At 39.7% G+C, this 979,412-nt stretch overlaps 1 protein-coding gene across 1 annotated transcript; it reads left to right on the forward strand.

The window, feature by feature from the left end:
* Positions 1-399,444: 399,444 nt before the first annotated feature.
* Positions 399,445-974,968, forward strand: CADPS (calcium dependent secretion activator). Its single transcript, XM_036738381.1, has 32 exons — positions 399,445-399,587; positions 399,699-399,903; positions 504,642-504,755; positions 528,151-528,483; positions 633,398-633,478; positions 650,459-650,692; positions 655,783-655,904; positions 733,772-733,883; positions 752,906-753,045; positions 758,367-758,433; positions 779,810-779,918; positions 782,788-783,000; positions 796,088-796,099; positions 805,003-805,139; positions 808,172-808,359; positions 832,367-832,468; positions 835,436-835,499; positions 836,371-836,494; positions 840,058-840,075; positions 854,593-854,699; positions 855,676-855,684; positions 862,881-863,037; positions 863,970-864,111; positions 875,831-875,977; positions 879,250-879,405; positions 883,957-884,104; positions 895,666-895,740; positions 896,689-896,772; positions 924,927-924,959; positions 931,604-931,711; positions 970,274-970,378; positions 973,738-974,968. Exons 1-32 carry the CDS (start codon positions 399,445-399,447, stop codon positions 973,915-973,917), a joined length of 3,969 nt encoding a protein of 1,322 aa, XP_036594276.1. The 3' UTR covers positions 973,918-974,968.
* The last annotated feature ends 4,444 nt before the right edge of the window (positions 974,969-979,412 follow it).

Genomic DNA, 979,412 nt, shown 5'->3' on the forward strand with positions numbered 1-979,412 from the left:
TCAAAATATCTTGAATGTATCTAACTCTACTCAGTGGCCCTTCAGTGTGTACTAGTGAAAATAGTGGAAGCATGATGTAGCATAGAAGAAGGGAGCAAGGGGCTTGAGTGTAGAGGACAAAGAAGGGTATACTGGTCTACCAAAGGGTCAAGCTAGAGAAAGAAAGTGGGTGTAGCCAGTGCAGGGGTGATAGCTTCAGAAGGATGAGGGCCCTTGGAGGAGCTGAGAGATTAGAGGTCATAGTAAGGATAAAGCTCAGTATTAGGGGCCATAATGCAGAGGAAGCTATGATTATCATCCCCATTTTACAGATGAGGAAACTGAGATTCAGGGACCTTAACTGACTTGCCCGGGATCACACAGTTGAATGTATGAAACAAGATTTGAACTCTGGTCTTCCTAATGATTAAATCCCACCTATGCACTATATCACCTAGCTCCCTCATTCATCACCACACACACCTCAACACCCCCTCCCCCGCAGAATTGAACACTTCCTAAAATTCTATACAGTTAAACAAACAAAAAAAAACAATGCTTTGGCCTCAATCCATATCTATCACCCTATCAAGATTCTGCTTACTATTATCTCTCGACCTTCAGGATAATCTTCTTCCTTCAACAATGAGTTCAGTGCCTGGCTCAGGGTATTTTCTTCCCCCCAACTGCTACCCTGATACTTATTCATTCTTCCTTTTCAAAGAGGACTAATGACACCACAATGTTGGGTTCTCTTGGCAAAGATACTGGAGTGATTTGCCTTTTCCTTCTCTAGTTCATTCTACAGATGAGAAAACTGAGGCAAAGAGTGACTTGCCTGTAGTCACACAGCTAGAAAGTATCTGAGGCCAAATTTGAACACATGAAGATAAGTCTCTCTGATTCTAGGACCCAGCACTCTATCTACTGCATCACTTAGCTGCCCCATATAGTATATTTATATTTGCTAAATACCATATGTAACTGAGCCTCACAATAACAGTATGAAATAGTTGACAAAGCATTCAATTCAGGGTCATAAGGATTTGGGTCCAAGTCCTCCCTTAGACAGGCTATGTGACTCTGGACAAGTTACTTAACTTAATCTGCCTCAGTTTACATATCTGTAAAATGAGAGCATTAAACATGATGGTCTCTTAGGTCCTTCTACCTAATTTGTGATCCAATGAACTCTGTGAGATAGGCCCTGAGAGAATTATTATCCCCCCTTAGAGATGAAGAAACCAAGGCTCAGAGAAAGCAGCTTGTGAAGACCCTGATTATCATAGGGGGATTTGAACCTAGATGTTCCTGACTCCCAATGGAGCTCTCTATCTGCTATACCTAGGGAGCCTTTCAAAGATGCACATTATATTAGCTTTGCCTCATGACCTGTTTCCTGAAAAGAACCACAATTCTCCCCCAGGAGACCCCTTCAGGGGCACTAATCTGTTGCCCATTTGTGGCATCATTGTTAGCTTAAGTCAGAGGGAAAAAAAGACTTTGAAAAACGTATAACACAGTCTTGAAGCCTTGGTGAGTCCTTTTCACATCCGAAGCAATAAATATTGTGCTTGTCCATAATCCCTTTTGTTCCAAGGATCCTGGACTGATCTCTTTAATTTACTTCAGTAGGGAGGCTAATGGTTCCTGAGGACACTCAGAGATAGAATCATAGCCCTTATTTTGATGGATGGATTCTGAAGCCTGGGAGCTTCTTAAGCAAACCTCCTTTGGAAGTAAGGTCCCTGGGCGCACAACTGCCCTTCCTCTCCAGCATACACAAATAACAATGGCCTGACACTCAGGTCTGTGTCCAAGGGAACAATAGTCAAGTAGAAGATCACTGGAGATTTGGAGAAGACTAAGCAAAGACCTGAGAGCTGTCTTCAAGAATTAAAAGAGATGTTACAAGGAAGAGGGGTTAGATGTGCTTTGTTTGGCAGCAAAGAACAGAATGAAAGGTGAGATGTTCATGTTACAGGAGGAAAATTTGGATTAGATATAAGAAAACCTTCCTAGTCATTGAGTTATCCTAACATTGAATAGACTTCCTCTGTCAAGGGTGGGTCTCTCTTTATTTCAAGTAAAAGCTGGAAGGCTGCTTGTTAAGGATTCTTTACGGGAGATGATCATTAGGGGTCACTTTAAACTCTGAAAAAGATGGTGTGAGGTCTGAGACCACCCCATACAAATATCCCTTGAAATGTGGATGTTGAACCTGTGGAAGGCATAGGGGTGAACGTAATACCTGTCTGCTTAGAGTATTTGAAAAGATGTCCTGCAGAAATGTGTTTAAATTCCTTGAGTTTGGTCCAGTGTGGTTTGCCCTCATTAGGGGTCAAGCTACTATTGGGTAAGCTATAGGGGCAGTTCTTGGTCAAACTCAAGGAGGTGGCATCTCAGACTTCATCTGCTCTGATTCAACTCCACAAGCATTTATTAAGACCTTAATGATTAAAAGGACAAAGTTAAAAAAAAAAAGCCCTGCTCTCAAGGAGCTTACCTTCCAGAGGTCTCTTCCAACTCTGGGAATCTGTGTTTGTCTGATGTGTTATGGGAAGGGGAGGAAAAGGACTGGGATGGTTTCTGTCTACCAGCCGCCCATCTGTTACATGCGTTTTGCTGGTGGTGTCTGAGGTTGGCAGCTATGACAGATGAAGGATGGGATTCACCCACTCCCTCGATATGGTTATAAGTGAACCTGTCAATCTTCTTATTCCCTTTCTTCTCCAGATATACTCCCTCAAACCTCAAGGAGAAGTCTAATGACCTAGCTTCTTAAAAAGTTGTAGTCATCCTCCAAGGCTCAGTTGAAGTGTCCCCTTCTACATGAGGCCTTTTCTTATTCTTTCAGTTACTAGTTCTTGTTATTCAGTCATTTCACTTGTGTACAACTCTTCGTGACCTCATTTGGGTTTTTCTTGGCAAAGATACTGGAATGGTTCACCATTTCCTTCTCCAATTCATTTTACAGATGAGGAAACTGAGGCAAAAAGTGACTTGCCCAGGGTCACACAGCTAGTAAGTGTCTCAGGCTGGATTTGAACTTAGAAAGATATCTTCTTGATTCCAAGCCCAATGCTCAATCCACCGCACCGCCTAGCTGCCCATCAGTTTGTAGTGCCTTCTTCCCAAATAATCTTGTATTTTCTTTTGTAAATATGTGATATTTCCTAATCTGTGTGGATAGAATGTGAGCCCCTTGAGGGCAGGGATGGGTTTTGTGTCTGAGTTTGCATCCCAAGCACCTAGTACAGTCTCTGGTACATAATAGGTACTTAAGTGATATTTTCGAATGGATGGATGGCCATTTTGTCTCTTCCTCATCTCAGAAGACTCTGAAAGTTGCTAATAGCAGAGGAGCCCAGTACAAACAACATCATGCAGCTGCATCACAGAAGCAGGGGCTTTGACTTTCATCCAGAAAACTCAGGGTTGGTGGCATCTGGCAGATAGGGAGAGGCTGTCACAGTCTGGCTGAGGAGGCCTGGTACTGCCCTGACTTCTTAAGAAGGCAGAGACAGGGAATTGGGAGCTGACAGTTCTTTGCTCAGAGCCCGTAAAACTCCCCTCCTCAGATGCTGCCATCTGACAGGAGTTACAGAGTCAGCAAATCTAATTTCAGACTCCCTCGAAAATAAAAATAGGGCTCTGTAGTACAGCTAGAGGGAAGCTTTGGGGCTAATTCCAAAGACTTGGCAAGCGATGCTGTTTGTGATGAGCTGTGACTAGTCAGCCTTCTTGTACACAAATCAGCCCAGGCCTTCTTTAAGAGGAAAATGGTACCCCTTATTCTGACCTTCTTCTGACAGTGTTGGGACACATGACTCCTCTGGTTTAGGAAGTGTCAGCTATGGAAGGTTATGTGAGGAGGTGGGGTCTAATATAAGAAGGACATTGGGCTGGGAGACAGGAAACTCAGGCTCTCCCATCCCCCCAGCTCTACTGTGTGACCTTGGGCAGACCCAAGGACCTTCCTTTTCTGTACCCTACTTTTCACATCTGTCAAATGGGTGTGAATAGCACTTTAAGGATGACTGAGTCTTTTCCCACCAAACTCCCTCAGTGGTCTGCAGTGTCAGAAGCATTGTTATTCATTTGACAAATGAGAAGACTGAGGAACATAAAGGTGGGATGACACATCCAACATCACGTAGTGTGTCAGTTTTCAGAGCCTAGGTTCAAGTTTACTAGCTTCATGACTCTGGGCAAGTCAATTAATCTCTGTCTGCCTCAGCTCCCCTATCTGTAAAATGGGGCTAATAATAGAATCTACCTGTCTGGGTTATTGAGAGGAACAAATATTTGTAAAGCATTTAGCATAGTGCCTGTCACATAATAGGTGCTTAATAGATGCTTGTTTTCTTCCTCCACTTCCAAGTTGAGGTATACCGTGAGGTTCCTCTAGCTCAGACCCACACAACTTGGCAGTGCGGAGGGGCCAAAATTAAAATAGGCTGAACTTCTTTGGACCACAGGATTTTCAAAAACACTCAGACCCTAGACTGGCATCACCCAGGACACATCGGAGACACTTAAAATCACAGTTTTGGGACTGGAAGGGACCTTTGAGGTCATCTGCTCTTCTCCTTCTACAGAAGTGTCTGCAAGCTTACTTCCTCAAGATCATAGAGATAGTCTATGTCAGAGTGAGGATTTGAATCCCACACTTTTCCCACTGGGTCACACTCAAAGGATCTTAAAAATCATTTAGTCCAAACACTTCATTTTATAGAAAGGGATCTGAGCCCCATAGAGCAGGAAGGACTTTCCCAAGGTCAAAAGGCAGTATGTGACAGAGTCAGGATTCAGGTTCAGGTCTTTAGTCCACTTCATTTGTGAGAGAAGGAGCTAGAAAATATTTTCTGATTGCTCACTGTTGCGGGATTTTCCATATCATTTGTCTGTATCCATTATAAGTACCCCAATCACTTTAGGCCTACAGGCCTTCTCCAGGAACAGCAGCCCTTCCAACTTGAAGGCCAAGCAGACAACCCCTTCACCCCCTCCCCCCCATTATGACCATGGATTATGGGGAGAGAAAGTTGAAGGTTAAAAACCTGAGGGATATCTACGACATGGTAGCTGTGGCCCAGGAAACAATCAAAATCAACCCTAGCTGTTGGACGTTTAATGCAATTTGAGAAAAATGCCTGTGGAAATGAGGCCAGTTAGGGAAGGACACTAAAGTCTAGGCACAGGCGAAGACAAACTCAGGCTATTTACATCAAGTAGGGATTAGGACCATCCATTACAGTGAGAGGGAGCATTTGGGTGGGACTTTATGGTTTACAACATACTTTTTTTTTTCTCATTTGAGCTCACAATAATCTTATGAGAGCAGGTACTATTACTTATGGGGGCCGCTAGGTGGCACAATGGATAGAGTGTTGGATGTGGAGTCAGGAAGACTTGTTATGAGTTCAAATTTGACCACAGGCATTTACTAGCTGTGTGACCCTGGTCAAGTCACTTCACTCTGCTTCAGTTCCTTATCTGTAAAAGGAGCTGGAGAATAAAATGGAAAACGACTCCAGTATCTTTACCAAGAGAACCCCAAATGAGGTCAAGAAAAGTAAGACATGACCGAACAGCTATCACTCACACCCATTTTATGGGTGAGGAAACAGGCTTAAATGGGGCTCACCCAGGGTTGCACAGCTAGTAGATGCCAGAAGGGTTCAAAGCCAGTTCTATGCTACCCCAAGCCCAGTCTTTTATCTGCTATACCCCACTAACTCTATAAGTAAATATTTTAGGAATTCTTTTTTTAAGATTATAATGAACAGGGCAAATGGAAATTTGTTTCCAGGCAACTAGTTGGAGCAGTGGCTAGAGTGCTGGGCCTGGAGTCAAATCCAGCCTCAAAAACAAAGGAAATTATTTTTCTGTTGTATTAATAACCAATTATTGAATTAAGATTAAGGCTTTTTCTTTTTATTTCCTTATTCAGGAACCAGCCCCTGCAGGTGGGTCTCTGAAGGAAGAGGCCAATAAATGAGATTGCCCTAATCCTCCAGGATTGCTCCTCAGATCTTGGGCAGGACCCTGACCAAATGGAAAACCTTACTACTGTTTGGAGGGTAAACCAAATCTAACCTGACCCACAGCAATGCACTCATTAGAATTTAGGGTGACCCAGCTCATGAAGGAGAAAACCAACCAGAATGGTCTGGGTAGAGATGGATTCCTTTTGTCTCAATATTTGGAGGAAGCCTAGTTCTTAGGAGGAGTTGAAGACTTTGAGCCCACCCCCTCATTAATTGTTCACCAATCAGCATTGATATTCACCCGTCAGGCGCACCTCTTCTCTAAAGCTTTGATTTCATGATAAACGAGCAAAAACAGGGACCAGCCCACCAAACAGAATCATACTTTTTTACCAACTAAAGGCCATGGGTTGTAATTAAACAGTGGGCTCTCTGTACCGGTACAAAACATCAATATTCCACGTCTCAGTTTCCTAAATCGCCGTGTAGAACTGGCGCCAGCCTCTCCTTTCCGTGGCATCGATTATTCTGTGCCACGTTGTTCCTTCCAAAACTTGCTGCTTTTGCTCTGTGTTTCTCATATTCTTTTCTACTGCCACAGGCATGTTGTAATTTTCAATTCAGTGTCTCAGAGGGTCTGTTCTCTCCCATCTCAATTAAAGACAAACGCAGCTATGATCGGCTTCCATGACTAATCGGGCCACTCCTTTGGGTAAGGCTGTTTACACTCACTTTTTATTTGTGGTGTCAGCAAGGGCACCTCTCTGACTTAAGTACCTAAGTGAAATGTAACGTCCCTAAAGGCAGGAATTATTGCTATTATGATTAGTATATCCACCCCTAGCCCAGTGTCCAGCACCCAGCAGGCTAAAGACACGCTTGCTTGTTTATTTGATTGCTCAGGTGATCAGGAGAGGCAGTAGATGTAATGGATAGAATAATGTTATCCTCTTGACGACCTGGTTTCAAATCCTGCCTCTGAAACTCCCTAACTGTACAGCGCTGGGCAAAGCACTTAAAATTCTTGAAGTTCAGTGTGCTGAGATGGTGTCCACGGTTTCTTCCAGCTCTACATTAATGAGAGCTCCCATTAATTTAGCGCTTCAGGGTTTGCAAAATACTTTGTGTGTTATCTTATATAATGCCTTAAAAATAACTGTGTGAGGGAGGTGCTTTATTATCTTCATTTTACAGATAAAGAAATTAAGAGACTGAGTCCTCCAGTCACATAGATAAGCAAATGTCTGATGTAGGATTTGAACTTAGACTTTCTTGACTCCTTCCAGTGAGCCACCTAGCTAACTATAAATCTGAGAGCCTTTGGTCTAGGAAAAACATGGCACTTATCGGGACAATGTCATCATTTTGAGGTTTGCACAGGTCACTTAGCATTTCCCAGAGAAAACTCCTCTTCCACAGTTACATGCTGCAACTCTAAATTTTTTTATCAGGTAATAGACAAAAGTCATTTTAAAGCCTACAGTCTAGGCAGTCATTTATTTTATGTGAGGCTGAGAAGGGATGGAGACAGCATGTCCAGAATTGGGATGTTTGTGACAGAGTAGACCGATTGAAAACTTTCCTTCATATATATATATATATGTATATATGTATGTATGTATATATGTATATGTATGTATATATATGTATATGTATATGTGTATATGTATATGTATGTATATATGTATATGTATGTATATATATGTATATATGTGTATATATATACATATATATATATAAATATATATTTAAGTTTCTGTTTTTAATGTAATGCTCTGTGGTATTTGGGTGTGTGACAGAGTGTATTAGTAATACTTCTCAGGTGATGTTAATAATATTAATAGGCTTGCAAAGTGCTTTAGAAATGTTAACTCATTTGCTCCTCACAACAACCCTGGGAAGTAGGTGCTATTGTTATAACATTTTACTGATGGGGAAACTGAGGTGGAGAGAAGTTAAGCAACTTACCCAGGGAAACACAGCTATGGAGTATCTGAGGCAGGAGTCTAATTCAGATCTTTCTGACCCTCAGGGCTGTGCTCTCTTGCTTCTCTTAGAGACAAACACGACAACCACTTTCTTGCACCCCCAGGCACCCACCACCACTTTGTCTATTACTGCAAATATTCTCAGAAATTACTAGAATTGCAAAAAGAAAAATCTGATTGGCTCAGCTTCAGCAAACCAGGGCAATATTTTCTCTATCTGTCCCTAAATAGATATTTCTATCATCTGTATAGAAGATAGAATTATCTTCCAGCTTCTCTTTAACCTTGAACCACAAACTGATAGGTGTAGACAAAAATCTGTGTTAACAGACAGGAAATTTATTAGCAACATCAATGAGTAAGACAATAAGTCAGTAATAGAATGAGGGGTGAAGGGGAGAGATTGATGTGTTTATCCCTGACAAGTATTGCTAGCACCCTATTCACATAATCACGCCCACAGACAGTTAGCTAGAGAAGAACGGCCATCCACAAAAATACTGTACCATTCAAAAAATTCTGTTTTCTTGAATTTTTCTAAACCTGAAGAACTATACCAAATTCATTACAAGAATTACTTTTAAGTTCCCTGTGAAAGATATTGAGCCATTACTTCTGTTTAGCAGCAAGCTATAGCTTGCCCTAGAGGGTCTTACAGCAACCAGATTTCCCTGCAGGCTGTACCACATCGACAGTCACATAGCAGCTTCAGATCTTACAAAAGGACTGCTCAAAAGAATGACTCAGCACCCATCCATTCCTACTTCAAAAAAGCAATGCCTGCATTCTCCCAGTTAGAAAGGCCCTGAGAGGTCGCCTAGTCCAACTCGATGCTGTCTGAGGATCCCCTCTGCGACATTCTACTCCAACGGATGGCATTGCCCTTAAGAACTCAGGGCTGCCTCCAGGCCATAATGCAGTGTCAGAGCTGGACGTGGGAAGAGACATGGCTAGATATGTCTTAATATTGCAATCATAAGTAACCCTGGCACTATTTCTTGACTCTTACTCCTGACTAGAATGCTCTCTCTCTTCACCTCTGCCTAACTGGCTTCCTTCAGGTCTCAGGCGAAATCCTATCTATTGTAGGAGGCTGTTCACAGTCCCCCCTAACTGCTAGAACCTCCTTTTTTTTGATTGCCTTCCATCTACTAAGTGCATATCTTATATGTAATTAGTTTTTTACATGTTGTCTTTGACATTGGAATGTAAGCTCCTTGAAGGCAGGGACCTTTATATGTATATGTGTATATGTATGTGTATGTATATGTATATTTATGTGTATACACACAAACACACACACACACACATATATGTATACATATAAAACATGTACATATACATACAGTTCGTTCTCTCTCTCTCTCTTTCTCTCTCTTTTTCTCCCCCTCCTCAGTCCTTAGCACAGTGCCTGGCACATAGTAACCACTTAGTAAATACTTGAGTGACTGACTGATGCTTGTGACTTAAAGCCTCACATGTGTTGCTAAATAGGACCTCAAAAATGTTCTGAAGAATTTGGTTTAATAAAAACAAAAACAAAACCCTTTTGAGGAGAATGATTGACTGTGGCTGACATTTTAGCTCCTACCTATTATTCCAAGTCCTGACATTCAATCAGTTCACTGAGCTCCATTTTATCCTGGGCAAATGCCTTTTTGAAAATGAGAGATGGCAAATAGGGGGAAGGAATGTGAATCCATGGCAAGAGTTTGGATACCTAGGTTGTAGTTCTGACCCTAATGCTCATTAGTGCTCTTACTATCCCAATGTTTTAATTTGAGTAAACTGAGGCAGATAGAGATGAAGGGACTTGGTCTAGCTAGGGTCACACAGTTCTGAGTATCTGAGGCTGGATCTGAAGTCAGGTCTTCCTAACTCTAGGCCCAGCACTCTATCCACTGTGCCACCTAGCTGCCTCAATGGAGATGGTAATACATTTCTCATCTACTTCATTTGGCTCCTGTGAGGATCAAATGAAGCAGTGAGAGTGAACATTCTTTGTAAATTATAAAGAACCACAGGGGAAAAAGGCATCACTGATAGTAACGAAGTCTTTTTTTTTCTAGCAGGGTTCAACTGTATCTAGAATGCACCGTGTCAATATTACTGAAAGTGTCTCCACTTGTTGTTATACTTAATTTCATTCTATGGAATGATAAGATCCTGGATCTCTAGCTGGAAAGAGCTTCAAAGTCCTTCTAGTCTGACCATCCCATTCTACAGATGAGGAAAATGAGACATAGGAAGCTTAAGTGATTTGCCCAAAGTCACCCAGCTAGTGAGCATTAGAGGCAGAATCTGAAAACAGGTCCCCTGGCTATAGAATCATTACTCCTTCTTCTAAACCACATCAGTTCTCTAGCATTCTAGCATTCCAGGATTCTGAGGGGGGGAAAAGGGACAATTAGTAGGAAGCAGCAGTGGGGTGTTCAAGAACCATAATACTTATTTAGGGAGTTTGCTCTTGGTTCTCTATCTCAGAGTCAGGCAGCTCCATCTCCTCAGAATTCTAGAGGTACCTCTGGGGGGTTGGAGTATCTTCCCTCATCCCATTGACTTGAACCTCCATTCCAGTGATGATTTTTCTGCATTGTTTGTTCCCGATGACTCACACCCCGGTTCCACTTAAACACGGAACATTTATTCATTTACAGAGAGATATTTACTGCAAAGATATAGTAATAACATGAATACAAACATAATTTCCCAAAGTTATAGGGACACAGTATCCCCTCCAGCATCTCAATTTCTGGGCAGATTTTGGCTAGACTTAGTCTGGTTAGTTTTTGCATAGCATCGGTTCCACCAAGTTCATGTCCAAGGCAGCATCGCTGCTGTATGAGTCATTGTTTCAGCCACCCCTGGGCTGAGTCCCACACATCAATTCTGTCTCCTTGGGACATTGGTGCTAGATTGGCTGCAAAATGTCTCATGAACTTGACTTCCAGCTTGCTCTGAAGCTTAGTGTCCTGTCCTTTTGAAACTCACAAGGTCCTAGCCTTCAGAGTTGTCTCTTTCACTTAAAATAGAAGAATAGATACTGAGTTTAGCAAAAGGTCTAAACTATTTTTACAAAGTTACATATCAGCCTTAGAGGGAGAGAGCTCAAGGCTTTCCCCTTCAAAACTGTGTCTTTTAATGTGGAAAAGTAAAATAAGAGTAGTGATCTACTTTGAGGGGGATGTGAGACTAACTAAGGTCTTCTGGAAGGTTTCCTTGTTCATTTTTTTCCAGACAGCCAACTAAAAAACTATTATCTACCACATGCTTAACAGATCAGAGCCTGTTAAGTGGGGTGGGTATATGTATATGCTTGCTCCAAAATATTTCCAAGGCATTGTTATATTGCATGTCATCACAAATCTCCCAGAAGCATGTACCCCAGCCTCTTCTACATGGAGAATAACATCACGTGACATACATGCCAATTCCCCACTACACTAATAATTCACTTTTAATTGCCTTTTTATGCCTTACAGAGGACTTTTCCTTATGATGAGTGTGTGATATTGATGGTGCAAATATGTAGCCTCATTTATGAGCAGGTCTTGGTACGCCTATCATCTCCACTGTTCAGTCACCAAGAATCATGCCAACCATGTTCTTGGGCCTTTGGGGATTAAACATTCCCAATGCTTTGCTCTCTTCTGAGCAAATATGATCTTCTCAAGACTAATACACTCAGCAAGAAACCCTGTGGAGATGTGTTTCTCTGGGAAAGTAAAACTGACAGTAGGAAGAAGAGCTGGCCAATAAAAGCATCCTCAGCACTTATGCTAAAGCCCTGCCCAGACTTATTGCTCTGTAAATGGTTTGGGCTGCTTCCATCAGTTCTGCTACAGAGCAAGAACCAATACCAAGAGGCCACATAGAAGAATTCAGATCATCTTCATAATAAGAAGGACTTGGAGTATAAGGCAAACGATAGCGATGAGCACAATAATAACACTTAGGTTGTTTTATACAGCTACAATATATATAATTTTATTCTGCTCATTAAGTGTTACTTATTTCAATGACACAAAATTTTTATGGTGTTTTAGGGGCTGAGACAACCTTAATAACTTAAATTCTAAATGATTCAAATGAGTCTTAAGTCAATAAACCTTTATCAAGTAACTACTATGTGCCAGGCATTAACTGCATCACACTCTGGGGACCCTATGACAAAAATAAAATAACTCTCGCCATAGAGACACATATTGTTTGGTGTAGGTATGAGAAGGTAAGCAACAGGAAGATCTAATCTCTCTCTCTCTCTCTCTCTCTTCCCACCTCTCTCTCTCTCTCTTCCCATCTCTCTCTCTCTCTCTCTCTCTCTCTCTCTCTCTCTCTCTCTTCCCACCTCTCTCTCCCCACCTCTCTCTCTCTCCCTACCTCTCTCTCTCTCTCTCTCTCTCTCTCTCTCTCTCTCTCTCTCCCCGCACCTCTCTCTCTCCCCACCTCTCTCTCTCCCCACCTCTCTCTCTCTCTCTCTCTCTCTCTCTCTCTCTCTCTCTCTCTCAGTATATACATATCTAGGAAGAGAGATTGATAAATATAGATATATACATACATTCATTCACATATACCCATATATAATTATAGATATATACATGTGTATGCAAACACATGCGAAGTAAATACAAGCTTGGTCCTAAACTTGCTTTGTTGGGCTTGATTTTTGTGCTCATTAGTTTTGACCAATTCCTTCCCCTCCTTCCCTCTCTTCCTTCCTTCCTTCTTTCTTTCCTATAAAATATAGTTCTCTGAGAAGAAAATAGGGTGAGATATGTTGGGAAATAAAGGTGATGGAATAAAGTTATTAATAAAAATAAAAAAAGATGTGAATGCAAGATAATTTCAGAGAAAAGAGCACTAACAAGGGGGGCATAGAAATGTCTCGTACAGGTAGGAAATGCCTTCTGAGCTGAACCTCAAAGAAAACTGGGGATTCTAAGAAGCAAAGAACAGAGAGCATTCTATTTATGAGCAACAATCTTTGAAAAAAGCCAAGAGGCAGGAGATGAAGCATCATATGTGGAGAAGAGCAAGGCAACCAATTTGGCAGAAACAATAAGGGGGGGGTGGGGAAGGGGCAGAAGGAGAATTCCATTCAGTCAATATTATTGGAGGAAGTATTTGCGTAAAAGAGAACATGCATCCATTAGTTTTGCTAAGTAAATCATCAAAAATTATCAGTTAGGGATAAAGTTTACAATTAAGAAGGAAATTCAGGGCATAGAAGTGACCTTGGACTTTCAAAGGCCATGCAGGCTGAGTGAAAGTCTAGGAGTTCTTCCCCAAAATGGACAAGTTCTGAGTAAGGCTACAGCAAGAGACTGAGTGTGCTTGTTAAGGACCAGCCAACGCATGGAGGCTCCTCACAAATAATACCCCAGGTTTTCTGAAGGACCCCTTCTGCTATTATCATGATGGTGGCACAGAGGCAGAAGAAAGATTAGATTATGCTAAATATAACATAGTTCTTAGATTATCTGTAAATATTAATTGGCAGCTATGTGACACACTGAATAGAATTTTGACTTCCTATCAGGAAGATCTGAGTTCAAATCCAACCTCAGACACTTACTAGTTGTGTAAGCCTAACCAAGTGAATTCATCTCTCTCAGACTCAATTTTCTCATCTGTAAAATGGCAATCATAATGGGAACCCATATCTCACTTTAGGTTTTTGTGAGGATCAAATGAAATAACAAATGTAAAGCACTGTGTAAATGCTAGTTGTCATTATCATTACTATCATTAATTCAACTCTGGGAACTTTGAAGGTGAACTTTTTGTACAAAGACCAACCAATTGACTGTCTATTGGAATAAGGGAACCATATCAATACTGATAACTATAAGAAGTTACAGCTACTCTTCAGTGGCTCACATCTGCCAAATCTTACAGAAGGTGAAAGTGGAAGATTAGAAATAATACCTCACTGTAAAATAGCCAAGAACAATGGAGGGGAAAGTATACTGCTGAAATGTTGGCAGGAGACCCAATTAAGACATCTCATTCTGAAACAACACTGCAATTCAGTTCGATAAACACTTATTAAGCGCCAGCTACGTGCTGGGCACTGTGTTATGTGCTGGAGATAAAAATTACCAAAAAAGAGTCAGTTCCTGGCCTCAAGGAGCTAGAGGAAGATAAAACAAAAGGAAGCTGGATGGCATCAGGGGGAGTGGGAACCAGGGAGTGTCCATTCTAGGGCATCTTGTCCTTTGGGGTTGGAACCAAGCAGAGCTGCAGAATGGAAAATGGAATGAGTTGGAAGTCCTGTTCTTGCCTCTATGAATGAAAGCTTTGGGATGAGTTTGGTACTCTACCCTCCAGCATTTGACAATAAAACCAAAAGGTCAAAAATCAAAACAAATAAATAGACATTCTCTTTACCAACATAAAAACCCACAGTGGTAATCTATGCCAATACGGCTAAAGCTGCTGTCATTCAGCTCCAATGAGCTTGTGCCTAGGATGCCTAATTTTCTAGTTTGGAAGCAACTTTTAAACAAATATACTCATTCTAGGACACAGGCTTTGTAATATTAACTAAGGTGGGACTTTCTTACTATTTTAAAATGATTAATTGTCTTTGATTGAGCCTTACTAGGTGCTAAGCCCCAGGCCCAAACCCCTATCTATCAGGTGCTAAGCCTATGTGGGTGTGAAGCCCTCAGGGTCCTTAGGGGAGTTGCTAAGTCCAGAGCCAATAGTAAGAGCGTATGTTCTGGTTGCTTAGATGTTTGATGGTGGCTGAAGAGTGCATAAAAAGGGGGAACAGAGCTATTTGCTTAGGGCTCTCACTCTTGGCAGTGTGCTGATGTAGAGACTCTGGGTAGCTGTAGTTAAGAGCCCTCCAGCTTGTAAACCCAGATGTTCAGACTTTGTAAAACTCTGGTAACTATGCATTGAGATTTGAATCAGACAAGGTCTGTCTGTTGATGTTTGCAATTTGTTTGTATTTGCTCTGAAGCTCAGGCTGCTGGCTTTTCCCCCTGAGCTGAGTGAATATTTGTATGCTGGATTAAAGTAAGATTGTTAACCCCTTAATGCTGCTTTCCTTAGTAAAGCAGATCAAAAGAACCTGGGCTTGCAGCATTCTGTGTGCTGGTTATTGTTGGTTTTATACCCCCACAGCAGCTGCCAGCCAGATTGTCGTGACAGGCTTGGATAAAAGAACCAGTCCAAAGGTGTGCCCTCCCTGTTTCCCTCACTCCCTGCAGCTATCTAAAATGGAGGTATAAAATTCTCAATTATTCTTCGCTTGTTTTGACTGTTTTTATAACTATTGATGAGGCGAGGGATATGGTCAGGTTATGCTTTAGGAAGATGATTTTGACAGATGTATGGAGGGGTGACACAGAGGGAGGAGTTGAGGATAACCCAAGTTTCAAGCCCAGGAGGATAGTAGTGCCCTCAACAGTCATAAAGAAGTTCAGAAGAGATGATGGTTTTGTGGGAAGGATAATGAAGCCAGTTTGAGACATAGTAAATTTCATGTCTATGGTACACTGAGTCTGAGATGTACAATCACCAGTTGGAGATTTGAGACCTCCAAGGTCAAGAGAGAGATTAGAGTTTGATAAATGGATCTGCAAATCATTAGTGCAGAAAGAATAATTGAATAGAAGGGAGTTGATGGAATCATTAAGCAAGATAGTAAATAGAGAAAGAGAGAAGGACACAATATAGAGCCTTGCAGTGCCCTGGTAATTAATCCATATGACCTGATTGAAGACCTAGCAAGGGAGATTGATAAGTAGTCAGACTGTCAGAATAGAGTAGTACCAGGAAAGAATAGTATCAAAGGAAAGCATAGCCTCATTCCACTAAGTACATGGCCCCAGGGGAGAAGATGAAGGTCCCATTGTGGTCTCAAAGCAAGCGGAGGACAAAGGCAAAAATGAAATAATTGACAGCTCCTCAGCTATGGGAACTCAGGCTGGAAGCAATAGAATGCCAAAAGTGGAATGATGGAAGAATTATTTGACAAGTCACCAATCTTTGATTGAGCCCCTAGGCCAAGGAGCAGGAGAGAAATGATATGTTGGGATAAATGTGGTCTTGGCCTTTTATGATACTGTCAATTGTGTGGCTTCTGAGCAAGGGGGTGGTTAAGGCCTCTCTGAAGAACTTTGGAATTGATTGAATGACATGGGAGACACTGGCACAGGACCACCCATGGTAGTGTGCCCTCATCAGAGAAAGTGCTCTGCTCTATGGATAAAGCAGAATAAAAGTAGCTCAAAAGATTCAAGATTCACAAATTTCAAGAATCCACCCCAAATGTTCACATGAACTGTTTGTGCCTAACCTGTGGCAGAGCCTTCAGAGCTCATGTTGGTCTGATTAGCCCCAGTCAGAAACAGTGTAACTTGACTCTAACATAGTGATGTTGATGTGGTTTGAGGTGCTGAAAACCCAAAATGTAAGAGTACAGGGGGGTCTGCCTTGAAAGAATTCCACCTTTCAAGCCTTTTTCAGTCAAAGTAGGGAGGTTTATTTGTGACACCAACAGAAGCCAGCTAGATTGTAAGTGAATCTGCTATTGTATCCCAATAGGAATGGGCAGAGTTCCTAATGAGTCTGCAAATTTGATGAGGATGGGACTGATACTTATATTAAAAAAAACAGTAAGAAGATCTGGAGGGGATTAAGGAGTGGTAAATAGCTTGGGGTAGGCCAGGTGCAACAGTGAAAAGATCTAAATGGGATTAAGGAGTATCAAATAAGCTAATTAAATAATCAAGGTGGTCTGGAGTGGGCCAGATGCCTTGGGCAGAGGCACCAGTGATCTGGGCTACTGAAATGTATGGAAAAATTCAGGGTCCAAATCCTATTACCCCATCAATGTCATTTTGGTGAGAACAAAGGACAAAAACTAGCAAAATCATATGGCTTCTAAGCAAGGGGTTGGCACTTCAGGACCCTCCAGGGGCAGAGTCTGTCTTTAGCCCTTTTCTAAGTGGGGGGAATTTTTTGTTTTATTTTCCAGTCTAGGATTTCTTAGCTGCCTTTGAAAAAAATCTCCCTGGGGAGGGGGACAGTGGTTGAAGATAGGGGGAATTGATCTTTCAAGCAAGGTAAGGCAGGAAAGATAGCCAGGCTCTTGTTGTGCTCTGTAAGATCATGCCTTCTGGGGAATCCCTCTGCCTCCTTGATCTGTGGGGCTTTTCTTTCCTTGGCAACTTGGAACAAAGGTGGGGGAAACAGGTGATTTTGGGAAGACCAGAGTCAGCCTATCTCCCTGCTTTGTCCTGAGTAATGAGGCCAGGGGCTACTGCTCTGCAAGGACCAATTCTCCCCTGCCTCAAGGTAACCTAAATGTCAGTAGCCTGCTCAAGAGTACTGGGGTAAGAAGGAGGAGACCTGAGGTCTAGGCCCTGCTCTGCCACTAACTCTAAGTCTCATTTTCTTTCTCTGTGAAATGAAAGAATTGGATATGGTGGTCTTGATGGTCCCTTCTGGCTCTGTAAGTTTATGAGATCTGGGCTCCATTTATTTGACTCTGTCTAAGCTCAGACTCATCAGTGAGAGCTGAATAGACTTAGTTCTGTGATTCTGGGCAAATCATTTCATCTCTCTGTGACTCAGTTTCCTCTTCTGTAAAATGATAGTTAGTCTAGATGATTCCTGAGGTCCCTTTTAACTTTAAAAATGCATCACTGGGGGGGATTCAAACTCTCTTTCATTCTCTTCTGAAGCACCCCCTCTTTGTTATAAGAATTAGCAGTCCTTTCCCTAACCTCCTCCCCAGTTGTCATTTTCCTTAGATTTCAAATGTGAAGAAACAGCTGATCTCACTTCTAGTTATCAAGAATAACTAGTTAAAATAAAAAGCTATTGGAAGGCCTGTAAGGGAGGGTATAGGAAGGGGATGAGGTGGAGGAGTGCAGCCTCAACAGCAGAAGCCTCTTGATGACTTGGGATCCCTACTTCTCCCCATGGGGCAGTAGTTACCCTTTTTCCCTCAAATGGGTGTGCCCTTCTCGCTGTGTTCCCTCCCCTCCTACCCCAAGCTGGGTAGCAGCCCTTGCTTCAGATGTAAACATTTCAGGTTAGGGTTCCAGTCTAGGGAAGTGAAGATACATGTTGCCAATTTCAAGTGTGTCTATAAATTCTAAGTTCCCAAGAGAAATCTCAGAATAGACTTCCCCCTTCCTTATCCTTACTTGAATACAAGGCAAATAAATTGCCAGATCCTGTCAATGAGCTTCCTGTAGATCTCAAAGACTAAGCCTGGGTGATAGTTGATAGGATCACAGACTTACAGGTAAAAGGGACCACAGAGGCCTTTTAGTCAAGCTCCCTCATTCTAAAGATGAGGAAACTGAGGCTAAGAGAAGTTAAGAGACTAGTCCAGTGTCATATAAGTATCTGAGTTATGGAGTGTCATAAATATCTGAGCATGGGATTTGAACTTGGGTCTTCACACCTCTGAGCCACCTCTCCCCTACTCCACTTAGTGGCTTTAAATGAGAAGCAGCATGGTGAAATAGAAAAACAAAACAAAAAAAAAAGAAAAACTTTTTTGTTGTTGTTGCCAACAGAGAACTTCGGTTTTAAGACCCAGCTCTTTCATTTACTAATTTTGTGATCTTGGACAAGTCACTTAATGTCAATGAGTAACATGAAGATACTGAACTTAGGGACCTCAAAGGTCCCTTCCAGCTTCAAATCTGTAATCCTGTGAGACACCCGGGGCTAATCTGTCATGTCAGTCCAGCGTGTTAGTACTTCTTCTCCCTTAACATTCACTTATCTTTTTTAAGTGTCTTTTGGCAATGATTCCATCCCTCCTTTTGATATATTGACTCTCTTGTTTCAACTTCTCTGTCCTAGGTTAGAAAAATTCATCAGTTGAAGAACGGACAGTTTGTAAAGAGAATGCCAAGACAGACACCCCAAAAGGTAAGTAAGCTGCCATCATTTTCTCCTTAAGTTTATGGGGAATAAGCAAATACGTCCAATTAAAGCCCGTCCCCCCAACTGGAGAGAAGCAACCTGTCATTGGCCTTTCAGAGTGAGGAGCTCTTTCTGGGCTCGAGATGATTTATTATAAGCAAGGTATTACAATGGGTAATAAAGTCAGCTTCATTGACTACCTCGATGATGAAAGGTAATTAAAAAGCTGTGGGCACACTAGATTTTAATTAGTGTAATGGACATGTCTAAAATGTTGGAAGGTATATCAATTCATTATTCTGTTAGAGGTCTTTATTTTCTAAAACATCTGAGTATAACATTTGCTCCAGGAGAGAAATGTTCACGGATAATGAATTTTATCCAGTGTAGAAACATTCAGTGCTCGTCAATGAGCACTTCACATTTGCAAAGTGGCTTCTGGGTTATTTTTCATGAGAAGTTCATTTTCTTATTAATCCCTTTTTTAGTCATTAGCCTTCAAAAGAGAAAGAGAACTTACTCCTTTCTATTTGCAGTAAAGGGGAGACACAGTTCCACTATGAAATTCAACTAAACTGGTATTTTAAAACTTATTTTATTGCTATCTTTCAAATATACCGCTTTCTCTCTTCTCCTCAGGGAGCCATCTCTTGTAGAAAAGAACACAAAAAAAGAAAGAAGCCGCATTTAGGAAAAGTTAGCCAACACGTAACGGAGTCTGATGGTATATGCACCACACTCATAGATGCCCACCTGTGCAAAGAATGGAGGGAGATGTATTTTTTCAATTGTTCTTTGAGTCCGTAGGGCATTATATTTATACAGCATTCATTCTTAAAGTTGTTTTTCTTTTTAAATTGCACTTCAAGAAGTATTTATCAAGCACCAATTGTATGCCATGATCTCTTCTAGGGAAGGGAGACATGAAAATGAAAAAAAAATAGTCTTAAGGAACATATATTTTACTAGGGAGATATAAAATGTGCATAGGTGAACAGATATAAGACAGTTTGAGAAGGGAACTGAGAACCAAGTAATGGATCTTGTAGGAGACAACACATGAGGTGAGCCTCACAAATGGGCAAGACTTCTAAAAGATGGAGGTGAGGAGTGAGCAATACTACAAGTGTGCAAGACAGCCTGTGCAAAGGTGTGGATGTGTCAGGTGGAGCTCCAAACTCAAGGAGTAGTAAGTAAGCCAGTTTGGCTGGATTGTACACTGTGTGAGTCAAATAATTGTTGAGAAGGAGGCTGGAGCCAAAGTGACAAGGCCACTATAAGCAGCAAGGTGAAGGGTCTGTATTTTATCCAAGAAGTAATGGTGAGACAATCAAGATTCTTGAGCAGGAGAATGGCATGGTTAGAACTCATTTACATGTCCAACCTTAAAATTAATTCATGTCCTCTAGTTTGCTTTGGTTTTTGTTGTTTGTGTTGCTGGGTTTGTTTGTTTGTTTGTTCTAGTGGGGAGGGGGTTACAGTCATATAAACACAACTAAGTAGAGAGTAGAAACTCCTTCTGTTAAATTTGATCAGTGAAAATAACCAAAAGATATTTCTGACCAAGAGAGTCTCGCTTAGGTCAGACTTATCTGCTTCAGCAGGATGGTATAATGGAAAGATATTCGAGTCAGTAGAAAGCTAGGTTCAGTTCCTGACTCTAATGTGAATTATATAGGTGTTGGAAGAACATTAAACATCCCAGAACATCATTGTCCTGAGCAGTAGATTGGAGATAATAATACTGGTATTACCTATCTCATGAGCTGTGTGAACCAAATGAGGTTTTATAATCCTTAAAGTGCTTTATAAATGGCAGTTGTTTGTGTTGTTGTTGAGTTTTGTACTGCATGACCCAGATAACCATCTCATTGTTTGTCATGTAGATAGAGCCTAAAGCTGTGTCTAAATGGAGCACCAGTAGGGACCAAAGATAGCCTTCAGGATTGATGTTTCCGGCTATGAGGATAAACGTCAATCTTTAAATTGGACAGCTACAGACAACTCCCACTAAGTTCCCCCTATCACAGGCATGCGTATTTCTGTCAATAGTAACTCTACAGCAGGTGCCCTTCATGGAATCACAACGAATTGTTGCCATCTCACTAGTATACTTATCTTAGTGATCATCAAAAATCCGGAAAGAAGAAAATTATGGACAGAGTTATGGAAGAGTTAGGTTATCATCCACTCAAATAAAACTTCGACCTGTGTGATGTGAAAGAAAGAATTCCACATTTGGATTCAGAAGACTTGATACTAAAGTGATACTTATGTGGCCTTGGACAACCCACAGTCTGACACTTTGGTTTCTAGATCTCTAAAATAAGTGTTAGTTTGGACAACCTCTAATATTCTTTAAGGTTCTCTAAGTTTATGAAATTGGGACTCAGAGAAAGGTAAGGATAGATTGTTTTTAAAAAGAAGAAAGGTGGAGGTAGCTTCCCAATGTATGGCTGTGTGCCAGGACTGCCTTCATGCACCATCATAGGCTCTTTGGATGCCTCATTTATTAACTCCTGGACAATGGTTGCTTGAAAATCTAAGAGCAGGAGTCACACTATGGAATATAACTGTCCTCCCTTTCTTCTTTTTGCTGTCAAATCAATCAACTATTGAATTTATTCCCAGCATTTTGTTACATACGATAGTCAAAGTCCTTCCTCTCACATACACCACGGGGCCCTGTTGTATGCTAGGTTCTCCCCCATTAGCTTATGAATTCTTTGAGGTCCATTTTTGTTTGCTTTTTTGGCTTCTTAGTTTGGTTTTTGCTTTCACTTTGTACAGGGTTGTTTTGCAGCAACAAAGTATTGTCCTATGGAGAATATTTCATACATCGCTTACTTCATCATGTTCAGAACATTATGTCCATAGTACCGACCGAATTCTCTGCTCCACTTCTGCTTATTGGGGTACTGTGTAGCTACACGTATATTTGTCCGACCCTACTCTTGCAAAGTTCAGAGGGTGATTAATTAGCTGTCATACCTTTAGTGAATTTCAGACTGCTCAATAAGATGTCAGTTTTCTTAGTATTAATCCTTCATTTTTTAAGTCAATCATTACTTTAAAAAAATTCTGGACATATAAGATGAACTTAATTTTCTATGACTAATGGAAATGTTTTATTACTTGCTCCATTTAGAGCATTACAAAAGAAACACATTTTTAATAGAACCAATAACAACTCATGTTAGAGCTTCTGTTATAAATCCTGATGCCAAAATTAACCATCTAGGTCATTTCAATTGAAGCTTTATGAAAATAGCTGCTATTTATATAATGCTTAAAGGTTTGCAAAGCACTTTACATATGTTATATCTCATTTCATCCTTGTAACAGCCTCGTAGTCAAGTAGATGTCATTTTTATCCCTATTTTTATAGAGGACAAATCTTTGAGTGAAAAAGCAATGCCAGCTGCCTATGTTCAAATAACTTCAAGTTACAGAATTGGAGAATTTAAGAGTTGGAAGTGTCCACAGTGGCTGTCCAGTCCAACCCAAACAAAAATCCACTCTCTAACCTATGGAAGAAGCAATTGTCCATCCTCTGCTTGAAGACCTTTAGTAAGGCCAGCCCATAATCTCACAAGATAGCCCATCCTTCTTTGGGATGGGAATTGTTGGGAAGTGTTTCCTGACCTCAAGCCTAAGTTCGTATCAACATGGACTCAAGGTCCTTCACTCCCAATTGCCTTCCTCTAGACATTCTCTGGATTGTTTATGTCCTTCTTAAACTGTGGTTCACAAAACTAAACACAATTCTGCAGATCAGGGAAGAGGTTCTGGAGATCCTTCATTTCCTTTTTTCCTGATACCATGAATCATTTAATGAAGTCCAAAATTTACTTGCATTTTTTGGCCGCCTGATAATTTGTATTTAGTTTGTAGTCCACAAAATCCCCCAGATAGGTTACCCGCCCCCTGCCCAACTGCTTTCTAATCACATATTCCTCCATCACTTTCTTGTAAGGATGATTTTTTGTTTCGGGGCAGGGCAATTGGGGTTAAGTGACTTGCCCAAGGTCACACAGCTAGTACACGTGTCAAGTGTCTGAGGCTGGATTTGAACTCTGGTCCTCCTGACTCCAGGTCCAGTGTTCTACTCACTGCGCCACCTAGCTGCCCCATGAGAACGCTTTTTAACTTAATTGTAAGACTTTACTTTTGGCCCCCTTAAATTCCATCTTTATTATCTCATCTTCTCAATATTGGAAAGCACTCACTGTAGCCACAGGTGTCTCCATGTCTAAGTAAACATTCACAGCAACAGATGAGGAAGCAAATTAAGCATGAATTTTTGATGAGAAGTATGTTGAACCTTAGTTGGATGGGGCCTCATATCTAATTCAGCCATTTTCATTTGCCAAAAAATAATCTCTCTGATTTTTTAAAGATCTCCCAAGCTTCACTGTGCAATGAAAAGAGTACTGGAGAAGGAATTGGGGAACATGGGTTCAATATTCAGCTAGGCTACTGCTTATATGTTCATCATTGGTCAAGTCACTTCTTTTTGGGCCTCAGTTTCCTCATTTATTAAGTGAGAGGACTGGACTAGATGACCTTTAAAGGTTTCTTTTTCTCAGCTCCAGCTTTTCCTTTGGACAGTTCTGTCAGGAATTTCCTTCCTGACATCATCAGGAAATTAATTTATTTGCCCCTTTCACTCATCGCTGCTATTCTGCCCTCTGGGACCAGAGGCAGCTGGTGGTGCAGTGGATAGAACTCTGGACCTGGAATCAAGAAGATTTGAGTTCCTATCCAGCCTTAGACATTTATTAGCTATGTAACCTTGGGCAAGTCACTCAACCTCTGTCTGCCTAGATTTGTCATCTGTAAATGGGGCTAAAAATAGAACCCATTTCTCAGGGTTGTTGTTGGGATAAAGTGAGATGATATTTATGTAAAGTGTCACAAACCTTAAAGTGCTTTATAAATTTTCATTATTAATATTTATATCATCATCATTATCTTACAGAGTTGTTGTAAGGAGTGTACAACACAATGCATGTTCTAGTGCTACAGACAATAAAATCCCATATAAATGTAAGCTATTGTTTTTCTTGCTCCTTGGAATTCCTTCTATGAGTCTTTGTGGAGGCATGGAGGTGGCCCTGGGTTGTTGAAAGCTATGCTAATGACCTCTAGGAGTTCATAACTAGCTGCAAACAAGGTTTCACACCAACAGCTTGTCTGTCCATCCTCCAAGGACTTGAAGAGAGATTCAACTGAAGAAGTAAGCAATCAAGCAATAGAAAATTTGGGCCACAGCCTCCCATGAAGACTGACATGGAAGGGTTGAGTTTTGTATTGGTAGAAGGAATATCCACATTGACTAAATGAAGGATTTTTAAAATATTGATTATTTTAATATCATAGTTATTTATTTCCCCAGATACTTCCCTATTGAACTCTTCTTGACAGTACAGATAATAAATTAGGCAAAACTAATGAACATAGCAAGGATTTGAAAGTGTATGCATTATACTCTATCTACATTCCCCTAAGGACTATAGTTGGTTATTACAATTAATCAGAGTTCAGCTACCTTTTGGTGGTTTTTATTTATTTTAGTTTCCATAGTTGTAGTCTTTGTGTATATTATTTTCTTGCCTCTGTTCTCTTTACTGTGCATCAGTTCATATGTCTTCCCGCGCTTCTCTGAATTCCTCATATTCACAATTTCTTACAGCAGAATACTTTCCCATTACATTTACATACTATAAGCATTTTTCTAAATAAATTACATTATTTCCTATGTTACTAATACAAGAAGTGCCACTATGAATATTGTAGTACATATGGGACTTTTGTCCCCATCTCTGACTTCCTTGACATATATTGCCTATAGCTGGATCTCTTGTTCTGCAGGTGTGAGCAATTTAGTGACTTTCCTCACACAATTCCAAATTATTTTCCATAATGGGTGGAGCAATTCAGAGCTCTGCCAGCAGTGAATGGCTGCATTTCCTTCTGTACACCCTTCAACACTGAACATCAGAAATAGCATTCAAAGCCAAGTCCATCCTGCCTCAAGGTCATCATTCTTTCTCCTACACCTCAATGCCTCCCGATGAACAAACTTAAGTCACAGACCCAAGATATGACATTAATTCTTTATAAATGCGCAGCATTTGTTGCAATCCTGCAATCTAGTACTGAAAGCCCTGGATGTTTCTCAGTGAATACTCACTATGAATAAACAACAGGTCTGATATTCTTTAAGCCCAGAATTGAATAGGATTCAATGGGCCAGGAAACTAAACAACCATTTCAGAAAGACTGAGTCAGCTGGTCTCTGGGAGCTGTGTCAACAGCTGAGTCAATATTTCCATTGTCATGTTCATTTCTTTCAGTTTATCTCCTGACTCCAACATAATTTGTTTGCAATATTTCTTTGTGGTCAGCCCAAACTCCCAGAATGCTTTCTGAACTGGGCTGCTTTTGTCCCTTCTCTATGTTATTTAGCAAGTGAATGCATATTGACAATTCAGAGAGATGAAGGCTTTGCCATCACAGGGAACCACCTCCTCAGAGCCGCGGAGATTTCCCTCAGGGAGATTTCCCAGTTGATGCTCTAGTGGTGACTCTAGCTTACAATTCTAGGGAAAAGCTAACTGCATCACTTACTCAGGGGCATCCCCATAGAAAGTGGGATGGTTTTCTCCACCGCCATCAATAAGATATCCCCCTTTCACTGTGTTCTTCCTAATGTTAGCCACCAGTGATTAGTGCCCAAGTTTCATTTAATCAATTTACATCAATTAGCTTTTAAAAGGGATATTTACTGTGAAGATATAGTAAGAATAGGAATTTAGAAATATTGCCTTCTGACAGCTAGGGGCACACTCTTGTCTATACTGTCTCCATCCATCTCTGTGGGAAGAGACCTCAGACAATGCCATTTCTACATAGCATCCCCTTTATCACCTACCAAGTTCACTTCCAAATGAGGCATAGTCAATAGACAAATCCCCATCCCTGCTACTGCAGGACTGGACTGGGAAAGCCACTTGGGGCTTCATAACTCACAGACTGGCTTCTAGCAAATCCTGTCATAGATGCTAGCTCCCAGACTTCTGGTGGCTCCCTTTCCTGAACTTTCAAAACTCACAAGGTCTTAACTATCTCCACTATCTCCACAAAACCACAGACACAAAAGCGATGGAAGACTCCAAGTACTCTTGGGGTCACACTGGCTCTGGGTGAAGGATGTTAAGGTCCCTCCCTCCCTACCTTCCCCCCCCCTACTCCCCGGGAGCCAGAGCACTTTGGACTCCTTCAATGTCAGACAGGTCAGAAAGAGCCAGTACCAACTTGTTCACCAAGGAAGAGCTAACTGACTAATGTCAGTCTTTTTCTTTAATGAACCCCAGTTTTGGCTACCCAAACATCAATTCATATGGAGCATACTTATTACCTGAGTATGCACATTCCTAATTATAAGGACTCAGTAGCAATACCTTGCTGTGAATTTCTGTGACCCATTAGAGAAAGGTAAATTAAAACATGGAGTGTGGAATAGTGAATAGAGTGCCCATCTCAGCATCCAGAAGACCTGGGTTCAGGTGATGCCTATGACTCATATTGGGGAGCCTAATTACCTCCCTAAATTCTTTGTGCCATGGCAGCTTTCAAAGACTTTCACTAGCTGAGTAGGTGATAAACTGTATGAAGATAAGGCGTTTGTTTCCTGACTGGGAATTCCCTACATTCATCAATGAATTCCATCAAATTCTAGGTCTACTCCATAATATGACCCATAAAACCTTAAAATATCCTACCTTTCTTCACTGTGGTATCATGAATTTGGCTACATAGGCTTATAGGATCACATATTTAGAAATCAAAGGTAGCTTAGGGATCATGTACTCCAACCTCTCCATTTTACAAATTATACAACTGAGGCCGTGATTTGTCTTCGGTCACAGAGATCAAAAGAGGCAGAGCTAGGATTTGAAACCATTTGGGACAGTGTGAAAAGAGTCCTTGGTTTGGAATCATAGGAGCACACATTTAGAGCTGGAAGGAACCTTAGAGACACTTCAATCCAACACTCTCATTTTTCAGATATGGAAAATATAAAGTGAGTTTGCCCAAGGTCACATAGATAGAAAGGGGTAGAGCCAGTATTTGAACTCAGGTGCCCTGATTCTAGGTCCTAGTTTCAAATACTGTCTTTGCTGCCTATTACCTATAAAACCTTGGGCAAGCTACTTAGACTTTTAGGGCCTCAGTTTCCTTATCCAAGAAGAAAGGGGGTAGGCTAGATCAGTGATATAAACATGTGGGCAATGGGCCAAACTACTGAGTACTGCCCAAACCAGATAAAAATGAATTTGGGAAACATGGAACAAAAACTGAAAAAAAGAATAAAACACAGATAGTGTGGATATGTGGTTTCCTGAGTCAATAGGTATCCTAGAAGGATTCTTATGTAAAGTCTAGTGGCTCCTATTTCTCTTTGTCTTTGACACCACTGGGTTACATGACTTACAATTTTCCTTGTAGCTTGAAATCTCTGATGTTGTGAACTATGATTTTAAGAGCTGAGATTATCCATCACAATTAATCTAAGTCTTCTGACTCCCAGATCCAACAGCATTTTATCCACTGCATTGCCATATTGTTGAAAGCCAAGCTATCTTCCCCAAGCCACACAAAGGAAGCAAGCTTTCTCACCTCAATTCCTCCTTTGGTACTTCCATTCCTCCTGCTGTCTGGATTCGTCTCATTATAGACCTATTAGTAAATCATTACCCTCTTCCTAGAAATGTTCACAAGGAGATGGAATTAAAAACAGAGCTAAGAATGCAGGAGAGAAAAAAAATTCATGACTGTCTCTCCAAAGAAAGGTAACCAGAGAGCTCCCAAGCCAGCTGCTCTGTCAGTGGAAAGAGGCCAGTGCTAGGGCAGAATTTGCTGATTAACTGAAGCCTGTCTGGCTGTGGTTGCCTGGTTTACAAGGAGCAGATGCTCCCTGGGTTTTGCAGCTTTTCTCTTTTCAAACTGAGGCTTTGCCTTCTGTAACTCCCCTCCCAGATGGAAATCAAGCTCCCTGCATGAAGCAGAGGGGCTTCTCACCTTCGTGTTAAATCTGACATGAGGTTCTGTCCTCTTCAGGAATATAGCAGCCGGGCCAGATTCCCTCTGCTCTCTACCAGCCAAGGACATATGTGCTAGCTCCTGTGTCACTGCCTGCTGAGAGACAACAAATCAAAAAGCTCTTCTCCTTGAGGCTCTTCTGAGGGAAGGCCCTGCTTGTGCTACCCTGGCACAACCTTGCATGGTTCACACACACTCCTTTTGTTTTACCCCCTTCTCTTAAATCAACGCCAACATTTAATCTGTATTTAAAGACAGAATCTTGTTTCACTTGCCAAAGACATTGCCACCAGTATCACATAGCATCATAGGATCATTCTAAGATCATTGACCTAGTGCTGAAAGGAACTTCAGAGAACATCTGATTCAAGCTTTTCATTTTACAGTTGGGGAATCTATAAGATGAGACCCAAAGAGGTTGCCTTGCCCTAGATTAACGCAAGAATGAAATATCAGAGGTGATATTTGAACCCAGGGCTTCTGACTCCAAAGCCAGTGAATGAATGCATTCAGAAATAAATGAATGGATGAATGGAAAAAGCATTTACCAGGCTGTTTCTATATGGAAAAAACACTGTAGTCTGAGTTGTACCTTCTTTCTTGTTTTGGTTTTTGAAGTCCATTCCAGCAGGGCACAGGCTCAGAAATTCACCACGAACTTGGAAAGGCTTTGGTTATTGGCTTGGCAATTGACTGAATGCCTGTTGTCTGAGAATCATTCTAGCTAAGTTTGAAGAAGGTCATCATCCTATGTTGGCCAACTGGTGATTTTTTTTTTAGCCACAACTACTCATAAAACCACTCCCTCAAGTGTGATCTGCTTAGGAGAGAGGGCTCACATTTATGAAAGTTGGTGGTGGTGGTAGTCATTTGTTTTTGAAGAGGACCATTGACATCATGGGGTGATGACTTGGTTGTGAATTGGACTTAAGTGAGGCAGAGTTGTACAAAGTTATCAGCCTCATTCTCTCTTCCAGAGTCATTGAGATCCAGTGGCAAGACAAAAGTCAGGATGACTGTCAATGGCCTGGGATGCATTAGTAGCATCTTTGATGTATGACCAAGCTTTAAGCTCTAAGCAGTCCACAGAGCCTGTCTAGGCCACCTCCATAGTCTTTGGAACAAGTTGTTTCCATCTGATCACTCTGCCAGGAGAAGTCTTCACATGCTTGAGGTAGATGTCTTCCTAATTCACCATTGGATTTAAGGCCTTTTGGTTACCCTAACCTGGTTTAGTGCCTCTGCCAAGATAGTTTTACCCAGGTGTGGCTGCTGCTCATGTTACAGCTTCTTGGAGCCACAGCAGAGAGCTGAGTAAAAGGTAGGCACCAAAAGTGAATGAACAGCACTGAAAAGTGCTCAGCAAGCCCTCGCACGAGAGGTGCTGGTCCTCCCTGAGCACCCCATTACACTCCACTTATGAAAGTATGAATGGATGAATGAAAAGCACTTATTAATAATGCATATTTACCATGTGACAGACTTTGTGCTAACACTGGGATCACAAATACAAGAGTAAGGAGACAGTCTCTCTCCGTAGTGAACTTGTAATCACATGAGAAGAGAAAGCACCTATGTGGGGTGGTAACCAGGGAAGTCTGGGAACTCACAAGGTTGGTGAGTGGAGGCTCTTTCTAGAAGCAATGATAGTATGAATTTGATTACTGTTCCCTGACTTGGAGGTGGATATGGGGAAAAAGGGAGAATACCCACATGGGAGGGGAGAGGAGGAAGAGAGTATGCCCCACGGCAATAGAGTACAGTACAAGATGATCGTTAGGACCAGAGGGCTGGCCAGGATGTGAAGCGTGGCTACTCAGAGGGGCCTCTATGAGGATTCCTTCACTCGTTAATAAGGACAGCTGCTGACTGAGCTGACCTGCCCAAAGCTGGGGGCTAAAGTCAGAATACTATACTGTCCTGAGGGCAGGGAGCTGAGACAACTGCTCTCTTAAGGTCCTTTCCAACATTCAGCAAAGTTTTGTTTGATTAAGACAATTATCTTTTTAGGATTTGAATGAGTTTCCACAACACAAGTCTAAAGTTTGGTTTATGACCCCATTTTGATCCAATTCAAAGAGCATTAAAGTTCTTACTATGTGTCAGGCACTGTACTAAGTCTTAGAGATAGAAAGTTAAAGTGAAACAGCCCCTGCCCTCAAGAAGCTTACATTTCACAGGGGGAGGGGCAAGATACAACTTGAACTTTGATAAATATATATATAAAGTTATGTTGTTCTTTTTTTAAAAATGGATTTGGTTCTGAGCACCAGATCAATGGCTTGCTCATAACATAACTTATAGGCCCATATAGTTGCCTGGGACATTAAAGGGTTAATTGACTTCCCCAGAGTTACACAGTCATATGTATAAAAGGCAGGCCTTGAGCCCTGGTGCTTCTGATTCCAAGCCCAGCACTTTAAACAGGATGCCATGTTGCCTCATTAATATTAACAACAACAAAAGGGCCTTCCTTGCCCATGGGCAAGGTGATTCAGTGTATAGAATTCTAGATTGGGAAGGTATTTTAAGGGAGTCATCTGGCTGAACTCCCACTTTCAAGTGAGGCAGCTAAGTGTCACACTGGATGGGGCAGTAGGTCTGAAGTCAAGAAGATTCATTCTCCTGAGTTTAAATCTGGCCTCAGACACTTACTAGCTATGTGACCTTGGGCCAGTCACTTCACCTTCTTTTCCTCAGTTCATCATCTGTAAAATGAGCTGGAGAAGGAAGTGGCAAAGCACTCTAGTGTCTCTGCCAAGAAAAACCCAAATGGGACCATAAAGAGGCAGACACAATTGAAAAGACAGAACAACAAAAATATATCAACTCACAGATTAGACAAATAAAACCTAGAAGCAGCCCAGAGAAATGGATTCATTTGCTATGAGTCACAGAGCTACAAAAACATGGAAGGGGAACCAAGGTCTGGAGCTCCTGCCTCTAGATATGATGCTTTTCTATGATGGTATATTATCTTTCTATAGACTGAAGCCACTTTAAGAAGGAAGAGTATAGGGAACTATGATTGATCAATGCCCAGAAAATACAAAAATAGCCTGCCTCAAAGATCATAGATCTAAGGCTGTAAGAAACATCAGAGATCTTCTAGCAAAACCTCCTCATTTGGCAGTTGAGGAAACTGAGGACCAGAAAAATGATTGACTTTGCACAAATTCACACAGATGGTAAGAGAAAGAGGAGAGGTCCGCTGCAAAGCTAGAAGGGGAGAAATGAGGTTGGAGCAGTCTGAAAGCCAAATAAGGAAAATTCGGATGAGGCGAAACAGGGGTGGGGAATGTGCAGCCTCAAGGCCACGTGTGGCCCTCTAGGTCCTCAGCTACAGTCTTTTGACTGAATATTTGTTCTGTGAAGTTTGGATTCAGTCAAAGGACCACACTTGAGGACCTAGAGGGCCACAAATAGCCTTGAGGTCACAGGCTCCCCACCCCTGGTGATGGAAAGCGCACTTACCTAGATTCTCATCTCTATCAGGCAGCTCTATGGTGCAATAGAGAGTGCTGGATTTGAAGTCAGAAGATCTGAGTTCAAATTCTACATCAGACATTAAATATATGATTCTAGGCAAGTCACTTAACCTCTATATGTCTCAGTTTCCCTATCTGTAAAATGGAGATTAATAATAACTGCCTCCCAAGGTTGTTGTGAGGATAAAATGAGATTATACATATGTATATATGTAAAGCAATTTGCAGACCTTAAAGTATTATGCAATGGTAGCTATTATTCTTGTGCTACTCTCTTCAGGACCTCTGAATTTCTTCTTTCTTGGCCTTGGTTTCCCCATATATAATTAGAAAGGACTGGACTAGATCTCCAAGGTTCTTTTCAGTTCTGACATTCTATGATCCCCAATCCTGTTGCTGTAAAGATGCAACTCATGCATTTGAGCCAAGAAGGCCTTTGACTGAACCTTAGTGGACCATGTCCAGGAGCATTGGGTGACCCAACAGTTTTACTGGAATGGCTGAGGTGGGCGCCCAGGACTGAGAGTATGTAGTGGGTAACTGTTGTTTGCTCTGACAGGGCTCAGCTTATTTTAATTTGGTTATTGCAATTAGCATAGAGCTGTTGTCTTGGTGGTAGCCACTATAATAAATGGTAGCACAACTCCCTGTACACCATCTGTAAAATTTTGGTTAGTATTCTATGAATTTTTATTGAATTAAAGAACACTTGGAGGTTGAAGGGAAAGAAGACTGAGAGATGTTATTATGTAAAGGAATATCATGACTACAATAATGTAAGTGGAAAACTACCACAACCAATCTGAATTTGTGTAACTATAATTACCTGGATCAGTGTGGCGAAAGCCCAGAAGAGAAATCCTCCGAGGTTATCACTCCCTGCCCAGATCACTACTCATTAGCTGCACCACCCATTGGTGGCTTCCAAGGCTGGTTCTGGTGGATGCTGATCCAGGTATATAGAGTCTTGGGAATGGCAGAAAAATGATGGGAAATGTAATTTTCATGCAGGCATTAGAAAAATAATCTTAATGGGTTGACAGGATCCTAGAACTAGAAGGGAACTCAGACCATCTAGTTCAACCAGTCATACAGATGAGAAAACGGAGTTTTAAAGAGGCTAAGTGACTTGTCCGTGGTCATACAGTAGTAAGTGGTAGGGGAAGAATTTAAATCTAGGTATTCTTGATTCCAAAGCTGGTGTTTCATCTACTATATCACCTTGACTCTCTTACAGATGAGGAAACTGAGGCTTAGAGGGACTGAATGATTTCTCTATGGTCATCCAGCTACTAAATGTCAGAACTAGGATTCCTTTTAATGGCTGACATGGAGACCACAGGAAATAAAGCCTTTCAAGGAACCAAGGAGAGTGAATCAGTGCACTAACAGGGCCCAAGGATTATGCTTGTTCACTCTAGGGGCACAAGTAAGAATGAAAGGCCTGGACTTTCATTATTTATACCATCTTTGCAAATAAGATACTTACCAGCCAGCAGGCTATGGGGGCAGCCATGGGAAGCCTTTGAAAGTGAAACTGTAAGAAGGGTACATGACATGAATATCATCCCATGATTGCAAAAGCATATTGGATATGACTTTACATTGTGATGGGTGGACTGATCAATCTGGCTCTGGGGTCCGGGGAAACCAGCTGAGGGCCAGAGGGAATGGGGCCAAAAGACTGTGAGGAGAGGAACAAAGGAGGCTGGAAAGGTGGGAAGAAGCCAGATCAGGGAAGGCTTTAAAATGCCCTTTTTAAATATTTTATAATTGATTGTGAAGGAAGCCTTACTGTTCTTTTTATTCCTACAGACTGACAATTGTAAGGTTTACACTTAAAATTCCTGGCTGCTCCTATGCCTGCCCATAATGTTCTCTTTCTCCTCTGTCTCATAATAATGATGATCATAATAAAATAATATTAAGAATAGCCAACATTTACAGAGTGCTTTAAGGCCTGCCAGCAATTTCTCTACTTTCTCTTTGGATCCTCACATCAATTATGGGAGATAGGTGCTACCGTTCCCATTTTACAGCTGAAGAGACTGGGGCTCGCAAAAGTTGAATGGTCACACAGCTATTAAGTGTCTGAAGGAGGATTCAAACTAAACTCTTAACTGACAACAAGCCTGGCACTGTATCCATTATGTAGCCTTGCTGTCTCTGGGGATCCCTCTGCTCCACTGGGAAATAGCTTGGATAGTATCTCCTAAAAGGGACCTTTCTTGATTCTCCAAGTGCTCCTTACCCATAATGTCTGTCTGTCTGTCTGTCTGTCTCTCTCTCTCTCTCCATTGATCTCTGGATATAGTTACATCTAGATGGTATGTATATATGATCTGTGGGTAGATATTGATTTATGTATATGCACATAGAGACAAAGAGGTACAGATCTTTAAAATCTACAGACAGATTCACGTCTATGTCACCAGGATCTATATCTATGCCTACAGCTACAGCTACGTATTTCTTTTATATAAGAATAAGCTTCCTGAGGGCAAAGCCTGCTTCTTTTTTGTCTTTGTACTCCTGCAATGTGTAGCCTGGTGCCTGGCGTGTGTCATGTGCCTACTATTCTTGTTGAATTGAAAAGAACAGAAGTGCAGAGTTTAAAAAGGAATTCTTTTAAAGAAGTTTGGCAAGGTCATTATTAATGTGTGATATTCATTCAGTTGTATTAATTATTAAAGCCACCCTCAAATTGGAGCCGCCCTGAAAATGAAACGACAAAAATGTTAACATTTGCATGATTTTTGAAGCTTCAGGGTAGATTAAAATCCAAGGGCATCCTGAAGTATGGAATGGTTCCGTGTAGCTCTGACATACTGCTGGCCCAAGGTTAGGCTGGGTAGTGCCCTCCAGCATCTATAAGGCAGGGCTATGTGTAGTTCACCACAGCACATGTATGTCTACCTGGAAACAGATAGGTACGTTACGTATGCCAAGGCATGAATTTCAAAGCTGACTTCCATTTTAAATAGAGTAAACCTGTCTTTAGCTGTGTCCTGCCAGCTCTGACCATGAGTTCATCATCCTATTGGCAGTTTCTAATCTCCCTTCTCCTCCTCTAGTTCATCCTCCAAGCAGCTGTTAAAACTTCACTTTCTTTTCTCCCCTCTCCCATCTCAAAAGCTTTATTGGTTTGTCATTGACTATAGGATAAAAACAAAACAAAAACAAAACAAAATAAACAACAAAAAATTAACTTGACATTAAGAAGCCTTCCCAATCTTATTCCTGCCTACATCTCCAGATTTAGTCCTTCTGTTTGGGCACTCCTACCAAAATGACCCTGAATTTAGCATTCTGTTTCCTACCTCCACACCTTTGCTGAGGCCATCCCTCATACTGGAATGCTTGTCCTCCTTGCTTCTCCTTCCTAGGATTCCTGGTTCTGTCAATGCTCAACTCAACTCAATGGCCATCTCCTAAAGGGAACCTTTTTTGGTCTCTGACTGGCTTTGGAATGCACATAAATGCTTATATAATGAAATTAAAGTGGAGCCAAGGATGTGCATTGCATTCTCTCCATACTGATGCAAACACAGAAATGGATTACACTGCTCATTTTGTGAACATGGGATTTGCTTGTTACCCACCCGGTGTGTGCTAAACTCTATCATAAAAAAAATGCAATCAACAGGAGCAGAAGTTTAGAAGAAGGGTGGAGTTAAAGAAGGACACCTTAATCTTTGGGGTGTGGATGGATGCGTGCGCGCGCGTGCATGTGTGCGTGTGTGTGTGTGTGTGTGTGTGTGTGTGTGTGTGTGTGTGATGCCTTTGACATTCTAGTGACACCTACTGGAACTTTTCTAAGAATAATATTTTTAAAGGATTCAAATAAGTTTCATACGATTACAACTATATAGAAATTCAATTATCAAAATACTTTAAAAACATTTCCTCAGATCCCAAGTTAAGACACCTTGATTGTAAGAAATACAGTAGGCTTGTTTTGATACTGGAGGTCCCCAGAATCTACTTTTCAAGGCATAACACCATACCCTCACTCACTAAGCTGCTGTTATCTGTTAGTTGCCTCATAGAACATTCAGAGAAGCTGATGTCTGCCCCCTAGGGGCTTACAGTCTAAAATGAGGTTAAAAAGAAAAAAAAAAATAGAAAGTTGCACGCATTCCTCATTCAGCCTTTCTTTATCATGTCTGTAGCAAAGGCCACAATTTCAGCAGGAACAACATAAGAGAACAATATCAATGAAATCAGGCATTTCTTTTATCTTTTATACATCTCAAAATATTTTCATTCCTGTGTCCCTGAGACATCTTCCTCTCACATATGCCACCCCCCCACCCCCGCCCCCAGAAGACTTCCTCCCTTTGGTATGCTCTGTGAATCTATGCTCACTCAAAATCATGGCTCATGATTCTGGAAGAATGTGTTGCACTTCCTCTAGAGAGAGTCCATGATTAGAAAGAAGGAGATCCAAATGGGTAAAAACGTCAAGAACATAATTATAAGCCTGAATTTCCAAATAATTAGATATTGGGATGTTTTGCCTGAGATGTTAAAGGGTTCCCTACCACTGGAAGTCTTAAAGCAAGAGACTATGTGACCATTTGTAAACAATGTTATAAAAAGGATTGTTGCTCAGGTAGGGTTGGACTAGATGACCCTGCAGTCCTTTCAAATTGGGAAATTGTCAGTTTGTGACCCTCTCCCTACCTGAAAATGCGAGACTTAGGTTCTAGGCCTGTCCTTCACTCCAAGAGGTTGTGTGACCCCCTCATCCCCAAATCTCTTGTCCTTTTACCTCATCATTTACTTTGGACCAACATCTAGTCTACTTGAAATAACCTCTTGGCAACAAATGACTTCTAGGGATGAAGAGTTAGATTTTTTTTACATTAAAGTGAAGATGAAATGTTTCTATAATGTGAATATTTTAAAGAAGTATTTGGAGAAATCTAAGCCAGTAATTATAAAAATAAACATTTGGTAAACTTCATGTGCCCAATCTATTTAGGTAAGTGAATCTGCAAATAGAAGACAACAATTAAGTTAAGTAATAATTATTCTGTAAGACAAATGAGAGCTGAGGAAAAATCACAACATGGTCCCTTCCTATTATACTCCTCCGCTGAACTCTGACAGTGCCACAGAAAATCTAGAAATAATACTGAGAGGCCTCTGCTATTCATTTGTTAATTATCGATCTAGAATTGGAGGAGGAATCAGAGACTTTCTAGTCCAAATGCCTCATTTTGCAAGTGAGGAAACTGAGGCCCAAGGAGTTAGCTAACTTGCCCAAGGTCATCCAAATAATAAGCATCAAAGGTGACATTGGAACCTCAGTACTTTGACCCCAGAGCCAACGTTCTTCCCAATATGCCACACAAGCAAGTTTACATGTCCTTCCATTGGGTGGCACCGGTGGTTAAAAAGTGATGCTAACAAGGCCATTGTCTGAGATTCCATCCCCATCTGAGCCAATTACCTTACTTTTGTTGGGTAGTTACAAATTATATTCTTACTATTGGTCATTTTACTCAACAGTGTCATTAATCAAAAGCAGAATGTCTTCCTCTGTGCTGGTCCCACCTCTCCCCAGGCTCCAAGACACACATGAAAGGAACATATATATAAACATTGGTTGTTGTCCTTAACCCTCAAAGGGAACCAAAATGACATCGCTATGTTGGGGTCAATGTACGGTGTGTTCAACTGGCTAATTAGAGGAATAGGAGCTTGGAAGGCCCTGCCACAGGTCAGCACAAATAATCCATATGAACATTTGGATTGGAGAGGGCATAAATATTAGTGAACAGAAAAGGGCGGAAGGAATGTTCCAGTATGTTCTCTAAGTAGGATGAATACAAACTACCTAAGAGATAGAAATCACTGTCACCTTAAAGAACTCCTACCTGAAATTGGTCAGCCTTCCTTCCATAACCCATTGAATGATGAACTACTCAGATCCTTTGGGAAATGTATTTCTTATATGACTCCACTCCCTACAATTTTCTTTTCCTTTTTTCCTCCTATAATTTCACCAAATGTGAACCAGAATAATAATTTTAAGCTATTCCAAATTGAAAAGAAGGAAATAAAGATCAGGATGGATTTTATTTAGGAAACTATGAATGACTTTCAAAAATCCCAAGCTGTTCTCTGGCACAAACATCAATAATGTTTTCCTTTTTTCAAATACCAATGTTCTTCCGTTAGCCCTATGGCTATGCATTATGGAAAATCACAAGCTCCAAAATGGCTAGGTAGCCTAAGGGCAATGGAAAGATGTCCATTGAGAATATGTAGACTGTACCATATTACTCATCTTGACTTGTGCAATAAAAGGGGTGTTAAAGATATTATTAAAGAAATATACATTTAGAAAAGTGTGTGTATATGTGTATGGGGGTTTTGGTTATGCATCAATGGGGGTAACGAACTGACATCTCAAAGTTTACACTGGTGTCCAGAGTGTTCAAAGACCGAGAGGGAGGTGACTGACATTATGGGGGCTTTATGGACAAATGTGAATAAGAATCACACACAATGAGCAGGGATGAAAGGGTTATTCTACTACTATATATTCACATTGAATTTCTCTTCCACAAGGCCAAGTGAGTAAATTTGATTACCTGATTTTCTCCTTCAAATATCAGCATACTTCTCCTTTCTCACACTTTTCCAAGGAAGGAGATAATTCATATATCTTTAGACCAGAAGTATTTTCATTTTCTCTACACATTATTTCAGAGCAGCAATAAATATAGAAGACCATCCAACTTGCTTCATATCTACTTGGTACTATAAACAAGGGAACAAATAGCTGACTACATGACAGAATGAATAAAAACACCATTACTAGAATAATTTTGCAGAAGGCCATTGTTTTCTACCTACATGAATTATCTGTAACAATGAATATATTTTTAAACAATTAGTATCTTAAGTAATATATTAATATATCCTGGAAATAAAAGATGAGACCAGTGACTTTCTTATCACAAACATTAGTATTATAAGTGATCTTCTCATAGTCTTCTTGGAAGAGTCTGGCAAAAATTGCAGAATTACAGAGAGAGAAGGAACTTCTGAAGCCATACAGTCTAATTTATGCCTAACTAGGTATGTCTTCTACAATATATAGCAAATGGTCATCCACTTATAGCATAAAGAGCTCTTGGGAAAGGGAACTCATTACCTTCCACGCAAAGCCAACCATTTCAATACTGGTCAACTCTCATTGTTTTATAGTAAATAAAATGATACTACTTTTGAATATCTTTTTGTTAACACAGTGTTTCTAGGTTGAGATACTCTTGGACCTGTTTTAATCAATAAATTCCATTTATTTGTAAATATTGATTGGTTAATTTGTAAAAAGTAGAAAACAAAAAGTAGGGATATTAAAAAATCTATTCATATACATCAAGGTTAAAGACTAAAAGAAAAGCCTCATAAACACTAAAACATTTATAGCAGCACTTTTTGTCATAGCAAAGTCCTAATAATGAAGTTGTGAAGTAATAAACACTATCTTGGATCATAGACTTAGAGGTTAAGATAACAACACATGTAAAAGTCTTCAAATGACATCTCAAAAGGAAATCACATTTAAGGAAAACTTACTTTAAAGTGACTGCACATTCAGAGTAAAAAAAAAGGAGAAGGGGTGGAGTCAAGATGGCGGCTGGAAAGCAGGGACTTGCCTAAAACTTTCCCCCAGAACCCTCCAAACACCTATAAAAATGGCTCTGAACAAATTCTAGAGCTGAAGAACCCACAAAATAGCAGAGGGAAGCAGGGCTCCAGCCTGGCACAGCCTGGATGGTTGCTGGGTAAGGGCTATTGCAGGGAGCTGGGAGCAGAGCAGAGCAGAGACAGTGTGAGCTGCACATGGACCAACCAGACCCGGAGCTGGGAGGAACAGGCCCTAGCACCTTGAATCACTGAGCTGTGGCAGTCACCAGACTTCTTAACCCACAAACACCAAAGACGACAGAGAAGGTTAGTGGGAAAAACTGAGCGAAAGGAGTTCATAGTTTGGCCACCTCCCCAGGGGCAGCAGAGGTGGTGCAGCACTGAAGTCAGAAGTACAGTTGCAGTTGCTTGCAGGCCCAGGCCCACCTGGTGGGAGGAATTAAGTGGTGGATCAGAGTGGAGTGCAGAGCCTGCTTAAAATCTGAGTCTGTTTGTGTTGGCGGTTCTTGGAGGAGGAGTAGCACTGGTGTGGCAGAGCTTGCTGTGCAGACATAGCTCTGAAAACAGCAGTGCAGCCCCTCAAGCTTGGGACAAAGTACTTTCAATGCTACAAGCAGTCATACCTGGATGAAAAACTCAAGGGTCAAGTAGCTGGCTGGGAGAATAGCCAGGCAGCTAAAATGGACTCAGATTCAGACTCAGACTTTGGAATCTTTCTTTGGTGACAAAGAAGACCAAAACATATAGCCAGAAGAAGTCAACAGAGTCAAAGAGCCTACATCAAAAGCCTCCAAGAAAAAATAAACTGGTTTCAGGCCATGGAGGAGCTCAAAAAGAAATTGGAAAAGCAAGTTAGAGAAGTAGAGAAAAAATTGGGAGAGAAATGAGAAGGATGCAAGAAAACCATGAAAAACAAGTCAATGATTTGCTAAAGGAGATCCAAAAAAATACTGAAGAAAATAACAGCTTAAAAAAATAGACTAACTCAAATGGCAAAAGAGCTCCAAAGAGCCAACGAGGAGAAGAATGCCTTGAAAGGCAGAATTAGCCAAATGGAAAAGGAGGTCCAAGAAACAACTGAAGAAAATACTACCTTAAAAATGAGATTGGAGCAAGTGGAAGCTAGTGACTTTATGAGAAATCCAGATATTATAAAACGGAACCAAAGGAATGAAAAAATGGAAGACAATGTGAAATATCTCATTGGAAAAACCACTGACCTGGAGAATAGATCCAGGAGAGATAATTTAAAGCCATGATCAAAAAAAGAGCCTAGATATCATCTTTCAAGAACTTATCAAGGAGAACTTCCCTGATATTCTAGAGCCAGAGGGTAAAATAGAAATTGAAAGAATCCACCAACTGCCTCCTGAAAAAGATCCCCAAAAGAAAACTCCTAGGAATATTGTCACCAAATTCCAGAGCTCCCAGATCAAGGAGAAAATACTGCAAACACCTGGAAAGAAACAATTTGAGTATTGTGGAAACACAATCAGGATAACACAATATCTAGCAGTTTCTACATTAAGGGATCAAAGGGCTTGGAATATGATATTCTGGAGGTCAATGGAGCTAGCATTAAAACCAAAAATCACCTACCCAGCAAAACTGAGTATCATGCTCCAAGGCAAAATATGGATTTTCAATAAAATAGAGGACTGACAAGCTTTCTAAAGACCAGAGTTGAATAGAAAATTTGACTTTCAAACACAAGAATCAAGAGAAGCATGGAAAGGTAAACAAGAAAGAGAAATCATAAGGGACTTACTAAAGTTGAACTGTTTTGTTTACATTCCTACATGGAAAGATGATGTGTATAATTCATGAAACCTGTCTCATAAAGCCTCATATTCAGTGATTACTTTGACTCACTGTCTTCAAGTGAGCTTGGTGAAATCTTCCCTTTGGGGTTCTAAGGATGCCCTAAAATGGTGGGTCCCATCCCATTCACATCCCAATGCAACATGCCTGCTGAGTTAGTCCTTATCTTATTTACCAGTGGGTCGACTCCCATAGCTGCTACTCAGTTTTTAACACAGGACTGGCTGCAAAACCCAACATGGCTTCCTCTCCCAAACCTTGGGTAGCCCTTTCAATAAGATTGTGGTCTCTAATGACCTTCATCTAAAAACAAAAACCAAACACCAAAGCAAAGACCTGAGATCCATATTCCTGAGCCACATGTTACCTTGGATGGGGAGGGACTGAGATTTCTCCCCTTATAGGTTTGTCTCTGTTCTTTCACCAGAATGCAGGAAGATCAATTAGGATCTTTTGAATATACCTCCAGCTCTGTTTATTTGGTTGAAGCCAAAAAAAGCTCCTATTCGTTGGGATATTAGTAGATCAGAACCAGTTACAGAATGGCCACGTAAGCTCCAGAGTCCACATGGTACTGCCATCAGCCTGTACACAGTTTTAAAGACTGGGCTCATTAGCAACATGCTCTTTATTTTGTATTGGCTCAAAACAAGAGAGATCCAGTCCTCCTTTATAGAAAGAACACCAAAAACAAAGCTAACAAAATTCAGTTGTTGTTCAGTGGTTTTCAGTCATGTCTGACTGTCCATGACTTCATTTTCTTGGGTTTTCTTGGCAAAGATACTGGAGTGGTTTGCTATTTCCTTCTGCAGCTCATTTTACAGATGAGGAACCATGGCAAACAGGGTTAAGTGACTTGCCTAGGATCACAAAGCTAGTAAGTGTCTGAGGCCAGATTGGAACTTATGAAGATAAGTCTTCCTGGTTCCAAGCCAAGTGCTCTATACCCCAGGCCAACTAGATGCTCCATGAAACTGAGTGCTTTGACATCATAACAATCAAGCTTGATCTCAAAAAAGAATATGAGAAGGCACATCTGCTTCTTTGCAGAGGTGGAGGACTATGGGTATGGCACACTACATGTATTTTCAGACATTTTTGATATTTTGGTAAGTTTTGCTGAATTGATTTCTGCCTCCATTTTTATGTTCTCTTCTAAGGCGTTGCTCTCTGGGATGAGTTGGAAGAAGAGATAAATCAGGAAATGTAGGCAATGTAAAAAAAAAAGGAATAAATAAAAAACTTAAAAGAAATATGAAAGACAGACTGTAGAAAAATCTGGAAAGACTTATTTGAACTGATGGTGAGTGAGGGGGAGCAGAAACCAGGAAAACACTGTACACAGTTACAGACATACTGTGTGATGACCAGCTCTGACTTGGCTCTTCTCAGCAATGCAAGGTTCTAAGACAACTCCAAAAGACTCAGGGTGGAAAATGCTATCCACATCCAGAGAAAGAATCCAGAGTCTGAATGCAGACTGAAGCAAACTATTTGCTCTCCTTTTTGGTTTGTTTCTTCTTTCTCGTGGTTCATTCCATTGGTTATAATTTTTCTTTGCAACAGAAGTAATGTGAAAATATATTCAATGTCGATGTATATGAAGAGCCTATATCGTATTGCATGCTGTCTTGGGGGAAAGGGAGGAGGAGAAAGAGGGGGAGAAAATTTGGAACTCAAAACCTTGTACAACTGAATGTTGTAAACAAAAACTTAATTAATTTAAAAGGAAAAAAAAACTTAAAAAACCAGTTCTCTTAACTAAATAAAACATACTCTTCCCTCTATAAAATAGGGGAGAGAGAAGAATGCAATGGGAAAAGTGCTAGATTTTGAGTAAAAAACTTGGGTTCACATGTAGATACTTAATATCAGTATGATCCTGAACCAGTCATTTTCACTCCCTGGGGCTTCAGTGTCTTCATCTGAAACATGAGGAACAGGACTAAAGGGAGCCTGAGATCCCATTGGGGTGTGAATTTATGATATTGTGATTCTGTAATCTTTGTATAATGAATTTGTTAAACCTTTACTTCAGGGGTGTTATACAAACCCCAGGTTTGGCCTGAGTCTGTTGATCATATAGGAGACGTTAATATTCTCATCAAATGTATCACCTGGAGTTGGCTCCAGGTATGGCTTTAAAAGTGTTGGATTAGTAATCATAGGAATTGAGTTCAAATTCTGTCTCTCACTTACTACCTGTGTAACATTGAGATAGCCTCTTTCACTTCTCAGAGACTCAGTTTTCTCATCTTAAAAATAAGTGCATAGGATTGAATGGTCTCTAAAGTCCCTTCTTCCTGGGGTGGACTTGGGATTTATGCTGGAATTTATTTCCTTCTTCTATGTCATGAGGTAGAGGACTATGGGTATGGAATTTTCCATACTTAGGTTGGGATTACTATATCAGGAGGTTTTCCTTAACTAATTTTTGTCAAATTTATTTTGAGAAAGTTTAGGTGGCAGTTCTTGGGATTTAATTCTTGCATAAAAATAAATCTAATCCATCAATATAATATTTAATTTAAAAACATAGTAGTCTGAATGAAGCTTTGATGCCTTAGGGATTTATCAAAATACTTATGTATCCCATTATATGTTTCAGAATCTGGGTAGCTTAGAAATTTTAGAAGATTTCAAAAATGCACATAAGGGGTTAAAACTTCTAAGTTCCATTTTGATCCCAAGGCTCTAATGACAGTTTGGGTACAATAAAAGCTCTTATAAACAGCCTCTTTTGCCATTGTAAGGAAGAAAAAGGTAGCTTTTAATGAGAAAATGAATAACTAACCTGCTCATTTTTCATTCCAAGGTCCTTTCTTCTTTCCTCCAGGACATAAGGCTGGCTCTAGATTAAACTTGCTTCGGGGGTTCAAACACTGGAGGATACATTGTACAAGAAAATTAGGAACAACAAACATTAAAACATAAAGGGCATAAAACAATACCTAATAAGATGAAATTCGATGGGAATAAAATTAACATTCAATGTGTGCATATAGACTTTTAGCTTAATTTGTATTATTAACAATTGTTCCATCACTTTCTTAGGTCTCAACAATGAACACAACTGTAAATCAAGCTTTAATTCATAGCATTTGTAGATTTCCAAGGCGTAAATGCTGAAATTGAAAATTTAACAATTGGTTGGCATGAGTTGGTATAAGCTGTCTCCCACACAGCAGCTGAACATCTTATACTTGGATTAAAAAAATCATCTTCATAAATATAAGATGTGGGGGAGTTGTGGTTAGACATCAGCTTATCTGAAAAAGAGCTGGGATTTTTAGTGAACCACAACCTCAATATGATGATATATGTATACTATGGTAGCCAAAAAAGTCAATGTGACCCTAGGACACACCAAGAGTCATAGTGTTTAAGATTGGGGAAATTGTTTTTTTCCTAGTCAGACCACACCTGGGGTATGGTATTCAAGTTTTGTGCTTCGATTTGTGAAGGATCTAAATAAACTGGAGAATCTCAAGAAGAATAATCAGGTGAAAGGCCTTGAGATGATGCCATCTGCACATGCTTCGAAGGAACTAACAAGGTTTATCCTGGAGAATAGGAGACTTAGGTGTGACATGGTCACTCTCTTCAAGCTTTTGAAAGGCTAGCTAGCAGAACAATTAGATTAGATTATGCTCTAGAAGACATAACCAGGAGCAATGGATCCAAACTGTTAAGACGTAGATTCAGGCTTGAAGCTAGGGAAATTTTCCAGAAGTTAGAACTGTCCTGATTACGATGAGCTACCTTGGGAAAGAGAGGGATCTCTCTGAATTGGAAGTCTTCAAAATAGGATCGGATGAGCCCTTTTCATAGATGTTGCAAAGGGGATACCTGTTCTGGAATGGATTGAATTGAGTGGCCTTTGAAGTTCCTTCCAGATCTGAGTTTCTATGAATCTTTTATTCCGTTATTTAAAAGAATGTTCATGACAACTAAATTCCAAAAATCATTTTCCTCCTTCACAATTTTACAGATTTAGAACTAGAAGGAATCTCAGAGGTCATCTAGTCCAAACTCCTCCTTTTACAAATAAGGAAACTGAGTCCCAGACAGGTTAAGCAGTTTGTCTATATATCTAGGTATCTAGTGAATTACAAAGCTGAAACTTGAACCTATATTCTCTGACTCCAAATTTAACATTCTTTTCCATTTTGCCATATGGGAGAATCAATCAAAGCAGCTTGTCTCTAAAACATCCTCTAACTCACTTTAACAAAAGTCTTAGCTTGGCCATTATAATTTCACAGCATTAAGTTTCAAAAATTGTATTGTTGTTTTGGTTTCTATTTGCATTGTTGTAGGCACTGCAGATATCATTTCCCTGGTTCTGATTACTTCACTTTGCATCAGTTCATGTCTTCTCCTGTTTCTGTGTATTTTACATACTCACCAGTTGTCATGGCACACAAATAACTCACTGTATTTATGTGCCACAACTTGTTTAGCCATTCTCCCACCACTGTTTCCAGTGATTTGCTACTTCCCTCCCCCAACATTCTTGCCACAAATATTTTGTTGTAAACGGAGCATTTCTTTTTGTCCATAATCCTTTGAGTAAATGCCTAATAGTGTAATCCCTGGGTCAAAGTGTATGGATATTTTAGTTGCTTTCTTTGCATAATTACAAATTACTGTCCAAAATGGTTGGATCATTAGTGTCAGAGACAGTATATGAAATTATGACTTCTTGACTCTAAACTCAGCCTCCATCCCTTATGCCACATTTTGCCTCTAATCTAGAAGCTCTAAGCATAGAAAACGTAAATCTGTGTGATCGTCGTATGGTTGGGTGCACTAAAGAGGGAACAAAAGGACCCCGAAGTGATTCTTTTCTCCATTATTCCAAAGAATCTAAGCTTTGATTGTTCACCTTGTTTTAAAACTTTGAAGATCTTAAGATGAAAGGTACCAGCTACATGTAGAATGTCACCCTCTTAGGGATTTAAAAGGAAATGATGAAAAGGATGGTTTCTGCATACCTCAAATAAACTGTGAGTCACCACCATATTATCAACTTTTCATCCTCTCTTCTCATTGTTATGAATGTTAAAAGCAATAGGCCAAGGTTAGTTTAGAAAATAATAGGCTTTGTGGTTTTTCTCATCCCCTTGGCTGCTGGTACTTTCTCCTTACAGCCTCTCTTCTATCTACTTTGTATGTATCTTTTCCATACATAGTTAAATACATGTTGTCTGCATTATAATTCTAGAAGTTTGCATTTAGAGGTAGAAGGGACCCTGGAAGTCAAGTTCAACCCCCTTATTTTGCAGATGAGGGAACCTGAGGCATGAGACTTTAAGGAACTTGCCCAGGATCACATAGCTCTGAAATGGCTAAGGCAGGAGTCAAACCTAGGTTCTCCTGATTGTATATTCAGCCATCTCCACCATAACAGATCATGTTAGAGTGTAAGCTCCTCAAGGACAGGAGATGTTTTTGCATTTCTTTGTCTTCCTAGTACTTAATGTGATGCCTGGCACATAAAAAGTGCTTGAAAAATGCTGGTGAACTTACTGATTGATTGGTTTTTCAACCAAATCTAGACTTCAAACTTAAAGCCACTAATTAGTTCTATCTAGTAAACATTTATGAATTGGCATGGGAAATACAGTACACAGCACTAAATAGGTGGCAAACATAAATAAAATATAGTATCTTCCATTAACTAGTTCAGAATGTAGTAGAGGAGTCATGTAAAGGGTAGAGAAAAGTCATGTCCAGGTAACTATAATAAAATAGATTAGATGAACCCACACAGAAGGGCCAATGGCAACGTTAAGGAGGATCAGAGAAAGGAGAGATCATTCCTAATTCTGACTGGAACTGTCAGGGGAGGCTTTATAGAAGAGATGGCACTGGAGTGAGGCCTTGTAGGATAGGTTGGATAACATCAGACAGAGTAAGGCAACAGAGAGGACATGACTTTTCAGGTACAGGTTTTTAAATGATTAAAATAAAATACATATGATTACAAACAAAACCAATTATATCAAAATATGGCTATCAAATGTTGATAAAAAGAAGTTCACAGTCACCAGGTTAAGAATTTCTGTGGTCATCACGATCATTCCCACGTAAGGCAAGAAGGGTGAGGATCACTCCCTCAAAATGATTCTATATGAGCTGATGCTGGAAAGACCAAATTCGTTATGCAACCTTTCCTCCTCCTACTGTTCTCAACTGAGCACCCAGCCCACCAGCCCTCTTGGCTATTCAATTCAATCCAACCTTAAGAATCTACCACATGTCACCCTCAATTTCTCACCAGCACTCACCCTACATATCCAATCTGTTGTCAAATCTTGTTTCTACTTTCAGAATATTTCTTATATATATCTATTTCTATCCATTCACATTGCCCCCATCCTGTTATGGGCCCTATCACCTTTCACCCAGATTACTGCAATAACTTCCCTGATCCAAAACTCTGCCCAGTCCAATACGCACTCAGACTTCATCAGTTCTCTCTGTAGGTAAAGAGCATTCTTCATCACAAGCCCTTTAGAATTGGGTAATTGTATTACTTAGACTAGCTAAGTCTTTCACAGCTAATCTTCATTATAATATTGTCATCGCTGTCTACAACGTTGTCCTTGTTCTGTTCCCTTCATTTTGCATCAATTCATATAAGTCTTCCCAGGTTTTCCTCAAACTATTGCCTTCATCGTTTCTTATAGTACAATAATATTCCCTCACAATCATATACCAGTTTGTTGAGAGATTTTTCAACTGATGAGCATCTCTTCAGTTTCCAATTCTTTGTCACCACACACACACGCACGCACGCACGCACGCACATGCACGCCCACAACGCTGCCATAAATATATTTGTTCACATAGGTTCTTTTTTTTTTTCTTTCTTCTCTCTGGGATATAGACCTAAGAGTAGTATTACTGGGTCAAAGGGTATGCACAGTTTTGTAGCCCTTTGGGCATAGTTCCAAATTGTTCTCCACAATGGTTGGGTCAGTTCACAATTTCACCAACAGTGCATTAATCTAAACCTAAAGTGTCCCAATTTCCCACATTCCATTCAACATTTATCATTTTCCTTTTCTATCATGTTGACCAATCTGATAGGTGTGATGTGGTACCTCAGGGTTGATTTAATTTGCATTTCTCTAATCAATAGTGATTGACAGCATTTTTATATGACAATAGTTTTTATTTCTTCTTCTGAAAACTGCCCATTCAAATTCTTAGACCATTTATCAACTGAGGGATGTTTCTTATTTTTCATAAAATGTCTCAGCTCTTTACATATTTGAGAAATGAGGCCTTTGTCAGGAAACTTGCTATAATCCCTCCACCCTGCCCAGTTTTCTACTTCTTTTTTAATCCTGGCTTCTTTAATTTAATTTGATGTAATCAGAATTATCTATTTTACCTCCTATGATGTTCTCTATCTCTTGTTTGGTGGTAAACTCTTCCCTTATCCATAGCTCTGACAGATAAAATTTTCTACACTCCCTAATTTGCTCATGAGATCATCCTTTATGTCTAAACCTTGTACCCATTTTGACCTTATCTTGGTATATACAGTGTGTGATCTTGCTTTATAGGCAAGTTTGTGCCAAACTGCTTTCCAGTTTTCCCAGAGACTTTTGTCAAATAGTGAGTTTTCGCCCTAAAAGTTTGGATCTTTGAGTTTATAAAACACTAGATTGACATGGCCAATTAATACTATGTGTTATGTACCTAATCTGTTCCACTGATCAATCACTCTATTTCTTAGCCATTACCACATTAATCTTCATGGATCTTAAGAGAGCACCTGCATCCAACATGTTGCCTTACCTATAGTGGATACCTAATATATCATTCACACATTGAAATCATCATCTTTACTCCATCATCTTTCTGTCTGTTAAGATGAGGATTGCCCAAGATGTCAAGTTTTCTTTACTACAGTGTAAATGTTGCTGGAGACCAGACTACATAGAGTACCTGGATTCAGGAAACCTTCCCAGTTCCTAGGACCTATTAATTTCAGTTCTTTCTAAGTCAATCAGTAGGGCTATGCCTCAGTCAGTATTCTTATGCACCCCCCCCCATTCACAAAGATGTTAGGGGTTAAATATATAAATATAATCAGAAAAAGATTTTCTTAAGTTTGTAGATTGGAACATCCACAAAATGACTTTTAAACATCATCAGAACATGTTTTCTGACACATATTTTGAGGTCAAAGACAGGTGGGGGAACTTCCAGATTGCTTCCTCAAAAGGCCCTTGGAGCCACTAACAGGAAAAAATATATTCAGCTAGTTTGGCCAAGGTTCTGATGAGCTTATTTTGTTAGGTCAGCATCTTCCAAACAAACTGACTTGGGCCAGCTGTACTAATAATCACAGCAGGCAGAACATTTACATTTTCAACACAGCTGCCTCACAGAAGAAAGATGGATTTGAGCTTTCCTACAGTGAGCACAAGGGGAGCTGGCCCATGACTCCTACCAACAATAAGGATGGCAATTTACCTCCATGAGTCTAATAAAATCTCAGCAATGGATAAATCTGATTGTTAGACTGTCTTCTGATCATGATTTCTTGCCAGAAACACAAAAGGAGTTATCCTTCAGGTCACAGGTCATTTGGAGGCCAAACAATTGGGTTACAAAAAATGAATTCTATTGAATCTGGCTTACTGCTTACTTGGGATATAGGTGTAGTGCAAATGCATTCAGAACCTCATAATATTTTAAAAATCTCATAAAACCACACATATTCATTCATACACATTTTGTACCTAGTATATAGCTTGAAAGAAACTGCAAAGTCAGCAAAGTATGTCTTTAGACTTCAGACTATATAACTAGGGAAAGGTGAACAGGGATTCGCTTGGGGCATTGAAATTTAGAAAGTGCAAAAATGCATAAATATTTAATCTTAGAAATTGTGAAATTTTAATTGTTAATATTTTGACAGCATTTTTTACTCCTTATATAATGTAGAAATAATTGAGATTAACACCCAGTTAGCAACAATTATTAAATGAGAAGCTAGCAGATGGTGTACTTGTTCATTTTCCCTCTTCTATCCCCATTCTCCCCATTGTGAGTGGTCTACCCAGCAATGGACTTGTGTTGTCCTGAGATCTCTGTTTCCCCTAAGACAGGGCAATTTGGGGTCTGCCTTCCTACTCCAGTGTATTATGTATGGATGGAAAAATGATTTGAAGGTGGTATCATTATTTTTTCTGGGTACGAAGGTGTTGTTTTCATTATTTGTTCTGAGTGCCAGGGTTGCTATCTGTGATCATAGACTGTCTATTAAGTAGATTCAAGGAGAATGCCCCAGGAGGGACTGATGTTCTTGGAAGGCTACCATACTCTTGTCCCACAAACATTTTCATATTGTTTTAAATCCTAATTCCTATGTTAGATTGGGAAAAGCCAACACCCTTTGAACTGCATTGTATAGCAAAAAGTGAGATTTCAACCCATGTCAGTCAGACCTTCAATAACCATTTATTAAGCCCTACCATGTGCCAGATACTATGCTACCAATTGAGTATACCAAAAAAAGGCAAAAGATAATCCCTGCTCTCAAAGAGCTTGTCATTTAAGAGAGGAGACAACATGCAAACAATTATGCACAAATAGGTTATAAACAGGATAAGTTGGAGACAATCAACAGGGGGAAGATGTTAGAATTAAGGGGAGCTGGTGACTAGTTTTCATTTATAATGTGTCTTTTTGTTTTGTTTTGTTTTGATATTTGGTGGGGGCAGGTATTTGAAGGAAGCCAGGAGACAAAGACAAGTAGAAAGTGAATTTTGGGAATGGGAGACAGACAATGAAAATGCTAGGAATTGGGAGATGGTGTATTTTCTTCAAGGAATATCACTGAATTTCAGAGTATGTCATGGGCTTTAAGGTCTAGGGGTGGAAAGATAGAAAGGGGTCAAGTTATGAAGGGCTTTGAACACCAAATACAAGGTTTTATATATGATCTTGGAGGTGATATGGAGCCACTAGATCTTGTTGATTGACTGAAAAGGGGCTGACATGGTTTGTCCTGCCCTATGGTAAATTCACTTTGACAGCTGAATCAAGGATGTACTAGAAAGATTTTGGAAAAGAGACAAACCCATAGCCTATTGTGGTAGTTCAGATGTGAGGTGATGAGAACATGCAATAGGATAGAAGTAGCATCATAGTGGAAGAGATGGAATATATGAGAGATGTCACAAAGGTACCATCAACAGGTCTTGGAAATAGATTAGATATTGGGGGTGATAAAGGGAGTTGTAGATGACATATACGGTGTTAACTTGGGTGAATGGGAGGATGGTGGTACCTTTGACATTAATAAAGAAGTCAGGAAGAGAGGAAGGTTTGAAGGGGAGAGATAATGAGTTCAATTTTCTAGTTATTTAGTTTATGGTGCCTAGAAAACATTGAGTTTAAAATTTCTAATAGGCAGTTGAAGATGTAAGAATGGAGGAGAACAGAAAAGTTAGGCATGAATAAGTAGGTTTGCGAATCTTTAGCTTAGAGATGATGATTGCATCCAAGGAAGCTGATGAGATCACTAAGTGAAACAGCATAGTGGGAGATGAGAAGAGAGTCCAGTACAGAGCCACAGCTCATAGGGGAGATCTAGATGAAGATTCAGCAAAGGAGTTTGAGAAGGATCAGCCAGATAGGAGTAGAACCTGGAGAGATAAATGTCATGAACACCTAGAGAGAAAAGAGTTTCCTGAAGAGAATGATTTACATTGTCAAAGTCTGTGGAGAAGTGAAGAAGAGTGGGGATTGGGAAAGGTCATTGGATTTGGAAATTAAAAGATGGTAACTTTGGAGTGAGCAGTTTTGGTTGAGTGATGAGTTTGGAACTCCAGACTATAGATACTTAAGGGGAATCAGAGGAAAGGAGGCATCTATCATAGATCCATTTTTTCCATGATTCCAAATTTAGTGCTCAAGTAGAAATAACAATGGGTTTGGACTCAGAGGATCTGGGTTGAGATTGGGTTCTGAAATTGACCACCTTTGTAGCTTTGAGCAAGTCACTCATTCTCTCTGATCCCTAGTTTACTTATCAATAAAATTAAGACATTGGACTAGATTGTCTCCAAGGTCCCTCCCAGCTCTAAATATATAACCATAAAGTTGTGACTTACTAAGGATCTAACTCAGTGAGAAGTATTAAGACACAAAAAATAGCTACCAGACATTAAAGCCTTAGCAAGAATTAGATTTTTCAAACCTTTCTATTGTGGCAGATAGCTGAGACTATGCTTTCATGGTTGCAGAAGATAATACTTCAAACAGACAGACTTGGAGAGGGAACTCTTGGAAGCGTAAGGGTACTAGGAATTTGTTAGGCAAGATTACAGGAAAGGATGGTAGTAGCAAAGGAGAGGGATGCTGGGAGGACTCTAAAGCCACATTTCCATGCTTCCCTAGGTTGGCTTTGCTTACCATTAAGACCCTAGTGTCATAAATTTAGAGCTGAAAGGTTTTGAGTTTAGGGGCCATTTTATCCATCTCCCTCATTCTACATATGAGAAAATGAATTCTCAGAGAAGTAAGCAATCTCCCCAAAGTCACACAGATTGTGAAGGGCAAATTCAGTTCACAGTTTAAAACCAGAGTCAGTCATCTTTCAACAGTACTGGGCTCATCCCTAGTCTATTCAAAGCACAGTTATTATGGCTGCATTTAATCCTGAAAATGGGATTTTCCAAGTGTTTGCAAGGATTCACAGAAGACTAATATGTCTTTTTCTTCCTGTTGTCCTGACTCACTCCTTGGAAGTAGGTTAGCCTTTTAAGCAGAAAATCTCCCCACCTCTCCCTTCTCAACAAGAGAGAAACAGGTCATGGCACTGAGGGAAAGGTGAAGGTGGTACTGTTAAGGCAAACAGATGATCAGTAGGAAACTTACCTCAAATCCTAAGAGTCATTATTTCTACCTCAGTCTACAGAGTCTAATCTAAATCATTCTAAATCTTATCTATTTCTCTATCCATCATCTATCATTTTTCTATCATCCCTTTTCAATTACCATCTACTTTTCATCCCTCTACCTATCTTTATAAACCTATTCTTTCTCTATAGAGTGTCTTTATCTAGACTCTCCTGTTTCTTTAGCTATCAATCAATGTATTGATACATCCATGTAAATTCTCTTTCTGTACCTCTATATCTCTATGATCATGCTCCATAATATTTCAATGTATATGTCTACTTACAGATATGTTAAATATCATCTCTATTATCGATCTATCATTTTATCCACTCATCTTTATATCATCCTTCTATTTATCTAGCATCTATCTCAATTTATAAACCTCTCTCCATAGAGTATCTTTACCTATTCTCCCTCTTCTCTTTTGCTGTTGATTAATGCATTTCTCTTTATGTATCTCTACATCTAATCTTGCTCCATATCACTTATACACACATCTTTGCAGATACATATCATATCTATCTATCTGTCATCTATCCCACCTACATAAACTGATATCCACCCATCCATCTAAACTGAAGAACATTCCCCTCCCTTCCTAGGGCTTTGTTCACTGCCTTGTTTCTTCTGAACCAACATCTCATTACTCATTTGCCCTAGCATGAGTGCAGCCATGTGAGCAGACAATACAAAATGCTCCTCTCCTTTTCTGTGTCTCTTGTAGGACTGGAAGTCTGGGGATTTTATACAGAAGTTGAACAATCTCTGCTTCAAGCTCAAAGCATGCTGATCTCTAACAAGATGCATTGCTTCATTCTTTCATTTGTCCGTTTTTATTCAGGAGCTGCTTTGTGGACAGCATGGCACTTCTTGTAAAATTTGCTTTAACGGCCCTTTATTCCACACCCCTATTTCCCTTTCCTTGCTCTACTGTCCTTCCAGTAAGTTTTCACTAACACCTGGCTACACAAAACGCCATCCCCTACTATGCTGTCTACCCTCCTACAACTAGGCTGGAGTCTTCTGCATTGAGGTCTCTCCCATCCCACCACACCTCATGAACTTCTCCCTGTGTTATATTCTATATGCTCAGGGCACTGCAAAGTGATGGCTAGTCTGATGAATAAATCTTTTCTAATAGCATAGAAAGGGTGATACTGGATTCACATATGAGCCTCCCAGGGGCATTTGAATTTGAATGGAGGACTTTTAGAAACACTACGCCTCAACCAAAAGCACTAAATCTCTAATAGTGGGATTGCGGATCCTGTGACAAATTGATAACGAGATTTTTGGGGGGAGGGAAGAGTAGAAAAGTTTTAAAAGACTCTCAATAATTCCACAAATATAACCATCTCTGTTACAGTAGAAAGGCAGTTAAGTAATGCTGGATTCGGAGTCAGGAAGATGAATTCATATCTAGCCTCAGACTCTGGTTGTACGACCCTGGGCAGGTCATTTAACCTCTGTTTGCTTCAGTCTCCTTGTCTTTAAAATGGGGATAATAACATTACCTACTTTTCAGTGTTGTTGTGATGCTCAAATGAGATAATTGTAAAGCACTTAGCATGGTGACTGACATATAATAAGCACTACATAAATGTTAGCTATTATTATTATATGTTAGCTATCATTGTTATTGCTACCACCATCCTTATCATTAAAAAACAATACAAGGTTTTGCATCAGGAGACATGGCTTTTTGGTAACTCCATATCTGCCAATAATGGGCTTATGATGCTTGTTTGATTGATTGATTTCACGTAGGCAAAATAAATTCTTCAAAGGTCATGTCAGTTAAATGAAGGTCACTACCATCTGTGACCTTTGATGATTCTACTTTACCTATGTAAAATGGCATCTCTGGCCTCTAGGCATATTCTTTGGTCCAACTGAAAATGTACTGGCTTACAAATCAGAGCACTTGAGTTCAAATTGTGCCTCATTGCTTAGTTACCCTCTCAATGCTTACTTAACCTCAGACATTTGACCTCCCTGGGCCTTAGTGTTTTCATGTGTAAAATGAGAGCGGTAGACTAGCTTTTCTCTCATGTTCATTATAGGTTTATGATCCTATCATTCTGTTCACACTTGAGGAGTGTCATGTTCAAATTTTAATTCAGTACTTAAACACTGCTTGCTAACGGAGGGGGAGATGCAATTTTTACGTAGGAATCTAAGGCCCTCTAACACCTGGTCCTGAAATATTACCAAAAGATGTCTAGGGTAAGAAGGAGGCTGGGCCTCTGGAGCTCTTTACAACCCCAGGACTGGGAAGTCTATGAGATTCTCCAAGAATCAAGAAGTCCTGGTGACTGTTTAGATAAGAGTGAAGAAGGAGGAAATAGACACCAAAAAGCTCCATTAGTCACATTAGGTGACTGATGAATTCATTGGGAGAAATTCTGGATTTGGAATGAGTAATAGATTTGAGGTGGGCTGGGGAGAAAATAGCTTACATTGGGACTTATTTAATTTAAGGTGGGGATAGGGCCTTCAGAAGATATCCAAATAGACAAACGAAGATGCTTGTCTGGGACCCAAACAAGAAGTGAGAACTGGAGAAATAGATATGACAGTCACTTGTCTAACGACGATAGGTGAACCCATAGGCCTGGATGCAGTTGTCAAAAGAAAGGATGTGGAGAGAAGGACTGAGAGCCCAACTACTTTCCTAAGAAGGTGAGGTTAAATATTCTAAGGTCATACTTGAAAGTAACATAAAAACAATTTTCAAAGATAGAATTGGCTTTTCCCCAGAATCCCATGTGTTCCTCCCATTGGAGGTAAAGGCATGTTTTGTTCATTTAATTCCAACCAACATTTATTAAATATTTAAAGTTTCTCAGACCATTATGTTGGGCACTGTAGACATCTGGTTTAGATATGAAATAGTCCTTTTCTTCCTAGTGTTTACAGTTAAGGAGCAGAATAGGATATAGATGTAGATAGGAGTTGGATGCTAGACCTTTGGTGTCTGTCACTCATACAGGGACCTCTAAGATGTGTAAGCTTCTTCTCCCAAGGCTATTAGTACTTTCACTACTAGTGATGACATTAGAGAGTTGCTTAGAGCAGGAAGAAGCTAGGCAACTTACTCAGAGGCACACAGAAGCCTTAGAGATATATAAGGTCCTATCATCCTAAGGATTACTGGCAATCCAAGAGAAAAGGGCTTTCCTGACAGGAGTGACTAGGAAAAGCTCAATAAAGGAGGTAATTATCTATCAGGTTCTTATGTAATATAGCAGAATCAATCTTTCCCCAAATTTCCCAGAGGAGTTTGCATTTTTTTGCTAGATGCCATTTAAAGCCCATGAAATCTAGCCAACTTTTCCATACATATTATATTCTGCTCCCATTTGTGCGTTCTATTGCATGGTTCATCCAAATTGATGGACTTGCCATTCTCTCTACAGGACTCTCCATCTCCTCCCTCCCTGCTTTGCATGTCCTTGAAAAGCATATTGTCATTTCTTTCACTTATTAGAATCCCTGAATCTCTTTAAAGTTCAGCTTAAGTGCCACCTCCTACCTGAAGGCTTTTCTTGCCCTTTTTAATAGCTTTTGACCCACCCACCCACTCTGAGAGAAATTACTTTGTGTGTATTATAAAGCAAGTTACCAACCTGTGTATGGAGGAATGTCCATATTCTATAGCTCTTTATGTTAATAAAGTTAGGGATTCAGTCCCTATCCCTTTACCTATATTTTACATTTAGAGAGCATATGGCATAGCAGATAGAGAATCACGAGTGCTTTAGTATGAATATTGCCTCTCATGAACAATGTTTGTGAAACTCTGGACAAGTCATTTAACTTCTCATAGGCTCAGGTGACTTCTAAGACCAAGTTACAGAATAGTTCTGTAGCTATATTGGTAGAGGGAGTTACTTCCTTGGAAGCTCCCCAAATGGAATACTTAGATATGCACATGTTTTTCCCGAATGGATGCAAGCTCCTCAGGGACAGGGCCTCTTTCATTTTTGTCATTATATACATTGTATATTGTCACCATTAAGTTGTTAAGTGCAGGAGTCCTGGGGTGATCACTTCTCTTACACCCCTAATCATTAGTCTTCCTTCTGGTCTGGCCCTCATTGCACTTTTTGAGTAGAACACTCCTGTGAATGAGAGGCCAGCCACCCCCACTGGCTACCAACCTAATTCTACCCACAGGGCAGGCAAGCCAGCAGAGCTGAAACATCAAGGCACCTTGAAGAAGAGACGAGGCAGCAGGTGTCAGGGAAGTCAAACCACTACCTCTACCTTGGCCGCCATCTTCCTTCTTGCATTGATAGAGACAGCCCAGAACCCTGACCACAAGAACCTTTGGGATTGTGCTGCTTCTATCCCAGTGTCAAATGGTTTAGCAACAGAAATTGATATGATTGATGAATGGATGTGCATTGTATAGATGTTATCATCTGTTTTGCTATTGCACCCTTCCAAGGGGTGTTTCCTTCTGACTGGTAGCTGAAACCTCCTGTGTGTTTTGTCTCCCTCATTCACTCCCGAATGTGAACTCCTTCAGAGCTCCATGCCCAGTCCATGATGCACAGCAAGTGCTTATACACATTTCATGCATTAATTGTACGTCATTTAGCATATGCATAGTCTGTCACATAGCAGGTGATTAATAAAAGACTGTTGATTTATCATTTGATTGACCTACCTTCATCCAAAGAACTGTTGGTTACTGTGGCTTTAGATCTTGACACAAAAAGAAGACCACAAAAGACTTACCTGGCCTGTAGCGGTCACCACATTGCTCCTGTTTCCTGAAGTACTTTCTTTGTTTCCTGCCTTTTTCCTGGCTTTGCTGTCTTCCTTATTGTAGCAAAATGTACACTCCAGCCTGCTCTCTGCTTCCTCTGCCTGAGCTGACTGTTTCTGTTGCCACTGAGCTGGCTCCTTCCCTGCACATCAATACAGTGACTGAAAGAGTCTGGCTCAAACCAGGCCTGCTGTCTGTGCTCTGACCCTGACTTGCTTCTCTACACTGATTATTTTGTTCTTCTGTTCAGTGTCAGCAGTACACTGAGGTGCCTCTTCTGAGATGTAGGAGAAATTTTTAAAAATATCATAATTAGGACATGATAATATAGACCTTATCCTGTCAGAGAATTAGGCACAGGTATTCTGATTGCTCCAACAGTCCTGATGATGTTTAGGGAACCAGAAAAGAAGAGTCCTCCGGCACAGATGGGAAAGACATTTTTCTGGGTGAAATTCCTCAGTAAAGTTTGTGTAGGCTACAGAATTCTGTCCTGAACTCTGGACAAAAGCCAGGGTCCCGTGATGAGAGCTTAAGCTCTAGGTTAGAGACAGAAGCTAGAAATCAGGAACATGACACCTTGAAGGTATCTAGAGCTCTAGTCTTATGAGGGTACAAAAGTTCTAATGAGGACTTTCTCTCCCAATGCAGATTGGCTCATTATCTGCAACAGTCTTAGAGTCGCTGGAGATATTGTGGGGTAAGAACATGCCCAGAGTAATACAGTTAGTATATGTCAGAGTTTGGAGGCTGACTCTCTAGCCACTGCACCACAAGGCCTCTCACTGTGTGGTCTTCTACAATGAAATTCACACTTCTAAATAATTGCCACGTCATTCTGCCACCTGAGATCACTTCTGCCCTACATTGCTCCTCTCTTCCCCCCATTAGGAATCTGTTTGCAAATAAATTTTAATGGCAACTAACAGAAAGCACAAAAAGAATTGTAAAAGTGAAGAAAAATATATAACTGCTTAATACATTCTATAGCCAAGAAATATGTCTTTCAATTATCCATTCCTCTTCTCCTCCTTTCTACTGACATAAGTAATCCAGGTGAGTATTTACTAGGTTAAGAATCCACATTGGTCCATGAGTCAACTGCTTCTTGGGAATAAGATCAGCAAGTTAAAAAAAATGCTGGGCTGTTAAATTTTAAGAGTTAAACTTAATTTAACTGAGATTAAAAAAAAACATGTATAAAGTACGTACTATGTGCCAGGCATTAAGCTACGTCCTGGGAATACAAAGACAAAAATATTCAATGGTTCCTATAAAGATGAAAAACAACCTGGAATTTGCTCACAAGAATTGCACAGTTTAGTAGACATACTATATACAAATGCCTTTAATGTAAGTAAAGGATGAAATACAGAGGAAGAGAGGCTAATGAGAGTGTTTATATCTGAACTCCTGAGAATATTGACAGATCCAAGAGAAGTCTCAGTACAACCAACATACCAGAAATACAGCTGGGGCTTTATCATCACAGCACACCTGTACGAGAACACCAACCTTTGACTACTGGGGATGACAATGAAAGATTCCATAGCTCACAAGCTCTCTGGTGAAGGAAAAATGCAGATAAAATCCATTGTTCTCCTGTAAGTATCCCTGAGGGCTCCCACAAAGGGGGTAAGGGAGAAAGATATGTACCCATGTCAATGAATCTTTTTGGGGAAGTCCAAACAATGTAGCCCCAAACCCATAACTCCCCAACTGTAAACTACCACATCTGCTTAAAGGCAATAAGGCTGTAGCTAACTTAATGATATGCCAGCCAAATTCCCTACCCTTCTTTCTTAGAAAATATTTCTGTTATGCATGGCTCAAATTCCTATGTCAGTACCGGTAAAGCAATAATAATTTCCAGCACTTAGATATCACATTGTCTTACAAAGTACTTTACACATAATATTTTCATCTGAACCTCAAAACAAGCATGTAAGGTAATCATCATCTTCCTTTACAAATGAAAAAAATAAAGCTGAGAGAAATGTAACATGCCCAGAGTCACAAAGCTTGTAAGCAGCTGAGGCATGCTTACTATGCTCAGTCTATCCACTATGCCACCTAATGCTGGCTTTACTAGATTTTTCTAATCACTGTGTTAACAAATAGCCTGAAAGATTCAATGGAAAGAGGGCTCATTTTAGCTAGAATGATCAGGGAAGAGGCAAGGAAGGGATAGTAACTGAGATGGGCCTTAAGGGAGAGGGAAGGAAATCAATAGGTATGGCCTGAGAGGGGAAAAGCTGTTTCACACATAGGAGAAGGCATGGATAAGGAGAGCCAAGAGAAGGAAGCATGAATCTGGAATACAGTAGGATATTATGTAATATAGTACAGTAGTAAAGTATGGATGAATCTATCTATAAATCTATAATTTTTAAAAAAAATAATGAGGGAAAGATGAGTTGAAGCCAGATCACAGACAGCCTTGAGTGTAAGAATAAGGGATTTATTTTTCATTTAATAGACAACGTAGATTTTACTGATGGTCTTTAAGTGGGAGAGGGGGACTGATGTTATTAGTCTCATATATTAGGAATATTATTCTTACTTCAATGTAAAGATTGGATTGGACAGGGGAGAGACTGTAATCTAGGAGACTATTTAGGGGGCTATTATGCTAGCCTATGACCTAGAGAGGTGATAGGGGCTCACTGAGATGAGCAATGTGGTTTCGGATATATTGAGTTTGTTCATTTGATTAGGCATTGAGGTAGAGCGGTCCATAAAGCAGATGGAAATTGATCTGCCACTCAATCGACAATCATTTATTAAATATGATCTATTAGACCCTGCACTGAGGATAACAAGGTGAAAGTGAAACAGTTCCTGCCCTCAAGGAGCTTATATTCTAATAGGAGAGAGGCAGAAAGAGAAAGAGAGAGAGAAAGTGAGAGAGGAAGAGAGAGAGAGAGTCAGAGAGAGAATGTACTTATGTACAGCATCCTTAGTTTATTTACAAAATGAATACAAGGTAGTTTGGGGTAAGAGGTCACTAGCAAGTCAGGGGGATGGGAATCAGGAAAGACTTCATGTAAAAGGTGCAACTTTAAGAAAGTTTAAGAAAGAGTTACAAAAGACAGATGCATCGAGGGAATAAATTTTTGACTTTAGGGTCCTGCTTGTACAAAAGCATGGAAATGGGAAATGGAGTATTATGTGTATGAAATGTGTATGAAATAGCTAATACATCAAACTATGTGACTGAAGAGTATATGAAAGCAAACAATGTGGAAAGGAATCGGAAAGGTAGGAAAGAGTCCTGTGGTGAAGAGCTTTAAATGCCAAACAGGAACTCAGGAGAGAGGTTGGGCTGTAAGATTTCACTCTGGGAGTCATCTACACAGATTGATAACTGATGTTATGGCACTAATTGAAATTGACAAAGGAATGTCTAAAGAGGGGAGAGAAAACACACTGGATAGATCCCATGGTGGGGGGTGGAAGGGAAAGAAGAATCAGTGAAGGAGACCCATAAACATCCATCAGTTAAGAAGAGATTCTAGAGAGAGTGATGTCATAGGAGCCAGAGGAGGTGAGCGTAAGAAAGAGAAAATAGACAAGGGTCATAAAGGCTATAGAAAGAATTGAAATCAGAAACACTTCTAAGGATTGTTTAAAAGCTTTCCCACCAGGAACTATGTTCTTCAATGTTTCCTCAACCACCATCAATGCCTCGCCAAGCCAGCTACTACCACCAAAAATGCTACTAGGCTACTTTGTTTTTAAATCATAGAATTATAGAATAATCAAATTTGAGCAACCATATCTTCATGGATTTAGAGCTTAAAGGGGTCTTTGAGATCATCTAGTTTAATCCCTGCATTTTAAGGATGGCGATATCAAGGATTAGGGAGAGGACATAACTTACCTGAGGTCACACAAGGATTAAACTGTGGAAGTGAAATTAACATCCAGTTCTTCGGACTCCAAATCCAGGATGTAACTAGCTTCACTCTTCTTGTCTTTGCATAGGGGTAACTTTGAAGTTTCAATCCTTAGGCCTTTACAAGTGGGGAAACTGAGGCCAGGAAGAGTAAAGTGATTCTCCTAAGGTCATTTAGTTGTCTAGTTTTTATGCAATAATAATACTCAACTTCAAACATTACAAAAATTCTGATAAATGTTTTTTATTACCCATCCTTATCAGCAACTAAACTATATTATACATGCATATATGTGAAAATATGTAAATGTATATGTAATATAAATGCGTGTGTATTCTACATTTGACAATAATGATCTATCTTTCATGAATGCCATGGAAACTCAATAGATTTCTACCAATATGAGCTGAGGAAAGAATCAATCCTGCTGAAAACTCACGTGGCTCATGGTGTTACTCATTTGCCCTTGTGAATGATTTAATAGACTTTCCAGAGACTCCATTTTTCATGCTGTAAAAATCTGACACAGAAAGTACTAAGAGAAAAGTGCTAGGAAGCCTAGTCTCTTTGGAAGTAACAAAACTATCTTTATGCTTTTGAGTCTGGACAGCTTAATACCAATGGAAAAATCTTCAAAAAAAAGCCTTAAATTGTAGCAAATCGCCTTAAAACTAACTCCTGGGCAGACAAGCTATACAATGACTTGCTGGTTGGCTGAGATAGTAACACAGGCCTTTGGTCCCCAACCTCTCTGGGAGCCTGAAGTGTTTGTCCCTCTACCTTCTTTATTCATCAGAGCAGCCTTCTGATAGCAGATCTTCTCTAATTGGACTCAGTCATTAAGGTCACTAGCTATGCATCCTGTTTTCTTTGCAAACTTTCCATCAATTCTCAGTCCTGGTATGATTTTCTCCATCTCCAACAGCAAAAAGACTGATGGTGCCAATAAAATTCTGCCTTGATGTACCCTTTTTCCAAGGAGTAGCCTGTCATAGTGTACCAGCTGCCCCTATCCCATGGGGGTGTAGAGATGAACAACTCAGTGAGAACTTCTATACTACCTAAGCTAATGGACACTTTGTGGGCCTCTCCTTCAGAATTCGGCATACTGCAGGAGAGAGAGTCAGGAGGCCTCATTTCTCTATGAACTTATAGTATGATTTGGTACATCATGTCACTTCTCTGGGTCTCAACTCCGCAGCTCCCCAGTGGAATGAAAGTTCCTGAAGATCAGGGACTATATCTTCTCAGTGGCCAGCACAGTGCCTTACTTTCTATGTAGTAGGCACTTAATAAGTGTTTGTCGAATTAAACTGACATTGGACCAAATCATAGATTTAGAGTTGGAAGAAAACTTAGAGACCATCAAGCTCACTTCCTTCAACTTATAGATGAGAAACTAAAGGCCAGAGAGTTTAAGTGACTTGCCTGAAGTCACCCAGGTAATAAATATCTGAGCTAGGATTTGAACCCAAGTACTCCTGACTCCAAATCCAATGCTCTCTCCAAACATCCTGCTTCCTGCTTGTTCATATTTGAGTCTTCCTTCAAAACCCAACCCAAGATGCCACCTCCTCTTGGAACCTTAAAATTCTCCACATGGATCTTGAATCTTTTCTTATTCATATTGACAGTATTTCATGCTGGGTTCTAAACTCCTTGAGGATGGGGAGGAAGTCTTACTTACCTTTTAATGTCTTTTCACACAGGGCAGTGGGCATTATATGTACTTAATATATGGATATTGAACGAATGAATGAACAGGTGGATGAGCAAATGAATCTTCCTTCCTGTCCCCTTCTCACTTCTACCTCTTGGAATCCTCAGTTTTCTTCAAGACTCAAATTCCTGATTGATGACTGAGTGATGGAGGAGATGATGGAGTGATGGAGGAGCAAGAAAAAGTCATGTCTAAAGTAAGATTCTTGAGTCATCTTTACCATTCAGTGATCACTGCTCGGTGACTTATGGGAATTACATTTGGACCTGGGCACAATTTTTAAATGCTTTGGGATCTTCATGAAAGAGACAGACTGTCCCAATCAACATCAAGATATATTTAGTTAGCCTCCTCCTATCTGACTTCATTAGGTCCTTTGGGAATTGGTCAAGTGGACACAACTCTACCCTTTGGGCGCTTCCCAGACTCTATGGCAGATTGCCATTTTTAGAATGTCTCCAGGCCATAGGAAACTCTTATTCTGAGGACAGTGGGAAAAAGTGGAGGGAAGAGAAATAATAAGAAGGAAGACTCATGATCCCCTCAGTAGCTAACAATCCCCACCCAAAGAATTTCTTTTTTTTTCATTTTATATTTACTTATCATTTAGCTGTCCTTTATCTCTATCTGTCATTTATCTGTCATCTATCAGCTATTTCTATCATCTATCAATCTCTATCTATTTGTCTGCCTATCTATCTAATTCCCCCAAGTGAAATATAAGCAGGAAGTGTTTTGTTTTTGTTTGTACTCCTAATAACTAGCATCATACATGGCATGTGGTAGAGGTTTAATAAATGCTGCTTGAATTGAATTGAAGGGGAAATTCAAAGAAAGAGGAGTAAGTAGAAAGTAGAGTAGAAAGAAAAGTGATTATAGCATAGTGTAGAAGAAGTGAGAAATAAAATATAAATCACTGTGTGACCTTAGACAAGTCATTTACCTTCTCTGGTCCTCGGATTGTTATTATTATTAATAATAATAGTAACTAGCATTTCTATAGCACTTTAAGATTGGCAAAGTGCTTTATATATGCTAATTGATTTCCTCTTCACAACAGCCTTGGAAGATAGGTGGTATTATCATTCTAATTTTACATATAAATTAATTGAGGCACAAAGAATTTAAGTAGGAATCTGAGACAGGGATTTGAACCTAGATCTTTCTTACTCTAAGTCCTGTATTCTAATCACTGGGTCAACTGGCTCCCTAGGTTCCTAAATCATAAAATTAGGGCACTGTATTAGATGGTCTGGTAAAAACCCTAAACTGCCCTAAAGTTGTATGAAATTCATAAAAGCAATCACTTACCACACAACATTTTTTTAGGCATTATGAGGGATAAAAATGAAAGATGAAGTCCCTCGTCTCATTGAGTTTAAAGTCTAGTTAGAGGGACAAGATTAGCAGACATGAAAATTACTCTCTACACAAAGCAGTACATGCTAAGCACCAAAGGAAAACAGACAATTAAATTTCATGAACGTTTATTAAGCTTGATGAACCCAGGCACTGGCCTAGATGCTAAGAATATGAAAACAAAAACAGAATCACCCCATCCCTAAAAACCTTGGATTTTTTGTGGTATCAGGGAGGAAACATGTACATGCATAAGCATAAAGTATCATCGAAATCAAATTATTTTATATGGGAGAAGCATACAGCCAACAAGATCAGGAACAGCTTGGTATAGAAAGAGGTCCCTGAGCTGAGCCTTTTAGGGAGCTAGAGATTCTAAGAGATGGAAGTGAGGAAGGAAAATATTTTAGTCCAACAGGACAGCTTTTGCAAAGGTGTGGAGGGGAGAGATGGGATTTTGTGTGTGGAGAGCAGAAAGTAGGTCACTTTGGCTGGAATATCAAGTATTATTGGTTACATAATGTAAACTTATTCTAGATAAGTTAGTGCCAGATTGTGAAGAGTTTTAAATGTCAAACGGGTTAATTTGTATTTTATTTTTGAGGCAATGGGAAGCTATTTAAGTTTCTTGGATAGAGGAGAAGCATAGTCACACCTAAGTTTTAGAAATATCACTTTGGAGGATGAACTGGAGACAGCAAAAGCTGGAGACAGGATAAGTCATTAGGAGATGTTTGTGAAAGATCTTGGGAGAATTCATTGATAAAGTGACTTGGTAAGTGGAAAGGAGGGAATGGATTTAAAGATGAGGAGGTAGAGTCATCATACCTTGGTGAATGATTGGGAGCGAGAGTGAAGAGTTAAGGATGACAGATGATCTGGGTGACTAGAAGGATGGTGGTTTCCTTGACAGAAATATGGAAGATACACAGGGGGGTGTGTTTAGGGGGCAATGTGGTCACAGAGTGGGATGCCATTTTCCGTCTATTGACATAAGTAAAGTTACTATAAAATGAGCCTCTATTTTCATTTTAAGCAGATAGTTGCATCCAATCTCTCTGTCTTGCCTTGTTTTACCCCAGTTCTTAGGCTAGGACTATCAAAAAACAAAGAGAGGTCACATTCCTTGTCTCACATCCCAAGGCCAATGACAGGTAAGTACATTAGAAAGTCTCCTTGCTGCCTCTGAAGCACAACAAACTATCCCCAAGGCCAGTGATTGGCCAATTGAGAATCCAATGTGTTTTGGTTTTCTGCATTTTTTAAAGTACCTATTGGAAAGATACTGAGGCTTAGGAATGTTACATGACTTGCCCAGAGTCAATGTCAGTGGCCCATCTGCCATGCTCAATGGCCTGTTTTCAAACTGTGCTTCTCACTCCAGCATAAATTGAGCCATGAAATAATGATGTGTCAGAGGTGTCAAGACCCAAAGCATTCATTGCTAGTGTCACCCTTTGCCCTTAAAACAACTTTCACTTCCTGATGACTGGAAAAGAGTGAATAAGAAAGCATCTAGTCTAGACTTGGTTTTCAGGTCAGTCATAATCATTATAAATGGTGCATTTGCCCCCACAAGCTTGACAGCCTTGAGGGTTGTCCATACTCAGTGGAGAAGAGAATCAGACCTCACAGCTGGGGCATGTATCAGAAGTGAGCTGAGGGTCAATGTGTGCAGGCAGTGGACAAGCAAATTTAAGTCTTGTCTTCAATACACCTTAGAAAAGGAATGAACTTGGGGCCTGCACAAAGGATTCTGAGGGAAAGGCTGATAGTTTCTATGGGCCATAAACTTTTGGTAAGCCCTTTCAGCAATGCTTTAACCCCAAATGGACCTCAATCCCTTTTCTGAAAATGGGTAAGAAGTAACTAATCAATTTTCTCACAAACACACAAAATGTGTGTTTTTTAAATTTTCTCTCTAATTGGTGTTATTGGTAAAGGAAACTCCAGAAACTCCTTCTGCCAGTACAACTCAGCAAATATTGTACAACTTACCATCTGTGAGTGATGTGGGATAAACTGAGAAATAAAGTGATTTACCCAGGCTCACACAGTTGTTGTTAGTCCTTCATTCTTGAACGGGACCATGAGATCAGGAAGGTGATGCTGTGACTTGCAAGGGAATTAGATTTAAATGAGGGAGGGCCATGCAAAGTCACCAGCCTTACTTTCTCCTCTGGATCCATCTGGGTCCAGTGGCAACATATAAACCCGGATGACTGGAGATGGCCCACAGTCAGTGTCTATTAGAAGGAAGGGTTTTAATTCAGGTCTTCCTAGTTCCAGAGCCACTCAGGGCTTCCTTTCATGAGTCTATAATAATAGAATTATTGTTGTTATTTTAGAAGTACAGCAAAACACTTAAAGAACTGCATAATTAAGTCAGAAGACCTGTCCCAAGGCTTGCTTTTACCACATCTGAGTCATGTGATGTGTCTAAGTCACAAAAACTTCTCTGAGTCTCAATTTCCTCATCTGTAAAATGGTCTTTTTGGGAAAGGAGGACTACACAAATTATAAAGTGACATATAATATTGTCACTGCTTGGCTGTTTATTGTATATTGGAATGACTTCCTGGAGAGTGCTGGGTTTGGAGTTGGGAGGCCTGAGTTCAAATCCTACAACCCCTGTGTACAGAGGCAAATCACTTTGATTCATCCCTGCTTCCATTTACTTCTCTGGAAAATGGGGATGATAATGCTTTGTCCTTGCTACCTCACAGCTAAGTGGTTCAATGGATGGAGAGCAATGCCTGGAGTCAGGAAGACCTGAGTTCAAATCTGGCTTTAGATATTTACTAATTTATTACCCTGGGAAGTCGCTTCACCTTCATCTGACTCAGTCTTCTCATCTGTGAAATAGGGATGATAGTAGCACCTACCTCCCAGGGTTTGTCGTAAGGGGCAAATGAGCCGATATTTGTAAAGCACGTTGCAAAACTTAAAGTGCTGTATCGATGCTAGTTATTCTTGTTATTAATAAATTTGGAGCTTCCATGGTCTAAAGCCCTCAGCTTTAGAAAACGACCCCAGTGGCCATCTCGTCCCAGACCTGATCATAAATCCTTTGTGCGACATACCTGATGGCGGCCACTCAGCCTGCCCTTAAAGACTTTCACTGAAGGGGAGACGACTATGCCCCAGGGCAGCCCATTTCATGTTGGATGCTCCTAATTGATAGGACTTTTTTTTACATCAAGCATAAATGCAACTTTTTGCAACTTAAATTCAATGTCAAAAATGACTCGCATGTATAAGACATCGTTCTTTCATCTACGGTGGCTCTCCAGGGTCAAGCAGAACAAACCCAACACTTACTTCACATGACAAGTAAAAACAATACTTAAAAAGACTATCTCCTCCCCTCCCCCCAGTCTTCTCTTCTCCATGCTAAACATTCTTATTACCTTTGGCTGATGCTAATACAGCATGAACTCAAGAGGTTTCACCATACTGGTTGTCCTTTTCCAGAAAATTTGCTGCCTGTCAAAAACTGGGATTCCTGAAGCTGAATACACTATGCTGGATGTTATATGTTTATAGGGGTATTGCTTCCCTTATCCTGGAAGTCACATAATCTAATCTCCTGAGATTAGATTAGCTTTCCTGGATATCACTCAGACTGCTGACTCATACAGAGTTTACAATGCACTCAAGCCCCCGAATCATTTCCAGACAAATTACCTGTGCGTCTCCCCATCTTATACTTAGAAAATTGAATTTTTGAACCCCAGAATAAGACTTTACACTCATTCCTATTAAATTGATGAAATTTCACCTGTTTGGATTCACCCTGATTTTCTAAGCTAGGGCTGTCCAACCTTAGGTTTTTATTGAAACAATAGACAATGTATTTTGATTTACTATATTAGTGAGAGCTCTCAGCTTTGTTTACTAAAGCATTTATGTAAATTTTTGTGCTTGTAGGCAGGCCTCACAAATCTCACTGTGGGCTGCATGCAGCTGCATTTTGGACAGTCCTGTTCTAAGCCATTAAGTTCTTTTCCAATTGACTCTGGCATTCCAAGTAGAATCCCAGGCCCTTAATCCCACCCTCTCCTTTAATAGATTAAGAAACCAAAAGGCAGGGATGGGAAAGGATTAGCACAAGGTCATATGAGTCAGAAGCAGCAGAGCCTGGCTATGAAGCCACATTGTCCAACGAGGTTAGTGCCTTCCCTCTTTTGCTTATCTCCCATTTATCCTGTCCCCAGCTTGTTTGTGACTAGCTCTTTCTGTGTTGTCTCCTCCATCAGACTATGAACTCTTTGGGAACAGAGACTGTCGTTTGTCTTTTTCTGTACCCCTAATGCTTAGCATAGTGACTGACATACAGCAGATGCTTAAAACCAATATCAGTTAACTGACTGACCAACTGACTCCAGATGGGGGGGCTCTTTGCAGGCAAAGTCCTTTGCAAACCTCAAAGCACTGCATAGGTAGGACTTATTTTACTCTTCTCTTTACGTTGCAAATCTGATCCAGTTACATAAGAGTTAAAGCCTCCAGCAGCATTTCAGCAGCCTCGTCGAGTTCAGCTGACTTCTGTGAGTTGGAGGCGGAAGTGACATCTGTCACTGCAGATAGCACTCGTTGTCAGAAACAATTGTGTCCTTAGGAAGGGTCCAAAAAAATCATCCACAAGCTCTCCAAGCAAGTGAATTTACTGGCAGTAATTTCAATGAGAGCAGAGACCCTTCCAGAGACTTTCTTCTAGCACAATTCCAAGTACAAAGCCAAGCCATATAGAAGGCTGAATGGAAACATGCCTAACTAGCAACCCCAGCAGTCTTCATAAGTGATGGCTAAGATTACTCTTTTTTGGCTCATTCTAGGCTGACCTCCAGAGAGACCAGTTCTGGTGGCCTATTGCCCAGCAGTTCGTATGATTTGATTTTTCAAACAGTAGAGATGGCTTTGAGGAGTTTTATTTTTACACTGCAGGTATAGTCTGTGATCATAATAATCCTCCATTTCTTCATCTGTACAGTGGGCATAATATACTGCTTTAAAGCAAGAGCTGATTCATGTGTTTTTCCCTATTCATTGGCAAAGCATCATTAAGTTGAAATGATTCCAGGCACACACTTGTTATACTGCTGCCCCAGATCTATGTGCCATGGAAGAAAGTGGTCTCCATTCAAATGACAGTTCTGCTGGTTAAGAACATAATCTCTTCACTTTTTCAGGTCTCAGTTTCATGAAATTCTAAATCAGTTGGTCAGCCTATATGATGTCTAAGGTACTCTAATATTCTATGAACTATTGACTATAAAAAAGGATTGTCTAATCACCACCCTCAAAATCTATATTAAATGTAACCTGTGACCCAGAAGGACAACTCGTTAAAGTTGGTTAAAGCTTGGAGTCTCACATAATACCTTTTTTTTTGACTTCTGCCCCCATCTAGAGATTTCCCTTGGAGCATCTGAATTTGACTCATTTTATTTCTTTTGTTTAGTCATTTTTCAGTCATGTCTGACTCTTCATGATCCCATTTGGGGTTTCCTTAGCAAAGATAGTGAAGTGGTTTGCCATTTACTTCACAAGCTCATTGTACAGATGAGAAAACTGAGGCAAACAGGGTGAAGTGACTTGCCCAGGTCACTTAGCCAGTGTCTGAGGCCAGATTTGAACTGGGGAAGATGAGTCTTCCTGATTCCAAGCACAGTACTATAACACTAGCTGCCCAGGTGATTCATTTTACCCTCATTCATATTTTCCCCTGAAAACATTAAAATGTCACTGATCTCCACAAGAAAAGTAAAATGAATTGTCATCTTCCAAGATAACAGTCAGGTTATAAAACCATAGACTATAGAACAGGTTTACTGAACCCAATCCAAGAATCTCAAAGGTTCTATAATGACTCACAACATACTCCTTACACAAAGAATTTCTGAAAACCATTATTCAAAAAATTACATAAAGTCAAATATAGGCGTGTTTTGCTTTGCCTAAAACTGGACCTCTGAAGAGCTGAAGTTTTACACTGGCACATATTTTCTTTGAAGAATTCCTTAATTTTTTATTAATTTGTAGCTGACCTTCAGCTGACAGTGGCTTTGCATGCCATATCTCCATGTTTCTCAGTCTCCTTGGTGAGTAGCTAATGATTTGTAACCAAACTATAAAACCACTTGAGAATCTTAAAATCGCAAAATATTCCAATTGGAAAAGAACAAGTACTATAAATACTGGGGCCCAGAAATCAGGAGTTTTCCTGGGGGCATCAAAATAGAGGAGGGGTGCTAATAACTTTTTCATTCCTTCAGTAACATAAAACCAACTGATTTTTGCATGTATTTAGCAAGAATAATCAGTTAAAATAGGAAGCTAGCAGATGGCTCACTCTCCGCCCCCCCCCCCCATAAGCTGTACTTTAGGTGAAATGCTCCATTCTATCTTCCCAGAAGCAGAGTTCACATCGCTGCAATCCCCCCTTGAATGAAGTAGGGGTGCATTTCAGACCATTTGTCCCAATGGTCAAAAATACTGGGTATGACTTAGAAAGGACCTTAATTATCTCCTTTAGCACCTTTGTTTTAGAGATGAAGCAAATGAGGCCAAGAGAACAAATAGTTTGCCAAAGTTCATGGAGTTAACAGTGGCCAATGTAGACACTCAAAGGGATCCTCAATCACACTGATTTCTTTGTTCCCTCCTATGACCCATGTCATATCTCATCAATGTCTGCCCATCCTGCGTAGCTCATGTCCGCATCCTCTGATAAGTTCACCACTGGTTGTTCCCCTCCCCCACAATACATAGCAGGTAAGGCAGAGAGGGCTCTCTCACTTTGTCTTGACCTCATGAGGCCATCAGTGAGTCACATGGTTTGCCCGCTAGTTCATCATCCACTCCTGTCATGCAACTGACCATCTCAAGGCAGCTAGACTGCACAGTGGAAAAAAAAAGCTGCCCCTAGAATCAGGAAGACCTCAGACACTTCCTAGCTATGTGACCCTGGGCAAACGACTTCATGTCTGCCTCAGTTTCCTTAACTGTAAAAGTGGATATAATAATAACACTTACCTCACAAGGTTTTTGTGAGTATCTGATAAGATCACATATCTAAAGTGCTTTGCAAATTTCAAAGTAATATATAAATATTAATTAATAGTATTATTTATTTTCCAATTATGTATTTGTTTAGAGGCAGATAGGCGAAGCAGAGGATAAAGTGTTGGGTCTGGAGTCAGGAAAACTTGAGTTCAAATCTGGCCTCAGACACTTACTAGCTATCATCCTAGGCAAGTCACTTTGTCTGCCTCAGTTTCCCCAACTAAAAAGTGGAGATAATAACAGTACCTACTTCCCAGGGAAGAAATGTTGGGTCATTAAAGGAACTTTATAATGTCACAAAGATAATGCAGATCACACTTTTCCTGCAAGTTCCTTCTGGGCCCAGCTCAATGTTCATTTCTATATTCTGTCCCAGAAATAGTGGGATCCCAGAATGGTGGAATCTCTCATTCCCTCCATATTTCAGTCAATAGCTTGATATTAAATAATTGTCTACTGTGGGCTACCTCAGATGAACAACTAACTCCTTGTTCCATACTAATACCCTCAACGAGGATGTCCTTGATGCATAAGAAAATTATTCTCAAAATATTTGCATAAATAGGAAAGCAGGGATGGGGAATAGTAATAGTTGAAATCTCTAACTTGCCTTTTGGGGAGGGATATTATCAAGGCCTAAGATTATTTTCCATATCTTTGCCGTCTTCCCTTCTTTCCTTCAGATGCCCTCTGAATGAAACCCTCAGGGCCCTCACAATTGAGTCACCTCCCACATAGAGCTCCTTTAGGTATGTTTGGTTTAATCCAGCAGCTTTCCTCATCTTTGTAATACATTTATCTTCTATATATACATTTCTGGGACAGTGATGTTAGAATAGCAGTATTATGGCTCTAAGGACTTTAGTGGTAAAAAAAAAAAGTTTATCATAAAAATCTGTGCAGATCTTTCCCATTTTTCTTCTGCTTGTTGTCCTCTATCCATTTTCATCATTAAATAGTTTTGGGACAATTTTGTACACTTAGATATCTGACCAAACTTTCTTTAAACTGGTTTTTCCCCCCATGGCTGTCTCTTTTAAGAGGCAATACTATTAATAATATTCCATAATCCTTTCTGTATAAGATTTTACAAACAAAATTATGGTCTAAACCCATAATGCCCTTGGGTGCAACATCTTTCTATTCATTAAGTCAACTGATGGCTATGGTACTTTTTGACTCTTATAATCTTCTCATAGCAATTAGTTTATGTGAGGTAAACTTTGATATGAAATCATGATAGTATTTATTCTCATTTTTCTATCTATATTTCATTTTCATCATCAATAGCTCATTTAAATAGGTTAGAAAGGAGTTGTCTTAAATGTGCACCTTACCTTTCTTTTAATTTTTATTCTTTAAGTATGGCCAATTTTAATTTGATGTTGGTAAAATGAAGCAATAAATGTTAATAAAGTGACAACCCTATTCCTTCCACTTGGTTGATGATGGTATGAGGATTTGGAGGTATTTGGTATTACTCTAGTCCAAGCTTAATTCCACTGAGTCCAGTAATTTAAGCTCATAATCAGAATGCAATGTTACAGTCATGGATCAGAAAATCCAATTAAAATGATTTTTCTCTAATAGCAAGAGATGAAAAGGACAAGTCTTGAGGTTAAAAAAGGAAGTAATTCGGAACAAAAGAAAATCAAACCACTTACTCTCCTCCACCTTAGCATTCTCCAGGTCAACTGGCCACTTCAGGTCAGTAATGTAATCCCACAAGACAACAGGAATTCTCCTAACACCTCTGACAATGAGTCCACAGGCTGTTCTTTTTAAACCACTTGTATTATTGCTGACCCAAATCTCCAAGTATCCACTTCCCATCAACAAAACAATGCCTCCTTTCCGTAGGCTATTCAGCCTGCCTGGGGGACATACACCTGCCAGTTGGATAGCATGACACCCAACTTTGTGCAACATAGGAAAGGCAGATTTTACTAACTCCATTTAACAATAACAAATATATACTTATATGCACATACGTGTATGCATACATACTTCTATACATACGTTTACATATTTATGTCTGCCTCTATCTATTGCTACATGTATATCTATGCTTATACCAATACCTATATTTATATCATTTTAATTGTTTTTAACTACAGAGGCTATCTCTATCTATTTCTATATCAGAGAGGTAAAAGCAACATGGGTGCCTTCCTCTCTATCCTGTCCTCCTGAAGCTCCAGACTTCCTCATGACACAGAAATTTCTTCACCCTAGAAGTTCACTTAGCCCAGACTTCTCACATTAGAAATACTTCTGGCCCCTGTGGCCTCTTCCTTTGACTGGCTACTTCCTCCCAGAACTTTCATTTTAAAGAGGCTGCCAGGCCATCTGCATCTTCATTCTTCTCCAAGTTGTATACCTAACTTTCCCAGACTTTTTCTACCATGCCTCCATGTGGGCACCCCATCCACACTTCTGCCATGATATTAGATTTCATTTTACATATTTTCTCCCACCATTAGAATGTAAGTTCCATGAGGTCAAGGGCTGGTTTTCTTTCTTTTTGCTTGTATTTGTTTTCTCAGGGTTTGATACAGTGTCTGGCAAACTTAGAAAGCCCTAAATAAATGCTTATGGATTTTACTTGGTTTCTGGCAATATTATAACTGGATTCAGAATAACTGAAGTCTGTTATAAAGTACCTCGGTAGGTACACATTTTATAAAGTTTGACCAGTATTTTATGCCTTATTTTCCCATGTGATATACTGTACCCTCTAGTACCCTTCAGAATGTTAACTCTTCAGGGTAAAGTGAGTCCAGTAGTACAAGCAAACATGTACACAGACAACAAATATTGGGATGCATCAGCACAATCTAGAGGTGGTGTTAGGCCTAATTTACAGACTTGTACTATAGAAAGAAAAAAAGAAAGAAAAGAACATCTACCAAAGCTGGGGAGGTGGAGAGTGTGATAGGGTGCAAAGCATGTTAGATGTGGAGACAGAGAATTTGGACTCCAATTATGCGTCAGTTACCTATTAGCCTGTGTGATGTTAGACAAGTCACTTAACCACATTAGGCCTCACTTTCTTTCTCAGTCAAATAAGGAAAGAGGGTCCAGATGACTCGTCCAGTCCAGTCTGGTTCTGGATCAATAGTCTTCCAGTTCTGAGTCCTATATTCTTTCATACACTAGAATCAGAACTGTTAGTAGCATTGCTGATCCACAGTGCAAACTTTATTGGAGATCCCTAGGTCAAGCAACCAAAAATAAGACATCAATTCAAATTTCAAAGCTTAATTTGGTAGGAAAACACTCAAGGACACAAGACCCTAGGAAGGCAGGGACCTCATGACACTACCAGAAATTGGGAGAAGGCACTGAGACATAAGGATAGGCATGTGTAAGAGGAACTGAGATGATGCTGGGCTATCAAAGAAAACAAATGGCTGATTGGGGGCAAGCCATCTAGTTGGTAGATTCAGATTTAACTTAATATTCTGTATAACCATATGCTAAGCTCAGTTGTTTTTATGCTAATAAAGAAGAATAAATATTCTTAGACCCTTCTTGTGCTTAGTAGTCTTGGACAAAGCTCTTATTACCTTACCCTAGTTATTCAATTGAATCCTTTTTTAAAGTGAAAAATCCTTATGGAAGGTGCATAACCACTCCTCAGGTGTTGGTGTTGTAATTTTGGCTTTTCAAACATGATGTTTCTAAGAGCAGGGCTCACTTGAAAAAAGAGAGAGGGTCCTAAGCCAGTGAGAGTATTTAGTTCTCATAATTACTTAATTCAAGACAACAAATGTCTCCATGATGACAGCCAAAGATTTTATTAAATGCTTTGCGAAGCCACATGACTTGAAAATTTTACAAGCTGAGCTGCCTCTGCTGGACCACCTCATTCCCTTGGGCTTTAATTAGCATCCCCAGCAGCTATCTTCCAGATAGCTGCTCTCTACAATGCAAGTAAAATAGCAGGGAAGGAGGCAGTATTAACCACCTCTTTAACCATTATAATATAAAAGAAGAATTTCAGTGTGTATTTCAATCCAAGCCAAATCTCATGGGCTCTCAGGAAAACTGGAACCAGCTAAAAACGGCAAACTTTTTTTTCAAAAGTCATTGCACATGAGCTCCTATTCCATGAATAAGTACTGGGTATGAGATTGATCTGAAGTATGACTTCGTAAGGAACCAGCTACTACATAGTCCTTTACTCAAATCAAAGCCAACTGCAAGTCATGTCATCATTCCCCTAATGTCATGGTCTTCTTCAAGAATGAAGGACAAACCCAACCTGTGAGTAGTCCAAGCTGCCTGAATGGGGACCCAGCCAGTTGGGTAACTCAGCTCAGTGCCTCTGCCTCTGCCTGTCCTCTCCAAAGGAAAGTAAATTTGGATGGCCAAAAGCTGCCTAGTTGACTTGGGGTTTACTGGCTATGTCTTTTTCTCAAAGACCAGGCCATAAACCCATTTCACTCTGGAGCTCATAGATTGGATAACGATAGGTCCCTGCTCAAGTCCCACTTAATGGCCAATTTTGGCCCTTCTGGCTCAGAGTGAATGTAAATAGTAACTGTTTCTTTTGGCCAGCAATCTTGAGAGTCTTCCCCTCCCAGTTTGATTTTTTTTTATTAAAAGGGCCATCCCTTGACTCACTTCTTAAAGAGGCCTATTCACTGAATGGGCATTACCTCACTCAAAGTGAGAACCTGAAAAGACCTTAGCCAAAAAGGGCCAGGGTCATAGACTGTGTCTATGCATTTATTTATTTATAGCATCCTAGACCATCTCCAGTTGTCCTGATGAATATTTGGCCACTGGACCCAGATGGCTCTGGAGGAGAAAGTAAGGCTGATGACCTTATACAGCCCTCCCTTACCCAAATCAAAATCAACTGCAAGTCCTGTCATCATTTCTCTGATGTCACGGTTGTCTTGGAGAATGAAGAAAAAATACAACAAAAAATATGGCTAAAGATTCTTGGTGATTAACTGAATCCCTGTGTTTCCCTTTCAGTAATATATCATTGGCTATTTAAATTGTCAGCAACTTTGTTATTAAGGTCCGTTAGCTTTTCTCTTATATGAAGCAACAAAAAAGAGGGAAACTGCCAATTCTTACCATCTTTCTATGTGACTGCACTGTCCAGAGCTGTAACTAGGAATTTTTTGCATTATGGCAAGTGGCACAGAGGACACCCTCAGATGAATTGAGTTAATGGATGGATGGGCTATTGACATTTGAGGGGAGGGGGAGAGGAGAGGAGGGAAGAGGAGAGGAGAGGAGAGGAGAGAGAGAGAGAGAGAGAGAGAGAGAGAGAGAGAGAGAGAGAGAGAGAGAGAGAGAGAGAGAGAGAAAGAGAGAGAGAGGGAGAGAGGTTATAAGGACTAATAGAGAAGGCTGGAAGGGCCTTAGCTAATAGATGTTAGAGGTGGGATTTGAATCCAGATTGTCCCCACTTTTAATCCAGCCCTGGAGCTGCCACAGTTTAGTGCTTTATGAGTGGTTTATTTTGAGGATGAAATGAGACTGTGTCTATACAGTTATTTATAGCAGTATTGTGCAACATAAATATTATAAGATAATTAGACCTATGCATCTACTCTTTTAGTTCACACTATTCATTGGAAGGACAAATACTGACGCTAAAGCTTAAACACTTTGGCCACATAATAAGAAGATGGGAGTCTTTGGAAAAGGCCCTGATGTTGGGGAAGATTGAAGGAGAAGGGGACAGCAGAGGATGAGATGGATAGATAGTGTCGTGGAAGCGATGAACACGAGCTTGGACAGACTTTGGGACATAGTGGAGTATAGAAGGGCCTGGTGTCTGATGGTCCATGGAGTCACAAAGAATTGGACATGATTGAATTACTGAACCACAAACAAATATACTTTTTCCTTATTCTATATATGTATGTATGTACATATATATATACACATATATATGTATATTACATATAATGTATGTGTGTGCACCTCCCCAATAGAATGTATACTCCTTGTGGACAAGCACTATTTCATTTTTGGTTTGGTGTCTCTTGTGCCTAATCTAGATAGTGCCTGCTTCATCAAAGGAGTTTGATTAATGCCTCATGACTATTGCATTGTTATTTAGTTCTTGGGTGAGCCAGAAAGGAAGAAATTTAATTAGACATCTTCTGTGCATGAACTGTTCTTTTCAGTGCTAAGGAAATGTAGAAAAGAATTAAAAGCTCATAGGTTTGGAGCCTGAAGGAATGTCAGAGGCCACCAAGTTCAACTCCCTTGTTTTCTAGTTCAGGAAAGTGAGGCAAGAGAAATCAATGACTTGTTCAGAGTCACACAGCTAACAAACACCTGAGGCAGGTTTTGAACTCTGATCTTCATCCCTCAATATTGAACACTCCTTGCTCTTCTGTGTACTTGGGCCCTGACTTCAAGAAATTCAAAGTTTATTTATCTGACATTCAGAACAGATTTGGCCCCTGATTTCAGTCAGGCAAGTTGTGAGGGTTTTCTAGCACAAGAGAAATAGCCTGCAAAAGAAACAGAAAGAATGACCAGGATCACTATCCCACCATAAAGTAGGGAAGTGCCATCCTGGGCCCACAAAAGATATGGTTTTTCCAAGAAGCAGCTACTGAAAGAGATGGTGATTTTAACAGCAAATGGCTCCAGAAATGAGCTGGAAATAATGATTTCTGATGATATCCCTGTTGTCAAGTATCTGGTGACTTAATAAAGCCATCTGGGTGGCACAGTAGCTAGAGCACTGGACTTAGTGTCAGAAAGACATCAGTCCAAATATAGCCTCAGACATATAAAAACTCTGTGATCCTGGGTAAGTCACTTGACTATTGCCTGCCTTAGTTTCCACAACCATAAAATGGGGAAAATAATAGCATATACTTCCCAGGGTTGTTGTAAGATAACATTTGTAAAGTGCTTGCTACTCTGCCTGGCACAGTAGATATTTAATAGATGCTTATTTCACTTCTCCCTTAATATTTAGTAAATGTTAAATATGCATGCTTACAGGCTGCAGTACATGTAAAGCAAAATGCTAGGCATTGTAGGGGTATGAAGATAAGTAAATTATGATCTCTGCCCTCAAAGGGCTTACAATCTGCTTGGGGAGACAAGAAATATATGAGAGATGGGATTATATAGTGGAATGCTCCCTTGGTTCACAGTCAAAGGATTTTCAAATGAGAAGGGATCTTAGAAGCTGGCTGATCCTATGCCTTCATTTTACTAATAAGGAAACTGACACCTGAAGGAAGTCATGTGATCAGCCCAAGGTAACAATGGTGGTAAGTGGCAGAGTCAGGATTCAAAACCAAGCCCTCTGACTCCAAAGTCAACTTTCCTACTATACCGTACTGCCTCCCCATTGGAAAATGTTGGTTTGAATACCAGCTCTGCTACTGAAAACCTAATGAATTCTTTCTGTCAGATCCCTTCAACTTTTGGGGATTCACTCTTTTCACCTACAAAATGAGGTGGTTGAAGTGATCATCTCTCCGGTGCCTTCTGGACCAGAAGATACAGATTAGATCTATGATTTCATTACCAGAGGGAACTCTCACATGAGGAGCTTGTTCCCTCTATGAGTTCATTTCAGTACCTTCTTTGCAATTTATCGTCTTAGGGTGTTGTCTAGTGCCAGGAGAGAGGTTAAGTGGTTTACTCTGCGTCACACACACAGTATACGTCAGAGGCTAGAGTTGAACCCAGTTCTTCCTGGTGTCCCAGAAATCAGTATTTCCACAGTCTACTGCTTCTCAAAATCCTACAAAACACCTACAATACAACAAAGAACTCATGCCATGAAAGAAATTCTGTGCTTCAGGTGTTCAGAGGAGGAAACAATCATTTCCAGGAGGGTTGAGAAAGGATAAGTCAAATCAGATGGCATCTGCAATGATCCTTGAAAGATGAGAAGGGCATGAGAACAAGTGCTTTTAGGCAGAAGGAATATGTCAAGTGAAGAAATGGTAAATTACAGGGGATATTTGGGGGTGAGGATATATGGCACGGTATGGATGGAACACATTATACTTGAATGAGAAAAGAGGGTGATAGCAGAAGGTAGGTAAATTGGGTCCAGAACACAGAGGACTTTGAGTACCAGCTTACCATTATTTTCCATTTTTCCTTAGCAAGCTCCTGGTTATAAACACATCATCTATTTTTGCACATCTTCATAATGTACCATTTAAAACTAAGCCACTGCTCAGATGCATGAAAGGCTTCTTTGCAAAAATACGAAACAGTGATTCTTATCACATCGTGTAGTTTTCACTTGTCTTTGACAGATGTATACTTATGGCAACCCTGTGTCAAGGCAAGGCATTTATAATTCTTGCCATATTTCTGATGAGAAAACTGAGATTCAGAAATCTTGCATGATGCCATACAATTAGTAAGTGGGTGATATGCAAACCCAGGAATGGGACACCATTTCTTTTTAACTGCAGAAGACATGGCTGAAAGATGCAGAGTATTACCAAAGAGATGTTCTTCTGGAGTATGTATCAAGCATAACCATCAACTGAGATACTGCTTCGTTTCTTTGTTTTTCTTTTCCTGGCTTTTGAATTGTTGCTTTTACTAGAACTCCACTCCCATCTCATTCTTCTCTTCTGGCTATAACTTATTAATGTTCTGACCTCACTGCATTTCAACTGATAGGCAGTATTTTTCCTTTGCTTTCAATGTTAATAACTCCACCATGACTTCCTCAGTCTTGACCCTCATTCAGACCTTCCATACCACTAGATTTCTTTCCACTCCTGATTCAATCAGGACACATACCCCAGTATGCAGAACAAAGCACTACTATCTCCCATCTGCCACTTAGGTGTCCACTCTGACCTGGCTGTCTCCTTGCAATGACTTGTCCAGTTTTGATTCTTAACCTTTCTATATCTACCACTTGGCTTTTTGGTCTTCTGATTTTGCAACCCTGAACCCTGTCTCATGGCAACATGTAGCTATTTCTAATTTGTCAGAATCAGATTTTCTAGAGGCATCTGACTGACTGGACATTATAATCCATCCAGGTGCCATATCCCTATCCTCTGATTCATAGGTCAATGTTCTGTCTGTGACATATTGCAGATCCCAGCCTAAAATTTCTACTTGTCCAGAAAAAATGTCATTAATACATCTAAATATGAAGACCAGGGATGACTATTAGTTTCCTGGACTATGAGACAAGAAAATCAAAGCTAGCAGCCATTTGATTCCATTTCCCCATAGACAAATCCAAATGCTTATGAAACAACATCTTATCAGAATCATAGACTGGGCAGCAACCTCAGCACCCATCTAGTCCAAACTCAACCCCCCTGAAAATCCTCTATATATTGTCTCCCACAAGAGGCTATCTAGCCTTTGAGTTAAGTCCTCTAGGAAGGAGGAATTCATTACCTTCCAAGTCAGCCCAGTCTTTTGGAAACTGCCAATTATTACAAAGTTTCTTTTTTGGAGGGGGGAGGGCAGGGCAATTGGGGTTAAGTGACTTGCCCAAAGTCATACAGCTAAAAGTGCATCAAGTGTCTGACATCAGATTTGAACTCAGGTCCTCCTGACTCCAGGGCTGGTACTCTACTCATTGTGTCACCTAGCTGCTCCATGCAAAGTTGTTTTTAATGAAATTTTTGCTTATATCTAGCATAATCTAGGGACTCCCTCCCACCCCGCCATTGCAACCAGCTCTGCCATCTCAGACCAAGTATAAGGGGAAGGAAATAAGCACCTATTAAGCACCTACTATGCGCTGAGCATTGCACTAAGTGCTTTACAAACATTATCTCATTTGATCCTCACAAGAATCTTGTGAGTTAGGTGCTATTATTCCCATTTGACACTTGAAACCCTAGGGTCACACAGATTTGAACTTTGGTCTTCCTATCTCCAGATCCAGTGCTCTATCGCATACCACCTCACCGCTTACAACAGCAGAGGTAGAAAAGTCAAACATGCCTTCTAAATGACTGCTTTGAAAAGCAGCTTTAATGCCCCCCTCCTCACACTGTCATAAACAACAAATCCAAATAAAGAAATGAATTATCCAGTACCTGTGGGGTCTGCTGCCTAATCATGATTTCATGTTCTTTTATCCTGGTCACATGTAGCTCTGGATCCTTGGACATATGCTGTGTTGCTAGGATGACAAAGTAAATAATCTATTTACATTTTATATACCATTTAAAACATGTTATCATCTAGAATATGGTTCAGATTCTCCCATTAGCATTATATCTTTCAAAATATAGTAAGTTCTTTAAAATACAAAAATCAACTGTCTTCTAACAAGATGGGTTCCACTCTTGCTTTCTCACAGGTCACATTAGTGCTATGACTAAATGCCATTGGTAGATTGGCAGAGCTATAATTCAGACTTTTTCTACCTGAGCCAAGCAACACAATGGACATTTTTGTTTGAGTAGAAACACTTTGTGTGAGGCTGCTGTTAAAAAGGCATCTATGTGGGGGCTAGAGAGAGTAGAAAAGGGCAAGGAAAGCTCACACCAACCCACTATTTATTTGAACTGATTATCTAATTAATTTTTTCTAGCTAGGATGTTATATTCTGTTGTTTCTATTCTGAAAATAGACTGGAAAGGATGTCAACGTCTAGAAATTCAGTGCCTTTTAACTTTGATGCCTTGAGACAAATCCTAATTGTCCTAGCCTGGTTAGAGCTCTGTATGCCAATGAGTTTTAAATTTTATACTCAGGAATCAAAATCTCATTTTGGTCACACCATATTTCTAAGGAGGAAATTATCATTAAAGCAAGTCAAGAAATTTTAGTGGCTTGGTTTTTGGAATGGAAGATCTCTAGTAAATTTCATCACAATTGGCACTTCCCCTCCCCCCCCAATCAATACTATATTGTGCCTTTCTGCCAGGCTATGACCTAAGTAAACAGATTGAATGACTACTTGTTGGGCATGTTTTAGAGGGGATGGGTATTCACATATGAGTTGGACGAGGTGGTCTGTGAAGTTATTTACTTTGATATTTTTTGAGTCTGTAAATATGCACACTCCTTGATAGTCACAAACTACTGAAACTAATTAGCAAGAGACAAAATAAGAGAAGGAAGAAGTGGAATGTGTGAAGAGAAGGAGGAGGAAGAAAGTCTTTTTTTCTTAACAAAGCTCAGGATAAACAAACAACCTATCACCATTTTCCCTATTCCTTACTTAGAGAACTTTTTACTTAGACTCTTCCTTAGAGAACAAAGGTTCTCTACTTTTCCTCTTGCGACAAGATGACCATCGCAGTGACCTTTCATTCTTTCCTACATGATACTCCTTCATTTTTCAGGCAACATCAATGAACAAATGCACAGAATACAGTATGTGAAGTTACACATATATTAAAATCACATATAATGAGGCTCCTTAAAAGGCCAGGCAAAAGCCGGCAAATTAGTATGCTTGGTGAAGCTATTAATTAGTCCAGCCATACTGGGAACTAATTTGGAATTATGCTAAAAATGTTGTTTTATGTTCATGCCATTTGTCCTAAATATCTTACTGCCAGGCATATATCCCCAGGAGATCAAAAGTAGAAAGAAAGTTCTCATATATACCCAAATATTTATAGCAGCACTTTTTATAGGAGCAAAAAAAACTGGACAAAAATATAGATGTCCATCAACTGGGGAATGGCTAAACAGAATGCAATATGTAAATGTAATCCCATGTTAGTACACTGTAAGAAAACTAGATAGAGAAATAGCCTTGATCTAAGAAAACCATATGAACTATGTGACTGTGGACAAGTCACTTTACTTCTTGATGCTTCAGAAAATTCTCCAAGATTATAAATTACAAAGAAATTGTAGATGTGAATTGACAGAAGAAGTTGTCCACTAAGAACTGATGCTGTGTCCATGTAAAGAGTCTTCTCGGCTCCACAGAAGAGACAGCAGAATTTTCTTCCCACTCTTATTCGCAAAAGTGGGAACTACAGATATAGAACACTGCATCAACTGCCATACTTGGTCAAATAGCTAACTTGCATTTTCTCCCCTCTTATTTTTTCTGGTTTTTTCTTAAAAAAATATATGGGGAGAATTGTATTTGGAAATGAAAATAATGTGAAAACAAATTATAGCAATATGTTCTTTTAAAGAGCCTCCAGAGTTCCATTTTTTCATGGTATGCCAAACAATTTCCTATGTGCCTATCCATGATTTCCTCCTGAAGCTTTCCTTGCAATGGTAAACCAAAAATAGAATGAAACCACAGTTAAAAAATAAATTGTGGAAGGGAGTGGGGGTGGATGTAGGACCAACAACTGATGCCCAGCCTTATTCTTGAATTGTTCTGGAAACAAGTGTCTGAATTGTCCATGCACCAGCCAGGACATACTAGTGGAGAAGGACTAGCATTTAGGTGGAAAACATCAGTAAAAGCATCTTTTAGTAGAAGCTAATGCTGTGGGGAAAGTAGGGCTACAGTGGGGGTGGGTGAAAAAAATGGAGTTCTAATGTTCTGGAAATCATTTTTATCCTGCAATTTATAGAAGATGGAGAAGGTGAGGGAGCAATGGCAACATTTTGAATCTCCTTCAGTTTATTTCTCCATGTAGAATGTATGCTTCTCAAAAACAGAGCTGCATTTTATTTCTTTTGTTTATTTCTCATTATTCTCAGTATCTAGTTCAGTGCTTTGCACAACGTAGAGGCTCACCATTATACACACATACATGTGTGCATATTTACGTATGTACATATAAATGTATATGCATATGTGAGTGTATTTACTGTTCTCTAGTTTTTTTGCTCTTTAATAGGACCAGAAATCGGGGGTATGATCCAGATACAAAAAAAAAAAAAACATTTATTAAGCTTCCATTACATGCAAGGCAAATAGTCCTTGCCTTCAAGAATCTCACATTGTTCTGGTGAAGTGGTGCACACCACAGAAGTGGCTAAGAAGATATGCATTTATCTGAAAAGGAAGACAGTTCTGACAACTGGTGATTAAGAAAAGCTTCCTGGTAGGAGGTGGCATGTGAACTGAGCTTTGAAGGAATCTAAGGATGCTCAAAGGCAACAACAAATTACATGGGTGATTGCCTATGAAAAAGCATAGGAGAGAGGAAATGTCAGGTTCCAGCAAGAAGACCAATTTGGTTGGTGTGGTATGTTACGAGAGAATAATGTATAAGTCTGGAAAGGTAGGTTAGAATCTACCTTTAATCAAAGGACTTCAAATACCAAGATAAGGAGTCTCTAAGGGAAAAAGACAGTCATAGGAGGTTTTTTTTTTTTTAACACAATAGTCATATGGTCAGTCTTTCAGTGGGGGATGGAGGGTCTGTGGTGGAGAGAAAATGTGAAGTGAGAGTGATTCAAAGAGTTAGGGCCATAGATCTAAAGCTGGTAGGGCCTTCAGAGGCCACTTCATCAGCTCCTCAGGAACCTGAAGGGAAGAGAGGTTATGTGACTTGGCAAAGTACACAGAAAAAGTAAGTTTTAGAGGGAGGATTTGATCCTAGGTTCTTTACCTTCAGAGGCACTATTTGTCTTCGTGGTATCAAGTTGAAGATAATAATTCCTATGCCTTCTACCCCACTTCCCTTGTGATGCATATTCTAGTCACATATTCGTTCACTGACCGTTAATTTTTTATCTATTATATGCAAATTACATGCTGGTGTAGACATGCTTTGAGGAGCTCAGAGTCACCCATAAGAGAGAGAATACAGAATTATGGCAATACTTCAAGGATCAAGGATTTTATCCATGCTAGGACAGACCTATATTGTATGCAAGTGGATGTTTTCCACACCTCCACTCCGTCCATTTAAATATGACCCATCTACTAGGCCTTCTATGCTGAATCATTTCCTTATCTGCATTCCTATGGCAAGTATCATTTATACCTTTCATTTCTGGTGTTTAATTATATACTGACAAATTAGCATTTAATTTTTATAAATCATGGAATCCTAATGTTGGAAAACTGGCAGCTAGATGGTGTCATGGATGTAGTGCTGGGTCGGGAGTCAGGATGACTCAGCTTCCTGAATTCAAATCTCGACTCAGACACTTACTAATTGTGTGACTTGGGGAGGTCACTTAACCTCATTTGCCTCAGTTTCCTCATCTGTAAAAATGAGCTGGAGAAGGAGATAGCAAACTACTGTAGTATCTTTGCAAAGAAAACCCCAAATGGGGTCACAAAGAGTTAGACATGACTGAAACGACTGAACAACAATGTTGGAAGGGACCTTAACAATTGTCTTTTTCTCAATTTACTCATTTACAAATGAGGAAATGAATGCCTAGAGAAAGGGAGAGATTTATTCAAGATCAGTGATGCAGTCTTATTAGTTTTAATGGGCCCCTTTGCTCCTATCCATGGGAGTTGGGTTGGACATATACTCAGAGTCACCTAGAATTGACTAATGAGTCCATTAATTGTAGCGCCTAATACCAAAAGGATTCTAATAAAGTTTCTTCATCCTTATCTGGCTCGCTAGCATCTGTTGTTTCAAAAGGGTTTATTGTAGATTGGTATTTTTAGCTAGTTACTTGGTTAATTAGTTAATTTTTTTTTGAAAATGAGTGTCTCTCTCCTAGGCTGGAAGTTCAGCAGGCACTCACGGCCACTGGTAATCAGCAGGAAAACATTGACGTGTTCTATATTTTTTTTTTACCTTGGCTGGTTAGTCCCTCTTTAAGCAGCTTTGCAGACCCGGCTCCCCAGGGCTCACCATATCAGTGCCAAACTCAGTAAAGGTACCCCACTGCACCTAAAAACTTCTATATTCAAGTGATCCACTAAGCCTCAGTCTGCCCAGTCGTAGAATTTATAGGTGTGCACTGCCGCACCTTGCCAACTGATGCATTTGTGAAATATTCTTGCTTCTTTTGTTCTACATCACTAACTTTAACTGCCATGAGCTACATAGAATCAGGCTGCAAAGTTGCTGGCAAGGCGAGTCACCTAGGACTAATAACATTGTATCATGCATGCCACCTCAGCTACTTGAAGCAGTAGCATTAAGACCTGGTCGTGAAGATGGTGGATGTACTTATGTCTATTCCCAATCTTTATTGTTCACTATGTCGGTTTGTATACTAGCAACAAGCCCCAGAGTTAAGTCAATTAAGTATAAGGCTCTTTCTCTGTGCTTAGAAATCCTGGGCTGAACTGGCAGAGTCAAATAACTAATTAGTGACAGAAACATTACTAGAGCCCAGATCTCCTAATGTATTATGCGGTGCTATTTCTGCTTCACCACACTGCCTTTTAAACTTTGCATGTCTACCACATTTTCAAGCCTCCCTAACTAGACAGGAAGTTACCAGCTGCTGAAGGACAGAAGTCCTGCCTTCAAGCTCATTTATATTCTCCTAGTGTTTGCTGGACTCATGACAGATGATAAATACTTGTTGAATGATACAAATGATGATTACAGCAAAATCTGTGGGGAATCATTGATGGATGAGACCAAAAACAATAAGGAATTTGGTCCTTGAATAGTGTCCTAATACACTCAGTGGATGCTTATAGAATTAAGGGCTATCTCAGTAGGACATGGTATAACAGGTGGCATAGTTAGTCAGAAGGAAAGTTGAGTGACAGAAAAGAAACAATCCAAGCAAATTGAATGACTATTTCTACTTCCTGACAGAGAAGATAATTAGATTTGCATGGAATGTTGAGGGCCAGAATTGTAGTTAAGTGAAGTTGGCATGGAGGGGCTGAACTAAGAGGACAGTGCGGTCATTAAGAATTACTTATTTATATAGTTCTTTCAAGTTTAAAAAGTTTTTTCATCACAAAATTCTATGAACTATAACTAGTTCAGTTTTATTGTACCCATTTCACAGATGAGGCAATTGAGATTCAGTAAGCAAGTTCACATAGTTAATTGTCAGGGTTGGAATTTGAGCCTCCATCAACAACATATTGTTTTCCATTAAAATATATATCCCTCTGTATGAGGTATTTAATAAGTGGGCATTCATGCTAGAATATTCTTGGAGCAAGTGGCACAAAAAAGTGCCTTTGTTGAACTGAGGAGTCATGGAGGGAGAAATAGAAACCCTGGGATAGCTATAGGAAGACAACTCTTGGCTGAAATTAAGAGGGCAGAAAAGAATAGGAACTCTCCAGAGGATACTCAAAACCTGGAAATTCTTACTACCTGGGCCCTTTAAATTTGGTTTATGAAGACAAATTCCTGATAGTTTCAGCTTGTTATAGATTTAGCTATTAAATAAATGGATGGACATACTCATTCAATGAAATTTTTCACCAGAAAATGATTATGATAAAATTTGTGCACCTGCACTTGGAATGGAAGAGAGGGAACCCCAGGAGCAGTGGTCATGAATTCAAGTCCAGCCCCCAGTTTATCACACTGTCTTCTTTACGCAGGAAGGAGGTGTTGGATGTGCTACTGATTAATCAAATCCCAAAGTGTGAGGAAGGTACAACATTTGAGTTTGGAACTGAGAAAATATGAGCCACAAGTCTAGGCTTGGTTAATCCCAGGGTTTCTCTGGAGTACTGAAATCTATGGACAACAGAAAATCAGGGGAACTGTTAAAAGGGCCAAAAATTCAGACCTAAGTGCCCAGCCCTGGGTAGAGTAAAGCAGGATACAAGAGATTGGTTGTTTAAACTCAAACTACCTCTTTAAAATTTCCATTTTTGATGATGGCTGCTTGTATTCCCCACCCTTACCCTGAGTTGATTTGATAAACATTGTCCCCACTGAGTGTCCTCAAGCCCTCCCAATAGCTTCAGCAATAAGATAAAGAGCTTGAAAGTAGGTGATTGTCAATAAATAAGAATAACCCAGCTATCACTTCACTTATTTATTCCAAATACACTCAGTGAGCACCTACTGTCTGTAAATCAGTACTATCTTGTACTAATTTCCTTAGGCTTATCCAAGGGAAGGCAATCAGTCTTTCAGGAATATATCTTGCCATAGCAGTATGAAGGAGTACCTAGATTACAGGTTGTTGTAAGTTTCAAATAGAATTATGTAAAGGAAAATACTTGCAAAAGTAGAAAACACCATATAAATGTCAGTTATTATGACAGTATGACCCAGATGTATGCTATGAAATAAGCAGATCAGTGAAAACCTCTCATTCGATCTTTCTCTTGGTTCATTTATTAATCCTCTTTGGAAAAGATCCCCACTTTGGAAAAGAATCCCATAATGTAAAGAAATGTAGTATACCAATACCGCCCCCCCCCCCCGCATATTCATTATGCAAACTAGAACCTCAAGAGGAATTAACATTTAACAAAAGGAGCTCAATGAATGTGAATCTATGGTGCTCTCCAAGGTTCTGACTCATTGATCAGTGGGACATTTTTCTGGTGAGGCTATAGGAATGAGTATCTTTCCATTGCTTCTTTTCCCTCACCTCAGCAACCAATATTGAGCTAGTCATGCATTCATAGCATTCATAGACTATTAGTGTGAGAAGAGACCTTACAGATCAAGAAACTTGCTAAAGGTCATTGTAGGTCAGTGTGAACTCAGGTCTCCCATCTCTCCTGACCAGTGAACTTTTTTAAGATGATAGCTAAATTGTCTAGGACCTAACTGTGGAGCCCTGGACTTCATTCCTAGAACCAACTTTGGCTGTGAGATAAGTGACCTTTCTTTTTTAATTAACCGGAAACAGGCCTCTACCTTACTTAGGAAATAGCAGCTCCAAATCATGCTGCCACACCCAGTCCTCCAGCTCCCTTTTATGTGTTGCTCCCCCTCATTAGAGTGTAAGCTCCTTGAGGGAAGTGGGGGGAGTTTGAGGGAGTTTGCATTTGTATTCCCAATGCTTATCATAATGCTTGGCACATGTTGTTTAGTCATTTTTCAATCATGTCTGACTCTTCATGATCTCTTTTGAGATTTTGTTGGCAAAGATGCTGGAGTAGGTTTGCCATTTACCAGTTAGCCATTTGCTTCTCCAACTCATTTTCCAGATGAGGAAATGGAGGCAAAGAGGGTTAAGTGACTTGCTCAAGGTCACAGAGCTAGCAAGTGTATAAGACCAGATTTGAATTTATGAAGAGAAGTTTTTTCTGACTCCAGGCCCCACACGCTTTCCACTGTACCTCCTACCTGCCCCTCTGGCACATGGTAAGCATTTAATAAATGCTCTATCTATCTATCTTCCTAGGGAAAATCTAATAAGAAACCAACACTTAACAAATCACTGCCAGATTTGAACTCAGGTCCTCCTGACTCCAGGGCCAGTGCTCTATTCATCAAAGTCATTCTGAAAACAATATTATATATAATGTTCTCCTAGTTCTGCTCACTTCTCTCTTTACTCCTTCATATAAGTCTTTCCATGCCTTTCTAAGACCAATGAGCTCATTATTTCTTATAGCAGAGTAATATGCCATGACATCCACATACCACAACGTGTTCAGCCATTCCCCAACTGATGGGGATCCACGCACTTTCCAGTTCTTTGCCACCAAAAAGAGGGCTGCTATAAACATCCCATTCACATTCAAAATTATAACTGCTACTTATGAATTTTTCTCCATCTTATTTTTACTCACTATTTTCTTTCTCTTCCTCCCTTTTTACCATATCCCTGTGAAGTTTGGATTCAGTCGAAGTGCCACAGTTGAAAACAGAGAGGGCCACATGTGAGGCCACACATTCCCCACCCCTATTCTAAGACCTATGTACATTTTTTTAGAGGAGAAGCTGCTAGTCTCCTAAAATCATGACTGTATTTCCATAGTATTTAAATTGTTTTTTTCTTGTTGCTTACAATATTTTCTCCTTTAACTGGTAGTTTTGAAACTTGGCTATGACATTCCTGTAAGTTTTCCTCCTGGGATCTCTTTCAGGTAGTGAATTTTCTTTTTCTACTTTACCCTCTTGTTCTAGAACTTCAAGGCAAATTTCCTTAATAATTTCTTCTAATATTGAAGTTAGATTCTTTTTTTAATCATAGCTTTCAAGTAGTCTAATAGTTCTTATATAGTTTCTTCTTGATCTGTTCTCCCATTCTTTTATGAGACTTTTTCTGATTAGCTCAATGGTTTAAGACTTGTTCTAGTCAGTTTTTATTTTGCTCATATTCTGTTTTACTTAACCCACATGTTTATTTATTTTTCTCCACAAACTTTGTCAAGAAACTATACATGGTGTGCATATATTTAGAGAAAATTTGATTGACTTTCACTGCCTTTCTAGGAAATAGTCTGGGAGAAGGGGGAAAATGCATGTGTGGAGGAGGAAAGGGAGGGACAAGGACTATGTTAATTTCTCTAGCACCTATCAAATTGCTTTTAAAATTATTACGTTGTATGATTTAGTAATAATCCTCCATGGTGAATTCAATTCAGCAATAAAATACGCTATGGAGACAATAGCTAGCCAAGATGAATTTATCAAGCCACTATTATGTTCCAGGCACTATGCTAAAAGGTAGGGATGCAAAGAATGGCAAAAATCTGTCATTGTTCTCAAGGAGCTTGAATTCTAATGCAGGTGACAATACATAAATACTTAGGCATGTACATGATACATAAAAGTAAATGGAAGATGATCTCAGAGTGAAAACTCTAGTTGAGTGGGGGTCAGCTTGCAAAAGGCATGCTGCAGAAGGTGGGATTTGAACTGATTTTGGATGCATGCATAGGATATATGTGTCAAAAGATGTCTCTTTTCCACCTTGCCTTAGCGGATCACTGAACCCATCTTTGCAACTAGGTGCTATCATTGACCAACCCTCAGACTTTTGCCAGTCTAACCTTCCCCAGAAGCTAACAGCAAAGAAACTTATTAATATTCACATCCTCTATCATTTGCTTTGCATGAACTATCTTCTTCTCAGCAATGTCATGAGTGGCTATTTGCAAAGCAAACCTAACTACTTGTCAATATGAATGAAAAACTAAGTCTGGCTCTTGTTGCCAAAGGAACTCTTATCAGTTCACTCTCTCAGTCAGAAATTTTTTTTACTTCCTCTGTTATCCCTGTGGATTATTGGAAGAGTCCCAATGATTTAGAATCCTCTCTGTCATCTCCTCTGTCATAGATTTTGTCTATGTTGTGATCTCTCCACTCTACTCTCTAATCCACTGTATTGATTTTTCACTTTGCAAAATGTACTGTCAAAAAGAAAAGTCTGGGTAAAATGGAAGTACTTAGATAGGAAAAGTATTACAGCAGGAGAAACAGACTGGATTTAAATCCCAGTTCTGAAACTCACTAGCTCTGTCACCCTGAGTAAGTTGATTTACTCCTCTGGGCTTTAGCTTCCTCAAAAGTACGATGAGCATTTGGATTCAATAAAGATCCATTCTTGCTTTAATATGATTCTGTAATCAATTGTGTCCAATGAGATCTTAGTGTAACTGCTTAAAATATTTTTAGATTTTTCTCACTAGATGACCACATTGTCTTCTAAAAATGACTCCATTTCCCATTTAGGTGATGTGAAGGCAAATGGGCTAACCTGCTGCTTTTCTGTGTAAGGTGGAGCTTTTCCCACACCCTGACCAATCAAACCAATCAACCTGATGAATATGTGGTTTGCACTGTGCGAAGTCTTTAGAAGTTATATATTTTGATTGGTTAGAGAAAGAAATTGGCTGAGATCAGTTATGCTTAATAAGCATCTATATCTATATCTAGATACATGGCAGTATGTGTATATGGATCTATATATGTGTGTTTCTAATCTATTTGTAAAATGAATCAGTTAATCAGAGAACTTAGTCCTGAGGGGTCCAGTATAGTGATGAATGATTCCAATTCTGCAGTTGAGTTTTTGGAGTGAAGATTTTGAGAGAGAAGATGGAGGAGAAAGTGTATCCTTCTTTCTCTGTCCTCCTTCAATTGCCTATGAACTCAGAGAAAAGACCAATAAGAGACAATGTATCTAACCAAGAATAGAGAGAGATACAAAGGATAAACATGGACAACTGCCATGACATAGATGGATACAGACAGAAGTCAGTCAAGGGAGGAGTTTCAAGGTATATGACTCTTTAAACCAGGAAAGGATGCTGTCTGTATTAAAGAAGGGACTTCTGGTAACCAGGAGTTATGAGTTTATACTTGGACCACACATGCTACCTACACCCAAGTCTCAGTACCATCATGATCTAAGTTCAAGCATACTCTTCCTCTGGACTCTATGTACTTGTGGGAGAGTGTTCCCCAGATTCAGGAGGGGAAAGTTTTTGATGCCAACTATTCTTAATGTTGTGAGTGAAATTTCAAGAGACAAAGTTCTGAGTATGATGAAGCAATTTACTAGCAAGGTCATCAGATCACCAATAAACTAAGGTCAGTGGTGTTTCTTGGTGACCAGAGAAACCAAGCAACTGTCATAGTCCTCTTTAAATCCAAGTCTGTCTCCCTGACGGTACATCATTGGGGCCTCCTCTGACAAGCAAAAGGCAACTCTGATTGATGGACATTTAATGAGGAGGTGGGCTAAGAATTTTTAACTCCTTCACAACACTTCATTACTAGAGAGAAGAGAGGTAACTGGGAAACATGGTGGCCTGGTCATGGGAATCTGGTGACTGCCTCCAATAATCTGGGCTAGGAAAACCTCCCTAATCAGGCTGTCCTAGGCTTAGTTTCCTCTTCATAGACCAGGTCACCCTCAACTTCAATTAGGAAGCAAGGGTACATGAGTCATTCCTTGGTAGTGTAGACAAGTTCAGACTGACTTCAGTGCTCATAGGGTAAGCAGAGATGCCCAGCTCAGGCCATGGCAGAGGCTGGAGTATGACCACATCTTTTTAGCTAGAATGAAAGAAGTCTTTCTATCTGAACTAGGCTGAAGGGTGAAGATTTTATACAGAGAAGAGAATATTACAAATTAATATTAATAATCAAATAATACAGTATTAAGATTAATTTTCCTCACTATAGGACTTTAGTAAATTCTTCTTTCTAAATACTCATAATCCTGGCTTATAATCAATGAAGAGAGTATTTGTTGGTGGAGTAGAGTTTATAAGTGAAAGAACTGGAAACTCCAATCCCTCAGACTTGTGCCTAGAACCCTGCGGGGAGCAGTAGGCAGCTGCGTCTGGGGACCAAATCTACTGATTTGAGTGAGAGTTGGGAGAATTAAAGTGGGTGTGTGGGGGGGGAGGTGTAGGATCATATGAGAAGCCAAATGAAATACGGTATCAGCTGACACTCAAAATTGTTTTAATGATTCTGAGATCATTATAAATGACTTGAAAATTATCCCAAACGATTATTATATGTCTATTATGTGTCAGGAACTTTATTAAGTGCTGGGGGAGGGCCATCTCCAGTCATGCTGATCTATCTTGCCGCTGAACCCAGATGGTTCTGGAGGAGAAAGTGCGGCTGGTGACTTTGCCCAGCCCTTCCTCATTTAAATCCAATTCACTTGCAAGTCATGGCATCACCTTCCTGATGGCATGATCCTCTTCCAGAAAGAAGAACAAACAACAAGTACTGGGTATAAGAAGAAAGACAAAAGACAGTCCCTGCCTTAAGGAGCTCACAATTTAATGGAGAAGCTCAAATGACTTCATTCATTCATTCATTCATTCATTCATTCACTCCTCATCCATTAATTCTCTCATCATTCATCTAAGGAGCATTTATTAAATGTGTACTCTATGCCAGGCACTTTTAGACATGGGAAATATAGAAAAAAACTGAAGTACTACTTGGCCTTGAGAAACTTGCATTATTTTGGGAGAAAACAGCATATTAATAACACAAATACAAAGAAAAAACAACTTGTAAATAAATACACAATATATATGAGGAATTTATGGAGTGATTTAGGGATGGAAAGGACTAGCAATGACAGGACTCAGAAAATGGATTATATAGGAAGTGGCATTTGAGATAAAATTTGAAGGAAACTGAGGATTTCAAGGACGCCTGTGCAAAGCCATGGAAACAGAAGATTGAAATGGGTTTGAGCAACAGTTGGTCAGCTTGCCTGGAATATGGAATGAGTCAGTGGGAAAGATAAGTAATAAGCATGAAAAGTTATATTGCTGCCAGATTGTGGTGGGCTTATTTTATCCTAGAGGCAAGAGAATCATTGGAGCTTCTGAGCAGGGGAGTTATGTGGTTAGACCTAAAGTTTAGGAACATAAAATTAGCAGTTTCTTGGAACATAGTTTGAAGAGAAAAGAAAGGAGATAGAGAAATTAAATTCTTACAATGACTCAGGTGAGGCAAAGTGAGAACCTGAACTAGAAGTGTGGTTATGTGGGTGGAGAGATGGAAAATGTCTGAGAGATGTTAAGAAGGTAAAATCAGCAAGATTTAGCAACTGATTGACTATTTGTGAGGGTGAGGAACAGTAAAAAGTCAAATATTGTGAATCTGACTGACTGGAAAGATGGCAATGCCTTTGGCAGAGGTAAGGAAGCTAGAAAGAGCAGTTATATTGGAGGTTATATTGAGTTCTATTTTAGAAAAGCCTAGTTTGAGATGCCTATGGAACATTCAGTTGGAAATTTTCAATGGTAGTTAGTTATGAGGGGCTAGAGTTTAGGATAGAGACTAGGATGAACTGATTTTAGCAAGACATTTGACAAAGTCACATATAATGCCTTTGTGGACAAGACGGAGATGTAGGGGAAGGGGTGACAATATAAGTGAGTTAGAAATGGATTGAGTAACTGAATCCAAAGAGTGTCCATTAATAGATCAAAATCAACTGAAAGGATGTGTTAGGGTAAGACAGGGTTTTATCCTTGACATTTTCTGTTCTATATGTTTTCAATCAATGATTTAGGTAAATTGCACAAATTTGGAAGGCACAACTAAGAGAATAGTGATCCAAAAATGTTTCATCAGGGTGCAATGATCATGCAAAAGTTATAGATCAAATATAATAAGGATAAAAGTAAAGTCCTGCACTTAGGTTCAACAAATAAACTATATAATAAATGGTAGGGCTAATATGGCTCCACAGCATGTTCAGGTGGTGAATAGGTATGTGATATGTACCTATGATATATATATGCATATATGTATATGTGCATATATGTGTATGTACATATGTATATGTGTGTATATATGTGTGTGAGTATATATATATATATGTATACATATATATATGAATAAATAAGATTCCATAGAATGTGAGTTCAATACTCCATTGTTTGCCCTATACTTTTAAGCAAAGTAGGGTGCTGTCAAGGTTTATGGCTCACAGAGAACCATGCCAGTGATGGACACTGTTCAGATTCTGGAAGCTGAGAGGGGAGCAGAGACAGAAAGCTTCTTAGAATGCTAACAGCAGATTTATAATCAAAACAAGATTCATAACTGAAAATATAAGTTGTGAAACTCTAGGAACAAAGATGAAAAGCATTATCTCCTACAGAAACTGACTCAAAATCAAGATTACCACAGCAGCAGCCAGATAGGTTAGTGAGATGTAAGATCTAAAATGAGTTTGTGCTAGTTTCAAACAGAGGTAAACAATAAGGAATGAAATGTGATGAAGACTCTTGCTCATGTTCTAGTATAAACGTATCATAGAGGATCGATCCAGTGTGTTGGAGGCTTTTCTTGCATTTGTTTAACATCTCAGAGATACTAATGCATTATTCAAGCATGCCAACCATCATTAGCCCTTCTTAGTATGAGGAGCACACCTCTGTTTTTTTTAAAATTATGACTACAGTATATAACCCAGCAATGTTTTTTATACCATTTAAATTGTTTCTGGGGTAGGCAGGAAACTAAAGTTTACAAAATGTTTTCACAACTATTATCTCATTGGATTTCCACAATAAGTTTATGAATGAATTAAGATAGTATTATTAACACCAACTTACAGATGAGGAAACTGAAGCTCAGAACCATACCCGTGCAGATAGCAGGGTTTTCTCACTCTATAGCAAGTGCTTTGTATGCCATCACATGCTGCTGTTCAGTATGCCAATTTTTCTTTCCTACCTCTGAAGGCAATGGCTAAAATTGTCTTATGATTGAGATGGTTTCTAAATACCTTTCTCTTTCTGTTTTATTAGTGAGTCATTCATCACATAGAGAAAAGTAATTAAAATCTCATTTATAACCTAGTCAAGCAAAAAAAAAATAACAGTGTGTTCCCAGACTTATGTTGATTACTTTTATTTCCCAATAAAAAGTTTAATTTTCAATATTTGGGTCAGATGTCATTCCTGGGCCTCCCCATGAGATAGGTACACATATTAAGAATCATTTGTGGTAGAAGAACACAGGAATTAGGAAAGAATTTTTTGTCCAAACTATCTTCCTAAAAGTAAGGAGACTGAAAGAGAGCACATAACTGCCAATTTACAAATTTGCCAAAAATTTATTACCTGTGTCTATGTTCCCTCAGTACCACCAACATCAACGTTTACTATCTTTTCCCACCTTTGCTAATTTTCTGGGTGAGAAATAAAGTTTTATTGTTTTTCTAGTTGTTCTGGTTTGCATTTCCCCTGTTGGACAATTTACAAACACCCCCTGGAGAATATTAAAATAGGATCCCAAAATAAACTGCTCTGTACTTTGTGATGTCTGCTATGCCCAAATCTTGGGTGCATGCCAGAGAACACCCAGTTTTCAACAACCACCACAAATTTTAAGATGAAGTGGTTAGGTTCTTGACATCCCTCATTGTGACATGGAGTTGACCCTGGATTCTTAAAGACTAAGCCCTGGTGGAGAGCATGGAGAGAGTTTATCTGTCAGATCTATAGATAAGGGAAGAATTTTTGACCAAACAAGAGGTAGAGAGCATTACAAAATGTAAAATAGATAATTTTTATTACATAAAATTAAAAAGGTTTCTTGCACAAACAAAACCAATCCAACCAAAATTATAAGGAAAGCAGAAAACTGGGACTTTTTTGCAACAAGTATCTCTGATAAAGGCCTCATTTCCCACATATATAGAGAACTGAGTCTAATTTATAAAAAAAACACAAGCCATTCCCCAATTGATAAATGGTCAAAGGATGTGAACAGGTAATTTTCAGACAAAGAAATTAAAGCTCTCTATAGTTATATAAAAATACTCTAAATCACTATGGATTATAGAAATGCAAATTAAAATAACTCTGAGGTACCACCTCATACCTATCAGTTTGGCTAATATGACAACAAAAGAAAATTCTGGATATTGCAGGGAATGTGGGAAAATTGGGACATTAATGCACCGTCGGTGGAGTTGTGAACTGATCCAACTGTTCTATAAAGAAATTTGGAATTGTACTCAAAGGGATATAAAACTTTCCATAACCTTTGATCCAGCAATACCACTGCTAGGTCTATATCCCAAAGACATTAAAAAATGGGGTAGGGAGAGGAACAGACCTTTCAAAAAGCTCTTTTCATGGTGGCCAAGATTTGGAAATCGAATAGATACCCATCAATTGAGCAGTGGCTATATAAGCTGTGATATATGATTGTAATGGAATATTTTTTTGTGCTATAAGAAATGATAAGCAGGATGATTTCAGGAAAAAAAACCCTGGAAAGACTTAAATGAACTGAGGCAAAGTGGAGTGAACAGAACCAGGAGAATATTATATACAGTAATAGCAATATTGTTTTATGAAGAATCATAAATGACTTAGATATTCTCAGCAATACAATGATCCAAGAAAATCCCAAAGGACTAATGTAGCATACTATCTGCCTCCAAGAAAGAACTGGTATTGTTTGAATACAGATGGAAACATTCTATTTTCCTTTCCTTCCTTCCTTCCTTCCTTCCTTCCTTCCTTCCTTCCTTCCTTCCTTCCTTCCTTCCTTCCTTCTTTCCTTCCTTTCTCTCTCTCTGTCTTCTTTCTTTCTTTCCTTCTTTCTTTCTGTCTGTCTTTCTTTTTCTTACTTTCTTTCTTTCTTTCTTTCTTTCTTTCTTTCTTTCTTTCTTTCTTTCTTTATTTCTCTTTCTTTCTTTCTTCCTTCCTTCCTTCCTTCCTTCCTTCCTTCCTTTCTTTCTTTCTTTCCTTCCTTCTTTCTTTCTTTCTTTTTCTTTTTCTTTTATTCAAGTCTTCTTATAGAAAGTGATTAAGATGGAAATGTTTTATATGATTGCACATGTATAACCTTTATCTGATTGCTAACCATCACAAGGAGGGGGAAGGTCAGGGAGGGAGGGAGAAATAAAATTTGAAACTCAAAACATTAAAAATACAAATGTTAAAAAATGTTTTAACATGTAATTGGGGGAAAATAAAATATATTAAAAAGCAAAAAACTAAAAGACCAAAAAACAAAAATCCCCCCAAACCCCAAGAGCACAATTTCTGCCAGGTGTGAGTAGGTTAGAAAATCTTTGAGTATAGTTCCAGCATCAGAATATGTCTGTTGTGTGTGAAAGGCCTGTGAAAATTCTCATCAACATCAGACCAGCCATTAGATAATCCAGTCTTTGACAATGGTCCCATTTGGAGGACCCATTTTTTTTACATTGAACTTGGGGGATATAGATAAGAGACAGCATGCACATTACATGTGTGAAACCTGGTTTTGATCCCTGGAATATCTATCTAAATCTGCTCACTTTTGTTCAGAGGAGCCAGTGTGGGATGGTAGAAAGAACATTACTCCTGAAGTCGGGGGATCCGAGATCAAATTCTACCCCTAGTATTGACCATCTACATAGTCTTGGGCAAGTTGCTTGGCCTTCCTGGGCCTAAGTTATCTCACTTTAAAAATGAGAAGGTTGTACACAATGGCCTCTGTTTTTTTCCCCTAGCTTTAGAGCTACAAGATGGTAACTCCTTCAAAGCATGTTTTACTTGTTTTATCTTTTCTGAATTAGCCTTACATTGCCAATTGTCTTTTGGATATCTCAAATTGGACATCCTATATACCTCTCAAACTCAACATACCCAAAACGGAACTAATTTCCTGTTCTGCCCAACCCTCCATTCTTTCATTTTTTTCCCTTTTATTCTTGAGGATATCACATCCGCTCAATCACCTAGGTTCACAATCCCAGTGTCAACATTGATTTCTTACTTGCACTCATCCCACATATACAACCTCTCATCAAGTATTACTGTTTCTACCTTCACCTCCTTTGTAAATGCCTTCTTCTCTTTGCTCACACATCTGCCACCCTGGTGCCAGGTACTCATGAACTATTGCAATCATTTTCTATTCTTCCCCACTCCTCTAGCCTCAAACCTTTCTCCACTCCTATCCATGCTCTACTCAGCTTCCAAAGGGATTTCCCTAGAACCTGGGCCTGACCATATTATTTACCTCACTTAGCAAGCTCCTATACCATCCTATTGTCTTAAAGATCAAACATAAAATCCTCTGTTTGACATTTAACACTCTGCAAAATCCAAATCCTTCCTAACTTTCCAGTCTTCTTGCAATTCACTTCTCTACATGAACTCTATAATATACAGTTACTGGACTATTTGTTGTTCCTTGCACATAGTACTCTTATCTCTATCCCTGGAATACTGTCTTTCCTTACCGCAACCTCCTGGTTTTCTCATAAACTCAGCTCAAATCCCACCTTCTGCAGGATGCCTTTCCTAGTTCCTTCCTTGCCTCTCTTCCTCTGCTAGTGCCTTTCCTCTGAGATAATCTTCCATTTACATTATATTTATCTCATTTATACTTTGTTATTTTTGTTGTCACCACAGTGGAAAGTAAGCCTCTTGAGGACAGGGACCCTGTTTTTGCTATTCTTTGTATCCTCACCACTGAGCCCACTCTTGTCACATAGTTGTTAAGACAAATACTGTTGGTTGACCAAATCAATGCAGTTCTAGCCCCCATTTCAGATTCTAAGTAGATGCCCATGAGAGTCCTAATGATAAAGGACATGCTATTAAACACTATTATTATTAGAAAGTGTTTTTTCAAACAGTTTTCCCAGAGACATTGCAATCTTTGTTGCTTTCATATCTTTCATATCACACAACATCCTTGTTTATTTATACGAACCTCGGCATTTTTATGGGACTTTCTATCATCTGGATACTGACCAATGGACTTAGTAAAGCCCTCATTACTTTTTTATATTTACCAAGTCACTGCCTATGTATTGAGTTAATATCCTGACTTTTGGCCTGTGCAGTAGGAAGAGACAGTGACAAGAGAAGAAACCACAGGTTCAAGAAGTAATCTATTTAATATTTCCATCTAAAGGATTTGATGCCTCTCTCACCTTTCCATGCAAGTACTTAGTAAGGACATCTTCCCTAGAACTAGAACTAGAAAATTCTTGGTCAAAGACTGATTTGCAACTGAAATAGTTTTATATAAATTGTCTTTTTAATGTTGCTGTTGTTTGTTCTTCATTCTCGAAGAGGATCATGACATCAGGAAGGTGATGCCATGACTTGCAAGTGAATTGGATTTAAGTGAGGGGGGGCTATGCAAAGTCACCAGCCTCACTTTCTCCTCTGGAGTCATCTGGGTCTAGTGGCAAGATATAGATCAGGATGACTGGAGATGCCCCCCCCCCCCCACCGCTTCTTGATGAAATTCAGCTATAAGATACCCAACACTGGTGCCTCTTGGGCAGAGATAAATGGACCTGAGCCATCTGTTTTGTAGCTTAGTCAACTGGAGAATACTAAGTTGAACTCACTAGGAGCAGGGAGCCTTACCTTATGTGCACTTTCTCAGTAAATATTTTTTCTCTTTACCTTTCTCTCCCTCCAGCCCTCTCTCCCTCTCTTTTTCCTGTCCTCCCTTCCTATCTCCCTCCCTTCATTCCTCCCCTTCTTCCTTCCTTCCTCCCTCCATCCTTTTTCCCTTTCTTCGTCCTTGCCTTCTTCTGTCTATTCCTTCCTTATTTCCTTTCCTTCCTTATTTCCTTCCTTCCTTCCTCTCTTCCCTCTCTTTCTTTCTTCCTTCTCTCCCTTCCTTCCTCCTTGCCTTCCTCTTTCCCTTCCTTCCACTTCCCCTTCCTTCCCTTCTTCTCTCCCTCCTTTCCTTCCCCCCTTTCCTTCATTTCCTTCCTTCTCTCAGAAAGCCTTTTGCTATTTTGGAACCTCCCCTTCCACTCTGAGTAAAAAAATTCCAATGGCATCAACCTGACTGACCACTACATTTCCAAGAGATTTGAGAAATGAGGAGGGAAACAAAAGAGCTGGGCTATGAATGAAAATAACCAAGACCCAAATGTAATGAGTAATTGTGTTCATTGGCACCATTTAATTGTGACTCATTTCATTATCCAGTTGAAATCTTTCACTACACTCATGAGGTAACATTGGCAAAGTCACAATCTCTTCTCTCACAATGTCATCAAAATACAGAAGAAACTTTCATGTCTAAAATTTTCAGCTATGTTAGACTGAATTTAAAAAGGCAAGATCCTTAAAGAATTACTAGCATATATTTAAATTCCACAACTATCTAGATTAGTTAGCCATATAAGATGTTTTTTATTTTCACATTTTAAAAAAAAGTTAATTATACAATTAAAAATAATCCCATGACAGGTTGTCACCTTGTCATACTTAAGAGACCAAAGTAAGTAAATGTTTGCCCACTGCAGATATATTCCAAAAAATGAGTAGCATTTTATTCTCCCCAAATCTCTTCTCTACCTGAAAGAAGGGATCTGCTGGAAAAGTACGATTAGAAAAGGAAGTGTACCAGTCTCATGGCAAAAGAGGAAGCACACATTGAGGAGTTTGGGGTTCCATTGGGAGACATAAAATGGGAAAAGTCCCAGATGAAGTCCTTCATCACATTGGGTGAATACTCTATGGAGGGCTTATGGAAGAACTTGGATAAGAGTTAGACAGGATGAGAAGGAACCAATGGGTTACAATCTATATCAATGGAAGGAATAGGCACATCAGTGAAATCATGGACCCCCTGAAGTCCTAGACTATATCAAATACACCTTTGTAGCCCAATAGAAGAGTTGGGGGGTGCTTTGTGCTTGGGTGGTTTTAAAGTGAACATGATTGCTCCTTGAGCCTTTTCCTTGCTCTGTGGGCTTTTGAATCCATGCTTTGATTCTTACAACTCTTATATTTCTTGGGCCCTCAATTTCTTTATCTGTAAAGTGAAGGAAAAATAGATTGTCACGTAGGAAGGGACTTCAGAGACCATTCACCACAACACCCTCCTTTTATTGATGAGGAAACTGTGGCACACAGAGGTTAAGAAATTTGCCCAGGGGCAGCTAGGTGGTGCAGTGAGTAGAGCAGTGGCCCTAGAGTCAAGAGGACCAGAGTTCGAATCTGGCCTCGGACACTTGACACACTCACTAGTTGTGTGACCTTGGGCAAGTCACTTAACTCCAATTGCCCTGCCCTCCCCCCTCAAAAAAAAAGAGAAATTTACCCAGGCAACTCTGGTATCCCTGACTTTAAGAACAGTGTCCTGTTTTCTATAACCATGCTACTTCTCTAAGGGACTGGAGTAGACGCAATCTAAGGTCACTTTCAGCTCTAAATCCTATGATTTATGACTCTATTTTTGCCTTAGTCCAACTACAGACAGAAATACATGAACACTATTGTCTGGGGACTGAAAAAGAACTCAGCTTCAAGTCACACAAAAATAACCCAGGCTTTTACCATATACGGCTATTGTATTTGGTGGGGGAGGGGAATCAAATTTGACTTTGTCATATCTAAAACTATAAAAAAGATCAGTAATATAGTAGATATCTATTATTATATAACTATTCACAAATTTGCCACGGTGAAAACTGTATGTTGGCTAATGTCAACAGTAGGGAAAATAATTTAAAACATCAATTCAACAAGCATTACCAAGTGTCTCCTATCTACAGAGCTCTGACCTTGGTGGTGAGGGTTGCAAAGACAAAATACAGTCAAAAAAGCATCTGTTTAGGCTTCAATAGAGTTGCTTGCTTGTTCAGTATATAGGCTCTGCCTCAATCTAGTCCCAATAAAAGTCAATAAGTGATCAGTTGGGCCTTAGAGCTACAAAATAGGGAAAAACACATATGTGTGTATATATATATATATATATACATATATATATATATATATATATAATACACATTTAAAAAAATACAATGTAGGCAAATTCAAGGGAGGGAGGAACTAACAGAGGGGACTAAAATTTTGCAGGATCAGGAAAGCTGAAAATGAAATCACATTTGGATGTCTGCACACACAGCTTCTACTACCATGAAGCAAAGGTTAGCCAATGTTTGCCTATTTTATTACCCCAAAATAAGGCCTATGAGATAGCTTGAACTAATCAAAAGTTAGCCTGTTTGTTTAAAGTGCAAAAATAAGGATAAACTTCTGTATCTCCCAGGGTTGTTGTGAGGACCAAAGGAAATAATAATTGTTAAGCACTCAGCATAGTGGCTGATATATAGTGGATACTATATGAATGTTAGCTATCATCATCATCATCAATCATCAATCATCACCATTCTCCTCCTCGTTATCATCATCATCATCATCATCATCATCATCAATCATCACCATCATCATCCTCCTCTTCCTCCTCCTCCCCCTCCTCATTATCATCACCATCATCATCATCCTCCTCTTCCTCCTCCTCATTATCATCATCATCCTCCTCTTCCTCCTCCTCCCCCTCCTCATTATCATCATCAATCATCACCACCATCCTCCTCCTCCTCCTCCTCCTCCTCCTCTTCATCATTAAGTGGCTCAGCACTTGTCCTGTTGCAGATACCTGTCAATTCATGTGAGAAGCAACTAACAAGTATTGAGGTACATTCTAGGGAACACTGACCCCAGGCAACATTAGACAGGTTAGAGGAAGAGCTAGCAAGTTTGATTTGGTTTCAAAAGTTCTGAACTCAGATACCACTGCAGATATTTGCTAGCTTTGTAATCATGGATAATCCAACCTTTCAGGGCTTCAGGCAGCTGGAAGATAGAATGCTGGAATTGGAATCAGGAAAATCTGAGTTTAAATTCAGACGCAAACACTTGGTGTATGATTCTGGGTAATTCACTTAATCTTCTCTCTCTGACTTAGTTCCCCCATCTGTCAAATGGGAATTAAAATAACACCTACCTCCTAGGGTTGTTGTGCAGAACAAATGAGATAGTATTTAATATGCTTTGCAAACCTTAAAATGCCATATAAATGCTAGGTATTTATACTTAAAATTAGGATAATAATACTTCTCCTGCCTACCCGAAAAAGAAAGGAAAGTACTTTGTGAACCTTTAAGGGCTGTACAGGTATGATGGACTCTTTTGGTTGTCTGAGATAGTATTCATTTTGTCCTCAGTGATAATGCTATTGAATCACAGTTTGGGGGGGATAGTGTTTTAATGAGGCTTTTCTGACACATGTGAGAGGAAACTTCCTTTGAATACAATGCAAGATGGACCCAATGCATCTTGAATTCCTTGCTGCGATGGTCAAATCAGGCCCAAATTAAATCATGTCCATGATATAAAAATGAAATACATAAAGCTTAGAGCAGCAGCCTCAAAAAACTTAAAAACCAAAGCAAATCTCTTTTTCACATCAACACTTAAAAAAAATCAATGCACTTTGCATATCATTTACACATCAGTGCCGTTTGTTGTGAGGTGCTGGAGAAGTAGCATATTTTGCATTTCAGTCACCCTGCTATAATTTAGGTGTCAAAAGATTTGAAAAGAATGTGAACAAACAAAATATCCCTGATGACATGGAAATTGGTACATATGTGCTGCTCATCTTTGAAAGTAAAGCTAAACAGGCCTTCTGAGAGATTCCAGCTCATTTCTCTGAAGGCATTATTAATTCTCTGAGGAAATTCCCTCAGAAGAATGAAGGAATGTGCCGATAATTCTGCTCAGAAATTGACACTGGGGGTAGGGAGCAGAGCTTGAATGGAGAAAGTGAGCAGAGTAACTCACACGCTCCATCTCTTTCAGATATTGACCTGCTCTTGACAGGTGAATGACAGATAGGAATCTCCATTGCCAATTCTTTCCAGCTGTTCAGCTGGCCTTTGTCTGGGGCCTGTTGGAATCACTGAGTAAATATCTTCTTTAGGTTCTTTTGTGCTGAATCATGGTTTTGCAGTGTCTGATCTCACAGATTTTACCCAAAAAAAGTGTGATTGATTGAGCTATTTTTAGAGGCAGTATAAATGTGTCATAGCTGGAATGGATACAATGCAGCCCCAGGGAGAGACGAATTGGATTCACATGGAAATATTCAACACCTAAGTTTCCCACTGAAGGGACATGAGGAAAATTTTAAAAGGGTGAGTCAGAGCAAGACTATTGGTGGATGAAAAACTAAGCATCATCCAACTAGAAAGCAGATCCTATTGGATGGGGCCAAGTTTGGGACACTTCTTGCAGGGAGAAGTCCAAAGTGGTCATTATGTGCTGGGGTTTGTATTCAATGTGATGATTAATAAATCAACAAGCATTTACTAAGTATTCTCCACTATGTGTCAGAAACTGTGCTAGGTACTGGAGATAAAAAAAAAAAATGAAACAGTCCTAGCACTCAAGGAACTTAGATTCTAATGAATTTGATTGGAATAGTGGGAAGAGTGATAGATTTGGAGTCAATGGGACTCTGTTTATATCTTACTACTTGGGAGACTTTAGGCAAGCTCTCTTATCTTTAGTCTACTTGTCTGGTTTTTGTTCGGTTTTTTGTTAAATAGGAAGTTGGATAGGATGAACTCCTGGGTCACTTCTAGCTCCCAAATTCCTTGATCACTTAATCTTGTGGTACTGTTTTCTCCTAAAAGGAAAATAAATGCATTTAAGGACTTAAATCCTCACGTACCTCCAAGCTTACCTGGCATTTATTTTGTCTGTGTGCATATATGACCTTATATATTATATACTCTTATGGTACAGTGAAAAGAACATTCTAGATTCATAGGAAATGAGTTCAAATTCCAGCTTTGATGTTTTTTACTTCTGTGGGAAAGTCATGTAACATTATTTGGATGGTTTTCTTATCTTTAAAAAGGAGGGGATCAGAAGAGTTGCCTTCCCTGCTTCATTCCAGCTCTTGGTTCTGGAGCCAACGAGATTTCTGACTTTAGGAGCCCTTCTCCCCTGATAGAATGAAATGACTTAAGGGCAAATAATATTTCATTTTTGCCCTTGTGTCCTGAGTGCTTACACATGGTAGCCACTTAATAAATTCTCATTTATTATTTGATTGATGAAAATGGGATACAGTAATGACTTATATAAATTCTTTAAGGAATGAGTTACTTTTCGCAATACTAAGGCAGAGATAATTATAGTCATTTAGAAATATTTCTAAAATGCATTACATAAGTCCCTTCTTTTTTAAGGAAGACATAATAAGGATTTTTGTTTTTATGACACAGTAAAATATTAATAATGGCTCTCTTCCCATCAAACCTTCCCTTGAAGCAAAGGACAATTAAACAAATCCAATTTTCACAGTGATTGAAACTGACAGCATATGTAAAATTCTACCTGTGTCATCCACCATCTCTCAATGGAAAGGAGAAAGGTGTCTTTCATCATCTGTTCTATGGAGGCAAGATTGCTTATTGCAATGAATCAGTGTAGTACAACTCTTAATGTTATTTTCATTTCATTATTCTATTCATTCATTCATTCATTCATTCATTCATATCATATGTTGTTCTCCGTGTTCTTATTTCTTCCCTCTTGCATCAGTTCAACCAAGTCTTCCATTATTTTGTGCAATACCTTATCTTCAATAAGCAATATTAATTCCTAATAAGAAATATTAATTTGCTCTTATTCATGCACTATAATTTGTTTAGTCATTCTCTAATATATGGTGTCCACTATGATTCCAGTCATTTTATACAATAAAAACCAATGATTATGAACACATGTACTCACACACCCACACACAATCACACACTTAATCACACACAAATTCATACACATACATTCATATCCACATACCACTGCTCTTCATAAATGCAAATATAGCCTTTCTGTTTTTCATTTCCCTGGAAAACATTGTCAATAGTTGTATTGGGTTAGAGAGTATGAACATACTTATATAATTCCAAGTTGTTCTCTAGAGCTACTAAGAATAATTTACAGCTCCACGTATTAGGGGGCCCACCTCTCTTAATCTTAATAACATTAACTATTTCAATCCTTTATGATCTGTGCCATATTGAGGGGTATGAGGTAGAACCTCATTTGTTTTATTTTTCTTCTATTATGACACATTTGTAGCATTTTGATATAATTTATGATAGTTTGAAAGTCTTTCAAAAATTTCCTAATCTCTCTGTCACTCTGTCTCTCTGTCTCTCTGTCTCTCTCTTTTCCTCTTTCCTCTCTCCCTCACTCTCTCTCTCTCCCTTTCCCCTCTGTCTCTCCCCCTCTCCCTTTCTCTCTCTCTCTCTGTCTCTCTCTGTCTCCATCTGTCTATCTATCTATCTATCTATCTATCTATCTATCTATCTATGTCTCCATCTATGGATATATTCTTTAATACTCCAATGAAAAAAATCATTGCAATTTAACTCTAATATTCCTGTTTAGTTCTGTTTTCCTTTATTTTTTATTGATCTTTCTAGCTCTGAAAGAGTAACAATGTTTTTGCAATTGGCATGCTATGATCTACCTGACATTTCACTTAGTTCTTTGTTTATGAATTAGGATATTTTGCCATTTGATATATAGATTTTGCATTTTGTTATTGTTCTTATCTGATATATTTTATGTTATTTCATTGTTTACCTTCCTTGATGTGAATTTATATTATTTTTGTCTAAAAAGCATGGGTCAGGCAGCCAGTTCGCAGGCACAGAGGCAGAAGATAGAGTGTTATGTAAGAGAAACAGCAAGAGAGTATATTTGGGTAGACCATAGAAATTATGGAGGGAAATAATGTATAATAAGGTTGGGAAAAGTAGGATCGGCCCAGATTATGAGGAGTTCTGCATGTCAAACAGAAGAGTTTATACTTAATCCTGGAAGTAATAGAAAGTCTTTTTTTTAAATGAGTATTGTTTATTGAGTGGGGATCGTTACAGACCTGTTTGTTGAGTGGATGATAGATTTGGAATGAATGAATGGAGACTTATGGCAGGAAGCCCAATTAGGAGGATATTTCAGTAGTCTAGGAGAGATTTGATAAGACCCTGAGTTCAGGTGATGACTGAGTAAATGTGTGGAGAAAAAGAAATATCATGAACTTAGAAATGACAAAATTTTGGAGGCAATTAAGTCTGAGGGCTCAATGAAAGTAGGAAATGATAGAAGTTTCTAACTAGGATGACTGGATGGATGGTGGAACTTTCAACAGAAATAGTGAAGTTCACAACAGGGGTACATTTTAGGGAAAGATAAGGAGTTCTGCTTTGAATATGTTGAATTTGAGTTGCCTATAGGATACATTCTGTTTGAGATGTGGATAGGAGAAATTATCTACTATTAAAAGAGGGGTAATTAGAATGTCTGTTTATAACTTTTGAAATTTTTTCTGCTTGCCCTTCCCTCTCCCATACTAGCTAAAACTGTAGTTTAGAATCATCATTCAGCCTCTGAAACCCTTCCTCATCCATCCTTTTAACCTGAGTAAAATTAATTTGTGGCAATTTTCAGAGAATAGATCATTTCTTGTCTTATGAATTACTCCTTTTACCTTCAAGTTTATTATGAAATATATTCTCCCATTAATGGTCTGTAGACTAACATATTCCATATTTTTTCTTTCTATGTCCTTCATACAAGATCTGGCTTCTGAAAGACAAAAACTTGGCTACTTCTTCTATCAGGATGACATTTGTCTATCAGCACCATTACAGACCTTCCACATAAATCTCTTCTCCTTATATATTCCTTTAGGGCTGTGTGTGTGTGTGTGTGTGTGTGTGTGTGCTTGTGTGCACATGCTTGGGGCATTATTTTAAAAACAAAGAAATAAATTTAAACAAATTAACCAAAATCACACAATTAGTATGAGAGCTAGGACTAGAAGCCAAATCTAATGATACATAGACATTTCCTCATTTTGGTACCCCACACTGTCTCTAGCCAAATAAGATGGAATTGTCTAAAGAGCAGTCAAGTGGGAACCAATGGTGTCTCTAATGATGACTTAAAAACAACCACATCAGACCCCCATTATAGGCTCTGATTGCACCAATTATAGTCAAATAAATATAACAAAGATTTATTCAACATACTAATTGCTAAAGCACTTGTTCTAGGTCCTGGGGCTACAAAGGTAAGAAAAAAATGAAAGAGTATATGCCCTGAACTTACCTTCAAAAGTCAGAGAATTCGCAACCGTATTATAGGTAGAAAACTAGTGTATTAACTTTTCTTTTGCAAAGTCCTATTTCACAGTGACAAGATTATTCCTTACTTTGTATCCAATAAGGCAGAAGCTCATAGAATTAGACATTGAAGGGAATCTAGTTCTTATCTAGCATCCTTATTTTGCAGGTGATGAACCAGGAGAGGTTAAATAACTTCCTCACATAGAGAGACCTGAGTTCAAATTTTATTTGAGACCCTTCCTAACTGTTTGACCCTGAGCAATTCACTTAACCTCTGCCTGATTCGGTTTCCTTGTCTGTAAAATGGGGATGATAATAACACCTACCTCCCAGGATTGTAGTTGAGGATCAAATGAGATTGCACACAAGCATTTGCAAACTTTAAAGCACTGAATAAATGCTCCCACTGTTACTGTTGTCCTTGTATACTTCAGCTAGGATTCACCTCTGTATGATATGACTCCAAATCTGACTGCTGCCCAAAACCCAGATGAAGAACGGCAGGGCAATACTGCATTGCTAAGATCAGGGGCAAGTTTCTTATACAGCAAGAGCACACTTAAATAAACCCATGCTGAAATGGAATCTCACCTCCATGTGGCAGAGAAGTAAGGGAGTTGAGGTCAGGAGACCTGGCCTCTAAGCCCTGCTCTTTTTAATGTGACTGTGGATAAATCCCAAATTCATTGCCTCCATTTCTTTAAATGTTAAATGAGGATAATCCCATTTGCACTACTGGTCTGGTCATATGGTGATAATGAAAGCACTTTATAAATCTGAAATAATGAAAGTTCATATTATACAGGTTTAAAGTTTACAAAGCATTTTACTTACATTAGCAAATGAGATAATTGCAAAGCACTTGCCAGAGGGCCCAGCACATAGTATGCTCTAATATAAGTTCTTATTCCCTTCCCTCTACTTCTCTTACTCATTGGAGCTTCACAAGAACGCTGTAAGATAGGTTTTATTTTTGTAACAGAAGCCCAGAATTTAAGCTTTTGAGGGGCCCTCAGCAGCCAACTTTTCCAACTCAGACATGAAAGTAATCCCCATTATAACTTCCTTAAAAAATTGCCATCCAGTCTCTTCTCAAAGGCCTCTAAGTGGGAGGAAATAACATTTTACAGGTGAGAACACTGAGGTTCAGTAAAGGTCTTGCCCAGGCTCTCACAGATACTAAATGTCTGTAGCAGGATCTACAGACCCATATCTTCCTTCCTCCAAGTTCAACTATGCCTTGCTGTCTAGCACCTAAAGACATGTGACCTATGATTATGACAGTATTTATCTTTCGTGTGGAGTGTGTAGAAACTGGCTAACTTTGCCTCCCTCTCTTTCTGATGACCTTATTTCTCTAGTCTCTCAATACTCAACCTTTGTAATAAATATCCAGAAGCAAATGGCCTCTAGAAAGCCTAGTTGCAGCAGATTGCCAGAACCCATTGTTCTGGTCTTTTTAGTATTTGTCAGGACACCTACTTATCCTTCGTATGGATGGTCAAAACCAATGATTTTTAATCTTCCTTGGTATAAACTGTCTTCTAAGTGCATGACTATTAATTCTTTGACCACAGTTATGATGAGAACCCTACTAAGGGATTCTTTCTTTAATGAACAAAAACTGGGCTTACCTTGGACTGCAGCCTGCCTTTCATGGTTTTTCTGACCGCATTAACTCCCCCCCCAAAAAAAATAATTAGGGACTGGCCTTCAAGGAACAATCATTGAGAAGTTTTCTAGTTCATTACCTTTTCTGGACTGAGGAAGCAATATGGTACAGTGGAAAAAGGGACTGAACTCAGAAGATCTCAGAGAATCTGAGTTCAAATCTCAGCTCAGCCACTTAGTACATGGATGACCTCAGGAAGTTCATTCAGCTTCAATTTTCTCACCTGTAAATTGAGCAAGTTAGAGTAAATAATTTTCTGAGGTTACTTTTCCCCTAGATCTTGAATAACCTCTCATTTGAACGACAATTTCTTTGCTTTTAAAGGTCTAAAGAGTCATAGACTGTGAGATGTAGAAAGGAGCTCAGAATACATTTCATTCCACCTTCTTATCTAAAAGATGAGGAAATTGAATTTTGGGGATACAAAGACTTTGACACACACAAATGACTATGATGGGCAGGTTTAGAGACTGCGTCAGGCTGGAGGCTGGAGTTCAGGAAAACCTGGTTTCATATCCTGCCATAGAAAAACATGCCAAGACATATATTGGCTATGTGGCCCTGGCCAAGTCATTTATGGCCTTTTAGAGTACTACAGGCAAGTCTAATGTTGTAAATTACAAACATAATTGACTACTTGAAGTGGTGGGCAGAGTTTTCTTACCAGAAATATACTGCACCTGTAAAATCAATTATAGCCTGCTAAAATATATGTCTCCATTACAAAGGGATGGAGAAATAAAGGCAGAAAATGAAATATTCTTTGATATCAATTCCATGTTTTTGCATAGGATAATGCATTTAGAGGTGGAATCTCAGAGTTCATCTATCCCCCAAATCCCATTTTACAAATGAAGACATCGAGGTACAAAGAAGGTGAATGGCTTGGCTAAGGTCACAGGGGTTACAATCAACAGAACTGTGATTTCACTTAGGTCCTAGGACTCCAAATTCAGTCTTCTCTTAACTATTTCACATTCACATTACCTTGTCTCAAAGAGCTGATTTATGATTTAGAATTTTAAAAGCACCTTCCTTCTAACAATTCCTTAAACTAGATCTTTTGGACCTATTATTTCATATGTGCAAAGGACTCCCAATGAAGGGTTTCTCCCAATGCAGCCAGGCACATGCTCTATGCCTTACAGTCTTGGACAGTGGCTTGGAACAGGAGGTGGAGTGACTTGCCCACAGTCTTGGAGTTGGTGAATGTTATAGGACTTAAACCCCAAAATCTTCCTTACTTGAAGGCCACCTCCCTCACTTTAGCCCCATGAATGCTTCCTCTCATAAGATAGACCCACTGCAAGATTATTAGTTACAGGTTACAGATGAGCATCTTCAAAGTCCTGTTATGTAACATGTCCTTGGTCACATAGGTTGAAAGTCCCAAAGCCAGGATTATACTATTGAATATAAGTGTGCTTTCCAATGTCCCAATGAGCCAGGCTGGGGTGTACCCCAAGGCCAGTGGCACTGAATAATAGCTGAGTGGCTCAATGACTAGAGGACTGAATGTTTCAGAAAAACCTTATTTTGAATTCTGCCTTAGATACTTTGGTTAACTTCTTTCAGCCTCAGTTTCTTCTTTTGTAAAATGAGGACAATAAGAACACTTAGCTCAAAAGATTCTTTGAAGATTCAATAAGAAAGCCTAGGCAAAACAATTTGCAAACTTTGCAATGATATTTAATGATAATGATAATGGTAAATATTACTTCATGAAACCACTGGAGATGGTAATATTATATTTACATGATAATTTTTATTTATATCATCATCACTATTATCATCTCCACTGGCTTCATGCAACTCACTCCCTGACCTTTCTACCCTCCACTCCCCTAATCTGTGAGATTTATCAACCCACCTGATTTCTTTTGTTCCCTTGGTTTTCCCCCTCTTTGTAAGAAGCCTTTAAGGTTTATAGAGCACTTTACAAATGATGCTTCCATTTATCCTCACAATAACACTGAGAGGAAGGTGCCTATCTATTATCTCTGTTTTACAGATGAACAGACCGAGGCAGACAGAAGTTGAATGACTTGCCCAGGTTCACACAGCTAGTGTGTTTTTGAGGTTTAGGGGGAACATAGCTAATATGTTACAAGGAATTACTCACTAAGTATAAAGAGGTGGAGAAAGATATATTTATAAATGAAAGTGAAGTAAAAACAAAAGACATCAATAAAATACAATTTACAGAATGTACAGGAGATGGAGAAGAAGAAGGAGGAGCCATGATGGTAGAGAAAAGGTAGCAACTCACCTGCCCTATCCCCCAAATCCCTCAAACACCTTTAAATAATGCCATAAAATAATTCCTGAAATGGCAGGACCCAAAAAAAGTATGGGGTGAAACAATTTTTCAGCCAGATCAAGGAGAGAATATTGCAAACAACCAGAAAGAAATAATTCAAGTATTGTGGAGCCACAGTCAGAATAACACAAGATTTAACAGCTTCTACATTAAAGGACTGGAGGTCTTGGAATATGATATTCCAGATGGCAAAGGAGTTGGGATTAGAAGCAAGAATCACCCACCCAGCAAAACTGAGTATAATTCTTCAGGGGAAAAATGGATACCTAATGAAACACAGGACTTTCAACTATTCTTTCATTTTTTCTTTTTTTTTTTGAGGGGGGAAGGCAGGGCAATTGGGGTTAAGTGACTTGCCCAAGTCACACAGCTAGTAAGTGTGTCAAGTGTCTGAGGCAGGATTTGAACTCAGGTTCTCTTGACTCCAGTGCCAGTGCTGTACTCACTGTGCCACCTAGCTGCCCCACTTTCAAGTATTCTTGATGAAAAGATTAGAGCTGAATAGAAAATCTAACTTTCAAATAAAAGAATCAAGAGAAGCATAAGAAAGTGAACAGGAAAGGGAAATCATAAAGAACTTAATAAGGTTAAATTGTTTACATTCCTACATGAGAGGATGATACTTCTAACTTAAAAAAAAACTTTCTCATTCTCCCCTCGAAGTGTATATATATATATATATATATATATATATATATATATATATATATATATATATATATATATACAGAAGGCACAGATGTCAGTTGAATGTGAAGGGATGGTATCTAAAATATAATTGAGAGGTAATAAAGAGGAACATACTCAAGAAAGGGAGAGGGAGAGGAAGAGGTAGAATAAGGTAAACTATCTCATACAAAAGAGGCAAGAAAAAGCTCTTACAGTGGAAGGGAAGATGGGTGAGGGGTGGAGGGGGAGTGAGTGAACCTTACTCTCATCAGAATTGGTTCAAAGAGGGAATAACATACATATTCAATTGGGTATAGAAATCTATCTTACCCTACAAGAAGGTAGGAGGGGGTGGGCTAATAGAAAAGAGAGCAGATTGGGGGAGGTGGTAGTCAGAAGCCAAACACTTTTGAGAAGGGACAGGGTGAAAGGAGAGAGAGAATAGAATAAATGGCAGGGGGGATAGGATGGAGGGAAATGTATTTACTAATCTTAAGTGTTAAAAAAATAAAGCAAGTTTCTCTGATTAAGGTCTCACTTCTTAAATATATAAAGAACTGAGTCAAACTTATAAAAAAAATAGGATCCATTCCTCAACTGATAAATGATCAAAAGATATGAATAGTTTTCAGATGAAGTAAGCAAAGCTATCTATAGCCATATGAGAAGGTGCTCTAAATTGCTATTGATTGGAGGAATGCAAATTGAAAGAATTATGAGGTACTACCTCATAACTATTAGATTGGCTAATAGGACAGAAAAGGAGAATGACAAATGTTGGAGGGGATGTGGGAAAAATAAATCATTAAGACACTGTTAGTGGAGTTGTGAACTGATTCAACCATTCTTTAGAGCAATCTGGAACTATTATCATCTGTGAATGACTTAGCTATTCTCAGCAACACAATGATCCACGACAACCCTGAAGGACTTACAATGAAAAATACTGTCCATCCCCAGACAAAGAACTGATGGTGTTTGAATACAGATTAAAACATATTGTTTTTACTTTAAACAAAAAGTAGGTAAAAGATTTTAGGTGAATCCATGCCAATTATAGGATTCACAGAATCATAGAGGTAAAGCTGAAATGGACCTTAGCAGTCCAAATTTCTCTGTATTGTGATGCTTCCTTACAGAGCCCCTCTTGATGCAAGAGCAATGGTAGCAGCAGCAGCAGCAACTACCAAATAAATTGCCTGCCAAGGGCAGTACACTGGCAAGATTTTTCTATCTAAAAGAAAGTACTACTGTGGCAGAGCCTGAGGTCATCCATCTGTCTTTCCCACAGGCTGTGATTGTTTCTTCTGGCCCCTAATTTGATTTACCACTCCAAAAATTAGACCATTCTGAAGTTTGTCAGAGTGCTGATGCCTTTTCCTCTCCAATATTGAAATGACATTATGTCCCTGATGAATGTTATCAATAGGCTCATTCCCTGAGTCACTGAAGGAGAGGTGAGCAAAGCTCTAGTTTTCTGATGATAGAGCAGCAGGAATCTTTAAATAAGTCAAGGAATTGCATGTCAGAGATGGTCCAGTGGCAACCATCTATTGTCTCAAAGCTTCCTTATGAGTTCTGCCAGTCAGTATAGTTGATGATAAAATTGTCCCCTGAAATATTACTGAGAAGGACAATCTTCATGACTCCAAAGAGAAAGCTACCATTACTCATGCCTTTAATCCTCCATTTCAATATTCTCTCAACATGTCCTCACTTTATGGAAGGTCTATGAGAGTGGTGTTAACCTCAAACAGAAATAGGAGCCACCAAATCATACAGAAGAATTCCTGGGGGTGAATGTAGGTTTTAAAAACACCCAACCACATGTGAACATTATTTATTGTTTTCTTGTATTTTATTTATTCCCAATTGCATTTTGAGTTGGATAGCACTCATGCATTTGACACCTCTAGTCTAGATCAATGAACACATCTTATAAAATAACCATCCATTGCTATTTATTGCCCTTTAATTTGCAATCTCTACATTCATTGGAATACTTGGAATAAATATGAGTTGAAGCTATAGGAGATAATTGTTTCTAGGAGGAGCATGTTATCTTGACCTTAAATGTCTGTATCACAACTTCCCATCCCCTGCTTTTTTTTAGCAGAACTGTGATTTCATTGGATAGAAAACTCCCTTTACCAATGGCAATCAGCAATTACTGTGAAAACATAGTCATTGAGAATTGTTTGGGGCCAATGACCTGCTCAGGTTCATACAACTCATATGTGATGAAGGTGGGACTTATAACCAAGTCTTCTCAACTTAAGAATCAGGTCACTATTAATTACACTAGCTATACTGCTTCTTTCACCAACATGCTTATTGCCCAGAGCAAGAGAGGGTCTGAAAACAAGAAAAGGATCCAAATGGTCTTTGTCTTTGTTGTCTTTAAGAATCACATTCTTAGTGATTTCCCCTGAAGTGTTATTCAAGGCTAACCATTGACAATCTTATGAAATAGGCAGTTGTCTTTCATACTTCATTGTCTCCCTTTCAAAATCTCCCTCCTCCCCCTTTCTCAAAGTATCCCAGGGTTCTCATCCTTTCTGGTTGTTCCAAGTCCACCTCATAGTACTTTACCTAGACAAAGCTTCCCTATAGTTCCTTTTAGTTTCATTTAATACTTGTCTGTCTGGAAAAAAAACATGCCTTCAGTCTCCTGACTATAACTATCTATGATTAAAGAAACCGTTGTGATTGCTGAGTTAATGGGTCTAGGGATGGGAAAGTCCCTTACTGTAAATCCTAAAATCTGGCCCCGTTTCTATTTCAAATAAAATTTAGTGGCTCTAAAGAGCAAAAGACAGCCTGGTGTACTAGAGAAAAGCATGGCCTTGGAGTCACGAAGACACACATTCAAGGCCTTTCTCTCAAATGTGGTAGTTATATAACTCTCTGTGAGTTACTTAACCTCCTAATTTCTACAGAAAACTCTCTGAAACCTAAAGGTTTTGATCAATATTGACAGAGAATATTTACATATAGGGGATTCCCTACCCCCATGAAATCACAGGTATGGACCAAAAGTACATAAGTACACACACACACACACACACACACACACACACTGTTTAGCATTTCACTCCTATGGTGTCTCATCATTTTGACTACAACTTCAATCTAATTCAGCCAACATTATTTATAGATGATTCTTGACAAGTTTCCCAGTTCAACTGTTCATTGTTTTTGAAAGTGAGAAAAGACAGATGAGGACAAATCAAGATTTCCTTAAAGTCTATAGATAAACTTTAAAAACTTGAGAAATGGTCTGATGAAGTACCTTCTTTGAGTGCTGGTTATTGAAAGTGCTTCATTTTTGTCTTCGTAGTTCTAGTATTGGGCATCATCACTTGCAGAGGGTACCACTGAAAAATACACCTGGTAAACCAGTTAAATAGTAAATTCAAAAAGCATTGAACACCTATTGTATACATAGTACTATGCATTGTACTGTTTATAAAGAGGGGGAAAATGAAATTTTCCTACCTTCAAGGTAAGAAAATCTTCTGCTGTGTAATATAAAATTCTACTTTGTAATATGATGTAGGTAATTATATACACGATTATTTGGAGAGAGAGAGAGCACCAATAGCTGAGATGCTTCACCTTTCTTGTTTGTTGTGGCCCCTTTGGAAGTCAGTCTGGCAAAGCCTATGGACCCTTTCTTGGAATCATGCTTTAAGTAATTGAAGGAAATGCTCAATTTGAAGGTAGAGATTAGTGCAAATTCCAATGTGATTTTTCCATCCAATTATAAACACCCCCTCTAATCTATTCATGGACTTCTTGAGGGTCCAGGAACCCTGTCAATAATCCCTGGAGTAAGGAGATCAAGAAAAAGGAGATGGTAAATGAGCTGAAATTTGAAGGGAGCTAGTCTAAGAGGTAGAGGTAAGGAGGAAGGGAGGTCCAGTCATGAGGCTCAGCCTGTACAAAGTCATAGAAGTGGGAGATGGAGGGCCAAGTTTAGGAAACAAATCCACTGTGGCTGGAAGGTGGAAGGAATGAAGGAGAGAAATGTGTGATAAGCCTAGAAAGTCAGGCTGAAGTTAAATAATGAAGAGAAGCATTTTTTCCTAGAAACAATAGGGAGTGAGGGAAGGTTCTCAAGTAGTCAATTGCTAAGGACAAACTTGTACTTTAGGAAGTGGATTTTTGCTGCTGTGCTTACAGGGAGGGAGCCCTTGAGATGCAAGGCAGCACCTGGAGTAGAGATGGCTTTCATAACCTCTTAGCACAATGCCTTGAACTTGATAATGACATTGCCAAAGCTGCCACAGAAGGGGAAGTCCCTCCCCACCTCTAAGGTTGCAAAGGAGAAGGTGAAGGGAGGCTGGGGATGTATGGGGAGGAGACAGTATTCTATTCTTGTCCATAGCACTGTGTCAGAGACAGATGTGTACCATGACTCCCAAGTTTTAACTAAGTTGATTATTTGGAACTTGGAATACATTTTTTCCCTAGAAACAATGTTATAAATGGTGGTTAGGTCCCTGGGCCAGCCCACACAGGCCTATTTTTATCCATAATGAATGTGGCTAAAATACTGTACATTTGCAGCAATATTATTTTCAAATAGCATATTTTTTTCATTGCAAAAATAAAGCATTTCAGCTACATTGTGGGTAAAGTGGAATTTGTGGGTTGATCTAGGAGGCTAACCCTTACTTAACATTGTTTCTAGTTGAAAATTGCTTCAAGTTTCACACTGACTTACAGGGCATTTCTTTCAAAACAGCCTATTTATAGATTGGGAACTGCCCTATGGATAATGTCAACTTGCATGCCTTTCTCATTAATGGATTCTCTAAATGTACCACCTGTTCATCTTCTCATCCTAAACCTAACTTGTTTGAGTTTTGTGAGATCTGATACCTTATGGCGAAGTCCATGAATACTTTTAAATACGGTAACTAACATTTATTGAATGCCCACTATATTCAAAGCAATTTGCTAGGGGTTGAATGTGATAGACTCTTTCTCTATTCTTGATTTTATAAAAAGTCCATCCTATCTTCCCTCAAGACATCTTTCCAAGCTGGAGAGTTCAATCTGTCCTCATCACTTTCATTCTCTTGTCTATTTCAGTTGTCTTGCTTTTGTCTCTGGCATGCTGGGTGCCAATGTCCTCTGACAGAACTAAGCCTTTTCTAAGGTGGACCTTTCATGTTCATCCAAGAAATACAAAAGCAATCAAGGCATTATGCTAAAAATAAAGTGCTGATTTGTTCACATAAGGACCTACAATGGGATTAAATTACTCCAGTTCCTTCAAAGAATTGTTTCTCATCAATCTCACACATACACTTATACAGAAACCATTCACTACAATCATATTATTAAATGCAAGAGTGGAAAATTAGAATGGCCCTATTCTCATTGCTTTGTTTAGATCATACCCTAGACAAGAAGTCACTGCATTTTTATGTATCCAAACCTAAATGGAAACTATTATCTGTATTGTTATTTGCTGGGTAGCAGATAGGCTTGCTCAGGCAACATTATTATAAGAGATAGATGCTATACTTATCCTCATTTCTGAGATGTGGATACTGAGGTAGATAAGGTGAAGTGACTTGCCCAGGGCCCCACAACTAGTAAGTTTCTGAAGCTGGATTTGAGGTAAAATCTTCCAGATGTCTAAATCTTTTTCTTGTTCCTCTTTTTCCCAGATAAATTTATTGATTTCAATTTGGTTGATTTCAACTGAGAAACAATTGGAGGAACCACATCACTTAAAATGTCTTTGAAAGTTGTGATTTAAATCTTTGCAGAACTACATAGAAATTCCTCTACAGATACCAAGTACTTTATCCTGTTTGCACTTAGATTCAATTTCACTGTATTAATTTTAATGCTATGCAAGTGCATAAGGCTGTGGGCCCGGTGTTCAGTGATCATTACCATTGGCTCTTCCAAATGATCACCTCAGGGTATAGCAGTATAAGTTCTATTAACACCTGTACATTTATGAAGCACCCATTCATGCTAGTCCTCTACCAGTTCTCCCTTCTTCCTTACAGGACTCTTATGGCACAGAGGCAGAATAACCCAGAAAAGGGGCTCTAAGTATATGAAGATGTGAATAAGGATAACATTATATCTGATGTTCTCACTTTTGTCATGATGTTTACAGGGCAAAGTTTCAAAGAGAGACATCCTAGGCTGTCTCCAAAAGGCCGTAGGATCACATATTTTCCCAGGCCAAAAGTTGGCCTCCTGGAGGATGAGGATGTATCATCATATATAATCACAATACAAAAAATGCCCATAGGAAGGGCTAACACAAATATGAATGAAGTTCCTCTTGATTTCTACCCAAGGGCAGGTATCCTTGAAAAAATAAACACCTAAGGAAAGCTTTCCAGGAATTTCCTTGGAGCAGTCATATCATTTCCAAAACACAGGTCTCGAATATTCTCTGTGAGCAGGCAAATCTGTCACAAGCAATGGCATTAGCAGCCAGTTTATTAATATCTGTCTCCTCTTCTAATCTTCGACTACATTCCACCCCCATATGTTCACAACAGGGGCATAATGAGGTTCTATTTGGAATGACTCACCAATGCTGTCCCTTGCCACAGTACTGACTCAGCTCACTCACCTAGAACCTTCCCTGCTAATGATGGTCATAGTTCTGAAAAGAAAAAAAGCCAATTAATATCTGATTGCTGAGAAGATAATAATCCAGAAGGCCTTACCTATAAGGATGAAGAGGAGCTCATGGGGAAAGCCTTTCAGAATCAGGGCTTTGGAGTGATTGTGTGCATGTGGAGATATTAAGAAAAGATTCAACTTCCCTAGTCACAGCATCTTAAACATATAACTTTAGTGTATTGGTGGAAAATAAAGAAGGAAAGCCACCAAGAAAAAGAAATCAAGGCATTCAAATGCACCAAATAGGCTTTTAGCTGCTCTGAACAGCTGAAAGTAGGAAAAGGACCAGACCAGATTTGCAACCAGTACAGACAGATCTTTGCAGTTATAGCACTTAGTACCTGGCACATAGTAGGCACTTACAAATGTTTTTTAATTAAATATGATACAAGCAACTCTAGAAGCCATGCAGTATTCTAAAGGGCAGTCTCTGACCTCAAATTAATGAGCCAATTCTCCTGGGTATAAACAAAGAAATCCCAAACCCTCCCCACAATCTTTCAAGTAAGGGAAGATGAGGAGGATTATTTGGAGGTAGAAAGGCAGCAGCTTCACAAAAACTGTGAGGTTTGTACCAGCCTTTCTCTCCTGCTATTATGGTGTGCACCTTACACAAAAGAGGTGAAAGATGTAGGCCTTCTTCCTTGGTTTATGTAAATCTTTCCCATTATACTAGGGTATAATGTGGTAGCTTGTTTCAGAAGAAAGTAAAGATTGTGAGCCATTTGAGACCTCTTTGTTGCAGAGCAGACACATCGCAAAGATTCTGGTGTTCCTTGGTGGCTTACCCTATCTTTGCATTTCCCTATGTAGTGGGAATTCCTAGGAAAGTCATGTATCAAACTGCGCTGTGTACTACCTGGGGATTTGAGCATTTTAAAAAAACCTGAAACTTCATTTGTGATTAATCTGTTTCACAAGGTCAGTAGTGTGAATGCCTTGATTCTACCTTCTGAACTGCTTCTCATTTCTTCAGGTAAACACACGGAGAATGGCTGAAAATTCTATAAGCAGGAGATGGAAATTAAATAGTTTCAGTGAAGTAGGCCAAATAATACAAATAATAAGCAATTGGAGAAAATAGCAAGTTTTTTAGGGATCCAGGGAGTGAGCGTATCATTGAATAGATGGAATTTAAGGCTAGCAAGAAATTGGAAATGATAGGAGTCTGCTGGTTAATAATAGTGAAGAGGAGCTAGAAGATAGATAGATAGATCAATAGATGTCTGATAAGCTTTTATTAAGAGCTCACTATGTGACAAGCACTGTGTTAATTGTTGGGAATACAGATACAGGCAAACAAGACAGGTCTTCCAATCAAGGGGTTTACAATCTTTTGGGAAACCATAGGTCTATAGTGATGTTGGAAAGGAATAGGGAAGAGAAAAAGACAGGTGAGGAGAAACAAGTGGAGGCAGAAAAGAGTTGAGCTAAGAGTCAAGTGTAGCATGACTGGCGTCCTCCAAATGGAGGTCACAGGAAGGGAGTCTCCAATCAGGACTGGAGGGCTCAGTATCAGTGTAGTTGAGCAGAAGGTGGTAGCTAATGACCAAGGTAAAAATGTGGACAGGATCAGGGAAGCCTGGTTGTAGATAGCAGTGGACTTGTGAGATGGACCTTGACTCCAGTCCTGATGATGTGTTTCAAACAAGCATTCTGAGCAATCAAGGACTTGCTCATGGTCAAAAACAAAAGTAACACTAAAATATTTAATGTTAAACTCTCTAAGCTATAGATATCTGTCACTGTATGATCTTGGTGTCAGACTATTCATAAGGCCTAGGATAGGGCTAGCTGGAGTTCAAATGAAGGGATGCAGGAGCAGAATTTAGTCTCATCATCATTAATACCTTGATAGCTGTAGATTCTTCAGTTTACTAAAAATAAGAAGTCATTCAATGGTAACTTGGAGCCCAGGGGACTAATAAAATTTGCAGGTGGACAGTGCTATGATTACTGGGGGCAGAGCCAAGATGGTGGCTGGAAAACAGGGACTTGCCTAGGGCTCTCCCCCAGGACCCTCCAAACACCGATTAAAAAATGGCTCTGAACAAATTCTAGAACTGGAGAACCCACAAAATAGCAGAGGGAAGCAGAGCTCCAGCCCAGGACAGCCTGGATGGTTACTGGTTAAGGTCTATCATGCATGGAGTTGGGAGCGGAGTGGAACAGAGCCCAGCGTGGGCTGTGCCCAGACCAACCAGATCGGGAGCCGGGCAGAACAGGCCCTAGCACCCTGAATCAGTGAGCTGTGGCAGTTACCAGACTTCTCAACCCACAAACACCAAAGACAACAGAGAAGGTTGTTGGGAAAAGCTGCAGGGGACAGAGTGAAACGAGTTTGTGGTTTGGCCACCACCCTGGGGACAGCGGGAGTGCTGCAGCTACAGAACTACAGCTGCAGTTGCTTCCAGCCCCAGACCCACCTGGTGGGAGGAATTAAGTGGTGGATCAGAGCTGGCGTGCAGAGCCTGCTTAAGATCTGAGTCAGGTCCGGGTGGGCGGTTCTTGGGGGAGGAGGAGCACTGGTGCGGCAGAGCTTGCTGTATAGAAAAGCTCTGAAAACAACAGCACATCCCTTCAAGCTTGGAACAAAGTACTCTCTACTCTACAAGCAGCCATACCTGGATGAAAAACTCAAGGGTCACCTAGTTGGCTGGGACCATGGCCAGGCAGGGAAAATGCACTCAGATTCACATTCAGACTTTGGAATCTTTCCTTGGTGACAAAGAAGACCAAAACATACAGCCAGAAGAAGTCAACAAAGTCAAAGAGCCTACATCAAAAGCCTCCAAGAAAAACATAAACTTGTTTCAGGCCATGGACGAGCTCATAAAGGATTTGGAAAAGCAAGTTAGAGAAGTAGAGGAAAAACTGGGAAGAGAAATGAGAAGGATGGAAGAAAACCATGAAAAACAAGTCAATGACTTGCTAAAGGAGACCCAAAAATACTGAAGGAAACAACACCTTAAAATAGACTAACTCAAATGGCAAAAGAGCTCCAAAAAGCCAATAGGGAGAAGAATGCCTTGAAAGGCAGAATTAGCCAAATGGAAAAGGAGGTCCAAAAGACCACTGAAGAAAATACTACCTTAAAAATTAGATTGGAGCAAGTGGAAGCTAGTGACTTTATGAGAAATCAAGATATTATAAAACAGAACCAAAGGAATGAAAAAGTGGAAGACCATGTGAAATAACTCACTGGAAAAACCAGTGACCTGGAAAATAGATCCAGGAGAGATAATTTAAAAATTATTGGACTACCTGAAAGCCACGATCAAAAAAAGATCCTAGATACCATCTTTCAAGAAATTATCAAAGAGAACTTCTCTGATATTCTAGACCCAGAGGGTAAAATAGAAACTGAAAGAATCCACTGATCACCTGCTGAAAAATATCCCTCAAGGACCACTCCTAGGAATATTATAACCAAATTCCAGAGCTCCCAGATCAAGGAGAAAATACTGCAAGCAGCCAGAAAGAAACAATTTGAGTATTGTGGAAACACAATCAGAATAATACAAGATCTACTACGTTAAGAGACCGAAGGGTTTGGAATATGATATTCCAGAAGTCAATGGAGCTAGGATTAAAACCAAGAATCATCTACCCAGCAAAAGTGTGTATCATGCTCCAAGGCAAAATATGGATTTTCAATAAAATAGAGACTTTCAAGCTTTCTCGGTGAAAAGACGAGAGCTGAAGAGAAAATTCGGCTTTCAAACAAAAAGACTCCAGAGGAGCATGAAAAAGCAAACAAGAAAGAGAAATCACAAGGGACTTACTGAAGTTGAACTGTTTTGTTTACATTCCTACATGGAAAGATGATTGTGTATAATTCATGAAACCTCTGTATTAGAGTAGATGAAGTGAACATATGTATATATATGTATATATATATATATATATAACATATTATAGATAATATATATATATTATATACACACACACACACATACATACAGAAGGCACAGGGTGAATTGAATATAAAGGGATGATATCTAAAAAAATAAAATCAAATTAATGGATGAAAGAAGAATATATTGAGAGAGGGAGAAAGGGAGAGATAGAATGGGGTAAATTATCTCCTATAAAAGTGGTAAAAAAAATCAGTTCTGCTGGGAGGGAAGAGGGGGCAGGTGAGGGGGAATGATTGAATCTTGCTCTCATTGGATTTGACCTGAGGAGGGAATAACATACACACTCAATTGGATATCTTACCCCACAGGAAAGAGGGAGGAAAGAGATAAAAAGGGGGGACAATAGAAGGGAGGGCAGATGGGGGTAGGCAGTAATCAAAAGCAAACACTTTTGAAAAGGGACAGGATCAAGGGAGAAAACTGGATAAAGGGAGATAGGATAGGAAGGAGTAAAATATAGTTAGTCTTTCATAACATGAGTATTGTGGAAGGGTTTTGCATAATGATACACATCTGGCCTATGTTGAATTGCCTGCCTTCTTAGGGAGGGTAGGTGGGGAGGGAAGAGGGGAGAGAATTTGAAACTCAAAGTTTTAAAAGAAGATGTTCAAAAAAAGTTTTTGCACGCTACTAGGAATTAATATACACAGTCAATGGGGCATGAACCTCTATCTTGTCCTACAAGAAAGTAAGGGAAAAGGGGGTGGGGGGAGTGGGGTGACAGAAGGGAGGGCTGACTGGGGAATGGGACAATTCCAATATATGCCATCTTGGAATGTGGGGGAGGGTAGAAATTGGGAGAAAATTTGTAATTCAAACTCCCGTGAAAATTAATGCTGAAAACTAAAAATATTAAATAAGTAGTGATTTAGGGAAAAAAAAACCTATGGTTACCTACTACCGCTAAGATAAAATCAAGTCCTCAGCTTGGTTTTAAGACCCACTTCCATCTCTAACTGATTTTCCTTGTTTTATTACCATTTCCGCACTTTATGCACCCTATATTCCAGCCGCATTGGACTGCTATTAGGTGTCTCTTGAATTCAGCATTCTGTCTCTCTGTGTCCATTCATTTGCTACATATTCCCCATGTATTTCCCATATATTCCACTCTTCTCACAGTGCAGAACACTTTCCACAGCTCTCTTTATCAAACTCCTGATCTTTGTTCAAAGCTTAACTCAGTTGTCACCTCCTCTGGAAAGCATTTCCTGCCCCTGCCCCACCCCCATGTTGTGCTCTCTCCTTCTTCCAATGACTTTGTATTTAGTTACCTTCATCCACATTGCGTCCCCTCAGAAACAATGTAAGCTCCTCGATGACCCTAGTACAAAACATTGCACACAGTAAGCACTTTATAAATGTTTGTTGAATTAAATTAAAATTAATTAAGGAAAAAAAATAATTAAGGTAGGATTGATTCAAAGACCATTTGGAGCATGGTTCCTGCTAAGCAAGACAGCTTCTCTCCAAGAAAAGAACATTCAAATATAAAGTAATAAGTACAGGTATGCTTGAGTCATTTCAGTGGTTTGGACCTCAGGCACCAGGTTACTAACATGCAAAACTTCAGAACTCCTCCCAAATTAAATTCACCTTGAAAATGCTGAATCAACTTTGTGAAGGCAAAATAGATTTGTCTTTATTCCATGTTCAGCTATGTCCCCTCAGTTTTATTGAGAAAACTCACTCACAGACATCCAACCATCTTAAAAAGAACAGAATTACTGAAGCTCAGCTTACAAATATGGCATCCCTAGTGGGCCCAATGAACAGGAATAGCCAGTCATGCCTGCAACTGAGCCGTAGGAATTTGCCAAGCTTCCCTGGCAAAGAGATGTCATTAAAGAGGTCTCTCCAACTCACAGAATATCAGTATAAAGAAAGTGATATGAAGGCTACATTTCTCAGAGTACTCAACCACAAAGGAACTGTTTCTTCTGCTATCCTTTATACAATTTAAGAATGGGTCAGTGAATGGTGAAATGAGAGAAAAAAATTGGTCTCACCATTAGGAAAAGAAAACAGGAAGGTTTTACCCAAACAATTTTCTATAGCAGATCCCATGTCAAAAAACAGTTGACTGAAAGGTGTAGAGGATTTTACTTGATTCAGTTCACTTCTAGTCAAAAAACATGGGGCAGATATCAATAAAAGAAAGGGTACAAATTTTGGAATCTGGAAATGTGGGCTCATATCACAGATCTGACATTTACTTAACATGAATGAGTCTGGTAATTCAATCAAACTCAATAAATTGATGTTTGTTAACAGGGATCCAGGGGGCACAGTGAATAGGGTGCTCCATCTGGAATTTGGAAGACCTGAATTCAAATTCCAACTCAGATACCTATTAGCTTTTGAACTCTGGTAAGACAATTAACCTCTCTTTGCCTCATTTTCTTCATCTGTAAAGCAGAGATAATAATAGTAACTATCTTTCAGGGTTATGATTAGGATCAAATGAGATAACATGTGTAAATTGCCTTGCAAACCTTAAAGAATTATATAAACACTACCTATCATTTTATTATTAGTAATTTGTAAAAATATGGAGGTTATTATCAATACTACCTACCTTGCAGGACTATTAAGAGCAAAGTACTTTGTAAACCTCCCCTCCCTATAAAAATGTCAATTATTTTTATTATGTTGGAATCTCATAAATGGGACACCCTCCAACGGTAAAAATTGCAACCCATCAACATCTTCTCATTCTATGTACTTCACGTTCATGTCCTCCTCGAATTTTCCATAGAGTATCTACCCAACAAACATGCTGGTAGATATTTCTTTTAGACTTTTGAAAAAAATTTAAGTGCAACTCTCAGACTTTTAGTATTTTTGGAATTAGGGTACTTTAGTTTACATGAAGATGCTGCCCCTCAGTATCTGTATAACCTTTGGTGAGGTAACCTTTTTTGGCCTTGGTTCCCTAATTTGTACAGTGATAAGGTTGTACTGAATGACCACTCAAGTTTTTTCCAGCTTGAAATCTAATATCCTATCATCTTCCATCTTGTATCTCTTACTCTTATATTTATTCCGACCTCTCTGTCTTCCTTATTAAGTATTCTTAGATAATATAGTTTACAGAATTTTTTGGTACACATCATCTATCATAGCCTATTTACAGCCACTAGATGTTTTCTCATTGCCCTTGGAAATATTCATCCACATTTTTTGGTTCTTCAGATATTATATTATTCCAGATGCGCAGCTATAAGGAGAGATTACATGGTCTAATGGAAGGAATATCTATTTAACTTCCCAAGGTTCAAATGCTACCTCTGCAACTCTGTGTTCCTACATAAATGGAAACTTTTCTAGACCTCTAATTCCTCATCTATAAAATGAAGTGGTAGAATTAGATAATTTAATAAGTGTCTCCCATGTGCCAGGCACTGTGCTAATATCTGGGGATAAAAGGAAAGACAAAAATAGTCCTTACTCACAAGGAAATCACAGGCTAATGGTGAGACAATATATGCATAGCTATGTACAAACAGGAAAAATCCAGGGTGAGTTGAAAATGAACTCAAAGGAAAGGGATTATGATTAAGGAGGCCTGGGAATAGTCTCCTATAGAAAATTGGACTTTAGATGCAATTTGAAGGAATCTGGGCAAACCAAGAGCCAGAGATGAGAAATAAAGGGACTTCCAGGAAAGAGGGACAGACAGTGAAGATATCCAAAGTGGGGAGATAAAGTGTTGTGTGCAAGGAAGCCAGCATCCCTGAATTGTAGAATACATGGTGGAGTATAAGGTATAAGTTAAGGAAGGTTAAAGCACAAGGTTAAGTTAGAAGAGGATACATCACAAAAAAGCTTTAAAAGCTAAATGGAGGATCCTAGAGGTCACAGGCAGTCCCTGGAGCTGATTGAAAAGAGCAGTGAAATAGTTAGACCTATGCTTTAGGAAGATCAGTATGAGAGCAGAGTGGAATATGGAGTGTAGTGGGGAAAGACTTGAAGCAGAAAGACCAACCAACAGGATATTGCAACAGTTCAGGGGGGAAGTGATGAGGGTTTGTACCAGAGTAGCGGAAGTGTCAGATCATAGGAGAGTGTATATAGAAGAGATGCTAAAAAGGTAGAATTGACGGGATATAACAACAGATTGGATATAAAAGCTGATAGTAAGGCACAGAGGTTGACGTCAAGGTAGAAAGCCCAGGTGACTGTAAGGATAGCGCTGACCTCAACAATAATAGTGTCACTTTCAAATTTGGTCAAATACAAGAGCCTCTGGTCATATAACACAGCATTACTGGAAGAATATGGTGTCTAAAATAGGTTTTTGTGTGTTGCAGGGAACAGGTTGGGATCATTGAAAACATCACCCAATTCCTCAAATGAAATGCTACTCTCCCCCCTTCTTCAGACTAAATTTTGGGTCTTGTTCATTGTCCATATGCAGTGTCTACCAAAGACATATTGGCTAGCAGAATAATTTGATGGACTGCCCATCCACCTGCACAACAATCCTTCTTCGTGTTTAGATTCACGTAGTTTTTCTTGTACGCTGTTTAATTAGTTTGGAACAGCTGTTTATCCCATTGAGGAGGATCCTGACTATTTTAGGACTTGATGCTATCAACATGATGTCATCTGTAAACAAAAGCATCTGGAGAACCTCAGAATCTGAAGAGAACCCCTCTTCTATTTTAACTCCCTGCAGACTATCATCTAAGGCAGTGAGGAACAACCTCAAAAGGCATATGGTGCTCAGTTTGATGTCTTGGTTGTCATTGATAATCTTAGGAAAATTGAATAAAGTTATTTCTATAATCATATATATCTAGGAAACTCATGCAATCTTTTTTAAACTTTTCCCAGAAAATACATTGCAGATTTTGTAATAACATTACCAGAAGGGACAATGGTTGCCTTTTAATGTATGTGTGTGTATGTATGTATATATATATATATATATATATATATATATATATATATATATATACACACACATATATATACACATGTATATGTATATATATATGTATATATACATACATACATACACACATATCACAATCAATTTTGATGTAATTCATTTAAATCCTTAAAGTAAAAGATATTATAATATTCCACCACCCCCTCTAAAAATTCCCCATGAACATGTCAGGATTTAAATCACTGATATCTAATCTAATGACGTTCTTTCCCACAGAGATGCATAGGACACTTTTACTCCATTTAGAAAGATATTAACATTTAAATCACTCCTTCGCTAAAAAAATTAATGTTTGATAAATAGCAAAATCAAATATTTGAATACATTTGGTGCAAGGTGCCTAAGTATTGTGCTTATCAGATATGGTATTGAAGATTTTAAAATTGAATCCAATAGCTGGGAGATCAAGGACTAGACTACACTAATACAATCTAGTACACACAGCATGGACAAATAACAACCACTACTATGACATTTTTTAGTCAAATTGAGTCTAATTTAGTCTAAATTAAGCAAGAGGAAAGAAATAGGATTACCTCTTAAATAGTGAAATTGCAGGAACAGTAAGGGATTTTTGAAAAAAAGATTTCTAACTGAAAAAGAGGAGTACAAGACACAGTTAAAATTTTTAAAGCACTGTGGAACACAGTGGCAACTATTGGTGATAGCCATAAAAGACAAGATGTGGAACCTTATACAATCTTAACACATGCATAGAAGACACCTGATTTAAGTAGAGCTTCTATGACTACATTTTGTTTTACTTTGCTAAGGACAATTTTATAATTAAAAAAACAAACATTGGATTCTTGTATTTTCTATACATTTTGGTTAATTGTGTGTCTGTGGCATACAAAATAATGTATGCTATACAAAATTGTTTGCAGAAGACAAAAAAGTGTGTGCATCTGTGTGTAGGTGTGTGATGATATTTGCTTCTCTCCAGCACTCTTGCAATCCTTGAATAAATTACTCCTAATATATTGACATTATGCTTCTAAGTAGTATGTACATCTTGGACCTTTTATTTCTTAATTTTCCCACATATGCCTTTCCGTTGAATTCACAGACTATTAATGCGTATGCTCACCTGGTTTAAAGGATCTTGATGGGCTCTTAAAATGATTTGTCTGCCACTTCATCTTCTGCCAAAAAAATGACTAATCCAAAATTTTCCAGGTTCATCATGGTGACATTTTGCTTATGTTCATCATGAAAACCACAAGGTATAACCAAATGTCCAACAATTTTTGTTTCATTTTATTTTCCCCTATTTTTGCCAGAAAATCAATCAATAATTAACAAATGTTTATTAAGTAGCTAGTCTGTATTCATGTGATGTTTGCTGGTAAAGGCTGGAGAGACATCACAAGGTAAGAAAGCCCTTGTCTTCAAGTTTTACATCTGATGTGACTTGACATTTGAAAAGCCATCATTTCTAAGCACTTTATAAGCATCTATAAGGTTTGCAAAGCATTTTACATGTTATCTCACTTGAGCCACACAATAACCTTGTGAGGTAGGTACCATCGTTATCCCATTTTGCAGATTAGAAAACCTAAACAGAAAAAAAAAAAAAGTTGACTTGCCCTGGGTCACATGGTTACTACTTACCCAAGGCAGGAATCAAACTTAGGTATTCCTGACTCTAAATCACACTCTATCCACTCTGCCACCCTGCAGTATTGAACCCAATACAACTACTTCCCTTATTTACCCCCTCCATGTAGCACCCATGAGCTATGCTGTCATTGAATTGACTTTGTCTTCTGATTCAACTTATGCTGAAAATATCAATACTGACATGGTTTAGTTCCTCCAGTAATATATCAACTCAATGATGACTGGACAAGGTTTTCACATTAGAGTGCCAATGGTTAAATTCATGTTTATAAAGTGCCTAAAAACTGATTCATGGCTTCATATGTTCTTTTTTGCTACTCTGCCACCATCACCACTGAAGTGAAAGTGGACTACATAGAAGGGATGAGCATTTTATATTTAGTTGTTGTTGTGGTCATTGTATTTCCCATGGCCTGCCATGACCAAAGAAGCCATCCCATGATGACCACATATTGATGTGCTATGTGGACTGATTTTTAGATGGCTGGTCCTATGACAGAAAAAAAGTTGACTTGCTCTAGTCTATCTAATAGTCTACTGTCCATACTATAGAATAATATCAGGATGAGGCCTGGACCCTTTATTTCCATGGAATTTGGAAATCCCAGATAGGAAAGCTCACTCTGAGTAGTTTAGCTTCTCTTCACAAGTTAAAGACTTAGAGAATTGCCTAGAACTTAAAGAAGTTAATTGACTTATCCAAGGTCACACAGTCAATATGTTTCAGAGACAGAGCTTAAACCTTGGTCTCGCTTTGAAGTGGTTCTCTCTTCTTTACAATATGCTGACTTGTAGGATAATATACAGACTTGTAATAAAACATCTTTCATTGCTCCATATTTATATTATGTACGTATATCTATAGATAGATACACACATACGTATGTATGAAGGCGGTTTTATATATCTATATTTCAAGAAGTTATAAAGGGAAACTCCCTGATATCTTAGATCCAGAGGGTAAAATAGAAATTGAAAGAACTCACAGATCACCTTCTGAAAGAGATCACCAAATGAAAACTCTTAAGAGTATTATAGCCAAATTCCAGAGCTCCAAGGTCAAGAAGAAAATACTGCAAGCAGTCAAAGGGAAACAATTCAAATATCATGGAGGCACAGTAAGGATCAGACAAGATTTAGCAGCTTCCAGGTCAAAGAATCAGAGGGCGTAGACATGATACTCCAGAAGACAAAAGAGGTGGGATTACAATCGAGAAGAACTTATCCAGTGAAACTGAATATAATCCCTTGGGAGGAGGGAATGGAAATTTAATAAGAGAACTTCCCAGCATTCCTGATGAAAAAACCAGAGCTGAGTAGAAAATTTGACATTCAAACACAAGACTCAAGAGAAACATAGAAAGTTAAAGATAAAAGAGTAATTGTGAGATTCTATAAAGTTAAACTATATACATCGTTACGTGACAGGGATGATACATGTAACTCCTAAGAACTTTATCACTATTACAGCAGTTAGAAGGGGTCTACATAGAAAGAGGACATGAACATGAATTAATTATGTTGGGATGATATCCAAAAAGAAAAGAAGGGGAATGAGAAAAATAGGCACTGGGAGAAGAGGGAAAATTTTCTCACATAAACGAGGTGTGCAGGACAGAGCTTCTGTAACAGAGGGGGGAAAATGGGGATGTGCTGGGCAATGCTTGAACCTCATTCTCATCAGAATTGTTTCAAAGAAGGAAGAATATATATATAATATATACACACACAAACACATATATACACATATATGCATACATATATACACACATAATACATATGTAAATACATTATATATACATGTATAAAATACATTATATATACACACATATAAAATACATTTTATATATACATATAGGTGTGCCTGCAGACACACACACAGTTATAGAAATCTATGTTACTAAATAGGGAAATAGGAGGGGAAGAAGATGAGATATATGGGGACAGGGATGATGGGATGATGATAAAAGGGAGAGCAGATTAAGGGAGGCAGTGTTTAGAAACACAACAGACTTTTGAGGAGGGATTATACATATACATATATATATATATACATATACATATTTACATACACATATATATGTCTATATATGTATATATGTGTGTGTGTGTATATATATATATATATATATATATATATATATACAGAGAGAGAGAGAGAGAAAGACAGAGAGAGAGGGGGGGGGAAGAAAGAGAGACAGAGAGAGACAGAGAAGAAAATAGGATGGAGGAAAATACGTGGTAATCATAACTATGAATGAGAATGGCATGAACTCACCCATAAAATGGAAACAGATAGCAGAATGGATTAGAAACCAGAACCCAACAATATGTCGTTTACAAGGGACACACTTGAAATAGAAACACACACACAGAGCTAAAATTAAGTGTTGGAGCAAAATTTATTATGTTTCAACCTAAGGAAGAAGGCAGGTTAGCAATAATGATGTCAGATGAAGTAAAAGCAAAAAGAGACCTAGGTAAAAGGGATAATCAGGGAAACTGCATTTTACTAAAAAGGTGCCATAGATAATAAAGTAAGATGAAAAAAATTTGCAGTAAAATGTGTTTCTCTGACAAAAGCATAATTTCTCAAATATATACTGAGTATGAAACTGAGTCAAATTCATCAAAACAAGAGCCATTCTTCAGCTGATAAATATTCAAGGGATATGAACAGGCAGTTTTCAAAAGAGCAAATCAAAGGTAGCTATGAAAATCAAAAGCTATCTATGAAAAAATTGCTCCAAATCACTATTAATTAGGGAAAAACAAATTAAAACTACTCTAAGGTACCACATCACACCTACAAGAAAGGACAAATGCTAGAAGGGATGAGGGAAAATATGTACACTAAGAAACTGTTGGTGGAGTTGTGAACTGGTGTTACCATTCTGGAAAATCATTTGGAATTATGCCAAAAGGCTATTAAACTGTGCATACCCTTTGATCTAGCAATACCACTACTAGGTCTGTATTGCAAAGACATCAAAGAAAAAGGAGAAAAAGACCTGTATGTACAAAGATATTTAAAGCACTCTTTTTGTGGTGGCAAAGAACTGGACATTTAGGGGATGATCATCAATTGGTGAATGGCTGAACGAATTGTGGCATATGATTGTGATGGAACACTATAGTGTCATAAGAAATGATGGAGGAGGTGGTTTCAGGGGGAAAAACTATGGCAAACCCTTTATGAACAGAGTGAAGTGAAAAGAACCAGGAGATCATCATGCATAGTAATAGCCATGTTATAGTGAAGATTAACTATGAAAGACTTGGCTACTGTGATCACTACAGTGATCCGGGAGAATTCCCAAGAACTCATGATGAAAAAATGCTATCTAGTTCCAGAGAGAGAACTGATGAACTCTGAGTGCAAACTGAAGTATACTTTTCTCATTTTTTGCCTTTTTGCAATATAGCTAACAAGAAAATATGTCTTGCATGATTTCACATATGTAATTGATATCATTTTACTTGCTTCTCAGTGGGTAAGGGGAGGTTGGGAGGGAGGGAGAGAATTGGAAACTCAATTTAAAAATAAAAGAATGTTAAAAATTAATAAACAATAAATGTTTAAAAAGAAAAAAAGTCATAGTCTGGGGAAGACAGAGGGGACAATGTGTTGGAGGAGACAAGATGGAATGGGACTGCTTGACAAGGCAGAGGAGTTGGCCTTGGTACGTTAGGCAATCGCATCAAATGGCACAGGGGTGAAGGAAGAGGTAATTGCAGAAAACAAATGAGATAGGGAAGAGGAGATAAGAAGAAATTTGTGGCAAATAGTCTTGATTTTCAATGTAAAATATTAGGCAAGGTTATCAGCTGAGAAAGTAGGGGTTGGGGAGGGGCAGGGAAGTTTGAGGAAATATAAAAAGGTTTGAAAGAACTGCCATAGGGAGTTAGTGAGTTGGTAAAGTAGGTATAGAAGGTCCAGTGGAGGATGTGTTTGTTACATAAGTTTGTAGTGGATCCAGTCAGAATAGGCACATGATTTTTCTCCCCCTTCATTCAGCAGCACATGTATAGGAGCAAAGGCAGTAAATGGTGGCATTGATCCAAGGGTGAGACTTAGCAGGGACTAATAGTAAAGTGCTAAGGAGGCTAAAGATTCAAGAAAGGATAGTGTAGAGTTGAATCATTTTGCCAAGGGGTCAAGATGAGGAAAACAGTCAAAAAGAGCTAGTGCAGGGGGATGGGCTAGGAGAGAATCGAGGGCATTAAGGGGCTGGAGGTCATAGTATGGGCAAAGAATAGAGTTTTGTAGGAGAAACTAGAGGTAAAGGTTAAAAACCAAAATACAATCAGATTAGGGGGTTTGGGAATTCTGGAAAGTGAAGGTGGTATTTTTGTTTTGTGGATGGCTGAAGTGGGATGGAGGAGTGGCACATGGGAAGTGAGTAGGTTGAGGAATTGAGTAGTTAGGGTATTTGAGAGAGAGTCAGTAATGTACACTGAAGTCCCCTAATATGAGGGCAGAAGTTGGGGAGGAGAGAAAAATTGTGAGGCTTGTACCAGTCCCATTGAGGAAGGAAGGAGAGTGGCCTGGAGGACATATAGGCAGAGGTGAAATGAGATAATTAACCAAAATGAAGACCGGCTGACAAAGAAAAATGGGGCTAGGATGATTCATGTTTGCATAAAAGTAATCAGTCTTAGAAAATAAATTTCTTTCCAGCAGCATGGCTCAGAAATTCCTTTTGACTGAGAAAGAGAAGGAGGCAGTACAAGCCACATCTATGTGTGTCTTAAAAAGAATGACCCTCTGGGATTCTGCAGAAGGCTATATTTTTCATTCATGTCAGAACATTTCTTAACAGAAATATCCCAAAGTGGAAGAGATTGCTTCAGGAGATAATGGGTCTTGCTTTCCTTTATGTGCCCTCATATGTCCACAACTGATACTCCTCACACTTGAGGTCTTCCAACAGAGATTAGATGACATTTGATGGGGGATTATCAGTGAGAGACAGGATTGACTAACTGGATTCTGAACTCTCTTCTAATTATGAGCTTTTGAGGCTCTGAAGAGACATTGTGATATCATGGATAGAGCACTGGACTTGAAGACAGGAAGCCCTGGGTTCCAATCAGGCTTCAGATGCTTCCTAACTATGTAACCCTGGAAAAGTCACTACACCTGAGCCTCAGTTTCCTCATTTGAACAATGAGAGGTTTAGACTCAATGACCTCTAAGATCTCTCTCAGCTCTGAATCTATAATTTATGCTCTTTTATTTTGGGATGGGGTCTAGGCAGGAAAAATGTTGAAGAAAATCAACAGTGACTATCAGGCTATTTATACAGTGTCATGAAGGTTTCCCAAAAGTCATCAATGGTTATTATTCACTTCACAGAGGCCAAGAACTTGAGTTGCCATACATAATTAACCATCACTATTCTAGGTCTTAGTTTTCCCATCTGTAAAACAAGGAGTTTGAACTTGGTGGTCTACAAAGTCCCCTCATTGTATGATTCTATAATCTCTTTGAAGTAGCCTTTTTTGTTTGCATAAAGCAGACCCAGTTGCCCTCAGGTAGTATTTCAGAGATGCTCATATCTTTTTACCATTAGCACTAGGAGTAGGAGTTGGTGTTGGGGGAGGGGAAGCAACACATTTTTTCTAAATCATTCTAAATAGTTATTGCAAATAGCGTATGCAGGAGGAACAGACTGATATTAAAATGTTATTGTACTAAAATAGTCATGAAAAGTGCTAACAGTGTGTTTATTATGCAGACTGCATTTTAGTCTGATTAGATGTTTGGAAGAATGGAAACAAGGAGGGAGCAGAAAAAAAAAAAACCAACTCAAAGATACCCAAAGACTTGCTCTGAAGAAGAATGGATAAAAAATAATACTTTTAAGTATTTAAATGTTAGTAAATTACCAGTCACTTCCATATTACTTATCTTTGTGGCTAAAATAACCTTTAGAGTTGGAACCCCAAGACAGAGATTTCATTCCCATTCTGGCACTTTGAGTCAACTCTGACTCTTCTCTCTGCCTCCCCTCACCCAACCAAGTGGTCAGTTGCTTGCCAACTCTTGCCACTTCTTCCTCTAAGACATATTTTATATTTATATTCTTATTTTCACTTAAACAGACCTTCGCCTAATTCAAGCCCTCACAACCTTTTCCTTTATTCTTGCAACAGCAGCTTTACTGGTTTCCTTGCTTCTGGTTTCTCCTTTATCCAACTCATCCTGCGCCATAGCAGCCAAACCGAAATTCCTACAACATAGAAGTGACAAAATTTCACCTACCTCCCTCCCACACCCACACATTCAAAAATCTTCGGTGCCTCCTGATAGCCTCTAGGATTTATACAAAATTCTCACCCTGGCATTTGAAGTTTTCCACAGACTGGCTGCCACACACTTTTCAATCTTATTTCCTCTTACTCCCACTCATACACTCTGTTCCAGTCAAAGTGGCCTACTTTTTCTTCCTCATTCATACCATCCATCTCCTGCCCCCATGTCTTTCCTCAGGCATTTCACAACATCTGAAATGCATGTCTTCCCTACTTCTACCTAACAGAGTTCCTACCTTCCTTTGGAGCACAGCACACATGCCACTTCCTAACAAGATCACTGCTGATTTCCCCCACCCTGATTATTGGTTTTCTATTCCTATTGGAATTACTTTGTATCTCTTTATTATTATTCCTTATTTCTTTATCCATGGCTTTTTTATATTGCTCTTTCTGCCTCAAGTAGAATACAATCTTCTCAAGGTCAAGGACTCTTGTTTTGTTTTTATCCCCAATACCTAGTATAGCACTATTTTGGGCAAGCCAATTATATAACCAGGTTCCTTAGAAAAATGGTTCTGCTCAGATAGTAAGACATCTATTGAGGCCTCTAGTTCCCTCTTCTATTTCCTTAGTTCAATTCATCTCCTATGTGCATGATGCTGTCCTAGGTACTGGGATGAAAGAAAATTTGTTATAGTGTTCTCCTCTTTTGTATAGTTCTATTCTCTATACTGCATTGTACTTGTTTGGTTTGTACACATGTCTTATCTCCCCCAAAAGGCTGTATGTTCTATGATGGCAAGAGCCACATTTTATGCATCTTTGTATCCAAAGTAGTGAACACCTAGATTGGAAGGTCAGATTAACAAACACCCGCAACTCCTTGAATAAGGTAGTGGTGAAGACAAGGGAATAGAAATGTAAAGGATGACTCAAAAGTGACCCCTCAATGCCCATGTGATTAGAAAACGGAATATGTTTTTAAAGAAATAGGGAAGTTCAGAAGAAGAGAGGGAAAAATACTGAGTTCTCCTTTGAACATGCTGATTTTAAGATTTTGACAGTATATCCAGGTGGAAGTGTCAAGCAATGCAAGGACCAGAGTTAGTTGAACTTGTCAATTAAAAAAAAATATTGTTTTAAAGATTTGATTTTTAAAAGAGGTGTAGAACAATAGTATGAGAGTTTAATAGAATGAAATGAAGATTTGTTTTGAAAGGTGGGAATGCTTGGGCTTGTTTTGTAGCAGCAGAGAAAGAACCAATAGATAGGGCAAAATTGAAGATGGCAGAGATATTAATGAAAGAGGATAGGATCAGTGGCTTATGTAAAGGAGTTGTCTCTGCCAAGTAGAATAGCCATCTCTTCCTTTAAGACTAGAGTATAGAAGGAAAGGATGAATAAAAGTGCAGAGGGTTTTTCAAGCATGAAGTAGAGGAGATAAGGGTGTTCATTGTGAATGGCTCTAATTTTCTCAAAAAAAGGAGGAAAGGGAATCTAGCTTGTGAATGATGTTGTTTCTTTGAAAATAGAGGAGATACTTTAAAATGGTTTTTGAAAAATATTTGACAGGATCATTTACAGAGAGTCAATCTGGGAAGAATAAAAAGATTGCTATGCAGCAGTGAGAGTCAGTTACAAGTAGATAATATAATTTTTTAAGGATTAGAAGCATTTGTTTTCATTGTATGATTTCCTCCAATGATATTTGATAGTATAAGAATAAAAGAAAAGAAGGTAGATATTGGGAGAGGAGAATATTTTTAGAACAATGGAGCAAAAGCTTTCAGGGTAGAGGACAATATAGAAGCATACCAGTCAAGCATAGGTTTAAGATTGTGAAGGGAAGAAGTAGAACTGTGATTCTATTTTTTAGGACTTCAACACAATACCTTAGGTACAGCTTTTCTCAAGGACTTAACTCAGCACCTGAGGCCTCCTCACCCTAGATCATTTATCTTTCCCTATAGGTTTCTCACTCTGGAATAACCCCCTGCTATTCTGGGACCCTTCTGCCATAGGTTAGTTTTTCCCAATGTGCCCATTTGGGGAAGCAGCCTAGGCTGGCTTTCCTTTCCCTCTAGGCTGTACTTCTGACTTTCTAAACTTCCACACCATGTCCCTGGGAAAGTACACATCTTCCTCCCCTTTTCAGTTCCCTTTGGTATGTTGCCTTTCCTTATTAAAATGTAAGCTCCTTGAGGCAAAGGCTATCTATTATTTTGGCTTATAATTGTATCACTAGCACTTGGAACTGTGCAAATAAAGTGCAATTCTCAATCTAGGGGTGAAAAAGAGATCACTAATGTCTGAGGAATGGGTCTGAGAAGGTTTTCTAAAGGAGATGGAATTTGAGTTTAAATACTGATTAGGCAATATTAAAACTATCAGCCATTTTCATACCAAATAAGAATGAATGAACCTTAAGAATGCTGACCCAGTAAGAAAAGATATCTCATCAGAATGAAGACCTACACAAATAGATTAAATATTATTTAAATACCATCAATGCACATTTCAAAAACCCATCAGTCCATATGGAGGATTTGAAAATGAACAGCAAATGATTGGAAAGGAGGCTGTCAAAATGAAATAACTTTAATAAATGCCTCCAAGGTCACCCATCAGTATGGGTCCCTTGACTTTTGACATCAACATTGTGTTTTTCGCTAAGGATTATGGCTGGCTAGCCCCTCTGGCTCTAACCCTCTGATTCCTATTCCTACCTCTGCTCAAAATACAGAAACCAAGGACTGGAACTGACAGGGTTTAGAAGAGAATTCAAGTTGAAGTGTCATTTCAAAGTTATAGGAACAACTGCTATGAATATTTTCTTATTGCGTTGTGATTCAGAGAGAAGATCATAATATTTAACCATTGAAATAGCTGCTTCTAGGGCTGTACCTAGTGATTTTTGTACCGGAAGTATGCATGTAGCTTAATGTGTATGTGTGTATGTGTGTGCATGTGTGCACATGTGTGTGCACGTGTGTGTGTGTGTGTGTGTGTGTGTGTGTGTGTGTGTGTGTGTAAGGCTCACATAGGGTTTGACCAGTGGGAGCAGAAAGTAGCCTTCCAAAGTACTGAAGAAGTAAACTCACTACTATGGAAAAGTGGAGGTGGGAGTGAGGAGGTAGATGTAGAATTTCCCTGGTATACTATGGAATCTATAAGCTGCTGAAATCAAAGGATGAGGCCTCTTCCTCTGTGGGGATGGGACCAAGAAAAGAAGGAAATATATCCCAGATTGGTGCTTTCACTGCCACTGCTAGGAGAAAGGTGAACTATGACGTGATGTGATGCTGTTGGTTGGTCTTCTTCATTTCCCACATTAGGCCAAAGCTCTAGTCATGCCACTTTAATTATGGCTCTCACTCTTGCCATCTTCTCAAGTGCACATCCATCATAGTTAGCATTTATATAGTAGTTAAATTTTGCAAAGTGTTTTACTTATACTGTATCATTTGATCCTCATCCTGGCTTTCTGAGTTAGACACTATTTTTATCCTCATTTTATACCTAAGAAACTGAGGCATTAAGTGTCACCTAGCATCTTTCAGCTTGTAAGTGTTTGAGGTACATTTTGAACTTGGATCTTCCTGATTCCAAGTATTTTTGGGGATGTGCTACTCAAAGCCTCAGGCCGTTTGTGTTGTCTTCATCTTGACCTTCATTTGATAGCTACAAGAGCCATCACTGGGGGCAAAGTCTGAGTGCCAATGACTTAAGATCTCTGACAGTTTAAAAACAAAATAGGGTTGCTATTGTCCATTATTAGATTAAATCATGGATGCAAGGCTGAAGCTCACATCATATGTTTCAGCTGGGTCTTCTACTGAAGGAAATAATTGAAACGTGTGTTTGTTTTTATGATCTGAAATGAACACATTATCAAGCAGTAATAGTTAACCCTTTCCTCCATTTTAAATGATTCATATCTGGAGGATGGAATGAGTTTAACAAAGATGGGTCTGTGGCTTGACTGTGTTCACAAATAAAAAAAACAAAAACAAAAAATGCTTGGGTTTTTTTGTGGTTGCTGTTGGGTTGCTTTTTTAAAAACTTGGAATGACTTTGCAATAGTACCTAGAGATTTGTAAGAATAAAGTGTGCTACTTTTGTCTGGGGGTGCAATGAAATATACTACTGTCTGGTGTTGAGAAAAAGAATTATTCAGACTCAGAATTTCACTGCAGCCCTTCAGTTCTCCAGTTCCGCTCTTGAGATTCAAACAGAGGGCAGAAAAAACAAATCATACTTTCCTCTCTCTTTAAAATTTCAGCACAGATCCAAGATTCTTCTCTGACTTTAAACGGTGGTGTAGAGAGTCATAAGACTCAGCTTATAGCTTTGGTTGTGCTAGTGTGTGAAGATGGCAAAAGTCACTTCTCTGAGGATCTAGGTTTCCTAATCTGAAAAATGAAGGGGTTGGATTACTTGACTTCTAAGTCCCTACCAGTTCTAACCCTTGTGATCCCCAAGAGTAATATTTTGCTAAGGTGGCCAAACTCCTGGAAGCAGTCAGGTTTTAAGTTTATTTCTCTCTAAGTCCATGTCCTGAATCTACAGTTTCTTTCATGGGCACAATGTGGGTGCTGATCACCCTGGGCAATTAATATACTTTGATGGCTAGGTGGCACAGTAGATAGAGCATTGGGCCTGGAGTCAGGAAGACCTGAGTTCAAAGCTAGCCTCAAACAATAGCTGTGTGACCCTGGGCAAGTCACTTAAACATATTTACCTCAGTTTCCTCATCTATAAGGGAGCTGGAGGAGGAAATGGCAAACCACTCCAGTGTCTTGGCCAAGAAAACCCCAAATAAGGTCACAAAGAGTTGGACAAAATTGAAACAACTGAACAACAATCTTTGATTGATTAAGCATGACCAGAGGTCCCAACAGGAGTGAGATACAGTGTCACTTACCATTATCATCATCAATATTGTTTCCAGCTAACCCTATCTAGAGAAAGGATTATAACCCATTCAACATTGACTTTTCTCATCTTTTGTTATCTTTGCAAATTTGCAGAGTGTGAGGTGAAATTTCAAGGTTGTTTGATTTACATTTCTCTAATTGGAGAGCATTCGTATGGGGCATATGGTTGTTAATAGTTTACACTTCTTCTTTTGAGAGCTATTCATATTATTTGACCACTTATCTGTTGGGGAATTCCTTTGGGTCATACATAATTCATATGTTTTGAATACCAAACCCTTTTTAGAGAAATTTAATCCAAAGAGATTTTTCTCATTTTACTGCTTCCCTTCTTATCATAGATGAATTAATTGTTTGTGCAGGCTATTTCCAGTTTCATGTTATCAAAGGCTATCTATTTTGCCTTTTGTAATTTCTATTGTCCTTTGTTTGTATGGTTAAGAATACATCTCTTAACCATAAATGTGAGATGTATATGATCTGTGTCTCATAATTTTTTGTAGTGTGGTTATTAATATTATGGTCTCTTATTCACTTAGAATCTTTCATGGAGTTCAATGTAAGGTGTTGGTCTAGCCAACAATTCATTGGCCAGTAGTTTATTTGTTTGTTTTTAAATCAAACAGGGAGCTCTTTCCTGAGTAATTTATGTTTTCCAGTTTATTGAATACTGTTTATTGAGTTCCACTGTTTCTAATTCTCCATCAACTGTTTCCTTGATCTTCCTCTATATTTTCTTTAGCCAATACCAGATGGTTTTGATGATTGCTTATTTGTATGATAAGCTGTAATGTGAAGGTACTATTTCCCCTTCACCCCCACTTCTTGTCATTTTCTCCTTTGTTTTTCCATATCTTTTATGCTTTCCCAATGGAATAAGTATCCCTTTAATATGTTGATAAATATAAAACTAGAACTGTAGATTAACTTTGGCCATATTATTAATTTTATTATATTTGCATGTTCCCACTATAAGTACTGAATATTCCCCCAACTAGTTAGGTTCTCTTTTATTTCCTTAAGAAGCACTTTGGAATTAAATATGTAGAAGTCTTTATGTGCTTTGATAGGTTTATCCCTAAATATATTATGCATTTGATTTTTTTGAAACAAGATTTCTTCTTAGATTGTTACCTCTTGAATACCATTTTATTACATAAAAATCCTATTGATTTATGAGATTTTTATCTTCTATTCTATGACTTTGCTAAAGCTATTAATTATCTCTATTGGTAATTTTGCTGGTTGCTCAGGGTTTTCTAAGTAAACCATCATATGAAGAGGAAGTAGGAATAGTTTTGTTTCTTCTTTGCCTATCTATGAATTTAATTTCTTTCCTTTTTCTCATTGTTATAGCTAGCATTTCCAAAACTAGATCAAATAACAGTGAGGATAGTAGACATCCTGTCTTTATCTCTCTATTTACTGAGAAAGGTTCTAAGGTATCCTCCTTGCATATGATGCATGCATTTCATTTTAGATAAGTATTTTATGATATTGAAAGAGATCCCTCTATGTCCCTCTATTCTTTGTAGAATGTTTAACATAGGAAAATGTTTTATTTTGTCAGACTTTTCCTAAACTATTAAACTAATCATGTGATATTAGATGATTTTAAAAAATCTTATTGTGTGTCTTAGGAATAAAGACCATTATAGGAGAATAGTTGAGAAAGGAAAATGAGGAATTAAAACAGGGATCAAGAAAGGGAGATATCCCAAAGAAATCAAAGAAAAAGGGAAAAGATTTATTTGTACAAGCACATTTATAGCAGTTCTTTTGTGTTGTGGCAAAGAATTGGAAAATGAAGGGATTCCCATTAATTGGGGAATGAATGAGCAAGTTGTGGTATATGATTTTGATGGAATACTATTGTGCTAAAAGAAATGATGAGCAGGATGGCTTCAGAAAAGCCTAGTAAATCCTACAAGAACTGATGCAAAGTGAAGTGAGCAAAACCAGGAGGACATTGTACAAAGCAACAGCGACATTGTAACAATGATCAACTTTGAAAGATTCAGCTACTCTGATCAAAATAATAGTCCAAGAAAATTTTAAAGGACTCATAAAGAAAAATGGTATCCACCTTCACAATGAACTGATGAACTCTGAGTGCAGATTGAAGGAGACTTTTTCACTTTATTTTTCTCTTGTGGGTGTTCTTTTACAACATGACTGATATGGAAATTTGCTTTGCATGACTTCACATGTCTTGCTGCCAGAGGCTGTGGCACCAAATTGGCCGGAGACAGCCGAAAGCCAAGGAGAGTGAAAAGATTATATGGGCCAGCCAGGAGAGTATAGGACAGTTCCATTTAACTGAAGAAAAGGGCTTATATATCTTTCTAGGCAAGCAGATCAACAAATTCACATGCGAGACATTTGTTATATAGCATGACTTCCTTGTGCTTTATTCCCCTTTTGCCATAAACAATATTGTGTTAATAGCCCACAGGTGGTGTTTAGCAAATGTGTGCCATGGAGATTTTGGAGAGAGCATGTGTGTGCAAAGGAAGCTCTGGAGAGAGCATGTGTGTACCAAGGAGGGGTTTGGAGAGCCCACGTGTTGAGTTTTCAGCCCAAGGGCAAGAACAGGCTTCAGGGAAAACCTGGCCTGTATCTTATCCCAGAATGGACTTTCTCAGAGCTGGCCCTCTACAAAGTATAAGTGATATTATATTGCTTGCTTTCTCAAGGAGAGAGGGAGAGAATATACAACTCAATTTTGTGATGAATGTTAATTTTAAAAAAATTAGGAAATACTTTACAATATTAATAAAATATATTAAAGACAAAAGAGAGGGAGATATCTTATTTCAGCAGTGATAAGAAGTTCTTCTTATAAATAGGCCCATGGGAAAAGAGAGGTATTTTACAAAGGGAGGTGGGACTCTTGCTATGGATGTATTCTTCTGGGATTTGTTGATTAAAGAGAATATTCTTACTGCCTGAGGCATTTTGTCTGATAGCATGATTATAACTCCAGCTTTTTTAGATTCATTAGATGAAGAGTAAGTTGTCTGATAAAATCCTCCTTCCTAAAGGTTATTTGTATGCTTCTTTTTTTTAGTGGAACATGGATATTTTTCATTAATGTCAATGCTTACATTTGCAGGTTGGGTTGGGTTGTATCTTGAGATCCTTTGTTCTTCCAAACACATTATTCCATTCCTTCTTGCAGTTTCTGGAGGGTGCAGAATAGTCTTGTGTTATCTGAATTTTCTTTGCCTCTTATTTGAAGGTCTGTTGACTTACAGAATTTGTTGTTTGTCATGAGAAATATCAAATTTAACCACTATGCATCTTCTAATTTGCATCATAGCTTTTAGAAAAAAATTCCCTGCAGATTATTGGCATATTCTTTTGATTAATATGTTGTTTTAGGTGTTCAGAAGTCAGAGGTCCCAGGCATTTTTCTTTTTTCCTGGTATTATGGTGTTTGGGTTTGAGGAAAACAGAGAAAAAGTGACTTGCCCAAAGTCACAAAGCTGTTAAGTGTTTGAGGCAAAATTTGAATTTAGCTCTTGCTGACTCCAAGTCCAACAACTACCTATTGCATAATCTAGCTGCCTACTTCAATAGCTAGATATGGTGGGCTGTGGGGTGTAATTGAGGGTGGCATGAGCAAAAAGATTCAGGAAAATACAGAATGAGAGTGAAAATAGAGACTATTCTAGAAGACAACACATGAAAGAGAGACATATAATAAATCTGAAAAGCTAGGTTGGAGTCACATTACAGAAGGCTCCGAAAACCAGGATCAAAATGTATTTGATTTAGTGGACAGTGGGGGAATAGACACTAAATGTTTTGTGGCATGGAGTAACTTGGTCAAATTTGCGCATTAGAAATATTACATAAGCATGTGATATAGATGGGAGAAAGAATATATCAGAGATGGAATGCTCAGTTCAAGAACTACTCTGAAAATTTAAGCAAGGTAAAATAAGGACCTAAATTAAGATAGCTCTAATGGAAAGTAACAGATTACACATGAGAAGCAAGGGACAGGAGAGAAATGAAAAATATTCCTCTGTTCAGAGACTGTGTCACTTGTACAGGGTGGTACGCAGAAATAGAAAAGGAGTGAGGGAACCATAAAGATGCTGGCCTCCTGATACACAGTACAAACACTCGTCCATGTGCCTATGCTTGTTATCAAAAGTAGTTACATATTGGGCCTGGTTCCTCAATTTTATCCACATTCCCATAGGAGGTGGCTTCTTTACAGCAAACATGGTCAGCAGGGTGTCCTCAGGGATGCAATTTCATCGACATGCTAGCATCTCAGAGGAAAATTATCTCCCTTAAGGCTTATATTTTGTTCCTGATCATCTCAAGTTACTTAGTCACTGACAAAAAGGAATAACCATCCTAAAGGCATTCTCTCACTTGTCTGCACTTAATTTCAGTGCCTTCTTCTCTTTCTTGGTCCTTGTCTCTTGTTTTCGCTTTTTCCCCTCTCTTTCAAGCAGAATTTCCTATGGAATTGTATGTTTTTGTCCATTGGGATTCTATATGGGCCTGAGCACAATGGAGGGAATGTAGTAGGCACTCAATAAGTACTTTGCTGACCAATTAGGTTGATTCTCTCTATCCTTAATATCCAATTGATGAGTGATCTTAAGTTTGAAAATTAGATTTGATCCCACACAAGATGTGAGATGTAGTAGAAAGAGTACGGGGCCAGGAGCTGAGAATTCTGGATTCCACTTCCAGCTTTGCCATTAGTTAGTTGTTTGATCTGGGAAAACAGGTTGTACAATTTTTTAAAGCAGATTTTGAATCAGAAGACATACATTTGAATCCAGTTTTGTTACTTACTATCTGTGGTATCTTGGACAGAGTTCACCTGGTTCTTGCTTTTTTTTCCTATTTAATCTGGATATTAGCAGAAGTTTATATTTCTGTATCTCCCAATGATCACACCTCTGTACCTTGGGTTGGCACTGCCCATGAAGCAGAAGACCTCAGGCAATCTGAAGGGATCAATGGGGATGTGAAGTGCCTCTCATTCATCAGAAACTTAGATATTCAGGTCAGAGACTAGAGGGCAAGCTCTCAGTGGCAAGCTCTCCTTGTCAAGGCTTGATTTTGAGTCTATCTTCCCAGCTACATGATCAAGGAATTAGCCATGGTTGAATGATAGTTACCAGATTTTGTTGTCTTTCATTTGTTCAGTCATGCCTGACTCTTTGTGACCCCATGGACCACAGCATGCCAGGCCCTTCTATCCTCCACTGTCTCTCAAAGTCCATCCAAGTTCATGTTCTTTGCTATCTATCTATCTCATCCTCTTCCATCCCTTTTTCCTGTTACCTTCAATCTTTCCCGACATCAAGTGCTTTTGCAATGAGATCTCTCTCCTCATTATGTGGCCAAAGTAGTTAAACTTTAGCTTCAGTGTTTGTTCTTCCAATGAGTAGTCTGAATTATTATTTTTTAATTTTTTAAAAAAATTATGATATAAAACAAGCATTTACATAAAATTGTTCCATAAAAAGATGATTGTACATGGAACTGTGACTCTACTATGCATGACTTGCTATTTCTTTCAAATATACAACAAAATTATCAAATAAATTTTTTTCTTCCCTACCCCCACCATAGAGATAGCTATCATTAAGCACAAATAGGTATATACATGTAAAATTATTCTATGCATACTTCTATTTATCAGTTCTTTCTCTTGTGTACATAGTGTCTTTCTTCATATACCCTTTATAGTCAATTAGGGTATTTATAATGGACAAAATAACTATGGGCTGGAAGTCATTCTTAAAACAGTATTCCTGTTATTGTACACAGTGTTCTCTTGGTCAGCTCATTTTGCTCTTCACTACGTCATGCAAGTCTTTCCAAAATCATTGAGCTCATTGTTTCTTATAGCACAGTAGTATTCCATATCAATCATATGTGACAACATATTTAGCCATTCCCCAGTTGATGGGCATCCCTGCAGTTTCCAATTCTTTGTGATGACAAAGAAAGCTGCTATAAACATTTTAGAACACATGCGTTCTTTTTCTTTTCTCCTAATCATCTTTGGAAATAGACCAAGGAGTGGTATAACTTGGTCAAATTGTATAGATAGTTTTAGAATTCTTTGGGCATAATTCTAGATTGCCCTCCAAAATGGTCGGACCATTTTTACAATTTCACCAACAATGAATTAGTGTCCCAATTTTTCCATGTCCCCTCAAACATTTGTTACTTTCCCCTTCTATCATTTTAGCCAATCTTGTAGGTATAAAATGATATCTCAAGTTTGTTTTAATCTGCATTTCTCTAATAATCTTTTAGAACATTTTACATGACTATAAATTGTTTTGATTTCTTCATCAGAAAGCTGCCTGTTCATATCCTTTGACCATCAGTTGGGGAATGACTCCTATGCTTATAGATGTGACAAAGCTCTTTATATATTTTAGATATGATGCCTTCCTCTGATAAACTGTCAATATTTTTTCTCCCCGATTTTCTGCTTTCCTTCTGATCTTAGCTATATTTGTTTTATTTCTTTAAGTATTGACTGATCTGATTTCCTTGCTGTCCAAGGTACTCTTCAGAAGTCTTCTTTAGAATCACAATTCAAAGGCATCAATTCTGTGGTGCTCAGCTTTCCTTATAGTCTAACTCTCACAGATGTCCATTACTACTGGAAAAACCATGATTTTGATTCTATGGTCCTTTGTCAGCAAGGTCATGTCTCTGCTTTTTAGTGTGCTATCCAGAATTGCCATAGCTGTCCTTGCAAGTAGTAAGCATCCTTTAATTTCAGGGTTGCACTTGCCACCTGCAGTGATCTTTGAATATAAAATATAAAATGAAATATAATATAAAATGAAATGAAATATAAGAATATAAAATCTGACACTGCTATTTCTATTTATTTTGTAATTTATTATTATAATTTTTAACAGGCAGGAAAAGGCCTATTATTGATATGGAATTGTACTTCAGTCAGCCACCTGGGTACAATAAGACTATCAGCATATCAGAACTAATAGAGGAAAAGGAAAAAACTTAAGAGTATAATAATGAGAAAAAGACATGGCGTGCAATTGAAACAACTTAACCCTTAACAATTAAAATAAGCAATTAAAATCAAAAATGGAAATGGACAATAGAAGTGATATTAACAACAACTCCAATAATTTTATCCAGAAGTTTGACCAATATAAGTTATTTGCCAAAATTCCCAGAGGACAGCTCAGTCAGCAAATATCTGATATTTGTCAAACAGAGAGAGATGATTGCCAAAGGCAACATTAGGTTAGAATATGAACTCATTTGTAAAATCTTACAAAGAAGAATAATGGACAATTATAGGAAGTGTAATCTCACAAAACAAGAGAAGCAGTGGAGGGTAAAAGCAGTTGAAAGCTGGTAAGATGTGCAACTAAGAAATTTCATCTCAAGGACATTCAAAGATGAATAGAATAAAATGGAAATGATTTGGAAAAATCATCATAACAAGTTGTGTTTTCCACTGAGGACAGTAGAACCCTAATACCTGGGCCCTACTATCACAGTATCAGATGTACTTAATAGGAAAAGTAGAAATGAAACTAAAGAAAGAAAAAACAGGAAAAGCAACTGGATTGGATTGAGATTATATTCAAGATTTCAATGTCGAAGGTGACAGAACTGTGAGAACACTGATGGATTTCTATAACAATTATCTAAAAGAAATTACAATACCAAAGATGTGGAAATAAATATAAATATTTATAATTGAATATTATAAATAGTATCATTATTATCTCCACCCTCAAGGTTTTAGGAGAGCCTTCAAAGATTTCTTTGGAAGAAGCTAAGAATGCCTTTAAAGTCTTCCTTTAAATGCTATTGACTAAAGCTTCCATTTTAATGTGTTCCTCCAATGTTAGCTACCTGTTATTAACACTCAAATTCTACTTAACCAATTAATATCAATTAGTTTTTCCAGAGGCATATTTACTGAATAACAAAGGACAAAAGTATAATGTTCCCCATCACCTAATACTCGGGGATTTACTCTCTTCTATGCCACCTTAGTCCCTGGGCAGAGTGTGTTCAGACTCAATAGTACTTCTGCAGAACATTTCCCATATCAAATTTAACTCCAAATGTGGCATGGCCAATGACTGGATGAGTTGACATTTCTACTTATGCTGCACTGAACCAGGCAGGTTGCTTTGGACTTTGACTTTCACCATCTGACTTCTAGAAAATCCCTGTATGGACTCCAGCTCTCAGATTTCTTCTCTAGGCTCCCTCTCCTGACCTTTCAAAGCTCACAGGGTCATAGCCATCCACGATATCCTTAAACTAAAACAGGAAAATAAAAATAAAGAGACAAAAGTAAGAGATCAATATTCATAGGGCAAGTGTTGGCCTTGGAAAGGTGGGATGTTATGGTGAGTAGGGGCATAGAATGACTTTTGATTGAGCTAATCACAGAACTTAGATGAATAGGAGAAGCACAACCACCCAGGGAAGGATCAAAATGCACAAGAAAAGGTTGCCTACCATCTTAAAAACCAGAGACTACTTGGATTTTTCCCAACCCTCACCCTCAATGATAATTCTCAGGTCCAGGTCTTTTTTGGTGAATAGAAATGAGGTTGGTTGCTAGAAGTTTATCAATCAGTCTGTTATTTAACAAGCTAGTGTTAAGCTTACTATGCAGCAGGTAATATGCCAAACCCTAGTAAGAAAAGGGAAATTCAGTCCCTGTCTACAATGAATTCACTTTCTGATGTGGAGGCACCACGCAAATAACTGTGTATACACATGTATATACACATCTGTATTGCAATATATAATGTTTGTATGCATGTGAATTATATATGTACACAAACATACTACAAAAATGTATACACACATGTACATATATGTGTATGTATACATATATGTATATGTGTATGTATATATGTATGTGTGTGTATATATATACACAAAGCATTTAGATGCCGCAGTGGATAGAATGCCAGGCTTGGAGTCAAGAAGAAACATCATGGGGAGGGAGGCAGAGCCAAGATGGTGGAGTAAAAGCAGGGACTTGTTTGAGCTCTCCCCCCAAACCCTCCAAATATCTGTAAAAATGACTCTAAACAAATTTTAGAGCAGCAGCACCTGCAAAATGACCAAGTAAAACACATTTCCAGACAATACAACCTGGAAGGTTGACAGGAAATGTCTGTTGCACTGAGCTGGGAGCGGAGCACAGACCAATGCTGGCCATGTTAGCACAGACTTCCCCCCCCTCCCCAGAAAACCTGGAGCAGCCCTCAGGGGACTGAATCACTGGCAGCTGTGGTGGGTTCCAGACTTCTCAGCCCACAAATGCCAAAGACAACTTAGAAGGTCAGTAGGAAAGGTCTATTGGGACCTGAGTGAGAAAGGAGCACAGTCTGGCCCCAGCCCCAGGGCAGCAGAGGTAGAGGTGGCAGCAGCAGCAGTAGTAGCTGCTTTTGGAGCTCTCAGCCCACAGATGGCAGGGGGATTGAATGGCTAATCAGAGGGGGATTGCAGGAATCTCTTTGCTGTTTCAGAGGCAGGATTCTCTTGTTTTTCCCTGCTTGGATTGGGTTGCAGTCCTGAGCGACAGTCCTGGGGTGAGGAGGAGCACTGGTATGGTAGAGTTTATGACTGTGGTGGAGAGGGAAACCTCCTCACAGTCCCAAGGCAGAAAAGAGTGCTTGTAGTCACTCTCAGACCAGAGGACAGTCCAAGAAAGGAGTAAACACCTCTCTTTTGATCATACCACCTTGGAAGAACCAAAAATTTACAGGTCCCTAAAAGTATCTCTGAAAACAGTGGCACAAAACCCCTGAAACTTGGGACCATACACCCCACACACTGGAAGAAGAGTCACACTTTAACAAAGAGTTAAAAAAAATCAAGTAACTGCCTGGGGAAATGAGCAAAAAGCATAAAAATACTCAGACTATAGATCTGACATCCATGATAAAAAAAGAGGGTAGGCATCACCTTTCAAGAAATTATCAGGGAAAACTGCCTTGAAATTCTAGAACTAGAGGGTAAAATAGAAATTGAAAGAATCCACTGATCACCCCCTGAAAGAGATCCCAAAAGGAAAACAACTAGATTTATCAGCTTCAACGTTAATATGGAATATTAATGAAATATGATATTCAGGAGGTCAAAGGAACCAGGATTAAAACCAAGAATCACCTACCCAGCAAAACTGAGTATAATCCTTCAGGGGGAAAATGGAAATTAAATGAAATAGAGGACTTTCAAACATTCTTTATGACAAGACTAGAGCTGAATAAAAAATTTGACTTAAAATACAAGACTCAGGAGAAGTATGAAAAGATAAGAAAGAAAAATCATAAGGGGCTTATTAAAGTTGAACTGTTTACATTTCTACATGGACAGATGATATTTGTAACTCATGAGACCTTTCTTAGTATTAGGGTAGTTGGAGGGAATAGCTAGCTAGATAGTAGCTAGATTGCTGGTTAGATAGGGAGACAGAGAGAGGGTGAGTTGAATATGAAGGAATGATATCAAAAAATAAGATTAAGATTAAGGGTAAGACAGGAATGTACTGGTTGAAGGAGAAAGGGAATGGTAGAATGGGGTAAATTATCTACATAAAAGAGTCAAGAATAAAGCTTTTACATTGAGGGGGAAAAGGGGTGAGGTGAGAGGAAATGAGTGAACCTTACTCTCCTCAGATTTGGTTTAAGGAGAGAAGAACATACACACTCAGCTGGGTATGAAAATCTGTCTTACCTTATAGGAAAGTAGGGGGGAAGGGGATAAGAGAAGGGGCATGCTAAAAGAGAAGGCAAATTGGGGGGGTAGTCTAAAGCAAACATTTTTGAGGAGGGACAGGGTCACAGGAGAGAATAGAATAAATGAGATAGGATGGAGGAGAATATAGTTAGTCGTTCACAACATGACTATTATGGAAGCATGTTGCATAACTGCAGGTGTATAGCCTATATCAAATTGCTTGCTTTCTCAATGAGGATGGGTGGGGAAAGGAGAAGGGAGAGAACTTGGGCCTCAAAGTTTTAAAAACAAATGTTAAAAATTGTTTTTACAAGCAACTGGGAAATCAGATGTACATGCCATGTGGTATAGAAATCTATCTTGCCCTACAGGAAAATAGAAGAGAAGGGGCTAGAAGAAGTGGGGCAGATGGAAGGGAGGGCAGACAGAAGGGAGGGCAGACTGGGGGAAGGGGTAATCAGAATGCATGCTGTCCTTAGATGAGGGGAGGGGAGAGATGGGGAGAAAATTTGGAAATCAAAATCTTATGGAAGTGAATGTTGAAAACTAAAAATAAATTAATTTTAAAAAATAAATAAATTTAATATACCTAAAAAAGGAAGACTCATAATCCTGAGTTCAAATCTGGCCTCAGGCACTTAGTAGTTTGTGACCCTGGGTAAGTCATTTTACCTTGTTTGTCTCAGCTAAGTCATCAATAAAAGGAGCAGGAGAAGGAAATGACAAACCACCCTCATATCTCTGCGAAGAAAATTCCAAATGAGGTAACAAAGCATCAGACATGACTGATACAGGTGAACAAGAAAGCAATTGTATGCACACACAAACACACATATATCACAAACAGAACCCAGAAGGATTTAACCTTTCGGTTAAATGTAAAAAGAGAGAGCTAGACTATATGTCCTCTAAGATTCCTTCCAACTTGAACCTATGACAGTATATAATGCAAGCATCTCTTTGGTGCTGTGAGTTCAATACAGTTTCTTCTTCTATGAAGTGAGAGGGCCTGAATGGACTATCTCAAAGATTGTCTCCAGCTTCGATATTGTTTGGTTCTCAGTCCAATTCAACACTGGTAGGAAGTAGAACTATAACATTGACCTTTTATTTTTTTAAACTAATCTGAAGGATCTTCCCAAGTTGGAATTATTTGATGTATGGAGAATGTCATCTAAATTGTATGAAATTCCAGCTATGGTTAAAAATTAATGATAAAGCAAATGAATAATAATAAAATAATAACTATTATAAAAATAATGACAAAGCAGCAAAATAATAATAGAGTTGCAGAATCTCAGAATTGGAAAGGAGCTCAGAGGTCATGTCATCTACCTGATTGTTCACAAAGAATGCCCTGTACATCATATCCAAGAAATGCCCACCCTATCATCCTTTGCTGGAGATCTCCAATGAAAGAACACCCACTGCCTCCAAAGGCAGCCCAATCAATTTGTATATAGACTTTGTTATTAGTAAATTCTTCCTTACTCTCTAATTTGGCTTCTTTGTATCTTTTATTCATTTCTCCAATTTCTGCCATCTGGGATCATACAGGAAAGGTTTAATAGCTTTTCCACATGATGGCCCTTTAAATTCTTGAAGACAGCTAACTCTTCTGGAGGCTGGAAATCCACAGTTGACTTAGGTGATGTTCATATGGCATGAACCTGAGATCCCTCACCATCTGGGTTGCCTTTTTGATCATATGTTCCAATTTGTCAATGTCCTGCCTAAAATATAGTGCCAAGAATTGGATAAGATTCTCCAGATGTGTTCTGATCAGGGCAGTGGACAGTAAGATCATCACTTACCACTAAAAGCTATCTCTCTCCATGCAGCCCAAATTCACATGAACTTTCACTTTTCTTAACTACCATAATACATTTGGACTTACTTTGAACTTATGCTAAACTAAAACCCATTTTTTCTCCAAACTGCTATCTAACCATACTTGTCCATGAAAACTTCTAAATCTATAATATAAGTGACCTCTTAACTAAGGAGATTATTTGGAAGGATTAGGTAAACCCTGGGCAGGTAGGTGACACAATGGATTGAATGCTGGGATTAAACTTGGGAAGACTCATTGACCTGAGGCCAAATCTAGCTTTAGATACTTATTACCAGCTGTGTGACCCTGGGCAAGTCACTTCACCCTGTTTGCCTTAGTTTCCTTACATGTAAAATGAGCCGGAGAAGGAAATGGCAAAGCACTCCAGCATCCTTGCCAAGAAAACCCCAAAGGGCATCACAAAGAATAAGACATGATTGAAATGACTGAACGACAGCAAAAACAAAAAAGCAGAAACTCTTAAAAAGACTCAGGGAGTATGTCCATCTCAGTGAGAAGAGTGTATCGGAGATGGAACTTACTATTGACCACAACAGGGTGTTCATGGCAAATTGCTATTGACAGATACAATGATAATAGGTCACACTATAGCATTTAAATGTTTATCTAGAGCTTTATATATGTTATCTCATTTAATCTTCACGACACTTTGAAGCAATTGATATTATTACCACTTTCACAATGGAGAAACTGAGGCTTAAAACATTAAATAATTTGCCAAGGGTCCCACAGGTAAGTGACTCTAGTGGAAATCAAGACCAAAGTCTTTATAACTTCAAGTCTAAGACTCTATTTGCTAAGAATCTTTTCCTTCTTATACTTGTTGACACCAGAAATAATTAAACCTCGAACACTAACCACCTAGTTCCATCCTCTACATAAGAGGGCATCAGCCCATGCTGAGAAAATCAAGGAATTGTGCCACTAATCTCCTCAGATTAGGATTCATTCCAAGAATTCTGGGAGTCAGGAATGTGCCAGACATGGAGAAGCATTAACTGATACTAACTGGCAGGGAATTTTTCCTGTCTTAGCCTTCTGTTTCAAATTCATTTTCTCCATTTGAAATTGGAAAACTTTACCTCATGGATTCTTGGCCTGTTCAAGAAAGCCTGCATTAATTAGCCCCTTGAGAAGTTTAATCAATCACCGCCTGAAGCCCTAGATCTAAAGGTTCTAATTAATCTAAACATTTTTTCTCCTTGAAGGAAACCAAAGAACCCAAGTATCACTGCACAAAAATGATATAGAAGAAATACATCATAGAAGGAGAGAATGTAAAGAGACAAAGTTAGCTTCAGGATGACAATGATGAAGTCTGATACAGATTCTTTGGCTCTGACAAACACCCTGATTACAGCTTTCCCATCAAGACTAGTGGAGTAGTCTAAGCATTCCTATATAGGCCAAGAAAACTCAACTGATTCCCCACTTAATTCAAAAATTCAATTCATTTCAATAGATATTTGTCAAATGCATGCTACATGCAAAGCAAAATAAATATGCAATGACGGAAATCCACACAAACAATACCTGCCCTCAAGGAGCTTACATTGTATTTTGATTAATCACATAAACAAATAAATAAAGAGAAAGTCATTTGAGGAAGGGAGGATGCTACAGCAAGGGAACCTAGACTAAGCAAAACCTTCAGTGGGAGGTGATGCCAGAAATGAGCTTTGGAGGAAAGCAAAGATTTTAAGAACTGAGGTAAAAAGGGAATAGAGCTGAGACCTCCCTCCTTGTTGCTAAACTGCCAGGCCCCATTCTAGTGACACCTTCAAATCCTCCCCCTGGCCCCCACCTCCTGAGAGAACCAAGACATGCAAAGTATATGCAATGACTCACTGATACATTATACAAATGAACTGATCTCTGCAAGGCTGTCAGCCAGCTCTGTGAAATTCAGTGCAGACAGTCAACCAAATGGAACTCAATTCGTCTGAATTAGGACAAAGGCAGTGAGTCAGCTCTCTTGAGCTTTGTACCCTTTATTCCAATTAGTTCTAATAATGTAAAGCAAATGCTTTTAAACCACTAGAAGTCAACAACCTACCCATGCCTTCCCATAAATGAGCCATCTCTTTTGCCTCCTATTCCCAGACACATCTGTGGGGACCACAAGAGAAAGGAGGTTGATTGGGGGTGTCAGCCTGTAGGTTGATCTGTTCTCTGCCCACGTGTGATCCAGGCCTATCTTTGCTCTGAATCTCATTGCACTAATTTCATTTCCCACAAATCCATCTCTAGAGCTAAACTTGTGCTTGTTTGCCAAATCCCGCAATGATAGGATTTGAGAATGTAGCAAAGGACAGTGCTGGATGTGAGGAAGCTATAGTTTTAGGAAAAAGAAAATTCACTCATTCATTTAACAAGAATTCATTAAATATCTCATACAAGCAATGGACTATGCTAGACACTGTAGGTGTTCCTGATTCCCAAAAGTTTAAAATCTATTGGGGGTGGGCAGACAAGATCATACCAGTGTACAAAAAATACAGCACAAAACAAAGTAATTTTTAAAAATTTTTGTATGAGGACACCAACAATTGAGGCAGCAATTTAGTGGCACTTTGAAGGAAGCTAGGATTCTAAGAGGTGGAGAAAATGAGACATTGCATTCAAAGCATAGAGGGTAACCTAGACAAAGGCACAGAGAGAGGAAATGGAATGTCAAGGAACAACAAGCATCTACTTTGACCAAAATATATGTGATACAAGAGTTTGGAAACAGTGAAAGGCTTCAAAATCTAGCAGGGAAGACTCTGTTGTACCCAGGAGCAGGAGTTCTTAAACTGGGGTTTATGAACTAATTTTAATACAATATATTTTGAAAACTATGTCAATATGATTGATTTCCTTTGTTATCCTGTGCATTTAAAAACATTCTGAGAAGGGATCCATGGGAATCTGCAAATTTCCAAAGAAGTTTAGGGGACAACACAGATGTTAAAAGATCCTTGCCATAGAAGCAATAGGGAGCTCTTGGATGGGAAACCTGACAGGTGACCTGGCCACACCCATGTTTAAGAATAGGAAATTGGCAGCTGCCTGGAAGGGGGATTCAAGTGGTGAGATATTGGAGGCAGGAAGATCAATTAGGGTCCAGAATAATAATGTAGATGACAGATAGGTAATTTAGTGATTATATAAGAGGGAGAAGAGAATGAGAGAAAGAGAGGGAGGGAGGAAAGGGGGGAGGGAGAGAGAGAGGATTAATAAAACTCAAAAGTTAATTGCTGTAGTAAGTGAGGGTGAATGAAGAGTCAAGGATGGCCCCAAACATGAATACCTGGGGCCAGTAGAGATCAGAAAGGTTAGAACAAGAGGGAGTTTGGGGGAAAAGATAAGGAATTATCTTTTGGATATATTAAATTCAAAGTGAGTTTTGGACATCTGGTTGGAAATGTCCAATAAGTAATTGGTGATGAAGGACTAGAGCTCTGAAGAGAGAATGGGGTTAGATATATAATTCTAGGAGTCATCTGCATAGAGATTACTTGAATGCATTTGGTGCTAACGATACCCTCAAAATGATTGTCTAAAAAGGTGGAGAGGAGAGGAGAAAAGAGGAGAGGAAAGGAAAGGAGAGGAGGGAAATGAAAGAGAGGAGAAGGGGAAAAGATAAAAGTTTGGGATAAAGCTTTGCTGATTCCATGACTCAAAAATAAATTCTTCACTATCTACTCTTCATTCAACAAACATTTGTTGAGTACCAGCTTTGTGCACAGCATAGGGCTAAGTTCTGGGGAATATTCCAAGTTTAGATAAGACAAGGCTCTTGTACATAGGGAGATTGCATTTGAGAAAATTGATAAAACAGAAACATGGATAAATATACCAAAACGCTTCAATGGATCCATGATCTCCTTCCACTGGTATAGATTGCAATCCAGTTATACCCATTCCTCCTTTGTGGTTCTTGCCCATTATTTCTCTCAATTCTTCACTGAAGATTCCCCAAACTGATATAAGTTCTTTGTGAGTAGGTATTGTTTTATTCTTTGTATTTTTGTCCTTATCTCCTAGCATTGTGCCTGCTGCAAAGTAGATGCTTGTAAATCTTGTTTATCGATTATGAATGACAATGCAAGTGTACCAATTCAATGGATTGCCCACCTACTACAGAAAACATTCTAGACGATATTTGTTCTTCCTCTTTTCAGATAGCAATAATATATGTGGCAGGTGAATTAGAGAGGTGCCCAACAGTAACGTTAAACATGAGAAGGATATCTTTTCTCACTGAGGAATGAGGGAAGGATTCATGGAGAAGATGAGATCGCCTATGAAATCAAAGCATTGGAGTTGGTATTTTATGGGGGGTGGGGGTTATGACATTCTAAGCATGGATAACAACATGAGGAGGAAAGTATGGCTTTTGGAAAAAAGGAACAACTTTGTTTTTTGGAACATAATGTCTGTGTAAAGGAAAAATATGAGATAAACTTGGAAAGCCAGATGATGGCAACCTTTGAATGTCAGGATAAGGAGTTTGAAACTGACTCAGAGAACAGCAGTTAGCCAATGAAGATATTTGAGACGAGTAGACTGACCAATTCTGTGTATTAGAAAGATGTCTGAGATTTCTATCATGGATAGATGGGTGGAAGAAGAGAGTGGAGGCTTGTTAGAAAGCTATTGCAATAGCCCCATTTAGGTGGTGGTGAGCTTTAATAATATACATTTCTATAGTGCTTTACTAGTTAAAATAGCATTTCCCTCCCAAAATACCATGTAAAATATAACCTTTTCCATGGCTCACTGCCACAGACATAGTAAATTGCAGAACTAGGTGGGAGAAAGTCAGCTACAGTGAAAAGAGTACCAACTTCAGAGTCAGAGGATTTAGCTTCAAGTCCTACAGTGATGTTTACCACCTATACGAGATCAACAAGTCACCTTCCCTCTTAGCTTCCTCATCTGTAAAATGAAAGAGACAGACTAGAGGGTTCCAAGGTCCTTCCAAGCTCTCGATCTGTGACCCAAATCTGAAGTTGACATTCTTCTCTCTCCAGGACAGTAGAGTTGGTATTCTTCCCACTTCCTCTAGTAGTATCATGGCAACAGGGAGGATGCAAAGGAAGAGATGGATGGCACAGACATTGAACAAGTACAAGCAACAAGAGAGGTCAATAGATTGTGTGGGAATGGTGAAGATGGGGGAAAAGTCAAGAGTAAGCCTAAGGCCTTCAACATGGGAGGCTACCACAGAAAGAAATAGTCAAGTCCTAAGAAATCACAGAAGCTTAAAGTCTGAAGCCATATCAGCAAACTTCTAGTCTAATCTATACTGAAAAAACACTATGGAACTTACTGAAATGTGGTCACCAGACTTTGGCTAGAAGCCTTCCAAGGAGGGGAATGCATAACCCTGCAAGGCATACTTTCCAATTGGAGACAGTTTTGTTAGTTCATCTTTCCTGATATCAAGTCTAAATTTGCTTCTTTGTAACCCCCCACCCCACCTTATTCCTAGTTCTACCCTCTAGATCCAAGCAGAATGAGACCAATCTCCCTTCCATAGGACATTCTTTCAATTGTTTGATAATAACTATTATATCATGCATGAATCTTATTCTTCAAGCTAAACACTCCCAGTTTTTTCAAATGATTTTTACATTAAATGAACTTGGTCTACCCGATTGACCAGCTATGCATAATCTCCAATTTATTAAAGTGCTTGCTCAAATATGGTACCTGTAACTGAACATAGTACCACAAATATGGTCAGATGACAGACAAGCATAGTAAGATTCCCACCTCTTGAGGATCCTGGCTATAATACTTCTCAGTGCAACTTAAGGCCTCAAAGGTTTTTTTCAGTTGTTATTGTCATATCTGTCTTTTAATCCATAAAAATATTCCATAACTGATTTTAAGCAAAATACTATCAGGACACACAGACACATTTCATCTATCTTGTATTAATATTGATTTTTTTAAACCAAGGCGTAAGACTTCATTTATTCCTATAGCATTTTATGCCAACATTCTAGGCAGTTGAGATCTTTTTCGATTCTGACTCAGTCATCTGGCTTGGTAGCTGTCCCTCCAAACAAATAAGATAAATTGGCTTAAGATGAAAAGTAATGCTTACCTTGGGCATGTTGAGGTTGAGGTTCTGGTGGAACATACCAATAGAGATATCCTATTGGCAGTTGGAGGGTGGCTTATGTGTATAATGCATGTAAGTGAGGAATATCTTTAAGACAGAAGACAGGGTTCTCTGCACTTTTGAGGTCATATGGTCTAAAAGCACAAAAGGAACTCATCAGAAAAGAGGTCAGAAGCCTTCCAAGGAGGGGAATGCATAACCCTGCAAGGCATACTTTCCAATTGGAGACAGTTTTGTTAGTTCATCTTCCTTTAAAAGTAAAAAAAGCTGCCATTGTGATTTAGAGAAATAGATGGTTAAAAGATTCACATGGAGGTGTTAAAGAGAAGAGAAAACCCTTTGAGGATGACATCAGAAGAGCCATCTTCTTCCACAAAGCATTCTTGCCTACCACTGGCTGAGAAAGAGTTCTGATCTTGACGAAGAATTATTCTGCATTAGTATAAAATTTCTTAGAACAGTATCAAATACTTAACTGTGCCTTTTGGTGTTTTCATCATGATTCCAAATCTATCATAATGCCTTTCCTGACAAATCCCCTGTTAAGTAGGTAGAATAACTATTATCATCTCCATCTGACAAGAAACCAAGAGCAAAAGGGATTAAGTGATGGCCAAGATGGTGAGTTGGAAAGTGAGGACTAGGGAGTGTCCTGACTCTTCATCTAATGCTTTGCCCACTAGATCATATTTTTAACTCTCCTTTCTGAAGTTTTAGGATCCTTGAAAGTAGACAGTATAACTTATTTATCCTTGGATCCTCGACCAAGGAAGGTTTTTGCAAACTGTTACACTTAATAATATTTAATATTTCCTAAGTGAATGAATGGACTTTGATAGAACCAACATTTATTAAGCACTTACTATGTTCAAAAATTGTATTATGTTTTTGAGGGCTATTTCTGAAGGTTTGCAAGTTTTTGATGCTTCCAAGGTGTGTGATCCTGGGCGAGGTATGATCACTGCTCTCCTGAACTGGTCTTTACCCAGGAAGGGCTCATAGTCATCTGCAGCCACAAATGCTAGCACTCTCCTTGCCTTTGAACTGTGATCAGGACCCCTGTTCCCTTGTGACTGATCCCTAGCCCTCTTCTCTGCCCTAGAACTGTGACCAAGAACTGTGGATGGCAATAGAGGTGTCAATCCTTGCCCACTGTACACTTTGCCAGCAAATGGAACCTCGTAATCTCTTTCTGGGGAGTTATCTGACCCTCTTAGCATCTCTGGGCTGAGAGTCCCCAAAGCTGCTGTTGTTACTGTCACATGTGTGAGCTCCAAATAGGCCTCCACCCTAAGGTCACAAACTTCTGCCTGTCTCCTAAGCTTTCTTAGGCCAGAAAAAATGTCTCATCCTTACCTTTTGTTGGATCTGCCACTCCAAAAGTTGATGTGAAAATTACTTTAAAGTTGTTTAGAGGGGGATGTTAAAAGAGTTCAGCTGGGTTGCCTCTAATCTGCCATTCTCTTGAGCACGCACCTTCATATGTGACCTTTAAAAACACAATTTCCACATTACTGTACTAATTCTGTTTCCATGTCTACCTGGATAGCACTTCGATTTCTGGTAAATTGCTTGAAAAGGCTAAATTGTTCTATACTTTCAAATGAAATAGGAACTTTTTATTGCATTTGACAGCACTCATTCCAACCAATTTTAGCTCTTTGTAATAGTATTCAATCTCATTTTGGGTGTCTGGACTGTGATGTATTATGGAATCTTATAAGGCTGCCTCCTCCCCAAAGGGTGAAAATACTTAAGATTTGGAAGCATGTTGTTTGACAAGCAGATACTAATTTCAATCAATTAAATTCAACTCAGTACTCCCATGTGTAAGGATCTTCACTCAGATATAAATGCAAAAATGAAATTTTCTCTGCCCTCAAGGATCATATATTCTAGCTGAAGAATCAAACACGCTTCCAACCCTTGGCTCTGCAACAAGTCACATGAACTCTCTGGACCTCAGTTTGCCAATCTAGAATATGAAGGGGTCATGCTAGATGGCATCTGAGGTCCCTTCCAACTCTAAATCCACGATCTTATAGATACGTACATAGATGAGGAAAGTTACCCATTTGCAAAGCATTCATTAGGGAGCTGCTACTTGGAAGGCATCAGGCTAGGCGCTAGAATACAAAGACAAAAAGAAGATACAGTTATCCTCAAGGAGTTTGCATTCTGCTGTTGGAGGGGACAAAGAAGGGGGGCGGACAGAGACAGAGACAGACAGAGACAAAGACAGACAGAGACAGAGAGAGAGAGACAGTGACAGAGACAGACAGACAAAGACAGAGAGAGACAGAGGCAGAGAAAGACAGACTGACAGAAAGAGACTAGGAGACAGGCAGCGACAGAGGCAGAGATAGGCAGAGACAAGGCAGAGATAGAGATAGAGACACAGAAAGAGAATGAGAGAGGGACAGAGGCAGAGAGAGAGAGAGAGAGAGAGAGAACCAACAGAGAGTTTTTTCAGGAAATGACTCACAGAGAAAGTAGCACTTGAGATAAGCTTTGAGGAAAACCAAATATTCTCAGCAGTAAAGTTGAGTAGAGAGGCCATTTTAGGCACGTAAGAAAGGTTTGCTAAAGTAAGGAGGTGGAAGATGGAATGCCAAGTTTGGGGAACAATTAGCCCTGGTTAGCTAGAACATAGAGGTCATAGTGGAATAAATGAAGTAAGTCAGGAAAAGTATGCTGGCATGATCCTGTGAAGGATTTTGTGCAGACCAAAAGACATTCTTGAGCAGAGAAGTGATGTACTCCTACCTTCTCCTTAGGAAAATTATTTGGCTGCTTTTTTGTAGTATGCAAAAGGTTAGACTTCAAACAGGAACATGATTCTATTAATTAATACATGAAGGCTGCAATTAAGAGTCTGGAAGAGAGTTACTCCAAAATGATAGTGTGGCTTTGTCCAATCATTTTCAGTAATGTCTGACTCTTTGTTATTCATTTTGGGGGTTTTCTTGGCAAATACTGAAGTGGTTTGCCATTTCCTTCTCCAGCTCATTTCATAGAAGACTAAACTTAGGCAAAGAGGGTTAAGTGACTTCCCCAGGGTCACACAGCTAGTAAGTGTCCGAGACTGGATTTGGACTCAGTTGTTCCTGACTCCAGACCTGGCACTCTCGCCACTGAGTCACCTAGATGCTCCAATCTGACCTTGTAAATATTCAATTCTCCTGATCATCTGAAGGGAACCAGTCCTTTTGGGCAAGTCGGTATCAGGACAGAATGATACTTCATTCCTTCTGTCTTAGCTGTCTCTTTCCACCTCCCACCCCACCTATCTACCACATATTGTTCCAATGCCTAGAGAGAGAGGTAGTGAATTGGGGATGGAGGTTGTTACTATTTTTTAGATGTATTTTGAAGCTTTTGAAGTCTAGCTGGGAACCCAGATTATAATTTTACTTGATGGCAGCTTGGAATTTACAAGCAGATCACTTGACTTTTCCCTAGCGCCAAGGTTTATTTTCTCCTCCTGCAAAAAAATAAAAACTGGTACACTCCATACTGCCCTGCAAAAATATTCTAAAGGGATCCCAATATCCCAGTGCTTGAAGGAAAATCATGTTATATGCCTTCTGCAGCAGCACACACTGAAGCTGGAGTAAAAAGAGGGGTATGCATTACCCGGATTTGCTTCCTCAAATCCACCATTTAAAGCCAAAATATTTGCCTTAGGCTCTACTCAAAGAAATCTTTCTCAGCCAATGATCAAGACTTTATTCTGTGTTTACTATGTGCCAAACACCATGCTAAGGAATGGGGAAATAAAGAAGGCAAGAATTCTTGAGCTCAAGGGCCTAACATTCTAATGGAGGAGACTTGTAAATAACTAAGGTCATACAGGATGTCTATGGAGTAGATGGGAGGTCATGCTAGAGAAAAGGCCCTAGCAATGGAAAGCCAGTCTAGGGATTCTAGGAAAGGATTCCTGAAAAAAGGATGGGGTCTGAATTTTAAAGGAAGCCAGAGAAACTGAAAGGTAGAGGTGAGGGGGCAAAGTATTCCAGTCATGGAAGACAGCCATTGCAATTCCAGAGATAGCAGATGGACTGTAATGGATGGAGAACAAGCAAGGAAGCCCATGTAACTGGCTCATATGTATGGAGGGAAGGAAAGGAACATGTTAGCAGACTGGAAAGGTAGGAAGGTGCCAGGGTTGTAAAGAACCCTTCAAATGCAAGACAAAGGACTTTGCATTTTATCCTGGAGATAAAAGGGAGCCATTGGTGGTGGTGACGGTGGTGTGTGTGTGTGTGTGTGTGTGTGTGTGTCTGTGTCTGTGTCTGTGTCTGTGTCTGTGTTTGTGTGAATGTGGGTCTGGGTCTGTGTTTTTGGGCATAACACAATCAGACCTATGCTTTAGGAATATCACTTTAGCTACCAAGTAAAGGATGAATTAGGTGAATCAAGCTAGGGAGACTAGTTGGAAGTGTATTACAATAGTGTAAGGGTTTATAAGTGGGTGAACAAAAATGGTGGCTATGTGAGTAGAAAGGTGGTATCTACAAGAAATATTATGAAGGCAGAAATAAGATTTGATGGCAGATTGAATAGGTGGGGTGAGTGAATGAGGAGTCAAGTATGGCACTGAGGTTGTTTGGAAAATAGCTAAAGAAAATCTGTTCACCATTTTGAGTCACACACGTGCAAGAAAGCAGACATTTTCCATTCCCTAAAAAAGCACTCAGGTGTGTCTCATACTCATATCACGCTGTAAAGACCAAGTCTTGAATGACTTCTAACTTGAGACAATACCCCTTGGGAAAGCTAAGTCAAGATGCCTGAATTCATTTGAGACTTTCTCATAAGGGAGATCTTTGTGGATAATATCCATGTTGTCTTCTCTATGTCTTAAGACTTCCCAGTGACCTAAGAAACAATGACTTTGAAAAACACATAGAATCATGTTGGGACTAATGAACTAATAATGAAAACTGAAGGATGCAGCCAGAAAAAGAAATGAATGCAATGATTACAGCAATGTGAATGGAGATGGAGAAAAAGGAAGTGATGCTAGGAAATTCTTACTGTCAAGCTTGTCTCAGAAGAAGAAAGGAGAAAAAAAACCTATCTTTCTCTTTTGTTTGCAAAGGTAGGAGACTCTGGGTGAGGAACACTGCATATGTTTTCAGATTTGTTTGGTGTTTTGTGTTGTTTAGTTTTGCTGAACTTTCTCCTCCGTTCTCCCTCTTCCTCTCTGTCTCTGTCTCTCTGTCTCTCCCTCTGCCTTTCTCTCTCTCTCTCTGTCTCTCTCCCTCTCTCTCTCTCTCTCTCTCTCTGTCTCTCTCTCTCCCTCCTTCTCTCTCTCTCTCTCTCTCTCTCTCTCTCTCTCTCTCTCTCTCTCTCTCTCTGTCTCTCTCTCTCTCTCTCTCTCTTTGTCTCTGTCTCTGTCTCTCTCTCTTTCTCTCTCTCTCATTCTCTCTCTCTCTCATTCTCTCTCTCTCTCTCTCTCTGTCTCTCTCTCTCACTCAATCTCTCTCTCTCTGTCTCTCTCTCTCTCTCTCTCTCTCAATCTCTCTCTCTCTCTCTCATAGAAGGGATGGATCTATGATACAAAAGATGAATCTGGGGTAATTACTTGGAAATCAAAGTGATATAAAGACAAAAGGCATTAATATTTTTAAATAGAAGTCACTTGCAATTGCTATAAAAATAGAAATCCTTATTAAGAATGCATATTTACCGAGGGACAATGTGGAATATAGCAAAGAGTCTTTGCAGTCAGGAAAACCCGGTGGCTCTATATGGCTCCAGGCTACTCATGTAATTTTTCTTGGCCTCAGTTTTCTCATCTGTGCAATAAGAGTTACAGTAGCACCAACTTGACAGGATTGCTGTGAAGTTCGAATTTGATAATCTAGCTAAAGCACTTTGCAAGAGGTAAAGGGTTCTAGGAATTTTTATTATTATCATAGCCATCAAATGTGTTAGCCAACCAGCCTGAGACTCTCAGGCTGATGCTTCCATTCATAGAAATAAATGACCTCATTTTCATCATCAGTTAAACCTGGAAGAGCCTTAGACCCAGATGTTGCAGCATCACTCCTCACAGAATAAAAGGTCCATGAGGGCAGGGACTACTGGATTTTTGTCTGTTTCCAGAGCCTAGAACAGTTTTGTTGTTCAATCTTCTCCGACTCTTCACGATGCCATTTGGGGTTTTCTTGACAAAGATAATGAAGTAGTTTGCCATTTCCTTCTCCTTCTCATTTTCAGATGAGGAAACTGAGGCAAACAGAGTTAAGCAACTTGTCCAAGGTCACACAGCTAGTAAGTATCTGAGGCCAGATTTGAGCTCAGGAAATTGAGTCTTCCTGATTTCAGGCCCAGCACTCTGTCCTCTGTGCCACCTAACTGCCCCCATACATTGCCTAGTAAAATGCCTGGCACATAATAGATGCTTAAGTTATTCTCACTTAACGATTAAGTTTTAAAAATATAAAATATTCTAGACAATTTCAAAATATGACTGTGTGATTCTCAGAAGAAAAAAATCTTTCCAATAAAAGAAGAGGAGGGCATAGTTAGATGACAGATTAGTGTGAAAATGATCTCAGGGGATTATAAAGGATCGTGAACTCAACGTAAGTCAATAGCAAGATATGACAGAGTGGCCAGGAATAGTGAGGCAAGAGTGCCATTATCCTTTTCCTAGATGATCCCACATCTGGAGAATTATGTTCAGTTTGGGGCACCTCATTGTAGACAGGACATTGATGATCTGGAGAGAGTCCAGGGGAAGACAACCAGGCTGGTGAAAAAGCTGCAATTCAAGTTCTTTAAGGGTCAGCTGAAGGAACTGTTGATGTTAATTCTGGAGAAAAGAAAGCTTGGGACTGGGGTCAGCTGTGATCACCATTTGCAAAGATTCAGAGCCCTGCCATGTAAAAGGACTTTGGCCTGTTCTGCTAGGTTCCACAAACCTGAAGTAAAAATATATGTAGAAATTTAAGAGAGACAAATTGAAGTTTGATTTCAGCAGGAAAAACTTCCTAAAAATAAAACTATATAAAAATTGAATAGTCTGTGTCATGAAAAATTGTGTTCTCCCTCCCTCCTTCCCTACCTTTGTGAGCAAAGACTGGATGATAACTTATCACGTGTTATAACAGAGATACTTTTCCTGGACAGACTAGATGGTCTTAGAGGCCCTTCCAGCTCTGAGGATTCTATTATGTAGAGGAACTATAACATTGCCAAAAGAAGAAATCAGAAGCACAGATAATACAAAATAATTTATACCTGCCCTTGGAATCCATAATATGATTTATGATGGAACAACTCTGTCCTAATTATGGTTTTTTTTGGGCTAACATTAATGTTTCTATGTTTCTTAAGCACAGATATCTAGTAAAGCCCAGAAGGAGATGTGAAGCATAGAGCACTCATTCTGAAAAGTTTAGCACAGATAACCTCTAAATTAAGAATAAATTGACTGTAAATACATATTATCTTTTACCAACACATTTTTTCCAAGCCCAACCTTCCTATTTTTATTCTCCCCAAATTAATTTCATTGTGTATTTATTACATGGCCAAATCAAAGAACAACACTTTGCACATTCCAGCTAATTTTACAAATGATGAAACTGAGTCAAAATGGGTTAAGTGATTTGCCTAGGGTCACACAGCTAGTAAGTATCTGAAAATGGATTTGAACTCAGGTCCTCCTGACTCCAGGGCCTAGGCTCTATCCACTGCACTATCTAGCTACATTTAATGTGTGCTCAATGAATGTTTATTGAAGTTGGGCCAGGAGCTACTTTCTAATTAAATATCTCCACTTGAATGCCAGATATTTCATATCAAGTGGGACAATCCTATCCCACTGTCCAAATGTAGAAGAAAACTTTGGGAAGAGGCATTAATTCTTTTTCATCACTAATGTACTGCTTGTGAGAAAAGTTTTGGAAACTAGGAGAATAGCTCCAATCAAGCAGTAGGGAATATTCCTTCACCCTCCTCTTCCTTTACTTCCTTAATTATAGTAAAGCTTAAATCTTGCTTGGAACAACAAATCCTCTATTGACCAGAGCAATTGAAGCTATAATCCAAACAAATGTATTTGAACTAAAATGTGCAACAGTTAAGTGGGAATCAATTCACTTTACACAATTGATTCCTGACTCTTGAATTTAGTATATGTTTGTCGAAGCTATTGAGTGAAATATAGAACCATGTTTTGCTTCTGTTGACTATGGAATAGCTGATGTTGGGAAATCACAGAATCCTGAGGGGAAGGAACACTGAAAACTTCCAGGGAGGATTGTAATGTGAAATGTCAAAGAGGAAGCCAACTCACCCACAAACACCATAGCACAGGTTGAAAAGGGAACCAGACGGAACAATGATCAAGAACAGAGGGAAACATCAAGAAGCTCTTCCGTCCAGTCCAGGACAGTGGTTACAGAGCTACAGAACTGAAGAGTTGTGAGGGACAGGATGGGCCATCTATTCCAACCAATGCACAAATGAAATCCCCAGGAGCCCCACTATGATATAGCAGACATGTGGTTATCAATCTCTGAAGACCTCCAATAGGGAGAATCTACAGCATCTTGAAGCGTCTCATTCAACTTTTGAATGACTCTCATTCTTGGGAGAGGGCAACTAGATGGTATAGTGGATAGAGTGCCTTGATACAGGAAGACCTAAGTTCAAATCCTGTCTCAGACACTTACTGGCTGTGTGACCCTGAGCAAGTCATTTAACTGTTTCCCCAGTTTCCTCATCTGTAAAACGGCCCAGAGAAGGAAATGGCAAACCAGTCTGGTACCTTTGTCAAGAAAATCTCAAAAGGGGTCATGAAGAGTCAGACTTGACTGAAATGACTAAACAGAAACAACAATCACAGAGGGAGACAACAAGTATATAAAAAGATAAGGCAGTTAGGTGGCACAGTGAATAAAGTGCCAACACCTGGAGTCAGGAAGATCCGAGTTCAAATGTGGCCTCAGACACTGATTATCTGTGTGACCTTGGGCAAGTCACTTAACCCTTTTGGCCCCAGTTTTCTCATCTGTAAAATGACCCAGAGAAGGAAATGGCAAACCACTCCAGTGTCTTTGCCAAGAAAATCCCAAAAGAGGTCACAAAAAGTCAGACGTAACTGAAAAATGACCAAACAACAAAAACATTCTTATGAACTTTCCCCACACACATTCTCACTATCAAAACTAACTTTATCTCTTTGCAGTTTCTATCAATAGATAGTTCTACCCCCATGGGACAAACAGAAGTCTAATACTTGAAAACAGTTATCATATTCCCCCTGAGTCTTCCCTTCCCTAGGTTAAATAATTCCAATTTTTCAAACAATTTCATATTACATAATCTCCAGGCCCTTCACTGGTCTGGTTGCCTTCTTCTGGGTGGTTGCTAGCATATCAATCTTCTTTTTAGCTATGATATTCAGACCTGAGCACAATACTCCAGATGTTTATTATGGGTTGAGGATAGTGGGATTATCATCTCTCTAATTACTAGAAGCTATGTCTCTCTTAATGCACCTCATGGTTGCATTAGATTTTTTTAATTGCCACATCGCACTATTGAGTCATGCTGAATTTACAGTTCACTAAAGCCACCAGCTTTTTTTTCAGAACAACTACAGTTTAATCATGATTCCCCCATTTTATATTTGTAAAATTCACTTGTGTACCCAAGTATTCAACTTTCTGCTGCACCTCAGAGACTTTTGTCCTAATTTCAGTCCAGTTCTCTAACTTGGCAGGATCCTTTTGGACCCTGACTGTCATACAAGTTAGGAACACCTTCCAGCTTTGTGTCATTTTCTAATTTGATGAAAATATCACATTTGCCTTTATCCTAGTCACGATAAAAATGTTAAATATCACTGAGGCAAGTACAGATCCGTAGGATATTCCACTGAAGATCTCCTTGAATGTTGACATTAAAACTACTCTTAGCCATCCAACCAAGTCTGAATCCAACTGATTGTATTATTGTCATTGGTCTAGAGGTTTGCAGTTTCTGTCTTGTTCCTTTTAAAAATATTTAAAAATTTCCTTTTTGGAATCCCCTATAGATCACTATTCAGGGACACAGAGTGGGCAGTGTGCGTACCCTAAGACTTTCCCACAGGCTTAAAGCCAGCACTCCAATTGGAGTCCAAGAAGGACATAGGTAGTGCGGATGATGGCCACCATGGATATAATTTATTTACATTTTAAAAACTCATTCGTTGTGTAGCACAGATAATTAATGTGCTTCAGGAGCCTCCCTACTTCCCATAACCATCCCATCTCTTTGTTTGAAGGGGCTTCAACTGTGGTGCTCCTGTTTTAAGAAATACCAAGCTATTTTATTCCCCCTTCTTTCTTATTGGATATTTTGTCTGACCACCCTTAATTCTATAAGCTCATAGTTTTTCATTTTTTTTTGTTCTGGCAATGATACTGAAATAAGGTTTGACTTCTAAGGAATAATAATCTTGTATCTTACTTGTAGGTGATAAACAATGAGTCATCACTAGGGTTTTTATGCTACATGAACCTGCAAGGTTTCTTTTGTCCCCTGAGGTTGCATTTCAAAGAGTGTTGTCAATGGGAATAATTAGAAGTAAGTGATTTTGTCAAAAGAGCATGTTTTGTGTAATAATAATATAATCAGCTTGGCAGAATAAGTTATCCTTGGATATGAGCTCTTCTTCTTTGCTTTTCATGTCATATTTGAGTCTTCTCATTTCTTCATCATAGATGAGAAGACCTGGTTGATGAGAAATGACATTGCTTGCTATAGAAATTGCCACTTGCTAGTTGTTTGTAATACATTCTCAACCCTAAACTCTGAAGCTTGGCAACTACACTTCTGGATGAGTTAAGTTTGGGCTTTCACTCTGTCAGAATCTTAAGGACACCATAAATCTATATTTAGTACCGATATGCTAATCTTTCTGGGAAGTTTTATTGTATGACTTTAAAAATATCTGTGTGTGTGTATACACATGCATATGTACATATATGTGTATGTATATACATATATATATATATATATTTACATACACAAAACTCTTTTGTTTATCAAGATTTTCTTTCTGCTGGGAAAACAGTGATTTTCAGACTGTCTTGCTTGGATTATAATTTTAGTATTTATTTTTGCATCTCTGCATTTTTTGCTGTTTCTATTTTTTTCATTTCCAGTACTCTACTAAAGTTTTTCATCGTCTATATACCATTTATTTTCTTATCTTTTATAATTCTTCCTGAAGACGTCTAATTTTTATCCTATTTCTATGCTATAATCTATCTATTTTTCTATTGCCTCTTCCTTTAATTATTATATTTAACCTCTAAACCAATGTGTAGATCCCTATGGTAGTTCTATTATAATTTCTGGGGCACCAGTTGTTACTGAAATAAATTTCCCTTACTCTAGAGATTTTTCTCTTTTATTTTATAGGCTCTCAGAGGGGGAAGGTATATCAGAAGCAATCTATTTTAATCCACAGTGGAAAAAATCTACAGCATACCAAAAAACCTTATTCTTTCTTTGCTTAAAGCCTTCCAGTAAAGGAGAACCCAGTGTTGCCTGAAATATACTATTCTACTTTTGAATGGCTCTCTTGGAAAGTTTTTTCCCCTTTCTTTGAATCTAAATTTACCTCTTTGTAATAACTATCCATTGTTCATAGTAGTATCTTCTGTGACTAAGAAGAGCAAGTTAAAAAATCTTCCTCTTCATTCCATAGTATTTGAAGTTTTGGTTTTTTTCTTGCTCATTTCTCTAGTGCTTTAAGGTTTTTATTTTTGAGGATTTATTTGTTTCTCCTTTCTCTTTGCTGTGTTTTTACTTTATTCTGAAGCATTTCTAACTTAAAGTGATTAAGATGAATTGGTTTGGATGTGACATCCATGTCCTGTCAGAATTCTTCTGAACCAATACAGCAATTATTTATATCTTTCATTTTTATATCACCTTCCTTTATGGATGTAGCTTTCCATAAAATACCAGTTCTTAAATGGTATATGGGTTATGATCTGCCCTAGTCAAAATAACCATATAGATGAAAGCTTTTTTAAAAAAATCCATATGTTGATAAAACTAATTCTTCCCAACAATATGGAAACACTATTTCTATTTGTCTCTACCACTGCATGAACCTATATGTGGGAAATATTCACACTGTATTACAAAGAGCTGCTATTCTTTCCATATTACTCACAGGCCAAGAAACATCTATTAAATAAATGAGTATCTAAGAGATTCCACTGCAATTCTGAAAATGGAAAAATGTCATTTCTCTATCACATTCTAGCTTTATTTTAAACTGTGTTAGGGCAATTCCAGCCCATGTAAAATTTTACACTGAGGTAGGCATAATGAGTTCTAGAAACTTGCAAGGTTGAATCCCGTATTTAGATATTTTCCTGTAAGAAATATTGAAAAGGCCCACCGATTGGGTGAAGGGTAGTTTCCAATGTCACTCACTTCTATATGCAATGCTCCATAAGCAATACCTACATGCAGTGCTTGCAATATTCAAGCCTCTTCTGGGAAGGCTTCCTAGACTGATTTGAAAAGTTATAACTGTCTTTTCTCTGCCTCCTTCCTCAACAAGAAATTTTTAAAGCTCTGTTTGTAATTTACTAACCCAATGATTCTCTTGGATCTAAATCCCTCAAGTTCACTCAACCCTGAAATATATATCATATGAACATTTCATTGGCCTTATTTTCTTTAATATGTTTATACCACTCCCAGTAGGTGTAGTGGAGGGAGAGCTACCCTTGTGGCCTGGAAGATCTAGGTTCAAGTACTACCACTGCCCCTTCCACAAACTGGCTTTTGATACCAAACAAATCTGTTGACCCTTTGGTGTTCTAGTCAACTTTCTAAGACTATAAATGGCATATAAGGAAGCAAGCTACACTTGTAGAAGGGGTTCACTCACTGCAGAGTTAGCTATACCATTGATTTCAATGGTACAGTATCTATCCTTAACACTACTCCCTAAACACGTGCTTGTATCTATGTATGTTACTTAGGCCCTATTTTCTTAGGACCACAGAGTTTCAGAACTGGAAGAGACTTTACATTAAACGTAAAATTATTGTTGAAATATATTTCAATGATTACACTAAAATAACTTGAAAACCAGTCTTCAGAAGTAACTTTAGTCACTTATGCTTTCTTAGTCATTGGTCAATTCTATGCCACAGTGGATATAGCCCTGGGCCTGGAGTTAGGAAAATCTGCATTCAAATCTAACCACAATCATTTACTAGTTGTGTGACCTTGGACAAATCACCTTACATCTGCTTGCCTCAGTTTCCTCAACTGTAAAAGAGAGATGATGATAATAGCACCTACCTCTCAGGGTTGTTGTGAGTATAAAAATAAGATGCCATTGGTAAAGCCTTTATAAACCTTAAAGAATTATATAAATGCTAGCTATTAGTGTTGGTGCTGCTATTTCCAATAATATTAATATCATGATTATTGTTTAAGTCAAAGAGCTGGAAAAGATTGGCAGTTACAGAGATTCCAAGACTGTTAAACAAGCATGGGTTTTAACAGTATAGCATTCTGCATTACCTCCCAATATAAGGATTAGATGATCCTCACTCATTCTAAATCTAATTTGAGGGTTTTCTTTTTCCTTTTTAGAAATGTAACTTATGGAAGGCATCATTTTCCAGAATAAGACTCTTCATCCACATTAAAAATATTGTTCAGCGTATCGACCTTCTTTGATTATTTTCTCTAAAACATCAGAATTTTAGGAAGACATCCTTTGTTCATATGCCCTGGATGCTTTCTGGCAATTTTAGTATTATGCAATTAAATTCAATCTTAAAAGCAATCAAGGAAACTAATGCTGTCAGGAAAAATATTCCTCTCTATCCATTCCATTTTCATTTTCCTTCACTGCCTTGGATATACAAGAAGCTTTTGTCTGATTGGCTGCTCTACTAAGAGGAATGCATTTTTATTGCAATCATCAATGTGTGCCACTAAAAGATGCTCCATTTCTGTCACTAAAATGTTTCTTATTCTTGCAGTGGTTTGCAATCCACACAAAGCTGCTGCCACTTTGCTTTTTTCCTCTATTTTGCCTCCATATCTGATCATTTTCATTTCCATAGATTCAGGCATTCTGATGTCTTCTGTTTAAGAGTTACTATGGCTGTGTTCATGCTGGACAATAATAATAATATATATGTATATATTTAATTTAGTAATATTTCTTCTTTTCTTGTTCTAACAGTGTTTCCATCTACAGTATTCTTGCTTTTGTCCACTTTGCTAAGTGCTCTTAAAGACCCACTCAGTTGTGGGTAATTTAAATAGGGCAAGACACAATTGAGGACTGACAAGCTACAGTGGTGCTTTGAAACCCTCAGCTAGCTGTTTTGCTTTACATTAATAGAATTTTGGTTCACATTAATTGTAAAATTACATATTTTATGATTAGCCTTAAATCAAATTTTGCATTATCTGAACTCAAATTCATCATGACTTGGTTGTACTGAAAAAAGAAAAAAATCTGGAAAGTATTTTGGCAGAAAATATTCATTTATCCTGCATTCTATAACATGATGAATTCCAAAAACACACAAAAAATTCCCATTGCTATAAAGAAAATTAGAAAAGAATGAGAACTATCACTCACACCAATGGCTAGAGAGGGAATTCATAACCAAAACAAGTGATAGAGAAAGAAACATAATTTTAAAAAGATGATTTTATTATGTATTTAAGAAAAATCTTTTTTTCACAAACAAAATTAATGCAGCCAAAATAATAAGGGTTTTCAAATGGAAAAAAATCTTTAAATCAGATATTCATTCCAACAGACTTTAATGAAGAATCTACTAATGTGTTAGCTATTATGTTTGCTACTAAGGATACAAAGACAAATTAAAACAGTTTTTCACCATCAAGCAATATATATTCTACTACAAGAAAATCACATGTAAAGGATAATTAAGTTCAAAATTTACAAAAATATAAAGTTGTTTTAGGTAGTGTCACTAACAACAGTGGTGATAAAGAATTGCCTCTAACAGGAAACAGCACTTCTTGAAACAAAGCTATGGATTTGATGGATATATGACAAAACTCTTGTGTCCAAAATATATAAAGATTTATACAATGACCAAGAGTCTTCATTAATTGATAAATGGTTAAAAGATACAGAAAGCTTTCAAAATTTGAAATACAATTAATGCATATGTGAAGCATATCAAATAATTAACAATAAAAAGCAGATCAAAATAATCCTAAGGTATTCTGTCATTCATTAAATTTGGGAAGACTATGAGTTGCAAATATTCAGTGTCAGAGGAGCTTTGGAAGACAGGAACACTAATTAGCTGTTGGTGAAAAAGAATGAATACAACCATTTTAGAAAGTTTGGGAGCAAGCCAGAAATTTTACCAAATTGTTAATTCTCTTTGTAACAACATTCCTAATAATTAGAAATATAACACAAGGAGGTTGTTCTAGTTTCACCAAAACAGTCATCATGAGAGTATTTTTTCTAATTGCAGAGTCAAACACACATGCATACATGCACATGTACACACATGCGCACACTCACACACACAAAGTACAAAGTAGCTACTCATTGACTGAGCAATAACTGAATAAATTGTGATAAATGAATGAAATGGAAATGTTGGACAGTAAGCAGTGACAAATATAAGGGACTCACAGAAACAATGGAAGGCTTGTACAAACTGATGTGAAGCAAAGAATGAAGAAACCATATACTGTAGCCCAGTCCGAACTCATGACTGTATGGTAGTTCAGGTCTGAGGTTGGAAGGACATTACTTATAAGACAGCTAATAGTTAACAAAAGTAGGGATATTAGCAACATCATGGGAAAGATACTCAGGAAGCCTATAACAGTTTCAGGTTGATACACACCCTCTCCATATCTCTAAATAGAAACACATCTTGATGGCATGTTGTGCTAAGTATGGAGAATCTCATGGAAGTGGTGATATACACCCACAAAATCTGTATGACTGAGTCCCCAAGGGCCAACTTTTTATGCCCTTGGAAACAAGCAAACCACCTGAATGCCTCAACTCTTACCTTTATGATCTAATCAAGTCTCAGAGATAACTTTCCTATCTTCTAGAAGAAAAAAGGTAGCCTAACCCATGTGACAGATATTACTCTACCCCATCTAATGTAAATGAATAAAACACTAAAAGGTACTAGACCGCCTATAAGTTTTGATCAACTGAGATCGAATTCAGAAATCAACATTGATTCCAGATGAATAATGTTGGGAAAATTCTCCTTCTTCTTAATAGATAAGTGGTGAATTATTTGTGTGGAATGTCACATGTTCCTGGGCAGTCACTATAACTGTCAGTGCTTGGCACATAGGAGATGCTTAATGAATGTTTATTAATTGGTTGAGTTTTCCTTAATAGTTTTGTTTTTCAATTAGGTGGGTACCATGGGTTTGGAAATTTAATATGGTGTAAAGAAAAAAGGCATTAATTAAACACTTGAAGGAAAAAGACATACTGCTTTAGAAGCTCCAACACAGAGCTTATTTGGAGCTGACATGTTGCTATACTTTCATGCCATCAGTATGGTCTTACAGCAGGGGACAGGGGAAGTGTCACATTCTCTGCCCACTCCAATGGACCCATTCCCCTCATAACGGGACAATATTTCTGCATCCATGAAACTAAGTAGCTTGTAGGCATCTGCTTGTATTTATGGTGACACTGTACACCAATTCCATAGTGGCTGCAAGCTAGCATATGCTATTTTGCTGAAACTGTATTGTATTTCATTACCATCAAGGGGAATCATATGGTAGTTGTCTCATCCTTAAGGAATAGGGAAAGTACTTTTTTAGATTCAGTTCAAATGAGTATTAGTCAGTTCATCTTTGTCAGACAAGAGGTGGTGTGGTGGAGTGGAGAAAGGGACTTAGAGTCAAGAAGACCTGGGTAGCCATGAACATCAAGCAACTCCCCCCGAGTCCCAATTAAATCAGTTGTCAATTGGCAGGTGTTTTCACACCATGAATTCTCCACACTTAGGAAATCACAGGTCCAGCCCAAAGAACAAAACGGGTAACAAAGGTACAACTCATTACATCATGTGCTAGGGATACAGAGACAAAAATGAAAGCAGTCCCTTTCTCTTGAAGGAAATGGGAATACATGTAAATGAGAGAGAGAGAGAGAGACAGAGAGAGACAGAGACAGAGAGAGAGAGAGAGATGGAGACAGAGACAGAGACAGATAGAGAGAGGGACAGAGAAAGACAGACACAGACAGACACAGAGGGACAGAAAGACAGAGAAAGACAGATGCAGACAGAGACATAGAGACAGAAACTGAGAGACAGAGAGAAAGAGACAGAGAAACAGAGAGATGCAGAGAGAAAAACAGAGACAGGGAAACACAGAGATAGAGACAGAGAGATGAGAGGGAGGGGAAAAGAAAGAAATGGAGACAGAGAGACAAAGAAAGACACAACAAGTAGACAGAGAAAGGAAAAGGAGAAGAGAAAAAGGAAAGGAGAGGGAGAGAAAAATTGGAGAAACTACAACTGGGGAAACAAAAATCCTTATGTAAGGGGTGTCACCTAAGTTGTTCCTTGAAAGAATCTAAGGATTCCATAAGGCAGGTGTTAAGGAGAAGGTGTATTCCAACTATGGAATACCACCTGTGCAAAGACATGGAAGTGAGATATAGAGAGGGGAAAACAACCTCAAGATAAATATATGTTATAGTGGCCTAAAAAAACCATTTCTTCAGGGAAGCTTAATATCCGTGTCCTGAGGAATTGAATTTCACATTTTCACTAATACTTATAGCCCATAATATGCTATACCTTCTGTGCCAGTGGGTAAATCTCAATTATAATGAGACTAAAGGGTTCTCCTTTTATTACACTGTAATTACATCACATTCCATATTGTTTAAAAATGAGTTGCCCATAGACAGAGGCTTAGAAATCTTTTTGTTAAACAGAGATATTCTGAACAGAGTATTATTATAATACTCGTTATAATGGAATTTAATTTTAAAAGTCTATGAAGAGCAGCTGTGGTTATCATTTATGGAACCAGGGCACTGTAGTAGTAAGAACATGATATTTGGTGTCAGATGCCCTGGGTCCAAATTCTGACTCTATCACTTACTACATTGTGCAAGGCACATCTCTCTGGGCTACTGTTCATCTGTAAAGTCATTATGTTGGACTAGAAAAATGTTTTTAAGCCTCTTCCAATCCTATAAACTATAATTCTGACTTAAATTAAGTTTCCCCTTTTTATGAGTGATGTAAAAAAATTAACAAAATTGAAAGTCTATCACAATAAACTCCTAACTTTCCAGTCCTATTTCCTATTACACCCTATTAAAACAAACTCTCTCTTCTAGTCAAATGGACTGGTCGCTGCCATTGACAGTTCATCTTCTGATTCTATGCACTCTTAGAAGTCATTCTCCATGTCTGGAATTCACTTTCACATCCTTCAGTTTTGGAGGTACCTCCCATGATCCCTTCAGATTCTGCCATCTCCCTCAAAGCACCTGCTACTGTACTCTACATATTTGTGTACACATTGTATTTGAACTAACAAAATATTGTGCAAGTTACTTAACCTTCCTGGTCCTCAATTTTCTCTTCTTAAAATGAGCACCTCAAGCTAGATCCCTTTCAGCTCTGGATCTATGGTCTTGTGAATATATGCTCTTTGAGGGCAGGGACCATTTGAGTTTTAGTGCCATTATGCTCCAAGTACTCATATCAGGACCTAGCACCCAATAGACTGTAATTAATGTTTTTGAAATTATAAAATGTGTGTTGACTGATTGAACTGGGTTGAATTGAAAATGCCAGAAAGTTGTGTCTTCTCACAATTTGTATCTAAACATTCACCTGAACTATGGACAAGGCCACCCAGAACCAGGAAAATAATGTACGCAATGATTACAGAAATACAAATTAGAAAAAAAAGAAAAATGAAACTAAATGTTATGCAATGTTAATAACCAGTTGTGATCAAGAAAAAAGGATACATAGCATAATTCACCTCTTGACTTCCTTGTAAATGTGGGGAACTATGGCTATGTAATATTTTATATACTGTCACACTTGGTTAATATGTTGGTTAATTTGATGAACTATTCTCAAAGAGCTCTAAGGGAAGTCCTAGGAACTGAGATCAAGAAAGATGTCACATAGAAGATAAAATTTGAACTAAAGTTTGAAGGAAAGTAGATTCTAAAAGGTGGAGGTGAGGAATGAGTGCATTTCAGATTTGAGGGACAGCTTGTATAAAAGTCACAGGGCTAACTGGCAAAATATCCTGTGTGCGTGACAGTAGGAAGGCTTGTTTGGTTAGCCCAGAGATGGGGAACCTGTGGCCTCAAGGCCACATGTGGCCCTCTAAGTCCTCAAGTGCAGCCCTTTGACTGAATCCAAACTTCTCAGGACTCTGGGCTAGACCAAAAGGTCTACAAAGAGGAGCAATGCATACTTACCCTAGAAAGACAGGCTGGAACCAGGTTACAAAGAGGCTTTAATTCGAGAAAATTTTGTATTTTATTTTAGAGGCAATAGGGAGTCACTGCAGTTTATTGAGTAAGAGACTGAAATAGTTGGACCAATTAGCCCAACACTCTAAGAAAATGACTTGCTGTCTGTGAGGAAAATGGATTAGAAAAAGAAGATACCTGAGGCAGGGATTCCTATTAAAAGTCTGTTGCCAAAGTCCAATTGAGAGATGACAAGTGTCTGGACAAAGTTGGTAGCCATGTGAGTGAAGGTAAAATATTTTGGGAAAAGTATCAACAAGACTTGGCAACAGGTTAGACTTATGAGTGAGGAGCATGGTAAATCTTGCAAAAACTCAAAAGATACAAAATATGTGGTCCTTAAAGGAGCCTATAATGCAGTTGGAGAGACAAAACACGCATATTCTAATGCTAAGTAACAGGGGAAGGCAGTGTGAGGTTGACTAATTGTGTCCTGCAGAACTTGGGAAGATAAATTGAGGGATAAAGAACAAGTTTGATTTAAGGATAAGCTACTTATGGTCCTAGGTGAATGTTGGAAGAATTTTTCAACTGGGGGGACCTTATGATTTGAAGTTAGGAGTTAATTGTGCTAGACTTTCAATTTTGTTAATTTTTTTTACATCACTCAAATTACAACAAATTCTTTGATAGCTTATAAGGTCCAATATGGGCAGGGAGGTCAATAAGCTTGTTTGCTGTTGTTGCTGTTGCTTTTGCTGCTGCTCCTACTGCTGTTATCTGTGCTTCATTCTCAAAGAGGACTGATGACATCAGGAAGGCGATGTCTTGACTTTCAAGTCAATTGGATTTAAGTGAGGCAAGACTGTGCAAAGTCACCAAGCTCACTGTCTCCTCCACAGCCATCTGAGTCCAGTGACAAGATACAGATGAGGACCAGTGGAGATGGCCCCAGATGCAGTGGAGGACCTTGGCCTTTTTAAGCTAAGGTCTCTCCCACAGACTCACTTAAATTCAATTCTATAAAGCACACAAAGGTCAAGTGATTTACTTGGGGTCACAGAGTTTGTAAAAGTTAGAGGTAGGATCTAAACCAATGGTTCCTAATCTTCCTGACTCCAAGCTCATCAAGAACTTGATGTGCTAGGTTATAATCAAATTAATAAACAAATGAATTCACAAATACATGAATGAATGAATGAACAAATAAACAAATGAGTGAATAGATGAATAAAGAAATAGATAAATGAATAGATAAATGAATGAATGGAGTGAATGAATAAATGAGTAAACATTTATATGATCTTGGATCCAGGGTGAGAAGGGGCCTCAAAGGCCTTGAGAGGGCCTACAAAGGTAACAACCATTGATTCTTGAGTTTGGGGTTGTGAGTTAAAACCTCATCTGTGAGACTTGCTACCAATATGTATATATGTGTGTATACATGTGTGTATACATTCACACATTGTATCTACATATATGTATATGTGCATATATGCATGTTTATGTATAGAAAGACAGGAAGTCAGCAAGGGTTTTCACTGAAAAAATAAAACAGTCAAGCCGTGATTTTATTGAGAACTTTCATTGTTACTTGAAACTGAATATCATTTTTCGAGTTTCTATATGCAAAAAGTGACAAATATCATGTATGTGAGTATACGTATATATCTCCCATGCCAGCAGTGCTGTACTTAAAGCAGGTATATTATAAATCACTCAATCAATCAGTATAATTGACCATTAGTTACATGCCAAAATGGGTGCAAGGCTCTCAGATACCAACACAAAAGAATAATAATAACAAAAGAATTCAAAGAATGGATGAGTGAAAGAATTAATGAATGAGTAAATGACTTTGGTCATCATAGAAATGCATTTCTTTAAAGTGGGCAGTGCAAGAATTATTGAAGGCAGGTAGATGACACAGTGGATAGAGTGCCAGGCCTGGAGTTAGGAAGACCTGAATTCAAATCCAGCATCAGATGCTTATTGGCTGTGTGACCCTGGGTGAATCACTTAACCCTGTTTGCCTCAGTTTCCTCATCTGTAAAATGAGCTGGAGAAGGAAATGGCAAAGCACTCCAGTGTGTTTGCCAAGAAAACCCCAAATGGGGTCAAATAGAGTTGGACGTGACTGAAAAATGACTAAACAACAAAAGACTCCTTCAGGTGAAAGGATTTCCACGAGGGCACACAACCAGTAAGCGGCCAGGTCAGTATCTGAGCCCAAGTCTCCAGGCGGTGAGGACAGGGATGTTTCCACTATACCATGCATGTACAGAGCGCTTTGCCTCAAGGCTACCCCAGCAGCAGCAGTATTATTCAATCAAATGAAAAGTGCCTCAAGATAATAAAGGGTTGGCTCTCTCTCCTCCCTTTTTCTCTTCAAAAATCAAAATCCTCTTATGTCGATCATTCCCTTTGTTCTTGCTGCTTCTCAGAGAAACCCTAAGAATGACAGTTTACTGGAAGAGCTACTATAATTTCTTCTACCTACTTCATCTCCCAGTCGTCTTTACTTGGCTTCTTCTCTGAATTGTTGTAATACAAAGAAAAGCATAATTTTAAAACCTGTTCTTCCTTCACTGAGTTTCGATTCTATGTATCTTGGGGAGGGGTGGGGCAAATAGATCTAACCCTGCCCCAAATTATCTTACTGCTCAGATGGGGGTTAATACTCCAATGCCACCAGAGGTGAAGTCCATTTGCTTGCTTTGACCCAAATGAGCCTAACTTGGATTCTTTTCCTTGTGTAACAACCTGCTCTGAAGTAAAGTAGGAAAGATAACTTGGTCCAGTGAGTTGAGGGATGACTTTCTATGTTAGGGAAGGAGGAGGGTTTCTCCATTCTGGGGTCATTAAGAAAGTTCTCCTCATGAAAAAAAAATGCCTTTGTCCACCAACCTCTACTTTGCTCTGTTTGATTTTCACCATTAGTGGAAATATTTATTTTATTCAATTAGTTTGTTAGTTCCTTGGTTTATTAAATTGAAATTAGCTCCTTTCCTTATCTTCTGTATCTCTTTCTATTCCACCCTACAAATTGTTCCCTGATTACCCTTCCGAAAGACTAAATCTAAGCACTTTAATATATTCTTGAAAAATCTTCACTGGCTCTCTGTTGCCACCAAATAAATTCCAAACTACTGGACTTGTCATCCAAATTCCAGATCTGTCTTTCCAATCCTATAACCCATTACTCCCATTTAAATATGCCACACTCCAGCCACACCAGAACATCTGGTATTCCTCAAACATACTATGTTTGGTTCTATCACTATGCCTTTGCTCATGCTATTCCCTCTGCATTAAATGAATTGCAATTACTGTTGTTGCTGGTGTTCCTCATCTTTTTTCTTCCTTCCTTCCTTCCTTCCTTCCTTCCTTCCTTCCTTCCTTCCTTCCTTCCTTCCCTCCTTCCTTCCTTCCTTTCTTTTTCTCCCTTCCTTCTTCTTTACTGTCTTTCTTTTTCTCTTTCTTTCTTCCTCCCTTTCTCTCTTTCTTTTTTCTTTCCTTCCTTTCTGCCTTTCTTTCTCTTTCTTTTTTCCTTCCTTCCTTCCTTCCTTCCTTCCACTCTCTCTCTCTCTCTCTCTCTCTTTCCTTCTTCCCTCCTTCCTTCCTTCCTTTCTTTTTCTCCCTTCCTTCTTCTTTACTGTCTTTCTTTTTCTCTTTCTTTCTTCCTCCCTTTCTCTCTTTCTTTTTTCTTTCCTTCCTTTCTGCCTTTCTTTCTCTTTCTTTTTTCCTTCCTTCCTTCCTTCCTTCCTTCCTTCCTTCCTTCCTTCCACCCTCTCTCTCTCTCTTTCTTTCTTCTTGTTGTTCTAATTGTTCTTCTCCTTCTCTATTTCTACCATCAGAATCCCACTCTTCTTCAACATCTATGCCAAATGCAACCTTCTCTATTAAACCATACTAGATGGCTTAGTGGACAGAGCACTGGCCCTGGAGTTAGGAGGGCCTGAGTTCAAATGTAGCCTCAGACAGTTACTAGTTTCATAATCCTGGGCAAATTACTTAATCCCATTTGCCTCAGTTTCCTCATCTGTAAAATGAGCTGGAGAAGGAAACGGCAAACCATTCACATATCTTTGCCAAGAAAACCCCAGATGAGGTCACAGAGAGTTGCATATGCCTGAAATGATTCAACAACAATACCAAGTGATCCCTTCCTCTTCTGCATTTAAAACATATTTTGCTTACACTTGTTCAGCACAACTCTCATTTCCCCTGTTATGATGCGGGCATCTGTGTGCATGTGCACATATATACTCTTACATGTTCCTACCTATAAACTCTTTTAGTGCTGAGAGATGATCTCCCTTTACAGAGATGAGACATTGGATAAGTGTTATTTGTCATTAGTCTGGATAATAGTAATGAGGATATTATTAGTCATTAACACTGTAGGAAGAATTAGTTTAGTAAACTCATCAGAGAGTAGGGTTCTCAGTAGCACATAACAAAGTTAATGCATTTGGATGGGCAGACAGTGTATTGATTTAGAAGGACCCTATAGGGAGGTACTTAATGAGTGGAGGGCCATCGATTTCCCAAAATGGTGAGGAAGAAAGGCACACAAAGGAATGGAATTCTGTTGAAGACCACCTTTTTCCTTCATGCAATAATACCTCAGTCAAATATTTTAAGAGCAGAAAATGTTTAAAGCCATACTAATACTTAGGAAGATAGGAAGATCACAACAAAAACATAATATGTCTTTATCAATAAGAGGTCAGGCATCTTCCGGTGAAATGTACTTTAAGGTGAAAATATCATTTCCTCTTAATGGGCAAGTGGGGAAAAGACTTTTATGTAAGCTTTTCTAGCCAAAATGCTGCAGACTGAAAAGATTATCAAATTTTTAAAAATATAATATAAAGGTGACATGCCATTTTTCAGGTCATAAATCCCTGCTTGTTCAATGTTTCACAGCTTTTATGAACATTACTAAAATGTTCCATCTGTATTGCAAGGGAAAAAATTTTCAACTATTTAAACTGTATTTATAAGACTTTTGTCACTAAATATGAAGCTGTCCCACATTATTATGGGCAATCTTTTAAACTGTTTGATTGTATAAAATTTATTTGAATGGCATAATCTTTGGACTTGAGGACGGAATTTTATCTTAACTTGTAAATAATTCAATTTATGAGTTAGATGTATTCATTCATGTATTTGATTATGTATTAATGCATTAATTTAACATGCATTTATTCAAAACCTGCTGTGCACCAGACACTGTACTACGCTCTGAGAATACAAAGGCAAAATGAAAGAACCCCTGCCCTTAGGGAGCTTATATTCTATTTAGGGAATCAACACATGCACAAATGAATAAATATAGGAAATATTACAAATAAATGCAAATAATTTCATAAAGGTAGCGTTCAAAGGATATATTACCTTGGGTGAGTAACTTAACATTCTCAGACTTCAGCTTTCTTATATGTAAAATAAGTGGGGCTGCAGGAGATGGAAGAACCACATGATTCCAAATGTCTCCTCTAGCTCTGGTGAGGTGTAGCATGTGGGCTTATTATCACCATTTTAGAGGTGAAGAAACAGGCTCAGACAAGAAAAGTGACACTGAATACTAGATTGTAACTTCCTTGAGGGCATGACTATCTTTTGTCTCTCTCTTTTGTATCCCCAACATGTAGCACAGTACCTGGAATACAGTCAGTGCTTTAAAAATGTTTCTTTTCATTAATTAATTAACTAATTTTTAATTTTTGACATTCACTTTGCTAAGCTTTTGAGTTTTAAGTTTTCTCACCCTCTCCCTACCCCCTCCCTAAGATGGCATGCAATCTGATATAGGCTCTACATATATTTCTATTAAACGTATTTTCACATTAGTCATTTTGTAAAGAAAAAAAAATAGGCCCAATGGGAGGAGCCATGAGAAGAAGAAACAACAAGAAAAGTGAGCAAATAGTATGATTCCATCCGCATTCAGATTCCATAGTTTTTTTCCTCTGGATTTGATTATCATTTTCCATCATGAGTTTTTTGGAGTTGTCTTAGATCCTTGCATTGCTGAGAAGAGCCAAGTCTGTGAAAATTACTCATTGTACAATGTGGTTGTTATGTGTACAATGTTCTCCTGCTCACTTCACTCAGCATCAGTTCATGTAAGTCTTTCCAGGTTTTTCTGAAGTCTTCTTGCTCATCATCTGTCATAGCACAATAGTATTCCATTACATTCGTTTACCACAACTTCTTCAGTCATTCCCCAATTGATGGACATCCCCTCAATTTCCAATTCTTGGCCACCAAAAGAGCTGCTAAAAATATTTTTGTACATGTGGGTCTTTTTCTTATTTTTGTGATCTCTTTGGGATACAGCCCTGGAAGTGTTATTACTAGGTCAAAGGGTATGCACAGTTTTATAGCCCTTTGGGCATAGTTCCAAATTGCTCTACAGAATGGTTGGATTAGTTCACAACTCCACCAGGAATGCATTAGTACTCCATTTCCCCCACTTCTTCTCCAACATTTATCATTTTCCTGTTTTGTCGTATTAGTCAATCTGAGAGATATGAGGTGGTATCTCAGATTTGTTTTAATTTGCATTTCTCTAAGCAATAGTGACTTAGAGCATTTTTTCATAAGCCTATAGATATATTTAATTTCTTCCTCTCAAAACTGCCTGTTCATATCCTTTGACCATTTTTGGTTTGGTGAATCACTTGTATTGCTATAAATTTGTTCCTGTTCTCTATATATTTTAGAAATGAGGCCTTTATCAGAGACACTGGCTGTAAAAATTGTTTCCCAGCTTTCTGTTTCTCTTCTAATATTGGTTGCATTGGCTTTGTTTGTGCAACTACTTTTTAATTTAATGTAATAAAATCATCCATTTTGCATTTCATAATTTTTTTATTATTTGTTTGGTCACACATTTTTCCTTTCTCCATAGATCTGACAGGTAAACTATTCCTTGCTCTTCTAGTTTGCTTATAGGATAAGCCTTTATATCTAAATCACGTACCCATTTTGACTTTATCTTGGTGTAGGGTATAAGATGTTGGACTATGCCTAGTTTCTGACATGCTATTTTCCAGTTTTCCCACCAGTTTTTGTTAAACAGTGAATTCTTACCAAGTAGTTTATTTGCAAAAAATAGTTTTACTTAGAATTAATTTCAGTTCAACAAGTAACAAGACTTGTATGCTAGGCACATAGTGAAGTCCTTGGGAATAGAAAATCATTAAGTCAAATCAATAAGCATTTATTAAGCACTTACTGTAGGTCAGACACTGTGATAGGCACTGGGGATACAAATACAAGCAAAAAGAAAGACAGTCCCTGCCTTCAATGGGCTTACATTTTGATGGGGGATGACTAAACATAAAAGGCTGAAAAAAGAGGTGAGATCCTGGTATGGGATCATGGTGGAGAAATAAGCCTGTTGAGTCATGAGTTGAACCCAGAGAAGAGTGAAGTAGCTGGCTTGGCTACTTTCTTAAAAAAAAGGTTTCTGGAGAAATTGACCAATCACAAGAAGGGCTTCAAGGGTAGAGTGATCTTCTAGGGAAAGAAGGCAGCTAGGGTGGCATGATCTCAAATAAATTGTCCCCATCCACAAAGACCTTACAGTCCACTGCACTGGGGAAGGGTTTAAGCATGTTCAGATAAAAGTAAATAGAAAGTATATACGGAGTAATGCAAAGACCAAGAGGGTGTTAGTGCTGAGAATAGAAAAGATCAGGCATGATATGTACTATCTTATTTGGACTAGGTGGATAGAGAGCTGGGCCTGGAGTCAGGCAGACTCATCATCTTGAGTTCAAAAACTTGGCCTCAGACACTCATTGTGTCTGTGGGCAAATCACTTAACCCCACTTTCCTCAATTTCTTCATCTCTAAGATGAGCGGGAAAAGGAAATGTCAAACCACTCCTATATCTCCGCCAAGAAAAAAACCCAAAAGGCAACATGAAGAGTCATATACAACTGAAAAATGACTGAACAATGGCAGAGATTCTCTGAAGGAGGAGTGAATTCCTGACATAGGGAACCATTTGTCCATAGATAAGAGAAGCAGGAGGTAGAATTTCATGCACAAGCAAAGTATTTTCACCATGATGGAGACAACAAGGGAAGCAGCATGCTACAGCAGAAAGAGCCAGAGGACCTATGTTTAAAGCCCCCTTTTTAAGTTTACTAGCTGTGTAACCTTGGGCAAGTCACCTAAACTCCATGGTCCTTGATTTTCTCATCTGTAAAACATGGAGGCTGGACTAGAAAGCCTCTGAGGTATCTTTCATATATATATATATATATATATATATATATATATATATATATATATATATATATATATATATGTATATATATATGCATATATATATATATACATATATATATATATATATATATATATACATACATACATACACACATATACGAATAATACTAAACAGAGTCAAATTGTCAAATTATAGCAAAATGGAGAATGGAGTCTGCAATTAACTACTACTGTGACCTGGAGAATGTTGTTTCCATTCTCTGAACCTCAGTTTCCCAATATGTAAAATTAGGGATGTATTAGATGGTAAATGATGTAAGGTATTTTCTAGTTCCAATATTCTATGATTCCTTGGCCTTTTCTGTATTCTAAGAAAAGCGCTAGATGTCCTCTGTCCCATAATTCCCAAATTCTAAATTGAGTAGGGCATCTATAAAACTAAAAAAAGAATAAATTTAAGTGGAACTAAATATAGAAATTGAATCTTCTGAGATTCTATTGTACTGGTATTTTATATGACTCAACTAATTCCCATAGGTTGGCAGTGAGTCTAATTTTACATCTAGTGACTTTATAGCTGTAAAGGTGATTTCCTAATTAGGAAGAATACTTGCCCATCAACCAGCACACTTGGGGGTAATCAAAAAGAAGGTCTTTGCCATTTTTAATCAAGACATTTTCCTCTTCCCATTTTGTGGTTCGCCCCATACAGCTTCTAAGAAAAACTGGTAGTAACCATTAACACAGCAATGCTCGCTGATTCCCAGTAGAAATTGGCCAGGAATGTTGATGTGTAAAATGGAAGGTACCTCAGATGAACTCCAGAATTACCCATCATTCACTGCTGACTAAATCTCCCAGGCATGGGGAAAAAGATAGAATTTTATTTAATTACCATTTGTTTTTCTTTCACATCAGTGAAACTGATTATAAATAATGTAGGTGAGTAATCAGCATAGGGAATTTACAGAAAAATACATGTTTCAGATATTAAATGTTGGCAATTCCAGAAGGCTTCAAGAGTATTAAAGCCATACACTGGAAAGTTAAAGCTTACCCTAAAATGTTCTGGGAAAGAATGCTCCCCTTGTTCTGTAGTTTCTTCTGCCATGCTTTTCCCCTCACTCCTGATTTGAGAGATAATTGACATGTCATAAAAATCTGCAACTCGTCCTCAGTTTGGGTAAAAAATAATAACAGCTGTCATTTACAGTGTTTCAAGCTTTACAAAGGGCTTTATAGATATTATATCACTTTATTTACACAACAGCTTTATTAGGTAGGTACTTTTAACTCAACTTCACAAATGTAGAAATTGAGATTGAGACAAATTAAGTGATTTACCCAAGGTAAGGTAGCCAGTGTGTGAGTAAGGATTCAAACTCAGGTTTTCTTGATCTGAAATCTCCATCCACCATGACATCTCTCTGTTTGAATTTACTTCTTATCTCTATACCCTCAGTTCTTAGTACAGAGCCTGGCATGTAGCAGATGCTTAATAAAGGACTGATGAATTGAATTTCACACTGAATCAAGGCTTTTGGGAATTCCCTATGAGGTCATGGTGATGCATATAGTTGGGAAAATATACACCTCATTCTCTTCCCAGACAAATAATTTCTTGCATGTATCTAGCCATGTTGGCTCAGAAATCTTCAATGGCTCCCAATCTCCAGTTGAATAAAGTTTAAATTTTGAGTTACTTGAGGGCAAGGACTGGGGATAAAACATAACATAATAGGTGCTAATCTGAATTGAGTGAGGGTTTTTTCTCATCTCTAATTTCCCATACCAATGACATCACAATTCCAATCCCATCTCAAGCAAATATTGAAAAAGGCACTAGACTGTTAAAAAGGAAAATGCTTTGTGAATGTTAGCTTTGTTACTGCATGTGACCTTGGAACAATCACCTAAGCACTCCAGGTCTCAGTTTGCTCAATTTAAACATTGAGAAGGTTAGACTAGATGGATTCTAAGGCCCCTTCCAACTTGAGATATATGATTCCATGACTGAGTGGGTGGAATCAAAGAAGTCTTCCTAAGGAGGGGGCAACAAGGGAGAGATAGAAAACTCTAGGAACAGAGTTGTAGTGTTTGTCCTTTGCTTTTGAAGAGGGCCAATAACATCATGAGGGTGATATCTTGACTTTCACATGAATCAGATGGAAGTGAAGTGGAGCTTCACAAAGTTGTCAGCCCCACTCTCTCCTCCAGAGTCATTAAATCCAGTGGCAAGGCAAAAGTCAAGATAACTGGGAATGGCCCAGTATGCAGTGCATGATGTTGGCCTTTCTAAATTAAAGTCTTTCCCAGGAGAATATTACAGATGAAAACATTATATGTTAAAGGAATACAAAGTAGTCCCATTTGACTGAAGTATAAAGACCAAGGAGGGCAATGACACGAGATAAGGTTGAAAAGTTAGAGTACCAGTGCCAGGTACATAGTAGACACTTAATACATATTAATGGATTGATTGACCAGAAAATCAAGGCCTTCCAAAATCTAACACCACTCTAACTTTTCAAGCTTTGTCTGGGATATTCTCTGTTGCAGAGTATCCTTCTTCTCCTTTGTTGCCAACCTCCTTAGGGAGAAATCCTTGATTCCTACTACATCGAGAAGGCCAGTGTGCTTGGATTATAGATGTATGAAGGAGAATAACATATCATATAGCTGGAAAAGTAGGGTAAAGCCAAGGGTAAAGAGCATTTGGCAAAACTCTCTTCGATCCTAGAAGTCATAAGGAAGTACTGGAGTTCATGGAGTGGGTGTGTGTGTGATGTAGTCATAACTGTGCTTTTACAATAGCACTTTGATGGCTATATATAGGATGGATTGGAGAAGGGAAAGACTTGAGGCATGGAAAGCAAGTTAGAGGCTACTGTAGGGATCCAGATGAACTAGAATGGTTGAGAATACCTTCACCTTGAGTCATGGAATCATGTATTTAAAGTTGGAAGGACTTTAAAATCAGCTCATCTAGTCTGACCCCCACATTTGTTAAATTTAGGAAATTATGGCCTAGAGTGGTTAGGTTATTGGCCCAAGATCACAAGTGGTAAATAACAGAACTGAGCTTCACAGAACATCTTTCTTTGTAACTATCTGGTCCATTTTTCAGTCTTTCAATGAGTTGAGACTGGACTCGTGATGTCATTAGTACAGGAAATTACAGTTGAGAAAACTCCCTCTCCCAGCATTGAAAAGGAACTGTTATGTAACTTTTAGTCTTAGAGAATTGTCTGGGTTTCCATGGATTTCCATACTCTCTTGTAAACATCATAAGGGCAAGGAGCATTTTTTACTTTAGGATTATAGGATTAGAGCTCAAAGGGGCCTAAGCAGTCATCTAGGCAAAACTTCATTTTACAGATGAGTAAACTGAGGCACAGAGCATTTAAGGGTACTTACAAACAGTAAGAGGAAGATTCAGGATTGGAACTCAGGTCCTCCAATTCCAAATCTAGCATTCTTTCCCCCTTAGGTAAGCAATTACTTGTGGGAAAGAGAAAAATCCACAGTTGAGATGTTGAATGCCATCAATTCTGACAGCATTAAAGCCATATAGTGGGAAGTTAAGGTTTACCCTAAGATGTGAACCATAGCTCCCACAGTTCCTGGTGTAGTGGCCTATGTAGTGGTCTATGTAGTGGTTATATAGTGGTCTACATTACAGCAGATACTCCACAAATATTTCTGAATTGAATGAAATTGATCCCCTTTACCTGAGTCCTGTAAGTAGAAGACACTTTGCTATGTATGTTGTAGATGGGATTCTGGTTTGGGTATGGGTTAAACTGTGTGGCCTCTGGGACCCCTTTCCACTTCTTCTGTAATCCTACAACTCCGTGAGTCTAAGAACTGAAACCGGAAGAGGGTTAGAGGGACTATGACAGCAAAACCTGTCCTGCCTTCCTCCCAATATGATTGCTGATACTGAAAAGTTCTGCTTTTGAGATAAAAAAAATAATTCTGCTAAATGGTTCTGCACCCTTTGAGAAGGTCAAGTCATCATCTGATGGGGCAGTGAAAGAGCTGTCCTTCCCAGAGGTTTTTCATCCCCCTCTCAAGTAGTGACTTTGTTAGTAAGCTTCCTAAGTGCAGTAACTGCTTTTCCTTCTGCATATATGTACCCAGAACTTAGCATAGTGTTTGGCACATAGTCTCTAATTAATTTTTTTTTCTTTCATTCTTACATTCACCCATTTGTCATTTGTTCACTCATCTTGTGCTTAACTTGACATTTTTCTAGTGTATATTTCAAGTAGGTAAAAGTGCCTGACAGTTCATAGGATGTGATAATATTCTTCTCCACTCATTAACAAAGGTGTCACGTGCAAGAGGGGTTTGATTGATTGAGCCTTGCCCCAAAGTCAGAATTCGAAGCAGTGTGTGGAGGCTGCAAACAGGAATATACTTCTCATTCTCTCTAACACTCCTCCAATATGTCTCATTGCTACTTCTTAGTCTTCTTTGCTGGATCATTATCCATGTCACCTACTTACCATGAGTATCTCTCAAGCCTCTCTCCTGGGCCCTCCTCTCTTTTGTCTCTCTTGATGGCCTCAATAGCTCTGACTAGATTATCTCTTTACTCTTTCTTCTTAGCTCCAGCCACCTATTGGACATTTGGAACTAGTTATCCTCCAGGCATCTCAAACTTATTGTCTCAAATAGAATTGATTATCTTCTTACCCTGCCAAGATTACTCCTATTATGAACTTCCTTATTTCTATTGAGGCAACCAGCATCCTTCTAGTTATGCAGATTCACAAACTTAGAGTCATCTTGGACTCCTCATTCTTTCCCACCTCTTATCAGTTACAAAATCTTTTCAGTTCTACCTTTACAATACATCAAATCCTTCTCCTTCCCCATGCTCCAATGGCCACCATTCTAGTTCACCTGGATCACTACAGTAGGCTCCTACTTGCTCTCCATGCCTCAAATCTTTCCCTTCTCCAGTCCATCTTCTATATAGCCACCAAATTGCTATTGTAAAAGTGCAGTTATGACTATATCACACACATCCCCACTCCACAATCTCCAGTGCTTCCTTATGACTTCTAGGATCAAAGGGAGTTTTGGCAAATGTCATTTATCCTTGGCTTTACCCTACTTTTCCAGCCATATGATGTTACTCTCCTTCATACATTCTGTAAGCCAAGCACACTGGCCTTCTTGATGTTCCTCACACATGACATTCCATATGCTCCATTTGTTCAGCCATACCCTCATGACTGAATTCACTCTGACCGCAGTTTTCCTTACAGAATCTTTTGTTTCCTTCCAAATTTAGCTCAAGTGTTTCTCCTTGGATGAGATCTTTCCCGATTCTTCCAATTCATCATTGGCATCTTTGTTCCCTCACTCTCACTCACTTCCTCATATTCACTCTGTTGTCAGGTCTTCTCATTTCTTCTTCGGCTGTCTCTTACATGCAACCCCTTCTCTCCATTCATATAGCCACCAGCCACATGCAAGCCCTCATCACCTCATGCCTCAGCCATTGCAATGGTAGGCTGATTGGTTTCCCTGACTTAAGTGTCTCCTCACTCCTTTGCCTCTGGTTATCTGGCAAGGTAATATTCCAGAACTGGTCTTATCTATGCCACACTCTTTCTCAATCAACTCTAATAATACTGTTACCTTTAGGATCAAAGAGGAAGTCCTTTATTTGGCTTTTAAAGCCCTTTGCAATGTGGTCCCTTCTTACCTTTCTGGTATTTTTACATTTTATTTCTTTCCACATACTGTATGACCCAGAGGCTTTCTTGCTGTCCCTCATATATGACACTCTATCTCCTGACTCCATGCCTTTTCATTTACTGGCCCTCCCCAAAGCCTGAAATGCTTTCTGCCATTTTCTCTATTTCCTGTTTTTTTCAAAGCTCTACTCAAATCACATTCTGCACTAGGCCTTCCCTTGTTCCCTTCCCCCACCCTCACTATTAGTACTTTTCTTTGAAGGACATTTTCCATTAGTCTTGTACATATCCTATATGTCTTCCCCCTCCCCTTAAAATGTGAGCCTCTTGAGGGAATGGAATATATGTTTTCTCTTCTTCTTCTTTTTCTTTTTTTTTCCTCTTCTTTTTCTTCTTTCTCTCTGTCTTTCTTTCTTTCTTTCTTTCTTTCTTTCTTTCTTTCTTTCTTTCTTTCTTTCTTTCTTTTCACTGCACCACCTAGCCGCCCCTTTCCCTTCTTTCATATCCAGCACTTAACCTTACCAAGTGATTCTTGACTTTCATTGACTTCTCCCCTTATGAATTATTTATTTCACTGTCACTGAATACCTTTGAGGTGTGTCCACATAGTCTGAGCACAGCTTATCACTGCACATTGATCCAGGGAATTTGAAACAATTCACATGATCAATATGAAAAATCCAGCCACAAATTTTTCAACTTGGCCTATGGCATATGTCCTGTTTTTCTTTTCAGATGGCCCTACATTTTCCCCATCTCTAGCTATTATTGTTCAAACCAGTTTCCTAACTCATGTTTTGTGATGCTCATGCATCATGAATATCATATATCATGAGGATTTCATTAGCATGATGTAGATTCATTTTTTGCTTACCTATATTTTCTATCCTTTCAACAAATACATAACCTCTCCCTCCAAATTATTTTCACCAATATTTCCACAATACTGCCAATATAAAGCCTCTTCAGTACCTAATATCAAATTTCTAAATCTGTGTGTTCCCTGAAATGAAAAGGGTAGAAAAGTATGTGTAACTACAATGGTGTGGATTCTCTCATCTAACAGCATTTAGCATGGTCAATACATGGTCCAGCAGAACACTGACTGAGCACAGCAAACTGTTAATCGGTGCTACAATTTGATACCAGCTTGTTTTCATTTTTCTTATTTTTCTGGAATTCTTGGCTTTTCTGTAACCCCTCTCTCTCTCTCTCTCTCTCTCTCTCTCTCTCTCTCTCTCTCTCTCTCTCCCTCCCTCTATCCCTCCCTCTTTCTTCCTTTCTTTCTTCCTTTCTCTCTCTCTCTCTCTCTCTCTCTCTCTCTCTCTCTCTCTCTCTCTCATTAATTACAATGCACTAAACCTGGACTGTACTCCTCAAATTTGCCAGTATTTCCTGTGGTCTCAATTGCCATGGTGGTTCTTCTTTTTATCTCTCTAGGTTTTGTTCCTAAGTCTTTCTTTGTTATTTCTTTTCCTAGTTCTCAACTCCCAACTCTGCACCCTGGAAAAAATGAATATTTTCTCTTGGACTTTGGTGGCATAGCTTTGACTATAGGTTAGCCAATGTCAATTGACTGACCATGATAATGACTCTTTTTGAGATTCCTTATTGAAAGATATAGAGACTAAAGCCTAAATCAGCCATAAACACACCATAAGTACAGCCTCTCAATATACAAACCCATGGTGAAAAAGGGATCAGAAAAAAAAGTAGTTCACATTGAAATGTTGTGGCTATTTTGAGATTCAAGTAACTTTTTTCTTAGAAAAAGTCAGCATTGACATTTCTCCTCCTCCAAAATGAATGTTAAAGCTCTTTTCCTTTCAACATATGGAGTTGAGCATATTGAAACAATTTCAAATTGGATAAAACTTTAATTAAAATAAGTCTAGATTATGCCTTGACCCAAATTGAGGTACTTTGACTCTTCAATGCTTACATGCATCTGTGATCTAACTAATATAGGTAGTTCCTGCAGTGGCATATTGCAATTCATCCTTGCCTTTCCATCCCACATGACTCTTTTGCATATCCTCTCAATTATCCTCCATAAGCAGCCCATCCAACGAGCTAGGTCCTTTCCTTAGTATCTCTTAACATTGCATCACCACCAATGAATCATGTTGGCATATCATAATCACTCAATAAGTGCTTCTTTGTTCAAGTCACTCATTCACATCAGTTAAAGTATATTATTTTAATATCTACCAAGACAGTCCAGAATTGAATTCCACAGTGCTGTTTTATACTTTAAGTTTTTTTTTCTTTAAGCACTTAGAATGTATGAATAAAATTTCTATATGTCACATATAATGTTATGCTATGCTATGTTATTCATCATAAAATGTTAGGACTGCCAAAGATAAATCAAGGAATTTGGCATATCTAAGATGCTGATGTGAAATCATATTTTTAAATTATAAAAACATAGAAATTTAGAGCTGGATGAGGTCTAAAAATATTTAGTCAAGCTCTCACTCAATGCAAGATGCCCCTCCCCCGCATACCTGATAATGGTCATCGCCTCTCTGCTTAAATACTTATAGAGACAAAGAAATCATTGCTTTACAAGCAACCAGTTCTCCTTTTGGGACAGTTTAAATTATTAGACACTTTTCAGTTGTCACGCTGTTTCTCTCTGTGTATGTCAATAAAATTCACTTGTTCTCCAACCCTTCTCATCCTTTCTTTCCCTATTGCCATGTCTATGCTCCCACTGTCCCAGAACCTTGGAATAGACATCATTTCCCACTATCTTTAGCTGCACACCTGGGGTTATGGTGTTGGCATTTGCTGGCTCCACCCCTGTGTGGCTCATGGTCTCCTGCTGGTCTGCTGAGGTGGGGCTTGCTGGAATGACTCTGGTCCTGCCCTGTACCCCTTTTTGCCACTGCAGGAGGAACCCTTCCCTTCCATCTCTATAGCCTCCTGAGCTAAAAGATTGCTGTACTCCTAGGATCCACTATTCCAGGATTTTTCCTGGGGCAGTATTCACTAGGTTTTTCAAGATTAACAAGGAGGGAATGAGAGCACTTACTTTACTCTGCCATCATGGCCCCTGGAAGTTCAAGTAGATCCACTGAATTTCTTGAGCAGAGGAATGGCATAGTCAGACTTGTATTTTAGAAAAAAAAATCACCTTGGAAGCCGGGTGGAGGCTGGATTGGAAAAAGGATAGATTGAAATAAGAAGGTTATTACAATAGTGCAGGAGAAGTGATGAGAGACTGAACTAGGGTTGTCATGGTATGAGAGAAGGGGGTGAATGTGAGAGATATGGAGAACATTGGATTAAGACTTGTCAAACTTTTGAATGTTGGGGAGGGGTTAAGAAAGCAGAGTTGAAGATGAATATAGTTGAGTTTATTGGAATCCTCCCCCCTTCATACTTGTTTCATCTGGTGTCACATTTACTTGTATATATGTCTTCATGGATTTAGATTACAAACTCATTGAGAAAATATATAGCTTTGCATTTACATCTCCTACTGCAGTGTTTTGCAAAAGTAGATGTTTTTTTTTAAATCTGTTGAATTGGGATGACCTAGATTGGGTTAGAAAGATTTTCTTCTGCTGACCAAAAATCTGCTTCATTTAAACACAGATACATTATTGGTTCTATTTTATTTTTCTTTATTCATTCAATGATTATTGAGCCCCAGCTATGGGATAGACAATCTAGTAGTCACTGTTTTTTTTTCCTTATGGAACAACACAGAAAAACTTTAATTCCTTGTTAGGGAATCATTTTTCCAGAGACCAAATCTCTGTCTACATTGCTACACTGGAGAATGTAATAACTCAAGAAAACAGGTATTTATTTAACAGACTACATGCAAAGTACTAATCTAGGCACTAAGGGTACAAAGACAAAAAAGACATGATCACTGCCTTCAAACATCTCACATTCTATTGAGAAATATGGCATTTACATAAATACCTGAATGTAAAACATAAATATAATTTTGAAAGAGACAGAGTGCTAATAACTGGGGATGGGGGTTGGGGACAGGACAATCCTCATCTAGAAAATGGCACCTGAGGAGGATAGAGATTATGAAGCAGAGGGAAAGAGAGAGTGCATTCTAGGCACTGGAGACAGTTTGTGGGAAGGGTTCTTCTAACATTCTCTTTATGTCAAAATCCCTTGACATTATCTCCCACTCCTTTCACTTACTCTTGCTTTTTCTTGCCAAGGCCCTCTATATGTTCCTTTTATCTAATCTCTTCTTTGTCTTTTCCGGCAGATTATATCCTCAGTCATCTCCCTCCTTTTATCTTCAACTTTTACCTATCAACTGGCTTCTTGCCTTTTGCCTTCAAATATGCCTGTCTCCTTATTTGGAAAAAGCAAAAGAAACTTCTTTAGACCATACTATCCCCTCAAGTGATTGTCCAATAGCTCTCTTTCCTGTCTCAGCTCAATTCCTTTAATTGTCTACACTCACTGTTTTACTTCCTCTCCTTCCACTTCTAATTTCTTTATAATCTGGTTTCTGACCTTATCACCCAAGTGAAATTATTCTCTCTAAAGTCAACAGTGATCTCTCAATTGCCAAATCTGATGGTTTCTGCTTAGTCCCAAATCTTCTTGACATTCCTGCTTCATTGGACACTGTTGACCTTCCACTTCTCCTGGATACCTTCCCCTCTGAATTTTCCTGAGGCTGTTCTCCCCTGATTTGCCTCCTATTTTTGTGACTACCTCTCAGTCTCCTTACCTGGCTAATCATACATCTTTATGCAAATGATTATTGAACATTTCAATCTAGATGTCCCAAGAACATCATAAAGTAAACATGTTCAAGATTAAACTAAGCATCTTTGAAACCCTTACACAATCTGGCCCAAGTTACCTTACCAGCCATATTGTGTATTCCTCCCCCTCCCACACTCTGTGATCAGCCAAACTGGACTTTTTTCTACTTCTCACACACAATTCCATCTGTCATCTCCATGCTTCTGCTCTGTCCCTATCCCCATATACTCCCTTATTACCTCCACTTTATAGAATCTGTCTCTTTCTTTAATACGTAACTCAAACACCATCTTCTCCATGAAGCTCTTCCTGGTCCCCACAAATGCTAGTGCTCTCCTCCAAAACTACCTTGTATTGAATTACTTTGTATGCCTTTATATTTGTTCATATTATGTTTAAGCTTTATTTATGTTTCTATATCCTCATCTTCTCCACTAGAATGTAAATGCCTTGAGGTTAGTGATTGTTCATTCTTTGTGTCTGTATGACTAGCAGCTGGGGCAGTGTGTGGCACCTAGTAGGTGCTTTGGTAAGTACTAGCTGCTTGATTATTTGATTGAGGCAGGAGATAGAACAACATGCATGGGGAATGCTTAGTATCCACTTTGCCTAGAACTGAAGGTCCACTAAGGGGAGTAATAAGAAATGAACCTGGAATTGTGGGTGGGCACCATATTGTTGAAGATTTTGATGACAGTTGAAGAAATCTGTATTTTACTCGAGAGGCAGTAGGAAGCTAATAATGATGCTTGAGTTGGGGAATGCTAAGGTCTGATATATGTTTTAGGATTGTCATCTTGGCAATTGTATGGAAGAAGAATTAGAATGGGGAGGTTGTGTGAGCACTAGATCTCAATTTCAGGATAGTGGGAATACTGGGAAATGAGTCCTGTTATGTGGTAGAAAAAAGAAATGGGACAACTGTTATAGTTCGGGTAAGAGGTAGGAAGGGGCTGAACAAAAGTAAAGAAGGTGAGTGGAGAGATGTTATGGTAGTGGTAGATGTAATTCGGCAATTGATAATATCAATCAATCCATAAACATTTATTAAGTACTTACTATGTGCCAGGGACAGTTAGGTGGCATGGATAGAGTGCTGACTGTGGAGTCAAGAGGATTTCAGTTCAAATCCAACTTTAGATACTTACTAGGTGTGTCACCCTGGACAAGTCACTTAACTCTATTTGCCTCAGTTTTCTCATCTGTAAAGTAAACAAGAGGTGGAAATGGCAAATCACTCAAGTATCTTTGCCAAGAAAACCATAAATGGGATCATGAAGAGTCAGATACAACTGAAATGAACAAACAATAACATGTGTCAGGTACTGTGTTAGTACTAGAGATACAAATACAAACAATGAAGCAATCTGTACTGTCAACGATGCAGGATTTGAAAAAGAAGGATGAGTGAAGGATGGCTATAAGGTTTAGAGCTGGGATAGAGAAGGATGGTTTTCCTCAAACATAAAGAAGGAAATTTGACAGAAAGGTGATTTTTTTTTGGCATGGGGGGAGATACATTGAGTTACCTTTGGACAAAGAAGAAAATTGAAATAATTACCTGAAAAACCCATACCCCTAAACTTATAGAGAAAAAAGAGGGCTTGAATTATCTAAATTGAACCTAAAAAATGGTTGGATTGATGCAGGCTGCATTTATCCAGTATCTCCTTTCATTTTCTTATGGATATTTCCAAAAATTATATTGAGCTATTGGAAAGTCTCAGCTAATAAAAAATAGATTTTTTTCTCTATGTGAGGAACCTATTGAGCTCAAAGTAATCAGTTTTCTTTTCCTCAGATCTGGATGCCAAGGTCAGAATGAAATCATCCTCATGACTTCTTTACCATGTTCCTACCCTCCCTTCTTACTGCCCCAACACAATCTTCTCCTCGTTCATATATCTTGAAGCAATTGGACATTTATGTGAATTACTTAGATCAATCATGCCATTTTAAGATCTATTCATTCCAAACCTGAAGATTTCTGCAGTCATTAACCATGCCCTCCCAATGATTTTGTGAATACCTTCTAGGTAATATATTGGTTTTGTTAGCTTAAGGTATTAAATTTATATTTCAGATAAAGCACACTTATTAAGGAGCAACAAAGAAAGCATTGACTCGCTTTCTGAATTAGGGTACCCACCAGTGACATAAACCAAGCATATAGTGTTGGACAAATTACTTAACCTTTTTTGGCTTCCTTGTCCTCGTCTATAAAACTAATGTGGTAAATAAGACAATCTCCAAAGTTCTTTCTAGCTTTAAACATCCATAAACATTTCAAATTTATAAAATATCCTGTTAATTTCACTTGTTCTGCCAAAGTCTCTTCAAACAAAGGAGCTCATACTCACTGAGAATAGGATGAAGAGTCAAGCAATCAGTATAACATATTTTTACATGTATGTCCATGTTCCTTTTCTTTGCCTTTAGAATATAAGTGGCTTTTATTTCTTTGTGCCCTCAATGCCTGGTATAGAGTAAATAAATGCTTCTTGGTTAATGGATTGATTGGCTGGCAATTTGGGAATACTGATTAGTCATTTACTGCTAGAGTCAGTAAGAATTTAATTAAAATCCAGCCTCAGATACTAGCTGTGCAATCATGAGTGTATTATTTCACCTGTCTGCCTCAGTTTCCTCAACTGTAAAATGGGGATAATAATAGCACCTACTTCCCAGGGACATTATGAGAACCAAATGGAATGATATTTGTAAAGTGCCCAGTACGTAGTAGGTGCTCCTTTCTCCTTCAAACTTAATATGTCCCCAAACTGAACACATTATTTCCTGCTAAATCTATCCCCTTATTTCCTTATTTTTGTTGAGGGCACCACCGTTTTTGAGGCACCTGAGTTGACAAGCTGGGATTTATTCTCAATCCTTCTCTCTCCTTTATCTCATGTGTCCATTCAAATGCCCTGTCTTGATAATTTCACCCCCATCAATATCTTTCACACATTTCATTCTCTGTCCTGAGACTACAATCATCCTAGGCCCAGCTCTCACTGTCTCTCACCCAGAGTATTGCCACAACCTCTTCTTTGCTCTCTGTCTCTCTCCTCTTGAATCCATCCTCCATTCAGTTGCCAAAATGACAATCCTAAAGCATACTTCTGATTATTTCAGCCCCTATTTTAAAAAGTTTTAGTGGTTCCTGTTTTGCTTCTGGGATAAAATACAAACTTATCTGTTGCCATTTAAAGTTCTTAATGATATGGCTCTATTCTATCTTTTCAGACTAATTACACGTTAGTCACCCTCACATACTCTATACTCCATCCAGACTGACCTACTTGCAGCTCCCATGAAATGAAATTCCATCTTGTTCTTTCATGCTCTTGTATAGGTTGTCTCCCATGCCAGGAATGTTCTTCTACCTCATCTCAGCCTCTTGAAACACTTGGTTCCCTTCAAAGCTCAGGCCAAATGCTAATTATTTCTAAAATTGCCTTGCATTTATTTTGTATTTACTAAGCAGTGCAAAAAGTTTATTTCCCCTCAAAAAGAATGTGAGTTCCTTGAGGACAGGAAGTGTTTCATTTTTATCTTTGTCTCTCCAGAACCTTATTTAGTTCCTGTCAGATAGTAGATGTTTAATAACTAAATGCTGATTAATTGTTTTGCCCATGAGAAGTCTTCAAAGTAATGACCAATGAATGTGCAGATCCAAATAAAAAACTGGAGTGAAAGGCTCAAATGTCATATCAGAAGCCAAGGGCTGAGTCAGTATAAACGAAGAAGGATCTGTGGGAGTCATTGCTTTGAGTGCTACCTTTGATGCTGAGACAGCCCACCCATGACTCCTTGATCCTCCATACTTGGCCTATTCTTCTGGTTTCGGATGCCCTTCACCTTTCTCTGACCAGGCACTAAAGCCTCTTAAAGAAGGCGGGATTGTAGCTGAAATTTGAAGAAAGCTACGGAAGCAATGAAGCAGAGGTTAAGAGGGACAGTGAGGGCTAACCCTAACCATCTGACTCTATCATGGGGGAGTGAAAAGATGGATTATCTGCATCAATGCCATCCTGGAATGAAAATGGCCACCAAGTGCCAAAATTCCTAGTTCCACCCAGACTATCATTCTCTGAGGGCAAGGTTATACCCTTAGGCCAGACTGAGAAACTAGACAATGACTTTAGACTGCTCTGGAGATCTATAGGCTTTGGAAGCTGGGCCTTAGGCTATTCCCTCAACAAAGCTTCTCCTAAGGCTGAGACATTGGTTCTAACTGCAAAGAGAAGGCTCACAAGCTATCGAAGAAAGACCTTGTAAACATGACCCTAGAGAATGGCCAGAGTTGCTCCCTCTCTGGATCTGTTCTACCTTATTCTTCTCAGCAAGTTGCAAAAAAATTCCAGGAAACTTCTTTAGAAGCTGGAAAACTGAGGCTTGCATTTAGAGGTCCCACACAGGGCTCTTGAGACCAAAGATCATCATCAAACCATTCTTTATTTCTTCAGCTACTCATTCTTCCTATAGATAGGAAGAGTCACAGTTAATTTTGAAAGAAAATAATAGCATTAGCAGTATTTTTTAAACATTAAATAAATATTTACAATTTTAATTTTTTTATTTGTATTCCTCCCTTTTTGTTTTCACATTACTTTCATTTCCCAATATCACCCTCTCCCTCCCTCCTTCACAGGTCCATCCCTCACAATAAAGAATTTAAAAGAAAGAAAAGACAAAGCAGTTCAGTAAAACCAACCAGGGCATCAATCAATTCTGTCAGTATAGGCTATCCCCTCCCTCTGCATTCTCTCTTCTCTTCTCCAGTAAAATACTTGGTCATTATAATTACACAGAGTTCAGTTTCTATTTTCTACAAGTAGTTTTTTAAGTGCCTGCTCTTTACAGAGCACTGCAGGAAGATATCAAGTTTTGCTTAGAGCAGAAGACACAATCACAAATATTTACAATACACAAGATTACATGATAAATGCATTAAAGAATTACAAAATAAAGTGCTAAATGAGGCCATGGGATCATGATTTAAATCTGCAAGAGAACTTAGAAGTATTTATTCCAATGTTTTATTTTATATGTAAGGAAATTAAAACCCAGGGTGGCTAAACAATTTACTCAAGGTTGTCCAAACAGGAGATTAGAATTCAAGATCACTGACTTCTGAGCCAGCAGATTTTTCCCACCATAACACATAGAGGATGGTTTTCAAACTCTGGGTGGAGGATGGGGGCGGGGGGCGACAATAAAAGAAGTGTTATTTAGACAGGAATATAGTAGGTGAACAGGGGAGGGACCATTTGGGCATAGAAAACATTGTCCATAAAGGTAAAAAATGTGTTGAGGTTTGGGAGGAGAAGACAGAGTATTCCAGCTTTGGTGTTGATGGAGGGATTCACATGGACAACAGCTGGTAATATAGCCTGGTGCCACATTGTAGAGGGCCTTGAATGCCCACTAAAGAAGGTCAATTTTCATAGAGGTAGTCATTCAACAAGCATGAGCCAAGTAGTTGGGTACCCTCTTCCTTCAGAGGAAAAGCCAATGGCAAGGCACCCAAGGGTGGGGAGGGGACTGTAACTGCTCTTACATATACATGATAGAAGGCAAAAGAAAGCTACTCAAGATCTTGAGCAAAGCAATGACACAAGACCTTTACTGAAGAAAAGTTACTCCTTCCTTGGTCTGAAGGACGAATTAGAGATTTTTCTTCATTGCATGTAGTCAGCAATCTCAAACAACTGGAAGCAACATCTCTGTGACCTTGGAAGGGAAACATTGAAGGGGATGAAAGACAGATATTTCTTTCATGACATTGCCTCAGCAGTTTCTAAAACAAAGACAAATGCTAAGGGCTCCAATGCAAGAAATTCTGATGACATTCTAATTTTTCAGAAATCCACAGGCAGGGAGCAAAACTCATTACCATATTGGCCAGCATATTTAAAAGAGACAGATGCATCTGAGATCAAAACCATCCTATTAAAGTCGTACTTAAGCTAATAAAACATGTCAGCCATATAGTTGAAGAGACAACAGCTTAGTCAATTCATAGGAACTATCCCCAAGGGAGCTCTGACAAGAGCCACTGATGCTTTTCTATTTTCCACTGTGAATTATCTCCATGTCAGTGAATTATCATTGACAATGAAAGCACAGAAAATGGGAAATCTTTCACAATGTAAATAAGCTCAGGCTAGGTATAGAAGAACCTCCTTTGTCCCCCTGGTCCACAGATACCAATCTACTCTATCTTCCTTGTTCTTTTGGCCATGGCCTTCCTCTTAAGGGAAGGAAGCAAACATGAGATAAACAGCCAGCTTCCAAACATGCTGTCCCTCTATTGTGTTGATGATAATGTAGCCTATCGTATTTGGGTTGAATTTGAAAATGTTTTCCATATAATTTAAGATTGCAGAGAAGTCATGTGTTGTTTTGCATCTCTTGAAGTTCTGAAGGATGTGTCTGAAGGGAAAGCTTATGTAAAAGAGGAATGAGTAACCCTGACATAAGGCAGAAGCTGTCTTAGCTTTCTCATTAAAGCCCCAATTTGTGCTTATTTGCACCCCTGGCATCTGACCCTACAACCTTTTCTAAGCTTACAAGCAATGTTTCATTTATTGTAAATCAATTAAGTGTCCCTGGAGAATTTAACCAGGAACACAAATCTAATTAGATACACTCAGTCCTCCTATCTATGACTATATTCCTCTGACAGCTTCATGCCTTTCCAATCCACCCTATGAACATTCGCCAAATTAATGTTTCTAAAGCATAGATTTGATCATGGCACTTTCATGATCAAAAACTTTGGTGGCTCTGTCACCTCTAAGATAAAATGCAAGTTCCTTAGCTTGGCATTTAAGATCCTTTAATATCTAGCTCTTGACTGCCTCTCTAGGGTTTTGACAAAATACACAGAATCCCAGAATCATAGAATTTCATCATTAGTGGTAGTCTGTAAAAGGGCCATTTAATCTAACTCATATCTGAAAAAGAATCTCCTCTATAGACACTCAAGCAATTACCCAGTTTTATTTGAATACCTCCAGTGATGGGCAATTCACTACCTTATTAACAGGCCATCCACTTCTGGGTATCTCTAATTTTTAGGAACCTCCACCCCTCACCACACTATGCCACAAATATTGAAATTAAATTTGAATCTTCGCAATTTCATTATTGCCTTCTGGGGTGAAAGAGAAAAAAGCTCATTCTTCTATCACATGACAATCCTTTAAATACTTGCAGACAGTTATGAAGTTCCTCAGAATTTTCTGTTTTCTGGGACACATATCCCTACCCTTTCCTCATACGACACATACTGAAAATCCTCCACCATTTGGGTGGCACATATCTAGGCATTCTCCAGTTTATCAGTATCCTGGCTAAATGGTAGTAGCCATGTCTGGGTCATATGACCAACAAGATGGAGGACTAAGTAAAGGGCCAATCAAAAGAATCTGTCAAGAAGGAGATGGGAGGAAACTATTCTGCAAACCCTAAGACATACAGTGAATAAATCTAACAGTTCCAATGACAGATAACAAAGTCTGCAAGCAACCAGGAAAAAGACTTTCAAATATAAAGGAGAGGAAATTCAAACAATGTAAGACTATTCAGCATCCACCAGAAATCAAGGGAGAGAATTAATTAGTGTGTTCCAAAGAGCAAAGGAACTCAAAAAACCACCCTAAGTGACACCCTGAAAACCTGAGCCTAATCATTAATAAAGATGGTAGAAATACTACTATTAGGTCTTTTCCCCAAGATGATGAGGGAAAAAGAAAAAGAACTTGCATGTTTTAAAATATACATAGCAGTTCTCTTTGTGGTAGAAATGAACTAGAAATTGAGGTGATGTCCCTCAACTGGGAAATGGCTGAACAAGTTGTGGCATATGATTGTGATGAAATTCTTCTGTGCTGTAAGAAATGATGAACTGGTGGATTCTAGAGAACAAGAGAAAGAATTGCTTGAAATAATGAAGGGTGAGATGAACAGAACTAAGAGAACATTGCATACGGTAAAAGCACTATGGTTTGAAGAACAACTGTGAACAACTAAGTTATTCTGAGTATATAAATGCTCATATCAAGTAGAAAGGACAAATGAAAGAAGATGTGATCCACCTCCAGAGAAAGAATAGATAAATAGAAGTATGCATGATATAGATAGATAAGTAGATAGCTAGCTAGATAGAGGGACAGATGAACGGATGGATGGTTGGATAGATAAATCTGTGTGAAATGGTGGCCTTCTCTTGTGCAGGGTGGGGATGATGGGAAGGAGGCATTTTGAAACTCAAAATGTAACAATGTAACAAAAAATTAAACTTTTTAAAAAGAAAAAAAGATGGTTATGTCAATTAAAAAAAGATTCACTGGAAGCATTTAGAGAAAGACCAGACTTGAAGAATCTGTTTATTCGCTTCTCAAACACCCAAGAAAATGCAGAAAAGGTAAACAAATACAGCAACCAAGGACAACAACAACAACATAACAATGGAGACCATTAAGAGAATTCCTTCTAAAAGTACACAAGGATTCAAGGGTGACAACAGGAAGTCAATAGAGGTGTGGGAAGCATTTCTAATATAACCTTATTCTTAAAGCCCCTTACTATGGGGCTCTTTCCTCACTGCCTCATTCCTGCTTCAGAGGCCAGGCAGAGTTGGCAAGAGTGGGAAAGGGGAGAGTTCAAGTCTCTTTAGAATCTCTTTAAATCTCTTCATGTCTCTTCAGCTTCTTTGGTCTCAGCAGTCCTTCAGGCAATTCTGGCTTCCAGCTTCAAGAGAGAAGATGGATAATGCCAATCCCACTTTATGTTGCTGAAGGAAGAATAAGACTCTGGGAAGAAATCAAGATGGGAAGAGCTGCCAGTCTTCATCATGTCCCTACCTCCAGCTTGGTACATTAGAGAATTCAGAGAATTTCCCATTAGGGGATATCTGGGACTGGACTCTCTTGGATGAACTGTGCTACCTTCCTCCCAAAGGGACAGCTCCTTTTATACTTTCTCTGATTTCTATTTCACTGTTGATTTAGATAAATGGATTTCCTTGCTACTTCTTACGAAGTGGGATTTGGTGGGGAGTCAAGCTGTGAATATGAAGCTCGGGTCCTCCTTTCCCCAGTGACAATTAGTGATCATAAGTTTAGCTTGAACCTGAAAACCACCCCTCTAAGACTAATGATATTAATGGAAGCGCATAGATACAATTTGAAGCCTATATTCCCTCTCTGAGGAAAGCACAGTGGCCAAACAAAGCTCCTGCTAATTCTCCTGGCAGGAATTAATGTGTCCCTTGGAGAAAGATGGGGGAAAGCAGAGGCTAGAAATATCTATTCTGCCTCTTTTCAATCTCCCATGCAACACATGGGGGATAGCTGTCACCACACTAGAAAGAAAAATGAATTGGTGGTGTCTGTAATGAATTACAGTATTTTGATGGTACTCTGACAAGGGCAAGTTATAGTAGGACCAGTGATTCATTGTTCCTAAAAATTATGTTTCTCTTACTACAGATTATGGACACATTAGCTTTTTGAGTTACTATGTAACATTGTTGTCACATATTGAGATGGGTTTTTTGTTTTTGCTTTTTGTCTTGGTGAAGTAACTTGGGTTAAATGACTTGCCCAGGGTCACACAGCTAGTATGTGTTAAGTCTCTGAGGCCAGCATATATTGAGTTTTAAGTCTATTCAGACACTCTAGATTTTTTTTTCAAATTGTTGTTCAATCTTGTACCCATGAAATTGATATTTTGAATCCAAAGATATATGACTTTACATTTACTACCATTATATTTCATCTTATTAGATGCACCCCCTGCCAGTATTCTAGACTCAGATCTTTTGAATCATAAATCTAGCATGTTAGTTGTCCCGTCCAACTTTGTGTCATCACCGCCCTTAACACATGCTATGCTCCAGCCCAGTTGTTCCCAAATCTCAGAACTCCATATCTTATTTTCATAGCTTTGCAGAAAAAAATCCTTAATGCCTGGAATATGTTCCTCTCCTTAGTTCCACCTCTTAGAGCCCCCAGCTTCTTTCAAGGAATATATGTGCAATCCATTATGGAAAGTCTTTCCTTATCCTCCTACTCATTTGGGTTATCTTCCCCTCCTGAAATAATAATTCCTATTTATACACTTATCTCTTTGTGTGTTATATCTCCTCCTCCTTCTCCTCCTGCTCTAGTAAAATGTAAACTCCTTGAGAGTAAGGATTATTTTTCTTCTGTCTTTTTATCCCATCAGCTAGCCCAGTATTTTGCATAAGATAAGGTTAATAATCTATTTTTTGATTCAATTAAGAATATTGACTATCAATCTTGTCTATACAAAGATACTATTATTGGATTGTATTTAAATGTGATGAATAGAGCTCTAACAAAATTCAAAGGAAGAACAGATTTAAGAGATATATTGTAATTTCTGGAGTAGAATGAAATTGGGCTTATAGCTGGACAAAAGCCAAAGAAAACCTCATGCATGCATAGTTTGCTATGTATCTGTTTTGTCAGTTATATGCATCCACATGAGTCTTTTTAGAGGTTGCTGCTAGAGAGGCAGGAACAGATTATCTCCAGAGTCTCCTCCCTCACTCTTCTCCAAAGGAGATCTTGATTTCTGCCAGGAGGGGAAGCAGGAGGTTGGGGTCAGAGGCTAGCCACTCTGCTTTTCCCAGAAAGATCAGGTACTTGGTTAGAATTATATCTATCTGCTACATTCATTATTCTTAATCTAGGGAAATAATTGTTAGGTTGAATCTGAGTTCCTGACCCCTATCCTTTAAAAGGACAGGAGTGTCCCAAGCTATACATCTAAGGCTTAACTCCTGTCCCATCAGAAGCATTTCCACAATGAATATGCATAACAAATAGAAAATAAACATATTTAACCAAACAGAAAGCAAATAAAAATCAGAGAGGGCATATGTAGAAGAATACATACCCAGAAAATACATGGAGTAAATAAAGTCTTTCATTGGTATTAAGATAACCAAGAGAATGAGAGAGTATTTGACCTCAACCAAGGGGCAATTCCCAGAAACATCTCATGTAATAAGTTAAAAATAGGGGTATGATTCAGGTGGCTGTCTCCCCTACATGTCAGCTCTTTCCCAAAGTCTTTCTTTCCCTTTAGGAAACTAAAGATAATCTGGAAAGGTATATCTTAGCTCAAAGGTGGAAGGTAAAAGAACAGAATTTCTCTCCTCTCCAGCTCTCACCAACTCCCCTGAAGGCAGGGAGCACTGAGCAATCAATCCTCACACCAATCAGGATAGCCCCATGCAAATGGAAATTTGGACCAAGAATTTATAGCATTAAGGCAGAATTCATGACTTTGAAGAAAATCATTAGCATGCCTGAATGGTTCAGAATTGCAGGATGTAAGGATTCTCTCAGTAGAAGGCAGAGGAATTAAAACATATATACAAGCTCCAAAGTAGGAGACCCAGGGACCGATGTCCCCAGTTCAATATCATGGCCAAAACCTTCCAGAACCAATATGCTCATCTCACGATAGTAACCAGGAGGTTACAGAAGAATTTTGTGGCAGCAAGCCAAAGGATACTTGTGCTTCCCCCCAAAGCTAGGGCCCACCTGTAAGAAGATCGCTCACAGCTCCTCCTGATCCTCAGTTTCTCCAGCCTCTGTTGCTCCTTCAGCTTCTCTGCTTCTTCAGCATCTGCTGCTTCAGCTTCTCCTGCTCCTCAGCTTCCACTCCTCCATCTTCCACAGCTCTGACTTCTGCTGGTTCTACTTCCACCACATCTGCTTCTTCAAGCTCTGTTCTCTCTCTTTATACAGTGCTTAGATGGCATCAAACTGTCATCTGAGTGACCAGAACTTAGGCACATACTATTGGCTCTGGTCTTAGCAACTCCCCTTAAGGCCCTGGGGCTTAGCACCTGGTAATTAGGGGTTTGGGGCCTACTTCAGAGAGCAGATCTAATCAGACCTCCCTTCCTTAGCCCTACCTGGAGCCCCACCTGAAACCTATTCAAATGGTTGGGAAAGATCTTCTCACTTACTGATAGCCTTTGCATTTGGCCCCAAGATCTTTCATGTCTATTACATAGGCAACTTGTGTCTAAATAGGTACAAACCTTTGTTTTTTTTCAAGTACAATAGAATCCCCTCAAAATGAACACATCACATTTGCAAAATACTTAACATAATGTCTCATCATCAGAGTGGCCACATGGCTCGCTTGTTGGCCCCTAGATCTTTGTATCCATTACATAAGTCAATAGGAAACTGGTATCAATAATAGCATAACAATATAACAATACAACACGGATAATAAAAATAAGTACACAGAACAATATCATTGGCCTGGGACTTTGCACCTATTAAGGCTAAATCAAAGACAGTTAATTAATTTAGCATTCTAAAACAGTAAGAAAGTGCCACCTTAATTACCAATGCACTCCACCCCATATGGAGTTGTATAGATGCCAACTTAGGTTCGAGGTTGAAGTAGGGAGGAATTTTGCTGATAATTAGATCTGTCCAAAAGTGAAATGCCCTGCTTCCCAAGGTCATGGATTTCCCCACCTTAGACGTCTTTTAAGCAGAAGCCTGAACACTTGTTGGATATACTATAGTAAGGCTTCCTCTCGTATATGGGTTGGACTATATAACTGCCAAGGTTCCTTCCAATCCAACTCAAAAATTCTGTGATTCTATGATCTATGATCCCATAAGTTTCCTTTAGCCAACCCATTAATCCACACTAACCAATTCTACTATAGTTTCAAAACCCCATTTTGATACTGTTCACTTTATCATTTATTTATGACATTCATAACATTGGGTACTATGGCACTAACTGCTTCTCTGTAACATTAATTTACCTGATAGGATGTTTCTTCGGTACCAATGAAGAATGTCAGGCTCCATATACCTAGAAGCATAAAAATCACAAAAGGGATAGCTAGGATTGCTGATGGATGTCAGAATTCTCCAAGTGAAAAATACCCTTAATGTCAATGGATTTCACTTTTTTATAGGTAGACATTATTTCAGTAAGACCTTAAGGAGAAAATGTATTAACTTCACCAGAGGAAGCCAGTATAAGACCCTAATGACACTAAATCATTTATTTATTTATTTATTCATTACATTTATGTAATAGCCTTTTATTTTATTTTTTTTCTCTCCAAAGAGCTTCAGGCATTGTACCAAGAAAGTCTAGCTGATGTTAGAGGAAGGCTCCCTGGTAGGGAGGAAGAGATAAGGGTCTGAAGAAAAACAGCAGCAAAATAGGACTAAAAGAAGTATAGACAGGAGAAGAAATGGAATAAAGGTTTAGGACATAGCAAGTCACACCTCCTGCTCTACAAAGTCTTTCCAAATATCCTAATGGCTGACATTCAAATGATGAAGGAAGTGTCAGCTCCCAGCCAGATGCTACTTGAATTGAGCGTGAGGATTTCTCAAGGTTCTATTGATGGCGCTGAAGAGGGTGAGTATGTAGCCTCCAGAGGCTCTGCTTATGACCTAGAAATGGCCACAAGGCTCAGTAGAGGTAATGATGAGTCTGGAGTCGCAGTGTATGGGTTCAAATATTGGCTGAACCTGCACGACCTGGGCAAGTCTGTGAGACTCAGATTCTTCTTTAAAATGTGAAGGTTGGACTAGAAAAAAAATCTTTCATTCTCTCTCTCTCTCTCTCTCTCTCTCTCTCTGTGTGTGTGTGTGTGTGTGTATGTGTGCATGTGCATGTGAAGCAGAAAGGCAGTAATAACAATGTAGATGATAATTGTCAAAATGCCTATGTAGTTTTGTATCACAAAGTATGCAAGACTCTCCACATAGAAGATAGAAGTAAACCAATTATTCAGACACCAGAGAACCATATTCCACAAGCCATTTACCCAATCTATCAGAGCAGTAAGGCATTCAATACATAATATCACAACATGGAGCCTCACGGTCCCAAAAACCTCTCTGACCCCCTGCTAGGGTCTTCCCAAAACAAACTCACAGTACAGCTAAGTCAGCCTATTCAGTTCTAACAATCACGAGGATAGCCCTTAGCAGCCATGACATCTCTCTCTCTCAGCATTTTCTGTGACATAACTTCCTTTTCCTGTCAGGAAGCTCCTCCCACCACATGTAACTTAGGCTTCCTGTGACATAAGCAGGTCACATGGCCTATTAATGTGTGGGAAAGATCTTCAAATCTAATTGCTACTACAGAGAGAGAGAGACAGACAGAGAGAGAGAGAGACAGAGACAGAGACAGAGAGATAGTGACAGAAAAACAAAGACACAGAAGCAGATAGAGAAGTAAATCCTTTCAGCAATATATTACAAGCTATGGGCCACTACTCAGATAATGTTTTTAATTGATAAAATACATAAGATTACTAAGGAAGCCAGTTATAGTGAAATACAGTTATTAAAATAGGTTTTTTTTTGAGTTTCCAAGCCCAGGTTAAGAACCCCTGGAGAAGAACTTTTCTAAGGCTCCTTCCAGCTCTAAATCTACTACCCTAGCAGTCTGTATTTTTTAAGTTTCTTTATCTAGTAAAGACAGGGAAATAAATTCAGGGATTTTATTGTTGCTGTTGCTTACTGTCAATAAATGTGGCTGAGTGGCTCTTTACCAGGTTGGAGATATAATTTCTTTTTTATTCCTGTTTTTAATATTTATAATATATCTTTTGAACATTTGTCTCTCTGGAGAAGAGAAAACAACACATCTTGCTTTTTCTTCAGAGATCAATACATGAATTCTAAATTAAGAGAATTAATTAGTAAACATTTACCTATTGTTGCTGGATAAATGTGATCCCAATTCATTTAACTTCAAACATATTGACCCATCAGAATAAATGTTTAATAACATCTAAATGTCAAATAAAACAAAAAGAATGGAAAGGAAACCAACAGGAATGAAAGGGTATGCATTTCATACACAGCATGTTCTTATACCTAAGCAGTGAATTAAAAAGACCACCTCCCTCCCCAATTACCAGTGTTCTCCCCATCCCCACAATATTTTATATTTTCTCATCCATAAGAATGTTGTTATCCTCAAAAGAATGTAAGTGCCTTGAAGAGAGGAGGTGTTTTCAGGTTTGAATTTTTGCCTCCCCCCCCCAATTCTAGCACCAAGTGTGGCTGGCACATAATAGTTACTTAATAAATACTTATTGATTGATTGAAATGTAACCCCCCCTGAAGGCAAGGACGGTTTCCTGTGACTATGCATCCCCAAAATCTAGTTCAGTGCCTGGCAAATAACTCTAATACTACCTTCTAATGGAGGCCTTTCACAAGCCTCCCTGACCCGCCTACCCCCAGTGCCTTCCTCTCTGAGATTACCTAATCCCATGTTTTTGTATGCATCTTGGATCTACCTTTTTTATTTACAAGTTATGTCCCTCATTAGAAAGCATAATTCTTGAGGGTGGGAATGTTTTTACCTTTCTTTGTGACCCGTGAGTTTAGCATGGTGTCCAGCACATAGTAAATCCTTGATAGATTATTTTGATTAATAGGTATTTAACTTGTTTCTATTGACTCATTAGTTGATTGATTGTGATTGGATCAGATTGAATTGCAATAAATTGAATTAACCTGAGTAATTTATTTGTATATGATAAGATGGAAGAGAATGAAAGAAAAAGTGTTTATTAAATGTTTCCTATGTTGAGGTAAGGATTAAGTGTTTAGTGCTGGACACTGTGCTGGGAATAAAAAGATAAGCTCAAAAAGATGCTCCTTGCTCTGAAGGAGCTTCCATTCTAATGGGGGAAGACCACTACAATCTAGCTGTCACTCTCAACTCCTTTACCCTCTCTCACCCCACCCCATCAAACCTGTTCAAATCAACTTTCCTAAGTTCTCTCTCCCAGGCCCCTTTGTCTCCTCTGACACTGCACCATCCTCATAGAGGACCTCATCACCTCACAAGTGGATCATTTTAGAAGCCTGCTTGTAGGTCTCCATACCTTCCATCCACCACCCCCCATCATGCCAGTCCATCTTCTACTCAGTTGTCAAAGTGATCTTCCTTAATTCCACATTTGCCCTTGTTATTCCCCTGTTCAATAAACTTCAGTGGTTCCAGGATCAAACATACAATCCTCTGTTTAACATTCAAAGCCCTTAGTAACAGCACCTTCTACCTTTGTAGCTTTCTGCCATGGGATCCTTCCCCCAGCATATGTTCTGTGATCCTGTGATGTCAGCTTCCTTTGTTCTTCCTCATTCAAGACCCTCAGTCTCTTGATTCTGAGCATTTGCTATGTCCATCCCTTTTCTTCTCTACCTCCTGGCTTCCTTAGCTTCCTTCAAGATGCAACTAAAATATCACCTTCTATGAGAAGCCTTTCCCAGGCCTTCTTAATATTAGTGCATCCTTTCCATTGATTATCTCTAATTTATCCTGTCTATAGCTTGTTTGGGGAAGCTTAATGGTGCAGAGGACAGAGTGCTAGGCCTGGAGTCAGAAAAACTCAAGGTCATATCTGGCCTCAGATGTGTGACCCTGGGCAAGTCACTTAATGCTGCTTGTCTCAGTTTCTCACTCGTAAAATGAGCTGAAGAAGAAAATGGTAAACCACTCCAGTATCTCTGCCAAAAAAAACACCAAAAAGGGTCATGAAGAGTCAGACTGGACTGAAATGACTAAACAACAAGAAATAGCTTGCTCGTATGAAGTTGTTTTATTTTGTCTCCTCCATTAGACTTAGAGTTCTTTGAGAGTAAGGACTGGTTTTTGCTTTTATTTGTATCCCCAGTGTTTAACACAGTGTCTTAACACAGTGACTGACTGATAAAGCACAACTTAGATACAAAATGATGTGTCAGATCAAATGTTCAAATATGTAGAGTACTAGCTGGGATATCATGGCAGGAGTGGGAAAAGAGGAAGGTGACATTTTTTTAACAGGCATCATCAAATCATACACTATGGCTTGAAATCCCTGGTTTTGCCACTTACACATAGTGGTGACCTTCAACAAATCACTTAAGCTTTCAAGGCCTCCTCTGTAAAACTAAAGGGTTAGACTAGATTCCTGAGACTCCCTTCTAACTGTATCACTCAATGAAGCTGTGATTTTGACAAGCAGACACTGGCAGAGTATAAGGTTTGATAGGAGGTGGGGGGAGTCATTCCTGGCATAGAGAAAGACAAGAGCCAAGATACAGAAGCTGAAAAGTCAGTAAAGCAATAAACCCTTATTAAAGACTTATTATGAGTCAGGCACTGTGCTAAACACTGGAGATACAAAGAAAGGCAAAAGACATTGCTTACCCTTGAGGACCTCCAATCTAATAGGGAACTCAACATGCAAACCACCATGGACAAACAAGCCATAAATAAGAAATATACAATACAGAGATGACAGAAGAATTAAAAGGAACAGAGGAAAGCTTCCTGTAAAAGACAGGATTTTAGTTTTGACTTTAAAGAAACCAGAGAAGTCAGGAGGCATCAGAAAGTGTAATTACCAGAAAAGGTAACTCCTTCAAAATCACCATTGTCTCCCTCTCCAGAAATATGAAGGAAAAAGGTCTAGGATTAAGGACAAAAAAGCTTCTGAATGCTTGATGTGTTCTTTCAAGGAACTCAAAGTCCTGTCGCTAATGGATGGATGAATCTATCACTGCTCTAGCAGCCCTTTGGGCAGGATGAAGTCAGGGATCTACTTTTTCACTGAAAGGATCTCAGGTGAATGACAGGATTGAAATATACTTGTAAGACCTCTGTGTTTTTGACACTTAAAAGGGTGGGGATTTTTTTGCATGGTTCTGATGTACTAAATCCATAATGTTTATTACATAAGAGATATCTAATTTGCTGGTAAAATAACCAGTTGTGCCTTTGGGAGAAATTCAGCCACATTACCCATTTATTTTAAAAAACGATGCCAAGAATATTTTCAGATTCTTATGTGCTACACAAGCTTCTGCAGGTGATGGATCCTATTTTTAATTTTTACAGCTCTGGCTTCTCCCTCAGCTCCCCTATTTTTCTAACACCAGGAGTTTGTTTTCTTCATGAGAATCCCTCCTGAATTTGTCTTTCTTTATAAGAGAAGGCAAATTTCAAAGTCAATGCCATTTTTACATCTTCGGGTTGGTCTCCCCTGCCTTTTACCTGTAAGTGATTTCAACAGAGGCTTAATTAGCCATTAAAAGCCAACATGCTCTGAGTTTTAATTAATGGTGGCTTGCCAATCAAGCTAATGTCCTTGCAAATTAGCCCTATTCCAGATGTGATTATAATTTCTAAATGCAAATTCCTTGTTTATCATAAAGGGATTTTTATTGTGAATTAATTTTAATTGTAGCAGTTTCTTTATAAGCAACAGCAATGATACATGCATTCATCTGTTAATTTTAGGTTTTACACCTAGTTTTCCTTACCTACCTTACCTACCTACCTGCCAAAATAATCTAAACTACCATTTCCAAAAGCATTGGCAAGAAGTGACACATTGAGGCTAAAAAAAAAAGGTAGGGGCAGCTAGGTGGTGCAGTGAGTAGAACACCGGCCCTGGAGTCAGGAAGACCTGAGTTCAAATCCAGCCTCAGACACTTGACACATGTACTAGCTGTGTGACCTTGGGCAAATCACTTAACCCCATTTGCCCTGCCAAAAAAAAGCAGATAAAGAAAGAATAGATAAACAAAGGGATATGTAGTAGAATTATGGAATATCCCAAACAAGGCGTTTGAGGATAAGGACTATTCCCACTTCACCCCCAATATCTTTTTTTTAAATCACTACCACCTACAGAGTGTTTTGCACATGTATTTTTTGTGCCTATTTCATAAACACAGGGACCTTCTAATGAGTAAGCTCCTTCTGCTATAGATCTTTCCATGTTCTACAATCTAGAAAGTACTTGGGGGAACTGAGAATTTAAGTCACTTGTCCAGGGTCAAAGTCTAGTCTTGAACCTGTGTCTTCCTGGCTTTGAGACTTGCCCTCTATTCACTATGACTATACCATATTCCCTTTCTGTGCCTTGCAAATGATTAAGTGTTTAAAAAATATTTGCTGAATTGAATTGCTATAAGCAAAGGACTGTCACAAGTCTCATGTGGATGATTCCTTCCAATTATTCCATTAGACACAGAAGCCACATAGTTTTGTCTTCTTCCAGGACTCATGAAACTCTAATAGCCATGTTTCTCAGTAGGCCATATTTCAATTCAAATTCAATTCAAAATATTATCATTAAGTCCTTGCTGTAAGTAAGACTATGCTAGTAGGTACTTAAAAAGTTCCAAAGGTAACTAAGGCATAATTCTCAACATCACTAAGTTTACATTTGGAATGTGCTTGTTCTATGTGTGTGGGGAAGGTTTCTGAAGATACATTAACAAATATAATATACTGCATAGCATTGCTCCCTGTTATCCTGACATCTCTTTGCTAACCACTCTTCAATTATATCTTCATTGGTGACTGCCTATCCCAGACCATTATTCCATAAAACCCTAGGAACCATGTTCTACTTTACTCCTTATTTTCAGATCATTTCCTTTTCACCAAATGCCTTGCCACTCTGCCTGATGAACTTACTGATTTCTTCCCCCCATCTACCATATTATTATAGAACTATGGACCAAGATTGAATCTATCTTGTCATTGTTCCTGGTTGGGGTATCTCAATGTATTCTCCTATGACTCCACTCACAAAATCTGTAGTTTCCCAAACCATATGTTCCCTTACTAGCCACCAGTCACCATTGTGTATTGTCTCCCCCACTAAAATATAAGCTTTTTGAAGTCAGGAACTGTCTTTGCTTTCTTTTTTTTTTTTTTAGGTATTCTCAGTGCTTATCCTAGTGCTTAACAAATCATATAACATAAATGCTTTTTCATTCATTATTAAGAAAAATACTATGAGAAATTCAAGGAAGAATAGAGTGGGGAGATGTTAGGGAAAGTTTCATGTAAAAGATATCATCCAAGATGATATTGATAAATAGGAAATGTTTCAATGTTTCAATAGGCAGAAATGGGGTATGATTGTAGATCATAGATTTCATTCTAGAAGGGACCTCAGAGCCTATCTAGTCTAATCTCCTCATTGAATATTTGAGGAAACCAAAGGCTACAGAATTTATATAACTGGTTCAAGGTCACAAAGATAAGAACAGGCATTTGAGAAAATTGGGGAAAGGGAAATTTGAACTTAAATCTTGTGACTCCAATGCCAAAAGCTTTTTCACCATACTATGCTGCCTTCCCAAGACAAGATAGGTATATATTTTTCAGACCTGCCAAATGTCATCCTTTTAAAATAAAAAAGCCATAATATTTTTTATCACCTGCACATTTGAAAAGTAAATACAACTGGTCCTATAAGGAAAAATCTGGGGGCTTGTTAATCTGCCATAATCCTAAATAATTCTTTAATACAATTACTATTACTTCATGCTATGAGAATCATTTTTGAAATGGCCTGAAGGCAGGTGAGTGAATTGTCAGAAATCTTGCTGGAAGAATATGCCGCTTCAGTGTCTTTCAGTGGACAATTTTCACCTGCTGTCCTTCATTCTGTAAAAGAGAACATCATCAAACATCCATTCCACTGTCCAATGCTTGCAGGCCTGACATAAAGTTCTGAGTTGCTTGTCCAACCCAGAATGCTTGGCATACCCAACTCAGTGCTGTAACAAATAGAAAGTTTTAAATAACAGTGGCTTCTTGGTTTCTCAAGTCTTCGGTGAGGCTTTATCTCAATTTTGCATCTAGTTTGGGCAGCCCTTTTTATTAGCATTGCATGAGGATGTGAGGGAAAAACAATGACAATGAGGATGACAATCATGTGAAATTGCATTTGAGGCAGGAGAGAATATAGAGTGAATATAGAGTTGGACTACCTTCAAATGTCCTCATTGACACTTGGTAGCTGCAAGACTATGGACAAGTCACCTAACCTTTCTGAGTCTCAGGAATGTCTGTGATACAGCAATAGAGGCTTTCCCAGAGTCTGCATGGACCTATACAAATGTTGAGATTAGGTAGTGGCAACAGAAGCAGCAGCAGCTTCAGGAGATGGTAAGGGGACTGACAACTGATCAAAGAGATTCCAAGGGAACCTTTTGATATCACTAGGTGCAGCAAAACCAGATAGTATTTGGCAATTCCATTTTCATATATCCACTTCTGGGTCACAGTTCAAGGGCAATGTGAAACACTTAGTCACAAGGGATTGGAGACCCTGAAGAATGTTATTGTGATTCTAAGATAACAGGGGCCCTGAGGAACAGTAGCACTTTTGCTCCCAAGGCAGCAGGAGCCCTGAAGAGCAGTATCCATTGCAATGTCTATGGGATTAGGAGCCCTTCCTGGGTAAGAACCAGAGCACAGACTAGGAGAGCAGTGGCCACACCTCTCTCCAAAATCATACTATCTTTGAAGCACTTCATGTCAATCCCCTAGAGGTAGTTTTAAAAAACAGCAGACTAAAAAAGCCTGAAGCTTGAGACAGTGCCCCACCTCCCACACTAGGAACAAAGCCCAACTTTAACATAAATTCAAAATCAAGAAATAGGGAGAAACAAAATGAGCAACAACAAAAAAGAAGAACCTGACCATAAAAAGCTACTATGGTGACAGGGAAGATCAAGATGCAAACTCAGAAGAAGAAAATTAAGTCAAGAGAGCTACAAGCAAAGCCTCAAAGGAAAAAGAAATGTGAATTGGACACAGGCACAAGAATTCTTGAAAGGGCTAAAAAAATGTTTTCAAAATCAAATAAGAGTGGCAGGGGGAAAAATAGGCAAAGAAATGAGAGAAAGGGAAGAAAATTATGAAAAGACAATTAACAGCTTGGTAAAAGAGGCACAAAAATACTAAAGAAAACAACATTTTAAAAAATCAGAATTGACCAAATGGGGGGAAAAAAGAATTGTGCACAACTTCATTGGTGAAAATAAGACCTTAAAAAGCACAACTGGCCAAATGGAGAAAGAGGTACCAAAACTCACTGAAGAAAATAGTTCCTTAAAAATTAAAACTGGACAAATGGAAGCTAATACCTCTATAATGCATCAAGAAATTTAAAAAAATTTAAAGAATAAAAAAGGAGAAAATGTGAAATGTCTCATTGGACAAACAACTGACCTAGAAAATAGATAGAAGAGAGATATTTTAACAATTAATGGACTACTTGAAATCCATGGTCAAAGAAAAACCTGGGTAACATATTTCAAGAAATTATCAAGGAAAACTGCTCCAGTGTCCTAGAACCAGAGACTAAAATAGAATTTGAAAGAATCCACTAATCACCATCTGAAAGAGATCCCAGAATGAGAACTCTCAGGCATATTATAGTCAAATTCCAGCACTTCCCAAAGAGAACATACTTCATGCAACCAGAAAATTCTTAGAAGCTACATATATCATCTTTCCATATAGGAAACAATTTAAACTTATTGAGTTTCTTATGATTTCTCTTTTATGTTTACCTTTTTATGCTTCTTTTGAGTCTTGTCTTTGAAAGTCATAAGGTACTCAATGAGGCTGAACTATTTACATTCCTATGTGGTAAAAATAATATATGTAGCTCCCAATAATTTTATTGTTATTATGGTAGTTAAAAGGATTCCATGTGGACAGAGGGTGTGGGCATGAATTGATTAGGTTGGGCTGCTATAAAAATTGATACGTGAAAAAGATGAATGCTCTGAGAGGGAGAATAAGGAACATTATTCCACATGAAAGAAGCATGCAAAAAAGAGCTTTGTACAAACTTGCAGTGAGCAGGAGGGAAAAATATGTCTCCCTTGGAGATGAGCTCACAGGACTCTTTCAATTCATCTTCCAGGAAACAGATAAATGAGGGACAGTCTTGGATACCTTTTGCTCTGTTTGGTATTTTAGATCAGGTTCTGTCAGATCAGAAATAGTAAAACAATAGCCCAATGCTTCATCTTGACCACCTTGCCTTGTTAATTAAGAACAAAAACCAAATTGGATTTGGGAAAGAAAGGTCTATTAAACAGTCCTTCATTGTGGTCTAAAGCCTTCCAAGGAAATAGTATTCCTTCAATTATTCCCAAATGTAATTACAGGGACTGAGGCCATGGGCATTTCTGTAAGTTAATTTTCTACTATATGAATTATGGAGAATTACAGTTCAATTACTTCTTTGTAGTAACTTCTGAGGAAGTCACTTGAGTGAACAGATTTCCTTGTTACAAATCCAATGCCCCAAACTCAGAAGTTGGACACAATTGAAAATGACTGAATAACAACAACAAAGCAAGACAGCCTGACATCTACCCAGAGCACTTCCCTCAAAGCACATATCACCATAGACACAAAACTGCAAAGGGTACCAAGAGGAAGTAAATGTACAGGAAAGAAAGTGCTTTAAGTTACTCTACTTGATTCTTAATGGATCCTAAATGTTTCTCCTTCCTTCTCTCCCTTTCTCCCTTCCTCCCTTCCATCCTTCCTTTTTTCCTTTGCTCCCTCCCTCCCTTCCCTGCTATCATTTCCTTCTTCCCATCTTCCCTCCCTCCCTTCCTATAATTTCTTTCCTTTTTTGCCCCTTCCTTCCATCTTATGCCTTCCTTTGTTCCTATCTTTTCCTTCTTTCCCAGCCCTTCTTTCCTTTCTATCATTTCCTTCATTCCTATTCCTTCCTTCCTCCCTTCCTTTTCCCTTCCTGCCTTCCTGTGTTTCTTTCTTTTTTTGGTTTTGAGACTGAGATTTAGTTCTTATTTTAAGGGCTGAAGTCATGCTCTCTGTCCCTACCAGGCCCACCCTATAGCAAAAGTAACATCCTTCTTAAAGGTAAAGTGTGCACCTTCCACTGAGTCTGTAGGCACAGGATGATCACAAACTATTCAGAAATAGTGCTGACCATGCCCAGACTTTGTAGCAGCGGTGACCATTCTGTACAGGCACATGAGACTCCCTCACAGAAATCACACATGAATACACACATACACACTCACACACACATACATAAATACACATACACACACACACATACACACACATACTACCTGCTCTCTTTGCTGCATACCTACATAACCCAGCCACCCAGCAGAGCACAGTGGTGTGCAGACGAAGGCAAAGATGCACATTTACTGCAGCTCAGCTGTCACTGAACTCAGAATCCTTTCTGTTTTTTTCTCCATCTCCCCTCACATTCTAGGACTCTATATCAGCAGAACTGTTGTCAGTCACACACACACACACACACACACACACACACACACACACTTGCAATGATTGTGTCACCCCTTACATTTCAATACACTGATTTCCTGCCATCTTAGTATGGGCAGAGAAAGCAACCATACAGGCAAGTGTGAGAGGGAGAATAGTAAGGAGCCCTACACCTCTAGATAGAGAAGGGTAGTTTTCAACTTTCCCCAGTCCCTGGGTTAGCTGACTAACAACTTGTTCTTTACAAAATAACAAGCCTATTTCTTGTAAGTCAAGGGCACAATTTTGTGTTCCCCCCAAGCACGTCTATTCTTTTTTTACCCTCCCAGCTCATCTACCTAGAAACCATGGAGTGACAGTGAATTCTAGCCTCAAGGTATCCCAGAATTTCTTTCTAACTTGTCTTCTTCACTCTACTCTGAATATACCTCTAGGCTCTGAAATTCTGAGCTACAGCTCTGCTGGGCATCTGCCAGGCACCAGGGGTGGGGCTATGCCTATATCTCTACAGAAACAAAAAAATAGATTGTGACATTGGTCAATGGGGCTTAGCATGAGGAGCCTACACAATTGATCTGAATGCTCCACAACATCAGTACAGATGTACCCAAGACAAATCAATCGAATGACCTGACTGCAGAAAACTCTGTTGACTGGCTGGGAGCCATGGTGGCCATTCATTTTACACATCTATATGTAGCATGAAGACAATAACTCTAGCTTTCGAATCACCAGTAAATGTGGCTCATCCTCACTGACTTGCTGACCTTAATGATGACTACCAGGGAGAATAAGGTGGTTAAAAATGTATGTCACCGAGAATGTTTTGTAGAGAAGAAATGTATCCTGCTATCAAAAAATTTAAAGGGTTGACAAATTTGTCAATATTTAATTTATCACTATGGAGAGAGCCATAAAGGCCTTTAGTTTCCATATTCTTCATATCAAAAACCTTTCAAATAAATATTTTACTTAACAATGACAGCATAACAGTTGCCTTATTCTCATTTCTATTTTTCATAAAAGAAAAAGTCTTTCCTAGACCTAATGATATGGATATGGAGTGGATATGGAGATGGATATGGATACAGATATAGATGCAGAACACAAGAATATTTGACTTTGGGGGGAATTTTCAAAACAACACATAATAAATTTTAACTCATGACTCAATAATGTATATACAGTTGTCTAAAAGATACTTCTTTCATAAACCCAGAATGAGTATCCATTTGACATCACCATGTACTTTCTGTCATATAACAAGCAAATCATCTTTAAGACTTTTGTTAGAGGGGGAAAGGAAGGGCAACTGGGGTTAAGTGACTTGCCCAAGGTCACACAGCTAGTAAGTATGTCAAGTGTCTGACGCTGGATTTGAGCTCAGGTTCTCCTGACTCCAGGACTGGTGCTATACTCACTGTGCAGCAGAGTTGCCCTCAAATCATCTCTAATATTGAGCTTTTATTTAGTTCCAACAATCAATCAGAGTATTTCTTCTCTTGAAGACATTTTGGTGAGAGCAGCAATAGAGCTGATATGTTGGATTTTCCCTATTAGCCAAGGATTCAAGACAGAAGAGAAGGCTATTTCTACTAAGGAATTATGTTAGAAAAGATATTACGTTGTACCTTTGATCCCTCAACAGTAATGACAAGATGTTTTACAAAGAGAACAGTTGGGTCCCAGTCTAAGTAGTCCTGAGTTGCAGCCTTCCTCCATGTTACACAACTGGGCAAAAACAAAACAAAATAAAAAAAATAGTAAACAAAAACATCAGTGCTTCTAATTCACTTACAATGTTAAATAGAATGGATCCAAGGTGTCACATATTCTTTAAAAAATGAGCTTTTTCATATTCCACAGTGAAGAACATTACTTTCAAGAATGAATGAATGAATCAATGAGCATTGAGTAAGCATCTACTATTTCTGTACCTTTGAAGAACTATATTTTTCTTTACAGATTGTCATTGTGATAATGGCAAGATGATGATGAGTCCCCACCATTGTGCTTGCCAATAATTATAGTCAGTAGACTATTACATTTTTAAAAGGCTATTTACTAAGATATAGTAACTACAGTTGGTAAGAAACTGTTCTCTCAAATTGATGGTGTACTGTCTCCCCCCACACACAAGGTCCCTGGGAAGAGTGAAATCAAGCCTTTTTAATGAAATATACACAAATATGTATTTATGTATGTATCCATACATGTATATGTACATATATATGTGTGTATAAAGATAGACAGAGACAGAGACAGACAGTGAGATTGATTACATGTACCTTACTAATCCTGGCATTGAGAGTTATTATCTTCCATTGTGGAGACCTCATGAAGTTTTCCTCATGAGTAGCTCTTTCATTTGTCTTTGAGAGTAGACATCTTTCTATAGAATGCAGACAGTATTCTCTCTGCCATGGGGCTTACACTCCATGGAGCTACTTTCTCCTCCAGGTGACTATCTTTGTGTGTCAATTTATATTCGTGTTTATCTCTGATAGGTCTCTCTTTTTCTCCAAGTTGGATACATTGCTTCCTAATCATCCTTTATCTTTGATAAAATGATCAATGGAACAAGAAGTGAGGAAAAAAAGAGGGAGAGGGAACATGGCAGGGGGTGGGTGAGGGGAGGAGAGAGAGAGAAAGAGAGAGCTACCTATGAGTGGATATGGAGTGGATATGGAGATGGATATGGATACAGATATAGATGTATCCCTCCCCTCACCCCTCACCCCTCACCCCTCACCCCTCACCCCTATGAGAGCTTTTCCATCCCAGGGGCTTGATTTGAATAAGAATCTTCAGCTTCCAAACTGATATCCTCCAATGTTGAGATGTACCTCTCTGTTCTGGGGAGCTCATAAAAGTCACATGATATTTGGAGCTCTAAAAGGTGTGGTTAGCTTTTTTTGGCCATTCAATTGTCCTTTTCCCTGCACCTCAGGTTGCAGACAATTTTGTGTACATATTTGTATGTGCAAATATCCATACACTGATTTATTATTGATTCTGTAATTCAAACAAAAGAGGTGGCATTCCATGATAAAGATGTTAGACCCTAGATCTTGTAACTTGAGGTGAGTGACTGGAACTGCCCAGCCTTAATCTTAGTTGAGAGAGGGAAAAATTTTCTTGTTGAGTAACGACTTTTTAATCTTCCTTTCTTTCCTCCTTTTTCCAAAACCAACATTTAATTAAGTCCTTTCTCTTGTGGTAAGAAAATTAAGACAGACAGAAGAAATTTAGATACTAAAGTGGGCTAAATTCATACAGGAACGACAAAATGAATTAAATTCTGGGGAAATGGGTTGGGATTCCTGCTGAACCAGACAATGACTATAGCAGAGAAAAAGGGAAAAAAAAGTCTTTAATTAAGCAACTGGAGCTGTAATTGGATAAGCTGAGTTCAAGGTGTTTAAGAGGATAGAAAATGATCCAATTTAGATGTGTTATCTTTAATTCCAAAGATGCTACTAAAGAGAGTAATGAAACATTCCTCAAGTGGCAAATCTTTCTAACTTTGCAGCTTGGATGTGATCTAAAAACATATACATATACATATACATATTCACATACATATACATATACACATACATATACACATACATGTACATACACATACATAAGTACATACATGTGTGTATAAAAACACACTTATTTCTATTATTTGATGAAGAAGAAACAAGAAGCAGAAATGGATATGTGATTAAGGGAAAGGAATAATGCAAAGACAGTTCTCTTGCACAAGGATCTCAAACCCCCAGAATTTTACAAACATCACTTGATCCTTACAACAGATATTGATAATCCCATCTTACAGATGAACAAAACAGAGGTTTAAGGTTGGCAAAGCACTTCACATGTCTTATCTCCTTTGATTCTATCAACAATCATGCAATGCAGGTGCTATTTTTATCTCCATTTCACATATGAAGAACCTGAGGCAGAACAGGTTCAATGACTTTCCCAGGGTCATTGCTACTAAATATCTGAGGTGGGATTTAAAGTGAGGTCTTTTTGATCCTTAGCGCAGCATACTCTGTTCTATGAGCAATAGTGCCAAAAACAGTCTCTTTTAGTGACCCCAAAGAAACTGGAGTAAGTCATAGCAGTAGGCTCCCTCTATGGACTTGGCCAACCAATGCCAGCGCAAGCTGGTAAAGCAGCCCTGTGCTCTGCACAGAGTAGGCACTTAAGAGTTTTGGGATTTAAATTAAAAATTTTAAAAATTAAAATTAACAGTACAAATTTTTATTAAGTACCTACTCTATGAAAGGACCTGTTATATGGTAAATGCTGAGCTCGGAGTCAGGAAGACTCAACTTCCTGAGTCCAAATCTGACCTCAGACATTTACTAGCTATATGACCCTGGGCAAGTCATTTAACCCTGTTTGCCTCAGTTTCCTCATTTGTAAAATGAGCTGGAGGAGGAAATGGCAAACTAGTCCAGTATCTCTGCCAAGAATACCCCAAATGGGGTCATGAACAGTCAGAATGACCGAAATGACTCAATAACACTGACAAACTATATGAAAGTCATTAGACTAAGATGTTTGCAGTACAAAGCTAGAAGGAAAATTGAATCTTACCCTCAAAGGAGTTTATATAGGAGGAGCAGGAATATATGTGCACTCATAAATAAAAACAATAAAATTTGAGGAAGGAGAAGGCTCTAACAACTGTAGGGATCAGGAAAGGATTTCTTTAGGTGGCAACACCTAAGTTGAACTTTGAACTTTGAAGGAAGAATGTCTTCAATCTGGCCATCTACTTGATGAAGATGCCTAAGTCAGTATTACAGAGTAGATAGAACACTGACCTTAGAATCAGGAAGTTTGTGAGTTGGATTCATGCCTCTGACATTCGCTAGGCCTGTGTCTCCCCAGACGAAAACTCTGTAAACCCCTATTAAAATGTTAGTTCCTTGAGGTCAGAGAGAGCCTCAATTTTGCATTTGCATGGCCAGTGCCAAGGAGAGAACCTGGCACATAATGAATCCTTAATAAATGCTTTTATATTCTTTCATTCATTCATTTAAAGAAGACACAGATTGTACAGCAAGGTGTAGTTTAAAGTACAATGGGTTTGGATTCAAGAAGACCTAGATTCAAATGATAATTCTCCCTCTCACTTGCAGTGTGGCACTTAACCTCCATGGGCCCGAGTTTCCTCACTTACGAAATGAGAGCATTGAACTTGGTGCTTCCTTCCAGCTCTAAACTGGATGCTAAGAAGCTGAGGGAGGAAGGGAATGCACTCCAATTGCAAAGGAGACAGGAGATAGAAAGCAGAGTTCATGTGAGGTCAGTTTGGGTGGAACAAAGAAGGGATGAGGAAAGAATATGTGAACTAAGGATATAAAGGTGGGCCGGAGGTACATTGTGAAGGGTTCCCCGTACCAACGTGAGGAATTTCTATCAGACCTGGGGGGATGACTCTTGAATGATTATTCTCTAAGTCCTTAAATTCAAGACTAACTCTTTGCATTGCCAAGTTTATTATTCCTGACCTCCACCTAATTTCCAGAAAGAGGCACCTCTTCTAGAGTCTTCACCAGGTTCCAAACCCTAGAGAATATAGAAGACATGAAGTGCATTGCAAAGAGTCCTAACTCTGGAGTCAGAGGACCTGGATTCATATCCCATCTATGACACTAACTACCTGGATGACCTTGAACAAGTCAATTATCTTCCCTGGGTCTTAGTCTCCTTGTCTATAAAATGAGAGAATGGCATTAGATACTCTTTGTGGTACCTTCCTTAGAGCTATGAGACCATGAGTGTTTCCTGTTACGAATCTTTTCTGATTTCATCTACTCAAACAAAAATCCTAAGAAAGTCAGAATTTGAAAGGTGTTATTCTTTATCCAAGGAAAGTTTGTACCTTAAAGAAAAGAGGCAGTTTCAATTTGTGTCAAAATGAGGGAAAGGTGGGGTGTGGGGCACTATGATCCATCTTTTACATCCTTTCTCTAAATAGTAATTTCCATATGGATGCCTAAAATCTCTCTAGATGTTATGCAAGATCTGAAGACATTCCCTGGCCTTCCTTCTGACAGCCTATTTTTCTGCATCATTTGCTGCTTTCAAACAATACTTTACAAAAGGAGATGCCAGTTTTTCAGAGGAAAAGTGACAGCCCTCTAAGATGTTTTCAGCCCTACAAATAGGAAAGGTGTAATTTTGAGTTGGAATCTCTTTCCAAACCCATCTGAAAGATGAGCTACCCACAATACACAATTATGAGAAGCAAAACAGAAATGATTTCCCAGATTTAACAGTTACCAAGTGATTGGGGAGGTGGCACCATCATTGGTTTGTGCAAAGATACACGATGCATAATTCAAGAAAGATAACTGCATTCCATTGAATTAGGCAAAAAATCTTTTTTGTTGCTGACTGGACATTGTTAAACAATCAAATTCTGATTTTATCCTCTTTGATACTTCACTTTGTTAGCTTTTCAGTATCTCCCTCCTAGCCCCTCAGAAGCACTTCTGGAAGAGAGAAAAGAGCCATTCACATTTGTGGAAGATCTACTCTTCTCCAGGTGTCTGACCACATACAGAGCTATCCATCTTGATTCACATCCTTTGAATTACATATACACCCCACAATATACACATATATGCATGCATATACACACACCAGCAAATTGCTAAAATAAAATATGTAATAAATAGATAGAAGATGGTTGGTGCAAAGACAGAAAATGCTAAAAGGAAAAAAAGTACTTCATAGGGATATTTCCCAAGACAATGGTTTGAAGGAATTCCATTTGCTTCTCATGTCTATGTCTTTGGTTGTTATTGAGTCATTTCAGTCCTATCTGACTCTTTGTGACCCTATTTGGGATTTTCTTGGCAAAGATACTAGAGTAGTTTTCCATTTCCTTCTCCAACTCACTTAACCAAAGAGGAAACTGAGACTAATAAAGCAAGTAACTTGCCTAGGGTCACATAGCTAGTAAATGTCTGATGCTAGATTTTAGCTCAGGAAGCTGTCCCCTTGTCTACAACATTTAGGTATTTTTTTTTGTTTTATTCTCAATGCTGTCATGGATTTTGATATTTATCATCAACCAATATAGTTTTTGGGGCATTCTACATTGCCACATTAAAAATCACTTGTATGATCTATACATAGTTCAGTATCTCAGCCTTGGATTTATATAAATTTGGTTAAATTTTGGGAGTGGTCACAGAAAATCATTCTTTGCCTAATATCTTAGACTATAGTTCAAATATAGACCGCAGTCTCCACATAAGTAGGTTCGAAGGTGTCATAAGGTAGACAAGGTAGCAAGGCATACCAATATGGGAAAGCTCTTATTCCATGCTAGAGAAAATATAGGAAAGAAAAAGGACTTACAGTGGTCCACAAACAGCTGATATGGTTTTCCTTTCCTCTCTAGTGAGTCCCAAGTACTGTGTCTCCAAGTTTCACAACATCCCTCAGTGGTCTGGACTCTCTTTAAAATGGAAATGAACTTGGTATTACAGAGAAGAGGATGTCCTCCCAACATTCTGAAGAATATACTCTTTTGTCCCAGAAATTCAGATACATGTCTAACCTTCTCTACTCTGCTTAGGGCTTGGGCTCCACCCAAAGTGAGTAATATTGATATGCTTCATATTGCTAGAGAGGAAACCCTCTTCGCTGAACTCAAACACTCTGAGTAACTCATAGGAATATCAAAGGACAAAATTTAGAATTTTTGCTGCTCTCCATTATGGCTTTGGTCCAGGGATGAGGCGTCTGCAGCCACATGTGGCCTGGAGCCTGCAGATTCCCCACCCCTGTGTCCCTCCAGTTTCAGGGAGCAAGTACACAACCCTCTTCTCCCACAAAGAGTCTGGCACTGCCCAGAAAGTCTCCCTTCTTTCGACAGAAAACCAGGTCCCTAAACTCTCCAACTTTAGATTGCTAACAAGGTAATGTGGAGGTTGATACTATCCAGGACAATCTCCTCTCTCTCTAGAACTCCTACTACTTGACTTTGGGGTTCTCCTCTTCTGGAGATATAGGATTAACATTTTCTCATCTGTAAATGAGAAGATTGGATGAACTGCTTCAAAAGTCACTTCTAACTCTAAATCTATGCTCCTATGAGAAGGAGGGTGCGTGATCTGCTACCTTTTCTATGCATTGAGTACTAGAATTTGAGTTCTCACACCATGCTGATGAAAGCACAAGCAAATGATACCCCAAGGGAAAAAGACAATGCCTCTTCCTAGCCCCACTAAGGCCAAGGCCTGATCATTCTGCCACCCTCTTAGGATCTCACTTACAAGAGCCAAGACCTTTTTATTATAAGCCTGGCTTAAAGTGAGTGGCTCTAACCCACAAGATTTAAGCCAACCACTATGTCTGTAATCACCGAAGCCCTGCTTTTATGAATTACCGAGGTATACAGCCATGTACTACAAAGAAAGATACGATCAGAGTCCCTAACCAAAGTTCATATCCTTATAACTTCACAAAGCTGATCAGAGAATTCCCTTTATCAACCTCCGACATTTCAAAATAGCATCGTATGTTTTTAGAGTGATTTTATTGGTGGTTTGGGAGAGTCGTGAAAAGATTTCCTTTCTCCCTGTATCTGCAGAAAAGAAAAAGAAATGAGAATCATATGATTCACTTGATCAATTTAAGTGGCTAATTCTGCAGACAGACCACAACAGGAGGGATAGAAGAGCATAGTGGGAAATGCATACTGGCTTTAGAATCTAAAGATTCTAAATTTCAACTCAGGACTGCCTGGGTGACTGTGGGATTGTCAATTTACTTCTAACCCTAAATGACTGTGGTTTCTCTCATCTACAAAATTAGATTGTTAGACTAGATGAGATCTAATTCTTCATTTTACAATGATCCAATTTGGCTACTTAAAATGATAATGCTATATGTAATTGACAGTGCTTTAGAGTTTTAAAGTATATAAAGCACTTTGCATATATCACCTCATTGAAGTCTCATAACAATCCTGCAAAGTGTGTTTCATAGATATTAACCCCATTTTATAGACGAGGATGCTTAGGACATGGAAGGCCAGCCTGGAGTCAGGAAGACTAATCTTCCTGAGTTCAAATTTAACCTCAGATACTCACTGAGCTGTGTAACCCTAGCAAGGCATTTATCCTGATTTGCTTCATTTTCCTCATCTGTAAAATGTGCTGGAGAAAGAAATGGCAAACCACTTCAATATCTCTGGTCATGAAGAGATGGACAAAGCTGAAACAACTGAACAACAAGAAAAGACAGTTAGTGTCAGAGGTGGAATCTGAAGCTATGCTTTCCAAACTGAGTCTCATATGCTATCTGATACGTCATGATGCTTTTCAACGAAGAGAAGTTTCTCTTAACTGAATTAATGAATTTCCACTTCACTTTGGTGCCCTGTAAATACTTATCTCTAGGTCTTCTTTAGCTTCTACCATCACATATTGGATACATATGGAAAAAGACATTTACCTTGATCATTTAAAGAGATGTAACTTGCCTAAAATTCTGGATTTTTCATATGAAATCAGAGTTTTATGACCTTGCATGAATAATCTAAGACAAAGTTTTAAGCAGTATTTGGAATTTCATTTTTTTTTAAATTGACAATATAATAAGCTGCTCTCAAAGTAAGAATAATGGACTGAGCTCAGCAAATATTTCAAAGTTGATTAATATTGTTTCAGATAAATCTCTGAAAGATAAGTTTCAGCCAAATGAAATAACATGCAATTCAAAAAATAATATGTAATTAAGGACTGATAATAGCTCATTCACTTATTTTGTTGTTGGTTTTATTTTTGTTCAGTTTCATCCTCCTAAAGGGTTGGGGCCAGCTCATGGTGAAGATTAAAGGGTAGTTAGCAGGCCTAAAAAGAGACCGCATGTTTAGGGAATAAGGGTTAAGGCTCATGATCTATATAACCATAATACCTACTACAGTCAAGCCAAAGAGTTCATGCCTAAATGAATCTCAATTATTGACTCAGAGCCATCATGGCCCAATGGAAATCATGCTGGATTTGAAATCAGAGGAAATAGCTTTAATTCCTAGCCCTACCACTTACCACCTGGGTAACCTTAGGCAACCCAATTGAATGATGTCTTTGTAATGCTTTGCAAGCCTTAGAGTTTTATAATGTGATATAAATCCTTGTAATAATTAAAATTATTATGTCCAACTCTCTAAATTGATGATGATCATGATAAAAAGGCCTATGTTGTTATTGGCATATGGAGCTCCTAAATGAGGAAAGACCCATTACCAAAGTAGTTTTTTGCAACCTTATCATTTTATACAGTTGCCTGGGGCACTGAGAAGTTAAAAGACTTGTCCAGGGTCAAACAGCCAAAATAGGGATACTAAAAAAAATGTCTTTTGGCTATGTTCCTTTTGGAAATGAACTAGGAGTGGGGTAGGGGAGTGAATCCAGAGGATGGTAAATTCTTTGTAAAACTCACTTTGAAACAGCTCTCCCCAGGGATGGAGGAGGTAGCAGGAAGTCTATGCCAACCTGTTCATTGGTGATGAGCTTGGACTTCCATTCTTCCTTTATTTGCTCAGAAAATATTCCTTTGTAAAAGCTAATTGATGTTAATTGCTTATTGATTGCAATCAAAAAGACGTCATCTGATAAAAGATACTGGGGTGCCAATCACTGGGTCAGTCAAAGATACAGAGAAGTTACTAAGGGTTATCGATGACTGATATTTGAGAGAACATACTGGAACACAGTTTTGAGATGATAATATTAAACATAGCCCATAGCCCCTTAGGAATATCCCTAGAACCTTAGGAAAGGCCTGGTCAGCTTGCCCAATGGGGACCCGACTAGTTAATGCAAGTGGGAATTGGGATAGGGCTAGTTGATGAAGGCTACATGTGGGGACTTATCTGTGACAAATACTGGGTTCTTCAGGTATACAGAGGCTCATTGAAAAGATCCTGCCTTTCAATATTGGATTACTGATTTGGGGACATCCACTACAGAAAATTTTTATTTTTTGTGTCTCTCTGTCTCTCTCTGTCTCTCTGTCTCTGTCTCTCTCTGTCTCTCTGTCTCTGTCTCTGTCTCTCTCTCTCTCTCTCTCTGTTGTTTTAGACTGTGCTTATAAAGCCTTTTTTCTGGTGTATCTCCTTTCCCAGTCATGCCAGTTTCTTTTGAGAAAACATTTGCATAGTTTAATGTTTAAGTACTAACTGATGCCTGCTGTCTTACTGGATCTTTTACAAGTATTGAAATTGAAGCTCATATGAGAAGAGTAGATTTTGCATCCCTACACTACTTGTGTCTAGCTGATAAGTGTTCATATTTTTCTTCTACATTTAAAATGACCCAGACGTTGTATTTCTTGTATTCTCAAATAGGTGGGGGAGGGAGAGAGGGAGGGAGAGAATTTGGAACTGAAAGTAAAGACTTTTTTAAAATAATAAAAAGACCCAGCCTCTTTGCCTTATTGTGAGATCCTAGGGATAGCAGGTCCATAGGCTAAACACTACTGGCTGGCCTAGAAATACTGAGAAATTAACTTGACAGGGTGAATGCTTTGTAGAAACTGCTTGAAGTTAGACCCCACCATCCCCAGGGACCAATGTGATATAGAAGACAATGTGCTCCAATTCCAGGACAATCATCTGTACTTCGGCATTTGCTATATCTTCTTAGTAAATATGCCTTTGTAAAAGCTAATTCATATTAAATTAGTAGTAAAGTGCTAAGCAGAGAGTCAACCAATGATAAAAAAGAGAGAACTGGTTGATTGATATTGAAGACACATTGGAATGTCAGCTTAAGTCAGTGATATTAGAGGGACACCCTTAACCGTCAGGGATATCCCCAAAACCCTAAGGGGAGATGTGGCCAGCCTCGCTCTTGAAATGCAACCTGCTAATATGACTAGAATATAGGATAGAGTCTCTAAGACTCTATAGGCAAAAATACCACTATGAAAATAATAGATTTAGAGCCAGAAAGACCCTTAAAGATATCTATGACCTGTGTGACCTTAAGCAATTTGCTTAGCCTTAACAAATCTCAGTTTCCCTATCAGCAAAATGGGGAGGGAGTGGATTGGATGAATTCTGAGATCCCTTCCAAATCAAATCTAAATCTATATTCTTGTGATCTTGTGATCACTGAATCTAAAACCTTTTTGGGAGGATGCAAAAACAGAGGCTCAAAGAGACTTGGTAAGCAGCAAAGTCACTATGCTATAAAAAGGAAACTCAGTAATAGCTAATATTGATACAGTAATTTGATGTTTGAAAAATGCTTCACGTATATTATCATCTCAGGATTTGAAATGATATTATTACCCACCCCCCATTTTACAGATTAGAAAACTGAGACTGAAAGAGGTTAAGTGACTTGTCCAGATTCACACAGCTGGTAAGTATCTGAGGTAGGATTAGAACTCAGATTTTTCTGACTCCAAGTTCAGCTCTCTAATTACTGGGCTCACTAGCTGCCTCCACCTAATGACTAATATCTATTTCAGAGAAAGATGTGCTAGATAAATTCTATGTAGAACTCTATAAGATCCTCTAAACAAAGTCAACTTTTTAAAATATTGAATGATTTAAATATCCACTTAGGCACACAGTATAGGAGAGGGGGTGGACTGGAATATGGAAAACTAGACTCCAGATTTAAAAATGAAAGCAGCTAAAGGTTTGTAGAGGTAGCAAGGACTAGTAGACATTGGATATAGACTGAGGAAGACCTGAATTTAAAGTCCATCTCAGGGGGCAGAGCCAAGATAGGGTCCAGAAAGCAGGGATTTGCCTAGGGCTCTCCCCCAGGACTGTCCAAATACCAATAAAAATGGCTCTGAACAAATTTCAGAACTGAAGAACCCAGACACTGGGTAAGGAGCTGGGAGCTCCTGTTTTCTGAATTTTTCCATGATGGAACTTAAAAATGACTTAAGGCTTGTTTCCCAGTGTCCTCAGCTCTCTGTTTTCCTTGTAATGTCATTCTTATGAGTTGATATCATATAGCTATTTGAATGGTGATGAAGGTGGTAAAGGAATCATGATCTCTCCCATTTACCTGCCTAGATGATCGCAGTTTCAGAGTGAGGCATAGGGCCGGGAGATCTTGATTTGACACTGTTTGATTGGAGGAGGAAGATGGATCTCTTTTCACTCAAAAAGAGTCAGATTCCTTTCCATCTAAATTGACTACTGCTAGCAGAGTTTCCATTATAAGTAGGTATTGATTCATTTTCATAGGTTGAAGCAACTGAACTATGAGCCTATAGCCTAATATTATAGGGCTTCAAGAAGTTTGCTCCTGGACAGTGCTTTCTCCATCTCTCATTAGCCTATTAAATCTATTCATGGATCCGAAGATCATAAATTTAAAGCTGAAAGGTTCCTTAGGGCTAATTATTCCATGTAAGGCTTTGATTCTACAGATGAGAAAACAGACCTTAGAGAGGTTAATTAACTTGCCTCCAAGGTCACACCAGGCAGAGCTGGTATTAGCAACCAGGTCCTCTTATTCTCTCTCTAAAATACAGTCTGACTCTTTCCCTCATTTGTTCCTTCTCTCCTTCTTTATTTCCTTTCTTATTCCTTCTGTCCCTCCTTCCTTCCTTCCTTCCTTCCTTCCTTCCTTCCTTCCTTCCTTCCTTCCTTCCTTCCTTCCTTCCTTCTTTCCTTCCTCTTTTCATCCTTTTATTCTTCTCCCTCCTTCCCTCAATAAATTCCTCTTAATTCACTGAAAAATATCTCTTTCACTGGAACAAAACTGTCCTGATTTCGTGGGTTCAGTTTTAATGGAATGCTAAGACCAAAGTCTCCAGGAAGTCTTGACACCTCAACAGATTCGAGGGAAGAGAGGACTCCATAACTGGAGGAAGGTGAAGAAAATTGCCTTCTATCCATAGTCATCATAATAGGAGGAAAAGCTTTTAAATACTGAAAAGGAATAAAAATATAGGAAATAGTTTATCTCCAGCATATGGACAGAAAAAAGTAGTGATAGAATGGTAATTCAGATGCCATTGATAGGAGATTCTTAGGACATCTCAACTTTTCCCATTTAAAAGACAGGGGCCATCACCAGTCATCTTGACTTAAGTCTTGCCATTGAATTCCAATGACTCTGGAGGAGAGTGAGTCTGATGACTTTGGCATCACCCTCATGATGTTATTGGTCATCCTGGAGAGAAAAGGACAAACAACAACAATTTAAAAGACAAAGGAGTGATGTGTGAAGTGTCAATAAACTGTTTTAATATGACCCATATGCAGGGGCAGCTAGGTGGTTCAGTGAGCAAAGCACCAACCCTGGAGTCAAGAGGACCTGAGTTCAAATGTGACCTCAGACATTTGACATACTTACTAGCAATGTGACCTTGGGCAAGTCACTTAATCCCAATTGCCCTGCCTTACCTGCTCCAAAAAAATATGATCTATAGGGAAGAAGACTTTTCCTCCACAGGAATGAGGGGGAACACTGAGACTGAAACAACTAGGAGTGAATAATCCATAATACAGGACTAGATATCAAAAATGTTCTACCAACAATCCCCTCGTACTTGTTTCTATCTGATCCATTCATGCTTAATGTATTCAAAGATTCCTGGATAAGTAAGATGCCAGATTGATACCTTGGTAGAAGATGTCATTGTCTAGATCAGGATATAAAATTCAATGGACCCCAACCTACCAATCTGGCCATGCCTTATTGGGCTGTTGGACTTCTCATATCTAGTATATAGTATACTTCTTAAAGAGGCCTATTCACTGAATGGATATTACCTCACTCTAAGTGAGTACCTGAAAAGGTCTTAGCCTAAAAGAGCCAGGGTCTCCCATTGCATCCTGGGCCATCTCCAGTCATCCTGATGAATTATCCGGTCACTGGGGATCCAGATGACTTTGGAGGAGAAAGTGAGGCTGGTGACTTTGCACAGCCCTCCCTCACTCAAATCAAAGTCAACTTCAAGTCATGTCATCATTTCCTTGATGCCCTGGTCCTCTTCAAAAATGAAGAACAAACACAACAACAACAGAATGGATAAAAATTGATTGTTGTGTCACTTAATTTCCATTAATGTATAGCCTCCTTGAGAGTAGTAATTGTTTAATCATTTACATCCCCATTGCTTGGCACATGATAGGTACTTTTAAAAAATATTGCTTGATTGATAAATCCCTAGGATCCCAACAAGATTGGGCCCCAAAGATGGAAGGAGGATGAAACATATTTCTCCTTATAAGCTTTCAGTGGGAGTGAGCATTCTGCCAGTGGTTTGTGTGTCAGTGATAAACTGTCCAATTTGCTCACAAATGGGTGTGGCTGTGTCTCTGCCATTTAAAATGCAGAACCCAATTAACTCACCTAGAGAGCATGTACTGTAATTATTTACAATTTCCAGGGCCTATAATTTAATCAGTGTGTATGTTGTCTCCAGTACTGAGGATGATAACTGCCCTGTCCTTTAATAGACTGCCCTTCTGAGCTGCATTGGCAGAGACAAACATTTATTTCTAATAAAGTATATTATTTACTCAGCTATATTTCAATCATAAAAATCATGTCTGAAAAACTGGAAGAAGTTAGTAACTGGAAAACAAAAACACTTATCCTTATGGGACCCATTCAGTTTTCAAGTTCATTTTTTCCATGCTCCCCTAATTTACTTATGGTATCAATCTTTATGTCTAAATCACGTACCTATTTTTATCTTATCTTAGTATATGGTAAGAGATGTTAATCCATGGCTACTTTCTGCCAAACTGCTTTACAATTTTCCCAGGAATTTCTGTCAAATGGTGGGTTCTTACTCCCAATGCTTGAATCTTTGGGTTAACAAATTTTAGATCATTATGGTCATTAACTACATTTTATTTTCTACATAATCTATTCCATTGATCTACCAGTCTGTTTCTTATTTTTTCTAGCTTTATAAAATAATTTTCTAGCTCTATAAAATAATCCCTTGATAGTTTGATAGGTATGGTAGTGAATAAGTAAATTAACGTTGGCAGAATTGTGATTTTTAATTACATTGGCTCAGCCTGCTCATGAGAAATGAATATTTCTCTAATTGTTGAGATCTGTCTTTATTTGTGTGAAAAGTGTTTTGTAACTGTGTTTATAGAGTTCCTGGGTTTGTTTTGGCAAGTGGACTCCCAAGTATTTTGTATTGTCTACATGAAATGTAGATTGGAATGAGTGATTGTTTTCTGTCCTCATTGCCTATTTTTATTCCCTCTTTTTTTGGTCATTACTATAGTTAGCATTTCTAGTACAATATTGAATAATAGTGGTGATAATGAACATCCTTACTTCATCTCTAATCTTATTGGGAAGGCTTCAAGTTTATCCCCATTACAGATAATACGTGCTCTTGATTTTAGATAAATATTACTTAACATTTTAAGAAAGGCTCCAGTAGGAATGAGAGTTATATTTTGTCAAAAGCTTTTTCTACATCTATTGACATAATCAGATGATTTTTGTTGTTTTTGTTATTGATATGGTCAATTATCCTGATAGTTTTGCTGATATTCAACAAGCTCTATATTCCTGATATAAATCTCACATTGTCACAGTGTATGATCTTAGTAGTATATTGCTATAATCTCCTTGCTAATATTTCATTTAAAATTTTTGCACAAATATTCATTAAGGAAATTATTCGATATTTTTATTTCTCTATTTTTATTCCCTCAGTTAAGGAATCCAAATTACATTTGTATCCTAAAAGGAATTTGGTAAGACCCCATCTTTAACTATTTTTTCAAATAGTTTACATAATATTGGGATTGATTGTTCCTTGAATGTTTGGTAGAATTCATTTATAAATACATCTAGTCCTCAAAATTTTTGCTTAGGGAGCTCATTCATGGCTTATTCAATTTCTCTTTCTAAGATAGAGTTATTTGAGCATCCTATTTCCTCTTCTGTTTATCTAGTTTCTATTTTTTGTGAATATTCAGCCATTTCACTTAAATTGTCAGTTTTACTGGTCTATAATCAGGTTCAATGACTCCTAATGATTGATTTAATTTCATTGCTGAGGAATTCATCTTTTCATTTTTGATACTGGTAATTTCCTCTTCTTTTTTAATCAAATTAAACAGTGTTTTATCTATTTTATTAGCTTTCTCATACAATCAGCTCCTAGTTTCTTTACTAGTTCAATGGTTTTCTTGCTTTCATTTTTTTAAATCTCTTCTTTCATTTTCAGGATTACCATTTTGGTGTTTAATTGGGGATTTTTAATTTGTACTTTTTCTAATTACTTTAGTTGCTGCTAAATTCGTTGTTCTGGTCTTTCTCTTTTTTTATTGATATACATGCTTGGAGATACAAATTTTCCCAGAAGTACTGTTTTAGCTTCATCCCACAAATTTTCATATGTTGTCTCATTGTTGTCATTCTCTTTAATTAAATTATTGATTGTTCCCACGATTTGATCTTTGACCCACTCAATCTTTAAGATTAAATTATTTACTTTTCAATTAATTTTTAATCTATGTATTTTTTTATTGAATGTATTTTATTGCATTATGATCTGAAAAATGAAACATTTAATATTTCTGATTTTCTGCATTTGGTTTTAAGGTTTCTATGCACTAATAGAAAGTCAGTTTGTTTTGTTCTCTTTTGTTGTGAAGGTGTCATGTATAACTTAGGGAAAAAACTCTTTTCTATACCCATTCTGGTTTTTCTTGAGTTTTATCAAATCTAACTTTTCTAAGATTCTATTCATCTCCTCAACTTCTTTCTTATTTATTTTTTAGTTAGATTTATCCAGTTATGAGAGGAAAATGTTGATAGTTTTACTGTTTATTTCCTTCTGTAATTCATTTAACTTTCCTTTTAAAAATTGGGATAATATGCCATTTGGTACCTATATGTTTTGTACTGATGTTACTTCATTGTCTATCATACCTTTTAGGAAGATGTAGTTATCCTTCTTACCTTTTTTAATTAAATCTATTTTTGGCTTTTCCTTTGGATGAGATCATGAATGTTACCCCTGCCTTTTTTTTACATCAGCTGATGCATAATAGACTCTGCTCCAGCTCCTTATTTTAACTCTCTATGTGTCTATTTCAAGTTTATTTCTTGTAAACAACATATTGTTGGAATTCTGGTTTCTAAATCATTTGATATCCACTTCCACTTCATGGGTGACTTCATCCCATTCACATTATAATTGTGTTTGCTAACTGTGCATTTCTCTCCATCATTTTTTTTTCTGCTTATCCTTCTCTCTCTCTCTCTCTCTCTCTCTCTCTCTCTCTCTCTCTCTCTATATATATATATATATATATATATATATATATATATATATAACCCCCTCCAAAGTTGGTTTTGCTTCTGACCACTAACTTTTTTTATCCACCCTTATCATTGCCATGTTTTTTTCCTTATCCCCTTCTTCTAATACTTCCCTGTTGAGTAAGATATATTTCTATTTCCCATTGAGTGTGTGCATATGGGTGTATATTTTCTACTTTCTTTTCTTAATTTGCTTTGAACTCTGATGGTTTTTTTATTAAATCATATCCTTTTGAATACATAAAGAATGAATAGTATAAAACACATCCTGGAATCATAAGAGCAAAATGATATAAAGAACCAACACATCTTAAATTATAGGTGCAGTATTTTCCCATGGCATTCATCATCCCCTTTTTTATTTTTTAATTAAAATTTTTATTTTTAGTTTACAACAATCAGTTCTGCATGATTTTGAGATCCAGGTTTTCTTCCTCCCTCTCCCCTCCTCCCCAAGACAGCATGGAATCCAATACATCTTCTACATATAACTTCACATTAAACTTATTTACGCAATAGTCAATTTGTAAAGAAGAAATACGACCAATGGAATGAATCATGAGAAGAAGAAACATAACCAAAAAAACCAAAACCAAAGCAAAAAAGAGGGCAAATAGTCTTCCTCATTCTGCATTCAGACTCCATAATTCTTTCTCTGGATGTAGATAGCTTTCTCCGTCATGAATCCTTTGGAGTTGTCTTTGAATCGAAGAGCCAAATCTATCAAGGTTAGTCATCACAGAATCAATATATCTGTGGTTGTGTACAATGTTCTCCTGGTTCTGCTCTGCTCACTCAGCATTATATCATGTAGGTTTTTCCAGGTTATTATGAAGTCCGCATCTTCTCCATTTCTTATAGCACAATAGTATTCCATTACATTCATATACCACAACTTGTTCAGCCATTCCCCAACTAATGGGCATCCCCTTGATTTCCAATTCTTTGCTACCACAAAAAGAGCTGCTATGAATATTTTTGTACATATGGCTCCCTTTCCTATTTGTGTGAGCTCTGGGATACAGCCTTAGAAGTGCTATTGCTGGGTCAAAGGGTATGCACATTTTTATAGCCTTTTGGGGATAGTTTCAAATTACTCTCCAGAATGGCTGGATCAGTTGACAATTCCACCAGTCATGTAACAGTGTTCCAATTTTCCCACATCCTCTTCAGCGTTTATCATTTTCCTGTTTTGTCATTTTAGCCAATCGGCCAGGAGAAGATGTGGTACCTAAGAGTTGCTTTGATTTGCATTTCTCTAATCAGTAGTGATGTAGAGTATTTTTTCATATTCCTATAGATATCTTTAATTTCTTCCTCTGAAAACTGCTCATTCATATCCTTTGACCATTTCTCCATTGGGGAATGGCTTTTATTCCTATAAATTTGGCACAGTTCCCTATATATTTTAGGTAAGAAGCCTTTATCAGAGACACTGGCTGTAAAGATATTCTCCCAATTTTCTGCTTCCCTCCTAATCTTTGTTACATTGGCTTTGTTTATACAAAAACTTTTCAATTTAACATAATCAAAATTATCCATTTTGCATTTTGTAATGTTATCTATCTCTTGTGTCATGAATTATTTTCTTTCCCATAAATCTGATAGGTAAACTATTCCTTCTTCTCCCAAATTGCTTATAATATCAGCCTTTATTCCTAAATCATAAACCCACTTTGATTTTATTTTGGTGTATGGTGTAAGATATTGGTCTATGCCCAGTTTCTGCCCTCCCATTTTCCAATTTTCCCAGCAGTTAGCCCAGAAGCTGGATTCTTTGGATTTATCAAAGAGTAGTTTGCTATAGTTGCTGGCTACTGCATCTTGTGTACCTAGCTTATTCTTCTGATCCATCTTCTTGCCTGGAAAAATATGCTCAATTTTGCTGGGTAGTTGATCCTTGGTTGTAGTCCAAGTTCCTTTGCCTGTCAGAATATCATATTCCAATTTCTCCTGCCATTTAATGTAGAAGCTGAAAGATCCTTCATGATCCTGACTGTAGTTCTGTGATATTTGAATTGTTTCTTTCTAGCTGTTTGCTATATTTTCTCCTTGACCTGGTACTTCTGGAATTTGGCTGTAATATTTCTTGGAGTTTTCAATTTGGGATCTTTTTCAGGGGGTGATTGGTGGATTCTTTTGATGATGATTTTACCTGCTGGTTCTAGGACCTTGGGGCAGTTTTCATTAATGATTTCTTGGAAGATACTGTCCATGCTCTTTTTTTCATCATGGCTTTCCAGTTGGCCAATAATTCTTAGATTGTCTCTCCTGGATATATTTTCCAGGTCAGTTGTTTTTCCAATCATATATTTTAGATTTTCTTCTCTTTTTTCATTCTTTAGATTTTGTTTGACTGATTCTTGATGTCTCACAGAGTCATTAGCTTCTACTTGCCCAATTCTAATTTTTAATATATTGTTTTCTTCCTTTAGCTTCTCTATTTCCTTTTCCTTTTGGTTGATTTTACTTTTCAATGAGACATTTTCTCCATTTATATTCTGATTCTCCTTAACCATTTCACTGATTTTACTTTTTAAAGATTTGTTTTCATCAATGATTTTTTTTCCATTTTTTCTTTTACCTCCCTAACTTGGTTTTTAAAGTCCTCCTTGAGTTCTTCCAGGAATACTTTTGGTCTGGAGACCAGTTCACTTTCCCTTTGCGGTTTCAGATGTGGGTATAGTGTCCATGCTGTCCTCTTCTGAATTGGTATTTTGATCTTCCCTGTCTCCATAATAGGAATCAATGGTCTTTGAAAGCTTTTTAGTCTCCTTTTTCATGGTGTTTTTTTTTTCCTCTCTTGGCTTCTAAAGTGGATCTTTGCTTCTGGGACTCAGGGGGCTATGTCCCAAGTTTCTTGTGGATCTGTGGGCCTGCTCACTGGCTTTATGTGCTGTGGCCTCTGGTATCCTGAGGTGTGGGGGAGGAGTGGTCTGGCTGCTGGGAATCTCCTCTTCCACAGGGCTGCTCTACAGCACAGGTAGTTTTAGCTCTTGTTTGTGCTGGTGTCTGCCACTTCCCCTGGCTGTGCAAAGCCATGTCTGACATCCTGGCATTGACATTTGTTAGCTCCACTCCCTGGGGCTCAGTTACTCTTCTTGTTCTGCTGAGGTGAGGGCTGCTGGGACACCTCTGTTCCTGCACTAGTCTCCTGCCACCACAAGAAGGGCCCTCTCCCCAACTTCTCTTGCTATATGGCTACTGATGCCCCACTTCTGGATCCTCTGTTTCTCCTGAGGTAGTGTTCTTTGGGTGGGTGGGGGATAGTGGGAGAGCTGATTTACCTGGCCAGTATGGCTCCCAGAAGTTCAAGAAGGCGAGTTTAAAACCTATAGACTGTGTGTGGGCTGGAGGCCTCCGTGGTAGGTGCTCCCGCAGCCACAGGCTGGTGTCTCCCATATCTCCAACAGACTCCCATCCTGGGCTGAGAGGCCTAAGGCTCAGGGCTCGATTCTAATTTCTACTTTTAAACCAATTTAGATGTGATGTTCAAACATTGCCCACCCCACACCCCAACCATTTTCTCCTCCACTGTAAAACTCTTCCTTGTGTACTTCTTTTTTGTAAGATAATTTTCTCTATTCATATTCTCCCTTCCCCCTTCTCCCAGGGCATCCCTCTTTTTCAAATATCCATTTTTTTAGATCATGTAAACATAATTCACTCACTCCCATACACTCTTTCTATGTAGAATCCTAACTGCCCTAATAATGATAAAGTTCTTAGACATTATATCTATCATCTTCTCACATAGAATGTAAACAGTTTAAACTTATTGAGTCCCTTATGATTTCTCTTTCATGTTTACCTTTTTAATGCTTCTTTTGTGTATTGTATTTGAAAGTCAAATTTCCTATTCAACTCTGGTCTTTTCAACAGGAATGCTTGAAAGTCCTCAATTTCATTAAATATTCATGTTTTCCCTTGGAGGATTGTACTCATTCTTTCTGAGTAGGTTATTCTGGGTTGTAATCCCAGGCTTTTTGTCATCTAGAATATCATATCCCAAGCCCTCTGCTTCTTTAACCTAGTAGCTGCTAAAACTTCTGTGACCTTGACTGTGGTTCCAAAGTATTTAGATGGATTCTTTTTGGTTGTTTGAAATTTTTTTTCTTTGAAGTGGGAGCTCTGGAATTTGGCTATAATAATCCTGTAAATTTTCATTTTGGGATCTCTTTCACATGGTTATTGATGCACTCTTTCAATTTCTATTCTACCTTTTGATTCTAGGATACTGAGGTAGTTTTCCTTGATAATTTCATGAAATATTATGTCTAGGTTCTTTCTTTGATCACGGCTTTCATTTAGTACAATAATTCTTAAATTATTCCTCCTTGATCTATTTTCCAGGTCATTTATTTTTCCAAGAAGACAGATTACATTTTCTTCTATTTTTTCATGTTTTGCTTCATTTTATCATTTCTTAATGGCTCATGGAGTCATTAGCTTCCATTTGTCCAATTCTAATTTTTAAGGAATTATTTTCTTCAGTAGTATCTCTCATTTTGGCCAATTCTGCTTTTCAAAGGAACTATATTCATCACTGAAGTTTTGTACCTCTTCTTTCCCTTGGTCAATTTTATTTTTGAAGTGTTTTCCTCAGTATTCTTTATGTCTCTTTTACCAAGATGTACCTGTGGGTAGAGCATTCCAACCTCATGTTGGTCTGATCAGCCATAGTTGGGCATAATCTAACTTAACTCCAACAAAGTGATATCATTTTGTTCCTCTTTGAGAATGAAGAACAGAAACCAACCAATTGTCTTTTCATAATTTTCTTCCTTCATTCTTATTACTATGCCTAATTTTTCCTCTAACACTCTTATTTTCAAAATCACTCTTTAGGTCTTTCAAGAATTCTTATTGGTCTTGTTCCAATTCCCATTTTTTTCCTTTGAGGCTTTGCTTGTAATTGTCTTAACTTCATTTTCTTCTTCTGAGTTTGTGTCTTGATCTTCCCTTCACCATAGTAGTCTTTTGTAGTCAGATTGTTTTGTTTGCTCATTTTCCTCCCTATTTCTTGATTTTGAACTTTATGTTAAAGTTGAGCTCTGTTCCTGGTGTGGGAGAAAGAGAGGCACTGTCTCAAGCTTCAGCCTTTTTCACACTGCTGTTTTCAAAACTAGTTCTGGGAGTTTAGAAGTTTTTAGAGCTTCCAAGGTGGTGTGATCTGGGGACAGGAGTGATCACTGTTTCCACTCTGATTCTTATCCAAAAAGACCCCTGATTCCTTGGGATTGTAATGGATACTGTTCCTCAGGGTCCCTTCTCCCTTGGGACCAAAAATGACACTGTTCCTCAGGGTCCCTGATCATCTGTTACCAGAACTGATACTACTCTACAGGGCTCCTGCTCCCTCTTGACTGAAAGTGCTCCTCTCCACACTTGAGCTATGACCCAGATGTGGGTACAAGCAATGGATTTGTCAAACAGATTTCTGCATCCAGTGCTAGCACAGAAGACCCCTGTAATCTATTTCTGATCAGCTACCAGGCCCTTTACTTTGTCTGGCTTGTGAGCTCCTGATGTTGCTGCTGTTTTTTTTTTTTCACTGCCAACTAGTCCCACCACTAGTGTTTCATCTATATGGGCTCTGGGTCAACCTCCACCTCTATGTCACAGATCTCTCTTTCTGACATAATTAAGTTGACTTTGGCTGGAAAATATTTCATTCTGACCTTTTGTTGGCTCTTCCACTCTAGAATTCTATTTGAGACATTATTTTAAAGTTTTTTGGAGCAGAATGTTGGGAGAGCTCAACTAAGTGCTTTCTCTGCTTTGTCATCCTGGCTCTTTCCCCAGAACCCTAGATAATTTCAATTAAATTAAATGGGATGCAGAAAACATGTATTAAACGCACACCATGTTAAGACTATTATGCATAGCTCTCAAGCTAAAAGACAAAAGGCTAGGCTCCTTCCCCTCTAGGAGCTAATGGTCTAATACGGAAAGCTGCAAGACAAGAGATATTTGTAAGGTTGAAGAAGGGAACAAAAGAGGATGGGATGGATAGATAATGTCATGGAAGCAACAAAATGAGCTTGAACAGACTTTAGGAGACAGTGGAGGATAGCAGGGTCTGACATGCTATGGTCCATGGAATCACAAAGAGTCAGACACAACTAAATGAATAAACAACAACAAAAGGTTGGAGATCAATTAGTCAGTGAATGAACCCACTCCATTTATGCTTGGCTGTTGCCTTCATGCTAAAATGCAAATTGATGTCACCATTCTGAGGCCAAGGTACAGTGTATGCAACTGCAGATGATTAAAATAAAAGCTCAAAGGGTTCTAGCATGGATTGATAGAAATAAGCCATATAAATTTTGCAGTGGAAATGTCTCTAAATTTGCACATCTAAGTTTCATTTCAGCTACTGCAATTCTACTTTGCTCATAGAGCATTGTGCCTTCTTTGATGCAGGTACACTATGCTGGGTGATCCTGTGCCACTGCCTCCAGTGTCTTACAATCTATCCCAAAGTACTTCATAGAGATCTTGAAAGTGTCCTAGTATTGCATCTTTTGACCCTTGTGTGAGTGTTTGCCTTCTGTGAGTTCTCCATAAAATAGTCTTTTAAGCAAACATGTTTGACATTTGAACAATGTGGCCCACCCATCAGAGTTGCACTCTTTGAAGTAGAGTTTGAATGTTTGACAGTCATTGAGCTCCAGAAAGGCCATCAGTGTCCAATATCTTATCTTGTCAGGTGATTTTCAGAATCTTCCTAAGACAATTCAAATGAAAATATTTATAGTAACCTATCGAATACTCTAATCTTGATACACATTAAGTGAGAACACCTGTATTTAATAAATTAATCAAAGGCATTGAACTAAGTTGAACAAATTAGTTAATTGCTTTGGAAGGAGCCATTTGATAAAGTGAACTCTCACTGCCCAAAAGTTGTATTGGGACCTGGCCATGTCCTTTGAGTCTTCAATAAAAAAGGTAGCCAGTTCAGGAAACCAGGATTCAAATATCTGGCAGCCTGGAGAAGAAAGCTCTTGAGAGCTCTCAAGTTATTGTGTGCAGAAGGAAAAAATTCTGTCTCTTCCTCCACCATCACCATCACCATCACCATCACCTTGATCAGAGGACAATTTGTGACTTTTGGATTGGGTGTCCTAATAGTGTCCTTGGGATGATAGTACATGGTGACGGTGTCCCCATCAGGAACTGAAGACCAACTAGAACCCTAGGAAAATATCTCAGGGAAGTACCCTTCTGGAGGACTGTCTATGAAAGGAAGGAAAGAACTTACAGAAATATTTTTCTGGAATTGGGAGTTATCCTTTTTGCTGTATGTGCTATAAACTTATGGTTATTTAACCCTGAGCTTTGTAGGTATTTGTGGGTGAGTATGCTCTTGGCTTTGGAGAGGGGTGTGATGTTTTATAAAAACTGTTCTTACCACCTTGGCAAATGCCTGTTTCTAAAAACTAATGAAATCTAGCTAGCTAATTGATGAGAATGAATAAGAGTTGGGGGAAGCACACTGGTGAAGGGTCATGACCTATAGGACTACAGTTATCCCTTCCTCATTGCAAATTTTCAAATCTTGGTTTCAATATATTGCAGGTTACATAAGGAATTAAATAAGAATTTGGGGGGAGTTTTGTGAAAGCCACAGACAACACATGAAGGCCAGCAGATGACACAAAAGAAGTTTATAAACTCAGAAATGGAAAAAAAGATATGCATAGGATTGCATAATATCAACATGTTTTATCTTTTAATACTGTACTGATTCAGACTTCTCTGGCATGGAGGGAGGGACAAAAATGTTATGTGGATTTCCAAATTTCAGGGGTGCCATGCCCCTAACCCCATCAATGTGGAAGGGATAACTGTAGATAAATCACACCCAGCCTCTCAGGGACCCTTAGAACCGTAAGAGGAGAAGTAACAGCTGTCCTCTGTGGATCCAACTGGACAATGTAAGTAAGGGTTGGGAAAGTGAGTCCTAGAGCATGGGCTTCATTAAGACAAAGGTGACACAGTCCCTGCCCTCAAGGTCCCTCCATTCTATTGGGAGAAATAGCAAGTACATAACAATCTACCAACTAAACAGCACTTAATAAACATTTACTTTGTAACAAATACTCTATTGGCCATAAGAAAATTTCTGCCTTTCTCTCTCACCTCCACGGATGACCAAGACTCCTTCTTCTAACTCGTTGCCCAGTGCCCACAACCCACCAAGGTTCCTAGACTCTTACTACTCAGATGAGACTGACTTTATCAAATTTTTTCCTTCAGCCCCATGAAGGACCACCAGGCTGTCCCATCTTTCCTCACCTGATGTCTTTAAGAATCCTGGCCATGTCACGTGACCTAGTGCCATAACCTAAGGTCCTCTGGGCTTTGCCATTCATCCCACCATTAAAGTTTTAGGACTTCCAAGACTTTCCAGCTATGTAGCTAAACTTACTTCTAGGTATTGTCTCCCCCAATTAAAGCATGAGTTCCTTAAGAGCAGTTACTATCATGCCCTTTCTTAATAATAATAGCAAAAACATTTACATAGTGCTTATTGTGTGCCAAGCACCATGCTAAGCACTTTACAATTATTATCTCATATATAGTAACAACCCTGGGAGGTAGGTATTATTATTATCCCCATTTTACAGATGAGGAAACTGAGGCAAACTGGAATTAAGTGACTCGCCCAGGGTGGTATGACTAGTTAGTGTCTGAGGCCAGATTTGAACTCAGGTCATCCTGAGTGCAAGTCCAGCACTCCACCTATCTAAATTCAATAAATTCAGTTCAATTGTGTGTTTATTTTTCTTTTTCGAACAGGACCATGACTTCAGGGAAATGATGATATGATTTGTAGTTGACTTTGATTTGAGTGAGGGAGGGCTGTGCAAAGTCGGCAGACTCACTTTCTCCTCCAGAGCCATCTGGATCCAGTGACCAGATATTCATCAGGATGCCTGGAGATGACCCAGGATGCAATGGGAGACCCTGGCCCATTTAGGCTAAGGCCTTTTCATGTACTCACTTAGAGTAAGGTAACAACCATTCAGTGAAGAGACCTCTTTAAGAAGTGAGTCAAGGGATGGCCCCTTTAATTAGAAAAAAGAAAAAAAAATCAAGCAGGGAGGGGAAGACCCTCAGGCTTGCTGTTCCAAAGAGAAACAGTTACCATTGACATTAATATCTGGTCACTGCACCCAGATGGCTCTGGAGGAGAAATTGAGGTGGTGACCTTGTCCAGCCCTCCCTCACTTAAATCAAAATCAACTGCAAGTCATGTCATTATTTCAATTAATTCAATAAACATGTATGAAGTGTCTAATGTGTTCCAGGCCCTGTTCTAAGAACTGTAGCCATAAAAAAGACAAAAGACAGTTCCTGCCCTCATGTAACTTACAGTCTGTCCTCCAGGCTTCCTTTCTTTTGTATCCTTAGTGTCGGGCATATAGAAAGCACTAAATGTTTTATCCATTTATTCATATAAAAGTATATGTAAAGTAAATGCAAGGTAACTGGGGAGTCACTAGCAGCTGGGGATCTGCCACGGTTTTATTCAGAAGGTGATTCTTGAGCTTATAAAGTAAACTAGTGACCGTAAAAGGTGGAAGTGAAGGGACATATTCCAGGTATGGGATGTAGTCACTGCATGGCTGTGGGAAGTGATGTTTCATTTGTGAGCAACAGAAAGTAGGTCCTTTGGCTGAACCATAGTGTTTGTGGGGTTTATTATATTAATAATGCTGGAAAGGGAAGTTGGGAAATTTAAAGTCAGGAGGCAGGTTACGAAATGTATATCCCAAAGACAGAAGTTTGTGTTTGAACCTGGATGTAATAGGGAACCAATGGAGTTCATTGAGCATGGAAGTAACATGGTCACACCCATCTTCTTGCTTTAAGAGCATCACTTGGCAGTTGAGTGAAGGATAGATTGGAGAGAGAGAGTAGAGGCAGAGAGGACAATTAATAGGCTATCTGACTAAAGTCTGTGAAACATAGACTTGGGAAAGAAAAGAGGTCAGAAAGATGATTGAAGCCAGATGGATTGCTGTAATTTCTTTGCTTTATATTCTTTCTCACTATCACGACACTCCCTCTCTATTCTGCCTTGTATTTAAAGAATGGTAAAACAGCCATTTAATCATATTTGAGGAACAATGACCTTGAAAGTATACCTTGGAAAGGCAGTTTTATCTTTTGTCTTTACGTCCAACCAGGTACCGCAATTATTTTATCTTAAAAAAACACAAAGACTGTTTTGCTTTTCCTTTTTAGAAGGGTGATCTAGTGTAGCCAATGCCACATTGGCTAGCGTGGATGGCCTTAGGCAGACACAAGCATTGTATAAATCATATGTAAGTATGGTGGTCACCACAAAGCCACTCTCCTTATCTGGGGACAAAGTCACCTTCCTTTCACCCTTCTCAAGAAGATGTCTTCTAGGTGTGAGACAGGGCATCAAAGCCATGATGACACAAGTGGAAGGGATTCTACTGGAAGACTTAGGGAGGATGTGGCTACTTTTAAGTCCTTAAAGAGTGGTCTGGTAGAAGAGAGATTAGAAGTGTTTTGTTTGGCTCCAGAGGGCAGAACTAGGAACAAAGATTGATGTTGTGAGGAGGCAAATCTAGGCTGATTGCCAGAAAAATAATAATTCCTGGCAACTTTCCCAAAGTGGCCTGGGTTGCCCTGGCAGGTAGTGAGTTCCCCGGCATTGAAAGTAGTAGAACACAGGCCAGATGGCTGCTAGTTAGGTACAATGTAGAGATTCTTATTCAATTGTAATTCAGTATAGTTGAACTAAGCAGCTAGGTGGCACCATGGTTCACAGAATGCTGGGCCTGAAGTCAGGAAGACACATCTTTTCTGAGTTCAAATCTGGCCTCAGACACTAGCTGTGTGACCCTGGAAAAGTCATTTAACCCTGTTTGCCTTAGTTTCCTCATCTGTAAAATGAGCTGGAGAAGGAAATGGCAAACCACTTCCAGGTTTTTGCCAAGAAAACCTTAAATGGGGTCATGGAGAATCGAACATGATGGAAATGAGTGAACAGCAACGCTGTTCAACGCTTGGCCTCTGTATTCCCTTCCCTTCAGTAGTTCATTGTGAAGCTTTGAAGGAAAGAATGAAGTCAGAAATATGACCATTCCTCATGGAGCAGAGAATATACACTGGTTCGTTGGAGGGAGGTCTGGTTAAGGTAACCTAGTGGGAATTCCTGGGCAGCAGGAAAGCTCTGGTTACTAGGAGTAGGGGAAGATGGATCGAAAGCTACATGGACACTTAAAATATGTCAGAGGATTTTTATTCAGGTACCAGTCAGAACACGTGGCTTCTGAGGTGCCTTTCTACCAAGAATTTCTGTGACTGTAATTAAGTAATAACACAACTCTTCCTTCCTTATCCCTGCCTTTATGTCTAGCACCAAGTTTGCTGATTCACACACACACACACACACACACACACACAAACACACACACATCTATCTTTATACATGCATACGTATATAATATGTATTTATAACTTCCATATTTTAAAAAAAACTTGTTAATGTCCTTTTATAAAAATGTATTTTCTTACTGTCACTAATACCTTTTATCTTTACATCACAATCATTTCCAAAGCCTTCAATTTAACTGAGTCATCTCTTTCCTAAAGTAAAGCAACTAAGCAAAAATATTAATACTGTGGCTGTATTTGATAACAGCACTGTGCCTAAGGAGGTCCTCACCTTATGCCAAATGTTTCTTCCTTTCTCCTCCAGAATGATCACTGGTTTTTAATTTACACAGGTTAACTTTCTTCAATTATTCCTTAATTTGTATTGTTATCTTCATTAGGCACACAATTATTTTGTTACTTCCAATTTTACTTTGAAACAATTCATCCAAATCTTGCCATGTTTCTCTGAATTTCTCTTTTTGCCAATTATTATTTCATTATATGCATCCCCAAAAGTTTTCAGCTGTTTCCCAAAAGACAATCACCCACTTTCTTTTTGATATAATAAATACTTGGCAGATATTAGACCTTGGTTCTGTCTTAGTGCTCCTTGAGTCAAGGGCTATGGACTCTTTAGTTACTTTTCTCGTAAAATTCTAAATTGATTTGTTGAATGGTTAGACCAATGCACAGCTCCATCACCACTGACTCATCCTAGTTTTACATAGAGTGTGTTTGTGTGTGTGTGTGTGTGTGTGTGTGTCTGTGTCTGTGTCTGTGTGTGTGTGCGTGTGTGTGTGTGTTTGGGGGTCATATTTGTATAGTGGGAGGTGAAGTCTCAGAGTCACATGATTTTCCCTTACTCGTTAATGGTTATAAGTGTATTTTTAAAAGACCATGTGTACCATGGAGTTTATTTTTTTTAACTATTCATATCCTTAGATGACTTATTGAATGAGAATACTCTTGGTCTTGGTCTACACGGACAGAACTGGGAGCAAAGAGTTGACATTGCAAAGAGGCAAATTTAGGCTGGCTACCAGAAAAATACAAATTCCTAACAACTTTCTCAAAGTGGCCTGTGAGGTAGTGAGTTCCAAGGCATTGAGAGTCTTTGAACATAGGCTGGATGGCCGCCAGTATTTATGGGTTTCTGTTGTTGTTGTCATTGTTGGGGGGAGGTGAAACTTATGTTTGCGTCATATCCCTAAGTATATCAGATGTCAGGAATAATAATAATACCAGTTATATAGTACTTTAACATTTACACAGTGTTTTCAAAATACCATTTTATCATATTAACTCTGAGAGGTAGGTGCTGTAATTATCCCCATTTTACGTATGTGGCAACTGAGGTAGATATAGGTTAAATGACTGGCCCAAGATGGCCAGTATCTGAGAGTAGATTTCAACTCAAGCCTTCCAGACTTCAAATATGTGCCTCCTCACTCCTTCTTTTCTCATGTCCAACAGTCAATTTCCTCTACTGGCCAGCACTGTGGAATAAATTTCTCCTCAAAGGTAGCGTCTGTCACAAAGACTTCAAGTATTTTATTTGATGTCTTTGATCTAAGTTCTTGCTCCTCCTTTAGCCTTCTTCCTTACAATAAAGGAAGATAAAGCTCCTGTGCTAGCCACCATGTGCAATTTCCTGAAGCAGTTGGGCCCACTGATGACCACACAGTCCTATTGCACATTGAACTTATGTCTCTTTGTCTTAAATCTCACCTGGTGTTTAATGCTGCACGTATCAGTGATCACAGTTATTCCACAGCTACACGGACAAGCTCCATGGCTTGTGGTATTCACTCCCGGCCTGAACTAGTGACTGTTTCACTGGCTGGTTTCCCTAGAAGAGAATTTTATAGGCTGTCAGCAGAATTTGTCCATCTCCTGGCACCAAGGTACAAATAACAACGGTGAAAGGGTCAGCCATGCTCAAAATGTGGATGAGCTAGCAAAAGATGAAAGGATTCCATTGAATTCACTGAAAAATATAACCACAGAGGGCTTAATTAAAGGCAATCTCCAACTGAAGAAACAGGAGACAACATTTGTATATATACACACATACACATGTATACGTACTTACATATGTGTGTATGTATATACATACATATACATATGCATATATATATAAATACATAAATAAATACTGGAAATGGAACTAGGAACATGCTATGCTGGTTACTGTGGAGGAAGAGAGGGTAGCAAGGAGAGAACATTGCCCTTGTCCTCATGGCACCGACAGGTTCCAATGTATGAATAGCCAGCCGCCCTTGGATGAGGTGGATTCATGTCAGATTAAATTCCACACTGATGAATTGTATTATAATGAAGTCCTAGCATCCGATAATTTAGAAATTCTATTTGGCCTTAGGTTTGTGATTGAAAATATCCCAAACAAAGTTAAAAAAGCATTTTAGCAATTATTCTGAACATTCACAAAGATGAGAAGCTTCTCGGAATTATAGGCTCTGTTTGATCCTGAAAAAACTGAAAACTACCACCTGGTTGGTCTTGCATGAGTTTGAATCACAGGAAATAAGTGACAAGATGAAGTTTTCCTTGAAGCTCAGATCATTTGGCACACTTTATTCCAGCTTCAATTACTAGTCACATCTTTGACATTCAAGAGAGCAGGTTGGAGAAAAAAAATTCATCATAAAATCACAGCAAACCACTGGAAGGCCGGGCAGGTTTAATTCTCCCTGATGCTTTTTGACCTACTTAAGTTCAAAGCTGCAAGTCTCTGATGATGGGTAGAGAGGAAGGAAAGGTGAAAGGGAGGATGGAAAGGAGGAAAGGATGTAAGGAGGGAGAGAGTGAGAAATAGAGGAAGGGAGAAAGGAAGTAGGGAGGGAAAGAAAGGAAGGGAGGGAGGGAGGGAGGGAGAGAGAGAGGCAGGGAGGAAGCACCATGTGGGTGCTGAATACTCTTTACTTCTAAAGTATGAATGCCGTGCCACATAATAGGTTAAGATCTCATCCTTTTTTTATTCCTACCAAACTGCTTCACTTGGAAAATCAAATGTGTGCTCATGCAGCTAGAAGCCTTACTCACTTTCTGCAGTGACAATTTATGGATAGAGAAGATAAGGTCTGCAGAAGCACAGGCACATTCAGACAGTTTATAGACACAAGTTGACAGTTTGATGACCTGAAGTGACTGAATTGACCCAAAGAGAATAAGCGGTTGTTTTCCAGTATTTTAGCACTGCTATAGCAGTGTCCTAGAGGAGGTTAGGTCTAAGATGCCAATGGGAGACACAGAAGGAATGCCAAATGTCTATTTTGGGAGCTTGGTTGCTAATTTAGCTTCAATTACCTTACATTTTTATAAGCACACAGACAGCATGCTGCACTGGGGTGAGGGGCAGAAAGGGGGAATGAAATAAGCATTTATTAAGCAACTAATGTGTGCCAGGCACTGTGTAAGTGCTTTACTAATATTATCTCATTTGATCCTTACCTCATTTGATTTGAGAGGCAGCTGGTGGTGCAGTGGATAAAGCACTGGGCCAGAAGTCAGGAAGATCTGACTTAAAATCTGGTCTCAGAAACTATCTTCATGATCCTGGGCAATACTTAACTTCTGCCTGCCTCAGTTTCCTCACTTATAAAATGGAAACAAATGGTATCACCTACCTCATGGGGCTATTGTGAGGATCAAATGGGATAATATATTTTTAGAGTGCTTAGCTCAGTGCCCTGGCACATAGTAGCCACTGTATAAATGTTTTTTCCCCTCCTACCCTTCCTCACAACAACCATGCCCAGTGCTCTATCCACTGTGCTATCTAGCTGCCTCAGTGAAAAGTTGGAAGCTCTCAGAAGAAATTGTTTCACATCCTGGCTCTGACATTTACTAATTGTGTAATCTTGGGCAAATCACTTAAATGTCCTTCCTCATCTATGAATGAGGGTCATACTTGTACCACCTACCTCATAAGATTGCTGTGAGTTTCATGAATTTGAAAGCACCACTGACAGATGAATTTGTCCTTCAACACTTCCTGGATTCCTGAGTTTCTTGACCTGGACATCCCCTGCACCAACACACCACAGACAAAAAGCCCTCCTTGACTTGGTGGACAGTCTTCAAGCCTTATTTTGTTTAAGAAATTAATCACCTTGATATGAATTTAGTGATAAAATTCTCTGACCTGATTAGATTGCCTGTTCCTTGGAAGCCTGAGGCCACTTCATCTCCATGCTCACATGCAAAGTTGTTCCAGGTTGGTTGGACCTGGCTGAGTTTGAGCTCTTCTGGATAGATCCTAAACCTAAGTGGATGTTCATAGATAGGACCGTACGTTTAGAGCTGAAAGGATCTTTTCGGGAAGGAGAGAAACCTTTAGCGGAGATTTGTAGAAGTTTATGTAGTTACCCTCCTTTAGCTTCCTGGGCTCTGAGGTTTTTCATTTCTCTGGCAAAAGGGGGCAGTGCCACCTCTCTTCCATGAGGATCAGAGATCTCTTTTAGTCCAATCTCCTCTTATTTAGAGCTGAGTCCTCTCAGTGAGAAATCTCACCCTAGCATATGCTGATCAGCCAATAGATTATCAAATCTTCTGCCAGTTAAGCCATAGCCACTCAATGTACATTTGTCCAATAATCACAAAAGAGTTCTGAGGTTCAAGTCTTCTCAGCTATCCATTCCCACTGGCCACATGCAAATGAGCAACTAGTCAATAGGCACTGGTTCAATATTTGCCCTGGGAAGTTGTATTGTCTCTGGGCTTATTTCTTAGAGCTTTTCATACGCAAGTCTAATGTCTAAGTCTAATGTAACTCTTCACTCCTTTCATTCATCAAAGTTTCAAGTTTGAATGAGACTCACCCTAACTGAAGATAGGAAAAATTGAGGCCCCAGAAGGATAGGTAACTTTCTCGGACAGTTTTGTTGGACACTAACCATAAAAAGGAAGAAAAATGTATTTCTAAAATACAAGAGGGGAAGCCACAACCACCACTATGAATGAACAGTCCAAAACAACAAAACTTCCTTCTGATTCCATCTCTGGAAGCAAAAAGAATCATAGGATTTAGCACTTTTCCTCCATCCTTTCTCCTTCATTCCTGCCCTCACCAATGGAGTCACTCAGACTCCATTCAGAATAACGAAGTGGAAAAAGTGATATGGCTGCTCATCCCTCTTGGATGAGATTGTTGTTGGCCAGTTGTTTTAACCATGTCTGACTCTTCATTACCCCATTTGAGGTTTTATTGGGAAAGATACTGAAATGGCTTGCTGTTCCCTTTTCCAGCTCATTTTACAGATGAGCAAAGTGAGGCAAACAGGGTTAAATGACTTGCCCATGGTCACACAGCTATTAAGTGTCTGAGGCTGTATTTAAACTCAGGTTTTGCTGACTCCAGGCCTGGCACTCTATCCACTCTGCCACTTAGCTGTCCATGAGTACCTACAATGAGCTAAGAATCACCATTTGCAGTCTCTCTGGTGAGGTTGAAAATGACCAAACCCTAGCATCTCTTCTGCCGTTGTCTCAAAAGGCCCATTCTATCTTATCATCTGCACTGCTACTTTACCCTTAACATCCTAGGGCATGCCATCTGATCTGCTGATACATACTAAGTATGCCCAGGCTTCTCCATCTACCCCAATGTAGAACTCAAAGGATTTTCAGGCTTATTCAATTCCTCTGCCAATGTTTTATTGTCTCCCCCAAATACAGTGTAAGCTCCTTGAAAGCAGTGGTGACCTTTTTTTTTATTTGTATTGTCAATGCTTAATACATAGTAAACACTTACTAAATGCTTTTTTTTTCCTTCATCCATGCTTCACGAAGTTGTATGTCTCAGATAATAGTGGCTGCAAGGCCCAGGGTACATTGAATGGTGAAAATGATGCTAGCTAGTATTTATATAATATGTTAAGGCTTACAAAGTACTTTATATGTGTTATTGTTGCAGTTTGGGATGCTGGGAACCCCAAAATGCAAGGGTACAGAGAGTCTGCCTAGAAAGAATTCAAACATTCATGCCTTCTTTCAGTCAGAATAATAAGGTTTTATTATAACGCCAGTACGATAGGCAAAATTCCTAGTAAATCTGCAGTATTGTAACACCAGTAGAAGCCAACAAGATTCTAAGAATCTACGAAATTTAATGGGGGGTAAGATTGGAACTTCTATACAAGAAAAGACAATGAGAAGATCTGGGTGAAATTAAGGAGTGTTAAATAGCCTGGTGGTCCAAGTGTAGACAATGAAGGGAGTTAAGTGGTCAGAGAGCCACAGCGAAAGGACAGTTAAAAGGATTATTGAGTATCTAGGTAGGCTGGGATACACCAGATGCCTCAGGCTAAACACCAACGTGAGAAAGTTCAGGCAAAGACTGGTCTTTTCCTTTTAGGGGTCCAGGTCCCATTACTCCATCATTTGTCTAGGTCCCATCACCTTACACTATCTCATCTGAACTTTACCACAAGCCCTGTAAAATAGGGGTTATGATTGTCTGTACTTTGCAGATCAGTAAACTAAGGCCAGGATAATTTAAATGATAAGTTCAGAACTATACAATGAGTAAATCTATGATGCAAGTTTGAATTCTTGCCTGCCTGATTCCTAATCCAGCACTATAGTTAATTCATAAGCTAGCTCCTTGTTTATATCCTCTGCTTACTTAACTAATATTTCTTTTGGCCCCACTGAGATAATTTTTAGTTGTTTTTCAGTCATGCCCAACTTTTTATGACCCCATTTGAGGGCAAGGATACTGGAGTCATTTTCTATTTTCTTCTCTAGCTCATTTTACAGATGGGGAAACTGAGGCAAACAGGGTTAAGTGACTCACCCAGGGTCATATAGCCATTAATTGTCTGAGGCTAGATTTTAACTCAGATTTTCCTGACTCCAGGCCCAGCACTCTATCTACTGCATTACCTACCTGCCTGCTGGGACAAGTTAGTTTATCCCAAATTTATCTTCCTAAAACCCAAGTCTGACCACGTCATGCCACTATTCAATTGACTCCAGTGGATTTCTCTGGCCTCCAGCATCAAAGAAAAAATCCTGTTTGGCTTTTAAAGCCCTCTCTACCTAAGTAATCTTTTTATGCCTTATAACACCTTCTACACACACACATACACACACACACACACACACACATATTCTCCACTATCCAGACTTATTCGTCCTTGAACAAAGCAATCCATCCTCTGACTTCATTAATTTTTACTGGCTTCCCCCCTGCCAGGAGTTCTCTCCCTCTTCCTCTCTGCCTCCTGGCTTCCCTGGCTTCCTTCAAGTCTCAGCTAAGACCCACCTTCCACAAGAAGCCTTTGCTAGTCATCCTTAATCTTAATGCCTTTCCTCTGGGATTTTCTTTAGTTTATCCTATATATATCTTGTTTGTGCACAGTTGTTTGCATGTTTTCTCTCACATGAGACTGAGTTGTGTGCGTGCGTGTGTGTGTGTGTGTGTGTGTGTGTGTGCAACTGATTTTGTATTTTATTTTCCCTTTTTTTTTATATCCCAGTGTTTGGCATGGAGCCAGGCATATAGAAGGCCTTTAACAAATGCTTGTTGACTTGACTCAGTTTCTATATTTGTAAAATAAGGGGATTGGAATAAATAAGCTTTAAGATCCCTTACATCTTCAAGGATAAGGCCTTATGATCTTGAGTTAAAAAGAATGTATTCCAATCTGTGATCTGCTACTCACTATCTGTGAAAACTTGTGTGAGCTGCTTTACCTTTTCTGTGCCTCAGTTTCCTTATCTGTAAAAACATCTCTAAAGCCCCATTTCAGCCATTGACACCAGGAGAATTGGGATCTAGTCCTGGTTGTGTTTCTGTCTGTGCAATCTCAAATAAATGGCTGAATTTCTCTGGGCTTTTCTGTTCATTTGTTAAAAGGACTGGCTGGGTGCAGAGATGCCAATGGGGAGGGGAAATGTTGATAAGGCAACCACTGCTACTTCCTAATTCAATCTAGGGCTCAACTCTACAAATCCAATAATTTTAGCTTGCTTTAACCCTGAGGGGAGTGATAGCTTCACGTTTGTTGTCATGGATAGACACAGTATCTTTGTCACTTTCCAATCATAAGCACATCGATCTCCAGCCACTGCAAACTTTTCAAAAGCCAGGGAGGGAAGGCAGAGGGCCAGGTCATAGAGAGAGTAACTGCTACATCCTTCACAAAGCAGATTTCTGAAACACTCCGACTCTATGAACTAGCCTGATGCATTGCAGTCCTGAACCCTGACTGCTTCCCAAATGCTGAGCTCTTAAAAATTTAAAGCACTCCATTAATTTCAAATGGCTCTTCTCTGCTCCAAAGTCATGCTGCAATCATTGCCAAAGGCAGTGACAACTTGAAGACCAGAGAAGCACCAGCTATTTCCAAGCCCTCTGCCAGACAGTCAGTATACAACAGGTGTTCCCGGCTGAATGTTTGCCATTGAGCCTGTGTATGAGGTAAGAGATGCCTGCTTCAAAGACATAAGCAGTCAGGCTGCCTGTGAGCCAAAAGCCATGAGGAGAAGTCTGTTTTCAGGTGGGCACAATAATAATACTTCAACCTGTTTGGGACATTTGCAGTGAGTGGGAAGACCAACTGGAAATGCCTTTAAAAAAAGAGGAAACCCTGATTACTTAGAAAGTGTACTTCACGCTGCTTCCAAGGACTTAATAACTATGCATTTAACAACTCATTAGAAGAGAAAATTATACCACTTGGCTATGGAAACTCTCTCCTTCTCTTCACAGTTATGCCCCTCGCCCATGTTCCAAAATACGAGAGGCTCCGGGCCTTCCAATCCCTGGTGCATTGGGGATGTTAAGGTGAGTTCTTTGAAGGATTCCTAGAAGCAGGGGGATGCTGGAGCTATCTTAACCTGGGTTGGGAGAGCTGATTATCAAATTGGCAGCGTGAACATTTATATTTTGGAAATCAGAAAATGTGACACATCAGGGCTTGATTCATTATTTTGTTGATTTCTAGACTTAGGAAAGTAATGGCGAAAATTTCAATAATACCGATTAAACTCTAAAGTGTGTGATGTTTCCTTTTTTATTGCCTAGAGAGCTTGTTGTTAAACATTTACCAGCATGCCATGGCTAGAAGCACCTCAACCCCAAAAGAGCAGAGAAATGCCTTCACCTGCTTCCCTATATCAGGGAAATCATTTGATGGAATCATTGACATTTCTCTAAAACTGTTGAAGTCTACTGGCTGTGTCACCCTAGGCAAATCACTTAACCCCAGCTGCCTCACAAAAACCAAAAAAAACTATTGATCTCTTTGAAAAAAAGCAGGGGTTTTGAGAAAAGGCCTTTTTCTTTACACATTTCATAATTCTAAATTAAGAATAATGATAAGATTAGCATTAAGGTTTACAAAGTCTTTTAGAGCATTTATTAATCACCAGCCACTATACACAAGGCAACATGGCAGACACTGGAGATAGAGGACATAAATTAAATAGTCTGTGTCCTTAAGGAAATTTATTTAACCCAAAGAGCATTAATTAATCACCCACTGTGGACTAGGCACTGCTCTGTGGTAGCTATTGGTTATGCTGGAACAAACCACAATCAGTGCCCTCCCTTAAGGGGTGGAAATACAATATGGAAATAGATGAAAGAAGGAAGGGTGTGCTAAGGTGGCCAGGATATTCTACCTGGAGTCAGGAAGATCCAGGATTGATCAACTAATAAATAAGCATTTATAAAACACCTACTATGTGCCAAGTACTGTGTGAGGTGAATGGTCCCTGCTCTCAAGGACCTTGTTCAAGGAAACTTCCTTCTATCAAGGATGACAACATGCACATATTTCCATGTATACAAAATAGATACAGGGTCATTTCTGGAGGGAAGGCACAAATAGCTGAGTGGGGAGCATAAATAGGAGACATTGATTATTTCTGCTTTCCTGAACAAATCATTTAAGCTCTCTGGCAGTCAGTTTCCTCATCTATGAATTGGGAAGAATAATGGTAATGACCTTCTGGTGTTAAGGACAAATGAGACACTGCATTGTAAGTGTTTAGGGAAGCATTTCAGGAATGCCAGTGATTATTGTATTTCTTGTATATACATGATTCTTTCAAGATCAAAGGAAGGCTAATAAATACAGAGATAAAGTTTTCTATGGGAGGGGACACCTGAGCTGACTTTTGAAAGCAGCTAAGGTTTCGAAATGGCAGATAGGAGTAGGGAGAGCATTCCTGGCACCAGAGATAGTCTAGCAAAGGCCTAGAGGATTCACAACATTTTCCATCCTATCCTAATCACCATCCCCCACCAAATCTAAACCCCTTTTCAATTCTGTTTCTAAAATTATCTGCACATCCTCACAATGTGAAAAGAGTCCATCTGATTTATTTGACAAGTTTTTGAATGGACCCTGTTCACTCTGACATACAAGCTTGGCAGCTACAGAACAGAGAGAGTCCAGAGTAATTGTAGGGCTGCTATGGACTAGATACTTAAATTTAAATGAGATTCAAGGTCCATCCATGACAGATTTCTGGCATGTGCTTGGAATCTATTTCAGCTGAGAGAGAGAGAGAGAGAGAGAGAGAGAGAGAGAGAGAGAGAGAGAGAGAGACAGAGAGAGACAGAGAGAGACAGAGAGAGACAGAGAGAGAGACAGAGAGAGGATTTAAAACAGAAAAAAAAGCTCATTAAAATCAGGAGAAGGAATTCAAGAAACTATCTGGTTGGCTTACGTTGGATGTAAATAACAAATTCTACAAGTTGTGACTGATTCTTCAGTGCATAGCACATGAGGAATATAGGAAACATTCCATTAGATGCCAGCATATTTTGTTTTATTTTTAATTGACTTCTGTTTCCTCAACAATCTTAGACTAAGGTTAAAATTATACCCATCCAAGGAGTGCACATAACATAGTCATGCATTCATCTATTTGAGCAGCATTTGTTTGTTAGGCACCTATTAAGTATTCACTGCTAGGTATTCAAAGACAATAAAAGTCTTTGGATTCAAGAAGCTTAAATGGTGTTGGAAGGAAATAACTGATATATAAATATAAACTATATGAACAGTAAACATAAAATTATATTAAGGCACTAATAGCTGGGCAAATCAGGAAAGGATTATTGTAGGAAGATCTCAGCCTGTGTGGATCCTGGAAGGAATCTCAGAATTCTAAGAGGTAAAAGTGAGGAAGGAGTTCATTCTAGGAGTAGGGGCCAGTTTGTGCAAAGTCACAGAAATAGGAAATCGAGGGTCACATGTGAGGAGCAGCAAGTAGACCCATTTGTCTGAAATGTAAAGTATACAGAAGGAAGAAATGTGTAATAAGCCTCAAAAGGTAGGCTGGAACCAATTTAAGAAGGGCTTATATGGCAAAGACAGGAGGTCATTTTCGAGCCTAAAGATAATTGGGAACCATGACAGCTTCTCAAATGGGGAAGTGACACTTGGATCTTTAGATATTTCTAAAGGCTTGTGATTTAAAAATGTAATTTTGGTGGTTGTGTAAAGGACAGATCAAAGTCAAGACTGTTGAGGCAGGGAGACCAATGAGGAAGTTATTGCCATAGGCCAATCAAAAGATGATGGAGGCTTGAACTAGGGAGATGAATTTATGAGGGAAAAGAATGGGTATGGTCATTGTTGTGGATCTCAGACCTGAGAACTGATCGAATACAGGATGTGAGTTAGGGTGAATAATAGGTAAGAATTGAGGGTGACACTGAGACTTTGAACTTATGTGATTACAAGTAGGATGGTGCCCCAAACAGATGTCTGGCATACTTTGATAGATCCGTGATCTCAACAATGAGGGTCTTCCCTTTTACAATGAAGATTTCAACCTGTTCCCACCTGCTCAGTCTCTGAAACTCTTGTCAATGTCCTCAGCTAAGTGGTGAAGTGGATAGGACTCCAGACCTGGAGTCAGAGAGATGCGTTCGAATCTGGTCTCAGACACTTATTACCTTCATGACTACCTGGGTAAACCTACTTAACTACCTGGGAGGTATGTCATATCATCATTGCCATTTTACAGTAGATCAAACTGAGGCAGCCACAGGTTAACTGATTTATCCAGATAGTCACGGGTAGTTAAGTAGATTTACCCAGATAGTCACAGGTAGTTAAGTAGATTTACCCAGGTAGTGAGTAGGATCAAATGAGATAAAGCATTGAGCATGATGCCTGGCACATAGTAGGCACTTAATGAATGCTTATCCCCTATCATCCCTACCATGAAGAGCGGAATCTACTGAATATACTAGTTTCCAATAGAGTTGACTGGTTGTCCACAATTATTCCTGATTCTTTTAATGTAATGGTCATGCATGTTGTTGGTTATATCATCTAAAACCACATTCCTAGTATAATCATTTATTTCTAATCTGTTGCCATAGGTGGAGACAAAACCACGGGCAGGATGGTCAGGCTCTATGTACATGTATGTCTGTTGCAACCTGTTGCATCCTGCCCACAATACTCCTCTCCATTACCCTTTAGGTAATCCTTAACAGCTTCACTTCTCTGGGGACTATGATTTTCCATGATTGGTAGTCAAGTAGACCATGTCAGATTAATTATATCAAAAAACCCTCTACAAATATTAGTAGATACAGCAGCTTCTCATCATTTTCATATGAATGTAGTGTATTTTCCCCAGATTCTTCTCAGAACAAGATGCAAAAATTTGGGGGGGAGGGAAGTTAAATTGTAAAAGGTTTTTCTTTCATTTTGTATTGCATTTTAATTTATTTTGATGAACATATCCTAAGCATGTTTTTGAGTAATATTTTATTTTCCCAATTACATGTAAAAACATTTTTAGCATTTGATTTTTCTAAAGTACCAAATACATAATTAAAAAGAAAGTGATGGAGAAAACATTAATAATGTAGATTGAACTAATTTTTTTTAATTTGAGTTCCAAATTCTCTTCCTCCCTGACATGATAAGCAACTTGCCATAGGTGCAATACATGTGCAATCAAAGATGCATCAATATTAAAAAAGTCATTAATAACCACTATGTGCCAGGCTCTGACTGGACTAAGGACTGGAGATTCAATGACACAGGTTAAAGAACTCTTAACTTCAACAAGCTTGTATTCTAATGGAGGAGAAAACATGTACACAATATATATATGCAGAATAATGTAAGCTGAATACCAGGTGGACTGGGGAGAGAGCACACTGGCTACTACCTATGATGAATGAATGAATAAATGAATGAATGAAAAAGTATTAAGTGTTTCTTATATTAAAAAGGAACAAACACTGCACCATATACTAGAAATACAAAGAGAAAACTGAGATGGTCTATATTCACAAGGAGCTCACATTTTAACATGGGAAATTACACAGATAGCAGGGTTCATATGCTGATTAGACAGGACTCAGTTAATCCTAAGGTTTAATAGCAAAGCAGATGGTAGTGAATCTTCTTTAGTGGTTTCCACTTATAAGACCATATCTATAACTAAAAATGAGCATCATACTCATGAATGAAGGATAATGGAGTGTTACGTGATGGGTGGTCTGTAACACGTGACAAACAAGCAGCTCCAAAGAGGAACAGGAGGAAATGGCATGAGCAAAGAATTGTACGACAGTAAAAGGATGAGCTTGTTGTATGGTAACAGAATGGGGTGACAGGTTGACAGCTAGAGAGCTCTTCTGGTGCCTTTGGAATATCAGTAGAAAGCATAGAAAGTCATACATTGAATGGAGCCCATTTGTTAAACTTTTGAGAGGATAGGAATAGGAGTCACATAGGATGGGAAGGCATGGATAGGTTGTGATCTAGAGTTAACTCCTAAATCAACAAACTCATAGGTCAATTTGAATATTTAAAACTTTTCTTGAGCTAATTATGTCTTCTGGATGATTAGTAAAAGTAATGGCATTAGTTGGGGCTCATGAGCAATGGTTTTCAACAGGAAGTAAATCCACAAAGAAAAGCAGATTTTGTTGGAGCCCCACATTTGGAAAAGGATGTTTTGGGTGCTACGCAATCATTTGTAGAGAACCTGCTGTTTATAAAGCCCTGTGCTAAGTGGGTCAAAAAAAAGAACATAGCACATTGCAACATGTTGTTCAGTCATTCAGTAATGTCTGAAGTCTGTCCAAATTCATGTTATAGCACACATTATGACCTGAGGGGCTTATCTTTTGATTTAATTTCTTCTACCATTTTAATACTGTGCATGGAGTTTTCTTGGCAAAGATATTGGGATGGTTTGCCATATCCTTCTCCAACGGATTACCTTTTGTCAGAACTCTCCACTATGACCTGTCTGTCATGGGTAACTCTGCACAGCATTGCTCATAATTTCATTGACCTATACAAACCCTTCTGCCATAGCAAGTCAGTGATCTATGGGGTGGGATGGTAGTGGTCTAACTACATGGCTCAAAACAAAGAGATCAGAAATAAGAAAATATCTCACCTATTTATAAAGTCATTGAGGATTAACAGTGGGACTCACCAGGTCTAAACTCTTATATTTCCCACATAGTCTTAAATTGCCTTTCAAGTCATATGTCCTTCTTTACCTTTTCTTATATTTATGTGCTAGATAGTAAGCTTCTTGAAGTAAGTTATGGTCACCTGAACTTCTTTAAAGGAGTACACCACCCACACCACCACCACAATTGTGCAAAGGCCAACACAGTGCTTTGAATGGAATAGGAGTCAATATTTGTTGATTTACTTGACTTCGGCTTTGACAGCTAATGCTTGGTATCATGAGCTCCAATATTGCTGCAGGCTGGTTTCAAAAGATTCATTTTTATAAAAGGAATGGTCATTTCCAGAGTTAAAACTAGCAAATTTTGTACACGGAAAGCAATTCAATCCTTTTTAAAATCATTCTTGATTTTTTCCAAAATCCTGGTAGATTACATACCATTATTTACCTTCCTAATCATCCCCCAAACCAATAGCTATAGTAAGTACCTGTGCCTTTAATTATTTACAATAGCATTTAGTGTGATGTTTTGGCCTTAGCTTGTCTTTCTATATAAAAAAGTGAGATTACACTCCAGAGCTCAAGGGGTTTTGCAAGGGCAAAACCACTTTTGCTTGATTGTAATTTCTCTTGTCATTACAAAACAGTTGGCAGAGAATATTAATGAGCAATGTGATTTATGGCAGATAGAAATGAAAACTCCCAGAAAATCCACTTTTCAGAGGGTTAAATAGATTCATACTTTGGCAACTGAAAGCTTCACAGAAAAAATGTTGTAATCACACTGAATTGTAAAAGATAATCCATTTGGTTGATTCTCATCCCATCACGTGGAGGATGACCTGTCATATATTGGTTAACATGGAGGGAAAAAAAAGATGTTGTCATGTACCCCAAATTATATAGTTCAAAGAGGAGTGAGAAGGGGAGAGAATAACTTCTTGCCCTCCTCTTGACCAGAGAAAGAGAATTTAATTTAGAAGCTGAATGCTCGGGTCTGAAATCTGTATCTACATTTACTCCATGTATGACTACAGGATCACAGATTAAGAGCTGAAAGAGGCCTTAGGAGTCACCTAACACAGCCCTTGCCCCTTGCAGATGAAGAAACTGTGGTCCAGGGCTAAAGTGACTTACCCCAGCTCATATGATTAGTGAGCTATAGAGCTGCAACTTGAACCTAGGGCCTCTGACACTAAATAACAACCAATCTCATGATACCATGAGAGGAGAACTGCATCTAGTGCTTAATTCTATAAGGGCCAAAAACAAAACCAGATAAAAACCAAGAGATATTAGAGATCCAGGCAATAGAGGAGTTTACCTGGTGTGGAGTCGGAGCACGTCCTGGCAGGCCCTAAATCTTTCCATACCGCTTACGGACCACAACTGATAGCATTGCCTTCTTCATTTCAACACTCTGGGCCAAAGACCCTGTTTTCCCACCTGAGTTATGGGTCTTCTCATTTGGGCCTACTATGGAATGGAAATAAAAAAAAATCATCGATTCTTTGATCAAAGGTAAAAAACTTATGAAAAGTGGTCTAATAATAATAACCATAATTATTATGATATAATACTATTGCTATTCATTTTAGGATTCCTTGATCCTAATGCATTTCAGAAATTATCCTGAAGTTCCTGGAGGCTCCTAGAATTAGTTTTAGAGTTCTTTTTTGTGTTCTAGACCCCACTATAAGTCTAATGAAGCCTATGGACCTCCTCTCAAAATAATGTTTTAAATATTAAATGGAGTCCTAAATTTCAGTTTAAGGATGGTAAACATAAAGATGTAATTTTCTTTTTCCTAACCAAGCTCATGACATCCTGAAATTTATCCATGGGACCCTTGGGATTTCCATGGACCTTTATTAAGAGCTCTGGCTATAGATCATTATTACTTTTGCTAATTATAGGACAAAGCCATGGGTTCCTTGCAGGGATGAACCAGTTAGAACATGCAAGCCAATTTCTTTAAAACTATGTGTGTTGCACCCACCTTATCTGAGACAATTAGTTCAGGAAATCCTAGCACACTTTGAATTGTAATGCTGAGCATATTGCATAGCCAAGATTGATGCACTGTTTAATGCTGCTCATGAAAACAGACTGACATTTAAGATGGTTAGTATGCCCAAAGCAAAGCAAGTTGGGAAATGTCAGCATGGACATGAGATTATGGGCCAAATGAATGAGAACATGTCAACATTAACAAACTTGGCTTTACTCAGGCTACAGAAGCCCTTTAAAATAAAGTGGTGCAGACAAGGATAAAATAAGAGGTTTGGACATAGTATCACCCATTAAAATACATTCATTAATCATAGAATGAAGCCATCAAATTGAACTACAGACAGAATGGAAGTAAAATAAAGGATGCTACCATTCTTTCCCAGGGGATATTTAAATAGAAGCTTGGCACCATATTGCATATTTTCTCTCTTCTTCTCAGGACATATTTTCATCACTGTATCCATCAGCTCTACTTAAGGGTAGAATGGTCAATATAAAGACTGCCTTTCTTGGGAATGTTAGACATTTCTTAAACATAGATTCATTAGTGGAAATCTAGCACCTTCAAACACCTGTCAGTCTTCCATCGGATTTCTAGCCTGATCAAAGCTGCCAGACCAACATGAGAATGGGACTATTAATTGGTCATTTTCTCCCTCTGCTCCCAAGAAATCTATTTATTGAGCTTTGATGGATTTTTCCACTGTCTGGCAGCTTGAGCGCTACCCTCCACCCCAAAAATTGATAGCAAAAGCCAAAATGTAAAAGAAGAAAGAGAAAAAGTAAAAATCAAATTGTGACCCTTTCTTGGCCCTCAAGTCATTTTAGAAAGGATGGTGAAGGGAGGCTTTCATCATATGTTTTCATCATATGTTTTAGTTATTTCCTTCTCCACATTACTGCACTTGTCTATGTGGGCTGAAAACCTGCAGTGGAAATAGATAGGTGATTCAGGGCTGTGCTGATGAGCCGTCCACCTCCCAATAACATAGGAGAGGAAGAGCTGATGCATTCCAGATGAACTCCAAAGGCAAAATATAAAGGAATGAAACATTGGCGAGGGGAGAGGGGGTGTTGCACACTGATTCAAAAACAAGTCAAGTGAAGACAGAGTTGACCTGTAAATTGATGATTTGCTGGATTCTCTTCAAAAATTTTGAAATTTAAATGAAATATTTCCTCTCTTCTTCGCTGATGGCATGAGCTGAAACTGAGGAAATGGAAGAGGGCACCTTTGGGTGAGGACTGCTTAGCTAACAACAATAGCAATTATTACTATGAGTATCCTTGTCGTTGTTACTGCTGCTATAGTAATAAGCAATAATAGAAGCTCACATTTACATACGGCTTTATGGTTTGCAAAATTTTACATTTAAATAATTTAATGTGATGCTTCAAGGTTAAAGGAAGTAATGGGAAATTTTTCCTAGAGTTTAGGGGAAGGACAGATAACTGTTTTTTATCCTTTTCTTATGTAGAAGAAGGAATGGCCACAGCCTTCATTCCCTGAAATTTCTGCCTGGCATCATGGGAATTTAACCAGCCTGCTTTGTGAAAAACATCTGACTCTTGGTGCTTTTCCATCCTTAACTAAATTGTGAAATTTTAAAATTCATCTTCACCTTCCTCCCTTCCTTGACAACCTTTTCTTCCTTCTCAGAGTCCATCCTTCCTGCTTTTTGGCAATGTAAAGGCTTTCCTGGTCTCCTGTGGAGGATAAGAATAAGACTTCATGAGACTAGAGGATACTAATGAGGAAACTCTTTTACCCTGCTAGTTGGCACCTTCTCTGAAACCTCTGATCTTAGAAAGTTGCCTGGGGCACTGAGAGGATAATTGACTTGCCCAGGTCCCATGGCCAGTACATGGCAGAGACAGGAGTGAGCCTATTTGTTCCTGCTGGTATGGCCAGCTCTCTAGCAATCATGTCAAATTGTTTCTCAGGCTCTGCTTGGCCAGGTACAATTAATCAGATGAATGAGTTCATGCTAAATTTCCATTGCTCAAATGGATCACTGATCTCATTGATCTGAGAGGGCCATCCCGTGTAGCTCTTAGCAAGGTTCTCTCATTAAGCAGGCCAAAGGTAGGCAATCCAATGTTCCAAAGGCCTTCCTCACATTATCTTGTGAGGGTATCAGTGGAGTCTTTTGGTACTCATCCCTTAACCTTGCCAGGTCAGATTTCCCCTCTTCCAATCCCTACAATTTTTAATGACATCTTTTACTCCTATTCTTCACTGGCTACATGTTACAGCCTGCATATACTCACGATGTGTCTCCTCTGCACTCTGGTATATTTATGTAACTCTTTAGAGACATATTACATGCATTGCTGTTAGGAAGCAACATCAGTAAAATGCTTAAAAAGAAGGGCCTTTGCTTTCATAGGAAGCTAGTGAATTAGTATATATGTAATTTCCCAAAGACAATCCAGCTAGAGTTTTTCCACCAGTTCAACTCTGGGCTCAACTCAGCTCATAGTCATTCTAAACTGTCTCTTTCAGATATACATACTGATAGAAAACTCTATAGGTTATCCTTCTAAACATATGTTGTAATTTAAACAGTAAGCTTTTGTAGTAGCAATTTAGACTTGAAGATCATTCCCACCTATTAATAGGCCATGTGACCTGCTTATGTCACAGGAAGCTAAGTCACATGTGGTGGGAGGACCATTTTGACAGGAAAAGGAAGTTATATCACAGGAAATGGGGGGGGGGAGAGAGAGAGAGCAGTTATGACTGCTAATGGCTGCCGTCATGATGGTTAGAACTGAACAGGCTGACTTAGCTGTACTGTGAGTTTGTTTTTCAGGGAGACCCCAGCAGAGGGTTGGAAAGGTTTTGGGATGGTGAGACTCCATGTTGTGGTATCATGTTTTAAGTTCCTTGCTGTTATGATAAAGTGGGCTAACTGGCTGTGGGAGCTGAACATTTAGTTATAGGATATAGTTCTCTGGTGTCTGAATAAATGTTATACTTCTACCTTCTTTATGGAGAGTTTCTCATACTTTGTGATATAGAATTACATAGGCATATCATGATTATCATTGATATTGTGTTTATTGCCTTACTGATGCAGCATTCTTCATCCACTTGGTCTTTCTTGTGTGAATGGTCATGTTCAATTTCTTTGGGTAATGATAGCTCTCTTCTGAGAAGTTCTAAAATTCTTCAAAGTTAGATGTGATCAGCACAGTGTCATCTGAAAAATGAGGGAATATTTTAGTTGACCATCACATTTGTTACAACAATTTTCTTTTCCCTTATTCCTTTCATTTGTTCAATGATGGAGGGTGTGAGAGGAAGCGAAAGTAAATGCTTGTTAGTTGCAACAAAATAAAATGAATTAATTAAGGATAAACTTGGAAAGAGGGGATTTGTCAAAGATGTACTTAATGTCCAGTATGATGTGTCTATTTTCACGATGAAGAAATAAACAATATGTGTTGAAAATGATTGCTATAGGAGGATTTATTGTATATTAAAAGCTTTTTAAGATGTAAAAATTGTAAGACATATTGCATGTCAATAAATGTAATTAATTTACTTTGTTCCAATTAATTTGCTCACCAGAATTGCTCTTGAGTATTTAACTATAAGAATTTGTGGAATTACCCCTTCCCAGGCATATTTACATTTTTAGAAGGTTGCCTAGACAGTAAAGGTGTTCAATACACGCGCACACACACACATACAAACACATACACACGAAACTGTTTAATTTCAGCCACTCGCTGTTGCACTTAGCCAGAGGTAAGACATTTCTTGAAAAGAGAGGGGAAAGAATTTTCTATGCTATTCAAATGAAATCATGAAGTATAAGGTCTACCTGCCTCTGCATTAGGTACCTATAAAAATGAGTAAAGAGAACTGACTAGAATTATGATGAAGTATCTGAGTCCTAAAAACAAGCAAAAGAACCCTGAAGTTGTTGTGGTGGTGGTGGTTATGGTGATTCTAATAAACTTCAGTGGCTGGAAAATTTACATCAAAATGCTAATTATTCCTGAAATTGCCCCCTGTTCCAGGTTCATGGCCTTTCTTAGATTAGTTTGGAGGATCTTAGCTTCAAAATGCTGGGAGGCTGGGGCTGGGGTGGTGATGCATCATTAGTGTCTCCATTTTTCACAGAAAGGAACTAAAGCTCAGAGGTTAAGGAATTTGCTCAGTGTCACAGTGCTATTCACTAGTATAGTTGAAAGTTAAAGCCAGATTTTTGACCCCTAATCCAGTGGTCTTCTCAGTACGTGGCACTGGCCAGATACCTATTTGTTCTGAAAGTGTTCTTTTTCCTCTTTCTTGTCTTTTGTTGTTCAATGGTGGATAAAGAGGAAGAGAAGATAAATACTTGTTAATTGATATAAAATAAACTTATGGGAAGGATTCGTTGTTCAGTCATTTTGCAGTTGTGTTTGACTCTTCATGACACCATTTGGGGTTTTCTTGGCAAAGATACTGGAGTAGTTTGCCATTTCCTTCTCTAGCTCCATTTACAGATAAGGAACTGAGGTATGCAGAGGTTAAGTGACTTGCCCAGGATCACATAGCTAGTAAGGATCTGAGGCCAGCTTTGAATTCAGGGAGATGAGTCATCCTGACTCCAGGTCTGGCAGTCTATCCACTGTGCCCCCTAGTTGCCCAAAGGGAAAGATAGACTTGTTTAATGCCTCATGCTACAGAAACTAGACATTCTCCTTACATGACCTTCACTCTCCTATGTCTATGCCTCTGCCCAGCTTGTCCTTCTTGGAGGAGAATAATCTCCATGTTCACCTCCATCTCTTGGGTTTTGTTTCTTTGGGAAGAAAATGGGGTTAAGTGATTTGTCCAGGGTCACACTGCCAGTAAGTGTCTGAGGCTGGATTTGAAGTCAGGTCCACCTGACTCCAGGGCTGGTGCTCTATCCATTCTGTAACCTAGCTCCCCCTACTTCAATCTCTTGGATTCCCATTCTTCCTTCCAACTTAGACCAAGCGTTACTGTCTACTCTAAACTTTTCCCGAGCCCTCCTTTTAGCATTTTTCTCACTCCACACCCAACTAAAGTTACTTTGTATTTATTTTTGGATATATTTTGCATTCATTTTGCATGTTGGTTACTGCTACATCCCTCCCCTACAGTAGATTGGAAGCTCCTTGAGGCAGGGGCTGTTTTTTTCCCTTTGCATCCTCTGTATCTTGCAGTGCCTTGGACCTAGCAGATACCCAATAAATGCTTGTTAAATTAAAGTGATCATTCTGAGTAGATCATCAAGCTACAACTAATTTTTATTTTTCTCTGGTACATGGTATGTTTGCATATGTGAGCATGTGTATGGGGGGAGCATATGTGTGTGTGTGTGAATATGCATGCGTACATGTGCATGTGTACCTGTCAATGTTTGAGGGGATGAGAGATAGTATTTAGCCCCCTAGTTGGGTTGTGTTGAAACTAATCTTAGTCTGCTTGAATTCCCTACACACTCTGGTGTCAGGAAGAATTAAAAATCAAGTTGGACATAATCCACATAGTGGGTACTCATAATCTGCAGTCAGGGCAGCAAGAGCAGCCAGGAATCTCTGCCAACAGCCTTAATGCATCTTCTACTCCATCCTCACTCTTGCTGCTCCTCCTCAGCCCCACATCTCTTTGCTACTAATGTAAATATACCCATAACGGACCCTTTTTATTCAAGGTTTCACCACCTTCAGTTACTTGATCTGGACAATAAAATTGTAGACTTGATCCGCAAAGTCCCTTAGAAATAAATGGGTAAAAGAATAGATCATCAAATCATGACTGAAAGGGACCTCAGACACCATCTAACTCAGCCCCTTTATTTTACAGGAAAGGAGACCAATGGAGGTTAAATGACTTGCCCACAGTCACAAGTGTAAAATCAGAGACAAGATTCCCATCCCACTCTGACTAGTTTTTCACAATGGCAAGCTGCTGATGGCAATGTCTTGAGGCCACGTAAAGAGCAGAAGTAGTATCAAGAAGACCCATAAAATTCAGGCCTTTTTAATACACACCAAATTCCTTTTTGGCTCTATAAATAAATTATAGCATAACTCTAGCACAATCATTTTGGCATTCTAGGACATTTTGGTAGGGCCCATTGGAAAAAGAGGAAATAAGAAATGAAGTTGGTGATTTAATTAATTCATGAATCCGTGAGCTCACTGAAAGTGGTGTTTCCAAATCCTGGCACAGATGCCAACACATCTAGCCTTTACATTCTCTGTTATTCATGTTCATATTCTTCTACAGATCATCTGCAGAGATCCACCCAATAGACTGAAGATCTTCTTCTTGACCAGGGTTTATAAATCTCTTTGAGTCCATCAATTTTTCTTTTGTAATATTTTGATAACTATATTTCAATATAATTTCTTTTTTTGTAATCTTTTATGTTGTGCTTTATGAATTTAAAACCATTAGTTTGAGAAAGGGTCTGCCCATAGGTTTCACCAAAGTGCCAAAGGAGTCCATGACACATAAAAGGTTAAAAGGTATACTAGGTTCTTCCTATATTCCACAGGCATCAGAGAAGCCCACACACTATGTGACCACCTGCAGGTATCTTCTGTTCTCACCTCCTGACCGACTCATGTCCTTTTCCATTTAAATATTTTCTTAATTAGCTGCACTTTCATCTCACAAGTTGTCACCGAAAATAGCTATGGTCTACTAGCATCCATCATGCATCTCTTCTTTGCCCTTTGGGTAACCTACACCTTTGACTTTTTGAGCACTGTAACTGTACTAAGATCAACAACCATTTGTGTAAAAAATAACTTAAAACAATAACTTTCATGCCAAGGAGTAACCTAGAACTTGTGAATCAACATGCAACTTACCAAAACCAATTTATTCCACTCCTCTCCTCTTCTTCCTTCCCTACCCATTCACTTTTGGACTAATTCATTATCCATCTATAGAACATTCCTATATGTGCATACTGATGTGCTAACTCAATATCCAACTGGGCAATAAGCATTTTTCATCCATTTGGATTTCCCTATATAGATTGTTAGATGAATCTCTTCTGAGTCATAAGTCTCACTGAAGAGGCTTTGTAATGTTCTGCAAAATTGGTTGTTTAAATAGGCTCAGGCTAAGAATATGTACTATTTGAAGCATATGTTTTAAATTGATGTTAATTGCAGTGGCATCTAAGGGAAGGAAGTAAAATGATTGATTTCTAGCATTATGATTCCCTGAAGAGCAAAATAATCCAACAGGTCACTCTGTACACTGAGATGCTAATAAAGATAATTTAGATACCATTAAAAAAGATATCATCTTTAATTAAGTAGACCTCCTATGTTCTGATAATGTTGGGGATAAAAATAGCAACATGGATGAGGTGTCTTCCCCTCCAAGTATCTAAATATGGGAACAGTTTGTAATTAGAAGATCTGATCTCTCAAACCTCACCTCTCCTAACCCGAACTGAATTTCCTCCACCAGAAAATGAGATGTAAAACATAAGCCTTTCCCAAGCAGGAGAGAGAGGATTAGGCTGGGCCTGTCTCACAATCCTCCCATATGCAAGCTGCATGATCTCCAAGGCCCCCCTTATATTGATGTTGTTTTAATCTATGAAATTTCACTTCACTTCAGCACTTTGATTTCAGCCAGCTGGCAAGCTGATAAACTGATTCACACTGAGGTGGTAAGGGTAAGGGGAATAATAATCCAGTAATTTTCTCTAGCTGTCTCCCATGCCTGGAACACTCTCCCTCCTCTGCTCCAACTGACCTCTCTGTCTTCCTTTAAGTCCCAACTGAAATCCCACCTTCTATACAAAGTCTTCCCCAACCCCTCAGAATTCTAGTGCTTTCCCTCTGTCATTCCCTATTTACCTTATATAGGGCTCACTTTGCATATATTGGTTTGCATGTTGTCTCCCCCACTAAATTCTCAGCCCATTGAGGGAAGGGATTGTCTTTTGTCTCTTTTTGTATCCCCAGTGCTTAGCACAGTGCCTAGACCATAGTAGGCCCTTAATAAATATTTATTGATTGATAGTAATAGTAACAAGAGTTGAATAAAGTAATGTTCATTATCATTTACATAAAGTTTGCAAATTGCTTTACAAATACTATTTCATAATTCTGTGAAGCAGGAGCTCTTATTATCCCGATTTTTACAGATGAGGAAACTGAGGCAGATAGTGGGTTAAGTCATTGTGTCAGGGTTTCGTAGTTAGTAAGTATCTGAGGCTAGATTTGAAAACAACTCTCCTTGAATTAAGCTCCACTGCTCCATCTTCTATACCACTTAGCGGCCTCCAAAATAATTCTTAGCAGAGTATGGTAATGATTAAAAAAGCCTTTCCAAGTGTACTTACATTTTAAAAGAATTTTCCTAGAGGTGATCCAAAAGAATGAGTTTATGTTCCATTAAATATAAAATATCTATACATCTTTACACACACACACACACACACACACACACAATGTACTTCTATATGCACATGGTACGTATATGGGCATGCATGTCCACATACATGTAAGTATATTGCTTTGTATTGGTATGCTTTGCATATATATATTTAATACACTTATACATTCATAGACATAGACATCTGTTGATTATGAGGGGTATTGTAATTGTGGCTAGCAAGTTCAACTTTCAGTCCAGATACCCTGGCTTCAAGTACCACCTGTCACATGTGTGTGATCCAAGGCAAATCACTTAATCTCTTAATTCTCCAAACCCTTTGAAGACTTCCAGTTTCAAAACAGTTCTTCATTGGTAGGAGGAGTTTCTTCACACCAGGGACAACCCTACACTGATAAAATCATGTATCTGGGGATCTATGTCGGGTGGGATGAGGGGAGACAAGAGAAGGAGCACTTTTAATTGGCTTTTGAAGTGAGCAGTTCCAGACTTTTGCCAAAGGGATGCAGTGTGGTAAGAGGAATTGAATGTTGTATCTGGAGTCAGGAAAACCTGGGTTTGAATCCTGCCTCTGACACTGTTTAGTTATATAACCATTTGGAATCTTAATTTCTTCATCTGTAAAATGGGGTAGCTATATGATACAGTGGATAGAGCATGGGGTCTGGAATCAGGATGACTCACCTCCTTGAGTTCAAATCTGGCCTCAGACACTTACTACCTGTGTGACCCTAGGCAAGTCTCTTTGCCTCAGTTTCCTTATCTGTAAAATGAGCTGAAGAAGAAAATGGCAAACCACTCCAGTATACATGCCAAAAAAACCCCAAGGGTCACAAAGAGGTAGACCTGACTGAAAGGACAGAACAACAAAAAATGGGGATACTGATGACCTTTGTACTCATCTCAAAAGGTTGCTGTAAGACTTGTATATGGTAGTGCATGCAAAGTGTTCTGTCAACTTTAAAACCTTTAGAAAAGTCAAAATGAGAAAGTCAGCATGTTATAATGAAAAGAGGAAAGGAACAGGATTTGGAAGACCCGGCTCTAGTCTCAAATCTTCCACTTACTAGCTGGGTAATGTGGAATGAATGGCAATCTCTCTGGGCTATTTTTATCAGATAAGGGAATTGGGATATATGTTCTCTACTCATGACTTACAGTGCTACAGCATTCTCTGGGGCTCGATCATCTCTACCTATAAACTGGCCATTTTTTGCTCATAGGGCGACCTTGTTTGTTGTTACAAGACTGAAAGACCCAGGAGCAGAGCTTTCATGCTGGACCGAGCTTTAGAGACCATCTTCTCATCTTATCCCACTTCTCCTCCAGATGGCAAAGTTTGGCACTACTTGTGGGAACCTGTATTTTCTGCCAAGGTCCTACCCACAGAATGAGGAGAAAGAGTGACAGCAGAAATTTTAGACCCAACTGGAAGGAGGAATTCCAAAGAACATTTGTCTATGATGATATAATGGTGTGGGGAAGGCAGGTGCAGGGAATCAGGAGGCTGTAGAAAGCAGACCCATGATCAAGGGAAAGAATCCTGCATTGGATGTGCCTTATCAACCATTTTGTATGCAAAAAATTCATACTATCCCCTATTTCTCAAAATTGACTGGTTGGATCAAAGGAGATAATTTTCTGTAATTATTGAGCTGTTCTTTGAGGGAGAAAATTAATGTATTGACAACTCACTGTAGAATGAACTTCAAATCTCTCCTGCTTTTGGGAAGCAATAACTTTTGAGAAATTAACAGTTAAGCAAAATATCACAAACATCAAGCCAGGCTGGGTGACTCCTTATTAAATGCATTGTTAAGGAGATGGGTAGATAGAATAGAGAGATGGAGTCAACAGATGACAGATAGAAATAGCTAAATAGAGAGTCAGATAGAGCTATAGATATATAGATGTGCATGAGACTGGGTCTTCCTATTTTCTCTGGGCTAAAAATGGAGCAGTCAATCATGGGCCTGATCTCACTGCTGGACATCATGGGAGCATTAACTTGCTCACTCTACCTGGCCTGGGCCTCTTTTAGCAGCCAGGTGTCCCACCACTGCCATCCCAGAAACCTACCAAATTCAGGCCATGTTTAGTGTAAAAACCCGATTGGCCTAGCCTGTTGTAGCTCCACATACCTCAGCTCAAGCAGTCTGGCAGCTTCATCCTTCCCCATAGTAGGATTACATTTGTGCATCAAGGATATTCTTACTCAGGCCTAGGCTGAACTAGATCAGTCCTTTAAACATATGTGTGTATGTATGTGCATATGTGTATGCATGTATGATTTTATGTACATATATATGTATACATGGACATATACATATATCTATACACACATATACACATATGTGTGTTATATATGTATATATGTATGTGTGTATAGATACATATATATGTGTCATAACCCCCTCTAGGGCATCAAGTGAAGCCCACGGAATCCCTCTCAGAATACTATTTTTAAATGTATAAATCAAAATACAAAAGATTATGAAGGCATCCAATTTTATTGAAATATAGGGATTAAAACATATTCTTTAACAGTTCAAACCACCCTGAAGTAGATGGTTCCTCAGGTTCCATCTCTCAAGTTATATGATTCATTGATCTCCAAATTAGGATGGAGATCAGACACAGACAAATCCTGAGAAAGAGAAACACAGGAAATGAGAGAAACAGATAAACAGCAGCTGACTGATACAGACAGTGACAGAGATAGACATACAGACATAAAAAAGAAGACATTAATTAATTATTAAGACATAAAGACAGAGAAATAAAGTCAGAGAAAATGAGAACTAGCAATAGACATTGATAGAAAGAGACAGTAACAGAGGAAGAGAACGAAACAGAAAGTGAAACAAAGACACAGAGACAGAGAAACACACAGAGGAAAAACTATCAGATTTTGGATTGGGCTTTCGGGCTGTACATTACATATTCTACTTAACGTGAACGATTTTCCCTACTGAATTAGTATGATTTCGTGTTCAATCAAACACCTCCCAGAGGGATGCTGGAAATTTTTACCATGCTTTTTTATCTTTCCCCAATAAATAAATTACATTTCCCAACAGAATAGTTCTACTTTTAAGCCTGAGTATTTTTCAGAACTAAAGCAAGTATGTTATCTATATTAATAACCCAGATTAAAATGAAACTGCTAAAGAACAGCTCCTATGAGAATCCAAATTCCATGGGGTCAAGAAAAATAAAAAACTCAAAAATAAAAATAAAGCTGACCTCCCAGAAGACCAGATTTTCTTCTTTGAAATTGGGACTTTAGACTGTTTGAGTGTTGAACATCCTTATTACTGTTGAGGCCTCCACCATCCTTCCACTCCCTCCAGCTCACAACTCAAGGGTCATCCTGAATTCCTCATGATCTTATACTCCCATATCCAATCTGTTACCAAGGCTTGTCCTTCATAACATCTCTTGAATATCTCCCCTTCTCTCTTCTCCCACTGCCCTCACTCTAGTACAGGCCCTATCACCTCACAAAATAGAAATGATAAGGAATGGATAAAGATGAACCAATATTTGATGATGTTTGATCCTAGATTCCATGGGGGAGCCACTGAAGTTTATTCACCTGTACATTAGAATAATCACTTTGTGGGGCAGAGCCAAGATGGTGTAGTAAAAGCAGGGCCTTTCTTGAGGTCTCCCCCAAATCCCTGCAAATACCTATAAAAATGACTCTAAACAAATTCTAGAACTTCAGAACCCACAAAATGACAGAGTGAAACAAATTTCCAACCCAAGACAACCTGGAAGGTCAACAGGAAAGGTCTATTACACTGAGCTGGGAGAGGAGTGTGGCCAAGCATGGGCCACACCAGCACAGACAGGGCTGGCACACACCTCAGGGCACTGAATCACTGGCAGCTGTGGTGGCTTCCAGACTTCTCAACCCACAAAGGCCAAAGACAACATAGAAGGTCAGTGGGAAAGGTTTCTCTGGACCTCAGAGAGAGAAGAGCATGGTCCAGCCCCAGCCCCAGGGCAGTGGAGGTGGCAGTGGCGGTGGCGGCAGCAGAAGCAGCAGCAGCAGCAGTGGCTGCTTCCAGAGCTCCCAGCCCACAGAATGGTTGCTCAGAGGAGGATTGCAGGGATCTCTTTGCTGGCACTGAGTCAGGATTCTCTTGCATTACCCTGCTTGGATCTGGGTCACAGTCTTGGGAGGCAGTCCTGGGGTAAGGAGGAGCACTGGCATGGCAGAGCTTGTGGCAACTGTGGAGAGAGAATCTTTCTCACAGTTCCAAGGCAGAAAGGAGTGCTTGAGGTCACTTACAGACCAGACCACAGGCCAGGAGAGGAGTAAACACCTCTCTTTGATCATACAACCTTGGAAGAGCTAAAATTTACAGGTCCCCAGAAGTATCTTTGAAAACAGTTGCACAAAATCCCTGAAGCTTGAGACAGTACCCCCCTTCCCTCACTGGAAACAGAGTTATACCCTCACAAAGAGCTAAAAAGTCAAGTAATTAGCTGGGGAAATGAACAAATAGCAGAAAAAAAATCAGATTATAGAACCTTACCTTGGTGACAAGGAAGATCAAAACACACAACCAGAAGAAGACAACAAAGTCAAAGCTCCTACATCCAAAGCCTCCAAGAAAAATAGGAATTGGTTGTCGGCCATGGAAGAGCTCTAAAGGGATATTGAAAATCAAGTAAGAGTAATAGAGGAAAAATTGGGAATAAATGACTCAACATCTTACTATAGGAGACCTCTTCCCCAAAATGCTGAAGAAAATAACACCTTAAAAATAGACTGGCCAAAATGGCAAAGGAGCTCCAAAAAGTCAATGAGGAAAAGAACGCCTTAAAAAACAGAATGGGCCAAGTGAAAAATGAGGTCCAAAAGCGCACTGAACAAAATGATTCTTTAAAAATTAGAATGGAGCAAATGGAAGCCAATGGCTTTATGAGAAATCAAGAAATTACAAAACAGAACCAAGAGAACGAAAAAAAAATAGAAGACAATTTGAAATATCTACTGACCTGGAAAATAGATCCAGGTGAGATAATTTAAAAATTACTGACTACCTGAAAGCAATGATAAAAAATAGCCTTTCAAGAAATTATCAAGGAAAACTGCCCTGATATTCTAGAGCCAGAAGGTAAAATGGAAATTGAAAGAATATACCAATTGCCTCTTGAAAGAGATCCCAAAAGGAAAACTCCAAGGAATATCAAAGCCAAATTCCAGAGTTCCCAGGTCAAGGAGAAAATATTGCAAGCAGTCAGAAAGAAACAATTCAAGTACTGTGGAAACACAATCAGGATCACACAAGGTTTAACAGCTTCTACATTAAGGGATTGAAGGGCTTGGAATATGATATTCTGGAGGTTAAAGGAGCTAAGATTAAGAACAAGAATCACTTACCCAGCAAAACTGAGTATGATCCTTCAGGGGAAAAAATTGATATTCAATAAAATAGAGGACTTTAAAGCATTCTTAATGAAAAGACCAGAGCTGAATAGAAAAGTTGACTTTCAAATACAAGAATCAAGAGAAACATGAAAAAGTAAATAGGAAAGAGAAATCATAAGGGACTTATTAGTGTTGAACTGCTTACATTCCTACATGGAAAGATGATATTTGTAACTCATGAGACCTTTCTTGGTATTAGGATAGTTGGAGGGAACACACACACACACACACACACACACACACACACACATGCACACACGCACACGCACACACACATACATATATATGAGGGGCACAGGGTGAGTTGAATATGAAGTGATATCTAAAAAAAAATTAAGGGGTGAGGGAGGAATATATTGGGTGAAGGAGAAAGGGAGAGATAGAAAGGAGTACATTTTCTCACATAAAAGAAAAAGCTTTTACAATGGAGGGGAAGAGGGGGGAGGTGAGAGGGAATGAGTGAACCTTACTCTTATCGGATTTGGCTTAAGGAGCGAATAACATACACACTCAATTGGGTATCTTACCCTTTGGAAAGTGAGGGAAAAGGGATAAGAGTGGGGGGTATGATAGAAGGAAGGGCAGATTGGGGAGGGGGTAGCCAGAAGCAAACACTTCTGAAAAGGGTCAGGGTCAAGGGAGAAAATAGAATAAATGGGGAGCAGGATAGGAGAGAGGGAAATATAGTTAGTCTTCCACAACATGACTATTATGGAGGTGTTTTGCATAATTACACACGTATTTCATTGAATTGCTTGCCTTCTCAATAAGAGTGCATAGGGAGGGAAGAAAGGAGAGAATTTGGAACTCCGAGTTTTAAAAACAAATGTTAAAAATTGTTTTTACATGCAACTGTGAAATAAGATATACAGGCAATGGGGTATAGAAATCTATTTTGTCCTACAAGAAAGTAGGGGGGAAGTGGACAAGAGAGGGGCAATGGAGTGATAGAAGGTAAGGCAGGCTGGGGGAATGGGTAATCAGAATGCATGTCATCTTGGGTTGGGGGGAGGGGAGAGATGGGGAGAAAATTTGGAACTCAAAATCTTATGGAAATGAATGTTGAAAAGTAAAAATAAACAAATTAATTTTAAAAAATAGAATAATCACTTTGGTAGATATGTGGAGGATGGGTTGGAAAGGCAAATAGACTGGAGGCAGCAAATGCTGTTATAAAAGTACAGACAATAGTTGATGAAGGCCTGAACTAGGTTGATGGCAGTATCAGTAGAGAGAATGAGACAGATGGGAAAGATACTGGAAACTGATTGGATGTGTGGAAAAAGGAAATGGGAGGAGCTGAAGATATCTCTATGACTTCAAACTCAAAGACAGGAAAGTTCACAAGAGACACAGGTAGATTTGGGGTGAAAGAACGAGATGAACTGGGACACTGGAGTTGGCATACTGATGAGGGTGGCAAAAGAATTTGCTTATTGGCACTCACTTCCCAGGTAGTGATTAGGTTATAACTGCCCCAAGGGGTGAAGCCTGAGGGAGAAGTGGCCCAAAAGTGTTGGACATTTCTGTAGTAAGTGGAGAGGTCAGAGGAGGATAGTGTTGAGAGATAAGTGGAAGAAGCATCAAAATTGCCCATGATGGAAAGAGTGGGATGCGACCTATATTTCAGTCTTCTGATTGGTTGATCGAACATTCCTTGAGGTCATAGCCCCCTCTGGCTAATATCCATACTTTGGATACCATGACTGATTTAAAGATGGCCATCATTTTCAAGGAGTAAATAAAGCTTTGCCCAGATCTTAATCTTACCTTTTCTAAGAGTTAAGAAGGGACCAAAAAAAAATTGAAGAGATTACATTTTAACTGCATTTAGGAACCTTGGTCATTAGAAGATTTGTTTCTCCAATGCTGCTTAGGAAATCTAAGGGCTTAGCAGGCCTGTATTTGTCTAACAGGTGTCAGATTAATGTCTTTAGTGTCAATTACCTAGGCATCCTGGCCAGATCTTTAAGGTACTGGGAGAAAGAGAATTGCCCAAGGGTTTTGGTTATGGCCTGTTAACAAAAGCAGGATAAATAGGCAAAGAGGAAGAAGAAATGAAGACTAAAGATGAAGGAAGATGCCTCCAACCACCCTGAGATCATCTCAATGAGCCTCCTGCAATTTGTCTTCTCCCATAAATTCAAATCCATTTTTTTTATTGAGCCCCAGCTATGTAGCGGGCTCTGTTCAAGGTGCTGGCAATATAAAGATAAAAAGTGAAAAAGGAGCCCTACCCCAAGAAACTTGCTTTCTGCTGGGGAAGAACACTTATAAAAGCAAGTGAATGCAATAATTGAAAGGGTAGTATAGGAGATAGTGAGTGGGCCTAATCATCAAAAAGAACTGAATTCAAATCCTGCCTCTGACACACACTGGCTCTACAACTCTGATCAACTTATTTAACCTCTCAGTGCCCGAGGCAATGCTTTGGACTAAAAATTGTGAGGAACATAATGATTTTCACTGTTAAGAGTTTTCTCCTTAAGAATCCCATGATCCTTAACAGTTCCACCACTGGTCTAGTAAAGCAAAAAAAAAAACAGCAAGATAATTTGGGAATGGAGAAAATATTATTGTAGCCTATACAAAAAAATGTGGAGGGGGAGAAGGAAACATTCATTAAGTGACTTCTATGTTTCAGGCACTATACTAAGTGCTTTACTCTCAACAATTCTGGGAAGTAAATACTATTAATACTCCAGTTTTATAGTTGAGAAAATTGAGGCAGCCAAAGTCTGTGACTTGCCCAGGGACACATAGCTGATAAATATCTCAGGCCAGATTTGAACTCACGTTGTCCTGATTCCAAGCCCAGTCCTCTCTCTCCAATGCCATAGAGTTATCTCACAAGGAGTTCTAAGCACAGAAAAGAGCAAGTAAATCAGTTTAACTGGACCACACAATGTATTAATTCCCAAGAAACAAGGTCAGCTTGTCTGAGGCCAGCCTGCAAAAGATTTTTTTTCTTCTTTTTAAATTTATTTTTAGTTTTCAACATTGATTTCCACAAGATTTAGAGTTACAAATTTTCTCCCCATCTCTACCCTCCCCCCACCCCAAGATGGCATGTATTCTGATTGCCTCTTCCCCCAGTCTGCCCTCCCTTCTGTCACCCTAATTCCCTTCCCCCTTATCCCCTTTCCCTTTACTTTCTTGTGGGGCAAGATAGATTTCTATACCCCGTTGCCTGTATATCTTATTTCCCAATTGCATGTAAAAACATTTTTTTAACATTTGTTTTTAGAAATTTGAGTTCTAAATTCTCTTCCTTCTTCCCTCCCCACCCACCCTCCTTCAGAAGGGAAGCAATTCAATATAGGTTATACATGGATCATTATGCAAAACACTTCCATAAGAGTCAGGTTGCGAAAGACTAACTATATTTCCCTCCATCTTATCCTGTACTCCTTTATTCTCTTTTCTCCCTTGACCCTGTCCCTTTTCAGAAGTGTTTACTTTTGACTACCTCCTCCCCCGATCCATCCTCCCCTTTATCATCCTCCCCTTATCCCTTTCCCCCCACCTTTCTGTATGGTAAGATACTGAATTGAATGTGTATGTTATTCACTCCTTAAACCAAATCCCATGAGAGCACGGTTCACTCATTCCCTTTCACCTGCCCCTTTTTCCCTTGCATTACACCAAGTTTTTCTTGCCACATTTATGTGAGATAATTTACCCCATTCTATCTCTCCCTTTCTCTTTCTCCCAATATATTCCTCTCTCACCCCTTAATTTTATTTTTTTAGATATCATCCCTTCATATTCAATTCACCCTGTGCCCCCTGTCTATATATTAATATATGTATGTATGTATATGTGTGTACGTGTATATGCATATATGTGTATATATATGTATGTATGTATATATATATATGTATGTATATTCCCTTCAACTACCCTAATAGTGAGAAAGCTTTCATGAGTTACAAAGATCATCTTTCCATGTAGGAATACAAAAGATTTTTAAATGTCAAGAGAAGGAATTTATATATTATCCTAGGGGCAATAAGGAGCCATTGAAGAATTCTGATCAAGGCAGCACCAAGGTCAATTTTGTGCATTAAGATGATTTTGGCTGCTGTGGAAGGAAGGATGGGAGAGGGGAGGATTGAGTCAGCATAGCAATGGCGGTGGGGGTGGGTTGGCTACTATGGTGGCCTTAAAGAGGAACGATAAGGCTTTCAATTAGGTCAGGAGCTATATGAGTAGAGACGTGGGAATGGATGAGATAGAGATGGAGGAAATAGAATCAAGACTTAGTAACTGATTAACTATAAGACTAAAGGGAGAGGGAAGAGTCAAGACTGACTCAGAGACTCTGAATCTGGCTGATGAGCAAGATGGTGCCATTCTACTCAGAAGCAGGGAAATTTCCAGTGACCCCTTATGACCCCATCATTAATGACTTTATCTGAACATTTTGAGGCCCTTTGTGGGTTTTCAGACCATTGCAACACCAACTTATAAATGGGAGAATTTAGTAAACTAATTTAGTCAAACTCTTTGCATGAAGTAGAATCCTACTTTTAGAACTAGAAGGGAGCCTTAGAAGCCCCAAGAAGTAAACTGAGGCTCAGAGGAGTTAAGTGATTTGCCTAAGATCTTACAGGTGGCAAGTGGCAGAGGCCAGATTTGAATCTGAGGCCTCTGACTGCAGACTCAGCATTTTTGCCATGGGACTCTTTTTCCATATGCACATAGAAGCTGATCACTTTTCTGCCTAAGTGGTTTTAATGTTTTAAATATTCAGGGTTTGGGACTAATTTACATATAGAATTTGCCCAATTCAAATACAGCTACAGATATACCTCATCTTATAGAGATTCTGAACAGGCATGGGGAACAGGCTGAATGGCCTTTGGGAAATAATACAGATACTCTAATGATTCCCAGGCTGCTCCTTGAGACAAAGGCACATCTTTTTAAGCACAATATTCTTCCAATGGTTTTATATGACCAAGGATCATGGAGTACTGCAGTGTCTGAAAAGAATCAGCATTAAGGATAGCTCAGAGGGCAATGGAGGGCATGTGGCCACGTGTGGCAACACAGCACAAATGAAGATTGGGCAGGAGGAATCATAGCAGGGTTGTCATCAGAGAAATACAGTACCAGGAAAAATGATGGGCCAGTCACCCAGAAAGGGTAAATAATGAACAACTGACAGCCTGTGTGATCCACTGGTGGCCACTGAATGAGAAGGGAGCAAGAAAAAGGCTCTAGTAGGGTAGTAACACACATACAACACATTGTGTCTATCCTTTGGGGAGAATTTCTAGAGATGGCATTACCTATCCCCCCCTCCATTGATTCCCTTGCAATTTTCTTTGAGGAAGGAGTCATCACCAGCCTCTTCCTATCCTCACTCCTCTTCTCCAGATGCTTGACCTGTTAATCATTCCCTCCTTCTCTTTCACCTCCAATCTCTCCCTATCTATAAGCTACTACTTTGCTGCTTACAAACATCCTCAGGTCTCAATTACCCTTAAAGAAAAAGGGGAAAAACAGATGCTTGACCCTGACAAGCTCCCAATAATTATCCTTTTTCTAAATGTTTTTAGTAGTGAGGAGGTTGTGACCCCAATTCCCCCTTCCCCCAACCTAGAAGGAGTTCTCAAACCGATAAAATTACAGATCCTAAATTAACTGACATTTGGCAAGGTACTGTACTAGGCCGAGGCATACGTTGTATAAATATATGGGAGGAAAACACAGGATGATGTTGAGGAACAGCCAGCAGCCTAGTTTGTCTGGAACCTAGACAATCTGAAGGACAACAAAATGAAATTTGGCTTTGAACTGGCCATGCCCCATGCCTGGAATACACTCCCTCCTTATTGTTGCTTCATGGAGATCCTCTCTTATATTAAAGACTCAGGTCAGGCTAATATAATGTTATATTACTAGACTGTAAGAAAGTGCCAATGTAATAAATTCATAGAAGTATGGAAAGGCTCATGTAAACTCATACAAAGTGATATGTACAGAGCTAAAAATATATGCACTGACTAAAGCAGTGCAAGTAGAAAAAAAAGCAACTTCAAAATAATTGCAAAGGAATGTTCCTGAATTACAAAGTAACAACAACAACAACAACAACAAATTTGGACCCAAATAAAAGATAAGAAAAGACACTTCCTGGCTTGGAGAGCTGGACGGAGGAAGCAGTCCATAGGTATGGAATAAATATTGCCAATGTCAGATGATTTTATATCTTGATCATTCAAGGTCCCTTCCAGCTCTAGATCTATGATCCTAATATCCTTAATTCTCTGGGCCTCATTTTCTTTCTATAAAACAAGGAGATGGGAATAGATGACATTAAAGGTCTTCTCCGTAGACATTTGATAAATGCTTGTATGAATAAATAAGTGAATGAATGAACAAATGAATGAAGAAATGAATGAAACTTTAATGGTTAGTTAGTCCAACTTTCCTAAGCTTACAAATAACAAAAGGCCCAGTGAGGTTAAGTAACTAAGTGATTTACCTGAAATCAGAGAAGTAATAAGTAGGTTTGGGATTTGGATCCATGTAGTTTGACCCCAAATTCAATTTATGATACTGAAAACCAGTTTCAACCATTTTATACCCAATTTTTATATAGCTAGAATGACATTCAGAGTTAGTTTAAAAACACTTTACTGAGAACCTACTTTGTATGCAAGTATGGGAAATGTAAAAGATTGAAGCTGTGGTCCTGACCCTGGATGAACTTACAGGCTATTGGATAATCAAAATGAACTCAAAATGACAAGAATAACTGCAAACGGAAGGGGAATGAGATGCTGCAATCAATTAAACATAGTTGAATTTTAAACACTTGGCCCTATTTCCACCCATGTGTTAATTCACCTCAGCCCTTCAGAATAATGACTGGCCACAGTGGCTTTTATTGGATGCTAGGTAACCCAATTAAAGGGATGTTCCCCTGCTGAGAGAGCAGCAGAATCTTCCCTTCTGATCTATCATTCTTTCTAGGGGGTCATGGTATAATTACCACCTTACTTATAAATGATCCAAGTGGAACACGTGCATGGAACATGTGAAGCCTCATTTTCAGGACCAAGGATAAAATGTTTCTCCATATTGATCATGGAGTCAGACTTCTATGAAGGAAAATATGATGAAATAAACTTATATTGAAATAAATCCTCAGGAAAACATGTTAGAGCATATGTAGTATACTGAAAAGAATGCTTGGGAGTACCAGGAGAGCCCTGGGGTCAAATCTCATCCCTGACATTAGCCTGTGATGCTGGGCAAGCCACTTAGCTTTACTGAGACTCAGTTTCTTTTTCCTTTCAATGGGGATAATAAAAACAGGGACCTAATCAGCTGTCATGAGGGCCAAATGAGGTAATTGTATATAAGTTGCTTTGCCAACTTAAAAGTGCTACAGAGATGTCAGTATTATTATGCTCATTATTGTTTTCATTATTATTATTATGGTTATTAATTCACATTGAGAATGGCTAAGAATGAATGCATATGTATTGTATGCATGCATGCATGTCTATATATGTAATATCCATATATAGATATGTATGCATTATGGATATAGTGAGTGTGTGCCTATACTATATCCTACATTTGGATACAAATTGCTTAATGCCAGACAGATTTTCATTTTGTCTTAGAATCCCTAGCACCTAATAGAGTGTCTTGCATATATGTCATTTAATATATTTGTGTTAGTTAATCTATCTATAAAATATGGGAGACAGAGGGTAGAGGTGGCTTAAATGACCTCTGAGATTCCTACTAGCTATAAACCCATGAATTATAAACTATGAATCTCAACTACCTGGTCCTCAGTTTCCCCCTTTGTAAAATGAAGGGGTTGGACTGGATGACCTCCCTTTCAAGTTCTAACATTGGGTAAATATTTAGGATTTTATCTCTCATGAAAGAAAAAACCAAAATGGGAATCACACATTCCAGCTGTATTCTTCGTTTACAAAGTCTGAGCCTATTTGAAAAGGATAGCGCAATCTTACAATTTCTAGCTTTATGAGTTTGCTGACAGGGAAAATGAGGCAGCACCTGCCCTTACCCACAGAACAAACCAAGAATGGTTCATTGCTCTGTTTCTTCACATCAAGTGCCATGTCCCATTCCAGTGACAAGCTAGTGCTGGATGTGACCGCATTGACAACTCGTGGGTAAATAGTGTCACATCTTTTGGTGCAAATGGACTGAGGACAGGAGTTAGGGTTCCCCTATGCCCAGACAGCTCCATTCCACTGTATAGAGTGCCTCATTCGTAACTGGTATATAGTTGTTATTTCATCAGCATGTAGAACTCCCTGTGTGGACACTCTCTCCATCAATGCAGAGTGATGGATCTTCTAGAATGTACAGTGGTACAGAATTGCCTGGAGCACCTAGAGAGTAAGAGACATTAGACTTGTTCTCTGGGCTTCCAGAGGGTGGATGCAAAAAAAAAAAACAGGTGGAAGTGGTAAAGAAACAACTTTAGGCTGGATGTTTGGACAAATTTCCTAACAATTAGAGCTGTCCAAAAGGTGAATGAGTTTCCCCAAGAGGTGATGGATTCCCTCTCCTTGGGGATCTTCAAGCAGTGGCTGGATGACCATTGTCATATTATAGTAGAGAATCTTTTGAGTATGGATTAGCCTTTCTACCCTAAAATCTATGATTCTATAATTCTAAAATAAAAGTAATTAATTAAAGAATTTACTGAACAATGGCTTCCAGTACTAGGACGATGGGACTCTGGTGAGCGTGAGGTAAGTCTTAATTAAAGGACAGGTGCCATCTAAAAGGTGATAGAGTATATGGGACAGGAGCAGATTCCAACCTAGATGAATAAAGATATCCATACATTCAAATCATCTCTGTAGAATATAACTGCAAGAGCAGCTAGGTGATAAATTGGAAATAGTACGGGACCTGAAGTGAGGAAGAGCTGAGTTCAAATCTCACCTCAGAAACTAACTTGTTACATGATTTTGGACGAATCACTTCACTTCTGTCTGTCTCAGTTTCCTGCTCTGTAAAATGAGGATAATAGCACCTACTTCTGAGAGACTATTGCAAAAATTAAATGACATTATGTTTGTAAAGCAGTTTGAAAATTTAAAGTGCTATAAAATGGCAGGATGGTTGGATAAGAACAATTTCTTTCAATGGCCATGAAGGTGGCTGAAGCAAGCACTATGGGACACCGAGTTTGATCAGACATCAAAGATGCCAAGGTCATCCATTGCATCCTGGGCCATCACTGGTCATCTCTTCTTTTCTTGTCACTGGACTTCAATGACTTTGGAAGCACCAGTGAGGCTGATGACTTCATGCAACTCTGCCACACTTAAACCCAATTCACATGCAAGTCAAGACATCGTCTTGTGATGCCATTGGTCCTCTTTGAAAAAGGACAACAACAGGAGTGAAGAGTAGATAATAGTAAGAGTGGATAATTGTTCATCAATTATCAATTATCAGCAGCAGCATCGTCATCCTTATTTTATTATATTCCTGCATGGGAGATCTGGGAATACAGATAAGCATATCAAACAGTACACATGCACACACACACACATACACACACACAGATAGATGGATAGATAGATAGATAGATAGATAGATAGATAGATAGATAGATAGATTACAATCTAACACTTTTGCTCAACTGGCCAGAACTTAAATAAATGTTACAAAGTAGTCATTCAAAAAATTAGCCTATGTGGGACAAAGAATAAAGAAAAGAGACAAGCCAAACAAAATAAACTGAGAAATAGAAGTAAATGCAAACAAAAGTTTGCTGTTTAACAAACCTTTCAATGTTATTACTGAGGAAAACTAGCAATCTTACAAAAAATGACCACAGATCTCTACGTCATACAACAACCAATTTCAGAGTGATCAATGAGTTAAAAATGAAAAATGAGCCATAAAATGTTAGAAAAATATACAATGATTTTTTCTCATTTTTAAGGGGAGAAAAGTTCTTATTTACTGAATACACAGAAAAAATATTAGCAACAAGAGATTTATTGATCATATACATATAATAATAGTCATCTAGCCATAAAATATGACTAAAATAAAAAGAAACAGATTGAAAAATTTCAAACAAAAGCTTGTGTTCCAGAATCCATGAGTTAATATAAGAAATATACAAGCGTTTCCAAGAGACAAATGGTCAAAAATATGAATAGGCAATATACAAAAGAGGAAATACAAATTAAAATTGATCATTTTAAAGAAAAAGTGTAACCTCACTATTAATCAAAGAAATGAAAATGAAAATAACCTCATGTCCTTGAAAGTGGCAAAAGTAGATTTTTTTAAATTAATTCTGACCTTGATGCCTGCCAAACAGGCTTATACACTGTTAGATTGGCATTTAACATAATGATTTTAGAGAGCAGAATTAGAGTAAACAACAAGGATTATCAAACCAGTTTTATTCTTTGACTCAATAATTCTGCTCCTGTGAATATACCAAAAACATTTAAATCGAAAGAAAAGAAAGAACTTTGATATTTGGATGGATCTGTGATTGTACTGTAGATGAGTGCTGGCCTTGGAAGCCACTTCACGTTAAGGATTGGGTACAATCAGCAGGAGTACAAGGAGTTCTCTTACTTAGAGTTCTTCACACTGGTGCAATCACAGATCTTTGAAGTTTGTAATATTTCACAGTAATATAAAATGTCTACTTTGTCACTATACCAAGGAGCTATGTTGCCTATCTCTCTGTCCCTTCTCATGGCCATTCAAAAAGTTCTAAACTATTGAATCAGAGATCCTTCCCACTTCAAGTCCTATTGATATATTTCACCGAAGCTTTCATTTTGATTTTGTTGTTGCTGATATAATTTGGTTTTTTTACCATTATTTTTAAATATGTCTCTGCCAATCAATAAATGAACTATATAATTTATTAAGTACTTACTATGTACCTTGTACTGTGCCAAGCAGTGAGCATAGAACAAAGGTAAACAACAAACAGACAAAATATTGGGGTAGCTCATTATCTAAAAGGGCTATCCTAAATAAATCTCACACTGACATGTCAGACATGGTTACTCTATTCCATCAAGGCTCTAGGGGTATCCCTGAAGGTTTGATGCATCTTTTTTAAAGCTATATTGCTCATGAGCCCACAGCAGTGTGCTTTTCATCACGATTATCAGATGCACATGATTTGGTTAGCCTGATTTATATAGTTTCTAGGAATGGATATTTACCAAGGTGGTAGAGTAAAAAGAGTTTGTACAAAATATCCCCCCAAAAGTCTGTGATGCCCTCTCTTGCAATTATATAGAGAATCCACGGGAAAGCGATTGACCTTGGGGAATATATGTAACAAAGCAGTACCTTGCAAGTCCTTAAATCCCTTTGCTGTAGTTTTCCAGATGTCACCCATGGGTATGCTATAGTTTTCAGTTAAGCTCTTTGTAGAGCTGTGAATTCATCTATTTTGTCTTTGGCTGTCAATGCAGTCCCTGCCCTTCAACTTTCTTGCTTCTGAGATTATAATGGGAACATAGGAATTCCCCTGGGCCTCCAAAATTCTCAAGATCTTCCAACTGAATTCAATTCAATAAAGATTTATTAAGTACTTACTATGTGCCAGGCACTGTGCTACATGCTGGGGATACAAATAAGGAAAAGAAAGACAGCCCCTGCCCTCAAAGAGTCTGTAATCTAATGAGGGAAGACAATACATGAAAGGAAGCTAAAAAGGGGGGGTGGGTAGAGGGACCATCGGGTGTACCTGGTATGGAGGCATGATGTTCCACGGAGTTTAAACCAAGCAGAGCCACTGATGGAAAATGGAGAGTTATCTGTAAATGTCTGAGCTCTCTGTAACGGAAAACTTTGGAAGGAGTTTATTGCTCCACCCTGGAGAGGCAACTGAGAGGCTGCGATGGTATTGAGTATCAAAAACTGAGTCAATCCTCATGGTGATGAGATTTCAGATCATCAGTTTATCCTGAGAGAGGCATGGTGTTCCACAGAGTTGAAACCAGACAGAGTCACTGATGGAAAATGGAGAGACCGAGGCATGGGCAAGGGAAAAGGTCAGAGTCTGATGAAGCTTGAGACACTTTCCTCCCTACACTCCCCCCCTCCAAAAAGATTCCTTCTCAGAGGAGCCTTCTCTCTACTCTTCACTCCTGTTGTTGTCCTTTTCCAAAGAGCACTAATGACATCACAGGATGATGTCTTGACTCGCATGTGAATTGGATTTCAGTGTGGCAGAGTTGCATGAAGTCATCAGCCTCGTTCTCTCTTCCAAAGACATTGAAATCCAGTGACAAGAAAAGACAAGATGACCAGTGATGGCCCAGGATGCAGTGGATGGCCTTGGCATCTTTGATGTCTGATCAAAATCTAAGTGTTCCATGGTGCCTGCTTCAGCCACCTTCATGGCTGAAACAAATTGTTCTTATACAACTATTCTGCCAGGGGGGAGTCTTCACATGCTTAAGGTAGACATCCCCCTAACTCACCAACAGGTTTGATGTCTGTGGGTTACTCTCAACCTAGTTTAGCCTGTCTGCTGAACTATTTTACCAGCGTGTGGCTGCTGCACATGCTACAGCCTCTTGGAGACACAAATGAGAGTTAAGTGAATCAGGTACACATCAAAGGTGGGTGAGCATCCCACAAAGGGTTCAACAGGCCCTTACAACAGGGCTAGATACTCACTGGGTACCAAATCTCCCCAGGCTCTAAAATGTTTTATTATTTATGGATACCCCAAGAACATGTCCACGTTTCTTCAGAAAAGCCATGACATTCTTTCTAGGCAATGTCACTTCTAGTTCATCTAATGGCTCATCACAGACATTTAAATTGAGCAAGGCTTTTTCATACTTACTTGGAATATCTTTTGTTGCTTTGATTCAGTCAACAAGTTTCCAGATGGTTAAGAAATAAATGTATTTTATTATATCTTACTTCCGGGGTTCAAAGGAAGGCTCTCATAAAAGATACCATGTAGGCAAATAAGTATGTAGAAGATACATGCATAGTAAATGTAATCTTACAAGGGATCCCTTAGAATAAAAATAGGTAAAAGAATAATAAACATGGATAAAAAAAGTTAATTCAGTAAAAATAACATAAAAATGGAATCTGAGAACATGTGTGATGTCCCACACCCTCTACCCCCTCCCTAACCCTCCAAAAAAGGAGGAAAATTCATTTTCTCATTTCTTCTCCAGGTCATTAAAATTATTTGAAGTTTACTTGGTCTTTTGTACTTTCCATTTCCCCTTCCCCCTTTAAAACATTTACAGTCATACTTATTGTCTACATTATTTCCTGTTTCTAATGACTTCATTCTCATTCAGTTCATATAAGTTGAAGCTCCTCACCCAGTTCAACATCTTAAAAATGCTGCATTGTATAAGCACATGGATCATCTCCTGTTGAGCTCTGTACATATTTAGTGCATGTGTTTCTTAGGAAGGTAATCTTGATTGTGTTGTTATAAATTGCCTGTCATATTGGCTATGTATCCTTAGCTCAGGAAGCTGCTGGGTAGAGGAGATATGTGGATGATTAAATCCACATAGTATTGAAGTTTTCTTTCACCTAATGTATTTCTCCAGCTTCAAGTTTTGAGTCAGACAACCCCTCCTCAAAAAAAAAACCCAGAGCAGTTACTATCATAAAAACCAGGAATGGAAGACTCTCCTATTGTGAACATTTTTTGCCTTCAAGGGCACAGATTTCATTTAACATATGCATCCCCCTGCCTCATGTGTGTGTGTTTGTGTGTGTGTGTGTGTGTGTGTGTGTGTGTGTGTGTGTGTGTGTGTGATAGAAAATAAGGGAAAAATCTATTTCCAATGGCTTTCTCATCCACAGGTTAAAAAATTCCATCTAGAAAATTGTCTTGAAAAGATGTCACCAGACATTTTCATTCTCCGTAGATACATAGAAGCTTTTAATTGACAGCTGCCCATGACTTATCCACAATGATTGATGAAATCATCAGACCAGGCAGTCAGGAGGTATCTGCATCTGTCAGTTACAGTTGCTGAAATAAGATGGAAAAAGATCAACCTTGATTTTCTTTTCTTTTTTTCTTTTTTCTGTAGCCCAAGCATTGTTAGTGTGAAAATTCAATGATGCATTTTAAAGAAAAAATCAAATCATGAGAGTGCTCAATCCTATTCAAAACCAGTCACCTCAATTTCATGCCTATCCTAATAAGAAAGTCTTGTTTTGTTTTTATTTTCATTTTGTTTTGGTAGAAGAGGAGCAATGATTAAGAAAGCACTGATTCCACTCAGTGATCTGTGAAAATAAGGAATGAGCAGAGCTATAACTAGCAAGGGACAATCTAACCTTTGTTCCAAGGTTCTAAAGAGGGGAGGGGCATACTTCCCCATCTCCTAAAGTCCTCCACTGCCAGACATTACTACCATCCCCCACACTTCCTTGAGAGCAGTAGGATCCTTCCACCATAAAGAGATCATCACCATCATACTTCCCTCCTGAAGTCTATATTCAGCCACTGACATAGCACTATACTTGCCCACAAAAACCACAGAATCTAGAGATCCACACCACAAGGTACGCCTGGGATCTTTGGTTGTAGTGGCATGTACTGTCCTCCACGGTAACAGACTCAGTACCTTTAAAACTTCCTCTTCATTTGACTGAATTTGCCCCTGGAATTTCTGGTTGTGGCACTGGGAACTAGGAAAATGAAGACAAAGAAAATTCCCAAATAATCCCTAAATATCTTTTTTTTAGCTTTTAAGATTTTTATTTTTTAGTTTACAACACTCAGTTCTACATAATTTTGAGTTCCAGATTTTCTTCCCCTCTCCCCCTGCCCAAGACGGCATGGAATCTGATATATCATCTACGTATAACTTCTCATTGAACTTCTTTACACACTAGTCAAGTCGTGAAGAAGAATTATGACCAATGGAACGAATCATGAGAAAGAAGAAACAGAACCAAAAAAAAAACCCAAAACAAAAACAAAACAGAAAAAAAGGGAAAAAAAGGTGAACATAAAGTGTGCCTCAATCTGCATTCAGACTCCATAGTTCTTTCTCTGGATGTAGATAGCATTCTCCAACATGAGTCCTTCAGGGTTGTCTTTGCACCCTGTGTTGCTGAGAAGAGCAAAGTCTATCAGGCTTAGTCCTCACAGAATCTATATATCTGTGGTTGTGTATAATGTTCTCCTGACTCTGCTCCACTCACTCAGCACCTAAATATCTTTTTTCTTGATATGCCCCATTTTTATTGAGATATTTTGATTTTATATTACCTTCACTTCAAAAACATCGCTCCCCAGAGGAACTTCATTATCAGTCCTTTGGGATTGTCTTGGATCATTATATTGTTGCAAATAGCTAAGTCGTTAACAGTACTTCATCAAATAATGTTGCTGTTACTGTGTATAATATGCCCCTGCTTTTGTTCACTTCACTATGCATCAGTTCATGTAAGTCTTCACAGGTTTTTCTAAAGTCATCCTACTTGTCATTTCTTATAGTATATTCCATTACAATCATATGCCAGTTTGTTTAGTCATTCCCCAATTGATAGGCATCCCTTTGATTTCCAATTCTTAACCACCACTAAGAGTTGCTATAAATATTTTTTGGACAAATAAGTTTTTTCCATTTTTTTGTCTTTGGGATATAGGTTTAGAAGTGGCATTGCTGGATCAAAGGGTAGGCATGGTTTTATAGCCCTTTGGGTATAGTTTCAAATTATTCTCCAGAAAAACAAACACAACATGTGAGTAGTCCAAGCTGCCTGAATGGGGACCCAGCCAGTTGGGTAACTCAGCTTGACCTCTCCCTTTCCTTCTCCTCTCTAAAGGAAGGTAAATTTTGATGGTCAGAAGCTCCCCAGTTAACTTGGGGTTTACTGCCTAGATTTCTGCCTTCCTGTCTTTTCTTTTCTTTTTTTCTTTTCTTTCTTCCCTTCTTTCTTTATCTCTTTCTCACTCATTTCACTCTGAGGCTCATAGATTGGACCACAATAGGTCCCTGCCCAAGCTCCACTTAATGGCTATATTTTGGGCCCTCCTAGCTCTCAGTAAATGTCAATGGTAACCATCTCTCTTTTGAGTAGCAACCTTGAGGGTCTTCCCTTCACAGTTTGATTTTTTTTTCTCTTTTTTTCTAATTATAGGGGCCATCCCAAGCAGGGGGAAAGACAGGGCAATTGGGGTTAAGTGACTTGCCCAAGGTCATGCAGCTGGTAAGTGTATCAAGTGTCTGAGGTCAGATTTGAACTCATGTCCTCCTGCCAGCAGGGCTGGTGCTCTACTCACTGTGCCACCTAGCTGCCACCAACTCACTTCTTCATAAAGAGAATGTTCACTGAATGGGCATTATCTCACTCAAAGTGAGAACCCTAAAAGGCCTTAGCCTAAAACATCCAGGATTTCCTATTGCATGCTAGGCCATCTCCAGTCATCCTGAGGTACATCAGGACACTGGACCCAGATGGCTCTGGAGGAGAAACTGAGACTGGTGACCCTTCACAGCCCTCCATCACTCAAATCAAAGTCAACTGCAAGTCATGTCATCATTTTCCTGATGTCATGGTCCTCTTCAAAAATGAAGGACAAACACAAACAACCTGGGTTAGATCAGTTCACAACTCCATCAACATTGCATTAGTGTTCCAGTTTTCCCACATGCCCTCCAACATCCAACATTTTCCTTTTTTGTCGTATTAACCAATCTGATAGGTGTGAGGTGTTACCTTAAAGTTGTTTTAATTTGCATTTCTCCAATCAATAGTGGTTTAGGACATTTTTTTCCTATGACTATAGATAGCTTTGATTACTTTGTCTGAAAACTGCCTGTTCATATCCTTTGACCCTTTATCCATTGGGGAATGGTTTGTATTTTTTTTTAATTTGACAGTTCTCTGTATATTTGGGAAATGAAACCTTTATCAAGATACTTGTTGCAAAATTTCCCCCCAATTTCCTAATTTCCTTACAATTTTGGTTGCATTGGTTTTGTTCATGCCAAACTTTAATTTTGTATAATCAGAATGATCTATTTTACATTTTGTAATGCTCTCTATTTTGGTCCTGAAGTCTTCCTTTATCCACAAATCTGACAGATTAACTATTACATGGTCTCTTTATTTGCTTATGGTATTACCCTTTATGTATAAATCATGTACCTATTTTGAACTTATGTTAGTATATGGTATGAGATGTTGGTCTATGCCTAGTTTGTGCCATACTATTTTCCAGTTTTCCCTATAGTTTTTTTTTCAAATAATGAGATTTTGTTCTAAAAGCTTAGATCTTTGGGTTTATCATATATTAGATTACTTTGGTAATTTATTATAATATAATTTGTACCTAATCTATTCCACTGATCCAACACTCTGCTTCTTAATCAGTATCAGTTTGTTTTAATAATTACCACTTCATAATATAGCCCAAACTTTTTAAAATAAAAAATTCCAAACTCTCCCCAACATACATTTTACCAGACCATAAATCCCATATTGATGAGAAACCAAACTTCCTAACCTTACCATTTTCTGTACTCCTCACTTTCTTTCCACCTCTACATATCTAATCAGTTGCCAAACCTTACCACTTTGAACTTCAGTACACTTCTCATGTCTGGACCCTTCTCTCCACTCATACAGCTTCCACTTTAGTAAAGGCTCTCATTAACTCACCTAGATTACTACAACAACTTCCTAATTTATCTCCCTGCCTTCTCTCTCCCAAATCCAGTCTGCTTTACATGTTATTGCCAATCTAATTTTCCTTAAACATAGATCTATGGCACACCCCTACTCAATCAACTCTAGAGACTACCTTTGTTCTTGAGGATAAAATATAAACTTTATTTAGCTTTTCATTATAAACTCTGTCTTACTTTTATACAACCTGGCTCCACCTTAATCTTGTAAGCTTCATTGACCATTACCTTCAATTTAACACTCTGCAACCAGCCAGACTCTCTTCTCTCTATTCCTTACACAAGACATCTGATACCAATAAGTCACTTCCCTGGCCTTCAGTTTCTTTAATCTGTCAGGCAAAGGGAGTTGGATTAGATGATCTCTAAAAATCGTTTATAGGGGCAGTTAGGTGGTGCACTGGATAGATTGCTAGGTCCTGAGTTCAAATGTGGCTGAAGATACTTAATAGCTGTGTGACTCTGGGCAAGTCACTTATCCATGTTTGCACTAATTTCCTCATCTGCAAAATGGGGTGGAGAATGAAATGGCAAACCACTCCAGCATCTTTGCAAAGAAAATCCCAAATGAGGTCACAAAGAGTTGGACACGTCTGAAAACAACTGAGCAGCCACAATGATATTAGCTGTTATTTTTTCCCATAGAAGGCACTCAATTCGACATTTACTGAATAAATGAGCACCGTCTAGGAGGTCGTGGGGAGGCATTAATGGCTTCTGAGGAGAACAGGGAAATCATAAAAGCAATTTTTAATAAGAGTAAGCTGGCAACAGTTAGTAGGATAGGTTGGCAGAAAGGAGAATGGGAACAGGAAGAGGAACAACAGGTGGAAGAGATCTAAGTTCAATTTTGAATGTTTTGAATATTGAACTACCATGGTGGCCTGAGGAATGAAAGAGAGTGATGAGGCCCAGGACCCAGCATCTTGCTTTGCCCATAGCTGATGCTTAGTAAATGGTTCTTGCAAGTCAGTTGACTTAAACTAAGTTTGATTTAACAGTTTGGGGTCTTAGTCTACATTTGCTGCTTTCTACCTGAGACCTTTCTTCAAGCATTTGAAGGCCTATCACATGAAAAAAAAAAGATTACCTTTGATCTGTTGTCCCTAGAGGACAGAACCAAAGGAACGATACTATTCTTCCAGCCTCCCCAACCCATTACTTTAGTGTTATCCTCTGTTCCTCATTCTTCTTCACCCAACATCCATCATTGTTTTCCCCCTGCAACATCTCTCACATCTTGCCTCTTCCCCCAGCTCCATCTTAGTTCAGTTCCTCTTTACTGCCCACCCAGATTATTGAAACAGCTTCCTAATTAGTCTCCTTGCCTCAAGTCTGTCTTTATTCCAGTCCCTCATCAATGTAGTGGCCAACGCAATAAGTGTAGATTTAGCCATCACTCCCTTTATTCAATAAACTCGTGGCTCCTTAATGTCTGCAGGACAAAATATAAAGGATTTGGTTGGGTTCTTAAAGCCCTTCACAGTTGGCTCTGTGGCAAGGTCTATAAAACTTTGACTTCTGCTTTTTTCCATAAAGTCTTGTCTGTGTAATTCTATACTGTTTTCTTATTATGTGCATAAGAAATTGTTTTGCTTTTTAGGATTTTGTATCTGCAAGTGCTATTCCTCATGCTGAGAAATATTAATATTAATAGTGCTTTCTACCAAATATGTACATGCATATACATATATATGATATGTGTATATACATATACATATATGTGGATATATCTTCACATAGATATATCCACATATTTATGTGTGTATATATCTCACTATGTTAATAAATGAGACCTTTATCTCCTGGTTAGGATCTTTGTGTGGGAAGTTTATTCAGCCTCCCCTAAGGAATATGAGTTAGCATTTTACCTTTAGAATCCCAAGGTCGGAAGAAATGGTTTGATAGAGAGACATAAGTAATTCTCTTAAACCTTTTATTCCTCGATTGAGAGAATAAGCTAAGACCATTCTACTGGCATTTGCCAGTAATGGGCATATATCCTGTAAATGTTAATGACTTCTTGCTTTATTTGATTTTAACTCAAAAACTAGCTGAAGTCTCTCCTTTTCCCATAGATGTGTCAGAATTAATCAATCAAAAATCATTTATTAAACATTTACTATATGCCAGATACCATGTTAAATTCTAGAAAAGAAAAGGTAAAAATAGCCCCTATTCTCAAGGATTCACAGAGAGACTATAATAAACAACTCAGAACATATAAAGCATATGCAGAATATCAGAGGAAAGTTCAGGGGAAAAGACACTAACAGATGTGGCTAGGGATTCTGGGAAGGGCTAACTGTAGAAGGTAGGAGTTGGGCTTAGGCTTGAAGGAAATCAAAGAAACTAAAAGGCAGAGATTTTCTGGTCCAAGATGCCCCCATAGCACCATAGATAAGACCCTGCATATCACCTTTCTTTGCTAACCATGAGTAAATTAAGAAACACTCTACTCCCATCCTTTCATTCCCTTCACCCATTCCTGCATTCAAAGATCCCGAAGTACAGGCCTAGAAGTAGAAGTATGAGATGATATCTAGCACCTACCAACCACTGTTCTTGGACACTCCTTCCATCACCACTCCCACACTCCCACACCCATCAGAGAGAGGGGGGGGGAATGAGAGAGAGAGAGACAGAGAGACAGAGAGAGAGACAGAGACAGAGAGACAGAGAGAGAGAGAATACATCTCTAATGCACATAAGAGCTTTCTATACAAAAAGAGAAGGCTGGCAAGTAATCTTTAGAGCTGTCCACCACTGGTTTCTGGGGAACTTCCCATATCATCTCCCAATCTGGATACGAACTAGAAGGCCTGCTGCACACTATGGTCATCTTCAGCTAATGTCAAGAATTTCTTTTAATAAATCTCCTTTGGAAATTTAAGAAGTCTGTAAGTATTCTTTCCAGTTCGCTATGATGGACATGGGTTACTAACTAATCAATCACTGGAAGAGGCAATTTTTACCAAATCAAGAAATAAAAATGGGTAATAAAAACTGATCGAGTCTTCCTTGAAGTCAAGGAGGCTTAATGACAACTGCTGTAGTGAGAAACCCTAATTTAGATTACAGCCTATCTTTCTAGCTTTATTATACATTACTCCCTTCCCACACTCAATAGATCAGCTAAAGTGAACTTCTCACACATAGTACTCCAGTTCCTGCTTTTGTATCTCTGAACTAGCCATCTACTACTGCTCCTTCACCTTAACCTCATAGAATACCTAGCTTCAGGACCCAATTCATGTAATGCTAAATACTCAATAAGCCTTTTAATTATAATTTTTATTAATTCACTAACAAGTATCTATTTTTCATTCCTTCTACCCCCACTACTCTTTGGAAAACAAAAAAGAAAAACAAGAGCTCTGTAATAATTATATATAAAAAAATGAAACCTTTCATTGGAGTGTGTGTGTGTGTATGTGTGTGTGTGTGTGTGTGTGTGTGCGTGTGTGTGTGTGTTCCTGAGTTCATCAACTCTCTCTCAGGAGGTACGCCCATGCTTCATCACCGGTTCTCTGGAGTTGTGGTGGGTCGTTACTTCAATCAGAGTCATTAAGTCTTTCAAAGTTGTTTCTTTTTGCCGTGTTGCTATTATGAATTGTTATAAATTGTTCTCCTGGCTTTGTTCACTTTACATCAGTTCATAGTCTTCTCAGTTCTCTGTTTAAACCATCGCCTTCATCATTTCTTACAGGACAATAGTATTCTGTCACATTTATATACATTCATCCAGCCATTCCCCCTGTAAAGGGCATTTCCTTCATTTTCAGTTCTTTTCCACCACAAGAAAAGATCTGCTAAGAAATATTTTGGTAGACATGGGTCCTTTTCCACTCTCTTTGATCTCATTGGAATTTAGGCCTACTAGGCCTAATAGCTGCACATACGCTTATCTTATGAAATTTGGGACATAGTTCCAAACTGCTTTCCAGAATAACTGGACTAATATACCAGCGATGCATTGCATGCCTTCAGTAAGCATTTATTAACTGCTTACTGTGCTCTAGGCTCTGTGCTAAGCATTGGGGTTTCAATGAGAGGCAAAAATGGTCCCTGTCCTTAAGAAGCTTACATTTCTAATAGAAGACATAACATTTAAATGAAGGAGGGGAAAGAGAGAGAGAGAGAGAGAGAGAGAGAGAGAGAGAGAGAGAGAGAGAGAGAGAGAGAGAGAGAAATGGAGGTACATATGTCGATTAAACGTAAATGTAGGTAGAGATAGAAGTAGATATACACACGCAGGGTGTCAGGTGGAAAGTAATCTGAGCCAAAATCCCAGTAGCTGCAGAGACTGGGAAAGGCCTGCTACAGAAGGTAAGATTTGAGATGAGGATTAGCCCGAATATGAAAGGTCATATTCCAGGAACAATTAGGCTAGCATCACTATAGCATGGTGCAGGGACAGGAGAAAAGTGTACCGAGACTGGAAAAGTGGGAAAGATTTGGATTATGTAGGAATTATTCAGATTATAAAGAGTTTTACATGACACATAGAGGACTTTATACATGATGCTGGAGTTAATAAGAAAACATCGTATTTATTGGGAGGGGGACATATTCAGACCTGAGCTTTAGGAAAAATCAATTTGGCAGGTGAGGGGTGCATGAATTGGAGTGCAGAGAGACATGAGTTAGAGAGATCAATTAGACTTCTATTGCAATCGTCTAGGCAAGCAGAGATTGGGGCCTGTGCTGCCTATATTCAGGTGAAAGAATGAGAGATATTCAAGAGGTTTTGGGAAAACAGAAATGGCAAGATTTGAAAAGAAATTGAATACATAGTGATTACAAGTAAGGAATCAAGGATGAGGCCAAGGTTGTGAGCCCGAGGGAATGGTGATACCCTTGTCAAGAATAGGAAAGTTGGGAGGAGAGAAGGGTGTAGGGAGAAGTATAATGAGTTCTGTTTTGGACATGATGAGTTTGAGATGCCTGCAGGTAAAAAGGGCTGCTTTATCTCTTCAAGATCTATGTCTATTTTGGGATGCTATATCTAATTTGAGACAAAAAGGCAGTTGGTGATGGAGTATTAGAGCTCAGAAGAGAGATTAGAACTGGATATGTACAGCTGAGAATCATAAGAGCATGTGTGTGTTCATATATATGTGTGTATACATATATACACACATACATAATTACAATAATTCAACCCATGGTAGCTGATGAGACTACCAAATAATAGATACAAATGTTTATATACATATATGTGAACACACATACATATACATGTATATGCATATGTATATATGTGTATATGTGCATGTGTGTGTATATATATACATATGTATGTATTATGTGTGCATATATGTGTGTATGTATATGTATATAGGAGAATCAGGAGGCCGGTAGCATCGTGAAATCCTAGAGAAGACAGCACACTTGAAGAGATGATGATTAATAAATTAATCAAACAAATATACAAATACACACACACACACCTTGTACATACTAGGCACTGTGCTAGATACTGGACATTCAAGCACAAAGAATGAAATAACCCCTACTCAAACTAGTTTATACTGTACAGCATCCAATGATTCAGACCTATCAAGAAGAATGATAGTTGGGAATAACCCATTGAATTAGGCAATTAAGATATTACTGGTAACTCCACAGATGGCACTTTCAGTTGAATTATGAAGTCAGAAACCAGATTGAAAAAGGTTAAAAAGTGAGAGAAGAAGCAAAGGCACCCATTATAAATGACTTTCTCAAGGATTTTAGCCAACAAGGGAAGGAGAAATATAATCTGAAACCTAGCAGGATTCTAGTAAGATTAAATGATGTTTTTAAAGATGGGGGAGACATTGGTGTGTTTGTAGGCAAAGAGAAAGAAGCCAGTAGATAGAATGAGATTAAAAATAAAGAGTAGAGGTGATAGGGGGGACAAACTTTTGGGAAAAATAGGAAGGGCTATGTTCCAAAATGCAGGTAGAAGGTCCGGTCTTGTCAAGGGGAAGGCCCACCCTTTCATCAGATATAGCAATGAAGGAAATAATGGGGGTGGGGGGAATGTTGGAGTGAGGTGAGATGAGGAGGTCATGAACAGTGGGAACTCTTGGGGAGGAGCCTCAATTGTTTAAGTGAAAAACGAGGCAGGGTCTTCAACAGAGAGGGTGGGAGGCAGAGGGCTATGTGAGGCTTAAGGAGAGATGAGAAGCTTTAGAACAGACACTAAAGTGAAAAGGATAGTCATTTGATTAGGAAGGAATAGAATGATTGGTTTACTGTAGTGAACCAGCTGGGATTAGATTACACAAATTTGTAGTGGCAGATCAACACCTCACTTGAAATGTATTCTACAGGACTTGAAAACCAGTGCATAACTATGGGACCCATCCTGTTTCTGTATATGCTTTACATGTAGTCCTGCACAACCATGCCTTGGAGTTCTAGAGGCCTGTGATGATGGGAGTGTTTCAGAGTAGAGCAAATAGCTGTCTGCCATTCACTGAAGGTTCCTCTACCCTGTGCTTCTGTCTTTCTTACTTTCTCCTGCCAGGATCCAGAGTCATCCAAAACTATCAGATAAGTGTTGATTTTGTTCTCACTGCCTGAAGGAATGACACATTGCTAAGATCTGGGATTTAAATTCCTCACACTGGATTCATGCCCAGCCAGGTGTTCCTTGAACTTTGCTGAGTCCTCTCAGAAAGGCTTTTAGGCCCCTCAACTAGTTCTTTTAAAAATGAGATTTAATTTATTTATTTTCAGTTTTCAATATTCATTTCCATAAGTTTTAAATTTTCTCCCCCTCCTCCCCAACCACTATTTATTATTAAGAACTTAGTTCTTTTTTTTCCAAAACAATCCAATAACTTTTCTTGGCGTGTTGCCACTGGGGCTGGCCATCTCCTTACAAAACATTAAATAGTGAAGGGACTGACTTGGGCCAAGAGTGGTACAAACTGTACACCCACAAGGAAAGAGGCCTCATGTGTGGCCACGGGCTGCAAGGATGGGAAGCATCACTTCTCTGGGGCAAGAATGTGGTTCTTAATAAGAAATAGTGGTCCAGCAAGGACCTTCTGAAGGATATAAAGACAGAAGAATCTTTAGAAACCAAGCTGAAAAGGACCTTAAAGGTTACCTTTAACCTTCCACTTCCTGGCTCTTTCCCAACCATGCCATCATCCTCATCCCCACCTCCAATCTTGGCTTCTCTCTGTAGGTACCTTGGCTCACATAGGTGAGCTTTCACCTTATCTCACCACAAACCATGCCTCCACTGCCAATTTCTAGGCACTTCTACACTATTTCTCCACTTGCACAAACCTCCCACTTTCCAGGTCCCATTTGTACGATGCCTTTCTTTATTAGAATGTAAGCTCCTTGAGGGTAGGGGCTATCTTTCTTGCTTGTATTTATATACTCAGAGCAAAGCACAGGGGCAAGCATTTAATAAATGCCCCTCTTTTGTATCTATCTGTCTATCTATCTATCTATCTATCTATCTATCTATCTATCTATCTATCTACATATCTATCCACTCTCCCACCGAATGCAAAATCCTTCTTATAGCACCCCCAGCACATGTTCATACAGCTTCCACTTGACCATATTGTCTGACAAAGAACTTTACCAGGTAAAATCTAATATTATTCAATACCTCAAATCAATAGGCTTTCTTCTCTTTTGGGGGGCAGGGATGGCTGAGGAGAGAGTCTAGATTTAAAATTGGACTGCTTTAGGGAACTTCAAGTATAGTAACTCTCTCCTGCAACAAAAATCAACATTTCATCTGAAATGGAGACTTATTGGGGAGCTGAAATTAAGTAATGTACATTAGTCAAACAGCTATATGTCAGTGGCAAGACTTCAGCTCATGTCTTTCTAACTTCAACTCTAAGACTAATCCTCTATGCTTTCTACCACTCCACCAAAGTCTGCCTCCCTGTGAATATCACGTCTTGGTCCTTGCTCTGCCCTCTGAAGACACACAGAATATGTTTCACCCTACCAAAATGCCTCTCCTTGGCCACAACTCCTTTATGTATGTTATTTCCCTTTATTAGAATGTAAGCTCCTGGAGATCAGGGACTATTTGTTTATTTTTATTTGTGTACCCAAGACTTAGCATTGTCATCGATCCGTAGCAAATTCTTAATAAGTGTTTTTTGTGTTCATTCATTGTGAATATTTTTCCTAAAACATGGCACCCTAAATTGAAGACAATACTTCAGCTTTGGTCTTGCCAGGGTAGAGCACAATGAGACTATGGAATCTTTGGATTATAGATTTAAGCCAACACAGATCTTAAAGTTCATTAAACCTCACTCCTCTACTTTGCAGAGGGAGAAAATGAAACTAGGAAAGAGTAAAGGATTTGCCCAGGGTCATACTTGTACATGTATGAGCCATGATTTCCATTAAGATCTTCCTGACTCCAAGCCCAGAGCTCTACACACTGTGCTGTCCAACTGCCTATCACATCCCTTGCTCTGGACACTATGAATTGTAAATGCAACCCAAAGTCATTTTAGTTATTTATTGCTTCTTTTCTGATGTGGTCACTTAAAATATGATCATTTCACAGAGTTTCAGAGTTGGAAAGGACCTCAGAGCAGCCCTTAAGTCCAATTCATATTGTTCAGTCTTTTCACTTGTGTCCAATTCTTTGTGTCCCCAATTGGGGTTTTCTTGGCAAAGATACTGGAGTGGCTTGCATTTCCTTCTTCAGCCCATTTTATAGATGAAGAACTGAGGCAAAAAGTTAAGTGACTTGCCCAGGGTCAACACAGCTAGTAAGTGTCTAAGACCAAATTTGAACTCAGGAGGATGAGTCTTTCTGACTCCAGGCCTCTATTCACTACTCACCTAGATGCCCCAAAGTCCTACCCATACCAAGAACAAAAAATAAGGCAATATTCCTCATAAAGTGTTTAGCACAGCGCCTGGAACATAATTGATACTACATAAGTATTTCTTACACGCCCTTCTCCCTGAGCAAGAATCCTCTTTACAAATCCCTGACAAACAACATTTTTTAATACCTTTCCAGGAGGGGAGGTGAGAAAATCATGGCAGAGGAGAAAGGCTCAAACTGCCCTGTACCACTCTCAGGCCCCATAGTGTAATTCCACAATGATGGGAAGGGGAGACAAAGGTGGGTCTAAACAAGACCAACAGACTCATGCCATTTTGGCTCCAGTTTCTGGGCTGTCTCTTTTCTTTCTTATAAGAAAGCAATCAGTTATGACCTCATTTCAGTATATACTATTGGCCAAGCATCAATATCAAAAGAACCACACCAGGGCTATAGGAAATAAAATCCAAAATCTCCTAGAATAGACTAGGTAATAAAATGATGTTACATAAACCAAACCTAAGTCCTTGCCTGGAATGATGCATTGACTTTTAGACTTCTCATCTTCAAAATGTTTGAGCTGAGGATTAGAGGAGATGAGCAGATGGCCATGTAATAAATAAAAGTAATCTTTAAAAAGGAGCATCATAGGAGACATGCTGTATACAAAATTTTCAAAGCATATTAAGGAGCTTAAGGGTGATCAGTGCTTTGAAGCAGCTGAAGATCATTTCTAATGGCTCCCCACCACCATCATCAACTTCCCAGGAGATCATATACAGAGACCAGAAGGCCAAATCAGCAACTTTAGCGAACAGGAAGATTTATGATGCAATAGCTAGAACACAGCACCACCAAACATTAAATAATCATTATTAATGGATTGGCTAGATAATATGAATCACAGCTGCACTGGCCTTTCCAATAGATGTGGTGCACATAGAATCCTAGGAACTGAGAGATGGAAGGCAGCTGAAAAGATCACCCAGGAAGATCCCCTTATCTAGGAGAACTGAGGCCCAGGGGGATCAAGCACTTGGCCTAAGACTGTCACCAATGGCAGGCTCATGGTTCTATTGATCATGCCTCAGTAATGAACTAATCACTAGCTAGAATTACGGAAAATACATTGTCTGCCTATAACACGGTGGAGCTATTATTTTAAAATCCTGTTCCTCACACTAATTAAAGTAAAGGATTAAAGACTGAACTTGGAATCAAGAGGGTCTGGACTCAAGTCCTTTCAGACAGTGACTAATTTTATGATCCTGGGCTAGTCACTGATCCTTTCTCAGTCTCAGTTTTCTCATCTGTAAAATGGAGATTATAACAGCATTAGCACTTTCGTCCATGCTGTTGTTACAAAGACAAAATGAAATAGTCTGTTTAAAGCATTTTGTAAATGTTAAAGTGTATATATGTGTGAATAATTAGTAAAGGGGTAACTGAAGAGTACCAGGAAAGTGATCCAACTATTCTAGTTTGTTGTTGTTCTTCATCCTTCCTTCTTGGAGAGGACAATTGACATCAGGAGAGTGGTTGACTTGCAAGTGAATTGGATTTAAGTGAGGCAAGGCTGGTCAAAGTCCTCAGCTTCACTCTTTCCTCCAGAGTCACTGGAGTCCAGTGGCAAGACATAGGTCAAGATGACTGGCGATAGCCCTAGATGCATTTGGAGACCTCAGCCTTTTTAAGCTAAGGTCTTTTCGAGGTCTCAGTTTGTCTGAGGTGATGCCCGGTAAATAGTTAAAGGCTGGGTAAGAATTGAGGTAAAAGATAGTCTGCTTTGCAGTCATAAAAGAACCAGTCTGGGAAGAGAAGACTCTCAGAGTTTCTGAGCCTAGTTTTTCAGAGCTGTATTTCAAGAAATCATAAATGAAAACTACATGAGATAAAAGAGTTAATTGTCCCACTTTATTTTTTAAAATGATAGAATAAATAAATGGGGGAAAATCTAGCCCATAAACCCCGAGATACCTTGCAAAGTATAAGTGGTCAAAATTATATTCCTTTGGACAAAGCACCCACATGTAAGGGTTTCACTCCCCATATGGACAGAAGGAGAGGAGGAGAAGGAGGAGAAGAAGGAGGGAGGGGGAGGAGGAAGAGGAAGCTGAAGAGGGAGGAGGAGGAGGGGGAAGAGGAGAAGGAGGAGGGTGAGGAGGAGGACAAGATAACAGCATTTCCCAAGTGGAACTGGCCTGTTGGGTCCCCAGGGGCCAGCGACTACTCCCCACATATTGTTGTTCATCCTTTGTTCTCAAAAAGGACCAATGACATCAGGAGGGTGATATCTTGACTTGCAAGTGATTTGCATTTAAGTGAGGCACAGCTGTGCAGTCATCAGCCTCACGCTCTCTTCCAGAGTCATGAGAGTCCAGTGGTAAGACATAGGTCAAGATGACTGGTGACGGCCCCCAGCTATTCTAATAACATTAGCTGACTACACAAGGAGTCCCATATGTCTTAGAGCTTAGTGCTAATAGTGTTAAGCTGTTAGTTTAAAATCACACTAAGACTTGTGGAACACCCAGTAGGGCACTTCATGGTCTTGCACAACATTGTGCATATGTTATCTCACTTTATTCTCACAACAACCTCATGCCATAGCAACTATTATTGTTCCCCCAGCCCCCATCTTACAGAGGGAGAGATTAAGTCTCACTGAAGTCAAGTTACTCATTCAGGGCCACACAGCTAGTCTCAGATGGAATTCAAACCCAAATCTACCTGAACCAGAGCCCAGCACTCTATACATCATGCCACATTCTTACAATTAAAATGGAGAACAAGATTCTAAAAATAATACCTCTTCTAAAATAATAACTTATTTTCTCTGAGACTGGTATTTGGATTCATTCTGTTGTATGTAGTAGGCAATAAAGTTACCAGGACACAGCAGTTTTCTCAGGCACTCTGCTAGGCCAGGACCCATCTTGTTCTCTCCCTCTCTGCCATGCCAATGACATGGCTCCATGTCCATCCTCACTTTCCTATTGTCCACTTCTTTACATTATTATCGTTGGGATTTGGAATTGGCAGACCATGTGACAAATAGAGTCCCAGGAGATTTATCAATTTGTGACTAAATTTCACATTCTTTCCAGGAAAGCCTTTTATGCCAAGAGAGGCAACTTGAGGGGGCAGCTAGGTGGTGCAGTGAATAGAGCACTGGCCCTGGAGTCAGGAGGACCTGAGTTCAAATTTGACCTCAGATACTTGACACTTACTAGCTGTGTGACCTTGAGCAAGTCACTTAACCCCAATTGCCTTACCTTCCTCCCACCAAAAAAAAGAGAGGCAACTTGACATAGTGCCTAGGGAGCCAGCCTTGAAGTTTTGGGTTCTATTTTGACTCTGATGCATACTGGCTGTGAGACCCTAGACAAGTCCCTTAACCCCTCAGTGCCTCAAGCAACTCTCTCACAGGACAAATGGCCTTAAGTTGCCTCTTATTTGCTGACTAAATTGGTAAAGCGAATTTCCTTACTGGAAGTCTCCTATGTCAACAGAAATCACAAGACCAGTACAAGAACAAAAGTTTGTCTGTTCAGATCATTAGGGTTATCGTTTTTTAAAAAACAGCCTATGTTAGATTCATAAAAGTCATTTTTGAAAGACTTGTATTTTCTCTAAGTTTTCCTTAAAATTTTCTTCTGTCTCTCCATCTCTCCCTGTCTACCTGTCTCTCTTTCTCTTGCTAACCATTTCTTTGGCTCTGTGTATCCTTCTCTCTGCCTCTGTCTCTGTCTTTTTCTCATCCTGTCTCTGAAGGAAAATCACTGTTTTATTAGATGAGATTCAGCTCATCACAATACTTTATTGGCCACTATCTTCCAGATCCTGAGAATCTTGTTGAAAAGGAAATCCCTTCCCGATATGTTGGTATGTAATGGACTGGGGCAAATATATAGTGCTCCAAAAGATTTGGTGCAGTTTTAAGCTACTGCATCAAAATTTTGGGGGGGAGTGGAGGTTCAGGGAGTCTCCCCTGGGATGGGCCAACATATTGTGATTTGGTTAGACAGAAATGTTGATCTGTTTATATTGTCTATGTTTGTAATTTCTGTTTGTATTTGCTCTGAAGTTCAAGGTGCTGGCTTTTCCCCCTGAACTAAGTGAATGATATATGTATGTTTGATTAAAGTGAAATTGTTAACCCCTTAAAGTTGCTTTCCTTAGAAAAGCAGATCAAAGAACCAGTGCTGGCAGCCTTCTGTTTGCTGGTGTTACTGGCCTTACACACCCACAGCAGCTCCTAGCAACTTTGTTATTACAGTACACAGAAGAATGTCTGACAACACTTTTTTAACCATTGGCAAGTTCAAAACTCTTTGAGACTTGTGCAACATTCTAAGATGATGTCATAGTTATGATGTTATCAAAGAACCAATTAATCAATCAATTAAAAAGTATGTGTTGTTTGATATATAAGACACTGCACTGTGTTGAGGACACAAAAATAGTCCCTCCCCATGAGGAGCAGAGGGAGAGACCACGAAAATAAATAGGTGCATGCATGATCCGTACAGAGTAGTTGAAAGATAAGCTTCAAGGGGAAGGCACCAGCAGCTGGGAGGGAAAGGATATGCATCTTTCAGAAGGTAACATCTAAGGGGAGTTTTGGAGGGAGCCAGAAAGGAGTAGCCACACCAGTGAAATCACAAGTCCTTGATTTATTTAGAAGGAGCTAATGGTATTTAGAGGTTCCATGACTGGAATGCTCTTCCTTCTCTGCTCTGACTACTGATCTCCCTGTCTTCCTATCAGTCCCAACTAAAATCCCACCTTCTACAGATAGTGTTCCCCAACTCTTCTTAATTGCAGTGCCTTTCATCTGTTAATTACTTCCTATTTATCCTATATATAGCTAGCTTTGTATATATTTGTTTGCATGTTGTCTCTCCTATTAGATGATAAGTTCCTTGAGAGCAGGGATTTTCTTTTGCCTCTTTTTTTATCCCCAGTGCTTATCACAATTCTTGGCGGATGGTAGGGTAGGCACTTAAGAAATGTCTATTGATTGGTGGATTGAAAACAGGGTCACAGAGCTGACTAGTGTCTGGATCTTTCTTCCCAAGCCAATGGTCTTTCTATAGTACTCTGCTACTATTTTATTTTCTAGCATGAGTGAATCTCAATGAGGAGTAACATACCAGCTGGAAATAAAAGATTCCTGCTCCACCACAGAACAAGAGGAGATAATTTATGGCACATTACTTTTTTCTGGCCAATGACTCAATGGTGTACTGAGAAATATGGGAGAAAACATTTAAATTCAGCTATTAATACACAGAATCTCCTAGTTGTTAGGGCCCTTGGAGGCAGTCTGGTTAAACCTGAGCAAGAATCCTCTCTGTAAAGTGCTCAACAAATGGTTATCTGACATTTGCTTGAAATGAGAATGGTTCTATTTTAACAGAACCTGTTAAATCTTCCCTGTTGAAACTTGGGATCAGAGATGAAGATCTGGAAGTGTCCTGAGAGGTAATCGAGTAATAGGATCTTAGACACAGATCTGAAAGAACCTTATTTAATTCAACCTTTTTACCCTACAGATGAGGGAACTTAAACCCACATCAATTAAGGGATTAGCCCAAGGTCACAAGGGTAGCAAGTAACAGAAGTAGATTTAAGCCCAAGCCCTGACTTTAGATCAAATGAGACAAGCTACATACAATGCTTTGCAAATTTTAACGTGATATAAAAATTCTGTAATAAAAATGATGATGATGATGATGATGATATTATTATTCTGAGCCAATTATCTTTTCACTGAGCCTCGATGCCTCCTATTCAGTGGAAGTAATCTAGATATTTTCATTCTCCAGACTGATGGACCTCCACTGCCACACCTTAGGCCAGTGGATAGCAAACCTAAGAGTTCCTCTAGCAAAACAAAATGGCTGCCTGAGCCTTCATTGGCTTATGATGCCAAGCACTTCTAGTGGTGTCTTTTCTAAAAGTAATCCTGCTATTGCTCTTTTCTAAAAAGATAAACTGCAATTCTAAAGAGCAAAAGGAAGCGAGAAGCTGCTCCCTTTTTAAAACCTGCCCCTAGGCCTGATTCCAAAATTACAAGATGGCTGGGGCTGCCACTTTTTTCCAATACCAGAAAATTTGGGGCTCATTACCAGAAGAGAGGGAACTCATGGTCAAACAGCTCACAGTAAAAGCTCATCAATGATGGAAAGGGAAAGTCAATTAGCTGTCCTCTTCTGATCTTCATGGATTCTGTTCCAAATACGGACTTTGTAGGGATAAAATGAGGAACAATCTGGATGAGTATTTACCCAGATTCTCCTCTGGAATGAATCACTTCCTCAGCTCTTAAAAAAGCTTTTTTCTCATTCCCCCCATCTCCTTGAAGCAATACAAATCCAAGTGAAATTCAGCCACTATGATATATGTCAGCATGTCCCAGGGAGGGACCCCGAGCCTCCACTCCCCCCAAAAAGTCTTGATGCAGTAACTTAAAACTGCACCAAGACTTTTGGAGTATTGCATATTTGCCTTTCCTACAAATTGCTGCATGAAACTGCAAATGGGTTCTGCAGAGAAGAAAACACATACTGCAGAGTCCTGGATGGACTTGGCCATCTCTCTTGCCTTTGGCGCATGAGCAATTAACTCACTTAACATTCAAGTGAAGCAACACAGGATAACTTGCTGTTTGTAACCCCAATGCCCATTGACAAAGTCATAAGAGAAATGCCTCTTCTTCACTCTGAAAGCCCTGTAGGTGTCCCTCACAGCCAGATGCTTTAACCATTCACTGACTATGACCTCAGAGACACCATTGGTGAGAACACATTTCCCCACTCTCCCTATGTTTTAAAAATGGCAAACACTCAAAGTCAGGACAAATCCATCTCCAACCTGATGTCAAACTAAATCTTTTTCCTTAAAATTATGCCTTTGCTCTTCAAGCTGCCTCACAAAGCATTTATGTTCAGCTCACCATGAGTTGGATGATTTTTTTTCCTCAGATAGAGGGATCAGACCTGTGATTTCACTGCTCCAGGGAACTGTGAGTAAAGAAATTGCCCTGGCAATTTACAGAGTTGCCTGGGGGCACTGAGAGGTTGTCAACAAATCAACTAGCATTTAACAGGCCTACTATGTGCCAAAAACTGTGCTAAGCAAACACTGGGGATATAAAGACAGAAAGATGGTCCCTGCCCTCATGGAGCTTGTAGTCTATTGGGAGAGACAATGTGTAGACAACTAGCTAGACATAAGACATATATAGAGTAGATGGAAAGCACTCAGAGTGGAAGGAAGGAGTAGCTGGGGGACCAGGATTGTGGCAAAGGTGGGATTTGAGCTTAGTCCTGAAGAAACGTGGGAAAAGAGAGATGGAGCTAAGGGGAGTAGAGCATTCTTGGAATGGGAAATAGCTTGTCTAAGTCACAGACACAGGGAATGGAGTGTCATGTTTTAGAAACTGTGATGAATTAAGTGGTTGTTGGAATGTAAAGAAGAGAATAAAGTGTAAGAAGACTGGAAAGGTGGAAAGGGTCTAGGTTTATGAAGAGACTTAAAGGTCAAATGGATGACTTTATATTTAATCCAGAAAGTAATTGAATGAAGGGAGGGGTTGATGTGGTCAGACTAACTTTTTGGAAAAAAAAATCACTGAGTGGGGGTAGATTATTATATAGAGGCTTGAGGCACAGTGACCAACTAGAAGGCTACTATACAATAATCTTTCCAAAACAAAAGGGCCCAAAATGAGGAGGTATCTGTGTGAGCAGAGAGAAAGGGATGTACATGAGAGATATTCTGAAGGTAGAGAAAAGATTTAACAACCATGTTTAGGATGACACCAAGATTGTGAGCCTGAGGAAATTGGAGTATGATGATGTCCTTAGTATTATTAGGAAAGTTGGCAAGACAGATGAAGTTTGTGTGTGTGTGTGTGGGGGTGACAAAGATATTGAGTTATGTTCAGGACATGTTGAGTTTGAGATCCCTGCAGGACATCCAGACAGTAGTGCCCAACTGAAGAGCTTAGGAGAGAAGTTAGGGCTAGACAAACAGGTTGAGGCATCATATGCATAGAAGTGCTGTTTAAACTCAGGAAAGTTGATAAGATCTTCAAGTTTGTGAGAGTATAAAGAGGGAAGGGAAGAGGGCCTAAGACAGAGCTCTGGAGGACATTTGAGGTTAGTGGACATGACATCATTTATAACAAGCAAAACTGAGAAGAATATTGCGAAGAAACAGGAAATTTCAGTATCATGTAAACCTTTTAAAGAGAAAGCACCCAGAAGAAAGTGATTAACAGTGTCAATGTTTCAGAGAAATCAAGAAGGTTCAGGCCTAAGCAATGGGCATTAGATTTGCTAGTGGAGAGATTATTGGTAAATTTGGAGAGTGCACATTCAGTCAATGATGAGGTCAGAAGCCAGATTGTAAAAGGGTTTTTGAAGTGAGTAAAAAGAGGAGACACTTAACATCAACTGATTTCTCAAGGAATTTCTCCTAGAAGTGATAAGATTGGGTGGGGGTGGGGCGTGTATAATAGTATGAAGTGAGGGTTTTTTAAGGATTGAGAAGATGTGGATAAATTAGTAGACAGCAGGAGAGTGAGGAGCTAGGGAGACATTAAAGAGCCTTGGGTTGATAGAGTGGACAACCTGTTGGAGAAGTTGGGAGGGGATGGCATCCAACCAAATTGTATATAGAGGACTTGTATTTGGCAAGAATGTTCATCTGATCAGCCCAAGGCTGGAGTGAAGTAGAAGACAGTAGGAAAAGACATCTGAACGATGTGGGAAGCAAGGAGACAACTTGATAAATATCCCAGGGTCCCATAGCTAGCATAGGCCAGAGCTAGCTCTTGATGCCAATTCATCTTGACTCTAAGACTGGATCTCTAGCTACCAGGCATAAAAATGCTAATAGTGAGGCAGTGTAGCCTAGTGAGCAGCAGTCTGGACTTGGAGTTAAGAAGACCTAGATGCAAATTCCCTCTCTGACACTAATTATGTGACTCTAGGCAGGTCACCCATGTGAGCTTCAGGCCTATCTCAAAGATTTACCCGCTAAGTCAGAGATGGGTTACAGTCTCTGTTTCTGGAAAATGTTCTGAATACAATAGAAACTCATAACCTGGACCTAACATCATCATTATCATTACCAACAACAGCAATAATAAACATTTATTTAGCTCTCTAAGGTTTGCAAAACTCTTTCCTCATAATGATTCCATGAGGTTTATAGTGCAGATACTATCCTCATTTAATCTGAAGAAATACTTGTTTCATGGACTGGTAAAGTTAACTGAGATGAATCCTACCTCAGGAAACTGAATCTCTGAGACATTAAGTGATATGCCTTGGCTTATGCAGTGAGTATCTAAGGCAGGATTAACTCAGTAAAGTTTACCAGTCCCATAAAAAAGTATTTCCTTCAGTATTAATCCTTCAGATTAAAAACCACACATGTCTTATGGGCACTGGGCAGCCTGCTATTTGTTGAAAGAAAAAAATCTGATCCCCAATAGCTAAGTGGTTAATGGATATGAATTAATTTTTATATTAAAAAGCAGCCATATGAAAGATTGTTCCAAATAATAAATGATAGGAGAAATACAAATTAAAATAACTCTTGAAGTTTCACCTCACCCTCAGAAAATTCACAAAGTCATGAGACAGAGAAATAGTCTCTGTTGGAGGGAATGGGGAAAGATGGCATATTTAATCATTGTGAATGGAGCTATGTATGAATTGGCACAACTTTTCTTTAAGATAGTTTGGAATCATTTGAAAAATGGTCGTCAAATTATTACTGTTCCCCCCCGCCAACCCAGATATTCCACTACCATTCACCCCGATGAGGTCAAAGACAGCTAAATTATTTACAGAAATGCTTTTTTTTGCTGTGGTTCAGTAGCTGAAGTGTTAGGCCCAGAGTCAAGAACACCTAAGTTCAAAGCCAGGCTAGCTGTATGAACCCAAGCCAGTCAGTAAGCCTCTCTCTGCCATAGTTTCCACATTTGTAAAATGAAGATAATGATTGTACCTACATCACAATGTTGTTATGAGGGCCAAATGAAGTAATATTTATAAAGCACTTAACACAGTGATTGTGTTATAGCAAGACTATAGCAGACACTAAGCAAATGCAAGCTATTTATTATTAGCAAAAAAAACTGAGAACAGAAATGGCACCCTTTATTTTTCGACAAACTGCATTGTATGAATGTAACAGGATGTCATTCCTCCATAAGATATAACGATTATGAAGAATTTAAATAAATTTGGCAGCATATTTAAAATGATGCAGAATCAAGTAAATATAATACACAGTACAAGTGCCATTGTAATACTGGAAAAATTAGGAATCCCTGAGAAACCCCTAGCTACTGACAAGCACCCCCAGAAACAACGGACTCAGATCTCTTTGGCATTTAGCAGAAATCCCTGGGGCCCTGAGACTCCTCCAAGGAATGTAAATAGATAGGACCACCCCACTGAAGGATAACCTGGCAGACCCTTTCTGTCTAACAGATATCCCTGGGGCTCCGTGACTCCACCAAGGGATGTCAATGAAATTATCCCACTTAACCTGACTGAATCTTTTGATCAGCCAGGATCTTTGTTCCTGTTCCCCCCACCCTGTGACCTGGCCTGTAGGTTCCAGGAGATAATTAATCACTGTACCCCCACATGTCCTATATAAGTCAAGCTGTCACCCCAACACAAGGCCATTGATTGGGGTTGCAGTACCCCAATGGCCGCCGGCTAATAAATTCTCCATTTAAACTTATACTCTGTGGCTTGTCTCACTTGCTTCTGGTACAACACCATAATGCAAAGGAAAACATCATTGACAGGTTGTAGAATTCTGATTAAATGCAATAACAAATATTGGTTTCAAAAGACCAATACTGGAGTATATTTCTGCCTTTTTCTCTATAGAAAAGGGGGTCAGGTGCAAAAAATTATCTAAGATATCAAATGTAGTTAGTTTTACTTAACTGTTTTTCTTTGTTATAAGGGAGGGCAGGGTTTGGGGGGTGGCATGCTATGTAGTATCTGATATTAAATATAAATACTAGAGTTCTGGAGACAAATTTTTGCTGATCCTGATGACTGCTGTGTCATAACTCGCTCTCATCTTCGATAACATCATCTCTAAAGCTAGTCTTTACACACCAAGAGATTTACTGCAAGAGTCTCTAAGGGGGTCTCTAAGACTGCATCTTTCATCTGGTCAGTAAATAAGATTTTCTTAAGAAATTACTATACGCCAGGCACTGTGCTAAGCACCAGAGATACAAAGAGAGGCATTCTGGGTCATCTTGACTTATGTCTTGTCCCTGAACTTCTATGACCCTGGAGGGAAGAGTGAAGGTGATGACTTTAAACAATTCTGCCTCATTTAATTCCAATTCACAGGCAAGTCAAGACATCATCCTCACATCATTGTTATCAGTCCTTTTGAAGAATGAAGGACAAACAACAATAACAAAGAAAGGCAAAAACAGACCCTGCCCTCAAGAAGCTCACAATTTAACGGGGGAGCTAAACAGTGATGTACAAAGACATATACAGGGTAAATGGAAGGTGATCTGGGTCAGGAGTGGAATTAATAGAGGCTGAAGGAGATGGCTGGGCAAGGTTTCTGGCAGAAAATGGAATTTTAATTGAAACTTGAAGCAATCCAAGGAAGCCAAGATGTAGAGATGTGGATGGAGAGTTTTCCAAGGGTGGGAAACAGCAAGTGAAAACAGCTGGCACAGGGAAATGGAGTGACTTGCTAGAAGAACAATGTCTCTTGATCACCAAGTACAGTCGGATTTGGAAGCCCATTCTTGCTGGTTTGAGAATGAAAATCATCCACCCCAAAATTTAACTCTTTATGGACTTAAATTGATTGGAAGCCTATCACAATTATAAATGCATCGCCTAAGAAAGGTGTGGAACTTTGGCCTCAAGGCCACATGTGGCCCTCTAAGTCCTCAAGTGTAGCCCTTTCATTGAATCCAGTTTGTTCTGTGAAGTTCGGATTCAGTCAAAGGGACACACTTAAGGACCTAGAGGGCTATATATGGTCTTGAGGCCGCAGGTTCCCTACCTCTGGCCTAAGGTCTTGGGACAAATGCTTCTATCAGAGAATCAGCAATTGTGACTGTGGAAAAGTTAAGCATTATATTTCCCAGAAGATGTAATTTGCATAAAGGATTTTAAAAAATCTAATATTTTGACCTTCTTGAGATGAAAAAAAAATATGTTGTGAAATTCATTCTTTTAAAAACTGGAATAAATGTCACTGAAGAAAAATGTTTAGACTGAATTTCAGCTGGTGACTGTCCCTACACCATAGCCACCCAGTTTGTGTCCTCATGTAAGAGGGAATGACTGGTAGTACTTGAATATACATCAGACTGGACACTCTGCAGAGGAGTGATTGCTTAGCTCTGCCTTGTATGGAGCTACTAAGTTTCTGACAGAGGATAGTAATTTTAGAGGAAATGTTTCCTCTCCTTCTTTAGCCCCAAACCCACTGTCATTGTGGCAATAGCTATCTTGCCCTAAGATTTCTCTGTGCCTCAGTTTCCTTTTCTGTAAAATCAGGGGATTGGACTCAAGGGTCCTTTCTATCTTGAAATTTATAATCATATGATACTACACACTAAGTCCCTCATTCATCAGCTTGGACATCTCCTGGGATCTGGACTATATTTCCTTCTCCCAGCATTCACATCTCTCCTTCCACAGCCCCACCCAGCTCTCCTCTTAGGAGCATAATAATGTCACAGTATCCCAGGAACAGCTCCTCACTTTTCTTCCTCCTCCAACAAAAAACCATCCTCCAGGTGAATATGCCTCCATGCACTTGCCCCCAGATGTAACAATGACTAGTTATAGCTCTGACTAATGTGGAAAAGTGTTCAGCTAATGTGTATTGGGGGCTGAAAATCCTACTGACCTGTCACTCATGGTCAGATAACTGGCTGCATCTAGAGAAGCCCATTTAGTTAAAGTCCATGAACATTTCTAATATAAATCAAGATGAACTCTGACCATTATGAAATATTTTCTAGAAGGTAAGAGGTGAATCATGAAATTGCCATAATGGACAACATATTGAGAGATCAGTAACTGGTCCCCCTATTTTTCTCCAAGTGTGGAATTGAATGGCATGTGAGGTTTCATAGGGAACCCAGCTTTTTTCCAGGACTCAGATAAAATCTGCAGATTGAGTTCATCACATGTGCCTTTTGCAACCTGTTTCCCAATCCTAGGGATTACAATGCACATTTTGATGAATAATCTCAGGATTTGGGCATCTCTTTACCATACAATCTGATTTTTTAAAGCCTCATACGTCATTTGATAAGGCAGAAAGACTCTTATGTAACCCATCATATTTAGATGAAACTGTGATAGACGCAGTTTTTATCTTCTAATGTTAATTATTATTTCAACAAAGTTGACTATTGTATTTCTCAGAAGATTTATTTTGAATACAGTATAGGTTTTTCATCTAATATTTTGGCCTTTTCAAGATAAAAGACATGTTATGATAGTCATCTATTTTTTTCTTTTCCAACTGGGGTATATGTCATTTAAAAATACATTTGGATAGGGTCATAACAGTTTCCTTGCCATTAGTCAAACCTCACCCTCTAATTTCACAGGCAAATGTGATGTCTCATCAATGCATCGTTTGAGCAAATATAGTGTCAGGAAATGACAATACTTTATTTGATAGTCTAGCACTGGAGTTCTGTGGGCATAGAGAAAATTCCTAAAAATGTAGATAAGACTGGGAACAAAAAAAAATTGAGAGGTGAGAGGACCCGTTGAAGCTGTTTAAGAAGGCCTGGGAGAGTGCCAAGAGGCAGGTTTCAAAAGTCTGCATCAAGCTCCATCCAAATCCTCCTCCTGCTGCTACTCAATTTCCATGTATAAAGACATAAAATCATTGGGAAGGAAAAAACCACAGGCCTCAGCACATTTTTTCCTCTTTGTCTTAAGCAATAAGAGCCCATATCAATGGGGATCCTCGATGGTCTTCTCAGGGGTAAAAGGATTTTACTCCCCAGGTGAAAAGCATATGTATAGGAGAGGAATTTCCCAGCCAAGAGAGCCCTCATTTAAATAGAGATGCATACTAATAAATAAACTAACACACCAATCATATTTAGTAATGTACTATGTGTCTAAGTGCCCATGAAAATGAGTTTTTATGACCCAGATTCTCTCCCAAGAGCTTATGTCATTCCCTTGTCATAAGAAGAAAAATATTATAATCTAAATGCCTAAGCTACAATGAGTATGAGTTGAGCTTCAGGAAGAAGGGGGTCCTGTATCTCTTAAAACAAGACATCTGTTAGAAAAGCATCATACAATGACCTTGGTACAAGCTTAAATCCAGGCAACGCTATCTAAGGGGAAGGCATGGCTCCTCTGCATTCAGAGGGAGAAAGCAGACATAATAGAAAGTGTTTATGAACTCTATTTAAAACCCAATTTTCAAAATAGAATCATGGTCACCAATGATACTGAAACTAATATTCAACCTAGAAGGCATTAAATTCTTCAAAGCTTTTGGCACTCTTCTGTAACTAATAACCTAATTTAATTTGCAATGTCTATGTTAGAACTGACTGTCCTGGAATTTTTTTAAACTGTAATTTTTCTTCTATGAAATTCTAAATTAGTCTTCAGGCTCACCCACAATTCCAACAGCACTCACAGATGATTCTCTAATCTAAGGCCTGACAGGTTTTGCATTTTAATGCTGTGTTTTGGGGGAGTTAGACAGAGGCAGCGTGGCATGGTGGAGAAAGGCCCAGCCTTGAAGCAAGGAAGACCTGGGTTTCAGACCTGAATCTTTCAAATCCTTGCTCAACTACTTGAGACCTTAAGCTAGTCATTACATCTCTATGGGCCTCAGTCTTCTCATCTGTGAAATGAAAGCTTTGGAGTGGATGACCTCTTAGGCTCCCATCCAACTCTGTCTATGATCCTAAGATCTGACATGACTTTTCCACATGCAGTGGAAAGAAAACTGGATTTCGAATCAAAGGACCTGTGTTCAAATGCTGACTTTGTTACTTGCTATCTGGGTGATAGAAATTCAAAACTTTTCTTGACCTTAGTTTCTTCACATGTAACAAAAAAACAATTAGCAGGGATTGAACTAGCTTGCTTCTAAGTTCCCTTCCAGTTCTAAATTGATGGTCCCATGAGTTTAAGGTCCTAGCTATGTAACCTTAGGATTTCTGTGTCCTCAGGCCACTCTCTAAGACTATACATTACAGATATTGAAGAGGAAGGAGGAGGAGGAGAAGGAGCTAACATTTATATTGCACCTACTATGTGCCATGCACTGAACTAAGCACTTCACGATTATCTCATTTATTCTCACAGCAACCCTGTGAGGGCAGTGCTATTATTCTCATTTTACAGATGACTTGTCCAGGGTCACACAACTAGTGAATGTCTCAGGCTAGATTTAAACTCAGGTCTTCCTGACTTCACTTTGAACTTTCTACACAAAGTTTTTCCCCAACCCCTTAATTCTAGTGTTTTTCCTCTTTTTAATGGCTCCCTACTTATGGTTTGTTTGTACAAATTTGTTTGCTTGTCTCCTCAGTTAAATTGTGAGCACCTTGGGGGCAAGGATTGAATTTTCCGTTTTTATTTTTCATCCTTAACACTTGGCACAATGCCTGGAGTATAATAGGTGCTTAATAAATGTTTATGGACTAACTGGCTGGCTAGCTAGCCATGTTGGGGGAATGTAATGTAAGCATGCCTTTGGTGTAAGCCTTAGACTAGGTGGCCAACTGAAAGCCCTCCCAGCTCTCAAATTCTATGATTCCATGAAATTAAAGGAATATAATCAAATATAGTGAAGGAAATATTGCTTTTTCTATTCTAGTTTTACTAGGATAGAAAGGGCAATTACTTTACTAAGCCTACTTTTACTCTCCATTCCATGAATGTAGAGTGGTAGTCTATGGACTCTGGCAGAGCTAGCATGGGATGGTAAAAAACATGCTGGCTTTTTAGTTAGATGTTCTGGATTCAAATTCTGACTTTCAGTCATTTTTGCTGTGTGACCATGGGCAAGTCTTCTCCCCCCCTTAAGTCTTTGTTTCTTCATCTATAAAATGAAGGTAATAATACACCATCTCCACCAAAGGGTTATTATAAAAAACATTGTGTAAACATTAAAATGCCTAGAAATGGAATATATTCTTATAATAGTAAGTTAATAGGAAATTCCTCTGACATCCAAGGCTCCATAAAATATGGCCTCACCTTAGCTAGTCACCTCTACCTTAATTCCCTGATATGAGTCTTCCATTTCCATTAAGTCATTCTCCTTCTCTGTCTCCATGCTCCTGAACACCTTGAATTTGATTGCAGTGTTCTTACCTGGAATGCCCTTCCCACTCCTTTCCAAAATCAGCTCAAGTTCCTAATGTATCCTTTGATTAGAATGCCCAACCTACATATAAACATACATGTACATACATGTATACATGTATATAGCACCTATGCTTTAGAAAAATCACTAGGATAGCTCAGGAGGGAATAGATTGGAGTGGTGAGAGATTTGAAGCAGAGAGATCAATAGAAGACTAGGCCAATATGCATGCACTTGTGTATATATGCATGTATATGCAGGCTGAGAACTCTAAGGGAAGGCTTTCTGAGGGACTTGATTGATATACACATATATACATATATGTGTGTCTATGTATATGTGCATATACATACATATATGTATGTATACATATAGACGCACATGTATACATATATATTTATATGGTATATGTACGTATGTATTTTCCATCTCCAAACTCCTTGTAGTATCTATCATCCATATCCCAATTCTATGGATCTACCCAAATACCTAAATGCTTTGTGGCCAGCTGACTGTTCAAGTGGTTTTATCATAGCTTCAGGCCTCATGGCAGCTGTGGCAGTAGCTACAGTGGCTGCATCGGTTACATCATCACAAGTCCAGAAGTCTGGGACAGCTGGGTTTAGAATCTCACCCCCCACCTTTACCAGTTACTTGCATGAGGTTACAAGTAACCTCAGTTTACTCATGTGTGATAGGGGAAATGATTACTATAGCACTCACCCCAGGGTTGTTGTAAGGATCAAATGGGATAATATATAAAAGGGCTTTTTCAACTTTAAGATGTCATGTAAACACTCATCATTTTATCATTATTCTTTTTATCAAAATTCCAAAGAATAAAAGTATCTTCTGATTTTCCAGCTCTGGAGAATGCTGCTGCTGCTGTTTTTTCATCCTTATGTTTTCCAGCTCTATTCTTTCTATTTTGGGGGGCCAATACCTGTGTTTTGATGAGACAGATTTATCCCTGTGGCCTGGTCAAAGCCCATTATGTTTGGGAGAGTCCATTGTCTAATTCAGAGGAGGGGAAAGACATGCAAGAAACCAACTGGAAAAGACCTGGGAAGAAGGATTGAGAGAAAACATCATGAAATAAAGACCCTGTGGCATGGGTAACTCATTTGCCTGTTTTTTAATAATAAAACCTGAAGAGCCAAAGCAGTGGCTTTCCCTGCCTAATGTCAGCAAAAGCCTCCTCCTAGGAATGGTGCAGCCCAGAGTGTCTGTGGAGCTGTCTTTTCCCAGCTTTCTCAGTCCGAACCACAAACCACACTGAGAAGAAATGTGCACTTACTTATATTGAGGGTCTTTCCCCGCTGCCTCTTTCTTTACCAACAGGCAGTTCCTGCTCTACATCCAGCAAATGAAAATTTTCTACTAGAGAAAAGTATACAGGAGTACATTTTTTCTTTCTATCTTTGGTAGGTATAAATACATTTTTTAAAGAGAACACTGCTTCTGAGACGCAAACTCATGTACCATTCCATGTCTACAATGAATAAAGGTCTTTTAAGTGTTATATAATCAGAAAATGAACAGAAAGGACTTCAAAGACAGGTCCCTTTTCATTTTTTTAAGACAAGATACTTGCCCTTTCAGAACTAGAGACTGTCTTTTGTGAAAGAGAAAGCTGGATACCAGGCAAATTTTGGACAAAGTAGTGGGTTTTCTTTTTCCTATGATATTAGTTTTTGCTTGGAGAAAAATATTATATTCATACATACACACATATATACACAAACACACACCAACTTTACTTAAAAGGTAGTAAGTTCAATGAATGAAAGGAAGGAAGGAAGAGAGGGAGGGAGGGAGGAAGGAAGGAAGGAAGGAAGGAAGGAAGGAAGGAAGAAAGGAAGGAAAGAAGGAAAGGAGGGAGGGAGGGAGGAAAGGAAGAAGGGAGAAATGGAAGGAATTAACACCAACAGCTGAAAAAATAAGAAAAGGACTCATGCAATAGATGAAACTGAAAACAGCCTTAAAAGAAGCTAGGGATTCTGAGAGATAGAGGTGAGGAACATGTTCATTCCAGTCATGGAAACATTCTGTTCAAAGAAGCATACCTGGATGATCTCAGAACACCTAACACATTGTAACCATATAAAAAACACTCAATAAGTAATTAACAATTGATTGATTCCAGCTAACAATATTCAACAAAGAACCTGTGAGGCTGTACCAGATACTTTGGGGGTGGGGGAGTACATGCAAAAATGAAACTACAGAGCTCAGATAATTAAGCAGGGCAGCTAGGTGGTGACAAGGTGTATATAGCACTGGGCTCAGAATCAGGAAGACTCATCTTCCTGAGTTCAAATCTGGCCTCAGACACTGACTAGCTGTGCAATCCTGGAAAAGTCATTTAACCCAATTTGCTTCAGTTCCTCAGTTATAAAATGAGCTAGAGAAGGAAATAGCAAACCCCTCCAGTAGGTTTGCCAAGAAAATCCCAAAATGGGGTGATAAAGAATCAGATATGGGTGAAAAATGAATGTACAGCAATAAAACCATTAAGGACCCGAGAGCCTAGTAGGGGGAATAAGACAAGTACGTAGATAATTTGATTGAGAGGTAGGTAGATAGATATAGGTAAATATAGAGATATACTGGCTGGAAAGCAGGGATTTGCTTAAGCTCTGCACTAGTTCCCTCCAAGCACCTATAAAAATGGCTCTGAACAAATTCTAGAGCTGCAGAACCCACCAAACAGAAGGGAGAAGCAGGGCTCCAGCCCAGGACAGCCTGGATGGTCACTGAAAGGGTCTATTGCATGGAGCTGGGAGCAGAGCAGACCCCAGCGTGGGCCACACCAGGACCAACCAGACTGGGAGCTGGGTGGAACAGGCCATAAGGGCCTGAATCATTGAGCTGTGGCAGTTACCAGACTTCTCAACCCACAAACACCAAAGACAACAGAGCAGGTTAGTGGGAAAAACTTCTGGGACAGAGTGAAAGGAGTTCAGGGTTTGGCCACTGCCTCATGGGTGGCAGAGGTGGTGCAGCTCTGAGGCTGCTTCCAGACTTCCAGCTGTGGTTGCTTCTGGCCTCAGGCCCACCCAGTGGGAGGAATTAAGTGGCAGATTAGAGCAGGAGTGCAAAGCCTGCTTTGCCCTGCCTGGGTCTAGGCCACAATCCTTGCTGGCAGTTCTTGGGGGAGAACGAGTGCTGGTGTATAGAAGTAACTCTGAAAACAGCAGTGCAGCCCCTCAAGCTTGGAACAAAATACTCTCTACTCTACAAGCAGTCATACCCCGACAAAAAGCTCAAGGGTCAAGTAGTTGGCTGGGAACATGCACAGGCAGTGAAAACAGACTCACATTCAGACTCAGACTTTGGAATCTTTCTTTGGTGACAAAGAAGATGGAAACATACAGCAAGAAAAACTCAACAAAGTCAAAGAGCCTACATCAAAAGCCTCCAAGAAAAATATGAATTGGTCTCAGGCCATGGAAGAGCTCAAAAGGTATTTGGAAAAGCAAGTAAGAGAAATAGAGGAAACATTGGGAAGAGAGAAGAGAGTGATGTGAGAAAACCATGAAAAACAAGTCAATGACTTGCTAAAGGAGATCCAAAAGAATACTGAAGAAAATAACACCTTAAAAAATAGACCAACTCAAATGGAAAAAGAGCTCCAAAAAGCCAATGAGGAGAAGAATGCCTTGAAAGGCAGAATTAGCCAAATGGAAAAGGAGGTCCAAAAGACCACTGAAGAAAATACTACCTTAAAAATTGGATTGGAGCAAGTGGAAGCTAGTGAATTTATGAGAAATCAAAATATTATAAAGCAGAACCAAGGGAATGAAAAAATGGAAGACACTGTGAAATATTTCATTGGAAAAACAACTGACCTAGAAAATAGATCCAGGAGAGATAATTTAGAAATTATTGGACTACCTGGAAGCCATGATCAAAAAAAGAGCCTAGATATCATCTTTGAAGAAATTATCAAGGAGAACTGCCCTGATATTCTAGAGCCACAGGGCAAAATAGAAATTGAAAGAATCCACCGATTGCCTTCTGAAAAAGATCCCAAAAAGGAAACTCCTAGGAATATTGTCACCAAATTCCAGAGCTCCCAGATCAAGGAGAAAATACTGTGAGGAGCCAGAAAGAAACAATTTGAGTATTGTGGAAACACAATTAGGATAGCACAAGATCAGGCAGCTTCTACATTAAGGGATTGAAGGACTTGGAATATGATATTCTGGAGGCCAATGGAGTTAGGATTAAAACCAAGAATCACCTACCCAGCAAAACTGAGTATCATGCTCCAAGGCAAAATATGGATTTTCTATAAAATAGAGGACTTTCAAGCTTTCTCAGTGAAAAGACCAGAGCTGAATAGAAAATTTGACTTTCAAACACAAGAATTAAGAGAAGCATGGAAAGGTAAACAAGAAAGAAAAATCATGAGGAACTCACTAAAGTTGAACTGTTTTGTTTACATTCCTACATGGAAAGATGACGTGTTTAATTCATGAGACCTTTCTCAGTATTAGGGTAGCTGAAGGGAATATATATACATATATGGCACAGGGTGAGTTGAATATGAAGGGATGATATCTAAAAAATAAAATCAAATTAAGGGATGAGAGAGGAATATATTCAGAGAGGGACAAAGGGAAAGATAGAATTGGGTAAATTATCTCACATAAAAGTGGCAAGAAAAAGCAGTTCATTGGAAGGGAAGAGGGGGCAGATGAGGGGGAATGAGTGAATTTTGCTCTCATTGGATTTGACCTGAGGAGGGAATAACAGACATACTCAATTGGGTATCTTACCCCAAAGGTAAGAAGGGGGAAGGGGATAAAAAAGGGAGGATGATAGAAGGGAGGACAGATGGAGCAGGATGTAATCAAAAGCCAACACTTTCTAAAAGGACAGGGTCAAGGGAAAAAACTGAATAAAGGGGGATAGGATAGGAAGGAGCAATACATAGTTAGTCTTTCACAACATGAGTATTGGGGAATGGTTTTGCATAATGATACACATGTGGCCTATGTTGAATTGCTTGCCTTCTTAGGGAGGGTGGGTAGGGAGGGAAGAGGGGAGAGAATTTGGAACTCAAAGTTTTAAAAGCAGATGTTCAAAAAAAGTTGTTTTTACATGCAACTGGGAAATGAGATATACAGGCAATGGGGCATAGAAATCTATCTTGCCCTATAAGAAAGTAAGGGGAAAGAGGATGGGGGGTGTGGGTGACATATCTATATCTATATCTATATCTATATCTATATCTATATCTATATCTATATCTATATATATATATATATATATATATATGTATGTATATAGTATAATATAATCTCCTTGAGGTCAGGCACTGTTTCATCTTTCCTTCTTTGCATTGCCCATGACTAGAGCAGTGTCTGGTACATGATAGACAATTAATGAATGTTTGTTGATTGACTGATTTATTAATAGTTTCATAAGTACCTAGGGGATACCCTAATAGAATGACAAATTTGAAGAAGGAGAGATCAGTTTTGGTTGAAAGAATAAGGAAGCCATCATAGAGGACTTAGCTGCTGGACAAGTCCTAAAAAAAATATTTCAAAAGGGGAAGGGAATTTATTAGAGATAATTCCAGGCATGAGGACTATATATGCAAAGACATTGGAGCAGGGGAGGGAAGTATAACATCAGGGAACCAAATCCCCCAGTCTAATTCAGGCTTACTTGACCTCAAAACCTCAGAAGTATGTCTCAGTCTCTAGACATCTGAATTGTTCTGCCTTGAGAAATAAATTTTCTGGGTCTGACTATGTCACAGCCTTACTAACCTCCAGTGGCTCCCTATTGTCTTTAGATTATGATGATGGTGGTGGTGGTGGTGGTGATAGTAGCTAACATTTAAGTAGCACTCTAAGGTTTACAAAGCATTTTACATATGTTAGTTGATCCTCCATTTAGCATTTCAAGCGCTTTATGATCTGGCCCTTCTGGCCTTTCTAAGGCTTCTACTCTTCTCTGTTAATTTTATAGTCTAATCATACTGATAAGAACCAAAGGCAGGGAGGCCACTTAACCATCTTAGAATTGTCTCAACCAGAGGGAATGATGATCTGATCTAGGGAAATGGCAATTGAAGGAGAAAGTACAGGATAAAAGATACCATGGAAGTAGAATGTAGGATTTGTTGCCTGGCTAAATATGAAGGATAAAGAAGAAATGTCAAAGAACTCAATGATTTTGAATCTGGGTAAGTGGGGAAAGCACTGGAATTTGGGAAGTTAGGGGAAAAGTCAAGTTTGGGAAGGAAGATGATGATTTCAGATTGAATCATTAAGTTTGTGATAAACAGGAGTGTACCCAGGTTTAGGTGTCCCATGGACATTTGGAAATGCAGCACTGGAAGGAAAGGCATATTAGCACTATGTTTTGACCATGACTTTAGATGACAATTGTGGTCAGCACTGAGGCTGGAAAAGCAGAAGATAGAGGGTGAGAGTAGACATGCAAAGGGAAGGGCAATGATGGGGACATTTAAAACATAAAAAGGGTGATTATGATTCTGGCCAACTGGATTGGCCAACTGTAATGCCTTTAGTGAGCTTTTTCTCATAGTAAAGGCACAACCCATCTGAGCCTCCAAGTTATAGGCTGGGTTTTTTTAAATGATATTCTCTGGGTTTTACAGGGAAAACTTTTCCTGGCGGGAGTTTCTTTTTATATATTTATTTTATTATAAACTTGATAAATGTCAGCAATGCAAGCCGTTCCTTATTCAAAGAAGAACATAAAAATAGGATTGTGTACAAAACTGAATCTTTATTATGTTGATGTTTCTTTTATTTTTAAATATTTTAGTTTATTATTTATTTATATTAACATTCTTTTTAAAAATTTTTTAGTTCCACATTCTCTTCCTTCCTCCCACCTCTCCCTCATCTGCTGAAAAGGCAAGGGATATGATATGAATTATATATGTGAAATCGTGCAAAACACATTTCCATATTAGCCATATTTCAAAACAAGCAAGAAAAATAAAAATGGTAAGAAAATTATGTTTCAATTTGTACTCAGAGTTCAGCAGTTCTCTCTCTGAAGGGGAATAGCATTTTTTCTTCAGGAGTCCTTTGGAATTCTCTAGGATCCTTGTATTGATCAAAGTAGCCAAGTCATTCACAGTTGATCATCATTATAATAACACTGCTATCACTGTGTACAATGATCTTCCAATTCTTCTCACTTCATTTTGTATAGGTTCCCATGGGTCTTACCATGTTGTGGTTGGTTTTTTTCCCAACCACCCCCCTCTTCATTTCTTATAGCACAGTAACATTGCATCACAATTATATGTTGTAAGTTGTTCAGCCATTCCCCAATTGATAGGCATTCCCTCAATTTCTAGTTCTTTGCCAGCACAAATAGAACTGTTAATAACTAAGTCCAAACAATTTTGTATATATAGATTTACAGCCATTTGTGCCTAGTTCCAAATTGTTTTCAGAATGCTTTGGTTAGTTCACTACTTTGCCAGAAGTTCATTAGTATACCTGTTTTTCCATTGTCCCATCAAACATTTGTCATTTATGATAGGTGTGAGGTGGTACCTTATAATTGTTTTAATTTGCATTGCACTAATCAGTAGTGATTTTAGACATTTTGCATGTGACTATAGATAGCTTTTATTTCTTCTGAAAACTGCCTGCTTATATCCTTGACTATTGTTGTTGTTCATGCTCTGTTTTTGAAGAGGGCCAGTGATATCATGGGGGCAATGTCTTGAGTTGCACATGAGTGGGATTTAAGTGAAACAGAGTTGAGCAAGACCATTGGCCTCACTCTCTCTTCCAGAATCACTGAAATCCAGTGACAAGACAAAAGTCAAGATGACTGGTGATGGCCTGTGGTGCAGTGGATGACCTTGGCCTTTCTAAATCAAGGTCATTTCCCAGGCCTCACTTTGTCTGAGGCAATGCCCATTCAATGACTAAGGGTAACACAAGAATTGAGCCAGTTAAAAAGTCAGGCAATCACAAGGTATAATTTTTTTCCTTCGGTATCATTAGCATCAATGAAGACATAATAAAAACATAGTCCACATGAAAAAACTTCCTAAAGAAAAGACTTAGGAGGGATATGATAGCTGCTTATAAATATTTGAAGGAGGAGGTCATTGACTACTTATCAACTGGAGAGTGGCTCTTTTTCATAAATCTGACTTAATTCTATAATCATATTTGAAAATGCGGCCAATAGCAGAGAAACTTGCTGTAAAAATTTTTAATATTACTTCACTGTCTATGGTATCTTTTAGAATAATGAAATTTCCCTTTTTATGTCTTTTAATGTGTCTATTTTTGCTTTTGTTTTGTCTTAGATCATTACTGATACCCCTGGCTTATTTGCTTCAGCATAAGCATGCTAGATTCTGCTCTAGCCCTTTATTTTAACTCTGTGTGTATCTTTCTCTTTCAAGTGTTTCTCTTATAAATGACATATTGTTAGATTTTTGTTTCTAATCTGTTCTGCTATCCAATTCTGTTTTAGGGGTGAGCTCATCCCATTCACATTAACAGTTGTGATTACTATGTATTTCCTTCTATCCCATGTTCTTTTGTCTCTCTCTGTCTCTGTCTCTCTTTCTCTCTGTACCTCTCTATCTCTCTTTCTCCTCAAAAGTCTATTTTATTTCTAACTACAGCCTCCCTTAACGCATCCTCCCTTTCATCACCCCTCTCTTTCTCTTATACTCTTCTTCTCCTATTTCCCTGTTAGGTAAGTTGAGGTTGTTCTTTATAAAAGGATATATTGAATTTAGCAGAAGTATAAACATTACCCTGCTTATCTATATCTCATGGAAGTTACTTTTAGTCATTACACTAATTGGCAATGAGGCAACAGAGAAAAAAACAAGTGAGTCTTGTTCTTCCTCTGACTGTCTCGTGTCTTTTGGCAGCATCCCCATGTGGCATAGAGTCGGTGTTCTGGCAAGGGCTGAAAAGCCTTCCAGGCTCAACTCTAACTGAATTTCTGATACCTCTAAGGGTACTTGAGAACCAGAGCAAACAAATAAATGTCAGGCAAGAGCCATGCATTTGAAAATCATCTGCACAGAAGTGTCCACTGACATTATGAAAATGAATCGAATCCCAAAAGAGAAATAGAAGAAAAGAGGACAGTGACAGAAGCTTGAAAGCAGCTGACATTTCAAGGGTGGGAGAAAGAAGAGGACCTGCTAAAGGAGACAGAGAAGAAATAATAATCCTATTACAGTAGGATAAGTGCTAATTTTGAAGTCAGAGGGCTTCTGTTTGAATCTTGAGTCTTCTACTTACTAATTGTGGGAACTTGGATAAGTTACTTAAACTCTCTCTGAATCTCTGATTTCTCATCCTTCAAGGTTTAGACAAGATGATCTTGAAAGTCTGTCCAGTTCTAAATCTAGGATCCCATGATCAATCAGAGATGAGAGATGTAAGAAAATCAGAAAAGTATACTAACACAGAATCTGCGGGAGAAAAAAAAAACATCAAGGGGAGGAGAAACCCAACAGTGTCAAATGTTGCAGGAAGATTATGATGGATGTCAACCATAGAAACTTTCTTCTTTACTTCCTTACTTCCACTGATGACACCATCATTCTTCCAGGGGCTCAAGCTCAACAAAAGCCATTGGCTTTGGCAACAAGAATGTCATTATTGATGTTGGGGAGAGCAGTTTCTATAGAATAGTAAGACTGGAAGCCAGATTGCAAGTAGCTGAGGTGTGAATGGAGGGGGAGGAAATGGAGGCAGATGGTGTAGACTAGTATTTTTAGAATATTAGCAATGGAGAGGAGAAAAAGAGGCATGAAAATCACTTGGGGGATTGTCAGGGTCAAGGGAAAGTGCTTTTCTTTTTAATGATAGGGGAAATCTGAACATACTTGAAGACTGAGGTGGAGCCAGGAGGGAGGGCAAGATTGAAGGTCAGTAAATGGGAAAAGACCCTGGAAGAGACAAAGAAATGAGACAGGGAGGGAGAGACCAAGAAGACTTCTTAGGGCCAGAGGATGGGTGGTTTTAAATGCCAAGCTAAAGAGCTTGAGATTAATACAGGGACAATAGGGAGTCATTGAAGGTTGTTGAGTACAAATACGTCATTAGAAATTTTGCTTGAGTAAAATTAACCTAGTAGTATTGTGCAAGATGCATTGGGGGAAGAAAGACTCATGGGATATTAGGATCATAGTTCTAAAACTAGAAGGGAATTCAAGATCATCTATTCCAGCTTCCCAATTTTATAGATGAGGCAAATTTCAGAAGAGAAAATCAGACTTGGGAAGTACACAGCTGGTTAAGAAAATGATGACTAAGGAGGTGATTTGGATTTATGTACTAGGACTTAAAATACAGGCTTCCAGAGATAGCGTGAACCTAACATAGCCCAGCGAGGACACATTTGCCTGCAATCATGCAAATCTAATCAAAAAGGCTTTAAAGTGAAATTATCCACCAAACCAGAAAAAATAGACAACAGTCACAATTTAGGAATGGCTGTATAAAAACTAAGAAATTCACAGGAAGCAAAAAAACAAAACCCAAGAAGAGAGGCAGCAATAAAATCCAAGACTTCCATTGTCTGTAAACAAACACACAAAATATGGGCAACAAGCAAGGCGAATTCAGAATCTTAAAAGGAGGCAGATTGAACCAGATGGTGTCACTGAGGCTAGGGGGGAAGGGGAGAAGTCCTATGACTGGAGTATGTCTCTGAAAGAATAGATCTACGTTGTTCAATAGGAGTAGAATATGTTAAAGGGATAGAGAGCATCATAATAATGCATATTAGGAAGATATAACAATGTAAGGAAACCCAGGAAGTTAAAAGGGACTCACTGAGAAAAATAAATAAATAAAAGATCCACAGGGGCAGAAATTGAAAGGAAGCTGATATTAAAGGATATCACCAACTCTCTGTCCAGAACTGGGAAATACAGGAGCATTTAGTGATTCATGTCACAGACCTCTCATGGAAGGGTGCTATATAATAATGAAGGGTGTCAATTAGCCCAAGATTTGCTGTAGCTCTCTTTTTACTGAGAGGAGAGTAGCCAGCCATCTTTTGATGTGGAGAAATGATCACTTTATTCTTGGGCAAGTAGAGGAAGGAAAGAAGAGGAATTCTATTTTGGGTCCCATACTCACCAGTATGGAGGAACTGCTTATTGGGATAGACATGATGAGAACCTCAGAGGGAACTCACCTCTCTGTCTTCAAATTTGTATTACAGAAAGACAATTTGACATTACCTGACATGTCCCTTAGATTTGGGGGAGGTGAATTCTGGAGAGTTCAGAGAAAAGAAAGGGAAAATCTCATGGAGAAAATCAAACAAAGGAAGTCATCCCAGAGGGTCTGGGGTGTTCTCAAGTATCAAATTCTGAAAGCATGAAGAGAAACAATTCCAATGAAAAGATGAAAAAAAAGTTGTATAAAGAAAAAATGTGGCCACAGAGTAAATTGACAATAGAATCATTGATTTTATAGTTGCAAGAAACCTTAGAGCTGACTGAGTCCAAATCCATCATTTTATAGATATGCATTTTATAGATAAACCCAGGGAGATTAAGTAACTTGTGCAAGGTCAAACGAGTAATAAGTGATAGAGCCAGAACCTGAACTCGGATTCCCTTTCCTCACTTCTAGCACTCTTTCACTTATGACCAGGCCGATTCCTACAAAATTCATGATCTATTGGGATGTAGAACCCCAAGCTTTGCTGCTATTAGCATCACACTATTATTAGCTGAAATAATAGGCTACTTACATGCCTAAATGTTTTCAAAAGACAGGAGCCAGAATAACAAGAAAGGATAATATTAAAAAATAAAATAAGGCATGGTCTTATAAGCATAATGTCAGGAATAATAAAGTTCACAATAAGTTTAGGATGGCAAAATAAGTCCCCCCAAAAGGGGGGTTTGAGCTATATTTGTGGGAGGATAAGGAGGTCTGAAAAGAGGCAGAGAGTTTCAGATGAATGGGATGATGATAAAAGAGAGAAGGTAGAAATGTTTAATTCATTTTGACTGTTTCCCTTGCTACAAAGAATAATGCTTGAATAATCTTTGGCCTTGAAGAAACAAACAAAACTGGCTAACAGGGAGCTGATTTTCAAGATAACAGAGTAGCAGAATGATGTGCTGTCCTTGATAAGTTCAAGTCACAAAGCAAAGATAAACTACATCCTTGGGTGTTGAAAGAACTAGCAGATGTGATTGCTGAGTCACAGTCAATGAAGATGGGAGAAAGATATCAAAGAATTCATGAAGGACAAATTTTGTCCCAATAGCCAAAAAAGGGAATAGTGTGGAGTAAACACATTATAAACATTGGAGTTTGACTTCAAGTCCTCAGAAATTTTAGATGATATTATCAAGGTGATATGAATTAAACATCTAGAAAAAGGAAGCATTCATCACAAAGAACAAACATGGCATTATCAAAACAGACCATTCCAGATTAACCATATTTCAGTTTTTGAGAGGGCTATTAAACCGACAGATCAGAGAATCCTGTAGCTATAGATTTTTATGTAATGGTATTGGTGTTTCCTCTTACACAAAAGCACTAGTCTTATATAACAGCAAATAGTTGGGCAGACCATGGCCACCTACCTATTGAGGCGAAAGTCTCTGCATAAGCATTCTGAACTCAAACTACTAGCCTTGGCTTCCTTCAGTTCCCCTTCCACACATCCTGGGTTCCCATCAGAGCATCTAGCTTCCTACTGTGCTTTTATCTAAACACATTTAGTCTAGAGTTAAACATATAAAGATTACACTACAAGATGCTTTAAATCTATTTAAAATTGGTGTCTCACATTCAGATTGATATACTTTCTCTTTCCCAATCTCATGATGCAAAGGACTAGAGAGTCTCTTTGTAGATAAGAACAAACTTACCAAATGAATTTGGAATTAAAAGATACATGACAATCAACAGCTTTTGATTTTACTGCAGTAAAGATCTGAAATCTAAACTTCCCCCTATTAATATTTGTATAGCATTCCCCAAATATGCCCAAATAACTATTTAACACATTTTAGCAATCGCTTTCAAAATCAGTGTGGGAAACAGGGAGGAATCATCTACCTAGTTATTATCAATTCTTGTTCTCATTGCTTTGGTAATTGATCACTGGAGGATAATACAAGGTCAGGAGCCAGATTTTTCTTCCCTCCCAAAGTCAACAATTAACACACCTCCATGCATCCCCTTCTCTGCTTTCTTTTTCTGATAGATGCTACCAGATTTCGCTTCTGTCCTCAACATCCATGTGGCTGTAGCATCATCAAAAGATTACATGGTTCTGACTTTGACCTCAAGATGTCATCAAATGAAGAGTCAGGGCCCTTATTTAGTAGGAAATGCAAGCTCTGTCTTCTACCATGCAGGAATCTCACTGTCTGTGCTACCATGTCCGCTGTGCTTGCCCATAAAGCTGTAGACTGCATTTGTTTTGAAAATCCTGGCTACAGCTCAAACGTGAATGACCTTAGGCTACTGCTCTTACATGAACAGTTGCAGACAGTTTAACTCCCTTCTCTCTCCATTTCCTTTCCTTATCTTACGCCTAAAAGGCCCAGGAAATTGCAGTGGAGAAAGAAATACAGATTTCATTAGCAAAACATTTGACAAAGACTCTCATGTTACTTTGGGGGGAAAGATGGAGAGATGTGAATTACACAATAGTACACTAAAGGAGATTTGAAACTGATTGAATGACCAGACCCAAAGAAGAATCATTAATCTTTCAGTGTCAACTTGGAAGGCAGCCTGTAGCACAGAGTTATAATGCCTGTGTTTAGCCAGTGCTATTTTACAAATTATGTCACTAATTTGGATAAAGCCATAGATACATTGCTTATCAGATTTGCAGATGATAGCAAAGCTGGGAGGAATCCTAAACATGTTGGATGACAATCAGAATCCAAAAAGACTGGAGTATTGAACTTACTCTAATAAAATGAAATTTAATGGGAATGAATATAAAATTTTCCACAGGGTTAAACATCACTTCACAAGAACAGGATGACAGAGACATAGTTAGATATCAGAATATTTGAAAAAAGATCTGGGTGTCTTATGCATTTTCAAATTCAATGAATGAACAGTGTGATATGGTAGCCAAACAAGCTGACAGGACCTAAGGCTTTCTAAGGGATAATACCCCAAACCACAGATGGTTATCACCTATCAGTCTGTGAGTTTCTTCCCAATTCAGATCATATCTAGAATATTATAATTATTTCTGGGCAACACATTCTGGGAAGGGCAATGATAACCAAGGGAGTATACAAATGTCACAAAAAGATTGTGCAGGGTATAAAAAGTATGTCATATGAGAACTGGTTGAATAAACAAAAGATGTTTAGCCTAGAGAATAGATGGCTTAGGGAGCACATGAAAGCTGACTTTCAGCACTTGAAGATCTATTGTCTAGAAGAGAGATTACATTTGTCCTGTTTGGCCCAAGTGGTGAGAATTAGAAGCAGGGGACGAAAATTGCCAAGGCTCGGTGTCAGGAAGAACTTCCTATCTTAAAGAGCAGTGGTGTCAAACTCAGAAATGGAATGTACTAATACATATATAAGATCTCTGTGGGCTGCTTACTGACTTGGTTGTGAAATATATTATCTATGTTTTATTGTAATTTTATTTAGTTTGTGAATGTTTCCAAATTACATTTTAAGCTAATTAAGGCTGCACTTGGGGAACTGTGGGCTGTTTGCATCCCACTGGCCATGTGTTTGACACCTCTGGTGTAAAACTAAGCAACCAAGGAAGGGGATGACTCACAAGTTAGTGGCTTTTCCCTCATTGGAGGTGTTCAGGTAAATGTCACATGGCCACTTGTTGGGCATGATACAGAGGGCACTCTTGTTTAGTCATGGATTGGATTATTTCACCACCAAGCTCCATCCCAATTCTGAAATTTGATGATTCTATGAGAGTGGCAGTGAGGGGGGACAAATTAATAGTGCTAGTGAGAGGGAATGTAAATACTATGTCCCTCAGAAGCAACTAGGAGAATAGAAACAGTGAAAATAGAAAGGAGAAAATAAATGCAAAAATCCTTACATCAATGAAGTCTCCAGGACTGGGTAACTATAAAGATGACAGAAACTGAGACTACATCTTATTGTGTGCTTCATAATAGTTCCTAGGACCATGTATTTGGTATAAAATAGGTATTTCATCAATCTTGCCGATGGTGGTTGTTTTCTAGAGCCCAAAATGGAGTGGAAATTTGACTACTGTCCAGTCCATTGATTCATTATAGAAAACCAAACTATAGAAATCACTTTAAAAAGGTTTTTCTTTGTGAATTGAATTCTAACATTTATAAGCTGACACAACATACTAGGACAGTCTAGGCCATGAAGAATCAGCCAGCAGGTATCCATAGAGCCAAGCATCTGGTCTCTAATTCCTCCCATTTTGATCCAATTAAAGAGGTATTAGTAGCAGTAAAGAGAAGGCCTAGGCATCTACAAATGAATATATTCTAGTTCTCCACACCACAGCTCAAAAAAATTTTTAAAGCTCTTCAGTTCCCAACCCTAACCCTAAATTCCATACTCTACAGCTTGTCATTGAAGATACTCTACAATCCGGTACTGACTTCTATTCACCTACTGGAATCCTTAGCATCAGCCAATTACACTTCTATATGTTCATAAATGAAGCCCAAATATCTACATAGAAGAGAAGGAAAATAAAATGGTAATTACTCAGTCTAGACAGAGCATGTCGTCCATTTGCAACTGCAAAAGGATATACTTTCAGAAAATATCTTTAATTAGAGACAGATCCTGATTAAAGTTTGGCAGCTTTGGGAAATACTTGTTTGCATTTAAGTGCACTGAATGCTATGCATTTATATCAATTCTTTGCCATATTTGAGCTGGAGAATATTAAATATTTATTCCACAGCCAGTAAATGAGTAATGTGCTGTTGAATTTCCCTATTTACCAATATAATTAGTAATTTAGCTGATGAATTCATTTCCAATTGGAATATTGAAGTTGTTTGTTTAGCAGTAGCCAGTCTGCCCCTGGAGACCTGGCCTGTCAATGCAAAAGGGAACAGAATAGCCCTGGAGAGGGTACTATGGTAGTAAACCTGTCAAAAACAGGAAGAAATAGATTGCCCCCTACATAACTTGTTCTTGAAGAATATATGCTGGTTTGTGTATATCACAACTTACATTTTAAGTGAACACAAATTATTCCTTTAAACTGAGATCTAAAATTTTGTAAAGAATCAAAATCCATTTCACCAGAATACAGTTCTTCCGTTAAAAAAAGGTAGAATGAGCAGCCAGGTGATGCAGTGAATAGAGCAGTGGCCCTGGTGTCAGGAGGACTTTGGGTCAAATCCAGCCTCAGACACTTACTAGCTCTGTAATCCTGGACAAGTCATTTAACCCAGATTACCTACACACACCCAAAAAAAAAATCAGGGCATTTGGCTGTCTCTTATCATGTAGCACCTCTCCAATTCTTCAGCATTCTCCATATATTATCAAGAGTATGTGTGTGATGAATACAGAGAAGCATGAAAAGGTCTATATGAACTGATGCAGAGTGAAGAAAGCAAAGCCAAGAAAACAACATATGTGATGACTATAACAATGTAAACAGAAAGAACCCACCCCAAATCAAAAGTGAACAAACACATCAAAATTATAAAGATCAGGCAGGAGTCAAATGGAGAGAGGATATCTCCACTCTCCCCTTTGCAGGATGGAAGGTCCACAGGTGGTACATGTTGCACATGTTTTGGGACTTTTTCAATGTATTGATCATTTGCGCTGATTTTTCCCCTCTATAAGGTACAATTTGTTCTAATGGGATGAGTTTCTGGGAGAGGGAGGAGGGATACTTGGGACAGAACAGAAGACAGCAATACAAATTTCTTTTTTTGAAAAGATGGCCAAGAGTAGTTCAGTTCTCCAATCTATGAAGCCTGAGATATTGTTTGTCTGAGTATGGTGACTTGGACTTACGAGGGAGGAAAGGTCAAGTCACATGATATAAGCTTGGAAAGTGAGGCACAAGAGACTTTGGCGAGGCTTAAAAAGAAGTCTATTGCAGGGTTTTTAACAGGTGAATAATATGATCGAAGGAGTATTTTTGGAAAAATATTATAGCTAGCAGTATGGAAGGTAGAGATTTAATAAAGGAGGGAAAAGTAAGAGAGACCAGGTCACCCAAATGTGAGGCTCTGAGGACTAGGAGTGGTGGCAATTCAAGTGAATATTCATGTATTCAACTCCTTGTATGTGCAAGAGAGTTATTTGAAAGCCAGTATAGGATCATGGGTAATGAGCTGGCCTCATAACCAAAAGACTTGAATAGAAGTCCTGCTTCCCAACATATTGGCTGTGTGCCTCTGGGTAAGTCACTTAAGTTCTCAGTGCCTCCAGTCAGGCAACTTACTTTCTAAGACTTTAAGTATCAGAAGAGATGCTGACCTACATGGCTGGATAGGTAGATTCTCAAATGTCTCTATACAGCCCTAACCACTCTACTGAACTCTGGTCTCTCATCTCTCTTCTCTGCTTTACAATCATCTTGAGCTGGATGTTCAGTAGACATATTAAGCTCAATATGTCCATAACTGATTCATTATCTTTCCTCCTAAACCCTCCCCCTTTCCAAACTTCCTTGTTACTCTTGAGATCACCACCATCTTCACAGTCCAATGGGCTTACAACATAGGTGTCTTCCTGGATTCCCATTATCTCTCACTCCCCCACCTCCTGCCATATCCAATATATTGCCATGGCCTGTAGGTTTCACTTTCACAACATCTCTTGAATATGCCCCCTTTCCTTCTCGAACACTACCACCACCCTGGTGTGGCCCTCACTGCCTTAGGCCTGGATTATTGCAATAGACTTTTAGTGGGTCTGCCCACCTCAAATCTCTCCCCACTCCAATCCATCCTCCAATCTGACCTCCAGTCAGATTTTCCCAAAATTCAGGTTTCACCATGTCTCTCCTGCTTAATAAACTCCAGTGGGTCATTGTCACCTTTAGGTTCAAGTATAAAATATTGTTTGATGTTCAAAGCCTTTCATAACCAATGCTCCCACATACATACATCTTTCCAGTTTTCTTATACTTTACACCTTACTCTGTGCTCTTTGATCCAGTGGAACTCTCCTCCTTGGTGTTTTACAAGATACTCTATCTCTCAGCTACAAGTAATTTCCCTGGCTGTCCCTTATGCCTAGTGTCATCTCCTTGCCTCTCCACCTCTTCACTTCCCAGACTTCCTTCAGGTTCCAACTCAAAGCTCACCATGTACCAGAAGCCTTTCCCAATCCCTTTTCATTCTAGTATCTTCCCTCTATGATCTATTTCCAATTTTTCATGTATATGGTTCATTTCTACATATTCATTTGCTTCTTTTCCCCTCATTAAAGTGTGAGCTTCTCAATGAAAATAACTACCTTTTGCCTCTTTTTGTATCCCCAGTGCTTAGCACAATGCCTGGCACATAGAAGGCACTTAACAAATACTTATTGACTCACTGGTTGCTAAAGGGAGTTTCCTCCTCAGAGAGTTCCCTATCACAGGTCCAGCTCCTCTCTCTACCTTAGGCAGGGCAATGCTGTGCCAGCCAGAGCGTATAATTAAATTTTCAGTGGGAGCATTTACACTTCAGAAATTGGCAAATGCTACAAATCAGAGTGTGATTTGTTTTGTTGATTGTCTAGACTTAAGGAAATGATGGAGAAAATGTCAATAACGCAGACTAAACTTAAAAGTGTGTCTGTGTACACTTTTCCGCAGAGATACAGCTGTTAAATACTTACCAGCTTACCACTGGGTATAAGACCCTACACACATTTAAAAACTGGGGAGTTTGCATCTAATTGGAAAGTAGGAAAGAAACGGGAAAGGGAGTCAAGGGGAAATTGATGGATACTTAGAATGATCATTGGATTTTATATATATATATGTATATGCACACACATATGTATGGATGTGTATGTGTATGTATATACATATACATGTACATATACATATATATATATATATATATATACATATATTTAGCAGGAAAAATTCATCTAATCTAGTCACCTAGGTTGATAAGTACAGACACTACAACTGAAGCCACTGCCCACCTTCACTAAGATGTCATTAGAAGCCTCCAGACATAAAGCTAGCACAGACTAAGCTGCCAAGCAGAACTCCAAGATGGCTTGTGTCCTGGGTTGGCAGGGGAAATTTAAGGGCATAATCCACAAGTGGGCAAGGAAGAACCGAGAATAAATGGCCTGCATACCAAACATGGAAAATTAACCCTTACCAGGATGGGCTGAGTCATCCTGTTACTCTTTATTATGGGAAGAGAGCCTGCTGTTCCTGCTTGTCACCCCATTCTAATTGCTCTATTTATGACTGCTCTACTCCTTCTCGGTTCTAAGCCTTAATGGAATCCTGATCTGTGATTTCACCTGCTTATTCTGGTTCCGGGTCCTAACAGAGAGGCAGCCTGCATATCCTTACTTCTCTTATGCTAAAACCTTCTTTACTGTCTAAGGCAGCTGGAAGCTTGAGTGTGAGATGTTTTCTCCTGCCCTGATGCCTTATTACCTTTAAAATGCTGGGTTTTCTTTAATTCCTAATGAGTTCCTGTATCTGAACCCAGAGCTTTCAGCAAGATTTTAAAGTACTAGAAAATCACTCCTTTCCACGTCCCTTTTCTCAATTGAAGTAACACATAAAGCCCTTCACAAACCTTAAAGTGCTAATAAATGCTAGCTATTATTATTTTCCCTTTTCCATTTCATCTTTCCTGTTCCCTCTCCTCTCCTCCATTCTCCTCATTCCTCTCTCCTTTTCCTTCCTTTCCATGCTTTATCTACCATCTACCTCACCCCACAGCCTTTACAAGTATTTCTGGGGGAAAAGAGATTCATGGAAGGGGAAATTTGAAAATTCCTCAGTACAAGGTGTAGTCTATGAACTCTAGAATCCCTTGCTCTGGAGTTACACAGATTGGGTTCAATACTGCAGGTTATTCTTAAAATAGCAGTATCTCTTCTTTAGTTTGTATTGTCCCAACCCGGAGTATACTCTGGGAAAATCACCAAGTATAAGTTGTGTCCAGGTTTCCACAGATGTGAATAAAGGGGCTCACAAGATAGTTTACAAGAATACAATGTTACAGTGCATACATACAGGATTCCAAATAACCTTCTTTCATCCTACAGAAATTGCAAAAGGTTCACAGGAGCCAGTAAACAAATGCAGAAAATTTACAGTTTATAATGATAATGTCTCCTCCCTCTCTGATAAGTTCCATTATTCCTTGTAATCCTAGAATCCTCATAGCGTAGCACCATGCCACAGTTTGGGAAGCACCTTGGAAGACAAATTAATATGATATTACCAATAAAACAACTTTCAACATTCCAATGGGTCCTACTTTCTACATGTGACCTGCACCAGAATCATATGAATTCACTGCCCTTGGAAGGGAAACCATTTCTGCCTACCTGCCTAGAAGGAAAACACTTATAGTAGAACGCTACTGCATCTTAGGGAGAACCATATAGATATTTAACTTGATGGTATTATTGTAAGAGTTTAGAATCTCTAGAAGTAAATGTACTTTGGTCTGCTAGGCAACCCTCAATAAGTGTGTTTGAATAACTAGTAGTGGAGGTTAGGGTCCAGACCCCTTGCTCCCTCATGTCATGGCTTCAGTGTCTTGTTTGTTTCTACTCCCCTTATCAGGAGTCCTGTAGGCTTTCCTCTTCTTTATGCAAGAAGCATACTTCTCAATAAATTTCTCTTCTTTGCATGAAAAGTCAGCTCCCTCGACTCTCAAACCTGGGGAGCTGTAGAAAAGCTATCTTCAGGAACACCCTAAAAAGCAGGGCTTTGTGCATCTGTCAAGAATCTAGGATTTCATCAGTGTAGGAGCTACCTCTGCCAAGATGAATCATAACCCATCTGTAACACAATAGCTAAGTCTAAATGAGTTTCCAGTATCTGAGAACTTAAATAACTGCCCATGGTAACACAGCTAACATGAGAGTTAGCATTTGAACTCAGGTCTTCCTGACTCTGGTCTAGAAGTGTATCTCGTACACCAACGTACCTCTTTTGTGCTAGGTAGTACAAGTACTACGATCTTCATTTTACAAATGGGCATAATCCACATGAGAAAATCCGAATGAGAAAGTTGAAATGATAGAAGTGAAACAGTTTGCATAAAGGCATACATCTATTAAAGAGAAAAGCTAGGATCTGAATGAGCCCAGGTCTCTCTAGAATCCAAATCTACCATTCTTTGCACTACATAAGCTTGCCTCTGGTGATTTAATCTATGCAGTAACCTTCCCAGGAGTAAACCCTTTGCTTGTATCATTTAAGTGTTATTCAAAACTTCAAGATTTTCTAGGATAAATGGAAAAGACACAGCTTTTTATGTTGTTTAGGTTTTTTCTATTTACAATGTGAACTGAAATCAGCAAGATCATTTTATTAAGCCAAGTTCGAATGAGCTCTGAACCTAAATTGCCAACTTCTGATGTTTCAGGAAGTCACATAAATTTATAATTAACCTACTTGCCATGCTTTTGTCCCTCGGATTTTGCTTCTTGGAATCTATGATCCACCAGTATGGCCACTCCTTCCATATGAGCAAATGCCACAGCTTCTTCTCCTGTGCAATCTCTGTGCCCTCCCACAGAATAAGCTAGACACATTTTTTCAGGTAACCTTCGAAAAATATGAGAAAGAAACAGAGAAGCTTTTTTTTACCTTGAGTAAACACTCAAAAATATTTGTTCAGTGAATATAGGAATGAATGGTAGATTGTGACCAACTTTCTTTTACTAAACTTTATGCCTTCTGGGAAGCAAGGCAAGTTACCTTACAATGCATGAAAAGTTCCTTGCAAACCTTAAACGTGCTATATACATGTTAGTTATGGTTATTATTATTGTTGTTAGGTGCCTGGACACATCAAAAGCATTAGCTTTGTAAGGTCTTTAAAAGATCAGTGAAAAGGGCATAATGAAAAGTCTTACTTCCTATAACAGTCTGACCTTGTTCCAAATATCCCACTTGGAAAATGGACACTTTCATATGTGTGTGTGTGTGTGTGTTTTCTCATATGCCATACAAGAGTTTCCAAGTGTATAGAATCATTGAATTTCCCAAGATATATTTTCCTATTTGCTAGTTTTTGATGGTTTACATAAGTTGTACATGTGTATGTGTGTGACCTATTTGTTCAAGTGATTTCATCAATTCTATCCCCACCAACAGACTGCCTCCTCTGTCACCCCCCTCTCACTTATTTTCAATCTCTTCTGCCCTACTGTGTCATTCCCTCCTGCTTACCAACATGGTCATTTCTCTCCTAGCCAACAAAGCCCCCTTCCATTCCTGCTAACTACCTTCCTAAAGTCTGCCCTCTGTAGCTAAATTCCTCAAAAAAGCCATTCACAATAGGTATCTCCATTTTTTCTTCTCTCATTCTCTTCTTCACTTCATACAATCTGGCTTCCAACCTTATCATTCCACCAAAACTATTCTCTTGTAAGTTACTTGTGATTTCTTAGTTGCCTAATCCAATGGCCTTTTCTCAATGCTCATTCCCTTTGGCCCCTCCACAGGCCTTGGCACCATTGATCACTCTCTCCTCCTTGATATTGCCTTCTCTTTAGGTTTTCGGTACCTCTTACCTATCTGATTGTTCCTTTTCCATCTCCTTTACTGGATCCTCCTCCAAATCATACCTACTAACTATAGATGTTCCACTGGGTTTTGTCCTGAGTCTTCTTTTCTACTTCTATACTCCTTCACTTGGTGATCTCATTCGCTTCCATGGATTTAATTACCATCCTTATGCTGATGATTCTCAAATCTACATTTTCTGCCCTAATTTCTCTGCTGACTTCTAATTTCACATCTCCAACTGCCTTTTGGACATCTTGAACTAGAGTTCCAGTAGACATCTTAAACTCATTATGTCCAAAACGGAATTCATTATCTGTCCCTGTAAACCTCCTCCCCTTCCTACCTTCCCTATTACCATACAGGCAATACCATCCTTCCAGTCACCCAGGCTTGCAACCTACGTGTCTTCTTGGATTCCTGACTATCTCTTACCCTCCTATATCCAAGCTCTTGCTAAGGCCTATTGATTTAATATGCCCTCTTCCCCTATCTGACACTGCCATGACTCATTCAGGCCAACATCACCTCAGATTACTGCAATAGCCTGCTGATGGATCTGCCTGCCTCAAATATATTTCTACTCTAATCCATTCCCCCTTTAGCTATTAAAGTGATTTTCCTAAAACATATGTCTATCATGTCACCTCCCATTCAATAAACTCCAGTGGCTTCCTATTGCCTCCAAGATCAAATATGAAATGCTCTGTTTGGTATTTAAAGCCCTTCATAACCTATCCCCCTTCCTACTTTTCCAATCTTCTTACACCTTAATCCCTGACAGCTTCTCTTTGATCCAGTGACACTGGCTGTTCCACCACCAAGACATTCCTCGTAGCTTCAGGCATTTCCTCTGGCTGTTCCCCATGCCTGGAATGCTCTCCCTCCTCTGCTCTCACTAATGCCTTGCATGGATTCCTTTAAGTCCCAACAAAAACTCCAGTTTCCTTCCCTAGCACCTCTTAATTCCAGTGTTTTCTCTCTTTTAATTATTGCCTTCTTATCTTGTGTATAGCTTGCTTTGTATATATTTGTTTACATGTTGTGACATCCATTGGATGGTAAGCTTCTTGAGAGCAATGATTTTCTTTTGCCTCTTTTTGTATCCCTGGTGCTTAGTACAGTTCTGGTACATAGTAGGTGATTAATAAATGCTTATTGATTTGAATAGTCATTTTGTATATTGTTTTCCTTGCTTTTCTTACTACACTTTGCATCAGTTCAGTCTTCCTAAACTTCTCTGTATTCATCGTGTTCAATATTTCTTACAATGTGGTCATATTCCATTATAGTAGTGTTTTTCTAGCCATTCCCCAATCAATGATCATCTACTTTTGACCCGTATTTAATGAGGTTAACAATGTTGTTTAAGAGAATAAATATAAGAAATAGCTTCTAAACAAAATGAACAGTGTACCAGACTGACACTTAGAGCAAGCATCATAATATGGTGCCTAAAAGACACCTTCATTTGAGACAAGGTAAGGACACCACCCCCTAGGGGGAGAGAGAACCTCCAGGATGCCAAAAGGCCACTTAGGTCAAAGTGCCCCCCACAAAGGAATAGACTAATTATAATTTCCTGTTTAAACCAATCTTAGCACCTACTTGTCAGGACTAATCAGCTATTTCTTCACATTTGGCATCCAAGAAACCTAGTTATTGAGGAGTTGGAAAGAGTCAGAGCGATAAACCTTAGAGCAAGTAGATATATGCTCAGAGGGGGATAAAAGAGGATGTGAAGTCAACCCTTCCTCCAAAAAAAATTTCAATGCATCTTGTCATTCCATCTACTCCATGTATGTCTTGTATGTGCTAATTTATGTACATATCATCTCATTCACGAAAAAAAAATCAGCTCCTCAAGAGCAAGGCCTATTTTTTTTCTTCTTCTGAGAATCTTCAGAACTTAGGACAGTTCATGGTACAGAGATGCTTGCTGACTGTCTGATGGTAAAAAATGGAAGAAGGAGCATTAAGGGATTATTTAGTCAAACTCCTTGATTCTACAAAATAAAAAAACTGAGGCCCTAGTGAGGGAAATTGATTTGCTCAAGGTCACAGAGGAAGATTTATCTAACTCAATGTTCTAACACCAGGAGGCAGTACTCAACTCTGGGGGGCAGAGGGTTGCCTTGCAAATGAGCACCCTATATTCACAGTACTCCATGTGTCAACATCCACTAAAACCATAGCTGATAAACTTCCACCACTATATTTACTTTTAATATAGTCAGCTAGAGGATACAGTTAGTCCAAATGAAACTACAGAATAAGAAAAATTGCAATAAACACTCTCCCCCATAAGTCCCTCATAAATACACATACCATCTGTAGGAAAAGTGGGCACATGTACAGAATCCACATGAATAGGCATGCACGTAAGTGATGTGATTTGTCAGAGCACATTTATGGAAAAAAACACACATATCGGGAATGCACATGGCTGGATACACAAGTACAGCAACTATTCACTTCTCCAACAATTCTAGAAGAGTGTTCTAGTAAGGTCACTCCATTTCCTTTGAGGGCCTTACCTCATCTTCACTAGCCTCTGCAGGATGCTGCTGCTACTCAAAACAAGGAGCTTCTGGACCCAAAGTTTTGGTGGACACTCCCAAGTAAGGTCCCATTTGGCACCTGCTTATCCGTGGAATTCCTGACTGTATCCAACATCTAGATGCAACTGAATTTTTTGGCCAACTCTTCTCCATGATGACAATGGACCCCACAATGCTTTTTAAAGTACAAAAATTAGAGGCTTTAAATTAGATAGATACATAGATAGATAGATATAGATACATATAGATTAGATACAAATAGATAGTTATATATGTATATATATAATTTTATATATAATTATACAGAGTTACATGTCACATATAATTCTATATAATTCTATAGTTATGGTTTAGTTATAGTTATACATATGTATATGTATGTATGTATAGATAGAGTGATAGATGATAGATAGATTAGCATATAGATATAGATGTACATAGCTATATAAAAGCAAAGCAGTCTCTCTCAGCCATAAAATCAGTCATAGCCCTAGTGGAAAAAAAGAAACATTTATTTGTTTTCCTTTTTCCTTTCCAGAATGGCCTGTCTTCTTTCCTTCAGCCTCTTATATTGAAGACCTCTCAGATGATTCTCAGTGCTAGGAGCCAGACTTTTTACATAACAGAGAATAGTGATTGTCAAGGTACATAGATACTGACCTAGGTTTTGAGTGTATATTCACTTGGAAACAACTGAGTACTTCAATCTTCACTCTATGTTGAGCACTCTTTTTGACTTCTAGATTTTAGTTTCTGAAGTCTAGATTGCCTCCTGTTCATTACCAGTGTAAGAATTATTCACCCAATTACTACCAAATAGCTCTGGTTTTAGGGGTTCCCCAATTTTCTAACTTCAAATCTCTTCTGTTCTCCGTTGTGCTTGAGTGGGCAGGGAAAGATGACAGCTAAACCTAGGGGATAAGGCTATTTTTGCCTTCTTCTACCAGCCCATCCATGGTCTTGACCTCTTATCACAGGCTTGTGGGGCAAAGTCAGACTGGAATATATTAAAAAAAAACTAACATTTCCCTACACTGAAAAGTAGCAGTTTTTCCCAAGTAAATGTTTAATTTAGAATGCAAAACACATCTCATGAAGTGTTAGTGACAAGTTTCAAGCCGTGAGACTTACAATGGATATTCCACTTCTGCAGATGCTGAAAGTACTCTAACAGTGGGGAGTATACGCAGCAGCACAGGGTGAAGAGATTGATTATATGTTGAAAATAAAGTTGTAACCAGGGCAAATCCACCAGCACTTTGACCTAGGATCTTGGTATGGGATGGGCATGCTTTATGCATCCATTTCTCCCACCCCAGGTGACAAATTCCTAGTATGGCTCCAATTAGAAGTACAACAATTTATTAGAAGAATTTTATTTAAGCTAGATCACTATTATCTGTTGTACCAAAGGTAGGCCCTATATAAATATTAGTCATTATTATCACTGTGGTTATTAATACACAAATAATCTAGTTCAAATATCTATCCCGTAATCCAGTAATTTCCAATAAATATATTTAATAATCGCTGACCATGTTTTTCAATATCACCCTACCAGGATGGAATTCCGTTTGTCAAAAAACATTTTTTTCCAGAATTATTTGTAAATATTAGTGGCAAAGCTGCACAATAGACCTAACTGATTTGCTTCAAGGTATGTAATTTTACTGAAAATGAGTGAAAAATGAAATCATTGTTCTTGTTAACTTCAACTTAACAGCAGTCTGTGTGTGGCTGCCTGACCAGAGTGACTGATCATACATTTTCATACATTTAATGAAAGGTTATGTCACTTTGTAGGAACAAAGAACTTTCTTTCCCTTCATAAACTGGAAGCCACTTCCCATAAGTTGCTTTATTTGTAAATCTTAGGCCTCAAAGGAACCACAAGAGGTAATTCTTTTCCATCCAAAGTAATTTTGAGAGACAGAGAATTCACAACTGGAGCTCAAGCAAGGTCTTGTGTAGGAGGAGGCATTTGAACTATGCTCTCACAAGAGAATCAGGGATTCTAAGAAGCAGAAATGAGAGAGAGAGAGAGATAGAGAGAAACAAAGAGACAGAGACAAAGAGACAGGAACAGAGACAGGGACAGAGAGAGAGAAAAAGAAACAAAGACAAGGACAGAGACAGAGAGAAAGATGGAGAAACAGAGATAGAGAGACAGAGACAAAAACAAAGATTATTCCAGACAAAGGACACCATCTGCTCAAAAGGATGGATGTAGAACATATAGTGCTGTGTATGGGTGGAGTAAATAGGCCAGTTTGACTAAAATGGAGGGGGGGGCATGAAGGGGAACAATCTAAAAATAAATAACAATGGAGAAGCAAGTAGAAACCAGATTAAGGATGACCAAATGAAAATATATACCTTGTTCCTTAGAATAGTGATTCTCATATAGTCAAACAAATATTGTAGTATTTAATATGATATTACGTTTGAATAAAGACATAGCACTTACAAACCTTGGCTCTACTGTCTGAAGGCCAGGTATGTACAGATTTCCCTCCCCAGATTCTGTACTACTTTTAAGGAGGATTTGGGGGCACCATGGTTATCTAAAAATGTCTATAGACTCCAGTAACGGTGCCCCCCAAGTGTAGGTGGCAGTCCCCTATACTGCACTCCTATGTAACCATTAATGATAAGATTACCTTTTACAAAGGAACATTTACTTCAAAGGTATAATTAAAATGTACATATAGCTTACTCTCTTACACAGGGGACTTTATCCTCACCCCATACCACCTCAGTCTCTGCGGAGAGGAAGGGGATTTGTTAAAGCTTATTTTGGTTCCTATGGAGCATAGTTTCAAATTCCAAGTCCAAAATCTCCCTTGGGCTCAAATCCCAGCCACCCTGGCTTCTCCAGGCTTTCCTGGAGTCTAGCTGATTACAACATTCTCCCTAGAATCCTAACTCCAAGGTCATCATGGCTCGAACTCCCTAGTCCAGTAGGAGAGGTCCACTGACACACTAAATTGAGAAGGACACATAAAACACAACAAGACTAAGCCCCCAGCCTTGGGGTCTAAAAGGAGAGAGGAAAAGGCAGGAAGGTTTCCTCCTCTTTCACTGACTCTGTTCATGGTATTGGCATTATGGATGAACTGTGACCATCATCCTGTGGGCACAGCAGGAGAGAACATTCAGAAAAGAGAGATTATCACCAGTCTGGACAGTTTTTAAAATATGGTTTGTCCTGGCTATAAAGCCAATCAAAAGTGATGACTCTTATCCATGCAATAGTAAAAAATATAAAGTTTGTAACTCTCTAATCTTTCCTTTCCTATTTTCAAAAGAGCAGAACAAATTTCACAAGGACTTGGGTCCTTGAACACTATACCCAACAATCCTAGAGGAAATGAAGGCCATTTTCCTCAGTCTGTTCTGGGTACCTTTCTACTTTAATGTTTTCTCCAGTAAATCAAAGCAAAAGTAGTGATCCAAGATCCCTGGAAACCCATCTTAGTGGCCTAGAATCAAGCAAACTTGCTTTGATGCTTACTTGACCCAGTTGATGGGGCTTCTCACAATCTGGGGACCAATACCATTCATTGTTCCATGACCCTTGAGAGGAGATCCCTAGGGAAGAAAAACTGGAAGGAGGCACATGATATAATCACCTGAAGGCATTTATTAAGGCAATGGTTCATGCTGCTCCACAGGTCACATACAACATCATAAGCCTGGTGGAGCAGTGGTTAGATCCAGCCCAGAGCTACTTAACTCAGTGATACCAGATGAGCTTATTTCCAATTTGTTGTTGTTATTATTCAGTTGTTTTCAGTGCTTTTTTTCAGAGCTCTTCATGACCTCATTTGGGATTTTCTTGGCAAAGACTCTAGAGTGGTTTGTCATTTCTTTGGCCGACTCATTTTACAGATGAGGAAACTGAGGCAAACAGGGTTAAGTGATTTGTCCAGGGTTACATAACTAATGAGTATCTCAGGTCTTCCTGACTCCAGAGCCAGCACTCTGTCCACTGTGACTCCTAGCTGCCCCATTTCTAATTTTCCACCCCTAATAATAACCATATTTGGCATTCTTATTGAGCTTTAAAATTTGCAAGGCACTTTGCATACAGTATCTCATTGAAGCCTGACAACACCCTTGTGAGGTAAGTACTTCAAGCATTATTATCCCTATTTTACAAGTTCAAAGGTGTCATATGACTTGTCCTAGGCAACATAGCTAGTAAATGTCAGCGTCAGACTGAATTCAGGGCATCCTGACTCCAAGGCTATCTTCCATCCCTTATTCCAGGTAGCCTTTGGGGAGAAGGGTTCTGTAGTGGATATTAGGTTCTTAATTCTTTCTGTTATGCATCATGGCATAGGAGATAAAGTGCTGGACTTGTCAGGATGATCCAAATTCAAATCCTGCCTCTGACACTTATTAATAATGTGGCCATGGGCCTGTAATTTGGTATCATAAATTTGGATCTGGAAAGGACCACAAAAGTCATCAAGTTCTCATTTTACAAATGAGGAAACTAAGGCCCACAGAGATTAAGCATAGAAGCACGCAGTGCAAAAATATCAGAGATATTAGCTAGCATATTTACAACACTTAATGATTTGCAAAGCATTTTGCAGACATTACTTCATTTTGTCTCTTTGAGGAAGGATTTGAATCCAGATAAGTCCTATTCCAAATACAGATTCTTTATTTGCTCAAATAAAATAAAAATAAAAAAAAACTTTTCAAACTTTAAATATGACAGTGCTCCAATGGGTCCATGATCTCATTGACATGGAGATACTATTCACCTCATTCATGCCTCCCCATTCTGTCGGATTCTTGTACATATTCTTCCACAAATTCACCATAAGGAGTCTAACCCCTTTGCTAGGGTTCTTCCTCAAATCTTCTGCTCTTTGGATGGACACCAATGCAGTTGGGCTATCCATGGGTTACCCTTGACTCTTACTGTGGTACCAGCCTGCAATTTTTTCTAGACATACATTCCTCTGAAGACAAACTTCAGATCATCTTGCAATGTGTTACAATCCATTTTAAAGATGTATATAAACTTCATTCATTAATTCTAGGATTCAAAATTGGATAGGCTCTTAAAGATCATCCAGTTCAGAGCCCTCATTTTATGGGCAAGGAAATTATGGCCAAGAAGTCAATTAACTTATTAAAAGTCATATAAGCCATAAGGAGCCGAGACAGGATTAGAACCTAGATCATAAGATTCTGAGATCAATCTTGACCTCAGGGGCCAAGTGATCTACCCTTTCCACCTTATAGATGAAGAAGCAGAGATCTACAAGTGACTTGTCCAAGATCATGAGATAGTAAGCATCAGGGGTGGGATCTGAACTCATGTCTTCATGACCCCAGGGTGAACACTTTACTAAACTATCCCAGCTCTGAAGCCAGTGCTATTTCCCCCACATCAAGGCTGTCCCTCCTTTTTCTATCTCACTTCCTAAAAACCTTGTCCCTTGAATGTAATGACATCAGAACCACATAGTTATTGTGATTTGAGATGGCAATATAAAGTTCACACACTCAAAGTATGCATTTCGTATCAAACAAACAAACAAATAAAAACCAAGTCATTTTCCCTTTTTTACCACATTGTAACCACAGGTTCCAAGGTGCCCTATTCCTAGTTTTTGTTCAATAAAATGTACATTAGGTGCAAGTCATAAAATGTAAAAGGAATCATTGCATTAATCCAAAACATAAGACCCACAATGATGTAATTTAAATACTTAAAATAACCAACTCTTCCTGCTAAGCCTCCCCTCAGCTTAAACACTGTTCTGACCTCCACCCCAGAGGTCAGAAAGGCACACTGGATAACGAAAAGGCCAAGAATGGATAAAATAAATAATAGGCCAAGAGCAAAATAATGTTAAGAGCAAGTTGGGAGCAGCCCAGGGTGACAGTTCCCACCTCCAAGTGAGGGACTTTCTATTTCTTTAACAATTTTTCCAATACCCAGAGCTACACAGAGCCACAGAAGGCAAAATGACCTATCTGGGGGGTTGGGATCAATAATATAACAAAAGCAAGCTCCCTAAAAATAGCTTTCCCTTCTTCAAATGTATTTTTCTATAGAAAAAAATATTTTATTGGAGGGGGAGAGGTAAGTCTACAGAGAAGGAGGAAAGAAAGTTAATTGAACAGTGACTCCTGAGTCATAGTTCCAAAAAGATCAGAGTTGAAACTTTCATATTTAGGTCATTGTTTACCTAAAATCTTACAGTAATTAAACTAAACATGGACTTAAGACTCATCAATTCAGAGCTAGAGGGAACCTTAGAAGTCATTTTGTCCAATGTCCCTACTTTATAGATGAGGAAACTATGCCCCAACGGGTGAAAGTAACTTACATGGGATTGTGCAAGTAACAAGTGGCAAAGCCTGAATTTGAACCCAGGTCCTCTAGCTACAAATCCAGAGGGCATTCACTGCCCCTTTCTCTCCTGAGATGAGAAACCAGCCCTCTGTTGCAACAATTCGGCTGGCAGCTGCTGTGGGGGTGAAAGACCAACACAAGCCCAATAACAGGAAATGCTGCCAGCGCAGGTTCTTTTGATCTGCTTTACTAAGAAAAGTAACATTGGGGGTTAACAATCTTATTTCAATCCAACATACAAACATCATTCACTTAGTTCGGGGCAAAATGCCAGCACCCTGAACTTCAGAGCAAATACAAACAAATTACAAACATACATTATAAACAGACCAAATACAATTCATAGTTACCAAGAAACCATCAAGATCTGGGTGAGCCAGGAGGTTCTTAGAGCTGCTTCCCAGAGTCCTGTGCCTCCAGGAGTGAGAACCTCAAGCAAATAGTGATGTTCTCTCTTTTTATGCACTCTTTAGCTGTCATCAAACATCATCTGAGTGACCAGAACTCAGGCTCCTACTATTGGCTCTGGTCTTAGCCATTCCCCTTAGGACCCTGAGGCTTCATGCCCACATAGGCTTAGCATCTAGTAGATAGGGGTTTGGGCCTGGGGCTTTGCACCAGTAAGGCTCAATCAAAGACAATTAATGTATCATTCTAAAACAGTAAAAAAGTCCCAACTTAATTGATATTACACCCTCTGCCCTCTTTTCCTCTTCAGGTGGTTGTAAAGGGGAGAGATACTATGCCTGTGTCTGTTTGGTGAGCTATGAATTGCTGCTACTAATAATAATAATGCTGTTCTTCAGTTGTGTTCAGTCGTGTCCAACTCTTCATAACCCTATTCAGGATTTTCTTGTCAAGGATGCTGGAATGGGTTTCCATTTCCATTTCCTTCTTCCTTCTTCCACTCATTTTACACAATTAAGTGACCTGCCCAGGGTCACACAGCTAGTAAGTGGCTAGCGAGAGGTTTGATTTGTTACCTCATTTGCTATTCATAACAATAGAACAAGGTGCTATTATTATGCCTACTTTTATAGATGAGGAAATTAAAACAGATAGAAGGCATGTGACTTACCTAGGGTCACAAAGCTAATATGTATCTGAAGCAAGATTTGAATTCAATTCTTCATGACTCTAAATGTAAGACCCTCTCCACCACACCACCTACCTGGCATAGTAGATAGACAACTGACTTTGAAAGACATAGGTTCAGGTATGGTCTCTAGTACATATTTATCATGTGAGCTGGACAAGTGACTTAGTGCCTCTAAGGAACTCTCCAAGATAAGTTGCAGAACAGGTATTGAACTACATTGATAGAAAGAGGGTCATCACTAGGAATTTCTTACAACAAAATTATGTCTGGTAAAAAAAATTCTCATTATTAAAATATTTAAAGTTTTAATCAGGAGCTAAAGGAGCAGGAGGAATTGAAGAGTAGAATCTAGGGCAAGGGTTCAAATCCCCTGGAAGAAGCCAACACCCAAGTTCAAAGGAGTTGAGTATGGAGACATCACAAAAGCCATGAAGAAGCTCTTGGGAATTGGTCTAGGTCGGTAACATCCTTGAGGGTTGAGTTTTACAAGAGCCATAGCTAGAAATTTTCATGGCTGAGTCAAGAGTAATGAGCTGCATCTAGAACAAACAGCCTGAAGTGAACCCCCAGCTGAGAGAGAGGGATGGAAAAGGAGATCACCCCAGTCTGCCACCTGGCAGTTTCTATTTTAACTAATTATTCTTACCAAGTAGACACTAAGCTCTTCTGTTTCTACTTTGTTGGACTACAGGTGCTATCAGCACTCTCTAAATATTGTACCTTACAAAATTACTGGGCAATTTTAGAAGTGCTACAGAAAGGCAGAGCCATTAATGCATTGTTGGTAGACCTGTGAATTGGTGCAACCGTTCTGGGAAGCAATTTAGAATTATGAAAAGAAAGTGACTATAATGTCTGTCAGAGATGTCATTGAGAGGTATAAGCCCCATGAAAGTCATTGTCAAAAAGAAAGGCTCAAAAGACAACAAAATATTTACGCTGGTACTTTTCATGGCAGAAAAGAAATGGAAACAAAATGGATGTCCACCATTTCAGAAATAACTAATCAAATTGTGGTAAATGAATGTAATGGGATATTGCTGTGCTATCAGAAACAAAGAAGATGAGGAACACAAAGAATCATGGATTTGGATGAACCAATACAAAGTGAAGTGCATAGAGCCAGGCAAAACAATATATACAATGAATGAAATAATGAAATTGGAAAGAAATCACAAAACAATTAAATTAAATGTAATGGAAACATGAAGATTAAGCATGACCCCAAAGAAGAGATATGAACAGATACCTCCTTCCACTCCTTTGTAGAGGATCCATGGGTATGGAACATGGCATCTGATTTCTGATTTTTTCAATGTGCTCATTAGCAATGCTAATTTTTTCTTCTAAAAAATTCATTGTTATAAATCAATATATTTGGTAAATGATCAATAGCTGGCTCTGGGTGGGGGAGGGAAGAAGTACACATGATACCCCTTTGAGTTTAATATGCATATTTTTACATCACTTTCTTAATTCTAGAGAATTAACAAAACATTAAGTAAAATTGCAAATGCTTATGCTGAAAATTTAGCAATCATCTCTCATGAGCCTCTATGATCTGCCTGCAGTATACTGCTGATTATATGGGATGGATCTTTTGGACACCTTAGGTGAGACAGAGAAGAGAAAGAGGGGTGAACTTAAGTAACATAAAAACAAATTACATCAATAAAACATATCATTTTTAAAATATGGCACTGAATTATTACTACAAGTCTTAGTTTTCTTACTTTAATTTCCTCCAAGAGAAGGAGAAAGGAAGAAGTACTTTTTTAAGTGCCTACTATGCACCAGGAACTGTACAAAGTCCTTTATAAATATCATCTCTTTTCATTCTCATGACAACCCAGAGAGGCAGGTTCCAGCATGATGCCCATTTTCTAGTTGAGAAAACAATCAGATAGAGGTTAAGTGATTTGCCAAGAGACACATCTAATATCTGAGGCCAGATAAAGACTCAGGTCTTCCTGACTCCAGGCCCAGTGATTTATTCTTTGTGCTAGCTGCCTCTATGCTTTGATCACCTCAGAATGACCATTATACCAATCAACCTTATATTTTGGAGGTCCCTTTCTCCTTGTATCAACCCTTGCTCCAAGGAAAAGAGTCCATCCTAAGAATGGAATAATCCTCACATCCGTGGAAAATGATTGTGAACTTGGCTGTTATGCTGCTCCAGAGAGCACAGTCTATGTGGAGCCTGAAAAGCATCAGGTCAATGATAAGGATCAAACTCAATCTTCCCAAAAGGGGGTGGGGAATAGAGAAATAGAAAAGTCCAGGCCCACAGGACATCTACATCAATGAAGCCAGACAGACTGGTAGATTAGCAAGAAATAGCTAATTGTGTAAAAAGACATCAGAGCCAGAACCAGGATCAGAACCAGAGATACACAAAAAGATTTGAGTAGTAGCTAATGAAATGAAAGGTTTCAGGCTATAGCCTGAAGAGGTCAACGCCAGGAGATAGACATGGGATTGAGTTAGACGATGCCTGTGAATGCAGCTTGTCAGACTGAAAGACTATAAGTATGGGTTTGGGTTTTAAGTCCAGCCATGTTTTGGCTGACCCAGTTACTTATGGAGAACTCTTTGTGCCAGCATTAATCTCATTGGTCTTCATGGACACTACTGGTTAGTAGGTCTCTTATACATTTTTTACGGATCATTCTTTCCCACACATCTATGGAATTTACATATTAGAAGACCCTGCTCATAGCCCAATATCTTCTATAGGTCTAAATTTTTGGTCAGCTGATCATAGAAGACATTTTATAGTTCATGTTCTTCAATTAAAATGACATTAAGTCATCACCTCATACCCAACAGTTTTGCAAAGATGGCAAAACATGTTGGAAGAATCATGGGAAAACAGACACACTAATTAACTGTTCGTAGAAGTACTAATTTTATTCACCTATACTAGAAAATGTGGCATCAAGATTGCACAGTGGTTAGGGTTCCAGGCCTGAAGTCTTCATCTTCTGAATTCAAATCTGGCCTCAGAAACTTACTAGCTGTGTGTCCCTGGGCGAGTCACTTAACCCTGTTTGCTTCAGTTTCCTCATCTGTAAAATGAGATGGAGAAGGAAATGGCAAACTACTCCAGTATCTTTGCCAAGAAAACCCCAAATGGAGCCATGAAGAGTAGCACACAACTGAAATGACTAAACAACAAAAAGATACTAATTTGAAATCACACAAGAAAAGTTACAAAATTGTTCATACATACTCTCTGACCCAAGGATTCCCACTACTAGAACTATACTCTAAGGAGGTTACTGGCAAAAATTTTAAATCCAAAGCATGTATTAAATGCCTACTATGTGCAAGGCACCTAGGATATAAATGTAATGGGAAGACAGTGTCTGCCCTCAAGTTCCTTACACTCTTCTACGGGATACTATATGTAGGAGACAAGTCTAAGAATGGGACCTTTGGCCTAGATGGTGACAAGAATTGTGAGAATGTAAACTTTTTGTGAATAGGGCTGCTTTCATCCTTTGTACTTGAATCCTGAATGCTCTTGCACAGGCCTGAAACATATGTGGTCAGGTTTTTTTTAAAAAAAATAAATACCTGTTCATTGATTGAGAAGAGTCATGCGGCAGAAGATTGCCATGCCCTTTACAGTAGAAGTGATAATATTCATTTATACATTGTTTCCTGAGCAAGAGGTGGAAAATCAAATGAAGTGGAGGAAGGGGGCACAGGGCAGACAGCAAGATGCTGACTTTGGTTAGATCCTGGTGGAAACTTACTTACATCCTCTATTCTTCATTCTTTCTCATCCCCCATATCCAATTTGTTGCCAAATTCTATCACTTCTCCTTTTGCTATATTTTCTAATTTATCCCTTATCTCCTCTGACACATCTCCACCCTGCCATGGGCTCTTATCATCTCATGAATAGATTATTACAGTAATTTGCTAGTTGGTCCCCCTGCCTGAAGTCTGTCCTCATTCCAGTCCATCCTCCACTCAGCTGCCAAAATTATCTTCCTAAAGTACAGTTCTGACTATGTCAACCTTCCTGTTCAATAAACCCCAATGGCTCCCCAATATCTTCAGAATCAAATACAGTTTGTTTGTAATTTATAGCCCTTTATAACCCAGCCCCTTCCTATCTTTCTAGTCTTCTTAGACTTTACTCGTCTCCAGATGCTTTTCAATGCAGTAACATTCTTGCTGTTTCACACACAAGACACCCCCTCTCCTTCCTCTGGGCTTTTCAACTGTCTCCCATTTGCAAAATAACTTTCCTTCTCATACCCAGTTCCTGAATTCCTTGATTTTCTTCAATGCTAAAACTGCACTTTTTACAAGAAGCCTTTCTTGTTTCCCCAAACACATAGGATTCTAACACTTCTTTGAGATTACTCCAAATTTACCCTGTATATGTCTTGTGTGCACATAGTTGTTTGTATGTTGTATCCCCTACTATAATGTGATCTCCTTAAGGGCAGAAATTGGTTTTTTACCTTTCTTAGCACAGTGCCTAGTGCATTAGCACTTAATAAATGTTTGTTGACTTAATTAGATTTGGATGAGACGAAGCACACTATGTGGCTGGCTAGATAAAGAAGACTGAGGTAAGAACTGAGTTGCTCTCCAGTAGAGAGCAGCTGCATCCCAGGATAAGACCCAAAGCTGAGTGGAGACCAGTAGAACAGCAGGTGAATTCACATCAAGAAGGGGAGCTACACTCGGTGGACCACTAAGCTCAGTACTTAGCCAATGGGGGAGGATTCTATAGCTCAAATTGCCAAAATTTCCAAGGTTCATAAATCTGGAGAATCAGTGCTCTGAACCACATCTTATCTCCCACTCACAAAGACTTTCTTGGTAATCTACACATACCTGCCCACTTTGAGAAAGTCATTTTATTGTGCGGTCTCCCCCAGGTAATTACCTATCACTGAAATGCAGTGTGTGTAGGGGGAGACAGGGGTGGAGGAGGTGTGGAAAAGAACCAAGGAAAAAAAGAGTCATAGTTGAGATAAGTAGAAAAAATGAATAAATGTAGTTTCTATAATAGGGTAACCTAGTGAAAAGGAGGGTTGACCAGGCAAGCTGATTGTAAGAAAGCATTTTTCTGGGGTAGCTAAGTGGGGCAGTGAGTAGAGCATCGGCCCTGGAGTCAGGACGACCTGTGTTCAAATGTGCTCTCAGACACTTGACACACACTTACTAGCTGTGTGATCTTCGGCAAGTCACTTAACCCCAATTGCCCTGCCAAAAAGCAAAAAAAAAGTATTGTTCTTATAGCCTTCTATCCTCTACAATTGGCCATTGTGTTTTATGTGGTAGGTCATGAACAAAGAGAAAAAAATATAACTAGGGAGTCAGCAAGCAAAGCAGAAAAAAGATGTGTAAAAATTGAAGGACTCAATCTAACAGGAGATGGGATGGGAGATTATAGAGGTGGAAGATTTCCTTGAGGAGTAATTGGGATAACTGTTCAGTAACCAAGTGGTGAACCACTCCCAACAAACCAAGAGAGGGATACATAAATTTGAGAGCCAAAATTTAGGAGACACCAATTTCCCCCTCAGGTGGAAGGTACAGACCATTTAGTCACTGGCTTGGTATGCAAAAAATTGCTAAACCATAAATGAAGCATTGATTGTGCATTTACTATATGCCAGGCACTGTGCCAAGTGTTGGGAATGTAAAGAAGATGCAGAGCACTCCTGCGCTTAAGGAACTCATATTCTGACAGAGGAGGTAATATATGAATCAGCACCTACAAGATAAATACAGAGGAGATAGAAGGCAACTTGGAGAAACATTAGCAGATCAGGCCAGGAAAAAGAGAGTCCTTCTGGAGGAGGTGGTGTGTAATTTGAGTCTTCCAGGAAGTCAGTGACTCTAAGGGTTGGAAGCAGGGTGGGAGTCCATTCCAGTCATGGAGGACACATATTTTAAAGGTACAAAAAAGAAGATGGAGTGTCATATATGAAAAGAATGAGGTAGGCAATGTATGGCTCGACTGTATAGTATGGAAGACAGTGGAATATGTGAAGATTAGAGAAGCAGGAAAGGACTGGGCTGGTTTGAAAAGAACTTTAAATGTCAAACAAAAGATTTTCTATTTCATATTGGAAGAAATAGGGAGACACTGGAGTTTATTGAGGGGAGGAAGAAGCACAGCCAGACTCATGCTTTAGGAAAATTGCTCTGTCAGCTCGATGGAGAATGAGTGGAGACAAATGAAGCAAGGAATCCAATGAGAGTCCTGTTTAAGTAATCTAAGCCAGAAGTGATGAGGGCCTAAAGGAGGGTGATATCTGTGTGAGTTGTGAGAATGGAATGTATGAAAGATGTAATGAAGATAGAAATGGTAAGACTTGACAGCAGGTTGGTTATATGAAATATGAGGAAGTAATAAATGGAGGACACTGCTAGAGAAAATCTGGGTGACCAGAAAGGTAGTAACACCCTTGTCAAGAAGAGGAAATTTGGAAAAAGAGCAGCTTTGGGGGGAGAAAGACAATAATGAGTTCTGTTTTAGACATATAGAGTTTGAGATGCCTATGGGATGTCCAGGTTGAAATGTCCAAAAAGCAGTTGGTATCACCTGACTGGGACTCAAGAGAGAAAGAGAGAGACTAGATCTGGATAAAAAGATCTATGAAATCATCTGAATAGAGATGACAATTGAGCTCACAGGAAGAGATGAGATCACCAACTGGGAGAGGAAAAAGAGAAATAGAAGAGTGATCAGGAAGAAGCCTTGGGAGATACCCAAGTTAGTGGGAATGATATGACTAAAGACATAGCAAAAAAAAAGACAGAGAAGGTTGCTGGTCCTTTTATTTCCTAAAACCTTTCACCTATTGTGTACAAGATTCCTTCCTCCTTTCTCCTAACTTATGCTTTGAATAGCCTTAAGAATATTTTCTCCACTCCTATGTTCTAGCAGCACATTTCTTTTTTTCATTTAGTATTTTTAGTTTTCAACATTGATTTCCACAAGATTTTGAATTAGAAATTTTCTCCCCATTTCCACCCTCCCCCCCACTCCAAGATGGCATATATTCTGATTGCCCCATTCCCCAGTCAGCCCTGCCTTCTGTCACCCCACTCCCCCCCCATCCCCTTCTCCCTTACTTTCTTGTAGGGCAAAATAGATTTCTATGCCCCATTGCCTGTACATCTTATTTCCCAGTTGCATGTAAAAACAACTTTTTTTTGAACATTTGCTTTTAACACTTTGAGTTCCAAATTCTCTCCCCTCTTCCCTCCCCACCCACCCTCCCTAAGAAGGCAAGCAATTCAACATAGGCCACATGTGTATCATTATGCAAAACCCTTCCACAATACTCATGTTGTGAAAGACTAACTATATTTTGCTCCCTCGTGTCCTGTCCCCCTTTATTTAATTTTCTCCCTTGAACCTGTCCCTTTTTTCAAAGTATTTGCTTTTGATTACCTCTTCCTCCTATCTGTCCTCCCTTCTATCATCCCCCCCTTTTTATCCGCTTCCTCCTTCTTTCCTGTGGGGTAAGATACCCATTTGAGTATGTATGTTATTCACTCCTTAAGTCGAATCAAGTGAGAGCAAGATTCACTCATTCCTCCTCACCTGCCCCCTCTTCCTTTCCAACAGAACTGCATTTTCTTGCCACTTTCATGCGAGATGATTTACCCCATTCTATCTCTCCCTTTCTCCCTCTCTCAATATATTCCTCTCTCATCCCTTAATTTGGTTTTATTTTTTTTAGATATCATCCCTTCATATTCAACTCACCCTGTGCCCTCTGTGTGTGTGTGTGTGTGTGTGTGTGTGTGTGTGTGTGTATTCTCTTCAGCTACCCTAATATTGAGGTCTCATGAATTAAACACGTCATCTTTCCATGTAGGAATGTAAACAAAATGGTTCAACTTTAGTGAGTCCCTTATGATTTCTCTTTCTTGTTTACCTTGCCATGCTTCTCTTGATTCTTGTGTTTGAAAGTGAAATTTTCTATTCAGCTCTGGTCTTTTCACTGAGAAAGCTTGAAAGTTCTCTATTTTATTGAAAATTCATGTGTTGCCATGGAGCATTATACTCAGTTTTTCTGGGTAGGTGATTCTTGGTTTTAATCCTAGCTCCATCGACCTCCAGAGTATCATATTCCAAGCCCTTCGATCCCTTAATGTAGAAGCTGCTAGATCTTGTGTTATCCTGGTTGTGTTTCCACAGTACTCACATTGTTTCTTTCTGGCTTCTTGCATTATTTTCTCCTTGATCTGGGAGCTCTGGAATTTGGTGACAATATTCTTAGGCATTTTTGGGACCTTTTTCAGGAGGTGATCAGTGGATTCTTTCAATTTCTATTTTACCCTCTAGCTCTAGAATATCAGGGCAGTTTTTCTTGATAATTTCTTGAAAGATGATATCTAGGCTCTTTTTTTGATCATGGCTTCCAGGTAGTCCAATAATTTTTAAAATATCTCTCCTGGATCTATTTTCCAGGTCAGTGGTTTTTCCAATGAGATATTTCACAGTGTCTTCCATTTTTTCATTGCTTTGGTTCTGTTTTATAATATCTTGATTTCTGACAAAGTCACTAGCTTCCACTTGCTCCAATCCAATTTTTAAGGTAGCATTTTCTTCAGTGGTCTTTTGGACTTCCTTTTCCATTTGGCTAATTCTGCCTTTCAAGGCATTATTCTCCTCATTGGCTCTTTGGAGCTCTTTTGCCATTTGAGTTAGTCTCTTTTTTAAGGTGTTATTTTCTTCAGTATTTTTTGGTCTCCTTTAGCAAGTCATCGACTTGTTTTTCATGGTTTTCTCACATCACTCTCTTTTCTCTTCCCAGTTTTTCCTCTACTTCTCTTACGTGTTTTTCCAAATCCTTTTTGAGCTCTTCCATGACCTGAGACCAATTAATGTTTTCCTTGGAGGCTTTTGATGTAGGCTCCTTGACTTTGTTGACTTCTTCTGGCTGTGTGTTTCCATCTTCTTTGTCACCAAAGAAAGATTCCAAAGTCTGAGTCTGAGTTTGCTGCCTGTTCATGTTCCCAGCCAACTACTTGACCCCTGAGCTTTTTGTAAAGGTGTGACTGCTTGTATATTATGCAGTACTTTGCCCCAAGCTTGAGGGTCTGTGCTGCTGTTTTCAGAGCTATTTCTTCACAGCAAGCTCTGCCACACCAGCGCTCCTTCTCCCCCAAGAACCACCAGTTGGGACCATGACTCAGATCCAAGCAGGCTGTGCACTCCTGCTCTGATCCGCCACTTAATTCCTCCCACCAGGTGCGCCTGGTACTGGAAGCAACTCCAGCTGTAGCTCTGGAAGCAGCCTCAGAGCTGTGCCACCTCTACTGCCCCTGGGGCGGTGGCCGAACCCGGAACTCCTTTCACTCTGTCCCAGAAGCTTTTTCCCACTAACCTGCTCTGTTGTCTTTGGTGTTTGTGGGTTAGAAGTCTGGTACCTGCCACAGCTCACTGATTGAGGGTGCTAGGGTATGTTCCACCTGGTTCCCGATCTGCTTGGTCCAGGTGCAGCTCACACTGTCTCTGCTCTGCTCTACTCCCAGTGACCAATCAGGCTGTTTTGGGCTGAAGCTCTGCTTTCCTCTGCTATTTCATGGGTTCTATAGCTCTAGAATTTGTTCAGAGACATTTTAATAAGTGTTTGGAGGGACCTGAGGGAGACCTTTAGGCAAGTCCCTTATTTCCAGCCACCATCTTGGCTCCACCCTCTAGGAGTACATTTCAAGAAACAGTCCTGTTTACACACAAATCACACAACCAAGTTTTTTGAAGGAAATGTTCACAAATTTAAATTAGAATTGTGATTCTTATCTACATGGTGGGTAACTCCCTTGATGATTCTATTCTTACATTTACAGCTTTGTGTACCTTACCAGTTAGGTCTTTGCAAGTAAACTATCCCCAAATGATACCAGAGCTAAAGTATAAAAATTGTTATCAATATAAACATGTAATTTATATTATCAATTTGCCTGCCCCATCAGGTAGAATAACAGATGGGCTACCAGATTCTGTACAGAGAGGAACATCAAAGGTAAGAAATCCAAGAATACTTTCAGTCAGTCATGAACATAGGAAGAGCTGATCCATCTTCAGAACCTCACAGGCGTATTCACTGAGCTGCTCATCCCCACAGAGTTGCATCTACCTAGGCTCCAAGGTAACTTGGTATCATTTATAGCATTGTCAAACTTCCACTGTAGGGCAATATTTTAGTTCTCCATTTCTGACAGCTGTCGTTGGAGCAGGATCATCAAGTCATTCATTTCCTTGTAAATGAAGCAGGAGACTTTCTAGACTATCTTCATATAACCTAGCCCCTAGGGGGAGCCTGGGTCAAGACCAGAAAAGTACCTGGTGCTTCCTTCACAGAGCAACATGGAGTAGAAAGAAATTGGAACATTTCAGTACCAAGTGTGGGCTTGAGATCTTTGTCTAATGAAGGGTAAATTAATATGCTAGTGGAGAAACCAAACATTCTCACTATAACGAAATTTGAAGACATTAACAAAACACTGGAGCGAAATAGTTTTCTCCTTAGAAAAGTGCTTATGTTTTTGAACTGGCCAAGGCACTTTAGCTCAGTCATATTCAGGCTTCTCTTCTATAAAATGGACACTTTGGACAAATATAACCTCAACGGTACTTTTCAACTCATAATTTATGATCCTTTGAATTGATTTCATCATGTGCCTAAAGGCAACAAGACATATCTCTTCATTGGCACATTTGGTCATCTATTGCTCATGTAGTAGGGTGGTGGGGGGGCAATCTCATCTCATCCAGACAGAATGATGCAAAGAACACATGGTGAGTACAATACTGAAATGGCCACTGAGCCTAGTTCTTATACTCCAAGGGAATTTCCATGTGAACTTTGGAGCACATGTACACCTTCTATAATTGGCTCTGGTCTGCCAACCATATGGTGAATAAGAGCTTCTTTGGTTGGCTATGACTACATAGCTGCAACAAGGGGGGGCATTTGAAAGACACTACTTAACCTCATTCCTAGTCTTGATTTCACTTCTTATAGTCTGCTTGATTCCAGAGACAATTTTATAAGGGGAAAGCCCTACCCTGAAACTGATACATGATCTCAGGATTTGTTTTTTGCTTGTGTTCCTTCACAAAGTATGAAATAAATTTGAGATTACACACTTGAAAGTACAACAGGTTAAGAAATCAAGCCACCAGGAAGTCAGAGACTAGAGTTCACACCAGGGTTTGCATTCAACTACTATAGATTAGAGGTCCTGAGAAATGAGGAATGATCTTCAGAACCTAGGTTAGCAGTAGCTGAGACAAGTTCATTCAACAGTAGTCCCATATTTGGATATGAGCTTGGTAGAACCAAGTCTGAACCCACTCTCCTCAGACACACGGATCATATAGGGGAAAGTGTGTCCCAAAATATTAGAAGGACTATACTTCTATTCTTGCTATATCTGTAAAGTAAACCTCCTTTTATAAAGTTAATTGATACTAATTAGTCAAATAGAGCTTGAATTCCAGTTACTGGCAGTCAAGAGTGGTAACAACATAGCAGAATGGGGGCTAAAGCTGATATCATTAAATAAAGACATCTCAAGCACCTCAGTAGTATTCCTAGAAATCCAAGGTAGAAATGTAACTAGCCTGATTCTGAGAGAATAAGATCAGACTTCTTGCTATCTTCAAAATTATTATAAGCAAAAAGACTTCCATGGAGACCCTTGTGGTCTTATGTATCAGCATCAACAAACTAATGAAGAAATTCAGAAATTATATGATGAACTTGATCATACTCTCTAAACCAATTCAATATATTTCTTAATGTTTGGTGACCTCAAAGCAAAGGTGGAGCCAGGGGAGGATGGCAAAACATATGGTGAAAAATATGATATGGAAGTTCAGGAAATGAATAAGGATAGCACATTGTAGACCACTTAGAAGTCCCGTTGAAGGTACAATATAAATATTTTATTGAGGAAGAAAACCAGCAGGTGCTGGATGTGGCCAGGACCAAGCAACATCACAGAAAATTACATTGACTACATCTTAGCAAGAGGAAATAGCTGCCTAGCCAAGTGTGGGTGGTTTCAGAATCATATCTTTATACGCAGACAGATCATTGACTGGTTAGAGAAAAGGTCAAAATCAATACCAAATTAGAAAAAAGGATAATTACAAGAAGAAGAAACTGTATAATTCTGGCTATGATTACCTAACTGGAACCAGGGGTGTTTCCAAAAGACACTAGTTGATCTCAGTCCTGGTCTTTGTTTGACAGCATTTCCAACCTTACCTATTTAGAACTCAAAACTCAAAAGAAAAATGGAAAATGAACAAAAGTAAAGCTATGAAATCCATTTCAATTTCTTAGAGGAACCAAATCATCACTATAATACCATACAAAGATCCTATTAATATCTTTAGACAGAAAATACTCTTTTTGGCCAGGATTTATACACAAAGGACCTGGTTTTGAACCCCAGCCTTGGGACAAAACCTCATATTTTTAATATGAATATATTCTAGTGATACTAGATGGCTGATCTAAGAAGAATAACATTTCAGGTAACATAAAGAGCAAAATATATATCAATGGTGGTGGTAGGTAAACTGTAGCATGGTATCAATGATGATGTGTGAACAACATGCTATCTAGCATGTGAATAACAAAAAAGGAGGTGACATATAGCATGAATGAAAGATGGCCAGTATATGTAAAGACCAACTGCTATACTGAGCCAGAAGAAGATTCCCGGCATGCTGAGTACGTGCTCCAAGGAGGGCCTACCCCACAGAATAAGAAGTCATGGATGGGATCATAGGATTGTAGATTTCGCATTGGAAAGGACGTTAAAGGCAATTTAATCCAACCCCTCCAGCTTAGATGATGAAAATGAAGCTGAGAGAGATTAAATGATTTCTCTAAGATCACTGAGTAAGTGTCCAAGGCAGGATATGAACATAGATTTTCCTCACCTCCAGTCCAGCTTCCTGAGGACAAGTGATCTTACACTACTAAAGGGAGTATTCATACTAAGGAAATTTGAATAATAAAATTACCAGATCTCAAAGTTGAGAAAGGCCTCAATGGCCACCTAGTACAGCCCAAAATTTGAATAAGAAATTTCTCTAGAGTATTCCTGACAAATGATCCTCCAGCCTTTGCTTAAAGACCTCCATAATGACTCACAGATCTACTGAAGCATTCCATAATAAACTCTCTCTCTCTTTCTCTCTCTCTCTCTCTCTCTCTCTATCTCTCTCTCTCTCTCTCCTCTATCTCTCTTTGTCTCTCTGTCTTTGTCTTTGTCTCTGTCTCTCTTTACATACATGTGTGTATGTATATATTACATGTGTGTATATATATAATATGTGTGTATATACATACATATACACACACGTATATATGGATATATATATATAAGTAATATATTATGTATAGTATTTTACATTTTCCTTCCAACCATCCTGTGAAGTTCATAGTTGGGTCTGATGTTCTCTAGAGCCCCTTCCAATTCTAAGTCATAAAAGCCTATGGTTGTATAAGTGAAGAGGCCTAGCTTGCAAAGGCAGTGTCAATTCAGAATACAAGATCACTTCTAAAATGTTATGGAAGAGACTCACAGTATATTATGGGGAGAATTTCCTCACATACTAACCAAAACTACCAAATGAGAGCCAGCTAAGAAAAATCTCCCCAAGGGATTTTCTAGATGAAAATGGAAGGGCAACAAGTCATGTGAAATGGAGCAGAGAGATCTGCCAACATTTAGATGGTGCTCTATTCCTATTTAAGACAATAATAATGCCATCCCACTGGCATTCCTTTCATTCTAATACTAGTTATAGTATTTGGAAAAGTGGCAATGGCTTTCAAGAATATTAAGTTGGATAGAATTGACCAAATTCATAGACAAGAAACCAATGCTAACAGCACTTCAGGGTTTATTTTCACTATGATTTAAAGTGTGTATATTTGGAGGAGGCATGCCCCCAATACAAAAAAAGCCCATAAATGTACATTTTTTTTAAAAAGGGAACCAAGAATATCTTAGTGATTACTGGCCCATATGATTACTTCATTTCTGTCTTTAAGAGAATTAGCTATAACAATAATAGTTCACTTTTATATAGCATTTTGAGGTTTGCAAAATGCTTTACACGTATTATCTCTTTAATCCTTACAATAGTCCTGGAAGGTACATATAATTATTATTGACAGATAAGAAAACAAGTTCAGAAAACTTGTCTAGATTCACATACTCAGTAAATCACTAAGGTGGGATTTATAGCCAGGTCTTGCTGGGTCCAGGTCCAGCACTCCATCCACTATATCATAATACCTCTCTGTGTATAATATGTGAGTATCAGTAACGAAAATATGAAAATATAGGCTTTTGTGAATTATTTTCAGAAGATAATTGGTATATCTTCTGTTGGTCCATTAAACATGTTTTTTTACTTTGTAGGGCAAAATGCAGATTTAAAAGTTTTACTTAAACAAAATATTTCCACTAAATGTTAAGATAACATGAAACTTCATTACATAACAATGTGATTACAGAGATAGCTTTATTCAATAATCCCTTGATATTAATGAATTCCATCAGAGGAAGAGAAATGGATGCATCAAGATATTTACCACTAGGAAGGAGGATTTACAAATCAAAGGAAGATTCTTCATGGATGATGAGTTTCTCCAGAAGCCTCTTTTTGAGGATGAAATTCTACTGATTAGGTTGATTCCAGGAAGAACAGAAGGTCTTCTCAAGAAGATCCATAGCCACATCCACACTGAAAAAACAAAGTGGATGAAAAAACATATTACCCAGATTGTGACATTCAGTTGAATTGATAGTCATCCTAACAACACATATATATCTTGGTTAAGTACTGCATATGGACAATAAATTGAGCCTAGAATAGAGAAGTTGAAGGAGATTGTGCCGCATTGGATTTTGGAAGTTCCAAGTATTTTTAATGATTCCAAGCTGCTGCAAAAGCCCATCTTTGTAAACACATATCATTCCAATGAGGCTGCATAGCTGAAAATCATCTTAATGGCATGATCTCAGGAGAATAAAAACTGCAGGTAACCAAAAGAGTAATGGTGACATATATAATGTGTAGGAGTAGGCTTTATTGCCAACTTGCTTTAAAAGTATCATAAACTATATCATTAAGAATATATATAATGAAAACCAAAAGTGAATACATCATATAGTGAAAAATAAGTATAGCAGATGGATAGTCTGCTGAGCTGGTATCTATCAAATACTTTAAAAAAAAACTTAGGAAGCCCTCCAATGCATTGGGTAGAATGTCAATGGAGAATTTATGGAAAGACATGGCCAAGTATGGGAGAAGATTTAAAAAACCCTGAAAGGATTGCAATCTGTACCAGTGAAAGCCATGCCTAATCCTAATGAAATCATACATCTGTTGAAATATTCAAGTGTAATAATAGCAACTCCATTCATATGAGATTTCTTCAAATATCGCTATCCTCATTTGACAGATGTGGGAATTAAGACCCAGAGTCAAAAAATAATCAATCCATAAACAAATATTTATTAAGCACTATGTGCTATACACTGTTCTTTGCCCTAGAAATACAAATAAGGAAACAATCCCTATTTGCAATGAGCTTCCATTCTAATGGGAAAAGCAACAGACATATAAAATATCTATACAGCTTATATGGAGAGTAAATAAATATGAGGTAGTTTCAGAGGAATGATACTTCTATTGGAGTTGGGGGAACTAGGAAAAGCTTCTTACAGATTATCATGCTTGAGTTAGATCTTAAAGGACAAGAGGGATTCTTTGAATAAGAGGTAAGGAAGAAGTGCATTACAGACATCAGAATCGCCGGCAGTTTCATGTGAAGCCTAAATATCTCAGAGATGCTACTGTAGGAAGTGAACTACTAAATTACATGGTGATCATTTGGGGCATATCATCGTTAGGAAGTACTGACTCTTCCCTGGATTTCCCAAACAGACCACAAGAAAAAAAAAACTATCTCATACCAGTTATTGTGCAACAAATATCTCATGGACAACTTTACACGATAGAGTAAATTTAGGCCAGTGATTCTCAGTGGAAAGTTCTCATATTTACTTGCTCTGGTCAACTGTTGGTTTATCCAAAGTGTGAAAATTTTCTTTTTGGATAATCTTTACGTTAACCATACTGCATTAAATATATTACCTGTCAGTGGCTCTACAGTTACCTTCATCCTTCAGAAGGAGAACTATTCTTAGTCAAGAAATAGAATATTATAAGTGAAATTAACCAAGTTAAGTCATGATAAAAACAATAGCAAAAGTCCCCATGTTACAATCATGTGTCAGTAATCAAGGATTGTGATTTCATCAGTGTAAGAACTCCCTCTGGTAACATAGACTTACCTACAACTTGGTAGATAAGTCTTAGTGCTATCCATAAGTGCAATGGACTGTTGTTTGTCCTTCATATTTTTTGGAGGGGGAAGGCAGGGCAATTGGATTAAGTGACTTGCCCAAGGTCACACAGCTAGTAAATGTGTCAAATATCTGAGGTTGGATTTGAACTCAGGTCCTCCTGACTCTAGGGCCAGTGCTCTCTTCACTGTGCCACCTAGCTGCCCTATTTGTTCCTCATTTTTGAAGAGGACCAATGGCATCACAAGGTGATGCCCTGTGAATTGGATATAAGTGACACAGACGTGCACAAAATTGTCAGCCCCACTCCCTCTCCCTGTGTCATCAATGTCCAGTGTCAGGACAAAAGTCAAGACTGCTCATAATAGCCCAGGATGCAATGGATGACCTTGGTGTCTTTGTTGCCCAACCAAACTCTAAAGTGCCCCACAGAGCCTGTTTCAGGCACCTTCATGGCCATAGGAACAAATTGTTCTTATATTCACTGACAGGCTTGAGGCCTATCAGTTACCCTCAGCCTAGATTTGTTTGTCTGCTGAGATGGTTTACTTGAGTGTGGCCACTGTGCATGGTATACTTTCTTGGAGCCACAGGTGAGAATTGGGTGAAGGTGGATGTCAAAGGTGCATGAGCAGCCCTCAAAAGGGCTCAGCAAGCCCTCATACCAGAGGCTCCTAAACATACAATATACCACCAGTGGGCTAGTAGGAAGGGCAATGGGTCCTCTCTTGTTTTCTAAGGTCCCATACAACTCTAAATCTTTGGTCCTATAATCTTTGAAGGTAGGTTCAGTCAATCAAAGATTGGAGAAGCACTTGTCATCTAGGCACATCGGAGTAGAATTTCTTTTTCAGGTATAGATTGGATCGAATCGTAGATGGAGTACCCTCCATCTCTAAAATTCATTCATTCTGAAAGTTGCCTGAAACCCAAAGAGGCTAAATGATTCGCCTATGGCCACGTAGCTAATCCATATCAGAGGGAAAAGCTGAACTCAGATCTTCCTAGCTTCAAGTTCAACCACTCTACTCACTTCAGCATGCTGTCATAAATGAAAAATATTCATTTACTTATGCATCAAATATATCAGAGCCCCTGAATATAACTACAAACTCAGTTTATAAGTTTTAACATTGACATAGGCCCTGAGAAGTTATAGCATTCCAATGTTTACATCATCAAGATCAAAGGGCATGTTGGCTTTTGCCAAAATAGGTGTCCAAGGACTTCTGGCACTTGGTGGGGCAGCACATAAATTCCACATCACTTAGAATCCCCACAGCTCAAAGCTGGCACAAGCTAAATGGGATCTCTGGGGAAGAGAAAATCCTGCTTCCCTGATGTGTTCCAACAGGGACAGAAGGACTGAAGTTTCATTTCCTGCCAATTTTAAAATTATGGATATTTTGGTATGATTACAAATAACACAGACAAGCTTACCAGGGAACTATATAATCTTGAAACACAGAAACACAGCTCATCTTTTCTAGTCTCCTTTCCTCTCTAGTTAATTTGTTTTGCCTTTGGAAAATAAAATAGGATCAGGTGGATATTGCTAAACTTAACATCAACAAAAATCATCACACTGAAAATTATCCATATAATTTACTCAATAGGCACTAGGTAGGGTATCATAGGGAACTGAATTGGTTTCCCTGGAAAGAGAGAGCTCATTTGTTAGGGAAGATAGGGTTGATTGATCTGAGAACACCTATCAAAATAAATTGGTCTTCCTAAGACTGGCACGTAGCAGGGATTTTTGAAGAAGTGGTATAAAATATAAAAAGGAGTACTAGGGAGTGGATTATGAATGGAGGACAAGACAGAGGGAGAGGAGAGAGGAGAAGCTGTGGCCTCAAACATCTGAAGTCAAATAAAAATATGTATTTGATGGTGCTTTATTTTAATTATACTAAGCCCACTTTTGCCATGGCAATGTCATACTTCTATTTCTCTGTCATAAAGAAGCACTTTCAGGAGACTCCAAGACAATTTATTTAGCTCCACATTACCTTTTCCCATTACTGCTTAACAAGCAAATCTTCAAACAGATCCTTATGTTCCTCAATTAAATTAGTGAGAATACTACACAAGAAAACCAGAATTAGCCATGAACCTTCTCCATCAAAGAACTTCAAAATATTCCAAAATCTCATCTGTATCTGTCTCTGTCTCTCTTTGTGTCTCTCTTACTCTATAAGGGAAATGATTCTTAATAGCCAATGATTTGGGGAGATGTAGAGTTCTCCCTCTTTCTCTAAAGTCCTCATTTCAAAGCTCAGCCTCCAAAGGTCAGGACTGATGATAATACATAGCATTAACATTCTCTTCAATCTAGGTATTGCTACCCAACCCAACCTTACAAGGAATTTAATCTAAAGCGAAATTCCTGGCCCATTGTGTTCTACTCAGGCCTGGGTAGGGGGTCTAGATCCTTTGTGTATATTTCCAAAACTAGTGGTGATTTGGAAGCAAATGCATGTCTCCTAACCCCTTCTTAGAATAGGTCTACCTCTCATTATAATATTCATTTTCTCACTAATTGTTAACAAATCAGAGTTGATTGCTACCCTCAGGAATAGCCATTCTTCCAAAGGCACATAAACTGTGATCCCACTTCCATGATTTGTCTTTAGTCCCAGAGAGATGGCAAAATAAATATTTCTTTTATTAACAAAATGCTAGCATTATTAATAAAGTGATTAATTACCCCACAACTATGTCCCTCAAATTTTTTAAGCAGCACATCTGTTTCTATCTCTGACCCTTTCTTTTTTGGGCTCCCCACCTTGCTACATCATAGCTTCCTTATTCTGTGATCAGACAAGTTTGACTTGACTTTGGGGGGGGGTGCAAAGTACCTACAATTATGTTCAGAGGGGGTAAGAGTGAGATTTTGTTATGCAAATATGAACTGTTTGGGAACTTCCAATCCATTTGGAAACTTTCCAAAAGAAATATTTTCTAGGATTTTTCTTTTGTTAGTGATTTAAACTTTATTACAAGGCTGATTATAACAATACCTATTTCTCAGCTATTGTTCTAGGAGTTCTGTCTTACAATTAATTTCATTCTGAGACAAACTGGGATAAAATGGGCTTCCCTAGCTAAAATGATAAGGGTGTGCATACTCTCATACTTTAAATGAAATGATTTTTTTTTTCTGTGCTTTAAATGTCAATACCCTCCAGGCAAAGCTTATGTAAAAGATCTGGTCCTGGAAAAAAAAAATTCTGCTTTCACTCCTCCAAACACTTTCTTGACCTTGAACATATCCTTTTTGGGTAAACACAAATATATTAGAAAAAGTGAATGTAGGTGGTATTCCTTTAGAATTCTTTTGGATAACAATGAACAATAAATGGATAGTCTTCAGTAGTTGTGGTTTGAGGACTACTTTGAAGTCAGGAAGACTGCAGATGTGGGTTCAAATCCTGCACCTGACATATACATGCTGTATAACCCTGGACAAGGCACTTAACCCTTTTCAGTGTGCCAAGCAACTCTTCATGACTAAGTTAGAGAAATTATTCTGAGATGTGTCAGTGTAGGGAATTTCACACAGAGAGAGTTCTGAACTCTTAGAAAAAATATCATGGGCCTACACGCTCCACTTCTTCTTTCCCAAATAGCTGAAATTTCATACTTGCAACTTTTGATCCTCACAGCAACTGAGGCTAAGAGGCTAATTGAGTTGTCTAGGGTCAAAACACAGCTAATAATACAGAGCTTTGAGACTGGCAAAAAATACTTTATATATGTTACATGTAACATATCAAATGTGATGCTCAGAACAAATTGTTGAGGTAGGTTCAATTTATGGATGAGGAGAATGTGGCTAAGAAGGGATAGGTAACAAGTATCTGAGCAGGACTCAATCTAAGAGTAGCTAGGTTGCTCAGTGGATAGAGTACTGGGCCTGGAATCAAGAAGACATGAGTTCAAATCCAGCCTTAGACATTCACTAGCTGTGTGACCTTGGGTAAGTCACTTAAGCTCTGTTTGCCTCAGTTTCCTCAACTGTAATATGGGGATCATCATATCACCTACTTCCAGGGATTGCTGTGAGGATCAAATGAGATCATTTTCAAGTGCTTAGCACAATACCTGGCTCATAGTAGCTGGTATATAAATGCTAAATATCGTTATAAATTATCATAACCATCATCATCATAATCTTCAACTGTCTAGCTCCTACACCTTACTGCCTGAAGAATTATAAAATTGTATATACTTTTTGACCCAGCAATACCACTATTAGGTCTGCTTCCCAAGGTGATCAGGCAAAAAGGAAAAGAACCCATATATACTAAAATATTTATAACAGCTCTCTTTGTGGTGGCAAAGAACTAGAAATTAAGGGGATGCCCTTCAATTGGGGAACGGCTAAACAAGTAGTGGCATATGATTGTGATGGAATATTATTGTATCATAAGAAATGATGAACAGATTGACTTTAGAAAAAATGTGGAAAGACTTAAATGACATAATGAAGAATGAAACAAGCAAAACCAAGAAAACGTTGCATACAGTAACAGTGATATTGTTTGAAGAAGAATGAGGAATGACTAAGTTATTTTGAGTATTATAAATATTCAAATCAACTACAAAGGACCCATGAGGGAGATGCTATCCACCTCCAGAGAAAGAACTGATAAATAGAAGAATGCACAGTATGGTTTTACAGAAGATAAACAGATAGACTAATGGAGATATAAATATAGATATACACACATATGTGTGTATATATACATACATGTATACATACATATACACATATACATATATAGATGTGTGTGTGTGAGAGAGAGAGAGAGACATGGTGGCCTTCTCTAGGTGGGGAAGGAGGGAGGGAGACAATTTAGAACTTAAAACAAAAAATAAATTTATTTAATCTTTTCAATAAATTTTCCAAAGACAAAAATGGAAAAGAAAAATTGCCATAAATTCCATTATGTCAAGGGATTGCAGCTCTAGAGTTATCTGAGAGTGGACCTCTCCTCAGTGGGAATGTTCTTTCTTCTGGTTTGAGCTACAATCTTATCTTGTTCCAAGCCAAAGAGCTCATTTACTTATGTGTATTTTTTTGGTATATTCTAATCTGTAGAAGTTCTCCAATTTCTGTTTACTGTTTTGATTGGATAGATTTATTTGTTATTGCTGTCTGTGATTATCTTGTTTATATAACTAGTATTTAATGGGAAGCATCTAAGGCAGTGAGTGTAAACTAAGGGCTACCTTCCCTCTTAAGAGTGATCAGAAAAGTTGTTGTTCTGAGCCCCTAAACATTGTAGTCCTAGCCATTCAAAAGATAGTGGGTAGATAAAATTGCAAACTGATGCCTCATTTGAAAATAGGAGAATCGCCTACTCTCCAGTGGTCCTGGATCCTATCTGCCCCCTTCCTTCTGCCAAACTAGATTGCTATTGGTAGAAGCATGTCCTTCCTCCTACTTCCTAAAAAGATGGAATAGACCTTAGCTGGTATCTATATATGCCGCCTACAAGCCTCATCTGTATATTCAGACAGAACATAAATTCCTAGCTAACATGTATTATTATATATCTATACACATGTATGCATATTTGTTTGCATGTATGAATATCTACTGGGACTGGAACAATAATTTCATTGGCATAAGAAACTGATGGAAAGGAAACTCCCTCTTTCCATACAAATTGATACATGCTCAGTAATTTAGAGTCTTATAGAGTTGACTGCGAAACCAAGAGGTTGAAAGATTTGCTCATGGTCACGTAGCCAGTATAGATCAAAAATAGGACATGGACCCAGACCTCCCTGACTCCAAGTCTGGGTTTCTATTAACTACACCAAACTCCTTTTAACTCAAGGAAGGGGCAAAATTAAAGGTTTTGTTGATTTCATTTTGGAAGTATCATTGAAGAAAGTCATAATATAATCTTCTAATTCCCCTCCAAAACTTTTCTTGATTAATGGTAAAGGAAAGTCTAAGTAAGTTTTAGATACTGAGAAAATAGTCATAAATGTAGTTTTTTGGTTATAATACCTTTAGTCCATGCATCCCTGCAAAGAATAATTGGTATGCCCTTCAAACTATGAAACAATGAAGTTCAATGTTACATAATTTATAGTATATTTTTGTCCATTCTCAACATCCAGTTTTGACTGAAATGCCAGTCTGTGGTTACAAGTTCAGTGAATCTGCATATAATACGCACAAGCCAATTATGCTCACTCCCACCCCTAAATGATTGTTAGCTAACGACAAAAACATCTACTTACGTTGCTCATGAAGTCAGCAGAGGCTATGGATCTGTAGAAGAATCAAAAATTGATACCAGTAATTTTCCATAATGTTCAAACTACTGCCTAGAAGGTATCATCACCTATGTTAGCCTTTCCCTCTTTTCTCATTTTCTAAAGCAATTAAATTTATGATGGCCAATCACTGAAAATGCAATGTTTTCATGGTTGAAGTCCCCAGTGTTCCTTTTCCAATGACTTAGTGAGTCATAGAACCTATGCCTTATTGTACAAAATAATAATATAAGGAAAGATAAGACCATATGGTTTAGTAATGACTTCTGTGACATCTCTACAAGAGGGCAACTAAAGGGACAGATGTTTTTTTTTTGTTTTTTTGTTTTTTTACTGATGGTTCTGTTTTCCAAGTGGTAAATTGAGTGAAATGTTAAATTAGCTGCCTCTAGCAAAAGAATTTATATTTTTTCATGCTCTCCATAAAGCACTATACTTCAAGGACACATTACCACACTATTAAATAATCCAACTAAAGCAATGTGTTACTTGGGCAAGAGGACTGTTTTGAGAGTCAGAGTACCTGCATTCTAAGTCCATCTGTGCAATGAGATCCTGTGGGATCTTGGTCAAATGGTTTTTCTCTTAGCCTCGTTTTCATCATCTATAAAATGACAGGGGTTGAACTAGGTGATGTCTACATTGTCATCTAGGTTAAGCATCAAACCATATAATGCCATGCATTTTCATTATTGCACACAGGTGTACACACATGCAAGTGCATGTGCGTGCGCGCGCGCGCGCACACACACACACACACACACACATACACACATACACAACCACCACCACCACCACCGCCACCACCAACAACAACCTTTAGTGTCTACTTCTGGGAACTGAAAGGCATTTGGGTTTGTTTTCTATTTAAAGGAATCTTTTGATGAGTTTAACATAGAGTAGCCCATATTCCTGTGTTCCCTGACTCTCAGAATTGGAAAGGGTCACTGTATAGGTATATCCTCTAAGCGAACACTCAAAGCCTCTTCAATTTGGGATGATGTACCAGAGCTTCTACTTCATGCACAACTAAGTTCAATCACTTATTATGTAAGTATCCCCAGTCACATCCCACAGAAGTGGTCATTCAGCCTGTTTGAAGTCATAGAGAATCTAACGAGGCAGTCCATTCCATTTTTAATAGTTCCAGTTTATATATATATATATATATATATATATATATATATATATATATGTATGTATGTATATGTATGGATATTCCCCTTTACAATAGAAAGAGTGATAGATTTGGAGTAAGAAATCCTAGGTTCCAATCCCAGCACTGTATCAAAGTAGGCAGGGGCAATACAAGCCCCAGAGACAGCTTTATTGCTGTCCCTATTTAGAGGGAAATGGAGACCCTGGTCTTATCACAAGAATGAAGCCATTCCTTCCCTTGTTGCCAGCAATGGTGTATCAGTAAAAATGCTCACCATCTGAAGGCATATTAATTGTAAAAATATTTTATTACTCTTTTCCCAAGATCTCAAATTAGACTTTTTAACGGTCTAATTTTAAAGGAATACATCTATATCTGCATACATATGTACACATATACACATATAGTTACATACTAAAAAATAATGGCGATTTAGGATTTATCTAAATCAAATTTAGAACTGCAGCCTATATTTAGATAAAGGCAATATGAAGTATTTAATAAATACTTGTTGACTGACTTATTGACATCGGTAAAGGACTGTCCTAGGAAAAGAGTTTATGGGCAAACAAGAAATAGAGATTACAAAAGATAAAATGGACAATATTGATTATATGAAATTGAAGAAGTTTTTGCCTATGTAAGACCTATGCAGCTAAAATTAAAATAGAAGCAGGTAACTGGGGGAGATGCAGCAAGTTTCTCTGTGAAGGGTTTCACTTCAAGATATATAAGAAACTGATTCAAATTTATAAGAATAAAAGCCATTCCTCAATTTAGGAATTGTCAAAAAATATTAAGAGGACATTTTCAAAAGAAAGAAATCCAAGCTTTCATACAAAAAATGTTTTGAATCACTAATAATTAGAAAAAATTCAAATGAAAGCAATTCTGAGGTTCCATCTCACACCCATAAGTTTGGAAAATTTGACAGAAAAAAAGAAAATTGTTAAAGGGAAGCAGGAAAACATGAATTAGAGAGAAGAAAGGTGGTTAATAGGAATAGGGATGACTAAAAAAAGAGAAGAAAATTAATGAAACAACTTTGAACAACTTTGAACAAGACAGGCCAGAAAGAGACACAGATAATCATACTAGCTTTAAAATTACATATTGAATTTATTTTTATACTTAAAAAGAAAAGACAAGAGACTCCCTGTTACAGAGGACAGATTGATATATAGTTGCCTGCGTATCCCTCAGCAGGGAGTCACCAGGCAGAACTACCTATTTCTTCTTCCTCTGGCTATAATCATTTAACCATTCTTCGAGAGACCTGAGAAGGCACATTAGCATTCCTTGGAACATAGGGATCCACTCTCTCTTTTGCAATTAAGTGTCCATGTCAATTAGATTACTGCATATGCTCATTGGTCTCTCCACTTTCCTTCCTTATCTGTGTCATGCTTTCCACCTTCCTTCCACCTAATACTACTTCAAGTCCTTTTTCTTCTATTCCTTCGATGGAGGATTCCCTCCATTTTTTTCATGGAACCATGTATTTCCTGTGATAATTTAGAAAGTAGAAATGAATTTCTCTAATCTTTTTTTTAATTTAAATTTATTTATTTGACATATTTAGTTTCATCTTTTCCCTCAGAGATAGACAGATAGGTGCCATAGTCTGAACTTCATTGACATTTGCATTTCTCTTATTATTAGTGATTTGAAGCATTATTTCCCATGATACCTTGGATGTCTTCCTGTTCATTGACAATTTATCAACTGGGGAATGGTTTCTATTCTCATGAATTTGAATCAGTGAATACATCTTGTGGATACATCAGTGAGCACATCTTAGAAAAGGACTCACATGTACAAAAATATTAATAGCAGCTCTTTTTGTGGGGACCAAGAATTATAAATCGAGATGACGCCCCTTAATTGAGGAATGGTAGAGCAAGGTGTGATATATGAATGCAATGGAATACTATTGTTCCATAAGAAATGATGAGCAGGCAGACTTCAGAAAAACCTGGAAAGACTTACATGAACTGATGCTGAGTGAAGTGAGCAGAACCAGGAGAATACTGTACACAGAAGCAGCAACATCGTGTGATGATTCATTTTGACAGACTTACCTCTTCCTAGCAATGTAAGGATCTAAGACAACTCCAAAAGGCTCATGATGGAAAGTGCTATCCACACCCAGAAAAAGAAATATGGAGTCTGAATGCAGATGGAAGCATAATATTTGCTCTCTTCTTTGTTATTTCTTCTTTCTTGAGTTTCCTCTCATTGATTCTAATTCTTCTTTACAACATGACTAATGTGAAAATATGTTTAATATAAACGTATATGTAGAGCCTACATAAGATTGCATGTTCTCTTGGAGTGGAGGAGGAGAGGGAGGGGAGGAAATTTGGAACTCAAAATCTTATTGAAGTGAATGTTGAAAACCAAAATTAAATAGAAAAGAAGGGGGAAATAAAATTTTAAAAATTAAAAAAAGAGAATGAAACCCTTGCCAGAAACATTGTTATGCATTTCCCCCAGTTATCTGCTTCCATTTTAATTTTAGCTATCTTGAATTTTTGCATTCTGTTACTTGGGTACTAAAGAAACAAAAATATGCCACATACTCTGCAGGTCAATGGTAAATTCTTCTCCACAGAATCACAGAATTTGCCAGTTGGAAGGTACCTTAGCAGCCATTTAGTACAATCTATATACAAATAAATCCTTTTTCACATACCTTTCTTGTTGCCTGAATCGAGATCTTCAGGCTTTTGTCCTCTTTGGGATTAGCTTTCATGGTTAACCTTTGTAGGTAATTGCTATGGCTGACTGCTTGCTTCTCTTTTATTCCTTTCCTAGAGATCTCAATTGCTAGGCTTAGTCTGAGCAAGGCAGGGGGTAGGTTCCCCGCCCCCCCCCCCACCTTTTCTGCATGAGGCAATCCAATCAATAGGTTCTAACTGACAATTAACATCTTGCTGTCATAACTCTAAAACAGATAAAGCACAACCAAAACCATTCCAAAAATAGGAACCTAATTATCTAGCTAGCTCCTTCCTTACTTCACTGGTTGACTCTTTGGTTCTCTCATTTTATGGAGGAGGAAACTGAGACCTGAGAAGTGATATAAATTGACAGGTGGTTGCACAGGTGATAAAGGGAAGAAGTCATTTTTGAACCTATACCTCCTACTTCAAATTCTAGATCTCTTTTCACTGTCAGAAGGAGAAAAAAGGTTGAAAGTTTGTTTAGTTTTGCTTAGAATTTTCTGAAATGTCTCCATAGTCCACAGTCAGTACAGAATTATTCAACTCTATTTCACCTTTAGATATTCCTAGAAGCCTTCATACTGCTCTTAAACAACATGGGATAATAAAATCCCATTTCTATTAAAAGGAAATTGTATCCCAAAGGAACATGTATATACATGTGGATTATACATTTCCAGAATGTAAATTAAATATATATTATGAATTTTACTGTTCAGTTTTTTCATTATTCTTCTAATGATGTTATATGGTTTTGAGTCATGAAACACTACAATCTCTAAAGAATTAATGTTGATGATTACCCAAAGGGCAATGGAAAGATGTACAGTGGATGTGAGAAGCCTGCAACACATTGAAAGTTAGAAATTATACAGAAGTATAAGAATAAAGCATGTCATCAAAGAAACATGTGATTGCCAAACAAGGTGGGCTGTGTATATAGCAAGAGCACAGAATAATGGATGGATAACTGATGTCCTTATGGTGTCAGGAGAAGTTAAGGAAGACCCCCCCCCCCGCCAATGTTGAGTGCACACCCTATCACAAGCATGCTGTAAATGTTGGATCAGAGCTGCACAGGATTGACAGGTATAAATGGGTTGAAGGGATCTGTATCACTAGAGTAATTACCCATATAAATGAGATCATAGATCCTTTGGAAGAGTACCATTGTGGTAGTTTAGTTTTTCATATGTCCAGGTAGTGGGTGAGACTTCAAGTAATGGTCTTGCAAGGCCAGTTTTTGGACTTACCCAAAACATGGGTTTCACCAAAAGCAAATTTGCATGTTCTTGCTTTATGCTCTTGGCTTTATGAACATGGTTATATTACATTTTGCCCATTTTACTTTACTGAAGAGTTTATGGAATGGTAAAGAAAAATGATTGAGGTTTGGAAGCAGAAAAGTCTAGTCAAGGAACATGGAGAAAAGACCTGGGCCTTGGGTCACTAGTAATATGGCTCTGCCTCTGGGTATCTTAGGAGGGCTGTTGACAGCTGCTTTAGATTCAGTATCAGAAGTCTGGTAAGTGACTAATCTGACACAATGGAGGGCTATAAAAGGAGATTTATTTAGCTTGCAAGGATACAGGGGAAAGGCATGCTGAGAAATCTTGGTTTGGGTTCAAATTCTTATCTGTTGAGTGCTGCCCTCCCTGGGTTTACTGTCCCCTGTCCCTCCCCTCCACTTGTGGACACATACTCAAAATGGTGGCTGCTGCAGTTGTGTCTAAATGTTATAGTGGTCTGAAGAGGCCAGGTGTCTACCCACTTAGGTGTTTTTCTATCTGCCAGGCTTTTAAGGCACTGAATCACAAGTGGATAGCCTTCCATTATTTCTGAAACAAAAAGCCTTTGTTCTCTAGTTATCTAAGTGACAGGTGATTTTGATCTATAGCATTACCTAGCTTTAACATGGCTTGAAATCCTATCTTCTTTACAGCCTAGAGACTTACTCCTGGAAATCCTTTTTTCTCCACAAGTCCTTGAGACATGTATAGGCCTACCACATTGAGCAAGAATTTTCTGAGCTTTTGTTTCCTCATCTGGAAAGTGGGGATCACAAACCATTATCCCATTTACCTTATAGAGGAATTGTAAGGATCAAATGAAATAATGTACGTGAAAGTACTTTTCAATGACAGAAGAGATTATGTAACTGCAAAGTATTGTTATTGCTTCAATACTTCCATTTTCAATGGCCCCATAATATACAGGAGCCCTTTTCTGCCTCACTCTCCCATTCTTCAAGGTACACTCTACCTTTTTGTATCCTGGACCCCTTCTGTAGTTGTGGAAGGCAATGGACCCATTGTCAAAATAGCGTTAGTGTTTTAGAACCTATGAAGTTACAAAGAAAACTAATTATGTTGAAATATATTTAGCAAGTTTTTTTTTAGGTTCATAGACCTTAGGCTTAGAATCTCTGTGATATATATATACATCATGAGCCCAGTTGGGTGAATAATGAGCCCTGTGAAGGGGTCACACTGTCTGAAGGCTCACTGAAGATTTGGAACCATTGACCATATTTTATACCATTACAACTTCCAATAGTATAAATTTGAATGCATGCAACCACTTGCCCTGATTTCTTATTAGCATTAACTAGGACCTCATTGTATGATTATATACATACATTTTGTGTCCCCATTAGAATGTAAACTACCTTGATAGCAGGAGCTGTTTCCCTTTTGTCTTGCCATCTACACTACCTAGGGTAGTGCCTGGCACGCAGAGTGGGACATATTGAATAGATTGTTGACTTCAATGTCAGAAGGATCTGTGTTCAAGTATCACTTCAGATGCATACTAGCTGTGTGACCCTGGGCAAATCACTCAACCTCTTGATACTTTAGGAAACTCTTTGGGACTAAAGATTTCAAAGAAGTTGCCAACTTGGATCAATAGAGGGAGATTTTGCAGCTGGGATTTCTCTTAACCAGTTAAATCTCAGGTCTTGTTTTTATCTTAATCTTAATTTTATAAATAAAGGGGAGTACATTGACTATGATAAGGTTGTGACATGTTACTAATATAGTATAGCATAGAAAGAGCATAAAAATTTCTATTAAAGAGACCCTTAAAGGTTACCAGTTATTTGGTGAGAGCAAAAAATGCCAAAAAGACAGAAGTGATATGTACATAATATTGAGATGTAGAGAAAGAACTCCATAAATTGGACTGACTCTCTAAGGACAATCTACAGGAGGACATGGACAAGAGTTACAGAATGGGGAGGCATAAATAGATGTTTGGTTATCTGCACCACTGAAGTGATTACCCACATTAAAAAGGTCCCAGAACAATTAATGCAGGTTATTTCTACCCTCTAAAAGATAGTTTTTGACCCAAGATTTAGCTGATTCTAATGTGTCCTTGATGACCTAAAGAAATCACTGCTCTTCCCAAAAGAATTGTTGTCATTGTTTGTTGTTGTTGTTGTTGTTCATCCTTCATTCTTGAGGAGGACCAATGGCATATCTGAGGTAACATGCACTCATTGATTAAAGCTAGGTAAGAAGTGAGGCAAAAAGGGCCTCTTTTACCTACTCAAAAAAGTCAATCTGGGAAGGGAAGACCCTCAGGGTTTCTGGAAGGAACAGAAACAATTGCTATTTACACTTACTCTGAGCCAGCAAAACCCTAACAATGACCACATGAGGCTTGAGCTGGGACCTATTTTTGGCCAATCAATGAGAGCCAGAGTGATTTTGATTCAAGGCATGGTCAAGTAGCTCCATTTGAATCTCAATGGACTTTATCAAAGCTTGGTTTTCCAGTGCTGTATTTCAAGAAATCATAATTTAAATTACATGGGCCAAAGGAGTTAAATGTCCCAGGTTTTTTTTAATAATAGAATAAATAAGTAGGGAAGAGGAAAAAAAAATCTAATCTCTAATCCCCAAGATATCTTGTGAGGTTTAATCACTAAATGGGTGTTACCTCAGACAAAGTGGGACCAGGGGAAGACCTTACCTTGAGAAGGCCAAGGTCTCCCCCTGCAACTAGGGCCATCTCTAGTCATCCTGATCCACATCTTGCCATTGGGCCCAGATGGCTCCAGAGAGAGGGTGAGGCTGATGACTTTGCACAGCCCTGCCTCATTCAAATTAAATTCACTTGCAAGTCAAGATATCACTTTCCTTATATCATTGGTCTTCTTTGAGAATGAAGGATAAACAACAATCTGTGAGTAATAGTAGCTGTCCCACCGGGAGCCCAACTGGCCAGTTCCGATAGAACAATGCTGCTTCTTCCTTCGTTCCTTCTTTCCTTCTTTCTTTCCTTCCTTCCTTCCTTCCTTCCTTCCTTCCCAACCAAATGTACTAATTGATAATATATGGACAAGACAGGAGGCACAGTAAATAGAGTGATAGGTCTAAAATCAGGAAGACCTGAAATCAAATTCAGCCTCAGACACTTACTAGCTGTGTGAACCTGGGCAAATCACTTAACTCCATTTGCCTCAGCTTCCTCATCTGTAAAATCAGCTGAGAAGAAAATGGCAAACTTCCAGTTCTTTGCCATGAAAATCCCAAATGGGATCAGGGAGAGTTGGCCACAATGAAGAAGAACAACAAAGGATATGATTTTCTCACAATTTAGGCTAATTAAATAACTATGACAAAGACCACAAGATCATAATAATTGCCAAATTCTGCCTTTTTTCTTCCTTCAGATATGGGTGATGTATTTTGTTTTACTTGTTTAAATATCCAAGTAAACATTTAAAGCTTTTATTTTGAATGTAAAGAACTCAAGAAAGTTGAGTAATACATTATCCCATTAACTTGTCATTATACAAGTTTCCTATAGAATATTTTTGTACAAAAACCTGAAAGGGAAGTTTGAAGATATTTTTATATAGCTGTCTTCCTCTGTGACCAAATTAATAAGAATTCCAACAATATGTAGCAGTTTGTTGAATTTCTTCCAAGTTAGCAGCTAATCTTCTACTTGATTTGACACAATATAAAGGAATATGACATACTGGATAGAAAACTGGCCTAAAGGTCAGAAAGATCCAGGTTCAAGTCTTGCTTCAAACATATAAAATCTGTGTGACTTTGGACAAGTCATGTGATCCCCCCAGGGTTTCAAGCAATCCTCTTAGACTAAAAATTGTAGTAAAAGTGCTCACTCGCTCTGGTAGAAGAAATTATCTTCCCTGGGAGTTCCCCATAGCAGTGAAACCACAGGTCCAGTTCATATCCATATTTGGCAAGACTTGAATTTGAAACATACTTTCTGATATGTCTATGGATTCTTTGTATTGTCCATCATTCATTAACTTGAATAATTCTTTTGAGTCTAGAAATTGTCTGAATGACTAAGTAAGGAAAAAGTATGGTAGGCCTGGCATATGACCACACTGAATTGGTGAAGAGTAGAATCAAGGAACAGAAGCAGCTATCATACAAAAACAAAGCTTTGGGGAGATAAGTCATATAAATTGTCTACTCCTCTCTTATACTCCAAATCTTGCCTGCTGATTTGGTGTTATCCTCCTGACCTAAACCCCTGCCCTAGTAGCCAGTTTCTTGCTCATCTCTTGTCCATTAGTATTCTGAAGAAGCCAGCCTGACTTTCTGGTCTATATTTGATAAGCTTCCAGTTGAAGCCCCATTTCTCTCCCAAGTAGGAATTTACTATCCTTCACCTGATTGAAGAAAGGGCAACTATTATTCTGTGTAGGTCTTGCTTTAGACAGGATATGGTACTATTGTATCATTCATTCATTCATTTGTGCAGCAAACAATTACTGAATGACTAATAGTCATATTTAACCACTAGGTGGCATTGGCAGCCACTCCACTGATCCTATTCATCAAGCAGGATCTGTCTTTGGGAAGTCCCATGCTCATGAAAATATTGAATTTGCAGTCCACTAAAATATATATTTTTTCACTTTACTATACACTAGAAGGTCGCTATTGTGATATCACAAATAGTCCTATGCTACCCCCACTACCAGCAAACAATGTATTGGGTACAGGAGAAGAGCGTGTGGAGATAGTGCTATGCGTGGAGTACACTGGGGTCATATCCCAGCTTTAATGCTTACTAGCTATGTGACCCTGGGTGAATCACTGACCTCCCTGGGCCTCTGTTTTCCTCATTGAAAAGATGACAGTAATGGTATTTGTATTAGCTGACAAATTAGATTGTTGTGAGCAAAACATTCTGATAACCTCAAAGTGAAATAAAATGTGAATTACTATTGTGGACACCACCTTCATGGAATTTACCATCTAGCAGAGGAAAGGACATGAATCCAAATAAATGAAATACCAGACATAGAGCAAAAATATGATAAGAAAGGTATATAGTGCTGTGTTAGTTCAATGCAGAGGTCGCACTTTTTTTTGACATCTCCCAAAGTTCAGGAATAACCCATTTAACATTCATTCATATATATCTTTTAAAGAACAAAATTCCAAACACTGAAAATTTCTCCACTTTGAAGACCAAATATAAAACTTTTTATAAAAAAATACATTTCATTTCTTTATGTAGGTTCCTATATCTGAAACATATGGGTCATGTAATCCTGCATGAGTGACTTAATCTCTTTAAGACAACTCTGTAAATCTACAAGTTTTAAAGAAAGTGTTAATCTGCATTTGGAGAGGGAGCTTCCTCCTCTGGGAGTTATGTATAGAGTGAGTTTTCCTATTATGCTACATATGCATTTCCCAAAGCACCATGCTATGCAAAATCAGACAATAAAAATCACATGGCTTAAAGGGTGTTTAGGGTTTAGAGCACAATGCTCAAAAAGATCATCAGTGGCATATGAACTAATATAGGAACCAAATAAAAGTCAGTAGCACAGTTTTTATACATGTTAAATGGCTAAGAAAAATGCAAATATTGCAATACATAGTGGCAGCAGTAGCAATGGCCTTGGGCTGCCTCTTGGTCTGCATCCTGGATCCCATGGGCTTTAGATTAACAATGTTTCCAGTGAGTTGGGCAGACCAAAACTCCAGGCCTCAGAGCCAAAAGATATGGTGAAAGTTGGGGGTGGGAGGGAGGAGATATAGACCAATTTTCCTTCTCATGCCACAGCTTCTACTATGCCAGAGGACAAATAATAAATATAGCCTTTTGCCTTGAAAAAGACCTGATGTTGGATGTTAGAAGGGCTGCAACCAGTGAGTAATTGTAAAGTGACACAGTTTTCTATTTTCACTTTTTCTTTCAGAGGAAATCTCACATAAGTAAACTGGAAATTTGTGTTCTGCTCAAATTGTTCTCTAATATATCAGTAGCATTGGAACAAATTCATGTTTGCAAAATGTGCTATAGCAGAACTGATTGCACCAATGAAATCACAGGTCTAGTTCCTATCCCTAACCACATCCTTACGTTTGGTGTTGATTTTGAAGAATTAACAGTTGGATTTGGTGAAATTGCACTACAATTAATCTTGTAATTATGATTTTAAATTGCTAGTATAGCGTGGGGGAGAAAGTGAGCCTCTACTCCAAAATCCAATATTCCCCCAATAGAAATATGTTACATGATTTTTTTTCTTTCTCCATTAAAATTAAATGTCACTATGGCACTGTAATGAGTATGGCCTGATTTGTTTTCTCAGGTCAGATTCATTCTCTCTCTCTCTCTCTCTCTCTCTCTCTCTCTCTCTCTCTCTCTCTCTCTCTCTCTCTCTCTCTCTCTCTCTCTCTCTCTCCCTCCCTTCTAGTGATAGCCCAAAGGGTTTCGGAGATATTTCTTCTGTAATGCTGTTGTTACAAACTCTCATTGGATACACTTAGCACGGTTCCTGAGAGTTAATAAATGTTTATTGGATTCATTTGGATGTATTACCCTTCTCTGTTTTGTGCAGTCACTAGTATCTCGGTTCCATTTTGCTACCTTCTAAAAATGGACATTTACTTTGAAGAGGCAGAATCAACAAGAGTATAACAGGAGTACACTATCCCTTATGCCATCTCAATTGCTGAGGAGTGGGTACATTCTTATTTCAGTTCCTCTATAATACAAATCCCACCAAGTTCATGTCCTCACACAGTGTGACTGTCAAATGAGTCCCATTCTTTGAGTCTGCAGAGCTGTGACTGGTCATTCACTCCCAAAGTTACTCCATGTTCTTGCAGCATTGACATTGAACTCAATGCAAAGTGCAAATACTAGGAGGCTGTTCTTTCTTTAACTAAAATGAAAGAACTGAGCCAGGTAAAGAACGCAGGCCTATATTCATTGAGTCACATGGCTTTACAGGGGAGAAAACCCAAAGAAGGCATTTCTCATTACAGCATCATTGTCTCTTATTAGATGCCATGAGTGAATGAATCAACCAGATCCACCGGGGTTGAGTGGCCAAATCGAATGAACCAGAGAATGATCAAGAAAAACTGAAGCTTTTCTGAAAGTGCCCCCTATTTCTCAGCCAATGGTCAGCAGACTGGACCCAGCTTTAGAATGTCTATACAAGTTCCAAGTATCTCTAAGAATGCATGCTTCAAGGTCTCTCCAAGGTATTTCCATTATATGTCATCATATAATGATATTCCATCAGAGGTGCTCTTATCTATGTGCCAGTCCAGCACCAAGATTCTCGAGTTGACATGAGCCATTAGATTGTAAATGACTCTATTAGATTGTAAGCTCCTTGATGTCAGGAGCTGTCTTTCTTTTTATTTGTATCCCTAGTGCTTAGCAAGTCCCTGGCACATGGGAGGTACTTAATAAATGTTTATGGTATTTAATTCTAACTGTATTGTATTGCATGAGTGAATGAATTGATGCAGGGGATAAGTTTGGTGTGGCATGATGGACACTCCTGACACTCCCACCATATGGTTCAGTAGGTCCAAGAGAAGGTGGCCTGTCTCTCAGCTAAAGTATGTCTCATCCACTCCAAGCCTAAAAGTTGAAGGTAAGAAGAAGATAGGCCCCAGGAAAAGGGAGGCAAAAATGGCAAGATTCTGGGAATAGTGGCCAGAGATGGTTGTCTCAAGAACCATTGAAGGACAGCAAGATAAAATATGAAGGCTTTGATTGTCAAGGGGAGGAAGTATGTTCTCCCATTCCTACATCCATCCATATACATATATATATATATATATATATATATATATATATATGTATGTATGTATATATATATGCATATAGACTTATGTGAAATGTATAAAGACTGGAGTGGTTTGCCATTTCCTTCTCCAGCTCATTTTATAGATGGGGAAACTGAGGAAAACAGGGATGAGTGACTTGCCCAGGGTCACACAGCTGGTAAGTGTCTGAGACTGGATTTGAACTCAGCTCTTCCTGACTCCAGGCCTGGAACTCTATCCATTGTGTGATCAAGATTATACAAGTATTATATGTGAAATCATTCTATACATACTCCTATTTTTGGTGAATTGAAAATAAAATAAACTCGTCATACAAAAAAAAAAAAAGAATTCACAAACATATATGGACATAGGGTCATGACCAGCCTGCACTCACCTTATATTGTCATAAACTTTAACTGTCTAACCTCGCTCAATGAAGAGGACATATTTCAATAGGGAAGTCCCTTTGCCCATTAATTCACTTCTCTTGCTCCCTGACCAATCTAGTTCATTGTTCTTAACCAACTTGCCACCCAAGCAAAAATGCTTTTCAATCCTCTTCCTCTTTCTCTTCCCTGCCTCAGTCTCTCAAACTCATGTGACTATCTTGGCTGCTAGCAGTCTTCTTTTTGTTTTTCTACATGTAATTCTCCCTACTTGGAAATCCTTCTCTTTCAGTGACAACGTACCTTGTTCCATTTCTTCAAATTCACCTCTTCTGGGAAACATGTGATATTATAGTCCCTCTATCTCCCTTCAATGCATATCCATAACAGCTGCAATTTTGGCTACACTAGTCCTTAAATAAATATTTTAATTTTGCACAATATTTTATGTGCATATCCCACCCTATCCCCAAAGGAGTATAAAATCTTCAAGAGAATTCCTTGTTTTTAGAAAAAAATTACCTTTCAGAGTGCTTACTATAGCACCTAGCACATGTTGAGTAATAATATCTGGCATTTATGTAGTGCTTTAAAGTTTGCAGAGTCTTTTGCACACACTCTTATTTGAGCATCACAAAAATGAAATGGTAGGTACTACAAAAGTTATTGTCCTCATTTTACAGATAAGGGAACTTACCTTGCCACTCTCTTACTAAAGAAGCATGCGTATGTGGTTCCTCACTACCATGGGGGTAAAAGACAAACTCCTTTGTTTGGAATTTAAAGCTGTTCCCAGTCTAGCTCCCCTCTATTTTCCTGGCTGGTTCCATATTATTCCCTCTCCTACACTTGATGCTCCAGAACTATTGGTGTACTTGCTGCTCACAGGCTGCATGACCTTGGGCTCATGCCTGCCCTGCTCTCCCTCCTTAATTCTTCTTCTTGCAATCCCTAGCTACTCCCTTCAAGGCTCAGTTCAACTATAAAATAGTTCAAGAGGTCCTTCTGATTGAACCACTTCTTAATGCTACCACATTATTTTATGTTGTATATATCCTGCATATCCTTATGTAGGGTTGTATTGGCTGTATCTCCTAGTAGAATCTAAGTCTCTTGCAGGCAAAAACTGTCTCACTTTTGTATGTGTATCACCAGTACCTTATAGGGGTTAATAGATGGCTTTTTTATTGGTTAAATAACTTGTCCGCAGTCACACAGCTAGTATCAGAAGTAGGATTTGAACTCAGATCTTTCTGACTCAAAATCCAACACTTATAACCATTATACCACCATAGTTGCCTCAATGACTATTTACAAACTGATTGGCCTACTATATTGCTGCTCCAAATACATGTATAGGGAATTATCTGGACTCTCTCAGTCCCAGCAGAATGTCAAATTCTTGTTAGAATGAGAAAAGACTTGCTGTTAAAGATTATAACCAAAAATAGCTCCATAATATTATATGTAATATGTATGTATGTATGCATGCATGTATGTATATGAAATCTGATATCCTGATAAAGGTTTTATTAATAAATTCTAGAGCATGGTTGCTTGGTTTAATCAGGTATAAATTAACAATATGTTGTTTAATTCGGTAAGTGAGTATTGGAATTAGTGAGAAACAGTGTGCTGGGCTGGGTTTCTTTTGAGGTCTAAAACAGTTTCCTTTAAAGTTTGCATTCCTTATTAAATTCTTTTGAATAGAACAAAACTCTCTGGAAAACTTTACCTCCAATTGCAAATTTGACATTACATAAAGACAACATGATTGAAATTGCTAATTAGGAGTAAAATTTCTCCCTGAATGTCTATCCTTTGGTGAATAGGAGAGAGAGAGAGAGAGAGAGAGAGAGAGAGAGAGAGAGAGAGAGGGAGGAGGGAGGGAGGGAGAGAGGGAATATTCATGAGTCTTGGGGGGGAAATGAGTAGAAGAGGAAACAGCAGCGCTCATGCTAGTTCTTAGCACGTAGTAGGTACTTAATAATCGCTGGCCGAATTGAATTGAAGGGCAAGACTGACTGCAGCAGAGACTCTCTGCTGTCTTAGGATATCAGTAGATCCAAAGGTCTGCTGTGGTCTGATTTCAATCTATTTGCAGTTCCCGGTGATCAGATCCAGCACTCTGGTCAGCTCCCTCTGACTAAAGAGTTTATTAGCTGCCCTAAAACGACTAAGCAAGAAGGGAAAGAAGACACCATCTGCTCCTTTGCCTTAATACATTACAGCAAGGAGAGGAAAGGCTTGAAAGTGAGAGAACTGAGTAAATCAATGAGAGTTTGATCCTGCTAAATGTTCTGGGTGTCCAGAAGAGTCTATTTGCTGTGCAGCAATACCAGATATCATGGTCAATTTGATCACCATACAAATAGGTCCACCAGAAAATCAAGGTTCTGTAAAAAGACCAGCATTCTAATTTTTTTTTAAAGCCTGCTACCCTCAGTACCCTTAAACTGGTCCCTGCCTCTGATTCAGATGTAGTGTTTTATATTACAAATTTTCTCAGGGTGTGACTTAACTTTGGCGGGGGGCGGGGGAGTTAAGGATTGGCAGAAGGGTGAAGATTGTTGCAATGAGGGAACAGGAGAGGTGAATCAATGTTTCTTCGATTTCGTATCGAATTTAAGACAAAATCACTTTCCCCAACTTCCTCCAAGGATCTAGGGCCTCTTGTTCTTGGAAGGCGGTCCAAAGCCGCAAAATAAAGTTCATTGGCATGAAGAGCTGGTTCTCAGCTGCCACCTGAAGACTCGGTATCCTGATTTACCCCACCCAAATTTCTTCCGGTACACTTCTCCCCATCGTCTCCAAACACACAGAAACTTGGAGAATGTGCTATATCCAAGTAGGGCCCCTTTCCTATTTATAATGCTATCAAAGGAAGGAAGGTCCACACCCCTTCCAATTCCCTCCCGAGAAGGCATCACTTACCTGCCTTCTTCCCACCTCCAGAACTTTGCTTGTGTTTGTGAGGTAGGAGGAGTGTGGACGTCAGGAGAAAAAAGTATGTCAGGAGGCTAAGGGATAGGAGACCGAAAGTGGGGATTGGGGGTATGGAGGTCTGAGGTGAGTGGAATGGTAGAGGCAACAGAATGAGCGAGCGCGCTGGAGTCCTCCCTACACCCTCCGCCCAGTCTTTGGCAGCGGTCCCCTCCTCTGCGGGCACTGGAGAGTTAAGCCAATAGACACGTAAGCGCCGCTCCCTCCCCAATCGGTAAGCTGCTTCTCCTGCACTTAGCTGCATAGCCTGCTTGCTACATTCGGCATCCTTTCGGGCGGCTGCGGATGACATCCAGCTGCTAGGTCAGGGTTCCCACTTGATTGCCATTAGCAATATTTATCATATGGACTATACCCTTTGCTCCCCCTCCTCTTCCTCTTCCTCCTCCTCCTCGTCCTCCTCCACTACGTGCTGCTGGGTCTGAGCTTGCAATCCGAGCAGGGCAGAGTCCCGGATCGCCTGGTGGAGGAGGGAGCGGCGGTAGCTGCTCCGTAGCCTGGCTGCTCACTGCTCACCGGCGATTCTCCTTGGAAAGCCCGCCCGGAAAAGCTGAGCCCCGACTGCCTCCCTCGCCCCACCCTATACACCTTTGGCCCCTCGGGGGGCTCTAAGGACCCCCTTTCCCAGCCGCCACCATGCTGGACCCCTCGTCCAGCGAAGAGGAATCCGATGAGATAGTCGAGGAAGAGAGCACCAAGGAGGTGCTGGCCTCCGGCGCCTCCGGGGCGCGCCTGTCGCCCAGCCGGACAAGCGACGGCGCGAGCGGCGGCGGGGCCGGGCTCGGTGGCGGGGCGGGCGCCGGGGCCGGCGCGGGTGCAGGGGGCAGCGCCGCGGCCGGCGCCGGGGCCGGGGGGCTGCAGCCCGGCAGCCGAAGCGGCGGCGCAGGCAGCGGCGCTGGCGGCGGCGGCGGCGGTCGGCCCTCCAGCCCCAGTCCGTCGGTGGTGAGCGAGAAGGAGAAGGAAGAGCTGGAGAAGCTGCAGAAGGAGGAGGAGGAGCGGAAGAGGAAGCTGCAGCTCTATGTCTTCGTGATGCGCTGCATCGCATACCCCTTCAACGCCAAGCAGCCCACCGACATGGCCCGGCGGCAGCAGAAGGTACGTGCCAGCCAGAGAGCCAGGCTGGGAGCGAGCCAGGGGGTCAGCGAGCGAGCGAGCCAGCTGGGGAATTAGCGGGGCCAAAGACTGAGTGAGCCAGAGGACCAGGGAACCAGCGAGCGAGCCAGCTGGGAAATTAGCGGGGCCAGCGAGCGAACAAGCCAGAGAACCAGGGGGCCAGAGAGCGAGCCAGCCAAGGGGTTAAGAGGGCCAGTGAGTGAGCGAGCGAGCGAGCCAGAGGACCGGGGGCCAGCGCTGAGGCTGATCGGCGGCGGCCACGGCGGCACAATGGGCAGCCCGCGCCGCCGCCGCCGCCGCCGTCGCCGCCCCCTGACCCCGGCCGGCCTGCGGAGCTCGCGCAACCCCTTCCCGCGAGGAAGGGCTGGGGCGGGGCAGGTCTAGCAGGCCAGGAGAGGGAGGTGAGTTGGGGGCCTTGGCGGGGCGGGGCTCGAAGTAGGCTTCGAGCTCCCTCTTTGTTGCCTGGTCAAGGGCTCCGCGTGGGTGACTAGCCTGCAGCCTCCCGAGCCCGGGGCCGGGGCACCCTCCGGACCGGAGAGGCCTCCTCCGGGTTCGGCTTGGCTCGGCCGCGTTGGGGTGCACCCGCTGGGTTCAGATTCGAAGGAATACGGAAGCCCGAGAGGGGCGGGGGGCGAAGGCTGAGATGCGCGCCAAGCTAAGCCCTCCTGGGGAAGGAAAAGTGAGTGAGCCTCTAGGGACGTTGTCAGACAATCGGCCCAGGGGACTGGCGGGCGGTAGGGGCGGTGACGGATAACACGTCCCTCCAGCCCACTGCCCTTCCCCGTCCCAACAGATCTCTGGTGGGCGAGCTGGAACTGAGGAGCCCAGCGCTAGGCACCCTCCCTGGGCGGGGGCACGCCCTCTGCTCCCTTGGCAAACCCGAGTCGTGCCTTTCCTCCTTGTCTCCTCCCCTCCTCTCCCAAGGTGACTTCGCCGCCACCTCCTGGCCCGACTAGGTCGCAGAGGCCCAGCAGCCTGCGGCTCCTGCTCCCCCGAGAGCAGCTGCACCGAGCCTCCCAATTATGGCATCAAAATCATCTTATATGCCAGGCCGAGCAAGGATGAACCAGCTGTGGGCTGGCTGCCTTTGAGAGAAGACAATCTCCACCCAGGCGGCTGCCCACCTGCTTTGATTATTTTCCTTAGAGAGACAGGGAAAAAAAAAATAAAAGTTAGAGAGAGAGAGTGTTCAGTTGGGGGCCAAGACAGGGGACAGAGGAAGGGGTGGCTATTACTAGCAGCGCTTTGTTCTTTTTCTTTTTGGGGCAGAGTGAGGAAAAACGGATAACCTCTGAGACCTTGAAAACAAACAAGTAGGTAGAGGAAACAAGCTGGTTTCAATCGGGTCAAGGTTGTGACCAGCTCCTAAAAGCAAATGAATTACCAAGTAACTGTGGTTTGAAGCCGAATTGTCTCCGCAGTAATTTTTGTTTTCCGATTGTACCCACCCATTCTTAGCTGCCCGAATATTGGTTTGATTTATTCGAATGTGTACTCGCATCAGTCCTAATGATTCCCAGCCCCACCCCACCCCACCCCCACTTCCATCTGCCCTCCTTCAGTGATCCAGATCTCAACGCCCGAATGTTAAGTCCAAGGGGGAACCTCCCAAGAGAGTGTTTAAGGGTCATCTAGCTCTCAGTGTCCCAGAAGATATGCACAATTTCTGACTACAAAGTCCAGCTCCCTAAGACCCTGGGCTACTCTGCCCTTTCAGCACTTAGCCACTTTTTAAAAAATGTATTTACCATTTGAAAAATTAGAAAGCTGTTTGAATCATTGTTCCCAACTCTTTGTAGCATTGCCAATGTTCACTGTGAACCAGGCAACGACAAACCAAATTACAACCTTCCAGAGCTTCCCATAGGAGATTTGTTGTTGTTATTATTGTGATTAATATACTCTGTTCCATGTTTTGGGTCTTAATACTCCTTGCCGAGAAGGATCCTGGATTTCCAGGTTTAACTTGCAAAGATAAACTGTCAAGTATCTCACATGTCCTTAAAAATGCATCACCAACATTCAGTGATATATAACAGTCCAGAACAAAGGAATAGAAAAGCACCAGCAGTGTGTCTAACTGCACAGGGTTTAAAGTATAGACTTATCTAAATACTAAAAGGGTGCTCATATTTCAGCCAGCTAAGAGATCAGACCAGATACTAGAGTTGAAACCAAACGGTTTGCCACAGAGATCCAATACTTTTCAGTTCAATGTATATGAATTGCCTTCCTTACTCGTTAAAGCCAGATCATGTTACAAGCACTGCCTGAAACAATTGGAGGTTTTCACCAAGTTCATTAAAAGTGCTGTTTTTGAAGAGAGGGACAGTTCTGTTTTTACAAATGACCTTTACATCTAGAGAGACTCCTGGGTGTATTGACAAAATTGACATTTGTTCAAGCTATTTTTAGTCATTGGAGTATATAGATTCTAGGTGACCATCATAGCAAAGTACCAAGTAACCAATTGTCTGTGAGCAAAATAAGAAAAAGAAAAAAAATGTGTCTGACTTTAGCACCTGAGTGAGACAGCCTACTGTGACAGCAGATTTATTTTTTGGTTTTGTTCAAGAAAGTGGGTGATTTGTTTTTCTTTTTCAAGCTAGAGACTTCCTGACTTTAACATAAAAAAATAAAAGACTGTGATACTTGGAAGGAAGGGCAAAAGGAAAGGAAGGGGAAACAGGAAAGAGGTAGAAAAAAGGAAGGAAGGGGGGAAGAAGGAAGGAAGGAAGGAAGGAAGGACGGACGGAAGGAAGGAAGGAAGGACGGACGGAAGGAAGAAAAGAAAGAAAGAAAGTTAATAAGCATTTATTATGTTGCAGGCATTATGCAAAGTTCTGGGGATACACAGAAAGGCAAAAGACAGTCCCTGCTCTCAAAAAGCTCACAGTCTAATGAGGCAGGGAGGGGTGGTGATGGAGAAAACATGAAAACAATTATGTACAAATGAGATATATGCAGTGTAAATTGGAGTTGATCAACAAAAGAAAAGCATTCAAGAGGATCAGGAAAGCCTTCTAGAAGGTGAGATTTTAGCTGAGACTTGAAGGAAGCCTGGGAAGCCAAGAGGTAGAGATGAGGAGGGAGAGTACTCCAGGCATGCAGAATATCCAGTGAAAGTGCTCATGGCCTCTTGTTGAAGAACAACAAGACAACCAGTTATTAGTGGCTCAAATAGCATATAATGGGAGAGTAAGGTAGAAAAAGACTGGAAAAGTGAGAGGGGCTTGGGTTATAGCAGGCTTTAAAAGCCAAACAGAGGATTCTATATTGATCCTGAAATATATTGATTAAAAGAGTGCTGTGGTCAGATTTGTACTCTGGAAAGATGGGTTTAACAGCTGAGTGGGGGATGGACTGAAGCACAGACACCAACTAACACATAATTGCAATAGTCCAGTTGGGACATGAGGAACTGAATCATCGAGTTGGCCATGTCAGAAGAGAGAAGGTAGTGCATACTAGAGATACAAAAAGACAAGACCCAACAACAGATTGGATATGAGAGAAGTATAAGAGAGAGTGAAGAGTTAAGGATGGTACTTACATGGTAAGCTCAGGTGACTAGGGAGATGCTAGTACCCTAGACATTAATAGGCAAATTCAGAAGAAGGGAGGGTTTGGGGGGAAAGATTACGAGTTTAGTTTCAGATGTGTTGAATTTAATGTACCAATGGTACATCTAATACCAACTGGCCAATTGACTGAGGATAACACAAAAAAAGTGAAAAAATATGTCTACTATTAGCATCTGAGGGAGACAAGTCACTGTGGCAACAGATTTATTTTTTTGTTTGCTTTCAAGAAAGTAGATTATTTATTGAATTGTCCATAAGCATTTGGAGATACAAAACTAGAGATCAGGAGAGGTTAGGTCAAGATAAAATGATCTAAGAATCATTAGGATAGAAATGATAATTGTGTCCATTGGAACTGATGAGATCACCAAGTGAAATAAACAAGAGAAGAGAACCTGGGACGGAGTCCTGGGGACACCTATGGTTAATGGATGCAACCTGGATAAAGATCCAGCAAAAAATCTGAGAAGGACTGGTCAGACAAATAAGAGAAGAACCAGGACAGAGTTAGTGTCACAGAAACATAGAGAAAAGAGAATATCAAGGAGGGCCAGATTTTTTTAAGTTTACATTTAAGAGGTAATCTGGCTCAGGGGCTAAGAATTCTCCTGGCAGTCTAGACTTAAGACAGGTTTCAAATCCAGGCGCTGATATTTAACTGTGTGACCCTGAGTTTGTCACATAATGTTTGGACATTATTGAATTATACATGGAAGGGTTATGACTTTGGTTGTGGTGGGGAGGGCTCTTCACAGTTACAAAAATCCCAGATTATTGACATATTTTATAGTATCTTTACTTATAAAATAAAGTCTTGTGATGAGGCTAGGAGCAGCATAGCACTGAGTATAGAGTAGATGCTGAATATATTCTAGGTGAATTGAATCATTCAGCATTTTTCTAAAGCCAGGCTTTAAAACACACACACACACACACACCATAATAAAGATATTTTGTTATTTGGGCACACATTTCACTTGCATTATTATAAAATTGAAAGTCATGATTTTATCTGTGTAGTATCTCCTAGGTTTAGGAACTTAGCATTACAAGATTAAGTGCTTTGTCTGTCCATGGCCACACAGCTAGTGTGTATCAGAGATAGGACTTAAACCCAGGGTTTTCTAACTTCATGACGCACCCTCATCTACCTCTCTCCACTCCCCACTTCACCATATTGCTCCCTAAGGGTGAGGCATGATGATTTCTGGCAATGAAGAGTATCCACAAGACTGTCACAATATATTTTGCAATGGTCCATTTGTACACAAATGTTTTAGAAATCTCTTCTGTCATCTTTTATTGGAGTGGCATTTACATGAAAAAGATCATAGGAACATGGGTGCTTAAGATCATAGATCTTGAACTGAAAAGGACCTGAGATGCCTGAGTTTAACTCCCTCATATTATACTTGAGGAAACAGAACCCCAGGGAGGTGAAATCACTTGCTTGAGGTAACACCATAAATGTCTAAGGTGGGATTTGAACCGAAGTCCCCTGTCTCCCTACCTATATCAATTGGTAGACTGTATGATGTAGTCCTAAATTGTGTTGGGTTTACTGCTCTTTATTGAGCTTTGTAGAAAAGTGGGTCCAAGGCAAAACTAGCATGCAGTGGGGCATGACCTGTTCCATTCAAAGGGTGTAAGGGCTAGACCAAGGTTTCCAGAAAGTTCAAGTCACTCATTTCTAATCTATTCAGACCAAGCCTCAGCATGAAAATGATGCCAACTTTAACACTGAGTCAGTGTTTAGAGAAGTTTTTTATTTATTCATTTGCTCATTTTACTTGGCTAATTGGTAGTGACTCAAAACCATCTACCTTTCATAAGACTCGAGAATCACTAGTTCTTAACATACACATATGGTATATGTATATTACACACATATATGTGTGTGTGTAAATAACAGTGATTCATTCACTCAGATGATCTCTGAGGTCTTTGCTGTTCCATCAGATTTTAAATTCTGCACAGCCAAAGATTTAATTGATAACCTTGGAAAGAACTAGGTGATTATTAAACTAACAAAAATAGTTGAACATTTACATAGAACTTTAGGATTTGATAAGTGCTTTATAGATGAGGAAACTGAGGTTAAGAGATTTGCCTAAAGTCATTCAAAGTGTCTCAAGCAAGACTTACTGACTCCCTTCGCCAGGGGTTGTTGTTTTCAGTCATTTCCATCATGTCTGGCTCTTTGTGACCCCATTTGGGGTTTTCCTGGCAAAGGTACTGGAATGATTTGCCGTTTCTGTGTCCAGCTCATTTTATAGATGAAGAAGCTGAGGCAAACAGGGTTAAGAGACTTGCCCAGGGTCATCCAGCTAATGAGTGTCTGAGGCCAGATTTGAACTCAGGAAGACTCATCTTCCTTACTCCAGGTCTGACACTCTATCTAACACACCACCTAGATGCCCCTTCACCAGGGGCAGATGAGAATCATTTAAGTTCACTCTTTTGCACTTTTCCCAATGACTACACCCAGTTGTTACAACTTTTTATTAATACAGTTTCCTTCCCCCTATTACTTTGCATTTCTGCCATATATACTTTATTTTTCTGTGTACATGATGTAATACCCATCACCCCAGCAGAATGTAAACTTGCCGAAGGCAGGAACCATTTCCTTTTCTGTCTTGGTATACCTAACACAGTGTCTGGCATGTGGTAGGGGTTTAATAAATCCTTGCTGAGTTGAACCAAATCTAACTGAATTCAATATCCCTGATGTAATAGGTACTGATATGCCCTGGCACCCAAGATATTTTGAGGCTGAGGTATATCAAAGAGTAATGAGAAAAAACATTTGCCTCATTGCACACATGGAATAGCCAAGCACTTTCCTGAAGCTGCATGGAGAACAAAGGAAATGAAACATTACATTCTTCAAGAATTATAAACATCCATTGCATTCATGAGTCAACTTTTTTTTCTCAGTAATGAAAGATCATATTTCTAGAAATCAAATCAAGCATAATCTCTAAAGCAGCTATAATTTATAGAAGGCTAACAGTTCGGTAAATGACAAACAAGAAAGTGACAACATATTAATGAAATAAGCTTTTCTAGGATATTCAAGATGCATCAAGACACATTTTCCCAAATGAGGTTGTCAACCAACAATTACTTACTGGTTTTGCCAAGTATTTTGTTAAGTATTATAGATGATGTAGGAGATGTATATGACCTGCTACCAGCAATGTAAAACTTAGATAGAAGGAGGATTAAGCTGTCTTTTGCCTCTTTTCACATCCCCAGCACAGAGCCTGGCATGTACTAGGAATCTAATAGATGTTTGATAACTGATGGATGGAGAGCATACACATGTAAGATTATTCGAAAAGGCTTAAGGACTAAATGGTGTCAATCAAGTCAACAAGCGTTTATATGTCATCATTGTGCCAGACCCTAGGGACATAGAGAAATATGAAACAGTCTGAGATTTCAAAGAACTTACATTCTATCCAAGAGAGCTGAAATCCACCCTGACTCACCATCCATTAGCTAGTGACCTTGGGACAATTGCGATGTCTAATCCTGCCCCCCCACCCCCATAAAGTGAGGGAGATGAGCTACAGAACCTATTCTGATGACCTTTTCAGTCCAAATATTCTATTGTGCTTTGATCTTAAAAGAGAATTCCCACACTCGTTCTGGAGCAGCAAAGTTGAGAAGCCTTTCCTGGACTTTGGATTTGAGTTAGTATAGGGAACACTCTCTACTATTGCACATCTATACCTGCCCAGAAATTTATAGTCATAGAGTTGTCTCAGGAACCCTAAGGCATTAAATGGCTTACTTGCCCAGGGCCAAAGTAGGGCTAAAGGGCAGGACTTGAACCCAGGTCTATCTGCTTCTGAGGCCAATTTTCTATCTGCTGTTCAAAGATGCCTCTAGCAAACTGCCATATGAAACCCAAGTGCTAGCATTGCTTTTATCTTTTTTTTTGTTTTTCTCCATAGCAGTGGTGTTGTAGAAGACCTGGCTTCAATCCTAGCAAAGATTATCACCTATGGGACTCTGGGCAAATCACCTAACCTGAAAATGTCCAAAGTGAATGTGTCACTTTAACTTTCTGAGACTTAATTTCCTCATCTGGAAGATAAGGTAGTTGGACTTACCATGACTTCTTAGGTAAACTCTCTTCCAGCTCTAAGTCTATGATTTGCTGTTGGCAGCTAAGTGACCCATTGGATAGAGCCCTGAGCTTAGAATCAGGAAGACTTATCTTCATGAGTTCAAATCTGGCCTCAGATACGTACTGGCTATGTGACTCTGGGCAAGTCAATTGACCCTGTTTGCCTCAGTTCCTCAACTGCAAAATGAGCTGGAGAAGAAAATAACAAACTAGCCCAGAATCTTTACCAAGAAAACCAAAGAGTTGGACACAACTGAAATGACTGAGCTATGATCCTATGCCCTTATATGCTTTCTTGTTAGACTCTTTGTGACCACCTCTATCCATGGCTGCCCAGGATTAGGGATGATGGTTGAGTTTCAAGTTAGGCCTTAGTGGCCTAGGATTATGGATTCAATCTGTGGGTGGAGTCAATATCAGAGTCTAGGGTCAGATGATGAGAAGTGGCAGAGAGAAAGATGAATATTATCAAATAAAACACTGACCTTAACAAAATAAAATCAGTAATATACACATCAGTGTCTCTATTTTTACAATAAGGATCTCTTAACTCAGAGAAAGTTTTATTATTTGTCTAGGGTCACATACCTACTAAATGGCAGAGCTAGGATTCAAACCCAAGTATCCTGATTCCAGTCCAACCCCTTTACCACTTATTTATAAAGGAAAGAAAACTCACTTTCATTATGGAATTCTACTTTTTTTCTTACCCAAGAAAAAAGGAATTAGAATTGACTCTCCAGTTTAACTCCTTTTAACTTAATGATCATGGAGAAATGAGAGGTTATAAAGTGGGACTGTTCTTTTCTGCCAGGGATTTTTTAATCTTTTCTGTGATCTTGATCCCTTTTACAGTATGGTCAATCCTGTGAACACTTTCTCAGAATAATGCTTTTCAATAAATAAAATGTACACATTTTAAAAGGAAACCAAATGTTCCTAAATACAGTTATCAAATTCAAAAAAATATATTGCAAAGCCCAGTCCTGTTAATGCTCATAACTCTTAAAAACTGATGGACAGAGGGGTAAACTGATAATATTTTTATGCCATTTCAACAGTCTACTCACACGAAGCAGTGAATCTGTAAGTTAATACAAAGCAACAAACAAGTCCTGACTTCCAATAAATCTGACTGTTTCCATCCCTACCTGAAAATTCTTCAGGGACAAAACAGGGTGCCGTTAAAGAAGCGTGTTGTTATTTGCAAATCATTGCCAAGGAAACTAAGCACAAAACTTTGTTGAAAGCACAAAATTCTACACAATTCTTGCAGAGGAGAAGGCCTTTAGATTCCTGATAAAACAATGGCCTTTTGGTACCAATGTCAAGCACAAGGTCAGTGGAGCCAGGCCGCTAAAATCTGGTTTGAGGGTCTACTTTGGTGTTTCCCTGAATGCTTCAGATCAATTCTACACACTTTCTTTGAGTTGCCACTATAAGCAAGAGGCCAGTGGGGATATGAAGACAGTAAAACATTCCTTGCTCTCAGGAGGCTTATATTCATTCTACTGGGGAAGGGAAAATAAAATAAAGGATTTTGGATTTAGAGTGAGAAGGGACCTTAATGAGGATCTTATGGAAGAGGAAACAGGCACAGGGAGGTTAAGCGACATCTTCATGGACAAGTAAACACACTGGATATACAAAGTAAGTCATTTTAGTGGATTAATATCAAGGAATAGGTAGGTGTTGGGAAAATCCTTGTGTAAATGTTGGCGACTGAACCACGCTTTTGCATAATTTAGGAATTCTAGGAAGAGGAGATGAGGAAGAAGTGTATTCCAGAAAATGGGGACCATTTATGCAAATGTGTGGAGTCAGACCAGAGAGTACTTAAAGGAGTAGTAATTGCATATATTGTGCAAAATGATCATGTCTACCTGTGTGACCCTGGTAATGTCATTTAACCTCTATGACCCCTAGTTTCATCAGCAAAATGGAGATAACTCTACTTGTACCATACACCTTGCAAAACTGCTGCAAGAAGGTGGTCTGCAAACCTTCCAATGCTACATGAATGTGCATGATCACGGTTAGACCTTGGAAACAAATAACATTCTCTACGTGAAAGATAGGTGATGCAGGGGGTAGAGCACTAGGCCTGCAGTCAGGAAGACCTGAGTTCAAATGTCACCCCAGAGATTTGTGAAGCTCAATAAGTCACGTAATCTCTGGTTTCGTCATCTGTTTATTAAGAATAATCATAACACTTCCCTCCTAGGGTTACTGTGAGAATCAAAGGCGATTCTAATCATAAAGCATGTACTTAGCACAGTGCCTGGCACTGTGTTAGCGATTATTAGTATTTATACCATTCATTTCACACATGTCATATATTGACCCTGGCATGGGTTCAGAAGAGGGAAAGACCACAGCCTGGAATCATTAGGGAAGATTTCAGGCAGAGCCTGCATTTCAACCGGACCTTAATGACTCAATAGGGTTCAGATGGTAACAAAGAAGGAAATGGGGTGGAGGGAGCACAATTAAAGGGAACTGAATATGGAAAGGCACAGAGATGGAAATTCAGAACACATATTTGAAGGACCTGCCAGGTAGCTTTGACTTGAAAGAGCACTGAATTTGGAGTCCAAGGACCTGGGTTTGAATTTGGAGCTTCTACTTAACTACCTGTGAGACTTTAGACAAGTCATTTAAATCCTCCTCTCCTCCATTTTTTTTGTGATAAGCAAAGTGGCATAGCAAAACAAGGCCAGTCTTGGACTAAGAAACACCCGGGTTCAAGTCTTGCCTTTGACATATACTAGTTGTGTGAGCAAGTCACTTAACATTTCCATGCCCTAAGCAAATTTCCTTTATTCTCTATTATACATTCTATACTAATTGGCATCAGTGGAGAGAATGTCCACACCAGTAGTGCCAACATGGGTGTAATAATAGGTAAAGGCTAAAAAATATGAGAAGGAAAGAGAATAAACATTTATACAATTCCTATTATTTGCCAGGCACTGTGCTAAGTGCTTTTTATAAATATTGTCTCATTTGACCTTCACAACAACTCTATGAGGTGGGTGCTATTCTATTCCCATTTTACAGTTGAGGAAACTGAGGCAGCAGAGACTAAATGACTTGCCTAGGGTCACAGAACTAGTAAGTGTCTGAGGCTGTCTTTGAACTCAGGTCTTCCTAACACCAGGGTCAGTGCTTTAGCCATGGCCTCTACCAGTTTTCCATTAATTCAAGCAGCAACTTGGCTTGTCCTTCATAATATTTCTTGACTATAGTCACATCCATGCCATAGAAGTAGAAATGTAAATAAACAAACAAAAGTAGACATAATCAGCCTGAGCAGATGAAAAGGTTCAAGTAGGGGGAAAATAGTGTAAGATAAATTGAATGCCAGGCTGAAGCAGATGGACTTTATTCCATAGGCAGCAGGGAGCCATTTAAGGTTTCTAAGTAATGAAGTGACTACAAAGCACAGTGGACTTGGAATTCCAAGCCCTGAGTTTGAATCCCAGCTCTGTTACTTATAATGTGTGGGAGCTTGGGCAAAACACTTCATTAAGTCTCAATTTCTTCAACTGTAAAGATAGGGTTGAAAGAGATCATCTGTAATTTCCTTTTTTTAACCATATATATATATATATATATATATATATGCATAAACATACATATATATATATATATAATTTGTTCTTTCTTCAATTATTTTTAATTATATTTAATTTTAAATTTTGAGGTCCAAAATTCTGTCCTTGTTCTCTCCAGCCCCTCCCCTCCCACTGAAAAGGCAAGCAATGTGATATTCATTGTGTATATGAAGTCATGCAAAATGTATATGCATATTAACAATGTTGCAAAAAAAGCATGAAAAATAAAGAGTGAAGCAAATCTACACTCAGAATTCTTCAGTTCTCTCTCTAGAGGTGGATCACATTTTTCATTATGGGTCCTAATCTTGCATCATTGTCTTGACCAGAGTAGCTAGGTCTTTCATAGTTGATCATCCTTACAATATTGCTGTTTCTGTGAACAATGTTCCAATGGGTCTTCTTACTTAACTTTGGATCAGTTCATATAAGTCTTCCCAGGATTTTCTGAAGCTATCCCCTTCATCACTCCTTTAAAGCACAATATTATTCTATCAGAATTATATACCACAATTTGTTCAGCCATTGCCCACTTGATGGGAGTCTCTTTAATTTCTGATTCTTTGCCACTACTAAAAGTTTCCATAAATATGTTTGTACACATAGGTTTTTTTTTTTCCTTTTCTTTTATGTATTCAAGATACAGACTTAGTAATGGTACTAATGGGTCAAAGGGTAGGGACAGTTTTACAGCCTTTAGGGATAGTTCCAAATTATTCTCCAGAATGATTGGAGCAGGTTCACAACTCCACCAACAGTGTATTAGCGTATCTATTTTCCCACGTCCCCTCCAACATGTATCATTTTCCTTTTCTGTCATGTTAACTAATCTGATAGGTATGTGTTGGTGCCTCTGAGTTGTTGTAATTTGCATTTCTCTATTAGTGGGTTAGAGCATTTTTCACATGATTTGATTTCTTCTGAAAATTACCTGTTCATATCATTTGGCCATCTGCCAATTGGGGAATGGCTTTTAATTTCATAAATTTGCCTCAGTTCCCTGTAGATTTGAGAAATGAGGCTTTTATCAGAGAGACTTGATGTAAAATTTCTCCCAGTTTCCTGCTTTCCTTCTAATTTTGCCTACATTGGTTTTGTTTGTGCAAAACCTTTTAAATTTAATGTAATCAAAATTTTCCACTTTACCTCCCATGATCCTGTCTATTTCTTGTTCATAAACTGTTCTCTTGTTCATAAACCTAACAGGTTTGTTCCATGCTCCTCTAATTCGCTTATGATATTGCCCTTTATGTCTAAATCCATGTCTAGTCCATTTTGACCTTATCTTGACATATGGTATGAGATGTTTGTTTATGCCTATTTTCAGCCAGACTGTTTTCCAATTTCCCCATCCTTTCTACCTCCAATTTCTATGATCTGATCAACTAAAGCAATGGGTATACAATGGTTTGGTGGTAGGAGAAGGCAATACAACTGGCCTCATTTTCATTTGTAAGGAGGAATTTTAATAACTTCAATAAAAATAACACTGAAACAAAGGTGACTGTTGAGTGATTACAATGACCAATCTTGTCACCAAAGACTACATGAGGAAACTCACCTCCCTCCTATTGGTAGAAAGGTGAGTGACTATGGGTATGAAAAGCTGCATGTGTTATCAGGTTGTAGTTGTGTTGGTCAGTTTTCCTTTAATGTTTTCCTTTGTTACAAGGAGTAGTTCATTTGAAGGATGTAGGGATAGAGCCCTCTATCCTGAAAAGCCTGTGATGGAATAACAAAGATCAATAAAACTTTTTTTTAATATGAGAGATTAGACTCAAAGTTTTTACTTGGCACAGAAAAATCTTTAAAGGGGAAATTTTGTGAGAAGTTTTAACGAATGAAAAGAATGACTAATGAATAATAAGAAATGCCTTGAATCAATGGTTCAAGATTATTTAGAATAATTGCTGATCCTTATCCTTTATTAGAGTTGCTTCAGAGAGTATTATTGTTCATTTTTAGCTTTCAAAAATCTTCAAAATGTGAAATCCCTTTAAATCGTAGCTGATTCTAGCATCATGACATTAAAACCCTATGACAAAGCATTAAGACTAGACAGCCAATTAACATTTATTAAGTACCTACTATGCGTTAGTACCTATGTAGCTATGGTGCTAAGCACTGGGGCTACAAAGAAAGGCAAATGACAGTCCTGTCTTTCAAGACTCACCCCGATGTTAATGGTTTCTTGGTAACTATGAATTGTATTTGGTCTGTTTATACTGTATGTTTGTAATTTGTTTGTATTTGCTCTGAAGTTCAGGGTGCTGACTTTTTCCCCTGAACTAAGTGAGTGATATTTGTATGTTGGATTAAAGTAAGATTGTTAACCCTCTAATGCTATTTTCCGTAGTAAAGCAGATCAAAGAACCTGTGCTGACAGCATCCTTGCTGTTGGGCTTGTGTTGGTCTTTCACCCCCACAGCAGCTGCTAGACGAATTGTTACAACAGAGGTCCATACTATAAGCCTAAATTAGTGCTAGTCCCCCTGGCAAGTTCATAGAACATATATACTCTGATCTGCTTGGGGAAAGTAGCTTGTTGGCCAGAGTTTCCACACATCTGAAATCACTAGATGTGAATTGGGCTCCCCAAAGCTTCTCTGGCTTTCTAGACAACCTGTTACCAAGCTAGAATAAGCTCTTATTTCTGTATCAAAATATGGTTTTCTTGATCTTTATACGTGAATGTTACCTGGAAAAACATCACGTACCTGGGCTCTAGGTATGTATGTATGAAAGGTGACTGGCTATCAGAACTTTGGGGATTGGTACTTGCTGACATGGGTAATGCGGAGATGAGTTTTCCAAAGCTGTTTTAAAAGTGTTGCAAAATGTGCAAATAATACTTTCTCCAAAATAATTAGAGCTCTCATTCCTACAGCGTGGGAAAGTTTATAGAGAAAGGACTTTTCTCACAACAACCTCCTAAAATAGATATTATAACAATCATTGTCCCCACCTTTAGAAATGAGCAAAAGGAGGCTTAGAAGGATTAAATCATTTTGCTTTGGACACAAAGTTAGCAAGTGCCAGAGTAAAGATTTTTACAGTCTGATTTCAATTTACCCAGCCAGGGGAACCAACAGAACAATGCCAAGATTTGTGTCTCTCATCTAATCTTCCTTCTCTTCCTCTCATCCTGGTTAGACTTTGACCTACCCTCTAATCTCTCAGCTTTTGAATCCCTGTTCTACATACACCTTTAGTCTTACTCTCCTGTTCCCAATGGTGGTAGGCCCTTCCAGGTCACCCACTTTTTGGAGGTCACAGCCTCCCAATTAAGCAAAAAGTTATCATTATAATACTTTTGGTAAGATGGGAGACCACCAAATGAGACCATCTGCCCTTACACTGCATCCTAAAGTCCTCTGCCCCTTACCACCATCTCTGCTTCTGTTTCCTACAAACTCGCTAACCCTGACATCTTACCTGTCAATTAATCCAAAGGACCCCTGGGCCTTTCCATCCACCTTGCCCCTGAGTCCTTTGGACTTCCAGGCCTTCTGTATGCCCTATAGAGAAAGGTTTTCCCTGGTGGCCACAAAACAAATGCAGCCTCATTGGATCAGCCTCAATTTTTAGCCTAGCAATGAAGGGGTGATGGTGAAGAGACACATTTTCTACTGAATACCATTGGCCAGTGTGTTGGACTGGCAATGTGAGCAGATATTCTTTCTGCCTTTTAACATTTTTAACTTCCTTTAATTGACCAAAATTTGTTCCCACTCTCACCCCTGAGCAGCGATTCTTAACAATCAGGTAGCCACTGTTTTCATCAAATAAGGCATTTTAGGCTTTCTCCCCCACCCCCAACTCTACAGGCTGGGAGCTAAGAGCTGTATTTTTGTCAATATTCAATTAGGGTTTGGATCAGCATGCTCCGTATAGCTCTTGCAGAGGCTAAGATTCAGTGACTTGCTCCAAATTCCATTTGCCTGTGCCCAGAAAATAATCCATCATCTTTTTTTTGGCCTCCCTGGATAAATGGGGGACTGCTGCAGAGCAGGTTAAATATTATGCCAAATTAACAGTATCTGTTTTCTTTCACATGACCTGACAAGAACAACGGCAGTGGAAATCAGGAAAGGGGCCTTGGACAGGAAGACCAAGCTGTTCCTTGCAAGGATTGTGCCTGGGGGAAGGGGGAGGGCAGAAAAGGTGTAGATTTCTGAGCCTGGGCCTTCTAGTCCCACTTGTTTCAGTTTTGTGGGCTCATCTAGAAGGTATTCTGAAGAGATTTCTGAAGCCTTTATCCCATGGTGTTTCCATTTGGTTTCAATGTGCTCTGAGTCTAATAACTATCTTTAACACAGAGCAAGATAGGTAGTTTCAGCCTACCCAACACACACACACACACACACACACACACACACACACACACACCTGCCAAATGCTTAAGTAGGAGGAGCTTTATTAAATTTATTTATTAAATTTATTAATCTTTTAAATTTATTAAATTTATTAATTCCTCAATCCCAGTCTGAGATTGAGCAAGCAACAAGCTCTTATAATGTGCCAGACTCCAGGTGAAACCCTGAGAATAAAAGAAACCCCACAACACAGTCGCTGCCCTCAAGAAGCCCACATTCTAAAGGGAGCAACAATATGTAAAATACCAGGTACATACTAAACATATGTTGTTGTTCGGTTGTTTTCGATCATGTCGGACCCTTCGTGACCCCACTTGGGGTTTTCTTGGCAGAGATACTGAAGTGGTTTGCCATTTTTTCTCCAGCTCATTTTACAGATGAGGAAACTGACACAAACAGGGTGAAGCGACTTGCCCAGAGTCACATAGCTAGTAAGTGTTTGAGATGAGGTCAGCCTGACTCCAGACCCAGTGTACTATCCACTGTGCCACCCAGCTCCCCACAAAGACCAAGGACCATTTTGCTATGTGTCTTTATTTCATGCGTTGCAGTGGCCAAAGATTTCTTCAGGTAGTTAGCCTACTGCAGATGGACCCTGTGGTTTAGGAGACAGTTGAGAGCCCCCCCCCCCCCAGTCTGTTGAGGAGAATTTAAGTGATGTTATGGACAATAGTTGCACAGGATAGACAGACTTGGATTGGTTGTGATCTGCATCACCACAATGAGGAAATCATAGACCCATTGGCAGATTGGTATATTTACCTCAGAATGTCGTGACATAAATCAAATGCTATCATGTATGTAAAGCACCTTGTAAACCTTCAAGGGCGATATATGCAGTCAATCCACAAGTATTTATATTAAGTACTTACAAAATGCTAGGGACTGTGCTAAGCCATGGTGATATAAAGAAACCAAAAATAATTGCTTCTCTTAACGAACTCCCATTTTAATGTAAGTAACTGCTCCATCCAAGATAGATATAGAGTAAATGCAAGGTAATCTTGGAGGGGAAGTTAGTAGCAATTGGAAGGAGCTGGGGTAGGTGGGCACGGGTAGAAAAGGCCTCCTATGGAAGCTGTTTCAAAGGAAACCAGCAAAATGAAGAGAGGCTCTCTTCTCATCCTGTGAAATTATTGCCCATGTTCTTACATAAATCCACCATGGAGTGTCTACTCAATACACTGGAGACCTTCCTCTCTAAGTCATTCAGGATTTCATGGATACTGGTGACTCACTGGGCCAGCAATCTCTAATCCCTTGCTCTTACTACATTGCAAGTAACATTTCGTTAATACTTACAATGTGTAAGCCCGGGATCTGAAGATGCAGAAGTGAGGTAGTCCATTCTAGACATGAGGGACTGGCAGCTGAGATGGAATATTACAGACTGGGGTACAGCCAGCAGGTTCATTGTATTTGTACAGAGAGTGAGTGAAATGGGATCACAGATTTGGAGCTGTAGGTTGCTTTAGAGGTCATTGAGTCCAGTTCCCTCATTTTACAGAGGAGGAAACTGAGGAACAAAGATCTTAAGTGACTTGCTATGGGATACACAGCTTGTAAGTATCAGAGGTAAGATTAGGGCCAAGATCTTCCTTAGTCTGAGTCCAATGCCCTACTCACTAAACTATGGTTCCATAGAACCCAGCCAGCATTGCCCCCAAATGGTTCGTGTTCCAAAATTGTCTTCCCTACTCCTCCAGACCCTTCACTCTTGCTAATCTCAGATAGGTGGAAATCAATCTAATTAAGTGGTTAAATCTTTTAAATCCGTAGACAAACAATGGGACGGGGTGGGGTTGGGATTTAAAAAAAAAAAAGCATCGTGCCTTATACCAAAATCTGTGAATTTTTATACTCATTTTTATTCTGAAGAATATAAGATTCTTAAGGATAAATATTGTTGTCTTTTTGATCTCTGTATCACCAGGGCCTAGTAGCCCCTTACAAATAGTAGGTGCTTAATAAATGTTTGGTGGATTGAATTTGGCTGACTTACCCAGCACAATTCATTCTGTCAGAGAACAGCAGGTAAGGTGGCATAAGGTCTCTAAGCATACCCTCCCTGCCAGCAGGCTGCCGGCCACTGATGGCAACATCCTCCAAGTCTGTATTTATTTCCCAGGGTTCCATTTGAGGTTAATGAGAGTACCCCCACATAAGTGAACTTGAAGCCTAAATTAAAATTCTTATTATTGGAAACTCTAAAATGAAATTCATTGTATCCAAAAAAGAACCCATTCCAACCTCTTCATACAGTGATTCTTCCAGGCACCCAGGTTCGCAGCCTTGGCCATACTTGACGCTTAACTCTCCTTCACCCCATACAGCTAATCGATTCCAAATCTTGCCATTTCTACCTTTCTGTTATTGCTGGAATCCGTTCTTTTCTCTCTACTCAAATGGCCACCCCTTAGTTCAGATGCTCATCACCTCTTGGCTGGACTACTGTAATGTCTTTCTCCCCAAGCCTATCCATACAGGCCTGCAGGCTTCCAGGCTCTTTCCAATCCATCCTCCAGCTAACTATCAAAGCAATATTCCTAAAGCACTGACCAGATCACTGCCTTACTCACAAAGCTCCAGTGGTTCCCTATTTCCTCTAGGGTAAAATGCCGACTCTTCTCCTTGACATTTAAAGCCCTTCACCATCTTGCTCTGATGTTTTTAACCTCATTCACCATCTTTGCTAGCATTCCAGCCAACATGGCCTACTCATGGTGCTCACACATAGTGTCCTATGGACTCCTGATTCTTGTACAGAAGCTGTTCTTGTACTTCTTTCTCCCTTTGGCCTCTGAGAATCCTAAGCTTCCCTCAGGGGACAGTTTCATTGCTATCTTACATAAAGCCTTTTCTGACAGCCCTCCAAAAGCTACTTTGTATTTATCGTGTATTAAATGTACTCATGTAGAAGTTGTATGTAAAGAATAAAACACATATATGCCAATTTGTATGTATACATTATGTCAGTATATACAAAGTATAACTAGAGAGAGAGAGAGTCCACATGGTCTAGCAGAGATTACCCTAAAAGTCAGAAAGTCCCGAGAATTCAAGTCTTACCTCTGAAACCTACGCAATTTACTTAACTTCTGGATGGGCTAGGTCAGAGGTTTCAAACACATAGCCTGGTGCTGCATGTAGCCCACAACACTTCCGAGTATAGCCCAAACCAAATTAACATGTAAATGGGAGATATTTAGCAAAATAAACAAAAACACAATAAAACATGGATAATAACATATTTTATAACCATCAATATAATACATAAAAGTACAATAAAACATAGACAATAATACATTTTATAACCATCAATATAATAAATAAAGATACAATAATACATAAATAATAATGTATTTTAAAAGTCGATATGTGGCCTATAAGGATCCTTATGCCGTCATCACCATCATCATCTTATCAAAATAAAAGAAAATAATAGTTAATATTTCTACAGCACATCCTACGTGTCTGGCACAGTGCTAACTGCTTTACAATTGTGATCTCATTTGATCTACAGATTAGTGATCCCACTGCCCACCCGAATTTCTATTTGAGTTTGACACAACTGGTCTAGCCAGTTCTCTAAGACCAAAGGTTGTAGAGAAAGTGCTGACCTACAGTGACAGGAAGAGATTCTCCATATCAATGAAATCACTGGTCTAGTCCTTATCTTTCTATTACCCTTTTTATTAACTGACATATGTACATATTACCTTCCCCTACAGAGACTGTAAGCTCCTTGAGAGCAGGGACTGTTTCTCCTTTTGTTTTTGTAACCCTAGCTCTCAACACAGTACCCAGTAAATGGTAGGCACTTCCTAGTTGGTTGATTTATTGAGCTATTATTCTGTGTAGCTTTGATAGAGATGACCTATCAAAAGAATCCCATGGGAGCCAAGTCATTATATCAAATGAGGTAACATAAGTAAGGCATTTTGTGGATATTAAAGCACAGTGTAAGTATTAACTATTATTATTATTAATTGTTTTTATGGACTCCGATTTATATACCATTTTCAGCTTTGCTGAGCAGTGAGCTCACAATGATAATGAAAACTCGGTGGCTCAATTATTGTCCAACTTTTACAGATGAAAAAACTAAGGCTCTGAGGTTAATGATGTGCCCTCCCACACAGCAAATGTCTGCATTGGAGTTTGAACTCCAACCCAGTTCACTATCCACTGTGCCTCTCTAAATGCAAATATACTGCAGGCATAGATTACAGATGATCGTACAATGGATTCTACTCACACCCCCACTTCATTTTTCCATTTGTATGACTTTGAACTAGTTGAATTAGTGATACGGGATTAGTGGCCAGATGGTCACTCTAAACTCTCCGAGCTAAGGCTTTGCATATTTCAGCCCAGAAAGGATACCCTGCCTTTTCCAACAGCTTGTTTCATAAGAATGCTCAGAATTGTATCTACATAACAGAAGGTGGGGCACATTACGACACAATAAAAAGGGAATTGTCTGTTCACAATTCAGGCCTAGAGCTTATTTCACTATATACTCCACAGGATTCCTCCCAGCAAATCTCACCATTTTTAGCCACAGGCTGGAACTACAGAGACTGGAGGGACTGAAGATGGTGACCAAGTTGCATTTTAATTTGTTATTATGCCATTTTTGTGGGGTTGTTTTTGCCTGCAGAAAGAAGAGATGAAAGTCTCAGTACAGTTTCCCCCATCTCATGTTCTTAATCTAATGCATTCAGTTCTTGACTCTGTGTGTGGAATTAATGCTCTGAGGGTCAGATAAAGCAAGTTGAAAGCTCTAGTTTGACAGCTTCCTGGAGCTGGTGGCTCATTTTCATATCATTGGAGAATTAGGAAATGAATGCCAGATGATGTTATCAGTACAGTGCCCATTTCCTCCCTAAGAGATAGCTGAACATTGGAAATAGCTGTCAAGTAGCCAGAATTTGGGACATCAAACATATAACTGTGTTCAATTCAGAAAGCGTTTTAGTGCCTATGAAATTAAGGCTCTATGCTAAGTGTTGGAGAAACAAATAAGAAACTAAACCAAAAACAGCCTCAAAGAATTACCCTCAAGGAGCTTATATCCTGTTGGGGGATAAAACTCATTTTTTGTCATTTTTCAGTCTTGCCCAACTCTTTGTGACCCCATTTGGGGTTTTCTTGGCAAGGATATAGGAGCAATTTGTTATTTCCTTTTCCAGCTCATTTTCAGATGAGGAAAGTGAGGCAAATAGGGTTAAATAACTTGCCAGGGTCACACAGTTAGTAAGTGTCTGAGGTCAGATTTGAACTCAGGAATTCCTGACTCCAGGCCTAACACTCTATCCACTGTGCCACCTAGCTGCCATAAAACTTGTAGACAGTTAAGTAAACACAAGTTAATTGGAAGAAGATAGTATTAACAACCTGCAGGACCTCCTTCTTGGAGGAAATGCCACTGAAAGCTTTTCCTTACATCTCAGATCAAATTCCATCTTCTGCAACAGACTTTTCCTGGTTCCTATCCCCTCCCCTCCTCAACCCACCCCACCAACGCCTAGTTCACTAAGGTCCCCTTCCATCTACTCCATGAATCTATTTTAGTTACTTAGTTATTTACATGTTGTCTTCCCCATTAGAATGTAAGGTCCCTGAGGGCAGGAACTGTTTTATTTTATTTTTTTTTTTTTACTTTCCTAGTTTTCCCTTAGAGTAAGCACTTAATAAATTCTTACAGATTAACTTACTGACAGCAAACCTAACTGTCTCTCAACAGCTTTCACCAGTAATGGGTATGATGTCACTGCTGACTGGTTTTAGCTTCTTATGTGTAGGGATTTGCTCAGCTGAGTACAGTAAATCTCCACTTCTTAACCTTGGAATAACTCTCACTTATTCCTGATCGAAGTTGACAGGGAATCTTTACAACCTGTTGTCTTGTCACTAAGGTCCTTGTAAATTGTTTTTATTTCCTCGAAAAAATACATTTTCTCATCTCAGGAAGCATAGACTTCCATTTTTTTTTAAATCAACTGTCCTCTACAACCGTGAGGACTGGGCATTGCTAACCCTCTCCTTTGAGTATTTCAATCTTTTGCACAAGCTGGGGGAAAAACGTGTGTGTGTGTGTGTGTGTGTGTGTGTGTGTGTGTGTGTGTATGAATGGATAACAGGCTTTTCTGCATAAAATTAAACTTGGGAAAGTCTGAAGATTAAGTAAGGAAAGAAAAGAGCAAGGGAGAAAATGCATCCTCAACATGATTCCAATTTTCCATTGTCCTTGAGGTTAAATTCCTGTTCTATGTCAGATAGCCCTCCTGGTTTCCTCCCAACCCCATCTCTTTCCTTAGAAGTATAACTCTTAATTGTCCCTGATAGACAGGTAAGCCTGAGGGCCCTGGAAACACTAGTCCCCCTATCCCCAACAATGAGTATTACCTTTAACCTGGTGCCTGCCATAGTACACCAGGGAAGTAACTATGGTGGAGCTCTGCCAACTGCTTGTGCAGCTGCTTCACTGCCCCCCCCCCAGCCCAGCACATTCCCTCCCCAGCCTCCTTAGGAGCAGCAGTTACTGAAGATCTCCAAGAGAAAACTTTTGTCACTTGGTGCTTGCAAATAGTGCAATGTCAGGAACAGATTTGATTTTATCAGTGGAAGAAGATTCATTACCATCTATTTTGCTGCAATATCCTCAAGAATCACTGGGCTTTTCTATCTTGCAGCTGAAACTGCCCATGTGTGCTGTACCCCACCCCACTCCATTAAAATGTGAGTGCCCTAATAAGAGCAAAGGCTCTCTTCCTTTCCTATGGATATCCCTGGTCCTTTTCACAGGACTTTGAACTTAATGTTCACTTAAGGGTTGCTCTTTGTTCTCCCTTCCTTCTTCTCTCTCTTCCTTCTTCCCTCCCTTCCTTCTTTCCTTCCTTCCTTCCTTCCTTCCTGCCTGCCTGCCTTCTTTCCTTCCTTCCCTCCCTCCTTCCTTCCTATCTGCCTTCCTTTCTTTCTTCTTTCCTTCTTTTATTCCTTCCTTTCTCCATCCCTCCATTTTCTCTTCCCTTCCTTCCTTCCTTCTCCACACTATAACCCCTAGCCCTTGCCCACACTCCTGAACTATGATCACCAACACCAACAAGTTGGCCTTACTTTATGGCCTTGCCTAGCAACTCCCAGGAATCCTCATCTACTTGCTCCCAGCAGCTGTTGCTGAAGATAACAAGCTAGTTATGCTCACTTACTTAATAAGGACAGGTGCATCTATAAAGTCTATAAAGAGCCTAAAGATGCTTTGTTGAAACTATGCCTATTGGGCCCATCCTATGAAACTCTCGAAGAACTGGCTGATTTCTACTCTGGAAATATTGTTTAGAATGAATATAATAGGCTCATTTGGGTGTGGGGGGAAATCTCTGAACCCATTGGCATTACATGTGGATTTAGTGTCTTTAAAACAATTAATATCCCTATTGTGTGGTACAATGAACAGTGTGTAATTGGAGATACTAGCTGTGTGGCCATGAGCTAGTCACTTTCTCTCTCTCCGAGTGTAAGTTTCCTCATCTTTAAATTGTAGTGTTAATACCTCCAGTACTGTCCTCATAGGGCTGTTATGAAGCTCAAATGAAATTGGGTGTATTACTTGTTTTACAAACTTTTAAAGCATTTTTGAAAATTAGTCAGTCAACAAACATTTATTGAACCCTTGCTATGTGCCTAGAACTGTGCTAACTGCTGGGAAATCAAAGATTGGCAAAAATGTAGTCCTTGCCCTCAAGGTGCTAATATTCTAATAGGGCAAACAATTCTATAACAATAATAGCTATATACATGCAAAATATACCCAGTAGAAATTGAAGGTTATCTCATTGGGGAAGGTTTTGGAGAGGAAGAGTAATGGGAAATGCCTGCTGAATAAGGTGGGATTTGAGTTGTGTTGAAGGAAGCTGGGAGTTAGAGGTGAGGAGAGAGGATTCAAGGCATAAGGGAAGAGACAGAAAATTGCTGTTTTAGGTCATGTCCAACTCTTCGTGACCCCATTTGGGCTTTTCTTGGCAAAGATGCTAGAGTCGTTCAACATTTCCTTCTCCAGCTCATTTTAGGGCTAAGGAACTGAGGCAAATAGGATTAAGTGACTTACCCAGGATCACACAGCTAGTAAGTGGATTTGAACTCATGAAGATCAGGTCTTCCTTATTCCAAGCCCAGTGCTCTATCCACTGCACCCCCTAGCTAGAAGTGGAGTACTTGACAATAATAAAAGGGGAGTGTTTGGGGGGAAAGATAATGGGTTCGGTATGCATGTTTGAGCTGTCTAAAAGGCAATTAATTGGTGGCAGAAAATGGAGTTCAGGAGAGAGACAGGAGGGAGGCCAATGTATAGATCTGGGAATCATCTGCACAAAGATAGATTATGGTTCTGCCCATGGGAAGTGATGACATCACCAAATGAATAGCAAAAAGGGATACAAAAGCAGGGCTCATGGCAGAGCCTTGAGTTGGGCACTCGTGGGAACCTGGGGGGCAGGGGAGGTATCCATAGTAGATGAACATGATATTGATGAAGAGTCAATAAAGGAGCCTGAGAAGAAAGGCATGCTAGGTAAGAGGGAGAACCAGGAGAGGCAGCATTTTGGAAACAGAGACAAGAGAAAATCAAGGAAAATGAGGTGATCAAAAGTGTCAAAAGCTACGGACATTAAGAAGGATGAAGAGTAAGAAAAGGCTATGTGATTTAGCAAATAAGAGATCATTGGTGAGAGAGAGAGACAGGGATAGAGAGAGACACACACAGAGGCACAGAGTGAGAGACAGAGAGAGACAGAAAGAGAGAGACAGAGATAGAGAAAGAGAGAGAGAAGGGGGGAGAAAGAGACAGAGACAGAGAGATAGACAGAGAGAGGAAGAGAGAAAGAAAATAGTTTCCTTTGAACAATAAAATCAGAAACCAGATTGCTGAGCATTTAAAAGGGAGTAAAAAGAGAAGTAGAAGCACCAATTGTAGATGATTTTCCTAAGAAAGCTGAAAGAGGAAAGAGTGATATAGGATGATAGCAAACATGAACGATTGGAACAAGTGAGGGTTTTTTAAGAATGTGGGAGACATTAGTGTGTTTGTAATCAGTGAGGAAGCAGCCAGTAGATTGGGATATGAGAGGACAAGCAAGTGACAATTTGCTAGGGAACAAGAGAGAGAATAAGGTCAAGGTTGCTTGTAGAATCTCTTTGGCAAGGATAAGGACCATGAACTTCATGTTTAGAATGGGTGAAGGTGGACATAATGAGGGAAAAGATCTGAGTAGCAGGAGCTGAGGAGGAAGAAGATATGGGGGTTTCCCATAAATGCCCTCAATTTTTTCAGTGCACTATGGAATGAGGTCCTGAGCTGATAGGGTGAATGAATGAACGGATGAATGCATTAGTTAATAAGTGAATAAGCATCTACTGACCACTTACTATGCACAAAGCAGCATGCTAAGGGCTGGGTATACAAATAAAAAATAAGATAGGCCCTACCTTCAAGGAGCTCACATTCCAATTGAAGAGATAGCTAGAAGGTTCTAGCCAGTAAATTTCCATGGTACTCAGGATTGAGCAGCAAAGCAAATGGTTAAAATGGCTTCTTAATGTCATTTCCACTGATAAAATCATATCACTTTCTGATGCTGAATCATGTGACAGTTCAAGGACTTTGATAAAACAAACCTTCTTTTCTGGGTCTTCAGTAGTTGGGGCTGTAGCCCCTGAAGGAGCAGTGGCCAGGCTACATCTTCATAGAAGCTGCTTCCAGGACAATGGTTGAGGTCACTCAGCTGAAAGCACTCCTCTTCCTAAGGTTCTTGGGTTCAGGGATCCATCACAGCCTGAGAGGAAATGGCAGTCAAGGGAGTGATGGTTGACTTGTCTGGCACATGCTTCCATCTTCCTCTTAGGATGCCTTGCTTCTTCATTTAGGCTGGTGTGCCTGTTCTGTCAGAGGCATTTGGTGGCAATGGCCTTCCCCTTCTCCACAGGAATTGCCTTTCTAGACAATGGTTTTGAAGACTTGCAAGAAGCAGGAGTAGTAGTCTGGTGGGTTCTGCCCCCCTAGGGGCCCTAGGCTTATCTGCCCATTGAAGGCAATAGGCCAACAGCTATTGATGATGATAAGGAAGAAGGTCCCCTTCTCCACCATGATATCTTCCCTTAATTAAGACTGCAAGGGCTGGCCTAGAAGCAGATTTGGTGGTTTGGGGAGACACTGCTTTTTCCAGGACTCTTAAATTCAAGGTCCTGAGGTATGTTCATTGAGATCTGAGGACAGATGAAAGGCAAGGTTGTTATAGTGCTTTGACTTGCTCAGCACATGTTGCTTCCTTTGTCTCACTGTCTCTTTCTTTCCTGGTAGGGGGAAAGGGTACCCACTGGAAGCTTGAGAAACGGGGGAGAGAATAAGCCTTTGTATAATGCTTACTATGTGCCCAGGCACTGTACTTAGTGATTTTACAAATATTATCTCTTGATCCTCACAAAACAACCTTGATAGATAAGTGCTATTTTTGTGACCATTTTACAGTTGAGGAAACTGAGGCAAATGGAAGTGAAGTGACTTGCCTAGGGTCTCACAGTTAGTAAGTATTTGAGACTAGGTGCAAGGCCAGATTTGAACTCAGCTCTTCTCAACTCCAGGATAATTAGGTGGCACAGTGGATAGAGTGCTGAGCTTGGAGTCAGGAAGACTCATCTTCCTGAGTTCAAATCTGACCTCAGACACTTACTAGCTGTGTGATGCTGGACAAGTCACTGAACCATATTTGCTTCAGTGTCTTCATCTATAAAATGAATGGGAGAAGGAAAAAGCAAACACTCCAATGTTTTAATCAAGAAAATCTCAAATGGGGTCATAAACAGTCAGACACAACTGTCAACAGCAATCACAACTTCCTAGCTCAAGCCCTAGCATTCTATCCACTTCACCACCTACCTGCCTCTGAAGGGCAGGAATACAAAAAGACATGGTAGTTAGTGGGAGAGTGAATTGTACATTGCATTCTGCAATGAGGTCAAAGCTGAGGTTAGGTAACATAAATCTATGTTGGAAGCCATCTGCTTGGTATCCTGATTTTCTCATTCATGTCCAGTAGCATGTGGATAGGAGCAAAGGTTGTCAAGCCCCCAAACCAAGGTTAGGGTTGGACAAAGCATGACTGGAGATAGGACAATGGGACTAAGTGGATAAAGTAGAATTAAACAGATTCACCAAGATATCAAGAGAGGGAAGGGTTGACAGTGTTGCCAGGGTAGGAGTGAGTAATGGTCTGGGAACAAACTGAAGCTCTAGGGCATTAAAGTAATGGTTATTATGAAGAATAGGGTTGAGGTAATAAGGCAAGGAAAAATGAAATGAAATAAGATTATGATCAGATAAAGGAATCTTGGTGTTAATGAACATGGAAATGGAACACTTGTGGGTGATGGCAAGATCAAGAGAATAACCACCTCTGAGGGTAGCTCTGGTGGAGGGAGAAAATCAGTGACAAGAATGGAGTAGATTGAGGAACTGAAAACTTACAAGTGTTGGAGAACAATATGTACATTGAATTGATGCTTTCAAATTGTGGTGTTGGAGATTTTTGAGAGTTCCTTGGACAGCAAGGAGATCAAATAAGTCAATGCTTAAATTAATTCAAGGTTATTCACTGGAAGGTCGAATACTAAAGCTGAAGCTTAAATACTTTGGCCACATAATGAGAAGATGGGACTTCTTGGAAAAGACCTTGATATTGGGTAAGATTGAAGGTAAAAGGAAAACGGGCTGGCAGAGGGTGAGATGGGTAGATAGTATCATGGAGACAATGAACATGAACTTGGACAGACTTTGAGAGACAGTGGAGGATAGAAGGGTCTGAACCAGTCTCCTCTAACTCCAACACTCCTCTGAGTGCCCCATGCTTCTTTTCTCCATAAGCATAAATATATCCAGTTGCCTTCTTTGGATTTTCCATTTCTTTCTCACCTTTGTGAGCCATTTCATTATTTAATAACTCTACTAATAGTGGAAAATGCATTTGTTTTGAGTCAGAATAAGTCTGTAAAGAAAGGAGTGTGAAGAACTTTATTTAATTTTCTCTATTGAATTAATGAACATTCTTTTATCTGATTTGATGTTTGCAATTAGATGTTATGGCAGCACACCCATATAGAGTATACACAAGACTAATTAAGTTTACTTTTTCACATGTATCATTTATCTTACAGAGAGGAATATTTTGATGGAGTTACCTATTAATATTTCATAGTTTGTTCAGAAAACATCTAGAATTAATTCTTTAGTGGAACATTGATTAAAACCCATTTCATTATATGAGGGCCTGATAGTACCAAGAAGCTTAATGGGGAGCTCTGGCGTTCATTTTAAGTCTGTTTGTCACTTTAGTAAATCATATTACATTTGTGGAAGACTGATATGAGTTGATCAGAATGAAGAAAACAGGACCATTAAACTACTATACACAATTGGCATAAAAATAGAGAGCTGTGACAAAAGTGGGGCAACCAGAAGGATGCCCCAGGTTATCAGCATTTAGAGGGTACTGATCCTTCAGCAGGTAAAAACAACTGAGGTTAGTGCCTAATTAACAGGAGTAATTAGTGAAATAGGAAGCTTTGAGGTAGCTCACTTTCTTCCCTTAATCTCCCCAGTGGCCTTACCCTAGGTGAACTCTCCATTCTGACTTGGCATTACCCTACTCCCTATCCTGTCCCCAGGAATGGATTCTCAGCATCCCTGCGTCTTTGTCTTTCTATCAAAACACAGTGACCCAGGCATTCTCTCCTTAAAGGGCCTTGTGTCCTAAGATCTGAGATCTCTCTTGAGGTCTCTACCATCTATCCAACCTTCAGAACCATATTTGCCTCAGGCATGAGAAAGAATTGCTAGTTGTAACTCTATTATAATGTAAATGCTAACAAAACTAAAGGACAGATGACAAAACACACTTCCCTTCCATCACTAAAGAGATAGGGGACTGTGGGTATGGAATGTTGGGGTGGTGGGTATGGAATGTAGGGATGATGGGCATGAATGTAAGACTGTGGGGATGGAATGTAGGGACTGTGGATATGGGATGTTAGGATGGTTTGTGTGGAATGTTGGGACAGTGGGTATGCAATGTGGAGACTATCAGTATAGAATATTGGGATGGTGGGTATGGAATGTGGAGTTAGTGGGTATAAATGTAGGACTGTGGGGATGGAATGTGGGGAAGGAATGTGGAGGTGATGGGAATGGAATGTAGGGATGGTGGGTATGGAATGTGGGAATGGTGAACATGTAGTGCGAAGGCTGTGGGTATGGGATGCTAGGATGATGGGTGTGGAATGTTGGGACAGTAGGTTTGCAATGTGGGGTATAGAATATTGGGATGGTGAATATGGAATGTGGGGTTAGTAGGTATAAATGTAGGACTGTGGGGATGGAATGTGGGGAGGGTGGGGATGGAAAGTGAGGACTGTGGGTATGGGATGCTGCATATGTTTTCATATACAATTATTGTTTTGGTTGGTTTTGCTTCACCATTCTTCCAGGGAAGATTCTGTGGGAGTAAAGGCATATATGGAAATGATTTATAAAAAGAAAAATGGACCACTAAAACTTTTAAAATGATCATATGAATTCTAGCAGAAAGAACTAATACTTTATAAGGTGGGAGAGGAGACAATAAGCCTTTATTAAGTACCAATTATGTGTCAGGCAAGTGTCTCACTTGAGAAATTGAGGGCACCTAGGTGGCATCATAGTGGATAGAGTGCTGGGCCTGGAATCAGGAAGACTCGTCTTTTTGAACTCAAATATGGCCTCAGACACTTACTAACTGTGTGACTCTGGGCAAGTCATTTAATGCTTAATGACTCAGTTTCCTCATCTGTAAAATGAGCTGGAGAAGGAAATGGCAAATAGTTTTAGTATCTTTGAAAAGAAAATCCCAAATGGGGTCATAAAAAGTCATAAGCTAATGAAAAACAACAACAACTCTGAGAGGTAGTTGCTATTATTATCACCATTTTTGCAGTTAAGGAAACTGAGGCAGACATTAGTTAAGTGACTTTCCCAGGGTTACAATGATAGGAAGTGTCTGAGGCTGGATTTTAACTTGTCTTCCTAACTTCAGGCCTGGCACTCTGCTGTCCAGCTAGCTGGTTCTTCCTAGTACCTTATATCTTAGCCCACTGTAGGCATTGGAGCATGGGTGAAGTATTTGGACCCGTCTTGAATAGATCAACTGAGGTTTTAGTTTTGGAGACAGAGATCTCACTTTGAGAAATGCAATATCTAAGTGCCTTCATTCATCCATTCATTCATTCCTTTATTCATATCCCTGTTATACATAAAGAACTGTGATATCTCCTAAGGGAAACAAAGTTAAATTAGTCAAGGTCACTGCCATCACGGGATTTAAAATTTAGAGAGTGGGGGGAGGGTAGAATGTAACATACATAAATATACCATAACTACGCAATGATTTTAATATAGAAAAAAATCATAATAGAATTATAGGGTAAACATCCAGATATGGTGGGTGGAGGCCTAGATTTAGAATCAGGAAGGTGTTGGTTCAAATTCCACCTCTGACATTTGTTGGTTGTGTGACCTTGGGCAAGTAATTTAACTTCCATGAGACTCAGGTAACTCTAACACTCTGTAGATCAATGATTCTTTACCTGAGATTGATGAGTTTTTAAAAATGGTTTAACTGGATTTCAATATAATTGGCTTCTTTTGTAAACCTACATGTTTTACTTTGTGCATTTAAAAATATGATTCTGAGAAAGGGTATCTAGATATCACCAAGTAGCCAAAAGAGGTCATAATACAGGAAAAAGTGAAGATTATTGATAAACTACAATTGCATTCAGTGGAGGAAATTTCTACACTGATGAAATCATAACCCCATGATGTAGTGATATGAGAGAGTAAGATATGAAAGGCTAGGACAAGCAGGAGAAATAAAAACTAGTTCTAACAGAAAAAAATCTAACAAAGCTTCCTCATAGAAGTGACATCTGAGCTGGATCTCAAAAGGTGGGTAGATTTTCTAAAGACTTAGTTGGGGATCGGGAAAGAATATTAAGGAGTACGGGTAAGCAATATGATTCAAGGCATCAGGGCAGAAAGGCCATCCTGTATACGAGAGATGGTAAATAGCTGACTTTTGCTAGGCTGTGGGGTTTATGACTATGAATACTGAGACAAAGCCGGAAAAAATATGGACACACTAGATTGTGGAGAGCCTTGAAAATCAAGCTAAGCAGGGAAGGTCCCTTCTGGGAAGGTCCCAATATCAAAAGGTAATACCAACCAATTGTGCGAATTTTTTTATGTGTATTTTGGGGATAAAATGTACCAACTAAAAGGTAGGCCAATGACCATGTGGTAAAGTTTTGCTAATTTTCAGAGGTGCTTGAGGAATATAATGGAGCCAGTTAAAATGAACTCTTGAAAGCTGATTGTTAAATTTCCATCATGCACATTTATACCTCAGAAACTGACAAATGTGACAAATCAGGGCTTATTGCTTTATTGATTATCTAGAATTAAGAAAGTGATGGAGAAAATGTCAACAATGCAGATTAAACTTAAAAGTGTGTCATCTGTATATTTTTCTGGAGAGCTAGTTGTTAAACATTTACAAAAACAGTGCAAGGTGCCTATGAGAGACGTAACATGTGCAAATTGTACCATATATCCCAAACACATATCCCTTGGAAGTATATAAGATGGAAATCTGGAGCAGGGGACTTGTGTGCTGATTTTCTTTTGCTTCGTCTTTGCCTCATGGACTTGACTTCCCAGGTTTATCTCTTTGATGTTTGATTTGATATTATCATGTAGTGGTAGAGTGCTGAACTTGGAGTCAGAAAGACCCCAGTTGAAACACAGTTTCAGAAATTCACTAGCTTGTGACTCTTGGTGAGTCCCTTAACCTATCTCAGCCTCAATTTATTCACCTGTAAAATGATTGGGTTACACTTGATGGCCTCTGATATCCCTCCTTACTAGCTCTAAATCTATGATCCTATGGTTCATGACAATGATGCCAGACTATGGAATGATCAAGAAGATATTTACTGCCTAAGACAGTTACTTAACTATGTGACTCTGGGCAAGTCACTTAATCTCTGTCTCCTTCAGTTTCCTCATCTGTAAAAAGAGAATGATAATAGTATCTTCCCAGGGCTGTTGTTAGGATAAAATTAAATAATATTTGTAAAGTACTTTGCAAACTTTAAAGTTCTATCTAAAACTAAGTGTTATCATAATAATAACCATAGTGATGGTGGTGGTGGTGATGATGATGACAGATTGTGAGACAGTGGAATAGATTCCAGAGAGTTCAAAAATCTCATGTGCTGTGTGGAGATAAGGAAAAGATAGAATGCTGTCCTTTCCAGCAACTTCATTATTTTAAGTGAATGAAATTTAAATGAATAAATATGAAGGATAAAAAAATTGTGAGCTAGCCAAACTGGAAATCAGTATAAGAGAAAATGATTGTTTTCCCTGAACCTTCTTTCTTTCTTAGGAGTACTCCTGAGGCTAACTGTGCATGGCACAGTCAGTTGGCAGCTATCCAGAGGTTTCAGATGGTTTAGACAACAATCTGGACCATTTGGGACCCCAAGATTCCCAGATACACTGGAAACTTGCCAACTCTTCTCTTTGGCCTTTGATGACTCCATATGCACATCTCCTGGCCATGGAATCAGGTGTTAGCATGAACAGCAAAAATCTTAAAAACAAAGTAAAAAGGAAACTCTTCCAGTTTGGACCCATCACTTTTCCTTTGACTTAAACCTGTTAACTTCTTTTCTTCTTTTTTCCCCCTCTACTACACTAAAGAGAACATAGAGTGAACAATATAAAGAATAGAAAAATAGATGAATAGAATAAAAAAACTAAATTTTCTCTTGGGTCCGGAACTGTGATTTGACTGATGTAGAGAAACTCCAGCATGGAAATTCCTTGCACCGTTGCAGATTTTCCCTTCATCTGTAACTTGGAATCCTAGAAAGAGCTACCTAGGGACTCCGAAGGTTGAAGCATCTTGCCCAGGGTCACATAGCCAGTAGATACCAAAAGCATAACTTGAACCATGGTATTTCTGACTCTAAAGGCAGGGTACTGTGTTAATTTATGACATTTAAGATCACTGTAATTAGACATTTGTGCTAAATCATTCATTTAAGGGCTGTAATTGCCTTCTCTTTATTAAATATTGCTTAAATGATTTCTGAACACTTTCTAGTCTCTTTGAGCATCACACTATTTAATAATATTGAATTAAGTTTATGAGTTTTATCCACACAGTAAAATATTTTTTTAATATTCTATTTCATTCGATCCTCACAACAGCTCTGTGTGTTAGAGAGGAGAATTTAGTTTATAGAGTCATAGACCTAAGGATAGAAGAGACCTAAAAGGTCATTTAGCCCAACTTCCTTGTGTGGAAACTGAGGCCCAGGGATTTTAGATAACTTGCACAAGGTTACAAAGGCAGTAAATATAAGGATAAAGTTCTACCCCATTATAATTAATCATAGCAGTCCCACATGGCTCAACTGAATCATTCGATCAATAACTCCAAAGTTTAATGTAGGACTAAACAAGTTCTTAATATGAAAGGAATAAAGTACTTTGATCATTGGATAAAAATAGAAAATTCCATAAAGGAAATATCTTTTGATTAGCTGAAAGAATTAGACATATACTTGGACTACATATAAAAATAGTAAATTAGTTAGATAGCCTGAGAAGAAATTGCCCTGGGGGGAGGGAGAGGAGAGAGAGCTTCTGTATATCTCTTTTTTCTCCCCTCCCATAGATCAGGTGGCAACCTTGGGAATTTCAAAAAGTCAGAAGATCTGAAGTCCCCATTGACTTTGGCAGATAGTGATGTATGTGATGTGCCAGGAGAAGAGGTGGCTGATAGCAGCATCTGCATTGAGAGATAAATCAAAGACAAACATGAGGAAAGGGAACTTCAGAGAGTGTGAACTCCCACCAACTCTCAAATCTCAGGAGAAAGACACACTTAAGAAGAACTTTCTGATGACTCAATGAAGGGAGAAGCTTCCAGTAACCAGGAGGTATATTAGACCTTCACCCTACAGGTTCCCTACATGTGTGTCCCACTACCACTTTACTCTCCCCAGGGGTCTTGTGTGTACAAAAGCAGGATATATCCCCCTCATCTATTTGGAGAGCTTGTTTTTGTGGTAAGTGTCCATATTAGACCTTCTTATTAAATACTCTTTCTTAAAGCTAATTAATTCTGGCTGATAATCAATGGGTCATTCTCTGGAAGGGGATTGAGACCAACAGTACTGGGAAGCCACAACCTGCCAGGATTATCTCTAGAACTCTAAAGGGAAAAGTAGTTAATGGCCCTGAGGAACCCCAATGTGCAAGCCTGAGAGCCCAGTTAGGGGACTGACTTCAGAAGGAAACTCTTCAGAAGAATCAAAAGTGACATATGAGCCCAGCTCTTCTGACTTTAGAGCCACTGCTTTTTCCACTAGACTATAACTTTTTTAATGGAGAAAGAAATTGATGTAAAGAAAGGCCCAATAACAAACTGTCTCAGATCTCCAGCAGCCCAGAAGTTTCTGAACTCTTAAAATGCAGGTTTGAATTAGATAATCTGCTTGATTCCTTCCAGTTCTAAAATTCTATGAGCCTCTGCTCTTGTGTTTAGCTGTATTAGGTTTTGCTATCTCTATTTCCATTTCAAAGCTCCTGGCTCTCCATGTGCTAAATATTTTATTTTCCTTCTCCTCTGGGCCTATGGTTCTGCCTTCCTTGAAGACAAATTCTTCAAGGCAGAGCTGTAGGTCCTTGTACCTCCCACTAAATCTTACTGCCTGCCTCTTTCAGATCAGTCAGCCCACACAGTCGTGAGTCATCCAGGGGCACTATCCTGTCATTAGGTATTTGTTGATTCAGGTTAGTAATATATAAAATAAACATAATCCATCTTTATGCTGATCTCTCTGTCACATAATTCTAGTCTTAGAAATGTTTCCAGCTCTCCTGAATGCCAGGTCCCTTACAAATCTCCTCTTGAGATGTGTATACAGATTGATATTTCCCATTATCGTGTATTGAAGGTTTGAAAACCACGGAATTGGATGAGGCCTTAGAGATGGTCAATTTCAGTGCACTCACTTTTCAGATGCAGAAACCAAGAACCAGACTGGTAAAGACATTCAACCACTTAGTGTGTTACAAAGATGAGAACAGAACTCTGCTGTCCCAGTTCCCAGTCTGTGTTGCTTCCTTTAATTCATAAAACCTTTTTTGAAATCTAGGCCTTTCTCCATATGCATTTAAATCCAGTGTCAATAAGACAATTTCTGGTATTCCATCTTACATCAAATTAGAAGTAATTCTTTCTTGTGGGCCCCCCATGCTGGTGTATGTTTAAGTTCAGTATCTTAAAGTTCAAATTATATGTTAGCTGCTAAAAGAGGCAACCAGAGGCCAAGACTGTAATGGTCTTCGTTAGGGGACAGTTCACATTCAACCAAGGTTCTGGTCAGCTTTGAAATCAAAAGGACAGAGTTTCAAAAAAGACTAATGCTGTTCTGGCCAGTCATTGGCAAGGTGAGAACCTCCATTGGTCTTTTAGAATTCCCTTGAGAATAAATCAATTAACAAAAATTTAATTAGTACATGCTATGTACTTGACACTATTCTGAGTTTGGGGATACAAAAAAACATTAAATAATTCCTGCTTTCCGGTAGCTTACACTCTATTGTCTCTAGGGTTAGGAACTGGGTTTGTAATTTCATCAATACTAGAAACTAGCAAATATAGAAATTCACTCTACTAAAACAAGCCAACACCTCTGTACCTTAAAAACTTAGTGACCTGCCTAAATGGGGGGAGGGGGAAGGGGAATGGGAGTGGTCTTGCCCAAGGTCAAACAGGCAGTAAATGTCTGAGATGGGGCTTGAACCAAAATCTTTCTGGCTCTGAGGTGAGCTCTCTCTCCCTCACATATGCCATAGTGCTTCTCTGCTGTATATATGTAAGTATATTCAACATGTACGTATATAAACATCTATATAATAAATGCAAAATGAATAAAATGTAGTTAAATACAAGATTTTTAGAGATGAAAGGCACTTGCATTTTGGGGGGGGATCAGCAAAGACAGGAAGAGGGGAGATGGAATATTGTGTAAGGAACAGTGCCAAGGCCAATATAGAATAAGGACTAGCCCTCATGAGCATCTTGCATTCAACCTAGAAATAGCTGGTTATGCTTTATCTTTTGTTTTAATTAGGTCAAATTTTTGGCAGGGGGTGGGATAGAAAGGATTTTGAGTATGGTGCCTACAAGCAGCCCCTGTCAGAATGACAAGATCATCATGGCTATAAAGGACTTTAGACGTGATCTTGTCCAACCCCTCATTTTACAAATAAGGAGACTGAGGCTCAGAGGTAAATTGACTCACCCAAGGACACACAGCTATGAGGGGGTAGACTTTTGAACAGAACCAGTCTCCTCTGACTTCATAGCTTACCCTCTTTCCACTCTGCTTTGTCCTCTCTCTCCTCTCTGTTTGTCTGTGTCTCTTTGTCATTCTGCCTCTCTCTCCCTCCCTCTCTCCACCCCCCCCCATCTTCCTATTTATCTATCTACTTATCTATGTCTATCATTCCTTTCCCCTATCTTCTGCTAAAGGACAGACTCCCTAGAAATTCAAATGCCACACAGTCCTTAACTCTGTAATTCTGTGATATCTGTCAATTTATGGATTTATAGAAAATGCTACAGATCCATATTCTTAAGGGCTTTCTCAAAGAGCAAGGGGGTGGTATCTTGATTATCTTTAGAGCTTGCCTCTCATTACCTCCCCAGTGGCCCATCTGGAAAGGTTGGATCACATGATCTGGCTGGGCTTGTCCCTAGGCTTTCTTTTTTCAGACTGTTATCCTCTCTAAGGATTGGAGACACTGGTAGAACCTCAGGCCACAGGTTCCTCCAGATGTTATCTTAACCTGATTACTTTGGGAAGCATCTGAAGGAAGGAGTAATAGGAGCTGCGAACAATGTGGGTAAACCAGTGTAACTCCTGGGGATTGATCACAATAACCATCATTATAACTGCTGATAGGGTTATAGATTTAGAGCAGGGCTGTCCAGCCTTAGGTTTTTATTGAAACAATAGACAATATATTTTGACTTGCCATTTTAGTGAGAGCTCTGTGGTTGCTCGACTTTGTTTACTAATGCATTTATGTAAGTTTCTATGCTTGTAGGTGGGTCGCATAAAACACACTGCAGGTCACATGCAGCCCCACTGGCCGCATTTTGGATAGCCCTGATTTAAAGCTAGAGCGACCTTAGAGTTCATCAAGTCCAATCCTGTCATTTTATAGATGAGTAAACTGAGGCAGAGAGAGGTGAAAGGAGCTGCCCAAGGCAGTAAATGTCAACTGCAGGATTTAAACTTAGGTCTTCCTGACTCTGAGTTCAGTGCCCTAGGCACTACTAATCATTTTTACTATTCCAAAACACCTGACAACATTGTGTAGTAGATGAAATGTTGGACTTGAAGTCATGAGACTTGGGTTCAAATCTTGCTTCAGATACTTACTAGTTGTGTGACCCCGGTCAAGTCATTTAAATTATTTCAGCCTCAGTTTCCTCATTTTTAAAAGGAGAGTTCTGGACTAGATAACCACTTAGGGATTAGCTCTTATTTAAACTGCATATCAATTTCATCCTATAGACATACAGTCTGTGGCTCAGAGGGATTAATTCCAAAGGTGATTTAGCTGACAATAAGCAGAAATAGGATTTGAACCCAGCTCTGTTAGCTTTGAGTTTATATTCCACCATGCTTCCTCCTTCACAGCATATCCTCTTCTAAGGCATTGGTCCACAGCTGGAGGCAATGTGACACGTTGTTGCTCAGTTTGAATATGTTAAAAATATAATTGTAGGCCTTTTATCATCATGATAGGGGGAAAATATTTATTAGCTGGTTTCTGGAATAGATTCCAGGATAACAGGATGTTAGAATTGGCTAAATCCTTAGGGATCATCTATCTCAACCTAGTCTTATGAAGGGATGAAAAAAAGTCTATTATAAGGAAAGTGACTAGCCCCCAAAACACAAAGTAAATGATAGAACTGAGTCTAGAACCCAAGACTCTCCTATAAAATAAGAGAATTGGACTAAGACTTTTTCCACTGCACCATTACTTTCTTGGGAGCATATCAATCAATCATCAAATATCTATTAAGGCCTTAAGAATATCATATCTTCACTTTCTACCATACAAGTAATTGGCTCCTATTTGCCAATCAGGTTACTATATATACTACATTCTGGTCAAACTAGAATACTCTGCCCCACTCTATGTCCTGTCTCCTTGCTTTTATGCTTTCCATCATTCTTGAAATGGACCCATTATTTCTGTATACTTCCCCTACCCAAACCTTCCTCAACAGCTTTTTAAGTCTCTTACTTCCAGGCTTGACTCAGGAGTCACCTCAGCCATCCAGCCTTCCCTAGCCATCCCTCCCAATGGAAAATTATCCTTTCTTCCTGCCATCTCTGATAGTGCATTGCCTAGAACTCTTTATGGTACCTTCTTCACCCTTCCTTATGTCCTAGTCTATAGGAACACAGGTCATAAGAGATGGAAGGGACCTTGGCAAGCATCTAGTAAACCCCTTCCTTTTACATTAGAAAATAAAGATTGAAGAAGTTGAGGGACTACATCAAAATCACACAGTGAATCAGCAGCAATTATATGTGTATTTATCCATTCATTAGCTTGAAAGCACCTCAAGAGCCTGTGATAGCTCCTAGCTCTCAGCATTCGTTCTAGCACATAGTGAGGGCTTAATAAATTCTTGTTTGAGTGATTTTGTTTGTTGAATTTTTGTACATGTTAAGCTCCTTTGGAGTGGGGTTGGTTTTATTGTTTAAACTTGTATCCTTGCACCTCACATAGTGCCTGACACATAGTAGGTGTTTGCTAAATAGCTGTTGATTAATTTTCCTTATAACTTATAGTTGTGAGCTCCTTGAGGGTAGGTAGATCCATCCCTCATTTCTCTCTCCCATAATATTTTGGAAAGAGTAGGCACCTAATAAATATTTCTTGAATAAATAAATAAAATAGAAACAGCCAAGAATAATGAAATGGAAGAATCATATTTCTTTTTTTAGCTTTTTTTTATTTTAAACCTAAATACAAATGAGAAAATTTAAAAAAATTCCCATGTACACAGCAGACCATAAGAGAGGATTCTATATAAGATGAAAATTCCATTTCAAGAAAACCTATATAATAAATACTACATCTTATTTTCAAAGATGCCCAGCTTTTCTTTGCTTCCTTGTTGGTTTTCTTTTGTTCTCTGCTGTGTAGACTCCTCCCCCAAGAAGGCTACAATATGTATGTGTGTATACACATACATATATACACATCCATATATAAACATACACATATATACACATATACATTCATACACATATGTATAAGACCACGCTATGCTTATTTTCTCCTATCACCTGTTGCTCTGAAGGTGGATCACATCTTTCATAAGTCCAAGTCTTTCCATGTTTTTCTAAATCAACAAGCTCTTCATTTTCTATCACAGCAATATTCCAACCCAATCACATCCTATCTAAGAGATTGTCTACAAATTTTTCCCCAATTTTCTGCATTCCTTCTCTTCTTGGCTACATATGCTTTATTTATACGAGAAAATTTTGTTTTAAAATAATTGAAATTATCCTTTTTATACTTCAACAATGCTCTCATCATATAATATAGTTTAAGGTCTGATGCTGCTGAATCTACCTCCTTTACATCTTTTTCCCCTGGTTTCTTTGAAATTCTTTACTTTTATTCTTCCCAAGGAACTTTGTTATCATTTTCTTCTAACTCAGTAAAATAAAATTTTTGTAATTCAATTGGGATGACATTGAACAAATAGATTAGTTAAGTGAAATTGTCATAAACAATACATATTAATTCAATTATTTAGAACTGAGTTTATGTGTACAAAAAGTGTTTTATGTTTAGGTTCATATAGCTCTTGTGTCTGTTTTGACAGGTATACACTCAGGTAGTTCATATTATCTAGGTATTTTATATGGTCTAAAACAATATTGAATAATAGTGATGACATAGTGTAGTTTCTCTATTTTTCACTTTTAAGTCTTAACTTTAACTTTGTCTGAGATTGTGATTACCATCCCACCTTTTTTTAACATACTAAATTCTACTCCTGTCCTTTATTTTATCTTTCTATGTATCTCTCATTTTTATAATGTTTCCTGGAAGCAAGATATTGTTGAATTCACATTTTTAATCTTATCTATTTCCATTTTATGGGTAAATTTGTCCCATTCACATTCTAAGCTACAATTACTTGTTGTGTATTTTCCTCCTCCCTATTTTTCCTCACTATCCTTCTCATCCTGTTTACCCTATCCCTCCTCATTCTGCTGTTTTACTTCTACCCTCTACCTTGTCCTCCTATTCATTAACTTACCCACCCCTCTAAGACTCCCTCCCTTATCCTCTCCTCTCACCCTATCCCTTTACTCTCTTATTTCTTTCCGAATTTAGAAGACTTTTATACCCTTCAAGATATATATGTTGTTCCCTCATTCCTGATGAGAGTAAGGTTCCAGCCCTAGTTGCCCACCCCTCTACTAGCTTCTGTATTATTTTTTTTCCTTTTATATCTCATTTGTTTAAGACAATTGCACCTTTTTATCTCTCCCTATGTAGTTTTATCTTTTTTAGAATCACTCCATCATACTCAGCTCAGTCCAAGCCTTTCTTTCAAACCACCCAAATAATTATGACAATCATAAAAGTACTGAAAACATTTTCACATATGTGAAGTAAACAATTTGACCTTATGGGGTCCCTTATAATTAGTCTTAAATGTTTACCTTATATTTCTCCTGCATGTTATGTGTTGAATCTTCCCTTAAGTTCTGAGGTTTTTGTCACAAAAACATGAGTCTTTGAGTTCATTAAATTCCCTTTTGTCATTCAGGATTATACTTAACTTTGCTGGGTAAGTTAACTTTGGTTGTAACCCCAGAGTATTCTATGGAATATAGTATTCCAAGACTTATGATCCTTCAACATTGTAACTGCTAGGGTTTGTGTAGCTCCATGCTATTTAAATTGTTGTTTGTTTGTTTTTGGTGTTGTTGCTTTTAATATTTTCTCCTTATGAAACTTAGCTACGATATTCCTTTAAGTTTTTCTCCTGAGATCTCTTTCAGCTGATGCTCATTAGATATTTTTCTATTTCTACTTTGCCTTCTTGTTCTAGAATGTCAGGATATTTTTCCTTGATAATTCCCTGTAATATTGTATAAAGATACTTTTTATCATAATTTTCAGGTAGTCTTATTATTATTTCTCCTTAATCTCTTCTCCAGATCAGGTGTTTTTCTCATAAAATGTCTCACTTCCTGCTGAACTTTTCAGTTGTTTCTCTTTTAATTTTGTTTTATGATTTCTTGGTGTCTTAGACCAACATTAGCTTACCCTTGCCCAATTTTAGTTTTTAAGTAATTATTTTCTTCCTTAAATATTTGATTCTCTATTTCCAGCTGGTTGACTTTCTTTTCATATTTTTCTTGATTTTCTTGGATTGCTCTTATTTTTTCTAATTTTTCCTTGATAGCTCTTATTTGATTTTTAAAGTCATTTTTAAGTTCTCCCAAGAACTCTTTGTGTGCTTGGGACATTTGATGTTTCTCATTGAAAAGAGAGTGGCTTTTTTAGTTCCATTGTCTTCCTCTGAATATGAACTCAGATCTTCTCTCTCCCCATAGTAACTATCTATGGCTGGGTTCTTTCTCCTTGGTTTACACATTTCTATTTATTTATTTTATTTTTTGTTTTATTTTGTTTTTAGCAACTATCAGAGTAATCAAGTTGTAGTCCTGAGGTATGTGGTATGCTGCCCCAAACCTCAGGTCCTTTTTACCGTCATTTTCTGAGGTCTGTCTCAGGGCCCAACATTAGGGCCTCCTCTCTACTCCTAAGCCATGCCTAGGGCCCCCAGCCACACTGTCCCACAAATAATCTTGTTCGCTGTGATCCCTCCAGTGGCTGCAAACTAAAGGTGTCCCCTCTACCCAGGGACTCTGCTCTCCTGTAAGTGCCCACAGCCAACAGGTTCCTGCCTCTCACTACTGCCCTCATCAAGTGTGTGTTAGCTCTTTCTCCCTGCAGCCACAGTCTGCGACAGGTCTGGTCAGCACACCTGTGCTTGGCATCCCTTGATAGTGAAAGGTCCTTCAATCTTTTCCTACTCAGCAGTCAGATCCCCACACTGTCTGCAAGATTAATGTTTCTAAGGTTGAGGCTGACTCTCAACCCAACTGCCCCCAAGACTTGTAGTTTGTTGATTCTGTAGTTAGCTTGGAGGTGTTTATATTTCATAGGCCAAACCCCTACCCTTCCAGACCCGGAAAGCCTGGGGTCTTCTCAGATTGTCTTAGGAGGACAGCTGCTTACCCCACATTTATTTTCACTGCTCTGAGGTGAAATCCTGTTTTTTGGGGGGGGAGTGGGAGAGGGAACTTGGAGAGCTGAAAGTTTTCTGACCTACTCTTCCATCTTCCTAAAATATTCTCTGAAGAGTTGTATTTCTTTGAAAAATGTTTTATTTCTGATAGTTTCACACAATAGAACAGACAAAAATATGAATATTTTCTAAGAATGATTCCTCCATCTCTCCCTTCTCCTTCCATTCTCTTCCTACATTCTCTTCTACTTTTTCTCTTCCTTCCTCTTTCCTTTCCTATTTTCCCCTCTTCTTCTTTCATCTTTTCTTCTTTCCCTCCTCTTCTTACTTCCTTGTTTTTTCCTCTCTTCTTTCCTTCTTCCTTCCTTCCTTCCTTTTCCTTCTTTCCTTCCTTTCTTCTTTTTCTTCCTCTCTTTTTTCCTTCTTTCTTACTTCCTTCCCTCCTTCCTTCTTACTTTCTTACTTGCCTGTCAGCTATTTAGTAGCCCCAAGATTTAGAGAGGGAAATTTATTTTTTTTCTAAATGCTTCAAATGCAGGTGGCAAGAAATCAGTATAAACATCAAAATTCTTAGGAGGCTGTTCATATCTCTCTGTGTCTTTGTGCTGCCCCTCCTGTGACTTATTTCGTCCTTTCAACAGTCTCTGCAGCTGCTCCCTTTTATAATCAGACAGCTAATCCTGGCCTGCATAATTCATGATTACAAGGTGTACACACTTGATGATAAAAGAAACTGCTGTTTAATTTACACCACCTCATTTTTTCCTTATAGATGGAGTCAAATACACCAAATCATAGTCACGATGATGAGAAATAGCAAGTCTGTTTTGGAGAGTTATTCTGCAGATATCATGTGTGATAACTGAATTTGGGTATAAAAGACATCACATGACTGGAGGCAGGGACATTTTAGAAAATGTAAAAGGGAATGTTGTCTTTTCCTTGACACAGAAATCCAAGCAGCTTCTTTGCCAAATTCAGGACATAAAGACAGAAGCAAAGCTGCCCCTTTCTTCAAGTAGCTTAAATTTTATCTAAGGACACAACACGAACCTATATAAGTATATACAGATTAAATGCAAAATAAATACAATGGGGGAGAGCAGTAGTAATTTGGGGATCATTAAACCATGTTGAGTTGAGCCTTGAAGGAAGTAAGAGATTCTATGAGTCAAGGGTACTGACATACAGAGATGGGAAATGGAGTGTCCTGTGTGAGGAACACTGAGAAGGCCAGTCTAAATCTCAGAATAAAGGAGGAAGAATCATATATAATGATGGTGGGAAGACAGATTTGGGCCAGGTTGTAAAGGGCTTCAGAAGCCAAATAGAGATGTTTCTATGTTATTATGGCAGCAATAGCAAACCACTATCACTTACTGAGTAGGAGAGTTACCTGATTAGACCCATCCTTAAAGAGCATTTTGGAAACCACATCGAGGATGAATTGGGATAGGAAGAGATGAGATAGCAAGACCAATTTGGAGGCCACTACAATTGTCTAGGGTGAGGTCTTGAAGCAAGGTAGTGGTTATATACAGAGGGAACATACTTTCCCTCTATTGTTTTGGAGGAATCACTGCACAAGGAAAGGTTATCATCCAGCCACCATCTTTGTCCTCCTTTCTACCAAACTTCAGGATAAAGATGTCTGTGTCCAGTGATTTTATTTCATTATCACCTACTTTTTCCTGGACTTCTTAAAACCTGATTTCTGCCTCATTTTTCCTACTGAAACTGCTTTCTTCAAGGTTCTGATTACCCAATGGTCTCCTAGTTCCCAAATCCAATGACTTTTTTCCCCCAAAGTCCCCTTCCTTGACCTCTCTAAAGTATTTGTTTGCCACTCTGTTTCTTTGGACTACTCCCTTCTCTCTTTACTTCTATCTTTCTTGGAGAGAAACTGTTCCTCCTCATCTTCTTTGATAGTTTATCAAACTCTTCCTGACCCTTTGGGATGGAGGTTCTCCCTATTGGCCTTTTCCCTTTCCTATTTACACTTTCCTTCTTTTCAGTCTCACTCACTCACATGGCATCAACTATCATTTCTATATACCAGTTACTCCCAGCAACTACAGCTCCAGCCTGGACTTCCCTCCCCAGCTTGAGACCCATATCTCCATTTGCTTACTGGATATGTCAAACTGCATATCCAACCATCACTTCAAATCAAAAGTGAGTTTATCAGCTTTCCCCCTAAACTTACACTTCCTCTGGATTTCTTATCTCTTATCAGTAGAATTATGATTCGGCCCATCTCTCATGTTCCAAACCTGTTAATGATTGATGTCCCTGAAAAAATAATTTAAGACCATCTACACTTGATAACATTCATGACATGGAATTTTTAGCCCCTGCAACTTTATTTTAATATACCATCTGATGAAAAATCCATTTTATGGTTCTACCTTTGAAATACATTCTTATTTTTATTTTCTGCTTCAAAGACTTTCCTCCATTGGGGTAATTCCTCTCCTTCAAAAAAAGTTGTACTTGGCCAAGACTTGTGTTATTTATATGTTAAAGTCAAAAACATTCTTTGTCAGAATTTCCAATTTACAATTCATTTTCCTACTTTGAATGTAGTCATCAGTTCATCTCCTAAACCACTCCCAACAAAAAGGCCCAAGAGATATCATTCAAAAAGGGATTGAAGATTCCACTTGTGATAACAAAGTTATATCCAATTCAATTCAAGCCAACATTTATTCATCAAGCTAAAATGTGCTGGATGTTGAAAATGCAAAAACAAATTCAATCCAGTCCTTGCCCCCAAGAAATTTCCATTTTGCTGGTCATTGGACTAAGCATACAAACAAGTAGGTGGTAAGGAAACCTAGAATTATTTAAAGAGGAAAAAAAGCTGGACCATAGGAATAATGAAAGGTTTCCTGTAGAAGGCAGCACATAGCTTAGCATTTAGAAGACCAAGTATTCTAAGAGATAGAGGTGGAAAATGCAAACATTCCATGCACAAGCAACATCTTGTACCAAAGCAGAGAAGTGGGAAATGGTCACTGAATTCAGTGAAAAATAATTTTTTAAATTTATTTTCACTGGAAAGTAGAATGTATGAATAAGTTACATGAAATATATGTAGAACAATAGGTGAGAGCCAGACTGTGAAGAACTTTAAATACTCTGAAGAATTAACATTTAACCGCTATGATAATAAGGAACCATTGAAAACTCTTGAACAAAGAAGTGGCATGGTCAGACATATGAATCCATTGGAGAGGGGAGAGATTAGAAAGCAGGAATCTAGTAGGGTAGAGGTATTAATAGGCTAAGTAAGAGGCAAAGAGACCCTCAGGTAGTGGCTGAGTAAATGGAAAGAAGAGGACAGACACAAAAATAATTACATGTGTAAATGCATGTGCAGCACAATATAAATCTCACTTATTAATGTGGCAGCCCAGAGGTGGGGCTGTGGTGTTAGTGTATGATATCTTCCATTTTCTCCAGACTGCCAATCACCTTTATTGCTTGAGTGATTTTGGGCAAGCCATTTCCCTACTCTGAGCCTTTAGTTTCTTCACCTAGGACATGAGGGAATTGGACTAGTTGATCTCTAAGTCCTCCTCTATCTTTAAGTCTATGAGTCAATCACTCATCTAAGGTCACACAAGGTGGGTTTCTGTTTCAACAATCCAGCTAGCAGCTTCTGTGGGGGTGTAAGATCCACCCACAGCCAGCACCCAGAAAGCTGCTGGCACGCTGGGAAAGCACAGGTTCTTTTGGTCTGCCTTAATAAGGAAAGCAAGGTGAAGGGGTTGACAAGCTTACTTTAATCCAGCAAACAAACAGCATACAGTTAGTTCAGGAGGAAAAGCCAGCACTCTGGACTTCAGAATAAAATACAAACAAATTACAAACATCAACAGACAGACCCAATACAATTCATAGTTACCAACATCTAGGTTCAGCCCGGGAGCTCAGAACAAGGGCTGGCCCAGAGTCACGCTCGCCACCGCTGCTGCAGGTAGAGCTCTGAAGAACAGACAGCCTACCCCTGGTTTTTATATCTTTTTCAGCGTCAGGGGTGAGTCACACATGCCACTCACCCATGTGACCTAGAATCATCACAAAGAAGCAGACTTAAACCCACGTGGTCTAAAAGCCTCTGCTCTCCCAGACATGTAAACTAGGCCCTCCCTGGAGTTAGCCCCACCTTGGGCCCCACCTTAGTTGCCAATCCACACCCACCAAGGTTTTATACCTAATAGGGATTTGAGTCTGGGGCTTAGCACCTAGTAAGACTCAAAGACACTGAATTAATCAAAGGAAACAAAGGCCAAACTCTTCAAGGGCACTTGTTGAACTAAGTGCTAAGGAGCCCATTTTGATTACCAGCACAGTTTCTGACACATATAAGGTGAGAATCCCTGGCTCTGTCCTGGCTCTGCCACATTATCTCCTCAACTTGATTTTCAAGTTTATGGTTTTGGTTGCCATGAAAAATTATGTGTATGAATACCTTTTTTGCCATCCTGAGAGCAATCTGTTTCCATTTTAACCTTTTCTGTTAAAAGTGACTTCTGAGCCTTGTGATTTTGAACCATAGATGTTGTAAGGGCCAAGATACTAAATCAGTATGACTGTTGTCTCTCATCTGGGATATTATCTAGAGCAATTATATTTAGGATTTATAGAAGAAAAAACATCTTAATATTAGAGGTATCAAAAAATAAAATGGGTTCCTTGGGAGGTAGTGAGTTTCACATCTTTGGAGATCTTTGAGCAAAGGCTAATTGATTCTTTGGATGGGCTGCATATTGATCAGAGACCTCATTCTTGTTTAGGAAATCAATGAAACTTTCTGCTTACTTTTCCTCATGGGGATAATCTACAACCAAACCACTCAGAGAGATCTGCCAAAGAAATCCTTAAAAGCAACGTGCATCTGATCCTCATAGGCTTTTCCATGGCTCTCTAAATGCTTTGGTTTTCTATGAAAATAAACGATTGGGGGTAAGACATTTAAGTAAACAACTGAAACAATAACAAAAAAACCCCACTAAGTCCAGAGGATAAGGTCATTTTCTTTCTTCTAGCCATAGTCCTCCCATTATAGCTTCTCTTCTGGCTAGCAAAAAATCTTCCCTATCTTGAGTAGAATATAGAGGGGATTCTTATTCAGGTAGAGGTCAGATAAGATATCACCTGGTTGCTCATCTAATTCTAAAAATTCTCTGAATCTATTAAAAAAAACTAAGAGGCAGGATCTCAGGAATACCTTTCTTGACAAAGGTGGAAAATTCACCAAAGATTAACCAGCTGTAATCCTTGAATTTGTTCGTACAATAATAGATTCCCAGGATTATAGATTACAAGTGAGAAGAAACTTTAGAGGTCATCTAGTCCAGCTTCCTTCTTTTGCAGATGAGGATACTGAGGCCAAGAGCTGTTAAGTGACTTGCCAAGGTCACACAATGTGTAAATGGTTCTTTCTTTCTGATGCTGGCATTGGTCAAGGCACTTACTACCTGCTCCAGGGGACACTGAATAAATGCTAACAGCTAATAATAGGAAGATATTAGTCTCTTATCATGTTCTCCTTTTGAAGATGCATATGTCATGTCTAAGCTATGTGAAATTGCTTGCCTTCTCAGTGGGGGGAGGGAGGTAGAAAATTTGTACTCAAAATTTGAAAGAAAAGAATGTTAAAATTGTTTTTACATGTAATTGGGGAAAATAAAATATCAAGTAAGAAAAAACAGTGTGTGTGTGTGTGTGTGTGTGTGTATGCTAATTGAGCACTCAATTTATAGAGGAGGTAAAACAATCTTTCCCAAATGAACAAGGAAGCATTAATATCATTATTTTTTTTAAGTGTAGGGGTTCTTCTTTCCACCCAAGTGTATCAGATGCAGGGGGCAGCCAGAAGATGAGGCTCAATACTTTTTTCCAGCTTTAAGTTTTATTGCTGCCAGGCTGGGAGGTTTTTCAGCTGCTTTGGTAGTTGGATCCATCCATCACCAATGGTGATGCCTCTGTGGTGGCAGCTTGTCTCTTTGCATTTCAGATATATATGGACTAAGCAAATCTTGGATTTTTTGCATCCAAAGTTGATGATGAATGATGCAGTAGAGGACAGGTTTTAACAGATTGTTCCCCTACCCTTGCTGTTTTAATCTCAGCATGATCATGAGCCTCTGAAGGTGTAGCATGGGGAAAAACCACTCCACAAAAAGTGTGCCTGCCTTCTCCATGCTATACTCCATGAAGGCAATGCATTTTTAAGAGACAATTTAAGTATTAGATAGAATATTCCACCTGGCATCAAAAAGACCTAGGTTCAATTCCTGCCTCTGGCATTTACTATCTCTATAATTATGGGGAAATCATTTGATGTTGCAGATTCTTTATCTGTAAAATGAGAATTACAATAATGCCAGTAGTACATTCCCCATAGGGGTTTGTGAGTGTGAAATAATATAATAGGATTATAGATTTCAAGCTGGAAGGGACCTCAGAGGTAATCAAGTTGAATCTTGTTTTGTTACAAATGAGGGCACTGAGATCCAAAGAGATTCAGAGCCTTTACAAGGTCACACAGCATCAGAGATAGGATGTGAACCCTTGTCCTCTGATTTCAAATCTCTTGAAAGACTCCACCATGGGAAATTATTTAATAGTGTCTATAAATTTCTACAGAAATGTCAGAATTATTTCTGTTTGATACTCCTTTGAGTGGATAGAACAACTGTGATTTTTTTTCTCAGGTATTTTTCATAACACATAGGAAAAAGTCCTTCTCCCCAGGAATATTTGGAAGGTATTTGTAAAGAACATGGATGTCTAGCCCTATCTCTGCCAAAGCTTTCTCTTCGATGAATTGCTGGAAGTAAATGTTACAGAAAACATAATTTATTTGGCCTCTGACTGATTTTAAGAGATCACCATATTCAATTTTCATTAATATGTCAAAAATACACTTCTTTCTACTTAATTCATAGTTTTAACTTTTCTAGGAACAAATTTTTTCCCTCTTCCACCAAGCGTATGGTATTACATGGCCTTAGCCTCTCATGAGGGTTAACTTTCATCCGTCTCAGTGGCAGGGATGTATTTCCTTGTGATTGCTTTTTCTTATTTTAAAACTGGACTGATTGAGTAAATACAGATTGAAAGATTGTTTTTTTTATCAATAGTCAAACAAATTCACCATTAAAGGTAATGTCTTCAGATCTGATGATTTCAGGTCACAAGGAATTCTTCAGAATTGCAATCCAAAACCACCTTCATTTATGTTTCTTTGCTAGCAATTGAAAAAATATTTATCTATCTCCTTGAAATAAGAAGAAGAACCACTTGCTTTTATATGGTGCTTTTGACTTTTTAAAAATATTATCCCTCTATGATACAAAAATTAAATCAATATTTATTAAGTCATTTCTATGTGCATTGTCCTAGGTGATGAAGGTACAAAGACTTTTAAAAATCATTTCTGCCCTCAAGGAGTTTACATGTTCCTGCAGCAAAACAACAAATACACAGATAGGTAGATGCAAAAGAGATACAAGACTTAGGGAGAGATGGGGGAAAGCATTAACAATAGGAGGATAAAGAAAGTCCTTGGGTACAAGGTATCTCTTAGGATGAACCTTGAAAGGATCCTACAAAAGCTGAAAGGAATTAAAGAGGGACATTCTAGGCATGAAGGGCAGCCAGTGGAAAGACTTGGAATTGGACACAATGTTGTGTATGGGGAGCAATAAGCCAGTCTGGCTGAAACATAAAGCACCTGAGGAGAAATTATTTTTAATCATTCTGGAAAGAGTTAGAGCCAGATGATAAAAGCATTTAAAATGCCAACCAAAAGTTGATAGTTTATCCATCCTCAAAGCAAGAGGGAGCCCTAAAATTCCTTGAATCAGGTGATGATGTGGTCAAATTTTTGTTTCAAGAATATTAATTTGGCAACTCTACAGATCATCGAGAGTCAAAAAGACCAAATTCAAGGATAATGCAGTAGTCTGGGAAAGAGGTGATGAAGGCTTGAATTAGGATGGAAGCCCTGAATTAGGGCAGTAGTCTTATGAGTAGAAAGAAGGAGATGGGTGTGAGAGAGATTTTGAAGGTAGATTTGACAAGGCTTGATAATTGATTGGATGGAGTGAGGGAGGGGGATGATCTCACAATCAAATCAGTGAGTATACAGATGCACTGCTTCCCTGTGACAAGTGAGCAAACTGAGGCACGGGTAGATTAAGTGGCATGCCTATGGTCATGTTCCTGTCAAAGCCATGACAAAAGCACAAACTTTTCCATTTCAATTAAACAAATGATTATTGAGAACTTACATCTATAAGGTGCTATCCAAGGTACTGAATCACAATAACTTTTAATCTATTTCAGTACTCTTTACACTAGACCACATTCACCTGTCTTTGCTTCCTTTAAAAATTCTCTTTATGACCAAGGCACGGAATAATCCTTCTGTAGTCCCTGCTGCTGGGGAGGCTGAGACTGGTAGATTCCTTGAGTACAGGAGTTCTCAATTGTAGTAAAGCCAAAACAGATAGGGTGTCTACATTTAATCTTTGAAATGAGAGCACCACCAGACTACCTAAGAAAGAGTGAACTAACATAGCTCAGAAAAAAATGCAGCAGGTTAAAACTTCTGGACTGATCAGTTTGGGTTGTGGCCCATGAGTAGCCAATGTACTTTCAGCCTGGGGGAGAGACAGAGAAGCAGATTTTCTCCTTCCCCCCACCCCAAAGCACAAGGAGTTCCAACAATAATTTATTTATCTCAAAGTGATCTGGGACAGATGGATTCCATATTAGCTGTATTTTGTAGGTTTTATTCTTTGAAATGTGGCCACCTGTCTACAATAGTATACACAGAGAAATGAGGAAAGTGAGCAATTTTGACATCTTTGCTTATGAAATTTATTCATCTGCAGGAAATCGGGACATCTATAGTACAGCCCTTTGCTAAAGTCCATAATTTAGAGTTGAAAGGGGATGAACATTTGAAAAGCATATGGAATCTGTGGCCTGAGCCCTGATAAGTGGATCTCCTGTGTGTCCTTTTCAAAACTGAGAGCAAACTAATCTCATATCTAGAAAGAATATGCAAGGTTCTCCTAAGGAAAAAAATAGCACAGCCCTGAATGCTAAGCCAGGAAGAGTTACAGCTTTAAAATAATTTAAAATCTCATGGAAGTAGAGGTTTCTTAAATTATGCATGCTCAGCTAGTGCTAGAACCAATTTTTAACCAAGTGAATTTATGACCAGGGAGGACTATGAGCCTGTGATTAATTTCACAGACTTGTCATTAACTCACCCAGGTATGCTACCCGTACAGTTCTGTCCAATTCATCCAGGTATGGTACCTATACAGTTCTGTATGCCATCTGCACATATATCATAGAAAGTGTTTGCAGATATGGCATACTAAATGTATAAAATTACTGGTTTATAAATTCCTCAAAAGACAGAAAATGTCTTATTCTTTTTAATTTATAATTCCATATAATAGATACTGAAATGTTTGTTCAGTGAATGAGCATTTCCACTTAAATAGCTGACAACAGATAGCTACCATTAAATTGAATGGCAAAAAGTTTACATTCAGAAGGCAGCATGGTGTAGTTGGTCAAGAGCTTGACTGGGACTCAGGAAGAGCTGAATTCAAATCCTGCTTCATATTAATCTTAGTTTAATAGCTATTGAGCAGTCATGGGTAGAGATCTTGGTTTGAAGTCAAGAAGGCCTGGGTTCAGATGTTGCCTTAAAGTTAAATTTTATTTTACAAAACCACTTATTAAGTACCTACTGTATGTAGTGCATTAGTTTGGGCTCTAAGGATACCAAGACAAGCACCAAGCAATTCCAGCCCTCAGAGACCCTATGTTCTCTTGATGTGGGGGGAGGAGGATGTATAATGGCACATGTATTTTAATGATTTGTGATATTAAATGCCACTTAGAAAACTATTACTTAGGGTTTGGGGAAAGGTACCTGAAGTTCAGTAACTGAATTTGCCAATGGTCAAGGAAGTTAGTCCAGTGTCAGTTAGGATATGTCAGTTAGGATATGAACACAAATACACCTGATTCTGGGTCCAGCATACTATGCTGCACTGCCTTTCACATGGGTACAGAGAAATAAATAGGAAGTAGTTTGAAGACTGGAGAGACCACTAGCAGGATGGGGGTGGGGCTTAACAGAGGAAGCTCCACCTGAGTGGAGCAACATAGGAAGAAATTAGATTGGAGATTTGGAATTGGAAGGCACGTTTGAGGCCATCTAGTCAAAACCCCTCATTTTGCAGATTTGGTGTTGAAGCTCACAGAGGTTAAGTAATTTAACTATAGTCACATAGTTAGTAAGTGTAGAGTTTAATACAGGAAGTGGCAGGATAAGAATTTGAACTCAGGTCCTCTCCCTATAAGTACCAACCTTCTTTCTGTAAGGTGCCACAGCTGTCTCCCAAAGAAATATTAAAATGGGGAGGTGAAGAGGAAGTGTCTTCCAGGGATGGTGAATTGAATGTGAACAAAGCCAGATGAGATGAGATTTTAATTTCAGGGAACAGTTAGCCAAGAACCAGTTTCCTTGCACAGAAGTGAGAGAGAACAGGATGACTTTGGAGGATGATGAGTCATCCAGTTTGACTGGAATCACAGTGCAAAAGAAAGAGTAAAAGTTCTGGAATGGAGAAGCTGAGGTTCAAACCCCACCTTCGATACTTAATGACTTGTGTGACCTTAAACACCAGAGACAGAATTTCAACTTTGGAAGGCCACTTCAACTCTCCAAGTTGCAGTTTCTCCATGTGTAAAATGAGAGCATCAAATGAAATGATCTCCTAGAAGGTCCTTTCCAGCTCTAAATCGATAATCCACTGATCTCATTAAGTACTTACTATGTGCTAGGCACTGTGCTAGATGTTTGTATATAAATACAAAAATGAAACAGTCCCTTCCCTTATGGAGCTTTACATTCAATCAGACATAATGGGAGCCTAAAAAGGTAGTTTGAAGCCAGATTATGGTGGGTTTAGATACAAGTCTGTCAAGTTGGTGTTTTCTCAAGGTGACAAAGAGCCATTGAAGCCATTTTCTGTGTCACAATTAGAATAGAATTCAATGGAAAATTCAGGCAGCTTACACCACTAGTTGTCTCTTATTTGCATCTTTAATCTTTTCTCCCTGCCCTAGTATATACTTGGTGCAAGTTAGTCCAAATCCATGGATTGAAGGTTGATCTCAGATTTACCACCCACAACTTTAGTGCTTGTAAAATCTTGAAGTGACTATTTGCTTGTAATGTCAGTGATCAAGCCTAACTCTTCCACTCTTCCCACTAAACTGTGCAGGTTTATTGCCTAGTTCTCCCTCTCTTCTGGATATTGAGTTAGTCTGTTAGTGCAAATGAATATGATTTCAAACACAGAACATCCCCAGGTGCCAAATGTTGCTTCAAGGCCCTGTTTCCATGAGTGCTGTAAGGAAAACCATCTACTTGTGCCTTCAGCATCAAAGGTATGTCTAAGCTTTGGAAGAATCTTCCTTTCCTTTAACACAAGACCTAGTCACTTTTGAACCAAAAGAAGAAGGAAAAATACTTTTTAGTGTAGAGGATATAACGTGTGGTACATTTTGGGTTCCCCTCCTTAGGAAAGGGGAAAAATGTTTTCATGTTCAACTGATTTTAATAATATTTCTAAACATACAGGTCTGACCATGTCAGGTGTCTTGGCAAGAAGCACTGGGGGCCCTCTGTTATCATTAAGATAAAATACATACACTGTTAGGCCTTTGTAATCTGAGTGTAGACTGTCTTTCCAGGCTAATTTCACATGAAATTTCCTCCTACACTTCACATTCCAAGCCAATTAAGTTACTTGGTATTTTTTTGTACATGGCATTCCATCTGCCACCTCTGGTAATCCTTGCCCTTAATTACTGCAGTTTCCCTTCACCCCAAAATACTTTGTATAAATCCTTTTATTATTGTTTTATTAATTAGCTTTATTATTACTTTTTGTCTTTTCTGTCACAGACATTTCTGGAGGGGAAAAATATCCAAGCCTCTTTGTGCCTCGAGATTGAATCCTCCATTGTGATCCCTGTGTAATAACAATAAATGCAATAATAATAATATCATATGCAGACATAGAATCTTACAATGTATACAACACTCTGCTAGAGTGGCCCCCCACTTCTCTGCTGTGAATGGGAATGTATGTTACATTATCTGTTCAATTACTTGTAGTCTGGCATTATTTAGTGAGCTTTTCATTTACACTGTTATAGACTATTCTAATTTTTTTTGTATAAATGTTAAGTGTACTTATCTGTTTACATGTGGTATTCCTCCCCCTTTAGTACTCCCCTCACCTCACTGAAGTATAATATGCTCCTTGAGGGCTGGGCCTGTTTGGTTCTTGTCTTTGTATACCTAGCTCCTAGCACATGACCTAATTTTTTATTATTGGATCCAATTAAATTGAATAACTTAGATGTAATCACTCTCAACACATCATGCTAGCCAAACTATATGAGAGAGAAGACTTATTTAGATTGCTTAAGATTGGTATGGCTTCTCTTTTCTTCAGGACAACTCCTCTGTTGTAAAAATTGCACATTTTAATAAGGGTCACCTCGAGTTTTCCAGTACCTTAGAATTATCTTCTACCTGAATCAGGTTCTCAGAAAAGCTTTCTGTTTTCTGGTCTGAATTGTTGGATTTTGACTACAGTTCAATAATTTAAAAAAGATTTTACTGGGCCTTATCATTGCTTCCCATCAGTCTCATTAACAGGCATTCAGTCAATGTGTAATTCTTGCCCTACAACAGCAGCTTAGGTGTATTTTTAAATATTCTGTCTGGCAGCTCAGGGAAAAAAAATGAACACATGTCCTGGATAGACAGAAGCCAGCAAGCTTCGCTTTAATGAAGATTCATTTTTGTTTCCCTTAGATGAAGAATGGGTTAACAAATCCACTGTTCCAAAACAGCTAAGTGGTTATTTTATAAGGAAGCTGCCATGAGTCGAGGAAAGATGTTGCCATTACATAGGAAAGCTAAGAGTCCTTTACGTTGACCAGAGTTGCCAAAATAAAAACAAAAAAAAATTAAAGTAATCATAAACACGTGTCAGTAAGAGCTGTCCCTTCCCTCCCCATTCTGTGCTGAAAACAAGGGCCAAGCTGGGCAAACACTAGGAAATTGTCAACCCTGCCTGAAGGTAAGCGGTGAGGCAAAGATTTCAATGACATTTGAAAGGGGCTAAAAATAAAGAGGTGGTCACTTTCTCTCTGTGTCCTTGAATTTCCATAAGAGATTGTAAGCGGGATTGAGTGGAGATGGCAATATTAGATCCTGGGCTCAGACTACTTTTTCCATGGCTTGATTATCCCTACCTCCTATTTTCGAACCCTAGTTTCATGAAAGAGGTAATTTGATCTCTCCTAAAATTAGAATGGGAGAGTTTCTTAATCCACAGTCCATGAAAAGTGGATTTGTAGTCCATTAAAATATTTGATAACTGCATTTCAATATTTTTATTGTATTTTATTTTATACATTTAAAAACATCATTCCTTTGTATTTTATTTTATGCATTTAAAAACATTATTCTGAGAAGGGGTCTTTAATCTTCACCAGACCACCAAAGAGGTCCAGGACACAGAGAAGGTGAAAATTTGCTGGATTAGACAGTGGCTTCAGCAGGGAAGTCATCAATGTCTATATTCCATGGGACTAGCTCACGTGCGGATTTGGCATTACATGAATGACAGTCACTTCGTATTGGATCTTTTAGTTGTGTTCATTTCTTCCACTAATTTTGCTGATTTTGTTCTGCCAACCTACAAAACCTACTGTCCTGTCTCCATTTATCTAAATCCAAATCATTCTTCAAGGTTCCCCAGTTATACAGAAGAAAGAGAGTTGGATTGGTCAGCGTATAATCTGGGTTCCAATCCCTCTCAGCTACTTCCTGTCACCTTGGTTGTCACTTTGGAACTCAGATTCCTCATATTTAAAAATGAGGGGAAGGGTTAGACTCAATGACTTCTAACACCCTTTCAACTCCAAATCTGTAATCTCTGATCCCCAGTTCCGGGCACTCCTAAACTGCTCCACTTCACTCTGATCTTTGTCTTCTCTAGACACCTATTGAATTTACTGCCTGTACCATGTGGCTTACCATTTGATTGTTCTCTGTTTTGCAAATGTTAATTAGATCTCCTCTTAACTGTCTTATGGAAGGCAGGCAGCCATCTTGTTCATTTCATTAGAGGGCCACATAGTGAATGCCCAATACATACTCATTTGCCAGTCCAGAGGTTATAACTGAAGATATGATGGTTTCAATCTCAATCTCCCACAGAACTTAAGAAAAGGCCTTGCACAATGTAATTTTATGTAAATAAATGTAAAATTTTGTTATTTTTATCTCCTCTTGCTTTCTCTGACACAGACTTGTTAGAGCAGGAGTTGTCAACCTTTTGGGGGTTATGAATCCCCTTTGGCAGTATGATGAAGCCAGTAGCCCTTTTCCCCATGCTATTATTTTTTAACAATCATTTCAGTTAGATGTTAGAGAAAATAAAGATGTCTTTTATTTCATCCAAGTTATTGGACCCTCTGAAATCTGTCCATAGTCCCCTTAGGAGGTTCATAAACACCAGGTTAAGAAACCCTGAGTTAAAGATTCAAAGGGATTTAGATTTCATGAGATATAGAGTAAAGAGCACTAGACTTAGAGGCAGTCTATCTGGATCCAAACCCTAGCTTGGCCACCTACAAGCCATGTATGTGACCTTGGACAATCATTCCCTCTCCCTAGGTCTTGGTCCTTCATCCATAAAATGATAGAATTGATGGCCCATATGGTTCCTTCCCACTCAGAATCAAAGATCCTATGGTTATATGTGTAGATGGGTATGTGGATAGATGTATATATCTGTCTATATGTGTACATATGTATTATAAGAGAGACAGTCAGACAGACAGAAAACAGAGAGAAAGGGAGCTGAGGAAGATAGAGACAAAGAGAAGAAACGGGTGGCTTAAGTGACAATCAGTATCTTGAAGCAAGAGAAGACTGCCTTGTAGGTTCCTTGAAGGCAAGGAATTCAAGATCATAGAATCCTAGAGCTGAACAGAGTGTAGAGTCATCCAGCCCAACTCTACTATGCAATCATAAAATGTCTGAGAGTTTTCCATCCATTTCACAAGTAGGAAAAAAAAACTGAGGCCCATGGAGGTGTCCTAGCCCAGGTACTACCTTTTGCGTAAAACCTTCACTGATGCCCTCAACTAGAAATAAACCTTCTGTCTTTGACTATGTCGAACCTCTCCTCTTTAGTCTCTTCTATGCAATTAATCACATTCTAACTTATATTATAATAATTTGCATATCTGTCCTTTTAATATAGGACATATTATGAAGGATGGAGGTTTAGGAAGTAAGTGCTACTTGAAGATTTGCAAATATTCTCTCATCACAGAGAAGACTTTGAAACATTCTAGTCCCTGAGCTGCTATTGAAATTTACCAATGACTTCAATGCCAAGCTAGAACAATGACCTTGAATCAAAAAAGAATGGGTTATAGGTTTCCACTGATGATTGTTTGACAGGTTTGCTCTATTTCTTTAAGGCTTTAAGAAGGATTACAGCATAGTAGAACAGACTTGTGGCACTGTGCATGGAGTCTGGAAACCTGGGAACTAGGAAGCCTGGGGTGTAAGTTTTGCTTCTGACCCATCCTGGCCATGTAAGCAAAAATCACTTAATGTCTCAGTGCTCTCAGGCAGCTTTTTAAGACTTAGAGTTACCAGTCTGTATCAGCAATTTTGACACCAGGAGTCTTCTGTGCTAATGAGCATCTCTGAGGTTTGAACCCCTTTTCCCATCCCAATATCCCTGTCCCCCCAAAGAAAGCAAACCTAAAAAGAAATCACTTAGGTGGACATTGGGGAAGGCTTTTGTTTGCCTTGTTTTTAAGCCAATCATATGTGCTCATTTGTAGAGCCTGAGTGGAAAAAAAACAAAGCCTTATTTTAATAATCTGCCGTAAAAGTATACTATATTTTCTGATAAATTCTCCAGTCCTTAATTTTTTTTATTCGTCCCCTTTCCAGACTGCTCATATGTTCTGCTTTTCAATGTTGGAGCGCATTTTCTAAGCCTATAATGAAATATCTATATTACAATATTCTTTAACATCTTCCCCATCCAAAGCACCTTCAGGCCTATTCCTAGGGCCAACATCGTAATTGACTCCAGTCTTAACAGATAACTTTGGAATAAGGAACAATACAAACACTAGGCATTATATAAACATTGGCAGTTTGGGTCTTTCTGCCGTGTATCTGCCCAGCCCTTCCCAACTATTTGTCAAAAGAACAGAGAACATATTATAGTGGGTGGAGTGTTGGACCTGGAGGCAAGAAGACCTAGGGCTAAACCCCACCTCTGATACTTTCTTACTGTGTGACCCTTGGCAAGTCACCTAATTTATCTTTTCATCTATAAGATGCAGATCATAATAGCACATTGGTCTTAGGACTGATGTCAGGAGGAAATGGAACAATGTACGTAAAGTGCTTTGCAAATGGTGAAGTCCTAGGTCAATGGTAGCAATCATTTTATTTCAATTTGATATATTTAGTTGTTTTATAACCTTCTTTTCTAAATATGTCTCCTAAGTACATTCAACATATACACATACACTCTTCCTAAAGATTTATAAAGTGCTTTACAAACCTGAAAATGCTGGATAAACCTTCTTCTTATTATTATTAGTAGTAGGAGTAGGAGTGGGAGTGGGAGTAGGAGTAGGAGTAGGAGTAGGAGTAGGAGTAGTATCCCTTGATCCCCTCCACCAAGATTCATTGTTTGTGGTATTGGAGTCAGAGGACTCTGGTTCAAATACTGTCCCTATCACTTACTAGGAAGGAAGGAAGGAAGGAAGGAAGGAAGGAAGGAAGGAAGGAAGGAAGGAAAGAAGGAAGGAAGGTAAGAAGGGAGAAAAGAAGAGAGGAAGAGAAGGAAAGAATGAAGGAGGGAAAGAAGAGAGGGATGGGGGGAGGAAAGAAGGAAAGAAAAGATAAGAAACACATATTTATTAATTGATCACTATGTGGCAGGGATATAGTAAGCAAAGAGAAACTCCTTGAGTTCCTGCCCTCAAGGAACTCATATGTAACTGGGGAAGGGGCCATACAAAATGGAGCTGGAAAGCATGTGGGGTGTGAAAGAAAAAAGTACCTAGTAGGAGAATGGTTTTAAAGACAAGAGAAGGCCAGTATGGGCCCCTTCACAAAAGGGAGACTCTGGGAGGAACTCACCAATGGGAGGAGAGGACCTTGCAGGGGAATGCCTATCTAACTTTGGGCAAGTAACTTAGCTTATTGGGGACTCAGTTTCCTAATCTATAAAATGAGGGTGTTGCCCTAGACAGTCTCTGAAGTGCTTCCCACCTCTAAATCTATGATTGTACACTACTATGAATAAAAAGGAAAGTGAAAAAAATAATAAGAGAGATAACGTAATAGCATTTATACAGTGCCTTAAGGTTTACAAACCATTTTACAAATCCTCACAACAACCCCTGGAGGTGGGTGCTATTATTATCCCCACTTTACAGATGAGAAAATTTAGGTCCAATGACTTCCCTAGGGTCACAGAGATAGTAAACATGTAAGGTCAGATTTGAACTCAGGTCTTCCTGACTGCAGGTCCAGTGATCTACCGTCTGTACCATCAAGCTGCCACAGAGCAAAGCTAATGACATCAAACTGACTCTGACAGTATATATAATATTTGACCCCCATAGACACCTCACCTCTCCAAGGAGGGAAGGCAGGTGCATTTTTTTATCCCATCTTCAGGGTCAATTTGGTCACTATAATTATATTGGGCTATTGTTATTAGTCACTTGAGTTTATTGCCGCATGTGGCCCCCATCAGCCTTCATGAGGTTTAACAGTTTGGACCAATGGCATGAAGAGATATCAAAGAGATCTGGGCCATGGTTTGTGTCTGTACTTTCATCTGCATCAGGATTCTTCTAAGTCAGGATTCTTTCCAGGCTTTTCCCTCATGTGTTATATAATATCTGCAAAGAGGAGCTAGATGCCAGATGGAGAATACAAACAGAGTCCAATGGCTCCTGATTCTACCTGTAGCTGCCTGGGGCAGTGTAAACATGGTATCATTGCTGGAAATGTCACACAGGTAAATCACCACTGGGACCCTCTAGGCCTTATCAGTGGGTGCCTAAAAGAGAGGAGACAGTTTGCAAATGAAATGTTAATTGCTTCTACCCTGAGACATTACCTAGATTAAGGATCCCCCACTCCCACATAAAATAGACCAGAATAAATAGTCTGCTCCTGGGACAGGGCTTTGACTATCTATCAGGAGATTAGAGCCTCATGGGAGAGGAGAAGGGATGACAGGGGAAGGTTTCCTGAAGATGCATTCAAATAGTTGGTAAAGTTACAACATTGAATCCAAAAGATGTAAATTGTTCTTATTGGTTCTTGGAGTGGTGGATAAAAGACCAGTTCTGGGTTCAAATTCTGCCTTTAAATCCTACTGGCCATGTGATTCTGGCAAGTCATTTCATCTCTCAGTGCAACTAGACAATTCTCCACAACTAAAGATTACAAAAGAATTGCTAGCTTTCATCAATGGGTAAAGCTTCCACACTTCACTGATGCAATCATAGATCCAAGCACCTCTCTTCTCCAAAAAGAAAAAAAATATATAGGGAGGCCAGATGATGTAATAGAAAGACCTCCCCATTTGCCTTGCTTCTCTGTTGCTGACTAGCTGTGGGAGGTAGGAGTCATCTATTACCTTCTCTGCAACTCAGGGTCCTCATCTATGAAATGATAGGGTTGAGCTCAATTGCCTTAATTCCCTTATATCTATGCTTCTATGATCCTACCAGGGTGACCACAGGCAAGGTATCTCATTACTCTACGCCTCAATATCACCCTCCCTAAAATGAGGGGATCAGACAAGATGAACTCTAAGGGAACCTTCCATGTTTAAATCTACGGTCCACAAGATTTTGTTTTGTATCGCTGCTGAAAAGCTCACACAGGTATATCACCAGTGGGACCGTCTTGGCCTGACTATCATTATTAGAAGTTAGTCTTAGAAAACTAACAAGTAAAAAAAAACATTCAGGCAAACTCCCTGAAATGAGTACAAATTTGAAGAATTGATTTCTATTATGATACTCTGTCTTTTTTGAACCCAATGCTTTGAAGAACATCTTTTTCTCCCAACATTTGCTTTGTTTCATCCTTATAGTGTCCATGTCATAGCTGAAAATGTGCTGAATTTGAAGTCGGAGGACCTGAGTTCAAATCTCAGCTCTGCCATTTCTATTGCCTGTGTGACCTTGGGCCAATTACCTAATACCTCTGTGCTTCATTATCCTATTCTATGAAAGGAATGAGTGTGACTCAATAACATCAGAGGTCTTAGGTTCAATTCTCACTTTATATTTACCACTTGTGATCTTGGGGTGAGTCACTACTTCTGGCCTAAGTCACCTCGTCTGTAAAATGGAGGGTTGGACCAGATGACCTCTAAGTTCCTTTCCAGCTCTAAACCTATGCCTCATAATTCTATGAACTTCTAGATGATGCATTAGTTCATTCAAAGGTGAGGGGTTTCAAATCTTGGTAATGTTATTATGCCAGCCAGTGTACACAAGCCCATTTCCCAAATCCATATGCATGCCTTTGTTGGTTTATCTATAAGATATCAGCAGCAGCTCTTAACTTCTAGGAGATATCATCCATCATTCTGGCTAAACAAAAAGAAAGTGCCCAGTAAGTTACAGGCTATTTGTTATGTGATGACAGATTTTGAGCATTTTCAAGATTCTGACTCTCAGCTGCCAAGTTTTTGAGGTCATTATTTTAACCTTAATGCCTGCGTCCCTACTCTGTCAAGTACGGTTCTCTGTGTATATCTCTTTTTACACTTTTCCTTGCCTGAAAGAGAATTGCCCTGACTCTCCTACTACATGTATATTTCATTATACTCTAAGTGGGTCAAGATCCAGAGTGATAAAGTTTGCATTTTTGGAAAATTTTCTGGATTTGGAATGAGAGAACCTGGATTTAAGTTGTGACTCTGCTTTACTACCTGTGTGGCCATTGGCAGATCATAACATCTTTGGATTTCTCTTTCCTCATCCGTTAAATGAGGGGTTGGAGTACTAAGATGCTTTCCAGCTCTAAATCTGGTGTCCCATAATCTAGTATGAAGAGCAGCCTTGCAGGATAATTACCAAGTTAAAGATCAGCAAACAGATCTGTCTTATTTTTAAACTACTTTGCTAAGCATCCTTCTGTCAATAGAAAGAAAATCCTGTCTCATCATATTATAAACCTGATGTGGTAATATTCATAACCTTTTAGCAGGCTAGGTACCTGTGCATGTTTGAATGAACTGAATCATATGAATTACAGGATCATAAAGTTGGAAAGAATCTCACAGACAATTTAGTTGAATTCCCTCATTTTGTCAACAAGAAAACTTGTCAATAAAAACTTCAGAAGATACGAATCAGGAAAACACTAATAGCTCACTTCTCAATATTTAGAGCTCAAACCAAACCGCCGTCACTCCCATCCTTAGGGATGGAATGTTATAAATTCAGCCTGGTCCAAGACCTATGGCCCTGATTTGCTACTAATCAGTTCAGTGCCTACTCAAGAGAAGCCAGAAATAATGGGTTAGTAACTAGCTCCTCAAATGACCACTAAAGGTGATCAAATGACCACATTGTACCTTGACCCTGGAATTGTGCTTTCATTGGTCCTCTTTGAGTATGAAGGACAAACAGCAACAATATCTCTCTTCCACAGTGACTAGTACAGTAATCTGCACATAGTCAGCAGTGAAGAAGTATTGACTTTTAGGTTCAGTGGATAGAGCACTGGACTTGGAGTCAGGAAGATCTGAGTTCAAATCCAGCCTCACATATCTCCTAGCTGTATAACATGGGGCAAGTCACTTAATCTCCATTTGCCTCACTTTTCTCATCTATAGAATGGTGAAAATGATAATACTTACCTCCTAGATTTGTTATTAAGATAAAATGAGATATCATTTCTTTTTTTGTTTTGTTTTTCAGTTTTTTGACAGGGCAATTGGGGTTAAGTGACTTGCTCAAGGTCACACAGCTAGTACATGTGTCAAGTGCCTGAGGCCGGATTTGAATTCATGTTCTCCTTACTCCAGGGCCGGTGCTCTACTCACTGTGCCACCTAGATGCCCCAAGATATCATTTCTAAGGCATTTTGCAAATCTTAAGGCACTTACATAAATGTTAGCTATAATTATTAAGGTCTTTTTTTTTAGAAAAATTAACATTCTAGCTGTATAGTAATTGGCTTCCTACCTAGATTTTGATGGGATCTCTACTTTGGGTGAATTACTGTAAGTATCTTGATATGTTTGGTATAGGGACCCCTTCTACTGCCATAGGTTGCAACTCCACTGTGGCTTAGGAGAGAGTCTTGGATTCTGTGTCTCCAAATCTGTCACTCTAAGACCAAACTAGCTTCATGAGTAACCACCTGCTCTCATCAATTATGATTATATTAATTGTTGAGGCAAGCTTTAAAAAAGAAGAGTCAATATTTTTTAATTGAATAGTAGTGTTGTAGTTATATTTATTGTGTCCGGATCCTGCTAGGAAATAGGTTTTTCTTTATGCTTAGTCTAGTCATAATCCGGTTTGGGGCTCTAGACAGGGATTAACTCTTGTTTTATAAGTTACTTTGGTTCTTTGTTCTTTAACATGTAACATAATCCTTCAAATCCATCTGGCTTCTCCTTCCCAGGGGTAATACAAGAGTAGCCAAATTTGGACATGGAAGCCCATCCACAGAATTGACTTCTCCCTTTAGAATAGGCTTGGACGTTATTATCTTTTATGCTTATGTCAATATAAAGCAGGTTTTATCTTGAATGATCACTTGATCATTTTCTTGGTAACATGGCTTAAAAGTTTCTGTTTACAATTGAAAGCAGAACATTTCCTCTCCATTAAATGAGATACTCACTTGAGATAAGTAGTTCAATCGAATAGGCACATTTTAAATTAAAAAATATATTGATATCTTTAGTTTTTGCATCATCTCCAATTTCACTGAACAAGTGGACATTCTGCCTTGGTTTGAAGAGGTTTCATGAGGGTGAACCTGCTACCTTGCTAGGCTTCCCATTCCACTTTGGGATAGCTTCAAGTGACAGGAAGTGCTTCCTTATGTCAAGCTTCCACCAGTTCCTGGGTCTGGCCTCTGTGTCCAAGTAGAACAAGTCTAAACCATGGAGGCATTGAGTTTCTTTATTCAATCTTTCTTCTACAGGCTAAACTTTCCCTCTTCCTTCAATTGGTCCTTCAAGAGTAAATGTGATCTTCAGTCCCCTCCCTCTCCATCTCCCCAGGAGGATGATCCATCCTCTCAATTCCCTTGCTTAAATGTAGCCCCCAAAGCTAACTCTAATTCTTCAGATATAGTCTGAGCAAAGAAGAGTACTGTAAGATTCTCCACTCCTGTTCTGACCACTATGCTTCTCTTAATCATATCCATGATCATATTCACTTTTATTTTGTTTCCATGCCACAGTGTGGACAATCTATGAAAACCCCCACGTGAACTCTTGACAGTCAGCGAGGACACAGACACTGTGCTAAGTGACAGAGATACAAAGAAACCATTGTCCCTGCCACCTAGAATGCACATTATACTGGGGGAGATGATGTGTAAAGCATTAGGTAGATTAAAAATGTACCCAGAGTGAGTGGAAGGTAGTCACAGAGAGAAGACCCTAAGAGTGGATGGGGTATGGGAATGGCCTCCTGTAGAAAGTGGGATTTAAACTGAGTTTTGAAGGAAGCCAGGGAGTCTAAGATGCCTCAGAGATGAGAAAGGAGATTATTCGAAGTGTGAGAGCACACCAATGAAGAGGCACTGATCCAGGAGATGGAGTATTAAGTGTGAGATAGAGCAGGGAGCTGATGAAGTTGGATCGTGGAGTAAGAATCGTCTCCCCTTGTGTTGACGCAGGAAAGGGAGTGGGAGCAATTTGTTCCTAGCATTTTGAGCTAGAATTCAGAACCTGTTTTCAGGAACTTGCATATGTGTATAAATGTTCAATAAAGATTTGTTTAATGAATTTCACATCACTAAATGAATGATTTTTTTTTGTTTTTTGTTTTGGGGCTTTTTTTGCACAGAAGCAATCAGTAGTTAGGTTCCATAGTCTGAGTATAAAATTTAACTATGATGGGTTAAATGGACTTTGTTGGCTGACTTAGGGAGCTAACTGCATGACAGTCCATGTTTCCTTTGATTAAATTGCCTTCTGGGTTACAACCAACCTACAGGCAGATTTTAGAAATAAAACCTGTTCACAAATTGAGGACAGGCTAGGAAACTGCTTACTCACCCCAATCTGATGACTCACAGCTATAGAGAATTTGCTTTAGAGGGCACTAGGGGAGAGAGGGTGATACAGTGGGGAAAGTACTAGCCCTGGAGTCAAAAGACTGAGTTGAATTCTTTGATGTTCACTGCATGTGTGACCTTGGGCAAGTAACCTCCTTGGGACTCAGTTTCCTCAGCTATAAAATAGCTGTAAATTTAATGTTGCAATTCTTCTTTCCTCTGTAGGTGTGTTTGGTATGGGGGACAGGAGCAAGTTAAAAAAAAAAAGTCATGCCTTTCCACATCCAGTGGGAAAGAAGCCTGTAGTAGTGAACTCACTTGCACAATTCAACAATATACATTTATTGAGCATTTAATATGTTCTAGGCCCTGGAGGTACAAACATAAAAATCAGAATAGTGATTCTGATTCTAGTGGTCAAGTTTGGATAGAACATGGAATGATGGGAAGGGACAAAGTTGGTGTTTAATAAATGCCTATTAAATTGCATTTGGAGCCACTTAAGGATTGTTGCTGTTGTTTTTAATCAGGGAAGTAACAAGTGACAAGATAAGGCCACTCTCAAAGCTCTTGTGCCCTGTTATTATGGTTTCTAGAACCAGTTTTGTTTGTTTCGGATTGGACTTGACATTTATTAGTATTAGAAACTTCCATTGAGAAAACTCCCTCTATCAATGCAGGTTGGCATCTTTGCAACTTACAGTCTTAGAGTTTGCTAGAGCCCTGAGAAGTTAGATGGCTTGTCCAAAGTTGAGCAGCCAGAGTGTGGCAGGCCTGGGATTCAAACCAGGGCTTCCTGACTCTGAGGCAAGCTCCCAGTCCACTACAACATGGCTGCCTCTCAAAACTATTTTACATATAGAGAAATTGAAGGGGACAAGTTCCAAAACAAAAATCTCCAGAAATTCAAGTCATGATTGACCATTCAGCCTCCCACCTGTATTTTACCTCTGTAACAACTGTCAGTGGGCATGGGGTAGGGAGAAGTGTTGAGGTACCAAGTTACTGAAGAAAAGGGGAGGAACCCTAATTGACCATGCACTCCTCCAACAGCCTTCCTCCTCCCACAATTCCAATGACCAGAGAAGATTTAATTGCAGAAATGACAAACCCTTGTAACTTCCCTTCCTGGCCAAAAATCCATGTCTTGAAGATCTACCAAGAGGCTGCTAGATGAAGTAGTGAATTGAGTACCAGACTTGGATTCCAATTTTGCCTCCGATTCTTGTTATGTTATCCTGGGCAATTTTCTTGATCTCTCAGTGTTATTTTATTTATCTGCAACAGGAGAGTGATGGTAGCTCCTCCCTCATAGGTATAAGATATTTACTGGCAGTCCCTGGCCAAGTCATTTAATCACATTGTATCTCAGTTTCCCCATTTGTGAATTGGGGATAACAATAGCCTCTGCCTTTCAGGATTGTTGCAAATATCAAATCATATGTGTAAAGTGTTTTTTAAACCTTAAAGTGTGATATCAATATTAGTCAAGTCCTCCATAAAACCACCATCAGTTAAATTAAGGGAGGACAGGACAGGGTAAAAAATATATCTTTTTTTCTTTCTGGGCAGTTCTGATCTTTTTTAAGGGTTCATTAGGGCACAGGCTGGAATGCTTGGCTCCAGGGAAGTTTCTGGATCAAAACCTGTCATTTCTGACCAAGGAAAATGGGAAAGGTGGGAGGATTTGCCCAATGTGCATTGAGGCTGAAGGGAGTGCTGGTTAGTAGATGGGCCATATCCAACTTGTCATGTCCAAATGGTATTTTAGAAAACTCTCACGTGGAAAGTGTCTCAGCTTCATGCACTTCTACAGAAGAAAGTAGGTTTCTGTGAGGAAAGAGGAGACTTCCTGAGCCTGCTGTGTCTGCCAGTCCGTTTTGTTTGCTTCCCACTGCTTGAATGAATCTTTTCTCCTCCTTTTTCCCCCCCATTTGCCATCAAGCGGAAATTGCTTCTTCTCTCCTCGCCTGGTGGGTATAATGTGTGTGCTTCTAAATGACTCTCCTAAAACCATGAATGGCGGGCTTTCAATCCCCTGCCACAGAATTCCCATAGGATGCTCTGTAGTCAGGCCATTATGACACAAGCTAGTCTAATGGGAGACTGAGAGAATAAAGGCCCTCTCCCCCCACCCCCTGCCTTCCATTTCAAATGGGCTTGATTAGAGGGAGAGAAAGACAGGGCTATTTCCAGCTCTGACTGCTGAGAACTCGATGGAGATGAATTCCAAAGCCCGCTGCCATCTCGCCTTTGTCCTTGCTTTCATCCCATTTACTGACTGGATGCAGGATGATGAAGATCAAGAATATGCTCCAGAATGCCCAGACTTGTGGGCAATTGGATTCCCGGCTCCTTTATCATATCACTATTATGACTGTGGGAAACATATCATCTTTTTTTGAAGTTTAAGCTTGGGCATGAGGGTTAACAAAAGAGGTAACATAACATAAGAGAAAGCAGAATGGCTTTAAGGCAGAAGACCTTGGTTCAAACCCTCTGATTGTCCCCTTGCTAGCAGCAAGACCTTCGGTAAGTCACTTATCCTCCTTCGGCCTCAGTTTTCACATCTGTGAAATGAGTAGGTTGGACTAATGGCATTTTAGGTCCCTTTCTTCTTCAAATCCATGATTGGGGGATGGTGAGAGAAAGGGAGGGAAGCCACTTCAATGCTCTGGGCCTCAATTTCTTCCTTTGTAAACTAATGGAGGTGGTAGAGTTCATGGCCTCTAAATTTCTTCTGGAGTCTAAGTCTGTGAGCCTATTATTCTCCAATTAGGCAAGATGGGATAGGAAAGGGGACATCTTCCTTTTTGCCATCCACTTCTAAAAGTCATCAGAGTGACTTCATTCTGACATAAGGGGATGAGAGACGGTAGGGTACAATGGGATGAACAATGGATTTGGGATCATTTTAATTCCACCTGTGGTGCTTATTACCACAATGCAAATTTCTCTGAAGGCCTGGATTGTGTATCTGTGTGTGTGTGTGTTTCCGTGAGTGTGTGTGTGTGTGTGTGTGTGTGTGTGTGTGCACTTTGTCTTAGTGACTGTAGTGACTATGTGCCTAAGACTATGTCTTAATGACCTCAGTGCAATACTTTTCACATAGTAGGAACTTAATGTTTGTTCAGTTATGTTATATTGAACCTCTATGAGTGTCCTGGAAACAGCAATGCTACAACTCTAGGCCAAGAATCAGTGAGTTGAATCAAGGTTTCAGGTCTTTGTCAGTTTTGAAAGCTCAGGAAATATGTGCAGCTTGTTTCTGGTCTCCTCAGTAGGCTGCTGGCTAGAGAAAGATTGATTTCTCATCCACCTTAACATTGAAAAAGAAATGAGAAGCTGACAGTGAATAATTTGACTATTCAAGTTTCCCACTATTAATATGAAATGGTGTGATCTGTCTGACAGCTTTACAGCCGACCCTGCCCCCACCTGCTGCTATCAATTCAGATGGAAGGGCCAGTTCTTATTACCACCATCCTCCATTTTCAGAATCATCTAAGTCAGCTGTTAAAAATAACATGCGTCTGAAAGTTGGTTGTTTTAATCTCAGGTTGGTTAGAATCCTAATGGAGTAGAGGCAAAAGATGGCAGGAGGGGATGATGCTTTATAGTAACCTTCAGCCAGGGCAGAACCCAGGGAAATAAATATACAGCAAGCATCATCTACAGTATTTTATAGGGTGACAGAATTTCAAAGTTAGAAGGGCCTACAGAAGACACGTAGTCGAACTTTTCTGTGAAGAAAAATTGCTTTTGTAGCATATCCATTACTTGAAGATCCCCAAAGAGAGTGAAAACACATTTCCTGGGGCAGGCCAGTCCACTTGGAGATAACCGTGTCTATGAGAAAAGTCTCCTTGACATAAATACACCCATTTCTCCTAGTTCTGCTCTCCAGGCCAAGCAGAATATAATTCTAATCCCTTTTCTAGATGGATAGGTAGATTGATGGATAGATGAACAGATAGAGAGATAGATATGGAGTTTACTGAGAATTTACTATATGTCAGGCACTGCACAAAGTGCTGGAGATACCTCCAGCACAAACACAAGCAATAAAGACAGTCCTTACTCTCAAGGAGCATGAATTCTAATGAAGTTTGATTCTAATGGGGCTGAAAATAGGTGAATCGAGAACAAGGCTACTGGTGAAGAGGTAGAGAAGACTTGAGAATGAGATTTGGAACCAGGAATAGAATGAGCATGACCTAGCTAATTCATAAAATGGTGGTCCAATCCAGAGACTCACCATCCAGGAAAGATGATGGAGATACCTCCAAAGTGAGGAGGTTACTGGTAAAGAGGTGAAGTCCAAAGAGTGGAACTAGTAGTGAAGTGAGCATAACCTGGGCACCTCATGAAGTCCTGTTCTGGGGGAAGGACTCACTGATCAGCAGAGAGGACTTCTCAAATGCTTGGAGGCAACTATCATTTCTCCATTGTTTCTTCTATTCTCTAAACGAAACATCCCCAGATGGCACAGACTAAAGACCCTTCACCTTTCCTGTTAACCTCTTCAGAGAACCTGCATCTTCCTTTCTAAAATGTGCTTCTAGAAATGAACAAAATATTTCTGATGTTGTCTGATTATAGCAATAAACAATGAGATTAATATCTTACTTCTGGATGATCTGTCTTCTCAAAGTAACTGAAGAACTCATTAGGATTTTTTGGCTGCCCTATCACACCCTTAATTTATGTTGAGATTGCATTTCACTGAACAGCATATATCCTTCACTGAAAAGGGCATTATGTAATTCTTTTTTAAAAATACTGTAGAAAAATATAATTTACTTTAATTGAAAAAAAATCCTAACCAGGAGGAAGGAAATAAGAATGTGTATTAATAAGAGAAAAGTTGATAATCTGTGCTATGGGGCATGAGGAGTAAGAAGAAAAATCAAAGGGAAAAAATGAACTTGCCAATGAAGTTGTCTGTTCTGTGTGGGTCGTGTCTGGGTCTCTGATCATTCAAATGAGAGTTTGAGGCATAAAAATGTGTTTGGTGATTCATAGCATCAACTAATTGCTTTGCTCTTTAAAGAGATGGCAACAATTGAAAGAAGAGAATAAAAAGTCAGTACTCACTGTACTCAATAAATATGTTTTAGAAAGATTATTTCTAAGGAACACACAATATCTCTTCCAGGGTGGACTCAAAGCATGAACAAATACGAATTAGTTGTCTGTGAGGATTATGGGACTGAATAATGAGGTCCCTTGCTGCCAAAATCCACAATAAATTCTACTTGACCCAAGACAGAAAAACTAGGAGTGGGAGTTGCAGAGAGACAGATTTAGGCTTGAGGGTAAGCTAACAGTTTCAACTATCCCAAAGTTCAGTGGGCTTCCTGGGGAGTTTTCCCCTTCCTAGAGTTCTTCAAGCAGGTGATTAGCCACTTGTCAAAGATGTTGTAAGGAAGATTCTTGTCAAGGTACCAGTTGGCTAAGTTGGCTTGGGAGATCCCCTTCAACACTGAAATTATGTGATTCCTTATTTTGTAGGTCACAGGCAGGGTGAGCCAGAGGTGTCAAACCCAAAGCCTGCTACAAGCAAGCAGCCTCCAATAATGCCCCATTTTTACCTGCTCTACGAGATTTGCTAACTACACTGATAAACATCTTATTTTAAAAATCTTATTATCAGTTGAAAAGTATAGATAAAATATATTTTGTCAGATGTTAAAGTCTTAGATGTGGCTAATATGCGTATCATAATTTTGTTATACGCTATGAGAGAGACCTGTTTGCTACCCATAAAGTAAACCCTTTATAGGAAACTTAGAATTATAGGATAAAGATTTTAGAACTCTAAACTATCTCAAAAGCCACCTAGTCTCATCTTCTTACATGGCAGATGGATATTTGAACCCTGGGAAGGGTTGAGTGTCTTGCCAAATGTCAACTGGTAATGAGTCTTTGAGCCAGAATTTGAACCCATATCATCTAACTGTCCATTGTACCAATTAGATGGTAATTATTTACAGTAACTCATATTTCTCTGTGAGCTCTTTAGAGTTCACAAAGGATTTGCCTCAGAACAACCTTATGAGGAAGGTATAGTAAGAATCGATACACTCATTTTGTGGACAAAGAAACTGAAGGTTAAGAGGGGCCAGATTAATTGTGCAAGGTTAGATTGCATGGTAATTGTCAGTCGAGGCACAGGCCCAGGCCTTCTGACACTGTCTCATGTTCTTTCTTCTATGGCTTTCACGATATCAAAGAATTTCCAGCAAGGCCCTCCTTTACTTCTCCCTTTAGTCCACAGAATGTTCGCTTACAGACCACTGACTGCTTGACGCAACAATTCTGAGAGAAGAAGAAATTGAAAACTAGTGGTAAGAGCCACTTCAAATGAGGATAAATGTCCTTAGAGCTAACCTAATCCAATCTCGCCATTTTCCAGATGAGGGTAGTGAGAACCAAAGATTGGCTTGTCCAAGGTCACATGTTCCTAGGTGGCAACATGCAGATTTGAATCTAGGTCTGTCCTCTGACTCGGTGTTTGGTTTTTTCATTCCATTAGATTACTTACTTCCATAAGGAAAAGGTAAGAAAATATAATTTGATTCCTGAAAATGGGATCTAGTCCCAACTGTTCAGGAATACATCATGATAATTGGAAACAATTTTCAAAAAAACAAATATACTCATCCACAATATTTTGGAAATGTTCCAAATCATTGAGACATGCAAAAACAACTCTGAGGTTTCACCTCTGCCAGCAAATTGACAAAAGCAATTAAAAATGCAAATAGTAGACATGAACATGGGGATAATAACAATATCCAGAATTTATAAAACATGCGGACAAGTTATTTATTTGATCCTCATAACAACCCCAGGTGAGAAGTGTTTATTATTATTCCCATTTTATGGATGTGGAAACTGAGAATGAATGTGAGTGAGTAACTTGCCCAGAATCCTGCAGCTGATAGGTGGGCAAGGTGTGATTTGAGCCCAAGTGTTCCAGACTCAGAGTCCAGCAGCTTCAATTTCTGGTTGTTTCCAGACAATATACTGTTGTCTGAGTTGAAAATGAGAGAAACAACTCAGAATTATGCAGGAAAATTCACTAAACTCTTCCTCCCTTTGATACAGAGGTACTATAGCTGGATCTATACCCCAGGCCTGTCACAGATAGATTAGGTCCTTTCTATTCTAAAATTCTCATGGCAATATTTTTGTGATAGCAAAAAAACTAGGTACCAAGTGGTTGTCCATTGACCGAGGAATGGCTGAATAAATTGTAGTAAATGAATATAGAAGAATATAATTGTGCCGCAAGTAAAAATTAATGTGAGGGATTCACAGAAACATAGTGAGACATGAAGATCTGATTCAAGCAGCCCCAAGGATAATTTGTGTAATGAGCACAATCATGTAAACCAATATTAACACAAAATACCAGCTGCACTCATATTAATTGCAATGACCAATCTTAGTTGCAGCAAACAGATGATGAAACCCATGTTCCTCCTTTCTGTTGAGAGGGAAGGGATTGTGACTATAGGGTACTGTTTTCTTAGCAGTGCATTTACACTGATGGTGGATTTTTCTTTGTTCTTAATCTGGAGTCAGAAAACTTTTCTGAACATATATTTGGAAAACTGTATTTCAACACAAACGACTTTCTTTGTAATCTTACGTATTTTATCTTATACATTAAAAAAATCTGAGAAGAGAGCCTTAGGTTTCACTGGACTGGCAAAGAGTCCATAACAAACAAATAAAAATCAAGATTTCCTATTTTAAAAGAAGGTTAAATGAGAACAGGAAAGATGGCATATTGGGGAACTGACTATGATGTTTACAAAAAGCAATTCAGAAAATGTAAAAATCATAAATTCATAATCACAAAAGTCATAAAATCGCATAAAACTTCTCTATCATTTTCTTCTGTTTTTAGCTTATGGTTCCATGTACTTCTGCTTAGGCCAAAAAAAATGAGGAACTGAGGAAATCACTCAAAATATTCTGACAAACAAACAATGCCACTTTTGAGACAATACCCCTTAAGGGCTGAATTGCCTATCTTGGTTATCTCCATCAATCAGAGTTAGTGAGCTGTTAGTCACTTCTCCCTTTCACCCTGATTGCCTAGGGAGGCACCCAATAGAACCATATTTTTGTGAAATAAGAAATTCAAGTTATTTCACATTCCCTTGGAAAGCCACAGTGTACCCTGACAAATAAACAAAAGAAGAAATGAGGGAAGTCTGATCTGCCATCCTTCAAGTGCCACTATCCAAACTCATACCCAGGGGATCCTGGATCTGTTGTTCCTGCATTGGGAAGGCTCTCTGAACAGTTAAATAATGTTTATGAACCAGTGGTTTATATCCTGGGGTTACTTTATATCAAGCTAAACACTAGAGTGAAATTTGGGGAGCAAAACACAATAGCAGGATTCCCTGAAATGGAGGGGGAAAGCCCCCTCGATCTGCAAGATGTGGAAGGCCAGCCCAAATTAGTGAAAAATCGGTCAATGAAAAGTTTAGATCATACAAAATATTTTAATGATTTCAAAGAAGCTTGTATCACAAAATAAGATAGAAATGGGTTCTAAAGAGCAAACTGAGGAAAGTTAATATATTGATTACCGGTAATTATAGGTTTGTATTATATAATAATGTATCATAAATAGATTTCTTTTAACACATGAGAATAAATAACTGATCCCTGTAGTTGAAAACCTACTCATTAAAGGAATAATTAATTTCAAAGCTCCTTGTATTAGAATGAATCCCCTGATATCATCCAAGTAATACTCTCCACATACATATTCCACATACACATTCTCTCCACGTACATACTCTAATGGATAAGCGACCTCATTGATGTGGAAATTTCTCCCTAATTACATAGATCAGAACCCACCTATGCTATTCTTGTTCATATCTTTCCCTGTGTTTGCCATGAGAGATGTACCTAATAATATTCTTGATGTCTTCCTCACTCCTTTTTGATACAGCAAAGATGTCTATGCAGCACATGGTCCATCCGTCACTCTTGGCGTGTGATCAGCTGTGTGTCACTTTAGCCTTTAAACAGCAAGAGAGCCTCGATATCTAGAACAGTCTGATGTGCTAGGAAGAGCACCATCCATGGACTCAGGTGACATGGATTCGAATTTGTGTAATATAAGAAGGCCAAGAGAAATAGTGGTATTTGCAAGCCTATTAAAGATGAGAGGAAGAATCAATGAACCATATGGTCTTAGACTTAGAGGAACTAGTTTCCAATCCTGCCTTTGTGACTTGGACAAGTCACTGACTGGTTCTGGGCCTCAGTTTCCTTATTTGTTAAAAAATGAGGAAGTTGGAAATGACTTATGATTTCCCTTCCAGTTCTATATCTTGAACCCTATGAATATGAATCCCTGGGTTTTGTTTTTTCCCTGAGGGAGGAAAACTTAGCTATGCTATGTCCTACAAAATTTTCCCTCATAGCTATTTGGAATTGGGTGGATGAATGGAGTATTTTTTTAAAAATAAATTCAGGTTTTCTCTACTTTACTTGTCACCCTAGGAAGCCAGCAACAGCAGGAGGGCCAAGAGAAACACCATGGAAGTCCATTCCACTATACCAGCAGTAATAGGGCCAAAGGCAAACTGAACAATGTCAGCTGAATCCTCCATTGTGCTCTCATCACATTCCCTCTCCCCCTCCCCTAGAGTCCCACATTCCTTTCCTTTGGTAACTTGGCCTCAAAGCTTCTCCTCTTTGATTCAATCTCTGTAAATGGAGGATTTGTTCTCCCGTTCACCTCCATGCAGAGATGATGCTCAAAAGAAATGATATGAATAGCGGATAATAATCCATAGCAATGTTGCTTGGGCTTCTCGCTTTTAAGAGGAGAGAGAAAAAAATCCTGCAAATAAAAAGAAATTAGAAATTGCTCTAATGCTCTGTAATCCTCAGTATAGCTACCCAATATTAAAGTATTAATGTCAGATGCATGTTATAGATTTTTTTAAGGCAGCTATAATACAGAGCTATTTCTAGGGGCCTTTCAAAACACAAGCAAGAAATGTTTCAGAACATATTGTTATTGTCTTCAGCTGTAATCCCTAGCGGGCTGCTTTCCTCTAGGGGGAAAACAGTAATAAATTTGTAAAACTAATGAATTTGGGGAAGCTTGACAGAGGTAAAAATTGGCTTAAAGAATAGACTACCCTGAACATTTATTTGGCATCCACTTGCAAATCTCCCTGAATTGTGGACAGATTTTGTTAAGCCTTCAAAGTCAAAAATCTAAATTCCATTCTTCCAGATTGAGACTCTTTGTTTCTGTATATCTAAAGGTAGGGTCTAGGTGGTACAGTGGACCTAGAGCCGGGAAAACCTGAGGTCATAATCTAACCTCAGACACTTACCAGCGTATAATCCTGGGTAAATCACTTCACCCCTGTCTGCCTCAAATTTTTCATCTGTAAAATGGGGATAATAATAGCCTCTACCTCCCATAGTTGTTACATGGATCAAATGAGATAATATGTATGATGTGCTTTGCAAACTTTAAGGTGTTACATAAATGCTATATATTATCTATTTTTTATATCATGAATCCTCCACCAACCCCAGCCTGTACAGTCTGATGAAGCTTGTGGACCCCTTTCATGCTTTTAAATGAGTAAAATAAAAGACCAAATGTTACAAAGGAAATCAATTACATTGAAATATAGTTATTGAGATGCTTATAAAAACAAGCCCCCAGCCCCTAGGCTAAGCACCTTTGGTCTAGGGGTAAGGATCAACACCCTCCTGAGCAATGGTTCCCTGTTTACAGAAGACAATAGATTTGGAGGCAGGGGACACCTGAGATGTTATCTAGAACATCTGTCTCATTTTATAGCTAAAGAAATGGAAGCCTGCATAGGCTAAGTGATTAATTATAGCATTAGAGATTTGGAGCTGGAAGAGATCTTGTCCAACCCCCTCATTTTACAGATGAGCAAACTGAGGCCAAAGGAAGTTGTCATTCAGATAAGTGTCAGGGACTACATTCAAACCCAAGTCACTATGTTCCAGAAGTAGTACTCTTTTTATTGTGCCAATAAATTTTATGGTTGAGAAATGAGAAAGCAGTAAGAGGGACAGCCTGGAGCAGCTAAAGGAAGGCCAGTTCATCCTCTCCTTCCTTTCTTCCCATCCCCATTCAATCAGTTGCCGTATCTTGTATATTCTATCTTGGTGGCCTCTCTCAACCCTTCCCTTCTATGTACTCATTGGGCCACCATTCTATTTCAAGTGCTTATGAGGGCTCATCTGGACTCTTCTAGTATCCCCCAATGGGTCTTCCTCCTCACCAATCCAACCTTCACATAAATGCCGCAGAGGTAGAATGCATATAACATAGCTGTTGAATTGAAGGCCAATTAAGCTACCCAGTCTGGCCAGGATTGTGAGGGCCCAGAATGGCAGGGTGGCATCACTGGTCCCCACCTGCCCTACAGGATCATAGGTTCTAGCAAATGGCTGGTTTCCCTCGGTGTTCCCTGGGGTTTTAATTTGTTCCCTTCCAAGTCTTGGGCATCAATAGTACTCCTGGGACTTTCCTTTATAGAGTAAATATGTGTTGGAAGATAATTTGTTTATGTGAGTATGGGCCTTTCCTAAGTCCCAGAGGATAGAAAAAGGCAAAATGACTTTGTCTAGACATTAAAAAAATGAAATGGAAAAGTGAAGTTGTAGCCTGGAATTCAGAGCCTTCAATCCTGCCTGAATGTTCCAGACCAGTCAACAAACATCAGTATCCCCTATACGCCAGAAACTGAACTAAGAGCCAAGTATCCAAAGGTCAAAGTGACAATTCCTAATTTCAAAAAGCTTAAAATATTAAAATATCACTGGATGCGACAACATACCACACACATGTAATATGTATCTGGGTGTGCATACACATATGTTTACAAATATACATATGTTCATATAAACATACACATGTATGTGTGCCCGTGTGTATACACACACACAATTGATACAAGGTCATTAGGGTTGTGGAGTCACAAGTACCTGGGGAGATCAGGACAGGTTTTATACAGAGTAGGGGTTCTTAACCTGGAATACGTGGGAAGAGAAAGACAAATCTATCTCTTTATAGAAATATATATATATATATATATACACATACATGTGTATATGGAGAGAGAAAGAGATAGAGATATATTTGTATGGAGAGAGAGATTCATATCGATCTTTCACACATATTTGTCAGTATGTATATACACACATAAATATACACACATGTATGTAATAAAATGGCTATTTCAATATAATTATGTATTTTATTACAGATATGCCTGTAACAACTATTTCAATATAATTGGTTTTCTTTGTATTCATATGTATTTTATTTTATGCATTTAAAAATGTCCTGAGGTATCTATAGGTTTCATTCAGATTGCCAAAGGAGTCCCTGACACAAAATGACAAGAGTCCCTCAAAGCAGAAGCTAATATTTGAGCTGAGCCTTGAAGGAAATTATGCATTCCAAAGGGCTCCACAAGAGGTGAGAAGGGAGCACAATTCAGTCTTAGAGGAGAGGCACTGTAATGGGAGATGGAACAGCAAGTCTGAGGAATAGCAGGAAGGCCAGTTTACCTAGACCAGAATGTTCATGAAGGGGAAGAATGGGGTAAGGCTGGCAAGGTAGGGTGGGTCCAGTTTTCAAAGGGCTTTAATGTCAAACCAAAGACTTTGTATTTAGTCTTTGAAGTAATAAGGAACCACTTGTGGAGCCCATCCTCAGTGGAGCTCGTTTAGTGGGGGAGGGGCAGCATGGTCAAACCTTTGGTGTAGAAAAAGCATTTTGGCAACTGTTTGGAAGATGTACTGAAGAAGATAGAGATATGAGGCGGAGAGTTCACTTGGGAAGCTATTGAGAAAGCTCAGGTGAGAGGTGATGAGGCTCTGAATTAGTACAGCAGCTGTGTGAGTTGAGAGAAAGGGAACAACTTTTTATGAGTAACACATCTTAGTTGGCCCTTCCCTTTTCACTTGTATAGGAACACACAGAGGTGAGTTTCATGGGCTGTTTTGGCATCATTTCCAAAGGATCTTGGTTTAGAACATATATGTCTGTGTGTATACATATATATTTATATGTGTGTATACACACATACACATACATATACACATGCATATGCACATATATACATACATATATACACACTATATACATACATATGTGTGTATGTATGTATGCCCATGTATGTGTATATCTATATCCTTATATCTGGATTTCAAAAAATCCTGAGACAGAGAAAGAGAAAACTTTGTTAATAAAGCTTTTCGGATATATGGTGACTATTAGATCCCCAATTTCATAGATAAAGATTCTTATTCCAGTGGTACAGAATTAAATCCATCCATGCCTTCTTAACCTGTGAGTTTCTTGTCATAGTTCTCCCATAAATCCTACACATCAAATCCACCCAGTATACTGGGAATATTACTTTATACTCTTGACAAAGGCACTCAATAAATGTTTGATTTATTGACTGATCGACCCATGGATACCAATGGAGCACACAGACTATTCAATGTTTATCTCTTGCTGGCCTACCTTCTGGGTCCTATGACTCTCTGATGGGCAACCTTACACTTTTTTTGCTATGCAATACTTGGTTGACAATGTACCAAGGCCTGATCATAACATCCATGGACTTTTCCATTGCCCTTGGAGTGACACTCAATTTAAATGCTTCAGAAATTGTAGCACCACATCACTCATAAACAGAAAGCATCACAGTTTCAAGAGGTTTTTTTAATCAAAATCTTATTAATACCTTTTGTACATTAACTAAATTTCCTCCTATATTCTTCTCTCAAGGGTCATCCCATATAACTTTTTTTCAGGAGAAATGTTTTAATCTTCTTCCTTGATTCATTTCATATGCTCTGATAATAATGACTTGTGTAGGTTAAACTGCTTATTGTAATTGCTGTTCAGTCATTTTAGCCATGTCTGACTCTTTGGGACCCCATTTGGGGTTTTCTTTGCAAAGATATAGAAGTAGTTTGTCATTTTCTTGTCCAGCTCATTTTTAGATGAAGAACTGAGGCAAACAGGGTTAAGTTACTCTTCCAGGGTCACACGGCTAATGAGTGTCTGAGGCCATATTTGAACCCAGGAAGAAGAATTTTACTAACTGTAGGCCCAGCACTCTGTCCACTACAACACCTAACTGCCCCTAAATTCCTTTAGGAGCATATTTACTAAGAATACTACAGTATAAATTAGCTATGTTCTATTTCTTGGTTGTGTTTCTTCCAATGGGTGGAAATGCACTGACCTATGTAAATCATTGGTGGGACACACATCAATAATTCTGTAATTGAGTGATCACTAGATTATGGCTAGTCTGGTTATTTCATATAATTTATTGTTGCTGTTTAGACCTATGATTTCATTGATTTAGAGAACTCTTTCTATGAGCTCAAATAAATAAAAGCTGAAACTTGAAATAGTAGGGAGTTGCCTAAGGCACTGAGATGTTAGGTGACTAGCTCATAGTCACATGGCTAATATGCGTCAGATGTGGAACTCAGCCCAGCTCTCCAACTCCAAAGCTGGCCCACTACTCACTATACCACATACATCCTCTCTTTTCCATTCTCATTTATATCCCAAATTGAAAATAAATATCATTTATTCCTTAGTAACCATAACCAAAGGTAATGTGTATGTGAATGTTTTGCTCTTTAAATTGAGGATTTTTAAAATAATTTAAATTTAATATTTGGAGACAGTGTAGCATCATATAAGAGTGCTAATCTAGAATTAGAGGACTTGGGATCAAATTATCTTTCTGTGTGACCTTTGGAAATGCATTTCACCTCATTAACTTTGTTTCTTTATTGGTAAAAAGAAGAGATGGGATTTGGTGACCACTAGCATCCTTCATCTTAGTGAGTTCAAATTTGGCCTCAGATACTTACTAAGCTATGTGACCCTGGGCAAGTCACTTAAACCTGTTTCTCTCAGTTTCCTAATCTGTAAAACTGAGTTGGAGAAGGAAATAGCAGACCACTCCATATCTTGAGTCAAGAAAACCCCAAATGGGGTCATAAAGAGTCAGACATGACTGAATAACTGAACAGCAAAAACAGCAGCATCCCTTTCAGTTTTAAAATTCTATGAGTCAACATTTTGTTATGAGGTCCTTTTCAGCTTTACCATTCTTTGATTTAAGATTCTGCCTTCAAAGGCCACTTTCAAGTTTAACATTTTATGCCCTAACATTCCGTTCTAAGGTCTTCCCTTTAGCTCTAACGTTCTATGATCTCACATTCTGTGTTCCAAGGCTCTTTCAGCTCTAACATTCTGTGATCTCACATTCTGTCTTCAGGTCTAAAATTCGGTGATTTAACATTGTGTGTTCTAAGATCCCCCTCTCAGGACATCCTGAATTCTACCATTCTCAATCCTAGCTCTAAAATTTGATGTTTTAGCATTTAGCCTAGAAAAGGCCCCTTCAACTCCCATAGTCTATGTTCCAAGGGATTCTGTTCCTTCTCTAAATGCCTGATCCTAAGATCTTTGCAAGTCTATTCTATTGTAATGGATGGTAACAAATTCAAACACTACTACCATATAATATTCCTGGTCATGATAAAATGGAGTACTAGAGAGGAAAGAGAGAGACAGACAGACAGACAGACAGACAACACAGACACAGACACAGATACAGAGACACAGATAGAGACAGAAAGACAGAGACAGACAGACAGAAACAGAGAGACAGAGAGCAAGACAGATAGACAGACAGAGACAGAGAGAAACAGAGAAATAGAGACACAGAGACAGGAAGAGAGACAGGCAGAGACAAAGAGACAAAGAAAGAAACAGATAGATAGACAGAGACTTAACCAACCCTATGATCTTATAAATGAGAAAGTTGAGACCCAGAGTGTTGAAGTGTTTTCCTTGAGGTAATGTAGTTAATAAGGGCCCAAACTCTTTCTTGGAGTCCTCTGGTTGTAATTTCATATCTTTTCTTTTTTTCCTCCCCAGCATGGAAGCACACAGCCTTTACAACTCCTTAAGTAGTTTAGCTTGTCCTTAAATTTGCTGATTTGGCCCATTTGTAAAATATTTATGGAGGCCATTAGAACTGAATAGGAAATCATTTCCTGTCTGAGTTCAAGCTTGTTTGGAGCTTACCAAGTGGAATGAGGGAACAAAGCCTCCTAACCATAGTTGATTGTGGGTAGTTACTGTCTTCAGTATTTTTGTCATTTCAATATTTCCTTTCTTAGACAATTTCCTTGTTGACAACACCATAGATTGTCTAAAGTGGGAAAAACCTGGGATTCAGAGTTTAAATTAAATGCAAGTCAATAAACATATATTAAGATCCTAGTAAATCCAAGGTACTGTGATAGATGGTCAAGATACAAATACCAAACAGCAACAGCTCCTGTCTTCAATTATCTTACATTCTATAGAAGTATCCTTACAATCTGCACCCAGGTAAGCCAATACAAGGCAAGATGAGACATGATGATCCCAGCCAGTGGTTCCCAGTAGGCTTCATGCTGGGGGTAGAATCTGAGTCAATTCTTGAAGGAAGATGTCTAAAGTGTGTATCACCATTGTGTCCATTTCCTCAAATAGATGAATCAAATTCAACCTGGAGGGCTTCCCCCCAAAAATAATTCCTATGGCTCATTTTGCCCCAAACAAGGCCCACAGACTCTGGGAACATCTTGCTGCTGTGGAAACAAAACATTATGCTTGGAGTCTGAAGGCCAGGATTCACATTCCAATCTCCAAGGGCTGCAGTAATAGCAACGGTGACACTAGGAATGGTATAGACCATTATGTAGTACTTTAAGGTGTGCAGAGCATTTTACATATGTTATCTTATTTGATTCTCCCAACAATTCTGGGAGGTAAATGATATTATTATCCTCATTTTAGTGGTGAGGAAACTGAGACTGAAAGAGATTAATTTACCTGCCCAGGGTCATACAGCCAAATAAATGTTTGAAGCATGATTTGAAGTCAGGCTTTCCTGACTTCTTGTACAATGCTCTATACATTCTATCATCTAACTATATCTAGGCAGATATCTCCTAGATCTGGATCAGCTAGATGGTAGAGTGGCTAGAGTGCTGGGCCTGGAGTCAGGAAGGCTCATCAACCTGAGTTCAAATCCAGCCTCAGACATTTCCTAACATATGATCCTGGGCAAGTCACTTCACCCTGTTTGCCTCTGTTTCCTCATCTGTAAATGAGTGGGAGAAGGAAATGGCCAACCACTCCAATATCTTTGCCAAGAAAACCCCAAATGGGGTCATGAAGATTCAGATACAACTAAAGAACGACAACAAAGTTCCCAGATCTACTTCATCTCTAGCCCTGACCTCTCTTCCAAGCTCTGCCCCTACATCTCTAGCTTCCTATAGGACATTTCAATCTGAATGTCCCTTTGGTAGCTTCACACTTAGTTTAGTGAAAACAAAGCTTTTTCCCTAAGCTTTATCCTCCTGATTTTGTTTTTTCCATCAGTGGTACTAATTTAGGTTCAAAACATTGGTGTTACTGTTGATTCTTCTTTCTCATCCCACATATTTAATTAGTTACCAAGTCCTTTCAGTTTCACCCTCTGCCATATTTTCCACAATACTTCCTTCTTCTCTTTCTCTATATCCATCACCCTATAAGATGAGTAATAATTATACAACTGGACTTTTACTACAGCCTCTTCAAGGGTCTTCTCACCTCTACTCTTTTGCCTCCAGTCCCTCTTCCGTGCTGCTGACAGGTTAGTCTTCTTTCTGCACAGACCAAGCAGCAATATTATTCTAATAAAGAATCTTCAGAGTCTCCCTATTACCAACAAGGAAAATTTTGAATTCCTTTGCCTGGCATGGAGGCTTCTACAATATGGCACCTCTCCTACGTAACTGTCATACACTGCTCCCACTCTCCTTTATGCTCCAATCAAACTAGACTATCACTAATGCAACCCTACTCTGCCCTTTCCTGTCTCTCATGCTGCTTCCTTTTCCTAGAATACTTTCTTTCCCTTCATTACCTGCTGGATTCCTGACCTTGAAAACCCAACTCAAATGCTACCCTTTCCATGAAGCCTTCTCTGATCTCCTTAGGAACATCTTTGGCCCCCAGTCCTGGTCCTCACATAGTACTAGGTTTTGTACCCATCTAATGTCCTGGCTATGCATCATGTAATGCTGTCATTCTCTACTTATGTCCTGTCTTCTCATTAGAATGTAAATTCCACAAGGGGAGGAGGAATATTGTCTAAATGTTATGTTTTCCCTAACTCAGTACAGTGCTCTCCACTTAGGAGTCAATTAATAAATATTTATTTGAGTTGAATTCATCCTGTAACTCAGATTCTCCTCAGACAGGCTTGCTGTTTTTTCTGGTCTGAGGTCCCTGGCATAGGATCAAGGATTAAGAGCTAAGAGGGATATGAAAGGCCAGTCAGTCCAGCCCCTCCATTTGGTAAATGAGGAAGCTAGATTCATGTGAATTGCCCAGGATCATGCTTGTAGTAAGTTACTATATTGGTAATTAAGCTGGGACTTTTTTAACCATTTTAGCACTTATTTAATCCAGTGCCCTTGAAGAGTCTGGCCTTTGTTTCTTTGACTAAATGAGCAGTCTTTTATGACCTCCTTGCCTCAAGGGAAAGCCTAAGCCATGTGGGTTTAAGACCCATGTTTGTGATGCTTTTAGGTCATGTGTGTAAGTCACATGTGTGACACCCTTTGACCCTGAACAAGATATATAAACTCAAGAGGCTGGCATCTTCTCTTTGGACTCTCAGCCACTGAAAGAGTGGTGCTGGACTCTGGGCAGCCGCTTGAGGAGCCTTCTGGCTTGTGAATCCAGATGTTGATGCTTTCCTGGTACCTATGAATTGTGATTTGGTCTGTTTATATTGTCACTATTTGTAATTTGTTTGTATTTGTTCTGAAGTTCAGGTTGCTGGCTTTTCCTCCTGAACTAAGTGAGTTATATTTGTATGTTGGATTACATTGAGATTGTTAACCCCTTAACGTTACTTTCCTTAGTAAAGCAGATCAAAAGAACTTGTGTTAGCGGTCATCTGTGTGCTGGTTGTTGTTGGTTTTACACAGCCACAGTAGCTGTTAGCAAGATTGTTGAAACATTTACAAAGTCTTAATTTGAACCCAGGTCTTCTGACTCCAAATCAGAATATGAACCATATGATAAATAATAGCTTACATTTTTTCCTTTTTGTCTTTGCATCCCTAGCACCCCATATTGTAGGTGCTTAATGAATGCTTGTTGATGGATTGTTCTCGGTTTTCAAAGCACATCCTTCCTTCTAACTACCCTATGAGATAGGCATTGTTATTATTCCCATCTCATTACCAAAGTGAAACTGTGTCTCAGAGAGGATAAGTGACTTTCCCAGGAAAACCTGGCTGATGAGTTTCTCAGCAAAGATTTGAACCCAAGTCTTTTTGTAGTCTCCATGTCCAGGACTTTATTCATTATGCTGTGCTCTCCCAGTTATCTATAATGCCTCATCACTAAACAGTCTGGATAACACAGACTTAGTGAAACAAACTAGGATGGGAATGAACAGTTTGATTATTTCTTATCTTTGCCTTTCCAAAATCATTGACCTTCAGTTTCTGGGTTAACAATGGATCTGAGAAATAACAATGAATATATTATATTGCAATTTTCTCTACTGAATGATCTCAGTCAGTGAGTGTGTTCTTTCAGCCTCCTATAAAGCACTCTTGTTGGCCTCAGGGATCAATTTGGTCAGCATTTTAGTCAACATAAAATTTCTTTCTATAGCTTTTATATGCAAATGACTCCCAAAATAGTGTGAAGAAGTCCATCAAATGCCCAAATTGGATGCTGGGCTGAGCTTGGTGTTTTGAAAGGACAGCAAAATAGTTTGCTACTGGTTTCTTTCCTGATGAGAAATCATCCCCAAGTTATAAATGAATTTCCTGATATTGGTGATCAGGGTAGGTGTTTTCCACAAATGTTTTTATTATCAACTATACTTAATACAATATTATTGATACGATACGATATTAATATTGCATCTTGGTGTTATTGTTTGTCCTTCATTCTTGAAGAGGGCCATGACATGAGGAAAGTGATGCCATGACTTGCAAGTAAATTGGTTTGAGTGAGGCAGAGCCGTGCAAAGTCACCAGGCTCACTTTCTCCTCTGGAGCCATCTGGATTCAGTGGCAAGCTATAAATCAGGATGAATAGAGGTGGTTCCAGATGCAGTGGGAGACCTTGGCCTTTTTAAGCTAATGTCTTTCCCAGATCTCAGTTTGATTGAGGCAATGCCCACTCAGTGATTAAGACAATATAATCTTAACACGTCTATAAAGTACATAGTCCAGGTATCACCCTTGTCACCTTTCACATGAGGAAACTATAGTTCAGAGAGGGTAAGAGACATGCCTATAGTCACATAGCCAGTCACTATCTGAGAAACCCAGCTTTTCACTGCACCATGATACAGGTCAGATCTTATATTCCCTATTGACAAGGGTTTCTAGAATCATGATAATAATTTTTTTATTTATGGAATAAAACAAGCATTTCCATAGCATAGAACAATAAAAAAAAGATGATTGCACATGAAACCACAGGTTCACTATGTATAACTAGATATTCCTTTTAAATTCATGATAAAGTTATCTTACAAATTTCCTTTCTTTCCTCTTTTTTCTTCCTTCCCCTCCCACCTCAGAGAAAATTAAATTAAGAAATCTTTTGGGAATGAAATTCTTTATAACAAAGTTGATTTTGTTAAAATACCAAGTTTCATGAAAATGACAACCTGGATCATGTTTAAGTGGTAGATAGAGTTCTATTTGATTTGTTATTATATTAATGTTTAATTAAATTTTATTATTCAATTGACAGACATTTATTTTTCTCTCAATCCTACTCCTCACCTTTTTGAGAAAGAAAAGAAAAAAAAACAAAACCCTCACAATAAATAAATACAGTTGAGCCAACCAAATTCCCACATTCTCCATGTCCAAAAACTGTCTCATTCTATAGCCTGAATCCTCCACTCCTCTGTTAGGAGGTTGTCAGGGACATAACTAAGGTCAGAATCAAGTCTTTGGCCAACATGGCAAATATGTGAAGGGTCTGTAGCATCCTTCCTCCTTGATTGTCATCCCCGTGCTTTGAAAACTACCCTGGTAAACATGCTGAGATGTGCTATGACAGTACAGCTCTCCTATTCCACTACCATGCTTTTCAACCCTCTTCTACCCATATCTCCTCCTAGAGCAATGATTCTTAATTTTTTTTTTGTATTATGAACCCTTTTGGCAGTCTAGGGAAGTCTCTAAACTGCCTCTCAGAATAATGCTTATAAATATATAAAATAAAATGCAGAGGATTATAAAGGAAACCAATTATATTAAAATATGATGACCAAAATGTATTTTTAAAAGTACAAATTCACTGACCCCAGGTTAAGAACCCCATCCTACAAAAGACGGGACCATGTTAGAAAAGTTATCAAATTATCAATGATGAGGGGTTATGGGAAGATAGGCATACCAGTGCATTGTTGATGGAGTTGGGAAATGATACAACCATTTTGGAAAGCAACTTGGAATTATGCAAATAAAGCAACTAAAATTTCCGTAACCTTTGATCCAGGGATTCCACTATTAGACTTATATCCCAATGAGATGATTGATGAAAAGAAAGTCACCATATATGCCAAAATATTGATAGCAGCAATTTTAGTGATAAAGAATTAGAAATAAAGTAGTTGTCCATTGTTTGGGAAATAGCTAAACATGTTGTGGTATATGATTGTGATGGAATATTGCTGCACTTTAAGGAAGACTGAATGTAGAGAAACATAAAAAGACTTGCATGAACTAATGCAGAGTAAAGCAAACAAAGTCACAATAAAAGTATGTGCACTGACTATAGCAATGGAAATGGAAATTCACAAGCACAAAATCATAAAAAGTGAATGGTCCAGACTGACAAAGAACGTACATGATCCCATAGAAGAGACAAGAAAAGACATTTCCTCTCCCTCCTTTGTAGAGGTGGGAGGTCCACAGATGGGGAGCATTGCACATATTTTCACACTTTATTGAAACACTGATTATTTTCCTCTTCTTCTTTTTCCCCGTTTAAAATATCTTTGCTTTATGGGCTGGTTCTCTGAGAGAAGAGGGAAGAAGGGATGTTGAGAGAAATCTATATGCAAAGTTCGATACCAAAAAAACAATCAATACAAATTTATTTTAAACAAAATACCCCTGTCACCTAGGCGGCCCGAATTTTCAGTACCTGACCAAGGGTGCTGTATTCTTTCTTCTGCCTCCCTCTCACATTTTTCTGTGACCTTAAGAGGGGCTGAGTTTTACAAAAGAATTTTGGCTTTTGGCATCTTCATCAGATTTGTCACCATAGAGAAATAAACTACTCTATTGCTGCTTTTCTTGCAGCATTTTAATCAGTGGCAGATTTTAACATTAAAAACATGCTGAGGCCCTGTGACAAGGACACAATTTTTAAAGAAAAAAAGATTGATTGGTTAGGGGAGTTGTTTAATCACGTCCAACTCTGTCTGACCCTGTGGACCATGCTGTCCGTGGGGTTTTCTTGGCAAAGACACTAGAGTGGCTTGCCATTTCCTTCTTCACTGGATTGAGGCAAATAGAGGTTATATGACTTCCCTTGCATCATATAGCTCCTAAATAGCTGAGGCTAGATTTGAACACAGGTCTTCCTGACTCCAGGCCCAGTACTCTATCCACTGAGAAACCTGGCTGCCTCCTAGGCCAACAGAGGTTGTGATTTGCTTAAGGTCATACAGCTAGTAAGTGTCTGAGGCTGTATTTGAACTCAGATCTTCCTGACTTTGGGCCCAGTGTTCTATCCACTGAGTGATCGAGGTATTGAATTATCTTGGATATTTTATTAAGTGAAGGATGCTATCCTGAATTTGGAGACTGTGGCAGTTTCTATATAATGAAATAACATGAAAGCCCAACTTTTTGGGGGAGCTTTTGGATCACATTTTGGGTTGAAATTATTTAGAAACTATTGCCACAGCTAATTTTGCACATACTATAAGGTTCTCCAACCCTATATAGTGAGCTTGTGGTAAGCTCAATGAAGGCAAGAGAATGTCCCTTTCCTCCTTACTAATGAGGTAGTATGGCAGAGTGAAAAATATCTCTGACTCTGGCATGAAAAGACCTAAGTTTACATCCTGCTCCTGACACTTACTACTCATGTGACCCTGAGCCTCCACTTCCTCATCCATAAAGTGAGAGGTTTGGACTGGGTGGATGCTGAGGTCCCTTGTAGTTCTAGATCTTATGATCACATGGTGTTTTAGAGTGGACCCTAGCACATAGTAGGCGTGCTATGTAACAAATACGGGATTCATTGATAACTTGAAGTGGAGCTGAGTAATTTCCTAGAGCTGTAAAAGATATCAGAGGGCATCTGCCTACCACATGAGTCTCTCCTAGCCAAAGGGTCCATTAGCATCTAGCTGCTTCTTCCTTCAAATACAGCAGTAAAAATCCTTGGAAAACCTCAAATTACATTTTATTTGCTTTGAGGACTAGAGATTAGCAAAGAAACTGTGAGATTGTTCTTATGTTAAGTGAAACACAGAAGAAAGAGCCTTGTGTGGAAGGTGACAAGAAGTGGCAGAGACTTAGCTAGGAATTTTCATGTGGAAAGCAAGCAATGAGCAGAAAGGGGAGTGGTGGTGAGTGAGTGGCTACCAAGAGGATGCATGACCAAGAACACTGGGAAGTTTCTACTCTGCTAAAGGGGATAGTCCTGGGACCATCCTTTAAGCATCCTCAAAATTTTCTTTCCTGGAACAAAGCCCCAGGGTTTCAACCTATTTACAGTTGGGGGAAGGGGGGATAGCAGTAAAAAAAGAAATTAGTTACCCAATGAATCACCCAATGCCATAAGCCCTCAAGAAAGCAAAGAGTATAGTTAATAACCTGAAAGCCAGCTCAGATCTAAAATATCTGGGGCAAGGAGTGGGGAGAAGATGAAAGAGCCATTATACTTGCATATATCTTTGTTTCCAGTGGTTTTCTAAGTTGGAAGCATTAGTTGGCTATCACTGTACAGTGAACTGACAGGCTTAGTGCAATGAGGGTAGCTTGGGTAGCTAACTACCATGCAAGATAACGTGGTTTCTGTGGGAAAATTCATTGGGACATCCAGTTGAATTTTGAATGATCTTGGAGCCAGAGCCACTTCAAAGTGGGAGACTAAGTGTGCAGGGCTCTATACCCTTTAATCATTTAGAAAACAGTAACTGAGTGTGCTGTGGCATCCTATGTATATTAGAAATGAATAATGATGAGATTCTTTTCCCCATTAAATAGGTTCACTCATAGCTCCAGAATTGAATCAGTCAGACCAGATTACAAAATTTATAATTAAGGATTGAAAACTAAAATTAGCTGTATACAACAAATACTACAGAGTTGTGTATAGACCCACCTTAAAAGCACCAACAAAATAAACTAGAAGTTCAGTATGGTTGTTTTCAGGCCCCTCAGAAAAGTTTGAAAGACTTTATCTTCTTGGCATGCAGAGGTTTATTTGAAGTGTGTCTCTTGGCCCTAGGAGAGTGGCTCACACTCCATAGGAGTAGGATGGTAGGAACAATTCCAGTAAACAAGTCACTATGTTGGATGCACACTGGCAACCCTATTATTTAGAGAGATAATGTCTAGTGGGACAGTTTCCATAGCAACCAACCATGCTGTAGTAATTTTCCCACCTTAGCGCAAGCAGTTAAGAGGGAAAGCAAATGGATTAACATCGTAGCATCTACATTTTTTAAGAGTAACCTTGGGCCTGCTTCCTCATTCATGACAATAGGACCTTATACATGAGTGAGCTCCAGTCCTGAATCTGGATTTTGCTTTTAATGGTAAAGGAGGTGGGGAGTAACTTTCCATGATCCATTGACTTCCCATTATTCCCATAGTGAAGTCTGTGCTAACTTCAGCTCTCTCTATTTCTGGTTCTCATTAGGTAGAGAGAACTCATTGGAGGCAGTCACTAATGTTTAACAAGCCCAGTTTGAGAGGAAGGTGAAAAAAACAAAGCTACAGGTTTAAAAAGCCCACAATGACATCCTGTGCCCCTAGTTAATTCAACTCACTTTAATCAAAAAACCATGATTTTTCAAAGATTTGCTTTTTATACACAGTAAAAGAAGAAATTCCATGGGAAAAATTCCAAGTGGTGTATTTATTGTTTCTCCCCAATAGAAGCAACCCATCAATCAACAAGCATTTAGTAAATGCCCACTATATGCCAGGCACTGTGCTTGGGACCTGCAATTCGAAAACAAAATGGAAGAAAGCAGAATTTAAACTTCTCGAGGGCCAGGATTCTTTTGTCTTTATAGCCCAGATACCTAGAAGGGCCTGGCACATAGTAGGTGTTTAATCGATGCTCATTTAAGTGAATCGATTCCCCACTCTGGTCAGTCTGGTTTGTTAGAGAATTATCATATTTGGGGAAACCTTCAGAAACTTCTCACCCTGCAAAATAATTAATAAAATTTCCAAAATAAATTCTAGAAATAACTGATATTTATATCTTACTATAAACTTTGAAAAGGATGTTATCATTTCCTTTGAGTTTCCCAGCCATCCCCAGAATAGGTCATTACAGTTACTTACCTCCATTTTTCAGATGTGGAGCCTGATACTCAACAAGGGTAGGAAACTTGTTCAGTTAACAAGTGATGCTCTACCAACTTACTAAGATATCAATGTCTCAAAGAGATATATGTGGCTGTTAGTGCTCAGCTTGGGGATCTCTTCACAGAAACACTGATAGGGCTTTAAACCCCACCATTGCAATTACAAAATGGAAGCTAGCCACTGTATGGGTACATCTGGTTATTCAGTTCCCCAAGAAATAACAGAACACCAGATCCCCAGTGGTCCAGATACACCCTAAACTCTTCTAGGGAAGAGATGTGTTTCTCAGACTTTACCTCTTCCATCTCTTGACTGCTACTACTACTACTACTACTACTACTACTACTACTACTACCCCATTTCTAGGTTTTAACCCCATTTTGGGGTTTTCTTGACAGAGATAATAGTGGTTTTCTATTTCCTTCTCCAGCTCATTTTATAGTTGAGCAAACTGAAACAAACAGGGTTAAGTGACTTGCCCAAGGTCACACAGCTAGTAAGTATCTGGGGCCAGATTAGGAATCAGAAAGATGAGTCTCCCTGACTCCAGGCCCAGCACTCTGTCCATTACACCACATATCTGCACCAGGTAACATTTATATAGTACTTAATTCTTTAAAATTAATATCTCATTTGATCCTAATAACAACCCTGGGAGGTAGTTATTATTAACCCTATTTTGAGGATAAGGAAACTGAGGCAAACAGTTATTAAGTGACTTGCCCAGGATCACACAGATAGTAAGTGTCTGAGGCCAGATTTGAACTCAGGTTTATCCTGACTTTAGGCCTGGCACCCTATCCACTGAGGCACCTAGATGCCTATCACACTTAAAACATGTACTCTGTAATCTATTACAGGTCCTTATTGCCGGCCCCCATCTCAGTTACCAGCTCTGTGTAGTTGTAATGTGCCACTTTTGAAAATCACCAAGATCTACTTAAAGAAGGCCTCTCTCTACTTACTCAGCTCAACATTTGGCACCTGCTCCTTAATCATCTAAATATCCAATGACGTTACTCAAAGAACCCCTTTTCCTAATACACCCTTTTACCAAAGGATGTCACCTTGCCTCCCCTGGGCCTCAGTTTCCTCAACTGTAAAATGAGAGGGTTGGACTAGCTGGCTTCCTCTAAGATCCTATGACTCTGGGCAACTTGTACAGTCTCCTTGGAGCTAATTTTCCTCATATGCTGGATGAGATGATCTCTGAGCTGCCATTCATCTTTAGACCTCTGAGCAATCTTATGAACCAGTAACCTGTAACCTTACCCCCCACACAGCACAAAACTCCCTACCTTCCCCCCACATCCCATGCCTCTTTTCAGCTACTACAATTCTGCTTTGCTCATAGAGCACAGTGCTTTCTTTGATGTGGGCACGCCATGCTGGGCCTTCCTGTGCCAACATCTCCCATGTCTCACACTTGCTTTTAAAAACACTATTTCTTTGCTATAAGCAATAGCTCTTTGAGCAGGAGAGAAGGGAAGTATGTATTAGGAAATCAAGGTTATGCAAAGACAAAAGATATCAATAAGTTTTTTAAAAGAAGAGAAAATCTATTACCTACTGAATTTTACTATCAGCAGGGAAATGGTGCCTTGTTCCTGAATCTAAGATCTCCAGGCCAAAATTCATTATATATAACAGTCTCCATACTAATGCCTTGTATCCTACAAGCCCAAGATATCATTACTGAAATGACTAATCATTTTGGGGAGAGGAGCTGAGGAATCTAATGTAAGAACAATGTAAGTGAACCATTCTTTCTGAGACACCATCTTTTTCTCTAGTGTAGGTGTCTGGAAATAGATGAAGGTTTTTGATTTGAATCTTCTACCAAAATGATGTCTCACTCCTGCAGAAGGATAATAGGGAAAATGTCATTCATTTTAAAGTTTTTAAACTTCTTCTTGGAAAGACAATTATTAGTGTGATCCTCCTCTCAACCCCCAATGTAATTTATTATTCAGCAGACATTAAGCATATCCTTTGGGCAAGGTCTTCCATTAGGCACTGGGGAGATGGAACCAAAACAAATCATCAAACAAATAGTCCTCGATGTCAGGGGGCTTATATTCTAATGGGGGGATACAACATTTATACCTAACAAATGAAGCCCAATACCTAAAACGATCCCTGTTGAGTTTATTCCTCTGTGAGGATCCTAAAACTACTAACAAGGCCTAGTTGTCTCAATCTAAAAGCCCTGTCAAAGATGATTTATGGGCAGAAATAACTCACAACAAGAAAAAAATAGTGTTATTCCCCTCCTTCAGATTCTTTTGCTTGTTTCTTGAGCCAAAATAAGCTTGAGCACCAAAATAAGCCCATTGCAAGGAGGATTTGCTTTCACACTAATTATTGGGCTTAATTGCCAGTTTTTCCATGAGAAACTCCTCACTAGGCCTGGACGTTCTGTCTCATTCTGCTACAGACCAAAGATGAAGTCCTCTTTTCAGACTTGCACCCCACATTTCAGGGGGAATAAAGGCAAAATGGTGAAGAGCCTGCAGTTAACACCCCATGAAGATTGATAGAAGGTACTGGGGATGTTGAGCCTGCAGAAGAGAAGATGGTGGCCAATGATGGCTTTGTACAAGTATGTAAAGGATTCTTTTTTGAGGGAGAGATCTGACTTGTTCTGTCTTGCTCCAGAAGACAGGATCAAGAGCAATAGGTGGAATTTGTGGAAGAAACAAGCTTAGGCTTCAAATAAAAGCGCCGAACCCCCTTCCCAACCATGAGAGCCATCTAGCAGTAGAATGGCCTGCCTCAGTTGATGGTGGGTTTCCTGTCCTCGGAAGTCTCCAGGAAGAGGCTGGATGACCACTTGTTGGAGCACTTTAAGGGAAGTCTTCTTTAAATGTTATTTAGGATAGATTAGCCTGCCAAGCTCTGACATTCTGTGAAATATAGAGGCAGCTTCTAAGGAAACATGTCTTAAAGAAAAAAAAAGGCTTTGTGGTAGATATTGCATTGCCCTTTTAAGGAAACAGTGGTCACAAATGTAGGGAGATTAAGAACCAAACTCTTTTGCCTAAAAGAATCAGCCTCATCAGTGTCTGCAATGGCTCACTGCTATTTGCTGCACTTCATGAAATTCTATTGCTTAGCTACTTGCCACAAAGATGTCAACCCAAGAACCTTAGAAAATTCAAATACTGCTTGGAGGGTTAATGATCTACCAGTAATTCACATCACAAAGTGAAGTAGGATTTCATTCAAACTAATTTCCTGATATATACTTTTCCCCTCTCCTACTCAAATAGCTATCCCTTATAGAAAAGAAATAATCTTTTTTTTAATCAAGTGTGAGACATGGGAGACGTTGGCACAGGATGGCTCAGCATGGTGTGCCCACATAAAAGAAAGTGCCATGCTTCTATGAGCAAAGCATAATTGCAGTAGCTCAAAAGAAACAGGAGATGTGCATATTTATAGACATCTCCACACCAAATGTTCATATGGACTATTTGTGCCCAACTTATGGTAGAGTCTTCCAGGCTTGTATTGGTCTAATTAGCCACAGTCAAACACACTGTATTTGGACTACAACATAGTGATGTCATTTTCGTCCTCTTCAAGAACAAAGAACAACAGCAATAGCAAAAAAGAAAAAGGGAGAATTTTTTAAAAATTCAGGAAAACTTGCCAACAAATCATAGGAGTGTGATATTGTACACAAAGATCTCCACGAATAGCAGTCCCCATACACATACGTCTGCAAAGAAGGGAAAGATGTGTATTTTCTTGTCTCTTCTTCTAGGGCTACCTGAGTCAATGTGTATGCATATGTGTATGTGTATGTGTATGTGTATGTATATGTATGTGTATATGTATATGTCTGTGTATGTATATATATATATATATATATGTACATGTACGTTCTGGAAAATAAATTGACATTATGCTAAAAAAAAGTGACTAAAATGCCCCTATCCTTTGTTCCATAGAAGCAGAGAAAGAAGAGTACCCAAAGGTTGGTTGGACCAATTCACATGTTCACCAATTTTGTGTTGGTGTAGCCATCTTTCCGTATCCCCTCCAATATTGACCATTCCTCCTTTGTCGTCTTTGCCACTTTGCTAGGTGTGAGGTAAAACCTCAGAGTTGTTTTGATTTTATTACTAGTGATGTGCAATAGTCTTTAAAAGGTCTGTTAAGCATTTACCATTCTTGTGAACTGTTTGTTCATATCCTTTGAATTTGATCAATTTCCAAAAAGGAGAAAAAAAGGAGAAAATCTATGCATTATAGGTTAGTGAGCTTGACTTCTATTACTGGTACAATTAATCACAGAGGGGCCCACTAAGTCCATCCAGCCCATTTCTATTTTATAGAAAAGGAAACCAAGGCTTGGGAAGGTTAAGGGGTCATATTTGAAATACACTTTTCAAACTTTATAGCACACCATACATGTTAGCTATTATTATGGGAAGGAGAAAGAACAGTTGACCTGAAAGCAATCACCATGTACTCTCTGGTTTTCTTTTTGATACCTGTGGTAAAATCTCAATGAGGAAAGCCTTGGATATTCAACAGCTATTTAAATTTCAGTGGTTCAGTTCATTTGGAGATCCCCTGGGAAGCACATTTTCCAAAATTATTTCCACAAAATAATTGCTAGTCTTGATATTTATATGATATTTATAAATATGCTACTTAGCAATGTGCCCTTAAAGTAATAACGGCTTCATCCATTCAAAGTGTTTCTGCATGTTACAAGAGTCTGGCTATTTCCCATAGATTCCATTCAGGTTCAAATTCAACAAACATTTATCAAACACCTGCTATGAGCAGCACATCTGTAAACTGGAGATGAGGGAGTAGGGGGTATCTAAGTTCAGGATCACGGGGAATACCATGGCAACAAGCACCAATATAGTAGCAAAAGGAATGTTAGGAAAGTGATGGAAAAGATAAGTAAAAGGGAAATTACATTTCTAACAGCAGGGGGATGGTCCCTGATAATATCCCTGCAGAGCAGGCCAGCTGGATGGGGAACTCCCAGCATCACAGGCTTAATCAGTATAGAAGCCTCACTGAGTTAGGTCAGAACAGTAGGCTTTATCTGAAATTGAGTGTTCTGCCTGGGAACCAGCTCAACAATTAGGTTTTATACAACAGCAGTAAGCACTTGGGCATTATACAACACACAGCGACAGAAAAGGCCATTGGGGCAGGGAGTGCTTCAGGCAGAGGTCACTACATGTTCAAAACCAAGAGAGCCCCTTTGTTCTCCTCATTTTACATAAATACTCTTCAGAAGAATTCCTTGCCTCGTTAGAAAAAGGGCCTGTCAATCAGTAAGTCAGCAAGGATTTATTATGCAGCTACATGTGCCAGGCACTGTGCTAACCACTGAAGATACAAAGACATAAATAAAAGAGTCCCTACCCTCAGAGAGTTAACATAGTCTACACTGATATTTGATTGTCAATATTCTAAAGTGTCTATGTGATTATTTAGTAGTAAGGACATTAAAATATGGAGAAAAGCTTTCCTTGATGTTCAATTAAGTTTCTGTGAGCTGCAGGTTGATGAGAAGGTGAGAGGGAAAAGGCAGAAAGATTTATAAGAGAATTTGACAATCACGGATTCATTTAGCTTCTCTTCTTTTCATCGTCTAAGGATAGCAATCAGCTGATTACAAATCCCTAGAAGTTGGAAACATCCCCAGAATCATGTCTTTATAACTGCAAAACAGTATGCTGTGGTAAAGAGAAAGTAATAAAGATCTTCTATCAAAAATAAATAAATAAAACCATCTACCCTTCTATCTAAATGATAATAATAGCTAAAAAAGAGAAGGGACAAGAAGAGGTTGGCATCATGTGATTTAAGAAAACTCTCAAGTGATTATACATTCATGAAAGCCTTAATACAAGCATGGCATTGCAAAGGCAGATATTATTTTCCAATTGTAGAAATTGTTAAGAGGAATGGGGGGAAACATCTCTCAAAAGAAACTCTACATTTCCTCTAGTTACTCCTAGAGTCCTTACCTACACATGGAATGCTACCAAGTAGGGTCAGCTATGTGGAAAAGAGTTCACCTAGTCTCTTTCTTAAAAGAGAAAAGTTTTCACTAATAAATGAAAAGGGAGTAATAATTAGATAGCCAACACCTCAGAAATTTCAGTGAAATCACACTTGAGAGGGGGAAAAAAGTAATTTCAACAGGCAGAAAGTCTGTATAGATGAACGGAGGTCATGACAACATCTATAAAACCCAGTGGGCAGGTATCCCCACCAAACATGTCTGACCTCTCTCAGAGGACTTCTGTGATTTCCTGCTTTCAATTCCTTCCCAGAATCTTCACACCTTTCTGAGGAGCACCTTTGGGTTGATGATACAGTCAGACCCTTACTGATAAATATAGTATTTTCCCTGGTGTTTTGGCATACTGTCCATTTAAGAATCAACCTCAGTTTATATTCCTTATGCATAGTCAAAGATAGTAACTAGTGATTTTGATGCTTAGGGAAGCCAGCTAATGAATCAGGATTTTGCCTTGTGTATGTATGTGTGCATGTGTGTGTATGTGTACATGTGTGAGGGAGAGGCACACAGAGGAAGGAAAGCAGGAATAAAGAGAGAGACAGAGGCAGAGAAAGAAAAAGACAGAGAAACAGTGACAGAGAAAAAGAGAGACAGAGACAAGAGATGCACAGACAGATGAGAAGCTAGCTGAGTCACAACTTACTGTCTTCCCCAAAGAAGCTTGGCCCCCAAAATTTCCCTTCTCATATCAACTTCTCTTTGTAGGGAAGCACTTTCACCTCCTCAGAACATCCTGACTTTTGTCTCTAGTGATCCGAAACCATGAAGTGTCTGTCCCCTCTGTATATCACCTGTACCTAGAGAAATACATCCCCCTCCCTATGTCCTTGAGCAGTGAGAGGGAGTGAAGGGCATGATGTTTGGTAGTGCCCAATCTTAACTAATTATTCTCACTAATTATATCAGGTTCTAAATACAATTTTCTGTACTGTAGAAAGAGTACAAGAGTAACCGGCTCCTTTTCGATGTTTTCCCCTGAGGCAAAGCCCCTATTACTCTGTCCTGGTTCTGGTTTTGTATATCTGATCATCTAAATTATTAGTCTTATGGGAAACCATAGTTTGATAATCTTCCTTGAAGCTCCCTATTAAGCATCTCCCATGCCTGGCATATAACAATTGATTATTATGTATGCATACACTTGGTAGATATATCTACAAATGGCATGACAATATTAAAATGCAAAATAGTGTTCATGAAACCTTCTGACTACAATTTTTGAGGTTCTTCATTGTTGAATCTTCTAGAGTTGACTTATAGACAGCATTCAAATTAATTGTCAGTGATAAGTTCATTATCAAACTTTCCAGCATGCAATGTGACATTGAACTCCACTTTGTGATTTAATGCCTAGAAGCACTGAGTTTTCCAGTTGGAAGCTACCTCAGAGACCATCTAGTCCTGCAGCCTCAAGGACACATGTGACCTTCTAGGTCCTTGGGTGCAGCCTTTTGACTAAGTCCAAGTTCTACAGAACAAATCCTTTTATTAAGGAGATTTGTTCTGTGAAGTTTGGATTCAAAGGGCCACACTTGAGGGCGTAGAGTGCCACATGTGACCTCAAGGCCACAGGTTCACCACCCTGATCTAGTTCAACCTTTGTCTAACAGATAAGTAAACTAAAGCCCAGAGAGATGTGACTTGTTCAAGGTCCCATTAGAAACCAGTGATGTATTCCAAACTAGAACCTAGATCTCCCTTAACTTTGAGATCTATGCTTTTCCACTTTCAATTTTTCTTAATCCAAAGAATCAAAGGCTTGAGGTAATTAGAAGAAAGAATAAGAGAATGAAAATAATCTGTTCATGAGTGAGATGGAATCAAGATGAGAAGGGGGAAGTGAACAACTATAATGAGAGAAAAAGAAGTAAAAATAAAGGGAGGGGAAGCATTGATATAAGGCCAGGGTTCTTAACTTTTTTGTGCTAAGGACCCCTTTGGGAGATTGGTGAAGCCTATGGATCCTTCCCAGAAGAACGTCTTTTTTTTTCCTAAATTGAAGGAAATGCTAGTTTTTAGTTAGAGATTAGGGGAAATAAAGATTTTTCTTTTTGCTACACAAGTTCATAGTTTCCCTGAAATCTATCAATGGATATTAGGATAAGTACCTCTGGCATAAGGGAATTTGGTCAAAGCCTACCCCTTTCATGTTCAAAATACTGGAAGGACATACCACATCCAAATTAAGCATAGAGCTCTATTTGGACTCCTAATCTCTGAATACCACAGAATCTCAGAGGTGGTAGGGACCATGGACAGCAGCTCATCTAAGCCATACCTGAAGAACATGTTTTTAAGCTGTGTGGCTCTGGGCAATTCACTTGGAGCCTTACTTTCCTCACTTGTAAAAGGAGAGGGTTGAATCTGATGACACCTTCAGGTCCATTTCAACTCTACATTTATGATTTTATAATCTGCTCAACAAGTTGCCAGCCATCTAACCTTCACCTGAAGATTTCTCATGACGAGGAACTCACTGCCTCTTATGTTAGACCATTCTACTTTGGATGTCTCTAATTATTAGAAAATTTTATTTTTTCCCTTGTATTGAGACTAAAATCACCTATGCAATACCAATTGACTATATGGGATGATGCACATAAGTATAGGAATGAAGGAAAATAATCTTTAGAAGTTCCTCTCAGCCAAGGGCTTTGATCTGATTTCATCAGATTATGGGATTATAAATTGAGAACTGAAAGAGACCTTACAGATCTTCCAGTCCAACCCTCTCATTTACACAGAAGGAAACTAGGGCCAGAGTGGTTAGGTAAATCTGCCAAAGTCACACAGGTATTAAGTGGCACCACTAGAATTTTAATCTAATCCCTTTGACTCCAAATGAGAGTCTGTTGAAGAAGATCAAAAAATGAAGTGGGGAATAAACTAGAAGTCTGTTTCTACACAAAGTGTGGGAACACTGCCTACTAATATAGGCACATAAATATTTTTGGAAAAGATAATTAATAAATAAATAAATGGCCTTTGAGGGACAGGGAAATATATACGGGAAAAACATTACTTTCTAATTCCCCAAACATCCAATTTTCTTTTTTTAATTTTAAAGGGTGTCCTAAGAATAAGTCCAGGTAACAGTGATACCTATTTGCCCTACTCAAGCTAGCACTACCTAGTTATTTACATTAGTCATAAATTCTTTCAAAGGTTTTTTTTTTCCTCCCTCAAGCCATGGAAATTAAATCACTTCCCTGGAATATGTTATGTAAATATATACAAAATACTGAAAGTGAGAAGACTGTTATGTAAAGAAATGCAAAATGAGAAGAAAATATTTTTATTAAAATAATGCAAACCTTAATTTATCAGGGGCAAGAGTTTCTTGCAGAAGGAGGAAACTCAGATTTGGTGGTGCAAAGAGATACCAATTTCTTGATTAATATAATGAATAAACAGATGTGGATAGATTTGGATGGTTTTACAGAAATATAATTATATACTTTTTACTCATCTCTTGAGCCCAGTGGAAGGCTCTTAAATCACTTGTTTATCTTAATCAATTTTTCATAATTGGAATGAACAGTGTGAAATTTGGGGCTAGTTTTTTTTTCCTTAAATAAACCTCCTGACCAGAATATTCTGAGTTTGTCTTATGAAGGACATTCATGGGCATCCATGGGCATGTGGAAGGTTTATCAGCTGCAAAAAATCACATGTGAAACCTAACCAAAACAAACACTGTTATAATCAGGATATAACAGCCCCTGTCTTATAGATAAGATCCAGTAGATTGAAAGGAAATATCTAGAGACAGAATGTTCTGGATTGCACAAGGTAATTGTTGTCCCTTTCTCAGGCAAAGTCAGTGAAGTCAACAGGCACCTATTAAGCATTTATTCTGTGCCAGCTACTGTGTTAATTTCTGGGAATATAAATGCAAACCTCCAAAAAAGTGAAGATATTGAAAGAGAACTTTCTCAAGTTAGAAAGGAAATGACCCCAGTCTTCAAGTATATTTCTCACTCAGAAAGGTCTGTTTGGCTGTGCAAGGTGATCCCATTGGCCAAAATTCATGAATATTACTCAGAGTTCAGGAGTTTCTATTATTATTGTCCTGTGGTTTCCTATCTCTGAATCCAGAATTCTGGTGCTTAATAAATGTTGATTGGATTGGATTGTATCATTCATTCTTTTTTTTTCAAATGATGTGTGGTTAACACCATCAGAAAATAGGAATCAAGGGCCGTGGACTTTCTCCACTTATCATACTGATTTTGTTGGAACTTAATAGTTCCCCAAACATAGATTAAACAGTCTGGTGAAAGATCAACTCAGGTTCACTTAAAAACCCAAACACCCAATACCTGTCCTAAGACTTAAAATTTCACCATTAGAGATTCAGTCTTTGTGTTAACCACAGGCCTTTTACCATGGTTTTCTTTTAAAAGGCTGGTATTCCCTCAGGATGGCAATAGACTCATTATCGTGAATGACTTTCAGATATATTGTCTCATCAAGGGAGGAAATTAGGACTGCTTAGGATACTAGATAATTTGAGTGAAAAGAAAAGGGAAAGATATTAGTTATAAGTGACAAAAGAATTTTAAAATTTACAAAGTGCTGTACAAATAACTCAATGATAGGTGCTAGAGTTATTATTACCTCAATTTTGCAGCTGAGGAAACTGAGGTATGAAAAGTTAAGTGACTTGCCCAGGGTCACAGAGCTAGTTATAATCTAAAGGCAGTATTTGAGCCCCAGTCTTTGTTACTCCAAGGCTAAATCACCCTGCATTATACTGGTGAGGGAAGAACAATGGACATAAATTTTGATTGTACTTGGGAGCAGAATTTGTGATATATGGTTTCCCATTCATGTTTTTTCAGTGATACATTAACAGTGGATTTTGTGGTTAAACACTTCTTTTGAATTCTACAGCATCCTATAAACAGGGAGTCATAAAATCTATGGAATATACTCATCTATCATGCAGTTCATATTTTCAAAGCTTTGGGAATGGGATGAACAGAACTACAAATCCTTAAAATCAACAACAAATGATTCCCTTCAAGTCAATAAATATTTGTTATGCATCTGTTCCATAGAACAGACCTGTATTTGGCTCTGGAAACACATAGGTTAAATGTATCTAGGCCCTGTCCCCATTGAATTTATAACCTAATAAAACTATGGCTTATACATAAATAAATATGGTAAAGGGTAGACTGGGATAAGGGCAAAGGACCATGGTAGAGACAAAGTGGTATAAGAAATATGATGGAAGGAACACTCATAAGTGGGAGAATCAAAGGAAGCTTCCTGGAGGAGGTGGTCCCTGTGTTATATCTTGAAGGAAGGAATGGATTTCAATAGACCTCAGAGATGTGGAGGGAGTATTTACAAACTAAATGTATAGAAACAATAGAGGGCAAGATATGATCAGGGAATACCTAGCTATCCAGCTTTGCTGAAATAAAGAAGTCATTTAATGAGTAGAGAGAAATAAGGTTGGAAGGGAGGATACCAAAATATTGCATAAGGCTTTAGATGTCAGGTTAAGCAGTTTGTATCCTAGCCTATGAGCAGTAGGGAGCCATTGAAGATTTTTGAGGAGGAAAATGATACAGCCATATCCGTGTCTCAGGAAGCTTATTTTTGAAGGCATGTAAAGGATGGATTAGAAAGGCAGACCCTGGGAAAAGATGAGTGCAATGGTCTGAGTGAAAAGTGAAGAAGGTATAAATTCAAGGGGTGTTTGTTCATTGTGTAGTATGGTGGATAGAGCACTGGACTTGATATAAGAAGATATGAATTAAAACCCTGCCTTTGATACCTCAATAATTTGCATAAGAGAATGGGACAGATACAAGAGAGGTGGAATCAATGTCTGTGGAAGTGGAATTGACAAGACTTGGTAACTGATCACAGAAGGACGAGAACAGGATTGAAAGAGTGTCAAGACCTAAAGACAATTTAGAGCTTTTCAACCTGAGTGACTGGAAGAATAGCAATTCTTGCAATTTTTAAATGTGGCATGAGAGGAAGGGTTGTGTGTGTGTGTGTGTGTGTGTGTGTGTGTGTGTGTGTGTGTGTCAATGTTAACTTGAGGTTTGTACTTGAAGAGTTTGAGGTCCCAGTATAACATCCAGTTGGAGATGTCCCACAGGGCTATTGGAAATCTGGGGCTCAAACTTTTGCTAATGACATGAGATAGATAGGGAAAGGAATAAGGATTTACATATAGCTTATCTTATGCTACACAGTATGCTAGCACTTTACAAATATTATCTCACTTGATCCCCACAACAACCCTGTGAGGTAAATGCTATTATCATCATTTTCCAGTTTAGGAAAGTGAGACAAACAGAGTTTACGTGACTTTCCCTGGTCACACAGTAAGTATCTGAGGCAGGATTTGAACTCAGGTCCTCTTAAATCCAGACCCAGCCCTCTATCCAACATACCACTAGTTGCTTTAGATGGATAGCTAGCTAGATAGATGGATGAATGGATAAATGGAAGGAAGACACATACTTTACATAGTTATAAGCTCTCTGTCATCTCTGTATTAGGGGTGGAAGTACTTGTGTGTATGCGTATGTGTTTGTGTGTGATTAGCAACAAAGTTGTGGAATGCTTATAAACATAAATGAGTAAGTTCAGTATTACTGTGGAGGGTAGTGAGGTCACCATCATTGGAGGTCTTATAGCAAAGCCTGGAGGGCCACTTGTTAAAGATATGTTTCATGCTTTTGGTGGGGTTTGGATTAGATTCCCTTTGATGTCCCTTAAATCTAAAGTATTATGATTTACCCTTGCTGAAATTCAATGTAGATATAACTATGAAGAACTTCAACTCCTATATCCTGGGACATTGATCTATCTTGTCGATGTAAATAAATGACCACCCAAATAAGTATGTGTTCAATGATGAATGTGATGATAAAACATTACAGTCCAGTGCCAGCCACTCCTAAGTTGGCAACTTTGTCATTGGAAATATTTAACATATTTTTTTTAATATTTAACGTATTTTTGTTTCAATTCAACCAGGAGAAGTGGTATATCTTAGGATGTCCACGAGCCATTGTCTCTACCAGGGAGACAAGTAAAGACAGCCAGATTGATTTGAGAAAATCTTAATTCTCAAACCTTATTCATTCTTCTCTAGAAGTTCTAATTAGTGCCTCTCCGTGTCTTCTTTGAAATGTTTTCCAGATCAGCAAACAGCAGCTACAAACAGTCAAAGACCGTTTCCAGGCCTTCCTCAATGGAGAGACTCAGATTGTGGCTGATGAAGCCTTCATGAATGCTGTTCAGAGTTACTATGAGGTAAGACTTTAGGATCCAACCAATGAAAGTTAGGGACATGCCAGAGATGAGTACTGAGATGGTTAGGAGCTGGGAGCAGAGGTGGGCACATCTGTTTTCTTAAGAATCATTCTTTCTATGGTGAATATTCACAGTGGAAATTAATATTGATAATATGAGAGGAAGTGACATTATGTTGGGGGAAATATTGACCTTTCTGTTTGTCACATTGAAAGGATCAAAGATAATAAAATGTGCTTTTTGTCTATTTTCCTCTCCCAAACACTGATCAAATGAGACAGTATTAGCCCAATGTCTGGCACATAATATGTGCTTAATAAATGCTTGTTCTCTTCCCATCCCCCAATGCCCTATTCTTCGTGTCCATGTCCATGCACCCATGTTCATAGAGTTAGGGAGGTCCTAGTGTATATGAACAAGAAGTCCTCATAATCTATGAGTTCAAGATTTGTTTTGAAATATTTGTGGAGTGTGGCCCCTTACTAGATATCCCAGGAGCAGCTATTGTTCTGCTCATCATCCTGTCTCCATGAAGGCTTCACTAACTACTGCCTTACAATATTTCACACAAACCCTTTAGGCCCAGTGACTTCCTCTGAGATATGTCTGGCTAAAGCTAGGCTGGGACTGAGACCATAAGTTACTCGAGAGCAGAAATACTTGCTTTTTGCCTTTTTTGTGTCCCAGTCTTTAACAGTGTCTGGCACAGAGTAGGCACTAATAAATGCTAGTTGACTGATCTCTCCATTCAATATGATAGCAAAAGGAACCTTAGGAAAAAAGAGAGGCTATTTAGAACAACTGTGTGCTGGGCAGTTTTGGTCCTACCTAAGAACCTTGGAGAGCTCCAGATCTTTGCAGTTTTGAATCTTAAAGATGAATGAGCAATACAGCAGAGTATTTATCATTAGATCACCAGTAAGAGAGGTGATAATAAAAGTAGTTGCTCTCATTTATACAATGAAGCAGTGCAGCATTGTGTGGGATTAAGAGCTGTCCTGGATTCAGGCCCTGGCCCTGACCAGTATTGGTTAGGCAAATCTCTAACCTAGTGAGTTGTAAAGAAGTTGCTTCTGTTTGGGGGAGAGATAAATTAAATGACTTGCCTGTGGTCACACAGCTGGTAATTGCCATAGGCAAGACGTGAATCTAGGTTTATCTGACTCCTGAGTCCAGTGTTCTATCAACTATGCCACTTGGCCTTTCTGATCTACAGCCTTGATCACCCATGGATTGTGTCAATCCTGTGCTTACTTCCCCTTGCTAGTCCCTTCTTAGATATACTGGGAAGCCTTTAGGCCAGGGGTGAGGAATCTGTGGCCTCAAGGACCCTTGAGGTCTTCAAGTGCATCCCTTTGAATGAATCCAAACTTCATTGAACAAACACCCTTAATAAAAGGATTTGTTCTGTGAAGTTTGGATTCACTCAAAGGGATGCACTTGAGTACTTAGAGGACCACATGTGGCCTCGAGGCTGAAGATACCCCACCCCTGCTTTAGGCAGTGCTCTGCCAGCATAGCTTATACATTCCTCCTGAGGAAGTAGAATTCAAACCCTGGTTTCCAGGTGAACCTTTTCTTCACTATGTCAGACTATAACTAAACCAATTTTTATAACAAAGTTTGGGTACTATGTTGATGTAATAATAAGAAAATATCAATAAAAATTTATTTTAAAAATAACGATGGAGAGACAGAACCAAGATGATGGAGAGAATCCAGGAAGTTGCCTGAGCTCCCTCCAGTTTTCCACAGAAATGACATTAAATCAAGCCTTGAAAAGAATTCTGTAGTGAGAGTCCACAAAAAGACACAGTGAAACAATTTTCCAGTCCAAGATAACTTAGAAGGATTTCAGGTAAAAGGGGAGCACAGCCCAGTGCAGGCAGTGTTTGAGTAACCCAGTGGGAGGCTTTTGCCACAGCACAGATCAGCCAACAAGGCCCTGTGGTTCTGGTTTAGCAGGCCAGTGGCACAGAAGGCCAACTGTGAGACCTTCAGTCCCAGCACAACAGGCAAACTGTCAGTTCCAGAACGCAGGGAACAACAGGGGCTACTAGGCTGGGCTACCCTACTACAGTGGGCAAGCCACCAGCACCTAAGGCCCTTGTGCAGAAAGCCAGTAACCAGATCCTTGGCCCCCATCATGAGAAGCTTGGCCCAGTGCCCCCTATATCCCAGGAACAGAGCTCAACTTTTTAAAATGAACAAAAAACAGAAAAAGAGCCTTGACCATAGAAAGCTACTATGGCAACAGGGAGGATCAAAACACAGAAAACTTCCTTCCTTCAAGAAAGAAACTTCCTTCGGAAAGAGGACAACAGTATCAAAATGCCCACATATGAAGCCTCAAAGGGGAATATGAATTGGTTTCAAGTGGAAAAAGTCCTCTTGGAAGAGCTCAAAAAGGATTTTTAAAATCAAGTAAGAGAGATAGAAGAAAAATTAAAAAAAGAAATGAGTTATGCAAGAGAATTATGAAAAAAGTCAACAGCTTGGAAAAGGAAGCACAAAAATTGACTAAAGGAAACAACTTCTTAAAAAAATAGAATTGGCCCTTCCCCTTGTTGCCCTCTGATTCTTCACCCTTCCGCCTTTCTTCTCTTCCTTCTCCCTTTCCCTCCTCTCCCTTCCTTTCCCCTCTTCCTCCCCCTACCTCTCCCCTCCTCCCCCAACTCCATCCTTCCTTCCATTTTTTCTCCTTCATCCCTTCCCCAGCCTAGATGCTGTGGTGGAGATGGCTGAGGAGGCCACAGAGCCCACTGAGGCAGACATCATGGGGCTGTGCCAAGACATGTTCTTTAAAATGGCCACAAACCTGGCAGGCAAGCTGACAGCCCCCAGTGAAGACTATAAACTTCTGGAAAATATGAACAAACTAACTTGTAGTATCTAGAAATGAAAGATATTGTAGTAAACATAAGTAGAAACCTAAAAGACTTAAACCAGAAATATGTAGCACTTATATGGATCAGATCACTTTAGTTGAAAAGCAAGTAGCAGTTCTTGAGCAGGCAGCTTACAAGTTGGATGCATATTCAAAGAAACTAGAAGCAACGTACAAGAAGTTAGAGAGGTGATGAAAGAATTCTTTAGCACAAAGACTTTAACTACAAGAATGTTCTATAATGGCTGAAATAAGTGGGATGGAACTTGCCACTATGTTTCAATTCCTAAAAGGAAGCAGTGCTGTGGATCCAAGGAGAATCCCAGTCCCCACCTCTGGTTGGATGTGTAACTCTGGCCATCCCCTGGAACCTCATCTTATTGTGTGCTTCATTGTGTGCCCTGGACCAAGGCTCAGAAATCAGGATCAACCCCTTCTAGAACAGACATAGATGAGAGGCTCTTGTCTCCTTGTCTCCTCCCTTCTTTCTTTTCTCCTAGAGCTTCCCCCACCCCTTTCATAACCTGTTTTGAACTCAAATAACAAATGCTGACTTATGACCATCGAATAAATTTAAAAATAGAATTGGCCAAATGGTGAAAAAAAATTCACTGAAGTAAACAACCCCTTTAAAAGTAAAATTGTCCAAATGGAAAAAGACTTACAAAAGCTAACTGAAGAAAATATTACCTCAAAAAATAAAATTGGGCAAGTGGAAGCTAATGACTCTATGAGACATTGGGAATGAGTCAAAAGAATGGAAAAAAATAGAAGAAAACATAAAATACCTCATTGGAAAAACAACTGACCTAGAAAATAGATCCAGGAGTTATCATTTAAGAATTATTGGACTACCTGAAAGTCTTGATTTGAAAAATATCTTGGCCAGCATCTTTCAAAAAATTATCAAGGAGAACTGCCCTGATTTCCTAGAACCAAAGGGTAAAATAGTAATTGAAAGGATCCATTGATGACTTCCTGAAAGAAATCCCAAAATGAAAATTCCAAGGAATATTGTAGACAAATTCCAGAACCATCAGGTCAAGGAGAAAATACTGTAAGCAGCCAGAAATAAACAATTCAAATATCAAGGAGCTACAGCCAGGACTACATAGGACTTAGCAGCTTCAACATTAAAGGATCAGGGGACTTGGAATATGATATCCCAAAAGACAAAGGAGCTTAGATTAAAACCAAAAATCAACTACCAAGCAAAATTGATCATACTCTTTCAGGGGGAAAGATGGACATTCAATTAAATAAGGAACTTTCAACCTTTCCTGATAAAAAGACCAGAGCTAAACAGAAAATTTTATCTTTAAATATAAGAATCAAGAGAATCATAAAAATGTAAACTGGAAAGAAAAAAATGTGATATTCAATAAGGTTACATTGTTTACACCCCTACATGGGAAGATGATATATGTAACTATTAAGAATTGTATCTCTATTAGGGCAGTTAGAAGGAGCATACTTAGACAGAGGGTGTAGGTATAAGTTGACTTTAAGGTGATGATAAAAAATTAAGAGGTAAAAAAAAGATTATACTGGGAAAAGAGGAGGCCAAATGAGGTAAACTATATCACATGAAGAGGCATGAAAGAGCTATTACAGTAGAGGAAAAGAAGGGAAGGAGTGAGCATTGTTTGAACTTTATTCTCATTGGATTTGATGCAAAGAGGGAATAACACATACTCAGGGAGAGAAATCTATCTTACCTTATAGGAAAGTAGAAGGGAAAGGGGAAAGAAAAGAAAGTGCACCTGATAGAAGGGAGGGCAGATTGGGGGAGGTGGTGGTCAGAAGCAAAACACTTGTGAAGAAGAACAAGGTGAAAGGGGAGGGAAAAGTATAAAAGGGGGTAATAGGATGGAGAGAAATACACAGTAAGTGATCATAACTGTGAATGTGAATAGGATGAACTCTCTCATGAAATAAAAGTGAATAACAGAGTGGATTAAAAACCAGAATTCTACAATATATTGTTTACAAGAAACACATTTGAAGCTGAGAGACACACAGAGAGTAAAGGTAAAAGGCTGGAACAGAATATATTATACTTCAGCTGAAGTAAAAAAAAAAAGTAGGGATAGCAATCCTGACCCTAGACAAAGCAAAAGCAAAAAAAGAGATCTAATTAAAAGAAACAAAGAAGGAAACTCCATCTTGCTAAAAGGTAGCATAGACAATGAAGTAATATCAATACTAAACATATATGAACCAAATGGTATAGCACCCAGATTCTTAGAGTAGAAGTTGTAAGTTACAGGAAGAAATAGACAGCAAAACTGTACTAGTGGGGGACCTCAACCTCCCCCTCTCAGAACTACATAAATCTAACCACAAAATAAACAAGAAAGAAATTAATGAGGTGGATAGAATTTTTAAAAAGTTAGATATGATAGACCTCTGGAGAAAATTGAATGGGGATAGAAAGGAATATACCTTTTTTCTCAGTTGTAGGGACACCTACACAAAAATTGCCAAGGTACTAGGGCATAAAAACCTCAAAATCAAATGCAGAAAGGCAGAAATATTAAATGCATCCTTTTTAGTTCGTAATATAATAAAATTTATGTGCAATAAAGGGCCAGGAAAGATAGATTAAAAACTAATTAAAAACTAAATAATCTAATCCTAAAGAATTGGGAGTCAAACAACAAACCATAGAAACAATCAATAATTTCAGAAAATAGAATGACAATAATGTAACAACACATCAAATTTTTGGGATACAACCAAAGCAGTATTTAGGGGAAATATTATATCTCTAAATGCTTATAGGAATTAAAATAAGGAGCAGAGCAATGAATTGGGTGTGCAATTTAAAAAGCTAAAAAAAGAACAAATTAAAAATCCCTAATTAAGTACCAAGTTAGAAATCCTGAAAATCAAAGATGACATTAATAAAATTGAAAGTAAGAAAATTATTGAACTAATAAATAAAACCAAGAGCTGGTTTTATTTAAAAAAAAATAGATAAACCTTTGGTTAATTTGATTTTAAAAAAAAGAAAGAAGAAAACCAAATTACCAGTATCAAAAATGAAAAGGTTGAATTCACCAGTGATGAAAAGGAAATCAAAGCAATAATTAGGAGCTCTTTTGCCCAGCTATATGCCCATAAATCTGACAATCTAAGTTAAATGGATGAATATTTACAAAAATACAAATTGCCCAGATTAACAGAAGAGGAAATAAAATATTTAAATAACCCCATTTTAGACAAAGAAATTGAACAAGCCATCAATGAACTCCCTAAGGAAAAAAAAAATCAGGGCCAGATGGATTACAAGTGAATTCTACCAAACATTTAAAGAACAATTAATTCTTATACTATATAAGCTATTTGGAAAAAATTAGTGAAGGGGTTCTACCAAATTCCTTTTATGATACAAATATGGTGCTGATACCTAAACCAGGAAGAGCCCAAAGAGAAAAAGAAAATTATAGACCAATTTCCCTAATTAATATTGATGCAAAAATTTGAAATAAAATATTAGCAAAGAGATTATAGCAATCTATCATGAGGATAATACACTATGACCAAGTGGGATTTATACCAGGAATTCAGGGCTGGTTCATTATTGGGAAAACTCTCAGCATAATTGACCATATCAATAACAAAACTAAGAGAAATCATATGATTATCTCAACAGATGCAGAAAAAGCTTTTGACAGGATACAACACCCATTCCTATTAAAAGCACTAGAGAGTATAGGACTAAATGGGAGCTTTTTAAAAAATAAGTAGTATCTCTCTACAACCATCAGCATGTATTGTCTGCAATGGGGATAAGCTAAAAACATTCCCAATAAGATCAGGGGTGAAACAAGGATTCCCATAATCACCACTATTATTCAATATTGTAATAGAAATGTTAGCTTTAGCAATAAGAGAAGAAAAATAAATTGAAGGAATTAGACTAGGCAATGAGGAAACAAAACATATCACTCTTTGTAGATGATATGATGGTATACTTAGAGAATCCCAGAAAAACTAAAAACTACTTGAAATAATTAACAACTTTAGCAAAGTTGCAGGATATAAAATAAATCCACATAGACCATCAGCATTTCTGTATATTACCAGCAAAGCTCAGCAATAATAGATAGAAAGAGAAATTCCATTTAAAATAACTATAGACAATATAAAATATTTGGGAATCTACCTGCCAAGACAAACCTAGGAACCATATGAACATAATTGTAAAACACTTTTCACACAAATAAAGTTGGAGCTATGAAGCATATTGTTTTCTTTCTTTCTTTTCTTTCTTTTTTTTTTTGAAAGGCAGCAGGGTTAAGTGAATTTCCCAGGGTCACGTACCTAGTAAGTGTCAGGTGTCTGAGGCCGGATTTGAACTCAGGTCCTCATGACTCCAGGGCCAGTGCTCTATCTACTGTGCCACCTAGCTGGCTCAATGCATACTATTTTCACTTTTGTGTGTGTGAGTGTGGCTTTTTTTTTGTTTTTTTTTCCTTCTCATGGTTTTTTTCCTTCTGTTCTGATTCTTCTTTCACTACATGACTAATGTGAAACTATGTTTAACATGATTGTACATGTATAACCTATATCAGATTGCTTGATGTCTTGGGGAAGTGGGAGGGTAGGGAAAGAGGGGAAAAAATTGGAACTCAAAATCTTATTAAAATGAATGTTGAAAACCCTCTTTACATGTAATTTGGAAAAAATAAAATACCATTTAATAAACTGAAGAGAAAGGACAAAAATAATGAATAACAAATTCTAACTGATACCTATGAAAACTAGCATCTAGAACATTCCTGTGAATCACTCCCAAATTGTGTCTTTGTTTCACAGTATTTCATGAAACACTCACCACATAGTAGGTATTCAATAAGAAACTTATTAAATGAATAGATAAATGAAGCAATTGTTTCTGTGTGATTCTGATGCTACTAAGGGATATGGGGCATTGCTTGCTGAGGTCCTTAGCTTCTTCTGGGAGTGAGCAGAATGAGGGTTCAATTAGACTTTTTAATGATCCAGAGACAGCTTTATTGATTAGTTTCCTAATTAGCATAGTGCATCAAACAACAGTAGACTTTTTGCTGTCTGTTTGCTGGTTACTCAGCAAAGTCATTTTACATGTTTGTCTCTTAATGAATTTTTCAGTTGGATTGCTTTTAGGAAGTCAATTTAATTTTATATATAAAACTGAACTTTTTTGTTTTGATAAGTAGTATAACTTATTGCAACTGAGAATAAAAGGTGCCACATCTTTATTTGATGTATGTGACTCACTTTAGGGGGCTGAATTTAATGAAGAGTGACAAGAAGGTTTGGGGAATGGAAATGAGCAACCTCAATGGATTGAACTAAAGATTCCATCTGTAAACTGTCAGCAAATAAGATTATTTCTCCTGTTTTCAAATTTGGGGAAGCAGTAGGACAGCAATAAAAACAACTCTAGAAGAACAGAGAAACCTTCATCAAAAGTTCTCAGAGTTTGGTTTCATTCAGGAGAGTTTATAAATTTGCTGATTGTAAATCTTAATTAGAAAGCTCATTTGAGTAATTAAGTAAATTAAATGAAAGTGTCATTTCTTTCAATTAATTAAATTCAGAAATTAATAGTCATCAATGTGCTAATGAGCCTGTGGAAATTGCCATTATATTTGTAGTGATGCTCATATTTTGCTGTAATAGTTGGTGAAGTCAAAACCATTTCCTATTTGGTGGAGTGAGAAACAAGGCAGTGAGAAATTGCTACCTATTTAATGCCAATATATGTGTAACACCCACCAGGACTATGTGTAAAATGCAAAATCATGTCGAATTTTAATTACCTAGCTCCAGAATTGATTACTCAGCATCCAAGTTACATTCAGGATTCTGTGAGTCTTGAGGCTTCAATTTCTAAAAGTGGTTTCACTCAATTACATTCCACAAGCAACTATTAGGTCACTGTGCTAGGGCCAGGGATACAGAGACAAAAACAAACCAGTTCCTGCCCTCAAGGAGCTTGCGTTTTACAGTGTGATTAACATGGACACAGTAATTAACATGTACAATGTAATTAACATGTAGCATTTCAGTGGAAGCAACACTAACAACTACATGTTAGATGGATAGATAGGTCTTAGGCCGGTGATTTCATTGGTATAGAGAACTTCCAAGTGAGTAAACTCTTTCTACCAGTGCAGGTCACCTTCTCTGTTATTAAAAGTCCTAGATGCCTGAGTACTGAGAGGTTAAATTATTTCTTCAGAGACACAGAGCCTCCATGTATATGAGGCAAGACACAAATTTGGGTCTTCTTGACTTTGAGGCTAGCTCTTTAGTCAATTCCAGGTCCTACCTCTGCTAGTGTCCTGATAGAATTTTTTTTCTTTTGATGTTAATCAATGGACCCAAATAATGAAAATGTCCTTTCCATCCCTATTCTTCTTGTCTTTTTTTGTCCACTACTCAAATTTCCTTCTTGGTTGCATTCAATTGATTAAACATTTATTAACTGCCTACTATGCACCAGGCACTGTGTGTTGCAACAATTCAGCTAGCAGCTGCTGTAGGGGTGAGAGACCAACACAAGCCCAACAACAAAGATGCTGTCAGCACAGGGTCTTTTGATCTGCTTTACTAAGGAAAGTAGCGTTAGGGGGTTAACAATCTTATTTTACTCAGACATACATATATCTTTCACTTGGTTCAGAGGAAAAAGCCAGCACCCTGAACTTCAGAGCAAATACAAACATATTACAAACATACATTTATAAACAGACCAAATACAATTTATAGTTACCAAGAAGGCATCAACATCTGGGTGAGCCAGGAGGCTCTTAGAGTGGCTGCCCAGAGTCCAGTGCCTCCAGGAATGAGAGATTTGCAAATAGCTCTGTTCTCTCTTTTTATACATTCTTTAGCTGTCATCAAAAGTTATCTGAGCAGCCAGAACTTAGGATCCTACCATTGACTCTGGTCTTAGCAACTCCTCTTAGGACCCCAAGGGCTTCACTCCCATATCGGCTTAGCACCTAGTAGATAGGGGTTTGGGCCTGGGGCTTTGCACCTAGTAAAGCTCAATTAAAGACACTTAATTAATTTATCATTCTAAAACAGTAAAAAAAAGTCCCAACTTAATTGGTATTACACTGTGCTAAGCATCGGACGTGCAAAAAGAAGCAAAAGATGGTTCTTGCCCCCAGGGAGCTTACATTCCAATGGAGGAGACAGCATACCAACAACTATATACAAAGCAAGATATGTACAAGGATAAATAAGAGCTAATTAAAAGCAGAAAGGCACTAGAATTAAGAGAGATTGGATAAGGCTCCCTGCAGAAGGTAGAATTTTAGTTGAAACTTCAGTTGAGTAGGTGGAATAGAGGATGGAGAGAGTTCCAGGTATGGGAGACAGCCAGAAGAAATGAGGCATCAGTGACTGGCTTCCTCAGAGGATACTTTCAGCTGTCAAAGAGCAAGATTCCTTCCCTCCTCACCCAACGGTAGATTGAGTTCTCCCAGATCTAGAAGCCTTTCTCAATAGATTGTCAAGCCCAAGCCGGTGGCTACTGCCTTGATCTCTTAGCCTCATTTGACTGATTCCAAGAAAGAATGGTAATAAGTAGATGGCACTACTGTGGTCAAAGAACTTGGCTGCTTAGTTGACTAAACACCACAGGGATTTCATTGTCAGCACAGGTGTACACAAACAACATACATCTTTCACTATCTCTTGCTGTCTTTATCCTTCTTTCTCCTTTGATCCAATGACATACAATATATAACATGTTTTCCCAACCTTAGAGCACAATATAAATGTGAACTCTTAATGTCCTAAGTCTTTGGAGAAATCAAAAGTAGAGATTCCTCTAAAAATTTTGATTCTGAGGAGTCTGCTCTTTAATTGACAAGAACTTATGAAGTGCTTACTATAAGCTGAACACTCTTTTGGAGGCCTGGTTTCACTTTGATTCTACTAGGAAGTGTTGAATAATGACTTCATAAATATAAAATTAAGGAGGTGTGGTTAAACAGTCATTCATTTGAAAAACATTCGGGGGTTCTAGTGGACTTCGAGGCCAATATGAGCCCATAGTGTGATACGGCAGCCAAAATAGCTAAAGCAAGCTTTGGCTGTATTAAAAGTGACATCGATTCCAGAAATTAGGTGATGGGTCCTCTGTTTTGAATCTTAATCAGGTAACATCTTACGTGTGTGTTCGGTTCTGGGAACACTGTTTAAATAAGGATGTTGCTCAAGTGTATTACAGCCAAAAGAGGCCAACCAGAATGATATTTTGTCAAGGGTCCTGAGGATGTTTAGCTTGGAGAAGGGAAGGCTGAGGGAAGATGTTAGCTGTCTTCCAACATGTGAAGGACTGTTGGGTATAAGAGGGATTACACTTGCTGTATTTGGCCCCAGGGGGTAGAATCAAGAGCAATGGAGGGAAGTTCATTAGACACCAGGACAGTCCCTAACAATTATGAGACATCCTAAAATAGGATGGGCTGCCTCAGAAAGCAGCAGGTACCTCCCTCACTGGGGATCTCAAAACAAAGGCTAGATAACTATTTGCCACATTTGCCAAAGAAGGAAGTTTTTTTCAATCCTAACCTTTAGTTCTCTAAAATTCTGTGAACAGATTTCTACTCCAAAGGGTCCCTACCTAGGTGCATACAGTACAATCCAACACACAGAGGAAGCATAGGGATTCATAGAGGTAGTAAAATCTGGTAGGGGCTGCTCAGGAAGACAGCATCAGAAAGCGGGAAGAAGAAAAACCCTAGAATGGTTTCCGTCTAGTTAGGAGCCCCCAAATTCTTACTATCTGATACCCACCCTTCCAGTACTTTGTGCTTTGCAAAGGAATAAAAAAAGGTGTGGATCAGGAAAAAGAAGGCACTGGTTTTCAGCCTGATTGTCTCCTATAAAGCCAGAGGTAAAACCTTGGTATTCCTCCTCTCTCCCTCTGATGTCCAGCACTGATTGAGGCTGGCCTGCCTCCTGAAAACAGGTGTGATTTACCAAAAGAGGAAGATAAACCAGCTTATTTACAAAGCTTTAAGGTTCAAAATTAGAGGCTGCCTCTCCAGTCTCCTCCCAAGTATCCAGCATCTCATTTTCAGTACTGCCTGACTGAATGAACCTCATTTTCCTGGTTCAGTTAATGACAAGCTGGTATTTTCCTCCTGTCTCATGATAGGTGAGCACATGTGAGAAAGCTGGATTGTTAAGCCCTTCTGCACATATAGCAGCAACCCCTCCTTTTTCAGCTCTGATGAGTTTGGATTCCAGGAGCCCTGGAGGTTGAGGAGGGAGGTCTCCCCCAGCTCTTATCATGGAAACGCAAGTGCTTCTTTTAATCAGCTGCCAGTGGGGCTGATTGCAGACTGGCAGATAAAGCTGGACAGCTCATTAATCCTTTAATCTCTTGGATACTGGATTTGTGGAGTGGAGAGAATGCATAGACCTTAGACCCCCTGGATTTCTGAAGCTCTGAGGCTTCGGTCACATGCCTGCATCTAGGCTATGGGAAAGTACAGCCATTTCTCCCTCCCCCAAAGGCTTTCAGTTCTCTTTCCAGGTTAGGACAAAGGGCTGTCCCATGTGACTCCCACTCCTGCTTTGGCCACTCTGGCCAAGTCTTTTAACCCCTTGCAGCCTCAATCTCTTTGTCTATAAAACAGGGATAATAGTAGCTCCTAACACAGGTTTGCTGTAAAGATCCAATTAGGTGGTATGTATAAAGTGCTTTGACAATATTAAAGTGCTATGTGATTGCTATTATTATGATTATCATTATCATCATCCTGGCATAATAGAGAAGGGGCGAGCAGAAACAGTGATGCCAAGAGAACTCACTGATAAATCATGATATGGGGGTAGTGAGAGGGGAACATGGACAGAGGGAGTAACCAGGAGTAAAGAATGAGAGAGGGTGCCACGAGTATACACTAAACTCATTCCTTACTTAGCTGATCACACCCTATAAAAAGCTAGCTAATTTTTACTAACCTTGGCATACCTCTCAATGTTAGGAGGTGATTTCATAGGGATAAATGTAAAGTCTAACACAGATTCAAATAATCAATTTCACAGGCACTAGGCTGCCAGATAACACTTGTTCTGAAAACAACCAGAGGATTTTGAATGACTCTGATTCCAAGGGTCAGTGGTAAAATTTGTACCTTAGGGCTCATGGGTAGGATTTGTATTCTGGTCTTCCTGAGTCTGAGAGCAATCCTCTACTCATTAGAAAGCACTGCCTCTTATCCAAGAATCTCATGTTTATACAAGGCTTTGCTCACAACAACCCTGTGAGGATAAACAATCTGCAGATGAGGAAACTGAGACTCAGAAAGTTTAAGTTGTCACACAGTTAATCAAGGTCAAAACTGAGAGAGTCAGTTTTTAGCAAATGTTTGTTGATGGTAGTGTTTCCTTTAATCTTACGTTCCTCTGTAAGGACTATGAAAAGCAGAGGACACTCATCCATCAGTCAGTCAATAAACATTTATTAAACACATACTATGTGTCATGCATTGTGCTAAGTCTCTGGGGACACAAAAAGAGGCAAAAGACAGCCCCTGGACCCAAGGAGCAAATAATCTAATGTGGAAGAGGAAAAGCAAATATGTACAAAGAAGATATGTACAGGAAAATTAGAAAATCAACAGAGAAAAGGCACTTGAATGAAGAGAGATTGGGAAGGCTTGCTGTAGAAGGTAGGATTTTAGTGGAGACATGGAGGAAGCCAGGAAAGCTAGGAGGCAAAGATGATGAGGGAGAACATTCCAACCATGAAGGACAGCCAAAGAAAATACCAGGAACCAAGAAATGGAGTGTCTTCTTCAAGAAACACCCAGGAGGCCAGTGTCACTGGATTGAAGAATACATGTTGGAGATTAAGACTGGCAAGGTAGAGATAGGGCCTGATTACAAAGAGCTTTGAACACTAAACAGATCTGGTACTTGATCTTAGAGGCCATAGGGAGCCTCTTGAGCTTATTCAGGAGGATGACATCCTGTGTTTCCATCTCATGCTAAGATTTCTTCTCCTTGTGACAAGTCATGATTGATCCCCCAGGAATGGAGACTGGGAAACCACCTTCTATCTAGAATAGACATATGGAAAACTTACCCCTTTCTATCCTTATGAAAATGTCAATGGATTGTTTAGAGCACTTATTGCTGAATCTCAGATTGTAAAGAGATCATTTGAAGCCCATCACAATGAAGCCAGTTTCCATGAGTGGCAAAGCCAAAACCTGACTCTTTCAAACCCAAATTCTTGTATTACCTATCTGGAAGGATGGGTGTGTGTCCCAAAGAAGATAACATTCATGCTTTTCAGATTCAGAGTGGCTAGTCAATCAAGGGCTGGACTTGGAGGACAAAGACCTAGGCACAAATCCTGCTTTGCCAGTCATGTGACCTTGAACACTAGGCCCCAAATGGTCAAATCCCTTTAATCTCTCCAAGCCTTAGTTTCTTCATCTATAAAATGGAGTTAACAATAAGTTTATTTCATAGGGTTGTTGTGAGAATCAAATGAGTTAATATCTAAAGGGTGCTTTGCATACTTTAAGATACTCTCTTTGCTTTACTGTTGTAGAAATGCCTGTTCTTCTTCATATCTAATACGGTCCATGTTGCTCTGGCTGAAACCTGGAAGTGATTAGAATTTGTGAACTATTTTGAGAGGGAAGGATGGCCATTACTGAACATTTTCAGCCACTAAAACTGAAGTGCAGTGATTTCCACCCCTTCTCCATCAGACTCTTCTGGGGCATTACAATATCAGGAATACCACTATTTCCTCAGTGATGCTAACAATGTGTTCTTTTTAATGATTTGTAAAAGTTTAATCACCGTGTTAACAGACATACCTAGTATTGTCTCCGCCATGAAAATGTAAGCTCCCATGACAAACAGGGATGATTTTTACTTTTTTTCTCTCTCTACTTATTTGGTAGAGTATTGGGCACATAATAATTAATAAAAGAGCTTTATTGCAGTGTAGGATAGTGAGAAATGTGGCATGCATTAATTATAGTTTGGAGTCCAGAAGCCTGGGTTCATATAGCAATTCCATTATCTAGCTGGGGGATGTGGGCAAGCCTCTTGACATTTCATTGAGTATTCTCACCTATAAAGGGGGATAGAGAAAGCCTGGCACCCAAGATGGGATGGTTGACTTGGAGCTAGACAGAGTTGGGTTTTAAATCTCAACCCTGACATTTACTTGCTGTAGAATTCTAGGTAAGTAACATCACTGTGTCTCAGCATCCTCTAGGATTTCTCAGTCTCTGATCCTACATTAAGATTTTCCTATTCTGAACAAATCACTGATCTTTCATGAATTTGGTGAAAAAAAAGAGAGAGAGATTTCTTACATTAACTATCTCAGAGTTGTATGAAAAGTTCTTTGTAAGCTTTTTCTGTTTGTTTGTTTGTTTGTTTGTTTGTTTTGGAATTTCTTTTTTTCCTTGTATAGCCTCCATTTTAGTCAACGGATATGTTTAGTTTTCAGCATTAATTTTCACAAGAGTTTGAATTACAAATTTTCTCCCCATTTCTACCCTCCCCCCCACTCCAAGATGGTGTATATTCTGATTTTCCCGTTCCCCATTCAACCCTCCCTTCTGTGACCCCACTCCCCCCCATCCCCTTTTCCCTTACTTTCTTGTAGGTCAAGATATATTTTTATGCCCCATTACCTGTGTATCTTATTTCCTAGTTGCATGCAAAAACTTTTTTTTGAACATCTTCTTTTAAAACTTTGAGTTCCAACTTCTCTCCCCTCTTCCCTCCCTTCCCACCCTCTCTAAGAAGGCAAGCAATTCAACATAGGCCACATGTGTATCATTATGCAAAACCCTTCCACAATACTCGTGTTGTGAAAGACTAACTATATTTTGCTCCTTCCTATCCTATCCCCTTTTATCTAATTTTCTCCCTTGACCCTGTCCCTTTTCAAAAGTGTTTGCTTTTGATTACCTGCTCCCCCTATCTGCCCTCCCTTCTATTGTCCCCCCTTTTTTATCTCCTTGCTCCTTCTTTCCTGTGGGGTAAGATACCCAACTGAGTGTGTATATTATTCCCTCCTCAGGTCAAATCTGATGAGAGCAAGATTCACTCATTCCCCCTCGCCTACCCCCTCTTCCCTCCCAGCAGAACTGCTTTTTCTTGCTGCTTTTATGTGAGATAATTTACCCCATTCTATCTCTCCCTTTTTACCTCTCTCAATATATTCCTCTCTCATCCCTTAATTTGATTTAATTTTTTTAGATATCACCCCTTCATATTTAACTCACCCTGTGCCCTCTGTCTATATATCTATATCTATATATCTATATCTATATATATATATATATACATATATATATATATATATATATATATATATATATATATATATTCTCTTCAGCTACCCTAATAGTGCAGTGTCATGAATTATATACATCATCTTTCCATGTAGGAATGTAAACAAAACAGTTCAACTTTAGTAAGTCCCTTATGAATTCTCTTTCTTGATTGCCTTTTTATGCTTCTCTTGATTGTTGTGCTTGAAAGTCAAATTTCTGGTCTTTTCACTGAGAAAGCTTGAAAGTCCTCTATTTTATTGGAAGTCCATATTTTGCCTAGGAGCATGATACTCACTTTTGCTGGGTAGGTGATTCTAGGTTTTAATCCTAGCTCCATTGACCTCCAGAATATCATATTCCAAGCCCTTCGATCCCTTAATGTAGAAGCTGCTAGATCTTGTGTTATTCTGATTGTGTTTCCACAATACTCAAATTGTTTCTTTCTGGCTGCTTGCAGTATTTTCTCCTTGATCTGGGAGCTCTGGAATTTGGCAACAATATTCATAGGAGTTTTCTTTTTGGGATCTTTTTGAGGAGGCGATCTGTGGATTCTTTCAATTTCTATTTTACCCTCTGGCTCTAGAATATCAGGGCAGTTCTCCTTGATTTCTTGAAAGATGATATCTAGGTTCCTTTTTTAATCATGGCTTTCAGGTAGTTCAATAATTTTTAAATTATCTCTCCTGGATCTATTTTCCAGGTCAGTGGTTTTTCCAATGAAATATATCTCATTGTCTTCCATTTTTTCATTCCTTTGCTTCTGTTTTATAATATCTTGATTCCTCATCAAGTCACTAGCTTCCACTTGCTCCAATCTAATTTTTAAGGTAGTATTTTCTTCATTGGTCTTTTGGACCTCCTTTTCCAATTGGCTAATTCTGCCTTTTAAGGCATTCTTCTCCTCATTGGCTTTTTGGAGCTCTTTTGCTGCTTGAGTTAGTCTATTTTTTAAGGTGTTATTTTCTTCAGTATTTTTTGGGGTCTCCTTTAGCAAGTTATTGACTTGTTTTTCATGGTTTTCTCATATCACTCTCATTTCTCTTCCCAATTTTTCCTCTACTTCTCTAACTTGCTTTTCCAAATCCTTTTTGAGCTCTTCCATGGCCTGAGACTAGTTCATGTTTTTCTTGGAGCCTTTTGATGTAGGCTCTTTGACTTTATTGACTTCTTCTGGCTGTATATTTTGGTCTTCTTTGTCACCAAAGAAAGATTCCAAAGTCTGAGTCTGAATCTGAGTCCATTTTTGCTGCCTGGCCATGTTCCCAGCCAACTACTTGACCCTTCAGTTTTTCCTCAGGGTATGACTGCTTGTAGAGTATAGAGTACTTTGTCCCAAGCTTGAGGGGTTTCACTGCTGTTTTCAGAGCTATTTCTACACAGCAAGCTCTGCCTCACCAGTGCTCTTCCTCCCCCAAGAACAGCCACCTGGGACTGGACTCAGATCTTAAGCAGGCTCTTGCACTCCCACTCTGATCCGCCAATTAATTCCTCCCACCAGGTGGGCCTGGAGCCAGAAGCAACTGCAGCTTTAGTTCTATCCTCAGAGCTGCACCACCCCCACTGACCCCAGGGCAGTGGCTGAACTGCAAACTCCTTTCACTATGTCCCTGCAGCTTTTCCCATTAACCTTCTCTGTTGTCTTTGATGTTTGTGGGTTGAGAAGTCTGGTAACTGCCACAGTGCCCTGATTCAGGGCGCTAGGTCGTGTTCTACCTGGTTCCCAGCCTGGTTGGTCTGGGTGCGGCACACGCTGGGCTCTGCTTGGCTCCACTCCCAGCTCCATGGGTTAGACCTTACCCAGCAACCATCCAGGCTGTCCTGGGCTGGAGACCTGCTTCCCTCTGCTATTCTGTGGGTTCTGCAGCTCTAGAATTTGTTCAGAGCCATTTTTATAGGTTTTTGGAGGGACCTGGGGGGGAGGTCACTCAAGTCCCTGCTTTCCAGCTGCCATCTTGGCTCCACCCAGGTCTTTGTAATCTTTAAAGTTCCACCTATCCATAAGAGTTATTATCTCTGCCATGCCCACAGCTCTTATACTGATGCCAAGTAATCTCATGGCTAAAGTTTCTTGGTTTTTTCTTTTTAATCAGTGTAGTCAATGGCCTTGTTTCTGGTCCTCTCATTTTCTTGGTCAACCTTCTCTGGAAGTGCACCAATTCTCAATGTTGCTTATAAAAGTGGTTCCCCCAAATGTCCCCAGGATTCCTGATGTGTTCTGACCAGTGCAAAGTAAAGTGAAACTATATTCATAACTCATTCTGCTCCATGCAACCAGGCTCTCTCAAGCTTCAAGGAAATTGGCACATTGGCACAGGTTAAAACATTTAACAGAGTTAGTAGAGAGGGGAGAGTATTCAAAGTGCCATCAATTATGTGGCTATGCCCTGAATTCCAGGCTGCTTGACTCTAGGGTACAAAGCAGGCTTGTCCAATGGGAGAAAGGGAAGTCCTCTACCTTTTGTAGCTAAAGGTCAGGAATGAGGAAGCCCCCACCCTTTCCAGAATCACCAGGATAAAGAAGTGACCCCAAAGACAGCATTAGCTAGTCCATGTCACTTGTGATGGAGATTCAGTCAGTCTTCTAGGACCTCCCCATCCAGAGTCATATGACTTCTTGGTAATTGCAAAATAGGCCTGTATTCATCATATGAAACAATCCCTAGGACAGGCAGAAGAGGCAGACTTCCCCCCTCCCAATTTTCTCTGAGCATACAGGTAGACACAATCACTAGGCTGTACAAAATCAAAGTGTGTTGTTGTTTTTACCCCACACATATAAAGGAGAATAGAAGCTAATTATAGTAAGTATATACTTATTCAAAGGAGGATATGTAAATCAATTGTCATTACAAGATAGAATGCAGGAGAGAAAAAAATATAACACCCATCATTCCAAATAAAGATTCAAGGATCACTTCTTGGTTAGGTATGGGGTGCCATGGTCTAAGCACATGGCTTAACCAACTCTACTGTACTGAGATGGCCTCTGGACCTTATAGCATGCTACACAGATGACTTCACTTTGCACCCTATTTTCTCCTTGTCTCATCCCACTCATAACAGGTATTAAAGAAATCCTAGCTCCTTTTCACGAGTTGCTTTCTAACTATATTACCTCCCCCACACCCATTCTAAACTTTTGCAGATGATTTTTTTTTACGCAAGAACAAGACTTCATACTTATCCCCATTAAATTTCATCTTGTTAGTTTCAGCCCCCCATTCCAGAGTATGGATATCTGATTTTGGATCCCCCCATGACATCCAGCATGTGAGCTATTACTTTCAATTCTGTGTCATTAGAAAATCTGATATCTATGCCATCTATGCATTTATTCAAGTCATTACTAAAAATGTTGAACAGAACAGGGGTAAAGATGGAGTACTTCTCCAGAAACCTCGCTCTCATTTGACATATAGCAATTAATCAATACTCATCAGGGCCAGTCAGTAAGCCAATTCCAGACCCACTTAAGAGTGCTATCACTGAATCCGTATCTTTCCTTATTGTCCAAGATGATATTGGGAGAGACTTTATGAAGTGCCCTGCTGAAATCCAGTTCTAGTGTTACATAACATCCTCCGAACTCTTCCTCTAATAACCTGTCAAAAAGAAAATGAGGTCAGTCTGGAGTGACTTGTTCTTAATGAAGTCATAGCAGCTTTTAATGATTACCTCCTCCCTCTTTAAGTGCTCCCAGGCCTATCCCTTTCATAATCCATCCTAGACTTTTACCAGGAATTGACCTCTTTTTCCCCCTGTGGAAAGTTAGGACATCTGCCCATCTCCAGTCCATCATCTCTTCTCCCCTTTACCATCATTCCTACAAGATCACTGATAACCAGGCTTTTTCTAAGATAATGACAGCCCTTTTTTATCTCATTTCCTATTCAATAAAATCTATACTTCTCCTTCATTTCATAGCTGTTGATGAAGGGCAGCACTGATTGATAGGTGGGAGGAGCTGAATTGACTATCCTCCACAATTCCTGTGTGTGTATGTGTGTGTGCACACGTGAACGTGTGTATGTGCATATATATTTGTGTGTATCTCTGTGTGTGTCCTCTCTTATTTATTATCAGCCTGGAAATTGACAGGTAAACACACGTGGACATATAACTAGAATAGGGCCTCTGCCTGGGGTCTAAATCTCCGAAAAATTCGTAAATCATTCTCCCAGAACAAATGGATTTCAAGGGTTGTTTTAGAAAGAGAACAGAAATGCATTAGTATTTACCAGTCATGTTTGTTACTACATGAGGATAGCACAGACACCACTCCCTGTTTGATAGTCCCAAGACCCCAAAGAGATGACAGACCTAGTAAAATAATTTCCCACCACCAACTTTTATCCACTTGGCTGGCTGGCCTCTTTCTAATATTTCATCTTTCCTGTTTTCCCTCAGTCCTTTGTTACCTTGGTCTCTGAGCTTAAAATTCTCATCCTGACTAATTCTGTTGCCAATGTGTCTCAAACTAATATGGCTATAACTTCTATGTGCATGTGCTTTTTAAATGACTTCCTTATTTGTATCTCCTTGGAGGATGTCTAGCATCCTTGTTGCCTTCCCATATCTCCCCCATCCTCAAACAAACCACCACTAGCTGTCATCACATCTCTCTCTTGCCTTTTGTGACTAAACTCATAGAGAAGGCTGGCTATAATAGGTCCCTCCACTTCCTTTCCTCTCACTCTCTTCTTAACTCTTGAGTTAGCCTTCAAACTTAATTATTCAATAGAAACCTCTCTCCAAAGTTACCCATGATCTCTTAATTGCTAAATCTAATGGCCTCTTTTCAGTTCTCATCCATCTTGACCTCTCTACAGCCTTTGAGCCTATCAATCACCTTCTCCTTAATCTATTCCTTCTTCATTTCTGTGGCTCTACTCTCCCCCGATTCTCCTCCTCAGTCTAGGAATGGTCTTTCTCAGTCTCCTTCTCTAGATCTTGATCCAATTCACACCAGATAACATTGGGTTTCCTGAGGAAATCCTGGGCCTTCCTCTTTTCTCCCTCTATATTATTTCACTGAATGATCTTATCAACTCCCATTGATTCAGTTGTCTCTGCAGATGATTCTCAGCTCTATTTGTCAAGCCCTACCCTCTCCTCTGATCTGTGATTTAGCACCTCCAACTGCTTATTGGCCATCTCAAACTGGGTGGCCCATAGACCTCAAGGCTCATTGATTCTGCCTCTGTATCACCTCTCACATCTCTCCTTTGATGCTGCTCCTACCCTCCAATGGGCCCTCATCACCTCATACCTGGTCTCTTGCTATAACTTGTTCATTTCCCCTTCTCAAGTTCCTCCCCATTCTTTTCCATCCTGTCCTCACTCGTCAGATTGATCTTCTTAAAGGGCAAATCTGATCATGTTACCTCTCTATTCAATCAACTCCTGTGGCTCCCTGTTGCCTCTAGGATCAAGCCCTCTGCTTGACTTTTAAAGGCTTTCATAATCTGGCCCCTGCCTCTCTTTCTAGTCTTTGTATACTTCTCTTCCCTCATCTCTGTACCATGGGGCCCAGTGACATACTCTGGCCTCCTGACTGTTCTTCAATAAGACAGAACATTTCCTGACTGTAGATATTTTCACTGTTTATCCCCCATGCCTGGAGTACTCTCCCTCCTCATCTCTACCTCTTAACTGTCTTATTTTCCTTTAAGTCTAAGCTAAAATCCTCTCTTCTACGAGACATACTTCCTGACACCTGGCTTTTAATCCTAGTGCCTTCCATTTGTCAGTTATTCCCCTTACCCACTATACATCTTAATACTTAGCAAAGAGCCTGACAAACAGTTGGCACTTAATAAAGGCTTGTAGACTTGATGTGACAGAAGTCCTAATATCAGATAGACCTTTCCTATATTTTCAATCAAACTACAGCTTCAATATCTAGATTTACCTAGATGTTACTAAGAGGTGAATAATAGAAAAGGGCAGCAGAGGAAAGGAAAGATCATAAATTTATAGCTTGGAAGGACCTTAGGCATCATGTCCAACCCTTTCATTTTTATAAATGAGCAAACAGGTTTAGAGAAGTCAAGCAACTTGCCTAGGGTCACAGGGCTAGTGAGTGTCTGAGGGAGGTATTAAACTCAGTTTGGAGACAGTCTCTAAGGAAAGACAGAGGAAAACTCCCTTTCTAAGCTTTTCCTTCCTTATTTTTCTGTCTCCATTCAATCCTTAGTTCTAGAAAAGTCTGCCAAAAGGCCTGGGGTATGGAATGTGTTTTGCGATTGTTAGATGGAGAATCTACTTGTGTTGAGGGTTGAAGCTTTTCCAGTGAAATCTTTGGCTATACAGACTGAAAATGGCTCACTGGGGATTCAAGCTATTGTCTTCTGTAACTGATTTAAAATTGAACTCCAAAGTCAGAAAGAGCTAAGACTCAACATTCTCACATGTTTCAGCCCCTGGCCTTTAGATCAGTTACTCAAATTGATTTCTTTATGCATGAGAAAATGAGACCAAAAGTGAACCACTACCTCCTAATCTCCTAAAGTCAACATTCTTAACCCATGGTCTGTTGACTTTTTTTTAAATACAAGGTATCCCCAATTTTAATAGCTTAAGACTACACTAAGACTTTTGGAATGCACTGTATTTTGGTGACATTATTTCAATATAATTGGTTTCTGTTGTAATACTATTTTTTAATTCACTTAAAAACATTGTTCTGAGAAGGGTTCCATGGGCTTCATCAGACGTCACAGGTGTCCTTGCTACAACGGAGGTTAAGAATTTTTACCTTAGAAAAATGCTTGGTGAGGAAATGATAGGCTGGAGCTAAGACAGGTTTACATGCTCATATACAGCAGCAAGCATGTGCTAAAACCCTCTGGAGTTCACATTTGATCTTGCCTCCTGAAGAATATTTTGTACCTTCAGAGATATCACTGTGACAGTTAGCATCAGATGTTTCCTCAGATGATGCTTCCTGGTTTGCCTTATACTCCAAATCAATGTTGCATATGTAACCTGGGGAGTCTTTGGCAGCAGGTAGAAAGTGAAATGTATAAAAGGGAAAGTTTGGGCTTGAAGCCCAATGCTAGTATGGGGAAACAAACTAAGAGCTTTCTCCTGAGCAAAGGTGACTCAGGTAGTCCTCTAAGCATATGATGGAATTCTAATTGAATTTTTGCCTTCTTTCCTTCCCTACTAGGTGTTCCTTAAAAGTGACCGGGTGGCCCGGATGGTACAGAGTGGTGGGTGCTCGGCCAATGACTCCAGGGAAGTCTTCAAGAAGCACATAGAAAAGAGAGTGCGTAGCCTTCCAGAGATCGATGGCCTCAGCAAGGAGACAGTGTTAAGCTCCTGGATGGCCAAATTTGATGCTATTTACCGTGGAGAGGAAGACCCCCGGAAGCAACAAGCCAGAATGACTGCCAGTGCAGCCTCTGAGCTAATCCTAAGCAAGGAGCAGCTCTATGAGATGTTTCAGAACATTCTGGGGATCAAGAAGTTTGAACACCAGCTCCTATACAATGCCTGTCAGGTAAGATGTCTCACCTGTCCCACTGCCACCTTTCTTGCTGATGCTGCAGGAGAGAAGACATGGCACCCAATGGGTGATGGTCAGCTGCCCAGTTTAGTGTTGCATCAGAGAACACCGTGTCTGTGACCATGATGGAATGTCATGCTGGAAACCATTGGTCAAAATACAATGCTTGTGACCATGAAATCAGGGATGCAGTTCCAAATAGAAGCCCACTTATATACTGCTTCATACACCTTAAAGTCCTGTATAAACACAGAGCCACAACTAGTGATGTCTGTTCTAAGGGCAAGTGGCAAAAAATGTACCCATACTGGGAAGGGGTTTATCTGGAGTCAACTGGTAGTATCTTACTTCTAACCAATCATCATTACTAACTAGGTACTATGCTATTGTAGGATAGCAAATTGTGTCAACACCCTCTAAATTTCAACAACCTGGTCCAGTCAACCCACTCTGGGTGTATCTGTGTATAAATGTGTTATATTATTCTTTTTTTTGGTTCACTCCATTCAGGAAGCCAGAGGCAGCACCTCTAGCCACCCCCACAATTGACTAGATCAAGATTGGTTACTAAGAATGGGATAGCTTTCAACTATCCATTGATGCTCTCTCCACACGTTCATCAATGGAAATCAATATAGCCATTTCTTTGAGTCTCAATGGTTTCTGAAAATCATTGTGATAAGTTCAAATCTGATCAGCTTTTGCCACTTAACTACAGAGCACCAGGGGTAAAATATGCTTCCAGGCCACAGTACCCCATAAGAAGGTCACAAAAACTATTTCCAACTAGTCTTTTGTGGTTGACAATGTCAATGCATTTTGAGAATGGTAATAATATGTGCCTTGTTTGGGGTTTAAGACTTCTGTTATCAGCATACTAGACCAAAAAGGTGAATTCCCTTTTTTCCAGGTGGTATTTAGAATTCTCCTTTACAAACCAGTGGCTCAAAGTCACTTCACTTAACTCAAAGGCAGTGATGTACTTGTCAAGAAAGGCTCAATACCAAGTGAATCTTAGATAATTTGGATTTGCAAAGTAAATAAATATTTGCCATACAGCACTTTTAGAGTGCATTTTAAAAATTTTCTTGATATCCTTTTGTTTTTCACACCACTTTCATTTCTCTTATTCTCTCTTCCCCTTTTCCTCTCTGGGAGCTATCTATTATAACAAAGAATTTTAAAAGAGGGGAAATACTTCAGCAAAGGTGACTAAATAAAAATAGAAAAGATCTGAATTAATACACCATGTTCCACAGCCCAGTCTTCTCAAAGAAGCAGGGGCAATGCCTTCTCTTACCTTTTCCTTGAAGCCAAACTTGTTCATTGTCATTTTTCAATAAATTTTAGTTGTTAGTTTTTGTTTTTATATCACCTTCCCTTCCCCCTTTCTTCTCCTAGTGATCCATGAAAGTATAGCAAAGAATAAATAAGAGGAGGAAAAAAATTGGCAAAGCTAAATTATAGGAAAAGTCTGAGGTTATATGCAATGTTCCATAGCCCTTGTCCCCCACCTATACAAAGAAGTAGGAGATGGGTGAGGAGGTGCTTCCTCATTTCTTGGGGTGTCAAGTTTGCTCATTATAATTTCACAACCTTCAGTTTCAATTGTTTTCTTATTGTTCTTTTCATTTACATAGTGGTAGTCATTGTTCAAGTTGTTTTCCATGTTCTACTTTGTTTTGCATCAGTTCAAATAATTATCTGGTTCTTCTCTATATTGATCATTTCCTCATGGCAAAGTAAGATTCTGTTACATTCATATATCACAAAATTTTAGTCATTTCTTGGTTGGTATGCATCTGTTTTGTGTCCAGCTTTTTCCTGCTATAAAAAGTGCTGCTGTAAATATTTTGTTGTGTATGGGACCCTACCTTTTGTCACTGATTTCCCTATAGTATTTGAGGATGGTCATTAAAATGTTTTATTAATGCTTTTAAATACCACAATCACATTCCCATAACTCTTTCACTGCAACCCTCTCTTATTAAAAAAAAAAACCTAAAACACAGTTAAGTAAAGGCATATGATGCTGAGACTTAAAAGGAGTATATAACATTCTGTTCTCGTAGTCTACTACCTCTGCATTAAGAAGAGAAATTGTATTCTAACACTAGAATACTGGCTACTGATACCAGCATTTGCTCTATATTCTGTTGTCCTTTGGAGTTGTCTTCATTAGAATTTTTGCAATCATTGTGTGTTTCATGGAATGAGGCTATATTGCAAAATCTAACCAATGGAGTGTCAAAATTAAGAAAAAGATTTCAGATCACTATTTTATCATTGGAGTAAAGACTGAGATATTCAAACATTCTCACCATGGTAGGAATAAAATAATTTGGTAGGCTACTTTTTCTTCTTCTTCCAATGATTTGTCACATGTATAGATAGAAGTTGTTCCAATCTCTGTTTTTCCTCAGATGTTAATGTCATTAGGATGAATCCATTGATGTACCACTATGATTTTGGTCTTAATTCAGCTTCATGTATCTTTTGAGACAGGGGGATTATATATCAAGGCCATCTTTCTCATTTTCCCCTCATAAAAGTGAGATGTAGAATTCATTTCAGATGGAAAAGATAACAATGGAAAAGAATATGTAGATTTGAATAATACATCTCTTTTTCTCTGAATAATAGTTTTTCCCTTCAGTGAAGAGTGGTAAGAAGAGTGAGTAAAAAACAGATTAAACACACCTAAGGACACTTAGAGCTGTGATACAGATTCATTACTTCAGGCTCATTGTCCATAGGTTTCAGATAATCAGTGAAGGAAAATCAAGGGGAATTGAAGGGTGATCATGATATATCCTTAGCATCTGAGAATGACAGCATGGAAAGAAACTACTATGGCTTCCCTCCTCCCAATTGTCCCTTAGTACCTGTCTCAAAGAGAGATTAATAGCTTAGATGGATTGTTGACCTGTCTTCATGAAACATTTTTGTTGTTTTCAGTTGTTTGTTTGTTTAATGGAATATATCCTCTCTAAGGATGTACAGTAGAATCTACTGAGTAGAAGATAGCATTGGGCAGAGGTCTGGCTCAAAATCCCATAATCTCAGAACTAAAAGGGACATCACAGGTTATCTAGTTCAACCTGTACAAGCCCCTTTATCATCATCATAGTCATCATCACCATCATCACCAAAACAACACTAGCTCACATTTATGTAGCATTTTGTGATTTGCAAAGTGCTTTATCCACATGCTCATTTGATCCTCATAACAACCTTATAAAGGAGGCACTATTAATTATCCCCATTTTACAAATCTTCTATATCTCATCTCATTGACCATATTTTGATACATGATTATGATGCTAAAAACATCAGCAGATGAAAGAATGCAAACCTGATGTTTTGGGCTTGTAGCTGGTAAAATGGAGACCCCTTCTTGGTTTATGTTTTTCTGGGTCTTGTCAAGAGTCCTGACCATTTGCTCAGTCGAATCTCTCTCTCTTAAACAACTTCTTTGAAGGTCATGTTTGATTCCAGGGAAGGCAAAGACTAACCAAATTAGTCTCCTTTCCTCTAATCTCTCCCCTTTCCACTCCTTACTTTGACACAACTGTTCAAATAATATTCTTAAAGAATGGGACTGATCATGTCACTTTCATGCTTAAGAATCTTCCTTGCCTCCCTATTACTTCTTGGATCAAAGAAAATTTCCCCATCTGGTATTCAAAGCCCTTTCAACTTGGTTCCCAAGTATCCCTTCAGGCTTGTATCATATGACTCCCTCATAAACACTCTACACTTGACATTCCAGCTATATTGACCTAATGGCTGCTTCCCTTTCCTTTCCAAGTCTATGGACCTCAGAGGCCATCTAGTCCAACTCCCTCATTGTTTTTGTTTTGTTAGTCTTTGTTTTCTTTTGTTTTCCAGGCAGGAAATTGAGGCCCAGGATAGTTAAGTGGTTTACCCATTGACACACAAGTAGTGTCCAAGGTACTATCTAAGCTGGTTTTCTTACTGTATTTTTAGTGCTTTTTTCCCCACTGTAGCAGCTAAATGGCACATGGCTGGAGCACTGGACTTGGAGTCAGGAAGACCTGAGTTTATATCCCATCCCACACACTTACTAGCTGGACAAGTTAACTTGTCTGCCTCAATTTCCTCATCCATGAAATGAAGATAATAATAGCCTCTACTTCTCAAGGTTGTCATTAGAATCAGATGAGATAATGTTTGTAGAGAAATGCAAACCTTAAAGCACTGTATAAATGCTGGCTCTTGTTATTATATCACTGCTTCCTTTCTACTCCACCTTTTCTAGTTTGACAAACCTCTTTCCCCCCCTTGCTCCAGAAAGGCCATTGAGCTTGGCAGCCTAGGAGAGATGGATGTTGACTCACTTAGTTACTCTTTGCCCATAGGCCCATGGTCTTTCTGTGATTGTCAAGGTGAAGCATGACTTCCTCAGTTATCCACTATTATGGACTCAGAATTGTAGATTGAGGCATATCCATTCTTGCTGTCTACCCTTAGCCTACCATATGGTCACAGAGGAGCTATCCAGCCACAAAAATGCTGATGCAGTAGTAAAAGTAAAGTCAAAGAATATTTCTCTTTTCCTTGGCCAAAATAAAATGATTTTTGTTAGTGTTTTCCCCCTGAAATTCTAAAGATCTTAGGGTCATAGCTCTAGAGCTGTAAGGAGCCTAAGAGATGAGAGAGTCCAACGCCCTCACTTTACAGATAAGGAAACTGAGACCCATGGAGGTGAAGTTATTTGTCCAAGATGACACAGGTAGGAAGTGTCAGGAGAGAAATTCAAACCCAAGGCCTTTAACTCCAAAGACAGTACAGTTTACACTCTCCTAACCTCTCCTTAGATTTGAATTTACAACAACATAAAAGGCAAACAGTGTGGTATAGTGAATGGAGGACCAGCTTGGAGGCCAGAAGACCTACCTCTGATACATACCAGCTGTGTGGCCATGGCCAAGTCTGTGAACCTCTCAGGGATCCCAGGCAATTCTTTGAAACTTATATTACAGACAAGTCGCTGATCTGCATTGGAAGAAAGAGTTTCCATGCCAGAACTTACCCCACACTGATAAAAACCATAGGTCCATGTGAAGGGGTACATTGGGGGGTGGTGGGAGGGAGAGCAACAATATACTGTGAATTTCATCTGTAAAAATAGGATAATAACACCTTCATCCAAGGTTTGTTGCAAGTAAAAGAAGAGATGACATTTGTAAAACACTTTACAAACATTACATATATATGTATATATGTGTGTCTGTATGTGTATTGTGTGCCTATACACACATGTACATATGTACATATACATATGTGTGTACCTATATACACATGTGCGTGTTTATATAGATACATATATTTGTATATTTACAGTACATATACATGCTAGCTGTTGTTGGTTTCTACTCTTCTCCTGCATAATATTGGCTAATCCAAGTTGTCATTTGATTTCTGCATTGATTCCCCAGAATTCAGAATTTTTTGCTCTGGAAAGTTCTTCAATGAACTGCAGCCCATGTAGGTTGGTCTCACAGGATGTAACAGATGGTATATGTTTGGTGAACAATGGCTTCCAGGAGAGTCCTATTAATAATGGATCTATTGCCTCTTGAACAACTGATATGTTTTTGTCCATCAGAACATGAAAACATGAGGAGGAAGGGCAAGCACCTCCTGAGAATTTTCTCAGGGAGCTTTTTTTTTAAGGGAGGGTGGAGTACTCTTCAAAGCAACAGCCTGAGGACAAGTTGCTGCCCTAGAATAGGCTCCTTAGAAGGAATTGGAAACAGCCTAAAGAGAAGTCTGGAGGTGGGGAGAAGTCATGGTAGCTGTCTTCCATTTAATGAAAGGATACCATGAGGAAGAGGTATTAGACATGTTCTGCTTGGCTCCAGAGGGCAGAACTGGGCACAGTGGGTGGTCAGTTGCAAAGAGATATACTTTGGCCTCCTATACAAAACAAAGGTTTTCTCAGAACTTGCCAAATTTCTGCCCTGGTCCACAAATAAAATTGACTCCAATGAAAAGAGGCAGCACTTTATGTGGAGCTGAAACTTTCTTACTATTAGTACTGAGTAAAAAGGGTGTAAGATGCCTTGGGAGCTGACAAGCTCTCCCTTATGGAGGATCTCCACACAAAGGCTGGATGACTTGTTTGTTGGGTGTATTGCAGCTGGGATTCTTTTCTCAGGTGCAGGTTGGACTAGATGTCCTCCCTTCCAAACCTGAAATCTGATTCAACAAAGAATTAAAACATATCTGAACATGAGAGTTGAGAAGACTGATTGATTTATTTCCCATTATTGCTGTTCATTCTCTTTAGGGTCCAGATAACCTGGCCTACTCACTGTTCCTCAGACTAAACCTGCCATCTCTAAACTCCCAGCTCCACATCTGCCTCTTAGAATCCATCATTTTCTTCAAAGCTCAGCTCAGGGGCTACCTCCAATGGGAAGCCTTTTCAGATGCTCCCAGTTCTTATTGCTCCCTCCCATCTACTGTGACTATATATCTAATATGTATAAATATTGCCTCTCAAATAAGCTGTAAACTCCTTGAGGGTACAGATTATTTCAATTTTTGTATCTCTAGTACCTATCATCTTTTGCCTAGCATCTAGTAAGTATTTAATAAATGTTTATGGATTGATATTATCTATCATCCCTAACACAGTGCCCATAATAAGTGCTTAATAAATATTTATTAATTGATCTACCCAACAAAAGAGGGTAGTGGTGGTGCTGGTAATGATGGTGCTGGTGGTGGTGGTGGTGGTAGTAGTAATAGCAATAGTAGTAGTACTAGTAGTAATAGTACTACTAGTGGTAATAGAGTAGTAGTAGTCATAGTAGTAGGTAATAGCTAGTATTGAGGTAGGTTCAATAAGAGTAAAAACCAATTCCCTTTTTGTCTTTGCTTGTCTCATGCCTAAGACAGAGAATGACCTAGTTTCTGAGTTTGAGAAACTATGACGATGATGACACGACTACTAAAATAACAAAAACAACCATTGACGTTCGTCTAGAACTCCAGGGTTGCTCATCACTTCGTCTGCATTCTCTTCTCATAACAGCCCTGTAAGAGAGAGTGTGTTATCATCGCCATTTTACAGAATGGGACATGGAAACCAGAGAGAACTCTCAGGATGGTTGGTGTAAGGTCTAGCCATGTAGCCACTGGGGACTCAAACCTCAAACTTCTCCATCTCAGGCCTGTTCTCCTTCTTAGATGCCATAGAAATCCCAATGCTGTTTGGCTAGAGCAGACCTAGACTTCTAGGATCTCATCACCCTCAGAGCTATTTACCTGAGTGACACAAAACCCTGGCCAAAGTCAGTGGAGAAGCCAAAGTTTATTAAGGGCCTACTCTGTGCTGAGGAGACAAAAACTAAACCAGTTCCTGTCCTCAAGTAACTCCCATATTGTTGGGGGAGCCAACATGTAAAGGACTAGGTCCTTTTGAGCTATATACAAAGTAGATGAAAAATCGTCTCAGAGGGAAAGGCACTAGCATCTGGGGGGACCTGGAAAGTCAAAAATCCTCAGCCAGAAATGAGAGTTGAGCAGAGCCTGGAACGAAGTCATGGAAATTAAGGAGTGGGAATGAGAGCATTCTAAGCATTGAGGAAGCCACTGTAATGTCACAGAGATTGGCAAATGAGCATTGTCTTTGGACAAAGAAAAACAGAAGTGAGGGGTGGGTGAGAGGTAATAGGCCAGTGCCATTGGACCTCATAGTCTGTGGATGGAGAGTAAAGTATAAGAAAACAGGAAAGTGGGAAAAGTCTAGGTTGTGAAGGGCTTTTGTTGTCCAACAGGAGTTAGATTTCATCCTGAAGGTAATAGGCGGTCAATGGAGTTATTGAATAGGGGTACGACATGGACAGACTTGAGCTCTAAGAAAAGGCAAGGGCTTTTTCACAGAATCATAGGACCAGAAATTTAGAGGTAGAAGACATGTTGGAGGTCATCTCTCCAAAGCCCTCCCCTTACTGACAAGGAAACTGAGACCCAAGGAGGTGTGGTGACTTGCCCCTGGTTTACACCAGAAATCAACATCAAAGGTAGGATTCAAACTCAAGTCCCTCAATTCCAAATCTAGCTCTTGTCGAAATACAACATAGGTATTTTATTTTCATCCAAATGAAAAGTATACCCCCCACCAGGTTAATGAAAATATCAGTAAAGAAATGAGAAGTCAAAGAAATAAGGGGAAACTCTGGCTAATAAAACTTCATGCTTTATGGTTCCAATCATGAGATAGCTCCAGGACTCATGAAATTGTTGATGGGCTAGTGGTTTTAAGTCGTTCCACTCTTAGGATATACTTTAATTTCCTTATGCTAGAAAGGTGGGGGTGAGTGAGGTTCAGCGGCCATGTAGACTTGGCCTGCTGTTGTAGCCAAGGACGAGAGGCCTTCCTAGATGGGGTGAACGGCACAGGTGCAGTGAGGCCCACTTTCTCATTTTCCAGGGTAACGATTTTCCTATGTCTCTAGCAAGGTTTTTCTTGTGGTTTTATCAGTTCTTTCTTCACCACCTGGCCAAATATTCCTAGCTAACTGCACCTGCTGTTGGTGATAAGCTAGCGGTAATAGAATAGCTAATTTGAGAGATGGTGGGCATCGTGCTCCCAAGGCCCAGAGAATTGGACCTTTTCTCAATAACCTTCAACACATAGATATAGGAGCTTTAGCAATCTGTTCCTTCGGCTGCCAAAGGGAAGCCATTAACACTTTGTTTCATTCAGGCCCTTTTGTGGGCAGTGAACCATAAAATTGCAATCAAAGGTGTTAAAGAGGTGCATTTCAGGAGGAAGGGGTGGCAGCCACAGGATTATTTTTGGACATTCACCACCTTTAACATAATGATAGGATCAGTTATAACCTACCTTTTTCTGGCCTTGTAACTATATGAAATATCTCCCTTGTTTCAGCTGCCCAGTTTTGCTGTGGTATTTCTGCAGTGGGTAAAGGGGCATGACCCTGTGTGCCTCCTCGCCCAGCCCACCATCCCCACATTCAGCCTTGTACCCCCCATTATTTGACTTCTTTTCCTCATTCTAATCTCAGTTAACTAGTATGTTCCAGAAGCACAATTTTCAAATGAAACAATATTTGTAAAGTGCTTAAGCTGGCACTTAACAAATGATGGTTCCCTTCCCTTTCCTTCTTATGTACCTTCTTATTTCTACCTTGTCTATTCCATAGAGTGTGATCTCCCTAAGGGGAGGGACTGGATGACCTTTTGTTTCATTCTCTGCACATAGAAGGGCTTAGTCTATGCTACAATGAGATGACTGGAGTCCTAGTTGGCCATATTTTCTACCCTTACTAGTCCAACTCCTATCCCCCAGCTTCTCTGCAGACAAGATAGGAATAATCCGTACCATGTTTATGTCATAATGTTGGTGTGAGGCCAAAATGAGATAAGGTGTGAATGATTCCCTCCTCACTTCTGCCTTGGAGATTCCTTTCCTTGTTTCAAACCCATCTCAGGTGCTACCTCCTGGATAAAGTGCATCATGAAACACCTAATGTTTCTGAATGGAAAAACATGAACAAAAGGGGAAAATGTTCCGATTTTCTGGAAAAGCATAAGAAGGTGTCTGTCTTCAATCTAATGTGACGAGAAGGAGGAGGGGATTCATTCTGGGCCTGAGACTCAGCATGGGTAAAGGCTTGCAAATGAAAGATGGAATGACAACTTTGGGGAATAGTAAATGTCAGTTTGGCCAGACAGTAATGCAGATGGCAAGGAATAATGTGAATTAGGCAGGAGTTGGTTTGTCAAAGTCTTTAAATGTCAGCTTGAGGAGTCCATAGCTGGGCATAAAAGTAATAGAGATCCACTGAATATTCTAGAGCAGAGAATGGGCATGATTGGATTGCCTGGAGGCAAAGGAATAGACTAAATGGGTCCTTCAAATGCCGTGTGAGCCTCTGGTTTATTGATTCATTGCCTTTCCATTTTTAAGATGCATGAAGGAGAGAATACTGAACATAGATCAGGAAAACTCTGGATTCTGACACTGTTCTCCAACCATCCCAAAATGATGCTTGTTCTTCACCAGAAGTAACCACTGTGAATCCAATTATGTTTCAGCATCACTAATGGTGTGTGGTCCTCCTATTGGTTGTCATGAGGGAAAATTGGGTCAAACTGTTTTTTTTTCAACCTTGTGGACAAGGAGGCTTATACAGAACTAAAGTCAGGCTATTCTCCCAGCAGCAGGCAGGCTACATCTGCCCAGTGGAGTTGAGGGTACTTTGAGGAGCTTAGGGCATCTTTTCTACTCAAGCCCCACTGGCCATATTGTTTTTCACTATGAGACATCAGTGCATAATATCCTAACTCCATTTCATCATTGAATACTAATGAGCTTTTACAAAGGGACATTTACTTTAAAGCTATAGCAAGAACAAACATATAAACCTTGCTCTCAAATACTTTGGAGATACACTCTACCTTACCGCATCTTGGTCTTTGTGGATGATTCCTACATAATGTTAGTCCAGCCAAGTTCAAGTTCAGATGCTGCATGCCTGTCAGATGAGTCTTTATGTTAACTAACAGAGAAATACAGTATATAGAGGTGTGGAGATCAGGAGAGGGAGCTGTGGTCTAGGAAGTCACAGGGATGGAAATGGAGCCACAGGGCAGTTAATGATTACATTGGTCCTTCCTAGGATCAATGGTAGTATTGATTGTTACCAAAGCAAAAGCAAGAGATAGAGTGGTGTGGATGTGGGTGTGGGTGCAGATGTTTGTGGGGGGTGGGAGTGTATGCATGTATCTGTGCATGTGCATATGTGAGCCCATGGGCAAGCAAGCACCATGAAAGTACAGATAGGAAAATGCCTAAGATGTTTAGTGGGTAGATCCCAGTTTCCTTGTGGATGGCTGGATAGGATATGAAATGCAGCCTGGGGCCAGACAAATGTTCTGATTTGCACCCACTTATACAACAATCAGGAAAGCTCCTCCCCAAGGCAGAGTGTCAAATTTGAGTGTATTAATTTCCCCAAACTGTGGCCTTTGGAAGTCCATGTGAGGAGGGTATTTTTCCTGGTGGGGAGAAAGGTGAAAACAGCAGCCTTTTCTTGCTTACCATCCGTAAGACTCATTATCCAATCTTAGTTTTAGAGATATAAATCTGCTTAAAGTCTATTCAGTCTGACTGCCTTGTTTTATAGATGAAGGAACTAAGTGACTTCCCCAAGGTCACACAGGGCATAAGCAGCAGAACTGGCATTTAAACTCAGGTCCTCCAATTCTGAACCCAGTATTCTTTCCTCTGCACCGTGCCACCTTAAAACCCAATTTAATCTAATTTATTCTCACTCTGTCAGGGAATAGATTGGTCTGGTTTATTTTTCACAAATGACCATTATACAAAAACAAACCCTCACTCTCAGAGAAATTGTTTTCAGAAGGTTTTATGTAGGTTTATAATATCTGACACCACCAAAGAGGAAAAAATAAAATAATAATGCACACACACACACACACACACACACACACACACTGCCTGTGCCCTGTAAAGAAAAAGCAAATTAAAGAGACTTCTTTTTTTCAAAAAAGGAGATTATTTCTCATTAACTTTAATTAGGCTCTTTCTAGGTTTGCTGGTTTGGCAAAGGATCAAACCAAAAATAAAAACAGAGAGCTCATTTCCCAGGCAGGTTTTCTTGAGTTTTCAGCACCCTCAGATTGTAGAGCTCTGAATCCTTTAGGGCTCTGCTGTGGGGCCTCCTAGCAGGTGCTACTTTTCTATGTAGATTGTGATCGCATCTGGAGGCATTGTTTCAGTCACTGTCTGTTTTAAGGCTGCCATCTTGATTTTCTCAGGGATGCCCAGCCTCTGATTCCTGTCTTATCAAAGCTAATTGGAACTAGAGATTTAGTCTTTCTCCTAGTAACTGATTAAACCATTGTCTGTCTGACGTTTGCTATCTAGAAAAGATTTCCAAGTGTTTTCATTTTTTAATTATTAAAGGAGCACAGAAAATTTACCAAAAGACAAGGGGGCTATGGGTCTGTATGACAAAGGCATACAACCTTGTTTTGAGGCTAAAATTGACAGTGCTTCAGATGGACTGACAGTCATAAGACCTGTCTGACTAGGTTGCCACCCCAACTTTGTTACCCTGGAAAAGCTATTTTTCCTTTTTGGGCCTCCATTTCCTCATTTGTAACATTCATCAATTCAAAAATATGCTTCTAAATCTGTGAATCTAGGGTTGTGATGTCAGGGTCCTGATGATTTTTTTTTCCAGCCATGGGCACAAAATATATGCTTAATGATTGAGAAATTCTATGGTCTATTGTGCAGCATAGTCTTATAGGCACAGGAAGACACACAAAGATACCTACCTATGAGATATTATCCTCGCTCTCGGGGAGCTCGTAGTCCAGTGGGAGGCTGAACTAAAGGATCCCTCAGATCTCTTCTAGAGCTAACATCAGTGGGCCTGGTATATAGTCAGTTAACAAGCATTTATTAAGTGCTTACTGTGTGCCAAACATTGTGCTAAACCCTAGACACCCAAAGACAGTGTTTAGTTTTTTTAATAGCATATAGTCAATACTAAATAACTGTTTGTTGACTGAGGAAGATTTTGTAATTCTATGATGAGACAAATAATTGAAGTCTAAAAGACATCTTTCCTTCCCTTCTATAACAAAAATCCATAGCAAACAAAAAACAAATTTCTTGTCTGTCTTCCCAAAGGCAGCAGGAAGGCAGGCATGTAATTCAGCCACCAAAGTGGCTACTTGCAGGCAGATTAATGGCAAGCTCCCCCCCCACCCACCCAGGCTGAGGGAGAATGAGCCCATGGAGCTTGGCAGACTTATAGCCCTGCCAGAATGCCCTGACTGCACACTGCAGGAGTTGTCTGTGGTTCTTTAGCAGCTGAGTATTTATTGGCTTGGAAATCACTCACAATGGACTTTCTGTAGGGATGGAGAAACTGGGAGTCTCAGAGCTGAAAAATGGTGTAAAAGACCAGTACCATAGAGACACAAAGGGCCCTTGCTTTGAATTAGAGAAGTCTCAAAGCTGAGGGAATGAGCTTGGTGAGTCCATAGGGTTTGGTCACTACTACTCCCTTTCCTCAAACAAGTGAGCTGGCCCGTTTTCCGTAAGACTTCTTTCCTCTATACTGAACTTTCTTAGTCCCTTTCCCCTATCTGGCATGGGTTCAAGTGTTCTTCCCATCGTAGTCACCCAGTCCGAGAGAAACTCCAGCTAACTAATGTTCTTCCTAAATGTGGCTTCCACTGAAATGACTCAAAAACAACAACAACATGGCTTTCAGATCTGGACCTAATTCTCCAAATGTGGCCTAACAAGAGCAAAGTACTATGAGAGCACCACCGTCCCAGATATAGCCATGATACTTCATAAATACATCTTTGAGAATGCAAGCTCCTTGAGAGCCATTCCTTCACATTAGCTTTTGTGGTCTCCAGATCACACAGTTGAATCAAGCTTACTGTCTGCTAGAACTCCTGGCTCCTTTTCGTATTTTATGTTTTCTAGCCATACCTTCCCCATCTTATGCCCCCCTAAGGGCAGGACTTTACATCTACCCCCCCATTCGTATTAATCTCGTTGGATTAGACCCATCCATGCAGCCAGCCAAAGCCTTTAAATCTTGACTCAGACATTTGGGGCATCCATGGCCTATCTCTCCCAGTTTCCTGTCCTAAACAGACTTGAGAAGCACGCCATTTATGCCTTTATTTAAATCACTGATTAAAAAATGTTGAACAGAACAAAGAGTGGAGGAGTGGCTTCATTATCTTCAAGTTACAATATGGAAAGGAGGTTATTTCAAGTAGGAGAGTTTTAAGCTAGATTTAATTAAGACCACCCTAATAAGGCTAGAACAGAACCTCGTAAAACCACAATCCCTGGAGATTTTTCAGATTAAAATAACTGCAAAATTAGGCAGTGCTGTAGAGTGAAAAGGGCATTCGACCTGACATCAGAAAACTTACATTTGAGGCCTCCACTCCCCACTACTTTTTAGCTGTGTTACCTTAGGCAGTCCACTTAAATTCCCAGAGATACCTTGTTTTCTCATCTGTAAAAATGGGCCCGGTAATACTTTCATTATCTATCTCACAGGGTTGTGGTTCTGTGAAAAGAGGCCTGGTTCTGGAGTTAGAAGACCTGGGTTCCAATACTACTATTGCTAATGTGACATTGGACAATTTACTTAACCCCCTTAGACTTCAGTTTCCTCATCTATAAAATGGGGAGAAGGCAGCCTTTGATGGGCTCCAAGATATCTGATCCTATGATCAAATGTAATAATATAAGTAAAGTATGAGTTTCCCTAACTAAGTTTAAGCTTAAGACAAAATCCCACTTTCTGCATGACGACTTTACAGGTTTCCAGTTACTAATGCCTTCTCTGGGATTACCTTCTCTTGTATAATCCTAGTTAATTACATATCATTTTCCACAGTAGAATTTGAGGTCCTTGAGGACAGGAGATGTTTTAGCCTTTCTTTGCACCTCCAACATTTAGCACCACCTTTGGCACTTAGTAGGTACTCAAATAGATGTTTGTTGATTGGATAGAAAGCAGGGACTATTTCCATTTTATCTCTGGGCATATAATAGGGGCTTCATCAGTCAATCAACAAGCCTTTACTAAGCATTGACCACATGCTTGACAGTATACTAGAGGCTTGATAAATGCCTGTTGACTGATGGGTCAATGAAAGCCACAACTGTAGAATGATCAGACGCAAATGTTCCAGAACTACAGAAATGTTAATTATTGTTGTTGCTGTGTGGGCCTAGACTGTTGCTGCTTGTTGTCCATCTTTCATTCTCAAAGAGGATCAATGACATCAGGAGGGTGACATCTTGATTTGCAAGTGAATTGAGTTTAAGTGAGGCAGGGCTGCGCAGAATTATCGGCCTCACTCTCGCCTCTAGAGTCATTGGAGTCCAGTGGTAAGACATAGGTCAGGACAACTGGCACAGGATTGCTGTTAACTCTAAGTGTGGCTCTTTGAAAGATGCTCAATCAAAACACTTGCTCCACATCTGGTCATTGACTCCAATGTGAGACTGGCCAGAGGACAACAACTTTAGGACTGAGAGAAGTGACTTTCTTCCAATCCATGTATATATGAGGGACCAAGCCTCACTGGAGAAGTTATTTATCTCTCCAGATGTCAGTCTACTATGAACATGATGTGATGCTTGGGTCTCTCTATTAAGGTAAACTCTCCATCTTGCATGATGAAAAGTCACCAAAAGGGCACATTGCCAGGCTTGGCCAGGCTTTTGAACTCCTGAATTCTTTGTTCAGACTAGTCCCATTATTTCTAAGGAGGCTCTAGAGGGCTTTTGAAAATGTCTAATGAGATGTTTTCTTTCTCAATGGTAGCAGGTGGTACAACCATACAAAACTGAATGAATGACAGAGAAATGTCTTTGAAGCAGCACCCCCAGTCCCCTTGGACATCACTACTGCTCTGCAGATGGAAGGAGGGACCCAGGAATCTCTTTGCCTAAGAGAACTGCCTTCCTTGAAATAGTCTTATCCTGAGTACTGTGCAATTAGCACATTGAAATGTGCATAATATCTTGAAACTTGGGTTTCCAATTTGACACACTCTGTCTATAAAAAGAAACATTCTACCTTCAGGGAGCAAATTCTTGCTTTAAAGGATCTGATACTGATATTTTACCTTCTAAAGCTATGTCAGGTGGGATGCTGTGTGGTCTAATGGATGATGTACAAACTTAGAGTCAGAAAGACTTGAGTTCAAAGCCTCCACTTACTAGTTCTGTGACAGTAAGCAAGTCATTTAACCCATCTGAGCCTCAGTTTTCCCATTTATAAAATGGAAATAACCATTGCTGTTACCTCTGATTCCAAGTTGTATTGGCAAATTTGCTTCTCTGTGCCCTGCTGACGATTAGTTTTATTTGCTTCTTTCACACACACTACCTTCTTGACAAATTATGGGGCCATTGGTAGACAGATTCAGACCTGGAAACGATATTAGAGGTAAGTGAGTCCTCATTTTAGATATGAGGAATCTGAGAATTAGATAGGTTAAGGGACTAGCCCAGAATCACACAGTTTAGGATTTGCCTCCAAGTCAAATGTTGTGCATACATCCCCACACTGCATCTCATGATAAAAATAAAATAATAATAATAATAATAGTAATAATAATAATAATAATAAAAGAAGTCATTAAGTCAAATCCACTTGCATGGAGGGGGATTAGTTGCTGTAGTGGCTTGTAGCTACTTAAGGAGTCCATCTGTGGAGTTCTTGCCCCTTCTAAATTTTGATGCCTGTGAGAAAGTGCTGACCATCCCGCTCTAGTTGTAATGCTACCTCTCGGGTTTTTTTTAGTCTCCTTAATGAAGAGGAACACCAAATGTCCCATCTTAGTTATATCCCATAAATGAACTCCCTAAATTGTGGCCCTTTACCAGGATTCCAGGCTCTTTCTACTGGTCCCACTGAAAGAATGATAATATCACTAAAGCTTATTGAATATGGCTACTTTCGTAATGCATAAGTTCTGTTCTTTGAGATGGTTTTTGTTCTAGTGTTCTATTATATTCTCATTGTCATAATAAGTATGCCCATTTATGTCTTTGTGGCCAGGGAAGATGATGTAGTGGAGAGGGATGGACTCATAGAGGGAGAAACCTTGGTTCAAATTTTAACCCAGATTCTAACTGGCTAAGTGACCCTCAGCAGGCTTCCTACTTTGTTGATCTCAGTTCCCTCATCTGGGAAAAAATAATCGTAGTCCTTTCCTTACAGGGTTGTTTTGAGGAACAAATGAAATATGCAATAAAGCATTTAGCAAACCTTAAATATTAAAGTCTATTATTGGTATCATTATTATATCACTTTCTTCACCACACTTCTGTGACATAGGTAGTGAAAATATTATTTCCAAATTGGAGGTAAGGAAACCAAGTCTCAGAAACAATTAAGGGTCAGGGTCAAGGTTGCCCAGTCAGTAAGTGGAGGTGTTTGGAATTTGAACTCAAGGCTTTCAGACTTCAAGGGCAGCATTCTTCTCACTACGTGATGCTGCCTTTCTCAGACCTTATTGTTAGGGTGTCTTGGCTTGCTGAATGCTGTTACAGAATCTGAAAGCTGATAATCCCTTGCAAAACCTTTTTTAGTAGGAAAAAGAGAGAGAGGGAGAGATGGAGGGAGTTGAGGCAGTAATAGTTTTATTAGCCCGAGTTTCTGCAGGTTCTATTGTTCACCAGGCACTGACCAGGCTCACACTAAGGCTTTTCAAATGACAAGATGTCTTTTGTCATGAAAGCTGTGGGCTGTTCCTCTCATGGTCGTCTCCATGGAGACAGCCACCAGATCGGGGAGAACTAAAGAAGACGCCTTGAAAATCAGCCCTGGCTATCCAAATGGCCATCCCCCTTCAACTGTTGGTTTTTTTTTTTCAATGCAATGTCTGTTTTCTCAGAAAGAGGATGAGGGCTGCTGGGAGCCTGGGGAAGAAGTGAAATAATAATTTCAACTTCAGATTTCCAATAGGCTGTCACTCCACGGAGACCATCCAAGAAGCCCCTGGGAATATGTTGACAAAGTCGATAAGGCTGTAACAATAGAGGAATGTGAAATTAGTGAAAGAAAAATGCCAGAAATTCAGGAATTCAATTCCAAATGGTGCACTGTGCTGACAATGTGCCAGGCACCATACTAGGCATAGGGAGATACAAAGACCAGCTGCATCAGAATTTGTACTCTATCAGTACTTTGCCTTCATGGGGGTGGGGGGGGTCATCTAATCACAGATGGGCAGGGTTAGATGGCATCTGAGAGGTCACTAATTCTTATTTTCTTAATAGATGCTTAATGATTTTTTTATTTTAATAAAGCCTTCATTTCCCTCCCTCCTTTTCTTTCCAGAGAGCTATCCCTTATAACAAAGAATCAAAAAGAGAGAGGAAAGAACTGAGCCAAACAAAGCAAGATATCAGAGGAGGAGAGGTTTTTGAGCAGAGAAGGAACTTAGAAATCTTCAAGTCTAGCCTCCCTACCCTCTTATTTTACAAATGGGGAAACTAAAGCACAGAAAAAGTCACTTACTTGCCCAGGGTCACATAGCTGGTAAGTGTCCGAGACAAGATCTGGACAGAGCTCTCCTTGACTTCAAATCCAATGCCCTATTCAATAGGCCAGGCCAAAATGTCAGAAAAGCAGTGTTTTCCCACTTCTGCCAAAAATCATGGTCCTCTGATTTGGCAATAATTTTACACTTCCTTCACAGGCGATTTATCCAAAAAGTGAAATTTGCAGTCAGGTGGAAGAGGAAGGATCTGGCTTTTTACTTTGAGCTACCATGGCATGGTTAATTATGGTTCTTGCCCATTATAACCTCAAAATAAATATTAATTGATTGGAATGTTTATTATTGAATTTGATGAGTCAAAGAACCCTGCCTGGGCAGAAAGGATCTAAAATGTTAAATACAGGTGGCAAAGCAAGCATTCAAGGTCACATTATAAAGCCAGGTCAGGAACCTAATTAATCAAGCCTTTTAAAGCAGTGCAGGCCCACTCTAAGTGAGCAGCAAATCCCATCTATCCCCTACCCTTAAATGACTAGAAAGGGTATATTCCCAAATGTCTAGATCATATCCTTAATGGCATGATCAATTACTATCTTAGAAAAGCAAATGGAATGACAAAGAGCCGAGATGCATTCATCAAAGATGGGTCATGCCAGGGTGACCTTATCCCCTCTTCTGGGCATGTTAACTCTACTAATGAGGAAAGTGCTTACAGGTATAGCTGATTTAGATTGGAACAAAGCATTGGCTTAGCTAGAACACTGGGCACAACTAAGTAAGTTCAAATTTAATAGTGATTAATGTAAAGTCATATGATTTGGTTTAAAAAAAACTGTGTTCTATCAAAGATATTAAACAGCACAGTCAAAGGCCACGGGAGTAATATTCTAGGCAGTTCTCTGTGAAATTTCATGGGAGTTAAAATATGTTCTAGTTTCAAATCCAACACTCTGTGACCTTGGAGAAATCATTCAGCCTGCCTAGATTCAGCTTTATCATGGTAGGAAACATTCCTTTTATTTTACAGCTGTGAAATGTTTTGTTTGTGTAATATCTGTGAGAAGCCTCATGGCATAATGGTTAGACCTGGTTTGGAGTCAGGAAGATCTGGATTCCAGTTGTTTCTGATACACTTATGTGACTTTTAAGCATTCAATGCTTTGGATAGCTCTTTCATACTGTAAGGTACAGAGAAGCTGCAGATCCATATCAGCAAAGGAAGTTTGTCTCTGGAGCTCCCTACACCAAAAAAATCACAGATCTTATCAATAGAACTTCTTTGTCATTGTAGTTTTAAAACACCTTCTCACCTCCTCTGATTCTTATATCTGAAGGGAGAGAAAAGACCAAGTAGGATTGTTACTGTTGTTCAGTCATTTTCAGTCCTGTCTGACTCTTCATGACCCCATATGGAGTTTTCTTGGCAGAAATACTAGAGTGGTTTGCCAGTTCCTTTTCCAGCTCATTTTACAGACGAGGACACTGAGGCAAATGGGGTTAAGTGAGGGTCATACGTCTAGTAAGTGTCTGAGGTCACATTTGAATTCAGGTCGTCCTTACGCCAGGCCTAGTGTTCTATCCATTGCACCACCCAGTTGTCCCACCTAGGATCATAGCAAGTGCTAAGCTTGAAGGAAGGTAAGAAGTCTGGTGGAGTTCCAAGAGGCAGTCAGGAAGGAAAACTCCCCAAAAAACAGGGACAGAGGCAGGAAATGGAGGCTTGTTGACTGACGATTGAAAAGGAAGAGCAGGGGTTTACTTTAAGACCTTCCATTTGCCCTTCTTTCATTTGTATTCAAAAGGAACCTGTATAGCCTCCTAATTCTGGCCAATCCCAGCCTAATCTCATTGGTTAGAGAAGCCTTGCCGGACATATTTGGCTCCCAGTCCACCTCCTACCTGTGTCAGCAAGCCATAGGAACTGTGACCCCAGTGAAGCTCTGCCTCTTAATCTCCCCCAAATGTCCTTGCACCGGCCTTACCTAGCCAGCCACAGCAGCCACCTAGGTAGGAGATGGGGCTGGAAAGCAATGTGAAAAACAACCCAGGACTCTGGCGCTCTGGGAGGCAACAATGGCTGGTACAACGCTCCTCTGAGGAGGTAGCAGAGGCAGAGACAGACAAACAGAGAGACAGAATTAGAGGAAGAACAAGAGGCTGGGGATAAAGAGAGAAAGAAGAAGGGAATAAGGGAGAGAGAGAGAAGGAAAGGGGGAAGTGACAGACAGAGACAGCAAGAGAGACAGAATTAAGAAGGGAGACAGCGAGAGAAAGACAGAAAGAAAGAGAGTGGGGGGAGAAAGAGAAGAGGAGGGAGGGAAAGAAGGAGAGAGACGGAAGAAAAGAAGAGAGAGGCAAAAACAGTGGGAGAGAAGATGGATGGAGACAGAGAAAAAGAGACAGAGATAGAGAGAGGAGAAGAGAGGGAGGGAGGAGGGAAGGAAGGAAGGAGAGAGAAAGAGAGAGAGAGAGAGAGAGAGAGAGAGAAGGAGAGAGAGAGAAACAGCTTTGAGTCTCGCTAGGTGGCCATGCCAAGCTCAGAACCAGATGAGATGCATTTTAAACAGCACATGCAAATTCAATTAGAAACGGTTCCCCCTCATCCATGGAACTGCTCATCCAAATTCCCCATTAATGCCCAAGCTGAGCTGACCCAGTTGAAAATCCAAATCTGGCTTATTTTTAGAATGTTTCTCCCCCAACCCCTACCCCCTTTTGCTCCCTGCCTCAGCAAGATGCCTTTTCTACTTAGGCTGATAAATTTCCTAGTACATTATCTGCTGGGCTGTTGAGTCCCTCTGACAGCCACTTGATAGATAAAGGGCGTATTGTGTCTGGCCTCATGTATATTCAGAGGACCCAGGTGCTCCCCAGACACATCCGGGTCTGAGTCCACATCACCAAAGAGGAGCTTTCCACCGTTTCCCACCCCCACCCCCAGAAGCTCTCAAGTTTCCCATTCATTCTCACTCATACATTCCTTATTTCATTCTGCTATTCCACAATCAAACATTCAACAACCATTTATTAAATTCTGAGTCCTAGTTGGATACTGAGCTAAAGGATTAAATATGAAAGTAAGAATATCTTTCCCTCCAGAAGCTTACATTTTACTAATGCTACCTAAATGCCATCTGTTGTTGTTGCTGTTAGCTCCTTGAGAGCAAGGACAGTCTTGTGCCTCTTTTTGTGTCCCCAATGCTTAGCACAGTGCCTGGCACACCGTACTAAAAATTTATTTAGTATTATTTTCTTTATTAGACCTATGAAGCCTTTTCTAGCTCTAGATTTATAAACATATAATCAGGGAATTCCCTTCTGGCTCTAAATATCCAGTTTTGATCTTTGTAACCCAGCCCCCACCACTGTGCCTTGCACAGAGTAGACATTTAATAGCTGCTTGTCAGATTTCAGAGTTCCTAGTTCCTTCTCTGGATGGAGGCCATGCCTCCACTAATCAGATGAAACATCCTGCAGGCAAGGGAGATACTATGCAGGCCACTGGTGGTCTCAGGGGCTTTTCCCACATCTCAGTCACCCCACCTGCAGCATATTTCCTTGGGTAGATGCTTAAGATCTATGGCCCTTACTGCATAATTCAGGGGTCTCTTCCCATATATAGGGATAGGGAAGAGATAATTCAATTGACATTAGAAACTCCTGCAGGAGGAAATTCTTTTTTACCAATACAAAGCAGAACCCCCTCTGTACCCTAGGCAGTTTGCCTCTTGCACTAAGAGATAATGGGTCACATAGTCCATATGTGTCAGAGGCAGGATTTGAACCCAGGTCATCTGGTTTTAAGGCCAGCTCTCTATCCACTCTACCACAGCAACTTTCCTTATCTTGTTTATGCTTTGTATTTCTATTTATTTTCTCACAATAGAATATAAGCTTCTTGAGGACAGGGACTGGTTTCAATTTTTTTTAATCATTGGTGCTTATCACTGTCCCTGGCACACAGTGGGGGTATTTTCGATGTTTATCGAATGAATGAATGAAGAGATAAAGCATTTATTAAGTCCATATTTATGTGCTATGTGCTAGAGATATAGGCACAAGAAAATAAGGCTGTCCCTGCTTTCAAGGAGCTTTTACTCTGATAGGGAAAACAAAACATAAAGGGGAACTGGAAAGATGGGGAGGAAAGGGGGGAAGGTGAGCAAGGAGGGAGGGCAAGGCTGCTGGTGAAGAGACAGAATGAATCAATGGAGGGATGCTCCGGTTGGGGCTGCCTTGGAGGCCATATTTGGCAATATATTTAAGCAAATACCTCCATGAGTCACCCCAACCCCAAATAACTTCTGGAGCAAGGCAAATTTGACCCCTTTCTGCTTTTCCTACATGCCTGGATCACTCCTCTTGTCTCTAAGAAGGTAACCCCGAATCCAGGGCAGCAAAGTATAGCACACAGAAAGCAAAAGTCCCATGATGCTCTTAACAGTCCTTGGTGTGCTCCTGAGAGTGCACCTGGCTATCATCTCAGTCTTTCAAAAGTAATGCACCCATCAACCTTGAAAGGTTAGGATTCACATCCACTCCCCAGCCCACCTAGGCAAGCTGGGCTCTCCTTCCTCCCCCTCCCCCTTCCTGATTATTCTCTCAACTGATCAGAAACAAGTGAGGCTGGGCGGCAACAGGTTTTCAAATGATTTTCTAGGAATTAGATGTCCGTGTGTTTGTCCTAAAGGCAGCCATGTGGATCCCCTGGGCTCCATACAGAAAGCTTCTCATGTACTTGTCCTTTTTGTCTTGCCGGGCAGGGGAGAGAACACTTTTACATCAAAAAACTGAAGGTTGAACATTCATTCTTTTGTTCATTCAGCAGGTATGAGCTCCTCTGGGGCAGGAACTGTCTTTTGTCTTCCTTTTAGGAAAATAGTAGGTGCTTAATAAATATTTATTATAATAAATCTTTATTGTTGTCCTACAATGTAGGACAAGCAGTATTCATAGTAGATAGAGTGCTAGGTTTGGAGAGAGGAAGATTTGCGTCCAAATCCTGCCTCATACACTTAGGATCAAGGAATCGTAGATTTAGAACTAAAGGGGCATTACCAGTCCTTGAGTCCAAGCTCTGCTTTAACAGGTGAGGGAAACAGAGTCTCATAGATGTTTAGGAACTTACCTAGGGTCACACAGCTAGTATATGTCTGATGTAGGATTTGAATCCAGGGCTTCCTGACTGCAAGTCCAGCACTCTAACCACTATACCACACTGCTTCGTCACTGCTAGCTATGTGACTCTGGGTGGGTCTTTTAAACTGTCTCAGCCTGTTTCCTCATCTATAAAGTCATAGTAATAATATCTTACCTACCTCCTAGGGTCGTTGTTAGCATCAAGTGAGATTTGGAAAGCACTTAGTACTTGACACAGAGGAAGCACTATATAAATATTAGCTAGTAGCAGCAGCAGCAGCAGCAGCAACAACAACCACATCAGTACCTATTATAGTTTGCAAAGGCTTTCTTATTTTTACAGTCATCTCATTTGTAGCAGCAGCAGCAGGAACTTTTATAGTTTGGAAAGGTTTTTTTTTTTGTTTGTTTTTACAGTCATCTCATTTGTAGTAGTGGTAGCAGCAGCAGCAACATCAATAACTTATGAAGAGTTTGCAAAGGATTTTTTTTAACAGTCATCTCATTTTAATAGTAGTTATAATAGTAGCAGCAGCAGAAGAAGAAGAAGCAGCAACACCAGTAATTGTTATAAATAGTTTGCAAAGGTTTTTTTTTACAGTCATCTCATTTGGAGGAGGAGAAGAAGTGGCACAAGCAGCAGTAGCAGTAGTCTCGTTGGTGGTGGTGGTGTTGTTATCCTGGCTCTGGTTTATTCCTGCGTCCTGTGTTACCTTGGGCAAATCAGTTCACCCCTTTGGAGCTCAGTTTCTCAGCTACAAGGTGAGAATGTTGGACAAGCCAGGGAGAAAGATGGTCCAATGCAAAGAGCAGTCTAGAGTTTTAAGACCTGTATTCAGATCCTACTTCTGCTGCTCACTGCTTTGAGTTTATAACCTTGGGCAAGCCACTTCAACTTGGTGACTCAGTTTCCACATCTGAAAATAGAGGGTTGGTTTCAATGGTCCCCAAGTTCCCTTCTGGGTCTAAATCTATGACTCCATGGCCTTAAAGGTCACTTGTATCCCTAAATCTAAGAAATAATTAGCTTTTTGCTCCTGGGGCTCTAAGCTACTTCTTGTTTCTATTTTACATATCCCTTCTAATGCAATGATTTGTAAATTAGGGTTTCCTGAAAGGTGGTTTTGCCAGGTCTTCTCACTGGTTTTCCCATGTCCTTTCATAAATAGGCTTGTTTCTGATCCGTTTTCTTCCTCCCAGACACTACTGGCCAGCCCCCTCCCCCCGCCCATGGAGGCTGTAAGCATAGTCATCAGTCAGTCCTTCCCTTTCTCTAGTAAAATGGAAACTCCTTGATAGCAGGGGCTATCTCACTTATGTCTCTGTATCTCCAGTGCCTGGCATAGTTTCTGGCACAGAAAAGATGCTTAACAAATAACAACAGCCACCATTTATACTGTTGGCTCATTTTATCCTCACAATATTCCTAGGAGGTAAATGCTCTTACTAGACCCATTTTACAGAGGACAAAATCAAAATAAACAGAGGTTAAGTGACTTACCCAGGGTCATACAGCCAGTAAGCATCTGAGGCTGGATTTCTACTCCAAATCCATCATTATTCAGTATGCCTCCTAGCTATCTTGGTTGATTGATTGACTGACACCAAATGAACCTTCTGAAGATCTCAAGTTCCCTTAGCATGGCACTCCAATCTAAGGAACCATCATGCATCACAAGAATGTAAACATGGATGAAGTGATAAATTATTTGACTCTGATACAAGACTATTTAATGTTACGTGGACTATTATAACAGAGTAGCCCAAAGATTTCTGACCCTGGTTTTAGGAAGACCTGGGTTCAGATTCTAGCTTTATTACCCTGGAAAAGTCATCTCCCTTTGGGTTACTAAATGAGTCCCTTAGGATTTATTTACTGACCCAGAGATTATTTGGGATCTGATATTGAGTAAGAGAGAGCCTTCCACTCCCATGATGCAATCACATATCCCTCACACTTGTTTATGCATTTATTCTATCACTAAAATAAAGACTGTATAGTACTTTGGGCAGAAAAGCTGCTATAAACTCTCTCAAGTATGGAACTGGTTCCTTACAAGCATGACATTGAGTTTCTTTCTTTACCCCTTGGCTCCTTTACCACACATTCAACGGCAGTAATAAACATGAGTTTATTAGGACTGTGGTAAAGAACACAGTGTGTTGGAGGTTGTCTGAGATGCCCTGAAATTGAGGGTTTGTGTTTTGTTTGTTTTGTTTGTCTTTTAAAGAAGATCTCTCCCTTGCCTTGCTAAAACAGAGGGAAGAATCACTACCAGTTACAGGGTCTTCCTTTGAAGGAGTAGCAAGCATGAACAAATCCTTAACTTAACCAAAATGAGCAATCCTGAGAGACTGCGGAAAAATGACGTCTGGGGAGAATGAGCAAAGCTTCATTTGGAAGATTCACTCGCTCTGTAAGCGTGGTTTGAATGGCTGCCATGAGACTAACACTGCACCAGAATTGTAGGGGATGTGGGGGAAGGAGAATGTTATTTTCTGGCCTTTGGTGCTGTGTGGGGAGGCCTGATCTGAGGAGCCTAGATCTCAAGCTGGAGGCCATCTTGTCTAACTCCTTCTTTTTACAGATAGACACACATGAAACAATGATGGAACATATAAGCAAGGTCCTGACCACAAAAACAATAGAGGGTTTGGTCAAGGTACAAATGTAGATGCTGTACTTTGGGCCTGTCTTACACTTTCTTTTTAAATGACCAGACCTGTATTTTTATTGGCAAAGGAAACTCCCAGTAATGATACTCCCTCTACCAATGTAGATTGGCATCTGCTCTGTAATTTCAGAAGGGCAGCTAGTGGATAGAGTTCCAGGCCTGGAGTCGGGAGGACCTGAGTTCCAATCTAGCCTCAGATACTAGCTGTGTGACCTTGGTCAAGTCACTTAACCCTGCTTGCCTCAGTTTCCACTTCTGTAAAATAAGCTGGAGAAGGAAATGGCAAGCCACTCCAATATCTTTGCCAAGAAAACCCCAAAAGGCATCACAGAGAGTTAGACATGACTGAAACACTTTAATCAACCCAGTCTTAGGCTTCAATTTACAATTATGCTTACTACACCATTGAACATTATCTTTGTGATTAAATCTAATAATGAATCTTATATGATAATTAAGAATGTGTAGAAAATATCTTGTTGGAAAAGAATATTGAAGAACAGACTCTACCAAGCCACATTTCTAAAAATAGAAATAAACCAACAAACCCATCAGCATCTTCTTAAACCTCTCCATTAATTGTGTAACGAGAATGTTATCTGCTCTAGAAAATTATCTGTGAAAGTCTACCTTTCTGTACTTTTATCCAGGATGTCCTTATATTTACATCAAGGATTCCCTTGATACACACATAGTCAAGTCTCATAAAGAGGTAAGAGAGGAGGCATCTGGTTTTATAGTTGCTGATATCTTCCTAATTCCTTTTAGTTGGTTATTTATTTTTGTAAACATACGTTACAGTTTAAATATGGTGCTTCTACTTTTATCAATTGTAAAATTAGGCCTCCCTAGAAATGGCATCACATCTCTATCTTGTATCTACTTGCTGTCTTCTTTCCTCTTTTATCTAGAAAAGGTCCCAGGATAGTCAGGCTTAATTAGATCTCACATCAAGCTTTTAATAGGCTCATCTTCATTCTCCACTCTTCTTCATTGTTTCATGAGTTAATACTGTTTATTATCTTCAACCATTCTCCTCCATGAGCTTGTACTATAAACTAGTGTTGCCCATGTCTGCTACAGCCTTCATTTGATGAGGAGATATGTTTAATGACTGGTGTGGGTTCTAAGCCCATCTGTGTTCCTCTTCATGGCAAGTATAGACCCAGTGACATTCCTCTAACGATTGGTAAGAATCACAGTCAATGTCTTTATTTTTATCCATTTCCCATTTTTTGGAGTCAATGGAAATACGCAGAGTCCATGATTCTGTGAGTACAGGGAACTCCTTCCACCAATTAAGATCATAAACTGTCTATAACATGCATATTCTAGAGAGTTGTTACATAGAGTTTAAGTGACTTCTCATAGTTATACAACCAGTAAGTATCAGAGATGAACTTTATACCAGGTTTTTCTTCTTGACCATGAGTCTAGCCATTTGTCTGATAGACCAAGGTACCCCTCTAGAATAAACAATATAAAAAAGTATCCATATTAGGCTTCTACTCTGTACAAAATTATGGGGGGCTAGGAATAAAAAAGAAATGTGTGCTAGGAGTACAAAGATAAAAACTGGCCTTGCCCTCAAAAAGCTTACATTAGAGATACATTCATGTAAATAGTTAAGTATATACATGACAATTTGGGGAGAAAAGAGATTAAAAGGAAAGGCATTAGGGGAAAAAAATTGGAGATGGTACTTGTGCTGACCCCTAAAGGAAGCTAGGAATTTGAAGAGACAGAAGTTAGGAGGGAGTACATGCCTATTAGGCACAGGAGTTGGGGGTTGTGGAAAGGGCAGCAGCATTTATTGAGTAAGGCATGGAGGAGAAGGAATGTTATAGACAGAGAACAGCCAGTTTGGCTGGAGCATAAAGTTCATGAAAGGAAGAAATGGGCAATATTGAAACATGGACTCTGAAGCCAGCTTGTAAAGGACTTTAAATGCCAAGCTGAGGGGTTTGTGGTCTATCCTACAGATAATAGAGAGAAACAAGAGGTTCTAGAGGAGGGGAGTGACATAGCCAGACTTGTACTTTAGAAAGATTATTTTGACAGCTTTGTGGAAAATGGATTGGAGAGAGGAAAATTTGGAAGCCATGTCTTATTAAGCCACTATAAGAACCCAGGAGAGAGGTGACAAATATCTGAATTAGAATGGTGGCTGCATGAGTGCAAAGAAGGGGACTGCTTTGGGATATGTTGGGCAGCTAGAATTGCACAATTTGGTAACTCATTGAATTTGAGGGCTTGAGGGAAGGGAAAGAGTCAAAGATGATTCAGATTCAGAAGTTAGAAACCGGAAAGACTGACAGAATGGTCATGCCCTCAACAGAAATACAGAAGGTCAGAGAGGGCATGGGTTTAGCTGGAGGACAGTAATCAGTTCTATTTTGGATATGTCTAATTGGAGATGCCTATGGAGTATCCAATTGCAGATGTCCAACAGACAAATGTTAATACCACACTGGTGCCCAGGAGAGAGAATATGTCTGTTCAAATGGGTCAGTTTCAAACTATTCAAATTGCATATACTGTCTTCTTATCCTTATCTTTTTTTTTTAATTGGTGCTGATTTTTGACCTTTGTTCTAATCAGTCAATGATCTGACTGTATACAGATAACCGATTCTGAAGTGACTCCTACACTGGAAACCAGTTATTTCCTGTCCTTTAAGATAAAGTCAATTTCATTTTTAATGACATCATTTTGGATGCTTGCCACATCCTGTGCCTTATCGTAGACTTAGATCTGGAAGATATTTCCAGGCTGTCTACGTGGGTCAAACTCCTCCTTTTACAGATAAGAAAACTCTGGCTCACAGAGGTTGCAGAAACTCCCCAAGGTCACACAGGTGGCCAAGCTAGGATTCAAAGCTTGGTCCTCTGACTCAATCGAGCACTTCCTCTCTCTGACACTGTTCTCAAACTCTCCTACAGATCAGCTACAGATGAAAGACATCTGAGTAGTCTCCAATGAAAGAAAGTAGACTGGGTTGCTTTGTACATGTAGAATTCAGCTGAACTGAACTGAATTGAATTGCATGGTTTCAATTTGGAAGGTCTCCAGTGGACTGCCCAAGGGATCTCTGCTTGTCTGGGGCTGTTGACCATTTTACCCTTGGCTTGGATAAAGACTTATGCAGTTTCAGTTTTAACTTAAAGCTTAGAGGGCGATAGGTAGGATACTGAATTACAAGATCCAAAAAGATATTGCCCAGCTAGAACAGCTAATGAAAATGAAATTTAATAGAGATTCTTAACAATTAGAGCTATCTCAAAACAGTGGGGGAGGGGGAGGGGGATTCTCAGCTAGTCGGATTGTACTTATTACAACTGAGGCCCTTTCCACGTTTCAGCAGGTAACTCTCTCAGGATGTAGTTATAGTTGTTATCGTTCGTCCTTCATTCTCCAGGAGGACCAATGATATCAGGAGGGCCATGTTTTGACTTGCAAGTGAGTCAGATTTAAGTGAGTCAGGGCTGTGCAAAGTCATCAGCTTCATTCTCTCCTCCAGGCATCAAAGTCCAGTGGCAAGACATAGGTCAGAACGACTGGAGATGGCCTCAGTGCTGTGGGAGACCTTGGTCTTTTTAAGCTAAAGTCTTTCACAGGTCTCAGTTTGTCTGAGTCAACACCCATTCAGTGATCAAAGGCTAGGTAAGAATTGAGGCAAAAGATGGCCTAGTTTGCTTTCACAAAAGAATCCACCTGGGAGGGGAAGACCCTCAGAGTTTCCGGCCAAAACAGAAACAGTCACTATTTATGCTCACTCCAGATGGAGTAGTAGACTTGAAGCAAACTTGTTGTGACTGCCTGTTATGATTCTAAAGTGAGGACTCTTGTTGGGGCATGGATTTATGGACTTTGAGGTGCCTTCCAATTCTTACATTCTTTGATTTTGATTCTGTGGGCTAATGCACTTTTATGCTTCCCAGTTTACACAATGGTTTTCTAAGTACAAGATGGAAAATGGATGGCTAAGCCACAATTTGGAAAAAAAATAATAATCTCGATACTTTTTGCTAATTGAATGTCTTGCTAATTCAAGGGCAAGGGCCAATGTAGGTCAGGACAAAGTATGAACACAAAATAGGAAAGCACCTGAGGATGGTCAACTGACCACACACCTACTGCCTTTGTGACCTGGAGGAAGTTCTTTAATATCTCTGAGCCTCAGTTTCCTTACCTGTAAAACGATGGGGACTTGTTCTGAGGGACATCAAAGGTTGATTGAAACTCAAACTCTCTGATCCTAGAATAGTGAGAAGCAGCCTAACTTGGTGGGCAAACTACTGAGCTTGGAGGCAGGAAGGCATGGGCTCCAATACTACCTTCAGCACTTACTAAGTGTGTGCTTAGCCCAATGCCTAGAACTAGTCAGTGCTTACTAAGTGCTTGTTGATTGAATGTTGCAGATTGCTTTTACCACCTTGGTCAAATAGTCTAACCTTTCATAGCACCATTCACCTTATCTATAAGATGAGGATAATGATCACAGCCATATTTGTACCAAAGGGTTGTTGTGAGGACCAAAAGATATAGTGTAAAGTGTTTTATAAACCTTAAAGTGATGCATGAATGTAGTTAGTAATATCATGCTTTTCACATTTCCCGAGTAATTACTCTCCTTGTTGTAATTATATTTTATTTCTTTTAACATTCCTTTTTTTATTTGAATTCCAAATTCTTTTCCTCTCTCTAGCCCCTCCCCCACTCGTTGAAAAGGCAAGCAATATGACATCAATTTTATATGAGAAGTCATGCGAAACATATTACCACATTAGCCATGTTGAAAAAAAATTTAGAAGCTAGAAAAATAAAGTAAGTAGAAAAAAGTACCAAGCAGTTATTCTCGATGACAGCAGCTGTACTAGGGTATTAGTCTCAAGATCAAAGAATCAACATTGTGTAGATTATTACTCCTTCTGGCTTAAATATGTCTGGTGTTTGATGAAGAACCAGGAAACCTATGGGCCAACCAATTAAGCTTGTTTTCACTCTCCTCCTCCTCCAGCTGCACTACCTTCCTTGTTGTGCTAACAGTTTGTTTGGGGGCGGGGAGAGGAAGAGTTACTTGCATTGCTTAGATTTCTGCCTCAAACTCTATTCCTTTTTGTCCATAAGCAGCACTTTCATCGATGCTGCCATTAGCTACAAGCTGCTGGGGGGAAAAAGGGCAATTCAAGTCTGTCCAAGTTAGCTACTGAAAGTACCTTCAAAGGAAGCTACTGTGAAAAGGAAGGTGTACTGTCATTGAAGCACATCCCTTTGAATTGTACAAAAGACTTCTTTTTCGGGAAGCATAACCCCTGAAAAAAAGAGACAAGACTGTTCCTAGAATAACTAATTGTTGTGCATAGGCTCTTGTCATCTGATCCTAGATTAAGTCTTGTGGTGTTTCCCAGCTAGTCAGATTGTACTCACTACACCTGAGTTCCTTTCCGTGTTTCAGCATCGCTGGTGCCCTAACTCCTAGGTTTTCTGATTTGTCCTTGAACTAGAATTATCAACCACTCAACTTGATTTGTTCTTTTCATCTAATCAGAGCCAGCCAGAGAAGAAGGTCTATGGCGTACTTTTCCTAGCAAGCTCTTATTCCCCAGTTTGATGTCTCCCTTCAGGCATTCTGGCAGTCAGGTTGGACTTGGATCAGGAAGACCTGAATTCAGATCCATTCTCAGACACTTACTAGCTATGTGACCCTGGGCAGTCTCTTAACCTCTCTTGGTCTCAGTTTCCTAATCTGCCTAATTGGTATAATAACAGTACTTACTTCACCAGGTTGTCATTAGGATAAAATGACATAATAATTGCAAACATCCTTAGCACAGTGCTTGGCCCATAGTGCCTCACTGGTTACATTGGCCCTGGTAACATTTCAATATTTTGAAAGTTTAACCTGGCCATTTAATTCCTTTTGTAGAAGTGCCAGTGAAAGATTTGCTGGAGGCAACATGTTAAAATGGAAAGAGAACTGATTCTGGCATCTGAGGATTTAGGTTCAAGTCTAACCTCTGATTCCTACCAGTGGGACCTTCAATAGTCATTTAACTTACCTAGGACTCCATTTTCTCATCTGTAAAATAAAGGAATTGGTCCAGGTGGCCTTTGAGGTTTCTTCTAGCTTTACATATATGATCCTATGAAAATAAGGGTCTTTGAACCCATAGTTTTGTGAGAAATGAGTATTTCTCTCTCATATTTAATACTTCTTGTATTAGAACCAAGGGTTTTCCCCTTTTCTATTTCCTCATCCAGAAACCAACCAGTGTGGTAAATCTCTCTCAGAGATTTACCCAGGCCAAGATCAGACAGTAAAAGAAATTCTAAGTATGGACTAATGGGTTTATTCCTGCTCATTGTGTTTGCTCAGACAGTCCTACAGAAAGTTTGATTCTCCCTATTATCAAGACAGGTTTTATGGAAGTTGATATCTCTTTGACCAAGATTTGAGTGACCTAAGTCATGCACCCCAAGATATACATTTTAATATAGCCCACACCTGTCTTTGTTTTAACCAGTTCAGGTTGATTGCAACCCCTCAGGAGTACCTCCTCTTTGAAGGGCATATAAACTGTGACCCCACCACCATAGGGGTCTTTGGTCTAAGACAGATGGCCAAATGACCATTCTTTTATTAATAACTTGCTGGCCTTATTAAGAAAATCATTAAGTTATAACCCAGAAGGTATGTCTCTCGAACCTCTTTAAACATCACAGTTTTTACATACCCAAGCTCTCCCTATCTCCCACCAACACAAATTGCCAAAAGCTAGATAGTCAAAGATGCTCTATGCCTAACAAGATAGGTTCTTCAAGACATTGTCATTGACATCTGACTCAGTACTACTTCCGTGGCCCCGAAAGAAGCCTATGGCATCCAATAATCTCCAGTGCCAACCTCATGATGATTGTTTTCAATCAAATGTTGCAAACCCTTCATTATCACTAATTAAGACACTTATGCAGAGTCAGCCCTTAAAAAGAAAGCCCCTTAGGTGCAGGGAAGAGTTAACTAGAGATCCTTGGTGGTAGTAAGAAAGTGAAGAAAGATAAATTGAAGTGAAATAAACCAGCCTCCCATGGGATGCCACTTAATCTGTGGCAATTACGTTAAGCTCCATATTAGATGGAAGGCTGTTCCAGTGAGAGTCCAGCCTGTGCTCACCTACACATAATGCTGGCAATCTTGTCCCAGATATTGTATTGTCAGTGGTAATAAAGCCACAGACTGGAGAAAGGTAAAACATTTTGTTTGCAGTGAAAAAGCAATGGTTTCCTTAGCCAAGAAAAATGTCCTTACTGAAAGATAATCCAGAATTAACCTATAGTCAGATGAAGAGGTATCTTTTGAAAACTAAATTACCAGTGGCCCAAGGTGACCATAACTTGTATCACTTTTCTAATTGAGGGACTTGGAATAAGAAAGTACTCTATCCAGTATGATAGAGTTTTATTTATATTCTAGTGGCCCTTAGGTCAGTGGCAGATTAACTGTCAGATTGATTAACTTGTGTAGCTCATTGGGGTTTCATATTTAGTTTTCCAAATAACTTCTGAGGGAGAAGGTAACTTGGAGATGTATATTGTTTGCTTCCTTTTCCTAAAGTCATAAATATGAATGTTCTTCCAGAACTGCATTACCTTCTCCAGTTTTATGATTCTAAATCCCTTCCCCCTCACTACTGCACACTCAATACCCTATGAGCCACTCATTCAAACCCATCCTAGGAGTTGGCAGTTCACTCTGGCTGGATCCCCAGGTATGCCACTTCTAAGATTTCCAACTTTCCATTAATTTTCATGAATATAACTCCACTAGGATCAGATTGCAATTTTAGCTTCCTGGGGGGACAGGGTAAACATTGGCAATCTTTGAGAGATGTAGAAGGATGTTCCCAGAAGCTTTCTTGCATCAGCACAGCAGAGCCCCTGGCTGTTATAGAGCTGATACCACTTCCTAGAACTGGATGTCACAAAAATAAGCATTGGTTTATTGGAACTTCACTACAGGGCCATCAATTTCTCTGTGTTGGGTCTAATTCTTTTAATGGTTTCTAGTATAAAGTTGTAAATTCCTTAGATAGTTTAATAAATCTTTTTTTTTTCCCCTAGAATGATAGAGGGAAAGGTCTTTGGCTTTCTTTATTACATGGGATACTCTGTTTTGCATAAACTCAACATGTGACAATCTAGATAGCTCTACAAAAAAAAGATTAATTGTACAGTTAGTTGTTTTAAAATGGAACCTATGGAATTCTTTAAGTGGTCAAATAGTGGATCACATTTAAAATTATTCGCTTACCAGAAATCACTTTACACATTTTTTTTTGTAACATGGCAGCTATGGAAATAAAAGGAAGTATATTTGGACTTGTCCAGAGTAAGCTAACCAGCAAATGTCATTGGTGGGGTTGAATCCGCATCTTCCTGGCTTTGAGGCCAGCTCTCTATCCACTCTCTTTTGGGGCTATAAACAAAAATGCAATAGTCTCTGCCCTAGAAGAATTTCTACTGGACTGGGTGGAAGGGGAGGGGAAGTGAGTCAGAGTACATCTATACAGGGCCTAAGCATCAATATCTGGGTCAATCAGTATGGGCCTTTTGTAGGAGGTGTCTCTCGAGCTGTCCCTTGAAGACAGCTAGAGGTTACAAATGGGAGATCATTCGAGATTGGATAGTGGGGAGTATGGTGTAGTCTTGCAAAGACAAGGAGGAAGAATGGAATCTTCGTGATATACTTGGTATCTGTAGCTTAAGTTGTCACTAGGTGCCAGGGAGAGGTAAGGAATCCAGTCAGGTTTGTTTCCTGAGTCTAAGTAGGGACTGCACCATACCTCTCTGCTTGGCAAATAGGAAGAGACTGAGTCTCTTCCACATTCATCTCACAAGCTAGCTCTCTGTTTGGAAGTGGGCTGTGCCTGGAGGCCACTGCCTGGAGCTGTTATCCTATGGGAGCGCATACTGATTGCGGGTTGGAATCTGGGTTGTTTCAGAAAGCAAAGCAATCCACCCTTAGGGCACTGACTGGGCACCTGGCAGCAGTTCCCTCTCCACCTCCCTATTAGGAGGTAAAAGGGAGCTGGGCTGCCCGTTGCCCTCTGTTCAATCATATGCCCTTCAGTTCTTTGGCTTGAGAAGAACTGATTACCACCCCTCCAACATTCTTCCAAATGTTGATGCCACCGGATGATATAGCACTAGGAATAATCAACCCTGTTATTTCTTTGGGTTAAGATGCTGAACTTATGTTTTTCCAAGTCTCTGGGACACAAAATCTGTGTGTGTGTGTGTGTGTGTGTGTGTGTGTGAGTGAGAGAGAGAGAGAGAGAGAGAGAGAGAGAGAGAGAGAGAGAGAGAGAGAGATGTATGTGTAGAGGGAATACAGTGACCAGTTAACACCCATTTTAAAAAATATTTTTGGACATAATAAAACACTAATAACATTTACACGGTGCTTTAAGATTTACAAAGCACTTTATATGCAATGTGTCAGTTGACCTTCCCAACGGCCCTGTGAAGTAGATGACATTATTATCCCTATTTCAGAGATGAAGAAACTGAGGCTGATTGGTCAAATGATTTGCCCAGTGAGTCCTACAGTTAGTAAGCTCCTGAAGCAGGATTCAGCCTCCAGTCTTCCCAACTCCATCCCTAGCATGTTATCTATTACACCCCCTAGCTGACCTACAATTTCATCAGAATAGAAAATTTCCAGTAAGGAAGCTTCTGTCCATGTAGGTCAGTACCGTCTTGGCAATATACAGGTACTAAAGAGTTGCCTCAGACACTGACAAACTAAACTACTTCCCCAGGCTCATCAGAGGTGGGATTGGAACCCAAGTTTTTCTTACTCATTTCTTACTCATTAGACCAAACATTCTTGATTACTTATTCACTTTTTGGACTAATAGCATGGTACAGTGGGAAAAGTGGTAAAACTGGCTTCAGATGACCCAGAATGAACTCCTGGTTCTTGCAATTACCATCTGTGTGACCTTGGCTAAGTCATTTAGCCCTTGTATGGTCCTTTTTCTCAGCTGCAAAATGAGTTGACTCTATGTGGCCTCCGAGATCCCTTCCAGCTTCAAATGTATGCTATGCTGACAGTATAATGGAACAGCATGTTAAGAGCAACAATTGCATTTCTATTGTGCTTCAAGGTGTAAAAAGCACTTTACATATGTTATCTCAATTGCTTCTCACAACAGCCCTGGGAAGTAGGTGCTTTTAACATCTCCATTATACAGATGAGAAACTGAGGCTAAAAACACATCTACTTTAAAATATAAATTCCTCTGTTTGGCATTTTTAGCTGCTCATGATCTGGCCCCAATATTTCTGTCTAGGCTGATCTCAGTTCTATGGTCTATTCAAACTAGCTTATTTATAGTTTCTTGTATATGCTGTTCATCTTATATGGTAGTCCATCTCCCACAACCGTGCCGTTGCCCATGCCTAGAATTCTCTCTCTCCTTAGCCCTGCCTTTAAAATGCCAACTCCTTCCGAAGTCTTCTCCTGAAACCTTCAGTTGTTGATACCTTTCTACCACACCCCCAAATTTCTTTGAGGTTATCAGTCACTCAAGTAGCATTTATTTAGTGCCTACTATGGGTCAGGCATTGTCCTAGGTGCTGGGGCTACAAAGAAAGTAACAAAACAATCCCTACACTTTAAGAATTGTGCAGAGATATTGTAACTGTCCAGAATGTATCTTGAGCTGTGTATTATCCCAACCAATCCCCAGTAGAATGGCAGGTCATTGAAGCTTGTTTGTTATTATCTTTGCTTCCCTAGCACCTAATATAGTGCCTATCACATAGTAGGCATTTGGTAAATACTTAGTGAATGAAGGTTATAAGCCTATGCACAAATAAACAACTCAAGCAGCTGCCTCCTAACCTAATGAATCTACAATTTAATGAAATCCACAGAAGTTCTCTCCCTGGGAGGCAGTCACATAGAAAATAGCCTTCCATATCCTGAGGAAATCACTGGACTTTAGAATTGGGAGGGGCCTTAGAGATTGTCTATTCCTACTCCCTCATGTCTCAAATGAGGAAACTAATAGCCCAAAGGTGAATTGGCTTAGCTCAAGGCAAGGTTAGTGGTGGAACTGGGATTCACTCCCATCCCATCTATTATTCATTTTCCCATACCCCAAATCTACTGAAGAATCCTCCAGAAGTGTTTTGGAGTTGTATGATCTTGATGAGCCAAGGACATTATTGCTAAGGGAAAAGTAAGTGATTTTCTCCCTAGGGGGTCATGTACGGTTACTTTCTGTTGGCCAAGGAAAATCCACGGAAAAAGTCTCTTTCCCTTGGAATGCCCTTCTGTATAAATGGTGACGTCCTTGCCAGCTGAAAGTGGGGAGTCAGACAGCTCTTTAAACAGTGACAGATGGCCCTCTAGACTGAAAGGCAAATAGAAAGGACAGAAGGACCTTTGGAAACTCAAATGCTGATCAGCAGTTCCTCTGGCTTGAGATTGTCACTTCTGGGTCTTCTCTGACTTCCAACTCCTGTAATTAAGAGGGCTTTCACCCATCTCCACTCTCATCTTCTTCTTTGAGACTTCACATTGCTTACATGGAGACAAATGCGTTCAGCCACCAAAAGGTCTTTCCACAGCTGTATTTGTGTGGCTTGTTTTTGTGGGGAATTCTCTCATGATTCCAGGGTGCCTCTGAATTGGCACGTTTCTATTTTTGCCCAGATAAAAAATATGGAAACACTTATTTTAAGAACAGTACAACATAAGGAAGCATGACTGATAACCAGAGTGGAAAAAAGTCATATTAGTGTTCTCAAGTTGCAGGCAGTATGGGATAGTGGACGGGGCTCTAGATCTGGTATCAAGGGACCTGGGCTAAATTCCAACTCTGATACTTCCCTACTCTGTGGCGCTGGGAAAGTCATTTTGAGGGCCTTGGGTTTTTTCATCTGTGAAATGGGTACAGTAATAATTTAACTTATGGCTGCAGAAGGTGACTTTGAGAAAAGCATTTTGGAAAAAATTTTTTTATTTATTTGTTCACTCATTCCGTAAGCATTTATTAATCACCTATGGCACAACAAGTCATAGAAACAGGGTGGACAGTGAATGAAAGCAAAACAGCACCTGCATATAAGGATTTTCATTCTATTTGAGAGAAAACAAATAGACAGAAAAGTAAATACCAAATAGATGCAAGGTAATTTCTGAGAGAGGTAGGCTATATTAGTGAGCTAACTAGCATCAGGCCACACCATGGACTCTATGCCTTTTGTCTAAGGACCAATCTAGGTATGTTTAAGAAGTTCATTTCCAGAAGTGCCACATGATGGTGAAGGTTTGGACTCTATCAAAGTCATCCTCTAAGTGACAGTCTGTGAAAAGATCAAGAAAACCATAGACTTGGAAATATAAACAAGGCCCAGCCACCCAATGCATTGACAACGGTTGACAGGAGAGTAGAGGCAATTATATTCAGTCAACAGACCCTTTTATACATGAGTCTGTTGCCTGAATATAGTCACCTCCACACTCCACTTCACATCGCACAGGAGAAACAACAGCCTCGGGGAATTTCTTCTCATTTCTGGAAATATCTGACAACATCCTTCCTGATGGAACATTCATTGGCTACATTTTCCTAGAATAGAATTTGCCAGGAAGAGCAAATTACTAATGATACATGATTAAAGTGAAGATTTTTCATAGGCTCATGGTATAAAATAATCAAAGAAATGCTGAGTGCAGCTTGATCACCAACATCTCTTGAAGGCAAGGAAACAAATATTTCTTAAGCACTGTGTGCCTAGCATATAAGAAGAGGATGAAAGAGTAAAGAAATTCTGAAAAATCTGACAAGATCCTTCAAAGACAATCAGCCCCTACACTGATACCTAATGATACAAGTGCGAGTACAGAGGAAGATGGCAGAATTGTGGTTCTGAAGTTAGAAACAAAAGTGACCAAAAGTACGTAGAAGCTTTGTGTCTATAATATCATGACTTTCCTTCGAGAAGAAAGTTAGAAGGCACTGGACATGGTAAGTAGAAAATGTTATTTTAAAAGATTAATTTGATTATTCTGGAGTTCCAAGGAGAAAGAAAATTACTAAGCATTTATTAATCACCTATGGCACAACAAGTCATAGAAACAGGGTGGACAGTGAAAGAAAGCAAAACAGATGTGGGTCATTTCTAAATCAGCAGTATACAGAGGCCAATGATGTCACCTAATTAGAGCAAAGGTAAAAATCCATACCAGGGTAGAAGAAGGAATAAAGAGAAATAGTGCATCCAATTATAACAGTTCTGTCCAAACCTATTACAACAAAAAATAGGAAATGGATAGAGGAAAAGACCATGGGATAGTATTTTCATAATTTGTTTAAGAAAGCCATTGTAAAGCAATTACCTCACTGAATTACTGACTATATCAAACTAGCCACAGACAGGGCTTTATATACCAGAAACATATTCATACATGCATTCTAGTCCTATTTTCTTTGGCCACACAGCTTTCTCCTCTCTTCCTCTGGGAACATTGTGGAAAGGAAATGATAATTGGCTTAGCCATGCCTCCATTAACAATTCCTCTCACTTCCCACTCCAAATCTTCCTTACCTGGCCACTGTTAATCTATATTTTCCTATTAGAATGTAAGTTTCTTGAGGCTAGGGATTATCTTATTTCTGTATCCTATAATATAATGCTTAACTGCTTAATAAATGCTTGTTCATTCAGTCATTACTTTATTTGTTCAATAAAGAGGTCAAAAGAGGCCAGAAGCCACCTCATGCAGCCATACTACTATTCTCTTTGTCTCAATATAGCAGACAAGGGAAATAGCAATTTATAGTATAAACTTATTTGCAGAATGTATTGAAGGGGAATGATGGAAAATTATAAGTAGTAAGACCTCAAAAAGAGCAAAAAAATAATAGAGAGGAAATCAGTCCACAGAAAGTTCAGCTTCAAGCCCAGTGAATGTATGAATGAATGAGACTGGGAACGAATCATCAACAACAAAGGAACAGATCTGTTAGCACTATGTTGAGTAATAAACTGAATTGTTTGTTTTTCTTAAGAATCTTAAAGTACAACAATAGCTTATAAAAGGACATAACACTTTTAAAATGCCCAGTGTCAATGGGATAAAATGGAAAGAGTCAAATGACCTGGCTTCAAATCCCAGCTCTACTACTTGCTTACCTGTGCAAACTAGAATAAATTGTTTAACTTTCATGGGACTCAGTTGTTTCATCTGTAAAATGTGGAAGTTAAACTATATAGCCTTTAAGATTCCTTTCAGCTCTAAATCTGTAATCTTCTGATACTAGTTCAAATGTATTAATGAATGAATTTTGTGCTTGGAAGATCTGCTTTACATCTAGAAGGTAATCCACAGGTTTAGGAGACAGAAGAATTTTTCCACTTCTTCAATAACAAGAAAAGAGTCAGAGGCAGGGAGAAGATGATCTGCATTCCAGGGATATGGGGCAGTCAGTACAAAAGCATGGAGATAGGAAATGAAATGTGACAGGAGAACAGATAGAAATCCAATTTGACTGGATAACAGTGCAATCCTTGCTACTAGGTTGGAAAGATAGTTTAGGGTCAGGCTCTGTAGGGCTTTACAAGCTAAAGAGTTGTTTGTTTTGATCATGTGTTTCTTCTGTGAGAGGCAACAGGAAACCACTGGATTTGATAGAGTATTGGTCAGATTTGAATTTGTATAGAATGGACTAGAGAGAGACTTTGGTCAAGGAGACCAATTAGGAGGCCATATCCCCTGAGATTTTCCTCTCATCTCCAACTGAACAGATATGTATCAAACCAGTAAAATTTAGGCTCTGTGCATCCAGAAGAAGGTTCTTTTCCATTTTTATCTTTATACTCCCAGCACCAAACATGGTACTTTGCATATAATAAGTACTTAATAAATGCTTGTTTAATGAATGAGCTTCCTTTAAGAAATTTCCTGACATGACCAATTTTTTTTTTGTATCCAAGGCTGTAATAGTCATTCCACCTAGTCATTAATTTCAGTGTTTAGAGAGATAGACATTTGAGGTCAAGGGTCCAGTAATGCTGGGAGATATCAAATGGGAGATAGTGGTCTTTAAGGCTACTCGCCACCAGGGTTCTGGGAGAGCAGTGACAAAAAGGCTTTACTGAAGGAGGAAGCTGCAGTCTGTGTTTTTTTTTTCCCCACAAAAGAAACTGAGAAGGATGTTGGAAGAGTAATATTTTATTGCCAGGTCTGACATTTCCTTCCTTAGTGACCACGGAAAGTGATGCAACTTCTCAATTTCAACTTCCCGGTCATTAAAGAGGGAAAGTGCTATTTACTTTCCCCGGAGGCCTTCAGTGTGGAAGCCACAAAGCGCTATTAGCGAGAATTGAGATGAGACGACAATGTGGCCTAGAGGCTATTGAGCTGGGCTTTGAATTAGGGAGACCTGGGTTCAGTTTTCTCATTCTAACGTTTTAGCCTTAACCAAATAGCTTCATTTCTGTGAGCCTCAGTTTCCCCTTCTGTATGATGGATGATAATAATAACAGCAACAATGACAAAGGCATTTCTGTAGCATGTTGTGGTTTGCAGAGAGCTTTACAGATATCTCATTTTATCCTCCCAACAACCCTGGGTGGTAGGTGCCATTCTAATCCACATTTACAAATAAAGAAACAGAGGCAGGCAGAGATGAAATGACTTACTCAGAGTTACACAGCTCGCAAGTATCCGGGACAGGATTTGAACTTAGGTCTTCCTGACTTCAGGTCCACTGTGCCAACCAGTTGCCTAATGGAGTTAATAATACCTGTAGCACCCAGCTAGGTGGTGCAGTGGATAGATAGCTGGGTCTGGATTTAGGAAGACTGATTTTCCTGAGTTCAAATCCGGCCTCAAACGACTACTAGGGCAAGTCACTTCACCCTGTTTGCCTTAGTTTCCTCATCTGAAAAATGAGCTGGAGAAGGAAATGGCAAACCATTCCAGTATCTTTGCCAAGAAAACCACAAATAGGGTTGTTGGACAACAACTAAAAAATACTCACCTCATAAAGTCATTTTAAGGCTTAAATTAGATAATTCCTATAAAGCCCTTAAAGAGCCGTAGTTATAGGAGTCTAAAATGCATCAGAAAAACAAAAGGGAATGTATCCTTAATGCCAAAATGTCAGCAAGTATTATTAATGCGCAAATACCCACATCCATGGATTTCTGATATGGTTTCCAAATGCCACTAATTTTCATGATTACCCATCAGAAAATATTAACTAACCAACATTTAAACTCTAAAAAATTACCTCAAGTACTATCTTTGAAGAGAGATTACATCTAAGCTCATAAATAGAGGTGAAGGTAATTATCTCCTATGACCATAAATAGACAAACTTGGTCATTTTCAAGGCATGGAGGGTGTTATTGTGGGTTATGATGGAACAGATGTTAATGAAAGGGAAAAAAGATTAATTCCAGACAGGCTATTGGAAGCAGCTCTTTCTCAGGTTCCTTTGATGTACTTACTTTTCCTTTCTCCTAACCAAATCCCCATAATGATAGTCAATTGATCAATAAGCATTGATTAAACACCTACTATGTGCTGGATGCTGGGAATACAAAGGCAAAGATAAAATAGTCCCTGTCCTCAAAGAGCCTACATTCTGGAGCCAGACCATCCATTAAATCCCACTTCTTTTCACAGATAGAGAATTTAGTAAGCACTTTCTGCATACCAGGCACTATGTTAAGCACTGAGGATACAAATACAAGTAATCAATATAATCCCCGGCCTCAAGGAGCTTACATGCTGGTGGCTGAAGACAATACATATTGATGGTCACAGCTGCATAACATGGAGATGTCAGGGAAATGTCTGTTGAGGAGGCCTGGCTCCAGGCAAGATGAATTGAAAATTTACTTATCAGAGCCTGGATGCCCAGGGTCAGAATACAAGGGTTGTTGGGCAAAATGTTAGGATAATGGTGATAGTGCAGGCAGCATGAGGTGGAGATGTGCTTGAAGAATTAATTCTTGTAGTTGAATTTGATCATCATATGGTTGCTTGAGAAGACCAGTGCCTCATGAATTAGACATCTTCTTTCAAGTTGTTATTCCTATCTGGGCTTGAATCTTGGCTCTGGCTTAACCAGCTGTGTGATCACTTTCCTTCTCTGGGCCTCTTCACATCTGTCCCTTCCTTTATCTTTTGGGGGCCATCACTCTGATTCTGTGTTCAAAGTTTGCCTCTAGCTCTTCTTAATTGGATGGATGGCCATGGGCAAGTTGCTCAAACTCATTGAGCCTCTGTTTCCTGAGTAAATGCAGGCTAATAATCATGCTATCTACCTCACATGGTTGATGTAGAGAAAGTATTTGGTAAATCTTAAAATGTACTATATTAATATGAATTATAATTCTGTCTCCCATCACCATCACTGCCATCATCAGCCTTTTCTCACATCACATCTGGTCTAATCCAGTCACATCCCGACTCATCTCTGAGAGCCACTCTTTTTCCAACTCAGCTCTTGACTACATTAAGCTATTTGCATTAATCTTCCTGAGATATTAATCTGATTACATCATCCTCTGCTTAAGTGACTCTGCAATACTTATAGACTAAAGTCCAAACTATTTAATATGGCATTCAGTCCTTGGCAATGTGGGCCCACCCAAATGCTTAGCTTTCTCCCACCCAAACCCTCCATTGCATCGAAATTCAGTTCAGTCCAACACTAATTATTAAGTATTCCTCATGTTCTAGACCTAATGATCATTTCCTGAAACAAACCCTGATATTTTCTGCATTCACATCTCTAATCTCATCTGCCTGAAATAACTTTTCTCCTAAACTCTAATATTAATTTATATATTTATATTAATTTATAAGAATGATGAAGATAGCCCACTTTAGTATAAAACAGAGGTTCTCAGTGTTTTTGTGTCCCTGGGCATAGTCCGGTAAAAGTTCATCAATGCCTTTTCAGAATGATGTTTTTAAATGAAAAGAAATGCTAAATTTCAGTTAGAAGTTAGTGAAAAGAAAGGCATGATTTTTTTCCCATCCAAATGAACCCCACATTAAGAACTTTTGGTAGAAAACTTTAAAGTTTGCAAAACATTTCCCCTCCCCCTACAATATAGTTACCATAAGTATTATTATGCTCATTCTACAGAAGAGGAAGTTGAGATGACCTGCATAAGGTCCCACATGGCAAAGTCTTCAAGGTCAGTTTCAAGGTCACTCACCACTTATTCATCCAATGGATGAATGAATAAAAAATGCTTAGTCCTAGTTAAATGCTGAGAAGACAAATACAAAAAGCTAAATATTTTTTGCCCAACAAGGGGCTTGATAAATGAATGGATGGATGGGTATGAATGAATGACTAAATAAATGAATGGTATTCAAATCAGTCAGTGGATTAGGTATTAATGTGACAGGCAAATGACTATATTTTATCCTCTAAGTAATAGGGATTTATTGGAGTTTTTGAGCTGGGGAGGTACATATTCTAACCCATCATTAGGAAGGTTATTTTGGAAGCTTTGTGGAGGATGAATTGGAGAGGTGAAATACTGGAAGCTGGAAGAACAACTCAGAAGTTGGAAAGTAGTTGAAACAAGAGATAATGAGGGCTTGGATTATGTTGGTGGCTGTGTAAGTGGAGAGAGGAAGGGGTATATAGATAGATAGTATGGAGACAGAACTGCTAAGAGTTGGTAAGTAATTGGATAGGAGGGATGGAGTGGGTGGACTTGGAAGAGTTGAGTATGACCCTAAAGTTATGAACCCTGGGTGACTGAGATACCAGTCCCAGGAAGAGATATTGTAACGGTAAAATTACTAAGACTTTGCAATTGATTGGATGAGATATGAGGGGGACATGGAAGAGTTGAGGAAAATTCTGAGTTTGTGAACCTTGGTGACTAAAAAGTTAGTGATGATCACAGCTAGATGCTACCTGAGGTCCCTTCCAACTCTGAAATTGTGATTTTCTGTTGTGTATATATATATTTGGAAGAAGTTCTGGGTGCTGGATGGGACTGCAGGTTGCTTATGATCTGGGGTATAGAGAGAACCAAGGAGCTTGGCAGCAAATCCAAGGTTGAAAACTTGTTCTGAGGCTATGTGGTTGGGCATGCCTTTGACAGAGGCCATGAGAACTCACAATGATAAAAGGCCTTAAGTCTATACTGTAGGAGATTCATTTGTTGGAATTGGGTCTAAATCTTCTCCTTAGCCTTTTATCATCCTGTTCACCTACCTAAGGATGCTCTCCAAGGTCCCAAAAGTCTTCCTTGCTCCCTCCCTTCCATCTTCCTTCCTTCCTTCTTTCCTTCCTCCCTCCCTTCATTATTCTTTTGGAAGTATTGTGAATCCCAGTATCAGGCACACTCATACAGAAAGCTCCAAGCAAAAACACATTCTAAAGCTGAAAAAGACTTCTCTACTTTTCTCTACATATACATACATAAATACATACACACATACATGTATATATATGTTACAGATGCTCTCCCCTCAGGAAGATCTGAGTTCAAATTCAGCCTCAGAAACTTACTAGCTGTGTGATCCTGGCCAAGTCACTTAACCTCTGTTTATCTCAGTTTCCTCAACTGTAAAATGGGGGTGATAATAAACTATCTCACAGGGTTGTTTTAAGGATCAAAAGAGATAATATTTGTAAAGCACTTAGCACAGTGCATGACACATGGTAGGTCCTATAGAAGTGCTTTTTTCCTTCCCTTCTCTAATTGACAGCATTTTATACATTATAAGTCAATCTGATCTGCTTTGAGGAGAGCGCAGGGCTTTGACATTCGAACTAAAGCTTTCACCACCTCCCCCTCCACCAGCCCCTCCATCGTATTTCTGGAACACGGTTTGCCTTTACTCCTGAATATCTGCAGCAGGAGGTCATTTTCTTGAAATGCAATCCCCTGCTTTTGACCTTGTCTCCTAATTACATGGCTCTATTTGTTTTGAAATGATGCCTGTGAAGATTTTTCAGATCCATATTTCTGATTTTAGAGGGGAGAGAGGAAAGTATTGATCCTGTTCCTGTCCTGTTCAGTCCAACTCTTCATAATCCCATTTGGCATTTTCTTGGCAGAAGTACTGGAGCAGTTTGTCATCTCCTTCTCTGGTTCATTTTACAGATGAGAAAACTGAGGCAAACGGGGTTAAGTAACTTGCTCAGGGTCACACAGCTATTGAGTTTCTGAGGCCAGATTTAAACTCAGGGAGAGGAGTTTTCCTGCGTCTGGGCTTGGTACTCTATCCACTGCACCCCCTAGCTGCCCTCAAAATATCAATAGTTTAAAAAACAAAATGTAAGAGTCAAAGATTCAGTGCATTTGTTCCCCTAGGCCAAAGAGAGCAAGAAATAGTTAACTACATCTTTTTTCCTAAGACGAAGATACTTTGGGCTTGGAGGAAACTACTCCTGGAGTGCCCATTGCTAGAATCAGGACATTTTTTGTACAACTGAACTTCTTAGGAGATGCAGCTTGACATAGTGGATAGGAAGCCAGCCTCAGAGCCAAGGAAGACCTAGGCTTAAGATCTGCCTCTGACAAATACAAGCTTTATGACCACGGGCAAGTCACTTAGCTTCTTCATGTTCTATGTAGCTCCCTCTAACTCTAATTTGCAGAACAGGGCATATTTGCTTTGGTGTTGGGAATTTCCTACACTGATTACATCACAGGTCTGGATCATTACCATTTAGATTGCAAAAAGAAAGCCCAAGAGTCCACTTCCCAGATTTCCTTTTATCATGTTGCCTGCATCCCTTCATCCTTATCCTTATCCTTATCCTTATCCTTATCCTTATCCTTATCCTTATCCTCCCCACCCCATTACTCTAATCTTGAACTCTGTCCCTTATTCCTTAGGCAGATGGCCAGGATGATAAAAGGCCTTAAGTCTATACTATAGGAGATTCATTTGTTGGATTTGGGGCTATTTGGTCCAGAGAGAAGATTTAGAGAAGGCCTGATAACTGTCTTCGAATATTTGAAAGGCTGTTATGTAGAAGAGGGATTAGACTTGTTCTGTTCCTCTCTCCACCCCATAAACAATCACAAATATGCACACAACACACACTCACACATATATACACACATATACACTCACATATATATAGACACACTCATACATTCATACACATTACATGTATATACACACTCACACGTACATACATACACATACACATACACACACACCCTCACCCTCCTAGGGCAGAAGGAGAAGTGATAGATGGAAATTGCAAAGGGGTAAATTTGGGCTTGATGGAAGGGAAACCTTCCAAACCATTGGAGCCACCTACAAGTTGAATGATCTGTCCTTGGAGTTTGTTGCTCTCCCACCCCACCCCCACTGGAAGTCTTTAAGGAAGGGATAGATAAGTGAATGTCAGGAAGATTTTAAAAGATATTCTTATTGAAGTACAGGAAGGACTAGATCTCTGAGGTCTCTTCCAACTCTGAGATTCTATGATCATAAAAGATATCAAATCATAACCAGTTAACAAAAGGAAATCCAAACTTGTAGCTTTCCAGAATATGCTAACAATCTTTGATGCATCTCTTGGGCTGACACCCATTTCTTCTTCCTTACTCACTCCTACCCTGCATCAGACTCATTAGTACTATCAGATACTGACTCATTCTGAGGTCTTTGAGTCATCAAAAAGGAGGTTAAGTCAGTGGTTTGGCAGGATGATACAGAGGCCTCAGATCACTGCAAGTTCCCAAAATGCCAACTGAAAACCCTTTTCAAAGGCAAGAAAGCTCACTTATACCTTTGGTTATAATAGGTGACACCATGCATTAGGACCAGGAGACCTTTCTAGGTGGCGAAGACCTACATTATGCTTATAAACAGAATTCACCCAACAGACTTTTCACCTCTCCTCCTGCCTGAAATTGTAGGATATATAATTCTTGTTTTAAATTTTCTTCCTAGCTTTTGTTTTTACATTACATGCATTTATAATTATATCTCTCCTCCTGCCTCTCCAAATACCTTATATTGATGAAATAAAGAAGAAAAAAGAGGAACAAAATATTCAGCAAGACTAACCAACACACACACACATACACACACACACACACACACACACACACACAAATTTGAGGTTATATTCAATGTTTCACACACATGGTTCCCTATCTCTGCATATAAGTAGGACAAGGAGGTTTGTACTCATATCTCTTCTTTGGGGGACAACTATGGTCATTATAATTTTTCAGTATTCTCTTTCAATTGCCTTCTTGTTTTCTTTTTTATTTACATTGAAGTAATGAGAGAGTATTCTATTTTCTAGAGTTTGCCTCCTTCCTTTTACATCAGCTGATTATACATCTTTTTTGTGCTTTTCTGTAGTCATGTTTTTACAGCATAGTAATATTCTATTACATCTATGTGCCACAATTTGTTTAGCCATTCCACCAATCAGTGGGTATCTATCTACTTTGTTTCACTTCTTTACTTCCACAGAAAGCACTGCAATACATAGTTTGGTGTGTATGGAGCCATTTATTTTCATTTCCCACCTTGCAAAGTCTAGCAAAGTATCTCTAGGTCAAAGTCTTATCAATATTTCATTTGTACTCTTTGCATATTACAAATTGTTTTCCAATATGGTTGGACCAATTCACAGATCAACCAACAATGCATTAGTGTGCTCATCTTCCAAAAACCCTTTCTGATATCAGTTATATCATCTTTTCTAATTTGCTGGCTATGAGAAGAAACCATAGATTTGTTTGGATTTGCATTTCTCCTATGAGGTATTTGGAGCATTCTTCTATACAGTTATTAAGTTTGCAATTCTTCTTTGGAAAATAATTCACATTCTTTGACTACTTATATATTTGAGAAATGGCTTTTGGTCTTATTCATATCTGATAGCTTTATATATAATACCAATACTAGACCTTTATCAGAGATTTCTGACAAGAAGTTTTTCTCCCAGATAACCATCCCCCTTCTTACGATGGCTGTATTAATTTTGTACATGTAAACATTTTTTCAATGTAATGTAATGACACTGTTTACTTTATCTTTCGTATGAACCTTATCCTTTGTTTAAGATTTCACTTTCTAATCAGAGCTATGAAAAGTCTGTGATCTGTTCCTCTTCTATTGCTTTTAATTTAATTCTATTGCTTTTAACATTCTGATCATATGTCCTTTAAACAAAACTTATTGTAGCATATGGTGTAAGGTGCTAGCCTAAACCTAATTTCTGCCAGATTATTCTGGCTTTTCCAGCAATTCTTATGAAATAGGGAATTCTTTCAAAGGTAATCTATATTTTTAAATATATCAAACACTGACTTATTAAGTTGGATTATTTCTGATTCTTACTTGTCTTATCTGTTCTATTTATCTGTTCCACTTTTCTATTCTGTATCCAGTACAAAGTGTTGTGATGAGTACTGCTTTATAATATAGTTTGTGGTCTGGAAGTGCTTATAGGGGAATGTAATTTTCAAGTGTCCTTGATGTCACAAATAGAAAAGCAAATTCAGAATTTTTCAGTCACTAGCTGAATTTGTCTCTAAGAACATTTAATGACTTCTAGTTTTCTATCCAAGTCCTTGGACATTATTAGGACATGCTCCTTGAGGGTAGGGGCTGTTTTATTTTTGTCCGCAGCCCTGGCACAGGAAGGAAGGAAGGAAGGAAGGAAGGAAGGAAGGAAGGAATGAAGGAATGTTCTGAGTACATATTTTTTACTAGACCTCTGGTTTTCTGAGTGACTTGATCAAAGTCATATAGCTAGCTAGATAATAGCAGAACAAAGACTGGAACCCAGGCTTCCTGTCCTTCTCACCATACCAGCTACTTCAATGAAGGCACAGAAAAAAATCTTCATTTCAACAGACCAAAAAACTCCAGGTATGGGAGGGCAGATCCTATGACTTAGTAAATAAGTCCTAGAGAGTTGTCAGTTAGGCACATAGAGTCTAAATGATTTGCCCAGGGTCATGCAACTAGTAAATATCAGAGGTTAGATTTGAATCCAGGGCCTCCTGAAACAGAGGTGTGTATGTATCACATGGATAGACCACCAGACTTGGAATCAGGAAGGCTTGAGTTTTCATCTTGCTATATAGGTTTAATAACTTTGTGGCTCTGGACAAGTCACTCAACTACCATAACCCCACGTGTAAAATAGGGATAAGAATGATAATGACACCTCTTCACAAATGTGAGGATCAGATGAGATCATACATGTAAAGGGCTTTACCAACTTGAAAGCACTCTATAAACATGAGCTCTTAATTCAATTATTATACCTGACTCTAAGCCAGGCAGCCTAGCCGCACTATCTATAAGGCATGCTATTGTCCTCTGAAATTTGAATTTTTCTAAGTCAATACCTCTCTTCCAAACAAGCTGGTACTCCCTAGACTAACCCTGTTTTATTTTATCACATTGTAATAAAAAAGACTTGCTTCATGTTTACATCGATTTGCTTTTATGCTACATGTAATACTTCATCAGAGATTATACTCATGTGCCTTTGGTTGCCGATATTGATTATCTCCACTCAAATAGGATGACAGAATCATAAAATCTTAAAGAGCAAAGGGACTTCAGAGGGACTCTTGTCCAACCCCCACTAAAGCATGACTTTCCTCTGCAGTCTCCCTGACAAGTAGTCATTCAACCTTTGCTTGAATACCTCCAGTCACTAATTCCCCTTTTCATTTCTGAACAGAGATCATGTACATGATTAAGAAAAGGATGTGGGGTTAGGAATATCGAGCTTCACTTCCATGGCAGACGCTAGTTAGTGGGTCTGGGCAAGTCACTCACTCAACTATTCTAAGCCTTTCTTTCCGAATCGGTAAAAAAGGGGGGATCTTTAAAATAGCACCAACGTCACTGGACTTTTAGGCAACTGAAGTAAGATATGTTAAGTGTTTTGCAAACCTTAAAGCACTATATAAATAAGGATTGTTGTTATTATTCTTGCCTGTAACTTCAAGTTTTTGATCATAGTTCTGGTCCCTGGGAGTGAGCAGGCTAAGAAGAAGGCAGGCAGGAAGGAAGGAAGGCAGGAGGAATGGAAGAAAGGAGAAAGGAGAAGAGGGGAAAAAGAAGGAAGGAAAGAAAAGAAGGATGGAGAGAGAAGAAGGAAAGAAGGAAGAAAAAAGGGTGAAAGGAAAGAGGAAGAAAGGAAGAAGTAAAGGAAGGAGGAAGGAAGAAAAGAAAGGAGGAAGGAAGGAAGGAAGGAAGGAGGGAGGGAGGGAGGATCATAGATGAATGGAGGAAGGGTGGGTGGCTATGTTAAGCACTTTTTATGTGCCAGGCACTGTGCTAATCACAGGGGATACAAATACAAGCAAAAGGAAAGGCAATTTCTGGCCTCAGAGAGCTTATGTTCTAATGTTGGAAGACTACACAGAAGGGATGATGGTATCTGGTATGGGGGAATGGTTTCGAGGTCTGAAAGGCAGAAACAGGCCTAGCAGGGAATGAAGGTTAGGTTTTTCTGCCCTCTCAAAATTGAGGCCATAGGAGGAACTCACCAATAGGAGATAAATATGGGCCTTCCAGAGGGATTCTCAGGCTGAGAAGGCCACAGAAGTAATTGAATATTCTAGGAGGCAGAGGCCCCAGTCACTGGCTTCTGATAGTAACTAGAGGGCTGGACTTGGAGTCAGGAAGACCTGAGTTTGAATCCTACGTTAGACACTTACTGGCTGGGTGACTCTCCTGTTCGTCTCAGTTTCCTAATCTGTAAAGTGGTGATTGTAGTAATGCTCACATAACAGGAATGCTGTGAAGATCAAATGAAGTAACATGTGAAGTGTTTTGCAAACCATAAAACAATACATAAATGCTAATTATATTATTATTTTATTAATTATTATTTTAAGTCTAACGACTTCCACATGACAGCTCTTGAAATATCAGGAGTTTTTCATATATTTATTAAAGCAAAATCTTTGACATAGAAAAGCAATCTGGCATAGTGGATAAAGTGCTGACTTGGAGTCCTGGGTTCAAATCCTATATCTGACACTTAATGACTTTATTACCCTAAGCAAGTCACTTAATCCCTCTGATTCTTCACTTCCTCATCTGTCAAATGGAAGGACTAGATTAGATGGTCTCTAAGGTCACTTGCAGCTCTAAATCTATGATCACATAACTTCTAGTAAAGTCTCCTTTTTCTTCTCTTCAAGCTTAACATCCCCATTCAGTGAATGTTAACATGCTATGGTTTTCAGTTCCTGGACTTCTTTGGCCTTCTATTTCTGTTTGTGCATGTCTTTGCTAAAATGTGATGCCCAAATTAGTTATAGTAATTTGCCTGTGGACTGGCTATGACAAAGTACAATGCTCAATCAGTTTCCCTTTTCTAGACACAATGCTCCTGTTAAGGTCAAATTTGCTTTTTTGACTTCCACAATGGACTGTTGAGTCATACTGAGCTTACAGTCTACTAAACTCCATAGAACTTTTTCATTTGTTCAGTTGACTTTAAAAAAAAACTCACCCATAATACTTTACAGTTAGCCTGATTCAATTTTGTTTTCTTCTATTCAAGACCATTTTTTTCCTCATCTGATTATGTTATCTAACATGTTTTGCTAACCCTCCCAACTTTCTGTCCTCTGCAAATTTGAGAATTATGGAATCTATGTCTTTATCATAGTTAAAAAATATCAAAGAGAAAAAGATCAAAGATGGGGCCCTAGGCTACTCTACTAGAGATTACTCCCTAGGTTGACATAAATCCATTGATCAGCAGTCCTACGTTATGGTGTTAATTTAATGAATATCACAGATGCTAAAAATGAAAGATACCTTCCAAAGCATCTTGCTCAATGCTTGAACAAGAATGTACTCTACAAGCTACTGAATAACCCAACAAGTGACTGTAAGACTTCTGTCTAAAGACTTCCAATGAAGGAGAACCATGACTTCCCAAAGTAAAGGATTCTTAATTCTGGGTTGATCTGATTGTTAGGAAAATTTTCCTCATATCAAGCCTAAATTTCCTTCTCTAAGGTTTTGATCTATCATTCCAGGTTTGACCCCCTGGACTCAAGTAGGACAACTCTAACATCTCTTCCATGGGACAATTTTTTTTTAATATTTAAAGACAGATACCATTTCACCTACTCTATGGTTCAGGTTACATATTGCCATTTCCTTCAATGAGTTCTCATATGGCATAATTCCAAGGTCTCTCACCATCCTTGTTGCTCTAATCTAGATTGTCTCTAACTTATCAATATCTTTTCTAAGCCATAACCCTGAGAATTTAATACAAGATTTAAGATATGGGACAATCAGGGTAAAGCATAATAGGATTATCACTTCATTTATGGAAGCATATATCTCTCAATGGAATCTAGGATGATATCAGAATTGTTTTGTTGGTGGTGGGGAAAGAGAGAGTTGCTATATGACAATGGATTGAGCTTGCTTGTAGGATACTAAAACCACCAGATCTTTTTTCCTCAAGGAATATTGTCTAGGCATGCTTCCTCTATCTAGCATTTCAGAAGTTGATTTTTGAACCTCTGTAAAGCTTTATATTACTGTCACAGAATCACAGAAGACATCCTCATAGGTCATCTAGTCTAATTCTTACCTGAAAAAAAATTTCCTCCACAAAATACATTGCGTAAACTCAAAGCCCTAAATCATCCTGGTTTACTGCATATGGTCAGTTTCTGGTTTGTCAGTATCATTCCTCACATGCTGCTCAAAGAATCGAATGCAATATTCCAAATGAGGTCTGAGCAGGAAAGTGCATAACAACACCCTCGTCTCCTTATTAATGAATTCTTTGCCTCTAAATCCAATCACATGACCTTTCTTGGCTACTACATTACACTGTTAACTTCTTTTTTTCTTCATTATTTATTTAATACTTTTAGTTTTCAACAATAATTTTCACAAGAGTTTGAATTACAAATTTTCTCCCCATTTCTACCCTCCCCCACACTCCAAGATGGCATATATTCTGATTGTCCCATTCCCCAGTCAACCCTCCCTTCTGTCACCCCATTCTCCCACCCATTCCCTTTTCCCTTACTTTCTTGTAGGGCATTGCCTGTATATCTTACTTCCTAGTTGCATGCAAAAATTTTTTTTGAACATCTGCTTTTAAAAATTTGAGTTCCAAATTCTCTCCCTACTTCCCTCCCCACCCAACCTCCCTAAGAAAGCACGCAATTCAACATAGGCCACATGTGTATCATTATGCAAAACCATCCACAATACTCATATTGTAAAAGACTAACTATATTTTGCTCCTTCCCATCCTATCCCCCTTTATCCAATTTTTTCGCTTGACCCTGTCCCTTTTCAAAAGTGTTTGCTTTTGATTACCTCCTCCCCCTATCTGCCCTCCTTTCTATCATCCTCCCTTTTTTATCTCCTTCTTCCTTCTTTCCTGTGGGGTAAGATACCCAATTGAGTGTGTCTGTTATTCCCTCCTCAGGTCAAATCCTATGAGAGCAAGATTCACTCATTCCCCCTCACCTGCCCCCTCTTCCCTCCCAACACAACTGCTTTTTCTTGCCACTTTTATGTGAGATAATTTACCCCATTCTATCTCTCCCTTTCTCCCTCTCTCAATATATTCCTCTCTCATCCCTTAATTTGATTTTATTTTTTTTAGATATCATCCCTTCATATTCAACTCGCCCTGTGCCCTCTGTCTATACATATATATGTATATATGTGTATATATATATATATATATATATATATATATATATATATATACACATACATATATATATTCCCTTCATCTACCCTAATACTGAGGTCTCATTAATTATATACATCATCTTTCCATGTAGGAATGTAAACAAAACAGTTCAATTTTAGTAAGTCCCTTATGATATCTCTTTCTTGTTTACCTTTTCATGCTTCTCTTGATTCTTGTGTTTGAAGGTCAAATTTTCTGTTCAGCTCTGATCTTTTCACTGAGAAAGCTTGAAAGTCCCCTATTTTATTGAAAATCCATATTTTGCCTTGGAGCATGATACTCAGTTTTGCTGGGTAGGTGATTCTTGGTTTTAATCCTAGCTCCATTGACCTCCAGAATATCATATTCCAAGCCCTTCGATCCCTTAATGTAGAAGCTGCTAGATCTTGTATTATTCTGATTATGTTTCCACAATACTCAAATTGTTTCTTTCTGGCTCCTCGCAGTATTTTCTCCTTGATCTGGGAGCTCTGGAATTTGGTGACAATAGTCCTAGGAGTTTTCCTTTTGGGATCTTTTTCAGGATGTCATCAGTAGATTCTTTCAATTTCTATTTTGCCCTGTGGCTCTAGAATATCAGGACAGTTCTCCTTGATAATTTCTTGAAAGATGATATCTAGGCTCTTTTTTTGATCATGGCTTTCAGGTAGTCCAATAATTTTTAAATTCTCTCTCTTGGATCTAGTTTCCAGGTCAATGGTTTTTCCAATGAGATATTTCACATTGTCTTCCATTTTTTCATTCCTTTGGTTCTGTTTTATAATATCTTGATTCCTCATCAAGTCACTAGCTTCCACTTGCTCCAATCTAATTTTTAAGGTAGTATTTTTTTCAGTGGTCTTTTGGACCTCCTTTTCCATTTGGCTAATTCTGCCTTTCAAGGCATTCTTCTCCTCATTGACTTTTTGGAGCTCTTTTACCATTTGAGTTAGTCTATTTTTGAAGGTGTTATTTTCTTCAGTATTTTTTGGGTCTCCTTTAGCAAGTCATTGACTTGTTTTTCATGTTTTTTTTCACATCACTCTCATTTGTCTTCCCAATTTTTTCTCTACTTCTCTTACTTGCTTTTCCAAATCCTTTTTGAGCTCTTCCATGGCCTGAGACTAGTTGATGTTTTTCTTGGAGACTATTGATGTAGGTTCTTTGTCTTTGTTGACTTCTTCTGGCTGTATGTTTTGGTCTTTGTCACCAAAGAAAGATTCCAAAGTCTGAGACTGAACTTGAGTCCATTTTCACTGCCTGACCATGTTCCTAGCCAACTACTTGGCCCTTGACTTTTTTGTCGGGGTATGACTACTTGCAGAGTAGAGAGTACTTTGTCCTGAGCTTGAGGGGTTTCACTGTTGTTTTCAGAGCTATTTCTACACAGCAAGCTCCACCCCACCAACACTCCTGCTCCCCCAAGAACCACCAACCTGGACTGAGACTCAGTTCTTAAGCAGGTTCTGCACTCCAGCTCTGATCCACCACTTAATTCCTCGCAACAGGTGGGCCTGGGGCCAGAAGCAACTGCAGCTGCAGTTCTGTCCTCAGAGCTGCACCACCTCTGCTGCCCCCAGGGCAGTGGCCGAACCATGAACTCCTTTCACTCTGTCCCCGCAGCTTTTCCCACTAACCTTCTCTGCTGTCTTTGATGTTTGTGGGTTGAGAAGTCTGGTAACTCCCACAGCTCACTGATTCAGGGTGCTAGGGCCTGTTTCGCCCGGCTCCGGGTCTGGCTGGTCCAGGCGTAGCCATGCTGGTCTCTGCTCTGCTCCACTCCCAGCTCCATGGGATAGACCTTACCCAGTGACCATCCAGTCTGTCCTGGGCTGGAGCTGCTGTTTCGTGGGTTCTGCAGCTCTAGAATTTGTTCAGAGCCATTTTTATAGGTTTTTGGAGGGACCTGGGGGGAGCTCTCAGATGTCCCTGCTTTCCAGCTGCCCCACTGTTAACTTCTGTTAAGTATGAAGTATACTAAAACCCCTAAACTGCTAGCTAAGCATGCTTCCTCCATTTTGTACTTGCAAAGGTGAGTTTTAAAGCCAAATGCAACATCATCCCACCCCATCAGGAGCTCCTTTGATCCTGAATCTGGTCATAGTACATGTTTACTCTCTTTGTGATTTCACGTCATCTGCAAATTTGACAGAAAATGTTGAACAGAGTAGGACCATGGACAGCTCAAAAGGGCACTTCACTGCAGACTACCCTCCAAATTGCGATTCCAGATTCACATAATGGTACCATCATTCAGCCTATAACACCACTTATACCATTCCTTCTTACAAAAGGAGATAGTGTTACAATTTTTGTGAAACACTGAATTCTAGTTTTACTATGTCTATAGCATTCCCCTGATCTACCAGTCTAATAACTAGCTATAAGGGAAATTAGGTTATTGTGGAATCACTTGTTTTTAATGAAGCTATGCTGACATTTTCTTATCAGTGCCTTCTTTTGTAAATATTCATAAAGCATCCATTTGATATAACCCTGTAGAATTTCCCTTGAAGTCAGAGGAAAAATTTCTATATTCACCTTTCCCTTTTGAAAAATTGGGATGTTGGTGCAGCTAGGTGGCTCAATGAATACAGCACTGGCCCTGGAGCCAGGAGTATCTGAGTTCAAATCCAGCCTCAGACACTTGACACACTTACTAGCTGTATGACCTTGGGCAAGTCACTTAACCCCAATTGCCCTGTCTTCCCCTCTGCAAAAAAAATTGGGATGTTTGCTCAACTCCAATCTTGCCATAGCTGTCTGTTTCCAGGGCATTTCAAAGAGTACTGACAAAGACTCCAAAAACACATCCACAAATTCTTTTAGCCCCTGAAGATGTAGTTTACTTCGGTTACAGAAATTTTTGATATGGCCACTGGGTAATGAGCTCACCCTTAGTTCAGAAGAGTGTCTCTGATCCCCAATATGACTGAGGTCAGCAGGATTATTGATGTCTGAACATTTGAATTTGTTTGCTCTCTATGCAAGACTTCTGTCTCTGAGTGGTGACTTTGAAACATTCAGAGTTGTAAACTGATGATGGCATTTAAGAAGGAAAACAAGACAGAAGAAGAACATTTCTCCCAAGATATTAGAATGGACCTTTATGGCCCTCTTCTTTACTTTTAACAAATCCCACTAGTTACATTATGATCTCCAAGTCTTCACTGTGCCACCACCATCCTATTCCTCATTGTCTATGTGTCAAGCAGCTTCCTCCTCACAGACACAGCAGTCAGCAGGACCAAGAAGTAATTAAGTCACTCATATGTGCCTGGCATTTTCCTAGGCTCTGTGGGGGATCTATGGAGGATAAAGATGAAAAAATCCCTGCCTTGGAGGTTCATAGAATAGATTCAGAGAATATCCCCAAGTGTCTGGGAAATTAAGATCAGGAATCTCAGTGAAATACTCAAAAACTGGAAAATGCAAGTATAAATGATGGTTTAAAAAACACACACATATTGTCAACTGTCATATCTTTACTGACCTTGTGTTGTTATTAGCTGCTAATGTGCAGTCATAAAAGCATTGCCACCAAGTGTAAGAGAAGGAAAAATAATCTTAAAAGGCACAAGGAGGCAAAATCTAAGAGGGAGAGCCTGAAGCCGGTTACACGGTTGGGTTGTGAGGTGTTGGCATGTTATTTCCCTCCTACACAACTGAAGACTAACCATTTATTGTGCTCACAATAGAACTTACTCTCTTCATTGAATCCAATGGCTGACACCCAAAGAACCCAAATTCCAGGGGGAAAAAAGCCCTGCCTGTTCACAGCTAACATGCAAATTTCCTTCTTTAATTTGGCATTGGAGACACCTTCCTACCCACTGATGCCAGTTGCTCAGTTGACTTCCACCCCCACATGACCTTCTTACTAGTTAATTCAGCCACAGAGCTGAAATAACTTTGGAGAGATTTTTCTCCCAATCTTTTGTCCTTCATAGGATCCTTTCTCTTTCTTAAGTGTCTTAAAGATAAGAAATTAGGGGAGGGTACCAAATACCACTGTGTTTACCACCTCACAAAACTTTTGAGTACAATTTTCACATTAGTTTGAAACAGAGATTGCCAATTTTCTTCCTATTTATAGCCTGTGCCTGCTGGTCTTGAGTTCTCATAATTAGTCCATTAGAACACAGGGATAAAATAACCAAGGTCATAGGCTTAATGAATGGGTTCCCCAGTTACTTTTACTCTATTCCATGGTTCCAATGAACAGCTGTTCATAAGACTACACTAAAGAGCATGAGTAAATGGACACCTTTCCTCACCACTCCTTAAAAATAGCTTCAAGGATGCAACCTAATGATGGTGAATTAATATTATCAACCTCAGATACGAAAGCTAGCATGTCATTTATTCTATTAGCTAAATTACTTGAAAATGTTTATTTGTTTATATGTATGGTCTATACTTCCTCACTAACTACTCTCTCCTCAACCCCTTTCAATCAATTTCCACTGACATCATTTTGCTAAAATATTCTATGGGGAGTTCCTAATGACTTCTGATTGCCTTATCCAGTGTCTTCTTAAATTTTTCATCACAATTGACTTCTCTGCAGCTCTTGACATTGTTGGCCATTCCTTTCTAGCGGATATTTTCTCCTCCACTGACTTCAGGAATGCCCTGCTCTATGGAATTCTTCTCCTACTTCTCTAACTTCCCTACTTTGTCCTCTTCATCGCATCTCTATTTCACTCTCCTTACCTTTTCCATTTAGATTCCCTGGCTTCCTTCAAAGTTCATGTCACATGCCACCTGCTAAATGAGGACTTTTTCCATTCTCCCCAGCTGCTAGTGCTTACCTCTCCAAAGTTACCTTGTATCAATTTTTTTTCTCATATGTACCTCTACATTGTCTTCTGAATTAGAATATAAGGTCCTTACTATGTTGAAAAAGCTATTAAACTATACACACCTTTGATCAGTGATACCACTATTAGGTCTGTACCCTGAAGAGATGAAAGAGAAAAGGATCTATATGAACTAAAATATTTCCAAAGTAGTTGTTTACCACAACAAAGAATTAGAAGTTGAAGGAATCTCTATCAAATAGGAAATGGCTGAACAAGTTGTGGTACAACTAGGTTCCAAGTAGTACAAATAATGAATCCTATGGAATAGTTCCATTATTCTAATTCTCACTGTTTAAAATTATAATTATATATAAAATATGAGCATTGGTTCCAGCCCAGTTGAAATATGCAATGAAAATTGCATAAATAACATGACCACTTAGTGGGATTCATTTTTCACACTAATCAGGACCTAACTGGATGTGATGGGATATTATTGTTCTGTAAGACATAATGAAGGTGGTGGTTTCAGAGAAACCTGGGGAGAGTTGTATAAACTGATGCAGAGTGAAGTGAGCCAAAACAGGAAACAAATTTATATAGTAACATTACTATTGTCAATACAATTAAAATTTGAAAATCTTAGGAACTTTGATGAATGCAATGACATCCATGATTCCAGAGGACTCGTGATACAACAGGCTATTCACCTCTTGATAGGTAGATAATGGACTTAGAGTGCAAAATGGGACTTTTTATTTTCAGTGGCTAATGGGGGAATAGATTTTTACTTGACCATACATGTTTGTAATCAAGGATTTTGTCTTTCTTGCTTTCTCATTGGGATGGGGAAGAGGTAGAAGTGAAAAAAAAGGTGGATCTTCATTTGAAAAATAAAATAAAATTTAATTTCAAATTGAGAATATAAGCTCATCTATAGAAGAGCTGTTTTTAAAACTTTTTCTTTCTCTATTTAGCACAGTCCCTAGCATATTTATCCCTTGATAAGTGCTTGTTAATTGATAGATTCCCAACCCCTTAATGTGGATGTTCCTCAAGGGTCTACCCTTAGTCTCTCTTTCTTCTGTCTCTATACTTTCTCCCTTGATAAACTTCTCTATTCCCAAAGTTTGAACTAACATTGTTATGTAGAAGACTGGGAAATACATATCCCTAGCCCTAAACTCTCTGATAAAGCTTTAGGTCCACATCTCTGGCTGTCTACAGGACACTGCAGACTCATACGGTGCAAAGTAGTCCCAATTTAGATTCAGAACTGGGTTTAAATCCCAGCTTTGCTACTTATTATCTGTGTGACCTTGGACAAGTCACATAACTTCTCTGGGCTACAGTTTCCTTATCTTTAAGACAAGGATAATGGATTAGATGACTTCTGAGGTTCCTTCCAGCTCTGTGCTCCAATTTCTTACTTAGGTATTCCTCTGGTACTTCAAACTCCACACATCCCAAGCCATTTTTCTCTAAAATTGTTTCCCCTTTTGACTTCATTCTTTCTACCTCTGGTACCATCTTCCATCAAAATCCCACATCTCCAGTCTCAGAGCTATCTTTGGTTCTTCTCTGTCCCTCACCTCTCATATCTAATCAAAAATCAAGTTGATTCTACTTCTACATCTCTCCTATCCATCCCCTTCCATCTGCCCCACTGCCATCATTCTTCCATCAATATTCTCCCTTTGGACTATCACAAAGTTTCTGCATAGGTCCTTCTCCTTCCCCTGCTCCCCATAACCATTGTCTCTGCTCCTTCCCCAATAGCCTTCTCTTCCTCTCTTCTGATTGGTGAGTTCCTGGCTAAGATCATATTTTTATGGGTGCTTAAGCCATACTTACTTCAGTTCTGACTCCCTTCTCACCCTCTCAGTTTTGCTTTCTCCTCTCCAGCAATCCTGGTCCCATCTGGGTCCTGGTTCCCCACTCCTTTTTATGTCTCTCTTTATATCCACTGCTTGAATTCAGGCTCCTTGAGAATTTTTGCTTACATTTGTATCTCTACACATTTGTATCTCTTCACAGTGCCCGACACATAAAAAATGCCTATTAAATGTTTTATCCCACTACCTCTCAGTTCTAATCCACTCTTCATACTCCTGCCGGAATATTCTTTATTACACGTAGATCTAACCACATCACTCCTCTGCTGAAAAATGTTTAGTGGTTCCAAATAGCTACCAAGAAAAATCTAAACTCCTCTTCTTGGCATTCAAGGCCTTCTGCTGCATTGTAAGCCCTATCTCATATTTCTCCTCCCCATGTTCTCTATATCCCAATCAAATTGTTTGTTTTTCCCTTCAGTTCTCCCCAGCTCCCTTCCCAAATCATTATGTTATCACTCCATCCTGTCTTTGTTAATGCTTTTCTCTTTGCCTGAAATGTCCTCCCTTCCCCCTTTGTGTGTTAAATTCTTACCTATCCTTTAAAATCTAACCCAAATACCACCAGCTCCATGAAATCTTCCCCGACTCCTTTTATTAATAATGACCTCCCACCTGAGATACAACATAGTATCGCATTGCAACTATGTAAGGATCTTAGGATGTATTATATTATGTTGGAAAGGCAGAAGAGGATAGAAGAAAAGAGACTACTCCTGGCATCAGGAACATCTGGATTTAGGCTCTACCGGGGATAGGTATTGTTATCCATGAATAAATCCCTGAACCTCTCAGTGCCTTCCCTAAGACTCTAAGTTATAGATGGCTGGTAGATTTGCATGGCCATGTGAGCCCAACTACCAGTAACAGGTTTTGCCCAAGATCCCATCTGGAAAGGTTACTTTTTGTTATTATACAAAAACTACAACTCAGTTATTAAAACTGCGAAATTTAAGAAATATTAAGCAATAAAGTGTGGAATCTCAGGAAACCAACACTGAAAGGCAAAATAACCTTGGGCATAGTTGGTACCTTTCTCACTAATCCTTCAGTCTTTTCAGCTTCTTTCAGGTTAAAGCAGTCATTTTTCAGAAACTAACCTTTTCTTTAATCCCCAAACTCTGACAAAATGCTCCTGTGTAACTCATGAGTCAAATGTTGGTACAAAGGTTTGAATCTTCAGGAGAGTCTGACACCTAAAGCCCTTCCGCTTGGGTTTTCTGAGCTGGGGGAAGCTTTACTTGACTTTGGTCACAGATGTATTGATCCTTTTTAGGCAGTTAGAGCTCATCAAAAAGACAATTTTAGCCTCCTTTTCTACTACTCTGAGTCACAGAAATGTCCTTAGTTGCCTTCCTTTCTTTTCCTCTAACTCCTCTGCCACCTTGACCATGTAGCAAAAAAAAAAAGGAACAAGACTTATAACTGTCTTTAGGATAACAACACACATGCACTTGTAAGCACTCATGTACTTGCAAAAGCACGTCACTACTTCTCACCAAATAGATAGACATAGACATAGACACGAACATGGACATGGACATAGACTGGTATAGATGTAGATGTAGTAAAGATAGAGATAAGGATATGAATGTGGAGATAGATAGCTTTATGAGTATGGAGATAGATCTAGCAAAGAAAGAGAGATAGGTGTGTGTGTGTGTGTGTGTGTGTGTGTGTGTGTGTGTGTGTTTGCTATATAAATGCAATGTACATGATGGATAGAGAACTGGCTTCAGTATGAAAAAGATCTAAGTTCAAGTCCCACTGATGAAACATGCTGGTTGTGTAACCCTGGGCAAATCGCTTGTCCTCCCAGTGTCCTGGTAACAAAATTATATGTATCTGCATACACACACTTAACACACATATATAAGCACATATATATACATATTGTTTGGCAATGCATATATGCATTATATGTATGTGTATACATGATTTTATACAGTTCTTTTTTGATAGTTATATGTGTATGTGTATATACACATACATAAATGTGCACATATACATATATAAAATGTACATTGTTTACATGTACATATTTTTCCCTTTTTCACTATACCTATGATTCCATTGGTGTAACAAACTCCTAGGGAGGCACTTCCCCTACTAATACTGATGGATACTTTCTCTGGAACTTATTCATTTTAGTTGTTTAGGTGGCACTTCTTAAACTATGAATCCGACCCCATGTGGGGTCACAAAATATTTGGCAATGGTAAAAGGTTTCTGAGCGCACAATGACCAAAAATTAATTAAAAATCAAACACATAAGTTGTTTCTGGCAGTACTTGCCCATATTGCATTATGCAACTTCACTGCTGCCCTGGTTCTGGAGACAAAGCACGCACGCTTTGCACTGCACATGTCCTCAGGCTATGCAATGCTAACAAATGCTGTGGAAACTCAAAAAGGGGTCACAAGTGGACAAAGTTTAAGAAGCTCTGGTTTAGAGCACGGAGGGGTTAAGTAATTTGCCCAAAGACACACAACCAAGATGTGTAAGTGGTGAGACTTAAACTGAAGTCTTACTGATTCCAAAGCTCAAGACCAGCAATCTCTCTCTCTCTCTCTCTCTCTCTCTCTCTCTCTCTCCTCTCTCTCTCTCCCTTCCTCCTTCTCTCTCTCTCTCTTTCTCTCTCTCTCTCTCTCTCTCTCTCTCTCTCTCTCTATCTCTCTCTCTCTCTCTCCTCTCTCTCTCTCACTCCCTCTCTCTCTCTCTCTCTCTCTCTCTCTCTCTCTCTCTCTCTCTCTCTCTTCCACCCCCACCCCCATCCACACATATATACATACTGTGAAGGGAGGAGGGAGTGCATCCTTCTAGGCATTTCTAGGCATGGTGGGCAGTCTGTTCAGACCAAGAGTGAGAAGAAAGCATGTCTCTTGAAGAGAACAGAAGCAGGTTCACTTGACTGGCACACAGCGTACATGAAGAGGAGGGCGTCTTCCCACAGAACAGCTTGGAAAGCATTTTAAACAAGGTTTTAGAATAGAATTTACAACTCTTACCACAACTTTTAGTTCCCTTCAAATAGTAAAATTTAAGAACAAAATTCAGGCTCAAGGTGTTAAAAATGATTGTCAAGACCTTTAAGTCTTAATTTTTTTAAATTTTAGTTTAATGAATTTTTCTTGGGGGCAGGGAGGTTGTTTTCTACTTAATCATTCATTTCCCAATAGTCCTCCTACCTAATAAACCCAACCACAAACAATTAAGCAGAAATAACCTAGAAAGCAACTGTGTTGGGTTGCCTCTACAGCATTCCACACCCATAGTCCCCACCACCTCCACCATTACTACCCACCTCTTTAGTAAGAAAAGGGATGAGTATTTATTTCATTCTCTGCTCTCTCCACTCTTTGTAATTCATCTGAATTCTCTGTCTTTCAATGTGTGTCTTTATTTTGGAAACAATAAAATCCATAGAAGAAATACTATTTTCACTGGAGGGCTACAGCAGTCTGCGCTATGAAGAAAGCATTTACAAGGTGGTATGCTTCTTTGCAAGAGTTTAGAACTGAGCTAGTTTAGAATTTTAGTGTCTGAAATAGTCTGGATAGTGATTCAAACTTCTAGTCTTCTCTAACCATGAAAGAAACTTCCAGAAGTAGTGGCAGGCTCCAATCCAAGAGCTCAGGCATACAATAATAATCTTTACCTCTCCATTTTATCTTGAACATTTAAGGAAGCTTGGGCGATGTCCACTGTTCTAAAACATTTTTATTATACTACTGAACTACAGCCCTGAAGTCTGTAAACTTGGAAATCTGATTGCAATTATTAAAGAAAGACGCGACATTCTCACTGAATTGTCTTTGTCCCTTATTCTGCTTAAAATAGCTCAGTTGAATTCCTTTGACTTACTTTTATAAACTACTGAGGACTTCATTAATGAGTAAGCTTTCTCTTCTAGTCCTACAACTAGGGCAATGAAATTCTTTCCTGATCACTGATGCTGCATTTTGATTCCGAATGATGTCTAACTCACCCATAAATTGGAATGTGTCCTATGTAACATCTCCACTCAATCTCTAATTTCCGATATCTCTCTATTTTCTACTCCTTTCATGGCTACCTAGAAATATACTCATGTCTTCCCCATCATCATAAAAAATTACTGGATTCAATCCCCACTAGTTTTCTTCCTATATCTCTCCTTTCCATGGCTAAACTTGAGAAAGCTGTCTACAAGCATTGATTCTCCTTACCCCAAGACTTTCCTAAACTCCTTGCAGTCTGGCTTTCAACCTCATCATTCTATTCAAACTGACTTCTTCAAAGTTATTGATTATCTTAAATGCCAAAGGGAATGAACCCACCTCAATCCCCATGCTTCATGCCCTTTCTGAGGTCTTTGACACTAAATCATCATGCTTTCCTGCCTATTCTCTTCTTTCTAGATTTTCACAACTGCTCTCTCTTGGCTAGATTACTCCTCAGTTTCCTGTACTGGACCTTAGTCTAAGCTACTCCCACTCACTGTGATTGGAAGGCCCCCCAGATCTGGGCCCTTTTCTCTTCTAGGTCTATACTATCTCACTTGGTGATCTCATCAGCTCTTCTGGTTTCAGTTATCACGTCTATGCAAATGATTTCAGATTTCTATGTCCAGCACTAATCTCTTTTATACGATCCCCTCCCACATCACCAACTGCCCTTTATGGACATCTTGAACTAGGTGTCCTAAATGCATCTCAGACTCAATAGCTTCCCCTCCTAACTTTCTTATTACTATGGAGAATATCCCAATTTTTCCAGTCACCCAGTAATACCCAGTCACTCAGTGTTGTCTTTAGCTCCTCTCTCCCACTCACCCCCACATAGCCAATGTGTTGTCCAATCTCACTTCTGCATTTGCAACACCTCTTGTATAATACTCCACCTCCTCAAGCCCCACCACTGGGTAGTGAAGTGTCAAGGTCAAGACCGTGCTTTGCAGTAGTTGTCAGATGGGTCCATTGCAGGAGGTCTGACACTTAAGCTATCTCTGTCTACCAAAACCTAAGATGCCAACAACAGTTAAAGTCATTCCAAGCATTTAGGTGGGTAACCTCCATGACCATGTCAGAATGGTGAGTGAGAGATAGCCAGAGAAGTGGAGAAGAGAACAAAGAAGCCTGTGGAGGACTAAATTGTTGAATTAAAAAAGGATGGTAGGTACCGTTTGTGTGTTTGATTTGCTTGGTGTTTATATCCCTAGTGCCTAACACAGTGCCTAAAATATATCAGGGACCTAATAAATGCATGTTGGCTTAGAATGGAGACATAAGCTAAGGTCAGTACAGCAAGATCAATACTAATAACTGATGTTTACATGGTGATATAGGGTTCATAAGTATTTTATTTCATTCAACCTTCACAACAACCTTTTGCTGTAGGCATCGTAGGTATTACAGGTATTATTATCGATCCAATCCCATAAACATTTGTTTAGTGCCTACGATGTGCCAGGCACTGTGCTAAGTGCTGGGGACATAATTAATAAAAACAAAGACAGTCCATGCTCTCCAGGAGCTTATAATCTAAAGGGGGAGACAACATACAAAGGAGCCTCATAGAGTCTGTGACTAATAATAATAATAATCATGACTAACACATATTGTACTTGAAGATTTGCAAAGCATTTCATATGTATTATCTCATTTTATTCCAACAACAACCCTGGGAAGGCAGGTAGATTTTACAGTTGGGGAAACTGAGGTAGAAAGCAGTTAAGAGACTTGCCCAGAGTCACACAGCTAGGCATGGACTAAGGCTAGATTTGAACTGAGGTCTTCTTGACTCTGAGACCAGTGATCTTATCCACTGTACCATCTAGTTGGTGTCAAAGGTAAAATTGAAGGAAGGTCTTTTTTGAAAATCTTTACACTGAAACATGCTGCCTTTCAAATACATGTTAACCTTTATAAATTAGTGTATAGGATACTGAATATCCAACTTGCCTATATGATTTCTTTTTAGTGGCAAGCTAGCAAATGCCACTAAATGTTGTTTAGTCATTTTTTTAGTCGTCCAACTCTCTTTAACCCTTTTTGGGGTTTTCTCAGCAGAGATACTGGAGTGGTTTGCCATTTCCTTCTCCAGCTTATTTTACAGATATGGAAACTGAGGCAAACAGGGTTCAGTGACTTGCCCAGGGTCACACAGCTAATAAGTGCCTGAGGCCAGATTTGAACTCAGGAAGAGTTTTCCTGACTCCAGCCCAGCACTCTATCTGCTCTAGCCACCATCCATGTGGCCTCTTAAATAAGCCATCTTTCTGGAAACTCTGGAATCAATATAGGAAGCTTCACTAAGGTACCTTCTCTGTAACCTAAAAGGTTTAGAGAGAGGTATGGGTCACTGAGGGGTTGAATAACTTACCCAGAGTCACTTTGCCAGTGTGTGTTAGAGGTATTTTAAACCAGATATTCCTGAGTCCAAGGCCAGCTTCCTGTATGCCATACTGGATTTGAGATCCAATGTAATATGCAGGATTTGGGTTCAAATTCCATCTCCTTTACTTATTCCACTGAGAGACCTTGTTAAAGTCACTTGACTTTTCTAGACCTCACTTTCCTTCTAGTTCTCACAAGATAAACCTAGAAATGCTAATGTACAGTTTGAACCCTGTGGATAGTCTTTTGGTGATGCCTTAGGATAGGGTTCTGTTGAGGCAGAGCTGTCAAGAGAGAGGAAAATAAAACATAATATGGAAGTTTACTTAAACTGACAAGGAGTTCATGGTTTTCACTCAGAAATTCAGCATTAATTTCAACAAACATTTATAACCTCCTCCTAAATGCCAAGAATAATGGCTACAAAGACAAAAAAATAAAAAATAAACCAGTCCCTGGCCTCAAGAGGTTCACATTCTACTGGGAGGTTGGAGAGAGGAGGGGATACAATCAGTACAAATTAATCCAAAGCCATTTCCCAGGGGATAAACCATAAATAACTGGGGGAGGGAAAGTGGGAGAGGTGGAAAGGCTCCTGAGTTGTGCTGTAAAGGAGGAAATTAAGTATAAGAGGGCATTATCAAGAAAAGACTTGAGGCTAGAAATCTCTTAGAGACTTACGATGAGACATAACAATTACTGGAATGTCTGCATGATACTCTATGTAATAAAGAGTTCACTCCAAAGTATTATCAGTAATTAGTATCTTGATTTCTTATATCAAGGAAAAACATTGTAGTGTACATCAGAACTTATCTAACAGAAATAGGTTAGAGATCTCAAAGGGCAACTTACACACTGGAATATAAATTTTAAAAATAATACAAATAATGATTGTTCTTCAAATAATGCTGAGAGAATAGGGGTATTTATTGTTTCAAAGTAAATTAAAGAAAAGATTATTTTAAAGCCTAGCATTCGACTGTGATCGATACCAAATGTGTGTAAATACAGACAGATGAGTTTCTTCAGTTTGGGGTGGAGGTTTTTTACTTTGTTTTCTAGACCTTCTTCTGGTTATAGGATTCTTTTAGAGACAGATTCCAGTGTAGGCATTGAGAGCAGTTCTCAGAGACTAGATGTATAAGGTTGTGAGAAATATCTCAGAGATTCAGTGTTGTTTTCTTCCCAACCTTGGAGAAACTCGGAGGTTGCTGGCTTAAGCATTGTGGATGGACACTCAGTGTTGGTGGGAGAAGCTGGCATTCAGTGAGGGAGGGAGGATATTAGAGAGGAAGACAGGGAGAGAAAGGGAGATTGGGAGAGACAGAAAGAAAAGAGAGACTGAAACAGACAGAGAGAGAAAGAGAGAGACAGAGAGGGAGGGAGACAGAGAGAGACAGAGTCAGAGACAGAGACTGAGAGCACAGAGGAGATGGGTGTGGTCAAGCACATCCCAGCTCCACTAAAGTGACAAATATCTTTGCCCATCAAGGTAGAGGAGCCAGCTGGGACCAGAGCATGGAGTGTATCCAATTAATGATGAACTTGCACCTTACCAAGAATTCACACAGATGGTGAAGCTCCACTTCCCCCTTCTCTTTCTTTCTGTTGAGGCAGATGTCCAATCCAAAGTTTTGTTTCTGTTCTCTGAAGTTATGCTTATACCTTATGTTTTAATTAACTCCAAAGCCAACTTTCTCTAAATAGAAAAATAGGATTAATGCTTACTTTTCTTGTTTGTGTGACTCATTTCTAATAAAAGGGAGGCAGAAAGAAGCCAGTGAATGGCTCTTATCATACAGAAACACAAAATAATAATAATCATAGTGAATATGTCTATACAATTTTAAGACTGGCAAAGTGCTTTACACGTTATCTCATTTAATCGTCACAGCATCCCTGTGAGGTAGATGCCATATTAACTCCATTTTAAAGATGGAGAAACTGAAACTGAAAGAGGTTAATTGACCTAACTTAATTAGTAAGTCTCTGAGGCAGGAATCAAACACAACTCTTCTTGACCCTGTGTCTAACTCTCAATGCAGCGAAAAAAGGGGGAGCAGAGGAAACTGAGGTTTGAGCCTCAGTCTTTTTTGTATCTCTCTATAGCACAAAAACGTTCACTGGCCCCATTCTTGCAAGTCCTTATCCACAAATAAGGACATACCTAAATTAAAAGTAGTCATGGCTGATGAGATTTTTATGTAGCTAACACATTCAAACCATTTACAGAAATTAAAAATGTAACCAGATCACAGAGATGTGCTTTGGAATTAGCTTCTGCTACTTCCTGATTAGAGAGGAAGAGAGGAGTTAAAATCTGTCATGGTCTTTCTCAGATTTCCCTCCTTTTATTCTAGTCATTCCACTCATCAGGATCCCAATGAACAGATACATTGGCCAAGTCACCCAGTCTTCAGTCTGTCCACCCAGCTTCCATTCCCACTCCTTGCTCCTGCTTGTGTGGCTTCGTTCAAATGCCACGTCTCTCCCCAAACTGAAAGCAACACTTGCTCAAATATTAACCATTCTTGCTACCCTAGCTGCCGACTGTTTAGAATTCAAGATCAATTTAATTCCTCCCCTCCCCCGAGGGTGGAACGATCAGTGCTGTCCATCTGGGCTACATTCTTAAGAAGCTCACACATCTATTCTCTAAAGACATCTCTTTGTCTGTAGAGTTCTGTCTCCAAAAAGCCTGCTATGTAATTTTGCCCTCTGTGGATTCTTGGTCTTTTAAATGAAGAAGAAATTGTCTTTTCCCCTAGGGGACTTATTTGTGTCCTAGTTGTGGTGTGTGTGTGTGTGTGTGTGTGTGTGTGTGTGCGCGCACGCACACACACACAGGCATGGGTGTGCATGTGTGCAGCTAGTTGTCATTTCTTTTACAAAGCACCACACAATGATTTGCTGCCCCATCCCTTCAGGCAGACACATGCATGTACCTTCTCTCTAATGGGAGAGAAGTTCTTTTGACTAATACAACAGAGGCTAGCGTGCCTTTCACATGAATAGATGCTCAGAACTCTCCGGAAATATCCTCTCAAATGAGTCTGGAGCAACCTGAAGTCTACATCTGAATGAAATGACCACACTCAACAGATCTCTGTCTCTATTATTGTCTTCTAGTCATTACTTTGGGCATTTAAAGCCCCTTCCAATTTGTCTCTGGCCCAGCATACATTTCCAGGTTTCTAGTAGTCTTCTTGCCCTCAATGTTCCACTACTTGCTGTTCCCCAAACAGCTCTCTGTCTCTTGTCTCTGTCTGTCTGTCTGTCTGTATGTCTCTCTCTCTCTCTCTCTCTCTCTCTCTCTCTCTCTCTTCCATGCCTTGCTCACTGTCCTCCATACCTAGAAGGCTTCCTTCACTGTTTCTCTTAAAATCCCTAACTATTCTTTAAGACTTTGTTCATGTGCAATCTCTTACGGGAAACCTTTCTTGATTTCCTGAGTTGTTACTGCTTATTCCCTCATGAAATTATGGTGGAAGAAACAGTGACTTGGGAGTCAGAGGACCTGGGCTCAAATTCGGGCTCTCTTAATTCCTGTTTGACTTTGGCCAATCCACTTCATCCCTGTTCTCCAGTTTCCTCATTGGTTAAAAAGCTGGGGTTGGACTAGATGAAATATACGGTCCCTTCTAGCTCTAAATCCATTTATCTACTTATTTGCTTACTTGCTGTGTGCCTTGGTCTAATGTAAGATTCTCAAGGGAAGAGAAATTGTCATTTGTTTTGGCTTTGCATGCCCAGTCCAGGGGCTCTGGTGTCTTGTCCATGGAAGCCACTTTTTGAATTGGCTTGTCCAGAAACCTACAGTTGGGTAAAACTGTCAAATTTTCCATTAATGTTTCCTCATCAAGGCTCCCCATCTTTTTTAATCCCAAGGCAGCTGGCAGTATCAGGATGGGCTTGTCAATGCAGAGGATTAGCACATTGGCACAAGATTACTGAGTTAAGTCCCCATGTCTGCTTTTCCTGTATAATTCAATGTCATCAGGGGAAGAATCATTCTTGCCTGAGGTCAGAGTAAAAAGTGATGTTAGATTTCCTCATTTTGAAAAGCTGATTGGGTCCTCTGATTTTTCCCTCCTGAGCTCTTGTGAGCTGGGTGCATCTATCTCATCAGAACAGTTGCCTGGTGTTTGGAGAAGGTAGAGGATAGGAGTGCCTGATGAATATGTCCTATAAAACACAATAGTGAATGTCACTGCTGATGGAGGGGGCTGCCTCCTGGATCTCTGAGAACTGTGCCTTCTGATAAGGAATGGATGCCTGTCATTGAAAGACATCACTCCAGAGGTGGATGTTGGGGGCATGACAGCTGTCAGCCTTCTCTGCTTCAGCCAGGATAAATGACTTGGAGCATGTTGACTTATAGATTAATTATTAATTAAAGAGCTGGGTTTACATTTTTCAGACTGGATTTTTTTCCTCATTGTGTGTTTTCCAAATCAGACAACTGGTCCAAAGCAAAAAGTCTTTCCCAATTGCCCTACACCAGAGGCGTAAACTGACCACCCATATCATTATTTTGTATAGTCCAGGCTGACAGTATGTTTACTCTGCAGTATTTAATCAGCTTTTTTCTACATCTGCTGCACATGTCTAGATGAAACATTGGGAACTATTCATTCAACTTAACTCAATGTGTATCTATTAAATTTTTCATGTACTGTACTAATCACCTGGGATGCAAAGAGAAAAACCCAAACCCTGCCCCCAAGGAGCTTTCAGCATGGTACAGTAGATGGAACACTGGCTATGGAATCAATGGACCTGGGTTCAAATCTAACATCTGATGCTTATTGCCTCTCTCTCTGTCTTTGGGCAAGTCTCTTAAATCCCCTACACATCCATTTCTTCATTGATAAAAATAGGGGTTGAACCAGTTGGCCAGTAAAGTTCCTTCTAGCTAGAGAATTATCTTGCTAGGTCATTAAGCCTTTAAACTGTCCCCAAAGCCAGTGGGGAATTTGGATTTCTTGGTTCACTCTCCTTAGGCCAATACTTGGCCCAGAATCAAAGAGAATGTGAGTTAGAAAGAACCTCAAACACCATCCAGTCCAATCTATTCCTGAGCAAGAATACCAACTAGAACATATCCAAGAAGTCATCATCCAGCTTCTACTCAAAGCCCTTCAATGCAGGGGAACCCACCATCTCCCAAGGCAGATGCTGCCACTTTTTGAACAGCTCTAATTAGTAGGAAGTTTTTTCTTTCCTGACATCAAGCTGAAATCTCATTGCAGTTCACACCCTTTATCCCCAGTTCTGCCTTCTGAGGACAAAGGGAACAAGTCTAATCTCTCTTCCCTTCAAATGTTTGATAATAATCTTGTCCCCTCTCTAATTATTGTTTTCTTTAATTCAGGCATTTATAAAGTGCCTACTATGTGCCAGCCAAAACCAAAAATCAGGCCCTATCTTTAAACAATTTATTATATTTCACTGGATTCTTCAGGCTACATTCTCAGGACTAAATATCTGGTTTTCCAACCAATGCTCATATCCCATCAAAGGCAGAAACTTTTTCACTATTCTGGTTGGCCCTGATTATCAGCTGCTCCTCCTGATAATATATCCCAGATTTGCTCTCTTCAGTGGGGTTTTCTGGGTGTCTTCCAGGGGCAGCAGATACAGGGAGAAATGAGCTGAAAAGTCTGGTTTCTTCCTTCTATAAAGAAAGGCATTGGGAAGACTTTGTTATTCCATCTTCCAGATCTCCAATCAGAGAGGAGGCTGAGGGAGGAGGAGGTCAGTCAGGGCTTGAGTTTGCAGAGGTCATGAGATTACCTGGGAGGCACCTCTTGTTCTGTGGTGCTGAAACCAAGCAGGGCAGCAGATGCAGAGTAGGCATTAGTAAAAATGCCTTACATTTGTAGAACACTTTAAAATTTCCAAAGCACGTTCATGTCTATCATCTACTTTTATCAACAAACACCACTGCCTTAATATTGCATAGTCTTTTAATGATTGCCGTAGCCTACCTCAAGGTAAATGGTGGAGTGAAGTTTACCAACTGAATAATCGACAATAGTAATAATAACTGGCATTCATTTCTTACTTTAGAGGCACAAAGAACTCTTTCTACATTTATCTATTATCTCCATTTCACAGATGAAGAAACTGATGTTCAAAGTGATAAAAACTTGACCAGATTCTTGCTTCTAGTGGCTCCCTATCCACTGGGAAATAGAATTACAATGTTCATTCATACTTACTACATTCATACTTATTATATATACATATATATACATACACACATGTGTGTATGTATATAATTATGTAAACATACAAATACATATATATTAGATACATATCTAATGTGGACTTTGAAAAGATAAACAAAATGGAAAGTTGAAATTGGTAAAACATCTGCAAATTGTAATTAGTGTAGAGTAATGGAAAGAGTGCCAAGCTTAATGCAATGGACTTGAGTTCATAGTCTTACCTCAGACACATCATCATGATGACCATGGGCAATGCACTTGACCTCTTGGAGCCTCAGTTTCTTCATCTGTAAAATGTGGATAATGACATTTGCATTATCTATGTCACAGGATGGTTTTAAGGAAAGTGTTCTGCAAATCTTATAAATGTTAGGTAATCATGACGGTAACAGCAGTTGCAATGGTGACTTTGATCTTCACACTAAAAAGGCCACATCAAGCCAATAGATGAAGGCATTACCTCTCTGAACCTTGGTTTATTCATCTGCAAAATGGAGATAATAATACTTAAGTGGACACCATAAAGTACTTTGCACCTTCTGAAGCAGTGTATGAATGCCAATGAATGAATACCGGTATCACTGTTGTTGTTTATTCAGTCGGTAGCAACTTCAGTATATCATTCTTTTGAAGTAGTCTATGGCAACCATTAAATGTCCTTGGTCTCCTACAGACAAGATACCTCAAGTACAAAGATAGCAAGGTCATGGCTGAATGAGTTAGATTTACTGACATTCTGAAATCAAAACAGAAGAGGAAGAATTCATTAAAGCAATTAACAGCTTCTCAATTGCATGCTTAACGCACACCTTCAGAACTATAAAATGGACCATAACAGATTTGGCAAGCAAACTAATAAAACAAAATGTTAAGAGGGCTCATCACCCTAAGGCAGCTCCAGAAAGATCCCTGCTTCCTCACCAAAAAGGAAGGGAAGGATTGCTAGACATCCTTGGAGCACAGTATAAAAAGGTCCCAAATCTACAGAAATACCTATGGGACATCATTTCACTGAACAACAATGAAAACTGAGAACAGGTGAATGCAAGTAAATTGTTGAATGTCACCCAAACTGGCATACATCCAGATGGATCCTATGAAACAGCTAAAATCCAAGGGTGGAATCAAAAGGTCAGTCAGTAAATAAACATTTATTAAGTTACTATGTGTCAGGCACCATGTTAAGTTCTGGAGATACAAAAAGATCCAAAAGTCACTCCTTGCCCTCTAGGATCTCACAGTCCCTCCATGGGCAATATTTATATGAACTTAGACAAGAGGATGTCAACCAAAAAGGGTCAAATAAATGACTGAGTTGTGGGGACTTGGATGGCAAATCAGGACCTTGTCATTGCTTCCTGAAATGACAAAAGGTTTGTCCTTTAGGAGTCTGAGCTTAGATTTTAGTGGAGCTTATGCAAATGATAAGAAACTGCTGCTCATCAATACAGGTTAGAAAAATTTGAACACCTACTGAATCTCTAGCAAGACATGATATGGTGGCTAAAATTTTGCCTCAGAAGCTCACTGTATTTTCTGGATATGACTAATAACAAATCACCATAATACAAACATATAGACCTCAAAATATCCTGGAGAACTGAACCAATAAATTGAATTAGAACCATACCATTATCACACATTAAAATGTGGCCTGTGTTCTCTCCAATATAACATATAATGTTAATCCACAAAACCTCAAGAACCACATTTCATTTTTAACAACTGTCCAGAATCTCTGGACTTCTTTCTCCTTCATAAGACAGCAGTTTTCTTGATCTGGAAGTTCATTCTACCCTTGCAGCCTTCTCCCCAAGAAAATATCTTTCTCTGATTCTTTATTTCCTCCAGGAACCTACATTTTAAGGAAAGATCCCAGGCTATCAAGTCATGTTCATTCCTTCATTCTTATCTGGACTTCACTCCTGATGACAGGCTTCTTTCTCCACCACGCCCCTCTTTATTGAATTTTTCAGCATCTTATCAAAGTCATAATCTTCAGTGTTTAAAACTATAGGATTATGGAGTAGAGGAGACTGGGAAGACCTGTGCTGACTTTAGGATATAATCTAGGTCAGGAGTTCTTAATTTTGTGTCATGAAACCCTTTGGCAGTCTGACAAAGGGCCTGAAGGGTCCATAGACCCTTTCTCAGAATAATGTTTTTAAATGCATACAAATAGCATTTCAAAGGAAACCAATTATGCTGCAATATAGTTACCAAAATATTTTTTTTTAAAAGAGTAACAACCTATATACCCCAAGTTAAGTGTTTTTGCTCTAGAAGCTGGATAATTTTTACAAACTAAATTTGTGTTACTAATATATTTTCTTGTGATTTCCCTTTATGGAAAAAGTAGAGTGCATCAAAAATTTCAGTTAATTTTAGGTTCTAATTCATTACCTTTCAGCTAACTGAGTTTTAACTGTAATTTGGGAGAGAAAAATATCTACTACAATGACTCAAATGTGTACTAGACTACAAGCTTCACGAGGCTAGCCACTATGTTTCTTTCCATCTCTGTCTTTCTCAATGCCTAGCATGTTGTCTTGAACATAGATAGTAGATACTTAATGAACATTTTCAAATTGTGAGGAAAATGTTTTCTTTTCATCACCATGGCCACATTGATTCCATTGATTTAAAGCCAGATATCTGGTAATTACAATAACTCACCTGATTCACATGGTGCTTGAATAGAAAGTGCTTTCTTCACATATGGATCGTTGTTTGCAAACACCCTCCTCCCCCACCCACCCACTTCAAAGCTGCTTTATTACCACCCGCCCTTACTTCTCTAGTAACCAAGCTATCCCAGGACAATTATTCCTTCTAGTGGCTGACAGGTGAAACTGACTCCAAGGTCCACTAAAATTTTGAAGGCATCTTATGAATAGTTCTTTCTTTTCCTCTGCCATTCATATCTCAGTTAATGTTACAAAATAATCTTTTTTACTCAGTAAAATTTTATTCTCTATCTTTGTTTCCCTCTGTCCACCTCTTCTAAAATGAAATTTATATGGTGAAGGGAAAAAGCAACTGTCTTGGCATTCCAAGAAACGCTTTCAGACAAAAGTTCCCCAAAATATACCAGTACCACCAAACTGTGAATACTTTGAAAGGATATAGAATTCCCCTTCAAAATACCTACGTAAGTGTAATCTTCCTCTTCACCTTCCTCTCCTTAAACCTTCTTTCCTGTAACAATGTAACAATATTGGTTGTGACAATTTTTCATTGCTGATACACAGTATGTTAACACCGTCATGGATTAAAGATGGTTTTGTTCATTCAACTGAGAACATATATACGTATATATACATGCGTACGCATATATGTATATATACACATATATGCATACACACACATATATGTAAACATTGCTTCTCTGGTGAACTAGAGACAATGAGGACAGCGGATAGGGCACTAGAACTAGGAAGCTTTGGGTTCAAGTCCTGCCTCAGATGTTGTGTAACTTTGGGCAAGCTGTTTAACCTTTCTGTGCTTCAGACAATTTCCTTGGATGTAGGAAGTTGGTAAAAGGAGGTCCTTATGCTGAGGTCCTAAGGGAATTCTAGTTTCTAAGTTAGAGATGAACTTTTGGGAAACAACCCATTTGTAAGTTAAGGGAGGGTCATCTATAAAGACAACATATCATTTTGGTTTTTTTCAGAATCTTCTTACATTATCATTGTGGCAGCTTCGTGAAGGATGGGTCCAAGAGGGGAGAGCCTATGGTTAGGGAGATCAGTTAAGAGGCCCAGGTGGGAAGTGATGAGGGCCTAAAGCAAAGTGAGAATTTAGGGTTATGTGTGTGATATTTAGTTCCCACCACTATGTGAGTGAAGTAAAGGTAACCAGTGGGAGAGATGCCATGCAGGTAAAATTGAGCCTTAGTAGGGATGCACACCTTTCAGACTTTACTAAACCCATGACAGAGATTGGCTTTTTCAAAGAATATTTTACAAGCATCTAAGGCAAGTCATGTTTAAAAAATTACAGAACTGTTGAGCTTCAGAGTAAAGGAATTTATAGTAAGATAATAACCTAACCATGGTCAGCTCAATTTGGTGAGCTACTAGCCTCACGTCTATTTACTGAGCCTCTTTGCTTAGCCTATGACATTGACCTTCTAAGGCCCGGAACTGGGATTTCAGTGGTAGAAGGAACTTCCAGGTAAGGAAACTCCCTCTACCAATTCGGGTCAGCAGCTTCTCTTCAATTTAAGCCTTAGAGAGCTGCCAGGAGCACTGAGAGGCTAATTGACTTGCCTAGGGGAACACAGTCCCTATGTGTCAATGGAAAGACTTGAACTCAGGCCTTCCTGGCTCTACCATCTCAAGAAACTTACATTCTTTTTGGAAGACTTAACATATAAACATATAAATACATCTAAATTGTATACAAAGTAATGTGGGTGGATAGCTGTAATAACTTGAGGGATCACAAAAGGCCTTTGTGGAATAGGTGGTAGATGAATTGAACCCTGAAGGGCACTATGGGTTCTAAAATGTAGAGGGAAGGAGGGAGCTTAGGTTTGGGGGCCAGCCAGTACAAAGGCTCAGAGGTGGAATATCATATAGGTCCAATTCAGCATTTCTTGCTTGTCCCAGTCTCACTTGCTAAAGCTGCCTGTGCAAACAGAGAAAAGTCATTTCAGTTTCTAGTCTTTCCTCATTTCCATGCTAATCTCAGTCTTGTGCCTTGAATCACATTGGCCAGCCCTTCTTTTCCACCAAGTCTAGGGAGAGCAGAACTCTTTGGCTGGCATACAAATGAGTGGTTTCCCTTTGAAAAAAAGCAAGCATTGGGTTTTATTCAGCAGGGGGCCAAGGGGGAAATCATCTGCTTTCAAAAGCACAATGACAATTCCAGGCTATAGAATTTTCCCAGTCAATGTCATTGCCATCACTACAGCAACCCAAAGGCTTTTGGGAATGGGCAGATTTGGGGACATTACCAGCAAATTTGATTGGTGCGAACTGGAGCCATCTGGATGAGCACCTGCCTGCAGTTAGACATGAGAGCCATAGGTCAATGGAGTTTTAATTAGTGTCGCTTAAATTACTATTTATTTGCTGGGGTTTTTCTCCTCCTGGGGCATCTCTTCTTTCTTCCAGCCCTTTCATCTAAGCCGAGACTGTCTTCTCCTTTTACAGCATAAGTATAATTAGTCCTCATGTTCATTTGAGTTAACTTGAATGGTTGACATGGACTCCATCTACACCGACCAAATGAAATGGAGAATTGAGTAATTATTGGGTGAATTTGATCAATGTAGACAGAGAGCCAAATGAACAATCCCCACTTTGTGCCTCCGTGTCTGCCTTTGAATTTTCCCAGCGCATTTTGCATTCTATACCACACAGTCTTGCTCTGGCTTATGGGTTGCCTTTGAATTAATTCCCTAATAAAAATATGATAAGTTCAATCAATTAACAATCATTTATTAAGCACTTGCATTCTTCCAGACACTGTGTTAAGTGCTGGTGAAACAAAGAAAAGACACTGACTATCCCTTACATTCTAATGGAGAAGAAAATATTCACATATAACGTATAATGTAAATAGGTACATATAAACATACATACAGAGTAGAAAGAAGTTAATCTTAGAGGAAAAACTTGTAGTACGTGAGGGTAGCAGGGGATCTGCAAAAGGTGCCATTTGAGCTGAAATTTGAAAAGAATATTGAGGGATTCTAAAGGACAAAAGGGGGGGAAAGTATATTTTAGACCTGGAGGGGGGGACAGTAGTACATGGGGATGGGGCTTCATTGCGAGAAGAGATAAATAGGCCTTCATAGCTGGTCCATCAAGTTCATGGAGAAATGTAATATACAAGCAGATAGAAAAAATAGGAAGGGCCCATCTTGAGGAGACTTTTAAATGTCCAACAAAGGAGCTTATATTGGGGACCCAGAGAAACTAAGTAATTTCCCCAGTGACATAGACAGTAACCAAACCAAACATGTCACTTGATTTCTTCTAACCTCAGTTTGATTATATGTAAAAATGGGAAAAAATGCATCTATCTCTGAGGATTTCTGTGATTGTAATGAGCTTTGCAAGCCTTCGCAAAACACTAAATAAATGGCAGCTAATTTTTTCCATTAGTGTACATAACAAAGAAGTAAATAAGAAATCAGCACACTAATATACTTTGTAACATTATTTTATTTATTTCATTAAATATTTGTCAATTACATGTAAAAAATTTTAGCAATCTTTTTTTTTAAAATTTGAGTTCCAAATTCTCTCTTTTCCTCCTACCTCCCTCCCCTCCCTGAGAAGGCAAGTAATTTGTTTTTGATTATACATGTGAGGTCATGCAAAACACATTTTATATTGTGAAAGCCATGTAGCACAAACAAAATAAAACAATCAAAATGAAGAAAGTTTTAAAAATGTGTGCTTCAATCTGTATTAAAAATTCATCACTTTTCTCTCTGGAGGCAACATTTTTCATCGTGGGTCCTTTGGAATCTCCTGATTCTGTTTATTTCACCTTGCATGAGTGCATATAAGTCTTTCCAGGTTTTTCTGAAAGCATTTTGCTCATCATTTCATATAGCACAGTAGTATTCTATCACAATCAAGATACCAAAACTTGTTGGGCCACTCTGCAATTTATGAGCATCCTCCTAAATTCCAGTTCTTTATTACCACAAAAAGAGCTGCTAGATGTGTTTTTGTGCAAATAGGTCCTTTTCCCTTTTATCTAATCTCTTTTGGGTGCAGACCTAGTAGCCAAAGGATATGCACAGTTTTATAGCCCTTTGTGCATAATTCTGAATTGTTCTTCAGGGTGGTTGGACTAGTTCACAACTTTACCAACAATGCATTAGTGTCTCAATTTTTCAACATTCCCTCCAGCATTTGTCATTTTCTTTTCCTGTCATGTTAACAATCTGATAGGTGTGAGGTTGTTTCTCAGAGTTCTTTTAATCTGTATTTCTCTAATCAGTAGTGATTTAGAGCATTTTTTCATGTGATTATTGATAGCTTCGATTTTTTTTTCTTCTGAGAACAGCCTATTTATATCCTTTGATTATTTATCAGGTGGGGAATGGCTCTCGTTTATACAAATAAGATATTTATAAGTAAAAATAATTGAGTCAGTTTTGTTTGTTTCACTTTGTTATAAGGAGAGGTTCAATGGGGAGAGGAGCAAAGGTTAAATATCAAGAGATAACTATGGTTTACTGTGACATCAGTAAAACTTTTTCAAAAGCAATCTTCATAAGTTATAGATCAATAGATCTACAATAATAATTTATTTAAAACCTATTATGTGCCATGTCTTGGGGATACAAAAATGAAGCAGTCCCTGACCTCAAGAAGCATTCATCCTATCAGAGACTTGTATATACATAGGAGAACAGAGTTTGGATTACAAAAGCTTGAGAGGTATCTGGGTTTAATGTAAAAAAGGCTCTAGATCTGGAGATAGGAGACCAAGCTTTGAATCTTGCCTTTAAGACATATTGTGTGTATGACCTTGGACAAGTCACTCAAACTTTTTGAGCTTTGATCCCTCATCTATTAAATAGAAATGATACAATAGACTGGCCTACCTTACAGATTTGTTACAAGAAAACCACTTCCCCAAACTTTAAGGTTACATGTAAGTGTGAATTATTACTACTTAACAAGGTTGTTGGGAGAATGGAATGACAGTGCGTATGGCATTTCTTTGTGAGCAAAAGTCACTTGCTACTAGTAGTAGTAGCAGCAGCAGCAGCAGCAGCTAGCATGTATACAGTGCTTTAAGGTTTGCGAAGCATTTTACAAATATCATCTCATTTCATCCTCACAACTTAGAAGATCAGTGCTATTATTGTGCTCACTTTACAGATAAAGAACTGAGGCAAACAGAGGTGAAGGACCTTCCCAGGGTCACTCAGATATTAAGTGTCTGAAACAGGCTCACCCAGCACTTGAAACACGGGGCCATCTTGTTACATCTAATAATAATGTGGCATTGCTGCTGCTGCTGCTGCTGCTACTGAGAGCTTCACAAGCACAAAATCTCCAAGTTGGGGGTGACTTCTGAGGCCATCAAGTTCAACCTGTAGCTCATCAAGAATCACCCCCACAAATTTCTCAACAAATGTCCCTCTAGCACTTACCTTAAAAATGCCCATGAAGGGGAGCCTACTTCTTTCTGCAATAGCGTATTCTGTTCTTATAGCACCGTTTTTAAATTTTCTTTTTTATCACAAACCTAATAATTAAAACACAAATATTTAGATGTACAAAGGACAAAAAAAGATGATTATATTATATATGAAACTACAGTTTATTTCTTAAAAGTTAACATTAAATTTAATGATAGTCACAGAATTTCCCTATTTGCCATTTTCTAAGCTTCTGTTGTGTTTTCTTCTGTATCTTTTTAAATGTTTTGGACATCAAGTCAACAAGCATTTATTAAGCTCCTACTCTATTCCAGGCACTATGCTAAGTGGTAAAGGATACAAAGAAAGGCAAAAAGTCCCTGCCCTCCAGGAGGTCACTGTCTGTTTTATTGATGTTCCTTTTCCCTTTTCTCCTGTCTTCCTGTCTTTCTTCCCTCCATTGTAACCGGTCCTGCCCTATGAGGCCAAGTAAAACAAGTTTCATCCCTCTATTCCGATGACAATCCTTCACATTTTTGAAGTAATCATGCTCCTCCCCCACCCCCCCCCAGAGTCTTCATTTCTCTTGGCTAAAGATGCCCAGTTTTTTCAGCTCATTCTCATGTAACATGCTTTCAAGGCCCTTCACTATCCTGGCTGCCCTCCTCTGAACAATTTAGCAGCTTACCAATCAATGCCCTTGAACCATGGGACCTAGAACTGTACATAATAACACTCTAGATTTGGTCTGACCAAGGTAGCATATAGTGGGACTACCACCTCCCTATTTCTGGAAAGCCGTACTTCTCTTAAGGCAGGCTGAGATCCCATTCCCTTCTTTGGCTACCACATCTCATTGTTGACTCCCATTAAGGCTTCAGGCCATAAAACCCTAGGTCTTCTTCGAGCTGCTGTTGAGCTATGACTCTAACCCTAGCCTTTCCTCATCCCTATTGAACTTCATCTTATTCGAGTCAGCCCAATGCTCTAGCCTGGCAAGATCCTTTTGGTTGCTGATTCTATTATCTACTGTATTAGCTATCTCTCCTACCTTCATATTACCTGTAAATTTGATGAACTATCTACGCTTTTATATAATTCATTAATGCAACTATTAAATAACCTAGGCCAAGCATTAATCTCTGGGGTATTACTCCACCAGAGACTCCCTGTCACGTTCACATGAAACCATTGACAATTATCCAACTCAATTCAATAAACATTTATTAAGCACCTGCCATGTACCAGACACTAAACTGAGTGCTGGTGATACAAATAAGAAAAAGACAGTCCCTGCCCTCAAGGTGCTTACAATCTAATGACTACTCTTCGAGTCTGTCCATCCAACTAAATCTGAATCCATCTGATTGTATTACTGAATCCAAATCATTCCATCTTATCCATAAGAATGATATCAAGATCCTTTACCAAAAACTTTGATGAAATCTGGGGAAATAGTATGGCAGCATTACCCTCATCTGCTAGTTTAAGTCACCCTGTCAAAAAGATACATTAGGGGAATCTAGCATGACCTTTTTATGAGCCATGCTGGGCCATTTTTTAATCATCACTTCTCTTTCTATATGTTCACCAAGTAGATCCTTAAGAAGTCATTCTAGAATTTTCTGCAGACCAGAAGCTTATAGTTTTCAAGGTTCTTATCCATTTCCTTTTTTTTAAAATCAGGATATTTGTCCTCTAATTTTGTGAAGAGAGAGAAGGTAGATTGAGAAGGAGGGAAATGGAGGGAGAGTGAGGAAGAAAAAGGAAGAGGAAGAGAAAGAGGGAGGAAGAAGGAAAGAGAGAGAAAGAGGAGAGACTATGAGAGAGAGAGAGAGAGAGAGAGAGAGAGAGAGAGAGAGAGCTCTAGCATGTGTCCAGACAATTGAAAGTCTGTTGTCGTTACTGTATCATGACTCCATACCAAATCTTGTGATGTGGTTCCTAGGTTTCCTCACATAAGTAAACCTTTGAAATATGCAGCGTATTCCTCTTCTATCTCTACTATATCTTTTTAATAAACTATATCTCTTCTAAGCCATAGTTGAGCCATGAGTTGTGTTCCATCACTAAATGCCTATGAAGTGAAATTTACCCCCTTGCCTTTGGACTTTCTGTTCCCTTGTTTCTTATCTACATTTGGGGCCATTTTCATATAGACCCTTGAGGCCCTGAGTTTTTCTTCTGCCTCCTTTCATGATTTTTGCCTTCTGGGAATTTCTGGATGTCTCAGCTGCTATTGTGGTTTCTAACCTGGGAGATAGACATCATCGATCTCTCTTCTCCATTCTTTTTAGGTCAAAGCTCCTTTGATTAGATTTGCATGGCACTTGGCAAAAATTTTCCTATAGGCTCTTATTAGGTGGACTCCATTTTTGGCCAGGAATCATGAACCAAAATCTAAAAATCCAAATCCCCTTCTTGGATACTTAGCTAGATATTTAGTTCCCAAATGATTTTTTTCTCTTCTATATTCCTTGCTTTCAATGGACAAGAGTAAATAAAACAAAGCTTGTGTCCTAATGACCTTCAGTTTCTTGTCCAAGAATAATAATTTTAAGCTTCATTCTGTAAATGTCCAGAATCAATGTGGCATTTAATTAAATCCAATTTATAGAGGTTGTGAGCTCATATTTATAGATGATATTCTTAGAGGCACATAGGATAGAGAGTTAGCCTCAAAACCAGGAAGACCTGGGTTCAAGTCCATACTGGTTTTGTAACCCTTAAACTTTCAGTCCAATAGACCTTCATGGAAGTACCAACCTGAATTGATGCTTCTTGGGAAATTTTTCTCCTTGAAGATTTCCTTATTTTCTCCCAAATTTCTCCCTCCCACATTCAAACTCAGACCTGATTTACTAATTCAAATCCCTCCAGATCACTTACTTGGTTTGCTTTGCTTCTCCATATTCAACCTGGTCCATAGTAGGCACTTTATAAATGTTTGTTGACTGATTGGCTTATTAACTGACTCAAGGTATTTTATCATCTCTCCTTTTACCGCCACTAGTCCCATCAAGGTCTAAAGTGGAATCTGTCCCTCTAGAGGCAGCCCATCCCATTGTCAGATAGCTCTAAATTTTAGAATTTTTTCCCCTAATTTCCAGCCTAAATCTGCCTCTGTACAACTGCCACCTCCGGGTCTGATCCCTAACTATCTGTAATTTCTGCATCATTTATGACAATCTTAAAAAGTCATCTGTGCAGTTCTGTTTTTTGATATCAGGAAGGAACAATTCTTTGAAAATTTCTTCTGCACAGTGGAACCCACGTTTTATAAATATTTTTGACTTGGAACAATTGTAACACCAAAGTAGACACTCCCTTCAGGGCAGACAAAATGAGATAATGACATATGTGGGTAGAGTTCTGAATAACCCAATCTCCTACCAGGCACTTGTGGAATAATCAGACCAGCCCTGGAAATTAAGCATGTCAGGTATTGGTGACACATTTTTCAAAGGAAAAACCTAGCCCACCAAGGCATCTCTCTGCTACCCTGAATGATTTCACTACCATTTCCCACACTTCATTTCCTGAGACAATCCAATGATTTCAAGCCTTTCATCACTGAGTGCACATGTGCCCAGACAAACGCACTGGTGTCTTGGTCATAACTGAGAACCAAGAAGATTCAGTTCCATCTTGACCTTGTAAATCGAGGTGGCATAGTGGACAGCATGCTGGACCTGGGTTGAGGAAGACTTGAGTTCAAATCTAACCTCAGATATTTGCTAGGTAAATGACCCAGGGCAAGTCATTTATCCTGTCTCGTTCAGTATCCTCATCTATACAATGAGGATCATTATAGCACCTACCTCCCAGGGTTGTTGTGAGGACCAAAGGAGAGATTTGTAAAAAGTTTTGCAAACCTTAAAGCAGCACATAAATTCTGTTCACTAATACCACTGTGTACTCAACTGCCAGTTTATCAAAATCAGACAGGCAGCCACCAAATATTAAACCATAATTATAATAGGGCAGTTAGGCGGCATGTTGGATAGTGCTCTGGACTTGAAATAAGGAAGATTCATCTTCAAGAGTTCAAATTTGGCCTCAAACACTTACTAGCTGTGTGACCCTGGGAAAATCACTTAAGCCTGTTTGCCTCAGTTTCCTCATCTGTAAAATGAGCTGGAGAAGGAAATGGCAAACCACTACAGTATCTCTACCAAAAAAAAAACCAAATGGGGTTACAAAGAGACACAGCTGAAATGACAGAACAATAACAACATTGCAAGTCATGGCATCATCTTCTATATGTCATGTTCCCCTTTGAGAATGGACAAACAACAATAACTACCATAACAATAATATCTAGTATTCATATGGTACTTAAGGGTTTACAAAATCATTTACATTTATTAACTCATTTGATCTTCAAAACAACCCTGTAAGAAAGGTTCTATTATTATCCTCCATTTTACAGATGAGAAAACTGAGGTTCAACAAAGCCAAGTGATTTGCCCAAGGCAACACGTTTAGTGAGTGTCTGAGACAGGATTGGAAATCAGGTCTGCCTCACTCCAGGTCCAGGACTCTATCTGATGAGCTACCTAAAGAGCTGACCTTTTGAAGGGAAACAGATTTCATTGATATTTAAGGGTATTTTCAATATTTGTGGAATTTTTGGCTTCACTACCAAGCATGTTATTTTTTTTCCACATTGACATTTGCCAGCTGCCCTTTGCCATGATTTAGGGGATTTAGGGGAACATTATCTTGCAGTAATAAAACCCCTTGATCTCTCATGATGCATATTGTCAGCTCCCACTGACAGTGGAAGAAAAAAAATATCCTGGGGCTTAAGGACACATATGGCTCTTGTTGGACAGCAACCACTTTGATGCAATGAGTTTCCCGATTTGTGGGTTTTTACTTGAAGCAAAATTGGCATCAAAATGACAATATGGCAATTTACTTGGCACTCCTTGATTAACCCTTCCTTAGTCATTCATTTATTCCTCATCTCATCTGTATTTAATTACCAAATTCACATTTCCTTATTGAACGTTCTTTGTATGTATTAACTTGATATTAGGCTGTGTGTGTTTCTGTGTCCTTTAGAATGGAAGGTCATTGAGAGTAGGGATTCTTTCATTTTTGGAGTTGTATCCCCAGCACTGTCATGTGGTAAGGGCTGGAATGCTTAAAAATAAAGATCCATATCTTCAAAACTCAGGATTAAGAGTCAGCTTCTCATCCTGGTACCTCTCCTTACAAACGATGTAGGGGATGGAATGGAAAGAATGCTGGAGATGACTGAGGCTCAGATCCACCCTCTGATGCTCACTATCTACACAGCCTTGTTGGGCACATCGTTTAAATTCACTGGGCCTCAGTTTTCTCATATGAAAATTTAGAGATGGCACTACATAGCCCCTGGGGTCTGTTCTATATCTAAAATTATGATCCTAGAGGAGCTAAACATTAGAATTCAGTAAAATCCAAGTGTGAATCAGACTTCTGACTATGTATTCATCCATGGACAAATCGTTTTACTACTCTGAGCTCTGGTTTCCCCATCTGTGAAATGGGAATGATAATGCCTTTAATACAAAATTCATGAGGTTATTGTGAGGTTCAAGTAAGATTGTGTATGTCAAGATTCTTGCAAAGCTTTCCTTCATTCTTAAAAAAATGTTCACTAGACCCTATCACCCCCTAAAGCTATCAACCTATATCTCTCCTCCCTTTCATAACCAAATTTCATGAAAAAAGCTATCTATACTCCCAAACTCAATTTTCTTCTCACTCCTCAAGCCTTTCAATTTGACTTCCAACCTTCTCACTGAACTAAAACTGTTCTCTCCAAAAATACCAAGGATATCTTAATTGCCTAATCTGATGGTCTTTCTTCAGTCCTCTTCCTTATGATCTTTATGAAGTTGTTTTCCAATATGGACCTTGTCCTCCTGATTACTCTCTTGTCTCTGAGTTTTCTTTTTTGGGGGGACAGGGCAATTGGAGTTAAGTGACTTGCCCAAGGTCACAAGGCTAGCATGTGTGTAAAGTGTCTGAGGCTGGATTTGAACCCAGGTTCTCCTGACTTCAGGGCTGGTGCTCTACTCACTGTGCCATCTAGCTGCCCCTTGTCTCTGAGGTTTCATGGCACTGGTCTGTCCTGGTTCTCTTCCTACCTGCCTGACTGATACTGCTTAGTTTCCTTTGCTGGTTCATCATCCATATCACTGCCCCGAATTGCTGAATTTGAATCCTCTGCTCTCTTTGCCTTCTCTCTTAGTTCCCTCCTTAGTTCCCATGGATTTAACTACTGTCTATATACACACTATTCTCAGATCTTTAGTAGCTCTCCTGAGCTCAAGTCATCACCAGTCATATATTGAATATCTCAAGTTGGATGTTCTGGAGATGACTCAAGCCCCATGTCCACAGCAGAACTCATGATCTTTTCCACAAACCCTCTCCTCTTTCACTCTTTCTGTTGAAGGCAGCACAATCCTTAAAGTCTCCTAGGCTCTCAATATCAGCAACATCTTCCCCAGTCTCCCTCACAATACATATCCAATCACTTATCAAGTTTTGCCACATCTTCCTCCATAACACATTTGACTTGTCTCTCCTCATACAGCCACCACCTTAGTTCAGGTCCTCATTAACTCTCCCCTGGAATATTGCAACAACTTCCTGATTAGTCTCCCTGCTTCACCTCTCTCACCACTCAACTCCAAGGCTGCTGCCAAAGTGATATCCCTTAAACACATAACCATGTCAACTCCAGTTACTTCATGTTCAGCCTGGAGAAGAGAAAATTTAAAGTATGATCGCTCTGTTCCAGTATAGATGTAACATAAACCAGAGATTGGATTGGGCTTCTTCAATGATGTCTAATTGGTAGAATTAGCAGTGAATGGAAGATGCAAAGGGGCCAGACATATACTCTTTGCTATTGGGGTAGGCTGGTGAATAGCTTGAGTTCAGAAATTCTGAGTTGCAGTTGGTTAAACCAATTGGATGTCCACCCAAACTTCACCATCACTATGATGAGACATTGGGGGTGAGGGGCTACTGTATTCAGCCCAATCTAAAATTGAGAGGTAAGAGCAGCTAGGCAGTATAGTGGATAGAGTGCAGGACCTGGAGTCAGGAAGGTCTGATTTCAAATCCAGCCTCAGACATTTCTTAGTTGAGTAACCCTAGGCAAGTCACTTAATCCTTTTTGTCTCAGTTTCCTCATCTGTCAAATGAGCTGGAAAAGGAAACCCCTCCAGTATCTTTGCCAAGAAAACCCCAAATGGGGTCATAAAGAATTGGACATGACCGAGAAATGACTCAACAACAACAAATTTTGAGAGGTAGCAGATTCTCTCTCACAAGAGGTCTTCAAGTAAAGGCTGGATGACCACTGGTCAGCTACGTTGTAGAGAGTAATCTGATTCTAACCCTCCAACCCTAACCCTAAACTTAACACTCTCCCACCCTTTAATTTATTGTGTATATACTCTGTATGAGAAGCAGAGTAGCCAAGTGGATAGAAAGCTGGTCTTGCAGACAGAAAGATCTGGGTTCAAGTCTCACTGGGATATATGCTCTTTGAGGACAGAGGCTGCTTCATTTTTGTCTCTGCCCCCTGGGAATATGCACAATTCCTGACATAGAGCAGATCTCTGCTTGATAAGTGCTTGCTGACTGATATAGAGGATTCTTGCTCAGGTCCCGAGTGGCCACTGAAATCCTTTCTGAGTCCGAGACTCTCTGACTCTGGTAATATAAAGCAGTAGTGGGGGAAAGAAAATATTCCAAGAGAGGAGAAGAATAAAAGGATAAAGGGAAGGAGGTCTATATGGTAGGGAGCAGTCTATAATTGCCCTAGGTACAAGTGGGACCATTGCTGGACTAGGGAGGTCTGGAATGCCTCATTCTGCTTGCTCTCCTCTTGTACCCTTGCACTGTAAGAGCAGAGGAGAGGTATCCATCCTCCAAGAGCCTGAGGATGTTTTTTTTTCCTCCAGTGCCTATTTTGCAGTCCAGATGGAGAATGACTAATGCAGAAACATGACTTTCTGCACCTGCTGCCATGGTTCTTTCTTGTGTGTCTCTTGGAGATGCATCATTATCATAGGGGCTATTGCTCTCTCCCAGAAAAATAAAATGCCTCTTTTATGGCCTGAGGCTCACATGACTAGAATTACAAAGAGGCAACATTTTAGAGTCAAATCATGGAGTTGGTGTTGGGAGAGATTTGAATTCAAATCCTGCCCTAAATGCTTACAAGTCACTTTGCCATTCTGAGCCTCTGCAAATTACAAATATCAAAGCCTATAGCCACTACCTCACAGGGTTGTTAACAGGATCATATGTGGGTAAGATGCTTTATAAACCAAGAAGAGATATAGAAATAATAGCTGTCTTATCATTATCACCACTACCACCACCACCACCACCACCATCATCACCATCACCGTAATCTTCACCATCATCATCATGACTGCGGAAAAGAGCTATTCCCTTCCCTCCCACACTCAGACCAGACCCAATCACTGACCTGAATGATTTTAAGTCCCACATTTCCTACAGGCACAGGGGAGTCATGAATGGTCTTCCATTGTTAGCTCAAGGTAACAATAGGAATCATACAATCATCTTTTCTATGCTTCGGTGGACTTTTAGGCTCAGTCCACTCTGCATCTGCCACCTTGTCTTTTTTTTCCAACTCCATAGAACAAGATGCTGTGGTGTCAGGTACCCCTCCCCCACTGTTTTCCTGTCTCCTTTTTGGTGTCTCCCTTCATTAGATTGCAAGCTCCTTGAGGGGAGGGACTGTCTTTCTTTTTAATTTTATCCCAAGCATTTAGCACAGTGACTGGTACTTGACAGGTGCTTAATAAATGTTTATTGGATTGGGTTGGATTGGATTGGAGGCACAATAGGTGGTTTTATCTCCACTGTACAGTTGCAGAAATAGACTCAAGGACCTCTAGCAACTTGCCCAAGGTAAGAGGCAGGATTTGAACACAGGTCTTCCTGACACTAGATCTTACCCTCTCACCTGCCAGTCCTGGCTGCCTCATTTGTAATTTTCAGATTTTGAATTGGGAATGTGTCTAGCTCATCTTGTTTTTGTTGTTGTACAGTCATATTTGCCTCTTTGTGACCCCATTTGGGGTTTTCTTGACAAAGATACTGAAGTTGTTTGCCATTTCCTTCTCTAGTTTGTTTTACATATGAGGAAACTGAGGCAAACAGGGTTAAGTGACTTGCCCAGGGTCACACAGCTTGTGTTTGAGGACAGAAATGAACTCAGGAAGAGGAGTCTTCCTGACTTCAGGCCGAGTGCTCTATCCCCTCTGCCACCTAGCTGCACCAATTTCATTGTAGTAGGTCAGAGCCATTTTGACTATTGCTTCACTTTTCTGAAAGAAGGACAGAGCCAAGGTAATTTCTTTCATGTAAATGAGCTCCTCAGAAAGGTATTGGTCTGAAGCTTTTAGTTTGTTGAAATGCATACAAGGCATGGTGGAGAAGATCTGGGCTTAAAACAAAGCTTTGCCACTTACCATATGGTGACCTTGGGTAAAACATTTACTGTCTCAGGCTTCACAGTTTCCTCATCTGAAAAATGAGGGGATTGCATAAGGTCAGGATTGTTAATCTGGTCTCCTCATACGCCCAAGGGGGCTAGGATAGATTTCAAGGGGGGCAGAGGAGTCTATAAATTCAGATGAGAAAAAAAATGCATCTTCAATTCAAGATAATTGATTCCCTTTGTAATTCCATATGTTTTATTTTATTGATTTAAAAATCTTATTCTTAGAAGGGGAACCTAGGCTGCACCAGATTGTCCAAGTGCCCATGACATGAAAAGGGTTACGAACCCCTGGATAGCACTAAATCTATGGCCTCTGAAAATAAACTAATAGCACAAAACAAGGAAGGGAGGGAGAGAGGGGAAAGAAAGTTTTTGAAAAAGACCAATTCTTTCTAATAGCTAGCATTTATGTAGCACTTTAAGATTTGCAAAGCCCTTTAGAAATATTAGCTCTTTTTATCTCCCCAGCACCCTGGAAGGTAGGTGGTATGGTTAGCTACATTTTACAGATGAGGAAACTTGAGGCAGATAGCAGTCAAGTGGCTTCCTTAGGGTCACCCTATGAAAGGGGCAATGCCAATTTCTCTTCCAGGGATGTGTCTATTTCTGAACAAACTAAGTAGTGATGCATTTTGAGATATATATCTTTATTTATGCAATTATTAAGAATATGAAAAAAGGACAAACTGTTCTTTTGCACACTGCAGATATTTTTTGTTATTGATTCCCTTCTTTTATACCACCTCTTTTTTTACCTCCTTCATCCAATGAGTCAACCCTTAGAACAAAGAATTTGGGGGTTTGCTTGTTTGTTTTTTTGAGGCAATTGGATTAAGTGACTTTCCCAGGGTCACGCAACTAGTAAATGTCTGAGGCTGGATTTGAACTCAAGTCCTTCTGACTCCAGGGCCAGTGCTCTATTTACTGTGCTACCAAGCTGCCCTGAGAAATTTGTTTTAAGGGATAAAAAACCCAGTTCTATAAAACTAGCCAAAACATCACCCGAGTCTGACAGTTTTATATACTGTCTTATACTCAGTCCCCCTCTCCCACCTTTTCAATAATGGGAAGGAGGTACATTTTCTCATCTCTATTTTGAGGCTATTAAAGTTCCGGCAATGTCCTAATTAGTGAGAATAGTGACTCCCCTGAAGTTGCAGTATTTTAATTATAATTTGAAAAAGTACGAATTTAAATACATGTGACCACTCTAAGGGATTATTTCCTCTGATGAGGACCTGCTTATACATGATGTTAAATTTGGGCTGTTTGTTCTTTTCATTTACTGCTAATTCAAAGGCAGAATGCATTGTCAAGATAGCAAAAGTCCACAGTTTTTCAGTGAAGAGAAAGGAAATTTTCTGTGAGTATTTTAGCCACTGAAAAAGGGAGTTGCCAATGAACGTCGACTGCTGCTCTGCTGCGGTAACGTCTGAGAAGATGCCTCTCACATCGTACATGTCTTGCAAGGTCTAAGGCATAAAGGACAGAGGGGGAACAAGCAGAGAAGCTGCAGCAGATAGGTTTGACATCACCCTGGCTAGCCAGGCAGAACTTTGGTGCTTTCTGGAAATGGGGGCCGGGGTAGCCGCCTCCACTCTCTTTGGGAACGGAGACAGCCATGACTGTAACTTTCCAGACTGCAGTGCACCAGAAAGGCTGGCACTCTGTGGAGCACTCTGTCTCTGGAGAAGGATTGCAAGTGTGGGGAGATGGTGGAAGGGGGAACTTTGGCAGCCTGTTCCAAAGTGCTTTATGGGCCACTATCATGGATTGTTCTCTTTGGCAGTAACTTCGGGCTCTGTCAATTCTGTAGGCCAGTACTTCTAAGGGGATGAAGGCAGCAGGAATGAAACCTGATGGAAGAAAGGAAAAGAGAGAGGTTGGGTTATAACTGACATCAGAAGAGCTGACTTCACCGCAAAATTACTTTTATGGCTGTTCTTTCCGCAATCTCCCTTCCCCCCTCCCTAAAAAAAAGACAAGGGGAAGGTAGCAAATGTATCATTGATAGATCATGCCGTGGGGCTGAAGATAGCATTTATTAAGTGTCAGCCTAGATCTTTGCAGGGTGATGTCCTAAAAGGAAACCTGACTTAGGAGACAGGAGAACTGGGTTCTAATCTTGATTCACTTAACAGTGTGACCTTGGACAGGTCATTTTACCCTTGTAAGCCTCAGTTTCATATTATGTAAAATTCAGGGATTGGACTTGGCGATCTCTGCAGTCCTTTTACATCTTGACATCCTTTTATACCCTCTCGGTGGCATATGAATTCCTTGAAGTGGGGACTCTTTCATTCTTCTGTCTTCTTAGCTCCAGGAAATGTAACTAGCATACAGTAAGATATTAATAAATGCTTACTGCATTGGGTTAACTTTTATTACCTGGAAGAGCTTTATTACTGTGCATCTAGTTACATTTCATTTAAATACAATTAAGACTCAGCCTGAGAGATTTAGAGTTAGAAGAGACCTTAGAAACCATCTAATTTAACCCTCTCATTTTATAAAGGAGGACACTGTATCCCCAAGAGGTAAAGTGGCTCTTGCAAAGTCAGGCAGGAATGAGGGGCAGAGTTGACATTTGAATTCAGGATCTCAGACTGAAAATTCAATATCCTTTCCACTCTACCCATTTCTCTCCCTCTCTCTCCCTCTCTCTCTCTCTCTCTCTCTCTCTCTCTCTCTCTCTCTCTCTCTCTCTCTTTCACTCTGTGTGTCTCTGTCTCTGTCTCCCTGTCTCTGTGCCTCTCTCTTCTGTCTCTGTCTCTGTCTCCCTGTCTCTGTGCCTCTCTCTTCTGTCTCTGTCTCTCTCTGTGTCTCTGTGCCTCTGTCTCTGTCTCTTCTGTCTCTGTCTAGGTCTGCCTGTCTCTCTCTGTGTCTCTGTCTCTGTCTCTGTCTCTGTCTCTGTCTCTCTCTCTCTCTCTCTCACACACACACACACTCTTTCAGCACAGTGGATATAGAACTGGCATTGAGTAAAGAAGACAGATGCAAATCCTGCCTCAAATATATACTGAACTTTGTGATCCTGAGGAAGACACTTAAGCCTTCAGTGCCCAGAGCAAGTATTGACTTACATTTGTAGAGGAAGCATCCTTTTTCAGAGTTCTCTAAAACAATAAAATTGAAAGAGAGAGATACAGAGAGAGAGAGAGAGAGAGAGAGAGAGAGAGAGAGAGAGAGAGAGGGAGAGAGAGAGAGAGAAGGAAGGAAGGAAGGAAGGAAGGGGAGAGGGAGGGAAAAAGCACAACAGACTTTTGTGGACAACTGAAGCAGCTATCTTAATAGTATGGCAAAAGAAAAACAAACCCCACCTGCTTTGGGCTGAAATATCTGAACTCTTGCCTCATCTCTACATTGTGATTAGTCTTGGTTGCTTCTTCATTGTAGAGATCATGTTACCTAGGGGATTCAGTAGTAGTTTTTGCCACCTGATCTGGCATAAGCTTACCTCCAGAGAGTTCAACTACACCAGGGAAAAGGGGAAGGCAGCTCTGCCCCATGGGATCCTGAGGTAACAAGGAGCACTTCTCCTTTCACCCTCTATAGAATTACGCGTTGGCCTAGCTATTCCATCATGCACTGCCTTTCATGTAGGGATACAAATCTATTTGCCTTTTTTTCTTAAGGCTCCCTTTTAAAAGCTGATCCTTTTACCTCTCCTCACCTCCAATATGGAGTCAGCCACCACTGCCAAGAAACTAAAATTTATGGTCTATCTATTTGAATGTTCCCTCTGTTGTTGCAGGTTACGAGTTCCTCTGTGCCTGTATATAAGTTGCTAGGGTCAAATATTCACTGCCCTGTGGCCAGCTTTTGGTGAAGTGCCTCTGAGCGTAGCTAGGTTTACAGTACTTTGACAGATGGTTCCTTGCCAGGCCTATACTCAAAGCTTTGCCAGATGGATAAGACCTTTCAGAATTTGTACTTTTTTGGCAAAAGCTTCAATAACCCAAGGTGACCTCCATGCCCCATTAGACAATAGTGCAGGCATTTATCAGAAGAATTTTTAGCAAGATGGCCAGCAATTTCTCAAATCTGCCAAGAGTGATAGCACTGCACCACAGTGCTGTGGTAAGAGAGCTGTATCTGGAGTCATGGGACTTGAGTTCAAATCTCAGCTCTATCATTTATTACCTCTGTGACCAAGGTAAGTAGCTTTGGCCTTTAATGTCCTTATTTCCAAAAGGAAGCTGGATGAAATGACCTCATAGTCCCTTCCAGCTCTAAATCTCTGTTCCTCTGATCTATAATTTGGCCAGCTTAGGGATGTCTCTGCACGAACATCCCTCCACCAACACAGGTTGTATCCTGTCTACGTGATTTAGTAACTAAGCTCTCAATCGGGGGTTCTTAGCTGCTCTTGGGTGTCATGACCCTTTTGGTGTGATGAAGCCCATGGACCCCTTTTCAGAATAATAGGATTATAGAGGAAATCAATTACATTGAAATTAAGTTATTAACATTTTTTATAAAACTGGCTGACACACCCCTGCTTAAGGACCCCTTTCCTAGAGAGCAATCTGATTGACACAAAGGTTGCGATATACTCAAGGACATATGGCTAAAATTGATCCCAGGCCACATTGAACCCTAGTTCTCCTGACTCTAAGACTGGTACTCTAGTCACTAAGCCATGATGCCTCAGTGACCAGTAATGAAATATAGAATCATGGAGCTGGAAGGGCCCTCAGAGGCCATCTCGTCCAACCCACTCCTTTTACAGATGAGTAATCTAAGACGTGAGGCAGCTACGTGGCAAAGTGGTTAGAGTGCTGGCCCTGGAGTCAGATAGAACTGAGGTCAAATTCAGCTATGTGACCCTGGGCAAGCCACTTAACCCTGTTTGCCTCAGTGTCCTCATCTGTCAAATGAGCTGGAGAAAGAAATGGCAAACTGTTCCAGTATCTCTGCCAAGAAAACCCCAACGGGGGTCATGAAGAGTCAGACATGACCAAAATGAATGAATGACAAACTGAGACTCATGCATGATTTGCCCAAGTAGTAAACGCAAGTAGCAAATAGGAGAACCCAGGACCTCTGGCATTAGAACCAGTGGGCTTTTCCTGATGTTACCTCCCTGATTTGAGAAAATTGTCTGAGCATTTCAGGGGAACAAAGCTATTTATAGCAGTAGCTTGACTCTGACAAATGTTGATCTAAATTCTCCGCTTACTTTTGACTGGGAATAGAATAGGAGAAAAATCACAAGAAAGAGGTAGGTACGACCTGCTTGTTTCATCCCTTAGATCAAAGCATGGCCTGAGAGTGTTAGCAGTTGTGACTTTGCTTCTGAGAAAAGTGAGCCTCCGATTTCTGTTTTTGTCACTTTAAAAGAAAGTACAACCAGAAGCTCGGTTTCCAATAAAGCTATCCTTTTCCGTAGACATGACTATGGGCACTAATCTGAGCATTTCACATCTAATTAGGCAGAGATTGTACATGTAGGTGTATATTTTTAAAACCTCAGGAGGCCCTGATGGGGAATCTCTGTTTTGGGGTTGGCTCTGTGGCTGATCTTTTTTTCCCTGAGAAGAAAAAGCTAGCACTGTAAATAGAACCCTGTTTCCATGGCACCTCGCAAACCGAGTAGTTGAGTTTTTTTCTTTTTTTTTTCATCACTCAAAAAGGTAATTACTTTATTTTTCCTTTTGCTTTATAATTTCAGGATTTATTGGTGCAGTGATGGCAGTCTCCACAGTCAAGGATATTCTTCTCTGTAATGACCAGCTCCCTCAGGGACCCTCCCTTTCCCCTTACCCTCTATCTCTCCAACTAGTCATTAGCCATGAGGAGGCCCCTCTGCCTCTGGGTCGGTCTTGCTAATTAAAAGCCCTAATCCACCCAAGAGCCCTGACCCTAGAGACACCAACAGACACCAGGACACAAATAACATTTGTCAAGAGCAGCTTCCAATTCTGAGCTCTGCAGACAATGGAAGGCGGCAGCAGCCAATCGAGAGAGCCAGGAGCAGTTAGGTTTCAGACTTTGTGTGTTTCGTAGTCCAAAGTGGCAATGCCCCTCTGTGGTGCAGACCAGAAGTGCAAGCGATACAAAGCCGCACAAAGCAGCCCTGCTGCTTCCGGGACTTAGCAAGGCAGGGTTTTCCAAGAGGAAAATACAGCAAATAAAGGTTATGCTGTAGGGTCCTCAGAAGAGAGGAGATGCATGTGTAGTGTGTCCTGGGTGATTTGTGTTGCTCTGCTAGCCAACCCCGCCCCCGACCCAGCAGTGGTTATTCCCCTGGCCAGAATTGTCAAGGGCAGAAAGTGCTGGACTGAAACGTCAGGAAGCCTTGGGCTCCAGTCTCACAAAAATGGGCAGAAAGGGAAGGCACTTTGCCTCTGAGCTTCAATTTCCTCCTTTGCAAAATGATGTTGGTAATAATGCCTGTAGGACCCACCTCACAGGGTAATTATGGGAGATCAAAAGAAATAACTGGTGGAAAGGGCTTTGATGACCTTTAAGCTTTCTCTAAATGTGAGCTGTCAGCATTTTGGTCTTCTGTACATGAAACCACCCTTTATATTACATACACTATATGCATATCAGTCATCATATGGTGTCATATCATGCCATGTATCATGCCATTGCACATCATAACATGTCCTGTGATAACATATCATGCTACTCTCCCAAATTCCTCATGAACCGAGTCCAGCCTCCAAAGCAATTACTTTACTGATGTCTAGTTATGTGAAATACACAAAGCCTTTCCAAAATTTCCCCAAAAAGGCTTTTATTTCCCTGTGCCCTTGACCATGCCGTGAGTATTAAAGAACAGTTAAATATGCACATGGTGATTCTAGCCAACATTGTCGTAGCAGCCCAAGGTTTGCAGAGGAGTTTACATAAATTGTCTCATTTGATCCTCTCAACAAACCTGAAAATAGATGCTGCTATAATCCCCATTTTACAGATGAAGAAACTGAGTAGTTAATAATAGCTAACATTTATATAGCTCTTAAGGGCTGTAGAATTAGTCCTGAGGAGTTGGGGGTAAGGTATACCTGTCTAATGCTTTAGCTCACAAGTCCCCAACAGTGTTCTTCCTTCCATGATTGCCAGGCTTAGTTTTTAGAAAGGGATATTAATTGAGGTGGTCTAATAACAAGTGCTGGTGGAAAACATCCCTCCAAAAGTCTATGACACATTCTACCATCAGCATATAAAGAGTGTACAGAAAAGTGGACCCAAGCTTAGTGATCCCAAGCTTAGAAGCAAATGGGGAACTCACAGCCCTGAGTTTCTAGCGGTCCTTTTTTCCATTGGGGGGGGGGTGCTCAAAAATCTCCCTTAGAGAGAGTATAGTTTCCTTTCTTGCAGATAGGTGAATCTGCCTTTCCACATCATATCTTATCTACTCACAGCTTCCATTACTAACACTGCTACCAGCTGCTGCTGTCATGGAGGATGATACTCGATAGGACATCCAAAAGCCTGAGACACTTTTCAACTCTCAAGGTCCTTGTCCAGAAAAAGGGGAGGGCATAGAAAGAGGCCTGAGATGAGGCCAAAGGCCAAGCCAAGGTGCTCTTATCCCCATCCCCCAAGAGTGGATCTTCAGGGATCAGGCTGGAATTCATCCCTGCTCACCTGCTATGATCACTCTTCTGCCATACACTCAAATCATTTTGGTTCTGAACTGGTCTTCTATTTTTGAGATGATTCACAGACCAGAACCAATTTTCCTCTGCCAATCCAAGCATTCTTACTCTCAACATAGGTATGTGACTGATTGGTTGAAACTTGTTTTCACTCATAAATGTGCCTTATCATTTAAGGTGGGATCCAGTGACTTGATTATTTTGTTTAATCAATCCCTATCTATACATATATGTGTGTGAGTGTGTGCATGCATGTATGTATCACAATGTATACTCACATGTATGTATGCCCACACATATACATATATATATGCACACATGTGTGTCTCCTCCATTAAAATGTGAGCTCCTTCAGATGAAGAACTATTTTTGCCCTTGTATAAATTCCCAGGCTTAGCACACTATCTGGCTCATAGAGAATACTTAGTAAATGCTTATCGGTCTATTGGTTGTTAATGAACTAGTTGTACTTTCCCCCTCTTCCCAAAAAGGATGTAAGTTCCTCACAAACAAGAACTCTTCTGTTTGTGGTTTTTTTCCCCAGTGTTTACATAGGAAGTGGCACATAGTAGGTGCTTAAGAAATGGAGATAGATAGATAGATAGATAGATAGACAGATAGATAGATATGTATATGTGTGTGTGTATGTGTCATCTCCTCCATTAGAATGTAAGCTCTTGAAAGGCAGGTGATGTTTTTGCTTTGTCTTTGAATCCTTGATCTTAGCACAGTTCCTGGCATATAGTAAGTGCTTAATAAATGCTCATGGATTGTTTGACTATTGACTGATCAATGGTTTCCCCTCCCCTAGTAAAATATAAGTTCCTTGAAGGCAGGGGCTTTTTCATTTCTGTCTTCATATACTTTGTCCCTAGTATACTTCCTGGCCCACAGTTAGTCGTTGCTTTTACATTTATTTGAATAATTACTAAATCATGGATACATCGGGTAAAGTGAAGAACAATGAATTTGGCCATTCAGGAGTTCATTGGTGAAGACAGAAAGAAATCAGACAATTTAGGAAGAAAACCATTATATGTTCTTGAACTGATCACAAAATGGTAGCTGTATGTATTTGGACCAATGCTCTGTCTACACTGCTGTGATTCTTGGGATTACTTTGCTACATCCTAAGAGGCCAATGGGGTAATTCTCATGCTTCTCAGGAATTTCCTAGAGGATGAGTTTATTTGGAAGAGTCCTGTCATTCTCCCTTTGCAGTTTCTACTTAGTCTTGACACAGATAACTTTTCCCTGAATTTATATAAACTCTCCAAACAAATTTCTCACTTTGGATCCTAAGAAAATTAGCTATGCCTCCATGAAGTCTCCAGATGTTTCATTTGCATATGTATTTTAGTCCAAGAGAATCTAAATGTTTAAAGTGGATTTGCACCTGAATTCTGCTGGAATTCCAGGGCAACAAGAGACCAGTGATTGAGCGGAACTGACACGCAATTCTGATGAGCCAGTTTTTTCCCGTTTGGGAACTGGAGATCAACAGAGTATTCTTTATCTACGGTCATATTTTCTTGGTGACGGTGATGATATTTATTGGAAAGCATCTCACTTTTTAGATTCATTCAAAATATATAGTCAAAGTTTGTGATAGGCCTTCAACTTTATCACTTCCAAGGTGCCTTCTGCCTCTAAATCTGTGACCCTTTGAACTATACAAGGCAGAACAGCATGGTGGGAAGGTCACTAGATTTTAAGTCTAAGGGCCTGGGTTTGAGCTCCAGCTCTCTGTGTGATCTTGGCTAAATCACACACCATCTCAGGGCCTGTTTTTCTCACTGATGAGGTAGATGAACTGGACCTCTTAGACCTTTTCCTGCCCACCACCCAGATCCATTTTCTTCTTACTGGATCTGTTACTTTCTGAACTTCTAAGGAGGAAACTCCCTCTACCAGTTCAAACCAACACCTTCTCTTCTCTTTAATGCTTTAGGGCTTCCTGGAGAACTCAGATGCTAAGAGACTAACCTGGGGTCATATGGCCAGTATTTGGTAGAGACAGAACTTGGATTTAAATCTCCCTGAAGTTAGGGCCAACTCCAGTGATGTGCTGAATCAAACTTGTGCTCACTCTCCAGATGATTGTTAACTGTATATGGTGAGCATTTGTGGTTGTTGTTTAGTCATTTTAATTGTGTCTAATTCTTTGTGACCCTATTTGGGGTTTTCCTGGCAAAGATACTGGAGTGATTTGCTACTTCCTTCTTCAGCTCATTTTATATATGAGGAAACTGAGGCAAACAGGGTTAAGTGACTTGCCCAGTGTCACATAGCTAGTAAGTGTCTGAAGCCAGATTTGAACTTAGGAAGAGGTTTCTTCCTTCAGGCCTGGCACTCTAGTGTGCTACCTAGCAGCCCTTAGCTGCTGTGTGAGCATTTACACCTCAGAAATCACAGATGCTGCAAATAAAGCCTTGATTTATTGTTTTGTTGACTATCTAAACAGTGATTGCAAATATGATAATAATGCCAATTAAATTTAAAAGTGTGCAGTGAATTTTCAGCGCTCTCCCGGCCAACTCTATCCACTATAGCAAAGGTATCAAACAGCTGCTCTCAGCCCCAACGCTCTCAAGTGCCCCAGATTCAATACGATTGGGAAATATTTAACAAAATAAGCAAAAGTACAACACAATGTAGATAATGTTAATTTGTGGTTTTCTAATTCACCATGTGGCCAACCTAGAGCTTTTTCTATTTGAGGTTGATACCACTACAATACACTATGCTTCCTTTTTAAAATCATGACATCTGGTAAATATTTGATGTAGTGAAAAGAACCCTGAGGAGGCCCCAGAGACCTCAGTGCTACTGACCTCCTTGTTGTGGGACCTTGGGCAGGCTACTGTGCACTTTATTTCCTATTTTGTAAAATGTATGAGATAGTATTTCAGTGTCTGCCTCACAGGGTCACTGCAAGGCTCAAATGAGATAATGTCCGGACATCACTTTGGGAGCCTGAAAGCAACCAATTGAGCTATTCTCGTCTGTCACTGATCACAGAGCTGTGGAAGAGGAGAGAGGAAGATAAGGAGAGAAGCTGCCTATTCCTGCATAGACTTGTATTTGAAAGACAAGCACAAAAGAACAAAACTCTGTGTGAGAGACAGACAGACAGACAGACAGAAACCGAGAGAGACGACAAGATGGAGACACAGAATGATAGTGAGACAGGGAGAGACAGAATAACAGAAAGCGAGAGAGAGAGAGAGAGAGAGAGAGAGAGAGAGAGAGAGAGAGAGAGAGAGGAAAGGCAGAGACAGACAGACAGGCAAAGTGACAGAGAGACAGAGATGGAGAGACAGAAACAGAGGGACACAGAAGCCGACAGAATGATAGAAAGGGGGAAAGAGAGAAAGGGAGAGATAGAATGACAGAAAGCAGGAGAGAAAGAGAGACAGAGATGGAGAGGAGAGACAGAAAGAGACAGAGAGACAGAGATAGAGACCGAGACAGACAGAATGATAGAGAGAAAGGGGGACAGAGAGAAAGGGAGAGACAGACAGAATGACAGAAAACAGAAGACAGAGGATGTGTCAATAAATCAGCATTCATTAAGTACTTGCTATGTTCCAGACACTGTACTAAGTGCTGGGGATAGAAGGACAGACAAAACCCAGTCCCTGCTCCCAAGGAGCTCCTGATTTCCTGAGGGAGACAGTCTGCAAACAGCTATGTGCAAACTGGAGGAGATCCACAGAGGGAAGGCAGTAGCATTAAGAGGAGCAGGAAAGACTTCCTTTAAACCTGAGACTTGAAGGAAGACAGGCAAATTAGGAGTCAGAAGTGAGGAGGGAAAGTTTCAAATATGGGGCAATAGACAGCACAAAGACACAGTGTCATTATGAGGAACCAGTAGGCCACTGTTGCTGGATCAGAATGAGTTTCTGTTGTTCAGTTTTGTCCAATCTTTGTGACCCCATTTGGGGTTTTCATGGCAGAGATACTGGGGTGGTTTGTCATTTCCTTCTCCAACCTCATTTTAGGGGTGAGGAAACTAAGGCAAACAGTGTTAAGTGACTTGCCTAGAGTCACACAGCTACTAAATGTCTGAGACTGGATTTGAACTCAAGAAAAGAAGTGTTCTTAACTCCAGGCCCAGCACTCTGTGCACTATGGTGCCACCTAGCTGCCCTCAGAATAAGTAAAGAGAAGCAAAGTCTAAGAAGTCTGAGAAAGTAGGAAGAGCCAGGTTGTGAAGGGCTCCAAATGGCAAACAGAAGACTATATAATTGATCCTGGAGATAATAGAAAGCCACTGAAGTTTATTGAGGAGTCACCATATTTATTAATTGCTTCCTCTGACATAGGTCATCTTGACCTATGTCTTGCCACTGGACTCCCATGACTATGGAGAAGAGTGAGGCTGATGACTTTGTACGGCCCTTCCTCAAGTAAAACCAATTCACTTACAAGGCAAGACATCACCCCCATGATGTCATGGGTCCTCTTCAAGAATGAAGGACTAACAACAACAGCAAACAAACAATTAACTGCTTACTACATCCAAGGCACTGGGCTAAGAGGAAATCAATATGTCCAGACCCACAGTGTAATCACTGGCAGCTAAGTGGAGGAAGGATTGGAATGAGGAGAGACTTAAGAAAGGAAGCTCAGTTAAAACGATAATGCAGTGTGTGTGTGTGTGTGTGTGTGTGTGTGTGTGTGTGTGTTTCCCAAAGCCCGAAATAGCTGTCTCATCATAATGTCCTCCCAAAGTGGTTTTTGCAAAATTGTATCACCCCAACCCCTCTAGCGCTTACTATTGTTTATTTCAGAAATGTTATTTCCAAGTTTTGGAACCATTCCTTAGGGTAGCTTTGGCTCTTGCATATAAAAACATGAGGGGGAAAATGAAGGGAATTTAGATTGTTTTCCTCTTCTGGACTAAAGAGGGCCATAAAAAGAAAGAAGCCTATAAGTGCCACCTCATATTCTTTTCTGAGTTTATTTTTATTGTAGGTTCATTTTTATTAGATAAAAGGGAACTTGCCATGTTTGAATGCCCCAATCTTCTGTTTATCATGCTTCCTTTTCTGTGAAAGAGCTGAGATGATGCTCCAAATTACTGATGGGCTGTCTTATAATTAGAGTTTGAAAAATAATGTTAGGCTTGCTTTGGGAAATGAGGAGGGAAGAGTTACAACTCACATGGTTCATTACATTCCATTAACTATCTCCCTCTTTGTCCATTCAAAGTGTGTGATGTCTTTCTTTACCTGAGTCACAGAAGTAGGAGACCCTCAATGGAGCTAGCTTGAGATCAATCCTGTTAGAATGTAAGCTCCTTGAGGGCAAAGACTATTTTAGTTTTGTCTTTATATTCCCACCACCTGGGAAATTGTAGATACTTAATAAATGCTGCTACCTGATCGAAGGACAAGGTCAAAGGACTGCTCTTCCTTGCAGATTTCTCAACCCATTAGACTGTGCCTCTTGGTGTTTAGGTGGGCATTTTGTTCCAACAAAGTGGGCATGCCTGTAAAAAGATTTATGGTACTTAGAGGGAAATGACAAATTTCATGATTTCCATTGTGAAAGTGGCAAGCATGGTTTCATAGTGAGACGAGTTCATGACCCTTGACTGCCTCAAGTTCATGATCTATGTCTTTGTATTTTTTTTTGTTCAGTTGGACAACCCAGATGAGCAAGCTGCACAAATCCGCCGGGAGCTGGACGGACGCCTCCAAATGGCAGACCAAATAGCCAGGGTAAGGATGTTTTTGGAAAAACTTTTTATGTCTGTCCCATTTGCTGAGCATCTAGGTATTAGGACCCAGGGGAAATTCCATCAAAAAACCACACAAGAGACTCAAGACTTCAGGCCACCTTTAAACCTAGTAGGGCATCATGTCTTAAAAACATTTACCTATTTTGTCTTCCTTTCACAATATTTTTAACCAGTTGTCACCTGCTTCCAAATCTGAGAAGTAAATCCTCTCATTTAAGGAAAACCTCAGTAATTTTGAGAAAAGATGACAATCTGATTTAGTAAAATGTCTAAATTATGTACACACACATGAAATAATGCAACACAGTACAAAGAGTTTTGGACTTGGAACAGGAAAACCTGATTTCAAACTGCTTTGTATACAAGTAGCTGCGTGACTATGGGAAATTTGCCCACCTTCTCTAATCCAAAGTTAGCTGAGATAATAGGCTATTAATAAATATTTGTTGATTGAATCATAGTTAATTATGTTGACCTGTAGAAGCATTTAGGGGACCTGCTTTAGTTAAGAATGGCACAAAATTACCAAACAGCTGTTTGTAAATATGTGCTTCTGCACAGTCTGTTTCCTTAAATAACTAACATAAGCTCCCTCCTGCCTTAGAAATTTTGGCGATATCAGCTTGGCAAAAGTCTTCTACTTAGCTGTGGTCCAGTAGGTATCCTGGTTTTCAGTATAGGATGAAGAAAGGACTACTAGAAGGTCCAAGTGGTGTTACTTGGTGTAGTGCCAGGGAAACTCTCCTGGGATGCTCCTGAGGCACAGGGGTTATGGGAATCCAGTGAAATCAGAGCAGAAAAGAGTAAATAGACCTACTTCCCAAGGTATTCTATGGTTTTTTCTAGGCACAAAGTTAGCATTTATCTGGGAGCTTTCAGGAGAAGGGAGAACACATTGTTTGGGGAATATGAAGGATGTTGTTGCCTTTGAGAAGGGTACAGCTGCTACCACATGGTTGAACCACCATTCCATGCCCTCATGGCCACTGTGTTGGGTCTACCATTGTAGACTCCTGCAGACAGCAGGTGCATTGTGGTGGGTCCTTATCAGTCCTCTAGGCATACGTTGTACTACGATTATACATGGTACCTGCTCCCACAGTAGAAAGGAGATGGGAGTGAGACATCTAGGTCAAGTCATTAGGAGAGATCCTAGATATAGAATAATAATAATAGATTTTAGAGTCCAAGCCCCTCATTCTAGAGTGGAAAACTGAGGCACAAAGAAATGTAAGTGTTTGAGGTAGGATTCAAACACAGGTCTTCCAAACTCCAAATTCAAACTTTATCTACTATGCCACCTACGTCTCCCGCTCTAAGAGGGAGACTATGATGACAGTAATCCATGGTCTCAGAATCACATAATCTTAGGAGTTGAAAGAAATCTCAAAGACACAGTAGATAGAGAGCTGTCACCCCTGAGTTCAAATCTTACCTCAAGAGTTACCACCTTTGTGACTCTGAATATGAGTCTTGGTTTTCCTCTCTTCAAAATGAGGAGAATCATAGCACCTAAATCACAGGGGTTTGTGAGGATTAAATGAAATAACATATATTGACTGTGAGCTCCTTCAGAGCAGGGGCTGGTTTTGCCTTTCTTCACATCCTCAGTGCCTACCACATAGTAGGAGCTTAGTAAACATTTGTTTTGTCAAATTGTGTAAAGTGTAAAGTACTTTGCAAACTTTAAAGTGTTACATAAAATGCTAGCTATTGTGGCACATAGTAACGACTTAATAAATGTCTATTCATTGATTATAATTAAGGCCATTGGTAATTTGCTTTCTCAATTATGGTGGCCAAATCTGAACTATAACATGTATCTAAATGTGGGTCACTTCTACAATCTCCCTAACAAGCGGTTTAACTTGAATGTCTCTATAGAGGTGACATCCCAAGTCAGATCATATCACATTTGGATAGCTATTAAGAAGTGTTTTGGTTTTTTTGGTTGTTGCTGCTTGAAATGCGGCTTCTACCCCTTACTCCTAACTCTATCTTCTGGGGCCCAATGAATCATGTCTAAGAATTCTCCCACATGGTTATTCTTTAATTACTTGAAGATGGCTAGTATGTCTTCCCTAAGTTTTCTCTTCTCCAAGTTCACACTTTCTTCAATTGACCCTGATATGGCACAGTCCCTAGTGCTCTCCCTATTCTGTTCACCTTTTTCTGTACACATTTCAATTAGCTAATACCCTTCCTATAACATGGTGACCAGAATAGAACATAGTACTTTGGATGTGGTCTGACCAGGGCAGAGTGCAGCAAGCTTATTATTTCCTGAGATCTGGATTGGGCCTTTCCTAATTAGATCTATGATGCTATTAGCTTTCTTGGGCTGTTGTGGCCCACTGTAGATTCATTCAGGGCTTGGAATCCATTAACACCCCCAGATTTTTTCCATATGAAACATGTCTTGCTATGCCTTTCCTACCTTGTATTTGCAAAGTCTTAAATGACAGACAAATTCAATTCACATCATTAATTTAAGCTTTAGTTTAAATTTTATCTATCAGATTCAACCTAAAGTTGTAAGCTGATGACATCATCTTGAAACCTAGTTCTATTTTCCAATTTGTCAGTTGTTCCCCCATGACTCACAGCATCAATAAATTTGAGAGGCATACTCTCTAAGAAAATATCAAGTTATTAATAAAAATATTTAAAAACCCAGGGTCAGGGGCAGATCCCTGAGACTCTCTAGTAGAGACCTCCCACCCTATTGCCATTGATCCATTGATAGCTGTTCTTTGTGACTAGTCATACTCAATACTCAAGTGAATTTTGAATGATGTAGGTCCAAAATCACCCATGCCTGCTCATATCTTCCAGTAAATTATCTGTAGGGAATCCACCCCAACGTATTGGTGGTCTTACTTAATTTCTTCTGAAATCGCAAAGGTACTAGAGGAGCACTTTAGACATTCCATCTGTTTATTCTTCTCTCTTGCCCATATTATCTCCTTGCTGGGCATTTTCTTGTCGACTTGTTTACTGGTCTCCATGGGAGTTCCTCACTGGTAATATATTTCAGCTTGATCACAACCACCTTAAGACTTTCCATTGCCCCCATATGGCATTCCTTTTTTAATTCTCTAGAGACTGTTACATTCCATAACTCATTTCTATAAAGCAATTCCAGTTGAATACTGGTATTAAAAGAAGATAGTTTTTTCTGAGGTTAACCTGGGGTCATTGAAGGAACTTTGTAATTTCTTAAAGATAACTGAGCCCTTTCTCCTCCTCTGTTCAACTCCAAGACCAACCTAGTGTCTTCCTCTACTTAGTGATTAATGAGCCCTATCCCAATGTATGTCATAATCTGGGTAACAAATATTCTTCATCTCTTTGGAGCTTCTTGTGCAGTGGCCAAAACAAATATTTTTGAGTAGTTACAGATCTCTTACAGGAGATTTTACAATGTTCCAAGATTTCATGCAACCAGCACAATGTCACCTGAAAATAAGGGCATTTAGAGGATCTACAGAAAAAATTCTTTCAGCTTGGATTCTGCACTGGACTTGTTCCATCACAGTGGTGGCCATCTTCATCCAGAATCCTCATGTTTTCTGCCTCACCTGATAATTCACAGTATTTTAAAGATTGCTAACAGCCGCACAGCAATCATATTTTGCTGGTAGGGTTTTCATTGGAATGCAGTTTGCCTAGGGTCTGGTGACTCCAACTCACTAAAGCCAGATATTCTCCCTTATCTTCAGTTTCAACTTTTTCTTTGTCATTTTTGTTCTATTCATTCCCACCTCAAAGATTGTTCACTTTAGAAGAGAAAACAGTCACACACCTCTCTCTCTCTCTCTCTCTCTCTCTCTCTCTCTCTCTCTCTCTCTCTCTCTCTCTCTCTCTCTCTCTCTCTCTCTGTTAGGCTAATATTCTGCCTTCTCCCACTATTGTCAAGATTTAGAGAGCCTCAGATGTTACACTGGCCAAATAATCAGACTGGCAAAATATTGTTGGAGAAAGCCACAAAAACCAAGCCTATTTCACCCACAACAAGTTCAGACCCCCTGAACTCAGCTGGACCTTTCATGCTGTTTGCCAATATTTCTACTCCATCATACTGATTCCTTGGCTCATTCCCCACAGTGATTATTTCCGAGCTTTTCATTTCTTCTTTCACTACAAATGCCACAGTCATTGTTCATGCTTATAATAGATGATGTAGACTCCTACTTCAGTGATTGAGGTCTTAGCCATACCCTCACCCAAAACTCCCAAACCTCTTCAGTACCTTCAGCATCATCTCATTCTTTTTTCTGCACTTCAATCTCAGAGGAAATATCCCTACAATTTACTAAGGTTAGCAGTCAACAAGCAGCAATCATTCATTAAGCACTCACTATACATGTAGCATTGTACTAAGCACTAGAGGTACAAAGAAAGACAAAAAACAATCCCTGCCCTCAAGGAGCTTATGTTCTAATGCTCCTCAATCATTGGACGCAACCTAAAAATAACTAGCTACACTGCGAGAAATATGAGTAGTTGGAAAGTAATATCAAGGGAAGGTCAATCTCCTTTATTCCTGTCTCCTCCAAGACCTCACTCCATCAGTCATTATCATCATCATCATTATCATCATCTTCTTCTTCTCTTCTCTTCTCTTCTCTTCTCTTCTCTTCTCTTCTCTTCTCTTCTCTTCTCTTCTCTTCCCTTCCCTTCCCTTCCGTTCTGTTCTCTCTCTCTCTCTCTCTCTCTCTCTCTCTCTCTCTCTCTCTCTCTCTCTCTCTCATCTTCAGTAGGTCCATAATCATTGGTTCCTTCAAATCAACCTATAAATACACTCAGGACTCCCTTCCACCCAATCCTAAAAAAAGTCTTTCTGTCCAGCCAGTTCCTTGATTCTCTACTCCCTTTCACTACTAAACTTCTTCATTTTTTTTGGTGAGACAATTGGGGTTAAGTGACTTGCCCAGGATCACACAGCTAGAATGTGTCAAGTCTCTGGTCTGAAGCCAGATTTGAACTCAGGTCCTCCTGACTCCAGGGCCATCACTCTATCCACTGAGCCACCTATTTGACCCACACTGCTAGAAAAAAGGGTTTTTTTTAACATCCAAAATCTCTTCTCCACTCGCTTCCCAGTCTTCCAGAAATAATGGTCTTTAAAATATAACTCAAAGATAGCTGACATTCCTGACAGGAAACTGATAGTTCTGAAGTGAGAGTTGGTCTCAAAACTCAATCTCTAGAGGGGGACCCCCATGGAAGAAAGGCAAAGGATGTCTGGACCAAAAATATTCCCTTTCCAAAAATTCAATTTGGTTCACTAAAGTGCTTTGCATCTTGAATCTGGACATGTGCAAGATGTATTCTGATGGTAGGGGTGGTGGTGGTCATGGTGGTGGTAGTAGCAGTAGTAGGAGGAGGAGGAGTAGCAGCAGCAGTAGCAGTAGGATTAGTAGTAATAGAAGTAGTAACCAAAATAACCAAATTGTGAGTCCAACATAGGCAGCATAGAAGATTCCATCAACAAACTTGGAGAATAGGACTTCCTTCAAGGCCCAAGAAGCTTTTCCTGATCTCCCTTAATGCTAGGGCCTTCGTTCTCTTTATTATCTACATAAACTATATCCTATAGCTTGCTAGTATATAGTTGTTGTATGTTGTCTCCCCATTAGATTGGGAGCTCCTTGAGGGCAGGAACTCTCTTTTGCCTTTCTTGGTAGACATTGTGTTTAGCATAGTGCTTGGCACATAGTAGGTACTTAATACTTGTCCTTGACTAGAGATAAGGAGTCAGTCAATAAACACTTATTAAGTGCCTACTATTTGCCAGGCATTATGCTAAGTGTGGAGTGACATGAGATTCATGACTTCATTGGTAGAGGGAACTTCTAGCAACCAATGGAGATCTGCACCTTTTCAGAGTTGGTAGTATCTTTAGAGAGTTACCTTGAGCACCAGCAAGCCTGCAGTTCCTAGAAAAGCATGCTAGCTGGACTGGACAATGGCTTGGTTGCCCATACTGTAAACTCTCAGTAGCTCCTATGAATAGATTAAAACTCTTTATCTGGCAGAGTTATTGCTGTCAGGTGAAACTCTGATAGATCTAAATAATTCAATTTAATTCAATCCAACAAGCTTGAATTAAGTGCCTCCTCTAAGTAAGCCATTGTGAAATATGAGGAAAATACAAAGCAAATAAATAGTCCTGGCCCTCAAAGAGCTTACATTCTTTTGGCCTTGCATTAACAATTATTGATCCTTTTAAGACCTCCAGAGGAAATCCTATAACCCCTCAACAATTCATTTGAGTTTTCTCATTTAATTTGAAAATTAATATAAAAATTGGATGGATATTGGAGCAGCAGAGTAGATGTTCTGCGGCACAGCTAGTTGGATATGGGAATAAGAGAGGAGGGAAGTTCAGAATCATAGGATCATACTTCTAGAGGTGAAAGACATCTCAGAAATCATTTAACCCAACCAGTCATTTTAAGAATGAGGAACCTAGAACCCAAGGAGTGACTTGTCTGAGATCACATGGGTAGTAAAACTCAAAGGTAGAACTAAACACAGATTCTCTGGCTCCATTGTTTTATATCACACTTCTGGTTTTCCATCTGGGTGACTTGGCGGATGGTGTCACACTCAGAAGAATTCAGGAATCTAGGAGGAAGAATGGTTTTTGAGTGGACAGTGATACACTCCCACTTGCAATAAAAAATTTAACAGCAGCATGTGTTTTTTAAAAAAAATTAGCTGCCTGCCTGTCACTGCCTTAAATAGTAGGATCAAATTGGTTTGGGTGGGATTTGAAGCTAAGAAGGAGGAACTTACTCCCTGGGCCTTATTCACAAACATACTGACCCCTGACTCCCTACATAGCTTTTGATGGCCCACTTTTTGTTCTTTCCTCCCTGGAAAAGAGAAAGTACACATAACCAACTGGATTGCTTCCAATCCCATAGTCTCACCCTACACTGCAGTTTTGCCTTTAATCCGAAACCACGTTCTGACTTAATACCATCAAACACAGAAAAGGTCATCAGTGTTCGTGGAGAATAGCCAACATGTTTATTTCAAAAGCACCAGGAAAAAAAATTGGAATATTTTTATAATCTTGAATAAAGGGACTTTTGATTTATGTTCAAACATTTCTTATAATTTCCCCATATTAGTATTAAAGCTTTCCCTAGCTTCTTTCTTTGGAGTGAAAGCCAGTAATTTAAAATATCTGATCAAACGTTGATATTAAAGATCATATGTGCTTCAAACAGTGAAGTTAGCTGTCTAGGTTGCATTTACTGGTTCTTAAATGAACCAAAAGTTTGGGTAGACATTCCCCCAATTCAAGAGTTTCTTGAATAGAACAAAGAATATGGTATCAATAAAAGAGGCAAGGAGAGGAGAAAGAATTCTTTCTGTATATACATATCTAGATAGACAAATAGAAAGATAGATAGATATAGAAGATAGATAGATATATAGATAGATACATAGGTGGGTGGATGGATAGATAGATACATAGATACATACATGGATGGATGGATGGATGGATGGATGGATGCATGGATGCATAGATACATGGATGGATGGATGGATGGATGGATGGATGGATGGATGGATGGATGGATAGATGGAAGGATGGATAGATATATAGCTTAGATAGATGGATGGATAGATAGATAGATATACACATGTGAATATATGTGTATAGATGTGCATGCATGTGTGTGTGTATGTATATGTATGTATAAAGGCAGCTGGTGATACAGTGGCTAGAATTCTGAGCCTGGAGTCAGAAAGGTCCAAGTTCAATCTGACCTCAGACATTTACTAGATGTGTAGTTTTGGGTGAGTCACTTGTTCTCTGTTTACCCAGTTTCCTCAACTATAAAATGGTGATAATGACGGCACATATCTCCAGATTTCTAGTGAGGATCAAATGAGATAATAATAATAATAAAATTCTTAGCACAGTGCCTGGCATATAATAACACTATGTAAAGTGTCTTTTTATTATTTCCCCCCCTTCTCCCTGTGTCATCTGGGGGTCACTGAACCTCTCTGTCTCTCCATCCTGGGATACATAAAATATGTCTAACCCTCATCTTGTCTCTCAGGATTGCTATGAGAATCAATGAAAATGCATTGTGAAAAGTAAAGGAAATTGAGTTTTTATAAGAAGGAAAATTATATTTTTCACCCCAAAATCAGATGCACCGGGACTTCTTGAGACCCAGCTAAATGACCAGCTTCTCCATAAGGTCTATCCTAGAACCCCCCAGTGTTAACACCCTTCTCCCCAAAACATGTACCAGAAATTGATCTGAATTTCACACACACATATGCACAAGTGCATATACAAATATGAATATATGTGTATGTGCATATACATACACACAATATACATATATTTGCTTTTCTATGTGCATGTTTTATCCCTCTGGGAGAATATAAGCTCCTTGGAGGCAGGGACTGGTTTGTTTTTGTAAACTCATCATCTAGCACAATGCCTGGCACATAGGTGCATTATAAATGTTTCTCAAATCAGTGATTATCAGAACTACCAATACACAAGATCATAAATTAAATAGATGTAGTGCATGAAGATAGCCCAGAGGTTGTCCAGTCCAACAGTCTCATGGCGTAGATGAAGGATCTGAAGTTAAGAGACATTAAATGCCTCACTCACCATCCCATGGCTTGGAAGACTCCAATTCTAGCACCTTTCCCAAAGTACCACAGGGAGGCTACCTACCCACGTGGTTGGTAGGTTTTAGGAGAGATTTTGTGACCTAGGCTACATTCAAATTTATGTGAAATCATTGAATGTAAGAGCTAGCAGCAACTTTAGAGATCATCCAGCTCAATGGGCTTATGTTTTAGTGGAAAAAATTGAACCCCAGAGATGCCTAGTGACTAGTCTCAAGTTGTGCACTAGTGAGTGGCAGATCAGGGACAAGAACCTGGGGCTGCTGATTCCCTGGCTATTGTTCATTTCATGTACACCACACCCAACAGCTCATGCTGTACAACACTACAATATAATACCCTAAACTCCCCACTGTCCTTGTGGCCACCAATAATAACCCAGAAATTAGAACCAGGAAGTTGGCAATTATGAGGACAACTATGTATAAATGAAGGATGAGTTTACCAGTGGAAACAACAAGGCATTAGATTCCTGGTATGCCCCTTGATTCAAATCCTAGGCCCAAACCGAAATGGAGAGATAGAAATATCTCAAATTGGCAGAAGAGCTTGTGACAATGCCTGGCTTACTGCAGGCTCCTATCACCTTGACAGATACCCAGGTGTGCTGATCATGAACTTGGCATTGTCCTGGGCACCACCTGCTTGCCCAAGTGAAACTGAATCTATCACTTGTGTTAGAGCTAGAAAACAGCTGCAAGTTGATGAGCCTAACCACACAGTTTCCCCAGCTGTGGAAACAGCATGGTATGCTAGAAGGATGCCTGGATTTGGTCAGAAAGACTAGGTTTCAATCCCAATTGCCTCTGCTGTTTGTCATCTGCGACCTTGGACAGTTCATCTGACCTCTGGACCTCAATTTCCTCCTCCATAGATTATTGGTCTTCATGTGAGGTTCCAGCATAACCACAAATGGTCCCTGATAACTAGTAATGACATTTATTTCCAACATAACCACACTATCTTCTTCACCTGTTATATCTCAGCACCATCCCTATTCCACCCCCTCCCTGCTGTGCTATAATCATTTCTTGTCAATCAGTCAACCAACAAGCATTTATTAACTTCCAGCTATGTGTTAGATGCTTTTCTAGCTGACCCATGCTATATCCAAATCCACATAGAATCTTTGAATGTGAGAAATAGAATGGACTGTAGTGGCCCATTACTCCAACTGGCTCATTTTCAAGAGGAAACAAGTGACTTGCCCAAGGTCACATTGTCACTCAGCTTTCCTCTTCCACCCCTACTGTGGGCCCCTCAGTACAGTTATAACCTAAGCTCAATCCTATCAGCAGCTGCTCTGGTGGCATGAGAAAATCTCACCCTAACCCTGGCCCCAAGATTACCTTATGGCTGCAGCAGGCACTACTCTGTTGCCTTTGCCTTGCTAGGCTCTGGGCTCCAAGGTGAAGTTAGTGCGTAAGCCCCCCACCCCATCTCCTTTTCATCTTTGGTAGAACGGAATGAGTAATACAGGCTGAGAAGGCCTGGATCCAATGCCATCTACACTGAAGAGTTCATTACCCACCCTTCTTCCAAATTCCCTTATTACTGCCAAGGGCCACCCACAATATTCTAAGTTACCCAAGTTCACAAGTTTGGTGCCATCCTTAACTCCTTCATCTCATTCACCCCACATAACCAGTCAGTTGCCAGATCTTGTCATTTCTATCTCTACAACATCATTTGGGCCTAAACATCCCCTTTTCTCCGACCACAGAGCCACCAATCCAGTGCTCTCTAGTTCTCTGGACTATTGTAATAGCCTCCTTATCGAGTGCCCTGCCTCAAATCTCTCCCCTTTCCATCCATTGTGGCATTTAAAAAGTTCAAGACACATAATTTCTGGGTAATTAATCATTTTCTTAATAATGCTAGCATTTTATTAATAAAAAGAATGATTTGGCTGTCTCCCTTGGACCAAAGTTGTATCATTGCAGTGGGCTTGTGATTTATTTCTCCTTGGAAGAGTGGATGTTCCTGAGGGTGGCAATCAACTCTGATTGGTTAACAATTAATGAGAAGAATAAATATTACAAGAAGAGGTGGAACCATTCTAATGAAGGGCTGAGGCATTTACTTCTAAATCACCCAGCCTTGAGCAATCTAATCAAAGAACTTATTCCCACCCAAATCTGACATAATGGGCTTCCCCACCTGAGTGGGGTTTGAACAAGACTGGTGTTAAATGGAATCCAATCTCATTATCAGCAATGTCCTGGAGAGACTGAGCAACCTACAAGCTTCTGAAAAGTCCTGGTTCTGATTCAATAATTGATTATTAATATGAGGGGAAAATAATCATTGGTGTGATTTTCCTAAAGCATAGGTTTTACTAGGTAACTCCCCTACTCAATAAATTCCAGGGGTTCCCTATTTAGTCCAGGATCAAATATTATTTCATCTTTTTTTCTATTTTGTATAAGGTTTATCATTAACATAATTATTAGTGTATACAACTTCAAAATAAGTACATACATACATACTATATATTTACATATATAATGTATTTATTTCCATATATACGAATACACATGTATAGGGGCATACCTCCCTTTATTTTTACTGACATGCATAAATCAAAAAATTTTGGAGAACACTAGACTAGATGACTTCTAAGTTTTCCTTTCTCTCTAAATTTATCGTCCTGTTTTTAGCACAGACTCAGATAAAGAAAGCAATAAAAAGGATCCGAAGTCCCTTCTTAAAGATATGATGGTGAATTAGACGAACCTATGCTAAGTCCTTCTCTTCTACCACCATAAACATCCTATAGAGTTCATTTGGTCTATGAAGTTGACTGATGTGAAACAAATTTGCCGACCCTTAGGTAGTATTTTAAGGATTACAAAGCACTTTGCGTACTTTAGTTCATTTAAGCCTGGCCCTAACCCTATGTGGTAGATACTATTATCATTCCCGTTTTACAAATGAGGGAATTCAGTCTCCAAGGGGTCCAGTGGTTTGCCCAGGTCCACACAATTAGCAGTAGCCTGAGGAAGTATTTGAACACAAGTTTTTCTAACGTCAATTCCAATGCTCTACCAGGGGTGGAGAACCTGCATCACGAGGCCACATGTGGCCCTCTAGATCCTCAAATGTGGCCCTTTTACTGAATCCAAATACCATTTGTTCTGTGAAGTTTGGATTCAGTCAGAGGGGTGCACCTGAGGACCTAGAGGGCCACAGGTGGCCCAGAAGCCTCAGGTTCCCCACCCCTCCAACCATTCAGATGCAGTGATCTCATTAGATTTTAGATCCTAAGAGCCTAGGCTGTGATGCTTTCTGAGCTTCTGCCTAAATAGACTGCCTGTATCTGTGAGATCTAATAGGCCTCCAGCCAGGGGTAAGTCTGGTAGTTTTTGATTTCATCCCATATGTGTGGAGGTGCCCTGAGAGAAAGGAAAACAATTTTCCTGAGGAGCATTCTGTCCTTTTCAATGCTGCATTTCATGATGTGTCCAAAAATCTCCCAACTCCAGGCAACAATACATCACACTGGTAGGACTTTTAGCAGGTCAGCTCCCCTAATTGAAGAGTAATTGCCCCCCAAACAATAATGAATAGCCAGAGGTGGTTTCTTTGAAGGCCTTTGTATGCAGTTGTATCATCTATATTCCGTAAAGCAAAATAAAAACCAATCTTTTTGCAAGACCTATTTTATTTTTATGTTTTGGAACGTCGAGACAGAGAGTAAGAACTCCATTTTTAACGTGTTGATGCAGCTATGTCCCCGAAAATGTGTTTGTAATGGGCATGCCATTTGAAAACCCTCCACTCACAAACAGCCTCAGCTGACAGCACATATTTCTTTCCCTAGCTAAAGAAGAACCCATGGCAGAAAGATGGTTTTGTTTTCATTTCTAGACTCAGTTTTATGAACTCTTTTTATGATGGCATTCCAAGCTGTCTGATTTCTGGGAGGGAAGATAATTATTTGGGCTTCTACGAAGTTTTTCTATTGCATCCTGTCTGGCTGACATTAACAAGGCTTAGAGAATCAGAGCTGTGGGTATTCAGGAGGGCCCCATCTGGGACAACAACTAGTTAAGGGCAAGCTTTACAGAAAAGAAGTGCTTTGCATGCTGTGCTCAAGTCTCCACCATGGAAGCATTGAGAAGGGAATGCCCTAGATTTTTGGTTTCTTGAGTCTGGTTAACTGGGAAGAGCCCAGTCTATACAAAGAGGCTTCTGTTCTTTCATTCATTCCTATGGCAACCCCTCACAGCAAGGAGAAAATCTATAGGGAAATATCTATCACTTCCACCAAAAGAACCATGGAGCTCTCTGGGGTTTTGCCATCAATGGGAGCTGGAGGCAGGAGAGGGGGCATAATAGTCCATCTCTCTAATGAAACTGCCTGTGCCCAACAATCTCCCTCCTCTTCAGGGTTAGCTTCTTTTATAGCAAACATTTTCTGCTTGCAAGATGCTCAAGAAGCAGGGATCCTTTCTGACCATTGATATAGTCAGCTTCACTCTGCCTCATACCTAGGAAGAGGAGGCAGTGGAAGTAAAGTCAGGGAGAGTGTTCAGAAATCATGCTGCCACCTCCACATGGCTGGTGGCCCTGGTCCAGGGTGGACTGGGGCTCTTTCCCCAGATACCCGAGAAGTAAACTTCATTGGGATTCTTTTCCATGGTCAGGCAAAGAGCAGCAATGGCTTTTGAGACTCTGCAGACCTAACCTAGCGGCCATCTTCCAGTTCCTGAGGGTATTTGGCTGGCTTTGTAGAGGTTATGTAGCCCTTGGATTGACTCTGAGTATACTGCTCTAGGAGGCAGAAGGGTAAAGTATCAAAAGCCCTGAACTTGGAGTCAGAAGACATGGGTTCAAATGTCACCTTTGTGACTTACACATTGCATGATGTTGGGCAAGTAATTTCACCTTCATGGGCTTCAGTTTCTTCCCAGCATGGCACAGTGTACAGAAAGCATTATGTCTTGAACTGAAGGACCAGGATTTGAATCCAGCTTTGCTACTTACTGCCTTGTAACATTGGACTTCACTTAAATTCTCTGGGCCCATTTCCTTATCCGGACAATGAAGGAGTTGGACCATGACCTCTAGGGTCCCTTCTAGCTTTTTGTCCATGATCCTATGATCTGTTAAATAAAGGCATTGGATTAGATGACCTCTGAAGCCCCTTTCAGCTTTCTATCCATGATCCTTTGGAGAGAAGTGTCTTACCTAAGATACTCCCATTTATTCTGTTGTGGTGACTCATGATCAGTTTTCTGTTAAAGCAACTTCTTTCCTTGTTGGCAAGTACATCATGGTCCTCTCCATACAGACTCCCACCAACCTCCACACATGTTTGTATACTCAGGCAATGTCTCAGCCAAATGTGTTTTTACCAAGTAGTTTCAGAATGGAATTAGTCCCAGCATCACTGCATGGCTTCCAAAACCCACAAAGTCATTTATGCTGAGAGCAAGAGTTCCACTTTCTCTTTCCAGGCCCCATGATCAGCCTCCATTCGCCACTTCCTCCTCATAGCTTTAAATTTAACCTGTCCATAATGTAGCTTTTGGACAAGAGCCCTTTTTTACTGCCTGTAGAGTGACAAGCTCTGAGCTTCAGTTCCATCATTAGTAAAGTGAGAGGGTTGGACCAGAATGGCCACTAATCCACCCAAACTCTAGACCTGTTACCAAAGTTCATTGAGGTATTCACATCCAGGGCTTTTAACACCGGCCTGAAGGTTTGATTGCATTGAACTTCAGAGAGGTGATATATTAGAGATGCAGCTCTGTTGGGCTTTCTCCTGAGGCCTAATCATCATAGCATCACCTAGTACTGGAAGACTCATCCTCAGCAAAAGCTAAGGTACCAAATGTAGCCTTTGAACTCAAATTAGCTAGGTGGCACAGTAGATAGAGCACTGGGCCTGGAGTTGGGAAAACGGGTTCAAATCTGGCTGCAGATGCTTCCTGGTTGTGTGACCCTGGCCAAGTCACTTAACCTCTGTCTATCTCATTTTCCTAAGCTGTAAAGTAGGGATAACAATATTACTGCCTTGCAGGTTTGCTGTGAGGATCAAAAGAGATAATACTTGGAGCACTTAGCAGCACATAGTAGGTATAGTACATAGTAGGTACTGAATAAATATTTGTTCCCTTCCCTTCCTAAGTTGCTCAAGAAAAGGGAAATAGATGCACTCAATATATACACAATTGCCTTGGTCACCTTCTCATTGACCCCCAATAAAAAAGATACATAATGACAGTCCCACATTAGAAGAATATCTCATGGATCCTGCCAAGATACCCTGGGGAATCTCACTTAGAGTAGCCTTCCTAAGGAAAGCAGAGTAGATGATAGCAAGGTTTACAAAACTGACCTATATGTAGCCAAAAGCAGGGGAGCTCTGAACCTGCTCTTCCTTAGATTTCCTCCTTCACCTGCCTCCCACATATCCATAATACAGCCACCACCACCACCACCACCCCCACTCCCACCCTTCCCCTCCCCCGCAGCATTGTCAGGTTCTGTCACCTCTGTCCAAAGTACTGAAAACCATAATTTAACAAAAATATTTAATTCATTTCAACAAACATGTATCAATCTAGTACTTTTCGCAAAACACCATGCTTTAGTGTCTATAAAGATTAAAACAAAATGAGGATCTGGGATAGGCAATATGGAATATATAAAAACTCCAAATGGCAAGAATAGACTTCATTGGCATTCTAGCAAAAATCCTGTGCTGAGAAAGGAAAAAAAGTGGCCTAAGTCTAGTTAAAAATGATTTTATCTACATCTGTGAAAAATTATGATCAATTTATATATCACTTCATTAATTTTTCCAATATTTCTTGAAAATGGTGATGCTTCTTCATAGGAATAGCTATAGGCTAAGTTTGAAACTTCTCAAATCAGTTCTTTTTGAATTATTCATAGGAGGAAATCACTCTAGATAACCAGAGAAATAAAAAACCAATCTCTTGGTTTCCATAAGTCAAAAATAGCTTCAAATTATTTTTAACTTGAAACGAAATCACACTTGAAAAATATTTCCGATGTTTCTTTCTGATGATTTTCAAGTGGGAGGGGGAATCTCAGAAAACACAGGGCTATGATGAAATTCAGTAATTCCTTCAATAAATGTTTAAATGCCTCCTCAATGAAAGGGACTGTTACAGGAGCTCATAGGAACACAAGGGAGAGCAAGGCATGTTTCACACCTTCAAGGAACTTTAAAATTTTGTCTGGGACTTGAAATGCACACAAATAATTACAATGCATATTAGAACAGAAAGTGCCTCTACAATATGCCATAAAAATAATTGACATTTATATGGTGCTATATACAGGGTGTTCTGAAAGTTTTAATGTGGTTTTAAGCTGCTAAAGTTTTAATATAAGTTTTAGTGTAGTTTTAAGCTGTTAAAGCTTTAGTATAGGCTTTAACAGCTTAATACAGCATGAAGATTTTTGGAACACCCTGTATGTAACATTTAATCCTTACAACAACCCTTTGAGGTAGGTACTATTTGTATTATCAGCCCAATTTTGCACTGAGGTGGAGAGAAGTTAAGTTTATTCCCCAAAGTCAGTCCCAAGGCTAGTAGGTTTTTCAGGGCAAAATTTGAACTTGGTCTTCCTAATGTCCGCTACAATCCTCTATCTCCTATAGCAAATCATTTCCAATAAAGGGCTATGTTGTTTCAGGCAATAAAGAGATCCCTCCTGGCTAGAGAAAATTTGGACAGCTCTGTGGACGAGCTAGGTCTTTAAAATGGATAGGATATGGACAGGTGGATTTAGGGAAGGGAAGAGCATTCTAGATAGAGAGACTAGCATGATAAAACATTGAAAGGGAAGGATATTTGGGGAACCCAAATGTTAGATTTCTTTTTATGTGTTTGGTATTGTCCTGATTTCCTTAGGAGACAGGCCAATCTGTCTAGCCAGCTGAATTCTGTATAGTGCTTGACATATCACTACCAGGAGACACGGTACTGAAGAAGTAGGGCAATGGACTTAGAGTCAGGAAAACCTGTTTTCCAATCCTGCCTCAGATACTTATCAGCTTTGTGACCTGGGCAAATAATGTTCTCCTTCTATGCTTGCTTCCTTGTCTGTAAAATGAGGGCTTTGGTTTCAAAAGTCCCTTTCAGCTCTAAATGTATGATCCTAACATCTATGATACTGTGATACTACTCGTATAGGCATTACAATGTCATTTGTCAACAGGACAACTCTCCAGGTAAAGACATATCGTGGTCCACTACCACCCCCTTTCCAATTAACATTTTCTTTCTATTTCAAGGAACGCAAGTTTCCCAAATTTGTGTCCAAAGAAATGGAGAATATGTACATTGAAGAGTTGAAATCATCAGTCAACTTGCTAATGGCAAACTTGGAGAGTATGCCAGTGTCAAAAGGAGGGGAATTCAAGCTTCAGAAACTGAAACGAAGCCATAACACATCCATCATTGACATGGGAGAAGAGAATGAAAACCAGCTCTCCAAATCAGATGTTGTTCTGTCCTTCTCCTTAGAGGTAAGAGCCCCAAGAATGCAAGCTCTGAGTCATAATGGGAAGAACAGTGTGATTGAAATGCAGAACAAGTGATACCATTTGTATCTGCTATTAAAATGGGAGTTACATGGAAAACAGATCAAGCAACATGAAATTATTTCCTTAGGGCTAAAAGGGAGGTTATTTTAAGGAAATTTTTAAATGTTTTACTATCTTTTGTTTTTATAATCACATTGATTTCTGAATGTATCTGTTCACCCATCCCCTACTCAGAAGCTCATCTCTTGGACCAAACAACAACAACCAAAAAAAAAACCAAACAGAAAAATAAAGAGGAAAAAACAGTTCAGCAAAACCAAACCATGAACCAACCAAATATGATGATGTATGCAGTATTTCACAGTCATCGTTCCCCAGTTTCGCAAAGAAGTGAGGGAGAGACTTTTGTTTTCAATTTTTCTTCACGGCCAACATTTGTAATCATTACGATTACACAATGCAAACATCAATTTGAAGGATACTCTATTAAAGTCAATCTTCTGTTGGGGTTGGAGGGAGTAATTCTAAAGAAGTGAGAAAGTTCTTTGTAAAGTCCTTGAATCTTTAAATACCTTTAACACTGAAGCAATATGATTTCCAAGCATAACAGAAGCAATTCTTGGTCTTTTTGTTAATAAAAAGCGGTGAATTTCCTCCTTATAGTTTCTATTCTCCTTACCATAGAACACAATTAATTTGAACTAAGCTAGCCATTGTTTTCTGTATTTCAGGATCTGAAATAAGTAAGTAGTGTGCATGTTTGCAAAAATGCTGGCATTCAATGCCTTGATCATTTATGCTTTTGACTGTTTTTCTTACATTTAATCATTTTTACCTTTGAGGCGTAGGTGTATTAGAAAGGCTAATTAAATCCCTCTTCTGCTAGTTATTGGATATGTGATGCAAAGAAAATCCCTTGGCCTCTCTCAGCCTCAGTTTCCTCATCTGCAAAATGAGAATGATAGAGTCTACAGCAGATCCATCATAGAGCTATTGTGAGAGCACATATTTGAAGCACTTCTCAAACCACAAAGCATTAGATAAGTGTCATGGTTATTAAATGCTGTTGTTGAATTGTTTTTATCATACCTAAATAATTAAGAATTCAAACTATATTAGGGAGAAAGAAGCAAGAATCCTGTTGGAACAATTTCTACATGTCTAATGAAGAATTTTAAAGGATAAAATTGATTTTTGGGGGAATAGCCATAAGTCATGCTGTGAATTAACCACAGGAAACATATTTTCCGTATCCAGACTGAATCAGCTTAGTAACATTACAGAATGTTTTCAAAATGCATTTTGCAGTCAGAGGATAAAGGGTTGAATTAAATGTAGAACACTTGGTGTGTGAAAATCCGCAGTCAAATTTCACAGAAACCTTCTTTTTTTCAAATACCACTGCCTGAGTTTCTCCTAGGTGTCTTTGCATTTGATTATTACCAATGAAAGGTGACATTTTACCCCTCGTCACCTCCTGCATTCCTGTGGGAAACTGATTGGCTTATCGGTTTTCATAAAGCTTTTCCATTTTCATTGTCCTAACTCCTTCTTTCTCTGCAGTTACTGATTTTATCAGCTGCACTTCATGCTTGTTTGGAATTTAGACGAGTGTTAGTCCAACAGCTATCCCATGTGGGTATGATTATAACAGCCTTTTAACTTGTAAGTACAAGTACGCAAATACCCCAGGGGTCACCCACAACTTTTTAATTAGAATATTATCAAATAGCACATCATACAGACACTGTCTCCAAGAATGTCTATGTGTCTGTGTGACTGGAGAGGGGTAGGGTGTGTGGGGGTGCGGGAGAATTCATAGATGGATGGGAAGACTTTTATGAACATGTTCAAAGTAAAGCAAAGGAAAACAAGAAACATGACTGCAACAATGCAAATAGAACAGCAACAAAAAGAACATGAAACTGAATGTTGGGAATTTACACATTACATATAAAATGTGCATGATATGTAATATATGATGTATATTAATATATGTATTATATATTGTGTATATTATATATAAGTGCTTTGTAAAGAGTAAGATGCCATAGAAATGTGAGGTGTTTTACACACAGTAACAAAGTTTAACCCAAAGTAGAAAAGAAAGAATTCATTTGAAGGATTATGAGTATGAACTATTGCATATATGTCAGAGTCAGCTCATATGTTAGTTTTGTTGAATCATACATTTTTCTCTTTGTTTAAACTTTCTTAGAAGGCATGGCTCTCTGGATTTGTAGGGGTAGGACACACTGAGAAATGAAAGAAATATGAAAACAAGAGAGCCACAGATTGTAATATTCTAAAAGACTAGTCATGTTATATTGCACTTGAGAAATAGAGAGAAGACTGGTCTTGGTTACTTTGCCTACAAAGCCAACAAGATTCCCTTAACAGTTGGTGAAGGGCCTTGAGATGTTTGCCTTTGGGGGATCATTTGAAGGAACTGGGGACATTTAGTGTGGTAGAAAAAAGATTTGGTGTGGGAGAAGTGGAGAAAAGACAGACTTTAAAATGTTTGAAATCTGCTTTCCCCCAGGAATGAGACATGACTTTCATTCTTGGCCCAAGATAGCAGAATCAGAGGCAATAAGTCAAATTTGCAAAGATACAAGTGTAAGCTTGGTGAAATGAAAAACCTCTTTTCATATAGAGCTATCCAAGAGTACAATTGACTGCTTCTCCCTGGTGTTCTTCAAGTGAGGGCTAGATGGTCCCTTGCTGAAGGAATTATGGAATGGGGGAGGATTCTCATTTATACATGGGTTGAAATAAATGACCTTTGCAATTCAAAGATTCTGAGAGAGCAGCTACCCACCCTCAATCAGTCTGATTCCCCAGATCAGGGATTCCAGGGTGCTGACCTTTCTAGTTTGATCACTGAGCCACTGGTAGTGGGTGATCTAGGAGGAAAGGAGAGGTGCAGTACCAGAGATGTCAAATGTCTATTTCTAACAAAGAAAAGAAGACAGCTGCTTTGATCTATACACCAGTGAACTTAACTTGGATTCCTGGCAAAAATCTAGTATGAACTATTAAAAAGATTCATCAGCCCTAGGAAAGGGAAATGGTGATCACTAGAAATCATTGTGAGTTCATTAAGAACAATTCATACCAAACTATAGTCATTTTAAAAAATATTTTACAGAGTTGCCATATAGGTAAATTGGAGAGTTGCTATAGATAGTATATATTTGACTTTCAACAAAGTATTTGACAAAGTCATGCTGTCTTCTGGAAGAAGATGAAGTAACGTGGCATCTGGCTGTAGTCAGATGCATTGAAAACTGGTTAAATATCAAGATCAAAGAGGATTGACAAATGGAGTGATGTTGACCTAGATAAAGGCCTCTAATGGTGTGCTTCAGTGATCTATTCTTATCCCTGTCTCATTCAGGTTTTTTTTTAAATCAATGAATTAGATGAAGGTATATAAATGGTACTCCTATCAGATTGGCAGGCAATGTAAATCTGAGACAAAAGGGATTATTAACACATTGATCATCTGAATTGCAGTGCAAAAATGTCTCAACGGGCTGTAAGAAAAGGCCAAACAAAGCTACTAAGATGAAATGGAATTAGAATAAATATAAAACATTGCCCTGTTTACAGAAAATTAACTTGAGGTTGTATAGCAAGACAATAGTTCATTTGAATAAGACCAGTGGGTTTTAATGGATCACTGCCTCAATATGAGCGAACAGCATGATTTAACAGGCCAATATGGTGATGCCAATGTCATTTGGATTAACTAAATTATAATGTGAAGAACAAAGGAGGTGGCTGCCCTCAGTATTCTGTCACGGTCAGACTACATCTAGAGTTAGAACATCTTTAGTTCTGGGCACCAGATTTTAAGAACATTGACAAGCTTAAATATGTTAAGAGTCAGACAACCAGGATGGGGAGGGGGCTTGATGCCATTTTATGTGAGGATCATATGAATGAACTGAGACTGTTCGGCCAAAAGAAGAGACTATTGGGTGGTGTAGTGGAAGGAACATAAACGCTGCCCTTCAAATGTAGAAAAAGAATTAGACTTTTCTGTTAGGACCAAAAGAAGAAGAGGAGGAAAACCCCATGGAAGCTGTAGAGAATAGAGTTTCAGCTTAACACAAAGAAAAGCTTTGTAGGAATTAGAACTGCCCAAAATTAATGTGGTTCTGGATTTCATGGAAAAGCAGCCCACTACTCTTTACTAGGTTACTGATGATATGTGAACTAGAAGTACGGCATACATGTAACAAGAGAGCCACAGAGAAGTGACTAAATGGTTCACTGCATCTGTGGACTCAGAAGACGAGACAAGCCTCACAGTATCAGTGAAATATGCCACCTCTGGAGGTAGTAAGATCCTATGAAATGATCTAATCTAATTTCCTTTCCATATGACAGCCCTCTTGAAGATACTTGAAAATAGATATCTTAAATGGACCTCTTATGCCTTCTCTTTAGACCATATATCCCCATATCCATCAACACTCATCCTCATATAATATGGACAAGAAGACCCAGCACAATCTGAGTTTCCCTCCTCTGCATGTTCCCCAGCCTATGATGCCCAAAACAGATGACAATATCCAGATATGGCCATTTCATTGTCCTTTATGCCACAATAGTTTCCCATGACATTCATATAAAAACAGTTTGGTCAGCAATTCCCTAGTCGATAAACAATCACTTTGTTTCTACTTTTTTTCCTACTCTAAAGAGTATTGCTATAAATCCATTTTCATATGTAAGACCTTTGTTCCATCATTGACTTCATTAAGGTATATGCTTAGCTGTAGGATCGCTAGATCAAAAGATGTGAATGATTTGGTAACTTTTCTTATTCCATACCAATTTTTTTTTCCAGAATGGTTGTACCAATTAGCCATTCATTTCACCTTCCAACATGAACTATTATTTTTTTATCGTCTTTGCCAGTTTGATCAGCCAAAAAAAATTAAGAATCTGTTCTCATTAATATTCTTCCTCATCCCACAGTAGATGCAGGCACCCATATTGGAGATGAGTAATGAATTCTGGGTGTAATTTGTTCTCTTGTTTTTCTTTTCCCTTCATAGGTTGTGATCATGGAAGTTCAAGGCCTAAAGTCCTTGGCCCCCAATCGTATTGTGTATTGCACGATGGAGGTAGAAGGAGGAGAAAAACTACAGACAGACCAAGCTGAAGCTTCCAAGCCAACGTAAGTTGTGGCTGCCCTTCTGGTGTGCTCTGGGGATAATAGGTTATTTCCTAGGTGGGCTATGGTGGGCTGCAATGCCAGCCTCTACACATCAGGTCTTCTAAGGAATCTTTACTACCCCCATAGTCATTTTCAAAGATAATTTTTGGCTACATCATTTTTCATCTGGAAGCTATGGACAAGATGTCTCTGCTTAAAAGGCAGAGAAGACTAAGTAGGAAAGTCAGCAGCAACACTGTCAGCAGCCCTATAAGGAAGGGCATCTCTTTACAAATGGAATACTTCTCTTAACCATGTTAGGAACTGCTCGGTGCCACTTTCTTTCCTGAATTTAGTCACAAAAGTGACACTTTTAACTTTAAATTGTAGATGTTGAATGTACAACTTAAATTTACAATTGGAATTGTTGAATAACATGTGACTATAGCAACATAAGGAATATGGGTAAGGCATTTTCCTCTATATGCTCCCTGCAAAGACATAAATCAATGTGTCAGTCCACCAACAAGCATTTAAGAGTTTGATATATGCCAGTCACTGAGTTCAGGACTGGGGATACAAAGAAAGGCAAAAACACCCTAAAGGAGCTGCTATTTTAATGGGGGAGACAACTTATAAATAGCTAGGTACTGCAAGATACTTCTCATTTAGTAATGGTGGCCTCCCTGCTCTTCCTTGTACACAATACTCCAACTTCCTACTCTGAGAATTTTTGCTGTGCCTAGAATTCTCTCCCTCTTTGCCTCTGCTTTCTGACTTCCCTGGCCACATTCTACAAGGAGCCTTTCCTGGTCTTCCTCATATTAGTACCTTACCACTAAGACTCCAGCTTACTTTGTGTATATTTCATTTATTCATTGTTTTGTGCATGCTGTTTCCTCCCATTAGAGCATGGACTCCTTGAGACCAGGGACTGTTTTTGCCTTTCTTTGTATTCCGAGCTTAGTAGGATGCCTCCCACATAGCAGGCACTTAATCCTTTTTTATTTTACTTGTTGATGAAACTGATGGAAATCTTAGGAGAGAAGGCACTAGCAGCAAGAAGGACTGGGAAAGGCTTCCAACACAGAAGATAGGATTTGAACAGAGTCTTCAAGAAAGCCAGGGAGGTTAGGAAGTGAAGACAAGGGGGAAGGGCATCACAATAATATGGGAACAGCCACTGAAAATGCACAGGTACTTATGGTTTGAAGGTTTGAAACTCTGGGAAAAATACATTTGTTTTAGGACATTAATTTAACCATATCTTAAGCACATGTTATGTGGTGAAGAGTCATAGGTGTTGTAGATTCAAAGACAAGGTGAAAAATGGTCACCATCCTCAACATTCTACTGGTAAGAGACCTAACATTTAGAAAGGTAATGAAAAGATGAGATGGCATGCACAACTAAGGGATCGATCCATCAACAAGAATGTGTTTAAGTATTTACTATTTGCCAGGCACTGTGCTAAGATCTGGGGAACTATTGCCAAAAGGAAGAAGGCAAAGGTTTGCTATGGGAAGCAACACCAGAGTTGAGCCTTGAAGGAATCTAAGGATTCTAAGATGTGAAGAGGGAAAATATTCCAGGAACCATGTATAGCCTCTGTAAAGACATAGAGGCAAGTGGGGGAAAGGTTGCTTTAGGGAGCATCAAATAAGCCAGTTATTCTGAAACATAATTACATGAAAAGGAATCATAAACTAAGACCACAAAAGTAGAATGAAACAAGACTCTGAAGGGCTCTAAAGGTGAAACTGAGAAGCACATTTTTTTCCTAAAGGCAATAGGGACTCATCAAAGATGTTTGAGTAAGGTAGTGATGTGTTCAGAATGGGATTTTAACAAGATTATTTTAGCAGCCATGCGGAAGATGGATCTGACATAGGAGAAACAAGAAGAAGAAAGGAGGCTTGCAATAGTCCAAGAGAAAGTTGACGAGGGATTGAATTAAGGTGGTGGCTGTGTCAGTGGAGAGAGGCTATAGATAGTAGAATTCCTAGACTTTGAAGGTTCTTAAAAGAGGTCATCTAGTCCATCCATGTCTCTGCTTAAGAACTCCAGTTACCTTACTCACTATTACAATATAATGAGAATTTTATAAGGGTTAAACTTGAACCCTGTTTCAAAGTTATCATTCAATTTGGGAGAACATGAGTAACTGCATGCTTAAGCAGGAATGGCTTGGACAAAGCGCTTGATGTCTATCCTACTTCAAGAAAGTACTGGGACATTGTAATCCATCAGAAGTTTATTTGAAGGAGTAAGCCAAGTCTTACTTAATGAGTCAAATTAATGAGTAATTAAATGGAGAAATGAAATGTAGTTTTTGCTATTTGTTCACACATTTTCAAGTCGCTCTCATGCTATTGCGGCTTCAAATTATCGAGTAGTTGTTTCATTTTTTTTCTCCCAGTCACAAATTCCCCATTCCTTGGACAAGAATGGCACATTCTGGCAGATTTTCTTGTTTTCATGGTATGTTGCAGCTACATATTTGGAGGAGGGGAAAAATATTTGGTTCCCATAGAGGTCAACTCATTTAACTAAGAGCCCTGAAAAGGAAGGAGGAAGAGAAAGAAGGAGGAAGAATAAAAGGAAGAAGTGGATAAGAAAGAGGAAGAAGGGAAAGAAGTAAGAAGATGAGAAGGAAGAAGAGGTAGAAGAAGGTAGGAGTGGAAAGAGAATAAGAGGAAAAGAAGAGGAAAAGAAGGGGGAAGAAGAAAACAAGGGGAATAGAAAAGGAGAGAAAGGGGAAAAAAGAAAAAGGAGGGGAAGAGGAAGAAGGGGAAGAGGAGTACAGGAAGAAGGGGAGGAGACTATTGTAACATTTATGGAGCTATCTAATATTTGTGAGGTACTTTACCTATAGTATCTCATTTGGTGCCAAGAATAAAAGTAGTTTCCAGTTTGGTCATTTAGTTCCAATTAGTGTGAATAATGTGTTCACACTTTTATAGCATTTTATACAGCTTGAACAAATGGAGAGGGGAGTGGAGGTTGGGAGAGGGGATCTTTGTCTCTCAGCCAAATTGGAGCTGCCACCAGTCTATCAATCAGTGAGGTGCTAATTGTTGGTTATTTTCATGTGTCCATGTGCCAAGACTCCTTTACTCTGTATTGTTATTCTCCCCTCCTTCTCTACCTCCTCCTCCTTCATTAGCCAACACTGGATCCCAAAACATATTTTCTTACCTTTTTGTCTCAGTGTGATACTTCCCTGAGAGCGCTATTGTGAAGAAGGTGCCTCATTTCATTTACCACCCCAAATAGAGCAGTCATCTGCCAGTCCTTAGGCAAACGCTGGTCTGAAGAAGGTAAATCCCCACCTAGGGAGCTATGAGGCGAGTCCTGAATTGGGGAAAGGGGGAAAAAGGAGGTAGGGCTACATCAAACAAGTATAAGCCACCCTGGCACAGAGTTCCTTGTCAAAATCCAAGGCATTGAGACAGAAGAAAAATCAAATGGCTGGAAAAAGGTTATATGGGAGGCCATGTTTTCCAAGTCATTGCCTTAGGAACTGGCATTTCTTAATGTAGTGAATTTTGAACCTTTAATTGCTGTGGAGTTGGATTTCCTCTTACTGCTTCTACAATTACATGTTTCAGTCTTGCAGTGTAAAAGGAAAGCATTTTATGAACCTGAAAGTGCTGGACCAGTGAATAATTGTCAGTGGGGGATAAATAAGCTAAACATTGGATGTAGAATCAGAAAGACTCGAGTTGGAGCCCTTTTCTCTGACACTTGCCAGCTGGGAGATAATAGGCCAGTCACCTCACTCTTGGGTGGGGCTCAGTTACCAACTAAATTTCAAAATGATGCCATCTGATAAAGTATATTTTCTTAGGTAATTCGACTACTTTAAGGCAGGCAGCATGGTATAATGTATATGACTCTAGACTTAGAATCATAAAGACATGGGTTCAAATCCTGCCTCAGATGCTTACAAGCCTTGTGAAACTGGGCAAGTGACTTAACCTCTGGGAGCTTCAAGCAACCCTCTAGGACATGTCTATTTACTTAAGGATAGTGTAGGGAGCCATAGGGAGAGTTTTATCATTGACAGAGTCACAGGTTCTTGATGTACTCATGTATTATCTCTAAGAAAAGCTATAAAGGACTTTTGGCTGCCTGATGGGAAAATATAAGGAATGAATCAATGTTCTTGCCAACATATAGAAAAAGAACGAGTGATATACATATGGATTCAGTGATACACAAACACAAAATATTACACCCCTTCACACACAATTCATTCCAGTCAACACTGGCCTTCCAGCTTTTCCCTATACAAAACACTACACGTCCTTCCTCTGTGACTTTGTCCAGGCTGTGCCTCCCTCCTGTCTCTAAGAATCCTAGTCTAGGTTTAAGCATGGCTCAGCTGCTGATTCCTACATGAGATCTTTCCTGAGTCCCCTTATCGTTAATGCTGTAAACCACTTCTTTCACCTCAGAAGAATGCAAGGTTTTTAATACAGGGCCTCTCTTGTTTTTGTTCCTGTATTAATGAACCAATCACCAAGTATTTATGAATCACTTACTATGTGCAAAGAAGCAGCATGTCTTAGTGGAATCAAGGAGGATCTGGGTTCAGACATGCCTCTGATGTATGAGGAACTGTGTGATCATGGGCAAGTAATATAAGTATTCAGTGCTTTAGACAACTCTTTAAGACCATAAGTTTCTAAGATGGTGCCATACTACATTAGTAGAGGAAATGTCCTCACCTGGGAGTTCATTCTAGCAATAAAATTAGAGTTCTTATCCCTATGTGTGAGATTTTGTGCTTGGTTCAGGGGTACAAAGACAAAGGGGACTTATGGCCAGAGAGTGGTGTAAAGTGCCACACATTGTTGGCACTTAATAAATGTTTGTTGTTTTTTTTTAATTTAGAGGTTCCTCTTGCACCTTGTTTAGCATAAATAGCCAGACATCTCAAGAGCAACCAAGATATGCTTGAGGATGTCCAGCCTTGATGTGGTGAAGGTCTAGCCTCCAGCAATGACTAAGGAGATGGAAAAGGATGGAAGTGCAGGTGCTATAGAGAAAGAATGAGCAGTAACTAATAAAAGATACAGGAGCCCAAAGGGAGAGAAGTATTTGGAGTCTCTCCAAATACTTGAGAACCAGAAGGATGATACATTTTTTGATTATGGGGAAGTCTATCCGGGGTGCTTTATAGGCTGAGTTCAGTAATCTAAACATTCCATGAACATCTGAAACTACAGTTCAATGTAAAGATGCCCCATGGACCACTGGAGATGGGAGTCTAGAGAGAGGATATGAGGTCAAAGCTGGAGATACTCATTTGAAATCCATCTTAGGATGGGAGGGACTTAAAATCTTTGGCTTTGGTTTGAGGTTGACCTTTCTAGTTGAGAGAGAGATGGAGAAGAACAGAAGACTTAGATATGAGTCTTTGGGGGATGAATCATCTTGTACAGCCAACACACCATCGTACACAAAATACATGAAATTGAACAGAGGATGCAATTCACTTCTTTATCAAACACAAGGTCATGAAGCTTCCATTTCCTGGAGGGTATATGTCTGATACTTGTATTTTCCTCAGTGGACCTGTAGAGTATCTCAAGGTCCCAGATATCCTTTGAATGAGAAATGCTAGAGGAAATAAGAAAATAAACATCTGAATAATTCTGATAAGAGAAAAGCATACTTGAGTGAGTGTGCCATTTTGTGCTGACTTAATGGAAGCTATTTTATACTGTAATGAAGTCCATGGTGCCACCTGGCATTTTGTTATTTAACAAGTTCGTTACATCCTGATGGACTATGGGTTTCCTAAAATATGAGTTTCATTATTATGGTGAATTAAAAAATATGGTCAAACTTCCTTCTGTCATACTCCAAGGAAATGAGAAAATAAAGTGCACCAAATGGAAAGTGTTGCCTTCAGGCCTTCAACTTTTTCAATGACAATCTTATAAGTTAAGTAATTTCCAGGAAACTAGAGTAACTCCAACATCTTTTTTGCATGAATTAAATATTACATTCATATCGGGCAGGGAGCAATTTATCATTTCCTTTTTATAAACAGAAATGGAGGGATGGACATATTAGGTAACACAGAAAGAATCCTATATCATCAGTCCCAAAGACAGGAAAAGAAATTGGGTGTCCTGACTCCCCATGCAATGTCCTCTACCTTACCTCATACCTCCTTCCTCACTTCTTCAGTTAGATTTTGTAGAAGTGATCTAATCAGATCATTTCACATCGTGGCCTCAGTCTCCCCATCTGTTATTTATATGATCTGCATAGTTGCTTCCTGTTCAAGAATTCCATGTTATTTTATTACATTTCCCCAAACTGTCTTGTTCCTTCATGCATATAACCCTAGTAACTGACAATAATAATAACCAACAGAAAATCTTGTCAAGTTTATGGAGATAGGGAATTTTTTCACGTATTTGTAATGGAATGAGCTCATGGGCTCTAAGTTCTAAGGACCTCAGTTAAAATACCAGTTCTGACATTAAATACCTTGTGGCCTTGGGCCTCAGTTTACTCATCTATAAAGTAAGGAGATTGGAAAATATGGCCTCGAAAGTCCATTCTAGCTCTATAGCTATGATACTATCACTAGGGTCTCTCCCAGCTCTGAGATTCTCCAGTTCTCGTATTCATATATGAATTTCTTTTCTTTAAAAACAAATTTTGATGCCTTTTACCTTCATAGCATAGCACCTCCCACAAACTGAATTCTTACAACAAAGAAAAATAAGTCAGTAAAAAAACTCAGTGCTGTGACCATAGCTGGCAAAATATACACCATTCTGCCCTAGTGGCCCCTGCTTTAATGAATGTATTCCACTCAAGTGGATTATTATAGACTTAATATGAGACATCAATGCAACCAATGAACCTTAATCTGCAACTACGTACCTTTGGGTAAGTGATTTTTTTACACAGACACTCAAAACATCCTAAATTTTTAGGAGGAGATAGATTTCATTGTCTGAGTGGAAGCTAAGTAGTGTAACGGATGGCACACCAGGCCTGGATTCAGGATGACTTGACTTCAAATGTGGCCTCAGACCCTTAATAGATGTGTGGCTGTGGGCAAGTCACTTCACTTTTGTCTGTGTCAGTTTCTTCACCTGTAAAATGGACATCATAATAGCACTGACCTCACATGATTGTTGTGAGGATCAAATGTGACCATACTTGACAAGTGATTCACAAATCTCACTGCTGTTGTTCAGTTATTTCAGTCATTTCCAACTCTTCGTGGCCCCATCTGGGGTTTTCTTGGCAAAGATACTGGACTCGTTTGTTTTTTGTCTTCTCCAGCTCATTTTACAGATGAGGAAACTGAGACAAACAGGTTTTAGTGACTCACCCAGGGTTATACAGCTAATAAGTGTTTGAGGCTGGATTTGAACTCAGGTCTTCCTGACTCCAGGCCCAGCATTCTATCCCCTGTGCCACCTAGCTACAAAGACTACAAATTGTAAAGTGCTATATAAATGCTAGGCATCATCATCCATTCTCTAGGACTTCAGTTGTTTTTTCAGCCTCTTTTCAATGATCTTTTCCTTGGCATAGTTATCACTGTGGATATTTTCTTTTAGTTCTACTTTTAGTCCCTAAAATTCTTCCCATGGCTCACTGAACTCTTTATATTTGTCCTTTCTTTCTAAACAGCCTAATTCCATTCATTCACATTCCATAGTCTTTTCAACCGTTTCCTAGTCAATGAGCTCCTATAGTGTTTCCACTGCTTGGCTCCCACAAAGCATCTTGCTCTTAATATTTTGAGCTGTATTGGACCTTTGTTTCTTTGAGGCATGTGCTCAAGAGTAGGATTGTTGGGCCAAAGGGTATGGGCACTTTAGTTACTTGTAATCACTCAATAAAAAATATTTATTAAGTACTGTTAATGTACCAGCAGCTGTTCTAAATGCTAGAGACATAAACAAAAGAGAAAGACAGCCACTCATCTAAAGGATAAGAATACATGCACATAGCAGATATATTCAAGACACATGCAGAGTAGATGGAAGGTACCCTAATAGAGGAAGGAATAAGGGTGGGAAGGGTGGACTGAGAATGGACTCCTGCCAAAGATGAAGCATGAATTGAGCCCTGAAGGAAGCCAGGGATTCTAAGAAGTAGAAATGGGGAGGAGCAGCATTCCAGGCACAAGGGGCAGCCAATGCAAAGGCTAGAAATAGGAAATGGAGGGTCAAGTGTGAGGAACAGCAAACAGGCTAGTAGAGATGTACCATAACGTATATAGAAAGGAGTGTTGTATGAGGAAACTAGAAAGATAAGAATGGGCCACATTTTCAAGAACTTTAAACACCGAACAGAGGAATTTTCTTACCTAATTGACATTCACTACTTGGAGAAGAAAATGGTTTAATTTTAAAGGAAAACCTCTGGGGTGTCTTGAAATGTGTGGGGTTAAATGACACAAATAGGTCAGGAGCACTGTGTCCATTTTCTCCTCTCTGGGAAAGGAATGTAAGGACAGAGGCAAAATTGGGACCATTCCAGGAGTGGAGGAGGAGACTGATCAAAAATGCAGGGCGAGTCCAAAGTGACCTACATGAACGACAGTGTCAACTGCCTGTGAATGAGAGTGTGCCTTCCAAGGGATCAGCCTCCTGGCTGCCGTGGGATTCTGCTCCAGGCCCAAGTTCAGGGTCCAATATTCGGTGCAATGGAGCTGCTTATAAAGTCATAACTGGAAGCCAGTGGAAACTTGGGCATGATTTCAATCGCTTTTGCTCCAGAAGAAAATGTCTATCTTCCCTTTTAAATAGAGGCAGGCAGCCATCATAAATTAATTGAAAATGCCAAACCTCAAAGACTGACCCCACACACACACACAATCCAATTTTCCTGAGCCTTCACAAGCTGTGAATTACTGGAAGAAGCCAAATCACTGCAATGGGTTTATATGTTCTGAGCCCAGCACATAGCATTCAGAGGTTCAAGCATTAATTCTACGACTTGTATGAGTGTGTGTGCATGAGAGGGAGAGAGACAGAGAGAGACAGAGACAGAGAGACAGAGAGAAGAGGAGAGGAGAGGAGAGAAATGAAAGAAGAAAGGGAGGAAGGAAAGGAGGGAGGGGAGAAGGAAGGAAGGAAAGGAGAAAGAAAAAGACAGAGAGACAGAGAGAGAGAGAGAGAGAGAGAGAGAGAGAGAGAGAGAGAGAGAGAGTTTATTTCTATGTCTTTGCACAGGATAAATGGTAGAGTAGCCACCCACAAGACTACATGTGTGAGCCAAGCCATGGAGGGTGGCCCTGAGCAAGCAATTGCGTGGCAATGTCGATTGTGTTTGGATCCCATCATGATCCTTCCAGCAGCTCTGCCTCTTATTATGTACGTGACTTTGGACAAGTCACAACATTTCTCAGCACAATAGCATCTTCATCCCACAATGCCTGGCACATAGGAAGCCATTAAGAAATGTTCTCTCATTCTCTATCCATCTGTAAAATGAGGGAGTTGGAGCCTTCTATGGTCCTTTCTAACTTCAGCTCCCTGATGCTCTGGATACCTCACTTAGATCGTTTTGTGGGATTTGCCTTATTATCCCCTTCACATTATTTTTTTGGAATTGAATCAAAGACAGCAAGGGTAAGACTAAAGAACACTGGGCTTGTGTTTCAGTCTTGACTTACTATGTGACCTTGGGCAAGTCATAGGCAGTCAGGTAGCATAGTAGATAAAGTGCTGGACCTGGAGGAAGACAGGAGTTGATTTCCTTCCTCAGATGCTTGCTTGCTCTGTGACCCTGAGCAAGTCATTTAACCTCTCTCCAACTTAATTTATTTATCTGTAAAATGGGGATAAGAATAGCACTTATCTTACAGGGTTAATTTGAGTATCAACTAGGATAACATATGCCAAGCACTTTGCCAAACTGTAAAGTGCTAAGAAAGTTAGCTAATATTCCTTCATCCCTCCAGGCCTTGGTTTCCTCAGTTCTAAAATAAAGAGGTTTAAAGTAGATAGTGTCCAAAATCCCTTCCAGCTCTGATCTTTGAGACTGTCATTTGTATGCATCCTCCTGAAAGGAGCCCGATAACCAGGCCCTTCCAACTTGCCTAGTCCAAGCCTGGTCCTTGGAGCTGAACAAAATAGTCCAAATGCCAAGATATTCTACAGTGGCAGAAAGTCCTGTGGAGGAGGTTGGACCCAACATGGACCCCAAAGAATGGGGAGAATCAGGATAAGTATGTCCTTCTTTGTCCACCAGCACATCACCTGAATGACCTCCTTCCATCCAATTCAGCACCCTCATCATTCATCCTGGACTGCCACAGGACACCACTAACTATGGAAATCACCAGACTGATGGTTTCAAAGAAACCTGGGAAGACTTATATGAACTGATGCAGAGTGAAGTTAGCAGAACCAGGAGAGCAATTTAGACACTGACTACCACATTAAAAAGAAAAACAATTTTGAAAGGCTTAAGAACTCTGATCAACATAATGCCCAACCACAAATCCAGAGGACCAAAGATAAAGAATGCTACCTATCCATCTCTTGCCAAAATGGTGATGGACTCAAGATGCAGAATAAAAACTACCTTTTTTGACAAGTCCAATATGGGAATTGTGTTGGTTGACTACATATTTAATGTAAAAATTTGATTTTTTTTTCTTTTTCAATTGGGGAGGGTTGGATAAAATTAAAAAAAAAAATAAATGCTTATTCATTGAAAAAAATAAAATAAGATGAAATATACATTTAAAAAGAAAAGAAAAGATTCATGAAAATACCCTCTGGAGTATTGATTTTTCAAAGCTCTCTTCCAAGATATAATAGTCCTTTGAATATGTCATGGCCCTTTATTTAGTCCTGAAGAATGATTCTGAGATACATTTCCCATGTTCCTCAGCTTCTTTCCTGTTTTCCAGTAGATCCCTTGCAGTGTGACATGGTGCCTATTGTTCAAAGGAGAAACAGCAACACTATGGAAACAAACAAACAAAATATTAATCCAAGCTTCAGTTGTTTTAGCAAATGATGCCAAATATCTGGCTATTTGAAAACCTCTGAGTGTTTTTTTTGCTTAGTCTTCATCCAATTATTCTTTTCAAATCAGGTAGACATAAACAGCAAGAGAAGAAATGACATATTTATTCAGTAAATATTTAGTAAGTACCTACAGGGTGCCCAGGCAATGAGCCAGGTCCTGGAAACACAGACAAAAAGTCTTTGACCTCAGGGAATTTACATTCTTGCAGGGAAGAAGGAAGAAGGAATAACATATACACAGAAAATAAAATATAAGCAGATACAAGGGTATATGTCTATCTAGGGTAGGTGTACTAGAACCTGGGGACAGGGAGGCAGTTGAGGAAAGGAAGGTGTCCTGCAAAAGGTGGCACTGGTGCTGAGCTTTGAAGAAAGCTGAGTCCCAAGAGGGAGAGATGAAGAGAGAAGGCATTCTAAGCATGGGAGATGGCATGTGAAGAGGTACAGAGAAGGGACTTGGGATTTTGTTTACAGAGAACAGTAAGTGGTCCTTTTCAGCAAGAATTCAGGAATATGAATTTGGTAGCTGTGAAATGGGCATGTTGGAAAAAGAAGCGACTGGAAGTTAGGAAGCTAATTAGAAGGCTACTACAATAATCCTACAATAGGGCAACTAGGCAGTGCAGTGGTTAGAGTCCCAGGCCTGGAGTTAGGAAGACTTGTCTTCATGAGTTCAAATGTGGCCTCAGACACTTAATAACTGTGTGACCCTGGGCGATTCACTTAACCCATTTGCCTCAGTTTCCTCATCTGTAAAATGAGCTGGAGAAGGAAACGGCAAACCACTCCAGTATATTTGCCAAGAAAACCTTAAATGGGATCATGAAGAGTCAGACATGATGGAACAACAACACAATAGTCCAAGCTAAAGTGAAGAGATGCAGTATTCTTATAGAAATGGTAGCCATGAAAACAGACAGAAAGGAATGAATTCCAAATGTACTGTGGACACAGAGATGACACTTGTGAGTGGTGTTTGGGAGACACGGACTTCATGAAACAAAGAAAAAGAAAAGTCCATGAAAAGTTCAATTCCTACCATCTACCTCTTATCCCTGCAATATGCAATACCCAACAGGCACTTACTAATGTTTGCTGAATGCATAGTAAACTAAAACCAAAAATAAGTCCCATAGGAGCAGGAGACCAGCCCCAATTGCACATGAAGGACAGGGGAGAGGGAAGAGTTGAGGATGACTCCCGGCTTGCAGACTTTCTCCAGGGAGCCTTTCTCAGCCCTTTTTCATTTGAGTGCCCTCCTCTGTTTATTATTTCCTATTTATTCTGTACATAGCTTGCTTTGTACACATATGTTTGCTTGTTGTCACCCCCATTAGATGGTGAGCTCTTTGCCGACAGGGACTCTCTTTTACCTCTTTTTGTATCCTTGGGGTAGTAAAGGCAGCACAGCATAAAAGATAAGGCATTGGACTCTGGATTCAAATCCTGCCTCAGACACTTAGTAACTGTGGGACCTGAGACAATTTTGCCTCAGTTTCCACATCAGTGAAATGAGGGAATTGAACTTGGTCTCTAAGGGGTCTTCTAGTTTTCAGTCTCTGATCCCATGCTTACTCATGCATAGTGAGTAAGACATGGATGACAATCTATCAAGTTATATAATTAAATACTAGTTAATATTTTTATTATTATGCAATAAAAGAAAATGAGTTATGCAGGAGGAGGAGCAAGAAAGAACAGTGTCACAAAAATAATCGTACCTCATATGTGGGCAGTGTCTGAAGGTTTGCCAAGTGCCTTCCATGCATATTATTGCCTCCTCACCTCTTCACCACAGCCCTGTAAAGTAGGTGTTGTCATTATCACCATCTTACAAATGAGGAAACTGAGGCTTAGAGGGGACAAATGACATGATCAGGATCATACAGCCAGTCATCCTCTGAGACCGGATTTCAATTCAGGGGCTCCTGACTCCCGATCCAGTGCTCTGCCACTGCCAAGCTGCCCTGACAAAGAAAAGGAGAAACAGAAAAGAAAGCACCTAGGAGGAGATGGTGGCCAATAGTGTCAAATGATGCAGGCAGGTCAAGAGGTATAAGGACTGAGAAAATCCATCAGAGTCGGTGACCTGGGGCCTCCTTCCTACCTTCTCACCCTGGAAGATCCCTCCTCACCTGTGGCCCCTTCCTCTGACTGGTTAATTCCTCCTGGGACCTCCAATTTAAGAAAAGTACCAAAGCCAACCATGTCCACTCCTTCATGCCTCTCTGGGCTCCACTTCTGATTCTCCAAACTTCTTTCTCCACCAGGTATCTCTATGACTCTGCCTCTCTTTGTCTCTCTCTCTCACTCTCTCTGTTTCTGTTTCTATCTGTCTGTCTCTGTCTCTGTCCCTCTGTCTCTCTCTTCCTCTGTGTGTCTCTGTCTCTGTGTCTCTGTCTGTCTGTCTGTCTGTCTGTCTCTCTCTCTCTCTCTATCTCTCCGTCTCTCTCTGTCTCTCTCTGTCTCTCTCTCTGTGTCTCTGTCTCTGTCTCTCTCTCTCTCTCTCTCTCTCTCTCTCTCTCTCTCTCTTATACACACACACACACACACACACACACACACACACATACCAGCTTCCTTTTGTGTTTTTCTCCATTAGAATATAAACTCCTTGAAGGCAGGGACTATCTTTTTCCTTATACCTGTTTGCTTAACTTGTTGACTACCCAAGCTCTTTTCCCCTTCAGGTGGAATTCACTTTATCTTGAAGTCACCATAGCATCACAAATTTAGATCTGGAAGAGACTTTGCAGTTAATCAAGCCCCACTTCCTCAAGGTACTGATGAGGAACTGGGTCCTGGAGAATTTAAGTGACTTGTCCAGGGTGACTCAGCTCATAAGTGCCTGAGGCAGCCAATGCATTCAGGTTTGCCTGAATTCCAAATCTTGCACTGTCCATTGCATCATACTGAGTGGGCAGGGAGAGCATTAGTGTTCCTGAAGCCAAATGCAATAAGGTAGCTGAGATTTAAGAAAAACATATGTATGAGCTAACATGCTCCATCGCTCTTTTCCTTTTTTGAGCGGGACACCCCTCACTCTGGGAATTTACATTTAAGTGACAAGTCTGTACTTACTATAGGAAAATGCATTTGTTTCTTCTTGCAGTGCCCTGCCTATAATAGACACTGAATAAATGCTGACTAATTGTTCTCCAGTCCAGAAACATAAGGAGCTGTGTAAGGAGGTCGACAAAGCTTCGATATAATCAGAGAACCTAATAATCCTTAGGCCTTTGCGTCCCCAGTGCTAGCATAACACCTGGTCCCTGTTGTTGTTGTTAAGTTGTTTTTCAGTTGTGTCTGACTCTTCCTGTCCCCATTTGGGGTTTTCTTGGCAGAGATACTGAAGTAGTTTGCCAGTTCCTTCTCCAGCTCATTTTACAGATGAGGAAACTGAGGCAAACAGGGTTAAGTGACTTGCCCAGGGTCCCACAGCTAGTGAGTGTCTGAGGCCACATTTGAATTCTTGACTCCAGGCCCAGCACTGTATGCACCATGCCCCATAGCTGCCCCCCGCCCATAGTAAGTACTCAATAAAAGTTGTCACTCAGTCAACAAGCATTTCTTTCATTAATTTCTTTTATTTATTTAGGTTCTTACAATGGGACAGGCACTGCGCTAAACAGTGGAGAGAAAAGGGCAGAAACGAGTCAGATTCAAGAAGTTTACTTTCTAAAGGATTTTTTGATTTGTTGTTTTATCACTTGATTAATGACTTTGAAAATCCTGTTATTCAGAAGGTAATGAAGACATGTTAAGAAAATAATTAAGATCATTCCCTACGTTCCAACAGCTCAGTCACCAAAAGAACAAACTACAAAATGGGCTGGGGAGGGGTGGAGAGGGACACAAGCCAGCCCCCATGTATGTGCGGGAGAGTCCATACGTTTTTGGTTTGGTTTTGATCTTATGAGAAGGAAAGGCAAGTGATTGGTGTCCTTCGCTGCTCTTCCCAGCACAGTATAATTGAGCTGTAATATAAATATTTGATGACTTTGATCAGAAAAGAACTCAGTGCTCTTGGGCATATTTGTGTATAACCATGATGTTTTTAGCTTGTTTTTAACCTGCTGGGTCCAACAAAGCTAAGTCATTTTCTGTAGCCAAATACAGCTCCAGTGTCTGGAGCCTGCGGAATGTTGCTTTGAGATCTTTGGGGCTATCTGGGACGGAGAGGTAAAGCCCAAACAGGTCAGTCATGTTATAAGCCCGGAACTGCTCTAGTCCCTGGGAAGGAGCCCTTCTGGACTGAAGATTCTGGGGCAAAATGACGGTCTTCCTAGAACCTCAATGATCTGCTCCAGGGTAGGACTTAACTGTTGGTCTTTGCTGCTGAGTAAGAGGAGAGGTATTAGATAGATGCAGTGTGGCACCAGGAAAGGCACACTGAATTGGAGTCAGGACTTGAGGATTAAGCCTTAAGTGTGACTTTGGTTAAAATTTGTTTTTAATTTCTCTGCTCCTCAGTCCTTTCATCTGTAAAGTGAAGAGGGGGGTAGACTAAATGGCCTTTGAGGTCTTTTCCAGCATTGATCCTATGACACCATCCTCTGGAAAGAAGAAGAGGAAGAAGAGGAAGAGGAAGGAGAAAGAGGAGGAAGAAGAGAAGAAGGAGGAGAAAGAGAAGGAAGAGGAGATGAAGGAGGAGGAGGAGATGAAGAAGAAGATTTAAAAGCATCAACAAAATGTTAAAGTTCTTTAAAGAAATAAAAGCAAATACTTGCCATTGAGAGTTAATGTAGGAGAAAGGACAGGATTTGAAATTAAATATTCTAGATGTAAATCTCATCTTGGTTCACTTGCAAGCTATGTGGGTCTTGACAATGTCCCTTCACTTCTCTGGGCCTCGGTATACTCATCTGTAAAATGAAAGAATTGGACTAGATGGCCTATTAAGGAATGAAGCAAGTATTTGTTAAGTGCTAAATGTGTGCCAAGAACTTTACAAATATGTTTTCCTTTGATTCTCTCAACAACCCTAGGAGGTAGGTGCTGTATTATCCCCATTTCGTAGAAGGGGATGCTGAGGTAAACAATTTAAGTGACTTGCCCAGGGTAACACAGCTAGTAAGTATCTGATGTCACATTTGAACTCAGATCTTTCTGACTCTGAGACCAATAACCTATTCCCGGCACCAAAAAGCAGCCTGTGAGGTTCCTTTCTACTTTAAATCTATGATCCTTTGATTCCTGGACAACTGCTTTTAGCATAGGAAATGTAGACTGTGGTATAATATTGGATTGATGTCACTGAGAGTCAAGAATAAGTGTGGTAGAGGAGACAGCAGCATATGGAATCAGTTATCACGCTGAGAGATGTCTGCCATACATCCCCAGCTGCTCGGCCTTGGAAGGAAGGAAGGAAGGAAGGAAGGAAGGAAGGAAGGAAGGAAGGAAGGAAAGAAGGAAGGAAAGAAGGACTGGAGGGGAGGAAGGAGAAAGAAAGGAAGGAGGAAGGAAGGGAGGAGGGAGGGAGGAAGGGAGGGAGGTTGGAGAGAGAAAGAGAGGGAGGGAGAAAGGAAGGCAGGCAGGAAGGAAGTAGGAAATAAGCATTTATTAACACCTGCTGTGTTCTGGGCACTATACCAAGGACTTTATAAATACTATCTCATTTGATCCCCACAATTTTACAGTTGAGGAAACTGAGGAAAATTAACATTAAATGACTTTCCCAGGGTCACACAGTTAACAAGTGTCTAATATCCAATCAGAACTCAGGTTTTCCTGATTCCAAGCCAGGACTCTCTATCCACAACATCCCTGAGCTATCTCATAAGAGGCAATATAGTAGAAAGGGAAGATAAGGGTGAATTCTGGGCAGTGAGACAATCAAAACCAGGAACATTCTGGTTTTCCAATATATAGAAACCAAGAATCAGAGGAAGCTAGAAGCAGGGGTTGGTGTCCAGTGGCTCCCACCCCCAAGCAGACCAAGTGGCCCCAAAATGAGCGGGACAATGGAGCAGCTGTGGCAAGCTGGGCTCAAAGAGGCCTGAATGACCAGGACTCCCTCTGTAGCAAAGTCTGCCACCTGCTGGCCACACGATCTGGGGTCTAAATGGCCAGCTGCCAGCACACTGATAGCTGAGCTCTCCTTTCAGCAGAGCTCATCGTGGCTTATTAGGACAGGCCCCTGCTTGCCACCTATCACTTAACAAAGATCTGAGGCACTTTTCCAATTTGTCAGCTGCAGCTCCTGGGCTCTGTTACCTGACCTTGAACAAGTTTAGGTTTTTTTGTAAGCCTGCTGTTCCTTGAAAATTACCTTGTGGGTAATGAATGTACATCTGGGAATTGAGCCAGCCAGGTTCTCTAGCTGTATCTCCACCCCAACCCCCAACCCCCAACAAAGGATTAATCTATTCTTTGCAGCGCTAGCAAATCTTTTCCTTCTGCACCTCAGTTTCTTACATTCTGAAAAAGAGACTCCTCCTTAATCAATGTGCATCTTTGCCTCCAAACTAAAGCAAATTTAGCATGGATTCCTTCCATTGAGATTCCATTTGTTGTGTGGTTTATCCAAGGGTGGGTGGCCTTGTTCTTGGGGGAAAAAATCACTTTTTCTCCAATTGGGAAAGCATTTCTGTAAAAGGCTTGCATAAAGTAAGCTAAAACAAGCAGATCCTACTGAGTGAAGAAGCTCTTCCCAGTAGGGGTTTGAATTCTTTCAGGAGGGCAACTTCAATGGAACTGGAATAAGTAAAAAGATTTTATCACAAGGGATAGTGTATCCAAGACTCTCTTGTCAGGCCAACAGTGCTGGAGAGTGTATCCTTTATGCACTTAGAAACTACTGGAAATTGTTTCCTTGTTTCAAAAAGAAACATTGTCTCCCTTTTCAGCTTCCTTTCAAGTGTTGTCTCCCACAGTAAAATATAAACTCCTTGGGGACAAGGGCTGTCTCTCTTTCTACTTATAATTATATCCCCAGCACTTTAGTACAGTGCCTGGCACATAGAAAGTGCTTAATAAAGCCTGGTGACTAACAACTTAAGAATAATTGTCATTTGCTTGGCACTTAACAGTTCAGGAAGCACTGCGCAGTTTGCCAAGCACTTTCCTCACAAAACCCTGTGAGGCAGGTAATGAAAATATTATTAAACCCATTTTACAGACAAGGGAGTTGATGCCAGAGAAGTGAAATTAACTTCCCCACAGTCATATAGCTAACAAGTAGGATTGCTGAGCTTGGAATCTAGACTTTGGATTGAGTCCTTACTCTGCCTTTCACTAATTTTGTGACCTTAGGCAAATCACCTCGTATGAGCTGCCATTTATACATTGCTTTCAAATCCTATAACCTGGTCTTATTGACCCATTTTAAAGATGAAAAATGGAGGCTGAGAGCTAAAGCATGATCCAAAGACGTTTTTCTGCCTTTGGGTCCAGCACCTTACCCACTCTCCACATTCCCTCTCAGTCTGATTACCATCTGTGAAATAAAGGTATTTGACTAGGTTAGAAAGTCTTAATATTTTTTGTGTGTCATAGCCCTCTGGCAGTCTGATGAGGCCTGTGATCTCCTCCTCAGAATAATGTTTTCTTGCCTCATTTAACAATTGAAGGAAATACTGAATTTCTTTTTGAGGTTGGTAAAAAATGAATAAACGAAATTGTGGGTTTTTTTTTTCTCCCATCCAAGTTCACAAACCTCCCTGAAATCTACGTACAACTACTTTGGGTGTGGGGCAAGGGGCTGTCAACACCAGGTTAAGAACCTCCAATCTACTTCGTTTCTAAAGCTTCTTTCTTCAGTCAATCAACAAGCATTTATTTAGCTGATGTTGTGGGCCAAGTACTGTGCTGGGTACTAGTACACCTAGCCAGAGAAAAAAAAAATAGTCCCTGCCCTGAAAGAGTTTACATTCTACGCGTGAGACAATATATATGTATATGCAGAGTATATATGTACACACACACACACACACACAATAAATGCAAAGTAGTCTGGGAACAAAAGTCACCAGAAGCTGGAAGGGGGTGGGGGGATCAGGAAAGGATTCATGTCAAAGGTGGTATTGGGCTGCATCTTAAAGAAAACAAAGGCTTTAATAGATGGAGATGAGAAGCAGTGAATTCCAGGCTTAGAAGATAGCCAGTCTTAGGGTCCAGAAAAGGGAAATGGAGAGTCATGTGTGACGAACACGAAAGTCATTTTGGCTAGTTTGTAATGGGTAAGGAGGAAAGTAATATATCATAAGACTGGAAAAGTCAATTGAGGTCGATTATGAAGAGTTAAGATGTCAAACAACAATCTGCATTTGATCCTACAAGCCATAAGGAGCCTTAGGGGTTTATTGAGTACAAGGTCTAAGAGATCTACACATTAAGAAATCATTTTGGCAGCTGTATGGAGGATGGATTGAGAAGGGGAGACACTGGAAGAAAGAAGACCAGTTAGAAGGTTATAACAATAGTTCAGGTGCCTGGTGAGGTGGGAAGGGTTTGAACCTGGTTGGTGTCATTGTCAGTAGGGAGAAGGGGCTAAATGTCAGAGACATGGAAGTAGAAATAATAAAAATTTGGTAACTGGTTAGATAAGTGAAGTGAGAGAGGGCAATACCGAAGACAGCACGAAGGTATCGAGACCAAAAGTATGGTGGTGCTGCCCTCACCACAAACAGGATAACTTTCAAGAGAGATTTGTTTTGGGGTTTTTTTTGGAGGGTGGGGACAAGATAATGACTTTTGTTTTGGATATATTGAGTTAGAAATGACTTTGGGACACCCACTGAAATGTTAAATAGACAGTTAATGATACAGGACTGAAGTTCAAGTTATATTGAATTGGTTCCATAGATGTGGGTGTAGAGATCGTAATTAACAACATGGAAGCAATGATGTCATCAACTAAGAGAAGAGAGAGAGAGGAGATGGCCCAGGATGGTGGTGAACTCCACTAACAGTTATAGAAAGTATTACACATGATGGTCCAGCAAAGCAGACAAAGCAGGAGTGACCAGACAGGAAGGGGAGGACCCAGAAGAAAATCAAGACAGTATCCAGAAGGAGAGGGTGATCAGAATTCCAGAGGCTGCTTAGAGGCCTGTAAGGATGAGCGTTGAGAAAAGCCCATGAAATAAGACGTTACAAAAATTAGTAATTTCAGAGAGAGCAGCTTGAGTTGAGTGATGAAGTCGGAAGCCAGATTGCAGAAGATGGAAAGTTATTGAGTGGAGAGGAAACAGAGCTAACAAGTGGTTGGTAGCTTCTTTCAGAGGTCTGACTGTGAGAAGGAGGAGAGATATATAAAAGGCTATCTCTGCCATTCTGTGACTCAGTCTATCTTGTCTCCAAGTATAAACTTCTTCTCTTCTGCCAGTAGGAGTACACAAAATAGCAGAGCTGTATCAAGTCTTAGATCAAAATTCCTAGAAAATGAAAAAGAAACAAACCTTTGTCCCTAAGACCAAATGGGCCCCCTCCTCTAGAGGGGAGGTAGGGAGTTCTCCCTCCTTGAGATTTCCAAGCAGAGACTGGACAACCATTTGTGAATGGGTTCAACTAATAGACCACAGATGTTTCATCCAACTCTCAAACTAGGTGATTCTGTGATCATAATGGGAGGTAGGAGGAAAGAGCTCAGCAGACTAGAGCAGGACTGCTCCATCCCCAATAACCTTACCCCAAACCACACTTTCCCAGAGACCACCAGGATCTCTTCTCTACATTTTATCTAACAACCTGCAGGCATTGTTATCTGTCCTGTCCCAGTACCCTAAGGTTCATCCATCTTTTCCATCCATCCTGCAGCTGAATACACCCACATGCGCACACACACTTGTATGCATATATGTATATGTATAATGTGTATACACATCTGCATACATACACATATATACATATTTGTATATAGATATAGACATCTAGTCTTCTCCAAATATAGTATATGCTCCTTGAAAATAGGGACTGTCTCACTTTTCTGTTTGTATCCCCCAAAGCTTAGCACAGTACTTGGCACATAGTAAATGTTCACTAGATGCTTTTCCATTTCATTCCAAGTTTTCATGGGGAAAGCTATAATGTGAGTATAATTCCTTTGTAGGAACTTTGTAATTATTTCTCAACATCCAAGAGCAAAATGAGCCAGTCTGGTAGTAGAATTTTCTATTCCGAGAGAGAGAGAGAGAGAGAGAGTGACAGGGAGAGAGAGGGGGAAGGACAGGGGGAGAGAGAGAGAGAGAGAGAGAGAGAGAGAGAGAGAGAGAGAGAGAGAGAGAGAGAGAGAAGAGGAAAAGATTATGTTTGTGTGAACTTTATGTGAAAGCCATCACAGAACATCTTATAATACAGGTTAGAACCATGTGGCTCAGTGACGAGAGTAGTGCTGGACATAGTCAGGAAGACTTGTCTTGCAATCCTGCCTTGGACACTTACTAGCTATGTGACCCTGGACAAGTCACTTAGCTTCTCAGGTTCTCAGTCTCCTAATGGGTAAAATGAGGGTAATAGGAGTCCTTACCTCACAGCATAGTGAGGATCAGAAGAGGCAATCTATGTAGAGTACATGGCAAACCCTAAAGCTTTATATAATATGGATTATTAATAATAGTAACTAGCAAAACGTAGCCAGTCATCAAATTTCCTACCTGCCAGATGAGCATTTCTCAAGGCGCCTCCAGAAGGGTAAGGATGGGAGATTCCATCTCGAAAGATGTATTTAGGATTTGGAGAAAACATATTTTCTTTCTTTTCCATTTTTCCTCCACTCCAAGAAAATATCAGAAGACAGATTGATTGTTAGGACAGATGACTTTAAGGTTCCAAGTGCTGTCATTAGCCCCATTTGCTGGTAATGATAATATCTCAAAGTCACAAGTGAGCCAGCTTGGGATTGTGGGTAGAGTACTCGGTTTTTCTCCTGCCCCAGATGCTTACTAGCTGTGTGACCCTGGGTGATTCACCTCTCTGACCCTCTGGCAACTCCCTGAGGTGGCTGTACCAGACAGGTTGTAATCTTCACTGGCTTGGCGAGATCCTTCATTCATAGGATGATGAGATCATAGATTTACAGCTAGAAGGGACCTTAGAGGTCACATAAGTCAGTCTCTCTTTTTGCAAATGAGGAAACTGAGGCCCAGGGAAGGCCCATCATGCTTGTATTTCTGCCATCCTTAGGCTTTTTAAGTGCTTTCTTTTCAACACCCAGTGAAGAGGGTAATGCAGGAAGTGTGATTACTGTTTTATGGAAGGGGAAACTGAGGCATGAAGAGGCCAAATGACTTACCCATGGTCCCAAATGTAGTAAGTCACAGAATTAAGCAATAGACCAAGGTCTTTTGCCTCTGAGCCCTGCTAAAACACACTGCCTTGTGATACTCTAACATGGACCAACTATTCTTCAGACATTTAAGAAAGTAAGTGTGTTAGAAATTGTTTAACATAGTAGATGCTGTAAAATAGAAAGGTAGGTAGTGGAGCTGAATCTGCAACTCTTTGTTGCCAGGGTTACTTTACATACAAGAAGTCTTCTGTGTACGCTGCACCACAAGTAGGAAATAAGTAGGAAAAGTGGCCAATTGTAGACAATGAGTAGGACAGTGTAGCCAGATGGACACGATACCTCTAGGAAGGGCCCTAGACCAGGCATTTAGCCACCAAATGACTAGTGATTTTCACATACAACTGAATTGACTGCTTGCTATTTGTCATTGTAATAGATACTCTCCAAGGTGTCCAAGTGCTATCACATACATTGAACATTAACAACTAGCATGGGAAAGAGAGGATAAGCCTGAGAGGCAGCATGGCAGAGTGTGATCTATTTGGAATTCGAACCCTGTCTCAGACACTTAGCACTTGTCACTTCATCTTTTGGAGCTCAGTTTCCTCATCTACAGTGAGGGGTTGTACTTGATGGCATCTGAGCCCCCTCCTTCTCTCAGGCCCCAATTTTCTCAATGAAGAAACATACCCTGAGAAGTCAAAGGACTTGTCCACAGTCACACAGTCAATAAGTATCAGAGGTGACATTCGAAACCAGGTCTCTCCTGAATCAAAGTCCAGTGCTCTGGCCACACTCACCCTTCCACAGATGATTATTTCCTATTCACTAAGTGATTTCTGGAAGCCGCTCACATCTGCCTGATACTCAATCCAAACAAGAGACCAGCTACTTTTTAAAAAAATGTCTTCATAAGGAAACCATTTCCAGAGGAAAATTGAAATGTGTGGACATACCAATTAGGTGCATGGAAAGTGAGGGGGAGCATGGATGCTGACCTTGGAAATGCCAGCAGTGTGGACCAATAGCCTGGATGATTCAGATGAAAGAATCCACTTGGCCTCCTGAATCAACTGACTGTTGGTCTGCATTAGCTGAAGTCAACGGAAAATGGCCAGTGCCCCCCTACACCTAAGCACCTGAACATTGGCATCAGAGAAGACTGTGCACAGGACCTTCAACAGCATGAAAACCACATCAGATGATCCGTGATTGATGTTGGTGGGTGGCATGGACTCTGATTCTCAGGCTCACCTGTTCCCCTGGGACTTTCCCATCTGGATTTTGAAATGGCACGACCAAGGGTGAATAGATTTCTAGAACTCGAGATCTCAGATGCTGACAAGGAAACAAATCCAACTTCTACATGTTGCTTTTCATGACTCAAGATTGACCAATATTCTTGACCTGGACTTCCTAGCTTGAGAAGTAGATGGTTGAATGATTAGATAAGTCCATACTTTAATGGATGCAGCTCATATAGTGAAGAAAAATTCAATTCACCAAACATTTGTTAAAGGCTTGCTCTGTGTGTGTATGTGTACACATGTAAGGAAATACACTGGGGACTTAATATAAAGAGATAAAAAGTGAAACCGTACTGTAAGCTCTTTGAGCTTACAATCTATTAAGTGTGATGTAACACACACACACGCGCGCGCATACACAAACACGAGGATGATATACACTTTTGTTTCAAAGACCTGGGTAAGTCCAGAATTATAGCTAAAAATTACTTTGAATTTATTTTGAGTATATTTGGTATATGATCACTTACGTGTGTATATTTTATTTCCCCTAATAAAAAGGAAGCTTCTTGAGCTCAGGGACTATTTCATTTATGTCTTTGTATTCTCTGCCCCTAGTAGTGTGCCTAGCACACAGTAGGTGTTTGATCAGCATTTGTTGATTGATTAATTCTAAACATACATCTCATCTGCCCTAAACTCCCTGAAGCACAGCATTGTTTTATTTTTGTCTCCATATTTGTCTCTTCAGTACAATGCTAGGTACTCAGTAACTACTGCTCGTCACTAGTCAACAAGCAATTATTAAGCATCTGCTATGTGCGAAGCACTGGGTTAAGGCTGGGTGGATACAAAGAAAAGTAGAAAAAAAATCCATTCTCTCAAAGAGACTGAAATATAATGAATTGATTGATTGACTAAAAAGTATGGAATTTCTCTTGCTGTGTTGACCAGCCTTAGGATGATGCATTACTTTGACAGTAGCCAAATAAGCTTGTAATTCATTAATCACAAATGGCGTCATATATTTTTAAATGATGTACCACCTCATTTTTAATTGACTTCCTGAGAGTAGGAGGCAGAAGGGGGTGGGAGGAAATCTCCATCATGGATGCTGTTTATGCAAGTAATGGCTAGAATTGTTTGCTTGGTATAACTGAGGTGAATTGTATTGCTCAATTCAACCAAATACAACAGGCCTACAGGGATTAAGGACTTACTGTGTCCTTCATGCAATGTGGGTGCACACACACACACACACAAATAAGTCATTATCTTGGTTTATTTGTATAGCCATGGAGTCCATATTTGTGTAACTTTAAGGCTCCAGATTTTAATCCTTACCTTTAGCAAACAGGCCATTAAAAAGGATTTATTTGTTTTAACGAATGAGAACCCACAGTTTGCCATGTGGATTTAAAGAACAATTTAAATTTAGGTTTAATTCCATAGACAGGGCATCAGTGAAATTTGCAAAGCTAAAGAAAACCAAGGTGCTAGAAAAGTAAAGGGAGAGATTTATGCCCCTCCCCTTAAAATTGTAATTTAAAGCAAAGTATTTCAATTATGCAAGATGATTAGATTAAGCAGAAGACTTGCCTATTTTATCATTTAGAACATTCCAGTCAATGTTTGACAACATGTTCCATTAAGATACACACACACACACACACATGTGCGCGCACACACACATGCACTTGCTGGAAAGAAAACAAGTTTTAACATGGAACATGGATTCTGGCCTTTATGATTCTGTCTAAAATCCTCATTTACACATATCCATGCTGAACCATTATCCAAGCACCTGTTCCAGATGTGGGTTTGTAATTCAATAAGAAAATTCATCCAGTGGCATGGTTGTCTTCCCTTCCTTCTCTCCCCGCCCCCACCGCAAACACCTCTACACTTTTGAAATTGGCTGCGGTGGATAAACGTTTATTGAATAAATTTGGTGTTAAATAAATATTTATTGAATAAATATTGCTTAATTATTCATCAAGGCAGCATAACATAACGGATAGACAGCTGGCCTCAAAGCTAAGAAGACCTGAGTTTAAGTCTTGTCTCTGACACATGTACAGGTTATGTGATTCTCAACAAGCAACTTTAACCTTTCAGCGTCCCTAGGTGACTCTGGAAGACTATTTTGCAGAGAAGGTCCTAACCTGCATTGACAGAAGGTTTCCTCAAATGGGAGTTCCTTATAGTTGGGAAAGCCTAGGTTTAGTCCAAATCCTGAATTATTGATCATCTCTCTCCAGTTCCTCTCTAACACTTGCTCTAGTTTGTTCTTATCTTCTTGGATAGCCATAAGAGGCCATCCAAAGTCCTTTTTTGCCCCTTTGTTGACAGTTTACTCAGGCTATACAAGCAAAGACAAATGACCAGTGATAAGATGACCTTGGTCTATAGGCTTAGTGTAACCAGATTGAGCTCCTTGAAGGCAGTGGCTGTTTGTTTTTGTCCCTGTATTCTCAGGGCCTAGCACAGTACCTGGAATAGAGGAGATGCTTAATAAATAAGTGTTAGTCAAATAAGTAAATCAATGAACTTGGAGTCAGGACACCTGGGCTCACAACCTCGCTCTGATCCTTCCTATATGGCTGTGGGAAAAATCACTTGATGCCTCTGGCTCAGGATGGCTTACTAATCAACCATTCAAGAAGGGTTTGTACCTACTGTGTGCACTGGAGATAAGAAGACAAAAATGAGAGAGCCCTTTCTTTCCAGGACTTTGTTTATAGTCAATTGCAATGTAGGGAGAGTGTAGGGGAAACAGGGCTGGTTTTAGAGTCAAAGAATTCAATCTCAATTTCAAATCTTGTGTCAGCTATCTACTATCTATAAGACCCTGAGCAAGATTCTCCAAGCCTCAGTTTCCACAACTGTAAACTAATTTATAGTTATGGATGAAATTCGGAGCAGTATCCCTGAGGTCCCTTCCAGCACTATATCCTAAGACCCTCCATCTTCTGACTCATGAAACAGGGGTAAGAGACTCTGAATTACCTTCCTGACAGAGCTGTTGTAGAAGAATGTGCTTCATAAAACTTAAAGTTATATTGACATGGGAATTAGAATTATTGTTGCTATTATTCACAACCCACAATCCCTCCAAAAACACATTCTTTGTTACCTTTATATTGTGAGCTCCTTGTGGGAAAAGATTGTTTTTGCTTTTCATTGTAACCCCAGCACTTAGCACAGTGGCTGGCCATAGTTGGTGCTTAATAAATGCTTGTTGACTTGAGTTCACTATTAATACATTAGACTGTCTAATCTGGTTTATCTGATACTTACCTCAACTCTGAACTTCACATTGTCCATGAATATAAAACCTCAAAGCTTTTTTTTCAATATGCTCAAGATCTATGATACCAACATGGAGTACTTTTGCCAATGGAAATTCCCTCCACCAACTCCCATCTCAATCCATCTAAATGGCAAGTAGTTGCTCAAATCATGTAGACAATAGATGACTTGCCTAGAGTCACACAGCTAGTTTCAGAGAAAGGATTTGAACCCAAGTTTTTCTCACTTCGTGCTCAATCTATTCACTGTGCCATGTTATGTCTATTCCTTCAGTACACAAGGGATTTTTTCAGGCTTACAACTCAAAATAGAATTGGCCAGTTCACTGAAGTGACAGACTCCAAGGCATAAATGAGGGAAATTGATCAGGGCTCTTTAATAAAATTGCACTTGTATTTATGGAAGAGCTCCTCACACAGCTATGTTCTTGGTTAGAAAAGGCTTGTTTACATATTGGCTTATCTTTTCCAAAGGCATACTGATGCTCCAATTCAGTTCAGGAATCCATTCAGAGAATTCAATTCAGAAAGCTGCGCAAATAGCGTGAGGGCTGATGGGGAGGAGACTGACTCAGGGGCTGGTTGCTGTTTGCCATGTTAGAGAAGAAAAGTGCATGGTTGGCAATCATCTCCAGAGCCTAGTAGGGATCAGGAACCATTACAGGCAGTGTCTACACAACTGGATAAAAAAAAAACAGAAATGTTTTATCAACCATTTTTACATATTTATGTATCTATGTGTGAATTATATCAAGCAACTGATTTGTTGTTGTGATTGTTGAGTGACTTCAAAAATGTCTGACTTTCATTACCCCACTTTGGGGGTTTCTTGGCAAAGATACTGGAGTAGTTTTCTATTTCCTTCTCCAGCTCATTTTACCAGTGAGGAAACTAAAGCAAACAGAGTTAAGTGACTTGCCCAAGGTCACACAACTAGTAAGTATCTGAGGCCAGATTTGAACTTGGGAAGATGAGTCTTCCTAGTTCCAAGCCCAATGTTTTATCAACTGCATTCTTAGCTGCACATTGATTCATCAATAAGAATTTAATGATAACAGATCATTTATGTATATATGTGCGAATTATATCAGATGGTTGACTGATCAGCCAGTATGTAATAATAATAATAATATCTAGCCTTCATATAGTTCTTTAAGGTCTGCAAAGCACTTAACATATATTATCTCATTTTATTAAGCACCTACTATGTGCCAGGAACTGTGCTAGGCACAAGTCAAATCAACTAGAATTCATTAAGCTTCTACACTGTGCTAGGGGCTGAGTATTCAAGGGCCAAAACAGTCCCAGATTTCAGGGAAGTCACAATTTAAAGGGAGAGCCAGAATGTAAATAATTTTAAACAAATCTGATTGAAACAAGATAAATGAGATCATCTCCAAGGGATTATGGAGAATTGGGAAAGGCTTCTTACAGAAAGTAGGACCTCAGCTAAGACTCGAAGCAAGCCAGGGAAACCAGAAAGCAAAAATGAGGAACAAGACAGTTCCAGGCATGGAGAACAGCCAGTAAAAAAAAAGCCCAGGTACAGGAGATGGAGTATTGCATTTAAGGAACAGGCAGGAGGTCAGTGTCATTGGATTGCAGATTATGTAGACAGGAGGAAAGTGCATGAGGAATAGAATAAAACAGCCCCTATTTTCATTCAACTAGATCCATAAATATAAGGCAAATCATAGAATGCTGCTGTTAATTTAACAAATTCCATTCAACTGCAAAATACATATAGCATACCTCAAAAGTCTTAGTGCTTATTTTAAGTGGTTAAAACTGCAGTAAGACTTTGGGGACCCACTAGATTTCAGAAGTACATGTCGTGTGACTTCATGTCATGGAATATACGACCTCTAAAAGCTTGAAATTGAGGATCATCCCAAGGGAAATGGAGATGCACAAGGTGGGAGTGAACAGGTTGAGGTATATTAAAGATGAGGAAATTTGCAGGAGAAATAGTATGATGGGTGGCAGAGATTTGTATGATTGGGGGAAGAGATGAGTCAATGCTGAGGGATGACCAACCTGTGAGATCCCCTGGAATCCAGGCCATCCATTTAAAAAATTAGGAGGAAGGACACCAACACATTTCCCAGAAAAAAGTTTTTGGAGGACATGGATGAGAAGATGCTTTTTGAACTTCACAGCACTGGGTATTAAGTGCTATTATCATTACCTCTGTTCTACAAGTGAGGAAACTAAGTCAGACAGAAGTTAAGTGACTTGCCCGGGGTCACCCAGCTGGCAAGTGAAATACTGTCTGGGACTGGCCAAATGTAGATGGTTGAGGTGAGAGCTTTTACTCACCTAAAAAAAAATGACATCATAGCCTTGGGCAAAATCTCAATGGTAAATAGATGGATTCCTAAGTTCCCGCCAAGGATTGAAAGGTCTCCTGGTCTCTGAAGGTTCTCAGTTAGCTAGTGGGGAGAAGAAGAGCTTCAGGTCAGATTATAAATTGTCATTTTGCTGGGTGATCCCTGGCATCCTGGCAGAGGCTTGGATGGAATCCAGCACCATGTAAAAGTGAGTAATGATGGTGATGAATTGAACCTCCTATTTATAAGACACTAAGCTGGGCCCTGGGGTAAATACAAAATTGAATAAGCTGTCAACCAGCTTGCAGTCAGGTCTAGGGGCATGAGGCATGCAAACAAATAGCTATGATACAAAAGGGAATAGGTTTTCTGTTCATAGGCAACACAGCCTTCTGGAACAGAGAGCTGGGCTTGGGGTCAGGAAGGCCTAGGGTCACAGTGTGCCTCTGACACTTACTAGCTGTGTGAGCATGAACACTCTCTGTGCTTTCATCTGACATCTCTTCCTGCTCTAAGTCTGCGATCCTATATTTATCAAGCATAGTTCTATTTATTCATGACATATCAAGGTCGTATTGCTACCACAGTAATCTTCCTAATGCGGAAGTCTAATCATGCCATTCCCCATTGCTTGCCAAATAAAATACAACTTCCTTTGCCTGATTTCCAAGGTTCTCATACTCTGAATCCAAGCAACTTTCCCAACCCATCATAAACTATTCTGTTTTATGCATTATCTTGTTCCAATCAGAATGGACCCCTCCCTGTTCTTCAGTCTTGTCCTGCCTCCTTCCAGGCCCACCATGCCCATCTCTCATACATGGAACAGACTTTGTCTTCATGGCTTTGTAGCTAGAAGGCACCATAAGGATCAAGAAACCCATCCCTCTCATTTTACAGATGAGAAAACAGAATCCTCTGAGATATGCAGGGACTGGACCAAAGTCAGTCTGGTAGGATTCTAGATCAGGTCCTATGACTCCAAATTCATGGCTCTCTTCATTATATCACACTCTACTACTGCATGCTCTATCCCTGTCATCAATGTCTAGACTTGAGAGTCACCTTCTCCTTGAAGCATTGCCTCAACCCTAGATCTCAATGGCCACCAAGCCCAACCCTTACACTAAAACAACAGCAAAAAATGATCATCCAGCCCAAACTAGAAGAGGCCTCTCATTGGCCATTCCCAATGTAACGTGCATTCTGCAGCCTAGTATAATGCAAAGAGCACTGGAACTGGAGTCACAGAACCTGAGTGTAAATCCTGGCTCTGGGGTTCTCTTTCCTCATCTGTAAAATTGAGGGCTTAGACAGTTTGGTCTCTAATTCCCCTTCCAGCTCTAGAGCTGTCATTTTATGCTTCCAGCTATATTATCTCTCTGTCTCCCTCCCTCTCTCTATCTTTCTCTGTATCTCTGTCTCTGTCTCTTTCCCTGTTTCTGTCTCTGTTCTCTCTGTCTCTGTCTCTCTGTCTCTGTCTCTCTTTCCCTGTTTCTGTCTCTGTTCTCTCTGTCTCTCCCTCTGTCTCTCTGTCTCTCTCTCTTTCTCTCTCTCTCTCTCTCTCCCTCTCTCTCTCTCTCTCTCTCTCTCTCTCTCTCTCTCTCTCTCTCTCCCTCTCACGCACACGTGCGAGCGCACACATACACACACGTATAAGCTCCTTGAGGGCAAAAACATTTTCTTGTTTCATCCTTGTGTGCTTAGCTGTCTACTGTAGTATTTTAAACACAGGTGCTAAGGGACTATTGCTTTGAATGAATGAAGAAGGAAGGAGTGAATTGATTGAATGAGGTTAGGCGCTCAGAAGAGAGACAAATCCCGGGGGCTGGAAGTTACAACGCACCCCGCTTTGTCAACTCTCCAGAAATGAACAGCTAAGTGTCTGGTTGTGCCTCAGAAGAGCGTCTCCATACTGACCAAAGGCTTCCTTCATTTTTAGCAGCTGATCGTCTTTTGGAGAAGTCGTGTCCTAGAGGCGAGGGCAGAGGTTTGGAGGTGTTCTATTTTTGGATACCACCATCAGCTGAGAGATTTCTGCAGCAAAAGGAAATTTCCTTGGGAATGTGAGGTTGAATTTTCCCTGCACCATCATTTGACTAGTCTTATTTAAAGAGAAGCGAAAAACATTACTAGCCCATGACTACCCTCTAGTGGCCGAGTCCTGCTATGTAGCTACCAGTCATTTGGGGCTCTATTAAATAGACTCATTTTTTTAAAATCTTATTTTTATGTACATCTTCTGTTTTTCCCTCCCTACTGGTTTCCCAGTTAGGAAGGGCTGGATCCAAGTCTGACATACATGGACTGTGTGACCCTGAGCAGCCTGCCAGTGTTCTAAGCAACTCTAAGACTATAAATGGGAAGAAAAAAGTGCCAACCTGAATTGGTAAAGGGAGTTCCCTCACCTGGGAGTCCCCTATACCAGTGAAGTCACAGGCCTAGTCCTTATACCTATCTTTTATATTTACATCCCATTTATTTGTGAAGATATCTCTCCTCTAACTATTGAGCCATTCTTTAGAACAAAGACTTGAAAAAAGTTCAGCAAGACCAAGCAGTCTTGACTGACAGTATATTAAGTATTCCTCACCCATAGTTTTTGCCCCTCTGCAAAGAGGAGAGGTAGCTGGGTGAATTTTCCCTATTCTTCTCTGGGCCCCAATTTGATTATTAGAATTATGTAGCACCCTTTTGGTTTTGTTTTTGTTGTTGTTGTTGTAACCATTAATAGTTCAAAAGTTTTTCATACTGAGTATTGATTTTTGTGTGACCATCCTTGTTATTGGGGCAGCTAGGTGGCTCAGTGGACAGGGCCCTAGGCCTAGAGTCAGGAAGACCTGAGTTCAAATCCAGCCTCAGACATTTACTAGCTGTGTGACCTTGGGCAAATCACTTAATCCTGTTTGCCTCAGTTTTCTCATCTGTAATATGAGCTGGAGAAGGAAATGGGAAAGCATTCCAAGTATCTTTGCCAAGAGATGCCCAAAATGGATTACAAAGAGTCAAACATGACTGAATAATGATTAAAGAAAAAATCCCTATTACTAAATTTTAAAATCCCTATTATTAAGTATTGAAATTACAATTTGGACTAAAAGTGTCTCATAACAAAAGGCAATATGTTCATCTATGTGTCCCTGTCTTGTCCGCATTTGAATAATGCTAATGAGTGACATTTACCTAGTCCTTTAAAGTCTTCAACATGCTTTATGTAAGATTCTCATCTAAGCCTGACAACAATCTTGTGAGGCAAGTTCTTCGATAATTACTATTCCCAATTTAAAATGAGGAACCACGGGCTCAGAACGCTTCAGTGATTTGCCTGCTATCACTCAACAGCCAAATGTCAGAAGTGGCATATGGACCAGGGTTTTCCTGCCCACAGGTTCAGAATTCTGTATGTTAAGCCATCTTGCATCTCACAGGGCAGAAAATGTAAACTAGAAATGTGCCAAGATTGACATTGTGGACTTTCCCTACAATAGCAAAGGAAAGGAGATTTGTAAGCCCATGGGAACTCTGGTATTTCTTCTGCCACTGCAAGAAACTGAGAGTGACCATCAAGAAGAAAGTAAAGGATGGGCGGTCCTCCTCCCACCCAACCCCCTCCATAAAGGCAAAGACATTTTCCTTCGTGTCAGTTCATAACCTCATCCTTGGATGAGCCTCCAGAAAATGCCAGGCTCAATCAATCTATAAATATTTGATGAGTACCTGTTCTGTACCCAGCATGGGCTCAGATGCTGAGGTTGGGGAGGACTAGAGAGAGGCATAGTCATTGCCCTCAAGGAATGTATAAGCTGAAGAGAAATACCCATCAAACAATTAGATTACAAGAGTTAAACTATGAGATAGTGACCTTAGGTACAGCAGGAGGTCGAAGATCTAAAAGTAAGTGGGAATACTTGGGAAGGAAGATCTTTGGCAGTAGGTGAATCTTAAAAGATGAGGACTTCCATATTCCAAGAGAAGCAGAGAAGGCATTTTAGGCACACAAAAAGCTTGAATAAAAACATAAAGTTTAGAATAAATCAACAGTATTCCAAAGCCAGAGAATTTCTTGGCCTTCCTGACCAAATTGGACACTGGATTTGAGGGGGGTAGTCGGAAATATCATTGGATAAAAGAGTTGACTCCTTCCCAGTGCATTTAAGCTTTTCTCTTTCATAGCTCAGATAACTTCTGGCTCTGGAAAGTCTTGGTACCTCCACTTACGGGTGATGCTTTGGGCATCCATGCTTACGCAAATCTGGCTCAAGGATACTATCATAGACCAGCCTACAACCTTAAACAAATAGCCAAATCATTTAATTGAGATGCAATAACAGCGGATTTACTCTATACAAATTCTCCAGAAATTTCACTCACAGGAGTGAGAAAACTCTTCCGTATTTGAGGAGATAGAATGGGGAAAAATACAGTTATTCTTGGTCTCCTTTCTTCTGGGTCTCAATAGCCAACAATGATGTCTTCTGGGTACGGTAACTGATTGATGGCTTCAGGCTTCTCAGAATTCTGTTAAGATTCCCAGTTTGGATACACCATTGCAAAATCACCCATGAAGCATCTTTCCTTTTTCCTCTTGGTTTCCACCAAGTTACGTCCTTTCTGCCACCACCAATGTCCACACTTCCCTATTACAATTGTTAAGCCTCCTTAGTCACCACCAATCATAGTCCTCTTGAAATGGTGGCACCACACGTAGCACCCATACACACAGCATCCTGGGAAGCTGAGTCACATGAGGTAATGTTCTCTGGGTCTCAGGCACCATGGGAAATAGAGTCCTGATGCTCTTCTCCTTAACCATCCCCACTACGTTTCTTTCTTTGTTTTCCCTCCTATTCCCTACAGAAGCAGCAAACTTAACTATCTTATTCCTCCAGGGACATGGCATGTTCTTCTAGGTTCCATTCTATTATAATTACAGTGAACTTTTTTTTAATAGATATTGTTTTTTTTTCTGTATAGCAAAGTCCCAGAGAGGAAATTCCTTCTAATGAAGAGCCAGATCTCTTTTGCAATTAATAGTCTTTGTGAGCTGAATGGATCATTAGGAGGACTGGTTACTTGCCCAGGTTCACGCAACCAGTACATACCAGAAGTAGCGCTGGAATCCAGGTCTTCCTAATATCAAGGCCTACTTTTCATCCATTATGGCCCTTTGACTGAATCCAAACTTCACAATCTTTAATAAAAGGATTTGTTCTGTAAAACTTGGACTCAGTCAAAGGGCTGCACCAGAGGACCTAGATGGCCACATGTGACCTCAAGGCTACAGTTCTCCCACCCCTGGAAGGGTCCTTAATTTCCTCCCCTGAGAATCCAAGGATAGATTTCAGGGGATCCATAAACTTGAAGGGGAAAAAGAATTACATCTTGATTTTCACTAACCTCTAGTTTAAATTTAACATACTCTTTAGTTATGATTAAACTATACCTATCTGTATCTGTATCTATATCTATCATAGCAATAGATATAGATATAAAGTTTTGATGAATCCTCCAGCTTTGCCAGATTGCCTTAGGAGTTAATGACGTAAGAAAGAGTAAGAACCTTTGCTCTGTTCCTACACCCTCCTTTTACAAATACGGAAATGAGGCCCAAATACAAGTCAAGTCTACAGGCTAACTTTAGTTCCAGAACTCTCCTTTGTCCCCACACAACGGGTACCACTCAATGACAGGCTGCCATCACCCATGGCCAAGGAGTGAAGATAACCAGGACCCTTTGCAAAGAGGAATCCTTCAAAGAGTTGGTTCCCATAGCTCATCAGAGCCCTGTCAGTCCCAAGGCCTGGACAAGAGCAAAGGAGAGCACTTGTATTCCCAAGAGGATGTGTGTGATTCTGTGGGGCTGAATGTCTTCCTGTTAAATCTGTTTTAAGTAAAATTTAATGAGAACAAACAGCCCAGCCCATGAACAGTAAACACAAATCAATAACCTCTAACAATAATGAATGTTCTTAGCGGCAACAGTAACAGATGTGATGCTTCCAACCCACAGAGTCATTGATCATGCCCCAGGCTCAGCAGGCCAATAAATAACCTCATGGAAATCATTAGGGTCGAGTCCCTTGGAACAACAGGCCCATCAATAACTAAGGACAACCTGCTAATAATCAATCTAGGGCCTCAAACAAAACAGTTCTCAAGGAGATCATTAGGAACAGGGCCCTGAGGAAGAACAACAGATTACCTCTTAGTCCCAGGATCTCAGAATTGGAAAGGGCGCGGGAAGCCATCTAGTCCAGTTTTTGCCTAAGTTCCTACTATAATACTCCCTACAAGGAGCCAGGCGGCACATTCTACTTTCAGACAACTCTGGTTGTTAGCATGTTTTTCCTTTCATTGACTCTAAATTTGATTGTTGAAGCTTTATTTCAATTCAATTCAGTGAGCATTTATTAAATGCCTTCTGTGTACTACAAACCCTGCTAGGCCCTAAGGGGTCCAAAGACAAAGATGAACCAGGGTCTGCTCTCGAGCAGCTCTCATTCTCCTAGGTCACAGGATCCTAAATTTAGGGTAGAAGGGACCATCTGATCCAACCTTCTCGTTGATAGATGGGAACGCTGAGGCCCGGAGGGGTTAAGTGATTTGTCCAAGATAATAGATAAAATCAAGAGTTAGAACTGGAAGGAGCCTCAGAGGTCATCTAATTCTACCCTCTCATTTTATGAAAGAGGAAACTGAGGCACAAGTAATCTAAACAGTTTGCCCAAGCTCATAGAATTGAGAGTTGGATGAGATCTTAGATGGCCAACTTCCTCATTTTACACATGTGGAAAGTGAAGCAAGAAGTGAAGTCCCTTGCCTTATTTTTTGATGGAGGTCCAGATGCAAAGTATTTTCTACCTTACCATTCTGGTTCCAAGGGAGACCTAGGGAGAAATGACAGAAATCAGAACCAAATGGTCAAGTCTCAGGGTACTCGGTAGTAGCCAGGAGGCTTCTTTCTGCCAGAGGCACTTTTGCCTGTGCTCTGAGTCCTAGACTCTCCTCATCCAGCAGCCCCATCTCCACTAGCTGTCCATATAGGTCTGGCCTGTGGGGTTCCAACAGAGGAAAGAAGGAAACATGCATTTATTCAAATGTTTAGTGTATGGAAGGTGCAAAGTGCTTTACCAGTGTTATCTCCTTTGACATCTTCACAACAACCCTGTGAGATAGATACAATTATCTTCATTTTACATTTGAGAAAACTGGGGTTAAGTGACTTGCCCAGGGTCACACAGCTAGAAAGTATCTGTGGTCAAATTTGAACCCAGGTCTTTCTAACTCTAGGCCCAGCACACTGTATACTGTGGAGCCACTGAGATGCCTAGAAGAAGGGGCAGGCAAAATACTGATGTCAATTATACCCAATGGCCATTGCTAATTGCCTTTATACAGTGTGGCCCCAAGTATAGATAGATGAAGTAGGTCGCACGACTCTGGTACTCGAAAATTTCCCTGGTCCCGAACATCTACCCTCCCCATATTCTATATTTGAAATTTCCACCATTAGAAAGTCATTCCTTTGAATTGAGACACTGTGTTTCTACAGGTTCTCAACAAAATACATAGACTTGGAAAAATACAACATCAACCCCATAAACTCCCCAAGGGCAGAGACTGTTCATTTTTGTGTTTGCATCCCCAGTATTCAGCACAGTGCCTGGTACTGGCACAATTAGGCTGGGCATTTAAGCAATTTGGCATGTTGATTGGTTGGTTGATTGCTTGGATCTGTTCCCCCACAGGCAGCTTAGGAAGAGTATTGCTAAGTTACACAATGCTCGGAAAAGGGCACCAGCGATAGTGAAGGGCCTTCAGTCCATGTCCTGTAAGGACCGGCTGCAGGAAGAAGGTATATTCCTATCCTGGAGAAGAAAAGACTTGGCACATGAAACCCAGATTGTTGAAGTCTCTGTTTCATTTGCCAGTAGAGGGTGGAGATCAGTGGAAGTTACGGAGAAAAATAGAGGCTTGTTCTAAGGCCAGACATCCTAACAAGCTGTCCGGAAATAGGAGCTGTTCCTCAAGGTGGTGGGCTTCCCCTCACTGAGGGTCTTCAGGCAAACGGTAGATGACTGCTTAGCACATAGAGGACACAGAGGCATTTTTTCATCAGGTGTGGGTTGCCTTCATTGTGTCTCCCTCATCTAGATTCAACCCAGAAAATACAGGTTATGATGAAAGAGCCTTCCTTGGGGCCACTGATATAGGAGCTGCCACTTAGGGCATCTCTCAGGAGTCCTGTGAATCAGGCCTGTGAAGTGGTATATAAGAAAATTTACTTCATTTTTGTTGTCATTCGGTCACTTTTTAGACACGTCTGAGTCTTTATGACTCCATTTGGGGTTTTCTTGGCAGAGATGCTGGAGTAGCTTACCATTTCCTTCTCCAGCTCATTTACAGATGAGGAAACTGAGGCAAACAGAAGCCCAGGGTCACCCAGCTAGTCAGTATCTGAGGTTGGATTTGACCTCACAAAGTGAAGTTTTCCTGTCTCCAGGCCCAGCACTTTATTCACTGAGCCGCCTAGCTGCCTTTAGAAGTTAATTAAAGTCCCAGCCAATATATGTAGAAAAGACTAGAACCCAGGTTTCCTACTTCCCTACCCAGTAAGGTCAGAGCACCATAGATTAGCTTGTCCTCCTCCCGTAATGTCAGGAGTTTCTAAAGTACTCAGGTCAGCTTGCAGGTTCAGAGGACCACAGAGTAAGACTTGGCAGAGGCCTCGGAGGTCATAGGACGGAGATTTAGATCTAGAAAGAGTCTCATGGACCATCGAGTGCAACTGCCTCGTTTTCTTGATGAAGAAACTGAATCCCAAAGGTTAAGTGACTATCCCAAGGTCATATCGGTAGTAGGTGGCAGAGATGGGATTAGAACCCAGTGTTTCTGGCAACAAAATCCAGTGTGTCTTTTACTCTATTGGGCTGCCCTCAACAAGAATGTCTGGAGACTGGATCCCACAACATTTCAGAAGGGCCTAGAACCGTCTCGTGGCTTTCTTTTTTTTTTTCTTCTCACTTCAAGCCCACTGGGAGGAAGAGAAGGAAAGGAAGGGGGCTGCCCACCCACCCAAGGCCAGATTTCAACATACACATATTTAGGATTAGTGATGACTGCCACCTGGTGGCCACATCTGAGAATGACAGAAGGCATTCTAGTTAAATGTCCGTGCTACCAAGGCTTGGTTATCTGTCACAATGAGGGACAGAGAATGTGGATAAATGAAATCTACACAAGGCCTTCTACCCTCCTAGGTGCCCTCCTCTGGACACCAAGCCTCCTTTTGGCCATTAATTTCATCCTTCCTCATTTCCTTCCACACTCACTTAATTTCAGGTTTTTTTCTCCAATTCCCTTGGACTTCAAAGAATGTATCTGAACAATTCCAACAAACTTGTGATGAAAATCATCCCTACATCTATACATAGCTTAGATGTAGTTTCCAATAACCCACTTTGAAAGAACAGGGAGGGAAGGGCCCAGATTTGTGACAGCATCTGTGCGGGAAACTCCTGAGACCAACAGACATGTGGAGGCCAAAGTGCTGGAGAGCACCAAGGACAGTGACAAAGTAAATTGCCCAAAGTGATGGTTACACAGTTTCAGAAGCATGATTTGAACTCAGGTCTTCCTGCCTTCTAGGCGGGCTCTCTATCCACTATGCTAGGCAATCTGTCCTATAGTGCCTTAAACTTTACAAAGCGCTTTCCTCACGACCACCCAGTGGGGTAGAAGTGTCAGTGATCTATTGTACAGCTAAGAAAACTGACCAAGAAGAGGTCAAGCACTCTGCCCCGTTAGACATCAAACCCATGGAGGAGCCAAGGATTGGCCTCATGTCTCTAAATGTCGAGATCAGTGCTCTCTTCAAAACATCCTGCTGCCTTCTGAGGGGTCTGGCGCAGGTGATTGCTAAGCCCCCTTCCAGCTCTAGCACACTGTTATTCTGTGATCTCCTACATATGTACCTAACATAATTTCTAAAACTTATACATTGCAACAATTTCTAAACAGAGCCTTGTAATGCATAAAATTTTTGATATTCCTCTAAAGATATCAAATGTGTTAATAGTCCTCAGCATTCAGGAACAAACCAATCCAAGGATAGATATTACATTAATTAGAAGCAAAAGGGTAGGTTTGAGTGTCCCTGCTTTCCTCTCCACTCCATGCTCCCCACTTTCCTCTAGCCTTCTGGTGGTGGTGCCAATGATAGAAAATATCCCATCATTGGTGGAAATGCCTTTAATTACTGGTATTTCTAGAGTTCTTTCAATCTAAAATCTAAGTGCTTACATTATTTACACTACACATGCTCCACCCCACCCCCCCACCCCCAGAAAAAAAACCTTTCTTAGGTAGTTCAGTTGCCTGAATCAGACAATGGCAGTAGCTCCTTCATATGTGTGCATGCCTAGCCAGACTCACAGAATCTAAGTGGCCACTTTGGCCAACCTGTAACTGAAGAGAATACCTCTTCCGCATACTTGGTAAGTGGCCATCTGTGAAGATTACCAGTGAGGGAGGATCTATTACCTCCCAAAGTGGCCCCCTCTACATTTGAATAGCTTCATATTTTTTTTATAAAAAACAGCTATCATATCCTCTTGCCCCAATCTTAAGTCTTCTTTATACTAGACTGAATATGCCCAGCAGCTAGGTGATGCAGTGGATAGAACATCAGGCCTGAACAAGTCACTTAACCTTGTTTGCCTCAGTTTCCTCATCTGTAAAATGAGCTGGAAAAGGAAATGGTAAACCACTTTAGTATCTTTGCCAAGAAAACCTCAAACGGGGTCACAAAGAGTTGGACACAATTTAAAACAATTGACCAACAACAAAAATATGCCCAGTCCTTCCAGCCCTTTCTCACATAGTATGACATCAAGGTCTGGCTACCCTCCTCTGAATACTCTCCAGCTTATCAATGTCCTTCCCAGAATGTGGCACAGTGCTTGGCCTAATGAAAGCAATCACCTAATGAATGCTTGTTGACTGACTGATAAGACCCCAGAACTGAATACAACACTCCAGCTAGGAGCAGATCAGAGCAGAAGTCTTTGGGACCATCACATCCAGCCTTGGTCACTCTCTCCCTCTCTTTGTGAAATCTAAAATGACACTGGCTTTCTCCATTCTCAGGTCCTTCTATTCCTCATATTGAGTTAAATCCCAACAACTAGTCCATAGGATTTTCTATTTGTTTGTTGAGTTTTCAGATAAATTCTTGACTGAATCTCATCTTCCCCATTTTGTAGTTAGGAAATTAATATTTTTTAACTTCAGTGTACCATGGGCCAACACACGATCCTTGAAATATATTAGCATATGAAAAACCTAATATGACCCAGTGGCTTCATTGTGTCCGACCTGTCCCACAACTGTGTAATGTGCCTTGCTGCTGCTTGTCCCAGTCATAGAATCTGGAGGTGATTGATTCTGCTCACGTTAAATGGTGGCTTTGTTTTTGTTTTATTTTAAAGACTAGGTCTCCCTATCTCATTCAGGTTGTAAGTTTAGGGCTACTCATAGGCCAGGTTCTACTAAGATCAGTTTGAGAACTTGGGTCTTGTCTGTTTTCTGATGTGAGCCAGTTCACCTCCTTCTTAGACAACCTGGTGGCCCACCATTCCAGAGGCTTACCATAGTAATGACAAATTCAATACAGACACATAGATGACTTAACTTATGGCAGCTCAGAAGTCCCAAGCTCAAGAGATAAAGTGAGATATTTGTAAAGCACTTAGCAGAATGCCTGACACATAGTAGGTGCCTAATAAATGCTTATTTCATTCCATGAGACCCACCAGCATCAGCAAGAGAAAGGATCACAGGCATTCACCAACACACCAGGCTGTATGACCCCACCTGCCTTCTCCTGCCTTTGAAAGAGCGATTTTCCTTGCCAATAATCTTACCGCTAGTACTCGTGAGTGATACATGAACCAGGAGAAAAGAAAGCCATGTCCAACACACCCAATCTAAATGACTCTAGAGTTTCATGCCTGGCATACATGGAATTTTTAATGGCTTGGATGATTCATGACAATTTACAAGCAATCAAGGCCTGTAATGAAATTATCATTCCCAGCTTAAAGTAATGAAATTAATGACCACAAATCCATGAATGTTCTCAGATGATTGATGGAGGGAATAAACCTGATGGCATTAAGCTGAAAATGAACTCCCTCTGCTTAAGCTACTGAAAGGAAGCCTAGTAAAAGGGAAGCTCATAAAAAGGAAGAGCCAAGTAGAGGCCCTCAGAACTCTTGTAGACAGTGAACTAGAGTTTAACGTAGAAGGATTTTAACATTGATTTTCCTGTTGCTTAAGAAGGGAAGAGGCACCAGGCAGGAAGATAGTTCTTAGAAGGTCATGCAGTAACAGAAACTATTTGTTCAAGGCCAAGCTTTTACAATACATGAGTGCCAACATCCTTCTCCCATCAGGGCTAACCTGGTGGAGCAGTGGAGAAAAACAAAGGAGAGGAAAAGATGAGAGAGAGAAAGAGAAAGGGAGAGAGGGAGAGAGAGAGAGAGAGAGAGAGAGAGAAAGAGAGAGAGAGAGAGAGAGAGAGAGAGAAATATGGATGAATAGACAGATAGATAGATAGATAGATAGATAGATAGATAGATAGATAGATAGATAGGTGAAAGGATGGATAGATATAGGTGTTTTACCTTTATATACCCAGTTTTTAAAACAGCAGTTTGCACAGAATAGGCACTTGATAAATAGCTCCTGGATTGAACCTCACATGCAGAAAAGGAAAAGGTGAAATTGTTTATATGGTGACAATGTGAGGCAGCTCCACCCATGCCCAACATGCCTACAGCCATGGTACTCAAGTGGGAAAGCCAATGTAGCCATTGCTGCTGCATTAAAGACTAGGCCTCCCAATACCATGGCACAGGACTTGTCCTCAGGGAACTTTGTTGTTGTTGTTAGTCAGTCATTTCAGTCAGGTCTGACTCTCCATGACCCCATTTTGGATTTTCTTGGCAAAAAAACTGGAGGGCTTTGCCATTTCCTTCTCCACCTCATTTTACAGATGTGAAAACTGAGGAACATTCTATTAATTCCACCGTGTCATCTTTTCCACTATATCCACGGGCTATCCTAGGACAGAGGTGAAGGGTGGTCTTCACATACTATTAGAACTTGACCCAAGAGATAGATAAATACATACATACATACATACATACATACATACATACATACATACATACGTACGTACTTAGATGGATGGATAGATAGATAGACAGACAGACGGATGGACAGACAGATGGATGGATGGAAGGAAACATAGATAGATAGATAGATAGATAGATAGATAGATAGATAGATAGATAGATAGATGAATGACAAATTAGAGATAATCTCAGAAGGAAGACACTAGCATTAAAGGGATCAGGAAAGCCCTCCTGCAGGTAATATTTGAGCAGAAGCCATCCCATTGGGTACCAGATACCAGACCAGTAAGATAGTGCCCTACCAGAGAGGAGAATCACCCAAGAACCATATCCTTCCCATGCCTATCAGATTTGACAATGAATCATCATATCATCTGCTTGTTCTCTTCCTTTTTTTACTAGGGGAGGAGCAGCCTAAACAGGGCACAGAGCAATAATTAGGGGAGGGGGAGTAGGGAGAGAGGTACAGAGTGCCAGGTTTCTGGAAAGAACTTGCCCTCGTTTACAGTAACAATGAGGAAGAAAAATAAGGGCCAGCTTGGCCAATCAGTGTCTTATTGAATCTAGTCACTGCCTGAAATTCCCATTCATTATTGTAGCTTCACGAGTCCCCAAGAGCATCAGGCAGAGGGTAGAGTGGCTTTAAGTCATTTCTGTGCCACATACCAACTTTCGTCTCCATTAAAGGGAAAATGGTTTCTGTTAGCAATTGGACCTTGAGAGGAAGGACCAAGTCCATTACCAATTTGGCCTTGGTTATCACAAGTAGACCCTGTTGGGTCAGGAGGTCAGATCCTATAATGTCAAGGAAAAGGGGCATGACAAGGCAGGTGTATTTAAGAGTTAGGCAGCTTGTGAAGGAATACTTTTAAAAATTATGTTGATAGAATTTATTTTTTACATCAGCTACATCTCCCAATGTATCTCTTCCCTCTGCCTCTCCCACCGGGTCATCTGCTTTAATAAAGAATAAAAATGAAGGGGGAAAAACAATTCAGCAAAACTTTGTTGTTGTTCAGTCATTTTCAACTCTTCATGACCCTATTTGGAGTTTTCTTGGCAAAGATACCGGAGTGGTTTGCCATTTCCTTCTCCAGCTCATTTTACTGGTGAGGAAACTAAAGCAGAGTTAAGTGACTTGCCCAGGGTCACACAGTTAGTAACTGTCTGGCTATATTTGAACTCAAGAAGAAATCTTTCTGACTTTAGACCTAGGACTCTAGCTGTCACCTAGCTGCTCTCAGCAAAACCAACCAACCCACTGAGAAAGTCTGATGTTATATGCAGTGCTCCAAACCCCAACCCCTCCCCCACTTCTTCAAAGAAAGGAAGGAGGTGCCTTTAAAGAAGAAATCTTAAAGTATGTCTCTAGATCAGAATTCTTAACCTATTTTGTTTCATGGAGGCTCTTGGCAGTCTAGGGAGGCCTATGGACCTCTTCTTAAAATAATATTTTAAAATGCCTATTGAAATACAGTTATCAAATTTTAATTAAAACATTTCATGAGCTCCAAGTTAAGAACCTGCAAAAAGTAAAGAAAAGCCCATATCGGAATGTGAAGATTAATTTAAAGACGTGCACAGGACAGTCATGAGGATGAAATGAGGTAAGCTATAGGAAACTGCTCTGAAAACTAAATGGCCTGCTACAAATGTAGGGTGTCACCATGTTCATCAGCTCTGACCAGTGACAGACCAATGTAATATAAAGGGCACTAGCCTGGACTCAAAGGACACAGACTCAAATCCTGTCTCTGATATTTATTAATTGGGTGTCTTTGGGGAAGTCACTTTGCCTCTCTGTGCCTCAGTTTCCTCATCTATAAAATGATGTAAATGGATCAGGTGGTATCCAAAGCAGCTTCCAGCTCTCTTAACCCTACTCATATTCCTGTTTTGTTCAGACTAGTTTTTTTTTTCTATATAAGCTTGAAAAACTTGATTCTCTGCAGCCTTTCCAATTTTCACGCACTATATAACAGCTGAAAGTCTAAGCAGAACTCCTGGACCTTCCCAGCACACTCTCTATGGGATCATCCAATGTCTCTGTGTCATTTTACGCAGTACGAATATTGCATTTTATGTGAATACCTTAGAGAAAGATCCCACAACATCCCTGGCTTGTCTAGATCTTCATATATGCAGCAATATATCTATGGAAATTTACTGTTGTGCAGAAAAACAATTCTCTCCCACAGAAAGTCAGATCAGCTCTGCCCAAAAGAAGAGATGCCTTTGGATTCATTGTAACTGAGATTATTTCAACAATCCAGCTAGCAGCTGCTGTGGGGGGGTTTTACAACCAGCTCACAGAACACTGCAAAAGCCCAGGTTCTTTCAATCTCCTTTACTAAGGAAAGCAATGTTAAGGGGTTGGCAAGCTTACTTGAATTCAGCATACAAATACCATTCACTTAGTTCAGGGGAAAAAGCCAGCACCCTGAACTTCAGAGCAAATACAAGCAAATTACAAACATCGACAGACAGGCCAAATACTATTCATAGTTACCAACATCTAAGTTCAGCCCGGGGGCTCATAACAAGGACTGGCCCAGAATCACAAGGGCCACTGCAGCTATGGGTCAGAGCTCCAAAAAAGAGAAAGCCAACCCCTGGTTTTATATCTTTATCGGGGTCACATGACCTGAAATTGTCACAAAGATGCAACTTAAACCCACGTGGTCTAAAAGCCTCTGATGTCCCAAACATGTCACTCTAACCCATGTAAACTAGGCTTTCCCTTGAGGCAAGGAGGTCGTCAAGGACTCCTAATTTAATCAAGGAAATAAAGGCCAAACTCTTCAAGGGCACTTTGTTGAACTAAGTGCTGAGAGCCCATTTTGATTGCCAACGCAGAGATCTACCTTGGGATCAAAAGAAAGAAAACAAACAAACCTCTGCCCAATTGGGAAAGATCTCTACCTTTTCTTTTCCACTTAGGTTTCACGAAAGCTAAAATTCTCAAAGCCTGAATATTTCACAAGTAATTTCTGATGGATTCAGAATTAACTGGTTCTATTTGGGACCGGTGGCAGGTACCTTGACATTTACTCTGTTTCAAAGTACATTTCCATTTCATTTGATTTCGAGCCTCCCTAAATGGTGCCCAGCCTTTGAGGAACATTTATTTGAAGTTTCGTTTGCTTATCTGTGACTGGGCTTATTTTTGCGTAGGGACTGTGTTAGCTGAGAGACTCATTCCCCAACTAAACTTTTCTCTTTCACATTCCATAGAGACCCAAAGTTACAGACTAAAATAAAGACACCGATTAAGCTTGTTCACTACATATTATATGAATTAAGCCTTACCCTTCACCCCTGATGCACACAGACTTTATTCTACTATATCTCCTTCACAGGACCTCCAGAAAGTGCAACCCTGTTGTTTTTTGCTTTCATCATAATCTTTGTTTTAAAAACTGTCATTTCATTAGCATAGGAAACTTCCTTCACCAATACAGATTGGCACCCCTTCTGTTAGAAAGGTGCCTAGAGGTATTGAGAGGTTAATTGATCTGCCTAAAGTCTCATAGCCACCATGTGTCAGGGGCAGGACGTGAGCCCAGGTCTTCCCTCCTTCTAGGCTAAGTTTCTATCTACCATAGCTAAATGAATTCATCCACTTAGCAAACCTTAAAGTGTTATGTAAATGTTAGTTAACATTGTTATGCCCCAATGGCTCTCATTCTATGGTCATTATATTGCATGAATAAGTTATGGAAGGCTATAGTTTTTGAAGAATTAAAGATGAATATCATTTGGAGAGCTTTGAAGAGGCACGTGGTGAGTGGGTGCCTGATGAAACACTCATCTCCACCTGTATATTTTAAATCTTCTCCAGCTAAGTCCATTGTTCACCCTGGAATGCCTCTACTTTTCTCATCTGTAAAAAGGGAAAAGTAACAGTACCTTCTTCCTAGGGCTGCTGATAGTATTAGATGAGATAACATGTTAAGCACTTTTCAAACCTTAAAATGCTATTTAAACATTAGCGATTCTTGTTGTCTTCAGTTCTGACCAGCAGATTGAAGAGTATTCAATCTTTTAGGAAGTAGCATATCTTTCCATGGCCACAGAATTACAGTTTTTGGAAAACCTCAAATAGTAGGCCAGTTTAACTTCAATTTCCCTCAGGTTACCTACCCCCAGCCCTCCTCCCCACCATATTGCTTTCAGGGCCTTTCAACATCAGGAAATAGAGACTTTTCAAAGCAAAGCTTAGCACCTGGTAGTGGGGGCAGCAGGTATGCTATTAAGTAGCCTACAAAACATAGTTAGTTGAATGTCTCAAAGTGGTCTTCCAATGGGAAGAGAAAGTCGTGCTGGGGGTGGAAGGAAGGTAAGCAAGCTGGATTTGTCTGGCAAAAATCCATTATGTTAAGGTTTGGCTTCAGATTCAACAATCTCCTTGCAATTGGGGCCAGACTGGCAGTCGTTTTGGAGGTGTGTCTTGCCCAATTCTGAGACAATGGTACAAGCACCTCCATCATGAGCCTTTTAGAGTTGTCTTAGAACCTTGGACTGCGGAGAAGAGCCAAGTCTATCAAAGTTAGTTACTGCAAAATGTGGCTGTAACTGTGTACAATGTTCTCCTATTTCTGCTTGCCTCACTCAGCTCCAGTTCATATACATCTTTCTGGGTTTTTCTGAAGTCTACCTGCTCATCATTTCTTATAGCACAATGGTATTCCATTACATTCATATACCACAACTTGTTCAGCCATTCCCCAATTGACGGGCATCCCCTCAATTTCCAATTCTTTGCTGTCACATAAAGAGTTGCTATAAATATTTTCCCATTTATATGATTTCTTTGGGATATTGCCCTAGAAGTGGTATTTCTGGGTCAAAGGGTATGCATGTTGTTATAGCCCTTTGGGCATAGTTTCTAATTGCTCTCTAAAATGGTTGGATCAGTGCACAACTCCACCAACAATGCATTAGTGTTCCAATTTTCCCATATCATCTCCAGCATTTGTAGCTTTCCTGTTTTGTCACGTTAGCCAGTCTTACAGGTGTGATGTGGTAACTAAAAGTTGTTTTGGTTTGCATTTCTCTAATCAATAGTGATTTGGAGCATTTTTTCACATGATTATAGATATCTTTAATTTTTTCCTCTCAAAACTGCCTGTTTATATCCTTTGACCATTTATCAATTAGGAAATGACTTGTATTCTTATAAATTTGACACAGTTCTCTACCTATTTTAGAAATGAGGTCTTTATCAGAGACACTGGTTGTAAAAATTCTTTCCCAGTTTTTTGTTTCGCTCTTAATCTTAGTTGCATTGGCTTTGTTTGTACAAAAACTTTTCAATTTAGTGTAATCTAAATTATCCATTTTGCATTTTATAATGTTCTCTATCTCTTGTTTGGTCATAAATTCTTCTATTCTCCACAAATCTGACAGGTAAACTATTCCTTGTTCTCCCATTTTGCTTATAGTATCAGCCTTTATATCTAAATCGTGTACCCATTTTGACGTTATTTTGGATTATGGTGTAAGGTATTGGTCTATGCCCAGTTTCTGCCTTACTATTTTCCAGTTTTCCCAGCAGTTTTTGTCAAATAGCGAGTTCTTATTCCAGAAGCTGGAGTCTTTGGGTTTATCAAACAGTAGATTACTATAGTCATTGACTACTGTGTCTTGTGTACCTAATCTATTCCACTGATCTACCCTCTATTTCTTAGCCAGTACCAAGTAGTTTTGATGATTGCTGCTTTATAATACAATTTAAGATCTGGTATGGCAAGGTCACCTTCCCTAGCTTTTCTTTTCATTAATTCCCCTGACATACTGGACCTTTTGTTCTTCCAGATGAATTTTGTTGTTTTTTTCCTAGCTCTATAAAACAAGTTTTTGGTATGACACTGAATAAGTAAGTTAATTTAGGTAGAATTGTCATTTTTGTTATATTAGCTCAGCCTATCTCACAAATAACTTATGTTTTTCCAGTCATTTAGATCTGGCTTTATTTGTGTGAAAAAGTGTTTTGCAGTTGTGTTCATATAGTTCCTGTGTTTGTTATGGCTGGTAGCCTCCCAAATATTTTATAATGTCTACATTAACTTTAAATAGAATTATTCTTTCTATCTCTCGCTGTTGGGCTTTGTTAGTAACATATAGAAATGCCAAGGATTTATGTAGGTTTATTTTCTATCCCACAACTTTGCTAAAGTTATTTACTATTTCAAGTGGTTTTTTACTTGATTCTCTAGGACTCTCTAAGTGTATCATCATATCATCTGCAAAGAGTGATAACTTAGTTTCTTCTTTGCAAATTCTAACTCCTTCCATTTTTTTCTCCTCTTATTGCTAAAGCTAACATTCCTAGGACCATGTTGAATAACAGTGGTGATAATCAACATCCTTGTTTCACCCCTGGTCTTACTGGAAATGCCTCTTGCTTATCCCCATTACATGTAATACTTGCTGATGGTTTTGGTATATGCTGTTTATCATTTCAAGGAAGACTCCATTTATTCGTATGCTCTCTTGTATTTTTTAATAGGAATGGGCGTTGTATTTTGTCAAAAACTTTTTCTGCATCTATTGAGACAATCACATGATTTCTGCTAGTTTGTTGTTGATAAGATCATAAATGATATTTTATAAAACACTTTGCAAACCTTAAAACAATATGATTGCTAGTTATTATTATCATCATCATCATCATATCTATTCTTCTACTTTCTTGCTTCTCACTCACTTCACCCTCCCTTCCAGTCTGGCTCCCAACCTCATCACTCACCTCCTAAACCCCCTCTCCTTCACAAGGTTTTGGGGTATTGTTCTCCTCTGAGTCTCTTCCTTTTACCTGGCCTTTTCTTCAGTCCTCACTGTCCAGTCCTGGATTTTCTTTGCAGGATCATCACTCCTGTCTCACTCTCATGCGTGGATGTAGATTAGGGGTCCGACTCTGACTCAGCCCTCTTCTCTTTATGACCTGTTTCTCTTGGTGATCTTACCAGTTCTCATGCATTCAGCTGTCTCCTTTATGTAGATGATCAGAGACAGAGAGGAGAGGAAATGGAGAGAAAAAGAAAGGAGAGGAGAGAAGAGGAGAAGAGGGGAGGGGAGGAGTGGGGAAGGAAGGGGAAGAGACAGAGAGAGAGAGAGAGAGAGAGAGAGAGAGAATTCAGTATTTTTTGAACTCCAGTCTGGAATCTGTAACTGCCTCTTGGATATCTCCAACTAGATTTACCATAGACCAAACTCAATAGGTCCAAATCAGAAATCACCAACATTCCCCCAAAACTTCACCTCTTTCTGACTTTTCTATTTCAGCTAAGAGTACCATCATTCTTCTAGTCAACCTTCCAGATATCCTTTACCATTCACTCTCATTCAGTCCTCTATATCTAATCAGTTGCCAAGTCTTGACAATTCTGCCCCCACAGTGTGAATTCCATCTGTCCTCTCACCCAGCCACAACCCTAGTGCAGGCCCTCAGCACTTCTCCCTTGGACTGTTATAATAATAGCCTCCTAATTGGTCCCCCTTCTTTCAGTCTCTTCCTCCTTCAATCCATCTTCCACACAGCTGCCAAGCGATGTCTAAATCATAAGTCTGACCATGTCATTCTCCGGCTCAAAAAACTGCTGTGTTTCCCTTTGGCTGCTGGGATAAAATACAAGGTCTTCCCTTTGGCATTAAAAACATTTACGAACCTGGCACTGAGCCACTTTTACAGGCTTATTACACATGACTTTCCCTTACACACCTATGTTCCCTCCAAAATGACTTTCTTACTATTCTGTGTACATGGCATTGTTTCATGGCTATTGCCTTTGCAGAGTGTATCTCTCTTTCCTCCATGCCTGGAATATTCTCTCTCTTTACCTCCACTCTTTAGAACCCTTAGTTTCCCACTTGCTCAGAGAAAATGTTATCTTGCATGGGAGGTCTTTTCTGAGGCCCCACCCCCATAATATTACAGATACATTCTTCCTAAAATTAATTTCTACATATTTTGTATTTAATTTTCTATTTATATGTGGTTTTCTCTCATATAACATAAGATCCTAGGGGATAGGGAAGGCAATGTGAAGAATACACAGAAAGAAATTAACACCCTCGCACCATTCACACCTTCATCTGCCTCAGTTTTTCCTTCTGTAAAATTTGGGATAATAATGGCACCTACTTCCCAGAGTTGTTGTGAAGATGAAATGAGATAATATTTATAAAGGATTTTGTAAAACTTAGAGTAATATTTTGTAATAATAATAAAAGTAATAATTTTATAAACTTAAAGTAATTATTATTATTAGGTAATTGGAAGTGTGGCTAGTACCGTGTTTTACCTGAAGTGCTAGCCTTGAAAAATGGAGACTTGGGTCCAGATCTTGACTCAGATATTTACTCAGTGTGGACCAAGGGCAGGCAAGTCATTGAAACATCTCAGAACTTCAGTTTCCTTTTATATAAGTGAGAACAATGATACTTATATTACCACCTCATGGGGTTGCTATGACAATAGTAATTTGTACCTTAAATTCCTATGAGCATAATCAAAGCACTATGTGAATTGAAGTTACTTTTCTGCTTCAAGAATGCAATTTTTGCCTGACTCTCTCTTATCTCTGGGCAGGAACTGTTTTCTCTTGTGTCTTTGTATTACTCAGACCTTGCTGTTTTCCTTACAATTTTGTGTGTGTAAAGAAAAGTCCAGGGGACAAAACACACTCTGCCAGGAGCAGATCAGCAAGTACCCTTCCAAGTGGAGTCTGAGAGAGTTCTCTAGGGCACTGAAAAATAGAATGCCTTCTAGCACACACTTAATAAATGTTTGTTGAATTGAATCGTGTTGAACTGGGCTTGTACGTAGACTTCTGCTTTCACGATTTCAATCACTTCTTTGGTGCTTTAATTCAGCTGTTCTCAAAGTATGGTCCAAGGACACATGGAGGCCCCTGAGGCCCTTTCATGGGTTTCTACAAAGTCAAAATTATTTTTGCAATAATACTAAGATGCTTTAATTTTAACCAAGTAAGTATCAACTGCTATACTCACATTTAAAAAACCTTTGAATCATCAATAATTTTTAAGAGTGTAAAGGAGTCCCAAGACCAAAAAGTTTGAGAATTGCTACCTTGATCCATGGTTGTCCAAACTGTGGGGTGTGTGCCCTGAGAGGGGCACAATGTTCCCCTTTTGGGTAAAGGGCATGAAGCAGTGGTCAAATTTATTGAATATTTTCAAAGACAACCCCAATATAAATTCATTGACTTTTTTCAGTGAAAAGAAAGCTTAAGTAGAAGAAGACAGAATCAAGACTAGCAACTTGAATTCCCTTCACATGGTGCAGAAAGGAGGGGGGAGGGAGATGAGCAAAACCCTCTCTGTTACCAGACCACTGGTGAGCGGGCCAGGGCTCCAGCAATGGGCATGGCCGATGAAATGTGGACGATCTGCCTTCACCACCACTCCCCTGCCATGTACAGCCTGGGCACTCATTCCCTCCTACGGCTCTCTGCAGAGGTACCAGATGCAGAGGGAGGAGGTTGGGATGAGTACTTATGGCAGTGATGCACCTTAATGCCTGCCACATCACTGCCCCGAATCAGGTGGAAGACAGAGCCCATGCCATCCCCTGTGTGGACACAAGAACCAAGAAGGCTCTCCAGAGATGAGACCATGCTACAGGGTCTTTCCAGTGTGGCCCACCATGCCTTAGTCCCTGGTCTTACATCCCTAAGAGGATGAAGAAGAAACCTCGCCCTGGATGGCCAAAGTCCAGCTCAAGCCTTCTGCTCTGGGGCAAAGTGACAACCCCAGGTCTTTCCCTGACCCCTGGTCCCAGGTAGGTAACACTTCCCAGCATGGAGACTTCAAGGTGCAGAGAGTGAACCACCATCATGGTTTCTTCTTTACCTTTGGTAGACAAAATTAGAAAGATTACCAAATTCAAGGTCACAAGCAGTTAAACGGTATAGTGGATAAAACACTGGGCCTGGAGTCAGGAAGATCTGAGTTCAAATACAGCCTCAAACACCTACTAGCTGTGTGACCCTGGGCAAGTCTACCTGCTATAGTTTCCTCCTCTGTTAAATAGGAATAATAATTGCACCTACCCCCCAGTATTTTATAAGTATCAAATGAAATATTTGTAAAGCACTTCACAAACCATAAAGTGCTATATAAATTCTAGCTTGAAAAAGCATGTTCAAATCCTAGCTTGGCCACTTACTATGTGATCTTGGACAAGTCATCTCAAATCTTTGATCTCATCATTCTATGAATATTTAACAGTGAATGTATCACAGTGATTATTTATGATATATTTTATTATTTATCGTATTTTGAACATTTGTGTTGTTATAAAAATCATAATAGGTTTTTTCATTTATTTATGTAAAATATGAGCTAAGGAAATTATTTGCATACTTTGTTTTGTGAAAAGCATAGGGGATCATGACAATTTTTTGTACCAAAGGGAAGCACATTTCTACATACAGTTTAGAAACCACTATCTTAAGCCAATATCTAAAATCCCCAGTGAAGGCCATTGGTCTAATAATAGCATCACCTTGTCCCTGAGTGTCTGTAGTTCTCCTGTCTTCCCCCAGTGGTTTCATATGAATGTTAAATACTGAAGAAGAAAGACTATGGAAATTCTTCCACCCAGGCCTCTACTTGGGGGAACTCTCCAAGAGCCACGAGCAAGGTTACATTGTTCTGAACTTTCCTTTTTTGAAGGAGGGAAGAAGGCATGGTGTCCATGTAAGAAGGCTGCTCTCTTTTCCCATGTGAGTTAAGAGAAGACTCCATAATCCCTTGTGTCAGAGTCTGCTAGTAGACATAACGAAACCAGGATGGCTGCTTGGATGGTATCCACTGCCCTGAATGGATTGGATGACAGGCACTGCTTCTGGGTGTCTGGTTGGGAGCTCAGTGAAAAGGGACTACAGAAGTCGAAGGTAGTGGCTCATTGTTGTAATTAGTGCAGCCCAGCATCTCCTTTTCAATCATGTCGTCAGTGAAGGGAGGTTTGATACCAGCTAGGTGCTGACGAGGTTCTTTGTGTATTTTTAGGGTTTTCCCTAGAGAGGGCCCAACAATGAAAGACTCAAGAAGCATTGGCCACCTGCCTTGGCCTAGGGTAATATGGATAATGCTTACTGGAGAGCTTAGATAGAGACACTAGGCATTTGCCAGGTCAGGCACACATCCAGGTCTCAAGCTTCTGGGTTGATCCCTACTAAGGTTTCCTGGTTTTCCTTAGGCAAAATGTGATTTGAGCTATGACACGTTCTCATTCCAGTAGCTCCAATTCAACTGCATTTTGGTCAATTTGTTAAATAGCACAATGCAAATTAAATATCTATTAAATCAGTTAAGTCAGTGAGCATCGATTAAGTCTTTACTATGTGAAAGGTACCACACTAAGTCCTGAGGATACAAACAAAGGCAAAAGCCTGGACCCTGCCCTCAAGGAGCTTACACTCTAATAAGTGTATTATGTGGTTAGCAACACATGATGGACCACTTCCATCTCTAAAGAATGGAAGTCTTGGATCACCTGACAGACAATGTAGTGCAAATGGTGAGCACGGAATGAGGGAATTATGTAGAAAACAGGGCATGATAAATGTCCTCAGGTAAATGGATAATTAGAAAGGAAACATGATAGACTGATCACATAACAAAAACAAAAGATAACCTATAAGCCGCTCCTGTGCTCTTCATTACTTTATTGGGTCAGCTACTCTGTCAGTCAAGCAACAAGTCAACACATGCTTAGCACTGTGCTGTATGCCAGTAAAAAGGCAAAAACACAATCCCTACCCTCAAGGAACTTATAGGCTGGTGGGGGAGATAATAGGAAAAAATGTATGTATACAAGATTTATACAATGGGATTGGAAGCTGACTTTTGAGGGAAGGCACTAGTGGTTGAGGGGAGGAAGGAGCCCAAGGAGAACCAGAAAATCCTCTTCTGGAAGGTATGGTTTTAGTTGTCTGGAAGAGGTGAGGAGGAAAAGCATTCCAGGGATGGGAGCAGTCAATGAAATGGCATGGCATCCGCAGATGAAGTGGAGTAAATGTAAGAATACTGGGAAGATAGGATAGGACCAGGGTGTAAAGGGCTATGAAATCCACACCAAGGAATTTCTATTTGATCCTGAAGGTAGCAGGGGGCCACTGAAGATTATTGAGGAGGTAGGGTGATGTATTCAGACCTGAGCTATAGGAAGATCACTTTGGCATTGGACCAGAAGATGGTCTGGGGTTAGGAGAGACCTGAAGCAGGGAGACCAACCAGTGGACTGGTGCAAGCACAAGTGTTTCTGTCCACATTCTACAGACAAGGAAACTGAGGTTCACAAATAGGTAGTATTTTGCCTATGTTCGTATAGAGGGTTTACATCTGGGAGTTAGTGCTGAAAGCATTGGATCCTCAGCAACTTGGAATGAAGCAAAGATAATGAGCTCAAACCTGCTCTTTTTGTTTTTTAGGGTTTGTTTTTTTTTTTGGTTTTTGTTTCTTGTTTTTTTGGTAGGGCAGTTGGGGTTAAGTGACTTGCCCAAGGTCACACAGCTAGTACATGTGTCAAACGTCTGAGGCCGTATTTGAACTCATGTTCTCCTGACTCCAGGGCCAGTACTCTACTCACTGCGCCACCTAGCTGCCCCTCAAGCCTGCTCTTAACTGAGCCATGTGCTTGTTTATTCCATCCCTTCTGATTTTCTGTTTTGGTATTCTCAGTGCCTGGCATAGTGCTTCCAACAGAGTATTTTCTTGGTAAATATTTGTTAATTAAATTGAATATGGTTAGGGAAACTAGGCATTTCATTGATTCTCAAAGTATGGTCTGGCCGTTGCAGAGTATCTGAGAAGTCAAGACTGTTTTCATAATACTAACATATTTTAATTTTATATTGCCTGGCACATAGTAGATGCTTAATAAATGTTGATTAATTGACTGATCAATTAATACAGTAAATATCAGTAAATAGAAACCATGTAAAGAAAAATTCCTTGGGGTGCTCAATAATTTTAAGGGTGTAAAAGGGTCCTGAGACCAAAAAATTTGAGAGCCACCAGTATAGGAAACACCCACATGTGGAAATTCTGTCTCCCAATGCAGATTGACACATTCTCTGTAACTTATAACCTTTAAAATATTGCCTATAGCAATGAGGGGTTGTGACTTGCCTAAGGGCACACACATAATATGTATCAGAGACAGGGCTCAAATCTGCATCCTCCTGACTTTGAGGCCATTTCTATCCATGCTGATGATAAGGAAACAAAATCAATAATACAAGGATGGGAGACAACATGGTGCATTGAGGCAGCACACTGGACTTGGAATCAGGAGCCCTGGAGTACAACTCCACCTCTGACACTTGCAAAGTTGGGAACCAAACATGTATCCTCATCCATAAAATGAGGCTGGTGGACTTGGGTGATGCCTAAGGGTTCTAAAGATGCAACATTCTATAAATCAATGTTAAGAGCTTGTGTATTGGGATGATTAATTTGGCAGTAGCCTGTAAGATGCATTAAGAAGTAGGAGAATAAGGGGGGAAGTAGCATTAGTTGTTGAGATCAGAAAAGCTATTGTCCCCATGCAAATTAGAATCTCCTCTGTGACTTTATCAAATGAGAAAATATTTGTAAAACCTTAGCATAGTGTCTTGCACATAGTAGTCACCTAATAAATGCTTGTTCCCCTTGTAAAGACTTCTCTAGGACACTGAGTTGCTAAGTGACTTGCCTAGTATGTGTCAGAAGCAGGACTTGAACCCAGATATTTCTGACTCCAAAACCAGCTTTGGGTCCAAGGCACCACACTGCTATTCCACTGGGTTTCTATGAGATGTAAATGAATGTCAGAGACCCAGAACCACTGGCTGCCAGGCTCCACTGCCTTTTGATAGAAACAAACCCCAGAGAATAAGCAAGAGCTCAGACTCAGCTGTCCCAGACCCTGTGACTCAGAGTCATTGTTCAGTTCTCTGTGCCAGTGACCCCTGGCAGCTTGCAACATGGCCTTAGGGAAATGGCCCCACTCATCCTAAAGCCACCCTACTTTGCCACAAATGGTTTATTTGCCCTTGCTCCTTCCAATTCAATCATTTCTACAATCACAAAGGCCATTTTAACAACCCTGTCACAGAAGCCTAAGCTCTCCCTGCATCTTTATTTCTTTTATTATCCCCTTACCCTAAATTGGGCAAAATTATGTAGTGGAACACAATAGATGCTTAATAAATGCTTGCTTGACTGATTGGAACAAGCACCGAACATTTACTAGTTTTATGCTCTTGGCAAGTGATTTAATCTCCAGGATCCTCAATTTCTTTTTTTCTACTTAATTTTTTTTTTTGAAGAACAAATGAGATCATATATGGATAACATTTGGAAAATGTTAAAGATTTATGTAATTGTCAAATATTAGGATTTATATTCTGCCAACTGGTGACCTCAGAGCCAAGAGTATGATATCCTCATTAGGGCTACTCAATCACTTAATCAACAAGCATTTATTAAGTGCCTGCTGGTACCAGGCACTTTGCTAGATTCAGGAGATTACAGATATAGAGATAGTCCTTGACCTCAAAGATCTTACATTCATTATGGAGGGGCTTGTTGCAAGAATTCGGCTAATAGTTGCTATGGGTGAAAGGCAAACAACAAGAATGCTGCCAGCACAGGTTCTTTTGATCGGCTTTACTAAGGAAAGTAACATTAAGGGGTTAACAATCTAATTTCAATCCAACGTGCAAATATCATTCACTTGGTCCAGGGGAAAAAGCCAGCACCCTGAACTTCAGAGCAAATATAAACAAATTAAAAACATACATTTATAAACAGACCAAATACAATTCATAGTTACCAAGAAACCATCAACATCTGAGTTCAGCCAGGAGGCTCTTAGAGTGGCTGCCCAGAGTCCCGTGCCTCCAGGAGTGAGAGCTTCACAAATAGCTCTGTTCTTGCTTTTCATACACTCTTTAGCTGTCATCAAAAGTCATCTGAACAACCAGAACTCAGGCTCCTACTATTGGCTCTGGTCTTAGCAACTCCCCTTAGGACACTGTTTCAACAATCTGGCTGGCAGCTTCTGTGGGGGTATAAGATTCACCCACAGCCAGCACCCAGAAAGCTGCCAACAGCACAGGTTCTTTCAATCTGCTTAATTAAGGAAAGCAAGGTGAAGGGGTTGACAAGCTTACTTTTAATTCAAATATCATTCAGTTAGTTCAGGGGAAAAAACCAGCACCCTGAACTTCAAAACAAAATGCAAACAAATTACAAACTTCAACAGACTTTGTCTGGTTCAATCCCAACACAGTTACCAGAGTTCAACAGAGTCTCAACATCCAGGTTTACAAGCTGGAGGGCTCCTTAGCTACAGCTGCCCGGAGTCTCCTCATCAACACCATCTCCAAAGCCCCACACAAATGGCTCTGTCCTCCCTTCTTATAGGGCTTCAGACATCAAACATCATCTGAATCACCAGAGCTCAGGCTCTGGTGATTGGTTCTTGAGTTGGCCCCTCCCCTTAGGACCCTGGGATGTTCACATCCACATGGATTAGGTTAACACTTAATGGGGTTTGGGCCTGGGGCTTAGCACCTAGTAAAGCTCACTGAGATAAATTGAGTCACTTAAAGAAAACAAAGGCCATTCTGGTTACAGACACTGGGGGCTTCATGCGCACATAGGCTTAGCACCTAGTAGATAGGGGTTTGGGCCTGGGGCTTTGCAATCAAAGATGATTAATTTATCATCTAAAACAGTAAAAAAAAAAGTCCCAACTTAATTGATATTACAGGGCTGGGGAGAGTTACAGTATGTTTACAAATACAAAATAAATGGAATAATGGGAGTGGGGATAGGTGCTAATGAGTAAGACAGTCGTGAAAGGCCTCTCAAAGGATGTGAGTCTTAAAGAGAATGTAAAGGTTCTAAGAGACAAAGATCAGGAGGGACGATATTCCAAGCACTGGAGGCAACCTGTGTGGGCAAAGATATGGAGGCAGGAGATTGATATTCTCTATGGAGAACCACAATTAGGCCGCAGCAGGTGTAGCCTTCCTACATCTAAGAGTTCACTGCCCTGCCTCCCTGATGGTGCTAAGATACCATATAAAGAAATATTTTGATAACTGTAGAGCATTATGTTTTAAAATTAGGATGTTCTTATCATGACATCATTATAATATTCCTTCTCAGAAATATTGACATTTTAGTGGAAAGTCCTGGGGACTTTTTAGCAAAGGACTGAAACCAATGGGGAAGAGAGGGGAGCAAGGATGGCTTATACCACGTAGACCACCCCCTTCTACTGTACCCCATGTGGAGAAGCAACGGTTGTCTGCGCAAGGGAAATAGGGCTTAGGCAGGGTCCAGGGAAAGTGTCTAAAGACAAAAGTCATATCTGGGTTGGGGGAGTTAAGATATATGCATCATACCACAGGCTGACTGCAGGAAGGGCCAAGTGCATTCACTCCTAAGGATTTCCCTTTCCCGGAAATGGTCTAGTGGACCAAGCCATATAGCTAGCACCTAAGTGAGTGGCCTACAGTCATTCCTACCCCTTCCAAAGACTGGAAACAATAAGACAGAGGGGGTTGTTCCCACATCCGACACTACTTCGAGGCTTGGGTGGTGGTCACAGACAAGGACACACAAAGGATCTGTGATTTTGTCAATCAACCAACCAGTCCATTTCTTAAGCACCTAATATGTTCTGAGAGGTAGCCCGATATAGTAAGTGGCTGTTGGTCATTGGAGTCAAGAACCCTTGGCTTTAAGGTTTGCCTCTGACACCTACTACCCGGAGGTATCACTTAACCTCTTACTTCTTGAGGCAGTGCTCTAAGACTTTAAATTGCAAAGAAGTACCAACCTGAATGGGGAGAAGAAGGTTCCTCCTCCTGGCATTCCCTCTACCAGTAAAATCACAGGCCAAGGTCCTAGAAGTGACAGGCATTGCACTGAGCAATGGGAATGCAATAATCCATCCTGGTCCACCCCTGAAACAGATTTCAACTCATTGATTGAAGCACAGAGAGGTTAGGCGATTTGTCCCTGATCACCCAGCTGATAATTGTGACATCCGAATCTAGATATTTCCAATTCCCAGCCAAGCCCTTTCAATCTGACCAAGTGACAGATTCCAGGATGCGCAAAGCTGGAGATGCCTTTTTTTGCCCTTATACAACAAGGCCTCTTGTCATCCCTGTTCTATGAGAATATTGTTTAATACCAGGACCCAGCATAGAGACACAAGGCCTGGGGCACAACTTTAACTGGTGCTTGGCTTAGCAGCTTTAGTGCTGTGATTCAGCCGTGTCCATGTGCTGAGCACCCCAGAGCTCCCCTGCCCCCCTCCTCTCTGCTTCTGGATGTCCCCTAGCACAATGTTAGGCCCTTAGTTCAACCAACACCAGTTACCTTGAATCGCCCACCAGGCCAGAAAGCATTCCTTGAAAGTCTGAACCCTCCCCATCTCTCTCTTGAGGTTGGTGACTGCCCTGCCTATCAGGCCCTAACCGCAGTCTCCTTCATTCACTACTCACAAACCATCTTCTCAGCTTTGCCAGCAGTATCTCCCCACCCCAACTCCTTATAGTTAGTTCAGGAACCCGATTCAAGTCAACCCTACCCTTGTTTCTGGAAAGGGTACATCAATCTACTCCCCCACCCCTCATTATCAGATAAATTTCCTGACCAAAATGCCCCTGCCTAGGCACCAATCCCACAAGCTCCTTGAGGGCTGGGCTGTCTTTGCTTTTGTTTTAGGATCTTGATGAACAAATCTGAATTAATGCTTGTTCCATTCATGTATTCATTCATTCATAGTCTTCCTCTTTGTTCCACCACCCCCAAACACATAGGGACGTTTGGAGCTATTGATCAGAAAGAGGATTCTTTGGCCAAGTTGGGACTAATGGGTTGCACAAAGAAACAGCTTTGCCATTTGTCATAGTTTTAGATGTAGAAATGTAGAATGCACATTGTACATAGTAAATGTAGAAAAGATTCTTAACTGCCACTATCTGGTGTGGAGGAAGACAGAGCTCTAGGCCCAGACTCAGGAGAAGACCTGAATTCAAAGTCTGTCTCAGACACATACCGGCTGAATGACCCTGAGTACATCACTTGACCTCTGCCAAATCTCCATTGACATCTGTAAAATGGAACTAACCCTAGCACCTACTTCCCAGGACAGCTGTGAAGGCCAAATGAGTCTATACATGTAAATCACTTTGTGGACCTTAAGGCTAATTCTGTGACCTGCCAACAAGCAAAGCAGCTGATGGGAAAAGGCAGGTTGTAGTCAGGAGTAGGGAAGATGTAGACATGGGTACCATTCAAGTTAGAGACTTACACTTGGTCTCGAAGTTGAAGCTCTGGCTTTGACACTTGCTGGCTATGTGACCATGGGCAAGAGAGAACGAGATGTGGGTTTGGGGTCAGAAAGACCTGAGTTTGTCTCCTGGCTTGACATTTACTGTTTATATAACCTCCAGCTAGTCGCATAATGTCCCTAAGCCTTGGTTTCCTCATCTGTTAAAAACAATGAAAGGGTTGGACTAGGTGGCCTCTGAGGCCTGGTCTGACCCTAGAAATAGGGTCCTATGAAGCTGTAAGGTCCTTTCTGGACAGGGATCAAAATCGGCAATCTCTCGAGCGCTTAGCCTCTGTGGCCACGAGATGGCGCCACAGTGCAGAGAGCGCTGGTCCTGGAGTCACTAAGCCCTGAGTTGGAATCCTGCCGCAACATTTCCGAGTTGGGCTTTATCGGGGGAGTCACATCACATTTGTAAGCCACAGGTTCCACTCTATAAAATAAAGATACTAACACCACCTTCTTCCCAGAGTTGTCGAAAGAGTTAAACGATGCGTAAAGCTCTTTGAAACCCCCAAAACACTGTTCAAACGCCGTCATCACTATCCTTGTCAATAATTATTGTTGTTGGTAATTATTATATATTTCAGTTATCATATTACAATTACACAGCACATTACAATAATGTCACGATAACATATAACAGTCTTGTTGCTGTTGTTCAGTCATTTCAGATCTGTCCGACTCTTCGTGGCCCCATTTGGGGTTTTCTTGGCAGACATACTGGAGTGGTTTGCCCTTTCCTTCTTCTGCTCATTTTACAGATGAGGAAACTGAGGCAAGCGTGGTTAAGCGACTTGCCCAGGGTCACACAGCTACTAAGTGTCTGAGACCAGATTTGAACTCAGGAAGATGAGTCTTCTGACTCCAGGGCCAGCACTCTACGCACTATGATGCTACCTAGATGCCCAATACAATGATATATTACAAAAACACAATAAATTGCTAATTATTGTCATTGTTAATTTCTCCTTTTGTAAAATGAGGATAATAATGCTTTTACTACCAACTTCACTGGATTATGATGAAGAGCATAGACCTCGGAGGCTAGCGACTCTACCCCGCATTGCACAGCTGAGGAAGCTAAGGCCCACTCAGTGACTTGCCCAAAGACTCACAGATAGTAAAGCATCCAAGGTACTTTCAAGGGATTTGAATCCAGGTCTTCTGTCTACACAACCAGTGCTCTTTTCTACATAAAAATTTATTTGTAACCTTAAAGCACTATGTGAGTTGGGACTCTATTATTTAGACTCTGGGTCTCCTTCTTCAAGATTTCCTCATAAAAGGGGGCAAAAAATGCAACTTTATCCCCACAACAGAGTCAATATCAGCTTTGAAAATGAAAAGACCAGAGAACTAAAACCCTCAAGACTGTGGCTCCCAGACAACACAATTTCTATGAAGCAAATGCCTCATTTATGTAGATAAGAGGGAGCTCTGGCTTTCAGACTCATTAATTCAACCAAACCTCCTATCAATTAGCTTTGATGAAACACACACAATGGGGTGGCCCAATTGCTTCACTTGGAGAAAAAGATCATGCCAACCACCACATAAAAGGACAACCTCTAAGAGTTTAATTCCGTTGTCCCTGGGCCATCATTAACTTTTCATCTTAGCAACGGGGACGCTTTCTGGTATAGGGAACGGCACTTACTTCTCCCCGGCTGAAGTTAATTGTCAACACCCAGCATGCCAAGACTGTCTAACTTTGAGTGACTACCAATCATCTGCCAGTGACCATGAATGATGGCCTTGTGCTGAGCAGCATCGCCATGGCAACCACTGACATCATTCCCCAGCACCAACCTGCCCTGAATCCAGTTCTCCAAGTGTCCCGATTTCCCTTAAGTGGATGTTTTCTTGGCCTTCTCGAGCGTGCATTCATCAGCATCACTGTTGTCAAAGGTTCGGCACTTATGTTTGCCATCACCGAGGAAGGTTTATTCCCTTTGTGACTAATGGTTTTTTTGTTGTTGTTCGCGGGGTGGGGGGGACCCTAATGAAAATTACTGTTTGTATTTGGTTAGCAACATTTGTTGACAACATATGGTCTGGGAAAGCTTCAGCAAATAAGGGGCTTTCCATAGTAAACAGAGATATGACTGTTATCAAGCAGATGCTATTGAAATACACAGTACAAGGTTGATTCTCCCTGGGATTTGTTTTCTACTTTTCCCAAAGAACATTCATGTCTCTTCTTTCTAAACTTCCCCAAATGCAATGTTTAATTTCAGAAAACAATTGAACTGTTCTGTGACTTTAAAAGTCACTGGGACCCAAAGAAATCTTCCCATCTGCTCCTCATACTTATAATTTCCTAGGGATAATGGTGTTGTGTGACTTACAGGAGACCACCTAGACCAGCATTTCCAGGAGCAGCCTTTGGACCCATGTGCATCTAGGTGGCACAGCAGATGGAGAGCCGGGCCAAGAGCCAGGAAGACCTGAGTTCAAATCCAGCCTCAGAATCTGACTAGCTGTGTGACCCTGGGCAAGTCATTTTAAGTGCCTTCGGATACCACCTCTAAAATAGGGACAATAACCCACCTCACAAGATTGTTGTAAGGACCAAATGAGATATGCATAAAGGCCTTAGCACAGTACCTGGCACATTGTAGGAATTTTTAAAGTGTTTGTTCCTTTCCCCCTTCTTCCTGTGTTGGGTCACAATTGCCCTTGTGTCTCTTGAGCTGGAAAGAAATTCCATGGGACAAGAGGCTGGAGCATCAAATCAGAGCAGTAGGTTGTCAGGGTACGCCTAGCCCTGGAGGGATTATGGGTATGCAGGTTAATAGCTGCCGCCTATAGGAGGTTTTTCTTTAAGTATACACAAACCAAGAGCTTGCCCGTAGTTCAGGTCAAGTCAAGAAGTATTTTCTAAGTAAATGACTGTATGTCGGCCACTGTGTTAAGTGCTGAGGACACAAAGAAAGGCAAAAATGGTCCGTGCCCACAATGAGCTTGCAGTCTAATGTGAGAGCTAAGATGAAATAACTGTGTACAAGCAACATAGATCTAGAGTAAATTGGATGCACTCTCAGGAAGAAGGCCCTGGTAGTGAGAGGGACCACCTGAGAGGCTTCTCGTAGAAGGTGGGATTTTAGTTGACTTTTGAAGGAAGCCAGAATATGGAGAGTGAGGGCATGCCAGGCACAGGAAACCACCAGTAAAAAGGCAATCTGCTGTGTCGTGTAAGAAACAGCAAGGAAGACAGTGTCACTGAAAAAGAGTACCCAGAGGAATAAGGTACAAGAAGAGCAGAAAAGTAGGAAGGGGCGAGTTTATCACAGACTTTAAAAAGCAGCCAGGATTTTTCTATTTGACCATGGAGGCAATAGGAAGCCATGGGAGTTTATTGAGTAGAGGGGTGGCTAATTTTCTGGGTTACATTTCATTCAGCCCCATTCATTCAAAAAGTGTTTTTAATATCTCATTGATATTTTCTTTTTATATCACCTTCATTTCTGAATTTATTTGCCCCCTCCTTTCCTGTCCCCACAGAGCCATCTTTTGTAACAAAGAATATAACAGATTTTTTTGGGTGGGGGGAGGTCTAGCCAGGTCAGCAAAATTAGTCAATGCTCAATAAGGATTTATTGACAACAGACTGGATTTGGAGCCAGTTGCTCACATTTTCTTGCTCACTTTGGGGAAAGAAAGGAAAAGGGGGAAAGCATTAAAAATCAGCTGTCAAAAGACCTGGGTTCAAATCCTAACTCATGTGTATGACTCTGGACAAGTCACTTAACCTCTGTCCATCTCAGTTTCTTAAGATCAAATGACCATATATTTATATGGTCATTCATATTTATATATGGTCATTTGATCTTTAGATTTTATATATATATAGATAGATTATATATCTATTAGATTATATATGAATTATCATGGACTATATATACATTATATATAGATTATCATAGATTATATATACATATGCATACATACATACATATATGATGGTGAACTAGAAAAAATATACTGGACTTAGAAGCAGAGGCCCTAGGTTCAAGTCTCAGATATGCCACTTACTCTGTGATTCTGGGCAAGTCACTTCAGCTCTCTGAGGCTCTGTTTACTCATCTGAAAAATGGGAATATCTTTGCCTACCTCATGGGAAGGAAATTATCATAGAAATACATGCCATTCTTATTTCAATGTTAGAGGTGAAGAAATTGCTTCTTGGATTCCTAGCCCAAAGCCTGTGAGGTGGTAGCTTCATACAAAATGTTTGTCGAGTTCAATGAGTTGTCCCTTTAAGAAATCACCAAACAATCTTCTTCTGCATCTCTACCCAGAAGTATGCTGTCCATGTGTACGCAGTATATAGGAAAGCCTTTCTAGATTGTTTTGCTCAGAGCCAAGTGATGTCATAGAATCATGGATCATGAATTTAGAGCTGGGAGAGACCTTAGCCCAACACCTTGTCTTTACAGATGAGGAGAAGGAGGCCCACAGAGGTTAAGTGACTTGCCCAAGGTTTCATAGAGAGTGAATGGCAGAGCTTTAGATGGAATCCAGGACCCCTGATCCCAAATGCTGGATTCTTTCTATTGTACCATAGTAGCACTGGGCAAGACTTTAGAGAATATTCAACCTAGCTCTCGTGCATTTTCTAGCCTAGTAAACCAAGGCCTAAAATGAGAGAATTACTTGTCCAAGGTCATAAGATCGATCCATCAGTAAGCACTTATTCAACCCTTCCAATGAGCCAGGTGCTGACAATATAAAGACAAGAAAGAAATTAATCCCTCATTTCAAAAAGTTTATAATCTATTAGGAGAAGCAGCGTGCCTGTCTATAAATATATACAGAATGGAAATACACAGAAGAAGATCCAGATAGGGCCTGGCCCTGGGATTTCAATGAGATGGGAAGCCCATAATAAGGAACCCTCATGGTACCTTCTCTGCCATCTACAATCTTAGAAAATTTCTTAGAACCCTAAGAGGTTAAGTGATCGCCCAAGGTCACAGAGCCAATGGCTCTGAGGCAGGACTTTACCTAGACTCTATCTACTATGTTGTATGGAGTCATTGATCTATATGACATCCCAAAAGTCTTAGTGCAGTTTTAAACATTAATAACATCAGAAGTATAAATTCTACAGATTTGCAAAAGACATAATGTAAACATTTAATTATTTAAATTTCTTTCATGGTTATTTAAGTGAATCTTGAAAAATATTTTTTTTTAAATTTAAGTTTAATTTTCTGAATGACATCTTCTCAGGCCATTGGATCAGTAGAGGAGATCCTCTTGTTTGACCACTTGGGTAGCCTGCTTTATCTCCATCAGACTTTTTCTTGGGGGGGGAGGGTTGACAGGGGTCTAACATTTCTCTCCACTCACACAAACACAGCCCTAACTCAGCCCTTTATCACCTAGTGCATGAACTACTGCAACAGCCTTCTAATTTGGCATCCTTGGTTCAAGATTCTCTGTACTTCAATCTATCAGCAAAAGTGATTTTTCTAACAGTGTAGGTCAAACTATATCACCTTTCTAACTCAATATACCCTTAGTGATTAGAATTAAAACAGATTAAAATTAGAATCAAGTATGAACTCCCTGAGTAGCATTTAAAATCCTTCAAAACTTGGCCCTAACCTACTTTTCTAGCCTTCACCTTCATGCATACTGTGATCCAGCCAAACTGGCCTTCCTTGTGCTCCTCCCATAGGACCCTTCATTCTCCAACTTTGCTCTGGTGGCTCCCCTGACTCCCATGCCTGAAATGTACCCTCTCAGATTTGGTTCTGAGAATCCCCAGCTTCAATCAAAACTCAAGTCAAACATCACCTTCTGTGGAAAGTCTTTTCTGAAGCTTCCCTCCCACCCCCATTGCTAGTGCCTTCCTCACAAAACTGTCCTGAGTCTATTTTGCATTCATTTTACATAGACCTGTGTGCCCCATATCCCAAAAGTCTTAGTACAGTTTAAAGCTTTAATAACTTCAGAAGTACAAATACTACCACCTTACAAAGAAAATCATTTAAAAAATTAATTATTTAAATTTCTCTAATGCTCATTTAGTTTGTGAATTTTAAATGAGAATTTTAAATTGTGATCTTAAAAAGAAGGGACATCTTGTCATTATGCATTGTATCTACCACAGTTTCAGGATGACAATTCCTCAGAAGAGTGTATTGGTAGAAGAGGTCCTCTTGGTTGGCCACCTTGGGTCTATCTCCATTAGACTTATTCTTGTTAGGTCACATCAAGCCTAGGCTTGAACCTTGTTATTTGGATGATCCTAAGGCTAGGATTACAAATGCAACTCTTTCATTCACTGAAGAACAGCTAAGGAAAGTTTTTACAAAGTTCAAAAATTGACTAGAGTGACCTACGACACATGAGAGCAGATATACTGAATTCTAATAAGAAATATATCAATATTTTAAAATTTTACATACTTAGCTTTTTGAATGTTGTTTTTGTAAGTCTGTTGCACTTAGAAATCTGACATTATTAAGCTTAAAACTGAATGAAGGATTTTGCATAGATGCATATTTATGAGTGTATATACATAAATATTTGTTTATATATCTATATTATTGCATATTTAGAGACAGTGAGTAAAGACAAGGTATTTAAATTAAGAGTAGTTAGGGAGAGAGGGAGCAGCTCATGTAGGAGGTGGTATTGAGCTTCAATTTAAAGAAAGAGAAGAATTCTCTGAGGTGGAGGTGAGAAGGAAAGGCATTCCAGGCATGAGGGACAGCCAGAGCAAATGTATGTAGATGGGAGATAAAGTCCTTTTCAGAAGGAACAACAATTTTGTTGGACAGTGAAATGTGACAAGGTGAGTAATAAAAAAAAAATATCTGGAGACCAAGATGATGAAAATAATAATAAAAATAATAATGATGATGATAGCTAGGATTTACACAGCACTTGCTTCATGCTGGGCACTGTGCCCTTCACGATTATTGTCTCATTTGATCTCCCAGGAACCCTGGAAGGTAGGTGCTATTATTGTCCTCATTTTATAGGTGAGGAAATAGGTGAGTTGCCCAACGTGGCCACATAGCTAGTGAGTGTCGGAGGTCAAATTTGAACTCAGGTCTTCCTGGCTTTATCCACTGTGCCACCTAGCTGCCCCAGGTTTGAAGGAGTATTAAAAATAAAGGATTTTTTCTTTAATCCTGAAGGCAATAGAGAGCCAGTAAAGATTATAAAGTACAGGGAGTGAAGTACTCAGACCTTTGCTTAAGGTAAAACACTGACTTCTGTGTGAAGTGGGGAGAGATTAAAGAGAGGAGACCAACTGAGAGGCCACTGAAGTCCAGGAGAGAGGGGATGAAGACCTGACCCAGTGTTTCTATCTCTATAGTCAAAGGTGACAACTGATTGGCTATGTGGGAGGAGGGAGAGGGAGGAGTCATAGATAAAACTGAGATTATAAACCTGGAAATTAAAAGAATGATTGTTATATTGGTAGAAATAGAGAAGTTTGGTAGATGTTGGGGAGGGGAAGGTGGAGCACAGGGGGAAACTGGTCTTTATTCTGGAAATGCTGAGTTTGGGATGTCTATGAGATGTCTAGTTCAAAATGTCTAACAGGTAGTTGGTGATGTGGATTTGGAGCTCAAAAGAGATGGGGACAAAATAGATCTCTCTGTTAGTCATTCACATAGGCATCATCATTAAATCCATAGGAGCTAATGAAGTCACCAAGAAAGACAGTACAGAGAGAGGAGACATGAGGACCCAGGACAGAGTTTTGGGGTATACTCAGAGTTTAGAAGTATAATATGACTAGATTTCTTTCTACATCTACCTTTGTGGAAGTATCTTTTCTACTCTCTCTCCCTCCCTCCCTCTGTCTGTCTCTCTCTCTCTCTCTCTCTCTCTCTCTCTCTCTCTTTCTCTCTCTCTCTCTCACACACACACACACACACACACACACACATTTTTATCTTCCATTTGTATGTTATCTCCCCCATTAGAATGTTAACTCAATGAGGCATTTATCTTTTACTTGTCTATTTCTATTTTTAATGATTAGTATAGTACATGCTAAATAGTAAGTGCTTAATAAATGATTATTGACTGGCTATAGATGGTGAGCTAGCAAATGAGACTCAAGCGGACTGGTCAACAGGTAAGATGAGAACTAGGAGAAGTCATGAAAAGCTGGAGAGGAAAGAAGGGTCACAAGTGTCCGAAAGAACGATAAGGTCTAAGAAAGTCATTAGACTTGGCCATTGTAAGATAGTTGATAACTTTGGGAGGCTGCAGATTTAGCTAAGAGATGAATGATGTCAGAAGCCAAACTGCAAAGCATTGAGAAGCAAGGGACAGGAAAAGACGTGTAGGGCACCATACCCACAGTAGTCTTCCTCACACTGCCAATCTCTCCAGTTAATGAGTTTCTCCCTAGAACCTCACATGAGGTGTGCTCATTTATCACCCAGCTCACTCAGCCTTTGAGACCCGAATTCCCATTTTTCAGGTCCCTTTGATGTGGTCTTCCCTCATTAGAATGTAATCTCCCTGAGGGCAGGAATTGTCTCTCTTTTTACTTTTATTGGTATTCACAACTCAGCCCAGTGCCTTGCATTTGAGTGCTTAATTAATGCTTTATCTAATCTACACAGATTTCTCTTTTTTTTGGGGGGGGGGGTTTGGCTGAGAAAGAGAGGAGAGACACAAGTTGGTAGGTTGAGGAGATGCTGAGGTGTAGCAAAGGCTTTTTAAGGCTAGGGAAAACTTGGGCAAGATCATAGATTATTGCTACAGGGACCATTAGAGGAAATCTATTACCACTTCTTTGTTGCACAAGGAGGTTGAGATCACAAAGACAGCAAATGGTAGAGCCAAGACTCAAACTCAGGTCCTCTAAACCCAATTCTAGTCCTCATCTCATAGCCCTCCACTTCTGCCCATACCTTGTTAATGGGAAAACCAGACTGAGACCCTGCTTCTTTCCTATGTACACTCTATCACAAGCTCTGTTCTCTTGGACATGTACTCATAGAAGCTGTTATCTCTCTCACTGTCCTCTCTCACCTGTAATGGGTGGGAGGGTGGGGAGGAGAAAGCAGTAATATACCTCTAACTACATTGAAATGCATTCTACTGTACAGCAGGCCTTTATTCCTCACCTGTTTCTGGGCTCAGGACATTAAGCAGACTCTTGAGAATTATAAATATCATTCTCAGCATACAGTCAATTTAGTGTTTCTTAAATAGTACAGCAGTATGCTAGGTGGTGCAGCGGATAGAGTGGAGTCAGGAAGACTCATCTAACTAAGTTCAAATCTGACATCAGACACTTATTAGCTGTGTGACCCAGGCCGAGTCACTTAAACCCATTTGCCTAAGTTTCCCCATCTGTAAAATAAGCTGGAGAAGGAAATAGTACACCATTCCAGTATCTTTGCCAAGAAAACTCCAAGTGAGGTCATGAAGACTTGGATATAACTAAACAATGACAACAACAACAAACATGACATGTCAGTCAAGAACCTTGGTCTGTGGTCCAGCTCCTACAATCCATATTTGGATTTACATACGTAGATCATACGCAGATCAATGTACATTAATTACTTCATATTTCAAGATGGCGAGGCTGATAGTTCTCTCCTTATCAGGAATTATGATTGAAAAGACCCATGCTTACGTCTATGAAAGGAATCTTTCCCTGTGATTAAGGCTGCAATCACCTGTCTGACTCTCTGCCTCTCAAGCTATCATAGGACTGAAAGCTGTAAAGGAACCATGGGACTGTAGATTTCGAGGTGAAAGGGATCTTAGCAGACATCTAGTTCTACCTGCTCATTCTACAGATGAGAAAGCAGAGGTTTAGGGGCCTGTGAAAAGTCACAGAGGTGTGTTGAGTAGTATACAAGTGGAGATGTTCCAAGTCCCCATTTCATTCAAAATCACCACTTTCTTGAAGTGTGAGAATTTCCACCTCTTTAATGACCCTTTAAACGTGATTCCCTACTCTTGCTTGCCACCTTTGCTTTCTCTTCCTCATGCACCAAACCGAACTTTCTTTTGCTTCTTCCCGCCTTGTTTGCAACCAGTTTTATCAACCTCTGAGCTTTTCTGATGAAAGTTCACTTTCACTACTGTTCTAAGCCATTAAGAGCATATATTCACCTCAATAGCCAAGGCCAAATGCACTGCAGGAAATCAACTAATGGGTAGAGAAAAGGAGGAAAAGGGACTCTAGTGGAAAATAGATGAGCTTACAGATATATTTCTCCATCCAAAAGCCACAGTATTTTTTTTTTGCTGGATTTGTCAAACTGTTTTTAAAATGTTGAACCTGTGATCTAAATCTAAAATTAGAAACTAGAACACTAGCAAGAGCCAATGGGCTTAAAATGAGGCTGAGGAAATGAGACCTGAAAGCTATCAATTTCAATTGACTTTAGACTGAAATGAGCCAGTTGACCAAAAGAAAAAAAAATACCCAGTTCTGTTTAAGATGGTTGAAGAAACGACAAATGGGAGCCATTGCACTTTTCCTAATCATCTATATGGGGGGGGAGGGTTGGAGTAAGTTAATTAATTTAAAAAATTTCCCCTTATCCAAATATAATAGAAGATATTCTGAGACCTGGAAGAAACGAGCGTCATTTTTAACACTGAGGGAGGTTTCTTGGGGAAAGAGCCCTCTGTCATCCAAACTGATTATTATCAGGTTTCAACAACAACAACAATCATTAATACTAATAATAGTTCTGCTACTACCATGGCAGAAGTGACTTGAGGGAGTTACTAGAGATCTATAAAAAACATTGGAAAATTATATCAACACCTAGTTTTTAAGCTCAGTAGGAAACTTCAGTGTCATATTGCCTAATTAAAGGCAACAAAAAAGAAACAGGAAGAACAGAATGTGGAGAACAAAAATATACCAGAAATTCTGAATTTCCTTAATTAGCAATTAAAAGCTAACAATAAGAAGATATTAGGACTTTAAAAAGCACTAAATACGTCAACATCAGTCACAAGTTTGACTATAGAAACTTGAGAAACAAACCAAAAGAGAGAATCCCTGAAGAAAATTTCTGTGTGGAAAATTTCTGATCATCTCTATGGTCACAAGAAAGTCAATAAAATGGAAAAAAAACAGGTTAGATTTAGTGAGAAATAGAAAATTGGCACATTAACATAATAAATGACAGAATTGTAAAACGGTTAAAGAAAAATGATTGAAACTTTGGATTCTCTGAAAAACTGGAAAGGTGTGGGTAAAGGCAGATAAGATCCATAATTTGGCACTTAAACTAATAGCAAAGTACCTTACCAGATTCCTCTCAGACATATTTACTATCAAAAGATGGAAACACCAGCATTTCAACCAAGTATAAGCCAGTTATATGCTCTGTCCTTGATCCAGAGCAGGTTGTATCACTAGAATAAATCTCTAAACAGGGAGGCAGTTGAGGTCTGTTATGGTTTCATGTAGCTTTAAATCCATTACCACTCCTAAATAGAACTGAATATGATTTCCGTATTAAATAATCAAACCAAAATACTTTATTAATCACTTCAATTAATAGCAAATTATATGAAACACATTAAACAGCAAATTTATCATGTGGAACCTTTCTTCAATAAGATCAAGGTGTCATTTGGACTCAATAAATATAAAATTATTCAAGTGTCCCAATAAAAGAGAGACTGAAGGCTTCAAACTAAGCTTAAAGGTCAAACTGAGCCAGTAGAAGATGACAATAATTACAAATACCTTGGTGTCCTCTCCTTCAGAAGAAAAGCATTGAGCATATAAAGGTATCAAGGAAAAGGCTTTGGCTGAATATGTTATGAGACTTGCTGGCACCCTGAAATCAAAGCTGAGTGAAAAAATTAAGGCCATTCACAGAGACCTCTCTCTCTTTTCCCCTCTTCATTTCACACCATTCAGATGCATTCTGCCACTGTTCCCCTTCACCCCTCTCTCACATAGAAAGATGACCCTTCTCCTTGTCAAGGCAAACTCCTCTACATACCCAAATGATCTGATTCCATCCCATCTTCTGCAGTAGATTGCCCTATCTGTCATCCCTGCTCTCTAACTAGTTTTCTATCTCTCTCTGGCCACTGGCTACTTCCATACTGACCACCTTCCCTATATGCCTATGCTCGTGTCTCCCCCATCCTCTGGAAAACCTCTCTTGATCCATCCATCCCCATGAACTATCGCTCCATATGTCTTTGCTCTTTTATAGCAAAATGATTTTAAAAGGCCATCTACACTAGGTGCTTTCACTCTATTCTGGACTTTCTACAGTCTGGCTTGAGAAATTCTCAATCAAACAAAATTGTTCTCTCTAAAGTTACTCTCTAAAGTAAAAATCAATGGCCTTTTCTCAATCCTCTTCATTCTTGACCTCTCTACAGCCCTTGACACTATTGGTCAGCCTCTTTTCCTTGACATTCTCTTCTGTCTAGATTTCTTTGACATTATTCTATCCTGGTTCTCCTACTTGTCTGAAAGTTCTTTCTTCAATCTCCTTTGCTGGATCTTTATCCAAGGCATACCTACTACCTACATGTGTCCTCCAGTGCTCTGGACCGGCTTCTCTTCTTCCTCTACACTATTTTGATTGGTGATCACATCAGTTCCTCTGGATTCAATTACCATCTTTCTACAAAGATGATTTTCCAATCTACTCATCCGGCCTAACCTTTCTTCAAACCTCTAGCCAAGCATTTCCAACTGCTTATGGGAAACTTAAACTCAGCATGTCCAAAATTAAACTTGCTTTCTTTCTCAAAAGACTCTCCACTCCTCTGAACTTCCCTATGCTATCAAGGGGCCCATCCTCCTCCCAGTCATCTGACCTAAATGTCATCCTTGACTTCTCACTGTCTCTTATCTACTACAGCCAAGTATCGCTCAGTCGTGTCTATTTTACCTTCCCAAAATCTCTTGAATATGCCCCCTTCTCTCCTCTGACATTACCACCACTCTAGTGCCGACCCCAACACCTCATGCCTGCACTACTCTCTAATCACACAGCCCAGCCACCACACTGGTTCAGGCCCCCATCCCCTCTCTCTTGGTATGCCTGTTGATTGGTATGCCTACTTCTAGTCTGTCCCAACTTCAATACATCCTTCACTCAGCTGTCAAAACAATCCTCCTCAAGCGCTGGTCTGACCATGTCACTCCCCTATTCAATTAATTCCAATGGCTCCCTATCATTTCCAAGATCAAATATGAACTCTCTATTTGGCATTCAAAGCCTTTCATAACCTGGCTCCCCCCTAACTTTCCAGTCATCTTACACATTATTAACCTGTATGTATCCTGCAATTCAGGGACATTGGTCTTATTGATGCTCTTTGCACAAAACAATCCATCATGGGCTGTCCTCTGTGCCTAGAATTCTCCCTCTCCAGCTTCTTTCAAGTCGCAGCTAAAGTTCTACCTTCTACAAAATGCTGTTAATAATGATGAAGATAATGATGATGGATGGTAGCTAGCATTTGCATAATGCTTCAAGGTGTACAAAGTACTTCAACTCATTTAATCCTCACAGCAAGCCTTGTGAGGTAGGTGTTAATATTAGCCTCCTTTTACAGATTAGGAAACCAAGGCAAAGAAAGGTTAAATCATTTGTCCAAGGTTACACATTTAGCAGGAGGCAGCTAAATGGTTCAGTGGATAGAGCACTGGGCCCAGAATCAGGAAGACCTGAGTTCAAATTTGTCCTCAGACACTTACTAGCTGTGTGACCCTGGACAAGTCATTTAATCTCTATTTGCCTTAACTCACTAGAATTCAGTCAAGGGAGGAATTAAAGAAGGAAATGGCAAACCATTGCAGTTCTTTGCCAAGAAAACCTCAGGGACAGCAATAGTGTACTATGGTACATGGGGGTCATGAAAAGTCAGACATGACTGAAAACTGAAACAGCATACAGCTAGTAAGTATCTGAGGAAGGATTTGAACTCTCTCCCTGATTCCAAGGCCTGGACTCTATTCACTGAATCACTAATCCTCCTTAATTCTAGGGCCTTCCCTCTGCTGATTATCTTCAATCTGTCCCATAGGTATCTTGTTGGTGCATAGCTGTTTGCATGTTGTCTCCCCCATTAGACTGTGAGCTCCTTGTGAGCATGGATTGTCTTGTACCTTTCTTTGTGTCTCCAAGCACTTAACCCAGCACCTGGCCCTTTGTAGGCACTTAATAAATACTTATTGATGGATTAACTTGAATATATCATCGTATGCCTCCCATGACCTATAGTCTGACTGTACTGGGGCCTTGTCCTGGAATTAACAATTAACCTAAGCTTAATCTGGGTTGGGGTGGCAGACTTTCATTTGATTACTGATGGATAGTTATGGGCTTTGGGGTTGATGTCACACATCAAGAGAGGCCTAAAATCATCTTGGAAACCTAATGCCAGCTGCTGGTCTAGGTCAAAAAGAAACATGGAAAATACCATTGCAATGGATGGATTGCCTGTCTCTGATCCATTCTGATCCTTAGCAGACAACGGCTGTTTGAACTGAGTCCAACTGATGTGATCTTATTTTTCCCAGATGGAGATCCCATAGCAGAGGCTCAGATCAATTTTCAGTCTTCTTAAGTAACATTGGTCAAATTCTGACTAGAGCGCCAATGTGTTTGGCACCAGAAATTCAGTTTGGACTGTTTCCTCCAAAGCAAGAGAGACAATCCCTAGGAAACCAGCCCACTGGGTAGAGGTTCCTGGAACTGTGTTATTGCTCTTCTCTCAGTCCTATCCTCATCACACACACACACATACACACACACACACACACACACACAGTCTCTCTCTCTCTCTCACACACACACACACACACACACACACACACACACACACATTTGGCAGGAAGTAAAAAAGGAAGAGATTGTATGCAAATGTCCATTACCCTATAGAATAATTTGACCATGGATCAAAGATTCTAGTGAATTAGTTTCTGTAAGAAATCCATCCCTGTCCTCGTGGCCACACAGTGTCCCAGGTTATTTAATTTTCATCACCATTGTTGAATCATCATCCCTTACATCTGTATAATGCTTTATAATTTGCAAAGTACTTTCATACACATGATCTCATTAATTTGTTATGCCATTAGTTGGAAAGAACACTGAAGAACTGGGATCAAATGCCTTCTCTGCTATTTGCCTGGAGCTTCTCCAGTTCACAGTTTTGTTTAGTGGCTAAGTGACTTTGACTGAAAGAGGAGACATGAAAATGCCCCTTCCTTCCTTCTTTGCAAAGGTGGGGAACCATGTGATCCTTGCATGGACTGTCAGGCTCATTCTATGTGTTGTTGTTGCTGGACAGCTTTTTTTTCTTCTCTTTTTTCTTCTTTTTCTTTATTTCTATTCTTTTCCCTTTGTTTATTCTTTTTTTCTGGCTCAGTGGGAAAAGGAAGATCTTGGATTACAGACCATAGATTTAAAGCTCAAAAGGACCATGGAGGCCACCACATCCAAAATCCTCATTTTAAAAAAGAGTTACCTGAAACCCAGAAAGATTCAATGATTTCCCAGGCACCGGGCTAGTGAAGTGTCTGGGGCAACATTCAAGCTCAGGATTTGCTGACTCCACAGGCAATGGTCTGCCTACTCCACCATCTACTCATATAAAAACAAAAGACAAAAGTTCAAAAATCTTGGCAAAAGTTCAAAAGAAAGATGCTTGTTTGACTGAATTTCATTCAATTCTTTCATGTTACTGAAGAGAAAACTGAAGCCTAGAAAGTTGAAGTGAGTTTTCTGAAGTTTTACAGCTAATTAGTGGCAGAGTCCAAATTAGAATCCAGCTCTCCTAACTGGGCTGTATAATGCTGTCAGCCCTTTCATCAACATGCACTTTGGGCTTACCTAACTCTACTGAGCATTTAGCTAAGTGCTCTTAACCAAGGGCTTATAGCCCTTTCTTCAGGAAGCTTTTATTCTTAACCTCAAATAGATGCTAACACCAGTGAATACATGCATATCAATGAAGGGAAGGGAGTATGAGAAAACATTGTTCCCAGCAGGGTTCTGCAATGGAACTAGTAATTTCTGAGAAGGAAGGAAGAAAGGAAGGAAGGAAGGAAGGAAGGAAGGAAGGAAGGAAGGAAGGAAGGAAGGAAGGAAGGAAGGAAGGAAGGAGGGAAGGAGGGAAGGAAGGAAGAAGGGAAGGAAGGAAAGATGGACCAAGTATGGTAATTTTCTGAGCATCTGTCTTACAGAAAGAGAAGACCTGGGTTCAGAATCTGTCTCTGATCCAAGTTATGTGAGCAGTGGTGAATTGCTTAAGCTTTTAAAGCCTCTGTTTGCTTATTTACATAATTCGGATAATATTGCCCATATCTTCTACCTCCCAAGTGTGGCATAGTGGATGGAGATCTGGAGTTAGAACCAAGAAGACTTTGATTCAATTCTTTCCTCTAACACATACTGGCTAGGTGTCTCTGGGCTAGTCACTTAAACTCTTCAACAGTCCTGGTTGCTCTCTTGAGAGGTATAAGTTATAGAGAAGGGACCAGCTTGAATTGATAGAAGAACTTTCCTCATCCAAAGGGTTTCCTTTCCTAATGAAATCACAGATCCAGTCCCTGTCCTTACAGAGTTACTGTGATGCCCAAATGATACATGCTAAAAATGCTTTGCAAACCTTCGAGGGCTCTATAAAGATCAGTCATTTTTCTTCAGCTGTTCATATAATAGGGTCAACCTTCATTTTGGCAGAGGTAAATTCCTTGAAATGTACGCCTCACCCCTCACCTCCAATGCTCTTCCAAGCACCAAATATATACCTTATTTTGAAGACGAACACCATTAGCAGAGGCAAACCAAATGACACGGTCGCTGCCTCGGAATGGCTGCATCCAGATGATCCCAACCTCAAAACATGTGGCATAAATTAGCAAATGCCAGTGGCTGTCAGGCCTTATTTGGAACACATTTTCACATGGAAATGGGATGGGGAGACTTCTCCCCCAGCTCAAGTTCACGTTCCATCCAAATGATCCCTGGGAGCTTGCTGCAAAAACAGTGGCAACTTTCTGAGCATCTGTCTTGCATGTGTCTCACAAGTTAATTAACACATTTTGTCACTCCTACAGCTTTCATGGGAGAAGGGTGACAGACAGTGCCATCCCGGAGTTGGGTCAGGTGACAAAAAGTCTCAAATGCTGCCCTCTCTGATTGTGTCTGCAGGTGGGGGACACAAGGTGATTTCTCCACGAGCCACGCCCTGCCAGCTGTAAAGGTGAAGCTGTTCACTGAAAGCACAGGTGTCCTGGCCTTGGAGGACAAAGAACTCGGTCGGGTAAGGACATGTAGGGGCCTGGAGGAGGGCTGGCCCACATGCACCTAAACAGCGACCTCGTGGCCCAAGAATGTATAACTGCTCTTCCTTCACTCCCCCCAAACAGATATATCATCTAATAATGCAGAAAAAGAATCATGTTCCAATCTTGTCCTATAGAGAATTAGCCAGCTTGGGAAACAGAACAATGGTTGGGAATAATTCTTCTAGGATGTTAGCCACATGTATGGCCTAATCTCCTAAAGGGACAAGCAACAAAACACACTAGGATGTTCCCCTTCAGAGATAACATGCATAGTTTTTTCCATGGCTGAGGAGAGTGGTATGATCATAAGATCATAAATTCAGAGCCAGAAAAGACCTTAGGGGTCATCGAGTCCAACTGAAGCTCAAAGATGTTTAAAGGACTTGGAATCACAGACTCAGTGCTGGAAGGATCTTAGAGGTCATTGAGTCCAACCCCCTAATTTTACAGAAAAGGGAACAGGGGCCTGGGGAGTCACTAGCAGAGTTGGAATTTGAACTTAGTTCTTCTGCCTCCAAATCTCAGACTCTTTTTGGCTGTAAATTTATTAAATTCCCAGAGCCGAGATGCTACCCCACATCTCTGAACCCAAATCTAATGCTCTTTCCTTTTCATTTTATTTTATTTTAAATTTATGGAATAAAACAAGCATTTCCATGACAGTATAATAAAAATGATGATTGCATATGAAAGTGTAAATTCCGTACAACTTGCCATTCCTTTGAAATATGTAGTAGTTATATGTAAATTTCTTTTTTTCCTCCCTTTTTTCCCTCTCCCCACCCCAGATGTCTACCTTCAGACACAAATAGGTATATATATATAAAACCATTCTATACATACTTCTATTTTTCAGTTCTTTCTCTGGATGTAGATATCATTTTTGTTCATATGTCCTTTGTAGTTAATTTGGGTTTTTATAATAGTCAAAATGACTTAGTCGCTCAAAGTTCTTCTTAAAATATCTTCCCAGAATGCCACGCAGTGCTCTTTCTACTGTCCCTCAGTGCTTCCTGCGTGCTGGATTTTTTCATTCTTTTATTGGGAAAGAAGTGGAAAATCAAATTGCCAACACAATAAGTCCACCCTATCCATGAACAACATTTCTTTAGCTTAAGCATGCTCCAGGCTAATAATATCCCTTAGATCTACTCAAACACTCATTTTTTTATTCATTTGCCGTTTGTTCTGGCTTTTTTATGATTGGCAGTTTGCTATCGATTTTTTTGTACACTTTACCCTGGTTCTCCCAGTATTTCACCAACTGTTGTATGTGAGTAGCCTTGTCCATAACTAAAGAATTAATTCTCTACCACCTATCTGAAGGCAGAGACCATATGCCAAAAGAACTTAAAGAGACTTTTTCCCTAATTTGATTTTAATAAGTATTTATTAAATGCCCACTGTGTGCAATGTACAATGGTTGGCACTGGGCAAAATGCAAAATTTAGATCCAAGCATTTAATTAGTATGTACCATGTTCTAGGCACTATGCTAAATGTTGGAGATATTAAAAAGGGGGGGGTTAGAAACAGCCCTTTCTTCAATGAGCCCACATTTTAATGGAGGAAGCAATATGTAAATAGCTAGGTACCTACACCTTAAACTCAGAGCAGGGAAAAGAACTCTGAAAGGGGAAGCCATTAGCAGCTGGGAGTCTTGGGAAAGGTCTCCTGCAGAAGGTGGGATTTGAGCTGTGTCTTAAAAGAAGCCAGGGAAACTAAAAGGTAGAAATGGGGAGGGGGGCAGTTCAAATCTGGGGCACAGTTAGGACAAAGGTAGGACATGCTTCCTGCCCTCAAGAAACCTATAGTCTAGTAGTAGAAACTGCCAGTGCTGCTGAGGCATGGAGGATGGTTTGCTCCTACACTCAATGGCCCAAATTTCTGGGGCATCCTAAGTTCTTCTACTGGCTTTTCATAGTCCTTTCCATCTCTTTCTTCCATCGCTGGCAGGCCATTTACTGGCCCTTTCCCTACTATTCATATAACTGCTTCTACCAGCATAAGACAGTATAACTTTTCCATCACATTGTCTCTCAGTTGTTTTTCAGTCACATCTGACTCTTTGTGACCCATTTGGGGTTTTCTTGGCAAAGATGCTGGAGTGGTTTGCCATTTTCTTCTCCAGCTCGTTTTATGGGTGAGGAAACTGAGGCAAACAAGGTTAAATAAATTTCCCAGGCTTACTCAGCTAGTAAGTGTCTGAGACCAAATCTGAACTCAGGTCTTACTGAGCACTTTATCCACTATACCTCTTAGCTGCTTCTTCTCCATCACATAGCTACTTCTAGATTACCAACTTTGATCTGCTAGCTAGGTGGCACAGTGAGTAGAGCACCGGCCCTGTAGTCAGGAGGACCTGAGTTCAAATCTGGCCTCAGACACTTGACACATGTATTAGCTATGTGACCTTGGGCAAGTCACTTAACCCTAACTGCCCTGCCAAAAAGCAAAAAAAAAAAAGAAAGAAAGAAAGAAAGAAACTAAGCTACTGAGCTTGCTAGAACTAGATGAAAAATTAGAGTAAATAGGCTCTGAGTGAAGAGGAGAGGGGCTTTACTCTGACAAAAGTCCATGGATTTCTCAATGACTGCTGGGGAATGTGATCTCAGGGATCATTTGGATTGAACATAAACTTAAGTTGGAGGAGAACTTTTCCCATCATTTTCTCTTATTGGGGAAATATTCCTTTTCTTTCTTTCTGGGATATATTCAGAATGGTTGGGCTCATGACATCTGGATGCACAAAGTGTTACTCTACAACTCTGTTTATCCAGATAACTCTTTACAGCAGCTACCCACTTGGCTAAAATGCCCAGTTGACCAAATCACCCTGATACTCTTAAACTTATGTGGTTTCCATGGTCCAAGGGCTACATACAACAAACCCTGGCAAGTAAAATTGAAAACATACTGGATCTGACATCAGGAGTTGTGTGTTAGTAACTTTGGTTTTTCTACTTCCTGTGTGACCCTAGGAAAGTCCCTCAATCTTTCAGAGCTCTGGTTCTCTATTCTATAAAATGAGGAGGTTGGATTGATGACTTCTAAGATCACTTCCATCTCTGAAGTCTATGTAAAGTCTAAAAAGTTGGGACAGAAGGTTTAGCCAGAGATAATGCAGCATATTCCAGAGATCTCAGCTCTCATCCTTTCCTTTCCATTAACCAGCTGTATGATCTTGGGCAAGTCCCTTCACTAACTTTGCCTTCATTTTCTCATCTGGAAGATAAGATGTTTGGAACAGATGCCCTATGAGGTCTTTTCCAGCTTCCCATATTCTATGCTAGGATAGATCTCGTTTTCAAAGATGTGTGTGTGTGTGTGTGTGTGTGTGTGTGTGTGTGTGTGTGTGTGTGGAAGGGGGTGGGGGGAGGTGAGTGGCTGGGTTGTATCATAGCAGGGAATGGATGCCTAGAGGACCTAGCCACAGATGTCCTTCCCAAGCATCCCCCCTAGATCTGTTAAAGTGTCGTGCCCCTCTGGAGCTTACTTGACAGTATCAAAATCTGTGAACATCAAAGACAGCACATGTGTGCCTCAGCTGGGTAGATTGAGTATATGTTTACCAGCCAAGAATGTCCAGATGAAGTGTCTGTTCTAATCTTGGCCCTGGGCACACTGGAGGACCCTCATAACTCAGCAGGGTTGACAAAATGGAAAGGGCTGTGTGAACATGTTGGGCCTCATGGAAAGCTGGATGGAACTAATGGAACATTACCACTAACCTCCCCTTCTGCCTCATTGGCTGGCTGGCGCCCCCTCAGATTGAGACCATGTGATAGAACGGCTCTTTGTAAAGAGGCCGGTAATGAGCTGAGCTGGGGCGCTGTCGGCTCCCACAAATGGACAGCATATTGTGTGTGGGAAAAGCGTCCAGACTCCATATGGCCGAAGGCAGATTAATGAGCTCGAGAGCGCCGGTCGCCTAGTGCCTCTCACACGTTGCTTTTGCCAGCGAAGCAGGACAGCAGGGAGTCAGGGGGCTTTTCCTACTGCTGTTCCCAACCCTGTGGCTCAGTTCTGGCTTCCTCCTGCTCCTTTGCTTCTCTTCTTTCTCCTTCTCTCTGTGGCTCTACTTCTACTCTTGCCAACTCAGCACCCGGTCATGAACAGCTCATGGGTTTCTGAGACTGGTGTTCTAGAATTGGGCAGGGTCTCAGAGCTCCCCTAGTCCAAACCTCTCATTTTACCAGCAAAGAAACTGAGGCCCTAGGATATACACTGTAGGTCATCAATAATACATGTCTATTGAATCGAGTTAAATTGTCCAAGGTTATGCCAAGGTAAGAACCTGCACTTCCTCTACAAATGTCTAGTCAATACCATTGAATTCTACCTGTCCATCAACTTCTCATTTGAACTCAATTCAATTCGATGCAAAAAGGCCCATTAAGTGCCTACCACATGCTGGGCACTATGCAAGGCACCCGGAATAAAAAGACAAAAACACAACCAATATTTGCCCTCAAAGAGCTTGCATTCTATTCGGAAAGATAGGACAGACAGGACTTGGTAGGATAACACAGGCTAGGCTAGAATAGGATAGGACAGATGGATGGGGAAAAGGGGTGATAACTATACAGATGAAGGAGATGGCTGGTAATTGTGTGGATGGAGAAGGGTAGTTATTATATGGATGAGGGAGAGGGGTGGTAACTGTGTGGATGGAGAAGGGTAGTTATTATATGGATGAAGGAGATGGCTGGTAACTGTGGATGGAGAAGGGTAGTTACTATATGAATGAGGGAGATGGCAGGCAACTGTGTGGATGGAGAAGGGTAGTTACTATATAGACAAGGGAGAGGGCTGGTAAGAGAGAAAGAAGGGTCAAGGATGACTCTGAGGTTCTGAACTAAGTCCTCAAGGACTTTGAATGTTTTTAGAGGAGAAAATGTTTTGCATATATACGTATATACAAATAAATGCAAAGTAATTTGAGGTAGGGGAGACCCAAGCAGCAGAGGGGATCAGGAAAGGTCCCATGGCATATAGCGAGTGACCAAGCATGGAAAAAGATTTTTATTTTTTAAATAAATCTATGATTTTAGCAATAAAGAATTCCGTCTGCCACTGTAGTTCAGCACATCCTCTGTAACTACCTCTGTATTACCCATGGAGCCTTTATTCACTATTACTGTCATTATTTATTGTAGCCTCATACTTGTATTTACAAAGGAAATAAAAAGTGATTTGTTAATAAACGACAAGTCATTCAACAAGCCTTCCTTAAGTGTTTGCTATGTTCCTGGTAAGTGTTAAACACTGAGGGTGGACTCCGAAGTGCATCCTAGTGAGTGACAGATAAGCAAAGGCTTCGTGTAGGAGTAGCTAGTATTCAGGCAAAGCTCTGGAAAGATCCTCAGCTGCTGAAGGCCAGACCCCAGGTTGTGGCCCCTGAAATTGGAACGAGGGGGCTGGACTAGCCATCCCATAACTCTGGCATGTCTCCTCTGGGATTCCAGAGGTTGTATTTCATTCTCCTCGTATAAAGTCTAAACAAGGTTAGGTTATGATTCTTCTGAGAAAAATAGGTCTCTGACTCCTTGGACTTCTTTGAGAAAGACACCCTGGTAAAGCTAAATCAGAAGATAGTTTTCATACTACATCACACGAACCAAACATTTTGTTGACTGACCAGTCGTCATGTAAATCCCAAATCTCTCAACTCCAACCACAAACTTGAGAATGAGGGAGTCACTCTAGAAGGCATTACCTGATCCCCCCCACTCCCAGCTCCAAGTACATTTCTTGTCCCCCAATTGCGTTGTTATGTGACCCTGGGAAAACCATTTCCGCTCTCTGTGTCTCAGTTTCCTCATCTATAAATTGAGGCGGGATGGGGACTTGATGGTCCCTAAGGTCCCTTACAACTCTATGATCTTAAATTTATACAAAACTATTGGGCTTGTAAGACAATATTTGAACCCAGTTCTGTCTGGCTCAAAGCCCAGCTCTCTGTCCATTACACTGTGCTGCCACTCACTTACCTGTGTACATGCTGTTTACCCTGATAGAATGTAAACTACTTCAGGGCAGAAGCTGTTTCATTTTTGTCTTTGTATCCTCAGCCCCTACCATAGTATCTGCCACACAGTAGGTACTTAATCATTGCTTGCTGATTGACTGGTTGGTCATCTCAGAAAGCTGTTCTATGACCACATACTAAATTGGTCACTTCTGTGTACTGGAGCCCAAGTAAAGTACAAAATGGAATGCACTTTCTCTGACATTCTCCTGAGGAACAGTTTACACACTGAGAAAAACAAACTCATGATTACACAATGACCAAGGTTTCCTAAATTAACAGATAAATACTCACGCGTACATGTCTTTTTTCTATGTTTGGTCTAACACCTGTGGTTTCCTTTATGTGGGAAACTCCCAGGGCCAAAACGCCTTCTTGCAGATACAGACCAGCAACTCTTTGGCAGCTCATAATGTTAGAGGAAACTGGGATGTTAAATGACTTGCCCAGGGTCATACAGTGAGTCTCAGAGTCAAGATTTGATCCCAGGTCTTCTGAATCTGTTGTCCAGCATTCCAATCATTGCATCACACTGCCTCTCATGAGTCCATAGCCTTTAATAGATGAGATAAAAAGGGAATATCATGGGAACTTTCAGTATCAAGGAGCACCCAAATGCTAGGGATAAGGGGAGATCCAGACTGAAGCATAGTGCCTTATACACAGAAGGGGCTTAATAAAATCTGTTGAATTAAATTATTATTGAATCACCCTCTTCCCTATGTAAACCAAACTGAGGTCTGTGTGATGACCCAACAGGTCAGAAAATTTGTCCATGTCTGAGTTGTCCAATATCCTTAATGTTTTCTGGAGGCTGCGCCCGGTGATATGTGCACAGGTAAACTATTCTTAAGCAGGTCAATAAAATGTGCCTCATCCTCTCTCTCTACTGTACGTGGGCAAGGCAGACCAATAGCCGGTGAAATCCAGGAGTCAAGGATTTCAACACCCTGTGTCTGTTGTCATATGTCCAATGTCTACAGCCAGCTATCCTCAGACTCCCAAATGTTTGTATCCAGTTCTCATCTCTCCTCAGCTCTAGTCCTGCTAGACAGCTCCACCAGGATGGCCCAGAGATTTCTAAAACACATGTCCAACACAGAACTCATTATCTTTCCCTCCACAAACATCCCTCTTCCTAGTTTCCCTTATTTTTTTTTGTCAAAGGAACCACCATCTCTCCAATTACTCAGGTTCTCAACTTTAGCACCACCCTTAAGATCATCAGTTTCCAAATCTTGTCAGTTCTACTTCCACAATATTTCTAGTATCTGACTCCTTCTCTCAACTCACATGGCTACTGTCCTATTTCCAGTCATCATTAGCTCTAAGTTGGACTGGTAGAATAGCCTCCTAATTGATCTACCTGCCTCTAGTCTCTCCCTTATCGAATCTATGCTTCACAAAGCTGCCAAAATGATATTCTTAAAGCCCCGTCTCACGAAAGGCTCCCTGATGCCTTGAGGGTATCTCATCTTTGTAGTTCTATCCCCAGTGTCCAAAAAAGTGCCTGGAACATCACTGGAATTTCATCAATGCACATCAACTGGTTTTCAATCTAGGATAAAATGCAAACCCTTCTGCTTGGCATCAAAAGCCCTTCACAATCTGGTCCTAACTTAGCATTCCAGACTGGCTTCACACCACTCCCCCTCATGTGCTCTACATTGCAGTCAAAGTGGTCTACTTGCTGTTCTCCGTATGTGATGCGCCACAGGACAATCTCCCGTGCCTGCTGCATTCTCCCTCCCCACCTCTGCCTCTTGGAAACCCTAGAGACCTCCAAGCCTCAGTTCTAGTGCCACCTCCTACAGGAAGCTTTTTCAGGTATCCTCCACCCCCACTGCACTCTTCCCCAAACAATTTACTTGGGATTTGTATATTTTTTACAATTGTATTTGCTTATTTGTATATGTTATTTGCCACCCCAACAGAATGGAAATTCCATGAATGAATGAATGAGCATTTATTAAGTATTACTGTGTCAGGTACTCTGCTAAGTACTAGGAATATAAATATAAAAAGACAGCCCATGCCCTCAAGGCACTTAGATTTTAATAGAAGACAACCTATATGGGGATTGAGGGCCAAAAGGGGAGTTTTGATCTGGGAAGTCATAGAGGTGGTAAGTTGGTGTATACGGCAGTCATTTAATAGATAGGCCTTTTCCAGAAATAATGGTACCGCTAACTTGATTACTGATCCCAGATGTTTATTGTTTATTTTTGTCTGACCTATCACAGTATCTGGTGCTCAGTAAATGATTGTGAATGGAATAAGAGCACAAAGAGATGGAGACAGTGACCCCAACACTTTCCCAGGTATCACAGCCACACCCACCTTCAACCACATACTCAGAACCCACATCACCACGTGTTCTGATCACAATAGAAATGAGCTAGTCTGGCCCAAGACATACCACTCCCTTCCACATGACCTAACAACCTAAATACTCCTGCAGAAATGACATCACAATCAACATCCACTCCATTGAACTGCTTCCCACAACCCCAGCACTCCAAAGGAACATCACAGGAGAATATCTCATGTAGTGATCCCCAACCATGAAGCACCCCATTCTCCAGAGTTATAACTAACACCATTTGCACCCAGGGCCAATTATACTCGAGGCAAGCTGAAAAAAAGCATAGAATTGTGTCCTTAGTTGAGGGGGAGACACTCATTCAATGAGGGGGAAAGAAAGACCCCAGAAGCCACTTTGCATCAATGTTGAGGAGGTGAGAAGTAGAGCAGACACAAATTCTAAAGGAGTACATCACCTGGTAGCTTCTTATTCTAATTATCCTTGTTAAGTGCTAAGATATGTTGTTTTTAGCTAGTGAATGATTGCAAGTACCATAAGTACCCTCTGAATTTGCCGCCCTGAAGTAAAGCCCTAGTTGTCCTCCCCTAGTTAGTTCTCTGCCATTTACTCTACTGACAATATTGTCTCTTTCTATATAATTTTGCTTGCCCCAAAAGTCATTCTGCTAGAGCATACTTGGGTACCAGACTTGCTAGATAAAGTTCTGACAATAAGTGCAAGAATTTTTTAAAATAAAAATAAAGAGAGAATATTTGTAGAGCACTTTAGAAATCTTAAAGCACTATATAGGTGCTTGCAATTACTGTTAAATAATATTTAACAATGTTATTCAAGACCTACCAGAGGCACTTTACAAATTTCTTTCTTGGGGTGATCTGATCAAGCTAGTGTATCCTCTATAGGAGAGCGTTCCCCAACCCTGGAGAAGTTTGCCTTTCCTCACTTTGTGTCTACACTGTGATGCTGAGTCAGTAGTGTGTGACAGCCTTTCTACCTTCCATCCCTGGCTGAAAACTCCCACAAAAACTGCCCCAGGTTCAAGACAAGAACATGAGAACAGCCTGCTCATCAGAGCTCCAAAGGACATTTTTAGCCCGGCTGTTTCTTTGTTATTAAAGATTAACAGGTAGGGCTCCAATAACACCTTTTTCTAAGGAGTCATAAACCCTGGGCCCATTTGGCTAGAAGAGTTTTCCAACCAAAAGCAGGCCTGGTTATTTCTGAATAAGCCCTTTCCTCCTGAGTTCACAGAAGTCTTCGGTTGTGCCTCCCAGCATGATAGGAAGAGAGTTCTTGGGCATGGTGGCTTATTGAGGTTTTCACTGACAAGCTTTCTAGCATAATGTCAAGGACCCTGGCTAGGGAGGAAGAAGGTGCTGGTTTACATTCCAATTCGGCTGCTTCACTAAGCAGGTCTACTTACTGCCGGTGACTTAAGGCAGGCCATTTAACCTGTTTCCTCCTCTGTAAAATGAGGGGGCTGAACTAGAAGTGAACCAAACCTCTGAAGTCCCCTCCCCCTCTGTGTCTGTTATCAAAATGGAAACTACATTTCTTCTTTCTTCTCAGTCATGGTGATTTTTACCAATTTAGAAGCCTTTGGCTTTCCTAGGAGGTTTTTATGCTAATGTATAAATTGGGAACATTAAGCTTCCTCGATCTCCAGATCCACATGGTAGTCTCAGCCTGGAGTCCCAGACTGTGGGAGATTTCAATTAATTCAGATCCTTCCTTTTCTATAGGCCAGTGTGTGAAAGACCAATGATTGCTAATTATATGATTTAAGAATTCCAGGGATGCCAGTTATATGTGTTTGTAATTTACACTGAAAATGTGTTTACCAAACTATTTCCATATATGGGAAGATATAGACCAGGGTGGTGTGGGGTAGGCAGGCACCATTAGACTTTGAGTTTCTTGAGCAGGAATGATCTCTGCCCTTTCTTTATATCACTATCACTTAACACAAGGCCCGGCATACAGTAGGTACTTAATAAATGTTTATCACTGGATTTTGACGGAGCAATGAGTGGGTTGTGAAATGTATGGTGGGAAGGAATAAACAGCTAGGTGGTACAGTGGATAAAGCAAAAACCTGGAGTCAAGAAGACCCTGGCCAAGTCACTTAATCACAGTTTGCCTCAGTTTCCTCATCTGTAAAATGAAATAATAGCAGAGTTGTTGAGAGGTTCAAATGAGATAATATGTATAAAGCCTGTGCCTGTTGCATAATAAGTGCTGCACAAATATTAGCTATTAATATTATCTACACTGATGAGATCACAGATTCCTTCAAACAGGTATTTCTGTCTGTATACACAGTCCCTGGTAAATAGTTGTTGCTTAATAAATGCTTCTTGCATGAATGAGTGAATCTATGCCTTTCAATTCAATAAGCCCTTATGACTATGATATTCATCATGAACGTTAATACAATTAGAATCATATTGATAGTTTATTAATAGAAATGTCTGTTGAATAGAACTGGAATTCTTCAGCTCCTACCCTGTGTCAGACACTGTGTTGGCACTGGGCATACAAAGATAAAAACAAGGCAATCCCTGACCTCAAGGAACTTACGCGCTGCTGAGGAGGTTAACGGGGACATGTGTAAATTCATGGTCATTTGAGAGGGAAGATGGACTCTGGGTATGTCTGAGTGTATCAGGAAATTCTTCTGAAGGCTCTGAGAGGAGTCCTGGAAGAAGAAAAGGTTTCAAAGAGATCGACGAAGGCATACATGCCAGACATGAGGGGTGGAGATTGAAGATGTATGGAATGGCTATTAACCCAGCGAGGCTAGAATATCGATTGCCAGAGAAGTTATCTGAAATGAGATTAGAACATCAGGTTAGAATGATATTGTGGAGGACCTTAAACCCAAAACTAAGGAGTTTGCACTTCCTTCTGAAGAGCATGGGGAGCCACTGAAGGATTTTGAATGGACCAATGGCATGGTCAGACCTGTGCTTAAGAAGCTTCTAGTAGAAAGAGGATGGATTGGAGAGAGTAGGAAACAGAAAGCACAGAGAGGGGATGAGGGCTGAACTAGAGTACCAGATGTGTGCATGGAAAAGGCATGAGCAATGTCCTAAAGGTGAATTGACAAGAGTTGGTAACTTATTGGATATGGTTGAGTTGGGGGAGAGAGGAAGATAGAAGGGTGAAGTATGACCCTGAGGTTATGGATATTGATGACTGGGAATGATGGTACCTTCAACAGAAATGGGAAAGTGATTAGAACTTTATTCCATTTGTTTCCACTTTTCCCACTTGGCTTGGCCTTATTTCTGTTATAGCGTACTTCTCAAAAAAAGCATAAACAGTATTTCCCACTTGTATTTCATCCCACTTGGGAGTTGGAAAGGACCTCAGCAGCCATCTAGTCCAGTCCTTAAACAAGTAGAATCTCCACCATAACATACTGGGCAAGTGGTTATCTGAAAAGAATTTTCATAAATACTCATTCTATTCCCATCCCTCACACACTTTTGAGAGGAAAGCCTCACTCACTCTTTGAAAGTAAGTCCATTTATCCATTCCTTTCTTTCTTTCCTCTGGCCTTAGTCAACTGGAGATGAAACTCCTGCTAAAACATGCTGTGCTATGCTACCAACCACCATGTTACCAACCACCATGCAGTCCTTATCAATCTCTTTCAGCATGGAATCCCTGGTAGGGCAGAGACATTACTATATCCAGCTGACCTCTACTAGCTGCAGTTTCAACTCTTCCTGTTCTGTCATGAGTGAAGATGAAGAACAATTGGCCAGTCTCCTCCTTTCTAAATATCCTTGAAATGTTTCAGGAAGAGTGATGAGTGATCCAGTAGTTTCAGGGAAAATGATAAGTGACCCTTGTCAGCCTGTGTTATTGACCTTTCCTTATGGAGCCATTAATCATTTTGGTTTTTCATCCCTGAACCTTCTTCAATTCCCCCACGAGATGTGGAGCTATAAATACTACTTCAATAGGAGTACAATCAATGGTCAGCATATTGGAAAAATGATCTTTCAGTTCTCATGTGTTAACAATATTGCTACTATCTCCACCATCAGATTAATTTTTAAAAATAGTATTTCCATGGCCCTCCATGAATAATTCCCTTTCAGCTTGTGGAACATTCTGACTCAAAGACTGTTTGGTTCTATCAGTGTACTGTCAAGGGCAGGTGGAGGAAGAAGAGACTGAACTCAAAAGAGGAGGGAGTGCCTTCCAGGCATGAGGGATAGCTTATGCACCTGTGGAAGGCCCCAGAATGGGGGGAGTGATCTTGGAATGATGGGCAGGCAAACTCTGGCCAGGCCAAAGATCAAAGACTTTTTTATTTGAAGACCCCAGACAGAGGTTATGCTCCACTGCTATTCCGATGAAAATCCACTGTCATTTTCATGCCCTGATGCAGCACAAGACTAAAAATTCAGAGGAGAGCACGTGTGTTTTAATTAATTTTTATCAATTTCCTTCCATTTGAGGCAAGAAACTTTTGAAAGGTCAAATTCAGGGTAGGAAGAAAAGGGAAGGAATGAAAAGGAAGGAAGCCCCTTCAGGACATGCTTGCTGTGCATATCCTTCTTCCCCAACCCATCCCAAACCATATGTTGCCATCAACCCACTGAGACATGACTTCCTCTAATGTGCAGGAGGCTGACATATATTTAATGAAGCTACAATGTCTGGGCCATTTAAATCCCCCAGCATCCCCCCGACCCTGCTCCTCTGAATGAAGCAAGAGAGACTTTGAAAAAGAACCCACCTCCCGAACACTCAGAGGGCACGGATACTTGGTGAAAAACAAATCCCACACCACCCACCAAATGAACCATGGCTCTCTGCCACAGTGATAGCAATATTTAGGGGCTCCAGCTTTTGTTGGGCCTATATTTAGTTTGCTTTCCATCGGGTATGGGTTTTTCAAATATTTTACTCCTATCCCTCTCACATCCCCCACATCCCATGTGGCTAACTAGGACTCCCTTTGAAAAACCAAGAGCCAACATCCAAGATTTTTTTCTCTTTTTTTTAATTGAAAAAAACTGGTCGTGATCATGAAGGAATACTCTGTGGGCAGCGGCGGCGGTGGCGGCAATGGTGGTTGTTACTGTTGCTGCTGCTGTTATTATATTTTTCAATCGTGGTTAAAATTATGCCAATCTGTCCATACACTCTCACTTGGTCCCCCTCATAGAGTAAATAGCTGGACACAGAGTCAAGAAAACCTGAACCCAAATTCTTCTTCAGTGCTTAGTAGCTATATGACTCTGGGCAAGTCACCTAACCCCCTGGGCCTATTTCTTCATCTTAACAGGATCTCAAAGATTTTTGAGGTACCTCCAGCTTTCAATTTTTGCTCATGTGATTCTACAAGACTGTGGGCACCAATTCTATCTGGGGTCAGGCAAGAAATTCCATAACCATGGATACAGTAAAGCCAATAGTTACTTGGAACTACGGCTACAAATTTAGTTAACTGTTCATACCTTGTAACCCAGTGATATTACTACTAGGCTTACACTCAAATATGCTTTTTTTAAAAAAGAGGAAAATCCCCATTTATACAAAAATATTTATAGCAATTCTTTTTGGGGTGGCCAAGTATTGTAAACTGAGGTTGTGACTCTCATTTAGGGAATGGTAAATGTTTGTTTAGATGATGGTTTATGAAACAACCAAGGGGATGGTTTTAGAGAAACCTAGGTATAAATTGATATGCAGTAAAGAGAGTAAAACCAGGAGAACAAATTATATAATAACCTATTATAAATGCAAACAACTTTGAAAGGCTCTGATCAAGCAATTGATCCAACATGACTCCAGAGGACCCATCATGGAGAATAGGCCAATCTCCAGACAGAGAGGCAATGGACTAAATATGGAGAATGAGATATGAGATATGAAATACATATTCTTGGCAATTTTCAACTAAGAGAATTTATCTTCTTTACTATGTTAGAAGGTTCTGTTTTCCTTTTTTCCAGCAGAGAGAAGGTGATAGAAGAGAGAGAAAATAAATGCTTGATAACTAGAAAAAAAAGTTAAAAAAAATAAAGGCAGTTTAATCCATATAGGGGTTGGGCACCATGGTGTGATGGAAAGAACACTGGACCAGCTGTCAAGAGATCTGACCTAACCTTGGTGCTGCCACTAACTTCATCCTGTGGCTCTCATTTTTCCTCTTTAGAACTCACTATTTTCATACATAAAATTTTTTAAAAGTCTTATAGTGGAAGGTCTCCAAAACCCCTTCCAGATCCATTGATGAATGACTTTCTATAAATCCTTGTCCTCTCTACCATTAAGCTCTAACCACTGACCACTGAGTGGCCAGAGAAACTGACACTTGCCCCTCAGCCCTGGCCCTAGAAGCTGTAATGTAATAGCCTCTCAATCCTATCCTGAGAATTACAGATAAAAGCATACTTTCCTTTTTCTGTGTGATCTAACAAGTGTGATTTGATTCTAACTCTTACAGGAACCACAAGCCCTGTAATCTTAGCAGGCATAGAAATAAAAAAGCCTGTCTTCTGAGGCTTGCCCTTTATAATGGCTGCAAAAGGCTTCCATGCCTCCTAATTTAAATTGCTACCACCTTAAATTATTTTCATGTGGATAAACCATCCTAGCTTAACAAGGGGATGATCTAGCTGCTAGAAAAAAAGACTGACTCAGAAAGAAGAGGACCTGGCTTGAAATCTTGTTTGGTTATGTCATTTCTCTGGACCTCAGTTTCCTCATCTGTATGAATGAGTTAGACTAGGTGGGCTCTGATGTCCTTTTCTGCTCATGATATCGTTCATCTCTCATAACCATTCTTTCTCTAACCATTTTTTTCTCTTAAAAATTTTCATGGACTATATCCTTATACAAGCTATTGGCCTTAGGAAACAGAGCCTGATAACAAAGATTCAGGTTCCATCTGAATTTTTCATCTGGATGCCATTTGATGATAGAAGAGCATCTCCCTGAAACATCTCATATCTTTTCTTTTTTCCAGTTTTTGAATACTTCATTCACTGCCCTCTGTAAGTCTATTCATTTCCTTTTGGTCATGCTGAATGGTTTGCCTTCACACACAGACTAAGTAGGCACTCACCTCTGTGGCACCACTTGAGTGGCAATCATGTGGCAATGATTTCCCATGTGTCAAACCATCCTGTCCAAGGACCTCAAGTTTCAGCATCACAGATTCATTTCTAGAGGCAAAGACTCTAGACTCAGAAGCAACATTGTACAGTGGAAAAGAGCCTGGTTTGGAAGTCAGTGGACTGAATTCTAAATCTTGTCTTCATCGCCATACAATCATACAGATTGTATAACTTTGGACAAGCTGCTTAACCTTTTCTGAGGCTCATTTTCATCTGTAAAATGAGGGGGTTAGACTACATTGCTTCTAAGGATACTTCCAACTGAAAATTGGTGATTCTGGGATTTCTAAGATCCCATCTAACCCTTTGACCTACTTCAAATACAAATATTCCCTGACTAGTCTCTACCTCATGTTTAAAGACCTCCCCTAGGAGGGAGATTACTCAGAGAGGTGCCTCTTCCATTGTAAGAATCAGGAAGTTGTTCCTTATCTTGAGCTGAAATACGCTTCCTGGTAATGTCCATCCACTCATCCTCATTCCATTCTCTTGGGCCAAGGTGAAGAAGCTGAATCTTTCCACATGACAACCCCTCAAATATTCTGAGATCTCTATTTTCCCTCACTAAATCATCTCTTCTCTAAGCTTGGCATTGCTAATTCTTTTGGCTGATGCTTATATGAAATGATTTGAAACACCCTCCCCACCCTGGCCAGCTCCACTTCAGTAATCTTTCTCTTTAAATGAAAAACAGCATTCAAGGTGTGGCCTGACCAAGAGGCAACCTTCAGGGGTCTATAGCCTCCCCTTGGCTTTGATGTGGTCTTATTTTATTCCCCTCACAAGATTACATCATTCTAAAGGAAATAATTCTATGAATTAGACAGGATAGAGCCACTCCCCGTTATTTCATCGATATAGGGAACTTCTGAGTGAGGACCCTCTGCTAATACAGGCCATCACCTTCTCTGCAAGTTAGGTTTAGAAAGTTTCCTGGAGCACTGAGTGGTTAAGTTACTTGCCCAGCATCACTCAGTCAGTATACGTCTAAGGCCAGACATGAACCCACATCTTCCAGACTTGAAATCATATTTTGTAGGAAGCTGCCTTTGGTAAGATGGACAGGGAATTAACCTGGAGCTGAGAGTAGAGCCCTGAGGAAATGGAACACAATAGAGGCTGACTATAAAGTGGAATAAGAGCTGTTATACTGAAGCTATCCAAACTTTTACAGCTTGATGAGTATCATCCCCTTCAACAAAATGACTCTATCTTCAGAGGCAGTTCTAGAGTGGAAAAGATCACCCTCAACACTTTATAACTGAGTTTCTTTTTTTGCTTGTTTTTTTTTCTTTTTTAAAACAAACAAAAAGTAAATCACGTCACCTGGCTTGATCATTGACATCAGTGGTGTCAAACCCAAATACAAACAGGCCATTGGGCCATACATAAGGATCCTTGAGGACTGCATATTGACTTAGAAAACCATATATGATTATAAACTTCTTTACTAATACATTAACAAGATCAGATAAGAATTCCATTCTAATCTGGTTCAGGCTACACTCAAGAGTATTGTGGGCCACATTTGGCCCATATGTCTGACACCTCTGAGAATCTACCATAATCATCAAATCTGTCTCCAAAAAACTTTCAACTTTTCTTCCACAGTCAGATTTACCCTCTGCAGGTTAAGCTTTCCCATTATCAAGCACCTTTCAAAGAAAGTATTCTGGGCTCTCCAACCAATACCAAAAGAGTCCCATAGGGTAAGGTCAGCATGGCACAATAGGTATTGTGCCAGATTTGGTGTTGTCAAGATATGGGGTAGAACATCTATGGGATCTTGAATAAGTTGATAACTTCTCTGAACCTCAGACAACTCCCTAGGCCTTACCTGCTTATTGGTGAGTCATGACATCATTGGAATAAGTGTATGACCTTCCTAGGGGATGACTTTAAATGGGCTCTTGTATATTAGTTTAAAGATCAGTCTCCATGTTTTCTGATGGAATACAGTCAAGTGGAAAAACATTTGCTAAGCACTTATTCAAATACGTTTTAGTAGAAGGGAGGGTATATATAAAGGCATGGATAACTACATACTAACCATGGGAAGATATCAAAGAGAAACATCTTATTTCCCATTTTTGCCTAGCATTTCTGACACTATTACGTTAGCAACACTATTAAATTATTTGTGGTAAATAAGCATTTTTTCACCAAGCAATGCTTGCCAGAAACAGACCCAAGCTTCAGTCAAGCTAGTCAGTTAAACAACTTTTATCCCAGAGTCTTTCTAATCTTACATACAGAATTTCTTTTGTAGAGAGGCAGTATAGTTATGGTAGATAGAGAATTGGGCATAGATTGAGGATAATCCTGGATTCAAATCCTCTAGTATCCATTGTACTACACTAGGCAAGTTACTTAACCATCCCAAGTCTGGGTCTTCTCATCTACAAAACAGAAATAATTCCTTCAATGACTGCCCCTCAGAGTTGTGATGAGGTTCAAGTGAAATAAAGTAAGATGAGCATAATGCAAACATTAAAGCATTTTATGTGTTAATTACTACTACGACTATGAACCACTCCAATAGAAGAATAGAGCATGGTGTTCCCTTCCCAAATCTCTGTGATTGATTTGTGGTGTTCATTTCCTCAGGGTGTCTCATCAAGGCCACTCACCTCCTCTTCTTTTTTACTCTGAGGAAAAGAACATTGGGAGCAAAAGCCTGGAGAGCCACTTTCCAGTATTCCCTCCATTGGTTTCTCCTTTGGCAGAATGGTTTCTAATTTAAATAAAATAAAAGATATTTTCCAGGGCAACCATTCCCCTTATTTTCCCCCTCTCAAGGCTTTCTAGTTCTGGATTTCCACATCTTCACCCCACCTCTGCCTCTAACTGAGATTTAAAGCTACAGTGCTGGGGGGGCAGGGGACTGGGGAAGAGGACTGGATTTGGAATGAGAAACCCTGCAGTCAAATCCTGGCTCTTGTGTTTAGCCTATGGGACCCTCAACCTCTCTGGGTCTCCCTCTTTTCTCATCTATAATATGGTGGAAGTTGCACTGATTCTTTCTGTGGTCCCTTACAACTCTCAGCATATGAGGTCAGGTACTTTAAGAAATGTATCTCCTCTTTGTGGAGGAGAGAAAGATGAGATGAAGATGAGGAAACAGAGGCAGATGAAAGAGCACCAGACTTGGAACCTTGGTCTGAATCCCAGCTCTGCCATCCTGCTTGATCTTGGATGAATCACTTCCCTCTCCAATCCTCAGTCTCCTCCTCTCTAAAAGGAGCAGTTCGTCTGGAATGTTCTCCAAAGTTCTTTCCAGGTCTAGATTATGTAATCAAATATGTTAGCCTATTTCTCTTAAATGTTCCTTATTGGTAAATAAGATGTAAGCTCTTTGAAGACAGAGGTTTCCTTTTTTTTTCTTTTAGTTCATCTAGCACAGCTTGCCCTACAGTAAGTGACTGACGGATGTCTGTTGAATAAAACCCTTTGAAGGGATTCTCTTGCTAAAATAACCGTCTCTTTTTCCTTCCAGGTTGTTCTCCGCCCTACCCCTAACAGCCCCAAACAATCAGAATGGCATAAAATGACAGTTTCCAAAAACTGCCCTGATCAAGATCTGAAAATTAAACTTGCTGTCCGAATGGATAAACCTCAAAACATGAAGCATTCTGGGTAAGTGTGTCCCTGATGTTTCTCTGACTTGTCAGCTGCATTTGCTTTGAGCATGCTCATTCATTTTTCAGGGTTACAAGTAGAGAGGAAGATTCATCTTCTGGGACTGGGAAAAAAATACATCTAAGGTGCTTCAGAAGCTTGTACTGACATTTGCCTCGGGGACTTTGCATTTCTTTGACTTTCAGTTGCAGTCAATGATTTCTATTTTACATTCAAACAAATCACAAGCTCTCACATTGTCTTTGAAACTGAAAAGACCAGGCTTCAAAATACTGCCTCTGACACAAACAGGCTGTTTGACCCCAGGCAAGTTATTAAAAGACTCAGGTAACTCTGGAAGACTTGAAGTTACAAAGTCAGGGCCAAGCTACGTTGAGAGAAAGATTTTCCTCACCCAGCATTTCCCTAGACCAAGGAAATTATAGTTCTAGTCCCAGTTCCTATATATTGTCATCCCGTCTCTTTGTAATAACCTATATACAGAATGGCCCAAATCATTTTAATTCATTACTAGAAGAATGCTCTGTGTCTCTGGTTTACAGAATTCTAAAGGCAGCATGCGTGGATACTGCTGACATTATCAATATGGTACATAACCTAAGAATTCTGGGATTGTACCCTCAGTGTGAAATTATGTCCAAGTGATGAAAACCGTAGTATCAAAAATCTGTGCTATAATACCTGAATCTTGGACATCTAGATGGTACATTGCATAGAGTACCAGGCCTGGAGTCAGGAAGATCTGAGCTCAAACTTGCCCTCAGATACTTCCTAGCTGTGTGACCCTAGGCAAGTCACTTAACCTTCTTTGCCTCAGTTTCCTCATCTGTAAAATGAACTGGAAAAGGAAATGGCGAACCACTCCAAAATCTCTGCCAAGAAAACCCCAAATGGGGTCACAAAGAGTCAAACACAATGGAAACAATTGAACAACAACCACAATAAACCACTCAGGTCCAATCAATGCTATCTCTTAGAATAACTAAAACAAAAATAAAAAATCTAAAAAATCATTGATACTGTGCCTTCACTAATTTGATTTTTGCCCTAAAAATGGATCGTAGGATCATAGATATAGGGGTGGAAGTAATCTAATTTAACCCCCTCATTTTTCAGTTGAGAAAACTGAGTCCCAGAATAGTTAAGTCACTTGTCCAAAGCCGCACATTGATCATAGATGTGGAGGATAAAATAGTTTCACTTAGAGTTCAAAAAAAACTTACTAAAATAAAATCTTGAGTACAGGTTCACACCAATGAGTTTTTTTGAAACTGATTAGCATAATAGATTAAAAACAATTAATTTCAGTTTGTCACAGTCAGTACTTGGTTAATAAAATTAATTTGTATTCCAATAATTCAGAATTTGTGACAATATTTGTGACAATTCAGACAGGGGTTATTAACAAAAGTCTGATTTTTTTTAAAAAATCATGATTGAATTATACATTGAGTGAAAAAATAGAAGCTGTCCCTCAACATATTCAGTGATCATCATCAGCATTTATTGAGTGCTTTCTGTTTGTAAGACTAAGTTTTCTTGGACCAGCACAAGGCCACTGATGATGAAATGCTAACTGATCTAAGGCCTGCCATAGGTGGTTGAGAAGTATCTGTGAATACATGAAAGAATTGGGGAGGAATGGAAAGAGTTGAATTTGGAGCCCGAGTTCAAATCCTAACTCTGGCATTGAGACTACCTGTGTGACCTTGAATACCTTACTTACCTTCTCTGAGTCTTAGTTCCCTTTCCTATAAAATGAGGGGCTGGAATTAGATAAATTCTAAGGTTCCTTCCAGCTCTAGATTTCAGTTTCTACAAATTCATTAATTTTGACTCTTTATTCCTCTTTAAGGAAAAAAAAAAACTTTTTTGTGGGTAACATGAGCCAGCAGAAGAGAAATTTGTCATCCTAAGCCTCCTTTTGATGTAATATTTTTGTTTCCACTTCCCACATTTATTCAACTTGTTCCATTGAAAATTAAGTTTGATTCTACCTTCTTGGTTCAACTAGCTTATAAAATTCTGAACATTTTCCTCACTATACCTTCCCCACCTCAGTAATGTGAACAGGAATAGATTGCCCATTTTGTCCAACTAGCTTGGCAATATCAGATCCCAAATACATTGCTTTAGAATGATCTCCTCAGTAATAAAAATAATAATTATATTAATAGCTAATATTTCTAGAACACTTTGAGGTTTACAAAGCACTTTATAAATATCTCATTTCATCCTCACAATAACCCTGGGTGGTAGATTTTTTTATTATGTATATTTTACAAATGAAGAAACCAAGGAAGGCAGAGGTAAAGTATCTGAGGCCAGATTTTAATTTGGGTCTTTCTGATTCTAGGACCGGTGCTCTATCCACTGTGCCACCTACCTGCCTCTGTTCTCAACTAAAGAGTCTCTTTAAAAACAAATATTTTCTTGCTTTCTAACAGAATGAAGCCAAATAAAATGTATGGGTGGGGAAAATAAACTGAACTAAAAGTCAGAAGGCTTAAATTCTTGACCCAGCTCTGCCACCAATGTTCTGCCTGACCGTGGGCAGACCGTTCATCTTACAAAGGAAGGTGAAGGGACTAAGTGGTCCCCAAGGTTCCTTCCAGATTTAAAATTCCATTATTCTATATTTTCTAAAGGTATCTTCATGCTTGGCACCTAGGCAAGGCATATATAGTAAGTACATGACATAAACTTACTGAATTTTATTGTTAGTTGTACATTTTACTTAAAAAAGATGCAGACCAGTATATGGCACAGTGGATAGAGCACGAGAAATGGAGTCAGGTAGATTTATCTGAGTTCTAATCTGGTCTCAGATACTTACTAGCTGTGTGAATCTTGGCAAGTCACTTAACCCTGTTTGCCTCAGTTTCTTAATCTGTAAAATGAGATGGAGAAGGAAACGGCAAGCCACTCCAGTACCTCTGCCAAGAAAACCCCATATGGGATCATGAAGAGTCAGACACGCCTGAGACAACTGAATAAGAACAAGAGAAGATAAGAACAAGAGGAGACAATAACAACAACAAGGGAAGAACAGACTACATAAATAGTCTGCTCATTCAGTTCACAGATGATATAAAGCAGGGAGGGATAGCTAATATGTAGACTGATAAAATCAAGATCTAAAATTGAATAGAGATAAATGTAAAGGCCTTCAGCAGGGTTCAAAAAATCAACTACTCAATAGAGGATAAAGGAGACAAGAGAGCAGTTAGGGATTTAAGTGGCTTACAAGCTTAGTATGAATGAACAATGTGATGTAGCAACCAAAGGGTTAATATAGTATTAAGCTTTAGTGATGGCAGCATATTGCCTAGAGCAAGAAAAGTCCTAGTATATTCTGCCTTGTTTAAGCCGCATGTTGAGGTAGTTTTGTCCCAATATGGGGTAACACATTTCAGAAGGAATATTACAAGATGAAGGGTATACCAGCATTAGATAACCAGGATGGTAAGGGGTCCAGGTATATTTGGCATGGATCAAAGATTCAGCAAGAGGGCTTGATAGCAATCATCAGGTATCTGAAGAGTTGTCATAAGGAATGATTAGACCAGTTCTGCTGAGCCCAGAGACCAGAGCTAAGACCAATGGGTGAAAGTTAAAGGAAGGCTGAATTCAGCTCAAAATCAGGGGCAAAAATCTTAACAATTAGGGATGTTACAAACAGAATGGGCTGTCTCAACATAATAAGTTCCAATGATTTGCAGAGATTTTAATACAATGAATGAGCAATGATACGCTTTGCCCATGGTCACACAAGATACAAAATTTTGATAGAGATTGGAAATGTGACTTCTGGGGTCCTTTCTAACTTGGAGTCTCAATAATTCTATGCACTGCACTGTTGAACTCAAGAAGCAAATATTATGTTGGAGGCATGACCATAAAGCAGTGAGACTAATTTTTTAGCGAATGAATTGGAATTTAAACATCAAAGTGAATCTTGGCCCAGTCACCTTGAGATTCTCTATGCACACTCCAGCGTTATCACCGTTGCTCTAGATACTTTTAGAATTCCCCGGGCATTGTCTTCAGAGCCAATTAAGGAGTTGCCCAAGAAACTGCCATCCTGTCGTTTAGAGAAATTCAGTGAGGAAAGGGGCTATAGAGGGCAGTATTATCAGTACTCTCACATTATGGAAGAGGAAAGTGAAGTCCAGACAAAGTGACTTACCCAAAGTCACATGGGAGTAAATAACAAACCCAGAATTTTAATAATAACTTATATTTTATTTTTTTCCTCACAACAACCCTGAGAGTTAGGTGCTATTATTATCCCGATTTACTGATGGGGAAAATGAGGCAGACAGTGTCTTAAGGAACCTTCCCAGAGTCATGTAGCTAATAAGTGTCTGAGGCTGAATTTGAACTCAAGTCTTCTTGACCCTAAATCCACTACTATGTGGTATCATGGAAAAGTACTGAAATTGACATAGCAGGACCTGAGTTCTGTTGCAGCTCATCAAACTTAATTTTTTTTTATTCATTGGAACATCACATGGATTAGATTGACCTTGGAGAAATTACATTACAAGCTATGTGCCCCATAGATCTTAAAATAGAGATCTCTCCCTCTCTAACTTTGCCCACAGGTGTATCCAAAAAGTCACATGTAAATCAAAATCATGCCTATTGTTCTATGTTTTCAATGCTAAGTGAGAGGGAAGGGCATCAGAGCAATCCTATGGAGAGCCCTTCTTTGAAGTGAAGAATCGCCCCTAGTTCATTTTGTGAAACTTAGTCTTCCTGTGTGAGGTTTATTCAAAACTAGAGATGTCTCTATTGTTTTCAGCTGCTGCTGCCTAGTTACAGATAGCATATGCACAGAGCCTATGTTAGAAAGGGCTGGTGAAAAAAATTCTCCTGATGATGATGAGAATTTCCTCATGTAAATTAGCCACCGATTCACAGAAGGATGGGATGCTCCTACCTGGAAATCACTTTCAAATACTAGAGCTCTCTTTTTTTTCCTAAGAACACACAATAGGGAAAAAAAGACTGCATGCTTTTTTAAAATTAGATCTTACCAGAAGTAAAACAAATACAATTGGAGGGGCTTAATACCATTTTTCTCCTCTCTGCCACATTTTTCAATCAGTTTTTGCATCCAAAGATTTTAACACCTGCACAACTTGGTCCCTTTAAAGGGATGCGTTCATAAACTCTTCCTGAAACTCGTGATGGATTTGCCATTAGGCTTCATACTATTATGAGTACAATGTGTTGCTTATCTCTCTGAGGCTTTGGGAAATAGTGCTGTCACCCCCACCCACTCACCTTGATTTTTGTTTTTCCCCTTCTAGGTACTTATGGGCCATTGGTAAGAATGTTTGGAAGAGATGGAAGAAAAGGTTCTTTGTATTGGTCCAGGTAACATTTTAATTCAGTGTCTGCTCTAATTTTTTAAAGGGAGTGGGGCAGTAAAATGAAGTAAATCGACTTGAAGCCTAAGTGAGACTTGAGTTCAAATCCTGCATCTGACATCTGTTAGCTGTATGACCCTGGACAGGTCCCTTAACCTCTATGTGCATCAGGCCAACTCCCTGAGACTATTTCTAAGTGATAGATAGGCTGTGATCTACCCCACATCGATGAAATCCCAATCTCTCCTGTGTCTAGATAACTGCCATCATGGAAGGTATACTAAGATTTTGATCCTATTCCTATCATAACATCTCTTCTGGGCTCACTCACTCATCCTGCAAATACGTTTCCAAGTTGAAGTTCCCAAAAGGTTAGTTGATTGCTGCTTCTGTCAGAGTTATAAAGGTAACCCTGCAGGGGCTGAGTTTCTAGAGATATTATTCACAAGCTCCTAGCAGTGTGTTTTCCATTAACATGAGGCAGCTATATTTCAATTAGCTGATTTTTTTAAGAAAGGGATTTTTACCCAGATGGTAGATAAAAGCAGTTGGTTCTAAACATGCCCCCAAAGATTTAGGGATCACTCCTCCACAAACAGACTCAGTATCCAGGTTTAGAAATGACTGAAACTTAGAGTACAATGGTAGAGAGATGCTTGCGTGTCGGTCAAAGGGAGACCTCCTGAACCCCTAGCCCTGGAAGTCCTTTTCTCCCTTTTTGGAGTATTCATGAAGTTAGCTGCAGGGTATGGTGATGCTAATAAACCACTCACTTCCCACTGGGCTGATGGGTTGTGAGTTCTCTGCCAATCACTCAGGTGCCACCATGAAATCTCTGTGAATCTTACAATAACCACGGCTTGGACATGTCCATCTAAAGGTTCCTGCTCAGTCACTTCCCAATTCCTATGGCAATTGTGACTGGGGTTCCATTGACTCTGCTGTCAACTTTGGTTTCTCATGAGACCTCAGTTGGGATCTCCTAAATTCTTAAGGTTGGTTGATATTTGGACAACTCCACCTAGGAACACTTGTTCATCCGAGATTAAGGAAGAATAACCACAAATATAGAGATGGCCATGTGCTACTTATAGCCTCCATGGCTAGATAAGAGATAAGGAAGCTGCCTTTCCCTTTCAGCTCCCCCAGACCATCAACCTAGAGACTAGTCAACTTCCGGACAGGAAGTGGGAAATCAGAGTTACAGACTTTTCTTGAGAAACCACCTGTTTACCTTTGTTATGTTTCGCTACTTCTGGGTAGATAAATTATCTCCTACTAGGCTAGTATCTTAAGTGTGGTCAACCTTGGGAATAGGAGAAGGGAAAGGAAAAAGAAAAAAAAAACTATCTCCTGTCTCCCTTCCAAGAGCAATTCTCTTTGAACCTGGAGGCAGAGCATGGAACATTAACTTGTACCCTGTTGAAATCAAGTTACATATCTTGGGCCACATATAAAAAGAGCCACCAGTCAAGTGATAAGCTGAAAAAAGTGGTCAATTAGTCCAGTTGTGATGGCTTCTAGGTTCAACAGGAATTTGGGGGAGGGAGGAAATAGTTCATTGATTAATTGGGAAGAGAGCAGAACTTCATCTTTACTTTCTATTTTGAGAATTTCATGAAAGGGATGTTTTAAATAGATAGGCAGGTATATATGGCTCTTCTGATGCCATTGGGACAGGGAAGTAATATGGGATTCTCAAATGCTATGCCAGAACCTTTACCCGTTCCTAATAAATGGCCCAAAGATGGGTCGCATGCCTGTCATCCAATGACCAGCTAAGTTCAGACATACTTTTCACCAGGTTAGCCAAATCGTGAGGTTTTTTTCAACCACAGCAGCTCCCAAAAGACCCTCCATTCATTTAGAAGGACTCGGAGAAGTTGGAATCTCTGTCAGTGAGGCAAGTACGCACATAAATAAAATCACACACTCATGGACCATTGAAATGGAGAAGTTTGCTTCACTTTAAGCAAGTTGATTATATTAAAATCTGATTTAATAATAGTCACTTATATTCATGGAGTAGATTATTCACAATAACCTATGTGGTACAAAGTGCAAATATTTTCTCTCCTCTTTGCAGATTAGGAAACTGAGTCTGTTGTAGGCTGCATGCTTTCAGAGGGAAAGAATGATCACTGAATTTAGAGCTAAAGAGGACTTTAGGGTCCATCAAGCCCTACCCTGCTCCCACTCCATTTAATGAGAAAGGAAATGGAGCCTGTGAGTTAAATGACTTGTCAGATTTCACACAGAGGGTAAGAAGAAAATGTGGGTTTTGAATCCTGGTCTTAAAACACAGAACAGGTAGATGGCTCACTGGATAGAATACTGGGCCTGGAGTCAGGAAGATCTGAGTTCAAATATGGCCTCAGATACTTACTAGCTGTGTGACCCTGGGCAAGTCACTTAACATCTGTTTTCCAAGGAGGCATCTGGTGGCTCAGCAGATAGAGTGCTGGACCAGGAGTCAGGAAAACCTGAATTAAAATCTGGCCTCAGACACTTACTATCTGTGTGGCCTTGGACAAAAGTCACTTAACCTCTGTGCCCCTGGAGAAGGAAATGGCAAACCACTCCACTATCTTTTGCCAAGAAAACCCTACGGAGAGTATGGTTCATGGGGTCACAAAGAGTCAGATACGATTGAATGACTGAAGAACAGCAATTTGAAACATGAAACCTCTATGACCTTGCTCAGGATTCCCTAGCTAATAAACATCAGAACTACCACACTCATCATAGGGTCTACACTGGAAAAGCTCTCTGCCTATGGAGCCAGAGGACCTGGGTTCAACTCCTGCCTCGTAAGGCCTTGGGCAAGTCACTTAATTCCTGTGCCTCTATTTTCTCTGCTATAAATTAAGGGTGTTGGACTACATGGCCTCTGAGGGCCCTTTCAACTCTGGAACTATGGTCCTGTGACTTGGACAAGGGTTACTCAGTATGAGCAGGCAAAGATGAGTTTAGTTGATTGGCTGGCTGGTTGGCTGAATGAATGAATGACTGTTCAGTCAGCTCCCCGGGATGCTGAGCCATTCAAATCTCCTGCTATAACCCAGAATGTCTATTCTACTGGTATTATCCTGGGATCATGAGATCTCAGACATACAGCTAGAAGAGCTCTCAGAGGTCATCTGGTCTAACCTGCTCATTTTACAAAGGAGGAAACCAAGACCTTGAAAGGTGAAGTCACTGGTCCAATGGCACACAGGTGGCAAAGCCAGGTTTCAAACCCAGCTCCTCTCCTATGCTGGATATCTAGTATCCCTCCGGTGCCACTGGTAACCAATGATGTAGGAGGTCAGGGGAGAGAAGCATGAGCTGATGAGGTCAGGAGATGTCTCCTAAGAGCCAGCGTGGCACAGGAGAAAGAACAGATTTCAGATTCAAAGGACCTGGATTCCAATCCTGCCTCCTCCACTTACTGCCTGCGTAACCTTGGGCATAATAGTTTGTCTCTCCGAGCCTCAGTTTCCTCAGGTGTAGAAGGAGGGTGCTTGAACTAGAAGCCCTCAAAGGTGAGTTCCAATTCTAAATCATTGATCCACATGAGGAAGCCATGTAGATTGAACACCACTCTGTGGGAACTATCCATCCTTGCCATCCTTAAAAGGCCAATTACTGCCCCATTACATCCCTCTGACAATTTTTTAAACCACTAAGAACCTAAGAAAGCCTCTATTCACCTATTATTTCAGAGAAATTGCTCCACACAGGAAGAAGCAGAGGGGGGAATGTGCTAAAAATAGCCCTGGGGCCACATTGACCCCATTTCCTCTTTCCTCATAATGAATGCTCTCGGCCCATTCTACTGAGCCTCTCCTCAGAATGCCAGATCCACGCTGTGCCTGAGGAGCATAACTGAGATGAATGTGAGGGCAGCAACAATTTTTAGGGTGCAGGAAAGAAGTTGGTCTGGTCCCAGCATAGAGACATTAACTGGATTACCTCATCTAAGTTCAGAAGGCAAGACATTGGGATTGCATATAATTGAAAAAAAGAGGGGATATAGTGGGGAAGGAAAGGGAGAAGGAAGGAAGGAAGGAAGGAAGGAAAGAAGGAAGGAAGGAAGGAAGGAAGGAAGGAAGGAAGGAAGGAAAGAAGGAAGGAAAAAAGGAAGGAAGGACGGAAGGAAGGAAGGAAGGAAAAAAGGAAGGAAGGAAGGAAAATTAAGTGCTGACAGTGTGCTAGGCACTGTGCTAAATGCAAGGACATAAAGACAAGGACATAAGATAGGAAGTAAAATTCTAATGATGTAAGACAATACATGAATGGGAGCTGGGGCAGAGGAATGACCTTGACAGTGCAATGGTGAAGAGGATCAGGAATCTGAAGTCTGGAGAGAGAACAAGTGTGCGTCAGGTTCCTTCCTAAAGTTGTGGTACCAGGGAGGGAGTCAGGAGAGCAGGGCCTCACGGTGGTGGGTTCTCCAGGGGGTCAGTGCAGCAAGGGAGGAGAAAGATGAAAAGAGAGACAGAGACACAGAGACAGTGACACAGAGAGACAGAGAGAGACGCAGAGAAAAATAGAGAGTCAGAGGCAGAGAAGATAGAGCATGAGACAAAGAAAGGGACTGAGACAGAGACAGAAACAAAGAGATAGAGACAGAGGGAGACAGAGAGAGGCAGACACAGAGCAATGGTCCAGACATGATTAGTCCAGTTGTTATGGATACCCACACCTTGTCTAGTCTTGTCCCTTCTCCCTCTGTGACGTTTCCTGCCTTCCTCCTCAGCCCTTTCCTGATTTCTGCTCTGGTGCTCACAACCCTATTTCAAGCTCTCACCACGTCTCTCTTGGACCCCTCATAATTGATCTCGGCTTCTGTCCTTCCCCCCCTCCAAACTCACCCTCCACACAGCTGCCAAAAGAACATTTGGGAAACCAAAGCACGTTATTCCCCTCGCTAAAGACTCTCTAGCGATCTCCTGTTTTGGGCTCTAGAATCCAAGGCTCATTCCTCTATTTGGCATTGGAAGTTCACAGTCTGGCCCCAACCTACCTTTCCAGACTTAATTTCCAGATGCTCCCCATCACACTCTCTGCATTCCAGCCTCTCTGACTATTTCCCTAAAACAACCTATCCCCTCCCTCTCTGTGTTTTGCAGGCTGTCACTTAGACCTGTAAGGCAAGTCTTTCTTCAGCTATGCCTCATCAAATCCTTAACTCTCCCCAAAGTTCAGCTTAGGCGTCACCTCCTACCAGAAAGTGTTGCTGATCTCTGGTTTTGGCTTTGTGTTTTCAGAGCCTAGGACTCTATCTGGTACAGAGCCAGCACTTCAGAAATGATGCTTAAACTGAATTAGAGCAATACCAAAGAAAGAGATCCCTAACAGCACCAGGCTAATTGATCTCTCACATTAGTATGTGCAGGGTTTGGTTGTTGCTTGTTTGTTTTTAACTGAACTTCGCCTTTCCTGTAATGACCTAAAATGGCAGATCAGGAAAATCAACTAGTCCTCAGGTTCTGAGCCTGGGTCCATGGACCCCCAGGGGATCCATGGGTAAATTTCAGGGGGATACATGAACGTGGATGGGAAAAAAATTACATCTTTATTTTCATTAATCTTTGGTTTCCATTTTAATCCTATGTATATTATTTCACGCATTTAAAAACATTATTCTAATAAAGGGCACAAAGAGTTCTTCAGAAAGCCAAAGAGCTCTGTGACACAGGAAAAAAAAAAAAGATTAAAAGCCTCTAATCGAGCCTGACTCCCTTCTTTTACAGCTGAGGAAATTAGGGCCCAGGGACACTAGGTGGCACAGTGAATAGAGTACTGGACCTGGGGTCAGGAAGACCTGAGTTCAAATGTGACCTCAGACACTTACTGGCTGTGTGACCCTGGACAAGTCACTTACCCTCTGTCTGCCTTCTCAATCAATCAATAAGCATTTATTAGATGTTTACTATGTGTCAAGGACTGTGCTAAGTTATGGGAATACAAAAAGAGACAAAAGACAAATACCTGCCTTCAAGGAGTTCACAATCCAGTGGAGGAAACAACACACAAACAACTATATACAAAGCAAGCTATCTATAGGACAAATAGGAAATAATTAACAGAGAGAGGGCACTGGAATAAAGAGAGTTAGGGAAGGCTTCCTATAGAAAGTGGAATTTTTGTAGGGGCTTAAAGGAAGCCAGTGTTGCTGGATTGAAGAGTATATGTGTGAGCAGACTGGAAAGCGAGGAAGGCATTAGGTTATGAAGGGCTTTCAATGCCAAATAGAGCCTTTTGTATTTGAGCCTGCAGGCAATGGGGAGCCACTGAAGTTTATTGAGCAAGAGAGTGACCTGATCAGATCTGAGCTTTAGGAAAGTCATTTTAGTGGCTGAACAGAGGATGGATCGGAGCAGGGGGAGACTTGAAGCAGGCAGACCCACCCACAACTATTTAAATAATCCAGGCATGAGGGAATGAGGGTCTGCACTAGAATGGGGCATTAGTGTCAGAGGAGAGAAAGGGGGCGTATTGGTAAAACTGCCAGATGTTGGCAGCAGCTGGATAGGGCAGGGAGAGATAATGGGGAGTCCAGGATGACCGCTAGGATGGGAGCCCAAAGGACTAGGAGGACAGTGTTGCCCCCCAAGTAATAGGGAAGGTAGAAAGGGGGACAGGGTTAAGGGGAAGAGACAATGAGTTCTGTAGTTTCTTCATTTGTAAAATGGGTCCCAGGGCTGTTGTAAGGACAAAATAAGATAATATTTGAAAAGTACAAAATAAATGCTAATCCTGTTGCTGTTATTATTGTGTATGACGCGCCTCAGGTCACAAAGCTACTTAGGGCAGATTAGAAGTCCAACTTCCGGACTCGCAGCTGTCTGCTTTGTTTTCAATGACTCTATGGGATCACGTTTTAAGAGCTAGGAAGGACCACAGAGGTCGACAAAGCCAACCCCCACCTTCCACTCCCCTCCCACCTCATTCTGGAAACAAGCCTCTGATCAAAGTCACCCAGATAGCAAATGTGAGAATCAGGATTTGAACTCAGATCCTCCAGCTCAAAATGCAGCATTTTTCCCCACTTGTCCATCACGCCTTCCTTCCCTCAAATAGATAACCAGCACCAGCAGTATCTGTCCAGGTCTGAGCTGTACAGCAATGCCTATGATGAAAATAAATAGAATTTTGAGGAGTAAGGAAGGGGAGGGCGGCCATGTCAACTGCTGCCCCACATCTAGAATGAAAAGAAGTCAAGTCATTCAGACATTTCCAGATATCCAAGTATCGGGCTTCTTATAGAGCAAACATCCTGACAAATCTTTTTTTTTAAATTTTCATTCAGCTGCTTGATGAAAACCATAAGGGAAGTATGAGATACCATGACTCAGAGGTTAGAAGAACAGCTTTACAAGACTATCAATATGGCTGCTAGCAAGTCAGCTGTCCTTTCAGTTCCCCAAGTAGCCCTCTGTGATTAGGGTACAGGCGAGTTGCTGGTCTATGCTAGTAGAGGGACTTTTCATACTGGGAGTTCTCTCATACCAATGAAATCACAGCTGCAGACTCTACCTCCCACCCCAAAAAAGAATAAGCAAAGCCACTCCTCCATGTTGTCTCTTCATTCTGGTCTGTGACAATTATCCTTTGGTGAGAATTCTTGCTCAAAGGACTAGAATTGAGAGAACAGATGACTGATCATAAATGGCTTGTATATAGCAGGCATTACAAGACACACATACATAGTCACAGTAGTAAACACAAAAGGAGGAATAGCTACTTTGCTTATTAGTTGTAGATATTGTGGTCAGAGAATGAGATACACACACACACACACACACACACACACACATACACACACCAGACAGGCACAACACAATGGGTATCTAACTTCATGGTTCATAGATTCAAAGCTGGAAGAGACTCTAGAGATATCTTAGCCCAATCTCCTCACTCTACAGGGGAGGAAACAGAAGCCAAGAGATGAGGAATGACTTCTCCAAGGTCACACAGAAACATAAGAGGTAGGATTTGAACCAATGTCCTCTGACTCCAGATCCAGTATTCCTTCTGCTGTACCCCACAGAACACTGACAATGTCATGCTTGTCCAAGTATGGTCCAAGCATGCCTACCATTGCTGTGGTGCTGACCAGGCTCTTGTAGGCCATAATGCTTATAAAATGGCAGCAATTAAACCTTTATTTCTATTATGAATTCATTGGTGGTTCATTTGAACTTCATCATATTCACCTCTAAAAACAATACTTTTCTTCATTCATTCTACAGAATGGCTGTGATCCTTTATACCTCAATTATTCAATTGTAGAACCATTGATAGAGGGAAGCAGGCCTTGGGCTGATGGTCAGATCTCTGGTTCCTAGGCCTAGTTCCATCATTGTCGAGCTGTGTGAACTTGGGCATCCCCGGGTCTCAATTTCCTCACCTATAAAACTATGAAGTTGAACTACCACAGTATTTGAGAATTGGAAGGGAGCTCAGAGGTCATCAAACCCAACCCAGGAATCCCCACAATGTTAAGATCCACAAGTGATCATCCACCCTTTACTTAAAAGACTTCCTAGGTAATATCCAAGGCCCAATTCTGACTCTATGTTTTTATTTACTTTAGAAAAGACATAGTAAGTTCTTGCTTTTAATACTTTCCTAGCATTTTTTTGGTCTCAGGGTGAGGTAGATAGAGCATTGGGCTTGGAGTCAGGAAGACTCATCTTCACCAGTTCAAATCCATCCTCAGATACTAACTAGCCATATGACCTTGAGCAACTTAACCCTGTTTGCCTCAGTTTTTCATCTGTAAAATGAGCTGGAGAAGGAAATGGTAAAACATTCCAGTGTCTTTGCCAAGGAAATCCCAAAATGGGGTCATGAGGAGTTGGACACAACTGAACTAGAACAACAAGAAGTATTCTGGACCTATGATGCAAATATTTTTTAAAAAATCTTTGTGCAAAAAAAATCTTCCATTGATAGAGATCAGCAACTCAGCTATAACCTAGAGTCACTTAGAACACTGACAGGTCAATGAAGTTCATGGTTACATAGCCAGGAACCTAGAGGGTCCAGTGGCTAGAGTGCTAAATTTGGACCTGAGAAAGATCTGAGGTTGAATCCTGCCTTGGAGCTTTATCATCTATGTAACCCTGGGCAGATTATTTACCATCTTTCAGCCTCAGTTTCCTTGTCTATAAAATGAAGGAGTTGGATTTGATGAGCTCTAAAGTGCCTTCCTGCTAGCTATTGAGCCTCAGCCACAAGATGTAAACCTAAGCCTTTTAGACTCCCATCCCAACCCACTATCTATGACACCATGCTGCTTCTTATAGAAATTTATAATTTACCAAGTCCTAGGCATATTTGATTTGATCCCTACAATAACACTATGGTTACTCTTACCTTACAGATGAGGAAAGTGACTTTCAGAGAGGGAAAACAACTTGTCTGAGTCCACAGAAATAGAGCTGGGAAGGAATGTAGAACCCACTCCTCTTGACCCCAAACCCAGTGTATTTTTCACCACTCACTGTTGCTTCCCAGATCTTCTCTGACCACATGTTCCTTGCATTTGGATCAGCCCCCTCACAAGTGGCTTTCAGATTGCCACATGGCTCATCCAACCAATGGCAGTTGCTTGCTGGGACAAAGGAACAAACATTTGCTGGAGGTCAGGATGAATCCCAGGGAGAATAATGTTCTCTTTTCAAGTAAGAGACTTCCCATGTCTTCAGTGGTGCTTACTGGGAACCTTGGATCATCCAAGTACAAATTCTATAGAAATAGTATGGCTGAACGAAACAGTATGGCAGAACCTCGGTGTATGTTTTAACTTCAAAGCCGAGACACACAGATCATAAGTTATGGAAGATGATGACCCTGAGGCTGGCTAGAAATGGGTCACGCTCATCACAAGGCAGGACATGGCCAAGTGGAATCCATTCGTATGCCAATAGCTTTGATGTATCACTCACTGAGCTCTGACTCCAGAGACTACTTGATATGGGAATGATGGCATATATCAGTACTTGGTTGAGGCAGTGTGCAATAGTAAATAGAGCATGAGACTTGGGGTTAGGAGTCTATGGGTCCATATACCACCATTTGTGATGGTTGCACTCTATTCTTAGCTAAGTCATTGAGGCTCTTTGAGCCTTCATTTGTAAAATATAAGGGTTGGACTACATGGTTTCCAATGGTCTTTGGTCTTCACACCCCATGAATTCAGTCTTTGTAGCATAATAGCATTTCAGTATTGGACTTAATCTTATGACCTCACAACTTTGACTTGAAGGGGTTCAGATTCCATCCCCAAGCCTCAGTGTCCTTCAACTTGGGAAAAATACATGAGAATGTTTTCTGAAGTTATTGTGATTTACTGAACATCCAGTGCCAGGAAGGGTGAGTGTGATGGGAGAAAGATAGATATTGGCTCCTTCATCAGTGGTATATGTGCTGATGCAGACCTGGGAAGCCTTTGGTAGATCATTTAATGTACCAAGAATGTTTTGCTTGTGGGACAAGCATGTATTAGGCTCTTCCACTGGGCTAGGCACTGTGCTTTAGACCAGGGTTCTAAACATTTTTTGAGTCATGCGTCATGAGCTTACTAGGGTAGCAATCCTGGGCAAGTCACTTAACTTCTGTTTACCTCAGTTTCCTCAACTCTAAAATGGAATGATGATAATAACAATACCTACACTTTACAGTCACTATAAGGATCAAGTGTAAAAAGCACTCAGACAGTGTCTAGCACATATTAGGTGCTACATAAATACTGGTTCTCTTTCCTTATTCCCCTCATGGACTTTTTTGATAGTCTGAAGAAACCCATGGACCCCTTCTCAGGAAAATGTAAAGTAAAATAGATGGGATTGCAGAGGAAACCAATTATATTGAAATACAATTATTAAAATGGCGGTTTAGGGTTTTTTGTTTAATTCACTGACCTCTTGGAATCTATCTACAAACCCACAAGGGTCTATGGGCCACAGAGCAAGAATCTCTGCTCTATCTGCTGGGGATACCAAGACAAAGCTGAAACAATCCCCTCCCTCAAGTAGTTTCCATTGTGCTGGAAGAGACACACCCCATTCACAGACAAATACATACAGTTTATCACGAAAAATTAAAACTGCACTAAGATTCAAGCATCTATGTAGGCAGCTAGATGGCCCAATGGATAGAGCACCAGGCCTGGAGTCAGGAAGACCTAAGTTCAAATCCAGCCTCTCACATTTGCTAGCTCTGCGACTTAACTTGTGAGCTTACGAGGGTCACAGTCCTGGCCAAGTCACTTAAGCTCCATTTGCCTTAATCCATGGGAGAGGGAAATGGCAAAGCACTCCAGTTTCTATGCCAAGTAAACCCCATGGCATTACTGGCATGATACGGCCCATGGGGTCATGAAGAGTCAGGCGTGACTAAACAACAAGTATATAAACATATATACACTTATATTACACACACACACACACACACACACACACACATAAATATATGTACACATGTATACTCACACACAGACACACACACTCACAAGACAGAAGTGCTGAGTGATCAAAGGCAAGGCAGTGAGGACCGGGGGAATCAGGAAAGGCCTCTTGAGGGAGTGGTGATGGAACCCAGCCTCGAAGGGCTGGCCGATTGAGAGTTATTACCTGTGAACGTTCATATAACAGAGCAGCTGTGGGGTGTTTGTTTATTTCCATTTTAGCACCAATGAATAAATAACAGTTTGTACTACTCCAGGTTCAGAGTATCAATAGGTCAATGCTTCAAGACTGTTTTTTTTTTCCAAAAACAGTTTCCAGATAAAACAAGAACAAAAAGAAATTCACAATTTTCTTATGAAATGCTCACCATTTTTTAAAAAAAAAATTAACATCTTAGCAAAATGTCCAAAACAGCTTTCATCAAAAGCTGGATTGTTGGAATCTTCAAATTAGATCTCCTCACTCCAGCCAGCTAGGAGGCAAAGTGGGACTTGGAACTCAGGTAGACCTGAGTTCAAACTTTCCAGCTGTATGACACCGGGCAAGTCACTTAACCTCTGTCTCCATCTCCTCATCTGTAAAATGGGAATGAGAATAATAGGACCTACCCTTTATGGTTATGAGGATCAGAGACTGTTCACACCATGCAGACAGACATGGATACGCATACATTTATGCACACAGAGCACTTTGTGAACCAAAAAATCCTACATAAATGCTAGCTATTATTCAGACCAAACCAACAAAGTGTATGTGTCTAGCTCTATGGAGTCACTCAGTGACAGGTTCCCAACCCAAAACTGAATTTATAATAATCCTGACTGTTACAACTTATGGGAAAATCCCTGCTTCCTGATGATATAATGACCCATTATCAGTCACAGGAAAATGCCAGCATCCATGTCAGTTACCTTGAATGGTGGTTAAAAATTAAACTGGCCTGAGCAATGAATTGGAACATAGATGAGAGTCAGATCTAACGTTAAGTTAGTCACAAAGGTTCTGTATTTTTGGTGGAGGCAAAGCCACATCAATGGGTTGTAGTCATTTCTGTGTGAATTAGGAAGCTGTGGTTTAAAAATACAAACAAAAACTTATTCCTTCACGATCCTGTGGAATTCCTGGTATGGAGAAGCCCTCTAGATTGTGGGCAGTTGCCTGAGACCCATAAAAATGAAGAAGATATTTAACTGCTCTCCAGCTTGGTTTCTTCTCCTGTAAAATGAGGACATTGGATGAGATGGCCTCTAAGGACCCCAGCTCAAAATCTAAGGTCCGACAATCTCTGGTCTTTTATATTGTTTCTTCCCCCATCCCTTCCCTCTCCATGGTTGCATTGAATATTGAGCATTTTCTCTCAGATGACTATATATCTATTTAGATTGGGGAGTGAACAGATTTTTTTAACTTTCTACATTTTGTCCTGTACTCAAATTATATAGTGAGAGGTTTAATTTTTCCGTTAAGATATAGTGTCAATTTTCCATGAAAGTCAATGTTATGGGATCATGGAATCACGTCCAACACAGAGTCTACTGTGCCAAGAAGACTGTACTCATAGCATCATAAATTTAGCGTGAAAAGAACCTTAGAGGCCATCAAGTCCAACCCCCTCATTTTACAGATGAGGAAACTGAGTCTCAAAGAGGTTGTCACTTGCCCAGAATCACACCTGAATTCAAAAAGTAAAGGTTACATTAGTGAGTGGCAACACCCCCAGCAAGAGTAGAGGCAATTGCTAATTTTAACTTCCAATTCTTAAATATTATCTTTATCTTTAAGAAGCAAAATTGATGAGTTATTAATTCTGCAGTGTCTACCTTATTAAAATCAAGATTCTTCAACAATTTGGATTTGGTGTGTATCAATGACATTCATAGTCAGAGAATTTGGATTCAAATCCCAAGATATGTGCTTATTTCAGACCTTGGGACTTAAGCCTGGACTATCAACCCATAAGCAAATATTTAAGTAACAATGATGTGTTATGTGCTAGGAGGTCAAAAAAGAAATGATCCTTTTCTTCAAGGGGCTTACGGAGAAGACAACATTTATATCTATAAGGTAATGAGGGGATCACGTAGAAAGTGAAATGAGTAGAAATTTGAAAGTGAATAAAGACACACAGAGGAAAAATGAAGCATGGAGCAAGTGCCCTCTGAGCAGAGATGGGAAACAGGAGAGTGCCAGGCCATCCAGAAAGTCATTTTGCTTTTCTAGCCCTCAGTTTCTTCTCCTGTAAAATGTAGGGTGTTAGATTGATGATATCTTAAGGCTGTTCCCAGTTCAAAATCCTACAATAATCTGATCCACAAACAGAAGTGCTTAAGAATCCAAACCAGAGGATTTTTTTTCTGGAAACAATGGCACAAAACCCAGGACCAAGAGTCAAGAGATGTGGGCTCAAATCTTGCCTCTGATATAACAGGCCAATTGACTAAGTTACTTAACCTCTCTGGTCCAAATTCCTTCACTGTAAAGTAAGGTAGGTTGAACTACATTCTCTCTAAGAGCCCTTCCAGCTCAAGATTCTGCCATCCTACATTTAATATTCCAATAGATCTATGATCTCATCAAGGTACATATTTCCTCCAATGATACAGATTATAGCCTACCCACACCTGCCCATCATCACCAACTCTTGTCCACCTCCTTCCATAAGTCTATTTGGGGGACCTTGTCAATGTACTCTTCAAATTTCATTAATATCATTTGTGCATGTGGATGGGCTATCCATTAGTGGTCCCTCATTTTTGTTAGGTGATCAACCCACCATATTTTTGACCCATACATAATAGAGCTAGAGACAGTGTTGCGTAGTACATAGATAGCTGGCCTTGGAGTCAAAGAGACCCCATTACAAGTCCTATCTCTGCCACATACCAACCGTATGATCTTGGTCAAGTCATTTAACCTCTTGTTGTCTCCAGACAATACTCTAACTCTCTAAGTTGCAGACAATGTATTGTTCTGCATTAGTAGGTACAGCTTTCTTACACTGATGAAATCACAAAGCTAGTCCCCTCAAAAGATGCCAGGGATATAATAAATCAAGTCCCTATCCCTGCTTATTTCTGCTACATTAGGTGGAGACCCTGTGATATGAAACAGTGGAAAAAGCCTTGGCTCTGGAGTCAGAGAACCTGGGTTCAAGTTCTGCTTTTGATATATAGTACATGTATGACTTGGGACATGCAGCTCAACCTCTGTGCCTTAAACTCTTCTTAGGTAAAATGAAAGGGTTGGTCGAAATGGTCTTCCAGGACATTCCTTCTCTAGAGTTATGTTCCTACTACATGAACAATAGTCATTTGGGATGAACAGGCATGGATAGGTTGACATCTGTATCATTAGAGGGAACATTCAAATCAGCGAGATCATCAATTCCTTGGTATATTGTGGGAGTCTCCTTTGCACCACTCATCCTAAATAAAGCCTAATTTTAATCAGTCACAGCCTACACCCTGATTCCCTCCATGGCCCTTTGGGTGATTCCAGTTCTTTGAAGAACCAGTATTCTATTACTCAGAGTCATTCCGTATTTAAACTCATTTGAATTCTTCCAAGAAAATGCATTTCTTTAAATCCTTCTAATTTTCTGATGTAAGCTGTCAAACGAAAGCTGAAAAGTTTCCTAATTGTTTTCAATGGAGCCAGGGAAATTTACCAGCATTAGGCCTGCCAATGACAACTTCAGCCATTTCCCCAGAAGGGGGCAGCAATACACAAGTCTTCATTAAAGATGCTGCTTTTAAAAATATATATATATATATATATATATATATATATATATATATATATATATATATATATTAAAGGGATAGATGAATGTGAACCCAACTAAGACCCAGAAATCCAAATTCATATAATTGCTACCTTGAGGTAAGGTGCTTCTGTGGTGTTGCTTTATTTCTGTCATATCTATATTATCACCTTGAGCAGCTGAATGTCCACTTCAAGGCACAGAAGATGCCCCTCTACTGGGTCAGGGGGAATCGGTTTTTCCATGTGAAGAAACTGATTTAGAGCAACACAAACTCAGAAAGGCAACATGGCGTGGTAGATAATATCACCACCCTCAAACCTAGCAGCCAGGTAGCATAGAGATGGGGTTGGAGTCACAAAGCCCTGAGTCTAAAGTGGGACTAGCTCTGTGTCCTTGGGCAAGTGGCTTACTCTTAGCCTTAGTATCCTCATCTGCAAAATGGAGAGACCTCACCAAGTTGTCGTGAGGATCAAATGAGCCAAAGCCTAAAGCACTATATGAATGCTGGCTTTTGTTAAATGCCTTTACCAGTAAAGTCTCAGATCCAGTCCCTATCAGGAGTAAATTATTGAAATTTCCTCCCATGAAACAGTAAAGGGGATGAAGGAGGAAAGCGGTCAACGTGGGAAAATGGAAGGAGCGCTGACTCGAGTCGGCAAACTGACTGGTTCATATCCCATCACTGACCCTCACTACCCAGAATGACCTTGGGCAAACCATGTAACATCCTTAGCCCCCAGGCTCTTCATCTATAGAATGGGAGAGTTGGACAAGATGACCTTTATGAGGTTTAGTTCCCATGACCTCAGCTCATAGTCGATTTTGTCAAATCAATCGAATGTGTGTTCATTAACTGTATTCTATGCACGAGAAACCTTGCCAGGCACTTCAGAGACAGGAAGGATTGTAATGCATGGCTCCTGCCTTAATTAAGCTAGATACTACAGGGGGAACTATGGGAAAGGATAGCTAGGAAAATAACGAAAACCCCAGGGTGTTTCCAAAATCTTAGTACCGTTTTTAGTTTTAACTGCTTTTGAGGACACCCTGTTTAAGCACCTAATGAGACCAGTCAGTAAGTATAAGAGGAGCTGATGGGGTGTAGGTTACATTGTGAGAGGCACAGTGGCCAGGACTGTATCAAGGCATTCTGGGTCAGACCACATCTGCAATGCTGTCCTCAGTCTTGAGGAGCACAACTTAGGGAGGATGTTGGTCATCTGGACAGCATCCAGAGGAGTAGGGGCTCACTGGAGCATGGAGAGAGGAACCTGAAAGGCTAGAGAGCAACCAGGACAATGAGGAGTTTCAGTAATGTGCCATGTGTGGGTTATTGGAAGGAACAAGTAATGTTTGGACTGGAGAAGAGAAGACTCAGGACGGGGGGAGACATGAGAGCTGCCACCCAGCAAATGGACAACAGTCACCTGAAAGGGTCTACTTTACCTGGAAGCAATGGGTATGAATACAGAAAGAGCAAATGGAGATTTGATGTAAAGAAAAACCTCCTAACCAACAGTGCAGTCCAAAAATTTAAGTGGCTGGCTCATGAGGATGCGGGTTCCTGTCCCTCTCATTGGGGGCCTTCAAATAAAAGTTGGGTGACCAATTCTCAGATAAGTTGTAACGGGGGTTCCCATTCAGGTTCAAGTTGGACTAGGTGATCTCTGAGGTCAGTCAGTCAATTAACAAGCATTTATGTGACTATGTGCCAGGCATTGTGCTAAGTACCATGGGTGCAAAGACAAAATGAAACCTATTGCCTTCAAGCAGTTTACATTCCATTGAAAGAGACAGCATATATACATATGTGTATATACACACATACATACATATGTACATATATATGTAAACATATGCAAACATATACAAAATGAATAAAGATGTTTTAAGAGGAAGAGCACCTATAGCCAAAGGCACGAGGAAAGGCTCCCTGAAGAAGGTGATACATGAACTGAGATGGACTAAGATATATGCAGAAAAGTGAGTTGTACAGAATGATTGGATCCAAGTGTGTGGAGAAGAGAGTGAGTTATAAGAAGACTAGACAGGCAGGAAAGGCACTGGTTGTGAAGGCCTTTAAATGTGATCCTTGAAACAATAGGGAGTCACTTGAGCTTATGAAGCAAGGAGATAGAATGAGCCTTCAGGAAAAGTACTTTGAAAGTTGTGTGCAGGATGGATTACAGGCTTAAGACAGGGAGACCAATCAAGAAGCTACTATAGTAATTCCCAGAGAGAGAGAGAGACAGACAGACAGACAGACAGACAGAGACAGAGATAGAGACAGAGAGACAGAGAGAGAGAGACACAGAGAGACAGAGACAGAGAAAGAGAGACAGAGACAGAGAGATAGAGAGAGACAGACAGACAGACAGAGGGAGACAGAGACAGACACAGACACAGAGAGACAGAGAGAGAAACAGACAAAGAAACAGAGACAGAGAAAGAAAGGTCATTAAGGCATCTTGTTTTGTTTTTTGTTTTTGTTTTTTAATGCAAAGAAATGAATAGAAAGAAGACCAGAAAGAAGTACAGACAAGCAAGACAGCTTTGAGAACTACAGGTTGAATTTATTATTGTTGTTGTGGAGTCATTCTTCAGTCATATCTAACTCTTCATGACCCATTTTGGATTTTCTGGGCATGATTTGCCATTTCCTTCTTCGGCCCACTTTACAGATCAAGAAATTGAGGCAGACAGAGTTAAGTGACTAACCCAAGGTCACACAGCTAGTAAGTGTCTGAGGTCAGATTTGAACTCATGCAGATGAATCTTCCAGACTCCAGCAGCCTAGCTGTCAAATATATATGTGTGTGTGTGTGTGTGTGTGTGTGTGTGTGTGTGTATGTATATGTGTACATATACATATATAAACATACTATATATGTATATATGCATTATATACAAAGAAAATCATAATAGAGCCTGTAGTTTCATGTAGAATCCCTTGTTTGAAAATGCCTATTTTCTATGATATTCGCTAAGTTAAGAATGAAAATTAAAATTTAGCATTAGGTCCCCAGCATGATGACATTTTGGAATGGATAGATGGAGAGATGAATAAATAAATGAATAAGTGAATAAAAATCACTTATTAAAAATATTCTATGTTCAAGGCATTGTGTTAAGAACTAGAGGTGAAAGACAAAAAGTCAGAGACAGTTCCTACCTCCAAAGAGCTTGCATTCTAATAGGAGGAGACAATAGAAGGAGCAGGACTAGGAACTAGGGCCACTTTGGTCCCCTAAGCTACAACGAACAACTAGGAAGCCTCTCAAAGCCTCATGTTTCTGGGATTTGCTTTTCTGGAAAGTATCACACAACCAATAGAGGGCAGCAACCACCCATTGATCCAGAGGGAAACTGGGTCTTTTTGCTCGTCTAATCATTTCTCCTCAACCATGGACGTCTTGGCCCCCGCATCCTTGCAAAAGAAGGAATCACACCAGGCTGAAGGAGACAAATTTCTTGTCCACTTACCTGTCTTGGAACTGAATCTGTCCCCAATGCTCCATCTTTATCTAAAAAGAACAAAAAACAGTAACAAAAAACAAAACTGGAGAGCACACTGACATGGGATTGCGGGGAGGGGGAGTGAGTCAGTTCCTTTCACAGGTCAAGGCCACGTCTAATCTAATAAAATGAAGTCACGAGTCAGGGGCAGTGACCCAACCTTAACTGAGACATTGGAAATCAGTTGACTGTCGATTTCTAAGTTTCTAGCCTGAAGCAGGGAGAATCTTTTGCTTCTGGAATAGTCTTCTTTCAGCTCTTCTCAGGGTTTTAAAATGTTAAATATCCAATCTGGGTCTTGATGAAATTTGATGGGCTCCTGTAGGCAATCTCGGAGACTGACAGAGACCCCTACAGCTGCCGAAAGCTCCCATCAAGGGGTGGACATTGAATGCGCAGTGTCATGCAGATGGTGACTCTGAGGAGTGAGGGCTGCCACTTGCAGCATCGAGGATGACATCCGCTGCCTAGGTCGGGGGGTGGAAGATTGCTTTAATATGACTGGCACCTACCAATTCTGTTCACATTGTTTATGACAGAGTGTCATTCCCCCACTTGTCTGGGATGAATGAGTTTCCAAAGCATGTAAACATACTCCTCAAAAAAAAAAAAGAAAGAGAAAAGAAAAACATATAGAGCCATGCCGAGTACTGTGAGTTTGCTTGCTTGTTACAAAATAAATCATGTTTTAAAATTAGAATATAAATAAATGGGGGAGTGCAGGGGGACTAGGTAATGGCTAGATATGGAGTCAAATGACTCTAGTTTAAATCCTGACACCAACACTTACTGTCCATGTGTCCTTGGGCAAGTCACAACTCTGAGCCTCCATTTCATTATCTGTAAGGGTCTGGATGATCTCTCAGGTCTGTCAGCTCTAGGTTCATCATCCAATGACCCCGACCCACGGATTAGCAACAAGCCAGCTTAACAATTCTGCCTATCATTGTTCCAAAAGACAAATTCCCATCAGTTGGGAAGGTAGGAGAGAGTCTGAGGGAATGTGGTAGAAAAAAAGCCTAGGAATTCATATACACGTGGGAATCCTGTCTTTGCTGTGTCAATTTGACTCAATAAACACCCATTGAGAAACCTAATAGGTGCAAGAAGACACTGTGAAAGGCACTAGAGATACCAAGGAAAATGTCCTCAAGCTAAGAGACTTTGGGCAAGTCACTTAACCTCAGCCCCAGTTTTCTCATCTAAGCAATGGGCAGATTGAATAAGCTGCTGACATGCTGCTCAATCCATTCATTTCATAGATGAACAAATTGAGGCTCAGAGAGGTTAAGTGACTATGATCTCTTCCTTTAATATATAAAATGAGAATAATAGTGCTTGTACTATCAGTTCAGTGAGATTCAACCAACATGTATTCAACATCTATTCAGGAGGGAGGCAGGTAGATAGGAAGGCATGTAAAAATTATATAGGTGTGTGTGTATAAATATATATATATATGTATATATGGAGAGAGAGAAAAAGAAAGGTAGATAGAAATGAATGAATAAATGAATGGGAAAAATGTATTAAGTTCTTTGTATGTTCAAGGCATTGTCCTAAGAGCTACAAATAGACAAAAAGCCTGCCTTCAAGGACCTTACATTCTAATTGGAAGAGACACTAGAGAGATAGTAGTCAAGAAGGGCCACTTTGGTCCCTAAGAAGATACAAGGATGGTGATTTTCAAAGAGAATATTCAGGAAGAGGGAAAGCTGTGTGACCTGGAAAGGCAACTTCTCCACATCTGCAGTTGTCTCTCTGACATTGCCCATCACAAAGTATATTTGTTGGTGGAGGGAGTCTCCACACTGGGAGTTCCTGTGGTGCTGATATCACAAATCTGAGCCTGCCCCAAATGTGCCAGGTACTGGGCTAGGCACTGAAGGACCAGACAGACCCGAAATCATCTCTGCTAAGGATTCAAGCTCAGGACTTTGGAGGAATCCCTGAATCTTTTTGAACTCTAATTTTCTCATTTGTAAAATCAGTAGAGAGATCTCTAAAGGCTCTTTCAGTTCTACATTCTATGTTTATTATCTTTAACTGGACCTGTTGGTTTTATTTGTGAAGGGAGTTGCTGGAGAGTAACCTTCTCTATTCATGAAGATAGAAACATCCTTTGTAACCTGGACTCTTAGAGAGTTGCCTGGGACACTGAGAGGTTAAATGTGTGACCAAGGGCATACAGTTGGTATGGGTCAGGGGCAGAATTTGAACTTAGATCCACCTATCACCAAGGTCAATATCAATGCCTTATGACAGACTGATCCTGTGATCTAGAAAGCAGGGAAAATAATACCTAGACTGTTCAATTTATTTCAACCAGCAAGCATTCTTTAAGCATCTGCTGTATGCCAGGCACTAGAGCTACAAAGACAAAGTGTAACAGTCCCTGCTCTCAAGGAGTTTCCATTCTGGAGTTCATTCACTCATCTACCTCACAGGGTCATTTTACTCAACTGTAGTATGCTAAGTCAGCACGAGCTGTTAACGTTATTATGGCTGTTGTTATTGTCACTAGTATGATTCTTATCCAGGAACACTAAAGAAAAGAGGTTCGGTAAGTTGGGTTTCTTGCGTTGTGGGCTCACATGAAATGAGATCTCCCAGCACCGACTTGACTGTCGTCTCTGCAGGTCAGCCAGTACACATTTGCCATGTGCAGTTACCGAGAGAAAAAGGCCGAGCCCCAGGAACTTCTGCAGCTGGATGGCTACACCGTAGACTACACTGACCCCCAGCCAGGTACCCTACTTCATGGCAGGATCCAGTTATCAATGAAATGGTTCTCCTTCCCAGAGTCTCACAGAATGATTAAATGTAGCTCAAAATGTGTTCAGATTTTTTCTAAAAGTAATGCTCAAATTTCCAATACTCATACGTGCATATATACATATATACGTACATCTATATGCCTGTATTTTGCCAGTACAAGTCTGTATAATGGAATACATGCATGTATATACTTAGGCACAAATCAAGTAAGCCTTGATCCATTTGTCAGATACTCACATCTAAGCCACACAACACAGGTTAGAAAACATTAAACAATAGATTCCCCACATGCTCTACGTTGATAGTCACTATGTTCTCAAGAAGAAAAAACTTAAAGTCAGGGAGACTTTTAAAACAAGAGACCCATTTAACCTCTTTGATTCCTTTTGTCAGTGAAAAACCCATGTGAAATGGGAGCCTTTGAGGGGGAAGTTTTATATTTGTAAGTTGTGTTCTTCTCCTACCCTCCCCCAAATGTAATCTTTCCAAAAACCCAGTCGAAATCAGTCTTCAGCATCCTAGACTTTGGGGGGTGGAGGATCATTTCAGCATATTAATGAGCAACGAGCACCAACAGCCCTCTCCCAGAAAAGTTATTTTCTTATGCCAAATCTACATGAGGCAAGCATTTCCAACCATACTGTAGTATTTGGCCCAAAACCTTTTTTCCTCCTCCCATATTGCTCTTCCACATGCAATAAAATAAGCATAGAAGAAAGATGATCTCAAGGGAAGACTGGGTGTTAACCTGACAAGGTATGGGACACTAGTCCTAAGGACCATGCTAGCAGAGAAACTCATTTTCCCGGTGTTCAAGCCCATCTTAAGAATCGGTGACCCACTTTGCCTTGCTCTCCAATGGGTAATTCTACACACTGCCACTACACAAAGACAGGACTGGCTTCATTAGGCATTAATTAAATGCTTTAGTCGGGAGCCTCCTGTTTTTACAAGTGTGCCTCCTGGCATTTTCACAAAATGGTTCGTTAAATTGGCCCTCACATTGGCAGGTGCAAGTTTGTTTTCTTCCCCAACATTGGCTTACCCTCAGATAAAAATGGGCCCAGCCTTTCCTTGTTGCTACCCTGTGAGAGCCATGTAAAACTCATGGGGAAAATGAGTTAAAAAATGGACCGTGCAAAGTCAACACCAAAAGGCAAAATACGACTTTGTTCTGAAAGTCAAACCAAAATCCCTTTGTTGTAATAATCTTCTCTACACTGAGTCCTTGAAAAAAAAATGCTGCCCATGCTGGTGGGTACTCTCTGTTATGACAGAAATGCCATTTTCCATAAGAAAAAAAACCAAAGTTTGGTTGTGTCTAGCAACAAAAATATTAATAATAATATTAACATAATATTAAATGTAATACTCATTTAAAGAGCAATGCTGATGTTATTGTATCATCACCTCTGCTGTTGCTACTATCACCCCCACCATTGCTCCCCCCAAAACAAAGTGGGATCAGATTCTTGAGCCTCCTCAAAGACTCAAAGTAAAGCAGGTAAGGACGTTGCATTCCTTCCTCAGTGGATGCAATCCTAGTCTCTCTCTTCTTTTGGCAGTTTGCAGACTCATTTGAATAGCCTTTGAAAGTGGAAAAAATCTAAATAATTGCCAGAATCAACCCTTTTTTTTTACTGATGAAAGCATTAACAAGCATTTGTTGACTATTATGTGTCAGGCACCTTGCTAAGCACTAAGGATGTAAAGAAAGGCAAAAACTGTCCCTGTCCTCAAAAAGCTTACATTCTTTTGGAGGAGACAGTAAGTATATGAATAGAGAGACCCAAGACACATACAGAGTAGATGGAAGGTAACCTTAGAGAGGAAAGTTGTAGCAGCTGGAGAGACTGGAAAAGACTTAAGGAAAACAAGGAGGTTGATATATTTTCACTTCACACAGGCAGATCCGACTACTACCAGAGAGCCTTCAGTCATGTCCCCAGGTACCTACAGGAAATGAGTTATAAATTTGGGAGGGAAATTAACATAAATAATTCCTTCATCCTGCCCCCTTCTGGATGACATGTCCAAAAGCCCAATGCCAGAATGTGTAGGCTTCAAAGGCCTCCCACAAGACACTGCTCAAAATAGTCTATGAACTATTGTGCCTGGGGCCTCCACGAACATCCACTCTGGGCCTTCTCACCCAGGAACATCTCTCTACCATGCTAGCCCTCTTTTCCCATTGGTGAGTTCCTTCAGGGACCGCCATTTTGGGGAAGGTGCCAGGCTGGCCAACCTTCATTCACCTCCTGGCTATGCGTCTGACTTTCAGAATTCAACATCATGCTTCCCAAACTCCTTTCAGTTTCCTTTTGTACGCTGTCTTTCCCCATTAGAATATAAGCTCCTTGAGGGTAAGGACTAATGTTCTTTCTGTTTTTCTTCTTCTCTCCAGTACTTAGCACAGTGCCTGGCACATAGTAAGATCTTAATAAATGCTCATCGCCTTGCTCTGTACCAACCTGGGAGTTGCCTGCTATGCAAGGGGCCTACCCACAACTAAATAAGGAATCAAGAAGGAATTAAATATTATTTAATTCATATTCATCATGCCCCCCAAAAGATTTTTTTCTAATGCCAAAGTGATGCACTATAGTCAGTGAAACCCCGAAATAAATGCATAGACTTAATTCCCTAGGAACTCAAGGTTTAAAATAGCTGACATTGACACAGACCCATCTATACAGGACATACAGCCAGCAGGATGAATATATTACACCAATGTCTGGGAAGAATGTCATTGGCAAGAACATTTCCCAGTGTACTATTTGTGATGACAAGGCATGAAAGAGACCAAATCCCATCCAGGTATTGTCTGATCTCATTCCAGGTTTGGAAGGGGGCCGAGCCTTCTTCAATGCAGTTAAAGAAGGGGACACAGTGATTTTTGCCAGCGACGATGAACAAGATCGGATCCTGTGGGTCCAAGCCATGTACCGGGCCACCGGCCAGTCCCACAAGCCGGTCCCCCCAACACAAGTTCAAAAGCTAAATGCCAAGGGAGGAAACGTACCTCAGCTAGATGCACCAATCTCTCAATTTTGTAAGTAACTAAGTTGTCTAAAGATGTAGCTCTCTAATCCATGATTTGCCCTATGAAGTCAAATCAATCTCCAAAGACCAGGTTAAATTAGCTTCTTAAAACATCATTTTATGGGTTCTAAAATGTTTGAAAAGTAAAGATTCATCAGGCATGTTTGCTGAAAACATGAGTTGGGGAAGCCTGCGAAAAGTTGGGATGGAATGATTGATGAATGGGATTTTAAAATGCAATACTTGATGTATATTTTTTGGAGACTGAACTACATGGAACATTTATGTCAGTTTTAAGGGTTACAGTGAGACAAAGACAGAGTCAGAGAGGTGAAAGGTAGATTGGTAATTCATAGCCAGCCATTCATTTGTCTTCCTTTGATTGCCTCAAATAAAGTGTGTGATTTCTTTCCTTGCTTTATTCCTTCCTATTAATGTTCCTTTATAAATAGGGCTTCATTTGAAACCAATTAAAAATCTGCCATTAAGAATAACTTAAAAATAAAATAAGACATTATCACATGCAGTGAAAAAAGCATTTGTGCCTTAAATTCCCATCCTGGGCTAGGCAATAAATAAACTCAGATTCAAAATTACAATAGTCTCCTTAAACAACCCTAGTTAGTGCTCCAGCATCCTGTCCTCCTTTTTCCTCTGGCTGTTTCTGCTGTTCAACCCTTGCCAGTGTCTTGTTAATAGAGAGGTAGATAGATAGACTGAGGTAATTACTGGCCTAAAACTCAGGGAGACTGGCTGGGATACTCAATTTGACTCTACCGTTTCCCTGGCTGTGTGGCCTTGGGCTACTTTCACTTGCCTAAACTTCGGTTTATCCATCTATATGGCTATAGGACCATAGAACAATAAATTTAGAGATGGTCCAACTCCCTCCTTTCTACAGATAGGGAAATTGAGGCCCAGAGAGGGAGTTGCATAAGGTAACAGTAAGAGCTCACATTGATATAGCATTTTAGGTTACACAAAGTAATGGAAATTTCAGTGGCTTTGGAGATATAGGACCTCTGACACTTACTGCCTGCTTAACCTTGGAAAGGTTACCTCTCCTCTCTGGACCTTAGCTTCCTCATCCGTAAAGTTAGAGGATTGGAATTGATGCTCTCTGTGGCCCTTTCCAGCTCTAAAGTCATAATGCTACAAACCCTGAAAGAAATATGGAATTGGACCCAGATAGTCTAACCATAAAACTACTCTTCCTTCCATTGCCCCACAGATTTCCTCTAAGGAAAGTCTTGCCTCTAGCATTCATTGACTTTCTTTTTGGCAGCTTTCAACTTCTAGGTAGAGGGTCAGACCAAGTAATTATTCATTGCAAACTTTTTTGGTTTTTTCAGCCCAAACCTGCAAATTTCATTGGTGGAAGGAACTTCCAGTGAGGATACTCCTTCTACCAAGAAAGCTGCAACTTTTGGTCTTCTAGAGTTGCTCAAGACACTGAGAGGTTACAGGGTCACACAGCCCATATTTGTCAGAGGGGGAACTTGAACCCAGGTCTTCTTGACTCTAAGGCTGGCCCTCTCCCCACTGTTAGGCTACCTTAATCTGATGATGATGATGATGATGACGACCACTGCAAACAAAATGGAAACATAAAACATAAAATAAGTAATTACTTTTTACTATAAACTTAATACGTTGCTTGTTGTTCTTCTAAACTTTCTCCTCACTCAGAATATAGAAGATTACTTAGAGTGAAATAGAATTTCAAAATGTATGACATACTCAAAAATGGTATAGGATAGAGAGTTAGGAGACTCATTTCTTTTTCCATATAGAAGTCACTTTCCCTCTTGAGAACTCAGTATTACCATCCAGAAAAGGGCAGAGATGGTGCAATGCAAGATCTCTTTCTAAGTCTAAAATGGTACTGTGTTGCTCAGTCGTTTCAGTCATGTCTGACACTTTGTGATCCCATTTGGGGTTTTCTTGGCAAAAATAGTGGACTAGTTTGCCATTTCCTTCTCCAGAAAATTTTACACGTGAGGAGACTGAGGCAAACAAGGTGAAGTGACTTGCCCAGGGTCACATAGCTAGTAAGTGTCTGAGTTCAAATTTGAATTCAGGAAGATGAGTCTTTCTGACTCCAGGCCTGGCACTCTGTCCATTGAGCTACCTAGCTGCCCCTAAAATTATATGATATTTCTCAAAAATGTATCATCTTATATAAGTAGGATACAAATGACAACATCTAATAATAATTTTAATAATATATACTCAAGAGTGTTTTAATAGTAATTCTTTTTGGGAATGAAGGCAAGATGGGCTTCCTACTCAAAAATTCAGTGATTCTTTGATGTTTTATCTGTGTGTCACTTGATTTACAAAATCCTTCATGCGCATTTAGACTTTTATCTTCACAGAAGCTCAGTGAGGTAGATGGGGCAGATATAATTTACCCATTTTATAGATGACTCAACTGAGACCCAGAGAGTTAGAAGTGCCCTTGCCCAACGTTACATAGCTCATAATCAGGGAATCTGGAAAAAAAAACTTAGGTCTTCTGACCCCTCATCCAATGTTCTTTCTCCCAAGATTAGAAAGTTCTCCCGTATTAGAAAACATGAGTAGGATAGGATCTTATCAGAAAGAGCATAAGGTAGTGCGTAGAGTCCTAGACTTGGGGACAAGAAGGCTTGTCTTCAAATCACACCTCAGGTGCTTCCTAGCTTTGTGACCCTGGGAAAGTCACTGCTCTTCTCTGGCCCATCTATAAAGTGAGGGAGTTAGACTCAGTGTCCTCTCAAGTCCTCTCCAGCTCTCAATGCTATGATCCTATGATAATTCATTCAAATCATATTAAGAAGTCTTGCAACCTGCCCAGGTTAGTAGGAGGTCTTTGAAAACATACGTTTGAGCTCCTTGTCTAGTCAAAGGTCCTCAGCCAGCTCTCCTTATCCAAGCACTGAGCGCTTGAGATGATGGTGAGGAGGACAAGGGTGGGGTTGCTGTCTGGACTCAGGGAAGCAAGATTCAATCCTACTGTATCACGGACAGCTTCTAACTCAGAGAGTCTTTTACACAGAAGGCATTTGACAAATGAAGGTTGAGTGGAATGATTTCTTTATAACCAATATGTAGGAACACATCACTTACACTATCTTATTTTACACTCAATCAATTAATCAAGGAGTTATTTACCAAAACTGTGCTTAGCATTATGTAAATGGCCCAGAAAAAAAGTTCAGATGATCTTCCTCAAGAAACTTAGGACAACGACTCCCACTTTTAAAAAGCTTCAAAATTTACAAAGTGTCTTCCTCATCACACCCCTGTGAGATAAATAATAAAAACATTATCATTGTTCCCACTTTACAGATAAGATAACCAAGGCTCAGAAACCTACCCAGGGTCACCAAGCTGGGCCAAGATTGAAATTCATAAATTTCCGGGGAGCTTTCCATTATTCCATGTGCTTCTTAGCTACTAATACACATAATACAACTGGATAACAATTGTCTAACTGGGTCATTATGACTATAAAATTTGAGTTCAAATACAGCCTCAAATAATTATTAGCTAGGTGGCCCTGGGTAGATCATTTAACTTCTGCCTGCCTCAGCTTCCCCATCTCTAAAATGAGGATAGTACCTACCTCCCAGAATTGTTGTGAAAATCAATTGAGATAAAAATATAAAACACTTTGCAAACTTTAAAACACTATATAAATATTGCTGTTATTATTTTATTATTATAACCATAATGAGAGTTCAGAAAAGGGATCTATGTAAGTCTGAATCAAACTTGATAAATGCAAAATGTTACACTTGGGTTCAAAAATCAACTTCCTAAATATAAGGAAGGTTGAAGAGAGAGTGTGGCTAGACAACAGGTCATCTCTTTAAAAATCTAGTTTTAGCAGGCTGCAAATTCAATGGATGTCAACATTATGATATGGCAGCCAAGAAGGCTGCTGCCAATATCTTAAGCTGCGTTGAGAAGCCACAGCTTCCAGAGATGAGAAATGGGGTGGTCCCACTGTATTCTGTCCTGGTGAGACATTATCTGGTACATGAGGTTCAGTTATAGACACCATATTTTAAGAAGGACATGACTGAGCCACTGACTATCCAGAGAAAGGCAACCAAGATGAGGAAGGCCCTCAAAGTCATGACATATGGGTATCAGTTGAAGGAAATGAAGGTAATTAGTCTGGAGATTAGAAGTCTCAGTGGAGAGCAGGATTTTTGTATCAAAGACAAAGTAGTGTTCTGCTTAGTGTTGGAGGAAAGAATGAGGAGAAAAGAGAGAAAGTTTCAAAGAGGCAACATTAGGCTTGATTTAAGGAAAATTGCCTAATTATTAGAATTCTTCACTAGTAGAGAGGGATGCCTCAGGAGCTAATAGATCCCTCTTTCTGGAGGGCTTCAAGTAAAGTATCCATGTCCATTTGCCAAGTATTTTGTGGAGGGGATTTCCTACTCTGGTTTAGGTTGGAATGGATGACCCTTGAGGTCCCCTTCCAACTTTGAGATTCTTTAGTGTTCTGGGGGATAATCAGTGGTTTGACTCAGAAAAGGCTTAATGGAGGAAATGGCCTTGGAACTGGGCTGGAGGAAATTCACATTGGCTTTGATAAATTTCATACACTCTTGCTTCCCTGTTTACTAAATTACACAATTTCTATTCATAGTTAAGTTACAAATGATTTATCACCTTTCTGTGGATCTGCCCTAGCAAAATAACATAATTCAGTTGGATTCTGAAGGTTTTCATAGGGTTCCTACACATTATTTGAATGAGTTAGAAGTAATAGGATTCTATTCACATGTACTTACGTAGTATATTCAAATAAAACAGCTCCTTTCCTTTTTTTACATTTGATCTCCTTTCCTCCAGGCAGAATCTTATGTAAATCATATCAGACAAATGGGCATCCTCATGTCCTACATAAGATAGTCCACAAGAGTCTCATCGGACTCAGAAATCATCCAGCCAGAAGTGGGGATAGGGAGGAAGAAGACTGATCATGAAGATGGAATGTTGCTTATGTCAGATTTTTTATGCCTTGATCAGCTTTGCTGAATTTTTTTCTCTTCCTCTTTTTACTTTTCTGTTTATTTTTCAGTAGGCTTTGTTGTAAAGGATTACTCTCTGAAAGAGGGAAGAATATAAGTGACATACAAACAAAAGATGTCAATAAAATCTATTTTAAAGTAGGAAATCAATAATAAATATTAAACAAAGAAAAGCTATTTCTTTCCCCTACACCTTTTAACAAATAAAAGGTGAAAATAAAATTATTTAATCCAATTGCTTTATTTCAAAGATGAACAAGCTGAGGCCTACGTGACTTGAATAAGGTCACAGAAGTAACAAGAAACAGAATCAGGATTTGAACCCATGTCCTTTGACTCTAAATCCTGTGCTCATTTTTGTATGCCATGCTGCTTTCCATTCTTAGCTTGTCTTGCATCTTTCAGCTTAATTCAATTCGATTAAATAAGCATTTATTAATCCTCTGCTATGAACAAGGCACTGTGCTAGGAGATGCATAGACAGACTGGAAAATTGCCCCCATCACACAACATTTATACCAAGAAGGCCATGAAAGATGATGTGAGGAGAGGAGAAATACTCACTAGCCTGGGGGTCAGGGAGGGCTTCCTATAGGGTTATTACAATAGTCCAAGTAAGAAATGATGATGTCCTGAACTAGAATAGAAGTCAACTACAAGTGGAGATAAAGGGACAGATCTGAGAGATGTCGCGTAAGTAGGATCAACAAAATTTGACAAGACTTGGCCATAGAAGGGGTAGAGGAAGGAGGAAGATGGAATTGTGGGAAGATAACTCTGAGGTTGTGGACCTGGGCAATGTGGCTGATGTGGGCAGTCCCTCCATCAGATCACAAACTCTCTACAATGTACTAGGTGATCTTCAAGAGGTGCTGTACCCAAAAATCTATCCCCTTGTATCCCATCTGGTGATGAGATTCTTGGAATTTAGCTGTCTACACTGGTCATCAGTCTGTCCCAGGGTCTAGGCAAGTCAAAGCCCATGATAGCACTGGCATGCTGCTATCATGGGCTTTGAGAACCCAGGGTCTCCACAATGCCATGACATGTCATTAGGGTAGGAATTCTAGTGGAGGTCAGTGTAGACAGTGGCTTAGAAATCCATCAGAATGTACCTTGTCACAAGGCTGACATTAAGCCTTTTGATGAGTTGAATTTCTTAAATCCTTTTATGATGCTTAAAGAAAGGGTGAGCAGATATAGTAAATCTCAGTATGTCATTCCCCATGACTAACACGGGCCAAGTGAGAAGTGCAACAAGATGGACCAATCCATAAACATTTATTAGATACCTACTATGTGCAGGCATTGTGCTAAAGGGAATAAGTGCTGCTAAAAGGAAGTGATTCACTCATTTAGAAAAAAAAGACCTTGTTATCCCAAAATAACTATTGAGAAGTCTTCAGGTACCAGTATGACAAGGACTGCCAGCTGCTGGATCTCTGGCCATGTTTGCAAAATACAACTTAACCAGTGAAAGTGCAAATCCCTAGGATCCTTCTGACATGGTCATCACCATGCTGCTCATATAGCCATTAGGAGAGCTGAAACACACCCGGGATGTTGCCATTTGGGTGAATAATTCCAGATTGTCTAAATTAGAATTTTGCATGGATCAGTGGAAAGTAGGCTGGGCTTTCAGACCTGGGTACCCTCCCAGCATTTGTCACTTGCTGTCTGGGTGACCTTGAGTAGACTAATACAAGCAGGAATTAGTAAGGCACCTGCTCTGTGCAAATCACCCTGCTAAGATCTCAAAATACAGAGATGAACAATGACAGCCCTTACCCTCAGGGAGAGGGTCTGTTGGCACCCAGTGTCTTTACTTCTCAGGGCCCTGTCTTCCAGAGAAATGATAGGGTTAAGCTAGGTCACTGATCAATTTAGAGCTAGAAAGGACCTTAAAGTCCAAATTCTCCCCTCATTTTACAGATGAAGAAAAAGGCTCATAGAGTTTAAGTAACCAGCTCAGGATCACGTGGCTACAGTAGTAAGTGTCTGAGGGACTATTTGAACTCAGATCTCCTGATAGGGTCCTAGCCACTCTATCATGCTGTCTCATTTTCTAGTATTCTATGATTCTCTTCATGATTCCTAGCATACTAGTTAATGTACCCATTTTATCATTAAGGCTGGAAGGGAAGGCACTCTGAACATGTAATTTCATCAGTGTTGAGTGGAAACCTTCCTTCCCCACTGATGAAGATAATCAACTTTCTATAACTTGGTGTCTGAGCATTGCCTCCAAGGCACTCAGAGATCATGTGATTTGCTAAAGGCAGCATAGTTCTATGGAAAGAGCACTGAATTTGGACTTAAGGAACTGGGTTCACATTATGCTTCTGCCAGTTACTGTCTAAGTGGGCAAGTCAACCTCTCTTGGCCTGTTTCCTCATCTGTAAAATGAGGGTGTTGGATTAGGTGATCTTTCAGGTCGTTTATAATTTTAAATTTATGATCCTTGGAAATCACATGCTCATGGTCACATAACTAATACATATTGAACCCAGATTCTCCTGACCTGAAAGCTGACCCTCTAACCACTAATCAATCCAATCAATATGTATTAAGCGTTTATTATGTGCCAGGTACTGTACAATCAATAAAAAGACAGTCCCTGACCTTAAGGCGCTAATGGGGGCAGGAGAGAGGAGAGACAACATATGAAAGAAAGCAACAAAGGAGGGAGCAAGGGAGAGACCAGGAGGTACCCAGAGTGGGGACACAGCAGCAAATGCAAAGTGGAGGGTGACAAATTCTAGTGTTTGTCCTCTAGAAAGGAAAGCTTTGGGAGGAGTCTAGCACTCCACCCTCCAGTCTGCCCATCAGAAGGGAGAGGAGGCTGAGGGAGGTAGCGTCAGTCAAGGCTTGAGTTGGCAGAAGGACAGTGAGATCAGAGGTCAGGAGATAAATAGATTGTTGTTGTCGTTCATTCCTTTCCGTCTTGTCCCACTCTTTGTGCCCCCTTTGGGGTTTTCTTGGGAAAGATACTGGAGTGGTTTGCCATTTCTTTCTTCAGCTCATTTTACAGATGAGGAAACTGAGGCAAATGGTGTAAAGCGATTTGCCCAAGGCCACAAAGCCAGTAAGTGTCCAGATGTGAATTCAGGTCTTCCTGACTCCATGCCCAGTGCTCTCTCCACTGCTCCACCTATAGATAGAGCAAGTATTTATTAAGTGGGTACTATGATCCAAGCACCATGCACTTCAAAAGCCCTTGACCATCTATTTAAGAAGGATGGGGGGTGTGTGTGTGTATTTGGGGTGACTTGAAAAACTGGCTATGCCAAGCTATAGACTACCATGAAGGGCTGATCCTCTTGTAGAGTGTCCTAACTAATGGAGAATGCATCTGCAAGAGGGTGCCTTGGGAATTACTGGAACTGACCTGTGTATAATAAACCAGTTAAAAAGGATATTACACTGGAAAGAGCTCTGGATTTAGCACCCAGAGACCCTGGGTTTGAATCCTACCTCTGCCACAAGTTTTTTAACTTCTCTGGGGCTCAGCTTGAAAATTAAAAGAAAACAAGTTGGTTCTCCCTTTATCGGGCCAAGCTCTACCCATCAGGACCAGACAAGTGGTATGTATTCCCAAAGCCCAAATGTCAGCACATCACTCCTCTGCTCCATGAGCTCCAGAGGTTCCCTTTTGCCTCTCAGATCTAGTGTATGTTCCTACTTGCCATTCCACATATCCTTCTCCATCCCATACTCTAGGGTCAAGGCCTTCTTACAGTTTCTCACACATGAAGCTCCATCTCCTGCCTTCATACCATTGCAAGCTGTCCCCCCCCAGGTAGAAAGCCATCCATCTTCACCAGCCACCCTCATCCAACCCCTAGCCTCCTTCAAGGCAAGGTTCAGGGACCATCCTCTACACAAAGCCTTTCTTGATCTGCCTCTTATTATTGCTTTCCTCAACCTCCCAAATTGACTTTTATATACTTCCTACATGTTTTCTTCTAACTTAGCGTGTGTACATATTGGGTCCCCATTGCAATATAAGCTCCTTGAGGGTGAAGGCCCTTCATTTCTGTCTGTATCCTCAGTGCTGAGCACACAGTAAGTGTTTGATCAATGCCTATTGGTGTATGCAAGTAGATCTCTATTGACATATAAGTATCTCAGCTAAACATAGCCCACTGATAAATCAGTGAATCAGCAAATACTTATTGGTTGGTCAATGGGTTACAATGATTCTACATGATGCTAAGTACTGGGAATGCAGAGAAAGGCAAAACCATGGTCTTGCCCTCAAAGAGCTTCCATTTTGAAGGGGGAAGACAAGTGTGCACACTAGGTAAATTCAAGCTCTACACAACGCAGATGAGAGGCATTCTGAGGAGCAGGTGAGATTTTAGCCCAATCTGAAAGGAAGGCATGAAAGCCGAGAGGCAATATATAGAGCATTCCAGGTATGGGGGATGGTGAATGGAAATCAATGGAAGTAGGAGATGAATTATCATGTTTGGCAAACTTCAGGTAGACCAGTGTTGTGAGAATATAGAGTGTGTGAGGCTGAACAAAGCTTAAGGAGACTGGAAAGGCAGGAAGGGACAAAGTTATGCAAAGCTTTAAAATCCAAACTGAGAATTTTCTATCTGATCCAAAAGTTAATAGTGGACCATTGAAGCTCGTCGAGCCAGGGGATGACATCGCCAGAAGGATTTTCTTAGCAGAGATACTGGAGTGGTTTGTCATTTCCTTCTCCAGCTCATTTTACAGATGAGGAAACTGACACTAACAGGATGAAGTGACTTGCCCAGGGTCACATGGCTAGTAAGTGCACGTGGATTTGAACTTGAGAAGATGAGTCTTCTTGACTCCTGACCCAGCACTCTAACCACTGTGCCATCCCTTACCCTTTAGCTGTTGAATAGAGGTTGGATTAGAATGAAGAGACACTAAAATCAGAACAGGAGCTAGAAGAATATTGCAATAGACCAAGCAAGATGCAATAAAGGTCTGAACTAGGATTTTGGTTATGGAAGCAGGAAGAAAGGATCATACATAGGAAAGACTTTGTGGTGGTAGGAAGGCTAAGATAAACTACAGTATCAGATGGGCTATGTGAACTGAGTGAGGAGGAAGTGAGGATCAGCCTAAGGGTGCAAGCCTGGGTGCCTAGAAGGATGCTATTATCTGCAACAGTAAGAAGGAAGTTCAGGAAAAGGGAGAGTTGGAGGAAGCGGGTAAACAATGAATTCTCTATTAGAGATGTTGAGTTTGAGATGCCTCCAGGATATCCAGTTTGAAATATTGAAAAGTCAGTTGATGATATGGGACTGGACTTCAGCAGAGAGATTAAGACTGGATATATAGGTCTGGGAATCATCTTCATGGAGATAATCACTGAAAACATGGGAATTGGCAAAATGACCAAGTGAGACATGGTGGGGGGAAAAGAAAAAAAGGCCCAGGAAGAGCCTTGGGAGACCCTCACAGTTAGTGGATGAAGAAACAGCAAAGGACCCTGAGAAGGGGTGGTCAGACAGAACTATACCCTAAGATCAATTCGGGGGGAAAGGAGGGGGAAAGGAGGGGGAAGCAGGAAAGGGCCTAAACACCTGATGGCCTCCACATGAAGCATTCCTGGAATGCAAAGTCCCTCGGCCAAAACATAGGGCCCATGGAACTGAGAGCTGGGAAGGATCTCAGTAGCCCTCCAGTCCAGAGGTGTCAAACCTGCAGCTGTCAGGATGCTTCTGGCAAAACTTACCAGTGCCAACCAAACCAGATTAAAATGTAATGAGGAAATGTTTAACAAAATAAAGAAAAATGCAATACAACATAGATAATGTAAATTTCTGGTTTCCTAAGTCAATATGTGGCCCACAGAGATCCATTTCTATTTGAATCTGACATCACAGCCCTTTATTTAAGGGCTTTAAGCCCTTCATTATCTAGATGAGAGAGAGGGCCAAGGCAGTAAAGTGACTTGGCCAGATTGGCACAGGAGGTAAAATTTCAGAGCTCTGATTTGAATCCAGGCCCTTTGATGCAGATCCTTAGTTTCTCTAAAACCTAAATTATTAGAGAGTTGCCCTGAAATGGTGAATGGTTTGCCTACCATGGGACAGAGAGCTCATATTCAGAACTGGGGCATGAACCCAAGTATGAGGAGGATTAAATAACTTACTATTAACATAGGTTATTCAGTTAAGCCCTGTATATTATTCTGGGCCTTAAATTCATAAAATCATTTAAAGTTGGAAGGGACCTGACAGATTGCCTAGTCAACCCCCTCATTTTACAGGAAACTGAGACCCAAAAAGGCTTGAGTTCAGAAAATACTAAAATGCACACCATAAAATAGCCTTTGGTATCATTGAATAATGGAATAATCAGATAATTAGCTAAGTAATCAAATAATTGAATGAATAACGATATACTACATTGCTAAAAATTAAGATAATTTTGCTATCAAAAGCACAAAATGTCAAACCTTAAAGACAGTCAAGTATTGCATTTTAAAAAGGTTTCCTTGTGCAGCTAAAAGGTAAGAGCCACTGTTAACCACTTAAATCTGGCATCTCTCTCTCTCTCTCTCTCCCTTCTCTCTCCTCTCTCTCACTCACTCTCTCCCTCTCTCTCTCTCTCTCTCTCTCTCTCTCTCTCTCTCTCTCTCTCTCACTCTCTCCTCTCTCTCCCTCTCTCTCTCTCTCTCTCTCTCTCTCTCTCTCACTCTCTCCCTCTCTCTCTCTCTCTCTCTCTCTCTCTCTCTCTCTCTCTCTCTCTCCCCCTACCTCCCTCCCTTCCTCCCTCTAATGCTTCTTTTACAAATAGCCTTCCTGATAGATGCCATTCTTGCTAGTGAGTGATTTTCCAGAATGATACATGACAGTAACAAATTTAACAAATTTACAACTGCTTTACTATTATTTTTGTTATTATTATTCTTATTTTCATGGCACTAGTAAGCAGCCTAGAAAGCATAGAAATGTTCTTGGTGATTAAAAAAAAACTCCAGTTTTGTTGTGTAATAAATGTTCAAGAGAGACTTGAGAACGTCACATTGCGCAGTCGGGAAATTTGGGAGCAAGGCTGAATTCGTCGGGAGCCTACTTAATTTGGCCTCACAGGCTTCTGTAGGCAGATTTTGTTCTCTGACCTCATGACTGCATAACAGTGTTCAGCTGCAAAATCTAAAGACAATCTCAGGAAGAGTGGAGTGGAATACTGCTGTGCAATTCCAATGCTGAAAAATAGATCCTGCTATTCCTTATTTTGCGTGGGACTCGACAAACCCTTTTATTTGGGTTGCCCAGATCTTAAAAATGTGGTGTTTTCATATATATATATATATTTTTTTTTTCTTCTTTGCTACAATTAAAAAAGAAAAAGAATTCTAAACCACAAGTGATTTCTTTTCTTTTTGTTTTGGGTGTGGTTTTATTTGGGGCATTTTTTGCCCTAGACAATTAATGGCATTGCTCCATTTTTAGACATGATTGGGGTTTCCGTAGAAAAGGATTTCCAGAACTGAAGATAACAGGGCTGTCAAGATTTATATTCCCCTTTGGCAATATTAAGCATCCTCAAAGTGACCACTTGCCCTTGTCTTTGTCCTCCCTCTGTTAGTATTACATAAAAGTGAAAATTATACCCCTAATTATCATTTTGCATGAGGGGCAAAAAAGCCTTTTTTAACTTGAAAAAATGGGTCAGGGAATGTTTGACAGAACCCCTTGTTATATTTTTCATTTTTAATGTCTGTTTCTAGCTAATAATTGTTAAGCCCATCATATGCCAACAGTTGGATGTCTTTGAGAATTGTATTATATGTTCCACCCTGATAATCGGTCGGGATGATTATTTCCCTAATTGTTTTTTTTAATTTTGTTTGTTTCCAGCAGTTAGGATTTGGGGTTTTTTTGGTTTTTGTTGTAATTGGTTTGGGGGATTTTTTGTTATTAATTTTTTTGTTTGTTTCCTTTTTCATTCTTTGCTTGAACCCAAGTACTTTAGCTACTAGGGTAGAACTCCTGTCTGCTTTCCGAAGCCTTGTTGCTAGTCTTTATGTTATTCTGGTTTGTTCCTTCTTACCCTGCTAACTTCTAGCTGGACTCAAGGGTAAGTGCTCCCTGTAGCTAGCACAGCTCAGATAATCAGTTGAGATTATCTGACATCTGCAATGTGCTTTTTTTTCCTCTCTCTAAAAACTTTCCTCATGTTTAGATCTCGTAGTAAAACTTTTCATGTTATTTTCCTGAACTCAGGTTTGAAATGTCAGCTTCCATACTAAACTTAGGATGCATGTGACGTGTGCATAATTGCCTTCTCTCCCTGGCTTTCATATTGGCATCAAGTGATTCTCTTACTAAAGCCAACCATTGACATCTCTTATTTTTCTTTTTTGTTTCTGTCCCAAGATGTAAATATGAATTGAGCATCACGATGAAACTGTAAATGATTCCTTTGTTTCATGGAATCCACATCGACTTGACTGCTTTAATGCCTGAAAACAGATCATTCTGCACTCTGACAATCTGTTGTGCTTTTTTTTCCCTTTCCCCATTCCAATTTCTATGGTCAGTGCACCCATGGTGTGGTAACCATAGATACTTCAGGGAATAAAAGGTAGGGTAGGAAGCCTCCCTGAGCAAGGTTTTAAGACAGAAATGGTCAGAATAAATTAATAAGTAAAAGTTCACGCATGCCTTGCATGGGTCAGCATTCTTACTTCCTGATTTGACAGTTTCCTCTAATGTTGACACCTAATGGATGATCACTTGGGAAAATGAAAGGGAGGGGTACATTGGGTAACTCCGTCCTAACCAAATGGAGAGATTGGAGCCATGGTTGAACCCAAATAACTCAGTCCACAAAGCGTTGGCATCATTCTCTTACAATGACCACAAAAGTTCCCATCACAGTCACTAAAGTTGTATAAATACCCCAACGCTCCTTTTTAGTTAGAATACAGAATGGATTTAAGGACTTTGTCAAAGCAGTCTGGTTACTTTTTTTCCTAAAAGGATGCCTTAAAGAAAATGAAAACTTGACTCTCTAGAATGTTTTCCTTCAGTTACTTGTTCAGTTATGAGCCAAATATATAGTGCATTAATTCTTTATTCATATTTTAAAAATCTGTCCATCAAACACATGGTGAGTGCATAATTTATCAAGAGGGAGTTGGTCAAGAGAGCTGGCAAATATGCCATTGGAGTATTCTGAATGCCAAATGAGAGGGAGTAGGTCATGTCATTTCTCCTAACCATGTAATGATACTCCTTTCTTTTCTCCTTTTCTTTTCTTTCTGTCTTTCTTTCTTCTTAATGTTTTTCATTTTTCTTTTTTTTCCTTTGGCATAAATGTACCCCTGGTTAGCAGGCAGACTTCTTCACCACTCCAAGCAGATCCCTAATTTGACTTTTATTTTTATTTGGATGTCTGATGAGACATTGAATCAAGCTTTCTGTAGAATGTGACCTTAGTGAAAATTTAGGATTTTGCCACTTTTTGAAGAATAAAAGGATGGGCAGGTGGATGGATGGATGAAAGGATAGATGGATGGATGAATTCTGTTCTGATGGCATTACATGTATTTGCACAAAATGCATTGCTAGCTAGTAGTTTTTATTTTACTAATTGTCTGCTTTAATTGCTTTCTCTATATCTCATGAAATCATTGCTATGTCTTCTTGTATTGTCAACTTGCAGATGCTACATTGCAGGAATGCAATCTTAAAGTATTAATTCAATATTCACATAATTTGCATGACCTAAAATGACACTGTAAATCACTTTGCTATTCTTTATAAAAGCATATACTAAAAAAAACAGACTCCCACAATCAGCTCAAAATATTTCAAAATGCTATGAGAAGTTCTCAATGTTCTATATTTATTGAAGAAGCATTTCTTTGGAATATGTTGTTAAATCTCAGACATCAACAATGCTATTCACTGAGCCATTTAATATTTTCCTGAGTTGTGTAGTGATTTACAGTATAATGCATTATTAACTACTGTCAAGTGCAGAAAAATATGATTGGTTACATTGTAGGGAAAATTTAAACATGGCAGAGTTATGTTTTATCTTCAAACCAGAAATTAATTGAAGTTAGAGTAAATACAGCAGGGGAAAGTTGAAAATCATTTATTGATTGGTTTTTTAGATCATTGGCAATGTTTTATACCTTTTATTTTAAATGACCTCTTAAAAATTAAATAAAGCTGAAATGTGCATCATGAGTCCCCTATTGAGATTTTTGTAGGAGTGCATTTTAGCTCTATAGATGTCCTTCTGTATCCTTAATTAGTCAGTCACCCTTCTGAAACATGCATGTAAACTCTGCTTAATCTAAGCGATCATGGAAATGTTTAGTTCTTCCTCCACGCATGCCATCAGTTGTATGGCTTCATACAATGGGCATGGGAAAATCTGTGGTTTGGCTTGGGATCTCTTCCACTGTTGTGTCTAACCAAAAAACAAAACAAAAACAAAAACAAAAAAACACAACTAAGAGTTCCCAGAAAAAAACTATCCCAGCCTTTTGACTACCCCATTAAAGACTCTTTTAGGGAGATCCATAAATAACTAGCTGCCATCAATCATTGTCACTTCTTTATTTCATGTCTTCTGATGAGGTTGACTAGTGTCATTGTTCGTTACTGTCCAAACCATATATTCATTCTTGTAATGTCAAACAGATATGACAAGCACACATTTTCCAGATAAGAACAATACAAAGTCACCTTATAATTTGGGGTTTGGGTTCACAGATGTGAATTTGAAATTTTATTGGTTGTTCATTTACCTTTGGACTCATTCTCCAAGATAATCATTGGATTCTAAATCCCAAGGGTGAATCAGATGGCCAGCTATCTCTAGTCTTTTAAAATTAGTCTTCCTCTATAGAGCTGGTCCTCTTCCATTGGATCTCATCAACGGCATACTAACCATTTATTTACAACAACAAAAGTCCATACTTCGTCTTTCATATTAAAAGAAACCTAAAATTTAATTCTGCAAACTAAAAAGTAAGATTGGATCATCCGTAAGGATTCAGTTAGCTGCCAGAAGGGCAGCACAGTACCAATTGCATGGAGTGTTTTTTTAAAATGATATCCTTACCAAAAGGAGAAAAAAATGCTTTTGCTAAAAAGTGATTATAAACTCTATCTTAAAAATGTGTGTCTAATACAAGATCACATTTATATTTGCTGATGAAACAGGATAACATGGAAAATAGACTATATATATGTTTGGACACATATATATAATACATAGTTCTATAGGGAAGAGAGAAAAAGAACATTGAAAGTGAAGTGAACTATAATCTAATTATGGAAATCTGAAATCTAATTATGAAAATGAATGCTGTAAGTGACAGGCTGATCAACTCAAGGCCACCTCACTAGAATTTTTAAAGGAGGCATGTGCAGCTTCCTTAATATGGGGCTCCTGTTTCCTTCTAGCTTTCAGGTCCACAAAGGAATTTGTTTCTACAAAATTTGGGGACAGATCGTGTTCATTATTTTTTTTAATGAAAGTGTCCCATCTTTCAGCAAAAGAGGAAGGAACAGAAAGGAAGGAAGGAAGGAAGGAAGGAAGGAAGGAAGGAAGGAAGGAAGGAAAGAAGGAAGGAAAGAAGGAAGGAAGGAAGGAAGAAGGGAGGGAGGGAGGGAAGGAGGGAAGCAGGGAAAGAAGGAAGGAAAAGAAAAAAGAAAGAAAAAAGACAGAAAGAAAGATTTGTCTGTTTCCTTTGCCCTTACAACAATAAGCCCACCTCATTCAGAAGCACAAACCCTTTGCCATGAGCACCCTTCAGAAGTGTCACCAATAACTAAAGCATTTCAAATTCTAGTATCATTTTAGGCAGCCTATGGAAAGTAATGTTTCTCACACTAATTGCACTGGACCCTGATGACTGGTTTATTTTTTATGTTCAGGAAGTCCTTTTATAACTTCATGCTAAGCACCTAGGATTGTTGTGTGTGGTTCTTTAAATTATACCAGGATAATAAAAACTACTTCTCCAGAGAATGAGATCAGTTATCTGTCTTAATAGCCATGAATCCGAAGCCAAGATTTAGTGATTTCCAAAGTTGATACTGGAGAAAGTAGACAGGTGTTTAATATACTACAGTCAGCTCTCGATATTTTTTGAATATCAGTGGATGAAAGCAATGGTGCCCTTCTGCCCAGATAGCAACAATCTAAAAGGCAGAGGGCTTTCATGTTGCTGATTTACCTCCAATTTATATTCTCTTCTGGTTCATGTTAAAAATTAATTTGAATCTTCTGAGCACATACCAACTCTTGGCAGAAGGGAATGGCCCCAAAGCCCGTGAGATTTACAACTCAATAATCAGGAAGTGGATGTATCGTGATTTGCTTGGGATGCTATTTGGGGTGGTCACATCTGCCAAAAGTTAGCGTTAGAGATTTTAAAAAAAAACAACCATTTAATTATACGGGGCGGGGGGGAGAACAAGTAGGATCATAGATTTCACGGCAGAGGATAATGTAAAGAAAATCTAGCCTACCCCCTTATTTTATAAATGGGAAAAGTAAAGCCCAGCGAGGTGATAGAGTGAGTCAGCTAAGTTAGTGACTTACTCAAGGTCACAGTTAGTCATCGAGCTGGGATTTGAATTTGGGTCGTCTGCTTCCAGAGCCACCCCTTTATCTAACACACCCACACTGCCTTCAGGAAAAACTGAAGTAGAACACCTCGTAGAAGAAAAGAGAGAACAATATAGGAAACACGATATTGTGTTGCTGGGGAGTCACACATGAGTTATTTGAAACTGAACTTGGAACAGCTGGACGGTGGCAGTGTTTTATCTAAAAATACATAACATATGTAATGCATATGGGTCCTAGACTTGTATAAAGACACATGCAGGCAGTCTGAATGGTATCCAAAGACACCTGCACCTTGAATGCTGTTTCCTTCTCTAAGAACTTCTAAGAACACATGTTCCCATTTTGGGATTTGCATCCAAGACACCATCTGAATCTCCATGTGTGTAGTTCTTAATAACGCCAGCGAGAAATCTGCCTAAATAGAGGTGTCAGGGTAATTTAGTCAGCTTGTAATACCTACCAATTGTTGGTACACTGCCCATCAAGGCACATTAAGAACATGCAAAAGTAACGGCAGATATGAAATCTACCCTGCCTTCAGGAAGCTTCCCATCCAGCTGAAGAGATGAGTCCTATTAACAGGAAATGACATGAAAACATTTATACTGTAACAGATCAGCCCTATAGCAGTACAAGTTGCACGCACAAATGTTCAAAGGAACAGCAAAGGAAACAAATTATTAACTCAGGGTGAGCTTTGTTGAGGTGGTAGCCAGATGCTAAAGGAAACAGTCATGATTTGGTGATTAGGAAAAGGGAGGCTATCCTCAGATAAGGGAAGTAACAAGAACCAAAGTACAGAAATAAGGGTTAGCAAGATGATGATGGGAAATGATGAATAGCAATGAGTCAAATATCTTAATTGCAGTAAGTTGTGAAAAATGCTCCACTCAGTTCTTCCTGATTCCAAGTCCAGCACTCTATTTACAATCCTACCTACCTGCCTTGGAGGGTGATGATTCAAGTTTTATCATCTTCATTTTGCAGATAAGGAAATTAAGGTTCAGTTATACAGGAACACACAGTAGGTATTAAACCTGGTACATAAGCTTTAACCTCCTGACTCCAAGTCCAGAGTTCTTTCTACTCATGTAAAGTAGTGAGATCTTTTATGAAATGTCCTGAGGCTATTGAAACCTTTGACATCTTGAGTCTAATTCCAAGCATATCAAAATTTTGTTCATTCAAATTTCATGAGTTTGATTAAATCCCCTCCCTGTGCCTGGAGCAATCTTCGGGGAAACATTGCTTCATAAATACTTGGAATCCTAGGACTGTCACTGAAGAACTCTTGGTAAACACCTTCCCCAATATCATGGGATCATAAATGGAGAGCTAGAAAGGGTTCTTGGGGGTCATCTAGTCCAACCCTTTCTCTTTAAAATAAAGCTCAGGGCCAGAGACACAAAAAACTTGGCCAAGATCCCATGGCCCAGGGAAGATACCAGATTAGAACCCTTGTCTCCTGATTTCAAGCTCAGTGTTCTTTCCAAGCATTGATAGATTGACCCCAAAAATGGTTCCTGGGGTCGAGGGTAGAAAAGAAGACATTTTATCTCAGTAATTTTAATCTTTGGGAATGAAAGCTTTTTTTAAAAAAGGATATTTAGTTCAGAGAATGATGGTTCTAGAAGGACAGTAGCTCTCAGAGGTCATCCTCTAGTCCAAGGCTCTCATTTTACAGATGAAGAAAATGAGACCCAGAAAGGCAGTGTAGCCAAGGAATCACAGTCAATATGAGCAGTAGGATTTGAATCCAGGTCCCCTTAACTCCAAAGTCAGAGATTTTTCCACTGAGCTACATCACCCTACAGACCTGCCTTTAAAGTTTATGGAAAACTAACATTAACTTACATGGATCATTGTGTACAGTCTTTAGAACAACATCCATTGAGAAAGTGAGAGAGGCCCACAAAGCAAATAGGTCAGGCAGCAAAATTTACATGGGCCTCAGAGAAGGTACTCCAGAGGCCACCTAGTTCAACCCTTTCATTTTATAGATGAAGAAACAAGTAAAGAACAAGATACTCAGAACATATGGACTATTTTTAACAGCTCCAAAGGGGCCCCTTTCCCCAAGTTTGATACCCAGTATGCCCCAAATCTTAAAGAGAAAAGTGATAAAATATAAAAGCCAAACTGGCAAATGAAGGCCTCTAGCCAATTTGTCATTTCTCAGTCTCTGAGAATGTTTGAGTGCTTAACCTGCCTCTAACAAAATAAAATGTCTGGTCTAGCTGTTAAAAAATAGGAGAGGAAGAATAAAATATTCCTGGCACTGGGGGGAAAAGGATTTGAAAATAGCATGAACACAACCTTTAGTTATTCATATTAATCAAATTGATCTTAGCCTAAAGGGACAGAAATGGGAGGACATCATCTGTCAAGAGAGATAGAGACCTTCCTGGACATGTGTAGATGATGTTCTACCCTGAGAGACCCAAGGTTGTGGAAGACTTAGGATACAGTGCCTCAGGCCAGAGAAGTCAGAATGTGTCACTGAGGTGAGATCTTGATTTCTTACACTGGGGAAAATATATCACACACACACACACACACACACACACACACACACACACACACATACACACACACACTTTATCATTTGCTCTGATAAGATAAGCCAGCCTGCTGACATCAACTCTAGAGGGCACTGCTCTGCCATACTCCTTCCTTGCCAGACATAGTGGGTCAACTGGCAAGCAACTCAGAGGCAAATAGAATCCTTCATGAGGAAGAGAAGGGGAGAGAAAAACTACCCCAAATCATAGACCACCTCCCCAAACAGCAAGATAAGGTAATTTCACAGCCAAGAGGATTTTCAGATTCTCTTGAATCAAGTGTGACTTGGGTGGGGATTAGGGGGAAGAGAAGCAGAGAATACCTCTTCCAAATTATCATTTTAAAAACATACATTATCTGATCATTCTGGCAAGTCTGTTCATCTTTAGAGAGACACATCCTCAAGATGCCTTCTGGAAACCTTTGCTCGCGCATGTCTCAGACATAAACAATGCATCTTGTTCAGACACTGAGCACTTGGTGCCATGATCAGAAGACTTTTAAAAATTGGAGGAGAGAGCATTGATCTATGAGCTCCAATGAAGTTCTATTTGAACGCACATTTCCATGTTTCCATGATAAGAAGAATTAAAAATAGTGTGAGGAAAGATATCATTTTCAAACCCTACTGCCTCTTGCTCAACATTTTCATAGCAGGGAGGGGGATTTTTTTCATAAGAGCCAATGTCTCCAGTAGAGTAGGCTTGCAAAATGCTTCCCCCAATCACCTTTTCAGAGTTGATTATTGATTCTTCCTGTGCCAGGTGAGCCTCAGTCATCATTGACATACCCTTGTGTACCACTAAAATGTTGTAAGCAAAGAGGGGGATAAAAACTTACCCTAGTTGTTAATAGGATTTGATTGAAATCTCTGTATTAAGAGGGTGAACAAACTTCCAAGGCGATGGATTCTCTCCTTCAAGCAGTCACGTCCCATCCCACCCATGAATTTCATGGGACCACACCTCAACTTGGGTCTTCTCTTTTTTCACTGGTAAAGTTAGTACTATTTTAGTTGTACATATTAAAATGAATTAGCTTTTAGGAGGAGTCCTCACCCTGAAAGAAAGTTGTTAATACACTGAAATTATTAATTCACAACAAATGGCAGATCATAACCCTTACTGAGTAAATTTCTATCTGTAGGCTCAATTCATGGCATAAATTCACTCTTTAACTGTTCTCAACTGTATAAAATTCCATCCCTATTTAACTTACTCTTTGTGATTCACTAAAAATCTTTGATTTGGAGTGCATTTGATTCGTGGGGGGGAAGACCTTTCTTAAAACCAATTGGCACTAGATGCGGAAGGAGTGCCCATGTTGGGCTTTGGCTAAAATCATTGAAACCCTTTTTGCAGACTTCCTAGAAAATGTAGAGAAAAGCTCTGGCTATCCCTTCAGTAGAATGGCAGAATCTATTTGAATTCACCATCAATAATTAAATAGGCTTCGCTAAGCAAAGGTTGGGTTGGCCAACAGTGTTCTTTCAGCAAGGGGCTAAGATGAGAGTTTTGCATTCCTTTTTTCAGTAGAGTGTTCATGCACTGTCATTGTGATCACCAGATAAGCTGCTGATGCCAATATATTTTTGCTGAAATGCAATAAGCTAATCAATAAGTGATGCAAGTTGACAATGGGAGGTCAAAAAGATGTTTTGGTATGATAAGCGTGGGAGGGGTGGGATGGGGGAGGGAAATTAATAAGAGAAAGTGGTTAGAGTTCAAAATGCATTGTGAATTCCTGTATATTGGAAATGTCAAAGAAAATGTGTGTTTCTCTGAATTGTGTCTCTCTCTACATGTATAAATGAACAGATGCAGATAGAGCTCAAAAACATGGCATGGATGAATTTATCTCTTCCAATCCCTGTAACTTTGACCACGCTTCCCTCTTTGAGATGGTGCAGCGCCTAACTTTGGACCACAGACTAAATGATTCCTATTCTTGCCTGGCAAGTATATTCTTTGGTCTACAGTGGTTTAAACATGAGCATCCTGAAAGAGAACTTTGTTTTTGGTCACTACACTCACCTTTTCTAGAAAACCTAGTGAAAATAGAGGAGCTACCCTAAACATCACTGTGCTCTGGAGGCTAGAAGCTAAGTTCTAATTTGTGTTCTTCCTGAAGTACAAGGTAACACTTGAAATCTGTTGATAAGATGTGGCTGCTGAAATATTTTGCCTAATGTTATGGGTTGATCAAGAAGCAACCTCCTATTCTTATTTCAGGAGTATTTTCAAAAGTTAAATCAATCTTTGATGTACTGAACTGAGATTATACTTGTTTGAAAGAAGGAAAGAAAATTCTGCAGGGACAGGCTATTGATAGGAACCAACCCAATTCCCTATGCCTCTTTCTTAACCAGGCTATTTTCATAGGAGAGACGGCAGGACTCATAAGAAGATAGAGTTTCTCACTGGTTTATGATAAATTTAGTAACACTACCTTAAAGACCTGAAGTTTAGTCTCTTCCCCCAAAAAGTTCTAGGGTCATCTGGTAAATTATCACACACCCCCCCCAAAACTAAACTGTCAAGAAAAAATCCTCAGGGCATAGGACCTCAGGTGAGCTGAATAAATTTGTTTAGGATATCTAGACAATGTCATAGCTTTGCTATACAACCCTAAATGTTTGAAATGCTGTCTGTCCAGGGCAGGATCAAAATTTCCAAAGGCATTTCGTTAGAAACTAGGTAGCCATTATGAACGTCCTGAGCATCTTTGGAAGATGTAATGTGGCATCCTGAGTCCCTCTTTTCCCTGTGCATTATGATTGACTTAATAAGCTTTGACAAGGCAAGGTTTTTGTGATTTCACAAAACTTCACCATTTTTCCTAAAAGGTAGACATTACCAGTCCCATTTCATAGATAGGGTGAATAAGCCAGGAAGGGGGAAGCACAGTGGCCATATATTTCTTGCCCCTAACTTCACTTTCAAACCCTATGGTACAGAAAAGAAAAAATATTGCATGATTTTAAACCACTGTCTTTCCTAAGAGACACTAAAATCCTCCAGAATTAAGTCTGACTTGTTTTTGAAGTCCTTCTTATTTAGGTCTAGAAAACACAAATATTAAGTCTATAAGAAAAAATATCTTTGGTAATGAAAGAAAAGGGAAGGGTTGATACATTACAATAGGTTTAGCCACTTCACATAAAAGAGCCACTGGTTATTTAAAACTTAAAATCATTTTTAACCATAAGATTTGAACTTTTCCAATCTAAAAGTGATTTTTCTTTTGCTTTTTAAAGTTTATTTTGTATATCAAAGCCATTTGCCCCAGATTTACTTAACAAAATTATGTGATAATCATTATAAATCATGCTAATACATCTTATAGCTGAGCTATTCACGTCCTTTCGTGGTTAACTTCTGTTGTCTGAAGACTAATTGTTTTTCTCCCATATTTCTTTTATAAAGAGCTGGACTCACGTAAGCACAAATGCATCTTGACCTAGTTATCTTATTTCCTAATTTTCTTTTGTCCTGAAATTTCTTGTTGAGAGAGGCAATCACATCACCTAAAAGTTAATCCGGAAAGGAAATATGAAATTCCAGGCCCTTTTCTTTATTTGCATTTTTTCTAAAAAGTGACAACTAAAAACAGAATATACAATGAAAAATCATATCTCCCCACCTGTGTACCTGCGTCTATGAATTTTCAAGAACAAAGTTTAAAGCAGTCATAAAATGAAAGGAATCTCATCTCCCTTCCTCTATATATTCCTTTCCTCATTATTATAATCTTTTCTTCCGTTGGTTTTGGAGTCCGACCAGCAGGGCTCCATAAATTTTTCTGTGTCTTCGACTGAGATCCTAATTGATATTTCTTCAACTCTTTTCAAAGCAGTTATTTTGGCATCTACAAAAGACTTGGTGTCATCTGAGTCGTAGAAAATATATTTTAATCTTTCACAGCAGTGTTGTTTCTAAGATTTAGCATTTGGGGTAGCAGATGGGGTGGCAAGGAAGTTGTCTATAGGGGCAGTGCTTTGCCTCAACCACTCTCCCGCCCGTTGCAATAACTTATAATTTCAAAAAGGAAAGATGCTCTCATTTGATACCTTAGAGAGCTCCATTTCACTGATTGATTAGTACCCAGGTCCCTAATAAGAGCTAATAGCACTGTACACCAGGGTTATATACTCAGTTCCAGTTGTTTTCCATATATTCCTAGGTAGCTGTATTTTCTCTTATGGACAGTGTCCCTTTTTTCATTAAAAAGTCAAGAGAATATTCCAAAGATGACCCCAAGAAAAAGCTAGAGTTAAAAACAAAACAAAACAAGGAGCAGCAAGAACAACAACAAAATAAAGCCTTTTTTCCTTCGTGCTGTCAAATAACCATCTAAAACGATTTAAATCCATTAACAAACTAATTCTTGGTTCAGAAATGGGGAGCTTGTCACCCCACTCATTTGCTATAGTGGAGTTGGAGATTGGGTATGTTTCTCTTCTCTATGTAGAGTTTGCATTGGTCAAAAGCCAAATGAGAACCCAATAATTGCCAAAAATAAAAAAAAACAAAAATACACAAACCAAGGCAAAAGCAGTTCCTCTAGATTGAATTAAGTCTATTGAATAAATAACATTAAAAACCACTTATGCAATACTATTTGCATATTTATGTCATTACCTTTATTTTAAAATAAAAGGACCTCCTTCCAAAGTGTGTTATAATAGCTATTGGCATAAAGGCAGACTATAGCTCATATTTCCTAGCACTTGAAAATATATTTGCTTTTATCATTAGCCCAAACAACTTTTTCCCCAACAGTCATATTATACTGAGTTAGAAAGACAATACTATTGGGGTCTAGATTAAAGAAAAGACCCCTTTTACTCTAAATCTCCCAATGCATCCCCCCGCTTCATCCTGGCTCCTTTTGCCATTCCCTCCCCACCAACACCACCCAGTTCAAATTGCTCTCAAGAAAACAACCTGTATTTAAAAGAAAGTCTCTCCTTTATTCCTTAAACAGGGCTGGTTCAGTCCTGGCCAGGTATTTGTACTAGATGAGTACTGTGCACGAAATGGAGTCAGAGGCTGTCACAGACATCTCTGCTACCTCAGTGATCTCCTTGAACGAGCTGAAAATGGAGCCATGATCGACCCCACACTGCTTCACTACAGCTTTGCCTTCTGTGCATCCCACGTTCATGGGAACAGGTAAGAAGATGCTCATGTGGGCACTGGGTCAATGGTCCACAGCGATAGCTTGTAGCCATCCTTCGCCCTCTGAAAATGTCCCAGAATCATATCCTTGATTGGAATTATTTGGCCATGTTGGACATGGCTAAAGAAATAAACAATCAGCTCTCAATTATTGCCACTGATGCTCTGTCAAAGTCATTGTCTGGGTGACACAAAGCAACCCTCAAGAGAAAAAGCATCTACATTTGGATATAGAATCCAAGAGATTTTTTTGACTACATTACTTTTATTTTTAATTTCAATTTTGCTCGAGTTTTTATGGAGGTGAGACTATAATTCTTTAGGGCTACTCTAATTGATGATAACAAGGGGAGATGGGTACTAATTAATCTACATGTGGGCAGGCAAATATCTGCATTCATAATCCATCAGAGCCCTGCCTATCATTTTCATCTTTGACATTACAGTGTCTAGTACCCTCCATACATGACAACATACCTCTAACTTTATTGGTCCCTGTAAGATGCATTCTAGACTATATTCCATCATTGGTAGGTTATGTGAACTTGAGCACAATGAAATTCTGACATTTGTCACTGAAGGACAATATCAAACGTTTATTGGAATGGTTAACTACAAAAAAGAAGTTATGCATTCTCATTGTTGTAGTGTTCCAGCCTTTTTGCTTGAATAAGAAAGAGTCACACTGGCCCTAATCCCCAAAGGACATCTATGGAAAGTCCCACTTTATTTTTTTATATAAATATATGCACTCCGATGACTATCTGTTACAGCCTCTTGGACTGAAATCTTTTTTTTTAAAGAAGTTGCATTATATACTCTGGGTTGTCACACTGTATTCTACATATGTTACTGAATAAGAAAGTGTTATAAAATAATGAAGTGTTTTTGTAAACTCCCTGGTAAACATCATCATGAATTATGATACACATTGTCTGGATTTCATATTGTAACACTGCCACTTGATTCACAGTTAGGTTTATACATCTTGTCATGGAAACAGTTTGGGATTTCTTATTTTCTTTTCAGTTCTGATTTTTCCTTATGCAAGTTTACATCTTTTTTTCTTATTATTTTCATTTGAATGTATTTGTTTGCATTTTTGTTTTCATGCTTTCTTTTTGTTCTTTCTCCTTTTACATGTGTTTTTTATTTTTTTTTCTTCTGTGGCTGGCCACATGCTGCATGCCATCCCTTAAACCACCCCTTCCTCAAAGTCAACAAACGCATGGGTTACTTAGTGGGTTGTTTCCAAGTGCAGACAATGAGGGGAGCAAAAATCCCTCCCCTCTGGAATCGGATGCCAGAAGGGACTCCAAAAAGGAGTCTAAAAAAAGAAAAGACCCTAAACCTCCGTTGAATTCTGACCCCAAAAGGTAAGGAGGAGCTGGGTGGTGATTTGTGCTTGAAGTATGTGAACTCTTCTTCCAACTCTTTCTGTTACTGATGTTGCAATTTCTTTGAAATTCTTTTTTTAAGCTTTTTGAAGATGAACTGTTTTTTCAATCCTGGTAAAGAATAATAATCCTACAGGATAGCAATGAATCATAATTAGAGTTTGGGGAGACCATTTTAGAATTGTTTATATTTTAATACCTAATCAAGCAATATGGAGACAGAATTGTGAGTTAGATATTTTCTTTCAGTGACATCAAGTTGCCTGGTACTTTCAAAGTTATCAATAAAGAGCACATCCTTGATTGTTCTGAAACCAGCGGCAAAAAACAAAGGAAATGGGCTTGTTTCAGAGAGACCCATATGCTTATGGCACCCACATCAAATACAGAGCATAGCCACTCTCATTTTCATCTTATTCCTGGGGCATGTGGAAGGGACAGAGAAGGAAAAAATCCGTATTCTATTCAAAAAAGAACTTGTAATGAAAAGCACAAAATAAAGACAAATAGTAAAAAAACAGATCGGTTTTCTTAGCTGTAAAGGGAGGTGGTAGCAGGATGGAGGTGTGGAAAAAGACAACCTCTTAGGTTCCTTTTAGATATAAAATCTAAAGAGATTTCTATGAATTTTAAGGAAGCTCCATTTTTTAATGATTACACTGAATGTTGCATTTCTTGGTGTGTTGATTTTTTTCCCCCATGAAAACTAGGTCTTGGTTGCTGGTGCCGTCACCTCCCAAAAGTTGAACCTGATCAGAGACCTCTTGATCATTAGGAAGGAAATTTCTGGCCCTGAAACAAAAGAATTTTATATCCAAAAATATATAAAACACATAAGCTACTTGGCATTAATAAGTTACTGAACACACATTTACCCATTTTCGTACGCAGGACACACTTGCTTTTTATTTTTAGCTTGATTCTATTCATTCGATTTTTTCTTAGTACTGGAAGTTACACAATTTATTCTTAGGGAAGAGAAGCCCCAAAATCCAGGAATCCGGCTTCCTCCAGAAGGAGGTTGGCTGTCAGTCAACCAGAAACGAAGGTCAAATCAAAATATAATTCTGTGTGGCTATCTATCTCCTGTACCCACAACAGACAGTGATGGAGCTGAGGTGGATTGTCTGTTTATATTTTGTTTGTATAAGGTCAGACAGTGAGACAACAGTAGCTCGGAGTCAGTAAGAAAGTGCAGAGAGAATGTGATTCAGATGTTTCAGAACCCTGAAGGTTAGCACTGACAGAATGACAAGCCATCAGAGTGGCAGCTAACTAGCTGCTGTCCAGGGTACTGTTTCTAGTATACAGTCTGGCTAGATGAGCAGTGTTGGACACAGTATTGGAATAAAATAGACGATGTTAAAAATACACCTCTAACTTTGATCTGCCCCATTGATAACGTCCCATGTAAAATTGGAAAAGAAAAAAGCAGTTATGAATCTATTTTGGGATACCTGTGTGTTGCCAGACACACCAAATTTTCTGTCAAAAGGCAAAGAAAAGATTGAGAAGCCAGTATGGCCCTGAAATAGGTTGTAACCTGAGATTGCTACCAAAACAATCTTCACAAATTATACATTATCTACATTAGCCAACCCTAATTGATCATTGCACACTCCACTCAGCTCACAGGTTGAACAATACTGAAATTTACCAGAATGACTATGGAGCATATGTATTAATCATTAAATTAGACAGGCTAAATAACTGTGGTTGAACCAAGCTTACAATCTGCTAGTGTTCTGATGATGCCCAAATTCATCTCCAATGATGATGCCCAATTCAATATAATCAAGCAAGCACTTATTGAGCACCTACTATGTGCTAGATATTAGGGAGATTAGGAAAAATAGCCTATATCATCAAGTATCTGGCATTCCATCAGGAGTAGGGGAAGAGAGGAACAACTTGTCAAAAGATGTAGCAGCATTATTTCAAGGAGAGGAAGAAAATATCTACAATGTGCAATATCAAGAAAGAAGGTGGCCCATGAATTAAACATGAAAAGAAACTAGGAATTCTGAGAGGTGGAGGAAAGGAAAAAGTCCATTCTAACCTTGGTTGACACCCTACGTAAAGGCACATAGGGAAGATATACAACAAGTTCTGCAAATAAGGATGCTATTTTTGCTGGAATGTAGAGCAAATGGAGTAATATAAAATAAGCCTGGAAAGACATGTTGGGTTCAGATTGTAAAGGTTTGTAAATAACAAGTGGAGGTTTGTGGTTTATACTAAAGATAATAGGGAGCCTTTGAAGGTTCATCAGTTGGAGAGTAGCATGGTCAAATATTTGCTTTAGAAAGATTATTTTAGCAGCTTTGGAAAATATATTGGGAAAGGGAGAGAGACTGGAAACTAGACATTTAATTAGTATGCTAATTCAATAATCTAGGTAAGGTGGGATCAGGACCTGAACTGCAACAGAGTATAACTGGATTATGACATTACCCAATGGAAAAGCTTTGGCAAATAGTGATGTGTGTGTATGTATGTACGTAGGTATGTGTATATGTATATATATGTATGTATGCATGCATATACATAATATATATTTTAATGGTTCTGGGCAGGCAGTAAGGAAGTCATTTCTCTAGCCAATTGAAGTAGCTCTAATCCAAACTTGTTATTTTAGACATTTTACTATGGAAATTTAATAAATCAACATTGAACTGAACTCATTAAGGTCAACTAGTAATTGCCATCATACCCCCACACACACACGCACTATGTCATCAGCTCACCTGCATTCTGTTGTTGGGGGATATTCTACAGTTGTAAACTTATTCACTTTATTTGAAAAGCAACATATTAAATGAAGTGATAGTGTGATATGATGAAAAGAGCCTCCAGAGAACCTGGGTTTGGAATACTTGCTATCTTTGTGACCTTGGGGAAGTCATTTCCCCTCTATGGTCTCCATTTTCTTTCTGTATGGAATGAGAAAAGTCAGATCCAAATGATCTCTAATACCCTTTCCATTGTATAGACTAATATTTTATGATTCTATAATTCCTATAATTAGACCTGCCGCAGTTAGTCATAATTCACATTCAGTTATCAGAAGGGGGGGGGAAGGGTCGTAAAGATTAAAATGCCCTCACCTTACCCTGGAATGTTGCTCAAGAAAAAAAGTCTAAATATCATTGAAGAATTGTATCTGAATAATAGCAATACATCTGGATAAAAGGTGGTCAAGTTATCCAGGTGTTTATTCTATATTATTTCAGGTCTCAAGAGGCTTGAAAGGACTTGAAATCATCCTTGTGTAGACCAAACACCCCAATGACTGACTAAATCCCCTATTTTTTAAACTGGATTTGTATGTGTATATGTGTGCCATGTCAACCCACCAAGTACCTCAAGGCAAAAGTTAGGTTATCATTGGTTGTTCAATCTGTACTGAAGATGTTAATTGGACAACCTCCTTAGAATCAAATCCGTTGGGATTTTGAATTTGTTAGAAGGAGGGGAATGGTAGACATGTATGTAGCTTGTTGCTTTTTGGCATTCATTTTTTTAATTGAAACTCATTAGATGCCATAACTTTTAAACCAGCTCCCAAGAGTGCAGCCTTGAATTTTCATCATTGTGTGTTTTTCTAGTATTCTTTCTACATGGCATTTTAATTAGCGTCACTTTGGTCACTCTCCCACAGAGACAAGGTAATCAAACAGCTTTGATGAGCGTTTATTGCGTCAGTGTTCTTTGGATCCAAATTATTATTGGGATTGAAAATTTTTTCTCATTTACATTATTATTTAACATTTCATGAATGCCAGCACTGTGACACGCATATGGGCTGTGTGGAATAGCAGTACATTGTATCGGCAATTAACAGATCCATAATGCCAGCTGCCCTGATCCAACATGAGTTCCAGATATTAATGAGTCTATAAGCATATGGGGGAGGGCCAGAATTCTTAAAATTCTGGAAAAGATGTCCAATGGTACAAAGTCTCCAGGAGGTAAGTATGGGGCTAAGATGCTGCCCTTGGAAAGAAACTGAGTGTTTCTATGCAAAAGGGTTGAGGTAAATGCAGCATGCTTCCTATGTAGCCACTAGGAAGGAAAGCTCTTCAGAGAGGATAACAAAGGATGAAAAGATGCATGAAGATAAAGGCTATTTAGAATACCAACCACATGGAAGCTTTTGGCCTTGGACCACCCCAAACTTTAGCCAGATGTCTCTTTCCTACACCAGAGTGACCTAAATCTGGGTTCAACAGGGTAGTAGACCATACCTCACCTCCTTCCCAGATCCATGTTAACCATTGATGCATTCCATAGTTGTAATCCCCTGTACATTGTAGGCTCCTAAAATGTGGAGCTGAATAGATTTGAAAGAACAGACTTCCTGTACACATAACTTTTTAATAGGTGGGTCTAAGCCAATTTTCAACTTTGCAAATTGAGTCAGTATTCACTCAATTTACTCAATGCTGTGAGTCAGCAAGACTCCAAAGAATTCCTAAATTTAGCATGGGAAGCAGAATTCTGTTATAAGACTTCATTAAATGAATGATTCACTAGCAGCAATTGCCCTCCACAACTAGGATGTCCTTTCTGGAGCATAAGGGTGGTTGGAGGAATGATGCCTTATACTTTTCATGGAGAAACAAAAATATGAACCAAGCTGAAATCTACCTCATTGGAATCAATTACCACAGAAGATAGAAATTTCAATGGCTAGAAGATGTCAGTATGCACATAGTCGGGATTTTATATTGCACATGGACAGTATACAGTATGGTTGGGGAAGGGTTGCATGTGTATCACAGTTCAGCATTTATGCCCAAATGAATGTATATCTAAGATGGGCTCCCAGAACCCCCCCCAAAACTGACATTAATATAGAGCAGGGATTCCCAACATGGGTCACATATACTTCTAGAAGTTAACAGATGCTGGTGAGGGACATGGGTTATATTTGGTAAATGACAATATCCTATTGAAATTAATGAGTGTATTTCAGTTATTATGCACAGTAAAAAAAAAAGTTAAGGCTTTTCATATTGAATAGGCAGTATTTCAATTTTTTATTTGTTCATACAAGAAAAGTCTAGAATTGCTTTGCTTTCATATAGGATAGCCCACATGGCAAGGTGTACTGAAAGCCAAAGAGACCAAAAAAAAGTTAGGAACCCCTTCCCTAGAGTGCGGGCTCCTTGAGGGCAAGAACTATTGCATTGTGCACTTTGTATCTTTACTGCCTCACACAGTGCCCAGCATATATAGTACAAGGTATCTGCTAAGTGGTCATCGACCCTCTGCTTGGAGATGTCTATGACTGGAAGACCTTTTAGAAGATGAAGTGGATAATATCTGTAAAACTCTTCGCACATAGTGGGTGCCTAATGAATGCTTGTTTCCTTACTTATTTCTGGAAGCCATCTGCTTTAATGAAGCCAAAGATCACACATTAGCTCTTTGTCTGCTGTATCATATTTAACTCATTAAGCTTTCAGCTTGCTAAAACCTTTGGGTCTTTTGCAGACAAACAACTGTCCACCCATGTCTCCACGTCTCCTACATCTTATACATGAAGGCCGCTTCTTAAATTCAAGTATTATACTTCACATTTATAAGGCTTCAGCAAGAAATTCCCTCCCCCCCATGCTTTCCTTCTTCAGATTACCTTCATAATATATATATATATATATATATATATATATATATATATATATATATATACACACTTATGTCTGTATGCATACACATACAGAAGTTAAAAGAAGCTGGCAAGGGCTACAGAGAATATTTGGTAAATGACTATAATGTTCTATTGAAATTAATGAATTTGTTTCATTTCTTATGTACATCTGAGCAGTAAGCACCAGAATTTATTTGTCTTTTCATATTGAATAGGCAGTACTTGGATGCATTTCTTATTTGTATATGCAAATTTCTTTGCATATATATATATGTATGTATCTTTTATATACTGAGTTATTCGTATGTTTTTTTTTTCCTAGAACATATAGTCCTTAAAGGCAGGGTTGATTTTTTTTTTGCCTTTCTTTGTATCCCTAGCACTTAGCATTCTACCTGACATATAGTAAGTGCTTAATAAATATTTGTTGAATTATCGCTTGATTTATCTCTATTCAATTTATTCTCATTAGATTTGCTCATTTTTTCTACACTAACAATATCTTTTTAGATTCTTACTCATTTACAGAGTGTTAACTATCCCTTGTCATCTGAAAATTTGATAAGGATGCCGTATATATCATTATCCAAGTCACTGGTTTTGTGTGTGTGTGTGTGTGTGTGTGTGCGCGCGCGCGCGTGTGTGTGTGCTTGCGCATGCATGCACATGCATGTGTGTACATGTACTTATAGTAGAAGACCAACCACAGATCCCAGGCACTCCACTGGAGACTTATTTCTAAGTTGACATGGAACCATCAATGACTTTTCTTTGGATCTGGCTTTCCAACCATTAAAACATATCTAATTGTATTGCTGTCATATCTCTCCATTATTTCCATAAGAATAGAATAAGTTACTTTATCAAATGCTTTGCTAAAACCTAGGTAAACTATATTCATAGCATTCTACTAATCTACCCTTTGAAAAACTCTGTGAATAAAAGAAACAGAGGTCACTCTGGCATGGCCTGTTCTTGATAAAGATAAAGACATGCTGGTTCTTTGTAATCACTGCTTCCTTTTCTAGATGCTCACTAGATACCTTTTTATGAATGTCAAGCTTACTGGCGTATAAGTCAAAGATGCCATTCTCACCCTTTTTGAAAATCAGGCCATGTGCCCTTCTCCAGTGAAAAAGATACTTCATCCATTCACCATTATCTCCTCCAGCAGTCGTTCAGGAATCATAGCTACCAGTTCTTTGACTATCAGACCATATAGTTCACCTGGGCCAAGTAATTTAAATTCATCAAAGGAACTTATAATTTCTTTGCTTAAGCTAAATATCAACACTGTATTACCTATTTTTGTGCTATCCTTTCTAGGACAAAGGCCATCTCCTTGGCAGAAGAAAGAGAAGCAAATTAGAAATTGAGGAACTTAGCCTTCTTTCTGTTGACATTATCATTGTCTTACCACCCCACCATCATGCATTGACATTAGGCCTTTCTTGATACCACTCCCTCATGAATGTAGCCTTTTTTTAAAAACTCCTTTGTGTTGACCATAGTTTTCATCACCAGCTTCAACTGGTTCTGAGCTTTATTGCTCCTCACACTATTCTCTTTTTTTGTTATTCATATCATTGTTATATATTCAACATCTAAATAACATTTTGTAAAGCATTTATCATTTTTGAATGACTAATATTTTTTTAATTTTTAATTTTATTTATGTATTAGTTTTGAACATTCACTTCTGTAATATTTTGAGTTCCAAATTTTCTCCCCCTCTCCTCACTCCCTCCCGCCCAAGATGACATGCAGTCTGATATATGCTATAGACATACAATATATTAAACATATTTCCACATTAATTATGTTGTAAAGAAGAATTAGAACTGAAGGGGAAAATGACAAGAAAGAAGAAACAAAAGAGAGAGAGAGTGAGAGAGAGAGAAAATAGTATACTTCGATCGCACTCAGACTCAATAGCTCTTTTTCTGGATGTGGATAGCACTTTACATTATGAGTCTTTTGCAATTGTCTTAGATCCTTGTATTGCTGAGAAGAGTTAAGTCTTTCAAAGTTGGTCATCATACAATGTTGCTGTTACTGTGTACAATGTTTTCCTGATTCTGCTCACTTCACTCAGCGTCAGTTCATGTAAATCTTTTCAGGTTTTTCTGAAGTCTACCTGCTCATCATTTCTTATGGCACAATAGTATTCCATTACATTCATATATCTCAACTTGTTCAGCCATTGTCCAATTGATCGGCATCCCCTCAATTAATTTTTTTTGCAGGGAGGAAGGCAGGGCAATGGGGTTAAGTGACTTGTCCAAGGTCACACAGCTAGTAAGTGTGTCAAGTGTCTGAGGCTGGATTTGAACTCAGGTCCTCCTGACTCCAGAGCCAGTGCTCTACTCACTGCACCACCTAGATACCCCAATCCCCTCAATTTCTAACTCTTGGCCACCACAAAAAGAGAGCTGCTATAAATATTTCTGTACATGTAGGTGCTTTTCCCTTTTTTATGATCTCTTTAGGATGCAGACCTAGAAGTGGGATTGATGGATCAAAAGGTATAAACATTTTATAGCCCTCTGAGCAGAGTTCAAAATTGCTCTCCAGAATGGTTGGATCACAACCATTAGTGCATTAGTGTTCCAATTTTTCCACATCTTCTTTAACATTTATCATTTTCCTGTTTTATTATGTTAGCCAATCTGAAAGGTATGATGTGGTACCTCAGAGTTGTTTTAATCTACATTTCTCTAACCAATTGTGATTTAGAGCATTTTTACATGGCTATAGATAGCTTTAATTTCTTCATCTGAAAATTGACTGTTCACATCTCTTGACTATCAATTGGGGAATGACTTTTATTCTTATAAATTTGGCTAATTTATCTATATATTTTAGAAAAGAGGCCTTTATCAGAGACACTGGCTATAAAAATTGTTTCCCAGCTAATCTTGGTTGCATTGGCTTTGTTTGTGCAAAAACTTTTTAATTTAATGTAATCAAAATTATCCATTTTGCATTACATACTGTTCTATATCTCTTGTTTGGTCATAAATTCTCTATAGATCTGACAGGTAAGCCATTCCTTGTTCTCCTAATTTGCTTGTATAATCACCTGTTGTGTCTAAATTACATACCCATTTTGACCTTATCTTGGTATATGGTGTAAGATGTTGGTCTCTGCCTAGTTTCTGCCATATTATTTTCCAGTTTTCTCAACACTATTTGTTAAATAATGAGTTCTTATCCCAGAAGCTGGACTCTTTGGGTTTATCAAACTCCTCACGCAATTCTCCAAGGATTTTGCTACATTATTTTGAAGTCATCATGTCATGTTCCTTATTACCATCTTCTATTCATATCTTGTTGAAATCCAAATTAGTTTAGGAGTTCCTTATGCATACACATTGGCTTTTCATAAAACTCCAAATTTTCTCATCTTTGGAATCGTTTCCCTTTGTATCTTCAGAATTTCATTCAGGAGGTCTTTCTCATCCCTCATGGACTGACTTTCTCTATAGAAATGTAATCTATGGGATCATATCGAACCTTCCCCTGAGCATCCTAAAATCTATTCTCCTCAAATCTAAGATGTATGTAATCTGGGCTATGCCCAGATTTCCTCTTATTCCCTTTCAGAAACTCTATTGGAGAAAATATTATGTCTCCTGAAATTTCTCGATCTTTTTTACCCCAACAACTATTTCTTCCTCATAGTTTTATTAGATGCAGAACAGAATTTCTGCTTTGTGTTTCCTCTACCTTTTAAAAGATAGAATTGTCATTAAGAGAAATCAAGATACCATTAGTTTCTCTGCTTTTGGTGGAGACAAAGAGACAGAGAGCAAAACAGAGAGAGAAAGAGAGTGACAAAGAGAGAGGCAGACAGAGACAGAAAGAAAGTCAGAGAGACCAAGAGAGACAAAGAGAGAAACAAAAAGACTACAGAGAAAGGGAAAGAAAGAGAGACCAAGGGAGACAAAAAGGAGACAGAGAAAGATAGAAATATTTAGAGACAGAGAGAGAGAGAGAGGAGAGAGACAGAATGAGACAGAGAAAGACAGAGAGAGGGAAGGAGACAGAGAAAAACATCTAGCAGATGTCTGGGTCATTTCAGTATGTTTCCACTATTGGGTCATGCCTCTGTGCAGTACTTGTTTTCTGTTTTCTGAATTCCTCATTTATTTTCCTTTTCTGTCCAGGCAAAATGAGACCAACTAAATTCCTTAGAGAGGTGGAAAGTTCTAGAGGAAATTCAAGATTAAGAGCTGTATGAGGTTTACAGGGAAACCAGATTGTCAACTGAGAATATCATGAAGGACACTCTTGAAGCAGCAGCATTTGAGGTGGTCTTTGAAGGATCAGTGAGCATTTATAAATTGCCTACTATGTTCCAGGCACTGACTTTGGAATTGGGGACCCAAAGACAAAAGGGAAATAGACTCTTTCCTCAAGGAGCTTATAATCTAGCCAGGAGACAAGTACATATAATATGTACCAAAAGTCTTAGTGCCATTTTAAGCTTTAATGACTTTCAAAAGTACAACCGCTACAAACTTAATGAGGAAACAGTTAAAAGGCTAATTACTAATTTTTTAAAGATTGATGTTTTGTTAGAATTCAAAATAATAATCATCTTATGCTATATGTCTTTCTAGTTAATTTTCAAACTTTGTAAAACTTTGGTCAGCTGCTGCTCATTGGTTGAAAGAATTCCAACTATAACCATAACCCTTGGGATCATCCAAATACTGAAGTTTTAATGCATATGTAAAAATTTTGACCTGACCCCACAAGAAAAAGTCTAATGGAGATAGATCAAGTGACTGAGCTGGCCAACCAAGAGGGCCTCCTCTACCAATCCACAGTGTCAAAAAGTGTCATCCAGAAATTGTCATATACACACAATGTATAATGATAAAGTACCCACTTCCTGTTAAAATTAAAATTTATCATTTGAAATTCACAAAACTGAATAAGTATAAAGGAAAATATGAAAATCAAACTTTCAAATAAAGTTTTTATAAGTTTGGGACACTGACACTTCTGAAAGTACTAAAGCATAAAATTTCACTAAGACTTTTGTTCGATCTATATGTAGGTACCAACAAATTGGATACCAAACTGATTCAAGGGATTTTGTTTTTCTTGCTTTCTCAGTGGAAGGGGGAAAAGGAGGGAGAGAATTCAGAGATAAAAACAAAATGAAATTGAATTTCAAAACTAGATTCAACATAGTTTTGGGAGAGGAACATCAACAAGTGCGACATCAGGAAAAGTTTCCCATAGAAGGTAGTAGTGGAGCTAAGCTTTGATGGAACTTAGGGATTGTAAGAAGCTAACTTGAGGAAGTTCTGCATTTTAGTCAGGGGGCAAGGGGAGCAGTAAACACAAAAGCATAGGGATGAGAAATGGAGGGTCATATGTGAGGAGCAGGAAGAAGGCCAAATTGGATGAGAGTATGCATAAAGGGGAGTAACATGTAATAAGGCAAGAAAGGTAGGTTAGGGCCAAGTTGTGAAGAATTTTAAATGCTTCTACCCTTTATGCTCTTTATGGAAAAAAGATCACTTCAGCAGGTATATTGAAATAGGGGCTTTAGTCAAGGATACCAATGGAGAAGGAAATGGCAAACCATTCTAATATCTTTGCCAAAAAACCCAAATGGGGTCATGAAGAGTCAGACATGAGTGAAACAACTAAACAAAAACAACAATCAATTAGGAGGGTATTGCTATAGTTCATGTGAGAAGTGATAAGGGCCTGAATTGGGGAGGGGGTGTTGATTGTGTGAGTGGAAAAGAAAGGGAGTGACCAATACCTGAGTTGTTGTTGAGATAAAAATGAGTCACAAACATAGTGGAGTGGATGAAATGTTGGCTTTGGAATAAAGAAGATCTTTGTTCACACTCCATCTCCAACACTTACTATGTAACCAAGTCACTTGACTTCTCTGTGCCTCAATTTCTTCATCTGTAAAATGAAGGGATTGGTTGTGATGACTTCTAATGCCCCTTCCAGCTCTAAAACTATGATCCAATAAGGTTTGGAACCCTTTGGATGTACAGGGTAAAGGAAAGGGATCAGCCAGGTGGTAAAGTCAGGTGACTGGAAAGATGGCCATACCCTTACCAGTAATAGGGAAGTTTGAAAGAGGGGAAGGTTTGAGGGGAAAGTGAGCTCTTCTGAACATGTTGAGTTGGAGATACCTACAGCATAGCCAGTTTAAAAACTCCTATAAATTATTGGTAATGTGGGGCTAGAACTCAATGGAGGCACTAAGGTAGGGTAGAGAAAGGGAGGACAGTCTAGGGCAGGGGAAAGTGTAAGTCATGGCATGTAGTCTGGAACATGCAAGTGTTGTTGTTAGAAGACAGAAGACAGACTGGCTTGGCTTTAACTCATATGACTCAAGGTATAGGATGAGATAAGGCTCAAAAGGTAGGGTAGGGGAAGATGGTGGAGAGTCTTGAAGACCACTCAAAAATATTGAACTTGACTTGGTAGACCATAAGGAGATAGATAGGGTAGACTGATTGATTGATTGCTAGATCTTACTTTAAACACCCTTTCTATACTGTCTTTTGATCCCCCCCAGGTTCTAGAGCCTTCCTTTCAAATTATTTTGAATCCATTTCACACTTATCTTGTACATACTTACATGTGTACTTGTCTTTGCTTAGTAGATAAGCTCCCTGAGGATAGAGAGCATAAATATATACATTTATACGTAAGTTTACATGCATACACATTACATCCACCACATATATAAGTTTAAATAACTTATATGTGCGTATATACACACACACGTATTTCTGGCGCTACATTGGGACACATATTGAAAAATTGAGATCTCATTGACATGGAAATAGATTTTCAGCTGTCCTACACATTTGAGTAGCAGCAGAAGGTAAAAATCTTATTATATTATTTAATTGATTTATACTTAGAAAATATTCTTCATTCAGGACAAAATCAATCATCTTTTCAAAGCTGTCCAAAAATAAAGACTCTTTTACCCTCCTGCTTTCTCTTCTTAAGGTAATCAGTAAAGGCCCTGCTAAGAATCAGGCATTCTGAGAGAAAGAAAAATGTCTCTAAAGAGATCATATGTTTTAGTTGATTCTATTAATGACCTAGCAGTGTGCCATAGTACTCTCCTACCAGTACTGAATATCCAGTTGGCTTGTACTAATACCTTGATGCCTATAGAAAGAAGATACATCTTTATGGATTACTCCTTTTTTCTTACTTTTTTATCGATAAGGGAGGAGTTCCAATGAGAGATTGATTTATGGAACCCCCTGCTATTCATGGAAACTCACTTCTATCAATGCAGATGCACAACCCATATGTAATTCACACGGCCTTAGAGAATTGACTGGAAAGCTGATAGGCTAAGTTACTTCTGTAGGGTCACTCAACCAGTAAGTGTTAGAGCAGTTAGGTTTTCTCAACTTGCATTCTGATTCTTTATCTACTCTATTATGCTCCCTCTTATATCCAACAGGGTGTTGGAATCCTCGATTATATAGCTTGGTATATGGAATACTTAGCTGTTGGTTAATGAAAATATTGAATTCATTCACTTTATTAAGTACCTACTATGTGCCAAGCACTGTACTAGACACTTTGGTATGCAAAGACAAAAATGAAACAATCCCAGATCTCAAAGAGCTGACATTCTCAGGGTGCAGGGGATGGGAAGGGGGGAGGAAGAACATGAATTAGGAGAGCCTGATGAAAGCCAGGGAAGACTCCAAAAAGAAGACTCGTTTTTCTGCCACTCTGGAGTGACTTTTCTCATGGTAGTCCTATGAGGTATACATAGTACAAATATTGTTATCAGCATTTTACAGATGAAGAAATTAAGCCCTGAGGAAGTTAAATAACTATCATGGCCACACGGTTAAGTGTCTGAGGCTGGATTTGAATCCAGATCTACTGATTACAGGTCCAACGCAACAGTACTCTTTCTACTATACCACCCTGTCCCCTGGAGAAAAATGCTATTGTCAAAGGGGCTGACCTCAAGTAGCTAGATGCTATGTCATCCAGTCATGCAAACTCTACAGTCTTGCTTTATGTGATACTCTCTAGGAAAAAGCACTTTGATGTATTGGTTTTAGCAGGCTGTCCAAGCCCAAGGGCATTAGGACATAATTAAAAAAGGGCAGGAGGTGGGGGAGGAGGTGGGCCTTTTAGGAGGAAGCTATGGCCAAGGGATCCTGGGTCTTAATTATAACTTATAATTAATCCAGACATTTGTACAAGCCATCTAAATGAGGAAAAGAAAATATGCCCCCTAGAAGAGAAATAAATTTCTATCATCACTTAGAATTATATTTCTTTCTCCTTTTAAAAAAAAGGAAAGGAAAGGCAAAGGAAAAGAAAAGGATGCCAGGCCAAGATTCAGCTTAGTATAATCATTCTAAACATTTGAGGGGAATGACTTGCAGTAGAGGTTTGAGAGGATTTCACTTTTTTGTTCTGGAGTCTGTGTGCATGTATATATGTGTTCATAAAAAAGTCAGTGATTGAGAAAAGTAATTTGTTATAAATGTGCTGTTCAAAGCATGCCCAAGTGTCCGTGACTGCCTTGATCAGCTCTTCCTGCCCTTTAAACCATGGTCCACTCATTTCTATGGCAAGAATAATGTGACTGTGTGTAGGGCTTGTTCTCATTCTTGTTTTGAGAATATTTACGTTTATCTATAGTGCTGTCTGCATTAATACAATCATTGGGAATGAAGGGGAGCAAGAAAAGGAGAAAAGAGAAAAGAAGGGATGTTGTTGAAGGAAGGAAAAGAAAGGAAAGAGAGATGGAGGGAGATAGAAGGAGAGGGAAGGGATGAGGAAGAGGAAAGGGAGAAGGGAAGAGAGAAAGGAAGAAGGAAGCAGAGATGAAAGAAAGTAGGGAAGAGGACAGGAAGAAAGAAAGGAAGAGATGAGAGGAGGAAGAGGAAGAGAGAAGAGCAGGGGAGGGAGGAGGAAATAAGGAAAATGAAGATAAAAAGAAGAAAATATGGAGGGAGAAATGGAAGAATAAAGAATGAAAGATAGAAGGAAATGTGGAAAGAGAGACAGAAGGAAAGATGGAAAAAGAGAAGGTAAGGAGGAAAAGAAAAATAAAGAACAGAGAAGGAAGGAAAGATGGGATAGACATGTGGAAAAGGAGAAAAGAAAGGAAAGAAGGACAGAGGCAAGGAAAGAAAGAGACAGAGAAAAGAAAGAGGGAGAGAAAAGAGGAGAGGGGAGGAGAACAGAACAGGACAGAACAGAACAGAACAGAAGAGAGGAGACACAAAGTGTGTAAATCTGTGCCCACATGCACAGCAGTAACAAGAAGAAATGACTAGCAGGTTGGACTTGGAGTTAAAAAGGCAAGGCTTCAAACCCCCCCTTGTCTTCACTAGCTGGGTCACTACTGTAGGCCAATTAAGCCCTCTGAGACTGAATCCTCATGTATAAAATAAGGGTAATAGTAATTCTCATAGTACCTGCCTCAAAGGGTTCCCTACTGTGAGGCCCAGATGCGACGGTGTGTGTTAAGCAGCTCATAATTGAACATCAGCTCCTGTTTTAAAGGCTGGGAGATGTCTGGGGGTGTGAAGCATCTCTTTCCCTCTACTTTGTACATGCTGTACTCTTTAGACCTTGATTCTGTACCACTTGACAATAGCAATGAGAATAATTCACATTTATAAGATACTTTAAAATTTACTTTCCTTCCCAAAACCCATGAGTAAGTAATGTGCGTGGTACAAATCCCCATTTATAGAGGAAGAAACAGAAAATTCAATGCCAAAAGAGAGTCATCAGTTCTTCGCTTCTAATTAATTTGGTGCCCTGGCCTTCTTGTGAAGGCATCCTAGAATCAAACCTAGAACACACACAACGGCTTTCCATCTACTGCAGTGAACCATGTTAACAAGGTCATAGAGGTTCCAAAGGAATCTGCCTGCCTCCCTTGTACCTTACCAGAATTAAGGTTCAGCAGAGAAACAAGTCTGATAAACCATAGTTACTGCACGTCAGATTATATTATACTGGCATCCCTGACCAAAAAAAAGTGTTGCATATTTTATTATACTGGTTATCCATTCTCTGAGCTGTCTTTCCCATTTGGGTTCAGATATTCAAAACCACATTCAAAATCAAGGTTTCTAATTATATTGGATTAAAACAAATGATCATCATTAATTAATGGTTCATAACATGCTAGTGATAGTAACTTAAGAAACTCATGAGCTGTATAGCTGGACTCAGGCCGTTTAATTTAACAAAAAAAAAAAGAAAGAAAGAAAACACACATTGGAAGTATGATTATTTGTGACACGGCTCAAGATGGGAGATTGTGAGGAGAGTGGAGATGACAGAATTGGCGCTAACCACCCTGACAAGGTCTTGAAAAGCAGCCGACGTGACATCCCTCTGATCGTGCTGCCGAAAATGTCAGCTCTGTGAAGGACAGTGAGAAAATGGTTTGCCGAAAATCTGAAAGGTGAATTCCAGAGCTGCTCCTCGTGTCAGATGTAATCTAGTCTTCCATGGCCGGAGAGATGAGGGCCTGGCACCGAGTATGGGTCATCATTGGCAGGCCCTCACGGTCATCCAAGCCACTCCAAAAATGACTCGAGTTGACCCAGAGATTTTTTTAAGTTCCACTTGATCATTGATACACAAGAGGGAATGGTGGCTCTCTGGTGAGAACTCAGGGAGGAGTGAGATATTTCCAAGGACATCATCCCTTCCTTCTCCCTCAGTCCATTGCCAACTCCCAGTCTTAATAAGAACAAAAGTTGCTGACCCCAAACAAAGAAAAGTAAAAATTTTTATTGCTAGGCTATATATTCATTGCTTGCCTGATACACAGGAAACACTTAATAAATGCTCATTAATTGATAGATATAAATGAAAGGCTACTTTATGTGTCTGTGAATACAAGGGAGTTTGAAGTATGCCATGTTAAGGGCATATTTTCTAAGCTAAGATTTATCCAGAGGGATAATTTGGCATAATGGATAGAGAGCTGAACCAGGAAGGGGAAGGAAAGGTAACAAGCCTCTATTAAGCACCTACTATGTTCCAGGCACCTTACAGATATTTGATTCTATTTCTGCCTCTAACACTCTGCCTATGTGACACAAGGCAAGTCATTCAACCTTTCTATGTCCCTAGGCAACAGGCAAATCTCTAAGACTTTAAGTTTCAGAGTGGTTGTTTGTCATTCAGTCATGTCTGCCTCTTCACGGACAAAGTCCATGTCCTAAATGCCAGAGATACCAAAAAAAGAGGCAAATGACATTCCATGGAGTTCATCCACGGGGTTTCCTTGGCAAAGATACTAGAGTTGTTTGCCATTCCCTTCTCCAGCTTATTTTATGGATGAAGAAACTGAGGCAAACAGGGTTAAGGGGCTTGCCCAGGATCACACAGCTAGTAAGTGTCTGAGGCCAGATTTACACTAAGATCTCCCTGACTCCAGGCTCAGTGCTCTATCCACTGTACTGCCTAGCTGCCCAAAGGCAGACCCCAAACCTCAAGGAGGGTTCCTATTTCCTTACTATTTCTTTTCTAAAGTTGTTTTTCAGTCATGTTAGATTCTTCTCAACTACATGGACCATATCACAACAATGCTGTCCATGGAGTTTTCTTGGCCAAGATAATAGAGTTGTTTGCCATTTCCTTCTCCAGTGGATTAAAGCAAACAGAGATTAAGTGACATGCCCAGGATCACATAGCTAGTGAGTATCTGAGGCCAGGTTTGAACCTAGGTCTTCCTGATTTTAGGCCCACCACTGAATGCTCCCTTCCAGCGTGGCTACCAATCTGAGATGGGAGTTTCTTCCTGGAGGGCAAGGAGTGTCATTTGCGTCTTTTTATATCTCTAGCATTTAGCACAATGCCTGGCACATAGTAGGCACTTAATAAATATTAATTGTCTGGTAGACTAGAGCTTTCTTGCATTAATGAAATCACAGGTCCTATCCTCCACTCCCACCCCCAACCTCCCCCCCACAAAAGAAAACTCACCCTGGAATTCTCTGTGAATAGGGCTCATGTCTGTCTCTACAATAATCCCAATGTGTTGAGAAAACATAGACTAGGGGACTTATATAATTATGTAAATGGTCCCCAATCTTTGCACAAGAACAAGACTGCATCCCCTGCTGAGACAACAGAAAGAGTCTGCCTATTCGTCTAGCTGCTGTCTCCAAGAGTAGGGCTGAAAGGGATCTTAGTGGTCACCAAACTTTCTCATTTAAGTGTTTACTAACATCACCTAGCTCAACAGTGGTGGAGGCAGGATTCAAACCCAAGGTTCTCTGACTCCAAATCCAAGCCTCTTAGCTTTGGGGGACAGGAATCATAGGAGTTAGTGTCAAAAAGCATCCTAGGCACTATCTATTCCAACATCCCCTCCATTGGTCAGATGAGGAAACTGAGGGCCAGAGAGGGGAGTCATTTGCCGCAGATTATACAGGCAGTAAGAGTAGCAGAACCAGGAATCCTTCCTATTTCCTCTGATGCCAAATACAACATGATTTCCACTCCACCAGGCTGCCTTTCAGGGAATGTATGATTATATAAATATCCTACTTAGCTTAAGTGCCTCCCACTGTTAGCCTGAGCTCCATAAGTCGCTCCTAACCAGGGAAGTGGGACCCTGTACTGAAGCAAGCATCTCCAGCATGTTAAAGAGTCCACCCACCAAATATTTTCGTTCCCTTGAAAATCATTTTGCCGCAACCAGGAGAAATGATGCCAATAAAATGTTTAAGTGAAATGTTTGTCTCTTTGATTCCATGGTGACATTCATCTACACCCACAATCCAGTTTGACCAACCCAGCCACTTTTTTTCCAAAAAATTAATTCAACCACACCCATTTTTGAGTGACTTCAGATTCTCTTCTGAATTTGGTTTTCATTAGGGTAATAAGACAGAAGTTCTAAGTAATGAAGCAAGGTCACTAGGAAATCATCGATTCCCAACCATCCCTTCTCTGACCCTTAACCCCTGTAACTGCTTCTTAAATATTAATTCTTAAACTGAGGTCAGTCAACTTGCTTGGTTTTTAATACTCTGATAATCATATTTCAAATTAATGGGTTTCCTTTGTAATCCTGTGTATTGTATGAATTTAAAAGCATTATTCTGATAAAGGGTCCATAGGATTCACAAGACTGACAAAGACCTCAGTGACACTGGAAAGGTTAAGAAATCCTGCTAGGATCTCACAGAATTCACCGTGGATCTTTTTTGACCCACAGAGATCCCCTACCAAACTTACAATCGACAGAAAAGCTATCGCCTATGAGTTCTGGCTAAAGATTTTTAGGCAACTTCATAGTGCAGTGAATGAATGATAAAACTCTGGGTCCGAAATGAAGAAGACCTAAGTTCAAAATCCAGTCTAGACAATTACTCACCGAATGACCTTAGGCAAGTCACTTAACAGGTTTGCCTCAATTTTCCCAACTGTAAAATGGGAATGATAAGGGTGCCAATGGTTGTGAGAACCAAATGAGAAAATATTTGTAAAATGCCTAGCATAGAACCTGAGACACAGTAGGTGCTCTATTGATGCTAGCTATTTTTATCTGTGTTAGGTGCAATTTTCAAACTCATTTTTCAAATTCAATTCGACAACCATCTATTAAACAGTTATGTACCAAACACTGTGCTAAGCACAGGATGTACAAAGATAGAAACAAGATAGTCTCTACCCTCTAGGAGCGTACATTCCACCAGTGAGGGAGAGAATGGGAAGAAGTAGTATGTGCAGAGATAAGTAAAGACAACATAGATAGATGTAAAGTAGATATAAAGTAATTGGAGAGGGCTGGGAGGGAAAGTCACTGGCAACTGGAGGAGGGGACAAGGAGCAGGACAAGCCTTATGGAGGAGGCAAATTTTGCAAGGGAAAGGTGAGGAGGGAGAGTTTTCCTGGTCTAAGTATAGCTCAGGAAAAGTCATGGAGGCAGAAGCTAGAATTCTATGTACCATAACGGGAATGACAAGTAGATTAGTCTGGCTCGATAACATGCAGTTAATCTGAAGAAAAACAATTCTTATCCTAAATGTTTTTGGGGAGGGTTGGGGTGGCAAAAGGGTAGGGAGGGGGTTTTATAATCATTCCTAAACTTGTTTGGAGAATTTTTTTAGTAATAGGACTATATCCAGATAATAGAATAATAGAAAGCTTTCTTTTAAGTGGAAACTGATCAATTCATCACAGATTAATTCATTACAAATTAGTTCAAATATCCTGGAATCCCTAAAGACCTCCAATTAAGCCTGTATTAGCCTTGTTTGAGCTGGATCATATAGGGATTCTTAACCTGGGGTCTGTAACCTTTCAGAGTTTTTAAAAAACATTTTGAAAACTGAATTTGAATTTAATCGTTTCCATTATAATCTTATGTTTTATTTTATGAATGTAACAACATTCCTCTTAGAAGGGGTACATGGGCTCTACCACATTGCTGAAGGGGCCTGAGACACACACACACACACACACACACACACACACACACACACACACGGCTAAGAACCCCTGAGCTAGAAGATCAGGTCATGCCTACAACTTCAAGCTGCATTTCTAAACATATAATTTAGAAAGATTCCTAGCATTCTACTTTTCTGTAGCTTCTTTTTGTATCAGAGGGGTCTCTTTTCCACTGGTTTATCACCTTCCAAACTATCTGTACCAAAATGTGCTTCCTATGGAAAATTCTATATTTGGCTGGAATAGCCACTGCTTATTCAAAAATTCCTCATCAGAATAAATCATTATTTTGATTCTTTCAGCTGCTCCTTGCAACTGCCAGCATAAGGACAGATTACAAATTAGGGCAACTGGATGGCTGCTTTCTTCTTTCACTGAGTTCCTAGGATCTCATGCTTAGTGCTAAATGCTGCTTCTGATTAGCAACACCAAGGGTTTCTTTAATAATGAATGAATGATCTTATGCAGAAGATGAAGGGTCATTGTCTATTTCTCTCAATTTTGTGTGTTGCTTTTTTCTAAAAAAATGTCTGATCTCCTTGTTGAGGATGGAGGTATTGCTCTAAACAAACCAGCTGAAGCATGTCCTATGTATTTTTTTTTCAATTAAGTCATTGTCCCTTAAATTATAAATTGTATTTGACAAGATTTTTTCTGGCTTGTTCCCCTTCTAGAAACTAAACACTTTAAGTGACTAATCACTTTCCCCCAAATCTTGTGTGTATGTTTGTGCCTGCATGTGTGTGTGTCTGTGTTTACAAGCTGTGACTGCCTGTCTCCTTTTCTAAACAAAAGTCGGTTTGATGTCACAGCCGAAGAAGTTGTGGATTGTGATGAAAACATTGAGAAGATGCAGCTGAATGTGTCATGTGCATTTGGCCTTGGAAATTCACGAGTTGTAAATGGAGATTCCATGCTGGAAGGGAAAAAAAAATCTATCGTTATACCTGGATTTTATGAATGAATTTGGTGACTTCTCTAAGAAATTTGAAGAGATGGTACTTTTCTATGATCAGATAGCAATTCTCTTGTTGAGAGTTTTAGTTGGTTTCTTCTTCCAAAATTTGGATTGTGAGGGTTTTTACTTTTTTATTTGTTTTTGGTTGGTTTGTTTGGTAACTCTGTAAGGAAGAATGCTATTTTTTAAATTGGGCATTTTTTAGTATTTAAAAAGGATTTTCTTTCATTTTAAAAGGAAGGTTCCTAGTTAGCCTTTGATGAGAGGTTCATTACAAACTTTGCAATCATTACCAGGTCTTTTGTGTAGTCAGATTTATCTAGTGACCAGGCTTTTCCCAGTTCAGACTCAGTGCTCAGAAAATCCTATTAAAAATACCAATCGTTTGGCCTTAACATGACTATATTTGCAAACTGGAAGGTGGGATCCTACTATGAATTTCTGCAAAATCAATCGATTTCTAAGACAGAACATCCCATGGCCTGAGATGCTGATCTCTTTACTCTGTATGTTGTTCAGAAGGCACATATCGACCTACAAATATGTGGACTCATTTCATTTCATTTCACATGGAGTAGTCTTTAAAGAAACAGCATCAGCTTTCAATAAATGGAAAACTCCAAAGAATTGTCTTTTATGTCTGCATCTTCAGCACCTAGCACAGTGCTTGGCACATAGATAGCACTTAAAAAACACTTGTTGTTTGATTTATTGATTGTTAAAACATTGGATATGGTGGTTAAGGTTAAATTTATCGGCTCATGTATCTATTTTTGCATTTGTGAAATAATATTTCACGGATGCTTTAGAGCTGTTCTCCAGTGAATAGATGGAGGGAGGTGGGAGGGAGGGAGGGGAAGAGAGAGAGAGAGAGAGAGAGAGAGAGAGAGAGAGAGAGAGAGGAGGGAGAGAGAGAGAGGAGAGGGGAGAGAGGGGGGGAGAGAGAGAGAGAGAGAGAGAGAGAGAGAGAGAGAGAGGAGGAGGGAGGGAGAGAGAGAGAGAGAGAGAGAGAGAGAGAGAGAGAGAGAGAGAGAGAGAGAGAGAGGGAGGGAGAGAGAGGGAGAGGAACAAAAAAATTAATTTGATCATCTGTAATTGCAGATTGAAAAATGAGCCTTTTTTAAAAGCTGTTAGCACAGAACTCGACGTGAAGCCTGTCGCTTTGGGTTCTGTAATATGTGTGTGAATGCATCACCAAGTAACCTGGAAGCACTATGTCATCTGCCAACATCTGTACATGAATGGGAATTTCTCACAGTGTATGCACTAACACTAGGCTCAAGTTGACGAAAGAGTGATTTTGACAAATACAGAAACCGAGGAACATCATATAGACCCAATATATGCCCATGTGTTTTTCTGTAAGGCAGGCTGGTCATTTGAGGAAGTCCTGACCTTTCAGGAACTATAGTTTCTTCCTGCCATAGATTTGACTTAACAACATCAGATTGGGAGTCTTCAGTTGTTTGTTTCATCGCATGCATTTGTTCGTTTCTTTTCATCCCCCAGGCCTGATGGAATAGGAACAGTGACGGTTGAAGAAAAAGAACGTTTTGAAGAAATCAAAGAAAGACTCCGAGTTCTTCTGGAAAATCAAATCACACATTTTAGGTAAAGCATTAATTATATTTGTGGCTGAGGGGGAATAAAGGATTTTGTGACTCCCTGTGTGACCTTCAGCAAGTCACATCACCTCTCAAAGCCTCATTTTCCTCATCTGCCAAAAGCAGAGATTGGACTCAGTAGCTCTGAGGTCCTTTCCAGCTCAGGTTCCCATGATTCTACTAGGATACTAGAGCCCAGAGTGGCCCTATTGATCAGAGGTATATTATTGGTTGGGGAAAGACAATCATCCTATAATGATGTAAGGAGTAATCAGGAGATTCAACAGGATAAAAGGAGTATTACAAACTCCAGACCATATTTTCTCAGATGCCTATCAGCTTCATGCCTACTGTATGTCCAGTTCTTTTAGCATACAGGCTGCCTTAGATCCACTGGTGTTATTGTTGTTCAGTCATTTCAGTTGACTCGGGTCATCTTTGAAGAAATACTAGAGTGGTTTGCCATTTCCTTCTCCAGCTCATTTTACAAATGAGGAAACTGAAGCAAACAGGGTGAAGTGAATTGCCCAGGGTCACACAGCTAGTAAGTGTCTCAGGCCAGATTTGAACTCAAGATGAGTCTTCCTGACTCCATGCCCAGCACTCTATCCTCTATGCCACCTAGAAGTACTTAGTGCAATTACTCATCAACAATCAAATTTTCATCTCACTCTCTAAAGAGTCCACTTAATTCAGTTTAATTCGACAAGAATTTTATTAACTCCTGCTTCATGCCAGGCACTGTGCTAGGCACAAGGGATAGAAAGACAAAAGTTAAACTGTCAAATACTGTCCCCTGAGACTGCACACTCTTCCAAACAGAAATGATGTGTTTAAATATAAATCAATGTAAAAGTCCAAACAAATACACAGAAAATTTATGGGGGAAGCACTAAGTATTGGTGGAATCAAGAAAGAGCTTTTGAAAGAGGTAGTCTTTGAGATGATTCTTGAGGGGAGCAAAGGATTCTAGAAGGCACAGGTGAAAAGAAATGCATCCCAAGCATGGGAGATAGTCTGTGCAAAAGCTTGGAGGTGGGAAGCTAAATATCATGCACAAGGAACAGCAGGTAGGTCATTTTCATTCGAGCCCAAAGTGCATGGGGAAGAATGAGGCAGAATCAGCCAGAAAACATAACTTGTAGCCAAATTGTGAAGGGCTTAAAATACCAAATGGAGTTTTCATTTTATTTTCAAGGCAATTAGGAAGCAAATAAAGCTTCTGAAAGAGGGAAGCAATGTAGACCTTCCATTTAAGAATATCATTTTGAGAAGCAGTGTGGAGGTTGAATTGGAGAGGGGAGAGGCTAGATGCAGGGAAACTAACTGGGAAACTATTGCAACAGTTCAGTCAAGAAGCGATAAAATCCAGAACTTGACTGGTGGCACGTGGGGGGTGGGGAAAGACAGCAAATGTGAGAGAGGTTGCCAACGTATGATTTTTAAAAAAGACTTGAAACTTAAAAATTATTTGGAAATTACGTCAGTTCTCCATTTTCCCTATATGGGGATACTAATTGCAAACCCATAAAGGAGAAGAGTCATCTGTCTCCCCATTCAGGAGCAAACAGCAAATAGCATAGTTATGTGGCTAGGCAAATGCAAGAAGGGGACAAGAGATATACCTGTCTCGACAGCTTGTAGGATTACCCCAATTCATAAGATAGCCAGCCAACCCAGCTCTCTTGGCAATGAAAATGCAACAATAGACTCACAGGGCATAGGCTGCTCCCTGAGACAAAATGAGCATTCTAGGAGGCTGCAGAATATGTTTCAGAATATTGGGCTCCCAGAGAGTCAATTACTGCACCAGTGCACTCAATGGCACTTGGTGGGCATGAAAGTCACTGGAGTTTTCAAAAGTGCCTAATTTGCCCCCAGAGAGTGAATCATTGGCCAACATTTATTGAGCACCAGCTTTGTGTAGGACATGGTGCTGGACAGTGACGGACCGAGTGCCAATGAGTAAACTAACGAATTACATGGAAACACCTAAAGGATCTCTATGGGCTCTTTCAAGACTCAGCTCACCTCCTGCATGAAGCCTTTAATAACTCTTCTAGCTATTAGGGATCTCTCCTGCCTCAGATTAGCTTTTACATGCCTCCCTGTTTACCAATTGTTTCCACTAGTAGAATGGAAGCTCATGGAGAGCAAGGATGTTTCCTTGTTTACTTTTGTCTCTGTATCCCCATTTGCTATCACTGTGCCTTGAACACAGGAGAAGCCTAATAGATGATTGGTTGATCTTGGTTTTGAGCATGTATTTCTATTGTCCAGGTAAGTCCTTGTGTTTTCCACATAAGATGCACCACTTGGCTAAAGGAGCAGCTAGGTGGCACAGTGGATAGAGTGCTAAGCATGGAGTCAGAAAAAGATATCTTCTGAGTTCAAATCTTGATTCAGACACTTCCTAGCTGGATGACTGTGGGCAATTCACCTCACTCTGTTTGCCTCAGTTTGCTCATCTATAAAATTAGCTAGAGAAGGGAATGGCAAACCACTCCAAGAAAACCCTGAATTGGGTCATGAGGAGTTGGACATGACTGAAAGGACTGAACAACACCACCACCAACACTTAGCAAAAGTCAAAAGTGGTTAGAGGACTGAATGGATTTTACCTGAATTGAACAAATACGTCCTAATGCTGACACTTGTAACCGATGCATAACCCAGCTAACAAATGATTATCCTTTCACCACAGAGGCATAAAACAAACCTTGTTTAATTTGCTGCTTATTTCCTACTGCAGACAAGTCTGACAGTCAGCCTTCAGTCATTACACACACACACACACACACACACACACACACATCCTGTGCGATTCAGTATTAACATAACATAACGTGACAGATTAAAGCATTTTCAGCGCCTCTGAAGGAGTTGCTATAGGAATCAAATTGTAGGACTCTCATATCTTGGTGCTAATTATCACATGTATCTATGCTGCCTAAAGAATCTGTGTCTCTTTCAGGTATTGCTTTCCATTTGGCCGACCTGAAGGCGCGTTAAAAGCTACACTCTCTCTTTTGGAAAGGGTAAGAGTGACGGTTCAAGAGAGGTTGGATTTCTAGCGTACAGGAGCCTCATTGTAATAGAATATTGTTGTCAAATGATTTTATTTATGAGCTGAATGCTGTCTAGATTATAGCAAGCATCTGGGTGAAAACTAAGACAGCCCCAATTCCAGATGCTTTAACAACAAAATCTCAAACATCTGGGTATCTTCTTTTTTCCATCAAGTTTGCATACATATGATTAGCATTAGGCTTAACCCAAATTTGAACAAAACAATGATTTAGTGGTGGTGTTTTTTTTTCTGTTATATGGATGGACTTTTGCCATCTTACTTATGCATACTAGTAACATTTTAAAAATGTCTAGTGGCTACTTTGTAAATGACTATGGAAAATAAATTATGTACCTTTCCATGGAAACTTTTCAAAGCTTCTGTAGATCTGCAGTCTCATCAATATGGTTTCTCCATCCATCCTTATTGTGCAGATCACAATCCACACATGCTTTCTCATCTTGGTATATTCTCACCTATGTCCTCCCATAATTCCTCACTGGAGGGATACACTCCTGTTTCAGGGGCCTTCCTACTCTGGGCCTTTTACAATACTATAGGCACCAGGGGAGCCAGACCTTGGGCTGTCCATCTATTATCCTTCATTCTTACTTTAGGAACTCACCTCCTTTCCTGGTCACACATTTTCTGGGTTCAGCAAATATTATGCCACTTTTTGCACACAATGTCATAGACATGCTAACAATGCGATCAACATAGAACCCTGTAAAGTCATGCCCATGCCCAGTCAGTTCCGGTTCTCAATTTTCTTTTACAAATGTGACTGAGTAACGCATGTGAATTCCCTTCTTGCTCCCCTTTTCTTTTCCCATCTGAAGGTTTTGATGAAAGACATCGTTACCCCAGTGCCACAAGAGGAGGTAAAAATGGTCATCCGTAAATGCTTAGAGCAAGCTGCGTTAGTCAACTATACTCGTCTCTCAGAGTATGCCAAAATTGAAGGTAAGACTACCTTCTGTCACCAGTCTCAGACTAAAATTTTGATGTGTTCTCTTGGGAAACTTTCTGACTTCCCGGTATTTAATTCTACACACACTCACACAGACACACACACAGACACACACACAGACACACACACACACACACACACACACTCCACCTTTATCAAGCACCTATTATTTGCAGGGTGATGAACTAGACTAGGAAGACAAAGACAAAAATGCAAAACAATCCCGGCCTTCAAAGAGCTTACATTCTTCTGTGGTGGGGTCAGGGAGGAGCTACAACATATAAATAGATAAATAAGTAATGTCATAATCTGAGATAGGAAAGTGTCCTAAGGACCCAACTGAACATATTGAATTGACAGCTAAACTCACCTGACAAGTCACATGGTGCTTGGTTGTAGTTGAATAAAACATCAAAAGCCTGAAGTTCAAAAAAAAAGCCAGTTTACTGAAAAAAGGGGGAGGTGGAATTAAGAGAAAATATGAGTTAAATGAAGTCTCTTCTAAGGCTGGGTATGTTTGGCATGAAATACCTGCCCTGTGAAACATTTGAAGTTTGCAACCTTTGTTACCCTAAAGAGTAGAGAGGGTGACAGATGACCATGAGTAGAGTCCAAGAAAAGGATGAATGAAGGAGGCAACATCTCAAGTCCGCTTTCACTATTTCTCATCCCTTGAAAGTGTCTTACTCTTGTCAGTGTTTCTAAATATTTTCATATAATGATAATAGATGATCTAGTTCTCAGGTGGTCTCGGGGTTACATCAGACCTCTTTCACTCTGGGCTTCCCAATCCTTGGGTGATTGAGACCACAAGACCTTTAAAGTCAGTGAGAAATAACCGTTACTGACCATCTAATCATCCCTTTAAGGAGATCTGATCTGTGGAGTTATGGTTCCCTGGGTGGGGTGGGAGGCTCCGAGTCCCAAAGGTATAACTAACTTTTCATTGTTACCTTGTCGGCTGCTAGAGGGAGATTTGAAAAAGCCCACCCAGCTTGATGGATGTGTAAGTGTATCAATGTGGAAGCTCTGTGTGCAAAACTCAATGTGCATTCTGGACTCAGATTTTTTTCTCACACGTGAAACATGGCAACTGACTAAAGCAAACGAACCCACATTGTTTGCCTTCGGGAATTAAAAAAAATTAACTGACCAACCTCCTGCCAGAGTCCTTGTTTGCTTAGAGAATTAGGTAAAGATTGTGTCAAATTTTCAGTGTTCTGTACATTACATGTCCTCCCTTTTTTTCAATTTTGTCTGTCTGACAATGCAAATTGTGTACCAGTGGTAATGAATTCATTGTTATGCATCCAGTGAGAAACACTTAAGAATTGGGCACTAAAAGGATGTTTATCAACTCTTGACTTGGTAATGAGTGACAAAAATAGAGGAGGAGGAAGAAGACCGACCGTTTCAGTGCTGTATGATCAGCTGATTTTGCCAGCGTTCACCCTCACAGGAGATGACAGTTGGTTGTATTCAACTGAAATGGGTAACCAGAGTAGGCGAGAATGGAACAGAACTTGGATCCCACCCAGCACTGGTATCATGGCAGCTGCCTCCCATCGTAGGTCTTGGTTGTAGATAGTACTAACCTTTTGGTAAGATCTGCTCTCTTCTTTCAGATAAATCTATGCCCCCTTCCTAAAATAAATCAATAAATAAAGCAAACTTTAAAATCTGTAAGTAAAAATGCATTCATTTCCAAAGTAGGCCAGCTAGTTTGTACTTTTCCTTTTGTGCCTCAATTCTTCTCGGTTGTGTTAATTATCTTTTGCACTGTGACTTTTAGGTCTGGGAGTACTTTGAAGCAACAAATCCTTTTTTTCCAGCTCTCTTTTCAGAGAAGTACTTCATTCCACACTACCCACTCTCTCTTGCTTCTCTCCTTCCTTGTCCGGGATTGGCTCAGCCACTTTTCTATGTGACCTCTATAAAAAGTGGTTGTGACACCAATTTCAAAGCATGCTGGGATTGTTAACTCCAACAACCCAACATCCACCAGCTGCATGCACTAGGTTTTCTTTCATGAGCATAGTCCACTGTGTGTGGGCACGTGGCAAACTCAAAAATATTACTACCATGCAACTTTCCTTTACAAACAGCTGTTTTTACCAGCAGAGGAAAAAAATACCACCTTAAATTTGGATACTCAAGCATCTCCTACTGACTTGCAAAGCTCTCACTAATGACAGAATTTTGGAATGAAGTTGTAGTAATATTGCTGGCGACTATGTTTATGAAGAAATACCTCAAGAGCCTTAGATACTAAAGTCTGAAATCCTTAGTATCTCGGAGCCTTAAACCAATGAGATTCTGTCTCCCTTTATCCATGATGTTTTGGTCATTGTATTCTTGCAAACGATTCCAAAAAGACTTGTACAATCATGGTCACAGCCTCTCTTGTGACTCATGGCATGCTGAATGGTTAATCCAGTAGATCTTCGATTTTAAAATTCCTTTTTCTTTTATCCTGTGTTTATCCCAAAATACTCTGTGGCTATTTTCCTTTTGAGCTAATGTAACGTTTTCCTCTGACCTGTGACCTTTAACCTCTTTACCTCTGACCTAAGCCTCTTGCATGCCCAAATCCTCTTTTATAGGGAAAAAGAGAGAAATGTATGAGCATCCTGTCTTCTGCTTGGCCTCTCAAGTGATGGATTTAACCATTCGTGAGTACCTACCACCTCCTTTCCATGCTGTCTTCACTCTTTCTGTTTTCATTACCTCAAGACAATTCAGATCCAAACCAACTCACTTTCCTTGCTTCAAGTCTTTTAGCATTTGGCTTGTCTGTTGATTCTGTCTGTGAAACCCCAGTGTGAGAAGTCCGGTCACTTTTTATCAGCCTAAAACAAGGTTAGACAATTAAGCCATTTGTTTGTGATAAACTCCGATTTGTCTGTAAGTTTTTTTCTGTTGTTCTATGTCTGTGACCTGAATGCATTTTTACTTTGCTTCTGTGTAGTCCCAGTTTGTAAAGTACTTGTCACTGGTACACAATCAGAAGGTAGCAGCTACACCAGGGGAGCAATGAGCAAGGGATTAGAGGAAGGACAGTAGGGGCAAGTCTTGCCTTTCTTTTCCATGTGTAAGATCTCAGAACTATTCTGGGTCCAAGAGTACATAAAGCAGTCCTTTCTCTGCCTACGGTAGCACGTAGTGCACATATGCCTCCTGTCTGTTATCTCTCAAGCTCAGTCACTTGTTCTTGTTCTCTTTAGACTGATTGGTCCTGTTCCTCCAAGCTCTGGCTAGAACATATGACTTAATTGTCACATAGAGAGTTCCGTGTGTGTTTCATAGCTTAATTCCACATTGACCTTGATTTGACTAATTTTCTATTTGTGCAGCATTTTCCACCTCTGTGAAGGAGCCTTTTTTGCTGATCCCCATACTTCAGGGCGGTGGGAATCCAGGGGGCAACATTTTTTCTTTCGAATGTCATATATCACACATAAGTGGGGGGCATTTTGGTCCACTTGCTCATTAATTCTGCATATCTGTTCTTATTTCTCTCTTCTCTCCTTGCTCTCTCTCTCCCTCTCTCATATAGAGAATCAAAAGGACACAGGTGAACAATTGTATATGCATTATAAACTAAAGAGTTATATTCAGTTTATTTTTGTATTTTCTTTTCATGGGGCTCCTTAAGTTGTACACTCCTAGAGACTGAAGTGGAGTTACAATAATGCTTAAGGAGTTAATTTGTGCTGTCTCAACACACATCATACCCCTTAGCTGTTGACCTTCTAGAGAACTTCGATAGAGGCGTAAACTTCAAAGGAACAGAATTTCTCGTTTTCAATGGAACATCATTCCATTTTTTGACGCAAACATTTTACTGATCTGGCCTTATGGGGTCATATTCACTTTCAAAGGCTATTGAATCCAATTAATCCTCATTTTTATTTTCCATTTTTTTCTTTTCTTGTATTCTGACCTATTGAGAAGTTTATGTTATTCAGTGACTGTGTACTAGCAATGGAGCTAGATGAGATTATGTTTGTGTTATTGTCGTTTGTAATGTGTGGGAAGATAGAATTTGTGGGTAGGTAGAAAATGGATGTAAATTGTTTGAGTAGTTTGTCTTGGCAGTCCACGCTTTCCACTGTTTTTTGTTACTTTTCCTTGTGGGGCAACCTTCTGGGAAGCTCCAAGTAGTTGGACATTCTGTCTTTGTTGATTAATAACACCTCTGAGTAGATTTCATAAAGGAAGATCCTGACTTCAAACTACTATTGCCAACAGTAGAAGAAGTATGACCTGGTAGATAGAGTGCTGACCTTGGAGTCAAGAATATCTGGTTCAAATCCCATTTATCCTTAGCTGTGTGACCTTGGGCAAGTCACTTATAATCTCTATGTGCCTCAGGCAATTCCCTAGCATTTATCTACTAATTCATTGGTCATATCTATCTACAAGCTGGTGAGACCCATTTTCTTCATGCATTTGTATTGCTGGAGAGGCAGCTGGGGGAGTGGATAGAGCTGGTCTTAGAATCTGAAAGACTTGGGTTCAAATCCTCCCTTTGATACACACTGGGCAAGTCACTGAGCTTTACAGAGGTGTAAGACTCTGTAAAGACTCTGTAAGACCTCGAATTCCAAAGAAAGGGCCAATAGATGAGGTAACTAGCTATTCATTGGGAGCTCTCCAAACCCAGGAAATCTCAGGTCCTATCAAATGTATCTGCATCATATGTAATAAATCATCTATAATATATAATGCAGAATGTTTGTTGATTTTTTTAATCTTCATGAACTTAGCAAAGGAATATATTGACTTTTTTAAAAAATAAAACTTCATTACCTATGTTCCTTTGGAGGAAAATTTCATAGTGAGCAGAGCACATTTATAATCCCCCTCTTAGCATGCTAAGAGTCCCAGGAATTAAAAAACAGTTGAGTGACTATGGATCTTGTCTATAGCCATTCAGAATATTGCTTTCTATATGGTCCAATGCTGGTTTCTTATGTGAGTGGTAGAAAACTTCCTATGGAATGTTTCTGTGGAACCAACTCAAGGCCCTCTTCCCACGAGCAAAAACTGACTTCTGAGAAGTAGAAATGAGGATTTGGGGGTTTCTTAGGTTGGGTGCTACTCTTTCTTTTGTTGCTTGGGAGCCTCAAAGGCTTATCCTTGCTCAATTAAGAAACTTTTCCTCCTTCTGGAAAGAGGAGGATGTCAATGACCAGCTCTCTCAGCTTATGACCTTCATCTAATTCTTCATTTACTTTTCAAAGTATTTCATCCTCAACTTCTCTTCCTTTTTTCAAAAGGAAAATTGAGCTATTGCTTCTATCTCCCCCTTTACTTCCCCCAAGAAATATCACTAGGCATAAATAAGTAAAAATGGCAAGTTATTATAATGTTGAAATAATCATCTTGAAACAAAATATGAAACCTCTCCTTAGTCTTTGGAAGAGGAGAGAAAGTTTATAACCTTGTGGCAACCTTCCTGCTGAGCCAAATTCTAGTAAAATGCCAGATGTGAGAACCAAGTATAGAGAGAAATGAGAAGTCTTAGATCTTCACTTTTCATTCTGTCTTTTTCATAATGCAATCCCTATTCATTTATCAGCTTTGCTAAGAAACATTTTCCTTTGTAATGAGAAGGTAGACAGGTAGACAAACAAGAATAACAAATAGGAAGTTTGAACTGTCTTTTCTGTTTTTAAACTTTTATTGTAAGAGTACTACAAGCTGAGTACTCATCCGTTGCTTTGAAACCTTCTTATGTAATGGGCTTCTTTTGTGATACATGTCAAGAAGATGTGGAACCCACTTCTTTCCGGTAGCATCTGCCCAAAAACAAAGTTCCTCTCCAATCCAAGTCGACAAGCATTTATTAAACCTCTACAAGGCACTATAGTAAGAACTGGGTTCCCTGCTCTCAATGAGCTTATGTTATACTGAAGGATACATTTTTTTCCTTAGATGATGGGAAGATAAATGAATCTTTTCTCCTATCAAACTGACTTTTAAGAGTATAGACCATAGAAGCATTAGATTGTGTGTCTAGCTCAGGTGTTCTTAACCTTTTTTGCATCATGGACCCCTTTGGCAGAATGGAAAAATCTATGTAATCCACTCCCCCTTCTTAGAATCATGTTTTTAAGTGCACAAAATAAAATACATAGGATTGCAAAGGAAACCAATTATATTAAAATGCAGTTATCAAAACATTCAAAAGAACATGTGTACAAAGCCCAGGTTTAGAAAGAAGCAGGAATATGCTAGTAAATTTTAATAATTTTAATAATCTGCTTTATTAAAACTTTCTTACATATACAAAACGAAAAGAAAAACAATAAAACAAGTCCTGATTTGTAGCAATTACTGACACTGAAAATTTAACCATTTGATTAGAGCCCTATCTAGAGGGACTTCAGAGGTCATCTAATCCAACCTCTTTCTTTCCTCCAAACTAGGAAATTCAGACCCAGGGAAGTGATAGGACTTCCCTAGGGTCACACAGGTAGTAAGCATCAGAGGCTATCAGGCTGGTCACTTTACAAAGGAAACAAGCATCCCAAGTGCACATAGCCCATTACTAATTTGGATTTGTAATCAAAAGACCTGGGTTCAAATCCCAATGGTAGGATATGAATTTAACTGGGCAACCCTGAACAAGTCATTTCCTCAGGTCAGCTTCCTCATCTGTCAAATGAGGGTGTTGACTATATGATCGCTAATGCCCCCTATAGATCTAAATCTACAATCCTAAGGAAGGAGTGGGTAATAACCATATCTTTAATCACATAAAACCTTGAGAATAGACCAGAGGTGACAAAATTCCTCTAGTGATGTGACTCACACAAGGCTGGCTATTTAGCACTCTCAGTCATTTACATGAAATTACAAGGATCTTTATAGTAAGAAACCAAAATAAAATGGTTGTTTGAGTTAACAAGCAATTGTGATTCAGTAAGCACTAGGCTATCCGACATCAAGTATATGAATTCCATTCCCATGGCATTTATTGAGCATTTTACAATGTTGTAGGCACTGTGCTAGGCACTAGGGATAAGAAGACACAAGGGAAAGAAATAGTCCCTATTCTCAGGAAGTTGACATTCTAGTGAAGGAAAGGATATACATACACAGGGAAATAAAGAATCATCACAATATAAATTAGGGCAAAGGAACAGAATTTCTAAAGAACCTATGATGTGCCAGGCACCGGGCTAAGCACTTTACAAATATTATCTTATTTGATCACAGTAATTGGAGAGACAGAGAGAGAGAGAGAGAGAGAGAGAGAGAGAATGAGAGAGAGAGAGAGAAACACAAGAACTAATAACTGAGGAAAGAAGATCAGGAAAATCGGAGAGCTTTCTGTAGGAGGTAACAACTGAGCTGGTCTTTGAAAGAAGTCAGGAATCCCGCAAGTAGGTGGTAGGAAGGTGGATGATGAAAGGAAGCATTCCTCACATAGAAACAGCCTAGGCAAAGTCATGGAGGTGGGAGAAGGAACATCATGTACAGAGGGCAGCAAGAAGGGTCAGTCCCACCCCACAGGAATTTATGGTTGACTTGGGAAGACAAGACCTTGAGACAGGAAAGATCTATGGAATGCCAGACATTTCCAGAACAACCCTGGGCCATTTAGTCCCATTTTATAAATGAAGAGACTGAGGCTCTGAGAAGCCTACCCAGCTAGGTGGCCAAGCTCTAGGTCAAACCCAGGTCTTCTGATTCTCCAGCCAGCCACCAAATCACAGACCCTCATAGTTATTTCAATTGATCTCTGACTCCATATAGACACCAAAGAGTATAGCAAATAAGCAAGTAAACTTTCAATAGAATGGATAAATACTGTGTCTCACACCTGTATTTTCTGATGTTTTATAGATATTGTTGTGACTAAAAAGATACAAATTCATTTTAAAACTCAGTTCAACTCAATAATATTTATTATGTACCTATAACATGCAAAATGCTCTCCTGCCCACTGTAGATACAGATAAAAAAGGAACCAATCCCTGCCCTCAAGAGATATGTATTCTACTGGGAGAATATAATGCATACACAGATAAATAGATCAAAAATAAGTACCAAGTTATTTAAAGTATTTTCTTGTGTCCGTGTGTGACCTTAGAGTTAGGAAGCCCTGGGCTCCAGCTCTGCTTCTGACATATACTAGTCATGAGACCCTAATCAGGTTCTGCAAACTCTTGGTGCTCTAGGCAACACCTCAAGACAAGACATTGGAGTATAATCTCCTTGAAAGCAGGCTTATTTCATTCTTTGTATTCATTTCCTCAGAGTCTAGCACAGTGCTTGGCAGATAGTCATGATGAAGAAATGTTGATTAATTGCAACTTAGAACAGTTCCAGCGAAGGTGGTGATCTGCATAGGGAGAAGTCTTTTGCAAATATAATCAAAGATCTAGTCCAAAATCAAATTGTTTTTCAAACAAGAAAGAGTAGGGGTTGAGAGGTGGAGAGAGAAGAGGGAGTGGAGAGAAGGATGGCAGGAATAAATTAAGATGCGGATCGGAAAAGGTATAGGAGATAGCACCTGAGCTGTGTTTTGAAGAAAGCAGAGATTCCAAAAGGCTTAAATGAGGAAGGAGGGTGCTACAAATATGAGGGTCTAACTATGTTCATGCATGGAGGCAAGACATGAAATATTGCATGAGAGGAACAATTAGAAGGCCAGTTTGGTTGGGACAAAGAATAGGTGGAGGGCAATGTAAATAAAACAAAATTGGAACCATAAGTGACACAGGATGACCATAAAAACACAGATGAAAACAAATGAAAGGATTTCCAAACTTACCAATGCAATGATCAGTTATGAATCTAGAGAACTCTCATCAGAGGGGTGATAGAATTAATTAGGTATGGAATGAGACAAACACTGTCAGTCTACCCATTGTATTGACCTATTTCATTCTATCGAACTTCTTTGCTATAAGGAAAGATTCTTTTTTTCCACAAAATTTGAGAGTTAAGAGAGACCTCAGTGGAAATCTACTCCAACCTATGCTTGAAAGGAATTCCATGTAAAACATTCAAATCAATGTCCAGCTTCTGCTTGAAGATCTCCAAGTATGGAGGGTGGGGGAGGGGAGGATCCCACCAGCTCTTGAAGCTGCCCATTCCACTTTCGGATGGTTCTCATTGTTAGGAATTTTTTTCTTGACATGCAGCCCAAATTTACCTGTTTATAACTGCCAATCACTGCTTCTGGTTCTGATCTCTAGGACCAAATAGGCCAAGCCTTAGTCTCTCCTGGACAGCTGCCTTCAAATATTTGAAGCTCCCCACCTTCAGTCTTCTCCAAACTAAGCACATCTAGTTCTTTCAACTAATCCACCTATGACATGAACTCAATGCCCTTTACTATCCTTCTTGGCCTCTTTTGAACACTCCTCAGCTCATCAGTTACTGTTCTTAAAGCATAGACTGAAGACAGTAAGATTGACAAAAGCAGTATACAATGAGACCATCGTCTTTCTATTCCAAGAAGCTGTGCCTCATTTCATGCAATCCGAAGTCTCATTAGCTTTTTTGATTGTCATGTTACACTACTGACTCTACTGAACTTGCAGACCACTAAAGCCCCAGGATCTTTTTTCAGAACTCCTATCTAATCTTGACTCCCCATATCATACTTATGAAGTTTGGTTTTATATTCAAATACAAGACTTTGGATTTATCTTTATTGAATTTCATCTTATTTGATTTAGCCCAATATTCTAGACTTCAAGATGCTTTTGGATCCTGATTCTACCATCGGTGTGTTAAGCTACCCCTCCAAGCTTTGTGCCATATGAAGAACTAATGTGTTTTTTACTTAGGGGATGGATATAATAAGTCATTAGAAAGGGAGAGTGATGTTTAAATTTTTTTTGAGAAATGGTACCTAGATATTAGAGAGTCTAAAATTCCAGACTGTGGTTTTTGTATTTTCTCCTAAAGGTAATAGGGAGCCTTGATATTTTTAGTAGGGAATTGACATGGTCAGATCTGTGTTTTAGGAATATCAAGGTGGCAATTGTTTGAAGAATGGATTGGAGAGAGGAAAGAATGGCAGCAAGAAAACCAAATAAGAGAATGTTGCAATGTAGTCTAGGGTAGAGGAAATGACAAATTTGGACACATGCTTTTGCGTAGAGAGAAGAGGACTTAGTGGAGATATACTGACAACTAACTGGATATGGGAGAGTGAGGGAAAGGGAAGAATGTTGCTGAATTCATGGTAGATTCATAATTGGTAGAACATATTTGGAAGCTGGCTCAATCCAAAGTACAATGGCACAACTACTATCATGTGAATGGAAGAATGGATGATGGATAGATAGATACATAGATACATAGATTCATACATACATTCATGTATAAGGTGTTAGAAAGAAATTTGGGACCTCATACTCAGAAGAGTCTGAGCATTCTTACCCTGAAATTTGGATATTCTTGGTCACACACTTGACTTGGAATAACTGTCATGTAATAGTCTGAAGTTTTCACTTTTCTCCCCATGTGTTAGTGTTGTATAGAAGCTGACAGAGGAAGAAGAAGAAATCAGTGAACTGTTAGAATTGAGAGAGGATGATTTCAGCTCTTCTCCTCTAGATGACTTTGCTCATATTTGAAAAGATATCTCAACATTCCCCTGTCAGAAGGAAAGACTCTGTTCTCCAAGAATAGCTAGATAAGGTTTAAGATCACAGTCTACTGAAAATCTCCCATGGAACTGACCCAGCCCCTTGGAGCTTAAGTGATTTTGAAAATACATGTGCCTTAGCTTGTGGTCTTTTCTAAGTATCTGAAGACTTTAAGGTGGGCAATGTGGACTATAATTTGTTTGGTGACCATTCTCCTGAAGAACTAATGTGTTTTCATAAAAGCAGTATAAAATTATTTGGCATCTACACTGTCTGATGTGCCAGCATGTTGGCTTGGCTTGCTTAATTAAATTTCTTTGTTACAAAGAAGGGTTCTATTTTAGGAATGGAAGTGGGTTATTGAAAGGTAACAATGATGTGGAAAAGCACTAATAAAATATTTACCTGTTATTAAAAGGAATTGTACAGTATCTGCAGGTAAAGTGAACAATGGAGGGAATTGTGGATAATTCAGCCATTTATTCAGTATCATTTATTGATTAAATATCATATGCAAAACAGTATACTCATGCTATACTCTTCTGGGCTCAAGAAAAAAGAAATCGGAGGAAGGAAATTGAAGCTTTCCATTGATCGAATCACTGGGACCATTGTTCATTTCTCCATGGGGACTAGTTGACATTTGAAGATTTTGATAATCTCTGATTCATTTGCCCATGTACATGCAGCCTCAAAGAAACTAGATGCTCTCGAAGGCATTTCTCAGCTGTCTCTTTGGTGTCAGGCTTCTTTCTCTGCTTTTATCCCACCCCAGGATACTGTAAATAAAGTTGTATGAGCTAGTGTTTTTAAATAGTGACAAGGCCCACACACTGGTGTCCTCAGGAACATATTGGGAAGTTGGTTCTTGATGCAACTTGTCAGTTCCATCCATTCATGGCTATTTCTGTGGCTGGCAGCAGAACCATAGCTGGCCAGGTTATCTGAGAGCTAATTGGAATGTCTCGTCCTTCTTTCTTTTTTGGCTGATGTGAGCATTCCAAAAAAGCCTCTCTTTGTTTGTATCGGTCACATTGCACTCTCTTTTCTGGAGCCAAAGTGATTTCATTGTGTAAACACAAGCTATGCTAATTGAGTAAATTCAGTGGGAAACTTCCAGGTATGATGGGCTGGGTTGGGTTTTTAGTGTTACGATTATTTTTCCTTTTTTCTCATGGTGGCAAACCTTCCCACTCACCTAAGACAGGCAGCTAAGAGAAAGAAATCCCTTTCTATAACTCTTCCTAATGCTTCAAGACCTTCAAACATTATCCATCATTTCTTAAGTAATAGAGTAGCCAATGAGCTTATTTCATTATTTTATGAGTCAACAATCAACTGGGAATAAAGAAGACCCATTGTCACTGTGAGGCCAGACAAGGAGTTTTCATGAGTTGTCAAATGTAGATGGCACATCCTAAGTAACACATGATGGGGGACAAGTGAGTCAGGATGTATAGAAGAAGCCAGAGTCTCTTTCTGAGGAGGGAAAAAAGCAAAACATTGAGATCTGCCAAAAAAAATTATTATTCGCTTTGCAAAGGGATTGATAGTGGACTTTCTTTAAATAGTAATTCCTCCTAGAGCATTTAACATGTAAGTAGATCTTTTTTTTTTAACTTAACTTTGTACTCAACTTTTCAGATAACACGTCCATTGCCTAAAGTGGGGCCTGCCTGTGATACATTCCAAAGTGTAGCAAAGCCAGAAGCATTTCAATTTTTTTTAACTCTACATCCAACACTGCCACATTCAAGGAGTCCAGCACTGAAAAGGATCCTTTAAACTTTTGCTTTGAAACAGATGGCTTAGCAGAATATTGTGCTCATCCCGCTATCCCGATCCCTTTATTAACACCCCTAGAATTCAAAACACCCAAAATCTATTTCCTATAACCTGCAGCCAAATCTGTTTTTTTTTCCTCCTCCCCATTGAAAATTCAAGCAAACCAAGAAATCTTTTTGGCAACAAAGTGGCCCCCTCACCATACAGATTGCTAAGAACTAGAAATATTAGCAGGGAGTACCTTTCCTAAGGCTCCAGAGACTCTCATTAAGGGGGAGAATTATAGAATCAGATATTGCTGGATATTGGTATTTATACTGAAGAGAGGGCTATTGTTATAGAATTTTCTACTGGGCTGATATTGTAAACTATATGACAGATGGGTCAAGTTCGAATTGCAGTATTCTAACATTTGGAATAGCAAGTAACATATTTGATAGAGCTGGCAAGTTTTTATATATGATTCAACCCACAATATAAAAGCCATGAGAATTCCAAATTGAAAATAATTAAATGAGCTGAAAACAATCAGAATCCACACATTTTTTTTCAAGTGACAGATTTTTACAGGCTTAAATTCCACAAATGGAGCAAGAATATTTTCCAGCTACCTTGAACTAATGTAGACATTTCCTCTTTTAAAAAAACTTTCACATAGCAATTAGTCTTGCATTCCCCCTCTTCAGAGAGGTCAAGGACACAAATAATAATACCTAATAATTAATAATATGTTCTGTATTTTAATGCTTTCCCAAATGTCATCTCCTTTGAACCCTTCAACAACCCCAAGAGTTAGGCAGGGCAAGGATGATCACCCCCATCCTGCAGATGGGAAAATAAGGCTCCAAAAGAGATTCATTGACTTGTCCACAATCACAAAGCCAATAAGTGGTGGGAACTGGGTCTAGAAACCAGGACTTCTGATCACTGACTACTTGAGAAATATTTCCTGTTATCAGAACGGAAGAAGCAATCTTTGTAACACTGGTACTATCATTCTCAAAATGAATTTTCAACCAGCTAATGACATCCACATCCTTTCAACCAGCTAATAATGTCCATGTGATCATCGGCTCCATTAAAAACAGGAAATTGTCATCTTTTGTGTGACCAGGGAGCACCAGGGATGTAGAAGCTGTCAAGTAGTGCTGTTCCCTGTCCAATCTTATGACACCCCCCCCAGGGACCATTGACATATCCTGGGACAATAGCAGCTCTCCATTTGTATCACCATTTATGGTTGTGTTCTGTTGGTTTGTTCCAAGTTGGTCATCTTATTTGTTAAAGTCATTTGTTAAAGTCACTTTGTCTCTTTACTTTTACTGTCTCCCCTCATCTACCTGAACAGCTCACCAGCCACCACGAGGGCCTCCTCCATCCTTACAAAGGCAGACTAACATGCTAACTCAGAGACTCAAGGGCATACCTAGGCAAACATCAAGTACAGTAATGCTTTCCCTTTCCTTCATTCTGCTGTTTTCTAGTTTAGTTGGCTTTCCTGTCCATGTTTTTTTTTCCTTGAAATTTGGTTTGGTCTTGATACCTAGCAGGTAGTTACTCCAAAGCCGAGACTGTTCAGCTCTCAATTGGAACTTAGTAGGCTTTTAAGAGACTCGAAGAATAGCATTTCTTTCCAAATGTCCACATTTTTTTGTCTAGCAATGTCTGACATATGCAACATTTTCAAATCTCAATGTCAGCACAAAATAACATTGTTGTTGCATAACATTTTGCATGACAATTTTTATACGTATGAGCTTCAATTCTGTTGTATGAAATGTCATTCTAAGTATACTGTATTTGTTCAGCCTCCAGTGCTCCAGCTGCTACCGTGACATGAGGACCACAAAGATATTGCAGCATAGCAGAGACAGTTTTGAACATGTAAAACCCCAAGCAACAAATGAAAAAAAATTAGTTCTAGACATATGTGTGTGTTTGTTAGCCTCTGCTGGTTAGCAAGATCCTCTACCCCTGAATCTTCTTTAAAGACAGCATCTTAGAGAAGCATTCTCAGTATCGACATCTATCCTTTAGCCAATGGATGACCTACAAAAATGCCAGGCAACAGATATCTCTCCTAAGAAGTTCCACAAATCCATTTTCTATTAATTGGGCACTCATCCTCTATCGAACACCTCAAAAATTAAATGTTTGGTTGCATAGGTTAATTAGCAGATTGGGTGTTGTAGACTGAGGATTATTAAGTGATTAACTTGGATGGCTGCCTTTTAAAATTAAGAATTGAAAGGGGTTTTATTAAACATACTGGCTGTATATATAATATATGTACATATATTATATATATAATAACACAACAGACAAACACATATATGTGTATGCTTGCAAGCAACCATGAAAAGGTTAGGTGCATATATACATATATGTGCATATCTATCAAGATAGATAGATAGATAGATAGTGGTCAATCAAAAACTCCTGAGTATTAATACATATATTTTAGTGGACCTGCTTAAAGCATCTTAAATTTCTCCAAATGCAAAAAATCATTCAAAGCAACTGTATAAAAGTTGTCAACTCAGAAGGGTAAGTAACAAGTCACATCAAATCAAATCATGCTAGAGCTAGTGAATGCTGCCCAAAGTTCAGAACTCTGAACTGTTTAAAAGATAATGAGAGATTTTAAAGATGCGCTAAGTGGGGCTCCCCAGCAGATATGTATTAATGTACAGGATGGTGTGTATACTAGGCAATGTGTATGTGTGTGTGTATGTGTGTAGGTATAGGTGTATATGTAATAGGTAATATGCATAGGATGGGGAATTTTCAAATCCCTTGGAAATATTAATGTTAACTACTAACAAAGAAAAATTCACTTTGTAAAGTAACTTGTCAACATGAAAATACCTCCTCCTATACTTATTACCCAGACATGTATAAACAGTATGTTTTATAAGACCTTTAAGACAGCAGGTAAAATTGTCCTTGCTTACTTGTAAAATAACCCACAGGTAAGTAACCTCAAGTACACAATATTTTGTTTGACTAATTAGCCTCTACAATCCTTACATGGCATCCCTCACCACTGGGAGCCTGGTCTCCCAATGCCAGCTCCATTTCCCTTTATCTGGGTGTAGCATGAACGTCACCATCATTGAGTCTTAGCATAGGCCATCCCTCTGCATGACTCGAGAGTTTTTGTTTCCGTAATGGAGAATCATCACAAGCCTATGACACTTCAGGTCTCCCTCATTTTCAGACAGTAAGCCATTTTTCATTGGCCAGCCAGTCAGTTGTCCACAAAGCACAGCCAAAATCACCTTCTTTTCATAGGACTTCAAAGGGCCATGTTGTGGGGTGTCTTGCATTCCCCAAGCCAAACAATAAAAAATAAAGATCTACAATGCATTAAGAAATCTGAATTTATTTTTCATCAGTGTATTCTCAACTGCTGCTGGAGGGATAGGGTTAATATCCTTTGTGGCCCAGCAGAGAAACCCTTCCCTCTATCCATCCATGGATCAATCAATGAAGAAATATTTAAGCACTTGCTATATTCCAGGCACTGTGCTAAGTTTTGGATACAAATAAAAACAAAAATAGTCCCTGTCTTTGAGGGATTTACATTCTAAGGGAGAAAACGTCATGTATAAATCAGATGTGATCATGCACAAAGGGAACTGATAAGTTTGTTTAAAGTATTTACAATCTCCTACTATATAATTGAGTCAAGAGAGAAAGTCTCCTATGAAATCAATTTCAATTTGCTAATGGCTACTGAGCCACAGAAAGAACAAATGCAATTAATCAAGGAGGGAAGGAAGGGATGAAAAGTGAATAAGCATTTCTATAGGACCTACCATGTACCAGGCACTGTGCTAAGTACTTTTTTATTAATAACACCTCATTTATTCTCACAGCAACTCTAGAAGGTAAATACTATTACTATCCCCATTTGACAGTTGGGGAAAATGAGGCGGAGGTCAAGAAACTCACCCAGGGTCACACAGCTACTAAGTATCTAAAGCTAGACTTGAACTCAGGTCTTCCTGAGTCCAGTTGTGGCACTCTATGTATTGTACCAACAAGTTTTTATTAATTCATAAAATTCCTACTGTTTGCTCAAACCGTCCTAGGTGCTGGCAATACAAAGATAAAGAATGAAAAGTCCACAAAGCAATCCATTCCCCACCCCCAGGAAAGAACCAAATTAAGGCCAAAATATATCTATCCTCCCTTCACAAAAAGCCCAATGGTCCTGAAGCAAATAGCTCTATTTCCTGAGGAATTAAGCTAAATGCTAATTAACTCTGCTCCCCTAACCACCCAAGATATTAACAGGGCTAGGAGGAGGAGGATATGACGGAATGCTTTTTTTAGGATTCTATTGAGAGTCCAGATGGACCCAATTCAAACCTTCTCTTATAAGGATATCTCAGCATACACACACGCACACACACACACACACACACACACACACGCATGCATGCATGCACATATACATGCACACACATACACACACACACAATCTTGGGATTTAAATTTTTCAGGTTAACCCAGCTTTATCTGATGAGACATGGAGTGCAAAAATAGTAGTATGCAATCACTGGTCTCTTTTAGAATATGGCAGGAGCCTATTAGTTGTGTGACCTTGGCCAAGCCACTTAATGAAGAGATTGGATGAGATGGCCTCTGGGGTTCCTTCAAGCTATAAATCTATGGTCCTATGATTTTTTTTTATTTTTATAGCCTTTTTTGGCTTTAATAGCCAAAGAGTCATGAATTCTGGCATGAGCAAAGGCATCAACCAACACTTAGTTACAGCACTTCCCCAGTGATTTCTTAAAAGAGATACTTTCCTGCTAAAATGAATAAGTGGGCATATTGAGGAGAGTTGATTGCTCCTCTCTATCCACTAGGAAGGATCATAATAGGTATAGCATGAGGAAACCATGTGTCCTAGGTAGAGTTTCTGAAAATATGGTTAACCCCACACATACACGGCCTTTTTTTTACAGCAAGAACCCTATTAAACTACTGTGACTTAGCCTCCCTTCAGAGGGGCTCCAATCCAAACAGCCTACCATGAGAGAAAGTTGGGCAAAACCACCTAATGTTCTTTCTATGACCCTACAATTGAGCATGCACTGATGTTAACAATGAGACAATTACACCCAGAGGCCTTTTTGTCCAAAAAGAATTAGCATTTCTTCCAATCCCCTTCCAGCCCTGCTTGAAACAGCCATATCCTTCAATTTGGCCTATTTTTAAAAATTTGTGCCAATGAACTATTTGGACCTTTAGTACAAATGTTACCCAGGAACATGATATTTGCCAAAGCATACAGAAGCTCTCGACAGTGGAGATGTGGCATCAATATTCTGTAAGTAGGGTTTCTAGGTAGTCTTAGCATATAATGCTGTCTTTAGAGAATGCTCTTGTGGGTACAAAATGTCACTATCACTCAATTTGAAATAGGCAGTAGCATATTTCTGAAAACTCAATGGGCAGAAGCCAAGCTGGAGCACTGTTTTGTCATAATTTTATAATAATTTTTGAAAGTGGCTTCATGGTTTGCTCACTACTAATGATGTAGCATTTAACATTTGCATGGGATTTTTTTTAAGCTGTTAAATTATTCTGGGATCTCTTACCCACTAGTTCTAATGGCCGCAACACTTGCTCAACATTTGTGATGAATTTTAACTCCAGTTCTTGTACTGCAGAAAATGTAGGCCGCTTAATCACTCCTGCCAAAAAACTAGAAGACACAATTCGCCTGGCGGAATTAGTCATTGAAGTCCTCCAGCAAAATGAAGAGCATCATGCAGAGGTGAGTAACATCTCTGTGCAGTGGACATTGGTATCCCCTAGAGACAAGTCTCCCTGTGGTTTAGAACATATTTTTCCCACATGCCAAGTGTTGTAATGGAGGTGTTGCCATATCCTCTTACATAGTTGGGCTTTCTTGAACATGGTTTGGCCCAGAAGGTTTGAGGAGGTAATTCATCTTCAAGAGTGGGCTGAGTTTTGTCCATTTGGACACCATTTTCTGATGTTTTTAGCCATCAAGAGAACAAGGTAAGTCTAGCCCAGGGGCAATGACTCCCAAATTCATTCTATTCTCACAATGTAGAGTTGGTCCTGGGGTGTGTTTTGGTCTTTTTTGTTGTTGGTGGTGGTGTTTGTGTTGGTCCGTTGTTGTGTGGATACGAGGCAACGTTTTCTAATTTGTCGCTAAGCTTTGCTACTGTACAGTAGACTCTCCATTTGTTTTCTAGTTTACCTCGGGTTCCTAATGCTGTGACAAGATGGATCTTATTCTGTGTTGCTCATCATGTAGGTTTTCCAACATTAACCTCAATTAGTAAAGCTTGTCATCATGTCCAAAAGACCACTTTTGTGGTATTTGCAATGCCACAGAATGCCAGCTCTAACAAAACCCTAAACCTGTGAGGAACTAACTCCATAGGTCTAGCTTGTTGTTAAATCCATTCTGTCCCAACTGCCATATGCCCCAACTCATTTTAAGCTTCAGATTGAACAATGCTCTCTTTGGCATCCTTTTCTTGAATGATGCACTCACTCTCTCTTTTCCTTCACATTTAGATGGGTGGCATTAAAGGCACTCAATAAAAGCAATTTCAACCACCTAAAAAGATAACTCCACCATCTAATGAACATTGATAATACAATTAACTAAAATCTAACATACCATAAATCCACCAGTCCCAACTAATGCCTGATTGCATATTTAAATTTCCTCCCTATTTTTCTACTGTTCATTCATTCTTGGATGATCCTGGCAGGGGAAAGAGGTATGTGACTCAAACTGAATGAAACAAGTCACCTACTGTCATACTTCGTGCATGCCCTCTTAATGCAGTGTTTTCCAATGGGATTTTACCTGGGCGCTCCTTGCTTCGTAACTCTGCCTCCTCCCCCAAAGGAATGTAACAGCACCTTCAGATGGACTGCTTTTGGAATTGGTTTCCCTCCACAGAAGCGTAAATGTGGGGTGGCGATCTGGTCCATGCATGAAGCAATCAGTATATTGAAAAAGGACTGCAGTTACATCCCAACACAACCCTACCTGCCTGGACTCTTTCCTTACTTAGCCTGTCGTATTTACCTGTGTTGGTCTGCACTCACCTTTATTATGCCAGATGAGTAGTGAACTTAGTGACCAGTAGCTAGTTAGAATGGTACTAATCTTCTTATAATACTGTCTGTGTGTGAACCATATATACGGTATTTATATATAGAGAGAGTGGCCAAGAGCGAATATTTTCTCCCAAATCCAGGTGGAAGGCCATGATATTTCCTTATGTTTAAGAGGATGATTCCAAAGAAATATCAAGCTTTGCACAGCTATAAGGAATATACCAGAAAAGTGAATAAAATCTGCAGGGTTTTTTTTTCTTAGCCCTTACCTTGTCCCTCAGGCATGGCCTGCCCAAGGTGACTTTCACTGAGTTTTTTATTATTGCTGTTGTTTGCGGTTTTTTTTCCCCCTGAATGTGAGTAAAGATCTTGCCATATTGTTATTTACTCATGTCATCAAGTGTATTCTTCAAGAGATTGTAGGAGGTTTTCCCAGTTCTTCCTTAGTTTGAGTCAACAAGAAAGCTTTCTCCACCATACCAACCCTCATGGGATAACCAGTATTCTCAGCATTTTATTATGATGGTTCATGAATATTGAGGGAAACTATGAGCCGCACTGAGTTCTAGTTGAGTTGTTTTAAAACTCTACCTGTGGTGTGGGAAAAAAATATGCAATGACATTTCACAAAGTTGTGATCTAAAGAGATTCTAGAGAAAAACCAAACCTTCTGGGAAAAATATGAATTTTGAACATAATTTTTCTGACCCCTAACCATTGTCCAGAACTATCTTGACAGGAATTGTCACAAAATATTTTGCTTTTACTATTAAAAATCACTGTCATAGATAATTCCATGAGAGAACAAAAGGAAATTCACAGATTTGTTTTCAAGACAATAAGATTTGTGCTCAGGAATAATGATGACCTGGGTGTACTTTGGAGATCCAGAAACTGAGTTCACTTATATAAAAAGACAGTTAATAGTACTCACACTTAAGCAAAAACATCCTAGCCAAATTGTAAACCTATATAACTTCATTCAATTTTATTCATTGAGCCTATGCTAGCCTGGTCCTATAAGAGGGCAAGTTCTTGCCCTCAAGGAGCTTATACTCTAGTTAGAGAAATACACAAAGAAATGGTTTAATGTGAGAGCTCCTGCCACAAATGGAGATATATTCTCTCTTTGACTTAATAGATAAGTCCCAGCACGTAGAGGCAAAGTACTAAGAATGTTTATTATTATTATTATTATTATTATTATTATTATTATTATTATTATGAGGATGGTATTATTATTTCAAGGGTATAGTATTGCTAATAATGATAGTGAAAATTAATATATCACTTCCTGTGTGCCAGGCACTGTGCTAAATGCCTTACAATTATTATATCTCATTTGATCTTCACAACAACCCTGGGAGGTAGGTCCTTTTATAATCCCCATTTTACAGTTGAGGAAACTGAAGCAGACAGCAATTAACTGAGTGGGTCAAGATCACAGAGTTCGTAAGTGTCTGAAGTTGTGTTTGAACTCAGGTCTTGCAAACTCCAGGTCCCCTCTATGCATATTTTACCACCTGTCAGGCCTGAGACAGGATCTGAACACAGGGATACCTGACTCCACAGCTAGCATCCTACCCACAATGACACACATAAAAAGATAACTAACATGAGAAGGTCAGCACAGGTGACAAGTTGTATGGGATTTCAGAATGAGGGACAAAAATCCCTTCCAACCGGGGTACAAGTTGGAATGAAGAAGGTAAGATTTGCATGGGATCGTTAATGATGGGTCTATAATGCCAAGTAAGATTGATTGGGAATCTGATTTCTTTGGACCTACCTCACTATGATTATTTTCTGGAAAAGTGTGACTCTAATATGTGAGCAGCGACTTCTCCTGAAAATTAGTAAATTATAACATGCAAATTTCAGCAGTGTAGGGTGACACCAGACCTATAAAAATGCAGCATAAATTTAATGTCTGTCACATCAAATGACCTTTCAAACCATTTTAAGTTCCAAAATAAAGCAATCTCAATGTCCCAGAGAAAATTCAGAGCAGCTGAGCGTGCCCAGCGCTGTATAACTATCTCTACGATAGTATAAGTTTTTTGTCCCATATGTCGTCTCAACGGCCTCCTCATTGGATTGTGCCCTCAGAACCTCAACAGGGAGAAATGTTATAAAAAAATAAACTGTCCTGTACTGTTGCTTTTCTTTTTGCCCAATCTCTTTCTCTCTCTCTATGTATACGTATGTATATGTATATATGTATTTAGTCATACAGGGGTACATATATACATGTGAACGTGTGTGTAAGATATACAATACTTCGTTTGGGGGTGATTGCGCCTATAAAACATGCCTCCTTTTCTTTGAAAATGTTTTTAAAAGCACACAGGTAAGCAGTTGGGAGATAAAATGGCATAGTAATAGCGTGGAAGATGGTTTGAAGAAATATTGGTCTGTTCCAGAGTAGTTCTAACTAACAATGACTTAAAACATTTACAAGAATTGCATTAGCCGGCACCAGCAGTGTAACAGTAACTTTTCAACAACAAGCAAGCATTTATTGAGAACCTACCATATGCCACGGCCACCATCCTAGGCACTGGGGGTACAAAGACAGGCATGAAACAGATTCTGAAATCAAGGACCTTACAATTCCATCATCAAGTGAAAAGCCAGGCTGTTTGCTGAACGAGTCATGTGCCCTCTGTATTTACTGGGATGAAACTGGAATCGGTGTTTCTTTGGGTCACCCTCCCCAACAAAGTTATTTGTGGTTAGAGAGTTCCCAATTCTTTCGGGATGCGCAAATAAATACTTCTCTCTCTCTCCCTCCCCCCACCCCTGTTTTTTCTCTCTGTCTCTCTCTGACTCTGTCTCTCTGACTCTATCTCTGTCTCTGTATGACTCTCTGTCTCTCTGTCTCTCTCTCACTGTCTCTCTCTTTTTGACTCTCTCTCTCTTTCTCTGTCTGTCTCTGGCTGGCTGGCTCTGTCTGTCTCTGTCTGTCTCTATCTCTTTCGGTCTCTGTCTCTTTCTCTTTCTGTCTCTGTCGCTCTCCCTCTGTCTCTCTCTCTGTCTGTCTCTGTCTGTCTCTGTCTCCTCTTTCTCTCTCTGTCTCTCTCTCTCTTTCTGTCTCTCTGTCTCTCTCTTTGACCGTTTCTCTCTGTCTCTGTGTCTGTGTCTGTCTCTGTCGCTCTCTGTCTCCATCTCTGTCTCTGTCTCTCTCTTTTTCTCTTGCTCTCTCTCTCTCTCTCTCACACACACACACACACACACACACACACACACACACACACACTCACACACACACACCAAATATTATTTATATTGGTCCTGAGAGCTTTTATAGTTTAGATTGGTTGATGGATTTTGCTACTTAAAAATATCATCATATTCTAGCCAAGCCTCAATATTAAGGTACATTAGGAAATAAGCTTAAGAAAAGACATGTTGTTAAGAGTATCATTGCTCTGGAACTGTTTGTTCAATAATTAATTAATTGTCAACCATGTTCTGAGCCCTTTACTGAATGTGATCTTAGATGCCACCCCTGGCCCTTGAATTATAATGTAGAACGGAGAGATAGGCAAGACTAAAGCAGATTTGAGCAAAGGGAAGGGAAGGGTGACAAGCATTTATACAATGCTTACTATTTGCCAGACATTATACTAAGTGCCATTTACATTTTCATTTGAGTGGAGAAACACTCTATTCGAAAGGTTTTTCTTTCTTGTCCCTTAGAACAAATGACATCTCACAGGTGCCTTGGTGTCTTTAATTTTTTATAGACTCACATAATCTCAGAATTATAAAGAGCCTCAGAGTTCATTTAGTCCACCTGTATGCCTGCATACCTGAGGGGCAATCCATGCTACTATAGCCCTAAAAAGTGCTCATCTTACCTCCCATTGGAGATCCTCAGTGATGGGCAAACCCAGAACCTCCCAAAGCAGCCCTTTGTTCCATTTTAGGACAGCCACAATTGTTGGACAGTTGTATTGAGGCAAAACCGTCTTTTGGCTTCTATCACATTGTATCATAATGCTAACCAAGAGACTGACCAAAAATCCTGGATAATACTGTGCCTCGATCTTTGAAAGTGTTTTTTGGCTTTTTAAGAGGGCCATGGATATGCGGTCTAACGTAGGGAAGGGGGCAGGTGGAAAATCATCAGCCCTGGGCTGAGGGGTGGGGAACTGGCAACCTTGAGGCCACATGTGGCCCTCTAGGTCCTCAAGTATGGTCCTTTGATTTTGGATTCAGCCAGATGGCTGCACTTAAGGACATAGAGGGTGACATGTGGCCTCGAGGCCATAGGTTCCCCACCCCTAGACCTGGTATTTAGATTGCCTCTTTACAAAAGGGGTGGTGAAGCTTCAAAGGGAAGACTGAGGGTTTTCATCCATGCTGATTATAACCAGGTGTCCAAAGAGGAAGCAGTGAGCCTTGGGGCTCTCATCTCTCTGCACAAGGATCCAGTAAAACCTCATTCATTCAGACCCCCACTAATTTAGAATTTAGGGTAATTCCAATTCCTATGATGTTCCTGCTGAGGCAAGAATTTGAAATGATTCCTTCTTCTGTCAATTGTTAGGACCACACTGGAGAGGAAAAAGAATTTAGTAGATGTTCTTAAGCCAATGTATAAACAAAGAGGAATTGTTTTTGCCATTGTCTTTGTCAATCTGGTAACTGATGATTTTAAGTTGTGTTGTTCAGTCATTTCAGATATGTCTGACTCTTAATGACCCCATTTAGAGTTTTCTTGGCAAACATATTGGAATGGTTTACCATTTCCTTCTCCAGCTCATTTTACACATGAGGAAACTGAGGCAAAAAGGATTAAATGAATTGCCCATGGTCACACAGCTAGTAAGATTTGAATTCAGGTCTTCCTGCCTCCAGGCCCATCACTCTCTCCACTACACCACCTATCTTTCCACTATTGTAAGTGAAATGATATCGAATCAATGAGTCAGTTAAGCAGCAAGCATTTATTAAGAAATTACTTTGTATGATAAGAGGCAACATGGTATGTTAGGTAGAGAGTCAGCCTTGAAACCAGGAAGACCAGAATTCAAGTCATACCTGTAACAAAAACTGGCTATGTGACCCTGGGAAAATCACTTAGCATCCCAGTGTTCGAGCCAGCTCACTAAGACTATAAGTATCAGAGAAGGGGCCAACCTGTACTGGTGGAAGAGGAGTTTCACTCCAGGGAATTCCCTATATCAGTGAAAACATAGGCCAGATCCCTGCCCATATGTGCCAGCACTGTCCTAGGTGCTGAAGATACGAATTCAAAAATGATACCTGTATCATTATGGCATATAAAGATTGACTTCTTAAGAGTTGTATTTGTCCACTTTCTTCACTCATTTTACTTGTCAGTATGATTTAGAATTATACCAGTGTAACAAAAATTCTATTCTTTTAAAATATATTCTAATTTGGGCTTTTGAGTATGGGAACTGGTCCCCTCCATTCTCCTTTCCCATGCCCATTATTATTCTGAACCAATGAGGTTTTACTATGTGTTAAATTGAAACTATAGCTATATATCTCCAGTCAAGCAGACCTTGTAGAATGGTCCATGACTTGATTTTTTTCATTTAATTTGCAAACCAGCCCCATGTTGATAAAGGAGAAGTAAGTAAAATGGAATCTCATGAAAGAAGAAAGGCAGACATTCTGCCTCTTAATGGCTGTTAGAACATTCCCAATAACCAATAGGTCTAAGAAGAGCTTGGCCACTGAACAGCCCGTTTCATTTATGGAATTCTTTTCCATAATCATCTTTCATGTTTCCAGTCTCCTTCCCATCTTCTTTTGGGGTGAATGCTCAAAAGTGTTTCTGATGTAAATACTTTCAGCCACTGGGGGCAGAGGGAGCGGGGAGGCAAGACAATGGGTTATTTTTTTTCTTTTGCTCTATCACTTCCAAGTGAGCCCACGAGGTCCTATGGACATCACCACTCATGCTGCATGCTCCCTTGGCAGAAGTGATTACTAAACACGCATGCATGCCTTCGAAGTACATTCACATCTGGCCATGGCTGATGAGAATGTCACTCCCAGACACCCTGCACAATGATTTCTGAGAATCCACGTGCATGAAAATGAGTTACTTCACTGATATTTTTTGGTTTTCAATGTACATGTGTTTCCAATCCCCAAACCCCCACCCTTAAGAAAAGTAAGTCATAATCTCTCTATGTTTTTCAACTTTAGCTGATTGTTTCTATGGAACAGATAGGAAATTGAAGACACTCCCTCCCCATCCCCACCACAACTACTTAAAGACATTTTAAAGACACAAAATTGAGTGTAAATATTGACAACAGAGGATTTACATGGCTTGGTGTTTACTCTATGTGAAATAATAGAAATAGTTCCTATCAGTGGAGAAATGTGAGTAAATTAGTTTGTGTGACATTGTAGACAAACACTAGACATCCTAGAAGCTTAATTATTTTGAAATTTCAAATTAGCAGAAAACCCATAAACACAGTGAAGAAACTCCCTAATTTTGATACCCACAAACAAGATCTAGCCAAGCACACTGGTCAGTAGCATGACTCAGAATTTGAAGCATTATTGTAAATTGAACAGAAGTTTTATCTGCTATCCTCTCCACCACAACCCCTGCCTGCCCTAATAGTCTTGACCCTCCAAGACATTCCTGAAATAAAGACAGGTGTTGTCTTTGTGCTCTGCTCTGTATATCCAATTGCATTTTTAAAGAAAGCTGTTCTCTTTACAATAAAACTAGTGACCCCTTTGGATGCCCATTTAGACTTGAGCAGCTAAAGGCTTGCACTTGGGGGGCCTTAGGTAAAGATATAGTCTAACGATTTCTCTGCCTATTGTTCTTCTGCCTAACTTCAAGGCCTTTGCATGGTGGTCAGACTTAATGGTGGAGCATGCTGAGACGTTCCTGGCATTATTTGCAGTGGACATGGATGCCGCCTTGGAGGTGCAGCCCCCGGATTCATGGGACAGCTTCCCACTGTTTCAACTGCTCAATGACTTCCTCCGTAGTGATTGTATGTATCATCTTCTGTAATTCTGCTTTCCTAAGTAGATGAGAAGGGAGATGTAGAAGATGGATTATGATAGCCCATTGTTACTAACATCAGCCTTTGCGTAAATGCCTGTGGGTGTTCTCCGACAGAGTAGAAAGCACATTGACTTGAGAGTCTGGGCATCTGGGTTCAAATTCTGCTTCTGATACTTGCTACTGGGACCTTGGGCAAGTTACTTAACCTCCTTGGGTCTCTGTTTCCTCACCTATAAAATGAGGACTAGATGACCAAGAAAGACACTTCCAGTTTCAAATGATTCTATCATCCACAGGTGTCCTTTCCCCTTCCTTAGCATTCAGTTAGAAGGTAACCCTCCCCTAAGAGGCAGACAAAACTAAAGCAAAGCATGAAAAGATGTGGGGAGTGTATGTATATGTGTGAGTATGTATGTTTTTCCCTAAGCAAGGTAACTAATTTTATGGTCGTTACATTTGGTGTTTTTCAGCAAAATATATCTATCTTCAAAATGAAAAGGAACTTCCAGCATTGAAAGCCCTTACTACATTAGTGGGGGGGGGGGTGAGAGATGGAGCTGTACAGGATGTTCCTTCTCCTTGGGAATGTTAGTGGGGAGAGATATGCAGGGAAAACATAAGAAATGGTGTGGGATTTTGTTGTTGTTGTTTTAAAGGAACATGACTGTTTTTCTTTTTCAAAGGGCTACACAAATGGGTAAGATTTTTTAAAAATTCAGTCTTCCTTCCAAACAGATTTAAGGATGAGTTCCAAGGCCGTTCTTATGTTTTGTTTTGTGTGTGTGTTTTTTTTTCCCTTTTCTTTTTGGCTTCCCTATCGGCAGCATGTTTATTGTATGAGACAATGCCTCTGCTCAGAGTCTGTAGGTGGCTAGAATGAAGGCGGGTTCTCATTCCACTTTTACTTGTCTGTTCTAGATAACTTATGCAATGGAAAATTTCACAAACACCTGCAGGACCTGTTTGCCCCACTTGTGGTTAGATATGTCGATCTGATGGAGTCCTCAATTGCACAGTCAATTCACAGGGGCTTTGAACGGGAATCGTGGGAGCCAGTAAAGTAAGGATACCTCCTTTAATACCTCAGAGTTTAGGTACAAATGGATGGAGAGTCATGCAGAGTTCGATTAGCACTATAATTATATGTTATGTTGTCACTCTAACCGGAAGCAAAAGCTTCAGGGTACTTCCATTGCCATGTTCATTTTAGGTTCCTATGGTCCAATGAGCTAGTTTCAAAGGGCTCATGAAATCAAATTATTGCTTGAATTAATTTTACTGTAGATTTGGCCACAAAAGTGAAACTTAAATATTTTCAAAATGTGCTTTAACATCTTATTCTTCTAGAGTGGAAGATCCCTGTCTGGTCCATTGTGACCCACTGGCCCATCTTGAAGGCCAATTTGATTGCAGGTGCAGTCATATATTTCCCTGTCCATGTGTAGCTCTTGGGCATTTGGTGGGGGCAGGGAGAAAGAATGTTGATCAGGTTCAAAGCTCCCAACCTGACCCTCACAAACTAACCTTCTATGGAACTTGGGACCTTGCCATCATTTCCTTTTATGGGTTTGGAACACAAGTAATTTCTGGAGTTGGTTTGGATTTTTTTGCTTCTTATCCTGTTATTCATGGTGGCTGGTATGTTCCAATTTGTTGAGTTAATCTGTGTCAAAATTCTATGGTGGGGCTTCATCTGGATGGTTTTAAGTTTAAGGAGAAGCCTGAGTGGAACACATCAAGCCATTCCAAGCACTTAAGGAACTGAATATTCCCATTCTCCACAAGAGGTCTTTCCCAGGGGGTAGCCTTACCAGCAAGGAACTTTCTCATTTTTGAAAACAAGGTCCTACAAAGCTTCTTGGTGAGATGGACTGAGAATCGAGACAAAATCAACATCTCCATTTCCATCAAGACAACTAGGATGCCCCAGGTCATCTCACTTAAGACAGCCTGGCAGCAGTAACCAGTGTGCAGATACCAAAGGAAAATCTTAGCAAGCTAATGTACTCAGATTTGTAGCTCTCTCTTAATGTAGCCCTGGCTTTTTAAATAGAAGAAAATGGTAGGTTTTGATGACATGGCACTAAATAGCAAATTTTTTTTAAATTAAATCAAATCTTGTTTTGCCTCCAAAAATATCTTCAAAGTGGCAAAGGTTAAGCTTGGTATTATCAACATTTTATAAATAGAACAGAGTAACACATAATCATTCACTTGAGCTTAATTTAGGAGAGGATTACGCCGATGATGCAAATAAATCAATTGTATCCATTAACACTTTTTGGTGGGGGGGGAGGGGGATTGTGACCCTTATGAAGTCCTAAATATCTTGAACCTCTGCTACAGTAAATTTGGAAATTGAAACCTATTTTCTCAGTCCCCTCATTGTAAGTAGAGGTGTTGTTCTTGGATTTTAAGATTTAAGTTTTGAAAAACAGAAATTAGCTCGAGCATCAGACTTCAAGGGTAGCCTGACAATTTAGAAGCAAATGTCACTTACAAACAATAAAATGAGATCTTAGGTAGGAAGTGTAAAACATTTTCTCTTATGAAGATCTGGTTGGTGACTGTCACTGTCTTCTGTAGGCTCCATGCAGCAAGTGGGGGGAGAGGGAGAAACCTGAAAATAACAACTAGAAAAACAAACTGAATTAAGATGATCTGAAGTCATATGATTTGGGTAGTCACAGAAGCTAGACCTCTGATTCATGAACAAAATATGGATGAGAGGGAGCCACTTCATAGCACTGGACAAAATGAAATCCAGTAAACCATTCTCAGAAACATTGGGGTATCTCTAGAAATGTATGTCTAGACAATAGACACCACATGAAGATATTTGATAAGGTGTGTTATTAATCCCTTCTGTGACCATTTGGTACAGAACTTTTAATGGGGATAAATTTTATCCATTTGTTTTGGGGTCTTATTTGGGTGTGGCATTGTTTCATTTTTTTTTGGTTTGTGTGGTGGGCGTGCTTTTCCTCCAGTAAAGAATTTGTATGCCTTTCATTATGCTTATTCTAAAATAAGAAACAAGTGTAAGTCAATAGGTTTGGTTTTCTGAATGTTATTCAACTCATTCATCTAGCTTTCTAACTCTCTTTCTCTCTCCCATGGTTTCTCTACCTTTCCATCTACTTGCCCTTCTCTCTTTGTCTCTGTCTCTTTTTCTTTCTCTCTCTGTCCCTATTTCTGTCTCTCTTCTCTCTGCCTCTCCTATTTTCTTCCTTGCCAGTTTCTGTTTTATGATTGTATATTTTTAACCTCATTCCTTAAAAAAAACCTGGTAAGACATTTATTTCTTATCAGCCTTGTAAAGAGAAGTTCTCTATAATTCTGATATGCAAATGCTAGCAACATATTGATTTCATCATAACACAATAGAGGAGCTTCCTGTCTCTGACATATTTCACAATTCGTACCTGTGGTGGGAAGGGGAATTGAATGAAGTAGTCAATTATTTCCTCCCTCAGAGAATTTCAGGCATCACCCCTTTGAAAAAGTTGCTGAGGAATGAAAGGAACCAGGTAGCCTATGTCTTTATTTAGATTCTCCATGGTTTGGTAACAGGCTATAATATCATGACTTCCCAACCACCAAGAAATTATTCCACACTAGAGATGACCCCCCCAAGAGACTGTAAGTTTCTTGGGGGTAGGATATGTACCTTCTCCAAATGTTTTGTCTCCTCTAGCACAGAGGATAGTACTCTGAACATCATAGATACTTAAGGATGAGTAATTGTTGAATGAGGGGCTGTGTGGAATAGTGGATAGGATGTTAAAAGACCTGTGTTCAAATCTTGCCTCTAACTCTTACTAGCTATGTGACCAAGAGCAAGACACTTAACTTCTCTGATCCTCAGTTTCTACATCTATAAAACCGGGATGTTAGTGACATGTTACCTACCTCTCAAGTTTTGAAAGTGGGGGAGGGGTTGAGGCTCGAATGAAAGGTTGAATAGAAAATATTTTAAATTTCAAAGCACCATTTTTAATGAGACCTAAAACTCAGTATGAAACAGTAGAAGATGTCTTAGATCTGGAGTTAAAGCACTTGGGTTCAAATCCTGACACTGACGTGACCTTGGGTGAGTCACATCGCCTCCTGTGTGACCTTTGTTTGCTCGTCTATAAAATAGGGGCTCAGCCTCTGGGATCCTTTCCAGTTCTACATCTATGATCCCACGATCCCAAGTTCTCATATGTGTAAATCTAGGGATTTGAGGACTTTTCTTTTGCCCTGTTAAGGGGCAGAGTTGCCTGATGATTAAGGCAATGACTTTGGAATCAGGAAATCTGGGTTCAAGTCCTGCCTCATACTTACTAGCCATAGGCAAGTTGCTCCAACTCCCTCATCAAGTCAAGTCAAAAAGTATTTATTAATATCTCTTCCAACTCTAAGGCTCTGTGATTATTCTCTTTGTTTTATGAAGTCCAGGTGGCTTCACATAGCTGATCTCCCTTGCTATTTCCCCCCTAGGTAAGATAGAAGGTCTGTTTTCTGGAGCCCTGTACTAAGGATAGCATAAGGTTTTAGGGTTAAGACCTTAGGAGATCATAGAGTTCTACCCTTTTATTTTACAAATAAGGAAAGTGAGGCAGAGCTGGGACTAGAACGAAAGTATCTCTATTGTCATCCAAGCACTCTTTTCTACTATACCATAAAGTATCTCCAGGAAACTAGAAAACCTCGTTAATAAAGATTCCAGAATCGTGTCTATAATGTGACTCTTTATACCACAGTCACAGTGCACTGAATTTTCCCCTCAAAATGGTCTGTATCCTTGTCAGAGATGTGTGACAACAGGATTAGAGTTTATGTTTTTGAATGTGCTTTTTGCCAAATGGCCCCGAAGTACAAACAATAGCAATCCACTCAGTGAGCATGTATTAAACACCTACCATGTGTCAAGCATGTGCTAAATGCTGAGGACATGAAGGAAAGTAAAAAGCCCCTGTTCTCAGGGAGTTCACAGTCTACAACAGCAACAAAACCAGGTCATTTTACATATCACCTCAAGGAAGTACTTCCCTCAAAATATCACCCCATGAAGTAACCTATAAAAAAGTTTTTATCTACCTCTTAGACAAAGTATTGATTATAGTAACATAAATTGGAATTGACAGTGAAGTACTGCTTAAGAGTTATGCTGTTTCTTACTATTTTGTGACCTTAGGTTTATTCTACCACTTGTATGGGCCTTAGTTTCCCCATCTGTCAAATAAAGATTTTGGACTAGATGCTCTTGAAGGTCTCCTCCAATTCTAAGGCCAAGGATCCTCCATATACATGGCACTCATTTACAGTTGGCACAACCAAGTACACATTCTATCCCAAAATGATGCATAGCGCCAATTCTGCCAAAAGTCACCCATCTGCTGGTGCAGTGTATGTTTTGATCTTGAGGCTAAAACAGAGGACAAATGAATTTCTCAACAAGTTCAGATACACATTGTGTTTCCCTTGACTTTATTCTAAAATGTCTCTCTCACAACCAGCACCTCTACCAATTGGTTTTGAGATGTCACCAGATTTAATCGAAAGTTGGCTCCAGTTCACTTGACCCAGTAGTGTCAAATTAGTCATAACAAAGATACTGAGACAGGTCAATAATCTCATCAGTGTGGATAGTCCCTCCACTGATACAGACTGCAATCCTTCCACATTTTTCTCATCCTGTGGAATCCTTGTCTATGCCTTACTTGGAGTCTTCCTAAGAGGATCCAACAAAAATAGTGGAAGTATTCAGGGCAGAGGACAGCAGGAAAGGCAGTGTGCTGTGCCCAAGCAGCGGCACTAAAGGACATGATGAATGATATGTAATGTCACATATATATATATATGACTTAACTACCATATGACCTGAAGAGAAGGTATGTCAGTGATATAGTGAAAACAACAGAAAATAGATGTATAGAATAAGGGCTTTAAAGGTAACCATGAAAGTGCAAAAGATCCCAGAGAATCCCTCTAGTGAATCAGATCGATATTCCAATGAATTCAATTCCACAATTATTAAGCACCTACTATCCACAAGACACTGAGCTAGGCACTGGGCACATGAAGATAAAATGAATAAAAGTCCCAACATTCCCTCTAGGGGTTTCCATAGTCATCAGGGAGGAGAGACAGAGATATGTTTACACAGAAAAGCAAATCGGAAATAAGTGGAGAAAGAGGGCAACGGGAGTGAAGAGGGCCAGGTAACAGGATGGAGATGAAAGGGCAGCCATGGGAAAACAGGGAAACAAATTAGGAGCTTATTAAAGTAGTGGAAGTGAGAGGTGATAAGGGCCAGAAGGAGGGTGGGATCCTCTTTGGAGAGTTTAAAGAAGAACATGGACAAGGATTATACAGAATGAAAAGGTGTGGGTAAGTTGTGGTATGCACACATGAATGGTGCAAGGCACACATCCATTCCAACTCTGGGCAGAACTGACACAAACCATCCCTCAGTCTCACTACTTGCCTATTCATGTATGTCCTTAATGATGCCTTCTAGGACACTTCCCACGTTGTTGTAGTAATGCTGTAGCCTACCTTCATTTCTCATGCGCCCTCTGAGACTCTTGGAATTTCAGTTCCTCTAATATTGCTGATGTTCCATGACTCACAACCATTGAGCATCACTGAGAGGCTAATGAGGTTTTGGGGGCTTTTTGGTTTTTTGTCTTGTCTTGTTTTGTTTTTAATATGAACATTTAGAGCAGCATCCAGCCTGGGTTCATTGAATATTGAGTCCATTCAATCTTTTCTTCGTATTCAATTCTTATTGGCCAATGCTGCATCTTTCACAGAGGAGGAGGGGGCAGAGAGACAGAGAAAGAGACAGAGAGACAGAGAGAAAGGAAGAAAGAGACAGAGAGAGGAAGAGGAGGGGAAGGGAGAGAGAGGGGGGAAGAGAGAGAAAAGGAAAGGAAGAGAGAGGAAGAGGGGAGAGAGATAGACAGAAGGAAGGGAAGAGGGAGAGAGGAGAGAGAGGGAGAGAAAGAGAGGGGGGAGGCACACAGAGAGACACAGAGAGGTTAAGTGATCTGTCCAAAGGCTCCTAGGTAGTCCGTGCCAGAGGCAAGATTTGAGCCTATATCCTCTGATCTGAGAACTAGAGTTCTTTCCCCTGGGTCACAAGGAAAGAGTATTTGGAGAACATCTTCAGTGCGGGCTTTGTTTTATTTTAGCTTTGAGCTCACCTCTGGTGAGCAGACATTTCCTTGTTTCATGACTCACTTTATCTGGATACTCTTTGAATGGCTGAACAAAGATATGTCTGCTTTGGGGGTAGGGGATGGGTAGAGGGAAGTTAACAAACACTAGCCATGGCACCCTTCTATACCTGTCAGTCACATGACACTGTAAAGATGTGGGTCCTTTGTAGAAAACTACAAAAAAGCAACCTATTCCTTTTCTCTGTCTTGAGCCTGATTACCCTCTGAGCAGACAGGGAAGCACTGACCAGGGTCATCAAATGAGTAAAAATAATGAAAAAAATTTTAAAATGGGGGAAAAAAGGTCTGACAGCTTCTCAGTTACCTTTTTAAAGATGGGAGCAGGGACAGGTCCTTAATATTTTCCATTCATTTGGACTCTTCTTCCCATGGAAATACCCAAAAATATTCTCTCTCTTTAAATTTGTGCCACCTCCCACCAACACCCCCCACCCACTCCCAGCATGGCTATGTGATCAGGTAGAGTCATTCTTCCCAACTCCATCTAATTAAAAGCTATTTCCATTCTCTCAGGGAATAATCAGCACTGTGGTCCGTAACCATCCCTAACTTTTTTCTCAACCTTCTCAGCTCCTAAGACAATTGAAAATTAAATCAATTAAATTTAAGAAGCAATGATTAAGTACTTACTATGTGTGGGGCAGCCTGCTAGGCACTAGAAATTCAGAGACAAAAATTAAACTATTTCTGCCCTCAAGGAGTTGACTTCCACTGGAGGGACAGTGGTAACGTATAAATGGACAAATAAATACAAAAAATAGATACAAAATAATTTGGGGTGGGAATACACTAGTAACCAGGGTAAGGATCCTTAACCTAGGTTCTATGAACTTTTTAAAATATATTTTGATCATTGTATTTCAATACAATTGGTTCCCTAAATAATCCTATGTATTCTATTTTTTGTATTTAAAAACATTCAGAGAAGAGGTCCACAGACTCCAGCAGACTGTCCAATTTGTCCATGGTACAAAAAAAGATTAAGAATTCTTACATTAAGGGAATATGGAAAGGATGTAGTGCCTGAGCCAAGCTTTGAAGGGAGCTAAAGATTCTAAGAGACAGAGAAAAACAATCCAGGCATGGGAGGCAGATGCGTTATTTAAGAAATTTGGAAGTCATCATTTTTGTTAGTTTTCTTTTTTAAAAATTGGGTTTCCATTAAACTACCAAGTTTAAAAACATTTAGAGGGACAAGAAATTTCTGTATGTGAATCTTCATTTCTTGACTCCAGTATAAGTTAAACACTGTGCTTAGAACTGGAGATGAGGTCGGGGAGCAGAAACAAGTAAAAAGATCCAGTCGGTGCCTTCAGGGAAGTTAGGTTCTGAGGAACAAGAGGTTAGCCAAAGCACTAAAAAGAGTTTTAATTTTTAGAAAGCATATACTTGCTACATTATTTACAATGCAAAGATATTCATTGCTGTCTCTCTCTCTCTCTCTCTCTCTCTCTCTCTCTCTCTCTCTCTCTCTCTCTCTCTCTTCCTTGATTAAATGATAGTACACATATCGATAGAAGGAAAAACCGCTTTAAAGTCCTTTTGTGCCTGAACCGACCAAAAAGACCGGATTCTAAGAATGTCATTTATAACAGTTCTCTAGTCCAAGGACAGCATGATGGTAAAATAGAATGAGAATTCAGGCCAGCAAATAAGTATTAAGTTCATATTCCATGCAGAGCCTTGGTCTAGGTGCTGGGTGGGGAGTCAATCAATCACTGAGCATTTATTAAACAGAGTATGGGTTATGCAGTCTGCTAGGCACTACAAATATAAAAGGGATTCAATCTCTGCTCTCAGGGAGCTCCCGTAGTGCTAGAGGGGTAACACATGAACAACAGGTCCATCAATAAGTGCAGGATCCGGACAAATTAACTCAAGGGCACGGGGGAGGGGTACAGGAGTGCACTAGTACTAATAATAGGGGAGCAGAAAAAGTCTCTGGAAGAAGGTGATGCTTGAAGTGAATCTTTCTATGTGGGAGAAGTGAGGAGGGAGAGTGCCTGGGCATAAGGAACAGTCTGTACAAAAAAAACCCCACCAAAACAAAATAAAACAGAAACACAGAGACAGGAGATTAAACTATGTGTCCAGGGACTGGAAGAAAGCCAGTTGGGCTAGGTTGTAAAGTGCATAGAAAATAAAGCAGCCCTAACCTCCCAAAGCTTTTCGTTTTAATAACGTGTCCTTACTCATTTGCCCTGGTATATTCTAAAATCAAGACAATCGTTTGGTATTTTTAACTATCCATGAGAATCATGCATTATCTGGAGATTCCCAATTGTGATAGTAAAGAAGGGTCATGACAGAATTTTTTTTTATATGATAGCTGGAGAACTTTTAAAAATAACAATTTCCAATAATAACAATTTCAACAGATTAAGGCAAGATTAATAACTCACATGTCTATAGCACCTGGCAGTTTTACCAAGTGGTTTCCTCAGAACAGCCCTGTGAGGGAGGTAGTAGAGGGATGTTACCCCCCTTCCACAGATGAGGAAACTGAGAATCAGAGTGAGGAAGAAACTTGCCCATAGTCTAATAGTAGCATTTGACCGTTCAAAAAGAGGACTCCCCTATCTACATGTGTATTAGTAAAATGTTGCGCGTTATTTAGAATTCCTTACTTATTAGGATATGCTATTAATACCCAAATCAAATATTAGTAATGTTATTAATACACTACATTATTTTGCTAAATAAATAAATAATATTTTATCATTTCTAAAAGTCTAGCATCATAATGTGTTGTATAAAGGAAATGGTTCCATGTGAGTACAGCTCAGTATCCCATTCCAAATGTCAGATTTTACTAATACAGTATGTTTTGTTAAAAGGTCTATTTCTGAATTTTAGAATGGAAAACAAAGCTCTTTTCTGACTTGTGCACCGACCATCAAGCTAATCTGTGTAAATTAAGTTGCGTTTGCATACATCTGTACGTTCTTCATTCCTCGCTGCTTTTCATTTACTCAGCACTGACATTTGTAACTTCCCAGGCTACAATCTCCAAAGATTCGCTAATTCCTCCATCATTATGCACTGCGTGCCTCACTTAATGATCACATTCGCTTATATAGGCTGGCACATGTCTCAGTGGAAACGGTAGATGGTTTGGTTACAGAGTAGCGCTTAAGTCCAGGAACCATCAGGGACCAAACAAATAAATTCACCAGTACAACAGGAAAACTCGAAAAATGTCTTCTCTTGTACTCTTAGGATTATGGAGGCCATCTAGGCCACCTCCCTTGTTTTATGGGTAAGGATACTGATGCCCAGGGCAGGAACTAATTTGTCCCAGGTCAAATAGGCAGTGTCAGAGGCAAAATTTGAATCCAGGTCTTCTGACTCCAGAGCTGGTACCATGTGCCTACATTACTATTTTTCTATTGACAAAGCATTCTTCCCCTCAAATCTCAACATGAGGGAGAAAGAGAGAGACTGACAGAGACAGACAGGCAGACAGAGAGACAGAGACAGAAAGATAGAGACAGAGACAGAGACAGACAAAGAACACAGAGACAGAGAATTCCCATTGCCTGTTGGTTTCCCCATAATGGGACTCACAATGGACATAACTGATTCATCTCATTTACTGCAAGCAAAAACTAATGTCTTTTGTGTATGCTGAGACTAAAGCCACACTTGTAATTATAAAATTACAATAAAAACAAATGTCCAGGCATCTAGGAGATCTGCAAATGGACCCAAAGAACCTGTGATAGATGGGAATCTTGCCAAGTCAGCCCAGAGTCAGTCGTGACTCCTTCAGGAGTCCTAGTTTGCAGTTCACAGTCTGTCTAAGGCAGAGCTGGCTTGGCAAGGTACACCATCTTCTTAAGGAGAGCCGAAAAGAGAGCCCCGACTCTTTGCCAAAGGGCTGTCAGCCCTGCCTGAGAGTAAAGGCAGGGCTCTTCTCAGATGCAGCCTTGGCTCTGGCTTTTGCCTGGCTAAATTAGGCACCATAGAAATGTTCTTATAGACTAGATGATTTTGCCAGTCCTGTAGCATTGTATGACATCACTCCATAGCCCTACCCCATCACCCACCCACCCACACATCAAAAGAGAGAGACAGAGAACAAGCGAGACAGCAACACACACACACACACACACACACACACACACACACACACAGACTTCTTCTCTCCTTCTTGTTGGTTCCTCCTTTGACAATAAGAAACCATCCACCAACTGGTCCAGTCTTCTCAGAAGGAACAAACAAACTCTGATCTAACAGTTTAAATCCATTTTGTCTTGCTGTATTTAAGGACTTAGTATTTAAAAAGCACTTCTTTGGAATACTTTACTTTCCACGTCCACATATTCCTATCTATTTTGAGTAGGTTGAAATTAACCCCAGAGAAGACATTTTCATTTTCATTTTGGTCTTTGTAAGATTAAACAAAGGTTAACCATTTTTCTTAATACTTCTTAAAAAAATCTTTTTTCCCATGCTCTGCCCTCACTGCTTCCATAGTTGACTTCGAAGGCAGCAGTTGCAGCTTTCAATTTCTGCCTGTCACCTTTAAGGTCTCCGCCCTCCCCCAAACATTGATGCAGGTGAACAGCATGTTATTATCTGTTGCCTTTGGGCTCAAGAAATGCCCAAGAGAATATTGCCCTGAGTAATTAGTCTGTCTCAAAAGCTAAAAAACTGTTGACGACCTCTTCATGCAAAAAAAAGCAAGAAGATGAAAAGGTTCCTTTCTGAGTTTTTGCCTGACCAATTATTTAATTGGTGATAGGAATTCCCAATGAGGAATGCTTTCTACCAATACAGATTGCCACCTGTTCTGCAAAATGTAACCTTAGACAATTGACTGGAGCTACTAAGAAGTGACTTGTCCAGAATCACCTAGCCAGTAGGTGTCAGTAGTGAGAATTGAACTCAAGTGATCCGCTGTGCAATACTTTCTCCTAAACTGTTTTGACACCCCTACTAATTCCAGAAACTTGTAAATCACCAGCTATGAGGGTCAGGGCTAGTAATAACAGTCCCATCCATCTAAAACAGGATGATTATTTTGCTCTAAAAAGGGCCTTAGAGGAAAGGTCACCTAATCCAACCTCCTCATTTTATAAATAAGAAACTTAAGGGGAATGACTTGCCCAAGGTCATACAGTAAGAGCTACGATTTCAAGCGAGGTCTCCAGACTCCAAAGCCGGCACCTTTTCCACTGCGCTATGCATATCTGGTCCCAATCAGGTTTTAGACCATCATTGTCAAGATTTGGAAACAAAAGCCAATTCCCGAAAGGCGAGGGAAGTATGTGATCATTGTATGTGGGTGTCGATAAGCTCCCTTCCAATTTTGACTCACTTTTTTTTGTCAGTCAATGTTTTTGCCGTCTGCTTCTGAGCGCTAAGCCCCAGGGAAGCTTCCTATACCTGTGGCTCCTTGCTCTCTGATGTGTTGATGTGTGTTGCTCACCCTGTTGTCTTCTTGTCGACTTAACCAATTGAGTTACAATTCTCCCCTGCTTCTGCCACATCTACATTGTCATTGTGATGGTATTTTTTTCTTTCTGTCTGTTTCTTCCACAGGAGTTTAACCAGTACCCTACCCAATGTGAATCTACCTAATGTGAATCTACCCAAAGTACCCAATCTACCAGTTAACATCCCTCTAGGCATCCCACAAATGCCTACTTTTTCGGCACCGTCATGGATGGCTGCTATCTATGATGCTGAGTGTGTATTCAGTCCACATTAGCTCTAATTTAAATTTAAGTGATCTTGGCATGGATATGTATTGTTTATTTCTATGCATCCTATGTAATTTCGAAACAGAGATGGAGACAGATAATTAGACATATTTTGCTGATCATACAGAGACAATATTGTTTATTTCTGGCATGCATGGTGTTTGTAAGGAGTTTTCTATATCTAGCACTAACAATTTGTCTTACGCCCACTGAAAGCTTGGGGAGCTGACTTTTACTTCCAGTCTTTTACAATAGAATTCTGCTTGTTTGTTTTTTAACTGATTCAGGTAATATGAGCACACGGAAGTGTTCATGTGGAAGTTCAAAAGAGAGCTTTCAATGGCTTGGCCCCTAGTCTTGGACCAGTTGCAGTTCCATTATAGTGAACCATTGCCTTCCTGGATGACTTTGTGATTCTTAGGCACTCTAATAACCAGGGAACATGTTTCAGAATGATAATAAGCTCTTCTCAGTATGTCATTCTTGCTAATGGTCTACATTGTTGGAGGGAAGACCCATGCCAGTGATATCCAGAATCACTAAAGTTGTTAGCTAGTAGAGTATTCACAAATGGCTAATAGTTGGTAATGGATACAGAATCTGAGCAGTGAAGAAGTCATCATTTAGATAATCCTGAAATCAAGAAGCATTGCTATTTGGAAGACCTCACTTCACACTCATCTTCCCCAAAAGGATTAGAAATGGTTCTCTTAAAAAAAAAAAAGAAATGGTTCTCTTTGGCACAGGTAATCAGATGAGCAAGCAGTCTTTCTAGAAATTTTTCTAAGTGTATCTTCCAGGTTAGGACATGAATCCTCTCATCTTTTTCCCCCTAGCAAGAAGGAGAACCATTACTCCCAAACTCTACCCCATGGAAATGAAATTAGAACAACATGTGTGATTTAATAAGTGAATAAGGCTTAGCCATTCTATACCCTGCTTTGATCCTCTTTCTTATACCCCTGCTAATTATAGGCCCAATAAGCTTTTCCTTGAAAGAAGAAACTGGCACATTTTCAAAGGGAAGCATTTTAATCAAAGGAATAAAAATGGCTTCCATAGGACAATTAGGTTGTAATATCTCCAATCATATTTATCAAGGTAGCCCTGTACTAGTTTGGGGTTTTTTTGTTTTGTTTTGTTTTGTTTTTAACAGTCCAAGTAAGGAACAAGGCATGTCAGTTATATCTATACTTGGAACCTTTTTTAAAGCCAAACTTTAAGAGAAAAAATTCTATCTGGATGAAATAACAGTGGAATGGTATGATCAATGTGTCTGATTATCTTTAGAAAAACAACTAAAAATCTCCCAAAACTTTTCTTGGAAACAAAACCATGAGAGAAACCCAAGTCATATCCATGCTAAGATGACACTGTTAAAAGTTAGCTTAGGCAGTATCTGTTACAAAAATTAAAAATACTTGAAAGCTTTTATTCCTTCCCTCTGTGCATGCTCTGTGACATTGTTTTTTTGAAAAGATATGAATCAAGACATGATAATAAAGCAGATAATGGTCTCTGTTCAATTAATTAAGGCATGAGTGGGAACACATTTTGGGAACTGCTAAGCAATCAAAATAATTTTGGTGCTATTGCCTTAACATTAACAGTTTATCTCAAAAATAAAAAGAAAATATTCTTTTCCTCATGTCAAAACTTAATAATAAGCTCTTCAAAAGAAAAAAACCCTAGAAGAAATCTTCTGAAACTATGAAACCAGATGGGTGTCAAAATGTTGTTGTAATAAATACCAATCATTGCATTCATATGTACTTAATGATTTAAAACATACAACTATGCAGTTCCAAAACAGGGCTTAGACTAGTCAAAGTTGTGGGGTGTTTTCCAAGCATAGGATGGGGAAAGGCTGAACTTCCACACACAGTTAATTCCTTCATTTAAAAAAAAGGAAAGAGAGAAGGCCTCATTTCACAATCACCCACCAGGAAATGCCTGATTCTATATCTTTTCATGATTCCAGTTTCCTTTGATCACTTTTCATTCTAAGGACATGTTTCCATGTTGCCTTCTCCTTTGTGTCAGAAACCTCTAGTTACTAATTCCCAGCTGGTCTGTCTTTGAGAACTTCCCTTTTGTCAGTCCAGGGCCCAAGGTTTCCCTTGGCATGTTGGGAGTTTGACTCCCTCCCCCTGCAGTAGTCATGTATGCATCAGTTGTATTTCCCTCTGAAGCATTAACTCAATGCAGCTGGCATCTGTCACAATAGAAACACCCACTCTCATCTGTTTCTATAGACGATGTCAGAACAAGTGGTAATGCATGGTGTGTTGGACATCTTATAAATTACTGTGTTAGCATTCGTGGTATGCGAGGAGGGGGGGTGGCATCTCTCAGAGCTCCCACTGTCCTTGCTACAAGAGAGAGGCTGAAGCAGAGAATGGCGAAAAGGTGAAAGGTGGAGCATTTTCTTTGTACCCACTCAATACTCTCCAGGCCCAGGGTTTGCTTCCCCAGGTGAATGTTTTTTAGATGCCATTGTAAAGAACCACATGGAGACTGATGGCTCAGTCAGTACAGGGGAGTGGGTAAAGTCCATGAGCTGGTGGAAGGGCTCAGGTCTTATCACTGGTCCAAAGCATTTGCAAATATCCCATTAGCCACTCCAGCTCCCAGTCCTGAAGTTGCCTTTGCAATAGGCTGGTCTGAGAAAAATCTGAGTCAAAAAAAAAAAAACAGATCTTGGATTCAAGATATGTAAGTGGACCCAAGGTCAATTGATTCACCCTGGCCCCTCAAGAGACAAAGCATGTCCTCGCTCACCACTTGTTAGCACTGTCCTTTACCTGGCAATCTGAAATCTCCAAGAGCCTTCCAGTTTGGAGGGGAGCGGAGGAAATGCATGACGCTCTGAATCTGGATAACTGCATGATGCTGACATGTAGTTATTATTGATCGAGATTTTTCTATCTCAACATGTGGCCTTCATGTGAATCATCACATGTGTTAATGTGGTTATTGAAAGAAGGCTGATTTTTACCATACACCTCTCCCCTAGTCATTCTTCTAAGGCATATGTCATCTTATCTTCTTTTTATTGGTCTGGAATGATTTGATTAACCCAGCTGACTAGGTAAATGTATGGTAAAACTCAAAATCCTGCTGGTGGAAATCCCCCCACCCTGCCACCGTGTTTTGTATGTTAGAACCACTGTTTGCCCCAAGCACAGTTGTTGGCGTGATCGGGTTTCTTTAAGCTGGGAGTACGTGATGACCTTTGCTTTCATTCTGTCCTGCCAGTAATGGATCAGGCACATCTGAAGACCTCTTCTGGAAACTTGATGCTCTACAGACTTTCATTAGGGATCTGCACTGGCCTGAGGAAGAGTTTGGAAAACACCTAGAACAACGCCTAAAACTGATGGCAAGTGATATGATTGAGTCCTGTGTGAAAAGGTAAGCCTGGATGCTTCCACAGCTTGGGTTCAGCCCACTGACCTTATTGGATGATTACTAACAGATTCTGATGAGGTACACTAGGGAGAGAAGATGAATATGGCTACCAGAGAATGACAGCTGGCCTTTGGATCATGCACACAATGCAGTGACACCAGGACAGCAGCTCATTACCCATGAGCTTGACATGGTTACACAGTTAAGTCTAGTCAAGTCAGCAAGCATGTATTAAGTACCTCTCATGTGGCAGGCAAGTCAAAGTTGAGCAACTGCATTTTGCCAGTTGGTAGGTTCTGAAAAACAGCGCTCAAGTAAGTGCTCATCAAGGCAGCATCTCAACAGAGAAAGAAAAAGAAAGAAAGAAAGGCAGGAAGAGAGGGAAGAAAGGAGGAAGGAAGGGAGGGAGGGAGGGATAAAGAAAGAAAGAAAGAAAGAAAGAAAGAAAGAAAGAAAGAAAGAAAGAAAGAAAGAAAGAAAGAAAGAAGGAAAGAAAGAAAAGCAGGGAGGGAGGAAGGGAAAGAGAGAAAGAAAGAAAAAGAGAGAAAGAAAAAAGGAAGGAAGAAAGGGAGGGAGGGAGGGAGGGGAGAAGGAAGGAAGGCAAAGAGAGAGAGGGAAAGAAAGAAAAAAAGGAAGGAAAGAATGAAGTAAGGAAGGAAGGAAGTAGGAAGAAGGAATTCAGGTTAACTAGGTGCTAAGTTCTATTGTTCGTATGTCATTAAAGAATTGTAAGTGTTGTGAGCACAATCTAAATTCAGTCATCTCTTCCCAGTTACAGCTATTCTTGGAAAACATAAAGCCAAATGGATATACCAAAGAGAGAAAATCGTTCATTGAATAAGTATTCTGTTTGCCCGTGAAGCTCCTATTTCATCACTTGAGTACACAATGGACATTATTGTTATGTTAGAGAGAGAAGGAATGGTGCTACCAAAACTTCCATGCCAGTTGTAAAGAAAAGTACTCCTACTTTTTGACCCCTTCTGACCCCTACATCTAAAAGCATGGCAGGTGGAGAAACATCATAAATTAATATCAATTGATCATCATAGCCATAGTGCCAGACCCAATCCCATGCAGTACTTGCAGGGGCCACTCCCGAGTATGAGTACAATATCATTTTTTTAATCTTACTGGAAAAAAATTAGTGAACAATCCCATGTTCCTTAAAATACTATGTACCACAGCAAGTCAGCTGCACTTGTTTGGATAAGGAAGATGGGAGTTTATGTCATCATCTTCTCCTGTTTTGAAGAATAAAAGAAGTTCAAGGCTATGTAACTGAAGGAGAATGAGGGCAGCCTAGGGCAACAGATTACTGCTGTGGCAATACTGATCTGGGAAGCCATTTTGATGCTACTTCAAGGTTCAAGTTTGGGATTCTTTAGGCCATGGTTTCTTCTACCTGTAACAGACTGCAAAACCAACCAATGTATGAGTAACTTCTGTAAACCTCTCCCAATATTTGAAGGCAACCCATTCAATCACACCTCAATGGAACTTTTAAATGCCATGTCCTATATATCCTGTAGCAACCAGAAATACATTTCTCAGATTCCTTTCCTCATGTTTACCAAAAATGTAAAAAGCTTATCCATTAGTGGTTGGCCCTGAACATAAACAGAATGTAAGAACAGCTCCATGGTGTAACCTGACAGTACTGAAAGGTCTTCCTAATTATCTAGCCCAAAAGTTTTATGCCTCCACCAACCAAGATGGCCAAGTGCTCTATAACCATTACAGTCACTCCTCTCCAGAAAAATCCCTGCTGACATTGATGTTACCATGGAAGGATAACCCATCCAGGCATTCACAGTAATCAGGTTCCTTTTAATAGACATATGGGAGAGGAGAGAAGGGCAAAAATAAGAACACCTTGAAGGAAGACTGGACGCAGCAAATGACCTGTTGGCATTGGGAAAGGCTGAAAGGGTTGAAAGCAGAGCTGTGGTCAGGAATGAGATTTGTTCATTTGGCTTTGTTAGCCCTGAGTATGTGATTCCTCCCAATGCAAATGTTCAAACTCAAGTATTAGAATTAATAATTGAGAAAATAAACTCAGGAATCTCTAAGAGATACCTTGAGCCATGCAAAGTTACATGAAAGTGTTATCAAATCATATATTTTAGCCTCAAGATTCACAACATGGAGTCCATGGACCAAGAACTAGTCTGTTTCCTGAGACATATAATGAACAAATATACCAGTTGTGGAATATTAAAGCAGTAAAGAAAAGATGTCTAGGAATGTCTAGGTTTTATTGAAATTTAAATAAATTTCATAAGCCACTCATACATTGGTTGGCTTTGCAGTCTGTTACAGGTAGAAGCAGCCATCTGTTCAGCCCTCTCACTTCTAATTCTACTCGAAGACTTTGTATTCATGCAGGCACATCTTTCCACCTCCCAACAATCCTTGAACTTAATAGAAGAGAGGTCAATTATCCTGTAAAAATGAATGAGACAGTTAATGGAATGGGAATTGAAAGATGCATTCCATTCCATATCTTTCTTTGGTCTAACTATAGCACGAGCCTCAGTAGCCTCACTTGAAAGGGTTATTTGACAAGTCTTTAACCATAAAATGTTATTGTTGCTCAAGACACAATAAATAGAACGGATTTTTGTTTGCTGCAAAATGAGAACCATGGTAAGAAAACAAGATAAGCCGTGCTTGCCTTTTAATGTGTTTCTATGCAATTTATGGATGATACTTGTAAAAAATATATTTTCTAAAGAATGTAAGTTCTGACCTTCAAACTACACTTCAACTTACTTCAGTACTCCAAGGTTCTGCTGGGTATGTTCATCACTCCTTCCGCAATCAGACTAGTGTATTATTTTGGTTGTCCCGTAGTTAGTAAGATGTCTGTGGCAGGTGACGTGATTTCTGTTATTTATTAGTAAGTAATGACGGGATAAGGAGAAGAAATGCTACAATAATGGAAGCACCAAAAATGATAATAAGGTTTGTATAGCACTTTACATAAATCCTCTTACCACAGCACAGTGAAAGAGGTTCTTTTATCCACCCCATTTTATAGATGAGGAAACTGACATCCATAGAGATTAAATGACATTAACTTGTTACTATTACAGTAGAATGCAATTTGACGGGTCCCTTTATTTCCTGATTCTTTTTTAAATATGGAAGAATTCCCCTTTACCACATTCATCTCAAGGGATAGGACTCACCCCTAAATAGTTGGCAAGGAATATCCAGGGGTAGGAAACCCATGGCCTCCAGGTCACAAGTGGCCTTCTAGGTCCTTGGGTATGACCTTTGGATTGAGTCCAAGTCTTACAGAGCAAATCATTTTATTAAGGGAATTTGTTCTGTGAAATTTGGAATCTGTCAAAGGGCTGCACTTGAGGACCTAGAGGGCCACATGTGATCTCAAGGCTGCAAACTCCACACACCCTGGCAAGACTTTTCTTGCTTCACTGGGGAGGAGTCCATAACAGTACCAATGGAACATACCTGGCTCTTGTAGCCCTGTTGCAATGAAATTCTTTTCACTGCCTCTGAATTAAGATGTGCATTAGAAAGTTTTAAAGTAGGGGCAAGGTCTTTATAGTAAGAAGGGAATAGAGTAAGATCATCATGGTTTTGTTTGTCCCCATAAAATGTATAGGGAGATTAGAAACTGCTCTTGAATCTTTCACTGGAAAAAGAAATAAAATAAAATAGGGTAATTGCCAATCTGAACAAACTTGCATATACAATAACTTTACCATGAAGTATTAGTTAGCGAATTAAATTTTCGGTACTCATGGGTTCACCTAGCACATTCAGTGTGACTGTTAATACATCAAGTTTCAGGTCCATACTGGACTGCCAAGGGAGGAAAGATTTTATCTGAAATCAGTCGCTGTTAGCAGAGCACAGAGAGAAGTGTAGCAGAGTTGTAGAGATGGGAAAGGAGCAGGTGTATTTGTTTTCCCCAGGAAGGTACCTGGGCATGTCTGTTCTTGTCAGGCTGCCCTCAACTAGTACATTGAAGCAGGAGAGATAAAAATGAACCTTGCTGGTCTATGTGAGAGTGAAAAGGGAAGAAAAAAAGTAGAAAACTGACTAGAGCAGTGCTCTACAGCTATGGTGGTTTGAGGTCTCTGACGTCTGCCTTTCCCCCTTGGCATGCTTCTGGTCCGTGATAGCACACCAAGGGAACAGATAGCTATGTATCCCCCCTCAGGGAGCATCATAGGGTGCAGCTGATTTAATATGCTGCCTAGTCCAAACTCCATCAAAACTCTTTGTGAAGGAGTCAAACTCAACAGGCTCTGTATTCCAGTTAACACTATCTCTGACTATTCCTATGGCTATACAGCCATAGTACAGCCTAGAAGCGTGGCAGCTTCCTTGACCAGGACCTACTCCATATGGCCCTCTTGGGTCTGGAAATTCATATTCATCAGCACCCATTTGAAATCGTTGTGGATCACTACTGATTATCGTATTCCATTTTCTATTTCACTGCCCTCCCTTGAAATGTCTCCTCCACCTGTTACAGTCTTAACATTGAAATGATCTTTCCCTACTTTGTTTTAATAGAACCAGGATTGCATTTGAAGTTAAGCTGCAAAAAACCAGCCGATCGACAGATTTCCGAGTCCCACAGTCAATATGCACCATGTTTAATGTTATGGTTGATGCCAAGGCCCAATCAACAAAACTTTGCAGTATGGAAATGGGCCAAGAGGTAAAAAAAAAAAAGGGGGGGATGGGGAGGGAGATTTTTTTTAACATCTATCAAGTATAGGGGAAAACTTCACAAATATCCTATCCCCTAGTCTGCTGGTTTCAGAAACATTCTCTAACATTTGTGAATTTAGTCATCCACATATACGGTATGCAGATGAATATTCAAGATCTGTTTATCAAATAAATCTCTGATGAATATGCATGATCAGAATTTCAGGCACTTGGAAGTGGTTATTGGCAGGGACCAACATGGGCATAAGGTGCTTTTGAGCCAAGTGATGTTCACTGACCTTGTTCACAGAGTCTGTGTCACTATTTAGAAGGCAGATCTGTGTTTGCCCAAATGCTTGTCCCTTTCACACATGCAACAGAAACCCCACATGTATGACATGATTTATTGATAGGAAACATCTGGAAAACAGAAGCAATTCTTATCTTTTCATCCCACAATTTGCCGGACACATTCTCCAAGTCTCCACAATGCCTAAGCATGGGTTAGTATATGCTTAAATTTCCCCCAAACCTAGGGTACCCAAGCTGCTTAATTCATATACCTTCCTAACCTTACTTTTTTTGTCTTTTCTGACCAAAAGTTTTGTCCTTTGGTATGTTTCAAATCTTAATGTGGTATTTAAAATGGAAAGATGAAAGAAGCTGGAAGTTGGGCTTGATTAAAGACTCATGATCAGTTTTCTCTCGATGGCGCTAAGCCAGTTTGATATTCATATACCAATTTAGAATTAATTCAGAAACATTTCTGGCAACTCTCAGGTTCCTGCCAATTGGCATAAATTGCTCCTAAATCAGATTTTTTGATCCAGCCTTACATGTTCAGAATTTATACTCAATTATATTTGTTCCCTGTTCATTATTTATTTTCTCTGTGCATCTTCCATTTTTAAATGTCTGTGTGTGATATTCTCTTGCTGGCAAGATCCTCCCCAACCTTATTTCCTCTAAGGCAGCATCCTGTGAAGAAGACTCCCAATTTGGACTTAAACAGTGGTCAGTGTTGGAATCAGACACTGTAGGGTTGTAAGTTAGTTCTCTTTATCTTCCTTAATCACTCTAATTGCTGTGTCTCAGAAAGACCAGGTTAAAGACTTCAGATGTGACAAGAAGCCAAAAATGAGAATATTGAGATTATGTAGTAATAAGAATAATTAGTATTTTATAGTTATTTGAGGTTTACAAATCACTTTCCTCACAATGATCCTACTAGATTAGTTTCAGAGGAGGAAACTGAGACAGAGAGGTCAAGTGACTTCCCTAGCATCACACAGCTAGTTAGTATAAAAGTCATGATGTGAACCCAGGGTTTCTAACCCTCATATGGGGCCACCAGGAGTAGAAGAGTCTACCAGCTGATACTAAAAAAGATTCCTAGTCATGCAACCAGTCCAAAAACAACAGCCTCCATTCTCGAAACAAAAGCGAGCATGGTCCCTTTCCACTTCCACACAAATCCTTTTGCCTTCCTTTTCTGACATGTTTCCTAGTAGATTGTAAGCTCCTTGAGGGGAGGAACATTTTATCCTCTTTGTCTTGGCACCCCTAGCACTTAGCAGAGTGCTTTGAAGGTAATAGATCTTAATCACTTTTGTTCAAGATAAATTTGGGCTTCTCTTAACCAATAAATCAATAAGTTATATTTCGAACTGTGATTCCATTGGTCTAGAGGGCTCCTGTGACCAAAGCCAGCTCTCTGCCACTGCTATCATTAAGCATTATCAAAGCACCTGCTTTGTCTGGTTCTGTACTAAGCACTAATGATACCAATACAAAGGTGATGACGGTCTCTGTCTCAAGGAGCTTTTTACCTGATCTTACCTAAGCACAACTGTTGGAGGAGAAAAGAGAATGGAGGTGGAGCAAATGCACCATAACCACAGCTCCTCGCTGCTCACTTCCCTACTGTCATGAAGCCATGACCACTGTCTAGAGAGTTAAGGTCTGGTTTCATTAAGTCAATGCTTACACACATGGACAATGTAGCTGGTTGGAAAATTTGAGAAGAGTAGCCAATAACCAGGTTGAGATGGGTTTTAGTTTGTTTTCGTCTGTATTGGGGCATATCATGAAATCGATCGGTTGTTTAGATGGGCACATTCTCATGTCGACCATTCACTAATTCAATGGCACAGCAGGATTTGGTTGTTTTAACCTTCTAAGTCTAGGAAAGCTGAAGCCTGGTGGGTGGTATGAAGGACTCCACAGCTTATCACCCACACAGTTCCTCAACAGTCACCCCCATGCCACGCCTTTCTAGTTCCAAAGCCTTCATCTTTGGAGATCAAATTGCTGACTCACTAGCCCATCCTGGCCCCGCACCTCCCTCCCCACATCACTGAATCACTAAAAGAAGAAGGACTAGATTCTGAGATGAGAAGCAGCCCTTAACCTGGAATGTAAGGCAGCTCACCCCAAAACCAGCAGACACCCAGATCTTACAGAAATGTGTCTGCTTTTCTAAGGTCTTCATTATAGTGATTCCGAGAGATCCCAGCTATAGTGAGAAGAAGCAGTTGCCTGGGAATGATATTTTAACAAACAGCTGAACCCAATAGATCTGTAAATCAGATGTAAATCCTCACTGCATAAGTTACAGAGAGAGCTTCCTTTTTTTGTTGCGTCTATTGATATTGTGAGAACTTTTTTGTTCCTTTAACTCTGAGGCCGGTTTTACAACTGGCATTCAAGCACTTATTTCTCCCAAACATTTAACTTCTCAAATTAAGGGGCTACAGTCAAGAGGAGCTTCCTTTGGCAAATGAGCAAACTGATGCAGGCCCAGAGGGAAGCAGTGACTTCCCCAAGGTCACAGTGCTAATTAGCAGCCAAGCCAGGACTAGAACTCATATCTCCTTCCTCTTGGTTCAGGGCTTGTTCTACAGAACTCCAAGGCTTGGAGGGCAAACTTAAACCTTGGAGAAGAAAGGGATTTGACTTGTTTTGAGTTACTCTAGAAAGGAGAATTTGGACAAAAGGGTAAACATTATAAGGAGACAGATTTCCCCTCAATATAAAGAAGACTTCTTTACCACTCTGAAATGTCCAATCACAGAACAGCTTTGTCAGGAGATAATGGAGGGTTTCCATCATAAGCTCGATGTCTGGGGCACTACAGAGCAGATTCCTGCATTGGATGCAGCTTTGGGCCAGATCAACAATCAACTGGCATTAATTAAGTACCTACTATGTGCTGGCAGCTTGGGGCAGCTAGATGGGTGCAGTGGTTAGCGCACTGGGCCTACAGTCAGGAAGACTCAGGTGCAAATCTGGCCTCCAACACTTATAAGGTGTGTGACCCTGGGCAAGTCACTTAAACCTGTTTGCCTCAGTTTCTTTATCTGTAAAATGAGCTGGAGAAGGAAATGGCAAACCATCTTCACCAAGAAAACCCCGAATAGAGTCATGAAGAGTCAGACGCAACTGAAAGACAACTCAACAACAACCATGTACTAGATAGTGTGTAAAGTGCTGTCAGTACAAAGACCCAAAAAAATCCCTGCTTCTATTCTACAGCCATGATTGATGATGCCAAGTCATCAGAGTCCTTCAAGGTTTCTTCAGCCATCAACAACAGAATGAAGGATAATAGCCTGATTCAAAGACAAGGAGCAATGAACCCAACCACATTGTGGAAGGATAGAAAGAAGGGTTAACTCTTTCCTCCCCGAGGATATGCCATCCTCAAGTCTGAGGTCTAATCAAACAAGATAGCAATTCTCAGATCAGCTTGGACTTTGGATTTTTTTAACCCATTGTCCAGATCTGGAGTAAGCACAACCAATCTCCCCAAAGGAATAAAGCCCTAGTGCAGTGTGTGGATGGTTTTATTACTTAGAGTCATGATCCTAAGGTCTTGGATGACAAGCTCCTAACTTCACCTTTTTCCAGAAACCAGAGAAATAGAGCATCAAATGGAATAGTGTCTTTGGACTTGTAGGAGTTAAGCCCAACATTTTAGATACATTCATTTGGGGATACTTTTTCTTCTTTCCTCCTTTCCTTTGTATTCCAGATAGTCTGAAGAGGAGAAAATAAAACCAATTTTAAGTTGGGCTTCATTATGATGATATTATCATTATTAGAAAATGACATTGATCTGAGGCACCTATACACAGGGTTTCCCTAAAGAAATAAAATGGGAAGTAGGCAGAAAAAACTAGCATAGCTTGTTGTGCCTTCGCTGCCCCTCTTGAGTATTGAAGACTAGCCAGAGGCAGTATGCAATAGTGGTGTCTGAAACACTGCAACTTCAAATCCTGCCTTAGATTCTTACTGAGTCGCCCCAGATAAGTTGCTTAACCACCCCTGGCCTCAGTTTCCTCAGTAGAATAATAAGGTTGGACCCATTGTCCTCTATGGTCACTTCCAGCTCTGAGTTTATGATCCAATAGCCCTAGCGATATAGTTCAGGAGCTAGTACCTGTTACCTTCAAGGAGTGGGAAGGATTTCAGAAGGGAGGAACCAACTTGATATTGTCCCTGGGAGACAGGTCCCCCACATATGAGACCCAACATAGCAGTAAGGCCATACAGTGAGGTGTGCTGTGGGAAGAGAGAGAGATGGCCTGGGAATCGGGATGCCTGTTCTAGTCCTATTTCTGCCACTGGGACTATGACCTTGGCTAGGTCATTCAAGTCTTTGAGCCTCAGTTTCCTCACCTATTAAATAAATGTCTGTAAATATCTTTCAGGATATCTTGAGAAATATCTCAGGTCCCTTATGGTTCTACCACCCACCTCTAGGATTGTAGATTTAGAAAGGACCACGGAGACCATAGAGTCCAATTCCCTTCTTTTGTGGGCAAGGAAAGTGGGACACAGAGAAGTCAAGTGATTCGCCCAGTGTCCCACAGGTAGTAAGTATCTGAGGCAGGATTTGAACCCAGAGTTTTCTGACTCCAAATCCAGCACTCTATCCACTACCCTACACTGCCTCTAACAATAGATAGGTGGCTTTATCAACAAACTTCCTAAATCCACCTTAGACAAGATGCGGGTCGGATGATGTAATGTGTTTCTCATTTTAAGCTCACTTCCTGAATTCATCTCTGTCATCTCCTCTGGGGTGATGTTACATTCAAAGGCAGCTGTTCAAACATTTGGTAAACATACTTTACCATCTTAAATATTTATTTTTTGTCAGAATTTTTAAAGCACCCATGGAGATGAAGTTGTGCGTTAAATTGCTTCTCACTTGGTCTAGAATGTTTTCATCTCATTTCCAAGGTCAGATGGTCTTAACAGAAAGACAACATACACACAAGCTGTTACATGACAAGGCAGAATGTGCGGCACAGGAAGTCAAGTCGAATCATTTTCATGCAGGGATGGTGAATTTCGCAGAAACGCAGCTCATCCGGAACTGGAGTGAAGTCTCTCCAAACTTTCCGATCCTAGAACGATGGAGGTGCACTGGCCACGTCAAGGGAACTCTTCACATGAAGGACATAGCAATGGATTAGGGGATTGTGGCGACCAAAGTAGTCTAGAGAGAATCCTGGGCCAGTGGGGGCGGGGGGATGAGCAGGTGGAGAGAGCAGTGTCTAACTCGAGATCTAGGAAAAATTTGGTGGTTGGTGGCTCCTCAAGGGAATTTGTTGCAAGAAAGACTGCATTGTGCATAGGACTATAGCCACCCATGGAGGCACTTATTTTAATGGCTGCATGTTTATACACACCCAGTATCTTCTGGAGAATGAAATCTCAATGGTCAGTGATTCCCAAAAAGTAGAAAATGAATCAGGTTAATTTAAAATCCTACCAGAACCTGGCATAGGGCAGTAACAGTGAGCTAATTCATATTGCCATCTGAGGAGAGGATGACCCAATGGGTAAAGCAGACATAATCCCATTGCGCAATTTTTCTTGAATTGTGTATCTTACTCTATTACTCTTAAAACTAGTAGAAAAGATCATGGGGGTGGGGAGGAGGTTATATATATATTTTCTTTCAGGAGATAACATTTTCAGTGCTAGGTTAGGCAGTAGAGGACAGGATAATGTAGAGATCTACAGGGAGGGAGAGGGAGAATCTATATAGAGATTTTGAGGGTATGTGTGATGTGAGTGAATGATCCATACAGTTGTCAATCCCTTAACCTTCAGTCTGTGTCACCCTCTTCTCATCTAGGTGGTGCAGCAGATAGAGTGCTAGACCTGGTGTCAAATCTGGCCTCAGATACTTACTAGTTATGGGAGCCTGAGCAAGTCACTTAACATGCATCTGCCTCAGTTTCCTCATCCATCAAATGGGGATACTACCTCCCAGCATGGCTGTGAGGATTAAATGAGCTAGTATTTGTAAAGGACTTTGCAAACCTTTAAACCTTAAGTATATACTATCTGTCATTATTCATAATAGGCTCCAATGGGAGCCTTTAGCATAAAATGTCAACTCCTCTGCCCAGCCTTTAAAGCCCTTTACAACCTAGCTCCAGACTACATTTCTATCCTCACACATTACGTCCCTTGCTTCACTCTACAGTCTAGACCAGCGATGGGAAACTAGGAGGCTGACGTTCTAACGTTGCTCACACACAGCACCCTTCCCCCTTTTCTATGCATTTGTAACGACTGTCTCAAATACCTAGACAACTCTGCCTCCAACCCACTATCTCTTAGAATCCCTTACTTCCTTTGAAACTCAGCTCAAGCTCTGTAGAAGCTTTATCTGACCCCCCCCCACCCCTACTCTGATACCTCCTTCCTTATCTGTCTCATGTTTTGTATTTATTCTGCATACAATTATATGGAATAATGCCCAAACATAGCGGGTGCTCAACAAATATTGACTGATTGATTGTGTATACTTGTCTTAACTCCCCAGATAGAATGGAAATCCCTTGAGAGCAGGGTTTGGCTCAGCTTTGGTTTTGTATCCCCAATGTTTAGCATAGCTTCTAGGAAATCATAGGCACTTAATACTTGTTTGCTGACTGACCGCTCGACCTAAACCTCTCCAAACCCCTCTCACACAGATGAGGAATCCGAAGCCTAGAGAGTTTATGGGATGATCCTAAGCTCCATAAGCAAGCAGTGGCAGAATCCGAGCTAAAATCCAGATCCTTAAACTCCAAATCACAGTGATTTTTCACTACAAGGGCACGGGAGAAAACCTTCACCCTAAATCCATGCCCTACATATAAGAGTACCCACAGAGAGCTTCAGTTGTAGTAGTCATATATAAGACAGCGTCTTGCCGCTCTTTGGGCCGGAAAGCTTAGGTCCCTTCCGGCGGATAGGCAGGAGAAAAATGATTTCTCTTGGATGGGCTCCTTTGTTACCTTCCTTTCCAAAATCTGTTCTCTCCTCTGTGGAGCTGTTTACAAAGCTGGTGTTGCTCTCAGCAGGGTCCTTATTTGCTTTGTAAAGAAGCCCTTAATTGAAAATATGTTTGTCAATACATTTCACACTGTATTACTTCTCGCACACCTAGCCATTATCTTTGAGTTAAAACCCATAATTTATCCAATGAAAATGAACAGTTGACAGCCCAAAGAGAGCCTGATTAAGGCAATAGGATAATGAGGAGAATTAAGCAGCACTTTGGGGCAGCTATGGAAAACTTGAAAATGACCTGGGGGGGTGGGGAATCTCTTGGTGCAACAGAGCTTCTAGCTCCCAGTCTCGATAGCCTTTTTAGAACAGAATTTGATGGGTAGCATGCAATGTGTGGCTTGGGTTGTATTACCTGCTGTTAGACACTTTCTTTGGCTAAGCAATGCATCTCTTCCTGGGATTCGATTCAATTCAAAAGGCATATATTCAGCATCTGCTGGGTGCAAGGCACTATTCTAAGTACTGGGGATACAAAGAAAAGAGTGCAAATGGTCCTTGCCCTCAAAAGGCTTCCATTCTAATGGGGGGAAGACAACAGGTAAAATGAGGAAGTTGGAACAAACAATCATTTAAGTTCCTTCCTACTCTAAAGCTACGATGCCTTGATCATAGATAAGAAAATGCACATTAATTTCTGGAACCAGGGGTGGAGAACATTAATACCTGAGAGGAATCAGGAAAGGCATCATGTAAGAGATGATCCCTTGAGTTGTGTTTTGAAGAGAACAAGGGATTCAATGAGATGGAAGGGACAGTGGAGAGCCTGCAGGCATAGGGGACAACAGCCTGTGTAGAAGCACCAAGGCAAGAAACAGAATATTACCAAATGGTCCGGCAGGTCAGTTTGGCTAAAATGTAAAGTGCTCAAGAGGGAGGAATAAGCAATTAGTCTAGAAAATTGGGTGAGTGACAGTCTGTGGAGGGCGATACTTTGTATAAATTGACAGATATATCTGTGCAATGGAGTTTTATGCTCACTATAGGATTGCCTTAGGTTCTTTTATCTATTACATAGATGTGTGTGTGTGTGTGTGTGTGTGTGAGAGAGAGAGAGAGAGAGAGAGAGAGAGAGAGAGAGAGAGATTATATACTCTATATGTACATGTCTTCTGTATTTATAGGGTAGCTGGTAGCACAGTGGATAGAAGGCTGGGTCTGGAGTCAGGAAGTTTGAGTTCAAACCTAGCCTCCAACACTTCCTAGCTGTGTAACCCTGGGAAAGTCAATTAACCTCTGTTCACCTCAGTTTCATCAACTATAAAATAAGAATATAATAGCACCTCCCTCACAGGGATCGAATGAGATAATAGTTAAAAAGTGGCTGGCAGATAGTAGGTGCTATATAGATGCTTCTTCCTTTTTAATGTATGTGTATGTATGTGTGTGCATATATACATGTATACATGTACACTACACACACACACACACACACACCAGTACGAAAGAACATAAAGGACTTATGCATATTGATCAGCTACGTAGCACAGTGGATAAAGTGAAGGTCCTGGAGTCAGGAGAACCTGAGTTCAAATCCAGCCTCAAACTAGCCATGTATCCCTGAGCAATTCACTTAACCCTGTTTAACTCAATTTCCTCACCTGTAAAATGAGCTGAAGAGGCTAATAGCAAGTCAGATACAACTAAAACAGCTGAACAGCAACAACAATATGAAGTATAAGAATTCCAGCGAATAGATACGAATAGTATCACGAACAGTTGGACAGGATTGAAACAACCAAACAACAACATGGTGTCACAGATTTGGAACTAGAAGGAACCTTGGAGATCATCTAGTCCAACCTCTCATTTTTCAGATGAGGAAACTGAGGCCAGAAAAGTAAAGTGACCTTTATGACAAGGTCATAGAGGTACTGAGTCCAGTTTAACTTCAGATCAAGTCCATCTTCCATTATGCTTCCACTTGTAAATGACTGACTTTTTTATCCTCATTATTCCCCTCTAAGCCAGGTTTCTCCACCAGGCATAACAAAGGATTTTATCTACATGACCTATGTTCACATTAAATTTCCCATTTGATAAAATACTGAGCACCACAAATACTTCTCCTAGTTGGACTTGGATTTTCTCTCTAGTAATGGTTTCCAGAGGATGCTACCAAGGTCTGCAAGTCAGTTTCATTCCTCCTTGTTCTTGATCTTCTCCGCTTCTCAGATGGATGGTCCTGGTACTTTCCCTAAAGACTTGACCTTGGTCTTGACCTGACCCTTAATCACACTCTTCCCATGCCCCTCTCTCCATCCCCTAGCTATCATGAGCAGCATATATGATTTGTTTTCCCATCAGTGAGAAAGTTTCACCTCTATATAAAAATCATCTTTCTCTACTTCCATAGATAACAATGACATACACACATACATGAACCCACACACACCACTGTAGTAAGCAGCTGTGTACATGACCTTTTATTGTGAACTTTCACCTAAAAACTTTACACAACTCAAATGTAAAATGTGCTCATGAGCATAGATCATTGCAAAAAAAAAATACCATTCCCAAATGATATGACTATTTACTGATAAGGAGCATCACTCCAGATATACATGGTGAAACTTAGGTGATAACAAATGTCCATAGGCATCCCACAAATATTATTATCACTGTGGATTCAGAACTCTAAAGGACCTTGGAGGTTCTCTAGTCTACCAACTCAATTTACAGAAGAAAAAAACAAAAGTGCAGAGAGGTTAAAACATTTGCCCAAGACCACATAGACATAGAGCCAGGATTCTGTAACTCCATATCCAGGGTTCTTCTTTGTACAAAGGACAAGAAATGCTCCACCCTATACCAAAATAAAATTCTGGGTGAATTAATTTAACTTACTGTCTCTTGGCTTTTTGGAAATGAGTGAAATTGCCAGTTACCTATATGTCAACCCTCGTTTGCCATTGCTTATCCTTTCTGTCCTGTTTGGCTTCTTCACAACCCCAATTTCTAATTTCAAGAATACTTTTTATCATTTCATTCATGTATTCTTTTTGCCCTTTTTTGCACCTTTCTCTCTTTTCTCTCCTTTTTCTGTTCTTATTCATCATTCATCCAAAAGTTTGCTAAAGAGTGGGTAAGTGTATTGAACGTTTTATTTTTTAAATCACATTGTTATCTTCTTAGCTAAGAAAATATAGAACAACTCAGATGAATACACGAATGGTGTAATGAATGCAAAAGAGTTGGCATATGACTTTTTTTTAAATTGAAGTCACACTCCCTTCTCTTCTCCAATCTACGCTTGGCATTTATAACAGATTTTTATTTGCGCTGGGGTGTTTTGGGGTTTTGCCTGTTTGTCTAACATCCCTATTTTAAATTAACAGTAGTGAAAATGAGTGAGAAAAAGGGAAAAAAGTATCATTGATTTCTGTTAGCTGTTTTGTTTTACTATCCATCCAAATATGCACTTACAGAAACATGGACCCTAAGCTGTTCTTCCAAAGACTTGGACAATCAAAGGGTCAATGTCCCAAGATCACAGTATCATAGATATCTCTAGAATAGGCAGTGACCTTAGAAATCAGAGATGCAGAACTAGAATGAACTTTAGAGGTCATTCAGCCTAACCTCCTGTTCTTACAGATAGGGAAATAGAGGCCCAGAGAGATAAAGTCACTTCCCAATATATTCCCCACAGGGAATGAGGAGGTAGGGGAGGCAGGTTTGGAATTTGGGTTCAGTAACTCCAAATTTAACATTCTTTCCACTGTGCCATGAGCACCTCAAAGGAACTTGGTCATTTGAGACCTTGGGTCCTCAAGGTTTTGGATCTCAGATATTAGTTATAGTATCCGTTTCCCAAATAGCTTCCAAAGACCCCTTTCCATCTTGTCAACTGAAGTCTTTCGAACGTGCTTTGTATCTTCCAAACCCTAAGCTACCCTTCACAGTGCTAGCCTGCTAAGTCATTTACACATCATTTGTAAATGTGTGTCTCTCTCTCCCCAGTATCAAAGTCAGGGAGAAGCTTGGATGAGAATGAGTTAGTCAGATAATTTTAAAAGGGCTTTAGAACTTCCTCCATCAAAAGCTCTCAAGTCAAGGAGTCAGCAAAGCTGCTTGGTAAAGCCCAGTATAAAGATGCTTTCTGAGCTAGCCTTTATTTTTAAATCACATTTTATAAAAGCAAATGATTACTACTGTGCCATCACTTATGGAGCAAGCTAATATTTGTCTCTTTGTATTTTTTTTCTTTAGCATCAATACCATTCAAAAATAGATGAACTAATTGAAGAAACTGTTAAAGAAATGATAACACTCTTAGTGGCAAAGGTAACCTTCTGCACCAGGTGAAATGTGGCATCACAAATATCCTCCTTTTTTTATTTTCCATTCCTGCGTTTCCATTAAAATGTCACACATTAAAAAAGTTGAGCCGGCTAGTTGAATAGCTCAGGAAACGAGATGCCTGTGCGTCACCAAGTCCCTCAGCTCAGAGTGATTTTCCTAATGATTAAAAGGAACTGTGTGAAGACAAATGGTTGAACTGGCATATGTTAACCTAATAGGAACGCATCCCCAAACGCCGCATGCAGTGACATGGAAATTGTTTTTCCAAGCTGACAAAGTTCGGTTTTAGAGCAGCGAAACTTCCACATTAATACAGAAGGCTGCCATCATGAAAAGCCCCCATTCCCTTCTAGTTTCAGATGCAGAGAGAGCCATAATAAAGCATAAAAGTCAGATAAAGCTATTTCTGTCCCCCTCATGAATTATAGAATTTGAGCTAAGTGAAACCGAGAGAGAGACAGGGAAAGCATTTATATTTGCCAGTGGGAATCTTCGGCTTCCTGAAATTACTGATAAAAATGCAAATAAAAATAGATTGGATTAAACATAGCACTAATGTGGAACATTAAAGCTGTTTTGCACTGTTTTATTAAAAAAAGGATATTGAATATTATCGTGTGCTCTGCGTGTTTCGATAATATTGTGTCACTTCGCATTTCAGTAGCATTTCATATTTGCAATCACATAATCAATGAAGAGAAAGCCGGATAAGTCAAATATTTGTGTGTAGAGACAACAGAATCTCTTTCCCAGATGGCTGGAATTAGATAATAGAACTTTATAAAAAAAATACCCATGAGGTTCATTCCCTGCTTAAATATATATATTTTTTCAGACCAGGTTTCTGTTGTCAAGATATCGTGATCATGATAATGGACAATTGGGTCCCGATGAACACTTATGTTTCTTTTTCATTTGTTGCCATTGCAGTTTGTCACAATCCTGGAAGGAGTGCTGGCCAAATTATCCAGATATGATGAAGGAACTTTGTTCTCTTCTTTTCTTTCATTTACTGTGAGTAACGATTGCTTTTCTCTCTTATTTTCTCAGTTTCTTCTTCTCCTCCTTCACACATATTTTACAATTCTAGATAATTTAATACTCCGGTCAATTTCCAATTGGCCACATGAATGGTAAGAAAGAGTAGCATGGCTAATGCAAGATGTAAAAAAAAACCCAGAGAGCATTTAAGTTTTTATGTTATACATATATATGCAAATATACATATGTGTATGTATATATGCATGTGTGTACATATAATGTCTCTATATACAAGCATGGATATATACATGGAGAAATATATCGTGTATGCATAATAATAATTGCCCACATTTGTACTTTTATATACAGTATGTAGTGCGTTTTGCTATCTCATTTGTTCCTTACAACAACCCTATGATGTAGTGTTTTCCCTAGTTCTTATACAGAAGCAAAAGGGTGTGGCAGATGATACCTAGATTCAAATCTTGAGACAAATATACATATTTAAATCCTGGCTGAGACTGATACTATGTGATCCTCATTACTTAAAGTCCCTTAGGCAACTCTTCAGGACTTAGCCAGTTCATAGACTTGTCTGTAGATGGGGAAACTGAGGCTTAAATAAGGTAAGCCACCTGCCCAGCATCACACATCTAGCAAGTGTCAAAAGCAGGTGTCAGATCAAGGCTTTCCTGATTTGAAGGTCAGTACTGCCTGCAAATGGGGGGAGAGGTAGCAAAAAAATATGCTTTCCTATTGATGATTCCATTTTCCTTAGGTGATAAATGAGTTTGTATTCCCTGACCATACATGAAGGATAGAACAGAGAACCAGACAATTGGAGTCCCAGTCTTTGCTCTGCTACTAGCTTACTGTGTGACCTTGACCAAGAAATTTCACTTTGTCATGATTCAGTTTTTCTCGAATATAGGATTAAATCAACTGATCTCTGCAGTACCTTCCAGCTCTAACACTCTCTGCTTCTTTTATTCTAACTAGCTGTACAAATATGGGCAAAGCCTAGTTGCCAATACGACATAATGAACAGAACATTGGATTTGAAATCAAAAGAGCTGGATTTGAATCTCAGCTCTGCTATTTAATGTCTATATGACTATATGACCATAGTCAAGTCATTTCTTCTCTGAGTCTGTTTTCTTAACTATGCTTGATACCCTCTTGGGGACCATAACCTAGGAATTGTCAACACTTCAAATTTTTTTCAGTCAGATCCCTTAATGAGGCAGCATGGTTAAGCAGATAGGGCAATGCATTTGGAGTTGGGAAGGCCAGGGTTCAAATTTCACCTCAATCACTTACTAGCTGGGTCACCCTGTGACTCATTTTCCTCATCTGTAAAATCTGGATTCAGTGGCCTGCAAGGCCCCTTCCAGCTCTAAAATAACGACATCTGACAGTTTTGAGGAGCTGGAAGGCAGATGAACCTCATCCACACCTTGTTTTCAGTCCACAACAGGGAAAGAAATAAGGTAGAATTCTATTTTGTGTAGGATGGAAGGACTAATTAAACAATGAGTAAATATGCCCATGGAGTCCAAAATATTTTCTCTGGAAAATCCCTCAAAGTGTGTCACCTGTAGCATCGTATGATTTTGATTGGTTAATTATAGAGGTAACAGCCTGAGTTCTTGCATCATGTTGGGCACCTGTGTTTGTTACACTAGTTTTTCAAATGGCAAAAACTTTTATTTAAAAATGCACTTGAACAAGAAAAAGATTCTGTCCACTCTGAGATAAAATTCTGCATAAGGAGGACCAGAGTAGTTAGGCTCCATTCAAAGGAGTCTCTTTCCTGAAATAGCCAAAAAAAAAAAAGATTAGAAAGGGGCATCATGGCAGACACCTGTAGCTTGAAAAGTGCAATGAGGGGTGGGACCCAAGCCCAGCATATACAGTGGAAAGGAAATTTAGAAATCGTCTAGTCTGTTCTCTTCATTTTTCAGATAAGGAAACTAAAATTCGGGGCAGGGGAGGGGGTTTGATTTTCCAAAGGTCACACAAGGAGTAAATGGCAATGGTCCCTTCTACATTTAAATTCAATAAGTCTATTATTTGAATAAGCTGAGCAACCCTCCTTTAACTTCCTCATACATAAACTAATGCACTAATTTTGTTTTGCTCCAATGGACCAGATTCTTAACCACTGACTTTTAAGCTAAAAGTTCCTTCCTTATCATTTACAGTACCTAGGACATAGTGGGTGCATAATAATTTGATTGAGAGTAAGCATTATTAAAGGCTCTGTACTAAGCACTGGGGATCCAAAGAAAGATAAAAGCAGTTCCTGACTTTGAGCAGCTTACATTCTACTAGAGGAGTCAACAAAAGAATAACTAGGTACACGTAATATGTTTTCAGAGTAGATGGAACTATGGCACTAGCAGCTGGGAGAACTGGGAAACATCTCCTGCAGAAGGTAGGATCTGAACTGAGTCTTTAAGGGAGCCAGGGAATGAAGTGATGGTGATGAAGAGGGAGAGCATTCCAGGACAGCCAGTACAAAACATGGAGTTGGGAAATGGAACATGAAGAAGTGCAAGGAACAGCAAAGCCAGAGTAGCTGGATTGTACAGTGTGTAGAGGGAAGTCAAGTGTGAAGACTAGAAATGGAAAAAGGGGCAGAGTTGTGAAGAATTTCAATTGCCAAGCATAAGACTTTATATTTAATCTTAGAAACAATAGGGAGCCACTGGAGTTTATTGAGTTGGAAGGTGATATGGTCAGATCTATGCTTTAGGAAAATCACTTTAGTGGCTGAATGAAGGATGGACTGGAGTGGGAAGAGGAGTCAGTCTGCTCTGTCTGTTTGTCTGTCTAGCTCTCTGATGTCATAGACATAGAATGGTGATTTGCAGGCTCAGCCATATAAGTGATTTTCCTTTCCTAGTTACATCCCTCTCATATAGCGTGTAAATGTTGACCAGCATCTGAATAGAGATGAGTCTTTACAGTTCCTTATAATATGCGGTCCCTTTTCCAATCCATGTGTCAGTGTTATACCAACACAGCAAAGGATCACCCTCTTGCAATGCAGGATCCTGAAGGACTTCCCCCATTCTGAGTTCCATTGCATAAGTATTTTTATGCACCTTCTATGCATTCAGCACCTTGGAGAATACACTGGGCATTGTGCTACACTCTATACATAGAGACCAAAATAAGAGCCCAGCCTCTGCCTTGAGGAACTTATAGTAATAATAACGAAAACAAGGACTTACATGGATATGATGCCTTGCATTAACAAACTGTTTTACATGCATTTCTTCCTCCTAACAACCTTGCCAAGGTAGGAAGTATAAGTATTATCTCCATTTTAAAGACAAAGAAACTTAAAATCGAAAGTGCCCCATCCAAAGTCACAAGGATAGCACAAGGTTAGAGCCAGTCCCTGAACTAAGGTCTGCTGACTCCAAGTTCAGTATTCTTCATATGATATTACTTTCTCCCTCTCCCTTCTCCCACCCTGTGCATGATTTACTCTGTGGTTCAATTCATACTTTTTGGGTGGGGGGTAGGAGTGGGGGAGGAGAAGTCTGTTAGGCCATAGAGAAAATGGGAATATTTTCCTTTCCTCTCCATCTGCATTGCCTCGTCTCTTGAAGAGAGGGCTTTGGAAGGGGGAGGGATATGTGCCATAGCTTCATGCCAGCATGTGAAAAGTCCCAATGCACCCCCTTCTCTCCTCTCACAGAAGCCCTGTCATCGGCAGCCCGGGAACTGGTAGAGGCAGCCGCCACCTTTCAGATGTGCCTTTCGGAAGATCGGCTCAGTTGGGGGATGCTCTAATTAGCAATTCTCCTCCTGTTTCTCTTGCCTGTGCGATGCACTTCTCTGGAGGCTGCTTGCTCATGAGGGTCCTTTGCATTGTGATTAGGAAAGCATTGATCTTTCCCAAGCACAAGGAGAGGGGAAAAGTAAGGCTCTCCTACCTTTCTCCCCCAGGTTAAGGAAGACCCTTTTCCAAACCCTTTTCACGCATGAAGAAAGAAGTCAGTTCAGACCTGAATTTCTGGGAACTCACTAAGTACCAAGGTGTCTCTATTTGGAGATTCTGTTTAGAGTTGCCCTGGAGAGGACATACACATACACCCAGGATGAGAGGACATGAAGGGATAGAGATCAGTAACATTGGAGGGGATGCCCACATCAGTGAAATCCCAAATTCACAGACGTTTTGCAATACCTGTTCAGGGGTTCTGCTCAGTGAAATATACTGAAGAATAAGTGACATCAGAGGACCAATGTCCTCTTCTTATTGGACTATTGGAGGCATTCATTGTGAGACATGGCCAACATGTTGATTTGTTTCAAGTAGCTGCACTCCTTTGTTCCAAGAGAGGGTCCTATTGAGTGCAGGGAGAGTTAAACTAATAATAGAAAAAGGGCAACTGGGCTCTAATCCCAATTCTGTTCCTTACTGGCATTTCAACATCAAATAATCTGCCTAACCTCTCTGGGCATCATATTTCATACCTCAAAAAATAAAGGGGCTGGACAGATGGGCTTCTTCCATCTACAGAATTCTATGAAATTCTTTTGGTCCACATGAGTCTTCACAGCTACATTGTGAGGCAGTAGTTTTTCCAATGATCCCTCCAAAGGGCAAACCCACATCTTGTCTTTAGCCTACTTATGTTTACCTGGGCCTTAAAATATCGATGGGGAAATGACCATCTTCAAAGACTCTTCCGGGAAAAGGGAAAGAAAACAATGGAGTTAAGAGCTAACCTTAGCCATGACTTCCTTTGTTGCTCTGATTCTCAACTCTTTCCAAGGAAACCAGAAACCAGAGACAAGGATTGGGATCAGACCTGTAATTTCATTGGCATAGGAAATTCCCTCTATTGATACAGGTTGGCACCATCTCTGCAAATTAGCATCTTAAGAGTTCCTTGGGGCACTGAAAAGTCAAGTGACTTCCCCAGTGTAACACAGCTAAGTAAAGCAATCAACAAGCATTTACTATGCTCTTACTCTGCACCAGTCACTATGCTAAATGCTGGGGCTGCAAAGGAATAAAAGACAGTACGTACCCTCAAATGGCATCCATTGTGATGGGGCAGACAACGTGGAAATAGATAGAGAAATTACATATAACATCGATGGAAGGTAATATTGGAGGAGCCGAGGAGACTGGAAAAGGGCTCATGCAGAAGAAAGGATTTGAGTTAAGTCTTAAAGGGAGCCAGAGACATTAAGAGGCAAAGATGAGAGGAAATAGCTTGCCATGCTTGGGAACAGCCAATGCAAGGTCACAGAAAAGGATAGAATGTCATTTTTGAGATACTACAAGCAGAGAAGTATAGTTGGATTGGAGCAGAGTGTGTGGAGGTGAATAAAATATAAGAAGACCGGAAATATAGGAAGGGGTCAATTTATGAAAAGAATTTAATGTCAAATGGAAGAGTTTATATTTGGACCTGGAGGTAGTAATGAAGCCACTGAAATTCATTCATCTGGAGATGGGGTGGGGCTTGGGGGTACTAAGAGACCTTTACTTTTAAAAAATCAGGTTGCCAGCTAAGTGGAGCATATATGGGAGTCTCTAACAGAGACACTTGAGGCAGAAGATGTATATTAGAGATGTTGAGAAGATTTTTTTAAAAGTTTTGGCAACCAATTAGATATATGGAATGAGTAAATGTGAAGGGTCAATGGTGACACCAAGATTTTAGTCTTGGGTAACTGGGAGATTCTCTCAATAGTAAGAAGGAAGAAGGAAAGGTTTTTTTGGAAAAGATACTGAATTCTGTTTTGAACATATTTAGACTGAGATTACTACAGGACATCCATGAAATGTCCAAAAGGCAAGCAGTGATATGGGACTGAAGCTCAGGAGAGAACTAAGTGCTAGATATATAAATCTGGGAGTCATCTTCATAGAGATAATGATTGAACCAAGTGGGGGGGGGATGATGAGATCACCCAATGATAAAAAGGGGAAGAGAGCTAAGCCAGAGCCCTAGAGTATAGCCACAGTAATGAGTATGACTTAGATGGAGAACCAGCAAGGGAAACTGAGACAGAATAGTAAAGTAGCATATGTCAGAAGTAACACTGAAACTAGGTCTTCTTCATACCAAGGCTATCTCTCTATTACATCATGCTACAGGTTAATAAAGTCTCTGACAAAGAGGACAGTAGGTAAGAATATGGGAACCAGTTATGATTCTCAGCTTAAAGATAATGGGAATCTTAGCAGTATGAAACTATGAGCTAAATCTACCATGGTGATATTTTATAGAAATGAATAGGGGTAAATTCTGTATTTAGATTCAAAAATTATCTTTGGAAGTATGGAATAGCTTGGGTAGATAAAATCTGGGGATTTTAATGGACTACAAGCCCAAATGTTGGTCAATGACATGAGATGACAGCTAAATGCCATGCTAGAATGAATTAAGAGAGCCATAGGCAGCTAAATGGTGAAGTGGAGAGAGTGCTGGGCCTGGAATCAGGAAGACATGAATTCAAATCTGGCCTCAGACAATTAACCAGCTGTATCACTCTGGCTAAGTCACTTAACCTTTGTTTTTCTCAGTTTCCTCATCTTTAAAATGGGGATAATAATAATAATACCTACCTAGGTGGTATAATGGAGAGAGCACCAGGCCTGAAGTCAAGAAGACTCATCTTCCTGAGTTCAAATCCAGCCTCTAGCTATGCGACCATGGTCAAGTCACTTAATCCTGTTTGCCTCAATTTCCTCACCTGTAAAATGAGCAGAAGAAGGAAATAGCAAAGCACTCCAGTATCTTTGCCAAGAAAACCCCACACGGGGTCATGAAGAGTAAGACCAACTCAAATAACTGAACAACGACAACCCAGAGTTGTTGTAAGGATAAAATAAGATAATATTTGTAAAACATCTGTTCTATAACAGTCACCATATAAATGGTAGTTATTTTCAGTGTCCTTTTTGGAATAAAAAAGCACATATTACATGGTTCCTATGCATAAAACACTGTGCTAAACTCTGGATAGAAATAGAAAAATGAGATGCCCTCTGCTCTCAAGGAACTCTCCTTCTAACAGGGGAGATAGCTGTAGGGTGGGTGGAAAGGCCAGGTACTCAATTTTCAGGACATATAGCAATGCCTAAGGATCAAGAGGGCCCAGCATCACAGTAGATAGTAAGGTCAGGTCATCCTTTGATTCAGTGGCAGGGAAGAATGCAAGGCTTGATGGTCCAGTTAGCAAATAATCCAGTTTGGCGGAGTACAGATATGAGATAAAACTGGTGTACAAACTCACCTTCATTAGTGTCATCTCATTTATCAAATCATATCTGTTTCTAATGTTAAACAATTTTATAGCACCAAAGACTTTGGTAGTGAGAACTCTTTTTTCTGAGTTTTCTGTAGTTGTGACTACTAAGGAATGGGGAGGGTTATATCTTCAGTGCCAGCAAAGTTTGGATTTTTTTAAATTTTTAAGTGTTGTTGACATGTTTTGGTTTTACATTATATACATAGTGTCCCGAATGAGGGAGGTGTTAGTCCAACTCTGCTCGGCCCTGATTATACCATATCTGGAATGTGATGTTTGGTAATAGGAAGCACATTACAGAAACCACACGGACAAGCTGGAAAGCTTCCAGAAGAGGGCACCATGATGATGAGACAAGTGGAATCCATGCTCTATAAGGACTGGTTGAAGAAAATGGGGATGTTTATCCTAGAGAAGATTCAGGGGTGATACAACCACCATCTTTGAGTATTTGAAGGACAGTCATATGGAAGGGAGGCAACTGATTCTGTTTGGTCCTCAGAGCAGAACTAGGAGCAGTGCATAAATATTGCAGACTGAGATTTGGGCTTCTTATTAGGGAAAACTCCCTAATAATTACTAGAGATCTAGTATAACTTGTCCCTGGCCAAGAATCCCCTGGTTACTTTGCTAACAAGTTGTTATCCTTCTTCCTTATAAAGAACTACAGTTATCCCTCCTACACTGCAGAGGTTAGAGGCACAGCACCGCCACGATCTGGAAAACATGCATAAAAATCTTTGGCCCTCTCCATACTAGAGAAGAAGTCTAAATTTCTTCTTTTTCTTTTATGGGGTGTTGACAGTACCTTATTGTAAAATTAGGGTTGATATCATACAATACTATACATATATTTTATGCCTTTCTGAGTTTCTAAACTTTTTCTGTGTCATCTGCTGGCCTTCACATGTAATCTGCAGCTTCCACAAACCTCCCAAAAATCCCCATTTAATTTCTTTTGCTACCCCACAATATATTGAAACTGCAATGGGGAAAGTCTTGATGTGAAAGGGCTAATTGTACAATGGGGGAGGAGGAGAGGAACCACTATGTCCTAAGGCAATCATTCTACTCTAATACTTAAGACTTGTGTCCCATTAGGAAAGTCTCAACTTCTCAAACCTCAGTTTCCCCATCTGTAAAATGTGGTAGTTGGACTCACTGGCCTCTGAGGTTCCTTCTGACTCTAAACCTTGTTATTCTAGAACAGCTCTGAGGTCTCTTCAAATGCTGAAATTCTGTCATTTTACCCCTGCTAATCTTCCCTTCTCTGATGATCATAAGCCCAGCCAAAGACAGGCATCGAGCAGAATACAGAAAGATCTTTGTCCTTCTCTGCCCCATCAACAGGCACCTCTACACTCTGCCGGAGGATGGGGTGAGGTGGGGGAGACGGGAGTTGTCTATCTGTTCAGCCACGACTAGTGATACCTAACACTTCAAGTGTAGTTTTCTCCAGTGCTGTCAGGAGCCAGAAACTCATATCATGTTTCTAATTATCTGCCTCGACCCTTCTTTTTTTTCCTTTTTTTGGACAGTTTCTTTTCCCATTTTTGCCACATTGATACAGAGCTAAGCTCCATGTTTTTCTAATGCTGGCAACAAGAACTAGAGATGTGATAACAGCACATCCACAGCCAAAGATTGCTTTGCTCTGATGCCTTCTGTGACATTTCATGGGACAAGACTGCCCCCTTGGTAGAAAGCAGGAAATGTCTAAGGGGAGTCACTTGCAGTCATAGAGCTTTTCCATCAGAAAAGCCATGAGAATTTAAAAGTCAAGTTTATTCTTCTGTGATTTCTTTTTCCCCTGTGATAATCTTTCATTTTTGCATAGAAGTGCCTAAAGGAATTGGAAATTGTAGGATTTAGTAAATGCCAACTGTGGGGAAATACTCTTACTTAAAAACAAAGCAGTGGCTAATAATGAATTCCACAGAGAAAGCATCATCAACAGCCAAAAAATGAGACCACAGGAGATGGGTCAGGGAGCCTTGACTTAATTCAATCACCAGATTTAGGAACAGAGTTCTCCAGAGCAGTTAGCTCTTGTCAGAGCTGTCAATAGAAATCTTGCCACCTGAGAAAAATTCAGTACTACAAAGGGGGCATGAGAGGGATTGGCATAGGCCATGGGGGAGATTTCAGCCTTTTCCTCCAAAGGGCTTCGGGTAGAAAGTCCTAGGCCAAAGTCCAACTATGGGCAGTGTTGCAATGAGAGGAGAGACCTACCTTCTCCTCCTTGAATGTCAAATGTGGTTGTTGTTATTCAGTCATTTCAGTCACATCTGACTCTCCATGACCCCATTTGGCATTTTCATAGCAAAGATACTGGAGTGGTTTGCCATTTATTCCTCCATAAATGTCAAATAGAAGAGTTTCTATTTGATCCTAAAGTCAATAGGAAGCTACTAGAGTTTACTGAACAGAGGAGGGACATGTTTAGATGTCTAGGAATATCACTTTGGCAGCAGCTCTGTGGGTGATAGATTGGAATAAGGTGAGAGTCAGACCAACTAGGAGGCTACAAGAATAGTTAGAAATTTTCCAACTATGCTTGGAGACAAAAAGTCATATGTCTTCAAGAGACTACCCTTCTTGGACATGTCTTCTGCCACTCACCAGATATATTTGAAAATGCAACTTTCCCACCAGCCAACTGTTGAGGAATTACACCCAGTGGACACCCGTCTCTGAAATTCTATGACTCAGGTCTTTCCCTAAGAATGATGTAATTGCGGTTTCTTCTGTTAACAATCAATCGTCTGTGATGGAGTAATGATATTCTACCAGGGCTCTTGTGGGGTGATCATTAGAAAAAAATCATCTTCTATTTCCTCAAGTCCTCCTCCTCTGGCACTTTCTTCCTATGAATGCACCAAGATAATGTGGCCCAGACCTTGGGAAACAAGAAATCTTTGATGTGTCATCTCTTCTGCCCATTTCTTTCATCAGCTCTAACCCCATCTTTCAGTACATGACATGTCCTTTGGGAACTTTTGACAGACAATTTTATCACCTAGTAGGACCTCCTAATTTCTGGTCCATGCCTTTAAAATTCAGCTTACAATTAACACACCTGCTGTCCAAAGAAGGCTCTCCCTAGTCACCACATCCTTTAGAAGCTTTTCAGAACACAAACCAACCTCCAACTGGAGCCACTCGCCTTCATAACGTTTGATTGGAACAGATGAGTGGTTTTAAGAGTGAACATAAGACACAGTTTTTATTCCTTTCAGTCTTGAGGTGCAGAGTGGTTGGGTCATAGAAATGACAGCTACGGACTAGGCATTTAATCAAAATGTACTCAGGCTTCAAACAAAAAATAATTGTTCTGCAATTAAAAGGTAAAGTTGTATGTTGTGCTCCAAGCTCCCAGCCACATGCTGTGGAAGGCTCTGTACCCAGAAGCACAGAAAGTTATGGAAAAGGCAGCAGGATTGCAAAGCTTCTATAAAACAGAAAAAAGATTTGAATGAAGGAGACCAAGTTCCTATGACTTTTCACTTACGATCTTTCCACCTAGTTGTGTACTAGAGTGCTGAAACTTAAAGTCAGGAAGACCTGTGTTCGAATCCCACCTTAGACATTTATTGCTGGGTGATTTCTTGACAAGACCTGTACTTCTCTGTACTTCAGTTCCTTCATTTGTAAAATGAAAAGGTTAGACTCAGTGGTCTCTAAGGTTCCTGCCTGTTAACAATCATCTGTGACTCAGTAATAATATCCCACGCCACATTCTGAATCTGTGATCCTAAATAGATGTGGCTGGTGATTTTGGAGTTAGAGGACCTCATCTCTGCCACTTGCTACCAGCGTGACCTTGAACAAATCCCTTTACCTTGTCTCTTGGCCTCAGTTTCCCCCCCTTGAGAGATGGAGATAATAATAGTGCCTATATTGTGCCATTGAGGATCAAATGATAATATATGTAAAGCATAAATGCCAGTTATTATTACAACAGTAGGAAGCACATAGACAGTGAAGTGAGAGAATCTGGGTTCAAATCCTGACTCTGCCACCTACTACCTATGTGCTATCATCATGTCATCTCACTACTACAGAAGTTAATCTACTCATCTTCTAGGTGGTGGGGAGTGTACTAGATGGCCTTGATGTTTCCTTCTAGCTTTAAATCTATGACCCTCTCTATTGAGCTCTAATGAGATCTGACTCTTTGTTCTAGGAAGTCTCATATAAAATTGGGGGGGCCGTTCTTATTAGCAGATTGATCAGAATAACCTGTAGGAGAATAAAGACTGGGATGGTGCCAATGGAAGGACAGTGAGTACAAACTGGCTATAACATTTCCCCAGCCAGAAAGGGGGTTGATACTAAAGAAGGTCATGCAGTAAGGAAGGCTGGAAAGCAAAGCTGATTAAACTACAGCTAGGCATCTGCTATGGAGCCCCACGGTGGAAGATAGATGAGAACACAAACTTCCTGGACAACATCCCCATTCACAGCACACTGAGCAACAGAAGACATGGACATTTCTCCTCATCCATAAAACTGGGTCTCAGAACAAATTATTCCAGAGGATGGGACCATTTTGTTCAATTGAGATCATTCCCCTGACATTTTCCCCAGGTTCTCAGATAAACTAGCAGGTCTTTGTAGGCCAAAATGTAGGGACCTGAAGCAAGATAATGTGTATTACTTGGATATTATCCTTGAGAATTCAGCAGATGAATTCTTTTGAAGCCAGAGCATTTTCCTAGACGAAACTGTGGCCCATAGTCACCCAGTCATAACATTAAAAATTAAAGAACAAAGTTTTTATTCAGTGTCACCATGTTGGATACTCATAATCTGTAAACCATGAGGAATGAAATATAGAGATCTAACCAAAGAAATCCAAACCATGTGGGAACAGATTGAGGCAAGGTTCATCCCAGTTACCCTGTCTGCTCTGGAGCTGTCCAAAAAATTGCATTTAGTGACGCTGCAGAGAGTTAGCTGACATCACAATATTTTTATTCCCTTATAGTCTTTTATCCACCTGCTCAATCATCCCTAGAATATTAAATATCAAATAATAATAGCAGGATAGTAATTTGTCCTAAGACCATTTCTATCTCAACTACACTGAAAAACATGAGAATGAGATAAAAATGTTGATGACGATAAAGAACTTAATTTTTAACTAAGAATTTTCAAATTGGTTATTTCATCTGACACTCACATCACCCCTGGGAGAATCATAGGGTAATAAATTCTAGTCCAGCTTCTTATTTTAGGTAGGAGGAAATCAATAACCAGAGGGGTTATGACTTGCCTATATAGGGGAGAGATCACAGCTCCTATAATGGCTTATTTATATTCAATTCAGTAAGCATTTCTTAAGTGTTTGCTGTATGCCAGTGCTATGCTAGAAGTTGGGGACCCAAAGACAAACATAAAATCATCTCCAGACTTGGAGAACTTAGTTTACTGAGTCTTCCTTCTATGGCACTTGAAGGTTTACAAAACCCTTTTCTCACAGCAATTATTTTAGATAATTATTTCGTATTATCTCCATTTACAAGTGAGGAAACTGAGGCTAAAAGAAGTTAAACTTAACCCCTTTAGGTAGAGAGCAGTGGACAGAGAAAGGAATGTTCAATTCGCCATCAGAATACCTGGGTTTGAATGCCAGCTCAGAAAAATTCCAAATGACTTTGGCCAAGACATTCCAACTGTGCACCTCATTTTTCTCTTGAACTAGATGCCTTCTGTGTTATCTTCCAGTTCAAAATCTATGACGTTTCCAATTCAGTCAATCAACAAGCACTTAAGAGTGCTTACTGTGAGCCATGATGGGGTCACAAAGACAATAATGAAACAGTTGAATGCTCATAATAATGAGGGAAATAGCATTCCCTGTGTGAGTAAATAGAGAGTATAACTAAAATGTATCCTTGTTAGTTTGAGGGATGTTATAATGACTGGTGAATGGAGAAGCTAAGACTTGATCACAGGTCACCCCAAAGTTTCTTACTGCCACACCTCATGCTCTAATCACATTGGCTTCGCATTATACCAAAAGGAAATTGAAACACAGAGTACTTCAGTAGCCTGTGTAATGTCACCCAGAAATCAGTGATGGGACAAGTACTAGAATCAATGTTTCCTAACCCCAAATCCAATGACCTACATCCCATGGTCCCACTACTGCTGTGCCTAATTTTTCATCTCATTAATACCTTATAGCCAATTCAGGGAAGCTTTATTTTTAAAAATGTGTTTCTGCATTCAACTGTTTCCTTTTCAGTGTTACTTGAATTCAATTTGCAAATACCTATTAAGTCCCTACTACATGCCCAGTAGGGCAAGGCAGTAAAAATAAAAACAAAAAATTAAATACTTCCTGACTGTAAGAAGTTTACATTCTACTGGGGAATGGGGGTCCTATTGGTAAGTTAATGAAAAGTAATTTGAAGAGTGAGTATTAATAACATGAGCCTTGAAACAAGCTATTAATTCAAAGGGGGCAGAGGTAAAGAAAAATGCATTCCAGGCATGGTGGAGCAGAGTGGGGAAAGGCATGAAGGCAGGGAATGACTTTCTGAGTTTGTGGAACAGCCAACAGGTGAATTTGACTGAAACATCAAGAACATGAAGGGATTAATAAGAAGTATGCCTGGAAAGATATGTTGGACCCAGGCTGTGGAGGACTTGAAATGCCAGAGTGAAATAGGGAACCACCAAAGATGTTTGAGGAGGAGAACAATGTGGTCAGACTTGTGCCTTAGGGATTTAGAAGACTGATTGATCATCCCAAAAGATCAGTCAGTTGCTGGGTGCCATTGACAGAGACATTGAGAAAGGGACAGATGTTGATGGAGAGTCGATGAAACTAGGTTGTTTAACCTGGAGAAGAGAAGATTTGAGGGGGACAGGAGAGCTGATTTCAAGTAACTAAAGGACTGCCATGTGGAAGAGAGTTAAATTTTCTGTGCTTGGCCCTAGAGGGGCAGAATTAGAAGCAATAGGTGGAATTTGCAAAGAGGCAAATTTATATGAGGAAAATATTCCCACCTGGTGGAGCTGTAAAAAAATGGACTGAGCCTCCTCTTTGATAGTAAGCTTCCCCTCATTGAAAGTATCAAAGCAGATGCTTTCTCTTTCAAGTGAGTTTCAGACTATCCTGGTCTCTTCCAACTCTAAGATTCTGTGGTTCTTTAGTTTCCACATCTCTCCCAGGACACCCATGAGGGCTTTGGAATTTGGAGACTGCTCTTGAGATCCCAGTACCTCATATGTAAAATACCCATTTATCTTTCATCACATCTACAAAAAATAAGGGAGGCCAGGAGGAGTCACATCCTTGTGGATATCTCAGCTTTGGGATGCTTCGGGAACCCTGACAGTGTTTGGGGCTTGCTGCTTCCAGCACTGTGTTTTTCTCCATCCCTTTAAAAAGGGTTGGGAAGGGATAGCGCTGTGATTGTCACTTGAACCCAAGCAGTTGCCGCTGGGTTTGCTCAACTGCTCAACCGCACACACAGTCCCAGTACATCCACCCACACACACATTCTGTCTCACCCAAGCATTCAGTCCCTCACTTGGCACTGGAAATGTATTCATCTTCCCAAGATGCACTTGAGTAGCCCTGATTATATATCTGGGGCTGTGGGTTGGGATTTTTTTAAAATCCAAAGTAGAAGAAATATTTCAGAATGGGAAATGTCAGTCCCAAGGATTCTGAGAAGGTCCCCTTGGGATGTGAATTACTACCTCTTCTTCATGGGGCAGGGGAGGGAATCTCCTCCATCTAAATGGGGTCCCAGCATGAAAATGTTCTCTTTACATTTTATACTTCGATTAAGGAAGTGATTAATATGCTTCATCAGCCTCATAAAAGGCACTACTTGTGGGGGACCCAAGGAAAGAAGCAACTTTGACCTCTAAGAACTTAGGAGCTAAATCTACTGCAGTGTAGCATAGTGGCATATAGAGGCAAGGGAACAAATCTGCATTCAAATCCCAACTATGACAGCTATTAACAAATCACTCAACTATCTAAGCCTTGGTTACCTCCTCTATAAAATGGGTGGGTGGGGGTCCCAGGAGAGGAGGAATGAAAGCCTAGAATACCTACCTCTCAAGGTTGTGAGAAGATAATGAGAGGTAGGAAGGAGAGAAAATAAATGCTTCTTAACTGAAAAATATCAAAGTCAAAAATATTCCATTATACACATAATGGAATGGAAAATATGATAAATACATGTATTATATATATATATATATTGTAGATAGATAGATATATATATAGATAGATAGATAGATAGATAGATAGAAAATATAATGAAAGATAAGACCCAATAAGAAAGGACTGAAGTATTAATTGCTTTTCTGAGTTTGTATCCTCTCTCCCGTGGTCACTTAATTCCTCTGAACCTGTTGCCTCATTTATAAATTGAGAATAATAACACATGTATCTATAAAGCACTTTGTGAATGTCTTATCACTTTGTAAACATAAATGTTTACTTTATTCTCATTGGAAAAACCTCCTGAGGCTAAAGCACAAACTCCCCAAGGCTTAGAACCATAGATTGAGAGTTGGTGGAGACCTCTGAGGACATTGAGTACAACTCTCTCGTTTTCTAGATGAGGATACAGAGGCATAGTGAGTGGACCACAGTCACACGGGGAATACATAGCAGAGCAGGTTTTTATCCCGGGTCTTCCAAACCCAACCCTTGTTCTTTGCCCCCAAATCCTCATCACATACTTCTGTTCCTCTCATCAAGCAGGCAGCCACTGCAGCTACCTCATCCACATGAAGTGACAGCTCACCATGAGCCCACGTCTGCATATCAAAGGTCAAGGGTCCATTCACAGTTAAGTTTAGTGAGCACAATATCTCCCTGTTTCTTACACGGCACTTAAATTCCACAAAGATTGTACAAGTCACTGAGGGTTCGTGGAGAAAGAGCTGAAAGGGACCTCAGAGGGTATATAATGTAACACCTTCATTTTACAGATGGGGAAACTGAGGGGAAGTACCTTGCCTATGGTCACACAGGACTTCAACCCATGCCTTCCATACATTTTTAGACATGAACAATATGGGAATTTATTTTGCTGGAATCTGCATATTTGTTGTAAGCATTTGTTTTTTCTTTTCTTCTTTTAAATGGAGTGAAGAAAGAAAACAAATGCTTTATTATAAAATAATATGCTTTATTAAATAAATGTTCATTGATACATAAAATAGGACTTTAAAAGCCTTCTACAAAAGGACCCAGTCCTTTTATTCTCTGTAGAGCCAGGGCTCATCCCCCTGAACCATGCTGCCTCTGCATCAATTTTAGAGCTAAAAGGGACCCTAGTAGTCATCTGGTCAAACCCCCCATTCATATAGATAAGGCTCTTGAGGGTCGAGGGACTTGTCCAAGGTCACAAAGATAGGCAGCAGCAGCAGGGCCCTGTTCTGACTGCAAAACCAACACTTTTCCCACTGTACCATACCTTAGGACTCCTTTTCTCCATAGGAAATAGACCAATAGGAGAAAGGTCTCAAACTTCCCATTGTATATCTGTAACTAGACCAGGGTGCTCCCCTCCTAGAAGGCATGTTCCTTTCCCATGGTGTCCATGATCCCTTAACCTTGTCCTCCAGCCTTTGGACCACCAACCCACGGATTTTGTTTTATCTTAGAGGTAATAGGGAGCTACAGAAAATTTTTGAGCAAGGGAGTGAGATTGTCAGACATGTTCCTTAGGAATGTTAATGCAGCCTCTGTGTGGAAAATAGATTAGGAAGAGAAGAGACTCAAAGCAGCAAAACCAATAAACAGGCTGAGAGGCAATGAGGACCTGAACTAAGGAAATGGTCATATAAATAGAGCTAGATATGAGAGACACTGTGAAGGTAGAATTAACAAGACTTGGCAAATGATTGGATGTGGAAAGTGAGAGCAAGTGAAGAATTGAGAATGACTCAGGAGTTCTGGACCTCAACAGAAATAAGATGTTTGATGGAGTGGGTTTAGAAAGGAAGATAATGAGTTCTGTTTTGGACATGTGAAGTTTGAGATGCCTATGGAACATCCAGGTAGAGATGTCTAGGAGGCAGTTGAAAATGTAGGACTGAAGCTCAGAAGAAAGATGAAGACTGGATAGAGCAATCTGGGACTCCACAAGTTCAAATGAATGAGGTCTGAAAAAGGCCACTGGGTCTAGCAGTTAAAAGATCCTTGATAACCTTGGAGAGAGCAATTCCAGTTGAGCTGTGGGATTGGAAGCCAGAATGGCCTCCTCTACCGAGTCAGAGCCCAGTGTGCCAGCAGGGGGAATGAGCTGAAAACCAGCCCAGAGGAGGTGAAGTGTTTAGATGCCTTCCTCTGATTTTATTCCAAATCCAAATATAGGTGGCTTTGAGTTATATACATTGTTTTCCAATGCCTAGACTTCTGTTCCCTTCTAATGAACAGAGTCAAAAGTTAACTCTCTTGTCCTGTACCATGCCTTCAGCTTTGCAGATGTTATTTTTTAAGCTACCTATTTTTACGAAAAATATTTATAGCAGCTCTTTTTGTGGTGGCTAAGAATTAGAAATCAAAGGGATGCCCATCAACTGGGGAATGGCTAGACAAGCTGTGGAATATGATTGTCTTGGAATATTATTGCGCCGCAACAGATGACCAGCAGGATGATTTCAGAAAAACCTAGAAAGACTTACATAAGCTGATACACTGCGATGTGAACAGAACCAGGAGAATGTTGTACACAGTAACAGCAATATTGTTTGATGAAGAACTATGAATGACTTAGCTATTCTCAGCAATACAATGATCCAAGACAATCCCAAAGGACTAATGGTGAAGCATACTATCCACCTCCAGAGAAAGAACAGATATTGATTGAATACATAAAGATGCATGCTATTTTTCGCTTTCTTTCTTTTTTTGCTTTTATCTGAGTCTTCTTGTACAAAATGACTAATATGGAAATGTTTTACATAATTGCCCATGTATAACCTATATCTGATTGCTTACCATCTCAGGGAAACGGGTGGGGGAAGAAGGGATAGAATTTGGAACTCGAAACTTTAAATAAAAATGTTTAAAAAAACATTTTAAACTCTCACACCAGGCTCTAGTATTCTAGGATTTCCATAAATCTTGATCTCATCAATGTGGGTACTCCTGGATCAACAATCTAGATTGCAGCCCATCTGTGCATGGCCATCCTGTGTAACTGTTGTCTTTGTCCTGAGTTCATGGCCTGCTTCTGATACATCCTGGCTCTGTGACCTAAGGAAGAGCAATTTTAATTTCTCAGACTAACTCTCTAATCCTGTAAATTGCCAATCAGATACTGATCTGCATTGGCAGTGGGAGCTCACAACACCAGCAAAATAAAAAATGGGTGGCTGTGGCTGTGTCTGTGTGTGTGAGAAAGAGACAGACAGAGACAGAGAGAGAGAGACAGACAGACAGAGACAGAGAGAGACAGAGAAAGACAGAGAGAGACAGACGGAGATGGAGATGGAGACACAGACAGACAGAGACAGAGAGAGAGAGAGAGAGACAGAGAGAGAGAGAGAGGCAGATGGAGATTGAAACACAGAGAAAGAGACAGAAAGAGTCAGAGAGAGAGAGAGAGAGAAACAGAGAGAGAGGAGGAAGATTTTGTTTAAGGGGCAAAGAAACTCAGCTACTCTATTCTTCATGGAACATTGGAGTTGAAAGAGACATTAGGGATCAAGTCCAACTCCCCCATTTTACAGATGACTACACTGAGGCAAGAACAACAACAACAAAACTGAGGCTTAAAGAGATTAACAGCTACCCCAGTTCTCACAGGTAAGCAGTGGCAGCGTCAGGACCAGAACCCAGATCTTCCAAATAGTCCTAAGCGCTCTCATTCTGAAGGTCTCCTCATTCCATAAAGCTGCCCGTGTGTGTTCTTTGCTCAATCAGGGAAAGGCAGAGGGAAGGGAACAGCAGTGGGGGACAGGAACCAGGGAAGAATGGACACTTCCTCTTTCAGAAACACTTTGGAAGAATAGCCCTATGTATTTCAGCCATTTTTTCAGTCATATCACACATCTGGTTAGTGGCCTGACCCCATCTGGAGTCTTCTCGGCAGATTCAGGTGTGGTTTGCCATTTCCTTCTCCAGCTCATTTTACAGAGGAGGAAGCAGGGTGAAGTGACTTTCCCAAGGTCACACGGCTGGTAAATATCTGAGGCCAGATTCAAACTCAGGATAATGAATCAGCGGTCTATCCACTGTACCACCTAGCTGGTACCTACCACTGGCACATACTACATGGGTGACCTTGGGCATCTCACAGCATCCCTGTTCCTTGGCTTCCTCATCTGTAAAAATGATGGGGGTGGAACAAAAGGCCTCTGAGGCCACTTCCAATACTACAGTGGACAGGGAATTGGACAAGGAGCTGGGAAACTTGGCTCCTGAACCCAGCTCTGCCACTAACCAGACACCTGATGATACTTCCCTCTGTTATTTCCCTCATAAAACAAAGGGCTTATTAGAGCTGTTGACATGAATGTTGCTGCTCAATTGTGTGTTAACAATTTAATAATAGCAACTACCCTGCAAAGTAGCTGCCATTACTATCATGTGCAATTTTACAGATGAGGAAACTGAGGCTCAGAAAAGTTCATTGATTTCCCTAGGGGCACCTAGCCAGTAAGCCTCTGGGCCAGGATTCAAACCCAGATCCAGAAACAATGCATGCAGAAAAGCCAGGAAATGAGATGATGTCAATGAGAGCTTCTCTGTCAGCAAGAAAGCCGTGACCAAAACTTCATTAAGATGGTAGGAAAATTGGAGATCTGAGTCAGTCATTAATGCAGAAATATAGTTGTTTTATGCTTTAAAAATAAAAGAAAGAAAGTCCTGCAGCTTCATTTTCCTGGGTTTTGTTGCAAAAGAGCCTAATCCACTTTTTAAGTGTGCATTGATTTCATAGTATCAAGGCCTGCAGTCCTCCTGGGCTGCACCTGGGCTGCTTTTTCCCCCTAATGAATTGGGAAAAGTGGTTTAAACCCCTGCCGGGCTTCCTATCAAAGCTACACAATGATTGGCCTGGGTTCCCTTATTAGAAATGGGCAGAAGGAAACCCCTCAATCACCCACATTGTGCCAAGCCTGGCGTCGCATACATCTGATGAAAAGGTTACATTAGGCACCTGAAAAATAATTTAATAACTCAATATAAAGGCCATTAAGTATGTGTCTACACAAGCAAAGTCAGGTGGAGAGCTGAAGTAATGAGCTGGGCCATTCTGCAACTGATTAAATTAGCCAGCACATGCTCAGTTCTCCCTCAGCAGCATCGGAGCCTGCAGAAGCCACTCTAGGCTGCGGCTCTTAGGAATGGCATGACAGATTCGGATGTAAGGAAGCAAAGACTGATCCAGTCAATTAATGGATATGACTGGTTGGTTTTTCTACTTGAATGGAATTGCCCTCTGGCTGAACTGATCATGAATTCATTCAGAGTGACCTAACTGTGATTTAAACATAGGCAAAGAATTCAATTCGATCCAATCCGATAACCAATCGACTGGTGTTTATTGATTAGACCGCTGCTCCTTGAGAGTAGAGACTGTCAGCTCTCTCCTATGCTTAGCAAAGTGCCTGCACACAGTAGGTGTTTAAGTGCTTGTTGGCTTGACGTGACTTCTTAAGTGCTTATTACTATTACTGCTGAAGATTCAAGGACACAAATAAAATACACCTTCCCCTCTAGAAGCTTACATTCTATAGGAAGAGAAAATGTGTATCTGTGTGTATGTATGTTTGTATGTATGTATATAGATATATGAGTGCATATAGGTATGGGGTCTACAGCTGTGATTTCATTCCCATTTCAAGAAACTCCCTCTACCAAAGAAGGTTAAAATCTTTGCAATCTATAGTCTCAGAGAGTTAACCAGAACACTGGGAAATTCAAACAGCTGAGTATGTATCAGAGATGGGACTTGAACTCATATATTCCTGGTTTTAGGACCAGCCTTGCTCCATATTAGGATTAGCCTGGTTTCCATTACTAGAGGTTTGAAAAAAAAACTAGGAGTCCTAAGAGGTGTGGAGGAGAAGTAATTACATTCCAGACATGATAAATATAGATAATGCAAAGATATGGAGACTAGAGACGGAGCGTCCAATGTGAGAAATAGCAAGACAAGTTTGGCTGGACCACAGAATGAATAAAGGGGAGTCATGTATATAATAATGATAGAGTAGATCCAAGCCAGGATGTGAAGGGTTTTAAGTGTAAGGCTGCTAGGAAGGATACCTCCAGTCATTAGAAAGATTTTCTTGACGTCAAGTTGGTCTTTGCAACTTCCCCCAATGTTCTTAGGACTACCCTCTGGGGCCAAGTAGAGTACACAGAATCTTGTTTTTCTTTTCTTTTTTTGGTGGGAAAAACAATTTATTTATTTATTTGAATTTTATAGATTTTATTCTGAATAAGTATAATCTGTCTTCCATGCGGCAGCCCAGCTAATACCTGAATATAGCTAACATATAGCTTTAACATTTCTCTTCTCCAGGCTTCACAGGCCCAATATTTTCACCCAGTTCTCATATGCCATGGACTCATGGTCCTTCCCTATCCTGGTTGCCCTCTTCTGAACAATATATCAATATCTTTATATTCTTACATTATGGCACTCGGAACTAAACACAAGACCCCAGAGGAGGTCTAACCAGAGCAAAGTGCAGCGTGACTTTAACCTACCCATTCCTGAAAGCCATGCCTCACTTGGAGTAACCCATCATTAGCTTTTATGATTGTCATACTACTTTGCTAACTCATTGAGTTTATCGTGCACTAAAAGCCCAGGTCTTTTCAGAACTGCTGCCCAACCGTGTCTTGCCCATATTGTATGTATGAAATTTATTTCATAAATCTAGTGGCAAGACTTTACCTGTATCCCCATTGAATTTCCATCTTATTAGATTTAGCAAAATGCTCTAGTCTTGTCAAAAATCTTTGGGGCTCCTGACTGTGTCATCTTCTAGGTTCATTATGCATTTCCTTCAGCTTTGTGTCATCTGCAAAATGGGTGAGCATGACATCTTTGCCTGTATTTAAATCATTAATAAAAACGTTAAACAGCACACAACCAAACAGATTCCCTAGTGTATTCCAAGGGAGACTTCCTGCCATGTTGACGTTTAACCTCTCAGTGTCTGTTTCCTCATCTGTGAAATGGTAATGCTTGTTCTAACCCTATGTTGTGTGAGGAAAGTACATTGAAAACCTCAAAGTTCTAAATGAATGTGAGTTATTTTTAGTACAATTTTCCTGGAGCTTGGTGTATATAAAGGAGAGTAGCATAATAAGATTGTGAAGAAGGGAGGCTTCAGATTGTGGGTGGCTTGAACGCCAAGTAAAAATTTGAATTTGTTTATCAAGCAATAGGTTGTTGTCATTGAGTCATTTCAGTCGTATCTGACTCTTCGGGACCCCATTTGGGGTTTTCTTGGTAAAGATGCTGGAGTGGTTTGACATTTCCTTCTCCAGCTCATTTTACAGGTGAGGAAACTGAGGCAGACATGGTTCAGTGACTTGCCCAGGGTCCCACAGCTAGTGAGTGTCTGAGGCAATAGGTAGACCCTGATCATTTCTGAGCAAAGGAGTGATCTGCCTGGGTTTATGCAGATCATTCAGGTGGTATTATATGAAGAGTATGTTGGGGGTGAAGATATTGGAGTTGACAAGAACATTGCAATGATCAAAAGAGAAATGTTTGTTCCAGGCCCTTATTTCCACTCTCATCCCCTCCTCCAGCCTTAGGCTGTCCCAGAATCCATTCAGGACAGGCAGATGGCAGGAAGAACTACCACCATTGGGAGCCGTCCTCTCCTCTTGCCTTCCTCCCTCACCCTGGCTACTTCACTATTTATGAGGTTTGGGTGTTATGGAAGTTAACAACTCCTTTGCTTCTGATGAGAAAGAGACCCACTTGGCCTTGCCATCTGGCCACCTAAAATCTTCTGGGCTTTATCTCCTGTCCTGTCCCTTTGCCCTGCACTACCCCAGTACTATCATCTTAAATCCCTAAGTAAGTAACCCAACGATCTCTGGGCCTCACCATCTACCAGATTACTGTATACCTGGCACTCTTGGGACTTTCTACCAGCCCTGCCGTTGAACCTTCTTTCCTGAACTGTCTCCCTCACAGTGTGAAGTCCTTGAAATCTGGGACTGTCTCACTTCTTCTGTTTGCATCCCCAGTGTTAAGCACAGGCTTCGGCACAACATATGTATTTAATAAATGCCTTTTAGTTCATTCACTCATTAGTTACTAGGGATACAAAGACAGGAATGAAATCATCCCTCTTCTCAGCATTTACATTCCACTGGTAGTCATATATCAAATGAGTCTGCTGTCTTACCGATTAACAAACTAATTTCTATCTTATATACATTTTATATAAATATGTATGTATGTATACGTACATATACATAAACACATACTTGTGTGTATACATATATAAAAATATACATGTATATATACATGTATGTGGATGCATATGATAAAGATATGGATATCTAATAATATGTGTACATTTAGGTTATATATAAACATGTGTTTTATTTATATACATACATATATACAGCCTAGCTAGAGAAGGCAACATATATATAGTATGTATTATAATATATAACATATAATAACAGTACATGTATATATATATGTGTGTGTTTGTGTGTGTGTATACATATATATAGCCTCTCCCCTCTCTATATATAAATGTATGTGTGTATATATATATATGTATAACTCCCCCCCTCTATATATATATATATATATGTATATGTACATGAGTGTGTATGTATATGTGTGTGTGTTTGTGTGTGTGTGTGTATACATATATATAGCCCCCCCCTCTATATATAAATGTGTGTGTGTGTGTGTGTGTGTGTATATATATATGTATAACTCCCCCCCTCTCTCTCTCTATATATATATATGTATATGTATATGAGTGTGTATGTATATATGTGTGTGTGTGTGTGTGTGTGTGTGTGTGTGTGTGTAGCCTCCTCCAGCTAGACTATAAACTCCTTTAGGGCAGGTACCATTTTCACTTTTATCTTTGGATCCTTATTGCCTAGCACCGTGCCAGTGCCAAACTGGCACTTAGTAAAGCCTTGCTCAATTGAATTGAACCGAATTAAATACTGTGTAAATGCTACGATCCCTGGGAGGAAAAGTCAACTGATGTGTTTACTGAGAGACAAAAATGAAGTAGGCCTCACCTTCAAAGAGTTTACAGTTTCTTGAGAGAATGTCAAAAGCCTTAGAGTTGGATGAGACCATGGAGGTCATCTGGTGAAGTTCCCACACAGTGCATGGATCTTGGCTACAACTTCCTTGACAGATGGAATCCAGGCTCTATATGAGCATTCCCAGGGTTGGGGAACATGTTACTTTGGGGGGCAGCCCATTCCCATGTCATACAGGGCTAGTGCAAGGTTTTTCCTTATCCTAGGCTGAAATCTGGCCCGTTGTGTCCTCCTACAGTCAGTCAAAACCCTGGCCTCTGGTGCTACACAGGATAAAACCAAATCTTTCTGCTGTGTGACTGTCTGCCTCTCAGTCATTTGAAGAGAACATCATGTTCCTTTCCCATACCCTGTAGCTCCTTCCTCTTTAGCCTTCTCCTCTTCAAGGCAATCATCCCAGCTCCTTCAACAGTTGCCCAGGTGACATGTTCTCTAGACCCCTTAGCATCCTGGTCCTGCTTCCTGGACCCTCTCTAGTTTTTCACTCTTGCTTTTAAAAGATGGCCTTTGTACTAGACCCAGTACTCTAGGTGTGGTCTGACCAGAGCAGGGAGCTATGGCACTATCCTCTTACTTCTTCTTGCTGCTAGAGTTCTGATTGATGCAGGAAGAGATGAACTGAGGCTGGGTCTGAGCCCCAGCCCTACCTCTTACCACCTGTGTGACCTTAGTCAGTTTCCCCATCCAAAAAAATGAGGAAGTTGGACCACATGACCTCTAAGTCCTTGATCCAATGAACTATAAAATGAGGAAATTGTACTAGTACCTTCCAAGATAACTTTCACTGCTAAAATATGATTGAAGAAAGACTGAAAAATAGAAATCCATTTATCTTCTTGATATAAAGAAGATAAAACTACCAGATGAGTAATAAGACCATTAGGTTGGGAATCGAAACATGAATGTGATTGTTGGTAGATAATAGTAGTGGCTGGACCTTAGCCATGAGGTCCATCAGGCTGTCCCAGCTGCCAGGAGAGGGTTAAGAATTTGGCTCCTCTCTTGAGTGGAACGGAATGTGAGCTGGGAAGGAAGAGTAGGCGTGTTTAAAGGTTGATCATTTCAGTAGCCACAAAACTACCAACTGCTATAAATCAGCATCTCCAGAGCAAAGAAGACATCTAGCTATGGAGGAAAAAAGGCTGCCAATGCCTCTTCTCTAGGCACTTCTGTTCTTTCCCTCAACTTGGCTTTCAAGGCCCTCCATAATCCAGACCCTTTCTAGCCTGATCTTGCTACTCCCTTCTACCTGCATTCTTCCCAAACTAACCACCCTCTGTCCCTTAGAGGAGTGCCTTAGTAACCTACCCCTACACCTTTATGTATGTCATTTCCTGTGACTGGAATGCCCTCCCCTCCCTGATCTTCCCCCACCCCGCTATTCTACCAATATCTCAACCTGCTGAAATCCTATCCAGTCTCTAATACTCAATTCAAATCCAGTCTTTTTAAGGGAGCCTTCCTTGATACCCCTAATCAGGAATAATCCTTCTCCACTCAGACTTCATGTAACACTTGGTGTGCACTCTCTTATGTTACAATCTTGTATTATTTTGTCATCTGTGTGTATGAATAGTTTACTTATTTTGTGTCATTATCAGCACTCCATGACACTATGAGCACCATCAGGGAAGAGACTGTGATTTATGTGGCTCTTGGAATCCCTAGTTTCCTTCTAGGCTCAACTCAAGCACCAGAGCCTGCATGAAGCCTTTCCTGGTTCCCTGTTGCCCCCCCTCCCCTAGTTGCTACTGACTCCCCACTCCCAATTACCTCATTTTTATATACCCACATATTTACATGCTAGCTCATCTGGCTAGATCATAAGCTCCCCAAAGGCAAAGAATAATTTCACTTTTATCTTTGAATCATCAATGCTTGGCACATAGTAGGTGCTTAATAGATGCTTATTGACTGATTTATATATTATTTGTGTCTACCAGAGCAGCTAACACCGTGTTCTGCCCTTTTTCATATAACAGAAAGGAGGGTAGGAATGGACTTGTGATTCCATCAATACAGGGAACACATATATGTGTGTGTATATATATATATGTGTGTGTGTGTGTGTGTGTATGTATACATATATATACATATATACAAAGAGAGAGAGAGAGAGACAGAGAGAGAGAAAGAAATTCTATGGCAATTCCTTCCACCAATTCAGTTCTGGCAATATAGCAACAATATGCAGTCATAGAAATTATCATGGGCACTGAGAGATAAGATGGCCTGCCTGTTCATACAGGTAACACATGTGAGAAGCACCATATTCTAAAGGGGTTTGGTTAGATGATTCAGTGGATGGAGTGCTGAACTTGGAGTCAGGTGTATGACCTAGGCAAGTCACTTACCTTCTGTCAGCCTCCATTTCCTCATCTGTAAAATGGTGATAGTAATACCACCTACTTCCCAGAGCTGTTGTGAGGATCAAATGAGATAATATTTGTAAGATACTTGGCAAACCTTAGAGTGCTGTAGAAAAGCCAGCTGTTGTAATTGTTGTTTCTTATTCCCATATACATGCCATCCAAAAGTCAGACTGCTCAGTCCTATTTGACCCTAATTTTAGAAATGAAATACTCTACGCATTATCAGGGTTTTTTTAATTTACCCTAGATTCTTTTGTTTATTTTATTTTTAATTTATAGAACAAAACAAGCATTTCCATGATATAATATAATAAAAAAAGATGATTTCATATGAAACTGACACAAAACTTATTAGCAGACACTTGTAAATGCTTGTTGGCTGATTGACTGCTTAAACCTGGTATTTGCTTCTACTGTTTTTGTTGTTTTTTTTTTAAATAAAACAAATGACCCCTTTCTGGTCCCTATGACTTCCATCTCCCCTTCAGTGTAATTTCACTGAACATTTAAACATCTAAAAACATAATCCATATAAGATTCAAGGACAGCCTTAGGTCAGGTTGGATTCTCTTTGTCAGATTGGGAGTTCTCTAAAGAGGGAGAGAGGGAAAGACAGAGAGAAGCAAATAAGCAAATGGTCTTAGTCATTTGTATCCCTGTGCCCTCTGAAAAATCCATTTATGCTCCACCACAATCCCTTCTCCTAATTTCACAAGGAGGAAAAAATTCAGGACTCCTACAGTAGCATCTGCTGTTATTAAAGATTGAGAGTCAATAGAACTGATTTTGTTCTCACTTATCTTTTCTCTTTTTTCGTCTCTTTGTTTTTCTCTGTCTCCCTGTCTATCCCTCTATCTGTGTCTGTTTTTCTGTCTCTCTCTTTGTCTCTGTCTCTGTCTCTCTCTCTTTCTCTCTCTCTCTCTCTCTCTCTCTCTCTCTCTCTCTCATTCTCTCTCTCTCTCATTCTCTCTCTCTCTCTCATTCTCTCTCTCTCATTCTCTCTCTCTCTCTCTCTCTCTCTCTCTCTCTCTCTCTCTCTCTCTCTCTCTCTCCCTCCTTTCTCCCCATCTCAACAGAGTTAAAAGCTCTGACTCCAAATAGCTAAGAGATCATTTTTAGTACCTTTTTTTGTTTGTTTTCCTGGTCAGCATTGTAGTACAGCACATTGTTTTAACTCTCATTGTGTTACTGCACTGAGCTGTGAATGGTTCAATATAAAAATATGTCTCACACCCCATCTCTTCTTTCCTCCTAAGGTGAAGGCAGCTTCCAAGTATGTGGACGTCCCTGTGAGTATCACTCAAAATGTTTGTTGCTTTCTTCACAATCAGGATGGTGCTGTTTTTAATGATTTGGTGCTGAATTTTTAGTCATTAGAAAGAGGAAAGCCCAGAATATTTCTGAGTAATTTTTTTCCCCACATGGGAAATCGATGATGATGATTTCTTTCAGCCAGAAGAGCTTGAGGCAGAAATCAAAGCAGCCTCACAGCACAAGGCTAAAGGACAATTCACTTTCATTTCATTTATATTTGATTTTTCTAGTAAATTTCATTCTAGCATCATCTTACTCAGCCCCTCTTGCTTACATCCCTTGGCAATTCTACTGTGAGCTAGAAATTTGTATAAGGGAGACAATATTTTGATGAAAACAAATAGAGTCTGAACTTGTTCATTTTTTGGTGTTCTGCAATTGTTTTAAGACAATCTTGCAAAACCCCTTATAATTAGAGGAGGCCTCGTTAATGAAGAGAGCCCTCAAAGCTCACTTCAAGTTGTCCAAAATTTACATTTAAATTGAGGTTAAGTACAACATATGAATGCTGGAGTGTGGGATTACCTGTGATAAACTAGGATACATTCACAGATAAACCTTGCCCTGCAGATTAGCAAACTAAAAATGAAGCGATTTAAATATATTGTATGAGAGGAGATAAGAAAATGATTGTGCTTCCATTTAGAATAAAAGAGATGTAGATCTGTTGCAAAATATTAAATTTGGAGAGCTTATCTCAACAGCTACCAAGGGTCTTGTACTGAATGTTTCTAGCCCCGAACGTGGTTAAGTGTCTTCGTTGTTCAAATACTTATTAGTTAAGATATATCAGTTTCCGAGGGGATTTATATTAACATTTAAATTCATTTCCCCAGAAAGTGTGTTACAGTTTATTGGCTTACTTCTAAAAGGACAATAAATTATCAGAAATTGGACTGAAATTAGCATTAGCATACATTTTGTTTGTTTAATGAAAGAATGTGGAGTCTATAATTATACCTTGAATTTATATAATGCTTTTTATCTAGGGAGCTCAAACTCCTTCACCTTGATCAGCCTTGTAACATCTCTGTAAGTGAGAGTGAAGAAAGGTATGATAACTTCAGAGAAGTGGGTTGACTTGCCAAGACATAGACTGAGCCAAACTTGAATGCCAGGCTGCCTACATGATTCCACCTGGCTGCCTGGCACAGCATAACCCTAGTACCAAGCTGAACATCCTCATCCAATCCCATTCTAACATAAGTGAGACTGCTTATTAGCCCACCCCTAGTACTTTCTTCAGTCCAAATCAGAGACATCCGTGAATAGGACCCCTTCCTGAGCCTCTGAAGATTGTAGCAAGTTTCTAAAGTTCCCTCTTTGTCCTCAGAAATTTAAAGGTTTAAGCCTGATCTGGAAACCTGTCTTGGAGAGAAAGCTCAGAGAAATCTCTTGCCAGCCCTCTACCAAAGCAACTATCTCTCAGGTTATAGATGTGAATGAAGGCATGGAGCCCCATAAGTACACTTATCTCGTAGTTGAGGTGACTCAACTTTGCCAATCATCTTCTAGTCTTCAGTATTGCCACTGTATACATTTGAAGTCTAGGCTCTCAAACCAAAATCTCAATAGAGGGAGGCCAGGCTTTTCATGAGCCTCTGAACACCTGGAAATAGCAGCCTGGGGTGCTGGCCACTGCTGAGTTGGCTACATCTTGAGCCATGATTAATAGGTTAAAGATCATCAGTTTGCTTTCACCCACCCTTAGCACCAGCTTCCAAGTCATCCATGGTCAAGTTTGGCTTAAATTACAAAAATGGACTGGATTCCTATGTTAATGCAAAGAGCCTGATCTTAAGAGAGATTGGAGTTTTGTGGAAGTTAAGGTTTTGGCTCCTGTTGGTAGCAAAATGGGCCCAGATTTCATGAGGGACCTAACGATGATCGTTCCTCCACAAAAAGCAGTATGTTTGAAAGGAGCACTGGTCTGTAATGTCTGCTCTGAGTACGTGGATAGAGTCCTGGACTGGAGTTAGGAAGACCTGTGTTCAAACTCCACTTCACATATGGATTACCTCCATGACCTTTATCTGTAAAATGAGAGGGTTGGACTATGTGATCCCTGAGGGCTTTTCCAGTTCTGATAATCTATGAATTTCTATGGCTATTACATCTATGGGCTTCAATTTCATTAACTTTAAGGGGATGGAACTGGATGAAAGAGAGAAGGGGAGGGGGACACAGAGAGAGGAAATGGGGAGACAGAGAAAGAGAGAGATTGAGAGACTGGGAGATTGAGAGAGAGACAAAGAGAGAGGGAAGGAGGGAGGAGAGAGAGACAGAGACAGAGACAGAGAGAGAGACAGAGAGAGATTGGGAGAGAGACTGAGAGACTGAGAGAGAGATTGAGAGAGAGAGAGACAGAGAGGGAGGGAGGAGAGAGAGAGACAGAGAGAGAAAGACAGAGAGAGACAGAGAGAGAGATTAGAGAAATCAGATGTAATAGTAGTGGTGGTTGTAGTAGTAGTAGTAGCAGCAGCAGCAGCAGAAAGGTATATAGGGCCTCATTACCCAGCATTATTCAGGAATGAGCTGCTCTACATTATGTGTCTTTTTTAAATCACCATTTATTCCTGTAAGTGAAAAAAAAATTTTAAAGGTAAATCTCTCTCTAAAATTCATCATGCTTCCTGCCTTCATAAAGAGTATGCTAACCACAATTTATCCTCTTCTGGATAGCTTAGTACTATCATTAAGAATACAGTCACATTAGTCCACTGGCTTATGCTAGGATCCCCATGTTTCCAGGGCTACTGAAGTGTGATCTCTTTGTCCCTAAAATGAAAGTCCCCAAATTTCTGTGCTTATTGTGTTCTTGGTTTATGCATATGTCTTTGTCTTTTTCATGGATTTTCTTTTTCTTCCTTTTCTTCCACCATTACTTCTCACTGCTATCAGGCTATCTGCCTTTAACAGCCCAAAGCAATTTTTATAAATGCTTCTAATCTAATGTGTCTAAAAGAGGTGATGACCAAAGTTATTAGAATTGTTTCCAAAATAAGTCAGTGGTACCTAAATGACATCCTGAGGACTATCCTGAAAGACCTTTATTTGCAAAATTTGTGAGAGGCAACAGGATGTGTTGAATATAGAGCCTGTCTTGCAGCCAAGAAATCCAGGTTCAAGGCTGACACATCTTGGCTGTGTGATCCTAGGCAAATCACTTAACCTCTCTGTGCTCCAGGCAGCTAAGACTAGACATTGCATATCTGCACTGGCAGATAGAGTTTCCTTTCATGGGCTTTGACTATGCCGGTGAAATCACAGATCCAGTCCCTCTCCCTCATAGCCACTAAGTGTCCCTGCCACTTTATCATTCTGGTTATTTCGAGAGTCGCAGTTGTCAGATATGTGGCCTCCAGATAACCGAGATATTACTGTGGTAGGAAGCAGAAAAAACATCAGCAAAGTTAATGGAGCCAATTGTAGGTGGGTTCAAGTTTCTGAAATTTGCAACAAGATGAAAGGTATGTTTAGAAAAGCTCTCTAAACCAAAACATGGAAAGGACAGTTAGCCTCAAAAGTATAGCTGACTGCTTGTAAAGTAGGTAAATCTGAGACTCCCTGTAGAATTTCATTCCAAAGCCTCAGTCCTATAATGACCTTACTTTGAAAAGGACCAGAGAGACCACACACATTGGTTTGGGTCTAGATGCATGGAATCGTTATGGGGAACTGATGGATGTGAAAACTCCCTCCGCAAAGCAACTCCTGGGTGAACTGAACACCTCAAGAATTGCCACAGGCACTGAGAGTTAAGGGGACTTGCCGAGGGTCACACAACTGCTACGCGTCAGAGGTAAAAATTAAACCCAACTTTATAAAGTTGAAGATTTAAAGCTGAAAGAGAGCTTAGAGGTCATAAAGTCTAGCCCTGTCATTTTACAAATGAAGAAACTGAGGCTTGAACAGGTAAATAATTTGTCCAGGGATCACCCAAATAGTACGTTTTCAAGGTAGGATCAAAACCCAGGTCTTCCTGTCTTCCGGGGTCTATGCACCGTGCTATGCTGAGAAACACTACCAAGTCATGAACACCCATAATAAGAAGGCATTCAGTATTTATGAAGTGCCTTAAAGGTAACAGTTCCCATTTATAGAGCATGGAAAGGTTTATAGAACACTGTTCCCACAATGACAATTATTATCCCGCCTCCCCTTTAGAGATGATGGGGAAATTGAGGCTGAAGGAAATGGTGGTCCCCCAGCTAGTAAACTTAGACCTGGAATTTGAACCTCAAATACCATCTCTTCTCAAGGGATATGAGCCCCCACCTCCTACTGAAAATGGCATTGGCTAGTCAGGCCTCAGTAAAGAAGAGCTGGCAGCTATCATTTACATCTCCTTCCAGAAAGGCTATTGTTTTGTATCATAAAACTCCAACAATTATAGGACCATCACAGCCCTGGCACGTTCCTGTCTGCGGAAAATTGTTGAAAGGGTAACGCTTGACTACAGCCCCATTGGTTTGTCCTCATTGTTTTTCAAATTAATACCTTGTCATTGTTTCAGCAGGTGTTAAGAAATGTTACTGGCAACCCAGGGGCCTAGCATTGGCCCTTTGCTTGATAATTGTTTGCTTTGTATCAGGAAAAAAATACAGTCCTACTGTTTCCAAACCTTCCTCATTTTCACCCTGGAAATTACACAGAAGTGTTAACTAACTTCAATTTGCAGTGGCTGACAGTCGCGTCTGGTAGGGAAATGATACTTTGTGATCTAAGGTAAATCACAGTAATGAAAACTAATCTTATTAGTTATTAGCAAACATATATATGTGCCGCTGTGGAAACTTCGGGAGGTTTGGTGGTGGCTCTCCCAATGACCCACATTACGGTATTTTAATGGGTTTCATTGGAGCTAACTCGGATCGCAGCATCTCAAACAGGGTGATCTCCAGGTTTGGACTGGGGCTGCCCCCGCCTTACAAGACATCATTGTCCAGTTGCTCTCTCCCCCTCCTCCTACCTTTCCACAAAACCTCATTTATGTAAAAGGCATATTTATGATAAAGACTATTATTATCGTTATTATTAAACTATAAGAATGGGTTGAGAGGCAGAGACAGTGGCTGTGTATCCGATCCAGGCAAGCTGATCAAGTGAGAAATGTAAGCAAATTGGATAAATGAAGACCTTGATTTTAACAACAAAGAACATTGTTCTTATTTTGACTAGACCTGTGATTTTATCAGTATTTGGAGCACCTGATGAGACATTCCTTTGACCAACACAAGCTGGCATTTGCTCTGCAATTTATAGTCATAGAGTGCTGCTGGGGCATTGAAAAGTTAAATTATTTGTCCGTGGATACAACGCCAGTATGTCTCAGAGAAAGGACTTGAATCTAGGTCTTTCCACTTTCAAGGCCAACCCCTCTATCCCCTTCACCATGCTGTTGTTTTTGTAAAGGCTGAAATCCGTATTTTATGCACATATTTTTTGATCAGGAGAAAGGGTGTCCTTCAGTTTTTAATGATATAAGATGGACCCTGGAACCAGTGGACTTTGAATCTCCTTTAATTGGGTCTACAGTCACAAATCTAGACTGACTACTGCTCGGAGTAGCAAGTGAAAATGTTTCTACAAGTGATTTTGCTAAAAATAGAAAAAAAGGAGGGCAATGGTAATGTCTCTGAGACTCTGCCACCCAAATCCACCGATTTTGTTCTTCAGTAGTATCTGACTCTTTATGACCCCATTTGGGGTTTTCTTGGCAAAGATACAAAAGTGGCTTGCCATTTCCTTCTCCGGCTCATTTTAGAGATGAGGAAAGCGAGGCAAAGAGGGTTAAGTAACTTCCTTGGGGTCACCCAGCTACTAAGTGTCAGAAGTCAGATTTGATTGAATTCAGATCTTCCTGACCCCAGCTCAGGTTTAGCTGCCCAGTTCACTGCTCAGCCACAGTTTTATTTGAAGAAGAGAAGCCTGAGGCAAGAGAACATTTTGGCCTTCTAGCCTTCATTGGTGTAGTAGATTGTGTGTGGGAATTAGGGTCAGAAGACTTGAGTTCAAATCTTAGCTTTGCCATTCAACTTTTCTGGTTCTCAGTTTCCTCTTCTATAAAATTAGATAATTGTACTAGATCTGAGGTCCCTTCTGGCTCTAAAACTGTCATGCCTTAGCATGAAGTGCTATCATATGGAAAAGGGTAAATTAGATTTGCTCTGCTTGGAGCAAGAGGGCAGAACTAGAAGCAGTTAGGTCTAAGTTGCAAAGAGTCCAGTTTAGCCTTAATGTCAGGAAAAGCTTCCTAAGGACCTGAGCTATCCCAGAGTAGAACAGGTTGTCTTGGGAGACATTGGGTTTTCCTTCATCTTCCAGTCAAAACTGGCTGACCACCTATCAGGTATGTTATAAAGGGGATCCTTGGTCAGGGAAGGATTGAACAGAGCTCCTTCCCGATCTGAAATCCCACAGTCCCTGTCCTGCTGATCCCATATATACCATGAATGGCACTGTGGGAAACAGCCTTGAACCATCGCTGGCAGAATGTGGCCAGGAAAGGATCTTAGAAAAGCCCACAGCAGGTGTTCCCCAAAAGGGGCTGGGAGAAGGAAAGAGAGTGCAGGACATGAAGACGATGCCATTTTCACATTTCTGTGTTTCTTTGCAGAAGCCTGGGATGGACGTTGCCGATGCCTACGTGACATTTGTCCGCCACTCTCAGGATGTCCTCCGTGATAAGGTCAATGAGGAGATGTATATAGAAAGGTTATTTGATGTAAGTAAATGCCTTCTCCTCCTTGCAGACCAAGGAGGAGACTCTCCAAAATGTGACAAAATAAGAGACAGGAGGATAAGTCACATTTTGAGAAAAAAAACCAATTGGTTATTAAATCCAACCAAATCTTTCCCTTTCCTCTGACTCAGGCTCTTGTCTCTGTTGTCTCTCTGTTCTGAATCTCTCTCCTCTGGTCTTACTATGTCCTGGTCTTTATCTGTGTGATCCGTAGGGTAGCAGTGTCTTTTTATTAAGCTGACACATTCCCGCACCGGGCTAGTGAGGAAGCTTTCTCGGAACGGGCAGAGATCTCTCTCGGTCATTGTTCTCGTCGAGGTAATCCAGTCCCAATTTTTAGGGAGCTGTCTTCCAGTCAGGGTGGCATTCACTGCCTACATACCTCTCTGCTTCCCCGCTGCTTGTCTCTCGCTGCCTGACAGCTGTGACATGCAGATGAGCTGTAGGTGCTGTATTGTTATCTCCTCGAGAATGACTAAGTTTCTGGGGGGTTTAAAAAAAAGGAAGGAAAAATCCTCAGCCGCTGGGCTTCTCAACAGACCACGCTGTGGCTATACATTCTCCCTGAAAACCTATAAAATCTCACAACTTAAAAAAAAAAAAAAGGAATAGCTGCACATGACTGGAAGACCCTGGATTTAAAAAAAAAAATCTTTTAGAGAACACTGACTTAGATGTCTTGAGAATTAATCGTTTTCAGCTCCTCCCCCTTTTCTTTTTTTGATAGTTGCCATGTCTGCACTGCCAAAGTAGGTAACTAGTCCCGTACCCCACTTTGGCCCCTACTGTCTATTTCAGGCCAAAGTGGTTGGGACAGGCGCAGTTGGGGGAGGGCGGGGAGCGGAGAATTGTTGGAACGATCCCAAGAATGGTTTCTGGGTTCCACGTCTTTTGCCAGTGTAGACCTGGCCTGAGTGCATGGGAACCGATTTCTCCGTCTCTGTGTTTGCTACCATTGTGTGTGGTGCACCCCTTGTCCTCGTAAATTTTGTGAAGAGTCGGCTTCTCCCTTTAAGGTTTTGTGTCTCGAGTGCCAAGGCAGTGTTAGTGTTTTGGTCTACTTTGGGATTCTTGTTTCTATATGATTTCTTTAATTGTGTACAGCAGTTTACATTGGATTTTTTTTATTCCTTGTTGTTGTTTCATCTTGGTGATCTCATTGCCTGGCACAGCTTTCCAATTTCGATGCTTCCGACTTTTGATGCTTTGTCTTCCAGCTCATTTGCTTCCATAATGTGCTCAAAAGCCCTTTCTTTCCCCCACCCCCAATCATTTGCTTTTTGTACATGATATTCCACTCTTCTGCATTACTTTTATTTAAGAATACTCTTTATAGTTCTCATTCTCTCTCTCTCTCTCGTTCTTTCTTTCGCTCTCTCACTGATGACCTCCCAGATGAAAATGGAACTTATCTCTCATGTCAAATGTTTTATCACATTATCTCAAGTGGCATGAATTAAAATCAAATAATCTTCCTGTGTACATCTTCTAGCATGACCCACCTCCACTGAGAATGCCTCATACATGCGTAAAACACACCTAATGCCTCCTTGTTCCTCTGCATGCGTGCCTCTTTGAGAGTATGGAGCCTCGAATGCCTGACACACTGAATCACCCATCTAGTAGGCATTGAAAAAAGGGACAGCCGATGCCACCCTGTAGCAGGGCCTCTAATCATGCCCTGACTGCCCGGCTCTGTTGAACCAATTCCATAAAAGGCAAATTTTTGAGGAGCCTGTGGATTGCTCTTTTCAATGCCTAAGCTGCCTTTTTCTTTGATCTGTATCTCCCAAAGCACAGTTTGGTGTGGTCCATGCGTGGTGTGCGTATGTGCAGGAGTGTGTGTGTGTGTGTGCACTCTTACCCTTGTGCTAGCCAATCTTGAAAACATCCACTACTGAATTTGTGGTTTGAACTGCATTCCAGCCTGTCATATTGTTTGCAAACAGCCCCCTCCAACTTTTTTTTTCCTAATTAGCATGGGGAGGGGGTCTCAGACATAAAGGTACTAAATAAAGGCAGGAAATGACCTTTGTCCTCTTCCAAGTTTCTAAGAGCAAAGTACCCTCAAATCCATATTTTAAAACAAAGATACCTTTGTAGAGTAGTCATTCCTAAATACACAAAGGTAAAGGTTTCTGCATGTTTATTGAATGACATTGGTCAATAAGAAATTATTTCAGTTATGTTATGGATTTCCCCAACCTATGTACCTCCCACCCCACCCCTGCCCCAGAGTCAAGCCACTTTGCTCTTCCACCAATAATATTTTCCCAGTAAGACCCATGCTTCGTTGTCATGGCCACCTGCCAGACTTTAAAAGTTTTAACCAAGTTACTCCGAGACTAAGCAAGACTTCCTCTGTAGCAGCTTAGGTCAGTGCAAAGGAATGCATTGCTTTTGCCTGGATTTCCTTTCCAAATCACCTCTTCCCCTAACATATAGAATGTTGGTGCTAGGCAACCTAGCTGAGAGAATAGCAAGGAAAGTTCCCGAATCTGTCATTGATTTAAAACATTTGTCATCTGAAAGACCCAGATCTTCTCAAAAAACTTCATTACCATGCTGACTGAGTAATGTCATTCAGTAATTACTGTTTTTCTATAATCTAGCTACACAACATCAGATTACCAACATGTTTGGTTATTTGCGGCTTCTGTCTTCCTCCAGCCTGGTGTTTATTTCTTTGTAAGGCGAACTGTGTGTTTGAATCCTGCAAGCCATTTGTGTCCTCTGAGCTCCCGTGGAAGGGGTTCATAGAGAGCATTCAGTTGGGCAGTAATTAAACACCATTGCCCCTTTCTTTTCTGAGGACAGGAGTTCCAGGGTGGAGAGAGAAACAATTGCCAGAAATACTTCAGAAGAGACTAGTGGAGCTAAAGATTTCTTTTCCAAGTTGTTTCATTTTTTTAAATGGCAAAAATGAATAATAGACAATGAGCATTTGGGAGAGAAGAAAAAGATTTCTATTTCAATATTTTATGTTTTGTTTGGAGGGTGGCAAGTTTCTGTGTCATTTTCTGTGTCTGAATTTTGTGTATCTGTTCCTTTTGCCAATAATAACTAGTTTTTATGTAAAGCTTTAAGGTCTACAAAGGCATTATCTCATTTGACATGTTCAACAACCATGCAAGGTAGGTGCTGTTCTTATCCCTATTTTACATCTTAGGAAACTGAGTTTCAGGGTAGTTAAGTGACTTACCCAGGGTCACCCAGCAATTAAGTATCCTAGGCAGAATTCAAGCCCGAGCCTTCTTGCCTCCAAGTCCAAGCACTGTTTTTGTTATATCTCGTGATTCAAGGTTTTGATCCCAGGGCTACTGCTATGTTTGTGGTTATGGGCCATTTCTTGACTCCATTTTCATGGCTCTCCTTTCAGATCTTCACTTAAAGTACTGGTCCTTGTTTGGTTTTTGTCCTTAAAAAAAGGCACACATTAGAATGTTAAGTGGGAATACTTGGGCTAAACCCTCTAAGCATTTTGAAAGTTCTCTTGGCATCTGAGCCAGCTACCCCATCACAGCTCAGACTCCTTCCACTAACTGAATATTATTGTCTTTTTGACTGGAAGTTAGAGCTTCTGGGAGATTGTCAGGATTGTGTCAGTTGGATTCCTACCTATTTCAGTGTGTGAATCAAGCAGACTTTCTCAACCTCACTGAATTTGTTTTGAATCAATTTCCTTTTCTGTTGTTCAGTAGTTTTTCAGTCATGTCTGACTTTGTAATCCTATTTGGGGTTTTCTTGGCAAAGATCCTGGAGCAGTTTGCCATTTCCTTCTCCAGCTCATTTTACAGATGAGGAACTGAGGCAAATAGGGTTCAGTGACTTGCTCAGAGTCACACAATTAGTTAGTGTCTGAGGCTGGATTTGAAATCACGAAGATGAGTCTTCCTGACTCCAGGCGAGGTGCCCTATCCACTTCAACACCTAGCTGCCCCCCTTCAGTTTCCTCTAGCTTGGTAGAAGGTAGACATGAAGTTGTTTTAGTAATCTAAATTTAACCAGATCTTGGAGGAAAGTGAAAATTTCTGACTTTGATGTTGAATAGTCTCTTTTTTCCCATTTTTCAAATAAAAAGTTTTATTGATTTTTAATGTCATTCAACAATAAAAGTTCCCCTCTTTGAATGCCTCCTTGCAATAAAGAAAACAGTCAAGCAAAACTGACTACTATAAAGTATGTGTGAAAGCATAGGCACTATTCCCTACCTGATGTCCCCCACCTTTGGATTAGTTTCCCCCAGCCCCGACCGGATAGCAAACAGTTCTTTCAACCTACCTTTAAGAACAGTAATAAGGCCTAAGAAGGAGATAAAAAATTATATTCAAAGAACTTTCTTTATATTTCTGCTATATGAATATAGACTTTCTCTATTTCTTCATGTATGTTGTTGCTTTTTGATTAGACTAATGGAATAGCATTGTGAGCTCATTCTAGATGCTACAAAATAGTAATCTATGATTTTTTTGAGCAAAGGATTTTATGATATCTGTTTTTCAAAGTAGGGAAATATGGTGAAAATTATTACCTGATTTGAATAAATACAAACATAGCCACTTTAAATTACATTCCACAGTACAAGTTTTAAGTATCAGATCCAAAGGAACAGTCTAGCTCCTTTGAGGAAACAATGGGTGACCTTTCCCCTAATATAAAACAATCATGGGGGATTGTGTATAAAGCTATTCTCCATCTTCAGAGGAATGCTATTTAAGAGCAAAAAAAAAAAAAACCATACCAATTCAAGGAACAAAGATGCAAAATTCAAGTGTCCATAAATAATGCAGGTGGCTTCCCACCCCACCCCTTCTCTAATGTTTAATTCAACATCTTTCCCAAAATAAAAACATGCATTTGATATTAGAGATCAGCTCATCAAGAGATGTGCCTAAGATTTCAGTGACTAAACAAAAATTAATTTATTTTTTTCTCCTTGTACTTCTTGAAGAGACAGCCTGAGTAGAAGATCAGGATTAAAACAGATGTGCTTAGGGTTAGCTCATCTGCTTAAACCTTGCAGGCTCAGAGATCAGTGATTAAAAAGCCATCTCCAACTCTGATGAAATCCCCAGTGAAAGGAAATATCCTATCTTTCATAGAGTTCTTTTTCTGAGTCCTGTGTCAGTGTAAACAGGACTTGGAAAACATTGGATTGGAGAGGATGTATGGTTTATGTGGGTCAATTATACACTTAATCTGACTTCTCAGGGATTAGGCTGGCAGAGACTGACTCAGAATTTGGCTTCTCCATAGCAGTTACCAGATCAGAAAATACTAAAAATGCCCAGTAAGAACTTAATCATTCAGTGATAGGTCAATGATAACAGCAGAATGATGCTGTCTGGACTAAGTGTTTAGTGTTCTTATGGTGGTTTTGATTTGCTCTTTCACCGTCAAATTATACAAACATCTACTTTTAGGACCCGCATAAGAATAAACTGAATGTATTTTCCCTAAAAAAGATTATTTAGAAAATGATAGCCTCTTGATTCCCAAAGGATTTGTGATTTCAGCAGCAGAGGGACTTCCAGTGTGGGAACTCCACCAACCCATCCAGGTCACCACCCACCAATGACTTGTAGATGTGATCATAAAGAATCATCAACTTTTAGAGCTAGAAGGACCCTAATGGCCATCTAGTCCAATTTCTTCATTTTATAGATGAAGAAACCAAGACACAAAGAAGGGGGAAACATTTACCCAGCCTCGCACAGCTAGGAAATGAGGAAGTTAAGATTCAAATCCAGATCTTCTGACTCTTTCAATCTCCCTCCATGGCTCCCCTTCATAAATCCTCAGGAGTTGCCTAAGGGATTCTTGGTAAATAGACCTAAAACTGGCCCATCAGCATGGCTGATAATACCAAATCTACGTCTTGGTCTATGGATTCAGTTAAAAGTTATTCACATCAGTCATATTTTTAGACAAGCAACAAACTAGTTGGGGAGGGGGATTATTTTCTTGTAGAATAACCAGTTGTCTGACAACTCAACTGGAGAGTATTCCGATGACATGAACTTCGGTAAATCACATTACTCTCTCTGAGATTCATCTGAAAAAAATGGGGGGATTGGATTAGATGGTTTCTAAGGCCACTTTAGCTAAGTATCAATGATACTATGAATTCAGCTGGAAAGTTTGCCAGATGATCTGAGGCTCTGCAAAATGGGAGGATTGGACTCCCATCGGGGAAAAAATGGGAGGAAATGGCCTCTATGCTATGTTATAGCCATAAATCAATGATTCTACAATATGAATTCTACTGGAAAGTTTTTCAGATGGTGTGACCTTGAGTAAATTAATTAACCTCCCTTAAAATGAAGGTTTCCGAGGTCCCTTCCAGCTCTGAGTCTGTGAGCCTAAGATGAAGGAGTCATAGTCAAACTTTTGGGCCTCAACGAGAAGATGCTAAGCCAAACACAACCCATCCACCCCAGGATGTATATACATAGAGCATGTGTAGCAGTATCAGGAATAGCTACTCCTATTTCTTAGTACTAGGACCCCAGCATATTCCTTAGAAATCTATCTTCAGTAACATTTTTTACATGTTTGTTTTGTCCACTGGCCCCAGAAATGACTTAATGAACTCAATAATAATAGATAGCATTTCTATAGTGCTTAATGTTGTAGATTTACCATCAGACATATCTCATTTGATCCCCACAACAACCTTGGGATATAGGTGGCTTGTTATCTCATGTTGCAGATGAAGAAACTGAGGCAAACAGAGGTTAAATGACTTGACCAGCTTCACATAGCTAGTAAGCAAATAAGTGTTTCAGATCTTCCTGAGAATATGCTCAGGGCTCTATCCACTGTTTGTGTTGTTGTTCAGTCATGCCTAACTCTTCTTTTCCCTATTTAGGGTTTTCTTGGCAAAGATAGCAGGGTGGTTTGCCATTTTATTTTCCAGTTCATTTTACAGATGAGGAAACTGAAGCAAACAGGGTTAAGTGACTTGCCTGGGGTCACACAACTAGTGTCTGAGGCCAGATTTGAACTCATGAAAATGACCCTTCCTGACTCCAGACTCAGTACTCTATCCACTTTGCCACCTAGCTAACCAGAAACTTATAAATCTAGATTCCTTGACCTAAAAATATCACTGAGTTTCTTGGTGGGTCTCACAAGCTTTTTCCTTAAAGATACATAAACTGAAGGCAATTGTATCAAACCAGTTTAAAATGGGGCTTTTAATCATTCAATCAACAAGAGTTTATTAAGCACCTACTATGTACCAGGCACCATCCTAAGCACTAGCCATAAGAAGAAAGGCAAAAACAATCCTTGCCCTCAAGGAACTTACATTCTAATGGAAGGAGAAACCTTGTACAAAACTTGCTACGTACAAAATATATACAGAGTCAATGGAAGGTTATCTCAAAGGGCAAGGCACTAGTTTCTGGAAGGTGGGATCTGAGCTGAGTCTTGAAGGAAACCAGAGAACCTAAGAAGCCAACATGAGAAGAGAGAACATTCTAAGCATGGCAGACAGGAAATACTATGGCACAAAGACAGAAGACGGAGGGTACCATGTGAGGAAAAACGAGGAGGCCAGTGTAACTGGATCCTGAAGTACAAACAGAGAAGTATAGCATGAGAAGACAGTAAAGATATGAAGGGGCCAGGTGAGGAAGAGCTCAACATTGGTTTGATTTGATCTTGGAGGTAATAGGAAGCCACTAGAGCTTGTTGGGAAGGGGCATGACATGGTCAAACCTACACTTTAAGAAAATCACTTTGACTGCTAAGTGAGAAATGGATTGAAGCGAAGAGAGACTCTGCATGGAGATCAATTAGAAATTAATAACAATAATCCAAGTGAGAGTTGATTAGGGGTGATACCAGAGTCATAGCTATGTGAGTAGAAAAAAAGGAATATATGTGAGAGATGTTCATAAGGTAGAAACTCTAATATTTTCCAATAGGTTTGCATGAGTACAGTCAATGAGAGAGAAGGGTCAAGGCTAATAACACAGTCGTGAGCCTGGGTGACAGGTACTCTAAACCAGTGGTGTCAATTGTTTTTTAAATGGCATCCACCAAGTCATATGTGTTGATTTAATTTAAATGTAGTGCTATATATATTTTATTGTATTTTTTAAAATGTTATTCAAGATTTCCCAAATGCATTGTAATCCCATTCAAGCTGGACTCAGGAGTATCATCTGCTGCATTCAACCCCTGGGACTTGTGTGTGACACATCTACTTCAGACAGAAGTAGGGAAATTTGGGTGGGAAAGAGGGTTTGAGAGAAAAGATAGCAAGTTCTGTTTCGGACATGTTGAGCTTGAGATGCTCACAAGACATCCATTTCGAAATTTTCATTAGGCTGTTGGTGACACAGAGGCCAATAAGGGATATGTAAAACTGAGATTCATCTGCAAAGATATGAAAAATCTGATAACTGAAGAAAGAGACAGACAAAGAGAGACAAACAGAGGCAGAGGGACAGTAAAGGACATAGATGACAGTCCATCAAAACAAACTGAGGAGTGGTCAAATCAACTTCTAGGTGATCTAGGAATAGGGATTATATTCTCCCCTTCATTGAGACTGGAGATTTTCTTGCTTTGGGGCCTGCAAACACATTCTTCAGTTATTCTTCAAAATTCTAAAAGAGAGAAGGAGGGAAGAAGAGAAACAGGACAGGAAGGGGAGGGAAGGAGAAAAAATGACAAGTCTTTGGAAATTCTGATTGGGAAGCAGAGAAAGTTGATACCTGCAGACAAATTTGAAGGAGGAAGCATCCCTATGTACCCAAACTCAATCTGACAGGTGACTAACAAGGCTGGCCATACATTAGAGCCTAGGTGGGAAGAGAAAGAGAATAGGGATTACGTCCAATAAAGAATTTTTTAAAAATTAGAGTATAAATGGGAGAAATTAATACTGGCTGTACTTTCCTGTCATCTCTATTTTAATACTTTGTTTTCTTCATAGACTAAAACATCTTTTTAAAAAATAGAATCCAACTAAATTAACCCAAAAATGTCCAGCACTCTTTTGGGATCCAGTCAGCCAAATCACTCAATTATTTTAGGGTCACAGTAGTATATTGTTTTTGTTGAGTCATGTCCAACTCTTCTTGACCCCATTTGGGGTTTTCTTAGCAAATATACTGGAGTGGTTTGCCATTTCCTTCTCCAACTCATTTTATATTTGAGGAAACTGAGGCAACAGGGTTAAGTGACTTGCCCAGGGTCACACAGCTGGTAAATGTCTGAGGACAGATTCAAACTCCTGGAGAAGAGTCTTCCTGACTCCAAATCCAGCACTCTTACCCACTGTACCACCTAGCTGCCCACCTAAGATTATCCCAGAGAAAAATTGTAAAACAGATGAAATTTATTTTCCTTGCCCAGGCTTTATTTCCAGCCTCTGTCAGGTATTCACAGTCCTTACAAACTTTTTTAAGGAAAAAAGGTCAGCCTTTATGAACTGAAGTGTTAATGTCTGATAAGTTTTAAAGCATTGCTCCTCCTGATGCATTTGCAGTTTAATTCGAATTAATTTCTAGCCCTTAAATTTCTGGCATCAGTGACTCAATGGTGACAGAGGGGAGGGGAAGGGTTGAATTCAATCCAACAAGTATGTATTAAGCACCTACTATATTGAAGCTAAATGTGCCAATGTACAAGAAAGACCAAAATACAAAGTGAAGAATAGTCCCCATAGTTTAAATTCTACTGAGGGGTAGAGTTGGGGATTGGGTTTGGAGGGTGGGGATCTTTCTTTTGGACTCCAATTTCATCAATTCCAGGAACCCTGCAAGGGGCTTAGCAATTTAGACAGTTGCCTGGGGTACTGAGAGTTTGTAACTTCCCCGCTGGTATGTATTAGAAGCAGAACTTGAACTCAGGTCTTGCTGACTCCAAGGCTATGCCTCTGTCCATGATACCATTTAGATCATGAGTGAGTCCCTCAGCCTTTTGGAGACCTCAGTTTCTATTCTTTGGAAAGGTGAAGGAGAGCTTTTTCCCCTTTGCAGGCTTTGATGTGGCTGCCCTGGGTCCAAGCAAGATGGAGGATATGGGGGGAAAGGCAGTGGTCAGGAGGATCTGTCCTTGCAATGGAGCTCTGCTAACCCAAAAGAGTCTCCATTTATCTCTGGCTGATAGGCACCTCACCAAGCACCAGCTTAGTGACATACCCCACCCCCAAATTTGGTTCTGTCCCATCCTATTCCTTCCAAAGCCAGTCCTATCCATTGAATCCACTCATTTTAGGGAAAATCTTAGGCAAATCCGGCTGGAATTTGTCCCTGGAGTTTTCCAAAGCATTCTTTTTTTTCTGAACAGCTTTTCCTGGTCCAGGAGACATTTGGTGCTAGGAGTTAATTTGTTTTCTTCTCCAGAGGAGATTGTTCTATTAATTGTGCTAAGAAGTCAGCCGGATTGCTCCATTGCTTTAGGGTCACACTAGTCTGGCTAACATGAACCACATAAGACTTGAAAGTCTTGGAGAAGGGGAATTTTTGTTCCTTCTGCATAGCAGTCTGAAACATGTAGGCAGTAAGCGACAGACTTACTTTTGCCACACACACACACACACACACACACACACACACACACACACACGCAGGCACGCGCGCTCGCGCATGCGCACATACACACACATGCACACACGCACGCACACACAAAAAAGTAGCCAAGGCACATTTTGTGGAACAAATACTGTCACATTGCATCGCAGAAGACGAGATGTACTCGATTCTCAAACACATCCCATTAATTAACAGAGGGGCGGCTTCCCTCCTTGCCAGTCTCTGTGCTGACTCTTGTCAGAAAGTGTCTTCATCTACCAGCTTCTATTGGCATTGGCACACACTTGTTCCTCTAGAAAAAGAATTGCTCTTCTTGAAAAGAAAAAGCGATTGACTAATTTTAAAACATATTGACTAACATGGAGAGAGTCAATGTGGCCTAGTGAATAGAAAGCTGTCCTCAAAGTCAGGAAGACCCAGGTTCAGATACCTCTGGGTAACACTGACAAATCAATTAGCTGCAGCTTCTTCATCTGTGAAATGAAACAATAATATCTGATGACCTCTTCCAGCCCTTTCCAGCTTTAAACCTGTGATCCTAAGATATTTTAGAGAAGATGTCAACCTGCATTAGTAGAAGGTGTTTCTTCACCCAGAGTGCAACACACCATTGGAATCCCAGTCCCAGTCCAAAAATCAGACAAGGAAGGGAGTTTATGTTTGTTTTATAGAACAGCATACATGAATCCATGAGAGGCAGGATGGCCTGGTGGATAGAAGATCTGAGAGTCAGAAAGATCTGAATTCAAGTCCTTCCTTCTACATGTACTGGCTGGTTGATCCTGGGCAAGATGGTGAACCTCAGTGCCCCTGACCCAGGCAACACTCTAATATTGTAATCTATTGCTTGGTATCCCTAATACTAGCCTAGAAAAGAGAGAGTTAGAAGAGGCATGACAACTGGCAAATCACTTAACCTATCTGAGCCTCAGTTTACTAATGTATAAAATGAAAGGTTTGGACTAAATGACCTCTAATGTTAAATTTATGATCTCTATGATCTGCTTCTCTCTCTTGCTCTGATGTTGCGGATGATTTGCTGACCTATATCACTGGAATGAGTTTCCACACTGAAATGTACCTAAAATAAAATCATAGGTCCACAACAAAACAAAACAAACCACCCTCTCCCACCCCCTCAAAAAGAAGCAGGACCCCCTCCCTACACTTTCTCTTCTCCCTCTCCAATACACACTTCCTTCCAAAGGTAATCTGTAAGCAAATTGCCAATAAAATGTTGAGACCAAGATTTAATTTGATCAACTGGCATTAATTAATCCATGCTAATGAATTAATCAAGGAGCATTTATTAAGTATCTACTATGTGCCAGACACTAAGAATACAAAGACAAAAAAGAAATATTCCATTTCTAATCTCTAGCTCTCCCTTTGGAACCTGTTCCAGTTATCATAGGCAGTAGGGGAGGGGGCAAGGGGAGGATTTCATTTAATGACAGAAAGGGATCATCTGACTCTGATTGTATCTTCATTCCTCTCTGGCTTTTCCCACAAAGCCTTGCAACCCAGTGGTTCAGGGCAAGTGAACAGCCTGGCACCACCTGGTATATTAGCAGGTCTAAGACAGCACGTTGGTCTTCCTCTGACATGCTTTCTGCTCTTTCCTCCTTGTCCATCAGCCATTAACTGTTAAAATAAGCTGTTGCTTTCACCAGGTGGTGACCCTTATTTTTTATATGTCCAGAAAGATGATCTGAGCTGAAAAAAAAAGGCTCAGCTTAAATGTTTCATTCATTCCAAATTCCTCATTTAGAGAGAAACTTTTCATAGCCCTCAGTTCTTCAGCTAAACTCCCACCGAGTTGACTAGAATCCAATTGATGAAGTCTTGTGACCCTATTCTAGCAGGCATATTCTTTTTTTTTCTCCCAAAGCACACACAATGCTGGTGTTACTTAACATATTGTGTTACCTTTAACTTCCTTAAAGAGCATTATTTTCTTGGTCCCTCCTTGGACTTAAGACCATTTGCATTCACAAAGGGTCTGAGTCCTACTCAGGATGTTGGGAATTATTCCCTCTAGATCTACATGTCAAACAGGGGATGAAACATCATTCTCTTTGTTAATGGGGGAAAACAATTCACAAAAGAACAAATAATTTGGAAAGACTCTATATGTACTCAACAAAATTTAATCCGTAGGTCAGAGGCGTAACTAGCAATTTATGTGCCTAAGAGAAGGTTCATGAAACAACTCAGCTTTTGTTTTTTTAATTTATTTATTTATTTATTTTTCATTTTCAACACTCACTTTTATAAGATTTTGAGTTCTAAATGTTTCCCCCTCCCCAAGACGGCATGCAATCTGATATAGGCTATACATGTATGATCATATTAAACATATTTCCACATTAGTCATGAACAACTCAACTTTTAAAGACAAATTCATTTAAGCAGAATGGCAGGTGGGGAAAGGAGACCATGGGACACCACAAGGCGGCTGCTTGGGGAGTAGGGCCGCGTGGAGCCAAGCGGAGCTCGAATGAGGTGCAGCTGCCCTTGGGGGAAGAAGCGCTACCATCTGGTAGCTTTCTATTTTAACAAATTATCTTTACTAACTAGATACTAAACTCAGTTGTTTCTTTGCTGCTGATAGGCTATAAGTTCTGTCAGCACCTTGTAAATTTTGGCACACTAGGACAAAGCCACATTAACCCTACCTTGGTTCCAGTGCTTCTGTTGGGCTCAGTCCTTGTAAAAAAAAATGCCAAATCTGCTGGAGAATTTCCCTTATCTTCCCCCTTCATTCCTGTTCCCAGGAAACTTAAGAAATTAGCCCTGGAATGGACAGGTGTTGTCAAAGACTCCACATGATGTAGAGCCAAAAAGACTTTCACACCCCATTTTACAGATGAGTAAAATGAGGCCCACAGAGGTAGTGACTTGCCCAAGGTCACACAGATAGTAAGAGACAAAGCTGAGTCAAACCCAGTTGCTCTAATGCCACATCTTCTGTTTTTCTCAGTCCTGGTCACAGGACAGACATATGTCTGACACACAGTAGTGCCTGATATATAGTAAGCATTTTACACGTAATAATACGCATGATGTACCTTGCAAACCTTAAAACCCTCTATAAATGTTAACTATTATTATTGTCCTCTGACAGAGAGAGTTGGATTTAGAAGCTGAGGGGAGCACACTGTATTCTTGCATATATGGTACCGCCATTGATTGGCATACCCCCAAAACCACCACATTGAACCAACTTTCAGCTTCAGTATTAGCCCAAGTACTAGTGATGGGTGTGGTTCTTTGTGTAGCATGATAGGAGCTTAGTGGCCATTTTTATGCTTCCCTTAAAAAGAAAGGAAAGAAAGAAAGAAAAGGAGGTGGGGAGGGAGGAGGGATGGATGGAAGGAAGGAAGGAAGGAAGAAAGAAAGAAAGAAAGAAAGAAAGAAAGAAAGAAAGAAAGAAAGAAAGAAAAAAGGAAAGAAGGAAGAAAGAAAGAAAGGAAGGAAGGAAGGAAGGAAGGAAGAAAGGAAGGAAGGAAGGAAGGAAGGACGAAAATGCCTTCTACCTACCAGAAGTCTCCTTAAAAATGTGTTGGTCAAGTTTCCACCAAAAACAAATTCTCATTTCTCAAAAGCAAATACCAACCCAGTTATAATTCTAGAAAAACATACCCGGGGTAATAATAATGCCTTGCCACGTCACATTGTGCAGATCATATATTGTTTAACCATTGGTAGTTCAAATTAAGTTACTTTCATTTTGCAAATATCATTAATTTATTAGGAAACCGTTCTATAGATGGCCTTTCCCTACCAACATATTTTGGGCATTCTTCCTTTGTAATCATTCAACAAGTATCCCCTGTGTATGTAATTTCAGCATGAGTCCGCACTGTGATGGTAGCCAGGCAAAGAGCCAACCCTAGCCTTTCGCTGACTTAGCAGAGAAGTACAGCACCCAGAAGGAAGGCACTGATGAGCCTGCTACACTTGGCCCTGATCAGCCCTACAGGGAGGAGCTGGAGATGGTTTAGCCAAGAGAAGACTCAGGGGAGACAGAATCACTAGGTTCAACAATGTGATGAGGCAACCACAGAAGCTAATTCAAATGTAGGCTGTATTAAGGGAGACGCGGCATTCTGGACTAAGGACGTGATAATACTGCTCTACTCTGTCCCGGTCAGCTCATGACTGGAGTATTATCATTACTCATAATGGAGGCAGCTAAATGGAGAGATAAAAAGAGTATGAGAATTGGAGTCAAGAAGACCTGAGTTCCAGTCCATCCTCAGATCCTTACTGACTGTGTGACCCTGGGAAAAATCACTTAAGCTCTCTCAAGCCTCAGTTTCTTCATCTGTAAATTGGGGGAAATAAGAGCCCCTACCTCACCTGGTTGTTGTGAGCACCACAAGAGTTAGCACTCTGCAAATGTTAAAGTGTCATATAAAGACTAAGTATATTTGTTGTGTTGTTGGAAATTGATAAGCTGGACAGAATCTAGGGGAAGATGAAAAAGATGGTGAAGGACCTCGAGATAATATCATAAGATAAAGTCAATAGAACTGGCGATGTTTAGCTTGGAGGAGAGGAAACAAGCGGAACATAAAAACTGTTTTCAAATGTTGAAAAGATGTTCTGTGGAAAAGGGATCAGTCTTGTCCTGGTTAGGCCCAGAAGGAAGAGTTAAGAGCAGTGAGTAGACGTTGCAAAGAGACCGATTTCAGGTCGTTGTCAGGAAAAGCTGGCAAACAACTTGAGTTGTCCCAAAAAGCACCAGGCTGCCTCAGGATGAAATGAATGCCCCTCATTGGATGGCTTCAAGTCAAGGCTGGATGACCTCTTGGTGGTCAACCATGTGTCTCAGAGGGAATTGTTTTGAGATCTCTGGGTTAGGTGGTGTAACCACTGGGGTTCCTTAAGATGTGGATTTAAGTATTTGATTTAAGTATTTGAAAGGCCCTCATGTGGAAGAGGGATTCACCTTGTACCAGTTGGCCCCACAAGGCAGAGCTCACAACAGTGGGAAGAAACAACAGAAAGGAACATCCAGGATACTCGCTGACATTTGGTGCTGCTTTAAGAGACAGCAGGTTCCTATTCAGTGGAGGACTTCAAGCTAGAAGCTTATTTCTGCTTGGGTTCCAGTTGGACTAAATAACATCTGAGATGATGATTCTGACTGCATGCCTTCCCCTCCCTGCTTAATACCATGCTCAGAGCTGCAGAAGACTCAAGAATGAGTGCATGCAAATGAAAAGGTATTTATTAAGCATTTGCCATGTGCCAGGATCTAGAGACACAAATACATGCAAGTGAGGCAATCTCTCCCCTTTAGGAGCTTACATTCTAATCAGGGAAGACAATGTTTTTAGGGAGCAATAGGCAGGGGCAGGATGTTTGGACAGGGAAGTCGCAGAGATGGTGATTAGAGTCATAGGTCAAGCTATGATGCCTACTCACAAGGGGCTTACATGCCTAAGGATCTCTGCAGGCCACATATTGACTTAGAAAACTACATATTATCATGAACTATGCTTTAGTCTATTTTTATCTATTCTATTAAATATTTCCCAAATGCGTTTTAATCTGGTTTGGGCCCCATTTGGGATGCCACCGGCACCCCCAGAGTGTCTGACATCTCTGTACTACGCCGTACTGCCACACACAAGTCAAGACATCACCCTGTGCTGTCATTGGTTCTCTCCAAAAATAAAGGACAAACAGCAACAGTGCCACACTGCCTCTAAACAGATAATATACACAAAACAATTCTGGTAGGCATGGAAGGGGAACTCACTAGCCATTGGGAAAATCAGGCAAGATTTCCTGTAGCGCCATTTGAGGTGGGCTTTGAAAGAAGTGGAGTATGCCAAGAGGGGGAGGTGAGGGGGAGAAAGACCACCCTGGGCTGGAGCCATCAACAAACATTTTCTCTTACAGATGATCTATCAGAATGGTCATAGACCCGTGGCCTCATTTAATTTGTGATCAGGGCCCTATCGACTGTTTCTTGAAACCTAAGAATCCTATTTTAGGAAACTTGTTTCTCCATTCTATCTAGATCTGAATTCTGGAATCCAAATGCTTTTATTTTAGAGGATTCACAGCACTAACCACCATAGAGCAAACCCCTTTATACTCATAAAGCACTTGTATTTTTCAAAGTCCTTTCTAATCCATTGTCTCATCGAGGTCTTGAAGAGCCCCATGAGATAGGTGCAGTGGTTTTGTTCCTGTTTTATGGGTGGAGAAATGAAGGTCAAAGAAAGCCAAATGGCCTGCCCTGGACCACAGGGACACAGATTAGTGACTGAGATCTGGGGACTAGAAACCAGACCTCCTGATTCCTAATTAGGGGGTGGGAAATAGGGTGGGGAGGAGGGGGTCACCCAGAAATCAAGTTAACATTATTCCATATTTATTGGGGGAAAATCAGCTATGCTATGTTAATGCCTACTAAAAATAGACAAAGCCAAAATTGGAATGAGGGCACTGAGAAAGAGGATTCAGGGTCATGCAGGTAGCCCACAGGAGGCGGCAATGAGAGCAATCCCACCACCAACCTGCTACACCTCACAAGGAGCAGTATGGTGCAATGGGGGGAGGATTGGATGACCTCAGAATTAGGCTGCCAGTCTCCTCACTCCACTTCCTCATGAGGCAGTTGAATGATGCATTGGTTAGAGCTCTGGGCCTATAGAAGACCTGAGCTCAAATCTGGTCTCAGATACTTACTAGCTGTGTGACCTTGGGCAAGTCATTAAAAAAAAATCTCTGTGTGCCTCAGTTTCCTCAACTGTAAAATAGAGACGATAATAGTATCCACTTCCCAGGGCTGTCATGAGGATCAGATGAGCTAACATTTGTAAAGGGCTGAGCACAGTGTCTGTTATACAGCCAGTGCTACATGAATGCTAGTATTAGTATTTCAAATGGAAATAGCGATTCTTGAATCGCCTACCTCACAAGGATGTTGTAAGGAAAGTGCTTTGTAATCTTCAAAGAGCTATAGAAATGTGGTCTATTATTATAAGTGTGTGATGTACCAGAGAACAAAAATCCCTGCTAAACTAACCTTTGGGGGCACATTCTTTAGTGCAGAACATGTTTCATTAGTCATGCCTTTCCTGCTAACAATGATGCGGGCTGTGTGTCTAATCCCAGAGACATGGCGCCGACAATTTATACCCACAGGGTTCATTCTCTTGTGGAACAGTAAGGGAGTTGGTTGCCTTGAAGCCAGACTTCTGTGCTGGAGGCCCCAAGCCAGTCTCCAGCACAGGGACAGAAGATACCACCTTAAATCCAACTTCCACCCAATTATGGGTGGGACTCCATCGTCGCCCCAGCTAAACACCGTGAAACAGTGGGTGATCTTGAATGCCATATGGGCCACAGAAGGCTGCTATACCTAGGCACAACTGAGGGAGGGCTGGGTTTTGGCTCTCCGTCTGTATCTCCCTCTGCGTTTTGTCTGGGAGCTTTTATCCCCCTGGAACAAAGTTTGCAGGGTTTATTTTGAAAAGGGAAAGGTAATCCAACAGCACTTCCATCCTAGACAGTTGATAAATAGTTTAGGGTCTCAGCTTAAGTCCTTTCTGTAAGACTCAGCCCTGCATTCTTATTCAGAAACAATGTGGTTGAAAGGCCTATCAGGCTCTATTGACTTTATAACCTACCAGCATAGTTAAGTCTTCTGTGCTGTTCTGAGGTTTCATCGCCCAGGAACATTATACAGGAAAAGGGAATTTGAGATTACAGAAGAACATGGTTACACAATCTGTAAGTAATACAGATGGATTCACAACTACAGAAATGCCTTAGCCAATTGTGCCTAGGGGAGCTGTACAACTTTGGTGACTGGAGACCTGGTCATCCTTCTGGGGATGCAGTAAACAACCTAGCAAGAGGAGAAATGAAGAAGGGAGTGAGGGTGGGATGAATGAGGCAGGGAAAACAGCCTTCAGCATTGGTGCCTTCAAAGAGTTTACGGGATCTTTGAGCTGCCTGCCAGTCCTTGAAAATGACAAATCCCTTGTCCAGTGGCAAGTTCTCCACAGACATTGTTTCTAAAGAGTTTGTTTAATGAAAATATGTCTGGTTTTGGCATTGAGTTCTCAGAGTGAGTGAGGGCTCTCAGAGAGGATCTGAGCCAGCATGGGGCACCCTTTCATCATGGCTCACGTCCTCATGAGTCCTCCTTACACAGAAGTGAGGAAAGTAGAGGTGGACGAGTTACCAGGAAAGACCCTTCTCAGTTGGCCTAGGGTTCCAGGGAGCCAGAGGCTAGCAAGTCCCTTCATTTTGCCTCAGGATCCCTGGTTTTGGTGGGGGCTTGAAAAGGAAATTTAGGCATATGGGTAAAAGGTGCCAACCTACAAGGTACGTGAATGAATGCTGTTCTGAATCATGGGGAGCCTTTCTCGATACAGTCAGGTTTCACAAAGGAGACATGTAAATAACCAGGAAGGGATGCAAAATGTTTTTACAAAGAGAAAGAGTAGAAGTAAATGGATCCAAGACATCCATGGAGTAATAGTGTTTTCTGCCTGCAAGGTTGTTTTTTTTTTTTCTGCCCTAGCCTGTGGCATTCAGCCTAATAGCATAAACCCCATGTGGGTCTAATGTGGCCCCAAGTCCTTTAAATCACTAAATAGCTTAAAACCTGACTGTGTGGTGTATTATTGTTCATTTTTAATGCCATCGTGGCTGGCCAAATTGTAAGCTTAGGCAAAGTTTTCTTCTTTCCCCCCCTTTTGGGGAGAAGGGGGAAAACTGAGTGGGGGTGGGGGGCTGGAGGGGTGGGAAAGCAAGCCAGTCAAAGTTAAAATAAAGTCTCTTTCTAGCAAGAGTACTGTCTATAACATGTTGTTCCTTATAGAAAGTGGGATATGGTGGCATTTGCCTGATTAACTTGCTCGACAAAAGTGACAGCTGCTGGGGGTGCATGAAGATAAGCTTCGTGGAGTAGTTCCGCCTTTGTGCATCTGTCAGCAAAAAAGGAAGAATAGAGAGTGAAAAGAGACAAATTGGTCCCCAAAGGCACTCCATTCAACTTCGGAGGTTTGCTCTATTCAAGTACTCCCCTCGCATCTCAAGTACTAGGTACCTTATTCAATTTCATTCACTCTTTAGAATGAACCCACAAGTGTTTAATTTCGTTTTCTGTAGACTAAAAAGGGTAAAAAAAAGGGGGGGATGGGGAGGGTTTTTTGTTTTGTTTTGTTTTGTTTTTTTATCGGGAGGCTTCAATCAGCAGGCAGGGTGATCAATTCTGGACGTATTAACTCATCGCTAATTTACTATTTAACTCTCTGCTCTTGGGCCTGGTACCAATCATTCCCAATGCCTCCGAAATAGTAACTTTTTGCTAGTGGTCTCTTTCATGGTGCCCCTGCCTCCCCAAAACTGTTTGCAGATCATGAAAGAGATTCATGCTCCTAGCTTGAGTAAAATGAGGTTTAAGCCTTTAACTGATCAGGTGGGTTCCTTCCCCAAGTGTGTGGTGTGGGTACATGATCTGACAAATGGCTTTTTAGATATTTCTGAAGGAAGAGGAGAAAAATTAGAGTAACACAGTAAAAAAAATAATAAAAAGCAGAACATGGTTCACAGAGATTAAAATAAAGCAAGAAGAGGAAAAGGGCATTAATCAGACAGTAGAACCCAGCTGTACCTAGAGAATGACTTTCATTTTGACAAACATTTCATAGTTTGAACTGTTTTGGAGTGAAGAGGGAAAGAGGGAAAAGCATTTATATAGCGCCACTGCATGCCAGACAACATACTAAGGGCTTTTTAAAAAAATCATCTCATTTGATCTTCACAACAACCCTAAGTGCTGTTATTGTCCCTGTTTTACAGTTGAGGAAACTGAGGAAAACAGGGACTAAGTAACTTGCCCAGGGTCACACAGCAAGTAAGTGTCTGAGGCTGATTTGAACTCAGGTCTTCCTGACTCCAGGCCCATCACTCTACCTGCTTTACCATCAGCTATGTCAATAGATCCCAGGCATCAGATTCTAGTCTCTGACCCCCACTAAGCAAATGCACGTTGTGTCTATCAAAAAGTCTCCTGCTAGGACAAGTGGCATTGTGTTATTGTAAGCAGTTGGCCAAAGGTTTTCATCCCACATTCTGATTGTCTTCGGCCTTTTTTTCTGCTGTTGGCCATCCAGAATTCCTTTTCCCAATAATTCCCAAAACTGGAACCCTTCATCCTTCTCTTAAAGACCCAACCAGCACATTCCCATTCACTGCATCCACCTTCTTGACCAGGTTCTGAGCAACACCTACCTTCCATATTGACTGGTATTTGGAAATTTCCCAGGTATAGCCCCGGCTTTTAAAAATCTGTTCCCACAGACAGTATCCAAAAAGCACCCCCCAAAAGGAATCCAACTTTCTCATTTGGTTGACATATAGCATAAAGGCTGTTCATAGGGAGAAAAGAGAGGGGGGAGGACCTTGAGAACATATCTGAAATCTGATCACAGTTGTTAGGTTTTGTTTTCTTTCAATTTTAGGGTTTTGGACAATACTTCCCAGTAGAGTTCTTTGTGCTAATGCCATCATTTGCTTGGCCAATAGCTAGCTAGTTTTACCAAGGAAAGAATTCCCTTGAGCTCTTGGCCTCTGTGTATTTTTTATCTGGGGTGTGTGGAAATTATATGAATTTTTAGAGCGTGCTGTATTCACATTTGAAAGTATAGATCATGATCCTCTTAGCCTAGCCAAAAGCTCACTGATTTAGGGGAAATTTGTTAGTTTTAATTTTAACTCTTTGGTCTATAATTATTATATGTATTATATATAGCATATGTTACATATACACAATTATATAATCTAGATCTATAAAAAGTTTACAACTATGGAATTCATCTCAACATAAGATCAACAACATATGATCCTCTGAGAGCATTTATTAAGTGCTGACAATGTGCTACACATTGTGTCGGGCTCTGAGGATACAAAAACCAAGTTGGAATAGCCCATACCCTACTACCAGGGGGAAATGATGTGGACACCGTGGACACCAATCAATCAACACTTAAGGATGCATTCTTCCCCATCCTGATCTCAATACTGTACCATGAGTTGTGATCATTGCCACCCTTTCTATAATTACATCTGTATGGTACGCAACTTACTTACACAGATGTTCATCATTCATTAAAATCTGGCTACAATCTAACAGGTTTAGCTCCAAATCTACTTCTGGTGACCAAGCAAGTGTCTAGGGGATTGGTACATTTTCTGATGGAAGAATAAGCCCCTGTTAGATGGTGACTCTTGCTCTTGCAAATTATGGGTGCTGTCCATGCTATGCATTTAGAGGTCTTTTTAGAGGTCTAAATGCACCATTTTTTCATCTAAATGAATGAATGATTAAGCATTTGGTAAACATTGTACTAAGTGCTGGGAATGCAGATGCAAACTAGCAAGATGAGACAGTCCCTCCTTTACATTTTGATAAGGGAAGAAAATGTATAACGGGGAGTGAAAAAGCAGAAGGAGGTGACCTCTAGGGTCCCTTCCAGCTCTGGATCTATGATCCCTTGATTATCAAAATGGAATCTAATCCTAAATATAATTGAATTGTAAAGGATTATGGTAACTCATATCTTGGAATTTTTTCCATAGCCATACTTTGGCATCAAATAATCACTTGTTTAGAGGGCAAAGGATCTTTTCTCTCTTAGGTGGGATAGTGGACTATACCAGAGTTGCAGTCAGTAAGACTGGAGGTCAAATCCCACCTCAGACTACTACTGGGTGATCCTGGAGAAATTGTTTAATGTCTCTTAGACTCAGTTTCCTCATCTGTAAAACAGGAAAAGCAACCTCACAGGGTTGTTGTAATCAAGCTCATTATGTAAACAGTTGGCTATTATTATTATTGATTATCATTACTATTATTCTCTCAGGGGATGAGGAAGCCTGTCACCAGATCCCCGATACATCTAGTGGAAAATAGGCTTCAGAAAGTATCTTTCTTCTTGATGGTCAGCACATTGCTACTAATGCTGTAGCTGCCCAAGGAAGAACAAGGGGCTGGCATACGGGCCAACATGAGTCCTGGGAGGCTTGAGCCACACTTCATTCCTTACTGATGTCCTTTGAAAAAAGAAATTTTCTCTAACAAGGGTCCAGTTCTACAACAGTCAGAAACAGAATCTCTCTCTTGCTTCTTGATACCATAGCTGATAAATCTGTCCTGGGGAAAGATATCAATTAGCATTTAGTCCTTTACGATATATATTTATATGTGGGAGTATATATTGCTTTGATTTATCTATAATGTGGCTATAATGAGTTTGGTGTATTGGTCATGTGTTATTATTACAGTGACCCCATTTTTCTATTGGCCCTTCAGCCCTTGATCACTAATAGGTTTCTCATTAAAGTGTTTGGGATCCCAGCAGCCCGGTGGTAGTGTTGTGTACAACAATCACAGATCCAGACTGGATGCCTAAATTTGGTCTTGCTTTCAGACTAAGAAGGCTTTGGGATAATAAGAAACTGCCTTTAGATAAGGAAGGTAACTCTGCTTCACTAGACCATGATGTTGATAAAAATGTGGAGGGATTCCAGAGTAAGCATGACACGATTGTTCTTACAGCGGGCAAAATCAGGGAACTTGAAGCATTTGTTTGTTTTTAACTGTGTCCCCTTGGTTGCGACAGGCTTCAGGAAAGATTTAACAATGACATGCATTTTAGTCCCAACTGTACCACTCATCAGGGTGACTGGACACTCACTTCACTTTTTCTGGGTCTCAGTTTCATCATCTGTTGGGATAGAGTTAGGGTCCCCCCGAGCTTGGGGTCCCCCATTTCTGGATCTGTGAATCACTAACCTAGCTCTAAATCTTAGGATTCCTACAGTTAGATCCCCCCAAGGTCCCTTACTTTATGAACAGAGCCAACAAAACCAAATTAGGGTATGTGGGCTTATTTTTTTTCTCCTACGTACATACATATGGAACAGAGAACTAGATTTGGTGTCAGAAGAGCTAGGTTCAGATCCCAGCACCTCCGTCACTTCCTTTCTGGGTGAGATTGGGCAACTGCCCTCATCTCTCTGAGTCTCAGCTTCCTCACCTGTGAGATCACTAGGTATCTCTAAGATCCTTCTAAACTTATGAACCTATAATAATGATACATACTCTATGGATTGTGGAAAGGATTGGGGGCAAATAATTCCTTTTTTATCTTTGTCCTCTCAGTTCCTAGTCCATTGTGTGGCACATGGCATGTGCTTAATAGATGCTTGCTAATTGGTTTATTAGGTGATTGGTTAATTGGTTGATAGGTGATCAATCCAGCAAAAAACAACCATTATCACTTTCAGGCATGATGATAAGTATCGAGAATGCAAAGAAAAAGTAAGAAGTCCCTGCCTTTAAGGAGTTTACAATGTAAGGGGAGAGACAACATGTACATATATACTACACATACATACACATATACACACATACATTTATTGCTGCATATTATGATTGTAGAAATATATACTCCCACTAATATCAAAGGACCATAAATCTGAAGCTAGAAGAGACCTTGAGGATCATTTAGTCCAGCCCCTTCATTTCATATATGAAGAAACTGAGGCCCAGAGAGTTTAAATAATTTGTTCAAGTAGTAAGTATCCAGAGTGGGATTTGAACTGACTCCAGAGCCAGCACTCCCTTAAAAAAATGTGAAAATGAGAAGTTAGCATGTAGAGTCACTGCCATTTAGTTTCACTGACTGTTTCATCAATTTCCTTTTGGATGTTGGTACCCCACCCCCATTACATTATATGTGGAGTCCCATTGATAGGAATGGATAACCTAGAAAAGAGTCTCTGGTTTTCTTCTTGCCTAACTTTGGATGAGAAAGACTGGGGACAAGTGAAAGCAGTCATGGATCTTAGGGCAGCTGGAGGGCTATTGGTCTCCTGTGAACCCATGCTCATTCTTTTCTTTTCCCTGGGCATTGTCCTGCATTTCCACAATGTCATCAAGCAGCCTTGGAACACCTTCAATTGGAAAGGTTAATCTGAAGGCCCGAGCTCAACATTTCCAAATATATTCAGGTCCCAAGACAACACCCTGCCCCCTCCCCCAAAATAACGAGATGCCAGCCTGTATTCGGGGCTCTCCTGAGCACTGCGAGTCACCATTTTAAATAGATGCGAACAGCCGGGATTGGTCCATGTCGGGAAGCAAACGCTGAAATGAGAGGTCGCGGGTGTGAGTTACTATGGTAATTGAGTAATATCACCAATAGTTTTGCTCTCATGAGCATTAAAGCGCATAATAATAGACAAACAACGGTGGCTGAAGGAACCAGGTAGGATTGCTATGTTCTTTTGTCAGAAGTATATAATGTCTTGTAGTCAGTTTTAAAGACTTCTCAACCCCCAAATCTACCCAGCAGTCACCTGCTGTGTAATTTTGTATGCTTAATCTCTTGCCTCTAACTACAAGCTTTCTGCTAATTTGAGGCAAATGGGTATTTGGGGACCTTAAATAGAGAAGTAAGGAAGCTCTGACCTAGAAAACCCCATTCTGAAGGGCCGAGAGGAATGAAAAAAATATATTCTTTCAACGATTCTGTAAGGCTCTTTTGAGTGATGGAGGGGAAGGAGCTTTGACTAAGCTAGGTTGCAGACTCCGAAAAACGGGTTTTGCAGGGGGGTTGGGGGGGGGAGGGTGGAAAGAGAGAAAGAAAGAAAGAAAGAAAAAGAGGGAAAAAAACTTGCCGCACACCCATCCCCACTGCTCCTAACTTCCCCCCATAAAACTTGTCACTTTGCATTGCCATCAGCTACCACAACAATAATCATCCCATGTCTATTGCTAATTGCGAGCACAGCTGAAGCTCAGTGGGGTTCCTTTGCACAGTCTCAGGCCTTTATACCAGGCCCAATCTGTTGTATGGCTCTTGTTCACATACAAAAAAAAACTACCAGCAAAGGCAGAAAGAGGCAGAGTCACAGGTTCCTTGTAATCCCCCCGCTTCCCTGCTGACAGCCCAGCCCTAGAAGCATTCCTGGTTTTGTCCTCCTCTTCAGAGAAGCCCGAGTGACCTGTAGCGACTGGTCGGGGACCTGCTTTTGAATGGGGACCGAATACTCCTTCAGGTGCCTGGAGAGGCAGGGCTGCATCTGGCTTCTGAGATTCTGTGTGCAGCACCCCTGGGGCGAGCTGTAGCTTCCTGTAACATGCAAAATATGAGTGTGAACTCCAGGTTCATGGCAAGGAACAGGAGGTCAGGCCTCCATTCAGTTCTAACGAAAGGAGCCCGGAGTTTGCAGATGTTCTTAGGGATGTGTAATAACACCACCTCCCCGAAAGAGGAACCCAGAGCGGGTTTGGAAAGAAAAAAAAAAGTGCCACAATCAGTGCGTTACTTGCAGATTTATTCATATCAATTTTTGCAATTTATATATTCAGAGACAAGATTGCTATTTCGGCGACTTTATGTTGGATGGCGTACGTTTTGCGTGTTTTTGGTGAAGGGTAGCAGAGAAAGAGAAGGAAAAGAAAGAAAATTAAGCTTGTTCCTTTGGCGGACTTGGTTGGGGGGGGGGGGGTTGTCAAGGCGACAAAGCCACCAGGGTCAGAGATAGAGCTCCTCCACCCAAGTCTCCTCTTTCCCACCCCACCCCCAGGCGGTCACTTCCTAACAAGGCCTAGAGCTTCCTAATCCGTCCACTGCCTTTGGTCCATCCCTGACCACTCAGAGCTTGGAGGGTGAAGTTGGAGAATGAAAGATTAATAATAATAATAACTAGCATCTCTATAGCACTTACTATGTGCCAGGCATTGAAGAGAGAGTTAAGCAGGTTCCCTAGGAAAGGAAGCGGGGTGCCATCTGTAAGAACTCAGGCCTTCACGTCCTCAGTCTGAAGACTTGCCAAAGGGAAAGGGACCAAGACCTACCCTTGGCACCAGCTACTCTCCACGCCCCATGACGAAGCCAGGTATTCTCTTTCTACCTAGCCACCCTGCAAGATGAGAGGGAAATTAAACCTCATGTGAAAGCTCTTGTGTGCAGGGCATTTGCCTCCAAATCAAATTCCTTCTAATGTATTTTCATTGAAGGAAGACCTTGCTGGAGCTAATACAGAGATTAATCCCCCTTAGCCTGGGGAATAAGCGCTCCTCAGTGGGCCCGTGTTAATTGCCAAGCCTTGGTGCTCAGATCATTTTAATGCATTTAAGAAATACATGATTTTTATGAGTATAACTGTTCCATGCAGGAGTCATTACTCTGGGAAGGGCAAAAGCTGCCCTGCCTCGTATTATTAGACTAATTCCCTTTAATTGTTTCCTACAATAAGGACTGCCTGAGTGTACATTCCAAACCTTAATAAGTCTGTGGTAGTGTGAGCAACGTTGGTGAAAGAGAAACTGCTGCCTTTTTAGAAAAGCAGACTTTCATGGAGAGAAAAGGGCTGAATAGGCAGAAGGGAAGGATTTCTGCAGTTTAGCAAGTATTACTTCATTACAATTGTGCTGGGAGAGAAAAGGGTCTTCATTAAAAACATTTTAGGTGTTGTGTCATGAAACACCAAAAACTCACTCTCTCTCTCCCTCTCTCTCTCTCTCTCTCTCGCCCCTCTTCCTCTTTTTCACTTCCCTCTTCTATAGTTTTTTTTTTTGCTTGAATTTCTGAATTCCCTAGAATAATTACATTCTTAATGAAATGTTCCTATTCTTGGTCCCTGGATTTCATTGAATTCTGGTAAAAAGATTTAGAGACATTTTTCCTGTGGGCAAAGAAGGAAGGAAAGAAAGATGGAGGGAGAAGAGAAAGGGAAGGAGGGAGGAAGGAAAATAGAGGAAGGAAGGAAAATAAAGGAAGGAAGGAAAGGTAAGAAGGAAGGAAGGAAGAGAGGGAGGGAAGGAAAGAAAAGAAAAGAAAGGAGAGAAGAGGGAAAGGACAGGTAAGGAGAGGAGAAGGAGAGGGAGAGGGAAAGGAAAAATAAGAGACAGACAGACAGAGAGAGAGAGAGAATGGATGCTCCAATATCATCAGATCTATTCTTTGTTCTTTTCATATCCAAAGTCCAATCTGAAGATAACGCCCTTATTCTTGGTGCAGATTAACTCCCCCAAAACCTTACCTTAAAAGCATTTGTATGTGGATTAGTTGAGAGTCACATTCTTCACTTTTGTCTTCCTTTTTAAGGGCTGATGACTGTTTTCTCCTCGTCTTTCACAGCACTTGCTGCAGTAAAAGGAAATGTTGTGAGACCTCTATGTGCCCCCGAGTTATTCCAGCACTGCCCCCTCAAAGATCACTTGTTGTTGTTGTTCAGTTGTTTCTGACTCTTCATGACCCCATTTGGGCTCTTCTTGGCAAACATACTGGGAGGGGTTCGCCATTTCCTTCTCCAGCTCATTTTACAGATGAGGAAACTGAGGCAAACAGGGTGAAGTGACTTGCCAAGGGTTGCATAGCTAGTACGTGTCTGAGGCCAGATTTGAACTCTCTTCCTGACTCCAGCCCCAATGCCCTTTCCACTGCCCCACACAGAGAGACGTCATGACAATGTACCTGAAGGGACATCCTTAAAACTAGGAAGACCTGGGTTCAAGTCCTGCTATGTGACCGTGGGCAATCAATCTATACCAGGATTGGGTCCCCACATCTAGATTGGCCTTTGAGTCTGCAAAGAACAAAGAATAGACCTGGTGACATGAACACATTCATTATTAATTTCTCTCTCTCTCTCTCTCTCTCTCTCTCTCTCTCTCTCTCTCTCTCTGTGTGTGTGTGTGTGTGTGTCTCCTGTTTTCTCTGTCTGTGTCTCTCTGTCTCCATCTGTCTCTCTCACTCTGTCTCTGTTTCTCCTTCCATCTCTCCCTTTCTCTCTCTCTCTCTCTCTCTCTCTCTCTCTCTCTCTCTCTCTCTCTCTCTCTCTCTCTCCCCCATCCCCTACCCCCAAGTCTCATGGACAAGTCACTTAAACCTTTCAGTGTCCCAAGTACTGAGAGGCTCATTTCTCTGTGGTGATTCAGAAATGGGCTTCTCTCTAGTCCAGGTTGTTGAGCTGCCCTGGGTCTTTAACCAAGCTGATTAAATAATACAGATGAAGGCTGTTGATTGTAGCATTGCACCTCCTAAGAGAAGGGAAGTCTTCAAGACAGTGAGATGGCATGATGGCGTCATGGATTGAGTACTGGACCTAGGAATCAGGAAGATCTGAGGTCAAATCCTGATAATTACTGGCCATGTGACCCTGAGTAAGTCACTTAAATCTCAGTTTTCCCATCTATAAAAGTGGGAATAATAGTAGCACCTTCACAGGGTTATTGTGGATATCAAATGAGATGATATTTGTAAAATGTTTGGCAAATGCTAGGGTGCTAGCTAGCTATTAAATCTTAAAATAAACATCTTCTGCTGGATTTGCATTCAGAAGGGCTCCTGTAGGGACCCTGGAAGACTCCTCGGTGTCAATAATGCAGATATGCCTGACTTCAGGTTTGGAAGCCATGTTGTCTTATAGTCCTATGATGGGTTTGTGATCCACATCATCAAAGTTTTCTGATTGTCGGACTCTTTTTCATGTCAGTATTTGGGGCAACTGAAGGATGGTCATAAATTTCCTTTGAGTGGATGGTTACTTTTTTGAATAAAGGTACAGCTTTGTACCTTTCCTGAGAGGTATAAATAATATCTTCTAGAAATGCTTTGGCTTTCAGAGAGAAATAAGAACCTGAGAATCCTTTAAAAAAAGAAGTTTAAAAATGTCAAGTAAGCAGCCGCTTGGAACATACTTCTTCCCCTCTCATTAACGTACCTTCTCTATTTCCACAGGGTTTCTGCTTCTTTACAATAGGGACTGCTATATGAAAAGGAGCTTAACAATTGAAATATACAGTTTGGGAGGGCTGCAGCTACTGTGGTCAGCTTCTCAATCAGATAATAGAGCAGGGACCTGGGGGGTTCCATGGATAGATTTCAGGGGATCTGTGAACTTGGATGGGAAAAATGTGTCTTTATTTCCATTATTTATCATTTCCTTCGATTATTTAAAAAAAAAAAACCTTTTTCTGAGAAGGGGTACCTAGTCTTCACCAGCATGCCAGAGGGATCCATGACAAACAAAATGTTAAGAGGTAACCCAAGACAACACTTATTCCTTGGCACTCTTTTTGACCCAATGAAGGACCTGTTTGAGAGGGTTGGATCCAAGTTGTTGGGGTGTGCCCACCATAATTACTGAAGCCAAAAATGAAAAAAGAAATTCACTGTGACTGGAGACCTCACAGCCTACTTCATCAGACCCTCCAGCCAGGGTAGAGAAGGGAGGTCCCAAGATTTACAGTCCCAGGTAGAGTCCCTGGAGCCTTTCTGAAGGACTAGTGCCTCCCCAGTGCCCGGAAAGTGATCATTCCTAGGACAACTCTACCAAAGGATGAAATTCTGAGAGATTGAGGCCCTTGGCAAAGGGAAGCCCCTCTGCCACTGGCTCCATTTGTAAAAACAAAACAAAGACTAGTCATCTTCAGAGGCTGGTTTTTGTTTCCTAGAGAATTCTACCCAAAATCCAGAGGCCTGCTGTAAGTTGACCCATTGGGCAAATCAGGGCCTTGGCCTTAGGCCTAGAGGGGTTGCACTGAAGTCACATAGGAAGCCATGTTTCCCCTCTGAAAGAGGGAACAGGACACAGGACTTATGATCAGGAATACTTGGGTTCAAATCCACTATACACTCCAGCCGCCTTTGATTATTGTCATTTGACCAGGCCTCTCACAGTTTCTATTCAAGAAGAACCCACATTCATGGCTTAGATTTAAGAAAGCTAAGATTGCTTTGGAAAAGCTGCAAAGACAAGCCCAGTGTCCTTTTTCTCTGGATGAGGTCTTTCACATGCTCTTAAGTTACCCAAGTTGTAAGAATGAAATATATCTCCTGAAAGTCCAAAAAATAAAAGATTTCATGATGGTATTTCAGTTTAGCAATTCAAGCAGGCTTAGAAGGGCCAGGAGAGGAGGAGGAGTGGAATAAATAACCATCTTTGGTCATTGAAAAGTAAAACCAAGGGTCTGGTCAAGTGGCTGTAGTTACAGTATCATTATGATTATTGTCTTTCCTATTGTCTCCATGCCAGCAATATTTCGCTGTCTTATTAGACAGCCCGGGTTCTAAAAGGGTTTTCTCCCTGGTTGGCCCTCTGAGCTTATCAAGGTAGCGAGCCAGAAACACTACTGTTGTCTTATGTTCCATAGAAAAACTCTCTCACCCTTCTTTACCTACAGAGCTCCCTTTTGATGTCTTCATCCAGCAATTTGGCTAAAAGACTCAACTTTGCAAAATTCACTGTTCCTATTTTTTAATCGCTCTTAAGATGGGTTGAATTCAATTAATAGCCCACAGTGCCTCTTCTGGTTTTTGGTAGTTATCCCATCCTCCCTCCCCCAAAAATAACTTAAATAAATGATAGACAGATGGATAGATAGGTAGATGATAGATGGATAGATAAATAGGATGGGTGGATTGATGAATAGATAAATTAACAGATAAATAAATAGATAGATGTATAGATGGATGGATGGATGGATTGATGAATAGAAGGAAGGATAGATGGATGGATGGATAGATAGATAGATAGATAGATAGATAGATAGATAGATAGATAGATAGATAGATAGACAGATAGACAGAAAATGCTTAATCAGATTCAGGATTTATTTTTTGTTAGATTTGAGGAGATAGGAAAGAGGAGAAGTCAAGTTGGGCATGTAGACACAATCTCATGTGTCACTACTTGGGATGCTAAACTAAATTTCAGTTATGGGCAGTGAAATATCCCATGCCTAAAGAACCAAATTTAAGTGAACTTGGTTTTCTTGAAATAAAAAGAATCATCCCGTTTGATTATGTTTTTAATCTTTCAAAGCATTCCATACCAAAGGGAGTGATGCATAGGCTGGGAAGTATAGACCTGAAGTGGTTGAGAGAAAATTAAAACCCATGGCAATAAGATTTTCCATTTTTAAAATTCTGGAAGATTTTCTCTCAGTATTTTAAGTGAATAAATGAATGAAAAAGCATAGTATTTACCAAATACTGAGCACTGTACGAGTGGTAGGAATAAAAATAGAAAAGCAAGACATTTCCTGCCCTCAAGGAGCTTACTTTAGAATAGGAGGAAAGAACCCATAGAGGGGAGTGACAGCTAAGAAGGGCTGTTTGCATCCAGAAGTTCCAAGGATGATGACTGGAATGACAGGACAGGTGATTGACAAGCCCTTTGCTCTCAGACTCCAACATCATAGTTTCTAGTTGCTAATTTAAAATCCCTGCAGCACAAATGTGTCAGGGCTACTACACACAAAGGTAGATGGAGCAGAATGGAGTGGAAAGAATGCTAGATTTGGAATGAAAAGACCTGGGTTCAAATCCCAACTCTGCTACTTCCTGTTTGATTTTGGGCAAATCACTGAGTTTCTCTTGGCCCCAGTTTCCTCACTGGTAAAATGAGGAGATTGGGCAAAATAGTCCCTAAGGCCCCTCCCAGCTCTAAACCTGTGCTTCTATCAGCTCTGGGCATTGGTTTCTCCATTTACTTGAGTTAAATGACCCCCAAGGGTCCCTTTCAACAGTAAGTCTATGATCCTATGCGAGAATCCATGATGAAATTTTTACCCTATGCCATTGTCACGTCTGGGGCCATGATCAGTGTTATAACTAAATAGATATCACAATCATCTTTAATTAGTTATAATAGAATTCTTCTGAAGAATCGTCATCATCATTTAAGTTTTGCAAAGCAGCCTACGCATATGTTCTCATCAAAGCCTCAGTAACAACCTTGTGAGGCAGTAGCTAAAGGCATCGTTCCCTCCTTACAGTTCAGCAAACTGAGGCCCAGATCAGGAGAGGAGCTCACCCACGATGACATAGCTAGCAGGTGTCAGAGGTGGGATTGCCGATTCCAAAATGGTTTTAGAACCAGAAGGGACCCCCGAGATCATCTAGTCTAATCCTCTTGTATAGCTTAGGAAACTGGGGTCCCCATAAGCTGTGACTTGCCCAGGATCAAACGGCTAACAGGCAAATCAGAGATGAGATTTCCCAAGCCAGGTCTTCATCACTCTTTCCACTATGTCAAGTCAATATCCAAATATCAGAAATAACAATGTGCCCTTCCTCTCTGGGCTGTCACTTCACTGAGCCCCATAGCATCTAGATGACAAATCACTCAATCATTCAATCAGCATTTATTAAACGCCTACCTTATACAGAGTCAACATGAACTCAAGAGCAATTTTAAGATGGGTCAATAAAGGGCTGGAGGTAGTTTGCTCAGAAACAGTATTTTCTAGATTAAATATGGCTTAGTGGTATATGATGACTACCCAGCATCCAGCAACTTTGCTACTGAATTGATTAAGCTAATGAAAAAGTGACGTGCCGCTTATTGGGATATGAAACTCAATCTACTCCCAGAGAAAATAGTGTTCATTTCTTTTTCTTGGAAAATCGTACGCTTCTCGTCTTGTCTTCAGTGTGTAATCTCCCCGGCTAGGAGGGAGGGAAAAAGAAGAGGGGAGGAGACTGAACCACTCAAGGCTTGGGTCCTCAGGCTTGAAGAAAAATGCACAGCTCTGATTGAATGGAGCAGAGACTCCCTTTTTTGACTCTCCGTGGCCATTGAAAGATCCAAGTCAATGGTGGTGAAGGGATGCCTCAGAGATGCCCAACATTACTAACGTTACACCGGCCAAATGCCTTCCCTTATTTCTCCCCGGCATTTAGGGATACAGCACCTAGGAGGTCAGAGGCTTTCTTTCTCATGTGCTAAATTTAAAAGACAATTGAAGAAGTTGCTGAGCTCAGATATGCTCTCCTGAGTGGCAAAGGATGCTAGCAGTGAGAACTGCTTCCAGCAGAAAAGATTATTGATCCAGAAACATGCAAAACTAGGCTCTTCTGTTCAAAACCAGTGCATTATTTTCTCTCCTGGTCTGTTAAAATTTGTCTTTTACATTTATCAAGATTTTTAAGGTTTAATACTCACTCCTCTTCAGAGGACAGCTGTGAGGTAGCCTGGCCTGGCATCAGGAAGACCTGAGTTTGAATCTGGCTTTAGACACACACTAGTCTGGGGACCCTGGACAAGTCACTCAACCTCTGTTTGCCTCAGTTTCCTCATCTGTAAAATGAGGAAAAATGAAAAAAAAAATAAAAATAAAAAAATCTGTAAGATAGCACCTCCCTCCTGGGGTTGTTGTGAGGATCAAATCAGATAATATTTGTAAAGTGCTTGGCATGTAGTAGGTACTAAGTAAATGTTGGCTAGTTTTTTTTCTTATTTTTTTGGTCTATACTTTTGAATTCTCCAGTGCCTAACAAAGCATTTAGTAAATGCTTATTGATTAGCGCACTGTTTCATCAGGGCAGGGAAACTCCTGGTGTGTGAAATCCCTCCACCAGTTCAAATCAACAGCTCATCTGTCATTTGTAGTCCTAGAGATTTTTCTAGGCAGTGAAGGACATATCCAGTATGGATCAGAGAAGAGCTCAGAGGATCCTAGGTCTTTGTTTTATAGATGAGGAAACTGAGGCCCAGAGACGTCAAAGGACTTGCATAATGTCCCCCAGGCAGGACTTGAACCCCTCTGACAGCGATCGATTGTGACACTTCCACTCTTGCTCACAATAAGATACTTACAAATAGGTTGTCAGCTCATCCTTCCAGGGCTTGTGCATTTAGAGAAAGGAAAGCATTTCGAGCGCCGCATGTGAAATGAAAGATTTCTAGAGTCTCAAGACCAACACTTTGGTGACTAATTGTGCTGTGCTATAGTGAGAAGCCTCGCTTGGCATCAGAAAGCCTCAGCTCTACCGGGTGACCCCAGAAAAGTCGCATCACCTATGCAAACCTCAGTCTTCATCCATAAAATGGGGAGGAGCATGTCGGCATTAAAGCATCTTAAACCTTTAAGGCACTCTTTAAATATTAGTATAATTATTATTGTCACCATTCAAATTCTTTTCCTATAGTTTTGATGATTACTATCCTTATCTAGAGGAGGCAACTGGATGGCCTGGAGTCAGGAAGACCTGAGTTCAAATCTGGCCTCTGACGCTTACTAGCCGTGTGATCCTAGACAAGCCATTTAACCCTTTGTTTGCCTTAATCCACTAGAGCAGGAAATGGCAAACCACTCCAGTATCTTGGCCAAGAAAATCCCATAGATGGAATGGTCCATGCGGTTACAAAGTGTTGGATGCAATGGAATGACAATTATTATCAGCATTATTAATTTTTTTTATCTTGGGCCATTGTGAGCATCAAATATAGAAATACAAATGAGAGTGACAGTAAAGAGTTATAAAAATAAGAATAGTAAGCATTTATTTAGAGCATTAAGATTTGCAAAGCATTTTACTTGAGTTATCCCGTTTGATCCTCAAAACACCCCTGTGAGGTAGGTGCTAGGATTATCCCCATTTTACAGATGAGAAAGCAGGCTGGGGAGGCTAGGTAAGTGGACTAAAGTCACGTATAGAAGTAAGTACGTGAGGTAGGATTTAAACTCAGGTCTTTCTGTCTGTAAGTTCAGCCCTATCCCCTTGACCACTTTGCTGTCCCAAGAATAATGAATATTATTTCACTTTCATTCTAGGATTCCAAACCAGCAGGTATTAACAGTAGAAGAACCATATGCTTCAACTGGCAAAATTGGGGTTTTTTAAGTTAGGGTTAATATTTTAATTTTACTTTGAAGTTAAAATATTTATCCTACTATCTCTTTCATCACAATCCAGTGTGGGGACACTTGTGTGTACCCTTTAATCATATCCCCAGCTCTAAGCACAAAATGCTTGGCCCATAGGAGACACAGTAAAATGCTTGTTGACTGACTGATTACCAGCTTTTAAAAAGCGAGCTGAGCCGATTGACTCAGTTTGCTACTCTGAGATATTCTTAAGTTCCATTCTTAAAGCACCAACTCTATACAAAGCTCTTCAGGAGGCAGGAGGGAAGCGGTGGTAACAAAAACAGCTCCCACCTTCAAGAAGGTTACATTCTACTGTAAGCTGCCCAAAAAGCCAGACCCAGAGAAATACAAAAACAAAAGAACACCTCAAATATTTTTATTAACTTCCCCTCATGAGAAGTCATAAGGCATCCATTCCATGAGGACCTTGGAAATCAAACCCACCCCAGGGAGAGAAGCAGGCATCAACCTAAATAGACAGGGAAGAATCAGACACCTCAAAGGGCGGAAAACTGTTAGTTGAACAGAAGTTGCAACAGAGAAGCCAAGTTCAAGATTAGAAGGCAGTATCTCTCTCATGATCTTCCAGCATCCCAAGTTCCAGGGATGCAAGCACTATATCCCATAAACCAAGGTCTAATTGCACTGCATCACAAAGTATCTCTCAGGTCATCTCTTAAGCATAAGGGAGGTCTAGGTCTGGAAGGGAGTAATTTTATCTTCTTTCCCTCTTTGGATGGGAATTTGACACCTCCTACAATGAGCAGGCAAGGAGGCACGGGCATGCTGTGGATGATTGCGCTTGTTGGAGTGACAATTAAGAACTCTTTTGATCTGAGCCCTGGATGTACACGTGGCCCACCCTACTTGGGTGACAGATTACAATGTCAGTAGTAGTCTGCATCTTTTTTTTTTTTTTTTACTCTCCAAACTCCATGTGGAAGAGAAATGAAACAGAATGAGCGCGGCTTACAAAAAATGGGAGGGGGGCTTTGCAGCTTTTTTTTTTTGGTGGCATGTCTCTCAGTGAAGAGAAAAGACATGTCACACCAGGCTTCTTGGCTGAGGTGCGTGGCTTGTCTATCCTCACAGCCAAAGCAAAATGCCACTGTCTAGAAGCCAGCGAGCCGCATGCCTCCTTCGCTTCCTTCTGAGGCATGCCACATGCCTCAGGATGCAACACCCCTGGGGAGGAGAAGGGGAGCCCATTGGGGAGGCATGGCCAACCATCCAGGGCCAGCCAGTGGGCTCCTGGGCCTGGTGTGACAGTGTCAGGTCTGGAGGCCCTCGGTCGGTAATGCCATCCTCCACAGAACATCCATCTCCAGACTGGGGCATTTGGGCTTGCTTGGACTGTGGAACCATGTCCATGCATCCAGAATTCCATTCTTTGTCCCATCCTGAGAGGGTCTGAGGGTCACCAGACATGACAGCTGAAGCCAGCCTGTGTGTGGAGTTAGAAGCCATATCCTGCTCAGGGCAATTTTGGCCTCTGGGTCCCAAACACCCCAGACACTCTGAGGGAAGATGTTGGTTAGCTCTAGACTTCCCAGGCATCTTTAATATCCAGAGTCCTAGAATCCAGTGTGACTAGACTCCAAGAAACTCCCTGCTTCTGTCTTTAGAGAAGTCTTTACAAGTGGTGAAAAAACCCATCCATTTTAGAATCTGCTCTGCATCCCATTCTCCCCCCGGTCAGGTCCAAACCAAAAGCAAAGAATCCAGTGATCCCCACCTGCTGAAGGGCAAGGTGCCCCCAGGAATTTTGAATGTCAACTTCATAATCTTTAAAAGAGCAGGATTTGGCTGTCAGGACTCATGGCTGCCTTGAGCACAGCAGTGTGAGCTCTTTTCTGTGCTGAGTTCTGAGGGAACCAGCAATTGGCTGGGACAAGAAGGAGCCAAAAAAATGATGGATTTCAAATATGATTTGGGGGTAGAAATGTTTAAAAAAAAACACGGTGACAGAGACAAGCCTCGTTTCTTGCAAGGTGAAACTGCCAAGTTTCACCTTGTAAGAAAAATTCAAGATTAATTTTTTTTTAAATTAAGTCTGAAATAAGGATTGGGAAAACTGTGAGTGTTAGGCATAAACTGATTTTGGATGATCTTTAGGTGAGAAAGGGTGGAGTTATCATAAGAAACATGTTTTTATTTATGCTTTTTGAATCCCCACTGGTGTGTGATGTGTGTGTGTGCGTGAGAATGCATGGTACAAATTCCCTGCCCATTCTTTCTGCATCTCTTCCACTAAGCCGCATAGAAGCACCCTAACATTCTTTGTCCGCGATGCCTTCCATTTTTATTTGTAAATTCTTTGGTGAATACACATTTTGTAAATTACAGTGGAAAGCAATGAAACCTGGTGAAGTATAAAAGATGAGGGTGTTTTTTTTTTACCCTGACACTTTATAACACTGTTCATATGTCTCCGAGTGAGATTTATGAATATATGAGCAGTAGTACAAAATTATACCGAGCCAGAGACTTCCTTCTCTGCAGGGGTGGCAGTCTGCAGTGACATAGCTTCAAGCATTTTTCACAGGCAAGAAGCAAAATTTAACCCCCTTAAGGGGGAAGTATGATTTCAACAGCTTGAAATGAGCTCATTTGTATTTGCTTTTTTCATCTTTCATAATTTTTTGTGTTAAGATTAAAACAGATTGCACAGTCCAGGCAAGGTCGCATAAGCTGCTGCATGCGTGCGTTTGGGTCCTAAAGATAAACCACACTCATTGTATTAGCGCCTGGAAGCCCCCAACACACTAAGACATCTTACCTAATCCAGGCTCCTCGAGGCCCTCACAGGCTGATTCCCAGTTCCACAGATGAGGTTTGAAGTTTCCTTAAGGTAAGTGGTAAGTGACTGTGTTTAGTTCTATCAGCATTAAGAGTCATTGCCTGCCTTTGAGAACTGGGAAAAATGGTGTTACGGAAACTGACACGCAATGGTGTGCATTAGCAACACCACAAAGATAATAAGAAAAAGAAATCACTTCAAAGCGCAGCTAAGGGTGAATCGAGAGGACAGTGGTCTTGTCCACACTATAAGGTTAGAGTGGTCATGGGCAAAAAATTTATGTTTCATGTTGGCACACTAGTATGTAAATTGGGGCTTTTTTGCAACAGGAAAGGACTGGATTTTTGTTAAATGTATGTCCACCATGCTCTCTCAAGATAAAAATCTCCATCGACCACTAATCATTGGACTTTGTAGCTTCATAAACCCAAGCCCCTTTATAACATGCTTGCTGGAGAACTTTTGTCTCTTTTTTCCAGCAATGGTACAACAGTTCCATGAACGTGATTTGCACCTGGTTGACAGATCGGATGGACTTGCAGCTTCATATTTATCAGCTGAAAACACTTATTAGGATGGTAAAGGTAAAAGATTAAACAAAAAAAAGCAACATGCTTTTTTGCAAACAGCTAATGCCCACATGTTTCATCAGATATCTGCAGCTTCTTTTCCAAGAGAGTGGTCTTGGGAAAAGGAAAGGAAAGGAAGATAATAAGATATATGAGATAAGCCTAAAATGAATCATCTTAATAATGATGATGCAAGAGAATCCTTTGAAAATTTTTATCTGAGTGGTGGATTCATTATATTTGTTAAAAAAAAAAAAAGGTGAAATTTGAGATCAGATCTTTGCCCTGATTGGACAAAGACCCTGTGGATTTATCAGGAAACAGTTCGACAAAGACTATGGTCTGCTGACAATTTCCCAAAAAATGGGCTTATTGTACTCATGTATGAATCCTACCGATTAACCAATCCTACTTCCAGGTTAATTAAATAAAATTTTCCACCCTTGATTTCATAGAAATATTACAGGGGAGCTATTTCTAAACATGTGCTTGTGATCCCTATGAGAATGTAAATCAAGATTGCCCTGATAGTTAATTGAAGGAGTTTCTTTTACAATGGGTGTATACAATCAACTCTAAGGGATCACAAAGGTGAGATCACATACCCTCAAAGTAGCTTTTTTTTCCTGTTCATATGTGTGTGCTCCTTGGACTAATGATAATTATTTCAGTGTGAAATCACAGTGGTTTACATGAAATAATAAGCTCGCAGAAGGGGGTAAATACGGTTTTGATCATTTCAGTTTCCATTCGAGGCTTTGCAGTGTCGTGTTTAAAAACATTCATATGCAATAACAATAAAAAAAGCCAGCTCAAAAAATGAATAAATCCAAATATGCCACTTTTTAAAATATTTTGAGAGTAAAATCTAGCTGAATTTCTATTTTTAAAAGGATAAAGATGTATTTCTATTTTTCTTCTTGGATGTTTTTTTTCCTGAAGAGAACATTCTTTAACCCTAGTAATAACTTAAAACCAATTACAGCTTATTTTGAGGTAATTAAAGAAAATTAATATCTATATTAATTTGCTCTCAAAAGGATTGGCCTCATAAAGATTCTAAATTCTAAAATCAAATCCTAGGAAGAGGTGTATGACAGCTATTAAAAGAAATATCGTAATTCAACATATTGATCCAGACTAGTTTTCAAATTTGTGACTCCAGCTAACTTGGCGGGGGGCGGAGGGGGGAAGTGTCTATTGGCCATTTTCCCTTGTCTGACTGCTGGTTATAAATAGCCTTGTGTGGCACCTTTCTGTCCTACCCTTATTTTGTGAGCATTAAAAGAAAAGGTGCTTCTAATTAAATATATCCATGTATATGTGTGCTCATGGACACATATATGCACACTCACACATGCTGCCTTACTGCTGCATTTTCCAGAATTGATGTATCAGGAACCTTGAAGCTTTCCAAGTTTTCTATAGTGAGCATAGCAGAGGCTACAGAACTACGGACAAAAGTCTCCTCAGACACCATCGATTCCAGCCCTTTCATATTTGCAGATGAGGACACTCAGATACGAGGAGCTTGAGTGATTTGTCCAACGTTCTCTTTAAGAAAAGCTTCAAATTATAAGAACATGTTTAATAACCTAATTCTACTAGATTTGATGAGGTCCAGCATGAGACCTCATTCCCTCCGCTCAGTGATTTCTCCCTTCCTGAACCTTGCAGGGATGTCCCCATATCAATGCGGTGTTCAAGCTTTGGTGAGGTAAGGTTGGATGACCTAAAGAATCAAGAACCAAAGCAGGAGGTGTCATACAATTGGAAACATGGAAGGAACCTTAAGAGGACATCTAGTTCAACTGTTATCTAAAGGGGCTTAATATAGCCTTCTGTGCTCTGCCCAGAGAATGTGTTCTCCATTGCAAATTATGCTTGTGTCAAAAACAAACATCAGAGTTTCTTCTGCCTTAACTGGCGGAGCCAAGTCTTTGCTCAGAGCCCTGCTATTGAACTAGAATAAAGGCCTGGAATTCCTTTCCTCCCACCACAATCTAAACACCACTCGAAGCTGTGTCTACAGGACATCAAAGTAAATGATGAAAATAAAAATTCAGTCTACCTGCCAGCTATTTGGTCTACGTAAGACCATGCCACTAATTTAACCTTTCTTCCCTGAAATGACTGGAGGTTCTGGAATTGTGTATAGACAATTTCAGTTAACACCCTCAGCTCTTCAGGAAGAAGCTATGATTTGACCCAGAATTCATAAGAGCCCAGATTCAGAGCTGGAAAAATCTCATAGGTCACTCAGTCCAACTTCCTCACTTCTGAGATAAGACATAGCAATCTACCATGTGCTAGTCAGTTAATAACATTTATGAGGCACCTACTATGTGCTAGGTACTGTGAAAAGCCCCGGGGATTCAAAGAAAGGCAAGATGGATAAAGGTGGTGGTCGTAGAAAAATGTTTATTAACAAGACAATAATTAAATGAAGTAAAAGATACATCTTTTAAAATTTTCTCATGAAATCTCCATAAGTAAGATGTTCCCAATCATTTTCCGGGATTTTTCAGGCTTTTTTAGAGAAACAATTTCTGTGAGCCTTCAAATATCCTGAAGCTGACAAGAGATTCTAGTGTGATGAGATCTCAAGAGAGAGAAAGGACCTGGAGCCATGTAATCCATGGCATGAATCTCCTTAATAATTCTCATTACCAAATAATGTCCAATCCATTGTTCTTAAAAAAAAGTCAAAATTTCCCCCCCAACCCAAATCCCTACAAGAAGTACCAAATAAAATAGATAGAATTAATTCTCAAGTTCTGTAGAAAGAAGATTAAAAATGAGTCACATTCATACAACATATTGATGAAACATTAGTGCTTCATCCTCACCATAACTTTTGCTGCCTGCGATCCGTTTCCTATACCAACATACATATGTCTGTCATGTGAACACGACTGTGTTTGTATTACTGCAGCTAAGAACAGTTGAAATACCAAAAAGCAGGATGCAACCAAAAAAAATCACAAAAGATCACAGGCCCCTCACTTTGGTTTTCTACACTCCTAATTCTATCTCTCAGTAGTTAATGGTGCTAACCTAGGAGGAAAAAATGAGGCATAAGTGAAAGAAAGTAGTAGGAGAGTATTTCTTCTGGTGGCTTTGAATTAACAGACACTTCAGAAACCACTATATTGGATGCAGGGTGTCTTGTTACAATTCCTCCTTCCTTATCATGAAATGAATTTTAATTTCTAATGCCCATAGTAACTCCCACATCATGGCTTTTGTTTGGTAATAAATAAAATGTGACATGAGCTGCCTGTCGGTTCTTTCATACCACAAAATTCGCTTGCTTTTTTTCCTCTCTCACAAAGCTTTGGTCTCCCTTCTCACTGCATCTTTTCCCTCCTTAGAAAACTTATAGGGACTTCCGATTGCAAGGAGTGCTGGACTCGACCTTAAACAGTAAAACCTACGACACAATCCGAAACCGACTTACTGTAGAAGAAGCCACAGCCTCCGTGAGTGAAGGCGGGGGCCTTCAGGGCATTACAATGAAGGACAGTGATGAAGAAGATGAAGAAGATGATTAAAACATGCTCCCCGTCCTAGAGGTCCTCTAAGACATAGCCTTGTAATCAATGCATGCCCCTAGTCTCTTATTCAGTTATAGCCACATTAGGGGAATTTTCCGTCCACTCTAAATGCCCATGAGAAGTTTACCAATAGCTGTGTGGTACCGAGATTAGCACCTCCATTTGATTCATTGGTTCCCTGGGTTCGTAACTGTAAATTCAAAGCAATATGGAGCACCATTGTTTAAAAACAGTTCATGGAGAATACACAGACCAACTCCTCGGTATGTCCCTGTCATAAATAGAGTTAAACAATGCTGCCTTAGCATCCTGTTTCCACACTGATGGTAAATTATAAAGATGAGTTCCTCAAGTACTATTCATTTCTCTGTTTCTCTGTCTGTGGATCCCAAATGCATAAATGAATATACAAATAAAAATGCTTTGGGTTTTTTTTAAAAGAAAAATGAGGCTCCAATAACTGAGGTTTTTGTGCTCTTCCTTTGGCCCCCAGAATTTAAGCTTGACTCTCTTGAGTCCTTGTGAAATCATCTACTTTCACGTAACCATACAGTTAGTCACAAAAAAAATGATATACCAATGGATCAGTCATTCCAATGTCCAGCACAGGTTAAGCCCAATTAAGAAGAGACACCCCACCCAGCAAGCCCAGGCCCAAGCAATCACGTTCTACTGACCTATGCCCTATCGAGTGTTACATTTTGCTTTTTAAAGTTTCAATAATCGTATATGTAAAAAAAAAAGAAGAGATGAAATTTAAATTACAATCCTAGACTATATAATGTGTTTATAATAAGATAATGGATATTTATTTCAGTAGAATGTAACCATAGTTTAAATTATTTTGGTTCACTATGTTTTTTATATGTCATGTACATTCCATTTTGACCAGTCACTGCATGACCCTGGGGTCCCCTCCAGAAGCTTTTCCTTTCTCTGTATAGTAGTGGATCTATCTTGCTTTTGGCCTTATACAAAGCCTACAGTTGAAAAGTGCGGTAAACTGTGGCTTCTCAATAAATAACTATTCAGATGTCCTAAGGATTAAGTTTGGAGTCTTTTTCTATATTACTTAGCAGGCTGAGGCTGGGTCACTAGACAAGGGAGGGGGCATTCCTAGGAGAGTGGGCTGATTCAATCATTCAGTCCATAAACATTTATTAGGCACCTACTATGTGCCAAGTACTGGGCTAAGCTCAGAGAAAGGCAAAAACAGTCCCTGCTCTCAGAGAGCTCACGGTCTAATGGGGGAGACAATATGCAAACGGCTGTGTATCAACAAACCACTTGCAGAATAAATTGGCAAAATCAACTGAGGAAAGGGGCTAGAAATAAGAGGGATGGGAAGAGATTTCCATGTGGTTCTTTTGAAAATGCATTTATTTGTGGTTTCAGTGGTGCAGAGAATTACTGGTATGGAAACTCCTTCCATCAAGTTGTCTGTAACTTACGGTCTTAGAGAGTGACCTGGGACTCTGAGACATGACCCTGAACCCAGGGCCTCCTGACTGAGGCCAGCCTTCTATTCAATTCGGTTCAATTCAACAAGCATTTTCTAAGAGCCCAGGAGGTATCAAACACTGAACTTTCATTCTACTGGGAGGAAAATGTATTCACAGATCATACAAATTAAACACAAAATGAAGAAATAATAATTTGGGAGGCAAGAAGGCTGGAACCACTAAGGAAGGCTTCTTGTAGGGGGTGGTGCCTGAGCCAAGGCTGGAAAGGACTAAGGAGTCTGTGCACTATTTCATGTTCTCTGCCATCGATCTCAAAAAACAGGATTTCTCAGGAGATTCAAACACTGAATTTAGGATTCGGAAGCCCTTAGGCAACTCCCTGGCGCCAGCTGGCATGAGGGAGTTGGACTAAGGTCCCTTTCATCTACAAATCTATGAGCCTAAGGATGAGCAGGGCAGCTAGGTGGCACTATAGTGCACAGAGCACCTGGCCTGGAGCCAGGAAGACCTGAGTTCAAATCCCACCTAAGACACTTCCTAGCTGCGTGACCTTGGGCAAGTCACTTCACCCTGTTTGCCTCAGTTTCCTCATCTATAAAATGAGTTGGAGAAGGAAATGGCAAACCACTCCAGTATCTTTGCCAGGAATGGGGTCACGGAGAGCTGGACATGACTGAAATGACTGAGCAGTAACAACGAGGATGAGCAAGAAAGCAAGACATCATTGATTACCCCTGGAATCTGGCATCCGTGAGGAATTCCCAAATTATTCACAAAATAACAGACACATTATTCTTAGCACTAAGAGAGGCATGTAGGAAGCCACTAACACACTAACAATAATAGCTGGCTGATTGACTGGGTGATAGGATTTAAATTCCTTACAGGTCATCTAATCAAGCCTCTCTGTTTTACAGTTGAGGAACCCAAGGCCCAAGGAGGTTAAGGGATTTGCCCAACGCCATCCAGGTGGAAAGCGTTAGAGTCAGGATTTGAACTCAGGTCTCTTTTCCCTGTCCTATACTGCCTCCGTAATGTGTTGAACCGTAGGTTTCCCTTTAAACTATACTATAAAAAGACTCTCTCAAAGCGAATAAATAGACCATGCCGGAGAATTATTTAGCCAACATAAGAATGAAAGCAACAAAATGTTTTCTAGCACCACATTAACAGCTTTGTTTGCATTCAAACAATGAATGTGCCAACTACATATGATTTTTACCTATTTATTGAAACACTCATGAGAATCTCCAAGACAAATGGCTGGTCCCACTCCCCATTCCCCACTCCCCATCATCCTGATTGGCAGTGTAATTGGCTGGTGAGTTGGGAATTAACATAAAACAGTGGAAAGCCCATTGACTGTAGAGACAGAGGATCTGGGTTCTAATTTTAACTCCTACAATTACTACCTATACAGTCTTGGGCAAATCTTTTAATGTCCTGGTCCTCAGTTTCCTTGTTGGTGAAATTAAGGAGTTGAACTATGTGTTCTCTGAGGTCCCTCCCAGCTCTGTACCAATGATCCTAGGATCCTAAGTTTATTATGAAATAACAATAACCCTTCACCTGACAGACAGATGGGGAGGCACGGATAAAAAGGGAGTGCGTTTTGCTTGACTATGCAAATTTGTTATAAGTGGCTTGTTTTTCAGAGGTGGAAGGCGGGAGGAAGAAATAACAGATGTTTGTTAAATAGTGAATTAAAAATGAATAAATAAATGATATTTATAATAATAGCTGAAAGCATTATTCCCATTTTACTGAATAGAGACTCAGAGAAATTTAGTGACCGGCCCCTGGCCGCATGGCTATCACGTATCCAAGCTGGGATTAGAACCCAAGTCTCTTTGATCCCAAGCCCATCACCCACCACGACACTCTATTGCATGTTCTCTTCTTCTTTTAAAATCATCTTTAACTTGGACTTTTAGCTGAATCAACCTAACCACTGTCTCCCTGACCTTTATTCATTCCACCCACAAAAAGGATGAATTGGGGGGGTGGGGAAATTGTTATGTAATGAATAGCTTTTTTAAACTAGGACTCTATGTAATGCTGCCCAGGTGGCCTTCAGTAGCTTTCTACCAGGTTATAATGAGTTAGCAACAATTGACTGGGCACCTTTAGTGCTTTAAAAAGATTTACAAAGTACTTTTCTTGCAACAACCCTGTCATGTCTGGAATATATGAATTAAAAGCGCATTTAACAGATAAAGAAACTGTCTTCTAAGACTCCAAGTAACTTGCCCATGGTTCTATAACTAGTAAGTGTCTGAGATGTCCTGAGTTGGAATTCACATTTCAGGAGTCCAATCTAGAGCTCTCTCCACTATACAACACTGTGGTCCATAACGTTCATTTAGTAGCTTGATAAACCAATAGGTCATATACAGTTATTCACTTGTTTAACATCGGCAGGCCTACTGTGATCTGTCTCCTGTACACACCATACCCACAACAGCTAAGCCAATAAGGAACATACAAGAATAAGTAAGCCAGTAGCATATCTGGAACAGAATTTTTAATATTCATTTTCCATTTTTTGATTTATTTTTGTTTTTCTGATTGGCTTTTTTGTTTTTTTTTTAAGTTCTGTAGACTTTAAATCAGCTCCATGGAGAAGGGTAATTGGTAGGCAACTACCTCACCCTGATGGATTATTGTTGACCAATGGATGATAGTAACTCACATTTGAATTGTCCTAATAACAAGTATTGGGACTGTAGGATCATAGAGTCATAGCTGGAAGGGGCCTTAGAGACCACCTAGTCCATCTTCCTCATCTTATAAATGGGGAAACTTGGGCCCGGGGATGCCAAGGTAAAACTCGACCCAGGTCATACAATAGTTTCAAATCTTCTGACCGTAAACCAAGCATGGGGAAACTGAGTCACTGGGATGTAAAATGGCTTGACTATGGTCACACAGCTGAAAACACAAAATGGGAATCAAACCTAGTCATGTAAATCCAAACCTAGTCTTCTATCTATTATGGAGACCATATTTGCTTTCTTAAATTGGAAAGAGGTAGGATTTGAAATGGGTTCAGGATGACTTTTGGGGCACAAGAAAATTAAGAAACATTAAGATTGTATAGTTAAGAGAATCTTTAAAACAGAGCTGCCAACCAGGCTGTAATTTTTTTGGTCTGGACCAATGACACTTTCAATGATAATGGGGACTCCCAATGAGATACTCCTTCTACCAATGCAACTTGGTGATTAGTCTGTAACTTAGTCTTAGGAAGTTGCCCAGGGTTACTGAGAGCTGCCCAGGGTCAGTCAGTCAGTCAACAAACACTTATTAAGTCTTTCTGACAAACACTATATGTACTAAGTGTAGGAGATACAATGAAAGGCAAAAAACACATCCTCTGCCCTCAAGAACCCCACATTCTGATGGGGGACCCAACATGCAAATAACCAACAGAAGGTGTCAGAGATGAGACTCGTATCCAGGTCTTCCTGGCTTTGAGGCTGGTTATCTACTACTATGCCGTACTATATTTGAAAGAGAAACTGATATAAGAAGAAAAAAATCAGAAGGAAATGAGGGAGTAGATGGAGGCAGGGGTAGCATATTGTGACTGGCTGCCAAAAAAGCCTATGAAGAGTTTGGCATAGGCAAAGTATGATCCTTTACTTTTGAATTCTGCTTTATATTTGGCAAAACCTTTTACATTCTTTCTCTTTGAGGGTGTCCCTGTGCCTAATGAAGAGAACAAATTTGGTATTTATGCTTTTTAACTATTGGGGAAAATGGCAAAGAGACCATTTAGGAGAAGATCTTAGTAGTACCAAGTGCAAGAAGGTGTTGGGGCCAGTTATAGCCACCTCGTAAGAGACAATTGCTCAATTTTCGGTGAACATTTATACCTTGGAAATCAGCAGTTGCTACAAATTTGGGCTTGATTTTTTTCTTTAGTGAGCCTCACACCCTTACTAGCTGTGTGACCCTGGGCAAGACTCTTAACCTCTGTTTGCCTTAATTCACTGGAGAAGGAAATGGCAAACCACTCCAGTATCT

This window comes from Trichosurus vulpecula, chromosome 9, assembly GCF_011100635.1.
Source record: "Trichosurus vulpecula isolate mTriVul1 chromosome 9, mTriVul1.pri, whole genome shotgun sequence".
NCBI lineage: Eukaryota > Metazoa > Chordata > Mammalia > Diprotodontia > Phalangeridae > Trichosurus > Trichosurus vulpecula.

Coding starts and splice junctions, on each gene's coding strand:
- CADPS (XM_036738381.1), top strand. CDS start 399,445: ATGCTGGACCCCTCGTCCAGCGAAGAGGAATCCGATGAGATAGTCGAG. Junction 879,406..883,956: donor ATTGAGTCCTGTGTGAAAAG/GTAAGCCTGGAT, acceptor TTGTTTTAATAG/AACCAGGATTGCATTTGAAG. Junction 896,773..924,926: donor CTTCTTTTCTTTCATTTACT/GTGAGTAACGAT, acceptor TTTCCTCCTAAG/GTGAAGGCAGCTTCCAAGTA.